This window comes from Osmia lignaria, chromosome 3 (assembly GCF_051020975.1).
Source record: "Osmia lignaria lignaria isolate PbOS001 chromosome 3, iyOsmLign1, whole genome shotgun sequence".
NCBI classification, from domain to species: Eukaryota; Metazoa; Arthropoda; class Insecta; order Hymenoptera; family Megachilidae; genus Osmia; species Osmia lignaria.
The window spans coordinates 7,067,123-7,996,668 of record NC_135034.1 but is presented as its reverse complement, the minus strand read 5'-3'; the positions used below and the strand labels follow the sequence as shown (position 1 = coordinate 7,996,668).

Below are 929,546 nucleotides of genomic sequence, written 5' to 3'. Positions count from 1 at the left end.
GTTTCGTTTCGATGATTTTTCCGAGAAACGTTGCAACCCTGTTTCAGAATCTCATGTTGCATCGTTGCATCGAGAAGTTATTCCGAAGGAAATACGTTCGTTTTTGCCGGAAGATGCTCAACCGTAACCGGAAACTCCGATGTCTATGCACTCTGTGAACCGTAGTTCAAGGATGCGCGGAGATAGATTGGATCCACTATTGTGATGTCATTACATCGCAGAGGCTGGAATTTATAGTTCGTTGCCCTCTTTTTTTTTTTTCGTTCCTCATCATCATAATTTTTCTGTCGGAATTAATGCGCGCAGGAAGGTATTACTTTCTATCGTTATGAATTTTAATTTCACGTTTAGTTTTCAATGAACGATAAATATTAGAGTTCACGCGCGTTCGCTTCTCGAGATCCTTTTCGATTCCACGGAACATTTATTCATACGGTCGGGTCAAGCTCGCTCGCGGTTTCCCAATCTCTATGCTGATTAAATCAATAACTTCGCTAAAGTCTGAGAACTTTCTCACTTGCTGGCACAGGCAATTAAGCTCGCCGCCTTGTTCTAATAATAGCCATTAGTAACTGTATCTTGCGATTACCGTAAACTGTGAACACTCTATCGCGTGGTTCCTACAAAAAAAAAAGAAATTAAACAAAGTAACTTTAAAAAAATTTTCTTTTAATGAAATACAAAGTGGAAGATCGTTGCCCTTAGATTGGTAACAATCAAGGTTTCTTCTTTTAATTTTTTCTCGGATGACTTCATTAAGAGGACTGTTTAAGGGCAATGACTGAGAAAAGGAACTAGCAGGGAATTACAATGCCGCCTCCGATTGTCGGATGTTACTTTATCTGGTAATACCCGTGAGAATTGCTTAATTCGCTATAGATAACTCATTGTGAAACGTTGTATCGCAGGGAAACAGGCGGAGATTGAAGCGAATTCGTTAATCAGACCATGTGTATCCATTTGCAGGCTTTCAAGCGTGAACTAAGCGTTGTTTAGCGGGTTTTGCTCTTGCCAAGACCGTGAAATGCACAATGCTGTTTAGTTTCCATTCTTCGTGCTGACAGGGAAGGCAATTACGATAAACGCAACCCGGAATCGCGATGGCTTCTTCTGCAACTGCTTGCAATCTGGTTCGTTTTTGTTAACCCTCGAAAGCGCGGACCATGGATAGAGCCCCAATTTTCTATTTCATGTTACTTTCATTTCCTAAATTTTACACTGTTCCCTTAAAAATTAAACATTCAACTTCGAAAGTGAGATCCAAAATCCGTAGTAAAATTAGTAGAAATTAAATAAATAATAAGCAGGATGTCCTTTTAAGGAAGAAACACGGTGGCAAACTCTTAATGTTCGCTACGTTAAAAACATAATGGAGAGCGCGTAATCTGTGGGCTACCAATTTTCTACAGTTAATATTTTTCAAGTATCCATCATACCGGACTCGCGATGCTTGTAAATTATAAGCAATTCTTAATCCCATTTGTAACAAGATAAATGGCGAGCAATTACAACACGCTTACCTCGGTAAATCCTAAGTGATTCTTAATTTCATTTGCCTGAAATTAATGCACGTCGTTTTACTACGATGTTTGTCTGCCTTCGAGCACGTATTCTGTTTCCTTGTATATTATCTTTTTTCTTTTTCCATTTTGTTCTCGCCCCTGTTTTTCTTAGCCCATGTCGGTGTCTTTTTCGGTACGGGAGAAACGCGGCACAAACGTCCTCGTCCCCTGACACGAGGACGGAGTTTCATGGACTTTCAGGACGCTTTTCCACGAAAGAGGGTAAATTCTGCGAGATAGTTCTCGCAAGGGGGACGAAGGAAATCAATAGCGTTGCTAGGGCTGGTCGGAGAGCACGGGACGATGATGCTTTTAAAGCCCAAGCATCCGGAGTCCTGTGTACGCACAATGCTCTTAACGCACGCTCCCAGGATGTCTCCTTTCAAATATTCCATTCGGCAAATTCAGCTTCAGAAAAATTGCCATTAATCAGCCACCGTCGAGATCGCCCCAGTGATACCCTGCTAGATTTTTTAAATTATTCAAAATTAAAAATTTTCCTCAGAGAATACGTAAGTTTACTTAATGATTTTTATTTCAATTCATAAATTTTACATTAATCTACAATATTCAATTCAAATAATTTTCAAAGGAAACTTAGAAATATTTCACAACATCAGAACTCTGCTTCGAACCTTTCAAAACTTATACTAATACACTATCCTAACATTAACCTCCAGTGATCTTTTTCTCACGCGTACAATAACCCGCTAACAGGTTCCATTTATTTCGAACCAATTTACACCATTCGAGTAAGTAAACTCTGAATACTTTTACATCTAGTATCACGTATTCTTGACATTCTGATTGTTTCACGTATTAATCATTTCACGATATACGTTATAGAAGTTCCACACTGACCATGTAGCCATCGAACAGACGGCCGATCGATAGAATTAATGAGCGTACAGTGCAATTAATGCGTGACATCCCCGTCTGGTTTTCCCCCGAAACGCACCGGGTGCCAGGAAAAGCTGGCTGATCGCGAAACGCACCGCTGGTGAACGCTTTTCTCCCGCGATCCTGCATTCTCTCACCCTCGTGTACACAACAGGACACGTCGAAATGAATGCAGGATCCTGACGTCATCTTATTCCGTGCGCACATGTCCCAGCCACCCTCGCAAGGGACTCGCGTCCTTTGTGATCGCTGGCTCACGGATTAATCGGAATCAACGAGCTGATGAGACAGCTGCGAGGTAAATGGGATCCGCCGGCAGGATCGGCAATCGTCTTTGAATTTCTGCGACCGGTGCACGTGGCGTTTGCGATCGAATCGAGGCTTGCATTTCCCGGGAATTATCCACGACCCACCCTCCCAGATGTTCCGAACTTCCATCAGCTACCGTGAAAACAACGTTCGTTCGATGATTCCCTTAAAACCTTGATCGATTCTATCGCTGTTTCTATTTACGAATCAAATATTTAGCTTTCGACAATCGAGTGAAGGATGGATTTGGAATGCTAAAGAATCGCAACGAAAACGAATATGTTTTATATATTCCGACGGGTCGTAAATAACCGAAAATCTCGTTTTATTGTCGAGCCTCGATTCGGTTCCCTGCACCCTCCCGCGCATGACACACGAGCCACCCCTTAAATCGACGGTTCAGCTTGAGATTAAAGTCGTTTTTCATTTGGAGGGTGTTGTTTTTGGCCGGTGACACTTCAGAAATGAAGGACGTCAATAGAGGGTGTTAGGAAAACTCGAGGGGAGGTTTTCCAATTACGATGATAATCGTGGCGCGAAATTGTCCGCGGTTAATTATCATAAATCGGTTTGCGCGCGTAATTTTCCAACGGTAATTTCATAGAGCCAGGCGCAGCTGGCTTGATAAAATACTGAAAAATTTATTATTTTACTTTTCAACGCCTTCCGCGGCGTAGCCTGAAGAGCTGCTCGTAAATAACCGGGAACGATCGACTTATAGTTGTCCCGAACGGTTGAAATTAGGTGTATTTACCTGGCCTCCAGTTTCAGCTTGGCTGCTCGACCGAGTGTAACTATTTCATTTCGACGTTTACGAGGAAATTACTCCGGCTGACGTCGGACTCCCGGTAATTTCGCGTCATTTTACAATCTTACCATAAAAGAGAAGCTCTATGAGAATCGCGCGATGAACAGTGGTTACCGTGCCCCGGCTGATTTATCGTACCATAGGACTGTTCGATTTAAGTACACTCGTATTGGCTATTTATCGGTTCGGATTTGTTGTCTCGTGCCATTTAAATCCGAGGATCTAAAACGTCGCGTTTGAAATATATGAAAGATGTTTCGAAAGTTATCACCGCCTTGCATGAATATAAAAGTCATTCACAAATGAAAAGCCCCACTGTCGAACAATCGAACCATTAGTTACGTACAGTACGGAAATGCCTAAATACAGTTAGTCGAACGAAATGGCAAGTGATTCTCTAATTACTTTAATGACGGTGTTACCCATCGGTCCCGCCTGCTTTACGACGTTTCAACAGGGCTACCTCGATGTTTCCCTTGGACAAAGCGGTATTATCGTTGAACCTCTGTTAAGTCAACCGCATCGAAGCATCCCTCGGCAACGCATGGTTTCACGTATTCCTAACGAAAGGAGTCGTCGGGTTCAATCCACGGTATAACCCCATAGGTTTTACCGCCGCGGAGGAATTGATTCGTCTTTCGGAGGGTGATTCTCTGTTTACAGGGGCGGCTAACAGCGGAGGCGAAGCTTGATTACCGAATGGCTGGAGGTAGGAACGAAGAAAAGCGAGTCCTTTGACGTGAAGTGGATTCTCGAGGAGGTCTTGCCGCGTCCACGGGGTTTTGTGTCCACGTGCCTCCTCTCGTCTCGTTTTTCCAATTGCACTCGCACCCTAAGCAGCCACCCTGGTTGCCGTTTGATTTCCACGCGTTTCCGCTCTCTTATCGTTCCTCTCTTTGTACACGTCGACCGTGACAAGGGAGAGGACCATTCTCTCGCGAGTTCGCCGTTTAACAATCAGCCATCGGGGACGTCGCAAAGGTGGCTGCGCTCGCCTTGATTCTGCTCTGTTCCCCTTGGCGTTTCGTGTACCGTCTTCTCCGGTATTCGCCGCTGACCGGGTTTAATTAAAATTTTATTCCAAGCTAATTTTATCCATCGATCAGCGCGAATTTTCATCGGTTGAAAACTCGCTGCTCGTGTCGCCCAGTTTTATGAACGTTCTGTTTAGTGGAATGGAAAATATTTCGTGATGATGGTTATTGATACCACGCGGGAGGATATTAAATTCGAAGGGTGGGAGTTTCCGCTCAACTTAAGTGAATGGACCCGAACATAAACCCCTCTACTCGCCCCCTTTTCAGACGGGGTTCATTGTGTAGCATGGTTCGTTCGGAACCCCCAGGGATATTTTATTCGAATATTTTCAAAGTCATATTTCACTCGAAATTGAAATTGAGGTAGCTAGTCTATTGTCTTTGGTACATAGAGATTCTAAACATTACTCTTATCATTTTTTTAAGGTTCATAAAAATATGATTCATTTCTTCCTGCAAATTTTATTTCTCTAAACACGTATGAAACTAGGAATTCTCACATTAGTTATAATATACGTTTGATAGTTGCATGAAAATCACGATTATCCGTATTTATACGCATTCAAGTTGATCCTTCTAATTCCGGAAACTTGATATCTTGATCGACACGCAAGTCCGGTTCCAGGAAAGGGTTGATCTCCTGCTGCGTGTTCGCAATCGAGTCTTCTTGTTCGACGTGGTTTCTCGCCATAGGCGCGTTGCCAGGTGAATCGTGGGTTAATTTGAAAAAAAAAAGAAAAAAAAATCGGAGACTTAAATAAAAAGAATACAGTTATCGTGATTGACAGGGGCAATTTAAAAGAGAGATCAAAACTGTTCGAAAACAGCTTTGTCAGTTGTTGGCATAGCTATCAAGTTAGCTTGTAGAAAGTCCTTTAGCTTAATAGCAATCTTATAAATTCATTTGTTACCCCCAATATATCATACGAATTGTGCCATAAACCCGAGAATTTCAGAAGAACAATGCTAATTGCTTTTTAACGACCGGAAAGGAAGGAAACTCGAGGCGTTACTCAAAATTTTGACCATTGAATTTCTAGAAAAGGACGTTAGAGATCCAATTAGGGAAAGGGAGAATAAGGATATTTGTACTGTTAATTGTATTTAACTGTAATATGTCACTTTGGTTTTGCTTGTGTTGAGCAGCAGACAATTATAGTTGGCCCTTCGTATCCGCAGTAATTACGTTCCAAATCCTACCACGAATAATACCTAACTTTCAGAATTTCGAACCGTGGATACAGGAGGACGACTGTATAAATAGCAAACTTACGCGGCCAGGAGGATCCAAATAACAAAATAAAAATAAGGAAACGATTAACGCGGTCTAAAAATCGTTTTTGATATCGTTGTTCATTGAATCCACAAAAAAATCGAAAGTGTAGAACAAAACAAAAATTATTTTCAAGGATTATCGTAAAAATCCTCGAACGAATCGTCATGTACCCTGCAATTATCCACTTAATATCGGTGAGCAACGGAAGTGGAGCAATTTGGGTGCGTAAAAAGTCCGGCAAAAAAGGCAGATGGATAGATTATCCATGGAGTACCGTTGCTCAAATGAAACTGTATCACTATGAATTTCATTCACTGCTATAACGATGTTCAACCATAAAGTTGATTACCACACTTTTGTAATTAGTAATTTCTTTGTCCTGTTCAATTGCATTTTATGCGGTGTAGACAGACGAGGTTTATTGGGAGACATGCGTTACCTGTACCGTTCGATTCCTATTAATAGTCTCGTCCCTTGTCTCCTCTTCTTTTCCTTTTGAAATATCGCTGGCTCATAAAATAAATCAACCAAAACGATTCGATGATGAGACTTTAACGCGAGGTACCGTTTGTCATCCTACGGTGGTCCGGGGATGATGGGTCTTCGGTTCGATGGTGAATATCGACCAAGTACGGTAGCATCGAACGGAAAGATAGTTGCCGGAGATTTGTCAGAAATAAATGTTGCTTTCTCTAAATAGATAAATGATTAAGGCCGCATCAACCAGGTGATTATTGGGTTGGTAAGAAATTAATATCGTTTTTTGAAATATAAAAAGTTTAACTCGATTTGATGATAAATTGTAGGAAAATACCGTTATGACATTTTCGAGGTAGCATTCGAGAATAATTTCGCAGTCGGTATACGCCGATCGATCGTTTCCATTGTGTGCAATTCATTACCTCTAATTGTTTCGAGCGATTTGATTGTCAACGATAAGGACGCGGTTGTGGCATGTCCCGAGGAGTTTACAGGTGCAAATTGCGAGACCACGATAAATACAATTTGCAAGGTTAATGACCGTTAAACTGGCGGGCCTCGTCTGACAATTATACCGAACAACATAATTCAGCGTTATTATGCACGCCTGGCTGAATAGGAATCCCTGCGAAGGAACAAAGCTACAATTATCTCCCGTTCAATATCGGACAGATTTTCCAGCAATAAATATCGACAATAATCTGATTGATCCAAGGAAATGTTCGCGTGTCTTGTTGCGTAATTACACGACGATTAATGAGTATCACGGATCGAGAATTTAGAAAAGCTCTGCGTGTGCACCGGTATGTTACGTAAACCGAGAATCTCTTTTTCCTCTCGTAGCATACCGGAGAAATACTAATTTCGTTTTCAGTGCAACGCTCCGCCCGGTTTATGAATATGAAGCGGGAAGGATAAAGAAGCAACCGATACGGTAAAAAGACTCTTGAAGCGTAAAAACGAACCGGCCGATCTCATTTACCGGCCACTTTTCACACTCCGCGACCGCCCGTACTGTTATTCAAACAGTCAATGTTTGAGAGGCGTGTGAGATGACACGTTTCTTCTTCTTCTTCTTACCTCCCGCGACGAAAAGACGATTAACGAAAAGTTACATGCGTAATTTTTAAGCGAGAGAATTATTTTTAAAGGAGGCTCTCTCCATGGTCCGCCGTTCGATGGTAGAACGTTCACGGTAACATCCTGTTTCCTTGATACAGGCATTCGTTGTTTCCCTTCCTGAATTTGATACCTGACTTTCGGCCACTTCCGGATTTCCTTCAAAATGGCGTCGCACAACAATGACTCGCTTCTGTTCGTTGTACACGCTCGAAGCGTTCTCCTCGACCTTCTCTTCCTCTCGTGTCTCTGCGGCCCGAGTAGATCCGTATCAGCGATCCTTTCTCGAAGCTAGCATCTCAAACGTAACCGCAGACGACCATAAATACTTACGTGGTTGCAAGCGTGCCCATGGAGATCCGTTCGTGTACCGAGGCGTGCACAGCAATCGGTACCGCGTGCGTTCAGGGTGCTTTCGTGCGCCTCGAGCGGGTTGGAAAAACTGCTGGCAATTCCGCTCGGGACCGGGATCGTGTTCCTCGTAATGCCCTTATGACTGCCTCCGGTTCGGGTCCCTGAACTCGATCGATACGATGGAAAATCGACCCCGAGAATTTCTCATTTATCAGAGGCGAGATAAACGATTGAAACCGCAACAGGAAGCGATCGAAGGTGATTCGCAGCGATCCCTTCCATCTTTCTATGTTTTCTTTTAATTAATTCCCATTTTTCCGCGTTCTACGCTCGGTGAATTCAACAACGAGGCTCAATTAGAAATCCTAATTGCGTCAAGGAATATTAATTACGGTGGTGATTAAAAATCGTAGATACAATTTACACGGTTGGTCAATGAATGCTGCCTCGAGCCACGTTTTTACGCTTATTGTTAGCCGTACAACTGTGAGCCGCGTTATCTCCTCCTCATCGGGGCTCGCGCATAAACGGCGTTTGCAAAATCATCCCAGCATCAAAGTACAAAATTTCTTTTTCCTTTTGAAACATTAAAAGTCAGGATTAAGGATCGTGATGTCCAAGGACTCGGCTTGGGATCGCGATGTTATTGCTCGTTTCCATCGGCTTTATCACGCAGGTGCGATCCTCTCCGATCGTGTTGTACATGCGGGAAAATGAGTCATCGGCTTGATCGAAGGAAATGAGGTTCGAGTGTGTTAAAAGAGTGGTAGCCATCGCGCGTTGTATTTCTTAGACGAAGAATCGCGGTGGATACCCGTACTACGTGTATATTATTCAAATGGCCGTGTTTAGAAGCGAGATTAGAAGAAGCTGGCGATTATTTTTACACCGTTCCAAGTATCTCGGTCTACAGTCTGTTAATGGTAATCTTCGTTACCTGGAAAAAGCGTATACTCGAAGGAGAAACGAAAGAAAAAAAATGAAATATAGAAGAAGATACTTGCTTTCAATGGTATGCTGCCTCATACGGGTACTAAAATTAAATGCTACTCTCTGTTCCAGAGATTTATGCCCGTGCCTAATGGAATGCAATTCCTTTTTACTTTGTTCAATATGTAGCTATCTTTTAACCATATTTTATGTATTTATGGAAATGATTAAAAACACGGATAACGGTAACCGAAATTGAATCTGCAAATTGAAGAATAGTAGAAGTTCAGTAATTACATTTCAATTTATGTTGAATCAATACAAAACGGTGACAATTAAATCTATTGTGCTGAAAAGAGAAAGTAGAAAAGAATTGCTAAATAAGAGAAATAAGAAATTAGTGACCGAAAGTCTTAGTCATTCATTCCTCTTTGACAGTTTAATTATAGAAAAGCCATTATGTCTCATCAATCCTATGTAGACGTTGACCAGAAAGATCGCAAGATAAGGTTGATACTTCTAAAAGATCAACCCGTCTTGTAACGGTACCCTTTTTGGTAAGATTCTCCTCTATCCAGTTTACCATAATCGATAGTTCCTTTCGATACGGCTATTGGAGCACTGCTGCGTCCGTTGCATGAATTAAGCCATTATAGTTTGTGCCCCATGGGGTCTCTCCATAGATTATCGATCCAATCACACGGCTCGTTCGTTTTACGAAGTCCGTTCGAACGATTTCTCGCTGTCCTTGGAGGTACGAGCTCGCTGTTATTCGAGCTTCGATTAAAGAACTACCCTCGAGGATCGTATTTTCGCGATCGACCATTTTCCAAGTCACTGCACGGTCTTTTGATATCGTCGCTGCTTTAGCGCTGCTTTTTTCCTTTTAACCCTTCGTCGAGTAATTTAATTTAATTTAATTAAAACATTACTTTTTTGAAATCTCAAAAGTGATAATAATAAAATGATAAGCGAGTTGATTGTTGTTAGTCTATTTTGTTGCATGTATACGAAACCAAACCAGACCGGTCGTACATTATTGTACCATGATTACAGCGAGCCATAACGAGGCAAAACGTGACTTAACAAGGCTGTTATTGTTGCGATTATGTTAATTTACCGCTATCGAGGGCAACCGGTCGTGATAGTAATGAATAACCGAAGAACCGATTATACTGTACTTCGTTGTACCCCACTAGGATACACTTACTCCTCGTTTAATCCATTTCCAATTTAATACTCTACTCTTACGTCGCATTTGACACAATTTATTTCAATGCATCTCCACTAAATTTATCGGAACTTGGAATTTTTTTTCTTCCATCCATTCACTTTTCATTGTTAAAACCCCTTCAAATGTCTAATAAAAAAATAATCTCAATATTCTAATTAAAATTCCTTTCCGTTCTTAATTCAAAAATTTCAAATAAATGCCACTTGCATCCCCCCACTTTTAATATCACCAAATGAAATATATCACCAGGTAGTGGACTCTAGTTATTTCATAAACGAATCCATTCTTTTATCTCGACCATTGATCAGCAGGTTCGTGGTTCGTTCCTCACTCGGGAACGAAATCGTTCATCAGACACCTGTTACCGCGATCCCATTTATCTGGACATTTTTATCAGGCTAATCAAAGTTGTAATCGAGTCACTTGGAACAGGAACCACAAGTCGCGGTGATCGAGTCGCGTGGGTAATAATTGATAAATATATTCGATCGCTCCAACAACCGTGTCCGCGTGATTATTATTCATTGTGCAACTTGTAGCACATTCATGGGACATAGATATGCGATAACGTCGCAAATAATTAACGTTGAATTATTCGTTCCGCCTGGAATACTCGTTCATTCGTCGGCGTAACTCGCAGCCGGGTAATTTCAAGTGCAATGAATTCTTCAGCCCCGCTCGTTGGTCAGTTCTCGCGATCCTCGCGTTTTCCACGGCCTCTGCTGTTCCACCGAGCTCTCCTCGGCATCATCTCCGCGTGACACGTACTGGAACGAAGCGAAGGACGTGGTCGGTAGGCCGTGAAAATATGGATGGCAAAGCCGTCTCGTTTCCTTCAACTTAATACCGATTATACTCGACGCTGTGCTCCAGCCGCGTGCCAGATTCTTTTCTGCCTCGAGGAAATTAACCCGCGAAAGCACATCCCGTTTCGGGGAGATGTTTCCGTGACATTCGTTTAATTTTCTTCGAGCAATTCCAAAGAGGAATCAGTGTTTTGCGACCGTTTCTAAAATAAGCCTCAATTTAATGTACTATTTCACGGTTAATCAGGGGTTGAAATGGTAAAAATGGCTGAGCATTTATTCAGAGGTTAAATTAATTTGGAATATTCTATTAAATAATAAACGCGAATGGACGGTTGACGAGACGGAATTAACCAAAGTCCCGAAAACATTTAACGAACACTGATTTGTCGTCTAATAAATGTGTCGGGCTTCCGCTTAATCCCTGCGACAAAGGATCCGGGTCCGTTATTTTGTCGGGTCGCGTTAAGTACCGAAATAAACGATAATCCTGGTCTGGACCTATGACAACGAGGGTGAGGGTGGGCGAGTATTGATTTTATGGGGGTATCGGCTCCGGGAACCACCGAATTTCTCATCCCCTCTTCGCACTGGACCTGTAACGACCCTGTGCAAAGGACATTTCCATCGCGAGAACGTTCCATTTTAAGGTGATTCAAGCTGGACAAATTCGTTTGTGATTTATTTAAGTCCAGATTTTTGGTAAAGCAAATATATATGAATTTCTACGATTATAAATCTCGTATTCAGGGATTTTCTTCGTTCAAACCGGGCCATCTTTCTTCTCTAACAATAATTTTCTTTCATTTCTCAGGCAAGTTTGCTCTCCAGTTTTTGTAAAACATCAAGGTATCAATCATAGTAGAGCCAGGACGCGTTAGCTGGATTTCACCACTATAAAAGGAAGCATTACTCTTTATCTACAGTCTCTGCGCACATTTATTCTTGTAAGTATTTTATGTCTGATCATTTTTCTTCATTTTCTGGATTATCATCTTCGTCTTCGTTCGAGCTAAAGATTACAAAACTTCCGTGAAACGTTGTTACAAACGTGAACTTTGCTTTTAATCGTAGTTTTATCACTTTGACGATATTCTGCACACCTATTTCACCACCTTCGATTATTTACCTTACTTTAGATTCCGAGAAGGTAGAAGTTGGCACAGATCAACGAGATTTCTTCCAGAGGCAAATAAATAATCATCGCGGGAGAAAGAGGAATAGCAGAGGCTCGCGATAGTCCGATCGAGGATCGGCAAAGAGAACAGGGGACGACGGTGATCGACGTGTTCGCGGAACCGTGCCAGCGATATAAAGATCTTCGCATTCTTTCAGACTCTTCTATTTTTGCATCGTTCACGCCACGACCACCGGTTTGTTGAACAATTCAACCGCGTCGCAACTTGGCACGTACCAAAGAAAAATTGCCAAGCGAAGCAACTCCGCGACAAGGTCTGTGTTTCGTTAGGGCAGCTCATTGGAATTTCGCATTATCGTTCAGCAGGGGTTTCGTTGACCCTGACGTTTGGCGAACACCGACTTCTTCCATCGAAGTGAATCTATGAAAATTTCCATCAAAAGGTATCTATACTATAGCTAGTTCTATGGGATCTCGGTTAATAAAAAAGAAACAGAAATATTTCAACAAATTTTATTTGTTTCCATATTTCATTGTACTTATAATTAGATAAGTCATTACTATAGAAAATCAAGTCCTGGTAATCAAAGTCTTAAGTAACAATTAAGTTCCGCTATTAAGACGATTTATTTTATTTTTATAATTCGATTCATAAGTCGGTGAACACCGACTTCTTCCATCAAAGTGAATCTATAAAAATTTCCATAAAAAGGTATCTATACTATCACTAGTTCTATGGGATCTCGGTTAATAAAAAAAAAACACTTATAGAAATATTTTTATTTTCAACAAATTTTATTTATTTCCATAATATTTCATTGTACTTATAATTAGGTAAGTCATTACTATAGAAAATCAAGTCCTATTAAGCTCCGCTTTAAGACCGTTCATTTTATTTTTATAATTCGATTCGTGTAAAGGGACTTTTCAATGGATCCATTAGAGATGTACTCCATCGAAGCTCCGCTATAGATACACCTTCTATTTTTATGTGCCCGCAGGATGATCAAGAGTCAGGTCACAAAGTTTCCATGGTTGGTAGCGATCGTACGAGGCTCATTGGTAGCAGCATCTCGCGCGGAATAGTCGTAAAGTTGTCCCGAATCGGCGGAACTCTTTCGCATGGCCTCACACGTTCCACGGCAATCCCGATTGGATTAGATGCACCGTTGGCGAGCGCAATGTGTCTCGCATATTTCCGTCACGCTCGGCCGATCCTGTGCCTCCGTGGCGCCAGCCGGTGCCCCGTCTCCCTCTCTTTGCTCCTTAACTCAAGACCCCCCTTTCGTTCCTTGCCACCGTGTCGAGGCTGTCCCGGTGCCAGGATCTGGTTCGATTACGGGCCAGTTCGACGAACGACGGAAAAATCAGCATCGCTGATAACGACCGATGGGAGTTTGAACGACGACCCGACCTCGCTCCCTCCCGACGACCGCGTCCGACTTCCGGTCTTTCGTCTTAGAAAAATGTCTTCGGTTCAGAGGTAGGTTTACATTGTATCGAAAACATTCCGCACCGCTAGCAGCAGGGCAAAAACGAAGACTCGGCGTCGCGGTACCATACGTCTACGTGAGGCAATTTGATCCTGCGTTTTTGCGCAAGCACGAGCGTTCCAGGTAATGAGCGACGCTTTGCTTTTTCCTCGCTGTGGACCTCTTTTTTTTTTCGTCGTCTCTTTAAGATACACCGTTATGATTCTGTAGGAGGACCGAGAGTACCGGTATCCACGAAATGGCCGTGCTCGATTTCGTCGTCGAATACCGCAGGTATGCATTTTAGTAGGGTAAAAGGTAAGAAACTAGACATTTTAATTTGAAAATTAATCTTTATTAGTCTCATAGTACAGGATCATTTTCATTCTGACATTTAACGTGTTATTATAGAATCTTTGAGGAAACGAACTTCGAACAACAGGAGTCATCGCGAATAACCCAAAGTCATCTGATCATTCCGCTCGCATTTAGATTCCGTTTGCGAGCCGTTACGCGGAGGAAAAAGAAGGGAAACGGAAGATCCTGCGAGGTCGGTGAACACCAGCCTTTGGTGTCCTAGCGTAGGTCGAAGATAAAACGGCGATGTTCGATGGTCACGGTTGAAAAGTCTCTTCCCCAATTTCGTTTTTGCTAGTCGGGTGCCGTTTGTTCCTAGGTGAACAGGTGCTGGATGAATGATACCAGAGCGTTACATGCACCGGATAACGTCACGGAAGATTTAGTTACAGCAACTGGTTCTACGGTAGTCGATTGAACGTTGTTCGGTCACCGAGGACCCTAGGCAATGGCATTTATATTCAACGAACTGTCGGCTGTACGCTTCAGGTTTTATCTTGCTTGAACTAGAACTACCGCCGTTCGATGCAGACTTATTTTTAAACCGAAAATAATGTAGATTAATAGAATTTCATATTTCATTAATAACTTTTAAAAACCATTATAACCCTTCCTTCGAACAAGTGGTTTCCTCTTGTTCGTCATAGATGGTAAAAAACCAACTTAGTCAGAACTGGGAAAAACACGATCACTCAGCGATTTTCCTTCTAATGACAGCTTCTTCAGGGAAGAGGTAAAAATAATCTGGCGCACCAGTTGATTCATTAATTTCGCTTATTCACGAAACCGCAAACTTGCGAATTAAACTTTCTTGCTTGTCATTAACAGAGTCGTTTGATGATAAAAAGAAACTTAAGGTTGCTGCTCCTGCTAATAATAGGTACGAAAAACCGGAATTCGATTCGGTGGAAAAATTATTTTGCAAAATAATGACACGAGGCTGGACGTGTTCAGTTTTCCGATAACGTTACGACATCGCGATGCAAGAGGTGTCCGGGGGCGGTTCCGATGGCTCGCCATTAAACGGTCAAGAGCTGCTCTCGCGGCAGTGTTCCAGCGTGGACAAAAAGGAAGAAGGACGTAAGGACAGGTCTGGCGCGATTATAATAAAATCACAGTTTGTTCCTGGTCGGTTCCCGCGTGTTCCCACAGGGCCCACTACTGCCGCGGTCCACCTACCGCATCCGCCAAGGTAACTCGTTGTTCGCTTTGCATACGCGTCGTTTCGGTCAACGGACTCGTGTAAGTGAATCGAGCGAGGAAGGTGGCTCGATCTAAATGGCTGGATACACGTTTTCGAAACACCTCAAGGGTTTGCGATTTTTACTACGATTATTTGCTTCTTCCTTTTACGATTACCCTCAGTGGACGGATTTCGGATTTTTTGTTTAGGAAGAAACATCGTCTCGTAATAAGGTGACGAAGAACTATGTTGGCTTTTTGAAAGCCTAGACAGGAGCCTGGTAACGGTGCTGGTAAACTAATAACGACGCCAGGGATAATGGAAAAACAGTGATAACAAGGAATCGAAATTCGTAAGAATTCCTTTCATTTAAGCCGATCTAAGGGTACGTTTCAAATTCTCTATCTTGAAAGGATCCTCTGTCTCTAAGATGTCTGACATTTGAAAGCATAGCCGAGACGAGAACGTACCTGTTAATTTATCAACCGTCTAGCGGACAGTTCTCGAAAGGTTCCAGTGTTATCTTCAAACGAGCAGAGGCGTACGCATGGAATTCGACTTTGTTCGTCTTTTCTTCACCGATAAAGGAACCACCGACCCTTTTCAGATCTTTTTTGAAACAATAACACCGGTATCATTAACGGTGCTCTCCGTCACTTGTTCTCCTTCTATTGATTTCAAATGTTTTAGCTATTACACGCGTCCACTTCCATTTGGATTTCCGGCACCCTGAATTTAATATAATTAAATGACTTAACAGTTTGATGACCGCATATTTCGTGGTACCATTGATTCTTTCAGTTTCAAATTCATTTTTATATCTTAATGATAGACGGCTAATAGAATTATATTTGAGAAGTTTATAGACCAAACGCCACGTGTGATTAATGCTTCTATCGTAATTAGAGCGAGGTGTAAATTTGAAAAAAAGTGATAGATGAATGACAGTAGGAGCGAAATGTCAAGGATGACTGTTTGATGGTGTACGCGTGGCTCGAATGCGTCGATTAATATGGGAAACGCGTGAGCGTGCTTTCGCCCATTTTTAAGCATTCCTTGGTCGGCCCTCGACCCATCTGTTAGGATAATAATTTCAAAACTGACATAATGACATTCCGGTCGTGCCGGCTTTTACTGACAATGAATCGTCCGACGAACGTTAACGGCCCTGGGATACGTCGGACACGTACGATTCACCGTTTCATGTTCTCGCGTTTTATTTTTTCTCTTTGTTGATTATTTTAATAATATTCATAATATTTTAATAAATCAATCGGTTTTTGAACAATCTGATGCGAAAGCCCATCAATTCGTTTACCAGTAAGGTTACTTCAATTTGTCTGTCGGATATTCGCTCCCGATAAGTAATTAAACGACCAACGGATTGATAAATTGTTCGTTAGGACAGATTGCTCGGACCCAGTCCGAATGCAACACGCGTCAAAACTCGAAGCCGAAGGTTCATTAACACGTTTCCTCCTTGCTCCGCCTGCATCGCTCGAACGGAGTGACTCGCTTGGAAATGGAATTTCCGTAGCCGAGATGGCTGCTGATGCAATCTCTGGCTGCCACAAATCCGAACGGATGTTCCGGAACCGCCGCTCGATAAAATCTAATTTAGATTCGTCTTGGTCCGGGAAACGGTGTCGCAATACGACGCCTCCACTAGTATGGGATAATACTATGTATTATAAATTATTTAATATTATTTATGAATCAATAAATTATTTATTAATTTATATTTGTATTATTAATTCCTATCACATTCGGGAAACAGTGTATGCACACCAGTGACTACAGATACGAAAAAACTGGACATGCCATTGTTCACGAGGGCTCATGATTTTGGGGGTCTCAGACGCCCCCAGCTGAAGTTAGGTCTGCATGAAGAGAGCACAGTTGGTGATAGTTGTAGACGATTTAACAGTTCACCTTCTACATTTATTATACATCCCAGCATTCCTTACATAGCTGCATCCTTTACATCGCTGCTTTCTTTATATCCCTTTACCCACAGAACTACCCTTTACATCTCTGCTACGCTTACACTCCTGCATTACTTACATCCCAGCATCCTTTACATTTCTGCTTTCTTTACATGCGTGCTTCCCTTTCATCTCTGCATTCCTTTCATCACTGCATCTCTTACCTCACTGTATGCCTTACATCCCTGCACCCCTTACATGCATGTATGTCTTATATCACTGCATTCTTTACATACCTGCTTTCCTTATATCTCTTTATCCAGAGATGTACCCTTTACATATATGCTACCCTTACACTCCTGCATTCCTTACACCCTAGCATCCGTTACATCCATGCACCCTTTACATTTCCGCTTTCCTTATATGCCTACTCCCCTTACATCTCTACATCCCTTACATTACTGCATCCCTTACATCATTGCATCCATTACATCACTCATTCCTTACATCCCTTCATTCCTTACATCTCTGCATTCCTTACATCTCGGCTTTCCTTACATTCCTGCATTCTTTACATTTCTGCATCCCTTACACCTCTACATCCCTTACATCACTGCATCCCTTACATCATTGCATCCATTACATCACTCATTCCTTACATCCCTTCATTCCTTACATCTCTGCATTCCTTACATCTCGGCTTTCCTTACATTCCTGCATTCTTTACATTTCTGCATCCCTTACACCTCTACATTCCTTACACCCCTGCATCCCTTACATCGTTCCATCCCTTATATTTCTATATCTTTTGAGTAAGAAATCGTTACAAATTTAGTTCCGATTTTTACCGCCAGATGGCGCTGATTGGAGGTTGAGATTTTAGTTCACATTTTTGCCGCCAGAGGGCCAAAAATGGTACATGATTTAGTTCCTTTTTCCAAAACCAGATGGCGCTGATCGGACATTGAGATTTTAGTTCACATTTTTGCCGCCAGAGGGCCAAAAATGGTGCATGCTTTAGTTCCTTTTTCCGAAATCAGATGGCGCTGATTGGAGGTTGAGATTTTAGTTCACATTTTTGCCGCCAGAGGGCCAAAAATGGTGCATGCTTTAGTTCCTTTTTCCAAAACCAGATGGCGCTGACCGGACATTGAGATTTTAGTTCACATTTTTGCCGCCAGAGGGCCAAAAATGGTGCATGCTTTAGTTCCTTTTTCCGAAATCAGATGGCGCTGATCGGACATTGAGATTTTAGTTCACATTTTTGCCGCTAGAGGGCCAAAAATTCAAAATTGAAAATTCAAAAATTGAATTTACTTACCTTTACTTACCTTTATTCGAACCGGTTTTTATAATATATTGTTATATTTATGATATATGTATTATAAGGGTTCCAGGGATGTAAGGGATGAAGGGATGTAAGGCATGAAGGGATAATAGGGTTACCAGGATGTATGGAATACCGGGATGAAAGGGTTGCAGAGATGTAAGGAATGCAGGGATGTAAGGGATACAGAGAGGTGGGGATGCAGGATTGTAAGGGATGCAGGGATATGAAGAAAATAGGGTTGTAACAGGGATGGCCCCGCAAGACTGAAGCGGGGTCGCTGGGCCGCAGGGTGCCGGGGCTGGGGCCCCGGTCTCCATTGCACGCGGCCCGAGGAGTGCCGGCATCGGGTGTGGCCCCCGATGTTGGTGAAGTCGACACATAGGGAAGGGTTAAAAGCTAGAGTCTAGACCCACTCCCGAGATTGGGGGTCTCCCAGTGCCCCAGGGTTGAGGGGTCCTGGGGCCCCCCGATATAGCTACAGTGCAGGCCACCGTGGTGGTTTTAGTGGGTAAAAATCCCACACTACCTCCGGCCCCTCCCCAGTGGGGCTGGAGGTGTCTTTTTGAAGATTTCCACCACGTAAAAAAAAAAAAAAAAAAAAAATTCGATTGTAACGGATGCTGAGATGTAAGGAATACAGAGGTGTAAGGGTAGCAGACATATAAAAGATGCTGAGATATAAAGAAAGCAGGAATGTAAAGGATGCAGTGATGTAAGAAGAATGCTGGGGTGTAAATAATGCAGTAATCAAAGATGTAAAGGAATCAAGGATGTAAAGGATGCACATAGAGGTAATATAAAATCACTATGTTCATCCCTTTAATTAGTTTATTCAATAAGTGAAGTAGATAAATACAGCAAATTAAATAAACGCAGAAAATAAAATAAAGGTATTTACATGTTTAACAGATACATCCGTACTCCTCGGCGGTCGGTATAAGACTGTGGATATTTCACCCGGCTCTAATTAAATAAACGCAGAAAATAAAATAAAGGTATTTACATGTTTAACAAATACATCCGTACTCCTCGGCGGTCGCTATAAGACTGTGGATATCTTACCTAGCTCTAATTAAATAAACGCAGAAAATAATATAAAGGTATTTACAAACAGATACATCCGTACTGCTCGGCGGTCGCTATAAGACTGTGGATATCTCACCTAGCTCTAATTAAATAAACGCAGAAAATAATATAAAGGTATTTATATATTTAACAGATACATTCGTACTCCTCAGCGGTCGTTATAAGACTGTGGATGTCTCACCTGGCTCTAGTCAAACTGTCGACAGCAGTCGTGACGTTGCGGAAATTTGTTAAATTAAATAAATAGCTGTGCCAGGGAATTCAGTAAATTAAATAATAACCCAGTTTCTTTTTTACAATAGCTCCTGGAACCACGAATTAACGGACGAGAGAAGAAAACAATGAAGTACATAACGCGTGAAAGGAAGGTGGAACACTGCGTCGAATTGGCGAGCGTGCCAGGTGTTCTTCCGGTCGGCTAATTATTAGCGGTTTCTAATCGCGTGAACGTGACATTAGTATAGGCTACGAGACTCCGTCGACGCGTGGTTAAACGAGTATTTGCTGTTCGACACGTTAACATGCAAGTTCACGCCGTGAACAATGGGCTAACTGTATTCCAGCAACAAGGTTTCCACGGTTCTTCGGGCTTTTCTGCCGCCTCGCGAATCGTCGTGTCGCCTTTCTTCTCCTTCTCTATCTTTGCTTCTTGTTAACTGAATGAATAGAATACCAGGTGACTGCACTTTTCATCATTTATTTTATATTAGGTGACGACAGAAGGTATCGAGATTTGTATTCGAGAGAGAGTTTAGGAGGTTCGATGCTGTAATGAAACAAAAAATAAAATTAATTTACAATCATGCAATTAGTACCCATGGTTAGTTTGGAAATATTTAGACTCGAATTTTGTAACTTTTGTTACTTCGAACGTATGAATAAATTTAAATATTTAGTGTTTCGTATAATTATCTTTGAGAAGCAGAATTGTCTTACCTTAAAATTACACGGTATCGGTGATGCATCAGTCGGCAATGCGTTGATGGCGTTAGTTGCTAAGCACATTTTCTGTGATCTTTCCCAGGGTCTGGATAATGATGCTGCAATTATTGTTTTTAGGTAGTAAATTGCTCCGGAGGATATGGGTCGAGATATAAACCGTTTTGAACATAATGCCTCGTTCAATTCCACCGTTCTACTTGTAGTTGAGGTTTAAGATAACTACACTTATTTTGAAGTAATCAACCTATAGCCTGCGGTGTGAATTGTTTAATAGATAAATATATGATGTTAGTAGTACATTATATGTTATAGTACATATATTTTTAATTATAAAATTATTACCTGTACGATGTTCTATTTAATGTCTAAAAGAATCTCATAAATATCAATATCTTCCGAAAGCGTCGATTTGCATCTCAAGTGACAGCTCGAAAGGTGCCAAACACCGGGGGTGAATAAATTGAAGAAAACGGGGGTGGCCGAGGAGTCAACGCGTCTCCCTGTACAGATTCTATTAGCGGAATCGTGAAATCGGAAGGAACTGTTAACGAGAATCACGATTGCCCGCGAGAAACGATAAAATAGCCGCGGCACGATCCAAAGAAACAAATGGTTTGTCGTTATTTGCACACAATGACCACAGGGAACCGTGGCCGTTCGTGAGTGAAAGACGAATGGCTCGGTATATCCTCGTACCGCCGTGATTTTCACAGACCTATCGCCGTATGCTTTTGACAGAAACACTTTGAAACCTCGGCACAGATTTGCATGGATTACTTTACTTTAATTTTCCCTGGTTCGGAAGAAAAGGATACATTTTTACATCCCGTTTCCTCTGCTCATTCCCTTTTGCATTTTACATTGTTTCATACATTTGCCATACTTTTACAATTTTTTGCTCGAGTCTGTGTGTGTGTGTCCCCTTTTAGTCGCCTCTTACGACAGGCAGAGGATACCGTGGCCGTATTCTAATCCCCCCGAGCCACAGGGGTCTTGCATGGATCGATTCGTTTCCAGGATGTTGGAAAGTTCAGTCTATTCGAATAATTTCAAATTGAGAATCGAACGATAATTTCTTTCTCGATGTAAAACAAAAAAAGATATAAGAAGAACCTTTCGAATAACTTAATCGATCGAAATTCCTTCGCCATACACGTGAACTTGCTTCGAACGCGTTCCCAGAAGAAGATGGACGAGCGTGACGGTTCGCTTCCGCTTTCGAGGTTGAGAGCGGGCCGAGGCACCGAAACCTGTCGCGTTCATTAATCTGCCGTGTCGCGGGAAGAGTAAAAACGGCGAAGGATCGGTCTCATCGAGTAGAGCGGGAAAAGGGAACGGGAGACAATCAAGAAGGGCCGCGATAATAAGGATTCCCGTAAAGGTCGTCACGAATCGCGACGCAGCGGAGCCAGGAAGCGGTTGAAGAAACCGGCATGTACGTTTGCCGAATACCAACGGTTCGTTTAACAATTTTCGGGACGAGGGAAAGGGGTATGAGGATTCGAGGGAAGAAAAGGAAAGAAGGTTCCTTGATGGATTCTGCAGATACATCTTCCGGTGACGGTAAATCGCGACGATATCGAAGCGTCAACGCGAAATGATACGAAATGAAATTTAATGTCGCGATTCGTTATCACGCGATAACGTGGCTCGCAGGATCTTTGATCCACGGTGACACGGTATAAATAGAAACCCGCTGCCTGTACAGGCCTAACCACTCTCCCTCTCTTCTCCTCTCGAACATCGTCGTCCACCTTTTTCATCTTTCACCTCATCGTCTTCCACATTCCTCGCCTTTCTCTTCGTCCTTCTTCTACGGTGTTCATCTTCCAGCCAGTTGCCCGTTTCTTCTTCATTTTCCTCTCTTCGCCGGGCTTCTTGCGCCTGGACTCGTCCCAGCGGCCCTTGGCCGGACCAGGCCCGAGGTAACCTGTTATTTCAGGACTGCGAATCACCCGGCAGTTTTTACGGGCCTCCCTCGGCCCACTATAAATATCGAGGCTCCCTTTTGCCCGTGGCTGCCGTCGACGTCGAATCAAACCCTGGGTACTCCCTCCCGGCCCGGTTCGTTTCTTCTTCTTCTTCTTCCTAGAAAATTCACCGCGACACGTCTGTCCGTGGCATCTGTCGCGCGACGAGTGGCCTGGCAATTAGACAGGATCGCCAGCGACTCGTACGTCTTCTTCCTCGGCTGACGAACACGCGAATGCCGAGGGAAGAAAAAGCAAGATCCGCGCGAGCCTCCGATTCCTTCTTCTTTCTTATTCCCAGAGGACGGGGTGACTTTAACTTTTGAATTTCAAGGATAAGGTGGAGGGAATTAGAAACGGGTTCGATTGAACGCGGGCATCGATTCGTAGCGGTAGTTGGATTAATCGAGAACGGTATCGGCGCACCGGAAGCGCCAGTCTCCCGGATCACCGAAGTTAAGCTGCATCGGGCACGGTTGTTGGATAGACGAATGATAATCTCGAGATTCCATGCTCTGTTAGCTTTACGGTTTCGAAACTATTAAAAAACTATAAGCCACGGTAATTAATAACACTGGGCGAAGGTATATCTGATCGAGATACTTTACGCTTAGAAGCTAAGTGAAACGAATCGTTGAAAAGGATTCTGGAATCATCGAGGTATCATCGGTGGAGGTGGTCGGCCAAGAATATCGAGTAGAGTCCTCGTGACTCGATGCCGCTTCCTCCGTGTAACGCGATTTCCGATAACGAGCCGGGCAATTATTTCGATGAACCGCGATGGGCCGCATAAATATCGGCAAAAACGACTATTATTCGTGGCGGCCATTGGCGAACAACGCGGCGACGAGCGAGCCGCGGAGTTAACGGTCACGCCGTTGTACGGTGCGTGGCTGATTAATAAATCCAGTTAACGGGGATTTATTTAGTCAGATAAACATCGTGTGCACCACGCTCTGGCTTATCGTAATTAAATTTATGCGTCGGCTACTGATCGAGAAACTGTTCGTTCTCTGAATCTTAATTAACGAGGAGATCGTGCGCGAGTTCACCGTGAACGGAAGCGTTTTGTGGGAAACCTTCCTAACGATTGTCTTTCCCTTCGTTCGGGAAAAATCAGATAAAGTTTCGACGTTTTTTTTGTGTCGATCAAAGAAAACGCCACAGATTTGGGACGAAGGATACGATTATCGCGCAATCAAACTGTTACGTTTTCTCGCAAACTGGGAAAATGATCAAACTTACCGCGAGAGTATAGAGGAAGTGAGGAGAGTTGGATTAACACCTCTTCGGAGGGAAGCTGAGGTTCGAACGAAGGCCAGGATCACGGGGAAAGACCCCTTTCAGCGAGGGAAGCACGTCCTGGTCATTGATATTCCACAGGCATCTTACTGAGTAGCTCTGATTCTAGACGTAATTCATGGAATTCTTGTTTCGGACAGACCAGGAATCCCTATATTCCAGCACGCCAACCGCATTCCCGATGAGTCTAGCTCGTGTCGGCGAAAATTTCGTGGAACACGCGACCGGATTTTCCGACCCATCTTGCGACCATACGAAAGGGAAATTTACGATCCCGCGTTTTTAACCTTCAACCGGTGCTCTAGAATTAGAGAAGATCCATCTGGTATGTTTAAAACGATCTATGTCACGAAGCTACACGAAATTCCAGCCCGTCCGACTCCGTTCGAGCCTACAACTTTGATTAATTCACAAATTTAACATTAATTAGCCCAATTCTTAAATACTCTAAATCCCAATTTGTTAAAGTCGGATTTATTTTCCTGTTCAACAAGATTCCAAATCGATCCTTGCGATTATTGCGCGCGTCAATTTTTCAGGCGAACAAAGTCGCGAAACTTTCATCCCGATTCGAAACGTCGCGGTTTGCGTCGCGTAGCTGCGAGTTTCTCTCGCGCGGTTCGCCGAAACCGTTAACTTGCATCCCGGTTACGCCGCATCCGGTCGGCACGTGGGTCAAACCGGAGATTAATCAGGTCTCTTTGTCTCGGCGAACAGGCAGCCACGGAGATAAGATCGCCGATAGACTCGATGGGAAAAGGAACGACTCGCTTCACGTATCGCTCGCGATTTAATCCCAGCCTCCTGACGGTAGTTCACCGAGAAGAGAAACTTGTCGCCGATCCGTTTACCACGATACGTACAAGTCGGCGTGTGTACGCGCCAATTAACGAGGCACGAGCCTGGCGAACCCCTACTTTCTTTTATTTCAATGGAATCACCTATCGAATAATGCGAATTCAGATCGAACGAAATTTAATTACAAATTGCTTAGAGTTACCTAATTGTCGATGGACTAGGATCAGAAAATGTATTATAATACCATTTGCGAACATTTTGACCTACCCTCTGCTGAGTTAACATTCGGACTTCCACCCTGGGGAGGTAGTTTGAAACGTTCCTAGGGTCGGATTAAATGGAGTTACGGTGTTTGTGGAGCAGCTGGAAGGTGAAATAGGTAAATCTACTCGATTGGAATATCTCTCTATGGGTGGGAAGTAGAATTCATCCACGGTAACCAATGTTTGTCCTAAGAGGCAATCAAAAGGGAACCTTCGATTATACAGAAAATCGGAGCAGATGAAAAAGTTACTTACAAGGGGAACTACCCACTTTTTTTTAAATGATAATTTGTCTCTTTTTGAATAACTATTACATAAAAATTATCATTATTAAAAAAAAAAAAAAAAAAAAAACCGTAACCCAGGATTTGAACCGAGGACCTTTAGATTACGAGTGTGGTGTCTAACCACGGACCAGATTCGTGACTTTCAATTTAAAGGTCCTCGGTTCAAATCCTGGGTTACTGTTTTTTTTTTTTTTTTTTTTTTTTCAAATAATGATAATTTTTATGTAATAGTTATTCAAAAAGAGACAAATTATCATTAAAAAAGAAAAAAAAATGTTGGGAATCAAGAATTTGAACCGTGGATCTCTAGATTGCGAGTTGTATGTGTGAGTCTGTCATACTTCTCAATGTAAGTAGTAACTAATTTTAATTATTAATATCTTTTAAATAATTAGTCGTCTGCCCACAAAACGGGTAACACTTGGGTAGTTCTCCTTGTTGGTACTCTATTATTCAATTCCGATGGTAGTAAATTACCGTCAATTTTCTTTTTCAAAAAGAATCCTTGAAAAAGGTGAGGAAACTTGGAATATCTCTCTATGGATGGGAAGTAGAATTCACCTACGCTAATTCATGTTTGTCCTAAGAGGCGATCAAAAGGGAACCTTCGATTATACAGAAAATCGAAACAGATGAAAAAGTTACTTGGTACTTTATTATTCGATTCCGATGGTAGTAAACTACCGTCAATTTTCTTTTTCAAAAAGAATCCTTGAAAAAGGTGCGGAAACAAGTGTAACGTATGAATCCGTCGTGGATCACGATGATTTCCATCGGGGAATTACGATGATTGTCACGCGAACGCCTAACCGTGCAATCATCGCGCGTTCGCCAATATGTAACTGCTTCTAATAACACGTTCAGCACCCCGTTGAAAAACCGACACACGCCGGACGTGTCTACACAATCGTTCGCCTTCGTTTCCATCCGTCGCGACTATTAATCGCGAGTCATTATTCCTGTTCGCCCGTTCAGGCGAGTAGAAGCGTCGAAAAACGGCGGGATCGACGCCTTGATTCTTATGATTTGCGTCGATTAAGGCGAAACGTTCGCTTTTAAAACGCGTTAACCGTCCGTTTTATAGATATCGAGGAATATATTGAATAAAAGCGCGGAGAAAATTGCTGCGTTTACCGCGGAACGTCGCAAGAACACGGTCTGTCAGCTGACGCCGAGTCAAATCGAATATTCCATCGTGCCTTCCGCGACTCTAAAGTGCAACTCTTGCATGCCAGATATTCTAAATCAAGCACGTTCCAACGGTGAATCGAAGACACGTGTCGGATATTGACAATGATAACCCATTTTCTATAAATAAACAGCTGAACTTCGGCCTGATCAATTTTATCAAATAAATCAATCCAGAAACTGTGCTAATTAAATTATTTCTAAAATAACCAACGAACCAATATCAATCTATATAACTCGACCACAACTCCCCCCATAAGGGCAACTTATCCCGAAAAGCCCTGGTCACCCAAACCCTCGTCTGTTCCCAGCCTCCCTGGAACAAAATTGCTTCCAATCGACCCTCGTTTGTCTGGAAGCCCTTCTAGAAGGAACTACGGTAGAATCGTGTCGAAGCATCGTACTTATGCTGGTTTCCACGGTTCAACGTCGCGTCGTCGCGGCTCGATAACCCCGAGTGTGACCACACCCACGCGTCAGAGCGCGGCGGGCAATTATCGTCCCCTCGGCGTAGCTGGAAGCTGACCTTGACCGTGAGACCGGCTCGTTTCATGCTAGAACCGTATGGCACTACGGCACGGTGTAACCGGAAGTGCGGGTGACACGCTGCACTGGGGAACGGAGAGGTCGGTCGGTAGGCACACTCGGTCGGCCGGCAATCTTGCGTGGAATCTGGCGAACGGTCCGTTCGAAAACGATGTACCAGTTAGATAGGGGCCACCGGTCTAGCGGTTTCTTTTTTTTTTTTTTTCTTTTCTTTTTTTCTTTCGAACCATTACGGAGTAGGCGAACGCGTGCCAGCAGCGCGATAGTAGTGGTGACCCGTGCGTACACTCCGCGGGCCACGATTGTCAACCGCGTGGTTGTCATTGTCGTGGACATTGTCGTGCATCGGGCAACGTTACCAGGAAACTAGGTAAATGGATCTGGATCATTGGAGCGAGTTATCGCAGAGGAGCGCCTCGTGGCTAGGATCGCGACGTCCTAGATGCGCAGGGCTGGAAAGGTTGTCACGTCCGTGGTCAACGAGCTTCTTATGGATTTAATTTATCGTTCACCGTGGGTCACAGGCGGGGAATTAAATTTGAACCACTGAAACCATTCTTCTATTCAGAATTATCGTTTACTATGTAGCAAAATTATCCGGTGTTGCTCGAACGTAAAATGTTGCTATTAACGGGGCGCGTCGATGTCGATGCCGGTGCAAGACCTTTACGCGAAATCAATATTATCCGATAAAGGAACGGAGGAAACGTTTACGCAGTTTTGCATGCTGAAAACCTGTTACTCGACGATTTGTTACCGCCGGAACAAATCCTTTAGTGAAGACATTTAACACCGTGTGTACGGTGTTAAAGTTTATTGAAATCGATTTTATCCAACTATCGGAGGAATTGAAAAAGCCTTCGAACGGCTCTCCCTGGAAGAAACTTCTCTTATCTTTGCGAACACTTGTCGCGGTAAATTTCTTAGCCAATCGATAGGAAAACTTAGGACGTACATTAGAGGAAAATGTGAGCATTGAATATTACTTAACACGTAAAACAGAGACACAAAGTGTACAATAAGTTTCAAGATTAACAATTTTTACTTCTATCTAAAATATCTTATCACTGATCTGTACCTTAGTATATAATCTTATTTTTCATCTTGATTCGAATAAACTAGATCACCCGGTAAATTCTCGCATGGGTGTGGCTTCCTAACAATCGGATTACGTTATCAAAGTATGCCAGTTATTTGGAATAAACTCCTTAATTATGGGCCCGTGTACGTTTTACACGACCATCGAACATGAAACGTACAAAGGATGTCCTATGAAACGCGTAAGATAAGATAATCCGTGCAAATCCGATCTTTACCGTTATTATTGCTGCTTTTCAATGTCAAGTTAAAATACCTCGCGTTATGGAGAAATTCCATAGATTTCGCGTAAAAATAAACGTGTTCGATAGTAGCGAATAAAGTAAAGGTATTATTGTTCCTCGAAACGAACGGGTCTCGCAGATCGAAACATAGTTATTTCATAACATTTTCCTATCAAAACGTCTATCAAATCTAAAGTCTCCGCTAAGCCATGTATCTCATTTCCCGCTTTATCCGGCATCGTTTCTAATTGAATTAATTTATCCACTCACGCGACGCGGCAACAAATTTCTCCCCTGGCGTTTCAGAGTTCGCTGCTTCGTATCGAACGCGATACTTTCATCTCCCCGTGTCTCGCCGTCCACGCGGGACGGATTAATCTCGTTACCGGGTATAATCCGATTCTTCTTCGTCCTCGCTCCGATAACAGGCCGAACCGAACGAGGGCTCGGCGAAATTGTTATCATTATCGTGGAAATTTCATCGCCGACTTAGTTAATTGATTCCCCTGAGGGAAAAGAAGCGACCATCGGAGACTGATCGTTCAAACGTATTCACGCTTTCCTAAATACAGGGTGAGTCAGACCGTGCAATTGGACACAGATAAGGGTAGTAATCAGGAAAAATTTAATACAGAGCTTCTGCTATTCGAAATTTTCATTTTCAGATCTCTATTGTTGTTTCTATATTAAATATGCAGATCCGCGACGAGTGGTCCAGACATTAGGATAATGGACGTTCGGTAACAAAAACTAATTTATATGCGTAAAGGGGTCCCCGATGCAACGGGGTGGATCCTACCGGATAAATATCCCATTAGGATGCTGTTGTATGCACCATTAACAAACACGTGGTTTTAATTACTCTCCTACGATACACCAGTTTCATCTTCCACCGACATGTGCAGTTTCTCAGAAACTTCTCGACAAAGGAGCTTTGTTCTGTTATTTCTATCGAATCGCCGAAATCGTGGTGTATCGTCCCTTGTCTTCGTTAAATCTAATTACGACGTTCTTTTGAATGAAACAGTTGTCCGACAGATAAGTTCTAAAAAGAACATCCATGGCCCGCCGTACAAAGGTTAATCTTTCGAACTAATGATTTTTCGTCCCAAATACCATGGTACCTTTTTATAGAGAATAGAAATACGCTTCCATTGATGTAAAGCAAAGTAGAACATTCTATTTGAAAAAATTTTATCGAAACTGTCCAACACCCTGAAGCAACACATGAAATTACTCAGGACATTGTCCCTGTTTTACATAATTACCAATACCTCTTGACGGTTTCCGAGGGATTATCTCGAAAAATTTCCCCGTACCGATCCCACGCTCGCTATCGAAAGAAAGATCCTTCAACTTCCTGCACATCAGGATGAAGGCAAGAACGTCACAGAAACAAAGTATCCGAAGGAGAGAAGAAAAAAACGGTACACACCAGCACCGTTGAACGGACACCACGAAGGGGGTATCAAATTCTCAGAGCTCGCTGTTTGATAATTACCTAATTACGCCGGCCTACGCGTTCCCGGAATGACGCTTCTTCCTCTGGCAAATCTTCTCACGGCCAGAAGAAAAAACAATACGACTGGCTGCATGAGCGCGGCGATTCGTCGGCCAGGGCCGAATATTTCAGTGAGTATGCATTAGGAGCCCGTCAACGTTGCAGAGGAACCATGCGAATCCGTCAGCGGTGGAAAACGAATTAAATCCGATGAAATGGCTCGAGGCGCGGTTGTTGCGTGGGCCGTGAAATTCATTTACCATTAATTGTTTACGGGGAGCCAGGGACCCGCAACAGCCTTCGAGCGGTTGCTGATTCAATTCGAAAATTACGCGGCATCTCCTTTGCCCAGATTGCGTGCGAGGATATAACTATGCGTATATCGAGATTCATCGTTGGTGCATTGTTGAAGCTGCATCGGTAAATTGGATAATTTTTTATCCGAAAAAATGACAAAGGTGTGATACATTTTGAAATGAAAATTCCAATTTGAACTTTATATAATATAGATATTTCTATATCTCGAACTGTTTAGACTTATGACTTAGCCCAATTTCACGGTACACCCTGCAGGGTGTTCATAGAAACGTTCGAGGCGCATCGAAGACACAGAGGTTGAGATATAAAAGAAAATGGAGGGTTCAAGCAGCCGAGTGTGCGTCGGGTTTTTACAGCACTTAACCGGCGCGTGTATTTCGTATGAATTCAGTAAAAAAGAAAATCCTGGAAGAGAGGCCACGGGAACTCCTTCGGGGACCCTTTGATCCTGGAAATTAGCTTACAGTTTATTGCATTTTTTACAGGGCCTTTCATCTCCAGGATCTCACGCGCGGCCGGCTAAAATCTCTCATCAATATGCAGCAGGGAGGGCGAGCAAGAAAAATACGGGCAAGGCATGAGATGCAAGGAGAGAGGGATACCGTGATCAGGCAGCTATGAAAATGACAGAGAAAGAGATAGAAATAACATATTCAAATTGCGAATCCCTGAGAATGAAATCTAAGGACTCATCAGTCTGCGAGAAAGGAGTTCTTATTTAATTAAGCGAAGCGAAAGCATCGAATGAAATTAACGATTTCCAAGACGGCGTCCTCGAATGACAATCTTCGCTTTCTGTCCCTTTAATTATATTTATCTTGTGTTTTTAGAACCGACGTAATACGGGTACTTGATATTCTCATTGTAAATTCAATTTTACATTCTTTACATCCAATCTCGTGTGTCGAAACATTCTCGGAGGTTTATAAATCAAAATGAAAATTCTTTTACGCGTAGTATGTCATCGCAAAAACGTTGCATAGCTGTCTTATTCGTAAGATGTCTATTCCGTTGCACAGTCGTTGGTTATAAGTATTAATTAAAACATTTCAATTTTGTCCCACCAATGAGCACACGGTGCAGTTAAAAGAGAATATAAAAGAGCGTCATCAATTTTGAAGGCAACGAAGATGAACGATTTACATCGCAATCTTCTCGTCGACGCTTGATTGCAGCATCGTTCATTGGATTTGTCATTCGATCATTTTTATATCGACGTGGAACGTATCTAACAAGGCGATAAAATTAAACGACCACGTTTATAGATAGAAATGGCAAAAGATGAAAAGTGACACTGTGTCTTCTTCGATAGATAATTAGGTAGAACTTTAATCACCATTTTTCTTGATTGCTCTATCTAACGAAGATTACTCGAAGAATAAAAGTTTATCAAGCAATGTGTTATTATTATTTAAATAGTCTTAAGTACCCTTGCATTCCTTGGAGTGAACACGTACACTGGTATTTAGGTCTTTATGTAACATTTAATTATTCGCGTAGAGGCTTCGTTATTTGTAGAATCCCTGTTTTCTTTGTTCTTCTTGCAACCAAGTCCCACGGTTATTTAGAAGGTACTACAGCTGGTGAGGATTTTAAGAACGCCTCCAGCTTGAAGCAGTTAATTACACGATTCTACTTTTCTCGAAACGTTTCATTGAAATTACACGATTCTACTTTTCTCGAAACGTTTCATTAAAATTACACGATTCTACTTTTCTCGAAACGTTTCATTGAAATTACACGATTCTACTTTTCTCGAAACGTTTCATTAAAATTACACGATTCTATTTTTCTCGAAACGTTTCATTGAAATATCAGATCAATTGCTTTTTTCATCCATATTGAATCAACGATATTTCCGTTCGACACCGTTTCTCATCAACCAAAAAAGAGCGACCCAAAGCTGTTCGAGGCTCATTGTGTCAGTGGATCTAACCTTTCGATAGGAGCATCGATTCTTCGAGCTTGATCGACCCTGACCGTTCGCACCCGAGAAGAGGATCCTTCTCGGGTTTAGTCATCCAGCCTGCGGCGGTCGTCGAAGGAAGAGGAAGACGAGGATGACGACGACGAAGAAGAAGAAGAAAAGAAACGACGGTGCGCCACGACATCGCCGACGAATCTCGACGGAACTCGGAGTTCAAGCTGCAGGCCTCAGAGACCGGTTGATGATGTCACTCAATATTTCCGTTTTCGAAGAACTCGCGGTTAGGCGGATGACGTCAATGCACCCTCAGCCCCGGCAACGTCATCAAAACACTTCGTTCTGTTCGTTTTCTCCGATAGTTAGAGTTGGGTTTAATTAACCAGAGATTTCCGAAGATAAACCGGTGAATTTCGGAAAAATTTATGCGAAGGTTCAGAGGGAGACTGGTATTACCACGAGGAGCTTATTAAAGGAGCATGGGGGGAAGTGACGTAATTGTCGAAGAGGAAACTGCATTTTTATGCGGTGATTAGAGGCTTCGATGCTTTTGAAATTATTCTGGATCTAACGTGTCTTTAAAATGTACAGTCATGCTGTTGTTTGATATGAAAATACAGAGGTGCAAATGCATCAATAAATGTTCGTACAAATTAACAGTGTATAAATTACTACTGTTCGGGAAAGATGATTTTCAGTGGAATTGATTATTTTGAATGAAATTTGAAGAAATGTTTGAAGAACCAAAGTAATCGCCTTTACACGCGAAACTCATTAGATCGATGAAGACGTCTGTTCTTTCATTAAGGGTTCAACACCGTGGCGTTTTTTCTCACACAGAAACGCTCTAATAATGTCAGTGGCGGACCTTGACATTGCCTCGTGGCAGACAATGTCCTCGCCTGTCTTTTCCCTCGACCCGCGAGGCGAAGAGGAAACAAAGCGAGCGAGACGACATCCGGTCCCGGCGCGGCGCGTTCGTGTGTCGTTCAACTCGCGGGTTATCTCTTAGGAAAGCAAGCGATCATCGTACAGCTATCTCGACTTAAAAAAATTCCATTTTCCACGATGAGCTAACGTGTTGATGTTATTTACTAAGATCGAAACTTTAAATTCCAACGGAGTTATTTATTCCGTCTCTTGTTAATGTCGAAGTGCACGAAACGCTTCGCGTTTTTCATTCCTGTCCATCACAATTACTGTTACGTTTATATATAAATTATACACGTAACATCCAGGATCAGCGATTGTTACGTACCATCGGAGATGCGTTAATCGTGGTTGATGAATTCGCTTGAACTTTCATCAGGGAATGGGTTAGTCGTTGTCGAAGAATAAAATAAAAAAATCGAACAAGAACTCCTTCCTGTATTGTTCAGCGTGCAAGAATTTTCATGGTTCGCGTCGAGGGATCCTTTCAACCGAGAATATTCTAACATTTGAGCAATGATATCATCGATTGCAAACAATGCAACGAGGATCGTATCGACACGGCACGTGCCTGCATTCGCAGACAAGGTGAAGAAACATTCGCGTTATTCGGTTAATAAAGACGTACCGTTCAAATTGATTGTATGTTAGGCAATCGATGAATGCCCGGTGAGATCCAACTTTTTACTGGATAATCACTTGCAGATATTTCGAGGCTACCTTCGGTTACTTTGACGTGGTTACCGTGAGTGTACTGCAATTGCTTTCACTGAAACATAAGAGAAGAGAAATGTTAGACGTAGGCACGTTAGAATTTTGTTTATGAAACGCTTTGAATTTTGGAAAATATGTAGTTGGCGCGTTCAACTTTGGAAAACTCACGGTTGGAGCTTGGAATTTAGGAAAATCTGTAGTTGGCGCTTGGAACTTTGGAAAACTTATGATAGGTGCTTTGAACTTCGGAAAACTTAAAGTTGGCACCTTGAATTTTTAAAAATTCATGGTTAGTGTCTTGAACTTTGCAAAATTCACGATTGGCGCTTTGAACTTAGGAGAATCCCCGGTTAATACTCTGTCAAAAGAAAATATTTCTCGAAAGGACATCATCCTAATTCATGATCTGTTAACGATAAAGGAAAAGATTACCAGTAGCGATGCGTGGTTGAAAGGACAAGGCAGGAGGATCCTGTCGCGTGACGCGTCCTGGCGCACGCAGGACGAACGCGGCTGATGATTCACAGGACGATGGAGCAGGTGGAAAAAGAGAAGAGGATCGGTGAAGCGGCCGGTTCGAGCGGGTAGCGTCGATGACGACGCTGATGAGCACGACGACCGAGGAGGAGGAAAGAGACTCGTACAGAGTAAGAAGAAGAAGAAGAAGAAGAGGAGTCTAGGGTATCATCGCCTATAAATATACTCGCGTAGCCTCGGGCAAGGACGTCGTTGGTTACGGAGGATGATCCTAGACGATCGCCTTACGACGATGCTGACCTCCTCGAGCGGATCGACGTTCAGACCGATCGAGACGCTGCAGCACCGCTAATTGGTGTCTTCAGCAAGACAGCCAAGGGATCTCGAGCCGGTAATGAAGGGTATTACCCCCAGGGATTTCAGGATCCGTACGTACGCTAGCCTATAGGAAACCGCCACGCTATTATCCCAGGATAATGAGTCCTGGAGTGTATAGTACAACGTGGAAAGAACGGAAGGACCCGTGGCTAACTCGAGATTCATCCGTGGATCGAGGAATAACGGGTCAATTCCGGCATCCTGGTTCCTCTATCGTTCTTTCTTCCGCGTGGATCCTCGATCGGAATAGAAGATGCTTTAATAGGGGATGCGATGCTGCGATTATACAAGAAACGAGGAAGGTGGATAACCTCTAGGTTCCTGATGAAACAATTATACGCTTTGGTCGAAGGGAACATTTCAATATTCCAGCGAATTTTCAAGACATCTTTTTAATATTAAAATGAATTCGCTGGATGAGCAGCTAGGTTTCTTAAATAAAATCCATCGATGTACAGTTAGGACGGTATCTTAGCATTTCTTATTGAAATGCAAAATAGACAGATTCGTTTTTCGAATATCCTGTTTGAATGTTTATCGTGCGATCTCATCGATTCCTCCAAGCTTTTTACCACGAACAGCATTCGAAGTAATTAAATAAAATCGCGGAAAAATAAAAGATGCTCCAAGTCGGCGACGCAAATCCGTGAATTACTTATAACGATTACTACCGTCGCTTATTATCGCTGACGTAATTCACTGACTATGTTTTACTCACGGCAACAACAACACGGAGCTACGAGCCTCACTTTCTACTCGCTGATACGTTCTCAGCAGGATGTCTCAAGATCCTTTATATGCCACTGAATGATCGTTGCCGGTTCAACGTGAATGTACTCGATATTAACATGTACATTCACTGTTCAATTGAACTTAGAAATAAAGAGAATTTTGAATGTATCACGTGTTATTATTAATCATCCCCTAATTACGAACCAAATATAGATTGACACAGTTTCGAATGAAATATCCTTCAAAATCGAAGAGAAAATTATTCTACAAATCAGTGTTCCTTTTCTGAAACCTGAAATATCTATAAATGGTACGCTTGATCCCATTGGCTATCCATCAAACTTAATTAAGAAAAACGAAGCGGTGAACGTGTCAGGAAGCAAGGGATCGATTAATCGGTGATTGAGTTGCAGGAAGCCAGTTGTTTATCGGTATAATCGGTACCTTACTGGGCTAATAAATGCATCCTTGAGAGGGAATGGCTCACATGTATCAACGTTGTTCTCTTTATCCCACTTTTTCCCCCATGGAATCCACGATCCAAGAAAGAAAATCAACGCTAATAAGATCCTTCGAGTTCTTTGTGTGATCTTCTCGACATAGCCGTTCGATCAGGCTAATTGGTGTATTAATTATCGAATGTCGCGAATATTTTCTTTTTCAATATTACGGAATGAATTTGTTAGAGGAAGAAACGCGTTGCATACTTGAACACTTGAATGTTTCTTTTCGATAATAAATTAAAATGATAAATCAAATATCGATCACTTGAAACACGATCATTGACTGTTTCCGGCGGAAATATGAAGATGGATCGCTGGAAGTTTGTTGATCTCTTTAGAAAACTTGATACCGCTCTTTTTGTTTATCTCAACGTTTAACAGTCGTAACGATTTGTCGAATCAGAAGCGTGATAATTACGATCATGATTGATTAGGTTCTGTTGCAACACTGTTGTAATCTACGATGTAGGCTGATGGAGTTAACGGTTAATGAAGACGCAAGAATGTTGTGCGTTAATTATGCAGCAAAAACGAGGTACAGCTACGCTTTGCTGTGAACCTAATGGTGAGAAGTAATTTCTACAGATCTTGTCAGTGGATTAACTAGCAGTATGCTTAGAAAAAGTGAGATTCTTTTTGTAATCTATTTGGACGAGAAATGAAATATTAATTAGACCATAGATTGATCGGTAAATTTAAAAAAGGTAGCGCATCGTTTCTTTGATTGAAATTAAAAGGAGAATCAGAAACTTCGCTGTTAGAATTTCTTACACCTTGTTGCACTCGGTTGCACACGGTTCTTCATGATCATGGGTAATGCAAGTAGTTGCAACGAAGATTGATTCAACACATTTCACGAAATTCATTTCTCCTAGGGTATCCTTTACATTTCGCATTAAGATTGCAATGCACTGAAAGGATACAAGGTAGCAACACCGATGAAATATAGATGGTTAATTATCACGATTTATATCTAGTACATGTGCACTATTTTCGCACCCAATTACTCGTAGACTCGATAAATGGAGTTATCGTTAGCTCTTTGAATAACGAAAGAGTTTGTTACAAAATTGATCAGAAATTCCTTATTAAAATTACTAAATATAATTTACCATTCTTCACTCGTCTCAACGTCTGGAGGATTAATTGAAGAATCCTTGTATCGGAAAGATGACAGATTGGTGTGAACTTTCTATAAATAGGGAATAACGACGTTTAATGACCCTGTCTATTCCGGTTACACGTATATAGTCTCGTTTTATCTTTTCTTTGGAGGATGTTAACACCTCGGCGTTTTACAAACACCAGCTCGCTCGATAGGATCCTAAAAACTAGCAGACCGACCGACCCTAAGTCAAATATTAGTTCGTTAACGTATCAACGATGGCTTTTTCCGCGATAAAGTTCAGTCACCTTCGCTTCCAAGAGCCTGGTACTGTCAATTATAATCAAGAAACACGTGGTCATCCTTTTCCCTCCGGAGAATGAAAAATGAAATGACGACATCGGCAAAAATAAGACAAGGCCATCGTAAAAAAGAATCGTGCTCCCTTTTGATAAACAACCGGACGATCAAGACCATAGGATCCCATCAAACTTTTCGTAAAACCGTAGCCATTTTACGGGATGGACTCGTATGGTGTAGAAGATTAATACCTTTCGAGAAAACTGCACCTGATTCAATTATTCGAGCATGGATTTTTCTGTCCAATGGACCCCGCGATGCAGCTGGGCCCGAAATAAAAGGTCAACGACGCGGTGGAAGAACCGTTGTACCAATACGCTTTCTCCGTAGCGTTCGATTCCAGGAATGCTTCTTCTTCTCGGCTCGAATTTGAGCAAGAGTGTCAGTGACCCTCGGGAACGATTAAGTAATCCTGCTTCCCGAGGGGAAAGCCCGAGATGGTTCTTCTAGGTATTCACAGGTGGAAAGAAATCGAAAGGACCTCTTGTGTCATGATGACAGATGGGCAGGGAGAAGGGTGAAACACCTTGAGATTGCTTAGTAAATGGGAATGTCAAAGTAAAATTTAAAATTTTCGAATTTTTGCACCCCTCAATTTCACCCTCGATGATGGAATATTTATCAAAATTGACAAGTGTCAATCTCGTATTCAGCTCCCAAAAATTCATAGCATACTTGTATCATTTTCTCTATTTCAACTTAAACGAGGCATCCATTTGAAAACATCACACAGTCACGTTCGCCCAAAGACATTCTTCAGACCCTCGATCATCCACTTGATTCCCACCCAATACTCAGCTTACAAAACGTCTACCAGATGATCCTCTAAAAACACTGACGCGATATACACCTGAATCAGGTAAAAAGAAAAAAGAAAAAAGTTGATCCGACAGGAGGATCGTAATCGGTGTTCCTCGAGGCTGATGTCATCGCTGCATCCGCGATTCCCTGTTATCCGTTCTTTAGATCGAATCGCGATTGTCTCTATAGAAATTAACCGTTAACCGGTGAATCGATCCCTCGTCCCGTTTGATTTACCTTGGTTTGGTCCGGCTCACGACGGTTCCCCTGAAATTCGCGTGGATGGAAGAAGGGCTGGTCGCGAAATAAGTTAATCATATCGCAAATTGAAATATTTCTTGTCTCTCGGTTCGGTTGTTCCGCGTCGTTGGCCGCTTATTCATCGCTCGATGAATAATGGAGAAGCCGTAGGAAACGTGGACACCTCCGCCAGGGTTTACTTTATTTATTAACCCCGTAACCGGTGAACACCGTACCTCGGAACGTTGTTCAGCCACGCCGCGGGCTAATGTACACCAACCGTGCGAATACTTTATCGTTCGACCCGAGACGGTGTAATAACCGAGTGTACTGTTCCTTGTTTACCAGACATTTTTTCACGTCATATGGTAATCGCCGGAAAAGTTAAATTTATCAGCCCGATTGAAAGATCGTTACACACCCAGATAAATATGCTTTGAACGAGTTAATTGTTGACGAAGTGGTCGAACGGAAGAAACAAGTTCGAAGCTGTTAGTAAGAGTCGTAGGTCAAACGGATGAAAGACCATCGAGCGTGTAAAGAGAGGTTTACATGCAACTTTGATGTTCTTGACCGCGATGCTTCTGGGAAGATGAAAATTATTGAACACCTAGCCAGCAGATGTACATGCTACTTTGATGCTTCGTAAACCTTGAATTATTGAACAGCCAACAGGATGTTTTCTCGCTGATTGGGAGTCTGCATCGAGGATTTGCAAGAAAGTTTATTGAATCCTTTCGTTTAGCTCGCGTTTCGTGGTGATCGTTCAGCTTTCAGAGTGTGTTTCATAGATTATACGCTGTTAGAAACTATTAATTTTTCGAACACCACGAAATAGGTACATTTCTCAAACGATATTCCTCCTCAAAGAAGTATATGTTTCTAATTAAGTTTTCTTCTTGGCAGTTGTTCATTACGTGATCGGTATCTTATTTCCTTTTTAAAATATTTTCAACAGTAAATTCTAAGCGAGGAAACGAGTTATCTTATGAAACAGGCCCTGTTCCCTTCGTGAAATAGTAATAAGCATAGAGTTACCCTGCCTTTGACGGATTGGCGAAGGCTCGTAAACTTTCTTTCCGGCACGACACGTGAAGTCAAGGTCTGTCGAAGTCACCGCGAACCACCCACCGCGTAGGAACACCCTGGGCTGCCATGGCACCCCTGTGTTTACGTTGCGCCGAAATTAAGATCGAAGACACGGGAAGCGCGCGATCCTCAATTTTCCCTCCCATCTATTTTCGACTTCTTTTGAAACCAACTTCACACACGAGACTCGTAAAAAACGAACCTCCTTCCTTTTTTACTCGCACGTGGTGTTTGTTGCTTTTGTAAATGGCACGTTGTTACATCGGTCGACGGTTAGTCTGTCGCTACAAGAAACTGAAACGTGAATTTGACGTTTGCTTAGCTTTCGGAGAGAGCTTCGGTTTCACCCTACTGAATAAAAAAGAGGTCCATACCTTTTTTTGATCGCCGAAAAATATTCCCGTATTCGTGGGTGACATTTTTACGTTACAACTACGCTATACCATTGGCTCGTCGTAACGATACATTCTGTTTCATGTCGTGTGTATATTCGGTTACACAGTACGCGTAGCGATCTCGCTGATTCACGGGACAAGTCGCGCTAAACGACGTCGTTCAATTATATTTATATTTCAGCTAACGACCCATTTCGTGGGGATCGTGCGCCGCCTGGACAAAAGCCGGCTTCCTACTTTGGCAGCGCTGAAATATCGATGCCGGTGCGTGCATCCAAAAATCTCTTACCAAGAAGGAACAAGAGAACCGTACGTTTCTTTCTCCGTTTACCTCGAATTCGCCATGGAAATGCATCAAGATGCACGTCATAATCTGACCCCCGCGAAACTTGTTTCTTTCCGCGTTTCACCCGGTCCTTGCATGGAAACGACATGCTTCTGCCGGGTGAATCGACGATTTTCGGCCCTGTTGGCTCCTTCCTCGTACAATTTCGTTTTACAAGCGACTGCGTCGCTGAATTCAAACGGCGCCTCATGGCATTTCGAGAAAATAAAAGATTCAAAAGCCCTTTTTCTATAGCTTTACCTTCTATCAATTTCTCTACTTTCTATTCCTTGGAATTTATAATGGATAATTGAAAGAGCTTCGTTTAAGCCATTCAGGTGTATAGAAGTACGACAGTTATGGTATTATTGAGAAACGACGATCAAACTGGTCGATAACGGTCCTCGAGATTGCTTTTCAGATAGTACCCGATTGGTGAGAATAATCGCGACTGTCCCGATGAAGTTGTACCGATCGATGCATGGAAAACTGTCGAGGAATCGGGCTATCCTGTCACGGATGAAGGAGTTTCTCCCTCCAGGCGCAGGTGCATTAATCACCTTAGTATCCGCCGACACGAACTGTCCTCGTCGATTCAACGTTAACGCCGTCGGTTAATTGCTCGTGCGAAAGAAGAAACCTTAGCCGAGTGATGAATCGTCAGGAGAGCGATCATTGGCAGCTCGAATCACTGCGATCGGTGATTCTCGATGATCGAACGGTGATATATCGTGACGTTTGATCTTTCAGACCTGAGGTGTTCTTCAAAGTATGTCTGACAGCTATTTACAGAACGATTAGACGCATCGATTGAATTTCGTTTGAAATAAACGATGAAGAGTAATGTAATTTATGAATTTAAACGGTAATTTAATTTCCCAAATAAATAACGATTTGCATAAACACAACGTTTCACACGTTTCCTCCCTCGTCGATCCGTTTAACCGCGGTCTTTTATTTGCAACCTCCTACGAAATGATCATGTTCACTCGGTTTACATTCATAGAGTGTCAAGCGAGGAATTACGAGAAGGGTAGATATAAATAAAAGCAGAGCGAATCGTGTGAAATGTTGGAGCGTTTTGTCAGACGCGTGTTCGATCAGGTCCGCGTTCGTTCATCCCTCGCGTTCGCCAGCAAGTCTGTTCCTTGTCGCTCTATTTTAACGTCCGATCTCCACCGATTCCTCGCATAACTGGCTCAACTGTTGCGTGTAACCGCCCACGCGAAACCAGTTTCCACTTCCTGATCGAGATTGTCGGCGTTGTCGCGTGCGAGCAAACGCAAAAGGGAAAATCCGCGACCGGAGTAATTTGTACGCTCGGCTGGCGTTACTTACGAACGCGTTGCCGCATAATGAAAGCAACCGAGGCCGTATCAATTATCGAATTACAAATAAGTGGGCTCGCCGTTCGATCACGAAATCCTTCTGTATAGACGGAAGAAATTTTTTTAAACTATCATCGATAAATTTCGAGGGTAAACGGAGGAGGGAACGATTCGAAGGGAATAAGCGTACAGCTGCCGCGCGATTCCATAAATCCGTCCGACGAATCCGCTTGGAACGCAACCGATCGAGAGTAGAGGATCGTCGATACGGAAAGACGAATCGACGATGCATCGAGTCTCGATGTACAGCTGGATGTTGGACGAGGAATGCCAAGCCGGTACCGAGCTAACCTTCTAACTACGGTAGTCCACGTATGTTTAGACGGGATTGAAGGAATTCAATGGAACCTAATGGTTATGGCTTCGAGCCTGAGGTTTCCGCAACAGCCATGCGCGCGGGTTCGTTTTTCTCTGCCGCGTTTTCGAACCGTGTTTCTGGTGACAGACATTAAGACACGCGTCCCGTTATGAAGTCCAGTTCCCATGGCTGAAATTGTCCTTTAACGAAGCTGCCTAACCGAGCCTACCGAGCTTATATCCACGGATAATTACAGTAAATACCCTGGCTACATGCGACTCGAATGCACGGAAAGCCGTAACGATAGGTCGAAGTGGAACGTTTTATTGCCGCTTAGCGAATTGAGAATTACCGGCAAGTCTAACCGCTCGGATAATTGTATCAATTAATTCGATAATTGTTCGAGCGACACCATGGAAGTACAGACCGAGCGCCGATTCGAGTTTCATTAGTTTCTCTAATCCCTGAAGAAATTATCTAATATCGTCGCTGCGTTTTCACCGCGACATTTAACGCGTCGAAGCAAGAAAATTTACAACTTTCTTGAAATTTCACGGTAAACTAAACTACCCCGAGGACTTTCGTATAAAAATTCCGAGTTCATCCTGTGGGAAGAGAGTTTGAAGTACCTATCGGTACCATCGGTGTGTTCGTTAATGAAAACCGTTGGTAGCAGCAACAGTTCAGAACAGGTCAAACATACGGCTAACTGCGGATGCTTCGAAGGCATCGTGTTCTGTCAAATAATGGCTCAGTTGTCCATCGGGATTTATACGAAAGTACACTGTGTATCGTGGCAACACGTTAACAGGGCCTCTCTAATTACCTGCGGAGCTTCGGCTCGGCGGTTCGCGGTGTAGGCGAATTCCAGGAAGGTTCGGTAAATCTAATAGAATCTAATGGGTATTGCTTGGAAGGTTAAAGCCTCGAAGAGTTGACGGTTGTTCCGTTGAAAGGACAACCGTCCTGTGAATGGAGACTTAAATACATGTCCCGTTACCGCATCGCGGCACTACTGAATCTAGGACCGAGTAGTACCGGCACTCGGGGGGCTGGGGGTATTCGCATATTTTCCTTTCGTACGGCTCCGCAGTTTTTACGTGGGAAAAATTCGCCGTACAATTACTTCCAACTTTATTGCCTTCCACTTCATTATGGTCATTGGTACGCGGAACGAGAAACACCGGAATCATGATGCTTTTCATTAGTGACTGAACAGCCCATGGAGTATAAGAGGATTCGTGATGTTTTTCGATAGCCTCTTCGTTATTTTACCATTGTTTCTATGGGAAAAAAATTCATTGAGAAGGAATGATTCTAAACCATGGAAGGATAAATGCGAAATAGACTGTTCGCGATTATCATTCGCGGGGCGATTCGGAAAATCGCGACTGACAGAAAGTAGGCGCCTTCAGATTCCTGGCGATTCGCCAGGAACCATCGCGATCCCACACTCCGGACTTCCAGGAGTCGTGCCACTGGATAAGAACTCCGGTATCGATCTCTCTGAAACGGTGCACCATGGAAGAAGTGTCTTCCATGGGCGTGTTTAGAACGGGCCGGCTTATAAACAGGACAGTCACGTATAGAAAAGTATGCGACAGTTGCGTTCGTTGATGGAATTGTCGAGCATGCATGCGAACCATTTCCCAGAGAAATAGATCAATTGATAAAATCTGGGGGTGTCAGGTACTCGAGACGTACGAACACTCGAGTATCCCCCGACTGTTTCCGTCAGGATGGGAGGCGGTAGAAAACTAATCGAACCTCGGGATCGCGAATCCATTAGCTGGCGAAAAGAAAACCGATGCCGTGGGTGAATCACCGGTCACCGATGACCAAGCGCATCGTTTTTCATCGTTCGATACAGGTTAACGCGTTAATAGCCGATCCGATTTATCTGTGGCTGATTTTTACTCGAATTCGACTACGTAACGGATATAAATAATCGGCACTGCTCGTCGATGCTGAGCCTGCTAAGAACCCGTAGTCCCTTCCAATTTTCGTGTCAGCCTTTTGTGCATCGAACGTGGCTTGACGTTGCGTTGAAAGACGAAGGTACCCACGGGGAATTGGTTCAATAGGATTATTAACGATGGACGAGGGTCAGAATACGTCGAACTATATTTCATGGGAGCCTCTTGAATCGGGAGAAATAAATTTGGAATCATTTTAATGACTTAGAATCGTAGAATTGTATAATGGTAAGATGCCTACCGCTCTTCGACTTTAATCAACAATTTCAATTAAATAATACGTACCGGTATTAAATGCAAGAATAATTAAACGCGGTCTCGAGACGGCCAATAAAGGAATTTCAAGGGTAAGCATCAAAACCACGAGACAAACTGAAACGAGAACGAGGGGGAAATTTCTACCGTCAAATAAGAAAGAAAAGCACCCCTTCAATTTCGTTTCCACGCCACCCTTCGCAGAGTTTCGTCGTTTTGTTACGATTATGTTCCCGAGTTTCTCTTTCGTTTCGTTCGAAGAGCACGCGCAAGCGAGCAGGGTAAAAGGTAAACGAGGACGAAGAAGAGCCATCGGGGTGGAATCCGGTAACGCGTTTCATCGAGCCGGATGTTCGCGAGGCGTACAAGCAACATGATTAATGGATGATAACGCAATTACGCCGCGATATGCACACGATTCGTATCTACGATGGAACTTCGTTTCCATCGGGATACGCGCCCTTTGTTCTTTCAGGGTAATATTTCTCGAGATCCTGACGTTATATCAAAGGGCGTGTTACTCGAACCAGTTCATGCCAGCCTCGGAAGCCGAAAAATCGTTTTTCATTTTCCAACCAGCGACTCAGGTTTCGAATTACAAACGCATTAAAATTGAGATCTTATCGTAAATTTATCCGAAGAATTATTGCTGTTAATGATAGTATGGATCGTGATGGAACACAAGTTTCATGGAAATCTGTGTCTTCTAAGAAAGTCTTTATTTTTTTCTCTTTTGGATCGTGTGTACACGGAGAGTTAGCGAGCGGGAAGTTATCAAAAGCCTGTTCTACCAAATAGCCGAGTAATAAAATGTACAAGAATAAGCAACGCGGTTCAGAGGGATAATAAATAAAATTAGAGGCAAATGAATTCATTTCTCACGCGAGGGCAACGTTATCATTATAAAATTTCTCACCGATCGTCCTCGTAACGAGCGATTTTCATCATTTCCTTTTCGAGAACGACGCAAATCCTCGTTGATTCGTTCCGCGACATCCTCTACGATGGCTTAGTAGTACTCGGGGATAGTGATTCACTCGCGCCGATGGCTAGGCGGATAATTATTGCCGGTGCAATTAGGTGCAGCGTCGATAGTCGATTGACTCGCGGCGACTCTCGACAACGATTAATTATCCGCCGGTTGACGCGACGGGATAAATAATCGTCGTTTGCCGCCGTTCCAGCGGGTAGCCGTGCCAGAATACGAAAGAAAATCGTCGGTTAGGCGAGAATAGAGGCACGACGACGATGGGACACCCGAGTGATTTACCGATTTCAACGTAATCGGTGATGAATGAGGCGAGCGGTTACCTGGATAGTTTCGTTATCGCCGCGAAAAACGCGGCGGCGGTATCATAATTAAAGGCACGCCAGCATCGCGAAAATCTGTTTATCGTACCGTTAGACACCGATAACACCGTCGACCAACAGGATATCTGTTGCACATTCGGCTACCGTATGTTAATTAGAGTACCGGACTGGCTCCATTTGCATTCGTACGATTCGACGATGACAGCGGACATTTCGCGTTCTCCTGATGCATGGTCGTGTTATGTTAACCCTTGCCGGAGCGAACGATTAATTTGATAAATTTCTTATAATACTGTTGTTTCGGGGAGTGGTGCTTGTATAACAATAAAGCAAAACCAAATGGTATATTTTAAACACAAACTAATTTAAGAATTCCAAGAACACAATTCGTAGGTCTGTACATTCGAATAACGCGCAGTTGTCCAAGCGATTCAAAACAACAGGTAATACATTTCCGCTCGAAGCTTCTAGCTGTCGCAACAATGCCTTCCTCTATTTTAGATACCCAGATGAAAACAACAGTAACAACCCTACTAGTTACCATCTTTTCCACGATGCAAGAGTCGATCCAAGACCGATAGAAAATAGTAGAAGTTGTATGACGGTGACGACAGGTAACTAAGATAACGTAATAATTTTAGAATCAAGCCGAGCTATATTTAGATCAGCTTGCCTCGCACAAAGTGTCTTCTGCGTGCGTAAATTCCAGCTTATCGGATCATGACCGCCTCGGCCTCGTCGCGTCCTCTCTTCTTCTTCTTCCTCTTCTGCAAGCTCGCTGATCCGCCTTCCCGGCTCTTCCCCTTCTATCCTCGTCCATCCTGATGGTTGCTCTTGCTTCCTCGACCGACTGTCAGAGGCACTCTGAAAACGAGTTCTCTCGGCACGATGTGCGTGTTATGGTTCGCAAAGGGTAATCAGCTACCGGATACCTGTCTTGGTACGGTCTCACAGATGGAATTAGACGCGGAATCGAGCGGGGAATCGGGAGCGACGCTGCTCGCAGACGGATTATTACGTTCCCCGAAGAAATTCGAGGGCTTTCAACGACCGGCTGAGTGTAAGGAAAGAAATTCTCTACAGAGGGTTGCTTCATCCCCTAATGTACCCTCGAAATTGATGTACTTTAAAATAAAGGAATATGAAAAAATTTACTGCCAGAATATTTTCATTTCATCCCTAAAAATATTTCAGAAGAAAAGATTCTTGTTTCTTTTCGAATACATCTACCTTCACGTTTCTTAAACGAGCCACGTGTTAACAAGATTCAAGATACGCGAAGCGCTGTTCGTCACGCGGCAGATTAATAATTGCACGATTATCCGAGGCCAATTGATTTTAATTTCAATTTTGCTTGTAGATTCTTCAAGGTTCACGCGGGAACCTGCTACCCTTTATTTTTCGACTTCGCGCACGCACGCTCTTTAAGGCGGCCCTTCTTGCGAGAAGTGGCTGGAAAATCGTTTCATTAAAGCGCGTTTAATTCGTTGTCGGTGGTCAGAACGAGAGGCGGATAGACAAAGCGAAAGAAGAAGAGCCCTAGTAAATTGCGACATCGTGACTAGGAGAGAAGATCAGAACAACCCGAGCCCCGCGTTAATTCTGACAACTATAATTGCACTTGTTGGCTTCTTCGTATCGCGGAACATCAATTTGCTGGATGATAGGGAAGAAACGGGTCTAAGTCTTGCCTCGGGGGATGTTCTTGACGGGGGAGGAATCGTTTATTTCTCGATTGATCGAGCGCGTTTCGCGGGTACAAAATCATTTTTTCTTTTAATTGAAATCATCCCATTATCAATAGCTACATTTAATTCTATAATACGTACTTGATCCTTGTTTATTCAATGGACCTCCATCGTGTAAGCACTTTCAATTTGCAAGTTTCGTAATTTCCCTTATCTACCTAGCCAGAGGATCGCGAGTTTGGACGCTTAAAAAGTCGAACGTTCGAATTGCAGAAGGCTCGCAGAGGCGAGCGTAATAAAGGTAATTGCATCCCGCGAATGCGCAGGAATACGTAAAGTACGAGGAGCGTTCACGATAGTCGCTCGATAGGTGCCCCGAGGGGTCCTCTTAAGTGGAAACGGTGAAAAACAAGAATCGTCAGGATGCACTTTATCGAGCGAAGAGAGCAATCTGCGGCTACGTTATCGTCGAGAAATGATTGTCCTCGTAATCTACAGGACATTAGCGATCGCGTTGTAAACGAGCACCGTGCGACACTATCGGACTCTCGAATGCTATCCAGATATAATTATAGGGTTCTTTCGATACGTTCCAATCTACAAGATCGTTGCTTACCCGCTCTCTTTATTAGCCGATCCTTTCTTCTAATGCCATATCCTCGATTCTATTCTTTTTGCTTTCTAATTGAGATTACTGCTTATAGAATATTACTGAAAAATGACGCCGAACGAGATAAAAAGAATTTGAAATCGTGTATGAATATCTGCTCGAACGTTTCCTCGCGCCACAAATTTTGTTTAATGATTTAATTATACTACATTTTTGCATAGAAAGTAACTAGGAAAAATCGGGTCGGCTCAAATGGGATCCGAATAGGTACTGGAAGCGATATTAGATTTATCTTGGTGATTTTTTTGCCAAGTTAAATGACTCTTTGATAAACACTCGCTGCAGGAAGTCGCGAAGGGAAGGTTATAAAACGATTCTCCAGGAATCCCACGGGAATCAACCGGACGATCGACGATTCATCGGGCGTCCCCGTTAAAACGGGCTCGTTCGCGGACTTATCGAAGCCGGTTTACGAAGCGTCCAAATCGAATTTTTCCGGTAGCGACGGCGCATAATCATTATATCGGACGCGCCGGTCTAACCAGTCTCGATAACATCTTTCCCATGCTAAATATACCATGGTACTGGCTAAATCCGTATCGTGGATTCGAGGCATTAAATCGAACAGCGGATCGACCGGTCGCGAAAACCGGGATTCTGATTCTTGCGCGGAGCAATTAATTTCGAGTTCTTGCTGTACTCATTGCGTTATGACTTAAACTATGCTTACAGTGGAAATGTATTTTCTCTTTTACCTAATGTTCTGATAAGTTGATGCTGGAGTATTTATAGCTTTTTTTGGGAGATAATTTAAATTCAAAAGGGGAGTTTAAAATATTACCTCTTCAAAAGGGGTAATGGAGTCAGTATAGCAGAGATACAATTATTGTTTACATATAAAAATTTTTTAAATTTTATAGATAAATCTTTGGAAGTAACATAACTAAAATACTGCCGTATGCAACTGTAAACCTTGAGGGATATTAATTTTTCATCGGTATTTCTGGCATTTATATCTGTACAGCATCTGACTCGATGACGATTATGACGACGTTAAAACAGTTTACGTATAATAATGTGCAAGCAGCAACGAGTTTAATAGCGTCCATGATACTTAAATTTCTTTTGGTCAAAGACTCGAATATGAGAGTCGCTGCAATTTAAAGAAGAAAAAGGTACAAGAAATGTGAGGTAGAAACAAGGATTTATTGTTATCTCTGCTAGACTTGACTATATTCGTATCACTTCGCATTTTTAATTACCGGAAATGAAAAATAATAATAAGTGAACTCGCAAACTAACGATTTGTATCAACGTTTGAAATGACCAATATGAGACGGTGAGTAATCAGAAGGTACTTTTAATAGCCGCGAGTCGACTGTTCCTTGAGCACAGTATAATATCAATTAAGAAACGTTTCCCTCTAACGAACCACCTTTCTGTTAATGTTCGTTTCTAACTGCATCGTTCTGGTTCTGGGGTAATTAAGGAAATCCTTCTGATAAAGGACACATTTAGAGGACGAGTAATTTCAGCTGGGCATTAAGTGTATTGCTGGGTCGCGTTATAATGTCGAGAAGGGATAAAAAAAGAATACATAATTGTTTAATGGTTCCGCATAAACATGCCGCATTCCTTCGTGCGAACGAAATCTCGCTTCGCATCGATTGCAATACGGCCACTTTTTTTTTTTTTTTTTTAGTTTCGTGCACTCGATATCGGATATCGGATATCGAAGGTTTAAATTGAACAGGGTATTTCGGTTAGTTCGTAGTCCATTAGATTTTACGTTATCCAAGGGTTATTGAAATGCTCAAATACGAGAACTACCCCATTCAATCCGTTTTCCATATATTAATTAATGTTTCATGAATATCCAATGAAATGTGATATCCATCAAATATCGACTAATTTTACATATTATATTTCATTACCAATTGGAAAACTCGATGTACTTCATTTAATGAAATATGAAAATATTAAATGAATTTAAAAATGAAACTAATTACTTCTTCGGGATTTAATTCTAATATGGTTAGTTTAAATATTCGGAGGATCGATGTGGCCTAAATAATTTATAAAAGGGTTAAATACCTTCTCGTAGCAGCGGCGATACCTGCGTTCCCACGATAGACGCGTCCTCGCGAAAAATTTTCAGCTTCCAGGTCAAGATTAGTATGAAGGCCGAGCGCATCTCGAACACGGTGCTCCTAATATCGAAGCGTTTTAGAAATGCGCGTAACGACCTACATTTCATCTAACGGAGCGACCAACGTGTCCCTCTCTCTCCTTATTCACCTCTTTGTCGAACTCGAACAGCTCGTAATATCTAACGGGCTGAACGAACGAATCCTACGAGTACGGGATACATTATAATTTTGTGCACCTCTGGCTATCAATCTCCGCTACCGATCAACCTGATCAGATAATACATTATTATTCTAGATAAGTAGACTGTGGGTACTCGTGTAAACGCATGTTTTCAGAGAAAATAAATAGAAAAGTGGGATTCAAATTTAAAAGAGAAACAGTTTAGAATGTTGTTTGTCCACTTTGCGTCGTCTAAAATTCGCATTTTTAACAATATTTGTTCGTACGGATATCTAACCTTCGAAGGCCCCTTTGGTTGATGAACTTGATTTAAGAAATAAAATCAAGCTGCAACGATGCAACCGGTACGATTTCTTAATCGCGACGCGTTTTCGTAACGGAGATGAGAAAATGATGCTCATCAAGAGCAACGGAATTCAGTTCGTTAAGCGGACGACAGGGAGAAGAGACACTGTACAGATCGACGACGATAAGTACAGCGACGGTTCAAGAGCCTCGCTGCAGGAATAAACAAAGGAGAGTTCTCACACGATATGACAATGAACCTGAGAGCCCTTAGGTAACATTAACAGACTGCGGATGCAGCTATGACATCTCGCATAGACGTGATCTCGTAATTATGCGAGCCCCGTAGACAAGCTGCCGCCTTCTCCCTTCGTCCTTTTTTTTTTCCCTCCCTCTGATTTCCTCCGGAGAGGCTAGTCATTAGAAGACTCTCTTGACAGTAATATTCTTAGAAGGACGACTCTATCTGTTTGCTAACAAGGGACTCCTTCCTCACCGATTCGGACGAAACTAGTTGGGACGAAATGAAATCACGAAACAAGGTGATGGAACACCAAAGGTAAAGAATCATTCGCAAAGCAAAAGAAGAAGAAATCAAGGCACGGCGTATCATTCGTAATTCTCGGTAGCCCAGTGTTGGTAGGCAATCTGATCCCGGGACAACGGTTCGGAAACATCGGTTGACAGTAAAATATCAGCAGGTACTAGTCAGTATGGCAGCGATAGGATCGAGAGGAGGCAGGTATATAAGCCCGTGGACCGACACAGGCACTCCTAGCCCAGCAACAGTCCTCGGGGTACTGTTAGCCACCGATGAATGATAACCGTATCGCGATATGCGCCACCGATACAATGCAGAGTAAAGGGAGAGGATGTATCGGTGAGGAAAACGGCAGGACCATCGCACATCGTTGCGTTCCTGAAACAAAAGATGCATGTATTAGAATCTATCCTATTTTGCAATAATTCAAGCCATTGCTTCTTCTTCCGCTCCCAGTTAAATTCTATGAAAAAAGAATTTTTCTTTAAATGAAGGATGACCCTTGAAACTTCCATAGAATCATCGTTAAGGGATTAAGCACTCGATATGCGCCACCAATACAATGCAGAGTAAAGGGAGAGGATGTATCGGTGAGGAAAACGGCAGGATCCTCGCACATCGTTGCGTTCCTGAAACAAAAGATGCATGTATTAGAATCTATCCTATTTTGCAGTAATTCAAGCCATTGTTTATTCTTCCACTACCAGTAGAATTCTATGAAAAAAAATTTTTCTTTAAATGAAGGATGAACCTTGAAATTTCTATAGAATCATCGTCAAGGGATTAAGCAATTTTCAGAAGTGGTGACTGTATGTTGACCGCAGGAAGCAGTCATAGGTTTACCCCAGGCGCAACTGGGCCAACCATAAAACCACCGTCTCCCCATGATTCTCGCCTGAGGCGCGATGGCGAAGGTGAGGAGTCTTTAACGAGTCTTTTGCCACTCGTCCATGGTCACCGTGATTCCGCAGAATGTGCCCTTAAACAAAAAAAGAAAAAAGAAAGGAACCGTCAGACCTTGCGACTTGATTTCACTTCTGCGTCCCTTTTAAATCTTTGCACTAATGGTTTCTCGATTAAGATGATTTTCCTTCGCCGCCTTTTCTCCTTCTTTAGAGACGATACGAAATTCTCCTCGCTTGCAACTCGGCCACAAAGAGTTACACGTTCGATGGCTATGGGTTTCAACCGGTCGAAAGGAACGATTGACGCGCGAAACGAATTTCTTCAGGAGATGTATCCTTCGCTTTGCTACTTCTTCCAATCCACGGAACAATTACACCGGATGTCCATCTTTTTGCAACTTTGTACATTTTAAACGTCCTTCAATTCGCGTTGTTTCGAATAAAATTGTAGATTCGAAGGTGGTATTCAAGATTTTAAAAAGAATATTATGATTAATTTGGTGCCTTAGTTTTGTTATAAAATGTTAATGAGTGAATTAGTAGGAACAAGGCTACCCAAATATTTAATTAGTCATCTGAATATTTAGAATTCATTACTGTCTATATAAATTGAAATTCGGACACCTGTGTGTAGAGTTAATGGAAAAGTAATAAGATATTGAAGAAAGTGTTCGATACGAAGGACGTACATTGTTTTAATGTAATATTTGATCTTACCGACGTTTAATTGCTTTGTTCAATTAAAGTTAAAAACCGCACAAGGATTTCTCATTTCTCGGTACTCTTAATATTTTTATTACAAGGACGTATCTTGCTACCTTCCAAATCATTCGATAAACGTCATCCGATGTTTCTTGGTACTACCATTATTTCTTTCTTCTTACTTCACATATATCTATCGTTAAAACACGCGATGATTTATTCAGGAAAGTCACAATATTTGCGAAAGCATATAGGCCATGGCCCGTTCGTCCTCCAAGTTTTCTTTAAACATCGTCGCGACGAGAAGCAAAATTCGTTTCTTCGAACATGACAGAGGACAATCTGTCGAGTTTCACGTTGGAATCTCTCGCAAGGATAAGGGTTAAACCGGGTCAATCGGGTTCGCAAGAGTCATTTCCATTACTGCTGATTCGCGATTCACTGACCTACGCCGATTTACGGGAGTCTCGGCTAACGATCCTGCTGACCTTTGCGATGATCACGCTCGGTTCGTCCTCTTTCGAGGTGAAAAGTCAAGTTTCCGTAGACGAAAGGCACGGACCGTTACACCAATCGACGACAATAAGTCATTATCACGGTGAAATCTCTATCATCGTTACGCCTCTCGAACAGCTATCTCGTTCCACCGGTGAAGTACGTTGACGATTAACAAGTTCGAGATGTTTGGCATTTTTTTAATTACCGAACGATGCTTGATCATTGGAGAGATAAGCCGCTTCTGAAGAGGTTAAGTACGTTGAAGAAGTTAATTGAAGCGAAGAGTTCGCCAAGTTCGAAGGACTATAGGGCTCTTGAGGCTTTTATATGTTTCTGAAAAATTAGAAATTGCTAATCTGGAAGTTGTATTTAGAAATACTTTTATTTTTACGAGGATCTTTTATTAACCCTTTGGACAGCAGAGAGAGGCTCAATTTTAATTTAATTTTAATAGAAAAAAAACTTCGAACCTAGGTTTCTGTTCAGTTCATTGAGATAACACTTTAGTAAATTGAACTTCCTTCGGTCTAATATCTCAAATAGCTGCTGTCTGCTATGATCCTGACAAATGTAGCCATTTTTTACCACCCCCGAAACTCTAACAATAAGAACCGCTTCCAAAATTTGTACCAAAGAACAATAACCCTTGTGGGATCCGTTAAATGCAATCTATCAACGTACGTTTTCTCAATGTGATCACAGTTGATACACGATATCGATTGCTATCATAATCGACATGTTTCGTATCGTTCTTTCGTCTAACATTTCTTAGGTAATGAGTGTAAATCAATCGAGCGGTTCGCTAACGAGCTATTAGTATCCACTCATTAGCCATCGCTTTGAACGGGTATACCTCCATCGACACGTATCAATAACAAATCGTCAAAATCATCAGGTTGAATTGAAGCGCCGAAACGCGCTGCAAAAGAACACCTTTAATCATCGACAAGGATAAATGAAATCGTGACTGATATCGAAAACATTCGCCCTGTATAAAAATGATGGATCCGTCAGACATATGGCTCTATTGAATATTGAATTTCTTTTTTCTAAGGTAGATAGTTTCACACGGGCACAGAATAAGTTTCGAGCGAAGACGAGTAATTTGGAGGTCATTACCGTGACGGAAGCAGCAGCGGCGATAGAGGCGCGATGACGGAAACACGGAGCGTAAAGAAATTACCGACGTCCGAGGAAATAAGTGATTTTACTTGCTTCTGGCTCCTGCTGTTTTCTTTTCCTTTGTTCGAGGATAATGCGCGTCTATTAGTGTAACACTGGTCGGCCTTGAAGAGTGCAAAGTTCCTCGATCGATCTTCTTTGCCGTCGTATTTGAATTAATTTGACAAGCTTCCTCGATTAGTTTCTTTCTTTTTTCAAATAACGTCAAAAAAAAAAAAAACTTTAGAATTCAGGAATAATGACATCATTCGACAAAGCGTTAAATAATTTCTTCCGCCAAGCATATGTCGCTTAAAGTCCCCCGGATCGTTCGAGCCTCTCCCGTTTCCAGCCGACTTCCGGCTTGCCGCTTCTTCGAGCTTGCCAGTCTGTCACGCGGAATGCGACACGCGGTGCCACGAAAGCACGTAAACCGCCACTTCCGGGATGGCGAGCCAGCCACCGGCACCGACACCGGCACCGATAAATAAAACCAGCTTGCCTTTGGATCCCGGCTACCGTTATCTCTTATCGCCGACCACCCTCTAGTTCGTGGTTCTGCGCGAAAGATCGAGTCGTAAAGATAACGGGCATCTCTTCGTTGTCTTCCCATAACGATTACGAGTCATTGGTATCGTTATCGTATATTCCCCGGTCCGACCAATCGATGCCTCGTGAAATGTCACGGCGGAAACCGCTCCGATTCGCTCAAGTTTCCGGCTGAATATCGAAGGTTCGATAGCCTGAGGTTATAAAATTATAAATCCCCGGATCGTTGGTTTTATTCTTGAAGGGACTTGGAATTTTCGAGAAATTCGCGAGAAATTCGATGCAACGGAATCGGTATGCGACGTATGCGCGACAGTGAAAGAGGAAGAACGAAAGGAAGACACAGGAAGAGGCAGAGGCATCGAAATGTAACGTTCACCCTTTATCCTTTCACCGAACAATGAGCATTCCAGTTTGCTAGCACAATTAGCAAGGAATCCAGCAGTCGTTCGAGGGAATTCAGATCCCCTTGGACACGGGGCAAGGGTGAAACCGCGACGGCTTTACAGATTGGAACGTCTTTTAATCGCGAACCCTTCTAATTAACGCTTGCACACGATCCAGGGATAGATTGAAATTTCCTTCTTGCCGATCTCTTACCTTCTCAACATTGTTGAATTTTGTAGACGTTTTTCGGACAATGATAACGGTGCGTTCGATGAATTTTATAAACCGGAATCTCGTAATCTGGCCGCGTGATAATAAATCTTGTCGACGTTATTCACGCGAATTCCTTGCTACTCTTCTTGCTCCTGTTTCTTCACTGTGCCACTCAAAGGCCAGAAGTAATTGCCAGCAAATATTTCTGCGAGACAGAAGAAGGAAGAGGGTTTGTTAGAAATAGAGAGGATGCAATTTAGAATGCAGAGGAAATGAACTTTCTTCCGTCATTCCCTTTGATTTTCTTTCTTTTAAGGGTCCAATAATATCGCGGTAAATCTCTGCTTATAAAGTGACAAGAAACATTCGTCCCCCTTTAGAGGGGAATAAAATTGGCTGTGCAATATCAGAAGGCCGCGAAGAGTCTCTGTTGAAAACAACTTGTCACCGCGTCCCGAAGGATAATCGCTCGCAATAACGTTCCCGCCGCGTTTCGACAATAATCGCGTCGGCTTTTTACCCGGGGAATAATCGCGACAGCGGCGCGACTGAAAATAAAGTCGTCAGCCACTTGTCGCTTCGCGGCCGATTACGCTCGATCGTACACGCTTCGCCCTCTTCCTCCTTCTGTTCCTCTTCCTCTGTCTCCTCCTCCTTCTCGCTCTCCTTGCTACCGAAGATCAATATAAATCAAGACTGACACAATTAACAATACAGAAAAATTTGAAAATTGAAATAAATGAAAATTAGATCTATGAATCCATTGGACTCACCTTAACCGGATAAGGGTTAAAAAATATTCTAACGATGAAAGGGTTAAATCTTCAATCTTATCCGCATCTAAAACGAGCGGGATTTAATCGATCGATATCCAGTATCGATGAAAAAGGATGAAAGAGAGGGAAATAAGGAAGATGGAGCACGAAGTGAGGGCAAGAAGCTAGGATCCCAGTCTAGCCGAGTGTTTACTGTTCCGTTGGGTTGTAGATCGCCTCTATCTTCGATCTGGTCGCTCTTCTGGCCTGGCTGAAGTTGAATGGCAAAGAAGAACGAGCCACGTTGAAGTCCCTCGTGTCAGCGTAGAGTAGTCGGCGCTGCTCGGCCAAGAATTTACAAGCCGCTGATGTTCATCCATTATTGGTGCCATCCGCCTTACATACATCGAGAACTCATCCTGAGGACGAACGACGAGCGTTCCGCTTCGGGGACACGCGTGACCTCTTCCGAGATTACGGACAAAATCTTTCAGAAATTGAACCATCGATTCGAGGAAAAATTAAAAAGAAAAATCCCTTAAAATAAAGTTTAGTCGAGATGGTAATTAGGAAATATCTACAATTCATCGCGATCGTTAAACTTTACAGTAAACTGTAATTTACATATCGCATCTGCAATGTAATTGCTGATACGATCTCGGTATGCTGGATTTTATGAACTTATATTTAGAAAGTGGAACACGTAATACCTGATATGACTGTTGGATATACGTCCACCTTGATGATCGAATGCGTTCTCTTTGACGTGTACACTTGTTCTCCTCGAGGATTATACGTGTGCTATTGTACTCGGTTTGCATACTACGAATGTTACAACCCAGAATACATTTGCTGTCATTTGTACGATGGCTTAGATCAATGACGAGTGTAATTGTAGCGCATTATCATTAATTACAATCAACGACATAGTTTCGTCTACCCAGTGCCGGATTAAGGGAAGTCCCATGCCCTACTTTCCAGGGGTCCTTCTAAATGAATCAATGTATTATTCATTACATCATTTATCATTTCAAGTTGAAATGTCGTCAGAAGCAATTTTCCTTTATCTCGCAAACCTTTTCCTTCCGTAATTTCATTCCTCTCTTTGGTCTACGGAATCATTATGTCGTACGACAGCGTGCAATTCCAGAAGAACGTCATAAGTTACGTACAATTTTCTCTCTTTCCTAAGTCTCCTCTGTCTAAAATGAAAAGTGAACACGTCAGGGGGATTTGAAAAAGGAAATACACTGAGAATAAATAACAAAAATATTGTAGGAGAACCGTAATGAGGGTAGTAATTAATGGCGTTAAATCCCATTAGATATTTCAATATTAGAAATTCAATAAAATCGCGAAATCACGGTGCCCGGGTATAGGGGAATACGTTTCTGAAGAAGAAATAATTTTCAACGCGGTTCCATGGGGTTCCGTGATAATTTCTCAGACGTATTACGTTACGCGGAGGCTCTGTAAAGCTCACGACACGGAGCGAGCGTACCGTGTGTACCGTTAAACCGGTGATATCGAAGCTGAGAAAGGATTAAAAGACGCTGCACATTTATCGAATAAGATGAAGTCGAACAGGAAGGGTCGGCTCGCTTATAGACGATGCATACCGATGTCGATCGAGCCACGTTGCGTGAACTAAAGTCTCTGTGTTACGGGACACAAATGTCCGCTACGCCCACGCGACCGTGCTTGTTCGCGAACGTTGAATAATGCCGTTACACCATACGCAGATATTCGGATAAAACGACCGGAAGCGGGTGACCAAGGAGGAGACACGAAATCCCCGGGAGATCGATGTTCTTACACGAAGATCTTTCAACTGGAACAGTTGCCAGAATTTTATTATCAACTCGATAGATCTTCTGAAATTCCATGTTTCTGTACCAAGAAAATTTCATCTTCTCCAGTATCTTTATAAACATTTTAACATTCTCTGGATATATGTTTCACAATTTACTTTGGATATAGTTATATCAAAATTTCGTTGGAATGATATATTGGAAGAATAAATTTGAAAGGAGCAAATTAAATTAAAATTGTGACTCTATTCATAATCCGCCATCCTCTGATATTTCTATGAAATACTTTAACATTCTCTAAACACATCGCGCAATATTTCCCTACGCTAATGTATCGCTGAAATTAGTTATCCGTACCGATTCCCACGTGCTGCCGTAGCTTCCGTAATCCTTAACCTCCTCCGATATCTTCATAAAATATCTAAACATTCTCTGGACGTATCCTCCAACATTCGTCTACTCTAATGTATCGTTGAAATTAGCCATCAAGACGCGCTTTTAGAGCTTCCGTAATCCCTCGATTTCGCAGCTTAAGGATCTTACTCCGGGAAGATTAATTTGACGAACTAATGAGCCTGCCAGTAAAGTTTCACCACAGGAATCGGTGGTTCTGCTTCGGGCTATCAAGTGTGCCGTGTATCATGGGCGAGCCGGTTGACGACAAAAATGTCCGTGTTTATCCGAACGACGTTTTATCGGATCGTTAGAACCGTACATATGTTTGTCTTTCGTGGAAGCGAAAGGAGAGAAGGCTGCGTTATGGCGGATCGCTGCAAGGGATCGCGTGCTGGATCCTTTCGCGCCTGGAGGTCCTGTCGGAGGATCAACGGATCAACACCAGCCACGCGGGTCCTGACGTTCGCTAAATAGCGTCGTTCAATTTAATTGAGATTCATCGCGCCCCAACGTACACCGCTGGATACTTGCTGATTATTTCGGTAACGTACTGGGTGTCTCGCATAAACGCAAGAAAATTTTGAAATAATTAACACTTTGGAAGAAAAAGGAAGGAAATAACGACCCAAAGAATTACGTAGATCAGTGGATACCAAATAAGTAAGCGAGACTACAGTTCACGGGAAGAATCTCCGAAGAATTCAGCAGGAATTTCAGACGCTATAATGGCCAGGAATTTCCGGGCTCCGTTGGAACCCGGCGCACGGACCATGATGAAAATCGATCGTCGCGAGTTCCAGATACCGATTCGAGGTACCTGTCTGTCGAATGAATCTAGAAAAAACCGTTCGATTTCACGTATCGGTGATGCAACCCGAATATTTTCGCGATTACTCGACGCTAAAAATCTACGTATTGCGAGTTGAATCGTTAATAAATCGTGGTCGCGAGACCTCTTCATGCCAATTTATCTGTGCGAACGAAGCTGTACCGAATTTCATTTCATTCCGAGTGTAATCTGTAGGATGCCATCAATCTCATAGTGATTGATCACCAATCAGATAGTAATTTTGGATTGTTCGTCGACGGTGATTGTCGTTTGGAGACGATTGCAGTTGATTTAGGTAGACGAAGAGGTAGCTTGTTTCTCCGTATAGATTCCGATGCTTCGTCGTTTTGTACGAAACAGTTATGAATTTCATTTTTACCAGTAGACTGGACAAATGTATTACTCGCTGATTTCACGGTATAAAAGTATCTCGAAATAGCACCGATGGAAAATCAATTCGAATAATACTCTATCGTACGTAGATCAATAGAGAATCAATTGAAACGAAGGTAGAAGTTAATCTGCATAGTTCGGAGTCATCAAACGTTTGATTCCGCTTCCGTGCACGCATCGGGGTCACGTAGGGAATACCTCTTCCCACGCAGTCGCATTTTCTTCGGCCGCAACGTTCCGTTCCGCAGGTATTTCCGCGATAGGCAATCGAACACGAGCGTCGGCGTCGGCGTCGCCTGCAATAACGAGAACATTGTTAAATTATCGGAAATCTCGCGTCATTATGGGTTCTCGCCGCGGTACGCCGGGAATCTCGCCGCTTGAATCGGCTTGCAAGCAAGAAAAGGGGGATTAGCCGGACAAAACGGGAGAGAACAGCCGACGGTGGATGCGGGTGTCGCTGCGAGATAATAAAAACACGCCACGCTCGCTGCCACGGCAAAAATTAATGAATCCAACCTGAAAGGGTTAATTCTGATGCATCACGATGAGAGTAGCGATGGCTATTCGATATTTTCTCTCTTTTGTAAATCTCGAAGCAATTTGATCATTCTACAATTCTATCTTCTTCTTCTTCTTGCCTGACGGTATCTCGCTTGAAACCGTGGGACAATCATGGCCCATTGCTGTAACTAGGACCCCTTCTTCTGGACTGGGCCAGGTCCATTATAAAATTTGAATATTTTTCGCATTCTTTGATACGTTATCGAATAGATAAACTTCTACAATTTATTTATAAATTATAGTTTAGTAAAACATACGTGTGAAAGAAGCTCGAGAAAACTTCACGCGAAGTATATGGTACTTTGTTTTAATTAATCGTTTATTATCCCCTTTTAGTTATTCCTGAGCAGCATTTAATTGTATTATATTACTGCATCATTAGGATTAATTCCTGGGTAGAATTTTTGAAAATCACGTTTTAGACTCTGCTGCTTGACACTATCCATTTATTTCTCTCCTACAGGGTAGTTAATTACGCTATAATATCGCATTATAAGATAGTACAGCTAATCATACTGCTCGTTCTATTCCTTTATCCATTCCTTCGATCAAAGGACTAATGTATCCACATTTTTATACGGGATAATTATACCATTTCGAAGAAGATACCGCTCTTTCCCAACGTTATCTCACATAGCAACATGTTTTGGAAGGAATAAACATAGAAATAAATTATCTATTATATTCAGTAGAAAAATTATAATTACTCGGGAAATGATATGAATCTTCATTTTTGAAATAATGTGACAAATTTTCAACTGTTATTAATAAAGAGCATTATTTTTCTAAACATCACTGTTGCAAATGACAGGATGAATCTGTTAGAAAATTTTCCCTTCTCGTCGATGTATTAGCGAAGCGTAGGATAATTTGAGTTATAAATTATGTAAAATTAAATGGGACAAAGGACAAAGGTTCGGTGAAGTGAGTAACGTCCCGACTTGGCGATGAATCAAACAACAGCCTCATCAGGATTACGCCCGCGGGTATTTGCGATTAGTGTCCATTGGACGGCATGTTAAGGCCACCTTTTCCCATGACGACTCATTGTTACGGTACTCGCGTGACTTTTTCACCCTCCGAACATCGCCGTGAACCCGCGTGCATGCGAGCGAGAACGCTGAAACGCGGAACGGAAACGGGTTATTCCAGTGGAGGTTTGACTGTGACCTTTTCAGGTGGCGGAATTTCTTCAGCCCCGGGATATCGTGCCCTTTATTTTAATTTTTCTCTTCCGAACATTTCTGCGTTTCCATTCTATTTTAATTTATCTTCCGCGTTTTGTAGCTGCGAGATGAATCTAGGAAGATATTTCATTTCTTTAGCTAAATTATTAAAACAGTTTTCATTTAAATAACTCTTCGCATTAAAATATTCCGTGAATCAGTAATGCTACTTATAACGCAATTTAAAAGCAACATCCATCAAGTAGTAATCCAACGAGGATTTTGACAAATCTTCTCGTATTCGAAATATCTCATAAATCAATGAAAGATGTATTTGAAAGTAAAGAATAAAGACGGTACAGCTGAGGTTGACGCTCATCCCTGAGCATCAGCTTAAATCTCTTGGTACTCAAAATATCTGAAGAATAAGTGGAAAGTATTCTTCGGCACGGATGTATTAAATTCTCGAATCATCGCGCGTCCTTGCGTATTCAAGAAATTCCATGAATTAATAAGAGATATTTCCAGCGGAAGAAGTAATTGAAAAGAGCGCGTAACAAGCGGCTACGTATCTTTCTGTATTCAACAGATTTCATAAATTAACGAAGAGCAGTCTTAAAATGAAAATAAAAAGAAATTACTCGAGGACGTTGCGATACTCACTTTGCAACTTGCATCTGACAGAAGTGCAAGTTGCATCGTTCTCGCAGCAGCCACGAAACTGCCTGTGACAATGCAACCCCAGGAGCAATGGAATAACAATTCTCCTTTTAAAGGTGTTCTATTCCGTGCAATGCAAGTGGAAAGACGGGAGCAGGACGATGGTCGGCGTCGATACTCCCCGTATGACCACGATCGGGCCCTTTTCCGTTGGAAGGTCGAGGGACGTAGACACGGTTCCGGGTGGACGGCGAGACGAGGCTGACATTTCGACGAGCGCCGCTGCTAATGAGACTCCTTTATGCTAATCGCTCGCGTGCTGCTACTTCTTCGGCCCGTTCTCGGCTCATGAATTTTATCGAGGGACTTCATCATTTTCTTCGTTGGCTTGGAACCGCGATTGAGTCGTCAGAGCGAGAGGGGGAGCCCGTCTTTCCGTTACCACGAACCACACACTCGTTCTTCGTCCAAGCTCGGATAACTCGTAGAGGGGAAAAATCGAATCTTTCGCTTCTACTAGCACGAGCGTTCTACGACGCAGATCGTGAGAAGTGCATTTGCGAGGATGCGGTTCGATCTGCTATGTAACCTTGGTGAATCGTGTTCACGAAGCTGAAGCTTGCGTGCCGGGTCTAATTAATCGTGCAATTTGTCGCGAACGTAGCTCTCATTTTTTACTTGAAATTTTTCAACATTAACGTTTCACGCTATTAAGGGTCGTTTTAAGAAGATGAAGCCCGATTTAATACGCAATTAATTGTTGCATTTTATGCAACCAGTTCCATACGAAACACCCTTTGTTCAGCAATCGGGTGCGAAGCCGAACGCAATCAGCCCGTAACGAATCGACGCCAAGAGCTTATCCGCGCTGTAATAATAATAACCTAGGCGGATGCCGCAACCGCGTTCGCGGTCGATTGGCGACGATTATGCGCGATTAAACGGCGGCAATTACGGCCGAGCTGAGCCGAGAGAAACAGGGACACGAACGTCCTTGCAAGGATGAGGCCGAACGAGCGCGTTCCTTCGCCAGACCACCGGACTATCCAACGCGATGGAACAACCAGACTCTCTACGCGAGGAGAGTACGTTCGTGTTTTCCAGCTGGACGTTTGTCATCGACGCTGAATGCGATCTGATAAGCTTTCTTTCCCCCTTCGAAGACGACCACGGAATGCGCCTCGCTGATTCTTTGTCCGGCTGGTTTTTAAGGGGATACGGGCTGCGGGATTTATGCCCGAACGGGGATATTGATGGCCGCGCGACTAGAAAAATTTCAAGATGATCTATCTTGCTTTCCTTTCTTTTTCTTTTTTTCTTCTTGCAGAACCCGAAAACCCTCGAATTCCATCGAGTTTATTTCCGCGCTGATTGGTTCGAATCAATCGAAATCTCGGTAAATAAAACGGAGGTCAGTTGGTAGGAAACGATTGTCCGAAGTGTCGAGAGCAAACATGACGCAAATTTTTGTGAATTTCGCAACCGTTCCCACGTGAACGGGTTCATTTCGATGAAATCGAGGATCCACGGTGTCCTTGATCGTTCCAAGAAGCCTGGAACGCCTCGGGTAATTCCCGAATTACCTCGAAAATCACTGTCCCTAAGAGCAGCAAGAAACAGCTGCAGCTGCAGATGCAGATCCTTCTTCATCTTCGCGACGTTTTCATGAAATTCAATGATGCCAACGAATCGATGGCACATGCGCTCGTTAATCACACGAACGATTCTTAACGAGCTGTATCGGCTGGAAAAGGGAAAATCCTATCGGTTTGGAGATAGGAATTCCGGAAAACCAAAGATTTCTCGATGTCGAACAAACGAGCGGGCCGATACACCTGCGTTACATGGTTTCATTGAATTTCATTCGCGCGATACGTCTCAATTTAGGTTTCATCTTATTTGGTCAGCGTAGAGATGTCTTAATTGGGGCCACCGTTAGTGGCTCGTTCGTCTTTGCCGATTGTATATCCTTGAATTATAGGATATCTAGTTCAGAAATTATGGCTAAACTACAATCCAGCTACTAAATTAGAAATTTAATTAAAAAATTCTCAAAAGCAAAACTGAAACTCCTAAAAATGCCCCAAAAATAGAGAAATAGAATGGAAACGTTTCTATTATCATTTTTCGACAATTAATGCCAAGGAATTCATCAGTTCCGTGTTTAATTATATTGCCACGTAAACGCAGAGACAGAATCGTTCCGTGTATAGTCGTAAAGTACCATTACACCCTAAAACGGTGGTAAAATTTTACGACATCGATAATGACTATCCTTGAACGGTTCTTCATCTTCGAAAAGATGATTTGCTTCCCTTTGTGTACCTGGACGATCGACGAACCGCGACAGCCAATAAAACGTTAACGTTCGTCCGGTGGTATTTTATTGAAATCGGAATTACAAGGCGTCGGAATCGTCGAGGCCACTGTACGTGACGTCATTCCATACGGACGATGATTATCATCCACGCTTGGGAACACGAAGCCTTGAGGTGTCTTCGCGTCCTCGTGCCTGCCGAACGTCTAACGATTCATCGATCCGTTTCCTCGGACTTGTCGAAGGCCCGGAAGTCCAAGGAAATGTAAAACTTTGCGAAATGGTAATCTTTGGGATTACCCAACAAGACAGGGGTCAAACGATCCTTTTAACGTGCCACGGTGTGAGTGAATACGTGTAGATAAATGATTGACGGTGTCCTTACGAGGAAAAGATCAGACATTGGATTTTATAGCGGTGATTTTATTCAAATTATCGATCATTCATTGAACCTTCACTCCCACGGGGTCAAGGTAGACCGACACCTCGATTGTATAATTTCTGGAAGGTAAAAGACTAATTTTCAATAGCACTAACAGAAGGTATAATATTCAGCACATTGAAAGGTCTAATTTGAAAATTAATTATTTGCGCTTTGGATATCTGGAGTTCTGATACGTCTGACCACACACGTCTACTTCCACTGCGACAGTCAAAGTGTTAAGTACTTATGTACGTAACCGTTTGAGATGGTCCTAAATGGCTTTTTAAATTATTATATAAGAAAATTTGAAAGTTGCCACACACGAAATAGAAGATCTAAGCAATATGGCTAATTTGAAGAAGACCTTCTCATAAATTAGAAATAAACCTTCAATTCAACAGTTCTTCAAACAAATGTTGCAACAAAATGTTTTCTATGCAAAGCACTGAATTTTATATAAAATTAAAAAGAAAATATGGGTCAATTCACTATTATAAATATCATTCTCATTATTTCACTTTCAAAGTGACTCAAGAATAGCAACGGTGTTATATCATACTATCAGATGTTTACCTGAGAATATTCACTTAACAGAACGATAATTAGCATTTTTTTTCTACATTACTAGAAAGAATATTTCTTCATCTTGAATGTAATAATTAACGCTTGTACGCTATCTAGTAGAAAGAATATTTCTTTGAAATGTGAATAGAATAACGGGAGAGTTAATTGCAGTAGAAGACAGTAGCATTATGTAGCAACAGATAGATAGAATGGAAATAATCGAACAGTGAGATGTGCATTGACGACAGTAATATTTATGGTGGCGATAGAAACGATAAAAAGACAATGGTAATAGTCGGTAATAGCAATAATAGAAAAGGCATTAGTGGTTAGAGTGGCGACAAAAGTGGCAGCAATATCGTGGAAAATTCAATTAACAATGAAACTCACGGTAGCATCGTTAATTAGAAAGATTGCGCAATAATTGTATCATTAATAATAGCGAAAGAAGTCGGCACGTTACAAGCATCCGAATTCCTTTTGAAACCAGAAACACACCGTGAAATGAAAGAAATTGCCTGATTCGAGGAGCGTTAAATAAAGATTCATTTCGTGGCTACTGTATCAGAGGTTTTGAAAACTTTTTTTTTTCTTTTTTAAGTAGCCATCAATGGTGTATATTATTTGGCGTCCTTGAAGAAAATAGAAAGATGAATTCTGCGACCTATAATCGTAGGTTGTTTAGATCATCCTATTTCCTGACCTCTGACATTAGTACCTTCACGTTTAATTCTTTTTTTTTTACAATCGTACAATTAACGTGTTTGTAATCAATGACAATCCATCTTTTCATTCTTGAAGTGTAAAAAATTATACGACTGCCAGGTGGAAGAAAGTAATTTTATACGATCACAATTGCCCTTTAAATTCATACAATTCTGTACGTGATTCAATCTTTTATCGTCATATAAACAGAACTATGAAAAAGTTATTTGTAAAGAAACTGCAACGACCTTTATATTTTTATTACGATAGAAAAAAAGAAACTTTATGTGGTTACTTTTCTTACAAATTTTTAGCCTGGTTTTTGCAGTTCAACCTTTTATCCAGATAGAAGTTACTTATTTTAATTTTTCTACGTTCATTGAAAACGTGTATACATTGTTTAATTTAATTCAAGGCTAGTCAAAGGATTCAATTTAAGACTTTCATTCATTAAACGAGCTTTAAACATACCCGAACGCAGACGTAAATCAAGCAAAGATTAACATTCCGTCAATGTACACACGCGATGCATCGTGATCGTTCGTTAAAGATATTTGTTTGACAAACGTATCGCGGATAGGTTCGTTATTGACGCGTTAAAAACGTTTGTCTTTCGCGGGACGAGATTATCAAGCAAATAAGTATTCTCCGTCTCTCGTCGTTCGTTTCGTTCTTCGTTTATCGCCAGTTCTCTGATTATGTTCACCCATTTATATAATGCGTTAATTTCTATGCTAAGCAAGATGACTCAACGAATGAAAAATGTCTAACGCGTTTTCCAGCCTGTCCGTTTCTAAGAAAACGGGACAGAAATTAATATTTCATTATCGGTCACGGCGACCGTTTAATTATTTCTGTCATTTCGATTGAGCCGGCCCTCTTATTATCGAGAGGCGACAACTCGGTGACAAGCGGTCGGATTAGCATCATCCGACTCGATTGATCTCGATGAGTATTATGCAGAAAAGAAGATAAAAAGGAGATATGAAATGTGGTCGCTTGATAAACGAAGAAATGAGAATTGGAAAAGGCATTGATCGTAGCTTTCAATGCGTTCAAGATAATTGAACTGTGGTATTTATACGAAACTGGGTTATTAAAGGTGAGAAGATAAATCGTGAAAATTCTGAATCCGATATAAATAACAAGATGTAAATGTCTTGTAAATAATAAATACCGAACAGGAAGCTGCCTTTTATCAAAGAAAATCTATTTCAAAAACTTGTTTAGCACGAGTATATTTAATTACTAACCATTGCTTTCAATAATGCCTACGCGATAAGGAAGAAACATTCAGCACCTTTTTAACAGTATTAATTAGCCTTGATTAGTTTTATTAACTTAGGAATCGTTGAAAATTCCACTCGTTTTGTTCCACATAAATATCATGGTAAACAAGATTCCATAATTAAAAATTGAAAATTCATCTTCTCAAAGAAACTTATTCCATTTCTCACGTGAAAGCACACCATTAACACTTATCCGTATCGGTATAATATGTATGCTATATCGCATCGGTTAATTACCAGAAGATATCATGGTTCTACTTAATACGTCGATTGATTAACGTCTTCCTGAATACCGGAGGGTTAATTAACGTTATTGCTGAATAATTGAGCCAGGGTAAAACGCGAGGAATTTGTTGGATTACATTTTTTAATTGCTTCTGTTTTTAATAGTTGGATATGGTAGTGTTGGCCGTGATTAGAAGACGCATTGCTTCTTTCCTCGCGCAACGTATCGATATCATCTTGGATCTTGATAACGTTCACCGCAAGTCGGAAGTTGCAGCTTGTCGACCAAGGAAAAAGTCTCCAGGGAATTTCGAATATAATCTTCCTGATCACGGAAGCATAAAATATTTAATCGATGGAAGCCGTGGAATAATTTTAAATTAAACGTCGTGTCAATGGTAATTATGTTGGTTGGCAAATAGAAGCAAAGATTATTACCGCTAATGGTACCCGGATAATTAGCACAATATCCGATATAACAATTTTTTTTTCCCGTCAGAAATCGAATGAAATTACGCTGAAACCGAGAGCACGCTTCTTGAATCGCGGAGGATACTTGTGTGTTGTCCGTTCGAAAGTAGGATTGTCACGTCTCGAAACGGCGAGGCGGTCTTTAATTACGCTCGAGAGGCATTAAACTAAACGCGTGCTTGCGTTAATCTATGCACACCACGGTAGTACTCCACGTCCCGTTATTGGCTGGCTGGCAAACGAGTAAACATCTTGGCCAAGTGCAACACGCGCGACTCAGCCAAGATTTATCGATCATCCTCCGAGTAACTCTATTCGTAGTAGCTCGGTAGCTAGCGAGTTGAGTTAGTTCATTTCCCTTGTACACTGGGGAGGGCAGATCCCGTCACTCGTGAATTACTATGCATTATGCCTAGTTTACACTAGACGAATATTCATATCAAAGCGACTCGATTCGACACTCGGTTTGTCGTACCAACTCTCCGAATGTTAATCATTCATTTTTCTCCTATGATTACCTCGCGATTCACCGCAAGTTCGACGGTTTTTCCTCTCGCGATCTACGCCTCGTCGTCCAGAGAGAGTTTCGTCGCGCGTTCGGTAAACGAGCAACGTTAACGAGCCGTCAAAGGAACGGTTACCTCGGCCATAATTAACGTGTTTTTTGCACGAATCGCCGCGGGCGAACAACGCCGTACGAGGCTGACTAGGCAAGCGAGCAAAGAAGGCTAATTAAAGGTTCGCTTGCGATGCCGTTAGCCCTGGGCTCCTTTATTAACCCCTTCGGTGATTAACACGCTCTCCCCACGAACGCTTTGGAGTCGGATTTCAACAGGCTTCTGTGTTTTCCGGCCCGAATTCGCCGCTTTGTACGCCCCCTTAAGGCTGATTTCACAAACTGATAATCGAGCCTCTGACGGCTAGTATCGGTCTTGTTGCGTGTCACTCGCTGACGAGTCAGGTAGAACAGGTGCTAGAGGGTTTCCGGGTTCTGTGAAAAGGGTTAGCGAATCTTTCACCTACTGGGCTTTCGCGAAGGGGTGGAAGTTTGAATAGCCTTAGTGAACGAAAAATATTACATGCTTCTTTAAGGATTTAAATTTTAAAATCTTGGAAATTTCGAAATTTTTAATTTTAGAATTTCAGAATGTTAATTAGCGAATAAGAAATTCCCAGCAAAGGGTTCACGTTTATCCTAGATGCAATTACGAGCAAAACGCTGCTGCAACGAAGGATTCTTTCCGACCCGAAAGAGGCAAGAGGTCAAACTAAATCGAGCGTTCATCGATGAGTTATCGATCGGTCCCGTCATCGGCGACAGGTTATTGTTCCACGACGTGGGCAGAAGGAACGTCTTGCAAATCGCCTTTCACGATTTGTCATCGTTCCAGAGTCTATGATGTCCGTATCTTCTCCTCGCATTCCGAGAGGAAACACGGAACGTGGATGGCGCTCGATTAATCACGATCGATCTCCCTTATGAGAGACGGAAACGAACGTTCGACGACAGAGAAAATAGACGGATGCTCTTGGTGGTCCGTCTCTATGGGGAGGAAACTACGAAGCTATGTTACGGGGATGAGTTACGTTATGTCATTGTTATTGCTCCATCGTTGTTCTATTATTCTTCCTGGCGATAATCAGCCACTTTTTATTAAGAATATTAATGAGATCTTTGTGAAAATATTTTCGTCGAACTTTAGACTTTAAATTGAACATATCATAAGTGTGATTTTGCAATACTTTTACGTCATGAAATCTTCTCAATTAAACGAAGAGATTCCTCGAACCCTTCGATCACGATCCTCGATTCGCCGTAGTCCTTCCAGTGTCATCGTTTTCTTGTATCCGGTTGGAGTGCCAGATTCCTGGAGCAACGGGCAGTCGATGCGACAAAGAATGCAGAATCCAGTTTCTAGAAACACGACGTTTTTTTTCCACCAGAGGGGTTGCTGTTCATTCGCGATCGATTCGACGAGGTTCGATCCGCCTTTATCTTCTCTCCTCGCACGAGCTACATCGATCACCAACGGGCGGAGAACATGGCCACCAGCGTCGCCAGAACGCTATTCTTGCCGGAATAGTTGCGCTTTTTTGTCTCCTCTTCTTCTTCCTTTTTTTATTTTCCATTCGTCTTCCTGTACTGTTCTTCATCGAGGATTTTTTTGCATGGCTGAGGACAGAGAGCGCGGACTGTGTCGTCCCGAACGGATCGTCTGACAGCCGTGAAATCCATTAATTGTGAATTCTCCCCGCGAAGTCTATCCAGAGATTGTTGAACCCAGGTGTTCTGCTTTCGGATCCAGATTGAAATTCGTCGCTCCCGGGATCCGACGATGGAATTTCGTTAATTAAATCTATCGTGAACGAAGGCTGATCTAAAATCGCAGACGCGCTGCAGGAGTGACCGTGATTCAAGCTGCTTTTTTGGTAAATTCTGTATCCATTTATCAATTATATAAATTTAAATGAATTTTCAAGAGAAGAGTATTATGACTTTGGTAGAGTATTAACCCTCCGACGGTGGACCAATTTTAATTGCATTTTTTACTTCCAAAAATTAAAAAAAATATATAAAATTTTTGATAGCCATTCAGAAAATGATCCCATGTGAATATATTCGGAAAAAGAAAACCTATCTCAATCCACCGCAACGTTCCCGACGGAATAGCATGAAATGAAACGGCGAAAGTTTCATTTGATCCCGCTATTTACGCGAACTGTAATTAGCATTCGCTACTGGATCCGTTTCGAATTCAAACTTCCGGTGTCAGGTGTATAACGAATACACATTGAGCTTGTTAATTTTCAGCGGCGCTCGAGCATCGATCTTGCAACAGGGATGGCGAACCAAGTTAATGAAACCCGGAGGAAGTTAATAATTAAGTTGGCGAAGGTGTTTACAAGCGGATGTTGTTTGCAGCTTTGAGGGAAATAAAGAAAAATTGTAAAATTACTAACTGTCGCGTTTACTCGTTACCAACGACTCTCCTGTATTTTCTTTTTAATGTAAATCAAGTCTTTCATAATTATATATAATTTAGTTCTCTTTACATTTCACGAATGATTAATTTCTGAATATTGCAAATTTTTATTCCGCTAATTTTTTGGAAATGACGTTACAATGTTAGAAATTATTTATAGTTCCTTTAAATATTATAGTTCTATTATAATAATAAGTTCTCAACAAAATTTCGATGGCTTTGTAATGTTTAATACATATTAAAAGGGAACGCGCGACGCTTTAAGTAGAACAGAAGCGTGTATAGTCAGACGGTGAAGTGGAATTTCATTAAATCGACCAATTCTATGTATCCTCACAACGAGTTATTAAATTAATAATTTCAATTCCAACAAAAAATAAGATCTATTTTAATTTCAAACCCGGTTTTCCTTCCTGATTCCAGAAACGAAGGTATTCCAGAAAGAAAAACAGAAAGAAAAAAATGAATCGAGGAAAATATCTGTGATTTGGAAGCTTTGATACATCATCAATCTCGGTTGCTAGTACCCTTTTATTTTCCTCGTGTGCAACTTTGCTGAGTTACTCGATAATCACGTTCCCGGGAACGGTTCGGATAACCGGAGTAAAGAAGAAAATTATAGAGTTCCCGTGGTAAGCTTCCGTAGATGATCACGAGCACAATGTTGCTTCTTAGACGATTAAGATTGAATGAAAATTGTTTATCCGGAAAATGGACGTTTCAACGACGTTTCAACGTGAGAGCATCTACTTTTATATTTGCGAAGATAAAGTAGGTGGTGCCTTACGAAAGTACTCATTTCCGATGCACCTGAACAGATACGGAAGAAATGTATTACTTTTTTAAATTTTCTTGTTGCTACTTGATTGCAGACCGTTTGCGTAAAGATACTATTTTATTCGTTCCTTCGCTTTGAGGAGTATACATATAGACATTAACCAGCATAGTAGAAGTAGGCACAAGATGAACTGAATTATTGTAGATATAATATTAGAAATTAATTTTTTAAACAATTTGCAATTTTACTTTAGAGTCAAAGTTACATCAGTAGTAAAAATCAATCCTCTTCCTTATTTACAACGTGTGAAAAATTCCAGTGATACAGCTATGGTAATCAAAGTCATTGAATCCTAATCAAACACCGTTAGAGTGTATTATCTTGTAACACGAATGTTCAACCCACGTGTAGCATTGTTCCATCGAACAATTCCTCTTGTCTACTACAAATCTATACCTTCATTCAATCGAAGCCCACGCTAAATTATTCTCCATTGATAAATAAATAATACCAGGCGTCATCAAAACTGACACCACTTATCAATAACACGAAGTACGATATTCTTATTTAATTTTTAGCTTATGAAAGATTAATATAATGGGGAAAACAGGAGTTCTCAAAATCTTAATTTTGACGATATTAAAAATAATTTTTAATTAAAAGTAGAATATCAGACATAGCTCAAAGATTTCGACGATACGATCCAAGTTACTGATCGATTTTATTTTTTTCGACGGCCAACAACCCGATCAATGGCTTTTGATTGACATCGACTCGATTAAAACGGTTGTATAAAAAAATAGAGGAACATACCGATCGTGACGGATTCGACGTAATCCGCTCGTTCTATTGTAATCACTTTTTAGCGACACCTGATCAATCAGATCGTGATATTGATCCCTGATCCGTTTTCATTGTTCCGTTGTACCGTGTTTAAGGAGCTTTGTTCTTTTTTCGGGGATTGTTTTGCGTTTTTTAATCACGCTTTTGAAAGAGGACGTTGAACGGACGTAAATAGGTTCAATTAAAGATCTTTAATTTTTAATGAATTTACTTAAATTTTTTATTTCATCAAAAACTATTATTCCCCCAGAGAAACATCATTTCTACGTTTAGGAAATTCAATTCCCCGGCAGAATAATCAATAAATCTAATTTGTCTATTGCCCGGAGCAACGGTATCAGGTTCAATCGAATCAGTCTGGTATCGATGGTCGTTTATCGGAACGCAATCGAGTCTATCAGATTGTAGTCGATGTCTCCGGTATCCGACAGTCGAGATTTTAATCCTAGACCGTTCGATAATCGATCAAGATCCGATCGGAGAGGGTAAACCGGTGGAGGGAAGGTGGCGCGTTCCGAGCACGACGCAGCAATTACCTCCTGAACGGCGGACATTAATTAGACGCGACGAAATAATTAATCTCAGGCACTTAGATCATCCTCAGGAATCCTCCTCGGTCGAACCTCGCCAGCCGCATCAATACACGCATCAACCGTGTGCAAATGCTAATACAGGCTTGCTCATAAGTGCATAAATTGGTTGCATTAGAAAATAGAACCCTCGGGTACTAATAATATCAAACAACCCAGAAGCTTCTTTAATTAAAATATCTCATCGACCTGTATCGTTTCGAACAAATCTCTCGAGATTTTCAAAATCTTCCGTATCCTTGAACCTCCCTGTAGAAACGCGGAATTCGCGCGAGCCACGACCTCGTCTTCGTCGCCGATGAACAGATCGATTTATCGAATTTATTGCCGACTATATCTGACCGGCGATCGCGCGCCGTAACCTCTATATATAGAAATCCGCAAAGACACCTGCGGCTTCGTCGTAATTTCCTTCGCGCGTCCTCATCTTCCCGCGCTTCGTACTTTTTAATCGTTCGCGAACTATCGAAAATCGTCGGAACGATCACCGGTGGCAAGACGATAACCCACAAGGTATGTGACGAAGCACTTGTAATTATCTGCGTTTCTTTGACCGTTTCGCGGTTTTAATCAACGCTCGTCCGTGAATCGATGTTTTCCTCTTCGCGTTAATCGGCAAAGTTAAATGTTTGCGCGACTCGAAGAGAGAGTTTCTCGCTCGTTTCATTTCCATTTTTTTTTTTCTCGTTCTTTTAATACTTTTCTGGTTATCGAGGATGTTTACAGACCGAAGAGGTCTCGAGTTTTGTTGGTTGGTTGATGAAGAGGCAGATGAGTATTTCCATGACTCTGTTTTTTTTTTCTTTTTATAGAAATTTTTAAACCATGAATGATGAGATAAACTAGAATCAATCCAAGCCTAAATTTACAAAAAGAAACAGAAGATTGAACGTCTTAAAAATCTGATCTATAATTAACAGCATTTTCGAGTCTCAATGAAAAAGCTTCTCTTCTCACGGTCGATTTAAAATGATCCCTTGAGCGACAAATAAAAGTGGTGAACACCCTCTTCCCTATCCGGAAGCCCGGTACCCGGGACGTTCTTTTGATCGTTGCCCTCGTAATAACGCGTGCACGCGTTCGGCGTTCATTAAACGCTGAAAGCTCGTCGTGTTTGCTGAAAGCGAGACGAATTTGCACGGTATGAGAAGGAGGAGGTTTACTTTTACGCAACCAGCTGCACATCTACACTGTGAAACGTAACCGGCTCGTACATTTGAATTTCAAATGCGTCCCGATACTCCTCCGCGAAAAGGAAATCGGCCGTTACTCAAGAAACTTGCGAATCAACTCGAGCGGAAACGCGAAAGAACCATTTCGCTCGGGACCTCTAATTTCTTCAGCCTCCAGCATTATGAAAGAAATTCAGTTCTACTCGATAATTTAAGTGTTTCTTTTATTTTTGAAGATCGAAAATGGTAGATCATTTCAGTCAAGAATATTTTGTTTCAAAACTTTAATTATTTTATGAATTATGTATTATAATTCTTTAATTACTGTATCGTGCAACCCTTGACACAATGATGATTTAACAAGGACGCGAGGGAAAAGAAAGAACGTCGTCGATCGAATAAAACTTGCGATCCAAGAATAGAAAGGGAGGCATGATTTATGCTCGATTATTTATGTTCCTCGACTATGTACGCAGAGAATCGACGCTTATCGCTACGCGATCGTCGATATATCGTCAATCTAACAACGTTTTACCCATCGACCATGTTTGCGTAATGGCTCATTCTTTTTCATCTTTTCCTTTTCTTCGTAGAATTTTTTTTATTTTCAACAAATAAAGTAATCGTTAACTAATGTATAAGTATCTAGATGCTTTCTTTGGAATAATTTAACCCTCCATTAGCAGCCTGGATCGTTTATGAAATTCACGTGTTTCTTTACCTGTTTTTGATACTTATCGAGCGTTTGGATATTTATGAACGATAATATGGCGTAAATTTATACAAGATTCACGCTTCGAGCTGGGATAATTAATTAAACGATCGAGTCATTCGCGTGAATCAGCACGATCGATCCTGAAACAACGACGGTTCCTTCGAATCGCTACAACCAAGTCGATGATCTCATCTCGCGTACCGGCCAAATGAATGCAAATGATGTTCATTAATCTTTCATCAAAGAAGTTGTAATCGTGAACGAGAGAGCTGCGTCAAAGAATAAATTTGTTTGGGAATTGTTCCGATGCTTTTGGATTGATAAAGTGTGGCCCAGGGCAGTAGACCCTTTTAGACTTCGTCTTAATTGAAATTACTACCAGCAACACAATTGCTCATTAACACTTACAGCCCATCCAACGAGACGAGACAGTAAATGCGTATAAATTCATGTGCTCGAAGCAGGCCCGACTCAAAGTACACAGCCTTCGACCGAAGCGTTTGAAGAACTGGAAACAACTGAGCTTCGGCCCTGCGTCGAGCGCGTGAATTTATAATTTATAAACATATACTAACCTGTCTCGTTGGACGGGTTATAGTAACAATATTTCATTACGGAAAAGCATCACGCGTGATTCCAATTACCGATCATTAGAAGCGTTTAATCACCTGTTTTTGTTAATATCTTCCCACTTGATCGCCATGTCGGATCGTATCTCTTCGTTTTTATACTTAGAATCTTCCACCTATATGGTTAGAACTGGCGAGCTTTGGGAATCTTAGCCTCGGTATATAATGTGAGCATAACAATGGTCTGTTTAAGAGGCAACTCACCATGGAAAACAGTCTAATTGCACGGATACGTTTAGATGCGGCTGTCTTCGCCAGGAAACTGGCGTCAAAACGTGTCTGAATATTGCGAAATGTTTTCCGTGAAGATCAAAACAATGATTTCTGCTAAAACACCTTAGATCAATGATAGAACCTGTTCTATGTTTCACGTTGAGTCAAGATTAAATCAAAAGCCCAAGTCCGAATAGAAAAACAGAGAAATAAAAGAAGAATTGATTAAAGTGAAAAATTGACAAAATGCAAAAATGAATTCTTATTTCCTTTTGCCTACATCGTAGATTGTTTTTGTATAACAGACATGTTTCATTTCTGTCAGTTGCCGTTCGTCTGTTCCGTTCATAAGCAACCCGAATACATATTTAAGAAAGAAATTTAAATAACTACATTTAACATATTTCATGTCGGATTATATTATCACGTGCTTTGAACCGCTATATATATTTTTGAAATTTGAATTTCCATCTTCGGATGTTCGTCATATTATTGTCAGAGTGAGAGTTCAAATATTTGCGTATTCAGAACCATAAGCTATTTACATATCCATATGGATACGAATTTCGTGTATACCCACGATTATACATCATGCCAGATCTCTCCAATCTATTCTCGACCATTTGCAACTTTAAAATACCAATATTTTTTAATTAGATATTTTCAAAGACTTGTACAAATTAATTCTGTACCTTTTATAATCACTTAACCGATCATAAGCGATCAAGGTTTAAATAAAAAAAGAAAAGAATTGATGCTATATTATTGTATGACCGCTGGAAAGCACTGTTACAATGTTCCACGTCGCTCAACAATGTACATCGCGAAATACCGATATTCCTCTTGGCAACAAAATTTGTAGCAGACCGTCTGCGGTCCAATTTCAAGCACGTGCTCGAAATCACGATCATTCAAAGCACGCGCTCAAACGATATAAAAAAAAAGTCCGGCTCTCGTTTAAACCGAATAACCTGACTGAGTTTACACGCGCGTGTTTCAACCATGCGACACTATAATTTGAAATTTTACGCCGACCATTACGGCCATTTACATTTAGATTAATCTGTCCAATGGTGGCGAGTAGATTCGCGCGCACAAACTCCCGCCGCGTATTATTGATTATTCAAATACGTGAATATTCAAACGTACCCGGCACGGCGTGCAGCTACTTATACGCGGCCTTAAGTATCCTCTGAAAACCCGATTCACCACCTTTCGGTATTTGCATTTATATCGCAGTGATTAACCCTCCGTGGTGGTGGAGAAAATTGAACGCTTCAATTTCTAAGCGAAACGCTTCCCATCTTAGAAGAATAGTATAGAAAAAAATTATTGAGAATTAAAAAAATGGAAATAAAAATAAATTTCAAATTAACACATTTGATTTAAACAGTTATTTCTTTTGTGGACAACCAATGGCCAAAAGATGCCGCCTTAATTGGCCGCGTTAATTAAAGGTTCAACGGTACCCTGTTTCCGGAAATGGCACTTGGGCCTCCGCCGGAAAACACCGCGCGTGGCTTCGATCCCACGGACATTTGCATCATTTTTTTTCTAGCGGAATCACGCGTTGTCTTCATCGAGATTATGCCTGAAGACGGACCACAGTGTTCGTTTCCTGTCTTCTTTTTACGAATCTTACGGTTCTGCCGTCGAATTCTCAGTGATTCCGGAAATCGTATGAGAATTTAATCGAGGAACGAACGGTTGTTCAGTTTTTATTCCGTGCCGGGATACACCGATACAGAATCTTCACACGTATGAAAAATTCTATCATAATTGAATAAAGTTTTACAAATTATGCCCGCTCCGTGATTTAATGAACGCAACCACCATGGAAAGTTCCATTTACCGTACAATTAATCCCCTGAATTTTTTCTTACGCGATTACTTTTTTCCGTTTACCGTCGTCTTAAGAAGCAATTATATACGTGTTTGCTGATATACGGTGGGTCGAAACGGCCGACAAAAAAATATCATACCGACTCGAGATTGAACAAAAACTAGAGAAACGATTTACCGTGCGATCAAGGAAACACTTTGCTAAACGATTCGGCTAAAATCTTTTGTAATGATCTACGAAAAGACTTCGTAGAAGAGCGAAATGATCGTTGTACTGATGTCACGGAAGGATCGAACGAAAATTATGGGGAACCAGTGTCGGATCAAGAGGGATCTATATGAAGATTTCTATAATAAAGTCACGAATTAAACCTAAAGTTACATATAATATCCTCGATTCGAAAAAGAGAAAGAGATAATATGTTATCATAATATCCTCTGATGGTTTTCGATGATTTCATCAGACGAAATGTATCCCACGGTAGGTTTGCAGGTTTCTCGCGTTAAAAGCACCCTCGACGCACGGGCGAGGGCGACGGGGGGTCAAATGGTCGAACTGCAATTTCGGTAATTTCGCACGCGAACCTTGGGTTATCGAACCCTCGTCCATGGAGGGCGGTCCACGGGATGCCTACGTGTTTAGCTGACCCGCCCTTCGCCCTCCACCCCCGCGATCTCGCCGATTGTACCAGCAGCGGGAGAGAAACAGGGGAGCGAAGAGGATGAGGCAGGAGATCGTTCTCGATACGAGTTTCATCCTTGTCCTGGGTCATCAAGAAATTCGACGGGAGGTCGTCGACGCTGAAGAAAGAACCTTACAGCGGGGGCGAGCTTTATGGTTGTCTCAGTACATGGGTGAATCGTTTTGTCAATAGAAAAGAAGAAACTTTAAACGAATTTTCTGCTTGAAATTATCAGTGTAATTTGAATGGTATTTGGAAGTTTCTTCTTTTCTCACGATTCGCATGTTTCTCGAAGATCGCCAGTAGCGAAAAATACCCTTCGATTTTTTATTTCTTCAAGTTGAACGCACACGAAGAGTAGCCCGAATAAATTATGGAACAAGTCCACCTGTTCTCCAAAACCACGAGAATCGTAATTGCTCCGAATTGAAGGAACGAGAATAAAACACACTATTCCCATCATCAACATCTTTCGCCGTACACACGCGATTCGTAGGACGGACGATAAAAAAAGGAATCAGCGAGTAACATTCTTGTAACGAAGACGATTCGGTAGAACGGCGATAACATACCAAAATATACGCGCCACCGTGCACGAAAGTGGTTAATGATTATCGTTAAGTATCGTATAATAATGTCTGCCTTCCCGCTCTGGACCAAAGTAGATAGTTAAAGGGTTGAACACCCTGTATCACGAAAGATCTGGCTGAGAATTTTTCCAGACGATATTTCGTGAAGCAGTATCGCAAATTATATCCGAAATCCAACAAATTGGATATCAAATAACGCGTATTACAGTCGACTCTCGTTATATTGCCACGCGAGCGATTTCACGTTCGCGCGGATTTTAAAGCATCAAATGAGTATAATTAAGTAAATTATATTTTTATAATTGTAATTTTTGCAATTAAACCCTACCTCTCAAACAATACTCCTCCCACGATTATTATTAACCAAAAAAGAGAGCTCGTTTAGAGAAGTCTCGTTAAGACGAGCCAACGACCGAATCGAACGTGGCGGGGGGTTGTTTTCGGCAGGGGGATAATTAAATTTCGACGAGAAAGCATCCTCTCTCGGCCGTCGAATGTACGTAACGAGCGTTCGTATTATCCTGAAGAAAAGGATCGTGAGAGAGGATGAACTGGCGCGGAGAAGACAAAAGTTGAGATGTTCTACCGATGCGAAACGCCTTGCTCGTTAATAGATCTCGCTAAAGGCGAGCCATTAAAGCCATAATGGCTGGGGAAATCCTGCTGTGAACGAATAATATCCTGCGTACCGTTGATCGTAACAACGGAAGGGGGGTGATCCTCGGGGGTAACCAAAAATTCAGTTCGAAACAATTGAAAGGCGTTTACAAACGATATTACAGTAACAGTGTAGGATTTAGAAAATGAAAATTAAGTTAAAATTAGTGCTCTCTTCATGGTCCGAGGGTTAATATAATTAGAAATGGAAAAGGTACGTCTTTTCGGGTTAAAGGTGGTCATATAGAATATTAATTATTAAAGTACATAATTTTGTGCACCCATGGTACGAGTACGAATACTTTTGCAAAAGATTATTTAAATCAGATTAACTTTTATTCATAAAATTTGTACTTAACGAGGGTTTAATTAAAGAAGTACGTACACCTACTAATCAGCATCTCATAATACCACTTTGAAAAAATATGATACGCGTGTTTGTAATTAAAATCTGTACTTTATGAATTTAATTACTACAATTAAAGCATTTATTTTAAAACGACTTCAAAAAGATTTTTTTCATTGGTTACCACCGACTTCCACGGCAATCAACGTATTAAATAAAATATTTGCATACGATCCACACCTTTTATCGATATATTATACAACCACAAAGTTTAATCCACTTTTTCTAAAAATCCTTTATAGACCGAAGCTCCGTTAATCCTCTAGTTAACGGAGAGCCAGTGTTTCATTATCCATCGAGTTTGAGTGAATATATAAACAAGTATAACAGGGAAAACTGAACGGTTGTGGAAAATTATAAGAAAAATTTAGAATCCGTTGGCAAATAATCCACGACGCGTTATAAGATTTAAATGAAAGGTCAATCCTGTTTATATTTAAATATTTATGCGAGTGAAACGGTCCAACTTTATACCGTTTCTCTGCAGTTTTTTATTTTATTTAATTATTCCTTTTTTAGAATTAGAATACATCGTTAATCACGGAGCAGGATGTTTGACCTACCGCAACATTCCCGAAACCTGTCATCGCTAATAGGATATGTTAATTGACCGAATGGTAATGGGAAGGACGTACAACGAACCGTTTAGTAGTTCTTAACGCGAGAATTCCTCATTATGTAATTGAATAATTAAATACTGAGATCTTGTTTTCCACGGTGATAATGAGATGTTAGTTAACCCTCGGACGACAGACCATGATAAGAGCCTCAATTTTTTGATGACAGAGATTCAAATATTAATCACGCGAGAAGCAAATACAGGAAATAGAGATGGAATGGTAAAATTTTCTTCCTGAATTAATCAAACTCCCTGGATAATTCTGGAGTTGCCAGTAATCGATAGAAAGAAAAGGGAGAATGAAAGAAGAGAGTAAGAAAAATTGAAGCAATAATGAAGGCTCGCGAAAGAATTGGCAAAGAGGGGTCGTCATCCTCGAGGATCCTTGGACGAGGCTGGCTCTTTTGCCCGATTACAGTTAACCTATTTGGAGGTCGATGCTCGACGTGTAACGCGATAAAAGGTGCTCGAAATTTTCGACCAGTCTCGAGCAAGCTGACCCGCGCATTAACGTGTAATATATCGAGGTTTTTTCTTCGGCCATGAAATAAAAACACCGCGAGGTGCGCCGATCTTCTCAACGTGAGAGATTAAAACTTCTCTTCTTTCGAGATTCTTAATATCAGTGACCAAAGGTGTGCGAGAATCCAAAAATATCGAATCGGATCGGGTAAGAATCGTTCGAATAATTAGCAATAATTGCCTTATCAGAGATTTCTAAAAATATCTCTTTCGGGGAAATACCGAATCGAAGTCAGTGAACTAGGTTTCGGCAGAAGCACCGAGGCGTTTCGACGTTAAAAGGCGGTCCCACGATTAAGCCTGCTGCTTCTTCGAGTGTAAATTGTTCCATTCATTGCGATGCGAACGCTGTTTGCGTTTTAATGTTTCAACGACCGAAAGGCTCGGTCAAAACCCGAATGATGTGTGAATTGTGAAACGAGATCGTTGAACGATGATTTTGGCTACCGGAGAATTTTAATGCTTCCGATGGTTCCTTCTCTTTCTTTTTTATTACTAAGAATTTACTTAATGCGTCTGACCTCTGAATTATAAATGACGCGTTTCTAGGTAGTTTGAAATGATTGAAGGAAGCAGAAACTTTGATTCGAAAAAATGGCACGCAAATTCCTGCGAGACGCACCTGTCTGGCTCTGTCGACATTCCAGACGAGGTCGATATCGCGATCGACTAAGGTGAAGCACACGTTGTTATACAACACAACGGCCTTGAAACGCATAATCGTTGTCCGCGCCTTAACGTCGGGTTTACCGCCTCCTATCGGTCCCCTTTCGTTTCTCTCTTTTTATGTTATACTATGTTTACCAACCTCTTCAACGTCAATGACTTCTTTCAGTTCAATGATCGACATACTCCATCAGTGAAGCATCATAAAATTGTTTCTGTCAAAAAATGAACAAAAGTATTTCTATTTACAAAAATGATGTTCAAATACATAAACCCTTTGATTCGGTAATTTATCAATTGCAAAGATAAAATAATTTATGTAGGTATCATTGAAATCACTATGCAATGATGCAGCGCATCATATTCTGTGCAACGAGCGAGGCATTGAAATCACCGGTGTTATAGAGATACTGTCAATGCTAGATGATTTAATGAAATCGAGTAGAATTCATAATCCGGTCTTGTAGAAAGGTTTAAAATTTTGTAAAATCTCAACGATAATTATATTTTAGCGATGTAAGAAGCAATGAGAATATTTCATTTAAACAAGATTACGCCTGTTATTCATACAAGCATAATGCGGCACGCGATGCGCTCAAGACTAGCTCGTTTGCTTTTACATTACCCCGGTGCATTCCTGCGTAAGAGTAACCTAAGTACCCTCGAACCACACGGGTTCATTGAATTTCACGCGAGCCTTCTTGTCATCGTCCCGCGAAAATGAGATCTTCCGGCCTCGCCACGAATCCCTGACATTTTTCAAATATTCCTCGGTTCGCGAGAATTCCTTAACGCAATCTCCGATCAATTAATAAGGCTGAATACGAACAGTGAATATCTCCAAAGTCTCAAGACTTACAAAATTAAATTTGACATCAGGCCAAGAGCCATTGAAAATTCTAACAAAAATAAGAAACCAAAAAATTTCACCCAAAACAAAAATTAAAAAAGATTCCAGCACCTCAGCCAAATTGAACCCATGGTGCATCACGAGTACCCCTCATTCCTTCCACCACTCTCCCTGCTGCCCTTCTCCGTATACTCGGAGGGCAATTAAAACATTCCTGCTTAACCGTTCCACCAACAAAATAGAAGAAACTGGCATGAGGAAAGAAGGGAGGAAGGAAAGAACGATGGCTAGAAGGAACAATAAGAGTCGAAACGCCATGAGCCTGACGCGGCTAACCCCCCATTATAATGGCGAATATCGCGCGAGTCTGATGTATGGTGCAATTGCTCTCTCGACATAGTAGAATGCGAGCGGTCCGGTGGAATAAAAAGGAGAAATAAAGCAAGTAAAAGACGAAGAAGGAGGTGGAAAAGGTATAAGGAGGACTGGGTCCCTCCTCGATTCACCAAATAATTGATGCACGTTCGAGCCTCCGCTGGATTCGACGGGTAATGATGGGGGTTCAAGCCCCGCGGTTGCATCCTCGCCCCATTGGCGGCGTTCGTTCACGGTCTTCCAGCACCATGTTAAATTGGATCGCTGTGAAAAATGAACGGGCTGCGAGATGCCGGGCAAAAGGCGTGTTTCGGACGTCGCCGTTTAGGAGCCTCTATATTACATCCAGACACGCTGATAATGCGCGCGGCGTCCATGCACAAGCGGCGCAATCAGGCGTCGCTCGGTTATTTTGTCGCGTACCCTTGTATACGCGAACGGGTCGGTAAAAAACTGACCGATCCGTGGGGTTGCTTAACGAACGAGCACCGCCTGCGAATCGAGATTATTCATCGAATCAGACGCCGGTAACGAAGACGTATGGGGTGAAAATGATGCGGACCGGGCTTTTGCGAAAAAGATGATGCTCCGTTAAACGGACATCGGTTATCTTTTGAAAGAGAATAAGGGGCTTTGGAAAAGATCGCTGAGATCGAAGATCGAGATCGTGGGAATCTTGGTTGAGAAGGAAATTTTTATATTGCATAGATGTGGCTTCTCATTTTCCTGTTGATTAAAAAATCGTGGCACGTCGATGGGCGATACTTTTTTGGTTAGAAACATTCAAATTTCACAGAGTGAACAGAGATAGCGGGATTGAGGCGGCTGTACGATAGCGCGGATTAACATTCATCCGGCAATCGTGCGAGGTATTTCGATAATTCGACAGAGACGTGTCGTTGATCGTGATCGGCGAACGAATTCGCGAAACGAGGTGAACCGTGTGTCGAACCGATGTCCCACGAAACATTTATGTCACTGTATTATCTTTCTCTCTCGCTCTGGCGACGTTGCCTTCTGATCGCATAACGTATCTCTTTGCACATATCTAATGAAAGGAATCCGCTGAGAATGAAGCACGGAACTCGAAGATATTCTTCGTGAATACTCGATCGAAGTTCAGTCACGATTCGCCCATTTCGTTCTCTTCAACGAGTTTCCGCTTTGATCAGAGTCTTCAATAGCTTTTAGATCTTCAGAATTTGATATGTATTGTTTTATAAAAGCAGCCACTTCGGGCTGCGTATTTTGTAAAAATAGATCAGGTGAAAAGTTTCGAGTCTTCGAAAAAAAATAATTTTTTCAAAGTCCATCGAATCTTCAGGTTCTCCGAACACGTAGCACCAGTCGGCGGACCGGACGCCTCCTGCACAGGCAGGATCGTGGCGGCGTTGCTGGTCGCCTGGGCAATTAATCGAATAATGGCACGAAAATAGCCCGTCAGGTGGATTTTTCCCTCGACGAGGAGGGGGAGGTCGTCGACCCTGATAGCAAAGGTCCGCGTCGGTATCACCGCGCGAGAATGTCGAATGGAATTACGTCAAGGGAAACATCCTACTCTTGCCGCGTTTACCGTTTCGCGGTTCGACCAGCCGTCTCTCCTCTTTCTCTCTTCTTTCCGTCTGTGTAACCAACGCAAAGGCCTAAAGGTTACAAACGCACTGACCCATGCGTGTCACCGTTATTCCCATTGATTTTTTTCCCTCTCTCTTCCCCACCTGCCTGCTAGCTTGTTCCCGCTCGAAAATCCACCGATTCGAAGAGCGATCGAGCGGCAAACCCGAAATTCAAATTTTAGTATCTCGTATCATTGTCATATTTTCTATCCATGCCCCGATCTATCATCTCTCCTTTACAGGGTCAAACTAGAATTTCTATACCGACTCGAAACTCCTCTCATAGTGCACGTGAGATATCTCATCGTGGCCTGAAAAACAAGGTGCACGAGGCGAGGCAGCATGGCTAACAGCACTGTTATTGGTTCACGATGCCACGAATCATACGTCATTATCTTATGTGGTACATGGGAAGCCACGGTCAGAGGTTTTCCAGAGAAGCTGATCCTCAGTTGTTCGTCTCCCCCTTCCTTTCTATCTTTCGCTGACCCCTAATGTCGCATTTGCATGATTGACGGACCTCGTGTATGCGTGATGACCGTCGATCGGACGCATCGATAACCGACGTATATACCTGATGATCGAACGTGGCTATCGCAGCTTAAGCGCCTCTAATTGGGAACGAGAGACTGGATTCCTTCGGGTTCCTTGATTTTCCTTCGCTCGTCCTGCATGAGACGTAGAAACAGGGTAACAGAGTAAACTACCGCTGCTATTCGATTCCTTCGAAGAGGGTGGAATTAATGGGGGATATCGCGTTAGGCGTGTTTCAGATGCCAGGCAGATTGCTGGTTCGAGATTGATTTCAGTTGTGTTTTCAGAGTTTGGTAGGGAAAATTGAATTAGTGTACTTTGGAGAATCAACTCTTGAACAACGAAGCCCAAATTGTAGCTTTACCTTCGGTTACCCATTGTTATTTTTCTACATCAAAAAATATATCTGACGCCCAGTTTTACCCTACTTTCCCTTATAAACTCCAGCGAAATTCTCTTCCTATCTTTTCACTCTCTACCCAACCCAATAACCCAGGGAAACGCGTGCAAATAACTCAATTCCTGTTCGATAAATCAGGAACTATTTGCTCCCCGTAACCGGCCTGTTTACGCGTCGTTAAATCGCAGCTCCAATATTTTCCCGAGAAAGCTTCGAGACGACGAAGCGAGTTTCCCTCTCGTAGCCGAGCAAATCGGCGAAAAGGAGCCGTTGCCAGAGATTTCGAGGGTAGCAAACGAACGTTGCTTGGACCCCTCGTCGAGACGATTCACCCTCGACGTTATCGGCTCGTCGCAAACCCCTCGAAGACGTTACGCTCGCTGACGGAGGGATCGATCCGACTGCGTGGCAACTCGCGCGAGGAAACTCGCCAAGGGTAAAGAATAAATATCCATTTTGTCTGGTGTGGTCGTTTATGATACAGGGAGCTTCATCTCGCCACCGAATCGAATTGAATCTTAATACGCCACCCTCGTTTCCATCGAGAGGCGAGGATCTTACGCTCGGCGAGCAATTGGGGATGTTACCCTTAACGAGATAATCGCTACCGGATTTATCATTCTGCGTTAATAGAGGCTCGAGGTAGCAATTTATTTTATAGAACGAGGAGACTATCGGTCGGTCAAATTACAGTATCGTAAGTATCCTTGAACATGCAGTTTCTGTTCGCGAACATCTTGCAGATCATCTGTACAAAGTCGGCATTCTCTCACAGCGGTTGCGGGGTACCGTTAACCCCCCCGACAGATTTGCCGGTGGACGACGAAACCTCTATTAACATTAATAAGAAAAGATAACCATAAGTGGTCCTACATCGGGAAGGAAGTCGTTTCATGTTTTAACTATGGCTTTGATTGGGATATTGTACAGCTGTTCCAGGGAATGTGGCGCTTCGTCGTAACGTATCGTTTAGCGAATCAGAAAGCTCTAAGAAGAGGTTTAAATCCTGAGAAAAAATATCAACCCTGGTAAGAACCATTCCTATTGCTAATCTTAGGGGTAAAACCACAATACAACTTCGTTGCGTCTACTAATAAGGGGAACTACCCAACTGTTACACTCACTTATTAATGAAACTTTGCCAGCTTGTAGAGCTCGTCGAGCTGAACACGCCTAAACCCCCTTTTGGGGGCAGACGGCTAATTGTTTAAAAGATATTAACAATTACAGTTAGTTACTCCTTACATTCTGAAGTATGACAAACTCATACATACAACTCGCAATTTAGAGATCCACGGTTCAAATTCTTGGTCCCCACCATTTTTTTTTTTTTTTAATGATCATTTGTTTCTTTTTGAATAACTATTACATAAAATTTATCATAAAAAAAAAAAAAAAAAAATTTTTGGGAACCAAGGATTTGAACCTTGGACCTTCAGATTGCGAGTAATGGATTCGCTCCGTGGTTAAACACATGATTCGCAATCTAAAGGTTCTCGGTTCAAATCCTTGGTTCTTTTTTTTTTTTTTTTTTTTTTTCACGCGTGACACCCCGTAGCTAGCGACAGTCTTGAATCTCTCCGTGTCGTTTCAAGGAAATTAAAAAAATAAATTGTCTTTGAAGTTTTTCAAAATTTCCGAAATTGGTATATCTATATTCGGTCGAATGGTTTTAGAATTGGAAGAAAGAACGAATCGAATACCTTCACTACTTTCTTTCCACCTCCGTTCGCGTGACACGCACGCACGCACGCACGCACTCCTCGTGAGAACGGCGCTCGTGCGTTCTCTCGATTCTATTGGCGCCACGCCGCAAACTTGCCGAGCGTGCGAGAAGATGAAGGGGCAAAGAGACGAGGGAAAGAAGGAACGCGACAAATTTCCGTGCTGCTCGTCGCGTATACCATTGTCCAAGGATATATACCCAACCGAGTCGAGGAACAGAGTGCATGGGAATAAGGGAAAATGTGCTCCTCGATCGGTTTACCGATCGACTAAAACTGTAAATCCTCTGTGAAACTACGTGGCCTTTATGTCAATAATCTGAAGAGTCCTTCTGTTACGTTGAAAGTACTATTTTTCTTTTCACCAACGTCAGTGAATTGACTATACAGAAAATGAAAAAATCAGCATTGAATTGAAAATTTTGATAGTGAAATGCATCTGTAACAAACCTGAAGTTACTCAGATCCATCGCTAGTTTCTTCTTTGTATCTAACTCTACATCAACAAGAAATCAACTCCGAAACAAAAAGAACTATCTAACACAACTTAACCCATTTCGACCCAACCCAAAAGCGTTCTTCGGCAACTTGAACTAATACATTCCCCTCTTTACTGCACGCGTGGATACTCGTACACGTATCGAACACGTGGTGCATTCCTAATACGCTCGTTAAGTGGTGTATGACAAAGCTACAAGCACCAAAATCCATCGCACACGCCTTTTGATCGGTGTAAAATATTTATACGAGCATTTGAAACTTTTCTCGATTGGGTCGACTTAGGAATCCTGCCCGAGTCCGAAAAAATTCTCGACCCGAATTTTCTGGTACCAGCTCACCCCTATTAAGAAAGTGAGTTCATCTAATTTAATTATCACGTCTGACAAATTCTTTCAGAATGTATAGTTATCGACTTGAGGGGTTAAAATATCAAAATTATTCAAATCGTGATGTGAAATTTTTTCAAGACTGCAACGATCTGAATGAACAGATAGCATTAAATAGTAGCAAGACGTGAGACATGAATGTTGAAGCTTGCAGACGAGGGATCATGGGCTAGCCAGTTCGGTCAGGCATTCATTGGTCGGCCAGGCAATTCCATCACGTGTGAACGAATTGACCAGCTGGTCAATACATATAAATAAATAATGCTGATTAGTATGCGGTAGCAGAGTTGCCCGCTTACGTGATCGATCGGGCATCGTTCTACGTGTAGGCGGTAATCGGCCGTAATCGTCTGCCAGGGCCATGGGAATCGCGAGCACCTGCTTGACAATTGTTCCACCTCCTTCGATTCCTCCACACCTTATTTTTCTCGATCGCGTACACCTTGGGATCGACGTCGATCCTGGTATCCAGGAAACGATACGAATCGATAGAATATTTAACGTTTCGAGCAAACCGTGCCTCCTGGTTAAATAAAGCTATTACTCGCGGCCCCTTGAAAATTCTTGAACGGAGGAAAATGAAATGGCAATTTAACGCGTTCTCATTCGTCGCGCGAGTAATAGAATCGCCTTACGAGTATCTGGAAGATAGACGGAGGCGCTGGAATTCTTGCCGTCTCTTTCAAAGCTTCGTCCACCGTCGGACAATTACTTGTGAACCCAAGGGCCGACTGCGAGCCCAGCGACAGGGATTCCCCAGGGTCCAAGCGATCGTACGCTTGATTCACTGGGGCATTGTCTCCCAACGATACGCATACAATGGCTCAAAGCGATCTGAATCTAATCTATGACTTATGGCCGCGGCGCTCGCCTCCTGAATGAACAATGTGCCGCGGCGCGCGACTTTTTATTTTCTCTTTTTCGTACTCCCCCTTCGATATCGGGACCCTTGGATCCCTCTCGCAGGGATGCCAACAGCAACAACCGCAACGGACATCTGCGTGATTTGCGGTACCGAAACGAAACGCGAGAAAATTTTTGACAAACTTCGCCCGCTAATAATTAATAATATTATAGAAACGAAGAAAAGTGTATTACGACTTAAAATTTACTCACCGAGTGCCGAACAAATCGTAAACGAAGAATCCTCGGAGACGTCTAAAAATCGGGCCAAGTCATCAGAAAAGGAAGAGCAGAGTAGCCGTGTTTCCGATTGCCGGCTTCCGTCGTCGTAGCTGGCTAAAGCATCGAACCAACAAGTCAACGGCACGACAATATGCATTTAGCTGGTCGCCAGCAATATTACCTAACACACGCCTCGAGATTGGATCTTCTTACGCAGACAGAGAAGAGGACGGCTGGATGACTTCCTACATAGATAAGAATCATCATGGACGAGTATCCTCCTCTTTAAGCGACGAGGTCGCTGCTCTTCTTTCACTCTATACCCGCCATTATGCAATTCCCTGAATTCATATCGATGTCCTGCTCGATACATACCTGCTGCTACCTTGTCCCGATCCGCTTGTCAATACTTCCAAGATCATTCCAAGTGATTACTCTGCAATTTCGAGCTTCTTGTCTCGATACGGCCGCGTTGCTTCGACGAGTTTACGACATGGGTAGGGAAATTTTTCACCGAGGATGCGTCTGTCGTTGGTGATTAGCAGCCCGTGTCGCCGTCCAGGGAACCTAAAAAAAAATACTAGAACGTTAGAATGATAAAAATAATGAAATATAATTCTAAACGTACAGATTAAGAAAGTGGAAGTCATTCGAAAAGTGAATTCTGATTTCACTTACCCCTGTTTGTCGTTTAGCAATAACACTTCACCAACTTTCAGTTTCCAACGATCAAATAACACACCTTAAGAAACGAAATTTTCCAATAATTACACACGAATCTAGACAAATCACCGTCTCGTCCTCCCTAACTCAGCGTATCAAATGAAAGTTATGCGCGAGCATCAGGTTTAACCGTGCAGGAAAATGCGTATCGGGTTCCGCATACTTTTTACGTATAAATACATCGTCTATCGGAAAATAACCGTTCACGGTGTAAATCACGGCAACGTACGAAGTTGATCTCGTCCCCGCGAGCGAAATAGCGTCTCTCGAAAGTGAAGAGAGAGGTTGAAGGGTTGCAAGTGTCAGAGAGGGAACGAGATAGAAAGGGAAATACCCTAGCGGGAAAAAAGGGACGGGTAGCGTAACAAACTGCGAAATATAATAGGTTTGAGTTACGACCGCGACTGTGTGGTCCTGGTTTGACCCTTGGTCGCGGCAGCTAGTTAACTTTCGAGGCTGAGTACCAGCTTCGTAATCCCCGGAAGAGGGACCGAAGGAATACCGTGATTCCTGTTTGATTTAACTGGACCAATTACGCTCTGTTTATAATTATTCAATTAAACGAGACGGGGTTCAAAATTGTATAATTTTTATAATAATCGTCCTATATTATAAATATAATTCCTTTTAAGGGTGTACGCGTTTCTTAAACACCCTGTACACGAAACGGCTGGTCAAACAGACGAAGAAGCATGTCCGCCGAAAGAATGGACTTTTCAGCCACGAATCGGCGAGGGGAATGCGATTACCGCATTCGTGCAGTACGTCTTCTGCATTTCGTAACCCAGACGAGGCTGGAGCGCTCCAACGAATACAGAAAACGTATCGCAGACTGACCGCGTCGGAGGATTAGGAACCTCGTCCGGGAATCGTCGTGCGTCCTCGTGTCTGCCAACCTGTCGCCGACTCTTACGTAACACATCGGAAATGGAACTCGTGGGACTTCTCATTTAGAAAGTTCAAATTTTTATTACAGAAAAATACTTGTATTCATGATCTAAATAAAATTTCTATCATGGAATCGAGGACTTTCCGATTCATTATTTCTAGCAATTTCATAAAAATTCTCCAAACGAAGGAAATTGATTAGAAACGTTTTATCAACCCTTCGAACGATCCGTTGGCTAAAAAATGGCAGGGGTAAGGGGTAATTAATGTCGGCAGGCCACCCGCAAACGATGGAAAGTCGCCCAGCTGTAGCGCTTCGAGCTTGGCCATCTGGCTGGTGGCCAGCTGACGTTGCGATAAAGCACGACTACACCTTCTCCAGTCCTCTTGGGCACGTGCAACGACCCCGTGATCTTGAACTTCTCGTAATTCTTAGCTCGACGGGACGGTTCAACGAAACACGCACGTTCGAACCGAGGGAAAAAAGCTCGGCGCGCGACCAAGGAACTTAGCGTCCACGGCGTCGCGTCGGCGAGAAAGAAAGGGGACGAAGATGACACGAGGGGGTGAAGAGAGAAAAGAACGTTAAGGACAGATACGTGAGATTTTAATTGCTACCAGGAAACGCGTCGCTCCCGGCACACATGAGCTCGTTCGTTCGTGCGTGCCAGGATCTGGCCGGATCTGCGAGCAACCGCTTTGCTTCCGCCGTTCGTCCCCTTAACTGCCCTCGAAAACTAGCCGCGCAGGCTAGATTTTAGATTCACGAGAGGACGCGACGATCTTTTATGTCCTGCTGTACGCCGCTCGTTTACTCTCTTCCCTGGCTTTTATGCTCCTGTCAGGCAAGCGTCAGCCACCTCGCGAATGCGACTACGCGTGCTTTATAAACGTATCCTCTGACTCTCCTAGCGATGGTGTTTGCTTGTGAATTTAATTTTGATTAGTTTAATTAATCGCGATCAACGCGAATCTGGTAAGAAAATTCCTTCTCCGCATGAATGATCGTGGATCGCGATTGCCCGGTGTCCTCGCGTCGAATCTGTTAATTTTACAGCTCGACCTCTCGGTCTCCGTTCACGGCGTGCGAACACGCCGAACCGCCGTTCACCGGCTCGATTTCGTCCCGTGCAACGCGCAAAAGAGAATAAAAGCCGGAGGAACGAGTCACGCGACTATGCAGATCAGCAGGATCGATGCGCGAAATGAGCGGCGCGAGCTGATTCGGAGTCTGGCTACCTTTAGCCTGGCATCGAGGAGCGGAGCGGCAACGGCAACGGGCAACGGAGAAACAGCACCGGGTATCTCGGTATGCAGGTCACCCCATTCGTGAGTCCACAAATCACCGGATGCATTGTCTGATCAGATAACGCGCGAGTTTATGTTATCTCGCGGCGGCTACCGCATAACTCTCGCGGCAGTTATCACGAGCATCCAGCGGACACACGGGGGACCATAGACGGACATGCCGGCTGGTTCCTGACGTACAACCGCGTACAGCTGGTGTCTACGACCTGCGAGAGCCACTTTTGTTGCGATTCCTTGTGAAAAACGGCGTGGACGGGACACGTGCAGCCACGTACGCGCACGCTTTGTCCGATAACCGCGATTAGGAAAACCTTAGATCCGACCGATGGGATGGAAAAAAATGAAATATCTCTTTGTATTCTTCTCCGAGCGATGGCAAAGTTATTTTTCCTATCGGATTCTTCGTCAGACCTTGACATTTAGGGAATACGATCTCGAAGTACCTAACTATGGAGCCAGTTCATGATCTTTCGGATCAATTAAGAAGCCGTATGAGCTTTGAACCGTGCCGAAAAGAAAGATCAAACAATATCCCGGTTCAATTGTTCCAACTGGAGGGCACATCTTTAAACATAACCCGTCGGAGGCCAACAACGTCGTGGGACATATACCGGTGAACGTTTAAGAGAGGTCCGTTTCGAGCGTGTCCCCGGCCACGGTACCGAGGCCAAGATGCACTATAACGTACGTCCGAGGCACGCTGCTGGTGGGAATACAGCGTGGGTACTTACCTTTAGCCGAGAGAGCCGATCGCCTTTCTCAGAATTAGATAAGTCCCTTTATTGGTGATCGGATCACAGCAGCAGCACAACAGCAGCAGCCAGCAGCAGCAGCAACAGCAGCACAGCAACAGCAGCACCAGCGGCAGCAGCAAGTTCAAGGTTGGCTGGTTAAAAATAACCACCTTGGCGGACTCTCGCTTGCCAGAGAACTTCTGTTGCCGTTCCCTTAGCTAGCTCAAGTCGACCGGAAATCTACTGTCCAAATGGTGAACCAACTTTTCACTCACTTATACTGTCCGTCTTCTGAGGATCATCCTGAAGACCTACCTTGGTTTTCGGGATCATTCGTTCTGGAATTAGGAAACGGTGATTAGGATGATTAGGATTTTTTGAGAAAGAAGATTGGATCTAACCCCCTTCGCGTCGTTCGACCCAGCTACAGAAATAAAGTCAAGTCCTCTCATAAATAATTGTTTAACTCGTCGAGTACTTGGAATCTAGTAAATCTAACTGGGAAATAGCATATGGAAATCAAGTTGTAATGGGTCGTGTGTGAACGAAGAAAATTGAATGATTGATAAGGTGCCGTTGATGAGCTGTGTAACGGTATGTTACAACGTTCGAGAGAAATTGCTTCGCACTGCCTCAGGAAAAATAAACAATTTTTTCTCTTTAAATGAACTGGAATGCAGTTCCCTCGACGCGTTATGACATAACTGTGCACATAATTATCGATATTACAATATTGTCGATACCCGATAGGCATAGACATTTGAATAATTTTATGGAACAATATGCATGTATAACTAGACGAATAAAGGAAGTATAATATTGATGTTCTGACTTGGTTACTCACTTAATATGTTAAATAACATCTCATCTAACTGTTAATACTCTAAGATCGAAGGATATTTTAATGAAGTGTCGTTAAGTTATGAGCGACTTATGATTCTTCTATAAATGCACAAGTAATCTGTCCTTTCCTTTTTTATAACACCTTCTTCAGTAACTTGTCATTACTGTAACCTGAAAATTGAATTTCAATTAACTTACGTTCCTGAATATATTAATTTATCAAATTATAGGTTTGTGAAATATTTTTAAATAACTGATGGATATTCAGAATTAGACATTTTTCTAATAAAAATTAACGAAATACAGTAATGCCCCGGTAGTAGTAGTAACATTGCCGCATCTGGAAATAACAGAACTTTGGGTTAAGTGAGATTAAATACACCCAGAGTATACAAAACACGTAGATTTAACAGCGATTCCGTCAACGTCGCGTTTTATTGAATAATCAAAATGGTAACACTATAATAGTGACATTCCTCATAAGTGTAATAAATGATTAGCCTAAAAATTCTACATTTGCATCATAGTCTTTCATTTCATTATCATTATCATCATCATTAATCGTCGTCGCATCGCTTACTCTCTCATTTTTTCTCTCTCTTCCTGAGACGAAACACAAACGAACCGTGCTTCCGTTCATTACATTATTTTAATTACTATACGCATAATATTGATATTGCGGGAATCTTGAATAAAATCGGTGACGAATGGCGTACGTGTGTGTCTTTGTATACTCATTCTATAGTCGAGCGTTTTCATACTCATTCCTAGATACACATTCAGGGCATAAAAATTCATCCGAAAACAATTACTATTTAAACATATCTTTTTTTCCATTAAATCGCACGTGAAACATCGACGTCCTTAAAAAATCTACATTTCTTTTATTCTATTATTTTTTTGTTCGTTTATATTTAAGCAGACAGCGTAGAATCAATCATTCGTGACAAAATTTTGAAGGTTCTACTTTGAGGGAATTACAATTAAACATAAATTTTTCCTTCTGTAAATCATTTTCTTTTTTTAAATTCTTTCATGCCAATGCACGAACCATCGAAATCAAAGTCATCAAATTAAATGAAGCACCACGATAACGAGGAAACGTCGTCACCTCGCCACGTTATTGCACCACGGGGAACTGTTAACGAACGAATCAACGGAGAAACAGGGATTCGAGTAAGGATGTTCATAAATCTATTCGATTTATTGCTTCGTAGCATCGGTAACGATCGTTTCCATCGAACACGATTGATTCTGGCTGCCTCCACTCGTTTTTCTCTGTCGCACTCTCGCCCCATTTACCTGTCAGAAGAAAAAATATTCGAAGATTCGTGCAGGGAACGACGATTTACATTGATCAGGTTCTAGGAAGAATCTTTAACCCTTTCACTATAAAAAAATATCAGTAATAAGTACCCTTTGATAAATAACTGTAAAAAATCAAATACTGAAAAATTTATCATGAAAATCAAATAATTGTAATTAACATAAGATGTACTAATTTAGAGAATTATTATTATAATTTTTTTAAAAAATACTTTCACTGGTTTGCCTGCTAAACTTCCAAAGTGCCAATGATGCTGAAAGGGTTAAAAATTTAATTTTAATAAAATGGTGTTGAAGGTGGAAATGTAAGATGGTTGAGTCTTCGAAATCTTCTTCGAGTATCTTCAGTTTCTTCTACTGTTAGGGAAAATCATATCGTTAATACGTTCCATGCCTGGAGGGGTCACCGACGACCCGCGACAATCGTTAAAAGTAAAAAATTGTATTATGAGAATATTTGAACTAGAATCCTAATAAAATAATGAGATGTTTCTAAGACAGCTCGCTTTAAAAATCTTCTAATTCTACGCGACACAGAACGTATTAGAACATCCTCAAAGATAAATATATCATTGAGCTAATCGTCTTCCTACGTATACATGCTAAACAATTAAAAATATAACATTAATAGAAACGATGGTATATAACTAATTACGATAATTAAAAAGAAAAAAGAACGAAGAATTACATTCTGCAGTGTACGTCTGTTGATCGTTTTCAGTTTTAATCGTTCTCTCTCATTCGCATGATGTATTAATTAAGTAACTATATAGTTTCATTGAAGAATAAGGACATGTAAAGTCTCTTGAAACCCTCGTTTCTCACTTTCACACTTTGTTCGCCTCTCTCACTCCTTTTAATTAGATTAATCCATGCAAATTGTCTCTGATTTGGTTGATTTTTTTGTTTTCGTTAACACGATGACTGCCGTGGGAATCACTGATACCGGGTCCTAAAATTTAACATCTTGAATGCCGATGGAGTCACCACTGACCCCTCGAGGAAAACAGAATAGAATATTATAGAAAATACAAAAATTTCAGGCTTAAATTTAAAAATTAATTATCTGGGGGCAATCAACGTGTTAACCTTCTGTATCCCACAATAATTGTTTTTTAACCAGCTTCACGTAATTCTATTATTCCTGTTTTACTTATTTAATCGAAGGTGATGATTCATTATAAGGTGCATCTAATTATGAGGTTGAAGAGCTATAAGCATGAGTGCAATACTGAGATATCTATTCTTTGCGTACCATTCGATTAATTAAGATCGTTTGCGGCTAGTGTTAATATCGAGGATTTTAAAGAGAAATTGTGGGTCACAGGAGGTACTAATGGAACGAAAGGAAAATAGAGATTGCTAAGAATCGTCACCGAGAAATCTGTAGGTAATCTAACGTTTTATCTGAATTGAAGCTAATGAAAAGCGTTTCTAATTACTTTTCCATTTCACGAGAAGACAATTGATTGAATAATTTATCAACCAAACCATTCTCGTTCAACAGAAATGGTGCCAACCTGATTAATAAAATCTTATTAATTTAATCAACAATTTATTTATGGAAATGTAAAATTCATTGTGTCAATAAAATAACAAAGTGGTGGCTATTTGGTCAATTTAAATAGCATCAATTTCATCAACTAATGATAATTTTAACTAATGAGGTTAACACCAATTTGTTGTACAAAATAGTGCCAACTTGATTGATAAAATGACATTTAATCAATGAAAGTGGGACAAGAAGGAAATATCTATTTAATTGACTAAATCACACAAATTCAATTAAGAAAATGACACTTCAAATTCCAAAATAGACTTCTGTCTATTAGATCGATTTTTAATGTATTCAAATTTAACCAAGTTAGCACACAAAATGGCTATTTTATCATCGAAAAGAACTGTCTCTATCTCGTTTATTCTGATGCGTGCAAGTGTGTCGATTAAAAAACTGACGATCGCAGCATGCTCGACAAGAAAACGCTCGCAGTCGCTGGAAAACGACGAGGATTCGAGATACCATATTGATGGCTCGAACTTACGAAGTTAACTGAAAATGCAGAAGCACACAACTGATTTGTGTCCGTGGTGCTCCACTTGAAACGATCACAATTTGTGCTGTAAAAATGTATCCTCGTCGTGCGTAAATTGCTATAAAAAAACCTAGTATAAATTCCTCTCGTAACACTTTGCGAATAAAATATTTAAATACTTAAAAACAAAATCCATAAAAATTATAATTTTCTTGATGAACAATTGAATTACCAATGCCTATACAGAATAAAATCAACAAATCTTTGTAAAATGAATAATTTAACAAAATCTTCGCAAGGTGTTACAAAAAAATCTCTATAAAAAAAAGGAAAACAATGACATAAAATAAAGGCATCGAAAGAAAATTGGAAATTACGTAAAAAATAGAAGGAAAATATTTCGAAAAGAAGCAACAGCTAGCCGCGCGAGATGGTCATTGTCGGAGAAATGGAGGCTGGAGGCGGCGAAGGGTAAAAGGAGAAAGGAGAAAGAAAAATTAATTCCAAAAAAACGATTCTGTACGAGTCTCTCGCTAAGGACGGCACGATAAAACCGAAAAGAAAAAGAAAAGGGAAAGAAAAAAAAATAGAGAGAAGCGAAATGAAAGGCAAAGAACACAAGACGGATTCCGAACGCATCCTCCAACGACCGCATACGGCGTATACAATATTCAAAAGTGCGTACAAATATATACATGTAGATATACATATATCTATATATACGTGTGTGTATAGATTGTTACAAACATGATAAAAGGAAGGTACACAAAAATGAAGCCGGCCGCGTTGGTGGCGGTCGTCATCGATAAAAATCAACCAAAAAATATTCACGTGTGTAAAAATACCGACGCTTCTATTTAATCTATCTATATATTTATCTACCTATCATTCTCCTTTTTATTCTTTCTCTATCCTTTCAATCGTATCTCATCGATCCGATCACCTTGTTCCTTCGATATCTCCCTCGAAACCCTACACGCGTTTCCTGCTTAAACGCCTTCCATCGTTCCTTACCATGCTCCAAAGTAACTTCCGTTCCCAATTTTCGTCTACAGCTTTCGATGGAGAAGCTTGGTTTAAAAGATTTCACGAGAATACTCGCGCGCGAATCCGCGCGGTCCCCTCTTTACGATTCTCGACTCGCCTCGCCTAGCTTCGCCGATTCATCGTGGATAAAACAACGCGACGAAGCGATTAATCCGCTCGTTTCTAGTATCCTCGCCGTGCCGAGAAAGGAACGCGTGACCATGAAAAAAGAGGCACGACCTCGACAATCAGGACGAACTTACGTGAACGGAAGATCCGTCGCACGCGCGTGACAGCTGATCGGCCACGTTTTACTTGGGGGAGAAGCACACGATGAACATCCGCAAGGACGAGACAACACATCCTCCTCTTTTTTCCTTCCACGATCTCCGTTTTTTTCGCGTCGATGGTGATGCTGGTTGCTGTTGCTGGTCAAGTTTACTCGGCGGGGGGGTTTAACGGGAGATTTTTCGTTAACGGGTGTGTTTGGTCGAATAAAAATCTCAGCCGAGACCGGCCCATTGCATGAAGTCGGGAACCTCCCTTACGGGAACGTCCCTGGCCAAAGCTTTCACCCTTAAGTTCCTGTCCTCTGTCAATAGGACCACTTCCCTTCTCAGTCGTCTTGGCTGACCCTCTTCTGCTCGAATCAAAGGTATTGATTCGTTTACATCTAGGGGGATGATTTTGAAAAAAAGAAATTTATTTTTTTAACTGACAGCTGCTGAAAGAAGGTTCTGAGCAGGAACTGGGAATGAAATTTTCACTGGGAAATTAGTGACATGATGGGTCCTGATTTCAATTAACCCTCGGACGACGGACCATGGAGAGATCTCTAATTATAATTTAATTCAAATATCTGTTGATATACGTAAGTTTGAATCGCGATTGATCCCGATGGCCAGGATAAATTCTGAATAGCATTATTACATCAACGATGTAAGCTTAAATTGAAAAATAAAATAATCACACCCTCGATAATTATTCTTACACCGTGTCCTTCAAGATGTTAGTAATTCGTATTATCGTATACCTTACTAGACACAACCACTTTTGCTACAGTAGAGAGTGTAATTAACACTCGGAAGAGCTTACTCGTTGAAAAGCAAATCGCTTCTTTCAGCAAGCAGTCGTAACCCGGTAAAATAAAAAGGGAGCAAAGTAAGAAAACTATCTCTAAAAGACGTCCATAATTTAAGCAGCAATACGGTTTCAATTAGTCAGCCGCCTTCTAATGAAACCGATTTCACTAGGTGTCGATCCCACGACCAGGAGGAACGGGCAAATAATTAGTAGCCTGTTCGCTAATAAATTCCGCTCTGATAAGGAACGGTAAAAGTTACACGCGCTCGATCACGACAAGGCTCGAGAGAGCACTGGCCACGCCGATAACGGTTAATCTCCAAGCGAAACGAGCGCCACGATCAACTCCGTGTATTAATCGCTATCAGCCCCGTGGAAAACGTTGAAACGTGTTCAGGATACCTCTTCCACTCGGAGAAATACGAGGCTGCTTTTGTATACGTACCTGCATTCGCTTGATCTTTGTTGGCCGCCTTGCAGAGGCTCAAGCACGTAGCCAGTATTCTGTCATCGTTTCTTGTCAGCCCGTCCTGCAACAGAATTGCAGATGCTCGCTTTATTACTCGAAATGACACGAGTTTAGTATCGTGGGAATATTCAATGAAAGACTTTCTTTTCTCCTCCAGTTGCATTTCGGTTTGATAATTCACGTTACGAACCGAGTTTCCAACATCCTCCGGAGAACCGAACGAAAAGGGAAGAGATGAAAAAACGAGGAGGAAGAGTGACGGAATAAAATGAAAACAAGCTCTCGCGGCACTCGTTATCTATTATTTGACAGATCGAGGTTCCTGTTACGATCCTATCCTATCCATGTACCATGCGTGTTACCAGCGAGATAAGCGTCAGACCGAGAATGCGTGCCGCACCAGAAGTTACCACACCGCGAGAAGAATTTATCTGTGCACCACGTGGGGGGTTCTCTTACGTTCCTCGACCCCTTATCATAACATTCGCGCTTCAATGAACACTGGCAATCCATTTATTTTTCTATCAGTTGTTATCCGCCACTTCTTTCCACAATCTGTTCGATTTCTTTTTTTCTATATTCCTATCGGTTGAACTTTATCTCAAATAAAGATAATCGGTTTACCTTGTCAACATCCTCTTCCACGGTGAATGTACTAGAAGTAAGGACAGTTCCTCTGGTGGTTAAGCATCTGATCGCTGGATTTCTGCTTCTAGCAAAGGCCAGAGCCACCTTGGCGCTCTCAGCCACCCTGGCCACGTGCTCTGGGTCCAAAGTCGCCCTCGAAGCTGGAGGACAGTCCCTGGCATCGGCACCCCTCGCTAGACCCTCGAGCTCGTTCAGAACTGCAACAGAAATTTCAATATTCTGTCAGCTCTTATAGAAAATTCTTATTCTGTTGAAAACAAAGGTTCTTGTTGCTCGATTGAAGTTTGAAAGTTTTTTTTTCTTCTTGTTTTGCTCATTCTATGGAAAAATGCAGTGATACCCCGTTGAGAGCTGGGCTGATTTGCCACTTGATTTAAGGGAATGGGGTGGAGAAATTCTCTCGGGAGGGGATGAAAGTTTTTTCATCGGCTCCGTTGCTCGAGGAAAATGAGTCGACGCGGAATTTCAACGAAGGGCCCTTTAATGGTGTTTACTCGGACTTTGTCAACCCCCGCTGCGTAAACGTACCACTAACGAACTTTTGTTGTGCGGACGAAACTGCGAGAACAGAATGGCACGAGTTCCTAATAGTATACTGAAAGATTGATGATTTATTCCTGGGAAAGTTTTGGACGTTCCTGCTAGATGAAAATATCACGTTGTTAGTAACATGACAGATGTTAAGGTAGTACCAGCTTCGATACGTCTGTCTTTTCATATCAAAATAGTCTAGAAAATCTAGTAAATAATTTTCCAATACTGTTTCGTAAAGTTCAATAACATTAGATTTTAGTACACTGCTCAGATCTACTTTCTTCTTGCTTGGATCAATAAATCCTGAAGCAGTTCGCGAAAATCTGTTTTTTAAAATAGATATCGACCAGCCTCAAGAATTATAGATAAGCCAACTATCGAGTTCACGATTTCGTTCGTTTCAAATGTAGAAACAGATCTCCAAGGATCTCGTGCAGGAAGTGACGGGTCAATAAGTAATGAACGAGCAATTTCTGGCGTACCACGGAGATTCGATCTGAGCTTCGTTTTTCCCGAGATATTTTTGTTTAGCTCGATCGACGATGGTACACGAAATGTGTTTCAGGTCTAAATGCAGAGATTTTAGGTGGCTAAAATTTTTATTAAATTTCTGTGGATAACTGGCTCGAAAATAAAACATAAAAATTAATGACAATTGCTTGGAATAGAAGGTTTTAGTTAAATGTAGACGCGTAATCGAATCCAATTATACACAGATCCTGATTTAACTGATTAATTAGTAATGCGATCCTCTATTTCAATCTCCCATAACCGAATAATGACTACGAGTTCGTAATTCTTAGCCGAACTGATTATTACATTTTCCTCGGGCATATATGATTTTTTGGAATTTCTTTTTTCAATTTTAAACACCACATTTCATATCGAGACACCGGGCGACGTTTAATAATCAGGGAGCAAAGTCGCGTCGCACAGAGGAACAATTTTCGAGTGTCTCTGACAAGCGGTAATTGGACTGTCGACTGCTGGAAATACGTGACAGGATTCCACACATTTCTCCGCGCCGTTCGCAACCGGATTTTAAATAAAACAATTCCAGTTCGAGCTCGCGAATTTTATTACGAGCCGACACTATGGAGCAAGAATTTCAAAGCCCGCCTCCACTTTTGTCTTTCCGCGTCTACAACTCATTTCTAACTTTAATTAATCGTCTGCTCGATAGAGGAGAAAATTATTAATCATGCAAAACTCCCGTACCCTTCGTGGACAGCATATACGTAGACAGACGGTTCAATAAAATAACAATGACCTATTTCCCATCGAACCCCACACTACAGGACTCCGTATGAAACAGGATTTCAGGAAACTGCATCACTGGATACTTAAATACACCACATACCACTGTCATAAAGTCCTGCAGGGTGGAGGCTCTTATTAGGTAAAAGCAAATAGGGTGGTGCCGATTGATGCTGATGGCATCCAGCTGAAAGAACGAACTCGAGAGCCATTCTCCCGCGACCACCATGGACATCGCCCACGTACCGATCGTGGCTAGACAACGGCAACGTGGTCCAATCGCCGTACGTTTCAGCCAGTACACATGCATTCATGTATGAGCCGTGAGAACCTAACTGTACGAACGTAACCCGTTGTCGGAGCCAGACAGACAGGCCATTGCTGGCCTGGCTACAGGGTCAAAGGGCACGACGTCGCACGAATTTGCATGGACGCACACTTTCGTTTTTCGGTGCCAGGAGAAAGATGACCAAAACGTGTCGAGGCAAGAAAGTTTAATATAAAAATGAAGAAAATGGGAAAATTTTCATGAAAGCACTCCATGGTAATCTGACATAATCCTTATACTAGCAATTCTTCGAGGAACACGATCATCCCTCGATACAGTAACTCTTCACAAGAATTCGTTGGCAACTTTCTTCCCTCCTCGGTCCAGATAAATTAACCCACTGTCAGATTCGAAAGCGAACCTCCACAGGAAAGACTTATTCTAAGGGGGTGAGCACCCCTTGGACCTCGTCGAATAAATTGTTCCCAGTGATGTTTAACCCGCCAAAAAGTTCCGAAGAATCCTCGACCAGACGTGTTTTTCTGCCCTGACTCGCCCGCCCCTGTACGTGTCTTTTCCTCCGTTTCCCGTTCACCCTCTTCGAGACCACCCCTAAAATCCGATAATCGACTCCCGTGTACAGGGTGTACTAAACTGATAGTCTCTTTATTTCATAACCATCGTAAAAAGAATCTTTTTTACACTATTATTCGGAAAATACGGAAGGTGAGTTTTATTTCATAAATGGAACTCCAACTGGTTTTCAACGGATAGAATTTAGAAATTTATTTAAGAAGCAGCGTCAAACATGCACACCCTGTATAGCAAAGAGGTAGGAATACCGAGACACAGCAAACACAGCCACCCGATTCGAGGGCACTTTCAATTGGAGATTCAACGACATTTGGTATGCATTAGCCTACCCCCATAGCAACAACCCCCTCGTAGATGCAGCAGACATACGACTCGATACGGATTCGCTCGATCTACGATGGCTGCATTCGATTAGAAAGGAAATTACTTTCTTGCAAATGCTGGCCAAACTGTGTAGGTATTTCTTTTTATGCGATAGTTGTATCGCTTGGAAGGGGAAGGTTCTATTCCAAGGGAAATTCATGACATAAAAGTATTACAAAATATTACTTATTATACATAAAATTAAAGTTTAAAGTTTGCTGAAAAACGTTTGCAAATCGATTCGATCAATTGAATGCAAAAATTTATTGAATTCCGACCGAAATTCATCTTCTCGTGTATGGAGGGGAGGATTTATAGGATTCAAGAAGGAATGCTCGTACTCGCATCGTGTTTCTGCGATAGAGCAACCCTTCTATCTTTAGAGATTAGAATATAAGTTGTATCGTTGCTCGGAAATGTACAAGGAGTAATCGTAAATTAACCCTTTGATTCCAAATACGGAAATTTTCCACTTTCATTCGTATCAAAAGAAATGCCTACGTAATTGACAAATTTCAAATTCACTTATATAAACAGTTCTAAGAAGAAAAAACTGAGAATTGCAACATTGTAACGACCGATACAAAAGATACTTTCTTCCAAACGCACAGTTAATCGTCTTTACGTCACCGCCAAAAATGATAATGATAATAGCCCAATTTTTGCACAATCGTACACGATGTACACCTAGCTCCATTCAAATCAATCAACTTGTCACATTAAACTAATGTCGCATTAACCAATCCCGAAAATTTTAACGATACAATAATTCTCCTCGCTACATCACTGTCAAATCAGAATCTAACGTTCACCAACCAGACATTAGACGATATTAATTCACCAGGATGTCCCTGTCACGCTTTCAACGCTGATCTATTACAATTGTATAACGCGTGACAAATTGTTGGCAACGCAAAGAAACATCTTCGGAGATCATCGACCAAAAAACCAACACCTGCGTCCACTTTCACCGGCAAAATTCGCAAGGCCAAAACCACGTATATCGTCCTTGTTCGTCATGATGAGCCTGACCTAGGTCATCTGGCTAATGATCGAAACAAGTGGACGTTCCGCGGGGATCATCGACGTAATCGACGATAACGCAACCAACTTGGGTGCCTCGGAATCGATTCGACTGAATTATCGAACCAATCGCCGTTAATTTGCAATCGTGTAACAATGATTGATGGAACTATTTCCGTTTCGTACGGCCTTCAACGCCCTAAGCAAACTCCTCCAGGGATCATCTTCCTTGGGTTGTTTTTCAACGATGGTTTTTTGTTAAAATATAAAATTAGACGAGAACGATGGACTTTCTATCAATTTGTATGAAAATTGAAAGGGATTTATCGAGTATCAAACAAAATACTCGATGGGTTCAAATGGAGCGAGGTACCGTCTTCCTATTGCTAAATTAGAAACTAAAACGTTCACTTTCTCTCCCTGGTTAAAAAATGAAAGTTTCTGCTAATTTCACTTGTTACAAAGATACAACGTCTCATCAAATTGCAAAAGTAATATGTCCTTAAGAAGAACTTTTACTAGTTTCGTCCGTTTGTCTGTTCAAAGGATCGTCAATTTCGCATCTTCCTTTTTTCTCAAACGATCCTAACGACTGATTTCTTTTTCAAGGATCTTTTTGGTGACTTTTCAACTTAGCTCGGGGGGTCGTTGGCGTACGCTGGAACACATTTACCATCGCCTAAGGCTACACAGCCAGCACGTTAATTCGACAGTTACACGAGGCACGGTAATTGGGTAATTGCTATGCTAAAGTACACTCGTGCGTACTGGTAATTACCGTCCACGTTCGTCTAACGGACTGTCGCTTTTGCTGGTGAAAAGGGAAACTTCTGGCTCCGATCGAACATAGTATTTCTGAATTCGAGGGTTTCGTTTCTCTGTGATTCCTTTTATTTAAATTTAAACGATTTCAATTATCATGTCATTATCTCCACGTTAAATTCCGATAAACCATGACCCATAAAAGGGTGATCGCAGGAATCATCCATTCCGTAATATCACCCAGATATGGATGACGTGATAGGTAATGTGTTAAAAGTATCGCCCCAGGGTGATCATGTCATCGAGAGAATACCATCAGCAGGTCATGGCATGGGTCAGAAGATGCGCAAACATCCGACTCACCTTGCGATGACAATCACCATCGTCATCGCTTCGTTCGTCTCGTCCCGTGTATAGAATCATCCTGATAATTGTCCTTTCGTTTGCTTAATTAATCGAAATTCTGATAATTTATTATTCGATCGACACGGTATTGACCCAATGGCTACATAGTTTCGTAACACGTAAATTGAGACACAAATTGGACAATTTGCTACATAAATTTGTTCATCGTTTAATCAATCGAGTATTGCATGGATTCGCAGTTCATTAACACCGAGATGATAAATTGCGATAAAATTGTTTAATGATGAGCGTGAAACATTACGCTGAAGACACTCGAGAGTGAAATTCTGATGAGAAAATTAATTCCATCGAGAGGATGATGTTAATGAACGCGAGTGAAATATTGTTCGATCACTCATTACTAGGAATCACTCACGATCGGCTAATTAATTTATGAACTAATGCCTGCTGCGAGCAAAATAAAGGGTAGGATATTAAGAGCTTAGTTCGGAAAATCTTAAATTTGCAAATTTACAAAAACGAAAAGTGTTAAATTAAAGGTTTTTTACAAATTTACAGAAACGAAATGGACTAAATTAAATTTAAAATCCTTAAAAACGAAAGGTAATAAATTAAAAACTGAAATATCCAGAATTTTTCCATCTGAAAATCCATAAACATTCGAGGATGGGAAGGGGGAAACAACTCGTGGGAGGCGGGTTTACGATGTATTTCGAAGCTCGATCGATTCGCATTCGACCCTCCCTTATTTTCGGCGAGCAGCGATCCCTCGGGATGCGAGCGAGAGTCACGACCTCCTCCTCCTTCGTTATTTATCGGCGATTATTTCATACGTTTTACTTTTTTCCCACTACGAGCAGACATTATTTCGGACAACGTTAACCCACCTCCCTGTGCTCGGGATAATCGACGACCTTCCTTTGTAAAAATACTTTTAAAGCGAGAGAGATAGGACGGGGGTCAACCGGTTCAGAGACGCTTCTGGCGACTGTGCTGAATTATTTAATCTCATCCTTGTACTTTCTGACTCGTATTACGAACAAATTGGCTTCCTTCTTCAATAACACAGATAACCCCCCTGGACTTTCCGAATCGAATGAAACAATTTAAGATTTTCAAAGAAATAATATTTCTTATCAAAACAAGCGGATTACCTATTAAATTTAATTTGCAAGAATTCGATATTTTTTGAGAATAAAATAAAATTATTTACTCACCCACAAGCGGCACCATAAGCGTATAAATCGGTTGTGCACCAGAGGTTGCCTTGGTGATATTTTGCAACTGTGGCAGATAGTCGATGAAACAATTAGTGTCTGGAACCAATTGCCTCGGTCTCACTTCGATTTCCACAGAGACTGATGAATTCTGCAAGATTTGCTAGAACATAGAAGAAAAGGAACATCGTTAATACTCTGACCGAATAATTTGATCGCATATCAGAGTAGTGATCGTCGCGATTGAACAGACGGAAAGCACGCGAAGAATCCGGCGACGAGCCTAATTGTTCGTGGGAGCACACTGATGGAATGCAAAAATAAGGCTCCCGTTCCATCACGTCACCGTGTAAATGTCGTACACATGTCCAGGTGTTATGCGACTTCTATCATGGGGCTTCGCTATTCGACCAAGAATCTGGGTGGAGTTGATACGAATTTTTTGCATACTTGATCAAGGCCATATATGATGGTATTTTGTAATACTGAGCAGTATTGATGGTACAACATTTTACGAGTTCCTATACTTTAATTACTTATTTTTACTAATGATTTAATTCAACAGCCCTTGAAATTTGCAATGATCAAAAATCAGGAAGAGATTGATACGAAATTTGCATAATTGAAGAAACAAATATATTCAATGAAAACATGAATTAATCGATAAAGTAAGAGGGGAATAGGAACCTAGTACCACGATCAATTTCAATAGGAAAGTTTCTTGATGATAATGTCGCATGGAACACTCGATTATACTCCGCAGACACTTGAATAGCTACAAGTAACGCTTAGCTCGTGTAGACAGCAAGTTGGCTGAATGAACGAGGACACCTGCTTCGATATTCAGGTGGGCACGTTCAGTATATTCATAATCAGCTACATTACACGATCATTCTGGTTAGGAGAGAAGTATGAGGTATCGAAAGGGAAAATAGTCAAACTAATCTCTAGTCGCCAGATCCATAGCACACCTCTATTGAACACCCATAATTTTGTTAAATGAATACATCATTCTAAAGCATTTTTTCATAATTAATTACTGAATAAAAATTATAGCTTTTTGTAATGTAAAATACTCCACGTCTGAAATGAAACTATTAAAAAGGAGAAATTCTCAATCTCCGAAGAATAAAATATTAAATATTGAAGTTACGTCTGAGAGTAATAGACGGTATTTAAATGAATCCGATAGGACGGTTGAAAAGTTAATGCACCTGAACGACCGGCTGGTATATGGAGAGCCATGTACCGTGAAAACCGAAAATTATTCACCGAGGCGAGTAATGGCGTTTGAATGACGATGCATAATAAATTGAACGTCGTTGAAAATCGTCTCGCGCCGCCAGTATTACGGATTCCTAGGTATTTTGGGCACCAGTGAATTCAGGAATGTTAGCTTTCTTCGAGCCAACAACGTACACGCTGTACATGATAATTAGCCGCGGAAACGGAACGCCTTATTCAAACGTTAAATTGCTCGAGTGATTCTTCACATTACCACTTGATTCTTTTTAACGGTACATTCAAATTTACTGGACTCCTTGCAACATTCTACATTCTTCGCATTTCTACTCACCGATTCTTTCGAAATAACGATATGGTAATAATATAATTTAGAATAATTAATCCGTTATATAGAACGAAGGAATTTTGCAAATAAATATTCAGTTCCATAGAAATTTCTCATTTTTTTCATACACTGCAGAGCATAACTTGGCTTCAAGAGTTCTGCCGCTTTAAGCAACGACTTCTAAGTATTAATGTATTAATATTTATGACCAGATACAATATCAAATGAGATTTTTAATTGCTGTAATTTTTATCCAATCTTAAGATTAAGTGCTGTTTCGCTCAATCTTTTGAGTTTTACCATCATTCCTTCACACGTCACGCGACGGACCACCGATATCGAAATTACTTAAAAAAGCAGTATCAGAAACGTGACATGGAGACGAAATAAAAATATCCATCCGTTTTACTCCCGTTTAAAGTATTCGCGAATTCCTAAACGATCGAACCCGTACCGTTGCCCGTCTCCTCCCTTGTCATCGTCACTTTTGCTTCGTCTTCTGTCACGTCCTTCCCCTCCGTCCCGTATACCCTCCGTCGACGCCCAGGCAGCACGAGTGGTTCGTGAGAACCTACCTTGAATCACGCACCGCGGCTCCAACGCCCACGCATATTAAGCGTGCCCGCCTCTAGGAACAACGTAAACGTTCAAAGCTGACGCGGAAACCTACTCGCGCCGCGTTAAGGACAGGTTCACGGCTCGAGACGCGTGCAACGCTCGAGCTCGCTTCAAACTAAAGCTCCGACGAAGGGTGCAAATTGAAAGCTTTTCAATTTAGAAAGTCAAAAAAACCGGAAGGTTTTAAAAAAAATTAAAAGCTTTTAATTTCCACGCGCTGTCGAATAATCTTGATTTCCGAAGAAAAATTGCACGACACCTGGAATCGAATCCGGAATCGAGACATCACCCTATGGGAACGCGATCGTGGCATATTCCCGCGACCGCGAGAAATTTCATTCACCTTCCACAGAATGGGAATCAATTAACGGGATTATATATCGCGGATTCCAGCGCAACGACACATAACGATAAGATATCATAATCGACACCATGGCTTTCCTTCTCGGCTGAGCAAACGATCATAAACCCGATAACTGGGTCAGAACGAACGGCTCCCGATCCGTCCGATTTCCTGTCGAATCGTGAATAAATAACCGCGATTATCGAGCAGAGATACAGGGTCGAAGTCATCTCGGTGTGATAAATCGCCGACCGGAAATAGTATAAACGATCTAAAGAATATTGTATAATTACAAACACAATTTAATATTGATTGGTTTGTTTGAAATTACACGATTTGAAAAGTAATAAAGTAAATATTAATTTGACGTAATGATATCTCATAGGGCGTATACTGTTTTTTCTTCTTCTAATAGAATATTACAACGCGTTTGTTTATTATAGTTCATAAAACCATGCATAAACGCAAACAGCCATTTCTATTCATTCTTCATTTTACGAATCTACGTAGGAGTATGATGCCCTGGAACGTTTTATAACCGTACCGCGGAAACTTTTAATTATACTATCATTAGTTGATTTTTTAACGAAACGAAATTATCATTCTCCTGATACTAAAATCTTCCCAAGGTGTATCTACAACTTGAACAACGTAATAAAACAGAAGAGGAGATCAAAGTCAAAAAAGCGATGAATTAAGTGTCATAACATTTCATTTAACAGCTCAATAAAGAAAAAATACAAAAATTTTATTAAACAATTATTTGAATTAAAAAGATTGTCAGTATCAAACGAATGGATCAGTGCATAAAAAAGGGAACCACCGAAGAAGAAAGAAAAAGAGTAAGAAAGGGAGGAAAAAGTACCTGTCGTAAGTCCCTTTCGATTTTATTGCCAACTCCAGCCCGCTTGGAATTAGCGAGCAAAGTTACACGAGCGATATATTAAGGGTAATCGCATTCATAAATGCAACAGTTGCGGCTACAACGATTCGACCGTGTGTAATGGCGCTCACAAATCAGATCTCGGGCCCAACCACCCCTCGATCACCCCCCCTAACCATAAAGTACGCCCACGCGAAGATCGGGCCGACGACAAATAGCGGAACACCTGGAGGGGCCAGGTGATGGCCGACGCCACCTTCGCGAGGACCTGTTACATGCCGAACAAGTATCCCGTCGTGTCAAAGTGTAATCCAACGGCCCGTACGTTTACAAGCGGTGTCACGAATCGCCCACGATCTTGATTTATACACTTCACCCCATTTCGTTATGAAACATGTCGACGGTAATGATCTTGATCGGATTAGTTAGAAAATCAATAAAGTTGTGCGAACATCAGAAAATAGAACATAAGAAAATATTGCAAGGATTTACGTAGGATTTCTTTGGTATCCAAGAACGAACACTTCTGTCGATACAAATCAATGGAAATAAAATGTCCATAGCCATAGACCTTGAAAGCTTGAAGAAAGGTAACGTTAGACAAGATCGACTTAACCGTTCAACTTGGCCGGGAGTCGACCACTTCAACCCCAATTCAGCCCCATAAAAGAAACCCTCGCTCGTCCATTCGAATTCCAGGCTCTGTTTGTAAGAGGAGGCGCCGCAACACCTTCGGAACAACGGGGTCGTCGATCGATCGAACAAAAGCCTAGCGCAGAGAGGATGAGGAAGATGGAGAGAGGAAAAAGGCCTGGATAACGGAGCGAAGACACGGTTGACGTTTCCGTGGCAGGAAGAAGAGGGCTGAACGAGAGAGCTCAGGGTCCCAGGGAAAGCTTGGAAATTAATGGAGGTTCATTGAGGTAGTCCCCGCAAAGAGCGACTAGTTCTGCGTACCCTCGACACGGATCCATTCTTCCTGTACAACCCGAAGACACTCAGTCTACGACCGTTCTGAGAGTGCTTCGGTGCAACGACGCAAACATTGACATTGTCACGAGCCTTACCACTCTTCCTTCCTCTTCGTTCCGTCTCTATTCCACGCTTTACCACCCTCTTCCCTTCACCTTTTCGAATCGCGACGGCAAGCATCCCACCGCACCGGTCTCGAGTGACTTCCCCGACTTCTCGAACAACACACCACGAAAAACGAGTGTTTGCACAGTCGATGACTGAACTAATAGAAACCCAGCTACGCCACGCGGAACCCTCGCCACCAAAGAGGAATTCCAGGTGTCGACCGAGTGGAGCTGACGGGTTTTCACCACAGAAAAGCGCATTCCAATGAATCTTCTCTTCTTTTTTTTTTTGTCTTGCTGGGATGATCGATCGGATCGAAGAAGAAAAGTTTCTTTAGATTCTAAACAGAAGTTACGATGCGGATAAACGCGAATTCAAAGGGGGATGATGATATAGGATGCGGATGTGTAAAGAAATGTTGGAACCCGAGGTGAATATTTATGTAACCTTGTGTTAGAGGGTGAATTCAAGAGGGCGTGATGTGTCCATCTTCGAAAGGGAGGGTATATCGAGCCCGAAGAGAAATTTTCATCGAATTGAAAAGAAAATCACGTCTATGCCAGTCCCTTCGCAACGCGTCGGGAAAAAGTAAATCATCGCCTATGTACACAAGTGAGTGGCCAGATGGCGAGACGGGTGAAGGGTTCTTCAGAAATGTGTGGGTCTGGGGAAAAATCCGAAGAGAAGAAAAGGAGTCTTCGAACGCGTCAAAACCAAGCAGCTCCTGCTCTGAAGGAAGCTTGCTTCTAACTTGAAAAGGGGATGCTTTTTAGAGCGACACGAGGGAGAGAAAAAAAATCCTGCAATCTGATTGCAGCTTGAAAAAGATTCGAGTAATACGTGACAAATTTCCAATTCTGTATTATCTAACCCTAACCCCTCGACAATATCCCCCTCGTAATATACAATTCTCAATCATCCATGGTCTACAAATTCTCTAAACCCCATAAGCGAAAATATCACGTCAAGACCTATTCCAATTTACGTGTGCTCCATCCTGAAAAGTCATGAATCAAGCTACGATCGTTTCAGGCTGCTCCAGCGAGCGGAACGAGGCCCATGGGAAACCTAGCGTCTCTTAATATCGCGGAAATTAAAGATTTCTTCTATCAGGGTAGACTAACATGGCCATTAGAGGAGGCAGCATCGGTGAACAATGAGTACAATGTCCTTCTGGACACCGACGAACCCTTACAGGGGTGACAGGACAGAAACGTTATCTCTAGGCCGCAGATGATACGAGGGTGAACATACGCCAACCTCCCATGGGATCGTCCACCTAATATTTCCACCATAAATGTTTCAATATGATGGTCTCCGATGGTATACTCTACGAGGTTTCGCGAGGGTGACGAGTCAGCTTGAATAAGCCGCCTAGTTATGGGATCCCGTGATGAGATTTTTCAAGGGGGTTGGTACGCGTATGTGGCTTCTGATGGAAAAATGGACGAACAGAGGAGTCGTCGACGGGGAATTGGATATCGGATGAAATTAAATGATGGATTACGTGATTCTTTACGAAGAGTACCGAGTTAATTTGAGAATTGACAAAAACGAATGGTTTATCTCTTTCTTCGATCTCTCCCAGTGTTCAACCCCCGTTGAAAATCAAACGCAATAGAGAGTGATAACAGGGGCTAGAGGAAACAGGACGTCTCTAATTGCATATATTTGTCGCGTATTTATATGACCATTCTATTCAAATGCAGCGGATGCAGTTTGCGGATGCAAAAGGCTGGTCCTAGGTGTTACGGGCCTCGTTTAAAACGGCTCGCGCCCTACGGAGCGGCATTCAACGCTGGCAACAATTGCGATACCGTGGTTCAGCACGAGATACCACGTTGAAACGCGTTGAAATAATGGGAAAATCGTATACAATGGACGCTTTTCTTCCTCCCAACCGAACGAGAGCTTAGTTTATTGTTTCCACCAGCCGAGGTTTACTCCAGAATACGTTGTTTCATTTTTTAACAAAGCTCCTCGCGGCCTGTATTCGCGCCGTCCTTTTATTCACGCTTATTTAACTGTTGATACTGCGTGATGCTGGTTTGAAAACCGAGAGAATTTCTGGCATTTAAACGTTTTCTATGGGAACGATATCACTTCATTTACACTTCATACGAAGCTTAAATCTTCCCTCGAACCAAATATCTTAATTTAACTTCCTCTCGATCGTTTCCTCCCACATGGTCCCAGTGACGTGCGATGAAAAGGCAGGCCACGTTCCCTTGTCGGCAGGAATCGATGGTGATCAGTGAGGATCGCGCGACAATTACAGCGTGTCCCAACTTTATCCCGAGGAGCATGCTGACGAGGGTGATCCTCGTTATTATTGGCGATGGCGGGCCTACGATCGCCGGTAGCCATTCGCTGTCGGCGAGTAAATATTCGATACTCTTGGACGATGGATAATTTATCGCGCGTTCGACGTTTCCGCGCGATCGTTTAGGCAGGCCCGGCCTACGCTCGGAATACAAATGGCACGGTGCGATTCCTATGCAGGATGCACGCGCGAGTGCAGCTCGTTGCAGCTTTTGGCCCGGCCAAACGAGATCGTTAATAAATGATACGTCCCGCTGCGATTTATGCGAACGATGATTGCCGTTGACGATGAAACGTGGATGTGGATATAATTTGCTTGTATGAGCATCGTGGATTTTTAATTTTATCTTGAAAATCTCGAAAGTCTCGATAATATGAAAAACGTCGAGAAGGTTTTAAGTGAAACGATGGTTCGTTTGAAATTTCTTTGGATAAAGATGGATAGATCCTTGAGGTTTCAGACAAGATACTCGCGGAACACTGCTAACAGAAGATAATTAGCTTAGCGTAATTAGCTACTCGACTTCATTTTTTGCTACCACCAAAGGTCTCATCTTATTCCCTTGACCCTTTGTACAACGGATCATAATTTTATACGAATATTATAAATTCTATTCAAGTTATAATATCACGGAAAACAGCTACGAAAGTTTCATCAGCGAAATGAACAGCTGTCCGAGATCTTATTTACATAAAGCAACTACCCTTGAAGCAAGACTTCAACGAGACTATAGCTTAGCTACGAGACATTGTGTTTAATTAAACGTCCAGCGTTAATTAAAGCAGGGCTCCATTATTTCCTGAAAAGGGCCAACTCGATACAATAGACAGAATAAAATAGGAAATCCTGCGAGGGAAAACTGTTAAAATTCTGCTGAAGGTACAATAGATGGAAATAATGAAGAGTAATTATAAATTCAAATGTTATGTAAAATATTTCCCTTCGACAATTCTGATTGAAATAAATTTAAAAGAAACAATAGTGGAATAGCAAACTAGCTCGAACAGATTCCATCATAGAAGAACGGCTCTAATAGATAAGCAAACAATCTGATCGCTAGAAAAGTGAACGACACTCTTTATTCTAACCATTATTCCCAATTATCGTAGTTAGTTCGTTGACCTTAAACCTCGGTAAAGGACTCGCTTTGGCAAGAGTTCAGCGAGAAGCAACGAGACGTCGAGGTCCGGTTCGCTCGCGATTTCGAGCGGAATAAGTTAGCACCAAGCTGAGAATGAACGGCCACTTTCATTTACCAGTAGACACCTTCTCTGACAAAAGCAAAAGCTGAGATTTACTCGGCTCATAAAACGATTTATCGCTTTATTTAATAAATCAGCCTGTATTTACCGTCCGTAGAAGAACTACTCTATCAGCTGGTAGCGAGAATAGAAAATGGTACAGGTGTCGGGTAATAATCAGGTAAGTTCAAGATTCTCCCCGGCTTCGTTAAGAATAAACACCAGGTGAACATGAAACATTCGTTGGTAGAGCATGATCTGTTTGGTGTTTCCTGTACAAGAATATTTAGAGTTGTTTTCCTCAGGTGCGTTGAAATATCGAACGGGTTTTCTCGTCGCGGTTGAACGACGAAGGCGAGCGGGCCGCGATCCACGGGTCGACATAAAAAGGAACGAAACGAATTCCACGGCAATCGCAATCGCAAGGGCCGAGTTAACGGTAATACACGATGATACGAAGGACGTAGCCACGAGAAAGCAATTTACTCTCCCATCCCTGTGCCCTGTTTTTTTATTTTTTTTATTTTTTTTTTTATTCATCGCTTCGTGGCGGCCTAGGATTATTTGCCACAGTGGTCAGTCACGTTCGTATCGTTGGTTTGTATTCTTTATTCCTCTCGGTTCGTTTTCAGCCGCATAAATTCTGAATTCGATTGTTGCGTTGAACAGGAAGCGTTCTCTTTTATTGTTTATATCACTCTATGCTGCATGTTTTTATTTCTGGCAAGAGGAAATTGGAAAATTCTTACTTTTTTTGTTCACGCTGTTATTAGAGATTGAAGTGCCTTTTTTTTTTTTTTAAAGCAATAGAGAAGATGGTTCAACTTATTATGCCATAGAGGATTGTTTTGTTATATAACCTTTTTAGTTTTCGAATGGTGTAATATTTTCATGGTAAAATTAACCTTCTTCGTAGGTTTGCAACAACATCGAAAATACAGCTGGGTAATTCCATGGAAATTGGATGGTATTTTGCAAGGTTCCCGCGGGAGCGATACTCTCGTCCGAATTAACGGTTTCGTTCATCGCTCATTTTATTTCGCATCCTAAACGAAACGCCAGCGTATTTTTAATTCTCGCGGGCCGCATTACATGGAACCACTTTTTGCCGGCTTCTCTTTCGGGCAATCAAATTTGCATTTTCGAGCGGATCCTCGTTCTCACGCCTCGACTCGCTGCATCTCGATTCACCGTGACGAGTGTGTACATACACTTCCTCGCGAAAGTTTCGAACATGTTACTTGATGTCAAGAGAAATAACCCAGTAGCTATTTATATATCCCAAATTACAAAATTTAATTATATCGTTTTTAATTTTGACTATAATCAAAATCTGCATATAAATCTTTTTATATAATTAAGAACTATATAGATGCTGCGCAAAGAAATTATGCAAAATATAAATCTTTTTATATCATTAAGGACTATGTAGATCCTGCACAAAGAAATTAGGCAAAACTGTATCGCGCAACACGCCAGACCGGAACGAATTCTAAAAGCAGTCATGCCATTATGACTAATTAATCCTTCACCTACAATACCCCTCATTCCAATACAATCATCGCCGGCGTTTTTTTTTTTTTTTTTATCCACCGGATCCGTGATGCTTGGTCGATGAACCTTGGATCCGTGATCTAGAACGTAGCCGGGAGGTGTCTACAAAGACCTTTGCCGTTCCGGAAATATTTCAAACGATATTTCGTGAGGAAACGTGACGATCAACATCCAATGGATGGGTGGCTAATTACGCGAACCGTTAACAAAGAACTCGCTGTGCTTAAGAAAACAAATGATTGAGTACCTTCAAAAGAGTACTGTTTCGAATTTAAATAATGAATCTCGAGGTTCATCCCCCTCGAATAACCACCGAAATACAAAAACTTTCAGGGACCATAATCAACGTATTACCAAAATACTTTCGCAACCCCGTATTATCGCATTAAACAAGATCATGGAAAAAAGTTTCACCATCAGGTTCTCCCTTAAAAAACCCGTCCACCGACCTCCTTAATCTGAGGAACCATTAAACCTTTGCGATAACAAACAACAAATTCAGGTGTCCAGCTACCAAACTACATCGTCATCATCATTCCTTTACGAAAACCTGCAAGGTTCGCTACAATCATCCTGCCTGTCCCACAAGACGATCAATAAATCATGCGTTTCCACTTAACAATCCACCATCCCTTTCTTCTTCTTCTTCTTGATCGCGCGAAACGCGCTATAACTGTACAAAAAAAAAAAAGGCGACGCATACGAGACGATTAATTAGTGCGTCCTCTTTAGCTAAGCGAAAACGGTACCTGTCTCGCGAATTTCTCAGCTCGTTACACTCGCGATCTGACCCCGTCTTACCGCGAATCCACGGTCGTGGGGTCACCGGGACTCGAATTAAAAGCGAATTAAGCAGATAACGCGGGGACTGGTTCCGGACAAGCCGTCTCGGCTAATGCGAAACAGGTACACGCTCGTATTTCGAGTTGATTGAACGATACACAGGCAGAAGATTTTCGGCGCAACCCTTTTTTCGGACGAGTGATGTAATTGGAGTGCGCAAGGGGAGAACAAGTTTTTGTTACTTGGAAGAAGATTGCAACGAATTTGCAGTACGAACATTTTGTTCGGTCATTGCTTTCGGTTGCAGGATAACCGAGGCATGGTTTAAAAATAACCCCGGGCTAAAACTCGTCCTGGAGTATAATATAAATCATTAAGCCATTGGAACAGCGTAACGAGTCCTGTTCGTGGTCTGTACTTACGTGCAAATGGGAAAACAACGGGTCAGCCTCGTTTATGACTCGTAGCAAAGTTAATAGTTTTTTGGAATATCTATGATCAGAATGATTTAACCGGATGTTCTATTAACACCTTTGCTCTCACCTTTCCCCAACCAAAAATCAAATTCAATGTCTAAATTCCTGTTTCAAGTTACGAGAAATTTAACAATTTTCGTGAGAAATATTTTTTGGTATTTTCAATAATACGTATATTCAATATTCTACTCCAGTTTCTTAAACTCCATCAAAATTCCCGTCCAATATCTGCGAGGGAAGCTTTGAAAAGTTACAGTCGAAATTCCCTTCGCCCTCGCGTACAATTCGCATTATCTTCCTTCGCTCGAAGGACCTTTTTTCTCTCCCTCACGGAGAGAAAATAAATTCCCCTGTATCTGCTGAACTTTTGCCAGCCACTCTTATCGACGCGAGGTTTCGTTGGGAACACAGGGATATCATCGGTATATAAAGTTACCCTGCTGAACGAGGGTCTTGCTGACAAGCACGACACGTCGAAATAAAGGACACCTTTTGATATCATGCCGTTACTAAAACACCTCGGTAGTCCTTACGATCGTCTTCTTATTCTCTTCAATTTCAAAAATTTTTCATACCAGTTATCATTTATCTCCAAGTGGTAATTATAATCCACAGACGATTACATATTATTTGTAAAGTAAATTGCATGATGCGACAAACTAACGGTTTGAAATTCTGGCGCAAAGAAGAATGGCACACTTATGATTCGTTCCGTTGCAGCACCGCGGCATTTTCTCTGCCATTGCGAGAAATTAAATAAATTTAAAGACATCCGTTTCCAGCGCGGCTAATTGAAAGTATAATCGAGCCAGTCTTTATTCGTGCCATGATAACTGTTGATCCGGCAAGATTCGTGATAGGATAACACAGTGGGAAACGAAATTTGCTCGTGACCCGTGCTAATATTCCCCTTATCTTTACGTGTAACGCAGAAGTCGCGTGTCCCCAATTAACGAAATGAACAACCTGTTCACGCGAATCTGGAACAATTTCCTCGGTCAAGAGGAACCTGTTCCCAACCGTGTTCAATTATGTCACGCGTCTATGTATTCGTGTACACGGAATTTATTAATTAATTTATCATCAATTATCTTCTTTAGATCGGAAATAAAATTAAAATTTCAAATCGGGTACCAGCTATTTTTCACGTAAAACGACTACAAACTTTAAACTTCCTTTTCCTTTTGCCTCTCAATTTCAGAGAAAAATATCTTCTGACCAGTGAAAGAAGGGCCACAGAGTAGGCAGAAAACCCGGCCCCGAGAAAGGGTTCGATAATAAATATGCAAAAACGAGGAGCGCCGATGTCGTAAATAAAAACGGCAGGCCGCGTGCTGCGATCTCTTGCACGGTGCAATAAGTTGAAAAAAAAAAAAAAAAAAAAGGGAATCGAACAGGCAAACGAAGAAGGGTCGAAAGTAGCAACGTGTCCTGGTAATCTCTTGATTTAGTTCGACTTAGGGGACGCGAAACGTGTTTCACCGACCGCTTTGTCGGCCCTTACGATGAAGATACGAGGCGAAAAGAGGAACCCCGAGGAAACGAGCAGCGCGTATCTCGAACGAAGAATCGAGTCTCGCGATGATATCGACCTGACGGCTCTATTTATAGAAGCCTCGTACGGGCCAAGTTAAATTTGGAACCGTTTCACGGTTGGCCAGGTAAGATCCTTTCAAAAGGTAAGGGTTAAAAAAGAAACGCCAGGGTTTAGGAGATGGTACGTTAAATGACTCGTAATTTGATTGTTCGGACGTTTCGAGTAAAAACTTCACGGGGGGTAAAAATATAAATACTAGCAGTGAGAGACATTGATGGCGGACCATGAGGTGGCTGTAAATTATTAAAAGGTTCTATTTCGATTCTGGAACGAAGATAGCTGGATCAATAGTGAGCCAAAATTAAATCGTGCACTCGAATTAATATAATGAAAATTTCGATCGAATCGGTGCGGGTCAGGAAGGAAGGAAGTTCCCACGAGAAAGTTTATTCTTCCCCACGCTAACTGGAAAATTGACTAGGAACGAATTGAAAATCAATGATCCCTCTGTTCCTATCCCGTTACTTTATGTTGAAAAAAAAAAAAAAAATATCAATATAACGACGTAGCAAGTGGTGATCAATCGGCTGGTATCGATCGAGCTGATCGATAGATCATCTATCTAGGTGTTTAACGAGCAAGCATGCAGAGCCTCAAGGTGTTAGGTACTCACCTGTACTCGTTGCCGATGACGATCCTGTTTCCGTTGCCGCCTCTCCAGCTCCTCTTTCCTCTCGATCAGCGACCTTATCTCAACTGCAGCCACAGGCGCGGTATTATCGTCAGGTACGTCTGTGCACGAGGGTAATCTCCTCAGGGTAGATGCTGGTTCATCTTCACCCTCGCTGTAACTCTCTACCAGAAGCTCCGAGTCGCTCTGAAAGTGAATTAAGCGAGCTCGCTTGAATCCATTATACTTACGGCGCTGGTGTGAAATGTCAGGCACCCTGGATTCAATTTTCTAAAAAGCGTTCACCCATTTTCTTACGCTTTCGTCCTACTTTGTACTAGATAACTACATATCCCTTTTTCATTTTTCTTTTTATTAAGCTCATAAGAGAAGCTTTTGAGTGTAACTTACCAGTTAGGTGAACGCGAATGAATAAGTTACAATTTTATTACTTCGCTTCCAGAGTGAATTAGTTACCTGTTCAGGGGGTGAACTCGGGGTACTGGTGCTGGATGCTTCGACCACAGAAACGTATTCACTGACACCGGTCTCGCTTTTCTGCAACTTCAGCACCGGGGTTTCGAGGCCACACAGAAACACTTGGCCAAAGAACAGAATCTTGTTTATCCTGAGGCATACTTGAGCAACTTCCTGGAACACAACACGAGCATGGACTCGGCGTGGACAAGCCGGGGAGCAAATGAAACACGAGTTTCATTGGAAAAGTTTTTATGATTAAAATGAAATGATAAATAACAGGCATATGTAGCAGTGAAAACAAATAAATTAAAGTATTAAAATAACAAAAGTGTTTTAGAATTTGAAAAAGAAAAATTCATTGATACGCTATAACTAAGTTAATTTCTTACCATATCTTCGTTCTTTTCTATGTAGCACGGATCCTGAGGATTCGACATGAGAGGCGTGAATCCTGCCAGGGTCACATCCTCCGGCAACTTAACCAACTCGAGCTCTGAAACAAACATCGAACAACTCTTAAGCAAATTGCAAATTTACCATTTACGCAAATCAACTGAAATACTAATCGACGCTCGTTAGGAATAAGCGTTCGGTGTTTAAGAAAGAAAAACAAAACCTTCGGTTACGCGGTTGCGGAAATCCTTCGAACATGCGGAAGAAGTAACCGCGTACGAAGTTCGCGATGAAGATACCGCTTCTCAAACTTTGCCGTGTACACGATAGAAGCATCAACGTGTACCTTATCTAAACACTTCTTGGATTTTTACAATCAGACAACAAACCAGTCGCTCTTTTTAACGAAGTCGAAGTGCTTACACGGAAAATTATTTCCCAACGAAAACACTTTATTTTAATTTCCGACGTGGCACCGTTAATTATGGCGTGTAATGAAATTGATAGATAGCAGAGTCTGGTGATTAAAGGGTTAAAAACACGAGAAGGCTGGCACGTAGAGAGAAACAAACACGATCCTTCATGAAATCGTTTCGCGTATCGAGGCGAATGGAGCGGAATCACGCGTACATCTCGAGCGGATCGCTAGCGCCAGGAATGATAGCTAGCTCGCGTGATCCCGTACGCCACGACATCGATTTGGAATTCGTATTAAACATCGTGCACGCGAAATAGAGAGCACGATTAGGTTTCTATATTTCTTTCCCGTGGCTGGAACGAACCCAGGCTTAATCTACCTCGCGCCAAGTCCTCAGGATGATCGATTGCACCGCGCGCCACGCTGATCCTCCTCATGTTCCACGCCAGTTCCAAGCCGGCCTGACCCTGAACTTCGTGTAATATTCGCGATAAATGCGGCCTGACCGTGTAAAGCGACTCGAGAAGGTGCACTCCGGAGAATATTAATGACGACTGCATCATTAAATTGCAGATACACTTTTTCTTTTTTAATTTAAAAAAAAAAAAAAATGAAAGAAAGAATACCAAGGTTCCTTTAAAAATTATCAATCAAATTTCTCAAATTCTTCTTCGCGCCAAGGGTGTTAAATTGACTTGGAAAAAAAAGAAATTGCAAATGGAATTTCGTCCCTAATGGGTTAACGAAATCATCCTTCAAAACGTTCCAATATCATCGATCATTTTCTGAGAGCAACGCAGCCGAAAAAAGGGCTGGCTAAATAAGAAGAAAAGGATGTTGGAAAGAAGAAACACGTCCGACGAACTTCACAATAACGTTCATACTCAGGGACCATAAGCACGTTCGGCAAACGGGTTGGCCCGCCCAGAGCATCGTTTTTCTCTTTGTACCTTTTGTCAAATTTATCCATTGTGCCTCGGGTGTAACGCGCGGCTAAATCGACGAGAAAAGGACGGATGAGAGGTGAAGGAAGAGATAGGAAAGGGTAGGAGAACGCAAGAAGAAACCGTCCAAGCCAACAAATTGGCATTACGGCACACGTTACTGGATGTACCGTTACTGTCTCAGTTCCTTTTTCGAATCGTATCGCTGGCTGCGTTCTCGCGTGTGCACGCTGCTCAGCCTTTCGATGTTTCGTCAATTTTTTCCCCCGTGTCTTTGCCTTTTTTACTAGGGACCTGTCTCTTGAATACACCACTGATCGAGTTACTTTTTTACATTCTTCAAATGGACTGTTGCGTAAGGTGTTTTTGAGAAAAAGGGAATTGACTTTTTCAGGAAGATGGGGTGGAGCAGTGCTGTTATTAGTAAAATCATAACAGAAACACTAATGGCGTAATTTAGGATTTTTTGGGGGGGGAGGTGAAGCAGGTCTTTTAGAAATTTTGGAATTTACGATTTAACTTGATTTTAAGTTTAATAGCCTAGCACTGAATCTACCTTAACGGATCCGGACGGCTGGGGAAAGAACGTTCCAGTTTCGTGGTACGTCCTTGGTCGTGTTATACTTACTTTTCAGACAGGTTTACACACGATAACAGTACATAATTCATAGATTGTATCCTGTGCCAACTTATCGACGGTACAACACGGACCGTTGTTAATTCATTAAGTCACGAGCGTTCTCGTTTCGTCCATGGACGAAAAAGAAAAAAAGGCTGTTTTGTACAGCCACGAACGATGTTTTGTCGTCCATCAAAGTGTTTTTCTATTCGCTAACGGTCGAATACGATTATCTAACCCCGTTCAATGTCTACGTATTCTTCTTTTGTTTCACCATTTTTTGTCCATAGATCGTGAACCGATCGAACGTGTAGGCGTAATGGTTTTACAGTTAGAATCTTTTTTACCTTACGTACACCTTTTCTAAGAAAGATATCACTTATGCTCCTGAATGTAAGACATTAATACTAAAGTTACTATTTCTATTCACTCCACTAATTATTCATATGACAAGTCATTATGACATTTCTAAAAGATTAAAAAAAAAGAAATTTAAGAAGACTGTAAGTAGAATTAATATTACATTAATTTTGTAAGACTGGGACTATAATTGTTCTTTTTAAGTCAATTCTAAAAATTGGCCAAAAAGTACCATTACCAGAATATATCAAAAACACGGAAAAGAATGGCAAAAAAAAAAAGATGGAGGTTTGAGAGGCACACAGTAGCAGAACGCGGCGTGGCCCCCATGGTTACGGTGAAACACCATTGGCTGGCAAGTCGTAAACGGCCACGAGAGAGTGTATATGGCACTGCAGTGGTCACATCGAACGGATTCACCGTTACGTAACCGGCGGCTATCCACGGGTCAACAGACGGCCAGAGGCCTCGTAGCCGTTCGAGGAACTTCAGTTTTTCGATTAAACGACTGGTCCATCCTTCGAGTGGCCACGGGATTCGAGTTATCATGGAGGATCGTCGCGACACTGCTTGGAATTACCTTGCTAATCGTTTAATGGTAAAATGGTTAGAGTAACGCTCCTGCCAATGGATTAGAATGGTTAGGGGGACTCTGCGAACGTTCACGAATGAACAACGATAGACAACAATTTAATAACACTTAAACAGGTTCCCTGTTTAACAGGGGTTGATTGCGATCCAATAGTAAGAACAATTTTTAAGGAAAGGGTAAAATTTAGAAATTGTGGCTCTCTCCGTGGTCCGCCATCGGAGGGTGAGGCAAAGACATTTCTAGATAGCGAAGAGTGTTTGAATTACTAATCGATTCGTTCATCAATGGATCCTCATTGTAATCGTATAAAAGGGTTTTGCGCGCTGTCGCTCGTGGTTGACTGAATATGTGTATTAATGATGATCGATCGTAGCGATCCCTGTCTGAACAGTAAGATCGAAGATGTTTCCTGTTGGAAACCTTAGAAGTGATAATAAGACTAGCGAAAATTTGCAATATTATTTTGACAAAATTCCCTCTGCACTTGAATGATACCTCATAGATCCCTGCTATATCTTAATTATCACTAATTTAATTACGGACCAATTTCAAATTATTAACTCACCATCCTCTCGACCCTCTGCATCCTTCGGCTGAATCAGTATCGTCCTGGAGTAATTCAATTTTTCCAGCAAGTTCACCATCGTAGCTAATCTGCTCCAGGCGTCTCCAGCCGGGCTGCAACAAAACCACACTTATTGAGAAAAGAATAAAAAAGGGTAGTCGAATCAAATTTCCCTTGTCAGAGGTGTCGAGCTATCCGGCTGAGATCGCGTAACTGGAAACCGGAAGGATCCAACCGCGAACGGTTCTTCCCTCTCGCAATAAATATTCCCCCGGTGATTCAGTAAGCTGCCAGATCCACGGATGAACGAATTACGTGCTTCCTACCGTTCGAAGATGAATGAATAACTGATCTGTGCATAGTAAGCACCGGTAGAACGAATGATGTCATACGCGATAGTGATGGAAAGTCGTCTGAAGTTCAAAGAGATCACTTTAGATAAGAAACGCGTAATTGCTAATTATAACAAAACTGTCGCTACGTATGGCGCACCCTCAGAGTCCTATTATAATTCAATTAAAGATATCGGACGAAGAAAAATTAGGATAACTAGGTCGATCTGGTACGCGAACGAATAGCAGATCAAAGGTTCGCGGTTCTCGCGTCCGTCGAACCGTGGATACCGGTGACATCGTTAAATATACGAGGTGTCGGTGAGAGGCTCGCACGCATCCATTGGCCACACTTCCGTGTTACTGTAAATCCAAAGTCGTCCGTTTAATTATTTTCAGCCGGGATGAATGGCAGCGCGCGGGGGATCATTTTCCAAGCAATCGATCATTCGATGGTATCGCTCGCAGCCCCCGGAGGCGGCGAATAAAGAAGCTTAGAGGCGCTAGCACGAGCGTAGAAGATAGCGAAGAGGAGACGCACGCCTCGCGAGTTGCCGATTAATCGATCGCGCGTCATGAAAGGTCATTCGTTAATTGCGCTTAGCCGCACGCTGAGGTACACGCGTTTCCGTTCCAACGAACCGCGAACCTCTTTATCGTTAAATTATCGGACGCTTATTGAAAATTAACGCGATCCGAAAAAGAGGAAAAACGCAAGTACGATACTTGAATCGTGTGAAAATCGAAAGATTCAATTATGGAGCTTGAGGTCGTTGCGATCAATGAATCGGTTCTAATTGAATAATTATTCATCGAAGCAGTTAATCGTATTAGCAATGCTCTCCTCCGTCAGATTTTAATCCAAAAAGCAAACTAAAGCCGTGAAACTGTAACACTTGAATTCAATAATAGACACCGTAGAGTAGCCGCATAGAAGCGACGAGTAAGATGAAAAGAGTGAAAACAGTGACAGTGATTGATCTGGCAATTACACGGTCACAGGTACTCGCGATGGGAAGAACAAAGTTGCTATCCTCGGTGAATGGAGGTAGAAAAAAGAGGAAAATTCATAGTGGGGATCGACTAAGTCATGATTCGACGGCAGATTAATTGCGATCCGTGTTCTATAAATAACCATACCGGGTGAATCGGTTCTGTTCGCGTTGAACAGGCTCGTGGAACTGCGTCCTTGCCAAGGAAACGTTTCGCTCGGATAATTGTTAATCGCTAACGAGCAACAACAATAATTAACTTATCCAGCCGGTGGATAGGGACCGTTGGTTGGTTAGGTTGGTTGCGCAAAGAGCCTGGCGAGATCGCGAGCATTCTAGCAGTTACGGGACCAAAGGAGCCTTGAAACTCGTTTAATGGACGATAGATTGCATCAGTCGAGTCGAGCACGACCGTTTTTCAATTTATTTTTATTCTTTTTTTTTTTCTTTCTCCTCCCTTTCGTCTTTTTGTTACGTCTCGTTAGAAAGATCCTGGCCATCGATATATTCAGTCGGTCCAACCACGATCGCCAATGAAAATCCTTGTCTGCGATCGTGGTCGAATATTCGACGAAAAAGAACAAAGGCTTCTTTGTTACGGCGCGATAAAAACTGATATACATTGAATGCATAATTAATTAGCAACGTGTTTGATTTAAAGAAGATGACTATTTCTATGATCGATCAATTAAAATGATTAACCTGTTAGAACAAGCCAACCACCGCCCATTCAACAAGAATGCACCTTCAGGGGATTCAGGATCTTTAGAATTCCAAGCGTTCTTTACGCACGGTCTAGCAATTTATAAACTCATTAGGCGATGAACGTCGCTAAAATTCCTTCGTGTCCCCCGACGAAATTCTGCAGGAAATTTCTAACCATAAAACACATTCTAACTCGTAAAATTATTCTCCAAAAATGATTGAGATTTTCTGTATTTTCTCGGCTTTCTATTTTCATTCGTCAAGTGATTTTCTTCTAACGAGTCGATCCTCCTCGATGATTTTGTTGGGACGGCTCCTTTGTCAATCATCGAGGAGTAGGTAAGAAGATAATTACAGGTTGATCGGCCTTTTCTCGAACCCATCGACGTCCAGCGTGCTTTTATTTCGGCCAGTCACTCCCACGCTCGACGTTCCGAGAACGAAACAGGTTCGCGAGCCGGTGACTTCAACGAGCGGATAAACGCTTCGCAATTTGCTCCGTTCTTTTCCCCCCATGAAACAGCGATTAACCATCGATTCGCTACTTATATATGTAAAAGAACTACCATAAACGAAGGCTAATACGTGGTTTCTTCCAAAAATAATGAATGGACTACAGATGTTTATGCAAATATAAAAATAATTTAAAATTTTAGTCAAATTTAAAAGTCCAGAAGAAATTGAGAGTTTCGTGTACACGTGGCTAATTATGATTAATTTCAATAATCTTTGACACGTGTGCGCAGTAAAAAGATTTTTTCTTTGACAATGAAAATTCTGCGATCGGTGAATTTACTTGGACCACGTAATTGTATCCTTGAAGACACGTATTAGCTTTTAGCGAGATGAGGACGACCATAATTCCTTAATTGCTCCATGAGTAAGTCGCTTTGCAAGGACTCTGTACGAGTTTGAATTTTGAAATAGAAAGTGACCACGATGACGGGTAACACTTTTGGAAATGTAATTGCTGCAGAATTATCGGTTAAACGAACGTAATAACACATAATAAAAGAACTGCCTAATTCGACGAATTGCTTTGTTATAAAAAATTGTTGAAAATTAAAGACCTTGCGTTGTACGTGCAAACAGCACATTTTTGACATTTTCTTTTCGAGTCGTTTGTATTTACTAAATCAACTTTGTAATTCAGCCTGTTTCTCCTAAATTATTTTTTCTTCCTCGAAATTAACTGGTTCGAAAAATTAACATTTGTCATGCGGCTAACATCTGCATGCACTAGACTAGAATAACCAGACGTACTTAAGAAATGTAGAGCAAATGAGAAACGAAAATAAATCTGAATAAACGGGATAATTATTCTAACAGTAAATGAATCATTTTTTTTTTCCTCAATCTTCAGTGTGAATGCGAAAGAATTTCTCAGTATTAAAAATTCAATTAATGCAATAAAATGATATCTGATCCTCTAGAAATACAGATCCTCTACAAATTGCATACCTGAATACAAGTCTATCATTCATAAATCGCCATAAAATTATCATTAATTACCCCATAGCAAACAGCAACGAGAGTCAAACGTTCCGCACAGGAGTTCCACGGATATCGTTCGAGCTACCAAAACGATTAGTTAATTTTCAACGAAATTCAACGTTTCGAGCCACGATAAATCACGAACACGCGTCGCGATGCTGTACGTCGCGTCGTCGTAGTCGTCGTTGATGTCTTTAACATGGGTCAAACTTTCCCAGCCCGAGAAACTGATGCTCGTGTGGAGAATTAATAGTCCAACAGAACAGTCATAATTCAAGACACCTAAAGTGTCAACCTGAATTAATAGTCTCACGACGTAGCCGTGGAACCGAACGTGCCACAAACGTCTCCTCCTCTCTCAGTCTCCTCTGCGGAGGATTAATCCGTTTGACAAAAGCAACGCGAGGAAAGATGCAAGAAGTTGCAGGCAAGTTCTTGTTCGTCGAATTAGAAGCGTTGCCGGGGCGATAATTGCGCGCGTAGGAACTCGTAAGGAACTCGCAAGCAGCTCGTCGTAAGAATCAGCGAGCCTCTGCGTGACTGTAGATCGAGTTTTGATACGATACAGCGGTTGACCGTGACCCGCGTCACACTTAAACTCTCCCCATCTACCTTTTCTCCTAGCACCTGGCGAAATTCTGCTTGATACCGAACTCATCATGCGATGTTCGATCGAAAACAGCGAGACTTGTAAACGGAACAAGCTTCTGTTTGCTTGCTCTACCACGCACATACCCCCTTTTGGGAGCAGACGGCTAATTGTTTAAAAGATATTAACAATTACAGTTAGTTACTCCTTACATTCTGAAGTATGACAAACTCACACATACAACTCGCAATCTAGAGATCCACGGTTCAATTCTTGGTTCCCAACATTTTCTTTTTTGTTAATGATAATTTGTCTCTTTTTGAATAACTATTACATAAAAATTATCATAAAAAAAAAAAAAAAAAAAAAAAAAAAATGTTGGGTACCAAGGATTCGAACCGAGGACCTTTAGATTACGAGTCATGGATCCACTCCGTGGTTAAACACATGACTCGCAATCTAAAGGTCCTCGGTTCAAATCCTTGGTTCCCAATTTCTTTTTTTTTCTTTTTTTTTTTCTAATGATAATTTGTCTCTTTTTGAATAATTAAAATTCAGAAGAATTTGGGCTTGCGTATACTAACGCGATGTATGATTTAGAATTTGAATTTAATTTTAAACTTATTATCCTTGCTTTCTATATTTTTTTTAAATAATTGTTTTTTTAATTTAAATACCTAATTTTAGTGAATAACCCATTTCCCGAAAAGGAAACAGGAATAAATTTTAATTATAGCACAACTGATTTATTTTAAATGAATTGCATTTCGACCTGCTAATTGCTAGAATATTAAATAGACATTAACAGATTTTCATATTCATGGTCGTATCAATTGCATCGCGTAAAAGCAACTTCTTGCTATGAATAATTTGTGGCCGTGGCGTAATCTGCTGGCGAGTGTATGCATCGCGTTTAGTTACCGACTGTAGCCGAACAGCCAGGATCCAGGATCCAGGATTCAAACCGCAGACCACAGACCACAGGATCAGGGAGTTTGAGATATCGCGCATTCTTTGCGTCCGTAGGAAACTCTTGATCCTAATATACACGACCGCCGGAGCGGGAAAATTTATTTCTCTTAGTGACGTTTAGCGGTTTGCTTCCTAGCTACCGCGTTAACTACTAACTTTTTAATTAGCCGCAACACGTCGAAGAGAAATGTGCTTTAACGAGCAGAACTGCTTGAACAATCATGCTATCGAGAAACTTTCGCTATTACTCGAAATGTTCACACAAGTTGGAGAATTGTCGCCATTTAGAAGGAAATTAATCGATTCAACACCAGAAGGATCGAGGGTTCTGATTGCGAGTTAAATTTTGGAAAAAGAGATAAAAACTCGAGGGAAGAACGGTTAGATCCTCATCCGGTTATCCGAATAATATTACCATGAAAAATGATAAAATAAAACTGCAAAGAACTTACCCAACTCTGTAATCCGTGCATGATGGTGGTGGATTCCAAACAGTGCTATGACAGAGCATCCAATCGCACCAAATCTAAAAAGAAGAAGAGAAAAATTTGAATAATGAAAGATGACTATAGCAGAAAATCTATTTATATCGTTTCTATTTATAGCACGTCCCGAAGACGTTTCATTTTGTCCACCAGGTTCATCCATCCTGAGAAAGTGAATCGTACGCCAGCAGCGTTGTGTCGCGTCCACTTTATCGTTAATATTAATGGTCTCCCGTGAGACAAGGGCGAAACTCTTGCCATTATTCCTGCGTTTCGATACCGATCGATCATGTTTCCCGCGATTTTTTCCTCAAAGGTGAACACTTATATTCGCTCAATTTTAATTTTCTATAGGAACTAGCAAACTCTGCTAATACCTTCTCAAACTTTCACTAATTACTTAGGGATATCTAGCAGCAAATTATAATAATCACGAATTAAAAGCTACCGATCGCAACGGAAAATAGTTTATACTAGATTTCATGTAACTAACGATTCCACGGTCAAGAAAGTCTTGTGCGATCGTATCTCGAGTAAGAACGATACACGAGCATCCTCTGGGAGGCTGCACCAGCTGGAAAAGCAGGAAGAAACTGGTGACGTCGCGGTTCCAATGGCTTGTCATAAGGCTGACCTTTATCGATGGAGCGTGCGTGCATAGCTTACGTGCGATAGGTGCATTAATCGTGAACCACGGGTTGCATAATAAGTCGGAACACGAACGAACCAGGTCCATGGAGGCTGACAACGGCCACCGGCGGGTCTTGCGTGGGTGCGAACCTCGTGTCGCTTCATAAATTCTTCGATGCTTATGCTTCGCCAGGATTACGGCGATGACAAGAGGACGAGCAACGATTGGGTTGGGTTTAACGAAAAATTGTTACAAAAGAAACATAATCCCTCAAGGATTAAAGAAAAATAAAGTTATACTGAATTAACCAAATGATTAATCGTCTTAGTTAATTTTCCCTAAAAATTCCTATAAATCTAATCAATTTCATACGTCACTTTGTCAATATAATTTAAATTAATTTTTGGATCGCGAAGAAGCGAACACGTGGATTTACTATAATCATTTGAGATCGTCGGATCGATTACATTCATGCAATCGGAATAAGGTGGTTTTTCTCGGTACGGTGAAAGTTTCTTGGAAAAAAGAAATCCTGATAGAAGTTCCATTAGATATGCCATAGATAACGGAAATACCTTGATAGCTGGTAAAAGGACTTGCATGTCCTCGCTAACAACCATCCTCGGTTCTTCGCTGCTGTCCAACTGAGACTTCAACAAGGACACGCCACGTTCTAAAATCAGATTGAACATCTGCAAGGATACGACCAGTGCCCTTTCTTGGACCTCGGACCGGTAGCCCTGTTCCATTTGAGAATCTGAAACATCGAATGAAAGCATCGAACCGTTAGCGACACGAATGCAATGCATCAGAAAACTCTTCTCTTAACGTTAACGCGCACTATTTAAGTCAGGATATTATCGTTCACAATTTACAATGCTAAATAACCTTACGGTTAATCTTAACTCGCAATTATCGAAATTCTAAACACAGATGAAAATAATTTTATCTGGGATCTAAAATTAAATATCTACTGAATTGTTTAAAAATTTATAGCCATCGTTAACTTTCGCGAATAGAGACAAAAATGCGGAAACGTAATTAACGAAGACTTTTTTTTCTTCGTTGCCTCTTATATCCATCGCAATCGGCATAAAGCGGACATTTTAACGTGGTATCCGTCGTACGGGGTTACGAACAAGGCTAACAGAAACCGTGCAGAAGATCGGTGTACAGGTGTACAACGATGTACAAAGAGAAAGAGGAAGCTTAACTGCTTTACGAACGCGACATCGCGCGGCACCTTTCATCTAGGATACTACGACCAGCGTTACTACCTTTTGCTACGAGCATGCTTCAACATTCACAGGAGACCTTCGCTATTGATCGAACGGTTAATGAATTTTAGGATCGTGTGTGCCTTAATGAAGAGAACGTGCAATAGCTTTTGAGTGCATCTGACATTCATTAATTTAGGATGTAAAACTGGTGCCAGAATATTCTTTTTTAACGAATATTTAACATTTTAAGATACGAAAGACCTATCTTAAAAGTAGATACTTTGAGTCTAGAAAGTACACTAAAACCCTGAAGGGTTAAACGATTCGACTAATAAGAAAACGTCTGTTGCACCTTTGGCAGGTATGTTTTAAGGTGATGAAAATACGGGGAAGATCCGAGAAAAGGGAAGGAAACGAAGAAGGAAGTCGACAGACGATACGCGTAATTTTCGTTAATGATCGTATTGGCAATTAGTTAAGGCCTTTCTATAAATCATCCCTAACTAATTGCCCTTTACACTCCCCAACTCTCGAAAAAGACCACACGGGCCGTGACTCGAGAGAACCTCGAAGTTCAACGCTAATTATTATCCCCGTACGTGATAAATTAAACTGCCAGACGCCATGGGTATCGCAGAGTGCCTTTCGTGTATCTATGGTGCAACATGGACCCCGTTATGAAGTTATGGAACATCCTTTGGCCTTAGCTCGCTCAATACTCGCTATCACAAATTATAGTACACTTAACCCTCGGACGGCGCGGCGGACCATGGAGAAAGCTCCAATTTTAATTTAATTTCGTTTAAAAATGATACATTTAACTTTACGTTAAATATCTTTGTATATTTTATCGATCATCTGCGCGTACCAGTCAACGAAAACGGATACTAAATATCCCCGTAGCACGATGTCTAATTGAATCCCCGAGCGAACGTCAATTGAACGTGAAAGCAAGCAACGCGAACGGTGCAAATGAAGCACGAGACACGAGCAATTACATCGTGGAAGCTTTGATTACCAGTTTCGTCAGCGTAGAACAGACACCGAGAAGTAGCAACAGTTTGCAGAGGACGAACAGATAATTCGATTGATGCGGGAACAAGAGGTAGGCAACAACCACGCGAATTAACTGTGAAAAGGCTTCCTTCTTTCCTAACGAACCGAACAGCGAGAACGATTCAGCGTCGAAGCGAAAACTACGCGTGATGTTTAATGAAGTTCGAGGGCGAGGTCAGGTTCGGTCTGTTTTCAGAACCGATATTAACGCGATTACCCGGGCGAAAACGGACGAGAATCGAGTTAGCCGCCGGCTGCCAGCATAATTTTATTAGCATCGATTCGTCCGACTCGGCCCGTCCAATCGTTCCCCTGTGACGATAACGAATTTTCACGAGACGTTTATTTCAACGGAGACGTGATCCTTCCCTTGTCAAATTAACAGCCAGCACAGAGAAACGATCAACTACCGCAAACGTCTAGATCGACGAATAATCGTATTTTCGTTAGAAAATTAATTGACCCTTGAACACGGCTTCTGACTGATAGACTAATATCCGAGAAGTTTATTTTTGATTAAAGACAGGGGATGTGGTATCCAAATTATGATCACACATCAGTCGTCAAAGGTTGAAAATCAAAAATTATTGACGCGATGAATGATTATCAGGATGATCGAAGGTCCTTTATGGAACGACGGCTAAATGAAAGTAACACGTGGTTCATTAAACAGACCAAGCTGTCGGCACAAGGACAGGAAGCCTTCGGGAACAGCAGCAAGGTATGACAAGCATGTCAGCCGTCACAATAACAAAAAGGGGTGCTCGTGCGTGAAGATCCGTCCAAGTCCTTGGCGAAATTCCTGGCGTTCCCGTGTTACACGAACGTAGGTGTGAACATCGCTTTTAACGTCATAGCCGCGGGCAATTTGTTGGATTAATGATTAAACGCTGAGAAATCTCACACTAACGCTGAGAATACTAATGATGGACTATAATTATTGGAGGGTAGAGTATTTGAAAATATTGGGTTTAATCGAGTCAGAAATGAACTACTAATTGCACTAGATTGCTTTCAAACTTGTACTATCATTTTGTTGTAAACCAGTCGAGCAAAGTGTCTTAAGAGAACAAGCTACATGAACAAAAAAAGAAGTAACGAGACTGTGAAAGAGGGGACATCGTCAGTCTTGGATTCAGATAGTTATCTCGTCTGTCATGGAACCGTGACACGAGAAATACAATGAAACAACTGTTAGATTGATAGACTGTAACTCGGAGACGGAACGACAGACCTCAGTCATGCGATAGTCCAAAGCGGACCTCCTAGAGCGATGACTGCGTTGATGGCCGTTCCAACGTTTGATACCCGTTGCCAACAATAATTGAACGTTGCCAACAATAATTGAATTTGATACACCGACGGACACGGTTGATGCATCCTCGTAAATACGCATAAATCTCGCAGAGATGCAATTACGTACGACGCGTGATTCGCAACAGCACGCGAGGTGGCAATGATTTACCATTTTCTTTCATTTTCTACCTCTAACATTTCTAATTGCCGGTAAATAAATTTTCATGATTTGTAAGCTACGTATATAATAAAAATTTAATTTTACTTCAATTTCCCCTGTATTAGAATCCTAGATCAAAATATCCCTAAAATAAGAGATAGATCATCGCAAATTAAATCTACCGTATTAATTTTCCTACACAGAAATTATCAGCACGAACGAATCTCCGTCGCTACTGGCTGCCTTCTACTTTAACTGCTGCGGACTCATTAAAATTTATGATTTCTATGCTCGAGACCGATCGAGAAAGTATAACGAGAGGCATCAATCTGCGGTAAAGAGGGATCCCTCGGTTACTGCCGGTTACTTGGATCGTGGCACGCAAAGAAGCTGGCATCCGAGAGGCGCCTGGCGCCAGCGAGAAGCGCCGCGGCAGCCGGAGCGCCTGGCGCTTCCACACGTTCGTCGACGTCTCGTTCGTCGTGTGAACGAACCATAAGGATAGATACACGCGCATCGTGCATACACGCGGATAATACGCGGCGGCGTCGGCGTCCTTGGCGGTGGACCATGCGTTTTTCTGCTCGATAAGCAACGAACGGTCTTACTACGCGCATAGATGGCCCGGGGTACCCATGGGCGATGGAAAAAGACAGGGAGAAAAGAGAAGAGCTAGAAGAAGCTGGTCGACGCTATGCCGTACATACACGCGAGTTAAGTTATCGTAAACTGGTTTGCCGGTTGGAATGGCGCGGGGACGATTTAATAAAATGGCGCCAGCCGGCTAGCTGGATATCCGATTACGATATCCGGGAGGGCCGATAAATTCCGCGAGGAACGGTGGGTCGTGTCGATAACCCGACGAGAAGTAACGTCCCGGATAACGCGACCACGATCCGCTACCGCTAATTGAAAACCACCCTCGAGACGTGTGAATCGATCGAAACCTATTACCTTGTTGCGTATTAATTAAACGATTTCGAAACGTAGAAAGTCGCACAGTATTTCACGATATAACCATTTTCTTCATGGTCCGTCGTCCGAGGGTTAATACAAAGTAGCCGAAGCTTTAATGTCAAACGTCTCTCGTCATGATCGGTTAACATCGAAGATCAGCTGCCTCCGGCAACAGGAAAGCATCGACTCTCGCTTTTACCTGTCCACCGATTCGAGTCACTCGCCATCGGACTTTTATATCCCGGTTGGACACGAACGGCCGCATAAGAAGTGGCGAAGAGGAACGAGCAGAAAAAGAGGAAGGTATAGAAAAAGAGGAAGGTATAGAAAAAGAGAGAAAGAGAGAGCCGCGTTTATTCGTCTGCAAATTAGTCACGAAGTCGACGGATCGGAATGGCAATGGTGGTGGTGGTGATGGTGGTGGTGATGGTGGTGGCGCTGCCGTTGGTGGTGAATAGCTTCTGCTGGCAAGCTTGAGAGCTCAACGTACGACCTTGGCGAGGCCTTGCGAGGTCGCTGACATGATTCCATCCTGTCCACGGACTCGAGAGATCGTTGGGATTAGGAGAGAAGTAGGGAGAAAGGTGAGAGAGACAGGAGACGCACGACTGTAGGTGTCACCTCTTATCATCCACCACGTCCTTTGCCCGGAGAAACAGATTTTTATCTGGCTTCTCTTGCAACCAACGACCAAATGAATTTCCCAGCCAGCTGTCACTACGCGAATACGTGATTTACGTTGATCTCGGATCGCCGGAAAGACGATCTTACCGATCTCTACCCTAACAAGCTACCTGCCAATTATCGTTCAAATGATTGAAAATAGTTACAATCAGAAAAATCCTCATCAACAGGAAAATTAAACATCTTCCACAATCAAAATTCTATACACTTTGTACAAATCCAATTATCTTCTCACCGTTGTCCAGGGAAGAAAAAGGATCTCAGAGATTGCAGCCTCTCGTGTCGCGAATAATCTCATTTTGACTTTAATTACAGAGTCGGGGCACGTTTAGCGACGGCATGGAGGAAGAAAGAAGAAAAGGAAGCTTGGCTCGAGAGTTTAGCATCGCGACACGGCATCAGAGCACGCAAGCTCAGTCTTCTTCTCCTCGCCTTGTCTTTTCTTTTTCTTCTTCCCTTTCCCTTCGCAATTTTCCTTTCTTTTTTCTATTCATACAATGAGCGTAGAAACACTCGAGTTTCCTATAATCATGACTGGAAATGATACTCTGATACATAGTAATGATCTCCTGGATATTACGTAGAAGAAACGAGCAAACAAAGTATGCACAACTCGGCTCGTTTTCCCGATGCCTACAACCCCGTGGATCCCGCAAAGAAAAACTATACCTTTCAATGATTTTACAGTTCGCGATACGTGCACGTACCATACGTGATTCGTATTCTAATGAACGCTCAAATTGACGACTCCTGGTGCCAAAGCATTTCACCGGATCTATCATCAGAGGTCGTAAAGCAAAATCCATCCGTTGTAATACGATTGCACGCGAGAACTGTGCAATCTTACGCGAGAAAGGGGTATAACCCTTCTTCTTCGTGAAAAATAAAACACAAGAAGGCTAATTCCTAAGCTAAAACTAAATACCACCCTTACCGGGGTTCGATCATCCTAACACCCATGAAATTATATTAACCCCAGACGATGGAATACCATTGAACTCACAGGGTACGATGATCTCTATCCGGCATGAGAAGTCAACGATACTTCCTCCCAGTTCTGTCTCGACTAGCACCTGACCGATCGAAACACGTTCCCATACGAGCACGAAGATTCTTCTTCATAGAACACTAGGTATTCTTCAAACGCGACTCGAACTCATTGTTCATCCTAGACGGTGGCGAATGTCACGGAAGGAAACAGAGAAGCTAACGAGATGAATAAATCACTGACCACGACAGCGAACTGTCTACATCTGAATGGGTGATTTCTGACTGACTGGTTGTTGATCGAATACCGAGCTGTGGACTTCAAATATTGCTACAGGCGGATCAGAAAAAAAAAATTGATTAGCTAAGAGATATTTGTAAAGGGTTACTCTAAGGAGCATACAAGATGTAGGATACCAAAGTTACTTAATTAGTGTCTTCTTTTTAAATTAACTACGAATGAAAGTAGAGTTTACCCAATGTCGAGAACACACGAACGTATCTGTAAGTCACAGTATATCTTTTTTGAGACAGCCTGTACACGCCCTAACAAGCAGCTACGAAGTTCGTTTTCCTTCCATCGATTACCCTCGGGTCGCAATTGGAATGCACGTAGCCGGTGTAAGCGATCGGCCACCCGTACGAGGCAACGCGTCGTGTCGCAGATAGATAAACTTAATAGCTCCATCCATTCAGCAGGGTCGATTATTGCTAAGCTAGCGCGTGCGAGCCGAGTCCGAGCGAACGGCTTATTACTCGCACGACACGCGAAGTTACCTTCGTCGAATTCCTTTGTGTCCCCGATCGTTCGTCTTCCGCGAAGATTCGAGCATGTTCCGGCAGGTGAACGCGCGACATTTACGTCCCTCTTCGGGAAACCGTGATCATCGAACAAATCGACGATACATTGTTGCCCGAGAGACTCGTGGGAACCTTATTACACTTTCGTCGAAGAGGAAGGAGAAAAAACGATTTGCCTGATCGCGACCACTCGAGAAAAGGATGCTCTCGAAGCCCTCCAGGGAGAAGAAACGCTGAAATCGTTCCCCTCTTCTCGCTCTTTTTATCCGCAATGCGGACGAAAGACACAATCTGTTCGATTCTCGAGATTTCTGCACGAACGAGAACCGTGGTGAGACCACCTCGAAAGTGGATGGGATATCGTCGTCCAAAATTATCTTATGCACATCGTTTTAAAAAAGGGAAAAGGAATCGTGAAGATTTTCATTGACTATGATCTTGAAGATAAGTGGATTCCATTGGATACCCGAAACTACCCCCTGTGGGATTATTCATAGTGGCAAGTTAGTTTTCGCACGGACTACAAATCGAACCAAAAACTCCTGTTTCTTCGAGGGGTGAAGAATAACAGAATAGAAACATTGTCTGAACGAGACTTCTTGTGGTATCAAGTGACCGCACCGTGAAAAGTTGAATCGTACAAGAAACCTGTGGTTAACATTGTTGAGAATCACGTTCTGCTTGATACATAGTGTTCGATGAATTTGTTTTGTATAAAAAAACTTGCGGCGAGGCAAGCACAAAAGGAACAGGAGGTGCGATACATTGTTAGCTGAGACAATTAGTTTCTTCATGGTGTATAATATTACTGAAACTGTATACCTTAAAAAACTAATAAAATATGCAGATTTGTTTCTTTTACTTCTGTGTAACATTATCGACAATAAAGTATTTTGTAAAATAATAATCTGTCATTGAATACTTCCTGTGCCTATGAATATCCTATATGAAAAATTATTGAACGATAAAATAATAGCCCTTTCTGTTCAGATTTTCCTCGCGATATCGTTTACTATTTTATTGCTCCAATTACTTTATCTATATTAACGTAAGATCATTAGCGAGGCTCGTTAGGTTTCATGAAAAATTCACACGATTTATCAACGTCAGGTTCGATATAATTAATCTTTTCCATCGAAAACACTGAAGGCACTGATAGCAATGAACGCGATTCACCTTTCAACAGGCTCTTCTTGCATGATTTTTCTCTCGCTCGATCCATAATCGGCTTCTTAAATGAATCAAGGTAGACAGTGGGTCTACTCGTATGATTTATCTACCTTTAATATATTTGCAACCATCGGAGTAACTAAAATTATTGCCTGAAAATTTTTTCTCCCAATGAAACTGACATATCCTGACGTTCACAATTTTCCTATTATCCCAAAACAAAGGCAAAATTGATGCAAACTACTAGTCATTGTTAGCATAGGCCTGTCAATCAGTTCCCGTTCAGTGAACGCAGCGGTACCATAGCTATGGTCAGCAACTGCATATCGCGAAAGGGTTAGGCATCGAATTCTGTAGCCAAAGGGCTGAAAGGAGGATGCTTCGTATGAATATGCATGAAGATACCGCATGTTCATAGTATCTGTTCCGCCATACATCAGCAACCGAGACCACCAATTTACTTCGGCCACGTACCACGACCGATGGCATGTGCCACGTATCTATCGACCGAGTCTCCGAGTCTCATTCCGCCTTCTACTTCGTCGTCTTCGTATTTACATAACGTTACGAGGATATATCTTCCACGGCATCGCCCACTTTCGCGCGAAATACAAAATAAAATAAAATAAAATAAAAAAAAAAAGAACACGTTTACCCGGTCGATTGACTAACGATTCGTAGGGACGATGGGGGCGGAGGACGAATTTATCGCGCCATCGAGCAGGACTTATGATCCTTGCTCTCGTTTCCGGCATCGATGAAACGATTCAACGATGTACACCGAACATTCTATGCAGTTAGCTAGATTGCTGCGTTAACCCTTCTGGTACGACACGATTGCATTATGCGACCGGTTATGCAGCAGACTCGCGTTGCATTGCCACGGTCGGGATTGCAGGGGCGGAAAATTTTTAATTACGACGATGGAAGTGTAATACTAACAAGCTTGGCAATATAACCAGAGTCTATTCCTTTTATACTAAATAAAAATCCATTGTGTTTCACGCTTGATAAAACACACCCTCCATAAATCTATCGAAAAATCATCACTAGGTTTATCGTAGTCATTGATTAATCGAATCGAACAGCCAATAAGCTATTCCTTCACGGTGATTAAATCTGTCTCAAAACAAGAAGATGAAACGTCCACGGGGAAGTATCGCCGTCCGGTTTTTCGGACTGTGAAACGAATGTCAAAAGCAACAGCTAGAGGAGCATTTGCATCGAAGACGACCACGAGATTATTAGGCATGCAGATTACCTGTCCGTTCATCGGCCACAACCATTTTCGTCCTTTTGCTCGTTCTTTGATCCTGCGGATTATCCGCGAGCGGGTTTACAAGCTAAGCTATTGACTCTGGCCAGCAGCGTTTCAACGAGGCGACTAAATTGTTTTATTTTATACCACTCGAAGCGTAGAATGTACATTTCATACGTGGCATAAAATTGCCATCTTATTGTCAGACTGATCGTTCTTACAGCAACCAGACAGAACATAAAACAAGCATACCCTTATGAATTCCAGAAGAAATTCTTACAAACTTGTAATTGTAAATGAAAATTTCAAAAAATCGTCACCTCTTCGGTTTCTATAATATCCCCAAATAAATGACAGCACAGAAACTCAAGTGAGATTAAGCAAAACCAACAACAGTTCAATCTTCAAAAGAAATTGGGTCCACATCGTAAAAACGCTTCCAATTTCCGGCCATAAACATCGAATATGCTCGGATGAATCGTCAGACGAACCAATGGACCGTAACTCGAAGGGAGGACACGCTTGATGAAGCGGGATCACAAAAGACAAACCCGTAGAAATATACAGGTGCAACGATATACGTGTATATAGAGGGAGAAAAAGATAGAAAGTAGGAGGGTCAGAATCGATGGGGTTATAAAGCCACGTAGATGAAATGCGTCATTAATGGCTTGGCCGGATCAAGTCCTTATGCCAGGCATTCATAGTTATTATCCTGCGTGTTCGCCAGGAAGTTATATTTTAACGGTCGTAAAGGATCCGAACAGCTCGCGAAAGGCTGTTTGCCCGACGGGTATATAAGTGTTCATGCAAATACAAAGGTGAACGCGTGCGTTTTATACGTTCGCGAGAAAACGCCGTAGGAAACCAAAGGCAGAAGCTGTTCCGGGACAAGAAAATGTAGATTGACTGAAATTGGTTCATTAATTTATAGGGTAATTTTCAGGTGACAATAGCAAAGAACACTTCGGTTGAACCCCCAACCTGATCCGAAAGTCTCATTCCCTTTTTTCTAAAAATTGATAACCGATGAGTAATTATGTCAGCGGTCATTTAGCTGGCGCGAAAGCTAATCCTAAAAAAGAAGATTGGATTAATTCCAATCAACCCTACATCGCGACAGGCGAAAGAAGATGGAAAAGGATTTACGTTTCAGGTTCTAGGTACTCGCGATGATTATTTTCAGTCGAATGAAATACGACTTATTCCGCGGCGGCTTCGTTTACTCTTGGCGCGATGAAAAGCGGAAAGCAACGAACTATGCCTCGGAGAAGACGCGAGGTGGAAACAGGACGAAAGTAGATATTACAAGTCACGAGCCGACTTCCGTTCTTCCTAGGAACTCGCCAACGAGTGTAACTCTTCTTCTTCTTCTCCACTACCCGTTGGCTCGTTTCAACGGGTATATATATGTGACACGTTCGTTACAAAGCGTTTGACTTCCATTCGACGTACCGGTTTATCCTGATTTCGGATTCCTGGAAACACTTCAGGGTGCTGTCACGCTTTCTAACATCAATACTCCCTGACGTTTCAATGTTTGTCGAAAGATTGTGTGTTTGAAAAAGTGTACACAATGTTGAAGAAGGTTTGAAAGGGGAATAATTATGACTGATGGGTGGTCCCTTTTTCATGGATAACCGCTTGAATAGAACATATTCTACTTTTCATTTTCTTTAGTTTTCTTCGCGTTTTCTTAGAAATTATTCAAGCACGTGCCAAAGTCGCGTTTACGGAACCGCAACCGTAAAGAGCGAGCCACGATCCTACCCCCAACGATGACCCAAACGACCCGTTGCAATCTTGAAAGAGCCCACCAGTTGCTAAACGCGCCACGTATCTTGCAACGCGTCTCATCCGAGAAAGGAACATCCTAGAGATATCACGATATCATTATTCCAGCCACGCAGCGACAGGGTGAACATCTGCGAGCTGATTGTCCAACGACACGGATGATTTACGCGATCACCGCTTAATAACGCTGTCATTAATTTGCAAGCTTGTTGGATACTGCTCGATTGAGCGAAACCGGTGCTCGAACGAGTTATCCGCAACCCTTCCCTATATTGCCTATAAATAGAACGAACAGGATAATCTTGAATACTTTCTGAAAAGTTAATTTAACCCAGGGAGGAAGTAGGATGGTAAATTGAGGTTATTTCCAACAAAGGATAAATTTCAATTTTCCTTTTCCTTTTCTTAAGCATCGATGAATAACAATGTTGCTGAATAAAAGTTGCAAATTTATAGATCAACCTGTACATTGTAGCCGAAGAAATAAGTGTGAAGAACGAGTTATCCACTATCTCTTCTTCAATGGGCTATAAATAGATGGAACAGAGTAATCTTTAACCCTTTTCCGTCGACTGGCGAAGCATACTCGTTTCAAGGATTTTTTTTTTTATCCTTTTCATCGAGCAGCAAGTTGTACTTGAATTCAAGCGTGACAAATTCAATCTTCGTGCCAATATTGTTAAAAATACACACCATTGACATTTTTCTAAAACTGAATCAATCCTGCGTGGATGGATGTCGTTGAAATGTTAAGATTTTCCAAAAAATGTAACAGACCCGTTTAATAATTTTATTAAGGATCCTGCGATACTGTACGGCGGTAGGTAACAACGTCATTTCGAAACATTTAAATGATGCGGCAAGCATGAAAAAACAATTTCGCGGACCGGTCGATCCGACGACTGATAACCAAATGACTCGGTCTCGCGTAAAGCTGGCAGGAATAATGATAGCTGGCCCCCATCGCGTCGTCTGCACCACCTTATTATTACACGTATCGCGTCGAGCCGTCGGCGCGCAGTTCCTTTTCCAACCTCGGACGCCAAGAAGAAGCTGCCTTCTCCTCGTAACTGTTCGTTCACCCGACCTTCGCAAGGTCACGAAGAAGCTAGGGATAAAAAAAGGGAGTAGGGAGAGGCAGAAGAGCGAAGAAAAGAGGGAGAGAGTCTAATCAACGGCCGGAGTCATGCTCCAGAGAACACCGAGAGGAGAGGAGAAAAAACGATTTGAGGTGCAACACAGAAGAAGAAGACCAAGTGGTAGACGAGGGTGTAAGCTGGTGGTGAAGAGAAAATAGAAAGCAAGCAACTTTCTACAGCTGATAATACAGCCATTGAACTGGCATTAAAAAGTGGAACAAACATCTCCAAACGAAATGAACTTGGTACGAGTTTCCAAAAATCGTAACCATTAAATTCCTGTCAAACAGGAGCAAACGCCCTCAAACAATACTAAACCACGTTCTCGAAAAAAATACTAACACTATCGGTGAATCTCCTGACGGTATTATGGCAACTCGTACGAGTGCAAAATCCCCAGGACGACGGCATCAAGCTCTCTATATCCGGTGAAACCCGTTTTCGTCTTTTTGCCAGGTACCGAACCCTTCGACCTCCTCCCATCCTGCTCAGCTTCTTCGTGTTCTCCAACCGTGGATGCTGCGTGTCGCGCGATGCAAGGTTAAAAATAACACCTTGCAGGATATTTATAGCGTCACGGGGATGCGGAGGTGAGACGGGAAACGTTGGAAAATAAGAGGTAAACGACAGCGGTGAAATGGGTAGGAGAAGCGGCATCGAGCAGATTGGAGGCGATATCTGTCGCGCGAACAGGCGAAAGACCGTAGTCGTTGGATAAAAAGCAGGGTAGAGTAAGATGGAAAGATGAAGAATTAGAGATCTAACACATGTTGCGAATCAAACGGTTTCAAAATTCACTAATTTTCCCGGGAGTAGTCATAGGAAACGAGTGATAATCTTATTTTAATTTCAAATAAAATTTGCCCGACTCTGAGAGGAACGAACGAACGGATAGAAGGAGGCTGATGAAAGAGAAAGAGAGAAAGAAACGGGTGCATTGAGCCTGGAGCGAAGTGGCCTTGACGTGGGCCGACCAGAGAGGGCAAGGACGACCGCCCTAGGGAGATCTTCTCTTTTTATTCCTTCCACCTCGACTGGCCGCCAGCATCATCCGCGAACAACGCTCCCGGCCTGCAACCGCACCCATCCATAAGTTCGCGTATATAACGAGAAACGTAGCTGGCTACATCGGGACTACTTTCAAGAATGTTTCGTAAGATGGTTGACTCTGGATGCAGGGTTGTTACGTCCACTGGAAGGTCGGTTGTATAATCTGTTACCCGAAGAGATAACTTTACTCCTCAGGTTTATCGATCGATCTTAAGTCTTTCGGATTATACTTAAGTCCGCTGTAAGAACGGGAAGCTAATATTCATTCTTCATGGATGGATGAAGACTCCTGAAGACTCAATGACTTATGAGACTCCTAACTCGAAATGGGGACTTTGAAATTTTTCCCTTTTACGCTTCCCTATGGATACCAAGCATTCTTCCGGAGAGTCGGCGACGCACGGGGCAAGAATGGAACTTGATGCCTTTCAATTCGAAATAAGAACTTAGGAATTTTTCCCCCTCGCACGATTCTTCCTTTATAAATACCAAGAATTCCTCTGGAAAGTCGGGAACGTAACACAGGATTCACGCGATAATATGTGAATTATCTGATCCGGGAAAAAATAAAGTACAATGTTATTGAAACGTTTCTATTCGAAAGAAAAAGGACACGGCTTGAAACGACGATGGTACTCGAAGATGTTTTTCCGAGTTATTCACGCGAGTTATTTGAAAAACAGCAAGAGCGAAGACAATCGGTATCTTCGCGGATTGATGCGTTCCTCTTTGTACCGGAGCCCTTTTGTCTAGCGCAATGGAAGATTCTTTCTACTTCACTTTTGTTCTGCTCCGTTCTTCTAGCGAGACAACCAGATCGTCCTTGAGAGTTGGCTGGCCCCAGAAGTCGTTGGAATAATTCATGACGTCGCGATCTCTCGGAGAATATCATAGGGGGAGACGAACAGGGGTGTCTGATTGAAAATCGATTCACGTAGGCGATAACACGGCCCTTTTGACTTTTCTCAAAGGGATGAAGCACGGGGAAAAATTAGAAATGAAATGAAAAAAAAAAAAAAAAGGACAATAATCGTGACCTAATAAGCGTCTAACTAAATTTCCTTTCGTATCAATCATACTATGCGTTCAGGAAACTGAACAAAAAGAATAAAGTGTTACATAAATTGAAGTAACAGAGTCATCATAATTCATTCGTCAGCAGGAAGACTGAGCAATCAACGCGTTGTTCCATCAGCTCGGAGCCTCGTTTAACATGGTCCCGCTATAAATTAGCATTGTAGCGATCCATATTAATCGGCAGCACGAGAACACGATGACAGCCGGCGGCTGCACCACGGCTATCATTGAGAGAAATGATTAGTCGATCCGTCCGAGTGCGTGGCGGGCCGGTGTGGTTAGCATTCGGTACGAACGAGGAAATCGTAAAAGGAAGATGTAGCGGCGGAGCACCGACACGACCAGCTCGATGTCGAATAACGACGCGATAAATAACTAAAGATCGTCGATTGCTTGTCGATTTTAATGCGAATACACGCGATATATATCGCATCGCTGCCGGTACATTTCTGCTCGTGACAGACGCGCCGCCGATCGACCGCAATAAATTTTAACCCCCTGTACAAACGCCTATCCACTCTGATTACCCTTTCAAGTGAACCGATTCTGATCGATCGATTCGGAGAAAATTTTCATCGATTACAGAGGAGATTCTTTGAAGAAAAACTAGAATTTTTTTTTTTTTTGTTTCTCTTGTTACGATCGTGAGCAACCTGCAAAAGCACGGGTAGAAAAGCAAATCGCCGCGCGTATTTGCAGCAATGTGAAAAGAAGCCCGAGGGAAAATCTCTCGGTGCTGCATGTCGAGGTGGTATATTCCATCGAGGCACGAGATGGGCAAATAAGGTTTACGCAAGGCAAGACGAAGCCGACGTCGATAAAAGTAGCGGCTCTCGCGAGATGGAAAGACAACGACAAGCGGCGGCGAGTGCCAGCGCAGGAGGAAATAGCCGTGCTGGCGTATTGACACAGGGAAGTCGTAATTCGCGCCTCGCGGACAAATAGAGGGCTGCTCGTGGGCCGGCTGTGAAAACATCCCTGTGCTCGAGGGCGCGATCCGTTTCGCTTGGTACCGTGTGCAAAGAGCCGGTGCAAATAACGCGCGGACCAAGAAGACCAACCAGAAGAGGCGAGGCTAAGCGTATCGTCGATCTCGATGACGAATCTCGCTAAAGCGTAAACCTCGTATTAACGATTGTCTCGAATGCTCTAAAATAATAATGCCACCATACCGAGAATGCGAATGGAACTTAACTGAATCTCTTGGACAGAGTCAGATGCAAGTAACGATCAAAGGTTACGCACAGGGCCGCTAATTATGCTGCGGCAATTAAAAACTGCTATCTAACCGAGGTAGAGATAGGGCCAGTGCTATCGCACGTAGCAGCATGTACGAGCGTCTTGTTGGAACGTTGTATACGTTACTAATTAGAAGTAATTACTACGCGTGACATACATTGGGCTTCTTCAGATTGGCCGAGCCAGAAGAACCACCGAGAATAATCCTCTCTCTCTCTCCACTTAGCCAGCGAGAACGTGCTTACGGCTAAGTGGCCGCCGCGTAAAAGGGTTACATGCTGCGACTAGGTATTAACGATAATGAGACCGTAAGAGCAACGTTTAGATAAGAGCACGGACCTGAAAGAAGAAGAAAAGTATATCGAGAGCAGAACCGATCGAAAGAAACTCGCTGTACGCTGTTGCGACTGAGAGAAGAGGGGAAGAGGGATAAGTCGCTCGAAAGCTAATTAACTTCTCCGATTTAATAGAGACTTTGGTGAGTTCGAGAATAATTAGGTAGGACGATGCGATCTATGTTATGGGGGTCGTTGCATGGGATATCGGCCGTTATAGCCTCAATTAAGATTAGGCAACGTGCCAATGTGTTGCGAAAGTACTCGTTAAATGACATTTTTAATGAGAGGAAGAAATAAAAATATCTTCGGGGAGCGATGAGGATTAGTTTGTTAAAATTTCCTATTTTTTCTACCACTGTGTTTAGCCAAGCAAATACCTAAGTATCCAATCACTGCACCCACGTTCCAGCACTGCAGACTTCATCTACCAGCCGAAAGCTCGGCCATCAGTCTAGAGACGAGATTAAGTTCCCGATTAACTTGCCGCGTAGGATTCAGAATGAAAATCCGTACGCAAGTCGGGAAACGTTAAAGAACCGACATGATCGTGGGTCGCGAAGGTCATTTCGTATCAGAATGCACAAAATTGTTGCACTCTGAGCCGCGCGGCCACGTTCAATCACGCTGGATCCACGATGGATATTACAAGCCTCGCCTCCGACCGAACGATCGGCTCGATCCCCCGCACCCCCGCGCACGCACACAGCCGGTCGCGGCATTAAAATAATTTAATTTAATACCCAGCAATTCCGCTTATTACCATTGCAACATCAATTTTAATAATAGCCCTTTCTCGGCGAGATTCTTACAACGCCCTCCTCCCTTTCTCCTCGTCTCTCTTTCCCTCCCGGTTTCTTTTTAGTACAAGATGTCTATCGGCGTTACGGCGTTTCCTGTGCCTCCGCATCAACTCGTCGAGTTCGATATTATACCGTTGCAGGGCTAATAACATTCGTAACGTGTTGCCCGATGCTTTTTCTCCCGTTAATTAACGTCTCTTCCATGGATTTTTATTCTTTTTACCTGTCGTGTATGTCAATCACTTTCGATTATCGCGATGGGTTCTACGATGGAAGCAGACGCGGAGAATCCCAATAAATTAAAAGTCTATTAAGGCTACAGACGCGTTAACACGATCGTACGTTTGATAATGCTGAGCTACAAACTCTCTTTTATCTCGAGAATCGTTTTCAACCCCCATGAATTTTTTTCACCCGGAGACTGTACAGTGAGCACCTTAACCGGAAATGGAGCAAAAGCCGTTCATTAAGGCCGACTAGAGAGTTTCCTGGGATTGCGATATCGACGAGGGGACGAGCAGGAGAAGGTTAAATTACGCGACGCTCGAGACGGTGAAGCGAGAGCGGAGAACCAGATACCGGACGCGCATTTATATCGGTGCATTAAGCCGGTGCATCGGGATGCACCGACGTGTCCTCCCTATGCTACGCCAATTGCACGACGATTACGCGACTAACAACAGCCGTACATAAATCGACGGATCTGCTGAAAAAATCCTTCCCTTTCCTTAGATGACCGGAAAGAATGGCTGGACTGTTCCCTTCGCCCGCTTTATTTATCGCCAGACTTGTGTACCAACGAATAAATCGTTGCAATCCTTTAATACTAGACATTAAATGGAACTGAAAAACTACTTTTCCCCAACCTGTCACAAATATTACCCCCCATTTCACCTGGTTCGAATCGAAATCTACCACCGCCCCTTCATACAGCATCTAAAAAAGCAAAAGGGAGAATACGATTTCGCGTGAAACGTTGCTTTCGCTGGACACACCCGCAAGAAAACATATTCCTACTGCAACGTTTCGCCAATAACGCAACAAGAACTAACTCTTCGGTTATATCCGTGGACCTGTATGTACACGAGCTTACACAGCGTACCAACCACTCTGCATGCCTACATAAATTTATCGGCACGTCAGGACGTGTTAGGATTATTACGTGTGTCGAGGGAATACCGATCCAGCCGACACTTTTTCATTGGCCGTCCTTGCGAGGAAGGACCCAAAGGTGTGCGTGAAGTGTGGCCGATCGTGTCCATCGCTATCCAACAGCGAACGCCCGTTGGCGACCCACCAACCACCGAACGCGCGTTGACGCGAACCACTCGTGGGCAGATGGTAGCTGGATCGCGTTACAGAAATTGCCAATTACCTATAACATGCAATTTCTGCCTGCCCGTTCTCGCTCTGCTATCGTATTAATCCGCGGAGCCGTTACCCTCGCCCTCCCCTACCCTACCCTCTCACTGATATGAAACACAGAAGAGGAGAAGCTGTAACCGCATCGTCCTCGAGCTTCTTCCAGGAGTGGAAGATGCCTGAATCCTTGGGTCTTATAAGATAATCCGCAGGGGGTAGAATTTTTCTTCTAGTATTGTAATCACGTGGATTATTATTTTTTTTTTTTAATTTTCAAATCAATAGCATGGTTGATCCTTAATTACTGCGATGGAATTACAGAATGGTCGATATGGTCAAGCAACAGATGACATTAATTGGAAATTAAACGTGTCGATGATAGACTTTTCGCATTTACACGAACGAGAAATAAATAAAAGAAGAATCTTGAATGCCATACTGGTTGAACACGAAGAACCAGAGTCATGCCATTGGCGACTAGAATTTATATGGAATAATTAATAGCCGTGATAAGTGACCAATAATCAGGTTACAAAGAAGGAAGCAGCTCGAGAACACGAGGATCATAGAGCATGGAATCAATTTATGCGCGGCTAATGATCCACGCGAGAGCTTGTCTCTGTTATATACGCTTGTAGCAGCCCGGAAGGTGCTCGGGATCGGAACAGTTGCGCCTTTATATAAGCCTTCATTTGTGTGACAACGTTAAATTAGCGCGGCGCGATAAACCAGCGTATAAAACGTGCTTAATTCGAGACTACCGCGAGAGCCGAAGCCCCAAGGATATAACTATCTTCAAGTATTTAGTGGCACTCGCCACTGGATACAAGATCGAGGATCGATTTGAGGATCGAGTTAATACTCGATGAGAATAAGATCACTGCGATCGAAGAATTAAAAATGAAATAAAAATTTCAACGTGATTTTCACTTTGCATCGTGGGCAAATGGAAGCGAATTATATTCTAATTCTAACGCTGCTAATCCGAATTTTCAGTGAAAAACGAACGCTTCCGATACCGCCAAACCCGCTCGCTGTTTTGTATCAACAGAACCTCACTTCGCTTGCGATTATTTGCTCCTCGAGCGTGCTCGAGAGTCAATAATCTCGATACGAGCGAGCTCGAGCCGTTGCCTCTTCGAATTATTCTTCAAACACGGGGGGCCCGGGGCGCTGTATGCTCAGCAGCAATATTTGCAGCCCCGAAACTTCGAAGCCGTGCCTCGATATTCGTAACGAGCCAAAGGAGGGAGGGGCTCGTTTTTTGTCCGGAGAACAATTAAATCTCGACCCTTGCTCGTCCAACAAACTACAGCCTCGAACGACGAGTAATTGTCAGTCATCCTGGTGCTTCCAACTCGAAGAAGCTCCGAGGGTTAAAAAAGGGGGGGAAAGAGAATCGTATCTGTGGATGGTTCGTTTCTCAGTTCGTACTAATAACTGCTGATGACAGCTTTTATTCCGTACGTCGTTGAGAATTCTACTTGCCATTCCGTGCGAGCTACGCTCATTAGAACATCTCGTTCCGTGTTACGATTCGTTTACGAAGGTACGAGTTAATTCGCATCGAACGACGCGTAAAAAGATGCGGTTTGTTTCTACTTTCGAGGCCGATCGTTCGGGATGTTTGCCAAGAAGGCTCGTAAAAAGCGAGCAAATCTTTTTCCGGGTTGATGTAGCGTGCTTGGGTCAACGGGACCTGACAACGTGTACGAACTTCCAGACACGGATGTTATTATTTTGAGAGGAGGAAATCGTATTTCCGCTTCGGGGATTTGGTGAACTCAAACGCGTTACTTACACCTCGCTAAAAATAAAAAAGAAGGAAGAATTTTCTAATTTTTTAATTATCTATTTTTAGTAAGTATTCGTTAGGCAGTGAATTTAATTTGTAAATTAATTTTTTAACTATTGAATAACTGAAAAAGTGTATTTGATTGCTTTAGTTTATCTGAGATTACAGAAAAAGAAAAATGAAATTTATATGAGGTGCGCGAGTGTACTTGTCATTCATGTCTGACTTATACGAGGAGATTCTACTTAAAATACAAGCGAAGGATCGATACAGAGGGAGCCAGCTCGTATATCTCACTCATTTTGCTTAATTAGGCTTAATTTACGGTAGTAAACCGGTCATGGTACGTTCAGTCGTTATTTAGTGCTGTTTAATCAGAATAATGTAGTCCAATTTTCACTTGTACGTGCTGCGGTTAGACGATAATGCGAATGCAAATCGATTAACCATCGTGGAAAAATCGAGGATAAATTAATCTAAATTGTGCAGCTCTGAATTTATTATACATAGGTCTATCCCACGGAACGAATATAAATAGCAATTTGTACACGTGCTTCATATATAACTTGATAATTACAGGTTTCGATGAATCGTATTATATATATATTAATTTCAAATCGAAGTCTGCTAATATTTCTGGCGTAGAAAATGAAAAACTGAGATATAAACGATGCTTTATGGGTGGCAACTTTTCCTTTTAGCATAGTAACACCGTTCACGGTTTATTATTAATAGCAGGATAAAATCGTTAGACATTACGCGAAACACACTGCTCGTCAAGCTGTAACTAGTTCCATGCTGAAGACAGAGTTCCTCATCTATCCTCAGCGACACGTGGTACGAACACACATGAACAGAGGCGCGTAACCACGAGATCCCGTGTGGGTAGCCTTGTGGGAAGAGACAGAGAGCTAACTCAGGCCAGGTGGGAAAATGACGAATGTCAGTGCATCAGACACGGCGCCGAGCATACAGCGAGAGGATTATGTGATCTCGAGCGGAGTCTGACTACTATACCGTGACCAAATTGATCGTATCTCTTCCCCCCTTTGAGAAATCATTGTTTAGAGAGATGTCTGAGAAGTACGAACAGTTGATGAGCAGATGGGATTGTTGAGAATTCAAGATTTTAGGTCATATTTGTCTAACTCTCAAAGGGATGTGCCTCCTTTGGGAATTCCTTTTTTCTGTACCTTTTATGTGTCTCACACACTTTAATATACATTTGCTAGTTCTAATTACCTGGAGTTTTTTTCCTTTAACCACACATATGCATTAACTGTTTGCATTCTTTAACATAGTTTTTCGCCTAAACAGGATGTAGTCTCGTAATGAAGACAATTTCTCATATGAAACAGCACAGGAAGCAATTACCCATCTAATTTCAGTTTATATCTCGAGGAAACGCGCATTATTTTTTGTCGTTGATCAATGAATCATGATACCCTTAAATAAATAACTGCTAATGGTACTACATTATCATTCATCAAGGTGGAAAAAAGATCCTGAAGAAGTTATCAATTTCCTGAAACTGCATCTAGATGTTCCATAAAGTGACGGGTCTAATTGGATGAAATATAGCATGAACTTAAATATCATCGATCGTAAACGTTATAAATCTACTGGATGATAATCAAAATATTCGATCAAGTTCTAACAAAAAAAGATAGAAACACAGTTCTCAGGATAGCAAAGTTAGAATAATCGATTACACTTTAGATTCGAACTTTTGATGAGCTTCTTATCATACAAAGAAGGCATAATTCGCGGCGAAGAAATCGCAAAAACTGAGATACATAAAATCCTTTTTCCATCTACCTTTGAATATCAACAGACTGATCGACCTGGCGTCATCTTCTCGTTCGTGAAGAGAATTTACGAAAGAAACTGGAGTCAGTTTTTAGCGGTCTTGTCAAGGCTGACATCTTCTCGGAATCGGTAGCTGTCGGGAGCAAAAATTCCCTGAACAAATGTGACAACCTCGATGGCTTTGGGACTCGTCATCGGGACAACCTTCCCTTCCTGTCCCTTCTGGTTACAATTTAATTACTAGAAAAACTATACGAGATGTGCTATTAAGCGTGTAACTAATTTAACAATCTTGCTAAATAAAATTGCGACTCTGTCCATGGTCCACGGCCAGAGGATTAATTCGAAAAATACCTTTTCCTATACTGACTTAGAAAAATTCCAACGATTAACTGATTTCACTTCTAATTAAGAATTGAAATTAGATTCGAATTCAATTGAAAGAATCAACAAGAGAGCTGAATCAGAAATTTAATAACGTTAATGGGGAGCGAGACTACGATCCCCATGCATTATATTCACCATAACGCAGACGTCAGATCCAAAGGCGAATAATGGCTACCGGGCCGAGGGACAGACTGGATTAATTTAATGTACGGTGATCCAGCAGGATTCGCATCCGTCCTAATGACGTGATAATATTCGGATGTAGCCGTGTCTGGGCGGATGCGAAGCTGAAAGGTCATTGAACGTGACGAATCCAAATGGACAATACACCATAGTTTGAACGATTTGAACGAACCGATTACTAATAATAAAAACGATTAAAATTCTATTTTCAAAATTCTAAAAATTTCATATTAAAAATCAGAAACAATTGAAATTTTCCTAAACCTTTCCATAACCAATTCGCAAAGTGATCATCCCAAACCATCAACCACGAAGCCATTCCTCTCAAAGCCTCTGTTCGCTTTGTTCGTTCAAGCAAATGTCGTGAAAGAAAATTACCCTCGTTGGTAGCTAGTGCCAGGACATTCTTGGGAAATGCTCGAGGATGAACCCTGGTGTGGGAGCAAGCGTGAAACCGAAACGTTGCACGCTCGAAAGGTAGACGGAGCAGCGAAAGCAAAGGAGCAATAATTCTCGTGTTTTAGAGAGGCAATTTCGCGTCGAGTAAGCGCACACGAACACTGGATTTTCGAGGGCTGTACTTTTCGATAATTTATGCCAACGAGTCCTGAGCTCCGCTAGTTTCTCAGAAACGTACTCGCGTCCTCTCTCGCCTCTCCCTATCGGTAATATAACTTCGGATTCGCGCGTGTTCGGCATACAGGAGACACTTTTTTTCTGGCCGAAATTTGTCGAGCCTAAGCCAAGAGGGCTGGCCAATTTCAAGATGCATCTTGTATCGCGATCGACAACCGTGCTAAAACCGTACGAACTTACGGTTTTGCGGCGAAAAAGAACGCGTACGAAGCGTGCTCGAGGCGATACACGACGAGTTTCCGATACTTTTCGAAGCCAGATACGTGAGACGGATAAATTCTGTAGTTTTTTCGAAGCCAACCTCGAGAACGAACCCGTCCCTCCAGGCTTACGTTACGTTTTCGGCTGGCATATAAAACACGTCTCGATACGGTGGTTGAATCTTTCAGGGAAATAAGAGAAACGCGAAATTCTGTATAAAATCGACGACGCGAATCGGTGTTAAAATCCATGCAATTTCATATCTTAATTTACCCTGAACTTATACAGACAAAAATTCCGAAAACAATCGGTAAGTTGTAACAAACCACAAACTTCAAGGGTCCACTTTAATAGTTATTCCCCTCCCTGTAATTGAGTATTCATCTCGATTCGAACCATAAACCTTCGACGGAGCTGTGTAACAACTTAATCGAGTAAACTAAATCGAGATGAGAGGCAAGGCGATAAACGATCGCCGAGAGGGGTTACGGCCGATAAAAACGGGAGCGACCGTGGGGGGAAACAAAGGTAAAAACAATGAGGCAATTTAATAATGTTGGTGCATGCGGTTAGCCACGAAAGTGCGGCTCGGTACCATCCAGAGAGCGAACGAGAAAGAGGGTATATATACCTGCAGTTACGGGACGTCGAACAACGTTCCGAGTGGAGTACGTGGAAAACAACGCGCACAGGTACACACAGGTACCTGGATGCAGATGATCCGAGATTATAGACATTAGGGACATTAGCCTCGGCGTTATATGATTGTTCGTTGGCCGCCGGTACACCGGGGTACCCCACACGCGAGCATTTACTCCGATACCCAAGGAGGCATCGTCGCCGCTTTAATACGCGCCTTTCGCGGCGGGTAAGTGATTCGAGACGCGTAATTTGCGAATTTCAGTACGCAACACTTGCTATGTCGTCCGTACACGCGTTTCTCCAAGGTTTTGGAAAAAAGAGACCTTCGATGAAAATTATTTTGTAAATTTCAAACAAAAGCGCAAAGAAAATTGTGATAAATTTAAATTATTAAGGAGAATCGTACTCGAGTATACAGAATACAGGAGAAGTTGAAAGTTATAATAAATGAAAAAGTCCTCGACCCCTGGTACGATCAACCTAGCCGCTTCTATCTCAATTATCCCCTAAACGTTTTCCACAACTTCCGTCTTGTAAACCGCTGAAACGTACATAACCAAGGAAAAATGATTTCCATGTACATGCATCCTGCATGCCGAAACAATAATTGAATAACTGAATTCCCTTTCCCTTCCCCTGTATTCTCCCTTATTTCTATCAATAAATCGGAAGTGACCTTTCATCTGCTGGCTCGCGATGGATAAGGATGAAAGTATACACGATGAAGATAACAAGGTAGACCAGTAGAATTACGTACAAAATGACGAGGGAATTAACCGGCTGTCTATCGTATTATCGCAAATAATACTGGTTTGGTAGCCGGTACAGTTAGATGTAATTAGACGAGTATCGGTACGAACGCATCTACGAATCTTTCGACGCTCGTTTCAATCGATTTTTCGTAAAAACTACGCGGGACATCGATCTGACCCATGTCTCTGATCCTTTTTCACCACCCTTTGTTACGAATCACCGAAAGCTGACGAGGGTCGTCGGATGGAACAAGAATCTCCCTGTCCTCCGATCGAATTTCAACCAACGTACAATTTCGGCCCCCTCGAGAGAGCTTTTCGACTCGACCAGTCGCCACCTTTGGCGATCCGATTACCCGTACAGGTGAGTTGTAAGGTGGTCGCGCGAAAGGGGACAGGTAAAAAGGAGATAAAAGAAGAATCGTTGTACCGGTGCTATTTATACAAGGATCTCGTTGAATAACTCGTGCAATACGTTCGAACGACATCGATCTCGATCTGTTATCAGCGCGATCGTGAAGAGAACTGGATCTAAGGCGGTACGAATGATACAACGCGAATGGGACGTGTAACGGACTCTCGTGTTTTATACGAATGCAAACTGCCATTCCATATCGCCGACAGTTTTACGACGGTCGCGCTAATCGCATTTTCATTTCAAATTAAACTATTAGCCGGAACGCTTTCCGCGCGTATCACTGACGCTGAAATGTTTACTGGTAGCACAGAAACGGACGTCTCCAGGATGGCATAGTTTAATCATAACCATTAATTTTTTTAATTGAATTATTTAATGCGCCACTTTATGCTGATAGTAAAATATAAATGGCGTGTTCGAAATTGTGTTCCTTTTCTATTTCTGTTTGAATTAATTGAGTATCGCGATGGAAATCTTTCTCGTTCTATTTCTTAGAGACGCGCATGTACCCGAAATTTTCAAGTTCTCCGAGTATTTCTATAGAATTTCTTCGAAATACCATTACAGAGGCACCAAATGAAACGAAATTTTTCGACGATTTTAATCTCTCCGTCAATAGAATCGTATATTTGTTTTTTTTTTCTTTTATTAACCGTGTTTCACCTGACGTTCCCAATCGCTAAAAACGAAACGTCTCTTTTCTTCGGTCAAAGCGTCGAGTCATCCTTGAGACATCCATCAGATCTACTTCATCCGAGGATGGAATTGAAAGCACTCGAGTCGCCAGCGAGTAGTAGCCGAAGATATTGCACGTGGAGCAAGATAATCCACGTCCTGTGCCGGCTACTCCAACGATGAAGAGATTCCTCGGCGGGAAGGGTAAACGACCTTCCCTCGGCACCTCGCCACGAGAACACATAGCCTCTCGAGGCACGGGTTCGGTTGTTACCAATCAAGCCAGGATCTAAGAAATCCCAGCGGTAGATTACAGGATAGCCAGTTCTGGAATTGTACTTTTCCATCGTTTGATTCGTCTTTTCATTCCATTCGCTTTCTCGGTTACCTCGGCCGATGCTTTGTCTAATGTTGCGGTTCAAACCTGCCCATCCTCTCGATTCGTAATTTTTACATCTTCCTGCTGGCTTATTAGGTGGAATTTATCGAGCCGATTTCCACGAGGAACTCTATCGTTCCGATGGATTACTCTTTACCTTTTGTTAACGCATCGACGATCCGTATCCGGGGAGACTCGAATAGGGCTCTGAGTTAATTTAGATCGCGCGGTTTATAAGAGGATCACAAATGAAAGCGCGACTGAAAATCGTAGTATATCAGGATAATAAAAGCAGGACTTGGCAACATTTCCTCGCGTTCAACCGTATGACAGCAGCACGTAAACTTAACGGCCTATTACCAACCTAGTGTTTACGATTTCAATTACTAGTCGCCTGATAGCCGGTCATCAAACGTGCGTGTCACGGATAAGGTTAGTCGCCAGCAAGTGTTTCGTTGTCGCACGCCACTGATAATTTCTCGATCGTTTCTATCGACCGGACGATCAGGAAGTACTCTCTGTACGAGTTCGATCATTCGATGCTGGTATAATTAAACCGTACCGCGAAGAGAGCTACGGGAAAGGCGGAGTGAACTGGTTCGTTAGCGGGAGAGAGATCGACACGACGATTAGAAATAAGCACACAGCAGCTACGTGCATGTTGCCAACAGAAAAATATTAACGATGGTTTATCGAACTATGGACTCGCTTTCAATCGAAGAAAACCTTCGGTTAGGCTGATCGTACCTGTAGAAGTTGCGCACAGAAGGGTGCTTTTGGGTGCAAGAAATCTTGGCTTCTAGATAAATGGAATAAAAATAAAATAGAATACTAAAGAAATGAATCTTGCTCTGGGTGGCAGAAAAAACACTAAAGAACCACTTACCCTGAAGAAAGCACCTTTCCCTAGAAATCCCCGAGGAGGATCAATTTTCTACCGAGAAACGCAACTGTGTAGTTAAACGTACAACGGGAAAGAAGGAAGAGTAGCAGGTGCAAAAGGCCCGCGCAGACGGTTTTACATCGGAAATAGACTAGTAAAAGTTGAACCGTTGATGACGCAGAGTAGCATCCTGAGAGCAGCGAGTCCTTGACCAAGGTTTTCGCTCTCCTCTTAGGAATTAGTGATAATTATACGAAGCTAGCACCTGCACGCCAGCCGCAAAAAGCCCAGGATCGACCCTGTTGCTTTTGCACTGGACTGCGGTGAGTCACGGTACCAGAATGACTGGATCGAGGAGCATTAAGCTAACCTACCTGTACTGCGTGTCTACGAACGAAATTGGACGAAATAATGCAGGAAATCGAAGAAAAAAGGGTTTCGTCGATTGAAAGAGGCGGGGCAATGTTTCTTTTTTATTTTCTATCCTTTTTACTTAGAAAGAGATAACTAATTTCCGTTTTCTATTCAACTTCCTGCGGTCGAGGGATACCGAAGAGGATCACCTGTGAGCCACTTCTTTCAGTGAAGAAAATCAAAGAGGATTCTTATTGCAAAATAAAAATTACTAATTTCTGAAAAATATTCGAAAAATAAAACTGAAGTATACGCGTGTGGAAGGCGAGCCTTCCAAAAATATCCCATCAAAGTAGAAAGCTTTGCGGTCGTATATCGAGCGTATGGTTGGAAACTCCGGGAAATTCGAGCACGGGATGAAATGTACGAGCAGAGAGCCGCGTAAAAGTCAAATAAAAAAAAGAAAAAAAAAAGGAGAAGAGCTAGAACATCCGACTGACCAACGCGAATCGCATTCTTATACCCATCAATTTTACGCCACCGAGAATTTCTTCTGGGTATTGAGTCGTAAACGTGGAAATTTACGGACACCGCGTTTTCGACGGGTATGAATAACACATTCAGCCGAAATGGCAAACCACTTTCACGCCCACGTTGCTCCTGCAAATTTCGCGAAGCGGCCCAAGATTCCCCTCGTAAATAATATTCGAATTGAGGTGGAATACGAGGCGAGTTGAGAAAAGAGGAGTGGATCGTTGTAAATTGACGAAAACATATGATTCTTGGCGGAGACTTTTAAAATGGACCGACGAATCCTTTGCCGTTAAATCTACCAATTACTTTTGAAAGAAATATTAATTTTCACCGTGGCACTCGATCTATAAGGTCCCGTTGCAAAGATACATCAAACGATAAAAATAAATATTTAAAAAAAACGCGGGTTACAGTTAATCCAAGTATAATGACAAGTGGAACCCGATTGAAACCTCAGTCAAAAGTTAAATGATCGTCGATCGGATGAACCGTAAACAGGTCCGATCGATAATGAAAAATAAGAAAGGAGAGGAAAAAATTGATGACACAAGAGGAACAAAAGGAGGACGAAAAAAGGAGCAACACGAAGAAGGTTCGAACGAGTTCAGCTTCGATTCGATAAAGAGAGCTTTGATGTACGAGCACGGACGGGCAAGCAGTTTGTATCTGCGAGTCGCCGCGTCTGAAAATGAAAAGATCCCCGGGGACGATACGTTGGATTGAATTCGAATGGCTTTTGGCAGCGGGCGTAGTCGTTATTCTGATTTATTGCGGCCGTTCGCGGTGCCCACAGTGCCGACAGAACGACGCGAAACAATAAAGCCTGGCCAAGCTGAGTGCTCGCGTAGCAACGTTAAATAACGAGACGGCCCTGGCCGTGAAAGAGATTCGATCTAAAGTGCCGGTTACAACATTGTCGTAACAACTTTCTTCTTCTTCTCCTTCCTCTTCAGCTTCGTCCATCTATCGCGTCCACATTTTATCGATCAACCCTTGCGTGCCGCGACTCGCGACCGACTATCAGCGGAATTTTTTTTAAATTCCGTCAAATTTAATAAATAGGTATATGAATCATTTTTAACACCATATTCACTGTGGCAGTTAACGTGTTAATCTTAGAAATAAATTCTTAAAACATCCTAGTATATTTTCAACAGAATCCCTTTGATATCACGAACATTCCATTACACGAATCTATATTCGAATCGGTTCCTCTTTTGCATTCGCAACGCCAGTATTTCTTCCCCGAATAATTCCGCGACGATAACCGTAAATCGTGATCGGAAATTCTACCGTTTCGCGTGAGAGGAAAATATCTATGTTTTCCTTCATTTCCCGAATGATCACGGTATACGTACGAAAGAAGATATCTGACTTACCCTTCAGCTGCGTCGACTCGATGGCGAACATGTTCAATGCGAGTAGCTGAAGAAGTCTCGTCCCAGGAAGTGGTAGAGGCGAATGCTGAAGAAGCGCTCTGAACTCTTTCAGCATCTGAACACCAGCCTCTTGAAACGTCTCCATCCTGAAATCAAAATTATCTAGTAATTAGTACCTGTCCTAATATTTCAAATTGCTCTTGTAATTAAATTATATTCAGAGCCTTCTGTCCAGCCTTAATGTTTCAATTATTCTTATCTCGAGAAGACGAGCAATTTATTCAGACAGTTTGTTTGATTAAAAAGAAAGAAATGTTAACCGTGAAGTCAATAGTGACCGACGAGAAATCAAGCTGCGAACGATGAATGAATAAATGAACGTGCCAGCCAGGACTCGTATCAATCTCCCGACAGGATCGTGCATATTTCAGACATTTTGGTCTGGATAAGGACATCGACCCGTCCTGATACAACGAAGGACGTACTTAGCCCACGTCACTTCCTGCTTTCTTTGTTAAATATCGAAGGGATCGTGTTAAATTTAAACGAGATTACATACCCGTTGGCTATTAATCGTGGCTATTAAACACGCGTTTGCTACGTTTAAATGCAGATTTATAAGACTGCGAATCTAATTACAGGTAGCGCTGCATCGTTCGCACGAGTGGAGCTTTAACGAAGGTGAAATAAACGCAGGAAATGAATGCTGCTGTAACAGAATACACCTAATTATCATGAAAACACTATTCTATTATTGTTATTCATCATTGAAGTATGCGATGGTGTTACAATTTAATTATGAAAAAAATTTAACGATCTTTCGATGACGTTGTGTACTTTTTTTTCTAAAAGACTTAAAGATTGATCAAGGAACACCATTACGTTGAGCTTCAAATGCTCCAGCAAGACGTTACCATTGATCAGATTAGGTGCAACCAATTTTATCAACAGTAACGATCCACAAAAACCTGTTCAGAGGTTAATCTTCGCGAAAAGAACATTTTTGTCGGCGCTTTTGAACTTGTCGCTGTGCTCGTTTTGAGAGATCGTCGGGGGTACTTGAAACTGCAATCTGTCCGGTCTTCGAATCGACCCACGTCAGTTCCGGTATGTCAGATGTTGTAATTTGTCAGAAACAAACCCGTACCTCCGTTCTAACGTATTGTACTTCTTATACGTTAACCCTTCAACGACGGAGTCTCGCCAAAAGTTAAATGGAAAATAATTTTGTGCGTCCCAAAGTGAAGTTCAACTCTATTTTCTCTCGAACCATCGATGCATGCGATAAATAAATCACCGATCAAGATTCAGTAAGCGTTTCGCGATTATTAACGTTGAAATCATTGGAACTGCGCTGTTAATCTCGGTTGGCTGAATTCGAATGATAAAGGGGAACATTGCGGCTCCCATGAGAGACATACTGAAGAGCCGTACCCTCGTAAACATGGCTGGAGGAACGTGAAGGTGAGATCTCACGTAACGAGGCGCTATCTTTCCCACAACCTCGATCTCTTGTTCATGGCGCCCCGTGCTACCTGCTGAATTTACGCTATGGAACGAACACATCACACCCTTGGGATTGAAAACTAGAGAAAGGCCACTTATGCGCCAACTTCGGGATCAACTATCCGCCGAACAGAGCTTTAATTTACACCTAATCGCTTCCAAATATATATAAACTCACCGAATCGGATATCTCTCTACATTTCATTCGCACCGTGTACGGAGCCTCGAATTTCCAATAAAATCGACGGCGAACGTAAAGGCGCGTTACTCAAGGCCGAGGAATCCCTTGCGTAAAGAATGAAAGAGGAAACTCAACTTAGCGCGAAGGGATGCAGTAAAACTCACCTCTTTACTAAGGATCCATAGAAGATATTCCAATTTCACAAGCGAAGACTGCGCGACCTTTGACACCGTCGAAGGGCTTGTTTATTTCAGCCCAGGTGCCGCTTCGATATTACACGAAACTAAAAAATCCTGGATCCAGTGGATCCAGTTACACGTTCACCAACGTTTATGGTAATAATTTTATTTCAATGTTCACTCGATTCACGAGGCGCGAACAACCTTTCGATCGTTTTCGCTCTTGCGGAAATACACGATCCTTATTCGGTTACCCGTAAACTCGCGATCGATTCGCAACTAAACATCTAATATCGTCGAATTTTATAATCCCCCGAACATGCATTAGGTGTTTGAATTTAATTCTGACCAACAGTCAGAAGACAAAATAAAATTTATAATAGACTCTCGTTTATTTGATAAAAATGTATCAGAAATGTTTGAAAATGCATACGAAGGTAAAATCGCCCACGTGACAATATAACGATAATCCGTTATGCTAAAAAATGATCTAGAGTACCATTGATTCGACCACTTGCAATTAAAAAGTGGTTTGATTGCACCGCTACCCTAATCAGTTTTCAAACTGTAATCAGGTTCAAATATAAAATAACGATCTGCATCTAGAACTCTACCAGAACGGTTGCTGAAGTCACGAAACTCGTCGGTCAGGTGTACCAGCGACCGATTAACTTTACGACGCTTTGATAGACACTAAAAACATGATTAACACACGTGTCTCGGGCAGGTAACGCGGACTTAATAAGGGTACACTCGGTTAAGGTGCTATCTCGATGAACCATGCCAGCAGCGATAAACAAGCGCTCCTTTCACGTTCAAGGCGCCATTCGATCGTCAACGACACTGTCAACGACCGCTTTCAAGCGCCCTTACCTAAAATGGAAACAGCATTCTCACGATAGCGAAACTGTTCCATTTGCACAAGATCATCGCCATGGGAATCCATTACTTTAACGAAGACGTTACACCTGTTTCCACCTATCAACCTCTTTTTATATAATATTTCTCGCCACAAACTAATATCAATATTTTTTGGATTAATTAAAATCAATGCCAGCTATTACTATTCATTGCAATGCCTTCGAGTCATCGAAAATGTAAAAATTTCGTTTCAAGGAAAATGATAAAACGACTGCTCGCGATTTGGTGCGAGGACACAATTGGCACCGCGATCACGCAACCGAGGAACCATCGAGCGTGCGGGGACTGTAAGGAAGAAATCCGCGACGAAAGAGAGAGGGAAATGCAGAGAAAGAAAGAGGATTGCACTTTAGGGCATAACGGCATCCGCACGACCCACGGTCGCCGTGTCACGATGATGCAAGTCGGTGTTTCTGTGTCGATGCGGAAAGCAGTTACCCATAGAGAAAGCGACGGAAACGAAGCGAGGAGGAGTTAGAGAAGGACCAAGCGTACACTCGGTGAGCTTTCTTCTGCTGAAGCCAGCACAGCCCCCGCGGCAGCCCGCGATGTCCCATCGACACCGAGCAACTCTATGACTAACAAGTTTGCACTTTAGCGCATAACGGGGCATTCCAGCGTCTTCCATAGATCATGGTCCATGACCCACGGATTGCGTGGGCCGGGCACCATAACCATTCCTCGCCGATATAGCGACGGCGTGGTCCCGGTACCACGAGCATTAAGTTTCCAGCTTCTTCGTCTTTCGTCTCATCCTTACCACTTCCTCGCGTATGCAGACTTCTCTCTTCGCGAAACCAGACTTCGCCGCTTCGCCGAGTCATCATTCGATAATCGTGATAACGGAATTATTCGCGAAGTTGCACTCACGGCTTCGATCCTTCTTCAATCTGATCGAGAGTCTTTGAAGCAGCCGCCTCGGATGTAGTTACTTTTAGCAGAAGTCGCAAAACCATAAATAGAACAAGCTTCCACGTAGAGACGTAAAAAAATGGTGAAATGGTGAAAAATGATGAAAATATACGCCGAAATCCCTAAAAGGAACTGAATTCACCACCTCTTCAAAGACTTCAAATTGAAGATCTAACAAGAAGGCCTTGATTTTTCTTAAATTTCTCGACAGTTTAAAACAGTAAGACGATTTATCTATAGAATGCAAAATAATATATTTACCTACGAAGGATTAATGCATTTAATATCACTATATTTTATAATATCATCCAGGCACTTTATCCTTATATGTTCCTTAATGCACGATCATTTTCAAATAACCTAACGGTGCAACGTTATCACCGATACCCCGAAAGGTCCTCGATTCTTCGTCCCCTGTTTATAACCATGGTTTACGCAACGCAGAATCTTTTTCGCGGACGTAGTTATCTCGGTGTGTCGCGTTACCTCAAATTTATTTGAGCGACGCTCAAAGGTCGTTCGAAGAATGCTATAAATCGTAGCCTTTAACGATTGCCCAGTTCTTTCAATAAGTAACTGGTAATGTCGGATGGAAGCATACATCAGGAAATCACCTCTTAGTACGGTAAGGTCGTCGTGTAAGTAAGAGTCTTAGGTCAGGATGCCAACGCTACCGCGCGATGCCCCACACGAGGAGACCCTATAAGCTGTAACCGACCACCTTACGCTCTATTGACACCCAACAGACCTAAGAACCGGCTGTTTCGGAAGATGCCTGCCAGAGATAGCTTGATTACCGTGAATGTGGAACGACGTAACACCTCCGACAGCCGTTACAACGCTACTCCTACTACTGTATTCACCGGTGTAATTTGTGCCCGTTATTGTAGTCACGATTGCGGTGCACATGAATACCAAATTTCTAGGTTTAAGTTATGAAATATGTATTTTTTTTTTTTCTTGGATTAAATAAAAGATACTGTTGATCAAGAACTACAGCGAATGATATATTTTCAACGACAATGTAAAAAGCTTCTCGAGCAAATTACCGAAGGTTGCAATTTAAATTATAATTCGCTCATAGGACGTGTTATCACTACTGTATCCCTAGTTGGTAACACAAAGGCGGTAAATCAAAATTTGCCAATCGATTTAAATATAAGCACAGGTTTCCTCGAAGGCAAACAAATTGTCCTCGCTTTCTCTAGGTTCTCATCGTCAGTTCAACGCCCATAGAGGAGCAATAAATCGATGGCAACGTGATTACGAGCGAAGATTAATTGGCTATCAATATCGTAGCCTGACGATAGAAATATAATGCGACCGGATATTATCTCGGTTACAAAATCTAAATTGCTCGCTCGCCACCATCAAACTACCATTCCCGACACCGGTACGCGATTATCCCTCGATGCATTTTTTGTAATCGTAATTATCATTAATATTGTTCCTATTATTAAGCGAATCGTCGGGCAGACGAATTTCCATTACGCGTGGGCGTTCGATCGAGGATGATACCGATCTACGATTCGTCCCAGTCTACCTTCTTTTTTTTTTTTTTTTTTTTTCACAATTCACGGCATGCTAATATATCGCGTTTATACCGGCCGTGAAATTAATTTCAAGCAACGATAGACCGTGCAAATTGACATCGGCGACGGTCAACTTGCTCTAATTAAGAACTTTACACGGATCGAGACGAATCGACGAAGATCCTTTCTCGCGATAACGCGCATAATAAGAGTCGACGGAGGAAAAAAGGATCGGCTCGATATTGAAAATTCACGGATGAATGATACGCCGTGTCTTACGGACATAAATATCCTGTCATTCAATTTACTCCTGTCCACGGTGCGGCCTTTTGTTCTCGCGTGCATTCACATTACACGCGCGAAAACACGTGGAAGAATTCGAGCGATGAAACGCGCATCTTGGATTTTTCCATTTTAATAAAGAGCGGACACGATGAGGTAAATTTTCGTTAAAATACAGGAGAAAATAGATAAAAGTACCGCTAACTCCACCACACCCACTGCTCGTATAAATTCAAGGCGAAGGAAATCGAGGTGGTTGAATAGTAGGAAGTCTATTACAAATGACACGCATTACATCTAAATCCAAGCGATCTGTAATAAGGTGTCAAGCCTTCGGGGCTTGTTATCGTCGCCCATCGAGTCAATATCGAAGAGTAGCCTGACGAATGCACGGGATTACACTGTTAACACCTGGAGGCCAGTCTCGAGGGGATACGTTTCAATCGAGCCTGTTTCGAAAAAGAACTATCACAGCGTGGTTAGGAAAAGATAACCAGAAGATACGTGTAGTAATTTTCGCGTTACAATTTTATATTCCTATCTCTCTCTGACTCTTTCCAAAGAGGGTTGCGAAAAATGATTCACCCATCATCGTTGAATCCCCGAAGAGGCACGATCGAATACCAGGGACAGAATTGCAATTTTAGCTAGAAATCGAGATTACGGAGTTAAAACGGATGCTCTCGTAGAAGGGGATTTAATCAACAACCAGGCAAACGGTGAAGGGAGATTGGTGCGTGCATTAGAAAATCGATACGATTGCGAAATCGAGGATGGTGAAGCCACGAACTACCGATGGGTCGAAGAGGTTTAGCAAACGGGAGGCCTGAACGAGCAAACAGAGTTCGTAAACACATCAGCAGCCAGTGCAACGCTGGCTTAATAAGCAGCTCACGGTATTATAGATGATCTCTTTATTGACCGCCATAAATCAGAGTTAAGAGCAGGCATTATTACTAGCAAGTACATTATCCGGTACGTCGAGAACCGGTGATAGAACGGGGTCCCCGGTTACTTCGTCAAAGACACCTTAGCCAGGAACTGAACTCCATGGCACAGGTAACTGAAGAGTCTATGGGGTGCACTACCCAATGATGGAAAATAAAAATATAATAAAAGAAAGCGCACTCGGTATTTTGACTTGCGCGTAGATAGTTACTGTAATCATAAAATGAAGAACAGGAAGAGAGGAAGAGGTGGTTAAGATTTTAAGCGGATAAACGAGACGCGTCTTTTGTTACGACCGAAAATAACTGACGGTCTAAGAAGATTTCAGTCTCAATGGAAGAGGGATTTTTCAATTAAAGCGAGACAAATATTCTCTCGTTCGAAAGCGAAGGAGCATCAGGATCCATTATGGATACGAAGAGCAAAGCAGTCTAAAAAGGGATGGATGCAATTCTATCAAAATGCGCATCCTATTTCGGTGAAAGAAGAGAAGGATAAGGTGCGCCTCGATTCTTACAGAGGGCTTCAGCGAACATCCTTCTGAATAAAGGAATTCGCTGTTGAAGAAAGTATCTGTTAATCCTTGCGAAGGATTAGGATTCGGAAATTTATTGTAATTATTCGGTCGACTCGAGAAACCTGGCCCTACGATAAATCAAGAGTTTAGGCGCTGCTATGTTTTGAAGACTGCACTTTTCTTCTTGTAGTAGATATTTCTTATATTCTTTTAAAAATTATTTCGAAAGATTTATGTAGTAGCTGAAGAAATAAATATTCTTGACCCAAAACTGCATTCATTATTTGTTATCCTTATCCCGCCTCAAAAAATAAGCTAATCCAGCCTAAATAAACATTTCTAACAAATTGCTACAAAGTTTTATGATAATCAAAGGATCCTGGGTATTTCACCTTAAATTAAAAAAAAAAAGAAGACTGGAATTATCAGATGGTAAAATGGAGATGCTAGAAAGATTCAACATGTTGTCCGATTATCACAGGGAGTTGAAAACGACTATCAGAAGATTATCGACAGACAAGAGGAATCCAGATAGTCATGGCACGATGCATACGTGCAGTCGGTTGTTGAAGATGGTCGGGTTCTGGTCCGAGGTTGCGGTGTCCAAGGGTGTCCTTGAAGCGGGCGGGGTCGTCACTCGAGGGCCGCGGGTAAACGACCATCAGAATCCATGTGTGCTAGGCAGGCGAAGACCTTATAGGCGTATCCTTACACTCGTACTACTTAACTTTCTGCATCTGTATACGTGACGTTGTTCTGTCTCTTTCTTTCCTTCTTTCTCTCTTTCTGTACCGTGTTGCAGATATAAAAGAAGCTACTGCCTCTTTCACTTTACAAGTGTTATGAAACGGTTATCCCCGCTCCTCCCCTTCTATCACTGATATCGATTTATAGGTTTAATTACCACCTCGTTATGCGCGTCGATAATCGTTTAACATTAACCCCTTGAACAGCCGAGCCTCGGTCAATCGTGACCAAAGAAATATGAAATGTAAAATGAAATTTAGAGTCCACCAATTTGAGGGTTAACAGAACCTTCCAATAAACGATTACGATTGACCTAGCTACCATTATTCAAAGATGAAGGACCATTAGATAAAAAAAGAAATTAATTTAGTTACGAAAGGGTTAACGGAAGGAAGTGATACGGGAAACTAATGATACACCAGGCGCCATAAAGCGTCAGATAAAGACGCATCAAAGTTGATGATAAATGCAGTCCAACAGATATGACGAGTGGCGGGTACCCGGAGGAGATACGCGTAGGAAACAGTTGAAGAAAAGGGCCAGGTTGCATGGAAGTCGTCCTTGAGGGCATATAACTGAAGAGTAGCAGAACGATGCTCAAGCCCGGTAATGAGCCAAATCCATTACGCCATTCTCAGCAACACGGTATAAGACGGCCCCGAGTCTGACTGCAGGGACTAAGAGCCATCCCTCTGTTGAGAAAAAGAGAGAAGCATAGTCCACGCGTGCATCTATGCCACGCACGTATCGCGCCGGTAACAACCACCTAACCGATGGCACCGGTTTCCCTAGCAATTCCAATTATAGATCTGGTAAGTATATTCCATGGAGCAAGACGAAGCAACATCCCCTTCTATCCGCCCGCTCCACCCATCCTCTCTCCCTTCGCTATATTCGCTTCCTGATCGCCGCGAAACCAATTATGCGCGGGACCACGCGAGCAAATTGAAAGCCTCCAAGAGATCACCCCCTCGCGTCTGATCGTGCCGCGAACAAACTTCCACTAACGAGACGAAGAAACATCCTCCGATACCAGTGCCTGGCATCGCTCGCATCGACGTTTTCATACCATTTTCAAAACTTTGGCCCGCCACGGAAAAGATAATGAAATAACGTAAAGTATCCTCTCCGTTAACGATAGAGTGTCAAAGAAGAGGCGAGTAGGAGCAATTCGCATCGGTTTTTTTTTTCCCCGCCAGAAAAGCGAGCGTCCATCGAAAGCAAAACGACCGATAAATTCCACGAAGAAACCGGCTGTCCGGTGCGAATAAATCACTCTTGGCTTGGCGAACTATAAGGGAACACCTTTTTGCCACGATGGGCGACGGTATAAATCGTCGCGGACGAGCCAGCAACCGCCACGAATATCGACACCGATTTTACGACTATCACGTATGACAACGCGTCGCCTCCTGCTCGCCACTCGCTACAATTAAACGGGCTGCAAGGTACTCGCAAGGTCGTTACGAGCAAGGCACACCGGATACGACACAAAAGAGGAGGAGGATGCGAACCAACGGCGGGTTTGTGCAGAGGGCCGGACGAGAGAGGGCCGGGAGAGATGGACCGTTGGCGCCACGCAATTGTCAATTAACATTTTTACCGCCGTGCAAGAAAACACGAAGTTACGTGCCGGCGTACGTGGCCAGAGCGCGGACCACGCTCGGCTCGACAGGGTTCCAGGGATCACGAGCAACACGATGAAGAACGGAGAAAACGAGACTGTACCGTAGACTGGTCGCGTTAAAGGAAGAGAATTAGAAAAGAAGAAACGAATCCAGAGAATACATTTCATTATGATCACGAACCGGATGGATTACTAATCGTGAACACCTCTTTGACCATTCAGCTTACAGAAGCAAAGGCTACACTCTCCTCTGTTAAGACTTGTTTTTCACACGTGAGAACGAAGAAGTTTTCTACGACGAGTATATCCGGCACAGACGAGACTCTATTAGTACTTATTAGCATATATCGCCCTGTTTTTTCTTATGTTGTATTCGCTTTTTTCTCGTTTCTCGTTGACGCTCTAACTTCTCTGTCTATCGGCCAGCAAATTCCCTTGTCGATACGCGGCTGCTCGAAATGGGGTGATATTTTCAGATTATTCGCTCTTTACTACATTCCACGATGCTCTTACACCGCTCGTAATATCACGTTGCAAGAGGCTGCGATAGTTTCGAATATTACATTTAATAAGCTGGTATCGGGTTCGCTCTCCGTTACATCGAATATTTTTTTTTCCATAGGGAGATTCTATGCTAACGGTACGATCGAAAAGGTCCGTGAATCTTCACCATAAGATTACTTTTAGCAAGACATTCCATGTATCTACATGAAAAATTAAGAAAATCGGATACTATGCTACAGAAGATAAAGAAAGACAGGGTTTGGTAATCGATGAGTGCCACGAAATCCCTAAAACAACAGCAGAAACAAAGGGCACTGCATTTACTTGTCAGGTGTATTCTGTTACACGATATCCCCGAGAGAAGAACGAGGGTGTGCAACGTTTTACGAGATGCAAATGTCGGCCAGTCGGACAGCCAGTCAACCGCACCATCAACTTGACCACCGGCTGGTGAACTACACCGAGCGTGTCCCTGTTCGTCTTCGGCTCGCTTCACTGACTGAGAAACGTGCAACAGCTTTGAAACCACAGCTCAAAGTTACGACCTCTGCGAGAAGAGCTGTAGATTCGCGGCTGGACGTAAATGTTGCCGAGTAAATTGCCACAGACATTTCCCCCTTTCCTCGCGATACTGTCCCTACGGTAGAGATCGATCGGTGATCTCAACGATTCGAAACTTGCACAAGCGAGATCGATTTTCAATTCATAATTTTTTTATTAAAAAATATTTAGAATTACCCCACCATTCCATTTTTAATAATTAAATATTTACAACACGTATATTATTTTCTATTTTATAGTCAACCCTTTCAACGCATCGTAATATTTTACAATAAAATACGTACATTCCTAAAACGGCCTTTCGAGCACGTGCGTTTTGTTCATCAAAGTTTCTCGATTTAATATCTTGTTTTACAACCGAGTTGTAAACGGTCCACGTTATGAGAAACTCCTCGTACGACAGTCCCTTCAACAAGCACTTTAAAACGTACCATCATCAGTTTTCGATGTTACAAGCGGCAAATTACGCATACCGATTGAACTACCGGTCGCTACCAGCTTCCACGAATTCAGAGCACAGTACGACTTCGTATCATACTCAATTAGTTTAACTACTTTAAAACAAGCTGCTTTTCTTGAGCTGCTATTTTATGCATGACTGGCCAATAGGTAATTTTAACTTTGACCGAGAAGCTCTTACTTTTTGCTTTGAGCAATTCAAGAAGGAAACGTAAAAATCTTTAAGCAGAGACTATTAAGGTAGGAGGTAAAATAATAACTGGTTTCATAAATAAGAATAAAAAAAATGGCAGGTTTACGTATATGAGGTGCAAAGGGGTAGAGTTAACAAGATTTAACAAAAAAAAAAAAATAGTGTAGGAAAGTTGGTCTACTATCGACAATATTATCGTAACTATTCAGAATTAATAGCATCGTATCGACAGCATCGAAACCCCCATAGTGCAATTAATAATGGACACCGTCTACATATATGGTAACTAAACTTGCACGTAGTGAACCCTTTGAGTTAGAGACTCTCTGTTATAGCTCTACTGGGAACCATTAAAACTTTGCTTACATAATAAATGACAGAACCTGGTAATATCACGGTCTAATGGGAACATACGGTATTCTAATCCGTTCTTCAATAAATTCAAGTGCACGGAATAATTTAAATTTGATGTAATAGATATAAACAATAAAAATAAATATAGCAACTAAACACTTTCACAAATAAAAAAGAAATCCAAGCATACCACAAGTTTTTCCAAAACAAAGTAAAATATTTAACAAAATCACTCACCCTATTTTGGTGATCAGCTTCCCATGGACGTGAAGGTAAGATGTAACAAATCGTTTATTCACCTGAAGCAAATTAAAAATATGAAAATTAAGTTTCGTAATGTGATTTGCTACAAAAAAATAAAATAAAATTGGAAGTGATTTCGCACCTCGACACTGCTTAGTTGTGCCAATTCTTCTAAATCACTATGAGATAGCCTCGCTTCATTGGCAGTGGCTGCAGTAGTTGTACGACGAACACGTCTTCCACCAGGATGAATCCATATTTCTCTCCTCAAACCTCCTCCAATATTATTTGCTCCTTCTTTTTCTTTCATTCTGGCCCTTTCCTTCCATTCCCTTTCCTCCTTTCGTTTCCGTTCCGTCGATTCATACTGATAGAATACATCACAAGTTAAAAATTTATATTACTGCTTACTATGATTTTACTAACAGCATACTGCATAGCGTAAATGAGAGTTCACTGTACACTTTCTCATAAAAGATTCCATCAGATATCTATATTTTATACAATCTCTCAAGTACTAACAAAAGATACAAGCATCATACACCTGAAGTGTAAAAAGCTCGTTAAATGTTTGTATCTTTCAGCTGCAACTATTTAAAAAAAAAAAGATGCATGCCTACATTGTGTGCATAATAGTGCTAAAAACTAATGTACATATTGTGCTTTGCTTTATAGCAAATAATCCAACAAAATGCAGCGAACTATAACTGAATAATGTTTAAACTATGTTTCTAATTTCGGTGAACACTACTATTTCAGATTACTAATTATGTTATTGATTCTATCCAAGCATAGAATGTTTTGCCTTTAAACGATTTCGGCTGTACCAGAGTAATTAATTATTTTATATTTCATTAACAGTTGTAAGCGTGCGAGAAGGCTTATGATGATATGAACAAGTTTATTGAATATCAAAGAGTTTGAAAATAGAGAAAACTAATTCAAGCTGCAGTTTAAGATAACTGGTATCTAGATAAATCACACCAAGTATCGAAATTTACTTACATAATGTAGATACTGGCGGCAAAATAAAATCAAAATATTATTAAAGTTAGTATTAATACAAACATAATAGTAAAGTATTTTAGAATTTCACGTACCTTTCTTCTATTTTCATCGAAAAGTGCTATTAAACTCTCTCTCGCAGAATGTAGAGGATTGGATGCCATTAGAGATCGCATGTAATAATATACCGCGTCCAATTTTCGTCTCTGAAAAGAAAAGTTAACCTGAAATTTCTGGGTTCACTTTATTTCATTTGATTATAAACCATAATATTCGAACACATACAGCATAATGAGCCAATAGCGCGAGTTGACTGTAAGGTTTCCCGTTCTTTGGATTAAGTTGTTGTGCTTTCAAATACCATCTGAAGTAATGTTAAAATTTATGTGAACACAAGTGTCAACAGGGGTGAAGTAACATTCTATGTTTGTTTCCACTTACTGTCTAGATTTTCCGTAATTATTCGTCTCATTTGCTTGCTCTCTGTATCTTGCCAAATCACCCAAAAACAAATATATTTTCTGGGCACTTACTAAAGCTAAACCTAAGATACCAAGACCCTTAGGCAACGTTGATGACGCAAGAAACGTGTCCAATTTGAATTCGTACTTGGTTTCAAGAACAGTTAACAAACCCTCTAAATACACGGTACCCTCATCGATAATTTTCAACATTATTTTTTTGTAATGTTCACGACCTTCGGGATTCTCCTTAGGCATGCCTTTACGTAGCATCTCGATCATGTTGTAAAAAAGTATCTTCCAAAAATGTTGCTCAACGTTTTCAGCTTGACAAAATTTGATATCAGTCTCGAGCAAAGTTTTCAAGCTTTCTTGCAGAAAGTGCCTTATGTACAAAACTCTCTCCCAATTTGACGTAAAACCACCAGAACTTAATATCCATTGCAATTCTAAATCGGCGCGTTCTATGTCCAAAAGTAGGTAAGGATTTTTGGCTAATCGGAAACTAAAAAAAGAAAAAGTCAATTGTATCAATACAATTGTTTTTTCTTATGACTTAAAAGATTATTGTTATTTGTACATACCTATCTGAATAAGGATCGTACCACGATGGTCTTATATTACCAAATTGGTCATTTGTCATATATGGTGGTGGTACACCATCCAAGTGTGCTCCCTGGAAGCTATGATGCGTAGAAGAAATGCCTCCGTGGGATTGAAACACTGGTACAGTCGAACTTTGAGTCATAGTATCGCTTTCTCTGAAGAAACATCCGGTAATCCAATCGATTATTTAATGTCATTACACTTAACAAAAAAGTAAAAAGAATTTAAAATCACACCTTTGCACCGCAGCTCTACTACTAGGTGAAGTAACAACGATAGGTTTATTAGGATTGTTGGGATCAAATAATGTTCTTTGCTGTTGAACTTGCTGCCTTGAAACTGAATGACTAGGCGGCGATTGGCCAGTATCGGGTAACACTAAAACACCTGGTGGTTGTGAGTTACTATATCCACTAGGTGATGTCTGATGCGTTGCCAAATTCAAAGTTGTATTCGATAAAGGAATAGAGTAAGAGGAAACATTAGGTGTCTGTCGTCCATCGTCAGACTCACATGCTGACATTTTTCTACCTGTTCTCCAATTTTCATCTAAATAACGATCAGATGATAATCTGAAAATCGTATGTAAAACAAAACATTGCCAATAAGTTCTAATATTTACTCCATTCAAAGTATGAATTTTATAAAACAATTTATACCTATGTCTATGAAGGTCATCGAAATTCCGATTACCCCCTCGATAATTTCTATCTTTACTAGATTCTCGACTACGTTGTATAATATTGCGATGTCTTCTATGATCATATCTTCTACTACTACTATTCTTTTGATTGTTATTGTAGTTATCATTCTCCCTATTTTGTTGATTATTTTGCCGATCACGGCTGTTAACTCGAGCTTTATCTCTACTATTGCTCCTTAAATAGTATGAAAAATAAACGCACTATGAAACTTAATATCCTTAATGGAAATCCAAAGCATAAACACTGACAACCCTTACCTGCCTCGGTCTGCTGCGTACTTCTTCTCACGCTTTTTTTTTTTACGTCGACTGTGACCACCTGTTGTAGTTTCATTTCCTGGTACATTAACGTTTTCACGTAAGCTTAATACAGAGGAGCTACGACTGGCACGTTCGGCTTCTAGCTTTTCGGTTAATTCAACCTCCTCACTCCAATCCTAAACACCGTAACTTAAATGTAATAAGCAATTGAATTTTAATTACAAATATGTTTTAAATAGAACACCTACAAATGGATGTTCAACAGATGTATTTGATCCCGTATTAACGGACTCGCTTTTAGATAGGCTAATTCCTAAATTTTGATCATTTTTATTCTCCTGTGAGGTACTGCGCTCGATCGCATTAGTATTAAGACGTTGCCTGAAAATGAAAATCAAAGGCAATGAATAGGGATGTTGAAAAAATAAATACTCATATATCGTGTAGATGAGTACGTTTGAGGACGATGAGAAGCTGGAGGTGGAGATACTCCTCGACGATGACTTTCTGGAGAATTTTGACGTTTATTTGTATTAGATGTTGAAGTAACGGGTGACGCCGACGACGGTGGTGGCATCATTGAGCTATCAGCGCGACTTAAACTTTCCATACTAGTATACATAGTGCTATTACTACCACGACGATCATAGGACCTATTTTTCATAATTATAATTAGCTATGAAACAAAAAATTCAATTACAAGATTTTCAAAAGATATATGTACCTTTGCATGTACTCTTGGCTTGGTGTATGAGATCTGGAACTTGGAGCTGAATACTGATCAGGTGTAACACACCTAAAACTGTTAGTTGAAGTTTCTAAGTCTTCTGGTCTAAGTCTACCTCTGCCTCTACTTCGTGCTGGAACTGTGTTAGACCAGCTAGATTGTGGAGGTAATGGACCAGATGGAGGTAAATTTTGCATAGTTTGTGAGTGTTGCATTGCAGGTGGAAAATTATAATTTGATGATGCCTTTAAAAGAAAATTTATATATCAACAAATTGATAAAATCATTACGAAAGCTGAATAAAAAAAAAATAATTTTTTACCTGAAAAGTGATACTACTACTATTCCATGCTTCTTCTGAAGGCGATGTACTTGGTGGTAATGGTAAACCATTATCGATAAGATATTTTTTCTGTAATCTAGGTGGTAAATGTTCTATTTTTATATTTTTTGGCAAACTATCTTTTGTACCACCCCATTTACCTGAAGGTGGTTTGCCTTGAAATTTCTCGGGATGTCCAACGGGTTCTACACTACGCGTATCTCTAGTACGATTAAAATCATTTACGTGATTCGTTGTTACAAAAAGAGGTTCTGAACCCTAAATAAAAAAATATTAAAAATTAAGTACAAATGTTAGTTCCGTTATATTAAACATTATACCAAACATTACTGACCTGTCTAACTTCACGAGAGCTATCTTTGCGACATCCGTAACTTCTACTAGACAAAGGAGAGTCAGATCGCCAACGCTCTTCGTTATCATTGCCATGACGATTTCGACGATTACCCGAATATCTTTTGCCATGATCATCTCTGTTTTTACTTCCACTTTCATTGTCTCGTCCACTGTAACCACCTGAACGATTACGGTGACTATCACTTTTATAGCTACGATTGGAATGAGAATCACGATCTTCGCTGTGTTCTCTCTCTTGATCCCGATCCCAACCCCCTTGATTCGGAGATCTATGCGATAAGGATAATAATATATTTATTCAATCCACAATATTTCATTAATAACGAAACAGACATATTTTCACATAATTCACCTATTTATTACATCCTGTTCGGCCAATGCTTCTTTCACTTTTTTAGGTATGTACAATTGCTGTTCTGGTTTCTTAGATTTTTTTCTTGAATCTCCGGAATTACTGGTCTGAGAAGAATCTTGTGCCTGCTCAATGTTTGTAGAACTTTTGTAGTTAATATTTAAATCATTTAATTTTTCTGTTACATTTTCAACTTGAGATGATGGTGGACTATTTTGCATTTGATTGGATCTATTGGATTGTGATTGTTTTAAACGATATTGGACGGAGCTTGATTTCGGTTTTTCCTGTGATATATTCTCATTATCTAAGTCATCTGTAGATCTACCAGACTTTCGAAGAGGTCCACTTCCTGGTCTATACAAAGCTTGAGATGCTCTGTTTCCTCCACCTCGCATTCCCATTGATTTATCCTTTTCTAATTTTGTGTTCTCTGAAAATTATTAGGTTCACTTTTTTTTAAAACTATTAACAAAGATTTAAATAATAATTAATCATATCATATACAATACATATCAAATTAGGTAATTCACTAGAGCTTTATATTTATTTTAATTACATAATATATCACATTTATTTATACAATATTACAATAAAAGATACAAATTAAGCGAAAAAACCAAATTTTAATAGAATTGCAGGCAACTGAAAGAATTTATTATAAATTAATAAATGCTTATTAAACAATACGTTTAGTTATTTTTTATAAATAATCATACAGGTACAAGTCATATTTAATCACCTCTAATACATTTCATTGTTTAAATTATACAAAATTCTGGAAAAGAAAGATACAAAAGACTAAAGTATTACACAATAAAGATTGAATATCCTTTGAAAAAAAAATCATTTGTATCATAAATTAAACACCTGGAAACTTTAATTTTTAATAAGTTTTTATAAGTAAATTACATAGCCCAAATAATAACAAGCTTTTCTTAGAGACTTCTTTAGAAAGTGATCAAAGAGTTATATGAGAAATGTCTATATTTTAAACACTTTTCATATACATTAATCATAATACTTTGCATGTAATATGATATACTTTTGTTGAATTACAATAATTACATATTTTTATTAGCTTGGTATAAAGTTTAGTTAAACGTGTTAATTAAATGCTAGTTGTTGACACTCTTGACAGTATCTACATTTACTAACAATCTACAAAAATGAGATATGATAGTTATGTAATCTACAACCGTTAGAAATAAATTTACATCTTCTAGAAAAGTCTGATACAAATTATGGGAAATGTTAAATTCATTTCTTGCTCTTCTTAAATTTCACAACATACCACAACATAATAATTCCCGCTGTAATTTTAGGTTAGCTTGTTTGATGAGGTTAGCTCTGTGAATGCACTCGATTGTATTACAAAGAAGCATACACATTTATTAACTAGGCACACATAAAATGTAATCATACAATTGTAAATTAAGATATTTATACTATTTGATAATGTAATTTTTTCAAAGTACCTTGTAAAAATCCTCCCCACTTTCTGCGTCCTTTGTCGCGGTTCGCCATATTGAAGTACAATCGTACCAAAATTTTTATAAACTCGAGGAATACAAATTTGATTATAATCTGATATTTAACTGATGCCAGGAATCAGCATTAACAGATGCACAATCGCCTATTAAAAATAAATGAATTAAAATTAAAAAGAGATATTTCAATAATTGGCTTCTTACATTATCTAAAGATAAATTAATAAGGCGATGCAAGCGTCGAGGCCAAACTCAGAATTCCACGTCGGTAAAACAGCCCACATTTCAACGCAAATTAGGCCGAACAGAAACCGATTTAAACGCCACCTCAGTTATTGCATCCAACTAACGGCATAGCTATAATCAACTACGATAGCTATTTTCTGTACAATGAATCCTTACGCAAATTACCTGTCGCCAGAGAAACCACAGTTTCTCGAGCGAGTTTGGTTCGCCTTTGATGTGGTGACAGCCGCAAGTTTAAATGTACATGTGAGACAATACTAACGCAATCAAAATTTAAGATCAAAACTTTTTTATTTTTGGTTCATTTTTTATGAAATTTTTATCAAACTATTTCTAAACGTCTCCTGATTAAAATGATACCAAACACGACACGGTATTTGATATTACAGTGTCATATTCTACGGCATTATATAAGAACATGATTAAACAATACTGACCATGCATTTATTATTATTAATTTTATTTCCGTAAAATTGTATTTGCAATGTGGTACACTTCTGAAACTCAAAGGCATAGTTCCTGAAAAAAAAATAACAGATTAAACAGAAAAAAAGGCATAAACTTCGCAGCCAATTAGCTCGTGTTATTTGCTGCATAATTAATAAATGTACCATAGAAATAATGATACAGTTATTAATTAGTCATCAAATAATAACGATTGCCCAGGTCTCACCACGGGGAGGTTGCTGCGGGTGGAGACCCGCCCTACCTCATCCCAACCACCCTCCATTTATGCAAATTTTTATTTTCATTCAATAATATCATCCTCTTGATGTACATTTGCAAAACGTTTTTGACTGTTGTGCAAACGAACAACAAAAGGAGCATCGTTTTTATTTATTACCTACCTATCTACTTATCTATACATATATCTACTTTTTATTTTTGCTTTTTATTCCTATCGCAACATTTTTTAATTTTGGTTTTAATCACAGATCTGTAATTAATAAATATGCAATTGCATATTTGTCCTACATACTTATATTACTAAGAATGCATACCTAAACGAGCGCTCGTAATTATATTAACACTAAACGTACCGAGGTTTAATATATACCTATTTGTACCGCAACAGGCCAAATGACCTGCAGTGGTAAATGAAGCCAGGTTACACGTGTTGTTTATTTAATAAATAAAAATATAAATAAATGATGTAAAATTAATTGTATATATTTAATAGAAAATGTGAAAAAGCGATAACATTTTATGCGAATTTTCTAATCAAAAGTTTACAACCGGTCATGATACGTTCAGTGTTAAAAATTCGCTTAAATCTAACGCTTCCTAATTAAACACTGCAGTGTTTGACGATTATATCTTAATCACCATAAATAAGTACAATGAATTTGTTGATTTTGTTGTCCTCGCCAGAAAACTTCTTCAAACAAACTGAAAAGGATTAAACATAATTTAAGATAATAATGAGGCTCATGTAGCCTTAATCATAAATTTACAACCTGCCTGAAATAAACAGAAAAGGATTAAATACAATTTTCGAAAATAATACGGTTCAGATATTTACCACTCATAAGAATCACATTCCCTTTTCAATCATTTTCACCTTGTTTTACTTAATTGAATAGATTGAATTCCATTTTTAGATGCTAGGTTTTATATTACATTTCTTCCATTCTATTATCCGATATTATTAATTCACACTTCCTATAAAGATATTTCTCTGCAACAGAAACTCATTAATCGAATTCATAAAAAGAGAAAAAAATGTAATACCTGAAAAGAAGATACATTAGTAACAATAAAATTTCACAAAAATCAAAGTAATGGTTAATGAGTCATTTCCAAACAAGAAAACATCAATTAGACACAAAACATGAATTAAAAACGAATTTCAGTACCAAAATAAAAGCAGAAAAAGATTTATAAAAAAAAATTGTTATTAAGTAAATGATTTCAGTTAGAAACATTAATTATTTTATTTTATTGCATAATATTTAACATTAGTTCATTTAGTAACCAATAATATATAAAATTTTAATTGAAATAATTGTCTTTTACTGCAATATACGTAAGTACAACCATGATTCTACTTGACTCTATTGCATTATATTATACAATACACTTTTCAATGCAAATTTATTGTAAATGGAAAAACTGAGGAGAAAATCACGAGTGGACTCTGCTTTTCAGGAAAAGAATTAGAAAATTTATAAAAGTAATTTAATTAGCTTCTCCGTAAGCTTGCAACGAAACATCGCGACCAAAAATCAAAACTATACAACTTCAACAACAACCATCCACTTTTGTTTAAATAAAGCAGAATTAAAATCTAATAAGCTATTTCAAATGAACAAATATTCCTTGAAATAATTTATCACCAATCACAAAATAAAATGAATTTTCATTTTAAATAAAACTTTCAATAAAGTTCTATCTAAAACTTTATAGTAATTAGTAATATTTTGAAAACAATAAATTCATATATTATTTAACAGTATTTCCGACAACCGAATGCTCAAAATTTTCAAAATTAAAAAAAGGGAAGAAAAAAGAATGGGGGCGGGGCAGTGGGAGGGAGGGTACAGGGGAACCTGAAAAGAAAAGTTTGATTGCCCATAAGAGCAATCCCTAAGCAAACCCTATAAAACAAACCGAAATCACACGCAACACTAATTTCAAAATTGCAAACATTCTGAACTATGACAAAACATCGGCTGGCAACGAAGGGTCTCACGCCCCCTAGACTTACGCCAGACGCTACATACCACCCACCCCGCCTGGACGTCGTAACGCCAGGACAGAGTGCACCCCTTCGCTAAGAGCGCTACCCGCCCGTCCAACACGTTGCATCCAACGGTGTCAGATTGACGGACGCCCATAGTATAGACAAAAGGACTGCAGTTTAGAATATGGTAACATATTTTCATATGTTCCGTATTCTAAAACTGTGCCTGCAAAGGCCTAGTAATGCATGGGTATATCTCCCAGAGATGGTGTTCACGGTCTTATGCCGCGGAATCCTTGACTAGCAATGGATTCCCACCGAATGTGAGTCATAGTTACTTCCACTAATTTAATAACAATCGCGAATTCAGTCGCAACACTAATTTCATTAATTATATAATATGGACAAAAGCGTACGCGTGAAGGCTGCTCCATTATACGCAACACTAAGCTGAAAAAAAGAAAAAAAGAGAAAACGCGAACTGTAACGCAACACTACTCAAATCTACCGAATTTTGTAAGACGCAACACTAATCTAAAAAAGGGGTACAGCCAATCCAAGGCTGTACCACGGCAGCTGGTCCATAGCTGCCTTATGGACCATGGCAACTCCAGTGGATCGTTTTGGGGCATTTCTAATGCAAAACGCGAACATTCATTACCGCAACACTAATTAGCAGGGAACTCTATGACCTAATGCAAAGCAATCGCGTATTTATAAGTCGCAACACTGGGAAACAATCGCGCTAATGTCATTCGCAACACTAGCTTTAACAGACATGCAATTAAAATGCAGAAAAGGGGATTCTCAAACCGTGAATTTTTTACACGCAACACTAATTTCATTAATTATATAATATGTACAAAAGCATACGCGTGATGGCTGCTCCATTATACGCAACGCTAAGCTGAAAAAAAGAAAAAAAGAGAAAACGCGAACTGTAACGCAACACTACTCAAATCTACCGAATTTTGTAAGACGCAACACTAATCTAAAAAAGGGGTATAGCCAATCCAAGGCTATATCACGGCAGCTGGTCCATAGCTGCCTTATGGACCATGGCAAATCCACTGGATCGTTTTTGGGCATTTCATCATATATCGCAACACTAATGCAAAACGCGAATATTCATTACCGCAACACTAATTAGCAGGGAACTCTATAAACTAATGCAAAGCAATCGCGTATTTATAAGTCGCAACACTGGGAAACAATCGCGCTAATGTCATTCGCAACGCTATCTTTAACAGACATGCAATTGAAATGCAAAAAAAGGGGATTCTCAAACCGTGAATCTTTTACTCGCAACACTAAAGCAATCAACATTAAAAAGCAAAACTCTCAAAAATCTTAAAACAATCAACATTGAAAAGTTATATTCTATTGTAAAGCAATGCAAGAAAGAAACGCGATATTTAAAGTTTGCAACACTAAATGAAAATCGCGAAAATCATGCATACGCAACATTAAATTGAACCGTGATCGATATTCATTCGCAACACTAAATTGAACCGTGGTCAATATTCGCAACACTAAATTGAAAACGCGATTTGCCCAAAATCATGGGGGTCACGGGCCCCCTCTTGTCCTGAAATTACAAAACTACAACTACAGGCAAGCACAGTGACAAAGTAGTAACGATAATGATTTCCCATCCTTTTTTGCAAAAGGATGCAAAATCATTAATAGTTCCCCTCTTGAAAGACAGTTTGTCGGGGCGCTTCGGCATATAGCCTTTTCTTTCTTCGGGCGGTCCACCCACCTGAAACTTATATCTAAAGCTCGAGACTTGCAAATTCGCAAAACAAAAAAAAAATCAATCAACAAAAAAGAAAAATCGCGAAACTCTAATTGACACGTGGACGAAAAAGGACTTTATATAAGTCGTTGTTCGTGCACACGTGCCGTGCTCGAGCAGAACTTGTGCGTTTCGTGACATCGCGATCGCGTCTGACGACTTATGAAGTCGCCAAAAATTTGAAAAATTGTACAGATAGAATCGAAGGCGAACGGCATACTCCGTTCGTATCGATTGGATCGTCAATTCTTCAAATATATTCCAGGTACAGGTTGATCACGCGAAATCGCGCCTACCCGACCAAGAGACTGTGACAACCTGTCCCGGCCCTACCTGCTTACAATCTATCATACATACCAGAAGGTATACTACCTACCTACCTAACCCTATATTTAAAAAAGGCAAAATCACATTCTCACAAAAATTCATTCCACGACCCCCATACACTCCACCCGGGCGCAGAGCCTAAACTAGGGAGAACGTCCCGGGACGCCTCCGTCACCCGAGTTTCATCTCACATCACACTCTACGGTACGTACCATTTTTCACTGAAATCGTCTGGCAAGGCTAGCAATCATTGCGTATAATGATAATTACAAAATTTAATTAACTATTTTGATATAGAATATTTCATAGTAATGGTAATAATCATGATAATAGTATTTGGTAATAGTAACAATAGTATTTGGTTTATACGTTCATCGTACATCTTGTTGAATAAAATATCATTTCAAATTAAAAGTAAATGAAAAAGTTATTAAACCGACGCAATCCCACAGCCTAAAAACACACACACCATATGTGGAGATTACGTCGTGCACGATATACTAACACAATGCCAGCCGCTTATTAATTATTATTCTTATGAACTAGGTCATCGAGCCCATTGCCTCTACCCATCCAAGTAGCACCTGGGCACGTGAATGGGCTTTGGCAATAAACACGGAAGGGGTTAAATCTGAAAATCCTGATCTACAAACATGATTAGTACATAAACATCTAACGGGCTAATATTTCACTATTTTAATAAAAATGACTCGACTTTGTAAATATAAAGCTTTAAGAACAAATACTGAAAAGCAAAATAGAGCAACTATGACGCAAACATGGTGCACTGCTAATATCAGCTGGCAACGAAGGGTCTCACGCCCCCTAGACTTACGCCAGACGCTACATACCACCCACCCCGCCTGGACGTCGTAACGCCAGGACAGAGTGCACCCCTTCGCTAAGAGCGCTACCCGCCCGTCCAACACGTTGCATCCAACGGTGTCAGATTGACGGACGCCCATAGTATAGACAAAAGGACTACAGTTTAGAATATGGTAACATATTTTCATATATTCCGTATTCTAAAGCTGCGCCTGCAAAGGCCTAGTAATGCATGGGTATATCTCCCAGAGATGGTGTTCACGGTCTTATGCCGCGGAATCCTTGTAACTAATTTGATTAATTAAATAATAAAAAGGATTGAGTTTAAAAACCAAAAGGATTCCCACCGAATACTAGTCAGTGCATCGTCATATTTACTCTCGCGCTGGAAATTTTTCGCAACACTAATTTAAGAAATGCAAAATTTTAATAAAAAAGAATTTAATGTCTTTAATTAAGAATTCTTTGCAATGAAACAAGAATTTGTTGTGAAAATTAATAAAACATCCTCGGGTGACTCCCTCCTCAGAGTAAATTTTCAAGAATACGCAAAATGTGTTGAAATAGATCACTCTGAGTTGGAAATCTACCCGTCACGAATTGTCTTCTTGCACATAAATTGTTCATTTTTTCATGAACGTGTGAATAAGTTAAACTTTGTTATTGAATGAATATTTGAATTTATAGTGTACAAAATGTAATTAAATCAATGTAACAGCATCATTAATATGTATATCCGGTATACAGATTACATAATACTATTAATATTATATTGCTTTGAACCATCGCAATAATTAAGTCAGATAGTATTTGACTTCTCTATTACAGACAAAATAAATAAAATTGTTTCGGTATTAAAATATTCTAATTCCACAGTTAAGAATATTTAAGAGCATTCATATATTTCAAAAATATCTATTAGAATATGTGGAATTGAAATGATATTAACACGCGGAGTACAAGAAGACCTATCCTAACTAAATGAAATGAAACAATAAAAATGTTACTACTCATGGGTATGTATAATCATACCCATGGTCACTATGCTTGCCAAGCACGTATACAACTAGTAGCCCGTGTCGATTCGGACCATTCGTCCTACGACATGATTGGGCACCAGAGGAACCATAAAACATGCGACTCACCGTTCGCAGATATACTCTTCTTCCGACAGTCAAACACCAGGTAGGAGGCTGCCTTGTAGGAGAAGACGGAAGTCGTGAAGAAAGCTGTTCATCTGTAACAAAAAAAGAAGAATTACGGTTAATTTTGAAAATGATCAATTTTTATTCTAATAAAATTATATATGAAATTGAATTTTATAAAATATTAGCAATTAAAAAGAAATCTCAATTATCAAGTGTTGAAATTGTAAATTATTCTATTTTAATAAAAAGCAATTAAGTGACGTACCAAGGCGGAAGTCGTGAAGAAAGCCATCATCAGGATATCCAGGAACTCGGCAATCAAAAAATTCATCTGTAACAAAACAAAAAAGAATTACGGTTAATTTTACAAATTATCAATTTTTATTCTAATAAAATTATATATGAAATTGAATTTTATAAAATATTAGCAATAGCAATTAAGAACTCTCAATTATCAAGTATTGAAATTGTAAATTATTCTATTTCAATTAAAATTAATTAAATAAAGTAATGAGATACTTACACTCTTTCCTTATGGAGCAACGCCCAAAACTCCTCTTCAGTGGTGCTTTGACTCTAATCCCGAATATATCGAGCAATTAAAGAAAAAAAAAAGAAAAAAAAATAAAGATATAAAGTAACGCGACCGAGAATAATTTCCGGCGAACAATTGTAATGACTCTACTTTCACGATGAAAAAGGAAAAAGCAGAGCCGCGATGCTCTAAAGAATATTTTATAATCCGCAGCAAACACTGACTCTACTTTCGCGTGATTCCTAATCATACAAACGCAACTCTATTCAGGGCCAGTTCGCCCTTGCAAAAATCAAAACATTGGAAGTATATTCGTACAAACACTGACTCTACCGACCGCATTGCGCGCGGCCACAACAATTCCTGAAAGAAAAACTTAGTGGGCAGGGATGGGCTGGGTGGAAATAAACAAAACAACATTCTTCTTATTGAGTGTTCGTAACGGAAATACTGTTATTAATGGCTTGTAAATGAAAATATCTATGTTCGTGAAATATATTCGACGAGCACAAATATTGTTAAATCTGAATATTGATCCTAGATTGAAATGAAATGTTTTAAATAATTGTTGATAATTATTTCAATGAATATTACATCGATAGAAAATCATTTTGTAATAAAGATAATAGACTATTGTATTAAAGCAGAGGATTTTTGTTGTTAAGATTGTAAGCATATTAAAAAATGTTGAAAATTCTATTACGGCGTAATTTATAAATTATCTATTTCTTTACAATAAGCAAAGTCCAATAATTAACCATGCTTAAACAGCATGAGATTTAATAACGTGATTTTATTTTAATTCAAACTTGCACCGAAAGCTGTATATTATAATACAATTTGACGATAACAGATTGTTTAAAATAATTCTGATTTTTAACAGATGCATGAAACTACTAGTTAAAATTATTCAATAAAATGAAAAATTAATTATCCTTTTTCTATTAATTGATCAAAGAGAGAAACATTCCTCTGATCTTTCCTTCCTTGACCTTGGTACCAATAATTAATTATCAAAAATGCTTACAATTAACAATGCCTCAACAAAAAGAAAGTAATAACAAATATTACCAATTGATTACAATAAATCAAAACGTTACCAATTCTTTACGAAATTGTGTTTCAAACCAGTATTAATTACCATGGCATCGCATCGCATGGCATTTTTTCAATATCAAGGAAATATCTGTAACAAATAAGAAATACAAATTTATGTAAATGAAATTTAACCAACAGCAATAAAGTTATGATTAACAAATGATCGAGCTTCATAATTTATGCAAAATATTTGAATAGTAAACTGCGTGTACCTATGAACTACCCGTACAGGAGGACGCCCTCAACACGTCTTACTGCTTCGACGCTCGAGAGAGCAATGGCGAGACCTTCCTTCCCATCGTAGACCGGTCGGCACTTCGGCAACGCTCGGCAATGTTCGGTATATTCTGCTATCGGCCGATACCTAAGCAAGTACACGAACACGTCTAAACAAGAATAATATTACGATGCTCAAGAACAAAACGTTATTAAATTAAAAACAGCAAATTCTGTGAAACAATATGAAAAACATTCAATAATGTTTAGGAACTTAATAATATAAAAGAGAAAATAATTCAGATCCTGCTGTTCCATCTCATTGTACATTCACGGCAAGAGCAAAAATTTTCAACTCGTGTATTTTCAAAGAAGACGTCGAATTAATAACAAAAATTAAGAATCTAGACTTCTCTTCGACTTTTCTTTCTGTTTTTAGTACTGTTAATACTTGAAAGGCAGTTTTATTTAATATTTAATAATAATTTAATCTTACCTGTTGCAGACACGTGCCAAACGGACGAAGCTTCGAAGAGAACTGATGCACTCCACCACACTCCGCGTACCTAACCCTTAAACGATGAATCTGATTGGTCGAAATGGGAAGACGCAATAACGGAGGACCAATCACAGCCATTGGTAGAAGCTTCGAATTGCTTCGAAACTTTAATACTAAAATAAGAAAAGGTTCGTTGAAAACTATCGACGCCATATTGTAATAATGTCAAGATCACTTTTTTCAACTTAAAGCAACAAAATATACGAAAAAGAATAGAAAAAAGCATAAGATATTGATGATATTTAGTAAATCATCGTCATAAACAGAGAATAAAATAAGGAAAATATTATTTTAATCGGTACCTATATATCGGCGGTATAATCGAAAACGAAGACATCAATTATTACAATGCATAACAACAGATTATGAGTAAAAAGGAATTAAAAACATGAAAAAATGTAATAATATTCAAGAAATTGACGACATGAAAGAGAAATAACTAAGATTCTGTTGTTCCAATCTCATTGTGAATTCGCAACAAGAGTAAAAACTTTCAACTCGTATATTTTTGAAGAAAACGCCGAATTAATGTCAAAAATGAAGAATCTAGACTTCTCTTTGACTATTCTTTCTGTTTTTTGTACAGTTAACACGCGAAAGGCAGTTAAATTTAATATTTAATGATAATTTAATCTCACCTGTTGCAGACACGTGCCAAACGGACGAAGCTTCGAAGAGAACTGATGCACTCCACCACACTCCGCGTACCTAACCCTTAAACGATGATCTAATTGGTCGAAATGGGAAGACGCAATAACGGACGACCAATCACAGCCATTGGTAGAAGCTTCAAATTGTTTCGAAACTTTAATACTAAAATAAGGAAAAGGTTCGTTGAAAATTATTGACGTCATATTATAATATAGTCAAAATTACTTTTCTCAATTTAAAGCACTGAAATATAGGAAAGAAGATAGAGAAATAAATAAGACTTTAATATTATTTAATAAATTATCATCATAAAAGCAGGATAAAAGTGAAATATGTTATTTTAATTGGTGTTTGTATCGACAAAATAGGGTATAAATTTTCAGCTTACGCACTTCTAAGGACAATGTGGAAATAACGTCAGAAACCATGACTCCCGTCTTCTCTTCAACTTTGCCATCTGTATTTTGTATTTTCGATACCTAACACCCACTTTAATATGATATTTTAACACTATTTAAGACGATGCAAGCGCCGTGGCCGCTTCAAAGCCACGAACAGTGAATGATCGCCATTTCCTTCATTGTTTACACGCAAAAGACGTTAAATTGGTAAAACAGACCACAAATTGATCGCTCGGTCGGGCGCAGAAAACGGATTAACTGCGCCCTACGGAAAAAATGAGGAACTAAATCAGATTCATCGTTTAATGGTTAGGTGTGCGGAGTGTGGTGGAGTGCATCAGTTGTCTTCGAAGCTTCGTCCGTTTGGCACGTGTCTGCAACAGGTGAGATTAAATTATCATTAAATATTAAATTTAACTGCCTTTCGCGTGTTAACTGTACAAAAAACAGAAAGAATAGTCAAAGAGAAGTCTAGATTCTTCATTTTTGACATTAATTCGGCGTTTTCTTCAAAAATATACGAGTTGAAAGTTTTTACTCTTGTTGCGAATTCACAATGAGATTGGAACAACAGAATCTTAGTTATTTCTCTTTCATGTCGTCAATTTCTTGAATATTATTACATTTTTTCATGTTTTTAATTCCTTTTTACTCATAATCTGTTGTTATGCATTGTAATAATTGATGTCTTCGTTTTCGATTATACCGCCGATATATAGGTACCGATTAAAATAATATTTTCCTTATTTTATTCTCTGTTTATGACGATGATTTACTAAATATCATCAATATCTTATGCTTTTTTCTATTCTTTTTCGTATATTTTATTGCTTTAAGTTGAAAAAAGTGATCTTGACATTATTACAATATGGCGTCGATAGTTTTCAACGAACCTTTTCTTATTTTAGTATTAAAGTTTCGAAGCAATTCGAAGCTTCTACCAATGGCTGTGATTGGTCCTCCGTTATTGCGTCTTCCCATTTCGACCAATCAGATTCATCGTTTAAGGGTTAGGTACGCGGAGTGTGGTGGAGTGCATCAGTTCTCTTCGAAGCTTCGTCCGTTTGGCACGTGTCTGCAACAGGTAAGATTAAATTATTATTAAATATTAAATAAAACTGCCTTTCAAGTATTAACAGTACTAAAAACAGAAAGAAAAGTCGAAGAGAAGTCTAGATTCTTAATTTTTGTTATTAATTCGACGTCTTCTTTGAAAATACACGAGTTGAAAATTTTTGCTCTTGCCGTGAATGTACAATGAGATGGAACAGCAGGATCTGAATTATTTTCTCTTTTATATTATTAAGTTCCTAAACATTATTGAATGTTTTTCATATTGTTTCACAGAATTTGCTGTTTTTAATTTAATAACGTTTTGTTCTTGAGCATCGTAATATTATTCTTGTTTAGACGTGTTCGTGTACTTGCTTAGGTATCGGCCGATAGCAGAATATACCGAACATTGCCGAGCGTTGCCGAAGTGCCGACCGGTCTACGATGGGAAGGAAGGTCTCGCCATTGCTCTCTCGAGCGTCGAAGCAGTAAGACGTGTTGAGGGCGTCCTCCTGTACGGGTAGTTCATAGGTACACGCAGTTTACTATTCAAATATTTTGCATAAATTATGAAGCTCGATCATTTGTTAATCATAACTTTATTGCTGTTGGTTAAATTTCATTTACATAAATTTGTATTTCTTATTTGTTACAGATATTTCCTTGATATTGAAAAAATGCCATGCGATGCGATGCCATGGTAATTAATACTGGTTTGAAACACAATTTCGTAAAGAATTGGTAACGTTTTGATTTATTGTAATCAATTGGTAATATTTGTTATTACTTTCTTTTTGTTGAGGCATTGTTAATTGTAAGCATTTTTGATAATTAATTATTGGTACCAAGGTCAAGGAAGGAAAGATCAGAGGAATGTTTCTCTCTTTGATCAATTAATAGAAAAAGGATAATTAATTTTTCATTTTATTGAATAATTTTAACTAGTAGTTTCATGCATCTGTTAAAAATCAGAATTATTTTAAACAATCTGTTATCGTCAAATTGTATTATAATATACAGCTTTCGGTGCAAGTTTGAATTAAAATAAAATCACGTTATTAAATCTCATGCTGTTTAAGCATGGTTAATTATTGGACTTTGCTTATTGTAAAGAAATAGATAATTTATAAATTACGCCGTAATAGAATTTTCAACATTTTTTAATATGCTTACAATCTTAACAACAAAAATCCTCTGCTTTAATACAATAGTCTATTATCTTTATTACAAAATGATTTTCTATCGATGTAATATTCATTGAAATAATTATCAACAATTATTTAAAACATTTCATTTCAATCTAGGATCAATATTCAGATTTAACAATATTTGTGCTCGTCGAATATATTTCACGAACATAGATATTTTCATTTACAAGCCATTAATAACAGTATTTCCGTTACGAACACTCAATAAGAAGAATGTTGTTTTGTTTATTTCCACCCAGCCCATCCCTGCCCACTAAGTTTTTCTTTCAGGAATTGTTGTGGCCGCGCGCAATGCGGTCGGTAGAGTCAGTGTTTGTACGAATATACTTCCAATGTTTTGATTTTTGCAAGGGCGAACTGGCCCTGAATAGAGTTGCGTTTGTATGATTAGGAATCACGCGAAAGTAGAGTCAGTGTTTGCTGCGGATTATAAAATATTCTTTAGAGCATCGCGGCTCTGCTTTTTCCTTTTTCATCGTGAAAGTAGAGTCATTACAATTGTTCGCCGGAAATTATTCTCGGTCGCGTTACTTTATATCTTTATTTTTTTTTCTTTTTTTTTTCTTTAATTGCTCGATATATTCGGGATTAGAGTCAAAGCACCACTGAAGAGGAGTTTTGGGCGTTGCTCCATAAGGAAAGAGTGTAAGTATCTCATTACTTTATTTAATTAATTTTAATTGAAATAGAATAATTTACAATTTCAATACTTGATAATTGAGAGTTCTTAATTGCTATTGCTAATATTTTATAAAATTCAATTTCATATATAATTTTATTAGAATAAAAATTGATAATTTGTAAAATTAACCGTAATTCTTTTTTGTTTTGTTACAGATGAATTTTTTGATTGCCGAGTTCCTGGATATCCTGATGATGGCTTTCTTCACGACTTCCGCCTTGGTACGTCACTTAATTGCTTTTTATTAAAATAGAATAATTTACAATTTCAACACTTGATAATTGAGATTTCTTTTTAATTGCTAATATTTTATAAAATTCAATTTCATATATAATTTTATTAGAATAAAAATTGATCATTTTCAAAATTAACCGTAATTCTTCTTTTTTTGTTACAGATGAACAGCTTTCTTCACGACTTCCGTCTTCTCCTACAAGGCAGCCTCCTACCTGGTGTTTGACTGTCGGAAGAAGAGTATATCTGCGAACGGTGAGTCGCATGTTTTATGGTTCCTCTGGTGCCCAATCATGTCGTAGGACGAATGGTCCGAATCGACACGGGCTACTAGTTGTATACGTGCTTGGCAAGCATAGTGACCATGGGTATGATTATACATACCCATGAGTAGTAACATTTTTATTGTTTCATTTCATTTAGTTAGGATAGGTCTTCTTGTACTCCGCGTGTTAATATCATTTCAATTCCACATATTCTAATAGATATTTTTGAAATATATGAATGCTCTTAAATATTCTTAACTGTGGAATTAGAATATTTTAATACCGAAACAATTTTATTTATTTTGTCTGTAATAGAGAAGTCAAATACTATCTGACTTAATTATTGCGATGGTTCAAAGCAATATAATATTAATAGTATTATGTAATCTGTATACCGGATATACATATTAATGATGCTGTTACATTGATTTAATTACATTTTGTACACTATAAATTCAAATATTCATTCAATAACAAAGTTTAACTTATTCACACGTTCATGAAAAAATGAACAATTTATGTGCAAGAAGACAATTCGTGACGGGTAGATTTCCAACTCAGAGTGATCTATTTCAACACATTTTGCGTATTCTTGAAAATTTACTCTGAGGAGGGAGTCACCCGAGGATGTTTTATTAATTTTCACAACAAATTCTTGTTTCATTGCAAAGAATTCTTAATTAAAGACATTAAATTCTTTTTTATTAAAATTTTGCATTTCTTAAATTAGTGTTGCGAAAAATTTCCAGCGCGAGAGTAAATATGACGATGCACTGACTAGTATTCGGTGGGAATCCTTTTGGTTTTTAAACTCAATCCTTTTTATTATTTAATTAATCAAATTAGTTACAAGGATTCCGCGGCATAAGACCGTGAACACCATCTCTGGGAGATATACCCATGCATTACTAGGCCTTTGCAGGCGCAGCTTTAGAATACGGAATATATGAAAATATGTTACCATATTCTAAACTGTAGTCCTTTTGTCTATACTATGGGCGTCCGTCAATCTGACACCGTTGGATGCAACGTGTTGGACGGGCGGGTAGCGCTCTTAGCGAAGGGGTGCACTCTGTCCTGGCGTTACGACGTCCAGGCGGGGTGGGTGGTATGTAGCGTCTGGCGTAAGTCTAGGGGGCGTGAGACCCTTCGTTGCCAGCTGATATTAGCAGTGCACCATGTTTGCGTCATAGTTGCTCTATTTTGCTTTTCAGTATTTGTTCTTAAAGCTTTATATTTACAAAGTCGAGTCATTTTTATTAAAATAGTGAAATATTAGCCCGTTAGATGTTTATGTACTAATCATGTTTGTAGATCAGGATTTTCAGATTTAACCCCTTCCGTGTTTATTGCCAAAGCCCATTCACGTGCCCAGGTGCTACTTGGATGGGTAGAGGCAATGGGCTCGATGACCTAGTTCATAAGAATAATAATTAATAAGCGGCTGGCATTGTGTTAGTATATCGTGCACGACGTAATCTCCACATATGGTGTGTGTGTTTTTAGGCTGTGGGATTGCGTCGGTTTAATAACTTTTTCATTTACTTTTAATTTGAAATGATATTTTATTCAACAAGATGTACGATGAACGTATAAACCAAATACTATTGTTACTATTACCAAATACTATTATCATGATTATTACCATTACTATGAAATATTCTATATCAAAATAGTTAATTAAATTTTGTAATTATCATTATACGCAATGATTGCTAGCCTTGCCAGACGATTTCAGTGAAAAATGGTACGTACCGTAGAGTGTGATGTGAGATGAAACTCGGGTGACGGAGGCGTCCCGGGACGTTCTCCCTAGTTTAGGCTCTGCGCCCGGGTGGAGTGTATGGGGGTCGTGGAATGAATTTTTGTGAGAATGTGATTTTGCCTTTTTTAAATATAGGGTTAGGTAGGTAGGTAGTATACCTTCTGGTATGTATGATAGATTGTAAGCAGGTAGGGCCGGGACAGGTTGTCACAGTCTCTTGGTCGGGTAGGCGCGATTTCGCGTGATCAACCTGTACCTGGAATATATTTGAAGAATTGACGATCCAATCGATACGAACGGAGTATGCCGTTCGCCTTCGATTCTATCTGTACAATTTTTCAAATTTTTGGCGACTTCATAAGTCGTCAGACGCGATCGCGATGTCACGAAACGCACAAGTTCTGCTCGAGCACGGCACGTGTGCACGAACAACGACTTATATAAAGTCCTTTTTCGTCCACGTGTCAATTAGAGTTTCGCGATTTTTCTTTTTTGTTGATTGATTTTTTTTTTGTTTTGCGAATTTGCAAGTCTCGAGCTTTAGATATAAGTTTCAGGTGGGTGGACCGCCCGAAGAAAGAAAAGGCTATATGCCGAAGCGCCCCGACAAACTGTCTTTCAAGAGGGGAACTATTAATGATTTTGCATCCTTTTGCAAAAAAGGATGGGAAATCATTATCGTTACTACTTTGTCACTGTGCTTGCCTGTAGTTGTAGTTTTGTAATTTCAGGACAAGAGGGGGCCCGTGACCCCCATGATTTTGGGCAAATCGCGTTTTCAATTTAGTGTTGCGAATATTGACCACGGTTCAATTTAGTGTTGCGAATGAATATCGATCACGGTTCAATTTAATGTTGCGTATGCATGATTTTCGCGATTTTCATTTAGTGTTGCAAACTTTAAATATCGCGTTTCTTTCTTGCATTGCTTTACAATAGAATATAACTTTTCAATGTTGATTGTTTTAAGATTTTTGAGAGTTTTGCTTTTTAATGTTGATTGCTTTAGTGTTGCGAGTAAAAGATTCACGGTTTGAGAATCCCCTTTTTTTGCATTTCAATTGCATGTCTGTTAAAGATAGCGTTGCGAATGACATTAGCGCGATTGTTTCCCAGTGTTGCGACTTATAAATACGCGATTGCTTTGCATTAGTTTATAGAGTTCCCTGCTAATTAGTGTTGCGGTAATGAATATTCGCGTTTTGCATTAGTGTTGCGATATATGATGAAATGCCCAAAAACGATCCAGTGGATTTGCCATGGTCCATAAGGCAGCTATGGACCAGCTGCCGTGATATAGCCTTGGATTGGCTATACCCCTTTTTTAGATTAGTGTTGCGTCTTACAAAATTCGGTAGATTTGAGTAGTGTTGCGTTACAGTTCGCGTTTTCTCTTTTTTTCTTTTTTTCAGCTTAGCGTTGCGTATAATGGAGCAGCCATCACGCGTATGCTTTTGTACATATTATATAATTAATGAAATTAGTGTTGCGTGTAAAAAATTCACGGTTTGAGAATCCCCTTTTCTGCATTTTAATTGCATGTCTGTTAAAGCTAGTGTTGCGAATGACATTAGCGCGATTGTTTCCCAGTGTTGCGACTTATAAATACGCGATTGCTTTGCATTAGGTCATAGAGTTCCCTGCTAATTAGTGTTGCGGTAATGAATGTTCGCGTTTTGCATTAGAAATGCCCCAAAACGATCCACTGGAGTTGCCATGGTCCATAAGGCAGCTATGGACCAGCTGCCGTGGTACAGCCTTGGATTGGCTGTACCCCTTTTTTAGATTAGTGTTGCGTCTTACAAAATTCGGTAGATTTGAGTAGTGTTGCGTTACAGTTCGCGTTTTCTCTTTTTTTCTTTTTTTCAGCTTAGTGTTGCGTATAATGGAGCAGCCTTCACGCGTACGCTTTTGTCCATATTATATAATTAATGAAATTAGTGTTGCGACTGAATTCGCGATTGTTATTAAATTAGTGGAAGTAACTATGACTCACATTCGGTGGGAATCCATTGCTAGTCAAGGATTCCGCGGCATAAGACCGTGAACACCATCTCTGGGAGATATACCCATGCATTACTAGGCCTTTGCAGGCACAGTTTTAGAATACGGAACATATGAAAATATGTTACCATATTCTAAACTGCAGTCCTTTTGTCTATACTATGGGCGTCCGTCAATCTGACACCGTTGGATGCAACGTGTTGGACGGGCGGGTAGCGCTCTTAGCGAAGGGGTGCACTCTGTCCTGGCGTTACGACGTCCAGGCGGGGTGGGTGGTATGTAGCGTCTGGCGTAAGTCTAGGGGGCGTGAGACCCTTCGTTGCCAGCCGATGTTTTGTCATAGTTCAGAATGTTTGCAATTTTGAAATTAGTGTTGCGTGTGATTTCGGTTTGTTTTATAGGGTTTGCTTAGGGATTGCTCTTATGGGCAATCAAACTTTTCTTTTCAGGTTCCCCTGTACCCTCCCTCCCACTGCCCCGCCCCCATTCTTTTTTCTTCCCTTTTTTTAATTTTGAAAATTTTGAGCATTCGGTTGTCGGAAATACTGTTAAATAATATATGAATTTATTGTTTTCAAAATATTACTAATTACTATAAAGTTTTAGATAGAACTTTATTGAAAGTTTTATTTAAAATGAAAATTCATTTTATTTTGTGATTGGTGATAAATTATTTCAAGGAATATTTGTTCATTTGAAATAGCTTATTAGATTTTAATTCTGCTTTATTTAAACAAAAGTGGATGGTTGTTGTTGAAGTTGTATAGTTTTGATTTTTGGTCGCGATGTTTCGTTGCAAGCTTACGGAGAAGCTAATTAAATTACTTTTATAAATTTTCTAATTCTTTTCCTGAAAAGCAGAGTCCACTCGTGATTTTCTCCTCAGTTTTTCCATTTACAATAAATTTGCATTGAAAAGTGTATTGTATAATATAATGCAATAGAGTCAAGTAGAATCATGGTTGTACTTACGTATATTGCAGTAAAAGACAATTATTTCAATTAAAATTTTATATATTATTGGTTACTAAATGAACTAATGTTAAATATTATGCAATAAAATAAAATAATTAATGTTTCTAACTGAAATCATTTACTTAATAACAATTTTTTTTTATAAATCTTTTTCTGCTTTTATTTTGGTACTGAAATTCGTTTTTAATTCATGTTTTGTGTCTAATTGATGTTTTCTTGTTTGGAAATGACTCATTAACCATTACTTTGATTTTTGTGAAATTTTATTGTTACTAATGTATCTTCTTTTCAGGTATTACATTTTTTTCTCTTTTTATGAATTCGATTAATGAGTTTCTGTTGCAGAGAAATATCTTTATAGGAAGTGTGAATTAATAATATCGGATAATAGAATGGAAGAAATGTAATATAAAACCTAGCATCTAAAAATGGAATTCAATCTATTCAATTAAGTAAAACAAGGTGAAAATGATTGAAAAGGGAATGTGATTCTTATGAGTGGTAAATATCTGAACCGTATTATTTTCGAAAATTGTATTTAATCCTTTTCTGTTTATTTCAGGCAGGTTGTAAATTTATGATTAAGGCTACATGAGCCTCATTATTATCTTAAATTATGTTTAATCCTTTTCAGTTTGTTTGAAGAAGTTTTCTGGCGAGGACAACAAAATCAACAAATTCATTGTACTTATTTATGGTGATTAAGATATAATCGTCAAACACTGCAGTGTTTAATTAGGAAGCGTTAGATTTAAGCGAATTTTTAACACTGAACGTATCATGACCGGTTGTAAACTTTTGATTAGAAAATTCGCATAAAATGTTATCGCTTTTTCACATTTGTCTTCGTGACTTTTTCTATTAAATATATACAATTAATTTTACATCATTTATTTATATTTTTATTTATTAAATAAACAACACGTGTAACCTGGCTTCATTTACCACTGCAGGTCATTTGGCCTGTTGCGGTACAAATAGGTATATATTAAACCTCGGTACGTTTAGTGTTAATATAATTACGAGCGCTCGTTTAGGTATGCATTCTTAGTAATATAAGTATGTAGGACAAATATGCAATTGCATATTTATTAATTACAGATCTGTGATTAAAACCAAAATTAAAAAATGTTGCGATAGGAATAAAAAGCAAAAATAAAAAGTAGATATATGTATAAATAAGTAGATAGGTAGGTAATAAATAAAAACGATGCTCCTTTTGTTGTTCGTTTGCACAACAGACAAAAACGTTTTGCAAATGTACATCAAGAGGATGATATTATTGAATGAAAATAAAAATTTGCATAAATGGAGGGTGGATGGGATGAGGTAGGGCGGGTCTCCACCCGCAGCAACCTCCCCGTGGTGAGACCTGGGCAATCGTTATTATTTGATGACTAATTAATAACTGTATCATTATTTCTATGGTACATTTATTAATTATGCAGCAAATAATACGAGCTAATTGGCTGCGAAATTTATGCCTTTTTTTCTATTTAATCTGTTATATTTTTTTCAGGAATTACGTTTATGGGCAATCAAACTTTTCTTTTCAGCTTCCCCTGGCCCCATGCTTTTTCTTTTCTGTTTTATAAATTTTAAATCGGTCGGAAATTCGTTTAGCAGTATAAATAATAGATAACTGTAGAACACTGACTTTATCCACTGCACCGATAACGTTGTTCACTGTAATTGCTTCTACAGAAAAGTATCAGTCGCAATACATGGTAGAGGGCAATAGATATCAACTTTCATGAGGCTGATAGTCTAATATCTCGTCGGTGATATGCGATGCACCAATCATCTTATGGGAGTCCATGTTTTGCAATTTGAAATGCCGACGTTATCAAAAATCTCTATTTTATCAACTATTCTGTTGCATATTCTACGATTTCGAACGATAACTTCAGAGATTAGATGAGACTAAATGATCGATGTGGTAGATAATTAAAAGAAACCAGAAGAAAGGTTCGAAGAACGTGTCGCGAAACACTTTGGTCTTTCTCTAACATTTTCTTCCAGCGTCCAAAATTCTTCATTTCTTGAGTTTCTCTGGCTTTCCCAATTTTAACTTCAAGAATTCTTTTAAAAATGATCAACACGATGCTATAGATCTCTCTGTAAAAAAAAAATGCATATTTACGCAGCTTCTGTTGAGTATATGGATAACGTTGAGCACGCAAGCGCCAAACGCAATTTACAACATGGCGGAACGCAGGAAAAGCAGGAAGCGCAAAGATGTAAGCATCGCATATGGCTGCAATTATCACGATATTATTCAAACATATATGTGTGTTATTGTGTTTATTTAGTACCTAGAAATATAACATTTGTTTTGGCGTTATATTGATTTTATTTTGTTTATTTAAATCACGTGTCAATATGAAAGTGTTTCAACAAAGTTCGACGGATGACGTAGCAAACACATCGTTTATTCTCGCTTTTCGAAATTTGCAAATTATTTTTAATTATATGTGTACTTTATTGTTCAGAAAACTGTTTCATAGCTTTGTTAATAAAGATAAAACAAGCGTTCTAAATTAATTTTTTCCATACAAGCTTTACACCTGTTTTAAGTACATTCCATTATCCTTCGGGTGACTGTATCGCAGTAAAGTATTATTTCAGTTTACCGCAAAAATTACACTGAAATCAATAAGTTTTCCTTAACACATAAAAAGTTTGGCTCATTGACATCTGTAAATATTCACACTGACAGTTGTACATGATGTATCCACAGATTTTTATAAAAACACAGATTAAAGTTCAGTTTTTTGTAACAGGAAATATCCAATGTAGATAATGATGTTGTTCAAGAAAAGCCATCCAAAGAAGAATATGCAGTAGCTGAATGGATACGTAACAATGTACCATCCAAAAAGACAAAGTTTGATAGAAATCATAATGTTGAATACTTTACTGGCACACGTGCAGTGGATGCTCTACTGGAAAATTCACCATGGAGCAAAACCAGATTTGAGACACGTGAACAGGTTACAGAATTCCTTGACTTGATGTTGCGGCACAAATTCTTTCATAGAGCTAAGAAAGTAGTAATTTCTGAAGAAGAGCTATGTAAAATACGTGGCATAAAGAAAAAAGTTAAAGATCCTAAGAAAGAAAAAAAATCTGAAAAAGAAAAGGAAGAGACTAAAGAAATTAAAGATGCAACAGGTGGAAAAGATAGTGAAGATAAAACTGAGGAGAAAAAGAAAAAACCAAAAGTGAGTTTAACAAAAAAAATGATAATTTATTTAATAGCTAAACAAGGTATATGTTTTATATGTAAAATACAATAGAATAAGGCAAGAGTTTAATGAAATATTGGTTTATTTAGGTACGCCTAGAAATGCATATGGAACAATATTTTGTTGATTGCAATGATGCTTATGTTTGGATATATGAACCAATTCCTATATACTACTGGTTCTTTGGAACATTGGTAGTTTTAGGTGCAATTGGTGTTTGTCTCTTCCCATTATGGCCCTTAACAATCCGTCATGGTGTATATTACATAAGTGTTGCAGCAGCAGGATTTCTTGTATTCATTTTGGCGTTAGCAATTATTAGATTGATCGTTTTCTGTCTTCTATGGGTTCCAACACTTGGAAGATGTCATCTCTGGCTTTTGCCGAATTTAACAGCAGATGTCGGATTCTTTGCTTCGTTTTGGCCACTTTATCAAGTTCGTATCAGTTCTTAATTGTTATTTACTACTTCCCGAATAGTTAGTTTATATAAGCTTCTTTTCAGTACGAATACTATGGTTCTACTGAAAGCAATAAAAAAGCTAGCAAAAAGAAGAGAAAGAAAGAAAAAGATTCCGACACAGAGGACACATCATCAACAAATTTGTAAGTTGAAGTTTATAGTAACAAACTCTGTCCATGTTCTGGTTATTAACACTTTCACTACCGTACGATTTAATATCGGCAGTTGCTAAACATCCGATCACATGATACTGCGTGCTTGATCGTCAAATCCATAATTGTATTACAAATGTATACATTTTTCTTTACAGAGAAGAGAAATCTAGTACAAAAGAATTATCTAAAGAACATACTCAAATTGAAGATATCACAGTTAGCGAAGAAAAGAAGCTTCCTTCATCTGAATTGGTAGAAGGTGAAGAAGGTAGCGAAGGTTCGGAAAGCGAAAAGTCTAATACAGGTCGGGATTTTGTGATGCTTTAAAACAGGAACTCTTGGCAATAAATAGTTTCCCTTTATCTCCAACAACTGCCGTGTTAATCAATGGCTGATTCTCGTCAATTCTGATTAAATGTAATATAATTTTCGTACATAAATGAAGTATTTATGTGCCACTATTACGTGCTCGAAACATGTATGACTTACGTTGTTAGAAAGAGACAGAATATTAATAACAGTCACAGCAAGAGAACGAAGCGGTATATAAATTTTGCAATTTTATTTGTTTATCGCTTGTATCCAATATCTTTGCATTTCTTGCATTTAGAATGTTATAGCCAATTGAACAAGGAAATCGTGTCTGTATTTTAAATAAAAGAAATTTTTGTAAAACTGTGGTACGAGATTATACCACTGCTGAGATTCCAGTTAAGTATACAATTTCTATTTAAATCATTATTAACCAGTGTTTTAGGTGTTTACACGATACAAGAAATTATGTCGGAACGTATGATTACGTTGATACAGGTGCCTGAGGTTTATATACTGTATACAGTCAATTTATATTGTTTTAATTACATTGAAATACAGTATTTTGTTAGTAATAATAATATAAAATTTTCGTAATATGATTTTCTCAGGCTCCAAAAATGTACAAATTGGATAAATAGAATCTCCGTGAACAAGTCTAAAATTTGTTTCGATCGATTGTTACTCTGCCTGAGAGTTCCTTTTTAACAGCGAAAAGACTTGATATTTCACAGATTTCATATAATAAATTGTAACTTATATTTTTATGTAAAAATTCCAACGGTAATAGTTATTATTACTCTTATTATTATTGTAACTAATTATATTATTATTATGGAGTATCATTTTGGATCATTGTAGGTACACGGATCGTGATTTTACCTATATTGAAATAAATCATGAAAAAAAAAAAACGTATGGAATGATAAACATGAATATATTGTTTATTAAATGATATAAAAAATATTTATAAACCGTACCTATATGTAAATTTAATTTTTTTTTTTTTCAGTTTTATTATTGTAGTATTTCCATCGATACTCCGATGCTCACAGTTATTTACGAATTTAATTTAAGTACCTGATATTACCGGTTAACAATATCGGTATTAACAGATACTAAATTAATTAAATACTTTATACAGAATTATCTTTATTTTTATAATCTGTTAATTATGCATAACTAATCATCGATTTTCTTCTTTAGACTAAACAAGAAACTCGTTTCCATTTATCGTTTTACCGGCAATTAATTGCATTACATCATACGCTAGTAAATTCTTTCGGAATGTCGTCGAACCGGCACTAACTTTTCCCATAACGAAGAAATATTCGGATTTAACCACGATTTTATCCAAGATTTTCTTCAAATTTTACGATCAAGATGATTAAACCCAGTGATCTATGCACGAAGAGTGAAGTATTGAAGGAATCAGATTAAAAATTGACGATGCTCGGAGGTTGCTTGACCATTCCTTTTCGTCGCTATCATGCTAATGAGCATTTAACATCGCGCTTTTTACCGAGACCTATAAATATACCGTTAAAGCTGTTTAGATGGTGCGTTTGTGTCGAGACTTTCCCACGAATGTTATATCGAAAAAGTTCACCCTCGAACGGACCTTCAACCGACCATGAGGATGTCGCAAAGGTACGTGTATGAAAAGAGAAATTATTGTTAAACAGAGTTCTAACATTATTTTTTTATTCTCTCTGTCTTAGCTCGCTCGAGTTGCGTTCGAAATCGTTCGAAGCCCCAGAGTTTAACGTTTCTCATTCAATGAAATTCAATTAATTCGTGAAAACGAGAGCCCACTTAGTTAAACGTGAACATTTCGCTTGGAATAAACACACGGCATGCATGCGCATATGCATATATTTTTCTGCAGGCGGATTCGTAGACTGGCTGGTCGCGGAGCGAAGGGCCGCGTCACGAAGGCAAAGTTAACGGCCCATAATTCATAGCCGACATATAATAAATATCGTTACTCCATCGTGAGCTCACGTAGACACGGGCAACGAGGTTTTACACGCACGTACCCCTCGGTATAATACGTGTGTAAGGATGTAAATGTTTCATGACTCGATGCAGGCTTTCCCTGGGATTACGTGTGCTGAGCTTTCGTCCTTGGCGAAGGTAATAAAAGTTTCCTTTAACAATGCACTCGCAGGGAATAAAATAATAGTTACCCCTTTTGGACGTTTCTTTACCCTCGGGACCATTGTATGCCGTATATACATCGATAGTTTCTTTTTTTTTTTTTTCTTTTTTTTTCAAATAGATCATTCTTGCCGTCGTTCGTTCATTTATCCTTTGAACGATTTCCACGTTTTCGTTTCTCATGAATATTTATTTATGAAAATGGCGAGGTATATTTGTTATTGGATGGTCTTGTTCGAAGCATGAAATACGCATCAATTTCATGTTCAAGTTCGTTTCACGCTTTCTTGATCGAATAAGTATCTGGTTCTTGGTACAATTGAATGATCTTAATCGCGTCTGTTAATTTCAATAATTTATTTGCTTATGTAATTACGTGTTCTTTATGTTATTTGATTTGTCAAGAAGCGTAATATAGGATGTTATTGGATTTCGTTAGACGGTTTCGGGTCATCGAACCTACGAAACAGTATTGTATCCTTGAGTTAGCCTTCTGCCTCTTGTTTCCTCAACTTCGCGAGCGCGGACGCGGGCGCACGTGTGCACACGTATAAATATGCATCGCTCTTGGTATTCGTTACAAGACCAATTAACTCGGAATAAATATTTTTTCATTCGAAGAAAAATTTATTTTACTATTCTTACACGAAGGATTTACGACCTAGCGTATTAATCATTTTCACACGTATTTACTTTAAGTAGATATTCATCTGTTGCTTACCACAATGTCAGTATTGAAGCAGGAAAAAAGGAAAAACCGCAAATGTGCTTGTAAACTTGATTTGCGCGCGAGCGTCAAAAGTGAGCGAGAGAAAAAAAAAATTAAATAATACGTGGAGAGGAGCCGAAAATAAGGTGAATAAAAAATATCTTGCATGGCCGACCACCGTGGTTTGCGGTTACAATGTGCAACGAAAAAAGAATTCTTCGTTTCGTCTTTCTTCCTTCTTACTTTCGTGTCTGGATAGTTTTCAGTCCTTCTTCAACTCTTCTCTGTCCTCTTGTTCGTTTTCCTTCCAAGAGACTTCCAATGTGTGTAGACAGCCGGATTTATATTCAAATGAATCGCCGTGGAAGGGTCGACTTATCAACGTATCAAACTCGACAAGGCGAAGAATAGACGAGGGGGTGAGTCACGAAAGAATGTTTCCTTCTTGATCGATCACGGTTATCGATCGGTGAAATTGTTATTAATTATTTGGAGAAGTTGTTTCTGAAAAATTCATTCTCAAATATGGATTAAAGGTACGTTGGTTTAGTAGTCAGATGAATAATAATTAATTTTATAATTAATCAATGGAACTAATTTATTCAAAATAAATAAATAAATAATTAAATTTCAGGTGATTAGAATATGTTATGTTTAAAAATATCAGAGAGGAGAAATAGAAATGGAAAATGAAAATTATTTGCATTGAAATTATGCAGATACGCGGTGCATAATGATGATTATCCTTCTGAAATATTATGCAGGGAATAATGATCGTTTTGCAAGGAAGGTCCAAAAGTTTTTCGAGGGTGCAATTATCAACGGAATGATTTCCTTCGTTCGCGCCGGTACATGACTTTATTTAGCTTTAGTTTGTCGAAACCGGTTGCAAGCGACTTCTCTCCTCTCTTACTGCAATACCAAGAGTTCGGTGCTCCGCATCATTTAGGGTTCCTTGCGTGGACGAAGGAATTTCGCGTTCACCACGCTCGACAGCTTCTTTCGCATAGAAATAATCCTTGCACCCGAGGTTTTCAAACAATTTGTTTCACTAAATTCTTCAACTATATCATTTTGTTATTTTAATTAATAACCGCTCTATAATTTATGATCAGAATTAAAATTAAAATCCCTACAAGAAGTAATGCATTAAAAAATTCCAATTAAACATTGTATTATATTGTTATTTTATATTTTTAGCAATTTAAAATCTGAATCGATCCTATCGTTGTTATAAGTCAAATTAAATTAATTTATACGTTTCAGATAACAATTGAATATCAATGATAGACTTTAACAAGATGCGGTAGGATGCGGTTTGAAGAAGTTTGAAAAGCTTCCGAGATTGATCTTGAAGTGCAAAGAAATTCGGTCAGGGCCGTGATACGACTCGATCTTCCGCTTTTTGCCGTTAAAGGATCGCGGTCTTAATTATCCTTTTTTCTTATTTGCTCGAGCTTGTAATTTACATTCCATGGTTGGTCGACGTGCCAGAAGGAAAGCGGTTCACCGTGCTTCGCATTAGATCGAGCGTGGGTAGCTTGCGTCATTAAGCATAGTAACTTACGGTACAAGAATGACTTTGGCTTTGGCGGAGAAAGTGACCGGGTGTGGCCATTGCGAGACATTGTACATCGTACGCATTTGTGTACATTAGCTTCGGGGAAGGATTTTCGCTGTTCAGACTTTGACAACGTCTATTGTTCTATGGAATTTTTCTTTTGCACGAATGGTTAAGACGTTTCTACGGGTAAAAGTTAGTCGCGAACTTACAACCCGTAAGGATATAAATCTCATTTCTAACAATGCTAAGCATGCCGGTATAGTAATTATCGTATGGAAGGAACTGTGTCAGAGATATCGGTGAAACCTTTTCATTTGAACAGATTGCAAGCACGGTGAATAAAAATGTTTAGTATTCTTAAAATAATATTATTATTGGATATATTAGTTATTAAATCTTGGAATTTATATAAATGCTTCAAAGAAGTATCGTACCTTCGGATAATGAGGAGGATGTCGAGTACCTCCAAAATCAAGATGAAGGGAGAAAAACTGCCTTTGCTGAAAGGGCAGAAAACTTTGTGCCAAATTCAGCGGATTTTAATATTTATGTTTCCTGCTGAAGCTTGTTTGTCGATAACACTGTTACGGGATACGTGAAAAAAGAAACGTACACCGTGTACCAGTGGATCACTTGAGACTTTAAAGTGAAGCACAAAAGAGAGGAGTTTCTTTTCAATGACAAATCGTGCAAAATGTTTTTTATAATTTTTCTAAGTTAAAATTAATTTTTCTAACTTGTATAGAATTCAGTGTGTTGTAAGAATACAATTTTAAATGAATTTATTTGCAGAGTATAAATTATGAATTTTTGTATAAACGAATGTACGGAGAATTAAAAATTGATCTTCATCGAGTTAACAAGAATGATAAGAAAAAGAAGGGCGCAAGTTACTGGCAAGAGTTTTGGGATTTTAGAATTTCGATGACTGGTAGTCTCTGGAAACATTGTTTGACAGGAAGAGCAAGAAATGTAAGGCATGTTTATACATACGTTATTGAGGAAGCTCAGCCTCCAAACTGAACGTGCAAACGGTTTGTCCGGTTTTCGAGGCAAAGAGTTCATCGAACCTTGGTTACAAGGTATCGATCGTGTACGGCTACCGAACGTGTCGTATGTGCGCAAACGATCATTGATCTGTGACGCCAGACCGCCTACATGTTATCTAGCTCGAGCAGAACGACAAATAAGACGCGCTACTTAGAATCTAGAAAGGAAAGCCTCTCTTATCACTTTCACTAACAACAGTCATTTTCGCAAGCTACTTCTCGGCCAAGGTAAATAATATTTATCATTCCTGTCAATCTTACTGGATCAATAACTGTTATTTTTATGATTTCAGATTTGCACCTGTTTTACATCTACTTTTGTGGAATAATCGTAAATATTTCTAAAAGAACTTGCTAATTACAAAGAAGGAATAATTACTCTTATTTTTATTTTTATTATATTTCTATTTCAAAAAAAATTCTTCATTCATTCATCGTTTCTAAGTTCACAAAAAGTTGTGAAACATTTTTTGAATCGGTCATTATCCTTCGAGTTGGTCTTTGAATTTTTCCTTCTTCTTTGCAGCCAAGACGAACCTCGCGACCATTGTTAAAACTTTTTCGAGGTTATTACACGTACGATATGTAAATGCGTCTCTGGGTCCGGTCCTCGACGTCGGAGGACCAGCTCCTTTCTTTTTCTTTCGTTCGTACCGATCCTTCTCTATTTCTCTTTTATTCCAACTTGGCTCCTTCTCTCATCTTGTCAGGGGCGGATCAGATCAAAACGGTCTCGATAAAATAGACCTGTTTCAGATAATTGCAAGTTAATTGGAATTCATGGAAGCTGGGACACTTGGCTTATTGAAGCAATCTGCTGGCATTAGCATCGTAACTGTATCTCTAATAATCTTCCTACATTCATTCCTAAACGCTTCTCCTTTTGTTAATTTATAATTCATGATGATGGAGTTTTATCAAGAGATAAGTATTTTCAAAAATCTACACGCATAACGTAACATAATTAATAGGTAGCTTTTACAAGTCTCACTGAAACGCTTTCAAACTCAAAGCATACATTACAAAGTTTTTGTATTTCTATTTAGGGAAATTAACATCATTCTGAATATTCAAAATCTGTAAGAAGTTTTAAACACATTGACAAATCAGTATTGGTATAGCAATAGAAGTGGTATAATTATTTAAGAATAAAAATATTTAATTTTTTAATTTCAAATTGCAATATTCAATTTGCTGCTTTGTATTATTAATATAATAGTAATGATACTTAAAATGTAAGTTAAAGTAAAAAAAAGTTACTGAAAGTGTAACATTTAAAAATTGCAATTTTTCATAAGTGTCGATTAGTTTCTCGATTCTTGAGTTGTTCAGTTTCATAGAAAAAGAGAATCCTCGTGGAAGGTTTGCGTGGATCCGCTCCTGTTGTATGCCACTACCACCTCAGCATCGTCATCACCATCTCCCTGGCTCCTCCGTAACGGATAGGCTTCACCTCCAGAACGGAACTCCAGTCTGCTTCCAGTGTCTCCCTCGAGAATGCTCGTTGGTTTAGTCGGAGTTTGGCTCTCCCAACGCGCGGTTCGTGGCCACTCAATTGGCTTAACCCATCAGAGAACCGATCCATGCACTGACAGAAAATCTCTTTCACTATCAAATTTCTTTCACTCATATCTCATAGTGTTCGTTGGTCTTCGATAAATCGAAGCATCCGCGGGGTAGAAAGTAGGAAATCTCTTTCATACTCGGTGTCATATTCATTTATAACGTTCATAGTGTTTCGAACGAAACAAAAGACTATATTATCGCTCGGAGTATTTGTTGATAGAAGAGAAAAATATGTGGGAAGAAATATCGTCGAGATACCGAAGACACAGGATGATCGACACTTAAAAGGTTCGGTTTATTATCACGATCAAAGATTCATTTAATGTTCCTTCGATTCAATGTAAATTCGATTGCAGCAACACACGTCACAATAGTAGCTTGTTTTTACGGTTTTACTCCGGTTTTAATCATTCTATGCTTCACTCTACTTACGGCTGACCCTGTTTATAATAATTAATGGTGTTAGCTCCGTGAATGCCTGCGGACTGGTCATGCTTGCCTCTCACGGAGAATAGGCTATATGCTTTATTTGGCTTTGTTAGAAGTGAAATTATATCAAAGAATATTTTCAAACAAATCAATTCTATTTTATTACTGTAGGCATTTTCAATAACTTGTTATTATTAAATTAACACATGTATTTATCTATAACATTAATCTTATTTACAAAGATTCTTAACTAGATAAATCTACGTGAAATTACATCTCTAAACCATTTGAATTCAAATGTTACAATGTTTTCAATTAGCTTCCAAACTTTGATGGAGATTTCTCAAGAGCGTAGCGTGTCGTTCAAGTTTTATTACTAATATGGAAGCAAGTTCCTATCTCCATAATGAACTGCACGCGTCAGCAAGATTTTCCAATAGTATCCCGTTAAAATTGATGTTTGCTATTAGCCGAGTAGTTAATCCTCTGAAATGAACTGGCAAGTCTTAATTACCGCGTTGTATCGTAATTGCAGGAGTGCCATTCGTCCCGGCGAAGAGGAGGAGGCGCATAAGGATGCGCTTACGCAGGAAACGGTGCATGTCCCGGTGACGTTACAGAAACTTGGATAAAAAGAAAAATAAAAGTAAACAGCCATAGCAGAAGATAACCACGGAAGGACGGATGACGCGATGAGACTGACGATGAGCCCGATTATCCTGTCGTGGGCCACAGCGAGCTGGCTAGGTCCAACCGGAACTACGGCGATACGAGGCCAAGCATCGAAGGATTACGAGCTGTCCACGGAATTCTTCCTGGTACCCAGCGACGTGGCGATGGACAAGAACGGTTTGGCCAGCGTGGCCAGTGTCATCAGTGTACCAGCACCGAACAGGACTGTTTCGGTGTTCAAAATGCCGGGAAAGAAGAGCCCGGAGATCGAGCCCGATACTCGACTGTACTCGAGGTCCTTGCTCAGACAACGACCCTGGGCTCTTCCTCTGGCGGCCCTCAGCGCAGCCACGATGCTCCTCATGGCTGGCTTCGAGGTTTTCGTACTGCTCAAGGTCGGTTCGCTTACCTTTACCAGTATCTTTTCCCAAACTGATGGTCGAGTTTTACAGGATAACATTAATTAAGAATTCTCTAATTGGTATATAAGGATTAATTGTTATAGCTACATGTACGCGCAACCTTTTAAGCTTATCAGTAACCGGGGTTCACTTAACCGTGTTCTTTTGCATTCTCAGCCATCTAGCTTATACGCATACATTTGAATTTATAATTAACAAACAATCGGTCAGTTGATTTTTATATTTATTATATATATTTAATCCTTTGAAATTAAAAGGTTGCTTTGGAGGCAATTCTTTTTTTTTTTTTTAATTCTTAACGTCTTGTTTGTAATTTGACTGTTTTGTTGATCGAAAGTCTAGCGTAAAGTTGATTCGCTTAACAGGAACAAATGTTGAGAAAAAAAGCGGGAAGAACGTGTTTTACTTGGTAAAGCTATCGCGTTTAATGATACGAAACGCGTTTTCGCGGTCGTATAAGCATCGATGATCGAGATTTGAGGAAGCGGCGAATTAATAGAGCTTAGAAAAGAATCCTTATCTCTTTCTCAGTCGATAGCACGTGGAAATGTGTACAAGAATCCGTGGTAATTGTTTTCGTTCGTAGCTGGACAAGCTCCAATAAGCGGCACGGCATGCTCGCAATTTCGCCGAGACCTAGGTCTAGTTTGCATGTCGATTACCTATTTCTCCTGGCTATTTTATTTTTTCATTAAACAGAAGCTGTCAGAAAAATTTCTGATATCAAACTAAATATACTAGGAATATAATAAGAAAGAAATTTTATTTCATTAATAAAAAAGGGTACTTCTTTCAGTGTTCTAATAGAAATTAAGAATAGTGGGACGATTGTAAAAATGAAACCGCAACTTCTCACTTTTTGTTGGAAATTTTTCAGAAATAATTAGTTAAATTACCTAAACGTTCCGCGTTGTCGCCTAATCAGGTTGAGTTAATAAAATTCATTACATGTACGTAATTATTGATTCAACTAATTTACTTAATAATCTCGTTAAATAATGTTATCGATTAAACGGATCTCTTTGATTTATTCCCAGCTGTATATTTATGTGACTTTATAAATCATTGTAATTAGAAAAATTACTTTGTAATTACCTTTAATTCGTTTATAATATCGCGGCACGAATAGTTTGCGGTGCAACAATCCTCATCACATGTTTCTAACTTGTCGAAAATTAATAGAACAAAGTCAAGGAAAGAAGAACGAGAGTTAGCATGTTGAAACACGCGTAAGATGGATACTTTCTGATAGCCATAACAAGATTTTCCTCGCCGTGGATGGTAAATTAGAGCATGCTGACGATGTTGCGTGAAACGCTAGCCTGTAAATCATTTACCCAGAGATTCGTAAAATACTCTAGAAAGCATCTCTTTTTCAATATTGAATAACCATTAATCATCTACTAATTGGATGTTATACAAAAATGATACTTTCCACTTTTTTTCCAGTCTTTGAAGATTTACTAATTAATTATTTCACTTGTCTTTTTCAATAATTACTTATATGTTTGAGGTTTCCTTAGATGCTTTTGCTTTTAAATTTCTGATAGTTAATGTAAAAGTAATATTTAATAGTTTTGAGATTCCTCTTTGCAAATAATAATAATTATAATTACACTCGCATCAGTGCAATGGTAACAAAAGATTTCTTGTTGTTGCTATTCTGAATTTTATTATCTACTAATGTTTGACGATTTTTTTTTCAGGCAAGGGTTACCGCGCCAAACAGACGACATTTATTTCTGGGACAAGCTCTACTTCTAGGACTGTTCCTATTGGCAGGACTCTCAGCAGCAGCGTCCCTTAGTCAGAATCCTTTATCCTGTGCCGCATTTAGATTAGTTGGTTTACCAGCTGCCCTCGTATTTGCGGCTCTCTTGGTCAAATGCGTGTTTCTACTTTCTTTGAACAGCGGTGTCTATCTGCCAGCACCTTATCAAGTGAGTTTTAACACCCTCCGCGATATTAATCTAGTTAATTATAATTAGCTACCGTGAAGAAAGAACCAACTGCAAATTCATTACAAAGCATGTAAAGTTGGATAAATTGAAGCAACTGAATATTTACCGATTTTGTATAATTATAGAGGAGCTCAAGATTAATAATTTTGTAAAATTATAGCGTAGATTCTCTTAACGTTTAGTTAATTATTCGAATCGTATTGAATGCAAAATCCACTGTAGACTAATGATAGCAGCGCTTTATAAACGCATAAACCCATAAACGCTTGGTTTAGCATATCTAAATGGACTTGGCATTTACAATTCAAATATTTACCCAGACAATAAGAAAACTTTTTATGTGAATTTTAGAGTAATTATTAATCTTACAGCTCCCTGTAATTGTATTAGTAAAAAATTATTAAGAACACAGAATTTGTAAGGAACAGAGGTTGCGAGTATATTTCAAAGAAATTCAAAAACGAAAAAAAGGATGCGTTCTTTTGTTCCAGGTGGCAAATGCATTTCGAAATTGAAACAATCCGATTGCGTGGAAGCTAAGCGCCTCTTATTCTGATTTCGTGTTATCTAAATTTATGCATCGTATCCAACCACAAATGAAAGTCCTGACTTTTGCAACTCTACATTCTATTATAATCTAACAATCTAGCCAATATCTTTATCAGTTATTCTATTGGAGTAATTAGGATTTCTTTTTCTAAGGATGCTCTAAGTATCTAATATTTTTTAATTATTTTCCCATTGCATATTGAATCTTGGACCAGCCGTTTGTTTCTATTAAAATAGGATTTCTCAAAAGAGGGTCAGTTGTCATTTTAAAGGGTCCAGGTCCACCCTGACCTCTACCTAGTTACGTGACCGATCATTGGTAATCGTTAAGCAATCGTAACACAATCGAAAGTTCTTCATGGCTGTGTGTGAATACAGCTTTAGAAAACGGGCCTGAGAAACTCGTGGAACGACTCTCGGCGAAGGATGCACGTAGATTTTTTCTTATTTCACCATGTCGGAGATCCGGATGTCGATCTCGATCGACTATTTGTACACGCGGGACAGGACTTGAATGAAAAGTAATGCAGTAGTAACTAGTAATAGCAGTAAATGCAGCTATCGTGGTCGTCGAGTACGTCATGTTCTAAGTTGAATAACATTAATATTCCTGATATCTTCTGCTTGCCGTAACGGATCCTCAACTGGTATTTCTTTTATTGCTCCTCGTCGCTAGATACAATTATACGTATTAAAGGATGCGACGATTAGAACGGAAAACCTGTTTATGAAATATGACATAACTCGTTAGAGAAATCAAGCGTAATCTTTCTGCTTATATAATAAGCTCTCGATTATATTCATGTACCATCTATATTACTGGATACATCACGAGGAATTATATCGTGACTGACAACCGTCAATAACATACTGTTAATTAAGAATATCGTAATATTCATTGATCAGAACCACTCATTGAATAAAATATCTGTTTTTTACAATCGCGGTTAAATGCATGATTTATGATTATTTATGTTACTTCCTGTTGCAGGCATTGGTATTAGGATTCGCAGTGCTGGTGCAAGTAGCTATTATTGGGCAATGGTTTTACGGTGAACCACCCGCGGTGGTCCAGGTACAAAACACAGGGCCAATCTCCTCGAGCTCCTGTTGCAAAACTCCTCTCGGACAGATCGTTGCTTCCCTCGGGTAAACTTTTGAAATGTAAACCTTCCACCGATACGATTTTTTCTTGTCTTTTCTTTTTTTTTTTTTTTTTCATAAGGAGCTTGAGAAATATTTTAGAAATTGAATTATAAGCGTCAATTCGCTTGGTTCGGCACACCCTGTACATTAAGAAGGAAAAGTTTTCCGTATCGTAGACCGTTGAATCGTCGGATGATTTCAGGTATCCTGGCGCACTGCTGGTCGCGGTGGCTTGCTTGGCGGTACGAGCCCGGGGCGTTCGAGACAACAACCGGGAAGCGGCATTTATCGGGCTGGCTGTTGGTTTATCGCTTCCGATTTGGATATCAAGCGCGATCGGCTCGGTGGCAGCTTCCTCGGAGAGCGACAGAGAAGCTTGGCTTGCCTACGGTTTATTAACTACTTCCCTTCTCGTGTTCCTGACAATGTTTCTGCCAAAGGGCCGCCAGTTAGCCGCCCTCGGCCGAGAGGCTCCTGCGACCGTGATCCGTGATCGAGACGATGCTCTCAGCTCGCTTCCTGGCAGCGGTTACTCGCCTTCCTTTTTCCACTTCAAACCAGTCGAGGCTTCTTTGAAGAGAAAAATGCATTATCACAGCGGTGGTACGTGTACGCTCTTCTCTATACGGCATACTATCATACCCTCGGTATTTACGTGCACGCATGTAATTATTTGCAACCGATTACAGCACCGCTAGGAAATTTATTAGCGGCTGTCTTGTGTGTGCTTTGATATAATCGTTCGTTAAAGGGAAAGTTATATTATAGGCTTTCAATGTAGCCGTTCCGTGCAACAAAATATTTGATATGTTTGTTAAATTCGATAGAATAGTTTTCCATAGGAAGTGGAAAACTACTCTCAGCGACATGCGATTTCACCATTTTCTCCCTCAACTGCTTGCCATTATGTTTCTCGGAGGTAGTTTCTATGATTACCGTTTCACTTTTTTTTTATCATTCATTTTGGATGATAGTGTTCTAGTTCTACTATGAGGTGAAAAAGAAAACACATAAACATGGGTCCGGAAACGCTATGGAAAGCTGGCATACCTACAATTATGAACACTGTCATCATTTTCTTCCGTTAGAAATCAATAATATGGTAGAGTAAATGATCCTGACATTAAAGATTTTTTCAAATTAATCTCTTCCTAGTTTTTCTTAAGACCAAAGGCAAATGATGTCAGGATCTTTCCCCAAGATTCTCACCCTTAGCCTATGTTGCATCGAATAGATATTTCTTGAATATAACTGAGCCTGAACGAGTTTCAAACATTAATGTAAGCATTTGTTAATTCAAGTGATCTGTATTACAGATCGTGTGGCCTTAGTTTCATCCGCTATACCTGGATGCACAGCCTGCAGGCATGGTGGAAGTCCCATATATTCTGATGGTAAGACTTTTCATAAATATTTTAAATTATAACAATAACATAAATAGGGCTGATTGAAAGAGTAACACTTCGATTGATTGTATAATTGAATATTGAACTTATTTTGAAAAATTTCAGTTCAAAAGTTGTTTCAACAATTTTTTGAGTCTGCTTTCTTGATATAACACTCTTCCAAATTTTTCCTCCGTTACGGAGTCGCCTCTTGCGACCTTCGCCTCGAGGAATGAACGAAAGGGAGGAAAATCCTTCCAGAGGAAAGGTGGAGAGGGAGAAAGTTTCGAGACGGAGGTCAAGCGCTTCTTCAAGAATTATACTGGAAGGGGAAAGTATCCCGTTAGATTAGACGATGCTAGTTAATCGGTGACCCGTTGTTAGTGGTCGATCAAAATTGTTGCTTTTTTTTTTATATATATAAACATCTTTTGTTTTTCCAGTAATAACTAAGTTTCTATTATATTTACTGTCAATTTTGAGAACAAGGTTGAAACTAAAAGTCATCGATCCGTTTCGTTTGGTCTTCATTGCTTCTTCATGGTGGTTCGATTTCAAGTCATCCGTTGTAAAGAACTTTCAAATAATCATAAGTTTCTAGGAAGAGTGACAGGTGTGACCCACTTGGAATCCCGGTTAAAGTTACAGGGTAATTGAACCTCTCTTTAAAGTGGATCTTCTGTTGGTATCCTATGATTAATTTATAGAAAGCGTTTAAAAATAACAAAAATGCAGCACCATAATAGATAGATAGATTATTGATTCATCAAAGTGATGAGTAATTTATATTGATATGTTCAATTAAGCAATTTATATCGATTTCTTCATTAAGAAAAGTATATAGGACTTTTAATGAATACAGATATTAAGATTACATTCAAGAAAAAACAACAGCTTCGCTTTATACGTTAATTAATTATCATATTGTTATTAAATATATTCTATCAACTTGTAATACATCGAAAATAAAATTGCATATTATAGATTAAAAAGAATTTGAAATAAACGTGTTCATCGTTAAAAAAATTACGGTCTGCTGATTGACACGACCGGAAAAACAAGCGGAGACGCGGTGTTTACATCGTTACCGGAAATTAATAACCAGCTGCGGTAGAATATTTATGCAGATAACAAGTTTAGACCTAATTTTTTAACTGACGGCCTACGCATTTCAAACGACGAACCTACAACTTCTCATAAACAGGATTTTGCATATCTTGATGCAAGTTGTGATAATAATAAAGATAATATCATCATGGTATTTAAAAATGCTGTTATTACGATTAATCTATGACTAATAATAATGGTATTAAATATTGTAGCGGATGTGAATTAACAAATAAATAAATTTTTCAGATGTTCACGGCCCAATGGAGACGTTTGTATTGCCACCAGGAATGTACTTAAGGCCAGAAGACGCAGGAAACTTGTACACAACTTTATCAGCGAATCCGAATGTATTCTTTCAACGAGCAGCTCATCCTGGGATGATGTACTGATAATTTCCCGGAAACTGTTTCAGACACAAAAGTCCGCGAATTTGATAAGAGGACTGCTTTTCTACGTTCTTATATTAGATAACTATGAAACAACGGAGACTTCGTTTCCTATTTGTTTGTCTTGTTATTGTAAATAATATCATGTACGAGCGTTGCTCGAGACTATTCATTTTTCTGTGTCTCGGTTATGCTCGATTATTTCGATAACAAATCAAACTGTAGCAGTTGAAGGCGAATTACGCGAGAAATTATAATAAAGGTACGATACATTTTTTTTTTTTATATTCCTTCTTTTTTCTCTCCATTAAGATCCTAGAAATAACAGTAGTGTTATTTTACTTTTCATAGATTAAAGATTTACCTGTATATAATACACTGGAGTGTGAAGAGCGACTCTAACAAGTATTGCAAATATTTCTTCACTTTTATCTTAAGTTGTTAGTGAATCATCAATACCTGATTACCAACTTTTCATTGTTTTCCTTCCTTAATCGTCATTCAGTTCTAAATGCAATATACACAGTAGGAGACAGTGTATTTTATTCTTTATAAGTAAAATTAACATTATTAATACAATAATTATTATTGACCTTATAATTGAAACAAAAGTATTGTAGATATTTAGGTATGTAGGTCACTATTCAACAGTGTAAGTAGTCCTTTCCATTTTTCTATTATGTTACAAAGCCTTAGATTTTTCTGATTAAAATGGTACCAAACACGATATGATTTGAATTATATTTATTTATTAAAATAATAATAAAACTGTACTTATGTATAAGGCAGGCCGTACACCAAAGATACATCAAACACGCAACATGCAACATGCAACACGTCGCATGTTGTGTACGAACGTAGAATAGGTATCGCAGCACGGTACAAACGATTTGTACGGACGCAGAATCGACACCAAGACTGGATATATGCAACGTTTAAATGCCCAGAATCGACACCTCGGCTGGATATATGCAACATTAAATGCCCAGAATCGACACCTCGACTGGATATATGCAACGTCTGGGTCCCAATGTTTGTTGCATATATCCAGCTTTTACTGTACATATTTTGTGTTCTGGAATATTCCCCAGAATATTCTAGACACCCGAACAAGAGAAGATCGGTGGAGGATTGACTGTTCGACGTTGCAAAAACGGCAGTCAATTGCAAGCGATCGACATGGTGGAACACGTCATTAATAAAAACCTACTACATATTCAAACTTACTACGTTACTGTCCATACAATGATTACGCACTTGCGTATATGTAGTAAATGCGTAATGTATTCGATGACAATAAATGGCAGGTTGCTTTCTTGACGTCACGTGCCGAGCTTGGTTGGAGGGGAATCTTACTTTCTTTTCAACTGTCAACAGTATGGTTCCATAAGTAGTCGTTTTGCTGCATTCTGATGGAAAACATACATAACTTTTGTAATTCATCGATTGAATTATCTAAAAATAATACTTAAATGCATGTCTACGACTGAGAAATTCTTGCCATTCCATACACTATTTCTTAACCTGTAAACTGTTGTGACAGATACTGCACAGTCAGTGGAGTATAACCTGTGCTCAAATGCTAAAAAAGTTGCATAGATTTTAGTGAAATCTTTGTAAATTTAGATAATATTGTCTTAAAAATGGCTGGTAAATCAGATCATCTTAGGTAAGTGGAAGTTACTTAATATTTCTTGCTTCAGTTAAGTATAAATTATTTCTTGATTCTTTTTTTGTATAGTTTCACATTAAAATTTCATTCTCATGTTTTGTAATTAAATGATGAATTAAATCTTAAATGACAACTGAAAAACTTATCCTAATTTAATTGTAAATAATTTTATTAACATGTGTTTATTATGCATTTTAGGATTTATTTTGTTACATGGAATGTGGCAACTAAATATCCTGAAGAAGATTTGCATCGACTTCTTGATTGTGGTCCAGCTACATCAAAAAACTTGCCAGATTTATATTACATTGGGTATACATGTAAAACATATGAAATGTATGCATTACTAATAAGATAACTGAGTTTATAAATTCTAGGTTGCAGGAAGTTAAAGCTCAACCACAAAATATGGTATTAGACATATTCTTTGAGGATCCATGGACTAAATCTTTTAGGTGTGCAAATTAGAAAGTTGCTCTATTCCCATATATTAATAATCAAGCCTTTAAGAGACCTTCATCTTTTTTAAATTTTTACAGAGAAATATTAAAGAAATATGATTATGTAAAAATACGTACACAGCGTTTACAGGGTCTTGTCTTAAATGTTTTTTGCTTGAGAAAGCATATTACTCATTTAAGATTAATAGAAGCTCAATATACTAAGACAGGATTTGGAGGCATGTGGGTAAGACAGAATTTGAATTGTGCACCATATTTTTCTAATACCTTTAAATAAAAATATGTTGTTTTTAGGGTAATAAGGGGGCAGTCAGTGTAAGACTGAATATATATGGGGTTAGTATGTGTGTAGTAAATACACACTTGACTCCACATGATCATTTACTGGCAGATAGAATTATGGATTATAATACAATACTCACAAATCATAGTTATACTAGTCCAGATACTTCTAAAATATTATTTCATGAGTGAGTATGGTATTTCAATAGAGTAGTATAATATAACAACTGGCGTAAATAACAGCAACCTTTCAGTTATGTATTTTGGATTGGTGATCTAAATTTTCGATTAAACGGAGAAGATCTAACTGCCACAGATATTGATTTATTAGTTAAGAAAAATCAATTTAAACCTTTATTGGCAAGAGATCAATTAAAGGCGGTAATGGAGAACGGTGACGCTTTTGCCGAATTGCATGAAAATTCTATTACATTCCCACCTACTTACAAATATGAGTTTTCATCTCAAGAATTTGATCTCAAGTAAGGAGAATTTATTTTCATAATATTACTTACTGATAACTCTTACTTACAAATTTTGTATACAGGCGACGACCATCATGGACTGATAGAATTTTGTACAAAGTAAATGCCGATGTTTATGACAATGTTAAGCTTGGCGCTACTCAGCGTAATTACAAGAGTCAGTTCGATTATGTACAATCAGACCATAAACCTGTCACAGGGGAATTTGATATTATTGTAATATTGTTATTGTCGTGATATTAAAAACTACAAATGACTTGTTAAGCTTAAAAAATTAATGACATTTATAGATTAGACCCGGTGTGGAGGATCATGGTGTAGAATTTCAACCTGTGACAGCATGGTTTATAGATGAAGAAAATTCGGTTTCATACAGATTATTGGGAAATGCTATACCCGCTAGCGGAGATTGGGTAGGACTTTTCCACAACGAATTTTCCAGTCTAGACGAATACATTGTGTACGAATATGTAGGTCGAGGTAAGATTTAATCCTGATCCATTTATCGGACATGATTATCAGTTGTTATCGTTGCTGATACATCGCAGTTATTTTTACTAGTTTATGATAAAGGTTTATGTTAGGTAAATCGTCTCCGGTTCCTTCCGAACCTCACGCCATCACGGAGCGAATTTACTTCAGCGACACCGCTCTTCGCTCACCAGGAATGTATCAGTTGGTTTATGTTGCTCAACGGGGAAATCTTATTGGAATTTTAGGAGTTAGTCCTCCATTTCCAGGACACCATAGACCAACTTGATAACCTTTTTAATATTTATTTAAACATAATAACAATTACAGATGATACCTGCTTATTATAGATTCTTAATGTGTAACTGATAAGTTGTTGCAATATGCGCGCGTTTAGTTGTCAGACTCACGTGAGTAGCTTTATTTAATGACAAAAGAATGCATTATTTGAATATAACTCTTTGAGGTCCAATATTTCTTTATCTTTTTACCAAGATTTAATAAATTAGAGCATTATCTTCTGTCTGAAAAATGTTCAAAGGATATATTGACTACCTTTAGTACTTTGAATAATTATACAAAATCGTTCGAGAAATTGGAACGAATTATGGTGTGAAAACATAAAGAAATTTGAAGAGTATTCTGTGATATATTTAATCTTACATAATCAACTGTGACATATATGTATATTTTTAAAAGTGAATACTTTTTAGCAAAACGATATTACAGAAGAGTAATCTTTACTAAACTATAGCCTCTTTTAGTTCCTATAAGTAGCATCTACTTTAACAGGGCAACTAAAATGATAATCGTTGGAAGGACCACAAAGGGTTTACACGCTATACAATTTTAGATCACAACACATTGTCAAAATTAGGAATGTAAACGTAAGATTTTACCAAATTGTGATTAAAATAAGATCGAGTTAGTATGTTACTGTATTTTTCAGTAGATAACGTACATTTTACAGGACAATTCTTTTTTATTTATTTATACAGTATAAAATCATTTTTTTATAATACATTTTTTTTAACTGAGCGTATATTTAATTTTAGGAATTGAACTTTTTTCTATATAAACTCTCATGAAATTAACAAAATTTATGTATGAATTTAACGGTGGCAGTATCTGCTGAGGCATACAGGAATGTAGAAAAGACATAAGTAGACGTAAAAGGACGTTCCCGGAAGACAGGAAAGAATTCATATCTTAACCAATTTTTTGATTGATGTTCAAAAGTTACTTTTGGTACCTGGTTTTTGCTGTTGGGTTACCACCCACAGGCACTAGTGCTTAATTGTCTTACTCTATAGAGCTTATTAAGAGTGTGCTAACGTGTTCTTACGCACCTGACGTACGTGTAAGCACCGAATAGATAATAATCGTTAGTTTTAGAAAACCTTTTGATTGGGTTGGCGAATTGTTATGATGGTTTGGTTGTACAAACCTACGCTGTTTTATTTTTATAGCGCGATAGAAACGCAATGAAAACGAACAAATATACGCTGTGGTATGAAAAAGGGGATACAAAATAAAGAACAATATTTTTAAAGAAGACATTTAATGAATTACCTTAATCTTAAGTAAATAACTTAAATAACAGTACAATAAATAACAAATTACAATAAATAATATATCCGCTCGATTAAATTACAAACGTTTATAATTTCTATGAATTATTGTCTTATTGTATTCCTAATGACAATCTGATAACACTTTATTTCACCAGACGTGAGTTTTTAATCTATATCATGAATGGCAAGTGGAGCTATATACGTGCTAGCAAGACTAAACTCTTAATTAATGATGTGTCATGCACTCGGGAAAATTATGTATCTAAAAGTAATTAATGTTACTGTACAAGATTCGCAGAATGTGTGCATTCAACGTAAAATCACGATACTATCCAACTTCTCACTGTTATGCAATCTACAAACACCACAACTTGCATATGTTATTATAAAACGGGTTGTGAATGTTTTTATATAACCGAGAAGTTCTTGAGAAACATGCTATGCCAAAAAAAATTTTAATACCCGTGTGAAGTATTCTTAAGCTGTTTTAAACTACAATAGCTCAGGTATTCGTTGTTGATTTATAAAATATACTCTGGACTTATGGTAAAATGAATTTTTCAAGTCTCATTTGATTTTGTAGATCTAAAGTTTGCTACTGATGTAGCTCTGCAAATAACAAAGATAATCAAAATTGTCAAGTGTAGTAACCAATCTTCCATGTACTTTGTACAATGAATTGTAAATATTTCAAGAACGATTCTCATCTGTCCATTCACTCACGCAATAAATAATTGAATAAATTTCTAATATCTAACAGATTGATCAGAATCTTCGAATCCATACTTCACGAAACGAAGTCACTCACAATGATGTCTCTTCAACAGAACTTTTAAAATATCTTGAGGCAGTTGATTAAGAAGAGATGGAAAACTAGTTTCACGGAATGATCGTTTGTCTAGACGCAGAATCACCGTTCATTATAGGAAGCAAATACAATTCCATGCTACTTTCGGGTTCAGCTACGTCCTTGCCACGAAGCTGTTGTATTCGGTGCCAAACGAAATCTCTCGGTGGCCTTCGTAGAACGAACAAACCGAACACAAGGACACCCTGCAGAGCATTGACGAGGTCGAAGGTGGACCAGTCAAAGGAATTCCCGTGGACGAACCAGGATATCAACTCCATTGTCCAATTCAGACCCATAAGGAAAAAGACTATCAAGCAAACTAACGTTGTTCTCATCAAACGTCGAAGGAATCTTCGATCGAGCCGATCGGATTCTTGATTTCTCGCCAGACGTCTCAAATCAAGATCCTTCTGATATTTCGTCAGTTTGATAAATGTCAGGGCGAAGAGAATCACGTTTTCTAGAAGCAGCAGTCCGACCGGCACGTAGAAGTATGGCATTGATTTGCCGCTCGCTGGAAATTATAAAAAAAGAGAGAATTATAATAAATTTTAGTAAATGGAAGGCGGGGGTGACATGGATTTTAGGAATATTTTGAAAATCATCGCGAATGCCATGAAGGCTATACTAGATACATTAATAGAAAATCGTACAAGTATCCTGAGCTTATCGAGTTTAAAAATCTTATTTGACTTACATTTGAACTGGCAGCTCTCCTTGCTGAAGTTTGGCTTCACATAAGTCGCTGGTATCGTCGGGCTCAGATCCATAATCATCGAGACGAGGATAAGTATCACCGAGGGACCCCAACACCATAAAGAGTACCAGAAGAATAACGTTTTTGGTTTCATTCTTCTGTAGGTATCACGATCAACGTGGCTACGCACCAGGGACCACATTTCGATGCACATCACATTTAGCCAGAAGAAGCATGCGACGAAGGAGAACTGGATGACGAATGCTAGAAAAGTTAATTATTCTTTCTTAACTGATTTCAAACGAGCATTAACCCTTAGATGGTATCATTTTATGGCATCCCATAGGGGGTTTCTAGTATACTTGGAGAAAATTGGAATCTTAACACACTTTTGTTTAATATTCTAAAGTTTCTGACATTTTATATTATCTTTTTCCTTTAATTCTAACATAAAATTAATTTTTTAGAATTGTCTTCTTACCTATACTGGTACAAGTTTCGCTCGATAGATGCAAGCTTCCCAATTGCGTGATTGCTAAAGTGATAAAAGCCAATGCTAAACAACCACAGTAACGACACAATGCTTTTCCAAAAACGTCCCTTAATTTTGGAGTGATGGAATACGCCAGAATGGTGAGGATTAAGAATGGCACCGATATTAAAAGCCCGCAGGCGTAAATTGTAAATCGCGAGTCCGCAGCTACTATTACTCGATCTGAAACGATTAATATTGCACATTTTGCAGTTGTCAAGTAAATTATATAAGGCGTCGATCGAGTGTAAAGGATTTAAGGTGTTCTTGTTTAGTTACCTTCAGAAAAGCACGCAAAAGTTTTGAGTCCTAATTTCGGAACAATTTCCATGCAATAATCAACCCCAGGATTCATCATCATCATCTGCTCTTGATAAGGTGCGAACACTGATCCATTTAGTAATAAATAATTGGAATCTAAGATGGTGTCATTGGGATTTAAAATATATCTGAAAGGAAGTACATCATTATTTTTATAATGCCTTATTTTTCATTTAACATTTCAAATTTACGAATATCAATTTAAATATAAATTTAATTCATTCTTTAGAATGATTTATAAAAATGATTTTTCTTTAGAGATATCAAAATAGAATATTGTATTATTCATATAATTTTGTTTCGTATTGTATTTTTTCGAAATTTAGCAGGATAAATTTCAGTTTAGTAATTAATTTGAAATTCGTTATTTTTCAGTCTGCATTCAGATTAGACAAATTTTTCCTTGAATGAAAAATTTTTCCTTATTTGTAACGAATCATTTGGTATGTGAGATTAGAGATAAATACATTTTTTCAATATTATCAATCTATTTTTAGAAGCATTGAAAAAAGATAAATTATAAAATATTCATTATGTAAACAGATAAGTTGCTTGTAGATTATTGAACCCATTGAAAGGATATCTTTATTAGAAAACATTGTAAAACTTGTATTAGAGGGATTAAATCGAAAGTATTTTGATAAAGCGATTAGGATGTACTTCTAATACACAAACATTACATAGGTAATTATTTGTCAAATAATTAAAATGTGCAGCCTTCAAAATATTAAAAATTTCCAATTTTGAAATCAAAATAGAATGATGAATAACATTCAAATTATAGGCAGACTTTATCCTCTCATATTTCAGAGTTTTATTTCCTGATGCATTAACGCGCAAATACTCACTTTTTATATTTGCAAGGATTTCCAACAATTGCGACGAACGTGTTTTGTTTTTTACCCGGGACCTCACATCCGCTTTTATTAAATTTACTAAAAAGAGGTGAGAAAGTATGAATTGTCGATGGATCCACAGTCATGCAACCCTTTTGTTTCATTAAAACCTCCCCCTCTGGGCAACATTTTCCAACCAGTGGTAAATTTTTATATTTCTCCGGTATAGATGTCCTATTTTGCTGTAAAATAATGTAAAACGATTTTCATGTTTTAATCTAAATTGGTAAATCTCTTTTTATCGACTAATTTATAATTATCACATGCCTCAGAGTTTCCTCTAATCTTCAAAGGAAGTCTGTGCAAGTTAATAAAATTTCCATGAACATTTACAAGTTAAATGATGCTTGTATAACAAAAAAGAAAACTCGAAGTTCTAATACTTCAAAGATAGCTATATGTAGATGCGTAGCAAAGTCCTCAAAAATAACTTTACAAATATACAAAGATCTATATTTTTCGCACGTAGATCGTTTTGGTATTATTTTGGTCAATTTTAACTAACTGATTCATTAGACTACAATTTCGAAGATTCAATAGTTATTTTTTCCATAGAGATCTTTTTATATTGCAAAAGGCCATACGATCAATGAAGCATGAAACTGTGTTAAAAACATAAATTTCAAAATTCAATGATACACTAAATAAAGTCTATATTTGATCTATAAGTTCATATTTGAATTATAAATTGAAAGATCTATTTTCATATTTGAAAGATTATTATTGTATTATGCTTTGATTATTATAGTTATACGTACCAAAGGAATCGAATACATCGTTGGCATTTTATCGCCCGTACGAACCATGCAAATCGCCAGGTCACACAGAAGAACGTACAGTAGCAGCGAAAGCTTTTTAGAATTTCCAGACATCTTTCCTCGAAATCTGTTTATACGTTCGGCAAATATTGTCGTAAAACGCTTTTCAAACGTTTAATAGAACTAGATTCCCTGGTTTTTTCGTTCCGAAAAGCTTTTAAAGGTCCAAATTATATGCCAGTGTCTATTCTTTTTCGTGAATAAAAAAGAGTACTTGGTACACTTTAGGTATCAAAAATTGCAAAAAAATTAAATGTTCTTAGTATTTGATGCTTCAGTATCATTGTTTTAATTTTCGATTCACCGATTTTTTATAGCAATTTTTTTTTTTTTATAGTTCCACTGGAAGTAATATATTTCTGTGAAGACTATGCACCTTTCAAAAGGTAAATTTTTCTTTTTAGAAATTTCTTTCGTTGAATGTTACTTTTTTCTTTGGTTCTAATAGAATATAATTTAATTGATTAATATACACTTTTCAGAAGATAATCTTGTTTCGTGAATTTCACAAAGACTAGCATTGAAGCCGGAAGGATGTTGAAGGTCTCCTGGTATAGATTCAACCGGGTAAATGAAATTCCAAAGCTCTATCAGATATACAAGATCTCCTTTCCTGATTATTTTCCTGCTATCGATTAAAGACTGAACGGTAAGTAAGATAATAACGCTCCATTGGCGCAGTATTAACTTTGATAACAGAACATGTATTTCTTCTTCATCTTTTCCTTGAGCATCTATGTATTGACTTGGCGAAGCAAAGTGTTCTTGATGTTTTACTCCGTTCGATTGAAAATATTTGTCTTCTATCTTTCGTCGGATCTGTCAGTTCAAAGTGCAATCTTGATGGGTAGATCTACAATTAGACAATAATTGTGTTACATGGAGAATGACTCCATATTTTCTAAATTCTTTTATCATTTTCATGCAATTATCTGGGTACGTTTTTAGCCATCTTATTGTTAGAATTAATTTAGAAGGTTAATTATTGTAATATTAATGAAGTTTCTGAGGTCCAAGGAAAAGATTTTAGTTAATATTATAAATTTAAAAAATGTACAAAGTTACAAAGCTACAAATCTAAGAATTTATTTTAATTAAATAACATTTTACTCGTATAATCGTCACCAAGCTTAAGAAACCTTCGTCTGCAAACAAGTTAAGGGACCAAGTAGAAAAGGATCGACTTTATCTCGAAAAGAAAGTTTGATAAATGAACAGTTGTTGACCTATAATTCTTGCTGTTTCATCGAAGAAAGTACTAAAAAGTATACCGGTTTTTTCGTTCGCTTTCATTCAAGAAATTATTAAGACCTTCATCAATCACACAGAATTCAAAGGACACCTTTAGAAAAAGAAACAAGGCCATTTTATTAAAACATACCTATTGACAATTGTTTACCATCCAGATCAATTTATTCAGACATAATTAACATTGGTACCCTATGGTAATTGGCACTATTAGAGGAACAGGTAAAAACTATACGAAGGCAAAGTTTAACACGAATTTTCAAAGACACGAAAACAGACCGTCCAACGGTATAAATAATTTTCGTACAACTTTGAATCACGTTCACTGAAGAAGACACTGGATCACGTAACGGAGAATGGATCTTGATGATGTTCACGTGGTTCACAGATCGGCGTCCGGGACCATACTGACCGCACTCTTCGAACCAGCAAGCCTTTATCTATCGGTGCACGATTACTCGTATGATGCATACACCGCCAGAGATTCAGCCAGGTGTCGTAATTATAACACTTCCGTTAGATATTTTCTTCAATCTGCTTTCCAAAGCAAGGGCAGTACTTAAAATAAGAAGAGGAATAAAAAATGTAAGGATTGTCATGATCGTTATCACAGCCTACTCATTAATTTATCGATGATCAGTGATTTCTTGTATTGACTTATTAATGATGTCATTAACTATATGGGTGTGTCACAGGAATACCCTCTATAATTATTACTATGAAAATGGACGAATTGGATATTCCAAAATTGGTGTAATAATCAGACACAAATGGCTGATTTTCTAAACTTGAGACTTGAATTTATTAATTTTTGGAATTATTGTAATTGTGATGTTATTCAAAATTTGTCTTCCATTTTTTCTTATTAATTATTCAATTACATTGCATTTGAAGCTTTGGTCATCGGTAACAACCAACTTAAAATAAAATAGTATCGTTGAACAAATTTTTCGATGATCTGAATGTACGAATGATACAATTAAGTTCTTCTGCATTTATATAGATCCTCGAACGATCTATGCAATTCGTTCATTGAGAAAATATGAGAATAATGTCACGAATCGTCTGTCCATTGATCGCACGGTAATATGTTGCCGTTTTGCAATTTCCCTGTCCACCTTCATAAAAAAATACCATCGAACTGATATCGAAATAATGACGTAATATCGGGAAAATTTTTCCGCTATCGGTGATGATATGACGTAGGCGTGAGTTATAACCGCGAATACAGTTGCTCGTCACGAAGAAGCTTCAATTTTGAACTTACAAATACCTTTCTGCGAATTGTAAGTTTCGCCGATCCGTTTCTACGAACTGATTGCACCGTCGATCCACTGTACGCGCAGATTTTCCTTCATTTTCGTGATATTTGCAGTTTGCAAATCCGCAGGGTGCATCTCGAGCCGTGCCAATTCTAATTTCAGCAAAATCGCGGACACTTGCAAGACATTTACTCCTTATGGAGTACTCTTCAACCCTAGAAAGTCAGAATTCAGATTTCATTTTTGCTTCCGACAAAAGTCAACATTCCGTACATTTTTCCTTTATTTCTCACAATGGTAATTATAATTCTTACATGAAAATTCCAGACCGAGTACGTACGTAATACGATCACGTACCGTGATTTTCGAAGTTTACGTTACGTTACAGAGGTTAATCACCAACGATAAATTTAGAAAGGTAGCAGAAGCAGAAAAATATTATCTTTGACTTCATCCAGTCCAAATATAAGATGAAAAATTCGTCAGTTCATTTGATCGACTTTAATGACCAATGGTACACTTTTCATTTCTACACTTGACTTTAAATTAACCCTTTTGGCCATAAACGATCAACTCTTTTAAACAGTGAAATTAATTTCATTTTGAAACTTTCAGCGATACACGAAGATAATGAAAAAGGAAAAATCCTTGAAAAGCATAAGTTTCAGGCAGTGAATCACGTGCAGTCTAGAAACGTGATCGATCGGTTGGGTACTTCTCGACTTTGACAGTTATCATCGAACCGTTGAAGAAGACGGACGTCGTCAGGTGCAATTAAATTCCTAAGTGGCTCGTCAATTCTACGTAAAATACGCGATGTTCACGGTGAAAACAATTTCTGACGTCAATGTATATGTATTCAGAAGAAAGTTGAATACATACACTGATAAAACAGACATTGCCGGAGAAACAATCCCAAAAAGGCGATGTGTTCTTCTGAAATTATCCTGTAGGCTCTTTTTTTATCATTTTTCTTCTTAGGCTTCCCTTAGTTAAATAGATGTACAATAAGGGGTAGGAGTATCTAGGCAAGGATCTCCCTATCTTCACCCTGGGTTCTCCATTTCTCTATTGCAGCTACAACTTTTTTTTATATAAAGCACAACTTTCCCCTGTTGGTTGTGAAAAGTTGGGTCTAATTAGACCCAGTCGAGGGCTTCTGAGAATCAAAGAACCTCGATAAGACTGAACAGAAGATTCGAAGTAAAATCTCGTTATGCGGTTCCGCGGATAATAGAATTTACGATATTACTATTGTGGTATTATTGTAGAATGTTGATTCATCGAACACTCTAAATACTTTGGAAATTTCAGCTTCTTCCTCGAAGTCGAATGAAATTTAGATTTAGAGATTGACGCAACGAACGTCTCTACGGCGAGCTTACGTTGGCCTCAACGAAATCGAACAAGAGAACGGCACCGGATAGCTTGGACCAGAGAAAATCCAATGACGTCTTGGATCGTGTAGGCGTGCTAAACCCAGAAGAGGGTTTTACCAGGCCACCTGTAGCGATCAGGAAGTAGCAACCAACAGTCAGACGAATGTGCGTATTTCTTTGTGTTTTTACTGGCAGTTGTGTACCTGCCAACGATGTTGTTGAGCCAAATTTGGATCCACCGTTTACGTTATCCCGCGAGTTGCTTTTAATAGCATGTTTATTTGTTCCTACGTTTGTAACAATATTATGCTACAATAGGAAAATTAGTCACCATGATACATTCTATGGAATATAAAAATAATCCAAAGCAATGATTCATGATGCGGGTAATTTTTTTCTTTCATTTGTTTTATTGGTTTTTAAATTTATTCAACGTTCCATTTTTGAAAACCAGTCAAGTAATTTTTATAATACATTATTAATCGCAGTTCTTTTTGCTGCAGCTTCATTAAATATGCATCTTTGATTTTTCATATGCATTTACGTTTGTTATTAATTTGAACGATCTATCTTGTAGACGTAGGTTTGACATTTGTAAACAGGAATGGTAAAATTAACTCTGGATGAAGTTATATTAACTCGCATCGTTCTTAGCATTCGAATAACTCAGAATTTACATTTCTAAACATCAATCATGAATCAGCTTTTAATCTTCGCGTTATTTTTATTTTTAGCGAAACGATCGAAAAGTTACATCGTTTTGAACTTTAAAATAACAGCAATCTTTACGAACCGCCATGCTCTCTAGCAAGGAGTGTTGCCAACCTCTATGTTCATTCAGCCGATCATATAGATTTCTACATACAAATTGTTATCTTAAAAAATTCAAATCTGAAATTCGAATATCCTTTTTGTATCTCGAGAAGCCTTATTTCATTCCCGTTACTCGTACATTGATTTTTCAACTGATTAGTATTTGCTGATCTCTGAAAGGTGGCAATCTCTTTTGCAATAAAATGGAAGAATGAATTCCCAAATTTCTCCAAAATTTCTCCAAATATCAAAATTGATCTACGTCACGTAATCACTGCCAAACTACTGTATCCACTATCAAAACCCAAATACACTTCCCTGGTATTTCGTCGACCGAACACTCCCTCGGATTACCTGATGGAAGCCATTCATGTGATTCGGTTGTTAGTAACACTGAACGTGTCCGAGGGTGGAGAGACATTGATTTTTTTTACCAACAAAATACTCTATTAAGCTTTCAACACATTTCCAAATATATTTTCCAAAGAAAAATGCTACAGTTCACTTATAAGTTCACTTAGTCACTTTGACTGCCACGTCACTCGTGTGTGGGTGGTCATCGAATTTCCATATGAATAAACCATCCATTCTTCTATCTACTTAATTAAAAACACTGAGAATTTTGGGTAATAGAAACAATATTTTTATACTGTCGATTATCTTTATTTTCAAGTAGCAATTTTTATTTAAAAAAAAAAAAAAAAATTAACAGTGGTCGAATAGGTCAACAATTTTATAAGTACCTAATTAAAAATTTTCCATTTTCTTTTTTAAATTATTTTTCTTATATATCACTGAATCGTGCAGCCTTTGAAGGTCGAATAGTTTACGGTATCGCAATGTGAACCTTGAAGAAGGGATAAAATGAACTTTGGATACTCATCAGCCAGGTTTTGAAGAGAAGCATAGTTGTCTGGTCGTTAGTTTAGTTGGTCCAGAGCGAGGGTTGATAGGAAATGGTAAAAGGCACGTGTTCCTCGAATCAGAGTTCACCGAGGCCGCATTCTTCCGCTTTATCTGCCGATGCACGAAGTTCCTGCTATGTCGTGGACAAAATTGTCGCGAGTCTCGCGTGCGTCCACGGTCAGTGACGTCTCCCTTCTATGTATGCTCCCTCGTCTCGTCCTGGACAAAGTCCATCACGTGACCTTGCTGGAATACTTTGTGAGTTTGTCTTAAGTCAATGGCAAACACGAGGAAGACTAGCTTCTTGGCAAAGAAAGAAAAAGCCTGTAGTTAACGCCGTCTAACCGTTTCCCATACCATCAACCGGAATTCTACGTATCTTCCTTTCCTTGAGATTCGCTAGGATTCTAGGTAGTTGCAGACGGAATTATAAATTCCACAGCATTCACTTAGAAGAGTCAATGGTCCTTTCGTTACGGAGGATTCTGTTTTAAGATTACGTACTACAACTTCCCTCTCCGTGCCATTGTTTGTCGATGGATCTCGAGTGCAACAAGCCTTTGCATTGTGAAATTTCATGGGCCTTGTTCATAGAAACATTTAATATCGTCTACCTTGGGTAGAATTTCTTCGGTAGAGCAAAATTAAGTAATTTGCTAGATGATAAATTAAAGAAGAATGAATGGAAATTTGATAAATTGCTACCAATTACCAAATCAATCAGACTGAAACGTGGAAATAAAATTTTACAATATTATCATTGAAAAATAAAGGAAACAGTCGGTACAAAAGCTCCGAGATATAATATAAAATAAAAATCATTGGAAACAATCGGTGGTAGCGGTGCAAAGGGAGCATATGAAAGGATCGAAGCTCGCGAATGGAAGGGCGGAAGTGCAAACGGGGCTTAATGCAGCATCAGCATCCGACACGGTGTACTGCGCCGTGAATCTGTCCCTCTTCCACCATTACGTTGCCTCCCTCCTTTTAATAAAAATATTTCTCTATCTCTGTCTCACCTCAGTTTTCCTCTTCATCGTCTACCCTCTCTCTTCGACTTTGATAAAGTCCTCTCTGTTGCTCACGTACAGGGATATAGGGTGAGTACGATTTCGGCCCCCTTCGGTGGAGCCACTTAACGAGGAGGTGCTCGTTTATCGAAAACTAGTTCCACGTCGGGGACACGGGTAAATCTTTCGTCCAGAAAATACCAGGAGCCCTTTTTTTTCCCTCCCTTTTCACGTGAAACGACAAATGTATTAACGAAGTCCAAGCTACGTAACGTGTAAACTGAAAATATTAGTATCAAGGGTAGTAATGTTCTATTAATACATATAGAGAAAGATTATTTAATTGGAAGCATTTAATTGAATTAGTCGATTGATAGTTTACTATTAGAAGCGAAACGTACGGGTAAAAAAGTGTCGTCTTAATTAATTTTATTAATGATACGAGAAAATAGATTGCTGGTTAATTAACTATTTAATCGATAGAATTTTCTCTGTTTTAATGCTGCTAAAATCGTTGATACTATTGTAATCGAAGTTACCTTCGGTACACTCTGTATACCCGTATATACACACAGGTTATCCCATTCTCTTCCTCAGCGTCTGTCTTCGTCGCTTGTTCCTTCGGTCTCTTTTCATGGTCGGTGCTCCGGCCGCGAGCTGGCTATCTCGGGGTAAGGGGTAAGAACGCGACAGTGCTGGCTTTCACTGTCCTATCACCCTGTACTCGTTCTCTATCAATATTTTCATTTCTACAAATATCAAGCTGTTAACTCGATTCGCTATCTTTACCCGCATCTCGTTTTCAAATCACCCCAATTTTACCCTGAAAGGATCTAACGACTACCCTTAAAAAATGATTAATTCGAATGGTACTTAGCAAAGAGTTTAACAAACTTGGCAAAGAGATAATATATGTGCTCGTTATGAAATAGAAATTACAGTTTCTAAGAAATTCTGTCAGTCATTACTAATTAACGATCACTTGCCCCATCATAAAGCCCTATTTCATTGCCAAATGGTTTTCGGAGCAAAGAATTTGGAAGAGTGAATCTCGCCCTGAAAATGTTGAAACACACTTTACTTTATAAATAACTTGGAACGCGTTTAACCATTCTGTATGTATAAATAAGCTGGTATAATATAGTTGAAAAGCGTTTAAATTACAATATCTAGCGCAACGTCGAAATTATTTTAAAGAAATTCAAATAAATCAATTGTTAAGAAGTATTTCAACGTTGTTCAGGACTAATTACCTTCTATTACAGTATCAAAGATCTAATAGCAACTGAACACTAATCCATCAAAATTCTATAAATAAACATTCTGATACTAGAGATTATCGAATGGAAACTTTGAATTGATAATCATTCTACCATTAATCAATCAAGATATTTCAATTCAAAGTACATATTTCCATTATTTATAAAAAAGAAATAAATGAAATCATTTGAATTTGAAAATGTCCCTCCAATTTTTTTTTTTCAAGAAAGCAATATTCAATTTTCGAAATTCATGATGAAGAGACACGATGTTAAGTAGCCTAGATGGTAGTATCGTGAGATGTTGAAAGAAGTATAAAGCAAGGGCACCGTAGATAGATCCGAGCCTGGGCCGCGATTCCGTGGAGCGGGGGCGGCGGCAGCGGCGAAGTGGAAGGCAACCAGGAGGCACCGACAGTAGCTCCCAGACAGTGACTCCGCGCGTAACGACATGTAACCGGTGGACAGATTTTGCTGTGCGTTATGTCATCGATGACAATTGTTCGACATCGAGGCGAATTCGCGCACGGTCAAGGATAAGAAAGTGTCTGGAAACAGCATCGAACCGTATCGTAGGGAACGCGAGCGAAACTCGCCCTGAAGACGGACCTTGAAGTCGCCGCGACTCGAGTCCAGACAGTGGAAAGGATTAAAGAATTTCGAGGAGAGAGATTTAGGGTGCGACAAGGCCGGTGCAACCACCGTGTAAGTAGACAGAGCAGCGAGGTTGAGAGAGAGAGAGAAAGAGAGAGAGAGAGTGAGAGAGGGAGAGGAGAGGCGAATGGTTTCGAGAGAAGCTCGATGGGTCGAACGTACTCAGTGCTGCCAGCCGTAAGCTCGACGGAGTCGACGCCGCAAGCTCGATGCAAATCGACTTTGTACAGATGCCTCGATGAAAATCGACGAGCCCGTTGATCCTCCTCTTCTCTCGCGTTCACCGCCAGTTGTCAAGGTTCGTTAGCCTGCCGTACGTCGACGACCTCCGGTATCCGAGTATCCGAGTATCCGAGGCGAACTTCCTCGCTAACCGACGTATTATCTCACGGTGGAACCACGAAATTCCGTGCGACCGGTGTCAGTGAACTCATCCGGCAGCCTTCTTCTTGTCGCACCGAAAGAAGCCGAGGACGGAAACGTGGAGGTGTAGAACAGAGCGTGGCCTATGTGTCCGGTGCATCTGGCTCGCGGAAGCGCTGGGTCAACAATGTCAATGCCCTTAAGATCGATCGTTGCTTGCTCGAAACTGACTTGTTTGTTAATGGACGGTGAGAAATTGACTTCAGGGTGAATCGTAATTAGCCGGGCTGTGCGAGTCCCGTGATCCGAACTAATTACTTAGCCGATGGAGAACCGTGTGGCAAACGTAACATGGAATATGGTTCACTATCAATCGGAGAATGTAACGAAGGCTGAGGTGTAAGGAAGAAGTTGATGCATCGAGAATACGCCAAGTATCCTGAGGATCGGTCTATCCGTCGGTGGAAAAGGAATTGAAGGTTACTCGACGAAGTTTGGCGAAGAGTGGTTGCCAGAAGAAGCCGTCTCCGTGGACGAGTGGCAGAGTAATAACCGCTCGTTGGATGGAGTGATGAGCGGGGCCCCTGCACGGGGCACAGCGCCCCGTCGTCAAAGACGTCATCATCATCATCACCACCATCATCATCAGAAACATCAGAAGCTTCGGGACGAGCAATCGTCGGACGAACCGGAAGAGAAGCGTCCGAAAGTAAATCCGATATTCCTGTGGGCCTCGCAGCGAGAGCAAAGGATCGTCGAGGTGAGATGCGAGGATTACGACAAGAGGAATCGCATCAAGCTGACGAAGACCGCGCAAGGATGGCGTTCCATACCGAGGACTGCTTCCAACATGTACTCCACCGAATTGGGTGTCACTTTCCAGAGGAGCAGCACCGCGAACTCTTCGAATTCGTGCGTCACAAACGAAGAAAAAGACAAACAAACCGGACGCGTCGCCGTGAATCTTCAGCATATCCCGGCGAAAGAATTGGCGAACGGCCGTACCAACGGTTTGCTCGACAGACACGCCGGAAAGAAGAGGAGTTACGATGAGATTGATAGAAAGCTCGAACACAGACGAAATTATTCTTATCCTTTGGATGAATTGCGACACGGTAGCAGAGTGCAAACCCAGTGGAACGAGGAACGACGAAGAGTGCCATGCTCCGATGACGAGGAGGATGACGACGACGAAGAAGACGACGACGACGACGAGGAGGAGGACGAAGAGGACGATGAGGAGAGGGACGAAAATGAGAACGAAGTTGTGGAATCGAATAGGTTTAACAAAGACTCGATTAGATGCAATGGAAGAAGTAACCTGGAAAGGTTGCAGAAGGACAAGCTGTTCCAGCCGCGAGTCGTGCTGGAACAGCTACACTTTTCTCGATTGCCTGAGGGCGTTCATCAAAATGTCCTTCAGAGACGGGAAAAAGAGCAGAAGGGGCAGAACGAGGATGATGTTATCGGCGAGGAGAAGGCAGTAGTAGATAATGAAAAAAGAAGACACATGAACAAGGCGGGCATTCAGGATATACTGAACATGATAGATGCGACTGCCTCCCCGGTTCTAGCTACCGATACTCCTAGCGCCGATCTGCCCGTCGACTCTACGAAAACCTACGAGATTCTCAACGAGAATTTTCACGCTGAATCTAGCGAGAATACAATCAAAGAGTCGTCTAATTCAACGGTGCTGATGGAACTGTCTAGTAAAATTAAAGAGCAAACGAGAACCGATCTGATCTCTAGCTACCATCATCAGGAGGACGAAGTTAAGAACAGTGATAATCTTGCTGATGATAAGATAGAGATTCGCGAAGAGAAAATTCTCGCCAGCTACGACACTGAACACGAAGATGGAAAGAAGAAGCCTCGGATAAAAGACGATGTGATCATTGTGTCTATAAAAAATAGTACGGACTCGAAATCGTGTAAGGTTGTCGAGGCGGACGGTGGACTTGGAACTCGAGCAAAGTGCAGATCGAACTGTCGTACAAAGTGGCAAAACGTGGTGACTGTGAACGATGATACTCAGTTAGAGGCGGAGGAAGAGCGACCCGACGAACCGGGAGAGCCGATCAAACTAGATTACAACGATAGTTCAAAGATTCTAAACGCGCTTAGGAACACTCCAGGACTTTCGGTGTCTATAACGAGAACCCACACGCCGCCGGAGAGTGCGAAGAACATAACGATACCTTCGACCAGGCCAGCGTCGAAGGCGTCGTCGTCGAGCAGATCGCCGGATTCGCAGGCGGAATGCGTCGAGAGATTGATGAAGAACGCCGACTCTGCGACCGAGGCGCGAGGAACGTCATCTCCGAAAAGTCTGCCCGGTCTGTCGATCATCATTCCCAGTTACCGATATAGGAACCCTCAGACAGTGGCGACGCATTCCACGAGCCCTGCCAGCGCGAAGTCGCGCGTCGAATCGCCGGAGAGTACCGTGAATTTCCCGAAAAGCGACGCGTACGCGGACGGGTCCAAGCTGGACGGATTCCCTCACGAGGAAGACGAAGTCGAAGACGAAAGAGAGATGGAGGAAGACGAGGACGATTGCGACTCGCAAGTGTTGGAGGATCTCAGACGTCAGAAAGCAGACTCGTTGGCGTACGAGTCCGACAGAGACTATTACCATAGGCAAACGGGCAATTCGGAGGATCGTAGAACTCCTCTGGAGAACGCGAAGAATCAGGCGCAGTGGATAAGCTCGAGCAGAAGCAGCGAGGCGCAAGCGAAATGCAAATATCAGGATGTAGAACATTTCGACGAGCAAGTACTCGAGGAACTGCGAACCCGCGGTACTGTTGTCTCACCGCAGCCGAGTGGAATTCCCTGTTCACCGGCTTCCAGGAGGCCGTCTTCGGCGTATCTCGAGAGACTACTACCTAGTCCTCCTTGTTCCGTGTCCTGTTCCGAGGACGCGAAGAACGATTTAACTTTGAAGGGTATACTGTCGTCTCCTAATCAATTAGAAGCAAGAGACTACGAGAAGCAGAAGGAGATATCCATCCGCTGTGAACAGATACCCAGTGATCATCTTCCTGTTCGGTCAGACCACAGCAAGGACACCGAGAGACCCAGTGCGAATAGAAAAGGGAGAAGCTTGCAGGTTCAGAATCAGGAGACGAGGAACTCGGCTAGACCAATGTCCAGCGGTGATATCCATAGCACGTATCTCGTGACGGATCGCGCCACGCCCAAGAGGCCGATGTACACCGAATGGTCGGTCGGTAGGCTAAAGGGCCAGTCGAGTTCCTATCAGAAATCCTGCGGTAAGCTTCGGGTGCACACCATGGAGGAGGCTTGCACCACGTCCACCGGCACGGACAAGCTCCTCGATCCTGCTAGTCAGCTTAGAGAATTGATAGAGACGTCCGGACATCTGATTCCCGATCCTCTTCTGGTACCCAGGGATTATCTTCCGGGTCTGGCAGCAGCGCCGGCCAGCGAAATTCCAAAATTACTCGCCTCCAGACCGGAGCTAAGGCTGCCAGAAGCACTGACCAGACCTGATCTCCTCAGGGATCCAGATTTACTGGTCATATCCCTGGCCCATCTTCAGCATGTTCTCGATCACGGCGAAGGTCCGGTCTCCAGGTCGAGATACTCTCATCCGAGGATCAACAACGGCACTAACAAAGGATCCGGTCACGCGAGCTACGGGATGAAAAACGCGTCCCAAACGAGACCGAAGCTCAGCTGCAAACCGATCGGCACTCTAATGCCGGCGCCCATCGATCTATCCAGTAGCAGGAGAAGCAGTCCTTACCCGCCGTTACTCAAGGTACGGAGCGGGTTGCTTAAACAGGAACCGGAAGTCAGCTCCACAGCTAGTTCGCCCGACGACTCGCAACTATGGCATCCTCTGTTCGGCAGGTAATTTTCATTCTTATTCTTATTTCTCTCCTTATCTAATTTCCATTCCATGATATTTTCAAGTATAAACGACCATAATCGCTCTTGGTAAATTACTTTACTTACAAATTCTGTATGATCACGGTGAAAGGGTTAAAATTTCATCTTGCCGATCCCTAATTACCAGCTTAAAGGATTAACTCGTACACAAAACAGTATTCTGTCGCGTTTGTTTCTTCAAACGCTTTGTTCTCCTGTTTGGTTTTTTCTTTCACGATAACGTAAGCCTTTTGATCGATGTTTCTACGCGAGATGCAAATACATTGAACCTTTTTAATCACGTCAGTGTACAGGGTAAGAATTTCAATAGGGCCAAAGAGTAGGAACGTCCACATTGTCTTACGTGTTTGCGTACGAAACGCTTTTCAGCTAGATTCTTTTCTCTCCCTGTGCTATTATTCAGTCGATAAAGATAATTATGCCTGGTTATTTTGCTCGCATTCTGGTACGCGAACCGGGAGAAGGAAATATCGCGCGTGGAACACGTTTGAATGAAATAAGTCTGGTCTGTATGACGTCGACTGTAATTAATGCGAAAGAGTGGCGAACGAAAGGGTACAAAAAAAAAAGAGGAGAAAAAAGGAAACACGATGAAAAGCATGTTAAAATCGAGAGTCCGCGGATTAACCTCTCGCTGCATCCGCAATCTGCATCTAGATCTCAAATCAAATTGCAGACAGGACGTTGCCGCTTTTAGAAAAGATGTTAGAAACTTCATTGTGTTAGCACTGAAACATCATTTATGGTATATAAAGGATTCGAACTTATTTCGTGTAACGTTCAGTTTGATTCGAAAGTGTTTGCAATATTCTTGAATTCTATTTCTAATTATTAATATCTAAGAATTATTATAATTATAATTGGCGAATTTATTTGTCACGCACAAGGCGTCGGAGGAATGCGGGATCGTTCTGTTGAATGAGTAGAGCTCGTCCATCAGAAACCAAGAGTCACCGAGCAACTTCTGATATAGAAGACATACCACATTCACCAAGTGTCGTAGCGATCAATAATTAAGTACCAACATCTCGCAAGCCAGGTATTATTCAATCACCAACAGGAGATTGGTCTTAATGAATCCAGAGAAAATTCTTTACGCGTCGTTCTTACAAAGTCGAGTCACAATGCTGTAGCACCGATCGCCACTGATAGGTAGTCAATTTTTTTTATTTGAAAATTTGAAATTTCTATGCTTCTCTATTTCCATATTTCTAAATTTCTAGACTTCCAAGTTTAGTAATAAAATTACTAAGGTACAAAATTTCTGTACTTCTAAATTCCCGAATTGCCAGTGATCTGTGTCTCGAAATCTCTAAGTTTCCAAATTACCAAATTACCGACACTGGCAATACTCGCACAAGTCCCTCCGATAAAACTTTGGAAAAATAGAAAATTTCGAAGCTAGCAAAGGCATGATAGCGACAAAGCCGGTACACCGTGACCTAGGTGGTAGCACGTTGATACGAGTTACGGTTGGCGATAGTGTGATCATTTGCATTTTAATATCGGCACCGCGATAGCGACTGTATCTCGCAGACTCCACCTCCGGTCTGTCAGGCTGGTTATAACGAGCCGATCGACGTGCATACATGACCACCGTTAAATATTTAAACGAGATCGAACGTGGTAAACTACTTTGATATCTCCTACGTTGAGAGACACGAACACGGTTCCTCGCAGCGCCGTGTCAATTAAAAACCATTGAATTTCAACCATTTGCTTAACCCTTTCCCAAAGAAGAATCTTAAATGTTCTTAAGCCTTGAACGATGGAACTGGGTCAATAATAATCTAGATGTAAAAAGAAAATCATATTTCTGAATAAAAATGAAATTTTTACTTGAATTACGTCAAGGGATAAATTATCGATTAAATTTATCGTGGCTGTTTAAATGACGAGAAATGCGATTGACGTGACATTACGTAAGAAGAAATTATTTAACACGTTGTCAAACAGGTGCTTTAAATGTTAATTAATTCTTACCATCAGCATCACTGAATCTGAATAGAGTCTTCAGTTATGTGACAAGTGTTGTTGACGTTTATTAAGACGTTCGTATCTTGATAAAAAGTACGAAAATAGTAATTATAAGATCGTTGAGAAATAATTATTTTCTATCGTACTAACGTATAAAAAAATGTTCAAGAGTAATGAGAAGAGAATTAGAAAAGTGTTATATCAGGGATAATTAAAGAGAAAAAAAAAATTGTAATGCAATTTATACGACTTAGTTTGGAATGTCGAAATAATTGGTGAAGGGGAATCATTTGATCACGTAGATTAGATCATTCGTTCCGAGACGAAGAGTCCGAATTCCTGAACTTTCTAGCAGTTAATCTTCGCTAGAATATCGGGACTAAAGTAGATCGCTAGTAGTCGAGTAGCCATGATTTATTTATCGTTGAACTTTTGCCATACTAATTTTCATTATATTTGAAATAGAATAGTAGCCCGACTTTCCACTAGAAATTTCTATTCCATCTACTAATTCCAATTTGAAAATTGTTAGATTCCTCTCAGTAATCTCTTTTGTTACAAATTTTTCAAACTCACTTAAAAAAGAGTTATAATATCGACACTAGGAATTTTCCAAAGGTCCTCCGTTCTACCCTTGAAAAAATCTCGAAAGTTTTGATTTTATACAGATCGTAGAATGGACGGTGGAATCTTTGGAAAAGGTTGAAGAACCTTCTCCAGGCTGATCGTAATGTTTCTCACGAGGTGGTCGAATTCTTGATGGCCGATCTTGTAACACGTGGCCTCTAATTGGTGATCGAGACTTCTCTAATTAGGACTGCGTGTTCCACGATCAGCAATTGGCACGGCACGAAAGTGGGTCGTGGCTCCGTGTCTCGCCCTACGTTCGTTGTCTACGTTTTGCCACGACGATCTGCTGTGTTGCGCAAGCAGATATTTCAAATTCATTGCCTTCACTCCTGTCTCGAAGGATTGATAAAGATATCTTTCATAAACGCTTTCATTGTTTGTAGTTCGCTCGAGAAGAAAATAGTATCAGGCTCGATCTTGGAATTCTTTATGCTTCTTTTCTTTATTTGGTAAAAAGATTGTTCACAACTTTCGATGGATTTCGATTAAATTTATTAAAAATAGGATTAAAATAGAGAAGAAAAATCACAGTTAATAGAAGATGCAAATTATTTTATTAGTACAATTGTTAGAATATGAAAAGTATAATATTGAAAATTTTAATTCAACTTTAAATGAAAGTAATCTCGAGGCCACAATGGAGTTGTCGCGACGTCAATTAAAAGTTAATGAAAATAATTTTCAACTTTTTAAGTGTTACTTCGTTTCAGTAGAGAAGTCGTTACCTACGATTCAGTATAAGTCATTACCACCTTCAATTCTCCTATTCTCTCCATTACTCCTTATTGTGACTTACCCATTAAAATTACCTTCATTGTTGGCTTGATAATAGGATTCTCGACTGGGAAAAGTTTTTCCTCGGAATTTAAACTTCACCTTGAGAGTAAGCTAAGAACCCGCTGTGAATTCAAAATACCACTAATTATTATTAAAACCGCAATGGATATAAAATTATATATTTTGCTGAAATTCAAAATACGCAAATGACGTTTGAAGAAATATGCAATTCCCTTTGAAAAACAAAATTGACATTGAAATCTGTGGGAACTCCTTCACTTCCGGAGGTGTCACATACGTCACACGATACTCTATTCAATACCAATTAAGTTTTCTTAATGACATGTCATTTTTCTATCTTCTAATAGCTTGATTTATTCACACGAGATATACTGTATTGTTAAATTATTGGATTTTTAATTTTCTTTTTTCTTTTGTTTCGCTGAGTTTCTACCAAGTTTTCAGAAGTTTGCCCTACTCCGTGGCGGTTAGATGCGATAAAGCAAATGAGTATTTTATTGTAACACTTTGGTACGGCGTCGCGACGCAGGAGGAACAGTTTCGAACGCCCTTTCGCTCCGTCGGAGCACTTGTGTAAACAGCATTAGGATGCTACTCTCCGCGTTGCGCGATGAGCGGACGGCTTTAATGAGAGGGAGAGGGTATTAAAGGAGGGTTCTCATGTGACGACATGAACGTTCATCGATCGCAACCGACGGGAATTCGAAAGCCGCAGGCCAGCTACAGAGGGAGAGTGCAGGAAATTAAAATCAAAGCCGCGTTTTAACCGTTTTGCTGGAGCCTCATTCTGTCGACGACAGAAACAGCTTTCCGTTGTTTCGATACCGACGCGACGATTCGTCGATTCGTTGTTTTACCTCTCGTTTCAATATTCCACGCTTTGAAACACATTATCCGATAAAATTGTTGAACGCTTTTTTTTTTTTTTTCTCTCTCCCGGCCGTAATCGAGCGGCAAATTATGGACGTCTTCCGATTGCATTTCCACACGATTGTCCGTATTATTGCCGGCGGATGATTATTAATTTTTCTTCACCTCCTTTTTCGCATTTATCCATCTATTCTCGTTTGCTTATTTTTAGTCCCCACCTGCGGAAACAATTTGTCTCGATTAACTGTTTCATCACTGATCAAAGAATTATTCGGTTCATGGTAGATTCGTTTGTCGAAATGATTTTATATTTTTGTAAACAATCATATTTTATCTGAATTATAAAAGTATTATCTATATATAAATATGAACTGTTCAGACAGTCAAAATTTATATTTATTTAATCTTATATTATTGCAATTTAAATTTAGAAAATTGAAAGGGATTTCATACAGTTGATACATTTGAACAGCAGCGCATTGTTTCTTGAAATTATGCGTCCGACTTATGCTACTGACTTATACTACTGCGCTGCCGAGAAGTCGCTTTAATTACACGCGAAGCTACTGCTTGTAAATTCGAAACGAACATCGGCCCGGTGTTTTTCGTCTGATGAGGAGAAAATTCGAATGTTGACCGATGAAAAATCGTATATCGACTTGTCTATCAATGTTAGCCGAGAATCGCAAGGCTGGTCACGATTTACGATGCGTCCAGTTGGATCGGTCGATGCTCGCCGGCCCTGAAGGCTTACCTCGCCTACGTCCACGCCCACGTTTCTACCGAAGAGAGAAAAAGACAGACAAGAGAGAAACAAAAAGACAAGAATAATAAGAACTTGTATCTATCTCTCTCTTCATCTCCAATCTCTATATTTTTCTCCTTCATTCCCTCCCTTTCCTGTTTTTCCCAACCTTTTTTAAGGGACGGACCAGCTAGACCAGTTTAAAAAACACCACCTTTTGGGGAATTTATTTTTAACACTTTTTTCAATAAAAAATTTTTCCATAAAGGCAGAAAAGTAATGGTAATTGATTGAAAAATTTCATGGGGATCCTTAGATCCCATCTCACCAATTAAGGATTAATTTCTAGTTTTACGACTCTCTACCCTGCTGGACACTTCTTCAATCGTTTTTCCCTTTTATTTTCCTGTACACTTCTAATTGACTTTCTTTTGTCTTCTCCTTTATCCTTTGTCTTCTTTTATATTGTGAGAAAACAATGGATCTCGTCGCTATTTAGACCATTACCCTTGTTAATAATGAATTAGTTTTAGAAATGATAATTAACCCAATAAAGGTGCACATTTTTGTTTCTCAATTTCTCAATTTCGTGTAGAATATGTACACTTTAGAAATAGATCGATGAATACCAGCGACACGAACACTTCCGTGGAATTGATTCGAAAGCGTCTTGCGCTTCCTCGATCGATCAAATTCAAGGTTGCTTTCTAGGTTTCATGATTCGTTCAAGTAGTATATCTTTGCCTTGAATAGATTGAGTTGATCGATTCCGTAGGTATTCCTTTGTCTTTGACAGAAATCGCTTTCCTTGAAATTCATCAAGGGTATTAAAACCAAAATTTTCTATCCTCAATATCCACCCCAAATTTGGGATTTTCATATTTTTTGCTTATCTTTAATAGCGCTTGTTTGAAAATAATTCTCTTCTTTTATCGAACACTTTCAATCATAATTTACACTCTGAAGGATGCTATCATTAGCAAGATGTATCATTTTCTTCTCACCTTAAATTATCGATTGGTAGAAGCACGCTCGTAAATAACGACGCTCAATTTAATTAGAGAATTATCTTCTCAAATGACTTTATTAGTATAAAACATAATTAAATATTCAAGTTTTATTATGAAACAGTGAAAATAAATCCAAATTAATTTAGTAATTTAAATTCAATGAAATTATTTTCAAATAAATGTTCTATTGTCAAGGAATAACGCGTGTTGAACAATACTACATCGTTGCTCGACGAACGTTGTTGCGGTCGTTTCTGCGAATTAGATTAGCGAAAACATTTCAAGGCGACAATGTCGACGTTCGCGTGAATGTACAGGGTGTCGTGTAACCAGTGGTACAAGCAGAAAACGAGATGATTGTTTGTGCAAAAGTAAAAAGAGAACATTTTTTTCATTGGACGTTTCATTCTTCAAAAATTCCATAAACATCGCGAAACATTTTCAAAAGTTTCAAAAAACATTGTCGGTAATAAACAAAAATGAAGAAAAATTATGAAGATACATTTCATCCCCCCCTAGTGAAATAATTAAATTATAGATTGATGAAAGAAATTGAAATTCAGAAAATTGGAGCTACAGTTAAAACAAAGTGTCATAGAAAGAAATGTTGAACTACGAATTTCTCTTTCATTCGTAGCAGCGATGGTTACACGACACCCAGTATACGCAAAACTCGAGTATCAATGACGTGTGTTGCTCGCTGGTAGTCATTGCTGTCTGGACTACTTGAACGGGCCAGCGTGTATGTACTTACATACTACTGGGCACATCGTACCCTACAAAGAGAAGAGTATGATACTCGAGTTACGCGAGATACGTGAGATACTTGTCGATACTCGAGATACCTGGCTCGAGGACACCAAAGGAGGAGGGGGTCAGAGACAGCTGAAGTCGGTTTAAAAGCGTACGGATTACGAGAAGACACTCGAATTACAGAAGGTACGGGAACTGCGAACGCGAATCTCGGTCAGTGGTCGCAAGAAAGTGCACGATCTAGTTTTAATGACGCCATTGGCATTCAGGACGCTCGAATCTATTTCTAGAGCCGTCGCTTAGGCTACTTTGAGGAATTATGAATTTTATCCACCGCCTTTCGGTACACTCTAAATCACTGGAGGTAGAGCTTATCATTGTTGTTTTTAGAATTTTCAAAAATAATTATTTCATCAATTACATAGTTTCTTTATTGAATTTGAGGGAAAATTACTTTGGGATTGAATAATGTTTTGCATTGTTCTCTACATAAAGGCAATCCACTAATTCACTCATATATTTCTGTCGCCTCTTCATTAGATTATTTACTTAGCTACATCAATACCCCTAATTGATCCGATTGATTGATCCCTGTTATAGGATTAAATTTCAGGGCATTTGTAGCGACAGAGGGCTGACGAAAACGGACATACCGTAACACACATGGCAGTGATTTTAGGGCGGTAGAGATTTGTACTTAGCTCTTGGGAACCATGAGACCTCTCTCACGGATCGATGTTCGTATAATATACTAGCTGTATAGACAATGTGTTCCTGCAGCTAGATGGGTGGATTCTGCTATGTACGTTCGGTTCATAGACCCTGGTCAACGATCCAATCTATCTCTCACGTTTTAAATGCTATTCCGGATCATTGGTTGATTCAGAAGTCATAAGTTTATTATTAGGTTGTGAATGTCTGACATTTGATGACATGAAAGTATAGCAAAGTGGCATTTATGGTATATCAATATCAAGCTTCAATGATGAAAATAACTGCACAAAGTTTTTATTAACTTTTTTAATACCTATAAAATAACTCGTTGCTAATTATTGCAAATAATGACTGAATACAAAGTGAAAAAATTATTACTACTCTATTATGGTATCTCATCCATGTAACTTTCGTGAACAAAGTTTTCTCGTATCTCTGCAAATAACGGAGATATTTAGGTATTCTCTTTCTCGTGGATCATCCTGTGTACAAAGGTTTTCAAACTATTAAACTACATAATATCCAACTTCCATAAATGCTATTATGTTTGCTCATGATTCTGGGCTGTTTTACGTCATGGACGGAATAACAATGCCAAAATGTTATACAAAAGTTACTGTTGCCTAAAATTTATCATCAATTTCCATGTAGAAATTGTATCTTTATACAAAAGTGTTATTAAATTAGGTTTTTTTTCTTAAATGTACTCTCTGGTGAAAAATTCTAAAAACGTGAATTTATACGTAACTGCGATAAGTTCAACAGTACACACGAAATGGGCTATTTCAGCTCACCTACAAGCTTTAATATTTCTTCCATTGTACAGGCCACGGTATATTTCCATCCAGTCGACATTTTCATTCTTGTCTCTTTCCCTCTCCCTCTCATTGCCCCTCTTTCTCGTTCTTTTTGTAGCCGCGGAAAATTTTCATTCGTATAATGTTTCGTTGTGCCATTTACGTTGAAGTCGTCAATGATTCCTCGCTTACGTAAAAACGGTGAAAAAACAAAATGCGACGATGTACGAAAACGAAAATACGATGAAGTAAGCTTTCAGTTATGAAATTCAACCGACAGTAGAATTAGGCGTTCAAAATAGACAAGAATCTTCAAACATCGAAAAAATAATAGATTGTTCTACAATTAGTCTAGAATTTTGTCAAAATACATCTACCAGTGTGGTAGATGTACAAGGAACAGAAGGTTTCTTAAAAATCCAAAGTATTTTCGTAAACGTTGTAAACAAGTGTCCATGGAGTCGTTTCATCGTTGTACATTCATGAATAATACAGGTCAGGTTAATTTTGGACCTGTTTCACTTGTAACATATTTGCACAAAGGTCAGGGGACACAAAGCACGTGTCACCAGCCTTGCCACGTGTCACTCTTTTCACCAATATTTCCTCCCCATCTTTCGTACAATTTATATGTACAATAGAATCAGGGATGATAGGTGTTCATCACTGTCAATTTATGCATCTGTGTATATAGAATTAAAGGGACTTTTTCGTACATTAACACCGATAAACCAGATTTTCTGGTTGGCTCCTGCGAATAAAATTAACGATATATCTCCTTTACTACAGAATTTTAATTTTATTCATCTTAATTAAAATAAAATAATCTTCTTGGATGAAATATATATGTATTTTATAAGTCATTACATGTCAGTTTGATTTTTAATATTTCTTTCCAAGAAAAATTGCAAGAATTTCTGAAGAACAGCCACCCATAAGAAAGGAACGTCCAACTTTTTATAAAATTTATGAAATTCCCCGTTTCCTTATCGGAACGTCATCTGACTGGAAGGATATCCAGCAAGAAAGTTCAATGTCCAAGGGACACGTGCGAGTACGAAGGTCAAATGACTTGCGAAATACGAATATCCTGTCCTCTGACGTTGTGGTTCTTAACGCGACCACCACCCCCCAGAGGGTTTAAAACCGAAAAATAAGAAAAACTACACCTGTATGTAATATAGTTATGTAGATACATTCTCGAGGAAAGGGTCGATAAACTTTGCCTGACACGTGTACGGAAGATTCTACATCGGTTGTGTATTCGATTTCGCGTAAATTTGCAAACGTGGCAAAATTGAAAATATTTTTCCGATTCTCTCGTGTCTATCTATACATACTGTAATTTTTTGGTTACAAATTTCTTATGAATGAGAAAAGTGAAAATATTATGTAATAAGGGTAGTATGATATTAATAGTAAGTTATTTTTTGCCCCTATTTGCTAGAATTTTAATTAAGTGTTATCTCACCGAGAATCGTTTCCTTGATCTGAAAGAGGGTGCAAAGTCAAGTGAAATCGTTCACCAGCTGCTGAGTATTTCTGGGAAGTCAGCAGAATTGCTGGCTCCCATTTATCCTTAGATTAATCTGTTTAACACGTTCGGTACAACGATGTTTACCAATCAATGGTGTCACGAATCTAATTTAGTCAAATAATTGCTAAAGAAGACAGATTTAAGAAAATGTTAATTTGCAAACTTGCAGAGATAGATATATAAAAATTAGGATTTTAGAAATTTACATATTTTAATATTAGAGACACGTTAAATTAGAAACACGTAAGTTTTCTGGAATATGATCCAAGAAGTGGACGCTGCACGGAAGTTAATCTCTTAGATATTAATTTAATTTCAGGAAATTTTACACGTGTGTCTAAATTAATATTTTCAAGATAACTCAAGAGATTTTATTTATCATCGTAACTTCAAATTTTCTATCTCGAATTTATATTCCTTTAGAGATTACTCGTTTTTACACATTTTTGGAATCGAAAGAAATAATTCCTACAACTTTTTGAACACCCTACATAGGCAGAGGGTGGGTTCACCTCCGTGTCGTATGACGTGGTGGTGCTGGTGGAACGGGAGAAAGAGACAACCTAAAAGGGAATAGGTAATGAGAATAACATAGAAGAGCCATAGAAAGAAAGAGATTGTAAATAAAACTGGGCAAAGAAAGATAAAGAGGGTGGGGTTAAGAGAGCAGTGATAAAGTTAGGGGAAAGGAAAGTAATAAAAGAGAAAGGGAAAATTCATAGTGGAAAAGGGAAGAGAGGAAGTGTGTTGTGCGCACGTGCGGGCCAACAGCACCTCGATCGATCCTCCTCGTTTCGAGGAGTCGTTAGAAGCGGAGTACCGGTACTCTTCGAGCTGCTACTAACAGCCGTACGTCAGACAGCCGTGTACTATGGCACTCGAAAATTTTCAGCCACGCGAAACTAAGGAAACACTCCTTTATGATGACACTTTTATTCTTAAGTGTTGCCGACTTCGGATTCACCGGCTATAGTTTTTCGTTTTTTTTTTTTTCTCCTAACAAATTGATCTGAAATTATATCTTCTTCCTCTATCCATTCGATTCTTCACGATCTCAACAACTGTTGACTGTATTTTTTATTTTAGAGAAAGAAAGAATTGGTGTATGAATTTCTTTTGATTAATATTTTTATTTAATTATTTTGAATAGGAGGATAGTAAATAAATAAAACGATCAATCGCAGTAGCGTTTGAATTGTGTCAAAGTAAAACAACAAGGAAAAATGAAGTTATATTTAATCGATGAAAACGAAGGTAACCTTGTGAATTCATTATTGCGAGGAAATTATACTCTCACTGTCGAGGACTTATCATTTTGCTTGCTTAATTGACATTGCAAATCGAGCTGAAAGTACGAAAACGTAAGTGTTGTATTCATTAAGGAATTTAATCGAGGTCGTCACATTTATGACAAGAGAACTCTTAATCGAATAACGAGCTGTATTTCAGTAATGAAGCTCGTTATCGTTCGATGACGATTAACAAACTTTGTATACTTATCGTGTCTATATACGTAAGAACTGTGGCTATTAAACAGCTGAAAGAAAAAGAAGAAGATATTAAACGAAAAGACAAGCGTATTAAGAACTCTGTATGATTAACACGTTTCAAGATTTCCTTTTTCCTTTTTGTTTAAAACGACGCATATCTTCTTTCATTCATGAATAAATCACGAAAAAATTAATACGAAGTGATAAATGATCTTAAAGATAGCAAGCAACAAGAGCTTCAATAAGTTGAACGTAATTACGTGTATTTTTAATTGAGGCATGCTCGTTGAATAAGTGAATTATGAACGCCGATCCGGCGTTTTACTTCCTCTATAAATATGTATAGACTTTGGAAAAAGAGCGAGCAGGATAATGTAAAACGGGCCATTATACATATAAATGGTACGTTAAATTTCTTTATACTCTTCGCAGATAGTACACGCATCTTCGTAACCTGTGAAGGAATAAGAATTAATTCAATTTTAATCTTTTTATTGCGTTACACTCTGAGAAGAACTTATCTAACATTTGATGACATAGAAGCATTGTACACTGTACATTTGTACAATGATACATTAATTTGAAGCTTAATGTTTGAATGACTGCATACTTGTTTCATCATTATTTTTAGTACAAAATGACTAGTTCTTTATTTCATTACCATTTGGAATATAAGCAGTTGAAAAGTAGGTATTGTTCATTCCATCGAAGAATCAGCCATTTTGTGTTAGTAATATTAATAAGTGCTTCATATAAATATTTTTCTGAAACTTTTAGCTTTAAATTGATGTAACATACGCGGTATTTTATGACACTTTTATGTCATGAAATCGTGTCAGACTATTTATACTTCAAGGTTGGATATCTGATATAGTGCAGTAGCATTGTTCGTTGCAATTCATGGCTACTCATTTTATGTTAATGAAATCACCGAAAGCTTTGGATAGTTATTTTCATGAAATCTTAAGCTTTAATTTAATGTATCACAAGTGCCATTTTGCAACATATCAAACTTTCCATGTCTCAAAGTATCCATCCATCTATTATATTTAAAATAAAGGGGTTGAAATCTGACAAAAAGGATCGTTATGACTAATTAATCATGTCTGATTTATAGAATACAATCACGAAATTTGAACGATTAAACTATTCCAAACGTGTCTCATAAATCATACGAACCTTTTTTTTCATTTTCACGATATTGACAGAGGTTCGCAAGAAGCTAAGATCTTTTTAATCCGTCGAATATCAGCATCGATTTGTCGTCGACTTAATGAATCGCGAGATTTACAAAGAGACGATGAAAAACGTTCGTATAGCAGACAGAAATTTTGCTGACAATATCGCGAGCTTCTGTTATGATTGTATCCTCTCAACGGGGAGCCTTCGAGTTGGATGAAAAAGCACAAGTTCTGGCGAACCTTCGATCGCGATTTCATATTTCATAACCGATGTGCTCGTTCGAATGAGAAAAGAAGCGACGATACGACGGGAAAATTAATTGCTTCTACTTTCAAGTAGCCATCCTGTTCATCGTATGAATGAACTGTGTGTTCACTGTCTCGTTTTTCAACTGTTTTACATGCACGAAGAGTTGTAATTATTCATATACGTTCTTTTTGAAGAAAGATAGTAATAAAAATATATTATGACACATGTAAGATTAGTAATAATCTGCTTATGAGAAATTACGAAGGTTGGGTATCGCCGTCATTCTAATGGGATCTTGGAGCCAAGAATAGAGCAGTTTGAAATTTAAATCCGCGATTCTTAGAGCGAAAGAAAATCGAGTTATTGAGTCTAATCTTGTTTAACTCGATGATATACACGTATAGTTTAATTTAAATTTATGATCTAATTAAAGCGTTGTCGCGTTAAGAGAATCTGTCTACTTTGTTAAATTTCTTTTCTGTCAGAATTATTTTGCATTCAACATAAAATGAAAACAAAAAAAAAATGAATATAGTATGAAATACAAAATTGAATTAAAAGTCCGAGGGTTAATTCACATAATCTGTAAATGGAAATAGAAAAGAGGGATATGAATAGCAGAAAGATTAAGAGGGGTAGGAAGCCCACTTATCTTCTTTTCACTCTCTTAACATTAGTAATTATGTAATTAATATCATTCACTACTATCAATTAATAATATCAACAACTAATTATTACCTCGATAACATATCATTACACGCTATAACATTATACAACGAATAAGTAAATTGCATAAATTCTACCATGATGCAGATTTTATCAAGATTTTTATTTCATTCCATTTACGAAGTCTTATTTTTATCACGGCAATTATAATTCTACCTCGTGTAATTGTTAATTTTATTTGTCCGGTAAAAACATTGAATCTGCACCACCAGTAGTATGATGCTCGCAGGATACGGTTTTAGCTCTTGGAACCTGCGCCTGGTAGTTAGAGAACATGAAAATAGAGAAGGTACTTACTTATAGTTGTCCGTCAGTGTTGGGATAAAATTCTAGGGTCCCATACCGACTTCTGGTAGCTAGGGACCATGAAAATAGAAGAGGTCTACCGTGCGATAAGGAGCGGACTAATTTAGAAAAGGGCAGGCAAGGTCCCCACCTCCAAGTGACGTCACAGCAAATCAAAATTGGCGATGAATAAATTATTAATTACTGACTTTTAATAAGCAATTAATTAACTTTTATGACCGTTTCTTACAAAAATTGTGTGAATAAATAGCTGGTGCATTAGACTTCACTGTTCAGTCATAAAAGTGCTGAAATTAATTACGAGGCACTAGAAAATATCAAGAATGTCGATCGTGTGCGTGTTTCTAATTAGTGTCACTTTGAAATATTTATAATTAATTAATTATAGACAGAGCACTTGCGAAACCTATATGTAAAAGTTGTTACGGGCGTGTACTTTAAGAATCAATCATAAAAGTATATAAATCATTTGCGGGAAACGAGTAATTAATATTTTTCTGTCGCGAATTATAATTAGCTGAGTGACGTCAGGAGAGGAGGAGTATATTAGTCTATCCTTGTCGCACAGTACACTCCGTCTACCTCCTTCACTTTCATGTTCTCTAGATTACCAATTCGGACCTAACCTACCTAACTAACCTATCCTGTTAACCTAACCCGCTAGATGGCACTGTTAACATCATTAACTAATCGATGAAATACAATGGAACAATTTTTTTTTTTAAACAATTACGTATTTAGGTGTATATTTATTCTCTATTTATTCTACTGTTAAAATTTATTAAAATTGCCTTAAAATTGCGACAGGTCCCAAATGTTTGTTTAGTTTTCAAACAAATGATATTTTTAGATTAACAATGCAACAAAGAGATATTGTTTCCCAAATGCAAAAAATTTATGTTAATCATGAACAAAAGGTATGCACAGAGAATTTTTTTTTCAAAATTGCTTTGTGACTCAGAAGAAATTCGTATTGGGAAGAATTTAATCAAGGTGAAACAGAACTGAGAATGGTGAATGATGGTATTGAATGAAATTAAACAGTCGTGTTAATCTACTGTCTGGATGCTAAATATTTGATCCATGTGTCAGAAGTATGCAATCTTATTACATAAATTGAGATTAAGTATACAGGCCATATGAGCAATTTAATGAAATTTCAATTACATTTGTAGGTAATAGGAGTACATAAAGTAGTAGAAGTGCACGAGTGTATAAGTAATTATCAGTATTTTTTTGAACTTTATTTCAGTAGATATTGATTTCAATAAATCAATAATGCTTTTCAAATAACATAAATTCAAGTATTACCTCGTTTGTAATTAATCAACAATCCCACAGCTGGACGAGCCATTATAAGGGATATCAATTTTTAATTACCACGTACCCGATGGATCTCGATGCATTATATTCACAATTGATAGAGAAACGGGATACGACGGATGTAACGCAACCTTGTCCTTCTTTCAATTAAAATGGCACGATTACGCAGAAAAAGGATACAATCTCAAAAGCTTGTTACGTTATTTTTCTCGCTCGAAGAAGCTGTTGCAGCTTTCGTGTCGCGGCCATGGTATGAAAATAATTCGGTTAAGAGAGAGGAAACGCTCGACGTGAATACGATAACAGATTTATCAGTCGTTAATACTGTTCGGGGAAAGAGAACCGCTTTAATTCCCGGCAACACGAATAAATGAATCGACACTTTATCAAGAAGATGAATTGATGCTTTCAGAATTTATTTTAAATAATGCAATTAGAAGTTCTTTAATAACATTGTACCGAGGAAAGTCGTAACTTATCTGATATATTATTTATATCCTGAAATATGCAAATTTTACGCTCACAGGTGTGATAAAAAAATATTTGGCTTCTCTTCTTGATTCATTTAGATGCATCAAAACAAGGCGGTATCTGTGTTACACACAGGTATTGTAACGATTGAATTTTTCTTACACGCAACACTGTCTAACTAATGACCAATAACTCAAGCTTGCATTTTTATGGTATTTAATGCTCCTTTCACTTCACGTCTTCAAGCCAGGCGTCTGAAAGCGTCATGTTTACACTCGTACAACAAAAACTGTGCAATGTAGAATTTCTTAACAATTACTTGACTACTGTATCAATGAAAAGCAAGCAGTTCTTCAATTTCATATCACTTTTATTCATAATTGACCTCAATTTACATTGAATAACAATTCTGAATAACTGTGACTATAGTTTATTAAAAGATGTAATTTCTCATCAGTATCTGCAAATCTGATAATCTCGTTTGATGAAAGCATCGCCATATGGATTTTATATCTGAACCATAGACTGGTCGCGATTAAAATCACAATCACCGAATGCCCACGCGGTCGTATGATCGTTGTGAAAGTAATCGTACAATCCTGTTCTTGTTTTTCAGCCAGAAGAGACAGCAACAGCAACAACAGCAACAGCATCATCACCAGCAACAACATCAGCATCAGCATCAGCACCAGCATCCCTCATGGCACAGAACCACCTTAGCATCTTGACCATCGTGACCGTGACCCTGACCACAAGCCAAGTAGTCCTGATACTAGGGGAATCTATTCTCACTAGCGAAGAAACGTATCGATGCGATTCCTTCTGCGAACAACCCTGCAGAAGTCGTCGAAATGATAAAAACACGAGGGGAGAATCTTCAACGTTGATGTTTCAACACACTTCGAACATCCACTCCGACGTGTTTCTCTTGGTCAAAGCTCTCTGCTTTGATCATCTTTGTCGCACATAGGGTGCCCCATGTTCGTCGTGGTTACCTTTACTGTACGTAAAGTCTTTGTCGTGAGTCTGTTTTCTGGAGATCTTTTTTTCCCATGTGTGACACAGAGTTTTCGTTGAGTTTTTTCAGAAACTGCTGTTCCTAATTTTCTTCGCGTTCTTCGCTTTAGATTCGCGACGTAGAGCATCGAGGCTCGTTTCAGATCGCTTTCGTTGCCAGGGTATTTGCGTATGGCAGCGCGAACGCGTTAATCTATAATTAAAATTCTACAATATGTTGGTAAACATTTGAAAAATTAAAAAATAAGAAAAAAGCGAAGAATTAATACTTTTCCACTTGGGGGAAATTGATGTTTTCGTTTTAAGCACTTGATAGAAATATCGCGGACGTCCTACGTTGATTATTCTTCCCCTGGTTGATACGTTATGGGGGCGAGTGGTATCCAGGGCAACAGTGCAATATGCGAACGCCGTGACGAAACGAGAATTCTTCATATCACAATTATCTCGTTCGTGGGTATCTCTAATTCAGTTGATCGTTTTTCTTTCGACAACTTGATTTGTAGATTATTATCGTAATCATGGCAATCACTTTTGGTATGTTTCAGTTTCTGTACCGAGTGCTTGAAGAAACGAGGGTTCAGAATTTACAGGGTAGATAATACTTACTAAAAGAATAAATAATTCTTGATAAAGATACGATGAAAAATGAATATTGTTAAATTTATAAGGAATTTTCTTGCTTCGGGAAATTATAGACTATCCTGCTATATTCTTTCTCAGATGTCCGCAGAAAGTATTCTTCGTGTCTTCCTTCCACTTTCATGCAGACCTTGTATCTTGAAAGAATTTCTAACTTTGAATCATTTGATTGGCATCTTAGAGTACTCTAGCAATATTCAATTTGTTACCTATTCTCAATAAGAATTATTTGTTTTATTTTCCAAGTATTATTTACTCTCATCATTTCTAATCCCTTTTTCTTTTTTTTTTAAACGCATCGTAGATGCCGAAGGGAAGGCAGAAAGATTTTTACGGATAACGATAGGAAAAGTGTTGCAATCAGCACCAAATTGGTTTCCATGGCTGGATCTTTGTACTGGTGGCAAAATGGTGTCTGACTCATTCGTTCCTTTAGAAGAAGTAGATCGATCCGTTGTAGCGAGTAGCAAAAGGTATTTAACCGCAAAGAGATAGAGTGTTAAGATTCAGATAGAGATAGACTGCGAATCGGGAGCAGTATGTAAATAAAACTCGCGTGTTTATCGTGCTGTGCGAAGTGCAATGTATCATAAATGGATGTAATTTCATAGAATTCCACTGCGACTGTACCATACGTGTATCCGTAGGTGAACAGTGCATAAAGATACGCGTTGTCTTGGGAGCACAGTAGGATCGTTGTGTTTCAAATGATCATCCATACTGTTCGCATTAGACCACCGGTGCATCGGCAAGCGACAAAAATGTTTATAACAAATGCGTTTACATAGGTACGTTCAGAAATGTCTTCGATCGTAAGCGATAAATTGTAATTTTACCGAAGAGTTATTGCTTAAGCAACAAATTCTCTGCTGGCAAATTAATTCTAGTCGATGCTAATTGCGTTCGCATCGACGTGACTGATGACGGTTGTTGCAAACGTCATTGCTCCTTACCTGAAACGACAAATTGTAATCAATTACTTTCTCCTTTGATTGTAAATTAATGTAGTAATTACCAGCAACGAATTCTCTGCTAATAGATTAATTCCAAGTAACGTTAACTATTTGATGATTTAAAAAAATTGTATACATTGCTTGCTAATGCACTAATGGTGTTATATTTTGCTTTTACATACTGCGAACGGGATTTTTTCTTATTAATCGATTTCCCTGTGATTATTTATCAACATTAAATTTGTGCAGATTATAGTAACATTATTTAATTGTTATCTCAACTACGTGCAATTTTAATTGAATATGATTTTTGTACAAATATCAAAGATTGTTACAACCAGAATCATTTGTTTGAATGATTGTGACTGATTTCTGGTTGACGTGTAATGTATCGAATTAATTTCTCTCCGTTTCGATTATGCTGTTTCTCCAAATTTTTATTTGAACCGTCGAATCAGTTGCGATTGTTATTCGCCCGTTGTTGTGATCGTTTCGTACTATGATAATTATTTTTTCGAGCATCGTAGTGAAAAAGCGTAATAAGATATGTACACGTAATAAGCGGCAGAACGTGCAATAACTTTTAATTGATGCGTTTCAGATGGATCGTCACGACGATCGTGATCTTTTCTCATGATTCTGTCCATCGAGACGTATTAGTCCGCTATAAACAGATATTTGCATCCTATGTCTAAGTCGAGTTTACATGCAACAAGTGAAGTATGCAGATCGTTTATGCAAATTAACGAGGAAGTTAATTCTTCGCACGGACAGTCTCAGCTATTTAAATGGGCAATGCTTGCTGAATCGAATGTGTAGATTTATTTGAAAATTCGTGAAAGGTGAATGATTTTTTTCTTTTCTTTTTGATACTGTCAAGCTTCGAAATCGATACGACCGGTGCTTGCGTATCCGCTGGTCACGAAGAACTTAATATAGCTTACGACTAATTAGGTCAAATCAATTTTTTATAGCCTCCATCCGTTAAGGTTTAAATTGTCCCATGAACTACTTTATTAGAATATTCTTGGTTATTATTTCAGCATGAATGGAAGATAAAATGAGAAAGTTTATTATTATTGTGTCAACAGATTTATATTTATATTTATATTTACTGCGTGAAATCAACGAAAAGGTATAAGATTATAGATTGCAAAAATGAACTAAATTATTATTTAATATAATTTATTGTACTTCGTTTAATAATTAACAGAAATTTAACAGATTAGATAAAGGAAAACATATCAAGGGCGTCATTTTGTACATATGTACTTTATTTCATTTTTCTTTAAATCACAAGTACCTGCAATTGTTACATTGTTTTTCTTTATAAAGAGAAATTATTTTTTGAGTTACACTTGTAAACTCGACTCTGACTAACAGAACAAAGCTATTGAAATATTATTTATACCAAGACCATGTATCGAAAAAAGAGAAACTGTGACTATGCGCGTCTGAAATGACGGAAAATAGGTGCTATTCGATAGTTAAAAAAAAAAAAAGGAAATGAAAAGATTATTTCGGTGAACGAAAGGCACAGAAAATCGTATATAGGTAGGGTCTTATTAGGTAGAGAAAATATTTTACATAATATACACATAGGACGTGCAAATGTATTGGAGCATCCACGACTGAGTGTATCTGTTCGTACACGAAGAACGACTGTCTAAATATTTCTTGGTGTTTGCCATTAATTCGATAATTCAGTACCTTTATAACTCGAATTTCAAAAAAGAAAATTGAAGAAATTTTTATATACTTTGGGGAACTTTCGAAGAAATGAAAATCATAAGATCCCGTTTAGAAAAATGCAATGTGTAACAATTTATTTAACTTAGCAACTCTGTATTTATAATAAAAACTACTAGAAATCGCTTTCACTTTGCTTACAGTTCGTAAAACACGTAATTGAATCGTTCGAATTTGATCGAATTAATTAAATTTCATTGCACAAAGTAAGAAACGAACATTTGAAAATTTGAGGACAGTGAAATTTCTTCTGAAATAAGGATAAAATTTTGGAAATTATTTTTATTGGGACGTTACGAGTTTGATATAAGCGAACGAAATGTTATTTTATTTCATGACTAACGAAGAGCTGATTTATAAATGTTAAACTGGCAAACATCGGGAAAGTCGATAGTTGTCAAAGAGAACTCGAATTACTCGGCTGCGACTAGAATAATAAAAGGAGAACACCGACATTTCTATGGGATGAGGTTTCATAACGGAATTGTACACTATTAATTCGCGTATCCAAAATAGATGATGCATTCTCGATGTCCGATTATAGACGTTCCCGGTTTGCAGTTAACAGGTTGCCGTGTGTCATTCTGTTTCGATAACGATTCATACTTTCCATGATTTATGGATGAGGAAAATGTCCTACATCGCGTAAAGTCATACAGGCGTGTTAAAAAATTCAATGAGCTATATATGTGTGGGAGTGTATGTGTGTGTGTGTTACATTCTCGACGAGTTTATGAAGAATGTACTCGATAAAATACACGATAAGTCCTTCTTACCACGAAGAGGTATCGACACGATTCACGTTACTTCGAGGTTGAAAATGTTAACTTCCCTTCCTTGAAGAAAATATGTACTAAACATTCTTCTAAAGACTTTCAAAGTCTATGATTCACTTTCTAACTATTGAATAATTAATTTTTTAATACCATAGAAAATATCATTTCTCGCTGAAAAATATTAATTAATACAAAGAAAAGTAAGTACTAAGCAAATGAACTTATCCTTACTATAATGACTTTTTTCCACATTTGTGGAAGAGTTTTTCAGAAGTACACTAAACGAGTAGAAGGATGTCCTTGTTCTATATCATGGAAAAAATATCTTAAATATTTTTATTGCGACAATTTTGAAGCATTTAGATAGAGACTGAAAAGAGACTGCTCGACATCGTGTTTACTGCGATCGTGGTTCACAATTAATTAATTATTATCATTACTATCCTTCACTACCACGTGCCACGTGGAATGTATAGATTTATACTTGTTTGTTTATTTATTGTTAGGTAGCAAACATAAAGAAGAAGAAAAAAGAAACCACGAATGAAGGTTCTCTGTGCAGAGAGGAGCCAATTTTTAGATCAACCTTGACTGTTTAGCCTTTAGATTTTATTAGCTATATAAGAACGACTAAAACATTATTTTGTTGATATATATATAAATATATATAAATATATTGTACGACATTATTGATTATAAATCATAAATAATCTGTAAATATACGAGACCAACGCAACATCGCATCTTATTTTCAAAAATCATTCATACTGTCCTTTTACTATCACATTTTAACACTGCTGATATAATTTGTTGTTAATAATAAGAAGAAGAAATTTTCATGAATTTATAGGTAAATAAATTAATAAATAATGAATTATGACATATACCTATAACGATTTGTTAATACAATGTAAATTCAATCAATAACTAAAAAATTACCAACAATTGCTCAAATAAGCATATACACGTAAAATATTACACGTTTAGCTATAAATTATTAATAGAAACAAGTAGAGATAAGCTCAATTTCTAGAAGTTTCTTATAGCAGGTTTGAAATTGGCGCACTATAAAACATGCTATTACAATTCGATTATTGATTTAAATAAATTCTTTTAATACTGATATAAATTAATTAATTTCAGGAAATACAGCTGAAGTATTGATTTATGGCCAACAAAGTCATTTAAATATAATAAAGGAAAAAACATAAAATAAAAAAATACAAGTGACAAGACTCAGCAGTATATCGTACAGCCGCCATCTTGTTAAGACGCGCGCGCGCGTCTTAGCCACAAACGAAAAATGGTCTGTGAGTAGTGTGTCGAGAGTACATAGCATTTTTCTATTACAAGATCGTTTTATGTTGTTTATTTTTGTGCAGAAATTGTGCCACAACGTTGAATCAAGTTGTATTACAATTAATATCGCGTTGACTGTATACAAACGGCGTCGCTGTCAAAGAAACGTGCCACCGCGTTTGATTGGTCAGAACAAAAAAATCCGCGAAGATGCAGCCTACACGAAATGCCATATAATGCGACGCAAATACAACAGTATGTGTAGCGATTGGTTTAGCATCGATTCCGGGAAAAAACATTCAATGGATATTTGAATGATGGACTTCGACGATGTGTAAATTAGAGTAAGTCCATTGGTATACTATAATGTGTGACGCACGAGAATATATGAATGCACACATAAACGCACACTTCAAAAAGGTAGAGGTCACTAGCCTTACGTACCACGGGATCGTGTTCTCGTTTTACTTCGGTACCGTGAAAACTTCTTTGGAGTAATAACGTATATTATCTCGACCGAATTGTTTCCGTGATTGTCAACCATAATGTAAGAATTAGAACACTTTTCGAAAGAGGTGGAAAGGCAGAAAAAGACAGAGAGAATACAACAGGGTTGATTGACACGTCTCTGTGGTTTTATAAACTCTTCCAGTGCGCAGTATTTTATGTGCCTTCTATTTGTCCTTTTCGATTTCAACATTTGTTATCTCTATTCGAGATTGTCACTCGGTGGTATTTTTTCGTTTGCCCATTCATTTCATCTACTGTCGCGATCAAATTGTCAAAAAGAAAATAAGTGAGGTTATGAACGTGTCTAGCAATAATGTTACTTTTTGATGGTGTTATTAAGTAACTTTCCACTTAAATAAATGTCGCGATTTGCTTTGAAGTGCATTTTATGTTGTGAACACAAAAGTGCATTCAACAATGATGTTGTAATGTGAAAGCATATAATAGAAGGTAATTCAGAATGCTTCAGACGCAATTATAACCTTTTGTTCATTGGCAAATCACAATAAGAATGACGTATGAATAAACTATAATTTTCTTTATATAAATTATAGCATTTTCATCTATTCTTTTTTTTGCGCATATGAGTACTATGTTTAATTGCTGTAAAAAAATGGTGACACAGTTGTTTGGGCATCATTTATACAGAAAGCACTTTCATTTAAGATTATTTATTATTTACTTTACATCATTCATCTATTATACAAGTATACGGCATACTTATTGTGAATAAAATTTGTCTAAGAAAGAGATTTTGTGTCATATTAGATAATAAGTAAAAACATTGAATATAAGAACAACTCTGTAATGCTAATATGTTAAGTGTCTCGATGTTACTTTTCTCTTATATATGTTTAAATTAACTTATCTTTAACGTATCATAATTCTAACCTCAAAATAGAGGTTAAATTTGATCTTCCGTGATCATCCTTACCGACAACATATCGATAAAGAATATTCACGAATAACCAATACAACATTTTAAATAATACTAATACGATTTTTTTTTTTTTTTCAGGGTAAGAATGAAGCACACAAATGGACAATATATTGTTCTGAATAGAAAAGATTCTAATTCAACTTGTGGAACATGTCGATACGTACTCTCATGGTAACATGGTAGCAGTAAATTCGGCATACCTCAGAAACTTTTCATTATTGATAATATTTATATACGTTTAAATATTATAAATGAATCTCTAAAAAAAAATTAACGTAACAATGGCGGATAGCAAAGTAGAAAACACAGATTTGAAAAAAGCTGTGGATAAAAGGGAAGTATTAAATGATCCATCTACATCTATGAAGAAATTGGAAAATATTGAATTACAAATGCAAGACATTTGTAATAAGAATAAACTAGAAGTAAATGATTCCTGTAAAAAAAATTTTAAAGTAACTGAAAAAGAGCAGAAAGCAAACGTGAATGTTGATGATTCAAAGGAAACTGAAGATACCGTATCCGAGAAAGAAAAACATCGAACCGAGGAGATAATATTAGATGAAGAGCTTAATGAAACGGATAATGAAACAGAAAAGTTTAAAGAAACGGATAATTCATCTACAAAAAGTAAAGATGTTAAAACTACTGTTTCAGAAGAAGAAGAGACATTGAATGAAATATTAAAAGTGGTGCATGAGAACTTGAATTCTAACAATGTTAAGCAAGGTGTAGTAGAGTCTAAAGATTTAAAACAAGAAACTAATGGTAATGCTGAAGAGCATAAAGAGAAAATAGAAGCAGAATCAAGCAAAGAAAATATTATAGAAGAAATTACTAGTGATGATGCTAGTGTTGTTGTACAAATTGAAAGTGCAACACCAAGAAGAGATTCTGAAACAAAGGAGTCCGTAGAGATAGTAGAGCATATGGAAGTTGGAATTGTAGGACCTCCCACAACCGTTAGCGAATTGATTAGTGAAGAAGAATTGAGGGAAGAATCTGCATTACCGGCTGAACAAAAGCTTCAAGATCATGTTGCGGAATGGGTTCAAAATTCGGCTAAAGCTGAAGAATTAATCGAGGTCGAGGAAGAATCTTCTGTTCCGGATGTTCAACCTGAGAAAAAGAATATTAGGGTGAAGAGGACCAGAAAGAAGAAAACTAATGATGTCCTTGCTTTACCTACTAGGAAATCTCAGAGAATCATCAGCAACATCATCAAAAGGAGTATTAAATGGTGAGTAATATTTTATTATTCTTAATACAAATATATTTGCTTAGAATTACAATTTTACGCTGTGTAACAATATTTCATTAAGTTTGAGGGTACTTAAAACATTCTACTCTTGAATGAAATATGAGTGGTGATTTTTAAAAGATGTTAATTATATTCACCATGTAGTACAAGCTTTGTATTTTCTCCATTAACTTTAATCTCCCTGCAATTCATATTTCTGTTTTCGCTACTTGGTTCCAAGTTCGATACATTTTCTAGACAATTGAAGACTCAAAACTTCCTCGTCGAAGGAAACGTTCTCTTTATCCCAGAACCGGGTGCACGTTATCAAATTCCATGGAACGTGGTCGCTTGGTGTCCAGATCGATTGACATTCCAATTACAGAATCATACGATTGGCGGCGTTATTTCGCTAGGGACGCGTTCAAACACGCACGTGCGTGCACATACGTACATATGCGTTTCGCAAGGAACGAATAGTAACAAGTCGCAGATAGTTGAGACACCGCGTGCAGAATCGTCTCTCTGTAACGAGGTTGCGCCCGTTTCCGAGCACGTTCTCCACACGGAGAACGGCCGTTCACTCGGTTTCGACAAATTCGATCCGGCGAAAAGTGCTTCCACAGGCGTCGTTATGCTTCTTTTTTTCCTCTCTGTAATCTTCGATACTGTACGAGATTAGCGTTATCAGCCGATAAGAGGGACATTGACAAGCGCGCAAACGCACGCTAACGATGTCGAGCCGAGGAAGTGGGAAAAAAGAAACAGGGAGAGAAATATTGACCGTAGAACGATAAGCAACGCGGTAGTGTCGATAACACGATGACTATTTCTGCCATCTTCACCTTCCACGTCGTTTACCTCCTCCGTAAGATTGAAGGAAATACCATTTTTTTTTAAATTCTGAGACAAACATATGATTTATCAGTAACAGGAAATGCAGAAAGAACGACGATCGAGGTTTTGGTCGTTAACCTCTGACGCGGTCGAACTGTACTTCTTCGAATTGACTGGTTACCCAGAACTCTTAAGTTCAACCGTGAACCGCTTCTTCGTGTTTCGCTTATCGAGGCGGACACCTTTCTTGATTCCTGCACGTGTATTAGAGTAATACGATACAGGTATTCTGGGTTGAGAAACTTTCTTCGGATTTGATCGTTACCTGTTATAGGATCATCATTCGATTGTCTTTATTCATGTTTGACCTTTAAACATAACCTAACATAACCTAGTTAGTCTTTTGTTAGTGTTCACCATTTTTCTGTTAACAATATATGAACAACTATGTTGATTGAAATAACGCTTATGTTAATTACGATCGTTTTTGGTATCGTGGGATTACGAGGCAATCAAATTTTCAGGAAACACGAAATTTATTAAATTACCAGATCCGCTGTGGATGTTCGAGTTAGCTACGTTACATAAAGGTTAAACGAGACTAATATGAAGGTCGTAACACCAGTTATGACAATCTCGTGTTATTACTTCTATTTACTACTCTTACGTTAGCGCTATCGATGATACCAATTTTGGTAAGGGTGGAAAAAGCAATCTTCATTTATTGTCCAAAAGGGAGGAATATAAAAAGGAAACATTCATTAATATTTCATAACTAATAGGTATTTTTCTTGAAATTCTATGATTTGATTGAAAATGTAAAAAATATTTTAACAATTAGGGGGTGAAATCATTGGTTGCCATAATTATCGGTTAAAGTTTAGTTTGAGTCATCAGAAATTTTCCATAAGCCTTCCAAATACTTAGGAAAAACTCATAAAGGAATTCAGGGACCACTGAGGGATTTTACGGTACAAGAATGGCCTTTCTTAAGTGGGGAGACAGTATTGTTTCCTTTGATCCTCGGTCTTCATAAAGCTAAGTCGAATCGATACGTATATCCATTTCTTAGAAATGATCGACAATATTTGTATAAAGTGTACTTTTAATTATTGTATCTGCCTGCTGTATATAGACGCGCTCATCAAATCTTAACTTTCAAAATGATATACCATAAGTGCGAACTTAATATTTTCCTGTAATTCGATAAAGTTAATTGAAATAATTTCCACAAAAATTTCCACGTTCTCTTTTAAATTTCCCTAGAATGAATTTTTTAATTAAAGCCTGTCGGTAGTTCATTGTTTCACGTAAAGGTATGCAATTTGTTCCGTTTTCTTTATAAGGTTTCTAGATTTTATATAACTTCCAATGAAATTCTACCACAGTTTTATTAATTCCAATAATTAAATTTAACAAAATTGGTTCTTAGAATTGCTAGAGGTGATGTACCTTGATTTAAAACCGTGTTCCTTTTATAATCCTCCACTATAAAAATGATTCGTTTCAGTGTAAATATCCAGGTCCCTAATAAACACGTTCGAATGAAACTCCTCCATCCACGAGTCTAAAATAACATCACGTTTACCTGAGTCCTCGTGATACTCGCTAACAAGCAGGACCTTACTTCCAAGGTTCTCCCCAAACAAATTTCATTACAACCTTCGCTATACCAGGGAAAGAACATTTGGATATTAAAGAAACATCAGGCAACTAGAGGAACTTCATAATTATTTAATAATAATTAGACAAATCGCTCGTTGATTCTTGCACAAGGTGCTCAGTGCTAATTTTACAGCCCTGCTTCAGGTAATTCACCTGACACGATCAAATATCGTGTCGCACACTATGAACGCTTTTTGCTCGAAGGGTTAACCCTCTCCTTAGAACCTTATAAATTAGCTAAAATAGTTTTAACTTCATCCAAGATGAAACTTAAATAATAGTTAATCCTGAAATGAAGACTTCCTTTTTTAACAAGGAACAAGGCATTGACTCGAGTTTGTGTCACTTAGGTAATACCGTAACCACCCACCCATACAGTAACACGTGTCACGCACGTTACCTATTGTTCCCAGAATTGAAAGCACTAGCAACAGATTAGTCAGCAGTATTTTCAAAGTATAATTTCGTCCCCTTTGGATGAGTTTAGACCACATACCCACAGTAGGTCTAATCTAAACACCTAATCCACCCTTCTATGGATGCAGAGGATTTTCTTCTTTTTCTAATGAAATCGTTAGAATAGCGTCAATTCTAATGGTATTTTCCTAGAAGAAAATACACTCTACACTCGTACCACTGAAAGGGTGAAAATTGTCTAAATTCAATCTACTCGGTGACGATCTATCTTCTTCTTAAAAAGTGTGTTGTCAAGTTATGGACGTACGAGTTGTAAAGAAGGCGTATGGAATTCTGGTCCCAGGCCAAGGCTGGTCTCACCCCGTATCCCGGATGAAAGTGGAGCGGTCTGCTACGAGCGGGAGGGGCGTTAATCCCTGCGAACGGTACCATAGAAACGGTACCGGTGGGGTCGTTACGTGTGCCTGCAGACCGGCATCGAGCAACCACTCCGGGCTGCTCCCCGGTACCAGACACACACACAAACGAGACAACCTACCACGATATAATCCAGCCCAAGGCCCCCCTAAGAAAAGGGGAAGGTCTTCTTTGTCCCTCGGTCCCTCGGGCGAAGGACCGCGGCCAGATGTCGGCTGACGATCCTTGCGACTGCGTCGACACGCACGCCTTTCCTTCTCCATGTGTATGGCTGCGTGTTTGCGTACACCTCTGTGTGCACGACGTAGGCGTACGCACGCGTACGCCTGGCGATCCCATGTCGCTGCACGCTCACGGGTATTGCGTATCCTTCGTGGGTATTTTTGGTGATCGAGCGCGCCTCGTTTCACCTCGCCCCTCGTCCCCCGCTTTCGAAGCTTCAACCTCGGGAAACCCGTGCTTTCCTGGAGGCGAGCTACCAACGCTTGGCTTCTTCATGGTCTTCCTTCGCTATGTAGGTACCGTAGAATTTGCGTCTACTCGTCCCTGTAGGCTGGTTAAATTCTTTCGAGATCGTACTTTTCAAGTTTCATGGAACACCCAGTATAAATGGCGAAGTTGGTCTTTGTTCTTCATCGAGGGTGCGAGGGCACTACAATAGAAGGGAGATGTTCTTCCTGTTTTGAATACCTGAAGTGGTAGAAAGAATTTTTGTTCGTTCAAATTATGGGTGGAAAAATGATCATCGACCAATTTATTAGAAGTTTTTATGAAGAATATAAAAAATTGAAGAATACAGAGATCTGGTGTATGTTTCTTCAGAGAATACTATTGTATTCGAAACACGTTATTGAGTTTCTGAAACTAAAAGCTTCGAAATCCCATCGAGCCGACCGTAGGGTACCGTCTTAGCCTTTCGAGACAAAGATTTCCATGGCCTCAGGTACCAAAGCTTCAAGGCCGCGCAGGGAACCGCCTGCATCGGCGAACTTCGAATCCCGATACCTAGGAACTTCCAGGAAACAGCCGTTATACCATTGAAAGAAGGGACCTCGAGGAAGCTAGATACGTTCACACAAGCGCGAAAGAGAGCCTCTCCAACAGGTAAGTGCGGATTTCTCTCCGCCATCGAACTGGTACCACCACGCACGCTCGAAGGATCTCGACGAGGGGCTGACACGCGCGAACCAATGCGTACGAGAAAATATTCACCGGGAAAAATATCACAGAATTTTATTTTTATCATAGCAATTTTCTATACGATATTTATTTGAAAAATTTTCTTTGAAAAAAAAAAAATATTTAATTTTCCAATGTTTCAATTTCACTACTGCAATTTTATTTTTCAATACAAAGTATTATTAATTTTCGGGTAGAAAGTTTCGTGCGTTTTCCTTACGAGGAAATTAGTCATTAATCGTTGAGAGGATTTCCTTGCAAACCTTCAGCCGCGTTTCTACGTGAATCATCGAGGCCTCGTAATTTATTGTTTCCTCGAGGATAACGTAGATCTTTGAACGGTACCAGGAGTACCGTTTCCTCATTTACAATTAAAGTCCATCGACGTTGAAATCGTAGAGGGAAGGAACGATCATCCTGCCCAGATGACCCCAATTTCGACCTGTATAGGTATAGAGGTCGAAACCAGGCATGGTGGGTCAGATGATTCGTGAACACATTGGAATTCTCGGATTCTACCAGTTCGAAGTACTTGATTTCGTGGAACTGGTAGAAATTGGAGATTCGCGTTCATTTGTAACAATCCAATCTATCTTTCGAATAAAAGTGTGTTTATCGATCCAACAGTTATTAACTGGCTACCTGTTGGAATTATTGAAACTTGCATATTATTTCTCCTGAATTAAAGGGTCATTCGATGTCTATTACATAGAATAGGTAAAATTAACAGGTAGTTCTATTCTGTCGTTTTAAAAGAATAGAGAACTTGAAGTTGAAAAATTAATTCGCTGGGTAATTTAAAAGTTGAATTTAGAAAATTCCTTGGTACCAACATCTTTTTCAAAACGGATTTAGCGTGTCCGTTTAGAAAACCTAGATCACCCATGAATCTTGCTGTTGGTTCCTGGGGACATGAGCGTCGTAGGGTCGAAGGTCAAGCGTATGTGTCCAATGAGAGGAAATAAACTTGGTAGGAATAATTATCATAGTTTATTCGTTCACCGAGCGTCTCGCATGCCCTGGTTATCCTTCATATAAATAAAATATCAGCGATAAGTGAAGCCACGCGATCTGTAAACGCGTTATCCTCGCGTTACGACCGGTAGCATCGGATAAAGATCGAAAAGGAAAACAGAGGAGGGTATCATTACCATAAGTACAAGAGTGAACGTCGAAGTGAAGTTTAACAAGAGCAATGAGAAAAAAAGGAGAGAAAAATGTATTGTTAGGTCGAGTTGGAGCTTCCGTGAGAAGGAAGGTATAGCCTACGAAGCGAAGGTGACGTTTTCATTGGTCTTTGATCTTTGGTATCCTGGTAACGCGGCAATGACGTCATCCGGTGATCCAAGCCCAGTCGGTTACCATCCGTTACCATCGTGCAATACCACCCTCGGGTGTGCCTTCCAGCCCTTGTATGTTTCACCACCACCGGCATCCCCCTCCTGGAATATCCCCCTTGCAATTCCGCCCTCCAAACGGGCTCTGACCCCTCTCGCGCTATCGCGTTTGTAGCAATAACGAGAGGAAGAAAGAGAAGGCTGGTTCCCAACGCGACGCGAGATGGCTTTCATCCTACGAGCCTCGTCTTCTTTTCAACCCTTCTCGAGTAGGAAAGAAAAAAAGGAAAAGAATTGTCAGCTCGGTTCGCGAAGGCGTTGAACTGTTTCTGGTTAGATAGTTGAGCAATCCATTCAATTAGCTAATTGGTGTTTTGCAAGCTGGACTTTAACGAGGAATCGATCGAGCGGGGCATGCAAGACACGATATTTCGATGGGTGTTGAAATGGTGTTGACGTCGTCGAGAGTTTCGCTCGGGCATAGCGTTGTTTAATTAATAGTATCGAATATTGATATTTACACGGTAATTATTCTCTTCTCTTTAAACTCGATGACTTCTTACTGGCTATTGTAGAAACAGAATAATTTTGTGGTACTCGTCAAACTCGATTGCAAAACGAGATCCTGGCTCCGGTGGTGGATTAAATAGACCCAGTGAATCGAGTAGAATGTGCAACGGTCCCGAAATGCGATATGACAAGTTTTCAAAAGATCGCTTTTGATTTTTGGATTAACGTATTTATTTGCCATAGAGCCCTCGTTAACTATTAAGTCTTAACTCTAATTATTAGGGATAGAAATAATTAATTTTCAAATTTTAACATTTCAACATTTTTATTTGCTACCATAAATTGTTAATACAATAATAATGCTCTTCAAATTTTCCTGTCGCCGGTGACTCAAACGGTATTCGCCGTATTAGAGAAATTATCCAGGAAATTTCATCGTGTAATGTCTCGTAGAAGGTTTTCGTTCACGATTCTCCAATTCGAAAAGCGATTCCTCGAAGCGTTGGAAATATCGGCTTTGTACCTGTTAACAGGGACAAAGAAAAGATGAATTAAACATAACTTCGTATAACCGATCGGATGGTCATACTTTATACATTACTAACCACACGACAATGTATCTGTCTGCTTTTCCTCGGCGCAAGGTGTTCCCTCGACTTTGAAGATGCCTACAAAAACGAAAAACCGTGCAAACGAAGTGAAGTTCAGTACTGTGTTAAAATGTCCAGTTGTAGCAACAGCTGGTCCGGTTTAGTCGCGGATTATGTTGATCTAACTGATTCAATAAAATCGAAACGTTGAAAAGAAAGATCAGTAACCGAATAAATGGCTTGTCTAGAGATGAATGAAATCAAAGTATGTACTCTTTGTTCACCAAAGAAGCTCTGAAGATTTCAACGACCGTCCTTGAAAATCCAACTACCCTTGCGTGTTGAAACGCCATTTAAATCAACTTCATCCTTGGTGTTCAGTATCGCGTACATCGAAACATTCTACAGGGAAAAGAATTCCTTTCTTTGCTGTGTTCATTAACCCACTGAGAACCATAAACGTACCAGTACACTCTTCGACCATCAACGCCTAAGCATATTGGTACGCCATATTAAAACATGGTAGTATCTACACGAGAAGCTTAATCTCACATGATGGAAATTTTTCATCTGAAAATTCGGTAGTAATAATTTCTATCGAATTACCGTTGACCCAACTAAGGACCAACCCGTCAGTCGATTAATACGATCTTATTTCTGTCCATCTTCCTATTATCAATTTCAAGATGATCAATGATAATCTTGATCGGATGCTGCATCGAGGTGGCATTGAACAATCGCGTTGTCCACGAAGGCTTGATCGCGTGTACCGCAATTCGAAGGCATCTGTCCTGACGGAGATTCGGCAAGCCACTTGAATTCTCCGGAGACTTGGACGGACGTAGTTGGCAGGTTCAGGCAGGCAGGCAGGCAGCGCAGGCAAGAGAGGGTGGCTTGGACTTCGGTTCGGATGGCGGGTATTGATCCTAGCGAACCTAGCAGCGGGGTGGCCGGGACCCCGCCTCAAGGATGAAGGGTGTCTCCCCTTCTCTCGTCCCCTCACGCTTCAGCCTCACTGTCAGCCGGTGTTAAAGCGAAACGAAGATAGGAGGAAGCACGTGAGTGGGGTGGTTGCCCCTTAAGAGAGACGGGTGAACCACCTAGAACGCGCGGTGCACCAAAGATACCATCCCTTAGGCCTCTGTAATAAGCGGACGACCAAGTGGTCGGAAAACGAGCCGAGGGGTGAACTCTGGAAAATCTCGAGAAGCCAGGTGGACCTATCGAAGCAACCTTTTCCTACGAAATACACCTTGCCCATTCTCCCTCTCTTTCGTTCGCTCGCTTTGGAGAACCGACGCGACGCGTCCGCGTTTGCCATGCACCCACACCGAATTCCTCTTGCTCTTCGGCGCTGCTGGAACGCGGCGCGTATGCTGACGAGGGAAGTCGAATCTTTTCCTTCGAATCGCTATCTTCTTTATCGATGATGATAGTCGTATCAGCCGGCTCGTGACGTCAGACTTTTTCTATGGTAACGCAGAGATATTTTCTTGTCTGCGAATGCTTCAGCCACTGAGTCACTCGCTTCGAACGCTAATTCGCCCGCATACTTTGCTGATCGTAAATAAACGCGCTTCGATCAGCGTACATTCGTGCCTACTTATCGAATATTTTATACCATTAATTCCTCCAAAATGATGTAAATTATTGATGGACGATGAATGAAAAAAAGTGCGGATCGAAAGCGTGTTGTTCGAAGGAGGTAAGGAATCAAGCTTTCAAGCTTTCACCGAGCTACATGTTTGCAAATATTGGAGAGAAACTGTTAGGGCGGAGGGGATAAAAAGATAGTAGCGAAGTGCTGGTCACCGGTACCATCTCACGGTCGCCTTCGGGCAGAAACTTTTCGATCTTCTGCGTGCTGTGTGAACGTGGCTCAAGTACGCATGCTCCGGTACGCGAAGATGGGTTGCCACCAGCCACATCAAGTTCCAATTACCGTTTCTGGTGACGCTGGCTGAACGTATATATTGCTACCGTTATGACGACGAAGAGCTAGCATCGGTTATTCTATGATTCGTCGAACGGCAAGAAATCATGCGAAAAGATTTCAATGCTTGGCGGTTATCATCGAAGTAACCTCGTCGAAAGAAAATAATTATCAACTGCTTCGATGTTCCGCCATTTTACCTGCGAAGCGGTGGACGCAGCTGCGTTCAAAGAAACCGAGAGCATCGACGAAATTAAAACCGTCGCGAGGAACGTAGCCAGAGTCCTATCAGCGGGTATTTCCGTCTCTAGCAGATAACGAGGGAGCAGATTAAAAGAAAACGCTGAAATCGCGCGTAGCTGGTTGCATAGCCCGTTGTCGTCCCACGAGGCTAGGCCTCGTTCTTCGTCCCACGAATGAGATTTTTCGACCTGTGCCCGCAGTTGGCCGTGTAAAACGGCGAAAGGGAGTCGCAGCTGCGCATCCTTCTTGGTCGTTCTCCAGGCGGTCATGTCTGCTGGCCCCGAGTCGGAGACGCCTCGGCTTATTTCCCTCCTGTGCCAGCTGTGCGGGCAAGCCCGCACACAGGCTGCCCTGCTAAGACGAGCGTCAACGACCAGCATGAAGATAGGAAAAGACCGAGCGAATGGCTCTAACGTTACACCAACGAGGATAGAACACACGGATCCGCTCTAGCCGATGAAAAGAGAAAGACGGGAAACGTGTTCTATGTAGTAGCCATGACGAAGAGAGACGAATGGTTGTGTATCGTCGAACAGAGAACGGAGAGCATGCCCGTCGAAGTGAGAGAGAGAGGAAAGGAAAGAGGCAACCCTCGATTAGTTGATGGTGGGGTCAGGTTGCCACGGAGGTACGGAGAGGGGAGTGAGACCACCGGAAATCGGTCTGTCCTTATTTGAGAGGCCGCGTGAACCACACCGAGGCCTGGCCTTTCGTGCCTGCTTCGCCTCTTCTCTTTTCGATGGCTTCTCTTCTCTTCGGCTCCACGCGCTCGAAACAGGGACACGCAGTTGCCGAAGCAAAAACTTCTTACCGAGAACCTACGCGAAGACGTTTCCGTTAGGAGAACGCTTCTGGTACCAGGACGTCGCGTCGTCGGTTTCCGTCGAAGCTTTCTCAGAAAATCGTTTCGTCGACCCGTGAGGGGAATGAGCCTCGAGAACGCGGGGGAGATATACACTTGGTTATACGATATCGCAAAGGGGAAAGATCCTCGACGAGAAACGATGGGAAGCTGTTGCGTTGCAGGAGAACGTTTGCCCTGGAACTGGAGCATCCATGGTGTACCTTGTTCAACAGCTTCTTTTAAGGAAGAAAGGTTCATTTTTACTAAAATAATATCAAATGATCGAATTTTTTTTTTTTTTTTTTATTGAAATTGTTACACTGGAGATCTACAAATTAATCAACTTGAATATATCGTTAAAGTTAAATAAGTGGAGTAATGCAACTTACAGAGTTCAAGGTAACAAAAGCCATTAACGTCGATGCGAAGATGAATCAATGCAAACACACGATAGCGGCCAATAGAACATTTGCACTTGTACTTTATCTGACTAAAGAGATCTGCCTATCGTGCAAAGTGCGAGCTACTAATATAACAACTGAAAACCATTAATCCCACTAATACACAAAGGAACATTTATTATCTGGTATGCGTGTCTTCATTATCAAACCAAAATGGTCGACGCGGCGAACCGAGTATCACTGTGAACCGGCTGTGTCCATTTGTTGCCACTCGAGCTTTGATTCTCTTCAGACCACTTTCTATTATCTATCATTTCCACTGGTCTGATTATTTATTATGAACTACTCGAAGAATAATTTTCAAATAATTCCAAGAACTCTCTGAGAAATTCTCTAAAAAAATTATAGTTGTAGAGTATTAAAAAATAAATCTTCTTTTGATTTTTCGAATCCGAGTTAAAATATTACACGGCAGCAGGGTAATTTCCCGAGAAACGAAGCGTTGGATGAAGTATTTAAGGTGTTGCAGAGACAAGGGGTGTCGTGTGCCAACATCCCTGGGTGATTCCTCGCTCAATGCCAGATCCTCCCTTCTCTTCTTCGTCGCTTTTTCTCCGAGAGGTTCACCCTGCCGCGTCACCATCTTATACAAACAGACCCACGAAATAATCCCACGATTTTTTCAAACATCTTGAGGTCAGTTTTACTCCACAAAGAATTTCTCTTTCGCCGAATGATGTTGATGGTGAACACCGATCTCCGGTCGGTCGGTCAGTCTAGGGAATTTTCTTGTATCCAGACAATTAACCGTACTTATTGATCGTGCACTGGTAATATACAGTTTCGGTTCGGTTGCGATCGAACGGGGTCAAGTTCTCCTTCCTTTGTGCCACATATAAGATACCATGAGAACCTGATTAGCGGCATTAGGGGAGGAATAAGAGCGTCTCCGTCGAAATAAGAACGATTGCGTAGAATATTACACCCTTGGTGACACCATAGTAGGAAATCGTGCGTCATTTTGGTTCTTCGTTTCCAGTTCATTTTCGATTGATGCCATTTGAACGTTAATTGCACGAAATATCAGGTGGGACAAGTTTAAAACGGAAAGTGAAATCAGCTGTACAACCTTCGTTTTCGAGAACAAGATTGGAATACCACGATGGAATGTCAATTGTTTTGACATACATTTTGTTTTTTCTTTGACTCTGTTTCAAGTCCTGATTACGCTTGGTCACGGAAAATTAAATTTCCTAACGCATAGAAGAAGGAACCTCATTGTTCTCCGTTACTTTACCGTTCACCAAAGTGGACTATAAAGTTTCTTTGTTTGAAAAATTTGTCTAGCTACGTTTCTCATTTTCATGGTTTATCAGACCTTTAGAAAAACGAGTAAATAAGTCCAGGAAACTCTTAGTATCTGGTACCAGAAGATAATTTTGATAACAAAGTTACTGTACAGTGTGGAATTCGTATAATTACCAAGGGATTAATTAAAATAATTAAGCGTATAGGTTTTATTTTACAAAATTATCATGTACTGTTTAAAACTGCCACGTGGCCGGTGTGTTCTAAGAAGACGATTGCGCATTCGGGGAGTTCGATCGAAGGCTCCATCGCGAATGCTCCTTGCTGCAATCGAACCTCCTCCGTTTCGACTATTTTTAGAAATGCTCTTCTATAGGACGTTAAGTCTCGCGAAGGAGCCCTTTCGTAACCAAGCGAAACGTTATGCAATTTTCTATCACGATCCTGGCAGCATCTAATAATTCAAATTATTCGATACGCCAGGACATAGATTATTTGTTGAAGGAAACGGCTAGGGTAGACATTTTTCTGGTATTGTTGAAGGCAAGATCTGCGACAATTCTCTTAACGCGTGTTTGCCTGGATTACAATAGTCAGCGGCGGGTTGAGCGTGTTCTCTGGCAGACAAAGCGAGAACCGTTCGTGGGGATGAAGAGAAAAAGAGCGCGTAACCTAACGCCCTGCGAGGACCAGGTCGAGGAAGAGCGCAACGTGGCTAAAGGAGAAGAAGGCAAGGGTCGGTCGCGAGGGGTGGCAAGGAGAGAGGAGAGATCGGTAGCGGTTGGTTATACCGGATAACAGAGGCGAGGAGGACCGCGTGGTTCGAGGGGTGGCGAACCCCTGAAGGACCCTAGTCGGTAGCGGTGACCTCCTCCCTCTTTTTCCCTGTCTCCCTGGTCTCTCTTCCTTTCCAACCCTGCCCCCTCCATGATGCTCGTCATCCCTGCCGCGACGGCACCGGAGCACGATCATTGGTTCACCGGTTTCACGCAGACACGAGGAGGCACACGCAGCTGCCACTAGCTGTCTCTTGTTCCACGGCCGGACCCGATCGGCCAGTCCGGAGGAGAAGCAGCGCGCGTGCAGTAGTTAGGCACGTTGTCACGCGTAATATACATTTTAGATTTTCTATAAACACAGTTTGTTTATTATACGCGTGGTGGTTCCCATTTCATCGATACATCGTACGGGACCTTCTTCCGGAAGAACGAACGTTTCCTATCTTCCGTTGCGTTGCTTGCAAGAAGACGACGCGGCTGCCCCTTGGTGATCTCTCGTGACTACCACGAGTCGTGCGTACGAAGTTCGGCGATTTTCGTGTACGCTCGTCGGCTATCGTCGTTCAGCCACCGTCATTCGTCGCCATCTTGACGGTCCGCCCACCAATCAACGTCACGATCACGGTAGCGCTGATCGTCAGACGAACGGAGAAAGGTACACGAAGCGACACCTTTCGCCGACAACGCGGACCCGTCTCTCGCACGTGTCGCGGAAAAAGACGTGTGCGGTACACGCGTTTCTAACCCGTGTTGCAGTTGCTCTTTCTCTCTAATTTACAACCCCCCTCCGGCGTTCTCGTGTTGGTGGACGGTCGATTTATACGTGACGCGCGACCGCGTGTGCGTGTGACGTTTTGAATTTTAGTCGAGCGAGGAAGTGGTGGCGTCTGCCGGGAGGCCCACGCATACATCGTTTTTCGGTACACCGCCGTCTGTGCTTCCCTTCTCCCTCCAGCTGTCGCTTGACTCGCTGTCTCTTTTACTCTTTGCTCCTCCAGTCCCCTTCTACGTCGCTAGCCACAGTTCGCAGGGCGTCGCACGCAGGGCGGTACCGATGCCCTTTCGACCTCCCGCGGTCATCGAGAGTACGCAAGAGTGCTTCCGTCGCGCGACCGTCTCGTTCTCGATTCTCACGTTCCGTGACGGCGTTGCTACATCTACGCTCGCCAGTTCTCTTCTCTGCCCGTAATGGTCGTCCTTTGAGAACGCCTTCGCCTCGTTCTTCCTCTGTCTCAACCACGACGCACGTGTATCGCTTGGAAAGAAAACATCGGAAAGGATCTGAAAGAAGGCAATCGAATAACTGGAAGATCTAACGTTCGCCGCGCGCCTCCCTCTTTCTCTCTCTCTCTCTCTGCGTCCGTATACACCCACGTGCGCCTGTTTGGAATATTCAAGTGTCACCGAATCCTGGCAAACCGAGCCGCCCGGCAAAACGCATCTAGTCACGCGTTCGCTACCAAAGTAAACGAAGCTCGCGCTGACTATCGCGACCTTCAACGACGTCGACGACGTCGACGAAGCAGTGGTAAAAGAAGATTCAAATATCGTCTATACTAAAGAAAAGAAAAAAGCAAGAAACGACTTTGTGTTGTGATCGTACACCGCTGCTTACCGACTCGACATAGCCAGAAAAGAAACAAAGGATCGCTACGAAAACGCACGCTTACGCATCCAAAGAACAATTCTCGTATCTTGTCAACGATGAACAAGGTCGGTGCGCAAATGATGGCATTGTGAAAATGGATCGCCGATGATATAGAATTTCCAACAGTATCGTCGAGGATGTCGTAGAGACATTATCGCGTGTCGTCAGCTTAAGTGTGTGCCTGTGTATTTTGTGTGTGTGTGAAACGTGTGCGTGCGTGCACTCGATACGAAAAGGAGACAAGGAATTAAGAGGTTAGGATGCCGCAGTGCGCCGTGGCTACATGCCGCAACAGTCATCGTCGGACCCGCGGTCGTCGTATCCGCTACCATCGATTCCCCCAGATACCGGAAGTGCGCTCACGATGGGTGCGCGCGTGCGGTCGCGTGCCCCTCTCGAACGGCGAGATACCGTTCAACATACAAACCGCTCGCATATGCTCCCTCCACTTCACCAACGATTCTTACGAGAAGGATATGGAGCACCTTGTGCTCGGTCTTCCTGTGCGCAGTAGGCTGCGTCGTGGCGCCGTACCGACGATCGGCGTGCCGGTGAACGTGCAGCCGGTCACCAAGATGCTGGTCGAGGACGCGAAACGCTCCCTCCTCAAGGTCACCCATGCTAAAATGCTAACCGGCCAGAAAGTGACCGGCAGCAACGATCTGGCCGACAGTAAGCAGCAGCACCATCAGCCGGCCACGGAAAGACGCCAGCAGCACCAGCACCAACACCAACAACGTGCCAAGAGTGGCAATCAAGTGAACCAGGAACAAAAGATGGCGGGCATCGACGTGCTGCTTGCCCTCGGTCTTAAACCCGCGCCACGGTGAGTCGTTTATACTCGCTCGGAACGATTACGTTCTTGATAAGGAACTCGAGGACGAATCTGGTACCGGAAACGATAAGACATTCTATATTTCATTATCTTTCACTTCTTTATTTAACGCGTTATCGCAATGCTTGGAAAATAATTTTCTATAAGATTTAAAATGGAATAATCTCTTTTTGAAACTTTGAACTTAAAATTTGAAAATTTATTACATACGGTTGATTCGATTATCTCGTATCACTGGTTTCTTTTTTTTTTTTTATTTTTTTTTTTATTCATCGGAAGGTATCGTCAGTAGTAGTATGTTAATTAATTATACCGATAAACGTTAACTGGCTCGTTTAATGTGAAATTATTCACAATTGCGACGTTCGGTTAGCGTAGCAACCACGAAGACCTTTAGCGCGACCTCTGGTAGGAACGGCGCATTGATCCACAATCACGGATCACTCGAAACTCTCGCCTGGGTTTCTCCTGGTGTGCGCGCAACAGAAACTATAGTATCCATGTAGAAACTCGTTAACTCGAGTTTCCACGATTTCTTCTGGGAACCTTTAGTTTCAAAGTCAAATGCAGATACGTTTCAAGGTCACGCGTTGCAGCGACCTTGTAACGTCAAATAAAAACAATCCCGCGGAAGTGTTGTATTTTCACTGACGGTACATCTGATGGGGCAAGTTTTACGATGAATTCAAACGGTAAGATAGAAATTGACGAGGCATAATGAGCAGGAAGATCGTTACATAATTTTTGACGTGCATAAAATGGCTATTAAACGATTACTGTTAGTAAGGTCTCGTTAATTTTTCTGCGGTAACGTGATTCAGTCGCGAGCCTGTTACCTATCGCACCCAAGGTAACTATTATACAAATCCATTATTAATTTTTTCTCTTTGAACATTCGTTTGATGTTGTATTTCACTTACAGTCAGATGAAGTTTCGCTTTTCTTTTTTCTCTTTTTTTTTTTGTTATTTTTTTTTTTTTTTTTTATCTGGAACAAAGGTCAAACAGCGATTAATATCATTAATTCCTGAAGTGTTACAATTGTAAGAGTTGAACGCGCGCTATCTGCGCTCAAGCGTGAAGATGGAAGTACAATATACGCAATGCTTGGCTAGTTCGTGCGAGTTCGTGCTGGAGAACGCTTCTTTGATGCGGAGGAACGTCTTTCCACGAACGCTCTGTCGGTCTACCGTGCCGGATCGACCAATAAAATTCTGTCTCTTTATCTACCGTGACACACGTGCAGATAATGCTTCTTCAACGTCTGCTTTACTTTTCGAAATTCTCCTCTAACGCCTCTTACCCCCTGAAATTATATTTTCCAGGGGTTCAGACGTTTCGCCATTGATAAAAGTACTTTATTTTTGTAAGCAGATAACGTCTATCTGTTTAAACCTTTTTATCCCGTCATTTAAACCTGTGTTTTTTCTCGTTCAAACACCTGGCGTGTAGTTAATCTGAAAGCTGAAGAGTAAGAAAAACAGAGAATCGAGGCTGAGAAACGTTATGACACAGGTCACGAGCCAAAATAACGATAGATGTCAATATTTCTAGGGCCTTACGTGAAACGTTCTAATTTATTTCACCGTAAAACGTGTTCATGTATACACCGGGAGAAGAATATATCTACTGGTTTACGTAAAACTATTCACAAATCTGATACCATCAAGGACGCGTATCTGTTCTTTCCTCCTCAGAGTCGAGTTATATCTTTCGTCTCGACTTTATTTGGCCTAGTAATTTCTGAACCCGTTCACAATAAAGCAGAGAGTTTAATTAAACGAACAATGTAACTGTTCAATTTTTTACTCTCTATTGAGGTATCACCGAAATGTTGCAAGAGAAAAAAAATTTAACACCGTGGATAATGGTTAATTAACGCCTGCATTACGCAATTCTAGGTAGGACTTAAAAAGAAAAAGGGTATCATCGAGGTTCTCTAAAAGAAATTTCATAATATTTGAAATAGCAAAGGAATCGATGAAAATATAAAAAAATTATCCTAAAATTCGCCTTAACCGAATACTCGTGTCCCTGTGTGTTAGTCCTTGAAAGCTGGATGACCCGGTAAAATTACGCGTTAACATGTCGAAAATCGGTCGGCTGGAAAAAACGAGAAAACGATCGGTGACGACCCGCGACCATCTTTGGTGCACAAACAGCCGACCAGGGTCGTCTCCGCGACGGCGATTTGACCTACGGACGACCTCGGGCCGAGAATCGACCGTCCTCCTTTCGTCATTCCACCTCGTGATACATCGTCGTTTCTCGTAGAACGCCGCATGATCTTATGTGGAAAAAAGCGCAGAACCGGGGACGAGTTTCTCAGATCGTCTACGCGTCCTTGACGGTGCAAGGTTCGCTTGGAGAACACCATTTGCATCGTGGTTCCCTCGAAGGGAACACGTGACTGGTTTCGGGAATTCCAATGCGGTCGCAACGATCTTTATTACGTACCATCTCTTTTTTCTTAAATTAAACACTGCTTTCTCTCTCACGCCTTTCGATACTGCATTTTGCAATTTCACGGGTACGCGTTATTAACGATCCTTCGATCGTTATCTGAAGGCTGGTATTTTTGGTACGTTCACTGTATTATCGCTCGAAAGCGATAACAATTTGTTTTACGACAAGGTAATACCGATACCCCCTCAGCAATTTCATTGTTCACGTTCAGTATCGAAAATCGTACGCTTTTCTAGGATAAATGGTGATTTCTTTATCGAAGCTTTGCAATCGGTTAAAAGTAGCAGCGTTATAGATCATTGGAAATAATCAATGATCACCGATATTCATGAACGACCGGATTCTTTTTCTTCTAGCCTGTATCTATCGATTTATCGTGTCACCGAGGTCGACGTAAGGTGAGCGTCGAGCTGCTATTTGCAGAGCGATAATGAAAAATCGAATGAAAATCCGAGGGATCGTGTACCAAATATCGTTCGAACTAAACGTAACCCAATTCAACCTCTGACCGATGCGGCAATATTCAAGAAAGGTCTTCGGGGTCAGGGACGAAACGACCGGATCGTTTCTGGCAGATGCATCTAGCCTTGTCGAGTATCTCCTGAAATTCGAGCCGCGTTGTCATTTTCGTACATCTCTGCTATAGTTCCTTGCGACTCTTCGATATCCGACAAAGTTTGCGTTAAGAAATAATCATGCATATCTTGCAGAGTTATTTCAATGATCTGTAATTTCTGTTTAAAGAAATTGCAACTGAGATTATGAAGAGAGTGCTTTCTTTTCAGCGGCTCATTAGTTGAAAGAATAAGCTGGTTCATTTAAGGGTAACGATGATCCTTGTAAGGTGGCTAGCTTCGAGAAGAAAACTTCAACCTGCTCGCGGTTCACCAACGCGCTCGAGAACGTCCTTGGCGCTCAGGGACAGCTCGAGCAGGCGAGAACGCTCCTCCGATCGTCAGCGTCCGCGAATTAGGTCGAGAGGAACGCGAGCGGGGCGGGAGAGCACGTTCTCTCGTAACCATTCGATGTCAATAATAATAGCGCCAGTCTAACTGGCATAGAGGTTTCCTTCTTCGCCTTTTTACCCTCCTGGCATTTCGTGGACCGACTCGCATTTACCGGAAATTCGAGGAATTTTAGATACCATCTGTCGACCCTCAGGTAGAGATCTCTTTAGGGAACCCGGAGATTCTCTCTTGAAAATTTATCCTTAACTAAGAGAAGTCTATATTGCACCCCAGTGTACTGTTTAATATACTGAATTTAATTATTAATTAAATACTCGTATTATTTTATTTTTATGACCTAACTGTAAGGTTTTAAAATATAAGAAGTGGTGAACGGTTTTAGGAACAACCAAGGTCGAAATTCTCCCTTCTCTTCTTTTTTCCCTAGCACGAAAACCTTTCTGACGTGCCCGAGTGAGAAAGAAGAGTCTCCCTAACCATTCGATGTCAATAATAATAGCTCGAGACTTCGACCGTGCAGAGGTTTCCTTCTTCGTGCTCTTCCCTCACTTAGGTCGCGAAGTCGGCCTTTCTGACGTGTCTTTCCGTGGACGGCTGTGAGTTGCTAACGTCGACCTCTGCTCTCTCATTATTCCAATTTACAATTTTAAAGTACATTCTATTTTCGTGTATTCAAATGATCTCCTTTACTAAATTATTGCGTATTGTTTCCAAAATTCTTTACCTTGTTACGTAGTTTCTTATAACCATTGCAATTGCTGTATTTCATTCATGATATGTGTCTTCATGGATGGAGGTAGGTAGGTAGGTGGGTGAACCAACGTGTCTTTTTCTCAAGTTACATTTATTATGTTTCTCATGATAACGAAACCATAAATTATCAACGTTACGCATGTATTAATGCAAACATTTTAATTGATTGTGCGAATGGGATTATAACAGCAACAATCTGAAGTAAAACATAGAAGCCTAGTAGAGGACAGTAGGAGGAGACGGAGGACGAAAGCGCGCGTTCGCTTGCGAAGAAGAAGTAGGACGCCGCTGCAAGGTCCCTTGGCAAGCGTTTAACCTAACCTAACCTAGCCCAATCTAGGCGCGGACGCACACGCGCGCGCTTCTATCTGCTCGCCCCCCTCGGGCCACCGCATTAACCGCGGCAACCCCACCTAAGCCGGTCGACCTGCTGCACTCCGCTCTCTCCCTCTCGCCATCTCTCTTTCTCCATCGTTATATCTGTATGTTTCTATTAGTTGTCCTCGTCGTTTGGACTTGTACTCGTACTCCACGGTATTCGTGGTACTCGCACGCCTCGTAGTCGGTTAAACGTCCTTCGTCTAACTGTAAATGCGCGAAAACAGGCTCCGCGTTCGAGGAGTGTGTACAACTCTAGCGGTTCTCTCGCACGGTCATAGAACTTTCGTTCGTAGTTTGCTTTCGAAGCTCATGAGAAAACGATGGGTAGGATTACGCGATTTCATTTACCGGCCCGGTCACCGTACCTCATTAGTTTCCCGAACAATTTTCTTTTTCATTTCATCTATCGTTAGACGAACGACCTTCCGTGACCTTTGCCGACTCGCTGTAAAGGGATCATGGATATTACAATAGTGAGAGTGGCAAGTGCCTAGTTTCTTGAGTAAAGACGCGAAGCGCGAACAATTGGTCCCCGATCGGCTCCGATCGACTACGTCCGGCTATCTCCGGGGTGGAGGAGCCGAAGAAAGAAAGGATCGTCGTGACCGGCTCGCGGCAGCGCTCGGTGAAAAGTGCAAGTGGAGTGTAAACGGTGCATGCGACGTGCGCTCATGCAACTCAGTTCCTGTGTCAACAGTTTCTCCATTTTATTTTCGCGGGTGCACGTTGCTCCATTCCTATCGTAACATTTCAGTCAAAAGGACACCGGTTTCGCGAACATGTAATCTGCCGTTGAAGTTCTCTGACACGTAGGACCAATGTACGTAGGTTACAGACGGAACTCTAATTTATGTATAGGTTAGGGAACGCAACGCTGTCTTCTGTGTGACAGTTGATTGAACGTTTCAGGAACTTGGTTTTACGCGCTCCACTTTCTATTACAAAGTAAAAATGGTTGTTTTCTGTTCTTTTAGATTCTGCTCGTGAAAGTCCCTAAGTATGTATCTTATGATAGATATAATAGAAAGAAGTATTAGTTGTGTCAAGTTATTTAAAGAAAATTTTGATGTTCTTGTTGTATCACGGGTCTGTCTCTTCTCTGCGAAATGGGGCGAAGTAACTTTAGAGCAGCTTCTAATATCTGCAGCAAAATCACGTATTCCGTTGAACTTTGACTAAAAATATTTTACGATCGGCTTCGATACCATGCCCGTTTGAGAAATGGTTCATTAACCTCGCTGGTTTCTGTAAATCTATAACATATAAGGTAGTCTAGTGACCTCGATAATAGGATCGATATTAATCCTATCGTTGTTCCTTCATGTGTATCACGTGTTAACCCTACAACGTGTACCGTTATGTTATACGTTCGTTACGTTCAATTAACATGGAAATTAGTGTTATTAATTACAAAGACATAGTTATTAATGTCCTGGTTTCTTTTTTTACATTCTAACGCGTGTTCGTTCTTCCACTGGATTTTATTGTAGTTACCGTTTACTGGAAGGTTTCGCTTTCTCCTTCGCTTTCGCTATCGCTAAACAACTTTACTGTTCTTTCGTGCGAATAAGGAAAGCGTGAAAGGTAGAATATTGCCTCATTTCTATTATATTGTTGCTTTACAACTAACTTTTGACAGTTCAAAAGAGTTCTATGCACTAAATGTTGGTAACCATAAAAATTACAATAACGCAAAGTAAGTAAGGTATAGAGTGTCGATTTTTTTTTATTTTTAATTTTCGATGAAACGAAGAGTTTATACGAAATTTATGGTATTGTTTCTTGGTTTGATGTTAAATTTTATCTGATTTTTGGCGGATCAGGGAATACTGAAAACAAAAGTCGATACGTCCGGTAACCACCTGTTACATTCTGTCTAGAAAAAAATAGTAAAATATGTGTCATGTGTCTATGCAGATATGAGAGTGCACTTTTACCGATGCTGCCATTTTACCGACAGTCAGCAAATCCAAACTAATTATTATGCTACATTAAAAAAAATCGTAATAATAATTAAATGTTTTCTTATTAATTACAATCTCTCTGTTAAAACAAAAATTTAGTAGTAATTACTTGGTACGAATAATATGCACTAACTTAAAAGACATAACTACACTTAGTCACGTCTGATTCATACGGTTAAAAATAAAGGTACATATCGGTTGTTTCTTTGAATTTATTACATTTTTAATTATTTCTATCTGTTTCTTTGAATTTTATCTATATTCTAAAAGAGATATAAAAGAACCACAATCGCTCCGTTAGTAAAAAAAGTTGAGCCAATAGTATCATACGAGACGATTAAAATAACTAGAATTAGCTGTAATCCTTTTATTCCGATCGAAAGCATCGAGAAGACTCGAGGAAGAGTTCGAGGGCTTTTCAGAATTGGTACCGCGAAACCTATATCCGCGTCTATAAAGTGCAGTGAACGCGAGCGGGTGCAACGAACTTCGTTTCCCTCCTCTTTTGTCCTCTCTTTCTATCGTCGCTCTCCCTTCCTCCTCTGCAATTTCCCCTTCTCTGTTTCTTCTCTTCTGAGCGACCGCGTCCGTACAGCGTCTCTCGTAGTAAACCGAGACACAGGCGTAGGCCTCGAATTTCATCTGATTCTTTCCTATTATAATATTCGAATCCACTTCAAATTACACGCGATATCGCGTGATCGATCGTCGATGCTAAATATCTGATCACGCGATATCAAGCGTTGATTGACACGCTTCTTGGACTTGGGAGAAAAGGTGTTTATGATACTATAATGGAGTATTAGTCAACTAATATTTCAGTTTCTTTATTATAACAATTTTCGTTGGTGATTAGGTAGTATTTCGAACGATATGTGGATGGTTCTGTGGAGGAGCTGTGTTGCAAGTAAGTAGGCAGTGGAGCGGATGGGAGGCGCGAAAGCGTTAACCCCACTGTGTGGTCACCTTCTATTCTAGTGCGCGTGCTGTTAGCGTGCCTCTTGCTGAGGGTGAACCTTGCGAAGACCGTAGTGTGGGTGGGTCATCTTCGTCGCGGGAGTAACCCCACGTTCGACGCGTTCATCCGTGTCCTATCGATCCAAGAAAGGATCAGATGCTGGGATCCATTTAGCTGATGACTAGGGATCGAAAGTTATTAATCTTGGGGTATTGGGGTACTTTATTTTTTCAGCTTGGTAAATTAATAATTAGTATAATTTAATATAATATACCCGTGACAAATAATATGCAATATGACCAATACTTTTCTGACCCAGTGTACATAATTATACACATTAACCCTTCGGACGGCGGACCATGAAGAGAGGCCCGATTTTAATATAATTTCGTATTTCATATTATTTTTATTTTCTAAATTTGATACCGTTCCTGTAAAAGTTATTCTTCTATTACATGAAACTCTTGTATTTGAAAGTAATAAATTTAACTTTAGGTTAATATCCTTGTATATATTTTATAAGGTTCCGCTGTTCGAGGGTTCTTTTTGTCAAGTTAAAAGAAATACAAGTAGAGCCTAAGTTCTATATATTCCCAGTGTATTCGTCGCAGTTAATTAAGAGTCCTTTATGCAACACGTCTAATTACACCGTGGCTTCAGACGCCCGGCGACATAAAAATTTCCACTGGCAATGCCATGAAGACAAGACAGACACACATACTAACAGTTTTTTATTATTTTTTCATCGTACGTCCTTGAGAACGATGACAACTATTTTTCTAAGCAAGGTCAGAACAAACTTTGCGAGCAAACACTTTATCGGTTTATCATTGTAACCGCTGGAAAGCGAATGTTTTTCTGTCTGACTAATCTTTCAACAATCGGTCACACAATAATATATTTTTTGAAATTAAAATTGGAAATCTTACGCAGCAACGATACTCTATGCTAATCGCACTTACAATTTTTCTTTTTTAATTTTCTTCTATTAATTATCATGGAGAGAATTAATGAACGCGACATTTTGCAATATTAAATAAGCGTTGTGCAGAGTAGCACAAGGACAACGGCATAAAATATCCGAAGGACACAGGAAATGCTTATTCACCAGGGGGGGAAATGTGTTTGCTTGCAGTTTGAACAAGATGCACGCGATGGAAGGTGCCGCTGGAAACGGGAAGAAGGTGGACTCGGCCGAGAAGACGAGGGAGGACGATACGTTGTCGAGGGCCTCGCCGAAAGTTCCTCAGAACCAACAGAATGGAGCGGCACTTCCGGAGGAGACCGCGGCCGCTCCGACGACCGTCGAGTGTCTCCGATCCGCGTCGATAAAGAAGGAACCTCAGTGCGACTCGGAACCGGAAGCCACGGCCAAGAGCCTCTCGTCCACGGATACGGTGCAACAGAAAAGCGTGGCCTCGCGTTGCGTGAAATCAGAAACGGAAGGTAGCAGGAAACGGAAGTCAACGGACGGTCAGTTGTCGTCGAACGGCAATTCTGCACCGAAGAAGTTCTGTCTAGAGCAGAGGGAACAGTACATCTCGTCGTTGGTCGGTTGCGAAAAAGTCACCGCGGATGAACTCGCGGCGAGGGCTGATCAATTACGAGCGGAAGTGCAGGTAAACTGAAATTCGTTAAATTCAAATATGAAAAGAAAAAAATATTGTTTCTATTAAAAAATAAATTTTATTTAATATATAGGCCTTGGATGAATTAGCGCGTGCCAAAGAAATGGAATGGAACGAGATCCTGAGCATGAGAAAGCTGAAGGAGGAAGCGTACCTGAGAATCGAAAGAAGACGACAAGTTATGGGATTCATGGAAGGTAACGGACAATTAGCGGACACTTTACCACCGGCGAGTTTAGCGCTTGGCCCAGAATGGGAAAGTAGCGGTAACACAACTCCTTTGTCCAAAGAAAAAATAAGTTTCGGATCGAAAGACGATTTACCCGAAGACAGTTCACAAGATTCGCCGGCATTTAAGAAAGAGAAGAGTAGCAAGCAATCATCTCAGCGTCAATCGACACCTCCCAAGCAAGGAGGTGAAAATGGCCGGAAACAAGTGGAAGCGCTTAGCCCAGAAAACAGACAAATTGGCGAAGGTCGTCAAGGTGCCATCGTTGATGTTAGATCCATCATCGCTGATTATAGACTTAGGCATCCTGAAGCAGTTCCACGCAGGTAATTACTGATGACAGTATCAGTAAATACAAGGTGTTTCATAACATCTGGAATCCATTTCAACAATAGACTGAGGTCATAGTAACGATAACAAAAATTCTCATTGAGTTTTATTTTACAAAGTGGATTGTTCATTAACATAACGATACAAAGTTTGATTTATAATTAATTGTAAGTCTTTAAATGATACGCAGGGGTAGGAGAATGAGAAACTCGGTGAACGTTGGCTTAGGAGCTGGTGGAGCTATGGTAGAAACTGGGCACAGCGTTGATTCAAGGCCATCTAGCACAGATTCTTGTAAAAGTAACTCGAACACGGTTGATCCTAACAATTCCATAAGCTTTAAGGACGTGCTCGTGCAGTATGCGAAATTCAGCCAACAGCAAGGTATACTTGAAAGAATTAAATAGAATACTAGCTTTCAAAGACAACTGTCCTGTCGCAAGGCTATAGTAAATGTGATGATTATTAACATTTGAAATGTTTGAATGTATCAGGTGAGCCTGTAAAAACGCCTCAAAATTATCCGGATGTGACGCTTCATCCTGTTGCGCCGTCACCGGCACCTCAAAATACTCTACCTCAACAGAGTGGTTCGTTGCTTCATGGAATTCTCACGAAATCACAATCTCCAAGACCCACTACTTTTTCACCTACTTTAGCTAGATTACTCACCGCACCTGAAAGAGAAAGGAATGCACCAACAGCCGCGACCATGCCACAACAAAGTGCGGCAACCCAGCACCTTTTGCAGACATATCAAGGCTCTAATCCGGTTTCCATCAGTGACCTCCTATCTTCTTCCAAGGTATTTCATTCTCCCATTCTCATCATAATAATACTTTCTATCGATAGTACTAACGATTATAAATTTCTAGGCTCGAACTGAAATAACAATAACACCGGTCATTAACACTCCGGTTCAATCTCATGTGGTAAGCAATTTATTCATAAATTTGTTTTTATGATACACAGACCTGATAAGGTGTCAACGTTTGAGTAGATACTAACTTTGTCATTTTGTAGGAGGACGTTGAAGAAGAATCAGCAGTGATCGAGGATAGAGAGACTCGCATTTCTTCAGGTGGTAGAGACGCCAGAGAGGATAGAGATAGTCCTCCGCGATGCCAAGGTTGTCACGAACGTGTAGCGCAATTTGTGTGTGCAGGCTGTGGTCACCAGTGGTATTGCAGCCGCGAATGTCAAGTAAAGATGCTAATTAATTATTCTATTACATTTTTAACAGACAGATACTGTTAAATATATTAACCCATTAGTTGTATATCGTTACTTAAATAAATTTGTATTTTAGGTTGCCGCTTGGGACGAACATTCAGAAGTGTGTTCCGGCTAAGAAGGCGAGACCGTATTAATCTAAACCTCGTACTCCTGGTGTATCGGGTTAAATAACCTATTCAACTAAGAATGAATCTAGTCAAAAAAAGAATGGCCAAGAATATAACGCGTATTGAGTACGATAAGAAAGGAAGGAGAAACATTAAGAGAGAAGTGTATATTTTTAAGGACCTCTACAAATATGTTTGATCTGTAAAGAATAAGTTTTATTTCGTAAAAGAAGAAGCGTCAAGTTTCATAGCGCTTTTTCATAATAAAATGAGTATTTACAAGACGAACGAAAAACATGAGACTTTCAGACACTTCGATGAGAATATAGGATTCGAAATGATCGTTGGCTTAAATGTAATATCACCGCGTTGCTTTTATTCGTTACAAATTTAACGATCGAGAAAGAAGCGAGCGCGAGAGAGAGAGTCTTAATGAGACAAAATAGAAGAGTATTAACCCTGCTGAAATTACGCATTTAACGTGTATCTTCCAAAGGACAAATTGTCCGAGGGATTCCTACTGTAATAGGAATTTATGTTTGGTATAAACTTCATGTATCAGATACCTTTTTTTAGATTTCAAATAATGCATGTCATACAACGTACGCTAGTCGAGAAATTTCCCAACTTTTTTTCAAACAGAAAAGAATACCAGAAATAGCTGGTAACGTGCGCTTATAAAACGAAGAACGAAGCACAAAACTGTATCTCTCGTGATGCTGTACATAATTTTATACATGCTAGCAGGGTTCTTCAGCGTCAGATTTTTCAAAAAGTTGGTTAACCGTGTGCCATGCATAAAATTCATTTCGTCATCAGCTTTGTATGTTAAACAAATCTCTAAGTTGTATATTATTTGAGTGTTTTTTATAATCCTATAATTTTCGTATTTCCTTCTTCTTTTCATTTTGTAAATGAAACCCGTATTCGTTTTGATTAAACGAATTCGCATTTGACGAGCAAAGTGCGAGATACACACGGATATTCAGCCTTTCACAAATGTTCTTTTTCTTTTGTCATTCTGTTGGTGTTACAGAAACACGTAAATTACATACCGAATACCATATTTTATACCACATTTGTTACCAATGTATAAATTTTAGATTTAATGAGAAACATTAGCCTTAGTATAGATTTAAGCTACTTCATTTTTCTTTCTTCGTTCGCAACTTGTTCGTTGGTAACGTTATTCGACACGTTCTCTAAGTTCAATTGTTCTTATATTTTTGTTTCTCTTAAATTAATCATGTTACCTAAACGACAATTGTCCCAGACATAATCTGTAGTCCAAAGTTCCTACAGGTACACGCAACATTATATATATTTTTCCCAATTATGAAGCAAACCAAAATAAAGTTTTTAATCGTATTTTAATGAATTTTTATTGATCATGTGATATACACATTAATTGCTATTGAATTTTAATCATCTTTTTATTTCTTACTAGTAAAGGAAATAAATTATCCACTTAATTTATTATAACGTTAAACAATATTATAATTTTAATAAATTAATTGATTAAAAGTGCATCTAAAATAATAAATTGTGCTAGTAGAATGCGCAAAGAGGTTGCACGATTCCGCGCATGCGTAAAGAGGTTGCACGATTCCGCGCGTGCGTGAAAAGGTTGCGCGATTCCGCGCATGCGTAAAGAGGTTGCATGATTCCGCGCATGCGCAAAAATTCTCACGTAAATGCGCAGTACAGAAATTGCATAGGACATACAATAATCGTTAATTACACGTTTGTTGTTATTAAAAACGGAACTTTCATAATTTATTCTTGAAAAGCAATGCCTCAAGAATTTTCTATTTGCGTATATTTTCCTCTTGTGTACATTTTACTTGTAATTACTGAGTAATTAATGATTGTTGTAACAATTGTGTATTCACTGAACTCATAAAATACCCATTGAATTTTCATTAATTGTACGGTACATAGCAACAATTTATAACACTTTATAATTGTATCGTAAAGAGAAAGGTTCAAACTACGTCCTTTAATGGTTTATAGTAACATTTAATTTGTTAGTAGCAAATAAATATTGATTATTCTAACCATAATATCACCCCGTACCGACGTATGGATATTCCCGCATTTTTATTAATTTCTCAAGTTTAAGGATTATTCTGTGAACTTTTATAATTATATTAGAGAGAGTAAGCTTTACGCAGTTTTCTCATACCAATTTTACAGAATTTATGCCATCTTAGCTCTCGGAACTTGCATCCGATAGCTAGAGAACATGAAAGTAGTAGAGCTATACTATGTACATGCAGGGGAAAATCATTAATAATTCATTTTCTAGCAATGCTCATAGCACCTTTCATATACAGATTTTGTAAGAAACCAGCCAGTAATTAATTAATTATAACAATGGGAAGATCAACTGCTCAATGTACCTTTATTTCGTGTAGAGATTTTTCATAATTTTCTGCTTACCGGTGATTAATTTCCGTATTTCAATGATCAAAGAATAAAGAACTGAGTCGTAGCCTTCTTCTAGTGTAAGTTTTATGAACCTCCTACCAGTATTTAATAAGTTATTAACAATTTTTGGAATGATCATTTCTTTAAGTTCAAGCCGCTGTTCCTATAGTTGGTCATAATTAATTAACTACTGGCTGGATCCTTACAAGACTTATATGTGAAAGTAGTTACAAGCGTGTAGTTTAATAATCAGTCATAAAAGTGCATAAAATATTCCTATAAAATGAGTTAATAATGATTTTTCCCTGCACGTGCATAGCATACCTCTTGGCATACCTACTTCTTTTCCTGTTCTCCTATTAGAAATAGTTAGATCGAATCCCATCCGCTAGATGGCGCTAATCAAACTGTTTTACGAGCGCGAAATACAATTGTCAATATTTGATATAGAATTATAATCACATAAGTTTGTAGAATTTAAATTTGCAAATAACTCTAGTGTTAATGTAGCAAGATATTTATAAAAACTATGTACTACAATGTATAGACGTGTATGTTTAGAAATTTGCCCTATGTCTAAACATAACAACGATCTTTGAAAGACGTTCAAAGGTAATCATTTCTCAGTCAACTTGTTTTGATTATCTTTCCAGTAGACCTGTTATATATTGAAATACATAGAGAATGAATGATTCCAGTTATTTCAAACCAACCTTCAGTTGTGAGTGACTTTTTTATTATTTAAAATAAATGTACAAGTATTTTTGTATATTTTTAATTTATTATTCCACTTAGAAAAATATTACATAGCTTACAGTAATAGGTTGTGATTGTAAAAGTTAAATTAAATAAGATTTAAATTTCTTTACAACATATCGTTTATTTAGGGGAGGATTCACAGCTATCAGAAAACCTGAACGATGCAATACTTTTATCCAGTAACGAAGAAATTTTATCAAAATCGAACGACGATATTTTTTATGACACAACGGAATTTTCTTTTTCATCGGACAACAATTTAAAAGCAACTGATATATCAAATATAAGTGAGGCAGAAGGATACAAGAGTTGCTCAGATTTATCAGTAAGCACTGATAGCACAAGTATGCTTTCCTTGCCTTGTCCAAAGTCCAATTTCAAGGACAATAATGTCCTTGCATTGTCACAGAATTCAAATAATTTAAAAGATCAACAAAACGTAAAAATATATGAAATAGATAAAAATGTTCCGTTAAGAGTAGAATTAAAACGTATGTTCAATGAAATTTTAGGGAAACATATGAAAGAATTAAGTACCTCTTGTTCAACTAATGAATCAGACAATTCAGTTGAAATAAACGATAATGATCCATTATATCAATTGTCAAAAGATGATGATCTTTGTCCAACATCTGAGAATATAAAAGATTCTAATATGGACAATATGTTGTCTTTGCATGATACATCAATCCATGTGTTAAACAAATGGTGTTCTAGGGATTTAGAAACAATTTTGGAACACTCCAATGAAAGCAGCAATACATCATTCCAGCAGAGCACCTCAAACTGGTCTGGGAAATGTATGAGTGAACTAAAAAATTTGTCTTTCCAAAAAATAAGCAAACATTGGATACATGATAAAATATTTATTACCAGTGATATTGGTGATAGTATATCCAATGAAACTAATACCTCTACTGGCATTGAAGTGATAAGCAAGGAAATCTTTAGGGAACTGAATGATTTAAAAGAGAATGATTCATTTAATTCCACTTGCCACAATGAGAATTCACTTCATCCTAATGAGAAAATGATTATTACCAACAATATAAATAATGAAGAATATAACTTATTTAAGCATAAAGTACCTTCTATACTAATTACTCCAGCAACCCCGATCTAAGTTATTCATTTTGTAGCTTTTCTAATAATGTTGTAAAAATAAAAATACCGCATACCAATTATTTATTGACTTTTAAATGTTACTCCAAACGCAGATGAGGAATCGTCTGTTGTATATTCTTCAAAACAAACATTCCGCGCCGAAGTAAGTTTCTTATTGTTTGGTATTTACAAATATCAGAAAAAATGACATTCCCTCAAGCTCATCAAATTGAATTAATAGCACTGGCAGAATTAGCAGGAATTTCGGCAGTTCCAGGCGTTTACCGGTAATAGTTCAAAAAATACATTCGCATAACCTGTATCAATGCTTGAAGATTTCAGTAGCATAACCTTATATATCAGTGTTTCGATATTTTATGATAATAAATGTAACATAATGGACTGTCACGATTATTAATATATTGAAATTTATCAAACTTAAATAATTTATTGATATTAGAAACATTAACGATTTATATTTACAGCATCATATTGGAACTTTTAACACTTCAAATATCACCAGAAGATATATACATTCTTTTGAAGCAAATATGCCCAGAATTAACTGAAAAACAAGCCACTAATAATATTGAAGATATGCTTGACACAGCAACCTCAACTTAATACATATCTATAAGCTTAATTTAGAGTCATATTTGAAAATAAAAATGCACAAGTAATTATACTTTTATTTCTCATTATGTGTATTTTCACAGAACATATTAAACATTATAAATGTAAATTACATTGTAAACTTAAAACATATTACTTTCAAAATATAGAAATTTCACTTTATATCATATCTTACACAAGTAGTTTTAGTATTTCTGACAACCTGCCCTTGCTAATTTATCAGCCATTTCATTTCCATGGATTCCAACATGACCATTAACATGGTTCTGTAACAGTAAGGTCAATTGTTTTTCAAATAAAAATTAAATATTATTTTCAACATGTGAAATTAAAACAACCATTACTCTTACCCATGTTACATTTAAGGAACTAAGTGCCCTTTCCATTTCCAACAACTCAGTTTTATTTATAACAGGTTTATCAGTTGAAGTTTTCCATCCATTACGTTTCCATTTTGGCATCCAATCATTTATGCAAGAAATAAGAAACTGTGAATCTGTATTAATCTTCAAGTTCTTGATACCTGCTTTCTTTGCCTGCTGGCAAGCTGTAGTCACAGCTTGAATTTCTGCCATATTATTGGTTGCTCTACCATCAACAGGTCGTGATACATTTCTATAATTAATAGATTTGAATAAGATTTCTATACAATATTTAAAACTGAATGTAATTAAAATGTGTAAACATACAAGGGATGGTCATCACCAAACCAAACACCTATTCCTGCTTTTGCAGATTCACGACCATTTCCACTACATGCACCATCTGTATATACACTCACATATCCATCCTTGTCAGTAATATACTCCCCAGGTGCTCTCTATAAATACAAAAGTACAAAATCCATTAAAATTGTGCTGATTATATATATGATAAAAATACATACATTTACATCACGATCATTGCTGATAGGTGCTGAACATATTCTCCTTTTTGCTGACGTTTGTTCTGTTAAATATGGATTTTCATCAACAACTTTGAAATAGTCCCTTGGCTGTGATAGTGGTCTAATAAAAATTTTTAAATAATGTATATATTCTTTCTATTTATTACTATATCTTACTATACCTTTTAGTAAATGTAGGTGCATCTGATCTACCACCATATTTTGGCTCTGCATTTGCCCTTTCATTGATGAACGCTTCAGCTTCTGCTTTTGTGTGAAATTTTTTGAATGCACAGCCAGAAAAATTGTTTACTTGATCTTGACATTCATTCCTTATTTAACAGAAATAGAAAGTTTATATCAAACATAATTTAAACAGCTAATTCAAAAAGTCAACATTTATTACCAGGTATTATAAATTCCAACATTTCGACCTCTGGCAACAGCATAATAATTAAATGCCATGTTTTTCAATATATTTTGAGCTAAATATATTTGATTTAATCTCATTTATTATTAGTCTATGTAATCCCTACAACTTATGGGAAAACTTTTATAACATCACACTTCAAAATTTATACGAAATACAGAATATAGAATACAGTAGTAGTCTGTTGTTCAATTGAACTACAAATGAGCGTTGTTGTAACCGTTGTAACGTTCAATTTTTCATATTATATCAGCAGTGACCACAGATACAAGAAGAAGAAAGCGTCATTGTATCCAAGGCGGTCAGGATTATGGGGTCCCAGACACCCCAGGCGTATTAAAATCTGCATGCTGTTTCATCAAATCTGTCGGAGCGTGTACTTTGACAAATACAATATTATATATATATATATAGGCAACTCATCTGGTGAGGTTAATAGTATTTAATATATTGTATTTAGTAAGATTCAACTTGTTACATTAAAATTTTTAATTTTTTTGTCATTACTGGGTTACGGTGCGGGGAAAGTTAGACACTTGTCACAGGCACTGTATGCTCTTGTTACGACACTGGAGTCACCGGTGCTTCGGGGTCCCTACCACCCCAAGATGATACCACGTCGGTATAGGTCATATCCATCACTATCTTGCAAAGACTATTTCGCGATCTGTTAAGTTTTTAGTTTCTATATCTTCCTATTTCCGGTCAAATCCATCGCTATCCTCTATTCACTAATTTGCGATTTGTTCGTTTTTAGGTCTTATATTTCGCTAGATCCAGTCATACCTATCACTATCTCGAACAAGTGAGTTTCACGATTTGTTCGTTTTTCGTTCTTATATTTCGCTAGATCCGGTCATACCCATCACTATCCCGAACAAGTGAGTTTCACGATTTGTTCGTTTTTCGTTCTTATATTTCGCTAGATCCGTTCAAACCCATCACTATTCCTAACAAGTGAGTTTCACGATTTGTTCGTTTTTAGGTCTTATATTTCGCTACTTACTTGGGGTCCCTTACACCCCAGATGCCATAATGTCGGTATGCAGAATCATCGGTGCTTGGGGTCTTTAGAACCCCGAGACAATATAATTTAGGTATACAGAATCGTCGGTGCGCGGGGTCCTTAGAACCCCGAGACAATATTATTTAGATATACAGAATCGTCGGTGCTTGGGGTCTTTAGAACCCCGAGACAATATAATTTAGGTATACAGAATCGTCGGTGCGCGGGGTCCTTAGAACCCCGAGACAATATTATTTAGATATACAGAATCGTCGGTGCTTGGGGTCTTTAGAACCCCGAGACAATATAATTTAGGTATACAGAATCATCGGTGCGCGGGGTCCTTAGAACCCCGCGACAATATTATTTAGATATACAGAATCGTCGGTGCGTGGGGTCTTTAGAACCCCGAGACAATATAATTTAGGTATACAGAATCGTCGGTGCGCGGGGTCCTTAGAACCCCGAGACAATATTATTTAGATATACAGAATCGTCGGTGCTTGGGGTCTTTAGAACCCCGAGACAATATAATTTAGGTATACAGAATCGTCGGTGCGCGGGGTCCTTAGAACCCCAAGACAGTATAATTTCAGTATGCAGCATTCATGGTGCCTCGGGGTCCTTAGACCCCCTTAACGATAAAATTTTTGTAACCTACATGCAGCTAGCCGTAAGAAATTATAAAATATGATTATTTTTAATGTTTCTTAGTATATTTCGTTTGTAATTCTTTTGTAATTAACAATTTTATTTAAATCATAATGTGACCCGAAACATTTCAATAATATTTTATAATAAACAGATTTTGCGACAACAGATATCTGTATTTGATTAGAAATAATTTGTGATTTACAAATATATCATTTTTATTGTTTGTGAGTGAATAATTTCATAATTATTTACAAGTTTGTTGTATAATAAATAATTGTAATGCGCATGCGCTACAGATCCGGTCGTACCCATCACTACCTCGAACAAGAGAGTTTCACGATTTGTTCGTTTTTCGTTCTTATATTTCGCTAAATCCGCTCAAACCCATCACTATTCCGAACAAGTGAGTTTCACTATTTGTTCGTTTTTAGGTCTTATATTTCGCTACTTACTTGGGGTCCTTAGAACCCCGAGATATTATAATTTAGACATACAGAATCGTCGGTGCCTGGGGTCTTCAGAACCCCGAAACAATATAATTTAGATATACAGAATCATCGGTGCTAGGGGTCCTTAGAACCCCGACACAATATAATTTCGTTATACAAAATCGTTGGTACTTGGGGTTCTTAGAACCCCAAGACAGTATAATTTCGGTATACAGAATCGTCACTGCTTGGGGTCTTTAGAACCCCCATAGTATATAATTTAGGTATACAGAATCGGTGGTGCGCGGGGTCCTTAGAACCCCGAGACAACATTATTTAGATATACAGAATCGACGGTGCTTGGGGTCTTTAGAACCCCGAGACAATATAATTTAGGTATACAGAATCGTTGGTGCTCGGGGTTCTTAGAACCCCAACACAGTATAGTTTAAGTATGCAGCATCCACAGTGCTTCGGGGTCCTCAGAACCCCGCGACGATAAAATTTTAGTAACCTACATGCAGCTAACCGTAAGGAATTATAAAATATGATTATTTTTAATGTTTCTTAGTGTATTTCGTTTGTAAATCGTTTGTAATTGATTGTGTGTCTATTTTTAACAATTGTAACAAATTAATTCTTTTGTAATTAGCAATTTTATTTAAATCATGATGTGAGCCGAAACATTTTAGTAATTTTTAATAACAAGCAGATTTTGTGACAACTGATAACTGTAATTGATTGGAAATCGTTTGTGATTTACAAATATATTATTTTCATTGTTTGTGAGTGAATAACATCTTAATTATTTACAAGTTTGTTTTATAATAAATAATTGTAGCTCCTTAATACCCGAATATGACATCAGGTCCGTATGAAGAGGGCACAATAAGTATAATTTTTTTTCAGAGTTTATTTAATTTACTTCATTTCTTTTTTTTTGCTTATTAAATAAGCTCATCGAAGGGGAATAACATTTACGATTATATCCCTCTTCTGAGTCTCAGCCGAAGACCCCATTTATTTTACTTCTTCCAGTTATTTATATAATTTTATCCCTCATTATAGGCCAAGGCCATCTCGGTAGTCCTTACATCCCTGCATTCCTTACATTCCTGCAACCCTTAAATATCATATTTTTTTTTTTTTTTTTTTAACGTGGTGGAAATCTTCAGAAAGACACCTTCAGCCCCCCTGGGGAGGGGCTGGAGGTAGTGTGGGATTTTTACCCACTAAAACCACCACGGTGGCCTGCACTAGGGCAGTAAGGAGGGTGCTTGGACCCTTCGCCATGTGCCAAACTCCGTCGACATCGGGGGCCACACCCGATGCCGGCATTCCTCGGGCCGCGTGCAGTGGAGACCGGGGCCCCAGCCCCGAAACCCTCTGGAATTCCTTTACATCCCCCATTCCGTTATATTTCAGCATCCCTTACATCCCTGCATTCTTTTTATCCCTACATTCCTTCCATCCCTACATTCTTTTCATCTCTATATTCTTTTCATCTCTAAACTCCTTGCATATCTTCATCCCTTACATCCCTACATTCTTTTCATCCCTACATCCCTTACATCGCTTCATCCCTCACATCCCTACTTTCCATACATCACTTAATTCCTTATATCCCTATATTCTTTCCATCCCTACATTTCTTTCATCCCCACATTCTTTCCATCCCTACATTCCATACATCGCTTCATTCCTAATATCCCTACATTCCTTACATGTCTTTATCCCTTTCTCGCGAAATTCTCGAAAAAAGCGCCCCCTAGTGGCAAAAATGCGAACTAAAATTTCGATGTTGAATCAGCGCCATCTGGTTTTGGAAAAAGGCACTAAATCATGCTCAATTTTTGGCCCTCTAGCGGCAAAAATGTGAACTAAAATTTCGATGTCGAATCAGCGCCATCTGGTTTTGGAAAAAGGAACTAAATCATGCTCAATTTTTGGCCCTCTAGCGGCAAAAATGTGAACTAAAATTTCGATGTCGAATCAGCGCCATCTGGTTTTGGAAAAAGGAACTAAATCTTGTTCAATTTTTGGCCCTCTGGCGGCAAAAATGTGAACTAAAATTTCGATGTCGAATCAGCGCCATCTGGTTTTGGAAAAAGGAACTAAATCCTGCTCAATTTTTGGCCCTCTGGCGGCAAAAATGCGAACTAAAATTTCGATGTCGAATCAGCGCCCCCTGGTGGCGAAAAAAGGAACTAACTTACCTTTACTTACCTTTGCTCGAATCAGTCTTTATAATATATTTATTATAAGGGATGCAGATATGTAAGGAATGTAGGGTGAAAGGAGTGTAGGGATGAAAGGAATGTAGGGATATAAGAGATGAAGAGATGTAAGGAATGTAGGGATATAAGGGATGAAGCGATGTATGTAATGTAGGGATATAAGGGATGAAGAGATGTAAGGAATGTAGGGATGGAAAGAATGTAGGGATGAAAGGAATGTAGGGATATAAGGGATGAAGAGATGTAAGGAATGCAGGCATGTAAGGAAAACAGGGATGTAAATGATGCAGGTGTATAAAGAATTTAGGAATGTAAAGAATACAAAAATATAAAGCATGTTGGGAAGGCAAAGATCTAGGAGATGCGCATGATATACAAGGGATGCGAAAGATACATTAAGAATACAAGGGATGCAAGTGTTGCGGGGGATACGCAAGGGACGTAAATTACATGAAGGGGATGCACAAAGAATGTAAGGGATATAAGAGATGCAAGGAATACACATGAGATGCAAGGGATGTTCAAGGTTTAGAAGGGGTATAGAAATACTCCTGTAAGCTCTGTGAGTCCCACTAATAACGCCATCTTGTAATGAGGTCCACTAAAAGGGCAAAAATAATAAATAATATGGATGTTACGCCAAGTTCCTTAAGAGGGATAAAATAATAAATATTATATCTTATGAGTGTATTCAGTGAGTTCAAAAAATGAGGCTACCGTTCTCTTAAACGGTTGCTAGAAGACTGAGTAATTTTCACCGCGCTCTAGGTCGAATGGTCGAATGGTACTTACCTGATCAGTCGTGAAATCTCGCGATATGATTTTTTACGTGGAACAGAATTATGAAGAGTGATGCAAAATTAATTAATATGTACACATATTTTCGAAAGTAGTAGGAATAAGTCGACTTTTTGTTACGGACTGAAAAGATCGCAATTTCTATAACAGCTGATGTACGGAAGTGAAAGAGTTATTATAACATTATTTACAATATGGCTAATTCAAAGGTAGGTACAGATTTAAAAGATTTATAGTTCTTTTACCATACAAATTTTAATACGTAAGATGTAAGTTAATTGTCTTAGTTACTATATCTTTCAATAATTAAAACTTATCTTTGATTTTTATTAGAAGAATAGCAGCTGGCTGATGCCATCATTTGATTGTGAACCAGCCAAGAAATCACCAGCAACTAAACGTATTTTTTCACAAACACTGAAAAATGATATTTCACAAATTCCAAGTTTTTATGAAATAACTCTGAAGAAAAAAAATATAAGTAGTCTGACTGCTTTATTGGAAGCTTGTGAACCACGAAAATCTAATGAATTGGTTGTAAGTAAACAAAAACAGCAAGAAATTTTAGATTGGTTAAAATACAAAATAAAAAGAGGCCAACCCTATGCATTGATTTTGTGTGGTCCATCTGGTTGTGGTAAAACAGCAACAATTAAAGTTCTTGCCAAGGAAAATAGTTTTAATGTTACAGAGTGGATTACTCCTATTGATCAAGCTATGGATGAAAATAGTAATTTATCTTTTTCAAATGAATTTGCAAATAATTATTCTCATTTGGTAAATAGTTAAATAATTCTCAATTATTTTTCAGATAGAGTAATGAGACAAGGAGATAGATTTGAGGAATTTTTAGTTAGAGCTACAAGATATAGTTCAGTCTTCAGGAATCAATCTAAACGTTTACTTCTAGTTAAAGAGTTTCCAAATGTCTACTTTGAAGATAAAAATAGCTTCCATTCCCTTATACAGTAAGTAAAACTACTGATTTATATTTTTCATGTTGTTACCTTGATTATAATTGACTTTTACTTATAGAAGATACTTTGAATTTGGAAAGGAACCTATAATATTTATATGTACAGAAACAGGAAATTCAAAATTATTGCAAACATTATTTCCACCTGATATAAGACAAAAATATGGCATTGATCTAATCAAGTAAGTTCTTAAAAATTATTACATTTTATTTTAGCTTTTATTATTTGCATGTACTTATACCATTTATTTTTACAAATTTAGTATAAATCCTGTTACACAAACCGCGATGAAAAATGCGCTAAAACGAGTATCCAGTATTTTAAATTCTATTGCTGGGCAGATGTTGTGTGTTTCTCAAAGTAAAGTTGATGAGATACTATCAAATAGCATAGGAGATATTAGAAATTCGTTATTAAATCTTATTTTTATTTCGTTGAAAGGTAAGTAAGGTAATTATATCAGGTTTGACTTTGGAAAGTTATATTACTTTTTGTATTACAACAGTACCTGAAGAACAAGAAAACAACTGTAGCAGCAGAGAAGTAAACTTAGGACTACTTCATGGCATTGGACGAGTAATTAATCCTAAAAGTAAATATAGGTTTCTATAGTTGATAAAAGCGTAATACTTCTAATAAGGGTAGTTAATAATACAATGAAATTGATAGGAACCAAGGATGGAAATAGCTGGAAGTTTGTTCATAATCCTGATGAAGTAGCAGCTTTTTTTCAATCACAAGCAACAGTATTCTTGCATTTTCTTCAAGAAAATTATTTGAATACTATGAGAGGGATAGATGAAGTAAATGCTTGTGCAAATATTTTAAGCTTAGCAGATGCTTTAAATTCTGAATGGCGGGTATGCTAATTTCTGTACGAAATAAGCAAATTACATAAGACAAATTTTACTGAAGCTACTTTACATAATTTTCAGGATCCCAAATTAACTAAAGTTATTTTATCCTTCGCTGTTCGAGGTGTGATGGTATCTAATGAAAAGCCAGTTTCTGGATGGAATCCTGTTAGAAAGCCACTAAATGACCGACTTGATCAGTTAGTAAATATAGTAGTAGTATTATGCAATGCCAGCCGTATTGGCAAACTGTTAACATTTTACATCTTACATGTTTATAAATTACTGTTTATGTAGTGAATGGTATGAAAACATAATACAACATTGTTATTTTCATAGGACAAGATGTCTGGCAGCAGCCGAAGTTCGGTGGTACGAATCTATAATTAACTCAAAGTTAAAAAATACAACGGAAGTATCCAATTTAGATCTTGAATCAGTTATTGATGAGTAACACCACGAAAAGGGTTATAAATAGAGAAACTCTGATTTATTTATTATGCTTTATTTTCTACTATTATTATGTAAATGTAAATATATGATCAAAACTTGAACGATACTAATCTCATTAAAATTGTTTATAGTTTTTTAAGTGTTTGTATATATTGTTGAATAAAACATTTTACATTATTATTTGTCTCTCATTTAATACCTTAGAGCATATAACAAAAAGCAAATATTGGCGCAAATTACATTGATAGATACTATAAAAAAAATTCATTTTATATAATTTATACACTTTAAACAAAATCATTTTAATATAAATATTTCTATTGATAGTACTGTCCAATAACAAATTATTCCGATTTCCACCATGTACTTCTTATAGAGTTTCATTCGAATTTAAGTTTATTTAAAAATAAAAAAATTTACTTTCTTTAAAAACTAAGGCCGATGGATATCGAAACATTTTTAGACAGTGTAATTAGACTCTTGGCAGTTAAAAAGTAATTCATTAATTACGAGTTAGAGATACAACGATATTTCTAATTATAATTATAATAACGAGTATTTTATTAAAAATATACGAAGATCTTACAACCTATCTTGTCTTCATAAATAATTGTTAAAGATCACGCCTAACAAATTACAATATATTTGTACATCAATGTAAACTTTGTACGTATGCTAAAAATATCGTATAGCGTTATTTAGAAAATTCACGATGGGCTTAAATATTTCCTAGAAAAAATGCAGTAGCAAGCAGTCTTCCACTCCAAATACCTTAAATATCATTGTGTATCAAAAAACTATTTCAAATAATTTGTATATATAATGCAGTCTCACTGTTTTAAATATTTTACGAGAGAATCAGGACAATACACAGAAATTTGAGAAATACTAAGCCAAATAAAAGTCAATATTACATAACTTTAAATATACTATAAACATACTTGTAAAATGAAATGAAGGTATTTGTCTAGATGAAAGAAGAAGATTAAATATTCTTTCTCTAGTCTATCAGTATAAATAGAAATGATTGTTATGAGACCAAAATGAAATATTTACAAAAGTGGATTCGTTAATAGAAACTGTCGTAAAAACTACGCCTTTGAAAGATTCACTTCCTCTATCGTTGAAATAAGATTGTCCAGACCAAAGAGGAATCCCTCCTCGTGGTTGCCTTGTTCCCATGGCTCTCTGTGGGTCACCCTCTGGCCATTTGGTAACGACTGCGTCTTGGCGAAATCAATCAACCAAACGCCAACTTTGTCGTTGTCATAGATCATGAAGATACTGCTGCCAATTATCTGAAAATTAAGTTACATATATGATAAGTAGATATTTAAAGATCAAATACTATTTCTATTTATTAAATTACAATGTTATTTAAGTTACAAAATAAAAATAAACGTACTTCGTGAGTTTTGAAATATTCAGATGCCTCAATTTTGGCGCGGAGACTCTTCAGCCGTGCGAATAGTTTCACGCGGGTGGTTTCGCGCGTTCCCAAGAACAGCTTCATGGTGTCAAGAACTTCCTGATGGGATTTTACTTTCTTCAAATCGGTAATCGGTGGTGCACCAGGTAACTTCATTGCCTCGATCCTGAATCCATGACTACAGGTCGAGCTCTGTTGTTCACGGAACTGCATGTACCGCAATTTTGTCACAGCACGTTGTTCGTGTTCCTGCTTCGTCGGCGCGTTTGGATCAACAGCGATCATTTTCTGGTAGAGATCCGGTCTCGCGATCGTCTTTGACACTTCGGATTCTAGGAACGTTCTTGTACCCATCTTGATATCCATCACGTGTGGATCGTTAAAGCCGAAGAGTAAATCCTGCAGTTCGATGAATGTCTCCCCTTTGTAATCCACTTCTCGGTAGTATCTATAAATATAATGGAAGCTTTAGGCACATATATTGGCATATGTGCTATTTGGAGATACTTTTATGTCATGAAATCGTCATAGAAATTTTACATTTCCAAACTGAAGATTTAATAACCCAATAATTTGATATAAAGTAGCTTAATAAATTGTTTATAGAAATGATTAACTAATTGGTAGAAGAAATAATTTTAATCAAATTACTCTGTTTTATCTTTCATTTACCTTGGTATGCAGTCCCGAAGGTCTTTGTCTTTGCTGAGGGCTTCGTAAACGATCCTTTCAGTATTTTCTGCTCCCCCTGTTTTTCTCTTCCAAACAGTGCCGGGTCCAGCCGGAGCGAAACCGTCCGGGTGTCCCGACAACTGGAACCAGGATTTTAATCTGTTCTTTAGCAGAACATCACTGGCTGGTGCTGTTAAATCCAAGGCATTCTGAAAACAAAAATACAGAGACGTTAGATATAAGAAATTTGAAATATTTAAATTAAAATTTATCAAAATTTGGACAACAATTTATTTTGGAATTAAAGAAAAGAATACAATATTTATTAGATATAAATTTCTATATATGTAAATTTTTTGTTACATTATAATGTATTTCAAAGGCGCCAATCAGTTGTTTAAATAATAAATACCAATTTACTCATAAATATTTAATTTCAAAACGAATAACAAAAATGTCTTTATTATTACAAGAGAGTATACATATGATTACAAAGAGGAAGGACATTTTTAAAAGACCAGTACCAATGCTAGAAATTTTAACGAGAGGTCCTCGTCTGGCATAGTTGCGTCGGAGAGAACCAAAGGGAACTGTTCCATCTTCTGTATCGTTGCTGAATCATTGGGAAGTTTGGCAAGAGCCCTGGTGGAACTAGATCCAACACTGTTGGATCGATTCGAGCCCATGGATGTGCTCCTTCGCCACTGACGAAAGGCACTATAGGTGCTGCTTGCCGAAGCATCCTTCTGTCTTCGATGTTCCTTATGATTGGAATTATGGGTAGGTCTCGTTTGCTCCTTGCTCGAAGGCTGTAACCAAAGGAGACTACTAAGAATTCAATCCAACAAGGACCTCCTTTTCTTTTGTAATTAAGAATTCGATTATAATAAATAAAACTTAGTTTTATTATACTTTTTTCCATTGTTATTTATTACCTTAGTATAATTTTATTTCTTGTATACAGTTTGACTAGTAATTAACATGGGTTTCTTTAAAGGACGCATATGGTGTGTCATTGGTTTCTAACATCTTAACCTTTGTTTTTCAATATTGGGAATTCTCATTTAATTAAATGAGAAAAAATTAACGATAAGCCTACTTTTGTCTCGGTAGATTTAGGAAATATAAAATAATACAATATTTATATTATAGATACATTAATGAGTGCTATGCTTTTAAAAATAAAAGAATACTACAATTAACATGGCTAGAAGAAAGATGTGATACATCATTCATTAATGTAACTGACTAGTACTATGTCAAAGTAGCAATGAAAACCGCAAGAAATGCTGATGAAAATAAGTATCTTTTTCACGAGATCAAGAGATTTCTTCTTTCGTTTTTTCCAAGTGGCTGTTCCGTAACTTATGCGTTTCGTAATCGAACTGAATGCATGAATTAACTCGAGTGCATTTTACGTCAGCCAATCAAAAGCGAGGATAGTACGCTAAGAACAAAGTGCGCATGCGCGCACGTGGTCCAGCGCATGCAATAAATTGATAAGAATCATTTAATTGAGTTTAGTGAGCCGCGAGCGACTCGTGCTAATTGATGTATCACAGTTACACTTTAATCCGATTATAAATGTATCACGTGCGTTCCTTGGATTAAGTATTGGGAGAGAACAGCCATGATTAGGTCAATTGACAGTACGAAGCGCATAACGTTTGCATATGTGAATGCTAGAGGCATTAAGCGAACATTGTGCAGGAGGAGCACGTGTTTTTTGAAATATTACACAATCAATAGAGTTTATTTGTAGAAATATTTAAGCAGATTATAATATATGTTACTTTATTTAAAATTTTAGAGTTTATCAGAATGGTGTGTCTTCGGGAGACGAAATATTTCGTTTGGTTTTTAGGTTAAGTTACATCAGCTGAACTTCTGATCTTTAACCATTGCTCTGGAGATAGCTAAAACATTGAACTGAATAATCGCGGATTAAGGACTACTGATTTTGTTATAAATTATTATTAAACACACATTCGTGTATTAATTTAGAAATTGAATAATTTATCATCTTTTTTCCAGTAGTTCTGTACTACAAATCAATTTATTACATGCTAAAACGTACCACTAAAGAAGATAAATTCACACATTTTTTGTCCTGAAGAAATAATCTGTAATAAATTGATTTAAAAAGTGTTCATTTAAATTTAATCAACTTTTTTAGTTTTTGGAGGCTATTAATAATTTCAAAAATTGTGACCTTTTTTTAAAATATGATATTGTATTTATAATTTTAAATAAAAAATTATTCAATTCCATATTCCTGTTTTCTTTTTATTATGTTAAACGGTAATATTTTGAAATCCTTTAGACATCTTTCTCTTGTCGGAAAATTGAGTAAATTTTCCAATGCGATTGCAGCAATTATTCTGGACAGATTTTATGCAGCAGGCTATTGTACTTGGTAAAAGAAAACCTTCTAGGTCACAGACGAAAAAAACATCCTGCAGTTTCGTGTCGGTTTACAAAGCATCCAAGATATTTTACGTAAATAAGAAATCACCCATGCTTTCAACCTTTTACATTATAATATTGGGTCACGCTTGTCTCACAAATATATTGTACCAAAAATGTCAATTAAGCTCCCAGATATAATGTATATCATAAAGATAGAAGACATCGAATTAAGAATTTAAATAAATTACTCCAAGCACGGGTTCATCGTCCTCCACATATTAAAGATACATACTTTAAATCTATCTCTGATTGATATATTTTATATTAAATCTTGTTTTTGTATAAAATGATTTCTAGATCCCAAGAAATATTTCAGGAATCTAAAAGTACCGTGTCGTACGAACGATAATGGTCATCGTATTCGAAAATAAAGTCGTTATTATTATTATGGGCACGTTATTATCGCAGGTAAGCGTGCTTCGATGGCGATCAAGCAGGTGGTTTGGCGTGGAATTTGATTTTGCGATACGCCGTTCATTTTAATCCACTCGACAAGGTCCGAACGTGAGGACATCGCGAAATCAAGCTCGCGATTTCGTCTTGACGGTTAGTATTCATAAGGAAAAATTTCATACGTGAATGCCATGAGGGTCGTCGGTGAACAGCGCCACAAATTATATATGTAGATGCGAATAATTAACCCTAGAACGGCGGACCATGGAGAGAGGCCGAAATTTACAATGTTCTTTTAAAATTATACTTCCGATATATCAAAGTCTTTCGTTTAAAAGATATACAGTTATCTTTAAGTTAATATCAATTGGGTCACGATTGACCCAGACTCCGCCGTTCAGGTGTTAATTAAACAGGAAAGAATAATATTTGGAGTAGCATCACCAAAATGGTACGAAAGAGGTTTCAACACGGACAATTTTTCATTTTCACTATCACTCTGATTGTCTAATATCATATATGTCTACGTATTCGAGATAAATCAAAGTGAATCACTCCATAAGCAATTACAGGTGATACTTTTGCTATTGTTCAATCATGGTATACAACAACGTGGTTGTATATGGCTACGAGGAATCGGTGTCGCAAGAAGTATTGTCATAACGATAATTGCAACAATCGCAGACTAGACGAGACCGTATAACTGCGCAAAAACAGAAGGCTGAATGTTCGCATTCTACATATAACGGAGTACGTTTCTGTCTATTTGAACCTTCGGTTTTTTCCAGTGTGATTTTATGCTGTACATAGATAACTGGTAATGAGAATTCTTTTCTACTGTACAATTTATGTAATTTATTATTTAATATTTCATTATTTGTAACGATACGAATATTTATATTAAGAACAAAAGGAAAGTAGTCAGTTTGCACTTCGGACGTCAGTGAAAGTTTTCTCCAAGTTTCACCTTTAGACTGTGCTCTCTTTTGTGTATTAATTTGTGCATTCTCCTATTTAACTTTTTTATAACTATTTAATAAAAGGCTATTTATAACTATTTAATAATTTTTAAGGGACCAATGTAAAATTTAAAAAATGATAATAATATGAAATATAGAATGAAATTTGAATTGGGGCTCTCTCCATGGTCCATCGTCCGAGGGTTAATAACTAAATTAATTTACTCTAATTGGATCGAGCATTTATAAAAATCTGAACGCATGTTCTGTACATATAGAGAATAAATTAATTTATTCCAATTGGATTTTTGTACTATTGCAGGAAAATACTGGAAAAATACCATAGTACTACGAAAAAGAACATAAATAACAGCGAAAAGCAGAAAATTTCTTTGTTCAACACGATTAAAACAACAATGTATACGCACGTCTGCCACAGCCTTCGGACACACAGCAGGCAGAAGGAAAAAGAAGCGTGTAACTTACTCACTTTGCAAGTAGAGTCATATTTTACAGAGCATTGACGTCACTGGTGTATTCAGATTGCATTGTTACAGATAAGTTTCAATCGAGCACCGTTCCAGTTTTCACGTTTAACAACGAGCGCCAGGAGATAAGACAGATCCACTGTGCATCCCGTTCGATAAGTAATTTCAAGGGGAAAAATTGTTTTCCTTTCATAATCATTACATTTTTCTCTATTTATCGCAATATAAAACGAAAACACTTTAATTAATTTTCCAATCAATCCTTTGGTGACCGATGAGACATTAAGGTGCTGGATTAATTCAAACATTATCAATCGATTTCTGAGGAAACTTCAAATAAAAAATATTGTCACTGTTGTTTGAAAAATGTCAAATCCCAATTCACACCACTGGGTGATTAATGGATTCGAAGATCAAGAATATTTTTTATTTATTTAATTCTTGTCAAAGTACAATAAACTACCTTAACTGTGTTCCTGACGAGAAATTCGCATTGTTCACGATAAAACGAACGACAAAATTTTCATCCAGATTGAATATCATCGTCCAATGACAATGACCACAGCTCGCGTGCGTCAATGCTTTGATAAAAATGCGAGCATGGCTTCTTGTTTGCTCAGCAACGGCATCAATTACACGGGGTGTTTGCGAAAGCTTCAGAAATGATTTCTATATTTAAAGTGAAAAAACTCGATTCGTATCCAAGATGTTCCAAATTTAAGTAGCAGTTGGAACGAGACAAAAATTTTCTATAAATTGTTAAATGTATTATTACTTTGAATAAAGTTTTCTAAAAACTTGTTGAACACCCGAAGTACATATATTATATGTTACACGAAGGAAGCTCGGTTGTTGAATCACGTTTTTCACAGTATCGTTCGCTAATTTTCGTCGGTCATGAATCACAGAGGAGACGAGCCTTTTTTTTTATTTCACACCTCGACGAATCGCATATGCGAAACAAGCAACGTCAACGTCGAGTAAGCAAGGGTTAGCGACGATTTGTATGCAGAGGAGCGATGGATAATTCGTGGTTGTTTTGCATTGTTAAGGTGGAGTTTGAAACTACTCAGGCGTGGATGGAAATTGTATTGTATTTATGGAGATGAAAATTGATTTTTATATGGTAGTAATTTGCATTTAAATTTTTCATCACGACTGTTAAATGTTTGCTTTAATTTATGGTAGTGATATAATTTATTCTGAGCGCTAATTTACAGCAAACTTTTAATTAATACAAAATCGAAGATGTTAATGTACTTATAAAATCATATCATTATTGACTATTCATTTCTTCGTATAAGAACTTGATTATTTATTAAAAAATAAAGAAATGACGTCTGAGTTTTCATACCGTGGAAAACAAGATCATAAAAATTGAAACAGCTGAAGTTTATTACACTAAACATGACTCTCACATTCGAACAGATAGTAAGACAAATAACATGATAATCGTATGCCATAGTGTGATAAGTTCTGATTAGTTAATAAAATTAATATTCGAATGTGTGGTAATAAAACGAGTGGAGTCATTTGCAAGACTTGTTCAAATGGAAAATTGTTTAAAGATAGAAATGGATAAAGAATAAACTCGATCAGGTGTTTAAAATGAAAAAAAAATAATCATCCGTCATATGCATATTTTCCAATTAACTACTGCTATGAAATTAATTAATCAGCTGTGAATATATTAGATCCGCACATATCTTTATTTTGGACAGGCAATAAAATGTGACTCTTATAACAAGGAAATAATTACTGATTGTAAAGACTGAAATGAAAAATTCTCAACAATAATATATAAACATTCCAAGCAAGAAGACATTTACAATTAAATTTACAATTTATCCGTAAGATTTTCTATGTTATAATAGCTTTCAACAATTGTGCTTTATTGATGTTAAAAGCATTCATTCGGCGGCAGTGTCTAATTTCCGTCATCGTGTAATTTACATGGAATTATACTTCTTTATTATCCTTTACGTAATCTTTCGTAGCACGATACTTTCGGTATTCTTTGGTTTCTTTTCAGAAACATCTGCAATCTTGCACAAGAAAAATTTCATTATCGAAAAATTTCCTGTGGTTATATGCATCGAATTCGTGGTGTCTCTCATGGTATTCAAAATGTGTAAATTTCACTTACAGAAAAGACGATAGAAAGTTAGCTTTCCAAATTCAAACGATACGGAAATTAAATGCCAGAACGACGTCAATTGCATGATGCATACACGCATACGAGTATACACAGCTTGTTGTCGTTTTAAGCAAATGAGGGTTCTAAAATGTCGACCAATGATCCCCTGTAAACGTGACCCCACAGGAAAAAAACAATTTATAAATCAAGCCTGATTTTATATTATCGTCGATCGAAAGTAATTTTATCACTTGTTTACACTCTTTTTCATTTTCTTTTTCTACAGTACAACGTCAACACATTAAAATTTATTATTCATTGAAAAAGCTTCTAAACATTTATAATTTCATTTGATTTTATAACAGTAGGCAGAAGTGAAAATTGAAAGTTCTTTTTTTTCCAGAAGAAAATTCAATGTTTTGTGTCCTTTTTAAATTGAGAATTCATAGAATCTTATGAATCATAAACACTCACGTGATTTTCATACGAAACATCATTTTTATACGATATTTTATTCAATTTTCTCATTCATATCACACACCCACGCGGCGCATTAATGTTTGTACTCGTGATTGATGCTACTACGTTATGTAATCGAAGAAAAAACCACTTGTTTATCAATGAAAGTATTATCTGTACGAGCATCGAACTTCAAATGAATAATTATCAAAACACAATTTATCGTCAGTTTGAAAAGAAAATGTTTGAATCACCTACTTAAATTAAGCGATTAAAGCAGTATGAATGATTTATTTTATAATTTAATCACTCGTAACGTGATTAGTTCCTATTTCAATTATTGAAAATTTTCAATAAATAATTTTCGACATGAAATAATTAGTGAAATTGATAAGGTATCTGTTATTAGTAAACATAAAGCGCATGTGTAGCTTTTAATGAAGGAAATAATGAAGTTTAAAAGGTGTTCGATATCTGCAGATAAAATTACTAACAACTGCAATGCAACATGTGGATAATAATTACTTAATAAATTACACAATCGCAATTCCTGTCAACACCCTGATATAGTCACTTAAATGAAATAAAATGTAGAATTGATAAGCTGACTCGATTTTATTATTTTTAAGTTATATTAATTTGAAACGATCCCAATCTGAATAATTAAAATTATAGCAAACACTTGAAGTGTTAAAAAATAATTAAAAATCTAATCACTACCTTACTATCTTAAATAATATTCTTTCAATTTAAATAGCAACACCAGATATCTAATCAACATTATTTAATATCTTCCCACTTCACTTCTTAGAGGATCATCATTTAATCTTAAGATCACTGATAAATTACCTTTCCACGCTGTGTTTATCGTCGATTATTTTTCTTGCTTAGTGTAAACATTTCCAAATGTTACAAAGTTTATCGCAAAGCATCCAGAAGTATTAAGAATTTAAAATATTCGAAGATCCATCATTTTCCTAATGAATTAAAATTCCTCTGGATAAATTAATGTTTCTCAGAGCAAATTCATTTACAGACACGCACTCGGACATAGAAATGATTACCATCATCGGTGTTTATAAACAGTTAAATCGCTAAGCAGTAGAAGGTCGTACTAAAAATACTCAGCAATCTACGCGCCTCTACGTATCTAATTACTGCTTAATTAACATAAATAGCTCGATGAAAAACAATCGTTCGTGTGTTTACCATTGACGTAAATAGGTAGGGGGTCAGAGTGGACCTGGACAACCCAACAGGTAGACTAATTACCCTACCAAAAATTATTGGAATAAGTAAAAATAACATTAATCAATTTATAATTGATGTGAAATTTGATTACACATAAACAGGTAAGAGTTTAAGTTAGGGGATTCCGATCACCTCAGACAAGGATCCTAGATACGTCAATGATGTTTACCCAAAATGATCCTTAATTGAAAGCTTTTAGTCTGAAATAGATGTTTCGATTAGAATCTTGTTTAATTTTTTTCTTTTTTGAAATCTATGTGTTTACTTGTTTTCGAAAGGAACCGACATTTTTCAACACTTTCGATCATTGAGATTTTCACAAGGATACTTTCATCTCATTGCTATTCCATCTTCCTGTTGAACGAGTGACCCATGGACCACGTGAGACCAGTTTTTTAATAGTCTACCAGTGTCTCAGGAGATCATTGGTCTCCAAAATAATTCTTTTTGTTTGGTTCCTTATTGATGATCGTTTTCGAAGAATTTCAGAGAATTTACGAAGATACTTATGTAATCGATGTGGTATTTTATTAATTTTTTTGTTGTTGCGAAAACTGTTCCCTACAATTTAGGGAAAATCTACCATTTTTCCTGAGAAAGCTTTATTTGTTCGCGAATGTACTTGGATGATTCTATTACGTACAACTACTGTTAGTTTGAATAGACTGATATTTAAATAGTTTCTAGATAAGATTCATTCAGAACGATCGTACGGTGAAATGTTATTTCGCGTCCTTTCTCATTTTAATTTCAAATCAATCCTATCCAATTCTGTATTATCCATATAACAAACATATTTTGAAGCTTCCCGATACTTATCGCTGTGCGAATTAAACAGGATATGTAAATTATACTGAACTTTTCAGAACACTGATAATCCCCACAAAAAAACGTGTAACCATAATTATATATTCGCTGATATATAATTATGGAAGATAAGATCAATATATCATTCAACATAGCTATTATGAAACACTTAACACCTTAAATCAGTATTTAATCATTTTATTATAATCTTTGTATAGATAAGATTATAATACAATCTTTTTTTATAAGATTATTGCATATCGTATTTTGAAATTTGGAACATCTAAAGTCTAGCATGATTTGATGATAAAAGTATTCCTAAATAGCATGACACAACCTATACCTGCAATGATTGACCCTTTTCGGCGGACCATGGAGAAAGTCACAACTCCAATTTAATTTTGTACTTCATATTATTTTCATTTTCTAAATTTTACACTAAATCGCTTTATAGTATATTTTCTTTTTTTTTAGGAAAAGGGTCAATTATTATATAGGGATGAATAATTATATACATTACCCTGTATTAATTAAAAGCTCAAGATCTAATGAGGATGACTGCATAAGGATTTTATTTGAAATAATTCATTTGACTCGTACATTTTATTTAGTAAAGTTTTCGGCTATGAATGATGAAATATTATCGTGACCCACTGTATGCCCCACAAATCCTATTTTAGCAGCAGCAACAAGCATATCTATACTAAAAACTGTGTCACACTATGCCTCTAGCTATTTCTCAATCTTGTATCAGGATGCAGTAATGACGCGTTAATATCGTGTCTTTGAAAGAGGTCGATTTAATTCATGGTGATTTAAAACGGTTTATGTTACGAGTTTAAAAACCCAGCTATTTAATGAAGTAAAAAAAAGAAAAAAAAAAAGAAAAAAAAGAAAGATTAAGATGTACCATGCAATAATTGACATCCTAAGCTAGATTTTAATATTCTGCAAATAGAAATGTATTTCATAATTTGCATATCTCTACGTTATTTTTTGTTCTGATTTGGAAGATATACTGATATCATATTTTTTCTTTTTTTTAATTTTAATAACGTTGTTTGTAATAGAAAATTTATGGACTCGTTGCTGGTGAACTGACGCTAGAATTTTAATGCGAGATTAAACGAGCACAGAATTACATTTGTTAATATTAATAACTGACGCATTCTACTTGCACGTATTATTATGTAAATTCATTCGAAAACATCGTAAAATCCGTAGGTAAATGTATTCAAAAATGATTGAAAATAAATAATTGTTTCCATCTGAATATCAGTTGCACCACATTTAACGCGTTCAATGCAACAATTATCTCCTACATCTCAATTCCCAATTAAAATTTATTTTATGAATTTTGTTTTCTAGCTGTTAATCTTTATTCACAGCACATTTGTTCTAAAATTGCAAAGTCAAACAATTTTATCTTTTGGACGAATTTACGAGACAAACAAGTTTTAAAAACAAAGAGGTTACTCGAAGAAAAAAATAAACAATGTTCCACCGAGAAAATATTATTTCTAAGAAAAACATGGTATATTTTTGAAAACGTGTGCTCGCCGTTAAATTGATTATACACGAACCGGAAGTAATTTATACCCGCTGCGCGAGGATAAACGAAATTCGATTGTCGACCACGTGGATGGATTTCGAATGGACTCGATTTATTTTTGGCCAGCTCGTATCATTAATTATAATCACGATATTTGCATTCTATAGAAACGTGTCATTATCGTGAATAACGAGCAATGGACTGATACAAAACGACCTTTAACTCTGATAACTCTAATATTAGGACACTGATTAGCGCTGCCATGTGTCGTCTAAAATTCTTAATTGTTTTATTAGTTATGAAAATATCACGGTAAAAGTATTCTTTAAGCTCTGCACACAGCTATGATTTAACAACTCTTGATACATATATTTTAAGAATAAAAGTATAATCATTTTCACTTTTTAAAAAAAAAGTGTACAAGATATCGATTTAATAAGTAAATTGATTATTCAAAAACAAAACCAAATCACATAGAACCGGTATCGATTTACTATAATATTCATAATTAAAAAAAAAAAAAGGAAGAAGAAGATATATATTTATGAATATCGTTTTAATATTCATATTCAGAGGCATACATATATTATGAATAAAATATTCTTTGTGAAAGAAATTAAGAATTCGAAAAAAGAGACTAAACTGCATATGTTCGGGAGACTGCAAGGAATAATAAGTAGAATATTTTAAAGGATGTGGTAATGTATGGTCATTGGAGTTATATTCTACATTCTCCTTGATTGACGTCGTTGATTACGTATCTAAAACTATGTACCTTGATTTCTCTGAAGATATGTTCATATTGTGAAAAGATAAAGATATAAATCGAAGCATATTTTGCGTCTACTAAATGATCGATTTTCGTTCAATTTAGGCAGATAATTATATCGATAAATTTCTTGTTGGAATTTGATCGATGATCCCCTAATCTATGGTAAAATTTCTAGAGAAAAACTTATTATCATTCTGATTACAAGACTAGCGAGAAATTTTGATAAGGCTACACTCAATTCAACTTAAATACAAGATATGCGTTTAGATCTTATTTATAAATATTATGAAAAACACAGGAATAGGATTAAACCGGTGTAATTATAAATTAAAATTTACTTTTTTAATCAGCCTGTAGATACGGTAATTGTCTAGTTCGATTACACTGAACTACACGAAGCGTATCTTTCACGTCATAGGAATTATTTTATACTATATTCACGGATACGAATACGAATGCTCCTAGTATTAACCGGTCAGCATTCAAATACTAATTATAAATCTCTGTTTAAACATCAGCAAGCAAATTAAGGCCTTTCTGAAGGGATATCTAATGTTGCATACGATTCATTTATGCAAGAATTATGAAATAGAGAACTATTTGAAATAAAGTACAAAATTCTTTGTAGAAATACTTGAAAACTTTGTAAAAATATTTTTTCCTATGAAAAATTGGAATCTCTTCAATCGATTGAATAATAGAGAATTAAGTACTTCAAATTTGTATTATTAACAAAATGATATCAATTTGTATCATTAGCAAATAATTATACCAATTTGTATCGTTAGCAAATGATGATAATTACATCAGAGTAATTACTGTCGACGCGTTATTCAAAGTTTTACAATAACGAAGAAAATTATCGTAATAAAGGATTGCATAATTGTAATCTATTATTGTGTTCAACAACAACCGATACTTTTTTTTTTATTATTTCACGGACATCTTTTGTATATTCGTATTTCAACACCGGTATAGACTCGTTTTTTAGACGAATAGATCCGAAATTGAGTTATTACGTATTAGAGTAATTAGAACCTGATTTGAATACAGTTACGTAATATATTACACAAACGTTCGAGCGCTCTAATGAGGAAGATAAACGAACTCGAAACTGCCTGTAAATTAGGTACCCTTGTAATAATAAACTAATGAATATGTATATTCTACACTTTTGTGTACGTATGCATCGGTGAACGATGCGGAAATCCATCAGGTAGCCACAAATGGCACACCTCCACTCCTAATTCGTTGAGTAACCAAAAAACCAGCTATTACGAGGACAGCAAAGGTAAAAAAAAATTACAAATAAAATTATGAGAAAATTAGCACGTCCTCGGAACATTGTTTCTTTTCAATCTTTTTCCTCCGAATGACCACATCGGATATGATAAATTTCAGACGAAGTAATTCGGACATGAATCACTGCATATTTTAATTGAGAAATTGGAAATGAAGCGAATTTGAAATTTTTTCAATCGTTTCGCAATTTTCCCCCACCCTGTATCATGTAAAGAGAAGAAATTTCTGTATTTGATTATTTTTACCTTACCATCGAAGGCAAAATTTGTTTAAATTTTAGGATACTTATATATTAATAAAAACAAAAAAACGTGTATATAATTAGTAACAGGATTTGGAGTTGAAGCTGTATGAGAAAAGAAGTACACTAAAAATACAGGACCGGTTTAAACCGCCTAACTTTACTCTTATTCGTGAGGTGTAACTTTAAAATACATGCACGTAACGTTTTATGATGATATATTACTGATACGTGTAATTTAGAAGTTCCTAATTGACTCATTGTATATATTATTATGTCCATAGGACTAGATGGAGGGGCTTTCAAACTTTCACGGTGATCTTCATATTTCTAACTGGAACTATACGTATCTTCTACAGACATTGATTTTTTGGAACATTCTGAATAAAAAAGTATTAGGACACGATACTAAAGAAATCAACGGTTCGTGAGATATTCTAAATTCAAAAGTGTGATATTTAATTAAAAAAAATTTGAAATATCTCACGAACTGCTGATTTTTTTCCCACAGTACCCTAATACTTATTCACACAGAATTTTTTGATGAATAAATTTGTAGTTTTATTTAGAAAAACAAAGATTACTGCGAAACCTCGAAAGCGCCTCCGCATTGATAAAATGTCACGGTAACCCTCAAGGTAAAGTAAATTTTATTGAAAATATTTTTTGTAAAACGTGTAGTTATGTATATAAATCCTTTTCTATTTATAAAAGAAAAAATTATGTTTAGTTAACATATTAACTGCCACGTGAGGGTTACTTATGACCGGCATTTTAAATTTCACATAATTAACCCTCCCATGGCGGATAGTGGGTCACTCACGACTCAGTCTGAAATCCATTTAGTTCAGTTATGCAATAATTGGAAAAGCTAAAATATTTAGTATTTCTATTTTCTAAAAATACAAACATAAATAAAAGTAATTGTTAATAGAATAAATTGAAGTTGTATCAATAGAAGATATAGTAACGGCGAACTGGAAAACAGGATGATGTTACGGTTAACGGTTGCCCTATGTGAATACGGATCAATGTTTTATCAAGGAGCACGATTTTCACGATGATTACTCGTTCAAACCGCATCGTGCAATGAGGGTCAACGATCTGTGCTCAGGAAGTGCACGTGAACAAGTTCTTTTATTTTCTCGAACTTGCGAATATTGAGAAACAAGATATCTAATAATTTCTGTGTAAAACTGACGCTAATAATAACAAAAATACCGAATAGTTGTAAGAAAAGAGGAACGTAATTACATTTTGTAATTGCACGCAAGCCACATTATGAACGCATAATCATAATGTAACATTTGTTATCTACTTTGAATATCACGCGCATTATTATGACCTCAAATAATACCGTACAGATCTCAAACATATAATTTGTACCAATTATTCGTTAGAATATTCATTGATGTTCGAATAATTTCGTCACTATCACTACAAATATATGTTTTTTAAATTTATTACGTGTACTTTAATTTCAATATTTCATATGGATTATTTTTGAAATTCTGAGAAACACCATACCATTAACTACGGTAGCACCGTACACTGAAACCTTACACTATGCGTCATCGAAGTTTCTCGCACTTCAATTACTGACCTAAGCTACTTAGAGAGCGTTCTATAGAACGAAGAATCGATACAATTGAAAAATAGTTTTTCATGTGCGTACCTTATTGAAGTGAGCTTGTAGAAGCCGCTCATACTGGTCAGCAGCACGGAGACAGAGTCTCGTGGTGAATGCCTCCATTCGAGCTGGCAGGGGCGCGTGGCAAACACTGCTTGACATTATTCTTCTCTTCTATGTAGCTGGCACTCCTTTTGAACACGCACGCACTGTGTATATAAATAATATTGTCACTCGCTAACGCACGACGAACGGACGCACTTAAATCGCGTCGACCGTTTTAAATGCAAACTAACCTCAATCGGCGTTCACGAGTTCATCGCCGTCTACCTTAGGCGTGGCATTCGACCGTTGCTCGTTCACAGTCTCGAGAATAATTATTGAATGAACTGTTTTCATCAGAGTAAAATTCGTCCTGTTATCCTTTTTCTCGTTAAATTCTGGAAACGTTTGCGGATGATGCTTTCAAGTACGCTGCTTTTACAACACAGAGAAGGAAGCTACTTCACGTGGTACAACTTCGAGGGGAAGCTGTTTCCTTTTCTTTCTTCACTTTTTAGTTTTTATTTGTTCACGACCAATCCACTGAATAATACAACAATCCGTTTTAAACGAACGATTTGTAGCTTCAGAGATGAATTAATTTTGCCCAGAATACCGGACAGATTTCAAACGTGATCGATGTGTGCAAAACTCCGGGGGGATGCGCGCGCAACGCACTAGTTAAGCTACCCTGCAGAGGGAGTTAAAACGATGATTCTGATTGGTGGGGGTGAATTACTTTGAACGAATTAAAAATGGTTTCGCTTCCGCGCGAATGTATACACGACAGAGCGCGAGTATCAACCACCGTTCGTGTCTGAAATGCATACTGAGCGCCAGAGAGAGTTACAGTAGTTTTATCGGCTCAGTATCCCCACCATTACTCGAGTGTCGACGTCCGATTCCCACTCGTGCACACGTAGGCATGCGTATATGTATACCATCATCCCGCTAGTCACATGCAAATCTATTATTCGGGTCGTAGCCCCTTTACACAAATTATGATTACAAGATAATTTTTTAACCCTTCGTGCATTATTAATGTCGCAACTTTTCAATACTGTATAATATTTCCTTAAATAAACGTATAATTCAAAACTGATTCTTTCTCAAAATTAAAAATAAAATAAATTATGCAACGGAGGGTTAATGTACTTTAGCAAATAAAACGTAACGAATCGTTGAACTATAATCAATTATAAATACATTTCTTAGCGATAAGGGATATAATAAAAGCCATTAAAACGTTATGGTAAAAAATATTATCGAATGTTTTTTTAAAAGCTAAACGATTTTTTATCTATTTTATATTAATGAGATCAGTTACAATTGTACAAATGGTATTTGTACAATTGTATTATTATTATTACAGAAAAACTCTTTCACCGTATGAATATTAATGCAGATATATGCTAAAACTTACGTCAATGCGGTTTAAATTAGAGACATGCGTTGATAGTGTTATCAGCGCATATTTAGATTGCACCCAAATGATCATCCATATCACTTTCCTTCTTTTATTAACCCTTTCACGCGTGAGAGTTGCGCCAGCACCTAAAACAAAATACTAAATTGTAATATTTGTTCAAACAAGAACAAATTAATTTTATTACACATTATAAATTTAAAAAAATATGATTCTGCGGTGTTCGACTGATTTATGACAACAAGTTAAGGTAGCCTGTTCTAAAATGGAAATGAATCAAATTAAATCGCCGTTTCTAAATAACACGTTTAAAAAGGTTAAACTTTTTGTTACTTACCAATGTTCCAGCGAGAAGGTTGCAAATAAATCAGAAAATAGCGATACTTATCTGGTTGCAAACCAATCTTTTTATCTCTATCGATTCCCTGGAGTAGAGTTTCATTAGAAATTCCAATTTAAATAGGGTATCACTCGTTCCTTTACGTTACAATAATTTTTAAAGAAAAAAATTTTCATTCTCTCCACTCCTTATTTTTCGAATCAATTACTAGATAAATATAAGAACACCCAACGCTAGAATTTTACTGATCACAAAAGTTCTTTTCCTTCGATATTGAATAATAATCTCAGTTATGCATTTTTCATTCATTCGTTCAAGGTCTAGGATTGGCCGGGAGGATTAATGAATGATTCAGCAGCGCATAATATCTATCTCTCCATGAATCGAGTCATTATTATTAAATTAAAATAGACACGCTTACATTTGAATAGTATCGTAGCGCAGTGATTATGTCCGATTGAAAATTCTTCAAGATACCATCGCTGATATATTGCACGCGTGGACCGCAGATTATCCGTCGCATTAATTAATTTATCCCGGATAGGGTCACAAAATTTCCGTCGTTTTCAGCGATAATTAAACGTTGCGGTTGCGTGTGCCCGCGATTCTTCACTCACGTGACGATCTCGTTGGTCCAATGGTTTCTCGCCGAAACGTTTAATCTGTTATTCGGGTTAGTTACACGCGATAACTTCGGTTACCATTCTTGAACATCGTTCACGGGCCTCTCGGAGACGATCTGCTGACGCAAAACGCTTTATCGCGGTGAAAGTCGACGGCGCGCGACAGTTTCACGATTCGCCCGAACGATTTCGGAAACTAGAAACCGATGCACGATGGGTGAAACTTGCTTGATACGTAAGTATACGCCAATCGAACCGCCACCTGACCCATTTAACCCTTTCCCATCGTGGGAAATACCGTAATCGTAATTGGATAATTGGATAGAATCGATTCGTGTACGTCGAAGAGGATCTAGTATATCTTCGATCTTCGTGAAATATTGCTAAGGATTATACGATGAATCTCCTTGAAAATAATCTATGATTTACGTGTGCGAATGGAAGGTAGTTTTTATTTTATCGTTGGAGGGATTAAAAAGTTTTGTTACGAATTATTGGATTGCCGGTTGTAAATGGAAGAATCGATGACATAAAAGTACCATAAAATAGCATTTATGGTAAGGTAATATAAAGCCCAAAGTTCAATGAAAATGACTACATAAAAGTTTAATTAATTTCTTAACGAACAAGGCCTTGAAAATGATAAGTAGCTTTAAGAATAGTTTTCTTGAAAAATATTTTGTTTAAATTGATAAAATTTCAAGTTCTCTGTAGAAATGAATTGCTTTATGTGATACAGTGCTATGGTTGCATCAGCCACAGCATCCACATGGGAACCAACGATGGACATTCATCCTCAATCTTTCTTTCTGTCGACCCTACAAAAACGGGAGTGCGCTTAGTAAACGCTTCCTAAATTATAAACGGAGCGATACTGTATCATTATCTAAAATTTCTCGTATTCCACGACTTTAGAAGGGAACGATTCTTCGTTATTTAAATAATATGTAAGTATCTGAGCCCGGTGACGCGTGGTAGATAAAAACAAAAATAAAAAAACACATTCTCCAGCCGTGTGAAAATCACGTGAAAACACGGCAGTGTCAATTGAATGGTTAAAAATAGTTGCAACAACAGTGCGATAAAAAAAATTGACGTCACATTCAGTATGCAGTTATACGCTACTTAAGATACCCTTCCAAATTTGAATCTTATATCTGACGTGAAACAATACCAATTATAATTTATTACCTATAAAATTACTTGAAAAGTCAGCCGAGTAGTCATCGCTTTAATTAAAAATTAAGTTACGTTAGTTACATTTTTTTTGGAAAAATAAAAAATTCGCCGGCCTCCCTTACCTCACCTCACAGGTTACAGCCTGTTCAAAACGAAAACGTTCTCTTTCGAGAGTGGACGTGAACAATGGCACGTAGACCACCTTCTTACGGGATTTTTCATCTTCCATATATAGGATTTATTTACCTAATTTCCTACAGAATGAAAGAGACGGCTATGAATCACTTTTCTGGTACGCTGAACCGAGATTATCCTTCTTCTTTTTATAACAACGAGGAAAGTTGAAAAATTGTACCATCCCATAGAATGAATAGTAATTAAGGAAACAGAATGAAACTAAAAGTGTTCGTCGAAGAAGCGAACGAAACGAGCTGAATAATTTCAGTTACTATTATGTAAAATGTTTTGTCATGTTAATGAAACGAACAGTCAGGAGACGTGTATCAATATTCGGTTATTACCCTTATTGTTTGCTAATTTTTCAATTACCACACAAACTGTCTTTCGTCTAGGAAAGATCGCGCGATGACGATTTCCACGGAAGTGAACGGTTATCAATCGAATAATTAGACTACAAACATTTCAACTTTTCGAACAAACGACTCTTCAGTCGAAGCTGTTCGTCCAGATGGTACGCAGACCATTTCCACGAGGACACAATTGAAATAATATTCCCGGATGTTGATGACGATATAACGTAGGCATTTCATTCGAAAAGCTGAATGAAAAGATATTGTATACAATATATATATGTATATACGCTTTTCGAGATAGTTGTATCGTCGAATTTTATCTTCCTCGTTAACGTTCGTTCTTACTCTATCTTTGCTTCCTGTGTTCATTACTATTGCTTCGTTTCTTTCATAAACAATCTAATAACTGATTCTATAAAATTTTTAAAAATAATGTTGTAAAGATGGTGATGAAACTAAAGTGTAATGAATTTGAAATAATCTGGCGGACCTCGAAGAGAGCCCTTATCAGAGTTAATAGTTCATTACTCCACGGGTAATTATTACTCTTCGTCCATCATTCATCATTGTTCGCAATATTTTTAAAAATGAATTTCAAATGTGCCATCAGTCAGTTTCCTTGACACTTTGACATCTCTGTGTGGGTGATGTATGAATCTCTATTGAAACTTGCTATTCGTTTGATTTCTTTGAAAAATTTAAATTTACGAATTGCTAATTTCAAAAGCCTCTAAATATAATTCTTTAGGTATGAAAAAAGGAAGTCTAAAATTAGAAGGTCTATTAATCGCATCGAAAAAAATTGCGTCAGTCAAAATGTTAAGAGGCAAAACGTCTCGCTTTTGCCAATTGATGTTTCGGCCGACTGACGTAGAGACGGTAACGTATCCGTTTACAACAGGATATCGCAAATGTTTAAAAAACAATGGCACGATCGTGATGGTTAGACAGGAAAAGAACTTTCACAATGTGCACTGTGACGATTGCGAACACCACGAGGCCGACGAGTCATGCCGTACCTAGCGATGCACCGTAATAATGTGCACTTTTTGTGGAAGGGAATAATGCATCACTTTTTGAGACACTTTTTTTTTCTTCGCACGTTACATCATTCTTTATTAAACACTGACATTTAACATGCTTCGTATCACGTTTCTCGTATCGGACAGAGATACCTCCAGCAGGGAGAAAAGAGCGAAACGGAGATACGATAAATATTAATTAAATAATATTAAAAAAAATGCTTTTTGTGATCGTTGAAAAAATTCATAACTATCCGTTATTTTTGTTAACTAAGATATTATCCAAAAATTGCAAAAACCATTTTTCAGGAATATAAGTTTCTTCTTTAATTGCAGCAAATTTTTTTAAGTTTATATTTACGATAGCTTGAATTAATCGCAATTTTTGATAATTGCAAAATTGTATAATTAATGTTAGCTAGTACATTTAGATCTAAAGTAACGATATATCGTGTATAAAAAGCAAAAAAAAAAGAAAAAGAAAAAAGGAAGTATTCAAATATTCATTTATCATATTTCTACTTTTTTGATATCTTTTCATTGATGCCAGTTGATGGAAAATTACCTGGGAATAATCAATAATCACGTGTGCTCTGTTATCAAAAGTACGAGGTGTTTAAATAAAGAATGAAGAACAGCCAAAGTATTCCATGATGTTTGAAACGTGCTATTAATCTTACGATTGTTCATTAATCTTCGAATGACAATTTTTTTACACGCAATTTTTTGATATATTTCATAATGATGTTAATAAATACACATTTATACCTTACAGACGAAAATGTTAACAAGCTCGTTTGCTCGTCGCGAACCCGGGTCACCGGTTTATGATTTCCGCTCTATTTCAGTCTGACGTACATCAATTATAATTGTCAAATGCTCTTAACGTCGTTATGTACATATTCGTGGCGTGAGAATGATTCACCTGTTGATCGAAAATACAACGGAGGCGTAACCACCGTTTATCGATGATGATTCTTCAACACCTACGATACCTTCTCGCTGTATCTTTGATCGAGGACAGAGAAAAAGAAAAAGCGCTACAGGAAAGTAGTAGTCAATTAGGTATATGTATATTAATGACTCTTATCTCTTGACCATCGACCGGTATTCTTATGAATTTTTTACTTTCATCTAATTTTATTTTCACCTGGTTATTGTTCAACTTTTAGAATAACAAGTTCCAAAACAACTTTAACACGATTCCTAACTTTGTTAACAAAAACTACAAACTCGTTCGTGTTTATTCAATTATTTTTTGTGTTTTCAAACTCGATGAACAAGTTGGATCTTTCTATATGTTATATTTGCAGGTAGAATGGTTCGATGTAAAATTAGTTAATAATGAGAGAAAATAAAAGTAACGTGATTTAAGGAGTATCTAAAGAATCTCAGACAAAAAAGGAAAATACCAAGTTCTAAATAAAATGCGTAGGAGTGTCTGAAATATTTACAGAAGAGTATAATCTGCGTCTTTTGAAAATACGTATGAAAATTGTGTATTAACATAATACGAACATTTTTCATTGCAGCACGGATTACCAATTACAATTTCTCGATCATTCTACCAAAGTACGTCAAACAACAAAAACAGGGAATACGAGTAATTATCGTGTCACTGGCTGAAAATTAATACCTTCTCTAAGAAATTTATTTTTCAGAGATAATACCTTGCAACAAATTCTCATTTACGAAATAAGCTAAAAAGTATCCCCAGAATTGGGATACGACCGATCTGTCTCGCTCGATTTAAAAATTCTTTAAACACGTTTAAATTTTCCTAATTCTATAAAAGTATATATTATTTTATTTCGGAGAGTCTATAGAATTATTCTACCCAAAAAGCATTTGTTTAAATTTCACAGTTAAAGCAGAATAATTTTTCAAAGTTACAAATTTCATTTTCTATTTCACAATGGAATTCTTTCAAAAATTAGAGTAACAGAGAAAAACATACGGGAATCAGTTGTTGCGTAAGAAAATACATGTTGAACAGTGTAATCAACTGAATCTGTAGAATTTTAATGATGTAAATTTAACAGCAAACCAGGATGCATATTACGTATGGATGATAAACGAATCGCTATCAGTGAATGCAATAAATTTATCTTTTTTCCTGTTTTCCCTTCCTTCTGTTTTATCTAAAAACATATGTGACGTTCGTCGGAAAAGTGGCGTGATGCGCAATAAAATTTAATAGTATAAAGTTTGTTACGATATTTGAATATTTTCCTTTGATTGGAAGTGTCATTAATTTCTATTGCGTTCAATCTATTAAGAGACTAATCTTCTTTTTCTTTAAAAAGAAATAAAATCAAGTTTATCGAATTCTTTTCTCAATAATATCGATCTTTCAAATACATGTGCGATTTAGATCGAATGATCAAGGATCATGACGCGTGCCACTTGTTTTGATACGATGTGTAAAGTGATTTCTATTCATCGTACGATGCTGACGGATGCGTTTCTTTTAACAATATCATTGTATGCGTGTTAAGATACGGTGCAACATTTATGCATGCAGATTCCTCTGTGCTGAGAATACATTTGCAATTTTCTGAAACCTTCCCGTGAACGTAAAAAGTGTGAATCAATGTTTACATTCAACTGCAGACTGTATCGTTTTAATTATATAAAGTGTCTCCTCTACAATTTATACCTTTTCTTTCTTTTCCTTTTTATTCGACCCTCTATAATTCAAATGTATTTTGTATTAATATCTGAATTTGTAAATACAGTACTTAATTATTATTTAAATAACAAAGAAATTAAATGTAATGTCAAAGAAAATTATTATTGATATTTCAATAATCGTTTTAGCGTTAAAGAAGTAACATTTCCTTCATTACTGAGTTAATTACAGTTGCATTAATTAAGACTGACGCGTGTTTTTCACATAGATCACAATCTATAATATATCAATCGAGAGTCAGTCAAGTGAATTACTTCTAATATCAAGACAATCAAAGGTATAAAGTGTAATCGAATCTTCTGAAATCGCTTGTGTAAATCTTCCTGTTATTTAAATTTCTAGGAAAACTAGATTCTACTCGATAACTGTGCTTGATCGTAAACATAGGAAATAAAAGATTGCAATGTAATTACATTGTAAAATGTCAGTGCAATTAATAATTAATCTGTGATTAGTGCGCTTGTACAAGAAGCCTTAAGTCATAAATAACAGATATAACTACATAATCGTACGTGATACGATTATAAGATGTAATAAGCTCACGATGCAAGAAGTTGTGACATGAATGAATTCAAGGCATTGAATTTTAATTTGCCAGTAGGATGAGAAAAATAGTTGCAAAATGGTGCATTTTGCACTGCAATTATAACAATACTGTCATGTGATTTGAACGTCCAAGGTTTTGGGTAATTTGGAATTAGGATAATTTGAAATTTGAATAACTTTTAATTTGGATAATTTGAAATTTAGATAATTTGCAATTTGGATAGTTTGAGATTTAGATAATTTGCAATTCGGATAAATTGCAATTTAGATAATTTGAAATATGGATAATAACTACAAATAAAATTTCAACTTCAAACGCGTTTTGAATAAGCAACTTATTCCATAAGATTGAAAAATATCTTACATATTTATATAAAAAGTGATATCTTTGAAAGAAAGACAAATCGTTAGTCTTCAATGAAAGATGTTTTCTTATTTGTGCGTTCTATTAATAAACACTCTGGAGGAAGAGCTATTTGAAATTCAATTTGATCAATCAATCGAGCTTAACGAGAGCAAATCAGATCGAGGCAGACGCGCAACTGGTCCAGCGTGCATTTCACGTGGAACCTAACGTTATGCATCCGCTGAATCTAACAAACAGTTACGATTATCCTTGATACGATGATTCAGAATGAGTTTAACGAACTTTAATGGATTGTCAAAGATGTTATTCCGAATGAAAACAACGATTCTATTTTAAGAATAGACGTTATTTCCAAGTTGATCTCTCCTAATCTCACCCTCGATTTCTCTAGGTATATAATAATTAATAAATGTATTAATGAATGTATTAATAAAGATATCACGTCGCTTACTTTGCTCAATTGATATTACGTCGCTTAATTGGACATTAATTTCTGAAGAAGAACTTCGTTAATTTCTTCTATTAATGTACTGCCTATATAAAATGCTTTAAAAATATTGATCATTCTAAAATAAATTTATAGATATTTCATATTAAAAATTTCTATTTTCTGACATTTTAACATAGCATTCTTTCACGTTTTTATCGAATCAATATCTTCATCGCATCTGTGTTTACCTTTCCCGTCTCTTTTCACAGTGAAATAATTAAACTTATCAGTTAAAAAGAAATAATTGTGTGTCAAAATGTCATGAAAATAAGATGTTCGAACGCTTGTTCGATGATTCGAGGACTTTGATGTCTCTGATAATACACAAGAAACGAGCTAAAAATTGATTTAAATCGAAGTATCGTGCGTTCTTGTCAAGAGTCATTCAAGTGGTAAGTAAATTGGTCATTGCACACGCCTAATGATTAATTCAATGCTACGAGGAAGCGTCGAGTGAAAAATAAGGAGAAATAGTTCGAGCTAGACATCAATGGAAATAGTTAATATTCATAATTAATAGAGTCAATGAGTTTCCTTTCATTCATTGGAAATTCTATCGAACCTTCGATTAATAAAAATTTATATATTCCTCAAATATTTAAAATGTTACCGATGAAAATTGAAGTTTCTAAATACGAAGCCAATGAATTCTACACGTTCCTTATTGTTTCCCAAACTGCATACACTGCATCGACGTAATTCTTTTCTTTTAACGTACAAAAGAAAACAGATTTATATATGTATGCTCATTGAATGTTTAAACAAGGAAGAAATATTTGCTGCCTGTTGACGCACGTAACACAAGTTTGCAAAGAAAGCAACGTTCTCTTGTTCGTACATTCATCACCTTGGCAGAACCTTTTAAAAAATTGAATCATTTGCACGTTAAGTATTCCTTTATTGCAGCGAAACAATAACCAATAATTCAGTCATCTTGTTAGAACTCGAGTTTAAGTTTCAATCAGTAAACAAGCTTCCACTCGACGCGTAAACTAATTTTAATTGTGATACTAATTTACTATGAATTTCATCTGAGGAAAAAAATAAAATAAAATAAAATAAATTGTGATACATTAATTTAAAGGGATTTCTTCTATCCCTTTTGTCAAGTAAAATTTTGTTTCTAATGTTAATTGCAAAATTTCATTGCCAATTAATGCAACCCGTTTACTTGACACTTAGAAATCCAAATGACGTCTTGCTTCCTGATTGGAACGTTACGAATGCATAAACACGTATAAAGAATGATTAACTGCAATTCTTATGTAAGTTACTAGTACTCCTACAACATTTGTAGTTTTTTTTTTTTATTTAAGTAAAAAGAAGCAAGCGATTTGATATGCGCATATAGTATTCAATTGCACGTCAATCGGCCGTTTACTACGTTGCATATTAATGTTGAATATTTAAAACAGAGAAAATTTTTATCAGACCTTAATTCGCAGCTTTCGAATATAAGTCGCGAAGTACATACAAAAAGTCTGACACGATTTCATGACATAAAAATATCACCAAATAACACTTACGGCATATCAATTTAAAGCAAAAGGTTCAACGAAGATGACTGCATAAATGTTTCGTCAATGTTCTTAACACAGATCAAATGATTCATCGTTGGACGTAAGAGCGAATGAACCAATTTACAGCTCACCCTTGCTGTTGTTCGTTAATGAAGTTTACCAATATTTGTTCTATCCCCATTTTGATGATATTATTTTCATTTTTAAAAATATTTACACATAGTTTTCATATTTTTTTGTTTTGCAATATTCAAGAAGGAAAAAAGTTACTTTCGTTCAAGCAATATATTTGCTGTTTGAATTTAAAGTCTGCTGTTTGCACCTATAATTCATACTTTCGGCGTTCTTGTAAACGAGGCTAATTACTTAAAATTTTGAGAGCAAACAGAGGAAAAATACTATGAACACCTGGCACGGTTTCAAATGGAATATTTGGAAGCGGTGAACAGGTTGTTCGCATTGACTAATTGTGTAATTAAAATAAAAGTAAAAAACGAAGAAAAAACATTCCACCGCTTGGATTTTCGATGAAGATCCAAGGTTCTAGGAGAGGCCCTTTCTGGGTTTTTCTAAAACTAAAGGCAAAGAGGTGGATAAAATAAAAAATAAAATAATAGCATTAAATGCTAAGTACTATAATCATGTACAGTAGACAGAGGCCATCAATGTACGCGTTAAAGTTAAAGATTAAAAAATAGAAAAATTGAAATAGTAACAAATTTGTCTTCTAATTAATAGAAGAAATTTTTTGTATAGAGGTGCGTCTGTTTACCCCATTTTATGAAAAAAATGATGAATAAGGCATTATTCTGAATGTAAAATTTATTTATATCGCAGCGAAGAGGCGACAACTCTGTATCCCGTCCTTGATTCCATGTCGACTAACAGAAGAAACGGAAACAGCCCGATAAATACAACAAAATTACGAGAGAAACAGGTATCCTCGATCTCGTCGTTGGCGAAATGAAATTCGTGCGTCACTGTTGCGCGTGTATTACAGTCGTGATATTTTGTTTCTTTGCACGCCTCGACGAAATAACACGAAAGAGTTGCAAGAACGTTAAAGGTGCATATTCACCGGCGAACAGTTCATGAGTCAATTCCAAAGAAGTCTGTGAACATTTCTTATAATACTTCACAATTATCTCAGAAGTATTATTAATAAGAAATTCACCAACAGTTCTCCAACACCTACGTAAATACTCTATTATACCAGTATATACCAGTATACACCAGTTTCCTGAAGAATCAGTCTGTTAGTTGTTAGCTGTGTATTGGATACTTGTTAAAAATGAAGAATTTGTTGAATAAAATTTTCATCGAATCTTAAGCTTTAAATTGATATACCATAAGTGTTATTTTCTGATACTTTTCTGTCATTAAATTATAACAGACTTCCTACATCCCAAAATAGGTACAACTTAATAAGAACGCGTCATCATATTATATTCAACTTCCAATCACTTATATGTCGAAATTATACAGGAATTTTCGGTCTGTTTTACCACGAAAAGATGTATATCTATACCTTTCCTTCACCAACAAGATGTTCCAGGAGAAAAGAAAAAACAAAGTGGTACCACCCTCAAAATCATGTTTCCTAATTTATAAATTTCAAGTTGATACACCATAACTGTTATTTCACAGTTAAAGTGCTATAAGTTCTAATAAAAGCAAGAATCTAAGTTTCTTTGTAATTTCTTTCTTATGGTCCTCTCAATTTAGTTCTTACGGATTTAATTTCCCTCCATGGTAAGCTTTCTTACCTCATCTCCGATATTCGTACAGGCTGGTCCCACGGGTCTCTGGACGGGGCCCATGGGATATGCGAAACGGCGGGGTAAGGGAGGGCAGATACGCGAACGCGGAGGTCACCATTGACGCAAATCCATCTGGTAGTCACGTGACCGGCCGCGCTGGAACACAATACCAACCGCGCCAGCACCAGCTTTCATTAAATCCGCTCTTACACATGTGTACACGAGCGATTCCGTGTCAAATTTCATTATAATTGCGGTTTCTTCCTTCTTTTCAACAATTAAAACGCTTACCAACAATTAAGAGAAACTGATATATGTATATAGAATTTTTCACTTCTAGTTGAAGTGATACTCTTTCAGCTCTAATGTTACATAGATGATCTGAATGTATTACCTGGTTATAAGACTCATTAAATAAATTCTTTTATGTAAAATATTCATGACCTTTGAAAACTTGAAGGAGAATATTATTTGGTACACTGAATTGCCTTCTGCTGTGGTTCAGAATAGATTGGGGTGATTTCCTGTAAAAACACATCAATTTATTTTTCTATTAGTGCATAATATGTATCTTTTTTCAGATTTTATTATTTTAATTTGTACCTCATTAGGAGAATTTTTATATAATTGTAATTATTTCTTGGGGTGTTTTTCATTCCATTTGCAATTGTTTTCATTCCAAAAGGTTATGTTGTTATATGTGAAACAATCAACTTGGACACGATACCTTTAGCTTTGAAGGGTCGTTCAGCCCCCTAAAAATATAAAAAACACATGTAGCTTATTTTTTCTTTTATTATAATATAATAAAAGAATATTGAAATCAGGTAGGGACATAGATACCTTCCTTGTCAGTTCTTGGGTGAAACATAATTGAAACAGCATTAACAATAGTCGGTAATTTATTAGTGCAGCGCCATCAAGCGGATAGGATCGGAATTAACTATTTCTAACAGGAGAGCAGGAAAAAAAGTAGGTGTGCCAAGAGGTATACAATGCATGTGTAGCATGTCCACCATATCTACCCAAAAATTGTGCCATCTCTTTGCACATTCTGCTATCCTATTACCAGGAGTATACTTGCCGTCACGAGAGTCCATAACTAAGACGCGCAGATGGTGGGAGAACGCAGTGAGCCTCGAAACTACCTCTCCGCTAATCGCTTCTCACTTTTGAAACAATAGCACGGCATAGGAGTGGGAGTATCACCAATGTAATTAATTTAGGAAGATGTAGAATATTGTAGTTTCTTAATAAAAATTTCTTACTGTTAGTCAGGTGATTTTTATTGTTTTATGAACCTTAATCATTTTTAAAAGATTATTTAAACAATTACACGTATATGATTTGCTAGCGAAGAGGACAGTCTCATACGACGCGGCCCACCCACGTTATGGAATAATGGGCAATTAACAAACAGCAAATTGATCATTCACTGAATACTAATTAGAACCGAATGAACAACTTGTCCACTTTTGTTTTGATTCTTCCCTTTCTTATCTCTATTGAATGCTTGGAATTTTCAAACTTCATTTCCACGATAGTATGATTCTTTGCTTAGTAAATAGTACTTAAAAATCATTTGATCATACTACGGTATTATTTGTCTTATCTATCATCTACTCTTCGTTTATAATTTTTCCTCTTCTTGCGGTTAGTGACGCGCGGAGGTAGGTGCAAAAAATCGTAATTTATGCATAGATATTGGATCATTACACCTATTTGTCTTCGGTATTACTCAACAGTTGAAGTTTCATAATTGATGGAATGCATAAGGTTAAAACTCTTTTAATAAAGTTCTACCCAAGAATATCATTACCATTTTTGCCTGTGGTTCTTCTGTAACAGGAAAACTTATGCATAATCTGAAACAGGAAAAAATTTCAAAACTATACAACTGAGAATTAGGAAATACTTATCGTTAGACTAACAGATTAAATATATATGTATATATTCCTTTTTGTAACGTTAACTGCATATAAATTAAAATTTAATAAATATTTTTACAGTTATAATAAAAATAAACCAAAGAAGATTCTATATTTTGTTATTTACGAGGTACTTTTTCCTTCATTACTGATGTTTTATTAAATTTCAGTGTATAGCTTGTATCTGCAAAAACAACATAATGCGTTCTGATTCAATGGAAATTGAAGTACTTAATGTAAATTATACGTACATTTTTGCAATTAATGTAATAATAGGCTTACTTTCAGAAGATTGATGTAATTGCTTAACGAATTCCTAGCAACGTATAATTGATTATTCATTTAGCTATTAAGACATTTTTATGTTATTCTTGTAATCATAATCGATTTCTGTGATGGTAATTTTACACAATCCTAAGAAATCTGAAAAACAAATATGTAAAATAAAGTATCTATGAGCACACGAAATCATGTGACATTTTTTTTTTCTTTTACTTCTGTGTACATACCTAAGATATTGCTAAAAATTTATAGTACAATTTAATTGAACTCAGTCAGCATTCAATCAAAACTAAACGTAATAAATACTATTTTTAATTATAATATATTAAACGACTTTTATTATAAAATATTTTAAAAAATATCTTATTCGATATTTATAAAAATATATATGTATACTTGTGAGACCATTATCTCACTTACATTTCGTATAATATCTCATTTAGTATAAAAAAAAATATTACAAATCCTAATGTTGATGTATTAAACTACTAAAATCTATTTGTATGTACAATTATATTATTTTACTTGATTCGTCTGATTTACTTAATCATTTTTCATATCTACTGGACTGAGAATTCTTAATACATATTGCAACATTTTAACTAATTCTTGTTCCTCTTTTCTGTCATCTACAGTTAATAACGTGAGTCGGCCTAAAGCTTCTTGAATACTCTGTGAAAAACCAGCGCTTCTTGCAATTAACTTTCCTTTCTGATTATTCGCTATTAAAGACCATAACATAGAACCTGCAATCTTAATTTCGCTCATAGATCCATTCTTAAATATATCATGTACAACGTTGATGAAGTCCACTGGAACATTTAAACAGCGTTAGAATTATTTATATGTATAATACAATATTAAATCGGTTTACCTGAACTAAGTAATCGTGGTCGATTGGCCATATTGAATGCCAAGTTACGCAATATGGAAATTGCAAGAATTCTGCTGGATGGTGATGAACATTTTGCTAGTTGTAATAAAACATCCAGACCGTCAACAGTCTAAAAAATGTCGTAACTATTAATCTATAACAGCTACATTTGAGTATTGTCAATTTTACAATGCTGTAATATCTAATTCCCGAGTGTATGAATTTAAAAATTTACAAAACTATATTTCACTTACCTTAGGTACGCATAACTGACCCTCTTGATAATATGTGAAATCAATTAAAAATTCTAAACAGTATAACTCAACTAATGGCCATGGTTTTGTTCTCTTCGTAGTGACCGGATGTATTTTTGTAAAAAATTGGAGGAGATTGCTCTACGGGATTTTATTTAGCAAGTAAATATTATCTTGAAATTATGTTTGATTAAAAAAAAAAAAAAAAAAAAAGCGTACCTTCGAAATTGAAACTCTACATTCGTGAACATGCACAGCATTTCGCAAAATGTGAAACGCAAAATGTAACTTGTGATTGTCAAATATTTGTCCAGCTTTATCTATCTCCTTACAGACTAATTGTATAATGACATGTATTAAAGCAAGAGTGTTAGGAGTTCTTCTGAGTCCCGTTCCTGGTAGGGTGGTTGTTAATGTTAATGACTGTGCCGCTAAAACACATCCAACAGAAGTTAAACAATTTATTAAACATAATACATGATATAGAAGTTTAAAGTTAACTAATAAAATTTTAATGATACCTATAGAACATTTCGTAGTATAAGTTGCAAGCAACTTTAAAGCAGTAGTAGAGACAGTTTTGCTTAACGCAATCCAAGCCCACAATTTATGCATCACATCCGCTAATCCAGCTTTCGATAAAACTTCTTTAACTTCAACGCTACCGTACATAAAATTCATTAACAACGTGAAGATACCATTTACATCGTGTAACAGCGGATGAATCTGTAAAAAAAGCAAACAAGGTAACTTTGCTTCATGTAAGAACGATGCTGGAAATTCCGTATGATTAACATTGTATAATTTCTAAATAATTATAACTGGAAAATCCAATAATTACCCAATAATTATAATTGGAAAATCCAGAATTCATAGCAGACGACCAAAACGACGTCAATTTAAATTGTATATCTAAAATGAATTATTTCCATACATACCTTTTTGTCACGGTCCATTTGATTCTTAAACAGTTCAAAAGGATGCATATTTAATCTAACATAGAATTCTTTTAATATCATTAAAGCTGTTTCAGGTAAATTTTCCTCCAAAGCGATTCCCTTAGCCGTGTTTGATATACACAGTAAATTAGTAAGTGCACTTGTAATTAAATCTTTGTCTTCATTTAATTTCCGGTTTTTCTTGGATCTGTTGTAATTATGCGCAATAAATAAATGCAATAAGATACCGCAGAATTCTTCTCCTATTGCAATTTCATTTTTCTCGATTTCACCCTCTACTACTTTATCATAACTTATCAAAATATTATTGTTCTCATTTGGTTTTCTTGAATGCACACTTGCACTTCTCAACGACAGTTTATTAATATCTGATATAATTTCTCTTAAGCTATTTCTATAATCATTCGATGAAGATGTGAAAGTAGTATCTATGACTGTTTGCAATGAAATATTACTTTTCCCTAAAGAATCTTTCTGAATTTCTAGCGACAGAAGAAACGCAAGACATCCAATAGCGCTTATACGAAGTTCTGTATTGGAACATCTCATTGCCAGACAAATAGACGAAAGTACAACTTCCGGAGTGCATAATTCTAAAGCTGTTTGTATCGATTCAAAGTGCTGATTTTCTGTTAGCGATAATATGGCTATAAAATTGAAAATCTCAGTCCATAGTCGGTCTCGTAAAGAGACCAATTGTCCTGTATCAGAAACTGTAAAAATTAAATTATTATAACTTGACGTATAACAATATCATTATAGTTTATTTCAGCTTTCAACTTACGATATAGATCCGTATTCAAAAAGGAGAACACGGTGTACAACGACTCGGGAGAAAAATTAACAACAACAGTATATTCGTTACTATGTATGATACAATTTGTTAAAACCGTGAAAACACTAATATACATTTCCAAAATGTCGCAATAATGAGTCACGTTCTTTTTACTCTCGACATTTTTAGGAATTTCATTGATACATCTAAAATTGTAGATCATTAATTTTAGAAAAAAATCTGTATCGCTTTTTTCTAACTTACCCAAATAAATATTTATCTATAGAATGTTCATAAATTTGATGAACTACTTCTTGTTTTCCTACAAAAATCAAATTATTTAACAATCTACAAACAGCTGTTATCAGTGATGGTGTTGCTACCACTTGCAGACAGTTATCAAGGTCCGTGATTTCTGATGCCCTTGCTGAAACTATACATAATTAATTGTTACAATAATGTTATATTGTCTTCGAGTTTTTAAGAAAATAGTTAATCTTGATAATAAGTGAGAAATGAGAGGTATACATACAGGGTTGTAATTCATCCTGGCAATTATACAGGTATGAAATTGTACGCGGTACTAAAGATGTACTACCAGACTGTAAACTATGAATAGATGGGGCTTTTCCATTTTCTTGTTCCCGATTATCCGTATGGTCATAGTCCAAAGTAGTAAACATAAAAATATTAGAACACAAAACGGTGATCTCATAGTAAGTGTTACTTTGTTCCATATAAATTAATATAGCATTTGCTTGCAAAGAGTTTACCTGAAATTTTATTTAAAAATATTTCTTACTGAAGTAAAAATAATATTTAATGTTTACTTACATATTGAAAAGTTACGGAATTGCAATTTTTCACTAAATTGCTGAATGCAAAACAAGCTTGTTCTCTAACTATACATGATTCTTCCCTACTAGCAATATATTGAAGTAATGTTTGACATAATTCGCTTGGCGCCAGCGCAATAGTGTTCAAAAGCTGAGCAGCTGTATGTAAATTATTTATTAAACCAGCTAACAATTGTAAAGCGGATGCACGAACTAAAGGATCTCGATTTTGCCATAACATGGGCAACCAACTTAAGGTACGACCTTCTTCGTACCAAAATACAACAAAAGCCTAAGAAAAATGTGTAATAATAATTAAATACGCCATTATAAATGAATATATTTCAATATATATATACTTACATTCTTATTAAAATTCATTTGCATCTGATATAATAAATGGTTAAGGCATATTATAGAATTTCTAGTTATGGATAAACCCATGAAACTAACAGTTCCAGCACCATGAAAAGATATAATCAGTTCTATCAATGTGTTACCTAATGTTATTAATAAAGTTTTATAATTAGCCCAGTGGCATTTTCCAATTAAATATGTTAAGCATGTTAACAACCAATCGAGGTAAGCTGTAATAAATGAAAATGTCAACCAATTTAATTTAAAACAAGAAGTTTTATAATATAAATTGTAAATAAATTTACCTAAATTGTAAAAATGTTGTTGGTCTCCGAAACATAAAGTAGAGACAATAAGTTCAATAAAATGAAGCCGAACATTTTCATTCTCGTCATCAGACTGTTCACCTTTTTCAACCGCTGAACAGGTTCGAGCTAATTTTAATATAGACTGATGTATGTCTTGATTATCTAATTCCGAATTTTTAAATAATTCTGCTAATGTTTTAGTTATATTCCTCATTATTTTGTTAGTCCACTTACACTGTCCTGATGTAAAGGCATAAATGTATTTATTTTATAATTTATGAATTATTTTTCTTACACGAGTAATTAAAAGTTACCGTTCTTGGTAATGTTGACGTAGATTTGCAGAAAATTTAAAACTTCAACAAATAAATCACAGTCTTCTTTACTTGCCGGCTGCGAAATTAAAAATCGCTCAAACGTTTGTTCCCAAGGTAATAAGCTTATATCCTTCAGATTTTCATATTGATGCATTTTGTATAATTTTAAATACCTGAAAAAATTACATTAAACTGAAAATACAAGCTACAATACTATTAAAAATATTATTAGCGATAATTACATTGTAAGATAATCAAGCGCACATAGAACTGATTCATGGGTAGTTGAATTTTGTATGTTGTATAATTGTTGCTGACAGTAATAAAAAGGATAACTAAAACGTAAAATTAAGAATTCACTTTCTTGAATTTTCAATTTTTCCGATATATCAGAATCAATAAGGTCATCCCAATTTTTCCAAAGTACATTTAAACCATCATTCCATTCCCATAGCCAATACTCTTTAATAAATGTCAATGCTAGTGAATTGGAACCATGAAGAACTAAAGAACATAGAAAAATTGTTAATATATTTTGTAAGAGTAATAATAACGTTTAAGTAACTTCATTTACCAGATATATCCGAGCGCCTGTGCATACTTATTTTCCAATGAAATTTACAAAGAAATGGTAATTTCATTTTGGATACAATAAGGTACGGCAAAGAAATATTTAAGTGATTATAGTTCTCTGCATATTTTTCACTTAGTCTCATGATATATTCATTATAAAGCAATAAACAAAGAAGTTGCGAACCATCAGTCTTAACAGATTCGTTGTTAGGAAATAAAAATAAACCTAAGGAATATTTATTTTAAATGAAAATTTGTAATAAATAATTATTAATTAGTTTTAAGATTTAGATACACACTTCTTATTATATTTGAGAAAACATTTATACGAGTAGATAGATCTTGCCGTATAGAGGATTCAGTAGACGCTAATAGTTTCAGTATAGTAATTATGGGAATTACTGAATCCGGGTAATTGATATAATCCTTTTCGATCTAAAGATTAATAGTAACTGTTAATGAAACACCTTTAATATAATTATAACAAAACTTTATACGATGATATTTACCAAAGCACTATCAAACACGTTTAATATTAAAGATAATCCATTTTCAGTAATAAACAATTTATGCAAAGAAGAATCTGATAGCATAACACTGATTTGAACTAATGCCGATTTTCGTATCTTCGGATCCACATTTGGTTCATTTAACATTTCAAGTACAGATAATAAGTTACTTCTCTGTAAAAGAAATATGTTACGAAATATTTTAATCAATGTTAAAAACAGTTATGGATACTGTAGTTTGTATGTGTATAAAAACATGTAACCTGATAATTGCCTTCAGATTTTTTAAGAACACTTTGTCGTTCAGATATACAAAGCGAACTAAGAGGTAAACCGTGTAAAGAAGATAATCTTGGTAATTTTTGAATCGAATCTTTCTCTTTTCCAAGAAGCCAAATCAGCCGACAAACTGCTTCCTCCCTAATATCGTCATCCGGTGAAAATAGAAATCTTAAATTACCTTTTAAGACCTGTTAAATTAAAATTTTTAGTTGTCTACAATATTTAATGCTCATTAATTAAATTTATACTACCTCAATATAGGGTAACTGTATGCTAGAAGAAACATCGGGATCAAAAATTTTTGTTATGCATTGACCTAAAGTTGTAGTTGAATTAGTATGACACTGTAAAAGGGGTAGTACTGGTGCAAGAGCTTCTAATGACTTTAGCCATCCATCTTCTCCCATTTGCACTCTTCCTTTCAGTATATAAACTAATATTTCTTCTGCCATTTCCTGTATCTAATAAAAAGATAAATAGCTTCCAAATTATCGACGTATAAATTCTTAATATTATTTACAAAATGTTAACTTACCCTCTGGTCTTCATTTGTTACACCATGAGAGATTATTTCAGTTAAAACAGATGATTCGAACAAAAATGTTAAGCTTTCACAAGACAATCTCTCTCTATTGTACTCTACTCCAAGAATACTTTTAACTAAAGTATGACACTCGAAATACGTTGCATACTGTATGTCGGAATCTGCGTTCGCCAATAAGCTCAATATTAATTTTGTAGCTAACGCACGGTCTTCGTTATTTAAAGAATATCTTGAATATTAAAAAGAAATTGCATCTTAACACTGAATTCTACTGAAAATAATTAAAAATCTATAAAATGAAAATTATACCTATATATATTTTGTAAAAATCTGATAGTCTTTTTTATAATACTAAAATTTTTGTGATAAGATAAACTTAATTTCGAAGCGTATAACGTTTGCAATACTTCAGAATGAGATAAACTAGACATATTCTTTATTATGGATATAGCTGCTTGCATTGATTTCGCTACCACTCTCGTATCGTCGAAGAGTTTAATATATGCAACTTCATCAATGCCTTGGAATTGCTATAAACAATAACAAATTTAGAAATGTTAGATATAACTATGATATTGGCTTGGAGAAATTAGAAGTTACTTACGCGGCAATATTCTTGCAATATAGAATGTAATCTTGGATATAATAAATAAATAGGAGCATCCATTATAGCTACACACATAGATGTCTTAAGAGATTTAGGAAATATAGCATCTGCTATTTCCAAAGGGACAATGTTACTTAACAGCTTCATTGTAACAGTTACGAGATGTAGATATGTTATTCTAAAATGATCAATGGTGCTATAGTTTCCAAAATATTCTATCACATCTCCCAAGATGCCGAATAATGCTTTCATATCTTCAGTTATTTTTAAAGCCATGTCATCATTACAAAGCCAAATATTTGGCATGACACTGATAATAAGTAATTGTACCAGCTCATATGTCAGATCGATCACATATTTAATATTTCTTAGCGAAAGTGTCGTGTTAACAGGAATACTTAGTTGTGAAATAACATGTTTTAAAGATTCAATACAAAATGTTGGTATAAACATTTGTTGCAATTGTAAAATCGAATCATCAATGTTTTCTGATACACTTTGACTTCTTTCACTTGTACCCTAAGTAGAAGAAAAGGCATTAGTCATTGTAAGTAATCTTACTAATGTGTAAATGAATATGTACTGTAGACTGATATGCTTGGTAATTTGCTTCTGGAAATCCTCCATCAGGACTGTCTCTAGTTTCTGAAGGGTAAGCACTATTGCCTAATTTCCCTGCTAGCAACTGAAAAATATTATTTTTATTAATATATTACATAGTATTAGTTTAAATCATATGTATTTACCTTTTGTTTTTTATTTGCAATACATGGTTCACAGTAATAGTAAATTCTCAATCTCAAAGATCTTGCTAGTTTATGCAGGGTCTTTAACACCATTGGTGTAACAATTCTGAGATTAACATTTGAAGCATCTGCACTAGATTCTAAGAGACTGTGCAATATCTGAAATGAAATTTTATACCATCAAGTATCAAAAACATATTTGATTTTTAAAGTAAAGTACATTTTTAAATATTTACAAGTATTATTGCTGGTCTCTGAAGGAACACTTCTGCTGGAAAATCTTGCATCATTACATTTGTAATAAATTGACACGTATGTAATATAAGATTCGTATCTAAACTGTTATTTAAGGCTTCTTCAACTGCTGCTAAGACACCTCTGTCTGAAGTGACTAAAGGTTGCCATGGTAATACTAACCACTTGATACCACCTTCTGTAGTCTTAGACACTGGTGTACCATCTCCACATTCCATGGTTAAATCAAATGGTACTGTACTGTAAATCATTTATTTGTAATTATAGTAATTATTATAGGATCCAATAACAAAGATACATAAAATACTCGCTTATCTAAGACAGAGGACATATTGTGATTCCCCATATTATCTATTTCATTTTCATTATCTTCATAATTTTTTATACGGGTTCTATGTTTATCATAATCAATGAACCCCATTTTTAACGAGTTGTTCTTAAAAACAAAAAATTATCAAATTATTTCATTTCTTCTTCAACATCTATAGAATAATTTTTATCATTGAAATGTTACAAACCTCTGTATGTTCATTATTTAAGGATGTTTGCAATCTACCTGAATTAAGAACAATTTCTTCAATTTCATTTAATTTCTCATACCATTCTGAACCCAATTTCCTTCTTAATTCATGCAGTTCATTTTGAAATCTTAATTTACCAAATGCATTCAAGTAACTTCTATCACCTGTCTTATGAAATATGTTATAATTAATGATTATTAAAATAATTATTAACATATTTCAAACGATTGAGAGATACCTTTAGCAAACGAACTAATAAATCTAAAACTTTCTCTGTCTCTGAGAAAGTTTCAAACGAAAACCAATTAAATAGTTTTGTTATTAGCTCTTTTTTCACGGCATCGCAATCACAACTAAATCCAAGATCAAATTTTGAAATAATATTGTCTAAGGCTCTTGTTCGAATTTCATCAATAGTATGACCTAAAAAAAATTTAGTAGATTCTTTTTGTCTTTTTTTTACTTCATCAAAATCAATTGCTGGTATTTACTTAATTTTTTAACATGCACCGCTGAAATCCCATTCATGTTTGACATTTCATTCAAACACGTTGAGGTTTTACATTTAAGGTTAACTATTCCAGTGTCTTTTTGAATATTTCACCGCCAATATTATGTGAATTACAGATGAACTTCATTCTCAACCCTGTACTCATGGAAGCCTACAGTTCATTCTTAATTTCAAATTACAGAACGAATATATTTGCAAATTGTACATTCATTCGTGATGTAATAGAATAGCGTTAGGAAAATTGTAAAAAGCAACTTAAACAACTATTTTATTACATCCACTTGTACAAATTCTGATACAAGAAAAGTATTTCAGACTTCAGCCTTAACGCATATGCATCTGTGCGACCTCTACCGAACAAATAATGAAGAACTTGAGGTGCAGTATAAACGCATGCTCATCTATATATTCTATTATTTAAATTTGCCGAGCACGCGCATATCGACGAAATATTCGTTCAATCGAATTTGATGCAGCATCACGATATAATACGACTTTGTAAGAGAAGAAGCACAGATGCCTGTTTCACGAAATTTACAGGAGTATTTTTCACCAAGATATTTATCCTAGCTTAATTAAATAAAGAAAAATTTGAAACTGAGTACTCTTGTTAATAGGAATCTTGCATGGGGTAATTAGGTAAAATAATGAACAAATTCTTCCTAATGTCGTCGGATTATGAAAGACTACAGATTTTGTTGCTGTCTTTTAGCTAGAAAAAGAAGTAGGTAATTAACAATGCTCTGTACAAAAATAATGATTCTAATTAATACTTTGAGTGTCGCGTGTACCACTGGTTGCCCATCAAAGGCGCACCTATGATTAAAAATGGAAGTATTCGAATTTAGAATACTTTTTTTTCCCATCAGATAAACGATTCTAATGTGATTCATTACAATAAAATTGAAATCAATAGATTAACGCTTGTTAATTATAAATAGTATTCTTAATCGTTCAACTGTTTTAAATGCTAATTAGTAAGAATAATGAAAATAGTCTATCACAAAACGACGACATCAAGTGAAGCAAACAGTGTTTTGAAAGGACCGTTTAATCACCTCACGAAATTTCAAGGATAATAATTCGAAGCACATGCCTTCCGCTAATGGGATTCGTGTGTAGGTATTACAATCGGATTAATCTCACAACACTGATTTACATAATTATGTACACGTCATTTAACTGCATATAAACGTACAAAAGGGATTAAGACTAATCATCGAATCGTTGGTAATCGTCTTGAGAGCGTCTCGTTCTTTATTATATTTTTTGTTTCCTTTGCAGAAACCAACACTGCATAATGTCTATTAAAAAACTCCAGGAAAACGTATTTTCGACGATGATTTATCGATGACAGAGCAAAGATTGTAAATCGTGAATCTTTCTTTCTTTCTTTTGTTAATATTCAATTATCCAATCATCTTGAAACAACTTTAATAAAATGATCTGCGATTCACTTTGAAATCTTTCGTTTTCATTGTGTTAATCAATATTCATTCATTTATTTTTTTTTTAGATTCAAAATAAGATTTTTAATAAAATTGTACAAAGAGTTTCAAAAGAGGTATACTTTATGGAGATTATAAATTCTTTATAAGAAAAAAAGAAAACTGTTTTGGTATTTCGCCTCGTTTTCAAAATATAAATGATTAAACATTGCCTGCTCTACTTCCGGGGTGTCCCATTTAGGCGACTGAGCAAACAGCTGATTATGCGACCGCAGATGCTTGCATCCACACAAAAGAACATATGCAAATACATGAACGTACACATAGCTAACGCTATGAGATTATTTACACTAGCCTTTGATGCAAAACAGAGAGAAACAAAAGTGAATGATTTCTCACTGTTTAAATAGGGCAGCCCGGAAATGGGACATCCTAAATTGCATACCGTTGATTCTTAATTGGAATAAATAATGAATTAATTAGTACACGGTATTAATATTTAAATTATGATTAGCACAATGATTCTTTGAATAAGAAATAAGGTAAAATTGTTAGGAATACGTATTTATATTAATAAGCATCGACCGATTCCTTTGGATTTTTAACACGGTAATGGAATTGTTAGAAAACAGGTACGGACACGTTAATTCGATCGAGGACACCTGTAGCCATTGAATCGATAATCAACTGGCACCTTCGCTATTCGATAAATTAACAAGATACTAGACGACGCCTCGTTCGAGCGATCGTAAACGGGTACAAACGTTATTGCTTTCGGAATTCCGTTGTTCTAAGTAACATCAACGTGTATCACCTATGACACAAGCAAAGAAACGTGCGATCACGCGACACCAACTAATAATATCCTCGTTCATTATATCAACGCAACGAAAGTTTTAATTATAAGCGGAATTCATGTTGATACTTCCAGTATTCGTTATTGTGCTCTCGTTTTGCGATAAATTTGTGAAATATTTTCTACGACAAATTGGTGTATCGTTACATTGCTTTAATTGTAATTAAAATTCCTGCGAACTTTTCTTTTTGTAAAAATTCGTGTTCATTCGTTACGTAGCCATTTTTACAAACCAGAGCATCATTTTGGATTTCAATAAAGTTTAAATTATAAGAAGAAGAGTAATTATTAAAAAATAATCTTTTGATAGCTCTAACCCCCTTAATTAAACTGTCCCAACTTCCCTTTTTTCATTTTCCAAAATATTTTCAGTTCCATTTCTTTTTAGACAAAATTGGAATGTCTTGTGTATTATTTAATTTCTCTTAACTTTTACAATTTTCGATGGATGTTTCAAAACGTTAGTTGGATCAGTTGAGCCAAGGTGAACAGAAATATGAGTTTACAGCCACCTGTGTCTCTCTTGTACAACTTTTGAAACAACTTCATCAAATTTCTAGGGTACAGTAAGCACGACAAAGAGTCGCACGGTGTAGCTCGGTAACGCCTGAACACGTCTTTCCAATGGATCGAAGCGTGAAACTGTGTGTTTCTTTTTTATTTCATCTTTTTTTTTATTTTTTTTTTTTTTTAGTGATGCGCCTCTGCATCAGGTCGCGAGGAATCGATTACATCTTTTCCCAACGATGCGCCAGCGACGTATACGTGTATCGATGTTTAATTTCTCACGGGGCTTGGGGTAAGATGGACCTAAGGTTTGCCGAAATTCCCTCTGCGGTTAGCGTTGAATTAAATACACTTCTTCTAGTTTCCTTCCACTCTATCTCCATCCCGTATTCCTCTTTTTAATATCTTCAAAAAATTCAATCGAATATGGTCATTTTTGTTACGCATACATTTGCTTCATTTAAAAAATTAATTTATTCATTAATTCAATTTTATCATTCAATTATACTATTTAATTTTATTATACCTTCTTGAAATTAAAGGCTGACGTTTCAATACCAGACGAGAAGGTGTGTGTCTTCGACATCTGGTTTCAATTAATAGAGAAGCAAATGATTGTGATTAGCGACAAATTGAGCGCAGGTATAATTAATTAATTTCCAATTGATAATGAAATCCTCGTTAAATAATCAGAAATGATATTGGTTAATATAACTGTATAAGAATAAAATTGTAAGGAATTTAATTCAAGTTTTCATTTTTTCGATTCGAATGCTTGAAAGTTAAATATCGATCATATTCTCAAGAATTCCAATCCATTTATCAAACATATTTATTCGTACGTTTGATAAATCATCGTTGGTAAGTCGCTTTAGAATACGGTTTATAAATGGTGCAATGGAGACAGGGTGATATCTCTGCGACACTTTTGCTCGCCTTTAAAACTATGTACTATCAGTCAAGTATGTCTTCCGGTTTCGTTCTACGCGAGACAAAACTTATTGCTTTATGTGCTCGCCACTTGTGACCGATGCATCAACAAATTATATCTCTTATAATCTATGTACAGAAAAGGAAACAACTTATCGCAATTATCAATATATTCTACGTTGAGCAATTCGTATAAGTGGCATAATTTGCTGAGGAATTTTCGAAATTATGCTTCTGAAAGTGATCAGAATTTTTCGAAGAATAATCGATTTTATTACTCCACTGACACTTATACGAATTGAAAAGTTAATTAAAGAGTTGTAATAAATATACTAGGCCCCTTCGTCATTCGAAATTTTTAACATCCTCGAATTCTAGAATTATAAAATTCCAGATTTTCCAAATTTCTAATGGACCTAGCCCACCTCAGAAAAATGACTAGAAATAAACTAGAAAACAATGACAACAATAGAAAAAAATAATTTTTTTTTCTATGAAGGATGACCCATCACAGTGGCGTAATAATTCGCGATGGCACACAGGACACAAAAATGAGCGAAGACGATTGAAGCAACAACACGAATTCCTTTGATTCGAGTGCTTAGAAACGATGAAGGTTCTAAATGTTCGTCGTGTCACCGTATCAACCCTTTCACAACCATTTTCAATCCTCCATTTCTTAATTCATTATTCGAAGAAATTTCGAAATCGAGTTTATTTTCTTAACTCTTCTCCTGTAATCGTATACTTAATTCTACACATTGGTAACATTCAAAGAATCTACCCTTAAACGACGAAAAATTACAATTTACCAAACGACTTTGAATCCTTAAAAAATATTAGATACATTTCTATTCTTTTTTTTTTTCTTTGAAGATTTTCCCTTCAAAAGTCATAGTACATCTTTTTCAATTTTTTTTCTCTTTTTAATTTGAATTGTGGACGAAACAAGTTTACATTAGGAAGAGTTAAGGGTTGATAGTGAAAGGGTTAAGGACAACGAGCTGGATCGACGATCGTATATGCAGTTAAACAATCGGACTCACGACGTTAACCGTGACCTAACGAGTTCCGAGTAACAACGCAATAATTAGGGAATTAATAAGTAGGGAGAGGAAGGGAGAAGAAACATTGATTAGAAACGAAAAAAAAAAAGGATTTCCCCTTTTCACCATTTCTTTCATTCTTCTCCCTTCCGTTCTTAAACATCTATCGAGGTAAGGAGAAACGTGGGTAATCACGACAGGAAACACATACACGGTATACGCTATTATAAAAAATAATAAATATGAATTACACGAGCGGAAACGTAGCGCGTCGAGGCTACAGAAAAACTTCGACGCCCCCGTTTCCGTTTTAACAATCATAGGACATCGACAACGATATATCTTTCTGTGTATATGGCTGTGTACGCGCCTTAGTTTGAATTTCAATTTCTCAATTTTTCGTCGACGAACATTGACGAGAAATATACTTTTTTTTTTATCCAGAACGAACGTTCTGTTTTGTTTTATTGCTGCTCATAGATGAAAATTAATGAGCAATCGTAGCGCGTTGTGTATAGTGTACGTGTAGGAATAGATACATTAAATACGTAGAGAACTAAGAGCTATCTATGACATTTTAAAATACTGTCTGGATCTTTGTCGATAGAGTATTCCCCCCCATTTTTTTTATTTCGGTTCAACGTCGCTGTACATTTTATGCGATTTTGTCTTAGCAAAACCTTATCCTATTCACCGATTTTGTATATATATATATATATATTTATATGCACGTGTATATATATTATATAATACATATATATCTTGTATATACAATATATCAATTTTGTATGTATATAAGATGTGGTAAACGTGTAATAAATTAGTTGTCGTTTCACGTTTATTCATCCCGCCCCCTACCCTATACTTTTTTTTCTTCATCATTATAATTATATCGCGACTCGTTAATAATAACTAGTGATATGTATTCGTTTTGAACTATAGCGTTTTAGTTGATACGGCCCTAAGGTAGTCGGTTCGATCGCGATTGATCCGAAACAATTTCGAGGATCGATGCGTGTTCCACTTCGCGGACTCTATTCGATTCCACTTTGAATTTCATTGAACTCTCTTGTTTGCTACCACGGAATTATCGGTGATTTCACAAAGGGGAAAAAAACAACTTAATTTGCATGGTAATTATGCGCAAGCATTACCTGCTATTTTTAAATCGCACGCTAAAAGGATACCTACTATTGATAGAATGATCCGAGAAGATTGCTTTCTATTTTTTATAGAATACTTTTAATGATTTTCATTTCTGTAGAATTAAACACTTTGATTGCATGCTTGTATTTCTTTATTTGTTAATATACTCCATCCAACGAGACGAGACATTAAATGCATAGAAATTCACGTGCTCGAAGCAGGCTCGGCTCACGGTACACAAACCTCGACCGAAACGTTTGAAGAATTGGAAACAACTGAGCTTCGACCCTGCGTCGAGCGCGCGAATTTGTAAACATATCATGATTCGTCTCGTTGGACGGGTTATAAACATAGTTTATTACAGTTATTTATATCGTTGATAGAAGTGATACTTTTTTATTATCATGATGAATTAATTGGAGAAATTAGAAGGAAATCACTTGTACGTTTTACAAGGTTTGATGTATAGCAGAAATATAGCATGGTAATTAATTTGATTAATTTATAAAGAAATAAGGATCAAACAAGAAGAATATAATAGTTGTTATAAATCAAAATCACAGGAAGTTGTGGATAAAAAAAGGGAAGAGTTTGATCAGTAGTCAGATTTACTGCACCAGAGGCTGCGTGCAGGATGATGCAAATTTGACGGGTTAGCCCTTCGGCGTTTTATCGAATCAACCTTCGGCCGATTAGGCGGACAACGATTTTTAACGGGTCATCGCACAATAGCCTTTTGTGTCGTGTCAAAGGCCAGCCAACCTCTCTCGGGGTGGCTCCTCCTCTCTGGTGAAAATGCGAGTTGAACAAAAGTGGCATTGCCTCACGGCAACCTCCCTTTTCTCCCTGGCCTTTTTTCGATAAAAATGTCCCATTGTTGCATACCTCGGTCTTTCTCCTTCCTCAAGCATTCGTGTTTTCTCTCGTTCCCGTTTTAGCAATCGACGCCGATTGCTATCGTTTCGCGAGCTCCCTTTTTTATTTAGCGTGTGCTCGCTTCGGGAATAAAAAAAATTCTGCGCTTCCTCCTTTCCTTGTTCCAGCTTTGATCTATCTATCGTAAGCTTCTAGCTCTCTGCTGTGTTCTCTGTTTGAAAACTGTTTCATACCGAAGATTAATGGTAATTCGTACAGACGAAATTCAATATTACATCTGCGCATGGATCGTTATTAAAATCTGCTAAACTGCACTGCTGTTGCATAACGATATGCAACTGCGCCGAAACAAACATTGCAATATGAATTGTAATGATTATTTATTATGGTGGATGGTCGTTTAATATTGTATTGTTTATCGAAGAAATTTGGAAATATCCCGAAATATGGATCAGAAAAAATATGCAGTTGCATCGATGCAAAATTGCAGCGACATTGCACCATGCGTTTGCGGAATTCAACAACCGGTGTAATCTTTAATTGCGATATGCATACCGTGCAACCCCATAGGATGTTACATTTCGTAAAATGATATTGTAATGATCGTACGTCATTTGGCAAATTGAACAACTGTCGCGTGACGATACAGAATTGCAACAAATCAGATACTGCTGTATTTATTGCCGGGCATGAATCGCAACTATTTATTATGGTTGTTAAATTGTTTAAATTGTTTACGAAAAAAGTATTTTGTGATATGGTATGCAATAATTTTGGGAGCGAAAAATTCATATAAAAAATAAAAATAGAAAATGCATTAGAAAATCAGATTGTTCTAATGAACAAATAAATTTTCTCTATTTTAAAATCTTTTTTTTTATATGTAAGAAAATATGATTATAGCATTTAATATTAGATAGTTTGATTAGCAGATGTTTGATTTTGATATCTTTCTGTAACTATGTTTGAAAATATTTTAAATAATATGCATCTTTTATACGGTACTAATATAATATCAAATTCTGTACAGGAGTAATATAAGTCTCTATTTAAATATAATTTTATGATAATATTTATGGATAACAGGATATGAATAATCGAACACGATAAATGGAATTTTCAATCACAAATACCTTGATCTATGTACACGCTTTTCTTGACATTGTAGATTTATCTTGGAAAGAAAACCATTATCCGATGGAAATACAGCGAATAATATTCTGAAATGGTGTTCGAAATTCGTATGAAAATTCTAGGAAAATCTCGATGGATTTCGATCTCTTTTCGTTTGATTTGTTCACTTTTGGAAAGAAATTGTATACTTCTCGTTGTAAATTTTAATCTCTAAAAAAATATTGAAATATTTCTCCTTGATTTCTAATTTCAAGCATAGAGTTCAATGAAATTCCGAGATCATCTCTTTTATTTCGTTTCTCTGCCAAAAATTGAAGAGGCATCGAGCCACGAAATTGTGTTCCGATCGTTTCGACGTTTATGCTTTAAAATCCAGCCTCGATCGGTGTCTTTTGTTTCTTTGAATAGTTCGGTGCCTGGTATCGAGAATCGACATCGAGTGCACCAGACAGGCAATTCTTGATATGTATCGTTTCCAGCATAGCTTATTGCTTAACGTACAGCTACGATTTAAGATCCTAGATTTTCTTAATTCTATTTACACCTTAATGCTCCTCACGAATTAATATCAAATACTTTACGACCACGCTCCTATATTTCCCTCGAATAAAATTAAAATTTGCAAAAATTACAATTAATATCCGTGGAAATATAATTCAAGTATCGTTGAATAATAAATCGTGAATTCAAGGATTATTATGGTTTTTATGGTTTTATAGTTTCGCTAAATCGCGATCAGAGAATATTGATCCTCTTCGTTCCACAAACAAATGATTTTATTTGATTTCATTATCGGATTGTCGGAAAATTGTCCAGGATATCGTGTTGCTTCGAAGTGATTGTAAAATTAAATTGATTGTTCGGTGAAAGTTCCACTAATCGCGATTTAGCGATTTCGTTGTTGGATTAAAAGTTAAAAATTTCAAATCGTTCCAATCGATAGAAATTGAAATAAATGATTTATGTTTGTTAGAAATGAATAGTTAAGAGTTTCCTTGTGTTTTAATAAAATATTTGATATCTCGTCGTTACTTTGTCGGCGATACTTGCTTTCGTCGCACTGTTTCTTAGACGAAACGGAGGAGTTGTGTGTACACGATAAACAAAGTGTATGTACATATGTCATTCATACCTTTCGATCACAGAAATATCATTCAGGGAGTCGGTTGTAACTTCATTTTGATACACTATTATCCAAACACTTGCTGTCCTTCTTCGTCAATTAATTAAAAATTGAATTTAACTTAATTTTTTCATACACCTTGCGCAAGGTTTCAGAAATCCATCATCCAAGAATGAAAATTAATTATTCTACTTCAAGAAAGATCAATTAAAGTCATTAAACTTTCAAAGAAAATTACTGAAAAGAACAGGAAGCTTGTTTTATATAATAAAAGAAAAAATTCTAACGATACTTGTACGTTCAATATTATCCGTTCAAATTTATCGTAACACTTCCGCTTTGAAGGAAGAGCCTCTCCCTCCTTTTCCTTCCGTTTCCGCGCGAATCTTGCCTGTAGCGTCTCTTTTAAATAAATCAGCAATGCTCTCGCGGGACCCGAGCAAAGCAGAGAAAAGAGGAAAAGGAAACGACAACGACAGAAGGAAGTGAAAAAAAAAAAAAAAAAGAAATGGAAAAAACTAAGAAAAGATAGCTGGTGGCTCCGAAGTGTTCTCGAAGTAAAGGATGGAGACACTTTCGCCAGATCTTGAAGAACTTCTGCCTGCCGGTATTACCGCGGTACGAGGCCTCCTTCTACCTGATGAAAAGGAACTAAACCCACCTGGAAATAGGTCTGAATAGAAGATAGATGGATTTACACCTTGATCGAGAAGAAATTGATTTAATTTTGTAAATGTTCGCAACCGCGGGAAAGGAACTGTACCGAAGGTTTTATTCGTTTGAAAAAGAATTTCTCTTCAGGAATTTCTTAACTCTTTCATTACGAAACACCTCGATGGCTGCTGTCAGTCAAAGAAATTTCGAATAACAAGTTTCGCTAAGTCCAGGAAAAAATTTAGATGGTAGAAGACGAAATTGATGGATCAACGTTCCCTAGATTGTTACCGAACATTGTAACACGGTTTGTATTAAAATTGTGGGATTAAACTGGTAGTTTCTAGCTGATTTTCTCGATAGATACAAGGGAAAACTTTCGAGATTGAAGTTCGAACATTGTTGAAGTATTGTAAGCAGATGCGAAGGATCAGCAAGTTCTACGAAGAACATTACTTTCAGATGATCGATAATGTTAGGAGTAAGGTAGTTGGTACGTTCAAGGATGCTGGAGAAATTACGTTCGTGCTTTTAACGTGATATCCTTCGCAGCAGATAGTATAAATTTAAAAATAATTCTAATTAGAAGTGTACCAAGGTGAAACTTACGAACCGACTGGTCGCGAATAAATCATCTCGTCATCGAACAAAGACGGTTTCACAGTGGAAATTTGACGGAAGCAAGTATCTTCGAACGTTTCTTATACTCGACAACGCGATTACGATATGTTAATTCTGTTTTTAACCACTAACGGGAGCCCACGAGAGAGTAAAAAAACGAGACGAGGTTCCTAGGCTCACCCTGTCCAGCCTGCAGCCGGATACTCTTTCCGCTCCGGTTTCGCTCTCGTTAAAGTCTTTGGTTTCGTTCGCTCCATTCGACACCATTTGCTCTATGTGCCTCGAAGGCATTGTGTCAATTTCCTACTCGACCCTTCTTAACGACTCGACTCGATTCAATTCGATTCCGTGAGTTTGGCGAAGGGAAAAGGTGGAATAGATTCGATTATCCGGCCCGTATCGGGCTACCGGCGAGCACCTTGTTACCAAAACTTTCCGGCAATGCTTTACGTTCCAATTTAAACATTCGCCGTCCATGTGTGGCTGATGGTTGAATTTTCACAGAGACGCGTGTTATCCGTTTTACCGATAATTTCGCTGGAAAATTAAAGTCTCCGTTTTCTCTGTTCGGAAAGAAACGATGTTCATTCTCCTCGACATATTTGCCGTTCGAAGAACTCTATCTGAAATAGTTATTTCTCGAAGACGCAGCTTTGTTCGATAACCCGATTCGATTAGAATGTAATGAAGATCGCATGGCTAAGTATAACGCGGTCTCTCAAAGTTCAACGAGGAAAAGTTTCAACGATGTTCCCCGTTCGTCGATTAATACTCGGAAAGGGAATCGATCGAATCGAAGAGGTTGTTCCAGAATAGACGGGAGATTTTATGAAACGCAAAGTCGTGCTTATTAAAAGTTTCAAAAGGAGGATATTCTCGGCTCTGCTCGAATTAATGCGCATCGAGATCCATTTACTTTGATTGTACCATCGATAACAGGACGATTGCGACTTGTTAATTGTTCAGAAGGAATCGTTCTTAAGTGCTTATGCATCTTGCTGATACAAAATGAAATTGTTTTCTTAGTTTCCTGAAAATATCTACAAGAATTATGATTCACAAAACGGGACAGTAAAAGCAGAAAATATTTTTCCTCCTTTTTGAAAACCAATTTTAAATACAAATTCAGCATCTTAATTCCGAACGAATCAGTCGGCCGTTCGCGAAAACGAATAAATAACCAGATCCGGTAGTCCGTTTAATTAATGCCAGCCGCTTTGAAGCCACAATTAATTCTGAATGAAGAACGAAAGGAAAAAACACTCGCACGCACAGTTGAAATGGCTGGGGTAATTAACGCGTGATGGAAAGACGTCCGCGGAAACGTGGACGAAGGATCAAAGGAATGGAGCAGAAGGAAAAACTGCGGTTCGCTTTCCATGAATTTTCGGATGTTAAATTTTCGACCCTTTATCCTTTGTTCGCGAACCGATGAAAATCAGACTCCTGGGTTCTTTATAAAACGCGAGTTTCTTCCTTCTTTTTTTTTTTTCGAATACCCATTTTTTCCCGCCGCGGTTTCGCGCGCTGCATTTTAAACGCACAGAGAAAATCAATCGCGTTATGTGAATGTTTTTGAAATTGAAATCGTTCGATTCGCGACACGTTTCGGTTTATTCATGCACCAGGCAAATGTAAATCTCGTCGCCACGTCTTCTGTACATTGTTTTTTTAAAAATAATTTTTGTACGCGTGCTCTTTATACACGACTGGAAATCTTGATAGAGACGGTGTTCGATTGAAACAGTATTTCAAATGAAAAATAGAAATATTTATAGAGGAGCTTGTTCTATTGAATTTCTATTTGTATTTTATGAAAGTATCCTACTAATTAATCAGAGTTTCTAACGTCATTAAATGATATAATGAGAAGGGTTTAGGTATAATGGAAGCAGGTAATCATTGTCAACGACAAGATAGCGTATTATGGCAAGCAATTTGTCTTGCATAACTATTTAACACGTCGGTCGCGAAGTGATTCGCGAAGAGCGTGTTGGTTGGCGAACGAGCGTTGGAAAATTGCCAAAAACGTGAGAACGGTTATCGCTGACAGTGAGGGGTGGGTAGTAAATGTCAACACTTCCGCAAACACAGCTAGCATTTAGGCAAGTTGAATGTTTCAATTTTCTACTTTCCTTGGCACACGATCCCTTTTAAGTATTTCCTACTTCTACAACCTTGCCCTGATTGTATATCATTGTTTCCCCCATTTTTTTGGATACTAAACAAAGAATCTGAAGAATTCAAATAATTTTCAGGTATAAATAAGTAAACCATTGTTACCTTTCGGTACCGCATGTAACTGAAAGGAAAATTAAAAAATAATTTTTCATATTGTTAATTTAACGCTAGAACTACCAGACAGGTCAGAATCACTTGTTTCAAATTCGTTATTTTAAATTGTAAAATTTATTAAAGTGTTTTTGCTGGTTTATTAATTAATTCTTTCTTTTTCGAGCATAAACGATAAGATCTTGTTATAAAATGGTTTGTGATTTTAAACGAGAAAATAGGAAGAAGCTTCTCGTAATTAGAGTAACAGAAGATGAATTCATCGAATTACACGGTTCATTATTCGACAAATGAACTTCCCGGTCAGAGCTTACACTTTATCGAAGAACATTCTCGCGGGACGATTGCTGCCTTATTATTATCTCAAGGGACCAAAGTCATTTCCCGTACACGAAGAAACTAGCTATCGCATACTAATAGTCGATTAATGGAAAATCGATCCAGAATTTTACTGTACCCCAAGCGACCCGATTAAATATCTTATAGACGGTGACGGTAATGGTCGGCAAAGTTCATTTCTGCACAAGGTACACCTGGTTCCTAAGATTTTCAATATTTCTTACGTCACAGAGATTAATTAATTTGTTTGTCATTCGTGAACAATAATATTTGAAACGCTTCAAGTATGTTTGCAATCAAAATTACTCTACTGGAGTCTCTTCCCTTATGAATAATTTATATGTAATAATAATTATAAATAATAACAATAATAATAATATCAAAATATAATAATAATTTTGATTGATTAAATGTTCACCAAAATGAATATTTTAGATTGAAATTCGAATAAATAATTTATTTCTGTTCCATTATAATCAGGAATAAATAATTTATAATGATTTTCACACTGTAATATTGAAAGGGAATCCTTTTTGTCTTCGTAACGAAAAAGGATATCGAAGAAGACGGAAAAGAAGTATAATACTTGCACTTGTTACGAAATGTATATATTCTCTGGTTTATCACTTTATTCTCTGTTTGAATATCATTATAGAGTGACGTAAGGTCTTGTTATCCTGGGATCAGTGCATACGTGGTGCATATATTACGAATGCATGATCCTTTAACATTATCGTCTGTGCATGCATACCTGTATCGTAACCAGGAAAAGATACGACAATTCGAGTGATAATTTTAAGACGGTGCAAGAGAATCATAAAACAAAGTACCGAGAGAAATTAACTTCCTCACGTGTTTCAATGTAACACCATTTTTCCCCTCGGCAATGAGAAGAAAATTGCCCTGAGGTTTTTCATTCCCTCACTGCCATCTCTGCAAACTGTTCCCAGTAATCAAACTAGAATTTCTAATTCAAGGAAAATTAGAATTTCCACATTTCCTCGTTACTCTTGCTTAAAAGAGAATATAATTTCTATCTTTAACCCGAAACTCGTCAATTTTCTTGCTGAAATAACTTAATCCTTAAGCTCGTGACTTTCTTGCAGCCAAGATTTATATTCTCCAAATTCGTGGAAAAAGTCTTAGCTACTTTCCGAAAGAAGCTTCAAAGTTTTCTCGACTCTACGAGGACAAGGAAAAGGTGTTAACTAGCTTTCGACAAGGATCCACGTAAAAAAGGTGAAATCAGGACATCGCGATCGTGGTCGCGTAGAATGCGAAGAAAAAAGAAAGGCGGGGGGCGGTGAGGGGGAACGTCGTTGAAATGCTTGAGAAGAAAGCTGAAAGGGTTGAAAGTGGGACGCCCTAGTGGCTGAGAGAAAAGTAAAGGAAGGGAAACATGCAAAAACGAGAGGGTAACTAATACGGCAAAAGGGCGAGTGCAGCTGAAAAGTCCGGTTTTATTGCGGGTTAGATTGAAAGAGAAGAGTGGCCGATTGCACGTTAGACTGAAAGATAAAAAAGAAAGTAGGGAATGTGGGGTGCAGAGAGAAATGGCGAAAAGAGACGAAGAAGGAAGTGAAAGAACGGAATCTAAGATATTCAAACGAACTAACATATTTCTGAAAATAAACCTTCCATTTCGAAGTAGAAGATTTCATTTTCAAGACAACCTGCCATCTTCCAATCAATAGTCATTCCATAAAGCTTAGAGTGTCTGGGTGGTCATAATGGAACAAATGATTCTAACGATCTCTACCTTAGGTACAGCTCGCCAATACTGGGAATTTCTCTCGGTTTGCGACAAGTTTTAGGGTGGTCATACGCTCTGCCTTTAGGTTGATTAGTTCAAGAACCAGAGGCAATTAAACGTGATTGGACATCGTGTGCCCATTGTCCTTTCTTATCAAAGGGAATCAATTATCCAAATTAATTTGTGAATTGTTTGTAATACGAAATCTACAAACAAGTTCCATTCAAATTTCAACTCTATCGCTAGAAGTTAATAAATAATTTTTCTATTTTACCATTTTTCAATAATTCTTCAAAAAAATCATTGAAACCGTCGGTTAGAAGAAAATGAAAAATTATAAGATTTTAATGGTTCAAGAGAATCATATAGTTAGCCAAACGAAAAGCACATTCGATATCAGTCGGACACGCGAGAAGTCGTTCACAGGACTCATTTAAATACGGAAATAAAGTAATTTCGTGGGACAGTAGTAATAACTTGTTGGTAACGGGGTACGTCGTACGTAACCGTCTACGGCTTTCCTCGGCTTAGATTCATTGTTATCGTCGTTTAATACCGCGTGTAACGACGCTCGATTAATTGTGATTACAATCGCTCACGACACTGCTAATACCGTGTCTATCTTACATTCCCTTACCAAGGTCGATTTATGAAAATTTAATAACCTGCAGAATTTTTTCTTTTTATTAATCTAAACGCTATTTCATCCAGGGCTGTTATAAATGAAAAATTTCTATAAAATTTAGACATTGATACTTTGAAGAAAGAAACGTGTAACGCGGGGGTTAAAGTCGACGGAAAGTCATTGATCAGCTAATTTGAGGGTGGACACGGGTAAAGTTTTGGATCACGGCCCAGATGGGCGGGATGGCCGATGTAGAGCGAGGAAATGAATTATGAAAACAGGAACTGAATATCAACGTAACAGAGCGCGTGAATTATTTAACGATCCTATTTACCAGGCTCAGAGCATTGAATTAAATTTACGTTCCGGCCATATACAAAAATCATCGTTGAACAAGATTAATGAAACGGCCACGATTTAACAGGAGGGCTTGGCTCGATCGAATCTTGATCTTCAAAATTATTTTTCTCTACGTCAAAGTGTTTCATTTCTCTCGCTCGACGCGTTGAATCCAATTTACATTCGAACAGGTAGAAATGATTTATGAGCTGAACGAAACAATGTCGATGATTTATGCATTTATCGAACCCTCTTCTCTTTTTTTTTTTTTTGGAAGGATCGAGTTTTGAAAATGATCAAAATATTCTTTATAATTTCTTTGATAATGGATGGATAATTTTGGTAAATGGAAATTCTCGCGAAATTCAATTAAATGATCCGCTATATTTCATCGGAACCTAGCTAATTATTCACTTGCATTCTAATTTATATGCAACCCGAGTATCAGTTGCGAACGGTGCATTAAGAGGTTCCTCTAGAGCTTAGAATATCAGAAACGATAACATAGCAAATGGGAAACTGTAATCGTTAATGGTTTAATTGAATTTACATATCCAACAAAACGTATATTGCAATATAACTGGAACACCATAAATCATTCATCAGTCGTTCATCGTAGTTTCCAAATAAAAAATCACCCTGAAAATTTCTCCCCAAATGAAACCCTTCAAAATGGTAGAATTATTTAAATAATTTTACAAAATAGAAAAAACATTATTTTCCTTTAAATTTAAATCTTTTTCAGACTTTTATAAAATTTGAATACGTATCCTGACTTTTAAGTGGAAGTGTAATTATTATTTCTCTTTCAACGTTTTCCTGAGAATTTCAAAAATTCTCTTTCAGAATGGATACTGCAACGAAACAAGCAAAAACGTAACAATACCATTCGAAAATACAAGCAATCTCGTTATTTTCGAAAAATTCAACTAACCAATGAAAAACATTTAAAATGGAATTTTCGTAATACACGCCACGTTTCTGTCGCGTTTGAAGGACAAAGGAAAACTTCCTCTAAGAAAGGTTAAACGAAAGAAAGGAGTTAAGAAAAAAAGAAGAAAAGTGGACACGGTGTTTTTAATACAGCGAATTAATTCAACAGCTCGTAGTGGTCGCGGTAGAAAGTAGCATTTTTCCCGGGGCTGGCTCGTCTCCACGTTTTCTAATCTTTCTTTTCCCTGGCCACTTCGCCGCCAGAGATACAATTTATTCGCGTGACTGACGTGTACAGGACTTGGCCCTTCCGCTTCGTAATAAGGCATAATTCAGCCACGCTCACCTGCTAACTCGACCTGGCACCGGACGGATACACACGATGGACGACCTTGTTTTCTATAAAACCACCTCTCCCTTTGGACTTTGCTTCCCTCAAACGAGTCTCTCGGGTGTTACATTTTAATCGACCCCTTAAATAAAAGATAAAAGAGCCATGATTTTGGAAAAATTCAGGAATAAAATTCTAATTTGAATGTAGCTGAACCCGAGGATTATTCTAATAAAATAGAGCGTTCAAGAATAAGGAGCAATTTTTTCTTCCTAAGGAAAATTGATTTCATCTTGAATGCGTAAAAATACCCTGATTGGTGAATTCATACAATATTACAATTAATTGCTACAATTTTTAATTCATTTCTTTCAACCAGTCCAAACTCTGTTAGCGGAACAATAATTCATATCTGAAGAAGAACGTTCTTGGCGCACTAAAAAGCTTTGAAAATCTCGAGAAAGATTAAATCAAGCTGCGGAAAGTTTCCAAGTGAGTTTAATCGAAAGTGATCATAGCGGAAACCGCGTTAGTCGGAAAGTGTACGGTTCCTGGTGAATTTCACGAAGGAATCGAAGCTTGCATCGTGAAACTAGTGTCGCCGTGTTGAATTTATAATACGGTATGACAGTCATAAACTTTCCCAGCTGAATTCTTCGAAAAGGATACGAGGCTGCGTTCGGATTGCAGCTTGAGTAAACGTAATTCACGAGCAGATCAAAGCTGGTCCCTTCTGTAAAGATTAGCTAAGATCAAGCTCGGTGGCTCGCTTTGATTAGCTGACGAATTAGCTAAGTTGTTGAATTAGCGTCTGCTTTATATTTGTATTCGACGATCATCAGCTCCTTTGAATACGCCAAGAATATTTATTCGAGTGTGCAAATTGCATGATAATTCGTGCATCACTGTATTCTATTTTTTTATTTTAATTAATTTCTAAGTTTGACGAAGCAGTCTAATTCGTGAATTCTAAGATTTCTATCTGTTTTTTTCTTTCAAAAAATTCACGGAATGGAATCGGATCGAAGATGATTTACCAAGATCGTGAAAGAAATTTTACGATGATGACGTTCAAGAGCATGGAACGGATTCAGAGGAAAGTCGGAGCGAATACTCGTATTTTCAGTTTTTTCCACTTTCTTTCGTACCATCCGGCTGCTATCGAGTGCTCTGTGATCGAAATTCAACTTCTGTCCAGGCAGAAAGGTATTTATTGCCAGGAATAACAGGGCGAACCGATGAAAGCTGCCCATCGAGGATACACGACTCACTGTTCTGTAAAGCGAATTATTTATAGCGTGTCTCTTCATTTACAACGAGCAAACGACTGTTTCTATTCCTTTTGTTCCCTTTTCAGTTTCTTGCGATTAATAGGAGATACCGTTACGTCATGAAATCATGTCAGACTGTTTATACTTCAAATTTAGATATTCGACACAGTAGAATAACAGTGTTCGTTGCGATCCAGGACTAATCACTCTGTGTTAAGAATATCAACGAAAGCTTTATACAGTCACTTTCGCTAAATCTTAACCTTTAATTTGATATACCACAAGTGCTAATTTACGTTACCTTTATATCATGAAATCATGGGAAAATTTAGCACTCGATACAATAACCGAATACCTATCCTGATAAACCCTGTATACACCATCTAATACAATGAACTCCATTAGTGAAACAAACCTCTCCTTTATCTTCCTGTCTCTCCATCGGCCATTTATCTTCCAGATTCAGAGAAGGTCAGGGAGTCAAGGATAGACGGTTTCACGTCTATCATCCCCCATACAAATCAGCTAAGCTCGGGAAGATAGAACTCCCATGAAACCATCCACGACAACTTTATTCACGGTTCAAACGGATCCTCGAAGGAGAACAGTTTCTTTTCGATATCGAGCCTCTTGAAACCGGTGCATTGTATTTAAATAGCTATGTATTCCTATCCGGATAACATCGACTCCTTGGCGAAGATCAATTTGCTTTTTATTACCGTGCAACAGCCAGACGTATTTTCGTTAGCGAAAATTACCAACGGTTTCGAGTAATGGCTCTTATCACTGTGTGTGTGCGTGTGCCAGGAACAGAGACAAATGGTGGATATCCAAGGATCCAAGTTAACTTTCCTACCCGTTGGTACTCGATGGAAACGAGCTTTTATTTCTTCATGTAATTTCGTGATACCCATCAAGAAGCTACAGAAATTTAACAAATTTAACATAATTTTCTTTTTGTAGAAATAATATCTATTTCAAATAACGTCACCTAATAAATCATGTCACCGTAAAAAGGAATATTTTCATAATGGAGTTACTGGTTTTGCAGTTCAACCCTCTATCGCGTTCGTGTTCAATACAATTCCCAAAAGCAAAGCGAAATGGTGACGCGTGAAGAATTCAAAATAAAGGGCCATTGAAAAAAAAAAAAAGCAATTGGAATTTTTCTTTGTCCATTACAGAGAATTTCGCAGGGGTCGTTCATCGAGGTGTCGTTCGAAGGATCGATGGAATTTTCACGCCAGGATCCCTTCCTTTTTTTTTTTCCTCTCCCTTTCAGAAACAAATGGTCAATTTTATCGCGAACTTCCATCTTCGCGTGATATACGGGCCCCTCCCTGTTCCTATCTCTTTTCCACCCTTTATGTCGATATCCCTGCGCTTCAATCTCGCGCGTTGGATATATTGAACTAGGTGTACGTAGGAAGATCTGCGATATAAGGTCCATTACGAGGACTCGAATGGAAGCAGCTATCTGAAGGTTCACGGTAAGGTAAAGGAGGATACGGACGATGTCATGGGTCGAAAGATTCTTTTTTCTCTGGATTTTCATCTGTATCAGATGTCAACGATGAATGGTCAATTTCTCTTGAATCAATATTTTCTGGAGCTGAGTATATTTCAAGCAGAAGAACTATTGAAATAGTTCTGAGAATATATTTGAAATTCTTATTTCGAAAGTATTTCTATTTTTTACTTGAAATACTATTTCAAAGCAGTCTGATTTTATGTGCTGTTCAATATCTAACTTCTTATTTTATCAAATGTATAGTTACGATTTATAACTTTCTTTATGATGTGCTGTAAATTCACACGTTCTTGGTCAATAATTGATATTAAAATTGATTAAACTATCAGTAAATTTCGTTGTAGTAGAAAATTTTAGGAAATCAGATGAGATATTACAGCAACTTTAAAAAAAAAGTAATAATAATACTTCAATATTATTTCATACACTTGTAATTTAATTAATCCTCTCTCATTTTTACCTCGATTTTAATTCTAATTTTAATTCAATCTTGTATCTTTATTCAGGAAAAGTATGCGATAAAAAGTTACTTTAAGTATATAATAGATTAATTTTCTCCTTCGATAAACGCTAAAAATTTGGAATTCTTATTTCCATAATTTTCCAATATACATATTCTATATAAAAATTTTACTACTGATATGTATTTCATGTACATCACATTTTGATATGTATACGTTTCATCCTTACATCCTATTCCTTTTTACGATCCTCAATACCACCCTCACACGTAATAAAATACAAAAACATTCAATTTACAAACTTTAATTCACTATATGGCTCTATAGAAATTTAAAACCTCTCAACGAAATTGAAATTTCTTTCAAATTCAATTACATCTTAAACGACTTCTATCAATCTTACAGCAATCTATAAAATTGAATAAAACTAACAGCAACAGTAGCAATAAATGCTATTTTTGTTCCATAAATATTTGAAGCTATAAAACAAAAAATTAAATTTTCTATAATTATCAGATGCCTACCAAAATATTAATAAAAAAATTCAATTTCCATTTGCAATTATCCAGTGAGTCGTGTATCCTTTCAGAAAAAAAATCCAATGATCTTCCTAAAGAATTTTTACTATTCCCAATTAATGAATCTCTGATCATTAATCGAATGATTTGTAGGAGCAACGAAACCAAAGATCACCGAGCGTACTTGCACACCTCCCTTAAGCCTAATCCTCAAGGGTGGCCCTCCTCTTCCTGTACACGATAAGCTTAACGACTCGATATAACAACTTCCAATGTGGATTATAAAAATATTAAATCTTCTGTAATACGAACTAGTTAACCTAGATGATATGTAAATTCACGGACCAATGTGATCCATGCGACGCGTATCCTCCAAACGAATCGTTTCTGTTCCATGGAAATCTGCTTTACCAGAAACAGTTCTTTTCGTTGGATTCGCGTCAATATTTTATTTTGGCCGGCGTTACTGTTACTTGTATGTACGTGTGTGTAGGTACAGTTAGGTGTAACGTAGACTTCATTTGGTTAAGGGTTGATACAGGGGTAAGAATGTCTCGCTACTCGTCTTTGATCTCAGGAAAACCTTCCTTAGAATCTCGTAAAGAACACGAATAAAGACGACCAGTGGATCATTTCTGACCCCTACATTTTTTTAACTAAGAAAAACCCAAGTCGCACAAGACTGTACATGCGTGTTTATGCGAGTATTTGGATAGCACACCATTTAGAATTTGATGCTTCGTACAAGAAATTGTGTTTATGTTATGAAAATATGAATTACTCAATCCCAATTATTTTGCAATGTATTCCGAGTTAAATTTTATTTTTTCTTTCATTTATTTTCTATCTATTTAATGTGTATATTCTATTCACTACTGATATGTATCTGATATGTATTTTATATGTATCACATTTTTTGATATGTATACGTTTCACCCTTACACCCTATACTTTGTAACTTTTTAATAAAATTTGTATGGAAAGCAACGAATTAAAAAACGGTGCAATATCTAAATATCGATGTAAGTAATTGTATATGTAATGTAAGTGTGTATATGCGTGTGTAACTATGGAACAAGACGAGGATGTTGCGCGCAGCCACGCGGAGGAAGGAGTAACAGCATCGATGGATCGTTCCGCTCTCTTACCGGAAATCGATCGATCTAAATACCCGGGGATCCGTGCAATGTGCTCGAATTCGTTCGCCACGAGAATCGACGGACAGACGTCCGATCCTCTGACTAACGACCCAGTCGGAATCAACTCTACGGCAACGAAATCCCATAGGACACGCGTGGCCGTGAATGATATCAAGGGTCGTCCTTTGAAATTCCTTCGCCAATTCTATCTACTTCCTCATCCACGGGATCACCTCCATTTTCCTCGATGGGTCATTCAATGATCTCGTTATCGATTTCACGAACAATTTGAACACGTTTTCAGTGACAATGAAAATCTTGTTATTTGAAATTAGAAAGAAATATGTATTTTAAGGAATTAAAAATAAAGAATGCTGTTTGTATATTTATGTTAATCGTAGGTATTCTATGAGTGAACGGATAGTTCGTATATTTCATTAAAAATGATACGTGTGTATATGTTGCAAAAGTTGATATCTTCCCTGAGATTAGCTCTATTTAACTCTAATTATTCTGCTCGGTATGAAAAATTCCTGGAATGATAAATAAACAATTGGTGTTGCATTCGAAACAGAATCTTCGGAAACTCTCCTTTCATTGATAATTCAAAAGGTCCAATTAATTCGCTCCTCGGGACTTGAAACAATTTCAATTACTTTCATTCGAAATCTAATTTACTTCAATTAAATTCAAACGTTTTATCACTCGATCAACCTTCTTCACCTTCGGATCCAATTATTCCATCAAATTTTCAATTCCATTGTCATCCCCGAGAGGATCATTACGAATCTCAAATCAATCCGCTGCGTTTCAGGGATGGATTCACCGTTTCAGGGACAATTAGCACGCGAGTACTCGGGATTTACCGATAATAATGACGAGTCCTGGCCGGAACCGTATATCCATTAAATTGCATGCACTCGATTTAATGGCTTGACTCGTTGCCACGAGCCTCTTCAGGGTGCACTCGAGTTCGCTTGCTGCTCGAGCGCCCTTCCTGAAGAGGCCCGCAGGATTGTTGGGCTCGCAAAGAAAGCGTATCGCGTCTTATTTTTCTCGAAGGAACTCTATCGCGTATCGTTAACCCTTTCGTTGTTATGGGTGTACAGTACGGGGCATGGATACTTCTCTGGAGGAAATTTCAAAACAGCAGGGATACTATGCAAGAATAATAAAGGCTTAGCAAAACGATAATTGAATTCCGAAATTTTGGTCTTAGAAGAAACTGTTTCGAAAATGAAAAGTGTGTAATGTTTATCTTGATTTCTATCTTCTCGGTAAGAAGTCCTACACGAAATGTAATTAATATATAAAAATGATCATTCGAGCACATTGACGGTGGATAATGTGTACCATCGAGCTGTTACCCCGTTTTAATCTTAAAGCTAATCAGTAAAATATAAAAGGTACTCATCCTGATCAGCCTCGATTCTCTCCACGACGAGGAGTGCCTGTTGCGGATAAATCCTGTTCCTCAGGAATCTTCGTAAACGACGCCAAACGAACGCTGCGGATCTGCGATTCTTCAATTAACTCCGCTTCACTCTCCGTTTAGACGAGCTTCAATCACGAAGGTATCTTCTTTCTCTTCATCACGAAACATTTGCTCGATTCAAGCAACGATGATGCTCGTTAATTTCGCCCTGAATCCTCTTGGACGGTGTTTCAGTTAATTTCCCACGTAGACCGAGATGTTGGAGTTTCTTTGAAATAATTAAAAGCCTTGCACGAGTACTCGGACCAGCCGAGTTGTTACAGAACGATTTCGTTATAACGCTGTTATCCGAATTTCACGCGAAGACACCTTCGTAATTTCCATCGATGGGAGTTTGGAAAATTCGCACACGCCCAGCGATAGTTCTTCAGGGAACCGTCGCTAACTCCAGGCTCAGCGATCCATCGTGGCTGCACGCAACACTTTCATCATGGGAACCGTTTCCTCTCGACGGTTATTCCTCAGGCCAACCCAGATCCTCTCCTACGAGCTCGTAGAATCGTTGGTTATGTTCGTTGAAGAACCTCCTCAGCTTGGTGACCACCACAGGACTGACCCGCGGATGCCGTCTACCTTTGCTCTCTTTCAAACACTTCTCCGACGTTTCGTTGCGCAGGCAGTAGAAGCCTTTCGTATGGTTGAAATAGAAATTGTGCCTACCGATTCTAGGTTCTATTCCTAGGAAACTCTCGATCCTGCGCAGCTGCGGTACCGGATCCTCGATCAGTTGGTCGCCGTTCACTATGAGGATCTGCTCCCTGGAGAACACCTCCAGCCACCTGTGCATGTACGTATGATACAGCGAGATGGCGACCGGTCTGTACGATTCGTTGATGGTGCCGTCGGGTCGCATCACTAGCTCTTCGAAACTACGAGCAGCTTGTTGCTGTTGTTGCTGCTGTACGCTGCGAGGTGTCCCATTGGTTACGGTGGACGCGGTCGCTGCATGGGTCCTAAGCTGAGTGTAATCCGAAATCGCCCGGGTAACCGGCTCTCGGACGATCAGCAACAACTTCACGCTCGCGTTCATCGCGCGGATTCTTTCGGGTACCTCGGGTGTTACGAAATAGCTAGGACTCTTCTCGATGGTGATCTGCCCTCTGAAAGAATACGGCATTTTTCTTCGGTACCATTCGAGACCTTTACCATAGTTGTCGTCCCGGTCGAAGAAATGGACCTCGCCAGCGGCTTTCTGGATCTGAGGGTGTAGGAAGAGCATCTCGAGGAGCGCCCTGGTGCCGCATTTGCGCACGCCGATTATGATTGCCTGAGGTAGATGACGACTAGTACGCGGGAAGTGGACCTTGCTGGAGAACAGCAATGGCGGGGTGGCACGAACTTGCGATACCAACTCAACGGTACGACCCTCCACGGCCGATGCAGCGTGCAGACTGTACACCGCGCTGTCGTAGAGGATGTGGAAGGTGAGAAACAGGGAGAGGAGGACAACCGTGAGGAAGGCTGCGGCCATCTTCGGTCTGGATATTCCTACCACTAGGATACAGTCCGAAGTGTCGCCCTCGGCCGGCCTCATGGCAGAGCGGGGCATCCACCTGCGAACAGATCACAATATTTCTATTAATAAGATATCTCCATTTCTATTGCCTCCATATTTTATGTTCTTCTGTCAAGGTATTCCATTTGAATCTTTTGACAAATCTTATTTAAATGTTGGATACATTCCACCTGAGCTCTTTTTGTTTTTTTAAATAAGCAATTTTCCGTGCTACTATGTATACCAAATCATAGTTTGTCCCTTTAAATTCTCTGTGTTCCCTAATTTCGACATGCAACAGCCGCATTAGCAGCACGCGTCGCCTCTAATTTATTCTTTCCACGCCCCGTAAGTTATTAAGACCGACGTACTTACTGATTCTTACATGCATACTGATAACAATAAGCGACACGGTTGTTCGCATGCGTTTACAGGCCTGCGTGATACGACTTCATCGTGGTACGTGTACCCCAGAGGTGTGCACAGGTGAATGTATCCCAGGGAAACGCTATGTTAAGCACGGATTTCATCTGGTTCGTTAAGTATTTGCCAGTCGGGCTAATTAAAACGCGATAGAATAGCTGTAAACGTATTGCTATTAGAAAAATCCCAAGAATTTCTTCTCATCTTCTCCTATAGTTTTATACTGTTCTACATTCATTTTTAATTATACGATATTATGCTGGCTTAATTTGCCTCTGATAGTAATACGTTTATTAACATATTTTGTTAATTATGTAAAGTTAATGTTCCTTTCGGGCATATTAAAAGAAATATCAAGAGGCTTAGAACGAATTAAATCTCTTTATGATCATGATCGTAATTATAATAGAATCTTCCTTAATGAAGCGTTCAATTATTAAATGATCGCACTGACAGTTTCCCTTCTTATCTTTATATTTGTTTAAGAAATGCTGTGTTCGTATCTTTGATAAGAATAACAGGAGTTATAATATGCAGTATATTTGTATTTTTCAAATAAATACAAAATATAATAGAATATAATGAAAAAAATAAATTTAGAGTAAAACTTATCAAGGCAAACTTACGTAAGAAATAATTTTCGAAATGTTTAATAATTTCCTTCTCGAATCCTCAATTTCTTCGAAGAACCACTAATTACAATCAGACTTAATTAACGCAACAATGAATCTTCTGAGGAAAAGATTCGTAGGATGATTAACGCACCAGTCAAATTAACAGAAGGCGCAGAAATTGCATCCGGTGTGCGATGAAGTTTTATCGATACTGTTGGAAACGATAAATCAAGAAGAAGCCCGCATGCAGTGTCACGGAACGAAGGGATCTTCCGAGAAGAACAATGTGTACACCAGATAAGAATAATCGCGTAGGAAACACTGACATAAGCCACGCGATATAAGTGTCTGTTAAATAAGATTAATTATACATCCTACTATGTACGTGATCGCAATGCATAACAGGATAAAAGGTATCATTTGTTTAACAATTTCTCTTTAGGAGGCGTTAAAATTCGCGTCGTGGGTATCTCAGAAAGCGCATTTATCCAGGAAAATTTATCGAACTTCTCGAATCGAATAATACTTGAAAACAATTATTTAAGATGATGATCGAAGGAAGTATTAACACCCCCGCCTCGTCGCTGTCGATGCTAATGGAAGCCGAAGAATCAGCAGGATCTCAGTTTCTAAATAAAAGGGTTTTAATGAACTTTCTTCCCAGCAGAAAACATTCGGTCTGGCGCTATGCAGGCTGTGAATAAATCCGAATTTAAAGGCGATGAAAGTTTCAGCTGGAAGCACTTAAGCTTAGAATAACTAACGAACGTTTGAAAACGAGTGACAGTTCAGGAGAATGGGAATCGAGTTTCGGACGTTGTCACTGATCTTCTATAAAGCAACGACCCAGAGGATCGCGAAGAAAAATTTTTAACAGTTTGTCGTTTATTCTGATAGTATTTGACGAGCAAAATCGAAAAATGACTACTTCTGTCAAAATAGAAATTAATAATTAAACGTAAAGTTCAATCAAACGTTTAGATGATTAACGACCTAAGGAGGTAGATCTACTTTGGAAAATTGGCCTACGTCGGGAAAAATCCGAACTCGTCGTCGTTCGTTTTTCGAAGGGGAAAAAAAGGGGACGTTATTGGGCAGGTGGATGGCAATTCGAGGGAAACAAGCGGCGCCGAAAAACCGCAGTACCGTTCTATCCTCTGGTTTCGATCGGTTGATTTTAGCGACCAAAGTCGAGAGAGGGGGATCCTGGCTTTCGGCGCAACGCCAAATATTTATCTCGCATCGCCGGGATCTCTCTTTGGGAACCCATCGACCGTATTATCGCAACAAATCGCAATTTCATCGGTTAACTTCCGCGCGAACGATCGACTGTCGAATGAGCAGCCTTTGCCTGCTTCCTGCTGTGTTATTGCACCTGTCGCATTTAGCACGTCGACCTTGCGTTTCGCTGTATGAATCAGCTAATTCCGACCTACTCCTACGAGTCGGAATTTTTAATCGTAACAGCTTCTCTTTTGTTAATTAACACGTTCAGCCTTGGGATCATTTAAGAGGGTAGATCAAACGTTGACAGATTATTATCTATTTTGATGCAAGGTGTCTAGTTAATAACTCGTAAAGAACACGTTTCACACAGCTTCTCAGTTACGTCAATTTTCATAGCAATTCGCGGTGAAATTGGAGCAGTTATGATAAGTGTAATTTTAGGACAGCATAGCTCACGGTACATCGTTTCTGCCTACTAATTGCATCCGTTTCGTGACTTCTCGCCATGTCCGTTGTGTTAAAATTGAAGAGCTTATCTCGTAAACCGGTTCAATTAGAATCTACGGAAAACGACGATCTTCTTGTCACGAAGAATAACGTAGAAACCGTAATTAACTAATCCCATTAAAATATTTTCACAAATTCTTCACGATTCTTCGGTAAAATTTCAATGTTCCATGTAACTCTGATTACTGATTATTGAGAATGTTAATTACACAAGATTTCAGAATACATCATTACACAGTGAAAATAAAATTGAACGAATACTGAATCGCGTTCGGTTACGTCGAAACGTTGCTTTATTTAATCGGGGAAAATTTTAATTAAAATACATCAATTATGGAACTACGAATATTTGTAACCAACTCGACGGATCAGTGTGAATTTATGAAAAATTCAACGTAATCCTGAATTTATTTTTCACGTACGGTACCTACCATTTTTAATGTCACCTGAATTATAATATATACATATGTCGAGGCAGAGAAACGTGATTTTAAAATTAATCACTTAATAAATTTTCATGGAAAATATACGTTAACCCTCTCTCTGAATATGTTAAAAACAACTACATAATTACTATTGTAATTAATAAAAGTATCTTTGAAGTATTACATCTATATTCTCTAATATTTTTCAAATATCCTGAACTCTAGGACGACGGACCATGGAGAGAGGCCCAATTTTAATATTTAACTTTAAGCTTACGCTGTTCACGGCTTAACTATTTCAGGTGATACAACGGCCTGATTTTTCACAACTCATTATTCGAAAATAATAATTAACAAACGAGTACTTACAATACATGAATAGGGGACTTGGGAGACCACTCTTGACGAGGCCGTGCCTTGTTGGGCATTTGCGTTAGTTTGATTGTTCACATTCTTGAGATTTCTGTAACGAAAAGGTAAAAAGAGAAAAGGTTAAACTTGGTCCTAGCAACTCGAAGAAACGTTTCGAGACAACAATACAAATTGCTAGCTGCATTTTGTTTTCATTGTGACTTTACAGAAATAAACGACATTCGCCTTACGATAAGAACATGGATAAAGAAACATCTAAAAAGGAAGAATAACCGAGATACTTTTTGAATTTAACATATTTTTATATTCCACTTACACGGAACAATTCTACTCGTATATAATTCACATTTCTAGTTCGATAAAAAAGAAACAAAATATGCAGTTTCATAAAATGCAAACGCACTGTTTTTACATGTAAAAGAGTATTAGAATAGAATGTTAAAAGAACGAACAATTCGCGAGGTATTTCAAGTTTTTGTATGAAAAACCGTGCTTTTGAATTTCAAAAATGTCACAGGCTGTTGACTTTTTCAAGGATTGATCTACGTGAAAAAAATGTTGCTGTTTTATTTAAAAATATAAACAAAAGTTGCTGCCAAATTTTCGAGGCACCTCCGCGAGAACAAGACTTACTTGAATTTTGTTTGAACAATTTTTGAAGGTGAAACAATTTATACTTGCACGAAAGCTTAGGATAAAAAGGTTACGCGTTATAAAGGATTCAAGACGTGGCAAGTTCGAATAAAAGTGTGTACAAAAGGAGTAAGAAAAAATCTTCAGACGGCGCGGCGAGGAGAAATTAAAAGAGAAATTCTTCTGTTGAAACCATCTGCAACGACAGTGACTCGCGATGCGGATTGCAAAGTTTTCAAGAATACATCCGCCGCGGCGTGGCTCGGCTCGGTTACAATCCTGTCGTGCTCTTAACTCTTCGGGATAAAAACACTCGAGACCGTCAAGCAACAGAATGAGAAAAGTTATAACATTGTCCTCGTGGATTTTCATTCTCTGTCGCAATAACGCGACCACCTCTTCGCGAGTCACCCTCCAAATCGTTTGATTTCTCGTATTTTTTCATTTCCCTTGATATTGCAGCCACGCCGAACCTTTTTCGCCTTTATCGATACTGATAGCTCTTCGGAAAATGAAACTTTCTCTGATGAGAACTGACGAGTCGAAAATCGCGAATTAATCTCGGTTCCCTGCTTTAAATTTCATTACACATCCAGCGGTAACAAAAGGTTCCTTTTTTTCTTCTTTTCTCCGTCGTTTTTAAAAAATAAAAGAACACGAAGGATAAAAAAAAGTATTGATGACTAACGAAATTTGCTAGCTCGATACGTGCATCTTTGCAGTCGGTTGAAAAACTACGCGACGTTCGTTGGGTTCCTGGAAATCCGATTAATCGTTCCGTTGACGCGAGAACGTCACTGTGCATCGTTCGTACGTTCGTTCGTTCGTTATCTATTCATCGTGGCAATCGCGTTGCACGTCGCGAAATTGAGGAAATAAAAAAGGTACAGCTGGAAGATTCGAACGATGAAATTTTGCTCGAAGTACCGGGAAGATGATGAAACAATGGAAATCGAAATAAATCGTGAACGATCGTGATTTACACATGCTTTTTTAGACACCATTCTAGTCAAATATTACTAGTTTTCCTGTGTATACAGATATATCAAATAATAGACGATCCTTGAATAGCGTTTTCAATCTTTGATGCGTTTTGAAATTGGTCACAGAATATTTTGTATCAAGAATATTAATGAAACGTTTATAGAAACATTTTCACTGAACTTTAAACTTTAAATTGATATATTATAAGTGCTATTTTGTATCACTTTTCTCTCATGAAATCGTCATAGACTTTTTATATTTCGAAACTGGATATTCGATGTAGTACAGTAACATTGTTCGTTGCGATCCACGACCACTCATTCTGTGTCAGGAATATTAATGAAAGCTTTATACAGTTATTTTTAATAAACTTTAAGCTTTAATTTAATGTAGCACAAGTGCCATTTTGTAATGCTTTTCAGTCATGAAATAGCGTCGGACTTTCGACTTGCCGAAATTCGTCGTTTAACAGGAACCATCTTAATATAATTAAAGAAATGAAAAATTCTTCGACCGATTTACAAAATAACAAAAAAATAAGGTAATAAACGAATGATCACTATGAAACACCATTTGACGAATTCGCAATTTTGAAAATGAAATTCGTGCGTATAAATAAGGTAGTAATAAGCGAGCGGTAATCCGGCGGTCCAATTAAAACGCTTCCATTCTGAAGCGTTGTGTTAACGCTAACGAGCTAAAGGCCAAAGCGGAAGCTCTTCAATTATGCAAATTCCCGGTGATAGTGTATTCACCTTTTCTTCGACAACCGTCACCTCGCCGTCTTTTCGTATCGTCATCACCGAAGCCTCGCAACCTTTCGAGCGCAATTACGCGATCTCTTTCAAATATTACACTCCCTTTTGCTTTTCATTGTCTCTTACGATACAATAGACAATGAAATTTTGCGTCGTATGAAACGAATGCCAACGAGATTAATTAATCGTGGATCTCTCTGCTTCCTACTGAAATACCCGAACGCAGCAACAGTTTTCAGAAGATGGATGAGCGGGAAACAATTTCAGCTCGGAGGTAAAACGATCTTCGAAACTCGCACGTTAAAGTTTCCCTACGAACAATACTTTATTATTGCTGTTTATTTCTAAGAAACCTGTTAAAAAGTATCTCTCTATTATTACTTAATAAAGAAGATTGAATTCAATAAATTTTGTTTTGAATTTAAAAACAAAAAGAATCTAATGAAACTTTAACATATTTATTTCTAAGAAACCTGTTAAAAAGTGTCCCTCTATCATTGCTTAATAAAGAAGATTGAATTCAATAAATTTTGTTTTGAATTTAAAAATAAAAAGAATCTAATGAAACTTTCCAAACAATTTATGAAACTTTATTTATTTCTGACTTCTGTCGAGCAATTCAATCTTCATCAAAGGTACAGTAAATAACTATACATTTAACAAACTTCATGGACAGAAGAAATTGAACCCTCGTAAATCAGTCACCCTCTGTGTGTTGCAAGAAAATTCAAAGCCTCGCGTTTGGTGGTAGAAAACAAGAAGAAGAAAAGAACGAAATCGATACATCGAATAGCATAGAGGTTAATGATGCAGAGTAGAAGGAAAACGTGTATACGAACCCTTCCATACACGACATTCTTCCGGTTGCATAACAGCTCGCATCGACAAGGCCGTACGGTTCGTCCTGCATGGCCGCTTTTCGCTCCCTCAAACTACCCTTTCTTGATCGTCGACATGCAATATAGGGAACACGCAACTGGAAGACTTTCATCTATTTTTTTTTTTTTTTTTTCGTTCACGATCAATCGACTCGGCCGACAGATGATTATGGGTTCCTTTCTTTCCACGGATCACGCGGTAATTTACCTTTGAATATTTTTTCGCCACTCTCAGCCTTACACGGTCGCGTGAAACGTTCTATTGTGATTCAAAGACGATGTCCTCTTTTCGAATCGACCCCCTTTTTATCCACTATTTTTTGCAACCAATACACAGAGATTTATTGGTTAATCGCTTTCAACACGCATGGCGTTTTCGACAATTTTTGAAATTACTTTTATCCATGCGATTTCAGGCATTTCTCTACTTTGTCAATTTGTCTATAGAAGTGTGACGATTGAATGCTATTAAAAATATTAGCGACACGAGAAATGAATAATCAGAAGAAACATGGAAATATTTTAAGTAATACAATTTTCTTAATAATTTAATTTTTTTACCAAATTTTTTTATTAATTAAATTACTGAAACTGGAACACGAGTAATGATGGTCTTCTTTTCTATGAACGATGATAGTCAACTTGTACTTTATTGTTAGGAGTGAAAATGAAATAAAGCAGAAGAAAGTTTGCTATCGTGCCACCGCGAAGAAACAACTTTCGAGCTATTCTTATTTCGTGTGATTTAAGAACGCTTCCAAGAACATTATTCAAATCCTAAACTGGAACCGTTATCTGACGATCGTTAACGTACACGGTGTGTAGCATCGTATATACCGTGGCCAGCTTTTCAGCGTGTTAAAAGCCACGAACGTTCCTCCGTTGGATGCGCCGCGAACACGCGAAACCTGTGGCAATTTTTTTATTTCTTCTACTTTGCACTAGCTTCGTTCTTAATCGAGAGATTGCCATTTCGCGAGAATCGTTCGCAATAACCCTTGATATGCTGACATTTCCTTCGCGAAGTTCGAGTGATTTAAAAGAGCCTCCTAGATGGAAACAATGGAAATTAAAAAATAATATAATCTCCTTCTATTTTCTGTGAGAAGAAAAGCTGTTATAATTGCTCCATCAGTTCATGTTAATTAGGAAACGTTTCTAATGCTGCTAATACCTATCACGCATCCTAATGTGTTCTATTAACATATTTGCATTACACCCACGATAAATGTTCCTAATTAACAACGTATTAACTGAAAACATTCAATATTTGCTGCTTACGTTGACGTACAAGTGTACCGTTAGCAATGAGCACACTTAATTAACAGAAGGTTAATTAATCACGCGCTTGTTACTAATCTCGTACGACTATGGCTAATCAAGTATCAATTTCTCGTTTCATTGTATTATTTAATTATTGCAAACTTAAGACATTTTTTAAATATTAATAAATAGATATCGATGATATTTCTATCTATTTTTTACCAGACTGTTTTATTTTAAATTAAAATTATTATTATTATAAAACAGAGGTTTCATTATATTTGCAATCCTCATTCTGTAACAACGATTCTGAAAAAGTTTCACAATATATAAATTACAGTATACAGCGTTAATTATTATGGAAGAAAGAAACAAAAGAAGCATTGTAACAATTTATGCGGGCAAGTTTGAATCGGTGTGCTTGCATAGATATGAGTTGGTTCAAAGTTTCTTCAAAATTATTGATCCAGTTCGCTGGGGATCGAGCGAGGGTTGGAAAAGTTTTCAGAAATTTCGCGTGTTCAAAGCACATAGAACATTAAGGCTTTAAAGTAGCTATTCAACCCCCCTGGAAAACGATCGAACCGAATCCATTCAAACTGAGCTCATTTTTTTCCATCTGTTTTCATCGACGTATCGATTCGGACGCGATTCGTTTATTTATTAAGCAAGAAATAAATAAAAATTATTGTCTACTGCAGTTGCAAATACGTTTCGCGTACCTACCGTATATTCGTATCAATATTCAAAAACCTCGAAAATATAGTTCCAGAATAACTGGATAAATATTTATTCGATTTATAAATAAAAAAAAATTGACAGAGTAATATACCTTTATAAAACTTTAAATTTTAATTACACGAACTTTTTTTCAGATTTATCGTGTCCTTTATAATTTTCGGTGTTTATTATCTCGATATTAACTTGATATTTACTTTCCCTTATAGAAGGGTCAACTTATAAGTTGAACCATTGGGGAACAATATTACCAAGATAAGTAACCATTTGTCTCGGAGGAAATGTCTCTGTGGATAAATGTTATCGTAACGTGAAAAAACTTCGGTTATACTCATCAAATTTTCAATGAATACACATGCTTCCACAAAACACCATTCCGACGTAATGCTGAAGGGTGGAAACATCATTCTGCTTGCTACTTTGTATACAACGGTATAATACATCCATGAATATTAAGCATACATTGAAAAATTTCCTTGAAACATTTCCATCATCTTTTTAATACCAGCAAATAAAACTATATTTATGAATGTTTAAAACGAAAAACATTCAAACACTTCGTTTGAGATTATTTCATTTAACAAAATGAATATTCAACAGAATACTGTTTTTTATGCATGCAAATTGTCTTTGAAAATAAAATGTTTCCCGCGTTCACGTCACTTCTGTGATCCTTTTTTTTATTTTTAATAAACAAAAATTTTAATTATCAGCAGTTACATTTTTGTTAAACAATAGTGTTTGACATCAGTGTTTGGGCATTTTGATTTCCTTGTTTGATATTTATTTAATAAATTTAAAAAAAAAAGGAATAGAGCAATCGTTCGAAACTTTTCGCTTGATAAAATTATTTCTTTGTACCCTTCGAAGTGGCACGCGCCTCTGTTCTCCCAATGTCGCGATTAAGCATTCTTGACACAATTTTCAGGGTCACTTGGGATTGTCATTATCGAGTGCACCCTCAATTTATAGTTCATTGTGTACGGGGCGAGGTCAAGCGGCAAGGTGTAAAAAATGATAACCGTGAAACAATGCGTTCTCGAATATGACATTGAACTACTCGAAGCACCCTCCTCGTTCACCAACCACCCTATTTAACCCTCTACCGTTCCAGTTGCTTATTCTATTTTTCTCATTCTTTCCTATTCTCTGTACAATTGATAAGTATCATTATAAAGTACTAATCCTATTTATTCACAGAGGGAAATGAATTTAAAATACGATTATCAATATTTCAGTCACACTTCAAGTAAACATTTCTAAATATAGGCTTATTAAAACATCGTTATAATAAAATTGTATTTTAATTTAACGTTGAATCAACATTTCCACAGTTTCAATGGTTAGGAAAAAGCTAACGATGAAATAACGTGACAGCAAACACGAATCGAGCAAAAATTACAGGAAAAGGGCAGCAGTCCTTTTTATAAGTAACGTGCAAAGGATAGCAATTCTCTGAGAAAATACACGTTACTGCTTTCGAAACGACACGCATTCCCTGCAGAATATCGTTTGAATTCTGCAATTCCCTGGAACACAGACGTGTCCACTAACGAACAGACCCAGTTTACTTCTTTTCATGAATTATAACCATACTAATGAACTCGATATTACTTTGAATAATTTCTGTGAATAATGTTGCTCGATCGCACTGGGAATGTGTATATTGTGTTTATTACATGAACATTTCAATAGAAAATGAATAGAGATCGATTATAATGAACAATAGATGTCAAAGCAATGATACGAATTTATGACAGAAAAGTATCACTAAACAACACTTAAGGTACATCAATTTAGAGCTTAAAATTGAAGCTTTTAAATTGACGTAGTGTAAGTATTATTTTATATCATGAAATTGTGTTTGAATTTCAATATTTATAAATCCACCATTTGATATGGAATAAACTAATAAAATAATTTTTCAGTATTTTCAAAGTATACAAGTAACGAAGCGTAATTAAAAGGATACCAATTATCTCACTAGGTAGTAAAATTCTAAGAAATAGGAAATGAAAGACAGAAAGCTTCAAAGCGATTCGTGGTTTTCTTAAAGCAGCGCAGCTTTTGCACAAAGCAAATCATTTAAAAATTTTCGCAAAAGCAACTCGTTTCATTCGACAGACTAAAAGGGGGTTTCGGGGGAGGGCAAACGTGTGCTCGTTCAGGGAATGTTTCATGAACTGCACGACATACGTTCGTATTGAACGGGTTAAACTTTCCTCGTTTCGTCGTGGCTTCTCGTCAAAACAAACCTAGGTCAAGCACGTTGTCCCAATTCTTCTCGACAACTTTCAACAGGCGATATCGTTAAAATTTCTGCAATCTTTCAAAAAACAATCTCTATTGAATATCTATACATAGATCAGAATCATCTGCATATATTGATGATTTTTCATTGTTCAACTAAAATCTAGTTACACCGAATTCCTATTATTTTTCTTATGAAATATGCAACACTATGAAAAACATATTTTTTCCATTCTAATAATTTCATCGTTCACTGTAATTCAATTATGAAGCGTGGAAATTATTGACCCAGTAGAGAATTGAGAATACACGCTGGTTACGTCAAAAGGAAGTTTAAACTTTAAACTTGGATATACACGCTCGCGCAATTTGCACAAACTGAACCAATTGAACACAAATTTCCTCAAATAACTCTGTTTACACGTTCAGTTTAGTTTGAACAATTTCTTAGTTTGCTAGTTAATTTTGCTAGGTTGAGTTCAGGATATATTGATTAGTCGTCAGTGTACCATTTATTGTTCTATTAAATCAGCGAAATGGCTTGAAACTTGTTCTTCACTTCGGAAAGGAAACCGGAGTGAATATATTAAAATTTCATTCGCTGCTGTAACACGTAGGATAACGATTATGTTTGAATATTAGATTCTCGAAACTTTCATGGCTCCGTTTCTGGTAATAATAGATTTAAATTTAAGATTTAAAATTACAAGCTTTCGAAGTTCCGGAAATGTTAGAGATTTTCCATGAATAATTTGTTTTTCGAATAAATTTTCAGGCGAAATGGAAATACCGTGTAAATATCGTAGAAAAATTTCCTGTTGATCCTCTACTTTTTCCGAACGCGTTTCAGAATGTACAAAGACGTATTTCGAAGTTGAAACCAATGGAATCTAAGGTTCCCAGATTCTCTCAAGGACAGACGAGTCCTTCGCTAACTCGATCCCCCTTCAGCCTTTTTCCTCGAGCACTTTTTACGAGGAAGCTCGAGGAAGGAGAAAGCGCGCCCACTTTTCTCCCCGGGTGCTATCATGGCTTTGAGCGTCGTCGAGCAACGCAAAGGCCAAGTGTCGTGGCCACGGTTCTACCCTTGTGCATCGATTACATCATTCTTCACCTCCAACTCCTTCACCTCAACTCCTCCCTCCTACTCCTCTTTCAGCCCCTACGAGGTCGAATGCAATCACGAGCAAAGATGGTGGAGGATGGGCGCTGCTCTTAGCGAACGAAAGAATCGACTGACGCGATTTCTTTCGCTAATGGATCCACATTTCTATCACGCTGAGAGATGAGTCTTGTTATCTGTTTTCAGATTAACCTTCCTCCTAGATGGATTCAATTCACTCGTGATTTAATATAATTATCAACTGTCGATTGATATTGTTTTGATATTGTAGGTAATGGAAATTTAATTGTGTATTTGGATTAATTAATTAGTAACGGAGGCGAGATTCACTTTACATTTGTAGACGTTGCCAATTTGTGTAATAATTAATTTGATTTTTAAAGGAGCAATGTAAAATTTGCGAAACGAAAATATTATAAAGTAGGAAATTAAATTAAAATTATGGCTCTCTCCATGGTCCGCTGTCAAAGGATTAGGAAACGTATGATACTTATTATATTTCTTACTCTTTTAGTAAGAACTGTATACGGTTACCCTAGACAAGAATGTATGTACATGGTTGAAGAAGTCAGAGCATTCGTAGCTCGATAGCTTTTATTATTCGGTTCACGTGGGAACAGAGAACGATGCAACTGAAAGAATAGGTTATGCAGATTGACAGGTGTCGGTGGAAGCATCTCTGAAAATGTTCCCAACAAGCTTTGCCTACAGTCTATAGGATAACGCTGTTAACGTTGCTTTAGACCGTACGTTATTATTACTGTTGACAGGATGTCACGATATCGAATACAAAAGGTGCGTTACCAGTCAATGAACGACAATGAAGATTTATTAATCGATTTGAAATATGTATGAGCCAGACGACAGAAGAGACAGGGAATGAAAAATATGTTTCCATTTTTGTTCCCTTATTCCTGATCTGCTCTACCGTCTCCTTTATTTCAAATAAACGTATGGAAACGTCTAAATAAATGTTTCGAATTTTTCTTCTCTACTTTCCTTCGTCTTTTGTTCTTTTTTTTTTAAAGAATAGAAAAAATCAATCCTTTGATGCAGCGAAAATATCCCCTAAGCATGATATATCCAAGTAACTGTACCCCTGAGACAATTTCTTACTTCGGAAGTCAACTTGACTAGGAGATATTGCCTTGCAAGCTGAGGAAATTTGTCGCGTTCCTAAAATCTTTTACGAAACAGCACATACAAACAAAGATGTATCGTTAGATTTTGAATCGTCGTCTCGTGCATTTTTCATTTTATCATCAGTGACGATCAATGAATTAGAAAACTAAAATTAATTTTTCAAGGGGGTGACTAACTTTTTTAACGTTAAAATCTTGAGAGATTTTTCTTTTTTCTAAAGATTTTCAGAATAATGAATTAAAATGGAACATCGAATACGCAGTGGTGGAAATTTTAGCATTGACTGGAAACTCGATGCTAGAGGAGATTCGAAACGTACATCCTTCCGAAATACACATCTGTACGTGAATACTCGAGGAGGAAGATTCTAGGAATTGTAACGGGGAGCAGCTTTTCCAGTACACTTTAACGAAAACTCGGCTTTTCGAAGAAACTCTGACGGATGGTAAAGGGAAAATGGAAAGGATTCACGTAAACTTCCGTCAAATCCAAGCATTTCAAAATGGCAAACGCACTCCTCGCTCTTGCCTGTTGCTGAATAATTCACCTAATGGAATCCATTTTTAAGCAGAGAGAATGGAACTACTTTCCGACTTATGTAAGATCTTGTCATCGAGTTGTTTCAATTTCTTTCAAATACGATTAGCTATTTCATTCAACCATCATAAATTTGGAATTGAACAAATCCTTCTGAGAAAAAAGGTGAGAAAGGAAGGGAAAGAGAAATGGTCTAAAAAGGCGAAGAAAACAAAGAGCTCCATGGCACAGTTGGACATTATTTCAAATGATCTTCTGACAGAAATTTCAGCTAAACCGAAGATATCGAAGAATAAGAAATAAATTATTTACTTGATTAAAAATTCAATTAATTATTTGATAATAACAGGTGAAGTTAAATTCCATTTTAAATAAAAATGTTTTTAAATTGGATATTATTTGATTTTATTCGAGATTTTTATTTATAGATCTATATATTTTTCATTCGAAGAAAAAATAATTCCTGATTTTTTAATCAATCGTGTTACCAATTGATAGCCATTTAGTTTCGACGAAACGTATCCTTTACATGTACGTATCCTATCCAACAGCCATACAGGATCAATATCAAATCCGCTAAACATACACAGCAAACTGGATCCTTCTATAAAAGTACAATACAAGCCCTCTGTGTTCGATCGTCGAGATCTCTGTAACACTGAACGGATAAAGAGAAAAAGGCTGAAAGCAATATTCAGGAACCGATAGGGAATTGTATCTTCAGATATAAATAACAGATGATATTGTATTTTGTAAGGATTCATTTTGGTAGCTAAACGATTGAAATTGCTAAATATAAATTTATCTTTATAATCCATTTCAAACTACTTCAAACATGTAATTAGGAAGAATTGACCTATTATTCAATGAACCTATGAAAAACTTTCACCCTTAAACAGTACTTGACCAAAATTAAAAACTTTTCTTTGCCAAAAGTTTCAAGTTCTTACTACATTAACGACTTCTACCAGCTGGAAGTTTGAAAAAATATTCAACACGAGTTCAAGCTGGTTGCGGAAAAGGCGATATCCGAGAAGAATTCAGGTTTCATTAATTCTTACGTATGATGCTCGCTTCCCATGCAAATCAAGTCAGAGAAGAGATGGTGGCTGAACGAAAGATCATTATTCAACAGCGTAATGACTTCGACTAGGTGCATCTGATTAATTCATATACACCGGGCTTCGTTGAAAGCCGAGGTTAGTTTCGGAGCTCGGAGGAAGAAGTATTTCGAATTTCAAAGGGGGCCAAAGATGAGACAAAGTTGCGAAGTACAAAATTTCATGAAATTACTCGATAAAAATTCATAGCCTGCACCAACTTATCTTCACTTAACATTTAATTTTCTATTAATTTTTCGAATATTAAAAAACTCACGAGAAAGAGGAATGTATTATGAAGAGCCTGGAGAAAATGTATTATGGAAGAAAAACACAAATAATTTATTATTACTTAGGAAAATACAGAGTTAATTACAATAGAATAATCTTCCGACCCGTCCAAATATTTTCTTATTCTACAAGTGATCGATCACAAGTCAGAAAAATACCCTATCCATGTCCCAATTTATGCATATAACTTCCAAGTATCCCTCGTAAAATCCCACATACATCATCAAAATTCTGGTCGAAAGGCATTTTAAAACACCATATCGACGCAACCCCTCGAACTCGGCCCAGTTCGCAGGACCATCCCAAACCACCCCAAATTCGTCCTCGAATTTACCTAAAACAATTCTCTCCACGTAGCCGACCCAGAGAATACTTATTCATTCCCATCCTTCTCCGTACTCTATCAACGAACGTTCGAGTCTGTACAGAAGCTGTAAGCCCTGTCCAAAATTCTAATCAGTGCCAGATTTGAAAACAAAGCTGCCAATTATATATATAGTACTTCACAGTAATATATTTCTAGTAAACATAAAAAGTTTATGCGAGTGGTAACCTAATCAAGGCACCATAACTTCCCCTTAAACGAAACCTTCGCCCACAATAGAGGGTGGGTGATTTTCGCTGGCAAGGGGGCGGTAATTCAGCAGTTTCCTTTATATTCCTCCTAAAATTGCAGTTAAGTCGGAAACAAAAAAAAATGGAAAGGCGAAAGGTTAGCAGAGGGTGCGCAAGCGCAAATTCGTTAGGTGCCTTGCACCCTACAGTGTGACGTGTTCATTAACTGGTTGCGTAGGAGAATCGAGCCGTGCACGTGGAAATGGGTGGTGGATGCAGCGGAATGGGCAAGAAGAGGGGCTAGCTGAGGAGGTGGGGATAGCGTAGTAGTAGAGTAACGATAGTAGCGTATCGGTGGGTGGGTGGGTGGTTGGCGGCAACGAAGGGGTAGGAAACGGGTAACCCGGTCGTAGTATCACACATGCGCTCTCCTCTCTTACGGCTACTGAGTCAAGGTCTAGCTGACAATCGACCTGACCTCGCTTTTCTCCTTAAAACCGGCGCAAACATCGACGTACACATCCACATATCGAACTGGCTGAGTCGTTCGTGAATCTCAAGTCGATCCTTTAACATACCGCGAAATTGTCCTAACTGTACGCCATCTTCCAGCCCTTATCGGTTCGCGCCACGATACCCGTGGTTTCATACTCTACCCACGATGAAAGTTACAGGCACAAAGGCAAGGATGGGTAAATGGGCTCACGGTTCCGAGAGGGTTCGTCCGTTTCGACTGCTTTTAAGGCTGATTAAGCCAGGGAGAAAGGTCGGTTTATCGAGAAACGATGGTACGCGATACTGGGAAATGTGCCGGGGGAGAACAGTTGATTTTATGGTCACGTTTTCACGGATGAAATTCTGGGATATGTACGGGCTGGACTAGGATTATTACCAGCTTAATTATTTGGGAAACAATAGCAGTTGAAAGTATAATTTTTAAGTAAAGAATATTCTAAAGTGGAAGGGTGATATTTTTTAGAAGATATAAAAATTATTTCTATGATTCTTTTCAAAGATTGATGTATTTGTTTTTTTTAGAGATAGATCGGATAAAAAAATTAACAATCTAATCAATATTATCAGAATATTCGATCGGTAGTATAGGGATTACAGGATTCCTGTTAACGAAGTTCAATACTCGTGTCCTAATTAACAAACTTTGATTAAACTCTAGGATAATTCTGTTGTATTTTACTTCTTTCTTGAGAACAAAGTTACAAGCTTAAAAAATGAATTGAAGTATAAAATAAGATAAGCTTCATTGGCATTGTATTAGTACTAATAGGATCGTAACTTTTATGTACCAATTAACTTACGATAATACAGAATCTATCTTTATTCGAACTGGAGTGGAATTAGCATTTCAAGGCGATTCATGTTCGATGTTTCACGACTGACCTCAATGGCTATTCCACGAACTCATACGCTCGGTTTATTATATTCTTTTATTTCCCTGATAAGAGATTTACAACGTGAACGTACATTTTTTCAACACAAATCCCTTAATGCATTTTTATTCTTCATTTACTTTCTTTTTCATTATTACGTTCAATGTAAAGATAAAAATAGCAATTGCGTGCGAAAATTAATGATTAAATATGTAAGATACTGTGCAGGAAAAAAAAAATAAATTTCCATTAATTTTCTTGTTAATAACTTCTACGTAATTGATAATTACGTAAGCATTTTGTTAACTACGAGGTACATAGTATGCACAATCTTAACACCTGAAAAGTTATCTTTGTACGTTGACATACAAACCAGCCTGCTGCTATGCCAAAGTACTTTCTGATGTATGCAAAGTACATATTTGAATTTCACTTATAGACTTGTTAAACTTCCTTCGCCTATGGGCAACCTCGAAAGCAGAGAATTGGATTGCTTTTCTTTCCGTGTAAACGATCTTGTCAGGCATGTAACAACGCTTCCTTTTAATTCAATTTACTCGAGTAAAAGCAATCAAAACCATTTCGAAATAAACAATCATCGATAAGAAATGTGTTTATTAATAATAGAAAAATTTTGCTAAACAGAAATATCACGATATTTTATTTTTCAATATCAATGCATAATCTGTATTTTTCAAAATGATATATAATTTAATTGTTAAATATTTTTATAGTTTAAAGGAAGGATAGATTCTTTCAGAGCCACTTTCTAACGCAATCTATTTCTACCGTAAGTAGTAATGCCAGGAATATGTCAGACACACAGGTTGCCTGTCCGACCAATGCTACGCCTAAACTACTGAATCTCAACAGTTATACCACACAAATCAAGATATTTCGGCACAAATCTTTAGCATATGTTAAGTAAAACTGTATTAGTATAAATTTCACTATAATATCACTTTTTGTAATAAGAATATTAATGTTTGAACATCGGAGCATGGGACTCTCTCTATGGTCCGCCATCGAAGAATTAAAAACTTGATGAGATATTTAAACAGCTAGAATTCTAATTAGAATTTCGCTGGCAAAGAACAGTAATTTTTCAAGATTCATTCCGAAAGAAATTAAATAACGTGTTAAAAATTGAATACGTTGTAATTTAATAAACACAAGTGTCGAAAAGTTGGAACGTTAAACGGTACGAAATTGAAAAGTTGAATTGCTCGATTACGTGCAAAGGGATGAAACGAAATTGGAAATAAAGTAGGAAACGAATATACTGAGGAAGCGAGAGGACTCTTATCGATAGAGACTCGTCGATAATCACCTGAGATTCCACTTGTTCGATCTAGTCGATATTCGATTAACTACTAACGGGCACGACTTGCCCGCGGGAATTCCTGTATTGTTCGCTTTCCGTATCTACTCGAAATGGCTTAGCACTGACCACTGGTCTCTATAGTTTCCTTCTACTATGCGAATATCAGTAATATTTTCCAATTTATCGAACTAAGCTCTCTATTCTTTCGATCGAACAAACGATACATTCCGAAACTATCACTTATCATTCGTAAGAACATATTAAATAAAGCTTATAAATCAGAATTGAATGAAAACTTTGAAGTGCACGAAAACACTCGACGAGAATCAATTACGAGGAAAATGCGGGAATTCGTGTGATCCCCCCGCAAAGTAATTTCATCTACCTCAAAGGAAAAGGAAACTGTAACAAAAAAGAGCAATTAATCGCGGGTCACTCATTGTAAAAAAAAAGATGCGAATCTCAAAGCAACACTAATGAATATTTAAGTGAAAACGTACGGGTTACCCAGCTACACTCGTCACTTACATACATCGTTTATTTGCATCTCTACTGAATTTTAATTACTTTTTGCGAAGCGACAAAAAATTTTTCCCCGAGAAGATACGAGCATCTCCAACGAGAGAAAACGAGTAAATATTCATCGTCGGTAAAGAGAACAAAATCCTGGACATCGTTGAGGACCCCGTGTACCCCGGCGAATTCATTGGCCGGACCAGTCCGAAAGAGCACATTTATGAATTTATGAATATTGTTAAAGCCCCGCTACTCTGCTAAACTGCCCTTTTGCCGGTGGGTCAGGTCAAGAGTTCACGTGTCCTTCCACCAAATGTCTAATCGCTGGTATTCGCGTAATTATCCAGAAATTATATTTCAAAGTAACTAGAAAATCACGGTTTCTGGTACTTCAGTGAAAAATTTTCGTAAAAACGATAAAACATCGTCTCGTGGCGCTTAAAATTAATTTATAAAACATTTTCTATCATTTATTTGATAATTTTTAATTAGTCACTTGGAACTCATTGCGTTGCTTATTTTTTTATTTGACACCATTACGGATGCAACAAATAATGATCTAATGAAACAATGAATCATGTTAATTCAAGTGCATCCATAGACTCGCCGTGTATGAATGAATGGGTTGTTAATATCAGCGTAATTACCGGTGCTATGTCCCCTCATTCCACCTTGTTATATTATTCATACTTCGGTGAAAGCGTCGTAAAGTTCGGCGGACTGTGCACAAAGTAGAGAGCACCATTGGAAGATGACAGAGTTGCCGAAGTGGTTCCCTTCGATAGTTTGCATGCCACTTTGATCCCCTAAACTTGCACGTTCTTAAGATTATCCCTGATCCTTAATTGCCGAAGGGACGCAGTAGTTCTAATCATTTCTGTTAATCTACTCGCGACGGTATTAATTGAAGGAACCGGAATCGTGTGAAATTTTCGCGATTTTTCGACGTTCAGGTTTGTTGAATCTTGAAAAAAAAAAAAAGCAACTGATTCCGCGGGTAAAATGCGGAGAAATCGACGAAACGAACGGTTTTATCGTGGTTTTCAGGCATTACTGACCGAGTTGACCCCCGCTGCACGCGCGGTTAACCACGCGTCGAACTTTACAGCGCTTTTACGTCCCCCTGAATAATAGAACGGGCAATTTGCACCAGCTGCATCCTAGATGAACACGCATGCACCCACTCAAACTGCACCGTCCAAGAGTTCTGCTTTTTCTATCATTTATTCAAAGGATTTCTAACGATAACGAAGAACGTATCGTAGGAATGTGTATCAAATTGTCGCACATCGAATCGTTGATCTCAACGAAAATTTCTAAGCGAATAATTGAAAATAATTCGGGATGATTTCTTTGTTTGGAAATTACTGAGATAAAATGGTGATTTATTTTGAAAAAGTGTCGACTTTTAGCAGGACACTTTAATTCTCTCGACGTGGTAGTCGAGTGAAAATTAATTAACAGGTAAGAATATTCCTTTGAGATGAACGCGCAGATGTAAAATCGGAAGGTAAACGTAAAATAATCCCTCCATCCGACGGAAATGAACGTCTCCTCCACTCTGCTCTTTAACGGACATTAATTTATAGCGCGAAAGTAATTAAAATTTCGTTGCTAATCGCGCATAAATCAATCCCCTGTTTTTCTCTTTGTACATCAGATAATGAAGTGAAGCTTTCTGCTCGTTAGAATGAAATTCACCGTTTTAAATACATTTTTCTTGGATCATATTTTCTGTTTATCTCCTGCCTGGTATCATTAAGTGTTAAGAGGATATTTATCAATTGTTAATTAAGAAAATGAATAAAAAGAGATAGAATCAGATTAAGTTTAAAACTGTAATTGAATACCAGCAACTTATTTTTGAAACTGGGGTAAATAATAAGAACTAAAATAAAGTGAACGACATGTATGTTCAATATGCAAATTATCCACAAAGTTAGATTAACCGAACCATCATCGCGTCACCCAAACAGATTCAGACGGTTTAGAATAACCGAACACAAGAATGTTATCTAACAAACCTGTCTCAACCGCATTAATTCCATATTTCGTATTCAAAAAGTTATATCAACTCGTTAAAATTCCATATAATGAAATAATTAAGAAAATAGGAAATTTCGAAACACATGTCATCTATAAAATAAAAATCAAAAATTTACAAACTTGATAAATATCTCAAAATTGTTCAAACTGCACATTCATGAAACCCTATTACCCTACGCCATAATTGGAATAATTATCTTCTCTATGCTAATTAGCACATTAACATTGCAAGTTTGCTCAAGCGGTCTATATAATCGCGGTTCTGTTACAGGAACCCTTACAATCGCTATGTTATTGAAGCTCGTTACCCGTGAAAATTCAATAAAAATTACCAGGGACGGAGAGGAGCGTGGAAATTAGCGTTCGAGACGGTCGTCAAGGTTCGTTTTCATAAACGGTGGGGCGCCAGCGTCGGGAAAGTACACCGTCAAAGGAAAATTGTGCTTTCCATGGGCACGCCGGCTCGGATACGACGCCACTCCGCGTTTATTTCCATGCTTTTAATCTCTGTCGATGTTAAATCTCCCCGACGCGCTGCGTCGCTCCTTTTCCAAGGAAAATGGAAAATATACACGAAACAAGCATGGCCGGGGTACTACAAACGAAGGAAAGAGGGACCTTTAGGGTGGAGATAAAGGAGACTTGCTACTGCGAACACGGGAATAAACACGGCTTTGTATCTCGGGAAAGTATAGAGGGTAATATCTCGGGAAAGTATAGAGGGTAATATCTCGTTCAAGATGCTTATAAATGATGCCTATTTCTTTACATTTTTATGAAGAACCCTTGAAACTTCATATTTTCGAAATAGTCAAATTATTCAAATATGCAAATTCGTTGGAAGTTAAATATGAGTTTGACAAATAATTCCTTCGTCTTGTCGATAATAATGTAATTAACTGGAGCATTGGTTAACAATGTTTCATAGCAAAGGAAAATTTCTATAAAAAAAAAAGAAAGAAAAATATGAGCAGGAGAAAAAGGGATAATTTAGTACGACAACGGAGTCGGAAAACTAGCTATTCGCATTCTGAAAGTTAGAATTTTCGTACCCAGCACCATGCTATAAATGGCACTTAATTTGATAACAACTTCCTAACGTTTTCTGCACGTTGCTAAAAAGTTTTCGCGCGTCGTGAGTTCACAATTTCGCTAGGACGTTTTTGAAGAACAGAGAATTTTTTACTCTTCTCGCAAATCCACGTATAAAAATAAGATTAAGAGAATATCATTCCGTTCGCGTATTACATTTTATGCGAGAAATGAAAAATATTCCTGAAAGTAATTGGAATAGAAACGTTCTTTGTACGGACTCTGCTTTCGCGTTCGCGAAAAGCTTCGAAGGCTAATAAATTAATCTAAGCCATCTTAACGGCAGTCTCGTCGTCGTACGTTTGTTAATTGCATTAACGGGGCCGGGTATCGCTTACGTTTAATCCTGAAAATGGTTTCGCCACGGCGCAACTCTGAATGCACGAATAAACGAAGTACCTCGGTGTTTGCAACCGTGCAAACAGGGGATGCAATTTTCCTTTGAGAGCATCCACTACCCCACGCTATTTGCCAACGAATTTCTTTGGGAAAACGACGATCACTCTTTTTGTTAATTCCGATATTCCGACTAGCCTGCGTAAGATTACACGTCCAATTTGGTCTTAATCTTATTGAAATTCATTGAGTTTCTCTAGCTTTTTATCATTCTATCGCAATTAATATTAAAAGTGATTTAAAAAGAAAATAATATAATTTGTAAATTATTAAATATTATATTATAAGTAACTGAAAAGTACGAATTACAAAATAAATATTAATTCAAATTTTCAACTGGTGGTCGTGAACCCGGAAATCCAGGAAAGACCGAGTAATGAGAAAGACTAATTTTTCAAAATTCCGAAGTAAAATTACAAGAAGCTTACAAAATTCATAGAAAAAGACAGCCAGTTCGAGGGATCTCTGCAAGTCACCCTCCAAAATAAGAAAATAAATGTTAATCTTTTCTGAAGAAGAAGGGAGAATACTAATTCCCTAAAATTCTGAAGTTAAAAATGCAAAGAACCTCGACAGAATGGAGGCGCACGAGAAAGTTCGTAGAAAAAACAAACACGTCGAGTGATCCGAGGTAAAGTCAGTTAGCCTCCGAAAAATAGAAAGAGAAAGGTGTTCTCTTTTTTTTTACACCAAAAAAAAATTCTTGCGAAAGAAGAATCCAAATATACAGGGTGTGCTCGCGAATAGGGGATAGTTTTCAGACGACGATTTCAAATTAACATCAGGCTATTTCCGCGCGAAATATCTTTGATCTTTCCTGAAAGAGCAGCAAACACGAACCTCTAGCGATGATCCGTCGAGCAAAGATGACTTTCAACCCATCATTCGACGAGACGGCTTCAAAGTTCTTTGAGTACCGTCACTCTTTCCTTCGTTCTTTCATGCATTCGACTTTGAGTAGAGCCTTGAAATTCATACCTCCTTATTTCTAGCGGATTAAATGTAACGACAGTTAGAGATAGGTAAAAATTTCAAGCAGCTTTTTCAACCCCACAAAGGGATGGCAAGTTTTTGAATACGAGTTTCAGTTCCATAGACATCGCTTGAAATTTAATTAACACTGTGGTGGTTATTAAAACGTTCAAATATTCTAAATGAGTTACGTGTTACCCTTTTCTTTAAAAAAGTAGAAAATATAACATAATAAACTATAATTCTATTCGGAACAAAAGGTATTTGGACTATGAAAGATAATTATATTTTATTAATTAACAGAGAAGCTTGGGTGAATCGGGATCCAATAATTTTTAAACAAAAGAATTTCATGTATTGGAAAAATAATTTTTAAAAGGACAGTGTATAATTTTGGAAATGAAAATAATATGAAGTAGAGAATTAAATTAGAATAATTGTGGCTTTCTCCATGGTCCGTCAACATCTATATACGTTACCCTCTCGTTGTATTTTCTTTTATTTATCCCTCTTTTATTTAACGAAACTAAATTTGTAACGCTGATAAAATCAACAAGAGAAAAATTTCTATCGATTTACACTGTAAAAACATTGCAGATTACGTTTTTTGATACATTCGAAATGAATATGTGCTGTGAACAAATCCTGTTTCATCTCGCTGGATTCGAAATAAAAATAACCGTGCAGAGGTACAAACTAATATTTCCATATAAAATCATTTTTAACATAAACATTCTTCTAATATAAAATGATTAATTATCCAGTACGACAGGATATTTTTCAGTCATTACTTAAACTTTGACTTTTAAAAATGTCAATGATAGAGAACAGGGTGCAAGGTTGTGTCGCAAGACGGTCGTTAGTCGAAGAGATTGTAAATTGTCAAGTTGCTGGAAAATGGGTCGTCTTCAGTCAGATAAGAAGAACAAAGGCCACCGAAATCGAAGGAATGCGCTTGACAGTCTAATTAGAGGTAGCACTGCCTTTAGGTTACATCGGGATTATAATTCAAGCTTTCTCATTTGCAAATGTTCGTTTCCTTTTCCGTTACACATCATTTCTTGCCAAATTTATAAAAAAAATATACAATTATACCGTTTATCATTCCAAAACTAGTTTATAAGTTTCATTTTTAATAATTCTCCTGGTACAACGCGATAGAGGATGCACGTCTGTTACTTTAAAGGACATTTATGGAAGCAAACTCTTTCAACTCATCTTTTTTATCGCATCAGCGTCACGTTAATCGTTGTTTCGAGCAAAACTTTCGAAGGAAAGAACTTCCAGAGCGTCGGGTGTCAGACTTTCCTTTCGATTTAGAAGAAATCTGCATTTTAATAGGATCAAGGGAATCCTTAACGAAGACGCATTTATCCAACGAAATGGTAAACGTACATTTCGTTATTATCCATCAAATAAAATTGTATATTTAGATTATGAAAGCCTTGATGAAACGTACTTTCAATCGTTCATCGTTCCAAATGTTTTTAAAAAACTTGAAATCTTCTAAATTAATTCAAAGTACCACGACTGACAGAATTTTAAAAAAGTTATACTTTTCTGACATTAACAACTTCAGCTGGAAAATATCAGGTAAGATAAGAGATTCTTTCGTTGCTTTCAGAAAGCATGTTTCTTCGTTTCACTAAGATTCTACTCGAGGGTGAAAATGATTCTAGAAAAGAGTCCACTGATTGTCGCTAACACACTATGTTTGCGGTACAATTAAGTGCTAAGGTAATTAGAATAGAAGAGAACCGGGAAAGCTTTTTACGATAATGACCAGTGAAACTCCTCCGTTCTTGTTCATTCGAGCTACTGGTGAAAAGAAGTAAGTAGGTACTAGCACGTTTTTCACACTGATGGTTATGGTTACATTTGGCGACGAAATTTCAACACGAGTTTAATCTGCACTTCCTCTTAAAATTCATGGGGTTAAATATGAAAGATTATATTAGACCAAAAACTTCATAATCTTCTAAAGTTTTCATTTTTGTATAAACGATTTTAGTATAATAAAAGTTTCTTTTTTTCTATTCTTCCTCATTAAATTTTATCAATTTCTTTTTTGTTTTTAGAAGGGAAAAGTTTCTTCCTGTTCCCTCATTACACATTAATTTTCATATTTTCATTCAAATATTCGAGTTTGACGCTGATTGATCGGATAAAAATCCTTTGAAGTATCAATCTCTATATAAATAATTATATTTTATATATAAATTTCCTGTTCCTTAAACTGCACGGATGTTCGGTCATTCGCGTTTTTCATTTCGCTGACCGTTTAAAAGTTTACATGGGAATTCAATTATAACAATTGCATCGCGCATTACCAGGATCTAAATTCAATTTCCGCGAACGGTTGATACTGCACAGCCGCTGGAGCATCGGACAATTAAATGAATCGCGCACTCGGACACTGTCAGTGTATAAAACTGATGGTTTTCGTAATGGTTTTTACCAGAGCCAAGAAAGCTCGAGGAAAAAAGTAACTTTGCCAGAAAAACTCCAGAAAATGTGATTCAATGGTTGCTTTAGAAATTTGAAAGATTCCTTTTTTCCCATATACAGCATTCAGATATTTGTAAAAAAAATATGAAGTTCAATTATTTTAAGGGGATACTTTCACCCCTGAGGTCATATTAGGTTTTTTTTTTTGTTAGATTCAGCACTTGAAATGCAGCAGTCTAATTAATTAAATTTCTAACGCCTGATCAGCGATAAACGTTCTAATTGGTATCGATCGGCACGATTATCGAAACAAACAATTTTCGAAAAAAAAATACAGGGAACGGGTCAGAATATTTTCCAAGCATGCACAAACACGCTCGTCGTGTAAAAAGAGAGAAAAAGGTTGTGTGCAGCCGAGAGCAAAGAGATCTTGGGTTCATTTAACCAGCTGTTCCAAGCCACGTAAAGCAAGAACAGAGAGTTTTAGGGGGTGGCTGGGCGTGTACGAGAGAGAGAGAGAAAGGTTGGTAACAAAGAAAAATAGATCGATTTCGTAGTTCCACGTTCGCTCGTTTTCCGGGTTTGATGAATGCGGAACGTTAAGCCGAAATGAGTGGTGCTTGTCGCGATAATATTCGTTACAATGGCCATTGTTCCAGGCCACGATAACTCGTTCCCTCAGGGCGCGCAGAAAGAAAATTCGCGCTCTCGCTTGCATCCCCTCTTTCCCTTTCATCCCTCTCCCATCTTCCATTCAATGTATTCTTTTTTCTATTTTCTTTCCCTTTGTTTTCGCCTCACGTATGGAATCGAGGCGAATCTGTCCGTTCGTCCTGGTTTGCGCCATTTTTCAACTCGATAAAGCTAAATAAATTTGTAGGCTTTTCGACGGCAACGATGTATCTCTTCTGAACAGAGGAATCGTTTCCCAATTTCTCTTTTGTATTCGTGTAATAATTTCAATTATAAATAAAATATCTGTATAACCGTGAAAATTACCTTCCAGTGGTCATAGTTTAAAAATCATATTTTTTAAACTGAAATATGAAAGTATAAATTATCTAACAATGCAATTGAAATGGAATTGAAACAAAAAAAAGTGTAAGACGAAAATCAGGTTCCAAGGTTCTCCATCCCCGTTCGTTTCCACCCTCGTCCTACTTCCGAGATGCGCTGAGAGACATTCAACCGCAAAACCGAAGTTCCGCGGTCTTATGCAAATTCACGCGCAACTTTTAACATTTACACTGGCTGGGCTTTTCTGTTCTGGATATTTCGTGTCGTGGGGGAAACTGTACCAAGTACCCGGCTCACGTCGTACGAACGACCTTCTCCGTTCACTTTGTATCAACCCCCGCGTGCTTTCAGCCTTGAACGCGTTTTCTGTTTTCCGAACTGAATTCGAAGACTCGAAGCTTTGGAAAGAATTTTCGTTTACACTCATTATCAATCAATTTAGCCCTTTAATTAAATAATCCCAATAGTGAATTGGGGTTATTCTGATTATAATTAAAATGATTAATTATTTTATCTCGATACCCCAAATGTAGATCGGTCCCCTTCACAATTCCACAAATTCAAAATTTCACAATTTGTAAATTTTACAATTTCAGAATTTCCAAATTTCTAAGAGAGATCAGCCAAGCCCACCGCAGAATAATTTACAGAAAAGAATAACAGAAAGCAGAAGATTAACTGTTGGAAACGTTAAGCTGTCAGGAAATTTCATTCCATCTTGTTCCAGTTACAAAAAAGTATGGGAAGTAAAGCGGCTTAAAAAGTAAATTAATATCTTAATAATTGTGCCAAGTTTCAGTACGCAAGTGATTTCGAAGTGAAATTTTCCTGACCGCGCTACTTTAATCTAATTGCTCGCTTGGGAACTTACTTAACAATTTTACAACTTCCTCTGTCGATATTATTACGATATTAATAAAAGAATATTTTACTTGTTGTGTAATGAAACCATCTAGTACAAAATTTCACTAATATTTACATCAAAATCAACCCTTACGATAAATCTACTCAAACGATTATCTATTATCTATAAACGAAAGAAGCATATACCTACGAATTAGAGAACTAGTGAAAACCGAGTAGAAAAATTGAAAACAGACGTGAGATAGGGGTGGAAAATTCAGCCTTAAATCCTGAAACGTGCGAGCTACATCATTAGCCGGTAGCTGGGAAACAAGTATTAATTAGGCACGAACGTTGGATGCCTGATTACACGTTCCGTGATGCTTCAAACGAACCGTGATTTCGTGCATCAGAGAAAAATTGCTTCTGAAACATTTCGCTCGAATCGAAGGAACATTGAATAGCAGAGAAAAGAACTGGGACGCGTGTGCGGCTGCCTGTGATTGGAATAAAGGATGAACCGATAACAAAAAAAAAAAACAGCAAGAAAGAAAGAAAAAGGAAGGGAGGAAAGGGGGTAGCATTAACCCCAGGGATGATAAAACGAAACGGTAGCTTTGTTTTTCCTCTTCATTCGAGAAATGAATCCAGCGCGTTGAAATATCGTTACATTTGAAAGTTCGTGAAATAGCAAAAGGCGAAACAGACGTGTGAAAAAAGAAGAGGGAGATAATTACAAAGCATTCTGAAAGATTCAGCAAAATCGACTGAACTACATTTTTTTTAAAAATGATAAAATTTAGAAATTTTTCAAATTTTCCTTAAATTTTCATTTAAGGTTTAAGAGGAAATCCCACATACTCTTCGAAATTATTTCCAAGCGCATCTTTGGAAAGTGGGAAAAGAAAGTAGGTGTAAATGATTTGGAAGAAGCAGCAGGGGTCGTCGATGAATTTCCTGCTGGCGCATAATTCGTCCAGCCCGACGGAAATACTTTCTCCTGGGAATAGTAAAGTTCTTCTACGCTTTATCCCCATCGTGCAATGTGTTGAGGAAAAAAAGAAAGTGTTGCACTGTTCATTCTGTGTACCGACCGTTCCCGTGAAACTTTATTTCCTCGCTCAGATTTTTATGCTTATACTACACGCCGGACTACACCGTGTCACTACTACTAGCAATTCACTACTAAGGAGACCGGAACACCTTGTTTCAAACTTTCCGATATTTTCCTCCTTACAGGGAAACATATTTTATTTCCAATATTTTTGGGACTTCCCTTAAACACCCGTTCATTTGAAACTTTATGCTTACAACATTGAATTGCAAATTTTAAAATATTTTAACATAAGAAATTAAAAATTTTATACGTCTTTCCATTAAATTAATGCAGATTTTAATTTGATAATCTTGATTTGAAACGCAACCATTCTGATAATTCAAAGCTCTAAGGGGTTGACACAGCTAACAAATCGATAGTTAAAGAAAAATCCTAGGACAACGAGTTAATCGAAACTTTCCATTCTTTACGTTCTCGTTTTTAACTTCAATACAACAGGAAAGTTTCAATTATTGTATTGAATTTCTTCCTCGCTTCGAGCTGTCGCGTTTGAACTTTGAACTTTGTTTCCAAGCAACGAGGCGTATCGTTTTGCACGCGTGTGTTGAAAATCAAACGACCGATACATAGAACATTATTTCGCAGGACATTTGCCACAGGTGCTCGATGACCTATCGATACGACCCGTGGATTTTCCGGCTTTCGTGCACCCTCGCTTTCCCTGCCTTTTGCATCTTTCGCATCCGCCCACGATTTCAACGGTGTTTTTTCTTTCCTTTCTCCTCTCCGCATACAAATATATACAAACCCACTTTATCCCACGCGTTTCCTTTCAACTCTTTGATCAAATTTCTCAGCCCTTCCGCTTCGTCAACGTGTTTAATTTCGTAACGTTAAACGCGACAGCCGGTGAAGTGGCAATTAGGTGTCGGAAGAATAATTAGAGTAATAGGAGCATTGTAGGATGAAGCGAGATAATTAACGAGTGGAAAGAAACGTGTTCAGTAAGGGTTTACTTAAGTATACGAGCACTTAAGTTTTTCATTTAACACTTCAGATTATTAGTGTAATTTTTATGGTGTTTTCAACTCTGTTCAGTTCCTGTTTCTCTTCAAATGATAGCGGAACATGTTACGAGGAGTGCAAAGAAACATTAATTAGGTCATCATTCTGAGATCTAGCCAGTTAAAATAATATTTTATTTAAAATACTATAAAGAATTTTCTCTTGGAAATTTAAAAATAATATTACCAAATATTCATGCTTCAGCCTAGAAAACACTCGTTAAAATTCTGAGATCATTATAAGATTTTTGAAGAAATTCAAGAAACAAATTTTTCGCCGGGAAACTTGACATTTTATCTTGAATTCGCAATTCCTGTTTTCAAATAGAAAAATTTCATTACCGAACAAATATAAAGTACCAAGAACGTAAACCGTTAAAGACATTAAAGGAAAAACGTGTATTCCAAAGGAGGAATAAAAGAAAATTTCATCGAGATCTGTATTAAGCGACGGTAACGGTGTAATTTTCTTTTTCTAGTCCTTCGAGTTTCTCTCTCCTTTTATTTTTCTCGCGAACAGGAAACTCTAAAGATTTTCAGCGAAGAGAGAAACAAGAAATTTACGTGAGAAACGAGGGGAACCTTTTATTCACCGACACTCGAAACTTTCCGTCTTGCGCTTCCGTCCCGCTACCAAAGTTTTCTTTCTCTTCTAAAAAATTTAATACCGTGTCACTGTACAATTTCGAACGGCCATAATAACGTTGACATTATTACCGTTCCCTTGTTTTCCTTGGCTTTCGTGCCGCATGGTACCTGCAGCACCGCGATTCAACAAGATTCTGCAGGGTTTCGAGAGAAAACAACTGCAACCTTGAAGCAACAAATAAACTTCGACGAGTTTCTGTGTTACTTTAAGGTCAAACGAAGTTGCTAACGGATTAAAACACAGAAGGTATAGCGGGAAACGTCTCGTGGGTGTTTTAAAATTATGCGTCGGTGGGAAAATCTCGATATCCTGGATAAAAAAAACTTCCTTTATTTTTTATCGAGTTCATACTGATAGGTCGGATGGAATTTTAATTAAAACACTGTCATCGTAGGCGTTTCTGATCCAAATGGACAGTTAATTAGTTTAAATATTTTTTTTTACTCGTTTTTAACTAAAAAATATATTCAGAGAGCAAACTTAAATTTATGATATTACTTTTCTCAAACGCGTACAATGGATCGGATTACTAATTTATAGAATTCTGATATTTTACTGGTATTAATAAAAATAGAACGTTACACTGTTATACAATGCACTTTCATTCTGAATGATTACATTGAATATTGTCAAACTAAAGTCTGAATCTTAAATGACCCAATATCCACAATCCATAATATCTATCGTGTCGATGAATAAAGTTTCTCCGACACTCTATAATTGCACAAGTATTAAAAAATATTCTAGACACAAGAACGAAGGTGAAAAGAAACAAGTCACGGGGGTCATTATCAGCCGTCGACTCGTTCCAATTCGACGGTGCACTCTGCCAACGAATATTTCGTTGCAAAGTGCAGTCTGGCTGGCATTGCTCCTTCCGAGCTGTCTTTCGGGAATTCATCACGGTAGAGAACGAAGCAGAAGACGAAGAAAAAAGGGAGACAAACAAGAGAGGTTGTTCTTGAAACTGGCTAATTCGTCTGCGAGGCGTGATTGGCCTGGATACGAGCCACGATCTAAATGTTACGTTTTCATCGGCGCAAATTTCGCGACAAGCATTGCCAAACATCGGCCAATGACTCCCACTGACGACAATAATGACCCAATTCTGAATACCGTGAAGAAAATCAGGAATAAATTAAGAAATTTCAAACTTTTTCAAGTTCAGCTAGAAATTAAAGAATTTTCCAAATTATCCTGGAAATATTTGATATATCCTAATCGATAGATAATTCAAAATTATTAAGAATTATAGTTGATTATAAAATAACTAAAAAGATAATAATTAAAGAATATTTAATCTGAGAAATGGAAGAAAGTATAATTTTAACGTGTCTGACTACACCCGGCGCCCTTTCTACTGTGCCAGTCACTGCCGCCGGAGGCCGTTGAAATTATTGACCACTATCACTGAATTCCCTGATCGATGCAACATCCAACCGTCGAACACACGATTCCCGTAATTTCTCATGCGATTTCGCACAATTACCGTCTGGAACGAAAGCGTTAACCCGAGAAAGTATCACGAGGAAGATTGCAACGTCACTAGGGGATTCGAATCGATCGTTTCGACCCGATACATACCCGTTCGAAAACAAATCGAACTTACGATTACTTTTGACCAACAGACCCGGTTCTTTCTGTTTTCAGTAGAATCAAGTGAAACTTCTATCGTTTGATTCATTAAGAAGATATATCTTCATTGAATTGAATTCGTTTAATTTTTCATTCGTTGTTATTTCATTTAAGATAAATAGTTTAAAAATTAATTGTTTTCTATTCGAAGACGATGCGTTTATGAAATTGTGTTACTCGAACTTTGCTGTTTAGATCTCCTTTCTCAAATACCCGGTCGAGTTGAATTCCTCGGTAATATTATATTTATACGTGGGTAGAAAATGTTGAACGATCAATAAATAATAAACTCACCCTCTGTCGGCGCGCTGAATGCCTGCAGTCCTCGCATTAAGGCCAGCTAATCAAGGTCCATGCAAGCCGATTTGTCTGCTCGAAAATCTGTAATCGCACGCAAGAAGTTTGTAATTAGTCACTCGTGCGCCAATTAATCCACGACAAATACCATTTTATTCTAAAACAAAGCGTTCAGTGTTTTTTTTCATATCGGGGAAATTGAGATTATTCTGATTCTAATTTTAGGATTTAACAATATCAAAATTATACAAGAATTATAATTCAGTATTCGAAAGCTTGTTTATTCCCTTTCGTTTCACTGAAAACTTCTTTAAATATCATAGATAACATTTTGCATATCGTTCATCAAATTCAAACGCCAGAGAAACGACGTAAGTTTTATTACAGCCACTTTTGCAATGGAAAGAAAAAGAGAAAAGGAGAATTTCAAGGGATAAAAGAACCCTACGAGATTTTTCTTCATCTTCACCGAGCATCGTTACGAATATTTTTTAATATTACAAGGAGCAACGAGGAAGCTTGTCTTTCATTACACGCCGAAAATATTTAATCTCGAAAGAGAGACTCTCAAAAACGTGTCGTTTGCCCAATTTCAACCCCGGTTAACCACTGCCGGTCTTTATTAAACCGGCAAACTTTCCAGCTATACCAAGAAGGAATCCTTTATTTTTCTTCAGAAGAAAGAAAAAGCAAGAAACTTCGTCTTGATCTGCAAGATTCCACGAGTTCAAAATTGATAAGAGAAATTTATGTATGCTTGATAAAAAGTACAGCTGGATATATTTCAAGTAAAAGCAATTGGAAATAAAAATATTTTATTTTATATATTGAAAATATATTATAATTCCTGCTTCCCCTATATCGCCATTTTCCCTATGGAAAAGCCTACTTCGCTCGACGTTGTACTTAGTGTAGCACAATAATACGCATGTAATCCAATGTTTTACGCGAACCTATATATTTTACAAGACTTACAGTCGCTGTTTGCCGAAAGCTACAACGCGTGTCCCGTCGAAACGAGCTAAATCGTAAACTACCTTTTATTCTATTTTCTTTTCGCGAAGTTCGAGTTTACGGCTTCCCATTAAACTGTCGATTGTCGACAGTGCATCAAGATGCTTCAGCTAACAGCACCGTTAAATCAGTATTAAATCGTAAGAAATAATTTGATATAACTTCGAATTCTGTTCAACGTGAAAGCGTAACTTCAGATTTTTAAATTACCTTCTTTTTACTTTGGAAAAAGATATACAAAGGTTTACGTCATATTGAAACAGTGAAATGTTACATTTAAAATGGACTTATGAAAAAAGCGCTTTTCGGTGTACACTTTTCAATTAAAAATGTTAAATATTCAACATTCTCTGTCGACTACAAATAACGCCCAAAGGCAACAGAAAAATTTGCATGAAATTTCCCTGGTAATTATGTTAACATAAAGCTTTACAAAAATGTAACATCAAAGGTGCCATAATCTTTTGACAGGTGTACGGCGAAGCAAAGAGTTTCACAAAAACATGTTGCAATGACACAGTTTGTTCAAAAGTCGTAGTAACCATTTGAAAAATATTCTATTTCACAGACTAAAGAAATTTTTACATAGCTGTGATTTTTTCTGTGCACTGAATTCAAAAATTTATCAACGTGGTAATTAGGCAGAATTACATTTTCCTGAAATATATATATATATTAATAACTAGAAAATAAAAACGATAGTTTTTCTATTGAAAGGAGAAAAATAATGAAAAATATTGGATGCACCCTTGAAGATAGGTAAAGAAGAAACTTTTGAATCTTACTTATTACACAATACGTACATGGATGCGGAAGATTGGGAAAGGTGGTGTGCACAATTTCGCTGGGAAACGGGTCAAGGGTGATTAAGGGACCCTCGTGTGTGCTACGGAATCGGGGTCAATGGGATTCACAACCCCTGGTCGGGTTACCTCCTTCAACGTAGGAGTCTCGGAGACGTTCGCTCTTAGCCGCTTAAAAAATACCACGTCCTCGCCTTTATCTCCTAATATCTTGATTGCAAGTTATTGCGAACCGGTCTCGTACAGAAAGAACTGCTATTATTCTTTTATAGCGCACGTGCGAAGCATCCCCTTCATAACGACGTCGCCTCGACTAATTTGACCAGCGAGCACGGAAGCACCGGATAGAACGAGGCTAATAACGACCGCCTTTGATTCACATTGATTCACACGTTGTACACGATACCCTTCAAAAGTATTTCATCATCCATCCAATTTTCTATTTATAAAATATAGGGTCGACCAAAAAGATTTTTGTAAAAGAATCGCATTCCAATCATTTTCAGATATAAAGTTTTAATTATCCTAAAATTCTGGAGTGAAAATTAAGAATAAAACCAAATTAATAAATAATTTTTACAGGGGATAACTTATACCCCTATCGATCCCTATTATAATGAAATATAAAATTAAATTAGAATTGTGACTCTCTCCATGGTCCGCCGTCCGAAAATTAAAAAACGCGTAACATTATATTTCTTAATTTTTAAGGAAACCACAACAACTATATACCTTACTTTATAATAGAAAAATTCAAAGAAAAGTGAAGAGGAAAAATAGTCTGAAGCATTCAATTCGAAATCAACATCAGATCGACGTTGCAAAATAATTAATCGTCGTTCTCGTGTTCCCGATCGTATCCACCAACTAAAATAACTTACTATGTCCTTGTGGTATTCCGCTTCGATCGTGATGGAATTAGTGCAGCGCATCGTGAGAAAAATAATTCATTAGTTGTCCTCTTATGAACGAGCAGCCTTCGCGTGGAAATACGGTCTCGAATCAAGTTCACTCTATTCAGACGGATCTATTATTGCTTAACGATCGACGTTCACTGTCGTATAGTACCAGCTGCATACACGCATAAACACGTGTGTTCAAACGGCCATTTCCTCTTCTGTAGATGTATGTAGGTGTATACGGTTTAATATATTGGAATCACGAAAATATCCCCAACTTCGAGGGAACTCCTTTCACCCCTCGTGCAAGCTCCATTTAGCCTTTCAATCGGACTATTGTGAACGATACAAAGCCGTCGTACAGTTTGCTTTAAAACCGGACAATCTATGTTCAATCGAGAAATTCTTTGCTCTAAATATTATTTTATTTACCGTTTATGTATTCAGAGGATTTACTTATAGCTCCCCCAGTGATTTATTTCTTCTTTCTCCACCGCTAGGGTTTGAATCTCAACCGCGTTCATACGAAACGGTTGAAATTTAATCTCAGTTTCGAAAACGGTTTCTCGTTTCGAGAAAACAGGTAGAAATGTGTCAGAGCAATTGACTGTACACTTTCAACGGTCTTTCTGTTTCTCTGGCTTTCTCGCAAAGACATTTCGACCCGTATCTCACCCGGGGGACCCGGGTAGAGAATCAAGCAGCCCCTCGTCATTTCCACAATGTTTCCTCCAGCGAGAAACGTATCGACGATCCCTCCCCACCTTCTACCTTGAATTTGCTTAAAGATTTATCATCCGACCCTTTGCGTCTTGTTCCGACTCGTTTGATAAGGGTGGCCGACGCGACACCCCTACGATTCTCCTTCAATTTTTTCGCTGCTTCGACTTCGCCAACGCCTATCTCGAATAATTTTCTGGCTGCACGAAAACGATGGAACCTCCCACCTTTTCTGGGAAGGTTAATGGAAGTATTCTCGTTTCAGCTTGATATTTTCGCGTAAACGGCAACGGTCATAAACGATTACCCTGGTGGATACTGTGATGAAGATTCGATATCTTTTTTTCTCTACACACGTTGTAGAATGTTAAAGTTTCTTTTTCTTGAAGGTGTCGAAGTGTTATTCGTTTAAAAAGAAAAATGAAACAAAGGAATTTTGAATTTTAAATTGATGATATTATTTGAGAGATGTAATATTTGTTAATAAAAAGATTCACCAAGATTAATCGGAAAATAATGGGAAAAACAATACATCATTTCGTCTATCGAATTGTTATTGAATTCAAACAGAAAAACATAGCTGGCTAAATATAGTTGACAGTTGGAAAATTAAGATGAATATTTCATTAACCGAAAACCAGCCTCTCTCGATCGACATATAATTGAGAATGAAAAATTGACCGTGGGAATATTGAAAAAGCTCGGCAATCAAGCGAATTCTACCCTCTTCTTCCCTTTGTCATCGATCAAAATCGATAGATAAAAAGACACCTGAGAAACCGTCACTCGTGGCAATCGGTAGATACGCGAAATTTTGACAAACGATAGCACGATAGAACGACAGCAAGTTTCCTCGTATCAGGAATGATTGATCGCTGCATTAAACCTGCTCTTCCAATGGAAAAACCATACAACTACGATGAATCGAACCATCAAATACACTTACTAGGAAGAATCTTATGCGACGTATTAGAATTTCGTTTCTTTTAAACCTTTCAATACAGAGTATCTTCATGTTGACTGTAGCCTGTGCATAAAATGCTCTTTATTCGAGGTATCGTGTTACTCAGAAGTCCTTTCCCTTTCAATTATTTCATTTCCTCATTAAATAGAAAATTGTATAAATTTTCAATGGGTTCAAGATCAAATAATCTCCGATTACTAACCGACTTGCAACAGGATACATTCGAGTTCAGCGTATCATTCCAACGACTAATTATTCATTCGTTTAATACGATATACATATAACATAACCGGCGATGTAAACTGATGGCATAATTAATGAAGATTGATCGAGCGCAAAATACAAGGTGCAATGCTAGAATACCGTGTATTTGGAACATTGATAAATTGCCCCGCTCTAATTAGTCTTCAGTTTTCATTAACACCAACGTAGTTTGATATGTGTTTAATTATATTAATTTATAACGAAACGTCAAGCGTTAATAACATTCATAGGACCAACAATTTTTAACTGTTTAATTATGGAATTTTAATGCTTTAACTGTTTCTTGTATCATCGGAAATTCTTTGAATTATTTAATTAGAAATATTTCTATTAGATTATGGATTATAGGTTCAAAACGATAAATGAAACTTTCGATACACCTCAGCGTATTCGTCAACAGGTTAATGACGAAAATAATTAATTTTCCGAACAGCCTGAAATTTAGCATCGCAGTTTGCAGCAAACTGACTGGCTTCTATTTACGTAAATGCGAAACCGGCGGTCCTTTAAATTTCACGTTTCCATAGTACGTGTAGCAGTATTAACTCCCGTACCGTTAATGAAATTCATAGTTTCCGTGTAACGAGATACCGCGGACCGGTAATATTCCAACTTCGCTGTTAAAAATCCTGCAAACGACCGTTATCTAATTTCTATGTGAAACTGTGTCGTTTCGAAAACTCTGTTTCGAAAGGTTCGATCCAACATTAATTTAAGATACAACTAAATTGCTTTCGGATATAAATAAAACGAACAAAGTATCCTTAATGGCATCGAGAATCAAAGATAATCCATAGAATCGAATTGTTAGATTCATTAAGTCTCACCGTGGAAAGACGAGAAAGAAACTTTTTCTTCTTGGACGGGAAATATAGTAATTCCGATTACGATTGATCACCGATGAGAAATGCAAACAAAAGTAAGCCAATATTGGTAGAATGGAAGAACGTTCGGCGTGATTGGAGAAGGAAAACGAAGGATCATGATAAATTACGAGAACAAACCGGGCTACGTACAGTGACTCGCTTATTTTTCCGCATTATTTTACATTTTTAACGAGACCCTGAGTGTGTTTTTGAATAATTTAATTTAATAATAATTAATAGAAAATCCTAGCGTGACTAGTATAGAGTAGCATTTTTATTCTCTAATTCTTCTTGTCTCACCAACATCGATTCCTTTTCCGTCCGAAGCTGTGGATATAACGGAAAGTTCGAGTGCAAGCTTGCGAATGTAGTGGAAATCCACTCGCGACAATCTGATAACGAGAAATCTCATCGAGTGGCCGATTCGGTTCGAATGATTCGCGAACGGATTGAAGGAAACACGAGGCGGCAACAGTTTGCTTCGAGGTGGATCCAGTCATATTTGCAACGAAACGAAAGAGAAGCGGTAGCTGGTGCTCCGAGTAATTCTTCCCCGGGGGAGGATAACGAAAAATCGCGATAAATAGGAGAGAAGGAAATTCCGTGGGTAGGATCAGTGAAGGAGGAAAAAGAGTGTCTGGCGAGCAGTAGTAGCTGCGACTTTCGTGTTATCGTGACAAGAGAGCTTCTTGAAAAGTGCCGCCTACGGCAGTCCTCCTCGCTGCAACGACAGATATATCGCGTCATATTTTACCTGGAAATCTTCCTCCTCTCTCACTGACGTTTCAACGTCAGACGTTTCTCTTTTTACGCTGGAACGATGCTCTTTACGCGTTACACGCTCTGCGTTTGCAAGAACTTCTTTCGCTACGAAACACACCGAACCGACGATGTAAACCTTCGCCGTTCCGTACGATAAATATGAAAATTTTCAATATTATCACTAAGCTAGCTCGTTCAGATGCAGAAACGCAAGATGTATTTCCGTGAAAATCCATAGTTGAAGCGTGTCAGGTAAACACCGGTACTCGAATAAATTGACAAACGGCCTTGCACGAAACTTGGACGGCAATGTAAGTTCTCCGGTTAATTCAATCGACCCTCCATTCAGCTCGTGCAATATCATGTAATAGCGTTTGCCAATATGCTCGGAATAGGAAGATGACATCGGTTCAAGGCCGCGCATCTAACCCTGCCGATAAACTGAATTTTCACATGGTCAATTGGAGGAAAATTAGGCCGATTGTTATTACTGGGTGCAAAGATGAACCACCGAAGAGAATACTTCCTGTTACTTCTAACTACGACCGCCATCCGACCTACTTTTCCTGAATTTGTACTCTTTTTTTAGAGATAAGATTAAAATAAGAAACCTTGAAAAATAAATCGCGAATTCTCTTGCAAATAAAAATCATATTCAATCTCGGTAGGATAGAATTTCAAATGGCAGCCAAGAAACGCAATCCTCCTTTCCAACAACTATAATCTACGCTTCGCGTTACAACTGCCCGATTCGATTTCTCTCTCTCTACTTCGATCGAGTTTTCATTCCGCGTTACAATCGTACGTGCACGACACATTGGCGGATATCTTAGGTGAAGGTTGAAAAATACACGAGATCACGATCGGACCTGGTAGCGGACACATTGGATATATTATTTCTAGCAGTGAGACTCGAATTTCGGCGTTACCTGTCACGGGGTTTATGAAAAACGCGCACGTGGCTAGATAGAAACGTCAGTTTGCGGCGTGTCGCTTTCAGGAAAAACGAGAAACGTGTCGATTCGCATCTACGATGTCCGCTTTTGCGACACCCTTCCTGAGGATACTTGGTAAAATTTTAAGTAATAACGCCTGGGAAATATAATAGAAATGTGGTATAATGAATGATAATAAAAGATGGTATTGAATAAAATACAAAATTGACAAACTTTCACTCCTCGAAAGTGAAAAGTCTGACCCATCCCCCAAAGGCACTCGCATTCATAGTTTTTCTTACACCCGCACCCTTTGCTAGGGCCCAAGGTCTCGGCCGGAAAAACATTCGCCGACCCTTGGGCCTGGTTTAGAAATATAAACTACCCTAAGTTCTAAACTACGTTACCACAGAAAAATAAATAAAAATTCCGCCTTTGGTTGCCTTTTTTTTTCTCTCCTCCCTCGAAAACAGAAGCGATCGCAAAAGGTGTGGACAACGCGAGTATCGGTGGTAAAATTATAGAAAGCTCTTTCCAGGCCGATAAGCAAACCCGATATAGCAGGCAAAGTGGCACGCGTGTAAATACACAGTTTTATGCGTGTTCGAGGGACTAAATCGGTCGAGCCGCGAGCGCGGGACCAGTTTTTCGATATTTCCTAACTTCGACGACATGAAAGGGAAAACTTTCAACGTATGCTCGAAACCGTTTCCACCTGTGCACGTATATACAAGCCACCCTTTTGACGTTGCATCAAAAGCTAGCTACCTCTCGCGCCAGGGTACACCCTGACTTCGCGCATTTACCCCAATTGACCTGAATACGAAACTTTGTCCGAGCCGGTCGATCCGTTCCTACACGATCAGCAATTAACAAGTTACGCGTATCGATTTCAATGATCGCCCCCCCTGCGAATCGTTTATTTCCAAATAAACAACGTCATTCGTAGGGTAAAAAGAAAGAGAAAATACCGAGAATGAAAAAATTCATGCAAGTTTCGATGAATTTTTGAAAAATCATAATAACAAAAAATATCGAAAATTTTATGCTGAATAGATCGGTATATACATATTTCAATGTAAATTGTTTATTGATGCGGTTGTAGATCGAAATTCAGAAAGCGTAGGAAGTAGATCAAGTAGAATAGGTACATGTATAATCAGACCGTGGATTCAGTTACATATCAGACATATGAAAAATTCACAATTCTCTCGTGCAATTTTCCTTAATGTACCCTGTGCAGTTAGAATATCATTCGACACAGTGGAAGCACAATATTTTTACTTATAATAAGTTATGTCTACTATATTACTCGTGTAAATCACTAGTTACGCGTATCAAGTGGTAGAAACATAGAAAGTCGAACGCAATTTTATCCGATAAAAGTATCATTAAAGTTTAAACTTTGATGAAAATAACTACTCAAAAGTTTTATGAATACGAAATGGCTGATCCTTTCTTAGAAGAAACACTGTATCAACCAATTTCCATTTGAATATTTTCCACTAATAAACAACCAATCTCAAAGTTCCGACTTCATAGGGTTAAACAAAGTCTTGGTTCGATAATTCATTGGCGAAATCGAGTGGAATATAACCATAAGTGTTAGGATAACTTACTTCGTGTGCTTACTCGCGCATATATTTCTCCGCAAAGCGTGACTTCGAGCTGTACTTTCCGCCAGCGATATTACTGGCTCACTCGACTCTGCAGCTTTGTAATTATTGACAGGAAATTAAACCGTATTACGCGATATACGCGATACACGGGGCAAACCTTCCTCTTCCAACTTTATGCAGAGTGGAACAAGTATGAAGGTGTTGATTCCACGCGAATAAATCAGTCGAAAATTTTCAACTCCTCGGTTTTACGTTATCTTTCTTCCAGATTTATTTATTATAATTTAACGAATAATTTCCTTGAATTAGAGAATTCTTTTCATCTTTTTTCGTTGATACAATATTTAACATTTTATTCGATATGAAAATTACAAAAGCCTGATAGCGAAACATGTCGACCTACGTTATTGACTTATTCGTTGCACCCCAGATTCGCTACACGCACCAGTGGTTACATGCCAGTCGAATTGCATTGTATTCGCACCTGGTTAATCTGATTCGGTCTAATCGACTGGGAAACAAAAGGAGCCGAGAATAATGGCGAAGAAACGAGCAGCTCATACACGAAACGCGGAACGACTGGTTCGTGTTTGTCGTATGGCGTGTACGGTAAGATTGATGGAGCTTTCAAGCTTTCGCTTTATATCGTTGCGAATATATAGCGCATCTATTTCAAATTGGATATCTGCCGCGACTCGAGACCACCAGATTTCTGAAATATGCGACACTATATTCCCAACAGCTGTCCGATCGTTTTTGAAACATCCAGCTTTCATTCTCGTATGCGAAATTTTCTCACGAATCTTCGAACGAACCTAATTTTATCCAATAGAGAATATTAAATATTGAATGAAGGAATTCTAAAATTAAAACCTATTAATTAAAAAAAAAAAGATTTTAATTTGAAAATTTCCTGTTTGATTTCTTCTATTGAAAATATCTGCAGATGCAATTGCTGATACTGTGTTTAGGTTCATCTGAACATAGTTTATGTTAATTTTATAAAATAGTTTCAATAAGAAACAGTTATCCAATTGATAACAATTGTCGAATTTCATTTCAACCTTCACACGAGCGATCATGACATTGCAATATTAAGCTTCAACCTTCTAATGGACATAATAATCAACTTTCAACTGTTCGTATCGCGTTCGCATTTTCGAACCATTTATCAATCGTTATCTAACATCAATAATCTCCATGCACGATGTAAATGCGAGCATACTTCGTTTAGAACAATGTTAACCCGCGAGTCGATTAAAGCGTTCAATTTTCTTAACTCGAGCATCGGTTTAAAAAGGTGTCGCGCACGCGATTAATCTCTTTAAATGGAACAATTTTCCTGAAAACGATTTAGAATAAAAGTGCCGAGTTAATTACACTCTCCTTGTTACGTCTCATAAATATTAACACTCGAGCAACGGAGTCTGGGTCAATCGAGACCCAATCTTACAAAATATATATAAGGATATTTACAATTAGTCTAAAGTTGAATATATAATTTTTAATTAAACGGGTTTCATATATTGAAAGAAAAAATTGGGACTCTCTCCATGGTCCGTCTTCTAAGGGTTAGTAGAGATAATTATAAATTCCTTGTTATACAATTTTTACTCTTAATAAACTTCTCTAATTCAAAATTCATAAAATTTATATATAAAAAATAAAATTATATTATTCCAACGATTTGCAATTACAATTACAATACTCGGATACTTATTGGTGTCGTAAACCTATAGGTAATCGTGCGTTCTCTCCTATCCTAAATCGCCGGAAATTGAAACCGGAAGCTATCGAGCTTGATCTCATTTCGAAAACTCAATGATCGACAAACCAGGAGGGACGCATAATTTCGCGTAATTAGATTCTGGACGCTGCTGATTGATCGTTCTAATTTGTCTCGATTAGATGATGCTGGGTGCATAACTAGAGTACACTGATTACTAATTGAATTGTCAACGCGTGAATCTCTTTCTGGATCTATAATCGAAACATTTTCAATATTATTTTAATTTCGAAAACGGAAACAGGATAACGTAATAACAACAGACTAATAAAGTCCAGTTGCCGGTTCGATTCGAACGAAAGAGATGTTGCTGTATGCAAACGCGTCGACGAAGGAAATTGGACGGTAAATCAAAAAGACCGTGGAAATCGACTTGTCCTCGCGAAACTTCGCCCAGGCTGCACTTGCACCAAAGTCTGACGAATGTCTACCATTTCGTCACGAACGAATCGCTATGTCGAGGATCGATACCACGAAATTGGCTGCACCGCACAAGAAAACTCGAGCGACGGAGCTCGAGTTCTTTTGAAAGCTGAATTTATTGCGACCACGGCTTCGTTAACGTACAAACGATCTACAATCGACGTGCCTTTGAACCCTTTCGGTTCAACCCTTTCGACGAGCTAATTCAATAAGCTAATTCGGTTTACCTACCGTTCGATGACGTTTCATTCTCCCGATTGTCTTTTCTCGATTCCGTGTTTGTTGGGTCAAATTATTGGTCGCTGGGTTTGGAGCTATTGACAGTGGATCGATTTCGAATCCTCGAATGACAAAGCTGGGTCAACTGCGGACCAGAATTAAAAAATATTTTCAATGAAAATAATATGGAGTGTCGAATGAAATTTTAATTAAGAAAAAGTTCTTGAAAAAAAAAGAAGATGAGGATCCTTCTAACTCACTGGTATTGATTGCTAATTAAAAATAAATGAAGAATCAACAACCAATCAACTCGCGCGCGATTCAATTACAGGAATAAATATTCACGTTAGAGAATAATTAATGAAAAAAGAAGTCTGCTATCCGTAGATAACTAAGCAAATAATCAGATAACTATAAAATTGCCTGGCCACACGGCTGCATAGCAATTAATTTACGTGACAACGGTTGAGGCCATTAATTTTCAATCGGTTGCCTAGACCGTACACCCGATTACACATTAATTGAGGGTTTATTAATTGGTCACAGGCTCCAAGGATAACACCGGTTCGAAGGATAAAGGGAGTTTCATGTTCGTTGATAAATTACTAGATTGTAGACTATATTTTCTACGATACGAATAAATCTTTCATTCCGTTCAAATTGTCTTACATTACCCTAAAATCAATCTAATTATTATAAAATTTATCGTACTTCCATTTATATTTAAACCGAGATTAAATTGCAAGTAGAATTCGTGTTAAAAATTATTTCAAAGGGATTCAAACCACTTTTGGGAAATGACTTAACAGCTTAGGCTATAAAAGGTACATTAATTTTTATCAAAGTGACGTCAAAATTATTTATTTCATTTTTTTATCGAAAATGTTTAAGCACTTTCCTTTGTGTATTCTGTACACTGAAATTTAAAAGCTTTAAAGCTGAAAACCTTCGGACTTTGAACTCGGTGTACTTTATAAAACTCTATAGAGTAAAAGCAACGCCTATAAACACGCGAACACGAAAACAAATCCATCATGGATAAATCACAGGGAACCTACTTCAATTGCTCATAAAACAAAAAGCTGTTCGAAATAAACACCAGTGCTATAATAAGTGATTAATAAGAAGAAAGGGTGGTAATATTCCTTTCTAACTAACTTTGATCACAAATTTGTTATAATATAAAAATTACCAGCAAAGAGGGCCATAAATAATACCACCCTAAAATACAATAATATTTAAATTTGCATAGTTTTGCAATGATCAGAGAAATTTTCCCAGTGTTACGCTGAATGTTTCTTTCTGTTCTTCTTCCTTAAAAGCAACGCTAACAATTTCGAGCACAGTATAACAGTTATGCAAATGAAAACACTGAACAGTTTACTGACCCATATTCCGGGCTGGCAGTATCGAGTGGCTGGAACAGGCACAACTTTTCCTTCTTTTAATTGCGGAAAACAATGCGGCACTTTAACATTCAACGGAATCGTAATAAGCTTCCTGGCACGCTACGTTAGTCGTTTCTTCGAAAAACCTTGCCCGTGGGATTATTGGAAAACGTTGGAATACTTGAATCGTTCTAGCTCTAGCAGGGAAGTTAATTAAGATAAATGTTTGTCAAACACTTGATCGCGATATCGAATGGTAATAAGAAATGAAATGCAAAGAGGGATGAAGAAAGCATCTCTTACTATAAAAATAATATCCATTTTAAACTATTAAAGAACAGTTAATGATAATTAAGATATTGAAATTGATAATTAAAATTGCCAGCTTTTTCAATATTTTATTCGAAAATTAGCCAAATTCTATCAGATAAAAAGTGATGCTCGCTCGGATTGAAAATTCTAATTATTGTCTAAGAAATTCACAAGAAAATATCAAAATGATTGTGCTACGAATTTTCTCTATTTTTAACTTTCTCAGAGTGGTACACCTCTTTAAACGCAACGGAAGACGAACAAAAAGAATCGGAAATTGCAACTGGCCCTCGAAATCGTCGAAACAAAAGGAGTGGCAAAAGGAAGGAAGCGAAGAGTGATAAAAAATGCAAGGTAGCTGTAGAAACCAGGGGCGTTTAGCGAACGTACGTAGAGAAACCACATTTTAAAACCTTCGGGAAAGACCGGTGTGCTCGGCGATTAACGAAGATCAAAGTCTCTAACAGGCAACAAGATCTCTCTCGCGTGCATTTAGTAGCTCTTTTCAGAGCAACAGGGTTGCATACACTCGAGCAAAAAGTGATGGTTAAATACACGTGCACAGGGATAAAAACATAGAGGGGAACGTAAAAGTTGCATACTCGGCTTGGGTGTCAAAGAGAAGAAGAAGAAGAAGAGGAGGAGGAGAAGGAAGAAGTTCTTCACCATCCAAGCCACCATAGCTTTTCACCGCACGCTATTCCCTCGTCCCGCCAATCTCGAGCCATCTCCGTTCCAATTTCCCCGGAAAATGTTTTTCCTCGTGCCATCGCTCGAAGCCGCGAACAGGGATGACATGAAAATTGCAAGAAAGTCCCGTCACAGAAACACGCGCGGAAAATCGAGCAACCCCTAGCTATTTTATCTCAACGAGATGGATTACGAATCGATATTATACAAACTCTTTTACACACCTCGTCTTACAAATTCTACCTGCGTTCAGCTGTTACAGAAATCGAAACTGTGATTTAAGATCTATGAGATGTAGGACCTTCGTTGTAGATATCTAAAATGGCTCTCGTGACTAGAGAATTTATTTCTGCACTTAAAAGAGGAGTATGGGGTTTATGTAATCTAGGTCTGTTAAAATTTCATGTTCTATAATCTTCTATACTTGGAAGGAGATTATGAGATCTACAGAACATATGACTCTGCTCATTTGTAGTTTCCTTCTATAATTTTTTGCCTTTTTAGCTTAATCTTAATATACCTTAAAAAGAAACTATTGTAATTAGATGATCTATGAGATCTGTGGCTCTAATAATTTTATGTAGATATCACTGAAAAAAATACATCAGAGTGTAAGATAGTTCGATAGACCGTCCGATTAAATAGTTAATCCTATATAAAAATTTTAAAGTAAGTATTCAATTGATCATTAGAGATCATAGACCTCGGCTAACATAATCAACACTTGCTCCAAGAAAAATTCTATGGCTTCTATCATCAATGTTTGGAACTCCGAAGCTTTACATTCTAGGTAATCCGTTTAATTTAATCCGATACTCATTTTTCTTTTAAACCTATGCTTTGAAGGGTTTACAGCCCTTCTGCTTCTAACTCAATTTCTTTTACATACGTTTACTTTATACAATTAATATTAAATAAAGGAGGAAAAGATAATTACATTTAATTAAATCATAACTTTTACGTAGTAGAACTGGACTGCTTAATTAAGCCCACATTTTTCCTGAAAATATGAAAATAATATTTCCTGTAAAACACAGTTACAATATTAGCAATTTACTTAAATTAATTTCCTCTTCGTTTACTCGGATAATTGGCACCCTCGTATAGCCATTAATTATATCATCGGTATTGACAATAATTAATGAAATATCGATAACGTTGTTAAGATACTGAAAACACGAATAAAACCCGATCGATATACAATTATACAGAACTGATATTTTCATTGTCATAAAACAGAAATTTCATCTAAAAGTTACATGGATATATAAAGGATTAATGTCCTCAATTTGTAAGTAGAAGGCGTTTTATCGAACGATCGTTCGAATAACGAACAGTCGTAAAAGTATCATTGAACGACGCAAACAAGCAGATTGCGCTCGTCTTTCGCAACACGCTGTCAAGCCGACAGAATTACGTTCACGATGGAGCAATCTTCGAATGCATATTTATGATGCATATCGCGCTCGAATGGCAACGAGAAGAACGAGAGCGATAGAATTGTGAAACACCGCTCTTTCGATTCATCTCGAACGCGCTCCTCCTGTTCGATCAAAGATAAACACTTACATTTCGATTGAACGATCGAGAAAAGCGACAAACAATCCAACCGGATGATTGAAATCTCATTTGTATTAAATCTGCTAACCGGAAAGCATCGTTCAAATGAAAATAAAAGCTGTGTAATATATTGTATGGAAATAATCTTCTGAGATATATTTTCGATCAATGAAAATATTTTAAAATCAAAAATAATTGCTTCTTTGAATGAAAATTTATTTATAGATCTTTCGATTTAGCAAAAATTTATGCCAGAAGATTATTTCAAATAATGCTAATGAACGGACTGGCCATTGAGAGTTGAAGAAAATTCTCGGTTGAAGACTAATTAATAAAAATTAAAACACCCGTCACAACACTAATTTCCCGGTATAAATTAGGTTCCCCTGTCCCTAAATATTTTCATAGATTTATTGTAGCTAAATATACACATTGATTTGTCATGTCCCTTGGCAACAATTCGCAAACGTTTCTATCAATTAACAGCTGCTTTTCGAGGACGTATATATACGTCGTTCACAATGAAAGAGTTAAAAACGTGCCATTTCCCGAAGATGAAGAGCGTCCCATCACCAAGGAAATCGATTTCTTTTCCACTCGAGACGCGCTTCAGACGATCTGCCACGGAAGAGGCAATTAAGGTAACAAAGAAAAAAAAAGAGGAAGAAACGCGCCCGTTGTTACATTGAAAAACAAATGAAAATGAACGAGAGACGATTAAACTAGCCGGATATTCGAAACGTCAACGCACAGAATCACAGAGGGAAAAGTATGAACGACCGCAGAATTATCCAACGCGTTTTTTTTTCTATATATCAGCTGACCCGAATCGCTTTAATGAAATTTACCTGGTATTCACATGATTCACGCGAACGTATTCAACGAGATATACGTTGAAAGCTCGAAAACCGTGTAATCCGAAAAAATATGTTCTGGAGAACGCGTCCAGAGGTAGGTAACTCTATCCCCGTAAAACGAAGGAACTTGTCTGGTCCAAAAATTCTGTATGAATTTACGTATCACTCAAGAAATATACTGGATGGTAAAGAAAACGGGGATACTGAACCTTTTCAACTTAGCGCTGACTCAATTTATAAGGGACACTCGATAATTGATAGACGCAATCACAACACAATTTTAAAAAATACTTCTGAAAAATAATATCTCAAAAAATGATGTAAAACATTGGAAATTACTATAATATAAAATACGAAATTAAATTTCGACTGGTGGCTCTCTCCATGGTCCGCCATTCAATTCTATTATTTTTATCATACTAATTACGATTTAACAATTAGTCACTAAAACTCAAATTTTCAAGTGCCCTTATTTATAATTCGTAAATTACAAAATATATAATCTGCTGTTTAATTACTTACGTGTTTACAGCAGATGACCAGCAACGCGTTCTCCCATCTTCACTTCTACTTCACATCTTCACTGAAGCTCGAATACTGCGTATCTGCCACTTCCTGATCAGAATAATAAGCCGATGTTATTAAACGAGCACATTTTTAACTGCAAAATCACGCGTAAGCACTGTTGAATCGCGAACGATTAATCTTGTCGACGGACGTTCTACGACTGTTCTGAAACGCGTCTAGAAGTATACAAAGGACTCCGGACACCGATTGGAAACACAAAAACAAGATTACCGAAAGTAAACATACCGAAGCGAGCAAGTTATGTTTATTTCTAGAATCTAATAATAAGACCTACATTCCTGAGTTCATCGTACAATGAATGAATTTTACTGTTTACTGTTCTATGTTATTCATTCAATTTCATTTCTTTTTCAATTTCTACCCATAAAATGATATCCTAAATTCGTATGATATTATAAAAGTAAAATATTCTTCTATAAAATTGTTCATTGTTACAAAAATGTAAATTCATTCTAACATTTGAGAAATTTGGAAAATCGAACGTATCTACGGTAACAGCAACAGTTAGCAACTTTTAGGGAGTTTAGAATCCTTTTTCCCCAACACTCCGTACATTCTTGCTTCTTTCCTGATTATCTGGTTGTAAGTCCACCGCCAAGAACACCCGAACGAAATCGATTTAACACGAAAGAGGTCCGTCTCCCAGGCGGACCGAGATATTCGTCTTCGGACTGCAATTTCACGACACAGAGAGAGAGAGAAAGAGAGGCAGGAAGCAAGAAGTTCCTTGCGCTTCCATCCGATTCCAATTAAGACACCTCGAAACGACGTCTCACGAAAACTTGTTCGTTGCTTCGAGATGCTTCTTGGTCCGTTCCTCTATCCTAAGTAATCAACGCGCGATACCCTACAACCATTGCGTATTCCACGACAATTCCATTCTTTTTTTTTTTCTGATTACAATCATTAAGATTCGATTGATTCGCGTGAAAATTCGGAAATATTTCATTTATTTCCTTCCTACTGCTTCGAAACTTTAAATTAATAACACGACTCAAAGAATATGTTAACTATCTGAAACGTGGTATGTTTCTTTTCCTGCTCTACCAAAGAATCGGAGGAAAGAAAGAAAACAAAGCTCGAACGTGGCTGTGATCTTTAAATCTCACGTTCCAAGCTTTCCCCAATGGCATATTCGTCGAACAGAACTTGTTCAGAGGGAATCCACGAAAGAAAAATGAAATGCTTTGAAAATTTCTTGCAGATTCTACCAAGAAACATTAACATTAATCCGATAATTAAATAGAAAATCACTTAGCGTGAATATAGTAGCGATTACCTTAAAAAGTTTGTATGAAAAGGCGCTAATAAATGATAATAAGAAGAAAATTACTACTCGATTAGCAACCGGTCAATTTTTCAAGAGTCCCGATTCCCGATCGTCCTCCCTCTTTGTACCAGACTCGAGCAATTAACTTGATTATTTACGACCAAGTTTCCGCAACAGTCCGTACTGTCAGATTATCTTGCGTTGAAACGCGGCCGAGAAACACGGCCGCAAATACCGCGACCGGCAACCGTGGTTAACGTGGCGCACTCTTCGATATTGTATTACATACGTACAACATAGCTAAGTGACAACGAATAATTAACTGGCAATGATTAAGTAGATTAACGGTCGTAACTAACCGTGATCTACATTAATCCAATCATCCGCCGATATCTCTATCATTTTATCATTTATTTCCATAAATTTCATCCTCGATGGTGTTTAGGTCAATGGTAACATAAAGAATTAAAAAGGAATGGTGTAAAATTTCGAAAATCAAAAATTATGTTTCGTCAAGTTTCAGGCAGGATTGTAATCGCGATAATCCGAGTTGCTATTTAAACTAATTACATATGTACATAATTAGACCTAACGGAGTCTAAAAAAAGAATATTCTGCATTGATTCTTTTAAATTGCATTTTACAATCAAATTTGTTTTTCCAGAACTTCTAATTCTAATCGAATATACACCTGTTCAGTGATATTTTAACCGAAACGACGAGGAGAAATTTATTCAGCAGGGATTCATTATACGGATACGGTACTCGATGTTTCTGGTTGCTGATGGTGCAAATATGTAATATGCAACGCGTAACGTAATCGGGGTAGAATGTAAACTTTGTTACTGGGTAAGTGTGATAGGGATCAAGTGTTGTGTTCTGATAATAAAGCGCCCCGATGGAAGTTAGTGCAAACCGTGGCCTTGGACAACAAAGCTTATAATTTTGATGGTAATTTGTTCGTTCGCGTGTCATTTTCACATTAATTCTGCTCGGGACCGCGTGTGCACACATCACGTGTTCCCGTGTGCGCGCACCTTCCGCATATACTGCTAAACGTTTCGTTGCTATTATTTGCAGGAGAAAGATAATCATTCCACCGAGCGCATAAAGAGAGAATACATATCATACGTGATGCTTCATTTTGAATTAGTTAAATAGATTTCTTCTTAACCTTTCCTCGAACGCAATTTTCCTAATTAAAGTCTACTTTGCTCGATACCGTACGATACTTTTCTATTATACAAGGATAGACTAACTCATCGAACGCAAAATAATGAAGCGATAATTCTTACACAGAATTACTGTGAATTATTCAGCAAAATTGTCCCGATATTTCAAGCTTATAATTTCTACCTTAGTATTATCGAACAACGTGACGTAGGCGGTATAGCAAAACCGCAATTTGCTAGGTCACAGGGTGCAATGTGTTAGGAGCCGTGTATTGTTCAAATAATAGGTATTCAGGTAACGTTGTTCGACAATCATTTTGTTTCCCTCTATAATTTCTGGTGTTACCAATGTCATTATATTACCCTGCATAGAGAAACCTACAATTAGCACCAATTCTATGTTCTGAATGAAAAATTAATAATTAGTAATTATGATATAATACATCTTGTTGGTATATTATAATAATTGTATCAAGTTAGTTATTATTACTACAAAATTTACAATCAATTAATTACACAAATTTCAAGAAGCAGCAATTACCTTATTGATAATAATCAAAATTATTTTAATTACCAATCGTGTCTTCTCTATAAAGTTTACTAGTATAAAAAGAAATTAACACCCTAATGAAATGTGATTCTAAAAAGATCTCAACTCTTTAACTAAAACGAAAGTATCATTCATTACCGTGGCAAAAGAAGATGAAACAGTACTCTTCCAATTAATAATTCACCGCTAATTGAGAGAACAGACGTTGGGGTAGTTCGGTAGGTGTGCTTACGAGCCACGTTTAGGAGATTATTAAACGCAAAGTCGTCTATGGGGGGGGGCGAGGTCGAGAGGGTTGCACACAATAGAAGACAAATTGCACCGAGTAAGGCAGCGTTGAATTATTTCGCGCACAACACTCGACTCGCAGGGAAACTCGCCGAAAATTATACATTACTTCCGGTATTTCCACGAGCCGTCGAAAGGGTTAAGGGTTAATAAGATGCTTGTTTGTACTTCAAGTGGATGAACTCGAAATCGCAGCCACCGGGCATAATTCAACGGCAACCTGTCCAGAGTGTAGTCAACCATTAGCCTACCAACAATGTGTTCGCGTGCTTCGGAAGCTCCAAATGTCAGAAGAACGTGATGCCAGCCGGTTGGGGGTCAAACGTGACCCAGAACACGAGATCCAACTACCGTCTATTTAAAATAAAGCTTAGATACCAGAGCCTGCTGTTCAAACGAGATTATCTATAATTATTTCCGAAGAACAGACGAAAGGAAGTGAAACTATTTATATATTAGCCCTCTGAGATAAAAGCAATGGTAATAGATATGATTTTATGAAAATTCCAATTCCAAATTATATTAAAAAATAAAATCCATGCGATAAAGGATCTATAAATTATTATTAATACACCATGGTTAATTACAACTTAATCACTGAATTATGGATCTGTGTTTGTAGGGTATTTTCTACTTACTATCATCCCCTAAAATCAACTATGAAATTTGTTCACCTAACTCAACAAAAATTAATGAATTTTAGCTTGATATTCGATGACTGATTACAACAGAGAATTTCACCTTCTCATCGTGGCAATTCATTCTTGATATACATCGTGTTATCGTGTTGGAAGTTCTCCTCGTAAATAATTAGTGATCCGTCGATCGAACGAATGAATATAATATCAAACAAAGTATTACTATTAGCCTTATTTTGAAACACCGCCGATAGAAATAAATATTGACCTTGCACTTATTTATTTCCCGTAAGATAGACACAAAATCGAAGAAGGTAACTGATGGAGAAATCGAAAAGGGTTCATGGTTCCGTAACCAAACTGATGGTTCACCCCTGTCCTTTTTTCCATCGAACCCTAACCTTTGTTCCATCAACGTTTTTTCCCATTCCAATCTTATTCACTTCGTTATTTCAGAATCTAAGAATTTTGCTGCAGCTATTTCATGCTGCTTTTTGGAGGTACCTTAACCCTCTGAGAACGAATCATTGCAAAGTTTTAAATTTGAATAGTTTCTATTTAAAATGCAAAAGAAGAGCCACACTGTAAAATAAAATAACCGAAGGGCTTAAATGGAATGAATAAAATTCAGAATTTAATAAAATAGTTGAAGGGAAAATATTTCAATTTCACGTAGAATGGAATGTAGCTTCGAATCGTGCAATAAATAACGTACCATTTTATTCCTTTACGAGGAATTCCAACACTTCAAATAATTTTCAAATAGAATATCTCTTCTAATGATGAAATGAATTTAATAATATAAAATTTGGAAACATTTTAAAATTATTTTTTGCTAATCTTGAAAATTGTTTCTTCTTTCCCTCGATGAAAAGAAAGATATCAATAATTTCCATTATTTCCTTTTAAAAAAAAAGAAAAAGCAAAGTGTTTCTAAATTGAAGTACACAGCATGAATCGCGGTTAAATATTTCACTTATCATTAATCGCATCGTGAATAAATCGGCACGATATCAAATGAGTTACAATTTATTGAAACGCTTTTCAATTTCGCCCGACACAAAACGTAGTGAATCTACGCTCACGAGAGGATGAGATACCGCAGGAACAAACGGGGATAAATCAACCGTGATAAACAATTTAAATTTATCGCTGTTTACTCGAAAGGAAACATCGATTGTGGCATTAGTCGGTGCACGGGATTGGCGACAGAAGAATGGAATTTTATCAGCAAGTTATCCTCCGCTTGTTGTCACGTGTAATTAACCATTAGACCCACGGGGTTGAGGGGCTGCTTTTGCACGCGATCTAATCGGATCAGATTGCATCCTGCAAAGGCACAACGACCCTCTGTCGCAACTGTCGGCCATACAGATCTCAAAATTCAATTACATAAGCAATTAGAATTTTAGAAACAATGGAAATTCTTCAGCCATTAATTCTCAATATTCTATCTCCAAATTTTAATCTTGCCAAATAACAAATATTTTTTTCACTGTGACTGAATGTAAATCCAATTAAAAATCAGCTGAACTTTCCAAAGAATACATGAATCAATAAATTAATAAATGGGAATAAAGTATTTACAAGAGTAAACTAAGATTTTTTTAAATGATCTATCAACCACATCCACAGATATTCAACGATCACAATTCAATAAAACAATCCATGAAAAATCCCTACCAGAATGAAACGAACCAATTCCGTACCATTCGCTTCAATTACCCCAAACACAGGCCCCAGCTCAATTATATCAGGATCTGAACCAAGAGGGAACCAGGATCGCTGGTTAACCTTGTCCAGTTTACCGTAACATATTAAAAAACAGAAAAAAAAAATAGAAGAACAAAGAAACGAGAAAAGCCGAAAAGAGGAAACAACAAAGCGGACAGAACAAGTCCGTTGATCCATAACAAATCCTCTTTTAATCGCAATACCAAACATCGACGAACCGGTGCAATCTGCAACGCGTCGAAAAGGCCGGAAACGAACATCACCCTCGGGTCACGTTCCAACGAAATGACGGTCTCGTATAAACGATTACAAGCCGGCTTGCCTGTGCAACTTTTCTTTTCCTTTCCGGCGAACGATGCACTTATCGCGTATAGCCTGGCTCGCACAAAGAAATTACGGCACGGAAGGCGGCTGCATAACCGGAGGGTAGTAGCTACCCTCAGCCGTGCGCACCAAAAGCCTTCGGTTCATCCCCCGTTCGTACTCGAGAACGCACGATATAACGAAAGAAAGGCGGATCCGATTCTAGAAAAAGTGTGTCCAAGCTTCCTTTTTATTTGTGCGCACCGATTCGATACGGAATTCAGGATTTTTTTTCGTAATAAAATAGAGGATCGATTGTGGAAGATGATTGTCGAATGAGAAATTCTGGGTCAACCGTGACCTCAAACGTAGCAGTAAAATTAGACATTGAAATTTTTTAACGAACCCTCCAGATATTGGAAAAATAATTTCTCATTTGAAATTAATCTGAAGAATCTGATAATTTGTATTATTCCTCTCTCCAAGGCCGGCTCTGAGATTTCGGGGTCTTTTCACATATAGGACAAAAAAAGTACCTAAAATAAAATTTACGCAAAATCGTTTTATAGGAGTCTGCCTAGGCCCAGGGCCGGCCCTGCCTCTCTTAATTACAATACTCGTAGATTCGTTTGATGTCAAAGGTAGGAAGAAAGTCAGGTTCACTGCGTAAGCTCGGCTAATTTCGATACACGTGAACAAAGCGGACTCTCTACCGTTTACGCTCACTTCTGTTCGCGTTGTTCGCGCAAGCGGATGCACGAGGTAGCACGTGGAAACGGATGCTCAAAGCGAACAACCCGGGTTATCATTGAACGTTAACAGGATTTCCGATCCCGAAATGCGATTTAAGACGAAACGCATGACGGCGAAATTTTAGGAATATGCCATTTTGCGATGGTCATAGCCCGGAACTTCTCGCGCGCGCGGCCTTTCATCAAACGCTTTGATCTCCTCGAGCGCGGTTTTTCGACCCTCGCCAATTTTTTTTTTCCTTCTACCTCTTTTCCTTTCTCGTATTCCCGTGGAAAACGTATCGCGAATTGTACTCTTTCGTTGAAAAAGCTGATGTAGAATTTCGAGAGGAGACGGATCCTAAAGATTAGCTTGCTTTCAATTAAAAACCTCTTTGATCCGACGAGTACGTTCTATTTACCGGCTGGACGGTAAACGTTTGCGTAATGATCCTTCGAGTTTACTGTCGTTTTACGCGCAACGAGATTAACCCAAATTTTTTATTGCTAAATATTAGCAGAAAATACCCGTTATGACGTCAATTTGTCAAATAAATATATTTTACCCAGAACGTGTTCTACCTATATTGAATTATTAATCAATCCAATCAATACCCATGAATATTAAATAAAAACAATTTAATTTATTAATTTGATGGATTGTTTTTACTATTTTAACCTGTCGCACAAAATATCAGATACCACACCCACGAATTTCGACTATTTTTTTTTATTTGCACTAACGTTCGGATGTTAGAGAACAGTGTGTGCGGTTGAAGTTGTAGAACAACGACGTGTCAAATGTACACGTGAATGACTTGTCGACTAATCAGAATAGCTTCGCCGAAGCGTGTAGGTGGCCAGGACATGTCTCCAGGGTACACGGAATAGCACGTCGGTTGCTTGGTTAGTGGACGTTGAAGCATGAAAGTGGACAGAGGATATCATCGAGGTACACGGTCAGGTGCTAAGACAAACGCCGTGTTCTCGTTCGCCATACAAAATTGCCACGTTTCGGGCAATCAGGAAAAAAAAAAACAAACGACGGTTTAATTGCGGAATAATACACGTGACGCGGAATTCTCGATCTAGCACGGGAATTTCATTTCGCTCGCCAGCTTAAGCGAGCTATTCCGCCAGATTAAAATCGTTACTTCCGCGAAACTGTGCGAGCAAAGGTGCTCAAACTTCCGTGCTCCCTGGACAACGATTTGAAAAGAAAATTTCGCCTCGATTCTCGGCCGGCAATTAAAGATATATTCTGTGACTGGAGTATCGAGATTATGAAAATTTTTCTCTTAATTCTGCACCGCTTTTGTATTTTTTTTTTTTTTTTTTAATTTAACGAAAGAATGTCTGGGTCAATCATGAGCTAAACCTACGAGAGGTAAAAGATAAAAATTATTCTTGTACGTGTAGAAAAATTCCAACCATTCCGTTCCTTTCTTTTTACCTCTGAAGCTTTTCATTATTCTTCAGAAAGCTATTGCGCAGCCTGCTTCCAAGGGGAGCCAAAAGTCAGGACAAAAGTTTCACATTAGAAGCTTGGTCTTTTTGAGAAGCAGACGAAAGGTTTTCAGTCACTTTGATGAAAGCACAGTCGTTATAAACTTGTTGCTTTACGCTTTGTCGCGATTTCCTACGGACACATCTTTCACGTATTTTTTCTTCAGTCCAACTGAAGTTTATATTATTAGCCGCATTGAATGCGTGTTCCGAAGGAATGAAAGAAGGATCGTTAAAAGTAATTTTCTTGATTTTCTTCCTGTTCTGTGCCGGCTGAAAGAGCTGCCGTTTGGAACATGGAACCTTCTTTGATTTTTTACAGTCCCTTTTTGATCAAGCAAATTTGAAAATTATTAATCAAGAATGTAGAAAGCATAAAAATTATTATAAGTTTTCAATTTTCTGAATTAATACTATGAAATTCGCTTTCACAAGGAAAATTTCTAAAAGAAACTAGCGTCGTTAGAAATAACAAACGGCAACAGGAAATTGTGAGGAAATAGAAATAACGAAGAAGAAAAACAATTTCCATAGAATCGTGTTCCACCAAATGATAAGACGCTTTTGAAAAGCAACGTTGAAGCTCGGGTTAGATTTTTCCAAGTCCGACAAACCATTCTTCGGGGTGAACGACATTTTAGGTCAGTCGAATGCAGCGTAAATCCTTCGATTTTCTTTGTGAAACCCTTCGAAACGTGATGCGGCACCGTTTGTCGCAGATTCCCGGTTAATACGAATTTCATCAAACTGATGTTCCAGACGCGTGGTGAAAATTCTCCTTGCAATTTCGTTATGCAGGAAAGTGGGTATTCGTATCACGTCTCGTGTCTGGCCGAGCCACGATATATTTCCTTGTTCAACTTCAATTTTAAAGGGCAACCTTTTATCGGTTGAGGAGTAGCTGTTCCGTGTAAATTCTCCGCTGCTGGAACAACCATTTCCGTTGTCTCAACAGCTGCTACACTCGATGTATCTATATTTCCCTCCGATCGTAGTCTGTTGAACTTTCAGCCCGATAAAATATCACGAAACACTGTTTACATGAACTTTGGTAGTTTCTAATACAATTCTGTTGGTTAATTGTTTAATTCTTGGACGATAGATGGAGAAATTAATGGGATTCGAGGGGCTCTCTCCATGGTCCGTCGCGGATTTTACTGCTATATCTCGGAAAATCACGAATATAACTCTAGAAATTTTACTACCCAACAGGAATTCAACTTTGGCTACTAGAAATCACGGCTATCCGAGCATATTTATGTGTTTGCAAACTTTTGGAATACCAACGCGACCATATATTGGGAACAGGTCCACTCCTGGCTGATTGTTACGAGGTCAGACGGTAGTTAACAAAATTGTTCCGTATGCTTTTGAAATTTTTCCTGGGTTGTGACGGACGTGCTAAGTTTTAAAGGACAGGACCAACGAAACTCGTCAGGGTCGAGTTAAAAATTTTTAATAATTCCAGTATCTCTAACAATGCGTGAACGAATGCCGATAAAATCCTGATGAAATTAAAAAAGTTACGCGACGTTTTGTGTGTGACTCTTTTTTAAACAGAAAATAAATCAATAAATTCAAGGGAATTTATAATAATTAAGAGATATTTGGAAAGTTAGAAGATCCTGGAAGAATCCTGGTTACATCAATGAAAGACGACGTGTATTTGTAAACAGGTAGAAGAATTGAGTTAGAAAGAGTAACCTTCGTTCAATGTCGTGTTTCAACGTGTTATCTGAGATCGACATTATGTCGTACACTCCACATAATCGGCACCTTCCATCGCGTTATCGATCTACGTTCACGCCTCTTTCACACAGCTAGATCGCGGTCGCGCCCAGCATGATCATGCAATCAAAATTCAGGAAGTAATCGTCACGACTGTCAAACGCACAGCTACAAATAGAATTGCATTAGGAGCTCCAATATTGGAACATAATAATTGAACGTAGCACGATGTACGCGCTCGGCAATCCAATCACGCCACTGTTCGTATAGCCTCTAATTAAATCAAAGTTTTCACTGAAACTAGCTGAATCCATTTAATACAATCGAATGGTACTATAGAATCAACTTTAAATAATATTACATTTGGAACAGCGGTCATTGAGTTGAACTACTTAAAAAAATATGTTACTTATTTCTAAATTACTAGGGAGGAGATTTTCTTAATTCTTAATTACAATTTAATTAATTAAAATTAATTTCTTAATTACAAGAAAATAATAGAAAAACATTACTATAAATAATATTGCTATGATACAAATAATGTGAAATAACAAATTGAAAGCTTGAAACTTGAAATTTGAAAATTAACTAATCCTATTCTTAATAAATTAGAGTTTCGATACGCCCCACGACAAATGCTCATTTTCACCCTGGCCTGTTAATATCGTGAAAATTAAGATTATCAGAATTTGTGCTTCTCCTATATTGCCATTTTCCCTAAGGAAGCCTGATTTGATCCCGAGTATACGCATAATGGAGAAAGTGGCCCGGCAGAGAATTGTATAGAAACTTATGACACACGCTAGACTTGCGAGGCACTGTGCAAACAAGTTCACCTGGTTACTTGCCGTAGTAAGATCGTGCACGAGTAGGAATGACTAAATTCGCGAATAAAATACGACGGTTTCCGTGCCACCAGGATGGATGTTGACTAGTTTGAAACGGTAGTCGCGCTTCCTGCAAGCGGGCAAGTTAAGTCAAACGGTTTCTACCGAGGCGATGTAACTTTAAGGACATCCCGTTGAAACGTGGCGAGAATTCTTTAGAAATACACTTGTGACGTTCCTTCAAACATTTACACGCGTACATGGAAAATATTCCGACATCGGTATCTTCGTATTTCTTAATTATCTAATTAAAAGACCAACAATTTGAATTTAAGGAAAGCATCTTTTGCGAATTCATCTGTTGAACGAGGAATTTAATTACACGATACACGTTTAATATTTACCGTCTCTCGAACAGCAGATATTTTTTTTTTATCGTCATTTTTAACAACGAAGATATTTTACATCATAATATAAAAAGTTCATCGAATATGGAAATGAAGCTTGATAAAACTAATTTATCGTCGAACGTTGTAAATGTAGAAAGAAAAAAGCACACTTCCACAGTAACAAATGAAAAACAGTGGGATTGAAAATCAAGGTTTATCGAATAACTGTGTCGTCGGTTATGTTTTATTTGTTTATCGAACTGAAGCTACCTGTTCTATATCAACGATAAATTTACGTTTAACAAAACAAAGGAAAGCATTATATCTACACTGAAGAATAATTGAAATCTATCATTTATTTAATTTACTTCTCAATTTATTATTAAATAATTAGGAAATGAAAGCGCTACGATAAAGCTGGAAATCCAGCGAGGAACAGCTAACAAACAAACCACCGGTCAACCTACTTTAATTCTTTACAAGTGAATCATTATAAACGCATCAATAGCTCCACTATCAGGACGGAAATGAAATATCGAACCGAGTGTCTCCGTCGACGATTCGAAACGAATGTGAGAAACACGTCGTTTAACCAAAAGCAAGTTCCACTCGTAAATGTCGTGAAAGTACGAGAAGCGGACAGTTAGAGAAACTGGTGGTCTACGTCAAACGTTAGACGAAATAAATCGAATGCTTTTCATCTCGCGAGATAGGTGGTTCTCGAGCAAGACTTTAACTGAGAAGTAGAGCCCGAGAGGCATCCGGGAGACACTTTTAATGACCCTTCCAAGGTACAACGGACCGAGTTCGCCATCTCCTTGGCTATTTCGTTCCAACACCGGGCAAAGCTACCGGCTGCAACTAGTAGCCCCAGGTATTCCCAGTGGCAACGTCAGCACACTTTGTCAGTTGGTTAAGGGATCGTTTTTCTCCGCGGCCATAGCATGGAGAATGCAGAAATTCATAGAACTGCCAGTACGAGATCGCAGAAGATGATTGGCAATCATCTTTTCTCACTTTTTCAAACTTGTTCACGATTCTTGAAGATGAAATAATAAAAATTTCGTATTCGTATGGTATTATAAAATCAACTTTAAATAATATTAAATTTGGAGCAGCAGTCATTGAGTTGAACTACTTAAAAAAATATGTTACTTATTTCTAAGTTACTAGTGAGGAGATTTTATTAATTTTACAATTACAATTACAATTTAATTAATTAAAATGAATTTCTTAATTAGAAGAAAACTTAATTAATAGAAAAATATTATTATAAATAATATTGCTATGATACAAATAATCTGAAATAGCAAATTGTAAGCTTGAAACTTGAAATTTGAATGAAATAATAAAAATTTCGTATTCGTTTGATCAGAGAGAATTATCAGAAATTTGGAAACTGTGAGTTGTAGACTAATTCTTTGGGTGTCTTAAAATGTTACCATTTTACAGACTGATAGAAACGACGTAAAACCGAGAGTGGGAAAAAGTAAACTGATCGAACTTAAAATTCTTCGAGCACCGAGTTCCTTGGCCAAGAAATATATCCTCGAGCACTAAGCACGTCCGGAGACAGAAAGACACAGATAATCTCGTAACGTGGATCACGAAGACGTTTCCATCCTCAATTGGAACGAAGTTACTTCTAAAGTGTCACGATCGCGCGACACGTAGCAAGGAACTTTAGGAACGAAACCTTCAAAGAAGCATCGTACGAACTTTGAATATTCTCCATTACTTCTTCGACTTGCTATGCCGTTTAGAAACTATGCACCGTACGTTTCTTAATGGCAGATATCTCGAATGAATGGAGTCCTCGTTAACGTTACACCGTAGTCATTCGATCCTTGGCTCGAGTATAGTGGATATTTTTTGGGATCAAAGAATCGAATTTAAACAATTTTTTATTTGATAATAGACAATATTTTAAGTTTGATTTGAACGAAAACAATAAGTGGATTTAAGCGAGCATGCAGAGAATTTCGTTCCTAGAGGGTGAGAAATAAAGTAACACAGTCTACTCGATTTAGTTTCACGGAAACCACGTGTTGAAGCTTGGCACGTTTGCGTGAGAATCGACGAACTGCGAGACGTGATATTATAAGGCACAGACGGATACGACTGGGTTATCAAACTTGGCGATAGTGAGTAATAAAAAGTTTCGAGTGGAAAAGTACGAATGAAATTATCGTTGAGTTTCACCTCGAAAAGTGTATCCTTTTTTCCTCGCTGTGTTAATTAAAAATGCTTTTACTATCCATCAACAGTCGAATTAAAACGTTTCCTTGTCATTATCAATTGCTCCTTTTAATTTCCTTTGAAAAATGTCAACTCTATTACCAGTCTTTGGTTAATTAAATAATAATTCATTTGTAACTGAAATTGAGTCATTTGTATAAAACAAAATTTACCTAAATCATATAAAATTGTCCAGCTATTTGTAACAAATAATGGCTGCTGTATTTAGAGATTAGAAATTGATTGATAATTAAGGATCGAACAGGTACAGTGATTAGTATAATTTATACTGTATGATTTAGAGAACAATCCGAACAGTCCACGAAACTGTTCATTGTTTCACGAAATTACTCAAAACAGAGATATCCTGATATTTTAATCCGTTCCACCATAACTCAACTGTAATCGAGTCATTTAACAACCATGATAAACACGACTCCGGACGCCATGACAATTCCTCATTAACACCGAACCATTAAACCGGAAACGATTCGTAAACATTTATGAAATCTCCATCAAATGGAAAAACGTGAGAAGAAAATAATTAAGCTAATTCGAAACAAAACGAAGAAGGATGTGCATTTGCATAATGCAAATGCATCGATGCACTTGTGAAAACAAATTCCTTTTTTTAATTTCATTTGAAACAAATCTATACCCAAAATAATTCTGTATATCACATCGGAAAATATATTTGAAATTTTGTGTTATTATTCAGAATTAAAACCACGTGTTGGTGAAAACAGAAATTTCAAAACACCTCGTTCTACATTCTGCTGTAGGCAATTCAAAAATAAATACAGTATCAAAGGGTTAACAGTTTCTCGAAAACTCCCACGGTAAATCGCAATCTCTGATGCGTTAAACGACGGGCTGGCTGAAACTTTACTTCAGGAAAACTCTGCAACTTGCTGCATTGATATATTAACGGAACAACTTCTCTCGACACGCGAGGAACTCGCGTGATATTAGAAAATACGCCGGAAGAAAGGAATAACTCGATCGAAAATCGAATAGAAAGGCAAACAAGTTACCCGAGAAAGAAACAGATTCGTTTCCTAATCTTTCGAGAGAAACGGCAGAAAGGTAATATTGACCGAGAACGCCGCGCCGGGGTAAACAAAACGTTGCATCGGTGCAAACTGCATGTGCACGTCTTGCACAACTATAGAACTGACGTATCGATATTTTCCTCTCGTTAAATTAAGAATAATCCGTTGGCATTGTCTCGCTGTAAATTGTAAATGTCTCGCGAGGAAGTGTGCCGTTCTCGTTAAAGTCGACGCTTTCAGGTACATCGAGAGAGCACGATTTATCAACCTTTATCATGGAATTGATGAAAATTATAGGAGATGGTGTACGGATAATTACAAAGTCGTAGGATTATCACGCGTTTACACGACTGGTTATTTTCGCGGCTTTTTCGCGTTACGATTCCGTGTAATCGGATTATCGATCCGATTACTAGCCGGAGGACCGTAATTAGCATTACATTCGCATTTTAGTTACACGTTCGTACGTTCCATGGTAAATTTTACTTATCGCGATGCCGCTACAGAGTTTCGTGTAAACCGTGCCCGTGAAACACCCCCACTATAATTGCAACATGATAACATTGATAACAACAGGATTGGCGTAATTAATTTTCTACCAGCCTTCATTGATTCTTTTCTCATTTATTTTTCATCGTGAAAATTTAATTTTCGGATAATCGATCAAGGTAAATAGACTAGTTGTTGTTCGAAGTTCCTACGTGTTTCTAATACACTGAAAAAAAAACAACCCCCTGAGAAAATTGGCTAAAGAAGTTTTTCGAAATCGTGCAAGAGGAGGAATTTTCTTGCGCTTTCTTGAGCTCATCAGCTTTTCGAGTTCAACGACTTTGCTCAGGTTTCTTACGTACGGGTTGAAAACAATGGAACTAGAAAGAAAAGTCGACGGCTTGCGTTCTAATTACAAACCGTCGCGGTAACAAAGTGAATTTCAACGTTTGTTTTTCTGCCAACCCTCCTTCATTGACCCGGCAATCTCGAATTAAGGCATCGTGGACGAAATGCTTGCAATAATCAAGGCTCCGAAAGTACGCGAATGAAGGAGAATAATTTTTAACGAATGCTAAGTTTTAATTATATCAAAATTTAATTGAACGTAAGCAATGCTAATAGAATTACTTCATTTTGCAAGATTATCTAACAAAAATAAAAATAAATTATCTCTGTGAAAAATTGATAATTCTGCAAGTTAGCAAAAGAACTATAAAGGGAAATAAAAATTGTATAGTACCTTTGCTTTTTCTACAGTTAATTGAATTGTGAAGTAGTAAAAGAAAACTACATTGATACAAGTTTCTTTCGCTGGTAATCATGAAATCAGTTGGCTCTATTCCACAGCGAAATATTTGTTTTACGTTAGCAAACTCATGCACGAGACTAAAGTTTGAAAGCACTTTTCTTCGCTCGAACAACTTCGAATTGACGTAAGTTTTGTACCATCTGCCGGATATTGCATTCTTTGGAAACGTCCTTTACGGTGATTCGAAACGACAGTAGTACATGTCGCTTTTTAAACCGACAACTACTCCGTACCGTTCACGCAGTGAAACAGATCAATGTATTCCGCCACGTAGACGCGACATCGAACAAGAACAAAACGAGGATTCAACATTTCAATTTCTAATACTTGTACGAGATTTTTATCAAAAATCTGAATATCGAAAGAGCATATTTGACCATTGTTCAAAGGTATAAGTTTCTATAAACGATTATCAAAGACGTATCGCAAAACTGTTACAGTAAAAAGCTATTTATTTATAAAATATCTCAATTTTCAAGTACTTGGAACTAACTTGCACAATGCATGACCCATCGAGTAATGTTGTATTCAACTAAATAAAAAGAAAATAATATGAAATACAAAATTATATTAAAATTGGGCCTCTCTCCATGGTCCGCCGTCCGATGGTTATTAAATATTTTCTAAAAATTAATAATCAGCGTCTTTCTTTAAGAATCCTTCAACCCCTATAAATAAAACACCTGTATCTACCCCAGAATAAGCTAAAAACCATTATTAATCGCTAAAGTGATGTTTGAACAAACGTGGAAAGCTGTTACGGTATCTCTACGCGTGTCTCTGTAACTCTTGCAAGTACACATCCCAAAAGGCTGTCATATCGAAGGACAACGTTATACAGCACCGCGAGACATGTTACGCAAACGAGACACCGAGTGAAACGATGCGAGCCGACAAACACTCGCGACCAGAATCCTCTTATCCAAACAAAACGACCGGAGGTGTGCGCGATGGTACACCTATATTAAACGTTCGAGGCTGATCTGTACGAGTGTCGCGGTAACACCGTGAACTCTATCTAGAATCGCGGTTTTGCCATCGCCACTTTTCGCCGTAAGCACATGCTGAAACGACGTACAGAGGTGAACCGCAAGAGACGCGTTTCACCGGGAAACGATGCTTACGATACGGGAACGTAGGTGCGAGGATTTAACATATACACACCTGGTCGGGCCGACCCAAGGTCAGGTCACTAGGCCGCGGAGGTACACAGCGGTTTCTAGGTGTTACCAGTCACCAGGTAAACGACGATTATGCCGCTGGATGACACTGAAATCCTGCTGCTCACAATTCTAAATCTACCATCACCAGTACATCGGGACGAGGAACAGGCCTGGGTCACAATAACATGCAACACGACTTTTGACCTTTCCACAACGTATCACCACGAACACGCGACACACTGACTTATTAACAGTGTGTCGACGTTAATCGATTGGTAATCGATCAACGAGCGTGATCACTGGTATCGAGGAGATGAAAAAAAAAACGAGCGCAGAACGATGCAGAGAATGATTCTCATTGATGCGAACGGAGCAGAGACAAGGGTCGACCTGGCCTCTTCGAGCCTCACCGAAGAACTGGCGGGATCGTGCGCTCGCACGCACCCGTCATCCCCCCCACCACAGACACGCGACACCTATCTGCTCCACCGTAAACCCTCGCTACTTCTTCCCCTACTTTAACTCCCCCTCCATTCGTAGCCGAGCATCCACCCCTATCCCTACCCCCTGTTCGCGCTCGTCTACACAATCGCGGGAGCGCGGAAAATTCAAAGACCAGAGTTAATTATAACGACTTGGACGAGAGGCCAGGGAGCATCCAGCCGTCGTCTCTCTGTTTTCAACGTTCGTTCGTTACTTTCCCGTGTCGACGCACGCTTCGCGATTAATTAATCCTCGATAAACTGACTAGCGATCTGTGAAAATATCGATTTCATCGCGCGGATCGCTGAAAAGCTATGTTTCTTTTTTTTTTTCTTCTTTTTCTTTCTTTTCTCCTCTCTGATGTAGAACGCAGAAGGAAACTCGATGGTGAACACGTTCAACGTCGGTTCAATTCGAAATTGTTCGTCTAATGCGGTTTATTGCGCTAGTTCCCCAGTAAGTGCGTGGAAAATTGAAAGATGAGGGTTAATCAGGGCTGTTAGATCGAAATTCTACGACTCGTTAGATTCGTTCGTTTTCTGCGTTACGACGTTATGCGAAATTAAAAGAGACCTTTATAGAGAAATAAGGAAAAAAATCATGATTTTTTATTAGGGGAATGATCGATTTTTATTAGTTTAATTTTTCATTATTTTCCTACGTCTCTTCAACCCCTAATTAATACATTTCTTGTTAAAGTAGGTTTTTCCCCTGTTTCTTGGAATTCTATTGGTGCTCTCTCGAATTCTATGGTACAATGCATTCGATTACGCGTAGACTGGAACGCGTAATTTTAAATTGGTCCGCGAAAGCGCAATTTATTCGATCGATCTCGCAATCTACTATCGATTCGTGAACAACAGCGAATTCAAGTTAAGGTAAGTGCTCCCATTATGGACCACTTCCCGATATACTTCAATCCTGGTGTTTTCGAAAGTTTTCATAGAAATCGCCAGATAACACCATAAACTAGACTCTCGTGTCTGTAATGAGCTAACGTGCGCAGAATAGCTTATTTCAAATCGTGTAGACAATACCATAAAAAAGGATTTCAATGGAATTTGTAAACTAGCATTATAAATAAAAATTGTAGAATATTTAAAAATAATTTCCTATTCGAAAAGCGTTCGAATCGTAGCATTGGTTTTCCACGATCTTTTCCGATTGTACGATGCAATCATGTGTTCCCGCATTTGTTATGTAAATAGGATAGTAGTGTGTTCACTGTGTATTCCTAGGATGTTCATGAACACGAAGACCTAGATTCGCCGCAGCATACGTGATTATTATCAAATAGAACGTGAAACGCATGTGGTTCCAAGGAAAAAGACAATCCGATCCTTGAAATTCAATTAACTATTGATTTGGAATCATTTATGATTGCTTAAAAATTATACGAACGACCTTACAAATTAGAAAAATAAATTGGATCGTGTAGATAAAACATTTCAGATGAATTTAACCCTTGAACAACGGAGCTTGGATCGATCGTGACCCAAACAAGTTAATTTTAAAACAAAAGAGTTTCATATATTAAAAAAGTAATTTTTAAAAGGAACCGTATAAAATATAGAAAATGAAAATAATATGAAATAGAAAATTAAATTAATATTGAAGCTCTCTCCGTGGTCCGTCGTCATCCGAGGGTTAAAACGCGACACGCACCGTAACAAATTCTTTCCTAGCGAATCGTTCCGGTAAAAACGTTCGTTTTATGCAAAAACGACGCATAATATTTCGATTAAGTTAAAATACGACATATTACGGTGAGTTTCATTCAGTTAACAACCATTCATTGAGTGTATCACGTTTGTACCGTAAGGTAATTCACTTCCCGTGCACGCGATCTTTTCCATTAACAGACAATGTTTATATTCTTGTGTATCATTCTTTTCCCCGCTTTTCTATTTATAAAATATATAAACGATCTTAGTGCTCGAACAACAGTCCATTAAAATAACTACAATTCAAATAATTTTATAAAAGAATTCGAACTGCAATGATTTATAAGAACTCTAAGGAATAATCATGAATTATTATTGAAGAAAAAGAATGAATGGAATACGGAATACAGTGGCTAGAAAATATATGTAACAGAATATACCAGATATCAAGAGAGATCGTAAGACAAGGACTCTATGGGGATGCTACTTTCGTTGATATCACGCAACAATTTGAAATGATGCGTTTGTAAGAAAAATTTTGGAGATTTTGAAGGGTGTGATATACTATAGAGCATAGAGCAAGCTAGCCACGGCTTCATTCCTCACAGCGGCGCGAATCGATAAACGGCGACCATCACGCAACACACAAACCCATCCTCACCAACCACCTCGACCTCGACGTCCGGGTGCACCATTCCCTGGATCGTACGCCACCCGTACGCTACACATCGCGTGTCATTAAAGGAGACAGGGCTCTCGGTACATCCGACTTCGACAATGATATACACCAACCCTCAAAGATATCTGCCCATCTATACCATTTTGTATTTCCGAGATACAATACCGCACAAAAGTTATACATCTATTGAAATTTTAGAAAAATCTAACGAACAAAGTGCATTCAAGTGAAATAATTCTTTGAATCGGCATGAAATTAACTGGATATTTCGTCAAATAATTCTCTACGTTTAACACGTTTTTTTATCTAAAATTTTCTCTTTGAAAATGATGAAACATTTAACGATGTTCTAGTCGAATGAGAAACTTTTAATTGAATAACAGAGTTTTCAATACGTTCGACCTCAAGAATAATTCCCCCTACTATCCTCTATCCTCCTATTCTCTTTTTTCCCCCAGATCCATGTAAAATTAACCGTGATACGAAGGTAGAAACTTTTTGATCGAATAACAGACTCTGCTTTCGGTATATCCAACTTCAATAATCATATAGCATCTCTCTTCTTCACTCTCCCCCATTTTACCTACTGATCTCGTTTCCTTTGGATTCGTACACAATCGATTCACCGGATATTCCAAAACAATTCCGTGTTTCATCCACACTTTTCTGTTTGATTAAATCTTTTGTGGGGATATTAACAACGCGGCTATACGATACAACGTAAACTTCCCTCTTTCCACCTCTAAAATTCTGAACTTTCGAAAATTTAAAAGTTTAAACATTAGAGAATTCTAAAATTCTAAAATTGAAAAACTCGCTTTCGGTAAAAAAGAGAAATATGAAATTTTGAAAGACTAAAAATACAAAAGGGGTAGCATGTAAGAAATTTATTAAAAGAGAATTCATTGGAAGCAGGTATTCAGAAACGAGATTATTCTAAATAGTATGCAACAGCAGCGAATGTGAACTATTATCATTTGCATTCATAATAGTTGGGTGGTATTCACACATAATCACTACTTAGATAATATATGATGCATACATTCCTATCAAAAATTCAACAGATAAAGGCAATTGTTCTCAGTGAACGCGATTACTTTAATACAAAATATCAGACAAACTCTTTGTCACTGATTTTATAAAATCAGAATACATTGCAAATTCATAAAGACACAAAATTATGAACAAATTAAAGTAGTATCCGTAAGAATCGTATAAATACACAAGAATTTATTGTTACATATAAATACAGACAAGTGAAATAATAAAATAATATATTTCATATTATTGTTTTTTTTAATTTATTGTAGAATGTTAATAAAAAAAACATTTCTTATTGCACATTTATGCTACATTGTTTTTTAATTATTAATTTAAAAACTTTAATTAAACAACAATTAATCTATATCTGTATTTATAAGTAACGATTCTTTCATAATATATAATGTTTGAAACAAGTTAAAACTTACAGATCATTTTAAACTTCCCGCCAGTTGACATCACGTGACGCGTTACCCCATATTGTGCGTAATACCCAACTTTATACGTGCCACGCTGCTGGAACCTTATATTTCCTCTTTTTCTGCTTATCTGTAATTGATGAACAGGAATTTATGATAAAATATTATACAATAGCAATATACAATTGATATGGGTACTATTCAAACGAAAGATAACTTTTTGCAAACAAAAGATTGCTAATTTAAGGAATATGACGCTACTTAAATATTTGCAACAAATGCCTAATTTTTACCCATTACAGTACTTATTTGCTAAAATATTGCATTTACAAGTCATTATTTTGTATTAGTAAACAAATATAAGCTGTTTTGAATATTTTTTTAAAGAATACATGTGACGCTCTACGTATTCGAATCTTGACGTAGATCCGTACTCTTTACTTCATATTTAAAGACTATCATTCCTTTTAATATATGCTCGTAAATTGTTATTTATATAATATACGTAGAGAGCTACGTACTAAAATCATTATTTTTGTATATTGAAGTAAATTAAAACTCACTTACCACACAAAAGGAAAGAATATTCGAGGAGAGCACTAAACACTGTTCACTCACGTACGCCATTACGGTGTCTAAAATTTGGCGCGAAAATTTAATGCGCATGTGAGCAAAGTGGCGGACTAGGTGGCGCCAGAAGCGCAGTGAAAACAGAAACCCAAACCGGTCATGGAGGCTAGTTAACGACTGTGCGCCGCGCTTGCGAATAGTAATTTCATCGAGATATTGTGATATTACACGGACGCCAGAGAATCAACAGAAATATTGCCGGTTTAAACGAAAATGGGTGCATACTTGTCAGAACCAATTACAAAGAAAGTGTCGAGCGACCAAGTAGGCAAGAATGTCGCATTCGGCGCGAGTTCCATGCAAGGCTGGCGAATTAGTCAAGAGGTAAGATAAAACCCTCGAGCGGCCAGTGCACCGTTACCTAGTTTCGTTTCGGTCAGAGAACGGTTTGCCGGTTCACCGTTTCGCTAGGGTATTACGACATCCATCCTGATCTATTGCAAACGTAATCCATCTATATCACGAAGCGCGAAATTCAGTCTATTCGATTCGAGAACACAGAAAATACTGTGCCAAACGTAGCGAGAATGTACCTCGACGTTTCGCGCGTGTACAAAACATTGCTATTGCAAAATTATTAGCATTCATTGCCATGTTTCAAAGTTCTTCACAAAACATAAGTTTTCACGATTTAACGAGACTTTTCTACTCTATTAAAACGCGTTTACTTATTATTGTATTTGATATGATTGTACAAGAAACTTTACGAAGTAATTTTTTTATTTTGCAGTTTAGAAATAGGAAAGTAACGCAACTGGGGGCATTATTGCTTCCAAAGTAGTATTCACTTGTCTGTGATAGATCTATTTTGTAATAATTATTGTTTAGAAAATAAAATGCGAGAATTGTAAAACAATATTTCATAAAGATTTAATTATATGCTTTTGTTAAAATGATTTGATTTATTATATGTAATACTATTGATTCCCTAATACATCCTATGTATAGAAAATAAATTTTTTAATTTCTGTACTAAATATACATGTGTTATAATATTAAAGTAGCAAATAACCTTATTTATATAGTGTACCCAAAAGTTTTCATGGTGTTTATAGAATCCATTATAATATAAAACATGTGTAAAATGAAATAAGAAGAATATGAAATTTAAATAAATTAAGGTGTTTTTAAACAGTATTATTGCATACATTCGTAATATAATTATTTGTTTATAGGATGCACATAATTGTTGTATAGATTTTGATGAAAATGTTTCATTATTTGCTGTATATGATGGTCATGGGGGACACGAAGTAGCTACTTACTGTGCAAGTAATCTCCCAGATTTTATTAAACAAACCGAGGCATACAAAAAAGGAGATATTAGGCAAGCTTTAATAGATGCCTTTTTAGGCTTTGATGCTACACTCGAAAAACCTGAAGTAATTAGTATTCTTAAAGAATTAGCAGGAACATCCACTACAGATAATAAAAAAGATGATTTAAATGAATCTGGTGCGTCTCTTTTTATTTGTATAAATTATTCCACCTATTTCTTTATAAAAAGATATAATCTAATAAATTTGTCTTCATACGTTACATTGCATATAGATGAGGAAGAGAATGTTAATAATCTATGTATGGAAGCAACAATGCCATTAGAAGAAGTAATGGCAAAGTATCAATCGGAATCAAATCCTCAAGTAAAATCTTTGAAAAATGAAAACTGCAATAAAAGAACTTGTTCCGCAAGTCCTTACTTACGTGGACGAAGGGGTAGAGAGAAAGCAAGCTCGTCGTCGTCAGGGGCAGGATGTTCTTCGTCTTCATCCTCGTGGAATACAAATGAAGCTGATGTAAGTAGTTCCAGTCAACCATGCGGATCAACTTTATCTAGCACAATGGAACGAAAAGATTCTGAGTGTCCTGGTAACAATGAGGCTGAACAAGTTCTTGATTCGACTACCAGTAATGGAAATGTACACACATCCCCGCCGGTAGGATCAACAGCAGATATAGAACCAATAAAGACTGCAGATATGCCTGATAGTTCTGAGGATATAAACAAAAAAGTTACGAGTCCAGGAAAAATTACGTGCGACGAATCAAATGAAAATGAAGTAGAGTTAAATGGTGCTGAATCGAAACGAATTGAAGATGCAGACAGCAGTAAAGGTGGAGGTGACAATGTGTCTAGCAGCTCGTGTATTCCGGTTGAGAACGGAGATGCGGGACAACAAGAAAGAATAAGCAGTACTGGTAGAAGAAGGATTCAGCCTATCACTTTGTACCATAATCTTCTTAAAAAAGATAGCGAAGATTCAGAAGAAGATGATGACGATGACGAAAATGATACAACCTTTGATGGAGTTCCAGAAAGGTAGAAACCTACGCGTATACCTTTGCTTAGAAAATCAAAATTATCATCGGTACATCTTATATTAACTTTTCCTGGATAGTTTTAGCGACGAAGATGACACAGAAGACATAGACGAAGATGAAAGCGACGAAGACGAAGAAGATGAAGATGCAGATGGCAATATTGATGATGATGAAGACGATGATGACGATGATGATAGTGGGAGCCTCATGATGGATAAAGAAGAGGTATGAAAAATTCTTTACATCGTATATATTTTAAAGAAATACGGTTAAGAAGCAATGAAAACAAAATCATTTATTAGTAATATTGTGTTAAGATAGTACTTTTGTAATTAAGAAAGATTTACAATTAAGTAACGTGAATCATTAATTTGAACAGCCGGGTTATGATAGTGGATGCACTGCAGTAGTTGCTGTGTTAAAAGGGAATGAATTATACGTGGCAAATGCTGGAGATTCCCGTTGTGTTTTATGTAGAGATGGTCAAGCGGTTGAACTTAGTTTAGATCACAAACCTGAAGATGAACCAGAAATGGAGCGCATAGTAAAAGCTGGCGGAAAAGTTACCGCCGATGGTAGAGTAAATGGTGGCCTTAATTTATCAAGAGCGCTCGGGGACCATGCTTATAAACAAAATGCAGATTTGCCACCGCAAGAACAAATGATATCGGCACTTCCGGATGTCAGGCATATTACAATTGAACCAGAAAAGGACGAGTTTATGGTGCTTGCTTGTGATGGTATTTGGAATTTCATGTCAAGTCAAGATGTTATACAATTTATTCGTTCCCGCTTGACACATAATCACGATAAACTATCTCAAATTTGTGAAGAGGTATAAAATAGCTAATTATTTTCTCTATTTACTCTGACTAATAAAATATTAGTTACTAATGCAAAATATTGTATTATAGCTATTTGATCATTGCCTTGCACCTGACACTTGTGGAGATGGTACAGGTTGCGACAATATGACGGCTGTAATAATTCGATTTAAACCACAAACTGATACGGTAACAAACAGTAATACCGTTGAGATATGTACTGCTAAAAGGTCGTTATCACCAGCTATATCCGCGGAAGAAAGCAACGACTGCGTTATACAAGATGATGCGGTGAAATCTTGCAAACGCCTTAAGACCGAAGCAGCTATGTGAGATTTGTGTTAAATGTTATAAACTGATCTCTGGAAACAGATGAGTGAATGTGAATTTATGTAAAATTATGTAATTCTATGGAACTGTGAATTTCGAATGGATACTCGATGGTGATCGATAACAGTTACATCAAACAACATGTAAAGTATGTTAGTGTTGGCTATTGGTGGCAGACTGATAAATTGGAGCACATGAGGATGATAATTCGTTGCTTCTGTTTTGATTTTGTTTTTATTTTTTTTTTTTTTAATATATTAACTTACAATTCGTACATTTAAAAATTATTTAATTACACCTATTAATGGTGGATAGTGTATTATACGGTCTAACATTTTGATAAAAGCTTGTACAAAATATGTAAGACAGTCATACAAACATTCTGTATAATTAATAAAGTAATCGATGTTTCTCTTTATAAGTACTTTTTATGGTAATGATAAGGTAGGTAATAAGTAATAAAAAATAAAATCAGTCTAAAATCATTTATTAACCAGGAGAGTGTCAAGACCTTTAGATCTATTTAATGTCTAAACGAAATCAATGACCCAAAGGTCTTTTCGCTTTCCTTGGAAGTCAGAGCCTCGTAAGATTTCATAAACATCACGTACAATAGCAGTTATGTTAAAACTGAACATTTTTTTTTATAAATTTTAAATTTTTCGACTTTACATATTTAAATATCGTTGACTATTTTGATTTTCTTTATTAAGTAAAACCTAATTATACATCATCCCATTTGCTCCATCAACATTTATGGAATATACTCTTTGAGTTTTTAGATGACATCCATAGTAGATATGTAATTGTACATATTTATAAATTTAGACTATAGGATTTATATTTGTAATTCAACACGATACCATTTCTTATTTTTACGAAATAAAGTTTATTTTTGAATCCCTGGGTATAGTGGTTGAATGGATGGGTGAGCGAATAATCTTAAAAACGTGAAAAACCGTATTGTGTAACAAAGACGATTGTGTATTGCGCGTTGGTAATTTGTGATCTTGTACTAAAAGTACTGTTTAAAAGGGTATGTAATGTGTTGTGGAATACTATCTACTTAAACTGTTTTAAATTTCATTTCGAATTTCTCATAGTATCGAAAGTGTTCCGTAAATTAATAACATAAGAAAAATATTTATTTATGAAGAAAAAAAAATAATAAAATTATGAATTAAAGATATTTACACGCACGCGAACGATTTGAGAATTGAAAATTAATAGGATGTATGTATTAGGAGTAAATTAAATTCGTATAAATAATATGTAAAAAAACGAGGATAGCAAAATTATTTACAAGTTTTGAAAAGCGTACATATTTTATTTTCATTTAAATCATTTGACTTACACTGTGGGCTTACATATTTTATTGTCTACATAATTATTTAGATTTTCTTTCTATATGGTTGCAACACATAAATAAAAAACATTGTTAATATTTTAATATAAAAATAACACTTGATAAATCTTTTTCATATCATGATTGAAATTTTATTGCAGTACTTTTATCACAGAACAGACATACGATATAATAATAATTGTGCATTTGCAAAACATACAAAGTTTTTATTCAGTTAACATAATATAGCTAGTAGATGAATAATTATATAAATTAATCACTTGCAACGTCTAAGATTGCTTCAAATTTTGTACTGTTATTCCACCTTCTACAACTGCTCACATGTAATTGCGGCTGTTAGTAAAGAGTAATTATATAAACGTTGTTTATAATTATAAAGAAAGTAACTTACGAACGAAAAAATAAGTAACACTATTATCAAAATGATCATTAATATATGAATACTAGAAGCAGTACATAGTATTACTCAGAATTAACTAATGTGCCTTTCTGATTCAGGGGTTGAGAACCTTCACAATATGTATGTACATTTGATGCCGTCTTATTAAGAAGGGTTTAAACCCCGATACCGTCTTAACTGCAAACTTCGTCATGAATTTATGTATAAATATCTTGTTTCATAATATATGTCACTTCAATTATTTTTTTGTAGTTTTACTTATATTCCTACTTCAATCGATTTTTGTACACAACTTTGTATAAAGATGTATAGACATATGTTAAATAGAGATAGATTCATAATTACGAAACTAATATAATGTACATTTTAATTGACCGTTAAGTGTTCAATTGTTTCTATCTGTTCCATTTCAATTTTTTTTAGAGAATCATACTGTATACGAAGTCTCTCAAGTTCCATAGATTTTTCAACAATTTGTGCCTGCAAGTAATACACATAAGCATTATTTAAATTCTGGATAATTCAATTTTTAAAACTGTTTTATCTAGTATTTAATAATTATAGTATATTAAAATACTTTTAGTTTTAATTACCTGAATTTGTTGTTTCTGAGCGTCTCTTTCTTTCGCAACAGATCGAAGTAAATTTCGGGTTCCGATCGTTTTCATTTTCTCTTTCTCAACTTCATTTGCTAATTGATTTATTAATTCTATAAATTCATTACAGTTTGATTGAAACTCAGTAATTCCTGGGAAATAAAAAGTAATATAATTACTTAACCGTTTAATGGACAAAAAAAATAATAATTGTAAAGTTTTTGAATCGTTTGTATTATTTATGTATATATATATGTTAATGAAACTTTTATTAAAGCGCATAGCTCTAATAATATAAATTATATATGTATCTGTGCAGTAATGAAATAAGAAATTCAAATATGTATAACAGTAAATATTTTAATCATTCTTTTACATTATTTCAAATATTGGAATGCTGATCAAAATTTTATCCAGAAGCGGCAACCTGTGTAGATGGCAGTAATTACGGTGGTAAATGAACAGGCATTTGTTTTACAAAAAACTATCGGCTAATTATTGAATTTACTACAAAAGGTAACAAATAATTAAATAAATAAAGAAACAAATCTTATGGAAATGATTCTCTAATCAAATCGCGCTTTCCAAATAAGCACATAAATGTGAAATAAGTATGTTATCGTAACGACTTCTATAAAACTCACTCGAAATGAAATTTTGACATTCTTCTTTAAGTTTATTCGCTTGATTTGCCACTTCTGGCTCTAATACACGTATTTTACTTAAGTCGTCAATATAAATCCCATACTTTGCTAAAGAGTCAGCCATTTTCTTAAATAAACAAACGATCAAACTCTTGGTTAGTAGCGCTTGCGCGTATTCCCAACTAGTCTTCGCTTCTTCGTGCTAGTCACTCACCAAAATGGGGGTACGATAGGGTGTATTTTTTTTATCAAGTCGTAAGACATTAAAGAAGTAGTGAATCGTGCTATATAACAGGGTTTTAACATTTAAGATGAGACTAATAAATGCGACATAAAATATCATTGTATTGGTTATCGTTTATCACTTGCGTTGTCGCTCAAGAGACGCAACGCTTCGTTCTTTCTCTGTTATATTTTCGGTTTGACATTTAACGTAATCAATATACTTTCTCGCTGAAATATTTATCATCGTCACTGTTTAACGTTTTGATATTTCGTCATTGTCGTTCGTTATGTCCGGAGATCATAAAGCGGGAATTAAATATCCTTCGGAGTACGTCAAGCTCAATATCGGCGGTTCCTTACACTATACAACTTTAGGTACACTCCAAAAACATGACACTATGTTACGTGCTATGTTTAGTGGCCGCATGGAAATTCTTACAGACCCTGAAGGTGAGATTTTGTGTAGAAACTATAGTATTTAAGCATTGACAAGATACAGGGTTTTAATGAGTCTTCATTAAGATACATGTAATAGAGAATTACATTTTCATTTATAAAAAAAAAATAGATGAGTTTTCTCTTTACCTGGTTGTAATTTAAAGCATAAGATTAAATGTTGTTCTTTTACTTATGTAAATAATATAAATCTTATTTGCAGGATGGATATTAATTGATAGATGTGGAAAACATTTTGGTACAATTTTAAACTTCTTAAGAGACGGTTCAGTCCCTTTACCAGAAAGCACAAAAGAAATGGCAGAGTTGCTTGCAGAAGCAAAGTATTATTGTATTACCGAATTAGCTGAATCGTGTGAGCAAGCTCTTCATCGAAAGGAAAGGGAAGCAGAACCTATTTGTAGGGTTCCGCTTATCACTTCCCAAAGAGAGGAGCAGTTGTTAATTAGCAGTACTACTAAACCAGTAGTAAAGCTGCTCATTAATAGGCACAATAACAAATATTCATACACAAGGTGATAATACCTGTTTTATAAAAATTGCTATATGCAATGAAACAAAAAACAAATAAATACAAAAAGCCTTGTCTTTACAGTACATCAGATGACAATCTGTTAAAAAACATAGAATTGTTCGACAAAATGTCCCTTAGATTCAGTGGTAGAGTATTATTTATTAAAGATGTGATTGGATCCAGTGAAATTTGTTGTTGGACATTTTATGGCCATGGTCGTAAAGTTGCAGAAGTTTGTTGCCACTCTATTGTATATACAACTGATAAGAAACACACGAAGGTAATATCAAATATACATGTATTATATTAAAATTTCAACATAATATATAACATATAATATGAAATACATCTTAAATGTGAATAAGAAAAGTAAAAGCTTCGATTCGTAACACATAGGTTGAGTTTCCAGAGGCCAGAATTTATGAAGAGACATTAAATATTTTATTATACGAACACCGAAATGGTCCCGACCAAGAATTAATGCAAGCAACATCGTCGCGTGGTGCAGTTAGCGGTGCACCACCTTGCACATCAGATGAAGAAGAGGGTGAGCGTTCAGGCTTGGCTCGCCTTCGCTCCAACAAACAAAACACCAACTGACCCAACCTTGCCCTTTTTACCCCTCCTAATCCAGCGACCCTTAGCGTCGTTCGAGTCCTCGCCCTTAAGACGCGAGCCAATGTAAAGTAAGATGTATGAAAGAGGAAACATACGCAAATTTCATACGGATGCATATATATACACATATTTAATTTATGTGCATATATATGTATGTGCGTCACTTTCTCTTTATCCTCTATATCTCGTGCAAAAAACTAATGAACAACATCGTTAAAATTGGTTGTATAATGGACTACCACTAAGTTTCACATCACAGTCTTATATTTTCGTGGTATATATCTACATATCCTACTCGTTTCACATATCTCAAATCATTTACAGATATTTTGATTTTGAACGGAATGACAAATTCGTCTTGGATTTATTTATACTTATACTATAAGGTGTATTAATTATAAAAGAAAAAAAAAGCAAATAGATAAGGGTACGTTTTCTTATTTCTTGTTTTCGCGTTCAGAATAAGTACGGTTAAGAGAACAGAGATGCGAGTACTATTGATGTGCCAAATGTTTATGTCAGAAGTAAAACAAAAATAAGTCGAAGTTGCCATTCTATGACTGATGGAATTATTTACTATCTTATACTCTTCAACAACTTTTAAGCAGTTATTTAAAGTAACGAATTGTATAAAAAGCTTACACAACATAGGACTGTATTGTTACCTGTTATAAGTATTATTATTATTATTATTATTATTATTATCATTATAAATTGAACATGTTTATATTACTTTTTTACAAAAAGAATTTTTTAACTTAAAAATGTTATATAACTGCTTAAAAGATGATCTGGAGTAAACACTGCCAGTAAAATAACTATAACAGAGTATAGAAAAATTATCAACCAAATGCAATTAAAAAATGAATTGAAACTATAGTTGAATCCTCAACCTTGTTTAATTTTGAACATTGGTCCTTTATTATGAGAACAACATGGTAACTTTTATAAGCATGTAAGCTTTGTGTTAATTTCTGAATATCATTCCAAAATGTGGTACATTTCTTTTCATATTAATACTTTTTACTTTACTTACATACTTCAACTTATAAAAACAAATACATTTATAATTCAATGAACACCGCAAATTAATACAATTTATTGTTTTGATATGGTGCAAACTTCTATATTTAATGAAGGGACCATATGTATTCCAATTTCATACCTACAGTTATTTTGCTGTGGGCAAGCTTTTATACAAACATTATACTATTAATTATTTGTTGAATTGCTAAATTATCGAATTAGAAATATTTATTCTCCCGAATACAAGACGATATTTGTGTGTATACAATTACAGCAATAGGAAAAAACGTAAGATTTAACGACAGAAGAGTTTAAGTTCCTATAATTTTATGTACGGCAAAGAATTGTAGGTAGTTAGTGTCGTTCATATTCCGTATTTATTATAAACCGCTATGATTAATAAAATTATGTAATATGTAAGTTAAGCTAAATGCAATATATCTTATGTTAATGAAAATATTATTGCTGCTTGCATTTTTCAACCTCACAGTAGAGCACAGTTTTAATGGCCTCCTTTGTCAGGTAAAACCGACACGAGCTTTAACATTTGTTCAAATTATATATGTTTTTATATATAAAATTAATAGAAATAGTCGTCAAAAATAAACTGAAAATTGTACTGATTATTTATGTTTTCTTTCAGGAAACTAGTACGTCCCATCAAAATACGTAAGGTAGCCATGGTCCACTTATAAAAACGACGAAATTTCTAATCTAGCCACATTGTACAAGCCAGCAACGTTTCTGTTTTACAGTTATTCAAAAATATATCAAAAGTTTTGTCTTGTATCCGGGTGAATTATTACCTCTTAAAATTTACAGATGATGTCATTATATCTTTTTATTCACAGTTTTGCAAACGTTTATATTTAGCTAAAATTTTGAAATAACATATAATAGTTTTACAAAAAAATTATACTCAAAGGAAAAGATGAATTAAATGAATTTGAAGATTAAATTCCATTTAATTAATATAAGTAGATCTATTTGATATATAGGTACCACTGTAACTAAACAAAAAAGATAATAATAATATTATATAACATTTAATTAAAATTATATTAAACTATACTTTTTGTTTAGGTTTATACTTGTATAACAATGATAAGATTATGGTCTATTAGTTCAAGCTTAAATATATTTATGTCTGCATACATATTTATTAGGAAAAGACTGATTTGCAGAATATTTTTCAATTTTCATTGGGAAAACCTTGCAGAATGTACAAATAATGCTTGTAAAATAGATAAGGAAAAAAATTAAATACTACCATCAACTAAATCAATAATATAAAACATGTAAATATTTATCTGTTTTGAGTGGATAAATAACATTAAATAAAATATTTTATGTCATTAAAAGAAAGAGTTTCACTATTTAGAATTATCGCAAATATGTATAATGTTCAATGATAACTGTATGTCTGTGATACTAGTGTCACCAAATTATTGCATACAAAAATATTGGAAAAACAGTTCAATAACATTTTAGAAAGGAAGATTCTTGTTATTTAAATAAAATTGTGCATTTATTAACAATTTTTCTTCGTAGTTTTTATTTTATAGATTAACATAAGTTTTTCTTGGTAGAGAAGATGTGTAAGAAATAAATATGCCAATATTCACATTATTTATCCATATTTTTTATTCACAGTAAGGTAATCTTTAAATATCAGAGGCGTTCAATACTTCAGACTCTTTATCTTCATCCATATCATTTAATTTGCTTGTGGAACCCGGGGAATTTAATTTCGTCTGTTCAGGTGTTAATCGAACTGTCGTACCGTGTCGACTGTAATCTTCAATCTCGCCCACTGGTCGTTCGGATTCTTCTTCAACAACTCTCTTCTTGCATCTATTCTATGATTCCAAATAAAAAAATTCTTGTACGACATTATTCCTTCTCTGAATTGCTTACATTTCTATTTACCTGAATAATTTTCAGGAACTCTTCCCGAAATTCTTTGCTACATAAAAAGTATATAACAATGTGAACAGCAAAGTTGCAAAGTTCAGTGACCGCAGCAGACGCTTTAAACAAAAGGTAATTGACGTCTGTAATTTCATAACTGCGATATACAAATGGAAGCACTATCGATGGTATCATTGTTATCGTGAAACACACTGCCATAACTGACATTAGCGTAGCTAAATGTTGTTCCTCCCTGAAAAATGATTCATATGCAATAAGAAGATTATACAATTAGAATAAAACTTATTTTATATTTCTACCTACATATATCCTCGATTCCGACTTAACAAAGATGTGTCAGTAACATTAGCCGTGCGAAACTTTTCTGAGACCGACTGGAACTCTTTTTTTTTAGCGTTCAGATGTAAAAACCTCTTCACCACGAAACTATTTAACAGAAAGAGAATGATCATCGGGCAGAGACGTAACGTGATTTCCATCATCCAAATGTAAGCGTTCCATAGCATATTCCGCGTGACGGAAATATTTTCACGCAGCATGAAAAGGGTACCCGTACCCTCCCGCAATTCGTACACCGTTCTCATCCCAGTCAATGGTGCGCTTGCCTGTATTATAATAACAATTTACTTGGTATTAATTTCATTTAGATTAATAATAATTCATTTTTCTATACCGCAAATCCCAAGATGAAGGAACAGAGGACGAAAGAGCGGACACTCTTGCGTGCATTCCTGCTGCGGATTCGAGCGGGGAAAAAAATAAAAATATATCGATCGATGATTAAGCAAGTCATAATTAAAATGCTGGCTATAGCAAAAGTGTTCACAACGACCAGTTCTAAATAAGCGTGGTAGAAAGCAGACGGGTAATCGTTCTTCATACCGTATCCTAAGCGAACAACTGAAACAGAATATTTATTTTTTTTTTTTACTTTGATTCTTTTAAAATATTATATCTTCAGTCTATCTACGTTATAGTTACATACATATGGGGATCCAAGATGTAAGAACTCCGATGTGCGCTAATGCGAGCCCCTTGAGGTATAAGTATGCGATTCCCCGGAAAACCGGCGTGGATAGCACCAAGAGTATTAAAATATTACCAAAAATACCGGTGGTCACTATCGTTGGAATCATTATTCTATAAATAATCCGCAACAAGGACGTGGACTCGTGGAGAACATTTTTGTTCGCATCAGTTATAATGTTCCAAGTAGAATTCTCACCCTCGCAACATAACAACGTTCTAAAAAAAAAATGAAAAAATTGTTAAATATTTTAAATTAATGAAAATTATTTTGTATTTTAGCGATGCTAACGATGATTAATTTTAAAAACGTACCCTTTAACTATTCCCGTTAACATAATAAAAGTTATTTATTTCAGAGAAAGTCAAACGCGAATTTAAAAAATTACATTAAAAAGGTATCATGATTAAAGATTTTTATTGTTATAAACAACTTTATCTCACTTGTTTTGTTACTCTCGTTTAAGAGGATGCGACACAATGGGAACACAACAGGTTCTGCAAAATTCATCCCCGATGAACTTACCACCGTGGTTCCTGAGAAAAACCGATATCGCGCATGCTCTCACCAAGGTTCACTTATTGTTGTACTCTAAGTATACATATTTACTTGTGCATTATAATTATATTCCAGCCCTCTTTGTCAGGTTAACTCAATTGAAAATGCAATAAAAGCGTGTGCAGGGATCAGGTGGATGGTTTTTCGCTTGCATTTGAACGATGGGTAAATAGCCACCATAGTAGTAATTCAATTGATTGACGGGAAAGTTTAAAATTTTCTTTAAACTTTATTCTATATTATCTTTTTGAAATCAGTCTGTAAGGGAAATAATAAATTACTTGTTTTTCAGCGGAGTAATTTCAAAAGAAAATTATCGTTCTAATAAAAACTTACAGTTTTTCCAAAAGTGTTTCTAAAAAAACGTGAAACTCTTTCAGGTGGAAAACCTCGTTAGAGACACCCCTTACACTCGATTGAGCATTCACTGAAGCGACGAACGAAAACGCAAAGCCAGCAAGTAAACTTGGTAAATCCTAGAACGACATTACGTCAATTAGAAATTGATCGTATCCGGAAAAAATATGAGAATATCTAAATAACTCTTGGAGATCTTGTTTTTAAATATATTAAGTTTTCGAACGTTCATTACCTGCTTCCGGTATCACTGTTGAAATTAAGAAGTTGCAGCATTTAGATTATGAATATTAGTTTTAATTGACAATAATATGTTCATTGTAATGTCGATAATAAATAGATAGACAATGGCTAAACTTCCAAAAACCTCCATGTTCCGAATTGGCTCAAATTTTGGAATACTAGCACCATCTATAAAAAAAGGCTAGAACTGCATTCTACAGCGTTGTACCGACGAGAGATAAAATACCTACGATTGCATATAAATGATAATCAATACTACGATTGATAAATGTAATATTGATTATAATATAAATGTATCTCCATATTTGAAACAATACTTTATCAAATATTTCTTAGCAGAATCAGTGTAGTACAAAGTGTTATTAAAGTAATATTCCTTTCTATTTGTTACATAATTACAATAATATAAAAAATAATACAAGACGGGTGTTGTTAAAAAAGTACATTATTCGATTTTTTCGCTGATATTTATTATATTAACTAAATAAAACTGTACCAAGGACAATTATTAAATAGAATATCTAAATATAGTCTGAATTTAAAATATACATTTATTCGTATCCATTACAGATTATAAACAAATCATATCCACATAAATGTATTAATCTAGAAATACATTCATTCATAACAATACATCCACTTCAGAAAGGTAGAAAATCCAAGTAATTTCAGGATTTAATTGAGGTCATTGTTCGTTTATAATATAACATCTACGCGCGATCTAAATGTAACCACTAAACACTCTTCATTCATGTGCTCAATTAACCATTTTCACAACACAAAACATACGTTTTCAGTTCTTTTGAGAACTGAACTCAGCATAATAATATTAATAATTGATAGTTCTATGTCACGAAGTATTAAATTGCATATTTACAATAGCATTCATGCTCCCCTCCTCCATTTTTCACCATTACTGAATTTGGTCATTTCTCGACCGCTTACACCACATGTTCCAATTCCAACTCGGCCATTGACATTTTCTGGTGTTGCAAATATACTCTTTTTAATTACACCTTTCTTTGAAGACTACATTACGAAAAATAACATATTAATAACCAAAAAGTTATTATATCGATTTTAAAAATTGTTTATCAATGTTACCTTATTAGTAAATGCTAGCCATTTATTTTTTTCCATTTCACGTTCCTCTTCAAGCTCTTTAAATCTCTGAAGTTTTCTCTGTTTCTTTTTCTTAAGGTATTCTCTTTGTTTGTTAGGATCAGAGCCTGCTACTGCAGCAGCTTGCATTTTTCTGCAAATTAATGAATCTATCATTTATGAAAGTAACTACTGGAAATGAAGATTCATTGAGACATTGCCACTTTTAAAGTACTGCTAAAAATGAAAATGTAAATGTTTCTGTAATGAATACATTATATCAATCATTATAAAATTTATGCATCAGATACATGTATTAAAGATTTTAATTTTCATAAGGTTAAAAATTATTATTATATTTAAGCTTAAACTTAATCTAGCATACAATACATATTCATGTATGATATGTAAAGTTAAAAACAATATTTCAACAAAAATCTAATATTTCTTGTTACCTTTTCCTGGGTCCCAGCGATGTACATGGACAGTTCATTACCAAGAGACAAATGAACAATAATGGAATTTCAGTTCGAAGCACACCAAACAGTGGATTGATTATCGTGGCCAATTGGGAATAAAGGAATAAGGAGAAAAATGAATGATTAGTAATCATTGTTTCTCATAAAACTTAACCCGCAATGTTCCTCAAAAACTGAGATGTGCTCAAAAATTGCAGGGGGTGGGGGGATTATGTTAATAACTGCTAATAAATAAAATTAATAAATCCAAACATAAACTTACTTTGATTTTTGATCTGCCCAATCTGATGCAGGCCTTTTGGCTACTGATTTTAACTGACTGAGCATTGTGACATCAGTGTTTTTATATTCATTAAAAGTTACATTAACAACTCCTTCTTCGCTTATTGCATCTATGGTTGCCTCATAGTACCTAAGAAAAAATGAATCATATTAGTAAAGCAGATGTTATCTCTCTAACAGATTTATTTATCAATCAGTAGTACAAATAGATGACTTTCTTTTCTGCATTAGAAATATAATGATACAAACATTACAACTACTTACTTGCCATCTTCGCTCCAAGGTGCCATGCACTGATCACCAACCTTCCATTTATTGGCCAGAACTGCAAGTAAAATAGGATCTTTAGCATCCATGCCATTGGCTTGCCTTTTTTCCTGTTGCTGTGATTTAATTAAATCATGTGTCAGCTCTATTACTTCCTCGAGATCAATTTTCAATTTTAAAAGTTCTTCATTACTAGGATCCGTGGTAAGAGCTGCTTCCACCTGAAACAGTGACACATAAAAGTCACATAACTGCAACATCATAAACAAGGAGATACACCAAAAATGGACTCGCCATTCTATCGTTTAAGTTAGGTTAAACAATAAATAACGATCTTACCTGTTGTAGTTGCAATTTATAATTCTGTAAATCGTCCATGTTGAAATCTAAATCTGCAGCTAACTGATAAAGCTAAAAATATAATCTAACAGCCTTCTTTTCTTGCTTTAATACTACTGTCACAAAAGCAAGTAAAAGCAGTAAAAGTGAACACTGCCGAACACCCTACCCTCTATGTATACATACGAATGCGATAAACGCAAACAACTCGTAAGATGGCACTATAATTTTCAGAAATGCATAACCACAGATATGAGATAGACCAGTCATCTTATGGGAATTTGTGATACAATCTGAAATACCGACGTTGTATAAAACCTTCCAGGTCTCCTCCGTCTCCGCACATACATTTTGTAAGCATTATACGCATAAAATAAGTTTGTTTTATTAATTAGTATACAATAAATACAGTAGCAAAAGAGAACATATTGTAATAATGTAATAATGTTATAGATTTAGAAACCCTCAAATGTTCTGCTTACTGCTGAATGACTATACAACATTTTAGGATCCATAAAATGACATTTCTGTAATTTTTGGTTTTAGTAATTTAAATGAATTGTAAGACTATTGTTCGAGTTACATTATGATCATGGAAAATACTATTTGTATGAATAAAGCGTAAAAATTGGCTATTTTTTAGGAAAAGACAGTTTTCTGCTTTATTAGTTTCACTGATCATCATCGGATAGCGCTACTAATACTATTTTCGGAGCGCGCAATGCATAGTTGGAAAACTACAAAATTGAAGCTTATAAAATATGTTTAGCTTGTTAAATTGATTACAAATTAATTATAAACTGTTTTCGTGATTAAGTACCATTTTATCTACCATTATATTGTGTCTAATTTATCAAGGTACAATGTGGTCAGTATACATAACATCATATATGCAGTAGTAACTTCTATGTTGTAGTAATGGTGATTGATAATATAGTGAAGTATAATTCTGTTTGACAGAAAATTGTTAATATGGCATATCCAGTAAGTGCATTTCTATATTTCAGATAAACAAATTTGCTATAGATAAATAAAATTCTTAATTTTCATTTACATTTTGTTGTTTCAGGGATCAATGTATGGAACAACTGATTCCCAATCACAAGTATCTCCAGAAGTACAACAATGGTTTGCTGCTGTGGATAGAGATGGTAGTGGAAGAATAACTGCTTTAGAATTAAAAGCTGCTTTGGCAAATGGACAGGGAGGAACATTTTCAGATGCTGCTTGCAAACTAATGATCGGTGTGTTTTCAAAATCCTTTTAATGTATACACATGTTTTAAAATAATGTATCTTAATGTTTAGAATTATTTGCCTTTTTGTTTTTTATAGGCATGTTTGATAAAGAAAAAAGTGGTACAATAGATCTATTTGAGTTTCAAGCTCTTTATAACTATATCAATGCATGGCTTGGTGTTTTTCGTGGTTTTGATCATGATAATTCAGGAAATATACAAGAAAGCGAACTTAATGCAGCATTAACACAAATGGGATATAGGCTTAGTCCAGAATTTATTTCATTTCTCATCAAAAAAAGTGACCCTGATGGTCATTCTTGTATTACTATTGATCAGTTTATTGTATTATGTGTACAGATCCAAAGATTTACAGGTAAATAATTTATAAAAATTACAGGGTAAAAAATACATATAACAATAATAATTTATATACTTTTTATTACAGAAGCCTTTCGAGTAAGGGATACTGACCAAACAGGAAGCATTACTATTGAATTTGAAGAATTTTTAGGCGTTGCACTTAGCTGCAGTACATAGCAATTCTTATTTTTAACAATTATTGACTTTAGTATGTTTAATTTAGCCTAACCTGATGTACTGTAGTTGCTTATAACATACTATTATAATTCAAAGTTTATTTTATTAAGATTTTTTATCAAGTCATAGGTGTATATTGCGATAGTATTAGCTGCATATTTTATTAGATAGCAAATAACTTTAATATTTTCAGCAAACAGTAGAATAAAAATAAAATATTTAAATTGTATATAACTTCTCAGTTATATACATACAATTCTTATTAATTTATTATTTTATTAATAATACTTTTTTTCAAGTATAAAAATCAGAAATACTTCGTACTGCAACAGTCTAACGCACTTTGATGGTAATAACAGATTCCTTCGATATCAAAAACTATACCCCATTACTCATTGTCAGTCAGTGCCTCAAAGAGCAGCAAGGAGAGGTTTATACAGCCCTTCTCTCAACACTAGATATGACGGCTTCATCACCAAAAGCGGGCCCCTGGCGACGGGATTAGGGGCTCCAGACGCCTTTGCACGCGGCTCAAATAAAAGCCGGCACAGGGTGCAACCCCCGGTGTCGGCCACATGCTAGGCACCCCAGATGGGTACATACATTTCTGAACATAAACAGTATGGAATATCAAATCCTAAACTAGTTTATATGAACCAGACATAATAAATAATTTACTAAAAACGGTAATGTTTAAATTGTATGTTTAAAGGAGGTATTTTATAATTCTGAAACTATTCTAACCTATATTTATTTTTTATACAATGTAATAACTTAAGCCATGTATGTATTGGAAAATGACAATAGCAGCTATGCATACAATATATGATGTTACATGATCAGAAGACAGCTAATCACATAGGTAAGGACATGACTTTAGAATTTACTGAAGTATAATTTAAGTATGAAATCTGTACCTCAAATGACAGTGATATAAAGTATTTATTACCTACCTACCTACCTACCTCACATAAATCAGAAACATGTTTTCAAACACTTATTACATGACAATGCAAAGTGTTAAATTAAGAATTTACTTATTATACAACAATATGTATTTTAATATTATAATTTATGGATATGAATATGAACAGCATTATATAACAATTATCTATTTAACATAGATGTTTTAATGAAGCTATAAATGATGAAAAGAAAACTTGGAGTCATGATCCTGCATTGTCACATGCTAGACAGGCACAAGAAAGAATTCAAGAGTTCAGCAGATTGAAAAGGGCAAGGCATCTTCTTGATGCAATTTCTGTCACAAATGAATTATTGGCAGATGGTTCAAATGTAGAAATATTAAGCCTTGCTCCCACAATAATAAAAAGATTGAAATTCTTAGGAGTGTTTAGTACATCTTTAGGTAAGAATAATACTTATTTGAACAGAAGAATATACAAACCCTTGGATTCATTTTCATACTTTGAATTAAAAATAATCTTCATAGAAAATTTCAATGGAAGTACAGCAGCATCAATATTGAAACCACATACTGGTATCTATCATTGCTGTACATTCTGTTCAAGTGGTGGTAAAAAAGAAGCCATTTGTGGATGTGGAGGAACTATGCCAGGTAATATAATTAATCAATTAAGTAATATGGTATTATTAATATAAACAGCATATTTGAAATAGTTCACATCATTGTTTAATTAAAGGTGGATATCAGGGATGTGGGCATGGTCACATTGGACACCCTGGTGTTCATCATTGGTCTTGCTGTGGATCAGTCTTGCATCATGGTCCTTGCTTAATACTTCAAAAATATGTGCATCAGCTGTTAATATAGCATCATTGGTTTGAAATAAATTTTATTTTTTCATGAATATCTCATCATTCTTATAAATAAGTATTTATTATATACAAATAGTATTACAAAATTTATAGGTGTGGCTTTCTCATTTTTACTATATTACTCTTATATATATTATAGGAATGTTTAACTTGTACCTCAAATGACAGTCTCATATTTTTCAATTTATCGAAATAATTTTTAACTTATAATAAAAACTATACAGCATACTTATCACATGACAATTCATACTTATATATATATATGTTAATAGAACTATCAATTTAACATACCGGTAATCCATTGAACCAAAAGCATCTTTCATTTCTTCAAAAGTACCGTTCAAAAACATACTTTGATCATATTGTGTCAAGAGTATATTTAAAAGTGCCTTTGCTCGTTGTAACACTGCTTTCAAATATAAAGCAACTCTTTTACCAGCTCCAGCTGCTGTTTCACTTGCATGACCTCTGTGTTGAACAGTCCACATACATTCTTTACAAATTACCTAAAACATGAATGGTGTATTTAAAATATCATTAGTTGTACAAGAAACTATTACATAAATAAGAGATCATATTATGAACCTGTTGACAAGCAATGCAATAAAATCGTAATGCGTGAATGGGATGCTTTTGACACAGTGCAGTACGTCGCACTTTAGTAGCTTCCCAAATTGGCCTTATCGTATGTCTCAATGGTTTCAATTCCATAGTGACTTGTTGCTGATGTTCCATTCCGCAATTTAAACAGAAATTACGAAGGCATGTGGAACACTGAACAAGTGCCTTGAAAAATATTAAAAGCAATATGTATACCTGCTGTAATGTATACCTGTTTGTATACCTGCTGTAGATAGAAATTTTTAATACTCACAATAACTTCATCTGTACAAGCATCGCAAAGAACTTTGTTTGCAAATCCGGAACGTATAGCATTCATCACTAGCCGATGTTGAAGAGGATAATGTGGAGGTGGAATTGGAGAATTAGCATTTGGTAATGGGAAATCACATAAAGGACATATTTCATAGTAATTGCTGAACGGGGTACCGTGAATTCTGATATCTTTAAAGAATCACGAATACAAATTTATAATTTAAATTAGATTATATTCTTCTTTCTGTAATTTCAGATTACTTACGTTTGCTCATTAGTTCCAAAACACAAGGTGAACATATTGGATGCAAACAAGATAGTAGTCTTGGTTCCTGCATTCCTTTACCACATCTTGGACAGTGGAACTCTTTGGTTCCCCTGCCTTCCAGAGAAGAAATAGTTTCCTTCTGTGTGCATTCGCTATTTATTCCATATCTTATACCATAAGGTAACTCAGAAGAAGATTGATACATAGAATTTGTCTTGTTCATACCCCATGTTAAAGACATATTCGAATATTCATCATAACTAAATGAAAAAAGCATTCCGTTATATTTTGTTATATTATTATTTTCTAGTAGTACCTACCGTTCATCTTTAGTGAAATGTACTGATTCTGTGTTAAGAACAGGGCATGTATTTTCATTTTTTCGATCGTGGAATGTAAGATTTCTATTGCAAAGTTCGTTGCTCTCATTTTCCCTATCCATCGACGTTTTTCCACCGCAACAACTCGTTACAGATTGATATTTTGGACATTTAATGAAATCCATATAAAATATTCTGTTATCAACCTTGTTCACAACTGAATGCAGTTTATTACAAGTTAATTATATCAGATTCAAAGACATTTTTATATAAATAATTATTTTTATTATACGTAGATTTAATTAAATGGACTCACCAATTTAAACAAACGTATTACGTCCAGAAACTCGACGGTGGATAGAACGAATTCGTTTTACACTATTTCGCCCTTGCTATAACGTAACGAGTTAAAAATAACGCTGAAGTAAGCGCAAGTGAAGCAAAATTATGGACACTTTATACTGTTTTATGTTAAATTCAGATTCGCCATTTCCCATTTAGTTTATATAGAATTATAATAAAATTCAAACGGATTAAAATTAATAGAAATTGTTAAGAAAATATAAATATTCAACATAGGATACTACTGTTGAGTAAAATGAATTGATACCTAAATCATATGGATAAAAATTTTATTATTTATCCATACACAGTGTAAAAATAATATTGATGATATACACATTAAAGAGCAAGTAGTACATACAAAGAATATATAGATAAAGAATGATTATGATTTATAAATACTAATTCCAATACTTTCTAAGGCCGTAATCAAACTGTGTTTGATCATTGTGCTACAGAATCGCTGATATGTACAAACAGCGATATAACTACGAATAAAAATTTTCAAGTACACAATACAAATAATTATATATTATTTGAAATGAATCAAACATGATACAACGAAGTAAACGTGTTCTCGTATATCTCTAATCGAAACTTAAGTATATCTGTTGTCATTCATCTTTTTATACAGATGGCCATTCTTTCTTTTCTGTATATGAAATCATATTGGTAGGTACATATTTAAAATTACAGCCTTGTAACTGACTAGTATTTTATGTTTTTTTTTTTTTTTTTTTTTTTTTGGCCAAACATACACAAATGTGCGTCACTATACGAGGTTTTACGCTCTATACATTTCTGAAACGTTCGATTAAATTAAAACAATTTAACGCACGATACAGTTTGACGTTTATAAGTACAGTTGTTACCTCATGTTTTCACCCTAGAACCCACTTTAATAAAGCCATTCCGAGATTTACCGTTTCTCGCTTGACTATTGTTCTTTGCTTTACGATGCTCGAATAAGACGTCATCAGAATCTGTATCCGATTCAGATAGTACCATTTTATGTGTTGAAACTACGAAACAAACAGAAATGTATTTAATCGAGGAATATTATTTTAAATTAAAATGGAAGGAATAGTGTTTTACATGTGCTACTGTCATCTTCTGGTTCCGGTTGCAAAAGGGAGTAACGTGGTGGTTTCTTCTTGGCGCGAAGAGAACGTCGTTTACCTGAACATATTCTTTGGCATAGGCAAACGAGACCCCAAATAAGACCAACCCAGCACACGACCAGAGACAGTAATGCTATTATTACATAGAGAATGCTCCAATCTGAAAAAGTAATTAATTTCTAACTTAGTTTATTTTAATTTCGAATTTAAATTTATTACTCGACATATTTTAATTAATATACCGCAATTGGAATCGCCATTGCCGAAATATTTCTGTATTAAATTTTGCATCCAAAATGCTTCGCACATACATAGCCTTGTCTCTTGATCACACACCCCATGACCTATTTAAAAATCAATTTTATACAGAAATGAAATACTTCCAATAATATTAGTTAATAAAAAATGTTTACCAGAACAATTATTTTGGCATACAGCAGTATCAATGTTTGCAACTGATAGTTGAAGAAGACCAGAATCTTGTTTTAATTTTTCTTTTAATCGTTTGACCACTTCCGGTCCAGGCATAGTCGTTTTTCCTCCTTTCTTTTCAACGTAAAAGATTAAAACCGCTCTGCCCGTATGTGGTTCTGCTCTTAAATTTCGAACAACGATCGATGCTTCGTCTCGTAATAACATTTGCAACTTTACTATCAATGAATTTTTCTGTGATACCGTTAGCATGTTTGCTCCAATGTTCAGCGTCAATTCAACCAAATGCAACAATTGTGGATCTATACAAAGAATAGTGAATAATTTGTATTAAACCATTTCTTACTTTTAAAAAAAAATTACTTACCAGTTTTCACTATCACGGATACAGTATCCTCGCTACTAAGACCTTGATCATCTACTACTTTTAATCTAAAAACATATCTGCCTGGAACGACATCTGTTACCTATAAAATAAATAATTTTAATTAAATAAGATATATATTATAAATTAAAGTTTTCTACTGAGATACTGTTAAATATTATTACCATTAAAACAGACGATTTATCTGTATCCTGGATTATAGTGCCTATTGCAAGACTAGATGGATCTCTTGTCCATATCCATTCACTAATTCTTAAATCATCAGTCGATTGAGATCCATTAATAATCAGTGCACTAATAGGTGCTATAACAACTTGATCGCCACCTGCGTTTGCTTTAGGAGGAGCATTTTTATCTAGGAAATAAAATTAAATTGAAAAGAATATAAAAATTTTAAACATTTAAGATGAATTTCAATACATACTTTGCGTGACTTTTACTTGTACAGTATCTGAATTTTTATTTCCGTTATCGTCAATTACAGTTAACTTAAATTCATAATCACCCTTTGTTAATTTTGTAATATTTGTAATTGATTCGTTAACTGCAGAGAATTCAGCCTTATTAGGTCCACTGTTAAAAAGATTTTTTATTATTTTGTCATATAACAAATGTAATAAAATAAATATAAATTTAAAAGTACCTCACTTGCTCCCAGTGATAAGATACGATTTTAATATCGTCTTTGCTTTTTCGACCATCGAGTACAGTTTTGGTTTCTGGTAATGCTATAGTTATATCTTCACCAGCATCAGCTGTTTAATAAATCAATAGCGATTAAACATTGTATTGAGATTAAGCTTTTATATAAATTACCTTTAGGTGGTTTATTAGTTGGTGGTTTTACAAATACATGTACTTCAGCTGTAGAAGACTGTTCAGAATCATCTGTTACTTTCAGCACAAATGTGTACATTCCTTCCTCTAAATTAGATAATTGTAAGTATGGAGTTCTTGTGTTTTGCATATCTACTGCTTTATTTTGATCCGAAGGACTCTTTGTCCATTCCCAGCTTGCTATTCCATGATCATCTGTACTCAAATTACCATTGAGTGTCAATGTGTTTTGAGGTAAATATATAATAATATCTTGACCCGCGTTCGCACTAGGAGGATAATCAGTTACTTTCAAGACTGTTATATTAGCACTTGTAGAGTTAGTAATATGATCAGAATCTTCAACAGTCAACCTACACAAATTTCGAGATATTAAATAATTACTGTAGATTATAAATATCATTTGTTAAATAGAAATAAATATTTACTTAAACGTATAATTTCCAGGAATAAGATTATCTAATTGTAGAGTAGGTGTGTCGACTAGATTAGGTTGATATCCAATAGGGCCCTGTTGTAATTCCCAGTGATAAGAAATAACTCGATCGTCGTCTTTACTCGAAGAACCATCTAATACAGCTCCAGTATTCGGCAATTTTACAACTTGCGAAGCTGGTGAAATTATGGCAATTGGTGCCTGATTTATTCTCTTGGCTATAAATAATAATGAAATCATTAAATAAACTAAATTGAATTCAAAGAATAAATCAAAGAAATACGTGTAAATTGAATAGCACTTACGTGGCAAAACACTGACATTTGCATATGCTTCTCCATAAGCGTTCGCATTTGAACTATTCACTGTTACTTTAAATGTATATAAACCTTCGGAAAGATTACTTAATTTAACAGTCATTCGATTCTGATCAGTCATTGTACCAGTATGGCTTTCAGGTTGACTTAAAAGGCTCCAAACATAATTGTAATGTTCATTTTCCTGCTCAGCAGGGACAGTATAGGCAGATAAAGTTACTTCATTTTCTGGTAAGCGTACTTCTTTTGAAACAGCAGAAACTAATAACTGTTTTATGGTTGGTTTCATAGATGTATTAGAATCTTTTTCGTCTTCTGCCTTTGCTTGTGCTGTTACCCCAAGTTCTATATCCTCTACTAAAGTACAAATACCTACCGAAATGAATACAAATATAATTTGAATTATAGAATACAGAATCATTTTTATAAGAAACATTCAATAGTATAATTACCCGCGATATTGCGTTTGAATCCAATGGCACATTCACAAATTCCAACATCAGATTTATCGTTTTTAACGCATACTTCATTTTCTAAACAATCTGGTTTAGTGATACAACTTATCTCGCTTGTTTCACTAAAAAGTATGTGATCCATTTCATTGCCATCCATAAGCAAACTTCTAAAAACATCAAATGTAAAAGTATTTACATTTACCATAGCAAACACAACATAGAAGTCACAAAATTATATATAAAATTTACCCAGTATCGTCATTTATTTGATTTAATAATATACTCCATATTTCATCTTCTTTCACTGGTTTAACCAGAACCATAATAGGTGGATTTTCAGTTGCTAGATCTTTTCTATATAAAGGTATACATAATTTGGAACTTTCACACTGCACATGGTAACAAGTACCATTGTGCATTAATGCCACATTACATGTGGGTTTAGTACAACATACAGCTACACAGTGTTTTATATCGCTTAGATGAGGTTGCATAGTATATATACCACTAGAAAAATTTCCACAAGGTGTGTAACTCGTGAATACTTTGGGAAATAATCCAGGACACAGCATTTGCCATTTCGTGTCCCAATCTGAATAGTCCCCAACGCAACTTCCAAAAAACAATAAGTACAATCCAAGGTAAAAGATCTCAAACATCTTAAGCTGAAAAAAAAAGTTGAATGTACTATTATTTTGTGCTTTACATATAATTCTACTTTAAACTTGCAGCTTCTTGTGTATATTTTGAAGAAATTCTTACCTTGTTTTCGCACAATTCGAATTCAAAATAACGAAGGTTTAAAATTGTTGAGGTAAATTCTGGTTATTTTATGAAACATCTGTCACCTTCTGAACTACTTTACTATCAAATACAGATCGCAGACTGTCGAATAAACGTCTCGGTGGTATTAATTCTAACTTGCGTGGAGACGTACACGGCACAGGCTTATCATATATTAGCAGCATGTTATTATCAACACCAGCAGCTAATTAACTATAGGGACAATTATCATATTTCCTGTTACACCGGAATAGCGAAAGGTCGACTAAGGAAAAGGCGATAAAATTTCAGTGTGTTAATAGTCGCTTATCCAAATAATATTGATATCCTCGTTATTTAACACCATGTGTTATTCATTAAACCCAGGAAAATAACCGTCCGTAAACCCTACACGTTATATCGTTTTGACAACTTGCGCACCTGTATTATCTGTATTTGAACAAAGTATTCGTAGAGGTCGACACCAGTAAAAATAATGAACAAATAAATTAATAAAATTTGTTACACCTTATTTTGTATTACTTTTATTATATTATTTGCTTCCATAAACGCTTTGCCGTATGTTTAATCATATAATCTCTGTTGCTGCACGTATTGATCATGTAAATTAAACAGCTTACTCATCTTATCATTCGGCTTCTTGAATAATAATTACATAGACAACAAAATAAATTTATGGATGAACAATTTGTTTTGTGGAATGTCTTTTTTATATAGCTGACTAAACTTAATTTTAAAAAGACAAATTACATATTTTTCGATAATGTAGTATGAAATTAAAGAATCGCATTACTTATGAATTGTTTATTTAAACATAAAATTATTATTAACGATTGACAATAGGTAGGATAAGCAGAATAGTCATCAAGATTGCGACAACCTTTGAGTTACAATTTATATAATATAATATTATGTATCAGTAAAATTTTATTTGTAAATGGAATATTTTTTAATTTTCTGTGCTGACTGTGCAGAATAAAGGTGTATAGTATTGAGTATCGTAGGTTCTCCCCGAAAAATAGTGATATTTCAACTCTTTCTTGAAAAATTCTCCTGTGCGCTCACAGGTTCCGTGGTTCCTGATCCTCCCCGGGGAATCCCTTTCCGGAGTTTTCGTCCCTCCTTGGAACCTTGGAGGCTCCGAATCCGAATAAAGTGGCGATGTAGGGGCAAAGGCACTTTCTATACTATTCAATAATTATATTAAAATTCTATAATATTCAATAATTAAAAATTATTTTATTTTTAAATCACTTATAATATTAATATCGTGAAACATTCCTGATTCGCTTCTAATGCAATTTTCCTTGGAGGAATCTAAGTAAGTACTTGATGTCATGAGAGTCCATAACTGCGAAAAGACCAATTTTCGTTCTTTTCTGCGCATTGTCGCTCTGATTGGCGATACTCCCAGACGAAATGGAAAGCGATTGGCGGAGAGCTCGCAGCGTTCCCCCACCATCTTCCAACCTGCGCGTCTTAGTTATGGACTCTCGTGACACTTAATATAAGTAAGTACTTACTCAACAACATCGACACTACTACCACTGGCGAGGTATTCGTTAAATTCTTTACGGCCGTGCATTCAAACACCGGAAAGAGGTATGAACAAGTTCGCCGAGTTCGTCGTGGGTGGGCTGCAAGCGAACACAACGTGTGTGTGGTCCAAGCGTTCGTATGCTGGATGCGGCTGTCGCGAACGTAGAAGATGCAAGACGCTTTGTTCGAACGAAACGGAGAGCTTTCTCCGTGGCAGACTATACTTACTCGGGAAATAATTGGTGTTTAGCTGTGAGTAAAGCATCTTAAAGAATTATTTTTATTCTGAAAATGCTTGTACTGTTTATCTTGGTGTTGTACACGTGATGTTTTGTTTTTAATCGAGCCAATAGCGTGCCGGAACATAACACTTAAGAAAATGATATGAAATTGAAATTACCGCAAAGTAATCGAACCTTTTTTTTAATTGATAATAATATTGGATGAATATTAATTATTTTCTTTTTTTTTTTAGATGAAACTCCGGTTGATTTGTTGCTTTCTAATTTTTCATCAAGTATCATCGGAATTGACGCATAGTTTCGCCGCCAATTCCAATAGTGAAAATGAAACATGGAAAAGTTTGGAGTTGAGTTCCAGGCACAGAAATAAAGACTCCCATTACCTGCTGGACAGGTATTCCTTGAATTGCCGTAGACCAGCAAAATGTGTAGAAATGCAAAGGAATACATGCATGGGTACAAGATTACCATATACTACTACTACCTTGGAGCTTATATCTGAGCATGTAACCCAAGATATTATAGAGGTATATCAGACTTATATATTGTTTCATAAAAATAATATATGCATTTATAAATATATATTTTCTGATTTAGAAAAAGAGAAATCTTGAAAGCTTTAACACTATACTTTTCATTTGTGTCCTTATACCTGCTATCTCAGGTACAGAGAAACCCTATTTAAAATCACCTCAGGTACTTCCTGCCTTGACTTCTATACCTGTAGTGTTTCATTACTTTCTCTTGTGTTACTTTTTCAAATAAACTTTTATTTATAACAAAAGATCAAAGAGATAATATTTTTAATTAATTATTTTATTTTCTAGGAGAGATTACACGTATTACAAGCATTAAGACACATGCCAAAGTGTTGGGCAGTTGTCCAGCCCCTTTTATGTTCAATATTCATGCCAAAATGTATTAATGATACGGTAGAACTACCATCTCAGGAAATGTGCAAAATGGTTTCAGGACCTTGCAGAATTATTTTTAATTATACGATATGGCCGAGTTTTATCAAATGCGAAGACACAGAATTATTTCCTGAATTATGTAAAAATGATATCAGGGAGTTAAAGTTTAATATTTCTGGCAAGTGCCTGAAACCTTTGGTCCCAACTGACAATGCGCTTGCAATATTTGAAGGAGTTGAAAGTTGTGGAACACAGTGCAATGACCCACTTTTTACACCAGATGAACATAAACAAATTCATTCTTTTATTGCTTGGGCTGCAGGAATTTGTGGCTCATTTAATTTATTCACAGTTGTAAGTATTATGCAAATGAAGGAATGCAATCAGATAAAAGTACATTTTATTTGTATAAAATTTTAGGTAACGTTTTTAATCGATTGGAGAAGTGCAAATAAATATCCAGCTTTAGTGATATTTTATATCAATTGTTGTTTTATGATGTCCTGTATTGGATGGCTTATTCAATTTACACCAGGAAGCAGGGAAGTGATTGTGTGCCGCAAAGATGGAACATTAAGGATGAGTGAACCAAGGTAGCTTGCAGTTAACATTTATAATAATTTTTATTATAGAGTATCCTTGTTTTTATATAAGATTATTTCAAATATTGATGTATTTTCAGTGGAGAAAACTTGTCATGCGTGGTAGTATTTGTCCTTGTGTATTACTCCCTTATGGCAGCTATGGTGTGGTTTGTGATTCTTACATATGCTTGGCATATGAGTTTTCAAGCATTAGGCAAAATCCAAGATAGAATCGATAAGAAGGGTGCTTATTTTCATCTAATTGCTTGGTGTTTCCCACTTGTTCTCACTGTTACGATTATGGCATTAGGAGAAATAGATGGAAATAGTGTTACTGGTATATGTTTTGTGGGTTATGCTAATCATGCAGTCAGAGCTTGGTTTTTGCTTGGTCCTGTACTGATTGTTTTACTGGTTGGAGGATACTTTTTATCCAGAGGTATGTATGAAACATACATTTATTTTATCTTATCTATGTAATCAAAGTAATAAAATGTATTCTCTTATATGCTTTCCTAAAGAACATAATCTGTAAGTATATTTTTTTTAGGAATAATTGTTAATATTTCAACCATCATTAATATAATATAGTTTCACTAATATTATTGTTAACATTTTTAGGATTAATTACTCTGATTCGACTGAAAATAAGTAGCCAAGAAATAATATCTGAAAGGGCAAGTGCTAAAATACGAGAAACCATCGTGCGTATGGGTCTATTTTCGATTTTCACATTTACTGCAGTTGTTGTAACATTTTATTGCCACATTTATGAGTTTCAACATTCTTGGGAATGGCGTCAAAGCTTCAGAAATTACATGATGTGAGAATAATACTGATAGAAATTACATAGTACAATGGTACACAGTACACATCCAAAGTCTTGTCTATTATTTACAGATGTGCAATAACAACAAAATATTTGGATATTTCTGAATGTAAAATGGAACTTCGACCGAGTGCTGCAAAAATGCAGTTACATTTACTTTCTCCATTTTTTGCCGGCATTCTTATGTCCTCTTGGGTTTGGACTGGTTCAACTGTAGACACCTGGACTAGATTTCTCAGGCGGTAAGACGTCGAGAACTTTTGTTCTCTTGAAATCAAATTTAATATGTACTAAATCAACCTTATCTTCATCAGAACTTTCAATTGTGAGACTGAAGAACCCATCAGATTAAAAAAACACAAAGTTATTGCTCAAGCGTTTGCAAAACGGAAGACATTCAATAACGCTGGTCGATTATCGATTAGTTTTCATAACACACACGAGGATCCTGTTGGTTTAAACTTTGATCTAAACTCTGTAGCTTCTCAGGATTTCAGTTCAACGTGGGCTGCTGCACTGCCAAAGTTAGTTACACGTAGAGGCGCGCTTGTTGGTGGCACTACTGGCTCTGTGTCTAGTAACAGAAGAAATTCTGTGGACTCTGAGATCAGTTTCAGCGTGCGTCGAGTGTCAGTAGAGTCTAGAAGGAACTCATTGGACTCTCAGATATCGGTTCAAATAGCCGAGCTGAAGACAACGCGAAAAGTTGCGAGCAGCTCGCGTGGTCGTCGCGGAAAGCGACGACGAGATTTTGGAAAGTCAAGATCCGGTAAAGTGGGACCACTGTTCAGAAGGGGTAGTACAACCTCGCAAGAAAGTCAGCTCGGTGCGCAGATACTATCCGCATTAACCATAGGTGGTAATTCAAGAGTACCGCCGGTCCAAGTGCCTAATATGAAGAGACGATCAGCAAGTGCTGGACTAGATGAACGTACCCTAAACTCTAAATTGTTCGATGGAAAGAATGCAGGTATGCTTTTGCCGTTCTTATTTCCAGGACAGAGTGGCAGCGATGAGAATTTAAGTAGCGAGGAAAAGCGGCACCAAGGAATGTCAGGAAAAGACGTGGATGTTGAAGTTGGTAATGCAGAAAAGGATGATCAAGATAGTGACAGCGAAGACAGTCAACCAGAGGAGGAAACAAAAATGCTAGACCCTGAAGAACCACAGGAACGTAGCAAGAGCAAAAGCAGTAACAAAAGCTCCAAAAGTTATGGTCATGAAAGTGACAGAAGGAGTAGAGAGGGTCGCAGAAGCAAATATCTATTGCAAGATGAAACTATTTTAAAACACCTATTTCAAGAATCTAGTGATATAAAATTAAAAAATGACGCAGAAATAAAAGAAATCTATAGAAAAGCTGGAATAGGCAATCTGGCGTCTAGTCTTACCTCCTGCTGCCCTGAATTAACAAGACTCATGCAGTCTGAAGGACAAAATACTAATGCCCGAGAAATGGCAACGCAAACTTCTTTACCATTGGATATTCTGGAGATGGAAGAGTTGAAACAAAGCATAGACGAAATTATTAACAGTCGACATTGCAGTTCAAAGGGTACGCAAATTTCACCACAACTGAATAAGAACAAAAATATCGCTACATAACTGTAAGGTACATTTTTAGAATTTATACTTTGAAGGCGTGACTGCAATAAAGTAAATTTAAGGATCTTTTAATTATCCTTGCTTAAGGATGGTGTTTGTTGAAAAAGATAACCAGCATTGTATGACAATGTAATAGTGCCAAAATTATACTTAATTCGTCGTGTTTAAGTACGTGTACATTTAATAGGGCAATAGCATGACATTTGATTGTGTATGTATAGTATTTCAAAGTAACTTAGGTTTAACAATGCATATTGTTTACTTTTATACTTTTTATTATCAGTGAAATTACGGTAAAATTTCATTATCGTAAAAAATAATTCAATTTACGATACTAGAAGTATAAATGTATTATAAACATAATTTCCTTTTATACAGTACAATTTAAATCTATTTTTAATATTGCCCTGTTGGTTACAATATTTGTAAAATATATACCCTATTGTACTTAGAGTACACACAACTGATTTTTACATATATGTGCGTAACTACATTTTAGAATTTCAATTTTATCTTATTATTTACCACAGACTTTTCGACAGCTACTCGATTAATTTTTATTTTAAACATAGTATGCAAATCAATTTCAATGTATCTACATAATGTTGATAACGAGTAACATTGATAACGAGTATATACATAAAACGCAGTTTTTTATCGTTCTATCATAAAAAGATAAGTGTATGAATGGAGTAACTTTTTTTTCGTTTTTTTTTTTTAACAATTTCTATTTCTAAACGCAAGTGTAAATGTTTCATGCAAAACAATGTGATTGTACAAATAATTCTTACATAAGGGACAAATCTGCTGACTTACAAATTTTATATTTTTATAATATATTAAGATAAGATATTGTCTGGTACTTTGATAATCCTATGTATGTTTACTTTCCTATAAGATCTCGAATATTACTTTTATTTATGAAAACGGTTACTGTCCACGTTTCTCGAAACGTATCTAAAATAGAACATCCCTAAAATATCCGTTTGAATATTATACATCACATTGAAACTACCTCAGTGAACGTTTATTGCGAGGCTCGCTATCATGTATGTAATTATAGAAGAGGGTCTACCCGTTATCGATAATTGATATTTTCTACGTACATTTTAACACGGACTTTCTGCGTTCCGTCCAAATTTATCCACAGAAAGCGTTAACTATTCTCAATGTACAAGTATCTCAATATATTATCTTAGATTCACATGTAATCATGATGATGTTCAAAATTCATAAACACGTATTAAGAACAATGTCTTTTATTCAATTCTGTTCTAAAATAATGGTAGAAAAACAAATGAAGTGTTAACAAACCCTGTGTTCCTGTCGATTAAACATCTTATTTTTGTATCTCATACAAAAAAGAAAGGAAGTCGAATTTCATTTTCCTAGCAAGATCTAATACAAATGTTAGAGGCATTTCTAGCTGCGACATTTGGCTTTGTGTCTTCTTTGAAACGATGAGCAGGTACAATTAACGATATCTCTGTTCAATCTGTCCGCAAAAGCACGATCCTCTTGTTCAACTCGCCATATTCTTATGCTTTCAAATCCGGTCCGATATTTTCGGCTACGTATTTTTTTCCTACACTCGATACAAATACAGTCGGATTTTAGTTTCGAGAAAAAGTGTGTACAAAGTATGTGTATACGTGTGTAATAATACACACCTTAAAAACGCGGAACAATACATATACATATGTATATTCGATACGTGTAAACTACATGTACATTTATGTACTTTCTTATTTGCATGCACCGCGTGTAGCTATTTTCTTTTCATATTTTGTAATTTTTTATTTATTCGATTACATTAACAGAAAATAACCAAAGTTATCGAACGTATAAAAAAGAACATAATATAATAATCGTTTTATTGTTTGCACGTATGTGTGTTGCTAGTGTTTTTTTATACGCTTAATTTACATCAGGCACTACAGTGCGTGTAGTGTATGTCGTTACAATGATTAGTCTTCCCTTTTTTTTATTGCACACGAAACGCACAAGCCATACGAAATAATCATTTACATGCTTCAGCTGTGTAACGTATTCCGGTGAAGAAATGAATGACCGTATTGTTTCTTGAGCATTTCGGTTAACACGTTCGCCACAGCTAACGCGTTTAGCGCGTAAATTTGTTTGTTCTGGAATTGTTTCCGCAGCCAACGTGTTAGAAATAAATGCGTTGCTTTTCTGCATGCACCATTATTACTAGACTTTCAAATGATGTAATTCAATTGATGACACGCATGCATGCTGTAACGTTCGTAACGGACGGGGTTAAGGATTGGGGGAGGTAGAAAACCTTTCGTCTTCCTTTTTATTCACCGCCACCTTAATGGAGGGAGGAGATTAAAGTAAGATCGAACTCGGCACCTAATCCCCGGGCGAGGCTACTTGCTCTTAGCGTGAGATTTTTGGTGTTTAATGTATTCGTTACCCCAGATGAAGTTGTCCAACACTTCTCCTATCACATAAAGTACCGTGCTGTACGCCAACATTGTAATACAGAACAGGGTTCGCGTGGGCAAGTTCAACACGTGAAATATCGGGTATACCCAGACACCGCTTTTGTTGAATATTATAAGCATCCTGAAAAAATTTGTTAAATTATAGTGAAACGAAATACTTAGTATAATTAAATGTCTGGTTTGTAAATTATATCAATAAATTCGTGACGTACCATATTAAATAAGATACCATAAGTGCTTGGATGCCTAGGATACCCTTCAATCGTTTTGGATATTTTCTTGGTGCTACAATTATCTCTATTAAAATAGAGGCTACAATCGTTGTGTGCATCAGATGATTCAACCACCATGGAAAATAAGGATCAAGAGCTTTTGGAAATACCAGTTCACGGTCGATGGCGTACAAAGACCAGAAAATTGTCGCAACGAACTGTAAAAAAAAAAAATTATGAAAAACTGCCAAATGTTAAATTTTCATATTTTTTATTGTTTTCCACGCTTACCATCGCGGTTGGAAAAGCAAAAGCTGCGTGTACATAATCTTTTAATTTACGTACGAACGGTGGCTTCTTGGGACTGACGGTGTTTGTACCGAACCAATCGTTCAGTACGCATATAAAGAAAAATACTGCTTGAATGATCTGAAATAAATAAATATTATAATTAATTAATACTCTTTTCCCTTATTAATATAAATAACTTTGTTGTTTATTATTTATTTCTTCTTTTATTATGTTAGTTTTAAAATCCTATTATTTCATAAATAAAATATATTTTATTTTAACACGATATTAATATGGTACGTTATATCATAAGTGCGCGTCATTCGCATCCTTTCACGTTTGTTTCATGCTAGCTACATACGTCAAGCATTTGTATCATAATTGTGCGTATACAACGCTGTCCTTTCATTTGTGTTACTGTGACACATGACATTTGGTCAATCATGCTAATTTCATGCAATCGACTCTGTTGAACTCTTTTTTGAATTCAACAATAATGAATATTAATAAATAATTCTATCGTGTTTCATATTGATTGTTGAATAATAAACAAGTTAAAGAGCCAACCCTTTTTCGGCCATTTCCGGTCAGACCGGAAGTGGCGAAAAAAGAAAAATTTCGGCCATTCGTTGAGATTTTGACCCACTAAACACAATGGTGCAAGAATTTTTTCGATAACTCTTACTGTTTGGCCTGTACAAAAGTGACAGAAAGTCTAAATGCTATAGCCCCATTTCCAAGATTTTCAATCTTAGATACACGTCGATTAGTTAATTTTTCCTTACACCGTAATAATAAATTTATGAAGATGACTGATACGAATAAAATAAAAATATTGTGGTACCGTTATAAGAACATTTCAAATCATATAACGGCAACCACTTGACGGTATATGATATGTCACGTGCCATAGTTCCACGGTGACATGGAGTGGCACTCGTATAAAGTTGAGTTTTGCCCTTCTACAAGCATTGGCGGCATTGCAAACTAGCCATAAACGTGAACACCAACAGGCAGTAAGTGGTCAGAAAAAAGCAATTGCTTAATTCTTTTCACTATTGCACAATACAGTAATACACAATACACAATAAGTAATAATTGCAAGTACAGTAAGTACTTGCTGCAATCACTTGTTAGAAGAAACACGTGCGTTGTAAGAACTAAAATAAGATGGTATGATTTCATAAGAACGCGATCGGTCAAGCGTTAAATTAACAAAGTTCATTTCTGTTATATTCAACTTGCTATTAGTTAGAAATTAATAGGTTAATTGCCATGAAGGGTGTCCGATGACCGACAACTCAAGTGTAATGAATAATTAATAAAAGGTGAAGTCATTTCCATATATATTATTACAGATGTGGCAATCAATGTGTAAAAGATTTTATATTTAACAATTAAAGTTTTTAACATCTTTGAATGATTAGTTTAAACACAATAATTTCCTCTTGACAAGCGATAACTACTGCTAGCCATAACATGCAGTTATCAATTCACAGACTAATTTATACTTGCATTTTCACTAGATAACGTAAAATTACATAAGAGTGATCGGCAAATAGCTTGGTTATACATAAGAAATAAATGATACAAAGTCACTGAGCCATCATACTAACCGCGTCCCAGAATGTGAGGAATTTGAATTTCCCGCCGAAAGCGTTGTGTGTTCGAGCGATACTGGAGGGTATAACAACGTACGTATAATCATAATACACTGAAAAAGTATACAGCAAACAAGCAGTCACATGGAATCCAATTCGTAAGCTGTCCCGCATCTCATAAGTGTGTCAGTGTTTTCAGTATACTGAAACGGTTTAACAAGTTTTCATGATAATGTCCGTACTTGTCGTTAGTAATCGTATATGTACTGGATTGTAAGGAGACAATTAAACGACGAGGTATTTATCTTCATAGATAAATGAAAGAAGAAAAATACACGAACCGACTCGCTTGGTAACTCGAGAAATGTGAAACGCATTTCGGACGGAATTTTTGGATCCCCCATTTTTATCGTGACAGAAGAAAGTTTTCCTCGACGCCATAGTAGCATCTCAATAAATTCTCTAGTTGGGTTATTAGTAAAGCACAACTTGTCATATGTTGAGCACGATTATTACTATGCGTTTCTATTTTATTTATTTACACATTGATAAATATATCAATCGATATTCACCACTATTATCATTATTTATATTTATTTATATTATAATATATTATATTTCATATTATATTATGTGTCGCAAAGTATCAGGTAACAAAATACTAAACCAATAGCATTATTAGCTATTACATTGTATTACAAATTACGTAAGAAAATGTACTCTCGAATTACGTAAACTGTACGCAACATAATAGTATAAGAATGTGCGGTGACTGTTGAACTTTGTGACTAGTAGAAAATCAGATACTATCAAAAGGCTTAATCTTTCAAGAAAATTTGTTTATTTGCTCATGCATTATCTTTAGATAATTTTTATCGTATTTCGTTCGAATAAAATTTAACTTAAAAAAAAGATGTGAATAAAAATGGTAAGAAAAATGTAGAATGATAATTCGTTTTTTAAACGACTGAATTGTAATCATGTGCTTTAACTAATCTACTTAGTGATAAAAATTTTAAGAAAAAAGATTGCAGGTACAAAATAATTGTAAGTATTCATTTCTATCATCTATTACTTTTAAACGAAATGTAAAACAACCAGTTTTATACGTTATTAAATTTTAACATTATTTCCAAATTATTAACGGCTCCAAAGCAGCAACGGTAAAGGTAACGATCCCAATCGGTACAATACCCACTCGATATAATTTTTTCATGTTGCACAAATTTTCGCCTTGTTCATTTAATCATAAATAATAAAATCAGAACATTCAAGGCAAGTTTAAAGTCTACGAATTGTACCAATCTTTAAACAGTAAAAAGCGAATACTGATAAAATAATTGTTGTTAACAAGAAGTAATTTAGTCTATATAATACAACAACAAAACCACGACAATTAAATTAATTAAGCGCTGGCTATTTTAATTTGCAATTCTAGAAAATAGGGGGATCCGTTTTAATTACATCCATTTCATTGTAATAAAAAATGAAAAAATGTCATGACTAAATAAAATTGTAATTTTATAATGTATCAATAATACTGACGGATCAAATTATCTTATTTATTTTTTTTGGTGTCACAAATGATTTTTTGTTTGTGAGTAGAATCTGTTTGATCTCACTGAAAAACACTTAATTTTTTTCAATCACATATACAAAGTCCACACAAATAGTATCGATCGCATCGACGGTCCGCGACTTACTGACGGATAGGCGAAAATATACCAGGAGAAAGAGAGAAGTAGTTCGCCATGTGTATGAGACTCATAAACTCAATGCAGAAATCAAGATTCGCGCAAGTGCGTGAAAGAAGACAAAGAAGTGGAAAAAAAAGAGAAGAAAAATGAAGAAGGAATCATGTACGTGGAAGTTAAGAGAAATATGCGTGATAATGTGTGTTCAATTGTATGCGACACACTACCACGTTGTTTTGTTACCAACAGAGTTATCATATTGGCTAACTTGTATCTGGCAAGTGGTACATACACTGCGTTCCTAATTTTCATCTCTCAGTATTTTTAAACTACAACGTTCATTGACTTCGCCGATGAGTACATAGACAAAAAGTGTGTAATGCAGCGTGAAAATAGAATATTTTTAAACGAACATGGGCGTGTACAAAATAGAGAGGAATCGTGAAGAGAGAGAGACAAAAAATGCAGCAGACGACTATCTTCCTGCGCAGATGAGCTGCGCATGTATTTTTGTGGATAGAAGCTGATCTTTGGTTTTGTTTCTTACTTTCGTTTTTTCTCTTCAAAATGCATTGATATTTTTCTTGATTAACACCATTCAAAGTAAATGTTGTTTTGATAAACACAAACTCGAATTACAAGTTTATAAAAGTTCGACGGTGCAGCACACTTGTATCGTCACTAGGCACAAATGTAGAAAACTTGTTTCAACTTTGCACGCGCTTTCTAATTGAAACTTAACGAGGAGTTGAGCGAAGTCTTAAGAGTAAAAACTGCTGTAATGTATTACGTGTTTTGCTTTCTACTATTATACAACACTTACAAACTTGTACCAGTAAGTTTAAAAAAAAGTTACGATCAAATACTTTACTGCTCGACTCTTTAAATATCTGCACTATCCACTGTTCAATGGACTAATTTTATGCGATGTTGATATATAAAATTCGATAATACATTTTTCTCTTGAAGCTCATAAATAAATTAGAAAAGCGATTAAAAAAAAAAGTTTTTACTAATTCATATAATTTTGACACTGTGACTAATGAACTTTCAATAAACGTTGTAACTCTGTTTCAATTAAAGCGACATTATTTTGAAAACAATAAGTACTACGAGAAGGTGTTATGCAAACGTAAAAATGTGTTACGTAACACGCGTAGTAATCAGTGAATGAACAAATATGTATACGAGTTACATATATAGAGAGATGGAATTGTGTGGTGAAGCTTTAATTACACTGATTAAGCAAAAACAAAGTGCCATCTATTGACGTTTTTGTGATACATACATGTATAGCATACATAGTGATCGTTTTTAAATATTTAATGAAGCACAGTAAGTAGGTACTTACTTATGCCTAACATATAAATGCATTTTATAATTGAATCCTTTACATTTCTATTCAAATAAGAATTTAAAATAACAGGTAAAAAAAATTATTTGAAACATTGACAGCTCTAATACTACTATTATTATTAAATTTTATATTTTATGTAATACAGAGGTCGTTTAGTAATTGCTTTTATATTTCAACTCTATTTATCAATTATTTATTTAAAAAACTCCGCCCTGAATATTAAGTTATAATCAAACAATAATTTGAAGCAAAAGCAAAATAGGTTTGTTAATAAAGAAAATGTATTAGGAGTACTTACAAGATTCCAGAATGTTAAATATCTCCACTGTCCTGCGTCGAAATTTTTGTACTGGTTCGTTACTACAGGAATGTCCAACAAATACGCTTTATATACCGTGTATACAGAAACCAAAAACGCCTTCGCGTGGAACAACTGATTTATGGTCCATGCCATTTTGACGAAACACTACACACACAGAATAATGTATTAAAAAAAAAAAAAAAGAATATGACTCTTTTCTTCTTTATTGTTACGATTCTTTAGTATTCTACTATTTCTGACGTTATAGGTTAGGTTATTAAATAATAAGTGACATTCCTTGACACGTGTCTCTGTATGACATTTACGTATAATGTTATTTTTATTGTTGCTTTATCGCATTAACAAATGGTTGTTTATCATTTTTACCAAAAAATGTAAAAAGATAGTTTTATATCAAAGTACTCCGTTTTTTCCTCGTTGAAGAATCAATACAACTACATCGACCGTTTACACGTTTTGCGATACATTACTTTGTCAATCGCAAAAATAAGAAATTGTTATTAATCTTCTTTTTTTTATCACGAGTATTGATCTATTTAGGTACGACCAGGGTTTAAAAACAGAATACTTGATGATTTGTCACAAGCAAAGAATAATATTGTTATTACGTTTGTTAAAAGAAAATGCAAATTTTCGTCAGTCACAATATCCTTAATGAATTATTCTTACGGATTGCTATCAGTAAGATACGTGTAAGGATGTTAAATGACGTCAAGGTGAACAACAATAATTATATCATCCGTGAACGGTGATAGACAAACGGAAATCCTCTTGGTAATGTATTATACACACTTTATCCCTGCATATATCTATATAATTTTACACTCATGCACACATACATATAACACATGCGTTTCACATGAAGTAGATTATGCGGACACGAGTAGAGGAATGCCAGAAAAAACTTGATTATTACTAATGATCATTAATTGCAGTCATTATTTTCTTTGTTTACGTGGAAAATTTAATTCAATTCTGGTTTGAAAAAGATTCACTATTGAAGGAAAAAAGTAGTCTACAATGCGTAATCTACAAGCTTCAGTTAAATTATTGTAATATTCATGAATTTTTTAAAGAACTATTTTTTGCTATTTAGTTCTTTTTACTTTGTTAAAATGGCATATAAAAGAGCAAACTAGTCAACAATTTCTAAACAGTGTTTTATGGTCTATCTTTAGTATCTTCTCTTAATTATTAGTGGAATTAAATTCAAAGCTAATATCGTCTATCAGAATGCAGTAAAATGAACGCTGTAGTAGGGCACGCTATCACTATAATTATTCAGAATACTATCTTACTCTTCGTTAACAATCTTACAAAGTTAACATACTAATCAAAATTTACGATTAGAGTCTTTCACTATTCTTTATTCAACCATTCGATCATACTAAATTTATGACACCGGTCACTGATGATCCCAAGACATTTAACGTGTTAAAATGAAACAAATCGCAATTTTTCTCATTTGATTTTTGCGCAATTTATTTAAATTGTAGTTTCAGCCATTGGTAAGCATATTGGTAGTGGATGCGTTTATTTCTTGAATTTTTCTCATGTCCCGTTCGGGCACAATATTCATTCTAACAAACATTTTTTAGCGACCTACCTGGCGGAGGCGTCGGCGATGCAAGACCTGTTTCGCGAACCTTTCGATCGAGGTGCATGCACCCAGTGGCAAACGGGAGAGCGTGTAAACGGGCCACGGGCAGATGGCAAACCTCGTTGATCCACGATGCAGAACAATTTTAATGGAAAGCCGGCCACGAACTGATAGCTGATCGTACCCCACGACTCGTCACAGCAACGATGAATGTGTCAAAGGTACCCAGTCTCGTACTCTGATTCGTCGGGTGTACATATTCAGAAGTAGGTAGGGACTTTGTTATCGGTATATATATATTTTTAATTCGGCCGCAATTCTGCTTTGGTGAACAAATTTCAGCGACTAAAGACAGACGGTACCGAGGAAAAGAATGAGCTACTCGATCACTCGAGCAAGCACCGGTTGCAACTGAACAGTATCGCGCTCGATTCGAAACTCTTTTGAATCACACGGTGATTGTCGTTAATAAAGGAGCCGTCATTAAGGAGACATAAACGAATAAACGATTTGTAAAAATCGAACATTAAATCTTGAATAATTTCTACACGCGTTCATCCGGTTTTCTTAATAAGGCGCTACATAAAATGATAATCATTTTGAATATATTGCCAGGATGATAATTCTAACTTTTTGCTGTACATATACCTGTTGTTCGGGTTTAGTTTCTGAGGGATTCGCAAAAACCTACTGCTCTGTCTACAGGGTGTCGCTTTCGCTATGCAAGTCAAAGGCGATGCCGACTGCCACTTGAGAGCCGTGTTCTAATCAATTCTATCATAGCGAAGACATATGTACATACATATACATACATACGTATATGATATCGAAGATGCACAGAAAAAGTTGTTTGGTGAGGTCGGTAAGATATCGCTGGTGTTTATTATGTCTAGACCAATTGCAGTGGCTAATGGTTGTGACGTTAATGTCTACGAAATAAAAAACCAATTTATTACAGTCAAGTCTCCTATAACGCGATTAATTCGTAACGTGTTAGATGGAAATCGTGTTATAAGAATTAATTCTATGGAAAGAGTTCTATGGAAACCGCGTCATGAGGAACATAGTAATAAAACAAATCAGATTAATTTACATATACCGCGTTATATGGAAACCACTGCCGCGTTATTCAGAAACCGCGCTATAAGAAACTCAGAAATAATACAAATCGAATGAATTAGTACCGTGTTATATGGAATCTTTGTCTTTTTCTTTGTCAATGTCAGACGAGACGGTTGACGATTGACCGATTGACCTCGAGCCTCGAGCGTTGTACGTCGTGCGTTAGTCGACGCAGTCATGAAAGATGAATGCCAATTTAGATATTCGAATTCGAATTGTTGCCTAAGAGTTGTTTACACGGAACATTTTAAACAACATTTCGTTTTTTAGGTTTTGATTGTCGAAGTAATGTTTTCTTCCATTTTTTATTTACATTTTCTAAATGAAACCTGTTATCTATCTTTACAGATAATAAAAATGTAAATTCATCGTTTTAAATGAATTTATTGACGTTAAAAACCGGATATATGATACGTAGAATTTATGGTGATCACAACTTTGTAAAGTCAAATTTGATGGTATGTAAAATTTGTAAACGGTCAATTCATTAGTTGAACTTTATACCGTTCAAATTGAATGCAACCAAGAAATGATATAATTAATTATATAGGTACTTTGTATGTACAAATACATACTATGTTAATAATGCTATTTTACTGCGCTATATTTGTGTCGCTAATAAAAATGTCAGATCTAGTATTTCATGTTTCGCGCATGTTACTAGTAGCGACCTCTAGTTACAGTTAATATAACTACCTTTTCCGTCGCGTTAGTTATCATGCACTGTAAAAGAAAAAAGGAACAAGATTGTATCAACTGTCTCAATATTAATTTTAAATTAACAACATCACCCATTGAATTTAATATATTCTATTTATTCAATTAAAATTTGTTACATCGATAAAACATTACAACGAAATAAGTTCCTGTTGGTAGTCGCGCGATTCATAGGGGGCTCGTAATCGAATCGATTAACTGTCAGTTTTCGAATAGACAGTTTCGCGCCGAACGCGAAGCATTTACCTCGTGTTTTGTTCAATGCGTTCTGTTTTCTAGGTTTGAAAAATATTTTGTTTGCGTATTCCCGTCTGAACAGTAAGCATTTTTCTCATTTGCACGGTACAGTGGTTAAGTTTGACGTGTCATTTGTGGTTAATGTTATTCGATACGAAACTATACCGTTGACGTAGCATAAACAGGTAACTATACACTGCATTTATGGCGTGACACATTCAAGAGCAAAAAGTTTAGTGTCACTGTCACGATCTATCGATATATCTAATTATTTTTCAAGTTAGAATTTCATACGTATCGTTTGGAAAAAATGTTGTTGAATATAATACGTAATTAATAAATCCTATGATCTTAAGTTTCTTTTCATATCGAAAAAGGAATTACTGAAAGAATTATATTTGGAATCTTATAGTTACATAAAGTTACGAACACGTGACACCGGTCGTCAAAGTACACACAGGTGCAATGTAGGCTTCTCTTAGTTTAAAAAAAAAGCGTAGAAGAAGAAGAATCCTAAACTCGCATTATTTATCCATGCTTTATGTATGTATGTACATACGAGGATAGCAGGTTGTAGATTAGGCTCTCCCTATGGGATTTCCCTAGACGCCCCCTAGATTCTTTCATGGTGAGGGATTGTTTCCTCTACCTATACCCTCACCATGAAATGTCTACGTTGCTCCGAGGTGTACATCATGACTTGCAAAATAAATATAAGGTTTTTCCCAATTAAAAGATCCAAGTACACCAAGCGTAACAATTAAGCCTTGTTTACGCCTTTGTTTATGCCATTATCATTCCTCCCTAAAAGGAAGACTAACGTAATTATAATTTATGTACTTTCCTTTTTGTTTCACAACTTAATTCGTGACGATTTTATATTTCTTTGAACAGCTGACGGAACGTGAAGTCATTTAATACAGGCAAGATATTTTATTACTGTTTTTATTGTACATTACAATTCTAGTAATTACCGCTATTCTGCTTCGTATATACACACAGTATTATTGTTTATAATACGTTTGTCAGACTAGAACAATATTTCCAATTGAAAGTGGCAAAGGCCTGTTAAGGCATCAGAACCGCCTGGAAAATAGGTTGCAACCACATTTAACAACGCCAAAAGAAACCGGTAACTTCTGTCTTCTCTTCACCGTATACATGTATCTACCGTTATATTGCGTAACATATGGCGGCGTTACTCGAACAGATCGGTTTCCGTCCTTCGAGTGTACACAAGCACACGATGCACCACAGAAAAAAAATCAGTATCACGGTTTCAAAACTTCACGATCATTTACCAAAAACATTATATCAATTTTCGCAACCGTCGATTGAATTATAAGGTTATCGCTGTCAGTTGAACGATTTGAAATTTAATGTGATCAGCTTTCTGACACTGCGCCAAAAATCTTTTATGCAATATCCGTTTACATTCATCGGTCAATTAATAAGCGATCAAATAGGATTTAAATTTAATTTAAATAATACACCACTATTGATCGTCAAGTTGGAGAATAATAGAATCTGATATAAATTGCCATTCGTAGTTAAGTGATCCTAAACTTCAAACGTGAGTTAATCGTTTTATTGAACTTAATTGAACATGGCGGCGATACATTAGAAGTGCCATTAGACTCTATTGTTATTGTAACAAAATATGTCGTTGGTGGTTGAAAATTTATTAATACACTTAAATTCCTCATCTTTTGTTACATAAGAACATTTTTTTCTGTTATTTCGTAAACATTTGTACAACAGTTGCATATTCATATCCGTTTTGATATTTAATTACAAACAAAAGTTGCTTAAAATACAATGTCATCGCATAATTTTGACGGTATAACAACTGTGGAATATGTACAATACTTAATCTAAACGGTGATATCGCTGACCCTCGTCCTTGGCAAAATCGATCGATGGAAGAATTGAATGGTTTCGTGCCATAAAACAAGATCTTATTCCTTTATCGGATATATATGTATACAGTAGCATTAAAATCATTCAACAGTTTGTTTCGAAATTATGTACACTCGAGATCAAATCAGACTTTCACAGGGAAAATGGCGTTATAGAATAAAAACAGTTTTAAACCGAAAACAAAAGATTCGATTTTTCAGAAGTTTCAAGGTGACCTAACTTTCGCCCAAATTCATATGCACACGCTTACGCATCCAAACCGGAAGTCCCTAATTGTTACATATTATAAAATTTAGTATATTAATAAAACATACGAATACAGATTCAAACATTAATTCAAATTTTCGCGCGTAGATATTTATACGCAAGTGGTGGTCCGCCATAGTCCTATGCCTAGGGATGCCAAAGGGGAAAGTTGGGAATCCGGAATATCACTATTTTTTCTAGGGAAGTCTGATTTGATCGCGAGTGTATGTATGTACCTCGAATACTCATTATCGTCAATTTCATTCGAAATATTGATCGTAGGCTGGAATGCACGCGAAAATCATCGATCGTTAATTGTTGCGAAAGTTTTAACCACCTCTTTTACAATCATGCACTTTCGAACCCATGAGTCATCACGATCGTTGCAAAATCAGCAGAATTTCGTTTATTTTCGAGGTTTTCGTAATCCTATATTCTTTTTTATCCATTTAAAAACCAATGTTTCATAATGATCTTAATATTCATCTTTTTCTGCAGAGACACGTGTATAAAACCAGTTTCCAGAAATAACATAACGTAGGATTTTTAAATAATCTCCCTAGACGACAAAATTATTCACCGAACGTGAATCACAAGTGCCAATTTCACGACTATACCTTTCTTAGCATTTCAATGCAGTACAAATTGCGTGATTTCATTATAAGCTCTGGTTATGATACACTACATTACATTTCTAGGCTAACGATAGTGCGATCGGACGATGGTAATTTTTGAAAAGGTGCAAAAAGAAAAAGCAATTGAGTTCATCGTTTCCGGGGTATTACGTTTGACCGTCTAACGAAAAAACCGGATGCGAGGCGTCTGTTCGATTAATTCCCTTTAGAAATCTCGACCAGAGATCCCTTAAATCAAATATAATTAACCAAACTTCAATGGAAATTACTTCTCAAATCATTTTTCTTACGTTAACATTAAACGGTATTATTCAAATTTCTGGGGCAGATATCAAAGTGCAGGGGCATGTTTCAGTCGGTAAAAAGGAATTACGAAACCTTGGAAATGATACGTCTAGTACTGTGAGTAAAAGTAAGCAAAATGATTGCACCTATTCGAGTATTTTTCTCTTTAACGTGTAATTTATGTAATTAGATTTGATGCACCTGATAAGATTTTTTATCTGTGTATTTTACTACGGATGGTCGCATTTTTTGAATTTACCTGACAGTTTACGCGATAGCGCAACAAGAACGATTGGTGAGTCAGCCGTACCGGTAACCGGCTTCGTCCGTCTTTTTGTCCATCTTTCTCCTTCTCACCGTCTTGACCAAATGTTCTCTCTGCGTCGGTATCCCGTCTCACCTTTGCACACGACTTCTACCTTTCCATCTCGGTCTTTCACTATCCTTTCTTCCTCCTCTGGTTTAATTTCAGCACAGGTTATTCTTTTTCTCTTTCTGTCGATATCTTCCTTCCTCGCGACCAACGCAGTAGACTTGGTCCCGTCTCTTTCTGATTTTTTTTTTTCAAGCCATGGGTGCTCTATTTCTTTACCATCTAACGATTTAACAAACCAGAGAATTTTAAGCAAATTACAGTTGGAATTATTGTTGAAACATAATAATGATTCCTTCACTTTCACTTGAGTTAAATTTCAACACACCAGCAACCATGATTCAGAAGATACTACCATTTCAGTGTTGTTTAGATTCTTTAGAATATTCGTAATTGAGTACAATAATAAATTTACGTTATGAATAATTCAAACGAATGGAGTTGATAGTATGAGATTATGGTTGAATGACAGCAAACGCATTAACTATTTGCATGTATCTTTATTTATAATAGAAAATATTATCTTTAAAATTATGTATTATGATTTTTTAGGTATTAATGGGTTAGTACTTTTGCCGTGTATTTTAACCAACACGAACCGTCTTGAATCTATCGTTTTACCCGGGGCAATGCCTTTTCTTTCTTCAACCAAGTGCACAATCGTCTCTCCTTGAGTCTCCCTCACTCCTTTATTTCCCAATGCTCTAACACTTTCGAGCGAATCGCAACAGGCGACTTCATTGCGCGCCGTTTGCTCGTGACTGTTCGAGCAACGAGGTTTCCTTCGATATACGAAGTCCTTTGTCTTCTTCACTTACAGATTTTAACTGGATACATTTAATGGTGGTGAATAAAACAATTGTGCCGTGTATTTTGATTGCTCTGTGAATCGAAACAGTTTCTTTTTTTTACTTATTTAAAAATATCATCTAACAACAGTTGGAAAAAAGGTGTGTTTCTTATAATTATTAAAAATACTCTGTGTAAGTTCAATGTTAGAAACAATAATTCACGATGTTAGATCCCGAGAATCGTAGTTTGTATTATTAGAGACAGTTAGCTTTGTCGTTTTTTTCTATTTTATAAATGTAGATTTATTCGAAATAAATTTAAATACCAGAAATAATTTCAACAACATTTTTATTTTAATCTGACAGTGTTTTATTATATTGTATTTTTGTGTACAATTATAGCTTACTTCGTAGTTCCGGATACTGTAATTTTAAAGCAATTATATTCCTGATGATTTTTAATGGCTTACGGGAAACGATCTCAAAATAAAAAGATAAAGAAACAACAAATTATAGTGCGCGTAATATAAGCGAATGAATTTATTGAAAAGTGTCATGAACAGGGCTCTCACTGACATATGTTCAGTCTAGACTCTAATACACTGAAACGAATGTGGTGATGGTTTAATGAACAAACAGGTTATATTTCAAAGCTGTGGATTCAGGATCGTTAGCTCTTTTGTATTTCAGGAAACACACGTGGAACGATCAGTCATTTGTAAATGATTTTACAGAGATTGTGAAATCAAAAGAAAAGTCTCAACGAACAGTTACGCGAACCGGTTAAGGGTCTACCGTTTCACTTAGAAATGACTCACTCACGGTACAACAGTGCCTTGTTTGATGTCTTACTAATTAATAATACGTTTCATCTGTCGATCTCAATACACATAACGATAATATTGTAAAAGTATGAACAAAGGAATCTAAGTTATAAAAAAGTAGAAGAAAAAATTATGAAAAAGAAGAATTTGTAAAAGTAGGATTTTTAGAACCCCTATCGCTTTATCGTTCAATGCTGACAGTATGGACTGCTTTTTAAATAAATATTCAAGCTTTTTTTTATAGCGAGTGATAATTCTTTTCTAACAAAAAAAAGGAATATGTTAACAGATAAATTTTGATTGCATAAGGTGCCATTTACTTAATGGGAGTGCCTGTTTTGATTGACCTACCTTAACAAATGTGTACATCAACGTAATCTATGAGTTGTATCTAAAAAAATGTACATTAGGTTTGAAAAAAAGGATCTATTATTATATATTTATATTTTATTAAATGTTATAATTAATTATTTCAGTTCCGCGGTGAATCAGGGAAAGGGCTCGCAAAATGGCCGAGTACTGTGAATACATGTGGGACCCCACAAGAGGTCACGTGAACAGCGCTTTGGCACGGAGTATTTACGAGGCGGAGGCCAAGTTTGATAAACGGGACAAGAAACTGGCCATTAAAACCGTCAGAGCGATATTGCGTGAAATGCCGGATGTAGGTAAGAAAGGGTGCATAACGTGCGATATCTACCCTCGCTTTTGAACACGTTCCACCGAAAGCATTTGGTTAAGTTACCGGTTAAAATTAGAACGACAACAGTATAAAATTCTTTCGCAAATAAGATTAGTTTCTTTGTATGTATATGGATTTGAGAGTTCATAACCTGGTAGAGCTTGGAATTGTATTTTCTTGATACAACAAAGCACTCAGGTAAATGCATTATTAAGAGCGCTAGTCTTTCCTTAGGGAAGACCCATTATTTTTTGTGTCTTTCCAAAACAGATTAATGGTTGCCTTTGGAGAACCTAACCCAAAACCTGTCCTAGTACTTAAAAGATATGGGGGGCATATGATAGCACACTTCTTCCTTTACATTTTTCCTTGACTAAAAGAAGCCTAAGTAGCACAGGGCAATTTCCGTTAGCAATAGCAAAGCCCTGTGCCTCGTTCCATGCAAGCAAATTAGACTATCGCGCCGTCTGATTCGTTGTCTATGCATCGATCCTCGAATTTCCGGCATAATGTTCGCGTTCGAACGGCTTCCTGTCAGCTATTTTTTCACGCGAGGCATTACAATTACCCGTCTCCCTTTACTCCTAGACTTGAAGCACTGTACGGATGAATACATTACACGTTTCCTGTTGGCCCGGAAGTATCGCACCGAACAAGCTGCTGCCCTAATAGCCGCTTATCAGGCGCAAGTAGCACATCGACAGGATATCTTTGGCAATCTAACAGCCAGAGATCCAGCCTTGCAACGGGCGCTGCGAGCGGGTATACCGGGTGTCCTTCCTGCACGCGACAAGTAACAACATCTTCAATTTTAATTATATTCTTTCCTTTCAGGATAAGTTAATGTTTGAAATTATTTGGATAAAGTTCCAAATGTCCCCGGTCGATAATCAAGATGAATGTTTGAGGGGGAGGGGACCCCAAATATAAAATGGTATCTTCGGCTTCCAATAGGAACTAATAAGTTTCCGAGATATTAATTAAAAACTTTCGAGATACGACGACTGTTGCAGCGTTGTCGGCCGCAGGAAATTTATTTAGCCTAACCTAACCTAACAATTTTTGTTCTGTTGGTTGGTCGGTTAGCTTGGTCATAATACGACAAGGAAAGGAAAAAGTTACAAAAAATTGGATTTTACATGGGACACCCTATAGAAACGGAAGCCAATATCGCTATGGTGCCAACGGCTCGACACTTGACGATATACGGGTGCTACAGCGAATATGGCTGTGTCAATTACGTCTGTATAGGCAAAAGTCTATGTATTGTACCGAAAGTTTTTAATTAATATCTTGGAAATCAATAGGAAGCCGAAGATACCACTTTATATTTGGGATCGTTTACCTGCTCCCAACCAACCCTCCAAATTTCATGTCGATCCGCGACCGAGGACATTCGGAACTACAGCCAATTATTTTTCAGAAAAGGCAGATGCGTCCTCGTTTTCTTAGCGTCGCAGTGGGATCCAATCTCAGTACCGGCTTTATCGGTTCAGCGAGCTATCTTTTTGGTTCTTGAAATTCTAATTCAGGACCCAAGAAATCAGGTATATATATGTATACTTAGCAATACTTTGAATGTATAATATAAAATTATTTCAAATACAAAATTTTCCTCGTGACACTAATTCTTGGTATTCCAATCTTTTTCTAGCAATCCGGTTTTGTAGCGGTAGTGGATTGGGGCGGATTTTCTTTACGACAAGGCGGTGCCTTGGGTGCTGCGGCACTGCGAAACCTAATAGCTGCTCTTCGCGGACGATTTCCGGCCAGATTCAAAGCTGTACACTTCCTGTCGGCACCGCTTTATGTCCAAGCGACATTGGCCCTCGTAAAACCTTTCTTGGATGAAAAGACACGGAATAAGGTGTGGAGTACCGTCTGAAAAATTATTTTTTTTATTTATTGCATTTCCATTAACCCTCTATAGACCGAACCCAGTAATGTCGCAGTTATACGCTTACAATAATGTGATTATATATTTATTACTAAAAACAATTTTCCTTACATAATTCATTAGCAAATAATAATATGATTATTTAAAAATACTAAAGTTTAAATGCTTTTGCATCTCTGGACCCAGAGATTTAAATATTGACCGGGTGATAATTAGAGGTAACACTGCGCGAACGCTACACATTGTGGTGTTTACACACGAAACAAGACTAGTGGATTTACACAAGCATGATTTAACCTCGTTAGAAGTATTCTACATTAAGATTTGTATCTTCCAGATCTATTTACATGGGAACAATCTGAGTACCCTACACGAACACCTGCCCACTGACATCTTGCCAGCGGAATTAGGTGGTACAGGACCAGCCTTTAATCCAGGATTATGGGCCGAACCAGTTATTCACTCGGCGATGAAGGAAGCTGAGATTGCGGCGATGAAAAAGGAAAAGGAACTTGCTGAGAGCGCAGAGGAGTCTTGTGATAACAGATATGAGTCAAGAAGTACAGACGATTACAAAACAAACGAGGCTGATTTGATGAAGCCAAGCAACGGCGTGAGTAGAGAGAATGGAAGACGATTTTTCAATCCCTTCGGTAATTCTACGAGAAATCAATCCACTAAAAAGAATGGAGGAACAAATGTAGAGTTAAATTTAATTAATCGTTCTAATGGACACGAGGAAAGGAGAAGAGATAGTGAAACGATAAAGGATGACGAGGATTCTTATTGTAGAATTAAGAACAAAACATTAAATAATAGCAATTCTGATTATTATAATGACAACAAAGAAGGATACAAAGAATCAGAGGACAATTTATTAGGATTCCAGTCAGAAAAAAATTCCCACGAGTTTGAGGTCTCAAATAGACCAAGCAGCGACGATAGTAAGGATAATTCATTGGACAACAAATCCGAAAATTCACTCATTGACTCAGGTAAGAACGAAATTCCTTCGGAAGAAACAAATCTCATAACGTAATGTTAATGTTTGAGAACTATACTTAGGTTAACAAAATTGAGTACACTTGCAATCAAATTAGGCTTTCCCTAGAAAAATGGTAATATCCCGGGTTCCGATTATACATCCATATAGGTCTGTGGTGGACCACCACTTGTGTATAAAAACGTTTACACGAGAAAATTTGAATTAATATTTACTTTGTTATTCATACTTTTCAATTATATACTAAATTTTATGATATTTAATAATTAAAAGTTATATTTTTTAAAATTATTTTTAATATTAATTTTGTCAAAATTAAGATTTTGAGAATTTCTGCTTTTATTACATCATTTTCCTCGTGGAACCCTGATTTGATTGCGAGCGACTTACACAGACTGCAAGAACTATTAACATTGAATTTAAAGGTAAATTTAATCTAGTGTTGTTAGTTTTGACAGTCGGTGAAATATAATAGGTCAGACGAAACAAATTTTTATTATTCTATAGATTATAAGGAATGCATTGTGATATGGCAAACATTTATCATTTATTTAAATGTTGATGAGGCTTTTATTCCTTTTTTTTGATAAATAAGAGCCTTCTTATTTTAACAAGAATCAGTACTTTTATTAGATACTAGTAGAATATTTAAAATAACAAACTCATAAATTTCTCATTTCCTTTTAATATTTTATTATCATGAAAAATGGAGTTATTTTTATAAAATGCTTCACTGCCTATTGTTATCATACATTTAAAAGTGATATAAAAATTGACAATAGTATTATGCTAATAGCATTTGGAACAACTTTTTTTTTTACTTAACTATTTAAATCTAGTTGCTACTGCCGTTCGTAGCAAAGAAATGAAATAAACGTCGTTTGAACATTATTAATGTTCCTCTTTCTTATCGCATGTGACAAATATAATTTACAACGAGTACTTATACTGTGAACTTAAATTTACGATCTATTAATGTAAGTCAGCTTTTGTTGAAACTCGTAATATCACATACATGGATAAGAACTACTTTTACATGTATGAAATTCATACCGATATCCACGTTTCTTAAAAGGGTTTCCACGATTCATATTAATACTGTAAATATGTATTAAATTATTTATTGATATCAAACGTATCATGGAGTTAAAGATCTCTTATCTCATAGTGGATCTCTGAAAAAGGCATGTTATGTACTTAGAATTTTCGGTTCGACATAACATAATCTGTTTTTAGTTTCACCCTTAAAAAAAAATATATATTTTTTAATAAAAGTAATTTACAATTTAGGATATTTTTTCTTTGATCCTGTTTTAGATAAAAAATGAAACTATCATAAATTATGAATAGAAATTTGTATTTACTAACAGAGTATAAATGAATTAGATTAAAAATTACAAATTAAGTTCCCATTAAAATTTATGTACTATCCATTTTGATACTATAAACACGCAAATCAGACGTTGAAAAAAGAGAAATGATAGTAGAATAATGGAATAAAAATTTATTACTTTAGTACATAAAATATATATGTATACGATTTTAACATCAATACACGTTATAAACATAGAATCTTTAATACTTTATCACATTACCAAAAGCACCCTGCTATCATATAATAATTTTTTTCTCTCTTTTTATCTCATACACTCTTCCCGTTTCCTTTTTCTCTCGATTCGTATGAAAATAGAAAATCCTACCACAGAGATCTATAATGAGGTATATAAAAACGGTAGTCAAATGTAATGTAATAAGTTTACTTATGTACAAATGTCGCTACTTTTGTGAACCTGATCCTTTTCATAAAAAGAATCATTCAACACCAATTTATAATACATATTTATGAATACTTATGTATAAATGATTACGAAAACTATTAAATTTTCTCATTACAATCGTACGATTTCAAGTTATAGACAATATCCAACATTTTTTTATAGTCGATTATTCCAACCGACATCAGTTTCTATGCCGTGTAATAGAAGTTCCTTTTAAATACTTTTTGATACACATCATCAAATATTTAGGACATTTAAACACGGATATCTACTTTCTGGATACGAATTTGTACTTTACCTTATGATTTTCTGGTATAAATTATATAAATGTACATTAATTGTCGAAAAATAACGATGGCAGAGTACGATAAAAAGAGACGTTATCCATTGTACCATGCATTTGATTATTGTCTAACAGACACATGTGTCAAGCTACTATGGGAGGAGGAACCCAACCTCCAAAAGCTCGTTCCAATTCCTCAGCAACAGCTAATGTTAAGTGATCTTGGTACAGTCCACCAACAACCTATTGGAGATATAATTACATAATATTAAAAGTGACAATAACAGCGAGAGTAAAATATAAAAATTGTACCTGTATTCCAATAGGAAGTCCTTCCTTGTTCAGACCTAAGGGGCAAGCAGTGGCAGGTAAACCCAAAACATTAATAATGCCAGTGTATGAGAAGTTGAATGGCTTAATCAGTGGTTCGTGATGCAATGGTGCTGCAGTTGGATGAGTAGGATATAGGAACACACCGTCTTCACCTAAAATATCCTGTTAAAAAGAAATATATATAAAATATGTCATGACCAGAGACACGTAAGAAATATAACAAGGGAGAAAAAAGAGAAAATCTGGATGATTCTGGATACATGCTTGAAGTTCAATCACTCTTTTTGTCCTGTTGTAACGACTACACGATGAAAACAAAGTTATAAAAAAGTAAAACTATGTAGGCTATTGGAAAAAAAATTCATTCGTCATGCAAAGTGGCAATTTTTTGCTACTTATTAGAAAAACACGTGATACCGTGAAAGGAGTAGACTAGTTGTCTCATCAGTTTGAGAGACTCAAGAAAGAAATCACATCCAGTAAGAAACATTACAGTTCCGTAATTCGACAGTAAGAACTAATCAGTATATCTTGCGCGATATTTTGAAAAGTAAGGCGTAGAAGAAGATAGGAGCCAATTCCATTCCTGATAAGTTATATTACGGACACTTATCAATCATAATTATTGTACTAATTAATCATTTATAGAAGATAAGAATTCATTGGTATAATTAGATCTGGCTTAGATTAGAATATGTTTCAGGTATCGTACCTGAAGTTCCCGATAAAGATCTTTACTTTCTTGGATCAATTTTGTGTGCTCGTCGCTTCCATGTTTCAGTGCGAATCTCTCAAAAGCAGCAGTAAGAAGAGCTATCAAGGTATGGTTGCTGACGAACAGCATCCATTTTACAAATTCCCACCACAGAGTTATATGACCATTTCTATTTGACAACTCGTACGTGAAATCTTTGTCATCTTTACAACTCATGTTTGCCATCCAAAGAGCGATGCTCTTTTTTAACTTTCTAATATTAAGTTTGGTCGCCTTAATTTTATGTGCTTTTTCAAAGTAATGAACCACTTTTCCCATGGCTTCCTTTATCTCAGGATCCACAGAAGATACTAGGAACTGGCCACCATCATCTTCCATATAATATAACTAAATCAATATAAATATTTCTTATACATTACATCCACACTCTCTAATTAGGATTTAAGTGTATCAATTTGTACCTTAATCTTTGACATATCTACTTTTTCATCCAAACGCAACATGTCTATATTTTTATGTGCAAGAACTTTCAAAATAGGTTGCAGGTCTTGTGCGTATCTACACATTGGGCCAATAGCGAGCAATCGGTCCTGGTCTTCGCTTTGGGCACTCGGATACTGGCCATTGTTAGAAACTATACCTTTGGAAGGTTTATGCCCGAAAATTCCATTGAAAAAGGATGGCATACGAATAGAACCGCCGATATCCGATCCTATTCCAAATGGAGAACCAGCTGCTGCTTGTATGCAACCTTCACCCCCAGAAGATCCTCCAACAATATGTCTAGTGTTGTAGGGATTATTCGTAGTTCCATATAAATAGTTACTAGTTTCCCACCACATGGCTAATTCTGAAACGTTTGTTGTTGCCAAGGGTATACCTCCAGCCGCTCTCATTAATCTTATCACTTCCGCGTCGCATTCGGCTAAAGTATTTTTACGAACAACTAAACCAGCTGTTTGTTTCATATTGGCAATTCCAATACAGTCCTATCACAGGAAACAAGATATTTAAATTGATTAACTGTAATTATGATACAACAGTTTAATTGAAACATAGATATTTAGTATTTTTAATACAAGAGATTTACTTTTGTTGTAAAAGGCACACCGAAGAAGGGCTTCTTTGTAGCTAATGCTTGAAGAGACGAAGGATCAAGAGATTTTAAAAATTCATCGCATTTCTTTGCTTCCTTCAGAGCCTCTTCAAAGCGATTTTCAACTACACAATTTAATACTGGTTGAATTTCTGTTATCCTATCTATATATGATTGCAGTACTTGTTCTGAAGTTAACTATAAACATAAATTTCCATTAATAATTAAATTTCATTAGAGAAAATATGTTTCAAGATAAGGGAAAATGATTACCTGTTTGTTTCGAATTTTAAAAGCTAAGGTGGTTGCACTATGTAAAAGAGTTAGATCCTTCAAAGGTGGTTGTGTCTCAGCTGGACCTCTCAAAAATGCCATAAACAGATATATTTTCCTGGCAATCAGTTCAATTATTCGATGTATCACATTCATTATTTGCCCTCTGGATTGCATCTTGTGGACTTTTCTCTTTGATGACATCTATCTATAAAAGATAACGCATATCACTTTATTATTCTCACACTGTTGCAATAAATATTAATATGGTTATAATTATACAGTATATACATAAAAATGAATAATACATGCATGCAAGTAATGATTGGTTAAATACTTCATCATTAGCATAAATTAATCAACTAATCCAAAGCAGTATTCATTGTTAATATAATCAGTTAAAGGACAACAAACTTTATATATTAGATTATACAATATTATCATTTCTAAGTGTAAATAAGATTTACATTCTTGCATTTGTAGAAAGCATAACAGGATTCAATTTCTATTTGCTTACACAAAGACTACAATACACATTTTCAAAAATTCCGCTATTTTCGCGTTTATCTTCGTTTCGAAATTAATTTTACGAACACATAAAAAAGCGTTAAAAAAATATCTTCAAAGCGACAGTAGACAGAGGTTGATTATTTTTTATTATTTCAAAGTAACGTTATATACATTGGACATAAAAAGACGTCACCCTTAGGTAATAAAAATTGCTATTAAAAACTATGTTTAGCGCGCGTTTACTATAGATATGCATTATTATTCCTCAAGAAAATGAACGGGCTTACTGTAAATTATACATAAACGTTTCTGTCATTATTTCATTTAATGGTCGTTGAAAGAGGTCACCGCATCGTGTTGATACGGCTCATAATACCGCGTAATTCAGTACGGGCTGCAACGAATTATAATTGCATAGATCTAATTTGTCCAATTCGTACTTAAATAAAATGTATTACAAGCTGCGATCGCATAACGTTTAGGTTTGTTTTGCCGTTAGATAAACAGGTGATTTAGATCACTATCGTCTGGATCATCCCGGATCATTATTTGTATTGTGGCTGTATATGACCCTGTCGGTGTTAGATTAATTAGTTGACCTTGCGTTACGAATTATCTTGCCGAGTGTTCACCGCGTGCTTATGACAAATGCCGGTCCGTGTATCGATTAATCACGCGCACCACAAATGGCTGTCGGACGAGAATCGACGTAAACGCGACTCGCATCCGAATAATTTTTCAAGGAATAAAAAATACCAACGTAGAATCATCAATGTGAAGACCACGTTGACGAACGAATAATGATGTAACCATTAGAGTTATACATCAAGGCTATCGCAGATCAACACCATGTGAGTTTGACATAATTTGTACGGGTCGGAGTGCAGCACTCGTGTCATATTTCAAGCCTTTGTTACTTCGGGCGTGTAAGTTCCACCCGTTGAAAGTAAACTATGAATGTATAATAGTTCACGTAACAGAGAAACTCTTCTTGTCGATAAATAATAATTATGCGACTGAAACGGCTCGATGATCTACGAATACAGATAACTCGATTGTCATTATGTTATTTGTGTAGCGATGACCGGATCTCTTCTATGTTCCACCGGCGAATAATTTATTTACAATTGCAGTACAGAATAAATGGGTAATATGTAGCTAAAATACTCGAAAATTTTCTGAAATATGTAGCCGGTTAGAGATATCATGGAAATTTAGTTATGTATCAAAACACCGGATACACTGTTGAGTAACGTGTTTCAATCGATACACTTACTTACCAACTGTGATCTGCTCGATAAGTGGGCCGGCAAAGTATGTTATAGGTCGGCGTGCTAATCAGTATTATGACAGCTTACCGATAAAAAATTGGTTTAAGTCATGAATCATAGACGCAACAATATCGCGCCTTCTCTGACGCTGCTTTCTCCGGCACTTGTACCAGCACTCGACTGACACCACTCGCAGAAGCTATGCTTACACCTTCATCAGCACTGACTATATGGAATACGCGCAATCGCTATAACCGCTCGCTGAGCTGGGACTTACGACCTTTTATGTGCTGGAGAGATATTTGGCAAATCGGGGATAGGATGTGAGTAAGATGGCCGCCAGGTAGCGATGGGAACGATGCCCTCATGAGCGATATCAGTAATTTCATAGAATGTGTGTATTACGTGAGAACAGATAAGTACTTGTTTCTTGTAGTTTCGACTTACAACATCGTTTAACAGGTCGATAAGCGATAAGCGATAACTTGATATGTTTACTTCTTTTCTTATACACAGTTGATGACCTTTATTTGACGTACGTAAATATTAGTCAAAAACATTTCATTAATAATTACATCAGTATTATTGCTGTTTCTTGTAGACCTACATACATGTACTGTTAATTTTAAACGACACGTTGATTAATGTTTGACCGTATTTTATCTTCTAGGTAGCTGTTTACATATGCAGGCAACAGGTTTCGATGTATCGATCGTTCCTTTCTTACAGGTAAAATTTAAAACCAAACTTATATAGGTATAATTGTTAAGGTTTGAAATTGCAAATACAAGTTGTAAGTTACAATACAACACTTATATATCAAGCGTTAAGTTTACAGTAAATGTATTTTCTTTTTTTATTAACCAACTTCGAAAAGGAGGAGGTTACTCAATTCGATCAGTATGTATTTTTTTTTTTATAAGTGAGAGTGATTACTGGCACTAGAAATTGATTTGAAAAAGATGTTACACAGAAATGCATGATGAAGAAATAGCAACATAATACATGTCCCAATGAACGATAACTTCTCAGACTCCATACTACGTTCTTTTACTTCACTCGTTTACCTATTTTATTAATCTTTTTTTCAAACTTCTTTTAAAATAACTTTGTTTCGACGCAAAGACTCGGAACGATTCGAAGACTCTCGATGACTGATTCTCGAGAGCTCGCTAGAGGTCGATTCAATCGCAAGCGGGGGGGGAAGGGGCCGAAGGAATAGGGGAGAGGGCATAGCATCAATGTGCGCGCGTGCGTGTATACGATAGGGTGAATGTCACTTTGTGGCCACTTGCTTCCTTATCACTCTACAAAGAACGCTCATTATCCTTGGTGATTTTATTATTGGCCGCGTCTCGTGCTGAGTTAACGGCGTAGCGGTATAGTGCGGTGAAATTGGCTCCTACGTTTTCCGACCTGACATGCGGCTCATGATTGCTGATCGCACTTTTGAGGTTAGCTCACGAGCGTGCGGCTTTGCGCCGTGATATTGTCTCGCGAAATCAATCGTTCTCGAATCGCATGTTTTTCACTATACGATTCGGAGCTAATTTTCTTACAATATCCTATACGTCGAATGATTTGTCAAGAACTATAGGATTCGTTTCGAGACGAGAAATGATTCGGGTGTAGCCGTGGAATCAAGCAATTCCGTTTCTTCACCTCGTTTCGCTCCCCACCCGCGGCTAACTTTGATTATCGTTTTATTAATATTTCCATATGGGAGTGAGTCTCATCCTTCTTAACTGCAACTTCATAGATTATTTTCGAACGAGTACGTCCGGTTTAATGCGAACCCTTCCCTGTAGCTAATTTATCTACTGTTTGTAAATGTCTGCTGCTGGAACTTTATGGAAAATAAATAACTATTTGTTTCCATATTTTTTGCTAATTTTATTGTTACTGTTACTGATAGTATTGTTTTATTATCGTTCGTTTATTGCGTACCCTGTATTAGTTGTTCAACGCTGCTTTTAAGGCGGAATTAACGTGGTCTTATTTTGTTAAACGTTATGACTCATTCAAACACAATGTTTCATACACTGCTGTAAACTGATAATTCTGCAAAATTTTATGTAATATAACGGAACGATTGTTCTGTATTATTTTGCGCACAATATTGCACGTAGCTTTCGTAACATAAATCAGCTGTCTCACTCCATTTCTGTTTCTGTTTCCGACATGTCGTTTCAAGTCTTTAACCTCGTGTCATCGTATACTTTTTCTGCATCCGTTGACAGTTTATTTAATAGAATTCGGTGCACCTCGGATATCGGTTTATTCGAAGTAGGTTCAACGTTTTATCGTGGTTTATTTTTCATCGTCTACCCTTTTTATTTTATTTACTTATTCCTGTGCCTTGTTGTTTTCTCGTTGTTTACGTGAATTTATTCACACGCGTCTACTAAATTCTTTGCATTATTTTTATCAAACGAATAAATGAACTTTCTTCAAGGGTCATGAATATTAATAACATTAAAACTTTGAACCCGGCTGCGTAAGCATTTAAAAATAATTCCAGACGTTTTTTGATTGTTTGTGTCGAATTGTTGAGGGTCACGTGACGTTTTCGAAAAGTGGACGTGGCGTTGAAAGTAATCTTTTCGATATTATATCATTTTTATAAACACTTTACGAAAAGGAAGTATCTTTCGCCAAGAAATGGGTTTTAATCTTATTATTTATGAAATGCGAAGAGAAAGTGATACCAATATCTGGCATCCTCTTACGTGTTTCACTTTCTAAATTTTTACAATCATTATTTCTTAATGATACACATTATTCGTGTGCTACTTTATGAGAAATTTAAATGACCGTGATAAAATTCTATTTATCAATCAATCTCATACAGTAGTGACTTCCGGCAATTTAGATACACCTCTAGGAAGCTATTTTTGTGTTTATTTTGAAAACTAATTCTACCATCATCGGAATATTTCCCATAATTATTATAGTCACTTTACGTAACTGTTTTTTCCTGTTACTTTCGCTTTTAATATGCGAAACTGTCGAGGTTGTTTCTTTTTTTTAACCGTTCCTTTTGACCGCCATGTTTGTCCGCCATCTTTTTTTATTTCCCATGATGCTTTCGAACTGTTATTTTCGATCGTTATAATCGATGATTAAGGATTTATTACATCAATTTAGATATTTTCGAAGCAAAAATTGATTAAAAGATCATAAATTAATTCCGGAAATTTGCTTTGCAAGAAATTAGCGGGAAAATATAAAATTCAATTCAGCTGGAAATCAAATTCAAATTTCATTTCTTTTTTTTTTCTTTTAGATTCCAACCGCTATCATGTCACAGTTCCTATCGAGACCATAAATCACAAGTTCCATCTCAAGCTCTTCATGAGGAAAATCAGTAGATAAGATGAAGAAGAGTTCAGCTCAGGAACAAGGGAAATCGGACGAAAAAAAGGAAGGCAAAGACGATGCCAAAATTATTCGGGAAAAGATGAAGAACGTAGATGTGAAGTCTACATCGGCAACTGGTTTGCTGGCTAAAAACGCCGTGTTGTTACCCAGCGGAGTTGCAAGAGTGAAACAATCTCATGGGGCGAATGTAATCGGCGAAGCGGGATCGTCATCCGGTTCAGCTACCGGTGAGTCAATTGCTAAAATTGTCTGTTTAGCTTTTAATCGTTCACAGCTGTTCAAATAAATATTTATGTAACGGAACAGAGAGGCAAAGAACTGGTATTTCTCTATTACCGTTTGGAGTATATAGTTTATGATTTATTTACTGTATTTTTTTTTTTTTATATATAAAATACAATATTTTTCGACCTTGTAAATTAATATTTCACTTTATTCAGGATTTTATATTTTTTATTAAGATTTTCAACGTTACTCGCATATGAGAGTGTTATCTATATAGTTTACAACGCATTACCTAGTATATTTAGTATACTAATAGCCTAAGCCTTAGGATATTTTAATCTTTGCGTTTGCGTGAATAAACAAATATTTACCTACAATTAAAAGCTTCCTCACATCTGAGTCTTTTAATAATACCTCGTAACACAAAGTAACAGACACAAGTTACTAATGGCGCATAATACTTAAAGCGTTAAATAAACCAACTAATCATTCCATTTTAGTGTTAGAACAATCCGAAGAATCCTCTTCAACCTTTCTCCTTGCACTTCATCTTCAAATTCAATTTCATGAGTGGACATCATGAATTGGACTATCTTAACTTCAAGGATCATGCCCGGTTCGCATTATTGGGTCAGGATAGGGCAGGGCAGGGCCGATCGGCAAATACATTTTGTCCCCTGTCCTGTCCCGATATTGAGAATTGGACTTATTCGAGGCTCGTCATTTTCGAGGACAGAAGATCGACACCATAGGATCGGAAAATCCCGTGAAAATGTAGTCGTTCCCGATTCGCATTATTGGGCCAGGATAGGGTAGGGCAGGGCCGATCGGCGTGACCATTCTGTCCCCTGTCCTGTCCCGATAGTGAGAGTCGGTGCTGCAACTGAATTCTTAGCATTCTGACGATTCGACTACAACTCTAGCAATTTATATATCTGAAAGAAGATTAGTTAAGCATTAACACTTTGACCGCTACGTCATCCATGTGAATTTCTGTAGAAATCCATTATCCATATCATTAGAAATTCTTTGATTTATTTACTTAGAAATACTAATCCTTGGAATTATGGAAATTATGGAATCGTTGAAATTCATTATATGTAATGAAATATTGTCAGAATAATAGACAAAACATTACTTCATGGAGTATAATTATTTTAAATAATTGCATTTTGCAAGTATTGACAATGTGTATAAATCGAGACACGAAGTGAAGAGGAATCTGAAATAACTCTGTTCGTGGAATTCAATTCGTCCCAATTCTCTTCTATCACTCACGATTCATCGATTCACGATGGAAACAGGAATCCAAAGATAACTGAGAGTTCTTTGAATAAAATTAAGTTTGTTCTTTTCACCGGTGTTTCTGTAAACAGACGTGATCTTGGAATAACAAAGCTCTTCGACAGTATCGAAGATGTTTCGAAACCTTCCACCTGCAAATATAGAGGAATGTTAATACTATAGATTTATTCGAGAGATACCAACTTTGTATTTCATTCTGCGATTTATCTGAGAAGGCCACATTTACTGTTACTATAATAGATTTACTCTTATTATTGCTACATTAAAATCTATATTAAATTAAAAAAATAAAAATGAGATTTACTTATCAGAAGAATTGATAAGGCAAAAAACTCATACTGTCAGAAGGCCTCATCAGATAACTTATATTATTGCATTCACTCTTATGATTAATATAATTAAATCTAATTGTAAATTAAATTAGAAAATGAACATCAGATTGTCCTTCACAGTTTGCTGTTAACAAAACGCAAAAACCGTGTTTTGCAAGAAGGTAATAGAATCCGTATATGTAGCCTCGAGTATCAATAATGTTGATTTTTTTGAATTATGAATAAATCAACATATTATTTTACAAAACGCGTTACACAGTTGACGTTTGAATTTCGCAAACATTAAACCAGTTTTTATGATTAGAAAATAGTTTTTATCTTATGTAATTCTTCTATTTCTGAAAAATTACTGTTTATACTTAATATCTGATATTCAGTTCAAGAATTTGATATGATAAAGGATGACATCAGTTCAAATTTACATAGAAATATTCATTTTTAAAAATTTATAAAGAGTTCATTTAAATTGGTTTGACTCAATGAAATTTCTCAATTTAATTAAAACCAGTACGAGCGTCTGTTATAATCATTAAATTGCGTAATTTCATTGAAGGTTTCCGCTGGTGGATCAGTTTTTTCAATGGAAATATTCCAATTACTGCTTCCTTCAATCGAATCTTGTTCGGAAACCGGACGTCAACTGATCATTTCCTTTGGCAAATCCACTTTTAAAATCGTCGCTCGCATATCGAATAAAGATAAAAATTCTTGATCTTTCCGCGATAATAAAAATGCCTCATAAATTAATTACTACTACTACTTTTATTAGAAAATTTTTTTTATTAGAAAAGATGACAATTTACGGGTACCTGAGACCCTTTTCCAATCATCTAATTATATCAAACCTAGGAGGGTGAATTTTAATATAACGTTATATTTCATATTATTTTTATTTTCTAAATTTTACATTGTTCCTTTAAAAATTATATATCTAAATTTAGATTAATTAATTTTAAATGTTTTGTAAGTTTGGATCTCGATTGACCCAGACTCCGCTGTTCAAGACTTAAGATCGATCCAAGAATTGGAATTGAAATTCCATTAAATGCCTTCAATATTTAATATCTGACCGAATTAGCGAAGGAGACCCCGTCGATCTTAACGTAGAACCACGCGCTCGTGAGATCCTGCGTGTTAGGCATGCCGTAGCAACTATATTGATTTACCTGTCCGAGGGCTATATCGGTCCGCGTGTTTCGGTGCAGTACCTTCCAGTCCACCAACGCCGGATCAACGTTTCATCCTGTTGTTTATCGCGCGATCACGTTTCCATCTTCTTCAAAACATTATCACACTTCGTCTCGATCTGATCACCTTCGTTGTTGATCAACAATCTGGAGCAACCAGAGTCGTCCAAAATGATTGTCAAACGTGCACGTATCTAGTTGATAGATTAATACATCGTCTTTCCTAAATAACAATTTGTATATTCAAAATTGTTATCAAAGACAAAATTTAGTGATCAGTTAAATTAAGACACATGGAGAATAGCATTAAGTTATAATGAAGTGACATTTGTTTAGTATTCAGATTTGTTTAAGTTATTGCGTTGTTTGGAATAGTAGTTTGGAATAACAGATACATTCTGTGCTTCATATTTAATTTATTGTTTTTTGAAATTGTTATGTAAGACAGGATTTTAGTGATATTAGAAATTCAAAGTTATAATTCAGTGAACTTTGTTTGAGGATCAAGAACTATATGTGTAGGAAGGTATATACATAGAATGATACATCAGATCTTCAGAATAATAGTTACTTTATGTACTTCATGTTCCATTTGTACTTTGAAATAGTGTTTGATTAAGTTAAGATAATTGAGTGAAGAGGAGCAATTTAGTTTATGTGTTGTTTAGAATGATTTCAAGGATAGATAAATCCTATATATGAAGATTTTCCATATCAACATAGTCTTGTATAGGTATGTTTATAATTATATCAGGTTCCCGCCATTTTTGTCACTTTCATATTCGACACGAAGAATCTATATTTCTCTATAGATATTACCTTTTTATCTTCAAATTTTCAACTTTTCCAAAAGAATAAATCTACCATTTATTAGGATTATTTTTCAAAATGGTAACTTTACCATTTCCTCGTTGGATAAAAAGGTTTCGTTGTTGATTTTGTTCAAAGAATACTATGGAAGTTGATTTCTTTTGAAATTTACCGTTTCTATGCAGGAGGATGGTTAAAAGTCTGGGGAAGGTGACGTTTCGATGAGAAAATGCCACGATGCTGCGGCGCGTCTTTGGTTTCCGTCATGGACGGCGACGGGTCTCCGCCGAGTCTCGGTTTGCAGATTCAGGACGGTCAGTAATTAACGATAATTGCTCATTAATTTTACTCGTGGCCCGTTTCTGCGAACATTAGCCCCGTTCGTCGCTTGTTGAACGATTCTTCATCTTTCCACCGTGAATTCATGAATGGCATCATGCGGAAGTGGATAGAAATTGAATTAATTTTCCTCTGCTTTTATCGTCGATCAACAGGCGCACATGTTTTCATCTATTTAACGATAATTTGCTATCTTATTGACCTTTCTACTAGACATAGTCGTATCTATTATGGTGGACGATGATACAGGTCATACTAATTTGCTATTAAAATTACTTACTTTAGTTTTATATGTGCAACATTATTTCTCTAATCTTAGTGATATCTGTTATTTTATGAGATTATCAATCGTTTCAGATAAAATTTTATTTTTTGATATACATAGATAAGTAAAATGTCCTAATTAAATATGTGAGATTTTTATCTAAAGTTTGTTTTTTTGATTATCAGTTTGATTGCTATAGAATTGCTATAGAACTGACTGGGAAATATTAACCCTTGAACAGCTAAGCCTGGGTCGATCGTGACCTAAACTTACAAAATCTATACAAGAATATTAATCTAAAGTTAAATATATCATTTTTAAACGAAACGATTTTATGTATTGAAAGAATAATTTTTAAAGGAACAGTTAAAATTTAGAAAATGAAAATAATATGAAATACAGAATTATATTAACATTGGGACTCTCTCCATGGTCCGTCGTCCGAGGGTTAATATCCTTAGAAATCTATATTATTGTATGCCATGCAAATTCTTAATGGTAAAATGATGCTTTTTTGCTTTCTAGAATTGAAGTAAGAATTTAGAGCTAAGGAAAATAAGTTGTCAGATAAGAATAGATGATTTGTGATTTCTGTTCGTTATTCTGGGAACGTCTCTGTTTTCTGTACTACGTGAAAGCGTTCAGAAAGTTACCAATTCTATTTCTGCAAAGTTTACCATCAAAATATAAACTTTCTACATATTTATAAAAACTACAAAAAGATGTATTATTTCATCTTCTGATTTATTTGAATACCAACACGAGTCATCGTTCATAATTTACGTAAATTTTAATCGTGATGATCTACAACTTTGACACGCCTTCATGGATCATACATAATCAAATAAATTTCTGATTGTTCACAGGAAATCCCCGAAATAAAACAGCTTTAGCACCTGGTCATAGTTTGATGGATTGGATTCGATTAGGTAATTCGGGGGTCGATTTAACCGGCGTTGGTGGAGTTCCACGTGTTGTAACATTGTCTGAATTAGCAAATCATAATAAACAAAATGATGCTTGGATTGCTATTAGAGGTATGGTTTTTATATTAAATATTTCATTTCATTTTATATATAAATACAAATACACTTTTTTCTAATAAACTTTTGCTATTTCTATTTCTGTTTCTATTTCTATATCTAATACATTTTTTATTTTCTCTATATTGTGTATTTTCTATAATATTTTTAATCTATAAATTTTCTACTTTCATTTCTAATATATTTTCTATTTCTATTTCTAATAAATCGTTTATTCTCTATAAAATTCCTAATACATTTTTTATATAAAAATTGAGGTAAAATATTACTGAAAATCAACAATCTTTAAAATATTTTTTAAATACCCAACATCATCCTTATCCAACAATTTCCTTCAATTCCCATGTTATTTATTAATCTCCCAAGTGTCTAATAAGAAAACCCAGATAATCGATGACACAGTGGATCAGAGACGAAGTTTTCATATATATTGGATAAAAAGCGAGGAGCAGTCACGGGAAGCAAAGATAACATTGGCTACCGTTCGCTTTTAGCTTGATTAAAATTTACTTTCCTCCCTGGGCACATCCAATATTTATTCCAAGCTTGTTACGAACCAGTCAGACGGATATTCCAATGCCACCGTATAAAAAATTCATTCAATGTATTTTTATGATCGCGCGTGACTCGGATCCACGACGATTGTTAACATTACATTGACGTATAAGCGAATAAAAACACACTCTACGATAAAAATCAATGTAATAGTCAAACGTAAGAAAAAAGACCTTTATTTAGTATTCAAGGATCTTTCTTTTTATTGAACTATAATTAGTCCATGTCTAAAGCTACTTATTAATGATTTTTATTTCCTTGTTAGATAAAACATAAATGAAAGAAGAATAATTATATTCATGCTAATTAATTTTTGTATTTTATTTTTATTTATTGTATTTTACACTGGATTAAGATTTCTGGGCCCCATAGCTATCAAATCTTCGGGGGCCACCCTTGGTTAATAAATTTGGTTTAAAAATAAAAATGTATTCTAATTAAAATTAAATAACATCTAATCGTAAAGAGAGAGCAATAGTAACAAAATTTCATTCAATATTTTTTGATATAATAAATAGAAAATTTATAATGCAGCCCCGCTTAGACCTTTCCTCAATTCCCTGTATTTTATTTTTATTTCAATTTTCGAGCGTAGATTATAAAAATTCTAAAATACGTAAAAATCATTAATTAATTAATTGATTTTTATTTTTCATTATAGGTATCGTATTTAATGTGAGTCGTTACATGGATTTCCACCCAGGAGGAATCAGCGAGCTGATGAGAGGCGTCGGTAAAGATGCCACAAAACTATTCGAAAACGTGAGTCCATCAGCTTATCAATCATTGCTCGACATCAACACACCATCAACGATTATTTTTACGTACCCATAGATCGTTCGTTGCAGGTGCACGCTTGGGTCAACTATCAGAGCATCCTTCAGAAGTGTGTAGTTGGAAGATTGAGTCGTAGCGCAGGGAGCAACAACAGCAACAACAATAGCAGTTCATCCTCATCAACAGAGAACGTTGTGTCAAATACGATCAATTGTTCCTTAACTAAGTTGGACCTGATCAAAAGTTGCACGAGTAAGTTTTTAAGATTGATTCTGAGACCTTCCGAAGCCTTTGTAGAAGTCTTTCTTGAGGAGAAATATTTATTGTTCCATTAAGAAGAAAAAGAAAAAAAAAGTGGATGATGAAACGAGATAATTGGAGTATGGGTCATCAGGGGTGTTCTGGTTCAGAGTAAGGTATCTGAATTTTTTGATGAGGGATTTTTTTTGCTTATTTTATCATTTATTTGAATAGGAAAGGACACCGTTAATATATTATAAATTAATTCATATGATGAATTTTCAGCTAGCAATGCTAATCAGGAAAACTTGCCAGAGGATAATCCGTCGAATGTAAAGATGGATTGGAGGCAGACGTCCAATTCGATCACTCTTTTCTATCACACGGTGCGCGACTATCCAGGTGTGTGTTATCAACTGCGAAGGATAAGCGACTCGAAATTGGTTTTCAAATTGTTTTTCGAGAGGGACATCATCACCCACGAACTCGATTTAGCGGCGGATATTGAATGGCCACCGGTGTGCAAGAGGAACCTTGACACAATGGAGGTAACACTACTGTCCTCTTCGATATTCAGATATGATTCAAAGCCAGGTTAAAAGTATTAAAATTTTATACTGTCTTTTATAGGTAGACTTTACTTTTACAAAGAGGAAGAAAGAAATATGGAAAACCTTAGGCAGTCACACCATTTCCAGGGAGACTAATACCAGTAGTCGAATATACAAAGAGTATGAAGTACTTGCGAATATACCTCTCTCTAAGTTAGTTCATTTATTAGTCGTGCGAGCTAAAGACTACCTGGAATTAGTGCCCATTGGTAGACACGTAGAAGCTAAAATGAGCGTGATGGGTAAGCAGTAATCTAATCATTATAATTTCTTAGATTTTTCAACCTGTAAACATTGCAGCTCACTCCATAAGGGTTGATTTATTTTCAATTTTACCTTATGATTTTTAGTTTAGAGTAACTAAACATATACTGTTTTAGGTATGGAAGTATCGCGATCGTACACGCCTGTCCCACCGTGCCTTCATCCGGACGACATGGCGCCGAGTTACAGATCCGATTGTTTGTGTCTGATGATCAAGAAGTACCCGAACGGCGCGCTTAGTCCGTCCATAACCGCCCTTCAAAGTGGCCAGACCTTGATGCTGAGCAATGCTTTAGGTGCCTTCGTAGTAGAATCCTTTGATCGCTACTCGGTGATTCATATGCTTGTCGGTGGCACTGGCTTGACAGCGATGCTTGGCATCGTTCAGCGAGCCTTGGCCAGGCGCATCGTGTTAGTATATTCTCGTTCCTGCATCTTCTCCACTTAGTCTGCTCTAATTTCTCTGAGTTATTTTATGCCAAGTGGGTGAAATTAATTTGGAGACGGTTTCTGGCATGTCCTAGGCAAATTCTTTTTTTGAAACTGCAGTAAGTCTTTGGCATGTTGTGTTACTTTCCTTTGACGCAAATGTTTTTTGTTTTTGAAGACACAAGGGGATGGGGAGTGGACATATGATATTTGGAATTGATTTATTTTATTTATTATGTATTTTAGTGGGTAATTAATAGAATTATCGAGAACAAGAGATTACAATGATATATTATAATTTAACAAGTTTTTTATTTCCTCCAGAAAGACCATAAACCTGCTGAACTTCAACAAAGACGAAGATAATATGTTCTATGTGGTACAACTGAAAAAAGCCAGTGCAGATAAAAAGTATATACCTTGTTTACTTATCAGCATCAATTTTAATATTAACTCTTATTATGAACTTTTTATTATCAGACTGAAAGTCACACATATCCTCTCGCAAGCCGGAAGTACGTGGACAGGAAAACGCGGAACGATATCAGATGATTTATTAAAAGAATTGGTCGGGGAGCATTCCCCTGATGCGTGTGTTTTCACATGTGGTCCTCCGGGATTCATTCATTTTGCCAGAAAGTAATTTCAGTTGCCTTGCAAGTTTAATTTAATTACTTTTTTCTGTAATAATTAATCCATTTCTGTTTTAGGTCGCTTCAGAAGCTGGACTGGAAACCCTATCAGATGCACGATTTCGACGATTAAACAATTAATTCTCTTTTGATACTAAATTCCAGAATATCAATGAAGTCGTGGAAAACTGAAACAAACAATTATATATGGTTCTATCGAAGGTTTATTAATCAGCTTTTTGGATACTTTTACTCCTATTTCCGCCCACAATGTCACATTCAATGGTAAATGATCGAAGAAACATAATTATCTTAATTTTGAACACAGAGATATTTGATTAAAAAAAGGTCTTGTAAATAACTAACAGAATTAAATTCTCGTACTCAAGGTATTTTGTAACATTTTTTAATTCTACAGAATTGTAATTCTATGTGAGCTTTTCAAATTCCTTTGACGCTTCTCAATGAATATGAATTGTCATTTTTAAACGCAATACAGAAGAAAATCTCGTGTAAATTTCTATACGACTTAGTGTCGATAGGTATTACCACTTTGTACCACATCTGCAAGTTTCAAAGAAACAAATAGGAGTAAGGTTGCGAGTACATTGGCTAGTGATAAAGCATTGTCATATCATTGTTTTCTCAGCCATAAAGCAATGAATTTTAAACAAAAGAGAAAGGTAATCAATTTAGAACAACTTTTAGAACAACGTGATCCTCTGCCAATGTAGTCGCAGCCCAAGGATCTTAAAAGAAAGTACTCGGATTCTAAGTATCCAGCTTTCTATGCGAGAACAAATTATTTTTGCAAAAATCGTCTTATAGCACCTGGAGAACTGTGTATTTTTAACGATTTATCAGAGAGTACTTCACCTAAAGACAACAATTCAAACCTTCATATTCTCTGTTATATAAAATGAAACATCAATTTATTTTTTGAACTTTAGTGATTAGAATTCTTAAAAAATATTTTGGCCTTTTCTATTTAAAATGGAAAACGCATGCTAAATCAATATAATGAAAGGTGAAACTTTTTGAAACAATAGCAACAACAGTGTGGCCTAATTAGAAAAGTGTATTAAATTTAACAGGATCAGCCTTTTTACTATTGTAGGGATCATTAAATTCTCGACGTACAGGTAGGAAGTATTAGAGAATCCTTTTAAAGTATTTTTATCAATTAAATATCATTCCATTGATAAGCTGGTGAATGATTGATATAAATGAGATTTGTTTTTTTTTAAATGTATTCTTAAGTGCGGACCACTTCGTGTATTTAAGTATGTACATGTTAAATACGCCTATGTGTATAATTTATATGTGTGTACATAGTTGTTACCAGAAATAAATGAACATTTGATGGCCTTAGATTTTTTCTGTACAACATAATTTGCATTTGGGCGCTATAAGGTGATGCAAGTGTTGAAAACTTTACCGACAGTCCTTAGAAAAATTCCTAGAAACGAGAATATAAACATTTTTGCGAATCATATGTTCAAATAAAGATAAGAGCGCCATTCTTTGGGTCAGATAAAGCAAAACAAGCACTCGCTACGATTTCGTTGATTTTTCACTGACGAAAGACGTCAAAAAGGTAAAACCGACCACAAATTTAGTTCCTCGTTTTTTCTGTAGGGCGCAGTTCATTCGTTTAGTATTCTCGATGGCGCAATCATTCGACGTTTGCATCGCCTTAAATAATATTAAAATATTATATTGAATTGTGTATTAGGTATCAAAAATGCAAGAAACAGAAGACAAAGTTGAAGAGAAGACCGGAGCCATGACTTCTGACATCATTTCCATATTGTCTTCAGAAATGCGTAAGCTGAAAATTTATACCCTATTTTGTCGATACAAATACGAATTAAAATAACATATTTCTCATTTATTCTGCTTTTATGGTGATAATTTATTAAATACCATTAATATCTTATGTATTTTTCTATCTTTTTTATTATTTCGGTGCTTTAAAGTGAAAAAAGTAATCTTGATCATATTTCAATATGGCGTTGATAATTTTCAACGGATCTTTCCATGCTTTTAATGTTAAAGTTTCAAAGCAATTCGAAGTTTCTACCAATGCCTGTGATTGGTCATCCATTATGGCGTCCTTCTATTTGGACCAATCAGATTCATCGTTAAAGGGTGCGTTGCGCGGAGTGTGGTGGAGTGCAACAGTCCTCTTCGAAGCTTCGTCTGTTTGGCACGTGTCTGCAACAGGTAAGATTAAATTATCTTCAAATATTAAATTAAATTGCCGATCGGGTGTTAACAGTACAAAAAACAGAAAGAAACATCGAAGAGAAGCCTGAATTCTTGATCTTTAACATTAATTCGGCGTTTTCTTCAAAAATACGTGAGTTGAAAATTTTTGCTCTCGCTGCGAATGCACAATAAGAGTAGAACAGCAGAATCTGAATTATTTTCTCTTTTATATCGTTAAGATCTTAAACATTATTGAATATTTTTAGTACTGTTTTACACAATTTGCTGTTTTTAATTTAATAACGTTCTTTCTTGAGCATCGTAATATTATTCCTGTTTAGACCTGTTCGTGTACTTGCTTAGGTATCGGCCGGTAACGGAATATACCGAAGAATGCCGAAGCGGTACCGACCGGTTTTCGTCGGGAAGGAAGGTCTCGCCATTTCTCTCGCGAACGTCGAAGTGACAAGACGCGTTGAGAGCATCCTTTCGCATAAGTAATAGGTACACATTGTATCTATTAAAATATTTTGCATCAATTATAGTTCGATCGTTTATTAATAATAACTTTATCATTGTTGATTAAATTTTATTTACATAAATTTGTATTTCTTATTTGTTACAGATATTTTCTTGATACTGAAAAGATGTCATGCGATACGATGCCATGATACTTGATATTGGTAATATTTTATAAAATTCAAATTTATCTATAATTTTATAAAAATAAAGGTTGATAATTTTCATAATTAACCATAATTCTTTTTTGTTCTGTTACAGATGAATTTCTGAATTTTGCCGAGTTCCTGAACACCCTGATGACTGGGCCGATGATTTCCTTCACGACTTCCGTCTTCTCCTATAAGGCAACCTCCTACCTAGTTGTGCAGCCTCCTATCTGGTTGTTGGGCATCCTTCTACTTGACTGTCGGAAGAAGAGTATATCTGCGAACGGTGAGTCGCATGTTTTATGGTTCCTCCGGTGCCCAATCATGTCGTAGGACGAATGGTCCGAATCGACACGGGTTACTGGTTGTATATGTGGTTGGCGAGTATAGTGACCATGGGTATGATCATACCCATGAGTAATAACATTTTTGTTGTGTTTCATTTCATTTAGTTTAGGCTAGGTCTTCTTGTACTTCGCGTTTAAATATTATTTCTATTCCACATATTCCAATAGATATTTATGAAATATATGAATGTTCATGATACGATTTTATAATAAAACGTGGAATATGAAATATTGTAATACAGAAACAATTTTATTTAGTTATTGTAAATATTAAAATCTATATAATATTGGTAATACAATATGTATACTGTATATATATACTAATTATGCTGTAAAGTTTAATTCATTCTATAGCGAAGTTTAACGTATTTACACGTTCATGTAAAATTGAACAATTTATGTGCAAGAAGACAATTCGTGACGGGTAGATTTCCAACTCAGAGTATTCTTGAAAACTTACTTTGAGGAGGGAGTCGCCCGAGGATGTTTTAATTCTTTATTAATTTTCACAATAAATTCTTCTTGATTAGAGTTTTGCCTTTATTAAATTAGTGTTGCGAAAAATTTCTAGCGCGAGAGTAACTATGACGCTGCTCACTCTAGTATTCGGTGGGAATCCTTTAGTTTTTAATCTCAATCCTGTGTATTATTTAATTAATCAAATTAGTTACAAGGATTCCGCGGCATAAGACCGTGAACACCATCTCTGGGAGATATACCCATGCATTACTAGGCCTTTGCAGGCGCAGCTTTAGAATACGGAACATATGAAAATATGTTACCATATTCTAAACTGTAGTCCTTTTGTCTATACTATGGGCGTCCGCAAATCTGACACCGTTGGATGCAACGTGTTGGACGGGCGGGTAGCGCTCTTAGCGAAGGGGTGCACTCTGTCCTGGCGTTACGACGTCCAGGCGGGGTGGGTGGTATGTAGCGTCGGGCACAAGTCCAGGGGGCCCGAAAACCTCCGTTGCCAGCTGATATTAGTAGTGCAGCATTTTTACGTCATAATTGCTCAATATTGCTTTCAGTATTCGCTCTTAAAGCTTTATATTTACAAAGTCGAGTCACTTTTATTAAAATGGTAAAATATTAGCCGGTTAGATGTTTATGTATTAATCATGTTTCTAGATCAGGATTTTCAGGTTTAACTCCTTCCGTGTTTGTTGCCAAAGCCCATTCACGTGCCCAGGTGCTACTTGGATGGGTAGAGGCAATGGGCACGATGACCTAGTTCATAAGAATAATAATTAATAAGCGGCTGGCATTGTGTTAGTATATCATGCACGACGTAATCTCCATATATGGTGTGTGTGTTTTTAGGCTGTGGGATTGCGTCGGTTTAATAACTTTTTCATTTAACTTTTATTTTGATATAATATTTTATTGGACAAGATGTACGATGAACGTACAAACTAAATACTATTATTACCATTACTATTACTATTACTAATACTATATTGCCATTACTATTACCATGATTATTACCATTATTATGAAATATTCTATATCAAAGTTGTTAATTAAATTTTTGTATTATTATTATACGCAATGATTGCTAGCCATGCCAGACGATTTCAGTGAAAAATGGTACGTACAGTAGAGTGTGATGTGAGATGAAACTCGGGTGACGGAGGCGTCCCGGGACGTTCTCCCTAGTGTAGGCTCTTGCGCCCGGGTGGAGTGTATGAGAATCGTGGAATGAATTTTTGTGAGAATGTGATTTTGCCTTTTTTAAATATAGGGTTAGGTAGGTAGGTAGTATACCTTCTGGTGTGTGTGTGATAGATTGTAAGTAGGTAGGGCCGGGACAGGTTGTCACAGTCTCTTGATCGGGTAGGCGCGATTTCGCGTGATCAATCTGTACCTGGAATATATTTGAAGAATTGATGATACAATCGACGCGAATGGAGTATGCCTTCGCCTTCGATTCTATCTGTACAATTTTTCAAATTTTTGGCGACTTCAAAAGTCGTCATACGCGATCGCGATGTTAGGCACGAAACGCACAAGTTCTGCTCGAGCACGGCACGTGTGCACGAACAACGACTTATATAAAGTCTTTTTTCGTCCATGTGTTAATTAGAATTTCACGATTTTTCTTTTTTGTTGATTTTTTTTTGCGAATTTGCAAGTCTCGAGCTTTAGATATAAGTTGCAGGTGGGTGGACCGCCCGAAGAAAGAAGAGGCTACATGCCGAAGCGCCCCGACAAACTGTCTTTCAAGAGGGGAACTACTAATGATTTTGCATCCTTTTGTTAAAAAGGATGGGAAATCATTATCGTTACTACTTTGTCACTGTGCTCGCCTGTAGTTGTAGTTTTGTAATTTCAGGACAAGAGGGGGCCCGTGACCCCCATGATTTTGGGCAAATCGTGTTTTCAATTTAGTGTTGCGAATGAATATTGACCACGGTTCAATTTAGTGTTGCGAATGAATATTTATTACGGTTCAATTTAGTGTTACGTATGCATGATTATCGCGATTTTCATTTGTATAATTAATATTGCGTACTTTAAATATCGCTTTTCCTTCTTACATTGCTTTAAGATTTTTTGAGTTTTGCTTTATAATATTGATTGCTTTAAGATAGAGTTTTGCTTTTTAATGTTGCTTTAGTGTCGCGAATAAAAAATTCACGGTTTGAGAATCCCCTTTTTTTGCATTTTAATTGCATGTCTGTTAAAGGTAGCGTTGCGAATGACATTAGCGCGATTGTTTCCCAGTGTTGCGACTTATAAATACACGATTGCTTTGCATTAGTTTATAGAGTTCCCTGCTAATTAGTGTTGCGGTAATGAATATTCGCGTTTTGCATTAGAGTTGCGATATATGATCAAATGCCCAAAAATGATCCAGTGGAGCTGCCGTAGTACAGCCTTGGATTGGCTGTACTCATAGGGTACTAAAGTCGGAAACCCTTTCTTTCAATCCTTTTTACTTTTATTTTGTTAAACATAATTTGATATCTATTAGAACATAATTCTTATAAAATTACGAGTTTGAATAAGGGAAAAAGGTCATTTTAATAAAAAAATGCATATAGTACACATATAAAATTCAGTTCCATTAGTACCACGAGGCCGTTGCTAGATGGCCACAGCGTTTCGTGTCCCACAATTTGCCTTTTTTACCAATTTGTGGAAATAATGCAATTTTGTATTTTATTAGTTATGCTGACCACTATTAGATGGGATTGGTGGCCCATTTTCAAAGTGTGGACTGATATAAAATTAAAACAAAAAAGGTATGTAAATTTTAAGTTAAACCTCTGTGTGCTAAATTTTAAATTATTTTATAATTTCATTTTATTACAATTTATTACAATTTATTTATTACATTGATTACAATTTTATTAATGCTATCTGTGCAGATACATACACTCGCGATCAAATCGGGTTACCACAAGGAAAATGGCAATATAGGGGAAGAAGGAATACTCAAAATCTCAATTTTGATAATGGTAATTATTAAAAGTAATTTAGAATAAAAAATAATACAACTTTCAGTTATAAAATGTTATGAAATTTCATATGTAACTGAAAAGTACGAATAGCAAAGGTAACATTAATTTTCTCGATTAAACATTTACTCGTAAGTGGAAGCGGGCCGCAGGACTATATGTACGGGACCGTTTCCCGAAATCCGCGAACCCCCAAACCCGAGGATGCCTGTACATTTTATCATATTGAAAACCCATCACTTTTCTAGAACTGATTTTATTTTTCTATAAAAAGGCTGACAGATATTAAGACCGGAATTTTTGTCGTTTTCTTCGAGCGTGCAATTAATCGTTCGCAATTGATAACGTCCCGACGAGTGCGGATTTAATTGATGTCCCGTAAATTACGCGAATCCCGGCCGATCTTGATTGTTTCTCGCGACGATTAAAACGTAATGATATTTGCGGTGGGATTAATCGATCACCCGGTTTCGAACAATGTTTCAAACGATCGTTGGAACAGCAGCTATCGAACAATGCATCGCAATGCAGAAAATGGCGGTATTGTTCGAGCTGGGGCCATTCTTCCGCCATGATGAAGATGGAACGAAGTCGTGCGTTTACTGTTCAGCAAGAAATTCCGTTGTTCCGATCGATCGAACACGAACAACAGATTTTCTGATGAAAATTTAATTGAAATTTTGGTAACTACCACAATGCTCTTAGATATGAAATTAACATTGGAGAAGAATGAAAGAATCTACGGGGGTGAGTTGATTAACGGGTCGGTCTTGAAGGAATTAGTGCAATAAATTTTATTTATCGATTATAAAACTGTTCCTATAATTTATAAACCGAAAGGTCACGTTCTAATTTTTTAAAATCATTTTTCACATCATTTTCACTTATCGGATTAACTCAGACTTAAACGAAATTCCTGTTTGACAAGTACCACTCGATTACAGTGAAACTATACGGGAGCATCACATCATTTCGAATTTATAAGTACGCTCTGAACTCGATACGTCGTGTCTAATTACGTGACGTTCCAGAAAAGAATTGCTTAGTAACGATAAAATTGAATCTTCACCTCTTCGAGCGTAAAATAATTCACGTGGGAGTATGCAGATCCTTAAATTCCAAACTACCCCTAATTTTAGTATCAAAAAGTTTCAACATCAATTCAATAAAAGTTAAAGTCATAGTTGAAAGCATGCAAATCGACCATTGTTCTAAAACAACCCCTCGAGCAGAGAATGACCACTGTACGATCTTAAAACCACCCCTAATTTCAGCATCCCTATAAAACTTCTGAATAGCACTAAACTCCAATCAAAGGGCCTCTAAAAAATTTCCAATACTCTTGAACTTCAATAAAACAGCCCATTAACCCCGGGATTCAAAACCATACGGATCAAACTTCGTTTCTAATCCCATTATCGATCACCGAATAACCAATCCACAGTTTCGAAACCGTGATCGGTCGAAGGGCGCAGCCTAGTTCACCCTCTTCATCCCTACTGGTAATCCCGCGTAGCGTTGAATACGGCCTGGGTAAAATAAGAGGGAATCGCGCGTATAGGGTGGGAAGAGACTGAAAGAGAGGGTTAGGTGATGCCGAAGCGTAGTAGTGGTGGGGGAAGGGTTGGATAGAGATGCTGCGAGCAGAGAGAACGGTTTCAGTCGCGCGACGGCTTTCGGTTCGACCAGTCGATCGAGCTCGTCTCTTTAGAAGAGAGCTATTTCGCGTTGTCCGCGATGTTTCCGCCGGAAGTTGCTCGTGATCCACCGTGATCCAGTGATCGTGTGACTCTATAGTGAACCGGTTAGTGATCCTTCTTTTTCTTTTCGCGAACGGTTATAGTTTAACTAACTAATCTCTTATAACCACCTGTGCTTACGTGGTAGAAATAGTTTCGTGTTTATCGAGTTCTGAATTTTTTTTATTTCTATCGAGAAGTGATCCATGAACTCTTCCATGGGGGTGAGAGAAGTTGAATTCTATTCGTGGCTCGGGTCAAGGCTGAGTTGGCGAACTTTCCTGGCAGATTCTTCTTCTTCTCCTGTTTTTGTAAGTGAATGTCGATAGGTTAGGAATTGAAAGATAAATGGGGATGTATTACTCCGGCGAGGTTCTCGGTGAATTCATTTGCGAGCATTAATTGCTCGCGCGATCGAGACACTACTGGTGGAATCATTGAACACGATACCGGGGAATTTCAGAGTTACCCTTTGGCCAAAGACCTGGGTCAAGGCCACGGCAAAGCTTTGTTAAACGTAACGCGAAAGTTGGCTGGCATTGTGTTGAATTGTGGCGAATTTTTCCGTCCAAGAGGGAACGGCTTTTCGCGCTCGGAAGAGTTCATAGAAAACGTCTTCCCTTCCTACATACGCGTCTTCAAGGTCGACGTTCCTTCTTTCTGCCAACTCTTATTCGACCGTGAATTTCGCGTTTCTTTTCGATTGAACGATTGTTTCTTCGGGGTTCAATGATCCGTTTAGATCTCAAATCATTTTATAATATTATAGTATATTTATGTTCGTATTTTTGTAAAATAATTTAGAATTTTTCAAAGTATTCATTTTCTGTTGAATTGAAAATATTTATCAGTACAAATTCTCACCTTAAAAATATTTTTTTTTTCTTAAAATAATTATTAATAATTTTTCTTATTTATATATTGTATAAATATACATATATATCATCTTATGAAATAATTTAAAATTCTTCAAAATTCTTTAAAATCCCCTTTATCTTCTATTCTGAAATTTATCTATTTGATTTTAAGATATTCATCTCACAAATATTAATTTGTTTTTCAAATAATTTTTAAAAATTCTCTTCATTCTTTTCATACATCCTCAAAAATGAGGTTCAGAAGTACAAATCTTTACCTAGAAAATTCTCCAAAGATAGAAAATTGTCTATCCCTCGAGTCTTCCAATTTACTTCCCCCATTTTTCTCAATTTCATTTTCTCAAATCTCTGAACTCGATTTTATTCGATCGTCCAGTTAAACGAAAGAAGAACCTGATTTACAGTATCGAAACGCTTTTGTCCTCGATGTTTGCAAGTGTGTTTAATGTTCGTTGAAAGTGTGGAATGGGAGTGAAATCGATGACAACCGTGTGCCAAATAAAACAGATTGATACCGGTCGTGCAGGAAATCGCGTTACCATTTTTACGTGTATCTAAACGCGACACACTTTAATTCTCGAGCGAAAGGATTAACATAGTGAAAACGAGCAACATTCTTCAACAGGATTCACCTTCAAAGGTTATTGCTTTCTTTAGGCAACCACAAGGTTAGTAAGCGTTAATTAACATAACGCGATAAAAGTGGTGCGGTTAAAACGGTTAGAGGATGCTACAGGTTCAATCTCGACGACGAAATTCAGTTTCACTTGGACTTGTAATGTTGTTTAATCCTTTCGGCTTTGTAATACTAGGTTGATTACAGTCCAAACGTGAACTCGCGTTTGCCTTTAATTGTCATTTACGAAACTGAATATTGTCGTTAAACATACACGTGGATAGAATGTTCTGTTGTTATTTTGTAACGTAACGATTAATAGTTGGAATGAGCAATTTGTGTTAAGCAACTCCGTTGCGCCAATATTGAAAATTGATTGATCGTTCGTGTGATTCCACAACATACAGTTTGTAATGCAATTACACTTCGAGGCAAACCATGCGCGCGAATCCCCCCTCTCACAATCAGCTCAATTTCGAGATCGCCGGCTTTCTAACGTTTTCGGCTTCGACAGTGATTAGCGATCAGTCCGCCTTAGCGGTAAGACGCGTAGCAACCAGTGATTTAATCTTTGTACGACAGGAATCAGATAAATTGTGAATCGTTTAACCATGATCCAGCGATCAGTCTTAAACGCCAGCGGCTCATCCAAACCAAATCCTTCCAATTGTGGAAATCCAACATTCATAGCCAGCAACCCAAACAGCAATGAAGGGTTAACTTATTAAAATAAAATTAATTTGTTGCTTTTCTTTAAGCAATTAATATGAAATGAAAAATTAAAATTTTGCATTGTTATTAACACATTGAACGTCGTGGGGGTTATCAGTGATCAGCATTACAATTTCATTATGATTAAATAACTGATCGAAAATGCTAATCAGCAGTAATATTATATTACTTATATAAGGCAACAAGTGAAAAGCTTAAAGTGATAAATGAAACGATAGTATTCTTAATAAATGTAAATTGTACTGTGTCTGACTATGTGTAGGTATACGCTCTTTTTCACCGCGGTGCTTAACGTTCACCACAGTAGTAATAACCGTGTATAGTCAGACAGCCTATAATTCCAATTACTCGGGATAACATTTTTCCAGTTTTTAATTCCAGCTTTACATTTATTACCTCGAACAATAGTACCCATTAAAATTTATGCTATGAAATATTAAAAATTTTATTTTATAACTTAATAACAATTATATTATCAAATTTCTCTCGACTGAAACTTCTTTTTTTTTTTTCTTTAACAATTTAGTTCACTTAGACTTAATATGAAATAAAAAATTAACAATTTTTATTATAATTAGCTAAGGACAAAAAGAAAATATACCTTTATTCTAAAAAATAATTGATAATTATGAATAAAACAATAATCTATATTACCAGGTTTCTCTTCAGCAATTACGTTCTCCAGAATTAATTAGAGTATTTATCTCTGGAATAAAAGAACGAATAAAGGAATTCTGAAAATCAATCAGTAATTTTCTCTGGGTAAAATAAAAAAATTGATGAAACAAGATCGAAGACAAAATGAATATTGAAACACGTGTACCTTTTACCTCGTTCGTGTTGTGCAGCAATTCTTCCTATAATACGAAGACTTTAAAGTGCTGTTGGCTTTAATATTGGCTTTGTTTCCGATTTTTGCTTGGCTATCTTTCGCGAAATTCTTTCCTCTTGTTCGATTCCGACGAACACCGGAAACACGGTTCTTCACCGTTATTGCAACGGAAACAGAAACGTATATCGACGTGCAAATCGATAAGGTAACATTTCGCGTTCTTTTATTCGCGATTGTTCGACTGTTTCATATGGGAAAAGAAGAAAAGTAAATGAGATTTTAATTTGCATCCAAGCGAGCTCGTAAAATATCACGCGACGATATTAAATTCGTGGCTGCATTTTAATTAAGTCGTGATAATGAATTCACGTTTTTCAATTTCGTACGCATCACTCATTCTCCTCTGTTTGTCTACCCTCTTTTTACTCATCATTTTATTTTTCCACGTTTGTCAACGATTGTAATAAAATACTTGACGGTATTTCGTGATCGAGCATGACTATCGCTCGAGATACAACGTGAAAAATCACCCGGGGCGATTTTTTCGTCGGCTGGAGAGAAAAAGCGATGGCGATAAAATGCTTTTAAAAATCTGTACACAAGCGTGAAACTTTGCAATTCACTTCTCATGGAACGTTAATATCAAAGTTTGTTGCTAAAATGACGAAATAAAAATGTGGATCGCGTAAAAGAGATTAGTACAGAGAATTTCTAAAAAATTTCACAGAAGATTGATTGTTATTTCAAAAAGATTAAATTACATTTTATTAGCATCAGAGAGTGTCGGATTAAGAGTAGGTTCAAGGGGCCCTGTTATATGTCTTCCATTTAATATGTCAAAAAATATCGAATAAAAATTTTCATATGCTATTTAATTTTATTTAAATCTTATCTGCCCCTGGCTTTAAATCATATCTTAATCTGCCCCTGGATTCAAGCTCAAAATGTTATTTAATACAATTTGAGTTCTATTCATGTTCAAAATAATTTAATTACTTCTGTTGAAATGAATATGTATTGATAGTTCCGGAGTTCTAGAAATTTTCATCCACCCCTGGATTCAATTTGAAAATTGTGTTTAATAAAATTTGAGTACTGTTCATTTTCGGGTAAATACGATTAATTCTTATGAAATAAATTTCTATTTCGATAAAACAATTTCCAGACTGTTTCCTGTAAAGGAAACTGGGTTGCGTGGATTCCGCGGCGCGATGCGTGGGGGTTGCATTGCGTGGGTGGTGAGTGGCACTCGGTGACGACCCTCTTCTTCCTTCTCTCTGTTTTATTTTTCACACTCCACACCTTTATTCGCGAACCCACCTGCCCTTTACGCTATCGTTCGTTGTACGCTCGAAAGTTGGCTCAGTCTAGTGCACCTTGACACCACTCTGCTTACTCTTCTGGGCCGGCCGGGCCGGTGGACAGGAAATTAGATTTCCTAATTGTTGCGTTAAAGGGGTCGTAAAGAGGTAACATCGAGGCCAAGTACGAAATAAAATTTTATTTAATCCTTAACTGGTGTGGAGGGATCTGACGTAACCCAATTATTTTATTTATCCATCTAATTATTGGATAAAATATTTAATTATTCAAAAAATAAAAATACATAAATAATAATTAAATTTTACAAATTAAAAATATCCTATTAGAAAAGATGATTAAACTTGTTTTTTAAAAATTTCTTTGTTCCTCACAAACCACTCCTGCAGTTAAGGGTTGAAAGAATTACATTTTTCTTTTTGGGTACAATGGGCTCTCGTTATATTGCCACGGAGTGATTTGACTTTCAAACATGTTTTCAAACACCATCATGGCCTACAAAAATGATACAATTTTATCTCCCTTTTCCCCTTCAACTAAAAGTTTGGAAGCATACAAAATTTTCCGCCCTTACCGCCCTGCCGACGGCTATATAACGAAAGTTAACTGTACTTTAATCCTATCAGCAGAGGTATTGATTTTTGCAAAATACACGGAATTATCTGTGAAAAGTTATTACGTATACCAATCAATGTAATTACATTTACCATTGTAATCCATCTACATTATTTAATGATAATGTCCCTCGTGAATACATTACAAGCTGGATTTAATGGTGTGCTGTTATTGTTAATACATTATTGATAGTACTATTTGTTTTCAATATTCATGAATTTATTTCATCAATTATGCAATAAACAAAATTTCCTTCGAAATGACTAAAATTTTTTTAATTTATAGGGATAAAATGTTGCTCTCTGGAAATAAAAGGTTGTTAACAAAAAAAAAGGAATTTTTAAATATTTTTAATACTTTATAAATTTTTATAATACTTTCTAATTTTTCGCTTTGTCTCTTTTTTTCAATTTTTTCAAATTTTTCAACTTTCGTCTGTTTAGATTAAATTTTCTATGCATAATTTATTATTCGCTCAACGGAGGATATTGCAGACTCCTTTCCCTCTCATTTTCTGTTCTCACTTTATCGGTTCGTTCTCATTCTTTTCGAGAACTTCTAAAGCTTCCCGATACTCGTCCCAATAACTCCGGATGTAACTCGATCGAACTTATTTCGCGAACAACATCATCAATGCGATATAACAGGGGTGTGTGTTTGGAAATTGTAATGGAAAATGCAAATTGCCACGATAATTCTGATTAACTTGTTTCTAACTAACTTGGGAATGATTGTGTTCTGGCTCATTGTTAATTGGACGCTATTTTGCAATACAGTGTTAATCCAAAAAAATGTGAAAATTAATATTTCAATATCATTTTTTTTCATAAACCAACATTTTTTTTTTATACATTTTCATTCCAGTAAATTGCATTTTAATTGAAAAGCTAAAAATAAATTGGGAAAAATAGTATATGCGATATTGTATTTTGCATTAAAATGTCAAGTTGTTCATTTGATAAGGACGGATTTAAAAACCCTTTTCGAACGAAGGAAAAATTAAAAATTAAGATACTAAGAAAAACAATTTTATTTTACGATATAAATTAATTTCTTGTTCTAAAAACTGTATTCCACGACACGTTTCCTTCTCAGTTCGTTGTTCGACGACGCGGTGTTGGCGGAGCGACACGATCGATTTCTCTTTATTTCATCCCGATTAGAGTGCAAATGATCCGTTCTGTTTTCGCAGCCAGGAAGTTTGTTCGTGATCGTCCTTTGTTCGTAGCGAATCGTTTGCACCACGGATAAAAGAGACGCGCGTTTCGTCGTGTAACATTGTTGGAACGTGAACGAGATCGTGTTCCTTGAAATTGCGATTGAAACGCGATGTTCGCGAGCGTCACCCTGCTTGCCGTTTTATCCAAACTGACGTAAAAGCATGTAAATTGGAAAAGTGGTCGTTAGTAACACTGGGGTGTACTCGTTTGCCATGTAGCTGGTGGTTTGTATTGATTGTTTCCATCATCAGAGGTATTTTGTATTTTTGTGGATATCGCGAGATTTTTAATGTACAAATTACAATAGTCCGAATTACATTGTTTTCTTTTTTTTTTTAATTATTCTTTCAAAAAAGAAGAAGGGGCATATTACCACCATTTCCTCTAGTATAATTTATATTTAATTGTCCTAATAAAAATCTAAAGCACGTTACAAAAATTATGTCGTCTGTCGCACCAATCACAGTTTATACTACTTGTGGGTGCACTCAAAGTGTCAATACCATTTTCTCCCAATATAAAATCGAACCAAAATGGTTTCTTTTAATCCTAGAAAAAATATCAAAAAATCTTACTCTCAAATTTCACGAACAGTTCCACACAGGTCGTCGGTTTACAAGAAAAATCAATACCGGACGCGAGCACACGGAGGAAGCTTTTCTATTCTGCGTGTTACAAAAAATAAAAAAATGGAAAAGAGGACATAGTAGTTTGGTTGAAACAACGACGACAAAATCGCTTCACCATGAAACAGTTTAACCAGTCAATGTACGGCGGATTCATGAAACGGATCGCATTTTTTCCGACTCAGCGATTCGGGGAATGCGCTTTTCACGCATTTCTACAATCCAAGGGGTTTCGTATAATTTCTCTTTAGCCATTCAATTATTTCCGATACATTAACGGGTAATTGATTTTCTACCGATTTCACCGCTCGCGAAGTGCAAGTTTTGGTTGTTTTTGTAAACTGAATTCCTTAAAACAATCACGGAACCGAGTTTTAAATGAATCTAAAAAAGAAATAAAACCTGGGTCCTGATTGACCCATTCACAGTTGAAACTGAATATTTAAAACAGTGTAAGCAGAATGATTTATTGAACTATCTTTTCGATTCGATCCTCTTCGAATCTCATTTATCATGACAAACGAAAATTTTCGACGAACTTTTCCACGGAAGCTGATTTGCAACGTCGCTCATCTCATAATTACGATCTTTTTCGCTTCTATCCGCTCGTCTAAGAACGAGCTTTGAGACTTGGTGAATTGCAAATTCGCTCATTACCCAACGCTTTCTTTTATTCATCAAGCATAACTAATTTTCCAGAAAGAAACTTACTCGTTTCTTTTCCCTTAAAATCGTCAAGACTTCTATGAAATTCAGCCCTCAAACAGTTTATACATTTATTAGTGAATTTTCAATTCAATAAGAATCCTTTCATTATTAAAGATGCTTCGTAGTCGCTTATTAATAAAAACTTATCGAGTTATAAGGTTAATCGTAGTCATTTATCATTAACAGCTCAGAGTGTTGTAAGGGTGATTATGGTCTTTTGTTATTTGGAATTTATTGTGCTCTCAGGGTGACTGTATATATAGTTATCTGTTATTGGAAGTTTATGGTATTCTAAGGATGGTTATAGTCATCTGTTATTTCGAAGTTATGGTATTCTAAGGGTGACTATAATCATCCATCACTGCAGGTTCACTGTACATTAAGAATGACTATAATTATAGAGTACTGACAGCTCCTTATGTGCTAAGGGTCGCTGCAGTCATCAATCACAGGGGTGTTACCGTGTATCAAGGATGACATATAGTGCATCAAGGATGACATTCATCAAATGATTAAGATGATTTACTACAGGATATTATAGTCATTAGTAGACCACGGAAGTTTATGCAGTTACGAAATGCAGTGAAATGCACGATGTATGCAATATGTAAAATATGCAAAATGAAAAATTATATTCTAGAAATCTTCCAATTATAAAACATTCGTTTCATCCATTTCTCTAAAATATGCATTTGCATAAACTTTCGTAGTCTAGTCATTAGTTACTAGGATTTATGGTACTATAGTCATCTTAATTTTTCTTTATCCATACAGAAAATGAATGGAATTAATTATAACAGCATAAGATATTTCTTAATCAAGCTTTTTATTAATTTGAAATCGACTAAATTTTAATAATGTAATAATACAATTTATAACGAAGCGAAGAGAATAAAAATGAGACGTTAACGAGATTTACACGTTTTCCGCGAAGCAGCTCTCAGAGAGTTCTCCAGTTCGGGAAAAGTCGGAGAGATCTACGGATAATCAATTCGCTTGAACGACGAGAGAGCGGTGTAATTTGTTGAATTAATTCCGTCTAATTTCGTTCCCATCGTCTCCGTGGGTTTAATGGATTAATTCTGTGGAGCCGGTGGTGGCTTTAAAACCGACATCTTTTCGTACCTGGAGGCTGTAGCCGCTTGTAATTTGTGAATTAGAATTACCTTTGATCGGCCGCTATTCGAATTCCGCTTATTACAATCCTCTTCGTTTCCAGCCAACTGCAACGATCCTCGAATAATACTGTTCCTACGTTGTTAATCGTTTAAAATAACTTTGGAATTATCTAACGTTCTATTGTTTAACCCCTAAAATTTTAACTTATTAAATTACTTAATTTTTAAGTTGAAATTTTCTCTGTTGTGAATGACAAGAGAGCATGAGTTTGTAAGTTTATTTATGACGAAAAGAGTACCAGCTGTTTGGTTGCAACAACACATGCATAAACACACACGAAAAACAGGCAGAGGGTAACAGTGGTTTCCATGACACTCAAGCAGCCGACAAGCCCTTAAGACGTCACTTGTCGGTCGCATTAAAACTAGTCGAGTGGCCACATGTGTAAAATGGCCCAACATCGCACGTTTTTCAATGAATTTTTAATTAGTTTCCTCTTTACTCTTCTTCACGATTACTCGGGGGCATTTTGTATTGAATTGAATAATATTATTATCTTCAGAGGTAATTTATGGATTTATGAGGAATTTAAGTAAATTGAGATATTTTAAAAAATTTAACAAAATCAATGGATTAATATTTTGAATTTATCTATTTAATATTTATTTATTTTATCAATTGTTTCAGTGATAGAATAAAATGAAAACAAACGTTTCATTCTTTAACGAACGGATTTAATTCTCCACGATTTTTATCGGAGAAATAGATGGTATTGAAAGGTACGCGTTGTTTCCATGAAAATTAAAAAAGAGAAAAAGATGAAATAGTCGATCGTAAAAGTTTCTCGACGAAGTATCAAGACAAAGGTATTCCAGTGACCCGATTCAATCGTCGATGTTCCCGTTCGAGGAAGCTTGAAAACGTGTCCTTCGAAACAATAGGCATACTCTTAAAGCATCTCGAAAGCGTTTTGTATCCTCGAACTCGACAGGCATCGACGAGGCAAAATAATCCGGGTTTCCCCGATCCCGGTATCGATTAATCGTGCAATCAAGCGATTATTTGCATAATCGAACGGATAGCCAATGAATATTTGAGGGGGAACAGGAGGTGAACGTTTTCAGATAGGCTTGTTCTGTTGGAACGCATGAATATTAGAATATCGAGTAGTTTAGATGGAACAATCCTTAAATATTTTTTATTCAAAAAAAAAATCAGAAATTGAAAACTTTGGGACTTGTAATTTTTAATAAAAAACTAAGATTAAATAAGGGGATAACAAATATTCATTATCAAATTAATTTCATTACAGATATAGGAAAATTTGTAAATTTCAAAATTCTAAAATTCATACAAATAATTATAATAGTTACGATCTTCATTCATTGTCATAATATACTTTGAAAAGATAAAAGGTATGCTTCTGGGAAGATCTATTTACGTACTTTCTAAGAATTTTTGTAAAAGGAAAAATAAGTAAGAAAAAGAAATTCGATTCAGCTCGGTTTGTTTCGGTTCGGTTGGTTGTAAATGTCTTCTGTCACACAACTGTTATAGTCATTTGTAATAGAAACAGAATTTTGACAGTAGGTACACGGGGCCGAGCCGAAAAACGAGCACATCTATTTTTTCCAATGAAAAATCGTGGGATTGTCCTAATTCACCTGTTCCACGTTCTGTAACGAGGAAAATATAGCTGGAAGCTCGAAAAACGTGGTGTCCAGTGATCGTAACGGGCTCATATTTCATCATCGATACGAAAGCGACAAAAGGCTGGGCCCCGTGATCTGTCATTCGCAAGAAGACTACTATTCAGAATCACGCCGCTTCTATGCTGGCTGCTCCATTTATGTTTCACGCGTCATCGTTTCAATATGCACCTCCGATAATAATAGAATTTTTTGAAAGCCCACTCCATAAAACTTTCATACTTTTGGATTAAAAATTAATTTTAATTTAATAATAACGCGTAATTCAAAAGAGGACTAAAATTTTTGTTGAAAATTAACAGACAAAGAAATAGAATTATTCTTATTTATATGGTTATCATAAAAATTTTGTCTCTTTTCTGTTGGAAAGATGCATCGTGTCAGGATCTGTCAGTCGGAGATCGGAAAATGCGTTATCCAGGGAACAGATCGAAGCTGAACGTGTTTTCGACGTTGCTTATGGGATTCCAGCTACCAGTCCAGGATGAAGCCTGCCTCGTCTGGTGAGTTGAATTTCCTTTCTGAAAGAATACTTTTTCCTTCGAGCTAGACGCCGACCGTCTGCGCATGACGGGCTGATTTTATCGCGCATCGATCTTAATGCTTGATGGTGCCTTGTTATTGGGCCACCTTTATGGTGACGAATGAAGACTATGGGGGTAGTCTGTGACTCTATTCATCGAATCCCTTAGTAAGGTTTCATAGTATTAGACAGTCATTTATTCAATTTTTGGTGTCAAAGAGTAGGATTTATTAGAGTTACAGGAGTAGATAGATACACCTCTGTTAGGATCAAGATTATGGGATCATTCTATAGCTAGGTTTTATAGAGTTAGGTAGGCATTTAATTAATTTTTCGAGATAAAGAGTAGAATTCATTAGAGTTCTATGGGTATTTGGATACAATTGTGTTAGGATCAAGACTGTGTAGATAGCTCTAAAGCTCTATTGTCATTTAGATATATTTAGCTGGGTTTCATAGGGTTAGATAACCATTTATTTAATATTCAGAGGCAAAGGGTAGGAACTCCTTCATTAGAGTTTCATGAGTAACATATATGGGTTTCATTTGTATTTAGATCAAGTTTATAGGGCCATTCTATAGCTCTATCGTCTAGAATTAGATAATTAAATTTCTTTAATTTTTAGAGGTAAAGAGTGGGAACTCTTTTATTAGAGTTTCATGAGTACTTACATAGGTCTATCTGTATTAAGATCCAGATTATGGGGCCACTCTATAGTTATATTATTCATTGAAATTTTTAGGAAGGTATTAAGAAGTTAGATAATCCTCTATTCATTTTTAAAGTCAAACAGTAAGATTGATTCCAATCCAAGTGTTCCATAAATACATGGACGAATTTGTGTTATGGAGGTCAAAGAAACTCAATAAGAGGAATTCTGAAGAGGGACAGTACTTCTATAGAGGTATTACTTCACAGAGAAGGTTCTCTAATATGCACTTTTCACCCAGTTCAAAAGTAGAGTTCATAAGTACCTACTCTATAATGATGTACTCCAATACATCCATTCAAACAGGAAATAATTATAGCAATTTTTAATTTTCTTTTGCAACCTCTTGATTAGTGTCATCATTACACTTTCCCTAATTTGTTTTTTTCCTCTTGAGCATCGCCTTGACTCAGAATTCACACACCTCGTGTAGGATTCTAATGTCAATAGCATAACGATGAACGAGGCTCGTACACCATAATTGGCTCGCTAATTCACGCGGTGTTTGCTCATAAAGGAATCACGCGAGTCGAGGATCCTATGATCCTCGAAGGGTACATCGCGTTAATTACAGGAGCGTGAGATCGCGCAGTTCGATCGATCCTTGCTTTCCAGCTTGGCTGCTGAGTGAATTCGACAGATTAATGATCCCAGCCGTGTCCGAATCGATTCATTAAGGACACTGGCCCTCCCTCGAGGGTATGCTCTCTCCCGTTTAATCGACTGTGATTAAACAATGCATCGCCCACGTGCGCGATCTCGATATAAATAGAGAACTCGTAGTGTCTCTTTGAACCAGCCTTTTTTTCGGGGGGGAAAAAACAGCATCGATGTGTTTCGGGGTTTTTTTTTTCACTTTCGAGAGAAGCGCTTAAAGGGCGATCGGTGTCTTTGATAAGAGACTTTATCAAAGTTATTGACCTGGTTAACTATTCACACCTTCACCGGGTTAACTTTATCAGAATTTCAGGAATTAATTCCTCGAATTATTAACCCTTTCTACCATGGTTCTCCTATAGAGACCTTGACACCTTTTGCTGTGGGTGACTGGAATAAATTAGCAATGTTGTTTTAAATTTTCTAAGGTGACAAAAAAATAGACTAATTAAAAGTGTTTGAATACCCGAAAATTTGGATCGGGCTTAGGTCGAGAATTTTTTTCGATTCGGGAGCCCAAAAGTTTGTCCTTCGCATGAGTTTGATCGGGTACCCGTCCTGTAAAGAATATTAAGATTAGAAATAAAAGACTCGACATTCTTCAGGATATCTAATTAATTATTTATTATTAATTGAGATTCTGAAAATAACCAGTATCTTAGTCTTTGAAGGTTGAAAAATAGGGAAAAAATTATTGAAGGATTTATAATATAATAAAAGAAGCTGATCGAAGTGGCGCGTCGAAAGGGGAGGCTAGCTCGGGAGTAGCGATTAATATTTTGTTAATTAACGGCGGAGCAACGACAGCTTGAAAAATAACATGGAACGAGAGCTTCTACCTAACAAACTAATCTACTTCGCCGGTTGAAAAAGCCCCAGCAAGAGTAAGCTGGTCAAACAATTTACCTTATTCACCGTGTATAACGTAATAGTTTGGCCTGGCTCCAATAAATGAATACGAAGAGAGGCTACTCGATTTTACTCGCTTCAAACAGAATAAAAATCGAACCTCTCTGACTGGATAGCTCAAAAACATTGCGCACCTCGTACGCAAATGTTTCTCTTCTCATCTCCATTGTATAAATTTCGAAAAATCAACAAATGATGAAATTCAAATATTTTTTTTTATATTCATCCCATACTACATTTTTGCAATATTTTTATTATAAAGTGTTTATCAATAATTCACGGTGTTGGTTCTGCTAGAAATTATAGAACTTAATTGAACAAGCAACAACGATCCAGCAAATCCCATACAAACCCGTCCCATTCACAAAGTCAAATTCGATCAACACGAAAACTTTCTGCCGGACAAGTTTCTCGCACGTAATCGTCGTCGAACTAGTTTGCCGATCGACGACGAATACAAGCACGAACTCTTCGACATGTTCTCGGCGGTTCGCTTTTACGTCTTGAAGCGTGAACGTTGCTTCTCCAGCGACTTTCTATCCAGCCGCTGGAGACTTTTGCCGTATTAGCATCGGTCGGATCGGGTCAAATATTTGTCGAGACACGAGTTCACGACGAGCTTCCGAACTTCTACCCTCTTGAGTCTCCAAGGAGAAGCTCGGCCTGAATTGCCACCAGGATATTACTTATTTTTTTCGTTGATAAATCGTCTAGGTGTGAAGCTTGAGATATTTAATCTAGATATTTAGGTGATTGCAATATTATTGACAAATTCTTTATTAATTGATTCGTATTTCTGTCCCTTTGTATATTTTTGTCGAGTATGATTTGACATCAATTTTATCCGTAGCTATATTTCATCTCAGAAGAGTTTCTATACTATTTTCAGAAAAGAGAAGAAAGGATCTCAAAATTGATTAAAAGATTTCCGCAATTAATTCAGTTTTGAATTTGAAATAACATCTTTATATTTTTCATCCTTAAATTCGCTCATAAGGTAAACCAAGGGCAATCATTAGTTATTCCGTTTTTACGCTTGTTCGTTCAAGAGTGTAATCGAAGTGAACATGATTTAAACATCCCTGACAACCACTTAATGGTTAACGAAATGAGTTCTTTCACGATCAAAAACGTTAGTGCGATAACGTTGGGCGAGCTGCCAAAAGGATTCTGAAAGCGTGCAAATTTTTTTGCGCTTAATGTATCTACTTCTGAAACTGCATTACATAAAGAGTATAAACGAGGATAGTAGCGAATGGTGGAATTTATGATGCCTCCAAGAAGGAAAATTTTAATAGATGATTCTACAAATCTCGGGAAACGAGTGTATAATAATAATTTATTAGAATTATTATAGAAAACTTTCACAATAACCGTAAAATATTAGAGAGCGTTAACTTTAAATGACTATCACTTAAAAAATTTAAGAATTATTAGTTGAATAATGTGGTATCGTAAATGAATATGTGTAGTTTATTAGAATGTATAATAAAAAGGTTAATGAATAGGGTACGGAATTTCCACCAAATGTCCTCGCAAAATCAAAGTTCTTCACTCTCCAAAGCAAGGACTAGGAACCCTGGAACACTAAAACCCAGGGAGAAGCTTCTAATTTTTTGTAGGGAAGCCTCTTTTAATCGCTAGTGTAGTATCAATGCAATCTTTTATCAAATATTTCCATTCGGAATAGAAAGAGAAAAATTGTTTTTATCAATGTTAAATAAAACACTGTGCACCACTGAATGGCTAGAAAGTTCAAAGCGAAAAGAATCATGTACGAAGGGTTGAAAAGAGGGGTGCGTATTTACAGGGAGCAACATCGAACGATCCATGAATATGTAACACCTTTGATTTCCATTTTCGATGGAAACAGCCGTGAGCCTCGTAGATTTTAACCATCGGAATAGGGTTTGTGCGAAGTGAATCCGGCGCAGTCCAACGTTTCATCGTATCTGGAATAAATTTACCCCTCAAAGACAACGATTCATCCCTCTTTCAAACGTAAAGAAGGTTATTTCCACGTATTTCTTAGCGAAAATAGGAAGAGGAGGTGAATTCTTTCGGGCAGGATCACGAAAGCGTATTGAAATATCGTTTTTAGAAGGAGGGATGGAAATTGAGGTAATTAGTTGGCTGCATAAATTACCATTAAGTCGGTGTACGATGTTGGAAGATCACCACGGTAATTTTTTCTCATTTACTGATGAGCTATCCTGTCAAGGTACATCAAGGTAATCGTTCCTAATTGACTTGGTTGATTGTGTTAGGGGTTGTTTGGTTTTCAAACTAACGATCTTGAGTCCTCGAGTAATTAATGATTAACACTGTGATAATGAGAAGAAATGGAACATTTGGAATTACTTTATTATTATTGGTATTGATAATTTAAGATACAAAAATTAAATAATGTTAATGATAACAACTTTAAAATATAATTGCTCGAATTTTGAAATATTTGAGTATCAGAATTACAATATTACAGATTACCAAAATGAAAATTTTAGAAGTTTTAAATTCCAGAATTCGTAAATTTTATGTTTCCAAACGTCTAAAATTTCAAAATTTTTAAGTAATCTGGTTTACCCCAGAGGAAGGTCCATATTATGCCAATGCTCCAACAATGAAATTATTCAAATTTTCCGATTCGTATATTAATATTAATGGAATGAGGATCAATATCCACATCGTCATTAATTAACAAAATAAAATAACGAGATGAAACATTTGTAAAATAAATTCCAATTAAACTCTGAAGTTTCAATAACAGCAGCAGAGCCATTGCTACAAATTCAATTTTATCAATCTCGAATATCATTAAAATTACAATCGTAATATTAATAACAAATACAATTTTACAGCAAACATGTATATTAATTAAAAACCTCTAAAGCAACGAGTTTATCGATGAAAAGAAATATCCAGAAAGAGTACAAATGAATCGTTAGATCAACAGCTGATCCACGTAAATCAACCCCCCGATCGAGAACAGCGTACGATATTCAATTACACAGGCTAATTAACGCGAGTTCTGCGAGGATTATCGTGTCATCGATTTCCGGGTTCGTTAGCTGCAGTGATTCTGTCGTGGTTACGAGGTCGAAATCGTTCCTTTGTACGAGCTCCTTTGCTTCGAATCTATTTGATCGGTTGAACGACGATTCTAACCCTCGTTTAACGTTTGCTAGTGCCTCTTGGGGAAATCGTGGCAGGAACATCTGCTTCGGAAATGCTACTGTTCTAGTCGTTTGAGAAAACATAGATCTTGTGAATGCAAAGTTTTGAAACATTTTAATTTTAATTTCTTTTTTTTTTTAAGTAATTGAAAGTAAAATTTTTATTTTAAGGGTATTCGTTCATTTTAAGGCTTAAAAATTGAAAATTGCCTCCCCTGAACTATTCAGTGTATTAGGCAAAATACACATTTTACTCCAGTTCGTTGTTATATTTATATGCGCGAATAAATTACACTCCCGTTAAATTATACCCGACTAATTATCATGGTCTTAAACCAGCGTTGGTTTAGCAATTCGCGTATATACAGGGGAGTAGATTAATTGTATGGGTGTATCAGTTACGTGTTACAATAACTTTCAGCAAAATATTCTACCAGGGGGCATGCTGTTGAGTAATTACACGCGGTCAAACCCTGTTAATTCACCTCGATGTGTTTCCTGTTTTAGACAGTAGAACGCAGCGTGTTCAACATGGTACTATTTAGTATTTAGCTACAATTAACAATCACAAATTAATTCGGTGCCTGTGACATTATGTATGTCCTTTTAACCTTTGGATGGCGAACTATGCAGAGAGTCCCAATTTTAAATTAATTTTGTATCTCATTATTTTCATCTTCTAAATTTTACGCTGTTCAAGAATTTATTACTGTTTTAAATTTGAATATTTTTCTGCGCTTTTGTGTATTTGCAAAATGATACAAGAATATAATAATAATAAAAATTACTCCAATAATTGGAGTTGCCATAGCTTTTAAAAATAAATCTTCAATTAAAGAAAAGAAGAAGAAGATGCATAGAATTAATTTGTACATCTAATAGATTTATACATATCGGGAAACATACCGTATATCTATAATAAATTGATAAAATGACCGTTTCAGGTGCATTGTACACGAACGTGTATCAATTAGCCGCGTCGATGTATATTTAATTGAATCGGGTTGCTGATAGCGCTAACGCGACACAGGCTAATTAAGCGAAACAAAGTAACGCGACCTTAATAGATCAAAGAGCAATTAGACGCATGAGAAAATTACGTTATCGCACTTTCATTCTCGCCCTGTTTCCTCAGATTTTCTCAGTTGAACAATTTTTCATTCCAATTAAATTTTTCATTATGAATTTATCATAATAGGTGTTAATTTAATTTTGTATCTTACATTATTTTCATTTTATAAATTTTTTGCACTGTTCCTTTGAAAATTAAGAATTATACATTTAACCTTAGGTTAATATATTTGTATATATTTTTGTATCTTTGGTCACGATTTTTCCAGTCTCCACTGTTCAAGGGTTAAGGATAAAATGTAAAAATCAGTTTTTCCACGAATATATTCAGATTGATGCTTCTAGCCCAAAGAACGAAGCATCTTTTCTTAGCTAAGCAACGATCAATCTTTCTCTTCAGAATCACAAAACCAACCACAGCGCCATAAGGGTTGCAAAAAAGAATGAAACCGAAGAAATGTGTGGGAAGGAAAGAACCGAGCGTCAGTCACAGAAACTAATTGCTCGAAGAAAGTCCGTAGAAACCCTGAAGGTTGTTTGCTAAGCAATTGGTCGTGGCTGGTTGAGTAATGTTTGACCGGAAGCAGGGGCTCTTTAATGCCGAATCCTCGGCCATTGTCCAACCGTGTAGTCTTAGGTTGAAGGATGACACGTGGGATAACTCGTCCTGAACAATAAGGGGATTGAATTATGAGACAGAAGAGTCCTTTGTCCCTCTTGCTTTTGTTGGAACGATTAATTGTCGCTCGGACGACTTAACCGTGCGAATTCGGAAATTACTCCTTTCATTCTGATATTGTAAGACGTTTAAAATGTTACTATCTTAGAAATATGGTAATTTTTCCTGGGGTGATAAAATAGGCTCTGATATCCTTGAATCCCTACTCCGTTTTATGAAACTTGAGGTGAATTTATTAGGATGGACGAAGGAATTAATTAAAATTGAGTTTTTACTTTAAATTTCAGACATGACTGAAAGTTTCCAGATTAAAAAAAAAAAATAAATAAATTTTTAGTTTCTTAATAGGAGGTCAACTGAACCTTCTGATACCCCACACCTCTACTTATACTACTGTCATGATTGACCCAGTTCAGGGTTTACTAACATAGAAAATGCTAGTGCTAAAATTCTTTACATTATAATTTTGCGATACAATAGACTGGTTATATTGTCAAGTAAGCGATTTGATCTTTACACAGATTTTCAAGTCTGTGTTACCCTTCCATCATTATAGCTTACGAAAACAATACAATATTATCTCCCTTTTTCTCTTGAATTGAAAGTTTGGAAGCTTGCAAAATTTTTGTGGCAATATAACGAGAATCTACTGTAGTAACACCTGATGGATGGTTGCATACAAGAACAGCAAATAAAAAAAGAAGGAATCTAGAGTTTCGGATAATAATTCACTTTCGTCATTTTTCACGGTGAAAGAACGCGTTCAACGTTTTGACGCGTTAATATTTCATCGTTTTTTTGAAGAATGGCTAGAAAATAACTGAATGCATGGCACGTTTCATAGAATAAGTCGGTTCATGATTCATTGAATCGACGTTCTCCCTTCCTTTCGCGTCGGTATTTTTAATTTTCTTTTGTGCGAGAATTGTGCTACGCGAATGAACGTGTCGTGTGTGAGGGTACGCTATTAATCATCGCTAAGAGTCGAGAAAGGTTAATATTCCATTGGAACGTTAGCAGAGAGTTGGAAGTTACAAATTGTAATGGAAATCCAGAATCCGGCTACGGAAACCCTGAACAGGTTCGTTGCGGTTTGCCTCGCTACAGAAATTCTCTGGATAGAGGATGAAGTTGGAACCACTATTACTAACGATATTATTATCGATTTCATACCAAAAAATCTGTGTTCATGCGAATTCATAGACATATTATTTCAGAACTTTCTGGAGAATATTTAAAATTCTAAAATTTATAACAAACACACTGCCAATCAAAAATTAAAAAAGGAATTAAACCAAGGGTAGAGAATAAAATTTATTAATGTAGCGAACTAAAACTTATTATTTATTTCTTAAATTATTATATTGAGTAATTATTAACAAATGAGCTACCTTATCGTATTTTCTGTTAATAAATGCATAACAAAATTTTCCTATCGGCACAATTATAATTTCGTTTTACTGATAAAGCACCAATTATAAGAAAAAATGTAAGTCGATCTGAGGACGAAAATTTAGAGAGAAGGAGAGAAAGAAAAAAGCGTATCGTTTCGACGACGGTTTCCGTAACGGAAGTTCACGCTACGATAATGGTAACAGATGCCATTTCTACCGGCTGCGCCACCGGAAATGCAAGAGCTCGTGCACGCGGGTATAAATCACGAATGCACCGGTGGCACACGCATTACCTGCTCGCTGGTTTATGCATCTTGCTTTATTCAGCAGGCAACGTTGGCACAGGATAATATCAGGACGATACTCGACTCTGATTGAAGCCAATATCATTCGAGAATCGATTATCGATTTCGATCTTTATTGAATAATTTAGCAACGCTAGGAGATCGTGAATCAAATCTGAGATTGGTATAACAGGAAGCTTGGGAAAATGAGATATTCCAATGATTGTAAATTTGATAATTTTTTAAACTGATATGATCTATTTCTTTAGAAACGGATAAATTTACCAACGAATGTTGTAAGGAAGAATTACACGACAACAGGGTGTAAAGAAAAGAAATATTGCAGGGTTGAATTGAAAGAAATCACAAGAACGTTGTTAGGATAAATCAGAATGGTTGCAATAACCGCAGAAAGGTACAATATTGCCTATCATTTATTCTTGAAGAAACATTGGATTCTGCGGGAAAAATTGTCTGTACTGTCTGATGGTTTAAGAGGAAACCTATACCTGGTTCAGACTCTTCCTAGATCCGAGCCTCTCCTTAGACGGTCCCTAGATTTTTCCTTAGGTTGTTTTTAGACCCTAGGACCTCTTTAGCCTCTCCCTAGGTCCTTAGGTTCTCTTTAGATCCTAGGCTCTACTGAGGTTGTCTATAAGCTCTAGGTTATTCTTAGATTTTTCTCAGGTTCTCCTTGGAATTTTTTTGGCGTTCTGCCTAGAATCTTCTTAGCTCTCCCTATTCTCCTCCTAGGATGTACTTAGGATCTCCCTAGGTTTCTCCTAGGTTTCTCCTAGGGTGTATCTAAAATCTCCCTGGTCTCCTCATAGGATGTATTTAGGATCTCCCTAGCTTCCTCCTAGGATGTATTTAGGACCTCCCTCGACTTTCTCTACCATGTGCTTAGAATAAATATTTTAACTCCCACACCAATACTCAGTAAAAGTAATGTTACACTATTAAGCAAAAGGTTTAATAGGTCATCTCAAAGTTTCAAGGATAGACGAAAGATTAATTAATCATCCATGTAGACTATCATATATCTTTTTGTACACCTCGTGCTTGTCTGCACGTAGTGACACAGTTTGTCCCTGTTGACAAGTACTCTAAAGCAAAGTCATTAAGCACAGAGGAACGAGTATTTGTCGTGTGTCGCAGATTTAACTAGGAGGCTGCATAATAACGTAGGGGCCAGGTTCCATCAGGATCTACCGTGTCCTCTCCTCAAGTTCTCGCAATCAAGAGAACGAGGAGAATTAACGGGAGGAACCGTGCACGGCTCGTTGACAACGGCGCGATCTGCATCTTGTTTGAGGATGAACGATCGAACGTTCTGTAAACACACGGAAATTCGCTGGTCGTGCCAACGTATTTCTAGTATTCCCTACAATTGATTCAAGAATAGCAAACGTAACTTTTCTACCCTAATCCAACGCGAGTTTAATGACGCGAGGGTTGTTGATGATCCACTTAACAAATTTAATATAATCGACAAAAATCATGGAACAATGCCATTAATAATTATAATTATACCGTGTTAAATACTGAATAATTATACTTATACCATGTCAAAGATGAATTAATTATAATTATAGCTTATCAAATGCTGATTAATTATTATATAATTTTCAATTAAAATTTATATAAATAAGTTTTATTTTTATGTAATATAAACAATCGAAAAAGAAGAAGAGTTGTTTCATTAAATGTGAGAAAAAGTTAATCAATCAGATAACACGGTCCTATAATTTGCAGTACTGCAATCAACTCATTCCGCTGGCTTTCAGTACTTAGCCGCTTTTCCGATTGATCGTGTATTTGATCAGTTGCTGGTAAACGGGAAATAGAGATGCACATATTTACAGCTTCCCGTTTGAAAATCTCCGATGAAATGTCTGAATGTTTGCTATCTCGAAAATGAGTACTGTTTCAACTTAATTAACACTGTGAGATCCAAAGAACGACAATGAACGTTACTCTTACTCAATTTTACTTGAAAGAAAAACAGCTATTAATAATTATTAAACTTTAATAATGAAAGACAAGAATGCAAAGTTTATCCTACACGTTTGAAAGTCTTTAGACCAACTTTGCTTCAAATAAATAATTTATGAAATGACATAAAAATACTTGAAATTTCAAGCGTTCATTAAAAGGTTCTTTTCTGGTAAATCTGAAAATTCTATGGAGTCTAATTGGCATATGGGATTCGAGGTTGGAAACTTATTTAATATCGAGCTGTTCGAACTTGAAATCCTTCTTGGTCGAATGACTTATTTCCCCAGAAACGACCAGCTTTCTTCATCGACATACTTTTCCAATGGCTCGAGTATCACGTTCTTGCCGACTTATCTTAATTTCAAACCAACTCGGACAGACTTTCCAGACCGTTTCCGCGAACAGAGCAACTGGAATCTTTCGACCCCTGATGCAGTCTGTCTCCGTTTCTCGCTTCTGTGGTTCTTCTTTCTTCTCTTTTCTCTATTTTTCTTCTTTTTTTTTTTTAATTTGGGTTTCCGCACAACTGCGAGCTTTTAAAGACCTTTAGCTTCAACGGCAGTGATTTCAGAGGCGTTCACCTAAATCTTTGCTCCATCGACTGGAGAAAGCCTTCCTGTTCGTCGATGATCACGAAGTGCATCGACCGTTCAAAGATCTTTCTTCGAACCATCATATTTTTGGATCGATGGTCCTCTTGATTTAGCTTCAAACGAGACCCGTTGTTTCGTAAAAACAATAAAAGTCAGTTTAGTGTTTCGAATTAGAAATCTGAAATTTGCGAGTAAATGGTGATAAAATCGATTAATATTAGGTGTAGGCAAGTTCTTGAATTTTTAGGTACCCGAGCTTCGGGTCAGGTCGAGAAATGATCAGGACCCCGAATGTTAACTTGGACACGAACTCGACTCGATACCCGAAACTACGGGTACCCGAGATTTACGTGCTGGAGAAACTTTCGGGACCCTGCCCCAACCCGAAGAAATTTCGCCACCTCAGTTCTCGGGTGTCCGTGCGATCCTACTTAATATGACTTTTAAAGTAGTTGGTAATTTTGTATGCTTCAAAACGAAATGTTGAAGAATTCATTACCGTTGAGTCAGGAGACTTTGAAGTGTATCGATGGAACATGTCGAACCGTCTATGGACGTTGTGAAGGGTCCTCGACATTTGGAGTTGGTTGGATTTTTCAAGTAAAAAAGGCGGTCAGAATATTCGTATCGCGCTGGTAAAAAATTGCAGCTAGCAAACCCTGGAGAAATACACGTGGAGTAGAAGAGGATATTCAATGTGCCAGGCCTAGATACGGTTGTCTTTCAAGTGTTCTATTTTATGATCACCGTTGTAGAGCTTTGAACGTATCGGTACATTCGATATTGCTACTATACATCTGATATTATAGTACTACTCGTTGGAAACATAGAAAATTGATGCTTTTCATCATATTCAAATAATCAGGAAAATCGAATAGTTTAGTTAATTAGTTTTTAATTATAAAATCACATTTAATCTGTAGTGTCAATCATTAGTAGTACCTGTTTTTAATTAACGTAGTAAACAGATAAAAATATAAAGAAATTTAATAAAGCAAATGAAGTAATTGAAAACACAACAAAAATCACGGAAAAAACGATTTGTTTTATACTTCCATGAGTTTCTCGCGTGTTCAACGCTAATTAGTAACTCCCAAACATACATCGCAATTCTTTCAACAGTGATTTTCACCCAGACTACGGTGTGTGATTAATTATCCAAAAGTTGTGAAATAGAATAGTTCACCGAGCATTTCTCACTTTCGGAGAATATTAATAACCGAAAAAACGATGACGAGGCCGGAAATCCAGGGCACAGTTTCGATTCGCGATAACGTTGTCTCCCTAACCCGGTTTTCCACGCTCGCTCGAAGAGGATCCTGGCAATTAGGCGAGAATCGTCGAGCTAGGGTTTGAGGTGCCTTGAAATTAATCCTTCGGGATAATAACATACCTATCCTGTCTCTCTACATACACATACAAGATGTGCGGCAAATCATGGTGCCAGTTGGAAGATTCTTAGCACAAAATTAATTGAAATAATAGAATAACCCCCGAACAGCGGACCCTGAAGAGAGTCCGAATTTGAATTTAATTTTGTATTTCGTATTATTTTAATTCTATAAATTTTACACTATTTCTTTAAAAATTATTCTATTAATATATGAAATCTTCTTGTTTCATAATGATACATTTAACTTTAGGTTGATATCCTTGTATATACGTTTTATCAGTTTGAGTTACGATTGACCCAGACTCCGCTGTTTAAGGAATAATTTTTTGTCTTCAGTTTTCAGAAGAAGGTAACATTCCCTAAAACGATTCCTTACTATTTTCCTTAATAATTTTTTTTCTTAACTTATGCAATAGGATACTCCCTCAGTTACAATAGAATATTATTATTTCTATTGAATAGTAGATCAGTTTGTAATAATTAAAATATTATTAATTGATGTTCCAATGGATGTCAACAACATATGACGTTGGAACGCTTATTAATATGCATCCAGTAGATAAATCATTAATTCACAATGAACATTGCTTTGTGTTTGATGATTGCAGTAGTACAAGTCAACTAATTCGCCGTATCGGGTCCCGATCGAGCCCTTATTCAATTCCCAGTTTAAATCGAGTAAATTTCGTCCCTGGTGTATCCCGATACGGTCAATCTAGTTGCACGTATTATCAATCTTTGCCGAAACGCCTCTGGAGAGGAATTTCAGCAGTCTGGAAATCTATCCGCAGGCGCAAAAACGAGACAGTTTGGCGCAACAGCCTTCTCTCTTGTTCGTCGTTTCCGTTCTATTCCCATCGCGTCCGTTCACGACGAGATTCCCGGCGTAACGAGAAGTCCAACGAGCCATTACGTCGGCGTCGCGGGCGTCGCTGGCGACGAGGACGAGCAACGGAAATTGGTTGTTTCGATTCCACTTTGGTCAGCCTCTCGTACGTTCGCCTCTCGGAGGAAGAACTTATCGTTTTCCCGTTCGTTTTTACAAACTGCACAATCATCGGCGATTAGTTGGAATGTTGCTGAAGACTTGTGGAAACTCGTTATTGAAAGAACGTAACGGATTGAAGTAATTGACTGGTGTACTTGAATGTTTATTGATTAGTTTTCTGATGATTGTTTTTATGAGTGATTTTTAGGGTTTTGAAAATGTTAAATTGGTGAATGAGGGGATAGGTGGTTAGTCAAGTCGTTGAATAGTTAAATAGATTAATATTTAGAATTTCTACGTTATACAATTTTTAATATCATAAATTTTCAGCCCGTCTTTTTATCAAATGATAAATAAAATTTTCTACGAGACCATAGAAGAGATATTCTACTGTCTTACTCCTTTTCCTATGGAGATATGAAGTTCAGAATAAAATACCTGATGCCGAGAAAAGCGGTATTTTTATAGAATTTTCACCTCCGTTTCTTCTTATTCTCGAAGAGAAGTAAATTTCCTTAAAAACGATAGAAAATTCGAATCTGTTGGAAAAGTTCGACATAAAGTACATGATAGAAGAGACGACTTCATTTTTCTGCATCTTCTTCACTGGTCTTTAATAGAATTTAAGATTGCCTCGGAAGCGAGAAACTCTTCTTTAGTTTAATGATATGGTGATTCTATCCAATCGATTTCTATCCCCTTTTTCCTATTTTTTCCCGTTTCGATAAACGAGCAATTCAAGATCCGATTTGTTTGAAAATTTATATCCGCTAGAATTTTTAAAATAATCCTTTGTCAATTTAAAAACACAGCGATTATTCACTGACCTAGAATGGTGATCCTCTCAATCAAAATTTCAAAGTTTGATATGAAATTCGCGGACAATGGCGAACTAAAAACTTTGAAATTTCACGTATTCCTATCGAAAGAAAAACCAGCAATTTCTGTTCAAGTTTTGTAAAGCTTAATTTCGTGAGATACGGTAATTCGAAAAATGTCAGGCGACAAAAAAACCGTACATTTTCCTATCTTCAACCGCAAGATTGGGTGTTTTTCTCGTTGCCCGTTTCCGACAGTTTTTCGCGGCAACAAATTGCAGCGGAGACTAATTCTTGATGAAACTCGTTCATCTTGCTCTACAATCGGACGAGAAAATGCAGAACGCTGCAAATGTAACTGGAACGAAGTTTTACCTTCGAAATTATAAATCGAGAAAAAACGGCAGACACGTAAAGGATTGTAATTTATATTTCGTGACTGATTAATTACAATGATAAAAATAATGATCTGTATGTAAAAAAGAAGAATGTAAAAATTGAAAGCTGAAATTTACAGTCTTCCTTTAATGGTAGACTTCCCAAGGGAAAATGGCGATGTCCCTCATTTTGTAGGCTTTTCCAGGTTTACGGATTCCAGGGAAGTCTACTTTGCTCGATACAAAAAAGAAATATGTGATAGCAATATAATTAAGCGTATAATTTCTGTTAAATTCTCATGTACAGAGCAGACTTTCCTCGATGGTGCTGGAAATCTTGAATTTTAGTTTGGCAGTAGGCATTTATGAAAAAGTTGAGAATTACTATTTTTCGGGAAAATTTCAATAAGTTTTTATTTTATTTATACGTCAGAATGATTTTAACAATTTTAGGATGATCAAAGCTAACGTTCGCGATAAACAATACAATTCGTAGAGTTCCTCGTGTTCATGGAAATTCGGTTAAATCCATGGCGTTTGATGGCCAAGATATCGAGATATCGGTCGAGTGAGTTTACCAGCTAATTAGCGATTTCCGGAAGGGCGACATGCCTGTCCCAGCCTGATGCGCGTTTCAATGCGTATCGCTCCAATTAACTGGCGGTCCGTTGCTGGGTTAATTGGCCACCGATGATCGATACGCGTTAAAAACGGGCCGTGACTCTGGATAAATAGTACCAGCCAGGAAAATTAATCGTCGCTTCGATGATTTGATTGGTTCGCCCCCCCGTGAGGGGTCAGTCTAGAAATAATGATAAATTGAATTCATCGAAGATAAGGTATTCTATAGAAATTTATAGTTTATAGAAATTTATTAGAGATACTTGAAAATATTGGACAATATGCATATGTATATATAATGAAATATTGTAAAAATAATAAACAAGAAATATTAAGAATGAAAACATTGCTTGATAAAATTTTCAACACCTATTGTATTAAAGAATCCATTGCTAGAAATAATGGTTAATTAAATTTATCAATGAATATTGTACTTAAGCAGAGTTATTTGTAAGGTTTAATGTTGCATACAAGAATTTTGGCAGCAAACACTTGGTTAAATTTATACGAAGGGATATAACATTATGGTGGGAATTGCAATAACCATGAGAAACGATATTAGTCCGCAACAACGAAACTGCTATTTGTGAGGAAGTTTGATCAACAAGAACCCATTGGATTAAGATCCGTATTTGCATAGTTTGGATGCTAAATTCTCCTTAAAATACAAGATGAAACTTGTACACGATCGAAGATTATGTAAATGTGAATTTAGTGATAGAAAGTGTTCTGCAAACTTAATAAAAAGTATTAATCTGTCTTGAAAATACGTTTTCGATTCCTGGGAATTAATAGACATTAATTAACACTCGGATGGCAAACCATGTGGAGAGCCACAATTTTAATTTAATTTTGTTTTTCCTTTTTTTCTAAAATTTTATATTCTTTTAAAATATGAACTTCTTTTGTTTAAAAATTATGGATTTAAATTCAGATTAATATCTTTGTGTATGTTTTTTAAGTTTGTTCAATGTTTGATGTTCAAGGGTTAAACATCAATATCTGTTTCTCACTCCAATGGCTTTAAAATCGGCTTACAATTTTATTCCAAATCACTAAACTTCGAACTCTCTGATTCTCATGGATTTTAGTTTTATTTTTTGTTTTGGTTGAGGAGAAAGAAAGAAACAAGACAGAGAGAGAAATGAGAGGGCGGCAAGAGGAAGCGTCGAGGATGTCGATACAAGAGTCATTTCCGCGCAGACGGCGATGCCTCGAGAACAAACGAGAGTCTTGAGAAAGTAATTCCTTTGTATGCGAGCAAATACACTTGAAGAACCACTTAACATCGCCACTTTGAGCGACCCTTTTATTTCGTACATTGTGTCAGAGAAGGGGTGGTTTCCAGAAAAATTCGTCCGGTTTTCAGGGGTGAAATTAAACGCGCGAGAAAAAGATTTTTTCTCTCATTTTAAAAATATTCTTTTGTCAAATCCTGAAAACAATTTATTTTTGGTGATATAAGCCGTTCAGACAGATTGCAAAATAAAATTGTTATTTCGTTACGATTCTATTTGAAAATTTACAATATAAATTAAATAATACAATTTTCAGTAATAATTTAAACGAAGGTGACACAAACGTTCTGGTTTCATACATATTCTCGTCGAAACTTGAAACGAGGTTCTCATTTAGAGATCGAGTCCCTGAGGTGGCAAATTAACGAGGACAGGAACCGTATGAGAAGTTATTTTAACGATCCGACGATCGGGGAAACTTCTGTCTGACTCTAAGACAGCAGAACACTTTCAAAGTTAAAACGTCTATTCCGATATTTTTTAATTGTTATTGTTCTTTGTCGATGCTTTCTGGAGCACGAAAACAAACGTTCCAATAACAAAGCCACAAAAGTTTTGTAGAAAGTTTCGAAGAAACACGTGCAAACATTCCACGTTGCCTTTCATTTGTTGATAGAGAATACGATTGATAAAATCCTTGCTCGTTTTCGAACACACAAGGCAGCAAGGATGGTTAGGACAGTTAGACGAGGTTAAAGGAAGCTTATCGGCTCTGCGTCGGTTCCCAGTGCACCGGAAGTCCACGGCGTCGTTGCACGACGTTTGCAGCCGGTCAAGAAAAGAAGTAAAGCGCGTTAACGTGTGCCATGCTTTATCGGAAAAGATGGAAAAATTGAACGCGAGCCCATGGCCTATTTTCCTCGACCAACAACCTGATAACCATGTCCCTTTCTCGCCTGTCAGGACCACTGACGTTCCTCGGGAGATTAGAAACTAACATGGTTGAACTTTTGTTGAAATAAAATACAGGATATTTTGAAATATCTGTAAAATATGTTAAACAGGGCCTAGAATCCATATGCTTCTTCAGAAATAAAAAAAACCAAAAAATCATCTTTTCATTATTTTTTTTAATCATTAATTTCCAATTATATAAGATACGTATTCAATACAAAAATAAAAATATTTTAAAATTCTGTAATAACCCTTTGTTAGTTAACCAGGAGATATATTATATTGTGCAAGAAGATGATAAAATGAAAAATGACCAAAATGATTTGAATCTTCATTAGTTAGTCGGTCACCCAGAGAACAATTAACACGAATTACACGTTAGTTGGACGAATATTCGTTCTTCCAAACATGGTGTCAACGTCACAATGAAAATCAGCCTGTCCCGAGCTTTTCACCAGCATCGTTCAAACGAAGAGAGCGTGAAAGCTGACTCGTTGTAAACGGCAGCCTCTGTACGCACACAGGTCGAGTTCCGTGGGATGAAATCAATAACACAGCACCATTGAAACCGGTGTGTCCCGACATGGTCTCATGGCGAATTGTAGAGCAAATTCTCGTCCACCGTTACGAGCAACCTGATGTACCTAATATTCGGCGGATACAAAATATTGATACAAACAGTTGACTGTGGAATTCAATTTTTTGATAACACTTGGGTTGCTATGTCAGTCATATGTGAATGACGTATTTAATAAAATTTTCAACACCTTCAGACTGACAATTAATGTGTTAAATTATGGATTAATTATCTTCTAAAACCATGGACAAACGGTGGACAAAAGAGAACTCAAAGTGTATCTGACGTAGAAGCGAACACTCCGAGTAGAGTAAACAGTGAATGGTCAGACGAACCATTAAATGGATTGGAAGTGCCTCTTGTATGCTTCTTGTCCACTCCATTTTCACAAAGGAAATTATATAATATTCATTTTTTAAACTTATCATAAGCACAATTTCATTTTTTATATTCTACAATATCTATAATCTATAATCTATAATTTACTTTTCTTAATCTTAATTTAACTTTTCCTTCATCAATTTAATGAAATTACTCTTACCTAGAATTTTTCGAAAATTATTTTTCGTTATTTGTACTTTCTACAAAATATCTTCCGTATCCTTTGAATTTAAAGAGCATAGAGGAAGCGGGGACGTTTTATTTGAAGAAGCTCCAAATGAAGCGAATTTAGTCGTGAGCTTTTATCATTCGCGAGGCAAACGATGATAAAGTGGACAAATATTTAACGAACAACGGGTAGGGGGAAAGAAAGAAAAGGAATGATTTAACGAGGAGCATTGCTGTCAGGAAAGCAAGGGGGCGTCAAGCGTGTACCTTCAAACTGTCGTGTGCATTAATTTAACGAACGCCATGGTGATTCGCGGTTGCCCGACATTCACGGCCAGAGACCATTTAAACTTTTCCGTACGACAGTTTCAGAGCGAGCTGTCCTGCTCTGACATTTCTCTCTCGTCCATTCTAGATCCGAATTTTCCCTGCACCAACAGTCAGTTGTTCTACTGAGTTCTTTTTTATTTATTATTTCCCTTTTTTCTAACAATGAAATTAACAGGTTGATGAGAAAAGTTAATAATTAACAGTCTGTTACTGGAATTTTATTTTTATTTTGTTGATGCACCTGAAACGAGTGAAATGCGGATTTATTTGGGAAATCAAGCGTGAAATGTGAAAGTTGGGTTTGTTATTTTTCACTGTAACTGTACGTGAATGACTTTTCAATTAATTTTATATGATAGTAGATTGTTGTATAGCAAAGATTGCTATTTTTATACCTGTCGGACTAATTATTGACTTGCTCTACTTGTTTTCTCATATGCAACTTTGTTAGACCCTCAATTTTAGTCTCAATTTTAATTGAACTTAACTTTACCTTTTTTTACAAATTGTTCTTCCAATATATGAAATTGTTGTTTAAAAATTATGCATTTAATTTTAGGTTAATATCCTTGTATGTATTTTATAAGTTTGGATCTCGACTGACCCAGACTCCGCAGTTCAAGAGGTAATCGTTTTAAGCTGCTGGATAAACTTTGGTTAATTCGGAATTCAATCCAACTTGTGGAAGAAATTGAAATCGAACCTCCTTTATTTCTGGCTTTAGAGGGATCCTCGAAGACAAAAGTGGCAGATGCTTGAGTTCGAAACTTGGAGCTGATATCGCGCTTTTGGTATTCCGCGTTCGATCAGGCCGGCATTCAACTTCGTTGACGTTTCATCGATAAATCGATAAGCGTTTTCTCTAATGCGTCGCTAACCGAGCCACTATCGAAAGATTAGAGAAGCTTATGGGCCAAATAATGTGGACAGGGTATTACTGTCTCCCTTGGAAAATTGATTTCCTCGTGGAAAAGGTTGAACGATATGAAAATTCACATTAAAAGTACGTTGTATTAAATATCAGCTCCATTAATATCTTAAACAATTTTTTAAAATTTTTTAAAAAAAGGGATGTCAGCGACACTTTCATTTTCATTTTTTTTATTTATTTACAACATTATATCTAACGATTTAAATAATAATTTCTGTTTTTAATTCAACAATTTTTTAAAATGTCACTTGCATTCCTTTCATGCTGAGCATTTTATATAAAAATTAGATAGTTATTTTTAATTTTTTTCATGGGTTTGCACAAATTTTCCCATCCTTAATAATCGACTTAAAATTTTGAAAAGAATATATAAAGTAAAGCTACTAAAGTTACTATTTGCAAATACAATATATTAAATTATTTCCAAAAATAGAAAATTGTAAAGTTTAGGATTACCCTATATTTCTCTTGCCAGGGGTTGCAGGGGGCTGAAGGGGGGCATTATGTGATATGAATATAAACCGCAATTGTGGCTAAGGTTGTTTCCCCACCCTTATCCTGCCAGACCCTTTCAATTTTGTTTTATTCGAATAATAACTAACTCTGGGTTAATCTGAACAGAGTATCATAGGGGTAGTAACCCAAACGTTTCACGATATTTGTTTCACCGGGTACACTTATTGCCGATGTTCATTTCCTGCCTCGTAGCAGAAACTCGAGTATTAGGGTGGTTTGATCGAAGACGCGATGAAAGATAGGAATCGACACAGGCTACGAACTTCCGATCGCTGCTGGATGGAATCATGATAGCTGGATAATCCGACTAGATTGAATCCAACGTTGTCGAGGGTGAAACGAAATGCTCGAGCGTGTGTCGGACGATGATGTAGGCGTGTGTAAGCGTTTCAACCACCTTTGGGACTGCCACGTACGACTTCAGGGTGGAAACATTTTCTAGGAACGCGTGCGGAGAATACAGAGTGCGAATACAACCTACAGTCGTTCTCCTGTGTTCTAATTTGTAATAAGTTCTCGTGTTCCACGAGTGAGAGTAACAAGCCATAAGCATAAGCATAAGGATTTAATAATCTTCATAGCCGCAGTAAGTCACAATCACATAGTTCTGAATTATAAAAGGATTGAATTTTTTTTAAAACATTATTGTTGCTATAAAAATTAAAAGGTATTTTATTTCCATGGCAGGCAGTAAATGAAATTCGAATTTCTACGTGCAATTTCGTGAAGCATCGTCGTTCGTGAAGTTGGTATGCATAAAATATTCTCGTGATAAATCTCCGAGCGTAAAGGCAGACGGTTCGAACCGAATTTGCTTTCCTTTAATACGCGAGACTCGTTTTATTTATGCATATGATGCGTATTTTTTATTTTCTCATTTAGTGACCATAATATTTTAGCTTTGAATTCGGGCTCGTTTTACGCCCGTTGACCACAGGAGTGTGGAAAAATCATTTGAAATCGTTTCAGGTACAGTAAGCAGTGAAAATCGTGCCTTTTCCCCTGGTTTGTTCGCAATTAAATGCGAAATAAAATCCGGATTAACTGTTCTGGATTTCAGTTTGGTTTTTCAATCGAACTTCAATATTGAAGCTTGAAAAAAGAATTGGTGGAAAGGATATACACACATTTCGATGTTTTCATTCGTTAGCTTTGATTCGATTTTAATCATTTTAACCGGTTCTGAGGGGATTATTGAGAATTGAAATGGTAATGATACGCCGATCAAAACAATCTTAGGATAAAGTTATAATTGAATTGATATAACAGGAACGACGAGTGCGTCGAGTATTTAACAAATAAAGAAATTAATCATTAATATGCCTGAATTATCTCCCTCGTTTCATAAGAAAAATGAGACTTTAAATGCCTCTCTCATTTGAGCACCTAATGTTCCAACTACTTTCAGCAATGTATGTTTTATGTTATTATATAAACAAATTAAACGTCAGAACAACAAAACAAACGTTTCAAACGACTTCTCACAAGAAAATGAAACTTTAATCCATCCAAGCTGTCACCCTCACTTGAGTACCTAATCCTCCAAGTGTTTTGAGCAACGTATTTCTAACGTTACAAATGACACGGACATTAAAACGACAACATAACGTTGCACGAAACCCCCATCGAGAAAATCCAGCTTTAATCCCGTCCCAACTGTATCTCCATTTCCCACTATCGCCACTATTCCACCCCTGCGATTCTCTCACGCTTAATTACGATTCTAATCGACTGCTACTGCCTTCTCTGCTTCTCTAACCCGCATTTTACGTGCTTTCTGTTTACAGGTGCCTGAAGATAACCGTACAACCCTTTTTCGAAACATGATTCTCTTCGAACACCATCGAATTAACGTGTCCAGCTTCGTGAAGAAATAACTTCTGAAGAATTATCGAAGCTGACAAGCCACCCTCGGTTACGAAGGGTTGAATTCCAGTTGAAGAGAAGAGAGAAATGCAGGATTTACTGTGAAAATGCTGGTGGACGATTGCGGCAGCGCGATGGGGTGGACTTCGGCCAGCGTTCGCGGGGGTTGGTCCACCCCTGGCGGATGCAGAAATTCAGCGATGAGCTTCAGCGGAAGTGTCCCCTCCCTTCATCCTGCTGGCTCGATAAGATCGTTGCGATCACAGCATTCCATGCAGGTAATAAAAAGAAAATATAGTTTAATTGAGGATTAGTTCTTCAATAGTCACGTCAATAATATTCATTTTATTTATTTTAAAATTAAAAAAGAATTATATCAGAAAGGAGTATCAATACCATTGATATTAGGTTAGTTTCTATGAGATCTGAAATAGTAAATGGTATTCAATTATAGAGACTGAGAAATCGATGTTCCTTTAGCGATTCAGTCCTAGCAAGGTGGCGAATCGTCAATCAGGTTCTCGAGAATCGATAGAAGCGTTTATCTTCTAATCGCTATTCCGTTTGCGATGCTTTTGCTCTCCGTTAGATGCGGTGATGTTTAATTTCCAGGATACATCAATTTATTACGACCACGGGTTCGATCGATCGACCATTACTTTCCTCAATGCATTGCAGGAGTTTCTTTTCCTCAGGGCATGCCAGAAACACCGCGAAGATGTTTGCACTGTCACCCGGTACATGTGCCGAGCACACCGAACAATTACGTACATCATCCTATGCAGTATTACACGCCGAGCCATTGTCCCGAGCCCAGGAATGGTGTGTACACTCCTCATCGGGGCAATTCTTATCATGGCGGTGAGTAATTAGTGCTTTTAGCTGTTTGAGAACTTGTAATTGCTTTCAAACGTGTTAAATGATAAGATTTTGGAGTTTCCGTTGTCAAGTTTAATGAATTCGTGTGTCGTATAACTTAACAGGAAACGGGGTTCACATAACTAGTTCAAAGAATTCGGGGGTTACACTACTAAGCGAAAGAACTACGGGGCCTACGTTAGGGGTTCACATTAGTAAGCGCAGGGACCGTGGGCTCGAAACTAGCAAGTGGCACACTACTAAATTCAGGGACTACGGGGTCCACAATACGAAGCACATGGACTACGGGGTTCTCTCTACTAAGCACAGGGACTACGGCGTTCACACCATTAAGGATTCTGAGCACATCATTAACGATTTCTAGAGCTGTAAACTTGCAATTGCTATGTTCTATGATTTTAGGGTTAGGATTACTGAATCCCATGACCCAAAAGTCATCATTATCGTACTCCATAACCTGGAAATTATCGCTATCGAGTTCCATTACTCTCAAGTTACCGCTATCGAGTTCTGCGATGTCGTAGTCACCGTTATCGAATTCTATGACACCGGAATCATTATTATCGAGTTTCACGAGTTCAAAACTACCTCTATCGCGAATTCTGGGATCATGAAATTGTTGAGTCGAGCAACGTAGCAACATGAAACTCAAGATCTTATCATATCTATATTGTTCTTTTTTAGTAAAGTTCTTAGAAATTTGATTGTTTGCTTATTGCGAAGAGGAACAATTTAATTTAACTTGTCCTACACCTGTTTTGCATTTCATTTGATTTCCCCCGGATATCTTTCAGCCGGATTGCACAACTTTCCCCGTAAAGTCGCGACAATAATAACCCCCGCCTTTTGGACCTCACGCTAAACTTTCGTATAATCTTGGTTAGCACTGTTTTCGTTCTAGCAACGTTTCTCGCTAAGAGACCAACCTAATCCGCTTCTACTAAAGTTTCCTTACTTCGTTCAATATTCAACAGCGAGCTGTTGTCTCAAGGAGAGACAACAGGGGATGTTGTATCAGCTGATAGGTATATTGCTTGCGTGATGCAAATATTTCATCAAGGTGTGACGTATATCATTAACATGTTGGCAAGCTGATATTTATTAAAACGTTGATTGACACTCGACACGCGACAATACGAATTAACACCAATACGGTTTAATTCTACTAAATTTTGGGGGTATTATTTCTTATAATTTTGTATTCGAAATAATTAACCCCTATCAGCAATAGAGTAAAATGGTAATTATACACTAACAGACCATAGAAGTTGATAATTGTTTGCAAAAAATTTATTATCTTAAGGTTGTCTGACTAATAAGGTTCTATTCTACTGAATTTTATGAAGAGCCTTCTTGCGCACATAAACTATAATATCATTAAAACTTAGTTAAAAGACAAGTATACACTAAATAAAGTTTGAAATTTTTTGTAAATTATTAATTGTTTCAAACTTGCCTGATCAACACGATCCATACTACTTACACGAGACTATACAAGAACACTTTCAGTAGCTCTACTCTCCATAATTTCTTTTAACCGAAAGAAGTAGCAACAAGAACAAGGTAAAAAGATAAGTATCCACCACAAGAGATCATCTTTTCACTCCGTCTCACTTCGTGCACGAAACAGGAGCAAAAAATTTCCAAGTACGAACTCCCAGTGAAACTTTGCATCAAAGCAATAATTTGCCGTGGCTACGGGATCTCACAAGTTCCGAAAAAGCATCACAATTCCTTTTACGATAATTTCACCGTCCGCAAAAGTCCACAGTTTTTCCAGCGTCTTCTTTTGACGCAGACTTGCCTTCGTTCGAATGCATTTTTCACGACCAAGCCCCATTTTCGGTGCGACTTTTTCGCTTATCTCTTTCTCCAAGCTGGCTAATTAAAAATATTTTTTTCTCCCTTTTTGTTAATCCACCTTTACAGTCGATCTTGGAGCATTGTACTATCAGCCACCCCTTGGAAAAAACCTCTTCTCTCGCTTCTTTATCCGCCTGCTGCACCCTGTGTTAATGAGTTTCATTTCAAACTGCTTCAAAAGCTACTTTTCTTTCAAGGTACAATTGATAATTCGAACAGACTAGTATAATTTCAAGGTTCTTAAAAATTCAGTAGAATCGAGCCTTATTGGTCAGACATAAGCTTAAGACGATCGATCTTTTATGAAATAGTTCTGGACCCTGTTTACGTATGGTTGTTTCTTCTTTTTTTTTTTTCTTCTTCCTTTTTGGCGGTTCATAAATGTCAGATCTGATGATTAGCATTCCGCTGACTCGAAGAAGATTACGAGGAAAGAACAACGAGGGAAACAACAGCAGTCAGAACAAATGCTGTGCTCGTCTGGCACGTTGCTTTGTAGGCCACTATAATCCAGCACAGCCTGCCAGCCAATATATCTCTGCTGCTATCCGATTTATCTGAACTTACTTTTGCTCGAATTGTTCGAATTTCCTGGCCAGTTGTGCCACTGCTGCAGTTTATTGTTCGCTCGTTATCAAAAATGTTTAACTTTTCCTTCTGGAGTTAGAACTTGGAGTTAGAACTAAAGAGTGTTGGTTAAAAATTATTGTTTGATTCTATAGCAGTGATCAAGGCGAGAATTTATATCCTTGTCTCTATAGGGCCAGGATTGTCCTCCTTTAAGTGCAACCAACATCAGCTGGTAATTTTTCAAACAATACAGCATCGAAGTTGCTGCCCTTTCACTGAGGCACACTGCACGAGTCAGTCTTTCTTTCGCATCCACAAAGATCGAACTTAATAAATTGGGCTGCGGATAAAAGGAGAACGAACGAGTCAGTGAGAACAAAAAGTCAATTCTACTCCATCGAATGTATTGTGTTTCGAAGGGGTCGCCTTAAACCCCCCAAAGACCGTTCTAGAAATTACACTTCAAACGTAGAAACTCGTTTATTTCAGGACAAACGAGCTATGTAGTTTATTTGAAATTAAATAATTTCGTTATTTATGGTAGTTTATCAAATTTAATATTTGAAGTTTTTAAGATATTTCAAAGATTCTTCGAATCATCGAACCGTATTTTTCGAACCACCGACCAAAGGTCTGCCACGTCTTATCCCTTCTAACGTCGACCAGCATCTCCTTTTCATGAGCACTTTTATCTAACCCCCCCTTGACTCTTCTTTTTCCTCTTCATTTCTTTCAACTCGTTTCATCCCCAGTCTGTAGAATGCTACAGCGTTGCCAGGTGCTACGTGTCGGGGGTGCGTTCAGAATACACGAGATCCGGTTGTTGTTATTCTTGCAATCCACTTATTTTTATACGGTTGGAAGAGAAATTTTTTGAATTAATTAGCGAGTAACACGTTCTTTGCAATCTGATATAAATTAAAATAAGTATCATATTATTTCATGAATTTGAAGTAAAATTAAAATTGGAGGATTTAATTCCGTACAATTTCAAAATGGTAGAGTAGTAAAATATAAATATTTCATCTTAAACACTTTCTAAATTGCGTTTTTGTTAACGTTTTAATCTTTCCACCTCCCTAACGATACCAAATTCCTCGTAAACTTTATTTATCTCTATCGCATGGCTTAACACAAAACGGTATCCCACCATAAATTCCTTGGTCTCTGAGCAAGTTTTCGGTGTAATTAAGTCTTGCAAATATATCGTCGAATTACGCAAAAACAAGGCGTGGCTAATCCTGAGGGTTAATCTGGCGCAAGGTTCTTAATTTGCATTTAAGCGACCACCAAAAGGTATTTTATACCTTTAAATCTTCCTCTGCCCCTATGACGATTATCTTCTCTTTATTGCAGATACTCGAATGCGTTATATGGACGTTGATGAGGGTATCGCGGCCAACAACAATTGGATGTTGGGTGACCTGAGGAGTCTTCATCGTTGTGTGCCCACTTTACGTCGTCCAGGTATATCAAACATCCAATAATTGTGAAATTTGTAAAATTATAATATCAAATGTTTTATAATTGGCAAATTTGAAAAAAATTCTAATTTAATGTCGAATCGTATCGAGAGAAATTCTTTTCTTTTAAAAGGCATAGACGTTTCTGGCATGAGAACACATTTCTATCCGGAGGGTGGTTGGGGGTGGCTGGTCTGTGCCGCCGGTTTCCTCGCCCTGTTGCTCACCACGGGAATGCAGCTCGCTTTCGGGCTTCTTCATGTTCACGCAGCTCGACACTTTGGCGAGGAACACCTCATGGATCTGGGTAAGTCTTGCATTTTTCATGTCTTATCTTCGTATATTTTCCTTTTCGCATTTTCAAGAAGTTTCGTTGCCAATTTTCGTTAACCAAATTTGAAACACCTTATATAAAATGTGAAGCATTTAAATGAAAACACTTTGGGGGCATTTAAATAATTCTATTTAAAAAAAAAGAATTATAACCTTGGAATCTTGTTTCTTTTCTTGAAAAATGATCTTAAGAAAAAATTCTTTGCACCATTCTTGTGATTCTTTAGTTTTTTCATATGACCAATAATAAGGGACATATTTTTCATGGTATTTATCTCTTTTGAACCACCCTGTCGCCATATTTAAGCGAACGTACAGAGGCTGTTAAGTCTTTTGAGGAGGTTTCACGTTAATCTTCACCATTCGAAAGGGAATCTCTCGTAGGCGTTCAAGTGACTTGACTCATGTTTAAGTGGAAACGATATTCGTCGAAAGGAAGAATCGTAAGCTCGTTAAGAGAGTCCCTGGTGAAAGAGATCGCGACGGAAGAGCATCCCTTTGAAGCGATTGCGAGAGTTTCGATCGTAGGCTTAAAGCCTCGTGAAACATTCATACTCGCCAACCCGAGTTAAGTGCTAGCGGATGTTTTCCCTCGGGATTGATTCGATGATTCCTTTTGCAGTTGCTCGAAAACCCATGAAATTTTCATTTTGCCAATGTGTCACCCCTCTGGAGAAAAGTAACGATTGAAACCCTTCGATATCTGAAAATGGCATAATTCTATCAAGTAACTTACAAATTAAATTTATTAAAAATAAAATAGGTGGAGTGAGCCCCAATTCTAATTCAATTCTGTACTTCATTATTTTCATTTTTTAAATTTTACACTGCTCTTTTAAAAATTATTCTTCCAATACCTGAAACTGTTTTATTTATGTCTCCGCTGCTCGAGGGTTGTAACTTGCAATTTTAGAATCAAATTCTAAATAAAATTCCAAGAACAAATAAAAAATTCTCGCTGATACCAAATAAAATTTGAGGATAGATCATTTTGTCTGATGATAATAATTTAATTACCCATTAAAGTAGCTGAAATCTTTCAAGATATGTCTCGCTCAATTTACTCCAACTTTCGTCTCTCATTCTTCAAGATCATAGCGACACCCTTGAATTTTTCGCTCGGTAACCACGAATGAATTATTTCGTCGAGATACCAAGCTCGCGAAATAAAGCTCGCGTTCCATCGACGGGAAGCTCCCTGTTTCCATGTTCTCGAGAGAGATTCAGTTTAGTCCCGGGGTAAAGGACGGCGAGAAAGGATCCTTTCTTCGGAATATTTCAAACGTAAGAGCCATCCAGGATTTATTTGCACGGAATCGCGGTTCGCATTCTTCTTGCGGCCGTTATTTAATAACGGAGGCTGAGTAGAATTTAAAATAATCCCTTGATTTCTCTTCCATGTCTCTCTTTATTTTTCTCCTTTGTCGACTAACGGAATCGGGAAAGTAATCAAGCAAACGGACATGCCGTGAATTTCATCCCCCTTTGTCGTTGGGGCGAGTATGTTTCTCGGGCCACGGTGTCAAAGGAACTTTCTTGTAAACAAACGAGAGGCGTTTCCGGAATTTTTATGGACCGTTTACGAAGAATTTCATCGAGAAATGTGTTCAAATAAATTAATTGTTTCTGTTCTATGATGTTCCTTTTTCAATATGTCGAGTAGTGCAATAAGGTGGGGTCGAAATAGTCCATTGAATACCTATTAACCTTCTGACGGCGGACCAGGGAGAGAGCCACAATTTTAATTTAATTTTCTATTTCACATTATTTTCATTTTGTCAATTTTACACTGTCCCTTTAAAAATGATACATGTAATTTTAGATTAATAATAAATACTTTGGACTATTTTCAAAAATTTCTGTTGACCCCCTGTTGGACAATTATGGATGCGCCGTTGGACGAGGATATTCATGATGATCACTATAAACAATATCCTCCGCGTAGACGTTATAACAAAGTGATATTGTCCTTTAGCGTGTCCATTAGCGTGCGTCTACGATCAGGGATGAACAGGGTATTAAGGTCAGCCGTTAAAAGCGACCTAACCGAGGAACGTGGCTTTCGAAAGTCTCGAAGCCTACGGCTTTTTCCTCTCCGGTCGTTGCTCCATGAGATACGGAAGTCCCAGATAAGTCGAGGTTTATTTAAAGGCGGTGGGAAAATAATGGCCGCCAAGAGGCTCGCGAACAGTTTGATAAAAGCGAAGCCCGCCGACAGCTGATAGATAGCGGTACGGTAAGGTAAGGCTTACCGTTGACCTACTCTACTTAGTTATCTAGTGTGCATCATACACAGCAACGAGCTGCAAAATGTTCGATCGATCGATCGCTATATTTACGCGGTTTCCGCGTCCGTGGAGGATCGATGCTAATTTATCGCTGGGTCTGGGTTACGTAAAAATCACGATATTTTCAATATGTCCACGTGTAAAGGTACTCTATCGTGACAATTCCCATCCACCACCGAACGATCGATCCTCTTCGCATGATACCTCTCGTATTTCATCTATTTCGAATGATTCTTGGTATCTAAAATTCCATTTCGGAATATTTTAGATAAATTTTGAAAATTGTCAATCATTAATTTCAGAATATTTTAGATAAATTTTGAGAATCATTATGCATCGACGGAGCAAAGATTATAGGTCTACATAATTCAATTTAAAACAGGGATAAAATTCAAAGATTAGGGGTTCACACCATCAAATACAAAAATTTTCAAGTAACTTCTACATATTAGTAAAATAATATCTAAAAAAAATAGTGTAAAATTTAGAAAATGACAATACCGAAGAATGTAATCTTTAAACCATAGGTTGAGTTAGTAAAAATTCGGCTTCGCCCTCCGAGGGTTAAACGATCTCGTTAATCACTTCCCTAGCCAGCAGGGTGTTAAATTTTAATTTCCACGACTCGGTCAAAGGTCAGAGGTGGAAAGTAACGTGTGTCTAAAAAGTGAAAGGTGTCTTCTCGCGTGACATTTTGCTGATCTTGAAACCAACCGAGGCTTGAAAGCAAGGAAGTACGTGCCACCTGCATTTATCGATTTCCCCCGTGGCTTTCAGTCTATCTCAAAGAAACCACGTGCAATTTTATCGCGGTAAAAACTGTAATGGGAATGGGACCTAATATTTACAACCCCTCTGAAATTACAGTGGAGATACAAAGTTAAAAATAAAATAGTTTCCTGTAATAAATATAATTTCCTTTTATGAGTCTTATAAATTTTTAGATGAAAGCAATTACTTTTTTAGTTCATGTCCGGCAAGGATTTCTTAATAATAATTTATTTCTCAACTTTAGCTTTATATTTTTTCCCCATTCTATAGAAACTTTAACTATATTGTTAAGAGAGTAAGGTTCAATGCAGCGACATTAAAAAACAAAGTTAAAATATAAGCAGGAAGTAATAGAGTCTTGCAATAACATGCTTAGGGTATTATCAAAGGAGTAATTTATTTTTATCTGGTTGAAGGTCGCAAACCAAACGGTGAAAAATATTGATATTAAAATACACTGAATAACGATACAAAATTGGATTGTTGGGTGCAAGAATTTCGGGATCTCGCTCGACTAAACCCGATCCGACCGACTTGAACAATTTCACTCCGAATCGATCATTATCGGTCCGACCCGATCGTTACTCGATCGGACCCAGATATTATCCGATCCAAGCCGACACCTGGCTCGACCCGATTATTATTCCATCCGACCCGATCCGCCCCCGAGACTCGGATACCCGAATATTTGGGTATTTGACAACATTATTACTGAAAAGCTCTATTTTACGAAAAATACAATTTAACAAACTAACAATAGAAAGACAAACAAATTTAACGCTTCGCAAATAATTTAAATATTTAATTTTAACATTGAGAAGCGATGGACGATGAAGATATGGGTGAGAAATCAATTCACCGTTGAAAGATGTCGACGTATTTTACTGAGAAGTGCTCTTCTGCGTCGCTGTTGCAATCTTTCTTACAGTCGAAACTTTCCCGAAAGATAACCGTCCAAAGAAAAGAAGATGCACGCGTCGATACACGTGAAAGAACTCGTCGAACTTTGCACTCAATCTCGGCAAGCGAAACGCCAAGGGACTCGCGACTGTCTCGTGTCTCACTTGGAATATGTATGTGCTTCGATACTCTTGAATGGGGATTTCTCGTGTTTGTACTTTTGTTTTGTTGGAGAATTATTTAGAAATTTTCTCGTGGTAAGCTGACCAACATTTTGAATACAATAAGATTTGGAGAATATAAGAATATAAGATTTTATCCTTGGTATACGTTTACTAATCTCATTGGAATCATACAGTGATGATAATTTCTCAAAAAAGGGAGGGGCAATGCAGCTCGGAATCGAGACTCCTTTCGGTGCAATGTGCAGCAGAAATGCATCGCGTGTGGAATTTCTAATGAACGTACGAAAATCCAATATGCGGTTCACACGATCAAGATATTCATTGGACTGTATAGCATCGTTACAGATGCGGAATATCAGATGCATTTTAGACTCTCTAATAAGCCATACTTCTTTCCTCTTAAATTGAATTTTTGGACCAACATTTTTTTATCCACCGAAAGGAGGAGAATATTGATTTTACAATATGATTATATATTTAAAAATCTTTTTATTAAATGAATGATTTATTACAGAAGTAATTTTAGAAACTTAGATTCTAAAAGTATTAAAAGTAGAAATATATTAATATAAGTAAAACATGTTTTATTATTATTAGATTCCTGGTTATTTGCAATATTAGATGTTCTCGTTCTTATTTTGCAATCAGTGACATTAAATACTAGCCATAATGTTACCAAGAAAAGGAAACGAAAAATGAAAAGTTTCTAAACCATTGTATTCTTTCGAGAAGCTAGAAAAATTAGTTTTCGTCCATTTGAAAAATTGCAACTGATCAGAATTGCAAACATCGATCACAATACGCTCTATAATTCATTCGCGTAACTGGAACGAAGCTGCGCGTGTTCGCATTCGCAAGCTGTTCTCTTCGGTGCGTGTCGATAATCGAATCGAACCCCGTCGATTCTCCTTCTCTCCTCCCGACAAATCAATGCACGCGATGCGAGACGCATTTTCCAACTCGATTACCATCGTATCCGACGAAGAAACACGTTCTATTATGCTGAAAGTTTCCGAGTAACATCGTTACCGTTTATCCCCAGTTGAACATTTCTCTTTTGATCCAACGATAACACGGATAACCGTGTCTTGACTTTGATGAAACCGTCGGAAGATTTGTTGCTTTTAACAAAAATGTTCAATCAGAGTCGCATCGATGTGAGAGATTTTGAAGGGAACATTTTGAAGGGAACGATGCAAGCTTCAGCTTCGTTGTGATGGCAGTATATAACGGAGCGACATGCAACAAAGCCGAAGCTTTAAGGATTTCTTCTAAGGATACGTGCTATTGGTCACACGTGCATCCTGTATTCACAAGATTCAGAGGGTAGTCCTGGATAGACCCAGTTTCTTGAGTTGTTCCCTGATATCATTTCGTCAAAATTCATCCTACGAAGACTAGGGGGTTGGACTCGTCGAGTTCATTAATTAGAAAATATTTAAAATATATTATTTTTCTAAAATTTTGAAAAAATTATTTAGTTTCATTTATGCCTTCAAGATTCATACTAAAAATTTCATTTTGATTTAGTACAGATATTATTTAAAAAAGAAAGCGTTGGAAATGGATTGTCTCCTAAAAATATGAAATATATTGTTTGTAATGTCATAAAATTTGAATATAATGAATTTTGAAATTATAGAAGTCGAATGTGTTAATTGTTATAATAGCCCGAAGTAGCAGAAGGATTAAAAATATCAGAAGAATAGAAATAATTACACAATAGTTAAGGTAATTGTTAGAATCTGTGCAAACACTTGAAGGCATAAATTCATGGCAATTAGCGAGAGTGGAGCTCATATTCAGGACAAATGTTTTAACCGGTGCACTTCTAATTACAATTTCGTTCATTTGGAGTCAGCCAAGGAAACAGCTTCGTTCCGTTTTACTTAGCAAAGGTAGTCGCAACTTTTAAACAACGGCTACGAGTCTGAAGACGCAATTTAACCCGACTTTTGCGCTAATTACGTACCGAGCCGGAGAATTTTCATAAACGCGGCAAGAACGAGCATGAGCAAATTGAAAAATCGTTTCGTTAGCCAGCTACAACAGCAGCGTTGAAAAACTTTCCTGAAGAACGTTTCGTTGTTCCAATATAACATTTGCTAACGTTATTTATCGATTAAATAGTAACCGTACTTTCGTTTCTCTTCGTCTTACACCAGCATCGACCTTAAAAAAGTTTCTCTTCTTTACGACTCGTTCTACTCTTCCTGCTTTTATATTTTTTTTTTCTCTCTTCTCTTCACGTTCCATGACGCACAATAAGCTCGGCTTGCTCTCTTGCTCGTCGCTTCATTCTCGTCCGCTATATTTATAGCGTTCTAGGTTGTGCGGTTGAAATGGTAGTGCAATCAGGAAATTGCTGATTCCTTGAGGGAAAAATACCTAAAATATGTGGTATAACAGAGTTCAGTTTCTTAGAAAACCAATTTTCAATATTTTATAGATATTAGTACAGAAGTCTGGTAACTTAATCTAATCTGACCTACACTAACTTTCTTTATTATGATGGGAGAAATGCATTTACGCGCGTTAGAACTCGATTTCTTCGTTATTAATTACTAAGCTTCAGGTTAGATTAAGTTTGTATTTCCTCTATCGTAATAAAACTTAGGTTTGATTGGCTTTTACTGATAAAAGCTTTAGTAAGTTGATATTGACCAAACCCTACACGAGGTGCGTATATGTATGCATTTTCCTCATTGTGGCTCTCTCCATGGTCCGCCGTCGGAGGGTTAACAAGTAGGGATATACGAAAATTTGCCGAGGGATTTGAGTTTTTATTCATGAATAAATTTTATTCCCTTCTGTTTGTTTATTTTTTCATATAAAAATCACCCGTTTCCCAGTTGTACTGTGTACGCTGAAAATTACGTCCTTCGAACTTGGTCCCCATAAAAAGAGAACGGTAGACTTGTTAAATATTTGAGAGGATCGTGGTAGTTGGTCGTAAATTGAAAATCAGCCTGGAAACTGGGTTGGTCTTAAGTCGACATTTTCGTAGGTGAAATATGAAAATGCACGAGCTGGAGGAGCCGGGAACCTTCTCTAATCCGGAATGTTAAAGGAGGCTCATTTCCAGTTGGACGAGTTCTGGTCCGAATTAATTAGTATTAACGGGATTCTATCGTATTTTTCCTGCGATGATTCTGTCGCGTAAGAGAAGCGGACGCATTAATTTGCATCTCGTTTCTTCCGCTCTTTGCGTGGATAGGATTAAGCTTTTTTGATCAAAGGATTGTAGAATTAAACGGGTTGGAGCACGAATAATAGCGTGGTTAGATTATTATCATAATAATATCTTGCAATATCTCTTCCACCTCTTACATTGTATCTGGGTCTTTATCTTCCTCTTTGCCTTTATTCACCCATTTTAACCACGAATGGCTTTGTTTTATGTAAATAAATAAATTCAATTTTTCTATTGAGTTATTCTACTCGATAGTGTAGAGATGTATCTGTTCTACTTGTTGAGCCTAACATAGAGCTGTTTTACTTGTCTGATTGTACATGTGTAATCCAATTATACCTTCCTACATGAATAATTAATTATTCAACATATCTACGTTATTGTTCGTAGATAATCCAATTAGGTAATTCCACTTCTATTTCTAATTAAATTAAAGAATTTTAATTAAAAATCAAACAACGCACGACAGAGACGTTATTCCATATCTCTTGAGTGTTAATAAATAAATAAATGAATTATAAATTGAATCGAGAAAACGTGAGATGATTGTAAATTGGAAACTTGTCAGACCATATATTGAGATATTCTACTTGGCTGCACGGAGGCGTGCCTATTCTACTTATTAAACATAACATAAACTGAATATGATTTTTATAGTTAAAAATTAGCTTGTTAAGAAATACCGTGTATAACTCTGGCACGCTCGAGCTAAGCACGAGAATAATCTTGAGCAAGGCCGGAAGGTCAGATATTCAAGGGCGGGCTATATCGTGCTTGCAGAGCATGCTCGATCACCATTGCAATTTTATTGTCGCAATGCGCCGTCGGCACGCTTTTGAAGGGTAAAAAGGCGGAAGCATCTAACCTACGCTACTCATCGGTCACCCAACGTTTCCTATAGTTTCCTGTAATCACGTCGCTTTGTTCCATTCACGCCATATTAAAAAAATATAAAAATAAATATGCTAAACTGTTCTTCTCGGAATATTAATTCGTTGATTTGTTATTTTGGAATTCATCATTTTAATTATTATTACAATGTGGCTTATTATTTATTGATCATTTCTACTGTGCCACTTAAGGCGTTAGGTACAGCGCAAAAACTTTGATCTATCTTTTTCAAACATCCCTTTAAAAACCCATAATAATGTATACCATCAATTAATCGGTAATATCAGCAGATACCGTTAATGGTTTACCGATAACCAACGGTTCATAAAATATTTTTCTGGCGCAGCGGTAAAAAAACGAGTCGAACAACAACGCGTGCAGGATATTCGGCGAAAGAATCTTTCCAGCTAGCTCGTTACGTCGTATTCAGGGAATCTGGGTCAAAGATTTTGAAATACGAACCGGCACGATGTAACGATAATTAAAACAATGCGACGAGAAAGTTGGGAAATCGTTTGTGTCGGCTGACAATGGCTACCGTGGTTGTTTCGCTCGGCTTGGTTGAGGTTTTTCCCTCGTGTGGATAGCTTTGGAGAGAAAAAAAAAGACACTGTAAATCTTCAGCCTTTTGTTCGCGACTTTGTAGGGAAGAAGAGAGAAACGTGCTGTCTCTTGAGTTTCGTATTATCAACTGTTTCAGCAGTTTCTTTTTAATAGTATTTAACACTTTTCTTCAGCGTCGTGTCATCCATATCCGAGTAACGTATGAATTTTTACCAAAATTTCTTGAAAGTTTTAACACTGAACCATTTAAACAAAATTTTTAATTTTGAATCTTATAAAATTGATCGCAAAATATTTATTCTATTTTAATATGAATTTAAATTACGATGGATATCGAAAATCCTTCTCTTTGAAATATTCCTTTAGAGCAAAGGAAAAGATGGATGTAAAAGACTGTCATCGAGTTCGTGTCCGGCTACGAAACAAGTCTAGTGAGAGACAAAGTCCTACGTCTGTTCAAGTCCCTTCCAAGAGGATATCTCGTGTCTATTCAAACGACAGACTTTTCATCTGGGTCTGAGGAATATCACGTACCTTCGGTATTAAGATTGGAAAATTTACAATAAGCAAAATCCTCAATTGGATTTCTTTTTATTTTTTATATTGGAAAATAAATTTACTTCTCTGAATAATTAAAATTATAATGTCATCGTATACAACCATTTTTCATTGAGGCATTTGAAAAAATTGTTCACTGAACTTTATTCATATTTTATCAACTACATAGACAGGTTTGGAATTTCGAACTGTAAAGATGAAAATGTCCGCGAACGTAATGAAAGATGACGAGTAAATGCGGATTTCATGCGACGGGAGTTATACATCATTCTGATTGATCGTCTGACGCGGTCTGGGTTCAGTTTGTAACTCAATTAACGATGAAACTTTCGTTGCCCGTGTAACAGGAAGTAAAGATTCGACGGGGTGAAATAAAGAAAGAATATTGTAGCAATCACAGCACAAATGTTATCAGTGACGAATTTTAGAATCTCAGAATTTTTAATTTTGGAAATTTTGCAATTGTGGAAATTCTGGAATTTTGTAATCTTAAAATTTAGAAATTTTTGGGAGGTGTCTCATAATAAATATGATAAATTGAAAAGTCACAATTTCGATTAAAAATCCTTCGATTTTCCGGATAGAAGAATTTCAGAATACCAAACGTTATCGTTCCACGAAACGACGTGTTTCACCGGTTGCAAAAAGAGACTTCCTTAGGAAGCTGCTCAAAAGGTCTATCCGGAAGAGGGTGGATGATTGGAAAACGTCGCCTGGGAAATACCCTTTTCGCTTCATTGAGTTACCGTGGACGAATCGCAGAAAAAAGCAAGCAACTTTGTCGCGATAAACGGTCAGAGGGCATGCCAGGAACAGATGACCAAGACTCGATTAAAAATCCCTTTCAACGATCGGAGATCAGAGGAGAACGTGGTTGAATAAATTGTTGGAACCGTACGTGGGCTGGTTATCAAATTTATGATCGCATTTATCCGGTGGTACGAGCTCGTTTCTCTTGTAACTTCCGCTCGTTCCACGGGATGGGGTTGAACGGATTTCATGGGGGTTGCGATGCATCCTTTGAGGATAAACGATGCACAGTTTTCCTGGTAAGACAAGCTGGAACGGGAAATTCTTTTGGCAGCTTGTTTTGTCTTGTATATTTATTATAGTCCCTGCGGATTTTCTAAATTTCTTTTTGAGTGACTGAATACTTTTTGCGAAAACAAATTATAACTTCTGTCTTTATAAATTTAACACTACTGTTTATTTATTTATTTTACTACTTACTATTTTACTACTTTATTTATTTTAAATTTAATATTAGTATAATATTTAAATACTATTTACAATTTCTATACTAATTTATTTCAAATTTGATTAATTTAGAATTTTTGTAACATTAACCACGAATAACCCCCACAGCTATAGACATATTAACAATTCGTATTACCTGTCTAACAATTTGTCTTACTGGTGTACCAGTTAACCATTTAACGGCAGGTTTGGAAATCCAAATAACCGTCAACGATGGCCCTGATGGCTGCCAGGCAAAATCCCTGGGGATCGTTTTGATATATTGGATACTTTATGCGACGCCATCAGCAACAAGTGTTCCCCTGTTTAGACGCACTCTTTGGTTAGCTGCTGCATCCAGGGATGGGTAAAATCGAACCGGCTGAATTTTCGATGCAAATGGGAGGCTTTCATGCTGATCGATTTCCCGTCCTGTAAGCTGTTGTTTTGCTTCCAAACGAGCTTTACCGAGCTTGTTTGTTAGCCCGTTGGATAAAATGTTTCATAAAAAAGGCTTGATTGAAAGAGATCAGTCGTGGAATATAAGATTTGGTAAATATTTGGAAAAATTCGCCATACTTACGTTAGATGTCAATGATTTTTTAATGCATTGTTAAGCTTATGTTCTTGAATAACTTTCAAAAGATTTTATTTGGTGGTCGTTGTTTATCAAAAAGTTATGCAAAAATTATACAAACTGGAAACACTCTTCTCCAATTTCGATGCGAAACGATATAATTCTTTCCTCTCTATGAACTATCGCGATGCTGATAGTGGAAGTTAGAAAGTGTTCCATAAACGAACCAGTTTGTCGGTGTACGGTGTCGATAAGATCTTCGTGTTCCACAGAGTGCCATTTAAGCCACGGTGTCCCGAGTAGAGAGCGCGATTCGGCTTCAGACAGATAATTATCCAGACAGACGAGCCATCCCGGAATGGACTGTAGATAATTCTGTACAGCAGTCAGACGTCACTTGATAATCCGAGCGCAATTACCGGAGTTGAGGAAGTTCGTGTATGCATTAAAGTGCACTCCATGTGTCTTCTAATAGTATCCTTTTGTTTCAACTTCTATAATTCTGAAATTCTTTCTAAACGAATTATGTGACCTAAAAATTTATTAAATTCGAATTTCGAGCATTACAAATATTTTAACACGTTGATTGCCGCAAATATATTAATTATAAAATTTCAAGCTTACTATTAAATTAATGCTAATTTAAATTCAATTAGCTCATTAAGCTGTTTCTCCTCTACTCTTCGATTTTCACCCTTTCCTCTTAAGTTTGTCGTAGGATCGGTATAAGTTTCTTTAAACAGTTCATTCATTCATTTTTGCTTTTTCTGCAAAATTTTTTTTTCTTTTTTTCTTTTTTCTTTTTTTCTTTTTTCTGTTTTTCTTTTTCTGCTATTGACCGTGGTCATAGCATCCCATTTTGACAAGGTTTTTAAAAATTTTCCGTCTTGCACTATTTGTGCTCTTTAATAATAAAATTAGCTGAAGATGATGTCAATTACACGTATTAAGCTGTCGTTTACGTCCTTATCCGCTCCTTGAGAAGCGATCAACCTCTTAGGTCCCTCGAATTTTTGGCCGGATGCCAGATCAATTTTCCGCAGCCACCGTGTCGGATGAGGTTGTTTAAACGAGTGACATCGAACGCAATCTGTAAAGCATTACTAAACTGGGATGAAGTTCTTGTTGAAGCAATTTCACGAGAAAATTCCAACGTCTCCTCTCGGTGAAACGTGACGGGAAAAGTTTTCATAGACAAAAAAGGAAAGATCGAATTGCGAGGAAAGTACATTGTACTTTTTATTATGTCTTTTATAAGTTTGTAATGATTGATATATCTGATTATAATTTTTATCTTTTAAATGCTTCTTATATTTATACTTTTTCTTTAAGAAATTTAATATGACGGTTACGTGTGATTATCGTAAATTTTCTAGTGAAACTTTGGACCAGTAAATTTTGTCCCATTTCTGGAAGCAGACAGAGCGGACCGCAATCAAAACTTTCAGCTAATGAAGGCCTCCGCTAAAATACCGTTGGCTAGCCTTTATTTCACGACCGTTCAATGGTTCGATTATTGGTATTCGTTAATTCCGCTTGCCTGCCCTTTCGTGGCATTAGAAAGAACGATTCGTGGAGGGAGACGAGGTACATGGAAGGGTTAAATTAGAGTTTAAATGAGTTCATGCAGGAAATTATTTGCTTATTAACTTATAGAAGTCGAGCGCTCAGAATTCAAATATAGCGAAATTTGGAATAATGATAGCCGAATATTAGAATTTTGAAATAAGGATAATTGAATATTAAAATTCTCAAATTCTAGAACTTTAGTTAAATAAAATCTGAATCCATAAAATTTTAATATAGTGATCCTAAAATATAGACTCCCTGATTCCAAGAAAATTGAAAATTAACTATCCAAGTACAATATTCTATATATAAGAATGAATTCTAGCCAGTAGCTCAGCAGTTTGTAAAACTCGATTAAGGTAATCCCGGAAGTCGTGGAACTCGATTACAATACCGATTGAGTTTGCAAAGTTCAATTAGTATCGATCACGAAATTCCTAGAAAACAAATCACTTCTTTCCCCACTGAAATTCATTGTCCAAAATTCTTCTGTTTTTTCCAAATTTTTCATTCAGCAAACAACGTCAAGTTGAAAGGAATCACTCTATCGCGAATAGTTCAGAAAATCGTCGAAAAGATCTTATAGTGGATTCTGGCGACGTGTCGCCTGGAAATTCCATAGAAACGGTTCGTTTCGAGGGAATACGATCTACCATGAATCTTGTGCGATCAGTTCCTTGCTCTAGTTCACCAACGCGGCTAAAAATGTCCGTGCTGTTGAATTATTCGCGGCCAATCGAGCCGGCTCGGTACCTGTTGAAGCTGAAACAGACGATAGAACAGAAGTCGAGCAGAGAATGTTCTCCATTTACGATGCTGCTGGATAATATTTATTTTCTATTTGAAATTCATTGAACGATTTATTTTTAATACACCATTTAATTTGTTTAATTAAAATTTGTTATACATTCGTAAATTCGTAAAAATATTATTTTATAATTCTGGATTTTTAATTATAATTTCTAAATCCTTCATCAAGGTCCAACATTTGAACAATATCCTGCCGAATATTACGAGCGTTTCCGGCGGCAAAACCCGACCAGGCGACGATGATTATCGCAAAAATTTCTCCCTGAATTGTTCGCTGACAAAATGTCTGGGTAGCTGGTATTATTCAGATATTCAACGAAAGATCGTTGTCCCTTCTTTTCGCGTTTTTCATTTCGGCGACATCCCTACGAGGCATGTGGCTGGCGAAGGGCATATTTTACCTCGAAAACCTTGGAGAACAGGTTTGATAATTTTTGAAAACTCTACTTTGTTATAAGTCCTTAGGGTTTTAAGCCTCGAGCAGGAGAGCCTGGGTCAATCGTGATCCAAAATTACAATACGTACACAAGGATATTAACCTAAGTGAAATGTATATAAATAATTTTCAAAGAAACAGTATACCATATAGAAAATGAAAATACTATGAAATACAAAATTAAATTTAAAGCAGCTAAAGCTCTATAACCTTCTACAGGGGTTTATTTTCAATGCAAAATGTAAAGAAAAAACTTGCGTACGTACGTTGTTAAATTTCGTTGATTTTTAAGAAAATAGGTATATAAAAATTTGCATTAGCCTGGGGTGTGTTTGTACCTTCTATTTACAGAGAAAAGGTTAAATACCTCACATAGGTCATTTTATATACGTATAAGTTACGTCAACTTTCCTTTCAAATCTCTGTTATTCAGTTTTACCTTCGAGTTCCTCCTTTCACGTGGTATTTATAAAGCTGCATCGTCAGCGGAAGTCCCTCCCGAGCCTTTGCCATTTCGCCCGGAAACCGCGAGCTCAAAATCAGCAGGTAGTAAAGTTACGAGAATGGGGGCTGTTTAATAGAAAACTTTCAGGAACTCCGTGGAAAAAGGAAGAAGGGGAGCATGGAGTAATCTTATCGGTATTATCACCGCGGTATTTCACGTTCTCAACAGCTATGGTTGCTCGTTAACGAAACTTTCATAATTTTTGTATAAAATAATTTATAGAAATCTACCACTCAGAATTTGAATATAGCAAATTTTAAAATAATGGTAGTCGAATATTACAATTCTGAAATTTCAGAATTCAAATATAACGATTTTTGAAATATTATTAGTCGAATATTAAAGTTTACGATACTTTATCGTTTCTCGTAAAGATATTCACGAAAATATAGTAGAAAGTTCATAGTTCGTTTGTTGTATAAAGTTCCAATAAGTTTTAACTCCTGTTTAACTTGACGAAATTATTTAAGTGGTTACACAAGGTGCCACGAACTATGTTTAGTTTAAACATTGTCGTTAATTGGTCTGAAAATGTTATGAAGTTTCTAATTGAATTTCTCACACAAAACAAATTAGATGATTTATTAAAAATATAAGAATCATGAAAAAAATTTAAATGTATCTACTCTACAGGTTTCTCTTCATTATTAATTCCACATAAATTTTTGTAGAAGTTTAGGCGATGGAATCTTTTTAATCACTAAACTGTCTGATCTCTCGAGATTTTAATCAGTAGCTAGAGAAACGTGGATCGGTCACGTACATCGAGTTCCCTGTCGTTGAATCCCCATGAACAGGGCTGTCGAAACTGTTGCGGCAACAATTTTCAGATTGAAGAAGTTAATAGAGCGAAGCACCCTAAAGCGTGCTTATCGAACTGAAACGTATCAATTGAAGTTCGCATGTATGTATAGAAGAGTTGGATGAGGAACGTTTACTGTAACTCTAACGAAGGTAAAGTTCCAAAATGAAGGAGAGCTTTTGAAATTCTGTAAACTATCAACTAAAATCTAACCATTAGAATGTCCTACAAATCACTATTAAAGAATCAATATTCTTCCTATTTTTTATTCCAAGAATGTACGAAGGTTTAATTAAAAAGGAAAGCGAACAGTTTAAGAAGTAAATGTCATATTTTCTCAAACTTTATTTCCCTTAGATTCTATGGTACCGATGTAAATCAAGGTGGTAATTTCAAATGGTCGGAAGGGGACAAAGGCTCGAACGAACGAGAAATCTCATTAACTTTCCCGGCTGCATCGAGGCCCGTGCTTATCGGCGTTATCAGGCCAAGCTAATATCTCACAGCCTAACCGGAAATCGATGAGACACGTCGCGGCCTCTTGCCGTTTAATACCGCTGAAAATTATTGTCCAAGTTTCCTCTTGGTCCCCGGCTACAGGTTCCCTGTTCTACGTGAAAGAAAAATGGGCGAATAGGAGTTTAAAGGAAGTAAGCGGGAACAAAGGGAGCACGTTCGAGTCTCTCGATGAATAATGCAAAAAGCATGTTCCTTCGCTTCCGCTCTTATATCTGCAACACCGTGTCCGCGCGGGAACAGCTGGAATTTTTATACGTGATATCGATCGTGACCACGACTTGGAGAACTTTAGCATCATGGAAGTTTGATAAACAATTAGTTTCCTAGGTTCGAAGTGGATGTTGTTTGTTTAGTATGAAATCAGGAATTTTAAAAGGTTTTCGATGTTGATTTGGAGAAATGAAAAAACTTGGAAAACTTGAAGAACTTGGAGGATTTTAGTGAGAGGAAATCTATACGAGGGTGAAAGATGATTTCTCTTGCAACTTTTCAAAGAAAACTGGTGGCGTTATTTATTTAAAACGGACACGCAGGGGGAATGATATTTTATCGCTAATAGTGAAGGAGAGAAATTAGAATAATTGGAAAATTTGGGAAGCTTTTAATATTCATTTCACCATTATTTCTTAAGCTCCCATAATTAACTAATTTATATAGAATTGTTTTGGTAAAGGATGAATAGAAGATGCGACCAAAATCCCCACACATTTACCCTTCGAACTCCTACTAACTATCGAATTAATGTTTCAGCATGGGTGGGAGCATTGAGTGCTGCGGTTTCCCGTGGTTCTGCTCCATTGGTTGTTGGCGCGTGTCGTCGAGGAAGTACAAGGCTTACGGCTGTGATTGGCGGTCTCGTGTTGGCATTGGCCTCGCTCTTCACTTCGTTCGCTGTTGAACTGCACCAGGTACTTCTTAGGTGAGTAAGAAGCCTCTTAATCGCTTTAATGGTTACCGTTAGATTATCGTACCTACATAGTTAACCACCTAACCGACTCTAATTGAACGTTAAGCGTCAAGCTTTTCTCAATACAACAGCACTGTTCGATAGACTATGATGATTTTGTTTCAATGCAGATATCCATACAAATACCAATTTACATATTCAAATTTTAACCATTCAAAACTATTTTATTACTTTCACTTTAGTATAAAATACTAAAAAATCCATGATTTTCAAAACTTTTAGAATACCCATTTCTTACTACACATAGAAACAAAAATCGATAGAAAAGTAAACGTATGCAGCAAGTTTTGAAAGAAAAATATCATTCCCTCTGCGTGTCCGTTTTAAATAAATAACGCCACCAGTTTTCTTTGAAAAGTTGCAAGAGAAACCATCTTTCACCCTCGTACAGATTTCCTCTCACGAAACCGTCGAAATCCTAGACACGACTAAACGATATCGTTTCCCGTTTTCAAGTTCGAGTTGCGATAACCATAAATCCAAGGCACACGAGTGCTTTCAAACTTCTCACTTCCTCACGTATCACACCTGTCCGGGAACGTTTCATGCGATGCTCGTCTGATCGCTTCTCAGTTTTGAATCTTCGCCATGGAATCGAAACGATTCACCTTTTGCAAAATGTAACAGCTACGGTGTGGTGCTGGGAACCGGTGCTGGCCTCGTAAGGGAAACTGCCGGACTAGTGCTGGGCCATTACTTCAGGAAACGACGGGAGTTCGTCGAGATGGTCGTGCAAGCTGGCACTGGGGTGGGAATAGTACTCTTCAGCGTCTTCTACAGGGAAGCGGTCGGGTAAGTTATCGCTAGCATCTCCAACGCTGATGCGCTCCGAGGAATCCTCATTTCGACGAACCTCTGCTTGACGTTAATACTGGCTTAAAAAATAGTTGCTTCCTTCTGCTCCTCTTCGTTGATGCTTTTAATCATATTTTTCACTGGATTTGTAGAAATTATTTTTAATATTTTTATGAGTTTTTCATGGAGATCGTTATGAAAATTAGGGCATCGTACATTAAAAATGGTGGTAACTGAGGCTATTTGAAAATGTAAAATGAAAAACCAACCGACCACAGTCAATGAAGTAGATCCTGATAGAGATCTACTTATTAAGTCCATTTTTTATTTATTTTCTGTTTGAAATTTTTTGTCATTTAATTGCATTCATATGGTTAATTTTCGGTTAAGTTTGGACCTAGCTTTTATAAGTTGACACTTTTCCAATGTTATTTCATCTTTTTAAATGAGAAGAAAGTCGGGAATAGCGACTGAATAGTACGTTGTAAAAATTAAGTAGTATAAGTCAATCAAAAGTCGGACAAGCATTAATTTGGCAAATAAATTCGCAATTTCTTCAGTTCGATATTTCACCTCAAAACTACACAAATTATATCAAAAGTAATAATAATTAAATTTTAATAAATAATACAGTAGAAAAGTATGAAGTTCACGAATTTATCTGTCAACGACTACGTCTCTGTGTAATGTGTAACAATGCTATAAAATTGCTTAATCCGTCAAACTGATAACTGAATTGTTTTCCAACCTTGTATGCCGACATTTTATCGGGGACATATCATCTAAAAGTATCCCAGATTGACAATTCGCGCGAAAGCACGTCGATATTCTAACGAATAGCAATCTGGAACAGCAAACAAACCGTTCTATCGTTCGAGCAGACGAGAACCCAGACGGAAATGGACGTCCAATTATTTCATACGGGATTTTTTCTCTCTCTATTCAGGCGTTCGATGATTATCGAGGTAGCGCGTATGTTCGACACAGAAAAAAGAATTTCCTGACAAGGCAATCGTCGTAATTTAGACGTGGTCGCCTGTCGATACTTAAACGACAACTTCTGATCTCTGTTTTTCCTTTGATGTTTTCCTCGCGGAATAGAGAATCACTCGACAGACAATTAGTTCTCGATCTCTCGACGCGATACCACGTCGTCGATAAAAAGAGAGACATTTGATTCTGAATGATTTTACCCATCGACTACTTCTTTCGTGTTATATTAGTATTTGGACAGGGAAATTGGAATTGGTGAAATTGATTGAACCGCTATTTTCTTTCTTTCAAAAGACACTTTATGATTTTTGTATGAGGTAGATCTTTGATTGTCTGAACAGACACTGTCTTATTTTACGTTCTGGAAAGACGTTCTTCCTGTGATTGAAGAAATTTTTATATAATTTTATATAATGTAGAGAGCCTTTTAACAAAATTCGAAATTTTGATTTAACATATTTTTATATAACATTTCAAAGTAAGCTATTGTATTAATTTTCTTGAAATAGAATTGTTTTCGCAATTAATTAATAAATAATTACTATAGAAAGTGGATGTATTATCTGACTAAAAGCAATTTTATTCTATTCGCAGATAGAACTAAGAACCCCGTAATCTCTTAATCTTCAGAAACCATGGAAGACAATTCTTCACAACTCGTATTATTCCCTTCGTACTTCTTAATTACGTTAATGGATCGATCACACTCGCTGTGAAGAATATTAAACGCGAATGACGAACGGGGAAAACGTTCGCCTCGAATGCTTTTAATTAAACGAACCAGGGAGACTGATGAAAATTCGATCAACACAGTGTTCACAATTAAATCCCTTGGCGGAAACGGAAGTAGAACGAGGAAAACTCGAAGGCTAAAAGCTGAGAACGCTCGAATCTGCTTAGAGGATCAGTTTATCTCGCGAGCTTCGAAGGGTTTACTTTGATGCGAAACGTTTTCCGCTTATCGTTCTACTTCCTGTTGCTCGGAGCTGGAAACAGGAGCCGCATTTCTCTCTTCGTGTTCCTTAATGCACTAGATGGTAATTTTATGATACCAAGTCTCTTATTCGAACGAATGATCTTACCGAAAGTAGGTTACTTGGAAGATTGGAAATTGTTTATTCTTACTTGGATAAAATTCTAAGATTAACTGCGAAAACACTTTTCCTATTTAACAAAACGATCCACATAATTCACAATTAAGGGAAGCTAATTAGAGTAGGTCCTGTTAGTCGCAATAACAGCCTTGTGTTTCAATCGATTAATCCGATCGTCAACGTCAAAGGGCACGCCGTTAATAGATTATCGAGATTTTCGTGTGCAACGTGTCGCATTAACGAATGACTTGTTGCATCGTTAAGATAGCTTAATTGTCAAACATCAGACAGAACTGTAGCCATTTGCTGGAAGACTAATGCTTTACCCGGCCTACTGGATAAGTGATCCATGGTTTGCGAATCTACTGCATTGCAGGTGCAATGTAACAGCCGTTGCATTTCTTTTAGTGAAATAATTAACTAAATAATTTTTCAAGATATTTATTGTCAGTAATAATTAGAGTAGAGTCGAGTCAGAATTCTTCGATTCGATTTGGATTGGATCGAAATTATTCGGTTCGGTTCGGTTCAATTCATTTCAGTTCGGGTCGCATCGGAATTGTTCGACTTCTCAATGTTATAGTAAAACATTTCAGTCTTTCTTTTCCCAATTCCTTGAAAAATGAAATATATTCATCTCGATCACGCCCAAAGGCGTACTTCAATCAGAAAAACGACGTTTCATCGATCCAACGATAGCGTGATCGTTTCGATCATTGATTAATGAAACGTCCGGCGTTTGATTGATGGCGACATGGTTCTATCGTTTCACCGTAGTTCGTACCGCACGCGAGATACATCCAACAGCACTCTTCTATTTTCCTCTTGGAAAACTTACCTGTACGTGGTGACCTGGAGATAGAAGCCAGAGGTAGATTTATCGTGGTGCGTGGGACGACAGGTTGCACGAAAAATCCTGTGGGTGGGTTCCCCTGGTAACAGCTGAAAACGTGGCCGACCAGGGTGCACGCCTCTTTCATGGATGCACACCTACTCTGACCTCTTTGTATTTCATACGAGAGTTCCAACAATCTCACGGAGAGAGAATTGAAATTGTTGAAGTTAGCAGATGGCACCATCGTGAACGTGATGTTATTCTCTCTGTTAAGAAAGTGGAGAAATATTTAGTTAGTGCGAGAAGTGCAACACCTTGTTTAAATTTCATTAATAGGTGCTGAGAATGCAAAATTCTTTTCTCAAAGAATTTGAAATTTTCTTGAAGAAGAAATTTATATTTTGTAAACTCTCAATAGGAAATTTATTGAAATTATTTTTTTTATTTTAAAAATTTGGCTTACAACACTTTGGAAAATAACAGCTGATTTATAGCTGAAGATATAGGAACGATTCACTGGTGGTGCGAGGAAGAAAAGACTTTTTGATATTTCAGTCGCCGCTCAAAGAATAACCTGTCAACTGGATGCAATCTACTTCGGGAACGAGAAATCCCGTTAAGAAAAGATTGCTGCTCCCTGAGGAGACCGGGAACACTGATTCTACCGACGAAATTACACACGGAGTCGCATGATGGATTCGCCAAGCTGCAGTTCCCGTTTTCTTCGTGCTTACGGTCAAAGCGACCGCAAAGTTCATAACGTTGGAGCAGCACGAAACATTCGGTGACGTTTCTGCCGTCAAAGAGAACCTCGAAATAGCTGGAAGCCTTTGTTCCAACTGGCATTAAACTATGTATACACGACGAGATCGTTTTGTGATCCTAACAGAGAAACACTGAATACTTTTTCTCCCCGTATTTTCGCTATTTTTCGAGCATCTTGTTAACGATAACAGTCTGTCTGTTAAACACTTTTGTAATTCTATCAAAGTTCTCATGAAAATGAAAAATCTTTGTTCACTTGTCAAATGACCTAGAGTTTTATTTAATAGTTGGGCGAACATGAACCTGATCTACTTCTCTGACTAAAAGTGTACTTGTTCTACTTATATGGTTACATTCAGTGTCGTCATTCAGAGAATCTTTTCTACCAAGGATTTTTTGACTGCAAAATATTCGAAGAATAATTTTTCGAGGAGCAGGGTGAAATTTCGAAAATGAAAATACAGTACAAAAAAAATGACAAATGAAGTACAAAATTAAATTAAAATTATGGTCCTCTTCAGAGCTCGTCAATCAAAAGGGGTTAATTACTATTAATAAATAATTACCAGCTTAAGAACAAAATATTTTCTTACTTTAATATTAAGTTTTCATATTATTATAATAGATATACAAATTAATTTGGTGCTTTTATCATTACGCCCTTTTAATTATTATTTTAAATTTGAATATTTTCCTACACCTTTGTGTATTTGCAAAGTGGCTATAACTATTAAAAATATATCTTGAAATAAAAAGAAAAGGTACAGAATTAATTTGTGCACCTAATATTTATGGGGGTACATAAATAGTAGTTAACACTTTATCTACATTTTCTTCACCTCATAAATTATTTTTGATAAAATTAAATTATGTTAAAAATATAGCCTCCCGTAACCATAACAACACACTGTTTCCTCAGAAAGCTGGGCTGGGAGCGTGGTATGCAGTCTGTAACTGGAGCTCTCTCGTTGGCCTTCTTCCTGGGTTTGATTTACAAGAGTGCCTCCCTCTATCATCCTCAACGACGAGCCATGTTACACCTGAAAAATCAACGTGGCAAAGTGAAAGAGAAGAAGTCCGCTACCAGGGTGCCCAGGCAACCATGGGTAGACCTCAGCCCTCTGGGTAGTCGTCCCGTCAGGATGTTAATGTTAGCTGCAGGAGCTGCTGGTTTCGGCCTTTACACTCCTGCCTTTTACATCGTGAGTACCCTAATTACCATATATTCTTAGACGTAGACAGCTTCCTCGACTGTTCTTACAATTAGCTTTAACCCACTCAGAAGTACCTGTTTGTGATGCAGATATTAATTGTGAGTGAAATTTTCGTTTTGCTATCCGGTAAACACTTGGAATCCTAATTTCTATTTTCATATTTTGAAAGTGGTTCGCCATTTTGTAAGCTGAAAATTACATTTATTCCTTTAAAAATAATTAATCTTTCATTCAATCATTGCCTTTAAAAAATATTTACATATTTTGGAATTTTATAAATTTGTAATTTTTGAATTTGGGAATTGTGAAACTTTGGAACTTTAGAGTTTTGGAATATTGGAATTTTGGAGTTTACATATTTTCACTTTCTAAGGCGACTAATTATAAACATAGGATTCCCACAATCAAATTGTAACATTGATACAACAAATCCACGCCATCTCAAAGACTCGGTTCTCCAACACGAAGCACTTCAAAAGCAGCTCTGTCCCTAGGTTCAAGCTGCCAGAAGCACGCCTATACGACCAGTTGCAAGGGGAATCATAGGGGAGGTCGCAGTCGTCAACTTCGTTATCCAACGAAGTCTGAACAAAGTTGACCGGTTTACAAACATATAATCGAGATTGACCCTACTAGTTGTATACACGTAGGTCGGTGTTTCGTAGTTGTACCTAATCTGTACGCTCGCAGGTCAGCTCAATATTGTGTGACCAGCCCATTTCAAACAACCCATGCACCATGAAACTTGTAGCTGTGTAAGCTTTTCTGTTAAATAACTTTTCGAAGTTCACTTTACTGACGATCAGTTTTTCCAATATTTCCATAAACACAAGTGAAAATTTTAGTGATATGTTGTTTAATTCAGAATTAGAAACTATTGCAAATTTTATATTTCACTATTTTTACTATCCATGATTGCAAATTAATTCCCTGTTTATTTTTTAAATGGAAGACTTATTTTCTCGCACAACTTTTCAAATACATAAGGGTGGGAAAATATTCAAATTGAAAATAATAATTAAGAATTAATTTATCTATACATCTAATACCTAATACGAGTAATAAGTTAATTAAAAGTGATGAATTCATAAAAATTCTAATTTTACCCACATGGGTATCCTATGAGTACAAAAATTCCATTGGAACTCAAAGAATACTTATAGGTCGTATGATAACAATATAGACTTTACATTAAAACCCATGGAAGAACAAAGTGTATGAAACAATGAATTTGTAAAAGCTCCCCAAGGCTCTATTCAGAAACGTGACAACAGTAACACGACTTTTTTAACAGCAGTTTTACTAGTACCATGTTTTGCAAAGCGAAGTCTACATGGGTTGAAAATGAACAAGTGACCTTTCTGTGTTACCTGTGTCAGGAAATTGTCTCTTGGTGGCTTCTAAACTCTCGTCGTCTGTCTAGGTCAATATAGATCTAGGTAACCCTTAGGGAGCTTTTAGGGATTCAGACAAACCTCCACTTTCCTTTTCTATATTTCATACTGTCCAACATTGATCCGGCTAGTTAATGTCCACTTTGTTATAAATTTCTAATGCAATAACTTCCTAAAATAGACGATACCTCTTCTTTATGAACGCTGGAACGGTTCACGGGAATGAGGGGATTAGAAGCCTCAGTTTTAATTGGAAGGCATAAATTTGTCACTGCATCTCATCTTTCTGTTCATTTATTTTTGGAAGGTAGATTTTCAGGCGGCGCTGAGTAAAGCATGGGGGATAATAGGTAAAATAATTTTGAGGAACTCTGTTCTAATGAGCAACATCCCTTTCAGGCTGTGCAGGGCCACAAAGACGGTTTAGAGGCCAGTGCTGTGGTGCTTTTGCAGACTTGCTTGGGTTTGGCAGCAGCCCTCGGTTGTGCGGCTTGGGGAGTTGTAACCGCTAGACCATCTGCGCAGTGTCTGGTGTCCAGGCAATACCTCTGCCAGGCGGCGCTTCTAGGAGTCGGTTAGTATACATGAAATTGTGGTCTTGTAGGTCGTAGCATACCCTTAAATTAACCAACCCCTATCCCACTATGAATCCATGTAAAAAATTACAAAATAAGGAAAGAAATCATTAATGAACTTCGTGAAAAAAATTTCTTGCCCTATATTTTTAACCATCCTGTACACATTGTGGTGGAATAGAAACGGGTTAGATCCTTGGCCATCGCTCGTGTTATGCTTTCGCCTAGAAAGGTTCGTCGTCCGGAGGTTTCTAAACGTATAGCCCTCATTCAAGTCCGGGGTAGACTTTCTCTACCCCTACCAAGGCTCTATCACCCTTTTGAAGCCGGCGAGCTCTTCGAGTGTCAGCCGTATACACGTCTTTGCCCCTCATTCAGCTGGCTTACCCTCGGCTTGACTAGAGTTCCCGACACAAAGTATTTTCCATTCTGTCCCGAGACCACCCTGTCTCTACCGAGCCTGATACTTCGCCACCCTTTCCATCCCTTTCGTCCCGGTGTTCTTTACCTTTGGCCACGGAGGCGAATATCGCGGATAGAAGGCCGTTGCAATCGTTAATGGGCTTGCCTCTGGACAGAGGAAGCGCATTTAAAACTCGACCGACGGAATCGGAACCGCCTCGAAGCGGTTTTGTTATCGAAATAAACTGATCAACCGATTCTCCAGTTCTTTCAATGGTCGCGGTTCAATCTGTCGTTGGTCTCGGTGGAATATATTTTTCTGTTTGTTTCTCTGGCGGTGAGCTTTAATTGGATTGCTGATCGATTTCTGAACGTAGGTAGAAGGAGGTGAATTTGGTTCTGGATTAATTATTGAATGTATTTCTGTCGTTGAAGTTACACCTGGATTGATTTCTCTTCGAAATTTTTATTTCTATTTCAGTTAACCCTCCGTCGGCGGACCATGGAGAGAGCCCGAATTTTAAATGTTATTTTGTATTTCATTTTCTATGTTTTTCACTGTTTCTTTAGAAATTATTAACTGTTTTGTTGAAAAATTATGTATTTAATTTTAAGTTTCGATCTCGATTGACCCAGACTTGGTTGTGCGAGTGAAAAATAGAAATTAGATAAACATTCGACGGTTTAAAAATTCATGACTCTAGCTCGGCAACGACAATACGTAGACGCGGACGAGTTGGAAGAAGGGTTGAAACGCAAAACGTGCGAGCAAAAATTCCATGGAACGTAACTCGTAATCAGTGGAGAACTGTATTTTCATCCACGTACACAGGCACGCGCGAGCTCCACGATACGCGGAGCGTCCCTTTTTCACGACGAAAAAGGAGAGCTGACAACCAAGAGCTAAATATACAACCGAGAAGTCCCAAGCCCAAAAAGCTGCTTATCCCTGTCCTGTTGGATCGAGTTTACTGCTGGCACTACTATTCACCTGCCAGCAGATAAACCATCCGGGAAAAAGTTTACCTATGTATTTTCCTTCGTTTTTTAATGAGACAAACATTAATGCATTTTGTTGAATTAAAGAAATTATTTATCGAATAAATGTAAAGCTGTCATGAAATACAATATGATGGAATTTGATGTGTAAACTTTTCATGATATCATCTTTGTCATTTTATTTTCATATTTATTTATAATCGTATTATTCAATAACAATGAATTGTGTGATAAACCATTGTTATTTATTCAAACAAAATTTTTACCGAGTTCACTGTTGTTGTATTGTTATTATCTCGACCATTGTGGAACGATACAATTGCATGGAGAGCTTAAATCAGTAACCAGTTATCAATGATAAAGCAGCAGTGATAACGTTCAATTTGTAAAATGAAAACATTCAAAATTTCAGGAAATTCTGTAGAAATCGTAATTAAGCTATAAATTACAATTGTCTGAGTTTTATGAGAGAAATAAAATGAGCACACACATTTTTGAATTCAGGTTTCGTAAATACATACTAGGTGTGTGCAGATACCGAGCTTTTGGTCGGGTTGGGTAAAGATCAGGTCGAGTCGAGTAATAATCAGGTCAGGTCCTGTAATGATAGGGTTGAGTTAGATCGAGGCGAGTAGTGATCGGATCAGCTGAGGGTACTGTATTCGGGTACACGTGTCGAGTTTGGGTCCCGAAATTATGGGTATTCGAACAAGTTTATGTATTGGACAAACTTACAGGGTCCCTTTTAAACCCGAATTTGACCCGAATTTTCAGATACCCGCATACCCCTTATATTATATTGAATTTGTAATGTGGCTTATCAGTGATCCCACGGCATTTAATGAATTAATGTCAGTGTGCGCTATAATGGACGTTCTTTTTCATTTTCACCCTCTTCGCCTCAGCGTCATCATCATCGCATCTCAGACTCTCATCATCATTCTCACCCTATTCTTAACTACTTCTCAACATCTTTGTCTTCCACTACTTCGTCGCCTACCTCATTATCTCAGTTTGCTAAGTCGTTCATCCCAAAGGGGATTAAAATCGTCATAGAAAAATCTTAACCCCATCCTAACCTGTTCCACATTCAACCCTTTTCAATCTATCGTATGTACAATTCATTAATATATTTGTTAAAGCGTATGGAAGCGATTAAATAGCTCGATAGGTTTCCTATCGATATTCCACCTATTAATTACATACGGTCTATCATGATATGGTGTTATGTAGGCTTAACGGGCTACAGAACACCGTTTCATTGCTTTATTTCCGATCTGCGCTAATGACCGTGCACGGTAAGAGGATTACGAAATAAACTGTGGCTTCGCTACTAGCTGGGATCTCTGTGTTGAAATATAAATGGCAATCTTGAAACGTCCATACTGGATGTACCTCTGTTCACCATACGTTTATATCCTGCCACTCTCTGCAACTAGAACTAGAACTCGCATCATCATTTGTTTCAAAATGTATGTCTAACACTCTGTCGTTTGTTAAAGCGACTGTATGGAAATTTCTATTTATATGGAAAGTTATTTCTGGCTTTGAATAATATTTTTAGATGGAAAATACTATACTAATATGCATACAGTAACTTTAGGTTTTAAGAATAAGGAAAATAAGGTAGTAGGGCAGGGGTCACCAAACTTTTTAAGAAACGGGCAGGATTGAAATTTTTTAAAACATGGAGTATCAAATCACAATAGAAGAATCCTTGTCGTGTATTCAGAACCAAATCATTAAAAAAATATATACTGATCGAATTCAGGAACCTCCTCCTTTTTCTAAGTTGGTTAAAAATTAGGTTTTAAGGATAGAAAAAGTAGATTAATAGAGTACGGAAGGTAGTATAACAAGAAGTGGTAATATAGCAAGAGTACTATAGTCTACTATTGTAAATCTATCAGAGCACTATATTCACTCTACTAATACATGTAGTATAACCAAGGCACCAAGGATAGGAGGTAGAGTGTAGTAAGATATGGAGAGCTTACTGTACTCTACTAGTATAACCCATCAACAGTACTATACTCTACCATATACCCTTCTAATATAAATTAGATTGAAGTATTTTAAGCATCTCTGTGTTTCCTATTTTAAAGCTATAGCTCAAGTTGCACTGGGCAGTGTGCAAGGTTACCACGGACTGGTCTTGGCGTCCGGACTCTATGGCGCCTCTCTCGGTGGGGCTCTTTATTCTCTGAAAATGCTGGCTCTCGAAAGACTGAGGGCGAGACACTTTGCACGATCCTGGGCGCTCGTACAAGCTGCGGAAGCTCTACCTATTCTTCTCGGAGTTCCTCTTACTGGTAAATCGCTTTTATTCCTTGGTTGACAGTGGCCCGAAGAGATTTAAGAGAGAATACACCACAGCTTTCAGTACAAGTACCGATGACATCGCGATCCTTTCCTATCTAACCGAAGATGTTGATCTTTCAAAGTAGCGCGAGTTTGGTTCTGTTTGTTTGTTGTTTTCCACACCGAGTACACGCTTTGCTGTTCGTTGGAGTTTAGGTCAACGAGAGTCTGGCTGTGTACTTGGTTAAGTGGAGTGTACTACCTGCCATTCGACGATTAAGTAGTACACAAATAAACGTTTGTTGTTTGAGAAAATCCTGCTAAAGAGTCGACGAGGTAGCAGGTGTTTTAGATTTCAAGGTTCTCCTGACTGGAGGATAGGAATCCCTAGGATCTAGGTTCTAACATCAAGGATCTTAGTTCTATTCTAGTGTTGATTTCTAATCACACCCTGAATTCTCTAAACTAACTCATCCTAATTCTTGGATTACAGGTTACATGAACGCGAACAGCCCAAGGGTGGGTTACTACGCGTGCACTTTAAGTTCCTTGTGCGGTGCAGCGTTACTTTTTCTGGTCGGTTGGGGTCGACAACCAGTATCACCGGTTCTACCAGGGTCGCATCTATCGAGCGTGAACGTCCCGCCGCCGTGTGCCTGTCCACCGCCACCCAGGCCCAGGTTACCCAAGTCTCAGTCTCTTCACGTGCCGTTAGACGTCGAAGAGAACCTACGGGAGAGGGAGATGGAGAGGATGCACACTGCCGATCATTATTATCAGCCACAGTTCTACGGACCTCTGAGACCCAGCAAGAGCGTACCAGAGGGTCTGAGCCATCAGGACTCCTACAGGAGTCGACCGAGACGTCATCGCGACGTCACGGTGATCGAGCAGATCACTACTAGCGTCTAATAGATCAATTCGAGGAAAAGATACGTTCGGAGATACGGTGATACTTAGCTGTGATTAGATGTTGACGTACACAGCAGTTGTTGGTTGTTGTACCCTTTGGTTGGGTCTAAGATTATTGTTTAGATCGTGGAAAATAATGATAGGAAGTCATAGATCATTCGTGACATTTCGTACGAGTCCTTTGGATCACTGACAAACAGGAAACTCGAAGGAAGATGGAAAGACTAACATCAGCAGGAAGACTCGTGGAACTTTACGACCTCGATGGAGGATTTTTACGAGCGTACAGAATTCAGGACACTACTGCCTTCGCGGAAACATAAAATCGTGTGAGGAAAAAGAAATCTCGAGAGGATGTTTCTTGTTTGTAGTCGAATCATTCGTTTACCTACTTCGCTGCCGTTCTTTGCTTCTCGATTACATTCCTGTTCGTATAAGTTGTCTGACACTTGATAAATCTAGACGTTACTCTATCCTAAATATTGCGGGTACCCGAACCTCAGGTCGGGTCGGGTCGAATATCAACTTGGTACTCGAACTGCTCTCAAGATCCGAAATTCAATTCGAGAACCAGCACTGCATCTTTCAGATCTACCTTAAATTCTTAAGTTTGAAAGTATTTCTATATATTATCGGATGTAATTAAGTTTAGCGTCTCGAGTCAACTTTCGGTCCCGAAATTACGGGTACCCGCACACCCCTGCTAAATAACTTTTTATTAAAATTTTATGATACAAATGAATTACATTAATTATTACTACTTATTTTTGTTAATTTATGCAAGTGTCCAATGAATCGTACAGGAGGGTGTACATTTCCAATATTGACGATTAACCTCCGTTAAACCAAAAGCTCATTACGTCGCGCTATTTCCATAGAACCCCATTAAGGTTGATATTGCTCTCTAAAATTCGACAATTATCGCACGGTTTCGTGGAAACTGCATAATCCCAGACTGGGTCTGGTTCGGTTAATCGAGACGATCTTTTGTGCATGCAATATCCGTGAACAATACGAGCCGCTATTATCGTCGACTGTGTTCGAACGCACACACGTTTCTGTAGAGGACGGTTGACGTTGAAATCTCGCGTCATCGGAAATTCTATTGAGCCGAATCGGTAGATGGACCGATTGGCAGATGCCAGGCCAACGGTGCGTGTCAACATGGTCGCGTATAAGATTACGAGCGGTCGAGTTACCCGGATCGCGTTTGACTACCGGGAAATTTCGAATTTAACACCTATCACCATTGTTTGCCGGGTTTGCCGGGAAGTGGATAGCTTTTGGTGAACGAGCACCAACCACGTGGAACTTTACGTGTGATTTTCATCTGCTTTTGTAGATCGATGATACAGGAGTCTCTGTTGCTGTATGGAGAATATCCGATGATTATTAAAATTGTACGATTTCAATTATCCTTATATTGGAATAATTATCGTTGAATTTATTGGGTATTTTGTTTATGTTTAAAGGATATTAGTAGTTGGTAGTGTTATGTGGGTACTCGATAATTCAGGTCGGGTTCAGGTCGGGAAATTGCGGGTACCCGAATAAATTTATGTGCTGACGAACTTTTAAGACCCTGTCCAATCCGATTCGACTCGATCATTACCCGACCCGACCCTATCATTGCCCGATTCGATCCAAGACTTATTATGGTAATTAAAAAATTTATTTAAGAAAAGAATTACTGCCAAAGAAATAATATTTTCCATGCAACAACAGAGATTCATAAACTGTGGTCATGAAATGATTAAATCAAAATCAGATAAAGTATTAAACCCCTTTTCAAAGAAAAGGATCCTGAGATTAAATTAAATATAAGATGTTAATCAAAATAATTATTAAATCTAAAACTGAGAAAGATGAATAACGAGTGTTCAGGGAAACGAATCATAGACTGTTGACGTATCATGAAGAGGTTTTATGTTCTTCACCAATTAACGGCGAAAAAATGCTATTAATAAAATGTAAATGGAATTTATATATAGTCTATCTGATCTATAATAATAAGTTAGGGAAATACATTATTCGTGTTAATGATTTTCTTAGTTACATTGTTATTACGAGGGAAGTATCTATTCATTAATTAATCACTGTACACCGTTTTAGTTTATTTAATATTAAAAATTGAGAAAAGGAGCTGCATTGAAAGTAAATTAAAATTTTTTAACATAATTAGTGTCTTTCTGTTGTGATCACCAATGGATTGATATTTCTCTCTGGCGTGTGCTCACAAAAATAACACTTAGAGACTTAAAAAATTGAATTGAAAGGTTTATGTTGTTAGAAGAAAAGATATATACATATGTAAAGAAGGCGGAGCTGGTCTTCGTCTCTGTTCGTCGCACGAATCGTTAGAAATTTCGTTTTGCGTTTTCTAATATACAGTAGAAACCTGGAAAGTAAGTACAACTTAGGAACAATTATACGCATATTGTAATCTATAAGAGAAGAAAAAAAAAATTAATCAAAAAGGCTCTCGTCTCGAAAAATCAGCTGTAATTTGTGCATATACAAAGGTTCAATTATAGTCTCTATTAGAGAGAACAACTGTAACTTTTATCCAAGTATTTGAAAAATGAGAAACAGACTTCGTAAAAAATATTGTACACTCTGTAACAAATATTCTACTTATCATTCATTGAACGTTGTCTCGAATTCTGATAGAAATTCCAGTATTCTATGAAAGAGAAATTTCTTATCGACTGATTTTCAAGTCAATATCAACGTTTTACCGGTGCCTTTCGTTCTGTGATTAAAGAAAATTAATATTACTTTGAATTTTTAACTCAAACAGCCTTTCGAGCTACTATATCTTTAAAAGATTATTTTAAACTAAAGTTACCCTAAAAGTTAGTTCGTTAATTTATTCAAAATGAACTTGAAGAGTCTGAAATAGTAGTTCTTAATTGGCAATTATAATTCTAAAGAAAATCGCAGAAGTAATGAAATAAAATTATTATAGAAATTATGGTACCGGTTAAAATTAGAAATCTTTTATTCCTATTAGCGTGTAAAACAGAGGCGTCATGTTAATGATGCCTTTTTCTAGGTATGGAGCTTTGTCGCCTCCTTCCTTTTTTTTTAATAAGTAAAAAAAAGATTTTACTTCTTTTTTTTTATTAATGTAAATGTTTCTGGTAATGTAAAGTAAGAATGAATCTTAATTTTGACGATATTAATACTAAAAGTAATTTAGAAAAGGAATAATATAATTTTCAATGATTAAATATCATATTAAATCGCAGCCAAAGGGTTAATTTGTTGTAATTTTTAATTCTCAACTGTAAGGTCTGGTATTATATGCCCCTAAGCCAGCATTTGGTTTCACAAGAGCTACCATACCCTACTTGACGCCTCTGGTGTAAAAGAAAGATCAATGATAAGACTTTGATACGGTAATTGGAAATGGTAAAAGTAATTAGTACCTGATTTCGCTTAGGTAGAAAAAGAAATTGTTAGTTCGTCTGAAAGATCCCAAAACCATTTACAACACTCTTCGTTAATTCTCTATGGTGAATTATTTGTATACTGCCAATTTTTATAGAATATCGCCAAATATTCTTCGATGCACTCGATCTAAATGTAATTTCATGGAAAGCGTAAAATAATTCCACGAACCAACTGATACATCTTAGAATTAATTACGTACACGTGTTTTTTCGACAATTTACTGTATTTGAATGGAAACGAAACCGAAGACACGGATTTCAATATTCTTAAAGTCTATCTTTAATTACTAGACAATGAATTGAGATCCTTCATTTTCGATTAAAATTCCAAACGATTTAAAAGAAACGTAAGATTTCGAGCTTCTTTTTATAAAGCATGTACAATACTTCCCTTCTTAGCACCAATTCTACCTGACCAGAGTCTTTTTTAATCTTTGCGAATTTTCCAAAAAAGTTACCTGTCTATGGTACTTCGATAGTCACAAGCTTTGGAACAGAATTTCGAGCTACGATTCTCAAGAAAGCAAAACCAGTTTTATACCTCGTAGCAACTTGGAAAGATTTTTTAAAAAATAGACCACTTTCTCTCCCGATTTCCATTCGTGTAATTACTATTTTTATTATTTACTATAACGTGACTAAATGTACGCTTAAGAGTTAAAGTGAGACTATCGAGGAGGTAGAAGTGAAAGAAGCGATTCGAATGATGGTTTATGGAACCCTTTCGCTACTGAAAATCATTATATCTATTGAATTTTCATAAACATTAATAGAAGATTATACTCGTTTGTCTATTGAGAGGACAGAAATAGTGAGATTGACTAAGAATATTTATTTCTAATTTACTTATATTTAATTTAGGGAATGAAGAAAGTGAAAACCGACTGAAACTATTACAGTATTATAGTACTACCTCTCTAAATGGCACAAATTTGGGTGGCGCCTTGCCATTTAGAGAGGTATTCATTTTAGATTTTATTTCTAATTTATGTATTTTTGATTTGGTGAATGACGAAAGCGAGAACGACTGAGAATATTATAGAGTCACATATTACCTTTATAAATGGCATGAACTTGGTGCCTTGCCACTTAGAGAGGTATTTATTTTAATATTTATTTCTAAATTACTTATATTTAATTTCGAGAGTGTACAACGTGTAAACGACTGAAAATATTGCAGTATTATAATCTTACCTTTGTAAATGGCATAAGCTTAGATCCACATTGTACCTCATAAAGAGGTATTCATTTTAAAAGTTAACAGTGTTACCTATCCTCCAGTTTGCTTATTTTTTATTTGATCAGCGATGAAAATGAAATATAGCGAAAACGATTGAAATATTATAGTATAAACTCTGTAAATGGCAGAGGCTTAGGTCAGCGCTTTACCCTTTAGAGAGGTATTCGCTTTAGCATTTGACGGTGTTATCTATTCTTCAATTTTATTAATGACAAAAGTGATAGATGCAATACAGCATAGTCTAATTAAAAATATATGCACTATTTGGCCAAAATAAAGTAGCGAAAGGGTAAAATAAAATTGTTTGTTCACTATGAACCACTGTATAGACTGACGGTATTAGAGTTTCGAAATAAAAACAGAAAGGTGAAGACTTGCCAACAAGTATTTGCACAATTACGATAGACTTCGAGATGGAAAGTCAGTTGGACATCGACTTTCCCGAGACTCTTGTTTAGGTGTATTTCGAAGAATTCTCTTTGATAAATGATGTACACATATACATACACATACACGATGTATACTTAATTCTTGTGAAAAGCTTGATGCAAACCGGCGTTCACGAAACTCGTGACTTCTTTACGTTTTAAACGGTACAATGGCACACGAAGAGGTCTCTCAATTACGAAGCGTTGAGCATTTTGTAAAAGTTTTATAAATAGTTCTATGTAGTTGAACAGCTGGACCAATAAAGTGTATATCCGATTGTACGGATCAATTAATTTCACTGCTTCCCATTTTATATATAGTGCGTCTTGAAAACAGGAATGTGAAAAGTGAGATGAAACGAGTTCTTTATTTTAAATTAACCGCCAAGAATTTTCTTCTCGTGCACTCTATAATTAAAACTAGCAGATTAGGAGATTTTCAGTAGGTAAATTAGGAAAATATCAATAGACAAGTTTGCGGAATTTCTGCAGGTAATTCATGGTGCCTACGTATATTTTCCATCTCACTGCTAGGGGGCTCTACAACCCCCTTACCATTTTCATGTGATTTATATCACAGTCGTTGCATTAGTAATTTTAATAGAATAATTAAACAAAATTTTGGAATATACTTACACGAAAATGTAAAGAAATGAACAATTTAAATAGATATAACAATAATTTTATTAATAAACAATTGTAAAATATAAAATAATAATTATATAAATATTAACAAATATCAGATAGAAATAGTTTTAAAAAAAAAATATTTGCAGCCACTGATTCGAACAAAGGTAGCTGGATGCGGCACCCTTATCAACCGTTCAACATAGAACGAAGTGAAACATCATCAGTCTTACAGCGGCCGCCGAGGGGTGCAGATCTACCTGCTAAACATACGTATACCCTTATTTTTTTTCTGCGTTCATTTAATTTGCTGTATTTATCTTCTTAGCTTATTGAATAAACTCCTTAGGAGGACGAACGTGTTGATTTTATTACTCCCGTGTGCATCCTCTACTTCCCTGATTCCTTTACATCTCTGCACCCCTTATAAATCTGCATTATTTACATCCCAGTATTCCATACATCACCGCATTCTTTACATCCCTGCTTTCTGTATATCCATACATCCTTTATAACTCTGTCACCCTTACACCCATGCATAACTTACATCTGAACATCCGTTACAACCCTATCTTCATCATATCCCAGCATCCCTAACATGTTTGCATTCCTCACATCCCTGCTTTTCTTACATCCCTACATTCTTTCTATCCCTACATTCCTTACATCACTACATCCCTTACATCCCTGCATTCTTTACATCCCAACATTCCTTTCATCCCTACATTCCTTACATCGCTTCATCCCTTACATCCCTGCATTCTTTACATCCCTACATTCCTTACATCACTACATTCCTTACATCACTACATCCCTTACATCCCTGCATTCTTTACATCCCAACATTCCTTTCATCCCTACATTCCTTACATCGCTTCATCCCTTACATCCCTGCATTCTTTACATCCCTACATTCCTTTCCTCCCTACATTCCTTTCCTCCCTACATTCCTTTCATCCCTACATTCTTTTCATCCTTACATTCTTTTCATCCTTACATTCATTTCATCCTTACATTCTTTCCATTCCTACATTCCTTACATCGCTTCATCCCTTACATCCCTGCATTCTTTACATCCCTACATTCCTTTCATCCCTACATTCTTTTCATCCCTACATTCTCTTCATCCCTACATTCCCTACATCTCTCCATCCCTTATATTTCTGTATCCCTTACATCCCTGCATTCTTCACATATTTGCAACATTTTTATGCAAAATCGTGCAAAATTTAGTTCCCTTTTTCGCCACCAGAGGGCGCTGATTCGACCTCGAAATTTTAGTTCACATTTTTGCCGCTAGAGGGCCAAAAATTGAGCATGATTTAGTTCCTTTTTCCAAAACCAGATGGCGCTGATTCGACATCGAAATTTTAGTTCACATTTTTGCCGCTAGAGGGCCAAAAATTGAGCATGATTTAGTTCCTTTTTCCAAAACCAGATGGCGCTGATTCGACATCGAAATTTTAGTTCACATTTTTGCCGCCAGAGGGCCAAAATTGGTGCATGGTTTAGTTCCTTTTTCCGAAACCAGATGGCGCTGATTCGACATCGAAATTTTAGTTCACATTTTTGCCGCCAGAGGGCCAAAATTGGTGCATGGTTTAGTTCCTTTTTCCGAAATCAGATGGCGCTGATTCAACATCGAAATTTTAGTTCACATTTTTGCCGCTAGGGGGCGCTGTTTTTCGAAATTTTCGCGAAATTCTAACTTACCTTTACTTACCTTTACTTACCTTTATTTACCTTTACTCGAAGCAGTCTTTATAATATATTTATTATAAGGAATGTAGGGATGAAAAGAGTGTAGGGATGTAAGGGATGAAGAGATGTAAGGAATGTAGGGATGTAAAGAATGTAGGGATGAAAAGAATGTAGGGATGTAAGGGATGAAGAAATGTAAGGAATGTAGGGATGAAAAGAATGTAGGGATGATAAGAATGTAGGAAGTTAAGGGATGAAGAGATGTAAAGTATGTAGGGATGTAAGGGATGAAGCGATGTAAGGGAGGTAGGGATGAAAAGAATGTAGGGATGTAAGGGATGAAGATATGCAAGGAGTTTAGGAATGAAAAGAATATACAGACGAAAAGAATGTACGGATGAAAGGAATGTAAGGATAAAAAGAATGCAGGGATGTAAGGGAAGCTGAAATATAACGGACCGGGGGATGTAAAGGAATTCCGCAGGGATTCGGGGCTGGGGCCCCGGTCTCCACTGCACGCGGCCCGAGGGATGCCGGCATCGGGCGTGGCCCCCGATGTCGGCGGAGTTTGGCACATGGCGGAGGGTCAAAGCACCCTCCTTACTGCCCTAGTGCTGGCCACCGTGGTGGTTTTAGTGGGTAAAAATCCCACACTACCTCCGGCCCCTCCCCAGGGGGGCTGAAGGTGTCTTTCTGAAGATTTCCACCACGTTAAAAAAAAAAAAAAAAAAAAAATATGATATTTAAGGGTTGCAGGAATGTAAGGAATGCTGGGATGAAAGGAATGCAGGGATGTGAGGACTATTGAGATGGCCTTGGCCTGTAATGAGGAATAAAATTATATAAATAACTGAAAGAAGTAAAATAAATGGGGTCCACGGCTGAGACTCAGAAGAGGGATATAATCATAAATGTTATTCCCCTTCGATGAGCTTATTTAATAAGCAAAAAAACAGAAATGAAGTAAATTAAATAAACTATGAAAAAAAATTATACTTATTGTGCCCTCTTCATACGGACCTGATATCATATTCGGGTATTAAGGAGCTACAATTATTTATTATAAAACAAACTTGTAAATAATTAAGATGTTATTCACTCACAAACAATGAAAATAATATATTTGTAAATCGCAAACGATTTCCAATTAATTACAGTTATCAGTTGTCACAAAATCTGTTTATTATTCAAAATTACTAAAATGTTTTGGCTCACATCATGATTTAAATAAAATTGCTAATTACAAAAGAATTAATTTGTTACTACTTTGTTAAAAATATACACACAATCAATTACAAACGATTTACAAACGAAATACACTAAGAAACATTAAAAATAATCATATTTTATAATTCCTTACGGTTAGCTGCATGTAGGTTACTAAAATATTATCGTGGCGGGGTTCTGAGGACCCCGCAGCTCTGTCGATGCTGCATACTAAAACTATCTGTCTTGGGGTTCTAAGAACCCCGAGCACCGACGATTCCATATACCTAAATTATCTTGTCGTGGGGTTCTAAGAACCCCGAGCACAGGCGATTCTGTATACCTAAATTATATTGTCTCGGGGTTCTAAAGACCCCAAGCGCCGACGATTCTGTATATCTAAAATATATTGTCTCGGGGTTCTAAAGACCCCAAGCACCGACGATTCTGTATATCTAAATAATATTGTCTCGGGGTTCTAAGGACCCCAAGCACCGACGATTCTGTATACCTAAATTATATATTCTGGGGGTTCTAAAGACCCCAAGCACTGGCGATTCTGTATACCGAATTTATACTCTCTCGGGGTTATAAGGACCCCAAGTACCGACGATTCTGTATATCCAAATTAGAATGTCTCGGGGTTCTAAGGACCCCAGTAAGTAGCGAAATATAAGACCTAAAAACGAACAAATCGAGAAACTTACTTGTTCGGAATAGTGATGGGTTTGAGCGGATCTAGCGAAATATAAGAACGAAAAACGAACAAATCGGGAAACTGACTTGTTCGGAATAGTGATAGGTTTGAGCGGATCTAGCGAAATATAAGAACGAAAAACGAACAAATCGTGAAACTCTCTGTTCGAGGTAGTGATGGGTACGATCGGATCTGTAGCGCATGCGCACTACAATTATTTATTATATAACAAACTTGTAAATAATTAAGAAATTATTCACTCACAAACAATAAAAATGATATATTTGTAAATCACAAATGATTTCTATCAATTACAGATAACAGTTGTCGCCAAATCTGTTTATTATAAAATATTACTAAAATGTTTCGGCTCACATTATGAATGAAATAAAATTGCTAATTACAAAAGAATTACAGACGAAATACACCACGAAACATTAAAAATAATCATATTTTATAATTTCTTACGGTTAGCAGCATGTTGGTTGCTAAAATTTTATCGTTGCGGGGTTCTAAGGACCCCAAGCACTGTGGATGCTGCATACTAAAATTATACTATCTTGGGGTTCTAAGGACCCCGAGCACCGACGATTTTGTATACCTAAATTATATTGTCTTGGGGTTCTAAGAACCCCGAGCACCGCCGATTCTGTATATCTAAATATTATTGTCTTGGGGTTCTAAGGACCCCGAGCACCGACGATTCTGTATACCTAAATTATATTGTCTTGGGGTTCTAAGAACCCCGAGCACCGACGATTCTGTATACCCAAATTATATTGTCTTGGGGTTCTAAGAACCCCGAGCACGGCCGATTCTGTATATCCAAATAATATTGTTTCGGGGTTCTAAGGACCCCGAGGCTCAGATGATTCTACACACCGACAATATGGCATCTGGGGTGTCAGGGACCCCGAAGCACATTGTATTTTATATATATAAGATAACTGAGAAACGAAATTAAGTACATTCAATAACTAAAATGATAGAAGAATTTAGGTCAATTAAATAAATAGCTGAGGAAAGAAATTACGAGTTTTAAATAAATAACTCAGAAATGAAATTGGGTAAATTAAATAATAATTTAGTTGCTTTTGTCAAATGATTTATTTACCAAAGTGCATGAAGCGAATACAAGTTTGTCAAACAATTATAATAATAATTGTTCAGTTTTGTGCTGGTTTTGATTGATTTAAAAAAAAAAAATAGAGTCAAAGGAAGTGAAAATTGTTTTTCCAGATGTTAGTTTGAGGTGCGGTAATAGAATGATTGTAGAGCAAATTATTTTTTGTCACAATTATTATTTATAATTCTTAATGATGTGCTAAATTATATAATATGTAATAATTAATAATTATTCATGTTTTTTTAAATTAATTTTGAATATCAATATTGACAAAATTACGAAATTCCACAAAAAAATATTCAAAAATTGCTATTGATTATTGCTAGATGGCAATAGCGATATTGTTCCTGTTATCGCGAGAGTTGAATAGAACAGAATCAGAATTTACAATTAGTAATTTTATATCATTATAATTATCAGTAAAATTGTGAAAAATATGTAATCATATTTGAAGAATAAAATTAAATTATTGAACGAAGGATGTATTAATCAAGACTCATCATAATATTAAAATAATTTAATCATATAATTCGATAGACATGAGTATAGTTGACACGAATGACATAATGCCACATTGAAGTTGTTGCATTTGTATCAGGTGCCATTTGACAAAACCTAATAACACTGTTCTCAATATAGTTACAGCAAATTCTTGCAGCAACACTTGCTGCAGATCATTTATCGACAGTCCATAACAAAAACATAAACCGAGAAAACGGTTCGTCAGATAGATAGTTTCATTTTGAAATGTTAATTCACCACATTTTTACATGTTTTGATAGCGTACAAATATAATTTCTCTCGCCCGAAGCCAATTTACAAACACGTTTGTAACAATTTAACACAGAACAGAACAATTTTCGCCAGTTTTGAAAATGACCCTAGTTTAGAAAACCAAAAAGACAAGAAAAGCACGGTACAGACTCTTTTCATTACTAAACAATCAAACAACTGGCGAGTTTCAATTTAATGAATCACCAATAATAAGTACCACACATGAAGGCATACTTTCCTTTCATACAGAATATAACAGAAAGAAATTCATTTTCACCAAGATACCAAATATAGTATAAAATCTTTAGCTCGCATCATTTTCAATATTTGTCAGATCTGTTACAACAAAATGTACAGAAATCGCAGATACCATTAGAGAAAAGGGACCTCCATAATCTGTATTTGTACCTCCATAATCTATATCCTTATCACTGGCCATTTGAGTGAAATGTAGAGAAACTGTTCCAACAGTAGCATGTATCTAACGATTTCCATCAATGATGAAACATTGCCCACTGTATGCAGATCAATTTAATAAGTAAAAATTGGAAGGAGTATCGAGGAGGAGATTGAGTTATCAACCATTGAAAGCTTAATGGATAAATTCGTTTTCTAGATGGTAAGGTGTAAAAAAGAAAATGGAAACAATCAGAATCTCTCGCACTCTTTCGCTCATATACACAACGAATCAAATTGAATGCTCTTCGTCGCACGGTCCATCCAAACGAGCAAAGCTAAATCACACAGTGTAACCGTGAACGATTAGGTACACGGTATGAATCGAAGTAAACGTCTATCGGTTAAAATATACAGAGAGAACAACCATTTTTGCAACAGCATCGGTTGCCACGCGTATATACACGCTTAATGCTCAATCTTAAACTAGACGCGTCCCTGTTGTTCGCCAGGTAACAGTTAGTCGTTTTCGAGTCCCTCCGTGGAAGCGGTCGAGCACGGCTTTTCGAGTTCAAGAAGGATTTTCAAACGAAGAAAATGCTCCTTCTGGTTATTTGTTAGAAACTGGCTCTTCCAGGACCGTCGTTAGACGTCACAGAAATTGTACAGGTTCAAAGTCCGCATGCCTAGGGGAACATGTATCCTAGGTCACGCGTTTGGAGCGTTGGTAGCTTCGTCTTCTTTGCTCAGCTCTATTAGCTTCTCCAGGGAGAACTGGCGTGCCCTGGCTGCCCAAACTTCTCCATTTGCTAGCACCCTGAATAAAGAAGTAACAATATTAAATGATAGCATGAGTGAAAAGTGAGGGATTGGGAGCTCTAGACTCAATGGCAAGAGAAATAGTGGAAGTAGGGATATCAGGAGTGCAGTAGTTGGGGGCTTGCGTTTAAAGTTTTGAGAATTCATCAAAACGAGGGGGGCAAAAGGTGGCGCCTCTGGTATCGAGGAGGAGAACTGTAAGAGAACTATCGGCAAGATCAAGGAGTTCTTTTTTAACACCTCACAGTAGATGGCGTCACATATATACAGCAGTCTCTTGGAAATTGACAAATTTTTAACATTTTAAAAACCTTTCTTATATTTAATTCTTTAATTAATTAGAAATATCTTGTACGTCTGATCAAAGGGAATGCTAATTAAACGTAGCCCGATTACTCGGCTACATACCGTCTCGTGTTTTCGCTAACCAGCCTGTCCGGCGCTCCGTAGACCGGCGGATTAGCATAAGGATCATAGCCGAGGACAGAAAGCATCGGCGCGATGTCAGGCATCTCTCTGACCACGTCGTCCGGAATGTGGCCCACCCACTTGGTCAATGCCTCCAGGTTAACCGGCTTTATGATCTGATCCGACGACCTCTCGACCCTGCATACCGAAAAATGCAATGGAATTTAGTATCTGCTCACCACGCATCAAAGCATACGATTATTTTAATTCAATATTTTCACTTCCAGGAATTTGAAGTGATCTTTGTTAACGATAAAAACAATTTTCTAATCTTTTATGAATGGTTGTTTCCTTACTTGCTTAATGGCACTCCGCCTGGTTTATTAATGAACTCCTCGTGATGCATCACGGACTCGTTCCAAGGAACGTCGAGGAAGTTCAAGATCTTCTTCATCCATTGACGAGGGTGTAGCACCAGTTGCTCGTACGGAACCATCAGACACTTGTCCGTTCCTATTTCCTTGCATTGTCCGTACATGATGGAAATCGCGTGATTCCATTTGATAAGAGATTGCCGATAAGACGACAAATCAAATCCTGTTATGGTGACCTGAAAGACATTGTAATTATGTATCAATAAGGCCTAATAAAATACCGTTTTAAATTATAAATTGAAAAAAAGTGATGGACTCTTTGCCTTACATTGAAGAATAAAACAATATCCGATTAAACTTGCAGAGAAATCGTTGATACTAGAGCTTAAAAAAGAAAGAAAAAAAAGAAGCGATTCCCTTCGATTTACATACATAATTCTACGATCCGACGTTCCGTTTTTATCATCCTTTTTGCATTAGAGGAATACGTAAATTCCCGCTGGTCTTTTTTTTTTCCTATCCCCCACCTCTTCTCTATGCAAAGAGTACGTCGCGTTTTCATATTCGCGGATGAAGTGGGATAAATTTGCATGCATCAACCGGAATGCCCGTTAAAGCCAGGCTGGCGGTCGCTCGATGGTTCTTCGATCGGATCGAGCCATACCTTTCTCGAGATAATGGAATGCACGGTGGCACGACCGTCGCGGATCATGAAGATAAACTTGGCATTTGGGAAGAGATCGAGAATGTAAGAGCCCATCTTCAGAGTGAGGGGATCCTTGTTGCACAATCTCGGAGCTGGCTCCGCGTGTCGCGCTATTATCTCCAGGCAGAAAGCTGCTATCGCGCTGTCCATCACCTGGTTAAATCGTTCGTTTCCAGATTAATATCGTTCCACGAAATGTCTCACGAATAATTGATCGACGTTTGATTTACATCATTCACTTTGAGACGGTGCTTCGAACGTTTCACTCACAATCAGTAATGAAAATTAATGAAACATTAATCAAATGGTACACTCGCGATCAAATGAAACTTTTATAGGGAAAATGGCGATATAAGGGAAGCAAGAATTCATGAAATGTTAAACCTCAGACGGCGGACACATAGAAAGGCAAAGACAAAGATAATCAAACAGCCACGCTGATATAACAAGGTTCCAATTTAGCGATTTCTTTGTTTAAAGATTCTAAAGCGAAGAAGCAATATTTTATCATGATATTTTTTAATTACCCCAACGTTGCGTTGTACAAAGCCAAGACTTGAAAATTTAGATTTTAAAATCTTATAAAAGATACATTTATGTAGAAAATTTGTTTACAATTTTTCCTAAAAAACTTTCTGTACCACGTTAGGTATACTTCCCTGGAATATGAATATTATAATCATTATGTGTTAGGAAAGTATGAATTGCTTTTTCTTGTTTCACTTCTATTCCATCAGCAGTGCTCTTGTCACCCCTGTTGAGCTTTACACTAAATAATGGCCCTAAGAAACCATCTATGGTACTATTTTAAATGTGGAAATCTTAAGAAGGATTAGGCTTACTCACTTCTTTCGAAATACCCGCTTCCGAAAGGCGGAGATTTTCCCTCTCGGACTTGAGCCAGTGCATCCTCATTTGGAGAATCCGTGGTATCACTCTGGTTTCTTGGCCGCATCTGTCATGAAAGAAATTCTCACATAAGCCATCTTCTACACAAAATTAATACGTTGACTGCCGGAATGAAAATACTCGCTGTAATAAAACATATTAAAACTCTAATTAATAAAAATAGAAATATTTAATTTTCAAATTTCAAGCTTTCTATTCCTTATCTTATATTATTATTATAAAATAACAGCAACGCAATTCAAAATAATATTTTTCTATTCTTTTCTTTCAATTATTCAAGTATATTTAATTTGTACTGTTCTACTGTACGAAGCTAGTAAATTGACAATCGGGCAAGGCAAAGTTAACAAGGTAATCCTCTCCACACCCACACATCGGTCGGCTTTCTAGTTTTACAGAAGTTTAATTAATAGATAGGTCTGCTTAATATAATGCACCAAGGCTAAGAGTACATATTATACAGGGTATTCAACAAAAGGTGGGCAAAATTTTAAGGGGTGAATCTAGGGATCAAAATAAGATGAAAATCAAGAATAACGAAATAGCGTTTGCGGCTTTGTTTTCCTGTAATTAATGTTTAAAAGTTCGAGTAAAAAGCGCCTGAAACCTGCAACCCGCCCAGCACCGACGACCGAACGTCAAGTCAGCAGGGGAAGGTACAGTCATAACCAAGAATCGAAGCCGAATGCTATAGTACCGAGAAACAGAATAGCACGAGGTAAGTTTCTCTTATTCAACGATTCTTGGTATAAGATAAGGTGAGGAACAACCAATTAGACCCTTATTTTCTCTATCTGCCAATTTACCAGCTTCGTATAGTAAAAGAAGGTAAATGAAACTCACCTGACATCAGGATGTGCGTCGAGCATGGCGCGTACCAAAGTAGTACCTGATCGTGGTACACCACCGATGAAAATTAGCGGCATGTAACGATCGTAGGTGTACCTTTTATGGTCGAATGGACCAACCACGTATTTCTGTAAAATAGAAATAACACTGTATTAATAGCTGTTCCTATTATTCAATAGATACTACAATAGACTCTTGTTATAATGGCAAGTGTTACGTAAAAATACCCTGAAGATCTCTACACCACTGGATAGATCACGAAAAATCGAAGTGAAAAGTTCTGTAGCATTTTTCGATGGGATCAGTAGTTCAGCCACATTTTGTTGTTGAAAATTGAAAAATTGAGCAATTAGCGCGCAGCTTGAGTGGCAAGACCCGCGGAGTAGGAGACTAACCCCTTCTGCCGCCGACGAGCCGCGCCGCTAAGCGTTGCGCTTACGCATGCGCCGCTGAGTGTTGCGCTTACGCATGCGCCGTTGCACGTCGCATTTACGCATGCGCCGAGAGTTTAGTGGAGACGGAATTAATTAATTATTTAAATAATTCAAACGTTGTTTGCTATTGTAAAGATAGTAATTTTATGGTTTTTTGGATATGTTTGATATCAATCTCTACTACAGGATACAGACGAAAATTGTACGCGTACAATTTATCAAACTGTTTAATAAATTGAAACAACTAGGTATGACCCACTAATAGATCAGCGAACCGTGATGATTGGTCAATTTTTCAATTTTCAACAATGACATGTGGCTAAATTACTGATTCCATCGAAAAATGCTATAGAACTTTTCGCTTCGATTTTTCGTGATCTATCCACCGACAATAAAAGAAATACAAAACCAAATTTTTATTCACTTCAGAAACTTATTTAAAATAAAATATTATATTGCAAATTTGGAGTTTTCTATGTTTTTATTGATAAAGGATGGCTTTTATGTAGCATATTTGCTGTCTACTCTTTAAATTCTGCTATAATTTCACCGTAAGTCTGGTATTATTTAACGATGATCAACGTTAATAGGATATCGGATGGAGGATCGAAAGTTTCCTTTAGCCACGTTTAAGAGAGCAGTTTACCAAGCGATTCTTATAAAATTATACAGGCTTGATTAAACTTTAGTTACCAACCACTCGTCGTTTGTTCTAAAATATCGTCTTCAGGAACAAGAACCTCGAGCCAGGATCAATAACTTCGAAGTTTCGTTATAGGAATCATCGATTCCTTCTAAAACGTTCGCGATTCGATCCAGGGAAAGTTTAGTTTCAACGATTTCTCAGACTATCATTTATTCAACTTCCTACTTCCGTGTTTTTTCAAAAATTGAGTCATGTATTTGTCATTTTATGCACACTCGTTAGAGACATTAGGCGCATGTGTCAGCAACTGTGCCACATTTGTTTTCCGCGAATAAAAATGAGAAAATAATGAACGTTTGAACAAACACTCGTAAGAATTGTGCCATGAGAAATGAAGCAAATTTATCTTCAGAATTTTTTCAAATACATATGTATATCTCTTTACATACCAGATAGGGTCAATTAGGGGTTCCAATACATATCTTTTCTATGCCATTCAGTAACTTAAAATGCATTGCTTAGTAGTTTTTTACATGCCTTATTAAAGACCGAAAATGTGGATAAGCGGGACCAAAATTTTAACACGTACAGATTGGAATTTTATTCCATCATTCTATTTTTTGCTCATTAATGAAACGATAAGATGTAAAAACCCTTCGGTTGAACGTGAAAATTAATAGTCCCTCTGTATGGTTTAATTAGCCGCAATCAATGCGAAGTAGGATAACATTTCAACTGACACCGAGCTCGATTAAGCAAACATTATATCAAGAACTTTATCATCCGATCGAATGGTCAATGCATTTTCCATGATTATTAATAAACGCTGACCACTAGCGTTCATTAATATGGTTCACAAATTGAAATTAAATTATACCGTATAATTTCCTGACGGTCTATATACTCGTGAAATCCTGTGGCTATTTGGTTTCTACAAATAAATTTCAAGACAAATACTTTGCTGTACTTAAAAAATATTACAACTAAAACTTATTAAGTTTCCCTTCAAATATGAAAGAGGAATAAGAAAATCAATATTAATATAAAAAATAAATTGATTCGTTGGTAATTACCAGGGCTGCATTTACTTTTAGGCAAAATAGAAAAGAAAAGCCCGCATAGAGATTCTATATTTAATATCTAGAATATTTTACATACGACTCCTAGTGATTTTAATTAAAAATTAATAAATAAATCAATAAGAAAAAAAAGGTCACGAATTTAGGTGCTACTATAATAAATAAAATTTGCATGGAAAATAGGAAAACTTTACATAGGTTTACAAAAGATGATACCGAAAAGGTATAAAACCTACCCACACCCTTTCGATGTCCAAAAACAGTGGTAGAATACGTTCTGTAATTAGCATTTTTTGCACGTGAAATAACGTGCCACCCTGCGTCCACAATTTTTGTTTTTCATGCTCTAATTTGGCAAGAGACGAATAAACCAGCCCCTGAAATTCAGCCTTCGTGATTTATATTAACAGTCGCACAGGTTTCGAATAAAAAAAGTTGGTAATTAACATTTCAATTGATAAGTCATGTCGCTTTAATTATTACATCGATCGCGTTCTACTTTGATGAAATTAATTAACCGCGATTTAATTGGAGGCACCGTATATATCCTCAGGAAGTGGATTTCAATCATGATTTCAAGCTTAAACTCGCGACGTTTCGTTTCTAAAAAAAATGCTGTAGATTTTTCTAACGTGCGACGTTATAAGCGTCGAGGAGAATTTTACGACGAGCGGGTCAATTAGCGACGGGATTAAAATTACAATGACATGGAAATGAAGGGTAGACTTCATGATACGCGTTTATTGTCCTTAGATTAATGATATTTTGCCTTTTTAAATAACTCTCTTTAATATATTGAAGATTGAAAAAAGAAAATAAAAATAAATTATCAATCTTCCTAATAAAATAAATCTATTAAAAATAACAGAAGAAATGTTTGTATAATAATTTAGAATGTAATAAATAAATGAAGATATCGAAGAAACACATCTTTGCAAAAAGAGAGCTCGTAAATACATCAACCAGACGTTTTGCAGATAAATCGGGCGACAGGTTAAGTCGGAAGCTTTATTCTTCAGAAAAATATCTCACCTCCATAAAGAAAACTCCCGTTTTCTTGAATAAAGACGCGTTCGCGAGTGAACGTCGTGGTGGCACGCGTTTTACGATTTTTCACCGGGCAGGCATCCCGGTTGAAAGGAAATAAGAGATGAAAAAGCAGGGCACATTTCGTAATTAGTATTCCCGATGCAACGGGTGCGAGAGAGGGGTGGTTTAGTCCTGTCAACCCCTCCATTCTCTTTTCGCTTCTCGCCAAAAGCGAACGGAGAAAAGTACGCGTGAAACTCAACCGACGCGATTTATGTTGCACGGAGGGTGAGCTCGACAGACACTCGTTTCTCTTCCGTTCGCTCCAGTTGTCGGCTGTAACCTGCGAACCTTCCAGCGTACACGTATTCACGCGTGTTGCTTCTTCTTGTCCCTCGCTTTTTTTTTTTTTTTTCTTCTTTTCTCGCTTGACGACACGACCGGGAAGGTCGCAAAATATAGGAGCGAGAATCCAGGGTGTTGGGGAGGCTTTTGAGCTGAGCGGCTGCGATTTCATCCCTTTATATCAGTGTTTCCCAACCGTTTCTAAATCGCAACCTCTTTTCACGATAGTGAAAATAACTTAGAACCTCACCCTTTCTCGCATTCTTTTTTATAATAAAAAATCACTATTGAAAAATGATCATGGTAATTGCTAAGATTAAAAAAGGTTAACGTAGAAGGGTTAAATGACTCTAAATAGGGTGTATGAACGGATACCTTAACAAATTGATGTGCTAGATAAATTTTCAAAATCTCATTCAAACCTGAAAAAAAATTTCTGATCTAAGCCCCTACTCTAAAATTAATATTCACAATAATAATTTTTATCATGGGTAAGACAATGAAGAAATTAAACAAAAGAAATGAAATTCTATAATTGAAAGAAAGTCTGAACTCTCAGATATAAGTAGTAGAGTACCGATATAGTCGGACAAGGAAAGACAGACGTCGGGCAGTAGTAATTTTCTTATTGGACAGCCTGAAAGAACGAGTATTAGTCGGATTATTATTAGCTCGATCATCGAGGCATGAAGTGGACGTCGTCTCACGTCGTTTCCACCAGTTCCCGGGAAAATTTCAATGGAGATCTGGAGCTGGAATTGGGCTAGACGTAATTAAAGTAACGCCGTCCGGACTTTATCGTGCGAATTAACTTCATCCCCCCTTTTCGTTTTCTTCTGTCGGGTTCGTTTTCAACGACGAAAGGTGACGACGATTAAATTTCCCCCAACTTTTTTCTCCTTTCCCTCCGGAAATTCCACTTTAATTTATCGAACACCAGATCCTCGTAGATTCTTTATATCGTTTTGAAACTTTGAAATTCTTTCTAACTTAATGGGACCTCGTAAACCTATCTAATTGCTGGTTTAAATCATCTAACTCTTTAATAATGTTTTATATTTCATTTTTAATCTTTTCTACTTCGAACATCTATGGATACAGTGCGTCTAAGTACCGTGTATCGCCGACTCTTCGGACGGATCTTTGGTATAGGAAAACGAATGATCGATCAAGCTCGTATTATCTTGTTACCTTTGCAGAAAGGGTTAACAGTGTTACCAAAGAGGCAGCGTTACTCGTCGGAAGCGCTGCTCCTTGATTTCTTAACAAGCGCCACTGGAACCAGGAACAAAGAGATTACTCTCAAAGGGTAGGTCGTCGCATTAAAATCCATGTTGTCGTATTAAAACGCGACTCTAATTCCAATAGAGACGATGTGTCAGTAGTGAAACTTTAAAGGGAACTCGATGGAAGATCGATCCGTAGAACAAACATCTTTCGTTGCTTCTCTGATCACCGGATACGTTTTCCTTTCCAACGCCTTATCGCTTTTCTATTTTTCCACCAAACGGAAGACGAATGTCTCTAATCTCGTCGAAAGGAAAACACTCAGTTCGATTATTCCCGGGGAGTAATAAAAGAGCTGTGTTTCCATCTATATCGACGAACAGAAACGTGAGAATAGAATCGAATGAATTGAGAGACAAATAATGAAATATCGAAGAAAATTGTATGTTTCCGAGAAGTTGGGGTTGCTAGTAAACACGTCAATTTTATCGGTGGTCAAATTAGTGGAGGATCGATTTTTGAAATATTATTTTCCATCAGAACAACGTTTTACTTCGCTTCCAGGATGTTCGATAAGATCAAGGAAGTTCTTAATCGAATTTCCATCGCTGTCCCATTATGAAAACAATTAATTACTTTGGACAAGGGACGCGCTGATGAGACATGAAGGAAAATCGATTCGACGACAAACAACATTGCATATTATATAAAGATATAACGACAACAGAGATGACTTTCGTAGTGAAATAATGAATAACTGAAGGAGAAAAATTTTAAAAAAATTCTACGTTCATTATTGAAGGAAGTAGAGCATATTTAAAATACCAGTATTTGCAACAGGTAAAATTGCATAATATCAAAGAGAAATTAATGAATTGTTACATTTCATATTCTCAGTAATAATGAAAAATAAAAAGAATCTGAAACTTTGATGTAATTGAAAAATAATACGAAGTAACGATTTTGTTACCGTACAGGTAATTAGGAACAGTTCTACTTATTTTTATTAAAAATAATTCATTCATTTTAGCGAAATAACTCAAATGTCTTTATCTGTAGATGTACTTTGCGCGCGTTAAGTCAAGTTGCATTCTATCAATAATTTTATATGCTCCAAAGTAAAGTTTCAACCATTTTTTTAGATACTGTGGTATTTCAAATATGCTGTACTTCTTCTATGATATTAATTTCCTAAGGTACCAACTGGAAAGTTAAAATTACAAAATTATCGTATTCTGAATAATTACAATTATAATGTACTCTACCTCCCATGGCCATTTCCATTGTTAATTGTTAACAAGAGACGAGAAAATCCTGTCAGGACTTTGACAATTGTACACGAGTCTCTATGCATGGGTTATGAGGAAAGTCGGTACCCTAGCACTCGCTATGAACTCATATTGTGGCTTAGAAGAGGCCAGAAATTTCCTTGGAACTTTGTCTATGCTATGGAAACTTTGAAATTGGATTTTTGTTCGTCGAGATTAGTCGCGATGAGGATACGTCAGCGTCACCTTCCTAGAGGAGAAGCGTCGGACATGGAACGAACCAGAGAGAAAATTGCGATTTAATCTTGACCCTCGGTCTTAGCCAGCTAATTGATCCACTGTAATCGCGAGGATACCGTTTGCGAATCGATCGATCGGTCAAAATCTGCTTTTTCCCTGGCAACTTTGTGCCCGTCCGTGATCGACGAGCCACGCGTCCTTTCAATCTAACAGCCGGAAAAAAGTAACTAGAAAAAGCTCTTTGCGTTAAGAAAATACCTAGCCATCGAGGAATCTCTTTTATTTAAAAATTCGAGTGACTAATTTTAATCAAAGTACAATTTACCAAGCTCTGACGTTTGAGCATTAAATTTCTAATATTCTCATTATTGACATAATGCCAGTGTTATTCAATATTATTAATTAATTCATTAGCATTTTGTTGGATAGATCAACCGTATCCAATGTCAGTTACTCGTGAATGAAATTTTTATTACTCTATATTTTTTATCTAATCCTTAATCCAAAAACTATTTTAATGCATTAATAATAATTTATTCCCCTCGAGTGGAGAACCCAACGAAACGGGTAAAACTAGTTGGAATTTTCTCGCATGTGAAACGTATCAACTTCTTGTTCGTGGCTACAAGCAAGCATCAGGGAATGAAGCATACGGTCCTCGCTAATTTCCGCTTTTCGTGTCTCTGACGAAATGTTACCAACATTCTTCGGGTTATAGTTGTTCACGATCGTTTGTTTTCTCGTATTGTTCGTCGAACGCGTTATTTCATCCATGGAAACAGAGACACGGACAAAGTTAGTGGAACTCGTTTGTCCGAATGTTCGTTTGGGTATCGCACGGATTGTTCGAGAGCACCCCCCGACTGCGTTGGTTACGGATTATTTGCAGGACAGTTTCACGAAAACTAGGATAAAACTAATTCGTAATAGATGGCTGCGGGAGTTCTCCAAGCTCGGCTCGTAAATCGTCGACACCGTAATAGCGTAATGCATGCTGTGTACAACTTGGTGAAAGCTTAAATGCACTCGTATCTAAGTGATTTTCCACCTTAAGAATAATTGCTACGTGGTTTTTTAATGGAGGATTTAAGCATCTGCTCGCGAATGCATGGGATTTTCTTTAAATCTTTTGAATAACAAAGCTTTTCTTTAAATGTATTATTCAAACCACCCCCCCGTTTCTATAGTAGTCTTTTGTTTCAATTTGACTTTAATTTTTTAAATTTCAATACCTAAATACCATGGCCGCGCCCACCCATCCCTTTCCCTCCTTTCTTTCTGTTTATTATTTCTCTTTGCCGCGCCATTAACAAAACGGTAACCCATCTTTGACTAAACCCCGCTCAACTTAGCTTAACTTCGAAGATGATCTTGACAGCAACTGTCAGACTCCACGTGGATAAGTCTGCTGGCTTGATGTATTTTATAATTTATATAAAAACGCTTACCTCTTTGGCAACCATTATCGCAGTGGGCACGTTCTTCATCGATCCACAGATGATTCCCAGTTGATAAAGGGCGAAGATCAATAGAAGACCAGCGAAGCAGATGATGGGCCCTTTTCGGCCACCTCGACTCAACAGGAACGACATGTCGTCGTCGGGAAGGACGAGCACGTCACTCGCTCGCGCGGATTTAGACGTGTTTTGGAGAACGCGCGCGCGCGAGCGAGCGTGCACCGATGCAAGCGGTAGAATCGGTGCTATGACGACTGGTATGGATACTCGAGGCCAAGGTTTCAGGGCCTCGCGGTGTCGGTTACGCCATTAGCTCATTGCACCTGTTCAACGAGAAGGAAAATTTCATTAGGCAATGCTACTGTTGATTACGGTGTTTAACACTGTTATACGACACAGTGAAAATGACCGCGCATAGTCCGGCATATTATAATTATTATTATTAACACGGCGACAGTGGAAAAGGTCGTGTATATTACAGCACATTATAATTGCAATTATTTATAATATGATTGTATTAATTATTCAATTTAATTTTATAATTGCACGTAATAATACATTTCTATATAAATTTTGAAAAAGTAAAATGAAAATATCTTTTGTAAATGCACCGATGCATTGCAGTATTTTTTTTTCTTTTAATGGGATTGCATATTTCATTCAGACATTTATAAAGGATCTATCTCGCTGCGATATTATTTACAGATCAGTGCAAACTTTGAAACGATTCCAAATTTTATTATTCAGCAGATGATACGTTAAAACATTGGCAGCTATTTCGATGTATCTCGGATAAGTGATCGATTTGTTCTCTTTATATCGTCGTTCGTTTCGACGTCAACGAGAAAAAAGAGAAACCGTATAATCTGGTCGGAAAAATCGTTACCGCGGCTATCCCTACTAATATTTATCTCCGATCAACCGGAAACTCACGCGAGCCATCATAATTTTCGTTCCGATGGCTCGATGCCATTCAGTTCCTTAAGCGTGCTTTGATTTACCTGCTTCCCTTCCGTTTCGTGGCTTTGTTTCGTGTAATTTATGGATCAGGTATAGACTTTAGTATGCTTGTATGTAAGAATCATTGAGTTGCTTCGGTACAATAAATCGTTATTGATCTTAACTATTAGCCAATATATTGGAAAGATAAACGTACACTGTAATACTCTGCAGTATGAAGATTTCAAGGGAGAAACGAACATAGCCGTTGTAGATGATGGAATAAAAATAAAAATTAAAAGAAAGCATTCTTATTCTTTATAATAAGTATCATGCAAATTATTGTAAATAAATTTGTGAATTCCTCTCTAATTTCCATGAGTAGGTAGAATCTTTTTATTCAAAATGATATTATTTATTCTATATGTATAACAACGGTAATGTTCTTTTTAAATAAAATGTAGTTTTTCTTATTAAGTTTTAAAGATAAAGCTGAAAAATAAAATAAAAAAATTTTTTGCATGGAATGGGATTCGAACTTGCGAAGCTTCGAACTGGTAGATTCGCGCTATGTCGTCATTCTTGAATTTTACGAGCAAACCACATAATGTAAATGTTACAATTGATTATTATTCATTGCAAATTATTCATTAACGATTATCTACGTCCGAATGTTAATAATATCTGAGATCGACAGAAAATTCTGAGCCAAAGTAGGAAGTTTCTGAGAAGAGGATTTCGTTATACGATGCTTCACCGGCAACGTTGTTAATAACATCGTATTGTGTGCTTAAAGAATTTCCGATACTTCCAGAAGATAAGCTTGTAAATTTCGTTGGGAAAGTTCGTTGGCCACGTTCATTCGATATTAGTCCGGCTAAAGTGCAGTTAATGAAATTGGAACGAACCGAGAAAACTTGCGGACGTTCTCCGACGAGAATTATCGACTAGCTTTATTCGCAACTCAAGTTTGAACGAGAAGAATCGATGCTGAAGAAGGGTAAAAAAGAGATAGACTCAGAGGGTCGTTCTGGTAAGTGAATTTCAAAAATTCTACTTTTTTTATATTTTCTGACGTTACGTACCTTCAGGAACGTATTACTAAACTTTGGTAATAAATTTTACAATAAAACTTGAAGAAAATGAAAAATATCCACGCTGAATTTAGGAATTTGTTTTCGATTTCGAGTGGGACCCAGGAAAATCCAACATATAAATTTGTTCGGATATCCGTGATTTCAGGATCCTACCCGGTCCGATCCGAAGCTTGGATACCTAATTATTACTCGATTCGACCTGAGATTCGGGTACTCGATCATTAATCTGACCCAACCCAAGACTAAAATACTGGAATATTAATTAATTACGCGATCAGACCCAATCCTAAGTTTAAGTACCCGATCATTACTCGACTCGATCCGATTATTACCCGACCCGACATGAGCCAAGGCTCGGATATTCGATCGGAACCAAGGCTCGAGTACCCGCACTCCGAGTTGAAGCTAAAATTTTCCGACATATTTGAGATTATAAAAAGGATCCTTTGAAGGATTCACATCGAAACGAATGATTTGTGAAACATCGTGAAAAATGTAGAAAAAAAAAAGAAGTGGATGAAAGGGGAAAAGGAAATCCGTGCAACTGGCACGTATATAAGCGGCCTGTATCTATTTTTCCGGTGACAGTTTTCGAGAAAGGCTTTCCATTTCGCGCCTTCCCTTTGACCTCTCTCTCCACCGAAACTCACCTTTCCTCGAGCGATGAAAGATGAGGACAATCGCCACATACTGCTACCTCCGAGCTACGGCTCCAATTTAACCATCCTATTCTATCTTAAATCTCCTCGTTTCTCGTGCTTGCCTCGAAATAAAGCGTTACTTTGTTTCCTTATACCAATATGATTGTTTTCTGGATTCCGAGCTTCTTTTGTAACACTACTCTACTCATGTTACGATTGAAAAACTAGCAATGAATTTCTCGAAGATAGAAATACATCCTATATAGTAATTTGTACAAAAGGTAATTGTACTGTTAGATTGCAAGAAGAGCTTGAACGACTGAAGTTAATTTCTTAAGAAATTGAAACCCTTTTTTTTTTTAATAAATCGCAGAAGATTTTCGAAAATTTTAGGAAGCAAAATTGAAGAAAATTAGATTTAATATTATCATAATATTAATAAGGTGTGACCAAAATTTGTTCACTCTCCTATTTTAAAATTACAATTGCGCTACCGACCTCATTAATTTTTATGATATAACTATGAAACTTACAGAAGATGTGTAAAAAAAAAAGAGTAAAATTTAATTATAGATTTTAATAAAAAAGGATCGGAGTGTCCTGAGGCCCTTACCGTATCCAATAGTACAACATTAAAACACAACTCGACATCTCTTTCAATAAAAATGTCTTTTATCAATGTTGGTTGTAAAAAGCGTCGTTAGATCTTTCTTCAACGGGAACTTTTCATTTAAACGTTCTTTTGTCTACAATGCAAGGTTGGTAGAAGGTTCAATTAGCGAGGACACGTTAAAAGTATAAGCTAGCTTGCCTAAGGGCTCGTTTCGTTACGTCGTTACCGTTCGTTCCCACGGACCTCTCACATTTTCCCTCTGAAACGCAATTGAGGCTGGCCCTCGTTTCTTACTTTAATATTTATGCCGCTTTTAATATCCATGCAGGGCAACGGTTTATTGCAACGTGCAGTGCATTCGTGCGGTTCCGCAGAGTAAATTCGGACGAAATAACAGTGCTGAAATGAGGCCGTCTGCTAATCCTCCAGTCCACCTGTTTTTCTTTCAACTTTTTCCATTTTTCTTTTTCCTTTTTTTATAACGATACAGTTACGAACATATTATTGTTGTTTAACATTCATATCGCGAATGTTGCTTACAGACTTACGGTCAACTGAAGCGGGGTCGATTGTGACCCAAATCAATAATAAAATAATTGTGAGATTTAAGAAATGATATGCAAAATATTTTTTAAATTTCTTTTCTGGGGAGGGCGAAATTGCTTTGTAATAGGTGTGGTTTCAAAGAATTTCTGGCTGCCAATAATGCAATAATTACAAGATTACGGGTCGGCATGCAATATTTTTCAGCTGACGTTTGCAGAATTACAATTTTTGCGGAAATTACTGTTATCGTGGAGCGGCACGATGCGAGTTCACGCAACGAAAGCAAAAATGCAGTGCACTCGCCCTGTGCTTTAATTGTACTATGTTCTTTTTTAGTACTAAATTGTACCAGGTGTTCTCGCGAGAATGGCTGATACAGGATTTGTTAAATAAATGAAATCTACACCATTATATTTCTTAATGTTAAATATTATTTCATAGAGTTTTTACCAAAGAACTAGTCATTTTGTGTTACAAACGCTAGTACAAAATTTTGACGAGCTTTGTGAATTACATAGTTGTGATAAAGGGTTATCGAAATTGACGAGTGTCACATCCTAAAGACAATATTATTCAAGTAAAAATGAAATGAAATTTGTAAATTGGATCAAAATTAATGGCCGCCTAATATCACGAGAAGGAGACATCAGTAACCAAAATCGTATGATTTAACATCATTAGACTTTTTTCTAAAGAAATTTTTGAACCAATAATCTAAAGAGTACTGAGCTGAAAAACAATATCGCATTCGCCACTGATTAAACTCTATTCCAGTTATGTGAAAATGTAATGGAAAATTGGGTCAAACGCATCGGGCTCGTAACAGAAAACCGAAGAGGACACTTGAATGATATTGTATTTTATAATTAATGACAGAAAGTAGACTTTATGTTAAAATAAAGAAACCATACAAATATCAAACTCTCGATTTTGGTTTATCCCAACTATGTAATTTACAAAATTTGTCATGTTTGCTGTAACTTTCAGTATTTTTTTTGTATTTGCAATGAAAATTCATATTTCTCTCGGTTGTTATAAATTGAAAAAATCCTTGAAATTCGCGAAACATTCTCGCGTGAAATGCGAACAGCTGGCTATAAGTCTGGACCGTAAATCTAGCCGGGTGAACCGATATGTCTGGGGAATAACGTATCTGGTAGAAAAAATGGTTGAATAACCCGGAACGAGTAGCGGACACGGACAAAAATTCGCGTGCCACGAACATTGCATGCGATTTCGTGAGAAATCGGGCCCTGACCAGCGGGGTCGAAAGTTCTATGTATGCCACAAAGAGCTCTTTGTCCCGACATCACCAACATTATCGATCCTCGGGTCATCCTTCGACACTTTGTTCCACGGGGACACTAGTTCTCCACAGTTTAATGAAAGAACTTCGATACTGCGATAAGTTGACTAGATACTCCGGGAGAACAACGCAGAAATTATTAGAAATTATAAATTTTATCCTTTAGAAAACCGACAACTTCTTCGCATAATCCCGAATTTTACAAAAATTCACATTTCGATAAGTTTTATTTTATTTGCAATTGTCAAAATTGGAGATAATAAATGAAGAAGCGTTAATAAAAATTAGTTAACAATTTTAACAGACTTGTTAACAATAATAGCAACAGGGGAGAGCGGAGATAAAACTAATATGTAATTTAAGTTTGAACTACGATTATGCAAATACTATTACACTTATAACAAAAATGTTTATACTAAAACGTTACATAGTTATTTGACATTATTTAGTTAGAGCAGTTTCGTTTTATAAGTATAATCCAAGTTATCAATCGAAAATGGAGACCGGAGAAAGTGATATAACCATCTTTGAGAATTATCAATGAATTATCAACAATGTTACTTTTGTCCTCGCTCTCTGCTACGTTTCTGGAACACTAGAAACAGAGTCTAAGAAACGATCAGGATGTTACTACTTGTCTTACAAGGCGACTGAAAGGGTCCGGGCTTAGAGCCAACAATTTTACCCACCGAAAGGCTTGATCTAAGTTATAACACTTTAGAAATGGTACGGTTGATGTTGGATAAAAGGCGTTGCAGACGCCAAGGGAAGACAAACGTTTACCAAACGAGTTACGTTCGTACTGCAGCATTATAATTGAATTCTATCGTTCGACGTTACATGATAACGATGTAATGCGGTAGAATTTTCGAGGCATCGTATTGTTGCTTCGCGTCATTGTAGAGTCTTCCGTTTGGCCGACGAAGAAAAGAGAGGAAGCGAATTCTCGTAAGTTTAATGAAAGAAGTTTGGTACGGTAAACTTTAAGCCGATATTCCAATCGACGACGGTCGTTTAACCGGGTGCTAACGAGAACGAATCGATTCTGTCGAGGAGCAGGTCGAGTTTCCAAGGAACTTGTGCCCATCGATCTCCTTATTTGAAACCTTCTACCTGATACGTGGTTACCTTTTCACGGTTAAACAAATACCTTTTTCACCGATACACGATGCTAATTTAATTATTTCCCGTTGGTGATTAAGTTTAAAAGATAATATGCGATACAGTGTTAACTCATATAACAGCAATTTTACGTAAAATGATTTTGAAGTTTCGAATAATTTTTTCATTTTTATAATAATATTTCAGTTACGGTCTGGGATAGCGTCGGTGGGTTAAATAATTTAGTCATTAAAAATCTCGATCCTGTCTCGAGGAAGGCTCCAACACGAATGAATGTATCGTCGCGCTTCGACACGGCTGACACCACTTAATCCGAATGTTTGGGCTAAGGGATTATCCCTGCCTCAAACGCAATGCCAACTCTGTTATATATCCTCCTTTATTATTATTATATTTTTAAACAACTGTTCAAGTACACAAAAGTGTCGGAAAGTATTCAGATTTAAAATAGTAATTAAGAAGACGTAATACTAAAGGCATCGAATTAATTTGTACACTGGTATTTGTTAATGAGACCTCTTAAATATCTAATAATAGGTGTATTAAAGTAAAATTTATTTTTTTATTTTTTTTATTTTATTTTAAGATAAAGGAAACACGTGTTCACTCAGTTCGTTTTGGGAATTGTGCTTAATGCGAATCCCCTCTGGTGTTATCTCAGGTATCACGCACACGTTTTGATTAATGCTGATTACACCGCCGGCTGTTATATTAAAGTGTCCAGCCGAGAATAATTGTAGGTTTCTTTTATCAACATTGTACCAGGTCTCTAATTAATTGCGTCAAAATTGTACTTTCAGCGTGTCGTGAGTTACAACAATGTTTCCTCTAGCAGCCTTTCAAGTGACAACGTAATCAGTGGATTTAACGTCAACTATTACACGCGATAACGACCGAGATTTTATTCGCAGTTAAGTTGCATTTCCCTTTTCCCTTTTCCCTTTTTTTTTTTACGAAACAAAGAATACACTGTTAAGCTGTATTCATATTCCTGACCATTCGACAAGATTCAAATTACGTTCATCGACTGATTCTTTGTCGTCTTAATTACTCTCTGAATAGGTACCGTGATTTTCTGATATTCTTCATGCCATTTGGTCGTTAAATAATTTAACAGTTTAATCGCATTTCTTTTGGACCAATACCGTTGAATAATTGAGGATAATGCAACGGTAATGCTCCCTTTTAAGTTATGACATTATATTACTGTCTTAGCCTTCAACGAATTTTTGCAAATTATAAAGTAAAATTTGCATTATTGGAAGAAGGATTTTTGATAGTATAAATAGTAGTCAATTATTCATTTTCTTTATAAAAAAAAATGATACCTTCTTTATTTAAAGAAGACGATGATTCTGTAAATGATACTAATTACTTTGTTCTCGTTAATATATCTTCCTCTCGAAATTGAGATTCCAACATCGATGCAGAGAATCGTGGAAACGAGTGAAACGGAATAGAGATGGAATTCGGAATGCGTGACGCGGGAGAGACAGCTTTGCCACGAACGGGAAACAGTTTCCGGAAGACAGGTGTTGAAACGTAATACTAATAGAAACCGAAATACAGAAACAAAGGGGAACGTCTTGAGACGGTAATCAAAGTTTCGAAGAGCGGATGTGGAAGTGGTTAGGTCGGGTAGCTAGAGGAAACGAAGGTGGGTAAAAATCGAGGAAATTTGATATATCTTACTTTCGCGTGATAGCATTACTATTATTATTATTATTATTACTATCGCTATAAGAATTTGTACAAAATTGGAATTGCAGTAGAAAGAATGGATAAAATTCCACTATGGAGAACTCCGCAAGTGTTACGTTCACTTATTAATAAAACTTTGCCAGTTTATAAAGCTTACTTAAAGCTTACGTAGAGCTTACACCCTATTTGGAGGGTGGACAGTTAACTATTTAACAAATATTAACAATTAAAATTGATTATTCCTTACATTTTATAGTATAAGACTGCAAATAGATAACTGCAAATCCATAGGTCTTCAGTTCAAATCCCCATTTCTTAATTTTTTTTTTTTCTTAATATAATTAATTTATTGATAATATACAATGATTCCGTACCTTGAAATTAAATTTCACAAATATCTCTGTACCTTTGCAAGATATCAAACAGCATCTAGGCCAGGTTTCTGCACAAAAGAATAGAAGAGAAACAAAAAGGACATTTGAGGGTAGAGGCAGCGGGTTTCAATAGAGAAATTAACGAACGAGTGGAAGAGAGTGTTGGACAGATAGGCAATTAAATTGTTGCCAGAGCAAACTGGTTGAGTCGTATACAACGAAAACGGGTAAGAGACGGATGCAGAAATTGAAGTTCTGACGCCGCGTCGGGGATTCGCGAAACAGACCATTTACCTGATACACCAAAGGGAGAGAGGGAAAATTTGACAAGAGAAGAACGGACGAAAGGGAGAACAAGTGATTTCCTGGTTTCACGTGCAACTGGTCGATGCAGCGTGTTAGTAGCAATCCAATTAATCGACAGACTCCACACGTGCGCTCATATATATAATGCAGCGGCCGTGCAAACACCGGCGTGCTTTCAGGTAGAAACGAGGCCGATGCGCCTATATTACCGTTGCAATATGCATCCCAGCCCGTTCATCTGGCGACGGATTCACCCCCTGTTCCGCCAATGTGGCTCGTCTTTGATACGCGTACACCGGGAAAAACTGTACCCTGGGAACGAGGACGCGGGATAAACACGGGAACGCATTTGTAATGATTACAGCAAATGGACCTTGCATAGAACGGATAATCAGGAAATGCTGTTTCCCTGTACTCCCTCGATATCATTTAATTAGTGTTTTTTTTCATTCGACTCAGCTGTACGCTTCGTCTGCTGATTGCCGAAGAGATTATTTTGTTATGCAACTGAAACAACATGCAGTATTAAAGGATTTTTCATTTTCAGTTAATTACGTGTAATTTTCTGACTGGATTCGTTTGAATATAATATGATGAAAATTATTTCCATGGACATATTGAACATTCCATACGTTAGAACCGTTATGTTTCCTCTAATAATTTCAACCGACACCGTTTACCTGCAAACAAACTTTCTACTATCAATTCAATTGTCTCGTTGCCTGTGGTTTCTCCTGGACCCTGCCAGAGTAGAATGGAAATTTATTATTCAAATAGAGACGTTTAAACATGCTTCCTGCAAATTGAGACATTGTAGTTTCATTAATTAATCATCTAAGTGTATTCTGTGTCTGACTAAAGATGGTTAACTCTTGAACAGCGGAGTCTTGATCAATCGAAACCCAAATTTTCAAAACATATATACAAGGATATTAATGTAAAGTTAAATCTATAAAAGAGGTTCATATATTGAAAGAATAATTTTTAAAGGAACAGTGTACAATTTGAAAAATTAAAATAATATGAAATAAAAAATTTAATTAAAATTGGGGCTCTCACCATGGTATCGGTAATTGTTATATATCGAATTTATTATTAATAATCATTAAATTAAAATTGTTTGCAACACATTTTACAATAATATTTCACCGTCTTAAATAAGATTTTTGAATTTATTGTAGCTTAAAAAAAAAATCAGAGATAACGACCAAGATAGACAATAACCCGAATAATTTCTCTAATTTTCATTCTCCAAACCCTGCATCAATCATGGAAGCAAGGTAAAATGATATATGAATAATCTAATACAAAAATTCTCTCTCGGATAAGAGATTAAAATTGATAGCCCGGCCATAAATGTTAGCCGTAGGAAGGAGCGAACAGAACGGTGGAAAAACAAGTATACGCAGAAATTGGATGAAATATAGAGTCTAGTTTGTTGGTTGCAGCATAGTCCAACGAGCAGTAAATGGTGTCGTGGAGCACCCAAATCACGCAGGAGTCTGCTAATTGAAACAAATGGTTGGAACAGCCAGACTAATACCCTTTTGTTTCGGCTGTGAGAGCGGAAAGCCGCATCGAATCGGAAGTTAAACAAATTTCCAATCTAATTTCACGCTATTCCCTTCGAAACGAACTTCCATAGAACTGATGGTCAAACCTTATCAGAATAGAAACCATGGTTCTAGTCTATTCATCTAGGTCACCTTCCTAACGCTGTTCGAGGATTAAACGAAATTTTATAAAAAGATATTGTAATAAGTTATAAAAGAATCCCAGATTTAGTCACCATGGTTCGAAGAAACGGGTGGCGCAATGGAAATGGTCATCTGCCCTTTATATCCATAGCTTGCAATTTTATGACAGCTTTATATCCACGTTACACCCTCGTTCCCTATTCTGCAACCTGGCATTTGTATTTCTACATTCTTTTTTCTCTCTCTCTCTAAAAACTGACAGTTTTGATCCATGCAAAGCCGTATATTAAATGCACAACAGTTTTGAAATATTCACGGGATAAATAATGGCGTGCATGAATGCAGAGTTTTCGTTGCACTATGTTATGCTTTTTCTTCCGCCCGATATCGCTTTGATTGCAACTTTATTTGAAAAATACACGGTTCGATTGAAATTTTGACGATCAACTAAACACTGAATTACGGGAGTGTTTGCTTTTGTAAGGCGATGGATTACGAACGTTCCATTTTCTTCGGGAAAAAGTTCAGATATAATAGTGCAAAGATAAAATTTACAAAATGATCTCAAAAGTGATTACATTACAAGGTATGTGAACATCTTCCACCCCCGACATTAATTTATTGTATACTATCTTGAATAAAAATTCAGTAAAAATACATCGTTTACGTAAAATTCCCGAGTTTTTCTTAAACCTAACAAATACAGCGAGAGTCGCTAGCGGTACGGTTGTATATGGGTTCATCATCCTCAAAGGGTTAAGAGTGCTTCTCGCGAACGTATCGCTAACGAGAATCGTCTTTTCTTCGAGTCGAGCTCTTCACCTCTTCCCTTGCTCTTTCTTCAGCTGACGACTGTCCCGTAAGTAGCGGCCCTCGAATCTCTTCGGAGATTCGCGTAATCAAGCCTTCATTCAACGTGAACGCATCCGTGAGTCGCGAGAAGCTCTTTCATTTTCTCTGATGCGTCGTCGAAAATGGCGCAGCCTATTCCCGGAAATAGATAAAAGAGAGCGAGAGAACAAGGCTGACAATTGAAGCGATAGCGTGAAAATGCGTGTCACCGGTTCAGCCGGAAATCGTGTCAAACTTCATCCTCCGGCATTTTTTCTTTTTTCTTTTCTTTTTCGAGGCTGCTCTTCCCAACCCTTTGCTTCCAAACTTTTCAGTTGTTTCCATCAAACAAAAGCTTTAATCTTTTCATCCGGCTCCCTGGAATGGAAAGACGTTTCTTCGACGAATTTGACTCTTGTATGCATTTTGCTGCACTTCGCTGCATTTTCGGTAAATGCATACAACGGGTATATTTATATAGAATTTTTCAACTTTTCTTTGGGTAGATGGTTTCCCGAGATCATTATTTTAAAAATATATAATATTAATGTTTCATTTTGTAGTTGAAAATTTGTAAAGCTATACGGGTAGAATTGGAACGAAAGGGTTAAAGACAGTCGGTACCGATTGCGATATCCATTGTCGGTTGATTCAAATGACAATTCACCGTGAGGGGAAAGTGACACGCAAGAGAAGAGAAGTCGAAATGAACGGCATTGTTCCTGTTCTTTTTGTCGTCGTTGCAAGCGGGTCATTTGCATCAGTTACAGTACTCTCGTTCGCTCGACTTCTGCTTCTGCCCTGGACGACGTAGAAACCTGGCACCGGTGTTTCTCTTTCTCCCCTTTTTTTTTCACGGGAATCATTAGTCTTCCATCTGTGAGCTTCGTAAATAATTTCAAGCGCCAGGCGATTCTTTAACGGGTCGTGATAAAACACAACAGGAAATTCTTTCACTTCCTGAGTTACGTTTTCGTCGGTTCCGATGCCTGTTCTGTTATTCCCATCTCGTTATAAATCATTGTTGAAGCTCGGAAAAAGACGATTTTTATTTTATCCGTTGTTTCCTTCACGAGCATGATACTTTACTTTTGAAATATATAAGTAGAATCAGGATATTATAATCACAGTTGTCAACGTAATCAGTCGGTGCCGAAACACTATATTAAATTAGTTAAAAATAATTCGCCTGTTCTAATTAAATTTTGGCTATTTTTGTCAATAGCGATAATTACATTTGGGGACACGTGATGAGAATCTTTAGCAAATTCCTATTAAATACACCTTTTCTTGAACACTTATTTTTAATCAAAGCGGAGGTTTGCCTTTTACTTAAATGCATATCAAGAATATTTAAAAAATAGTACCATTAATTTCGCGATCCGAAGAAATTTATGCGCTAGGCAAACTTTCAGAATTTCACCCGACACCGAACCCTAAAAAAATTCCCGACCTGACCCGATCTCGATTCAAATTTTCGAGTACCCGCATATCCTTAATAAATAGATCTTTTCCATGAGCGTACATTTCGATTATCTTTTTGAAATATATTGTTGCAATGAATGGAAATTATAATTATCACAATCATTTGTAATAAATTGAGTTTGATAATGAACATCTTTTATCCTCCATTTAATGTTATCAGAAATTGTAAATCCCAGAATGATAATAATAAACGATTTCCACGGTATTTCAGATTTCTTCTTTGAATTATTTCCAATTTCAATAAATCATTTAACAGATAGAACAAATTTCTTCTAACGCGAATATGAAATTCGATTAACAGCTGGGGGATTATTTGGGAAATTCGTTGTCGAACGCGTAACAAACACAATATCTGGCGGGGTAATCTGCCTCGGTTAATAATTTGCTGGCACGAAACGTTCAACAATTGCAATTATGCATGGTAATACGTATATGAGGCACGCGCTTACACAATGCCGTGATTAACGTTAAATTACAAGTAACCTGCACCGCGAGCTTTCAAACACTCTACGACTCGCATAATGGCATACGTTCACTGGATGTTCTGCTTGTTATCGATGTGTTACCATCGATCATCAAACCTCATTATTATTTTAAATTCTGTACAAAATAAACAATGACATCGTTTATAATTTTCTGATCACTATTTGGAGTACTATTCTATCAATTGTTATCAGGTCAGTCCATAAATTTGTGGGTACTTTCGTTTGTATTTTATTTATTTTTCGAAACGAAAGAAAATCCAGTTTTCGATCGATTAGAAATGTAAAGAAACCGCTGGGAGAATATTTATTGATAAGAAACGAGATATCAGCAATAAAAATGTATATGTATTTGGATTATACGAATTTATCCGCGGTCCCGTTTACACAGCGACGTTATTAAAATTGTAGATACTCGATCGCGATTGGTTTTATTTCAGTCACGTATTCGAATTGATGTTTTCTGTTCTCCGTTTCTCGATCCCATTGTTTTACTGATTTATGTCAAAAACGTCTCCGCTGTCACGGTCCAATAATACCCGTAGAAACGTATCATATTTTAAATAATTCTATTGATATTTAAAATTAAATGATTATTATTATCTTCCCAATAACTGCGGCAGACGAATGTTGCAACTTTTGTTAATATTCAATTTCCAAAGTCCACAGATTATTTAATTATTAATTATTTACCTAATGAATCTCTTTATTCTCGATAGTGTCTCGAAGAAGGCTCAAACACGAATGAATGTATCATGCTTCGACACGGCTGACGCCGCTCGCTATTAATCCGAATGTTTGGGCTAAGGGATTATCCCTGCCTCAAGCGCAATGCCAACTCTATTATATGTATATCCCTTGGAAAGATTTCTTTTTCCGTGCCACATATTAACCTTCGTGAATTCAGGTGCCTAATTTCAACCACCCTGTACATTTCAAAATGGACCGTTTAATATGCAAAGATCGAATAATACTGATTCAATGGAATGTTATTCCCCATTTTCTCGTGTCGCTGAGATTCTATAGGAGCAAACGGATCGGAGCATTCAATTTCGAAACTCGAAACGAGGAAAAGAAGCTTTTTCACCGTCTACAGTCGCGCCTCGTTCCATTTGCCCGTTCGAGTTCCTTCGACCGTTAAATCTCCCTTTTTTCCCCTCTTCTTGTCCACTCGAAGCTACAGAAACTCGGTCTGGTTATCGAGCATCCATACCCATTTCCGGTTCTTGTCACCGTACTCGGCCAGTCTGCAATCCACGCACGTTTCTAATATCCTGAAGTAACCCGCGATGAACGTATCTCTTCTCGTTCAGATTCTATTATCCGTTATCTAACACTATACCAGACCTGCGGTATTCTGTACCTTCGATGATATCGTTTAAAGATCGCCGATCACGTTTTCGCGTTTCTTTCTTTGCCGCGATATCGTACATCGTGAGACACTGTTGAGAATAGGAATCAAGAAAGGATTTAGAACAAATCGAATTGTCATTCTGTTCCAGAAAATTCATCGTTATTTACGGTACAGATAAAGATTTATATTTTAGTTACATTTAATTATATGTACTTTATATTAAGTGCACAAATTAATTAGGTGCCTTTAGTATGAAGCTTTGTTCTAAATTATTAGTTTAAATTCAGTTTAAAAAACAGAGGGATTAAGATTAAGGGAAAAAAGACAGAATTAATTTGTACATCTAATATTTTACTTCAAAATGGTAAAAGGTGTCTTTCAAACAAATGAATTTTCGTCCCAAGTATCTTAATACTTTTTTATAAATTCCATTAAAAAAACAACAAAAATGGAGATGATTTTGAAATCTTTGAAATATCTCTACTTCCGATAACGACACATACATCTCGTGGTGCCCCATTCAATACCATTTAATTCGTTCCGATGACATTTTTCCTATCTCTCACTATATTAGAGCTATGACATATCCGAGTGCATGGAATACCCTGTATACAATAGTTACATTTTAATACGGATAATGTAAATCGACGAGGATGTCGAAGTTCATTAGTTTAAAATAAACTGCTACATGATAATTATTTTATTTTACGCAAACTCCCATATCTTTCAATGAGTCATTAACCAGTGTAATCGGCTGAATGAAGAGAAATTTCCTGAAAGTCGGATATTTAAAATTGTGCGATAACTCCGAAACGAAATAAAGTTACGTTGTTTCCTGTTAATGAAATCCCGTTGCGTTCGCAAATTCGAAGACCTGATTAAATATCCTGTTGTATGCAGCCGCGCCAATGCATACGCGGAACGCTTGTTTCCGTGCCCGGTATCGCGGATAAGAATCTGTAATTTATCCCGGAAATGTATGCAATCTCGGTGTTAAACAAGTGGCAAGTCATTCAATTTATAGACTGTTCTTATTAGCCGGGGAGGCTAAAGGGTAGCATTTTACAGGACGATATTGTATAAAATTGGTATTCAGCACATTCTAATAGCGCGTTAAAGCTCGCCGCTGGAAAATCGATTGCCTCCCAACCTGACTATTTGAAATTATGCAAATTCTACGGCTAACGATCGTTCGCCGCGATTAGCATACAAGTTCGAGCTGACGATCGCAACTGTACTCGCTCTTCCCTCGAGATATCAATTTTTATTAATCAGCGATGAAGAAAAAAAATGTTGTCTAATAAAACAAACTGTTAAGAATATTGCACTTGACGCATGATTGGGTAGCGAGTGCAATTTGCGTTTTCTCGAAAACAAAAAGTCCATTTCTCACGCATCGGCGAGAGCTACAGATGAATAAATAGAACGTGCAAATATTCGCGTGCGCAAAAAAGGAAAGAAAGATTTTGAAATCGAGCAACGAACAATGCGGTTCCACGTTTATTTTAGCGATCGACATTTCATGGCGTTTGCATTCGAATTTTGGAAAAACATTTAAACGAAAAATCAGAATAACAGTTTCACACGTATTTTATTAACATAGTTTAGTTAAAATTATTCTGTATTTAATTTAAAATTTTTCGAATTAACAAAATTGATTATTTTAATTTCGAATATTAAAGAAAAATGTGATTATTTTTAACTTAACTAGGGGTATCCAAAAATTCAAGTTTGGCTCGAGCACCCCTAAAATGAACAAAACTGAACAGAAAATGAACAGAATTAATATTCATCTATCCCTGCTCATTTCTTCTCGTAATTAAAAAATAACAGAGATCCATCGTCATCCATGATATTCGTTTTTCATATTTATAAAAAAGAAAAGCGTTTCAGTATCGAGGATAAAGGGAGGAGAAAGAAAAAATGAGACGACGAACTAGCAGAATTTTTCAAATATCAAACTACCGATTTTCTGTCTGCTCGGTATCAGTTCTCTGTCTCGTATCGCGGCTCGATGTATCTCATCGCTTTGTGCGTTCAGTCGATTCGATTCTTTCGAATAAAATAAAAAAGAGCGTCGTACAAAGCGGCGAGTAATTAGAATATCCGTCAGTCGTTCGTGATATTCGAACGTTCTCGTCGTATCGAAACCAAAAGGTACATAGGAATGAAATGTTTTGTGCGACGAATTTTATCAATGTTTCTCTCTGTGCATTTTATTGACTGTCGTGCTTAGCGATCCCGAAAATTTTTCTGCGCACAAACAGCGAAAACTTCAGTCTTTGATATTTTTTTCAGATATCAAACGATGTAAACTTTTTAAAAAAAGCTTCGAAAAATTCAATCTTTCGATTACTTTTACTTTTACTTGTATTTATTTTATTCATCATTTCATTCATTAAATGTACGATACTAGATTTCGTGTGAAAACACGATGCAACCAGTGAAGCACAATGCCGTTGTAATTTAGAGCATCGAATCGTCGTTGAAAACGCGCGTTCCGTTTCGAGTGGCTGAGCCTTTCGAAGCGACGAACGCCAGCCATAATTGGATGTTCGAGAGGAAGGATCGACGTTTCTCGTACAGCTCGTCAAAAAGAAATTCCGCTGTTCCAGTTCCATCAAACGTCAAGCGAGAAATAGTTGAACTAATTTTCGAGCCTCATATTTGCGTGAATGAATCGTCACCGATACGTGACCCAACAAATTGTAATAATACGATCTAAACTATTCCATTCATGATTTTTTCAAAATTTCATTAACTGAATTCATACAAATATTAAATTAGTTTTGCTGTAAAGATGATACGGGATAGTAGGTGAAACACGAAGAAAAGCGAAGAAATCGTGCCGAAAATTCATCACGAAAATTGGAAGCGTAATTGGAATGTTCGATGAGCATCGATTAATCGTTAGTTAAACATTTAGAGCTTATGAAGGCCCATCGGGCTGTCGGTTTAATTGAGGACGATTCATTTCCTGTCGAATCGGGAAACGGAAAGGCAACGCGTATATGCAGGCAATATATCAGACTGGTAGAAACATGGCTTGAAGCAGACGGGGGAGCAAACAGTGGAACAAGCTAGTATCAGGTCAGGCAGCTTTTTCGATAGGAGAATTAGGTTTATAATATCGTTTGATCTATGAACAATTATGGCATTTACTTATTGGTAGAGAAATACAGGATTTATCTAAAAGGTTCAATTTGTAAATTAATCAATTATTCATACATATTGGAATTCCGGTCGTTAATAAGTAATTTGCAATGAAAAATAATCAATTTTAATTGATTTAATTGTAAAATTCAAAAATGACAATGACATAGCCACTATTATCGAGCCTATCAAACCGAAGGTTCGCAGGTTCGAATCTCGTTCGGTGCAAATTGAAAAAAAAAATTTTTTTTACGTTAAATTAATTAGAAACCGTGTTTGCGCAACGTGGAGGTTTTCGGAAACGTTGAATTGAAATGCTGTATGTGAAGAGTGGACCGTTTTGGAACGCAAGATAGAAAACGGTCGTTTTTCCAATTATTTAATAAACGTATAAGCTCGGTAATTTAAGTGATACTTATTAAGGAATAAGATTCCTTTATAGGATGTGATAATTTAATTGTCAATGCAACCTTTTAAGTTAAAAGGAAAAATTATGGAAAAATATACAGAAATTTCAAAAAATATCACTTCAACTTTCTTAACTTAGAAAACCTTTCAGTGTAAACCCTGTCGCGGATCGGATAAGCGACGAGCTTAATCCACGACGCCACCAAAGATTTACTGGCTTTTCCAATGCGTGATCGAGTCGAGGATCTTGTTCATCGGGTGCCTTTACCACGTGTCTTCGTACTTATTGTGAGCCTGACTGTCGCCAGAGAGATTTACTTGTAACGCGCAGATGGAAAAGTTTCCCCGGTAAACAGGCAGCAACGCGAACTGTTACGGATACTGGTTCACATAAATTTCCTACCTAGCGTCGCTCTTCTTCCTGCCGTCCTTCGCCTCTTCGCTTATTTCCGTTTTGCCATCGTTCAACTCTGAACCCCTATGAATCTACGTTTCGAAAGAACTTTTTTGCTTGACGTAGATTGATCACGTTTCCCTGACGAATTTGAGACAATAACATTGTAGGATGACAAAGTCATTTATTTTTAAAACTTTTTCCATGAGTTTCACTTAATCCTTGACATTAATCCTTAACTGGTAAAATAGTTTCTTGGGAATAACAAAATTTTTAAACGTCATTAATTAAGAAATTAATTAATTACGAAATGATACAAACTAACTTTGTAAGTTTGTGTCCCGATTAACCCAGACAGTATAAATTAAAAAAATCCCTCAAAAATAACGTTTCCATAAACTCACCACAAATTCTGACTTAACATCTGCTAAATCAGCATCGAATTGTTGGCAAGTTGGCTCCGTTCCCTCTAGCGTTTTGCTCAAATCCCCTTCAGCGTTTCCGTGTATTTCAATTCAACCCATGCTTAAATCTCTGAGATATTAGCGTAATTGGAGAGAAAATACCTACATAATACAATAGTTTCAGATGTACACAAGATTCGGGGATTGAAAGCTGGTAATTATGAAATTAGAACCGTCCAATTCAACAAAAGTACTAATAGAAATGACAAATGTGTCTTAAGACGCACGGTGATTTCTCAAAATAATTTTAATTACTCTCATTTTGTACAAATAACAACAACTTCAAATTCAAAGAAAACATGTCGGAGGGAAGTAAAATTTGTCAAGTGGAGAGGATTCAAAGGCATCGTTCCAAGTCTCGTTATTAAGAACAGACTTTTATTCGACAAAATAAAGCTTCGATCTATCGCCAATACTATTGATTTTGCTATCATTGAGGATTTCAATGTTTTATGGAGAACGACACCTAGGGAGGATATCCGGTGCACGTATGTCGAAATAGTTCCCATAAATAGGGATTCTGCCTGGTTGATCCAGTTGCACTACTCTGTATTTCCGATTTCCTTACGGTGCCCTCTACGATACCAAGTTTCTGCGTATAAATATCGATTAGTAGGATTTTTTTTTCTTTTTTTTTTCGTTTCGAATCTTCACTGCATTTCGTACATTAACAAAATATGGACATTCAGCGAAGCAACCGATTTAAAAGCATCAATTTTTCATTCGACATCGGCATCAGGCTGCAATTTGGCGACGCAGCGATCGCCACAACTGCGAAATCACTGGGAAACCAATTAATTATAATCCCGAAACGGCCGTCTCTTTTATCGGTTTCGCGCGTAGCGACGACGATAACACGTAGATATTAACGCTTGCAATTTCCGAAACATTGGCGAAACGTCGTTCGGGACCGACGATTCGACGCAATTGTTTGTAATTTATTGTTTATTCGTATGAAAACGGAACCGTCTGTCATGGTATATTGTATATCGTTGTATAGCACGAATTTCGTCACTTTGTAATTGTCATGCAGATATATGATCGTTTAATTATTTACAGACAAACGCGATATGTCTTGCAATCCAACCAAATGATGTTAAAATCTGTATTTATTCATTAATTAAATATTGGTTATTTATTTTCGTAAGTATTTCAGTTTCAATAATGCATCTAGGGGGTTCAAAAAACTCAGCTGACTTCCCTTATTAAGAAATTAAAAACTTCTTATTTTAACCTGTGAACAGCGGAGCCTGTTATAATAAATACCAGGATATATTTGAAAATTTCAGATCAGTTGTTGAGAATAAAGAAATGAAGCAAATCAGAAGAATCTTAGTTATTATTTAATTTGAAACATTTTTAATTTATACTCCTTGAGAGAAAATGATTTTTCTCAGTTTTATAAAACATTTTCAATTTAATTTGACGGAAACTAGATTTCACTAAAGTTTGACACTTTACTGAACAGAAATCAAACGATCGCCGCCTCTCATCGCGTGGTAGCTTTAATTCGCGAGCTCGTGACTACTTTTCCTCGAGACTTTTCCTTTTGCAAACCGGAGGATGGGTGAATTTAATTAAGAACTCGACGATGCCGCAGGCAAAAAGAACCGTGGCTTCCCACATCGAGCAACCGCCCTTTCCGCGTCGTAATATTACCCCGTTTTTATCCACTTCTCCTTTCCTCCCTTTGAGCTTCGACCTTTTTTTTCGACATCTTCACGCGTTCGACGGCTCAACACCCATCTATCATCAAAGGAACGAGCAATTCTGTGGTTCAAAGGAATTCCTCTGCCCTATACTTTTCAATCAGATATTCTCTAAATGATTCCATAAATTTTATTCCATTTCGCTGAATCTTCAATAAAAAATTGAAAATTGTTAAAAGCAAAATTACATTTCCTACTTTAAGTAATTTTATGAAGAAATATGAGTTTCATAATTACGCTAATAAAACCATACAAACGAAAAATAAATTAATTCCTCCAGAATAGTACATTTTGTATTCTCTCTTTTGGAAACATATTCTGGAATCACTGTGCAAATGATTACAGAGCGAAAAATCATTAAGAGCTAAACGAATAATGTTCTTTCAATGTATATTTAACAATTCCCAGGAAATCCTCGACTTTTCCCAATAAAACATTAATTTGAAAAGCTTTTTAAAAAGCCCCTCCAATGAACGATTGTTCATTGAAGCATTGATAAAATAATGTGAATGTAAGAACAATTGACACAATAGCATTTCCGATGAAATGGTAATCGATAATCGTAAAAAGACAGGAGAAAAATGCATAAAACCGATTTGTCATGCCATACGGCGGCACCGAAATCTCGTACAGAGGAAAAGTTTACAGTCTTTTAACAACCTGTACACGTCGAATGCGATTCGATCTTTTCGTTCATCGTGGTTCGGAGTTAACGTTCTGGTTATACCGTTTAAAACGTCCTGGAAAATTAACGGGGACGAAGCAGACACGGGTAATCTTCTTTGAATGACAACGGTACGTTGAACTTTTAGAAACAGGTGTCAAGAGCTGAGAAAGATAAATTGCTTTTGTTCAATAACCGGTTCGATTCGCATCTCGATTAAACAGAATTTCAGAATACTATTATGAATAATTAATTGAAATTAAGGCACTTAGAAGCAAAGGTGAGTTCCTCTTTTCCCATCAAATTTTCTATTTTCATACAAAACTAGAATTGCTAAAAACGTACTCGAGGGAGAAAGAAAACTTCTCCTCTTGAAACTCTACATTATTTCGGCCGTTTCGTCGCTTCTAACGCAATTTCATTATAGTCTGATAGGAGGAGAAATGAAATTAAGATTCGAGGTTCCTTTGAGTATCAATGATGACTCTTTTACGCGTACGAACCCGGCTTTGGGGACAAAGAGACAGTTATCCGACGCCCCTGCAACGGCAACTTAGATAGGAGAAACAGAGCCGTCGAGTTTATGCGTCGACTATACCAGCCCAGTATTTCCATCAAAGAGATCCATCCTCGTACGACCTCTCTAATTAAATCCCTGCATAGACTTGCTTTAGGTGTTGCTGGGAATGATCGTTGGCACAAAAGCCCAGGAAACTCGCGTTATCTTCACGCTTGTTCCTTCTCCTCTCCATTCGCTTTTCCATCATCTAATTCTAATGAATAATGAACTCGCTCGTGCGTTCCGCGAAGTAGGCCATCTTATAAAGCCACGAATTTGATAGAAGGCGCAATTAGAAATGTACATAACGTATAAGTATTATGTCTACAGTTTGAACTCGAAACGAGATACAAAAGAGCGATTGTTATTTTAGAAATGAAATCCAATTGGTTGGCAGTCTTACATCGTTGACTCGGTTAAATTAAATCCACACGAGTTCCTGCCAAGAGCAGCTCAAATATTTCCTTATTAAGTGAATCAATTCTCTATGTTGATCGAGCAACGTGTGAGGATCTGACTGATAAGAATTAGGGATTTTCCTCGTAGAATGGATGTTGGAAACGAAAAGCTGGGAATTTAAAGGGCGATTCGCCGATAAACGGCCACTTTGTTAATAAGCTCAACAGGTGCGCTTCAGTCGTAAGGCAGGGAAGAATGAACGAAGATCACTGCGGGATATACTGTGGGGATACTGAGTTAGTGCAAAATTAAATCGTATTTTCAATTTTCTAAATTTTCCCTCTGATACAGGCATGCTCGGGCAGGTTGCCCGCCCGGGCACCTAAGGGAAGTCGGACTTATTACGATTACCGATCAGTGATGAGGGGCATGTTGCGAAGGGCAGACGATATCACGCGATAGCGTAAAGTTTACAAGGAAATCAGATGAATGAGAGTTGTAAATTAGATTGAGAATTTTGAAAATCATTGAAAGTGGAAAGTACCCCGGCACTTCCGACGACTTGTTCGAGAAAAAAAAACATACCTTAACCCTTTCATACCGAACAGGACATATGCTGTCCCAGACCTTCAGCCTTTCAGGCAGAAAAGTTATTTTATCTTGATAATAATCACTTGGTGGAGAAATAACTATTCCCGGTAATGGGGCGCACTCGAACTAATTTTTTCGCCGTATTGAAAGGGTTAATCTTGCCCGCCTTACTACTTCCTCAGTGACCCTACTCTAATACCACGAATACAATATAATATTCTCGTCTTTCCGTGACTCCATTGAAACAGCCCATTTCCTCGGGCTTATTTATTCATCATCTCCTGGTACGTAGTATATTTACCTGCGTAAACATAATAAACCTCGACTGGAGAGTTGGTTTTTAAGGCTGACGACGTACGACACACCGTCGACGAAGCGCAAAAACCAGGCCATTAGTAGAACCATCCCGAAACCGAAACCAACTCTGACGTTTGCACCAGCTCATGCAAATCATCGTCTGAATAATTCATTAACGACTCACGGGTACCCGCCTTCCTTACAGTCGCGCTCCTTAAAGTCTACCCTTATTTCGACGGTTCCACTGACTAATAGAAGACTCCTCTCCCGGCGAGGATCGATATCGTGAGAACGTTTCAAAGCGTGCACATCTTGCGGCTCGAACCAGGTCGCGGATGTTAATTTGGCAATGATAGAGCGATGCTCGTGTTTGACTGCTTGATTAGTAACAGCCGCGATTCTGGAGGCGTCTTATTCTACTTGAAGATAGAGAGAACTTAGGCTTTAGAATCTAGAGTATTCCAGAGTCTAGGTTCTTGCGAAATGTTCCTGTCGATCGTGATCCAGTGTTATACAACGATGCTTCGATTCATTTTCAGATAAAGATAATTAAAATTTAGGCTTCCATTTAAAGCATACAAAATTATTGAATTTTTTTTATTCAGGGTAGGGTATTTAAATGATTCCATTAAAAAAAGATAATCAAATCTAAAATCTATCAATGCTTGGACTTCAATATACCATAATATACCATACTTGCATATACCATAATACAAATATTCTAAAATGAAATGTACCAGTTAAACGATTAAGTATTAAGACTTTCGATCGTCAATGTAGCTGCACAATTTCATCGATACTTTACAGAAGGATCGGTGCCCGTACATCGTTATTATCGTAGTTAAGTGTAATTAGCGTTAATTGAACAAGAAGAGTGTCCTATCGGGTCGAAACGAACGGTCGCTTAACGACCAATTAAATCTCTTCTCAAGAATCGTATGGTCGATTTCTCTCTGTTGTTGACGTTCCATTTTCCAACGAGAATTTTCCAGAAAACCCTACAACGTATTTACGCATCCCTATTTTATCTCGTTTGCATGTTTTTTGTTCAATAAAATCTATCTACATTTATTTTAATCAACTCTCGTATAGATACTTTTTAAACGATTCAATTTGAACACAACCCAGCAAATGAATTTTAAAAGACTCAGCATTTTTTAAGCTTTTTCTATTATAAATAACCACAGTAATAGAATTAAAGCAAATAATAGAAAATGTTTCTACCAGAGGATACAGAGAGTCCCATATGATATCCAGAAGGGAAATTCAACGCATTCGCTTAATGGTTTAATCAACCAATGAATAACAACCGTGCAAACGTGGCGAATATCATTTTGCCGCAACGTTTACCATGGCGCATTATTGTTCAAAGTAAACAATGTTTTAACGCAGTATGTTTGCCAAGCGGTACGTGAGATCGATCGAACGCTAAATAATTAACGAACCCGACTCGTACTTCTCACGATTTCGAACAATGCCAGGGCAATTAGGATAGGGTTGCGTCCGTGAACAATGTCCTGTTGCCGCTTAGCTTCGGGTCAAATTGAAGAGCTATCGATTTCAAATCCACCCTCCTAATATGACTAATTTCTTCTTCAAATCAATCTATTTAATAACGAAGATACAGTTTGACCGTTTGTCCGAGCAAAACAGAATTTTTCTGAATTTTACATTGCTCCTTTCAAAAATATCTTTCGAATATTTGAAACCCTTTCGCTTAAAAATTATATATTAATTTTAGGTTAAATGCCCTCGTACAACTTTTGTAAGTTTGGATCACAATTGAGCCAGGCTCCACTGTTCAAGGATTAATCAACAAACGAATTGCTATAGTAAATGAATGACCTCAACAGCAGTGAATTATTAGACAGTCTATAATTCCAAGTGAAAATTCAAATTTTCTAATTATTCATCACTGCAAGATGAAGCCAGTAACTTGAGGAATTAGCAACAAATTGATCACCCAGGAAGGAACGATGTCCAGCAATAGCATGGAACGGATCGAGGAAGCTTCATCAAAGTCAAAAGCGGCCAGGTTAGCTATGTTTCCTTGCCAGCGTTGCAGAGTGCACATGACAAGTGTTAATATCTGGCGAAAGGGGGTTAAAATTTTCAACGGAAGCCTGGCATAAATCCTGCCGCGTGCTCGGGACGGTCTATTGTTTTTGCCGTTTCGCTCGTATGCCAGGGCAAGACTCGCGTTAAAGCGTCCTAACCAGAAGGATCACCCCACCTCGTGGTTTCTATTGACCTAATGTGAAAAATAGTCTTCGATTTTCAGTTGCAACTGCCTCCTTACACTTCCGGATATAATCGAGATGTATAGAGGAAGAGGGCAAACGGACCACTTTTCTTGTTTCGGAAAAAAAAGTTAAAGATTTAAAAATCGGGAAGGATGAAAATGACAGCTCATAGGCTGCAGATAATATATGAGGTAAAAATCGATTAATTTAAAGCTATGCTATTTTAAAGAAATCTTGTTAAAAAAGTGAAGGAAACGGAGTGGTGATATGGACCAGGGCTCAAAAGGTAACACGTAACAGAAAGAAATTTCAAAATTATTTACACACCAAAGATAATAAAAAAATTGTAATTAGAAAGAAATTTCAAAAATAAGAAATAAATAATTAATTTTAGATAAATTTGACTTTTAATGGTGGCACCCTAATAACACCCCAGTTCATATTCCTACCTCCTCCTCTACTTGAAGATGAAACTTTCAAAAAAATAATGCAATGTTTTTTAATTTTGAAGTTACTGAATTCTTTCTTACAATGTTCTCTTCTAATAATTGATTCCAATCTCGCGAGCATTCCAAGTTAGACTCGTAAAATTCTGTCAACCGACCGTAAATTTCCCGGCATTTCAACTACGGCACGTTCAATAACGTCTCCATTTGTAATTCCTCGCGCGGGAAATTCAGTATCCGGATTGGGGGCAGTAAAATTTCAAGTGTTGCGGAGGGTGATCCACGAGGGTCGCCTGCAGCAATCGAGGCTCTAATTTTTCTTCCTTCATCGTGAAAAAAAAAATCCGGGAAAAAGATGTCAGAGGCTGGCGTTCTTCCGCGTTCACAATATTCTTTCAACGTTTGTTAGGAAGTTGTAAAAACTCCGGATAGAACGAATAGTTTCACCGATTTCTTACATCCACCCGAAGCCTTTCTGTCATCTACACCTTTTTCCCCCTTCGAGAAACAATTAATCAACGACAGAACATTCTGCTCGGTCACATTTCATAGTCGATCGATGAACGCATCGATTGCGAAAGAAAAGCTCGGATGAAAGCTGGAAAAACCGTCGTTGCATCGTCTCGAGAATGGCTTTTATTTAACTTCTAAAATTGAACGCGACTGATTCTGTTCTCGGCCTGTATTTGTGTCGTTTAATTTTGGTATTCGTCAGAATTCAAAGTATAAGAATGCTAGGAATTTTGAAAAATGCACAGAACAATATACTACAGTGGATGATCGGATTATTAGAGGAATTTTTCGTAACAGTTTGTCCAGCAAATAAATTTGTCCGATCATTAGGGTAACAACCCTAACACTAAAGTACAAATAATAGGTACTCATTAGCTGTAACAATTTTACCAAATGTACAAGCAAAATGTATTAAAATTTCACTGACTGACAATCAAAGCACTGTTGCATATTATTCATCAAAGTCCTCCTTCACGATTGACCCCGAATGTTTCCATCGACGATTAATCGATGAATCAATGATTCGTATCCGTTTCACGGAACAGCCGTTTTATCGAAGAATCACTGGTTCGTGTCCATTCGACGAAATCATAGGCACTCGTGTATATTTCGATGTGACTCGTGAACTGGATGTCCCGAGTGAAGAATCGAGCACCGTGAAGCCCGGAGTCGCAATGTAAAAACCGATGCAACCGCACGGACCGATGAGTATAGAAAAGAAAGAAAGAAAAAAAAAAAAGGAATTTCATTTCTCGGCTTGGTTAGGTAGGAGATTGAATGAAATCTGGGCGAACGAGAGAGGAGATTCCAGGTCGATGGAAGAAGTCGTTGCAAGCCGCAAAAGGCTACGAGATATACAGGGCGACCACGGTGGCTTGCATACTAGAGTGGGAAACATAAAGAGAGAGGAAATAATTCTCGTGGGTCGTCGACCAGGAAAAATATTTACGGCTCAGCTATTCTGTCGGCGAACTGTAAATTTTTTGGCAACGAGTGTTCTACCGTATTTTTTTTTTTTTTTTTTTTTTTACACCCAACTCTTCCCATCCTCTTTTTTTAACGTGTATCGTCGAATCGTCGACACGAGCTTCGTAACTTTCAAACCCTCTAAATTGAGCGTTTTACGAACTAGGAACTTGGGAACACGTACGTTATCGAACGGAACCGTTTGCGAAACAAACTCTTGGCTACTCGCCTGGGTCATCCATTGCTGGGAGATTAGGCTGCTGAGATTGTACATACGTTGAACGAAGGAACCTTGGCTCGTGGATTTTGGCGGGCGAAATTTTAGCCAAACTTTTCTGCAAAAGCTCAATTATTAAGTTTGAAAATTATAACCCATTGCGGTTCTGTGTACAACGTATGTAAACGCATTTCCTCCATTCTCATAAAAACAGGCTATGGTAAGTTAAATTTGTTCAGGTCAGGTTAAAATCCTGCAGAAAATATTCGAGAGAAAAAAAGTTTCAGATACCATTTTCACTTTCTGGATAGCAAAATTGTAGTGAGAAATAGTTGGTTAAAATAGTTATCTTTCTATCGGTATTCCAAATTTTAACGAATACCACGCGGTATCCGTTCCATCGTCCCGACAATTTTTATGATTCAACTAAATGGACGGAGAATAAAATTGCATCCATTGCGTTACGTCACGCAATTGGAAAACTGCAATACCGAACTTTGCGTTGGCACGTTGAATTTATTGGTCGCGCATGCTTCGTTTCACGTCGTTCTTTGCTTTTCGAAATCGATTGTCCAATGTATGGCTGGAACGTTGTTTATACACTTCGAATTCGCTCGATTAATTATAGAGTACTGATAATGAACTTCCAAATTTATTTGTGACGGAGAAATTCCCAATTGTGCAATAATAGTGAACGTATCATCGGTTTGCAAGAATAGTGACACAATTAAAAAATCTCCACCACATAAATTTATTCGGGTATCCGAAACATAATTCAAGAATCGACGCTGCATTAATAAAAAGAATTCTGTTGCATCATTAGAGAAGAAAGAAGATGCAACTCAGCGAATCGACGTTCTAACATTTAGTCTCTGCGTGTTCGATCGACAACTCAAACGGATTTCACTTCTTTATCGTGATCTATGGATCACGCTCGGATGCTCGTTTCACGATGATGAAACACGGTAGCCCACGAAGAGATCAGTTTTCCATTTTTCTTACAAAGAATCGCGAGTATCGCGAAGACGAACGATCTGGGGTAACGATTTAACCCGTGAAAAATACCGCGAATCATCTCGTGACGGAGCGCAGGAAATCCTGCTCTTTTCACGGATTCCCGTGCTCCGTTCTGCTTCGAATTCTTCTCGATGCTGCGCGTGTTCGAGCGGATCGAATGCATGTACTAGATTCGTATCAGATTCGTGGCTGCATAAATAAGAGGGATACGCGCGATGCCACCTATGCCTGCTTTATTCTCCTCGTACTAACTTTTAGAGTACGCGCCATTTATGTTTCTTCGAAATCGTCGACACGTGATGTGTGTGCGAAGAAGGGATACAAAATCACCTATTCAAACATGATTTCTTATTTATGATTATCGTTTGCTATTTTATGTAGTGCAGCGGTTCCCAATTATGATACAGGTACAATTAATAGTACGAAAGAGGCAGCTGTTTTGAAAATTGTAATTGAAAATTGATTCCTAGGAAATATGGCATATCTATGCACGGACCTAATCATTTTTTTCTTTTTCTTTTATTCAGAAATTTCAGTTTGTCTTTCGCGGCCTTTGACGCGTTTCATTTTAAAAATAAACGTTACGCGAGAGCAATTTCGGAACAATTCCAGCCGAGTATCGATAACGGCTGGAATAAGAGAGAATATAAAGAGACACGCATACGTACTATAAGTACACATACTTCTCGTTTGCCTCTATTCTCCATCCTCGAGGAGATTTCCTTCCATGAAAAGAGTTCATCGTGCATTCGAGATTTCCATTTCTCGCTCATAAATTTTCCTGGGAAGCGTATTAACCGTGACACGAGAACACTTTCTTCTTTCGGAAATAAAACTTCCCAGATCCATCGTGGAAGTTCAGATCGATCAAAGAATACGTAGTTCGAATAATAGGATACTTCCTGCCCGTAGGTTCAAGTAGGTGTACTCCTGATAGCATATTTTTCGACGAATTTCTTGTCCCTTAGGGTGATAGAACAAGAAACGTTGAGGAAAGAAATTTGTTGAATCAGAAGGGAATATTTGTCAAGATCCCACGTCGGGGACATTGACACGGGTTCGATCATTTGTGCCAATACAATTTCAAGATAGTCCTTGTTGCTTGTCGAACCCATACATGTTATTTTGAAGATCCAGGAAGTGACGTATTGGAAATTCTATTGATATTTAAAAATCAATATTTATAAAAAGAATCGTCGACCAAAATTCCGAAGTTCTACTCCACTGGAAAAATAGGTTTCCTTTCCCTTTTTTTTTCCTCATAAAATATTTATTTTGTAAATAATGTAAAAAGTTTAATATTAAAATCACAGATACATCAAAGTGTTAATTTAGGCAAATGAAAGAAGAAATGAAATTCTGAATATTATTAAATACTGTATAGGTAATTAGGAATACTTCATTCAAACTTTGAGATTAAAAAATTATTTCTTGATTAATAATTTATATTATTCTGATTGAAATAAAAAAAAAACACTACTTTCCCAGATTTCAGTGCTCGATAACATGGTTTTAGAACAATAAAACTTTGAAGTTATTCGAGACACACATCTCCCGTACAACTCCTGAATACTCTGTCGACTACGCTCACCGTGCTCGTGTTTTCCGGTTTAATTTAGTTTAACAGCGATAACGAAGTGGCATGCTCGCTAACAGCTAACTGCAGTTGGACTATGATAATTCGCTTGATTCTATGTGTGTCAGAGAGAAGAACCAGCTCCGAGGGACTACTATTTTGCCACTTAATCCTCTAACATAACACGTAACGGTGGCCCTGTCCTGGAGGTGATAACAACGAATAGATTTCGGACAATTTTCGGTGCTTGCTTCCAGCAAAACCGATTATAGAATCCAGCCAGGAAGTTATTTCATGCGATATGACTTTATTGGGGAATATATCTAGCGATTATGATACTTTTTAAATTTACGACGTAGAGGAGGTCATTGAATAATACATTTAAGATTTATCATCTATTTTATGTACATTTGCTATTTTAAAATTTTAAGTTAATTTAAGTTAATCCTCTATGGATCCATGTAACTGTAAATTCAAAACTATTCCTTATTTTTTAAGAGAAGGGTTAACACTTTCAAACCCAAGTGAGTAATATTATCTACTCTAAATGGACAATAAAATATACAGCTGGTACTCTGGGCTTCAGCGTGATAAGTGGGGGAAAAAATGAAAAATTTCCAAGTTCTTATCTCGTCGAGAAGCTACGAAGGAAGATCAAACCACGTTCCCTAATAACATCCTACTTCTCCATGGATTCGTCGTTTCATAGGAATGATTTTCGAAACGAACGATAAACGAGCTGATCTTCATCTGACAAACGCGTTTCCTGACACGCGATCATCCAAGGAAAGAATGTGTTAAATTGCGCGAACGTGAAAGACGATTTCTTATCGTTTACCTTGCCATCTCTTAGCGTGGATCCTTTTAGTGCATCATCTATCCATCCAGTGAATTACCTGTGAGAATAGTTTCTCATCGGAAGAAGATAAAGGCGTCGACGTGGGTGAGATAAAAATACAAGGAAATAGGGTGATCCATCTTGAACTATGGCGTAGAGGCTAGGCGTTCCTCTCGCGTTCTCTTTGAACTTTCTCAAACTATTCCAGAATGGAATACCTTCTAACCTATTACGGAAATAAGTTTTCGTCCTTTGCTCTTTGTTCTTTTATGCATTCTCTGTCCACTCGTGAATGTTCCTTCAAACACATTTTGAAGGTATTTGACTCTCTGAAAGTCTTCTGCCACTTTTATTTTCAATTTCTGTTATTCGACATTCCTTCAAATATTTCCTTAGAATATCCTTAGAATTTATTAGATGTACAAATTCATTTAGCACCTGTAGCATTGCTCCTTCTCAATCCGCGAATGGCGGACCATAAAGAGAACCCCAATTTCGACTTAATCTGGTGTTTCACATTATTTTCATTTTCTTTTTACACTGTTCTTTTAAAATTATTCTTCCTTAATTTGTACTAATATAATCGGTTAATACTTTGCTCGCTGCAGTAGAATTAGCAATATATAGTCAGACATAAAATAATTTAAATTATTGAACAATTAATTCTCAAAAGTGTTAATAGTAACTCCACTGTACTTTTTACTGAATTTAACTTATAAAGAAGTTTCTTTTTCCAGTGAAAAAGGGTCGGTAATAAAGTTCCTTCTTTATCCGAACATAAAACCGCGCAAAAAAATGGCAGGTTTGAGGGCAATTTCATAAACGCGTGCACTCTTGATCGTTGCTAGTTTCTGAAACCACTAAAAACGTATACCTACACCGAGAGACTTCAAAGTCGTCGATTCTGAAACGAGAAATTCGAGCAATAAAAATTGCAAATTCCTCGAAGCGTTGAATTTTCTTTCCCGGAATAATGATCTTCCAAGTAACGGCGAAACACCGTTTTTCTCATCTCACCCCCGGGGAATTCATTAACGCTTAAGTGTACCTATTTTCCATGGACTAAAGCTTCTGTAATTACTAGCCTCCTAACGTTGGATTTTTCAACTTTAATCGCTTCAATTACAATATCAATAATTTCTTATAATTTTAATAATGATTATTAAAATACACGAAAATATTTCATTTATCAATTTAAAAACTGAATTGCACTAATTATTTAAAGTACACCAAACATTTGAATTAAGATAAAGAATCCTCGTATCTGAAGTTTCTAATTTTTCATTCTTTATTTTTAAAATTAGACTCGGAATTTTATCTTTATTCTTTGAAATAAACCACCTGAAGTTTTGCAATAGAACTTGTCCAGTTTCCTCTGAGGTAATATGAAGAGGATAAGAGATAAGAAATAAGAGAACAAAGAGGACAAAGAGGAAGAATTTCAATCGGTTTCATTCGAAATCGAGCATCACATCGGTTCGATGGTCCTTCAGGAAAGGCTGCTCGAAAGGTGACCCCGAGGCCGGTGAAGCCTGGTAAAACCGGAAACTAGGCCGAAGGCGCACCCGTTTTAACCCCTTTTCGTGCACCACCCTAGCGAAATCTCGGTTCGCGTGCAACGATTGGCCATTCGCACGGAATAAATGACGAACGATGAATATTAAATGCGGTGGCTAGTCGATCCACCTCGTCGAAATATTCCCTCGTGAACCGACGGGATCGGGAGGACAACGGAAACGGAAGAAGTGTCGCGAAATATCGCGTAATTTTATCGATAAAATAACAGCCGAGCTTTTCAACGTCCGCGAGATTTCACGGGCTGGTAGGGATTTCATTTTACATTGTTTAAATAACGTGAATTAAAAGAAAAATATTGCAGATGCGCGAGCGTGTATTCCTGGTAATAATTTCAAGTACGTTTCATAGCTTGATATCCGTTCGGTCGAATTTAATTAAAACCGAAAATGGGAAAGTGAGGGAACGAACGTTGTAATGAAAATTGCAATTTCGTTCGGGAAAATGCAAACGAAGCGTATCGTGTAACAATGCAGTTGAAAATGATCCCGTTTAACTTCGGCTTAAAGAGCTGATCATGTTGCACGAGTTCCATAACTGTCGAGAGGTTTTTCTAAATGCATGATTTTTTCATTTTGATCGAAAAAATATCTATTATATAGGTTTATGCAAAAATACAAAAGAAAAATTTTCAACTCTATTCATAATTAAATTTCACATGAAAGGTAATTTCGAAGTGCTCATACCGACTTGATCATTCACTGTAAACCGGTTAATCTGTTAATCTGATTCTTATCAAAGAATCCTAAAAGAGTCGAATAAGAAAATTTCATTTAATCCAAATATTCAGTTTACAAGCGCGAAACAGTTATTAAAAAAGGCGAGAATTTACGTAACTTTAATTCGGGCAAAATATTTTTTAATCGGATCAAGATGAATGGGGAGTAAGTAAGTTAGCGAAGAGAACTCGAGCTCCGCTCGGTTAGACACGTATAACGAGGATTTATGATTCGCCCAGAAGTGTTTTACCATTTTTATAGCCTCTTGAGAAGCACCTGGGCACGCCTTAACTAATGGCCAGAAAAGATTGAATAACAAATTCGAATCTTTTTGCGATTGCTTCGAAATGAATAATACATCTTGTTAACATACCTCGTGATCTGAAACAGAAAAAAAAAATATTTTCATGTTATTCAAGCGGTCAGAGGGTGGAGAAGAGACGGTAAACTAAGGTCGACAACGATAACCCGATTTATCACAGGGAACTTTACAGCGAACGAGTAATTTAATCCCAGTTTAATCTTACAACGCTCTCTCGTAATACGTGTTATGAATGCCACTTCTCACCTTGTATCTCTTCCTTGAGTCTGTTGAAATTATTTTCGACAAAAAACGTCTTACGGAAAGACCTCATTGATTATATCAGTAAAGACAATACGTGTATAATGATCTTTAACATGTTTGAGGTTTGAACTTTACATTGGGGTACACAACATTATTGACATTTTTATATATTTTGATAATATTCGACGAAAAAAATTAAAAAATACAAGTTTCAACTTAAGGAATCTATCAATAAAATTATTCCTTAACTGTGCTACAATAAAATCCAAACACTATTTACATATAGTAATAGAAAAAAAAAATTTAATTAGCTTTGATAGAATATTTTGAGATTTTTATAATTTAAAATCTGGATCTTAACGTAATCTGTATAAGGCATAAGGTATTCTTATGGGACTTATCCCAGGCACTTATGGGTTAAAATTTATGTACATAACAATTTTTTCCCCCTATTTCCAACCCCGTTTCACGTCGTTCGAAGATACTATTCAACCACCTTATGGATTGAAATTGACAGTGGAAAAAGTTAATTAAGCGCTAAAAGCCCACGTTTCGAATAGAGTATTTTGCTGCTTTGTGTACACAGAGAAAAAAGCGAAACATTTTAGTGGAATTTCACAGAGAAACGTGCGTGTCGGAACACCGTATTCAACATTTCGCGAAATTTTTATCCATACCAGGCTACGGAGCGGCGAGAAAACCAGGCAAACCTATCAGCGAATTGTTGTTTCAACAAAATCGTTGGTGTGAATTGAAAGAGATTTATTTTGTGTACGCCATGTATTTTAAATTTAACACGAGAGCTTCCCGAAGGGATGAATCGTGCAGATTTCACAGCCACTGTTTCAACCTCATCCGCGAAACATTCGCAACCCCGTAGAGGCTGTCTTTCCTTGTTACTCGAGAATCTGCCAGTGTCTGGATCGAGTAATTGCTCTCTACTTCCTCGCTATACCAACAGAATTATAACACTAATCGATTAACCCATTGAACAGATTAAATTGCAACGAGGATACACCCAGAGACGAAAGCTAACTTTTTCTTTTTAAGGGTAAATACTCTTTTATCCAGAATGAAAGCACCATGGGAGATGAAGATTTAATGGGATTAAGTGATCTAATTTTGTACGAAAGCAAACGAAAGGGTAAGAGAAAATAAATGAGAAATTATTCAACCCTTGAACAGTGTAAAACACGAAGTTAAATTAAAATTCTGGCTCTCTCCATGGTCCGCCGTCCGAGGGTTAACGGATATTTCATTTTTACACACGTGAGAATATTCAGAAAACTATTCAGAATATCAAATTTGAAATTTTCTTCCTTTTCTAGGGAAATACCTGTTTCCTTTTTATATTTTTGAACTTTGAAATATTCATAGTTTATCCAATATTTCATCAGAAATTCAATGCATTTAAATCTGAAAACATTGTTTGTATTTTTCAAAATCTGTACAACACACGAATTTCTAAAGTTTTCACTGGAAAATTTCACTGAAGAAGCAAGAAACATAACGACGAAAGTTGGCAAATATCTACAAAGAGTTTCGAGTACCTTTCTACTTGAATCGTAATCGTTTCGTTTGATGGTTTAATTTGTTCTTTTAAAGAACGGTCCTCTCGACACTCGGGTTCAGCAGTTTCCCGGGTAGAATGTACTTCTTGCGATTCACAACGAGTCGCAAGGGTAGATTTGTATTTTTCCTGGGAGAAAAATCTTGTTTCTCCTGGCTTAAGCTTCTATTGTACGATTTACCGGATGCTTCGTATTTTCGTCGCAACGCAAGCCGAGCATTCACTGTTCTCGCGGGAAATTACATTGGACGCTGGTTGTAAACCTTAAACAGGACACTTAATTTTTCCTAGAAGAAACTGTCGCGATTTTCGACAGAATTTTAGTACAATTCGTGCAAACGAAAGCATCTTAACGCCTCATACTTCGATTTTATTAAAACTTTCTAAACCTTTCACCTTGTCATCAATACTAAAATCGATAATTAATATAGCACTACTATAACATCATTATGTATAATCCCCTTTAATGATACAAAATTACTATAATTTATCTGGAGTAGTAATGGAATGTAATGCATTTTTGGTGTATTTTTCCCCTTTAGAAATTGAAAGAACGGAAATGACCCATTTTCAAAATAACCGGTTCAATTGCGAACGAAGAAAATAAAAAGAATTCTGTACACCAGAAATATAGAAATAAATTGCAGCTTTTACCGTGAAAAAGAATATATAAAAAAATCGTTTGAACAATGTTTAAGGAGCAAAATAGCCGTATAATTAATTGGCACAGTTTCTGTCAATAGTTTCCGCAATGCAAATGAAATTCGACCATCGCGTGAAATTTATATAACTTTTGATACACCATCGGGCAATTAATTACATCGATATCAGCCGTTCGGCAAACAATTCACGATGCAAACATTGAAACATTGACACGAGCCAATCTGTACACTTCGAGCGAACAAGATAGATGGGTAAAAAGCCTAGAACGGTAAACTGCGTGAATTAATATCGTTCGAGGATTGTTAAATTCCGATTATCAATGTATAACATTCTAATAAATTGTATATTCTATTAAATGTTCAAACGATTAACAAAACCCAGCTCGAAACGGTGCTCGCGATAAAGAAAACGTACAAACGTTTCACCCCCGATTCTCGTGGCAATTTTTTAAAGATTAGCAGGGTTTATCGAGTTTGTTCTCGATAAAGATGCAAATTCGAGCGTCGTTTTACTGAACGCGTCGTCGATAAATGAAAACGAATACGTTGAATACAGGGACGCGTTAACGGTGCTCTTTTCCCTTCGTTTCTATCCTTCGTGAATTTTTATCTTGAAAACCAATCATTGAATATAGTTCAATTATTTTTTATCGCGATTTAGTACATTCGAACAATGGTAAAAATATTTCTTTCAACGAAATAGTTATTTTGTAATACAGAAAGAGGTGGTAACATGGTCACCGGAGAGTAATATGACTGTATTACTAATAATATAATAATTAATATATATTGGACCAACATGGGAAAATATGTTTTGGCTGACTTATATGCAGTGCCGGATTAAGGAGTGGTCCAAGGGGAGTAATTTGGAAGAGGCAAAGCTTTGTAAGCTATGGGGGTCCTCGAAGGATAGCCAAGAGATCCCAGAAACTTTAATCCCCTCCTGCTCGTATATAAATTCTTTACAGAGAAATTTAAAGCCGTTTAAATTATGAATCAGATGTTAGGAAGAAGTATAACACCGGGGGCAATGTCACCCCTTTCTCTGCTACAAATTATAAACGAAATTTCAATAAGAAACTTAGTCCGTAGGTAGAAATCCAACGTGCAAACAGCCTATAAACGCGCAGAATTCGGAGTAAAAGTTAATCCTAAGTTAACGAGACACGCGTTAATCCGCGTTTGTTTGTACTTCCCGACTGGTCTTCCATGCTCGAGCGAAAGTAATTGTCAGTTGTTAGCGCCTACTTCCATCGTAATGGAGCAGATCCAGCCGTTAGTTTCGGTTTACTCGCCTCGACAGCTTGCGCAAATAGGATAAAGTGTGGATGAAATGTTCGGAGACAATGAAGGAAAGACCACGGTCTCTCTTCTGTTCGAATTATAGGGACGCTGAACACAATTTCTCTAGGGAACCGGTCGTGGCGATAAGATTGACGCGATACGCGAGTTGAATTTTACCGATGTTGAAATTACAAAATTTCATCGATTTAAGACGAGTGGAAAATCATGAATTTTTTCATAGTACCGAGTGTACGTATGTTTCGGGTACCCGCTAGTGTCCATTTGACATTACCCGACCCGACAGGACACATACGGATATCGGCACACCCCTACTGATAATGAAACAATACCGTTAGGCCCATGATTATAAATCCGAAGTGCGCGAGTTCAAATCCCAGTTTCTTAGTAATTACTTTTTTTTTTTTTTTTTTTACTTTTTCTTTCTTTATATCCACTCAATTATTTATTATTTTAATTATATTATAATTATTTAAATTGTTTTTATTATCCATTGGAGAATCAAAACACTTTTAGAGTGCTTCCTTCATAAGACCGTTATTGTCATTTTCATCACGTTCGAGAGGTGACATCCTCGGAAAGGACGTCGCAGCCGTTGCAAAGGGACGTCATTAATAATGAGAATAACGTCGAAGGCTGAGTAGTGTTACACGTAGCGGTCCGTATTAACTAACACCGTATTTCCCCGAGGAGACCGTGAATCCGAACTGACCAGTTCCTCTGACTCCGGGGAAATATAGAGTTGAATTGTTAATGCCAAGGAACGCCTGTGGTCGCTGCTATTGGAAAGCGATAAGGTCGCTTTCGAGGTTCAACCAACCTTGTTGGATACGTCGACTTTTCCATTCCATTTTCACCACACTTCGGACGTAACAACCAGGAACCTTGTCTCAGAAATGTCAAGAGGAATGTCTTGTTACCTGTTACAATGACTATGTGAGGCGAAATATAAATTCTAGTTTGGATCTATAAAGCTTCAATTCTTTTCAACGCCTCTGAGTCCTACCATAATTTTGCATTCCACACAATTTTTAGTGTTAGTTGAAATAGCCATATAAGCTATTACTAATATTCACATAAATGAAAATTGATTGCAGAGTTTGAATTGACAGAACTGTAAAATTATTTTCTCGATTACATTGGTATACATGAAGACTTCTAGGTCGAAACCTAAACGAGTAAGTCTTCTATAGGTACTAGGACCTAAAGGATAAACTTGGGATTTCATAAATTCTGGTTTAAGCCTCAACTTGTCCAATGCGGACGTAAATGTTACAGCACTTCAAGGCCCTAACTTGACTTCAAGTACTCCGCAAGTCACCATCTTAAATTTCAACTTCCAACCTTCCTCGGTCTTAATTGATAGTTTCAAAGCGAGACTAAAATTTCGACTCGGGTATCATGCTACCTTGAATCATTTCACATTCACTGTTCTGAGGATCAATAATAATAAATTTCCAAAGCGAATTTATCAGTAGTACGAGAGAAAATTAGGGGAACAAAGAGACGGGAAACGTTGTTGCTGTCATGTTTCACTGACAAATCCATTGGACCAGAATTTCATCGTGCGAAATTTAGCGAATTATAATTCAAAACCGAGTCGAGATCAAGATTGGATGCTAGTATGTTTGCAACTCTTATTAGGAGACGCACTGAGTCGACGTCGTACATTTCAATTAACACAAGTTTACTGTCTACAGCTTCTCGTCGCGACGCGACACGAAGCGCGGACCAGAAAGAGAGGTTGCCGTGTCGCCTTCGGCCACGGGAATGCGACAGATGGATTTCCAAGGATACGTTTGGGTGGATGTACATGCAACAGTTAATTAACTTCGTGGCTCGACGTTTTCCTCCGGGGACAAAGATGGATCTACGACACCGTTTCCTACACGAGATATCGTTACAACCTCGAATCGACGTCGCAAAGTAATAGTTTCCCTCGAATGAAACGACAGGGTCATCTGTTTTTAAACAATCTTCTCCTACTTGCTAATTACTTGGATTAATGATACCCTACTCGAACACTCCTCTATACATCATTCTTGTTATAATTATTCATTATCCCAGATACATTTTGTATCCTCAATAAGCTGTACCAATGAACCTTCGGTAATTAGCGCGTCACGAATTCAATATTATGAATCTGGAACTAATGAGAGTTTTGAATCTGTCACGGCTCGGTTATTACGTGCAGCGCTGTTTGGTGAAAATATTTTCAATGTTTGTAGCTGGTTTCATTTGATTGATCAGGTTGATTGCTTCATCTTTGTGTAATACCCATATTCAGAATGAATTGATCAATTTTTCGTTTTAGAATGATTGCCTGGACTTCTTTGATTTCATTCAATCGAAGTTAATCTTCTTTCAATTATCGAATGACAAATGGGTGCCATATGCTTTTAACGAGCACCCCGTCCCTATAAGCTTCAAAAAGCATTGATTAATTGGAGATGGCCATCGTCGAGTTGCATTCTTTCATAATCCATGAGTGTATCGTGTTTCCGGGCTATCGCGTGTTCGGTCACCCAGTTCTCGAGTATCCTTATCGCTTTCGACGGGATCGTTCGGGTCGTTTATTAATTCAAAGGGAACATTTCACTGTGACATACGCATCTCCGTAGTGAATTTAACCCATTTGAATCCTTGGCTAACAATCGACAAATTATATTCGTGTACCAATATTTTTTATACGACTTTTTTAGCATCCTGTATAACCCGATCGATGAAGAGGATGCCATGGATTTTAGCTTACAAGATGTTAGCAATCTTGTCCAACTAGATTGTTCCAAGTGAATCGAACGGAATCGATAATGTCTCTGGTAACAGTAATCGAACGCGTCGTTACAGGCTGAAGCAAAGGTTAATGTGTGTAACGTCGTTCGAAGGGAAGCGTTTACTAAAGTAGCTCCTGTTTTGCCAAGTTTCGAAGGCGAATCAGAGCGCAATTTTTCGTGCAGTTTCTCCAAGAAATTGCCGTGCAGTTACCCCAGTGTTTCGTTGCATCGTTACGAGCCCCGATATATTGGAAAACAATTATATCCTAATTACGGTGGAAATTGCTTTACGCGAGCTTGAATTCTCGCCCCCCGCCCGAACGTAGGTACCGGGCGAGTTTCTTTTTTCTTTTATCGAACAAAGATTTCCCTCGCGTCGTGTTCACAGGGATAATACGATTACGAGATGGTTTCGTTCGAGCTAATTGAAACAAATTTTCCGTTGGAACTGCGAACGGAGAGAAGATTGCGAATTTGCATTTATATACCGACCGCTATGAGACGTTAATTATTTCTTACTCGGTTAGCTATTGAATACGTTCTGTGTAACAGGGTATAGTCCAGAGGAAGAAGGTATTATGGGAATTACCTATACAAGTGCCGTGCGTCGCCGACATTCTGGACGAATCTTTGATATCTATAGACAAGCATCCTAGTGTTTCTTTCGCCATTTTCGCCATCCTAAGTCTTAGGATCCAGAGCTTAAATTCCATTTTTAATAATATCAAATAGGAAGGAAAAACCCATAAATAATTTGTATTCATTACAGAAATCCACGAAACAAAGGAACATTCTCTTCAGAAGATCTGCGTCGAAAACAAATCTGGCTGACACGAAGATCCTACGGACAAGAAGGAAGAAAATAAAGAAAAGGAATGGCGAAATGAGTGGAAATCGAGTGGATTCCACACGGATTTCAGTCTTCTCCTAATCCAACCTGGAATCTCTAATTTCGTCGGATGATTCTGGCAAATGGCCGACCAGGATAACCTGGTCCTGAATTCTCAAACGATTTTTACGCGACTTCCTTTCGCTCTATTCCGATGCTTTTACTCATTCCAAGGATCGTATGTGCAACTGACGTAATCAGGATTATTCTGGTCGGATCGCATGGTTCGAAGATGAAAACACCCGTGGATATGATTGTCCACCTTCGTATTCTCCCATTCTTGCTCTGTAAATAAGCTCTGACTTGTATTTCTAATTCAATATAAATGTTAACGAAGGGGGACCACGGATTTGTTTTTTTCTTTCCTTGAAATATTACTTCATTTCCCTTCCCTCATTAACATATATTTCATCCACGCTTTCGTAACAAACACACTGATAAAATCATTTCCAAGTACTGAATCGAGAGCGAAAGATACAGTGTAGAGGGAAACATTCATTTTCTATTGCGTTTCTCTATTCATTGAAAGTAGAATTGAATTGAACGTATCCATAAATTGATTTCAGCTTCATAGCGGGATGACATAGTCGAACGAACGTTTTGATTTCTGACGCTAACTCGGTCATCGAGTCGTTTCCATAGCGAGGAAAAAATCGATAGACCACGAAGACCATCTTTCTACGGTGTCTGACACACGTCAGACCTGCACATCGATCCTCACTGTCGAAGAAACCGGTGTCAATAATTCTTTGTTAGCCAGGGAGCACAAAAACATACGCGTTCAACTGTGACGCTTAATTCCAGAGATCGAATTAAAAAATTATGGAAAAATTGAAATTGAGATTCATATCGATTTAACCCCTGAAACAGCAAAGTCTGGGTCAACTGAGAGTCAAACTTGTATTGGAAGAATAATTTTTAAAGGAACGATGTGAAATTTGGAAAATGAAAATAATATGAAATAGAAATTAGATTAAAATTGGGGCTCTCTCCATGGTCCGCCGTCCGAGGAAATTCAATTAAGACTAAGCACTTAATTTTTATAATACCTCCTAAACTGATTTATCCTTTCAATGGATTTACTTTTTCACTCTCTTGACCTGTTATTGAAACAATCTTTTCGCAAGAGGCAGATACAATCATGCTCAAATAAAAGCAAGGGGAAAAAAAGAAACAGAAGAAGTAGAGAAACCATCCAACAGAAACGTAGTCCTTGCACATTCATTCGAAATAGACTCACCGTCTGCCCTAGTTTCTACTTTTCAAAGAACGAGCGACGAATTCAGAACAGAACTGGTTCCATCCAGCCGTACCTACGCATAGTAACTTTTCCCTAAATCTCTCTCTTACACTCTGGACGATAATACTTTTACGCGATAAGAGATGATGAATTACAGTCGGTCTCGTTATTTCATGGTGAATAAAGAAGTTGCCTTCGCGATAGTTCAAACGGAAAAAAGTAAACCGAGTGTCGTAAACGTGTATTGTCCACGAGATGATGAAAAAGATAGCCAATATTCTCATCCTACAGGATCCTTGTGGAAGCACGGACTCGGTATTATCGCCAGGACGATAGCCAATAATTCAACGTTCTCGAGATTCCACCTTCCAGATCCTTTCTGTGACTCCAGAGGTAAATCGACACTTCCACTAATCCTTTCGTTTCAAAAGAAAGCAACGATTGTCATCTTGCAATACTAGCAGTCTTTAAATTATTATACTAATCATAATTTGAAAATTTGTAATTTTCCAGCATACATTATCCACTGGACTAAGTTATATTTATAAAATGGTGCAAGATAGAGAAAAGTTGAGTAAGATAAAATTAAATGACGCCGACTGGAGAGGCGTTTCAGAAATTTCAAAGTCAATTTCGGTTTTTTAAATTAAACTATATAATTTGTTATATGTAAATCGAAGAGGCTTTTAATTCTTTATAAAAAAGTATTAAGGTACCTGGGTCGAAAATTGATTATTTCAAAAGATATTAGATTCTCCCTGTGCCTTTTTAAGATATTTTTTGAATTAATCAATTTTCGATTCAAATACCTTAATTATTTTACAGTGATTCCCAGTTGCCATTTCAACAGCTCCCCACAATACTAAACCTTTCATTTTCAAAAAAAATTACTACCCTCCTTCTGTACCATAAGCAAACCTTCAGTTTGCACCTGGAATATCGTTCGGTTCGATTTCTGGATCGACTTTACACAGAATCTGTTCGTCAGTCGATAATACGCTCGGGAAACAAAGTCCGCGGAACAACGAGATCGTCTCGCTTTTCACTCCACTCGGCGAAGGTGGATAGAATATGCAAACGGGTGGAAAATGGGTGGAGAAAGCAAAAGGGGTGAAGAGCATCGGGATCCGGGCGAACAATGGAATTTTTCTGAAGCTGATGGAACAGTCTGAACGGATTCCCGGATTTTAAGATCTTAAGATCGTCGCGGGGGACAGTCAAGTCGGATCCGACAGCAGCTTTTTGTTCATCGTGTTATACAGGCTCTCTTTCATTCCTCCGTGTCACGTGAGAAAGAAAAATTTCCGGACAGGATCGACGTTACCGGGATTTTCATTCATCCCTTTCGATCAGGGTCAACAGGTTCCGTCGACTTAAATAACTAAAGATACTTGGAATTATAGGATAAAGAACCAAAATACCGGACATAATATTAATTTTCATGATTTGTAAAATAAATTAAAATGTAGTACTCAATATGGATCTTTCGACTGCATAAAATTCTACCAAAAGGTATTAAAAAAATAACCGAGTACAAAGAAAAGAACGACTGCTTTTCCTCACAGGTGTAAGAGCGAAGAAAATTCATAGACAATTGAGGCATTCTTCACGTCCCTCTAACAAAGTATCCAAGCTTAAGGAAAGTAGAATTTAAAGGTCGCCATCTATAAGGATATCCAGGACAAAGGGGGAGGATCTTACCCTGACGGTGATAGAATAATAGTGTTCGATTCGTTTGGAAACGGCGCAGTTTTATTAGATCGTTTGTTACGCCTACAAGGAAAATGTGAAATAACAAAGCGTAGAAATTGTAAAGGGTGTGTGCGTGAACTGTGTAATATTGACTTTCAATTTGCATCTTTTACCCCGCTTCAAAACAGCCTGTTCCTGCTGCTATAGGTCAGAAAATGATTGTTGATGTTCTAGACGCGACAGCTCCTTCCCTCGGATAAAATTGAACGATGAAGGAAGTCTATCTACAAGTGGGTGCAAAACGATAAGCTACCGCTTGTGAAACAATAACAGGGTGAATGAAGTCAATCTTCCTATTGATGGAATCAAAATTTGAATTGAATACCAATTGAATATGGAAGAAGCAAGGAATAACAATGATAGAATAATAAGTTGGAGAGAACCTCAATTTTAATTTGAGATTAACTTATTACCACTATGGTGGAACCTTGGAGAACCCTATACAGTAAAATCACTAAATATCTTAATAGTCACAAAATTTTGTTTTTTGTAATTAGGAAAAACTTCTAAATTTTTTTGCAATTTTTCAAATAGTCTCTGTATTTTACTATATCAGTTGAGGGTTAAGCAGTCTATTCTCTGTTTTGTATTCCATTTTTAAAATTTGAAAAATTTGAAAAATTGCTGGCATTATAAATTCAAATCAAAAATTCTCCTTATTCAAAGTCCAGGGAAAGGGACACTGAGGTATGAATAAATTCAAGGAAGGAAAGCAGTGTCCTTTAAGTCAGCCCTGAAGGTACATCAGTCGACCGCTATCTGGCTTATCATCTTTTATTCAAGATAGACAGAAGCTCGAAGAAAAGAAGGTGCAGCCAGCATCGAAAACTGTAAATCGAACGTGGTCGATTCACGTGACGCGCGTATCACCAGAAACCAGGGAACATCCTTAAAAGGTGCGCTCGAACAGGTCCTTGCCTCGAAAATAAGATTAACCTCCTAGTTCCCTGGAGCTTCGGTTTTCCGCTAGACCTGTCCCATTTCCAGTGGAAACACTTCGTCTATTCTACGTAAATTTCCGCAGGGTGAAGGACATAAGAGGATAATACAGTGCATCAATTCGTCAACACGTTACTATAGTGGAAGGAAGTCATTGGTGATAAGCATCACGAATTTAATATTTTGTAATGCAATGTCATTCCACGAAAATTCAAAAATTGATATTATTGTATTTCTTTATTTTTTTTATGAGCCAACAAAGAACATTTTTTTTAATATTTTTTCATTCTAATTGAATTTATTGTAATTGAAAAAATGCTAAAACGTTATTGACAAAATATTGTATTTTACAATAAAATGTCAAGCCGCATACATATATTTTAATCCTCGGAGAGCGGACTATGGAGAGAGCTCCAATTTTAATTTAATTTTGCATTTCAATTATTTTCATTTTTCAAATTTTACACCACTGTTTCAAAAATTGTCATTTCAATATATGAATCTCTTTTGGCTTTGAGTTTTTATATTGAATTTTTTGTAGAAATAAAAATACGTTAATGCAATATTATTTCTCTAAATTGAAAGAATTCTTTATAATAAATACTAAAAAACAAATTAAATATTGTCCAAAAAAAATCATTCTAAATTTCAAAAACGTTTTGCACAAAATAGCAATTATAATTACCTGTCCATGTCTAAATAAATATTGTACAAATTATGAAAGGTATCAAATGAACAATTGCATTTCTAGGGCAAAAGCATTTGTTTCGTTGTGTATTAGGAATTCAAAAAAGGTTCTCACACCCTGAAGAAAGTTCAAGGGTGAGATTTTGGTTGGAAATGCAGAAAAGGATATGAAAGTTTCATAGCAGAAGCTCGAGAAATCGTTTGCCTAACGTTGTATCGTTTTTCTTCCTCCCGTCTGACCATGCATCGACCTGTATCACTGATTTCCCTAAAAACACCATTTCTACCGTATTTCTTCCTGTGCAATCTTTACAAATCTTTATAAAATAAATATTAAAGCCAGTAGCATAGTAAAATAAGCCTCGTGTATTAAATTAATTATATGCAAATAAGAAATTTGTAAATAAGTTCACTTCTTCGAGCATCCAATTCTCTAATTACAAGAGATTTTCTCAAAAACTTTAACCAGTTTAAGAAAAAAAAATATATAGAATGAAATGAAAGCTTTCGATCGAAAAGTTTACCGTAGCTCGTAGCTAATAAACTGTCGAGATCCTGCTGAGCCAAGACTCCAGGATCTCCAGCGATGAAACTAAAAAGGACCTTCGAAATAACGATGACAGCGACTCAACGATCTACTCCTAACAAAATTGCTAACAAAGGACATGCTTTCACACTTCCCCACGGGATGTTAAATAAATTAAAGGGAAATAGAAAAATAAAAATCGAAATTTATGCTGAAAATTGTTCACTGATAAAATTTCTTGGTATTCCAATACTATAGATTAACCCTCGGATGACGAATCATGGAAAGAGCCTGAATTTTAATTTAATTTTGTATTAATTCATATCAATATATGCAACCCTTTCATTTGTAGTAGGTTTCATTAACTGTAGTAGGAATCACTGGTGATCATTATACTTTTGTATAATTGAAAGGGTTGAACGTATCAACCTAAAATTAAAATAAGAATAAGGGGTTTTGTATATAATACAAATTAAAAACTAAAATTAGAAAATTATTATATTTTAATGGAGAAATAATTAATATTTCAGAAAAATAGATTTTAATACAACATGAATTTTACTTGAAAGTTTGAGTACAAGAATTCCTTGAGGCGAGAGCGTGCCACATTTTTGAGAGGAGAAAAACACGAAGAAATTCGTGGCTAGAAAGAATAGAAAGCCGCCGGGACAAAAATCATGAAACAAAGGGTCAGATTCTCATTCGTGCTCGCATTTAACACGTAACAAAGAGGCTCGAAATTACAATTTGTAATCAACGTCAATTTACACCTGCAACTTGACCGACTTTCCTGGAAACCCGAGGACCATCGATCCGTCTATTTATAAATATTTCTCTTAATTCGGGTCAAGTCCATATTACTTTGAATGTCCTCACAAAAAAAAGGGATAAATTAACTATTAAAATTACATTATATATTTCATAAATACATATCGATATCGCAGAGAAGTTAACTAAGAAGTTAACGGATGGAATACGAAATAGTAGGTCTAAATGGGTTAATTTAATTTGATATTTTGTATTATTTTAATTTTCTAAATTTTACACTATTCCTTTATATAAATCTCTTTCGTTAAAAATTTGAAAGTTCCAAATTAGTTTCAGACTTAAATGGGTTGAAACTGTGACTCTCTTAATGGTCCGTTGTCCAAAAATGATTGACATGCATTTATAAAACACCCTGTATACAGCTATTTCTATGTCAGTCAACAAGTTAAACACAAATTGTCATGATCTCGTTTCAAGACAACAGACGGCTATAAAATCGCTCGAAAAGCTGGACGATTCGCAGTTGAACGCGAATCACGTCTCGTATCCACGTTTTATTCGTCGACGAAGAGGAAAGAAGCATGAGGGATAGCGAAGCGTGGCTCGTAAACTGCGAAAAGATCGTTTCAGAATCTCCAGACCGGCGTGAACATGAAATCGCTTTATAGTATATGTCTGTGATCCAAGTTAGAGGAAGCCGGTTCTAATTCGATCCATAATTCATAACGATTACAGTGGTCCACGGTTATTGTCCATAAATTAGCATCGCAGATCGTGTGGCTGACGTTGAGACAGATCACAAGCAAAGAACTCGAGAAACGAACAGATTGAAGATTCGATGAAAGCTCTTGAACGCGTTTCCACGTGGTAACTCGTAAAATAGAGGCTTAAGGGTGACGCGACGAAACGACCGAATGGATGGTCCGGATCAAACTCGTCGCCTTCGGGCTGAAATTGGTCACGTCTTTGATTATCCTCCTATACCGTTCACAGTACCTTTATTACCCGATTTCTTGACAAATCCGATCGATAACAACTCTTATCGACAGGAAAGTGTATAGCTACAACTCAATGCAACGCTTTCTCTCTTTTGGATTTTTTAGGGAATTCTTTGAAAACGAATTTAGAATTTAAAAGTAAAACTACTGAATGAGTGAAAATGGTAGATTTTAGATTTCTTATTTCAAATCATAGGATTTATTAAAATTTCTTAATTTTATTCCTCTATTTTTTTCATTTCAAAAATCATTTGTATCTAATATCTAATTCTACAATGATTTATCTAACAATAAGTTTAATCATGAAACAAAATTTGTAGAGTTTGAATATCTTTTTAATAAATGACTGGAGTTTGGACCTCGTTATTTAAAATTGATTCTAATCGAATTGTAAAATTAAAAAAAAGGAAACAATGAAAATTGTTGATCCTATTTCGAGTTAGACATCACTCTGTCGAGTGAACGACAAACGAGGAAGCCAGTGGAAGGACGTGGAACCAGGTAAATCAACAAACAGACAATTTAAAAGGCGAGCAAACATACTTGGAGGTTTGTAAATAGCCCGCTTCTGTACACAATATAGTGTCTACGAAATAGTTTGGTCATCGCAGCACGTTAACGTGAGTTCAAACGCGGCAATAAAAACATGCAAATACAGACAGAATTTTTGCAATTTTCTACACGACTGACCTGCACGTACTCCGCCGTGGAAATCCTCCACGATGAAGACTCAGTCGGCCATAATCATTCCAAGAAATTGGGCATAAACGAAAATCTAAATGGCACGACTCAGTGTTTTTTGTTTGTTTAAATTATTTATAAAAATTTTAACATTAAATGAGCCAAAGTGACATTCTATTACTATTCCTATCCCTATTCCTACATAATCCAAATCCTATTAATGAGCTTAACTCCAATCCTAATTCTAATGTTAATTATATTAGAAAAAAATCTAAAAAATTTGTTATCAGTCATGAATTTCTCCTCCCCTAGTAATTTTGAATAAGGGTGCATGATAATAAAAAAACGAATGAGTTATGAACAAGTATAAATGTGAAAAGTCGTGATTATTAATTAACTTGTAATGTTTTAAATTAAATAAACATTGCGTTAATTAATGGCGACGAGAGTGGTCTATCTAAACTGTCAGATGATTATCCACAATTTGCTAAGAAGCTTCAAGGTACTCGCATGTTTCGTCTGATCATCGCCAGTTAATGCACCGCCAGAAGTTCGTGCACGAGACCCCTCGAAAACGAGGAATTACGCGAATGGAATTTCTCGGGGAACTCGAGGAATTCCCTTGAAAGATCTTCTACGGTTGACTTCTCTCGGTCCAGTGTCGTGGGACGAAACTTGCCTACTTCGAACGACTTTAGCTAACTTTGCCCTCTCCAATTAACACGCGGTATTGTAGGGATTATTTTTTAATAAATCTCCACCACTAAATCTTAGATTATTAATACAATACATTAAATAATTGGATAACTATCCGAGAATCCGGACCAAAACCGGGAAATTATAAATCAAAGGTATAATTAATTTCTGCAACTTTCTAAAGTGTGAAAAAAATTTAATGAAATAAAGAATGAACCGTCGATATCTATGAAAGGAACAGAGACCGACGGATACGGCTTCCGGTGATTCATGCTACGATTCAAGAACTAACCCCGTAGCTAAGGGTGGGTTACGTGTACGCCTGTCTACGTCACAAGCCGAGCAACGGCCGCTTTCTCCTGGGGTAGGTCGTTGTGAAAGGGGTCGTTGAAATTTCCGGTTCTATAGTTGGCCGAGCTCGAGTACCAAAAGCCACCTCCGCGTATATTTCCCTGCACTGTGTCCAGTTCTAGTATGCTCTCTGCATAATGATATATATATACACGACCGAGACGGCCGTAAGGGGTGGATCACCGGGAAGAGAATTGAAATACCGTACACCGTAGCCTGAAAGCAGCTTCCTCTAATCAATGACGAAAGCTTAATAAGCTGCCCTTAGCTGTTCTCCAAGGAAGTTCGTTCTCTTGCAAACTACCTGCTGCTTGCCGCACAAAGCTTCGCTTTGTTTTATCGTTGAATACCATAAACATAATTCTAACGCGGCTCTATTATCATTTATTATGCTATTCTTCAGGTATTTTGTAAAATTTTCATCTCAATATTTTATATATCGTTTCTAACTAGAGGAACCTACAAGTTAAGCTTAATATTTGTGCACTAATTGGAAAGTAAAAATTGTTTAAAATGTATAGAAGAATTCATAATTAGTTACAGCCCTTAAATAATTAAGGCCTGAAGAGAATGTAATTATTTAATTTTGTTAATTATTAAGGTATAAAATTTCGACTTGAAATTTGAGACTGAAATATTTTACAACAAGATTATTTATAGCGAGGATAAACATTTTAATGAAAACAGGAAACTTCCATACGAAGGGATAACACTTTAATAGCAATTTCGGAGGCGAAATCAAAGTGTAATACCTGCTTTCCCATCGTGTGCAAGACGATCAAACTCAACGACAGTTTTGAGTGGCGTTACGCGCAAAACCGATGAACGATTAAGCTCCTCCCATATAAATAGCCTTGTCAAATGTCGAGGTCGATCGACCCAGAAACGCCAGAAAGGTAATTGAGAGGTTCTAGCTGTGCTACGAGCGAATAATAGATCGAGTTGCGTGGTTCGATCCTTTGCGGTTGGATACGCGGATCGAACGGTTGTTTGATCTTTACCGTAGTTCCGACAGACGCGACATTTGCATTTCCATTACGATACTGGTCATTTCAATTCCCACCAATCATTCGATCGACGCTTGGTTTGGCTAGTTTCCACCACTTTCCTCTATTCTCAGAGCACACCTTATTTTAGTTCGAAACCATTTCATTTGTTCATTTTTATATAGCACTCAGGGTTGGTCGAGCCTAATACATGCATTTGAAAGAGACAGTAAAATTGGTCTAAATTATACAAAATGTAAATGTAAAATTTTTTAACTGTTTCTTAGAGGTATTTTTCCCCAATCAATCATTTTTCTTGATAATATCTAAGTATGTTTTTGTACAATATTTAGAGGATTACTGTATCACAATCATTTTCTTTCTTTTAACCATCTCTCTTTATGGAAAATAAAGATGATTATTTTTTAATAATACTATTTAATAATGGTAAAAATAAAAAGATTTATAAATTAACTAAACTAGAAAGTAGAGATACAGTATAGAAGAAGTAACTATTTTTTGTTACATGAGTTATAATATGATCAAACGAATGAGTAATATGACACACACAATTCTTGACATACACCCAAGAGTGGCAGACCTTTCTCGGTTATTTAATAAAAGAAAAATTTCATCTATCCTCTTTGAAAGAAACAGATTTCGTATGTGAAGTTTCCTCAACAATTCATAATATCCTGAGGGTCTTGACTCGTGTTTTCAATTCAGAACCTGCCAATCTGACAAGCAACAGAAAAGCTTACGGTTAAATTCTCTCTGCAGACAGAATATTCTTATGCAAAAGTCGACAGAGATCAAAAATACAACTTTTTACATGCTTATGGATAACTCGGATAAGTAACTTTGGTTTTTGATCATCATAGATTAATTCTACTTTTTCTTTTGATGAAGAAAATGATACTTCCGCGAGCAGAATCGGGCTCTATCGTTTGTCTTTCAGAATATTGTTTTCCGGATACGAATAGCAGTCTAGCTTTTACTTCGGGAATCGAAGCAAAAGCTTTGGGAAACGCGATCGTTCGCGGTTTGTTTTCGCGACGGCCACAATATCGAAACGGGCAAACAATACCGGAAGCTCCGGGTAAACTCAGCTGTATCGTGTATTTAGGAAATGTAAGACAACTTAAAGTCAACCATACTATTTATAAAACTTTTTAGTGAAGTATTGTAAAAACAAAAAATACTTGCTTGTAAGTAAAAAGTTAGATTAAGTTAATTATACGCAAAAAAGCATTAAATCTTTCAAATGCTTTTAACTTTTAACGAAAAGCTTCCAATTTTTATTCCTACCAGCCAATATTCCATGTACTATTTTTTCTTAATTTTTCAATTAAAATACAACCGACTTGAATGAAAATATGTAAAAAGAAACAATTTATATTAAAATAACAATATCCAAATTTTTGTGAATCAACAACTACATTGCAGAATAAATTTTACTTTTTATTACACATCAATACTGAAATCTGTATGGTATTTCATCATGAAAAATAGTCAAGATTCTCGATAAAATGATTTATATAGTATCTATTTTTGAAAGGACAGTATTTCTGAAATTTTATATTCCATGTAAAAATTTGCTGAGTGGATCCTCGTGTAGCTGCTGAGACATACATAACTTTTCACAATCTTTTATCGTAAAAATTTTTAATAAAATGATTTACGTGGTATTCTCGAGGGTGACGACACATGGAAATATTGCTGAGTGGATCTTCGTGTCGCTACAGTGATTTATACGATTCCTTGTAATAAAAATCATGAAGACTTTCAATAAAATGAATTATATAATATTCTTTTCTGTGCTTTAAAATTGTAAAATACTTATTGTATAGCTTCTTACGATATAAAACCGTGAAGATTTTCAATAAAACGATTCACGCGGGATTCTTGAGGTTGACAACGCCTAAAAGCATTTCTGAGTGGATCTTCCTATCGCGATAAAAAGTCGTAAAGATTTTCAATAAAATGCACAGAAGCCATGTACGGTAGACTTTCGTTATATTGCCGCGGTGGGAGCTGTGGGGGCGGAAAATTTGTCAAGCTTCAAAGCCCCTTTTTGAAAGGATAAAGAAAAATGGAAATCGTGTATAATAGATTCTTGTTATATCGCCACAAATTGGGCTGTAGGAGTGCAAAATTTTCCAAGCTCTTATTTAGAGGGAAAAGGAGGAAATAGAAACCACATCTAGTAGACACTCGTTATATTGCCACGAATTAGGCTGTAGGAGTGAAAAATTTTCCAAGCTCTTATTTGGAAGGGAAAGGAGGAGATAGAAGCCACGGATAGTAGACACTCGTTATATTGCCACGAAGGGGGCTGTAGGAGCAGAAAATTTGTCAAGTTTCCAAGCTCTTATTTAGAGGGGAAAGAGAATATATAACCTTCGTAAACTATGACAATGGAAAGCTGCATTAGTATTCTTCAAAAACCACGTGGATTCGCCCTCGTGGCAATATAACGAAAGTCTGCTGTATTGAAATTTCCATTCGATGCTAAAGACTTGCCGAATTGATGTTCGTGTCACTAGAAGAATTGATTTTTCAAGGAAAAATAATATTTATGTGGTGTTCTATTGGCTGACAATACGAAAGGTAGAAATCGTATGTTCGGTGACCAGATCATGCCTGGTTGCTCGGTATCAGAGAAGTTTCAATTGAAACTATTTATCCGACCTTTTCAGAGTGAACGGAGTGGAACGAAGAAAGAGAGTATCGGAAGCATGGGGTAAGATCGAAAAAATTCAGTTCGCCGACGAGTATACCGCGGGCTGGATCACCGTAGAAGTCGCAATTCTTCTCTTGATGGAAGCAATAAAAGTTCATGTTGCATCGAGCACATGCTTCTGCCCGCTCGCAAGGAAAATATGAGACTTCCAATAGAAATATTTTACCCGCCTCTCGGTGTGGCTATGGTACAGAGGTGAAGTATCGTGTAGATGAAATATCTACTTTTTGAAAAATGTTCACCGAACAACACTTTTCCTCGGGAGGATCACTCTTTTATCGGCGGAAATCTTTTTGCATATAGATCGTTCAATTTATAAGATTCATGAATTCCTTTCTTTGTTTCTACTAAGCAACAAAATTTCGACACCCCTGTATAACTGTTACAATTTTTTAAACTAACGAAAACACGTTCTCTAATAAATTGTTCTATTTTTCCAAAACAATTCAAGAGATTTGATTCGATTTTTAAAAAATTATTTCATTCTGAAAAGTGTTAATATAAGATTCCCTTTGAATAAAAAATACATAAATATCAGTTTACAGTCAAATCAGTGACAATTAATGTGTTAATATTTTATCCTTGGATATAAGTTAAAAAGAATAGTGAAAAAATAAAAGTACTTGTGACGATGATAAAATTAATGACGAAATTGCTCGTTTAGATTGCACTCGAGGACGAAAACTCTCGGTAACGTGAAAGAAACGTGCGAACTTTCGAAAATGTACGTCGCCTCCCACGCGTGTTTCGCAAGTTCAATGGAGTTTCAAGGTAGTTTCAATGTGCCAGGCCGTGTAATTTCCCTGTAATTTCATGAGATGGTATCAGCATGCTCGGTGGGGGCTGCTCGATACGCTTCATTGTAGTTTCATGTAGGTCAACAGGGGTCCGTCTGGAAATTTGAAACTACCAGTTCCGAGCTAGTATTGACCTTAATCAATTTCGGGATGGGATCAGCGAATCGGATTATCGTAATTCCGCTTAACGGGCAAAATGCTCCGGATTCTATTAACGTTTCTGTTCACCCTCGACCCATTTCTCCCCGCAAGAAACCGTTCATCGTTGATCCGAAGTAACGAGTTTCGAGCCTTAAGTAGCTGAGAGATAAGTTAACTTTGAAACTTCAACAACTCCTTCTTGTTTACTGAAACGCTAAACTTTTCAATTTCAATTGTGTTCTTTAATGTAGAGGTTTCCGGATGCCCGAATCACGGATCGGATCGGGTCGAGTCAAGTCGAGTAATGATCGGGACCGGTTGGATAATAATGAAATTCCCAAAATTACGGGTACCCGAACAAATTTATGTGCGGGATAAATTTTCAAAACCCTGCTCGAACCCAATAAAAAATTGCCGATCCGAATTTTCAGATACTCGAACACCCCCAGTTTAACCCTCTGACCTCTATAAGATTGAAATAATTTTTTTGGTAAGTCTGAAAGAAGGGTTAACATTGATTGTTTTGTTTGTTCATTTCGAAGTTTCGAGTTGAAAATACCGAGTATGGTTTCACGTTCCCGCGAATCACAAAAGGTTCACAGAGAAGAAGTAAACGTTGAATCGGAGGACCAAGAAAATAGGGTGCAGGGTAGATTTTTCCATAAAGGCAGAGGGATGTCTGAGTGCGCGCCTACTTAATCGCCATTGTGAGATTGCTCGAGCACGCTTCACCACGAGGATCCCTCTCTATCTAAGGGTTGAAAGATACCCTCGTCGGCTTCTGGACATTTTGCAACCCTTTGTGATACGGTGACCTTTCTTCCGAGGGCCGAGAGAGAAACAATGCACCGTTAAAGGTACCAGAAAAAAAAGAATTGTGGATTGTTTTACGGTGAATCCGGCCACGGAATATTTGCACCCTTTAGTAAGACAATCCCGTGAAATAATATTCTTAAAAACGATTCCCCACCCTCGATTCAACCCTTTAACAAGAAAGCTACTTAGGTGTTTTCTTTTATCTTAAAAGTGAATTATTTTTTAACTAATTCTAAAATGTGTGAAAATTACGAATATTTTTAGTTTTACGAACATTTTTCATGGTGAGTATAAATAACTAGTTAGTAACTAAATAATTACTCAAAATGTAACTAGGAACTATCAATACTTGAAAGTATCTAAATTCCCCTAACACTAATCACAAGCATACTCGACATAAACATCGAAAGGGTTAAATTTAATTTATTCTCAACTCAAAGTTCTATACAAAAGATGAAAACTTTTTTTTACTTAACCGGAAGAAATACAAATTTTTCTATTAATTAAGACTTCGATCAAACTTTAACACCCGGTTTGACTCGATCGAAGATTCTTCCTTAGGGCGGCAGTTTAATTATGAGAAAAACGGGCGCGATTTCAAAGCAGAACTTGAAGGATGGTTCAATCGCAAATTGCTTAACCACTTTACGAAATAAGAAAGTTCCCCTTGGTTCCGTTTCTTTCAGCGAGTCAGTCTCGAGAATTTTTCCAAAGTGGACAGTACGAATAAAGAACTTTGGACCTCTTTGACCGAACTCTTTGAAACATCCTGAAAAATATTCGGTTTAATCTTCTTTAATGAGAAAGCTGATTCCCGAGAAGCAACTTCGAGGAACGCGTGTTCTCTCGAGAGAGCTTTTCATCCTTCGCAATTCTGACTTCGATTTACTTATATAAATTCATAATTTTTTAGTGAATATACATTAACATAACTTGCAATATATCTGTATAGAAAGGCGGTATGAATGCAGAAAAATTAAATTGAAAAATATAGCAAGGATAAATAGATTAATATTTCCAATTGAATTAATTACCAAGACATCAGGATACCTAACGTGGGAGTCATCCAGGAGTGGATTAAAATTTCATAGCCCCGGTGTAAAACCTTCGAGGATCTCCTTGGTTGATAAAATAGGTTCAAAAATGAAAATTATTGAAATTTATTTCAAATAAAATTGAATAAAATTTTCTTCCTTTCTCTGAAAGCAAGAGACATGATTGCTTTGAAATTTTCATCTTCTAGCCTGGTAGATTCATTGGTAACCGGGAAACTCGTGCAAAATTCACAAAGCCAATCGACTTTTATCCGAACCGGTGGATTTACGAGCGCAACGAAATAATAGGCGAACAAATGGTGCGCCAGGGAGATTGCCACGAGTTCCCGGAAATAATCCTTTACTTTTTCATTTTCCATGCTCATAAAGGAAGAAAAGCGGCAGCGTAAGGGGGATAACGCAAGACAAAAGAGAAATACTCCGGATGGAAAGGCACCGAGAATTTTACATGCTTCTTCTTCTTCTCGTTTCTCCGAGTGGAATAAAAAGTTTTCTAACAGAAAGAGTGAAAAGAAAAAAAAATGGAAAGTTAAAAAGTATTCGCGATTCTGGGTGCCTCACTGATTTCCCTTGAGAGTGTAATGCACCCTCGCATCATCTCTCATGTATATCGTTCGTTTGCGATTCTTATTACGATCGGAATTATTAAGATACCTATGAGATCAGCGATGAAAATGTAATTAACAATATTTTGTATTTAATTCGAAGAAGAACAAGTGGACAAAAGTTTCAATTTCAGAAAATTCTTCGCAATCAACTCGTTGAATGAATTAGCCTTCCAATTAACGCTTGAATTGCAATTAACACATTGAAGCTGTTGAAATCCAGAGCTGGGTGAAATTTAGAGAAAAAAATATTTAAAACACTAACTGCTACAAAATTCAAAATAATATTTTAAATACAAATTTCAGCAAATAAAATATTTTATTTTACACACCAAATTGTTAAAATAAAATTACTTTATTTAATGAAATTTCACTTCCTGTTTAAAATATTATTTTATTTGAATTTTATGACATTTAATATTTCGTTTAAATAAAAAAATTGTTCTACGTTGTTCCTTTTTTGAAACTATTAAAATTGTGTCACAAATATTTTTCACGTTTAATAACAAAACGAAAAAGACACCCGAAGGTGATGAATTATTATAGAAAATAAAATGTCATCCACGTAATTAAAGTGTTAATCTCCGATATAATTGAATTAATCACTCATATAATCAACTCTACAGTCAATTCAAGCTATCAAATTCGTTCGTCTTCGCTGAAATTAACTCTTCATACGTTCTCGTTTCCAATACTCGAAGCTTAATGCACTGTGGATCACTCCAAATTGTTCGTACGTTCGTTAAAACGATCTCGAATTAAATCCTCGACGTCTCGAAACGGACTGACAGCTAAGGGTCGTTGATTTCCGGGTAGAATCTTCTTCTCTGATAGAAAGCTCGATACAATTAGAGGGCGCTCATTATTTGTCGAACGACTTAAAGGCTCCAATTACCGCTAACAAACTCGATCAGCAATTCCGTAAAACGTCGCTCGGCTGGAATTACTTTCTCGATGGAAGAAGAACCGAAGCAACGAACGGTCGATGATTCGAGCGTGGAATTCTTGAAAACGAACAACCCAATGGTCCCTCGAAACGAAACCGAGGGAAAGGGAGGGCCATAAACAATGGATGCGGGCAAACAACCACCCTATTATTTCCAGGTGATCGATCTTCTTTCACGGAGTTTCGAGCTAACCGATAAAGACCTCTTGCAAGATATTCCATTTTTAACTATTTCATTTGACCGTCCTGAGGCGTCGCCCTCGTGGAACACCCCTATTGCTTGTGAAAAGTTCTATCAGTTTTAGATAACAATAGATTTGTCTTTTAAATATAGACAATTTATTTTAAAACGCAAACAATAATTTGACAATTTTTAAAAATATATAAACTGGGGGTTAATTCAACTCCACATGGTTTGTGCAAAGCTACAGAAAACGACAGAACTTTTGCACCCAGCCAAGAATATACCTTTCCTGAACCCTTGAATATTCCACATTTTTTTGAGGTTTCAATAAAATTCATATCCAGGAAAATACACGAATGAAACAAGACACACTGACGAGACAATCAGCAACCTAGAACCCCTAAAGGTAACCATGGGTGGGCAGTGAACCGTTTGGGCGTCCCTTTTGTGTTCTCTTAATCATCGTCCGTGTTTCTTTGACTCTTCCTAGCCGCGAGGCTTTCCGTTTCGACTCCGTTAAGTTCCGCCCATGGAACAATAGGACGTGTCGTCGAAAGTTATTTCAACTAGTGTTCCTCCGCTTCAACGCGAGTTTTCCAGCTGGCTCGCGGCGATAATAACGCGTTACAATGCGAGCTACGGTGTTTAACGTGATGAGAAAAACTCGTCCACGTGAATCAACGTTGTTCTCGGTAATCGCGTCCATGGAAGATTGAGTGTATGGCTGGTCGCTAACAAGCGCCAATTTCATTTAAAACATTACCGAGTATAAAGTGTTCGGCTCGGGTCGGCTTTGCATAATTCGAATCAAGTCAGATTCTCAAAAGTATACAGGGTGTTCGACAAGAGGTGGGCAAAATTTTAAGGGGTGATTCTAGGGATCAAAATAAGACGAAAATCAAGAATAACGAAATAGCGTTTGCGTTTGCGGCTTTTAGATACGCAGAAACCCAACTCGAACAATGCGGACGAAATTTTAGATTTTTCATATCTACACTTTCCCAACACACATTGCGAAAAATATATCCGTATATACTTATGATAATAAGAAATGTTTTCTGTCCCGTCCTGACGCGACGATTGCATTAAGACGCTACACGCTTTATTACCCTGTATTATAAAAACAAACGTCGAGTGAAATGAAGCTAAAAAATGAATCGTCGAAGGATCAGGGAAAAGATAGAACGCGGGGGAGTTGCTTCAAACGGATGAGACTTCCGGTTCGCTCGGGGGCGTGGAAATGATTATTCAAGCAGGTACGAACTCTCGTAACGAGTAAAAAGAAAGAACGCGAGTCAAACGCGAGGGAAAACGGGAGGAGGTAAAAGCGAACCGGCAGATATTAAAAGCTGTTGGTCGCGAATAAATTCCTCGTAATTAAACGGTAGCCGCGTCGTTCATTCGGAAGCTGGAAGACCAAGGGATGGAAAAAAGAAAATGCTTTAATTAATTATGATACCGAGCAGGCGGTTGAAGAACGGGGCGAAAAGCAAAGTATAATAAAGGCAGATTCATTCGATTCCGTCTAAGAGTATCGCGAAAGACAATAAAAGGAGAAGAACAGAGCGAAATGGGAACGCTACAAGTGCCTTTCATCGGGACTACCTCTGTACCAGAGGATTAGGGGACTTGCTGAAGAAAGAATAAGAATTGAGAAAAAGTACTGAATGAAAGGGGAACAAAAAAAAGAAAGAAAGAAAGACAAACGAAGAAAAGAAATGTCTTTCAGTTGTTCTGCTCGAGGACAGGGATGAAAGAGAAGGAACAAGAACGAGAGAGGATCCGTGTGTCATGACTATTTTCCATCTTCTCGTCGTGTGCTGGCTTGGCGAAATTGCTGTCTTTCGAGAATAGAAACTCGCTGATAGCAATACCTACAGCATAAGAAATACTCGGTACAGATGGTCAAGGAATTGGAAACGAAAGCTATTTCTTCTTTAGCAAACCACCTGGAGGAATCTTATCTTCTTTTTAATATAGGTTTTACTCAGGGTCGGTTTTATCATTAGGCAGAACATGCAAGTGCCTTGGACACCTTAGAGGTATTTGCCATTATCTATTATTTATTTGTCACTAAATTCATTAGATTCGATTTTGAAATTTAATTAAATAAGAATGGTGAAGATCCAAGCCCACGTTCGCATAACCAACGCTCATTTTTCACAGTGAATGGTACAGAATAATTTCCACGCTACTCTTTCCCAACAAAAGCTTACTGCATATAGAAAAGGATATTATTAATAATATTATTAGGTGAGCTAAACGCATTAACCGTTTTAAACCCCTTACTCAATGTAGACAGAACGTGATCCTGATGCTTGCGCTTGCATTTTAAATTTTCTAATAAAATTTATTATTTATTACTTTCATAGGTTTCGTTAGAAGAGCTAACAATCTGCTAACATTCGATATGTATTTACTTTGTTCAATGGCATTAAGGAAGGAGAAAAATCAACGGGAAACAAGTACGCGAACGATGAGTCGTCGAATCGTGGACAGAATTTCTATATTTCCATCGTGCTCGTAACTATAATTTTACGGTCGCTCGGTTCATCGTGGATTTATCGTATTTTCAATCGAGAATTGAATAGAAAACGGGAATGCACGAGTACCGATGATGGCGGTGGTTGGCCACGGTTGCATCGGAAGAGAATAAAGTTCGTCCGAAAATTTCCCGTGAAACTAGCAACCTCGTCGCAATAAGTCACCCGGATTTTTCGATGCAAATTTTTAAACGGGATAATAAATATCCCCAAGGCGACTACGTGACTGGTGTACTAAACGAGCTGCCGTTCATCCTTCAACCGATCTTGTCGTTCCTTTTTATATATTTTTTTTTTCTTTTTTCCTCATTTCATTTTTTCGCTGCTTCTTCGATCAAGAATTTCTTGTAAAAATAAAGTAAAATGCATCAATTTTTTAGCTGATCGAGTGAAAAACGCCTTTGGGTGTTAAAGGATTAATCCGAAGTCTTTAGAGTAAACTTGATGGCGGACCATGGAGAGAGACTTTTACGGTTTTCCTTCGCCTCGATTTTAGCGCCCAGTATTTTTCTTCCATCAAGCTGAAAATTATTTAAACACTCGTTGGATGAACTCTGACCCGGTCAGAGTTCAACTCACGTTCGAGTATAATTATTTTTCATAAGTTTCTTCGAATCGATACAATTGGAAGTTGATCGAAAGTTTTATCGTACAGATTTCATTGCTTTTCCTCGGGATTTCTAGCAACAGTTCCCACGGTTCAAAAAGGCAACAACGGATTTCGTAGTTCTCGAGGGGGAGGTGAATTAAATTAACTACCCCCTTCGAACTTGGTCGCACGACCTAACCGCTTCTCAAACTTTTATACCGTATTTTTTCTTCCTTGCCCCATCGTGTTCTTGTTTTTTTTCTCTTCTTTTTTTTCTTTCCTCCTTTTGTCGTCTCTCGACCAGAATAACGAACAGAATGTTAATCCAAAAATTGTCGATCTCGACACCCTTCTTTTCTTTGCCTTTCCCTCGACGTGACCTCTCTCCCGTCAGCTTTATTTCTTCGCCGAGAAATCCTCGATGATTTTCTTTTCCACGAACGATTGGACCCTGGATTCTTACTACTTCTTTACCTGCTGAATATTCGATTGAAATTCGCGTAACTCGTAATACTTCTTTCGTTCTGTCGTGGTTTTTGTGATCACGGGACGGTCGTTACTATTCACGACACCGGCGACTCGAATTGATTATTTCATTTTTCTTTTATATCTAGGTAGAGTTATTATTTATACATATTAGAATTTTTCGTTGTTACAGATGTTGATTAAATTTTTTGATAACTTTTTTCTATACATAAATTTTATATGGAATTCGATCTCCAGCTTCCTTTCAATTTTCTTGCTTTAATTGATATATTTTTCTATGTTACATTTCGTATTTTTATGAAATTAGAGAAATTTAAGGTGGAATGAATTTTGCAGAGAATTCGAGGGAATACAAACTCGAGCTTCCGTTATTGAAATACTTTTTTAATTACTTTTCATTCTTTATCAAATCAAAGAAACTTTAAATGAAAGAATTTTGCATAAAATTCAAGCCTTTGTGAATTTTTTTCTCTTTAATTAAAACACTTTTCTAATTTCTTTTTTATACTCAAAGACAGTTGCGTAAGCATAATTGTCCGATGGGAGGGAATGAAAAAAATTCTTTTCGTATGTCATTAGTACCGTATAATTTTCTTCGTTTCAAAATATAAAAATTTCAGAATTTCAAAATTGTAAAGTTCTAAAATTCTCTTCAACATTTTTTAAAATTCAATTTCGTAACAGGAGGTTTAACTATCCAAAGCAAAAACTTATTATCCATTCGTTTCTCCTTCTAATTCATTTTTACTCTTCCTTCTATTTGAACTTCTGTTATCATTCTCTTCTCTAAATGTTTGCTCCTTAAATATTTTTATGCTTGAACGTTACTTTTACAACTACTGAACGAAAACTTTAATCGCATTCTTTTTCTTGAATTTTTACTTTCCATTCCATCTGAAACTACTCGGCTGGTATTTTCATGAACCTCTCTTTACCCTTTCAAAATTTCATCATCGTTAAGTATCAAGCAAGGAAAAAATAATTCGAATACGCTTACTGTTTCGTTGCTTTTCTATTGTCTTGTTTCAACGCGAATCGGGTTCGCTAAGGAACGTCTTTCTTATCTTCTTTCTCCTACGTCGCTGCGTTTCAAGCTAATCTCAACCCTTTATCTTTTAATTGCGCGAATCGTGCAATGAATCTTAATTACGTTGGTCAACTATTTAATCGTTAGATTTTCTCCAGACTTCACGATCTCCCCGTCCTTTTCTATTATTTCACGAATAAGGATTTTCGTTAAATGCAATCTTTTTTAATAATTTATCTACCGACTCGAACATTTTTGTTCCACCCGACCGAACCCGAACAATTGCTACCCGATTAGATATTTTCGGTTTCTCGCACTACAAATTTTGTCTCATTCGTTATGTTTATAAGTTTTTCTTTTTCTCTTACCTTTCTCGTTGCGCACCGTTGAATTATCAAATACCGCGCACTTCGGTGGAATTCACTGAAACGAAATAAAAAAAATTCAAGAGAAATTTCCGAGCGAAAGATCAGAAAATCCAGCGCGTAGAGAAAGCACACAGAAGAGGGAAGACTTCTTTTATTCGGTCCAAGGGGGGCAGGAAAATTTAATTGGCCCGCGGAGAGAGCGTTTCACGAGAAGACAGCTCGTGTCGGCGTTTAAAAGTTTCACCGTCGCGCGGCCAAGAACGTCGACGCTTTAATTCCACGAAAATCGTCCGCAAAAAGGAAACGTGAGAGGTGAGAAAACGAGCGTGTTCAAGGAACCAACGACGACAGACTTATTTTCTATTGGACACTTTGTCTAGCTTGATAAAACGAGAGAAGAACGACTGACGAATTTCAAACACAGTACAATATATCCCGGTTTTAATTATTAAATTTTGCAAATTTTAATTGCAATTTTAATTAAAACAGGAACACGCATATAAGTGTTTGTCATTAATGCAAGAAATAAATGAATCCGCTGACTTCGATTATTATTGATGTAACTTTGACTTTGACCTTCTTTTGGGGTGAGTGATTTTGAAATTTTTAGGATCTAGAATTTGAAAATTCTCAAATTTTAGAATTTTAGAAATTTGGAATATTAGAAGTTAGAAATTTTTAGGGTCTGGGATTCTTGATGTGTGGAATTTAGAAAGTCTAAAATTATGCAGTTTCGAAACTGGGATTTTGTAATTTAAAAATTCTATAATTCTCATTTTAGACAATTCCATCTTGGACTAATAAAATTTTCAATTACATTTACATGGCAATCAACCTATTCGCAGTTATATCTTCTAATTATCTAATTTTTTAATTGTAATACTGGTACATAATTTTTGATCAAACTTTGGAACCAAGTTCAATCTCCCCTCAGGACAATCGATCGACCAAGGACAAATGACAGCTCCTTGGATACCGGACACTCCAAATATCTCGTGTTTGTCCAGGAGGCAATGGTTAGGTTTACATTAGGGCCACTTCCGCCCAATTGATTAGTCTCAATCGGTTTAGTCGGCTCTTGGCCGCTCCCAAAGACCGCTTTTATCGATCCCTAGCGTTCTTGTACTCCTCTATGGGGTCCCATTCGAACACGGAAATTAAGGCAATTTCTATTTCACTCAATAATTTAATACACACTAATTGGTGTAATGGATACACAAATTTTCAATAATTGATGGAGTTTCAGGAAATCAGAGGTCCTCAGGAAAAATCACGATGCCACAGTTGCCCAGTTCTGTCCTTCGTTATATGTAGGAAGTCTGGAGAAGAATGAGAATTTTAATCTTTTATTCTGAAAGGAACACAGTTTCGATCCAAGCGAGAAATTCGTACATTTTTTTAAAAACATCTGTTCCCGACAGGAACACGTTAAAATGTGCAAGAAAATTTCTCTCAAGAACTCTGTTAGCATATTAACGAGACGGGATATCGTCGAAGCACTATTTGTACGTGAAACTTCGAAGCTCGATCTCGGGATGCGCGTGAAGCGCACGATAGCAGCTACGAAAATTAATTACCCCGTTCGATGTTCCTATCCCTCGCAGTCTGCTGCAGTGCATGTTAATTACAATAACACCGCTTATGAATTAACGCTCGCCATCGATCTTGTCGTTTTCCACGAACATTCCCTTTATCAGTCATCATCCATTTACCTTTTATAATATAAACGTTGCATAATCGTACAATAATTATTTTAACAAAAATTATTTTATCTACGTTCGAATATGAAATTAAATAAATTAATATAAAATTCAGCTTCTGTCACACGTGTTAGCCGAAAGGACCCTTATAATTTCGACGAGCCGTGCCTCTTTTTGGCCGACGTTTATTCGCGAAAGAATATTTTTAGCTGGCAGAGAGGGCAACTATGACGGGCAGCCGCTAGCCCGCTCGACATTCTACCGGTTAATAACCCCTTCTTCAACGTTTCCCCTCGCTCGTGCGTTCTTCTCTTCTCAACGATGCTGCCCCTGTTCCCTGCACGGATTTTCCGTCCACCAAGGCACACGTAAAAACGCGGAACACGTAAGCCCGTCCCAACGAGGATGCCTCCCGGATCGGCCCTTTTACGGCCAGACCAGCTGCGGATCATCGGTAACCGAGAAGCTCGATGAATCGCGATACTATTCCGTTCAGCGATTCGCAGTCGTTCGAATAGGTGGATCAATGGGGGTTTTGGTAAAAAGATTCTTCAATTATACAACAATTTACCTCTGTCGCTCGAATAATGAATTAATTTTATTGCTTCTAATTAATAGAGATAAAATGATAAGAATTAAAGAAGATAAACTGAGATGCTAAGGTGCTTCTCCATTGATCCCCGATCGTTTAGTAAAATACCCCATAATTTGGATGTTCCGTTAAAGTAACGTGCCTTCAATGTTCCCAGAAGGGACTTTCCAAGACTTTAAAGCTTTCAAAGAAAACTTTCGAAATTCGCGGTGAAACGAATCGAAAAGCTACCGAGGAAGGAAGAGAGCTACCTCGAACGAGATGAAACCAGAATTGGGGGTTAAAAGCAAAGGGACGGCGATCCTTTTCCACGGCCCATCTAATCACGTTAATGGAATCTTAATGTCGCGACTCTTACTCTTTCGAAGTGTGTAAAAAACTTCCATAAAAGGAGGCCAAACAAAAGGTCTCCCTGTCGCTATGGAAAATTAAGGAACAATGACGTGGGAGGGCGAGGAGGAAAGTGAAAAAAGAGATAATAAAATCTAAACGAACCAGAACAGTTTTTTCTTCCTTCTTTTTCCATCGATACTCGACTCTCTTTCAGCCGTTATCGATCCAGATTTAACCCATTTCCACTGGGTCACTGATTTACGCTGATTCTTTATTCGTGATCGAAATGCAAATTACTTTTTCATTGATCTGTACTGTGTAGAATGTAAAACGCGATGAAACTGGAAATCATTATTTTAAATAAAGTCGGTGATCAAATTATTATAAGCATGTATTCGGGTACCCAATCATTCGGGTTCGGGTAGAATCGAGAATTTTTTTCGAATTCAAACAGAATTCCGAAAGTTAATCCAACACATAAGTCTCTTCGAGTACTTGTAATTTCAAGATAAAAGATAGCTACTTATATATTTCTTTTAATTGTAGAAAATCTCAAATTGTTGTCATATGTTATTAAAAATATAATAATATCTTTGTATTAAACAAATTATCACTACAAATGTATTTTCAAATGAATGGTAATTTCGAAACGTTCATAATAATTTCATTATCCAGTGTAGTTAACACCATCTATTTTGTATGGCTCGATAGAATCGTAATAAAATCGTAAGTATAAAAAAAAAGGCATGGATTGTAGATTGTGGTACAAATGGGTACGAAAATCGACTAACCGAACGAGTTTTCGACGACAAAGCTTTTCCATCGTTCGCTCTCGATCTTAGCACCCCTGTTTTGTCCCGGAACAATAGAACCAGGAGCAACCCTGCTCCTCTCATGCATAATGTATTCATTCGACGGGCGTCACCGGCCGCGATAAAGCCGTATCATTGTTTACGAATCATTGAATCGACTGAATGAAATTACACCGATACCACCGACTACCACGGAAACTTTCGATCAACGTGTGTCGCGACGACCACTTTGTCCTATCGTTCCATCCGGGGTAGTACTAGCGTTATTTACTGTCGCATTTGTCTGCCATTTTAGCAAATTCTCCTAAACATACGTGATCGTTCAGAAAAAATAAAACGTTCCTTCTATAAAATTAGATCAGCTGTTATAAAATAGCGATACACTTTCTTTAAATGATTCTTTATTAAAGAATTTCACTATATTCTCTTCTAATTTTCATTTAAAAATTAATGATTTAATTAATATTATGTGATTATATTATTTTTATTTCTTTAATCCTCAAACAGGGTTAAGTATAATATTAATGATACTTAATTAATATCAGAAGAATAATGTAAAATTTAGGAAGCAAAAATGATATGAAATATAAAATTAAATGAAAACTGGGGCTCTCTCTATGATACGCTATCCGAGGGTTAATAATGTGTTTGTTTTAAAAAATAATTAAAGATAACAAGATTCTACATAAATCGAGAACTAACTGTATTGCCGTCTAATTTATTTGTTAAAAAAAGAAATTAACGAAGCACGATTGATGCGACCAGTACGATTTTGTCAACTCCTCTCTATTTGGTATTCTTCGAAGGAACTGTCGAGCGTCTAGGGGAAAAGCAACTTTTAAACTAGTCTAGTCTAGTTCCAAGCGTTCCAAGAAACCAAGTGCTGGAAAGTTTTCGATTCAGAGATCCGAGGAATCTGAGCTCGTGGCTCTGATCGTACTACATTCAGTCCTTGTTGCATAGAATTAGAAATCCAGCTACCGTTTTCTAGCTGTTTAGAATATTTCATCTAGAAAAGTGTAGACGTATCTTACACGCCATCCGTGATTTTCTCGCTATTTCAGTGCCGTATCCAGGATCGGATTAAAATTTCTAGAGCTATAAAACATTTGAGAATCCCTCTTGGTTGATAAACTTGGTATAGAAATTCAAATTTATTCTAACTAAAATTAAATATCATTTAATCCGAAAAAGAAGCAACAGTAAAAATATTTAATTTATATATTTTCTGATATATTAAATGGAAGGTTCAGAAATAAACTCCCCAGGAAAATGGGACCCCGGTGCTGTGACCCTTTGATCCGCTCCTGGTCGTACTAGGTAAAACAGTTAATTATGTTAAAACGTTTCTTCGTGATATTCCGCAGTGTTTAACATCTGTTAAGTCAATGCTGTAATTTATCATTCTTTTTATCATTCTCGAGGTTTCAGCCGAAAGAGGGGAAGAAAGTAAATTAGTTGCGTTTGAGGAAAGAGAAAAACATCCACGAAGTTTCTTTTCAATTCCGAGGCAAGGAAAGATTGGTCACGAAATCCAAGATCATTCGTTTCTTACGGAACACCGTTTCAAAGTTTCGGTCTTCTTTGCCATTCTCTTAACCTTTAGCAGCTCGACGGATCTTCTCCCTCGCTTCTTGCACAATTGTGACCTCCACGAACGTGCACTTTTAACGCGAAGAATCTGTCGGATTGCAGGGATTCGATTGAAAGAGCAGGATAAATTACTAAGTGTTATAACGAAAAGATTTAACCCTTTGATGTACTCAGTTATTTCTTTTAATTTGGGATTATATTGTTACGGTTGTAACAACGTATGCAGCATAGTTGACTGTAGAGATATGAAAAGAAGAGACATAAGAAGAATCCACTTTCATTTGCAAAATTAACGTCTCCATGATGCACGGGCTACTCAACGCCCGGAACTAACTTTGAATTAATTGTAATTGCACGGGTCGTAGTCATCCGGTGATTTACCTTGCGAAGAGCCGGTAGAAACATTTCGCAAATTTCGTGAATTCAGCAAAGCGATTAATTTAAGACACATGAAATTCAGAGTGACCCCTTTTGTTCCCTGTCACGCACGGTATTCATCCCTCGAAAGCAGCCAATTTGCGTTATTGTTACGTTTGTTAAGCTTCTGTGGATTTTCCTTTAATAAACGTAACCGTGATATGTATAGCACCGAGTAAAGTAGAATTCTTTAGAGAAGATTTTAGCTGAACAACTTGTATCTGTTTTAAAAAACATTTTATGGAACTTTACATCTTATTGCAAAATACATTTTTTTAGAATTTTTCAATTACAATAAAATCTACTCGAATGAAAATATATTAAAAATGTTCTTTGCCAGTTATTACATTCAAATATTAATTTTTGTGAATTAACATTTTATTACATCCATGTGTAATATAAAATAAAATATAGAATTTAGTGAATTTTTCGAGAATAGCAAGTTGGCAAACTACTTCAGCTAGTAAAGTTCGTCCTGGACGTGACCAGATCACGATGAGAAATTACTCGAACGATTACGAGGGTGCTCGTTTCTCATCTAACACCCCCCCTGCAAACCAAATGAATGCTAATTAGTTGCAATCTCTGAAGATCAAAATTCCATACAAAATGATAACGACGATCGCTTCAATTATACTTCATGAATTTTCCTACCACGATGATCACTGAAAATTTATACCACGATGTTCGTTCGAGGGGGAAAAAAAATGTTCTTGACAGGGTACACCAGATTCGTTCGTCCGGACAAAACGATAAATCACCGAGAAGTTTTCTTGTCGACGGTACCGTTGCCGTGATTTCTTTCGATTAATCAAAGACGTACACCCGACACAAGGATTACCATTAATTTCTCTCGCTTCGGCGAAACGTACCATTGCATTCATCGAATTAATCTTTGTTTCAACGAAAAACTTAGTGATCTCGAGTTCAATATTCTCGTAAGAAGCATCGAATTATAAAATCATTTCTTCTGAAATTTTAGCCCTTTTTTCTGTGTTCAAAAATTAGGTACTTAAGGGAACATTCTACTTTGACTGCAAAAATAATTTTTTAAATAATCTTTTCAATAGTTTGAAATGTTTCCTTAATAATGTCAACATAGGGTTGTATCTTAATTAATAATTAAAAGAGAACTCCAATTTCTAATTGTCTAATTTTCTAATTTTGTATTTCATATTATTTTTATTCTCTACGTTTTACACTGTTCCTTTAAAAATTGTTTGTATTATATAGGAATAGTTTAATAAATACGTTCAAAGGGTGCAGTTGCCGATTATTTATCATTAGAAAAAAAAATTGTTTAAAATAAATTAGTCTTTTCGCCGCCAAAGTAAAATGATCTCTTAAAATAAATGTACTGAGTGTTCAAGGGATTTGAACCCTTCATCAGTTTTTCTTTGCTCTCTCCAATACACAAATACAGCCCTCAACTTATGGGGGTCCCTACATTCATCACCAGAGGGATTATCCCGAAAATCCTCCCTTAATCATCTATTCGTACATATAGAATCCCTGACGTGAGTATAATTGTCCACCTGCGCCCAAACAAGGGTATGTTTCAGTTATTATCGATCTGCTTTCCTTGTCCTTATGCTTTTCCTATGTTTCAAACGCCAAACGCTCATGGGATACCGTTAGCCGGAAAGTTCCTTAATTACAGAAGGTGACACATGGCTCTTTGAGTTCCATCACTGGGGTAACTAGATACCAGCCAGGCAGTTCCTTCTCCCCATGCGTGGCCCTTTTAATATTTAAAAATCCTGAGATTCCAAAATTTCAACATTCTCAAATTTTCAAACTCTTAAATTCTAAAATTCCCAAATTCTTGAATTTTTATATCCCCAAGTTCTAAAATTCTAAAATTCTAAAATTGCGAAGTGCAAGATATCAAACACTCAACACTATTAATAAAGCTAAGTGACCAGGTCCATTAGAGAAAAAAATCTCAGTTACCCCAAAGAGTTCAATCACTGGTCAAAACCCGAATACGATTCCTCTGTCGCGAGAAAAAGCGATCGAGGGATAAATAATGCACGTGACGACAATTAAGCAAAGGGTGATTAAGCTCCCAGGGCAAATAAATCGACAAGCACAGGGCTATTAGCAGGAAGTCCAGCTCGAAGGGGCACGAAAAGTTTCAGAGACGCTAGATCCCCTTCTTTCATTTATCTTCCGGTTTTACAAGGAAAAAGGAAGTCAGGGTACAAGATTTCATCGTACAGTCTAAGCCTCTCTAACGAAATGACAGGAGATGAATAACAAATTAGGTAAAAAGGCTGAACAGCTCACTAATGAAACACTTGAGTAAATTAATTCAGTTAGAAATGAAGCTCATTAGAACGGTTTAACTTTTTCTTTGATCCAGCTTGTACTTATTAACAGGGACTTAAGCCGTATCCAAAGGGGATAAGTATGATAAGTCAGTTTCACGAGGGGTTAAGAGACACACTGATATTGCACGAGGTTGACTCCACTGTTGGCGAAACGTTGGGATACTTATCCTTTTGACACGGCTTACACTTGGAAGCCTCCACACAGTTTAATCTAGTTTGCTCATATAAATGGATTAAAGTGTTCTCAGATTCTTTTCGGAAAATCATTATGCCGGGTTTGTCTGTGATACTAAATGTTTCCTAAGTCCTGATTATCTATCAAAATATGAATCGTTCAAAGGGCAAAGTAATTAACTTCACTTTATGAATTTTTTAACAATACACTGCCAAAATACTTGATTAGCATTAAAGGTGTGCGAGAACCCGAAATATTTTTTAGAAATTTCATAATAGCACCCTTTTCAATAAATAATGGAAATTTCCGTCTTTTTCATTAATTAGAAAATTGAATTGGACTTCAAGTACAAGTCTATTAGGTATCCTTTTGAGCGAATCTCCCAGAAATCCCTGAACACACATTCGTTCCTTTTCTTTTCTTTCTTTTACTACTTTCTTGGACAGCAAGAGCTTTTATATGGCGCGATACATCGTTTGGTTCAGCAAAGGTACAACGTGACAGAAAGAACTCTCGCAGGTATGCCGGAAACTGCTACTTTGCGGGTCAAAGAAACGTTTGTTCCTGAGTCCTGCGGTGGACGTCGAACCATTCGACCCGCCATACTGCTCTCCACGGACTCTGTTTTACAGAGGAGAACGTGGTTTTACAACCTCCTAAGAATGGGAGTGCGCCCTGTGCATCACGATAACGTGCAGGATAACGAAAAGTAATGGAACTACTGCACCATATCTCGTGAAAGAATCATATGATATGTAATGTATTTCATCTTGTCTCTCTCTATTAATAAATTAACAGCTGATTGGAAATATTAACCCTCAACTTAAAAAAATGTATATTATCAACAATGCACGCAGAAAAGTAGATATTGTATAGAATGCCTGGCGTTTTGGGACAAAGTATAAAACGATTAATATTTCACACATTTCTGAGGCATCCTAACAGACAAACCGACAAAATATAAAATACTCCCGCTAATGATGTTTCTAATTTCACGTTGTATTTTCTTTTTTCATTTATGCATTTTTAATGAAGGCCTTTTCATGACCCTCTTTTCAAGTTTTACTTTTTTGCGAGAAAGACAATTAAGTGCAATTCTAAATTAAATTCTTTCCTTCCTTGTTGCAACAAGTAGATTCATATTTTATTTTCCCTTATTTTCCTCAATAAGAAACTCCTATACTTTATTTTGTATTTCTTTCTTTTTCATATACGTCATTTCAATATACTTTATGTTTATTGCCCAGGAAAATTTTATATGATATTAAAATAATTCAGATATTACATACTTTATCCATAAAACGCCAAGAATTCTATATATTGTCTAGGTATTCTATACAATGCCTGCACCAAAAGTTAAATGTATGATTTTAGAAGAAACAGTCTATAATTTGGAAAATGAAAATAATATGAAATACAAAATTACATTTAAATTGGGCTTCTCTCCATGGTCCGCCGTTCGAGTGTATCGATCATCCGTATAGAAATGATATAGCAATTAAAGCGCTTAATTAGAAATTGTAAAAGATATTACAATTAACTAAGAATGTGAGGTACAATTTGAAATAACGCCAACGTTACAACAAGCAGCCGTAACAAAACGACATCGCGTATACGAAACTCGAGCAGATTGATGAAGTTCGTCAGCCTTTAATCAAAGCTGAATTTGTCGGCAAAGTTCACCAGTTGAACGAAGTAACAACACACGTTACACTGTTCACGAGAATTGCAAGAGAAAACGCAAACGCGTATAATTGTACACAGGAAACAATGGGAGGGTAACTATCTCGACGTTCGCCGGGCGAAAACAGAAGCTCAAAACGCGAGGGTGAATTTCTCGAGCGGAGAGAGAACTGTTAGGCAAATGGAAAACTTTCCGGCCAACGGTAGCTGCTTTTTGGTATCGAAGAATCGAAAACGATCGCGGGCAACTTTCCCTCCTCGCGGAAACTTCCGACAACACGCTGATTTCGAACGTAACTTAAAACGACGACTTCCTCTCGGCTCGGTGCTTCACAAATTTATGAGAAACACCGGGATCCTCGGTCGCGTGCTTTTGAAAGCGAATTTCCAGAACGAACAAGCAGATAACCGTTGTCGAGATCGTTCTTTTCGAAGAGGTACATTAAATTGTTATTTTTCACGTTTTCGTTGCGACAGATTTCAAAGCGGATATATATCGTCGGTATGCGAGAATAGTGATGAAAACCTCTGCATTGTTCAGGTCGGATCGAATACTCGCGCATCTATATTTTCGGGTACCCGATACACGGATTGGATCTCCGCGGTTCTGTTCGGATCAGATACTGGAGAACCCGAAAATTTCGGGTACCCGATATCCGAATCAAAGCGGGAATTGTATCAAGGACCGGGTAATAATCAGGCCGAGTCGGATAATGATCGAGTCGGGTCGGGTTTGGCAAGACCCGAAAAATATTTCCAAATTTTCAGGTATCCACATCTACTAACTCAAACATTTAACAGTCTCACCACGATAGTCAATGAGTTATAAATAATAATTTTCTTTTTCTAAAGAGATTCTCCGATCGAAACGCCGCGCGTAACTTCTAATAAAACTAATCCCCTGAAACCCACGTTCCAGATAGTCTACTATAAAATCTCACGTCGCCGCACTATTTTAAAGGAACAAAGGAGTTGGAAAATGATAAACTGCGAAACACGTAGACAGTACGACGATGAACTAACTCCGTTCGTGCAAAGAGGGTCGCCCTGAATTTTCGCGCCAAGAATTTTCAACCGGTGCCCTTTCTCTTCATTTGCGCTTTCATCGCGTATCGTGAATTACAGCGTCGTAACACGGCTACTGCAGCCAGCGTTGAAAGTGAAAATTACGAGGTGCGAGCTATGAGCAACGCCCTTTTGTCTCTTAAATAATGAAAATCGGTGTAATGAGAGCGTAATCGGTAACGCGGGCTGAGCCACTCGCTCCATTCGCGTCTGTTCGCCAGCTTTGAAATACAAACGCTGCGGTTAACCAGCCACATATTGGGAAACTGATGAAACCCGTTCAAGCCACACTGCTCGTACATTGGTTGATTTAATCGTACCTGATCCACGATACGACAACGATTTTTGGTTAATCAAACTGATCGTTTCGTGATCGAACGCGATCTCCAAACGGTTTACAGAGCTCTTTCAATGGAATTTCGACTATTTGAAAAGATTTGCGATTAATTTATGATTTGATTATTCAATTAATTATTTTGTGGAATAAAATTTTTTTCATTAGTATTTTAATTTTATTAGATTTTAATATTTCTTTTGTATCATACGATTTTTGTTTAAAGAATTGCTAATGTAATTTGTACAATTTTTGTGAAATATTCAATTTATTTTATTTAATAATTTTATTTTAATTTAATATCTCATGTCATGTGAGTTTCTATAATTAGTGTAATATTTTGACAAAAAATAAAAAGCATTTTGCTGATATTTGATATTATTTTAATGAAATATAAATTCAATATTTTCTTTTTAGTAAAAATTAATGAACAGATAATTCCAAAACATTTTATATGTTTTTCTTGGAACTGTAATATGATTGAAAATTTTTGAAAAAAAAAGAAAAGATGTCGATCTTTCAGCATGCAATAAAAGGTACGCAAGATCGCTTTCCCAGTGCTCTTGTTCAAAGATGAAAAGTATGTACATTGTTCAGAGCTCGACTCGACTCGCAACTTCACCGTTACGAACACCATCGATCATCAAATAGAGGATCGTAGGGAAGCATCACGACGCGTCTACGATTACAACGCGTCCAGGAAATAGGTGAAACGAGGAATACGCGTCGATGCATAAAATCCGGCTATCGTGGAGCACGTCCCGTGATGGATCCTCCGTCAAACGTTGTCGTTCGATGAGCACGGCACCGAGTGGAAATATCGACAGACCCTTGCCTGGATCTATTTCCATCCTAGCTACACTCTCGCTCAAAAATCATCATCCATTTTGATAATATAAATGATTAAAATTATAAAATACTGTGGACGAATAGAAGATACATCGTTATACGTTGGTTTTATGCTAGGTACACTTGTCTCCCCTACAACCGCGAATGCGGAAAATTATCAAGAATCTACTGTATACTGATAAAATATTGGAAAAAACCTCTCTGAAATATTTTATAAAATTTTAATGGATATCCTATAACTTTTGAACGGAAGTGTATGATACCGATAGATAATCCAGAGTGGTGGTCGGACGCATCGTGTCGAAAACGCGTTGTCCAGGTCGACGAGTGAACACGAAATGTCGGAGACCCATTCTGTCCAATTACGATGGAATTGCTCAGATAGCCGGATCGAAGAATCGATTCTCCTTTTAATGGATTTGTACTGATTTCATGAAGCTTTACAAAAACCATCGCTCTCTTTGACCTACGATTCTTTTCGAACGAATTTACCGAGGAATATTCATTCAATTCCCCATCGATCCCCTCGAGCTACAGAATGACCTTTCCCATCTTGAATCACGATGAAAGTTTAACATGAACAACTGTTTATTCAGGCCATTTTAATGAATAGCAAATCCTGATGCTCCAGAAATTAATTCCATTGTCCAGGTTTGATGGATGAAACGCAAACAGTCGAGAGCAAACTTAAGTAAAAGACAACAGAAAAATAGTATTGGATACAAAGTTAACTTGTTTCAAGTATCACAAGAATATCAGTGCAACAGTGACTTGTTAAAATTTCATACCCTGATGAACTTCTAATCATTAGACTAATGCAACCAAAGCAGTAACTCAATATAACGTGTACGTACTCCTTTCAACAGTGAATCGATATCGTGTATATTCGATAAGCTTGTCGATAAACGCGGCAACTTGGTTACACGGTGTACACATTACGCGAATTAACATGGAACAGGAACTACATATAGAGGAAAAGGGGTGTACTTGGTTCGGCCGAATACAAAGATCGATTCTAGGTCGTTAGATAACGAGCAGATAAATAGGTATTAACCTATTTCCCGTTCGTTTCGCTGATGAGATTTAAATTTCATCGGGGAATATTAGGTAATCTTCTTCCGTCGAGTTCGTTTCGAGGGAACAAGTCGAATTCGTACGAGGAGGATCATCGAGAAACGATAATCCCCCACGACCAATTACGAACAGTTTACTGCGTTTTTCCTCTCCGTCGCGTCCGAACGATCCCGGCTACGAAGATCTCGATACTGGAAATTTCATGGTGCGGATCACGTGGACCGGCTAATCGAGAATGCGAAATCCAATCAGCGTTGCAAAGCGGCTGAAAATTAGTTTCGGCTGAATATCGAAAAGCCAGTCCTTTGCCGGGCTACCGTGTACACGATGAACCGTGGAGCAGCCTTTGTTACGGATACTCGGTTTCCAGAAGACCCCGCCGATGGTTCGAGTGTCGTTAAATTTACAAAATCTGCTGGACCGAAAGTGCTTTGTGTCGGGATAAAACCACGTGAATAATTCTGACCTAAGGTACCAATTTCGGTGTTCGATTTATCATGCAAGGTGTGTATTACCCGAAAATTCAGGTCAGCTCGAGAATTTTTTCGAGTTCGAACGGCACCTCGAGGTGAAAATCGAAATTATCGGAGTCGGATCGGGTCGGATTCTTGAAAGTATAGATGTGCGAGAACTCGAAAATTTTGGGTACTCGAGAAACCCGATCGAAATTTTTTACTTCCCACACATCTTTACTTTCCAAAACGCGACTCGAACAAATTCGACCCGAGAATCGAGTACCCGAAATTTTCGAGTCCCCAAACGTTTATATTTTCTATCCGACCCGAGTAATGGGTACCCGAAATTTTCAAATTCTCGCCCACCTCCGGTACTGGATAAACTTTCGGGATCCCGTCCAACCGGATCATTACTCGACCCAGCCAGAATTTTCGGATACCCGTACACCCCTACCTTGTAGCAAACGTCGAGAAACTTGAACGATAGCCTAAATTGTGGTTAACGCTGTTGATTAACCGGTTTATTGGTCGACCAAAGGATGCACTCGAGTTTGCACGCGTTCCAGTACCGTGATCGCTCAAGGGCTAGAGGTTAGCCCTTCGAAGAGGGCTAACGTTTCCAACGTCTGGACGGTTTAATCGTTTGGAATAATTGGAAGACGCGATAGGGAGCTAGCTGGATGAAGGAGCCATAATTTACCCGGATAAAAAGTAAACGTCGCGACTTGGACCCACGACGTTCATCTTCCTTATGATTTATTACAGTTGCTCGAACTATCGCTTGGTCACAAAGAGACATTCAAGAGGAAAAGGACCATTTTTCGCGACGATGCTTCGGCGAGTAACTATCAATCGTTCTTCGACGGCTGCGCTTGATAATGATCAATTAACTTCGTAATGGATCGTTGCAGCGTGTACCCTCGTAAATGAACGAATAAAACGAGAATTTAATCTAGAGCTGAGCGTATTAGATCGAAGGTGATTGACCTTTGTCGATCTGCATTCTGAGCAGTAGTTTTATTTAGTAAAGTAAATATTCGATAATTCCTAGTATTTCGAACTCCAGAAGCGTTACTTCTAAGAAACGGAGAATTATCTTCACAGTTATAGCCGGATTGATAGATTAACCAAGTTTTCGTAGCGGAAAAAAATTTCGCTTCGTTAACGAAAATGAAAGCCGACTTGCGAGAGTAACTCAGTAAAGCGTAATCCTTTAGATCAGCGTAAATATCTCGAGCGTTTACGAACTTGCGCAGACATAATGAGCTTCCGGTCGGCACCGGCTCACATGCCTGCGAACTAGCTACAACTCCTAGGATATACATATATGAACATTATGCACACTTGATGCACGACGTAAAATCACCAAAGCAGGATAACGAGTCCACGATAACGTGTATATTAAGGATACGCTTAATATTCAACTTTTATAATACTATAATGTTAAAAAATGGACCGGGGTAGAATTTTACTATGTTTCATAACGTTTCAGAATTCGCTACCTGCCTATTATTAGTTTATGAACCCTTAGGAGATACAAAATTAAATTAAAATTGTGATTCTCTCGAGACTGTTAATAAAAATAAATACAATATCTATAAGAATGAATTCCTTATATTTATAACTTTTTAATAAACAATGACCTAAACAACGTTAAAAAATCATTCATATCGAAAGGATGATACCTTCTTTAAATATTTACCTATCCAAATACCGGTAAATAATTTATTCAGTTTCATAAACACATGAAGAATGCACGAACGTGCAGATACTTTTCAGCTACAATGTACGTCAATTGCGAATAAAAGCCATCCATGATACGCTGTGCGATCGCGAACCCTTTCAATTTCAACTCGTCGAGGCAATTCATCGATTCGCAAGCGACGAGCATCAATAAGAGGAATGCAGGATCGAGAGAGCATAGAACACAAAGCAAGAGGAATGAAGACCGCGAAGAAAAGTGCAATGAGAGGATGGCGCGGGGGACGAGGCGCGCGAGTGCATAAATCATTCCACGTCGTACGATGCATTCTCGCGCGCGTCATTCACCACTCGACTTCCCGGTTAGTTTATTGTAAGACTCGTGGAATGCGGATCATCCGTTACACGGCTGTATACGCGACTTCTGAGCACCAGGGGCTCCGTCCGTCCTATGGCGCACAGTAATTTCGCTCCTCGATTAATCTGCAATCGTCCCGCGGCGTCGTGCATACGAATCACTCCTTTCCCGCGGAAGAAGATGAAACTGCGATCTAGGGGACGTGGCTGGGTTACAAAGATCGCCGGATCTAACTTATGTCATCGAGAACTAGAGATACTACTTCGTATTGTGAAAAAGACCGACGCAAATTCGAATCTTGTTTCTGATTATCTTCTTTATCATTCCATAGTTCCACTATGTGTAGTAGAAATAGTTGCCTAATATGGGAAGAGATTCAAATATGGGACAGTTTAAATAGTAGCGCAACTAGGGGAGTCAGAAGGAACACTTCTTTTTTTTAATAAATATTGGATTTTTTTTTAATTATTCAGAATGAATTTTCCTCGTATTAGGCAATTTTCCACTAAACTAGAATGTTTCAAAGGACGATCAATATCCATTAAACCAAAATATTTAAAAAAAACTATCAATTTCATATATCACTGCTTGGCAATGATAATATCATAATTAACAAATTTCAAATTTACTTTTATTTCTATTTTTATCAATTTTTCTATTAATAATTAATAAGGTCTATTTACCTAATATTTCCAGAAATATAAATTTAAAAAATTCTCTCCTCCAAAGTTTACCACTATCATTTCCAAGCAGCGATATAAAGAATGTCATAAATATAAGTAACAAAGTAGCCGTATTAAAAGAAAGTTGATCGCCAGTTTTCTAATTCGACACGAAACCAGGCGGAGCTGAAAGATGCCGATGCACACGCATTATCATGCATGAAACGTTGCGTTCTCGCGTGCATCGTCTCGTTTCACGCCTATGCGTCGCGGTCTCTCCTCGGAATTCGGGTCACCCGTTAGACACTCTCGGTTCGAGGTGACTCGCGTCAACCTGAAGCGTTTCCCAACCATGGCTGTTTCCCACGAAAAACTATGCTAATAACAGTCGCGGTTTCCCGCCACGCGAACCAACGCGGCATCGCGAAAATCTCGAGGCTTTTCCATCGTTCGGCTCGATTGAACTTAGCACAGGTAGCCGTACAGGTGGCTGGATAATTGCCTGTGCTAATTGAGCTCGTTCACCTTCGTTCACTTCCAAGTGACTGGCAAACCTTCGAAAATTAACACCGATCGCTGTTCTTCAACGAGAACTCTGCGTGAAGCGTTATAAACATTCTATTGCACAATCTATACCGCAACGAACGAGTTCATGCGTGACCAATAATCAAACCGATTAAATGGATTCTACATTTATTTGATTGTAACAATAATTTTAACAGGAAAATTCATAATTTTTATTTAAGAAAATATGCTTTGAACCCTTATAACTTTTTTAATTTTGCTCAAATTAATTTGAAACTTTCACAGAATATTTTTAAGCTGCTGTATTCTAAAAAAAACTGGCAAAATCTAAACTTTAAAACTCCTGAAAAATATATGAATCTCCAAGTGAGAACGAACCACGGTTGACAGAGCTCTGAAGTTTCACCTTGAATACAACTTTTCTGAATGAATTACCAGTAAAATATTTTCCACATGGGTGAAAAACAAGGCCTGTACAAAAGTCACGCCAACGATCCACTCGTGTTGAATATGCATATTGAAGGATAATTCAGGCTGATTCGTTAACACGACTCGTGATCACGATTAACGATAACAATGATAACGAGAACGGGAATACAGTTGGAGATTATATTAAACGAAAATCTCTTGTCAGGAACAATTCGAGCGATTACCAAAGCGATCCGTTTCCATCACGCTCGGCCACTCGTTTCCTCGAAAATGGCTAGTAGAGGGTAAAAAATTGCCCGGTAAAACGGGATTTAAATTCGTTTTTCAATCCATTGGAAAAGAAGCTTCAAGGACGATATTGAAATTTTCACGGTGAAAATTTTCCAATTTGTACATGCACCGATACCAATTGGATAGTCATCGAATTTCCACGTTTCACGATACTCTTTGCACAAATGTTCGTTTGTAATCGTATCACCCAGAACAAACACCGTTTCTGGTAATGTAATTTCACGGTTCATTGTGAACAACGAAATCGAGAATCATAATTGGTTATCGAAAAATAAAAATTTGTTTGTTTGAATAAAAAAAAGAAAAAGAGAATCGATCGCAGCGGTCACGCTTTTATCATTTGTTTTCGCAATAACGATGTTGCAATTAAAGGCCGTTAATTGAATACCAACCTGACCGTCGAACATTTCGAATCTAACCGCGTTATTTTATCGCTGTGTGTAATTGCGTTTCATAACGAAGCGTTTTTAGCAGACCAACGTGTTCAAAAACACAAACACTCGTTGCATTTTAATTTCGTTTAATTTATGCATCCTCGAATTTGTTTCCCCTTGATTACATACGATAATTGCCATCTGTTCTACCGTGATTGTTTTTGTTACATTTATTGGATGCCTGGTTTGTTAAATTCAGAAAATCTTGAATATTTTTGTCATCGACATTTTTCTCCGGGGTCGGTTAAGTCCCCTGGATAGTTGAAAATTCTGGAATTTTGGAAATCTGAAATTTCATTTTGAAAATCTATGTTACGTCAATAGTCATTAAGGGCGAATAACGGGACAAAATGGCAAAATACAACAAATATCAAACGTCATTAAAGCAAAGGGCACGTAATAGTGAAACTAACTTGTTTTAAAGAAGGTAAGCTGGTTTTGTGAAACGTAGTCGCCACGCTTCCTCGATTAAAAAGGATCGACGCACCTTAAACGGTGTGTACAGGATTTAATTAAGTGTGCTGTGAATGTTGTTAGATAAAAAGTTAACAAGCATTAAGGCACACGAACGAGAGAGTAAAATGAATTTCCAAGTAAAATTTCTCCTATGATTTATGTTAGAAAATAAAAATTTTACATTTGAATCACGTTACTTTTTCTTCTTTTGAGCGAGCCATTAATTAGTTCTGAAACCTTCTAGAAACAGATATCCTTAATTACCTCGTAATTAGTCACTAGAATTTTAAACAGACATCTCGCTTCATTCTACTTATTCAAGCCGGGAAAGAAAAATTCTACATTTGATTATGAAATCCCAGTGCAATTTTCCTTCTCCTTTTAATGAGACGCTAATTAAGCGTCGAAGTTACCAAAAGCATAGGTCAGTAATCACATTTCGCAGGATGTTAACAATTTCAATAGAATTTTCTACGATAATCTTTGCAAACGGTCACGCAAACACGATATATCGTTTCTGATTGCGATTGTGTAACACCGTGTTACGTGGATGGGCATGCATGAGTATGCAGTTTGCAGCAGGTGCATCCGGATCCGGAGACAAACAGAATGTCGACTAAATAGTTGACGCGTATGCATTACGTCGGTGGTAAGCTGTACACGTATGGACGTATAAATATGATCGGTAATACGATGACCAAATTGTTCGTAATGCACCGGATGCAATCGTGAATGAGCATTTATGTATTCGTAGCTGACCGTGTTATCCGGGATGACATTGCCAGACAGTCTGACATCTCTTGCTTATTCGTCTTCTGACAAACAAACAAAAAAAAAAAAAAATTCTGATCGAATTGAGGATCCTCCTCCTTTTCGAAGTCGGAAAAATATACGTAAAGTTCATGGTACGTCTGAGAAGATGAAATAAATTGTAGGATTGTGATTTGCAATAACGATGTTGCAATTAAAGGCCGTTAATTGAATACCAATCTAACTACAATAAATTGTAGAGATGGATTTTAACCCTTTAGGGAACCCAAGCCTCGGGTCGAATCAAGGAACCGATCATTACCGAAATTTTCCTACAAGTTCTTCGTCTAATCATCCCACATTTCCAGAGTTATCAAAACTAACTAATCCCGCATCTATTCACCATTGGACTGCTTCCACGAATTAGATCCTAAACTAATTTAAACCTCAACGATAATTCCAGCGGAATATACCTTAAACTTTTCACAAATGTATGGCACCATTAGAGAACTCGTTGACCACTGAAATCCCTCAACGAAATATCGAACGAGAGGATTCGCAATCTGGTAGGCAGGGTGGACCCGCTCGGAGATTCACGAAACGTCCTCTTTACCTAAACACCCATTATTCGAAGCACTTAGCGAGCCATTAAGCGTCGTAAGTGTCGGCCACGCTCCGATTCGCGCCTTCATCGTAGCCTCGAAAATTCAGTTAAACCGTTGGACAGTTCCTGGACAATCGTTGGATGTTCATTCGAATGCAAGGACACTCGTCGAGGATGCGTCCCCGTGAAAAGACCTCGGCTACCACGGGCACAGGTCCCGGTGAAACCTCGTTACCCATGGGTTAAAGGGACTCCTTTTCGCGACCCGGTCAAAAGCAATTTCACCTAAACCTTCCCTCGCGTCCCTTTTACACAGATGCTCGTTACCCTTGCTCGCTTTTACCGCCTTGCTGACCCGTCCAACTTCGTCCTCCGAGAGATAACCTACCCTCTCGTCGAGAAGCGGAACGCAACGATAAGGAGATTGAATTCTACGCTCGTGTAATGATCGCAATAACGCGAAACAACCGAGCCGGATAAACGTACCCTGGCAACCGATCGAGGAAATCGAGGTTGAATCCGAGGATGGATCCTAGAGTAGATGAGAAAATTCAACTTCCCTCACTGTTTGTTTCGATGTAAATTGAATTTACTGTGGACACGTGTTAAACACACTTGGTCCTCACTTGGTAGATTGTTTAATTATGTGTAAGTACCTGGACCAGATTAAGATTCCTAGGAGCCGGGACTGTGAAATATTTGAGAACTCCTTTGGTTGATAAAAATGTTGATTGAAATTTTAACTAATAACAGATAATTGAAAGACAGTATTTGTTCCGTTATGTATCCTGTTATGGTTTGTTACAATGTTTGCATTTTATGCAAATTAATGATGATTAATGGTTAATGTTGACATTTTCAGTTATAAACGCATTTCCATGAAAATAACATTGTATTTGCCAGTACAATGTGTGTAAATCTTCACAATGGACGATGTCATTTTATGAAAACAAATTGATGGTGATTAATGATTTATGTTAACATTTTCAACAATAAATACGTTCGCATTAAAATATTATTGAACTCGTTGTACTCAATTTGTTACAATTTGTGTCAAACCATTTTATGTAACTGATTACTATTGTATCCTTATTGTCTGTTTAATAATCAATCGCTGTCAATCATTCAAGAAGCTTTCTCTCATTTCATAATACATCATTGAATAACCAATCGAACAGATAACTTATTTTTGTCCTTGTTACGACATTAATCTTAATTAGACCATAGATTTTGTATGCGAACGTACTTACATAAATTTTCATAATAAATTTTCTGATAAAAATATCTTGAAATGGAAATTTTACACAATTTTTACCTCTGAAATATTTTATTTTACTTTGTTATATTAACTCATTTTAAAAAATAAAGAAGCTCACGTTGCCCGTCAATTTTATTCTCATAAAATTTAACAAAATACGTCGATTAGTATTATTAGGCTACTAATAACTTTAATTTTTCCAAGTGGTATAAAAAATAACTCACTTTGCATATTTAAGTATTAAAAAGGTGGAACACTTTTTATTTCTACCTAAAGAATTTAACTGGAAAAATGATAAATATGACTTTCTAATGATTGTAAGAAATTGAAATTAGTTGTGACTATTACTAAAAAAAGGAAAAAGTAGTTTCACAAGTGATACAACATACAGAACTAATAAAACGTTTCAATCGACAGCTAAAAGGATTGAAATTACAGCCACTGGCAAGGAAATAATTGCAAATATCCGGAGTAGCGCCAAATTAAACATGGGTTCAAAGGGGGCCACTTTGCAGGATGTCCTTTACTGTCTCCAATTCACTACGTCAACAAATATTCAATGAAAATTTTTTATTCTTCCCCTTTCCTTTTTGTTTAATTTCATTTAAGATGAATTTTAATTTTTGAATCAAGTTTATTCAAGTAATGTGAATTACTTATTCATGTGAATGTAGAAAGTAATTAAATCGTGTATATTGCCAAACATATTGAAAATGAATTCAATGTACTCTACAAAACAAGAATAAAGGCAGCCCTCTTTTCAATAATAATTATATTAATAATTCATGACGATTCGAACATGAATTAACGTGTTTGCATTATTTTCATTCGAGCCAAGTTAATTTCGACTCTCTCCTCGTACCACGTTCACGAACTATTGCAACATCCGCTCGTGATGTAAATTTCCTGTTAACTCATGCAACGTGGACATTCTACTGTATGCTAATATTTATTCATTCCTAGTACATTTTCTCTCGCGACGTCTGACGGATGGGACATGCCGAATAAGTCGTGCAACTGTACCATGAATCTCGAAATTATTTTTTGAAGTTTAATTAAAAATGTGGCAGACGTGCCAATTAGTGTGGGTCGACCTATTACTATGCCCTTTTATGTACGTTTCTGGTTTAAGCAAATTACGTTTACTTTTATGTTTGAGGAAATACCTCAATTTAATAAAACTTAATTTTAATTTATATTTTCTAGGCTAACCCTTCACAGGCAAACATAATGAAATAATTCTGAAATACTTATCAAAGCCTTTACTACATTGTACGATCATTTGTTATGTCAAATGTTTACAACTTTCTTCTATAAAAATAAACATTTGGAAGAAAGTCGAAGTTTATTTGTGTTATCAACGACATTATGGAGGGTTAAAACAGGATTAATAAATTGAAACTAATTCTTTAAATTAACGACACACACTTGAAAATGTGGATCTAGAGACAAGGAAATTAGTTTCAAAATGAATCGTCTAACAGGCGATTGCATGAAAATTCAGACAAATCGTAGATCGAGTAAACTAAGTGAAAGCAAACGCAGATAATTAAGAGATAAATGCACTAATTATATAGCAAATGAACGCGATTCATAGCTGGCAAATGAATAATCGTTAAGAAATACACGTTGAATAGAGCTATTAACTGGAATTAACCGAACGCCAAGTTGGCATTGATCCTCGTAACTGCAACGAATCTAAAATTCATCGATGCATTGGAAAATCCAGGAAACTGCAATGAACGCTCTTTAACGATACCTCGATATTCGTTCGATACGATTAATGACCGTTAAACAGTCGCTATTAATCCAAAGTGTGTTTCAAAACGACCATTTCGGTATCACGAAATTGTGTTATATTCAGTGTGCCTGGACATGAATAGTTTCGCTTGTTAGCGCATCAATTACGCGTTAATTATCGAACAAAACGAATCGTTCACTTTGTTCCACGATTATACGTGTTGACGAGGTGTTCGTTGATGAAAAAAATCGCGATAACTTGTATAACTTGTTTATACGACGACTTTAATATTAAAATGTATAACTAACATAAAAACATTTCTTCTGAATGAAACTTTTTGATAAATAATAACCAACGGTTGAGTTATAAAGAAAAGTTACTCCGGAGGGTGCCCTCTATAATTTACGTATACATATCAAGTTAAAGTAATTGGAAGGGAATTTCCTTTTCGGTAAATTTACCATTCTCTTCTTGTAACTAAAAGAAGACCTCTCGTTTCAGAGTATCGTCTAATAAGAGTCTGAACGAGCTACGAATAGGATAAAACGCAATCTCATGGCGTTAAACTCGGCCGGAAGTGGAAGCCATTCAATCAGCGTTCACTTTAAACACTTTTTCTCCCCCGGTTCGACCTAGCCGTTTCAAAAGGTTTAAGAAGCAATTAGCCGTTGATAACGCGTAATTAACCCCCGAGGCACGTGCGCGTACGAATACCGAGGATTAATTAAAATGTATACCAAGCCGTTGCTAATGGAACGATAAAGGCCACCCACCCTTAACGATCATCTCTGTTAACGCGCGGTTACTGAGCGTCTAAATGAATCAGAAAACTGTTAATCTTACACTCCTGTCTACTGTAATTTATTTTCTTATTCATCTACTCTGTTTATCTCTGTTTCCAACATTTAATTTTCCTACCAATCATTTAATGAGAAATGGAGCTCCTTATTCCTGGGGATATGTAAGTATTTTCATCGAAAAAAAACTCCCCTAAGGGTAACAACCCCTTCCCACATAAAATATTCCTCCTTAAAATCTGATTTATAATTTGAACTGCTTTCAATTTTTGTGTAAAATGTATTCATTAAATTTAACCCTTGAACTGCGGAGCCTGGGTCAATCCTGACCTAAACTTACTAAAATGATACCCTATCTGGAATAAAATTGTTTGTCTATATGTAAATCTAATATATGCAACAAATCACATCATTTGTAATCACAAAGTTACTCCCCCGTTCCTCTACACATCTTTTTATATAAAATTTGTATACATCAATGCGCTTTTAAACGAGAAACGCAAAGGACGAGAAATCAATCGTCACAGGTAGCCGGAGGAAAATCGTCGATCACGAACTGTCGGTCGACGAGAGTCATCCGTTGAGCTCGACGGCCAACGAGCTCTCGTCGAGAGCAGGCACATTTTCGTTGATCGACAGCCGCTTCAATTTCACGCGACGCGACGCGGTAAAATTCGCGTTAGCTCCGCTTATCAGTCACGCCTCGCTTTGTCGGGGACCGTTCACATAAAACGGCCCCTGCTTTCCTCCTTTCACCTCGCCTTTTACCCCCTTCACGGCACGTGATGATTCGTCTTTGACGAATCACCCTTCGCCATCTCGTCACGCTCCTTCTGTGACCCTACCACCTATGCTACTCGAACCCTATTGGGTGATAGCAGAATAATGGTCATAGTAGTATTATTTAGTTCATTCTAAATAAAAATTAGTCACTTTATGGTACTTATAAAACATTATTGGACATGAAATAATCCTCTGACAGAAATTTATGCTAAACCAAAGATATTAAAGAATAAGAAATAAATTATTTAAAAATTACTAGATTGTTAATTTCATCTGCTAAAAATTGATATCGATTTTTAATCAAAATTGATTTATAAAATTAATATTTCAAAGAAGAAAAGTATCTAATACTTTCCTATGTATTCTGTATTTTAATAGTTTAATTTAATTTAAAAAACTATTTTATCTATAATTTAATTATAAATACATAATAATAGTGACCAATACGTATAATTAAAAAAAAATTATTTGATCTTCAATTTTAAAGTCTGATTCAATTTTTCTACTAATATTAAATTTTCCACCAGAGAAAATCAAATCGATAAATAACGATCGTTATTTCTGCAACACCCTGTACGAGCATCCCCTCGGCAATACTAGCAAAGAGGGCGAGTTCAACCTCAAAAGAGGTGCTTCAGCGATGCTTTTCTGTAGCCATTCCTACAATTCCTTTCCAGCCCCACCTGTGTCTCCTATCCCCATTTTCTCACCCCTTGTTCGTCCAGCTTCTTCCCGTTCCTCTATACTCTATATTGTCCCTGCTTTTCTACCACTCCTATTTTCCCTTCCCGTCTCGACTTCACCCGCTTCTCTTTAGTTTCAACAATTTTTTTCTTTTTTTTTTTCGGTAAAGTCTCTTTGTCCGAATCCCACGGAACTTTTCCACCTTCCTACTCTCTACTCTCATACTTTCTCGATATTCCTTTTTCACTCTTTTCTCAGCTCTCCTTTTTTCTACCCACTTTCGCGTTTACCTACTCGTTTGATTTCTGGCGACCAACGACGCGATGAAATACGAGTGCTGTTCCACGGCAAGGTGGCGCGATTTCGTGGCAAAGGGCTTGGTTCACGGCTAGGTCGAATGACCGAGCACCGAGAATGTTTGTAATTCAAGAGAACGTATTTCCTGCTACGCTATTCCTGTTCAACTACCGCCGAGGGAATCGAGTTCTTGACTTCGCTTAAAGTAATACAATCGGATCGCTTAGAAACCAGCTTAGGAAACTTGCTGTCAGCTGGAAAATTTTAGTTACCTTCAAACCGGACAAGATGAAATTGAAACAGTTCTTAATTGAATAATTATCTCGCGAATTTAACCCCTTCTATGGTACTCTGATTTTTAACGTTCGCTTGTTAAGCATTTTTCTACATTCCTGCGGGGATGCAAATTTTTAGCAAGCTGCTTTTTTAGATTCCGTGCTAAAACTACCCCTTTTTACTCGTCGATCTTGCGGGATGAACACAAGCAGCCGCCGGTTCAATTTGTTTCTTTTCTACCTCTCTTCCATTTTTATTTCCCGTACAGTCTTTTGTATGGAAATGTTGATTCGCGGTGGACGATAAAAAAATGCCAACTACATGGGGATCGCATAGAGTTGCTTGTAATTTTAACGAACGCGTCGCGGGAGGAGAATCCTTAACCTATTTTTAAATAAATAAACGAGGGATGCAAATTCGGAACAAAGAGAAATAAAAAAATTGTGAAAAAGGGGTTACACGAAACTGAAAGAAATTCCTTCTTCGAACGTGACACTAAATAAATTCCCAAAGCGACTTAAGGGTTACTTATCCGAGAGCCTCTTCAGGGGAAAAATGTGAAGATCGTAAAAGGGCGCAAGATTCAAGGCTTTCCTCGAAAATTTCAAAGGATATAAAGTTCCGTGTCTAATGAAAAATTTATTAACTCACGTTTCGTTGATGCTCGCCTTTATTCTCGATCGTCCTCCTTCTTCCTCCAAGCTTTCCTGTAACAAACGATCAAGAAATCGTTAGCACCCGATCGTCAATTTCTTCAGTCAGAAAATGTTAAAACGGTAAAAAATAGTCTTTTCTTCTCACGGTTTATTTCCATCGATCACGAGAACGATTCACAGTGGTCGCAATAACGAGAATAATCGTCGACTTTGTTCACCAACGACCATCGAACTTGCGGATTATTATTCGATCTACCGGTTGATGGGTCCCCGGTGATATAACCCAGGATACTAGCAACATTTTCCCTCGATCGTGTAACGTGTAACGACACCAATCGAGATTCGAAACGAGAATCGTCGCTTCGAATGACTCAGCATTCCTCTATCTACGACATGGAACAATTAATCGATAACGTCTTTCGATCAATTCCCATTGTTCGAGACGTCGACTATCGTTTCTATGATACTTCGTCGATGAAGGAAAGAATGAAAGTTCGGTTATTGCATCGTAACGCAACATCATTGTTACGATGAATGTTAGGATGGCGATCAAGTTTTTAAATTGGGGAGCTTTGTCAAATATTTAATAACTTTAAAACATCTCTAACTTTATCGAACCTGACATCCTCCGTACAATAGACTCGCTGTATCATTAATGCAACTTCTAATAACATTATTTAGACGCTGGTGAAAGGGTTGAACGACCGAACATAAAACGACAGAATCTAAAATTCCTCGGTTCCTGGGCTCGCGGTTTAAGCTCAAAGATTAATTAATCGCGAAAGCCAGTATAATTCGTTGAATAAGTTAGCGTGGACGTAGCGTAGGTCGCTTCAGCATGGTTGCCGAGATAACGCTGGTGAAAAGTGTTGTTTGGTACGGTGCAACGAGACAACCATAAATTTAGCTTTTGCGGCGACACGGCCTCTCTTTTCACCTCCTATTTTAATTCGCCGCTAATTTAATTTGCATCGTTCCGCGTCGTTGATTTTCGAATAAAAGATTCGGCCCGACGGGAAATCGATGGAAAACACATCGGTTCGGAGGAAATAATTGATAAGTACAGGAGAAATCCATTTCAACGGCAGTTTGTAAATTAAACAACTATCGTTCGAATCTGGGCCAGTGTTATTCGAAGAAATCTCCTCTGCGCCCGACGTATCTTGATCCGTTGAAAGTTTCGTACGTTTGCCCGAACGGAAGTGCCTCTTCCCTATCTAGGAACCTTCGATGAGATTCGATTCGATTCGCTTCAGCTAGGGAAATTTAGGTATTCCCAAGTTCGGTAAATATCAGAGAGACGTTTGAAACGTAACAAGAAACAATCTGCTCTTGCGTTCTCTTCCTACTTCATTTGGATAATTAATGCAAAGGAAGGGTGAAACACTTCAGGTAAGAATTCTGAATCGCTCTGGTATCGACTAGATTTCTCGAAATCAAATTAACCCTTTCGCTCGAAGGTGTTTGCGAGAGAGTGTCTTTTAAATGAAATTTTATCGTCGTTCAAACTGTCGAGCGAGTATGTCTAATTCGGCGAGAGATTAATTAGAAATCGATTATTTAAATCCGCGACAAAGGCGGACCGCCCTCTAATCAAGAGAACATACAAACTCTCGAGGCTGCGCGCGCGGGTTAACAAGTTTATCGAGGAAACTAATATGAAGGGGGCTAATTAATTAGGGGGAAACAATTTTCCAGGGGATACAAGGAGAGGTCCAAGGAGCACAATGTGTACGCGCACCACATCACCAGGTATCCGAAGCGAATGGGGAGCCGCTACGTGAACACGCGTGCCTGTCACAGGTCGATAAATTATTCAGCAACAGGACGAACCGGCGACAGGCATCCTGAGCTAATTAACGTCGTTATCACGTGCCCACGTGGAGGCTCGAATGATCGGACGTGTCCTACGCCTTGATTTCAAAACTATGAGTATCGGAGATGAAGACGAATAGTCCTAACTGTTGGTGCCTAGTGTTAACCCTCGGACGGAGCGCGGACCATGCAGAGAGCCCCATAATGACAACTTATAGCGGTTGCTGCATTAGTTTTGGTCACTTCTATGGTGAACCAGATTTTAAAATTATTTGGATGATTTAAAAATTTGAAAATGGAGAAAATTTCAAGAACTTAGAAAATCGGAAACAATAGGAAATTAACGAATAATTAATTAAATTTCAAGTGAAATTGACTTTTAATGGTCATATTGGAGGGAGGTCCTTTAATAACGGCACCCCAATAACATCCCAGTCTATATTCCCATCATCCACCTTATTACTTCTTCTACATTTCTTATTTAAGACATCGAACAATAATTCTAAAGGAAATTTCAGAGGACACGAACGGTCCAGATTGCTAATTAAATTCGTTATCGAATTTACACGCGCGTACATGGCAGCGACGTGACCGGCCATCGAAACTCGACGCGGTGAGCTGAAGCGGGAGAACATTTCAACGATAAGTGAACTAATTACCGGGGATTCGAGGGACGTAGAACGTCCATAGAAGCGAAAATAGGATTCGTACAGGTGACGTACGTTGATAGAAGGATTTCGGGTAGACCATTCCCCACCATCCGTGTACTAATTAACGTCGTTATTTCGACGCCGTTTGACAGCACGTGGTTGTCGTTGTTGGCGATGTATCATTTGATATCGACCAAATGGAAGACACCTACGTTTACAAGCTCCAGCAGAGTAATCGACATTCATCAGGTTTGATGACTAGAAGGATCGCTAGGGGTTAATGATGCCTGCTGCTCATCATGTTGCACAGTGTACAATGTACACCATTAGTTCCTCCCTTTGGCTTAACCCAATCTTTCATAATGCAGTAGAAGGCTAAATTTTACTTTGGGGCACACAAAATTATTGTCTTTTTTTTAAATCGAATGAAACATTTAGGTGATTCCATAAAAAAAAAAAAACAGTGATCTTGCAATCTTCTAAGAAAATTGATTTTAACCACTAGATGTGTCCCTTGAATCAGTATAACTTTATTCCTAATTATTAAGAATAGAAAAGTTAATTTTTAAATTTCAAATTTCAAACTTTCTATTTTACATTATTTGTGCAATAGCAATGTTATTTAAAATAATACTTTTCTACCTTAAATTAAGAATAATTTTCTTCTTAACCCATTAATTGCCAAATTTTTATTTCTGATATTTTTATTTAACATTTTATTTAATATAATCCTATTGCAAGTGATAACAAAATATATATATACATATTCAAATCTCCATTTGGGGATCGTGGTAGCAAATGAGTTAATAATAATACTCAACTTTCTTCATTGTCGCCTTTATCATTGACTAAACTACTGAAATTCATGAAGGATATGGCTGGAAGGTAAAACTCAGTCAATTTACTGTGCACTTTAGTTTCCTTGAGAACACATTACATCGCGCTAAGTGACGTCTTTAAATTGACCTAAGAACGCAGTTAGGCACCGGTTACTGTGGCAAAAGATAATATTATCCCTGTAGGGAAGCGGAGCTTGTTTCCTTCAGATGCAACCGGGTTAAACTAATATCATCGTCTCGGTTGATTCCACTCGGTAAAAATATTTCCACGATACAATTTTCATCGAATCCTCGCGGAAGATAAACAGAACTGATACGATACGAAAAACGTGGATACGTTTCAACCGACATGGGGAAACATTGAACGCGAAACCAACAGCCAATATACCAGGGAGTTTCGCGTCTAAATAGAAGTTACGTAGAGCATTCGAACAGAAAAAGGGGATTTTCAAACTAACATTCCAGTTCTTTGTAGAGCGTTCGATGTTACAGCCCGAAATCTCGCGATCTTGTAGCTTTACTACCCACAAAATAATCCAACCACCCGATTCACGATGGGCATGAATTGCGGTGTTTTCTGGTTCAAACGATAAAAAGGTCCACTTTAGAGGATTCTAACGTGGATCACCGACGAGTCCCCAGCTTTAATTAAACTAGAACTATTTAAAAACTTTGGTTAAAATTAGTCAGCAAAAAGTCAAGTTTTAATAAATTGGAAGCGAAAATAAAATTCAACGTTAGAAGTATCAGGTCGTCTCATAAATTCGTGCCATTTTTCACGCTGGCATTCAGAATAAAATATTGAAAGAATTTTCTCTTCCTATGTATTCTTTTCATTTTTTTTTTTTTTCTTTTTGAGTAAAGATATATGAGCAAAATGTTTCTTGTTTTTTGTCAAAATATTTCACAATCTATAGAAACTCAACTTATCAAAATTAATATCGTCATTTTACCTACTGAAACCTGATTTGATCGCGAGTGTAAATTTTCAATTTATTTTCACACCAGAGATCAGCTTCTCTCCATTTGTACAACCGGTTACACGACACCCTCTGTATTTCGACATTCTAGATCCTAGAGAAAGATTCCTATTCGCTGCCAATTTTCCCAAAACTTTTTCAATTTTCTCCAGACGATTCTTTCCATCTTGTCTGCATTTTTATCGTTCCATCACTGTTGTGCCCCTCTGTCGAGGGTCAATTTATTATTGCGTCTATTCAGGGCTGTTCAAAGAAACTTCAACTCCAAACATTACACGCGTTCTATCGATAACCAGCTATGCAAGAGAAATTCCTTTCACGTAGTCAAAGGACAACGAAACGCGTGTGCAGATACACACACGAGGGTAAGAGCTTTCTCTCACGCATGGTAACCGAAGCTACTTGTGATACCTGGTTATCGCGAGGGATGCTACAGTATAACAGGATTCGCTGATGGTGCTAGGTTCGCATTGCTTGCATTCTACACCCAAAGCCTAATGACCAGGAACGGAACGGTACATAAAACACAAATTAGCATGGGATGATAATGGATCGGAATCGTCTATACGTCTTCCTACCTCTTATCGAGCATTCGCTGAAGTGTAATTACAAATGTAACCGTCGCTACGCATGTAAATGACATGGATGATATGGATGGAAAATTGGTAAGTTATTAACCCTTAAACAATAAAGTTTGGAACTAAACTGATAAATCATATATAAATATATTAATCTAAAGTTGAATATATAATTTTTAATCGAAAGAGTTTCGTACGAAATTAAATTAAAATTAGGACTCTCTCCATGGTCCGCCATCCGAGAATTAATCCTTTACTTTATAATTTAATTCGAAGGTGTCAGACTAAGTGATATCAAAACAATTGTACTGTTTTAAAATTATTATATTTATGTAAAATTATTGAATCGTTAACACGTAATACCATAAATAATATCTCTGTAATAATAGAAAGAATAAAATTCACGTTTGAAATTTTCTTTTTTTTAATTTTATGGTCAAAGAAAAAGGTGAGCGACCTTGAGAAAATAATTTTCACCGAGCATTGTTACCCTCGCGTTTTAACGAGATCCTCGATGGAGGGTGAATATGGGTCAAGCGTAGGGAGCAAACGGGGATGGCATTAACCCCGAGAGTAAGGTGCAAAAAAGCTCTGCTTACAGAGGAGTAGCTGTGACTGTCGTTTCAGTGAACGTCTCGTGTCGTTCGTTACGACTTATCGATCCCATCCGGCTGAAATTGAATTAAGTTTCACCGGCAAGAAAACGAGGGGTAGGAGAGAAAAGGAAAAGAAGGAAATGGAAGGGCGTAGCACCGGGGAGCAATAAGAGACTAAGCAAGGAAGATGAGAAAAGAAACGGGAATGAGAGAAGCTAGAAATATAGATTACTACCGCGGAATCTGCCGCGTTAGCCAGCGTATCCTCTAATACCATCGACACCAGGATTCCAATTAGCCACTTTTAACTGATTTCCTAACCGTAATCGAATCGAATAGTTTCCGTTTCTTCCGCAGAAACATAATCTGTTTAAGGGAAATTGCCCAAGTATTAAGTTCACTTGTTAATGAAACTCTGCGACTTTATAGAGTTCCGCGAGTTCAAATCCCGGATTCTTAATTTTTTTATTAATATATATAATTAGTTATTGCATCTATTTTAAATTTGGTGTAATATTTAAATTATTTTTATTTTATGTTATCCCATCGTAAAACTACATGTACTTATTGTACATATAATATTTTTACTATTACAATAGGGCGGTGACACATGTAGTTTCCTTTTTTAATTAATTATTAAAGTTCGAATAATAATATTAAAATAATGATTAAATTATTAATAGATGTAATAATTATGATTAATTCAATAATTAGATATGGAAAAAAAAATAAAAAAAAAAAAGCTAAAAAACTGGGATTTGAACCCGCATACCTTTTGATTGGATATAACCACCTTTTAGTTAGAAGGATTCGATATCTTTATTTATTTATGGATCAAACGATGAGCTAGCTTTTGAATGGCATTTAGATCGAAATTTGAAAATCGGTAACGCGGTCTCGTCAATTTTCCACGCGTCCAGATTAAGTTGGTTGGAACATAGATTACGGTGACGCGGACGTTGCTGCAGCTTCCGTATCCCGGTGTTCGGAGCCGACGAACCGTAACGTAATCCTATCTCGTAGCTCATGGCTCGATTCGTCGCCGACACGGCCCGCCATCCCGTTTCTGTCGACGTGCATAAAACACGACGCTCTTGACGCGATTACACCCGTCGACTCGACCACCAGAGTTTCGTCCTCGATGCGACGTCGCATTATGCATGGCTTCTATCACCCGAATCGTAGCCGTCAAACACCGCTGCCTAATCGATGATGTTCGCTAGGTTTTCATTCCAATTCAAACGCGAACCGTCAAACTTATAAAGTTCCATTTCTATGTTCGTAAAAAATAACGCGATAAACGTCGAGGAGATGGTCGAAAAGCTGCTTGAAAACAATTAACAATTAGCGTACTTGGCTGCGCCAGAGGCAGTTTAATTGGATGTTGAAAAGGCAACCGAGCGAGGAACGATTTCAAGGAATAAACAAGCAGAATCTTCCCGGTATCTGAATGTTTTCTAAAGTCTATACCGCAAAGTGTGCAGAGAGGTCCGCACGCAGCTCATCGACTTAGCGCCAAGTTCCCTCGGATGACCGCTTTTCGCCGAGCGAAATTAAAAGCGAGCAGTTCCCTCTTCTGTTTTTACGGTCCGATGGTTGGTACCACGGCAACGAGAACTCTTTGAAGATACTACCAGATCCCTTTCACCGAATCAAAAGGATCCACCAAGTAGCTAACCTTTCTCTGACTTTCGGTCTCGTTACCTGCCCCGTTTCATTTCGCTCCGTCGAACCGAAGAATTCCTTTCCAAAGAACCTCCCGATAGCTTTCTATTCCATGAATTTCCCGTCAACTTTCGGATGTTTAAATCTCGATTAACGCGAATCAACATATCTAATTCGTTTCTAATTTCAATTTAATTTGAAATATCTCACATGGTGTAGATTCATCGCGAAATTGAATCATATTTACGAAGCATTAAGAATTTTAAATAAGGGCACAGATTTCGCTATCAGGATACTTTCGTCTAGTTGAAAGTTCGACGAGATCAGTGAAGAGCCCTGACGCTCTTCACCGATGCCCTTTGACTTCTATCCACGCTTTTACTTAGCCTTCTACGCTATATAGAAGGCCACGGAATTAACTTTCAAACGAGACCCTCCGCGAGGAAATAAATTCCAAAGAGATTCCGTAATCGCATCTCGTCGTGCCCCGTGATCCTCTAAATTATCCTATTCGATTATTAAACGAAAATTCTCTTTCGGCGTCAAACGAGCCTGAATAATCATCCCCAAAGTTAATCACCTTGAAACAGAATAATATAAATCATCGTTTATAGAGAATCATTTACTACTTCCAATTAAACCGGTAGAGCTTAATGATGTCAAAGAAGCATGGCGACAACTTCATCGACCAATTTCCTCGGAGGGGTATTAAAAGAGGAACACGGTGATCGATGGCAGCCAGATCTCAGGATACCCTGCCCGCTGGCAGTTCGAAATGATAATGACGATGGTCGAAAGCGTATCCTGGCTAGTCGAGCTGGAAAACGGAAGCGGTTGGACCTTTGCCAGATCGTTGCCAGGATTCACTTCGGGTATCTAGAGAGCCGACGGCCTCGTCGACCGATAGACAAACCGAATTTAGTTTCTCTGCATGCTAGAGATCCTTCGGGTTGTACGATCTAGAAACCCGTCCACGGGACGATATTCCACCGCCACCTGCTAACCCGTCGCTACGGTCAAACTTCATTCTCCCTTCGGGACACGTTGACTCGACAAGACATCTGCGATATTAATCCAGGTTCCACGCGCCCCTCCCATTCGCCGATATGTACGCTATCGTTCGTAAGTGCTATCTAGATATTCGGTCAGTTCCATTTCTCAAATACAGAGTGTAACATGAAATTAAGCTAATAAATAAGTTTACGATAGTATAAGATGGAAAAAAATGGTATAAGGCAAAATTAAATGGTGTCAAATGGAGTATCACGTTTTCTATTTTAAAAAATTTTGTTGGAATTTTAAATTTTTGTTATATTTAAATATTCGAACATCGACCCTAATTCAACCTAAGTATAACGTTAACCTTTAAAGGCTATCATGGGTGAAATTTCATCCCAGGTGAATTTCTTTTTAGATTCTTAAGAAACGTAACAATTGCCAACACTAATTATTTAAGTGTTTATACAAATTATCAGTAGTGATATCTCGTTACCCTAAAACCGATAATACTTTCACGAATTTCACATATAATTTAAGAATTTTTGATAAAATTTCATGATTTTTATCAAGAACAACAACATGTCAGAATATTTATAAAGAGCAGTTTATGTACAAAAGCGGTTGGCCCCTTATGTTGGCAGCAATTTCACTAAACCGACCCTCTTGAACTTTCTTCTCATGTCACGTGCAATTTTGTGCTGCAAAATGCCACTCCTCCTCGGGGCAACTTTGCTAAGGGGCGCGTTTGCTATTTTGACGAACGTTGCTCTTACACGAGGAAACGTGGACCAACGTTTTCCGAGCTCCACGAAATTCCTCGTTCGGTAGCCTAAAGGAAACGGAGCGAAAACTTCGTTCCATGTTTCAAGAGTTCGCCGAGGCGCTTTTGTTTAATAAGTTATTCGACCCTTACGAGACGAGGTGCTTCTTTTTAAGCGGGTAAAAGAGACCTCAAATTTAGTCTACAGTGAAGCTTATAAAGGAGATACAAAGTAGGTGGCTCTTGAACAAATTTAACCCTTTAAGAAGATCGTATATATACCCCGATGAGCCTTTTAGAAATATCAGGTCATATCAATGTCGGATTAAGGAAAGCTCCAACGAAGACTATGGCTCCCACTTTAGAGAGTGGCTTTGTTGTATGTATTCCATTTATTGGGTCAAAAAATTCCAAAGTTTGAGATCCACCATAATAAACCCATTGCTATTGTAGAAATTTTAATCCGATCTTGAGTCATTATTTTGTTTATCCTAAATAATAATAAATTCTTCTACACTGAACGATTGAACGATGAACTCAAACTCGAGCATTAAATTGTTAATTTAGCAACAACTGTATCATACCCCTTTGCCCGTAATTCAAACGATACTCCAACCCAAAACAGGTCATTAAAAAGACTCGTTTAAACCATGAATCCAGCAATGAAAAGCTCAACGACCAACCCCGTTTCCCCCTACAATTACCCTTTTATGCAAACAAATCATCGCTAATTCCGTCCCTGGTGGCTGTGGTGCAGCGATTCCCCCGAAGAATTACGCACAAAATGCATCGTTGCATTGTGCCACGCCCTGCACAACAATAAATAAACGTATGCTATACACTGTGCACCCTGACAAACTTACTAGCAACCTAATTACACACAACTATCCTTGCAATTAGTTTCACAGGTAATAGAGAAAAAGGTGGTAGAAATGGCACCCCAGTTTTATACCCTTTCATAAAACTTTATTCATAATTTAAACTGCTTTAAAGTGCACTTAAGATGTAGGTAAAGTAGCAAGATGAAAGATGAAAAATAAAGATAAAAGTAAAAAAAAAAACATGTTCGAATCCAGGGTAAAAGATGTTCATCTTATTGTCTATTTAGAGTGAATAATACTATTCACTTGGGTTTGAAAGTGTTAATTGAATATAATATAAGATGTCTTTGCTATAATATAAAAATTACCAAAAGGTATTACAAAAATTTCAAGTTCAACTTCCCAGACTTCTGTCTCTATTTTCTATGAATTTCTACAGACACAGAGGTTCCTATATTTTATTCATCGCCTGTGTCTTTCATCAGATTCACCGACAACTCCTCGTTTTCGTTACCGTATCCCTCCGCTTTGGACGTTGTATTCGTACCGTGTCGTGTGTCGACGATACCAGCAATCTTCCGTGAAGCTGCTTTCTAGTCGTGCTTTGTGCTCGTACAACTACTCTCATCTTTTCCAACAGCTGTCACCGGGTAACCGAGACCGCCCCAGAACCACAGAGATTACAGGAGGCTAGGCGTCCCGTTAAAGAGGAACGCGAGCCAATTTGCGGAACGGTGATTGTAAGTTCCGAACGAGAGACGTCTACAAACGAGACTGCACCGCGAGGATCCGCCCGCCTCTATTATTAGCGACGGTGCTCTCCAAGTTCACCGAGTCGACGTGGAACACCAGCCTACTCCGCCATTGAATAGTCATTAGCCAAGATGGGAAAGGGGTTAAACGGGAAAGGGGTTAGACGGTGATAAAGGGAGAGTTTCTGCGATGGGGATGACTGATTCGGAGGTGTGGCCGCGATAAGGAGACTCGTTACGACCAACGAGTAACAGATACCGTGTTTAATTTAATTAACCCTCGAACAGCGGAGACTGACTTAATCATGGCCCACACTTATAAAACATAATATCATTTTTAAACGAAATAGTGTAAAATTTAGAAAATGGAAAAATTACATTAGAATTGGGACTCTCTCCATGGTCCGCCGTTCGAGGGTTAACCCTTTCAGACTGACTGTGAAATTGTAAGATTTTAAAAGTGTTTCAGGACTTTATTTATTAGACGTAGATTACAACGATCCGAATGCACAAATGTAGAATAAATGGTTCGTAAAAGATTGAAGATGTAAATCATTTGGATCCTAAATTGTACTAAATGGAAAATGTTAAAAGAGGAATGATGGTGCCATTAGCGAGAATTCTGTAAATGTAATTGTGGTGTTAATGGTGCCGAGATTTCTTGCGTTATTTATCGAGCTCTTTGTTAGATTGCATTGAATTTTTTTAACATTAAACGAATGCTTTTTGCTTAACGCGCGTAACATTGAAACGCAGTTTTTCCACACGCATCGATCAGTAAACGCCAGACACTCGATGGCAGGCGGTGGTTCTTGCGGAGGGTTGGTTTTGCCGCGTGTAACGCGGCTTTTGCGGCGTTCCACAAACCAACGCCGACAAGCGGATGAACGACCGCTAACGATGGATAACGACCTCCAATGAAACAATGAACAACGCAACGGCTACTGTAAATTTCTTCCTTGTTTAACTACCAATTCGTTTGCACGCGTTTACCAGACGCGAATCGATAACAAATCGACCAACTAATTTCATGGAACCACCTAAATGCCGCATTCTATTCTTTTTAAAAAATTTATTATAATAAAGGATTAATATCCTTTAACACTTTGAATACGAGAGGCGTATATTGTATACGCCCTCTAAGTTTTTCTTACTATAACAAATGTATATTTTATCTAACTCTTAAGTAGATAAAGCACGCCCGAAATTCGAGGCATTCCGGGCCTTTTCCGTTTATACTTTTATATTTTTATATGCTCGTACAGCGGACCATGAAGAAAGCCCCGATCCTAATTTGATTTTATAACATAGCAACTAAAAATAGCTAAATATTTGCAACTATTTTGATTTTCTGAATGTCATTTTATTGAACAAACGCAACTATGTGCGACTGGCATGCGAATATCGCGCCTTATGTGCCGCAGTCAAAGGATTAATGTTTTCAAAAATGATAAAGGAAAGGATAAACTGATGTCGGTGAAAAACTAAGAAACACAAATGGACAGAAGCAATCTATTCGATCCTGACAGACATTTTCAAATGGCCGCGAACAATTTCGACAGCAACGACAGCTCGACATCCCTCTCGTCGACGAGTCATCCGCGTGACGCGTTCCATTAATTTAAATCGACGTGCCTGGAAATCCATCGTGGCCACGTTCGTTGTACCTCGAACGGACATCGACGTATTCCCGTCGATTCGTCGACTGTATGGTACGTAATGTTTGGTACACGTGGAATCAAGTGGGACGGGTTACACTTCGTCACAGATGATTTTCATCGTTCCAGTTTCGTTTCGAATTAAGATAGATGGTGTGCACTCGGCTTCCGGCTCTCCTCGTTTGCAATTCGATTCGCGTCGAGTAGTTTCAAACAATTCCAACAATTACGTCCTATTAAATTGTCCCAACTATTCCGGTCCAGTTAACTAAACGTATTTCGCGCAACACGTGGAATAATTCGTGGATATATGAATTTATGGGGGCAGATTAACGAGAGCCAGCAATTTCCAGACTTCGTGCACCGCATCATCGAAATCGTTAATGAACCTACTTGACGATTCTGGGCAAGAAAGTCTTATATTCTATTTGACTGTAGTTGTAATTAACTAGTCAATTATTTTACAAAATTAATTTATAGTACGTGATTAACTTTTAAATACAACTTTGCACTCCTAAGGCCAGTTGTATAATTGCGATCAAATCAGGATTCCCTAAAATAAGTGATAATGAAAAAGAGCCCCATATCACCTGGATATAAACATATACGCGAAAAAAATTGAATTGATTGATTTATTTATTATTCATATTTCTTAATTATACACCAAATTTTATAAAGCTAGCTATAATAGCTTCAAAGAAATTTTCTTTTATCTTAAAAAAAAAGATAGTTCTCCCATCACCTTTTTCACTAGTTTTTTTATGCAGTATTTTGTTTTCTAAGCTATGATTTCATTATTTTGTCGAACCCTTGTATCGAACATCTGGTATAAAAATTGTATCGGACAATTAAAATAAAAAAATGTATATATATATTTCGCTTCGTCCAGAGTTAACTTTCAAAGCAAACGTCGCTCTAATTTGTTTTTTTTTTTAAATATTTTTCCAAATGCATCGAAACAGCACTTTGTGCAATTTTCCATTGCAACATCGTTTGCATCAACTGGAGCGATAAACACGGGAAAATTGGGTATCGAGAAAAATCAAACACGCTCCGTCGCAAAATATTTACTCTAAAAAAAACTCTCGAAAAAAACGGTAAATCATAGCAAGTTGAAAAGCAGCTGCGTCGCTCGACGTCGAGTAACTCGTCGACGGCAATTTTCGTAATCGAGCCCTTAAAGATGACGACCGGTAAGATCACGTTCAAGAACAGCCGTAGCCGTGTGCGCGTTCCGGTGCAAAGTCGAACACGACGTCGTGTGACAAGCTGCTTTGCCCTCTTAAGCGCGTGTTTGTGCGTCCCGACGCCGGGACGCCAAAGAAGTTGCTGGCTCGTTACAAGGAACGCGTCGTGCGAGGAATTCGCGACGCGTCGAGCTATTTCGAACACGACGGTTCACACGAGACTTTGTTTTGCAGTTCAGGCGTTTCGCGACACTTTGCCAAGAACCGATCGATCGATCGTGGAATAAATAAAATAAATTTCAGTTGGGTGAAATTTATAACTTTTGAATTTCATGATCCCTTAAATTGAATCTTTAATTATTTTTCATATCTCGCCCCCACTTCTTATTCCTAGCACATTAAATCCTTTAGGATCATCTTCCCTTAAGGGAGGAGAAAGGGGAAATATTATTTTTAATAAAATTGCCATTATACACAACATTTCATAAGTTAATAAATGGCGACGATTTTTTGGACGAATTCACCTATTCACACTAAGAGAGCTATGAAAAATAATTAAAAATTAAATTTAGTGAATTAGTACTGACACAGTTCCTTTTTTTTTCAAATCTCTTCTGGTTTTTCGTGGAAATACCTCGGTAAAAAGTAGGAACGAAAGGAATCGCGAGTGAAATTCAATTGGATTCGATCCTAGGAATTATTTATCGAGCCATCCCTGATCGTGGCTCTGGTACAAATCACGGAGGAACACGCGAGCCATCACGCCGGTTACAATTAGTAGCGGGCTTCCGTGGTGAGGAGAATCGATGGTAATTCCGTAAGTCGAGCACGCTAGTCTGACCGCGATCGATTTCGACTTCGCGCCGCATAAATCTTGGAAACGCTCGTCCGCCGCGACCAACCGAGGCGGAATCCAGCTTCCGGATAAGACTGTTGGAGAACGGCCTCGTCTTCGATCACAGGGAACATTTGTCGATTTATGATCAACTTCGCTCTCTATTTCCAAATATTAGATTATCCCATAATTTCGTCCCAGATTTCTTTATATTTCTTTTCGGCTTATTTTTGCTTATAATGAGACACTCATTATATTGCCACGTACAATTTTTCAAGCTTCCGAAATCTCATTTGGAAGGAGAAAAGAAAGATAGAAGTGTATCATTGTTTCCTTGAAAATCTGTGTAGAAACCACGTGGCAATATACCAAGAGTCTAGTGTATTTTTAATTGGCAACTATGACAATAAACAACGTAACATCGTGCGGGATAATCTTCGTATAAATAATACAAAAAATAATTTCAAATAGAAAAGAAATTGGATCAGAAGGATTAAGAAGCGATTACCAAAAGATTTTCTTAATTCTTTTTTCTAAACTCTTTCCAAATCGCGACACTGATAAAGGGGTAAACAGCTCTTTTACAGCCTCTCAGGTGCTATAGATTTTCATGATTCTCAGAAGACAGGTGCGCCTGCAGCGACGCAAGCTGCGTGGAAATGGTCGTTTCCAGTAGGGAACGCAACAGTTGCAAATACGAGAGGGTGCAGCGGAAATCCGTGCTAAATGGCAGCGCGGAAAGCATCCGCGTGTTGGATCGGTTGCAACGAAGTGCTGGCTCGAATCCATTCGACGTCGTAAATTATGGACGCGTGCTCTTAAGTAGATAAAGCACGAAATTCGTGGCATACCGGGCCTCCTCCGTTTATATGTATTTTTATATGCTCATAAACGTGGCCGCCTTTTAATCCTCGCACGGCGGACCACGAAGAAAGCCCCAATGTTAATTTGATTTCATATTTCATATTTTTTAAATTTTACACTAATCCTCTAGAAATTATTTTTGCAATATTTAAAACTCTTTTTCTTGTGCATTTTTTCACCGCAAACCTTTATCATGAACGCACTGGAAAAACAGTTAAAACAACCTCGAATTTGTGGCAGAAAAAACACAATAAACGCAACCAGCCTACCTACTGGATTTTCAAACGGTTTTCACGCTCAAAGAGGCGTACTCGTTTGATCCATTAGATTAACCTTCGCAAAATGATTAAACGTACGTCAAAAGGATCGATCGGACCGGCATTCGATTAGGCTCGATCACGCGAATAGACAAGGAAAACCGAATTACTCTTGCTCGAGACTGCAATCGATTCACGGCAACTCGTTGTTATCGATCCGCGAGTAATCGCTTATCGCTTTCACGCTTGAAACGTTGCAAACCGATCGAGCTATCGTCTTTGAGAATGATCTTTGCATAGACTTTCATCGACTCGTGAAAACCAACACGACTCTTTGATCATATAAAATTATTTATAACTAAACGGGTATAAAATTTTTATTTATAATAAAATAATGTAGAGAATTATCGATAATTCCACGTTTCTTAGAAATACTAGAAATTATCGAGCGCTTGACAATTTTTTATGAATTTTAGAATTTTCAAATTTTTCGATATTTGTAATAAACCGATTTGAATAATAAAAACTTTTTATCCCCTGTTTAATATCATCAGTCGATTATTGTTAGAAAGAAATGCAATCTCAAAGTGATCATAACAAACACATTCCAATGTATTATGATCATCGTCGTTGATAGTATCCAGCAGCAGTTTATGCGACTACGGTCAGCCTTAATGACAAAAAAGTTAACGAGCAAATCATCGTTCCGCGATTTTACTAGCAAGTTTACGATCTCCCAGCGTCTGATATCTTATACTGTCGGATAAGTGGAATTTCTGTCGAATAAACGCGATTTCCTGATACCAATACTAGGAAACGAAACGAGAACCGATTCTAAGGTATCATCAAATTGTGTCAGACATTCCAACGTTCAATACCGATCTAAAATAATCATTAAAGCAAATTTGGGACGAGGAAAGAATTCGAGTAGAAATTTGCAGGGTGATCGTAAAATGAAGTAGCGCGTTTTAAGTTACTCCGAGGATGAAAGGAATCTATTTGATCAGAGGGCTGTAAACGACTTTTTTCCAAGGAAAAATCGCTTCTTGTTTGACGCAACAATTTCTAAATATAGCTTGCACAGTTAAGGGGCTTACCTGACGTTGCTTCTAAAGCGCTTTTCAAATTCTCCCCGTTCCTTTCTAAAATTTCTTTAAAGGGTAGAGAGAGATAGTCTAGCAGTCGAGCCACCTTGTCAGGTATTTTCGCGAGCACAAAGAAAAAGGAAGCATTCTTTCGACACGAAACAAGCAAATGTTTGACTAACGAGAAGAAACGACTTCTTAAACGGTTCACTATGATCTACTTCCACTTGATCGATACCAATTCCGATACTGATAACGCGAATGCCTGTTTTTGACGTAACTGACCAACGAAACAGCTCCAATTTGGTAAGACAGGCGTGCAAGTGGATTTCCTTCGTGCAGTGTATATGTCGATAACACGATGATGCATGGTTTCCTTTATTATAGACACTTATTGGAGAATCGAAACCGCGACCGTTTCACGAGCCGAGTAATTTGAACAGCCTCGGATCAAGGGAGAATCTAAAAGGGTAACAACCTCGGGCCCTACTTTGTAGAGTGGCTCTGGTCTAAGCTTTTCATTTATGTCAAATAATTTAAAATTTTGGAAACCAGTATAATTTTGTAAATTTTACAGACAATTGCTATTACAGAAATAAATCCTCTTTTCATTTTTATAAATCATTACATGATGATAATTTAATAATGTTCTGTGATGATGATTAAATGACTTTTCATCATTATATAATAATTTAATGATGATTTGAAAAATTTTAAATTGTTAAATCTACTATAATTTTATAAAATAAATTCTGTTCTCTCAAACTTCTCGATCATTAAATTATTTAAATGTGTATCTTTTCGATGTTTGCCCTTAAAATTGTATTTACAATAAATTTCAAACACAGGTGCTTTCGAAAGTTTCACAGCCCCAGGACCCGGAAATCTTAACCCGTTCCTGAATGTGATAATTAAAAAAGTATCTACTCATTACGTAAATTTATTTTTTACAAACACTAAATCCGCGATGAAGAAAAGAAACGTGTTGTATAATCTCAATTACCTAACACGGTAGAAAATTGAAGATGTCACCCTAAAACTATAAACTCTGTGTCACACCAGTCATTAACATATTTCTACCACGACACATGGTAAATGCTTTAGCTACGTTTCGCCTTAAACTCGTTGCCAGAAACGACACGAGCTACGCATAATGAGCATTACGCTCCATTGCTCCCAAGAGTCCTGTAAACCTTCCATTCCCTACACCATAATCCTGTGACATCTAGTTAAGAACCGTTTCCTGTTGCCGACCAATGGGCTACCCGTGCCCCCGGAGGATCATCGGGAACTGCACGTTTCAAGTTTCCTGCTGGACCGAGTTTCGCGACAACCGACTTTGCCAACAGTTGCATCCAAGATAAGAACAAGGAATTCCATTGAAATCAGTATTCCAACTATAATATTTCATTAAACGTCAATAGAAGTGACGTTGACACCTTTATTGGAGTAACAGTGAAGAAGGGAAAAGTAATTCACGTTTCTTGGACACAATTTTGAGAAATATCAAATGACATTATCAGAATTTGAAGAAGCAATCAACATTTGAAGGAAAAAAGAATTGATGTAGCAGACCGATGAAACTGTTTAGCAAGAAATCCATCGTAGACAGATTCCTTCTTCTCTGATTCTGCTATTCGCAGTTATCCTGATAGATACGGCTGTCTTCGCGGAAACCGTAAGACTCGAAGCAATAGAGAGAAGAAACGAGAAGATAAGAAAATGAATTCCATTACCGAGGGCTATAGTCTAGATTACTAAATTCCGAGTTGGTACCATCTGCTCAGCAAAGAAGTTTGTCCTTCTTGAATTTAATGCTCCAATTATCTGTCGCCTATACATACATATATTCAGGATATGGAACTTGAAAATTATCATACAGCTACTTTCATAAATTCTCTACCAATCCAGTTCACAATACAAGAAAGTTCTGAGAATTATTGTTCTACTGTGCAACTGTTACACGGTTTGTACCTTGTAAACATTTGTTACATTTAACAGACGCAAGATTGTAAGTTTCATACAGAGCTGGGTAAAAGGGAAGAGAAAAAATATTTTAAATATCAAAAATTAAAATATAAATTACTTCGTTTGCTGAAATTTCGCTTTCTATTTAGAATATTATTTTATTTTGAAGAAAAAAGAAAAGAAAAATTCTCGTATATTTCTAATCATATTGAATTCAGGAATAATATCTGAACATTATAAATAAAATATTTTATTTTCACAAGTAAACTATTTACTATTTCATATATTTTACCTAACACAGGTTCCATACATAAAAAAGAAAAACCATACTGATAAGTAAATCTATTATATCCTCGATCGTGTCTAGAATTAAACACTTCGCTCAGCTCACTTGTAAGCACCATTTGTTCTCCTCTCTTGTCAGCTCTATTTCTTTTGTTTTCACGAGCCAACGACTTGGTAGGTCGAAAATTCAACGTGGTTTCTCGGTTTGTCTTTAGATACCGCGAAACGGTGACGGTCCAAGGTGGCGAAAGGGGGGTTTGTAATGAATATGTTAAATTCTACGAGTCCCTGGTGTTTCACAAAGCTTCGTGTTTCGCGCCAAGGATCCTCGGCGACTTTGCTTTAAGGAGCTTTCATTGTCTCGACACGGATACTTCGCGACAACGAGAGAAAAGAAAAGCCTCGCGATACAACGTTGTAATAGGAAACAAAGAAGACGGGAAGAGGAAAGAATAAAAGGGTGCTCCTTTCGGGGAAGAGACAGCACCGAAACGTCGTCCCAAGACAGACATCCGTGGCTGTAAATTATTTTTTTCGTTGGCTGGCTAATAGGCGGGCAAAATTACGCAGTGTGTCGCGCACAAAGCTACCACCAACGGGTCGCTCCATTGTATCGGACAAAGGGAAAATTCGGCACGAGAGGAAGGGAAAGTACCGTGAAAATTGGACGCGTTCCAGCGGTTTTTGCAAATCGTTCGCCGGATACGAGACTTACGTGCGCGCGACAACCTCTCTTGCCCTCTCTTTATTCCTGTTACTATCGATATCCCGTAGACAGTTTATCGATAGCTGTCGAAATTGAACCTTTCAAATATCCCTGTGTTTCGATTGTGCATTTCAATTTCACATTTTTCTTTTCCTTTTTTTTTTGGAGGAACTTCCCTATGGTGCAGGCACCGCAATGTTCGGATTAGAATCAAAAATATATGTATAATTGTTGGATATTAAGAAGTGGAGAAATTACGAAATAGATATAAAATCACAAAGAATTTCGAGGAAATATTTGAGATTGAGAAAATCAAAGAAAATCTATTGGAATCCAATGACGTAATTTGGACCTTCTTCTAGGGTCGGCCCGGTCCCTTAGAAGTTTTAGTATTTTGGAATTTTTTAATTCTTAGGATCTAAAATTTCAGAATTTCGGAAGATTCAAATTCTGGTATTTAAAAATGTTGAAATTTCCCGATTTTGGAGAAGGGGCCAATCCAAATTGAAAGGCAGAAAGAACACGGGAAGAGAGAAGTGCAACTCGTTGTTAAGGGAACGTAAAAGCGAAACATGGTCGTTGAAAGCTGGCGAATAAGAGAAGCGAGTGAAAGAGAGAACTGGGTGGCAGTGTGCGAACTAGTCGTCGTTCTTTCGTCTTTCGCAAGCTTTCGCGAACTAGCTGATGTTTGTATCGCGCGAGTAGTGTGCTGAGTTCTGAACCGTGGCGCACAGTTACCAGCCACTTTGCAGTCGTGTACTTTAGGAAATTTCTAGTTTGAACATCTCTCGAATGGCACGATTTGAATAGCAGCGACGATTCGCGTGAAATTTACGAACGTTCCAAGCGATTTTACCATCGCTGAAAGGCCCCGTCACAGAAAAACCCGTGTCGAAACCTACGGCTCTGTAAATTTCAAATCGCATCACGGCCCTTGATTCTTCTTCTTGCGGAAGGAAACGTAAGTTTCGCGCGAAGCTTTTGTGCTACAATTCGAGAAGTTTCAAGGCGAAGAAGAGATACACCGTTCTAGAATAATTCGACGGAATTTCTTTGCTATATTCTGTGAAAAATTTCATTTCCATCCAGAAACTTCGGGTACCCGAGCCCCGGATCGGGTCGGATCGAGTCCCGAGTCAATATTTGACTCTTGACATTACGGGTACCCGAATTCCTAAGCCGACATCGAAATTTTCGGGTACCCGTTCACCCCTACATTCCAATATAAGGATTTTATTTAAAAAAAAAAGCAGCAGTGATTAAAATTAATTCGTAGAAATGAACTCGTCGAAGAGGAAATGTTCGTCCAACTCAATTTCGACGTAAATCTACTGCAACGATGCGAAAACGACGAACCGTACAGCTGGACGTTTCAGCCAGAAGGCCATTTCCGACCTGGAAATCAGTGGCAGTTCGATGCACTTGAGCACTATCTTGCAAGACACCGGCTCGATGAGGCGAAATGCACGTTGCATTCATCGATCACTGCCAGCCACGAGTTCAAGTTATATGCCTTTACTATAAAATAGATGGAAAACTGTGACTCGCGAACTCGAAGAAAATAAAATTGGAACGGCTCAATTAGATCCGTCCTCGACTCGTGTGCAGAGAGAAAAGTTAACAATTTTTTGATAGAATTGAACAACTCTGTCGAGCATCTCCGTGTACCCATCGATAAACTGATTTCCAACCGGTAGGTTTCTGACTGGAATTGTAGGTTCCAATTTCCAAAGGAACCGGTGAATCGAATGGAAAAACGACAAAGGGGTCGGCCATTGTCCGTGTGGAAAAAGCTGGAAAACAGTCGAAACGAGACAGAACCCACGGACAAGCCTGTCCGAGGAACAACCCGGCTCTATTTCCAACGCGTACGTCAGCCGCGAAATCGCTAGGCTGAATTCCTCGCGTTTCCGCGTTCCGATGCCACGCGTCCGTCGGCGTATAAACGTTGCAGAACGAGCCGAGTTAACGGGGACGACCCTTGAAAAGGGACCGCCATCCAATTATCTAGTTTTCCGCTTTTCCGTCCGTTCCAAAATTCAAGGATTATCTCGCGGACTCTAATTTGCTCGCTCGCTCGTTGTTTCAACCATTATTCAACTGAACGTAGAACGCGGTCTGCAAATATGCCTCGAACGACAAAGAAACTTCGCAAACATGTGTCCTTCGCTATGAAGGGTAACTAGGATCATTGCTATAAATGTACAGGGTGGACCAATAATTATTACCAACTTAATTATTGATGTTAGAGAAGATTTGTTAAATAAATTGAATTGATTGATTTCCCTCTTTTGAGGGTGGCGTAATCTAGGGGCTAACATTCTTTTTCGCACTTTACATTTTTCCATACATTTGCCATACTTTTACAATCTCTCGCTTGAGTCTGTGTGTGTGTGTGACCCCTTTTAGTCGCCTCTTACGACAGGCAGGGGATACCGTGGCCGTATTCTAAGCCCCCCGAGCCACAGGGGGTTTGTTAAATAAAAGTTGTACCATATCATAGGGACTATCCTTGGTGCAAGCAGAATTTGTTGTAGATGATGGAGCTTACAATTAATAGTCACCATTTTGAACATCTACTTTGATGAGAAAATTAAAAATTTGGTTAATTTTCAAAATTTTCAAAATAGGTCAGAAAACTACATAAAGATATCTAAAAAAAAAGAGTTCTTTCAGCTACAAAAACACCATATGCACTAAAAGATAGCCCCCATGACTTCGCACAATTTTTATTTAACAAATTTGTGTCTAATATTAATATAATAATATCAGGGATATTTGAGGTATAAATTAAAAATTACATTATTTTGTTCCTAAATATTAATGTCATCAAAATTAAATAGCTGCTTCTTCTATATAACCATTTTCTCTAAGGAAACCTGATTTGATCGCGAGTATAACTACGAAAGCCTATGATGTATTTTTCTCATTCCCAAGCCGTACATTATATTTATCTCCCTTCATGAAGCGATAGGTATTTTTAAAACGAGCCATCGACCTATGCCAGCAGGTTATTTAAGATCACAGACAGCCAAGGAACTGTTTTATAAAAGCTCGTCAGTTTCGATAATAAATACCTACTTAAGCTTTCAATTAAAAATGAAAAGTAATTTTAAATTTCAGTCGGTGGTCTGAAATTTTCTGTGCTGATTGTGGAGCATGCCTACGGGGTTCCCGTGAATAAATGAGGTGGCATGCTCTACTGATCAACCATAGAAATATTACCGCGGCAGATGGCGATAAATACAGAGTTTAACTCCTATGCTGCTTTTAATTTCAAAACGTAAACGAAGCATATTACTGCGATTAATATCATAATGAGTAATGCTAATTTATATTATTCAAAATTAATGTATTTCTATTAACCCCCTATAACTACTCGTTGCATAATTTTCTTAAATTCAATTTAAAACAATATATATTATAACCAAATTTTCGTTAAATTTTAGAAAATTATTCAAGGTAACATTCCTATAATTTTAATAATAATGGAATGTACGCTTCATTTATAATTTTATTTGTAACACAAATATGTTAAACTAGACAAGCCTCATGGCAACAGACCTTCCCCTGTTAATCCAGTGCTGCATGGCAATATGTAGTTCATATTAGCTTCAGACAGAAAAGTTTTGAAATTTTACATTTTCTGTGTAAAACTTGTTGAAGCAACACGAATGCAACGACGTGGTATTTACGCAAGAAGAAACGCGTACTGGCTGGATATTTAAACGACCAAAACCCTGCAGATATTTTCGCAATGTTACAGTAAAAACATCAATAAAACGCGAGCATCAGTTATTCAACGAATCTCTGCTTCGTAAATTAAAATACAACCGATGTTTCCTGCTGCAAAGAAACGTAATTACTCTTGCAGCAATTTTTGATTCACTACAGTGTATTTCGTCTGAAATCCTCTAACAAATTATTGAAGTACATCCTGGCTCAGCAATATTCCTGTACCAAAGCATAATCGCTGAATGGTTAAGCTCGACCGGAGGAATTTTATGATACTAATAATGCACCGTTTCGCGAGCATATTACTTTCCACCAAATGCAATATTCCAGAATACGTTTCAAACAAACAGCGAAGTAATCTTCTTTTTACGATAAATGCCGACAGAGATTAATCAAATCTAACTAAGGAACATTCGAGAATGAAGTCCTATTATACATAAAAAATTATTAACCTTTTTTTATATACTCTAATAGTATTCAACGAGAAAAGTTCAAAAGTGCAAATTTTAATTTGTGGGATCATAAAATCCTATTTGAAGTTTGATTTCAAACTTTTTATAAACACCCTGTACAATTAAGCTTAAATGCACAATATTCTATGCATATACAGCATCGAGCTTAACAATAATACTCCATCCACAAGGGATTAATTTCCTTCCTCTGTTCAAATGGTAATCTCTCTAGCTCAAAATAGCTAATGAAACTGATAAAAAATGAAACATAATTCTACAAAGTTGCTAATAATAATCATAGGTTGAAAATCATACCTTCTCTTCATATGCAAATATGATAACGTTACTCGTACACACAGGGATGTAATTACATCCTCTGTATTTTAAGTACAAAAGCTTTGGCTGCATAAGTATTTATTGATTTTTAAGAAGATAGGTGCAGAGAAAATTAAAAGTTATTATTTACACCCCTGTATATAGAGAGAAGGTTAAAAAAAATTAAGGGAAAGCTTGTTTCATTTAACAGGATAACGAAATGAATAATTCGATTGATTTGCCCGTTCAATTTCCTAGATCGTTTATGGGACAGATAAATTTTGGGGGAAGCGATCGAACGGGGCCAAAACCGAGTTCGATTAAGAGGTTAGGTCACAACCGACGATATATCGTTGCCTACGATCTTAATTGCCTTTTCAATCCCGAAATGTTCGCTCGACTGTCGAAATTTCAATTAAAATCATCGCCGTTCCTATTACGTAGAATCGTTACGCGCCCATTGAAGTGCTCTATTTAGGTATACGGCCCTGTCGTCTCTCGGAAACAATACCGAGTCCAAATTTTTTAACATTCAGAATACAAAGTTTCAAAATTTCCCAAGTAAATTTTGTAAGAAAGCCTACTATGCTCTGTATTCTACTTAAACGATCGTACATTTCCTGAAATCGATGAATTTTTAACTAAATATAACATGCTTTTTAAAACATCTAATTCGTTGAATTATATTTGGGAATTTTTACACCGACTAATAAATTCGTTTGACCACAAAACAAATGAATTCGTTATTAACCCTGGTTAACGAATCGTCAGCTTGCGCGCAGTTATTAAACGGGGTCACGTTTGTTCGCAAAACATACTCGTGAGAAGGTAAATTATAAGAAACAGTATTCTCAATTACACCGTTTTTAAAGTCAATAGTATCGCCCGTAACCGACTTCTCTCGTATTTTCTACTTTTCTTTTCTCTTCGTTATTTTTATAGAACTACAATTTTTCAAGCAAACTCCCGTTGCAATTTCATCGATAAAACAACAAAAGCAAACGGCAGCAATCTCGATGAATGAACACAGTAAAACGGAACCTTTGATAAAACTCATTTTTTGCGATCATGATTCAAGTTTCGTGTGACCATGCCCGCGAAACCAGTTCAACGTTTCATACCCGATTAATCTCTGAATTGGCGAAAGTGTCGGACGAGTTTTCGATTAGAAATCAATCTAGATTCTAACTCGTTCAACGTGGATAGTAAACAAATGTGACGCAACTAACTACATTCCTGTCTTATCAATGATTTACTCGATAATTCTTTACTCAAGAATTCCAAATAAAAATAAAACTTTAGTGAATGAGTGTAATCGAGATCTTAATACCTACCCCCCGCATTTCTCCATAATTATTAATATAACTTCAAATATGTGATTGTGATATGTAAAATTAAAATTAGATTTAAATATTTCAATTTTTATACTACTTTTATACTACATGTATTATAATGAAGAATTTAGAAAATGAAAATAATCTGAAATACAAAATTAAATTGAAATTGATGACTGAAATAATTTTGTTCGCTTCGGTAGAGTAGACGCGTTGTTGCTTCGCTCGAATTCTAATCGAATTCTAGTTTTGAATTCTGGATGTCGGTTACAACGAACACGCGGCCGACAATTGTTATCACCTAATTCGTTTGTGACGCGACTAGGTAAGTTTTCGCCGGGTGGTTGGAAACGAGAAACGTGTCATTTAGCCGGCGTTCGAGATAATGAAATTTAAACGAAGCACTTGCTGCGAGCTTGGGCAACCGAAATTTCCATAAAGTTTCGCGTTGAAAACACCGGTGAACTGTTCGTCCCCGTGTCCACAGGGTGAGATGGAAGTAATTGTGAATTCGTAGCTACGACACACGGGATTATTTCTTTTCCCTTCAATTTTTTCATTCGCAGCCTGATTTTAATTTTCGTCGATTCACAGCACCATATTTGCAACTACATCATCGTTACAATGTTAATTGCACAAAGGACAATATACGAACGAGGTACCTTTGTCTACTTTAAAAAAGCATGCTTTATTGCAGGTAATAAAACCACGTCTATTTAAAAATTATTAACCATTCGAGGCAGTTCTGTATCGGTAAAATTTATGGCAGCACTGGTAATTTAAAAAAACTAGGTACTTGTTCGATTGAATTTAAAATTACCGCCATAATATTAAAAATGCAATATTAACTCTTATAAACTCTCGTATATAATACGTAAAATTATATTTTACTAAAATTTTCTATATGAAACAAGAACAATTTGAAAAATACAGTGGACTCTCGTTATATTGCCATTATTCTTCCGCCATCATAAAACTTACCAAAATGATATGATTTTGTCTCCTATTTCTCTTTCAATTGAAAATGTGGAATCTTCCAAAATTTTCCACCCCGTCCGCGGTGATATAACGAGAGTCTACTCTGTTACCTTCAGAAATTATAGATGCGTATTGCAAAAACTTCCGGGTTACATCAAGGATGGCTGTTATGAAGATTTAAAATTTTAAGATTCTAAATAAAAATGCTATAATGTAGCTACATAATATACCAACATAAACAAAGTATGTTCGATCGTAAATAGCGCGACAAACTTAAATTGGACGCTAATGGAACCATTTCCTCCCTGACGCGAAGCGCGATAATTCATCTAACATTGAACATCGAGCATCTAGTCGCCATTTTTATGGTTCTTATCGTGGCGAATAGTGCTGACGCCAGTAGACCGTTTTAAAACTCATTTGAAACGAACAAGTTTGAATAAGTAATTTATTCATGAACGGAGAACGGGAACACTCGATGGATGTGCGACATAAAACGTTACTATGTGTGTCACACGAATAAACAGTTATACATCGTATCATGCATATTAACGTTTACCAGTAGTTATTTAACTCGTGTGTTATATTAATGAAAAATTGCATACATCGAATTACGAACAATATACATATGCAAATCTGTACATTAGTATTGAAAACGGTACCCTTCTGACCTTGAGAAACAGTTTCAGGATGCTGTGTAAATAACTGAGATATCGGCGTTCCCAATGAATTTCCGCTCTCTATAGAACGCTTCTACCACGATAACTACGTGATCTTGAACACGCATCACGGTTTAAACACAAAAATTGAATAATAGAACGATTTCATAAGAGACACGAATTGAGCACCACTGGTTTGATTTACCGATGATTTAAAACCACGTTCCGTTAAAGCACATATGTATGTACATATTAGAACTGTCTGTCCGTGGGATGAGACCCGCCACTCCCGCGAATCCCACGGCTAAAAAATGCCTCTGGCATCTGTGACATAACCTATCTTTGCTACCTTTGGACGCATATATATATACTAATCATAAAAACGAGCGCGCGTCCTTTTGTTTCATACAAAGTGCTTCTACGCTGTATTTCACACCGTATCATCGTGGAACGTGCTAACACAACGATTCTTCTCGTCGAATTAAATAGCGTGGAATCGTGGAAAAGAAAAGGAAATAACATGCGACTCGTACGCGTGGTATGGTCATTGATGCATCAGGTGTCAGTCACCTCGAAAGGGTACGCGAGTCTCACGTGTGCGCCTTCTATGTACGACCGTCCTCAAGGGTAATCACGAAGCACGTGCCACGATTTTACGATACGTTTTCTACACTCTTTCCACGTATATCGATGAGATAATGTGAAATTAAGACTCACCAGTTTTTCAGGATGGATGCGTCGCGTCGTGACGAATTCTCCTTGCTCTTCCTTCGTCCGTCGTTCTCCTTGCACGTCCTCTGCACCTTTCACTGTTTCGCAACGTGTCAGCAGAGGAATCGGTCGAATACTACTGTTCCGGGACAGCCACTTGTCACGAGTGTCGTACACGAGACTCACTAGGACGAAACTCCACAACGAGGAGAAACGTCGTCCACGACCATACCGGTACGATCACACTCCGAAACGCGCCACGAACACGACTGTTCCACACCGTATCATGGATCAGCTGCTACTACCGCAGCGCCACCGTGCGTCGCGGCACGCACTCGAACTAAATGGTGGGAGAAGGGCGGGAACGCGATGCGCATGCGCGTCGTTGGCTACATTTCGAGATCGAAATTTATAAACCAACTGAGATTACAAAATAAATGATTTAAAAATTAATACTATTATTTTAAGCAACATGAAATACTTTTTATTCAAATATGTATTTCTTCCTTATGTATGTATTTATATGCACATATCATATACGTACATTACCAGTTTTTATCATTAACCTCTTAACTTAAAACACACTTTTACAAAATAATTGTTAACTTAGATGGTTAAACATGTACTCCGTTATATCTTTTTCTCTTTCTAAAACTTATATGCATGCATACTACACATACTATAATTACTTGCTTTGACATAGTTCCATAAAAAATTTACTAAGCTAAATATGTTATAAAAACCTTCTTTTTATGTTTTTTCCAATTTTGTATCGATGGATGCATTTGAAACTGTATCACTATTACCATCTAATAGTAAATACCGAAATAAACAAAATAGAAATTCGTTCTAACCAACTAATGGTGGAAAGCGTACTGGACGCTACAGAATATTGTAATCACAGAGGAATATGTAATGATAAAAACTGGTTATAAAAGCTACAGTATTTCGAATTGTGATACTAAAATTTAATAATACGTGTTTACAAACTCACATGGAATGGAGAAAAACAAGAAATTGATGTTTTGAATCTTAATTTAACCGACGACGCCAGCTCCTCTCAAGGAATCAGTACGCACATGCGCTTGCGCATCCTAACGTAAGTGCTCATGTGCAGAATTTTTCCGCGCGAAATTCAAAATTCTGTACTCATTGTCAGACAAACAGTAGCTTGGTACAAATGGAAAAAAATTATAAGAAACGTTAGAGTATATCTAGATTTCCTTCACAAAAAACTTAAAACTTAAAAAATAAGGTGCTTTTTTTTACTACAATAAAGAAAAAAGTATGAAAATCTAAAGTATTAATATAGATGCGTCCAGAATTTGAATTCAAAATTACATTTTATTATTATCTTAATATGGACTAGTATAACATTACCATGTACACATTCAGTAGCTCACTTATAATTTATAACTTATAATACATTCACAAACATTGATAAAGATAGTCACGATGTCTTGTAGCATGTTTCATGACTGATGAAGCTACAGCGCAAGCTCTATTTATTTATAAGGTATATTTTATCACTTATCGACGTTACAAATGGTTGTGTTTAGATTATCTTATCAACGATTTATTTCATTGCGTCTATCGTTCGCATTGACTTTGCACGATTAGTGATTGTATTATAAAAATTAACGTTTCTTATTCGAATGTGTTAGTTTTACTATACGACTGTTGCTATACATCACTTCTCACGAAATAAAAGAAATTATTTGAATTAATGCAAATTGAATATCTATGATAACTTATATGTATACAAATTAATTCGATATCTTTTCTTTTATAATTAAATGTTCAAATTTAAAACAGTAATTAAAAAGGTGTATTATTAAAGACACCAAATTAATTTGTACACTTAATATATTATATGATAACTTATACAAAGAGGACCCGAATACTAGGTCAATATATTGCAAAAAAAAATTTTTTAAATGAATAGTGGTTAATTTTATTTTTACATATAAAACTATCCACCACCTGTTTATTAAAATTGATTGAATAACAAAATTAAAACTTCATATAAAGTAAAAATAAATCATAATTAATTAAAAATATTTAGGAAATATATACTGAAATTCGTGTAGCAAGTTCCTTTTTTTTTAAATTTAGATCATGAAATTTCTATTCAGTATATTTTAGAATTTACATTTTTCTCAATAATTAATTTGAACTTGTTTTATTAGCTTAAGTATGTACGTCTATTCCCCTTAAATAAAAACTCGTTGCTCCTTTATTTTTACGTATGAACTTTCATCGAAAAATGTAAGTTTATGACTCTTTATATAAAAAGCTATAAATTATTTTTTTCGTTATCTGTCTCGAATTTGTACCGTGATTTTTTTCACAGCACAAATAATTTCGAACGTTGCCACACTTGTTTTTCTTATTGCAAACCGTAGATTTCTCTTAACACTTTCGAATACAAAATTTGCTTTTTCGTTCAGACATACGAATTTTAGTCGCAACGCATTTTATTGGTGACAAATGAACAAAGTGGGAAGCATAATTAAAAAAGATCATCTCTCGCTTTTTTTTTTTTTTTTAAGTTCAACGCATCGAAGCCTCTTGTACGATTTTTTGAAGCGAATACGTTCAAACATGTATTACAATGTTCCCTCTAAGCTGTGCGCATGCACAGATGCACTGTTCCCGCGCATATAGAATTTTTCACGCGTAATTCAAAATTCTGTGCTCGGAAGAATAACAGATCCGCACAGATGGAAAAGAAATTAGAGGAAACGTTGCTTACGATAACAATAGTTTGAATCGCAAATTTTCCATAGCTTTATTTTCTATATATATATATATAGGTATATAGATATTTATACACTTATACCATTCTTATTGTACAATCCATCGTAGGAAACTCTAAGTTACGATGTAATTTTTTAAAATAATTGTACAATATACTTTTAAATGTAACATTCTTTTAAACAATACGTTATTTTTAAAAGTAAGTGACAAAAAGAACTTAATTAAATCGACAAACGTAATTTCTTAGAATAAATAAAGTGTTATTCTAAGAAAAGATCCTATCAATAATCACGCAAGGTCAGCTCGACAATAATGTCTTTTGCGAATGTTATTATTTATTAAAATGTGGCTAGACACGTTCAGTCAGGGTGGCTCGCGATGGCTGCGTATTTTATTTTCTTTTTTTTTTCTTTTTATCTGTGTATATATGTATACGTACATAAATATACATATACATATATCATATACACATATACACACAGGCAACGTACATTTGTATTTATATTTATATTTATAATTCATATTTATATTTATATTTATATTTATATTCATATTTATATCTGTATCTATACATACATATGCGTATATATCCGTCTTACTCTTGGCGTAATGACTAGATAAGTTTCGGCCACCCAAATTTAAACATGTTGTTTGATCCCATATATTTTATTCGTACCATTCCCTTTGTTCGCCGAATCTTTTACGGATTAAAATTTCCATGCCAAAATTCATTTCTGTTTAATTGTATGATATAGAAATGCTGTTTCATTTCCTTTTTGGAATTTAGTATTATATACGTAAGAATGTATTCCAAGAAAATTAAAATTTGGTGTTGTAAAACACTTGCACTTATGTATTGTAAATTTTGGAATAATATTTTATATTACGCACATTTTAGGAATTGTTTACTAATATCTTCAATATTTGCGAAAGGGTTCGACTTGATTTTCTAATGTGAAAGAACACGTACTTTTTCAATGATATATGAGTGTGTATACATTCAATGTGATATGCGATATGTAACGCGCTGTCTACGCTGTATATGATCAAACATTAATTTGTTTAAGGCTTTTTTTTTTTTTATATTTCTATAATATAAAACATACGCGATGATTAAACGCAGCTGAGCATACAGTGGGTGTAGAGAATATTCGTACATATATCAGTTAGTTTATAACAACATCTTCTAAGAGTGTAATTTAATAATTAATTTCAATAAGTTGTCACCTGGTGTAACGTTGAATTTATCTAAAAACCAAAGAAAAATCCTGGGAAGCATTAATTAATGTATTTAACTCATTCTTATTGTAAAATTAATTAAACATTAAGAGTGATTTATTATTTAGCAATTGTACGAATATTTTATATGCGTTCATAGCACTCAACGGGTTAATTGTTAAACGTTCACTGCCGAGCTCAGGAAATTAGTCGATCGTTGTGTGCCACAATCTTTTAATCTTGGCGATTATGCACGCGATATCGCGTCAGCGGACATTTAGTGTTTATGATCGAGCACACAATATCACGTAACAGTGAATATATTAAATTATTAAAAAATTAAATAATTTTAATTCGAGTAGATCGCAAAAAAAATAAGATTCAACATTTACAATTAATGCAAAAGTAAAGACGCTTGTGAAACGTACAAGTGGATCATTCTTTGTACTTCTGTGTTAATCCCTTTAACTCTATTTTTTACAATGTACACAAATTTATATGTTATTATAAAAACATTCAAATTGGATCCTGTTTTTATTTATAAATTTATAAACTTAAAGTAAAGTATATAAAAATTGAAATTAAAATTTGTATGCATTTTTATTATAAAATACAACTAAAAAATTAATCTTCTAAAAATATTTTAATTGAAATTAAAAATATAATTGATTTGATAAATTTTTTATATTATTATATATATTTGAACATAGTTTAATTTAAAATACCATCACAGTAATTTAAGAATTTTCTTTGTTTTTTATGAAACTAAAGATTGATCAAACTTGTGCCTTTAATTTATGTAAAATAAAATAAAATTGTTAGTACAAAATTTTAATTTCATTTTTCATTGAAATTTCAAATCAGAAGCAGAGAAATTTGTATTTTATATTAGCACCAGAAATAAGATTATCATTATGAGATTATTGTTATTATTAGTATTATTAATATTACTGTTATCATTATGTATTACTGTTATCATTAATGTTCACAGCAAGTTTACAATCACTCTCTTAATAAATATGTTTTTTGTAAATATAAGAAATGGTTGAATTATTTACGTTTATTGCAATGTATACACTGTTATATACTGACTTATAATTATATATTTTCAATTGGATCAATCAAATACATACTCTAAAAGAATGTGGTCATAATAGCTTTTCAATTTTTATTTTAATCGGTTAGTAAGATACTGCAAAAAGTGGAAGAAATCAATCTTTCATACCAGCATATCTTTTTAATAGATTTATATTTCTTTCATAGATATATATAGTTCTGTTTAAATAACTTTTAACAGACTGACACAAAACTCTTGTGTTGTGTTTATATAAACATTTGCATTTTGTCGATTAAATTTCTACATTATGAAAAACATAAATTTCTTTGGTTCCAGCAAGTTTTTATAAATAATCTTATAAACATTCATTAAATCATATATTTAAATATAGTTCTTAAACGAAAAAGTATATTTTTTAAACTTAAAGCAAAAGAATTCTCCACTTGAATGCGTTACACAAGCATGCATTATAGATAAATATTAATATTTGATAAAACGCAACACAAAATGGTTCAATTCCAGGGCATTGTACATGGTACTAATAAATTTAGATAAAATTAAATCGGTATAGAATACAGTTTTTGTATGTATCACCTGATATTACAACAAACCAATCTATGTAAGGTTTGTAAAATTGATTAATACCATATAATGCTTTAAGCAGTGAAACTATTAATTTGTTCAATCATTTTCTCTCACATTCACTCTTTTTCTCTCTCTTGCTTTCTCTCTCCTCTTTTTAAATTTTTCTTTTTTACATTTTCAAAAATGTTTATATGATAAATCATACTCTTATGGTAAATAAAATACAATAAATAACTGAAAGTATTCCATAACGTAGGTACTTTAAGGTTTATCAATTTGTAAAAAAGCAAATAAAGTCAAATTAAAAAGAATTTTTAAAAATGATCATGTGTCATAATAATGTATAGAATTAAAAAAAATTACAATTAATTTTTTGTAACAATTAGACTTTTGTACTAATACATAAAATTAAAATTGTATAAACCTGGAAGCACCTTATAACTTATCTTTTATCTGTTCAACATCTTTGTAACAAAAACTAACATGACAAATAATAATGTGACTTGATATCATTAAAAACAAAAAGTAAATAGAAACAATAAAAATATAAAGAAAAGAAATACATGAATGAAATAATGATATTTACTTAAAGAATGAAAATATATAGTATAAGTCTTTTTTTAGATTCCAATGTTTACTTTAATAAATACTGAATTGCCTTATTATCTTAAAACACACGATCAAATTTGATGTTCTATGAAAGTTTATATCGGAGATAGAAATGATTACGAACTGAAATTTGAAATACACCAAAAATCAAAATTATGTTAGGTGTTATGATATATAATTAGGAAAAACGAAACGATTTTGGATATTGTCATACTTAAGTTATTACTTAATGTACTTTGGCATTGAAATTTTATCAAACTTTCATTAGAAATCTTAAGATTTTCGTTATCGCGTATTTTTCAATAGTTGAAGCGAAAAAGTGAAAAATTTTTCAGCAAAAAATACATGAAACTTAGAATTAATATAATGCGCGGTATTTACATAGAAGAGAACTCCTCTCCGCATTAACATTATTTTGTTACCATTTGTAATTTTTAATAATTTCTCAGTCACAATGTTACGCAAAGTTGAGATTAATATTTCATGATTTTTTTTTTTTCTTCATTTCATTTATATTTCATAGATAGAAAGTATTTTCTAAATAGTTGAAGAAGAGCATATTAATGGTGACAATTGTAAATGCTGGTATAATTATTTTAATGAGATTGCTCTCGCTTGGTTACAGTAATAATAAAAAAATGATGTAGCAATATTGCACCACAAAAGTCGCTTACAGCTGACGATTCTAAGAGATATTATCGTCCACCAGTAATAAAAATAAGTGCGTTCATTTATACGCAGTATGTTACATATAGATGTTGCTTCACAGATTATAGATTTGTTTCAATAGTTATTCACAGTGTATTTGTTAATATCAATCGATGAAATGAAGTGGCTAAGATGAAACTTAAAATAAATATTTCAAATAATTGTCAATGTCTTCTATTTTCATGGAATCAATGGAATCATTTGTATCCTTTGGACATTAAATTTTGTTATTTAAAATCTGTATTATTAAGAAGTAAGCAAAATTCTAGATTTACATACATTATCAAGGAAATAGGCACCCTTTTATATAATTTTCAATGCTGATATTCTTTAAAATAGTAATTTTGACAATAATTTTGTTAGAAATTTTAAATGGGATATTAAATTCTTAATTGTGCATTTTCTTGACTATATAACCGACCTCGATTGTTGAACTTTCTTATAAATGATGCGAGCTATTAAATATCCTTGTTTGCTCAAAATGATTGCTAATAACAGCAAAAGCATGCCTCTGTCGACAGAGGTAGTTATAAAAAGAAAATCACAGTAAAAAAAATTACATGTACAATACATAATACGGAGTACTCTTCCGTATAACTACCGTGATATTTATCACGAGACGACACATTCAAAGTATTATGTAATAGATAGTAGCTCTTAATCTTAGTGCAAAACAAGGAAACTGCGATCCGTGGATTAAAAAACAGATTAAATAAACAATGTTACTTTCTATGAAGCCAACAGAATGTATGAAGGCCCTGGTAAAAACATATTCCGTCGTGAGCTACGTAATGTATAGAGTTCCAGCCCTGCTCTAAACGTTGGTAAAGAGCTTTTGTGCTATGTATTAGGTTGATCGGAAAGTACTATCGGATTTTCCTTATGAAAAATATAAGCTGACCTTCAGCACTTATTTGCATGTGTAGTCAACTTGTATTATACCTTTATGTGGACAACAAATAGGGATGTCCTTCAATCCTTAGCATGTCTGTAGATTACGGATATACGGGTAGGCAAATTTTTAGGTCAGGTCGGGAAAAGTCGGGCAAGAATGAGCGCCCGATTTGCTACGTACAAGTGTTGGGTATCTATAAAGATTTTTTTTACATGTTTGCCATATTCTTGGTTGTTTAAAAAAATTGAGTGTATCAATGATCGTACTATGAATGTGATACGATCCATTTTAAACACTATACCGAATCGAATCCCAAGAATTCAAAAATTTTGGGATCCCAAATAGGATAATGCTTTCGGGCCGATCCCACCCGATCTTTTCCGACTAGAGTCGAGCCCGTAATCTCGGCTACCCGTATATCCCTAGTGTAGACAGAATGCATTTATGTATGTCACTATATAATCGATGAATTTCAAAATGTTAACAATACGACTGCGGTTGCGGTTAAAAATTTGTGCGAAATTTTCAGATTTGAGACTATCCTTGAACTTACAGCTCAACGATGCTTCAACAAGTTTCGGTAGAAACAATGAATAATGATTAATGAATAAACTGCATGTAATGATAACAAACTGACACTTTGTTGAAGAATCCGACACTATTTTCCGATCAACCTAATATAATCGTGTGCACTGCATACTTTGCTTTTCTTATCACGTATGGAATGTGATTCTCAATGCTGATTTCACTAAATATAAACTCCAATATACGTATTAAATAAAAAACTTTATTAATCTATTTATCACTTGTTACTTTATTTCTGCAATAAATATCATTTTCATCAAATTCACAAAATATAATACATTGAAAAAAATGATATTACGAGAAATAAAGAAAAAATTCGTAAATATAAATGCACAATATAAATGGCACAATAACGTTGTTGAAAAAAATTGTCTTGCAATATATTTTTCATTGCATAAATAAATAAGTAGAGAGTAAAAATGAAAAAAAATTTATCCAAAATTTATCCATAAATTATTGGAATAGTCAATTTGAAAACAGTCATAGAGAATCCCATTCATAAATAAAACGTTTATGTATATATTATGTATATATATCTTTTGCTTTATGTAAATATTCAATATATTAATATTTGTCGCAACATGTTTACGTAAGTTTTGTTGCTTTGTTAAGCAGGAGCTGGTGAGAGTATATGAATAGAATTCCACAAGAATTGAAACACAAAGCAATCTGCGTAGAATAAATCTGTACAGAGAGTAAAGTTAGTAAATTATACGGTAGTGGATGGCGGATGTATTGTCTGTTCACTACGCATATCAGCCAGGCAACCAAACGCTTATATGTACACTGGAGACTCCTGGCCAGTTAATAGCCTAAACATTGATGTGGGCATTGTCTTCATTAATATCTGGAACAAAACAGAATAATGAGGGGAAAATCCACATTTGGTGGAGAGGCTAAACCCACTTTAGCCGCAACCTAGTTACATCAATGGAATTAAGAATAAAATATTTCACATACTTCGCCGACGGATGTGGCAAGAAGATTGACGATCTTCTCATGCGGCACAGCAACGACACTTTGATTGTTGATCTCAATGATCCTATGACCCACTCGAACACCTCCCCTTTCGGCGATTCCTCCTCTCAACAGACTACATATTACTCCGTTCTGTACACTAAATCCTAACTGATACTTAGTGTCAGGTCTTTTGATTTTGACCTCGACCACCGGCGCACATGGAACGACAGTTAACTTGACGACTGTTTGATTTTTCGAATTCTTGATGTAAGTTTGACAAGTGGAGAGAGGTAAACCGACTAACGAGACACCATTGATGGCTATTATCTGATCACCAATGTTTAATTGTCCACAACGAGCAGCTGCACCGGCTGGTGCTAGATTTGCGATTACAACTGTTGGTAGCATAGAACCCCATCCGGATTCAACGATTACTACACCCAAAATTTCACCCTTCGCCTTTGGTACTACTACCTGTAAACATTTAATAATTGAATGCTAGGTCTCTAATTTATGTAATATATAAAAAATACAAATCTTCTTCATCGCAGTTAATTAAACATAATTTAGAATATTGTAACAAACAATGAATCACCTCTTTTTGCATTTCTTTTTTGGCGAACATTTGTAGTTCATCTCCAAATATCTCTTGAGAATTGAGCACCTCCTGGTAATCCATTTCTTTCACAAAACTATGATCTTCGATACCATTTGCTTTGAGGAACTCCATGTAAGCTACTTGAAACGCTTGTCCGATGCTTTGTGCAATAAACCGAGCCTCTTCACTTTCGAAAACGTGACAAATCATTTTTGGAGTTCTGTTGATTTTTGGTGCTTCCTCCATTTCGTGCGGTACGAATCGTCTTCGTGCCATTAGCACCACTACATCACCAATATCTGCTATGTAAGATATTGTTCTTAACGCGTGGTCCATCATGATCTCTTTAAGATCCGTATTCAGGACCATGATTTTCTCCGTCGAGATAAACAGATCAACTTCCGTACTCGGTTGCGTTTCGCCATCCGGTGCCTGTACGGACATATTATTTATTATTAATTATAAATCATTTATAAGACACAGAGAAAAAATATTATATGTAAATTTCGCAGCAATACTAAATCTGAGTTTATAAATAATATGATTAAAAAAAGGATCCAAGGGATCTAGGGAAGCCTACTTTGCTTGATACTATACAAATTAATTAGGAGCCTTTAACATTACTACTTCAAGTTTGAATATCCTTAATTATTATTTTTCAAATAATATCCTAAATTTAAATATTCTTAATTACTATCTGAAACTGAAATATTTTTATATCATGTTTTGTAACTTAAAATTCATCTACTCATTTATATGAAACTTTTTTCATTTCATTATCATTTTTGCTTTCCTTATTTATTTACAATAGTATAGAATGTATTTAATCGTTTGTTATTAAGTTTAATTAATGCCTGTAAAAACTGCTTTCAGCTGTACTGAAATTAAAACATGTTATTATTGAAATTCTTTTCTTTCTACAATGATTTAATTCTATAATCTGTGTTTTTTTTTTTTAAGAATAAGAAATATATAAAATACAAAAATTAAAAAAAGACTTCAATATTATATAAATTATTTCAAAAAAATTTCTTAAATTATACGCTGAGATATAATATTGTAATTAATTATAATATGCATCTTCAAATTAATTTTATTGCACAATTAAGTTTAAATTAGTAATGAATATTATTAAGCACTCTATAATTAAAATAATAGTGTTTTAAATATACGTACCAACGCCTATTATGACAAGCAGCATGTAGTAAAATAAAAAATGGTAATTAATTAACCGAACAAGAAAAACAACAGTGTACAGTACAAAACAATGAGAAAAAATACTGTAAATTGAAGTTTAATACATATAGAGTAAATCTAAGTTTACTGCAAGAAAAAATGTGCAACATTGAGAATGCAATTATATCAGTAAATGTAGCAAAAAATATCAGTTCTTTTTATCTGTGTTGAAAAAAAGAAACTTAAAAATATTAGTAACACGAAATGATAAAAACTTTTCGTAAACCTGAGAGTTTATCAAGAAAAACCTAATTAAATACCATGTATTATTTACTGAAAATATGTTTCATTTAAATAATTGTATCTAATCGCACTCATTTTCACTGATAACGAGTACAGATCTTTGTATAGAATATTTATTAATTCAAAAACTGTTTGTTAATTATTATTTAATTAACTTGATATTCATGACTCGATATTCCCTGTATAACATCCTGTATTTAAGAAATTGAGAAGTAGGGAGTAGCCTTCAATGTCCGCCATTGTATGCATCGGCTACTGCGGGCGGCTGTGCTGGCCATACTACTTACTGCCCAGGGTTAGTTTAGATTAAGTTATGTTAGGTTAGGCACAGCGTACCCTTCAGGTACAAGTTAGACTTCTTCTACTTAAAGGAAGGAGCCTACCACCACTTGCTTTACCGTTTGGGAGAACCCAAAGAGAATCTAGATAGAACCTAACTTAGAACCCTCTGTCTTTGCATATAAGGAGCCATATTTTTTATATGAAAACAGACCATTTGCATTCAGTTTAGGTGTTTCTTAAGAAGTGTTTCACGTGAAAACCTAACTGATCTACAACCTATTCCTGGCCTATCCATGAAATACCCTGAACGTTCAGGGCGTCCTCTCTGAAGATAAACTAAGGGGCATAGTGTTTCCTTAATATGAAACGTGATATCACATACTCGTTGTCAGTGAAAAAAGTGGAAGGGTAATGTATACATGTACAGAAATGAACGTGAAAATAAAAAAACAATGTCCGTAAAACAGATTAGAAAAATCTAAAACAACAATTAGAAATATGATACATCTAAGGGTTGGAGGGCGGACCTTGATCTTAGTCACAGCCTCCCGCACTATGTGGTTGTTAAGGCGCTTACGTCTCCCTTCCTCTTCAACTTCAACCGATCCGAGAAAGTGAAGCCTGAAAACGGTGGTGGGCTCCATAGAGCCACTGATCGGGGCCAGTTTTGGTTGGAGACCCACAGTCTGCGACTCGGACTGGCCCCCACCAGGGGTGCTCCCTATAAGTTCTTCGCTCGAGTCGCACTCATCTTCCTCGAGGCTTCCTTGCGAGGCAACGCTGCATCGACCAAAACCATGTTGCCCCCCATAGTTTAACAGCGTGGCCTGCATACCCGTAGCCACTGGCCCCTCCTTCCGTAACGTAAACAAACAAATTCTCTTGCTAATCACATTACCACGCACCACCAACAAACGCGGTAAAGAACTTTCTTTATCGATTTTTCTACGGTTTTCATAGTTTTTCAACTTTTCGTGTACTTATACCGCCGAGGGCGCTAGCCTTTCTTAAGGAAGATGCTGAACTTAACGAACTTAATTCCTAATTCGTACACACAGAACGATTAAGCCTGGAGTACTCAATAACAGTCAAAGGGTTGACTCTCGGAAGGCGGACCATGGAGAGCGTCCCAATTTTAATTTAATTTTATAAGTTTGGATCTCAGTCGACTCAAATGTTTGAGTTTGTAAATACTATATAATTTTGTTCTTATTATTTTCTATAATAAATAAAATTAACCTAGACCTAACTGACCGATATGGCATCAATCGTTTAAAATCAATTTCCTTCTAAAAGGTATATAACATTTTGCAATTATTATCTTCTATAATAGTCTATAATAAATATGTATTATTAATAATTTATCATTTCAATTTTTAATATTTTCATTATTGAACTTATTACAGAGATTTAATGTATAATTCACATTAATGTTTCCATTGTATGCCGCATAGTGATGAAGTTATTGTAAACATCTTAATTTAAAAAAAAAGTGATAAATATTCCAATTGAAATAGAAAAGTTTCACCCTAATTCATGTACAATATGTGAAACACCCAGATCTATTAACATAAATGAAATACTCTTTGTCCGTTCAATGTGACTTATATTACACGCAATTTTTTATAATACACGATCGTGCAGAAAAAGAGATATAGTGCTGCGTACAATCTACGAAGCAAAGAAGGATAGACAACTATACACAAGAAAATAGTTGCGAAGGAGCCGAATAAAAAATAGTTCCTTTCAGGAAATAATACTATTACTCTCCGTTAGAAATACCTTTATCTGTTCTATCAAGAGAAATTTTATTATCCCGTTGGAAACAAAATAAGATTATTAATCGTAACATTTGATTATAAAATTATAAATAAATATTTAATAGATTAGCTTTTAATAACGTGCATGTAGAAAGATGCAATTCACTATAAAAATGATACACTCTGTATAGTGTTGTTCTTCCGTTTCTTTTCCATATGATCTCATTGAACAGTAAACGTTAAGATGTTTTTATAGTTAGAGGAGTGATTAGAAGGACACATAGTTTGTTATTTCATATTTTATCCAGCTCCTGTTCTGAGACAAATTAACACAGAGAAACATCAAAATCACATAAGAAAATGTGTCCGCTGGTCAGGTGGTGGTGGTGGTAATAACACGAGGAAGGGGTGGCTATAGTAAAACATTCATTTTTTTTTTTCTTTTTTACGTAACTAGGTTTATAGAACCAGCTTATTAGTATTCGAATATTTAAAAAAAGATATGTACCCTTAGAATAACTTAAATTCTATATTTGTAACAGAAAAACTATAACAAAAATATTTTATATTCATAACTCTGAAAGTGTTTAAAATAAGTTATGCAACACTAAAATAATTGTAGAATAAAAATGTATGTTTAAACCATAGACATAGAAATAAGAGATTTAAAAGATTTTTAATATAATAAATTAATATAAATTAATTTCCATATTACATTTACTTATTTCTTTCAAATATTTATTTCCATTGTATATATTTATGAGATTAATCATTTTAATATTACACTTTTTGAATTAGATCAAATTTTAATTTTTCAAAATATTTACACTATATTAATTCGAAAATAATTGTTATTCTTTCCCGCTAAATTCCCGCCCATCACCTCTTGTGGATCAACGCACTATTCGCATCAAATGCCTATGGTTTAAACGAATTCATAATTTTTTGATAAAATTATATAATTTTGTTTAAAAGAATTAAAATTTTCTTTTTATAAAATTGCTAAGATCTTTAATTTCAGTGTTTAAAGAAAAAATCTACATAAGAAAAATTAATGGATACTTGGAGTTTCATCAGAGGCACATAAAAAGGGGTGAATCTGGATCGACAGATTTGAACGAAAATTAACGACGGAAATACGAACTCCAAATGTGATTTCAATTTCAGTTTTACGGTATTCCTAGTTTATAGAAAAAACTCTCAGGTTTAATCGAAATGTCTCAACGAGAACTTTCTCTCAATGGAACATATTTTATTGTACGTTATATAACTGATTAGTTAAGATTTAATAATTATTATGTTATAACTTAAAAAATCATATTTTTATACATGCAAGAGCGTAATATTTAGTGCATTATATGTATATACTTATGATAGAGCCACCAAAGATACATTACACTTTCATGTAAGATCCATTTACTCATAACCAGGGGTGAATTTGGCCATCGGGAGTTTGGGAAAATTTCCAGTAGGAGTTTGGGGCCTAATTAATTAAATTTACTCGCTACAAGAAGGCTGGTTATGTCGGTAATATAGCGGTAAAAATTTAAATGCCAGTTTCTACCCCTGTGCACAACTGCCACGCTCGGGGCTTCCCCCTATATGTTTAAGTTATAGTCCTGATGTGATCTTAGTTTTAAATAAATATAATGTGAATTTGATATACATTCAATTATGCAAATATACATAAAATAATTATTTTTATTTTTGACTAATCGACGATTAATAATACATCAAGACTACAAATTATATGAGAGAGCCCTAAACACAGTATAGTTATGTATAAATGGACCCTTAGTGTACTTACAGTGATTCGTTGAAACGATTTTTTTAATGATACATTTAAATAAAATATAATGTCTAATTCACATACAATGCATAAAAAGTATAACAGGTGTGAAAGTATAAACAATAAATGTATTGGGGAATAAATTAAATAATTAACGGCCATTGGCATAACTAGAGACTAAAGTGGGGCTGGCCTCCCCAAAAATGTGAATTGGTTCTCCCACTATTCTAAAATTCTAAGATTGTAAAAGTATACAATTTCAAAATTCTAAAATTTTAAAATTTTAAAAATCCCAGAAAAATATCCTAGTTACACCAATGTTAATGGCATTCCTTATTAAATTTTCATTTATGATCGTTCCGAAATTAGTGTGCAATGCGTTTAGTAAAGTATCCATTCCATAAATAAAATTAAAAAAACAAAATGATTTATCAATATAGTAAATAAATCATTTTTGTCTCCTGATAATTTTTACAACACACTAATATGCTTTACAGTAGGCAGATATTTTTAAATAAAAATGTAAATATTAAAAGCTGATGCATATGTTTATACACTCAACAATTGCCAAGATAAATAACCAATAATTGTATGAAATTAAAAATCATTTTATTTTTGAATGAGTAACCTGATTGATCAAACACAACTATACAGGAAGTCCCATTAGTGAAATATTTTCTTTAAGTAGCGTTTCCACAACATAATGGTTATATTGTTAAACATCTATATGTACAAACATATATGTGTTTGCAGAGCATGAAAATAAAAGGAATGCTTACACCAACGATATAAGGTCTTTACCTACAAAATTCCAAAATAAACTAAAGACCCATCATGTATTTTCTGAATGAATTGTGCAAAGGTATATGTGTCTAAAGATGAGCTATGATGATTTAAATAAAGGTAGACATAAATTTTACTGCACATACACAGCACAGAATGTTAAGTTTGATATTAGGGATGTTCCAATAATTGTGAACATCTGATTTATAAGTGTAAGAAAGTATAGAGTAAAAATATGTATCTCATTTAAATGAATTCTTTGTAAATTTCACACAAAATTAATCAGCAAAGAAACGTACATTCCAAAATCTTTTATGTACACTGTTTTGATAACTTAATCTTATAAAATAGAAAAGTTGACGAGTTTTAATATCTCATTTTATAATTCTTTATTCTTTTCCTTAAAATTCTAATTTTTTAAATATTAAAACTGGTCTGATTAATCTGATGTGGAATCTTGCTCACTGATCACAATATTAAAGGAACAAAAACATAACTGTAGAGGAGAAAACAAACAATAGACTGTAGGAGATAAGAAGAATGCATAAAATGCAAACATAGAATATAATAGTGATAACGTACCTTTATCCTAGACACAGCTTCTTCTGCCTGGCACATGCGAGTAGATTTTGTGGGCTCTCCCTCGCACACAAGCTGAGTAGATCCGAGGTACCTTGCTCGGAACAATACTCCTTCGATTAAAACTGAAGGATCGTCGAGAAGAGCTGAAATATATCCAGAAATGTACCATTTAAACTTAACTTTGTTGGGTGGTTGAACACTGATAAATAGTCAATTGAGACTAAAAGCAGTTTAGTTGAGAACTCTTCATATATATTTTTAATTTACAACTAGCATAAATTAAGAGCAAAATATTAATTTTTTATTAATAAACCTAACAAGTATAACATTTAAAATGGTACAATGATATTAATACTTCAAAAACAAATTTTAAAGAAATTTTAAGTGAGTTACATATTTAAAACTTAATTTAAATGAGCTTCAATTACATTTTCTATATTAGTACCTACCCATTGTATCCATTAGGAATGCAGCAAAGTGGAAAAGAAAATGAATTAGTTTATTAGCGTGCATTTATTAAATAATGCTTGTGAAAATGTAGTGTATTTACTATTTTTGCTTCTCGAATGTCATTTAATATAAGATAAAAATCATTACTATTTTAAATCACCTTTTGTTAAATAATAATTGCTAATTGTTATAAATTATTGCATGTTATAAAAATATTGATAGTATTTTAGTTGTTAATAACTAAAAAATCATAAATGTCGTGTTAGTACTCAGAAAGGATAAAAAAACATCTTATTACCTTCTTTGTTTCTGCTTTTCTTCTTCTCCTCTTTTTCCTGGAACACACAAAACTCTCAATATACTTCATGTAATGAGGTAAATAGGAGTATGTCATACAATGTCATGACTACGTGCTTTCTACAAATCATATTTCATATGATCAATATAAGCTCCATTCATGCAATGAATATTTCATAGATCTAATAACATAGTAATATTAATCAATGATGATTTCTTATAGTATAATATTTAATATAAGAAACGTTAAATTAACAAAAAATTAAAAGAATAAATTATTAATTTACTTAGATATAAATTACTATTAAATTCACTTTCAAGTTTATTCTATGTATTTTAACATTATACTTTTAAAGTTGAAAGTTTATTATAAAATTATAATTCTTATATATTTTTTTTTTATTGATAACATGCTGTAATTAATAGTAAAAGAAGATTAAATACAATATACATGCATATGGTTATACCAAAGTATTAAATTTTGTATGATAACCATTTATTAATATTTTGTATTAGTAAATTAGTAAGTATTATTAAATTAGACAGCCTTATCTCGCCTAAAATAGATTATGTGGAAAGGAAGAAGAGGTGGAAACATGCAAAACTATGTTTTGTATGCTGGAAGCAAACAAGTAAAGCAATTCTACTAATTAGAAGGATTGAACTAAGGTTCTACTGCATAATGCCATTGCAATGAATTACTCTCTTTTCTCACAAACAGACGAGTTAAAAACTATTGCAACTATGTCATGTATTTTTTTTGTTCAAAACCTAAGAAGAAAAATATTGGAAAGTCATTTACATATTATATTCAATAAAACATAACAGATACTAAATTACGTACAATATCTTATGAAAAATTATCATAAAACAATATCTATTTCAATTTATCCGACATACATTCAAATTCACTGACTAAAAAAATTTATTAATTCAAAAAGTGTAAGTTAAAAAGCTTTTGTCCTGATGAAATTAATAGCATCTTGAAAGAATTCATTTTCATCTAATTGCAAACATTAAGTATACTAAGAAGGATGGGATTAAATTGGAAATGTACTATTTTAATGAGTCATACTTTAAATTGCAGAATTTAATGAACTATATAAGAAATGCCTTTTGAATAGTATGAGCCATTCCTACTATTGTATTACCTGAATTTTAAATGCGACCCATTAAAGGAATACATTTTCACTGTTGGTTCTATTCTTCAGCAATTAAAGGGAGCAGTAACAGTGTTTTGAGCAGTATCTACAGTAGCAGAAGATAGGACAAAAAGAAGAGAGGTTGATTTAATGTAATTGAAAGGGCACCTTTTTCACCTTGCTGCCAGATTCCTTGAGACTCTGAGGGGATGAGGGAGAATTTTTAACTGGAGTCTTCTGTGGACTTGACGAGGGTTGCGTGGGAGTGGTAACGTCACGATCGCAAGGTGGTGGTTGTATAACGGAAACTACTGGAGGAGGCGAAATAGAGGCAGAAGCGGAAGTGGACACACAGGCAGAGGTCGAAGCTAAAGGTTCCGAGGGTGCTAACGGGCTTTCTACCGGAGCAACACTCAGGCTTTTTGGGGGAGTTTGTTTAGGAGTTGACAGTTTTCCACTCATCGGTGGTAACATTGTCCTAGTCTTAGGCTTCCTCCACCCCTATGTAACACCAATTACATTTATCTTATGTTAGTTTGCTTACTCATTAAATACCCCTGCTCAAATTCTTTATTACCCAAGATACTTCTTATATACATTTTGTAATCACTTTTATTATTTAATCCTTTATTTGGCTTATGCTTATTTGCTTGCCTTATAATCCTGATTATTTATCTTAAAATTTACATGTTTATTTTTAAAACATATGAAAAATCTCAAATATTTGAAACATTCAACAATTATATTGCTGGCAAACATAAAAGTTGTTTTATTATACAATAAATCTACCAAACAAAGGATTAATATTTTAGGAAGAAGATCACGATCGTGTTCCCTTATAATTACAAATTCTATATATTTAATGTACTATAAGACTTAAAAATTAACTATACAAAATGAAAGCAAAGTTTATAATTATTCAAAATAAATAATACTAAATGAAAATTTAATTAATTATGATACTGAAATTTTTTAATATTTCCAATTTTGCATAAACTATAATAAAATAATGATCTTAGCTGATATATGCACATTAATTAGTTTGTATTTGGAGTTATATTTAATGTTTCTCTGTTATTTTATTTGTCAGTAATGTCATGCTTTTAAGAAGTTTTGTTAATCCTCAAAAATTGTTTTAACCCCATAGTCTACCTCAGCATACAAACACCACACCAGTGCGAATTATAATTTTGAACTTTTTATCACTAAGAACTTGAAGAGAAAAAAAAGAAAATTAAACTCGTAATATATAGTACTCTATAATACTGACATATTCAACATAGTGAAAGGAAATTGTAAGACTAGCCAGATAAAATGTCACAAATGAAACAATGTTTTGCTGGTACAAATTCGCCTAGTATGGTGTCTGAGGGTTAAGTATTATTTTAAGTGAAATATTATTGTAATGATTATATATATGTAATAATGTGTAGCATTGTTTTAAATCTTACCTTATCGTCATAAAAACCCTGATCATCTGTTCTTTGTTGTCCAAGCAAACGATCAGTTTCAAGATCAGTATCTGCCTCTTCTTCGTCTGGACCTTCCTCCACTTCAACATCCGCTTCTTCACCTGTACGTCGAACTTCCGATTCTTCACTATTATTTTCTACGCAAATTCTCCGCCTGCCATCCAATATACTAAATTTTAGTTAGATGTACTTAAACAATAATAATTGCATCTTAAATATTATTTATTTTATTGTAATATACGTTTATACATTGGTTTTAAAATGAACAACCCTATTGCAACTATGTAATGCTTTATTGCAGTTATAAACATTAGCGTAACTAAAATTTTTTTCTGGAGTGGGTCAAGCCCTGTAGCTTAAAATTTGAGAATTTTTAAATCTTAGGAGTGTAGAATTTTAGAGGTTTGAAATTTGAGAATTTTGTAATTACAGAACGGTATGGGGTCCAATCCACGTGTTTTGGGAAATCAGACCCACCATAAAGTTACGCCAGTGGTTATAAAAAGCCTGTCATGCTCAGTACTGTACATCTGATAGATTGCAATAAAAATCTAAAAATATTATATATGTAAGAAAAAAGAAAGTGAAATACCTTGGTATCCAAATCGGACTAACATTAGGTTCGGGCGGTTCTTCAGTAGAAGACTTGACAGGTAAAGTTTTCGTCCTTTGTAAAGCCATCCTAATATCTTTAATAGCAGCTTCAACTCCACCACCTATTTCTATATTAACACTTTGTCTAGCTTGTGGCGCAGGTGGTGGAGGTGTACCAAGAGGATCCAAACCATCAAGTTGCAGCTCATTTGTATCATACGAATTTTCTTTGTTAGGAACAAACAGATCAGGTGATGATGCTTTCAACGAATGTAAAATATCTTTGCTAACAGTTAAACCAGAAAGATCTTTTCCTATTGAATCTCTTTCCGTCGCAGTAGGATGACCAGTATCATTAACACGACTTCTCTGAATAATCTCCTTTTCGATCTCATTAATTTGTCGCTTCATTAGCATCACAGTTGGGTTATTATTATCAGTATCACTGGCATGTCCGCTTGATAAGCCGTCTTCAAGGACCGGCATACTAGTATATATTCTTAAGGAATCTGAATTATTTCCTAAGTCACCGACCGATCCAAGCAGACCGCTAGCCGGTATCAATTCATTATCCATCATCATTAAAGAAACTTCACTATCGAGGTCTCCACAGTTACTATCACAATCAGTCGTTTCAGGACTCAATGTAAAATTACGAGAATGCCCGACTTGTAATCCAACTTCTGTTTCGCCGAGATCTTCACTGCTCCCAGTACCTACTGAGAGGTCTAAGAAATTATTCTCATGTTCACCGCTCTGAAAAAGAATTATTTTACAGTTAATATGTAAGATGAGTAACTGCCATCTAAAATAATTTAACATTTTTTTTTCAAACTTACGTTCTGTGGGAAATCACTTCTTTGTTTTTTAGGAGATTCATGTACCAAAACTTCTTCCGTTGTTGGTGGACCACTAGCCAATCGCTGACCAACGTAACTGCTTCCCCCTTGTCTTCTTAATTCATAATCAAGATCCTGAAATAAGAAAACAAATTTATTTATAATACGAATAAAAGACAAACTCATGTTCGATCAAAATTAATACCTGAAATGGGAAAGATTCAGTACTGTTTTCTTTCTCTTTCATCGGTGGCGGACACTTAAAAAATTCTTCAAGTACCTTTCGTGTCTCAGAAAATTCATACAAATAATCAAATGTACTACCACCGGATGATACCAAGTTACTTATGTTGTCAGTGGGCAAAGTTGATGGTTTTAAAGAATCATCTTCTTCGTCCTCGACTTTTGGAGAAGAGGCATTTACAGTTTGATCATCAGTATAATTCATATTTGTTTCTACCACAGCCTTTTCTACAATTATTTCTGCAGAAGTATCCTCCTTCTAAAAACAGAATACAGAAAAGTTTATTCACAATTATACCCTCAATTAATTGATTTTATTATTAATATAATCATCGTCGTTTTTAAATTAAAGTATACCTCATTATGACTTGGTGTTGTTGGTAATACTCTCTGGGGAAAGCCAGGTCTCGGTGTCATATATACAGATGGCGATGATAGAAGACAAGGAAGTTGAGTATCACGTACTCCATAACGTCTTGGACTTTCAGAATATTGTGCTATTGGTAATTCACCAATTACTCTTGCCACTTTGTGATTACGTTCTGAAGATGGCGAGTCAACTTCACAATCGCTAGCAGGAGTAATCACCTAAAAAAGTTGTATTTGTTTTTTAATAAGATCATCAAAAGTACTTGATATTTCAAAATTTATATCACAAAAAAATAAAAGTAAGAATACCTTAAAAAATTCTGAAGTATTACGATGATATGCCGTTGTAGGACTTGGAGTACTTCCAATGCTGGAACTCAAAGGTTCCGGAGGAATACGACCTCTTTGAGACTCTTCAGACTCCAGATTTAAATTAGTTGATGTAATTTGATTGGTATTATTAGAAGTTAAGTCTAGTCGTAAATTTTGCCAGTTATCATCAATGTCATCAAAGACAACTACTTCACCATCGCTGACGATCGCCATGCTTCTTGCTGGTGTTGTATGGTTCGATTGATAATCTATACAACTCTTTGATAATCCATAATCAAAATCTGTAGTATTTTTCGATACACCGTATTCTACATTATTGCTATTCAGAATTGAGTCATAATTAATAATATGGTTGCTGTGATTGCTCTTGGGAGAATCATAATCGAGAATAGATTTTGTTGGATTATGCAACACTGAATGTATTTCTGAAGAAAATACAGTTTCAGTTACTTCTCTGTTAGAACGTTGCTTTCTTGTATCGCCACATCTAGAAAACATTTACACAAAATAAGTTTTATTATGAAAAGAAGATGCTAGTAATTTATTATATGTATAATATATAAATAGCTTTTAAGTTACCGGCTTCTTAATTCCCATATAGTTTGAGTATTTGGTGATTTATTATTTCTTTTAACAGATAGCTTGTTATCTGTTTGAATATCTTCATTATTCAAGGAATTTGATGCAGCAAGAAAGCGTGATTTTCTTGCTGCTACTTTACCTCGACTCTGAGAAAAAACTTCTCGTCCACCAGCAATTTCTATAATTCTAAAAAAAATAATGATTGTCTAGTAATTTTATAAATATTAACACTCATTTTTGTTGTAGTATACTAAATATACTGAAATAAAATTCATGTGCAGTTCCAAAACATTAAAATGTTAGATACGAAAAAATATTAAATTTACATTAAAAGGATACATTAAAAGGGGTTCATTTCAAACTTGAATAAAACACACAATTACTTCTTAAAAGTTCTTATATTCTGCAAAAAGAAAGTAATAAATATATATACAATAAAATAAAAAAATAGAACCTGAGTTTGAATTTTATATACATAAAATAATTCCAATCAAATTAATACTTAAAAAATACTGTAAATCAAATTTAATCATAAATAAAACTTAAAAATATTGCATTTACATTCAACTAGTAATAATATAAGAACTAATAGAAGTTACATATTATTATCATTGTTATTTAAATTAATTCAATAGACTTTTTGTTCAATTTTTCATTATACATGTATATGTAAGTACTTGCATATTAAATATCTAATATTTTACTATCTGTTTCATGTTTCTATTTTTTTTTTTAGTAAAAATTTTAAGAATAGTAGCACAATACCCAAATATTATTTCTATACATACACTTAAAAGTTGGATAAAACTTTCATTTTAACAAACATATACATATTTCAGGAATATACTAATTTGCTTATTTCAGTTAAAATGATTACTGTCTATCGATAATATTTACATTTGTAAAATGATGTAAACAAAGAACATATTTAGACAAGTTTCACTATAATTTCATTATAGTAAGTTACTTAATTATTACTTACACATTATTAATACATTTATTTGTTTAAAATTATATTTTTATTATAACAGTCAGTTTGTATGATTCACTTTTTTTATTAATCACAATAAATATAACTGACAATGAGAAACAAACATAATGTATCTAACCTAACATGCATTGCTACACAATGCTTATCGACTGCTCTTCGATTATGTCATTGACAAGTTTAACGATTTTTTACAAAATATGAATAAGATTTATAAGCATTAATTATAGATTAATTAATGTTCCTTGTTTACAATAGATTTTTACATAAAAAAGTGACAAAAGTAGTTATGAATTATACATTTTTTCATTAAAAAATTTAAAAGAAAAATATTTTTGTGAAATATGTAATTAACATAAATAAAATGATAACAATTAGCATGCTGAAAAGTTTTAAAATATTGTTACTAAAATTAAAATATATTTAGGCACTACTAGAAATTATTTAATATTTCAACAATCACAAATATTTACTATATACTTTACTATTTCTTTTATATGTAATTACTGATTTGTTGGCCTCAAAATATTTTATTTTTATTTTCCAAATAATAATAAAGCCTTCATTAATCTACAATAAAATAATAAAAGAATTTACCTTGAATCCATTAGTTTATAACTACGATCACCCTTAGCAGAAGTTAAAATGTATACAGGGCTTTCCTCAGGTCCGCTATCATCCTGCTGTGAATGACTCTGATGATCACTTCCTGGGAAACTACCATATTGTTGTGCATCCTCACTGTGCCCAGAGGCAGATGAGGAACTTGAAGAAAGTGGTTTTGTGTTAAGTGTGCCAAGTGAGCTAAATGTTCCAAGTGGACCACCAACACTGCCACTGCCACCGCTGACACCAACGGATAGCTGACTCTCACCTGTGAAACCAGACACCATGCTTGCTGTCCTATAAAAAATAGATGTTCAAAATTACCCTTTATATTCAGATTTTACCTTAAATGATTTGCAAAAGCATTAATTGTATCCCTTAGATGTATCTATTATACTAGTTTGAATATTTTAATACACAACAATTAAATAGTTTAATAAGATTTTAAATTAATATTTGAAAAGTAACATTCCTAAGATGTAAAGAAAATTCTAATACAAAAGTTTCTTGACTGTTTATTTACCATTAGTACTTGAAGTTAAATAAATAAATAAAATAATAAAGTAATTTTTATTTAATATACGGTTCAATGATCTATGAATCAATGTAAATTTACCTATCAGAGATATCACGCTCTAAGTCGATCATGTCTTCCGGTATCGCGTGAAAGTGCGTCGAATGGGTGTTCTTGGAGGCGATTGCAAGGGTGGTCGTGAGAGTGTTTGCGAACGTAGTTGCAAGTGTACTCGTGAGGCTGGTGGTAACAGAGACGGCCTCCTTCTGACAGAGGCTCTCATGCGGCTGACTGATCTGCGTGGAGGCCCCCGGACTCGGGGGTGGGCCACCCCTAGGCCGACATTTCGGAAAAAGTCGGTTCAAGTCTGCGTTTTCCAAGATCAGGCTTGTCATCGCCACTCCACGTTCATTTCTCTTAACAGCTTGTCCATTCTAAAACATATAGAGAAAAGAAAATAATATAAAAACACCTTCTTATCATTGTTGACTATCTAATACATTGACTATTACAGTAGAGATAGCTACAGGTAGTACAGTACACAATAACATAACATTTGATCTCAGTCTTAATTTTATATTTTAAATTATTAAATGTTGTTTTAATTTATAACAAACTTCATAAGAAAAATACGTTTAATATGATGAAACAGATTTAAAAAATTTAATCATGTGCGTTAACTGTAATATTCTTATCATGGTACTGCAAATACTTATAAAGTTGGATAGTCCTAAAATAAACATAAACTTGTACCCGAGTTATTGATTAATTTATTGATACTCCAATATACGCATCGTAAGTGGTATTTTAAGTACATAACACCGCCCACTTGATTTCATTTTTTAATAATATAAAAAATTGTTTTACGAAGAATATGCATAATTTCTGCTAACACGTTTCACATGAATACTAATATAGGTCGCTCATACCATTCTTCCTGTTCTTTACAGTGTAACAGATATTTCAATCACTTAGACTTTACGTTATTTATAAAATAAAGATATTTGGCTATATTACACGTATAGTTGCATATATAATTTTTAAAATGTAAACACGACGTTTAATTTACTTAAAGGTACTTATATCCAACGAAATTTAAACTATTATTAATAGAATCATACATTTTCATACCTCATTCAACAAAAATATATTAATTTAAATGCATACACTCGATAGCAAATGTGAATATCGATGTGCTACTATCGATTATCGATAAGTTATCGATATCTTATTGATACTTTACGATATATCAATAATATCGTCCAGTTAACAGCAGTGACAAGTAGAAGATTAAAACGCGCAATTTTATTATTCAGATTTATTTATTTTTGTTTGAACTTTAAACTAATCTAACACTTAATTCTATTTGAAATCCAAATAGGTATTTGTTTCAAGATGGTTATGGAAAAGTTCTTGCTTTAACTTAAAACAAGAATAAATTGATTTAAATAAAATAACACGTTATATTCTACTTGAATCACCCCATTCGAACTATCAATAACATTTGAATATTGTCGATATTTATCGGTAACTTCATCGATAGCAGCATCTAACGATACATAACCTATAAATTTAAACATGTAACAAAATATATAAAAAAAAAATACAAACAATAAAAAAGAAACGTGCCAGAAATACTGATAGAAATGAATGTATAAAATAATAGAATATTTATATTGACAAAAAAAGGGAATCTGGGAAAAAAGGGTAACAAATACTGAATAGAGAGAAAAAAGGAAAAAGGTTTCCCTCGAAATGAAGACAACGAAACAAAGACAAAAAGAGGAAAGTATTGCGGATTTGAGGAAAATATGAAGACAGTAACAGAAGAAACATAAAGAAAAGAAGATGAAAGACGAGAAAGTGTGTACAGGGCGAAAGAGAGGACGAGGGTTTGGCCCGTGCTTCGTTGAGCGTGGAATCAATAGAAGGTCACTGGCATCAGTAGATACAATCGGCACATTTTAAGTCTACCTTAGTGTTGCACAGTTTGTTACTGTATTGAACCAGCTTTCCTTTGTGATTAATTTGAAAAATATCTATATACTTTATTATTCTAACTCATATACCGCGTATATCAACGCTTCCCTGCTTCGCTTTCTCCCTACTTCTTCCCCAATCCCACTTTTTAGTTTTATTTTTTACATTTACTTTTTTACATTTACAAGATACTTACTTAACTGCAAAATATTAAGATAAAATTTAATTAACCAAATACAAGAAAAGTTTTTTAATCTTAATTAATCTTTAATAATACTTAGCAGCCACATATTTTATGTAATCAATAGCTTTTATAATTTCTTTTTATATTGAAAAAAAATTTAGGAGAAAATGATGTCTGAAAATTTTAAACAGTTTTATAATTAGTATTCATAGTTTAAAATAAAAAACGGATTAAAAATTATGACAAAAATAACAATTTCCTGCTACATCGAACGGAAAAAAGGAGCAATAATATAATTTAATAAATGTACATACAACTGTGAAATGTATTTCCCCGTTCGCTTAATCCCTTTCACGATAGATTATAGATACACGTGTGAACTTTTAATGGCCTAACTTTCGGGGATCTAGTATAATATGGACCATCCATAATGTAGTATTCCAAATTTCCCCACTTTTGGTAACTTAGGCTTACGGTATAGTGTCACGAATATGCGTGCTTTCCGCTTTCCAGATGTTTAGTTTTGGTACATCAACGGCGAAATAAATAAAAATGCCGTAAATAATTCTGTACATTATTTGATAAGTAAGTAATAATATTAGCATGATACTAAATATACTTAGGTTAGCACTGTATTTCTTTAACTATGAGGTAGTAGAAAATTGAATTACTCGAATGTTAATGTAAATAGATACAGTTTGAGTATTGTAACAAAATTATGAAAATTAAGATAAAAAAATTTGTTATTTTTATTCTATATATTTGTATGTAATTTCATTGTTTACATAAGCTTTTCAAAGAGGTGTAACTATTTTTATAAATTATTATTTTTTATTGGTAGCTTGTTGAGAAACTATTTTGAACTGAAAGATTATTTTTATACAATTTGTACAGATTTGAAAGGAATTTTTTTCTATGGAAAATACAGACGAATTCTGACCTACTTTAACTTTATACTGGGTCAAAATGACCCTACATTCGGCATGCGAAAGTTAAGATTAAATTTAAACTTTAAATCATACATTAGGTCAGTAAAGGTTAATTAACCTTCATACATCGAATATCGGGTCATTTTAACCCAGTACATATACCGGGTCAAAATAATTCTCCAATTGGTATGCTAAAGTTGAATAAAATAATAGAAATTGATAAAACAAAAGTTCCGTAAATGTTCCGTTTATAGTATGTTTGAGCTATAAGTCTCAGCTGATAGAATCGAGATGTAATTTATTATTTAAAATCCAATCCTTTTTTATAGCATTATTTATTAATATTTTTTGTGTTAAATTTGGCAGTTAACTTTGACACGCTTGTATTATATTACGCCGAAATTATATTAACTTTTCAAAGATCATGGACCAACAATTGAAAAACATGTTCTACTTTTATCAATGCTACCCTTCAGAAAGATTGATTTTTCAAATAAATATGTATTCGAAAGACTATCGAAATTATTAAAAAAAGAAAGAATCATTTATTTTATACAATTTGTATCAAGTAAAGAAAATGGTACATGAACCTATTTGTAATTGAATCTATTTCAAAATTACAGCATCATGAATATAACAAGCCCTTATTCTCATTATCCGAATAAGAACTACGTATCGTCTGTCTGACTCATATTTTAAGGGACAGGATCGAATTTATCCCTTTCAACTACAGAGGAATCGATCGTATGATTTTACGTCTAATTCAGATTCATAGAACAAGTACAAGATTCTTCTTTTTCTTCTCTTAAATCAATTGTAAGCTTATAAAAATTATAGGAAATTCGAATCAAATAGAAATTTTAGGAAAAAAGAAATGGAATAAGGGCTTTGGCTGTAAGCGTCTTTCTGTCCAGAGATTTCGAGGGTGAGTCGACCTCTTTGAACGTCAAAGTGGTACATTTTTCACCCAAATTTACTACACGCAGAATGAATATACATGAAAAGACAGGTTTCGATTAGGACAGAAAGGTGAAATAATGTAATCGAGCCTTTTATCGGAGTTTCATATCGTATCACGACTTGTGAGAAAGAGGAATCGATCCAACACGTTAACGCGTGCTGGCATCGAGGATGGCAGCCACCCGACCAAAGTATGCCAGAAAAATATGTTTGGTTATTACGTCTAAATTACCTTTTTGTATCCGTTCTGAAGCGTGCACTGGTCACTTTAGTTATAACACGAAACACTGAATCAAATTGTCACACGAAATGTCGCCAATAATCTGGTAATCAGAACGCGAGAACACGGGTCTTCCGTGAGGATAGTCAGGCACTGAGGGACTAGATGGCGCCCGCACTTGTACACCACCCTTAGCGTCGAATTTTCCTTCAACCCCCTTCACCGCCACTAACATTGTTCACTATTTTCGTCTAGAGGGCTGATCGTGTGATTCTAATCAAGCTACCGAAAGTCAGCGCCAGCTTCTAAATGCGTCAAATTCTTTATGCCAGACAATTGCGAAGCTTTTCCTCGATTAGATCGTTAAGAGACGTATTAAAGCAAAGAACTGTTATAAAAACTATCAGTCTTAGGAAACAAGAGATTCGTTATATTAAATAATGTTTAATGAGATGTGGGTAGGGGGCCAATTCACATTCTGAAAGAAGGATGGGGGTCCAGGCTCATCTTGGTCTTTACTTAATTACGACAATGGATAAAGTATTATAATTATTATAAATTAAAATTCAGCACACAAGAAATTTTAATTATGGATAGATAATGAATAATTGATTCCTAAACAATTGAAAATATGTCTAAAAAACTCATAAAATATACATTAAATAGAAGAAAAATGATTATGGTTGTGATTTGTTTTGCAAATATGTCTTAATTAAAAACAGTTATTGAACAATACATATTTAAGTAATAAGAATTATTAAAAATCATACAAGCATACAAATTATAACTAATGAAAAACTTAACTTTCACTTAAATGAAAAACTAACAAAAATTTATGTAAATGTAAATGACATAATTTCGTTACACCGTTTCTGAGGTCTACTTTGCTAATAAATATTTTTATTCAAAAACATGTAGCATACGGATATAATATCTTACTTCATACCATGATATTTTATTTCCAATAATTATAAAAGAACCTTAATAGAACATATATTTTGTGTACATAGAAATATATATCACTTATTTTTGTCAAAAAGTTGGGAAAACGCCATTTGCTAATAACGTACCTATATTACTTCGTTTCACCGAAGATCATACTTTTCAAACGACGAGTTTTTGTTCATTCTGCGCACATTAACTTTGATTGGTTGTAACCAAGATCAACGCGCATGCGCCTTCACAATGTTCGTAATGCTGAACATATATACCCAATGAACAAAAATCGTGAATTTTGAGTTTAATAAGTTTTCGGTTGTATAACGCTTCCTTTCAAATCTATTTCTTTAAATTTTATTGCAATTCTTGAATTATAACAACTTCCGTTACTCGTTTGTCAAATAATTTTCCGGTAGATCATTACTATATTTTTATATAAACCGTTCACAAGCCAAAGTGATTAACTTGGTTTTTTCTTTTAATTTCAGTGCTAAGGCACTTAATTAATGCTTAATTTTTATATGCAAATAGCTTAAAAAATTGAATATATAATATTTCTATTTTTTTGTATTCTTCCTCCATTTCTCTTCTTGTTATTTACATATTTTTGTCCACCGTATATATGATCAACCGAGCGGAATAAAGGTAGTAGAGAGGGGTAACATAAGGCAGGGAAGAGCTTTCTGAACTTAGCCGAGTTGCGCAAATTAAGTACGTTCTTTCGTGGATCGAAATAATAATAACTATAGTATACTAACAAATATAGAATATATTTTATCTATATTCCTGGAGTATACCTCGCTCTTGATATTGCGACGTTTAATAGAGGTTAGTTATTTGCTATTTGTTTTTCTTAATTAATATGTTATTTAACTACGACTATTATTCGTAATAAAAAATTTAATGAAAAAAAGTTATATTGTATTTGACTTAGAGAATAAAATTTATAAGGTAAATTAAGAAATACATTACTTACAATAATTGAAGTTTCTATTCCTGTTCCATTCCTTTATGTTCTAGGATTAAAATTTATTAATTCAGAATGGTTTGTGAAAAATGTGAGAAAAAACTGGGAAAGGTAATCACACCAGATCCATGGAAAAGCGGTGCTAGGAATACGGTGGAAAGCGGAGGACGTAAAGTTGGTGAAAATAAAGCTCTTTCTGCAGGAAAAGCAAGATTTAATCCATATACTGCTAAGTTTGAGACTTGCAGAATATGTAGACAAAAAGTACATCAAGTGGGATCACATTATTGTCAATCATGTGCGTATAAGAAAGCTATATGTGCAATGTGTGGTAAAAAATTAATGAGTACAAAGAATTATAAACAGTCTGCTACTTAGAGGATGAACATTTATTTCTGAATACATCTTATAATATTTATAAGACCTCAATTAGTTAATATTAAGGACAAATGCATAAAGGAATTTACCTTATGTAATTAAAAAGAAAATTAGTTTTTTTTTATTTAGTGAAATAAAAGCTGTAAATATGTAAAATGATGAATAGTTTGTATTAACAAGTTGATTCCCATGGTGATCATTGATAACCAATGCTACAAATTTTATATCATCAAAAAATAATTAGTAAAAAAGAGGGCAAACTTTGAGTAACGTTAGTATTATACTAATAATGCAAGGTTCCAGTGTAAAAGCTTACATTTTATGAAAATGAACCAATTGTATGTATACGTATGGGTTTTTTACTGTGGCAGTCAACGTGTTAAATAATATTTGAACTACTTGAATATAATAATAAAGATAAAAGTATAAAGCTCAACTACATTATTAAAGGATTAAAATGCTTTAAATTGAGAGTATTAATAAAATATATTTACAACATTTTACATACATACATTAGAAAACAAAATTTTAAACACTTTCTCATTTTATAAAAAAAAAATGAATTTAAGTACAAAAACCGATCGTAATACATATGTATTGTATTCTTAATTATTATATTCATTTCGATTAGTATAAATGTACGTATATTTTTATTAAATTTTTAGTGTTAATTATTTAAATTTTATAATGATATTTTATATTTAATTACTTCCATAAAATCGTACACTCCATTATACAACAAAAATCAACAATACAGAACAGTATGAAGTGGATAGAAATAATAATGTACAAAGAAATAAATTGAAAAGTTTAATACAACATTATTCAATGTATAGATTGGTATGAAATTTCCTCAGATATATTGTCAATGATTTCGCACTGGCTGAACAATACTAAGGATTTACATTTGTTATACATGTTATTTTGAATACATTCTCTTATTGTAATACATTTCTAACATTTTTAAAGCATTGAATTGAGCTCTTTTTTTCTCATAAAGTGTAATTTAAAATCACGTAACATTTAAATACACAACCCAAACATACATGTTACATATCATTTGGATGTATATTAAATCCTATTTTTGCTTAATTACTAAAATTTATTAGAATTTAAAAATGTTACTTAAGTGTTTAGTAGTGTTAAACAGTTTAAGAAAGTTTTCAGTTTAAAATAAATTTCTTTTCCATAATCCTCTTGGAACTAAATCATTTATAAGTAAAATATATTTGTAACTGGCCTCTATTTACAATGAAAAACATTTTAAATCGTACATTTTTCTGTTCTGAAAATGTACACACGTATATGTTTTAATTAATGAAATTGCACTTGAATTCTTTAAAAATTTATGATTAATAAAATGACTTATTCTAATTATATGCATTATAGTATTTACATAACTGTAAATTTATTTATAAATCAATTTTAGAATATAATTTTCGTTGCTAATAACAATCTATAGAATATCAAAATAGCAATTCTTATTGTTTACGTGATTTTTTTGTTGTAAAATTGGATGATATAACTATTTATATAACTTATACAAATATTCATTTCTTTTTTCTTCTTTAACAATTATATTGAACTGTGCACACAGCCTTACGAATAGACGAAATGCACACAGGGTGTTTCTAAAATAAGTTATCGAAAGAAAAAAGGACTAGGAAGAGCACCCATTTTAATATTCTATCCTGTTGATTAACTGGAACTTTCTTACAATTTTATTACAAGAAACAACAATTTGACATAACATTTTAGTCTTTTGTAATGTAACAATTTGAATGCATAAAATTATGTATTTCGTTATTTTTTCATTTTAAACATCGATGAAAACATAATGAAATAGATATTTCATTTGCACTCTCTATTAGTAATTTTGATTGTATAATTATTACATTAAACAAATTTTTTTTTGAGATAAAATATTAAGATTCATTTTTTTCGAAAGAAACCAGCTCTAAGTAAACGGAATGTTCTCTCAAAATTCGATAACCTATTTTGAAATTATCCTATATACACACGTATAATTTAACGTTTCGTTATTTTTCAGCATTTTTCCTCGATAAAAATTTATTCTACTAATAATAAGAATATAACGGACGGATTCAATAATGCGAAATACATGTACAGAATCTTTAATTCCTTAAAAATATATCAATGAAATGCGGGAAAATTTATAATTGTATAGGGTGCTTCATAACATGTGGTACTCATTTCTATAGATAATGAAGGACATTTGATATAATTATGAGAAAATGAGAAATGAGAATAATTTTCAAATGAGAAAATGGCAGAGATGCATTTGGTACATAGACTTCTCAAACGTTTTCTTAGTAAACGTCTGCCATAAAAAGATTGCCCAGAAGTTCAAATCAGCCAAATTTCACAATTCTGAGATTCTAAAATTCTAAAATTTAAAATTAAGATTTATACAACTACATTCATATTTTAGTCATAAATTCATAAATGTCCACAATCTATAGAAACATTTATCATGGATTTTGTATCCTTTCTCTATTATTAAAGTAATTCCCAGATGTTAGAAAACATCCTACATATACCGCAGTTCACCAGAGTCCATAAGTGCGACGCGCAGGTTGGGAGATGGTGGGGGAACGCAGCGAGCTCTCTGCTAATCGCTTTCCACTTCATTTGGGAGTATCGCCAATCAGGGCCAAGATGCGCACTGGAGAAGCGCGAAGAACGAAAACTGGTCTTTTCGCAGTTATGGACTCTGGTGAACTGCGGTATACATATACATTATTTTTATTGGATTCTTTAACAATGAATTATTAGTACAGAGAGTAACATGAGGTAAAGATATTTTTCTTGTTTTTCTTATTTTCCCTTTTAAAATATTGTTAATTTTCTGCATGTTAATGTTTGATAGAAAAGAAGATATAGAAAACAGATAAACATTTTTTATTAGATTATAATTATAACATTTCTATTCTAAAAGCATTTCATTAAGAAATATAACATACTATTAAAAAGGTAAACATATGTTATTCTTTATTTTCTAATATAGAAAATCTAATAGAATACTCAATAGAGCAAAAAATTGTGTATCCCCTTTCCTATAAAATGCACCTATATTAATAAAAATTTTGCCTGTTACTTTTTAACATATAAAATAATTTTAAAATCTATATAAGAATTACAAAATGTTATTTGGCACTTGTATTTATCTTTTTCAAAATTATTTATGATAAAACGGTTTCATAATATGTATATTATATTTTATATAGGATGTCCAAAAATTACGTATTATCCAAAAACACATATTTTAATTTTAATTATGACTTTGACATATTTCAAGTGTTTATTAATATGTTCATTTTATTAATGTTCCCTGTTACCTTATAAGAAGTTAAAAGTTATGTCATTAATTATTTACTCACATCTTATATAAATATAGTGAGTATGTTAATAAAACGATTCAAATATTTTACAATATTTTATACGATGCGACAACATTTTATAGCATCATTTCATATTTTACTTTTCCCCATGTTACTCTGTCACTGTCAACTTTTCATTAATGAGCAACACAACAAAATTTCAAACAATTTGAATAACTTTTGTACACCCTTTTATCTCGCACTGAGTTGGTGTCGATCAAGTTGTTTGAGTATCACGTAATACCAAGAATCATATAACATCGTCAATAATCGTTAATATTAATTTTTTAATATGTACAATACGCTAATTTTGATTGCAATGAAATATATGCTTTGATTTCGATTTCCTTTTAAGATTAAACATATGAATTAAACCATTTAATTTATTTAACACCATTGCACTTTCAGTTTATAATATAGATAATTATTATTAATTTGCTTATAGACGTCATAAAAATAAAACATTCAAAATGTTATTAACTCTTGATTCTTCTTGTAATGTAATAAATATTAATATAAACAATCTTTACTGTTAGATAATACTTGCTTTGTATCTTTATTTGTGTGAATTTGTGGTTAAGTAATTAATTTCCCGCTCAATTGTCTAATTGTAAAGCTTAAATATGATGCTACGGAATTCATTTGTACCGAAGCGGCAGATTTGTTTTGGCATAGAAAATTTATCATTTTTGATACACCTTGTACAGTGTATCAAGCAGAGTAAGCTTCCTCGTGGAAAATAACGATGTAAAGGAGGAGGCCCCATATACATATATATAGATATTTATTAATTAAACATTATATTATTTTATTTTTAAATCACTTTTAATATTAATATCGTAAAATTTAAGATTCTAAGAATTCTTACTTTTCCTATATTGCCATTTTCTCTAAAAAAGCCTACTCTACTTGATACTATATGTACAATTAAATTCAGTGTTTATTTAATATTAAAAACACTGTTGTAAATGTATGATTCTTGATATGTATGATACTTTCTAATACTGCACTACCTTATAAAGATGCAAGTCACATATATAATACAAGATTCTAATTGTAACAATTTTTAAAACAAGAAGAACGTTGTAAAATAAATACACTTTACTTACAACAACAAACACCTTTATCAAAAGATTGAACAAAACGTGTTTTTAAACAAGAGCCAGTCTTTTCAGAGAATCAGTGAAGATACTAAATAAAATTTGTTTTTTTTTCTTTCGACTAGTTTAAGAGCAGATCTATTCAAGCTGAGCATAATACAAATAGCGATCGACATCTGCTTCATCCATGCGACAAAAGTTAAGTACAGTATGTTATAATTGTTCTTTAATTTCATAATATTAAAATTTCTATTGCTGGTTCTAATATTCTTTTCCTTGAAGATTTCTTTACAGTTAATGATGAACAATATGATATTGATTTGTATTAAGTTGTTGCATATGACCAATTTTGAAACATCGAAAAAGTAGATAATTTTGTTACTGGCATATCAATCTTAAGTTTAAAATTTAATGAAAAATACTACATATAAACAGCTTTATAGCTTACGTTAGTATTATCCATTAGCAAATATTCAGAATATAAGAAATATTTTATTCCTGTACTGGTAATGTTTTCATATTGAACATGGCTTACACCTGAACATTGGTGTAACTAGATAGAGCTAAATTCTAAAATACCAAAATTATTGAATTTGAAGCTCCTAAAATTCTAGAATCCCAACATTCTACAATTCTAAAATTCTAGTTATGTTACACCAATGCATCTGGAATATCTTAAAATGAACCATTTAGTATGCAACAACTTAATAGTTTGTCATAATTAAACTTACTCATTTTATGACACTCATCGTTATTCCAGTGGTAAAAAGATGCATTAAAGAATCATACATTAAATATCTGAAAGCATTACTGATTACTTCTAATTCACTGGTAGATCATTCTCATCGATTCTGTTGTTTTTCCTCTAAATGCGTCCACTGATCATGTTTTTGTGGGCTAGCATCTGATTGTTTGATCTCTTGACTCACGTCTGAACCATCTGATTCTTTAGCTTCGTTTGATTTATATTCAGAAACATAAATAACTTGTTTCTCAACATTTCCTTTTTTATTGGATTTCATAATGTCGGTTCGCCTAGGAGGAACAGGAGGCTTCTTAGAAGCAGCCTTACCGTTTGAAACCGTTTTCAATTCATTCTGCGCCAACCTGTTCTCTTTACTTTCTTTCGTTTCGTCGTTCCCATCCTCTTGTAGCTTTCCACCATTAGCAGAGAGTTTGATTTCCGTGATGTAAGTCATCTTTTGCGGCATCGGTGTGCTAGGTAACGGAGGTCGATGATCAAAGTCCTGCGCACTGTAATCCATCGACTCGCCAACCAACCCGCTGTCCTCACTGTTCTCACCACTGGACACACTGATATTATTTATATTACGCCGGTCCTCGCGATCGAACAAACTTTTATTGCTTATCGTCACACCAGAACCAAACTCGTACTCGTCCTCATCTTCATCGTTCTCCCTATTTATTCTCTGATTGGTGGAAATTTCGATCACTCGTCTGGACTTCAATCTTTCCTCATCTTTCAAAGTTGCACCAGAAGTGTAGGACATCGAGTTTGATTCTTCCTCGTTATTGCCTTTCGTCGAGTCTGAATCTTGCAAAGGTATCGGTGTGGATGACCTTTTTGTAGAATAAGATTTTTTTTGACAATTGTCATGACGATTTCCATTATCCTCGCACGCAGGACATACTCTTGTGACGTGAACCTTTGTCATAGGTTCTTCCTCAACCATTTTCTTACCCACATATGAAATTTTACTATTCGATAATTCATTCTTAGAAGATTCTGGGAAGGTTGAAGGTTTCTCTGAAGACATTTCAAAATGCTTCAAAACTTTACTGAACTCTGTATTTATTACTTTATCATCTTCATCTGATAACTGTTGATCCACTGGTATACTATCATTATTAAGGTCTTCAGGTAAGGATGCTTCCTGTTTGAACTGTAATTCTAGTTCTTCCAAAGTAGGACTTTTGATGACAGTACCATCATTAACAATTCTAGCCAATGAATTGTCTTCATCTGGATTGAACATTCTCTCGGTATGAATAAATTCTTCTGTAAGTCGTTTACTTAGAGGAAGATTGTAAAGTTCAATGCTAGTTTCATCGTCTTTTTTTTCATCAGAGGTGTCATCTTTTAATTGAATTTCTACAGAAGATTTGGGTCGTTCGTTGCTTTTCTTTCTAATTCTTGATTTCTTTGATTTTTCTTCTCCGTCTTGTTTCTTACGCCAAACGTTCTCTAGGGTACCCCATTCGTTAGATTTTTTTAGTAACCGTCTATCAAAGGTGTCCATTTGATCAAGTTTAGTTAGATCTTCTGTAGACTCATTGATATCTTCCGGTGGAAGTGGTGCTTTGCGCTTTTTTGTGCCTGTGTCCGTCATGTCAAGACTTTGTGCTCTTTCAAGAGTTGCTGATGTCTTGCATTCGTACTTGGACAGATCTCCTAAACTTGCCGCCTTTCTATAAACATCATCTTCGTCATCTTCGTCATCGTTCGTCTCAGGTACAGGTGTCTGATGAATAGTAATGTTAGTAGAATTTAATTCAATGGTCGTAAAGCTATTTTGTATCTCACTATCAGTGTCAGATTCAGAATGTCTTCCATCGATTATCAAGGTCTCCATTTTTTGTTCTCCATGTGTTTCTGTATTTTCACGTACTTTGTTTACATAATCTGATAAAGATTCTGTAAAATCGCTGATGCTATTAATTTCATACTCTTTCTTCATAACAGAATCCTTCTTCACTGTAATTTGTTCAGCCTCCAAATTGCTCGTTGGAGGTGGTGGAGCTTTTCTTTTATTCTTCTGCTGATTCTTTGAATCTTCAGTTTCTACTGACTCAATGTCTTTTTGAGCATTCAACAGTTCAGAGCTGTTTTTTCTGTTCCTTCGAGCAGCCATGGCTGCATTATGCACTTCCGCAGGTACTTCCTGTGGAATATGAATTGTAGCATCTCCACTTTTTTTACCTTTATCTAAAGTGTCTACACTGCACATATCAAAAAGATCCGTTTTCTCCTTGGGTCTACTTAATACTTGGGAATTTTGTTGTCGTTGAGCTTCTTCCTTTTTATCACTTTTACTTGTGTTGGATAAATATTTTTCTTTGTCTAATTTCTTTGAGTGTCTTCTTTCTAGGTTTGTATTATGCTCATTTTGATTTTCAATGCGATGAACAGTTCCGTCCAGAGCAGGTAGAACCTTAATACCAAATTTATGGTGATTACTCTTTGACTCTTCGTGCCGTTTCTCAAATGGTTGTTTGCCAGGCGTAGATTTTGAAGATTTTAAAGTTGAATTCATAGTTGAGTAATTGGAACTGATGGATTCGTTTGGGTCTACTATGAATAATCTTTTTGCAACGCTCTTTGATTGGGAGAGTTCTGGGATTGATTGACTTCTATACAAAGGGTGGCAAATTCTTGCTGCGCTTGGACCAACGCTTTTCTTCAAAAGAGTGGTCGGTTTTGATCCAATCCCACCGCTTTCTACTTCAAGCTTTACGTCATATGGCGAAGCGTAACTTAAGATCGTTAAGGCGTCTTCGTACACCATATTTCGAAAACTGATTTTCACACTGGCTATGCGGTCACCTGTAAATATACAAATTACAGTTTCTTTTTACGTTATGCTGTATAGTACTGATGAATACATAAAAAAAAGAAAAATAAGAGATTGATTGTAATACAGTTAAATGGAATTAACATAGTAATTACTAACCAGGATGTATTTTCCCAGATTCCGATGCAGGTCCACGATGTAGGAGGTCTTTAACGAAAATTCCTTCTCTCATATTACCACAAATATTAAATCCCAGTCCTGTGAAATCTCGGCTTTTCAAGTTAACTTCGCTGATTCTTGTAGCTTTTGGCTGCACAAAAAAATTATTAATTAATAATATAGTATTAGTATTAGTATTAGTACTTTACCAATGCCAATACTATGCTCTTTCTTATTCTACTAATACTGATACTATACTACACTAACTAAAAATATTATATTGAACGAAATAAATATTTTCGAAATGAAACTTTATAATTCGACTCATACACTGTGGACTTCCTCTTCGTCAAGAAACATAAGGACACGTATCACAAATGGCTAGCTTAACTGTTCATGCAACCAAATTTGGTCGTGAACAATACACGGTGCGTTTTGAATGTTGAAACGTATAATTTATAATCATTGGGGATTTCTTTTAAGGAAAACATTTCTGTAAAGTTCACACGTACTTAACACCCGCACGAGTGTTGGTAGATTTTTTCAAACTCAGAAATCAATTTTTTCCCCTGACTTTTTTATAACACTCGAATCTCTATTTTTCCTGTATATTTTATCATTAATTGTATTTTATTAATTTTTTCTTTAAATATCAGATTCTTATAATAAGTCTTTAATCTTTAAACAAATCTATCATAAGCCAAGTCAGCTGTTACTTCTTAATATCAATGATTAATCTTTCTGTATTTGAAACAGGTATCCAAGATCACCTATACAAAGTAAAAATTATAATTAAATAAATGTTAGATTTGTAAGACCTGGGTCTAAAGAAACCGGGCAATAATCTACAAGTATTAATACATATGATAATTTCAGAATTGTATAAAATTTCAAAAAAGAACAATGAGAAAGGACTTACTCCGAGACAGGAATCGTCGAGAGTTTTTCGCTTATCATTGCGGTTAGTTGAACCAAGTCCCAAGGATGTCCAAGAAGTAGACCATCGTGCAGAATCTTTACCTGGGGTATCCCCAGATGCCATAGATATCGCCCCTTCTCGTGTTCGGTTAGTTGGAGATGTTGTGACATCCTTGAAACAAGGATTGTCGAACGCATATGCCTCCTCGACGATTTCTGGGTCTGTCACCAGTACCAAGTGTTTTCCTGAAAATATTTATTCGCTGTTATTACATTAATTAAAACGTGAACATTTTTAATTTTTAAATTTAAAATAATTATACTACTCGCTAAACAATAAAATTATTTCATAAATAATACATGTAAATACATGAATTATAAGTTAATTTCCATTTAAAGAATATCTACAATATTTCATTTATTTCAACGCACTGAAAAAGTGATGTAACGAAGTGTTAAAGTGTAATACCTAAAAATAATTTAACATGGTTAATAACACTTTTCATAGTTATTCATGCTTATTTGAAATCCTTGTGGTTCGTTTATGCTAGTTACTGCTTGAATCGTCTGATTCCGCTTACTTGTGCCCATTTAAGTTCATTTATTATGCGCAGACGAATGTTAATAAGTGTTAAGAAAGTTTAAATCCAAAATGATGGAAAGAACACGGAGATTTTCGTGTTAACACTAGTGTAACATTTTACTACATAAATTAACTATTCTGTATTTTAATTATATGAAATTTTAAATTTTTTGAAACTTTAAGAAAAATAATCTAATCTGAAACTAATATTTCAGACGTGTTATTTTTCTTCACCTGTAATTTATATCGTGCAAATGGTGATATCATCATACGAATTTATACTTATTTAGTCTGTTTAGCATATTCATATATATGTACATGTGATATGTTTTAGCACCCATCCCAAGAAATATGCATTTCAATATTAATTCCAAAGTGTATTCAATATTACATTTTGAGTGTAAATAATTGTTTATCTTTTTACAGTAACATTTTAATTAATTTTAATACGTTAATTGCTACAATGAGTGTGGTCATAAAAAATAATTAGTAAGGATATCGTCATTTAATTTTTTAAATATTTCGTATAATTATTTATGATAATGATTATGATAATGATTATTTTTAACACATTTACTTCACTCATTCATTCTAAGCACCTGGATACTGTACCAGTGTTATTTCCTTATCGTTGTAATATTTACTTCCTATTATCTATTTTCTATTTCACGAGATAACAACTTATGTCAATTAACGAAAACCTCGTGGTACGTAATAGTGACATTTCGAAATACTGATTATATAAAAGAACAAGCACGATTTTTTGTATTAGAAACAAAAGTTCATGCAAATAAGTATTTAATTAACTAATTTGATCAATAATCAATGCTAAATATCTGATCACGCGATATCACGTGCTACATAGCCGGTGCTAAATGTCCGATCACGCGATATCGCGTATTCTATTGCCTACGTTTAACCGCTGTGGCACATAGCGATTACCTACTTATCGTACACTACACGTACGTGTTAAGACAAATAAGTACACTAAATAGGTAATACAAAAAATTCACAATTCTTATTTTTATATAATATATTTACCAAAACAAGATTACACCTTCAGTATTAATTTTAAAAACGTAAGTGTTAATAAATAATTTTTTGAAAATTTTGAAGATGATAGAAATAATATATTATCAATATTTTTTAATTGGTGGATTCTGCGAATTCTACCTTTAACCTTTCTAGCGTTAATTACTGTTTGTATTAAATGTTTTCAATTACAATAGAATCCCTATTATCTGAGAGTTGATTATCTCAGGTTACATTTATCCGGTATAAGGTAACTTGATCCACCGAGTAACATCATTTTCAACGGATATAATTACATGATACTATTATACAATGATATTGAGTGGGTAAAGGTTTAATAAGGTTATGTTTAGAGGTTAAGGTTATTTTAAAAACAAAGTTTCTTTTTATAAGCTGCCTCTTATCAATTATGATTTCGAATTTAAATATTTTCCCACGCTTTTATGCATCTGAAAAACGTGAAACAAGATAAATCTTCAATTTCTTTTTTCTTGAAACACTAAATTAATTTGTACACCTAATATAACAAATTTTGTCCAAGACATAAATAAATTATTGTTATTTAGAATATAAAATGATGTATATTTTATGTGTCTTTTATTTTTAAGAAGTTTTTAAAAAAATTATTTTCCAATATATTACTCTATTGCTTTATTTAAAAACCAGCGGAATTACAATTTCAAAAAATAATTAAAAATTGCTTGGGCCTAATAGGTCCCACCTTACCAGTTACAAATTAAAAACAAAGGAAGACTAGTCAGTTAGATAATATTGATTATGCAACACAGTAACTAATTCTATGGCTGAACATTTAATACTATTTTACTAAGCAGAAGTAAAGATTATTTGTTGAACGAGTTTTCATTTGTAAAAATTGTTACAGGTTATTACATAATCCAAGTCAAAGCTTCCACTATGTATTTATTATATGTCACGGTGTATAAATATAAAATTTGAATCGATTAGACACATGTAACGCGAAATTATTTTAAAATCAAACATATTTAAAAATAATTTTTCATTCCAATTCCTATTAGTAATCGTACAGAACTCATAACAAAATTTACATCGTACATCTGCAATTTAAATTTCTGCTAAACGGGTACGACCGTAATTATATAACCATTGCTTGCTATTATCGGTGTTTAAGCTCATGCAAAGAAAAAAACAATCTTCCAAGTTTTTAATTAAAAAAAAGAAAAAAAAATAGAAGTATATGGCCTATTCTGGTTCCACATGCGTCACATTCCAACGAAGCAACGCAATGACAACCAGAGCCGCATCTAGCACCGGGCAGACGGGTCACTTGCCCCGGGCCCCGGGCCCTGGGCCCCGTGCTCAGACGCTTTTAGATTTTGCAAAAATTAATTGAATTAAATATTAATAATTAAATTATCAAATTTTTTAACTTATTTGTAAGACCATATTGCTTGTATAGGATATAAAAATCGAATTGGTATAACTATAAATTAAGCTAAACTGAAAATGTAGCTTTCCGAAAAATAGATTTTGAGGTTATGTTTCCAGTTAGATGATATCAAACCCTAAAGACCTTAGTTCTAATGACAGAAGGTATCATCCAGGTGTGATTTTTAATGTTTATTGACAAAATTTAGTAGAAATATAAATTTTAAAACAAAAATAAAAACAGAAATGTAAATTATTAATTTGTTTCAAATGTTTTATGACAGGTATCATCCCAAAACTTGTATTAATAACTGAATTTGACATTTCGGCTGTACTTATAAAAAAATTATTTTTAATTTTATAAATAAACAAAATAAATAAAAAAGAAAGTTTGTGGAAAGACTGTATTTGAATTCTTTCTAACCTTCGTGGTAGAAAGCATGAATGTTACAACACTTCTGAGAAAACAATTTACATAATTTATCTCTAAATGACGCAAAAATTTCAAAACTTCCAAGCATCTGCCCTTATATAGAGGGTAATTTGTAAATAAAAAGAATCCTGTTACATTTTCGAAAGATTTCATTATAATTAGAGTTGGGGCCCTCTGTTTATAAAAGCTGGCCCAACACAACGGAATGCATTTTTCCGTAAGAAATATTCGATGTTGTAGGCCGTAAACATCATTCTACAAATAGCGATTCCAATGTACCGTGCAAGAGACTTTCGTGTCCCATCGTGTTTCTCGAGTGGCACTCCAAGGTCTACCTTTTGCGTGTGGATATACGCATCAATTGCGACGCAATAGCGAAAAGGATTAACGTGCAACGCACGCTGACGAGCTTGTACGAGACGATAACGAGCGTTACATTTTTCTTAACACGTCAACATCATGCAGACGCTTGCATCGCTGTATCTAATGTATCCGCGATGATTTGACTAACGGTTCCTTCAAAAATCTTGCAGTTCAACATTCGTTACGCTCCTCTCTCGCATCCTCGATAGAACGTGCCATTTTGAGTAACAGGATGTTTCGGCCGATAAACTCCATTCATTGGTACATGCTGATTTGTTACATAATTACATAGTTATTCATCGACTTTCAATCGTTCGCTTGAAAAATACATGATTAATTTATTGTGTCTCGTGTTGGGGCGGAGGTTGCATCGATGTCTCTCCAGAAATGTTGCAGACAAGTAAAGAACGCGTAGGAATAAATTCCAATTTGTTGTGCAAGATATTCCATCGAGTTTACATATATGCTCTGTGCCGGTAAAGCATGACAATTAGTCGGTAAACGTGACAAATCGTTGCCCTCGATGATAAAATATCAGTCATTCTTCGAAAGGAATAAACTACTTAGTTGTCGCAACGTTTACGAATAAGCTCGAGCACGACAACTAGAGCGCGCTCGAGCGAACAGGACCGCGGACGTAAACCACAACGATCTGTCATTTGCGGGCTTCAACGCACAGCTTGCCGGTAGTTAGGATTTTGAAAAAAAAAAACATAGAAATGAATTTCAGATCTCACCCTTGTGTCTACGCCACTGTTTGTAAAGGAGCGCAGCAACGAGCAGCAGGAGAATTGTCGTAAGGAAAGTACCGATCACAGCCCCTGCCACGCTTCCTGCCCCGAAACAGGTATCCCGTGGCTCGTCCTCCATTGCTCCTTCTTAAATTCTCCTTCGATGCATTTCCAACCTGATCGTTACAACTTATCCGCGTTTCTTCTCACTGGAATATCCGTGTTAAACCTTCAAACGAACCGTAGTACGCACTGTTCACCGCGACTCCATTCGATGTGCATAAGGAGACATTATTTTCACTTGGCGAGTCGTTGCCCTTTACCGAAGAATCACTACCACGATCGGAGACACCGTCCTACTGCTGTGACACCGTGCACAGTACTAAGAGAAAAAAAGAAGAAAACCGAGAAAGAAAGAGAGAGAACGGACCCATGGATCGAGTAAAACAGGTAGCTGCGCAACAGGTGCTTCTGCACGAGGTGGGGATTTATCGAGGGCCGGGGACAGGAGTGGAACGAGTATGCGAAGAATGGTAGGGGAATCTGGCATTCCTTCACCGTTTCAGAGTTGACCGTATTCCTCATACCCAGCCTAAAAGCACCGCGTGAATGTAACCCGTAGGCGTGTAAAGAAACGATTCCTATATGGATTAATTTCCATACAGCGGAAACACCGCTATCGTTACGGATCATATATAAAAAGAATACTACTTTAACAAAAAATGTCAGTACTCGATGATTAGGTTTAACGATATCTTCAAATAAGCTCGATTATTGTCACGTGATTTTAAACGATAATAAAATACCTAACGATGCTATGAATCTTCTAAGCAATTGATGATTAAATTAAACGAGCATTTATTAAACCCGATTACTTCGAGCGTGTCATAATGCACCGTTTTCTATGCGATTCTTGCTAATTTATATGTATTAGATCTCGGTCTAGTTTCTATACACCGGAAATTCTCAAGTGTAAAATTATAATTAGGAATCTATTGAAACTCGTGAACTTTTTTTCCTAATCGCACGCTAAATTTACATAATTAGTGATCAATCAAATTGAAAATGAATTATAAAGTTATACAGATTACAAAATGAATTAAATTTATTTATACAATTATTTCATCTTCTGTTTTTTTAAACTGTATTTTAAAATTTAAATAAGATAATTCAATTTCATTACACTGTAACATGTGTAAAGTAATAAAAATAACAGTATTATAACATACACCTATATCAATCATTTCAAATTTCGCGCCAATAAACTAACGATAAATTTTTATTTTATAAAGGATTGAATATTGTTGAAGTAGCTTTATATTATTATAAGTTTTCACTGCTTTACACAATTGTACGTGTGGTTTATTGCATATCAATTAATTCTACACGCATAATAAAAATAATCTACTATTATCCACCGAGTTTCTAATGCTGTTGAGGTTAAGTAATTGATTTCAGTTGACCTGCTCGACATAACCTATAAAACAACAATTGCAAAATGTAACTGAAATGCATGTATATATATATTAAAAGCGTTACAATAAATATATCGTATGAAATCGTCAATTTTGGAAATGAATTACGCTGCTTGAATTACAATATTCATGAATATAGCCGTGAAAAAAAAACGTAAAAGAGGTGTTATAACCTAGTTCAGTTTATTATTTAGACGTCATGACGCTTATACCTAAAGATTTAACAAAACTGCTGGATATCCTCGAAGAGGAGAATCTAGATACGAGTTTGGAGAATCTTTGTAATCAGTTACATCAAGTATTTCCGAAAGAAGATCGGTTCAAAGTAGGAATGACATTGGTTCTTCTGTTACAACACATAGACTTGTTACCAAAAAATGTTCAGCGTATAATAGCAGTGGCGTTATTATTTGATCTATATAGAGGAGAACCTTTGACCTCTACACCTTTTGCACCAGTTTTTATTCAGGTTTTAAAACCACAGGAAGATACAAATAATGGAGTACCAAAGACTAACTTTTCAGGACATATACCAGTCTTATCACAATGTGAGAAAAACTTGTTAGTAAATTTACTGGGGTACAATCAGAAAGATATTTTGAAAAAAACTCCAAGACAAATTGTGGATGAATTATATTTTGTGTCTGTACCACCCATTGATTTAAGTAATTTACAAGTACAACTGACAGAGCGTCATTCAGAATTGCCAGCTATTGCTAAATGTGGAAATCCTGTGATTTTACCTGATATGGATCACTCTAAAGTAACAGAAATCGATAAAAACACTGCTAAGAGTATAACAGAAGTTTTAATTTCTAACGATCCACCATTGTGTAGTCAGAGTTATCGTCCTGAATTCTTAAGACTAGCACCTCCACTTTATCGTTCAGTTGATGAACTATCATGGTTCAATGTTACAGAACCTTCTCAATTCACAATCGAATACGACACTAATATGTGTGTTTCGAATTGTGCCGGTGCGGAAGCACGAAGGTTAATGGGTAAAGCATTTAAAAGTGTACTCACATTACAGCAACAACAACACCTTGTTAATGAACTAGATAGAGATCCCAAATTGGTGTATCACATTGGCCTTACACCTGGAAAATTACCAGATTTGGTAGAAAATAATCCCTTGATCGCGATCGAGGTTTTATTAAAACTTATGCAATCAAGTCAAATAACAGAATATTTCAGCGTTTTGGTAAATATGGAAATGTCCCTTCATTCGATGGAAGTGGTCAACAGATTAACTACTACCGTAGATTTACCAACGGAATTTGTCCATTTGTATATTAGCAATTGTATTTCTACTTGTGAAACTATAAAGGATCGTTACATGCAGAATCGTTTAGTACGTTTGGTTTGCGTGTTTCTGCAATCCTTGATTAGAAATAAAATTATAAATGTAAAGGAACTTTTTATTGAAGTACAAGCTTTTTGCATAGAATTTAGTCGCATTAGAGAAGCTGCTGCTCTTTTTCGTCTTCTGAAGCAGCTTGAATCTGGTGATATAGGTGGATTGAATACACCATCTAATAACAATAAATTAGACATGTGTTAATATAATTAACATTTAATTTTTCAAGTATTTGGTAAAAGATTAACAGACTATCAAAGTTTCTATTCTTGTCGATTTATTAAATTACAACAAATTAAGACATGAATAGTGTTTCACAGAGTTTTTCTAAAAGTGAAATTATAAATTTAATATTGCTTTATACCCACTTTTAGCTTTAACTCATTTATTTTTTATTAATCGTGAAAATATCAGCTCGATCAATTTATACTTCTGTTCAAGGAATTAAAAGATAAAATGTTTTCTTTTTTATACAAATTTACATTAAATATATTTATTTACATGTCACCGTATTTTACGCAAGTAAATAAAATACCTGTGTATTATCATCGTGGGTGTACTATTAATAATAATAAGTTGTAAAAATCGTACTTAGACCGTTCTTATCTGATTCATAAAAAATGTTTTTTTATTAGCGTTAAGACATATTCTATAATACACTATACACTTATTTCTTTAAAATAAGATACTATAAATAATATACTTTTACAGATCATACAATTTGTACTATAAAAGTAAAGCAGATAATAAAAGATATTTTTTCTAATTTAAATATAAAATCTATGTTGAAATCTATTAAGTGTACAAATTAATTCAATGCCTTATTCTTAATTAATCTAGGATCTCTAGGAAATGAACACAGTTAATATTTTACAAATGCAGATGAATACCTATGTTTCAAAACACTACCTCCCTGATGTACTTATTACATCCGTTTTGTTTATTTCTGTATTAGTTTTTGAAGCATAATTAAAACTTTGAACTATTGAATTAGGTTGCTCTGTCCATAATCTGTATCCTTTTTTTGTAGGATACTTTTTAATACTTAAACATGTTAAACATGTCCATTTTACAGCCTTTTGTGGTTTTGAAACCAATCTTACTTTTGCTGTTTTACCAGGTATAAGTGGAGATTGACAGCATTTACAAATTGTCTTTTTTATATCCGATTCTCTTGAAAGAAAAAGAAATGACAAAGTTATTATTTTATAAAAACAGACACATTTATTCACTTAAATAGTTTAATATATAAAACTCACATTCGTAAAACAGATTTCTTTGAGCATCCAATCATCACATTGCCATAAAATGATGCAGCTACTCTATTTTTTAGTGCCATTAGACGACTTGCCTGAATAACAGATTTTTCTTTAATTTTATTAATACACATATGTAATTATCAAAAATTATTATATTACCTGATATAAATAATTCATTCGTTCCAAGACATCTTTACCCTGACATAGTTTAGAATCTGAATCTACAAAAGTTATAGCATTATATTAAACATTTTTATATATATTGGACCTTAAAAACTTTAAAACGTTTATACTTAGAATAAAAATTTTATACTAACTCATATCTCTGATTAACTTCTATTGAAATTTCAGAAAAAATGAATTTAATTCACTCTTAAATATGAAAACGTTAGAAAAAAGATTTTAAAATATTAATAATCAATGTTGTCACAAGTATGGGTAATAGGGGTCCCAGACACCCCAAGATGCATCGGGGTCCCTGATACCCCGGATGTCATAATGTCGGTATATAGAGAGGGCCACTGATGCATCGGGGTCCCTGGTACCCCGGATGCCATAATGTCGGTATACAGAGAGGGCCGGGCCACTGATGCATCGGGGTCTCTGGTACCCCGGATGCCATAATGTCGGTATACAGAGAGGGCCGGGCCACTGATGCATCGGGGTCCCTGGTACCCCGGATGCCATAATGTCGGTGTACAGAGAGGCCCACTGATGCTTCGGGGTCCCTGGTACCCCGGATGCCAGAATGGCGGTATACAGAGAGGGCCACTGATGCTTCGGGGTCCCTGGAACCCCGGATGCCAGAATGTCGGTATACAGAGAGGGCCACTGATGCTTCGGGGTCCCTGATACCCCGGATGCCATAATGTCGGTATACAGAGAGGGCCGGGCCACTGATGCATCGGGGTCCCTGGTACCCCGGATGCCTTAATGTCGGCATGCAAAGAGTGTCACCCGAGCTTCGGGGTCCCTGATACCCCAATTTAAATAATATCCTTGTCATTTTTAATGACATTCTCAGCTGTATGTTACAACTATGCGTTACATATTATTAGTTTACTTATAACCCACAACGAATAGGTCGAATTTGAATTTTTGTAAATCTGTAATCTTCTAAAAGTGTGATGAATGTTAATTCAAATCTTGATTATCGCGTATAGTCCAGGGAGCGCTAATGAGCAATCCAATGAGAGACCATGACTACGAAGACTGCATCACAGGAATTTTTGCATGTTATGTTATCTATACTGTGTAACATTATTTTGAACGTTTGAACGAACATTTTAAATATCCAAACTGTCAAAACGAAGCATAACATATTTAAATAATATACCTTTTGATAATGTCATCAAATTATTTTGAGAAATTAAAACTTCAAGCTCGTCAGCTTGATGATAATATTGAAAAGTTAAGCACGGCGTGGAAATTGCCACAACGTTTTATTGGAGGGTATGCAAAACCTACCAAAGAAACAAATGGTCACGTTGAAGCTCTATGGAATACTATAAAGAATGCACAGGTTTTTATTACAAATTGACATTTAAAATTTTCAATTTGATATATATTTTAATCATTTATGTCATATTAGGTCGAAAAGGAAGAAATAAAAAAGCAAGTGGCTAACTACAGTGGAACACTAGATATGGAACAATTTCTACAAGAATTAACAGAAGAATATAACCATATAAAAGCACAGTGTGATAACTTAGATGTTGTTCTAGCAGAATATGGTTATCGTTATAGTGACAGCGATACCTTGGACCAGTAAGTTTTTATTTAATGTCACTTTATAAAAACATTTATAATTCTGACATATTATTTGTATTTTACAGTACAGTTATAGGTAATGGTGAGAAATCATAACCAACATTAATCCTTACTTAATTAACCCTCATCTGTCCCTCATTTGAAATCTGAATCTACAAAAGTTATAGCATTATATTAAAGATTTTTATTTGAAATGTACCTTAAAAAGTTTATACTTAGAATAAAAGTTTTATACTAACTTATATTAGTTTATCCTTTTGTACCATATTCTCATCTGCTACAGAAGTTTATATTTTTATAAAGAATTTGTTTGGGTACAGTAATTGCTTTTCTTTGTTAGGTTTAGCATAACATCTAATGGATAATGTTCTTAGATTTCAAAGCTGTTTTCATAATATTGGTTACATTTATTTATTATTCTATGTATAAGACTTTGTTAGCAATTTTATCATCACAATCGGGAGATCTCTTAAATAAAGCAAACATTTGCTAAAGTTTTATTTATTGTTTATGTGAATAGACTACGTTATTACAATATTTTATGTAAAATATGTTTATATACAAATATACAATATGCTTTTGTATAAATACAGTACATATAGGCACAATATATATCTACATTCTTTAGATCATGTATAAACAAGTACAAATAAAATAAAATTTGGGCATACAAATGGCTACTGGTAACAGATAGAACAGTAATATTGCTTTGAGTTATAAAATAGACATTGTGAAATGTTTCAATTACTTGAAAAACTTGTGTGCACTTTCAGTTATTCAAAACTGTTCTATCTATTTTATTAATTTTGATCAGTGTTATACAAACTTATAAGAAAATATTTGATCATATTTAAACTGTTGCTTGTATAACTTTTTTAACAAATTACTATTCAACAATTTTATATATAAATGTATATACAGGGGGTTCCACTTAAAACAGGTCATTTAATATGTATATAAAAAAACTTCCATCTGATTTGTCTTTTAAAACAATTTAAATTGCATAACAAAAATCTGTCTGGTATTATAACAAATAGAAAAGATATTTAGGTGGTCTGTTTGAAGCAGAACATCCTGTATAATGAAATTGTATATTGCTATGAATTTATGAAATTGATTTGTAGAAAAACATTTCTGTACAATTAATAATGTCAGTGACATACAGATTGAATGTGTGTCAGCATAAAAGATAATTATATAATAGGCAATAATCACAATGTGTTTTTTAGTAATGAAAGATTCATTATGTATATATATTTTCTTCATGATTTGAGAATGTAGGTATGAATATAAAAGTACCTAGTTGTAAATATAGTACAAATCATAATAAAATTGTTTTAAACGTATATATATATATATATATATATATATAAAACACTGCTGTATCATTGCCAACGATATCATAATCGTAGAATATTTAAATTTCCTTTTTCTTTTTTTATGTAGACTGAAATGTATAAAATTGATTAGGCTGAACAGATTAAAGTAATTTCTGTATATCTAAAAATATAAAAATCATTTTCCTTTTACTTTTCACGACATTCTATCACAAAGTTATTATGTTTTCACAGTCCATATTTAAACATGTTACATTTACGACTTGTAATATTTTATAATTTTTTTTCTTTATTTAACTACTATACAACAGTTTGATAGAAAACTTAAATGATACATAAATGTGATGTAACCGATATAATATAAAAGTTTAGTAATATTCTGTATGTTTCAAGTGAACGTATAATGAACTGTGATTTATTAATTAATTGGAGAAACAATATCACGTTTACATCTTTACAAAATGAACTGCATAATTTATAAAAGCTCTAAGTATCATAAAAGTTTTCTATAAGATAAAAATTTTATACATATTACACCTATACAAATTCACAGATACGGTTGTTTGTTAATTTGTGAATTATAAAGAGTATAGGCTCCTTTAAAATATCTCTACAAAAATTACAGACATTATTCTCGGTGAGTATCAATATATAAATTCTGTATACAAGTATGTAAATTGTATAAAATTGTGTATAATTCATTTTTCAAAACAATATTTTGTTAAAGGCAATAATAATGTTCTTAAAAACGTGATACGATTTAAAAATACTCTAAGAATATCAATTAAAAATTGACCTGTTTAAGCTTATAGGAATGTAAAATGTATCAGTTAAGAAAATATACCAATTATTAAAGTTTCGCATTATTTTTACATGATACGAATAGCTATGTAAAAATTCAATCATCTAACATTTTATATTTTTTACATTAGACCTAAAAATCTCTTATATACAAACATAACAAAATATTTTCATTAGCTCCAGGTATAATTAATTCTCAATACAATTTTTAAATGTTTTTCTTTTTTCTTTTTGTATAAAGAACAAAGGGAACAAAGATTTTATGTAATAAATGATCAGAATGGAAAAATAGCTGTGTGTATAAATATAAATGTGGTTTTAACATTAGGCATTACACTAAACTAGTAAAAAATAAATTACATAGAAAATTTATTAGTTTTAAAATTCTTTGGTTTTACCATAAATATTATTACATAAAATCCTTGGTTACAGTGGTGTTTATAATGCCAATAGAAAATGCTGTTCCCTGTTATTAAAAAATCTGAACTGTGTATAATTTTCTTGACAAAAAGAGAACATCTTAATCAATAGCTTGCCTTTGTTGTAATACAATTCTTCCATCTTAATTGAATGAAATAATGTAAATTGCCATGTAACATGCGGGAACAAAAGTTTATGAAAAAAATATGTATAAGTCATGTGTTTATAAAATAATAAATTAAAATAATATATTCTGGAAAACTGCTATCTTATGGGATTGAAAAGCAAACTTTATTTGAACCTTTGCATACGAAAAATAATAATACTGATTACTATAAATTTTTTTCTTAAAGAAATAAATGTTTAATCAAGGACCAGCTATTTAAACCAAAGTTTAGCAAAACACTTCCTACTTAATTATTCAACAAAATCTACTATATCCATTATAATGATCTTTCTTTATATGATTTTTTGTTGCAGCAAATACTGGAGGTTTACGTTACAACAGAAAAGTAATATTGAACTATCAGGACTATATTAATTTAAATTATAATTGCTTACAAAATATAATTTATTGTGTGCTACAGAAAATAAGTTTAATTTAGAGAAGTACAAAAACAATAAATCAAAAATATGACGAATATCAAGGTACAAGAATTTCTATTTCTATTTTGAAACAATGAAATCCTGTATACCATTTTTAAATGAAATGCAAAAAAAATTATGTAAAAATTAACAATTTTGCACACAGCAATTTGAACACAAACTGGTTAGTTTCATTTGGTTTATATGGCATGAATCTAGTATTTGGTTTCCTCGTTACTTACTATATTCAATGTTAACAAAGATAATTCAAGCGTAAGTAAAAAATAAGTTATTCTTATGTTTGTGAAAGCTGGTTATATGACCAGCGTTTTTCATTATATATTTTAATATAAAAAAGAAGCACTGGATTAAATATCTGTACAAAATAGAAAAATCTTAGCTAAACTATTAGCAAACTGATCCTTTTTTTTATACAAACATGTAAAATCGTTATTATTGACAATGTATAGAACATAAGTTAACTATGTACAATAAATTGTATATAATAGTCTTCTTACAACCCTTTAATATTCAATATTCATCAAAAAGGATGGAAATATATTATCAGTGTATAGGTATATATGTATATATAGTGTATACAGTGTTAAAAATTTTCAATACATGTTTCCGTTAGGCAGTTTTTACTCCCTCCTTTGTATAAAACTATTATGAAAACGTTTAATTTACCGTTGTCAACGGAGGTAATCGTATGATTTATATTGATACAATATATATAATATATATATTGTCTTACCAGAACTTCTTTTCAACTTGATGTCCTAATATTTTTTCAACTAATTTCACTTCACTATATACCAAATACTAAACGTTGAACGCGTACCTTTGAATTGGAAATTATTTCACTTTTTTTTTACACACATTCATCATTATTGGAGCATCAACGATTCCAGATTTCTATGCAAAATTGTGTCTTTGACTGCATTAAACACAACTTTTATATTTTCTGTATCAACAGCGGTAGTAAAGTGATGAAAAAGAGGTTTTCTTGGGTCCCTTTTAACAGATATAAACATGTCTAGTATAAAATTCTGCACATCCTTCATGGAATGTGAATCTCCTGTGAATTGTGGGAAATACCAACGAACATTTGTGTCGGGTGATCTTACTTTTTTATCCAATAAATCAGTTTTGTTTAAGAATAAAATAATAGATACACCACCGAATATCATGTTGTTAACTATTGTATCAAATATATTTCTTGATTCTTCTAACCGATTTGTTCTCCTGGAATATTAGATAAGGTATTTATTACAATTTTCTATAAGTAAAAAATTATAATAATAAATATAATGACAACTTACCTATCTTCTAACAACACTTGATCAAATTCTGACGATGAAACAAGAAAAAGTATAGAAGTAACGCAATCAAAACATTGATACCACTTTTGTCTTTGAGATCTTTGCCCCCCGACATCAACAAACAGAAATGGAATATTATTAATTTGTATAACAAATTCAGAAATTCCTTTTGTAGCTTTTCTACAGTGCAAGATATCTTGGTGTGTAGGTACGTAATCCTGCAAAAAAATTTTAGTAGTTTAAAAGTACAGTAATAAATTTAACAAGCAATAAAAAGTTTATGAATAAATTATACAATATTACCATTCTAGCAATCCTATCAAGACTGTCCAAAAAGTACTGAACTGAATCACTCTGTAAAAGCAAAAAAATAGTATTATAAAAATAACAGTACAAAAGTAGCTTTGATTTGTTTACTAATTTCTTAAACTATAAAAGGTGTCTTACTAATTGAAATTCTCTTCTCCTATCAAAGGCTTGTTTGATCGATGCATCTTTCCATAAACTTTGTAAGGCTGGTACATAATGGAGAAACAATCTAGCATCTAATACCATAGTATTTTCAACCTTCAATAACTGATAACCAATATCATAGTTTTTAGGATTTTCCCATGGAATATTTAACTTATCACGAGCATCTACCAATACCTTCATTCCTTTAATTATATTTTGATAAATTACATGTTGATATTCCTTAATTAATTCAGGCTGAAAAAAGAGGTGATAATTATTACAAATAAAAATGAAGAATTATGTTACTTTTATTAAAACAGTTTTAATAAATTTTATAATCTTTCTAAGCTTACATTTTATTTCATATACTATATACCTATAGTTGGTTTTTATGACTATGACAAGTGAAAAATAAACAAATTGATATCATATCGTATATGTAAACTTAACACTACATGTTTTATGTATACTTTCTGACTAAAAAATGTAACAAAAAAAAACAAGATAAAAGATAAGTGTACCAGACTTTTTTTTATTATTGAAAATATATAACATGTAGGTAAATATCATTATAAAGAGAAAATACAAAATCGAAATAATAAAAATAAATACAAAAACGAATCATCTTTTCTGTAGACCTACTTTCTCATATATTCTTAAACCATGTGTTTAGGTCAACCACCTTCCCATGGATAGACATTTAAATAACTATACAACACTGACAGAAAGTGTATAGGAAACTACGGTTTTCTATAAGTGAATTATTCACGAGCGAAGAGGAAAATATTTGAAAAAAAGAGTGAAGAAAATTCCGAAGATATTAAGCTGAAAAAGAAACATTGCCCCGATGAAAAGTCGACATTGTTTTACCTCAAATTTAATTCCGTGAATAATTCGCATCTGTTTGAGGAATGTCGACTTTCCGCTCTCACCCGCCCCGAGGAGCAGCAACTTGACCTGCCGTCGGAGTGCTTGACGATCTTTCTCCAGCATCCGATCGATTTCTTGACTTTTGTAACGCTGCTCGATCTCCTCGGGGCTGAACTTGAAACGCAGGCAACAAGTACACGACCACGTTAAGGATCCCGCCATCTTGCTACCCTGCTACCCTCTTCCTTCCTTCCGGCGTTTCTTCCGTGTCAGGCCGTCCTTCCGAAGGAGTATATATCCTTGATTATCTAAACACCGTGCGTACACAGAGAGAGAAAGAGAGAGATACACAGAGGAGTACACTACACACACACACACACGCAGCGCGCGCGCGCGTGGACTCGCACACAAGTATCCAATCACGAGTAGTAAGTTTATCGTAATGTAATGCACGTATCGAAGGAGCCACCCGTGAACAACCTGTTCGTGATTACACGGGATCGACGCACGTCGCGATTCAGAACCGCATTTCTCACTTAGGCGTAGCCGGGAATCCAAGCAGCGAACCAACGTCAACACACGTCGTTTTCTACTCGACGCGATACTTCCACACCTACCGTTAATCGCGAGACTCACGCCGCTAGCTGCCCACGATCTTCTCTGGTTCCTCGCGAATTGAACATGATTAAATAATCGTTCTAATTACCGAGTAGGAGAGCTAACTCGTGCATCGTTCTCATCACACTTTATTCCCCGACTATTCAGACGACTCTCCGGTCGTCTTTGATTCGAAGAAAATCTTCCACAGTTAAACAGAATCGTATCACGCGTACTTATACACACCTGCACCGTTTTTTTTCAATCGAAACGAGCATGCAGCAGGGGTTCACCTATGCCAAACTACATAATAATAATGCGGGGGAAGAAATATGCGAAACGGCGAACGGAAAAACGTACTCCCCACCACGACATATTTGTTGTGAGATACTGCCGTAACGCACACACGTATAGGAACACATACACGGTCTATGACACCGACCGAAAGCACACCTCCCGGTTCGGCCGCGTGATCGGTTTTGCGTGCTGTCATTCGTCGGAAGGCCTTTCTTTTTTTTTCTTTATCCTTGTCGATACTGCAACACGCCGCGACGACGATTCCCCTTGAACATCATGCGTCAACGAACACACGGTTTTGGTTATGTGGTGGGGAGGGAACGACTCATTTTTCCATTTCTCTCTATCGTCACTCGACAAATCTTTTTATCGCCTCCCCCTTCTTCGTCCCTTTGATTGCACTTACTTACCGCAAGCCAGTTTTTCAATGTTACATGCATAGAAACAATGACGAGACAACAGATTGGTGAATGATAAATGATACTGACCAATCCTAGCGACTAGTTTTTGAGAACGCCGCTATGTTGCATTTCAAAGATGGCACTGCTATAAACAGCCAAAGTTGTTAAACATACAAGTTGGAACTTATACTTTGAAAGACAATTTTATAAGAAAATCATGTCGTTAGCGGATGAACTGTTAGCTGATCTCGAAGAAAATGATGATAATGATCAGGAAATGGAAGAACCGGAGCCGGATTTCATTCCAGCTTCAGTTTCAAAACCTATCGAAGAAGGTTAACCTTTCATCACGTTTGTTTACATACAGTACAATTCTTAATAAGAATAGCACTGTTGAATATGATTGTAATTTCATTTCAGAAATAAAAGTAGCGTCGGTGAGGGAATTAGCAAAACTTCGTGATTCTGAGCAATTAAAGAAAGTAATGTCTCAAATAGAAAAGTACAGTAAAGTTCCTAGAAAATCAGCAGATATCATTGGACCCGTTGAATCTGATCCAGAATATCAACTCATTGTTGAAGCTAATAATATGGCTGTAGACATTGATGACGAAATAGGTAATAATATAAATCGAATTTTTTAAATGACTCATTATTTTATAAACTGATTATCCAGTATCTGGAGGATTTATTTTGTTTAGAGCAATTCTTTGGAAGATTTTTAAGTATAAGTCACTATTATATGGCCACAGAGAACTGAGTATCAGTTGAAATTGTGAAAAAGAAACAATTAGTTACAGGCATTCACATGAACAAGCTTCTTTGCTGTGGCAAATATAGTTGCAACTATATGTATGCTTAGAATGGAAAAATTGCTTTAAATAAGAAAAGTCTGCATAAAAGTCAGACAATTGGTTTCTGAAATAATTGTAAACACATAAATAAAATTTTCTTATATGAATATGTAGTAAAATAATGATACTTGAATCACATGCAAAATTAATTTCCCCTCGGGCAAAGATCATATAAGTTACATTTTTCAGCTACAATACATCGATTTACAAGGGATAAATATTCCAAAAGGTTTCCAGAATTAGAATCTTTAGTTGTGGGTCCATTGGAATATGTAATGACAGTTAGAGAATTAGGAAATGACTTAGATAGAGCAAAAAATAATGAAACATTACAGCAGTTTCTTACTCAAGCAACAATTATGGTAGTTTCTGTTACTGCCTCAACAACACAAGGGTAATATTTAATAACTTTATGCATTATATATAATTAAATTGTGTTTACTAATTTTTCAAATTAAATTATTTTACTTATAGCCAATTATTAACTGAAGACGAGAAGGAGGCTATTTGCGAGGCTTGTGACATGGCAGTAGAATTGAATAATTGTAAATTAAAAATATTCGAATATGTTGAGAGTAGAATGGCATTTATTGCACCAAATCTTTCTATAATAGTAGGTGCATCAACAGCTGCAAAAATTATGGGTACCGTATACATATATTATTTCTAACATTAATAAACATTTTAAACTTCTATTAACACACATTTTATTCGTTATCGTAGGTGTAGCTGGAGGTTTGACAAAACTTTCAAAAATGCCAGCTTGCAATGTATTAGTACTAGGATCTCAAAAAACTACGTTATCTGGATTTTCACAAGTAGCAACATTACCTCATACTGGTTTTATATATTACTCTGATATCGTACAAGATACCCCTCCTGTAAGTTGTTATGTAATAAATATGTGTTAGGCAAATCTTTTTTTATTGTCTTCGTTTATTTATTTTTCCAGGATTTACGAAGAAAAGCTGCAAGACTCGTGGCAGCCAAAAGTATGTTAGCTGCGCGTGTTGATGCATGTCATGAGAGTACGGATGGTCACATCGGTCAATTATTCCGTGAAGAAATTGAAAAGAAGTTAGATAAACTTCAAGAACCACCTCCGGTAAAATTCGTGAAACCTTTACCAAAACCTATTGATCCGGGAAGGAAGAAACGTGGTGGTAAACGCGTTAGAAAAATGAAGGAACGCTACGCAATTACTGAATTCAGAAAACATGCAAACAGAATGAATTTTGCTGATGTAAATATTGTGGTTCTGTATTTTATAACTTCCTTAGTAATAGTTTTCTTTAATGCATATCCAATCATTTCCATAGATTGAAAATGATGCTTATCAAGAAGATCTTGGTTACACACGTGGTACAATAGGCAAAGCAGGGGCTGGTCGTATTAGACTACCTCAGATCGACGAGAAAACAAAAGTACGAATATCGAAAACGCTTCAGAAAAATTTGCAAAAGCAACAGCAATGGGGTGGTAGTACAACAGTTAAGAAACAGGTTTCTGGTACAGCGTCCAGTGTCGCATTTACACCGTTACAGGTAAATTAATAATAATTTGTCATTAAACTTTCTAATGTATTGTAAGTTCAAACTATTGTATTTATTTGCAGGGCCTGGAAATTGTAAATCCGCAAGCTGCAGAAAAGAAAGTAAACGAGGCTAATGCTAAATATTTTTCAAATACAGCTGGTTTTTTGAAAGTAAAAAAATCATAAATAAACTGTACATATTCACCATAACGTGTATTAATTGATAAAATTTAATATTGTACATATTCTTTGTACAGCTTGCACATGCTGTATTTATATGTGTAAACATTCGAATGTTTTTATTATTAATTGTAATTAAATGTGTACTTTATTGAAAAAAAAATTGATATGTCATGAATTTAAACTATTGAAAATTTCTTCTTACAAACAAAAATCTGTTCATAAAAATGTGGGATAAATTTAAACGGTAGCTTAATCAACGTATAAAATTTCAAACTGTGAATGTATTTCTAAACACGTAGGTTATGTATAAATACAGTAGATGATAGACGACCTCGCGGTGAAGCGATTATAAAAATAAATAGTGCGAAAGAGTCGGCAACTAGAGTGAAAAGGGACGTTGGATACTAACGAAAGTGGAGAAAGAAAGATAGCGTTATGTACATGAGACGCGCGAAGAAGCGAGAGATGCAATTGTGGTAGTGAAAGATAAGACAAGGATAGATAGAACACCGGGTGGAACGAACGGCAAACCAGACCTGGGTGTCGTAAGGTAATCGTTGACTGCTTTGAGTACTCGTGTGTGTTCTGACTTCGTTTCTCATCTCTCAAGAATATTATACTTGCGCATGTTGTGTGAAGTTTCAGCCAGAACGAACGTTCCGCTTAACATTACGCGGGAAGTGCCAGTATGTTTCGGTTGTGACGCGGAAAACATACGAAAACATTATTGTGACAAAGTGGAAATTCTTGATTCTTTATTGTGGACCTGTCGGAGAAACCGGTAGCGAAGAAACAGGTCCTGACATAATCGACCATGGCAAATTTTAAAGATTTAATAAACTATTGTTTCATGTACTGTCAAGAATGTACCTATTGTCGGACAAAATTCGGTAAGTTTTTGAATCTTAATTTTTGTTATTAATATATCATTTTCAAACTATATGTATAATATTAATTAAAGCTGTATTTAAAATGTTTTTAAAATATTATGCCATTTTCAGTAAATCTTATGCGTACTTTTGTTTTGTACGCGTTCGTTTTTGATGGTTATGATTTGAAATAGTATTTTCGAATTTCTTACATTTTATGGTAATTAACCTATTAAAGTCAAGGGAAGTATTCTAGGGAAGACACAAGTGTTTAGAAATATACTACTATATTAGTAGTGTTTCACACACGAGAAATATTTATCATTCTGACGGACTTTTATTTTTTTACTTTTTGAATTATTTTTTTCAAGTTCTTAAGAGTTCCTCGTTATGTATATAAATTTGGGGGTTAAAAAATCAATATAATCATTATAACAACAAATATTTAAAAAAAATAATGGTATTATTGCAATAATCATTTTTATAATAACTATAAAATAATAACTCATTGTGAACAAGATAAGGTGTTATAAGTTGTTATTTCTGATACCATAGCAGATATTGACTTCATTAATTTTTTTTCCTACATGAATAGTACTTATCCAATTAAATAACATTTACTTAAAACACTTTTAGTTCCACATAGTTAAGGAATGTATACATACAAGGTGCGGCGTCTATCGGTCGCCATGATTTTTTAACTGATACTGATAGTTTAACAAAGGAAATAGTTCGATAAAGAATTGAAGTCAGCTCAATTTTCTGAATTTTCTATACTCTTAAAATACATGAAAAAGTAATTCAAACACAGTATAATTGAAACATATGAATAATAAAAGAAATATTAAATCAAATTTTCCGGCGTTAAAGTTTATACGCAAGTGGCGAGGATCCACAGTTCCTATACAGGGTGATCCTCTCACTAGGGGACACAAAGGAACTGGCGACAATGAATCCCTTGACCGCACCATGAAGACACACAGAGTCGTCTCGGCCCGGGTAAGTCCCCGCTGACACGTGATAATACGGACCTCTTTATGGTGTGGTCAAGGGATCCATTGTCGCCAGTGTTCCTTTGTGTCCCCTAGCGAGAGAATCACCCTGTATATATGGAGTCCTCACCCCTAAATTGTCATTTTTTCTGGGAAATCTACGGGAAGGATCGGAAATTAGGGGCATCGCTATTTTCTTGAGGAATATCAGTTATTTTAAATTACAAATTGAAATAATTTCTGACAAAATGAAATTAATAGCAATTATAAAGAACATAATATTTTATCTTTCATCTAGTAATTCACGGTATTAACCACTTAATATCCCTATTTAAAAGCATGACAACATAATATTACGTACCTGGATATTAAGCGATTAAGAAATTTATTAATAAATTTATTATCGATAAGAAAAATTTGTGGTGGCCATTAGCAATGATAAGAATAATCAACGCGTTAATTAATGAATACCCAGTTTGGATTGTTTCATAATCCAAAACGTCAGTTTAATATTAGCGTACCGAGTATTTCCATACTGTGATCTATACAGAGGAAAAATTGAATGTCGTTAAGGAAACGAGTTAAACGAGTATCGTTTAGTCGTAGACTTTCACTCGCGTGAAAATTCTCTTGACAGAACGATTTTGTTGATCGAAAAGTTGCGGCTAGGTAAATAAAAAAGGCAACGCTCCTTACCACGAGAAGCGATATCCCATCGCTTTCTCGTATAATGTTGCAGAATTGCGAATTGCCGATGCGAGAAAGTATTCGCATAACTAATACAACGTTCGTTATGTAATCTCACATTTAAACATTCAGCTTTAAATGAAAAGAATAGGGACAGAAATGCGTGGCACGCATACTTCAACTTTCATTACTTCCACTGTGTTAATTGAAATGACCAACGTCACGTTACAATTCAAAAAATTAAACATATTCTTTCAAGCACACTCTTTTATTTCTGAAATGTGATTGAGTCGGTAACATTTCTGTGCAATGATTCCATTTGCTCGGGGCAGCCCCGGTCACCGAGGCTCGCGCTTGAATACTTTTACACTTAAATTTTCATTTAACATATTGTAAATCGAATCTCATATATTGGAAGAATAATTTATAAAGGAACAGTGTAAAATGTAAAAAATGAAAATAATATAAATGAGCTCTCTCCATGGTCCGCTGTCCCAGGGTTGAAGGAAATTTTTATTTAAGATTAATACCAGATATAATTTCCAAAAGTGCCTACATAATACTAACAAATATCAATAAAACAAATAAATAATGCTTTCACATTTAAAATCATTCTGATGATTTGATTCTCAAAGTTGTTATGTTATGTTTGCTCAGCAACCAGCAACCGACCTTTCCCTTTCCTTATTCACCAAATCAATTTCTCCTTTTTATATCCTGATGGATGGTGATGAGTGAGAATTCTCCATTGGCAGCGGTAAGGTCGTTGAGGTTCACCAAGATATACGCGAATGAAAATCAACCGCTTTCTATTCACGATGAAACCCCGTGTATTTTTAATTCAACTTAATCCTGAAGCATCGATCGTTATCTCGATCGTAGGTGGTTGGTTTCAGAATTTAGCAAAGCCAATTAACCGGTTAGTGTTTCGCAATTATCGACCGGTGTACATACAAACGAGACCGCAACGGCGATCGATATCGTGCGATCGATCTGACTGTCGGTTATTAGACACGAAGAAAATCATCAGTGTATTCGATGATAATCTGAATACCCCTGGCTGTGAAGCCAGCTGTTAATTCGTACGTCGTAATCTGTCGATCTTATTCGGTGTATCTTGTTCGTTACATGTTCTGAACGTATAACAATGAAGACAATATGTACGTACTTTGACATGATCTTTTACCCTTAGACGGCGGACCAGGGACAGAGCCCTAATTTTTATTTAATTTTGTATCTTATGTTCTTTCCATTTTCTAAATTTTTACACTGTTTCTTTAAAAATTATTGCTCCAGTATAAGAAACTCTTTCGTTTAAAAATTATCATTCGACTTTAAATTAATATCCTTTATTAAGGCTCAAGGATTATAACGATATTATCTAGTGTGTTTGTTTTGGTTCTGTCTCGCTCTCTCAAAGTTTCTTATCAACTAAATGTGTGTCACTTGTTGACCATGGAGTTAATTTGGAAGTAGTTTGTTGTACCCTTTTTTAATTAAAAGCTAATTCATTCCTAGTCTGTTGGAATTAGAATAGTAATAGGTTTGGTTAGGTTAGGTTAGGTTGTATTTTAAATATGCATGTATACAGGGTGTCCCAGAACCTAGGAAAAATATGAAAGAATAAAAGTAATGTATTTTGATGTTATATATTTAATGTAATTTATTTGAGAGAGAAGTGTATTTTTATAATGCATTTTTCTTCATCATATTTTTGCTTCAGGCTATTGGCATTATTTTAAAAGTCATGGGGACTACATATTGTACTAAACTTCCTACAGATATACATACATATGTATAGCGACAGTAAAGTGTTAATTATGCTAAGTAGATTTATTATGCTTTCGTTTCGCTCTGTTTTGCTTCAAAATTAAATCAAAATGTAACTTTCCTTGCTTAATTAAATTATACTTCTGATAAAATGCCAACTCGCAGAGTAAAATTCTTCCAATTTTTACACGCTTGTGTTAGACTTTTGGCGAATTTTCTTTGTATCTTCGCAAGCGGTAATCTCGCATCCTTATCCCATTATGTAGAATTACAAGTGTCTTCCGCGTTCACGACTCGATTAATGGAAAGTCGGGAGGCGTAATACCATCGTCATTTCTAGCCTGTTTCACCAGACGGTGAATTATTAATTATCATCACACTGTGGATGAGTATTTATTGCATTCATGACATATCGCAATCTGCAAAATGCATAGTACCTACCAATGGAAAAATGGGTAAAACTTCGTTTCGTGGGAGCAAAAATGAGTGGTTCAAAAATATCAAATCTTGTAATTTTCAACCTGAAATATTCAAAAATACAAGTGAAAAGTTTTGGAAACCAATGGTTTAAAAAATACATAAGATTTGATAATTTTTAACCAAAAATTTTTGGTCCTCTAAGATGAAATGTAGCCTTAAAATGAAATGAACTGTGAATTTGTGAACTATATGGATTGTTTCAAAATTTTGTCTCAATATAACAAAATTTTATATTATAATTTTTGTTTACTTCATGGATGCTGTGTAAACGTTCGTAGTCTAATTACTGTCAATCAGAAATTGTAATATCAGTGTTCAGTAAAACATGCAAATAGCGGCAGTGGAGGTTACATAAAAGTTCAAGAATAGGACACGCACGCGAAGCATACTTCTCTAATTATTTATAGTACGCATAGTTAATCACTCGGTAATTCCGTAACACCTTGGCTTATCTTGACCACGCTTGAGAGAATACCGTTACCGTATAAACTTTTATGCCAGGAGGGAAATTCCTTATCAACTCGAGAGACCGTTCTCTATACACGTACCCGAATTATGTATATAGCTAAAAGCTGATTGAATACTAACATATGATATAAATTTCTTTATATTAAGTACAGAAATAGTTCTCGTAGTATCTATCTTTTAAAAAAATATCATCATTTATTGGGGTAATTAGGTAGGGAGGGTGGACATGGCTGATCCGAAAGTGTGAACTAATCCCCTCACTGTCTTAAAATTTTATGAATACAAATTGTAATTTTTAAATTCCAAAATTCTATAATTTCAGAATTCAAAAATTTCAAAACTACAAAATTCCAAAATTCTAGAATTCCAAGACTTCAGAATTCTAAAATCCTAAAATCCCTAAAACAGAGGATTCTAAAATTCCAAAATATTCTATAATTCTAAAAGTTTGAAATTCAAAAATTCTATCAAATGTCATTAACACCATTAAAGACCACGTTTGAAGCATCCCTTATTAGTTACGTTGTACTGACCGGAATATTGCAACACTGACAAATAAGGAACAAGTTAGATTTGTCTTCAGCTAGTTCTCATTTTGTCTACAGCTTGTCTTGGCACTCAAAGTAATCGACAAATTAGTTTATTGGAGCAGGGTTGAGATAAAAGAGAAAGTATCATAAAAGGATATCCTTGTTAAAGATCACTAGTAGAATGAAAGATGGCATAACATTGAATATTCATATTGCACCTATGAAAGAAAAATATAGAAGAAGAGATAAATGAAATACTTTTGACTTTCTCTAGTTTTCGTTTGTTGGCCATATGATACATGATTATAGAACGTATTGACGTAATTAAATTGAACAATGAAATAGATGAAAAGGGTAATAGCAGGGAGGATATTACAATGTAAAGATCAAAGGAACCTGTGATTTAACAAGATGTTAATTCAATTGTTCTCAGCTGGTCGAAAATGGGTCTACCAAGAGCTATCAATTTACTTTCAGCGAAAATAGGTAGGGCTGCTCTGCAATTGTAACAACCAAGAAAATTGATGAAAGGCTTGTTTTCAATTTTTCAATGACTATTTGCTGCTTCAAAAGATTTATTTATTGCAAGATCAATTCTATATAAAGAGTTAGTCAGTGTTATATCTTTTAAGTGTAGAAGGTGGTAAATAGTATTTCCATTAGGGTGGTGTTTAAATTTAACTTTGAAAGTATTGTTTGATAGATACGTATTTTCATTAATAATCAATGACGTATTATAGAACGGAATTGTCCTTTCTCCAAGAATTGATTACCTTGATTTTGTCGCTCATATCTTGAACAAACTAGAACGGAGCATGTTCGAGAGGCAAGGATCAACCTCCATGAAACAATGTTCAAACGATCAGCAATAGAATTCGTAAAAGGCGATGCTCGTTGATTAGAAAGTGTACAGGGTGTTTCATACATCTGGGTCAAAACTATAGCTTTCAAACGGTAGAATATGGGTAAAAATTTCTTTTAGAATTCCAAGATATGCACAATTCTAAACTTGTAGAATTCTAAATTCTACCATTTTGAAATTTAAAAATTCTGAAATTTAAAAATTCCAAGAGTCTAAGCTTTTGAAATTTTAAGAATTCTAGGATTCTAAGATTCTGAGGTCCAAAATTCCAGATGCTATTTAATTTAATTTCAGAAGATTTCTTTTCTATTTTCACCCGTTTTAGAGATAACTGATTTAGTTCAACTGCATGAAACACCCTGTATACGAACACCCTGTATCGCGAACCATGCCGTGGGTATAGCACTCTCACGTTACTGTTCCCGTGACATCGACAAAGCATCGAAACTTGTTCGCGTTCCAGCCTTTCAGTCGACTGCCAATTACAAATTGTAAAAGCTGCCAATTATGGAGGCACGATAAAGGATTCGGAATCGTAGCTACCGTAGAGCCATGGTATTTCATGGAAAAGTGGAACGCTTGAACCATGATTGGCTACCGAAGAAATTAGGGATTCGAAACTTTTTTACAAAAAGAGCTATGTAATTTGCAGGATTTATTGGTCGAATTCGCAATTGGTTAACATATTTATCGCGGTCATTTGAAGCGAACGTGATTTATTAAATTACACGAAAAAATATTTTGACACGATTTATGTGATTTCTAAATCAATATGTTGACATTTTATAAATTGCAATCTTTTGAAACGAAATCAAAAAGAAATTATCGTAATATCAATTATATGATCTGAAGACAAAAGTGGATAAAGATGTCATTATACAAATTCTTTAATTGGCTTATTAATTGCCATTATTTAATTGGCTATATTTAAGCCAATCCATTTATAGTAAGAAAGACGATCTAAAGGTCAATTCTAAAACAGAACCGTGAAGAATGGATCGAGTGTCTGCTGGCATTCGTCTCGTTCTCAAATGAACCATCACCTTGAATTATGAAAATCATATGGATTTTCTGTGTCTGCGGAAATGATTGCATACTTAAAAATAATTACATGTCAGTATAATCTGAGTTCATGGCTTTAGCCATGTAATAAGGAGGTATAACTTGATGTACTAATCTGTAGTTCTGATGGCTAAGCTGTAGTTCTGAAATAGAATAAAACAGAAAAAGATATTAGGAATAATTAAACGGTGTTGAATGGAGATGCATATGTCGGCATCAGAAGTGGAGGTGAACCAAATATTTCAAGGATATCTTCATTTTTTAATTGATCCAGGAACATTTCATAAAAGTTTGCTTTTCTCGATACATCAATAAAAAGAGTTACACCACTATTATTTTATGTGACCAATGTATCATTCATTTATTTATTGAATTAAACAAAAATTGTAATGTTTCGTTGGAGGCGAAAATACATACCTAAATTACCCTGTATCTTTGATCGTTCATTAAGAGCTAACATTAACTGCTTGTTGATTTTGTGCGCCACTTCGTTGGTGAAACAAAACGAGAAAAGACGAGGAGCTCACGACCAAGAATTTCTTTTCCAATTAACGACAGCCCCGAGGAAATCACGATCGGGGCAATGCCGTACGCATTGGTCACTGATTCGATTCCTACGGATCTCTACTGTTCGATCCATGGATCAATTCAGAGGAGAGAGCGAGACTGGTCTTGTACAGAGAGTGTAATTGAATAAAATATCTAACGCCGGCTCGATCGAATACCGAGCTTGATTGCCATCGAGTACACTGATGTATGTAAGTCACACGTGTACGCCTAGAGGCAACTTGCATCGACGCTCTAAATCCATTAAATATATGAATTTCAAAGAGAATTTCAAATCAACTTTGTTCCAATTTTCATGGAATACTAGGAGGATCACCCAGTGATGATCAGTTTCAAATATAGGGCGCAGTTACTCTTGTTCATAAATTCATAATCTTCGATTTCCAATATTTCGAAATTTCAAAGTTTTAGAATTCCCAAATTTCAAATTTCAAAAATTTCAGAATCCCCAAGTTTTAGATTTCTAAAATTCCAAAAAAGCCCAAAATAGCAAAACTTCATATTCTGTTATTGTAACTACTACGATTAGAATAACAGAAGAAAGTACATAATTATCTACCATTACTTTTATAGTTGACAATACATTATTATAGTTCAGCACTATTATAATACATATTACTATATTAGCATGAATGGTAAATGGAACCTATATAATAGTGTACATTTATGTCGTTAAAATTCAATAAACAAACATTATTATTATTATTACCTCTTGGCCAGTAAAAGTAATCTGCTTATGATAATAAATCATATTCACGATTGAACGTGTAATTCAGGTGATAGTTATAAAAAATGAAAAAAATATTCCACATTTATGGTTCTTTCCAATATGAAATTCATCGTTTAGCATTTGAAGATCACGTACAAACGTGACTCTCTTCTTCGCTAGAACACGAACTGCAGCAGTTTCTTCCTGTTATTAAAAGAAATTGCTATTCCAGTCTGATATCTTCGCGGATGTGTAGTCATCGGACCATTGCAACTTTCTGATCTTCTCGTTTACAGATTCTTGATACGGTAAATCAATGTAAGAATGTGTAAAGATGAAACGATGGAATGCTTTCTTTCAAATGTGATTTAAAAAAGATTTCTGGTAATGCTGGGGCTATCGAACCTTCGAAGGCCCCCGTTAATGGATAAACTTGGTTCAGAAACTGAAATTTATTCCAAATAAATTGAAATACTTTTCATCGTAAAGAAAAGAGCAATAATAAAAACAATTCCATTCAGTATTTTTTGACAATAGGGTTCGGAGCTGTAGCCAACAATAACAATTATGTGAAAAATTGAAATTAGTATAACTTCTGGAAAATAAATTTTCAATAAAAATAAAAATTAATTGGCATATCTAATAATTGAACAAAATCATAGGAAAAGAAATGAATTATACTAGGTGATAATCATCAATGTACATATTATTTTATTAATAATGCTTATCTGTATCATATTGTTTATATTTTTAACGCATCTTTGTGCGATTAGAAAATAGGAAGTGAGGAGTGTTGAAAATTTTATTTTGCTCTCATGTAAACTGTACTTTACCCGATAACGTTTAAGTGTATTTCCTTGTCAGTTAAATCAGAACAACAGGTGCAATTTTTTATCAGGCTCAACTGTTGTAAATCTTGAGATAAATTATTATAAAAATATTGAAAATAAATTACCATTCAGAATAGATAAAGAAACCTTACACCTTTTGTTAGATATTAGGAAGTGAATAGCTATGCTGAGATTTCGTATGTAGTCTATCCTTTATCAGATAAAATATAAGTATATTTCCTTGTTGGTTAAAGGATACCCTGTAAATGCAAAAGTGCTCGATATAGGCAGAGGAGAGTTGCAAAACGTATTGCTCTTCCGTTTCTCAACCGAGGAACAGGTTGCCTCGATTTCACACTGCCACTGATTCCATCTATCATCTGGTGCTTATTAAACTTTTACCTTTAAGGTCGCTCAGACTCATTTCAAGCTGACCTTTCATGGTTCATCATTCGCTCAATCATTTCTTTTTTTTTTATAACTTTCTCGTATCTGAAAACTGTGAGAATTTTATTTTGGATGGAATAAAATCATTATTTTTATTAACCCTTCAATTTCAAAAAATGTCGTCGAAGGCAAACAATTAATAATGTATAATAAAATCCCCCCTGTCAAACAATTATGATTGCGCTACTGCTTTATTCTATAGAACTTTTATAATAGTTTTCCTCTGCCTTAATTATAAACACACTTAATCTACATGTAATTACCTACGGTCACCCGTATCGTAACGAATGCATATACGAAAGTAACCCAAAGAAATTGATTTTCTTTTACTAAACGACCCAATTCTTATTATTAATAACCTGGTTTCTAGAAAATCCACCGTTGGAAAACGTGTATTTTATTGCAGTGACTAGTATATATAGATATAGTCAGTAGTGGCTGAAATGATGATTCTTTGAATAAACGAGGAAGAGACTGGTAAAACAACGTTGATGACATGTTGGCTTGTGATGTTAATTACTTCCTTCATTAGCAATGTCAATGTTGAATCAAAACATTTATGTTTTTCTCGTGCATTAGCTAATGCATCTTGATGATATACAAATTGAAGATGAAATTTCATGATAATATTTTTAAGGAATGTCATTTATTTAACTATGAGAGAAATCAACCTAATTAATATGTATGTTAATATAATTCATTGACATAACTAGTTCAAAGCTAGGATCCCTTCCTCCCCCGCCCCAATTGGGTAAAATACATTGCCATTTTAAAATTGTAAGAATCTAAAATTTTGGAATTTCAAAGTGACGGAATTCAAAAATTCAAGAATTCCAAAATGGTAGAGTTTTAAAACTTCAAAATTCCAGAATACCAAAATTTTAGAATCCAAAAATTCCAGAGCTCCAAAATAACAGAACTTCAGAAACAAAAAATTCCAGGATTTCAAAATTTTAGATTTTTAAAATTCTAGAATTTAAAAATTTCTAAAATTTACACCAGAAAAATCCCAGTTATACGATAATGCTATGGGCCCAAGTTGCCTCTATCTCAATTATCATGTTAGTCTCTCCGGGATTAATAAAACGGATTAAAGAACTCGTAACAAGTAGAGAAACGATAGTATAGTTTCAGTGAAATGGCGATCGATGATGAGCGAACGTATCAAAGATGATCACGATCGGCTGTCGAGTCACGTTTACGGAAGATTTATTGAATGATCAGGCAAAATTAACGGAAGTAGGTTACGGAAGGGGTGAAAAGTCTTTCGGTACCTTCACAAGCCGCGAGATGATACGAAGACGTTACGAAAGTATTGGATATCTCATACTTTCGCTCCATTTCAAATTTAATATGATTATACGCGAAACATATAATTACAGGAATGATGAAGGAAATTACGTATGATAATTCGTATGATCTCACGTGTCACCTACTTTCACGCTGGTTCTGTACGTTTCTTATTGATCGATACCTTGGTGAAAAGCATTTGTGTGCTTGATGAAAAGATTTCCGGTTTCAAAGAAAATATATGTATGTACATTATCGAGGAAAGTAGGCTTCTTTTGGGAAAATGGCATTATAGAATAAACAATTGATTAAAAAGTTGTATATAAAAATTGTTTCTATTTTTTTAAATTACTTGATTCAAATATTTGACCGGTTACCTTTAATTAGGAAATTTTCAATTCTAAACCATCGCTAAAAGAAAGGGTTCATTATTGTTATTATAGAATAATGTTTCAAGGTAGTTACTATAATGGTAAATGCACTAATAACAGTGCTAATGCCTTTTCTGAAGCCTCTCAGTGACCTTCGATTCTTTTAGGAACCTGACAGCGATACACATGATTCTATCGCGAACGGATTACGTTGGACGTTACGACATTCCCATGTTCCGTCACAAGTAGTGATGGGATCAACCGCAATCCGTACATATAAAAATTAATTCAAACAATAAAATATATATAATTTTAAATGAAAGAATTTTTTAAAAATTCAGGTCTATAACAAAGATAACATAAATTTTTATAAATTCACAAAATGAACAATTTTATCGATAAAACAGTTAAAAAGTAAAACTATGAAATGTAAAGTATGCATTTCATTTCACTATAATTAAATTGTAATCAAAGTTTTATCAAAGGCGCAACTAGTTAGTTCCTAGTAATTTAGTGAAAATCAAGCGATTAAAGTTGCCCTAGATATTTCTCTGCGGCGGTGAGAGGCAATTCGATCAAACTTGTGTTAACGAAAGTTACCTAAAGACTAACTTTAGGTGCGAAAGTGGTAGCAGTTTAAATAGTTAAACACATTCAAAAAATTGATTTCTCAAGAAATGATCAATGCTTGTAAGCAAAATTGAACAAATTATTAGAATAAATAGATATGCAATAGTACGAAAGCACTAAATTTTAATATCAGCAATCTTCTCATTAGATATCATAATTTCTATCTACAGTTTCTCAAATCTCACAGCGTTTCAATATGTATCTGCATAATTATAATCTCGTGCATAGGAATGCTTACTGTCTATATGTACATATACAATCAGTCTTCATTAGAATTACGTGTGAAAATTAGTGATGGTGGGTAGGCAGATATATTGAGTATCGGAAAAAATCGGTTTCGTTCGAGTGAGAGCCCAAAAGTACATATTTTACCTCCCAAATTTTTCTACCCCCCTCCCCGTGTGCGTAATCCCTGGTGAAAATATAATATATTGGAATTGAATATACGACGCTTTGTCAATATTGATTTCCGTCTGCAGTCAATAGTCGGTCATTTGGAGCGGTGCATACAAGTGAAGCATGAATATGTAAAGAAGCACGCTAGGTTCATTAGAGCACGCTATCGAGGAATAAAGCATTAAGACAAGAGGAGCAATTAACGCAGCCACTCTCTCGGTCGTGTTGAACACGTAAACGTGAGGGCAGCCTAAATCGTCGATACACGTCGCGTCGATAGCGCGAGCACACAGACACACCCACACAGGCACTTAATCCCTGTCTCTCTCCTCCCGTCTCCCGCCCGGCGTGGCATCGCATTGTCGGCGCAGACGCCGTGGCAGCGCTTATTGATCGTGGCTCGGTGGTGCTCGGTTGTCCCTGCACGCGTCATGCGTCGTCGTCTTTCGCGACGTAGCGACGGTGCTGGATGGGGGATTTTCCTACGTTTCCGTCTTGTTCGTTAAGTGCGAGGTAGCGACAACGCAACGGTGCCAATGATAGCAGACGTGTATACTTTCGGTTCGTAGTGCGCGTAGTTCGTTGGATGTTCGAACGGTCAACGATCAAGGATTCCGGCGGGATGCGCGATTGACAGATACGTCCGATTGTAGTAGTGTGAATCGAACAGCCGCCTGGTTCAGCCGCTTGGAAAAACGGAAGGATTCTCCTCGCGGCGAAATCGTCGAGGATTGTAAACGATATCGCGATCATTCTTTTCGCGACGAGTGAAAGTGATCGGCGACGAAGCGTTCTCAAGTCGGCCGGATGCTCAGCCGACAGGTGCGTTAGGAAAGGTTCGCTCGGTATACCGGGCGGCCAATACTCGCTCGCGATTGGCTCGTCCATTAGAACTAGCCGTCGTTCGACCAATCGCGTCACGCGTATGGGCTAGGCGGCTTTTTCGCGATTCCGACTGACTTCATTCCGGTTCGGGGATAACAACTTTGAAAAGGAAACATGAGTCTGCTGTCTTCCTCCTTCGGCAGCGTCCACTGCCTCGCGGACGAGGATGCCGATAACAATATGCTTCAAGGTAAATTTCACTGACAACTTTGTCGATACTATTTATTTCAGGATCACGCCCAAGGTCGCGCTGCAGCTGCAACCGCGACTCCTCCAAATTGTCGAATAGCTTTTCATGGCTGACCTCGAGACGCGATCAATATCTTTGTATATATACGTATGTGTATACTTATTCCATTTCAAACGTGCTTTCGTTTAGAAAACAAGAACAAAAAGATTCTTGATTTTCGAAAGAGACGACCAGTATCGCGATCAATATTCCTCCGAGTCGGTTCTTTGCAGACGACTTTGACAGTCCGAAACGATGACTCATGGACACGGTTCATGCCTTGAATAGTTACTGCAGCTGCATCGACACCTTAAGTGTGCATACCATCTCTTATTATTAACAATTAAACGATAGCAAAACTTTCATAATTTTTGGTAGTTTCATAATAACTATTTTTAACTGATGAGCCTTGAAAAGATAGATGTCTTATTTTTTTGTCGGTTTTTTCTTTTTCTTTTTTGAAACTTATATTTCATGAAAAAATTATCGGTTACTTACTGGCTATTCAACCTTTGATCACTTAGGTGGCATAACAGTTGCGTTACGCGATAAGTTCATTTTTAAACGATCATCTTTTTTCCTAATCATCTGCGAAAAATATATTTTATTTATAATATTATGTAAAAAAATTGTCTTTTGAAATGAATGTTTCGATGCGAACAGACATGCGCATTAATACCGATCTCGAATGTTCTTGAATATTCTCTTAATTTCATTAAATTATTTATTATTTCTCAACAAATATGATGAAATAAAACATAAAAAAAGATTTTCTCTATTAAAGATCAATTTTTTAATTCGAAACGTGTAAATGAAATTAAATCTATAATGGAACTGTTTGATGAACGGAAAAATACCGATTTCTCGTCACTATTTTTTAACCTTAAAATAAAAAATGAGACGTTATTTTCCATTCCGTTGTCTTTATCGCAGAAGTTTCTACTGATAAAGACGTACAGCAGGCGTGACAACGAATAACCTTCCAACGTATGTGTTCTAATTAAAAGAAATTTTATCTTATGACCGCATCCGTTAAACTCACTTTTTCCTCGCACGATTTGTATATATTCGGGTCTTGTTATAAAATCTGTAGCAGTTAGAATTTTTTATTTAATACACTAATCTTCATACTAGTCAGACATGATATAATGGTCCAATTTGCTATTTTAGATTATTAGTTTTTTACTTATAATCAGTTTAAAATGGCGCTATATTAGAACCCACTTTCTTTTAAACACATAGTGTATGACGCATATGGTGCGTCGTCACTTATACAGGATACACAGCGTATGACGCAAACGGTGCGTCATGATTTATATTCAATAGGAAATGCATGTTGGACTCGCAAGGAGCATCAATAGTTTCGGACACGATTAAATATCCATAGTACCATTTTATCTCGTTTTTCACACGAAATTGTGTGTAGTAAAATAATGCTAATTTTGAACAATTGTAGTCAATTACACGATGAATTGCTGAAGAAATTACGTGGTATAAGGTACATACGCATTATTCCTAACGAACGTTGCAATTAAAATGAGAAATTCTTCTAATGTTATTATGGGTTGTCGTAAGTGACATAGTAATTATTGCAACCGGATATGGTAACCGTTGAGCGTGTGTTCGAACATTTAAATATTCGTCCTTGATATCGATAGTGAGATTGATAGATATTCAAGGTGTAGTTAAAGAACAATGATCTTTGTCTTATAATATGGTTCGGTCTTTCTCTTTATTGATTTTTGGCGTTCTGTTTCCTCTTCTTTCTTCATGTTCTAGAAAAAGCATCTCTGGCGACAGTGGTGCTTGCTAATCAATAATACGCTTCAACATTTTTCGTCGTTATTTTCTTAACAAAAGAGAAGCTGAATAAACTTTGCAAATAAAATAAAGATAAAAAGTGGAAAATTTACTATAAAGTGTTATATTTTGAATCGATTGCTATTTAGAATTATATTTAAGAGTTGTGATAAGTATTTAAAACGAGTAGAACAAATTCTAATGCTTAATTGTATAAAATTGCAATTATACAACAATTATACATATCTCAATTATATCTATTTATAATTGGTAGTTAAATTATAATTTCCCTTAACTTGTCTATGAAAAACCTTTGGTAGTGAGTAAAACCACGGTGGTTTTATGAAATTAATTAAAAAGCAGTAAGTGATTAATGCAAACGAGTCGCACCATTACCGGTCGTGTTTTGCTCTTTTCTTATTAAGAGCCAGGCATACCTAACGTCACGTGGCGTTGGAAGGAAGTGGCTGTGCATACTTATGATATTTGCTTCAGGCTCTTAGCATACCATCGACTAACCCTTATTGCAAAAATGAAAGTATCTGGGGCAGAAATAATGCACGTACTCTATCTTTACTGTCTATTAACTGTATAAAATGTTGACTGTATTCAAACTACTTGAAACTAGTATCATTTAGAATCATTAAAATTATTTTGTTTATTAAAAATATTTCGTTTTACCGTGCTTATTTTATTATAGAAAATTTTGAGCTGAATATTTGGTATTTTATATTGAAGGTATTAGTGCATGTAACAGGAAGGGCGCAGTTTTTTCAGTGTGTTGCCATGAGATACACCCTTCAAGGTTTCCCTAAAATCGTATAGGGATCAATAATCTGCAGTACGTGCATAGAATTCAGTATCAATGTCATAAAGAAGAACACTGACTAATACTACATTCTAATAATATTAATAATTACATAGCAATTGTTGAATTAACAAAACTATTGATAGTACAAATATTTTGAAAAATTTCAAATTCAGTTTTCTGGGAAACCAAACTACATGTATTTAAAAATTTTATTTTACATTTTTAACTTATTTTTGCATATAAAACCTTCAGTAAAAGAAAACTCTGAAAACATTCAAGTAGAAGTCGTAAAAAACGTATAAACGTATGAAAGATCGTATAGATCGAGTTACGGGCAAATAAATTTCGTAATAGAGGTGTTTAACAAGGATTCGTTGCTGCATCGAATGTTACAGTTACCGGAAATTGGTTCTTGTAGAAGTGAAACCCTTCCCGTCTGACTACCATTAGACAGCCTCTTCCGGTAAACAATAGCATATCTCTATCAGTTATAGCTAACATTCTAATTAATACATTAATTATATTTACAATAGTGTAACATAATAACTAATGTATAAAACAATTGTTAAGATATTCCACAGAAAAAGAAGATTGGCTAAGAAAGGTAACGGTTGATATTGTTAATAATGATATAACCTTTCTCACCAATTTACAGTAAATCTAGCATAATTTACCAAGATAAATTATCTTATCTTGAGTGATCAGTACATTTTAATACCTCGGGACGTTGTTCATTGAACTTTATACTTAGACTGATTTATCTTTTCTGCGTCAATTGGATTAATTATCAGTTATTATCAAAATTTGATTCTTTTTATAAATTCTAGTAGATTGCATTACATGTTGATGTATTTTCGCAATGTTTTCCATAATCCCAAAATCCCGATTCCAAACATCAATAATTAAAAAATTTGTACACTCCAAAATTCTGAAATTAAAGAATTCCAAAATTCCAAACTTTTATAATTCCAAAATTATAAAATTTTAGAATCTGACTCTATTAGTAAAATCAGGGACCTGACACATTCCAATTAAAAGTGCTAGTTACGCCAATGGTAGCAAATGTATCTGGTTAATCTAAAGAGTCCCAGATTAACCCTTCTTCGGATTATGAGGGTTACTATAACCCTGCAAATTTCTTTTGAATTAACAAGTACTGTATACCTAGTGAAAGGTTCCGTTATGATCATCTGCAAGGAAACATGATTTTCAAACGAAGACATATCGAAATATTTACCATCGTTAGATTCCGTAAGTCTAAACGAGCCATTGGCAGCTGTTGAAATAATTACACCGTTAACGGAGCTTCGAATAAATTAGCTGCAAAGACCGTAACTTGTACAAGGAACGCGTTTATTGGTTAGAAAAATATTGCTCGTCTAAGCGCGGTTCTTCGAAAGGGGAGAAAGGAAATTAAACTTTCTCGTTGGAAACACGACATACAATCAAAATATTATACATGCTTGCCTCCAACCGCAATGCACCGGTAATACAATCTCTCTTACATTGACTTCTGTTCGTTGTTCGACACGAACTACCTTATAAATTACACTTTAGTTCTGCACTGCTTCAGCTTCACTTCAGTGAATCGTCTTTTTGTTGAATAAAATATTTATTCGATAACTAGCGCTTATTCTCATCATTTCGTAAAATTGCTCACTCTATTAAAATTAAATTACTCTATTTAAATTAACCATTTAAATATACAGCAACTTAATATCACCATTCAATTCTTGAAACATCTATCTCCTTTGTCAACTGTAGCAGCATGCATCCACTACACTTGTAAGTTAATATGAATAACATGCTATACAAAGCGGTATTAACGTGGAAAGCATCAAGCATTTTCTGCACGAGTCGTGTTACAACAAGGGCTTTTGTTATACGATACTATGCGAGCTAGCTATATATATTAACATCACGTCTGGTTTCTCTGCACGAAAATGAGTAGGCGTTGAAATGCGTGTACTTACATGTTGCATCGTGAGTTGCGTGAATCGAGCCGGTTAGAGTTTTGTTGAAAATCACTCGGGAATAGATCTTCCCTCGAACGACTATAATTTGTTTTAGGTGAATTTAATCAACTCGGAGAGATTTATTTTCTAGAAAGTTGACTTCGGACAACCCGATTCATACATCAGTTATATTTATTTTTATGGGAATGATTCCGTAAAATGTACGTGTTCATTTACAAGCATTAAGAAAATGCGATTTGAAAGTTGACAAAATTTGTTCTCATTAATACTTGTCTGCCTTATCATCTTTTAGGAAATTGTTATTCGTAGTTATATTGAAATTTTTTATTATTTCGCTGTGAAACAGGTTTTTATTATATGTCATTGTAGAAGAATGATGTGTAATGAGTAAACATGATTAATTTTTATTATTTTTGTTGTTTCTCGATAATTGTGTAAGGAAAATAGTGATGTAGGTAGAGAAGGTCCAAGTATTGTAATAAATACAATACTTGGAAATTCCCACACATTATACCTTCAGATTAAATAAATTTAGGAATAATCTTGGATGATCTAACATCTATCAATCAATGATTAAATAATACCAATATCTATTTAATGTTTTTAAACATTTCTTAAACAATACATAATATGTTTACAATTTTTTTTATCTTTTTAAGAATCTATTTTAGTATGATGTATCACAGATAATATATAGTTTTGACTCGGTGGTTGTTGAATATGTAAATCTTTTGAAGGATTATGTTGATTCCAACTTATTCAAAATTAAGTATTATTTCATATTTATTATGAATACTGTGGGAATAACCAATAATTTATTGAAATTTTTTAATTATTTTAAATTAAAATATTATTAATTTTTACTATTACTACTTTGCTAATCATGTAATTATTTTTTGCTAATTATTTTCTCTGTGACAATTAATGGGCTATTTCAACTTACGTTGGTATTTCATATTTAATATTTCTTACATTATTAATTGATAATGCAGCATATAACATTATAACAGCTGTGAAGCATTTTATTTTTTTGTGACATGTTAATCTTGGCTTTGCATGGCGCGTGTCGTGTAATATGACAAACAAAATCATTGGCCATATACTTACACGTAATGAATTATAGAAGTTTATTTGAAAGGCATGAGAAGATACAACTTGAAGTTACAATGGTATTGTAAGCTTCTCTACATTCGACTTCCGCTCGTTGCGCAATGAAATGCAGTCTTATAATTTAATCACTGTTCAGTCAATGTTTTAATAAAAATGTGAGAAATCAGCAAGCCTTTTAATTAGCCTCAGAACTGTCGAAACTCGTGTTGTGTATTAGCTGGCTAGGGCTCAGATATGTTATCAGTTGATTTGATACAGAGAAAGTGATACCATTTTTGACAATCTTATCATAGAAAGTGAACGCGGAAGAATAATCCAAGTTGCTCATTAGTAGTATTAGACAGCTTGTAAAAGGATATATGTAGTTTGATATATGTAATTATTTCATTTGATTAATAAGCTGTGTAATTCATCCTGCTTATTATAATAGTTTTGATTATAATATTTTTGAAATTTTACACTGTTCCTTTAAAAATTATTTTTTCAATATATAAAATCCCTTCGTTTAAAAAATATACCATTAGCTTTAGGTTCATATTCTTGTATGTCTTTTGTAAGTTTAGGTCTCGATTGACTCAAACTCCGCTGTTCAAGGGTTAATACTATAATTTTCAAAGGTGCATCCTATGATAGAATGACTAGAAAATTATGAAAAAATGACTGGTATTGTTCGAGAATAGGTTTCGTGCATAATAATAGAAGTTTTCTAGAAAATTGAGGTCGTAAATATTATCGCAATAAAGTGGATGTGCAATTCATGAATTACGGAGTCAGTCGAGGCTAAGACCTTGCAAGGTAAACTCGCTTTGTCATTTGACGAAGTACCAAGTGCTAGATAAACACCGTTATAATATATTATATGCTTCCACATATTCTTTGATAATGTTTTTTTTTTTAACGGTACGTCGGTAATTTCGTACATCTGTTCACAAGTTATTCCCACGTGAGCTGGTTCACTGGTGACGCGTAAACTGTAATATCAAAATTGATATCTACCTTTAATATCTATACTTTCTTCGGTGAAAGGACGAAATGCTCCAGTTTTGAGAAGGGTATAACGACCCGCAGCGCGAATTCCCAAACAGGCTATTTAATTCGGGATATCATTTCGAGGCGATTCGAATGTCGTGAAAGTTAATTGTCGGTTGTTCGAAAAAATTATAATATTGATAACATCAAAATCATATCCATAGTTTTAATATCTTGATGTTATCATTTGATATGCAAAAATCTAGAATTTCATTTATTACACCCCTGTTTAGTAATTAATCACCTATTTAGTTGCTTCGTTATTCTGGGCATTGTTGTTGTGTAAAAAGTGATTTATTTTTATTTTAATAAAATTAGAGAGAGTTTCATCCTGAAAAATATTCACTTGTAGTGTACCTCGCGTTAATGCCTCCTATATATCACCTAAGGCAAATGGACCAACGACTTTCCAAGTTCACATTGCACTATGAAATAGTAATTAGAATGGACAAGCTTTCAAGTAACAACCAAGACTGTTTCTATTTTTTTTCTTTTTCTTGAGTTGATTCAACTCTCACCAAGGGATCCGATTCATCAGTCTATGTGTGAACGTTTTGTCGATTAAACATTGATCTAATGTCTATTGAAATTACTAGAGAACTGTATTTATGGGTTAATTTATCTTTGATCGTTCTGCACCCGTTACCTATTCCATGAAAGTTGCAAAACTATGATTTCTTTTATTATAATGACATAGTTGAACTCGCGTAAAAAGTGTTATGAATTTTTTTTTATTTATAAAAAGTGTAGTGTTGTATCAGGTGCATAGGTTATTAGCTATAATCGTTAAGAATTAATTATAAACCAGATGCTGTTATGATAGAAATTAATATTTTTGGAAAATTACAAGAGTAGACTAGTCTAAAATTGCCAAATTTTCACATTCTAGAATTCCCAAATTCTCAAATTTCTAAATTTTTTAATTCCTAAGTTCTAAGGTTCTAAGATTCCAAAATTGCAAAACTTTAAGCTCACCCTAGAAAATAATCTTACAATTAGTAATGTCAACGAACCTGTCATCATTTAAATGTTTCATATAGTCCTATTATTAAAAATCATTACCACGGACAAGTGACGTTGATCTCTCACGAGGAATCAATATAACGTATATATGACATTTACTACAGAATACATCAATTCATTTCCATGAAAATTACATTATTTATTTTATTGTATACAAGCGTTAATAGAAAGCTATGAGAAGGAAAACTTGATAAATAGTTGGATCTTTTCATAAATATTGAGATTAAAGATTTGAACTGTCAACTTTGTTTAATAAATTTCAATAGTAACTGAAGTTTCTGGAGGAAAAGTTTTATATTGACGCTTGAGCAATTGGATTTCTCACGTTTCGAATACAGTAACCAGTATTCAATGGGGAAAAATAATCGCGAAGATATTCAAACAGAACGCAAAAAAGAAGTGCGCAAACGTTTCACTTTCCCGCGGGCTATGTTGGCACTTTTATCTTGTCCATGAAGGAAATAACATTTCTGCAATGATGCCTCTCGGTGTTCGCCAGTTTCTATTTCACCGTTGGCGACGCAGATTTCCGCCGGATGTACAAGGCCATTGTTTTTACCGGATCGCCGTGCGAGCCTCCCCGAGTAACGAGCTATGTAAACGCATCTTTATGTTTCATGCATACCGTGCCATTCCATCGCTCTTTTTCAGTTTCCGTTGCTTTTTGCAAATTTCGCAAGTTTCGCATTCGTTTCCTGTCACAACGTCATTAAATATGAGGAAATCAATTTTTTGGTTTTTTTAAATTTTTAGTTAATTTACTGATCATTAGCTGTTTAATATGTTGATTGCGACAGTGAAAAATGAGTATTTCTTGGAAAACATATCAAAATTCTAATTATTAAGAATGGAAATAGTTACTGGATTTAGAATTTTAGAATTTCAAAAGCTTAGAAATTTAGATTTTAGAATTTTGGTATTTTGGAATCTTAGAATTTTAGATGAAAGTTGGAATTTTACAATTTTAGACCCTTGAAATCTAAAAGCTTTGGGTGTTATTTGATAATTTTTGAATTTTATTTCCCAAATTTTTGGAAGGAACCCATCCTGGCCCCTATCTAGTTACACACCTGAGAATAGTCAATTTCAAATTGCCATATCTCCATTTTTGGTTCCCAAATTTTCATCTAGCTAATTTCAAAATCATTTTAAATTCGTGAAATTCGCAGTGTCCCGCGTACCGTTAATCTCGATTTAGCCGGGACGAATTTGATCAGACATCAGTGATCCCTGAAGCCGTCTTACTAAGCTCGGCAACGAACGATTATATGCCCGGTAACGGTACAAAGTGCAGCGCACATGGTGCATTTACGATAACCGAGCGAGGCCGTGGTGCAGTGCCTTCGTAGATGCCTATCCAGGTAGAGATAGAGCCAAGACTTTGTGACCTGGAACGGAACGACGCTTTTGTGCATATATGCACCTATGCATGTACAATATACGCGTGCCATTCTATATGTACATACACATGTGTATCCGCATATGCACGCTGTGCAATGCATCTCAAGTATGTCTAACATGGTTACGAATAGATCGTAGGCTAACTACAGGTGGTCAGAAAAATTATGCTTGGAGAAATTTTAGGATTAAGGGGTGGTAATGAGGTTTTAAGGAGTACTTTACATTACTAGGAGTTTGTCCTTAATTAATTTATTAATCCTTGGAATATTTGATAGATAGATAGATAGACATATTCTCAAACATAAATTTCTCAACTTATTTCATTTTACATGATGTGTTTATAATGACAATCGTTTTCTTTGTTAATTTATTTGTCAAAATCAATTTTTGTACACATAATACAAAATTAAATTACCATTGGGGGTTCTCTCCATGGTCCGCCACCCGAGGGTTAATAATAAGCTCTCAAATTGATTTAGAAAAAGCAATATCTCAACTAGATATCTTAACTAGAAATGATCTTAAGATGTCAAGGAATACCTAGCCGGATACAATACAAACATAATCATGTATCCAGTGCACGGTAGATGGGATTACGTGAAGAAGAAAAATTCTAGAAGGAAGGTGTCCATGGTGGACGAACACAGCTTCCGTTTCTTTAATGCCATGATATTATTGCCACGGTATTAAATTAACACTTTTAATTGTTTAACCCTTGGACGACGGACCATGGAGAGAGCCTCAATTTGAATTAAATTTTGTATTTCATATTATTTTCATTTTCTAAATTTTACGCTGGTACTCTTCCAATATATGAAATTCTCTCGTTTAAAAATTATATATTTAATTGAACGTGTAATTATTGGTATAATTACAGAGTTTTTTAATAAAAAAAAGGATCAAGTTGCAAGTTCATATTTTAATGAACAGGATTCATAATTACATTTGACGAACTTATCCTGTTTACATTTTTATTTATTCACACCGTGAAAATGTTACGAAATCTCCGTCATTTTTAGCCATACCTAAACGAGTCAAAGACTTCCGTGTTCGAAACCTATTCTATCCTGTACCAACGTCTAATAAAGCTGGTATGCGTTTAGGGTGGAGCAGCTAGGATATCGTGTACCCGGGTGCATTGCGTTTTCATTTTTGTCAATCATTCTCGTTGAACGTGTCCTGTCAACTGCTTATCGTGACACGATAGTTAAACAGGACATCATGCGAATAGAGGCAAAATCCACGGTAACGTTTACTGATTATCAATAGCGAAGGAATGGAATCCTGTACAGTTATGTACATTAATATTCTGGTGTCGTGCCATTTCTACATATCCTTATTTCGTATAAAAAAAGATTATTTAAATATCGTGTCACAACAGTACTGTGGAACTGTAAAATTTAATATAATTCAAGAACTGAAGGAAGGTAAAGAAAATTTTTAGTTGTATTAATAGTATATTAACTTCTTACGGTGTCAAGTGGAAAATTTGAATTAAAAAAATGGATCTTCAGGCGTAATTTTGACGATATCAATATTAAAAATGATTTATAATTTTTAATTATTAGATATTATAAAATTTAGTATATAATTAAGAAGTGGTTAATTTTTTTAACTTTAGAAATATAAAACATTTGTAAAATATTATTGTTAAACAATAATTAACGCGTGCAATATTTCATTAGATGGTCAGTGGTAGAATTTCTGTCTCTAACAAAATCGCATTTGCAAGTCGGTGGTACCGTACAGGTGAACTGCGCTTCTCGTTGAACGTGAACTTCCGGTGACACGAGTCGTTGAATTCCTCTCCGCGAAATCCTCTAGGTTCATGCGAGTTGTAAATTACACGTTGCTGTATATCCTTTTGCTTCTTCCAGTTCCATGACGGTCAAATGCAAAATACACACCCCGTTCACTACTTGCCATTTGAAAATATTTCTCAGCATGCTTACGACATTCTTTCGTGTACAGGTTGCTATAGAAATGCAAATTTCTCGCGACGAGTTTCGTTCTTCTGCATTCTCGACTCATGAAATCGTACGACAAAAGCTTCTTCTTTGGTGAACACTTTGGTGAAAAAATGATACATTTTTAAATATTTAATAATCATACTCTATATTTGCAGTATTATATAATGTTTCTTTAAATGTATTTTTAAAATAAATAATTTTCCTTTGAACACATTAAAAAAAGACAGAAAAATTTGTTTCTATTATTAAAAAACTTTTTGAAATTAAGAAAAATTATTTAATTATTATAATTGAATTGCTTTATCATTTTTTTCATAATATCTATTAAATGCATCTTGTTTACTTTTGTAAAGATTGTAAACACAATGTACGAGACGTTATCGGTGTTTGAATATAATTGTTTTAACATTCTAACATTCTTACGAATCGTGGACACGGAATTCTCGTGTCTCTTCCGTTGGCTAATTTTTCATGTCTTCACGATGCATACTCAGAAATCGGAGAGCGCAACTCGGTCGAATGAATCGAGCGTCCTCGATTTTAGTTTCCCGTAGATGCTTCAATAGCGATCATTATCGTGAGCATAAAACTGTATCGTCAAGCAATTGATATTACATTCGCAATGAAATTATAGTTTTTCTCGTTTTGTAAGGAGCACAAAGTGTAGAAAACCTCCATTTAAACAACTGTACTTTTATTACCTATGATTATTCATTATTTCTATTATTTGATTGCTCAATCGGTGAAAAAAGTGGAACATTTAGAGGAAAATTTAAATTTAAACTTGTTTCTATACCATCTTTGTCACTTTATTTTAAATAATTTAATTATCGTATGGACAGAAAATTTTTGCGCCCATAGTTATGTTTTTGGCCGCTATGTTGCTTAAATAAGCGTATAATAATTTGATATAAAGTTTAGTGAATGAAAGAAATTATAGTAGTTCAAAATAATGTACTATAATGATTCTGTCTGAAACACGCATGTCAGTTCATCGCCCTCAAAGGGTTAAATGAGCAAGAAAAAAAAAATGGAGTTTAATTACAGTAAGCATAACAATTGAAACGTTCCTAGATATACGATAACATAATTGCCTCACGCTGAGGTCATCGCCACATGTCTATCTGGAAATACAATGTTTTTTTAACGGAAACGCAGGTGATCGTAGACGTTTGCATTGTCGTGGCTTTGGATACTATAGAAATGCACTAGCCAAGTACACGCGTGGTACGAATTACCTATATTCTCTTCCACTGAATCGAATCCCACGTTTCTAATCCCATTAAAGTCGTATCCAATTACGTCGATATCATACTTCCTTATGAATCTTCTCCTTCTTCTCTGTTTGGATTCAACAACCACTATTTCTTGCCAAAGTTTACCGTTTTCGGTTTTATCATTTCAACGTATAAGTGACTGTAAATTGGATATCTACAAGTGTACAATAATAAGCTGTAAATTGACTAATATATTGTTTATTCTAAGGAAGAACTAGCCAGTTTGTAATAAGGATATTAAAGGAATATTCGTGTGGTCATCTTCATCAAACATTAAGCTGGAAATTGATGTACCATAAGTGTTATTTTCTGGTACTTTTATGTCATCAAATCTTATTAGACTTTCTATACCGATTCGAAACTCATTATTTGATGTGCTGGAATCTAATAACTCCTTCGAAGAAAGTTATTTAACAGCTGCGTTCAAGAAATTATCGCAAACGAAAACAAAGTTTTGTGTCGCGTTTTCGAGATACTCGGACAACGGTTGACCTAAATACACCTTTTAACGCTCGTTTAGCACAGTCATTTATAGCAATTATCGCGTCGTCCAACAGTAAATTAGGTGTCTTCCAAAGAAGGAATTGAATTTTTACGTCTGAGCGTTAAAAGTAAGGGTACATACCTATGTATGTAGAAGTCGTAGAAGGAAAACCTGATAGTGCAAATAATATTTGGAAATTTAGGTTCAAAATCTGAAAATATTATAAAATAATTTATTTCATTGATTCGGTGGGTCATAATTTCCAAAATTTTGAAACTAATATATTTTCTAGAATTCTGAAAATTCTATTCTCAAATTTTTTTAAATTCCTACTTTTATATTCTCTGAATTTCTAAAATTTTTATCTTTAACTTTCGATAATCTCAAAAATTTGAAAATAGAAATATAATGTAAATGTACTATAATTTCACACCTTCAAATTAATCACTTTTTATTGATAAAACGATAGAAGAGTCTAAAATAATGATAACTTCCAAAAGTACCTCATTGTCAGTTTTCCAATATTCAAAAATTTTGTTTCGTGCTATTTTTCTTGAATTTCAAGTGTCCATTTGGAAAGTAACGGACCGTAGGTCAGAGGATTAACCTGGTCGGTAATATGCATAATTTTCCAGTTTCTTTCACGCCAATTTAAGCTGACGATTTTTCCTAGAATCGCTGATCAATTTCGTTCGCGATTTCAAGCGAATCGAGATCAATCCATCGAAATGAGATCCTTCCGATCGTTACATCGATTTTTCTCGTATTCCTCGATTATATCGTCGGTTTCCTAGTTTCGCTTCGATATGTAGGATCGAGGAATCGATTGTCGCTAGCGAGTGAGCGGCTCACAAAAATGCGTTTGACACACTGCCTTGAATTCCTGGCCGAGTGTCCGTTTTGGGAATTCAGTATTCTTTCAACTTATTCATTTTTTTTCTCTCGTGAATCTGACAAGTGTTTTATGAGAAATTTTTGTTTGAATGTATTTTATGTTTACAATGGTTGCATTAGTAGTGAGGTCATTAGGGACTACGGTATTAATGAGGGGCCAGTCGAAAAGAGTCGTTTTATTTAAAAAAAAGAAAAGGCAAGTTGAATAAATAAAACAAAATAAAATTACAAAGCTTTTATAATAAATAAAAGTTAATGAAATAATACCTTTTTTTAAGTATCCAATATCTACTAGCATTTTTCTCTATAAATGTTCTATTTTGTAAAATGTAGAACAGAATCCTGTTTATTTCAATAATGATACATCTGTCTGTTCTAAAACGATAAAAACAGTTATTGTAGAGTAAACAATGGACAGATTTGATTAGCATCTATGAAAACTTTCGGATATTATCAGTGAATCAAGAAATCGAAAGCTACAACAATCATCTATAGATAGAAACTGAGAAGATTGGCTTGGGTGCACTACTACAATACTATGGTCGAAAGGTTAAGTGACCATTGGTAATTCTATTGTAGGGAGCTCAGAGAATTTCTTATGAGTGAGAGTTGCTGAGAAGCAAGGAGTTATCATTTTTATAAGATCAGTTTGGACAATCACTGACTGTATGATCATTAAATCTCTTAAAATCAACATTTCTTCTTCTAGTCACAATATTTATACTATTACACTATTTTATCTTTCATAGTAGAAATATTATAGAATTTTATAATTTAACAAGCAGGAACACTATTCTAAGGAGAAAACTATGCGTTGTCAGTTATATTGAATAGAAACTACAGAACACATACAGTGCGTCGCTTATTAGATTACATAAGTAACGTAAGATGCAGGCGATGCATCGTCAGACTGCATAAGTAATATAAGATACGTGCAATGCATCATTGATTACAGTGTATAGGTAACATTTGACGCATGTGGTGCGTCATTGGGTATATTGCATAGCACCGCAAAGATAGCATAGAACGTCCATACTGCATCATGAGTTATATTCCAGTAACACTGTATAAATTATAGGACGCATATGTTGCGTCATGGGTTATATGGCATAGCATTGCGTAGGTGGTATAGGATGCATACGATGGGTCATCGATTATATTGAATAGCAAGTACTTATATGCTATGCAATACGTACAATGCATTGTTAATCACATTGAATAGATAATATCAGATGCACGTTGTACGTCATTGGTTTATATTCTGTGTATACTATACAGTGTACAGGATTCCACAGGACATTTACGTGGGAAAATTTGATTTAATATTTAAATAATTAAAAATTATATAATTTTTTTTTTTAAATTACTATTTGTATTAATTGGGGAATTTTTGCTTCCCCAATATCACATTTTCGGTAAGGAAGCCTACTTTGATCGCGAGTATACGTGCTAGAATCATCGGTCCAAGGGGTTAAAATCTAGAACAGAATAAGCACAATTTTAACATACGAATAAATACTCGTGTGAAGGAGCGAAAGACTTGGCGAGTAATCATTGAAACCGTGGCAACAGATTTATTCATATAATCAGCTTCAGAATGAAATTCTCGTGTCGTTCTCACGCGGTGTTAGAGTCTCTTTAATTATACCAGTTATATTAGTTCTCTTTTTACCCGGTATCGCAATGCTCTGCAGGAGAGAACTTCCGGAAGCGCGTCCATTCCCAAAGCAACAACGACGCGTTGGAAAAAAAAAAAAAAGAATAAAAAATATTCGGCAAAAAGATTCGAAAGAATGTTCCCGTCTAGTTGAGAGAAGTCGTCGTTTCCCGTGTTTATCGCATTCTCGTTTGGTACAAAGCACGGGACAACTTTTCCCTTAATTAAAATACGAGGAAAGTTGAAATGGTTTATTTCGCTGTGTCAACGGCAGCCTTTCGTGATTAGAGCACGGGAAAGTGTAGATCGTTTTTTTAACACTCTCAGTGCCACGCTAAAATCGTAGAAAATCTAAATTCTAATTAAGCTTTTTCAGTTGGACAAACTTTCAAGTGTTTAGCATAATTACTTCTAATTAGCTAATTATTTAAAAGAAACAACAGATATTTATAAAAATTTATATATTATTAAAAAATAATACAATACTTAAAGTGTTGAACATTGAAAAATAGGGTCAATTTGACCCATAGCAATTCTATTTCTTAATTTAAAGAATTAAAAAATTTCATATTATATTATTTAATGTAATCAATTTGCAGCAAGATGCAATGAAGGGTTAATATGTTAATTATTAGATGTACAAATTTATTTGATGAATTTAGTATTACGCTTTCTTAATTACTATATTAAATTTGAATAATCAATTTTTCAATTAACAATTTAAAAACGTGTATATATTAAACATATTTCACTCTTGTCAGAACAATATTCTGGATGAAATTCCATAATATTATGCTTTTATTCTATGGATACGCCATATAAAAGAGCGATCACTTGTTTTTACGTAAGACACATTGCACGTGAATCTGACAGGCATGAAAATGATCGGTGAGGCATGACGAAACGACACGAGACCACTGAAAAAGTGTATTTAATTGTGAGCACAAAACACAACAGCGAGAAGTGTCGAATAATCAAAGTGTCGAGCATTGAAAGAGGAAAAAGAATCGAACCCATTAGAGAGCAGTAGTAATTTACTTCCTGCCCGGAGAGAAATTTATGTTAATCGATCTCGAGCGATTGGCATTGATCGCTACACAACTGACCCGAGTTCGTGTAATTTTCGAAAGTCATAACACAACAGCTATAACTGTTGCTTTATCAAGTTTCTTCATTGTAGAGTTTCAGTTATTAATGGTATCGATGACGAGTGATTTATTATCAAAGAAAATGATGAAGTCAAGAAACAGGGCAAAAAGTGCTTCATTTTTATCTGGTTCCATTGACTAGCACTGACTTGCAATTTGTTGTGACTAGCTTAAGTGTTTGTACCCCTATTAATTATTAATCAGTCGTGCATGATAGTTTTTTGAAAGAAATGTTACGAGAATGTGTACTGCATTCACTAAGCTTTCATTATATTAATAGCATTTAAAAATTAGACCCTTTTTAACCCTTAAACAGCAGAATCTGGGTCAATCGAGACCCAAACTTACAAAACATGTACAAGGATATTAATTATTTATGAAATATCAGTCTTTCAAGATTAGTATCATATTATTAATATAACATTAGTAAAAAAGTCCTATTAAACGTATCTCTAATAAGTGATCCAAACATTCTTCCTGCATTTATGATTATGTGAATATAAAATAAAATTCAGTAAAGCATACATATGTAAGTCCACTTCCGGTGCTGAGAACGGAAGTTACGGAGAACTGTCAGTGATCAGTGCAAACAGAGGAAACTCAATCGGCGAGAGTTTATCCATCGGTTGCTTTTTAACCACAACACTTTCCAGCCCTTCTCTGCTACTTGGATTTCAGACTAAAGGAACGAATAGTTGACCACGAAAATTCTTCAGCTCTACAATTGATATACATTGATAACTACACAAATATATTTCAGCAACATTATAATCATAATTAAAATAAGTACACTTTTTATTTTGAATGATCTAAAATTAGTTCAATAAAATTAAACAATAATTCATGATTCCTCAATATCAATTACATTTCTGTAATTGATTATTTAACATTATCGCGATAATTATAATCATTAATCAATTAATTATCATCGAGATAAATCAGTAATCATAAATCTTTTTTTCTTGTGATATCGTTTAGATGCGAATGGTGTGGTCTCAATTTCCCCTAGGGAAACCTATCTTCCTCGATACTGTACTTATAATACGATGATAGAATCTATCATTGCACTGATCAATGCGTAATCAATCATTATGTGCTCACACCGCCAATATTCAGCATAGAATTTTCTCCTGTAAAAATCTATGTCTTGTCTGTTGCCGGTACTGTTAGGGGTCAGGTGTCATTTCTCATGATATAGACGGATGTCAGTGACATATGGATACATCCCAATCAGTCCGTGTATTTATTGTGAGGGTGATTTGCGATTGCTTTGTGAAATGCAACTATTCTTGTAACGTATAGATACAATAATGTGTGATTCAATTTCAATACGAATGAATTTATACGGAACATCTATACGTATAGTCATTTGTAGTAATAGATTATATGAATTTCTATTTCTAAAGAAGGAATTTATGATTTATGGTCGAAATTTTATAAATGGACAGAATCTTTTTTAATTAGAAACATTCGTATTTGATTAATTCGATCCAGTTTAATAAGTTAATTAACTAATTTCTTTCTAAGCTAATCAACTTTATATTTGTTTTTATATCATAAACTCGCGTCAGACTTTATACCAGCCGTTTAATACTGGATAACTTAGCAATAAATCATGTTTATCTAAATCTTTAGAGATCTATCTGCGTCTGTTGCACAACAAACATTATGGCAATAGGACTAACTAGTCCATCGTCACCAAAATCAAGTGGGAGTATTGTCGAGGTAGTTTGAAATAATTTTCTATCAAATAACACTGGTGATGCAATAAATTACTGTGACGGAAGTGAACGCTGCACTCGCTTGACTTCTGAACAACAGCCGTGAGTCATGCACCTTCCTGTGTGGGTAGCATTGAGCCTAGCGACTATTACAATATTTAAGAAAAAAAAAAAAAGAAAAGGTGAGAAAGAAGAAATGTGATTCTTAGATTCTGTTACCAATGGTCATTTCGAAATTGTCATGTGGGTGATCTGTGCAACGACAAAAGTTGAGAGAAACCATGATACCGATACTTTCTTAAACTGATACCTCCTTCAAACTCGTTGAACGTGATTACTGAATATGAAATGGAACATACGTTTATAAGTGTCCAGTTTCTTTCTCGTTTAGATTTTACGCAATAACAGCAATTACATACAACATTCATTACACGGTAACGTAATAGTTACATGTAAAAGATTGTTTTCTAGTGCGAAGTAACATACGGGTTAATAGAGCATACGAATTCTTCTAATTTATATTTCAAATCATAAATATTCATTGATATAAATGTTAACCCTCGGAATGCTTTCAGATCATTTCCATCATGATACAGTACCGAGCATGATAGAATTCCTTAGGGAAAATGATAGTGCAAAAGATCACCACTTACCATACACAAAAATATTCGAGCTTTCTTTCTATACGTTGCCATTATTCCGTAGTCGTCCCTAGGGGGAAAAGGCCCTATCAGTCGCCTATCAATGTTTACTTGGGAAAATTGTATTAGTTTTAAAACTTTGGAATTCGAATTTTGGAACCTTGAAGTTTCATTTATACACCAAATTTATATTAATTTTCTCTAAATTAATCTTAATAATAATATCTTCAAAAATAAGATCTTAGATAGGTCCCTTCCCTTATATCTTTATTTTCCCTAAAGAAGTCCACCATTCTCAATACCACTTCTATACTTTCACACACTTCCAGACACTTCATCTTTCTCTCACGTTCCTTTCTGAAAAAGCGATAAACCTTCAAGATATTCAAATTGACCTTTCATACATATATTCCAAGAAAGAATTCTTCGAAAGGAAAGCATATTTCAACGTTTCAATAAGCGAAAGTGTATTCAAATTTTTATTGTAACAATTATACTAAATCTTTACAGATCGCCTCCGGATTAGGCATGTAGAATCATTTCTCATAGTTCTGACAGTTCTCAGGGTATATTCGCAATGAAAATAGGCAAAGCAAATGTGAACGCGTTGACCTAAGAGAGCATGCTTGACGTGAGAGCAAACAAAAGGCTATAATGGCGTGGATTGAAATTCTGTTGAATGGATGAAGAATGATCATTAACCTGCTGACTCGATGATAATGTTTACGAGCTATACTGTCGAACGAATGGAATCATGAAAGATCAGACGTAACTAACGCACTATCGATTCATGTTTAACAACGATCATTTAGCAGCGATGCAAATAAAATGACTCGCTTAAACGCATACCTAATTATCACGTCGAACCCTCCTATTTATACTTTCACTTACAAGAGGATCGTAAACGTGGATAGACATTCTCTTGTATTCTTAACTTGTTTTGCATTTCACGAGGCTTAAAATGCTTCCTTGTGAAGAACTCTTTCTTATTGTGCGTACAATTTCATGATATGTATTAAGTTGTTGCATATTTAATGACCAGTAATTAGTCTTACACAATTTCATAACATAAATGTATTATAAAATAGCATTTATGTGAAGTTAATTTGATGCTTAAGATTTCATAGAAACGATTACATATTACTTCCGTTAACAGGTTAAATGAGATATATGTAATTGCAATTAATTAAAATATAAATGAATAATAATATTTAATCAAAGTTAGCATCATTCAATTAATTCTTTTTTTCGGCTTATTTTTGCGTATTGAATCACCCCCTGCCCGGTTATATTACGCGACCCCATTGATAATTAAAATTTGTAGATTGATTATAAAATATTTAATTATAAATCAGGATTCTTATTTTAAATTACAGAATTTATTAAAAATTGCTTTTGTTGATGTGTATTTTGATTTCCATTGAGATACAGAATTATTCTGTATATGTTGATACACGTTTCATTCTTTATCTAACAAATCTGGAGATATCCTTTATAATCCTTTTTCTGAAACATCCTGTGGACGGAAGGAGCCGTCCATCTCCATCACAGGTTTAACCAACAACTTTCCACAGAAGTAGATGACCCACCTTCGAAACGAAGTAATTTGTTCCTCACCGATGAACGACGATTAACATCGCCGGGAGGATTTAGGTGTGAACGTACTCGAACGAAACAATGAGGGACAATCAGGAAGAACCAGGAACACAATGTACACTTTCCAGAGGCTAGCCTCGAGCCGAGTCGTGATGGATCGAGACAAAGGGTGGCCTGTAACGTCCATTAGCTTCTTGGGTCTTTTTCGTTTTGCAATTAATGCTCGTGTCGTGAGAATTGATTTTTATTACACGATGACAAAAAAACCACGTAGCTATCATGGGGCCGTTTGCTATCGCTCGCAATTTCGAGGTCACCATCGTCACGACATTCTAATAGTCCGAGGAGAATAACTTTAACGAGTTAACGATCACGCTTGTCCCCATTTTTGCGACAGCGTTCAAGTATCCCCTGTAGAATGCAAATGATTACTTTTCGTGTTTTGTAAACGTGCGTGGTTGTCAGTTTACTAAGAAGACATGTGAAATACTGTTTTCAATACACGTCGGTGACGATTGGTGTTTTTTTATTACGACGATAGTCAGACACGGGGAAGTTTTATTTAATGAGGATACGAATAATTAATTTTGAAATTTAAGATTCTAAGATTTTACAGTTCCAATAATAAAAAATTCCAAAATTCTAGAATCCTAAGATTCTAAAGATCTAAAATTCCAAAAATAAAAAATTCCAAAATCCTAGGATCCTAAGATTTTAAAAATCCAAAATTTCGAAAAAAATCTTAGTAACGCCAATGACCACTTATTTTGACCTAGTATACTAAATCAAAATTCTTAAATATGTATAATCCTATTAATAGGCTCCTTTTAATATAAAAATTCCCCATAAAATTATAAGTCACACACCTCGCATTAAATATGCAGCTGTCAAAATATTAAGGACAATGGGTCGTTATAAAGTTTACAGTCTAAAGTAAAACCCGATACAAAATATTTGCCTTCTGCAGTTTCTAACGATCACAGCAATAACGTTGTAAATAACGGTACATCTTGACCCTCCCTTCTTACCGAGCATCTGGTAGTCATACCAAAGACAAGACCGGACTAGATAAGAGGGCAGAGGTTTGTTATAGCCGAGGATCAATCATGCTGTAGGCACCGTTCTTAGCGGAATTATTATCGATGGGATTTGCTGATCCTCGGATTAGTCTAAACTCCTACAATCAGGATTAAAATTAGCCTGCGTTACAACCTTCTTGTAGGCGTTACAACAGATTTACCTATACCCCTAGGGTATCTCCGTCTTTATTTCCCGTTTACGGGCTGCAATGTTTATGACTGACGATCCGACGCTTTATTACTACGAGATCTTTAGAAAATACCGGTCAGAAAGGACATTAGGATCTAGAGACGTTGGTACATTACCGCTAACAAACCACTGTCATTCTTATTTCTACGGTCTTACTAGCGGGGATGAGGTCTTAACCTTATATGTACTTGGGTATCCTACTCTCATACTTATTCTCAGATGTTGGGCTATTTTCATATATTGATATAATTTATGACAAATGCATTTATGACTCAAAGACTCTATAAAAATAGAATAACAAATGTTGGAGACAAATCACCGTCTTAAGTTTTTGGTCATTTTTATTATTTTATTGTTAGTAGTAGTGGTGTGAAATGATACGAGGAACTTATTGTTAGTCAAAAAGAAATTTATCTAAGAAACTTAGAAGTTAGATAAAATATATTCACCGTAAATATTTAAATCTTTTTGTTTGAAAAATTATTTAGCACTAGTTTGCACCTGTAGACACCTGGTCCTTTTCTCATAACTGTTGTTAATTTCCATCATGGGCATAGTCTTATTGTTAAGGTACCATTTGGTCGGGATATCCCATCTCATTGTCAGTTAGTCTGCAGATTGTAGAATAGGTGAGAAAAAGGACCAAAGGCAATTGAACCTAGATCTTTATAGATCTGTCACCGTTATCCACTGCTTTCATGACTACCTCTTGGCTATGGAGGTCCAGGTCCTACGCGACCATAGATGACCGTTTCTCCTCCTTCTAATTGCTCTGCAATAAAAATGTCCCTATAACGAAATTCGTCACTAAGAAAATGATATATGACAGTGCTCTTCATAAAAGGGGCGCTTTATGTCCATTAGGCTTACACCTTTTCAGCCTCCCTTCGGTTATATGCAAACAAGTAATGAACATTTTATTATTTTATCAATTGAGACACTTAAAACCAAAGGTATGCAAGTGATATTTTTATCCATTTTTTAATAACATTATATTTAATAATTTAATATTTAACTAACCGTTTCAAAGGAATAGTAATGAGCTTGTCGATATTTAAAAACGGAGAAATTGTTTAAGACAAAGGTGGAAGCATTCTGTTCGTATAAGGAATTAACGAATTAGTGAAATCATTACAGAAAGAATCATTTGCATAATTATTATTTGGATTTTCCTTTCTAAAGCCTTTCCTTCGTTGTATTATTCAAATACACTATCGTTTTTGTTAATCTCCTTATATACAAAACAAACGCTCGTAATGCTTAATAAGGACTCTCTTTAAGGATTACTAGCGAAAGTACATACGTTCCTTTAAAAACAAAAATAACAGAAATTTTTAATATAAAAACGAATGTGTAAATTACCATCGTAAATTAAAATGTAAGATATTCTATACATCTAATATTTTTATTAGAAAAAGGAACCCCCAAAAAAGAACCCTTAAATCCAACACTGAATCAAGGGGGGTTTAAGGGGAGCTACAGCCCATGGCCCTTTCCAAGGAAGCCCCTAAGCTTTTTATTTACTATGTCAGAAATTCCACACTTTGGAATTTATTATAATTTTTTATATTTAAAGTTCAATTGCTAATGCAAAAATAAACTTAACCTGACCCTACTTAAATCAATCAATAATTCTATTGATACATATTTCAATTTCAATTAACCCTTCCACTGTGTCGAGGAGTTAAGATGAATCGAATCTTTCTAAAAGCCAGCGAATTATTATTTTTTTTTCTATTTAACTCTCGCCTTTATATTTCACTGTGAATAACGTTTCCACGGACCAATTTCGGTCTGCGTGAATCTTTTTTTCCCCCCAATTATACGCATGACGAAGGTAACAACAGGTGTTCATTGTTTTCCTAATTAAATTCGCACGAAATTCAGCAACGAAGATGAACGTCGTTTCTGGCACGGAAACTTCATTTCTTGTGACAACGAAGCCCTAAGGATGTGAAACTAGCCATTCAGTATTTATCACCGAAACAGTAATTTTCACGTAACGATGTTCGCTCGGTGAACAGGAGGCACGCTTCTTCCTAAATTACTTATTCGTTTCTGAATACTTGATACTCACTTGCAGTCACTTCCGAACGTGTAATTACGCGCTGGTAAATTCTTCAATTTCTTGATCTCTTAATAATTTTGACACCACGTTGTACGGATTTTAAAATTAATTCCGTCGCAGAGGAAGTTGTTGATAAAACTAGATACTGAACCTTAATTTGTTAATTAAAACTACTCCAATTTTCAGTGTACTTATTCATAATTATGTCGTATTATGTATTTATAATGCGTGCTTGCTTTGGAATATTTAAACTTTTCACGGGATGCATCGGATAAGATCATAATTACGTATTGTTTTTACAATTTCTGGCTCGTGAGAAGAAACAGATCTTTCGAGAAAATAAGTGCAATACTCTCGTACATTTCGTTTATGAATCAAGCGTTAAATTAAGTTCTTCTTCTTGGCTGGTTATTAAGGAAAAATGTTGAAACACTTTGAACTGTTATGAGAAGATTGTTGGGATATTAAGTTCAAGCTTGTATGTAATTAACACTTTGACTGTCACGCAAATGTTATTGAAAATTTCATTGCGTAATATTCTGGTTTTTAACCAATATTATTTATATTTTTAGATTATTCCTAAGACCTATATTATAAATACCTAATGAATATTTCTAATTAGCAGTGACGGATCCAGAGGGGGACGATAGAGATTGCCCATAGATAGGGATAGGGCAGTTGTCTATTATATTTACAATATTTCATTATATTTATTATGCATAATTTTGAGTTTCTAATACAAAGACCAAGTAGAAGGTTCGTTGGGCCCATCAGTTAATCATTATCCACTTAAAAAATGATTTGGTTTAGCAAAGAGGGTGATGGGATATGAGATTCAGTTTTTCTACAGCTAAATGAATCATTCACTGGTCAAACTGCTTTAGTCTAATTTTTTAATTTTCTTAAATTTTAGTGTTAAAGTACTCTATTGATGTCCAGCTTCTTATATCTCATTAATTTCTCTATTTCTTATTTTTTGAATTTAATGATTTGACTTAAGTGTCCCCGTTTAAATGGTCTACCCTGTATATCATATACGTACGGATATGTCGTGAATGCATAAACATCCGCGGTCCAGCGATTACAGTTGAAAGTATATTCGCATGGTATCAACGCTTTCGCGAACGGAGACCGTTTTTCCAGCACCGTTAAGTTGTATGCTGGCCGGTTGTTGCGGATGTACATGAAAATAAACAATAATAGAGAGGAGAACGGAGGCCTATGGAATTTATGGTGCGAGCATCTTCGGGAGAAATGCTCCTAGAACGTCGCTCGTATGCTTTATGCGCCAACCGGTACAATGATGGGAAGCAAACCCACGTATTTCTACGGTTCGCCGATGGTTCATTTGAACCAGTGGCAAACTTTTTGCACCAGCTCTCTAGTTTAACGAGAATAGAATGCTTCATCGGGACACGATTCGCTTTGTGAAATACGAGTGAAGTTACTATGAAAGTATTCGAGATGTATGTTCACAGCTACACCATTTAATTATGGGTACCAGAAATGGGTATGCAATGGGATTTCCATTAACCCTTTCACGCCGGACCACGGAGAGAGTCCCAGTTTTAATTTAATTTTGTATTTCATATTATTTTCATTTTCTTAATTTTACAGCGTTCCTAAGGCACGTTTATGTTGAAAGAGTTAAAAAATCTCTTATATCTTATAGAAAATTTATTTAAAAATAAAATTTATGGAACAGATAGAAATTAGAGCCCACACTCTTTCACTGTAATGAAAAATAATACAATTGATTACTGTTCAAACTCACTTAAGAAATACAATGGAACAATTGCAAGAACAATAACAGGAACATCGCAGAAAATAAAGTGAAAGCAAATTGAAAGGATATAAATTGAGAGCACACTTGACCTTACAATTTTTGCAGGTAAAAGAAGCAATTAATGTTTTTGCTTTAGAGCAAAAACGGTAAACGACTTCCTTGATAACACCGTTGGAATTCAAGTTACCTGTTACCTATTGCTAGTGCTTTTATTTGTTAAACTAGCACCTACTTGTCAGTCTGTTGAATAATTTTATTTTATTTAACTTTCGAAATTTTACTTGCTTATTCCTTTTATGAATTTTAATATCTCTATTTATATTAACCCTTGAATCAACAAAATATGTGTCTACTATTCTATCACATATGTACCAAATATCTCAATTAGAAAACAAAACTCTCTTATGCCCTTCTGCCTCGCCTCACAAGGCAGTCCTCAACTCCATCATTTCAACAAATAACATGCTACGCGTTCCCAGCACCATGAAATCTCATGGAACAATAGAGTCTTAAACTGGCCATTTATATAAAATCCTATGTCATTCTCGGAGCCTTGAACTTATTTTCTCAAAGATAAACGTTGAAACGATGAGTCGTCAAGAAACGCATACGCAAGTTGCATAATGATCAAAAGTATCCACTCGGTGAAACGTGAAATCTCATCACCAGAAATCGTGGAAACCGCTTCCTCGTGATATTTCGATTGAAATAACCCCGGGCGACCTCCAGCCGAGAAATATACTTTCTCCTGGGAATGAAACGTTATTAATCTCTTCATCGATCGAAACAAAAGAGAGGAGGCTATTGTTGGCATAGATGTGTTAAATCGCACAGGTGTATACGTGTGTATCCCGCTGACCTTTCGCGAAACCGCTTTGAAGATATTACCGACATTAACTGGAGTATGCGGCGTCAGCTAACTGGATCATTATCGTTCCACCACGCCCTGGAACAGCGTGCCGGGTGTTTTGTAAAACGCAGCTCAGCGTACCGTAACTTGTTCTAAAACGTAATTTCACACTTTGCCTGCATTGGGTACCAAGGTAACGAGTGTGGGAATTCGAGGGTTCCATATCGACACTATTGTAATTTGCATACTTTCTATTGGCATTTCTTCAGGCTATTAACCATAATATTACCAGATATTCTATTTATATAGCGCATCTTATAGATAAAATTAGAAAAGTAAAGGGGTGAATGATTAAGTAGAAGCCGCTGTACCGAGGATCCGTCCGGAGAGTCGGGGACGAATGGTACCTTCGGTACATCAGTATGTTTTCCTTCATCGCTTTACAATTAATCATACGCCCAATCCTGTGAACAATTATGAATAGAAAACACTAACTAAATTTGATATTTATCCAAGGGTAGATGATCTCATTTATCAAAAGGATCCACTTGAGAATTAAACTCGGATGAAAAGCTGTCGATAGCATTTTTTCCAAATGGATACTGCTGAAAGGAATGATTCTTAGCTGAGGGTGAGTCTTGGCACAGTGTCCACCTCGTGCGAATTTTATTCTCAAGTAGATACCTACCCTTAGCTATCAAAAGTCAGGAAAATATTAAACATTTATTCATAATATTATAGAAAAAGAAATAATTGGAAAGACAATAACTTCGCTAATTCCCTCGTCACTTGGCGCGCTAAATTAAACCCGCGAAATTGAAATATAACAGAAATTCACCCTATCGAAGAAAATAACTCTCACTTTATGTTCATCTAAATATAATTCCCCTAGAATCACTTAACCCTCGGACGACGGACCATGGAGAGAACCCCAATTTCAATTTAATTTCATATTTCACACAAAATTACCCAGACTCCGCTGTAGAAGGGTTAAAAATGAAAAGAAATAAACAATACCACTATGTAACATAACATAATAAGTTCCCATACTCGTCAATGAGGTTCGAAATAAAAGCATGAAAAGTGGGACAGATCTTTTGCACGTGTATCAAGGTACAACCGACGGAAGACAAACAGTCACGTTACCTGAAGGGGAGAAGGGAAATGAAGAATAAGAAGAGGGGGTGTAGTGAGAGTAGCCGCAGGAGGCAGGTACCCGAAGAAAGAAGGAATTTTCACACCAATGTCTGAAAAGGAATTGCACCAGGTGAAACACGAGAGCAACGAAGAGGAAGTATAGAAAGGGATAGAGGGGATGCACGAAGGTAGAGAAGGTATGGGGGGGGGGAGTCACACAGAAGGAGAAGGTACCAGAGGTGGGTTAGGTTGGTAGTGGATGGGCATTCGAGGTTTGGGCTGCACGCGTTCCACGGCTAACCAACGATTCACAGAAGACCGGCTACCTTCGATGGAACCGGTTGCTTGTGGTCGATAACCCGACTTCTTCGTGTACTACAGTATCATCGTACACCGAACCGTGTCACCTGAATGGACGACCTCGTAGCAAGTCGAAATCTTCCGTGTTCCCAGTTCAAAGGTGTATCGTTTTGAAAGTGATAAACCGAGAGTGAAAGAAATTTTTAAAGGGTCCAGGAGTTTGAAGAAATTGTGAAAAGATTCTGGCTCCGGAAAGATGAGCGGCCCTAGCGTGGACGTCGTCTGGGACCCACAGACGCAGATGAATTCTTTGGATTGTTGGGATTACTCTATCGAGCTGTCGTGTCTTCAAGGTCCTGAAGGTAGAAGGGACTTTTATACGTTCAGGAAAATTAGGATAGTGATTGAAACTGTGATTGTGGATCTTGTGATGGGCTATATTATCTTCGTTCATTTTAAATAGAATTCCACTTTGTTCTTTTCTTTTTCTATTTGTAATTTTTCTAGTGTGATAATAGGTAAATCTCGTGTAAGTAGAGGAACATATAGGTATTTCACTGGTGGGTATCTAATAGTTATGACCTAATAGTTAACTGTTTGTACGACGAGGACTGCATTTGAAATTAGACTTACATTTTGGAGGTTTTGAGAGTCTTGATTTTCTTGTAGGATAGGTATTGATTATATTATTGATTATAGATTTGGATAAGGAGAAAGTAGATAATGTTGTAAATTATCAATTTTATGTAAATTATAAATTTATATTATGCAGTATATAGATTCAAAATATGGAGAAACGTGGAAATTTTTATTTTCAAAACTTTCCATGTTATCAAATTATTATTTATATGTATTAAGACTTAGTGAGTTTTTCGAAGTATTCAAAATATTGTAAATTGTTTTTTGGACTATGCAATAAAATTAAATTATAAGATCGAAATATGGAGAAATGAGAAAATATTTTCAAAACTTTCATATAATTAACACTTAATGAACCTTTTCATCTTCAGAAATTTCAAAGATTTCTAATAAACATCAAAATAATTTTGTAGTGATTAAACTTCTGAAAAGTTTTAACTTGACTACCATGAACTTTATATTACTATTTTTAACAAATTCTCTGGACAATCCAGTACAAATATAGACAGATGTGAATATTATCAAATTAATGAACTTATCAAAGTCTCCAAAAATTCCCAAAATTATTTATTTTGAATAAATATCATAGTGATTCTATGGTCACTGAATAGATTGGAAATTTATAAACAAAAATATTGAAGAATATGTTACCTGTAATTGATAATTCAAAGATATTATATTTATATACTCGATACGATATCAATATGATTGTTCTACTTTTGATGTACGTTAGGATTCGAACGGTGACTGGTAACGTAAATCCTTATATAATTTCTTACGAGGAAGAGTTGTTTCCTTCGTACCGTGAATTTCATTCGTTGCATTCTTAACCTGCTAACCGGGAAAAAACAAGTTTATCCGTCATTTCAGTGAAAGACAGGTAGAATCTGAATAAAAAATAATCTTCTTGCGATTAAGAGTTGTTATGACATAGATTTTACAAGATTAATAAAATCTTACATGTATGAACATTAATTTCTTCATAATTTAAAATTTCTTCATAGAATCTTTATTTTAAAGTTCTCCCTTAAACAGCGCAACTTGGGTCAGTATGACCCAAACTTACAAAACATGTAAAGAGTTTCATATATTGAAATAATAATTTTTAAAAGAACAGTGTAAGTGTTAACAAATGAAAATAACATAAAATTCAAAATTAAATTAAAATTGGACTCTCTCCAGGGTCCGCCGTCAGAGAATTAAATTGGATAATTTTTGTTTTTAATTTTTTAATGATTATTTCTTATCAGTCTGAAATAAAATTTATCTTGATTTTATTTTGAAATCTCATTGTCTTTTATGCATTCAGGGCAAAGTCGAGTTCGTCCAATTTGATTATGTACATTTTAAAATGCCCGGGTCAACTTTGGTCGATCAACAATGAATAACACGTCATACAAATTATAATAAGTTCGATTTGAATTTTTTTTTTGAATTTATGTAATTTTCCAAGCATTTCAAATTGTTATAATTTAGGAAAAATTTGTAATTTCTGTAATTTTGCCACAATACAAATTTTTACAGTTTCTTTATAACTCTTATCTCTTTACAAGATATTTTAATTATTTATGATTCAATAAGTACTTTACCTATTAGATTAGAAAAATGGTTTATGGTATCTTGAGAAGGAATGAGGATTAGGAATTTTAATGACGGCTGTAATTGGTGTTCAAATGATTTCAAAGAAAATGAATGAATGATTAAACCATTTTTGCCTATTACCATTTAGACTATTAAAATTTTCTAATAACTTTTCTAACAAAATTTCTTGAACTAAAACAGAATTTAACTGGAGACACTGATATAGGTAAATCAGAGTACATATTCATTCCTTGAGATCTCATATCTTTTAAAAATACAATAAATAATAATTTAAAATAAAATCTATACTCTGTAAATAAAATTGATCCATGGTACTGAATGAGATCACTGATTTTTTTTATATTATACCTTGATACTTTTATTAACTCTCACGTAGACAAAAATATGCAATTTCATTTGGAAAAATTTTCTTAGGATTGTGTGCTTCTGTTGACGTCAATTTATACATTTTATTATTCTTTAGAAGAAAGTATTACCTTAAGGCACTGTATATAGTATAAATTAAAAGATGGTGATTTTTAATGTAAAAATAATTGAAAAATATAGAACACTTTTTAATACAGGACTTTATTTTCATTTCAGATTTACAATTGGCCGCTGAACTTGGCAAAACCCTCCTGGAGCGAAATAAGGAATTGGAGAACATCGTCAAAGCACAACAGTCTACGATCGAAGAACAAGCACAAGAAATAGAGGTAATTTAATAATAAATTCAGGCCAGTGGCGCGACCATAATTGTATAATAGAAGAATCAACAACATTTTTTATCATACTTTATTAATTATCCTTGATAACATTAATTTTCTTAATTTTACTTTACTCCCAACATTGGTTTCTGAGATTTTCAAAAATATTTCGCTATTTATTTAAAAAAAAAAAGAAAGGATTTTTAATTTTTTAATAGGAGGATCCAGTGACCTTTTTGATCCTCCACTCTTCTGGTTGCGCTAATGATTTAAATCATCAACATTGCGCTGATGGTTCATAATTTGAATGAAATGTATAATTTTCAGTATATGAAAAAACAAATAGCTGCCCTGAGGGAGGTAAACGATTCACGACTAAAGATTTATGAACAACTTGAGGTCAGCATTCAGAACTTGGAACGAGCGAATCACCGTCTAGTTGTAGAGAAAACGAGCGACAAGAAACTTATTAAAAGGTATGTAAATTAATAATCTGTTCTTAACTTTATTCTAACACCTAAATGATAACTCTTTAAATTTAAGTTTTAATGATTTAACCCTAGATCACTAAACTGTATTAGGTATAAATAGATATCGTCATTTTGACGAGAGATTAGTGATCTAGGGTTAAAAAGTGGACGATTTCGCATGCGATATCGCGTGATCGGATCTTTAGTGACTAACGACATTAAACTGTCCGGAAGCGAAAGTATTGAAAGGAAAATAATATTGTATGTTGTTTAAAAAAGGTTTTTCTCTTATCTTTGTTGACAGCCAATGTTTAACAATTGAAAATTTGGAGGCACGTTGCGAGGAATTTCAGAAGAAAATCGACGAGATAAACGAGCAACATGAAAGTCTACTTCGGCAACAAACAGCGAGCCAATCGACGAACACCGCACAAACACAGACCGCTCTGTGGAAAGCATCGGTCACGCCGGGTGGCAGCATACAACAGGTATTAATATTCATGTGATCTTAGATAAGTTCGATAATTATCGGTTATTCCGTTTAGCCACTAAACTACGAACGATGGAAAATCTCGATTTCATCGAGGAAAAAAAAAAGAAAGAAGTTACGGTTTCACTATGGAATTTCTAGATTCATTCAGCTGGACGATCGAACTAGATCTTGTTTTTTAATTCCTTCAAAACAAAAAACTTACTATCAAACCTATTATTTACTACAACTGCAATTTTTAATTGTAATATGTTCAATGCTATTAAAGCAAAGTAATGAATGCCACTGAAATATTGATGAATACTGAAATATTAAAATAAGGTAATAAGGTGATGCGAAAATATAATAACGACAACGGGTATTTCAATAATTTAACAGTAATCAATCTTTAATTAACATAAAAAAAGGCATTGATACACCTAATATAAGTAAATTATAAGTAAAACAATCTTAAAGATCAAAGAGTGAAAACTACACCGGTGTTATATTAACTTAAATAAAATTGTTTTCCAGAGCGCTGCCCCATCTGGCCAGAAACCTTTCCCAGAAGCGAACACGGACCCCAATGTTCGACAATCCATAACAGGAGGGACGAGCGAAGAAGAGGTGACAGAAATGGTCAGGCAGTTGCAGGAAGCACGAAACCAAATAGCAAGGGAACAAAAGAAAAACACAGAACTGAAACAGCAAGTAGCGTCCCTGACACAAGGATACAGTGCCTTAGAGGAACAGTTAAATAATTTACGCAGTACAGAGCAATCTGTGAAGAACCTTCAAGAAGAGATAAACATGCTTGAAGAAGTGAGGTATGCATCCATCAGACCATCAGCATTGTTGTAACTAGGGTTTTGTCTAGGGGCTCTTTAGGCTTTTTTTATAGAAAGATACCTTCCGATATGGGTAGATCTACCACTATAGACTTGAACCTGTTAAAGCTTTATCTGAGATATAATAAATTTTCTAGTTTTATGTACACTTTGGTGTACTTTCGGATATGAGTAGATGTATTTTAAAAAATTATTTTTAATTTAATTAATATTTGTGTAAAATAATACTTGATAGTAGTTAATAGTTTCACGGAAAATTGGAATGTTTATAGGCGGGGTCAACTGTGCGGTCGATGCTTGCGAGGATTAGACAAAACGCACGACGAACTTTCTATAATATTGAACCAAGAAGAATACGACGACATTAGCATCGCAGAGTCGCTAATTAATGACACGCTACGAGAACCCGAGCCGGTTGCACAGGTAATTTATATTTTCAATTTTGAATAAATCTATCTTTCGTCCAGCATGCATGGTATATTTTCTTTTCTCTCTTCTCTAAGTTCGCTTTAAATGGTAGATCTGCTTGCAGAGTGATTTTTTTGTTCCTTGCTGAATATATATGTACATATAGTTTTTGATGAATGTTAAGTCGCTATGTAAGTTTTGTCCTGTAATAATATCTTGAGATAATATTACTTATTGTTAGCATATTGAAGTACGTATCATTAGCTTGTAACTACGTTACTACTTGTTCATTTATCTCATTTTTATAAAAATGTATGGAAAAACAAGGTCACTTATGCAAATTATTTATTTATTTTCCCGATTTAGTTATACAATAGCAATTTAAATACATCACTTGTATAAAGTTGTGTATAAAGATATCTGTGTATAATATTTGTATAATCTTTATTGTAGCTTCATTCTCATTTATTTATTATCATATGTAATTTTTCATTGAAATGATGGCATAAGATAGCCCATTGTTCCTTCTGTTTTCTGTTTTCAACAATTTTGTTGCATACAGTGAGAGATTAATGGACAGAATTTACATAGCGGTTTAGTACAGGGTATTCCATTATAGGTGTACATTCTACACACAAACACAGATTTAAAATGTAAAATAAAATTTTGTGACAACATTTTTTTTACATTGTTTATTTATTGTTGTATGTGGAATCAGAACAAAATATCACAGAATGTCCTGTACAAATCAAACAAAATGTTGCAATGTAGGGTGTATGATGTACAATTTTAGATTGTTGCAGATAAAATGATAGATTCATTCACAGCAATATATTTATATATTTATATATTCAAAAATTTATTACTTAAGCCATAGTTTATTTCTTTTTTTTATAACTACAGATTTAAAATAAAACAAAGTTAAAATGCGTCATTTTGATAAGTTTGATTGTTCCAGTGTGATCATTTCAGCTTCAATTTAATATGGTGCACCTGTTATTTTATGGTACTTTTACATTACCAAATCGTGACAGAGTTTATACAGTTGAAAATCAACCATTTAATATGCAACAACCTAACACATGCCTGTAAGGGTTCTAAGTGATACGAGTTTCCTTTCGAAAGTAATACAATTTTATTTGCTTTAGGAAACACTCACAACAAACGTTAAGCAATCCATGGCAAAAAAAGAGACTAAAGACTTTCGTTCCCTGTTGTGGACAACTTTTACGTCTATATGGAAACTACCTACGTTAATTATTGTTTTCTTTCATACAATATGCTACATAAAGAACGAATGCATTATGCCATTATTATTAAAACCATACCGAATACCGATCTTCGTTTTGAGAAAAATATTACCATTGAAGGATAGCAAAAAATTGCTTTAAAATAATTCATTTAGAATGACCAGATACCATAGTAGTTCTTTAATTAGAATTTCAAAGACATATCGTAGTGAAACGTTCCTTTAGCATTTCATAGAACATAGACATTATATGATACAAAAATGGGAAAGATTCTTAGTATATATTTCTTAATTTTGTTCTTTCATGACGAAGTACTAACTGAAAAACACAATTGTAGATTCATGTTGTTGGAAAGTGCTTCATATTAGTGGCCACTTATTAAAAGTATTGAGGATTTCTTTGAGTAGTTTCAGTATTTGTTGAAAGAGAATCATTTTTAATTAGAGTTGTTTAAATATCAAGGCATGTATTATAGGTACATTATGTTTAAAATAAGCGTAGGTACCACTATCATTCTAATGCTATGAATTTGATCACAAATAATTACCGAAGCCGGAATTCTTTAATTATAATATTATAAGTCTATAATATTATGCTATTATAGGACTATATAATAATTACAATATCATAATTTTAATATTTTAATGTGAAATTAGGAGTAATAGATTATCCTAATTATTGTCACAGTATTACAATATTAAAATATTACATTTTTGCAAATAAACATTTACACGCAAATGGTGGGACCTCCTCTTACATTGCCATTTTTTGTAGGAAAGCCTACCATGCTCGATACTGTACCTTTTCACAATTACACCCAATATTTTTTTTCACTTAAGACAATATTTTTTTTACTGTAAACAGTGAAAACTGAAAGACTCATAAATTTAATTATAACGTGTCAAAAAGTAAAAATCCTTAAGATAAATTTCAGGTATTTAGGTTTTGGTGTCTATGCTTATTATAAACAGACTGTACAATCTCTATCCTATACAGTAATGCTTCGAAATAAGCAAGTGGTCTCTGCTTCGAAATAAGCAAGTCGCTATCCCCTCTTCTTTGTTTGAAGTCGCCCGCAAAGTGAGAGGTACGAGAAACGAGTGAGAGGTCCATGAAAGCGCGAAGCCGATGTTTAGGGTAATAAATTTCACGCTCGACTGAGCAGTGACATCGGTTAGTAGAAGAAGGATGGAATATATATAATGCTTTCTCAGTCTGGTATATTTGCTTCGAAATAAAGCATAGTGCGAGAATGAGAGGGCATGTTATATTCTATCCTTGTCCAAAAAATAACATCGCTGCTCGGCCGATCACTTTATGATTTGCCGCTACCTCGGATCTCTCACTCGTTTCTCGCGTTTTCTATCGTCCCGTTTCAAGAACAAAGTCAAGCCGAATAGGTACCTGCTTCGAAATAAGCAACTGTTCGGTCCCGAGCCACTTGCTTATTTCGAAGCATTACTGTAATTTATTCAATTACTACTTTGCGGATTTTATTCTGCTCTTTAATTCTGTTTCATAATTTAGTAGAAAACTTTGAAGAAGTTAATTATTGAGAAAAATGAAGAAAGTACAGTTAGTGGTTTATTTCGTTAAGACTGGTTAGTAATAAAATGTTGGTTAAAATAAGGTGTAGGTAAAAAAAGAAAGTAAACTTATAACTGAGCACTTACATTTATTTAATTATCATGAGTTTAATATGATAAGCTAACGAGGGTTGAACGACATGGTTTTTATTAATAAAAAAAAGAACAATTTGTATGTATATAATAATAGAGCCGAAAAGAAAAACGAAAGAAAGGTTTAATTTCCAAAGAAACGAAAAGACTGCGTTAAATTAAACGAATTAGGATATAAGTTTTAATTTATTGTGAAAATTTGAAAGATTGAATTTGGTGATGCTGCTTACTTCTTTTTTTCTTTTTTTAGAATTAAGTCTGCCTTCTTATTATGGTTATTTTTTTTCAATGTTGTTCGAGCATGACTGAATATTGTTAGTATATCTAGTCGAAGTATTTGTTAAAATTATGTTGTACAATGTAAGTGCCAGATTTATATGATATTAAATAAAACATATTTTTTCCAACGAACAATCGTTTCTTTTATTTAACGTCCTATAAATCTGGCGTTTCCTTAACCTTACATCCGGTCATCCCTGTTTTTACATTTTTGTATTTAAATTCGAATTTCCATTATTTTGCTAAGTAAATCAGTTGTTAAATAAATTAAATTTAGTGTAACTTTAGTTGCATCACCAACTTCATTCAATTGTTTAGTTTCAAATTATCACAAGGATTATTTTCAAATCATCTCGTAAATTATATTGCCTGAAAATTAAAATGTCAATTATTGTAATTTTTTGTTAATACTTTTTTAAACTAATTGGGCAAATTTTCCAGTTTTGTTTTTTATGTAGAATCATCCCTTTTTCGGTTGTATCACTAGTTATCTGATACCCTGTACATTTTTACAAGGTTTAATAAGAAATTTCACCAATCATTGAACGCCTAAACACATCCATAGACCTTGAAAAATTAATTTGTCAAACATCTAGGTAAAAAATACAAACGTGTTTCAGGAGACAATCGAGAAGGAGGTACCAGCCAACGATCTAAGCAACCCTTACAGAGTTCTAGTGGAAAAATACCAAGCGTTACTAGAAGTTCAGAGGCGTTCAGCGCCCCGACGTAAGGACAGCTTACGCACACCATACATGTCCTTGCAAGAAGAACTGGAGATGTCCGGCGAGTTCAACAGTTTTCAGAACTCCACAGCAGAAACAGAATTGCAACAAGAGTCGACGAAATCTGCAGTTGCAAGTGGTACGCGTGCCAAAGCAGAGGGTAAGAAACCGTTTTCCGCTACCCCGACAGATTTCTCCGAAGCGGAAACATTGTCTTCCGGTTTCTCTGACGAGACAAGCAACAAAGCAACCCAAACCGATGGAAGACCCGGCTCGTTCCTTTGCTCAATTGCCGATGGTGAAGATTGCAAATTTAGTATTTACGACGACAATAGTCCGTTCGAAAGCAGATTCCGGAAAACGCCCGAGTATAGGCAAATATTCAGTGAAATATTCAGCGTGCTGAAGAGAGCAGCGGAAGCTAAAGACGAAGGAGAGAAGCTGCCTCTATTAGACGACTTGTCAAGTTCTGTCGTACATCAGTCACAATCGTTTGCGTCGGAAGACGTTCCCAGTGAAACCACGGACGATAATCAGAGTGTGGTTTCATCAGCATTGTCCTCCACCGTATCTGAACCACTTTATAGAGTCCAAACTCCTGTTTCTAACTCAGTCAGCGAACAATCACACAGTAATAACGAAACGTCAACCACTGTATACACAAAGAACGAAAAGATGGTAGGTCAACGTAATTCAAATGTCTGTCGTTTAGATTATATGACGGTTAACATACACATTAAAAAATCAGCTAAGAAACACGCTAACAGAAAATTTACACACAACGAGAAACCGTTGCTACTCGACGGAAGCCCGACGCCCAATCAAAAGTTCGCTCGTCAGAAATTGAATAATAGCGGGAAAAAGAAGTTCCGACCGTTCAGCGTGACCGATCAAAATGGCGGCGCGTGTAACGGGTACACTTACTCGAATCGATCGAAAGAATCGTCGAATACCGGTAGGCAAGCTAATAATTTATGTACACGTAACGGCAATGACCAACACAATAACAGTTTCGAATATAGGAATTACAAACCGAGCACTGCGTCTGAAGAAGTTGCCCGGCTGAAGAGGTTAGAAATGACCTACGCAGAAGTTCTTCAGTTGCCAAAGCTAAAACGAGAAGCCATGGTAAAAGCTAAAAACACAGTCAGGGAATCGGGAAAAACTTTTTCTACGTAACGCGTGGTTGAAGAAATTAAGAACTTTTGAATTTTTGAACTTAACCTCGCTTGACCCATGCGTTATGATACAGTGAGTGTAAAAAGTGTTTGTACAGAGAGTAATTCCAAAGATAATTTTGTATAACTCGGTTTATTAATAAACTTTCTTAAGAAGAACTCAGATGTTCGCATAATATTTGAAAATATTTTGAAAAATCCCATAATCGGCAGAATTATCTGCGTAAAAAGTATTTGTACATAAATCGGTCCAATTTTACTTGAGTTGCCTATTAATGATTAATGGGCGACAGACTAGAGTTCCAATTTTAATTTAAATTTTATACTGATCCTTTAAAAATCATCTTTCTATTATAGTATATGAAATTCTTTCGTCAAGCTATGTTCGAATTAATTTCTAGAATAAAAACACTATCCTATTCACGAGAATTTTATTGCTGACAGTTCTCTAAACGTAGTGAAATTCAACCGCGCATTACTGTATGTATTTTTAATTCTCAGTTTCTCTGCACTGGCATGGAGGTTAATAAACTTAAAGAAATTTATTAATAAAGCGAGTTGTGTAAAGTTTTTTTTGGAATTACTCGATGTACGAATATTTTTTACACTCGCTGTATAAAAAGTTCAAAATTTCTTAATTTTAAACGAACACTTAGACAGAAACATGGTTAAATTATTTCAGATGGTTCAGTATTGGTAATCAATGTTAATTAAACATACTTTGTAAATTGCGGGTAGTGTCTGCGAGGTACTCGACTACAGTGGCTGTCCGATAAGTAGCTGCCTTCAGAATAGGCTATTTAGCGCGGCTACTTATGAAACGGTCACTGTATTAAATTTTTTAATTGTATTGCGCGTAGTGTCTACTAGGTACAGAACTATTAGACATTAATTTTTTTATTGTATTTTGTATGTTAATTGTATATCTTTTTTTCATGTGGATGAGCGTGGGTAACAAAGGTACACAACTTTAATATATATTGTCGGCGATATCTATACGAGATTAACGAGAAAGACAAATCAAGTCGTAAATTTGTTTTCTCTTAGAAGTTGTAGTTGTGATAAAGGAATAAAGTTATTTATGTGCCATTTACTACGTCAAATTATAATTGTTAACTATTCCAAATACTACTTGCTCGATACTTCTCCCTAATAACTAATACCTAATACCTAGATAAACTCAGTGCATGTCATTAATAATACGTATGGTATATTACTTTTTATATTTCATAATCATACACTACAGTATTGTGATCATCTTATACCGAATAAATTAAATTAAATAAACTCCAGAAAGAAATTAAAGAACTATTATTATATTGGTTGTACCCGCTTCATACGGACTTGATATCGTGGGGTGTCAGGGACCCCTTTGCAACATGACATCTGTTTCATATTGGGGTGTTAGGGATCACGATGCATAGGTGGCGCTCTCTGCATATCGTCCTGGCATCGTCTTGTGCATCGTCCTGGCATCGGCTTTCATCCCTACATTCCTTACATCGCTTTCATCGTCCTTTCATCGCTTCATCCCTTACATCCCGGCATTCTTTACATCCCCACATTCCTTTCATCCCTACATTCCTTACATGGCTTCATCCCTTACATCCCTGCATTCTTTACATCCCTACATTCTTTCCATCCCTACATTCCTTACATCGCTTCATCCGTTACATCCCTGCATTCTTTACATCCCTACATTCTTTTTATCCCTACATTCTTTCCATCCCTACATTCATTCGATCCCTACATTCTTTTCATCCCTACATTCATTTCATCCCTTCATTCTTTGTATCCCTACATTCTCTTCATCCCTACATTCCCCACATCTCTCCATCCCTTATATCTCTGTATCCCTTACATCCCTGCATTCTTCACATATTTGCAACATTTTTATGCAAAATCGTGCAAAGTTTAGTTCCCCTTTTCGCCACCAGAGGGTGCTGATTCAACATCGAAATTTTAGTTCACATTTTTCCCGCTAGAGGGCCAAAAATTGAGCATGATTTAGTTCCTTTTTCCGAAACCAGATGGCGCTGATTCGATACCGAAATTTTAGTTCACATTTTTGCCGCTAGGGGGCGCTATTTTTCGAAATTTTTGGTGGATCCTCGAGAAAATAGCGCCCCTTAGCGGCAAAAATGTGAACTAAAATTTCGATGTCGAATCAGCGCCATCTGGTTTCGGAAAAAGGAACTAAATCATGCTCAAATTTTGGCCCTCTAGCGGGAAAAATTTGAACTAAAATTTCGATGTCGAATCCGCGCCCTCTGGTGGTGAAAAGGGGAACTAAATTTTGCAAAATTTCTGGCGAAAAACTTACCTTTACTTACCTTTACTCGAAGCAGTCTTTGTAATATATTTATTATAAGGTTTGCAGAGGTATAAGGGATGCTGGGATGAAAGGGTTGTATGGATGAAAGCAATGTGGGGATGAAGAGAATGTAGGGATGAAGAGAATGTAGGGATGGAAAGAATGAAAGGATGGAATGAATGTAGGGATGGAAAGAATGTAGGGATGAAAGGAATGTAGGGATGAAAAGAATGTAGGGATGTAAAGAATGCAGGGATGTAAGGGATGAAGCGATGTAAGGAATGTAGGGATGTAAGGGATGAAGAGATGTAAGGATGATAAGAATGTAGGAATTTAAGGGATGAAGAGATGTAAGGAATGTAGGGATGTAAAGTATGTAGTGATGTAAGGGATGAAGCGATGTAAGGGATGTAGGGATGAAAAGAATGTAGGGATGTAAGGGATGAAGCGATGAAAAGAATGTAGGGATGTAAGGGATGAAGATATTTAGAAGTTTAGGGATGAAAAGAATATAGACATGAAACGAATGTAGGGATGAAAGGAATGTAGCGATAAAAAGAATGCAGGGATGTAAGGGATGCTGAAATATAACGGAACGGGGGATGTAAAGGAATTCCGCAGGGGTTCGGGGCTGGGGCCCCGGTCTCGACTGCACGCGGCCCGAGGAATGCCGGCATCGGGTGTGGCCCCCGATGTCGGCGGAGTTTGGCACATGGCGAAGGGTCAAAGCACCTCCTTACCGCCCTAGTGCAGGCCACCGTGGTGGTTTTAGTGGGTAAAAATCCCACACTACCTTCGGCCCCTCCCCAGGGGGGCTGAAGGTGTCTTTCTGAAGATTTCCACCACGTTAAAAAAAAAAAAAAAAAAATATGATATTTAAGGGCTGCAGGAATGTAAGGAATGCTGGGATGGAAGGAATGCAGGGATGGAAGGACTACTGAGATAGCCTTGGCCTATAATGAGGGATAAAATTATATAAATAACTGGAAAAAGTAAAATAAATGGGGTCCTCGGCTGAGACTTAGAAGAGGGGTAAAATCATAAATGTTATTCCCCCTCCATGACCTTATTTAATAAGCAAAAAAAAAGAAATGAAGTATACGTCACAAAATCTTTTTATTATTAAAAATTACTAAAATGTTTCGGCTCACATCATGATATAAATAAAATTGCTAATTACAAAAGAATTAATTTGTTACAAATGTTAAAAATAGACACACAATCAATTACACAATCAATTACAAACTATTTACAAACGAAATACACTAAGAAACATTAAAAATAATCATATTTTATAATTCCTTACAGTTAGCTGCATGTAGGTTACTAAAATTTTATCGTCGCGGGGTTCTGAGGACCCCGAAGCACTGTGGATGCTGCATACTAAAATTATACTGTCTTGGGTTTCTAAGAACCCCGGGCACCGATGATTCTGTATGCCTAAATTATATTGTCTCGGGGTTCTCAAGACCCCAAGCACCGACGAATCTGTATATCTAAATAATATTGTCTCGGGGTTCTAAGGACCCCGAGTACCGACGATTCTGTATACCTAAATTATCTTGTCTCGGGGTTCTCAAGACCCCAAGCACCGACGAATCTGTATATCTAAATAATATTGCCTCGGGGTTCTAAGGACCCCGGGTACCGACGATTCTGTATACCTAAATTATCTTATCTCGGGGTTCTCAAGACCCCAAGCACCGACGATTCTGTATACCGAAATTATCTTGTCTCGGGGTTCTAAAGACCCCAAGCACCGACGATTCTGTATACCGAAATTATACTATCTTGGGGTTCTAAGAACCCCAAGCACCAGCGATTCTGTATACTTAAATTATACTGTCTTGGGGTTCTAAGAACCCCGAGCACCAACGATTCTATATACCTAAATTATATTGTCTCGGGGTTCTAAAGACCCCAAACACCGACGATTCTGTATACCGAAATTATACTGTCTTGGGGTTCTAAGAACCCCGAGTACCGACGATGTTGTATACCTAAATTATATTGTCTCGGGGTTCTAAGGACCCCGAATCTCCGATGATTTTGCATACCGACATTATGGCATCTGGGGTGTCAGGGACCCCAAGTAAGTAGCGAAATATAAGACCTAAAAACGAACAAATCGTGAAACTCACTTGTTCGGAATAGTGATGGGTTTGAGCGGAACTAGCGAAATATAAGAACGAAAAACGAACAAATCGTGAAACTCTCTTGTTCAGGATAGTGATGGGTTTGAGCGGATCTAGCGAAATATAAAAACGAAAGACGAACAAATCGTGAAACGTTTGTTCAGGATAGCGATGGATTTGACCGGAAGTAAGAAAATATGTCTCTGCGACACCTTCCCAACGAAGTATAAAGCGTATCTCTAATCCTGGTGGTTCTTAAGTTGAAAAATGACACGGACGGACGTCTTTGCGCTTTATATATATAAGATTCTGAAAAAGCCACATAATCATTTGAATGCAAGAGGCATTCATTTTTAACATTTTTATTGAATACGAAATATTAAAAATTCCTAAGTGCTTATCATTTTATTTCGATATATTAAATGTACAAGAAGCATTTTTGTGCCTGTTGTTTACACACTTAGTTTAAATTCATTTTCTATCGTATTTATTTTCATCAACTGTTGAGGCATACTGAGTTTATACAAATTAAAAATAAAGTAAGTGATATTTTATAGATACAAATTTCGCCCCGAACTTTCTCTACACATTACTTGTCTCTTTAATCTCATGATTTCGTACCTAGTTCCCTTGTATTTACCATCTTTTAGAAATATTTGGAATAAAATTCATTTTTGCCATTATACATGACATTTTTTTGTTAGAATTAAATACATTTATTTAAGAATCATCGAACAATGCGCGATGCACTGCTCCTAAACTTGGTTGTACATAACTTGAACTAACGCTTCTTCTTGATCTACAAAAATGCAGAAAATAAAATTGCTTTTAATTTGTACTTCATGCTCATAATAAAATATACTTAACAATTAGACAAAATTTGGTACTCACTCTGTAAGGGACCTTACTGCAGGCCCTGTTGGATTATTTTTTGGTCGTGGATTTACAAGAAGACATTTCATTGGGTGACCATCTAATTGTCTGTTATGATAAGTTTCAACGGCTTTTGTAGCATCCTTTAATGTTTTATAAATTACTTCTGCTGTTCCAGGCCGCACTAATCTGGACACTAATAATTCTCCTACATCTTCAAATAACTCCTACAACAGAAAGCATTAAGATTCATATTTATATCAAATACACTCAATAATTTGATAACCATACCTTTATATCTTCTTGTGTAACGTTTGCTTGTAAATTGGATACTACAATTCGATAACCAGTTGATTGCGATGACGACGAACTGGAACTAGTTTTTGAACGAGATAAAACACCCATGATTCGTGATTTATTTGGAACTGAATCTAATCGTGATTTTACACCAACATCTCTATGACTTCGTGAATCATAATACTTTGGATCCACTGGATCTTCTGCTAATATAGTTCTGAAAAATAATATTATTAATATAACTAACAAGTCGAATATTATACAATATAATAATGAAAAGAACATACCGTGATTTTGTGCCAAAAGTCCAATCTTCTTTGTACGAAGGAGAAGGAGGTTTTGTCTGAAATATTAATCATAATTAATCACTGAAAATAAGAAGAGAATTGGTCACTAATGATCGAAAGATTGATATGACCTTAAATAGATATAATTAAAAAGAAGAAGGTTTTGATACAATTAATATAAATTACTTACAGGCATATTTACCATCGAAGAACGAGCAATAACTTTGTAATCCCTTGCTCTATCATGTTCCCTCTCAACTTCAGGCTTACGCGAAGGTACAATTCTTGTTATATTGCTACTTGTTGGTTTTACCCATGTGTATGAAGATGCAGGTTTAATACTGAACACAGGAGGTGGCGGAGGTGGTGTAGGAGCGTATTCGTTACTTACAGTTCTTCTTAAAGGTGCAGTTTCCATCATATAATCTGAAATACATAAATACATGAAATAATTTTATGAACCGATACATTAGAAAAAATAAATCGATTCTTTTAATACCATCATTGTAATCCATGTTCATGTCTCCCATATAATGAGATTCTGCAAGCGCAGGTGGTCTATAACCCACTGTCCTTGTGGGTGGCGGCATGTAATTGTTTGGAATATTCTGTGGCATTGCAGGTGGCATGATTGAGGGTATTTTATTCGTCGACAAAGATAATCGTCCATTGCGACCTGCTTTTCGTGAAATTCCAGGTATCTGTGTTTCTATTTTTTTTAATTGAGATGCACGAATCTTATCTAATTTCAATCTAGCATCAGTCTGTTTGGCAATTTCAGCAAGTTTGTCTCTTGCATCCGTAAGCTTCTCCCGATTCTTTTGTATGATTTTAAATCGTGCATCTGTGATTACTTTTGACCCACGTCCTCTTAACGAACCATTAGCACGTGCACCCCTAGTAATTCCTCTCCGAACACTGTGTAAAGAAGGTATAAAAGAAGATGATTAATTTCACATAAATAATAATTAAACTCCCTAGTTTATTTCTAAAAAATAAATGTATACCTATTGCAATTTTATACTGCAATATTATTATTAACACATATTAGGGTTAGACAGTAGTAAACAAATATCAATCAAATTGTAATGGTTTATTATAAATGAAATCTATAATGTACTTTCGAAATAAAAGAACAGAAAAAGTATGTAGGTAATAAGAAATGCTTATTTCAGTGTTCAGAAAACATCTGTAAGAAAAAAACGCATACTTTTAAAATACACATGACAATACTATATGGTTGAAGTAAGTTTTCAAATTAAAAAAATTCTTTCGACCAATTGTAGTTTATGAAAAAGTATGAGATCTGTGTAATAATAAAGCAATTTGGAAAGAAATATTATTAGTGGAAGAGAAAATTGTTAAATATACTGTCAGACAATATCGGAAAGCAGAGTTCTTTTTTCATAACCGTAAGCTTATTTCTTTAAGGTTATAAGGAAATCGATAATACCGTAATCGCTAAAGAATCAATTTTACTACTGATTTCTTAAATTTGCCTCACCCTCCACCTCTGCTTCTCATTCCTGATGATTTCGATTTTTTAATTATGTCATCTAAACTTAAGCCCGCATCAGCCATACCGTAACAATCCAACAATGACTACAGATCCAACAAGACTAGACATGCCTTTGTTTTCGAGGGGTTTTGAATTTGTGCCTTGCGAACGAACGCCATCTGCTCCATCCTAGTATAAATGAGAAATACTTCGCACTGCAACAGTCTAACGTACTCCAATGGTAACAGCAGATTGCTGATTAATAATACATAACAATTTTACTGATAATATTCATAGAACTAATTTTTTTATAAACTTGGACGTACTTAGTTTATATTAAACTATGTCTGAATGAACTTCCGTGCAACTATAATCTATAAAAAAATAGAAATAAAAAAATGTAACAACCATACCTGGTCTCCCCTACGTTTGAAATTTACGACCTCAACGAAGGAAAAGAATCCGCGTGGGTGATCGCGACGAGGCAACGAAACACGAAATTGCCATGGTAACAAATAGGATATGACTAACTTCAGAAAGCATAGTAATTTCATTAACCTCTTCCCTTACTTATTTTTATTTAAACATACACATCAATTTTCAGGATGGTTATATTACACGACGAAGAATATTACAGAAGTAGAGTACCTCAACCCGATTTAGGAGCGCTGAAAAATTTTCTACGATTTGTTTGGAACAAAGAACAAAAAACCTTATTTGATAGAACAGCCAAAGAATGGGGTAATTTTAATATTTAATTTATCAAACAATATTTAATATTACTTTTACACATTGGAATTAAAAAGGCCATAGATCTACGCTCTGTGAGATGAACTGCAAATTCTGACCACGTAGATCTACCCCCTTTTGCAGTCTCAAGCATCCATGAACAGTAGACTTTGAAACATCGAGCCGGGCTAAATATATTAATTATGTTATGCTAAATAAATGTTACAAACATTGAAGAAAATTAGGGAGAAGTTAAAAATTCATGAAATAAATATGAAATTTAAGCTTTGTCCACAGATGCGTTATATCAACTTAACCTAATCCGATTTCGTTTTGCTACCTTGAAATTTATTCCCCGAAACTATGTTAACGCGAAACACGTGTTTCAAATTCAGGTCAATTGGGAATATTTTACTTGGCTTTCTTTACTGTTCTGGGATCAATCTTCGCGATACAAATGAAGATCAGTATTGATTATATTACCAAATTGAAACAACCGTTATTTAAAAACCCCAGCGTCTCTTCAAGGTCCATAGAAAAGAGATTCGCTATTTTCCGTCCTCTTTGGCAATTCGAGAATCCAGGTGTGTAAGGAAATAAATGGAAAATAAAAGTTTGTTTGTTTGTTAGATTTTAATATTAAATCATTTATTAAATAAAATTGCTCTAAAGGAATAGTTTTCAAACCAAACAGCGTGTCGAGTACATCACCTCTAATTTTGGTAGACAGTGCGAATGTTAACAGCCGACCGAAGCGGTATGTTCAAGCGTTGGATGACTTTTTTCAAGGTATTCAACAGGTATCCCTTACAAGTATGCAAAAATTTTCATCGTTTTCAAGGCAATCTTTGAAAGTACCTGATAGAACATTTTCAATTAAAATATTTTGCCATTTACCAATCAAACGATGCAAACATGAATTGAATTATTAATAAGATAATAATTATAATTATTAGATTTTTGTATATCAAATGGAGATCACTATTTATATGTATACTATTTATTTTAGAGTACAGTAAAAATATGTCAAATTATAACTTGAATTGTCAAGAGGGTAAAGCGAATTATTTCGAGAAACCTTGTTTTTTTGATATAAAAAAATTAGGATCATGCAGTAAATCCCCATATGGATATACAGAACCTATGCAACCGTGTGTCTTAATTAAATTCAATAAGGTAATACCAAACTGTATTTTTAATTTACCATTAGTATACTACCGAGATTTATGGAAATACAGTAGTCCTTATCTTATTAATTAAATATAATTTTTTCTATTTTTACTTACTTCCCATAACGTCTTCTGAAATTCTCGAAAATTTAGTAAAACAAAGTTAAGTTTTTAATAAAAAGGATCAGCGACCCTTTTGAGGGTCAACAATTTAACATCGAGCTGATCAATTTATGTTGTAGAGGTTCGATTGGATACCTGAGTGTTATAATAGATCTTCGAATTTACCTGAGACTATGCCGGATGGTTTGAAAAAAATGGTGCAAGAATCTGATAAGGTTAATTCTTAATAATTGCTAATGAGATGTACTAGATGGAAGACTCAGAAGTAGGCCTCTGGTAAAAGGGGTCCGGGGCCCCCTTGGACCTTCCCTTAATCTGAATATTACCTAATATTTCCAGTTACACATATGGTTATCGTGCGATGGACTAAATAATGTCGATAAAGAGCACATGGGAGAAATAGAATATAATCCAAAACCTGGATTTCCAGTCGAATTCTTTCCATTTACCGGACAGCCTGATTATTTATCTCCGGTCGTGGCGCTACAATTCAAGAACTTAACACGTAATTGTTAAATTCTATTCCCAACATAGTTTACATAAAAATAAATGTTATTCATGATAATTATTACAGCAAATCGGTTGGTAACGATCGACTGTAATTTGTGGGCTTCCAATATTAGACGCCAGTCTGGTTGTTCGTTAGATTTTCAAATAATAATAGGTAAGATGAATTTTTGCAATTATTCAGTTTCTGACATAAGGTGGATGTGCACAATTTCGCCATGTCCATGTATAGAACGTTCTACGTAACTAAGGGGCGGAGTAAAAAGTAAAGAATAAAACTTTTGTATTTTTAATAACACTGGAATATTTTCAAAAATTTCGGGAATAAATAAAAATGAAAAAAATTAAATTTTAAATTAAATTAAATTAAACACGTATTATTAAAATGCTAATAAAGTAAAGAAATTTTTGATTCTCAATAATGGGAGTTTGTAGCGACTGTTGATTAATTACGATTCAAATTTCTACTATCCCACTGGTTCAGAACTTTCCCAAACTCCCGATGTCAGTTCTTGTTTATAGAATTCGAAAAGACTGACGGAATTGTGCACACCACTTTTATAATTTTTACTAACAAAGTTTTTGTTATGTAGCAAATTAATTGACACACCCATAAAACGGAATAAAATCTGGTTTAAAGAAAGAAATCTTGTTTAAGAAGCAAGCAGCGGTATAATCCATTTCAATAACCAAAGAAAAATGATGTTAATAATGTAATACTTTTCTTACTTACTAAAGCAAGTTACTTATAACTTCAAGCTGTTTAATTTTGTTTGTCGTCATGTACAGTACCGAGCATGATAGACTTCCTCAGGAAAAACTTTCCTTACATTTCTGCATTCCTTATATGAAGAGGGATAAAATAATAAATGACTTGGGGGGGTGGTCCACGCGAGGCCCGAAAATAGGGGTAAAATAATAAATAAAAGGATAAAATAATAGGATAATAATAGCGCAAGGGTCAAAGTTTCCATAAGATAAAACGGATCCTGCGCAACAAATTTTCTAACAAATCAAATTAATGCATTTTTAGAACAATACGGAGATTCTGTACCAAGTAATGATGCGGGAAAATTACACATATGCCGTTTATGTGTACATGATAAAAAACATGCGAAAAGGTATAGCCTTCGATATTTTCGAGTTTATATAACTGACGCTAATAACGCATAAAATGTACGGATTGACGTTGGTATCACTTTATGATCTATTACTATTTATTATACGTTAATCCAGTAAACAAAGTGCGAAAGAAATAATGAAATTATAATTTTTAGCTACAAAGGAAACTAATATTAAAATCACAAAATTTTGGGTTAAAAATATAAAAATGCCATCTGTGTTTGTTTTCTATATACGAAGCAGTTGTAAATAATTGATCACCACTATATATTACTTATATTCATTAATCGAAGAAGTCAGTGTGGTACAATTTAAATGACCAAACAACACAAGAAACACTTCCTGTTTACATTCATCATCCGCTACGATTTCATCCTAATCAGATTCAAAAAGCGGCTGGTCAAGCCGCGACCTCTTCGTTAGCATGTTCCCACTACTCGTATGGTAGACGCATCAGCTAGGATCGCGGCTATCTCTCTTTGCTTTTGCTCAACGATCAAGCAGTAAGCCGTTTCAGCTCGAGCGGAGTGCGAGTTCGCCGAGCAAGAACGGGAGCCGGGTTTCGAAGAGAGAGCAAAACTGGCTTGACACGCGTGTTAAGGAGCGTCGAGAAAGCTCGATTAACGTATAAACCGCGTCCCGTGGAAATCGTTTAACAGTGTTTTTCGCGATGAGTGTACCTGGCAAGCAAAACCAGAACAATACGTACGAATTTAATCGTATACCAGAATACAAGACACGATGGAGGACCGTTCGTGATTTTATCCACGACCCGGCCGAGGGCACCTATTGCGGTCACACAGGAAAAAGATGGGGTAATTTCTATAATTTATCATTCATTAATTGGAACGACATTGCGGTATTTATTTATTTCTTTACTTCGTGAGTGATTAATCTCTCAGTGCCACTTTAGAGAAATTTCCTTTGACAATGTTCATTCATTTTATGAAGTAATCTTTTATGAAGGAATCTTTGAAGACAGTGTGGTAGGAGTAAACGGAGGTTAAATGTTTGAAATATAAAGAAATGTGATAATGAGATTTGCAAGTACTTTACTTTTTTGTAATTTGATTATTCTTTTCTTTTCTTATTTGAAAAGTGTAAGCAACAAAGTTATTAATGTTACTAAACACGTGGGCTGATCGTTCTGATTACAATTTACTTCCTTCTAAAACATTCCGACTATATTATATTTACTATATTTTCTTTTTGTTAAATTAAAAATGTGTCTTCGGTGAATACCATGGTTCACCGGTGCCCCGTGCAGCACTTGGTTACTGTGATTACCTATAAAATTTCAAGAGTCTATTATTTTTAAACGCGTGGGCGGGTTGCTCTGACGTGAATATGCGCGCGAAATTTGAAATCAATCTAAGAACAATTGAATTCTAATGATTAATTATAGAAAATTTCGATTACACTATATTTTCTTTTTACTAAATTAAATATCGTGAGTCACTGATAGCCACCCTGATTACTGTAATGATTAACAAAATATTGAGCTCATTATTTTTTAAATCTGTCAAAATAAATTAAGAAATAATTAAGATGTTTCGTTTCTTATTATAAAATTAAATACATATTCAATACCGATACTATTAGCGTTAATCAAGCAATTTGTTCATAAAATTAACATTAATATAAATAAGTAAAGAATACAAATACATGTTTGTGTTATGGCTAACGTAAATCGCAAGATGACCCTGAAAGATCTATGCTTTGGCAACGAGAGAATGAAAAGAGCACCGGAAATAAGTATCCGCGACGATAAGCAACGCTTGAGAAGAAACGATAGGATCCACTAGAATTACTCTTGTATAGAATAATTGAAAGACAACTGAAAGACGCAATCCGTTTCTCTGCTAGCGGTTATAAATGTTATCAGTGGCATTGAAATCGACGAGCGCTTTATTTGATTGACGATAAGAAATTAGGAATTAGATTAATCATGTTATACGTTAGCGTCAGAGTCGGTGTATTTACGAATAACGAATAGTATATAGAGTAGATATAGTACACTGGCGACCAAATCATACATTCCTAGGAAAAGTGGCGATATCACGGGTTCTCGCCTTTCCCCGGAGGTGTCATAAAAGAAAAATGGCAATGTACAGAAGTATTTTTATACTACTGTACGCTTTTATAAATAAAGTACATTTAACTTTATACAGATTTATACAGAACTAATATTTTTTTTAAATTATACAATATTAAACACTATGGTTTATATAACCCATTTGGCCCTGAATATAATCCAGTAAATAATGTTTCCAAAATATTCTGAGTACCTTTTCAAAATTTATTCAAGAAACAAATTATATTTTGTATCAAAATATTGTCACATAAATAAAGTATTTGGATAAGGGTTAATGTTTTAAACAGGTAATAAAGATTAACACATTAGAATTTGGGAGATACTAAATAATTAGCTATGGTCAAATGAGATGGATATTATAGATAATAAAGTATTTATAATATCTCTAGGAACCTAGAACTCTGATCGCGCGATCACCGGTGACCGGCGCCTCAGATTTTAAGTAATTGAATTACAGTAGACTCTCGTTATATTGCCACCAAAGGGACTGTGACGTTGTTTAATAGATAGCTTTATTTGTGGCTCTTGAATAAAACAATAAAAAAATTGGTCATGAATGAAAATATTTACCTTATGCAGTTTGGGAAATTTTACTAATCTGATAAACCTCATGATAAGCCTAGTTTTCATGGATGATGATCCATTTTCTCAAATATACAAGGTAGTCATTTTAGAAAAATTTTGTATACTCCACATAATCAGGTACTTCATAGAATTTAATTTAAAAAGAGAATCAGGTCAATAGTTGTTACGGTTTTCGAGATAATACTTTGTAACACCTTATTTGACCCACCCTGTATAATATAGATTGGTTTTTGACGCAGTACACCAGTTGCATACAAATTGGTTCGCTTTATCGTTCTTTGAAATATTTCTTGCGTAACGAGGTGGAGATAAGAATCTTTTATTTTTCTTACAATTATCACTTAGTGACTGTAATCAAGGTTTATCTGAAAAAGATATTAGACCAGGATAATTCCAATTGGATACTACTGTTCATTATCTCGATATAATCTTAAGAGCAGGAACAATTTTTCGAAAATTTATAAAAAGCGTCACTGCGTTATAATTGGATTAAAGTACCTTCTTCAGATTATGTAATTATGAAATTTCGATACAGATCCGGCATTTTCGATACCGGATGAGATACAGAATACTTTATAGGTCAAAAAACAAAATTGATATTCCATATTACTACACCTCTTCTACCTTATGTGGTAGGATTACGCAAGAGAATAATTGTGAAACACCTGTCGAAAATGTATTACAATGCCACGTGGTCCATAGATAATCTAACGTAATAATTATACTATGTATGATAATTATGTAACAATTAAATGATATTACGAAATGTTTCATGATACTTTTCTTACATAGAAAGTTTAAATATAACTTGAGCAGAATGTCCAGTACGAAAATAAAAGGAATAACAAGATAAAAAGTAAAAATTTATGTTTTGTTATCATCAATCATTTCTTAACCCTTGAACAGCGAAATCTGGATCAATCGAGACCCAAACTTACACAATATATACAAGGACATTAATCTAAAGTTGAATGTATAGTTTTTAAACGAAAGAGTTCCATACATTTTTAATATATACAATTTAAAAAATGAAAATAATATGAAACATAGAATTAAATTAAATTAAAATTGGAACTTTCTCCATGGTCCGCCGTCCGAAGGTTAATCTTGGAATATTACATTTCATTCTCATAAATTTTTGTTTTATTTAATATTCTAAATTATATTTATATCTATAAATTTTATTATGACCTAAGTTCAACGGTTCATTCCATTAAAGATAAAAATTAATTAAAATAACTGAGACCATCAATTCTAAAACAGCACAAGTCCAATTTTAATCTGATAACATTTAAAATAGCAAAAGAGCTTTCTTTTTAATCATTAGTTGATCCATTTGTACTGTTCTAGAATTCATAGCTTGAATTATTATAAAAATAATTTTAGCGTTTTAATAATAAACTTTCGACGAATTATTTCAATTTCAAGATGTAATAATTTAGGAACTATGTCTGGCAGCAGTGAATTTAACGTTAGCCGGTAAAGACCTCAGTAAATTTTCCTATATCTGTTGCACGTCATATTTTATCAGAAATGAATTCTCTTTATGAGTAACATGATTTTATATCTTTAAATTGGGTAATGATCTCTTATCAGTAATACACCTAAAAGTTCTCGTAACTTGTGTATTATATTATTTAAAATTTGTCAAGTATATTATATGTGTCACTTGGAAATTGTTTATAGGAAATTTATTATAAGACTTCATATACTTATGTTTTTGTCACAAACTTTGTTTGGAATTAATTAACTCTAATAACTGAAAATAATTAAAAAAAGAAAATTACCGAAGATTCCAGGTAACATTAATATTGTATTAGTTTCGTAATATACAATCGCAATCAAATTCGAATTTTCCGAGAAAGAAAGTGGTGTTCCGGGTTACCACCCTTCCCCTTAGGCGTTCCCGAGGAGAATGACAATATAGGAGAGGAGACCCCACGTTATCGTCAAATAATAATAAACATTGTCAAATCCTGATTTGATCACAAGTGTGTCACATGGAAAGTTTAAATTGAAAAAGGAAATGATCCTAATTTCAATAATTAAAATTATAGCATTACAATATTTAATATCTTCAATATAACAACTGAATTCATTTTTTAAATATTTCTTTTAATGGAAAACAAGTTCAGCAGGATACTAGAAAAATTCATTTGTTCCTTTTTTTCTAATTGTTAAAAACACTCGTCTTACTACATAAAAAACAGGTTCTGAAGATCGAAAATGATTAATAAAAAGACAAAATAATGTTAAACTTATGTTGGAGTTCGTAGATAATGTAAAAAGCAGTTGTACGAGGAAACCGGTCTTTTAAACGTGTATTTCCTGGTTGTATCGTTCCTCAAATGGAGGATGAGAATTTTTACGTTAGGTTGCTAACGAAGTGTGCATGCAAATTAACTGGAGGTTTCACGGTAATTTCAGCTATTAAAGTAATTTCCTATTTCGTTTTTTTTTTCATTTGTTTCATAAATTCAATGTACCATATATCAAGTAGAGACGAGAAGTGACACTGAAACCTCGTGTGACTTTGCTTACGTGTTTATAAAATGAACTGCACTCGTTTGAAACATAATTCTATCCATTTTCATCTTTCCCACTTCGTGTTTAACATGTATTTTTTATAGTTTTTAACAGAATTAAATTGACACTTGAATTGGAATTTAAAAAATGATTTCAGTATTTTAATTTTTTTTGCTTGCAATTTGTTTAAAATTTTTAATTGTTCCATTACAATCGTTCCAAACTTAATATTTGTAAGAAAATAAATTGTTATTTAAACTACAAATGGTTTTTATTGATGAGAAAGGAATTAGAAGAATTGCTAAATTTTTTGCATTCGTGACGTCGATTGTAACGTATGATTGATCGAAGCAGTTACACCTACTAATTAGGCTCTTGTAAAACTAGGGGGTCGATGTGTGCGTAGTACCCCTCTTGTCCCTATGCTGCCCCGTGAGACTTCTTATGATCGACAGTACAATAATATACAATAAATAAACATATTAAATTATGACACTGAAGAACTAACGGTAATGTAATACACAGAACTGCACTGCTGACTATGCACAGAAAGCGTACTGATATCTATACCGCAGTTCACCAGAGTCCATAACTGCGACACGCAGGTTGGAAGATGGTGGGGGAACGCAGCGAGCTCTCCGCTAATCGCTTTCCACTTCGTGTGGGAGTACCGCCAATCAGGGCGAAGATGCGCACGCAAGAACGAAAACTGGTCTTTTCACAGTTATGGACTCTGGTGAACTGCGATATAAAAGTAAAGACTCCATTTGTCAATAGTCAATAGTTAGATGATGTACGTCTAATTTTAAGACACAAAGAAACGTTGTTTCTGATATTTATCTTTAATTTTCCTTAAACCGTGCAATAAGAAACATAGACTCATTACCAGATACCAAAAACATAACAATTTAGTGACGTATACTTCTCATAAGTAAAAATAGCACTAACGACTTTCTGTATGGTAATTCAAAGATTAAGTACTGTTAAAGTGTCATTTCCCTATCACTTACTAGCTTTTTTTAAATTCTATTTATCTTCTAAAGTGACACATAATCTACATAAACAAGTAACTGACTAAAACTAACATATATAAATAGGATAGAAGTATTATGTATCCTATTAGAGTGATTTCAATTAATTTGTTTATTACAACATATAATAAATTATTAACACGGTTTATTAATTTTTTTTTAACTAAATTCAGTTTGGAAACTTCGTATTAAAATAGAATGAAGAAGTATCAAGAACTGACAGAGTTTACCCCATAAGCCAGTGGTTTTCATTCTAAGATCCTACGATGCTAAGATCCTAAAATTCAAAAATCCTAAAATTTCAAAACATGAAAAGCAAATACTTTGATCAGAACGACGATATTGTTTATTTTATATTGATAGATGTATTGGAAAAAAAAATATTACGGAAACTTATTTAGTATTTTGTCACTTATAATATTTATAGATTCATGCAATTATTGGAACTACGATGGTTTATAAGATAATATCTTTTAAGAGAAATCATAGTTGTATCACATTTACTGTGTTACAGCATTAGAAGATATTAGAAGCATTAATATCAATAAAGTGCGACAGAAGTTACTTCCGCTCTAATAAATATCACTCCTCATTCCCCCCATCTTTGTATTCTCTCAGTTTTATCCTCCTACTCTCTTTCTGCTTAAGGAAAATCTGATGGAAATAAAAGTCACAAATGTCACTCTCAAGGCTGACAACCCTTCTCATTTGCATCAAATGTCATAGTTATCATCGTACATAAGACATTACTATGGTTGAAAGATGAATCGTGTTATGGACTTTTTAAGCCCAATATTGGGCGAATAAAGTATGTCGCAAAATATAAATGACAAAGCAAGGCAGTATCAACTATACTGACTATATTGTTTCCTTTTAATTGTTTAACTGTATCTAATTTAAGGTGTTGGTTACCAGTAACCCACACTACATTCAACATGTTATTAACTTATTGTTACATTTCTTAAGTTACATTACAACAGTCCTGACACTTCTTTACTCATCCTCACCCTAAAGTTTTATTTTTTTATAGAATTTTCAAAATCTTCAGTCTATATTGGAAATCTGTACGTCTAACAAAAGTGAATCGCAGTGAAAACATAGTAGCGAGTGGCCATCATAGCGTACGCTACTCTTGAAAAGGCTACTATATTTAGATCGGACTTTGGCACGGTGCCCATACTTTAAATATTTTCCGTTCAATCGTCGAAACGGTGAAAACTTTCGAGGCCATTCGCTTTTACGATTTGCCTACGCGAATTAAAAACGTTTGACGTAGAACGATATGCTAAAATTATTTTAAACAGTTTTAGCATATCGATAAAGAGCAACTCAAATACATTCTGTACATATACTTACTTTTCAAATTTAATTCTTAACATGCCAAGATATAAAGTACGAACATCATATAAATTTTCCAAAGGTTTTTAATTTTTCTACAAAAATCATTTTAACTAATTATTTTGAAAATCTATTTTCATTTACTAGAATTAATAGAAATATATTATTTTGAATGGTATTACTACCAATGTACATTTACGATCAACGAGCTTCAAAAAAATAATAATAATAACACTTGTTAACTCTGGTAAATAATAAACCCCGGTAGGTTTTCAGGTTCCGACGGTCCCGAGAAAAGTGACAATGCATCGGAAGAGATCCCATACATATAGTCTGTGGTCCCCCACCACTTGTGTATAGACGTTGACGCGGGAAAATTTGAATTAATATTTAATTGCTATACACTAAATTTTATAATTTGTAATTAAAAATTATATTATTCTTTTTTCTAACCTACTTTTAATATTAATATCCTATTTTGAGAATCACTATTTTCCGTAGGAAATCCTGATTTGATCGCAAATGTGCAAAAGATAAATATGAAGCTTGAGATTTTTAATTTTTAGATTAAATACTCCCATTCTTAACAATTTTTGTTTTTAATAATTCCAAGAATCTTTATAATTTGTCCAGAATTCTTAATAATTAGTCTCAGTAATATGTCTCAAATAAACATCTATTGGTACTACGGTGGTCAACGTGTTAAATAAATATTCTAACAGTATAAATATGTATTCATTGAAATTCATTTGTTAATTTATCCTTTTTTTTATTTTATTTTCAGCCATCACTGGAATTTTTTACACGTGTTTCTTCAGTGGATTGGCCTTGCTCTGCGCCATTTGTATGAAAGGATTAATGGCTACTATAGATTATGAAAAACCAAGGTGGATCTTGGAGGAAAGTCTAATAGGAACTAATCCAGGTATACCCATAGATTATATTTGTTATACTTAAACAAAAAAAAATTGTTAAATAGAAATAAAATTAACATAGGAAATATTTAATGTTCTATAGCTCTAGTTGAAAAAATATTTTAATTGTATTAAAGAGAAAGGGTGATATTATGGCCTTCTATTGCTAATTTGTCTCCCTTGGCGATTTTATATTATAAAAAAACCCTCTTACGATCAAATTCAGCTAAATTGTTTTCTTTTTACTTTCATTTTTTATCACAGATAAGCTTAAAATTTGCAAACAGATGAAACATATTTGGTAACAGGACAAATCGTTTTGAAATTTTTAATCGTTCTCACCACACATAACATAAAGTGGTTGCTTCTCAAAGTGCTCTGTAGATCGCACTAAAAAAATTTAAGAGTGAAAAAATTCAAGAGTTAAAAATACTTGAATATGAACAGTGTATGAAAATAGCATCTGACGTATTGCTTACGGAAAAACATGAATGTTATATTTCATCGATTCGTTCACTGTTCATTTTCATCGACACATCCTTCAAAATATTTTAAAGAATCAACCTAAACAAAAGTACACAGAAATCTATACAGGGTGATCCTCACGCTAGGGGACACAAAAGAACTGGCGACAATGAATCCCTTGACCGCACCATGAAGACACACAGAGTCGTCTCGGCCCGGGTAGGTCCCCGCTGACACGTGATAATACGGACCTCTTTATGGTGTGGTCAAGGGATCCATTGTCGCCAGTGTTCCTTTGTGTCCCCTAGCGTGAGGATCACCCTGTATAACACATATGTTTCCCATTTATTAATTTATAAAAAGAAAGCATTAGAAATGAATTGTCACGTGTAAGACTAACTTTGCGTAAACAATGTGAAATTTCCTTTCGAATTTGTATTTCTATTTTAAAAAATGTTTAATATTAAACATTACGAAATAGAATATAATGTAGTAAAGATTCTGATAAAATAATAAAGTAAAAAACAACATAAATAACCTAATTTACCTAGAAATGCTAGAGAAATATGTTTGTCTAATAACGAAATATCTAACAGGTCTAGGATTTCGACCAATCTCCAACAACACTGACGAAAGATCATTAATTTGGTATAGTTCGTCGGATCCTAATTCGGTGCAAAAGTGGACTCGTCTAATAGATACATTTCTAACAGGTAGATAATACATGATAATGTATTTATATATAATTCTGTACAGTAAATTTAGAATTTAAAATGATTGCAATTCCAATAATAACAAAAATAACTATTTTAAAATGCAATTATGATAATTAATGATAGTAGGTTCTGAAACAATTTCAATAAGTAAAAATAATATTATGTACGTATATCCCATACTCTTATTTATCCTTAGAATTAAGGGTAACTACTGGAAATAAAATAATTCTGGAATTGCAATTACAATAATTGTAAGAATTTAGAAAAATATAGAAGTGGGTGTGCAATAATTATTCTTTTCTACATGGATATCCTCTATTTTATGCAGAATACCAAAATTCGTCGCTATTACCGAATGGCGGTAGAAATCAACAGATTTGCAATTATGACACACCAGTTAAGCCTGGACACGTTTGCGCGGTCGAAGTGAACAACTGGGGGCCTTGTTCGCCTGCTCAACAATACGGTTTTAATAATTCAGCTCCTTGCATTTTCATCAAATTAAATAGGGTACATATACTTAATACACAAATAAATAATAAAAATGATATTCATAAAAATACTTCATAATTACACTTATTAGTGTTAGAATAAAATAACTGAAAAAATATCATTTATATCCCTTCACTTCTAAATGCCTCAATTTAAAATTAATTTTAGTTTGATACAATCTAATGTTATTATTTAACTAATTCTGTTATTAAATATAATAATACTAGAATCATAATCATAATTTAATAAAGATAAATAGAAATTACACTATGAGTACTAACTATGCAATGTAACTGACGACGCACAGGGTGCGTCATAATGTCTATGCAGTGCGCTCTATGACGCATCATGTGCGTCATGTATCCTCGGTTAATGCGTGGAGGAAATTATAGCGTAAATTGATTTATGTATATTTTATTTACAGATATACGGTTGGTTACCTGAATATTATAATGATACCGAAAATTTACCACATGAGATGCCACAGTCGTTAGTTAAACACATCAAATCCGTTAACAATACTTGGGTTAGTTATTTATTTCTATTTATGTTTTATAACAAATGCTTTTATACATAACATTAAAGTACTGATGAAATTGATGATATGGACTCAAATACTATTTCGTGAAATATTTTCTTTTTTAATGAATTTAAATACATTTGAATTGACGGATTCACATGAGTTTCTTAATTTAGTTAATTAATTTTTGTTACAGCTGAATACTGTATGGGTATCCTGCGCTGGTGAAGATCCTCATGATAACGAAAGTATCGGTGAACTAAACTATTATCCTGAAAGTCAAGGATTTCCAGGGTATTATTATCCCTATCAAAATATCCCTGGTTACTTAAGTCCCGTTGTTGCCGTACATTTTCTTCGACCAGCAAGTAAGTCAATTTCAATTTTATGAACATTAACATTATTTTACAAAGAATATTTAACTCAATAATCGTTAGAATCTAAATTCTGAAATAGAAGACTCATAATGGTCTTCAGGTGTGTTATACTGATAGTATAGGACGCACAAAGTGCATTAAAAATTAACAAAATATTACACTATTTGCCCTTTTTAATTAGAAATATCTAATGAAAGATACCAATGTATTTAGTAATTAGAAATAACTTTTGTGCTTAAAAATTCTCATCTGTGCTATGCTATACGGGAATTTACCCAATTCGCAAATCATACTGTATTATAAGATGTTATTATAAATGGGATACCTGAATGCATGTACATACAGTATACAGTATCGAGCAAAGTAGGCTTCCTCAGCTTTAAGTTACGTGATCAACTGTAGCGTCTACAGGACCCCATTGTATACTCCGACATCCCACTGCTCCTTGCAAACGTCCCGAGGAGAATGACGATCGCAGAGACCCACGCGCATATGTATAGGCTTGTGACTCCCCACCATTTGCGCATAACCGTTCACGCGGAAAAATTTGAATCAATATTTATTTTATTATTCATATTTCGTAATTATATACTAAATTTTATAGTCTTTAACAATTACAAATTATATTATCTTTTTTTCTAAATCACTTTTAATATTAATATTGCTAAACTCAAAATATTAAGAATTCCTGTTTCCTCTATAATGCCATTTTTCCTAAGGAAGCTTACTTTGTTTGATACTGTACTTATCTGTATAGACTAAAAAAATAATATTAGAAAAATTGAAAAATAGAAATAAAAAAGGCTGCAAGTGCTATTTAACAAAAAAATCATAAAACGAATGTTTACATGAAAATTAATATCAGTAAATATGGGTGAAAAGTGTTAATTATAATTATTTGTATAGTTTTATACTAAATATAAAACAAAAACAAAAGCAACATTTTGATAAACAAAAGATTGTTTTCTTCAGAAATGCAGTTTTAGCATTTACAGCCTTATTTATTTTCACTCTCCGATTTCAAAATCTACTAACTTTTGCTTACCAATTACAAAGTAAGATGTATAATCTTATAAATTAATAATAACTATTGTACCTAACCTGCATATAATACAATGGACAATTTTTTCCGTTTGCTTTCCCAGGGAATCGGATAATCAACGTGCAGTGTCGAGCTTGGGCGAAAAACATAAAATACACTCCATCAAAAGGCAAGAGAAGCGGTGGTGTGGTTCACTTTGAACTAATGATTGACGAATGACAATTGTCGTGTGTCGCCAACAAAAGATGTTTTGTCTCTTGACAAAAAGATCTTATAGAAAGACGCTCACTCGGCGTAAAGAGGAACTAGCCGACAAAAGCAAAAGCCGACGGGTTGAATTTTTGAAAACAGTTGATGGCCAAGGAATAGTTAATTCCTGCTCAGGTGAAATTCAGATACTAGTAATCGCTAGTATTTAGGCAACAATATGTGACGTGAGTATACATATGTATAGCATTAAAAAAATCACTACTATTCGAGGTCCATTTGAATCCATACATCTGTTTTTCGTTCACGCTTATCAAGTTATTGGCGGATACTGCTATAAAAATAAAATCATTATCGATCGTTTCACTTATCATGATTTTTTAAAGCTAGAATAGATAAAGCATTACATCATTACAAGGAAGTAATTCATTTCACATTTCAAATAACAAAATTCAGCTACTGGTACTTATCTTATACAGATTAACTTTTTGATGCAATTTTAAAGCAAACTTTTAATCTTTTTTGTAATCTAAATTTTGTACAATGCATATTATTATAGTAAAAATCAGGAGATGAAAAGAAAAGGAGTAGTATCAGTTTTGTTCATTATCTTGTGATTTACAGTGATAAATAGATGTAAAGAAATATACATAATATTACCTCGTTATCTTTATTTATATTGGTTCATCAACCTAGATATAGCATACACTGCAACGAAATAATTTTTAAGTGTTTTAACTATGATGAGCAAAGAATAAACTGAAATTGTTCTTTTGTAAATTTGTTCTATTGTAAATTTAATTGTTAATTATGTAAACACTTAGCAGATTTTTCAAATAACAAATATAAGAACAAAAGTAAAAGCATTCATATTGTATGAATCTCTCTCAATAATGTTTTCATTAAATTCAAACAACTTCAGATGCATATTATTATATTTTAAGAAAATATTATTTCTCTTTCATGTCTTAAAAAAATAATTGCTCTGATATAATGAAGTCAAAATTCATTTAAGTTAAAGTTGTTTGAAGTTGCAGCATTAAACATCGCCAATTATTTTAAGAGTTATACTTAGATATAGGTACTTATTAAATGTATGTACTTATGTCGTTTATAGTGTTCCCATAAGAGATTGTTTAACAGCATTTTGTGCTGATAATAATAACGATGTATCCTGTTGTATAAATAAAAACAGTTTTTAAATGTGAATAAATTTTGTAGATAATGACTATGTATAAATAGGATAAAGAATTGTAAAAGATGGCGAATTATATTACCCAAATATAACCCAAAGGAAAGTCATTTACTTTAATTCCATTTCAATAACTATAAAGTTCATCATTTTAATTATAGGGCCAATATGAATAACACTAAGTATAATTTATTAGATGTAAGATACAATTATAATGATGCACAATTTTCTAAACAGGTTGTATACACTCAAGGTACTTTAGAAATAATACAATGAGTGTTTCATCTTCTGTAAAACGATGATTTATTGTTAGCACACAGGTAAAGTATTTCTAAAACAGGAAACTGACTTTAGACTTCCATTACATTTATCGTATTACGTACATAATTACGTTTTCACAATTTTAAATGTATCCTAATAGCTATAAGTCATACATCATTACAATATATTTTCAAATACACAATGACACATTAGAATTTTGTGTGATCATTTTATAAATATACACACAAATTTTCTAAATATATTTACAAATATGTATAAATGACACTCTAAAAATAGAAGAATTCATACAATGCTTTATTGCAATTGAAGTATGCAAAAAGGTTTTTAAAAATTATATGAGATTTTGAAAAAACTTCAAGACAGTCAGTTTCTTGATCAAATTATAATCTTTAATTTAATTCTATCAGTGTATGTCAATAATCTCTTCAATTTTTATTCTTTTTTTTATAACAATAACACTTTATTACCCGTTTTAATAATGAAAGATAAATGCAGTAATAAATTAAAAGAATTGCAACAATTTAAAAAAAAACATCAACTTTTCTACATCGATTTATAATGTTTTATTTCATGAAAGTACTGAATTTCATTAAAGTGAAACTAAGATTAAATATGTAATTTTGCTATAATATGATCGCGTCTAAATAATTCCTTTAAACGAATATGCTTTTCGAATAATTTTCTAAACGTTTTAAATTAAATGTAATAGAAATAGACGATGACCATCTGTTATTTAAAATCTTATCTATAAAAATACATGTATACACATATGATACGTTTACATACTTATCTTTGTCACGTTTAAGAGATCTATTTTTTTTTTTAAATAAGCATTAGTACACATGAATTTTCACGATAAAAATGTTGATAACTATCTTCTAAGCAGAGAGTTATCTGTCCTCAATCTTCTAATAATCAGATTTATGTAAGGCACGTTTAAAATTGTTGTTACTTTCTTAAATATTAAAATCAGATCTTTAATTACATTAAGGTTTGTCAATAATTGATACTGATTTTAAGTAAAAAATATTCATATTGTCTAAAACAAATTTAATAGAACAAATAAAAATTTTAAGTGATTCAACAATAGAACCGAAAACATGGTACATAAGCTGTCCATTACATTTAATTATAACACCGAGAAAAAGAGATACATCTAATATTTATTGTTAACATTTACCATATGAGTATCATTCAATTACCATTTATCGTTAGAATATATTCATACAATAAATATATTTGCTTTTTGTGTTAAGTTGAACAAAATTATTCCCAATAAAGTTATATGAATATATTTGAAACTGTAGAATAATAATGTAATCTATATATATTTTGGGGCCTAGAAATTGATATAGATTTGATTTTTGATCATAGCAATATCAAAAATCCTTTTAGCTTTGTACTCGATAAAAGTTTCATCCACTTTGGCAGCGGTTACCTTTTTCTGACGGCTTCAAAAGCGTCCAGCTGTGTTGAAAAGTCAGAAAACATGAGATTCTCATCCAGTTTCTGTATATTAACAAAGAGGCCAGGACAGTTATGCAAACAACGTTAATCTATCATCAACTCGAAATGGACTGCACCTAATTTCTCGTGACGTTTATGTTTTATATTTTTCGCCCACGCTTTGCATTCTACGTTTATTAAAATGCCAGCTGTAAACAGATATTTCATTAATTTATTTTGTAAAATATTATTTAAAGAAAAAAAATAATTGAAATCAATGTTAACACATTATTTGCCACAGTGAAAATGTACATACGTATATATCTATTAAAAATACAATCATTTTTTTAGGAAGCCTCCATGCTCGGTACTGTACCTTACAATTTTCAGGTGGCAGCGAACGTGTCACTAATGATCCTCATAACAATTAACATGTTAAATTTATTTCTTGATACTTACTACGAGGTCGAACAAAGTGAACAGCTACCAATGGACTGAGATAACCCTCAGAATTTTCAAATGGATAAAAGTAACCTGGGAAACCTCTTCGTGGGATATAATGAATTGGTCCTATATTTTCTTGATCTGCTGGACTCTCTCCTTCACAAGATACCCAAACTGTATTGAGTTGTAAAGAATTGTTCGCTTTCAAACTGGCAATATGCTCCTTGAGATCCAATGGCATATTTTCTGGTAATGATTCTGTATCATTGTAAAAGTCTGGTCTCCAGGCATATATCTAAAACCGTTAATTCATTAAATTTAAAATATGAATGTATGGCAGTATTACAACGAACTCCTCATATTAAATAATATTGTCTTCTTTGCTTCTTAATCTTGTTAAGAAGGTAAATATACCTTATTCAGCTTAAGAAATATACATGGAGCGGATTTATGGTAATTGTATTGGTTCTCTTTAGTACAAGGATTCCAGTTCTTAACGTCAACGTCGCAGACCTTACCAGGAGGAGGGGGTTGATTGTAGTCGCACTTATTAATGTTTGCACCAAGACCAGGAACCGAGCCTGGTGTTATATAGTCTGAAAAATTATCGATCGGTAATATAATAGTCTATACTCCATAATGCTTATGCTTATCACTCAAGAATTCTATGAAGATTAAATTTCCTTCTATCAAATATTGGCATTCGTTTGTGCATTAAGTTAAAAGTAAAGAGAAGAGGAATAAGAACATATTAGAAATGATTGTGAAGTTATTTTAACTAAATATTGAATTCTAAATATTATAGGTACTTATTTCTTCAAAAATCTCCTTCATCAATAAGAAATAGATAGTTTAATTAAACTGAAAATTCTTTAGATATTTTAATATAAGATAAACTATACAATGATTACCAAATTACCAATTTTAAATATTACCTTTTAGAAATGCCTGCAAAGAATCAACCCAGTATTTATAGTTTTCACTGTCTGTTCCTCTGTACCAAATCAATGTGCTTTCCACATTTTCTAATGGTGGTTGTGGCCTGAATCCTAATCCTGTGAATGACATATTTAATGCTGAACATTTTAAATCTCATTGCTGGGATGTAAACAATCTTTAACATGAAATTAAAATCAATGTTCCCTTAATTAAGACAGAAATTATTTAATTGATTTTCAATTAATAAGAGGTAACTTCAAAAGGCCTATCAATAAGTTTCTGGTCCATAAGATATTAGATAATGTCTTGTAGAAGTCTTATTTATTTTTATCGTCATTTTATTGAGAATATTTTACCAGGATTTGTTCCGATTATCGAACGCTCTAACTGCCACCTCGGTATCCTTGGATCCAATGTTTGAAAGAAGCCCCAGAAGCAAATTGCAACCAATGCAGCCAGTACTCCATAGAATATCAAATAGAACAATCCTATTTTACCTGTAAAAGAAAATTTAATTAGCTTACTGATCTAATTAAACATCGGTCATACAATAAAATCTTGTTATTTTTTTTCATAATTCATGTATATACATACATACATTACTGAATTATTTTCGCTAAATTTCATTGAAAATTTCTTTCTGAGTACGTTAATGGCTGATCACCCACGCGATATCGCATGCACCACTTTTAATACTTGGCCATTGTAGTATACCTATTAACATTCTGATTGTCGCAGTGGTGATGGACATATAAAAAATTTTAATTTTTAAATTTAACCTTGTATTAGAGCCTGTCTTCTTTTTTACTTTACTAATTTTTCAATTATACAACAATTCAGGCGTAGTCAGTGTGTTAATGGCACCATTGCTTAAGTATTTCAACTTGTTGATTGGAGAAGACGAGTTGACTCACCCGGGTGAAAGATACATGGAATAACACAATTACTGAAAGATTCTATCTTTTAATAGTATTATGCTTATATTAGCAAGAAAATATGTACACCCGGTTGCGAATTCGACTTCTCTTGGAAGAGGAATAGAGAGAGAAGTCTCCTATTATTTACTTTTATTCTTCGGAGAATTCTACACAGTCAGTGGTGGAATAGTTCATAACTTTTTTCTTATTACTTATTAATGGGTTTGATTTGATGCATGTGAGATATTTTACGATCGCAATTAACAACAGGAACGAACTCAATCGTGGTACATCCGAGTCTCGTTTTCTATATTTCCGTTTCCAATTCATACATTTCCGTTTCGTTTTACAGTTTCACATCAGTGATCGTTGTTCACATTCGTGTAAGGAATACTACATATAAATCAAATTCATTAGCGTGATTTATATTTACTTAGTACATTATCAGCATTAATTGTGATTGTTTTACACGCTCGGCTAAAGAATGTCCGAATCAGCAATACGTGCCGAATGATGCCCACTGTGAGTTGGCCAAATTGGGTAATTGTCCAAATACTATTTACCACCATTACCACCAGTCACCATTTTCGATTTTTATCATAATCGAATATTTTGAAAAGTACTACTTGAAAAAGGTGAAATATAATTAAAAATGGTGTTGCAAACACTTCTAAACATTTTTAGTATCATATGAAAACTATACCCAAATCTAAAACTAAAGTCTCGTGAAAGAGATGCAGCCAGTTCTTATATTTTACAAGATTTTGTAAAGAAATAAACTCAGATTATATTTAGTGAATAAATAAATATTAATTTATTATGAAATAAGGATCTTATTTTATAAATAAGGAGTTAACATTTGTGGCCACATCAAAGAAATATAGTCGGGAGGTCACTTCGACGAAGAGCGGAATTGGAGAAGCGACCTTGCCAGACATTGAATCGGTACGTAATTGAATTGTTCCACTTGACCAGACGCTTGGATATCTTTGAATTGAGCCAACGATTAATGCAATTAACCTATATTACACGGCATGCCACCACGCGCCGATTAATTCCATTAGACCTAACCCAGACCTCAGTGGATTGTAAAAATCATTGTGATTTGCTCAGATTTTATCTGCAATTTAAAGCATTTCCTTACGTGTATGCATTTATACATTTATCAATTATTTTATGCAAGGTGATTATGATAATTGGATCAGGCTTTAACTTTGTTCCAAGTAAAGTTAGGAACAAAATTTGGTAATTTTATATTATTTAACATCTACTTTTATTTATCAATTTCTTTAAATTAATGAATCCATTATTTATGTTTGTTTGTTTTTACTGCGATTCATTTGTGGGATTATCAAGAAAGACGATAAGCGGAATCTTGACAGTTGTTAACCACTGTATTATATTACCGATGTTCTTTCGCGTAATACGATATATTCCTTATATCACGAGGACTTCGCGAAAGGACAACTATACCCGTTCATGTTATAAAAAAGCAAGACATACTAATCTCTGTATAAAATTAGAATAAGTAAACAGTATAAGAAGTAAACAGTCTTTTAACATGTTTCTTTCCCAATTCGAAGTGCTAAATAATATTTACGCGAGTGTATTTAGTTTTTTTTTAATTTGTGAATATTTGTATTGATTTTAGAGTCAAAAAATCATATAGTAATTCGTCTAAAGAATTTTGGCATAGACTTCTTCTTGTACCTTACTTTTTTCGCTAAGGATGACTAACATGCTCAGTAATGTACACTGACTGTAGTCACTGCGTCTTGTGCCAATCTCAAATACGAAAACCTACAACAGAGACTACTGATTTATGTCGTATTTTTGGTAATAATACTATGCCCATATTCATAATGCAAAGATGGTTGCTAACATTCCGGCCAAAGGATTTTAACCTTGAAGATGAACCACACCGGGAGATCAATTGTTATAATGATAAGGCTGTTAGGGTTAAATTGGAAGAAAATCCTTGAAGAGGTTCGCAGAAGAATTTAGCACAGTACAGTCTACAAATAGTAGATGGAGCCTATTCATCTACTTGGATTCATCTTAAAACTCTCTAGACGTGTATTTCATGATTTTATGTATAGTTTAATAATAATTCATACTCGTTACTTTTTCAAGTAATTATCCAGAATAGATAGAACCAATATGAGAAAATAATTTAATTATTTAAAAAATGCCACCGGTGTTTATATTATAATATTTTAATAATGTGTAGGGCCCCCTTTGTTCGCAATAAGTTCAAAAATGCGATTTGACATGCTTTCAATTTTTTCCGCGATTCTTCTTGTATCTCTGGAGGTCAACTGATCCTTCTGACCCCTTAATTGCACTCTACTTGTAAGAATTACTGATATTAATTAAAGAAACTTAATGAAAAAAATATCTTAAATAGTGACTAATAGGAAAGGAATTGTATGCCACCATGACAACGGCCGACCCCATGCATTGTTAGACATAAGTTCAGTGAACTGGGGTGGAAAGCAATAAGTCATTCCCCATATAGTGCGGAGTTCGCACCGTGTGATTACCACCTGCTTAGATCGTTACAAACCCTTTGGTCAGGAGAAAAGTTTAGTAATGAACAAAGAAAATTCAATTCTCCCTACACTACAAGCGCAATACTCCCACTTGCCCCTGAACCACCCTGCAAGACTTCTTATGAGCGGACAGTACATAATTATAATATAGCTATTGCTGTAAAAGAATAATCAATTTGTTTTAGCAACTAACTGAATTCCAGTTCATTGTATTAAACTCCTATGATTTTTAATATTAACTAGCAAAATTACTACTAACATTGTTCTTTGAATATACATTAATATACACAAATTACTAAAATTCATTTCTATCTTCAAGCTGAAAACAAAACCTGTTGCATGTAGACTTTAAAATGAATTTTAGAGATTTTCAGGAGAACGATGTTGAACGAAAGCTATGGTCGCGTGGGTGTACCCTTCGGAATGGCCCTAAGTTACATAATGCCGTAATACCTCCATTTAACGCCAATTGACCTCGTTGTACACGTTTGCGCTAAAGGAAGTTTAACAATTGCCATTCAGCCGGGCAAACGTTGTGTGCGCCGCGAATTAGCCGCGCATCGCGCTTCCGTCTTTTTCTCTCCCTTCCTTTATTTTTTTTTTTTTTCAACATTGTCCTTATTTGATTGCTTTATTTCAGAACAGGTGTGTGGAGGATATGTTCGTGTACGTAATCACTGATCACCTATTCATTACGTTACATTTGTTTTGTTGTAATTTAACCTTCGGACGGCGGACCATGGAAAATGTATCTTCTAAATTTTTTCAATTTAGAAAATGAAAATAATATGAAATGCAAAATTAAATTAAAATTGTGGCTCTCTCCATAGCCCGCCGTCCGAGAGTTAATTAAGAGGAAGTGTAGGAAAACGAATGTCTAGGTTAAGTTTTCCCAAAAGTCTCCCAAGGTTATCCAAAATAAAAAGTAATTGATTTAATTAGATGGAAATATAAATGACACGAATAATTTTGCATCCCTCTATCGCTAACACGCGTGCATGTAGTACAATATAATATTTCTGATAATTCAATGCAAAAGTAGTTACTTGGAAATAAACAAAAGCAATGCGAGAAAAGAGTTAACAAAATAAATGAATTTAAAATATTAAACCAATTACAGTAACTAACGTTACATCTAAACCTTTGAACTGAACTTGGTCGACTAACCAAAGTTGCCTAATGTAATTGCCGCTTAAGGGTACGCGTGGTCCCTCGTTAGATAAATTAAAATAGATACGTAAATATTTGTAAACGAACATCAATACCTCGTAATGCATCAATAGATCGATATAGATACGTTACGAAGGCTAAACAACTGAGGCATAATAGAAGGGTAACAGTATCAAGGTGAATACCGAGGTAAGGATAAATCGTGGGACAGAATTGAACAGTGAATGCAATTTACGAGAAACTGCAAAACAACGACAGGCTTCTGAGCTAATTAACTGAAAGAAAAGGTAATCCCGTAATTCTGTCAATACCTCTAAAGTTTTTGTAGGTTTTCTATTTACTATTGAAGTAGTCATTGTCAACAGATTGCCTCGTGGATTAATTTTTGTGAAGAATAAACATGGCTGACGGGGCCCATCTAAAAGCGCGCTAATTTTAAAAGTGACTTTCTGTTTTACGCAATTCACGTACATTAGTTAAAATAAATGCTTAAGAGAAGATTTTTTACAAAATTTTTTATATTTTTAAATGTTTGAAATATTAATTAATATCAGCAATTGAGAAAGATATATCTATTGCATTCGTGACATTGTTGTGTAAATGAACAAGGAAAATAATCATTTCAGTTAGCAAATATGTTTAAACAGGATACAAATATACGTGTTCTCTTGCAACTAAACAACTTATTCGAGTGAATGAGATAATTTTCTAGTAGGAGATGGTGGACGAACAATTTCAACTACAATTGCTTTGTTAACAGTTAAATTTACACGTTATATCATGTTATTATCTTATATTGTCTCTTTTTTTATGCTGTTATTATCATAACATGTTGCTTTTCTTAAAAGAGAATAAATATATTTATTAATTAATTAACAGTACAAGTAATACTCAATTAATATTTTTACTCTCTCTCCTTTTAGTACGAAATATAAATAGTACACATATATTATTAAATTTTGTTTAAACTTATTTAAGCATTTCAATATTAGGCACGTGTACGATAAACACTATTTCAGTTTCGACACAATATTGCGTTAATTGATATACACTTACTATACTTCAACTTTCACTTTGTATCAGGAAATACGAAACAATCCAAAGTATTACAATAACAAAAATAGAGACTTGTTCAGCCATATATAAATATTTGTAAGTTATAAAAAACCTGAGTCACAAATTCTTAGTCTCGCGCATGCGCATTAAAATTCATCGAAATATATCAAAGATCAAGACGCTCACGTTGCAGGTACACGACGGGCGCGTTATCAAAACAATAACATAAATGAAAGAAATATACACAATCAATATTACGAATGTAGTAGAAAAACAAACAAACTACTGTAGAAAATCAATTATATCGATTTAGGAGTTTGGATTTAGTGGAAATATCAAAACAGCGCGTACAAGGCAGCCAGAACCGAAAGAAAACGCCCAACGTGAATACCGTTCCGTTTTTATCAATCGTGTCGCAATAATAACATAACTTACCCCAGCTACTGGCTGTTCTGCCCAAGACGGCACCAGTTTCACCATTGTAAATAAAAGTCTTTAAAGACTGACTCGTTGACATGCTGGGTGGTTTAAGATAGGGGTTTGCCATCTCCGCGGTGACCAACTTCGGATCCTTGCTGACCATCGCGACGCCAGGTGTAATGACTTTTTTCGATGGAATTTATGCACTTATCACGTATCGCTCGAATTTTAAATATACAGTGGAAACGCACGAAAACAATCCAGGATAAACGTGAAACAACGCGACCGACGGCAGTGCAGGTTCGCTGCACCGAAACCGTGAGTTCCTCGAGGTCGGCTGGCAGCTTCTCCGCTGCCGACAGTTGGTTGTTCAGCGCCACCAGGTTGACTAAACACGCTTCGTCCGTGCAGGCTTCTTCTCCGTCTCGTTTCGTTCTAGTATTTTCTTGCCACTTTCTCTTTCCCTCTTTGCCCCACCTTTAACCCCCACCCCAATCTCATCACCGTCCATTGCCATGACGTGTCGACCGTGCACGTGCACGGAATTGTCATTGTGGTTGTTACCCATCAACGTGAATGTGTTGGGTTCATGGTGCCGATGTGTACGAGAAAAACTGATTGATCTCATAGGAACTTTCCTTTCCATTTTAATTCCTTAGACACTTTTTTTTAGATCCTTGTTGTACGACTTAATGTTCAGCAATTCTTGAATGCTTTGCATTTTCAAACTGACATATATTATGGTGGTTAGATGTTTATTAATGTTCTCTCATATGCCACGCCTATTACCAAGCTCTTTGTGCTTGTCGTATTCAGAGCCTGTTAGATTGAACAGGTTTTTGGCTGTTAGAACCGACGTACGCGAAGAGTTCAATGCTTGGTAGTATGATGCGTTGGAGTTGTAGGTATGAATGTATAAATATTTCCGTTCTTATAGTTTAAACCACGATTATAGCTAATTTGCTTGTATGAAGTTCTTTTTTGTTAGAACCAGAAACGTAATAAAATAAAACAAAGGACAACTGAAATAGATTTTATGAAACTGCTGAGGATACTGCGTTATTAATATTCATAAATGCCTACAAATTATAATAATACGTTCTATTTATTGTAAAAATCATGTAATAGTGAATTATTAATACTTTGTACGAGTCTGTGAATTAACGTATTTTTGCAGGTTAGAAATATACGTTATTACGTTTCACACAACTTAACATGACAGGTTACACTTAAAAACATGTGTTTCCATTAGTATTCAAAAGCTTGTTCATGATAGTATATTTATATATATCAAGCACATCGTAAAATTAAAATTTCATGAAGTTTATATCAAAAATAGCATCATGTATTTCTTTCTTACACCAAAATTGGCGCAGGATTTATAGCGAGAGTAATCAAAAGTTCAGTGGCGCGCTCTATTGTCCGCATTTCAGACTTAATGCAACTAAGCTCCGAGAACAGGTGGTTCCGTGCAGATTATGCCCTTGCTAGTCCACTTATGATTATTGCTTGACATAAGTAATACCATTTTGCAGCTTAAGTGTAGCTTTCCTGTTAAATTGTCATAAATACTTCAAACACTATTTAAGAAATAAATTATACTATATAAAGAGTACCAAACAATAAATTAACAAAAAACAAGTATTAGTATAATGAGACTAACAATATTGAATTAAGTACAGGCAAACGTAATATTGAATTAGGTACACAGGATATCCTACGCAACTGGGTTAAGCCATGTTGACAGTTTCGTTAAAAATAATAAACTGTTGATTTCTTAACATTATATCTTGATACCTATTTACGCAGAATACTTAGATTAGATGATACTAAGTTCAAAATATTAAAATAATGGCGAGCATATTACAGGAAAGATCCTATTATACGTTTCCAAGGATTATGATAATATTTCATAGAAACGATTATATTATAATAAGTGATGTTAATGTACTTGTAGGACATAGTCATTGGATAGGATCGTGATGAAGAAGGCTGTGAAAACGATTTCCTCGACTTGATAGCCGAGAAACAAATTGGGGGCTAAGGTCAAAACGCGTGTGTGTGACCTTAGTGCTTGGAGGCGACTCGTGTGTGCGATTCACAGCACTGTACTATTGGTAGTTACCTCCTCTCTCTTTTCGTCACTTTGAGATGAGTCGCGTACATGCATATAATGTGAGTCACATACGACGACCGATCTGAATTAACCACATCCTGTTCACTATGTCGTGTGACATTAATGTCATTGCCGCGTGTCGTCCGACTGAGAGAACCGGACTAAATAGACGGAAGAACCGTCTTAAATGTCTGGACCACGGACGACGAATTTCTTTTAAAACCTGAATCAAAATGAAGCATCTTTAAATCGTATGATTTATTGACCAGTTTCTCGATAATGTTGATTATTTAAAATTTCCTATGAAATTTAGAGCAATTTAGAGCAATTAAATCTTATTACATTAAGTAATTTCTTAATAATTATTATTTCCATTCCAAAATTCTATAAAATTATTATTACTATAAAAACTGTTGCAAGATCTAATAACAGTTAATAATTTGTTAACAAATTAAAAAGAAATAATTGTGGTTAATCAAAATTCATATTTTTATATTACATTCAGAAGGAGATATATTGATATGCATGCATAATAGTTTGTACAGTACCGGGAATGGTGGGCTTTCCCACTGGAAATGACGATATAGGGTAGGAAGCCCTCTTACACTCTATAATTCTCAAAGTCCTAAATCTGAAGATATTAATATTTTAATGGCTGCTATTACGTATTAGTACTCTTCTGTGATAGCAGTTATTAGCTGCAACTTAGAAATAAGTACTTTTATAGATAAAATAAAATTATAAAGTTCGTCCGTTCATAGATTACTTTAGAAAAAAATGTATATGACTTTAATTATTGAATATTATACAATTTAATATTTAAACTAGAAAAATATTAAATACATACATATATATCTGGTGGGTTTGTTTTCTCTACAGTACAATTTTCCGTACGGCAACCTACCATGCCTGGTACTGTACATGTAGATAATGTAGACTATAACTTATGGAACTTATTAACATATGTAATATACAGTTGTTCAAGATTCTCTATCTTATTTTAAGTAATTATGAATTATTTTTTTTTATTAACATAAAATCTGTCCAGTAAAAAGTTAAGTCTATTCGTTCGTCGGTAAGGATACACAAATTTAGTTTCTCGTTTTTTCTGTAGGGCGCAGTTCATTCGTTTAGTATTGTAGCGCCTCAACCGAGTCACCACCCACATAGTTCGTAGGCAGTGTTGCCAACCATTGTCTACACGCCATAGACAGTTGGCAGCTTTGTGAATAGATAGCGTCTAGATGGTATTCAGACTGAAGCGCAAAAATGAATAAAAACGTATTTTTGTTTAACACGTGTGATTTTTAAACCGACCTGGATAATTTCATCCCGCGCAATTCACGCGAAATAATATATGTGAGTGCTCCCTAACGGAGAGACTTTGTAGGCCCTCACAGTATGCTCGACAGCGCAATCATTCGCAGCTCGTGTATGTGATTAAATTGTTTATTAGGTATCAAAAATACAAGAAACAGAAGACAAAGTTGAAGAGAAGACCGGAGTCATCATGACTTCTGACATCATTTGCATATTGTCCTCAGAAATGCGTAAGCTGAAAATTTATACCCTATTTTGTCGATACAGATACGAATTAAAATAACATATTTCTCATTTATTTTGCTTTTATGGTGATAATTTATTAAATACCATTAATATCTTATGTATTTTTCTATCTTTTTTCTTATATTTCGGTGCTTTAAAGTGAAAAAAGTAATCTTGATCATATTTCAATATGGCGTTGATAATTTTCAACGAATTTTTCCATGCTTTTAATGTTAAAGTTTCAAAGCAATTCGAAGTTTCTACCAATGCCTGTGATTGGTCATCCATTATGGCGTCCTTCTATTTGGACCAATCAGATTCATCGTTAAAGGGTGCGTTGCGCGGAGTGTGGTGGAGTGCAACAGTCCTCTTCGAAGCTTCGTCTGTTTGGCACGTGTCTGCAACAGGTAAGATTAAATTATCTTCAAATATTAAATTAAATTGCCGATCGGGTGTTAACAGTACAAAAAACAGAAAGAAACATCGAAGAGAAGTCTGAATTCTTGATCTTTGACATTAATTCGGCGTTTTCTTCAAAAATACGTGAGTTGAAAATTTTTGCTCTCGCCGCGAATGCACAATAAGAGTAGAACAGCAGAATCTGAATTATTTTCTCTTTTATATCGTTAAGATCCTAAACATTATTGAATGTTTTTAGTACTGCTTTACACAATTTGCTGTTTTTAATTTAATAACGTTCTTTCTTGAGCATCGTAATATTATTCCTGTTTAGACCTGTTCGTGTACTTGCTTAGGTATCGGCCGGTAGCGGAATATACCGAAGAATGCCGAAGCGGTACCGACCGGTTTTCGTCGGGAAGGAAGGTCTCGCCATTTCTCTCGCGAACGTCGAAGTGACAAGACGCGTTGAGAGCATCCTTCCGCATAAGTAATAGGTACACATTGTATCTATTAAAATATTTTGCATCAATTATAGTTCGATCGTTTATTAATAATAACTTTATCATTGTTGATTAAATTTTATTTACATAAATTTGTATTTCTTATTTGTTACAGATATTTTCTTGATACTGAAAAGATGTCATGCGATACGATGCTACGATACTTGATATTGGTAATATTTTATAAAATTCAAATTCATCTATAATTTTATAAAAATAAAGGTTGATAATTTTCATAATTAACCATAATTCTTTTTTGTTCTGTTACAGATGAATTTCTCAATTTTGCCGAGTTCCTGAACACCCTGATGACTGGGCCGATGATTTCCTTCACGACTTCCGTCTTCTCCTATAAGGCAACCTTCTACCTAGTTGTTGTGCAGCCTCCTATCTGGTTGTTGAGCATCCTTCTACTTGACTGTCGGAAGAAGAGTATATCTGCGAACGGTGAGTCGCATGTTTTATGGTTCCTCTGGTGCCCAATCATGTCGTAGGACGAATGGTCCGAATCGACACGGGTTACTGGTTGTATATGTGGTTGGCGAGTATAGTGACCATGGGTATGATTATACCCATGAGTAGTAATATTTTTATTGTGTTTCATTTCATTTAGTTCAGGCTAGGTTTTCTTGTACTCCGCGTTTTAATATCATTTCAATTCCACATATTCCAATAGATATTTTTGAAATATATGAATGCTCTTAAATGTTTTTAAATGTGAAATATGCAATATTTTAATACCGAAACAATTTTATTTAGTTTGTCTGACTTAGTTATTGCGAAGGTTCAAAGCAATATAATATTGATAATGTTATGTAATATGTATACTGGATATACATATTAATGATGCTATTACATTGATTTAATTACATTTTATACATTGTAAATTCAAATATAATTTGAGAATTTTTTACGCGTAGTAAAGTTCATTACACGTTCATGAAAAATTGAACAGTTTATGTGCAAGAAGACTATTCGTGACGGGTAGATTTCCAAGTCAGAGTAATCTATTTGAACACCTTTTTCGTATTCTTGAAAATTTACTCTGAGGAGGGAATCGCCCGAGGATGTTTTATTCATTTTCACAATAAATTCTTTTTTCACAACAAAGAATTCTTAACTAAGACATTAAATTCTTTTTTATTAGAAATTTGCAGTTATTAAATTAGTGTTGCGAAAAATTTCCAGCGCGAGAGTAAATATGACGATGCACTGACTAGTATTCGGTGGGAATCCTTTTGGTTTTTAAACTCAATCCTTTTTATTATTTAATTAATCAAATTAGTTACAAGGATTCCGCGGCATAAGACCGTGAACACCATCTCTGGGAGATATACCCATGCATTACTAGGCCTTTGCAGGCGCAGCTTTAGAATACGGAACATATGAAAATATGTTACCATATTCTAAACTGTAGTCCTTTTGTCTATACTATGGGCGTCCGCAAATCTGACACCGTTGGATGCAACGTGTTGGACGGGCGGGTAGCGCTCTTAGCGAAGGGGTGCACTCTGTCCTGGCGTTACGACGTCCAGGCGGGGTGGGTGGTATGTAGCGTCTGGCGTAAGTCTAGGGGGCGTGAGACCCTTCGTTGCCAGCTGATATTAGCAGTGTACCATGTTTGCGTCATAGTTGCTCAATTTTACTTTTCAGTATTTGATCTTAAAGCTTTATATTTACAAAGTCGAGTCACTTTTATTAAAATAGTGAAATATTAGCCCGTTAGATGTTTATGTACTAATCATGTTTCTAGATCAGGATTTTCAGGTTTAACCCCTTCCGTGTTTATTGCCAAAGCCCATTCACGTGCCCAGGTGCTACTTGGATGGGTAGAGGCAATGAGCACGATGACCTAGTTCATAAGAATAATAATTAATAAGCGGCTGGCATTGTGTTAGTATATCGTGCACGACGTAATTTCCAGATATGGTGTGTGTGTTTTTAGGCTGTGGGATTGCGTCGGTTTAGTAACTTTTTCATTTAACTTTTAATTTGAAATAATATTTTATTCAACAAGATGTACGATGAACGTACAAACCAAATAGTATTATTACCATTACTATTACTATATTGCCATTACTATTACCATGATTATTACCATTATTATGAAATATTCTATATCAAAGTAGTTAATTAAATTTTGTAATTATCATTATACGCAATGATTGCTAGCCTTGCCAGACGATTTCAGTGAAAAATGGTACGTACCTTAGAGTGTGATGTGAGATGAAACTCGGGTGACGGAGGCGTCCCGGGACGTTCTCCCTAGTGTAGGCTCTTGCGCCCGGGTGGAGTGTATGGGGGTCATGGAATGAATTTTTGTGAGGATGTGATTTTGCTTTTTTTAAATATAGCGTTAGGTAGGTAGGTAGTATACCTTCTGGTGTGTGTGATAGATCGTAAGTAGGTAGGGCCGGGACAGGTTGTCACAGTCTCTTGGTCGGGTAGGCGCGATTTCGCGTGATCAACCTGTACCTGGAATATGTTTGAAGAATTGACGATACAATCGATACGAACGGAGTATGCCGTTCGCTTTCGATTCTATCTGTACAATTTTTCAACGAAACGCACAAATTCTGCTCGAGCACGGCACGTGTGCACGAACAACGACTTATATAAAGTCCTTTTTCGTCCACGTGTCAATTAGAGTTTCGCGATTTTTCTTTTTTGTTGATTGTTTTTTTTTTTATTTTGCGAATTTGCAAGTCTCGAGCTTTAGATATAAGTTTCAGGTGGGTGGACCGCCCGAAGAAAGAAAAGGCTATATGCCGAAGCGCCCCGACAAACTGTCTTTCAAGAGGGGAACTACTAATGATTTTGCATCCTTTTGCTAAAAAGGATGGGAAATCATTATCGTTACTACTTTGTCACTGTGCTCGCCTGTAGTTGTAGTTTTGTAATTTCAGGACAAGAGGGGGCCCGTGACCCCCATGATTTTGGGCAAATCGCGTTTTCAATTTAGTGTTGCGAATGAATATCGATCACGGTTCAATTTAGCGATACGAACTTTAAATATCGCGTTTCCGTTTTGTATTGCTTCAAAATAGAATTTAACTTTTCAATGTTGATTGCTTTAAGATTTTTTAGAGTTTTGCTTTTTAATGTTAATTGCTTTAGTGTTGCGAATAAAAAATCCACGGTTTGAGAATCCCCATTTTTTGCATTTTAATTGCATGTCTGTTAAAGATAGCGTTGCGAATGATATTAGCGCGATTGTTTCCCAGTGTTGCGATTTATAAATACGCGATTGCTTTGCATTAGTTTATAGAGTTCCCTGTTAATTAGTGTTGCGATAATGAATATTCGCGTTTTGCATTAGAGTTGCGATATATGATGAAATGCCCAAAAATGATCCAGTGGATCCACCATGGTCCCCATAAGGCAGATATGGACCAGCTGCCGTGGTACAGCCTTGGATTGGCTGTGCCCCTTTTTTAGATTAGTGTTGCGTCTTACAAAATTCGGTAGATTTGAGTAGTGTTGCGTTACAGTTCGCGTTTTTCCTTCTTTTCTTTTTTTCAGCTTAGCGTTGCGCATAATGGAGCAGCCTTCACGCGTACGCTTTTGTATTATATAATTAAAGAAATTAGTGTTGCGTGTAATTTCGGTTTGTTTTATAAGGTTTGCTTAGGGATTGCTCTTATGAGCAATCAAATTTTTCTTTTCAGAGCTTTTTTTTGAATTTCAAAAATTTTGAGCTTTTGGTTGTTGGAAATACTGTTAAATAATATATGAATTTAATGTTTTCAGAATATTATTAAATACGATAAAGTTTTAAATAGATTCTTTTCCTGAAAAGCAAAGTCCACTCGTGATTTTCTTTTCAATTTTTCCATTTGCAATAAATTTGCATTGAAAGGTATATTTTTCTAAATCTTTCTTTTCATTGAAAATGAATCATTAACAATGACTCTGATTTTTGTAAAATTTTGTTTGTGCTAATGCATCTTTTTTCCAGCTATTAAACTTTTTGTCTTGATATGAATTCAATTAATAAGTTTCTGTTGCAGAGAAATATCTCAGGATGTATTTTAGTAATTAATCTTTTTTAGTTTGTTTCAGGAACTATTCTCGTATTAAGGTAATGCGAGTCTTATTATTTTTGCAAATTGTATCTAATTTTTTGTAGTTTGTTTCAGGAAGTATTCTGGTGAGGACAACAAAATCTACAAATTTATTATATTTATTTATGGTTTTGTAGAATGATTATATCTTAATGATTTTATGGTCATTAAGATATAATAGTGTTTAATTAGGAATCGTTAGATTTAAGCGAACATTTAATATTATTACGAGCGCTCGTATAGGCATGTATTCTTAGTAATACATATTGTATGTAGGACAAATATGCAATTGCATATTTATTAATTACATCTCCCCGTGGTGAGACCTGGGCAATCGTTATTATTTGATGACTAATTAATAACTGTATCATTATTTCTATAGTACGTTTATTAATTATGCAGCAAATAATACGAATTTTTTTCTATTTAAGCGCTGTTATATTTTTTTCAGGAACTATGCCTTTGAGATTCTGAAGTGTATCACATTGCAAATACAATTTTACGGAAAGAAAATTAATAATAATGAATGCATGGTCAGTATTGTTTAATTATGTACTTATACGTATAGTTATAAAATTTAGTGCAATATTTTGTTATAAATAAAATCTTCTGCCGATAAGGTAAAGAAATTAATGAACTTAATCAAAGTAAGCATTCATAAGGTAGTAGAGATTTTAATAAGTAACTAATTTGTTCTGAAACATAAATAATCCATCTTATTTTACATGGCCATTTTCATTTCATTTCATGGTCACTTGGAGAATAAAGTAAAATGATGGAAGATTTTTTTTATACATTCTGTTTATTTTTCATAACACATTTCAAGCATAATGATATCAACAGCCATGCCATTTCGCTATGAGTTATTACCAGATATTCATGCTTAAATGTCCAAGTCGCCGGATTTAAGTTCGCGTTTCGAAATCTAAGGTGAAAACGCAACAACATCGGGCCGAAAGCTCGCACACATCAAAGTTCCTCGAAAGACAGGTTTTGTTTTCATTTTCAAAAATCTACGCTGTGAATCTTCCACGTTTGATACCTAATTAAGCTACAACAGCCTGGTATGACGCAAAAACATTAGTTTTTCAGATCACTCCGATAAATCTAATTCCCCCTACGATGTTGAAACGAATTCCTTCGTTCTCTACCTCGTAAGTAAAGTCAACGATATGATTGAAGTGGGCTGATCTCATTTACTTTTTTTCCGATTATTTACAAATTGCAATCTAACAATCGGTACAGGAGTTGGTAGCTTCGTGGATCTTGTTTCGCGGTGACAGGCCTCTCGACAGCTATATTGGCGCAGATCATGTGTAATTAACTATAATACCTTAAACATCTAATAATGAATGTATTGATTCTAAGTACATAATTCTCTCTTAATCGATAACAAGTTATAGGTACACGAAGACCCCAAAAACGACGTCTGAAAATTTCCGTATTTTAACGGTGATTTTGCGAGCCTTCGTAATCTATGATAAATTCAATTGATCTCGAACGATCAATACCTTTGGGGAATACCTCTTAACGTAAGCAGCTTTTCTCTCTCATTTTTTTTTTTTTTTTTTTTAACATTTTCTTTTTTTGTTTTGATGTAATATCACGTTCGATGAACCTCTTCCCTATACATACATAGAAAGTCGCGAAGGTATGAAAAGTAGATGCAGTCATGGATGATTAGACAGCTGAACGTTTCCTTTCTCGGGACATCGGGTCATGAAATCATAGACGAGGTACGCACAGCAAGTAGTAAAGCGGGCACGGTTGCCCCAGGTTGCCCGCGAGCACAATTTCAATTTCGTGTGCATACCCTATCGTAGACCTATCTTGGCTCCATATTTCACTATGTTACTTGGGTCTCAATCGTTCAACGCAATAGTAAAGCTTCAATATACTTTTTCAACGAATATTTGAATATCCATCGTCTAACGCTTGAAATTTGATCGGACTTGATAGATTATTAAATTGTACGAGAATGAAAGTCGATAAAAACGACATGGTGTCTCGACAGAGGAAATTTGATATCACGTGTTCCATATTATCGCATGTACTCGTTTCCCTTCATCGACTAATCTCTCTATTCTGAAAATATCAGTGGTACCTTTATTGATCCTTGCTCCAATTTCTAATGCAAATACGGGCCTAAATGAGCGGTTCCCAAACGCATGTATACAATACAGATGAATGCCTTAATTATCTTACACTGTACGTGTATAACATTAAAGGGTATTCATGCATATTACGCTTTACATACTTAACCGTTACTTAAAACGAGATTAATTAGAACAATTATGTATTTCGTCAACTTTGTGGTTTTTTCATCTGTTTAGCGTTCACATTTCATACGTCACCGCGAGTTCTGTCGAAGTATCTCGCTGGTATTAAGATTATCTTTGGTAATAATATCTTATTCATAACATGTATATAATATTAATATCGTGTTGTTAAACATACCATTTTTTAAATACACCTTAGAAGCTTACAGCTTATTCTCGTCAAAATGTTCGTCTACTCTCATACATCTCACGTACGTTACTTAAAGCGCTAATTGAGTTAACAATTATCACACAGGAAACATGTTCCAAATAGAATCTGGAGAATGAACGTAGTCTGGTAGGATAGCAGGATATATTTTTTTAATTGCTATCTTATGTAACCAGTTTAGATAGTGTCTTTAATGTATACCAACTTTTAACTCTACATCTTTGCAATTTGTCTCTTGATTTCAAAAACGAACGTTCTATGCGGCGACCAAAGAAACTTTTAAGCATGATCACTGAACCCCGATACCTGGCTAACATTCTTCTTATCATTTCCCGTATTTCTCTGTACCTTCTCCACCCTTCAGGGTCATTACGAAGGGCCTAATTCCTTATATTTCAACAACAGATGATTCATTATTAGAAACAGCTGATTCACAATGATGAATATACATATATAGTCGCTCTCGATCGGTGCACTGGATACAAGTGTAATAATTCCTAGTAATACATTATCAACGCGTGATTCATCATCATCGTCATCATCGTCATCAACATCCTCGTATTCATTCTTCTGATGCACTTCGGTTCTCTTCTCTTCTTTCCTTTCATATTTTTCTTAAAATTTAATAGTGTCATCGACGATTAATCTATGTTAAATTTTTTTTTTTTCTTCATTTTTTTGGTTTCTTATCTCAACATGGCTCCGGACGAGGACCCAAGAAAATCATAGTAATAAGAATAATGGGAGTAATAATAATAATCGTTCGTTTACGTCGATTAATAAATAGCAATTAATTTACTGTTCTTTTTTTTTTTTTTTTTGTTTGTTTTTTCTTTTTTCTTAATTTTTCGGCAGCGTTCACAGACGAAGTCGCCGCCCGTTTATAGCCTTTTTGTACTATCATCGTGTTCAGAACACTTTTCATCGAGAATTTAAATGATGCTTTGAACGCTCGAGTGTGCATGTGCAAACTGAATCGAAGAAATTCCATACGTAACAGGTAACGGATTGTATTTGGCAGTATATAATTTTTGGTAGTGAACAGAGAAGCGTTTAATATTAAATATTAAATTCACGACGCAAGCTCCACGAGGCCAATGATGGGATCCGAGGTGTCGATGGGCGACGACCACCGTGCAAACGCTGTCTTTCGAATAAACGAACAAGCTCTCGGGACAACCAGCTTTGTTTCTAACAATAAGTACAAGCCACAAAGACGGGAGATCAGAGGTCAGACATTCTAATTAAAAACGCGTGTAATTAAAAGAAAATTAATGTAAAAACTAAAGACAGTTGGAATATTTCCAATTAAAAAGTACCGATAAAATTATTCGTTCAGTGATATAGAAAGCGATAATGAATAAAAACACGTATACACTTAGAATTATTTATCAACCTTCGGACGGCGGACCATGGAGAGAGCCATTATTTTAACGTAATTTCATATTTCACATTATTTCAAATTATTTTCATTGTTCCAGTATATGAAACTCTTTCGTTAGAAATTATACATTTAATTTTAAATTAATATCTTTCTATATATTTTGTACGTTTGGGTCTAGATTGATCCAGGCTTCGCTGTTCAAGGGTTAATATATATTATCGACGAGATTTGTAATTTTGTAAAATGAAGCGTTAAAGAAAAAGAATACAATCGCTCTGATCTCCAGACTGTATGATACAACCTATCGACTATACCAGGCATGCACAGCAAGTAGTAAAACGGGCACGGGCGTCCGAGATAACCCGCGGGCACAGTTACGAGCCCAGACTCGCGGTGGAGTGCCACCCGGGTACTCGGGCGCCCTACGGGCAATTTCGTGTGCATGCCTGGACTAAACGATTGCGTGGACTAGCGCTAGATATTATCATGCGGTACGATATAATCATAAATACATATTCCATACGGTGTCGTACGGTTATCACTAGGCTGATTAAACTCTTTTTTTCATTCCCGTGCGAACTGCGCGCTGTTTCTCGACAAATCGAAATCCAACGAAATTTGCTGCGGCGGTAACGATCCAGATTTGAGCAACGTATTCAAACCATTCCTGGTTGTCTTCCTTTTTCGTGTTAATCACCGATTACCACCCATAATTAAGCCCACTGTATAGAACACAGTGTTCATTGAACTATATCCGTACAGGCGGAACTTCAAATGAAAATCCAAGGACAACCTAGATTCCCATTAATGAAATTAGAAGCATTAATTAGCATACGTTTCACGCGTCCTACTAACAGTGTCATTCCCTTCTCCGTGGAACGAGACAGAAGTAGAGACGAAGGATTATTCTTGGGGATTTCCAATCAAAAGTTCCACCGTACATTTTCGACGATCCGCCGGGGGTAAAAATCGACACAGGTTGGTTTTCCGTCTGAATTTCGATTCTTCGGCCCGAAACGACGGAACTTTCGATCGAGATTCGCCGAGAGCCGCGTCCGAGAGCTTCTTCGTGGAATTCGAAATCAAAAGTTCCACCGTGCCGGGTGCACCGTACCGACGGGCGTAAAAGATACTAACCATTTTTTACATTTTTTTTTTTTCATAATTTTCTTATTTATTCCTTTAGTTACGTCTACGTACGTGGCACGAACTAACAGAGTATCAATTATTCATCATCGGTGTACCCTACACGTTAGCGGTCTCGTCGCCTAGGCGGACATCAACCAGTCTCGGTTATGAAATAAATGGAAATGAAATATGCGCACGAGAGCCTGGAACGAGACCGAGTTAACGGAAACGGAAATAATAAGGTTAACCCGTGAAATTAGAACGGGGCAGTAATTGAAATGATAAAGTCTTACGCGCGTCAAACGGATACTCCGAACGATACTTAGATCATGGTTACGACCACTCCCCTTCACCCCCGATAAGAAAGAAGAGATACCGCCGCCACATTTTTGTGCAGAATTTACTTTCCGCTAAACTGTTTACTTTTGTGCATCCTGATACGTACACGCGCGAACACGCGCACGTATTTTATACATATACGTAGCTCTTTTGTATAGCCAATTTTTTTTACTGGTCCGTTCGTCGGTACAATCATTTTGTCCGTGGAAGCGACGATTATGTTTGAAACTGTTTCATATTCATATGTATGTTGTATGTGTACATGTGTGTGTTCGTTTCCGTTTGTGTATGTGTAATGTGTGACAATTATCAATGCGTCGAAGGACTACGATCGTCCACGATGGTGTCAAGAAGCGCGACAATGTAAAGCGCGATGAAGATGAGGATGAGCATGAGCTTCTGACGGATCTACGTTAAAATAACGATGAGAAATATATAGGCGGTCAGGGCGGTATCGTCGGCAGAGAAAAACCGAAGGAAAGAAGGAGTGGTCACAATCCGCCAGCGAGATTGATTAAAAAAGAAATTTCTCTTATTCCCCTTCCTCCTACATTGTTCTTGGACGCAGTTGATAGTGGTCTTGCAAAAGGCGGCAAGCGCTATGCTTAATCCACCATTAACTCGAAATGCACTGAACCACGCCTCTCGAATCTGTCGTGGATGATGTTGTGTGCCCAGGCCTTGCACTCGATGTTGATCAGTACACCGTCTGAAAGTTTCAAGGTGAAAAAGCATTGTCAAAGGTTTGAAGTGATGAATAGGTTCGCTTGAGGTACAATTAGGTGCAATGTAGGTTTCTTTGAGTTAAGGGTAGGTGTAGAGGATGGAGTCTATTACTGTTTGCTTTTAGTCTTCTTGGGCAGTGGTGTAATTGCACTTCTGTTTATAGTAACATATGACAAGAATCATAGAATTTTGAAACTCTGAAACTCTAAAATTCTGCAATTTTAGAATTTTTAGACTTTGGAGTTCTGGAAGTTTAGAATTCTACAATTTTTTAATTGTAACACTTTTAAACTCGGGGATTTTAGGATTCTAGAATTCTGGAACAATGGGAATCCATAATTTTGGAATTTTTAAATTCTGGAACTTTGAAGCTCTGGACTTTTAAAATTCTATAATTTTTTAATTGTAGCACTTTGGAACTCTGGGAGTCTAGGATTCTAGAATTCTGGAACAATAGGAATCCATAATTTTGGAATTTTTAAATTCTGGAACTTTGAAGCTCTGGACTTCTAAAATTTTATAATTTTGATATTCTGGCACTCTAGAAATTAGTAACTGCAGGATTATAGAACTCTGGAATTTTGAAACTTTAAAATAATAGAATTCTATAATTTTTGAATTTTCAAATTTTCTAACTTTGAAACTTTTGGCAATTCAAGCCAAAAACAGTTAACTAAGGATGTCCTGGGTTTCCATGAATTAATTACTTACATTTAGGCCTCTCGAAGAAGACAGCTACGAGCGGGCTAAGGTAGCCAGGGGTATTTGTGAATGGGAAGAAGTATCCAGGAAAGCCCCGACGTGGAATGTATTGAATGGCACCCATATTCTCGATATCAGCTGGATTTTCACCGGCACAGGATACCCAGACGGTGTCCAACCTATTGGCGAGTGCCTCTTGCTTGATGTGTTCTTGAAGATCGGATGGCATAGCACTTGGCAGATTCGATGTATCGTTGTAATATATGGGTTTCCAGCCGAAAATCTGAAAACGCGTAATTCAAATTAAACGATAAGAAATTTTAAGGGTTAGCAGGAGTGACAGTACCATCTGTAGCTATCTGCTTTATATTCAGGAGAAGTATATCTAACAAGGTACATATAGTACTTTTTGGGAAAAATTGTAAAAAGATTTCTTCCACAGAAACGTATTTTTTAGAAGGTTTTAAAAATCAAATTGCAAAATCAGGCCTTGTACTGTGCTGGGTTGTATAAAGGATATTTTTAAAACAGAATCATGAGAAAATATTACTTTTTGGTTTAAAAATCGCAAAATTTGAATTGTTCTATCCAACATGGCTGTTTGACTGTCGCTCTGTCCTTATTTTCTCATGTCAAAAAGACAAGGCTCGTTCAGAGTTTCGCTTGGACCATCGCTTCTGTTGACCCTTATTTTTCTCAACCCTCGGACGGCGGACCATGGAGAGAATCCCAATTTTAATTTAGTATTGTATTTCATATTATTCTCATTTTTTAAATTTTACACTGTTTTTTTAAATATCATACATTTAACTTTAAGTTAATACTCTTGTATACATTTTGTGAGTTTGGGTCACGATCCAGGCCCCGCTATTCAAGGGTTAAAAATTCATCATTTGAAATATCCAATTCCTTGTTGAAGAAACATGTACCTTGTTCAGCTTGAGGAAAATGCATGGTGCAGATTTATTGTAACCATATTTATTTTCCTTTGTGCACTGTCCCCACGTCGACATATCCACGTCACAGACTTTGCCAGGAGTCGGTGGTTTTCCATAGTCGCAGAGCATCCTCTGCTGGGCACCATTTGTCCCGCCAGCAGGCTTCTGATATTCTAAAGAAATCCCAAATCAATCTCTTAAATTATAAATCAATTGTTTCTTCTTTTTTTAATTTGCAGCTGATGATCTGGATTAATTAAAGAGACCCTGTTTTATCTTCATCGTTTTGTAGAAATTAAACTAATGGATTGTTTAATTAAAGATAAGGGTTATTAGAAATAAAGACATGGAAACTCTGATCTAAAGATTGGTCTTACCTTGACCGGGTTTAACAAGCTGTTGACGTAACTAACTCGTTAGGACAAAGAAAATTTTCTCGCGTATCGGTTAATATTAGTGCTCTAATATGTCAATCCATATGTTTGTCTACTTTTTAAAAATTTATATAAAATTCTAAACACAAATTGTCTTCAATGTTAAAATTCTATGAGTTCCGATTTTGAACTCTCTTGACCCACATGTAGGTATGCTGACCCATATAGAGGTCAAGGGACTATAAAGATAGTAAGTTATATTTAAATAAAGTTTTTAAGTTCAGTGTTAAAAATGAAATACCTTCGAGGAACGCGTCCAGTTCTCTGGTCCAATGCAAGAAGTTACCCTCGTCGCTAGCTTTGTACCAAATCAAGGTACTTTCAACGTTGCTTGCTGGTGGCATAGGCCTAAAACCAAGTCCAGGATTGCTGCCGATCAAGGATTTATCCAATTGCCATTTCGGTGCGTTCGGGTCTAACGTCTGGTAAAAAACGGTCAACATTGCCCCGAAGAAACCAGCCAGTACCGCGTAAAAAATAACGTAGAATAACAAAATCTTGCCTGCAATCAATCAACAACATTTTGCCCTTAGAAATTATCATACTTACAGACAAATTTTTTCAATTAATTGCAAAATTAATTTTTTGCCTTTTTATTGTTTTCATAGCCTTAGTTTGTCATTGCTAGTATCTCCTTAGTGTAAATTAATTTTACAGAATTTAACAATAGCTTAATTTCTAAACTAATTTTCAGCTTTGCCACTATTAGAATAAATTTTCTACCTTAGGTTCTTAGAATCCTTTGAATATTAATTATTTTTACAAAATTAAGTAATAACTTTAAACACGCAGATTGATGCTGAGGTCTTCTGTATCATTTACAAGCAATTGTTTTATCGCAACAATTCCTTTCGCGGATCACATAGTAACCGAAGTGTAGAACATTGAGACAATTATGATCCGAGGTCTAATTGGCCTGAATTGATATTGAGTAAGCAATGCAGCTCGTTTACAATAAGAATCGTTGATGAATATGTACAGCTTGAAGCAATCTATCCTCGAAGAATCACACCACTTGCTGTTAATGCATCACACTCTACCATTTACTGTTACAATCTTATTTAAATAATCATTATTCGTTTGGAGTCTAATATTGCATAGATTTATTAATTGAACTTGGACCACGTCTCCAAAAGAATTTGACAAATTACATATAATTCATTTTTTTATACATAAATTACAAAGTTTTTATAAAATTTAAATAACTATATTGAAAATTATCAATTTTCATGTCATTCATTTGATAAAGTATTATTTAAATAATTACTATTTGTTTGAAATTTATTGTTGCATAGATTTATATGAACGTGCGTTGGTTTGCCTTTCGAATTTAATAAATTATATGTAATTTATTTCATTATGATAAAAGTAAAGGGTTTTGAAGCTCTGTTCGTAAATGTAACAAATTGATATAATTGATCCCATGTGTTATCTATTAAAATATCAATACTTAAAATAAATATTAAGACCTTGACTCGATGACACGAGAGTTTCGTATATTTAGCGACGATCTAGTCGATATTTCTATTTATACCATTACTGACAGCAAAAATGTTTAATTTTAGAAATTAAAGTCTTCAGCTAAAATTTTGCTTGGCGTAACACCAGATTTCCTTACAAAATATGTATAATATTATATATTAGAGTTCGTTGCAACATTTACTTTCAACAAACTTTAAATTTTTTAATGCTACACAAAATATTTAATTATGAATTATACGATTTCATTGCAAATAAACAAATAATATTAAATAGATGATGAACTGCAAATATAATTAAATACGTTAAGGGCTGAACCTTGTCAATGTACATTTTGACAAAGTATATTAACCCTTAGACGATCGACCGTGGGGAGAACCCCAATTTTAATTTAATATTGTACAACATTACATATTATTTTTATTTCCTAAATTTAACCATCCCCTACTTATAAAAATTACGTCAGAGGTGCTACCCTCTATTTATATAATAAAATGAAATAATATCTATGAGAAATAACTGAAATAATGTATAGAAGAAAAGCAGAGTAGGTTATTGATCTCTGTATATGTGGCTCCCTGTATAAATATCCGCATTGTGAGGTTACATGTTCTAACCTAACACAACAGTTCTTCTTACCCTCGTTCGAGGAAAACACCCCCGATCTCAATTTCATAAGATACTAATTCCATAGGAATATCCTGATTCCTTTCTTGAATACATATGTTCTTCAGTCAAATATAACAACAGTTAATAATTTTTTTTTATTATAATTATTATTCTTCACTTTATTTACAATTTCTTGAAATGATAAATTTGAAGTATTATACTCTTAACATATTTATTTAAGTAAAGATGTAAAAGAAGTTGCTTCAAAGTTTCTCTTTCTTCTTACAAATTATAAAGTTCAGAACAGTTATAAGTTTACTTTAAGTAAGACAAGGGTTCAGAAGTTAAAATTCTCAACTTTTAATTAACAATTAAACAAGTTATTTTCTTCTTCCCTAAAAGTCACTTGATTTAGGCATCAAATAAATCTGCAGACTGCAGGCATTCTTGCAACAAGAGAATATTTCACACAAGATATAACATTTGCCCTACGATATTAACTCCTGGTAAGGTATACAAAATGTCTTCCTTGAAAATCAATATTTTCAGGTGAACATTTTACTGAAAATATGTATAATATTCCTTCCAGGAGATAATTCCTGATTCTAAAACAAAATATGCAAAGATGTCACCATTTGAAATTGAGGGCTTTGCATGAAAATTTTGCTGAAAATAGAATATTCTAACGACCATTAACGTAACTAGGGAAGGACCAAAATATGTCAGAAATTATTATAATAAATAAAAAAACACATTCACCACTTTAACTTGTGATAAAATACAATAATATGTGTATAAAAACTGTTAGAATTAAGTAAAATTAACCGAAGTAAAATATCACACTTTCGTGAAGCTAGGGAACCCTAGAAAAAACCCTAGTTACATGAATGCTAACAACCTAACTATTTGCTAATCCTCAAGATAAAAATACCCCAAGTAGATGTTGCAATGTGTGACAGTAACTCTATACAGAGATTTGAACTTATGTGCAACAATATCAATGACCTACTTCATGAAAGAACCGTAGTGGCTTCTAAGTTTGTGGCGCCGCCGCGTTCCGCATACGAAGTGATCGATATCTCAAAAAAACCGTGAAAATGTTACGTTACTATAGCAACCCCGATGATGCGCGACATTCGAATGAAAGTAAAATCTAATTTAACTTAAAGTACATACCTAATAAAAATATTATCTCGCAGTTAATTTATTTCTTTCAAAATAAAAATTAATAATAAAACTTTCTAATTAATAAATTCAAAAACATTTTCCCATATAACAAATAAATCACGCCCTATATTAACAAGATAAATCTTTACTTCTAAATAAATAAATAAAGTTCGTGGGAAACAAACATAATTTCTAAATTAAATAAAAAGCTCGTGTTGCACAGAAACTTTATTCTTACAAGAACTAAATCTCCCTATTTCAATTTGCTGCGATATGAAAAATGTATCACGACGCATATTTAAATACTTAAAAAGTGGGACACTTTTAACTGTTGGAAAAAAAGCGTTCTGCATTATGGTGATTTCGATCCATAATTAGAAAATCATTATATGCAAGTTTGAATGCAAAATTATGTTAAAAAAATTGTAAATTTCGTTTCATGTTTAAATACTATTATCCCTCATACTATTATCTTCATTTTCTTCTACTGTATGGAACTCTTTCTTTTATTAATTATACACTCAACTTTAGGTGAATATCCTTGTATACGTTTTGTAAGTTTGGATCACGATTAATCCAGACTCCACTGTTCCAAATTGTTTTTTGCATGAGCTCGGTAATTAAACTTATATTTTATTACTGCAACTGGGGTGAAATGATCCTTAAATACTCGTGTGAAAATTAACTCCATCATGCCACCAAGGGGTTAACTTTTTCGTTAATGCAGGAAGCTATATGTATATCCAGAACTGAAGTCAAAGAAGCCTCGAATCTTTAATTTAATTTTCTTGAATAATAGTTTCATAATTCGTTACATTATTTTTACCACTGATAGTACACTATTATTTCATGGGAAAACAGATTCTACTTGGATCAAAAAAGGTCCTATATCCTTAGAGTAATTATAATAAATAATATTCCAGATGAATCACTGTCAATAATAATAATTAAAAATTTCACTTCCTGGCATAAAAATGCAAGATTCGTATTAACTCTTTATTAGCTCTTTTCGTGTCCAATAAAAATTATCTTTGAGGGCCGAATTGGAGTACCCTGTGAAATTACTAATTTACATCGAATAGAGGAAATGAGAATAGCAATGTATAAAGTTGAATATTAAAATCACGAATATGTAACAGTGGTCATTAAAGTGTTAATTCGACTGGTTTTACGATGAATTTAAATGACGAGCAGAAGTAAACCGCATAAAATCAGAGCGAGCTATTTCCACGGAATGGCAAGTCCGTTGGATTGTATTGATTTTGGTGGAAGTCGATCAACCTCAAGAGAAGAAGAGGGGAAAAAAGACGGTAGAACCAAGGAAGAATGTAGCTTCGCAAAGGCGACTACATAAGCTGCTTTAAGTATACCAACACACATTAACGCGACGCGAATCGCTTTGTTAATTCTTCGAGAAAATTGTGACTTCAGTGAATGTCAACAAGTTTACAGAAGAGATTTTTCGAAACTTTCTGCTTACCTACGTTGATAAGGTAAAGAAGCTTTTATTTGTTCTTGATAGGAAAAATCTCTTGATTACGGAACAAGATATTTATCACTTCTACCTTCCAAATACCGACGAAATTCTAAATCTGAATATTAAAATTAATGTAATTACACAACGAGATAGGTAAATTTTTATATAATAAAAGATTGTTTATTAATAAAGTAGAACTGAGATATTTATCATTGGGATGATCTGTGCAACAATCATATTACAGATCGGTGTTGCAATTATTAAAATAATAAACGCTAGATTTTCCTTGTGCTATAATGGAAGCCAAAAATAAATAATAAAGCTATATTTTGAAAAGTCCATGTTAGGTTGTGATTATGCAGTAAGAAATTTCAATGATTCGTCATTTTTAATCTAATAAAAGTATCTCAGTGAATTAACAGTATCTTTTATCATTGCGACAATCCTGTAATATTGAGAATTAGATCTTTATCGGTCATATCTTTCCCCAATTGCATTACATAACCACGATGCCATAGAGAATTTTTCTGTAGACGTCGTTAAGTATCACTACACTGAATTATAGTAAATTCACCAAGTTATTCATCAAAATAACTGAAAAGATAATATTTTGTATCGGCTAAACACCACTTTCTTTCTAAATTAAATTCAAAATTAAACGTTCGTGACATAAATTAATAAATGTAATCCTATTTCACTCCGTTCTTCTTGTATTCGACAAGAATGTGGAATAGAATGGGATTCGCAATGGAACCGCGAGGGTTACCGCCCCTCGGTATATTTTTTTTCTTCAACGTTCAACTGAAAACTGAAAAGGACGTTTTAAGAAAGAATTATCGGTACAAAAATACCGGACGATAAATAAAACGAAGTGTGTACTATATGTAAATACAAAGTCCCTTTAACCCTCGGACGGCGGACTTTGGAGAGAAACCCAGTATTAATTGAATTTTATATTTCATATTATGTTCATTCTCTAAATTTTACACTGTTCCTTCAAAAAATTATACATTTAACTTTAGGTTAATATCTTTGTATATGTTTTGAAAGTTTGGGTCTAGATTGACCCAGACTCCGCTGTACAAGGGTTAACGAGTAGAAATATCAACGAATACCATGAACACCATATCAGAATCGATTTTTTTTCCTCATAAAAGAGGAGGAGCTATTGAAAAACATGGCTATTATTCTGTATCACCATTACGAAGCAGCAATCGATTAAACTACGATCAGAACCTTTTAGTCATTTGAATGCAGCACGAAAGCTCTTCATATAGGATATAGCGAGCGAACTGCAGTGCGCGTGTACATTGCGACGCTCTACGTCAGGGAACGATGAGGGTTATCATTAAATGTCAATCGGATATTCGAGTTCTGACCTTTTAGGATATCGTTTACAGAAGTATCTATCAAAATTATCGATCAAATTTGGAGCACTATATACTGAAGCTCTAGCGGACAATTTCAGACCAATCTATACTATCCTCCACCTCCACAGAACAGCCTCTTTTTTAATGTATCTTTAAAAATATTTGAAAATATGATAGCGACCTAATGATTAAATAGCTAAAAGGAATATGAATCGCAGTATTGAGATTAAATTGTTAAGCAATGAAAAGTATAGGATTTTTGAAAAGAAACTTACCCCAACTAGCGCCTGTGCGCCCCAGGAACTGTCCAGTCTCGGAGTTCCATAGAAAAACCCTAAAACCTTCCCATTTGCCAAGCTTCGGCGGAGGTGAGTAATACTGTTCTTTCTTGCCCTCCATTTCGCTCGTTTAAACGGTTAAAGATGGAGAGACGAAACGGTTGCGCGTATCACCACGAACGACGACGTACGAATATTCCTTTGTCAGGCTTCTGAACTGCTTTCTGTCGGTGATCTTGTTCTTCTTCTGACGGAATGGAACGGAACGGTGCCGCGATCGAGCAGCTCCGCGGGCGAGGACGCAAAGGAAGGAAGGGTCGATTCGTGCCCTCGTCTGGAGCCGCTGTTCTCGGGCGCTCTCGTCCGGCCAAGGGATGAATATTGAGCGATCGAACCAAGCCTGGCCCGAACTTTTCAGCCCGTCCCCCTCCTTCTCCTCGTTTTATCTCTGTTCCACCAACGGCGATTCCCCACCGCTGCTCAAATCACAACCCTTTTCTACCGCGTCGACTAAATCGCGCAGTCGCGTCAATACGCACCCCCCTTACCGCTACTTCGCGGGACCAGGTGGCACTGCTTCTCACAGCAATGGCGACCGTCTCGCCCGATCCTTTTCGCTCCACCTCGCGTTTTTACAGCCTCCTTCTCTCTCATTCGTCGATTCGATCGACCCCGCTGCGTGACACGGAGACTCCTCGCGACGGAGCTTACGCGAATCGCACGATAGATACACGAGAGAATACGATGATTCTCTCGACGAACCCACCTACTTCTCCCTTTCTCAACCCTTCGAATTGGGTTCGCTGAGACGTACGAGGAATTACAACCGTCTCTCCCCTCTATATATGTATTTCTACAGGACAGAAAAGGGATGGAGGAGATATACAAGTAGAAAGAGACGAGGTCGAAGGTTTCGAAACGCGTCCGACTGCCACGGAATCCCGAGAGAGAATGACCAGACGTTACCAGGGCTTTTCATACAGCTTCCTGCCGTTCCTAGTGTAGCGCGATGGTTCTCTTATCGCTTCGCGATACGCTCTTTAACGTACTGTGCATATTCTTGTCCATTTCTGTTCGAGCTTCGTTGCTCCTTCCACTTAAGTAGATACAGAAAACAGTAGAAAACTTGACGATTTTTCCTACCTCCCGAACTACAGTGGTTCGTGTACAGACAGAATACGAGGCTTTAACACTGTCGGCATTGTATATTGCAGTCTCTGTTATATAATTAAAATTCGTACAATTTACAAAGGTAACTTCTTGTTAAACTGGCCTGAAGAATAAATTTTACTTCAAGGACAGCTGGAACAGTTTCAGACTTGGTTGCATATATTCTAGCCCGCTGTTCTAATAAAGTTGCAGCGATCACAGTCTAATTTCATACCGCAATCCAAGAGTGTACCTAAGATTCGAAACTTGCTGTTAGAACTAGAAATACACTAGCAGTATTGATCGTATGCACTTGCAATAATGAATCGAAAGTATGTTTCATGGAGTAATGCGTATCTCACATGTATGGGACGTAATCATGGGTTAAAGAATTTCCTCGTAAACATACCACATCCGCATGCTTGCTGATAAAGTATAATAGATACAAGCACACGAAGCAGATTATTTTCATTAAACTCTGAATTCACTTTTTACCAAATTTCTACATGAACCGTCCATTTTCCAAATCAATTAACTCAAAAAAACAAAACAAGAAATTGAAAAGTTCATAAAATATTAAATTTTTTTGTTGAAATTCAATAAATGAAGTTAATTTCTTTGCCCTGTGAATATCGCGCATATTAGCTGATTGGAATTCACATTAGTAATTGTAATTGGTTTTTAGAAATACTTTTTATAGATTTAATTTTAGAATTTTTCTGAAATATTTTCATTTTCTTAAGTGAAAATCTATTTCATGTGGAACCATAATGCGGCATCTGTGTCACTTAGTTTACCATACATGCACACTCTTACATAACGGAAGTCCTGTGGATCGATCGCATTCAAAATGTTTAACCTTCTTAGACCGAATGTCGGTTCATTTTGGCCCGGTATATTTTGTATATTGGGTCAAAATGACCTGACATTCAGAGTGTAGATAATGGTTAACTCGTACAGGTCGAATTTACTATACAATTATAATGATATTGTTATCGGTCAAAGTGACCCCGTATCAGGCAACCGCGTCAGTCACAGAGCATCCGTCTTTCCACTAACGAAAGTCGATTGTCAAAATAAAAATAATTCTTTTATAATGTAAAATATCTTATGAAAATTTCTGAAAAGAATTAAAATTATCCATTATTTATTGCTTATTATATAGAGTATTTTATTAATTAGCTTAGTCACATCGAAAAATACATTCAACTTATTTTATTCGCTTCAATTTAATACTTAATATTATAAATTATCATAATTCTTATTTATAGCATACAATACAGTATTATGTACTGAACCTGTCTATTTAACTTCTCAAAAACTCTTAACTCAATGAAACCATTCCTCTTTATGAACACTATATTCAAGTTCCAAGAAATATGTATGTATACATATATAACAGTTTGTACTTCAACATATCCTTTCAAAACATAACTTCATCGTATCTTGTACTATTCAATTAAACTTCAATTTATGTCTCGGTGCTTTATACAACCGATACCGTCACTAATTAAATGCTAAATTACCTCCACATATCCTCCAGAACACGATCTAATATGCAGGGTGTCATGTAACGGGTGGTACAAACGAAGAGATGATATAAATAGCTTGTTGCACATCAAATGACCCATTTTGAACATAACCCTTTCAATGCTCACTAAAATGAGAGCAAAGAATTCTCTTGTGATTTATATTGGTAATATTTATTACAAGTAATATAAAACTTTTCATTTATGCGTTGAAATGTTCGAAATATTATTTAGGACAAGTGAGCTAAGGAGGGCAGAATTCCTCTTAACACGATAATGTCGTGGGGGTCAGCGGCGACTGACATTACAAATTAGATATGCTCGAATAATTAAAAGAAAACAATAGCAAAATATTATATTACTACTATAACGATACATAATAATGTAAGGTAGCAAACAGCGCCAGATTAGGGGCAGGTCTAAGGGGGTGATAAAATCCCCTTATAAGTACCGGGTTCCATTTACTAGGGATCTCTTTCTAAACCTCCCATTTACTATGTTAAAAAATATTGAATAAAATTTTTTTTACTGTCACCCTTTTTCTTTACAATTAAACGCTATTTAATTTTATTTAGAATAAATTTGAATTTTTGAACCAAGTTTATCGATCGGCGGGCCCTCGAAAGTTTGATATCCCCGGGTCCTAGAAATCTTAATTCTTTTATTATTTTATTTATCCCCTATATATTCATAAGTAAAATCCCCATATTACCCCCTGTACCACCACTTGCATTACACCCTGTATATTATCATATACATAAATTTAAAAAATCATCTTGATAATATTCGTTTTAAAAAAACTGTATCTTCCAACACATTTTACCATTTTGTACTATATCACGCACAAAAGAAAATACAATTATTTTATTTTAAACGTGTAGACGGATTGGTTGGTAACGTTTTTTATTAAATATTTCATTACAGGAGGTTAAAATATTTATAATGCATTCAGATAACAGAATTTACAAATATATCTCATATATATCACACATATGTATGTATATATCTACACATATATATATGCATATATATAGCATGTATATACACATCACATATTTGTATGTAAATCTATCTTCATTTTCCTCTAACACGCTTCAAATATCATACTCCAGTTATCCATCCATTCTTCCTCTTTCGCATCAAATTTTTCTTTATGTACATATGACGGCAAAGTGGCACAAAACTCTTCCGTACAAATTTTTTTTCGTTTTAGTGTTTGCTTCTCATACACTCTCACTCTCTCATTCCCTCTCTCTCGTTGCACACTTGTCCTCGTTCTTTTTTATTTTTTACACCGTACAGTAACCACGATGACACTATTTATTTTCGTCGTGGTGACGAAAGATCCGATCCTCACACGAGCGACCGTCTACGAACACCAAACTGCGAAATGCTTGCTAAAAATGTTTCTTCTTTATTTATACATACGTTTTTTTTTTGTATTTTTCTATTCTTACTTGGATAATCGTGATTACACTCATACATTGATCTTTTTTTGTTTTTTTGTTCTTTTCTTTTGATAGCACGCTTTTCCAACACTCGACATCTTGAATTTTCTTTATCAACCACCGCAATAATTCGTGTCTTTTTTTTCTTTTTTTATTTTTTTTTATTTTTTAGGTTAACTTCACGTATTGTCCTTCGTGTGTCGGGCAAGCTTTCCGGATCGACGGTCGCCCAGTGTAAACTTGATGTAATTTATTGTAAAGCGAGCTCGGCTCGCGAACGCGGCAAAATGTATATGATAAATGGTTAATTGTAAGCGCTTTTAAGTCACTATGCCGACGATGTATTTCTCTGTCTGTAATATCTGCATTTTATCTTTCGTCTGCACGCGTGTCTATGTCTTTCTTTCCTTTCTGTACAGTCCTAATCGCTGCCCAATTACACCCCTGTATGTCCAAACAAGAAAAAAAAAAGAAGATACACTCTTACACTCTCTCGTTTCTTCTCGCTTGTATTCTTTTTTTTTTGTTTTTTCATTTTTCGTTGGAAGCAGAAGTCATTCTGCTCGTTCAAGTGTTAGAGATGTAAAATGTCAAGAAAGTTTTCGTTTAGAAAATTGTTGAACATTGTCGCAATGCAAAATATAAACCAGAACTACTTTTTTTATACTTAATTGCTTGTACTTTGTAATTTATTGTTAGCTTCGTAATGACGTTACAGATAGTTTGATGGAGGAAAAAAGAGAAGAACGTGAGTTTTAACGGAACACTAACGGAACAAAAATTTAGGAATCAATGATTGATTATTTTAACAGAGATTAAATAACGCAAACGGTCGTCATTGGAATAAATAAATATGTTAACGAACCGAGGTTATATGCCAACATCTGAGTCAATTTTTTTAACGTTTTTCCTTTTTTTTTTTTATTTTTATCATCGATATTTTTCAAAAAACGAAAATGTCTTTTACCCGAAAGACGATTTCAATCTTTCCGGAAAGTTTACATCTCTATTTTGTTACGAATATATAGATATATATGTATATATATAATTTAATGTTACTATTATTACTAGACTTAATATTAATATTATCATTTCGTTATAATTATTATTACTACTACTAATCTCTCACGCTCCTGTTCTATCGCTTCTGTTCAAGTGATATGATTCTTTGACTTTTCTTTTTGATTCGTTTACGTATAATACTGATTTGATCAAGAGCATTTGAACTTTCTTCCAACTTGAACAATAACAAAAACCTTCTATCCCTCTCCTACTATTTCTTAATTAACCTTAAATGCGTACTTAATGTACTCTTATTAACACGTTGACTGCCATGATAATGTAATTGAAAAATTCTCAAAAGAAAATATAAATTTTGATTATTATACTAATAATTTAAAACAGCAAATTGCGAACTTAAATTTAATATTAAAGTTATTCATAACTTTAACAGTCAATGTGTTAAACAAAGGAGTCTTGATTTACACCATACAATAATTCTATAACATTGCAACTGATAAAAATGATTAACATGAGAAATATATAATGTTCTTCAATGAGAACAAAGATCTGAAAAACATATTTTTAAAAAAAAATTAATAATAACGATTATAATTCTGCCTGAATTTGTTGCAACAACGATATAATATTTATTGCTAAAGATTTCGATTTTCTGTACAACTGCAAATTAATAACGGAAGTAGAAAATTCCTCTTATTGCTGCTTACATTGTTAACGCTATACAACATCCATTTGTAAAACGTGTATTGGTGTTATGCTAAAAGATATTGCTTATAGTTATGAGAAGAAGTTTATCATCTTATTGCCAATAGTACAATTAGAGATCGTTAAACATACACCATGGTCTTCAATATGTCAACAGTAGAATTAGTAAACAGCAATAAAGAAACACGTTTTAATAATTACTATTGCTTCTGATTATGTACACGTGGCTATAAGATATTGTTTGGTCAACAATAATTTATTACTGCCTGGCAAGCTTCGAGCACTTCATTTTTCTATTACATACAGTTATTTGTAAAAATAGTCTAATAATATACAAGATGTTCGTTGAGATTAGGGTCAAATTGATACAATGTATAAGTAGAGTCAAATAGATGAAAACAATATAAATAAGCTTCTAAAGATACATCAGTGGAATTCTTCTTACAAATATGAAAAGCAATTGGTTCATAAAAAAAATTATAAACACATAAATGACCAAAAGTTCTATCATAACAAGAATATTTTTAAAAATTCAGAAATTTAAATTCTTGCAGAAGAAAAAATTATTCTTACAAAAGTCAAAATGTGTAAATAATAATTAAGCATAATTTGTTTCTGAAATTATTTATAAGAAAAATTCTGCTTGCAATTCTTTGGACGCTTATAATTCATTAATACAATGATTGTTATAGAAGAAATACTTATACCTTAAATGGCATACAACACAAATTATTCAAAATATTAAAGAATTAACCATTTGATATACAAATGATACACATATTTGGCAAATACCTTCTTAGAATATTGACGCAAATAAAAGCTGTAGATATATGAGTGTAACACAAGGGAATATTATTTAATTTAGCTTAATAAAAATATTCCTCGCGTACATAATGTCAAGCTTATAAATGTTTCATCCTCAAAGGGTTAATTTTTTAACTCGACATTTCAATGTGCTATTTTGTATTATTAATGTAATTCTACTGCCATGCAGAATTTTCTTTTTTTCTCTAATCAAATTAAATTTATAGCATCAGTTATTGCAGTCAACATGTTAAAAACAATTATAAACTTTTACTTTCATCTATTCAAATCCATTAACACTACATATCAATTTGGCCTCAATTTCTTACGTACATCCTGTATATTGGTAAATTTGAAATTAATTCTATAAACGATTAAGATTTTGAACCCTGCCATTACACGAGATTAGTTTTCTATCAGAAAAGTTCGATCGTTACAGACTCCTTTGTTTTTTCTAACTGAGTGAGAAGCGCATACACATTTTCTGCTCTTGTCAGACAACAGATTTCAATTGATGAAGTAACTTTTGTAAATTCCACTTGGACGAAATCTATTGTTTAAAGAAAGAGCTAATACCAAGGAAAGAATTCCTAAGAATGAAATTGAAGATGTTCAACATTTATAGATTTAAATAGAAATTTCATTAACTTCTCATCGGTCACAGCCACTTCAAAACTTTTCTCAGGTAGTTTTCGAAAATTATCATTGACTATAACGGTAACGGCAAGAAAAACTTTATTTTTTTTTTCCCTTAATAGACCGATATGAAGACACTGGGTATTTGGATGAAAATGGCACTTTTACTAAATATCACGACACCAAATCAGGTTTTATAAATTATGAAGATGAAATTTCTTTGAAGAAATTGACAAAAGTTTGACTTAACTTATAACGAAACCTATAGTTTCTTTATCATCTTTAATTTATAGTTAAATAATTAATTTTTGGATCTCTTTGGAGCTTTGAAAGATTAAATATTATTTAGAAAAACATGTAGGAAATATTTCTCGTTTTTTTTCTTTTTTTTTTTTGTAAAAAAATATCATAGCGAGTTAGTATTGTTAGAATAAAATTATTAACGTCAGATGACTCGAATACAATAGTAAAATCACAAATCTCTGAAAACCCTTCGCTTCATTCCTTACAGTCAAACTTTCATCCTAGCGAAACATTAAGTTCTAAAAAATCATTAATCTCAAAAATTTATCGCGGCTACTGACTAGCTGCCAAAGAAAGAAATAATTCATTACCAACCAAAAATGAAACACCTGAGAAACACTTTTATACCCAGAAGCTATTCGAAACGAAGCTTTTTAAATGCATATATTTTTCAAAGTCACACCTATCTCATTCTCGTCCCACTTTTTCTTTAATAATAACTTTCTTTTAGTTTAGATACCTAAAATCTAACTCACATAGATCTGATGCACAATAATAAGAGCTAGACAAATATCTGCCAAATTATGCGATTCTAGAATTAGATTAACACTTACTAATAGTGTTCTTTTGAGAGTTGGTTTAAATGCAGTAGCAACTTGTTTTACAACGGCGAGTACAACGCAGATTGCCACTCCACTCACACCTAAAACGCTAACACTTAATTAAACTTACACTGTTCTTTCCTTCTTTTTTTTTTCTTTTCTTTTTCTTTTCCTCCATTATTCGCTAACAAAATTCTAAACGCATGGTTTTTTTTTTCTATGCTTATACTTAAAAAAGATGGGCGATCAATAAAAGTCGTATAAAATTGCTTCAGTTGCACGTCATTGCATGACTATCTGTATAAATAGGATGAGAGTTACCTAACTATTAATAAGTTAATAAACGAGTGATGAGTAGCGTTACATATTGTAATTTTATACACACAGGAGCGCAAAGGCAGCTAGACGATCGAACACTTATGGTTTGTTGTTCTTTTATTCATTTTCACTCTTTTTCTCTTTCTTTCTCTCTTTATCATATATGTACATCCATTCATTCGCTTTCTTTTACTCATTCCCATTCACACCATGTTTTTTTCTTTTCTTCTTTTGTTTATTTGCACTCATTCAAGCATTGCGCATGTAAGAATTGAGAAAATATATACATAAAAACGTCGTGTAGCGATAATAGAATAGTAATAGTTTTAATAGTAATAGTAGTAATAGTGATAGTAGACATACTAGTAGAAGTAAAAGTATGAATGATAAATATAGTCAAACGTGGTAGTTTCACCTAATTAGAACACATTGCATTGTATTCTTTTTTTTTTTTTCATCTTTGCATTTCGTTTATGGCTAGATTACTAGAGAAACGGGGGGAAAACCGGGTTAAGATGGGGTGGTAAGTAGCCCATAGGTATCGTTGGAAAGATGCGAGTCAATACCTAACACAAATCTCTCAAAATGTATTCTAAAAACTTAGATATAAGAACATTGCATTCTGAGTAATGCTTCTCTTCGTTTTTTTTTTGTCACTTTTTCTTTTCATCCTTTGTACACGACACGACATCCTTTTCTTTACAATCATGGTTAAGAATAATTACTATTATAAATAAGAACTTGTAAAAAGTATACCTGGTACCGTGAATCGCGAAACATCCTCTGTTAAAAAATCGTCGTCCTGAATATAAGGGATGTCTACAAAAATCACCGAAAACTTGCACGAGGAGCAATAGCAGTCATCTTTTGAACGGTCCTCACAAGGGAACATATCGAACCCGCACACGCTGATTTTGATGGAATTAATACGGAAGATAGTTCTTAGAAAAATATTTCACGCGTATTTTTTATTTATCAGCAATCGTTCATATTGAAAAGATGGTAACAACCCTAAAAATTGAGAATTAAAAATAATTTTTTTTTTTTTGTTAGTTAAGGAGCTTAGGGAAAAACGAATACAGAAAAATCATTTGTTTAAATAATATATTTAAAATTTGAACTTTTTACTTGTTTTTTCTTGTTAAATATTATTTGGTGTTAAAAATACACAATTCAAAAGAAATCTTTCTCCTATGCTCTTTAGTTGATATATGGTACTACAAAAAATATGTTTTCAACCCTTAACTTTGAGAATTGTTATCATCTCTCCAATATGGACGATTGCCGATAAAAAAAAATAAGTGTGAAATATTTTTCTGAGTACTATCTCCCATATGAGTTTCATCAAAATCGGCGTGTGCGGGTACGATATGTTCCGTTGTTAGATTGTATTGCTGTGGCGTGGTGATAGTGGTAATGAAAATGATAATGACAATGATGGTAACAGTAATTACGGTAATGATGATGGCGAAAAACTGCTGAGTGGTCCGTGGCAGGGGATCACTTGTCAGAACTTGGGCACTCTCCAGGTTGTTTCATTATGCTGTAGTCTAGACGATACTGGGCTGAAAGTCGAAGTTTTCCTTATTGTTTGTGAAAGAAAATAGAAAATATAAAATGTACAAATTTTATCAAGATTTTCATTTCTTACAATCATTATAATAGACATTAACCTTTTGCAGTCCATTTATTCTGTATATTAGATTCTATTTCGAAAGCATATTTGAACCACAAAAGGCTAACTATTATACTGTTATATATGATATATAATTTTATACACTTTGTAAATAAAAAATAAAGATTACTTGTCGATTAGACAACTCTGTATATTAACCTATAAGGTAATTTAAAAGTTAGAAATATTATGGATATATACAGGGTATCCTACAATATTTAGCCCAAAAGGGAAAGAATCACGTTATACCTTATTATTTCTTAAATAATTGTAGAATTACTGAAGAAGTTTTATTCTATATTTTCAACCTATTTTTTGCACGAGAATCACCACACTGTGGGACATCCTGTATATATGTGCATATATATAAAACTACATGTCCAAATTATCTAAATCAAAATACACAGGCATATATGTATTTACCGTTAAGACTGATATTTATATTATTTTCAATATAAAACAAAAATACCGCAAAAGATTAAAACTCAGAAGCAAAAATTACCTTTTTTAGTAAGGTCCTCCATAGTTTGATCCTTACAATCGACTGCGAGATGACTACTACTGCCACAATTATAACACGAAATTTTCGTTGGCGGGACGGCAGCTGGTGCATACGTAACAACCGGAGTAGGTGGCATATAAGGCGCCTGTACTGGTGTTGCGGCTGCGTTTGGAGGAGGCGGTGGCGTACCTCCAGAAGATGGATGTCCAGGATACTGGTACATCATTTCACCATTTGGCTGATACGTAGTCGGATAAGCCGGCCTTGTATACGGTCCATGTGAGAAGTTCGAATAAATACCACTGCTCGGTCTCAGTGCCGAGAAATGACCATGCGGCAGATACGTGACCTGCGAATGCGACGGCGGTGCAGGAAAGGAAACACATTGTGAAAGATTCGGTGGTCCACCACCATTCACCATTTGATTTTTATGACGCATAACATGCGTTTGATTTCTTCTAGTACGCTGCCTTTCTGGTCCTGACTGTATAGGCTGTTGAGGTGTGGCGTGTGACACTGCACTCGTTGAATGTACCGGCACGGAACTAAGGTGATCAGAAACTGGTGGCGCGTTACCCTCACTTCCGCTCACCCACGGTGCTGCGGGAGGCGTTTCTGGCGGTGATCTACTACCGGTACTGTCTGAACTACTACTTTGAGAACAATGCCTACTACTCTCAGGGTCTAACCTCAAGGCTTGTAATTGTGTTAAACAATATACGTGTTGAGCGTTGCATCTGAAATATTGCATAACGTTATGTTAATTCAGTTTTATTTCAGTTTCAACAAATGTTTAATATTTTTCTTACCTTGAATAACGATTTTGTACCCCGGCAACGGGTAACGTAAGACAAGCGTAACAAGGCGCGTTTTGTGCAGCGTACATCGGTGGTGGTGCAGGATACATCTGTATTTGCGTAGGATCTAATGGTGGCATAGTAGGATATCGCCGTAGGTTAGGAGTAGCTGCATGATTATGATGATGGTGCATCGCTGGATGCTGTTCCTGTAATGGCATTGACTTACTACTTTGATTCCCATTATCATTTAACATTTCCATTCCCGGCATAGCCTGAATTAAAATGTGTTTATTTTTATAACATTTAAATGGGAATTAAATTTATTCCATTAAATACAACACTTAATCCTTACTTCATTTTCAATTGGATCTACAACTGCATGTGTTGTGCTGCTTGTGTTATCCAACTTTTTATCAACAGTGATTTGATTTAAACCGTTAGTGGTTTGGCTTTTAACTATGCTCCGCAGCTGTCCTACTGCATTTGGCGTTAATCCTATATCCCTTAAGTCTTCATCGCTCATCCTTCGAATCTGTACTCAATATGGTGTAAGTAATATAAGAATTTCTTATAGAAACTTTTATTAAGCGTTAGCCATAGAGTAAATACTTTATAGTATATTTTATATAAGAATTAATTGACTTAAAACTATACTATCTCACCTCGTCGAGAGAAAAATTCTGCAAATTGCCTTTGAAATTTGGCATTTCCTTTCCTAACGTTTCTCGTAAAGAGTCGCCAGAAGTCGAAGATCGCAATCGTGGTGGTGGTGGTTGTTTTGATTGAGGTGCTGCCGGAATTAAGGTAGAAGAGGTATTCTCGATGCTATTATGCCGTGAAAAAGTAGTAGAACTGCTGATAGATAAGGGAACAGAACGTGATGGAAGCAGTGGGGGTTGACTAGGATGACTTCTGCTCGTACCCAACGTGGGAAGTGGAGGAAGGGAATTGGCATTTGAACTGGAGATGCTTGTCTGACTGTTAGAGGCACTCGTTGAAGTTGTTAAGGTGTTTGAAGTAGACTGTGTCACTTGTGAAGAGGTGCGCGGCATGGTATTATTTCGGCGACCCATTGGGGAATTGCTGCGACTAGGAGATCGAGACTGGGATGGCGACGATTGACGACTGACTAAGGGGGAAGGTGGATAAGCCAACATGTCGCCAGTATGATACATCAGTTGATTTCCCATCATAACCTGACCTGTCCACGGTGGCATATGATTTACTGACGGAAAACCAAGATGAAGATACTGTGTCGCACCACCTGATCCCATTGGCATTTGTTCAGGGGTAGGTAGACATAACCCAGGAGGAGGCATCGATAGACCAGGAGGAACTCCGGTTACCATGGTATTATTCCTCATTGCCATTTCTCCTATAAATAATTATCTTTAATTGCTGATGATTTTTATTCATCACATAAATTATGTAAAAGTTAAGTATTATAAATTACCATGGTAAGTTTGCATTGGTGGAGGAGCCATCATACAACTGCTCTGCATCTCTGTGTCCATCAATCTCTCATTTGTGTTCATACATGGTGTGCAGCTCTGCTATTATAATAAGTACATTAATTACATTGTATAAATGTAATTAAAATTGATATATTTTTATATTTTGAAATTAAAAGAAATATAAGAAAGAAGAAATAAAAAACATATCATTTATTGTACATAATAAACATTTAATATCATTAGCATAATAAAGTAGATATTTGATCATTTACATCAAAATTTACACATACTTGTGCCTGCTTGAAGGATGAATTTGACTTTGAGAGATTCAATCGAGCTTCCTCTTCTTGAAGCTTTATGTAAATGTTACCGAAGACACTTTTCTGCTCATATGTAAACGCTGGATGATTTAGGGCCATCGTATACAATAAGAGCAGCTCTTCTAATGGTTGGTCATCCGGTGTAAAGGTGGTCCCATTTAATAGGTTAGAGATCTCTTGGTAGTCAAAATTTGATAGATTTTTGTACAAGATTACTGCACATGCATAATTACACGAATGTAATAATGCCATATAGAGAGCAAGTTTTCTTCGTGTGCGTTTATCTGCCACGCCTAGAGTTGTCAACTCAGCAAGATCAGAGGCGCTATTTGCATGATGTTCCGTGTCACGGAGGTCATTATAATCCCGCTTACCAATATCCTCCACACAAGTGCCAAGATATCGTACTTCAAATGGCAGGCACATGTTTAATAACGTGCACATGACATCGATGCGTTTATAACTGCACATATATGAAAATATATATTATAAACAACAAATATGCTATAAAATGTCAATATATATTGAAAAGTATACAAAAATGCTGCCCAAAATATTAATACAAAGGAAGTCACTTACTTATTTTATGATTTATTCTAACTATAAATATGTTAATTTTATATCTTCTTTTTTTGTATTTTTACTGCTTATATTTAAATCTGAAGTGTACAAATATATTAGTAATGTAAATGCTTAGAATATAATATAAAATAATTTAATTCTTTGTCATAAATTATATTATAAAACAAGTTGAACTTACTTCATTAAATATTATTAAAGGCATCAATTATAGCTAAAATTGTTAAAACTATATTAAGATAATATTTAAAATTTATATAATATACAAATGCATGTCTAATTGAGATATGTGTACATCTTATTTGAATTATATTGAACTGAAAAATTTTTAATAATATTCTTTTTAAAGTATTGCTAAAATGGACTTTTAACATAAATTATAAATGATACTGATATTTATAATATCTATGATGTACATATTACATTTTACAATTTACAAAAGACAGCATACAAAAAATGTATTTGTCACTTGATTGTTATATTTTAAATATACCAGTAATTATAGACAAATATAGCTACAACCATACATGGTACTTGTATGCAATAAACAGAAAAATTACGCGTCTAAAACGTAGCGTATTAGACATCAGGAAAAATCAACATCTCAACAATTTCTCGAATATTAGGATATTTATCATGGTTTCTGACATAATTAGTTAAAAATTGTGGAATATTCTTTTTGGTTAGTTCGAAATTTACCAAGAAGAATGAGGAGGTCATGATGAAAAACGTAACAGCGTGTTAGGAATGAGAGAGACGAAGTGATTTATCTTCGACAAAGAAAATATGGCATTTAACCACGTAGGATGGGTGGTTAATATTTCTATTACCTGGACAGATTCCCAAACCATGATACCACGTTCTCCTTACACACCATTGCCAGACAACATTGATACCACTTGGGCTGAAGAAAGCGCCGATGCGGACAGCTTTGGCGCCTCGGGTGTTGCTATCAAGTGACAATCACGGCGGGGTCTGGTACAATAACGAACCAGTTCCAAATCGTTCACGAATGTGAAAGACTCTTCAAAATCCGGGGGCAATCAGCCGTGGCGAGCACATCAAACGCACAGCGGCGGCAGCAGCAGTACAGCACACCGTGAAGCATCCACATTCGCGGCAGCAGGCAGAGGCAGGCGCGACCGAACGATCGGTGAAAACGACAAGCGCCGACGAACGAAACCACGCGTTCATCAAAAACTTTGCGTAAACAAGCACACGATCGCGTTATTTAAAATAAAATTCTACCTCTGCAATTGTCTCTGCTGCGTATGTTAATTCTCACGAAATCTTCCGAATCGAAAAGTCTGAGTCTCGAGGTCCGTTCACATGCTCGCGTTAAAAAAGGCATCAGGCACTTGCTGATCCAGTCTATGATCAAGCAGTATTTTCATGTAACTGACAATCAGAGATACCCATCATCGTATTGGCTACTTTTCAATTCAAAGAGTATAATAATATTTTATCTAACATGCTAAAATTTATTCTATAGAAAAATGTATAATGATTAATAAAAAGTTACCATTTTACAAATAATAATCAATTATCTTTCAGAATGATGTAATAGAAAAGTACATGTACATGAAATTTGAGACATTTGCTTTATTTATGTAGATTATTCACATACTTTTATTACAATTAATAAGGTAATCGAGGAAAATAAAAAATATCCAAGTTAAAATGACTGTCCCATTAATTTATTAAAATGTGAACGCAATGTTCACCTAAATCTCGAAACTTCTTGTAATGTTGGCGTCGCACATTTATATATTAAATGGCATTTTGTATATCGTTTTTTCTATTGTTAATATTTTTACAGCTTGTACAACTAATTTCAAACAAAGACATTATTTACAATAGAGATAACAAAAAATTTGGTTCATAATATTTTATATAATTGCGTGACCAGAACCAAATAATAAATATATAATACATCCTAATGCATCTATTATAGCTATAAATATAAATACAACAGACCAACTATGTGTTACGTGCAGAATATGTCCAGAAAAATAGACTCCAAGAAATCCTGAAAAAATGTCATCATTATATTTTTTTTACTTCAAAATAATACAATTGTACCTTTATTTACCAGGTATAGCACCGACAGTATTCATTAACCCAAATACACTGCCAGAATGCTTGGGTGCAAGATCTGAAGGATTTACAGCAATTGCATTGTTATGAAAACCTGATCCACCAATTATAAATGCAAGGCAGATTATAGCACTTTGAAAAGTTGTCACATTTGCTGAAATAAGTTTTAATTTAATTTCACTGCTTATTTGTTTCATACAATAATATACATACCTAGAAGCAATAAACTTATAATTTCAGTTATAAAACATATTGTTTCAATTATTTTACGTGTCACTGTAACAGAGTAGCCAGCTTTTATAATTTTTTCGGAAAGTGCTTTGCCCAAAAATGTACAGGGTAGTATAGACAACCATGGTACCATATTTACAACCCAACCCTAAATAAACGAAGTTGTTAAAAATATTGACAATTAAGTAGAATGCTGAAGTATTAGTTAATAATTACCTACCTTTATTTCAGGAAATGTATCATGGAAATATGCTGGCATCCACGACAACAGTACAAAAAAGCAATTATTTTGGCAAGCATGGCCTATTACACATGCCCTGAAAATTATAGTTTATACATAAAATTAAGCTTGTTTAAATATTCATAATTGTATTATATTTAAAAAATCTATACAACTACATATACTTTTGTACATTTAGATTTGAGTCAGAAATTTTGTGATTTAAGATAATTGAATTCAAAATTGACCCCATGCACAAAGATTACCAGAATGGAGGTTTTTTCAGAAGCTTCAACCAAGGCAAACTGTAGCTAGTAGTTGATTTAATAGAAGCTGCTTTTTCCTTAAATGGTAGAATATGGTAACTTAATAGAAGTGTCCATACCAAGCTCAAACCTCCTATGTAAATAAATTTGTTAATAAAAATATAATTAGTACACTGTATTTATGAGCTGCACATATTATTACAATTATAAATATTACAATTAAAAACACGTTCGCATTTTCAAGCAATTTTAAATGTATTAAAATTCACAATAATATTTCAGGCTATTTGTTACTATATTAATATTTGTACTATATTAATTTACCTAAAATTTGAAAGACTGTCATCCAGTTATAATTTTCCAGTAAGTAGGAACCTAAGGATCCAGTGAGTAATGTCCCAAGAGCAGATCCAGATGTCAATAAACTAAAGAATGATGCTCTCTCTGTTTCATGTAATCGTTGACTAATCAAACTAATCATACTAGGAAAGTGCATTCCTATAATGTATAATTTTTATAAATATCTTTCACATGTTTATGTTATTTAATTTGCAAATTTCCTACAGGTACCTTGGAAAGCCCCATTTATTGTTCTTACTATTGCTACTAATAGTACAGATGCTTCACTTTTTGAAAAGAATTCTATGATTTCTGGCATAAAGAATGTTGTCATAGACCATCCAAAAGCTGAAACCAATAACACCTTCTGTCCCCCGACTTTATCACTAATATAACCACTTGCAACTTGTGTTAATGTATAACCCCCAAAGAAACTGGATAATATTATTCCAGAATCTGGTTTGGACCATTGTTTCTCTTTACTTATAATTGGCATTAATAAAGGGACAGATGTCCTTGTAGCATATATAAGACAAGTGCCACATAATAATGATAAAAACCATTTTCTCCTTTCCTTTCTACAATGTAATTTAAAATTTTAATGTTTCATATTAATTACTACCTTCATATGTAATAATTACCTTGACCAAGATGAATTTGTCTTCTCATCTTGGCTGAATCCTAAAGGTATTTGCATTTGCATTTCTCATCAAATAAGTTAGTTCATAAAGAACTATGGTTCTTTTTATATATTTAAAATACATAAGTTAAGTATAGGCATGCTTTTTGAGTTACTAATTGACTAAAAATTCAACTAAAATCGTATTTTATAATTCCTTATTATTATAGAGTTACAAAAATTTATACATTCGAGTCATTATTAATTCTATCAAATTTTGTATAACGAATTAGCTGCATCTCTATGTTTACAACACACAAGAGGCAACACATCATTACAGTTGAACTAAACACAATTAACTATTGCGTCCTTTTTATGCAAGTCATATTTAAAATATGGTGTATTTACTTTACTTATTTGAGCTTTCGAATTTACACGCTTTAATACCAATTTCATCTCTCGTGCATGTAAATAAATGGAAAATTTATGATTCGAAAATTTCATGCAGTGAACGTAGTCAATAATATGAAGTTGTTCCTCCAATCATATACGTATAAATATGTATGCAAGTATTACATATTGTTCAGTTCACCAGAGTCCATAACTCCGAAAAGACCAATTTTCGTTCTTTCGTGCGCATCTTCGCCCTGATTGGCGATACTCCTACTCCCATGCGCTTGCGCACAGCGTCGTTGAGACGCCTCTACGCGGTGCGTCTACGCGAAAGTGCATCATTTGGAGTGTATAACAGGTAGCACGCTTTTTTATTCACGTGTATCATTCTGTATTCTTCCTATTCAACCGTACTATTGTTTCACCCCGTATATTAAACTCGCGGTTAACGAAATGGGAAGCGATTAGAGGAGTGGGAATTTCGAGGCTCGCTAAGTTCCCCCATCATCTTTCAACCTGCGCAGCTTAGTTATGGACTCTGGTGAAACAGACAATATATATATATATGTATGTGCATAAGGCATTTATCATTCTTTAAATACATTTTTATCTTTAATTAATCTTCTGCTATGGAAACCTTTCATACTTTCTAATTAAGTGTTTCTAAATTTCTTGTGTATATTTATATACATGCGAATAAATGAATATTGATGAACGTATATTTAAAATGAATAATTACTTTACAGATATATGTTTTGCATATGTACTTGCAGTTTTTTATTAAGACAAATTTGTTTTAATTGTTAATTTTATGTTTGTTACATTTTTTTTAATAAATAAAATCCTAAATAAAATACATTTTTCTATATCTTCTGTATAATACAATGTATCAATATGAATATTATTTCTTAAAAAAATTATAAACTACGTTTTGAACAAGTTATTATGAATCAAAAATAAATACTGTCATATAATTGCTCTCATTTATCCACTTGACCCTGAAGATTTATAGATTATAAAATAAATATGCAGTATATAATGATATAATACATACATCATATGAGATCATATAATTACGTACGTAAAAAACACACACAAGAATTGTTACCCGCTCGATAAAACTTTTAAATAATCATTAAACTTACATATGATTAGTTTTAGGATCTCTGTATAATATTGTATTTTATTAACATGATATTTTAGATAAAAAGTTAATTATACAATATGAGACCATTTTAAATAGTAATTATGGAACCAAATTTTAAATAATAGTTGTATACACAGATGCAAACTTCATAATAAAAGCGATAAAGTTACATAGTAGCGTGGAACAGTATTACACGAGTATTACATATGTATAATAAACCCGATGTGCGCATGAGTGTATATAACAGATGCACGGCAACGTCAGCAGTTAGCTCCAGACCAGCAGACCTATAGACAGCTCCAAACAATTCATTAAAATCTATTGGAAGATTAGCCGAATTTATATTTTATTGTTAATAAAATGGCACAAAATATAAGCCTTATGAAACTTTCATTTTCTCGTAATTTATTTAAAAAAAAGAGCAATGTTATTTTATGTACTGTTAAACCAATGAGGTAAGATTTTAACATTTTGTATAGTGACACTTTTAACCTTCGTATTATAATGGAATATTAGTTACTTAAAAAAAATTTGAATTATTACTGTGCATACAGATTGTTATTTAATTTTATATTTAAGTGTTTTTTTATAACTCTTAATAAAAACTTTTTTGTAGCATAAATGCTTAAAAGGAGCATAAAATATGCAAAGTATGGAAGTTTATTTGAATAAATTGCTGAATGGAGAAACACAAAATTGTTACATTTAAATATAAATAAATTACTGAACAAACTATTAAGATATTTATTTTTTGTGTTCTAGTTCATGGTGGTCTCATGTAGAGATGGGACCACCTGATCCAATTTTAGGTGTTACAGAAGCATTTAAGAAAGATCAAAATCCTAAAAAAGTTAATTTGGGAGTTGGTGCTTATCGTGATGATAATGGTAAACCATTTGTTTTACCAAGTGTAAAAAAGGTATAAATTAAGTTTAATGTTACTGTAATTCATAAATAGATAAAAACAATTAAATACAATAAAATTAATTTTTTTCAGGCTGAAGATAAAATTAGATCTAAGGAAATGAATAAAGAATATGCACCAATAGCTGGAAATGCAGAATTTTGTAAACATAGCATTAATTTAGCGCTTGGTGATTGTAGTGAAATTGTAGAAAATGGTTTGGTATGTATTATATTTAGTGTATATATTCTAATAATGAAAAGGTTGTTGCTAACATAAAAACTGATTTTAAACTGGTTAGAATGCTACTGTTCAAGGACTTTCTGGCACTGGTTCACTTTGCATTGGAGCAAACTTCTTTGCACACTTTTTCCCTGGTAACAAAGAAGTATATTTACCAACACCTACATGGGGAAACCATGGTCCTATATTCAAGCTAGCTAGGCTTGCAGTCAAATCTTATCGGTATTATGATCCAAAAACTTGTGGATTGGACTATCAAGGTCTTCTAGAAGATATATGTGTTAGTAACATATCAGCTATTTAAAAACTATAAAATAATATCTTGAAATTTTATTAACAATGTTACATTTTACAGAAAATGCCAGAAAAGTCTATTATTATTTTCCATGCATGTGCACATAATCCTACTGGTGTAGATCCTAAACCAGAACAATGGAAAGAATTGGCAACAGTAGTAAAGAAACATAAATTGTTTCCTTTCTTCGATATGGCGTATCAAGGATTTGCTTCAGGTATAACAATATATTTACAATTAATATTAATCTGATATTAATAGAAATAGTTAAATATCTAATATTAAATTTTAGGTGACATAGACCAAGATGCTTTTTCAGTTAGATTATTTGCTAAAGAAGGAATTCCATTTGCTTTAGCTCAATCTTATGCCAAAAATATGGGTTTATATGGTAAATATATAAATAAAAAGTACTATGTAAACATCACTATATTTTTTAACGTTATGAATATTAAATAGGCGAACGTATTGGAGCACTTACATTTGTTACTACCAGTAAGGAAGAAACAAGTCGTCTTCTTTCCCAATTAAAAATTTTAATTAGACCAATTTATTCTAATCCACCAATACATGGTGCTAGAATTGTTAATGAAATATTAGGAGATCCTGAATTGAAAGAAGAATGGCTTTGTGATGTAAAAGGAATGGCTAACCGTATTATATCTGTGCGTCAACAGTTGCGTGATAATCTTAAAAAGAGTGGTAGTTCTCGCGAATGGACGCATATAACAGATCAAATTGGAATGTTTTGTTTCACTGGTCTTAAACCCGAGGAGGTATAGTAAAAACTTTGATTAATTTTTCTTGATTATTTAATTTAAACTATTCGTATTAATATTTATTTTATAGGTAGAGAAACTTACGAAGGATTACAGTATTTATTTGACAAAGAACGGCAGAATATCCATGGCAGGTGTAACATCAAAAAACGTAGAATATATTGCACAAGCTATGCATGAAGTCTCAAAATCAAAATAGTTTGATATTTCTTTAATACATAAATAAACTTGAGCATAAGTGAAAATTAAATGCATTTAATATTGCATACTGCTTTTATAGAAATACTGCAGGCAGTATAACTTTTTATGGAATTTAAATGTTAATTTATATTTGATATATTGTATTTCAAATTATACAGAGTATAGTAATTATGGAGCAGCTAAGAGGAGGCTTATTTTCGAAATTATAGATTATAATCTACTTTTTAAATTATCGCTCAGATTCCATATATTCTTGATTAATGTACTTTACTATTGTGAGAGATTAATAGAAAGTGATAATTGAAATGGAAAGATAATAATGATAATAAAATGAATCATTTATTTTTTTAATAATCTAGATATACTATGCAATAAATTCAATGTAATATGACATTGTGTATATTTTTACTGGACTTCACACACTTTAGAAATATCTATAAAAAATTATCTAATTCTATTTAAAAAAGTTTGGGACACCTTCTAGATTTATTACTCGCTCTCCTTCCAAGTTTCATTGAACTTAAAGTTTCATTGAACCAGCGAGGATGACATCATCCGAAGTTATCCTTATGAGCTTATAATTAAATAAATGATACCTCACCACCTATGGCGCCCCTCTATTACTCATTTTTCGCCTCATCAAACATATACACAGTGAACAAAAATATATGAATAGCAAAAAGAAGCAATGTGTAAAAAATGAACTTAATAAAGATCATCGAGAAGACGCCTGCGTGTTACACTTGGTTACGGAGCATGAAGAACCAATAAGAATCAACATGTCCAGTATAATGCGCAGAATGAAAGAAAATTGTCCACCACCGCCACTTAAGGACTATATGCTTACATATATGTATGTATGTACATACATAAACATATTTTCCCGCGACGAAATTATACATTGTTTATAGACCCCTGTGGCTCGGGGGGATTAGAATACGGCCACGGTATCCCCTGCCTGTCGTAAGAGGCGACTAAAAGGGGACATACGCGCACACACACAAAAAATTGTAAAAGTATGGCGAAAAAACAGAAGCAAAAGTATGGCAAATGTATGAAACAATGTAAAATGCAAAAGAGAATGAAATTCGAAAAGAGGCGCGCAAGGCACGCGTGGCCGAAAATGTTCGTTGGGCAAAAGGGACATTAAACGTACCCAAAGTACACCGCCCGGAGGAAACGGGATGTAAAATTGTATCCCTTTTTTCCGAACCGGGGAAAATTAAAATAAAGTATATTGTTTATAGCGCAGTTTATCAGAGTCCATAACTACGAAAAGACCAGTTTTCGTTCTTCGCGCTTCTCCAGTGCGCATCTTCGCCCTGATTGGCGATACTCCCGAACGAAGTGGAAAGCGATTAGCAGAGAGCTCGCTGCGTTCCCCCACCATCTTCCAACCTGCGCGTCGCAGTTATGGACTCTGGTGAACTGTGGTATAGACGTCATCTGCTTCTGTATATATTCATGTATGTCACGGTTGTACTTATATTTAAATTTGTATGTTTATGAAGAGTTCTATTATCCATAAATTTTTAAAGGACTGCTGAAATAAATACATAAACATGGTAAAAAAATTTTGAGGCAAAAAACGGAGAAATATATTCCGTTCGTCGAGTTTTGTATTAAATTGAGGTTAAGTTATTTTTATCAAAATGACGTTTCGATTTCAGTTTGGGTTTAATGTATTTCCGGAGATTCCACGACCTTTCAATACCCAGTATAAATGTTTCTCTGTGTCAATGTTGCCGGGTACATACCGGCAAGATGTAGAACGCGGTGGAAAAAGTATCCATAAACTTTATACTTTGTCTATAAAATGAGAAATAGATTGTAATTTGTTATTTTTCTTTTAGTAATTATGCCTCCTTCGGCGTTAGAACAACTTACAAGGCTGAATATTAATTATCCCATGTTATTTAAATTAACTAATAAAAAGACCAATAGAGTTACCCATTGCGGTGTTCTGGAATTTGTAGCGGATGAAGGAAAAGTTTATTTACCTTATTGGGTAAGTAAAGAATTATAGATATTTTCTAATATAATTCAATATACATTTACAATGATGCAATTACAGATGATGCGTAATCTTCTGTTACAAGAAGAGGAATTAATAAATGTTGAAAGCGTTTCATTACCAGTTGCAACATTTTCACGTTTTCAACCACAGTCTGAAGATTTTCTAGATATCACAAATCCTAAAGCTGTTTTAGAAAATGGATTAAGAAGTTTTGCTTGTCTTACAACAGGGGATATTATAGCTATAAAATATAATCAGAGAATATATGAAATGTGTGTTTTGGAAACAAAACCTGGCCCAGCTGTTAGCATTATAGAATGTGATATGAATGTTGAATTTGCCCCTCCAGTGGGATATGTAGAGCCAGAGGAAGAAATTAAGAAAGATGAAAATATAGTAGATCCTGCAGATTTAATGCCAGCACCAGCTGGTTTTGTGCCATTTAAAGGACAAGGCAACAGATTAGATGGCAAGAAACGTAAAGATTCTGCTCAAGCAGAGGGATCTGCAAATAAACCAACATATATTAGAGGAATACCAGATTATGATTACAAAATAGGAACTCTTATATTCTTGCGCAATATGAAACCTGTCAATAATAAAGAGGTAAAATATAATTTAAAGACATGTTTATATGCGATTAAATATACACGTAAATGTATTTTTGCAGATAAAAGATCCGGATGAATTTAAGGCATTTACCGGGGAAGGTTTTTCTCTTAGAAAATCAAGAAAATGATTGAATTACTAACAGTCTATTTTCTTACTATTACATGTGTATATGTTTGTAAAAGTGAGTATTTGTATTTATTATTAAATTGTTATATTTTTGAACAAAAGTCTTATAGTAGTTCCTTAACCATAAAAATACTTGTATTTTTATTGAAAGTTTGTTTGATATATATTTATATCTTTTATCATTTTTTTTCTTTAATTATATTTAAAAGGAACTAGAAATACGTACATTGTGCTTTCAGTAACTTGTAGAAAACTTATGTTTAAAACCTATAAATTATCTGTCTTATAATTAAAGTTCAAACCTTATATATTATGGTAAATATAATTGGTATACGATATTTTAGTATCACAAGTCACAGGATTGCAATAAGAAGTTTAATCAACTAACGGCCCCCAAAAATATTTACTGGGCTTTGTTGGATCTTCTGAAATGAAAAATTCACGTCCTAAAGTTATAAATTCTTCGAAACTAATTTTTCCATCGTCATTACTATCAATGTGACTGAAGGCAACAACTGCGTCCTATAATAAATATTTTCATTTAGTTGGTTCACTTATTTAAGTTTTATTTCATAGTAGGACTGATGATTTTACTTACTTCATGTGTGAGACCTAAGCACTGGAAAAATAATTTAAATTCTTGTACAGAAATTTCACCACTTTGATCTTTGTCCACTGCCTGAAATTGTATATTTAATAACATTATTTAGAAGAAAAATTTTCTGATAAATTGAGGTATGTATATAAACAGTTTGTTTTACATATTTACTTTGAATAAATATGGCAAGAAATGATGACACTTCTTTTTTAATGATGAGTCATTAAGAACATGTTGCATTTCTTCTAAATATTTTTCAACACATACGAGATTATATGGACTAATCTCTCCCCACTGTTCCATCCACATTTCCTATATCAAAATATATGTTTAGATATAAAATAATTACTTTATTAAATTGTACAGAATTTACAATTGTGTACAATTTAATATATACTTTGTTATTTCTATACTTACGTTCAATACATTTTTAAATTCAGCTTTGGCTTTTGGAGATAAGTGTCCTAAATCGCAAAATCGGTCGCCAAGTAACATAAAGTCATCGTAACTAATAACACCATCTTTGTTAACATCTAAATGACTATGCAGAGTTCGCATTTTTCTTCTCCAAAAATGTGATTGACCCTATGATTTTACCGGTAATTTTGTATATGTTGAATAGTACTAATAATACGTATTAATTTAACAAACAATCACGTATAGATACTAACTACAAAACCTTAAACTATATCGAATTGAATTATTTAACTGAAATGTATTTGTACATTTTATATATCTTACTTTCTCTTGCTCGTTGTCCGAATCGCTATCGCTTTCTTGTTGCTCGTCTATAAACGTCGAGGTTCCCGTATAATGCAGGCCTCTTTTACTGTGCATGCACCGAATGATTCCGTTGTACTTCAAACAAAAGATATACAATTTCTTAAATAATTTTTATTTATACATAGTACATAATTATTTCAAACCTGTACTAAAAAACGAGAAAAATGGTTGGTATTGGTATACGTAAAGTACCGAGATGTAAGTTTACGGGACAAACAATCCGGCAGGTAACAGGGTGTAATAAAATTCTGAGACCTGTATCGTCCCCATTTATAACGGGTTTTAGCTCGCAAAAATAATTACTTATTTCATACTTGAAAAGAGTAATTTTATAATATAGAAAATAAATAAATTTTAAATAAATATTTGAAGAAACATTTCGAATTATTTAAATACTTTCTATTATGTTGTAATTATTCTTTGTGAAAAGTAATATGCAGATTACCTTGAATCTATGATTTGCTGGTTGCACAATATTTTTCTTCTCTGGTATTACTTCAAAACGTAAAACTGAAATAATACCTTTCTCCAGCAGTTTATTTGAAGCTGCGTATCGCAGGCCCCGTTGTAATAAAGTTGCCATTTTTGTTTGAAATATATATTATGTTTTATAATCTAACTTTAATGTAGATAAACACAGTAATTTAAAATTCACTTTGAACCGTTCGAGCTTCAATAATACAACTGAAACCATACAAACTGAGCTAAATATGTATTGGGCCCTTTCTAATGGGTCGGTCACAAAGCCCCTCTTTATTTATTGCGCATGCGCTAGAATGCCCTATTCCCTCCCCTTGATTATGTTTCTTCTTGATACGCGTTCTTATACACGTCTTCTTTTCTCAGATAAAAATCATAAGCGTATCTCAACAAAAATATTTATAAACACGTACAAAATAATTGTAAAAATAAGGTAATATAATTTTATATTTAAACACATACATATCCTACAAAAATTTCGTTCCACATGTTTTGTCTCTCAATTAGAGGCATAATAATGTTAAAATAAAAAACTATATAGACTAAATTACAAAAGTAAACAACAAAATTCTGAAAATTATACATTTGCACAAAAAGTGTAATTAATTTTATACGTATCAATCATATTTAATAAAAAGAAATATTAAGTTTTGTTTATTTGCTACGCCTATGTCCAACTTATCAGCTTTACCACGATGTGAGACAATTTAGCTTCTGATCAGCTTGTGTGATGAACAAACAGTCCCATGAGAATAACATATAGATTACGTGGAAATAAAAATAATCAGATTCAAAATACATGTAGAAATTTCGATGCACTACAAAAGTAGGTCGCGTTGAACGTCATATTATACGCAAATACGTATACGTGACTAGACGCATGGTGTTACGTTCTCGATTAAAACAAATTTACAATGCATATGTAGGTAATTAAATAAAGGATAAAAGTAAAATGCATGTTATCAGTTAGAGAAGTTATTAAATGGTACACTGATGCAATTTATATTTGATATTATTTTATTTACAATTAATATATCATACAATTTAAAGTTTTATATAAGATTAGCTTAAATGCTGATTCAGATACATATCAGACCTGACAGAAATTATACATGAATTATTATTGAATTTTGATACAGAATTTCATGAAATGGATATTATATATCACTTAAAGTACATACACATATTTTCAAATCTTTGTATATCTTTTAACTCTTTTTGTACTCAATCCTTTCAACTTTTACTTCATCACCAACAAGTTGGTACACATAAGTTACAACTGTTGAACTCTGAATATCCATAAGAACAAAAGATGGGATGACTGATCTATATAACACAAATGTTTGTTTTAAAGAAGAATCTACAGTTTTCAGATTGTACACCATTTGTAAATCATTCTGTATAATTATAGAGTATCATGAAATGAATAGAAACTTACGTATCAAGGGGATTATACGCTCCTGTTGCTGAGCCAGGATTAATATAAAATTTGTTTTCATGCTCATACGCCTCAAATTTATGCGTATGACCAGATATTAAAATATCAACATCCAGCTGTCTTTGAATTAAAGCTAACGATTCTGGATCTCCCCAAGGTACAACTTGATGACCATGTGATAATCCTATTCTAAACTGACCAACAGTAACAACTTTTTGTTCTGGATAATTTAGATTCTATAAAAACAAATGTAAATATAATATATCTCATATTTGTACTTATAATATTTAATACTATTAAATAAAACATACCTCATCGAAATCCCCTCTAACAACATGCACATCACTGGCCAATGTTTTCAAGTAATCGTATGATTCTTTAGTACAAAGATTTCCTGTACATAAAATATGCTGTATTCGGCCAGGCACCAATAATTTCTTAAATTTGCTTGGAAGGCTACTGCATCTGTGTGGAATGTGCAAATCTCCTAATACTAAAACAAGCTATAAACATATTACCTTAAACTTTATTCCTTATTTTGATAAATAATAAAGATTTTTAGAATAAAATAGATGATTTTGTAATATGACCTCTGAAATGCATACATAACTTTTTTTGACAGCATTATATTATAAAAAATTTATGAATAAACAAAATAATAAAATCATATAATTTTTTTGTAAGGTTAGAAATTAAAAGCTGGAAAATTTATAAATGTAACTTAATTGTTATTATTAATATTTATTTTTAATGCTCACCATGATTTATTTAATAATATTTTTTATATATATTTTTAACAGTTAATATACAGTTTATTGCATTTGTTAACAGTAAAATATAAAGGCTAACAAAGTGTCAAATACACTGCTGACAATATGAAAGAACAGGGCCGTTCCTAGCACCGGCTAAACGGGGCAAAATTTATAATTTTATCTCTCTTCTGGACCTCGGCCGACCACCCCTTTTATTTATTTTATCCTTCTTTATGAGCCCCGCCTCACTTTTTCCAGTTATTTATTATTTTATCGTTCCTTATGGACTAAAGTTCACCCTTTTCAGTTATTAATTATTTTATCCTCCTTTATGGGTCAAACCCACTCTTCCTAATTATTTATTATTTTATTTCTCTTTATGGGCCTCGCGGGCACACCCTTCCCAGTTATTATTTATGCTAATCCTACTCTTCATGGACCAAGGTCCATACATCCCCTACATCTCTACATCCCTGCATTCCTTACATCTCTACATCCCCTATACTGCAGTTCACCAGAGTCTATAACTGCGAAAAGACCAGTTTTCGTTCTTCGCGCGTCTCCAGTGCGCATCTTCGCCCTGATTGGCGATACTTCCAAACGAAGTGGAAAGCGATTAGCAGAGAGCTCGCTGCGTTCCCCCACCATCTTCCAACCTGCGCGTCGCAGTTATGGATTCTGGTGAACTGCGGTATACATCTCTACATTCGTTAGATCACTTCATCCCTTATATCCCTGCAATCGTTTTATCCCTACATTCTTTTCATCCCTACATTCTTCTCATTCCTACATTCTTTTCATCTCTTCATCCCTTACATTACATCATCCCTTACATCGCTGCAATCGTTTTATCCCTACATTCTTCTCATCCCTTCATTCTTTATATCCCTACATTCTTCTCATCCCTTCATTCTTTATATCCCTACATTCTTCTCATCCCTTCATTCTTTATATCCCTACATTCTTTTCGTCTCTTCATCTTTTACATCCCTGCATCCCCTACTTCTCTACATCCCTTACATCTCTGTAACCCTTACATCACTTCATCCCTTACATTCCTGCAATCTTTTCATCCCTTCATCCCTTACATTTCTTCATCCCTTACATCCCTACATTCCTTCATCCCTTACATCACTGTATCCTTTACATCCCTGCTTTCCTTACATCGTTGCACCCTTACATCCCCGCAACCCTTAAACTCCTTATCCCTTATATTTTTCACATCCGTCATATCCGTAAGCTCTTTTTGAGTAAAAAAAAGTTACAAATTTAGTTCCTATTTTTGCCGCCAGAGGGCGCTGATTCGAAGTCGAAATTTTAGTTCGCATTTTTGCCGCCAGAGGGCCAAAAATGGTGCATGCTTTAGTTCCCTTTTCCGAAATCAGATGGCGCTGATCGGACATTGAGATTTTAGTTCACATTTTTGCCGCCAGAGGGCCAAAAATGGTGCATGCTTTAGTTCCTTTTTCCGAAATCAGATGGCGCTGATCGGACATTGAGATTTTAGTTCACATTTTTGCCGCCAGAGGGCCAAAAATGGTGCATGCTTTAGTTCCTTTTTCCGAAATCAGATGGCGCTGATCGGACATTGAGATTTTAGTTCACATTTTTGCCGCCAGAGGGCCAAAAATGATGCATGCTTTAGTTCCTTTTTCCGAAATCAGATGGCGCTGATCGGACATTGAGATTTTAGTTCACATTTTTGCCGCTAGAGGGCCTAAAATTGAAAATTGAAAATTCAAAAATTGAATTTACTTACCTTTACTTACCTTTACTCGAACCGGTTTTTATAATATATTGTTATATTTATGATATATTTATTATAAGGGTTGCAGGGATGTAAGGGATGAAGGAATAGTGTTTCAAGGATGTATGGAATACTGGGATGTAAGGGTTGCAGAGATGTAAGGAATGCAGTGATGTGAGGAATGCAAAGATGTTGGGGATGCTGGGATATGCTGAAGACAGGGTTGTAACGGATGCTCAGATGTAAATTATGCATGGGTGTAAGGGTGACAGAGCTGTAAAGGATGCGAGGATATAAAGAAAGCAGGGATGTAAAGGATGCAGTGATGTAAGGAATACTGGGATGTAAATAACGCATTTTTATAAGGGGTGCAGAGATGTAAAGGAATCAGGGATGTAGAGGATGCACACAGGAGTAATAAAATCGACACGTTCGTCCTCCTAAGGAGTTTATTCAATAAGTTAAAAAGATAAATACAGCAAATTAAATGAACGCAGAAAATAAAATAAGGGTATATGTATGTATGTTCAGCAGGTAGATCTGCACCCCTCGGCGGTCGCTATAAGACTGATGATGTTTCACTTCGCTCTACGTCGAACGGTTGATAACCGTGTCGCAGTCAGCTACCTTTGTTGTGTATATGTACACCGCAAGTTTTTAAAATTGAAAATCATTCAAATTATTAGATCAAATAGTTTTTACGATTATCTGTTTGCAATTAAATATTTTTAATAATTTAGACTTTTGCGCCGGGCCCTCTAATCTGTAAGGATAGCCCTGTGAAAAAAACTTGACAGATAGATTTCGATATTCGATATTCGAGATTCGAGTGTAGTGAAGTGTCGACGACTCCTGTAATGCGCTAAAATATGAACCAGAGTTAAAATAATCTTACTGTAAATTTTTACAACTTTGTAACATAAATAATCTTTGTAAAGTTCATATTTATAATTATCAAATATTTATGTAAATTATTATTAATAATAGATTTTAAATACATATGTATGAACACTTATAATTACTTTTACAAGTCGAATTGACTGATGCGTCTGTTTCGAATTTCATATAATATTATGAATCAGTTTATTCTTAAATTAATCAAGGATTGGATATTATTTGATATTTAGTTAATAACAAATGTGGTAATGAAAGAAGTTCAATATGAAATGTGTTACACCAGGAGCAAATATAAAAAGTATGTTGATTTCATTCAGGTTATATTTTGATTACTTCTTTTTTCAAAGAACGTGTTCACTAAAAAAAATGTATTTGTATATATTGGACAGTTTTAGCCAAAGCTATACATACATTAGCAAAAATTGGAGATGAGATGTACATAGAGCCACAAAAAGATGCTTTATCATTTCGCACAGTTAATATGGCAAATTCAGCCTATGCTGATTTTACATTCTTCCAAAATTTTTTTTCATACTACAATTATGGCGATCTGCAGGAGAGTGATGCACTGAAATGTAAAATTTCATTGAGGGTAATAAAATGGAATGATATTTCTATATTAAGTATCAAATAATTTATTTTGTGTATATTTTACAGAGTGCCATGACTGTATTTAAATCTCCAACATTGATGGATAGACAGATAGTAACGTGCCATATTAAATTGGAACCAGATGCATCTGAAATTTTGTTCATTCTAAAATATAAGAATAGTATTACTAAAACTCATCTGTTACCCATATTAGATTGTGAAATATTACAAGTATGTTTTATATATTTAACTTAGATGCTTTTTACTGTTATCTTTCATCTTTTATGTTTCAGACTTCATATGATAAAGACTGTGCATCAAATAAACTTTCAGTTCAACCACGTGTTTTAGGAGACGCGTTACAAAATTTTCATCAACAATTAGTAGAAATAACGCTTGAAGTTTCGGTTCAAAAACTTTTATTAAGAAACTATGTAGATGATAGTTCAGGTAAATAATGTTGTAATACGTTAAAATTTAAGTTTACTGTTAAATAGGATTAGGGAATTTGCAGGATTGTCAAATACAACACGTACACAACTTGCTCTTGGCAAAGGAGAATTTGATCGATATGATATCAATAGTGAAACATCAATAACATTTTGTATGAAGGAATTTAAATCTCTGTTAACTTTCGCGGAACTTGTGGGTGTTCCAATTGGCACCTACTTTGAAGGAGCAGGAAGGTAAAACGTAATAGTATAAATTAAAATTATTTTCCATTTATATACACAACTACTTGTCAATATTTTTCAGACCAGTTATATTTGCATTAAAAAATCCATCTTTTGAAGCCAATTTAGTATTATCTACAGTAAGTTCTGATGCTGATAGCCAAACTGAAACAACATTAGACGGTAGACAAGAGAAATCTGTGAAAAGAAGAGGCGAAAGTAAGAAAATCTCTAGAAGAGCCAATAAATCTACAAGTAAAATAGATGATAAATCAGCTAAGCGGCATAAAACATTAGAGAATGCTACTTCTAAAACTATACATCCATGTTTAATGGAAAATAGAAAGGAAACAAATCAAAGTATTTCTGTAGAACGACATGCTTTATCAGTTAATAAATCTTCAAGAGATAATGCTAATTCAAATGAAGTGAGTCATTTGTTAAAAGAACAAAATGCAAATAAAGAATCTCAATTATGTTCTTCATCAAACTATGAGACAAGTAAAAAATCTATAAGTGGAAAAAGATTAGTTAGTTCTGTATTTTCTTCAATAACAAAAAGAAAGTCGAGTTGTGATGAAACTGATAAACAACAAATGCAAGATAATAATAATTCTGATATGTTAAGAGATGCAATACCAAATTCACCACCTCCACCAACCAAGAAAGCTCGTTTAATATTTCAGAAGTGTTTTCAAACAACATTTGATCCACAGACATTACCTGGATATGATATAATTTTGGCGGAAGATTCAGATGAGTGTTGTAATGAATAAATATGTCTTACAATTGTTTTAATTTGTGTCTTGATTGCGTCTCTTATAAATGTTTGATATTTGTCAAAAACATAAATCATTATAATTACAAAATAATTAAGTATAAATTGTTGTAAAGAAACAATTTCAATTATACTCTTAATTTAAATACATGTTCTCATTATGTCTTGTTTCTGTAAACTAACTTTATAAATGTATCCTATAAATATCTATTCTAGGATAAAATAAATATCATGAAAGAGAAAATTTCATAATAAAAAATAGTTGAATGCCAATTACACAAAAACAATGACTATAATTGGCAATTTTCAGTTTCTTTCATGAATATTTTAAACATTTGCGATTGTAAATTGAAGAATTTGTTTGTAGTTTATTTGTTTTTCAAGATTTTATTTATTTAATGCTTTAAATCTGTAAATCACCGCTCTTTTACAATTAATCCGTATTGGTAATGATATTGTCTCCTTATTTCTAAGTTTAGATTGTAAATTAAAGTATTGTGATGGTTTAATTTGTGTAAAAACAGTTTTTGTAAAATAATTGAGTTAATAAATTAAAAATATTGTAAAAATTTAATTTTGCCATGTTTTTTACAAATAAACCTTTCCCTGCGCCGAAAATGGTACAAGTGATGCCATCTAGCAGCGGACGGATGCCATAATGTCGGTATGTATAGTATCGACCAAGCTACGGGGTTCCTAACACCCCAATATAATTTTAAGTCGGCGCGTAGAAAGGTTCATCGGGGTCCCTGAAACCCCGGTGATATTAGGTCGGTGCGCAGAAAGTCGCAGGGGTCCTTGAAACCCCCGATGACATTTGGTTGGCGCGCAGAAAGTCACCGGGGTCCTTGAAACCCCCGATGATATTAGGTCGGTGCGCAGAAAGTTAGCGGGGTCCCTGAAACCCCAAATGATATCAGGTCAATATATGTCTGGTCAAATCTATCGCTATTCTGAACAAATGTTACACGATTTGTTCGTTTTTAGGTCTTATATTTCGCTATTACCTTTGGGGTCCCTGATACCCCAGATGATATAATGTCGACATGCAGTGTCACCGGGGTCCTTGACACCCCAGATGATATTTTATCGATGAGCAGATTTAGTCGCCGGGGTCCCTAATACCCCGGATGCCGTGATGTCGGTATGCAGAGTGTCACCGGGGTCCTCGACACCCCAGGTGATATTTTATCGATGCGCAGAGTTAGTCGCCGGGGTCCCTAATACCCCGGATGCCATAATGTCGGTATGCAGAGTGTCACCGGGGTCCTCGACACCCCAGATGATATTTTACCGATGCGCACGCAGAGTCAGTCGCGGGGGTCCTTGATACCCCGGATACCATAATGTCGGTATGCAGAGTGTCACCGGGGTCCTTGACACCCCAAATGATATTTTATCGATGCGCAGAGTTGGTCGCCGGGGTCCTTGACACCCCGGACGCCATGATGTCGGTATACGAAGTTCTACCGGTGCTCAGGGGTCCTTAACACCCCAAGATATCAGGTCGGCGCGCATTGTCAACGGGGTCCTTGACACCCCAAACCATATACGCCAATATACAGCAATGAATATAGCGCAATTTAAAAACCTGTTGTATCTCTATCCTTGAAAGTTCTTTCAGTAATTAATGCAGCTAGTAATTAATTAATTATTTACAGGAAGAAAAAGCCTATACTAAAAGAAAGCTATGATGTTATTCTTTATTCTTTAATCGAGAAATTGATCATCGGAAGTGTGAAAACTATCAAAAATCTGGACATGTAGTACTCGCCGGCCGAGTTTCAGACATTAAAATCGTTATAATTAATTAATTACTAATAAGATCTTTACAAAACCCATACTAGAAAGTAGTTAATACAC

At 36.3% G+C, this 929,546-nt stretch overlaps 51 protein-coding genes and 9 long non-coding RNA genes across 144 annotated transcripts; 31 read left to right on the top strand and 29 right to left on the bottom strand.

The window, feature by feature from the left end:
- The first annotated feature begins 9,751 nt into the window (after positions 1-9,751).
- Positions 9,752-14,566, top strand: LOC117605142 (uncharacterized). The gene is made up of 4 exons (XR_004581586.2): positions 9,752-11,465; positions 11,630-11,762; positions 11,955-12,396; positions 12,955-14,566. It is a non-coding gene; the product is annotated as an uncharacterized LOC117605142 (long non-coding RNA).
- A 4,476-nt stretch (positions 14,567-19,042) lies between these two features.
- Positions 19,043-21,336, bottom strand: LOC117605266 (uncharacterized). Its single transcript, XR_004581645.2, has 3 exons — positions 20,591-21,336; positions 20,243-20,499; positions 19,043-20,072 (listed from the first exon to the last, which is right to left on the bottom strand). It is a non-coding gene; the product is annotated as an uncharacterized LOC117605266 (long non-coding RNA).
- A 72,668-nt stretch (positions 21,337-94,004) lies between these two features.
- Positions 94,005-177,578, bottom strand: LOC117605448 (telomerase-binding protein EST1A). Of its 4 annotated transcripts, none has more exons than XM_076687981.1 (28): positions 177,508-177,578; positions 177,292-177,449; positions 175,814-176,246; positions 175,439-175,730; positions 175,084-175,362; positions 174,759-175,006; positions 174,490-174,687; positions 174,283-174,415; positions 174,032-174,210; positions 173,730-173,948; positions 173,307-173,642; positions 173,049-173,225; positions 172,445-172,969; positions 172,289-172,367; positions 172,099-172,209; positions 171,141-171,365; positions 170,993-171,054; positions 159,333-159,478; positions 130,493-130,674; positions 129,254-129,327; positions 123,718-123,830; positions 120,216-120,319; positions 119,824-119,997; positions 119,350-119,553; positions 106,269-106,431; positions 99,861-100,081; positions 99,213-99,297; positions 94,005-98,357 (listed from the first exon to the last, which is right to left on the bottom strand). In XM_076687981.1, the coding sequence occupies exons 2-28, from the start codon at positions 177,338-177,340 to the stop codon at positions 98,188-98,190; spliced, it is 5,181 nt and encodes a 1,726-aa protein (XP_076544096.1). In that variant the 5' UTR covers positions 177,341-177,449; positions 177,508-177,578; the 3' UTR covers positions 94,005-98,187. The 4 variants fall into 4 exon arrangements, with proteins under 4 accessions (XP_076544096.1, XP_076544097.1, XP_034182702.1 ...); XM_076687982.1 differs by having other exon boundaries at positions 94,005-98,324; XM_034326811.2 differs by lacking the exons at positions 177,292-177,449; positions 177,508-177,578 and adding an exon at positions 177,108-177,254.
- An 8,186-nt stretch (positions 177,579-185,764) lies between these two features.
- LOC117605267 (uncharacterized) lies at positions 185,765-186,803 on the bottom strand. Its single transcript, XR_004581646.2, has 3 exons — positions 186,676-186,803; positions 186,176-186,327; positions 185,765-186,051 (listed from the first exon to the last, which is right to left on the bottom strand). It is a non-coding gene; the product is annotated as an uncharacterized LOC117605267 (long non-coding RNA).
- A 1,943-nt stretch (positions 186,804-188,746) lies between these two features.
- Positions 188,747-189,785, top strand: LOC117605271 (uncharacterized). Its single transcript, XR_004581648.2, has 3 exons — positions 188,747-188,874; positions 189,223-189,374; positions 189,499-189,785. It is a non-coding gene; the product is annotated as an uncharacterized LOC117605271 (long non-coding RNA).
- Positions 189,786-198,069: 8,284 nt separating this feature from the next.
- Positions 198,070-201,091, top strand: Trp1 (translocation protein 1). Its single transcript, XM_034326160.2, has 5 exons — positions 198,070-198,217; positions 198,761-199,201; positions 199,315-199,662; positions 199,731-199,831; positions 199,999-201,091. Exons 1-5 carry the CDS (start codon positions 198,182-198,184, stop codon positions 200,168-200,170), a joined length of 1,098 nt encoding a protein of 365 aa, XP_034182051.1. The 5' UTR covers positions 198,070-198,181; the 3' UTR covers positions 200,171-201,091.
- A 5,827-nt stretch (positions 201,092-206,918) lies between these two features.
- LOC117605166 (uncharacterized) lies at positions 206,919-215,544 on the top strand. The gene is made up of 7 exons (XM_034326159.2): positions 206,919-207,491; positions 208,168-208,699; positions 210,433-210,666; positions 212,228-212,385; positions 212,585-212,985; positions 213,699-213,776; positions 215,124-215,544. Exons 2-7 carry the CDS (start codon positions 208,325-208,327, stop codon positions 215,264-215,266), a joined length of 1,389 nt encoding a protein of 462 aa, XP_034182050.2. The 5' UTR covers positions 206,919-207,491; positions 208,168-208,324; the 3' UTR covers positions 215,267-215,544.
- Positions 215,545-216,285: 741 nt separating this feature from the next.
- Positions 216,286-220,175, top strand: LOC117605388 (inositol polyphosphate 5-phosphatase K). The gene is made up of 9 exons (XM_034326668.2): positions 216,286-216,932; positions 217,134-217,247; positions 217,313-217,390; positions 217,475-217,622; positions 217,691-217,866; positions 217,933-218,160; positions 218,226-218,379; positions 218,454-218,643; positions 218,748-220,175. Exons 1-9 carry the CDS (start codon positions 216,907-216,909, stop codon positions 218,921-218,923), a joined length of 1,290 nt encoding a protein of 429 aa, XP_034182559.2. The 5' UTR covers positions 216,286-216,906; the 3' UTR covers positions 218,924-220,175.
- An 85-nt stretch (positions 220,176-220,260) lies between these two features.
- Positions 220,261-224,813, bottom strand: LOC117605387 (G-protein coupled receptor Mth2). The gene is made up of 6 exons (XM_034326667.2): positions 224,263-224,813; positions 223,457-223,686; positions 222,567-222,736; positions 222,237-222,470; positions 221,756-222,019; positions 220,261-221,572 (listed from the first exon to the last, which is right to left on the bottom strand). Exons 1-6 carry the CDS (start codon positions 224,374-224,376, stop codon positions 221,088-221,090), a joined length of 1,497 nt encoding a protein of 498 aa, XP_034182558.2. The 5' UTR covers positions 224,377-224,813; the 3' UTR covers positions 220,261-221,087.
- Positions 221,893-229,673, top strand: LOC117605393 (uncharacterized). Of its 4 annotated transcripts, none has more exons than XR_013065252.1 (8): positions 221,893-222,027; positions 222,223-222,388; positions 222,501-222,665; positions 224,660-224,708; positions 224,805-224,971; positions 225,452-226,155; positions 227,160-227,346; positions 227,448-229,673. It is a non-coding gene; the product is annotated as an uncharacterized LOC117605393 (long non-coding RNA). The 4 variants fall into 4 exon arrangements; XR_013065253.1 differs by having other exon boundaries at positions 225,452-227,129; positions 227,221-227,346; XR_013065251.1 differs by having other exon boundaries at positions 225,452-227,346; positions 227,448-227,600; positions 228,147-229,673.
- A 2,788-nt stretch (positions 229,674-232,461) lies between these two features.
- LOC117605385 (uncharacterized) lies at positions 232,462-258,640 on the top strand. Of its 4 annotated transcripts, XR_004581675.2 has the most exons (4): positions 232,462-237,098; positions 253,332-254,185; positions 254,281-254,326; positions 254,679-258,640. XR_004581675.2 is itself a non-coding variant. In XM_034326659.2 (2 exons), exons 1-2 carry the CDS (start codon positions 233,788-233,790, stop codon positions 253,441-253,443), a joined length of 3,423 nt encoding a protein of 1,140 aa, XP_034182550.1. In that variant the 5' UTR covers positions 232,462-233,787; the 3' UTR covers positions 253,444-258,639. The 4 variants fall into 4 exon arrangements, 1 of the variants encoding a protein (XP_034182550.1); XR_004581674.2 differs by having other exon boundaries at positions 254,281-258,640; XR_004581673.2 differs by having other exon boundaries at positions 253,332-254,326; positions 254,679-258,639.
- A 486-nt stretch (positions 258,641-259,126) lies between these two features.
- On the top strand, positions 259,127-289,158 carry LOC117605386 (uncharacterized). Of its 6 annotated transcripts, none has more exons than XM_034326664.2 (10): positions 259,127-259,495; positions 260,680-261,841; positions 285,409-285,892; positions 285,975-286,098; positions 286,192-286,456; positions 286,651-286,844; positions 286,955-287,265; positions 287,336-287,392; positions 287,484-287,663; positions 287,770-289,157. In XM_034326664.2, exons 2-10 carry the CDS (start codon positions 260,883-260,885, stop codon positions 287,809-287,811), a joined length of 2,616 nt encoding a protein of 871 aa, XP_034182555.2. In that variant the 5' UTR covers positions 259,127-259,495; positions 260,680-260,882; the 3' UTR covers positions 287,812-289,157. The 6 variants fall into 6 exon arrangements, with proteins under 6 accessions (XP_034182555.2, XP_034182554.2, XP_034182551.2 ...); XM_034326663.2 differs by having other exon boundaries at positions 285,975-286,456; positions 286,955-287,050; positions 287,120-287,265; XM_034326660.2 differs by having other exon boundaries at positions 259,128-259,495; positions 285,975-286,456.
- A 104-nt stretch (positions 289,159-289,262) lies between these two features.
- LOC117605389 (uncharacterized) lies at positions 289,263-292,115 on the top strand. The gene is made up of 2 exons (XM_034326669.2): positions 289,263-290,954; positions 291,121-292,115. Exons 1-2 carry the CDS (start codon positions 290,918-290,920, stop codon positions 292,113-292,115), a joined length of 1,032 nt encoding a protein of 343 aa, XP_034182560.2. The 5' UTR covers positions 289,263-290,917.
- LOC117605392 (uncharacterized) lies at positions 291,646-292,222 on the bottom strand. The gene is made up of 3 exons (XR_004581676.2): positions 292,081-292,222; positions 291,866-292,011; positions 291,646-291,783 (listed from the first exon to the last, which is right to left on the bottom strand). It is a non-coding gene; the product is annotated as an uncharacterized LOC117605392 (long non-coding RNA).
- Positions 292,223-292,247: 25 nt separating this feature from the next.
- On the top strand, positions 292,248-292,720 carry LOC117605391 (uncharacterized). Its single transcript, XM_034326671.2, has 2 exons — positions 292,248-292,383; positions 292,582-292,720. The coding sequence occupies exons 1-2, from the start codon at positions 292,301-292,303 to the stop codon at positions 292,718-292,720; spliced, it is 222 nt and encodes a 73-aa protein (XP_034182562.1). The 5' UTR covers positions 292,248-292,300.
- Positions 292,721-292,854: 134 nt separating this feature from the next.
- On the bottom strand, positions 292,855-294,303 carry rnh1 (ribonuclease H1). Its single transcript, XM_034326670.2, has 6 exons — positions 294,022-294,303; positions 293,798-293,947; positions 293,616-293,736; positions 293,419-293,549; positions 293,080-293,344; positions 292,855-292,995 (listed from the first exon to the last, which is right to left on the bottom strand). Exons 1-6 carry the CDS (start codon positions 294,123-294,125, stop codon positions 292,915-292,917), a joined length of 852 nt encoding a protein of 283 aa, XP_034182561.1. The 5' UTR covers positions 294,126-294,303; the 3' UTR covers positions 292,855-292,914.
- Positions 294,304-298,331: 4,028 nt separating this feature from the next.
- Positions 298,332-301,577, top strand: Rad17 (Rad17 checkpoint clamp loader component). Of its 3 annotated transcripts, XM_034326558.2 has the most exons (10): positions 298,333-299,064; positions 299,139-299,377; positions 299,502-299,898; positions 299,980-300,136; positions 300,204-300,326; positions 300,408-300,586; positions 300,651-300,737; positions 300,815-301,005; positions 301,081-301,199; positions 301,339-301,576. In XM_034326558.2, the coding sequence occupies exons 2-10, from the start codon at positions 299,363-299,365 to the stop codon at positions 301,451-301,453; spliced, it is 1,383 nt and encodes a 460-aa protein (XP_034182449.2). In that variant the 5' UTR covers positions 298,333-299,064; positions 299,139-299,362; the 3' UTR covers positions 301,454-301,576. The 3 variants fall into 3 exon arrangements, with proteins under 3 accessions (XP_034182450.2, XP_034182449.2, XP_076544128.1); XM_034326559.2 differs by having other exon boundaries at positions 298,332-299,377; positions 299,505-299,898; positions 301,339-301,577; XM_076688013.1 differs by having other exon boundaries at positions 298,333-299,377.
- Positions 301,578-301,851: 274 nt separating this feature from the next.
- On the bottom strand, positions 301,852-333,089 carry IP3K1 (inositol-trisphosphate 3-kinase-like protein). Of its 5 annotated transcripts, XM_076688014.1 has the most exons (9): positions 332,991-333,089; positions 332,764-332,904; positions 331,397-332,418; positions 331,157-331,308; positions 330,998-331,077; positions 319,479-319,609; positions 303,554-303,762; positions 302,858-303,329; positions 301,852-302,750 (listed from the first exon to the last, which is right to left on the bottom strand). In XM_076688014.1, the coding sequence occupies exons 4-9, from the start codon at positions 331,228-331,230 to the stop codon at positions 302,544-302,546; spliced, it is 1,173 nt and encodes a 390-aa protein (XP_076544129.1). In that variant the 5' UTR covers positions 331,231-331,308; positions 331,397-332,418; positions 332,764-332,904; positions 332,991-333,089; the 3' UTR covers positions 301,852-302,543. The 5 variants fall into 5 exon arrangements, with proteins under 5 accessions (XP_076544129.1, XP_034182456.1, XP_034182455.1 ...); XM_034326565.2 differs by lacking the exons at positions 330,998-331,077; positions 331,157-331,308; positions 331,397-332,418; positions 332,764-332,904; positions 332,991-333,089 and adding exons at positions 304,078-304,362; positions 318,059-318,222; positions 318,310-318,598 and having other exon boundaries at positions 319,479-323,435; XM_034326564.2 differs by lacking the exons at positions 330,998-331,077; positions 331,157-331,308; positions 331,397-332,418; positions 332,764-332,904; positions 332,991-333,089 and adding exons at positions 304,078-304,362; positions 318,059-318,598 and having other exon boundaries at positions 319,479-323,435.
- A 72-nt stretch (positions 333,090-333,161) lies between these two features.
- Positions 333,162-342,133, bottom strand: ana3 (rotatin homolog anastral spindle 3). 2 transcript variants are annotated; one of them, XM_034326552.2, is made up of 29 exons: positions 341,972-342,133; positions 341,719-341,903; positions 341,478-341,648; positions 341,271-341,395; positions 340,941-341,199; positions 340,705-340,863; positions 340,542-340,643; positions 339,956-340,477; positions 339,661-339,881; positions 339,343-339,580; positions 339,059-339,268; positions 338,789-338,995; positions 338,526-338,699; positions 338,316-338,451; positions 338,018-338,242; positions 337,686-337,947; positions 337,441-337,616; positions 337,124-337,366; positions 336,825-337,048; positions 336,460-336,753; positions 336,158-336,398; positions 335,890-336,058; positions 335,635-335,831; positions 334,830-335,563; positions 334,413-334,617; positions 334,111-334,322; positions 333,892-334,032; positions 333,638-333,767; positions 333,162-333,575 (listed from the first exon to the last, which is right to left on the bottom strand). In XM_034326552.2, exons 1-29 carry the CDS (start codon positions 342,015-342,017, stop codon positions 333,307-333,309), a joined length of 6,477 nt encoding a protein of 2,158 aa, XP_034182443.2. In that variant the 5' UTR covers positions 342,018-342,133; the 3' UTR covers positions 333,162-333,306. The 2 variants fall into 2 exon arrangements, with proteins under 2 accessions (XP_034182443.2, XP_034182447.2); XM_034326556.2 differs by having other exon boundaries at positions 341,478-341,644; positions 341,719-342,116.
- On the top strand, positions 341,055-343,935 carry LOC117605339 (uncharacterized). Its single transcript, XR_004581667.2, has 2 exons — positions 341,055-341,191; positions 342,108-343,935. It is a non-coding gene; the product is annotated as an uncharacterized LOC117605339 (long non-coding RNA).
- Positions 343,936-357,926: 13,991 nt separating this feature from the next.
- Hs3st-A (Heparan sulfate 3-O sulfotransferase-A) lies at positions 357,927-437,920 on the bottom strand. Of its 4 annotated transcripts, XM_034326568.2 has the most exons (6): positions 437,831-437,920; positions 437,273-437,393; positions 416,023-416,115; positions 399,417-399,503; positions 370,420-370,513; positions 357,927-366,912 (listed from the first exon to the last, which is right to left on the bottom strand). In XM_034326568.2, exons 5-6 carry the CDS (start codon positions 370,476-370,478, stop codon positions 365,814-365,816), a joined length of 1,158 nt encoding a protein of 385 aa, XP_034182459.1. In that variant the 5' UTR covers positions 370,479-370,513; positions 399,417-399,503; positions 416,023-416,115; positions 437,273-437,393; positions 437,831-437,920; the 3' UTR covers positions 357,927-365,813. The 4 variants fall into 4 exon arrangements, with proteins under 4 accessions (XP_034182459.1, XP_034182458.1, XP_076544131.1 ...); XM_034326567.2 differs by lacking the exons at positions 437,273-437,393; positions 437,831-437,920 and adding an exon at positions 432,979-433,380; XM_076688016.1 differs by lacking the exons at positions 437,273-437,393; positions 437,831-437,920 and having other exon boundaries at positions 416,023-416,252.
- Positions 437,921-437,957: 37 nt separating this feature from the next.
- LOC117605332 (protein phosphatase 1G) lies at positions 437,958-441,617 on the top strand. The gene is made up of 6 exons (XM_034326557.2): positions 437,958-438,217; positions 439,069-439,348; positions 439,445-440,213; positions 440,293-440,440; positions 440,595-441,050; positions 441,130-441,617. Exons 1-6 carry the CDS (start codon positions 438,107-438,109, stop codon positions 441,370-441,372), a joined length of 2,007 nt encoding a protein of 668 aa, XP_034182448.1. The 5' UTR covers positions 437,958-438,106; the 3' UTR covers positions 441,373-441,617.
- Positions 441,618-442,521: 904 nt separating this feature from the next.
- IFT20 (intraflagellar transport 20) lies at positions 442,522-444,508 on the bottom strand. Its single transcript, XM_034326572.2, has 3 exons — positions 444,376-444,508; positions 443,729-443,883; positions 442,522-443,615 (listed from the first exon to the last, which is right to left on the bottom strand). Exons 1-3 carry the CDS (start codon positions 444,497-444,499, stop codon positions 443,502-443,504), a joined length of 393 nt encoding a protein of 130 aa, XP_034182463.1. The 5' UTR covers positions 444,500-444,508; the 3' UTR covers positions 442,522-443,501.
- Positions 444,509-444,887: 379 nt separating this feature from the next.
- Positions 444,888-448,003, top strand: LOC117605337 (BTB/POZ domain-containing adapter for CUL3-mediated RhoA degradation protein 3). Of its 2 annotated transcripts, XM_034326571.2 has the most exons (5): positions 444,888-445,050; positions 445,259-445,571; positions 445,652-445,850; positions 445,967-446,117; positions 447,858-448,003. In XM_034326571.2, exons 1-5 carry the CDS (start codon positions 444,888-444,890, stop codon positions 447,863-447,865), a joined length of 834 nt encoding a protein of 277 aa, XP_034182462.1. In that variant the 3' UTR covers positions 447,866-448,003. The 2 variants fall into 2 exon arrangements, with proteins under 2 accessions (XP_034182462.1, XP_034182461.1); XM_034326570.2 differs by having other exon boundaries at positions 445,967-448,003.
- Positions 448,004-448,754: 751 nt separating this feature from the next.
- LOC117605334 (putative G-protein coupled receptor B0563.6) lies at positions 448,755-450,924 on the bottom strand. 2 transcript variants are annotated; one of them, XM_034326561.2, is made up of 6 exons: positions 450,488-450,626; positions 450,132-450,391; positions 449,820-450,046; positions 449,450-449,751; positions 449,144-449,378; positions 448,755-449,073 (listed from the first exon to the last, which is right to left on the bottom strand). In XM_034326561.2, exons 1-6 carry the CDS (start codon positions 450,508-450,510, stop codon positions 448,879-448,881), a joined length of 1,242 nt encoding a protein of 413 aa, XP_034182452.1. In that variant the 5' UTR covers positions 450,511-450,626; the 3' UTR covers positions 448,755-448,878. The 2 variants fall into 2 exon arrangements, with proteins under 2 accessions (XP_034182452.1, XP_034182453.1); XM_034326562.2 differs by lacking the exon at positions 450,488-450,626 and adding an exon at positions 450,783-450,924 and having other exon boundaries at positions 448,756-449,073.
- Positions 450,925-451,856: 932 nt separating this feature from the next.
- Positions 451,857-453,979, bottom strand: Spf30 (Splicing factor 30). 2 transcript variants are annotated; one of them, XM_076688018.1, is made up of 5 exons: positions 453,800-453,979; positions 453,458-453,681; positions 453,174-453,323; positions 452,436-452,586; positions 451,857-452,314 (listed from the first exon to the last, which is right to left on the bottom strand). In XM_076688018.1, exons 1-5 carry the CDS (start codon positions 453,836-453,838, stop codon positions 452,273-452,275), a joined length of 606 nt encoding a protein of 201 aa, XP_076544133.1. In that variant the 5' UTR covers positions 453,839-453,979; the 3' UTR covers positions 451,857-452,272. The 2 variants fall into 2 exon arrangements, with proteins under 2 accessions (XP_076544133.1, XP_034182432.1); XM_034326541.2 differs by having other exon boundaries at positions 451,861-452,360.
- A 32-nt stretch (positions 453,980-454,011) lies between these two features.
- On the top strand, positions 454,012-456,837 carry Pef (penta-EF-hand domain containing protein peflin). 7 transcript variants are annotated; one of them, XM_034326547.2, is made up of 8 exons: positions 454,012-454,152; positions 454,253-454,360; positions 454,443-454,667; positions 454,760-454,783; positions 454,869-455,043; positions 455,134-455,412; positions 455,485-456,438; positions 456,701-456,837. In XM_034326547.2, exons 4-7 carry the CDS (start codon positions 454,772-454,774, stop codon positions 455,574-455,576), a joined length of 558 nt encoding a protein of 185 aa, XP_034182438.1. In that variant the 5' UTR covers positions 454,012-454,152; positions 454,253-454,360; positions 454,443-454,667; positions 454,760-454,771; the 3' UTR covers positions 455,577-456,438; positions 456,701-456,837. The 7 variants fall into 7 exon arrangements, with proteins under 7 accessions (XP_034182438.1, XP_034182435.1, XP_034182434.1 ...); XM_034326544.2 differs by having other exon boundaries at positions 454,443-454,783; positions 455,485-456,262; positions 456,356-456,438; XM_034326543.2 differs by having other exon boundaries at positions 454,443-454,783.
- Positions 456,152-459,935, top strand: LOC143308235 (uncharacterized). The gene is made up of 4 exons (XM_076693170.1): positions 456,152-456,171; positions 456,701-456,945; positions 457,030-457,155; positions 457,241-459,935. Exons 1-4 carry the CDS (start codon positions 456,152-456,154, stop codon positions 457,369-457,371), a joined length of 522 nt encoding a protein of 173 aa, XP_076549285.1. The 3' UTR covers positions 457,372-459,935.
- LOC117605325 (uncharacterized) lies at positions 457,556-459,025 on the bottom strand. The gene is made up of 5 exons (XM_034326534.2): positions 458,841-459,025; positions 458,518-458,780; positions 458,251-458,441; positions 457,962-458,162; positions 457,556-457,882 (listed from the first exon to the last, which is right to left on the bottom strand). The coding sequence occupies exons 1-5, from the start codon at positions 459,023-459,025 to the stop codon at positions 457,556-457,558; spliced, it is 1,167 nt and encodes a 388-aa protein (XP_034182425.2).
- LOC117605320 (dyslexia-associated protein KIAA0319) lies at positions 459,897-464,517 on the bottom strand. 4 transcript variants are annotated; one of them, XM_034326512.2, is made up of 15 exons: positions 463,928-464,514; positions 463,415-463,830; positions 463,163-463,332; positions 462,699-463,082; positions 462,386-462,611; positions 461,937-462,310; positions 461,764-461,875; positions 461,545-461,693; positions 461,285-461,475; positions 461,103-461,202; positions 460,717-461,037; positions 460,546-460,647; positions 460,278-460,463; positions 460,055-460,204; positions 459,897-459,983 (listed from the first exon to the last, which is right to left on the bottom strand). In XM_034326512.2, the coding sequence occupies exons 2-14, from the start codon at positions 463,822-463,824 to the stop codon at positions 460,056-460,058; spliced, it is 2,874 nt and encodes a 957-aa protein (XP_034182403.2). In that variant the 5' UTR covers positions 463,825-463,830; positions 463,928-464,514; the 3' UTR covers positions 459,897-459,983; position 460,055. The 4 variants fall into 4 exon arrangements, with proteins under 4 accessions (XP_034182403.2, XP_034182406.2, XP_034182404.2 ...); XM_034326515.2 differs by having other exon boundaries at positions 459,897-460,204; positions 463,163-463,329; positions 463,928-464,517; XM_034326513.2 differs by having other exon boundaries at positions 459,897-460,204; positions 463,415-463,852; positions 463,928-464,515.
- A 294-nt stretch (positions 464,518-464,811) lies between these two features.
- Positions 464,812-471,842, top strand: smo (smoothened, frizzled class receptor). Its single transcript, XM_034326510.2, has 8 exons — positions 464,812-465,739; positions 465,963-466,256; positions 466,557-466,997; positions 467,064-467,236; positions 467,326-467,666; positions 467,849-468,050; positions 468,128-468,298; positions 468,371-471,842. The coding sequence occupies exons 1-8, from the start codon at positions 465,626-465,628 to the stop codon at positions 469,659-469,661; spliced, it is 3,027 nt and encodes a 1,008-aa protein (XP_034182401.2). The 5' UTR covers positions 464,812-465,625; the 3' UTR covers positions 469,662-471,842.
- LOC117605326 (androgen-induced gene 1 protein) lies at positions 470,996-479,352 on the bottom strand. Of its 4 annotated transcripts, XM_034326537.2 has the most exons (6): positions 475,782-477,306; positions 474,252-474,439; positions 472,636-472,773; positions 472,345-472,562; positions 472,102-472,253; positions 470,996-471,246 (listed from the first exon to the last, which is right to left on the bottom strand). In XM_034326537.2, exons 2-6 carry the CDS (start codon positions 474,408-474,410, stop codon positions 471,200-471,202), a joined length of 714 nt encoding a protein of 237 aa, XP_034182428.1. In that variant the 5' UTR covers positions 474,411-474,439; positions 475,782-477,306; the 3' UTR covers positions 470,996-471,199. The 4 variants fall into 4 exon arrangements, with proteins under 4 accessions (XP_034182428.1, XP_034182429.1, XP_034182427.1 ...); XM_034326538.2 differs by lacking the exons at positions 470,996-471,246; positions 474,252-474,439; positions 475,782-477,306 and adding exons at positions 477,586-477,753; positions 479,216-479,352 and having other exon boundaries at positions 471,958-472,253; XM_034326536.2 differs by lacking the exons at positions 470,996-471,246; positions 475,782-477,306 and adding an exon at positions 477,586-477,727 and having other exon boundaries at positions 471,958-472,253.
- Positions 479,288-491,640, top strand: LOC117605324 (clavesin-2). Of its 4 annotated transcripts, none has more exons than XM_034326532.2 (6): positions 479,288-479,430; positions 486,836-487,027; positions 487,630-487,834; positions 488,465-488,588; positions 488,696-488,908; positions 489,276-491,640. In XM_034326532.2, the coding sequence occupies exons 2-6, from the start codon at positions 486,868-486,870 to the stop codon at positions 489,975-489,977; spliced, it is 1,404 nt and encodes a 467-aa protein (XP_034182423.2). In that variant the 5' UTR covers positions 479,288-479,430; positions 486,836-486,867; the 3' UTR covers positions 489,978-491,640. The 4 variants fall into 4 exon arrangements, with proteins under 4 accessions (XP_034182423.2, XP_034182422.2, XP_034182421.2 ...); XM_034326531.2 differs by lacking the exon at positions 479,288-479,430 and adding an exon at positions 481,259-481,470; XM_034326530.2 differs by lacking the exon at positions 479,288-479,430 and adding an exon at positions 485,489-485,694.
- On the bottom strand, positions 484,913-485,483 carry LOC143305245 (uncharacterized). Its single transcript, XR_013062114.1, has 2 exons — positions 485,344-485,483; positions 484,913-484,966 (listed from the first exon to the last, which is right to left on the bottom strand). It is a non-coding gene; the product is annotated as an uncharacterized LOC143305245 (long non-coding RNA).
- On the bottom strand, positions 491,426-495,828 carry LOC117605322 (fatty-acid amide hydrolase 2). Of its 2 annotated transcripts, none has more exons than XM_034326526.2 (7): positions 495,690-495,828; positions 494,420-494,627; positions 494,141-494,344; positions 493,512-494,039; positions 493,048-493,437; positions 492,315-492,497; positions 491,426-492,245 (listed from the first exon to the last, which is right to left on the bottom strand). In XM_034326526.2, the coding sequence occupies exons 2-7, from the start codon at positions 494,621-494,623 to the stop codon at positions 492,147-492,149; spliced, it is 1,608 nt and encodes a 535-aa protein (XP_034182417.1). In that variant the 5' UTR covers positions 494,624-494,627; positions 495,690-495,828; the 3' UTR covers positions 491,426-492,146. The 2 variants fall into 2 exon arrangements, with proteins under 2 accessions (XP_034182417.1, XP_076544127.1); XM_076688012.1 differs by lacking the exon at positions 495,690-495,828 and adding an exon at positions 495,217-495,359.
- A 627-nt stretch (positions 495,829-496,455) lies between these two features.
- LOC117605321 (cytochrome b5 reductase 4) lies at positions 496,456-509,980 on the top strand. Of its 8 annotated transcripts, none has more exons than XM_034326518.2 (12): positions 496,464-496,594; positions 496,871-496,929; positions 499,487-499,808; positions 504,911-505,081; positions 506,304-506,404; positions 506,491-506,671; positions 506,945-507,207; positions 507,290-507,512; positions 507,651-507,945; positions 508,288-508,374; positions 508,444-508,602; positions 508,674-509,979. In XM_034326518.2, the coding sequence occupies exons 3-12, from the start codon at positions 499,577-499,579 to the stop codon at positions 508,726-508,728; spliced, it is 1,767 nt and encodes a 588-aa protein (XP_034182409.2). In that variant the 5' UTR covers positions 496,464-496,594; positions 496,871-496,929; positions 499,487-499,576; the 3' UTR covers positions 508,729-509,979. The 8 variants fall into 8 exon arrangements, with proteins under 8 accessions (XP_034182410.2, XP_034182409.2, XP_034182408.2 ...); XM_034326517.2 differs by lacking the exon at positions 496,464-496,594 and adding an exon at positions 496,599-496,735; XM_034326519.2 differs by lacking the exon at positions 496,871-496,929 and having other exon boundaries at positions 496,456-496,594.
- Positions 509,981-510,131: 151 nt separating this feature from the next.
- Positions 510,132-590,463, top strand: LOC117605192 (monocarboxylate transporter 10). Of its 5 annotated transcripts, XM_076688009.1 has the most exons (18): positions 510,132-510,421; positions 510,654-510,821; positions 511,170-511,310; positions 511,432-511,489; positions 511,587-511,760; positions 514,997-515,072; positions 515,199-515,288; positions 527,773-527,905; positions 550,473-550,829; positions 551,247-551,412; positions 555,220-555,330; positions 555,460-555,633; positions 572,214-572,382; positions 573,058-573,222; positions 577,832-578,114; positions 579,920-580,094; positions 583,602-583,808; positions 584,291-590,463. In XM_076688009.1, the coding sequence occupies exons 9-18, from the start codon at positions 550,659-550,661 to the stop codon at positions 584,707-584,709; spliced, it is 2,040 nt and encodes a 679-aa protein (XP_076544124.1). In that variant the 5' UTR covers positions 510,132-510,421; positions 510,654-510,821; positions 511,170-511,310; positions 511,432-511,489; positions 511,587-511,760; positions 514,997-515,072; positions 515,199-515,288; positions 527,773-527,905; positions 550,473-550,658; the 3' UTR covers positions 584,710-590,463. The 5 variants fall into 5 exon arrangements, with proteins under 5 accessions (XP_076544124.1, XP_076544123.1, XP_034182098.1 ...); XM_076688008.1 differs by having other exon boundaries at positions 511,587-515,072; XM_034326207.2 differs by lacking the exon at positions 511,170-511,310 and having other exon boundaries at positions 511,587-515,072.
- Positions 590,464-595,691: 5,228 nt separating this feature from the next.
- Positions 595,692-725,130, bottom strand: Tpst (tyrosylprotein sulfotransferase). Of its 2 annotated transcripts, XM_034326017.2 has the most exons (10): positions 724,685-725,130; positions 697,190-697,245; positions 671,078-671,132; positions 608,141-608,472; positions 600,419-600,552; positions 599,513-599,621; positions 598,625-598,819; positions 597,943-598,196; positions 597,587-597,784; positions 595,692-597,176 (listed from the first exon to the last, which is right to left on the bottom strand). In XM_034326017.2, exons 4-10 carry the CDS (start codon positions 608,282-608,284, stop codon positions 597,068-597,070), a joined length of 1,143 nt encoding a protein of 380 aa, XP_034181908.1. In that variant the 5' UTR covers positions 608,285-608,472; positions 671,078-671,132; positions 697,190-697,245; positions 724,685-725,130; the 3' UTR covers positions 595,692-597,067. The 2 variants fall into 2 exon arrangements, with proteins under 2 accessions (XP_034181908.1, XP_076548898.1); XM_076692783.1 differs by lacking the exons at positions 598,625-598,819; positions 671,078-671,132; positions 697,190-697,245; positions 724,685-725,130.
- Positions 725,131-731,379: 6,249 nt separating this feature from the next.
- Positions 731,380-756,067, bottom strand: LOC117605461 (uncharacterized). 11 transcript variants are annotated; one of them, XM_076688002.1, is made up of 16 exons: positions 755,946-756,067; positions 749,860-750,191; positions 749,235-749,540; positions 747,647-747,835; positions 747,044-747,554; positions 746,723-746,953; positions 746,328-746,624; positions 746,123-746,257; positions 745,282-746,039; positions 744,669-744,858; positions 743,386-743,718; positions 742,077-742,113; positions 741,329-741,471; positions 734,651-735,085; positions 734,056-734,529; positions 731,380-733,942 (listed from the first exon to the last, which is right to left on the bottom strand). In XM_076688002.1, the coding sequence occupies exons 2-16, from the start codon at positions 750,150-750,152 to the stop codon at positions 733,871-733,873; spliced, it is 4,404 nt and encodes a 1,467-aa protein (XP_076544117.1). In that variant the 5' UTR covers positions 750,153-750,191; positions 755,946-756,067; the 3' UTR covers positions 731,380-733,870. The 11 variants fall into 11 exon arrangements, with proteins under 11 accessions (XP_076544117.1, XP_034182725.2, XP_076544114.1 ...); XM_034326834.2 differs by lacking the exon at positions 755,946-756,067 and adding an exon at positions 754,977-754,997; XM_076687999.1 differs by lacking the exon at positions 755,946-756,067 and adding an exon at positions 754,977-754,997 and having other exon boundaries at positions 741,329-741,450.
- Positions 756,012-757,425, top strand: LOC117605466 (cysteine-rich PDZ-binding protein). Its single transcript, XM_034326841.2, has one exon. It carries the CDS (start codon positions 756,012-756,014, stop codon positions 756,312-756,314), a length of 303 nt encoding a protein of 100 aa, XP_034182732.1. The 3' UTR covers positions 756,315-757,425.
- Positions 757,112-770,428, bottom strand: LOC117605462 (uncharacterized). The gene is made up of 4 exons (XM_034326836.2): positions 769,981-770,428; positions 765,427-765,671; positions 764,508-764,658; positions 757,112-764,380 (listed from the first exon to the last, which is right to left on the bottom strand). Exons 1-4 carry the CDS (start codon positions 770,111-770,113, stop codon positions 761,658-761,660), a joined length of 3,252 nt encoding a protein of 1,083 aa, XP_034182727.2. The 5' UTR covers positions 770,114-770,428; the 3' UTR covers positions 757,112-761,657.
- Positions 770,429-771,268: 840 nt separating this feature from the next.
- On the top strand, positions 771,269-773,152 carry Not11 (CCR4-NOT transcription complex subunit 11). The gene has a single exon (XM_034326837.2). The coding sequence runs from the start codon at positions 771,649-771,651 to the stop codon at positions 773,011-773,013; it is 1,365 nt and encodes a 454-aa protein (XP_034182728.1). The 5' UTR covers positions 771,269-771,648; the 3' UTR covers positions 773,014-773,152.
- Rpp21 (ribonuclease P protein subunit Rpp21) lies at positions 772,864-774,541 on the bottom strand. 2 transcript variants are annotated; one of them, XM_034326839.2, is made up of 5 exons: positions 774,386-774,541; positions 774,228-774,289; positions 774,069-774,160; positions 773,700-773,982; positions 772,864-772,984 (listed from the first exon to the last, which is right to left on the bottom strand). In XM_034326839.2, the coding sequence occupies exons 1-4, from the start codon at positions 774,387-774,389 to the stop codon at positions 773,715-773,717; spliced, it is 426 nt and encodes a 141-aa protein (XP_034182730.1). In that variant the 5' UTR covers positions 774,390-774,541; the 3' UTR covers positions 772,864-772,984; positions 773,700-773,714. The 2 variants fall into 2 exon arrangements, with proteins under 2 accessions (XP_034182730.1, XP_034182729.1); XM_034326838.2 differs by lacking the exon at positions 772,864-772,984 and having other exon boundaries at positions 773,525-773,982.
- Positions 774,542-775,127: 586 nt separating this feature from the next.
- Positions 775,128-779,718, top strand: LOC117605370 (uncharacterized). 2 transcript variants are annotated; one of them, XM_034326633.2, is made up of 3 exons: positions 775,128-775,590; positions 775,660-775,835; positions 778,877-779,718. In XM_034326633.2, the coding sequence occupies exons 1-3, from the start codon at positions 775,414-775,416 to the stop codon at positions 778,935-778,937; spliced, it is 414 nt and encodes a 137-aa protein (XP_034182524.1). In that variant the 5' UTR covers positions 775,128-775,413; the 3' UTR covers positions 778,938-779,718. The 2 variants fall into 2 exon arrangements, with proteins under 2 accessions (XP_034182524.1, XP_034182525.1); XM_034326634.2 differs by lacking the exon at positions 778,877-779,718 and adding an exon at positions 775,904-776,056 and having other exon boundaries at positions 775,132-775,590.
- Positions 779,719-779,858: 140 nt separating this feature from the next.
- On the bottom strand, positions 779,859-782,896 carry cta (Guanine nucleotide-binding protein subunit alpha cta). The gene is made up of 5 exons (XM_076692993.1): positions 781,627-782,896; positions 780,751-781,011; positions 780,607-780,657; positions 780,304-780,521; positions 779,859-780,226 (listed from the first exon to the last, which is right to left on the bottom strand). The coding sequence occupies exons 1-5, from the start codon at positions 781,846-781,848 to the stop codon at positions 779,869-779,871; spliced, it is 1,110 nt and encodes a 369-aa protein (XP_076549108.1). The 5' UTR covers positions 781,849-782,896; the 3' UTR covers positions 779,859-779,868.
- Positions 782,897-782,931: 35 nt separating this feature from the next.
- Prp31 (pre-mRNA processing factor 31) lies at positions 782,932-785,571 on the top strand. Its single transcript, XM_034326623.2, has 8 exons — positions 782,932-783,256; positions 783,342-783,539; positions 783,965-784,169; positions 784,250-784,419; positions 784,499-784,656; positions 784,728-785,018; positions 785,095-785,319; positions 785,391-785,571. Exons 1-8 carry the CDS (start codon positions 783,139-783,141, stop codon positions 785,493-785,495), a joined length of 1,470 nt encoding a protein of 489 aa, XP_034182514.1. The 5' UTR covers positions 782,932-783,138; the 3' UTR covers positions 785,496-785,571.
- A 151-nt stretch (positions 785,572-785,722) lies between these two features.
- centrocortin (cerebellar degeneration-related protein 2-like) lies at positions 785,723-837,947 on the top strand. Of its 3 annotated transcripts, none has more exons than XM_034326622.2 (7): positions 785,723-786,382; positions 830,338-830,450; positions 830,769-830,917; positions 831,216-831,399; positions 831,915-832,207; positions 832,501-832,651; positions 836,465-837,947. In XM_034326622.2, the coding sequence occupies exons 1-7, from the start codon at positions 786,307-786,309 to the stop codon at positions 837,746-837,748; spliced, it is 2,250 nt and encodes a 749-aa protein (XP_034182513.1). In that variant the 5' UTR covers positions 785,723-786,306; the 3' UTR covers positions 837,749-837,947. The 3 variants fall into 3 exon arrangements, with proteins under 3 accessions (XP_034182513.1, XP_034182512.1, XP_034182511.1); XM_034326621.2 differs by lacking the exon at positions 785,723-786,382 and adding an exon at positions 798,829-799,527; XM_034326620.2 differs by lacking the exon at positions 785,723-786,382 and adding an exon at positions 827,493-827,876.
- Positions 837,948-842,571: 4,624 nt separating this feature from the next.
- On the bottom strand, positions 842,572-845,435 carry LOC117605365 (uncharacterized). Its single transcript, XM_034326624.2, has 7 exons — positions 845,158-845,435; positions 844,153-844,571; positions 843,844-844,079; positions 843,654-843,709; positions 843,361-843,583; positions 843,088-843,296; positions 842,572-842,995 (listed from the first exon to the last, which is right to left on the bottom strand). Exons 1-7 carry the CDS (start codon positions 845,232-845,234, stop codon positions 842,917-842,919), a joined length of 1,299 nt encoding a protein of 432 aa, XP_034182515.2. The 5' UTR covers positions 845,235-845,435; the 3' UTR covers positions 842,572-842,916.
- An 84-nt stretch (positions 845,436-845,519) lies between these two features.
- LOC117605367 (sodium/potassium-transporting ATPase subunit beta-1-like) lies at positions 845,520-848,395 on the top strand. Of its 4 annotated transcripts, none has more exons than XM_034326626.2 (8): positions 845,520-845,659; positions 845,756-845,892; positions 846,276-846,464; positions 846,553-846,693; positions 846,890-847,056; positions 847,292-847,387; positions 847,512-847,677; positions 847,747-847,988. In XM_034326626.2, the coding sequence occupies exons 2-8, from the start codon at positions 845,757-845,759 to the stop codon at positions 847,923-847,925; spliced, it is 1,074 nt and encodes a 357-aa protein (XP_034182517.2). In that variant the 5' UTR covers positions 845,520-845,659; position 845,756; the 3' UTR covers positions 847,926-847,988. The 4 variants fall into 4 exon arrangements, with proteins under 4 accessions (XP_034182517.2, XP_034182518.2, XP_034182521.1 ...); XM_034326627.2 differs by lacking the exon at positions 845,520-845,659 and adding an exon at positions 845,673-845,695; XM_034326630.2 differs by lacking the exon at positions 845,520-845,659 and adding an exon at positions 848,273-848,395 and having other exon boundaries at positions 845,684-845,892; positions 847,747-847,836.
- An 865-nt stretch (positions 848,396-849,260) lies between these two features.
- LOC117605369 (sodium/potassium-transporting ATPase subunit beta-2-like) lies at positions 849,261-862,433 on the top strand. The gene is made up of 7 exons (XM_034326632.2): positions 849,261-849,616; positions 857,161-857,301; positions 858,352-858,468; positions 858,800-858,981; positions 859,388-859,489; positions 859,680-859,851; positions 861,006-862,433. The coding sequence occupies exons 1-7, from the start codon at positions 849,472-849,474 to the stop codon at positions 861,119-861,121; spliced, it is 975 nt and encodes a 324-aa protein (XP_034182523.2). The 5' UTR covers positions 849,261-849,471; the 3' UTR covers positions 861,122-862,433.
- A 147-nt stretch (positions 862,434-862,580) lies between these two features.
- On the bottom strand, positions 862,581-871,952 carry LOC117605368 (sodium/potassium-transporting ATPase subunit beta-2). The gene is made up of 6 exons (XM_034326631.2): positions 871,543-871,952; positions 865,769-865,909; positions 865,409-865,528; positions 864,888-865,069; positions 864,489-864,768; positions 862,581-864,238 (listed from the first exon to the last, which is right to left on the bottom strand). Exons 1-6 carry the CDS (start codon positions 871,688-871,690, stop codon positions 864,135-864,137), a joined length of 975 nt encoding a protein of 324 aa, XP_034182522.1. The 5' UTR covers positions 871,691-871,952; the 3' UTR covers positions 862,581-864,134.
- Positions 871,953-875,966: 4,014 nt separating this feature from the next.
- Positions 875,967-876,771, top strand: LOC143306167 (uncharacterized). The gene is made up of 3 exons (XR_013063632.1): positions 875,967-876,084; positions 876,206-876,263; positions 876,361-876,771. It is a non-coding gene; the product is annotated as an uncharacterized LOC143306167 (long non-coding RNA).
- A 4,924-nt stretch (positions 876,772-881,695) lies between these two features.
- LOC117605438 (sodium/potassium-transporting ATPase subunit beta-2) lies at positions 881,696-895,619 on the bottom strand. Its single transcript, XM_034326789.2, has 5 exons — positions 894,670-895,619; positions 888,534-888,794; positions 887,850-888,031; positions 886,930-887,203; positions 881,696-886,201 (listed from the first exon to the last, which is right to left on the bottom strand). The coding sequence occupies exons 1-5, from the start codon at positions 894,791-894,793 to the stop codon at positions 886,098-886,100; spliced, it is 945 nt and encodes a 314-aa protein (XP_034182680.1). The 5' UTR covers positions 894,794-895,619; the 3' UTR covers positions 881,696-886,097.
- A 3,316-nt stretch (positions 895,620-898,935) lies between these two features.
- LOC117605436 (uncharacterized) lies at positions 898,936-909,823 on the bottom strand. 6 transcript variants are annotated; one of them, XM_034326782.2, is made up of 8 exons: positions 909,287-909,823; positions 907,848-908,340; positions 907,557-907,656; positions 906,766-907,478; positions 906,456-906,635; positions 906,113-906,375; positions 905,304-906,040; positions 898,936-904,709 (listed from the first exon to the last, which is right to left on the bottom strand). In XM_034326782.2, exons 1-8 carry the CDS (start codon positions 909,331-909,333, stop codon positions 904,627-904,629), a joined length of 2,616 nt encoding a protein of 871 aa, XP_034182673.1. In that variant the 5' UTR covers positions 909,334-909,823; the 3' UTR covers positions 898,936-904,626. The 6 variants fall into 6 exon arrangements, with proteins under 6 accessions (XP_034182673.1, XP_034182677.1, XP_034182674.1 ...); XM_034326786.2 differs by having other exon boundaries at positions 906,113-906,309; XM_034326783.2 differs by having other exon boundaries at positions 907,557-907,653.
- A 284-nt stretch (positions 909,824-910,107) lies between these two features.
- On the bottom strand, positions 910,108-913,857 carry MFS18 (major facilitator superfamily transporter 18). 3 transcript variants are annotated; one of them, XM_076692985.1, is made up of 9 exons: positions 913,767-913,857; positions 912,251-912,290; positions 911,841-912,187; positions 911,595-911,768; positions 911,271-911,403; positions 911,005-911,101; positions 910,767-910,932; positions 910,549-910,707; positions 910,108-910,485 (listed from the first exon to the last, which is right to left on the bottom strand). In XM_076692985.1, the coding sequence occupies exons 3-9, from the start codon at positions 912,103-912,105 to the stop codon at positions 910,346-910,348; spliced, it is 1,134 nt and encodes a 377-aa protein (XP_076549100.1). In that variant the 5' UTR covers positions 912,106-912,187; positions 912,251-912,290; positions 913,767-913,857; the 3' UTR covers positions 910,108-910,345. The 3 variants fall into 3 exon arrangements, with proteins under 3 accessions (XP_076549100.1, XP_034182678.1, XP_034182679.1); XM_034326787.2 differs by lacking the exon at positions 913,767-913,857 and having other exon boundaries at positions 912,251-912,799; XM_034326788.2 differs by lacking the exon at positions 913,767-913,857 and having other exon boundaries at positions 910,347-910,485; positions 910,539-910,707; positions 912,251-912,800.
- Positions 913,858-914,010: 153 nt separating this feature from the next.
- Positions 914,011-917,441, top strand: Got2 (glutamate oxaloacetate transaminase 2). Its single transcript, XM_034326150.2, has 8 exons — positions 914,011-914,223; positions 914,531-914,687; positions 914,766-914,894; positions 914,974-915,195; positions 915,271-915,427; positions 915,503-915,601; positions 915,670-915,986; positions 916,060-917,441. Exons 1-8 carry the CDS (start codon positions 914,129-914,131, stop codon positions 916,186-916,188), a joined length of 1,305 nt encoding a protein of 434 aa, XP_034182041.2. The 5' UTR covers positions 914,011-914,128; the 3' UTR covers positions 916,189-917,441.
- A 77-nt stretch (positions 917,442-917,518) lies between these two features.
- On the top strand, positions 917,519-920,980 carry Ufd1-like (ubiquitin fusion-degradation 1-like). 5 transcript variants are annotated; one of them, XM_034326156.2, is made up of 6 exons: positions 917,519-917,656; positions 917,861-917,975; positions 918,044-918,198; positions 918,265-918,813; positions 918,878-919,000; positions 919,522-920,980. In XM_034326156.2, exons 2-5 carry the CDS (start codon positions 917,930-917,932, stop codon positions 918,944-918,946), a joined length of 819 nt encoding a protein of 272 aa, XP_034182047.1. In that variant the 5' UTR covers positions 917,519-917,656; positions 917,861-917,929; the 3' UTR covers positions 918,947-919,000; positions 919,522-920,980. The 5 variants fall into 5 exon arrangements, with proteins under 5 accessions (XP_034182047.1, XP_034182046.1, XP_034182045.1 ...); XM_034326155.2 differs by having other exon boundaries at positions 917,586-917,755; XM_034326154.2 differs by lacking the exon at positions 917,519-917,656 and having other exon boundaries at positions 917,828-917,975; positions 919,525-920,980.
- CBP (sarcoplasmic calcium-binding protein) lies at positions 919,321-920,909 on the bottom strand. The gene is made up of 6 exons (XM_034326157.2): positions 920,772-920,909; positions 920,285-920,401; positions 919,961-920,128; positions 919,715-919,855; positions 919,544-919,624; positions 919,321-919,467 (listed from the first exon to the last, which is right to left on the bottom strand). The coding sequence occupies exons 1-6, from the start codon at positions 920,907-920,909 to the stop codon at positions 919,321-919,323; spliced, it is 792 nt and encodes a 263-aa protein (XP_034182048.2).
- An 884-nt stretch (positions 920,981-921,864) lies between the features above and the next one.
- Positions 921,865-923,473, bottom strand: Vps29 (vacuolar protein sorting 29). The gene is made up of 4 exons (XM_034326158.2): positions 923,003-923,473; positions 922,556-922,747; positions 922,245-922,480; positions 921,865-922,132 (listed from the first exon to the last, which is right to left on the bottom strand). Exons 1-4 carry the CDS (start codon positions 923,003-923,005, stop codon positions 922,015-922,017), a joined length of 549 nt encoding a protein of 182 aa, XP_034182049.1. The 5' UTR covers positions 923,006-923,473; the 3' UTR covers positions 921,865-922,014.
- A 2,087-nt stretch (positions 923,474-925,560) lies between these two features.
- Rad9 (cell cycle checkpoint control protein Rad9) lies at positions 925,561-927,776 on the top strand. Of its 2 annotated transcripts, XM_034326305.2 has the most exons (6): positions 925,561-925,938; positions 926,030-926,232; positions 926,298-926,462; positions 926,525-926,681; positions 926,746-926,917; positions 926,988-927,776. In XM_034326305.2, exons 1-6 carry the CDS (start codon positions 925,905-925,907, stop codon positions 927,679-927,681), a joined length of 1,425 nt encoding a protein of 474 aa, XP_034182196.2. In that variant the 5' UTR covers positions 925,561-925,904; the 3' UTR covers positions 927,682-927,776. The 2 variants fall into 2 exon arrangements, with proteins under 2 accessions (XP_034182196.2, XP_034182198.2); XM_034326307.2 differs by lacking the exon at positions 925,561-925,938 and having other exon boundaries at positions 926,074-926,215.
- The last annotated feature ends 1,770 nt before the right edge of the window (positions 927,777-929,546 follow it).

Bases quoted from the DNA above. Each gene is read 5' to 3' on its own strand.
- LOC117605448 (XM_034326811.2), bottom strand. From the start codon at position 177,204: ATGTGTATGCTTCTTTGTAATACAATCGAGTGCATTCACAGAGCTAAC. The intron at 176,247-177,107 runs GTATGTTGTGAA...AATAATTTTCAG, and splicing joins GCGGGAATTATTATGTTGTG to AGAACACAAAATTAGAAAAG. The intron at 173,643-173,729 runs GTATAAATTGTT...TACGATTTTCAG, and splicing joins GATGACCTTCATAGACATAG to ATTATCATCTGATCGTTATT.
- Trp1 (XM_034326160.2), top strand. From the start codon at position 198,182: ATGGCGGAACGCAGGAAAAGCAGGAAGCGCAAAGAT. The intron at 198,218-198,760 runs GTAAGCATCGCA...TTTTTGTAACAG, and splicing joins AAAGCAGGAAGCGCAAAGAT to GAAATATCCAATGTAGATAA. The intron at 199,202-199,314 runs GTGAGTTTAACA...TGGTTTATTTAG, and splicing joins AGAAAAAGAAAAAACCAAAA to GTACGCCTAGAAATGCATAT.
- LOC117605166 (XM_034326159.2), top strand. From the start codon at position 208,325: ATGAGACTGACGATGAGCCCGATTATCCTGTCGTGGGCCACAGCGAGC. The intron at 210,667-212,227 runs GTGAGTTTTAAC...TTCCTGTTGCAG, and splicing joins ATCTGCCAGCACCTTATCAA to GCATTGGTATTAGGATTCGC. The intron at 212,386-212,584 runs GTAAACTTTTGA...GGATGATTTCAG, and splicing joins CAGATCGTTGCTTCCCTCGG to GTATCCTGGCGCACTGCTGG.
- LOC117605388 (XM_034326668.2), top strand. From the start codon at position 216,907: ATGGCTGGTAAATCAGATCATCTTAG. The intron at 217,623-217,690 runs GTAAGACAGAAT...TGTTGTTTTTAG, and splicing joins CAGGATTTGGAGGCATGTGG to GGTAATAAGGGGGCAGTCAG. The intron at 218,380-218,453 runs GTAATATTGTTA...TGACATTTATAG, and splicing joins CAGGGGAATTTGATATTATT to ATTAGACCCGGTGTGGAGGA.
- LOC117605387 (XM_034326667.2), bottom strand. From the start codon at position 224,376: ATGTCTGGAAATTCTAAAAAGCTTTCGCTGCTACTGTACGTTCTTCTG. The intron at 223,687-224,262 runs GTACGTATAACT...ATTATTTTACAG, and splicing joins CGATGTATTCGATTCCTTTG to CAAAATAGGACATCTATACC. The intron at 221,573-221,755 runs GTAAGTCAAATA...TATAATTTCCAG, and splicing joins GGAGAGCTGCCAGTTCAAAT to CGAGCGGCAAATCAATGCCA.
- LOC117605385 (XM_034326659.2), top strand. From the start codon at position 233,788: ATGAGCGGGGCCCCTGCACGGGGCACAGCGCCCCGTCGTCAAAGACGT. The intron at 237,099-253,331 runs GTAATTTTCATT...CTTGTTTTTCAG, and splicing joins TGGCATCCTCTGTTCGGCAG to CCAGAAGAGACAGCAACAGC.
- LOC117605386 (XM_034326660.2), top strand. From the start codon at position 260,883: ATGGCGGATAGCAAAGTAGAAAACACAGATTTGAAAAAAGCTGTGGAT. The intron at 261,842-285,408 runs GTGAGTAATATT...GTTTGCTTGCAG, and splicing joins ATCAAAAGGAGTATTAAATG to TTTGAACAAGATGCACGCGA. The intron at 287,664-287,769 runs GTAAAGATGCTA...TTTGTATTTTAG, and splicing joins ATTGCAGCCGCGAATGTCAA to GTTGCCGCTTGGGACGAACA.
- LOC117605389 (XM_034326669.2), top strand. From the start codon at position 290,918: ATGAATGATTCCAGTTATTTCAAACCAACCTTCAGTT. The intron at 290,955-291,120 runs GTGAGTGACTTT...TCGTTTATTTAG, and splicing joins TTTCAAACCAACCTTCAGTT to GGGAGGATTCACAGCTATCA.
- LOC117605391 (XM_034326671.2), top strand. From the start codon at position 292,301: ATGACATTCCCTCAAGCTCATCAAATTGAATTAATAGCACTGGCAGAA. The intron at 292,384-292,581 runs GTAATAGTTCAA...TTATATTTACAG, and splicing joins GCAGTTCCAGGCGTTTACCG to CATCATATTGGAACTTTTAA.
- rnh1 (XM_034326670.2), bottom strand. From the start codon at position 294,125: ATGAGATTAAATCAAATATATTTAGCTCAAAATATATTGAAAAACATG. The intron at 293,550-293,615 runs GTATGTATTTTT...TTGTATTTATAG, and splicing joins GCAATGATCGTGATGTAAAT to AGAGCACCTGGGGAGTATAT. The intron at 293,345-293,418 runs GTATGTTTACAC...TATTAATTATAG, and splicing joins TTTGGTGATGACCATCCCTT to AAATGTATCACGACCTGTTG.
- Rad17 (XM_034326558.2), top strand. The intron at 300,738-300,814 runs GTAAATATAGGT...TGAAATTGATAG, and splicing joins ACGAGTAATTAATCCTAAAA to GAACCAAGGATGGAAATAGC. The intron at 301,200-301,338 runs GTTAGTAAATAT...TTATTTTCATAG, and splicing joins CTAAATGACCGACTTGATCA to GACAAGATGTCTGGCAGCAG.
- IP3K1 (XM_034326564.2), bottom strand. From the start codon at position 318,175: ATGTCAAGCAGTGTTTGCCACGCGCCCCTGCCAGCTCGAATGGAGGCA. The intron at 304,363-318,058 runs GTACGCACATGA...CTTTGGTTACAG, and splicing joins TACAAGCTCACTTCAATAAG to CCTTCGAGCAAGGAGCAAAC. The intron at 303,763-304,077 runs GTACTGGTCTTT...TTTTGTTTTCAG, and splicing joins CGTTAAAATTTCTAGCATTG to AATGCCTTGGATTTAACAGC.
- ana3 (XM_034326552.2), bottom strand. From the start codon at position 342,017: ATGTCAAACATGAATGGGATTTCAGCGGTGCATGTTAAAAAATTAA. The intron at 337,948-338,017 runs GTAAATGAAGTT...TATGTTCTTTAG, and splicing joins CAGGCGCTCGGATATATCTG to TTCTTCATGGTTCCAATTCA. The intron at 334,618-334,829 runs GTATGTATGGAA...CTTTTTTTACAG, and splicing joins AAATGGACCGTGACAAAAAG to ATTCATCCGCTGTTACACGA.
- Hs3st-A (XM_034326568.2), bottom strand. From the start codon at position 370,478: ATGCCCAACAAGGCACGGCCTCGTCAAGAGTGGTCTCCCAAGTCCCCT. The intron at 366,913-370,419 runs GTAAGTACTCGT...ATCTGTTCGCAG, and splicing joins AAGTCCCCTATTCATGTATT to GTGGATGCCCCGCTCTGCCA.
- LOC117605332 (XM_034326557.2), top strand. From the start codon at position 438,107: ATGGGTGCATACTTGTCAGAACCAATTACAAAGAAAGTGTCGAGCGAC. The intron at 439,349-439,444 runs GTGCGTCTCTTT...CATTGCATATAG, and splicing joins AGATGATTTAAATGAATCTG to ATGAGGAAGAGAATGTTAAT. The intron at 441,051-441,129 runs GTATAAAATAGC...ATTGTATTATAG, and splicing joins TATCTCAAATTTGTGAAGAG to CTATTTGATCATTGCCTTGC.
- IFT20 (XM_034326572.2), bottom strand. From the start codon at position 444,499: ATGGCTGACTCTTTAGCAAAGTATGGGATTTATATTGACGACTTAAGT. The intron at 443,884-444,375 runs GTGAGTTTTATA...TTTATTTCCCAG, and splicing joins ATGTCAAAATTTCATTTCGA to GAATTACTGAGTTTCAATCA. The intron at 443,616-443,728 runs GTAATTAAAACT...TATTACTTGCAG, and splicing joins CTCAGAAACAACAAATTCAG to GCACAAATTGTTGAAAAATC.
- LOC117605337 (XM_034326570.2), top strand. From the start codon at position 444,888: ATGTCCGGAGATCATAAAGCGGGAATTAAATATCCTTCGGAGTACGTC. The intron at 445,051-445,258 runs GTGAGATTTTGT...TCTTATTTGCAG, and splicing joins AATTCTTACAGACCCTGAAG to GATGGATATTAATTGATAGA. The intron at 445,572-445,651 runs GTGATAATACCT...TTGTCTTTACAG, and splicing joins AACAAATATTCATACACAAG to TACATCAGATGACAATCTGT.
- LOC117605334 (XM_034326561.2), bottom strand. From the start codon at position 450,510: ATGTTAACGGGAATAGTTAAAGG. The intron at 450,392-450,487 runs GTACGTTTTTAA...TTTTTTTTTTAG, and splicing joins TTAACGGGAATAGTTAAAGG to AACGTTGTTATGTTGCGAGG. The intron at 449,074-449,143 runs GTAAATAGAAAT...TTGGAATCATAG, and splicing joins AGTTCCTGAAAATTATTCAG to AATAGATGCAAGAAGAGAGT.
- Spf30 (XM_034326541.2), bottom strand. From the start codon at position 453,838: ATGGACGATTTACAGAATTATAAATTGCAACTACAACAG. The intron at 453,324-453,457 runs GTAAGTAGTTGT...ATTTTTTCTTAG, and splicing joins CCTTGGAGCGAAGATGGCAA to GTACTATGAGGCAACCATAG. The intron at 452,361-452,435 runs GTAACATTGATA...TTCGTAATGTAG, and splicing joins GGCTAGCATTTACTAATAAG to TCTTCAAAGAAAGGTGTAAT.
- Pef (XM_034326547.2), top strand. The intron at 455,044-455,133 runs GTGTGTTTTCAA...TGTTTTTTATAG, and splicing joins TGCTTGCAAACTAATGATCG to GCATGTTTGATAAAGAAAAA. The intron at 455,413-455,484 runs GTAAATAATTTA...TTTTTATTACAG, and splicing joins ACAGATCCAAAGATTTACAG to AAGCCTTTCGAGTAAGGGAT.
- LOC143308235 (XM_076693170.1), top strand. From the start codon at position 456,152: ATGCTAGGCACCCCAGATGG. The intron at 456,946-457,029 runs GTAAGAATAATA...TAATCTTCATAG, and splicing joins AGTGTTTAGTACATCTTTAG to AAAATTTCAATGGAAGTACA. The intron at 457,156-457,240 runs GTAATATAATTA...GTTTAATTAAAG, and splicing joins ATGTGGAGGAACTATGCCAG to GTGGATATCAGGGATGTGGG.
- LOC117605325 (XM_034326534.2), bottom strand. From the start codon at position 459,025: ATGGATTTCATTAAATGTCCAAAATATCAATCTGTAACGAGTTGTTGC. The intron at 458,781-458,840 runs GTAGGTACTACT...TTTTTCATTTAG, and splicing joins CATTTCACTAAAGATGAACG to TTATGATGAATATTCGAATA. The intron at 458,442-458,517 runs GTAAGTAATCTG...GATTCTTTAAAG, and splicing joins TTTGGAACTAATGAGCAAAC to ATATCAGAATTCACGGTACC.
- LOC117605320 (XM_034326513.2), bottom strand. From the start codon at position 463,824: ATGTTTGAGATCTTTTACCTTGGATTGTACTTATTGTTTTTTGGAAGT. The intron at 460,648-460,716 runs GTAAACATTTTT...ATTTTTAAATAG, and splicing joins ATGCCAAAATAATTGTTCTG to GTCATGGGGTGTGTGATCAA. The intron at 460,205-460,277 runs GTAAAACACTAT...TTTGTTTCGTAG, and splicing joins AGAAGATGACAGTAGCACAT to TTTCAACACATAAAATGGTA.
- smo (XM_034326510.2), top strand. From the start codon at position 465,626: ATGCTGGATGCGGCTGTCGCGAACGTAGAAGATGCAAGACGCTTTGTT. The intron at 467,237-467,325 runs GTAGCTTGCAGT...ATGTATTTTCAG, and splicing joins TTAAGGATGAGTGAACCAAG to TGGAGAAAACTTGTCATGCG. The intron at 468,051-468,127 runs GTGAGAATAATA...TATTATTTACAG, and splicing joins AGCTTCAGAAATTACATGAT to ATGTGCAATAACAACAAAAT.
- LOC117605326 (XM_034326536.2), bottom strand. From the start codon at position 474,410: ATGCGGGACAGCTTACGAATTGGATTCCATGTGACTGCTTGTTTGCTG. The intron at 472,774-474,251 runs GTTAGTATGATG...TATTTATTTCAG, and splicing joins TCCTCACATTCTGGGACGCG to ATCATTCAAGCAGTATTTTT. The intron at 472,563-472,635 runs GTAAGCGTGGAA...TTTTTTTTACAG, and splicing joins TTGCTTTTCCAACCGCGATG to TTCGTTGCGACAATTTTCTG.
- LOC117605324 (XM_034326532.2), top strand. From the start codon at position 486,868: ATGGCCGAGTACTGTGAATACATGTGGGACCCCACAAGAGGTCACGTG. The intron at 487,835-488,464 runs GTAACAACATCT...ATTATTTTTCAG, and splicing joins GTCCTTCCTGCACGCGACAA to AAAAGGCAGATGCGTCCTCG. The intron at 488,589-488,695 runs GTATATATATGT...ATCTTTTTCTAG, and splicing joins TTCAGGACCCAAGAAATCAG to CAATCCGGTTTTGTAGCGGT.
- LOC117605322 (XM_034326526.2), bottom strand. From the start codon at position 494,623: ATGTCATCAAAGAGAAAAGTCCACAAGATGCAATCCAGAGGGCAAATA. The intron at 494,040-494,140 runs GTAAATCTCTTG...TTCCTGTGATAG, and splicing joins GTGTGCCTTTTACAACAAAA to GACTGTATTGGAATTGCCAA. The intron at 492,498-493,047 runs GTACGATACCTG...TCTTTTTAACAG, and splicing joins ATCTTTATCGGGAACTTCAG to GATATTTTAGGTGAAGACGG.
- LOC117605321 (XM_034326519.2), top strand. From the start codon at position 499,577: ATGAAGAAGAGTTCAGCTCAGGAACAAGGGAAATCGGACGAAAAAAAG. The intron at 499,809-504,910 runs GTGAGTCAATTG...GATTGTTCACAG, and splicing joins GTCATCCGGTTCAGCTACCG to GAAATCCCCGAAATAAAACA. The intron at 507,208-507,289 runs GTAACACTACTG...TGTCTTTTATAG, and splicing joins GGAACCTTGACACAATGGAG to GTAGACTTTACTTTTACAAA.
- LOC117605192 (XM_034326207.2), top strand. From the start codon at position 550,659: ATGCTGGTGGACGATTGCGGCAGCGCGATGGGGTGGACTTCGGCCAGC. The intron at 550,830-551,246 runs GTAATAAAAAGA...TCTTTTCCTCAG, and splicing joins GATCACAGCATTCCATGCAG to GGCATGCCAGAAACACCGCG. The intron at 580,095-583,601 runs GTTAGTATACAT...CCTATTTTAAAG, and splicing joins GGCGGCGCTTCTAGGAGTCG to CTATAGCTCAAGTTGCACTG.
- Tpst (XM_034326017.2), bottom strand. From the start codon at position 608,284: ATGTCGTTCCTGTTGAGTCGAGGTGGCCGAAAAGGGCCCATCATCTGC. The intron at 598,197-598,624 runs GTATGGCTCGAT...AATGTCTTTCAG, and splicing joins ATTCCATTATCTCGAGAAAG to GTCACCATAACAGGATTTGA. The intron at 597,785-597,942 runs GTAAGGAAACAA...TTCGGTATGCAG, and splicing joins GGCGGAGTGCCATTAAGCAA to GGTCGAGAGGTCGTCGGATC.
- LOC117605461 (XM_034326834.2), bottom strand. The intron at 749,541-749,859 runs GTAAATTTACAT...TATTTTTTATAG, and splicing joins GAGCGTGATATCTCTGATAG to GACAGCAAGCATGGTGTCTG. The intron at 734,530-734,650 runs GTGATTCATTGT...AAATGTTTACAG, and splicing joins AAAAAGAAATGCAAAAAGAG to GTAGTAGTACCAAAGGCGAA.
- LOC117605466 (XM_034326841.2), top strand. From the start codon at position 756,012: ATGGTTTGTGAAAAATGTGAGAAAAAACTGGGAAAGGTAATCACACCA.
- LOC117605462 (XM_034326836.2), bottom strand. From the start codon at position 770,113: ATGGAGGACGAGCCACGGGATACCTGTTTCGGGGCAGGAAGCGTGGCA. The intron at 765,672-769,980 runs GTGAGATCTGAA...AAATATTTTCAG, and splicing joins ACAGTGGCGTAGACACAAGG to GAAAACACTTGGTACTGGTG. The intron at 764,381-764,507 runs GTTAGTAATTAC...GTATATTTACAG, and splicing joins ATCTGGGAAAATACATCCTG to GTGACCGCATAGCCAGTGTG.
- Not11 (XM_034326837.2), top strand. From the start codon at position 771,649: ATGACGCTTATACCTAAAGATTTAACAAAACTGCTGGATATCCTCGAA.
- Rpp21 (XM_034326839.2), bottom strand. The intron at 774,161-774,227 runs GTAATATAATAA...TCTGTTATTCAG, and splicing joins GAATGAATTATTTATATCAG to GCAAGTCGTCTAATGGCACT. The intron at 773,983-774,068 runs GTGAGTTTTATA...TTTTCTTTCAAG, and splicing joins AAGAAATCTGTTTTACGAAT to AGAATCGGATATAAAAAAGA.
- LOC117605370 (XM_034326633.2), top strand. From the start codon at position 775,414: ATGTCATCAAATTATTTTGAGAAATTAAAACTTCAAGCTCGTCAGCTT. The intron at 775,591-775,659 runs GTTTTTATTACA...ATGTCATATTAG, and splicing joins ATACTATAAAGAATGCACAG to GTCGAAAAGGAAGAAATAAA. The intron at 775,836-778,876 runs GTAAGTTTTTAT...TTTTTGTTGCAG, and splicing joins GACAGCGATACCTTGGACCA to CAAATACTGGAGGTTTACGT.
- cta (XM_076692993.1), bottom strand. From the start codon at position 781,848: ATGGCGGGATCCTTAACGTGGTCGTGTACTTGTTGCCTGCGTTTCAAG. The intron at 781,012-781,626 runs GTAAAACAATGT...CTCTTTTTTCAG, and splicing joins TTCACGGAATTAAATTTGAG to CCTGAATTAATTAAGGAATA. The intron at 780,658-780,750 runs GTAAGACACCTT...TTGCTTTTACAG, and splicing joins GGAGAAGAGAATTTCAATTA to AGTGATTCAGTTCAGTACTT.
- Prp31 (XM_034326623.2), top strand. From the start codon at position 783,139: ATGTCGTTAGCGGATGAACTGTTAGCTGATCTCGAAGAAAATGATGAT. The intron at 784,657-784,727 runs GTAAGTTGTTAT...TTATTTTTCCAG, and splicing joins TCGTACAAGATACCCCTCCT to GATTTACGAAGAAAAGCTGC. The intron at 785,320-785,390 runs GTAAATTAATAA...ATTTATTTGCAG, and splicing joins TCGCATTTACACCGTTACAG to GGCCTGGAAATTGTAAATCC.
- centrocortin (XM_034326620.2), top strand. From the start codon at position 827,771: ATGAGCGGCCCTAGCGTGGACGTCGTCTGGGACCCACAGACGCAGATG. The intron at 827,877-830,337 runs GTAGAAGGGACT...TTTTCATTTCAG, and splicing joins GTGTCTTCAAGGTCCTGAAG to ATTTACAATTGGCCGCTGAA. The intron at 832,208-832,500 runs GTATGCATCCAT...GAATGTTTATAG, and splicing joins AACATGCTTGAAGAAGTGAG to GCGGGGTCAACTGTGCGGTC.
- LOC117605365 (XM_034326624.2), bottom strand. From the start codon at position 845,234: ATGGCTGATGCGGGCTTAAGTTTAGATGACATAATTAAAAAATCGAAA. The intron at 843,584-843,653 runs GTATGTTCTTTT...ATTATTTTTCAG, and splicing joins ACTTTTGGCACAAAATCACG to AACTATATTAGCAGAAGATC. The intron at 842,996-843,087 runs GTGAGTACCAAA...GCATTTTTGTAG, and splicing joins GCAGTAAGGTCCCTTACAGA to ATCAAGAAGAAGCGTTAGTT.
- LOC117605367 (XM_034326626.2), top strand. From the start codon at position 845,757: ATGGTTATATTACACGACGAAGAATATTACAGAAGTAGAGTACCTCAA. The intron at 845,893-846,275 runs GTAATTTTAATA...TTTCAAATTCAG, and splicing joins TAGAACAGCCAAAGAATGGG to GTCAATTGGGAATATTTTAC. The intron at 846,465-846,552 runs GTGTGTAAGGAA...ATTGCTCTAAAG, and splicing joins TTGGCAATTCGAGAATCCAG to GAATAGTTTTCAAACCAAAC.
- LOC117605369 (XM_034326632.2), top strand. From the start codon at position 849,472: ATGAGTGTACCTGGCAAGCAAAACCAGAACAATACGTACGAATTTAAT. The intron at 849,617-857,160 runs GTAATTTCTATA...TTTTATTTTCAG, and splicing joins TCACACAGGAAAAAGATGGG to CCATCACTGGAATTTTTTAC. The intron at 858,469-858,799 runs GTAGATAATACA...TATTTTATGCAG, and splicing joins AATAGATACATTTCTAACAG to AATACCAAAATTCGTCGCTA.
- LOC117605368 (XM_034326631.2), bottom strand. From the start codon at position 871,690: ATGGTCAGCAAGGATCCGAAGTTGGTCACCGCGGAGATGGCAAACCCC. The intron at 865,529-865,768 runs GTAAAATATTCT...TGTCATTCACAG, and splicing joins GATAATCGGAACAAATCCTG to GATTAGGATTCAGGCCACAA. The intron at 864,769-864,887 runs GTATATTTACCT...TAACGGTTTTAG, and splicing joins TATTTCTTAAGCTGAATAAG to ATATATGCCTGGAGACCAGA.
- LOC117605438 (XM_034326789.2), bottom strand. From the start codon at position 894,793: ATGGAGGGCAAGAAAGAACAGTATTACTCACCTCCGCCGAAGCTTGGC. The intron at 888,795-894,669 runs GTAAGTTTCTTT...GATTGATTGCAG, and splicing joins GCGCACAGGCGCTAGTTGGG to GCAAGATTTTGTTATTCTAC. The intron at 886,202-886,929 runs GTAAGTAATTAA...TGAAACTTTCAG, and splicing joins CTTCTTCGAGAGGCCTAAAT to ACGGTGTACTGATCAACATC.
- LOC117605436 (XM_034326782.2), bottom strand. From the start codon at position 909,333: ATGGTGTGTAAGGAGAACGTGGTATCATGGTTTGGGAATCTGTCCAG. The intron at 906,636-906,765 runs GTGAGATAGTAT...TATTGAGTACAG, and splicing joins AGAATTTTTCTCTCGACGAG to ATTCGAAGGATGAGCGATGA. The intron at 906,376-906,455 runs GTAAGGATTAAG...ATTTTAATTCAG, and splicing joins TAGATCCAATTGAAAATGAA to GCTATGCCGGGAATGGAAAT.
- MFS18 (XM_034326787.2), bottom strand. From the start codon at position 912,312: ATGCAAATGCAAATACCTTTAGGATTCAGCCAAGATGAGAAGACAAAT. The intron at 910,933-911,004 runs GTAGGTAATTAT...TCGTTTATTTAG, and splicing joins ATACATTTCCTGAAATAAAG to GGTTGGGTTGTAAATATGGT. The intron at 910,708-910,766 runs GTATGTATATTA...AACTTATTTCAG, and splicing joins TATAAGTTTATTGCTTCTAG to CAAATGTGACAACTTTTCAA.
- Got2 (XM_034326150.2), top strand. From the start codon at position 914,129: ATGGCACAAAATATAAGCCTTATGAAACTTTCATTTTCTCGTAATTTA. The intron at 914,895-914,973 runs GTATGTATTATA...TAAACTGGTTAG, and splicing joins AAATTGTAGAAAATGGTTTG to AATGCTACTGTTCAAGGACT. The intron at 915,196-915,270 runs GTTAGTAACATA...TACATTTTACAG, and splicing joins GTCTTCTAGAAGATATATGT to AAAATGCCAGAAAAGTCTAT.
- Ufd1-like (XM_034326154.2), top strand. From the start codon at position 917,843: ATGACGTTTCGATTTCAGTTTGGGTTTAATGTATTTCCGGAGATTCCA. The intron at 917,976-918,043 runs GTATCCATAAAC...TTTTTCTTTTAG, and splicing joins TGTAGAACGCGGTGGAAAAA to TAATTATGCCTCCTTCGGCG. The intron at 918,199-918,264 runs GTAAGTAAAGAA...ATGCAATTACAG, and splicing joins AAGTTTATTTACCTTATTGG to ATGATGCGTAATCTTCTGTT.
- CBP (XM_034326157.2), bottom strand. From the start codon at position 920,909: ATGGCAACTTTATTACAACGGGGCCTGCGATACGCAGCTTCAAATAAA. The intron at 920,402-920,771 runs GTAATCTGCATA...TTTTGTTTGAAG, and splicing joins CAGCAAATCATAGATTCAAG to TACAACGGAATCATTCGGTG. The intron at 919,468-919,543 runs GTAAGTAAAATC...TATTTATTATAG, and splicing joins GCTTAGGTCTCACACATGAA to GACGCAGTTGTTGCCTTCAG.
- Vps29 (XM_034326158.2), bottom strand. The intron at 922,481-922,555 runs GTATGTTTTATT...TTGTTTTTATAG, and splicing joins TTAGAGGGGATTTCGATGAG to AATCTAAATTATCCAGAACA. The intron at 922,133-922,244 runs GTAAGTTTCTAT...TGTGTTATATAG, and splicing joins GCGTATAATCCCCTTGATAC to ATCAGTCATCCCATCTTTTG.
- Rad9 (XM_034326305.2), top strand. From the start codon at position 925,905: ATGAAATGTGTTACACCAGGAGCAAATATAAAAA. The intron at 926,682-926,745 runs GTAAATAATGTT...GGGAATTTGCAG, and splicing joins CTATGTAGATGATAGTTCAG to GATTGTCAAATACAACACGT. The intron at 926,918-926,987 runs GTAAAACGTAAT...AATATTTTTCAG, and splicing joins TACTTTGAAGGAGCAGGAAG to ACCAGTTATATTTGCATTAA.